The sequence below is a fragment of the Diceros bicornis genome, chromosome 23, assembly GCF_020826845.1.
Source record: "Diceros bicornis minor isolate mBicDic1 chromosome 23, mDicBic1.mat.cur, whole genome shotgun sequence".
NCBI lineage: Eukaryota > Metazoa > Chordata > Mammalia > Perissodactyla > Rhinocerotidae > Diceros > Diceros bicornis.
Window position 1 is genome coordinate 38,005,924 of NC_080762.1, and position 1,153,433 is coordinate 39,159,356.

Sequence of the window (1,153,433 nt, forward strand, 5' to 3'; positions counted from 1 at the left end):
GTGTGTTGGTTTCTTTCTTCAACTAACAAGATGGCTGCCAAGAACAGCTGGAAAATGTTTCTATGTTGAAGTCTAATAAAAAAGGAGGAATACTTCTCACACAATATTGGAATGTAAATCCTTCAGACTGATTGGGCCAACTTAGGCCGTATGGCAAAATCTGGATGTATCACAGTTGCCAGGGAATGTTATGAGTTAACTGGATTTAGTTTGGGATCCATTGACATTGGCAAAGGGTTTGGGATTATCATGATTGACCAAGACAAACAAGTGTCCTCTTGAATCTAGTACGGGGGTTAGCGCCCTCTGAATGATAGAAATTTAATGGAAGAGGGGATGCTTTGGTACTGCAGATACTATAAGAAGTTTCTATGCCTACACGTTGTACTTCTCATCCTCCCTTCTCTGTGTTAGTTTCTTCTTATATCATTATTTATGACACATTATATATTGTTTTATTTTTCTATTTATTTCTGTCTTTCCGCAATGAAACGTAAACTCCATAAAAAGAGATTTTTTTGGTCAATTTTTTAAATTGATAAATCCCTAGTAGATAGTCAATAAATGTGACTCAAATAAATGAAAGAATAAATATAAGTAGGAGAGAAAAATCTAGGGTTGTTTCCACAAAGTGTATGAATGTGTGGATTTGGTGACCTCCAAAGACTTGAGAATTGGGTTGAAGATAATATATTCAAGGTTGGTTATGTTAAGAGTTACAACTGTCCAAGTTTCCTGAAAGTAAGAGGTTTTCCAGGATGCAGAAATTTCAGTGATAAAATTGAAACAGTTCCTGGAAAACTGGGATGGTGGGTCACCCTAGTATTGAGGTGTCTAGAAGAAATATGTCCAGCGAGTCAATAGGCTACTGTGTTGTAGAGTTTAGAAGAAAGATCTGGACTAGAGATACATATTTCTTGAATCACAAACATGTAAGCATTGTGTGATTTTAAGTGGGTAGATGAGTTTTCCCAAAATTATGTAGATGTGGAGGAGTCAGTTATCTTCCTGTCTAATGTCCAGAGTGTAGGCTTAAAGGCTTGCTGGGCATCCTGCTTGGCAGATGAAATGTGAGCTCTGGAAAAATAGTCTAAAGATTCCATAGGTCTGGCTCTGTCCTTGGTTTTAGAGTAAGTGTTAAATTTGAAGTTTCTACCCTTTCAAGATGAGCTACCTAAGAAAGATTCCAGGCAGAAGCCTCAGTATGAAAGGGAATAAAATATCATAGGAGTATTTTAGGACCCAAGAGAAGAGGTTAACAAGATTTGGTTTTTCAGAGAAGTTAGCAAATTGTTCAAGATGAAGAAACCCTAAGTTGCCCTTATTTCAAAACTCACAATGAACCACATGAAAAGTATTGTTTTCTTTGCACAGCTGGCAGCAGAGCTAGTTGTGGCAGATTCCCAGGTCTGCAAGTTACATTACAGGTTTGCAAATGAAAGCATTTGATACAAGAGTTTGAGATACTGGGGTTTATGAAATACCAGCAGTGACACTGAAAGGCCAATGGAATGTGAATCTCAATTATATCATAAAACACGGTCTGGGACTCTATTGGAAACATCGAGGTAAACTATTATATTTCTGAAAATTTGTCCTTGCCTACGTTAAAGCATTTCTGAAGTTACCTGATACGTCTTGTATATGTTTTGTAAAATCCTGTTAGATGTCGCAACTTCTTTAAATATATCAGATTTGGCCTTTCTCAGATATATATATTTTTTTTCAGTTTTAGCACTAGAGATTTTTTTTTTCACGGATAGAAGGTATGAGCGTTGGGAGATCAACTTGAAAACCTCAATGGAATTTCTTTCTGAGCAACAGAGGGAGTAGGGACTGAAGCAGTAGAGGTCATGATTATTTGGCGTGTTGTACATCTATACCTCCTTTCAGAGAAATTTTTTTTTCTAACCTGTGCTGTCCAACTTGGCAGCCACTAGCAACAGGTGGCTATTGAGCACTAGCAATGTGGCTGATTCACGTTGAGATGGGTTCTAAGTATAAAAGACACACTGGATTTTGAAGACATAGTATGAAACAAAGAATATAAAATACCTCATTAGTAGTTTTATTTAATTTTCATTTGATTTAATAAACTAAAAACTGAGTGTAGTAAATTTATTATTTAATGAATAATAAATGTAGTAGTTTAATAAATTTGATTAAATGTTAAAGTAATATTTTGTGTTGTGTTACAAGAGTATTAAAATAAATTTACCATTTTTCTTTTTGCTTATTTAAAGTATTAGAAGATTAAAAATATATATGATTTGCATTTGTGGCTCACATTTAATTTCTATTGGACAGTATTATTCTATACTTTACTTCTTAACCTATCTCAATTCAACTGCAAATACAAAATCGGAGAACACATTGTGTGTGTGTGTGGTGTGTGTGTTGGTGGGGTTGTTGGAGTTATTAACAAGTTAGAAATCATGTTGTTTCCCTTCATCCTTCTAGAGCTTTTGTCTGACCCTAAATTTAAAATACTAAACACCAGTTACATATCATGAAAACTCTTTTTGCATCTTTATGCACATAAACTAAATATTAAATAGAGCACATTATGGTGTGGAATTGATATTTTATCTCTAAAGAGAGAAAATGTTTTGTAAAAATGCGTAATAAATCTTGAAATATTTTCGCATAACCTTTATATAGCACTCTCTTGAGAAGAGAAAGCAATTTAAAACAAAATTGCAGATATTACAAGTATTATTTTAATGACAGCTTCTAAATGTTGATATCACTTATCATTTATAATCTTCTAAACTCTGAGATATGCTGAAATTCCTTAAAAATAATTATTACACTGTTCAAGTTTAGAAATGTGGTATTTGCTGAATTTTATATGTAATTCTAAATTAGAAAATATAAAGATTGTCTTCAATTTTATAATGATAACAAATATTCATATAATTTTTCCATTAAAGGTATCATTTGAAAATGCTTATTAAATGCTTATTATGTACCAAGTACTTTTCTAAGTTGAATTCTTACAATAAACCTGTGAATTGCTTACTATAAATACTCTTTTGTGCAGATCAGGCAACTGATACACAGAAAGGCTAAGCAACTTGTACAAGGTCTCCCAGCTAGTCAGAATAGATCGAGGATTCAATCTGGTACCAAAGTCTCTACCCATTATCATGATGCACTGTCTCTCCTAACAATGATATTTTGATAATATTTCATATCTAAACTATTTTGACATTCATAAAATATAGCCCATTATAATTAAGTTAAACTTTATACATATATTTTTTAACAAATTAAAGCAGGTAACACTTATTGAGCACTGACCACGTGCCAGAGACAATAATAAGAACTTTACATTTATTATCTTATTAAATGTCTCAAGAATCCTTACGAGAGTGGTGATCCCCATTTTAAGGATGAGAAAATTGATGACTCCATAGGTTGAGAGCACAGCTGGGACTCAAACCCTGATCATGTCTGAGGTCCAAGTCCTGCTCCTTACTCCTACAGAACTGGAGACAAGTTGCAAGATAAAACCTTGGATCCTTGGAGACAACGAAAGATAGAGGGGTTTTGTGAAGTTAAAATATGGGACTTGCTGCAAAATGTAATATGCAGTAGAGAAAGAACAAACCACTAGGTTTAGGAGCAGAGAATTAGATGGAAAAAAGGATTGAAAAGGCACAAATAAGAGATAAGCTACTTTTTTGTCATTATTGTTCTTTCATTTAACTCCATAAGTGGAAAAAAAAGAATAATGAGACATAATCAGGTGGTAAAGACATAGGAAAATAGATAAAATTCTTAGCTATCACAGGATATATTCCTTTGAAGTTACTCATTACAGAGTGTCTTTATAACAGACACTAGTTTGAGATGTTCACATTTGTTTTAACTAGAAGATCACCCTCAGTGCATTCTTGACTAGAAACTGCTTCTGATTCTTTGAAATATGTGCCCTGAGGCCTTCAAGCAGGTTTTCAAAACAAATAGGGATTATGATTCTCTTGTTACTATTTGCTCTCTTCCTGTGGGTTTCATGTAAAGGTTGATTGAGGCAAACTATCCATAACATTCCTATTCTGGAAGAAGATTCAATCCATTTGGCAGTTAGTGAAATAGGGACCAGAGGTTGTGTAGAACAGGCAGTAAAGATATTCATAGACTGACAATATAGGAGGTTATAAAACCAAAGGATCGGCTTTCTTCACTTTACTCATTTTGCCTGTGGTCTTTAGGACATTGTGAAGTGAACTAAGCAGTCTTTGTAGTGTACAGCGTGAACTCAGATTATGTGCAGCGGGGGGCAGGTGTGAGCTGCTATGTGTTTCTACTTACTAAAAGGTTATTAATGGCAGAGAAATGAAACAAATGTTATTTATGAGGACCTTGTTGAGTTTAGATGCTGACTATGTTAAAACATGTTATCCTCACAATGACTCTATGAAGCAAGAGTATTACTTTTTAACATTTGGGAAACTAAGGCACAGGAAGACTATATAACTTGTCAAACGTCACACAGCAAATAATTGCTGGGGTTGGGGCTCAAACGCCAGTGTTTTTGATTTCAAAATTCAGTTGTTGTGGGACAGCCACATGCAAAAGAATGAAACTGGACCTCTATCTTACACCATGCCCCAAACTTAATTCAAAATGGGTTAAAGACTTGAATGTAAGACCTGAAACATAGAGAATTCCGAGAAGAAAACATAGGTGGTAAGCTCCTTGATATCAGTCTTACAAGGATTTTTTGAATCTGATGCCAAAAGCAAAGGCAACAAAAGCAAAAATCAACAAGTGGAATTACATCAAATTAAAAAACTTCCACACAGCAAAGGAACCATCAACAATATGAAAAGGCAACCTACTGAATGGGAGAAAATATTTGCAGATCATATATATAATAAGGGTTAATATGTAAAATATATAAACATCCCATACAATTTAATAGCAAAATAACCCAAACAATTTGATTAAAAAATGGGCAGAGAATCTGAATAGACATTTTTCCAAAGAAGATATACAGATGGCCAACAGGGACACGAAAAAAAATGCTCAACATCACTAATCATCAGGGAAATTCAAATCAAAACCACAAGGAGATATCATGTCACACCTGTTAGAATGGCTATTATCAAATGATGAGAAATAACAAGTGTTGGCAAGGATGTGGAGAAAAGGGAACACTTGTGTACTGCTGGTAGGAATGTAGTTGGTACAACCACTATGAAAAACAGTGTAGAGTTACCTCAGAAAACTAAAAATAGAACTACCATAGGATTCAGCAATTCCACTTCTGGGTATTTATCTGAAAAAAGCAAAAACACTAACTCAAAAATATATGCACATCCATGTTCATTGCAGTATTATTTACAATAGCGAAGATATGGAAATAACCAAAGTGGCCATAAATGGATGAATGAATAAAGAAAAAATGGTGTATATATATACACACAATAGAATATTATTCAGCCATAAAAAAGAATGAAATCTTACCATTTGCAAAAACATGGATGGATCTTGAGGGCATTATGCTAAGTGAAATAAGTCAGGCAGAAAAAGACAAATACTGCATGATCTCACTTATATGTGGAATCTAAAAAAAACAAAAACAAAAACCAAGCTCAAAGATACAGAGAACAGATTGGTGGTTGCCAGAGGTGGAAGGTGAGGGTTGGGTGAAGAGAGTGAAGGGGGTCAAAAGGTACAAACTTTCTGTCATAAAATAAATAAGTCCTGGGAATGTAATGTACAGTGTGGGGACTAGAGTTAATAATACTATATTGTACATTTTAAATTTGCTAAGAGAATAGATCTTAAAAGTTCTCATAATAAGAAAATAAAATTTTGTAACTATGTATGGTGATGGATATTAACTAGACTTATTGTGGTACATTCTGCAAAATGTACAAATATTGAATCATTATGTTGTACACCTGAAACTAATATAATGTTATATGTCAGTATACTTCAGTTAAAAAAATAGAAACTCAACTGTTGCAGAACAGTAGTTCCTCAGGGGAGTAAAATTTAACAGGAGATTTGCAGACTCTCGTATATTCTTTAGTCTTTCATTAAAGATTTAGGGATTCAAGTTTATGGCTATCTCTATACTTGACAAATAATGGATTGAAAGTTGCTGGTTTGGGGCTTCATTTTTAGATACACAATTACTGTAACCAAAAAAAGTACTTATTTGGACCATGTCTCAGAATGACTAATAAAAATTACCAGATACATCAAAGATGAATAACATGGTGGCAGACATGGGCCACACAACTGAGAGTTTTGTAGTATATTTTCTGATAATATTGTCCTGTCATTACATTTTCAGCAACTGTTAGGAGGAAAGCTTCTCCAACTCTGTTGATAACTTTTCCCAACGGAAATTCATATTAATGTCACACTCCTTCTGCTGTATCCTCCCACTCACTTTGTCCCCGAGACCTGGGGAGGAGTGACAACGTAGCTGGTGAATTTGAGAAGAGTAATCTGTGCATGCTTGGCTTGGTACTGTCCTTCTTTCCTCTTGGGGAGCCAGTCAGCCTGCAGAAAGCACACTTTCTCTTATTCTTTCCTAGGGGCGAGGCTTCTGCACGAAGCCAACTCTGCTGTGACTGGATCGTCCATTTCTGGGCTCAGGTTCCAGGCCCATTTCAATTTCATGTGAAGCTCTGTCTCCTAAACTAGATTTGATCGGCAATAAAGGTACTATTTTAGCCCTTTTAGCACTTTTTCTTTTTCTCTCTTTGTTCAGAAATTGAAAGGGTAATACAGGTGGTATTCATCTTATCTCTCAAAGCCCCCAACAGTTATTGTATTTTCTGAGAAAACCAAGGAATGAAAGAAGCAGTGGAATTTACAGACTTAGCACGTGGAGAGGTTTTTTGTGTGCGGCTTTGGGCTTCCCTGTGTGGACAGCAAACTTTGGTCTTAGCAGCTTGTCAATACCAATCATAGCCTAGGTGGGATTTTACAGTTGTGAGGTTTAAGATGGCCACGCCATATTTAATCATCGTGAGTGGTTGTGCTTATATTGACTCTGTCCACAGACCCATGGCTATTTCTATAGGGGCGTTCATCCTCATAAAACAAGTATAGGATCCCTCATCTCATCGCCTGACAGCAAAAGTTGAAGGGTACACAATCTATCTAATCTAAAGATGGAGTAGAAAGTGAGAGCCTTAACAAGAATTCCAGCTGGCTGTGCCTCAGGTGGCAGCCTGAGATGCAACACAGGTTTTCTAAGAGCCATTGACTTAGGTTAAGACTAAAGGGGAAACATTTTAAGATAAACATGAGGAGGCTTTTAATGAGTTCCTTAGATAAGTCTATGATTGGAATATCTAAATGGCCAGGAGCTGTGTTCCCATTCACTACAAAACAGCAGTGAAGTTCTAGCTTTACTTTGTCAGTGCCAAGCCCAGCCTGGCTGTGCAAAATTAGGTGCCCAACTTCTGTCCTGCACTCAAATCCAGGAAGGAAACTTTGGAGAGGCCAACCTTGAAATCAAGGGGATAGAAGCATTTCCTGCTTCCTGAGAGAACATGCCCGGGAAATCTAAAGAACTAGACAGAGAACAAAACACCATGACCTACACAGTACACAGCAAGCTCGTTGGCTCTCATGGTGTCCATAAAGACACAGCTTTCAGAAATATCAGCTGCAGCTTTTGTTCAGAATCTGCTGAGGGTGATTTTGCAGCTGAAGCAAATGTAAGACAAGGAGAAAGCCTTCCCTAGGAGGCACAGAAGTTAGGCTTAGACGGTTCCCTAACAAGAGACAATCACAGACATTTTTGTGGGCACATACTAAAAATGCTTTTTTCACAGGGTATTTTAGCAGTCATATTATTACTCATCATCAATGCAGACTGAAAATCACAAACCCATAGCTCACAGGAGGTTATTTGAATACACTGTATCAAAAGTGTATTTGTTTCCTATTGCTGCCATAACAAATTACCACATATTTAGTGGCTTAAACCAAAACAAATTTATTATCTTATAGTTCTGGGGTCAGACATCTGAAATGAGTCTTATGGGCTAAAATCACGGTGTTGGCTGCTTTCCTTATGGAGTCTCTAGGGCAGAATCTGTTTCCTTGTCTTTTCCAGCTTCTAGAGGCTGCCTACATTTCTTGGCTCATGGACTCTTCCTTCATTCTCAGAGTGCATCACTCCAAACTGTGCTTCCCCATCATCACATCTCTGATCTACTGTGAATCTCCTGCCTCCTTCTTATAAGGACCCTCATGATCACATTGAGTCCACCTGGATAATCCAGGATAATCTTCCCATCTCAAGACCCTGACTTAATCAGATCTGCAAAGTCCCTTTTGCCTTGTGACATATTCCTAGGTCTGGGGACATGGACATCTTTGGGAGTCATTATTTAGCCTACCACAGGAACAAAAGCTGTCTCAAATAAGATCTTCTGACTGGTGTTGCCATGTCTACAATGACTCTCTTTGAGAAGAGATGAATGTGTTTACACACTTTGTGTTGGAGTATTGTCATTCAACATAATTGAAGGTACTCTGATATATTCGTGAATATAGTTGGACATAATTTGGGATGGAAAATAGAATAAGAAAACATTTTTCATTCTTGCCTAAAGAATGGCTCTGGATTTAATATGCTATTCTGAGTCATTTCTGAAGTTTGGAGGTCAAATCTAAACAGGCAAACGTGGAGAAAGTAAGGTCCCCAAGGATGCAGTGACCCCAATGAATGATGTAATGTGGATTTCCTCACCTAAGGGGCCCAAGTACAGGAGCCCAGGATGACATAGGAGTAATGATTAGACCAATAGATTAAGGAACTAAAAGCTGTGGAATATTAAGAAAGCCTTCTTCCTCAGTTCTATATTTCCTTCCTTGTTTAAGACAACGTGGTTTGTATAACACATGGTCTTTCTCCATCCATTTACTCAATCACCTCTGGTAAGGTGGAGAGATTTATCTGGATGGTATATTTTGGAAGAGTCACTGGGAGAGTTTGGCTCAACTTCAGCCTTCTAACCTCCTTGGAAACCCACCTGCTCACAGAAAGCTGTGGTCTTCACTTTTTTTTCCAGGGCCAGTTCTCTCCATGTGGTGAGAGGCCTGTCTTAGTCCAGCACTATTGTAATTTAGTAGATATGTCTGATAAATTCTAGGATTCAGTTAGCCTACTAATTTGTCTTATTTCTCAATTTATTCAAACCTCCAGTGGGAATGGAAGGTGTTATGTATTTAGTTATCTTAGAGATCACAGAAAGAGTGAGAGCAAGGAAGAGACACCATCACTGATTTAGCCCAGTGTTTCCTAAGCTGTGTTCCATGCAGTATCTGTGTTTTAGCAAACACTTTTTTGAAATGTTTCTCAGAAAAGTTGTTCTATATTCCAATGTATTTGGAAAACATTGGGTTAAACAAAGATTAACAAGAGTTTTATATGATTTTATTATTTTGTTTAACCTACAAGAGGAATTCTCAAAGCTTTTGATATGCTATTATGTATTATTAATCTCTGAAGCATATGGAGTCTTTGAAATTTATTTGTTTCTCCATAGATAATTTTCCATAGATATTTGTTTTTCCATAGATAATTTTTTGCTCATTTTTTCCCACAGATAACTTTTGCTCCATTAGGGTTTTAAAAAACTGACCTACAATATTTGGAACCCAATTGACTATTAGGTTAACGCAATATTTTCCAAATATATTTGACTTTACTTATATTCAAATGAAACTTCTTCAGTGACCTTGGAAGCCTGATACCAACTTTCAATCCCATACTCCAAAGAATTTTTAAAATTTATAGGTATACAGAATAACTATAATAACTAACAAAGACTGCCAATTTGGGGAAAATACAGAACTATATTTTCTGCTTTAACAAAAACACTATAAAACAGATTTTACAAAACTGTATATTCAGTTTGTAAACTATGATGAAAACTTGCTTAATAAACTATCTAGTACATTTAATCTCACACGTCACAAAACTCCAAATGAGAAAATGCACACTACATTTAACCTCATGAGCTAAAAAAGTACAAATGAGTTTCTGTGCATTGGCAATGACACGCGGAAAAAATGCTTTGTTGTGCATTTGCTAACTGTGGGATGCTGGTCCTTATTTCCTAATAAAGGTAGCTGATGCAGTCTTTTCTTTGCATTTTGGATTTCTTTAAAAAGTGTCAACTCAAGAAGTTAGAAAGAGCAAATCTTGGATGAACCTAAAGAAAGAAGCATGAAAAAAGAAAAAAGATAGCAGTAGAAATTAATATAACAGAAAAAATTATTAAAAAGACAAGAGCATCAAATAGATAAGATCATCAAATTCAAGGGGGCTCTTTGAAAGACTGAAAAAATAAGCAAATTAAATTCACTATTAATCAGCAGAAAAGAGAAGTTACAAACAAATAACAAAGAGAATCTTAAAAAAGGAAATAAAACTATATGGAAAATAAAACTAAAAAGTACAAGTGAATACAATACACAACTTTGTGTCATTAAGCTTGAAAGATTAGATGAAAAGATTAATTTCCTTGAAAATATAATCTAAAAGTCCAGTTTTAAAAAGAAATTTAAAAGTGTTTAAAGGTTTTCCTTAGTTAAAATCTTCCCTACCTGAAATTCCAAGAGTAGTTGTTTTTATAGGCAATCTCATGTCAAGAAAGATATGAGCCCTAACTTTTATAAGCTCTCTAGATAATAGATAGAGTAGAAGATTCACAAACTCATTTACTGAGTGTAATATAACTTTGAAACAAGAAGGAGATCAAACTGTGAAGGAAAAATTTTAGGTTACTGTCACTCTGGATATACAGTCATGAGCCGCATAACAATGTTTTGGTGAAGGATGAATAGCATATATGAAGGTGTTCCCATAAGATTGGTACCATATAGCCTAGGTGTGTAGTAGGCTATACCATCTAGGTTTGTGTAAGTACACTCTATGATGTTCGCACAATGTGGAAATCGCCAGCAGCCCATTTCTCATATCCCCATTGTTAAGCGACACATGACTGTAAATTAGAAATCTTTTATACATATTGGCAAAAGTAATTCAGGAATATCTCAAAAAAAAATATGCATGACTAGATTTACTTGTAAGTAATAGAAAATCTATTAATATAAATCTCAATATTAAAGGAAAAAATCGTATAATCAATTTGACAGCAATGATTCGATAGTTGCAAAGAAGAGTTGATAATATTCAAATCTCATTTGTGATGGATAAAATGAGAAGCAAAACTTCTTTTAATAAAATATGGTGTAAGGCTTAAGATCCTTAACTTGTCAAAGTAAATTTCTCTCTCTCCCTTCAACCATTCTCTGTATTTCTATTTCCATAGCTCTTCCAACATCATACTTTATGGAAGCAATTGATGTTAGAAGCAATTGATTTAATTTTGTAACATGGCAGAAATTCTTGCTAATAGAATTTTTTTTCAGCATTGTACTGGAGGTAGTCAGTGAAATAATTCAAGAGAAATAAATCAAATATATGACTAGAAAAGAAAAATCTTAGATCAATAATTGAAGAGGATATACTGCCACATTTTACTACCTAATAAAGAAACTCAAAAAGTTTGATAGATGAAAGATCCATACTTAAAAATCAATTATATTTCTTGAATTGAGAATAAGTTGTTGGAAAAGGAAGTTTTTTAAAAGACAAAATAGGGGCCAGTCCAGTGGCATAGTGGTTAAGTTCCTGTGCTCCACTTCAGCAACCCTGGGTTTGCAGGTTCAGGTCCTGGGCATGGACCTACACACTGCTCATCAAGCCATGCTGTGGCAAGTGTCCCACATACAAAATAGAGGAAGATTGGCACAGATGTTAGCTCAGCGACAAGATGGGCAACAGATGTTAGCTCAGCGACAATCTCCCCCCCCACACACACACACAAAAAAGACAAAATACATAATAACAAAAAATTTATGATCTAGAAATCATTTTTCTAAAACTGTGCAAATCTTTGGGTGGCAAAAATCTAATTTTTAACTTGTTTCTATATAATTAAACAATTTTTTGTGCCTTTTATTCAACAATAAATGATATTACTCATAGATACTTATACATGCAATAAAAATACAGAAACTCATTCTGAAACGATATATATCAACTTGAGAACAGTGGTTATTTCCAGAGAAGGAGTGTACAGGATGGAGGTAGAGCTTTACGTGACAAAGTAAGTTCTAAAAAACTTTTTTAAAAGATCTGATGAATTTTCAGAAGGATTTGTTAAAGAGAGATTTTTGAAGAGATCTGTACTTCCTTATGGCACCAGAAGCAATTGTATCTAACTGTTTTAAGTTTGTTTCAAATATCTTTCTGTAAAGCATCACTTCATCATGTGAAGAAAAGCATATAGTGTTTTTCTTGATATTATCACCGTGTGGACTAATTTTTTTTCCAGAAATTTAACTGATTAAACTCCACAGTCTCTTCAATCCTCTTTCTAGCCAGAATTAGGCAAGGTGACATTTGTACTGTAATTGTGAAGCATAAAATAGCTAACTATTTAGCTATTTCTTGGTGTCCCTGGGATAATATTTAAATCAATATGGACAGCAAACTTTCATTTTGAAATAGCCCTTTACCCCTCAACCTAGGTTCCTTAAAGTAATATTTTAAATATTTTATAAATAATATAAATCCCAAAATAATAACTTTCAGTGCAGATGCTTATGCCCATTTGTGGATTCCTCTGTCTGTGTTGCTTAAATGTGCTTCATCATGGGGGAAGTGTACATTTCCTCTGAGGCATGATCTAAATTAAATCCTCACATGCACCGCATGAAGCTTATTTCCATTTTACAATTAAGGAATAATTAGTTAAATAAAAATTAGTTTAATAAAAATGGCTCATAAATTGTAGCAGGGAGTTAAACCCAGATTTGTCTGACTGTAAATTCTGGGCTGGTTTCACTATGTCTTACGAAACACTGAAACAGATCCTTGTTAGGTTATGGTGTCTTAAGCTGCATGTTGAGCTACTTTGGAGCGTCATTATGGAGAACAACTGATGAGTGACAAAGTGTGTTTCAATTTACGCTGGGAAGTTGTCACAGTTTCTTGCTGCTTTATCTCCTGCTCACTGCCTTTGATCCATCAAATTCTGCTGGAGAGGTGAGTCTGGCAATAAAACCTGAGATGGATGGTTGGGCTGATACACTCTGACCCACAGTGGTTGGAGGTGTTGCTGCACACTGGAGGCTCTGTAGGCTAAAGTATTGAGTGTTGAAATGCTTCCTCACATTATCTTCTTTCGTTTGAATGCTGTCCTAGATTTGTTTGCTCTCTCTCTGCCTCTAACTCTTTCACTTTTGCTTTCTTTTTCATACATCTTCTATGACATAGATTCATCCTGATAATAAATTTTTATGGAATATACATTTTGCTAATTGATTTTTCAGAAAAATATGCCTTCTAAAATTCAACTATCTGCAGTGATGCTTTAAACATTTCAAAAATTGTCAAGATTAGGGAGGCCATTGTAGATTTTAATATTATTTTTAAAAAGTTAATGTTCACATTTAAAAAAAATTACATGGCTTAATTTGATTTTTACCTGTGGCTTCCCAATTGTCCTAGGTTTGATTGATGCGGCTTCCATTTTAGATTGTGGACTTGGAATTATCAAAATTAAGGTCTTATTTTCATAAGATTTTATCTATTAATGAAACCTTATATATAACATTTCTCTCCAAATGTTATATATTAGACACTAAATATTAAGAGGTTCTCATATCATATTAAAATGATCAAGACCAAACCACTATAATTCTGCTGTCTTTTCTATAATTCTAAAAGATCGTCAGTCATGTTGATGAAATATACTTTGAAGATGTGCTGAGTCCAGTACTTAGGGAAACTATGATATCTCCATGTCTTCCACTTTGCTACCAATCTCTCTTATTACATTTTTTTTTAAGAGAAGAAAGGGTAACATTAAAGATAAGCTCAAAATGAGTTGTTTTTCTTTCTTTTTTGTTTTTTTTAAAGTATGCCCTAAGAAGAAGTAAAAAGGAAGTGAGATGGAATGGATAAATTGTATATATTTTAATTTTTCCTAAGGTAGACTGGGATAACTCAGGCAAGGCATCATAGTCAATGAAAGTAATTGGACTCCCTTATTATGGACTTATGCAACCGGCACTCTCATTGAATCTCGAGTCATCCTTGCAGCACACCAAATTGTCATAGTTCAGTATTATTGTCATCACTATTTTCTAGGGAACTATAGAAGTTGTTGCTTGCCCAACATCAGGTGGGCAGGTGCAGGCAGGATATAGACCTGGTCATCTTGGACTACAGAGGCTACACTTGTAATTACACTGTAATATCACTAAAAAGCCATTTGCTAAACTGGATTATCATTTTACACATATCATGAGCACTGTTTTTCAGTTTGTAAGACAATGTGAGACAACAGCCAACATGCCAATCCAACAAAAGCCATAGAGTCTTGATATCTGCATGCAAACCAAGTTAGAAGGTAATTAGGGAGATATATGATCATTTGTCGTTTTGACGTAAACATAAAAATAATGAAACACTATGATTTGAAAAACAACTAACACAATACAAGTGAAATTATTATTAAATCAGCACACTTGTAGATGAACTGGTAGAGAAAACTATATTATCAGATGCATTCTTTTAAGAGGCATATATTTTTCATATTTAATTTTATGTAATGTCCTTTATTTTATTAGTGTCATCAAAACATTATTCTAAAAGCTGACATTTTCACCTAAATTGTCCTAATTTTTTCAAAATTCAACTTCTTTTCAATATGGTAGAAAGATATAAATGATCTGGCATGATTTCTCCTGGCCTGACAGCTGTGAACTTACTTTCATCTCAGACCCAGAAACATGGTAGATATGAGCCAACAGTATGAATGTAACCACCCAGGCATTTAAAGGGTTAGGTTTTCTTATTGTATAGTCAGCCTTCTTCTTCATTAAAACAGCAACTATGGAAGGGAAGGTAATTCACATTCCTAGTCGAAGGAAAATAGAGGTCATAGAACTGTTTGAATGAAAGAGAAACCTGGAACAAGAAGATAATTTTTCTTGCAAGTTTCTGAATTATTCCTTAAGGGGAAGTTATGAGCTTAGTTGTAGTTAGGGAGCTAACCAAAGCAGGCTGGAGTCAGTATTCGGATCTTGAGGTGTCCAAGAGTGGAATGGGCCCAACAAAATGTGTGTGAGCTGGAAACAGACATGGAGCGAGGAGCTGGACAGAAGTGGATGGAAGAAGGCTCGGTTCTATAATGCATTTGGTCCATAGTGCAGGAGTTGGGTACTATGACTTAAAAATAATGGTCAAATTGCGTAGGAATATATGCTGGTAAGTGTGCAGAAGTTAATGATATCTAAGTAATCAAGTAAAAATAAGTGTAAAAAGGCAATAACAGTGTTAAAATGGGATTTCAGACTTTAAAATTGGACAGATTTTTAAAAATGTATTCAATGAATTCTTAGGTTGATCCATGCGTGTGTACATCCATCCATCCATTTAACAAAAACCCTTTGTGAGATGGTAGGGATTCTGCATGAGTAAAATAACTATGATTTCTGTCGTCATTAATCTTAGAGTCTGTAGAGGAATAAATCAGACAAAGAGTTTTATATAACTAAATAGTTATAATTGAGATATCTGTATAAATACCAAGGACAGGTTGCTGTGACAAAGAATTAGCAGTGAAATCTAATCAACACTAAGGTTTGGGAGATCAGTGAATATCTGCACGATTCACAAGTGTCACTTAACCTTAAAGAGAAGAATTCAGGATGGGACACAGGAAGTGAACTTCTGTACAAAGGCCTTGATTATTCGAAGAAGAGAGAGAAGACCGTTTTGACTGAACTAGCAACAGAGGGAGTAGAGTGACATAAAATGATTTTGAAAAGGTAAGCAGTGGTCATAACATTCAGGGAATTTTAGGACATTTTAGAGTTACTGAACTTTGTTAGCCAAAAAAATTTCTGACACAAAGATAGACTCGAATCTACATAGAAAAAAATAACACAGTGATTCAGGAAAATAAGATTCAAAATGCTCGACTTCAATAAATATTCTGGCTAAATTAATGAATATCAAGATAGAAAAAAAAAATCTGTAAACTTCTAGGTAGAAAAAAAGAGTTCTCTCTACTTAGAAGTGGAGACAACCAACCTGGCTTTAGAGTTCCACTCAGAAAATTCAATGCTAGAAGACCAGGTAGTAATATGTGCATAGTTCTAAAGCATAAGAGATATTAACAAGGAATATTAACCTAGCCTTAAAGTAATTCAAGGATAAAGACAAAGCATATATTTTTAAACACCAAAGTAGTCAAGGAATATAGAATCCATGAGCTCTTCTTAAAAAGAAAAAAAAAATCCGCTGAGTGAAAAAATGTACTCAAATACTATACTAAAAGTCATTTGAGTTATTTCCAATCTGTGTCTATTATCGATAATGCTACAAACATAATTTTGCAAGTCTACAGATAAATCTGTAGGATGAATCCTTCAGGGTGGAATTAGTTCCAGCATATTATGATTTTTGAATTTGTCTACATTTTAAGCTTCATATAAACTTTAGCATCATAGTGACATTCATTAGTCCAATACATTTTTTTAAGCTAGATTTCAACTTTGTCTCATATATATAATGAAATCTGTTATGTTTGTATTTTTGTTCTGCAGAAAAACAGACTATAACAGTCAAGAGCAGAATTTCTAGAGCCGGATTGCCTGGGTTCAGAATACAGTTCTGCTCCTTTCTGTGTGAACTTGAGCAAGATATATATCTCTTTGTTCTTCAGTTTCTTTATTTTGAAATGTGGGTAAATGATGCCTACCTCATAGGTCAGGGTGAGGCTGAAAAATATCTTTTGCATTAGGTGGTTAACATAGTAAGTGGCAGTGAGAGTTAGATATTGTTACTAGTGATTAAGTCCTATATTTAACACATATCACTTCCTAGTCTCTTGAATTCTTTGGTTACAAATGTTTTTTCCCCTCTTAAATTTAAAAAGGAAAAACTCTGCAATGCATTTGTATTTGACTTTTAGATTAGGGAACAAATACATCTTTATGAGGGAAAAATATCTTAGAATACTACTACCCTATTTATTTTATGTATTAGCTTGAAGTTTTATGATTTTGCTAATATGTGATCATTTTTGATCTATAAAAATGGCAATTGAATATGGTTCAATCTAATACGTGAGCAAGAAAGTTCTTTTTGTAACAAGTTTAACTGTTTCTTAATACAAGAGTCACTTAATATTCCAAAAATCGGTCATCCTTCAAGACTGAGCTCTTATGTTATCTCTTCTGAAGAATTTCCCAGCTGATGCAAAAAAATTTGTCATTTGCACAAATGGACTTTCATGGGTTATACTGTTATTGTTACATTTTTGCTTTTAAAAGGCTTCTCTCTCCAACTGCAGACAAATTTTTATCACTTTACCTTTCAATTATTAGCATTTAGTTTTCTATTTCTCATACAGTAGATACTCAACATACATTTATGGAATAAATAAATGAATGCATTGGTGTATACATGGGAGGGCATAAGTAGAACTAGCTTGATGTGTTGGTCTACATAACTAATGTGATCAAAAGCTTTCTTGCTCTTTCAAATAATTTCCACATCTGATTTATTAATTAACAAATAAACAGAGTATCTGTCCTTTGGCTTAAACCAACAGATCATTTGTTTGAACAAATGCAATAACAAATCCTTTTTTTTCAGTAACTGGAATGAATTAATTTGTTGAGCCTTTGCTAAGAATAGGTTATAATTTGTATATGAAAGTATTAGTATGATTGTTAATTTAATAATATTAGGCATAGGAGTCTAACAGGTAATGAACAAACAACAAAAGATTCCACCTATGTGTTAGATTTGCTTCTGGTAGGTCATGGAAGTAGGGATAGGCAGTACCTCAGATAAGCAAACCAGAGAGCTTTATTACTGACGTTACATATTAATAAAAATAGCCAACTCTTCTTAAGTGCCTACTATATCATATATATGATCCAAGTGTTTTATATGTGTTCCCTCATTTATTCCTTATCCAGTCTCATAAGACAATTTATACCATTAATTGCTCTTATGAAGAGGACATTTGAGACATAGAGGGATTAGGCGATTTCCCCAAGGTCATGGAGCCAGTTAGTAGAAGAGCTAAGATTCAAACCCAGACATCTACTCTAGAGCTTCTTGATTCACCTTTATTCAGAGCTGCCCTTCTGCACTAGATATCTCCTGTTTGCTCTTCTAGATCTACTTTTTACCCTTCTCCACTCTGACTAAATAGATGGTTGTTAATAGGCTCACTTGCCTTTTAGGGCTTGGCCAATGCAGAACACCAGCAGGAGATGAGAGGGTGAGAAGAGAGTGAGGTCAGTGCTCAAATGAAGCCATAAAATTCTATTTTAAATGTGAACATTAACTTTTTAAAAATAATAACTTCGAAACCTACAATAACCTCCCAATCTTGATAATTTTTGAAACGTTTAAAGTTTTACTGCAGATAATTTAATTTTAGAAGATATATTTTTCTGAAAAATCTGTTACAAAATTGATGACCCTGGCTCCCTCCTTGCCACATTATGAGTTGGCATGCCTCTATGCAAAGACCACAGTTCCTTTAGGTGACCTCTCCATACTGTCACCTGCTCCACATTTCAATAACCATTCCCTCCTTTGTACCTTCAGGTTTAGGGATGGTGGGATCCTCAATGTTGCTAACCCCAAGAGTCCTGCACAGTCCCTTTTTGGTTTATTCGAACCCTGTATGTACGTTGTAAAGAGTCCTTTTATTAAAACTCTTATCACATTATCCAGTTTGGTTGTTTTGTCTCTTTTCTACCAGAATCATGACTGAGAAATCCTGTAATAAAACACTCAATTATATTTTAAGAAAGATTATGCCATCATGTCAAATGATTATGCCTTTTTTGCCAAATATATAGCAAGCACATTAATGCTTAGCACATAGTAAATATGCTTAATTAAAGTGCTTATTGACTGTCTGTGAAACTTTGAGGCTTTTAATTTAATTAAGATGTTAAAATAATATCTGATTGGGCCAGCCCCATGGCTTAGCGGTTAAGTGCACACGCTCCACTACTGGCAGCCCGAGTTCGGATCCCGGGCGCGCACTGACGCACCGCTTCTCCGGCCATGCTGAGGCCGCGTTCCACGTACAGCAACTAGAAGGATGTGCAACTATGACATACAACTATCTACTGGGGTTTTGGGGAAGAAAAAAAAAAAAGGAGGAGGATTGGCAATATATGTTAGCTCAGAGCCAGTCTTCCTCAGCAAAAAGAAGAGGATTAGCATGGATGTTAGCTCATGGCTGATCTCCCTCACCAAAAAAAAAAAAAAAAAAAAATGTGATTATGTTTAGAGGTTGTCATATTATTTCTGTGGTGCTAGATGAAAAATGATGGATCTTTCAAAAGGCATACTAGAAGACCCACTCTTTGAAACAGGCATAGTTAATCACTGTGACATAATTTCATAAAGTCTTATTTCCATAAAGGTCTGAAGTCAAAATAGAGAGACTATACAAAAGAGGTGTTCACATTTACCCAATAATACTGAAAGATGCTATTATCAGTAAGTGCTTGTAGTGATATCTTATCTTCACCTTGTATTCTGGAAGACCCTAATATAAATTTGTGATGAGAAACTCATCATTGAGAAAAAATAAATGCTCATCTAACAAGTGACTGAAGGAATTAGATATTATTTACTTAGAGATTATCTAATCCCAGACTATTATTTTTCGAGGCCCTGAGAAATAAAATAAGTATCAAGTTTTCTGAAGTCTAAAATTATTTATCTTTCCGGTACATCCCACCATTCTAATGGACAGCACACCAATAAATATGCATGGTTCTATAGAATTGTTATAAACAGTATTTTTAAAAAGGTTTATACGTTTACATTGTAGGCAGTTGCCAAATCACATTGAGAGATGGTTTCTTAAAGAGAAGCTCCTTATGTCTAAAAGGGGGCACATAACTGTGTGGAATCCTGACCAACGGAAGCCATGAATGCCACTTCTAGGGCTCACCCCAGAACTTCCCTTGTGATCTCCATATTCTCCCTCTTTTTGCTTGATGTCTGTCAGTTAAATAAAGTGAATGCAGCAATGGACTCCCAAGACCTAAGAAATGGAAGAATCACTAGAAAAAAGGATCTCGGATCATTGAATAAACACATGAAGCAGAGCCACTTATGCCAACCAGCTTTAAACTGTGATTTGAGCAAAAAATTTATTAAGACACTGAATTTAGGGTATTTGTTGTATTATACTTAGACTTCCTTGATTGATAAAGAAATTTAAGGTAACTCTCTTAATTTGATATAAGTCCTCTAAAAATAACAATAGTTTTAGCAATTATGAAATATTAAAAGCATCATTACTAAAAATTTTTTCAAAATTTTATTAATAGTCCTCAAGAATGCATTTAGTCAGGAAAAATAATAATAGAAAAGAAAGTATAAAATCAAAATTGTCATTATTGACAAAAAATGAGAAATTAGAACTAATAAAAGGATTCAGGAGAAATGCTAGATTTAAGATCAATACATAATTATCAGCTGCATTTCTATACAACAGCAACAAATGGAATGTTTACTTTACCAAAAACAGTAACATACAGAAGGTTTAAATCTAACAAAAAGAGTAACAGAAAGAATAAATTTAACAAAAGGTATGTAAGACATTTATGTTGAAAAATATACAGTAAAAGAATTTTAAAATACCTAAATAAGTGGAGAGATATACAATGCTCATGGATAACCTGGCTCAGTATCCTATAAATGTCATTTGGTCCCAAATTTATCTCTAGATTCAGTGCATTTTCAATAAAATATCAACATAGTTTTAGTGGATCTTGTCAAGCGGATTCTGAAATTTATACTGAAGATCAAAAGGCAAAAATTGTCAATAGTCCTGAAAAAAATTACCTACTTGGGGAGGGTGGTATGCCTAATTAGTCATTAAGACATTACAAATGATAATAATTAAGAAAATTTGGCAAAGTTATTGGCACAGGGTTATGGAATTAGGCTAATAAAACAAGGTAGAGAGCCCATAAACATATGATATGACATCGACCACCTTTGCAGTGGGAGAAATTCACTATTTCGTAAATTGTATGGGAACATTTGGTTATTCACGTGGAAAAAATAAAATGTGATCTCTACCTCACCTCATATAAAATAATTTTAGGAGAAACATTTAAGAAGAAAATACAGAAGAGTGTCTTTACACTCTTCTTAATATTCAAAGAATGTAGGGTAGGGATTCTTAATATTCAAAGAATGAAAACCACAAAGTTTTCATAATATTAAAAACTAAAACTTCTATTGATCAAAATGCATTATAAAAATGTGAAAAGATAAGATATAAACTGGGAGCTGGCATTTGTAATGCAAATAACTCTAAATGGAATAGCATAGAGAATATATAGAAAACTCCTAATTTTTTAAACCTAATAATTTAATTAAAAAAATGAGCAAAAGCCATGTACAGATATTTAACAGGAAAAGAAACATAAATGGCCAATAAAAATATGCAAAGATACTCAACCATATTAACATTTAGAGAAATGCAAATTAAAATTGCAATGAAATATTTCACACCCAATAGGTTTGCAAAAATGTAAAAAGTCTGACAATGCTAAATGTTAGCAATGATGTGGAACAACAGGAATTATAATACTCTGTTTTTGGGGAATGTAAGTTGATCCAGCCAGTGTGCCAAACCTCCCGGTATTACCTAGTAAAGTTTAACATATATAATATACCTGATGACCCTGAAATTTCATTTTTATGGGAAAGTGTAGAGAATAGTCTTATATATGAGCATCTGAGACATACACAAGAAAATCCGTAATGATAGTAGTAGTAGTAGCAAAAAAATGGAAAACAATTTCAAACTTTTCCCAATGGTACAATGAATAAAAACAAATATATATGCATTCCTCTTATTATTATACAAATATCTACATATATATGTGTATATATATGCATACATATATATAATAAACCCTTTTATATGTGTAATCTTACACAATTAAATGTGTGATTTTCTATGCATAACCTTTCTCAATTAAAAAAGAAAAAGAAAAAAGGATGAGAAACAAATTATTAGCTATTATTTTCCAAGTTTAGAGAGAGAGAACTACAGCACCATGAGTAGTTTGCATGGGGGTGAGATAATTGAGTTTGTTATAGATTGAAAGGGAGGTACAGAAGTGTGGATGAGATTAAAAATATAGACTCAGAAGGAAATTATAGATGAAGCAGGGCTGCTAAAGTAATGGAGTGGAAGTAAACCTCAGTGCAGGTAGGATAGTACCTGTTCTCAGAAGGGTCACCACTTTTTCTGAGACTAGAGGAAAGCAAGGGAAGGTGAGTGTAGTTACAGGTAATTTGGTTACTTTTTGCATTAGGTATTTGAGGGAATTCACACTTCCTACTTTTAGTACTTGTGTGTGAAGAAGAGTCAAGTCCTTTGGCTCAGAGAGTGTGAGAGGGCAGTGGAGGAGAGAGAGAAGAAAACTGTTTGCATGGTAGTCATAGGGCTGCTCATGGACAGCTGGTTCTCTTCCCCTTCTGGGCACCAAGAAGACTAAAATTCCCATTCTCTTGTGGTTCAGTGGAACCAAATGGCTGGTTCTGATCAACGATTTTTGAGCAGAAGTGACATGTGTCACCTCTGAGCTGGAGCATTGTGCTTGAATCCTGCCTGTACTCGGCCCTTCCTTGGTAGCTGTGGAAGAATATGTCAAGATGGCGACGAGAGCAGCCTTGACCCCCGAGGGACTAAGAGGAGCACAGGCCCTGCCAATCTGCTTTGGACATACAGAGTGAGTAAAAGACAAACACTTGGTTTTCTGTACCACAGGCATTTAAGGATTGTTTGTTATCCAATGTGATCTATCTGATATGGTGTGAAATATACGCATATATATTGAAACAGAGAATGAGAGACGAGTCTCTTTAGGGAGAAGTAACTTACTGGCACTTGGGTTCTTAGTTTGGTTCCCGCAAAATAAATGATTATTTGGGCCTTTTAAAAAAATTTTATTTTTAGTTTTCAATTCTTGCTGCCACCCAGTGAACTGATTATAGGAAAGGTAGGAGCGTTATATGATCAGCTTGGTGGTAGGAGGAATAGTTCTTAAATTTGCCCATTTTAGTGTTCATAAAACTCACAAAAGCATGCCATGAGAACCAGGTGTGCTTTGAATTTTCAGAGGTGAGAAATATTTGGTTTAATCTCAGTAGATGTGTTTGTTTGTTTTGTTTTTGCTTTAAGATCCCTGTACCTTTTCACGTCTTTAGGTATTTTAGGATGTATTATTAAGTTGTCATCCTCAGACGCAAAGCCTGAGATAAAGATTCAGATGAAGATGATTTATATACCAGAAACAACTGGTGCAAGAGTGGGAGAGTGGGCCAAGCAAGGGAAGGATTTTCCTAAAGAAATCTATACCAGTTGGACAAAACAAGGAATATGATTAACAAATGAGTTGAAGAGGCACTCAAAATTTAAAGCAGAGATCTCATGGATATTTCAATTCCTGGCATTCAAAACATGTCAATAGTTCCTTAGATACACAAAGAAGAAAATATCATTCTAGCTTTGAGAAATCATTGTCCTGTCAAAATTCTTTAAAAAGACAAACTAATATTCATTTAAAACTAATCTCCACCAAATATTATCAACATTCAAATTCTTCATTCATGCTAAAAGTTTTTAACCAAGGACTTCATTCTTGAAGTAAGAAAATAAATATTTTTATAAAAGCTCCCAATTTATTCCAGCATATATTTTCTGAAATTTTCATATCATAAATTTATAATTTATGCTTTAATACATTGATGCAATGCCATTGGATATTTAAAATTAAATGTGCTACTCTTTTATGTTTAATTACACTTAGATATAAAATTCAAGTAATAATAAAATGGGATATTATTGTCTAGAATACTCAGAAGTGCTTAATCTTATTTTGTACCATTGACACCTTTGCATAGGTGAAGCCTATGAAACCCATCTCAGAATAGTTTTTTAATGTATAAAATAGAATACATAGGATTACAAAGCAAAGTAATAATAAAAAAATACAATATTAGCACATAGCCCTTTGGGGGATATCTAACAGTTCCAGGTTAAGAATATGGAAAACATACATTTTATTATAATGATTATTATCACATGTATTTCACTTATTTAAAAGTAGGTATTTTAATGTTTAATATGTATAAATAATATTTTTCTGATTATATAAGTAATGTAAGCTCACTGTAAAAAAATGGAAAAATATAGAAAAACTTAAAAGGAATTAAATAATTAATAATTCTAATATGTAGAGATGAGTTTTATCCATATTTCATGTACACACTTCCAGAATTTTGGCATATATCCCGTTTTATTTTTAAAATTTGGATAATACTAAATACATTCTTTCATAAATTATTTTTTCTTAATATATTGTAATATTTTTTATCTCATTCAATGATTTCTTGGTATTTTATCTTTGGATAACAAAATATAGTTGATATGCTGTTGAATCTTTAGGTTTTCTAATTTTTCCCATAATAAACAATGTTGTAATGAGTATCTCCAGAGATACTATCTGATCACATTAATTCTTCTTTTAGCTTATTTTTATACAAATGAATTTCTTAAAAAAATACTATAAAGCACTTCTATAGAATTAAGTTTGTTCTGAGGTTTTCACAACTGTTTCATTATCTATTTGTACATTTTAGTACCAGAACCACGTTACTTAACATTGTTGTTTATCTGTGATAAATTTTAATATTTTGATAAAACAAGCCCTTCATTATCATTTCTGTTTTAAAACGTACATCGCTTTCTTGTCAATTCATGGTTCAATAAACTATCTAGAACTAGTTTTTAAAAGTTTCATGGTGATTTTAATTGGGATGGCCAATACATAAATGCATTAATTATTTTATTTCACTTGTTGACATCTTAATTTACATTTATCAGTAAAGTTTAATGTTAAGGTTTCTTGTTAGGTTAATTCATCAAAGGTGACATTTATTGCATTATTAAAGAGCCTTAAATTTTTATCTGATTTATGTTGAACTATTGGAAAACTCTTGATTACATTGTAATAGTTTATTGGTTGATTCTTTTGAATTTGTTGATAAACATCATATAATCTGTTGATATTGATGATGTTTCTTTTCAAGTTTTTTATTGGCTAATACATGAAGAACAATGTTAAATAATGATGCAAGAGTTTCTATTGTCTTGTCCTTGACTTGTGGACATGTATTTAATGTTTCAGCTATGCATCATATCGCCTTTAATTTATTATAGAATTTTAACATATTTTTATCATGTTGATAGACTTCTTAATATTAAACAACCTGGCATTTCTGAAGGAAATTAATAACTTTTTATTCATTGAATAACTTTTTAATCTTGATTTATATCTGAGATTGGTCAGTATAGTTTTTATTTACGCTTTCTTTTTTTTCTTTGGTATCAGGGATGTTTTAGCTTCAGAAAAACGGTTCGGCACGGTCTTTGAGATTATCTATACATTAAGGAATGTCATATATATTAAAATGCCTGAGAAGTATAATGGACCATATATTGGGACTGGCCAGGAAGGCAGATATATAGGAACTGGAGTAGGTCAGCTGTGGATGAAGAGATGAAGGTAGGAAGGGAACAGGAATTGATTCAGGTCCGGTTCTGGAATTGAGATGGATCAGAAATGTCAGCTTACATGATGACCACATATAGGGGCTTTTGGACTAGCTAGGTGAAATAGAGAGGAACAATGAAAGGCCAGAAAAGTGTGAAGAGCTGCTATTTAAAAATATGTCACATTAGAAGTGGATTTGAACAGTACCACTTACTCAAGAATTCTCAAAATGAGTAACATATATAAGGAGTTTTGAACACTTGACACTTAAAAACACTTTGTTGAGATATAATTGACATAAAAAAGCTGTAACATTTAATGTAAGCAACTTACTGAGTTTGGAGATAATTACACATCTGTGAAACCATCACCACAATCTATGCCGTAAACATATCCATCAACTCCAAAAGTTTCCTGCCTTCGTCTTTATTTATTATTGTTATATTATATATATTTATATACATATTTTTTTGTGATAAGAACCCAATATAAGATTCTCCTAGCAGATTTTTAAGTATATAGTACAGTATTGTTTATAGACATTATGCTGTATAGCAGGTTCACTTCATTTAACTGAAACTGTGCCTAATACTGCCCTGTTTATTTCCCTATCCTCTCAGTCTCTAGTAACCACCATTCTACTCTCTGCTTCTGTGAGTTTGACTATTTTAGATTCCTCATATAAGTGGTATCACATAGTACTTGTCCTTCTGTGTCTGGCTTATTTCACCTAGCATAATGTCTTCCAGGTTCTTCCATGTTGTTGCAAATGGCAGGATTTCGTTCCTTTTTTTGAAGGTTGAATAACGTTCCATTGTGTTATATGCCACATTTTCTTTATCCATTTATCCTTCAGTGGACATTTAGGTTGCTTCCATGTCTTGGCAATTGTGAATAATGCTGCAATGAACATGGGAGTACAGATATCTCTTCGAGATGCTGATTTCAATTCCTTTGGGTATATACTCAGAAGTGAGATTGCTGGATCATGTGGTAGTTCTATTTTTGATTTTTTGAGGAACCTAAGATAATAAGCAATAGTAAGGATGTGGAGAAGAGGGAATCCTCGTAGACTGTTGGCGAGAATGTAAATTGGTGCGGCCACTGTGGACAGTGCCTGACTCAGTAAGCTCTCTCTCCCTCCCCCACTATATATATATGTATATATATATTATTATTATTATATGGAATGGACTTTTCTCTAAAAAAATCTTTCCTAAACTTGGGCTCCTTGACTTACATCTTAAGGACACCAAAAAGCCCTTTTGAACTGATTCAATGACACGCTAAGGTCCAGCTATATCATTTATAATGGGTGTATTTTTATTTCCAAATTTTTTTCATCGTAAAAAGAACTGATTACCCAAATATACATCATAGAAAAAACTAAATATATAAAACAAAAAAGTTTTAAACACCAAGAATTTCAAACAACATTTTTCTCCCAATTATTTGATAATAATGTTGATTTAGGATTTTCTACAGTTTCTTAAATTCCTGTCCAGATTTGTTTGATCATCAAAAATAACAAGCATCCTTTAAATCAGGTTCAAAATGCCTAAAGATATATGTTTTAAAAAATAATTCAATTGGGGAAAAAGGATAAAAAAATACATTTACAATTAGAAATGCAGCTTGGGTTCTGCTATAATTTTTAAAGTCTAATTATGAGGACAATATGTTGCTTTAACCATTTAAACATAAGGCAGTTATAAATGCGACTTCATCAACCTAAAAATCTTTCTGCACAGCAAAGGAAACTATCAAAATGAAAAGACAACCTAACAATGGGGAGAATATATTTGCAAACAATATATCTGATAAGGAGTTAATCTGCAAAATATTTAAAGAACTCATACACATCAACAGCAAAGAAACAAACAACCCAATTAAAAAAAATGGGCAAAAGATATGAACAGATATTTTTCCAAAGAAGATATACGGATGGCCAACAGGCACATGAAAAGATATTCAACATCACTTATTATTTGGGAAATGCAAATCAAAACTACAATGAGATATCATTTCATGCCTGTCAGAATAGCTATAAATAACAAGACAAGAAATAACAAGTGTTGGAGAGGATGTGGAGAAAAGAGAACTCTCATACACTGCTGGTGGGAATGTAAACTGGTGCAGCCACTATGGAAAACAGTATGAAGATTCCTCAAAAAATTAAAAATAGAACTACCATATGATCCAGCTATTCCACTGCTGGGTATTTATCCAAAGAACATGAAAACACGAAAGTATAGAGATATATGGACCACTATGTTCATTGCAGCGTTATTCATCGTAGCCAAGACGTGGAAGCAACATAGATGCCCATCAAGGGAGGAATGGATAAAGAAGATGTGGTAATATACACAATGGAATAAGCTATTAAAAAACCCAGCTATGGACTAGTCCAGTGGTGTGGCGGTTAAGTGCGTGTGCCCTGCTTTGGTGGCCCAGGGTTCGCAGGTTTGGATCCTGGGCACAGACCAACGCATCGCTTGTCAAGCCATGCTGTGGCGGCGTCACATATAAAATAGAGGAAGATGGGCACGGATGTTAGCCCAGGGCCAATCTTTGTCAGCAAAAAGAGGAGGACGGGCATCGGATGTTGGCGCGGGGCTAATCTTCCTCACACACATGCACAAAAATACTCAGCTATAAAAAAAGATGGAATCTTGCCATTTGCAACAACATGGATGGACCTTGAGGGTATTATGCTAAGTGAAATAAGTCAGGAGAAAGTCAAATACTGTATGATGTCACTCTTAAGCAGAAGATAAAAACAAGGACAGCAACAACAGACAAACACATAGATACAGAGATGAGATTGGTGGTTACCAGAGGGGAAGCGGGGAGAGAAGAGGGCGAAAGAGGTCACAGTGCACATGTGTACGGTGATGGATGGTAATTAGTCTTTGGGTGGTGAATGTGATGTAGTCTACACAGAAATCAAAATATAATGATGTACACCTGAAATTTCTATAATGTCATAAACCAATGTTATCTCAATAAAAAAATAAATTAAATTAAGTAAAATAAACATAAGGCAGTTCTATCTAGGTTTGTGGCACCCATCTCCCCTTGCAAACTGTGATGACCATCTTACAGAACAGTCTGTTGTCAGTTGCACTGTATGTAGTTTTAAGATATGATTTTCATTTTGCTGGAGAGTGCTGCCTCTCTGTGGACAGATTAGGAATCACTGAAGTTTGATAAGTGATTAGTTTTGGCAAATATGTCTTCATCAAATTTTACATACAAATTTTTCTCACATATAATATAAAGAAATATCTACCCATGTTACCAGAAATATTGTAAAAGAAATCTTCTTCTGGGAGAATTACTTAAATATAATCAATAAAAAGGCCTTTTCTGAGTTACAATATCTCATAGATTTTGTTTCATAGATCAAGATGGAGTAGTGGAAAGATAAAGTAGTTTTCATAATCATAATCTCTTCTCAAATAATTTAGCACAATTAATCTCTATTACTGCACATTCAGGATGTTGCCTAGTGTTATCACAAACTCATATCTTCACATTCAATTTTGTGTTTTACATTATCTTGATTGATTTTAAGGCTGCTGGTATTGAACCTAAATAACGAAGATGATGAATTAAATTACATTATCATGGATGATTTCATCAGAGTGATTCCACAAAAAGTTGACACTGAGAAATGGTGATAATTCAATAAATGACAATGAGGCCATTATCTATTTCCCTTTTTATTTCAGTATGTCTGTATCTTCATTCACGGCATTGAAATAATTCTCCTCAGATTATACAAGCAAGTTGCAGTAGACTAAGCCTCTTTCTTTTGAATATTAGAACCATGTTAGAGAATCACAGCTTTTAATAATACTCTTAATAATCCATCCAATAATGTGTCAGTGCAACTCTTGTTTATAGATATAAAAATTCTCCTCCTCATTCTTGTGCTCTTACTATTTTCTAGATTTATAGGTCACAGAGTTCTTACATAGTGTTGCATAGTGGAAGTAAAGCTGGGCAGGAAATCAGAAAAATCAAGACTTTGTCCCATGTGGGCCACTAATTAGCATGCATGCTCTTGAGTTTCATTTTGATACACATTGAGTTCTTCACCTTTCATTAGAGGACATTAGATTAGGCAATTTTCCAGACTCCTTTTTAAATTATCTAAAATAGAAAGTCTCTCCAGCAGTTTAGACTCTGTTTAATTTGATTCAAATCAATTCAATTCACATATATTCAATTCAATTGTGTTCAAACCAAAGAGCATTTGTTACTGCTTTCCATAGGCCCAGGCCTTTGATGAACACTGGGCTGCTGGGACCAGCTCTGAGGAGGAGAAATGAGAAAAGATTTATAATGACCAGTTCGTGACTTCAAAGTCCTCACTTGTTTTCCACTAAATTTTACCCTCATTAGTGAGGTGGATCCTAAGAAACTGTGAAGTCAGAAAAGGTAACATTTGGCACGTCTTCCTCCTCTTCACCAAGTCCACCGATAGCTAATTGTGCCCTTGTCCAGCACCTGGGCCTCCCAGGAGCTGATTCTTCTAAGCAACGCTCTGTGCCCGTATACACGTCTTTCTCCACCTTCTCTCTAATGTATCAGCCACATTTTTCCATTCTCTCTGTGCCTTGTTCTCAACTAACTTTGTTGTTGGATGTGGATTTAATAAAATTCTAAATGAATTCCAATTAAGACATAAGATCTTGACATCTGTTATTTTTTTTTTTTGGATCCTACGTTTAGTTAAAGTGAATTAGAATTGCAATTCTTCCATTGTAAGGATGGGTTTCCTCCCCAGTGAAATGGGATAATCATGCCAACCTAACAGTTTGGTTATGGTGACTGAATTATCAAACAAAGTAATTTGTAAAATGCACAAAGCCTGGCACTAAACAATGGCTCAATAAATATGATAATTGTTACGCTTATAATTATTATTATTATTTCAGGTTAGGCCATTTGAGGTAAGAGAGTTTGAGTTTAAGAGGCTTCTCACAGCATGCCTCAGACACATATTCCTCCACTTTGTTACACTGCTCTTTTTCCCCATAAATATATATTTCAGACTCTGTATATTACCATGTTTCAACCCTAGTCCCATGAGAGACTAACCTGAAGCAAGAAAAAAAAATGTTTAGAGTAAGTTTGGGAAAACACTGTGTTCAACAGGGTCATCTTGAAGGTTGAGGTTCTCATTAGTATGCTAAAGACACTTAGAAAATCTTTAGTAAAGAAACTATTTATACAAATGCTATTATACAACATCTCAATAATATTACATTTAATATGCTTTGAGAGAAACTGGTATATAAATTATATAGAGATTATTGTTAAGTCACTGTCTCTTAATGAGACCCGTAAATGAATAAACATTTGTATTATTTATTATCGTAGAGACTGAAGTCTTATATAACAGAAGTCTGTATTTCTTTTATAAATACATACAATATTTATTTTGAAATATTCACTCATTAACAAGAGACTCATTGTTTGAAATGATAGTGATTTTGGAAATAATTAAGTGGCTCCTATGATTTCTATGGTGAAATATTTTAAATACGTCTACACACAATAAAATAGTAAAAATATTAATTAATAGAGATTACTTGAGTTTGTAATATTTTATAAGCAATAAATAGCAATTCAATTTGATCTCATTTGACTCCCTTTGGAATACCTGTGTGACTTGGGAATCAGGAAGAGTTGAGCGCTAAGATTTAAGAAGAGCAGGGAGAATGCTGGACCCAGGCACACCTGGAGTTAGGGGCCTTCATGCCAAGGCGACTTTCCTGTCCCTTTGCCCTGTTTCTTTCAAGATATTGATTTTATTCTATTTCAGTGTAGAGCATCTTGCTCTATTGCCAGAATATATCTCACTGAGATCTCTTGAGTTCAGCAGCTCACAATTTTAGCCAAGAAGAGAGACTTTCACAAATTTAGTTCTAGATACCTTGGGGAAAGACTCTCAAGGTTAAGGTTAGGTCAGGTGTCCACCTCTAGGCAAGAACTCAGAGAACAGGTTCACCCTGTTCTAATGTGGTTATACCCATAAAACCCACCAAAAACAGTGCCCAGAAGAAAAGGATTGGTGGGCAGAGAATTGATAGATCTTCACCGTATCAGGATTAGATACTATTGTTCACTGAGAAAAGGGGCGTTAACTCAATAAAATTTCTTAAAGGCCAATTTCAGCTAGGTATCTTTCCCTTGGAAATTTAAGTCACTTTACTTGAATCTGCTTATTTTTGTTTTTTTGCTTGGTCAAAATCCAGATCCTCTCCATAATTTCTCTGAGTTCCTGGCAGCTTATGCTTTCCTGCTCCTCTCTACCCTGCCCTTGGACTTTCCTATCTGTCTACTCTTTTCGATCTGCACAGGAACCCAGACTCTTCACTTTTTTGGGGGAAAGGATGAGGTCCGCTAGCACAAAGTTATGTGTAAGGGGGAGTGGGGATTGAGTTTTTACAGAAGTTTATAGTGCAGTTGGAAGGAAAGACTCAAACTGCTGAGTATAAGCACACTGCTCCTATGTCAATACCCCTGGCTGTCTCCTTTCTCTTCCTTCAATGCGTAATGAAGACACCCTCTTCTGTTCACATATGGAACATTCCGTCTATGTTAAACAACCCTCCCCTGCCCTACCCTTGGGGTCTCATTTTCTACCACAAGTACTTATTTATTTATTTTTCCAAAGTCCATTTCTTTCTCCAAAAAGGAATTCTGATTGCTCAATTGTTGTCACTATCTTTATACCATTGTTGCCATCTATTTTAACAGTTTCTGGTGTGTTGCTTTAGCAACTCGGGTTCCAAACTGAGGTTTCTAATCTGTTTGACATATTAGTTATATATATATTTATTAAATATCTACTGTGAATAAGACTCTGGGAGAGCTGCGATGAAGGTTATGGAAGTGGCGTAATGGAGCTTTAGCAGATCACAGTGTTAGTACTCGAGAATGAAATAATAACAACAACAATAGTAGTAACAGCTGGCCTTACTATTATGCTTACATAGCCCTTACTCTTAGCTAGGCAGTGTCCTAAGTGCTTTATATACATCGATTATTCTAATCCCAACAATCACCCTCTGAAGTAGCTGCCATTATTGTCTCTAATTCACAGATGGGGATCCTGAGAAACAGAGAAGTTAAATAATTTGTTGAGGTCACACAGCTCATAAGTAGAATTTAAACTCAGGCAATCTGGCTCTGTGTCTCTTCTCTTAAAGAAATGTTAGCATAAATATAAGAAGATGCGGAACAATGCTAATCACTGGGGTCCTTAGAGAGATGATAAAGGCAGGCGACCCAGCAGACTGCCAGTGAAGTCACCACCCCAGGAGACTGGGCTGCATTTGTTGGGTAGTGGCTGTGGTGGAGAAGGTCGTATGGCAGGACAAGGGTTTTGGGAAGGGGCACAGAGCATGGTGGATAGATGAAAATGATGAAAGACCCTGAGGAGTGCAAGAAGTGTTCCTTCCCACAATAATGCAGTGCTTCACTCCAAGTAGGAAAGACACATCTCTGAAAGAGTAATTAGTAATTTCTTGTGGAAAATAGCAAAGTGGCCACGGATAGCATAATGGCCAGTGTGGGACCAAAAGACAGAATCCACTTGAATTAGGTGTGGGCACAGAGGAAACCATGATGAAATAAATTCAGGAACTCACAGAAATTTTAGATGTTTGAATATACGTAAAGCAAAACTTGGAACTTATATCAATAAGAAGGGCAATATATTTTGATGTATGTGTTAAAATGTGAGAATTTTGTTCAAGAAACCGTGCCAGAAAATCTTGTGCAGCAGTTTGTACATCAAGTCCAGAAGGAACAAGTGAATACACAACTGCAGAGCCAAACTAGAAAGTCTTAGACTTCAGGAAGCACCAGAAAACCCCTTGAATTCATGCTGTTAGTGAGACTAATTGGAAATGAGAGAGGGAAATAGACAACATATGGAGGAATCTGTTTGCATTTGGGAAGCTGATTTGCCATGAGTACTACTCAGTGTTCAGAAGTGAAGTCATGATGAGTAGGCGGACTGGGTGTGGCACTAAGCAGATCATTCCTGTTTGTCAAGTATAAACTAAGTAAGAGATTTGGAAAGATAACTCAGAATATGAAAACTCTCAAGTCATCACAAAATTCCGCTTAAAAAACTTGATAAAGAGGCAAAATATTCTGGTGGAGTGATCATGGCTCAGGAGTCAGAGGAACTAGCTGGATTCCTGGGTTTGCCACTTAGTGTCAAGAACTCTGAAGGATCTGAGATTTTACCTTACTTGCAAGCTAACAATTTAGCCTGCCTAAGTTTCATGGATGCCGGTAGAAGTCAGAGACAAAGGATAGTTTAGTACTTACAGTAACAGCACTAGCCAGAGTACAAGCATATTTAGACTGGTTTCCCAAGCCTTGATCCCCATTGAGTGATACATAGAGGGCAAGATGACACTTGTACACATGGTTGCATTTCCCTGGGCTTAGGGAACCCACACCTTTCATAATGGGCAATAAGCATGCCTGCTCTTCGCTCCAGATGGACATAATATCTCTGTCTTCCATGGCTATGAGAAAACCTGCCTTTTGCTCAAAAGGGAAATACTATCTCTATCTTCAAAGCCTATTACCTGTACAAATGTTCTAGAAAAGATGATTTGGGAAAAAAGTCAGTCAGTGCTTTGCTTACAAGATAGGCAAAAATGCAAGAAACACAGGGAGAATTGTCCCCCTATAATATCCACCCTTTGTTTTTACACCATCTTGGCTTTTGGCAAATTTTCCCACACATACATTTCTCTTTTGGCTACTCTGATTCGTCTGACTGGTGGGAATTGGGACAAAGTCTATTCGATTTATCTCCTAGAGCATTTACTTTAGGCCACAATCAATAGGATGCCAAGCATCAGAGTGAGGCCAATGTATAGAATTGACCTTAACTGTGCCCTCCAGGATCCTGGACCCAACCAGGTCCAAACTGGTACACCAACCAGGCTGGCCTAGGGTTGACATTAGGAGAAAGAAAAAAGTATCATGTTCAGAAATAGGGTAGAATCCCAAATTTTCGAGATAGGTCTATAAAACCCTCCATCACTTTAGTTTTAGTAATTACTCAGCCAGCAGCCAAGACAAGATAATCTCTTTCTGAGAACAGTCACATTCAATGATTATTACCTTACTGAGGAATATGAACCAATAAGTGATAAGGAAGGCAGAGTCAGACCGTTTTGTGTCTGCTTTGAGGAGGCTGTTCCAATGCTCAACAAATCAGATCCCTGTGGTGTTAGGGAGCATGGAAGGTCCACTGAATGCCTTTAATAACATGTGATTGTTGAATGGAGTTTGCAATAAAAGGCACATCTTTGTGAGTCTGAAAAACATTATAAAAGCTGAAAACATGATACAAATTTGTTTTAAAGACCACAATGGTACGGCCAGACTCAGTTGTTCCCATTGAAACAGGAACACCGTAACTTGAAAAAGTGTCAACAGTGGTTCTCATAATGCTTGAGCACCCAGAGAGTGGGTCAAAGGTCCAACGTAGGGACTATTCCTGGAATGGGTGGGGGTGATGCACCATATAACGTAGCCTCTCTCACCACCAGACAAATGAATCAGTTTTTGGCAGGAGTCATAAGTCTGTCATACAGTGATAACACTCTGCTCAGAAATATGGAATCCTTTACTTTCCGCCCAGGCTATGATGGTGGGTGTGTTGCCATTTCTAGTGCAATGATGGATCTAGGCAGTGATAGTGGCAATCTGGGTGGTAAAGATTCATTCAGCAGCTTGATTCCAATTGGTCCCATCAGAAAATGATCCCGTGTTGTGGGCGTCTACATGAATGGTCTGGATGGTTCAATTACAAATGGCAATTGTTTCTATAGTTTCCAGCCTGATAGAGATTGTCTTTAATCTTTTAGTAGTTTTTCAAGTGGGAGGAAAAATAACTTGGCCGTTGGCAATAGCCCAAGAAACAGGAAAAAAAATATAACAAGGTTCGTTGTTGGGATTACTGGTCAGAGCTATGAGAATAGCCTTGGATTTTGTCCACTGAGCAGAGTGACCATATCCATTTTCATGGGGTGGGCCCAGCCCTGGCAGCACACCTTCAGATTTCAGCATAGCCAAATCATCAGGGAACTAGGCCCAGACATTACAGGGGAACCCCTCTGAGTTGAAGCCCTTACTAAGGCAGTGGCTGTGCTTCAGGCGGTGGAGTGGAGAATAAAGTTTCCCCTGAAGCCAAGCTACCAAGCTGACACTTTTCCTATGAAGCTGAGGGCCAAGGGCGCCAGGACAGCTGCGTTTTGGATATATTATTTGATTTGACAGACAGAGCTTGTGAGGGTTTTTCCACATTGTTAGTGATTGAATCTGAGTTGACCTACCCAAAAATGGAAACATCAGGCTGAAGAGTCATAGGGGTCACATGGGTCAGACTCAGTTTAACAAAAATCCAGCAACAAGCTCATACAGTAGTCGCCGCTTATCCACCGTTTTGCTTTCCTTGGTTTCATTTACTACAGTCAACAGCAGTCTGAAAATATTAAATGGAAAATTTTAGAAATAAACAACTCACAAGTTTGAAATTGCTTGCTGTTTTGAGTAGAGGGATGAAATCTCACAACATCCCACTCTGTCCTGCCTGGGATGCGAATCATCCTTTTGTCCGGGGTATCCCGTTTGTCACTTAGTAGCAGTTTGGTTATCAAATCAAGTATCGTGGTATCACAGTGCTTGTGTTCAAGTAACACTTATTTTACTTAATAATGACTCCAAAGCACAAGAGTAGTGATGCTAGTAATTGCCAAAGAGAATTTGTAAAGTGCTTCCTTTAAGTGAAAAGGTGAATTCTGGACTTAATGAGGAAAGAAAAAAAAAAATTATATGCTGAGGTTGCTAAGATCTATGGTAACTTTTATTACAGTATATTGGTATAATTGTTCTATTTTATTATTAGTTATTGTTAATCTCTTACTGTGCCTAATTTTAAGTTAAACTTTATCAGAGCTATGTACGTATAGGAAAAAACATAGCATATATGGGGTTCGGTACTATAGGCATCCACTGGCTGGGGGTCTTGGATCGTATCCTGTGCAGATAAGAGGGCACTACTGTAGCTGTTTTTCTAAAGCATTGTGCCTGGTCTCTGTGCCTGAGTGGTGACAAGTCCAAGACCCAAAGAGGCACCTCTGGATGGACATCTTGTCTTTGCCAAAGGCTCCAATCAGCACAATCGTTAATCACGGAAGTTTGTAGCTCGAAGGGGTCCTTGGAGTTGTGGAGCCTCAATGGTAGAAAGAATACCACAGTTTGCCGGACAGCTTTCAACTTAGACTGACTCAAAGATGCTGGTTTTCAAATTGGCTGATATACTAAAGGCCCAAGTAGAATTCTTAGTGAGGCACATTCTGTCTCTGACACCTGGAGTCTCGTCAGGTGCTAGCCTCCTTTTCCTTGTTGGGAGTTGGACAGACAGCAGTTTTTCACTGACTGCAGAACACAAAAGATCCATGGGGAATTGTCTCCCTACAGCTAGCAGCTGTAAAATTTAAGAAAGTTTCCACACATTTCTGTCTTTCAACTTCCTGGTACAGAAAGTGGAGATATTGTAAAATTTGGAGCAGATGTGTATAAAATGCCCATCATATAGTGTTTGTTCAATAAGTTAAGCATAAAAATTGTGCAGAAAAGAGAAAGTTGTGTCTATGCATACAATAATAAAATATCTCTATGGATTACATATTAAATATTATAACTTTGTTACTATTCAATATTGCTATTAAAGCAACTGATCACACTATTCCTAGCAATGTGAATTTATTGTATCATTCATGACTAAGTGCTGATTGTGAAAAAGTCTTTCTATTAAGTCCCAAATCTCAAGACCTTCTCTTAAATAATTACGCATATTGGCCTTCCTGTATGTATTCTTTGGTTTAAAGGTACACACACGTACATGCACATATCCATAAAACCAGGCAGTGCTCAAAATGAATAAAAAATAAAAAATCAGGTCTGCGTTTTCTAAGTTCACTTGGATGCAAGGAAATATTATATGTGCCTTTGTGTATCTTTATCTTTATTCAAGTTAATGTGCCACTTAGAAACAAATCTGTAGATTCTTTTTTTAACCGTTAAACTGTTTTTATTCTTCTATTCACTTATGCAATTCATTCATTCACACATTGGTCAAGTATACCAATGTATCACCTCTTAATCATTTCTGGAAACTATCCACTTACCAGAAACTTGACGGGGAAAAATAAAGAGATATAAGAAATAACTTTCACTGACCAGATATTAGCAATATAATTGCGGAAACCAATCCATGGTGACACAAGTAAAAAGGTAAATGTAAAATAACGTTAAACAGAGGAAGGATGAGTTAATGTGAGACAGAAAGGTTAGAGAATGCTACAAAGAGAAGGTCAAATTTAAAGAAAAGTGGAATTTATAAAGGCCAGGAAAGTAGAATTTGCAAAGCATTCCAAACATACTATAGCTCAGAGGGTATGTAAAATGAAAAGTACTGTCATCTGTGAAGCTGCTGCCGTTAACACTGGCCTAGCTTTTACACCCCTGGGTCATTGGCAAAACCTCATGGTTGATCCAGATAGTAATTTAGAGAAGAGTGTGGAACATATATTTAATAAACATTATATAAATTTTCCTGTAAAATTGATTGTCAGGTATGGAAGTAATTATTAGCTATCTGTGTGCTCCCTTTTCATTAAATAGTTTTGTTCTAGGAAGTGGCTTCCTATTTCTCAGTTCCCACCACTGCACTCTTACAGCTAAGTGGGGACATGTGTGATGAGTTCCTGCCATGGAAGCGGAGGGATAGTGATGTGTGTTACTTTCAGACCATCTAGAAATGGTTAAGAACCATTTTTCCCATAGTCTCTTTCCCCATCTATTAGCTCAACAAAGGATTTCAAGGCTCTAGAAAAAGGCAGAGGCACAAGATGGAAACCTGGGTCCCTGAATGATCATGTGGAAAGATCATGTGAGAAAGAAAGAAATACTATTGAGTTAAGCCACTGAGATTTTGGAGTTTATCTTTACTGCAGCTAGCTAATACATCAGTATATTTGTCTCAATGTACCAGACAACTAAATTTTAGTCGTAATAATATGAAAGGCACCATATTTTTATTCTTTTTTACAAAGAGAGCAACCAAAATTTGACTTGATGTGACTCGATATACAAAAATTCCTTTTAATATTCTATTCTCTGAAAGGCAATGTTCTAAAGCAATAGAACAACCTTTTTGGAAATAACTTTATGTGTCGAGGCTAAAAAATGAACACATAGCCTAGGAATGCTGAATACTAGCCTTAGGATCTGAAGAATGGTGTGCTGAAAATAGTAAGGGTAGACAATGCAGTGGAATGTGGTAAAAAATATTTATTTCAAACTCTACTGCAAGATGATTTAGGATGCATTTCCTTTTTATAGCCTCAGTTTAGGCAGCATCCAGTGTCTTTTAGCAGACAATTTAGCTGCTTCAGTAGCTTTTATTGCTTCTTTGTAAATTTGTCAAGTATAGCATCAACTAGAATGGATGGCAAGAGAATGGCCTCTAGTTGTGATTGCTCTGTTTCCTTGTGACGTTCCGAGGCCTCAGGGTTAAGGCTTTTCTGCAGGGCTGTCTCAACACTCAGTTTCCAAGATTACTATGCTTTGTCATTACTTGGCTGGTGTATCACACCCCGAGCTCATCATTTCAGGCAGCTGATCCTTCGTCATAGTGTTCTTATGTCCTAACCACTCAGTGTATTATTTATGTTACTACAAATAGATCTTATTTTAAAATACACAGCTCTGTTTTATTTTACTCTTTCTTTCTCTCTCTCTTTTTTTTCTTTGCCACTTAACTAGTGATAGGTACACTTTTTTAGTATCTGAAAAAGCATGTATATTTTTAGTTTAATCTGGCACATTAGATGTAATTTGTAAATTCAAAATCTGTAATATTTTCTTCAATTTGGAAATGTAATACATGTGTTGAAGACTGAATATATGTTCTCATTAAGTCCTAAAAATTACCATAATTCCAAACTACTGCATAGGTGTGAAATGCAAGTAAAAAAATTTATGACTGTTTATAGGTATCTTATAAACAACAACTACTTATTGATTAAGGAAAACAATATAGGCTTTGGCACACTAAATTAATTTTAGGTGACTCTGTGTAAAACTGTTGAAAGATATTGTATCTTTGCTATAAAATCTTAAACTGGCCATACGTATGTGGGATTTTATAAGCATTTTATTTTGTGTGCTTGTATACTATGCACCTTTTTATAAAAGATTTGAAACATTTTTTGAAAAAAGACCTATTTGACAAATTTAACTAAATGGAAATACAAAGGGAAATGAAGATCAAGGAAAAGGAGCAAGCAAGCATTCTAACTATGGCTGACTCTAAAGTGACAAGGCTAAGAGTATGATGTATGTCTGGGCTACCATACAACTGAGCCAAACTTAGCCATGTTATCACGGAAGCACCAAGAACAGAAGCACCAGTCTGAAAATCAGGAGCTCTTTTTCAGCTTCCAGCTCCACAGGTTGGCAAGTTTGGGCAAATCCCACTTCTTCTCCAAGCCTTAGTTTACTCATATGGAAATTAATGAGTAAAAGCTAGATCACTTTTAAGGTGTCTTCTAGACAGAAAATCGGTCTCTGTATGTGTACCTTCCTCAGAAATGAGTTTGCGGAACGCTAGATCAAGAATTTGCTATTTGTTTCCCTAGTTGTTATGCTTATGTTCCTACTCTTTCTTCTCCCCTCCACATAACAGTGCAAAATGTAGTAGTAAGTCTCAGAATATTAAAACTTATTATGGAAACAAGTGTTTTCTTTTAACGGACTTATTTTCTATAAACATAGCTTATTTGAGTAAACTTAGAAAAACAGATTTGTTTGAATTGGCAATAGAAGCAAACGAGGAATAATCCAACATCTGTTTAAGTAAAAACACTGAGATTCTTATGTACATAAAAGGAAAGCTCATTTAATTAGTTCTCATCAATTAGAAATGGAAGAACTTTTGAACAGAGGATTTTTTTCCTTTGTATTAACTTTATAGAAAAACACTACTTGAACAAAAAAGCTTGAAAAAAATGTAGTATGCTTTTCTTAAACTAAAGTATGGAGAAAATGTTTAACATCTTAAAAACTGCGTTTTTACTTATAAACAAATGATACCAGATACAAATGATACTAAACTTATAAATAGGCTTTTCCTAAAGTGCCTCTTAAATAGAAACAAAGTAATGGTATCCGTATCCTTATATATTTCATCAAAATTCTATTTTATCTTGTTTTTTAAAAAGATACTTTGGTAAGTTTGGGTTTTGCCCGTCATGAATATTCAATCAGCTGCCACACCATCCCTGATTGTCGTACCCTCTTAGTTATGTGTACTTCTTATTGTCTGTGGGGAGAGGGGGTCTATCATCACTATTTACTTAGTAGTCTTTTTCCACTAGTTCCTGTATCTTCTTGTGTTCTCTATAAAAGGTCAATGAACAGTTTTAGATATCATAAAAAATATAGTTTTACTATGTTGTGGAGCTATTTTCTATATTCTATATAGGTAACAATCCACCACACCTAATCCTTGAGTCTCTTAACTCTAATTAGACTGCCGAGCATATTTAATTGTAGCAGAAATCTAATTTAAAAAAAATAATTATGTGGTTTATATGTCTTTGCTAGAGGTTAAGTATGCTGAATCAAGTTTTATTTTATTTTTGTAACATTGATAATTTCAACAATTATCATCAAAGTAATATTGGATGTACTAGGTGTTAAATTGCAGGAAGACTCACATTCTAAGGAGTTGTATCAGTTAAAAATGTTTTTGGTTGTGTGTAATAGAAAACTCAATTAATAGTAGCTGGAAAAAGTCAGGAATTTGTTTATTTCAATTGTGATGACCAAGGAACTGTCTATAAGTCATGTAAATGATATATCCAGAATGGATAATGTTTAGGTTCGTGGTTGGCCTGGAATCAAACTTCCCTCTTTCTATAAATTCAGTACCCCTCAGTCACAAATCATAGATATTTAGTGAGCATTTTATTTCTGTGTAAGTACTCAGTGGAAACATTTGCACTTTGAAATCCCAGTGTTGTACAATGTCTTGGTCCATATTTAAGTCATATTAAACATTCTGTGAGCATAATCATACATAGGTAGACATATAGCGCCATGGCTGATAGTGTCAAGAGTGAAACCCAATGCCTTGCTGTAACAGTGTGATCACCTTCAGGGAAGATGTGAAAGAAGAAACAATTATTTCTGAATATTAGTGACTATTTTAAGAAGCAGCCAATTTTGAGTCCTAAATATATCTAGCATGACTGCTCATTCCAACCCTTTTTATTTGGTGAAGGGCAAAGGATAAGTTCTCATACCTTAATGAGTAACTAAACGTATGTAATTTTAAAAATCAGAGTAAACAGACCTTGAAGACAAGTATGTATGACCATATGATCCAAATAGTCATGGGAAAATAAAACAAGATTCTCATTTTTTCTTACCCAATCCAGATAATTAAAAAAATTTTAACCACTTTTTTTGAGAGTGCTATTTCAGTACATAAATCTCTTGACAGTTGGCAGTTCTCTGACACTTCAAGTCATGGAGATCTGGTGTTCTTTGCAAATTGTCACAAGAGGAAAAGTAAAGTATGTTCCCTGCTATTATTAATTGATAGCCCATAATATCAACACATGCTTAGTGATTAAATCTATACAAAATGCTTTTGATAATTTAATGCAGTTTAATGTTCACATCTGCATAAGAGATATTACCGGTTCCATTTTTGTAGCAGATTGGAGAGTTTAAAGGACTTACCTATTTTGACATGGATATGAGAGAGCAAATCTAAAATTACACATACCCTATCTTACTTTACACATTCATTTTACTCCATTATTCTAAATCTCCAGATCATAGGGATTTCAGGTCTTAATATGATTTAAGATATATTATATCCGGCATTTGTAATGAATTCTAATTATACGTGTTTGTGAAAGCAAATAGTGGCATATTGATACGAGTAACCAAAAATCTTTTTTTGTTGTTATTTGTGTGTGTGTGTGTGTTTAAAATGTGTTTCTTAGGAAGATTTTATTGTGGTTGGGTCTGATATTCTGGCAAGTTGTCATCCCTTGAATAAAATAATTAAATCACAATGTGGAACTGTTTTTTTTTTTTTTCACACTTTGCATATGTTCTATTTATTACATACTGCATAGTTCTACATATGTTATATATATGTACACTTTATTTTTATTTATTTATTTTTTTATTGATGTTTTAATGGTTTCTAACATTGTGAAATTTTGGGTTGTACATTTTTGTTTGTCCATCACCATATATATGACCCCCTTCACCCCTTGTGCCCCCCACCCCCCACCCCCACTGCCCCTGGTAACCACAGTCCAGTTTTCAGTGTCCATGTGTTGGTTTATATTCCACATATGAGTGAGATCATACAGTGTTTGTCTTTCTCTTTCTGGCTTATTTCACTTAACATAATACGCTCCAGGCCCATCCATGTTGTTGCAAATGGGACGATTTTGTCTTTTTTTATGGCTGAGTAGTATTCCATTGTATATATATACCACATTTTCTTAATCCAATCGTCAGTCGAGGGACACTTAGGTTGCTTCCACTTCTTGGCTATGGTGAATAATGCTGCAATGAACATAGGGGTGCATAAGCCTCTTTGGATTGTTGATTTCAGGTTTGTTGGATAGATTCCCAGTAGTGGGATGGCTGGATCATAGGGCATCTCTATTTTTAATTCTTTGAGGAATCTCCATACCATTTTCCATAGAGGCTGCACCAATTTGCATTCCCACCAGCTGTGTATGAGGGTTCCTGTTTCTCCACATCCTCTCCGACATTTGTTGTTTTTTGTCTTGGTGATTATAGCCATTCTAATGGGCGTGAGGTGGTATCTTAGTGTTGTTTTGATTTGCATTTCCCTGATGATTAGTGATGTTGAGCATCTTTTCATGTGCCTATTGGCTATTTGTATATCTTCCTTGGAGAAGTGTCTGTTCATTTCCTCTGCCCATTTTTTGATCGGGTTGTTTGTTTTTTTGTTGTTCAGTTATGTGAGTTCTTTATATATTACGGAGATCAACCCCTTGTCAGATGTATGTTTTGCAAATATTCTCTCCCAGCTGGTTGGTTGTCTGTTCATCTTGATTCTGGTTTCATTTGTCTTATAAAAGCTCTTTAATCTGATAAAGTCCCACTTGTTTATTTTTTCTTTAGTTTCCCTAGTCTGGGTAGGCATGTCATCCGAAAAGATTCCTTTAAACCCAATGTCAAATAGTGTGTTGCCTATATTTTCTTCTATGAGTTTTATAGTTTCAGGTCTCACCTTCAGGTCTTTGATCCATTTTGAGTTAATTTTTGTGAATGGTGATAGCACATGGTCCACTTTCATTCTTTTGCATGTGGCTGTCCAGTTTTCCCAACATCATTTATTGAAGAGACTTTCCTTTCTCCATTGCATGTTCTTAGCACCTTTGTCAAAAATTAGCTGTCCGTATATGTGTGGTTTTATTTCTGGGCTTTCAATTCTGTTCCATTGATCTGTGTGTCTGTTTTTCTACCAGAACCATGCTGTTTTGATTACTATTGCTTTGTAGTATGTTTTGAAGTCAGGGATTGTGATGCCTCCTGCTTTGTTCTTTTTTTTAGGATTTCTTTAGCTATTCGGGGTCTTTTGTTGCCCCATATAAATTTTAGTATTCTTTTTTCTATTTCTGTGAAGAATGTCATTGGGATTCTGATTGGGATTGCATTGAATCTGTAGATTACTTTAGGTAATATAGACATTTTAACTATGTTTATTCTTCCAATCCACGTGCATGGGATATCTTTCCATTTCTTTATGTCATCATGGATTTCTTTCAATAATGTCTTGTAGTTCTCATTGTATAGATCCTTCACCTCCTTGGTAAGATTTATTCCTAGGTATTTTATTCTTTTTGATGCAATTGTAAATGGTATTATCTTTTTGAGCTCTCTTTCTGTTAGTTCATTATTAGCATATAGAAATGCAACTGATTTTTGTAGATTGATTTTGTACCCTGCAACTTTGCTGTAGTTGTTGATTGTTTCTAATAGTTTTCTAACAGATTCTTTAGGGTTTTCTATATATACAATCATGTCATCTGCAAATAGTGAGAGTTTCACTTCTTCATTACCTATTTGGATTCCTTTTATTCCTTTTTCTTGCCTAATTGCTCTGGCCAAAACCTCCAGTACTATGTTGAACAGGAGTGGTGAGAGTGGGCAGCCCTGCCTCGTTCCTGTTCTCAGAGGAATGGCTTTCAGTCTTTCCCCGTTGAGTATGATGTTGGCTGTGGGTTTGTCATATATGGCCTTTATTATGTTGAGGTACTTTCCTTCTATTCCCATTTTATTGAGAGTTTTTATCATAAATGGATGTTGTATCTTGTCAAATGCCTTCTCTGCGTCTATTGAGATGATCATGTGGTTTTTATTCTTTGTTTTGTTGATGTGATGTATCACATTGATTGATTTGCGGATGTTGAACCATCCCTGCGTCCCTGGTATAAATCCCACTTGATCATGGTGTATGATCTTTTTAATGTATTGTTGTATTCGGTTTGCCAATATTTTGTTGAGGATTTTTGCATCAATGTTCATCAGCGATATTGGCCTGTAATTTTCTTTCTTTGTATTGTCTTTGTCTGGTTTTGGTATCAGGGTGATGTTGGCATCATAGAATGATTTAGGAAGTGTTCCATCTTCCTCTAATTTTGGAATAGTTTGAGAAGGATGGGTATTAAATCTTCTTTGAATGTTTGGTAAAATTCACTGGAGAAGCCATCTGGTCCTGGACTTTTATTTTATGGGAGGTTTTTGATTACTATTTCAATCTCTTTACTTGTTATTGGTCTATTCAGATTCTCCATTTCTTCTTGGTTCAATTTTGGGAGGTTGTATAAGTCTAAGAATTTATCCATTTCTTCTAGATTGTCCAATTTGTTGGCATATAATTTCTCATAGTATTCTCTTATAATCCTCTGTATTTCCATGGTATCTGTTGTAATTTCTCCTCTTTAATTTCTAATTTTATTTACTTGAGCCTTTTCTCTTTTTTTCTCAGTAAGCCTGGCTAAGGGTTTGTCGATTTTGTTTATCTTCGCGAAGAACCAACTCTTTGTTTCATTAATCCTTTCTACTGTTTTTTTGGTCTCAATTTCATTTATTTCTGCTCTGATTTTTATTATTTCTCTCCCTCTGCTGGCTTTGGTCTTTGTTTGTTCTTCTTTTTCTAGTTCTGTTAGGTGTAATTTAAGGTTGCCTACTTGGGCTTTTTCTTGTTTGTTAACGTGGGCTTGTATCGCTATGAGTTTCCCTCTCGGGACCGCTTTTGCTGCATCCCATATGGTTTGATATGGCATATTATCATTTTCGTTTGTTTCCAGATAGTTTTTGATTTCTCCTTTAATTTCATCAATGATCTATTGGTTGTTCAGTAGCATGTTGTTTAATCTCCATATTTTTGTCACTTTCCCAGTTTTTTTTTCATGGTTCATTTCCAGTTTCATAGCCTTATGGTCTGAAAAGATGCTTGTTATGATTTCAATCTTCTTAAATTTATTGAGGCTTGCTTTGTTTCCCAACATATGGTCTATCCTAGAGAATGTTCCATGCGCACTTGAGAAGAATGTGTAGTCAGCTGTTTTTGGATGGAGTGCTCTGTATATGTCTACTAGGTCCATCTCGTCCAGTTTTTCATTTAAGTCTACTATTTCTTTATTGACTTTTTGTCTGGATGATCTATCCATTGCTGTAAGTGGGATGTTAAGATCCCCTACTATTATTGTGTTGTTGTTGATTTCTCCTTTTAGGTTTGTTAATAGTTGCTTTATGTACATTGGTGCCCCTATGTTGGGTGCATATATATTTATAAGTGATATGTCTTCTTGATGGAGTGTCCCTTTTATCATTATATATTTCCCTTCTTTGTCTTTCTTAACCTGTTTTATCTTGAAGTCTACTTTGTCTGATATGAGTACGGCAACACCTGCTTTCTTTTGTTTGCCATTAGCTTGGAGTATTGTCTTCCATCCTTTCACTCTGAGCCTGTGCTTGTCTTTAGTGCTAAGATGTGTTTCCTGAAGGCAGCATATTGTTGGATCTTGCTTTTTAATCCATCCTGCCACTCTGTATCTTTTGATTGGAGAGTTCAATCCATTTACATTTAGGGTAATTATTGATATATGAGGGCTTAATGTTGCTGTTTTGTCACTTATTTTCTGGTTCTGTTGCATTTCCTTTGTTTCTTGTCCCATTTGTTTTAGACTGCCAATTCAGTTTGGTTGTTCTGTCTTATGACTCTTCTAGTTTTCTTTTTGTTTATCATATGTGGTTTTGTTTTGATTATTTGTTTAGTGGTTACCTTGAGGTTTGGGCAAAAAATCTTGTGTATGAGATAGTCCATTATCTGATGGCCTCCTATTTCCTTATACTAAATCAATTCAGTCGTTTTCCTCTTCCCCTTCTAAGTTTTTCTTGTTATACCTTATTCTATCTTGTGTTGTGGCTGTGTGTTTACAGTGATGAGGTTAAACTTATTTTTGGTGAATTTCTTCCTTTGATCTTTGAATTTAGTATTTAAGTGGTTACTAACCTATTCTGGTAAAGATCTACTATTTTTCTGAGTTTGTCTACCTACTTTTCTCCTTACTCCAAGCTTTGTGTTCCCTTTCTCTTCTTTTTTTCAGGCCTGAGGGCCTTCTTGAGTATTTCTTGTAGTGGGGGTCTCGTGGCCATGAACTCCCTTAGCTTTTGTTTATCTGGGAGAGTTACTATTTCTCCATCATATTTGAAGGATATTTTTGCTGGATAGAGTATTCTTGGCTGAAAGTTTTTGTCTTTCAGTATTTTGAATATATCATTCCAGTCTCTTCTAGCCTATAAAGTTTCTGTTGAGAAATCCGCTGAGAGCCTGATGGGAGTTCCTTTGTAGGTTATTTTTTGTTTTTGTCTAGCTGCCCTTAATATTGTTTCTTCGTCATTGACCCTGGCTAGCCTTACCACTAGGTGTCGTGGTGAAGGCCTTTGTCTGTTAATATGTATAGGTGTCCTGTTGGCTTCGCTTACTGGTATTTCCTGCTCCTTCCCCAGATTTGGGAAATTCTCAGCTATTATTTCCTTGAATAGGCTCTCTGTTCCTCTTTCCCTCTCCTCTCCCTCAGGAATACCTATAATTCTTATGTTACATTTTCTAATAGAGTCAGATATTTCTCGGAGTCTTTCTTCATTTCTTTTTAGTCTTAGTTCTCTCTCTTCTTCCATCTGGAGTATATCTGTATTCCTATCCTCTAAGGTGCTAATTCTTTCCTCCATATTGTCAGCTCTGTTCTTTAGAGATTCCAGATTCTCCTTTATCTCCTCCTTTGTGTTCTTCATCTCCATCAGCACTGATTGGTTTTTCTTTATGATTTCAATCTCTTTTGTGAAGAAACTCCTAATCTCATTGAATTGTTTGTCTGTGTTGTCTCGTATTTCGTTGAGTGTTTTTATGATAGCTATTTTGAAATCTCTGTCATTTAGTTTATGGATTTCTGTGTCTTCGGGGTTGATTTCTGGGTGCTTTTCATTTTGTTTCTGGTCTGGTGATTTCATATATTTTTGCATTGTGGTTCCTGTGTTGGTTTTGTTTTTCCTCATCCTGGAAATCTCTGGTTGCAATTTCCACCTGCCGCCACTGTCTGGTGGTAAAGGGCTGTGTAGTCTAAGCCCCCTGCGCTCTGCCCCGGTTTTTCTGCTGCAATCCGCAGTTTTGTTTTTTTTTTGGTTTTTTTTTTCCCCGCTGCGATCCACGGGTCCCGTCGTTTGATCAGGTCTGCCGCGGATTGCTTGGTCTGGTCTGTCGCGGATCACTTGGTCTGGTCTGCCACGGTTCGCTAGGTCTGGTCTGGTCGGTTGAGCTGCAGAGTCTGGGTTGCGGGGTGGGGGGGGAGCTCTCTCTTTTGCCCTCTGCGTCCCTGACGTGGGAGGCTTCTCGTTTGCCCCTCTTTATCTGCTCTCTGGGGTGCTCAGATGTTGATGGTAGCCCTGTGGCTCTTCTGAGTCCTCTGTGCGGGAGTTTCCTACTGGCTGAGAGAGTCTGAAGAGCCACGGTTTCCCCGCCGAGGGCCGCCCCTCCCCCCTCTCTGGGAGCTGCGTGGACCGGCATCGCTGATCTGATGGGGGGGGAGAGGAGTTCTCCTTACCTCTCCCCACTTCCTCCGGGGGCCCAGCACGTTCCGCTCTCAGATGTGCGGCAGTGTGGATCTCTCCGCTCTAGCTTTTCACTGTCTGGGATTCCGTTGTTGGTCTGTGACTGTTCCTTTTGTTGTATCTTATCGGGGGAAGAGTTCACGGGAAAGCTCACTCCGCCATGATGCTGATGTCACTCCTGGAACTGTTTTTTTAAGAGAGATCCGGAAAGCTATTTAATTGTTTTCACCATCTCTCTTGTTTAATTATGGCCCCATACTACTCAATCTATGCTGTGATGGAACAGCATTGACTTTCAGTGACAATTTAAACACTTTCTCTTAGAGAACTCTGCACTTTCCTCTTAGACTCCCAATTGTACTGTCCCTCCCCACTTTGGATGGATCTAAGTCTTGTGGTTAGCAGGAGAACAACTCAGCAGTAAGCTATACAATTCCTCCAGCCTTAACCCAGTTTATGTAAGGATCAGGAGAATGAGCTTCAGCCGTTCTCAGTCTTGGAATTTTTTTACAGGCGTGGATAGAATAAGCAAGACAACCTGGATGTGCAAATCTATGTTTTAATACCTACCCTGATGTGACCACTCAGCAGGAGAAATGGCATATCTATGGTACTCCAAAGTTCTTTTTCTTTTTTTTTTTTTGTGAGGAAGATCAGCCCTGAGCTAATATCCATGCCAATCCTTCTCTTTTTGCTGAGGAAGACTGGCCCTGAGCTAACATCCGTGCCCATCTTCCTCCGCTTTATGTGGGACACCACCACATCATGGCCTGACAAGTGGTGCGTCGGTGCGTGCCTGGGATCTGAACTGGGGCCACCAGCAGTGGAGTGCGTGCACTTAACCGCTATGCCATGGGGTCGGCCCACCAAAGTTCTTTTGAATTTGAAGGCTTGAGTCAGTTCTTTCAACCTCCATTAAAATTTCTTACCTTCTGTCCTTGGTCTTTTAGAATGTCACAACCTCCTTCCAAACTTATCCCCAGATTACCCCAAGGTGAAGCTAGCGGGACACAGGAAGGCTGAGCTTCTCACTAACGTTTACTTCATTTCCACGTTTGTTTTTGTTAAAGTATTATTATAATAGGGCTGTTAGCATAAGGAGGAGAACCATTTCTATAAGTAGCTGGGAGTAGCCATGTGAACAGTTTCAGACTTCCTTGGAAATTAATAATACTTCATCAAACTCTCTCATCGTCTGGTCACATAAATGTAAAAGATTTTACAGCTCTGATTTCTTTTTCTCCATGATTTTTCTCACTCTCCATTCTTTTCCTCATCAACTAACATCAATGCCCTTTCTTCCCCTTGTATATAGATTCCCCAGTTGCTCTCTCAGTTTTCCCTCAGGTTATTAACTCTTTGGTAATGAGGTTGAATACGTACTTCCTTATGTCCAGAAGAAACTTGCTAGTGATGTATAAAGCAAGTTACTAAGACTTACCAAATTTTATACTCATTTAGTCTCATTAGTGCTTGTATCTCTTGAGAGCTATAAACCACTATTATATCATGCAGTCTGACTGTAAGACAACACTATAAAATTTCTTATTTTATGTACAAAGAAAAGAATCAGAACTCCCAGAATTTGAGGGGAAAGTGCGTTTTACCATTATTTCCTTAGTTATGTGCCTCGAGTAGGATGATTTACAGTTGCTGCTCTTCTTGCTTTTAAATTATGGGATGCTGTAATTTTAACTTCATCTTTATCAATTTAGTTAGTTTTGGATTATTTAGTGAACTTTCCAATTTGTAGTGAATATGTTAATTTTGATTTACAATTTTCCACCTAGTAGACTTTAAGATGTGAGTATTGAAATTCAAAGATGAATCATGCATACTTTTATTACTAAAGCAGATATATACATATTCCCCAACATATTGACAGCTTCATTGGTTATCTTTTACCTATGCATTTATGCTATCTAAATAACTTGCAATACATTATTAAATAAATGTAATAAATTTACTAGATTATTTTTACATCATAGCATACTGTTTTATAATAAAATTCATATATATATGGTCATATTCATCTCATGAAACATTAATAAGGAATTCATATCTATAGCTAGCAGTAAATTTATTTCAGTGGGTTTGTTTTGTTAATTTTCAATTCTTTGTTATCATCAAGCTATTTTTGCATGGAAAGAAAGCATGGATATGGTGAGGAAAATTGGCTTTGGGTCTTCCAACCCATTCCATCTAAATGCAGTAAAACTCTTGAACATCATTGATAGAGTGAATACTACTGGGATTTAAATATTTCACAGGTAGCTTGAAATCTTATCTCAGACACTTAATAGGAATTTTACTCGTGTAAATTGGAAATGCAATATTTGTGTCATATGGTTATATCCAGATATGAGTTAATATATGGTATGTCAATCATTATCCTCTAAGTGGAGTAGAGGATTTTACCATTTGATTGGTTGATTTAAAATTCAACTGGCTGAAATTCTATCTTTGGCTCTAGTTCAGGCCTTTGAATTGATTCTGAGTAGGATCTAATGCAGTTTGCATCTAACAGATATTTAATTGTTTAAAATAGTTACTATGTTCTCTCTCTTGCTAAGGACCTGAGAAGACAAAGGTTGGTTTCCATAGAGTCTCAAGTGGCATTGAACATCATAGCAATGAAGATAAACTTGGGTAAAGCGGGTAGTGTTTGTGGTCTTTCTGGGCATGGAGAGAAAAAGATTTGTTAATCTTGATTCATTTTCACAGGTTAGAGTCTTAAGAGCAAGCTTGGTTTAACCCTAGTGCACTAGGAGGATTCCATACTTTGCCCAGGAACATTTATCATACTAGCCTTCTGCACTCACTGAAATTCTACCACTGGAATATTCTGGGAAGACTAGAAATATCCCTAGTATAGCCTGGCTTTATGATTTGGACAGGACACTTGTGTCTCCAGATCTTTGCTCATCTATAAAGGAAGAATTACTGTGATCCCTCCTACCCGCAAATTTTTATGATACTGATATAAAATATATCATCTTACTTTGACATGCAGATGGGAATAATGTTATTCAATGAAATCTCAGAATTAGCAATCCTATATTTTTATGAATGCAAAACAAAAAATACCAGAAAATTTACTGCATTTATTTGAATAAGAGTCAAAGATGTGACATGATTTTATATACCTAGGGACTAGCATAATGATCATAAATGTATATGTAAATGAATTTTCAGAGGAAACATTTCCCTTTATACACACACAGAGATGCACACCAATGTCTAACTAAATAGCCATTCTCATATTGCCCTGATAATCTATATTACATGAGTATATATGTATAAATATATATGTGTGTATGTAACGTGTGTCTGTGTAGGTATATGTATTTGTATGTATGTGTGTAAACGTATACATTTCATACTAGTATTAACCATACAGTTGTATCACTATTAGCTTTGTTCTGCTTGTAGACTGTTGTAGAATAGAGACAGAAAGCTACATTTCTTTCAGGCTTAGACACAGCTTTGAATTAGGCAAAGTTTGTATCCAGTTTGATCCCCCTTCCCTTGTCTGTAGTATTTTGTTTACTTTTGGTATTTCCTTTTAAAATATCTGGAACAGCCATTTTAAAATACTATCACAGGAGAAAGTAGATTAATAAATTTGTTAACAGTGAGTTAGTGAGAGTGACTAATAAGGGTATTAAATGGAAACAGAAAGGCTAAATCGCTAATGATTAGATTTCAAACATAAAGAAGAGAGTAAGGAGTGAATTCGCCAGCATCCTCAAGCCTACAGATCGTAAGGTGTCTAATATCTCCATCCATTCATCAATATCATCCGAAAGAAAACAATAGAAGTACTAAAATAAAAAAAATCAGTTAATATTTAAAAAGAGCTACATTTTACAGACTTTAAATATTTGGTGTAGAAGGTATTTTATGTCTTGTGAAAGAAGAAATACCTGTGCATTTGATAAAATGACATTGGCATCTACTAGTAAAACAATATATATTTCCTCTCACTCTTTGGCAATTCCCCAGTCCCTTTAACATTTGACATGTGAACATGGGCAGACAAGGTTTGTGGTTTGGAAAGCATTATTAGTCCATATAAACTCTGCTAGCTTCACTCACTGTACCTACAAATGCAGTCCCAAACTCAGAATTTCTAGACTCACTGGAGTTCTTTGATGATATAGACTGCCTACATTTATCTCCTGAAGCCTCATAGACCATGATTGTCATTAAGCTCATCAGTCTCAGACTCTCTTCTAATGATAGTGCGTGGTGAATGGCAATGCTGGTCATATGTGACCTGCTTTGAATGTCCCAGGATGCTGAGTAACTCTGGGAGGGAATTTATAAAATAGACAAAAATTAGAGATTCATTTACTGCACATTAAATTCTTGGCACAAAATCCTTAAACATTGCTTGCAATTTGGTATTGAGTTATGAATTAGTAGTTACTTAACATTGAGGAAAATCACTGTATCTGGATTTTAGTGGTTAAAATACTGTAATTGGGTTAAATACAAAACATAACTGTTGTTTGTGTGTGCGTGTATGCATATATAATTCATGTTGTGATAAGATCTTAATTCCCTAGGCATCTTAATTGTGTTAAGAAAACACATATTTCACTATGTATATATTTATTATTTATTATTATTCTGTGTTCACTATTGTGGGGGGCCTAAATAAGATAGTTTTTTTTTTTCTTTTTGTAACTAAGGCAAGCACCTAACATTTTCTTAGTGGTCATATTAACATTTTTAATCACTTTCCCCATTTGTATGTTTGTCAAATTTCAAAAGCATGTCCTCTGGTTTCCAGAAGAATGGTAGTTTGTTATAATCCAACCATGACTACCTAATCTTTATACCCCAAAAGTCACTTGGCTGCTTTCTGAGCAAAGAAAAAAGAACATTTGAAATTTACAAAAAAGTAAGCACCAAATAAATAATATGCCTCTTAAACATATCATTTTGCTTTTGATAAATAACTTGCCCTTGAATTCTATAAGAGAATAAGTACTTCATGCCAAAAGCTACAAAATCAAAAGTGATGCTATCGACTAGACTTTCTCCTTTCACAATTTAACCACGGAAAACTAAGACGTAACAATTCCTGGCTTTTGCCATCAAGATGCAGACGAAGAAAACAAGAAATGCCGTGGATCTTTCTCTCTACCCTTTGAATAGGATTTTTTTACACTAGAATGTGGGATGGAGAACCCTATAGAATCCTAGTTTTCATTTTTAGATGATTTTCTTCAGGCACTTAATACTTTTATTAATTTCCATGAGAACAGGTAAAACACTGGAGATATTCATATTTCTTACTACAATAAAAAAACTACCTTTTCACACTGACCTCTTCACGGACAATCATCATTCATTTTATAAACCAGCAGGAAGAGTCCTCCTCAGTTCAATTCTGGAGGGAGGCCCTTCCTCGAACATTGCAGTGATAAACGTAGAAAGTATATTTCTCTGTGTAACGGTGGAAGAAAATTAGTCACAGCAGGAATACAAGAGTGATTCAACGAAGACACCAGGGTTCTTTGGAAGCATAAGCTGAGGTGCTCTCAGAAGCTGGGAAGCAGGTGCAGTTGCTGCTGTTTTCCACAATACACGGCTACAATTGGTGTGAAACTTACTTTCTGTTCAAAATATCACCTATTCAAGGCACAGACATGACTATATACACCACTGTTTCCTCTCCTAAGCACTTAAAATATTTATTAATGCATTTTTAAGATTCTCACTTTTGAAATAGATTTTTAGCATTACTAGATTAAAGACACAACGTTTAATCATGGACTCTGAATAATCTGATGAAGGCTATTTTCTCTTTCCCTAGAAAAATGTGAATAGACAGCCACATTTTAACACAAATTTTCAGGAGTTTACTTAATCCATAAAGTTCACGGACCCCAGTTTACAGATTGGCACCTGAGATTACAAGAGGTCAATTTTGATTTATATATTAAGCAGTGGTAATTAAGTAATAGTTACCTTGTGTGTAGTAAGAACAATACATTTCAATAAGCCAGCATTTTCAAAGTGTGTTCTGCAGATTAATAGTTTTGTTGAGTGTTAAAATATGTTACACTAAAAATATTTCCTTGGCTCCATAGTCAAATAAACTTTTAAGAAATGCTGAGTTAAACAAAAGTTGATTATAAACAGCTTTCTCTTGAACAGGCATTTCTCAGAGTCTTTAATATTCTGATGTGTGTTTTAATTCTCTAAGAAGGGAAATAAGCCCTGAGAGTTTGCAAAATGTATTTGCACATTGAACCTTTTTTTCTTTCATGGAGCAGCTCACACCATTCGGTGTTTCTCTGAATCTCAAGAACTTGGAAAATGTTGCAATGACCTTTTTCAAAACAGGCAAAAAAGATTTCCTTTAGAGATGCAATTACTTTGGGCAGCTCTATAAATTTTTCAAACAAAGTTGAATTATATGTTGATTCAAACATATTGATACATTTGGAATTCCTCACAATTGAGTTCAGTTGATATTTCAAATTTTAACTGGCACTGATGTGCAAACTCATGAGTAGGGTATTTCTTTAGTAACTGTAATCACATTGTATTTAAGAGAACACAAAAACCTAAAATAAATGAATGTGAGGCAATTTTGAATGCACTCAGTGGATTAGTCCATTTAATAAGAAGTGAAATTGCAAATTCATTTCTTAAGAAACAGAGCCAATATCATGTTTAATGCCTGAGTGGATGGTTCTGTAGTCAGGGGACCTAAAATCTAATTCCAACCACACTGATTCTGACCCTGGATTTAAAAGCTAACCATTCTGTGTGTCAGATTAGTGTTAATTTTATGCACTTTTAATTCTATTTATTTGGTTTACTTGGGTTATATTGCACGCACATGGTAAGAGAAAAAATTCATGAATCCGGGAAAATACCTAAAGATGCTAGACCACTATTAGACCTATTCAGCATCCAAAACACTAAATATACATAATTTACTTCAAGATGAGTTTGTTACAGTTTAAGCTGATCCAACAGTAAATAGATTGAGCCAGTTTTGCCTCAATGTGTAAGCTTCTTACGTGGAAAACTTGATCGTTTTTGAAACAATGAATTAATTCATGACATTTATTTTGTATTTTCTTATTTATGTTTGTGCATTACATCCCCATGACTTATTTATTTTACAGCTGGAAGTTTGTATTTTATAACCCCCTACGAGAATTTAGGTCAGAGTATGTGAAGGTATTCTGAAATTTTTGAATACGAGTGGGTCTATCTCCATCTGGGTCTCTCCATCTGCCTCTGTCCCTATCTCTATCTCTGTCATGTCTATCTCTGTATCCATATCTACAGCTACATATATGTCATCATATATCATCCCTGTCTCCTCTTCCAAGCCAGTATCTTGCAATATATAATTGCTTTCCTCTTATAGATTTTTAACTTTTTGCAAATAATTCATTCATATTTATAAAACACATTTTCAACAGGAATTATTCCTAATTTCTAACTTAAAAATGTGATTTTAATATCTTGGTTCCCTTATTTCCCAGGAGATTACATCCCACCATAGATTAGGTACAAGCATATTCAGTCAGGACTCTTAATTAGAAATAAAATTGCTCCAGAACAGTTTTGTCTGTGGCAGAACCATCTTACCTTTAGTTATGTGCTTGAACGGATGCAGCCTAATTATCGGCTCTCAACTGAAAATGAGTATCCCAAGCCCCAGCTGCTATGGAGCCTGCATTTCATTTGTTTTATTTTTCTCACCAATGAGGGAAGTGTAGCATAAATCCGTGAGACACAAAACTGAGACTGGAGATTTAAAACTTTCTACAGCTATATAAGGCAGAATGTTGTAGAAGCAAACACATTGCTGTCTGTAAAGTTAAAGGAATAGAGTTCATAAAAATCCAATATTCTGGTCAAGAGAGAATCAGTGTATCACACCAGTATAAAATTATAAATTTCCAAAGGATTAGAATGCAATGAAAAGCACAACTCTAAATGGATAACAACAATAATTTGACTTTTCTTTGATTAATAAATGGAATTCTCTAGGTCGTGGAGTCATTATTAATAATTACAATTATTGTAAGAATAAATACATAAATGTTAATAAGTTTATGTTTCAATAAAATATGGCCTGAAAAATCCAGTTAACTCACTTTGGTTCCAAGGAAAGCGAAGGAATGGAAAACAATATTCCATTCAAATGGTGTTATTTAACGTATTTCAGAATGTATGGATTTTGTTCGGAAAAATACATATGAACATTTCCAATTTCTATACCCTTCCTTTAATTGGCTGATACAAGAGGGATAGATAATGATAACATTTGCTTGGATTCTGTACATGGATTTATGTATTATGTTCTGATAACATATGCATATGTTCTGATAACGGTTGAGATCCTAAAATTCAAGGTATCATGAACCTGAATGAGAACTGTGCCCTTAATATTCAGAGAATAAGGAGTACTGAGCCTGGAAATTGTTATATTTATTCATAATTTTTTCCCTTGAGGAAATCACCACAGATTGCTCTGAGCAGGGAAAAGCAGAAAGTCTGTCTAATTCCAACTTTGTAGATTGAATTATCCTGATCGTTGTATATGTAATTTACACCAATGTACACCAGATAACTGCTTAATCACCGTAATGCTCTCGGTCGTTTAATTTGGAAAACAAAAGCAAGTATTTAGACAATGGTGTAGAGTTTCACTAATATCAGTTTAATGCTTTCCCAGAGCAGAAACCAAACATTAATTTTAGCTGCCTTGTTTAATGCTTGCCTCCTTTATTTCTGTATAAAATTACTGCAGTTTCTCTCTAATAAATTTTCTTTCAGCAAGTTATTGATTAGATTTTTAACCTTTTGGAACTGGGTTTCTGTTTTAGCATAATATATCTCTGTTGAGCTATAATGTCATCACTGATCATCTGTAAAGTCCTCCACGGAGAATTTACATTTATGCTGCGCATGTTAGCAGAGTAATTTATTGGAAAGAAAATCCATAGTATAATTATGAAACAATATGGGTGACCTATTTTTCTCAATTTACATTTTTCTCTATTGATTCCAATTAAATGTATCTTCGTTTTGTTGGTTAAACTTCAAGGTGGCTCTGTATATGCTTCAACTGAAAGTATGAGAAAGAATTACCAGCATGAAAATGATGAGAGAAAAGCCGTTCTGAATCTATTTTATCCTAGAGGTTGCTTTGAGTTTTGGGGGGAGGTGAGGATACTCATATTTCTCACGCAGTGATAAGCTAGCCTGCTGAGAAGAACTTTCTTAAAGCATTCATTCATTTATACAAACAACACAATTTCTAATTAAAGAGAGTAACGTTAATACAATTAAATTTTAGATTTAAAGAAAGGTGATGTGTGTGTATCCATTCCTCTAATTAAAATGTATAGTGCTACTATATATAGAGAAAGTAGGAAAGTCTTTCTCAATCACCAGAGCTAATCATTATTCTCTGAATATTTTTAGACCAGGACCACCTAAGATTGGGCAAGAAACATTTTGAGATATAGCTGTGTTTCATTTCTGGCATGTAAATAAACTGGAAGCCCCATCATGTTGCTTCAATTCAGATTAAATACTTCCTGAGTGCATGTAATTTGGAACAGCAAAGTGCTAGGTGACAGGGAAGGTTATCCTAAATTGCCATCTTTCTCCTGTTGATGAAAAGTATGCATATAGACTTTTATGTCATTTTATTTTGGCTATCAAAAATAGCAACTAAAAAGAATAACAGAATTGAAGCATAGGTTATAGTAGATAAATGAGACAGCTGAATGTGAGCCAATTCAGAGAACCCTGGGGTATAGATGCAGCTAGTGGCTGAACTAGGGAGGGCTCTTGCTCACAGGGTGTGTTAATTATTTCAGCCTTGCAAATTGTCTGTGAACTAAGATAATTTTAACAGGAAATGGAAATTGGATGATAGGGGTAAGAGGAAATGAGGATCTCTGAATTAAGAAGACACTCTCTAGAACCTCCCTTAGGGGGAAAACAGAGCAGTCAGTCTTTTGTTAGGCCACACAGCCATTAGTACAGGAAGACTGAAAACATTAGACGTAAAGATGCCGATATCCACTGAAATCTAACACTGTGTGACAACTAAAATGTAAAGGACATAAAGAAGCAAAAAAGTGAACAGGAGAAAAGTATGACTTACAGAGTTTAAAGCCAACTGTTTCCCAACAGTGTGATGGAGACTATAGAAAACCAGTGGAAGAAAGATTGAAGTGGAGGGGACCCAGATAAGAAGACATTCTTTTCAGTGGGGTGCGGGCAGAGGGAGTGGGTCTTGGACTCCAGGGACTAGTAGAAAGGACTCAAAGGGACATGAGTGAGATAGCTGAAAATTCAGTGAAAGTACCCTGAAATTTTGAAATAAATCCAGTGGGATATTCTTTATTCAAAAGATGAGGTAACGGGAAAGGGGACAAGACCTAGGAAAAGACTGGGAAATTGCTACTGGCAGGGGCTGATGTTCACACCTGTTTTAGAAATGAGGTTATATTCTGGATTAAAGTACAACAAGGTATCTGATTGTTTTCTTGTATCATGTAATGAGACTTCTGGATATAATCTGGTGAGGAAATCCTGTACTCTAGATTGGAAATTATACCATCAAGAACTTTATAAGACTTCTTGATCCATTGTAAATTCCCTATTTCATTATTTTTTTTTTTATTCTTTCTTCAGATTGAAGATCTTCAAAATACTAACAAGAAAGCACTTGGAGATGATTTGGTGGCTGGGAAGGACATAGTTAGGCTCTTCTCCACAGTTAATCCACGGAGGAGAGTGACATCCCCAAAATAGGCAATAAAGCAAATCGTTGTAAAATGGAAAGAAAAGGAGGCTGAATCCTTCAGAGTCAGTAACATGAAAAGGGGGCTCCACATTATACTGGCTTAGAAATCTCTGGTGCCCACTCTCAGGGAGACTGACATTAGTGGAGGACATGTCCTGAAAGTGGTCATTTGTCATGTTTACTGCCTGGTCTCCAGACACCCTGCCTATTTGAGGGGACTTCTAGGACAGCTGGAAAGTAAGACCCTGACCAATAGTCGCTCTCTCAGCTTCTGAGAGCCAGAACACGGGCACAAACTAAAATGCTTAGATACTTTTGTCCAGGGCTTTGAATCTGAGACAAGTGATGCAAAGAAGCATGAGAGAGCTTAGAATTCATTCTGCAGACAACAGCAGAAGAGCATCTGGTGCTGTGACAGCTGTGACAGTGGTATGTCCATGTCCAGTACCAGCTACGGTGGAGGCGTCAGCAGGGGCAACATGGCAGCCTATCCATTATTCCTTTGGGATAATTTTGGCTGCTGTTCTTGCTCCCTAGCTTATTTAAGCTCTTTCCAGTTTTCCAAGTCTGAATTTTTAGGCTTTGCTTTGATTCTGTGAAATAGTACCATCTTTCCAATAATTTCTTTTCACCTCTAATCACAATGTGGCTTCTTATGTTGCAACTAGGAATCCTGATTGACAAAAACATTCACCAAAGAATAAATGTGGTTATAATAGTGGAGAAAAACCTACCTTGGGAATGAAGATATAGAAATGATGAGTTATGTGTAGGAATCAGAGATATCTTACCAAGGATGTGGGCCTGGCATGCGCTGTTGGCTTCAAATCCTAACTCTACCATTTAGTTACTATTTGCAAATTGCCAAACCTCTTTTGAATTCTTCCTTTATAATATAGAGGTGACAATACCTACCTTATACAATCATTCAGAAGATTAAATGACTTATTATACGTAAGGTGTTTAGAAAAAGGCCTGGAACAGTTAATAATAACGTGTAATTATTGCCATTTTTTATTTGAAATTCTTTTCACATATTTTTATTGAATTATAATTATGGGAACATAATATTTCAGGCATTGATTTTGGCCCTGCAGATAGAGGAGTGAACATGAGAGATGCAGACCCTCATGGAACTTACATACTAATGAAGGTAGAGGGTTTCCATACTGAGAGATAGTGAGTGAGGCAGATGATGAAAATTATTCCAGGATGAGTAAGGAAGCATAAAAGCCTGCAAGGACATCTCCCATTTGGGGAATGGCAATAGTCTTGTGTGGCTTCACCTGCACAGAGGCATAAGGGAGAAGTAGCCAAACCGCCGAGGCATTGGACCTGGGCTTAATATCACAGATATGAATGTTTGCAAACTTTCCCCTCCCACTGCCCGCTGAGAGGCCTCTGGTATCACACAATTTTTTGCCCTCCTTCAGAAGTCCTAAATGTCCTCCTCAGACTGGCGAAAGGTGAGGTGATTTTATAACCACAAGCAGCGAGAGTAATGTAAAGAGACATTAGGAGTAAAAGTCTTCAGGTTGGAGGGTGAGTTTTCAGGGATTTGAGGGGAGCAGAAGCTGACAGGAAGCAATAGTACGGTGCAAGTGTGCAGCCCCACGGTAGTGAAAACGATATATAATAAAGACCTGTGACGCCTGCACAGAGATGAATCAGGGTATGTATTGACCCGACCATATGATGTAATTTGCATTAGTGTGCTTTTAGTTGGTAAACTCAAAATGAAGTTTTGAGAGTGTCCCCTTGGTGATGCTTTTGCTGCATGACGCACTCTGGGAAGCTCTTTTGGGGGGTGTGAAGAAGCAGCCGTCATGGGAAAACCTGGACATGCCATGACCCTCGTTTTCTTCTTCACCGTTATATCTTTTTCTGTCAAATAAACCATATTCTGTGAAGATCCTTGGAGTTGTGTTTTTGTCTTATGACATTTGAATTATTTTGAAATGACTTTTGGATAAATGGACTATTTCTGTTGACCAACCAAGATGCCACTCCAGATTAAACACAGGGTCTCTATGAGTCCTGAACAAGATTGTGAAATAAAAAGAATGCCAGGCTAAGGAATTGGAACTTCATTCTGTATACAAGCGGCCACTTAGTGAGGTGATAAAAGCATGAGATTTGGGGTTAGATAAATCTGTGTTCAAATAAATCTCTGCACTTTTTAGCTAGAAGATTGGGCAAGCTGCTTAGGGTCTCTATAAAAGAGGATAATAATAACTAACTCAGTCAGGATTAGGACCAAATAGGACAACATATATGGAGTCATTGTAATATCTGGCATCCAAGTGTAATGTTTATTGGGATTGAAATGTGGGCCTAAAGGTGAGGAAGAAGAAATCAGGGCCACAAATATGTGTTTGAAGAAATGATAGTTAATGCTATGAAGCAGAACAGGGATCGGGCACCTGCAATACTCTGTAACCTATTTTTGTAAATAAAATTTTATTGGAACACAGCTGCACCCCTTCCTTTAAGTAATGTCCATGGCTGTTGTCAGGCTACAATGGCGGAGTTGAGTAGCTGTGACAGAGACTTTGCGGCTCAGGAAATCCGTAATATTCATCATCTGGCCCTTTACAGAAAAGTTGCTGACCTCTGGATTGGAAGAATAGATGGGATGGATTAGGAAGAAAATATGAAAAAAAAGCTGAAGTGTCCTGAGCCTGCATACAAGGCATGTCTACAAGTAAGGAATATCATTATTACTTCCACATTTATGGAGAGAGGATAACAGGATCATCAAAGCAGTCTACTAAAAGGATAGTAGAGACCAAAGTGTATCTTTTTACCAAGTCCGGTTCCCTTTGCATTAAGGAAATATATGCAGGGATAGGGTACCCAACCTTTTTTCAGCATTCAGCCTTCCTAAGGATGCTGAGCGTTTTCTAGCCAGGTGAGGGAATTTAAAAAGGTAAAATTCCAGAGATTTCCTGCAGCTGACGCTATAGCTAAATCAATAAGAGTTTATTAGTCAAAAAACTATGGGCATGGATTCTAAAGCTGTCACAATATATCCATTGTCCTCATAAAAAATATAAAAAGGTAGATGATATAGTTTAACACTGTTTTGTGTATCTTACTTAAGCTTCATTGAGAAGGTGAAATGATAAACAGATTGGTTTGGGTGATAATGTTTTCAATTTATTTCTCTATTTAAAATCCAGCTTAATCACATTGTCTCCAACCTAGAAGACAGAAGCTTAAATTGCAAAAGGAAATTTGCAGAATTTCCAGCAATTGAACCAACTATTCCTCACATGGATGGTCCCTCAGTGACTCTACGTCTAATACTGTGTCTACAATTTTTCCATTAAATTCAATGAACAAATAGTTCAAGAGAGAGATATCTTTCCTAACACTGTGATGTGTTCTCCAGAGGGTACCCTTGATGATGTCATTTTTGTTAGTTTGTTTGTTTATTGTGGTAACATTGGTTTATAACATTGTATAAATTTCAGGTATACATCATTATACTTCTATTTCTGCATGGATTACCCTTGATGACGGCATTTTGACGTCAAGGCCCCATAGATTTAATGGTTGTGCACAAACTTTAGATCTCATTGGCACATCATCCTGACTGAGAATGTTGCCTCTGAATAATACATACTCATTTGGACATATGCTTCTATATAAATATTACTATGATTCAAAAATTTACCAAAACATATTTAATAAAAATTATCTTAGGGGCCGGCCCGGTGGTGTAGTGGTTAAGTTCACGTATTCCTCTTCAGCAGCCCAGGGTTCACAGGTTCGGATCCTGGGCACGGACAGATGCACTGCTTGTCAAGCCATGCTGTGGTGGCGTTCCATATAAAGTAGAGGAAAATGGGCATGGATGTTAGCCCAGGGCAAATCTTCCTCAGCACAAAGAGGAGGATTAGCAACAGATGTTAGCTCAGGGCTAATCTTCCTCACACACACACACAAATTATCTTAGAGTCTAAGTGCCAGATAACAAAGTCAATTTAAAGAAACAAAATTGTTATCTGATTTGGTGATTCCTTCCTCAATTAGTTTCATTCTCATTTTCTATTTAGTTTTTATTTCAAAGTGTTTTCATTTGAAAGACTTTTATTTGAAAGCCTATTGTACTTGAAAGTAAATGAGACAAGTTAGAAATACTTCATTCATTTTATTAATATGTAAAAAGCTGGAATGACTTGAGCAAGTGATTTTTGTTTTTATTTCCTAAAATCTTTGACCATAAGATAGTTAAATCTTTTCCCCTAAATTTTCAAGCATTATGCTTTTATCTATGCATCTCGATGTGTTTAACATTAATGTTTGCTTTGATTTTTGACTAGTTGCTTAAGGCCACAGATGAGAGTGGAAAAAAGTATCTGTCTCTGAGAGATTTACAAGAATAAGTTAATGAAGATATTTCATGCAGTTCATTCTTGATTTTTCTGAAATCCACAATAGATGAGTTTCAAGATGAAATTCTAGTTGAAATTATAAAACATATGAAAATCGAAAACTCAATAAATCTTGCTTAAAGAGTCCAGGAAGAACATTCATCATGCTGTTCATACTCTCTGATCGATCATCACATTCAGAATCCCTAAGCAATAATGTGAACTAACCATCTTCATTTACTAAACAAAGATTACCTATTAACATGTCAAGACAACTAAATGAAAGTCACATTCTCTAAATGACTCTGTCTTAGCAACGAGTTGTATGAATTCTGAAACCAAATTGATTCTGATACATTTATAGGAGAAAATTGCTAGCAATTTGAATACAAAGTGGAAAAACTGGCCTCATTATTTCTCATCTTTAACAGTGGGGAAAAATCAGAATATATTAAAAATATTTTTGAAAATATTTTAAAACAGATACTTGCCAAAATTTCTAAAGTGAGAGGACACTGTTCAGCAGTCATCCTATTGTTCTTCCTTTATTTATTAGGAATGGCCACAACTATTTAATATATGGCCACAACATTTAATATAAAGTGCTCAAAGATATTTTTGGTAAGTTGGAACACAACACCCTTTTCTGTAGTACCCACATGATAGAATACATTTTAGACCTGATATAAGTAGTTTAGTTTATCCTATTTTTATTTGCCTATGTGTACCAGCTACTGCAGCTCAGATTTCTCTAAAGAGAGCATCAAGTAAGAAATTTAATTTAAAAATGTAAGCTGCAAGCAGTTGAGGTTTAATTCAGGAATTTATAGACTCACCACTGGCAATAAGCTCTAAGGAGTTCATCTAATATAGTGCATTATGGCAGCTTCATTCAATGTGCTGTTGTTAAGGGCTTGTCAGCATTTCTATTTTAAACTCCTCTTTTCTGGTGTTTACGATTTGACCATTAAGAATTGCTGGGGCTTGAAAATACAGTTTATGAAGATTGAGTTTGGCAGCAAATTATATCATTTTCATCTTTGACCAATAGAATGAACAGCAAAGTTGTGTGAAAGAATAAAATCAGGTCAACTAAGTTAGGATTTCACCCTGTAGAAGGAGGGGAGGAAGAAATCTCCAGTTTAGGCTCTTATATGGATTGTGCGCTGGATGTTGCAAATACATGATCTTAAGTGGGAGAATATAACAAGAAGTTGAGATTGGGATTAAGAGGAAAAGCCAATTGAAAATGAAGAAAATCATTATTTTTTAAAGCCTTGTTGCTAAATGTGATATACATTTAATAAAATATTCCTGATTTAATAGAAGAATGCTTTAGTGTGAAATACAGTGTTAAGGTTTTGGGAAATGGATTATATAAAAATGAGGTATATTAATATCTGACATATCTAGGAATAAGGAGCTTTGTGCTCCTCTGTGGTAGTTGTCAATCAACTACCCACAGAGGTTTACTTGCCATCTCAGAGTGTTGGCTCTGAGCTTACACTCTAGCATTAAACCAGAAAAAATACAAAGACAAAATAAGAACCTTTGTGTGTCTTTATTTCTCTGACTAGAGTGACAAGAGAGAAAAGCTGCATAGTGCTAGCAGAAGTGAGAGCCAACGATTAGATATCATAGTATAGAAAGAGACAGAAACATAGTCCCCTAACACTGTAGAACTGTAGTCCACAGATCCTGTAATAGACTGTTCTGATCCAATTGTAGTGGATACCAGTTGGGTTGAATTCACTGTCCCCCTTTTCAAGAAAGTGTCGTGACACCAACTCCTTAAATTTCCAGTGTATAGTCATAAATCGTGATTCTGCTCCACGGCACCAATTAATTGGTCCAGATTGAGCCCCAGGCCTGAGCTGAGTCATTTAGACTCCCTTTCCCAAGAATTTGGAATTAGGAACAAAAGAGAGAGAGGCAGAGGATACTATTCTGCAGAGAGAAAGAAAAGAAGGGAGCAGACACACAGAGACGTGTAAAGATAATAGAGCAGATTCCTAATAGGTCCCTGGCTCTGGTTTGTTCCTGAGGCCCATCTGCATATCTCTCCTTGTACTCTCTTGATGTTTCAGTGTCCATTAAATAAGTTTCCTTATTGTGTTAAAGCTTCTTTGAGCCCATTAGTTAAACTGGGTTCCTAATAAATGCACAAGTTAACAAGGCAATACCAATACAACGGCAGTTATTCCGTTTCATAAAATTACAAGACTTGATGCATTTCTCTGATTTTTCAAATACTCAGCTTTTCCACACCGTGGATCAGATTGATGAACTATTCTTGATCTTGATATCTCATTCAAATCTAGTCCAGATTCACTGAAGCTTATTTTTATCATGATTTTTCTCATTTCTCTCCTTTATTTTTTTTCCTTCTTAGGAATTTCCTTTCCTTTCCTTCTTAGTATCTTTTCCTCTGAGATCTGAACCCTAAGGACATATTACTTACCTGAGATATAAAATCTCCAGTGTGATCCTAGTCTTTGGATTTATATTCTTTTGATTATAAAGACAAAAGAAATATAGAAATAATAAAAACCTCAAATGGGATTAAATAATAAGGGATATTTTTCAAACCCAGGCAAAAATGTAAGTCTTATTTCTGAGGAACCAGATCTACTTTTATTTTTAGGCCACTTCTTTGGTGGACCCCTGAAATTCTGGTTCTTTCAAATAAGATAGGAAAATGACTGTAGCAATACCAGCCTTCCTACAACACATTACACTATCCAAAGGAAAAAGAGAGAATCTTTTCCAGTAGCTCCCAAAAAAGGCAATGGGATTCCTTTTTATGCATCGCCTCATACTTGGCCAGGTGACCCTCTGGGCCAAAGGGAATGAGATGGGCAAAATTGGCTTAAGCCAGTACAGATCCACACTTAAAGCAATAAAAAAGGAAAATACCACTAAAAATGCACTTCTGATAATAGGAGAGAGAGAACTTCTCAAAGAATAATCATAGTATGCCAGGTGATGTATGGAGGGAAAATATGTCGGGAAGGCAACCAGCAGATGTCTGCATCGTTTCCCAGAAGTGAGGTTAGTTTAGAGGACTTGGATCAGATGGTATAAAATCTCTATTTCAATGAGGAGATGAAGCATGGCTGGGCCGCAGAAGGAGAAAGATGCAAGATATAGGAGCTCCTGTGGCAACACAGGTAGTAATTAAACAGGCAGCGAAGAGTGAGAGTACAGATCACTAGAACCAAGGCTGGAGGGGCAGAGAACTGCTAAAGCAGAAGGCAGTAGTAGCAACAGATCTGGGAAAATGTGAGCATCCCAAATCTGGACCTGAGTTCCTCTGACCTCAGGGAAATGAAGAATCAATGCTGAAAGATGAGAGACTTTGAGAAACTTTTACTAATAAATAGAACATTATAGTTTACTAATGGAGGGAAGGATTGGGTACATACTTAAGAATATAAGTAAAATTATACCAAACAACAGATGTCTTTTCTTTTTTAATGACCTTTTATTTATTTATTTATTTATTTGCTGGGAAAGATTCACCCTGAGCTACCATCTGTTGCCAATCTTTCTCTTTTTTTTCCCCTCCCCAAAGCCCCAGTAGACAGTTGTACATTCTAGTTGAAAGTCTTTCTAGTCCTTTTATGTGAGATGCCACCACAGCACGGCTACTGACAGATGAGTAGTGTGGTTCTGCGCCTGGGAACCAAACCCAGGCCGCTGAAGTAGAGTGCGCCGAAATTTAACCATTAGGGCATCAGGGCTGTTGCAAACAACAGATACCTTGACTCATCCCTTCAGTCACCCATTTCACAAGTTTACATTGAATATTTATTTTTCATGCCAGGTCTCATGCTGGCTCCAGAAGACACAGATATAAAACAGACAGGATCCTGACCTCATGATGCTTATAGTCTAGGGAACTTAAAATTACATTATAAAAAATACCCTAATAAATGTCTGCCCAGGTCGCTTTGAAAGCAAATAAGAAGGGCAGCTAATTCATCTTGAACTGGAGATGGAGATCTTGAAAGGCTTTTGACAGTAGGGATGCTGAGCAGAATCATGAGGAGTTAGTAGGACATAATTAGCCATAGAGAGTTGGACAAAGTGTTCTAAACAGAAAGACTGCTTTTGTGCAGATCCTGATATATTAAAAAAAAAAAAAAAAAAAAAAACAGCTCAATCCTCTTCCTATTTCTCTGACTTTCAGGCACAGAAAATAAGAGTGTGTATTCAGAGCATGCAGGGGAAGTAATAGATCTGATCTTCATAAGCTGGGGTCTGAGAATTCATAAATATCTTTACAATGATCCTTACTGCGCACTACCCCCGAATTGTATCCACAATGTGTTTGTGTGCAAGAACCTTTATCTGAACAAAAGTTTTAGCACAATTATCAGATCTGCAAAGGGGTCTATACCACACAAAAAAGTTTAAGATAGAAATAAACTTCAAAAAAGAATAGAGAATCTCTAATTGACAAGTCTCCTAGAGGAAAATGAGAGAGATGGTTAGAGTTTCTAAAGCCTGCCAAACACCAAGCAGCATATGCTGCACTAGGGGTCAAGAGTGGCCGTCAGGCTTGGGGCTTACTAAAGGCCCTCCTGGCATTATCTAGTGTGACCCCCCCCGCAGTGGTCTCAACTCCATCTCCTTAGATGTTACCTTGTTCTTTATATCCTTTAAAAACTTCAGTTCTGCTCTTAGTACACAGCTTTCTGTAAACTGCCTACATGCTTCTCATCCACTTCCCCAGACTGTATTGTCTCTTTGGGACTAGCTTCTCCAGCGTTTTGTTTCAGAAGATAGAGGAGAAAATTATAAACATTTCTTCTTTGTTGACTTTAACTGCTGTTGTAGTTCATTTTGTTTGGCCATGAAATAGAAATAGCTCCAATGTGCTCCACTGAGGATTGGTTTGTTCCCATGCAAATCTCCTAGGAGCTTCGAGGAGACTGGCTACCTCTTCCTACTGAATTCTGGGTAGTGATGTCACTACACCTCCTATAATATATGTGACTCCTTGTTTGCCATGCAGTGGCAGTTCCCCACCAGGCCAACTGACTCCGGTTTTCCTTTCTTCTGTGCGAGATATGGCACAGAGAATTTAGCAACTCTGTTGCCTAAGTAGATATCCCAATAGGGAGTGAAATTTTTGTCCTTCCCTCTTGAAGAAAACCCAATATCTGGAGTGTTTTTTCTTCAAGCCCCTCTCCAACTTCTCTTTGAATACGAGAAGGGGAATATTCTCTCTCTCGTTGCCTGTAGAAGAAGGAAAAGGGCCTCTGTCCATAAACAATGCATTCTTCACAAGGTTGGGATAGTGATTTGGTGGATGTCAATTCTGGCATCTCTCAATAGACCCAGTGGAGGTTGCTGGTTTCAATTGCTGGTGACTCCTTTAGAATATGGCCTGCTTTGCTACTTTTGACATACTCTTAAACCTACCTTGTTGTCTCCAGTGCTCAGAGCTGGGCCCACCGTTTATCTTACCTGAAGATTTAGCCTTGATCAAATTCACTGGACAATTCAGAAGGAGAAACAAAATAACACAGTTAAGCACAATGGAGTGGATCATTTAATAATTAAGCCTCTCTCTCTCTTTTTGAAGGCAGATATAAAGTCTTAGTATAGATCCATGTGCCATTATTTCTGAGATGCAAACATTTTCCAGTTGCGATAACAGAGCCCTATTGAAGTAGATGTTGCAGATACATTGCCTTGGGACACCTGGGCCACAAAGGGTTTGTGAGCTGGGAATGAAGGGTGGGTGGGTAGGGAACATATCACTGTGCCCAAAGGGGTGGGAGTCAAAGTGGAAAACATTTGAGTCCTTGCTGAGCTGGCACAGAGATGAGCCACAGGCCCTAATTGGACCCAGGTCTCTTTTTCTATTCACCTGAGTAGATTGCTGACTATCAGGAGGCAAACATTCTATTTAGCAACTACTTAGAGTGTTATCACCAAATCTGTAAATGTACATAACTGGGTTTTTGTTTTGTCTTCTTACAGAGACCGAAATCCTGGCTCACTCTTGTTAGTCCATCCTTGAGTAGCAGGATTTGCTCAGATATCACAGACTAAAGGTGACTGCTGCCTGCTTTCCCTTCTAAAATCGCTGTTTCCAATTAATGTGTAAACTACTCAGTTTAGACTCTAGTGGAAAATTGCCGTTTATTATCTGCTGTCCAGGACGTGCTCCCCATTTCCCATTTCTATTGTGAAAGAAATGACCTTACGTCTTGGTGGAAAGCAGAACTTGCTACCCACACTCAAAGCTGAAAAAGTTGCTCGCTTTTCCCAGTGGTCCTTTGAAGCCAGAGCACAACCACCTGACCGAGGCGTGGCTACTCAGATGCCTTGAACTTTGACGGAAAGAAGCAAGGTGGTAGTTGACGGCTAAGTGGGTGACAATATCAAGTCTCTAAGACTTGCAATTTCATATTTTCCAGTGGGTCTTGAAGTGCCCAGAGGCAATGACAGTGGGGACCAGATGTGCTCAGCATCACCCAGGCCTCAGCAGCTGTGACATCATGTCCTCACCAGGACCCCTTTTCTGTACAATATTTTTCAGTGGACTTGGCCACTGTTCAGCCTCTCCCTGGTCCCAACCAATTTCTAAGCCCAGTTCTCCAGCATTCCAGGCGCTTCTGTGAACTATCCAAAATTCTATTCTGCTTAAATCAACCAAAGACAATTTCTGACACGTGCAACTAAGAAGATAGACTGAAATTTTTCTCAACTTGATTTAAGAGGAACACTGTATCCTGGCTGGCTGGGTAAATTTTTACTATTAGTTCATACTGCTAACTTCTCTCTCCCATGATTTTCATATTTGGAGCTATATGTCTCTAGTGTATCTTGTTGGGGAGAAATTAAACCCGAGAAATGACAGATATAGAAGATAGAAGAAATAAAATGAATGTGGTAATATTTATTAGCTGAATACTTTTTTGTTAAGGAAATATTTTAAAAATATGATTGTACTTGTAGGAATGATGGGTATATTATATTATTTGTAGAGACTATTTTACAGGCATATACATATGTCAAAATTTATACAGTGATACATTTAAATATGTACAGTTTATTGTATGTCAATTATACCTCAATAAAACTGTTAACATTTTTATAGCATGCAAATGCTTCTTTATTAGTAAAATTTGTAATTAATGTTTGTAAATCTTTATATTGTATAAATCAGGCAAAGAAAATTGTTATAGGAGTTTGAATAGCATACCAGATAATTGAAAGATGTTAAGTGATGGATTTTGACATCTTTAATTCCTCAAACATATCACTTGGAGAATTCAAGAGTCTTCTCAATGAAGCAGTTTTTTCTGGGAAACAAAAAGCAGATCCCGCTAGAAGAGACCCTGCCTGGCACTCACAGCTAGGCTGTGGTGTTTTCTTGTTTAACGTTAACAATTTCACAAAGAAGGCCACCATATTACCATGATAGATCAAAGCCAACATATGATCAATGTGCGATTATATATGAACACAAACAAAAACCTGAACATTATCCAAGCCATAAAAATGACCAAAGATTTCCCTGTCCTGGCTAATATGAGTAACTTCTGCCTCTTTATCAATCACAGCATAAGCCTCACTGTATTCTTCTCAATTTCTAGAAGAGAATTATCACCTCTGTTTCCTGACAACACCCATTCCAGAGCAAAGCCCTGCTTGCTACCTGAACCCTCTCCCACATCTTCTTACACAAGCCCCAATCCTACAGTAAGTCCTCCTAACACCCCTTACTGAGACACCCCACAGCTCCCATAGTGACTTTCTCTGTCATTGCAATGAGTTAATCAATATAAATGTGGTCAATTACAGGGATGTTTCTGGTGGTCTTTGGTTGAAGGGCATTGGCAGTTCAAATGTGAATTTTGCTTAAAGTACACATTGAATGAAATCACATCTGCATTTATCATTGATGCTTACTTTTCAGGGACATTTTTCCTACAAAGTCATTACATATAATGAGTAATATGCTCCATAAAATTTTCTCAAAATTTGAAAACTTAACATTACACAAATAGGTAATTATTTTTGTTGTTAGTTTATCAGAATTCAGGATTAAAGAAAACCCACTTTTTGCAAAGGGATTTTTGTAACAGATACATTTTTCCCTGCTGTCCTATTGTTCCAGTATTAATTTTATAACCATAAAAGCAAATTGTGCTTGTCAGGAGGCAGTTGCTATGCTGTTGCATGAACGTCATATTGCTATTTAAACTGTAAATGTAATTTTCAAGTTGCAAACGGAAACCAGACCATTTTCTTTTATACACACAAAAAAATTGCAATTGAATCTTTTATCTGAAGACAGTCTTATTTCTACAAAAGATAAGTTCATATTTCTACAAAAGATAGGCTCATATTTCTACATAAGGAATCTAAAGAAAATAATTCAGCTGGCCTTAAAAAACTGAATTCGCAAAAGATAACATTGATATTACTATAGTTTTTAGATCTTTCTGGCCTGGAATGTAAATATATAACAACTATTTTTCTTTGATAATCTTTAAAAATAAATATCCAGGTTGAAATAGGTATAGATTTCTCATTGAAGGTAAATTTTAAGCTGAAGAAATATGCTTTTGTCTTTCATTAATCATCTTGCCAGCAGCTATCAGCTTTGCACGGGCCCTAATAAATTTTACAGAATCAGACTAGAAGGCTTCCAACTGAAAGCAATAAGGTGGGGGTGTCACTAGCCATGCCTCAAATAGAGTGACTTGTGAAGCTCCATAGAAAAAAGGGCAAACGTTTTTTATTTAGTTTTGTTATAGTCAAAGCTGGATGCTGGGAACTTATAATAGAAGGTCTTTAAAAAACACAAAATATTTGCAAGTGAATTCAGGTAGAGAATGGGAATTCATTAGATTTTTTAAGAAATTGTTTTCTAAATGTATGTATGACGTGTTTCCACATGTAAAGTTGAAGGAGCTTTATAAAAGCAGACAAAAATTATTACATTAGCCTATGTTCACAGAGAATGCAATTTAAACAATCTACGTATATTAAAGTGCTTTGATTCTGAGCAAATACAATTTTTCCTGTGTTATTAATCAAAGAGAGAAAGACATAAGGCTTTTCAGACAACAAAAAACGTCAAAAGGTCATTTCTTATATAGCACAAATGGCTTAATAATTAAACGTTTCCATTTGTGACCCTGAAAGTAACTCAGCTCCTCATTCACAACTCTTAAAGCACCTCAATTCATATTTTCTTCTTTATAAATATTACAAAAATAGTTTAACTCACAATACATCTAAACAGTAGCCAGCAAAAGAGTTTTGCATTGGTTGGTAAAACCATCTAAAAAAACGTTGTGAATGAAGATTGAGGGAGATCTAAAATCCTTCTTTTAAGTGTAAGACTACTTGCCTGATCCTGTACATTTTCCACCCCTTCTTTTCAATTCCCAGTGCACTAACACATCAAGTCTCAGACCTCAGTATTTCTCCATTCAAAGGGAAATTGTCTCTCTTTTGTTTGTTTTTTTCTTTCTCCCATCCAAGTACTAACCACGCCCGATCCTGCTTAGCTTCTGACATCAGGCACGTCAGGGGTGGTATGGCCCTAGACTATTTTCTCTTTCTGAGTTCCATCAACCACTGGGCACCTTCTGGCCTCTCTTTTCCACACAATCTCTATCGGCTCTTAACTGATATCCTGCTCAAATATGACTTGCCAGCATTCTCTGACTTTTAGTTATCCCATAGCGGAGGTTGGAAAGGTATTTGCTTGTGTGATACGTATTCTTTTGGAGGTGAGGTAGATAAATGTAGATTTAGGTGGCTGCCATGATCCCATCAGAAACATGGGGCTTAGAAATTGATTTTGTTGGGATGATCTTTACTTGTTTTGAACTATAACCTAAAGACTGAGTTAATAAAGAAAAGGAGAAAAGATAAACCAAAATGCAAGCAATTCAATATTTATTGTCCTTTCAGTAGATGTTTTCCAAGGAAAAAGTAAAGAGTCAATAAATATTTACTAAATGTTAAACAAATGTTAATGGAGAAAGGATTCATCTGAATTATATCCTCATAAACATTTTTGTATCATATGACATTTATCAGCTAACTGTATAAAAGGCATGTGATATTTAAGGGAAATATAAATACCACACTGGAAGTATAGAATTTCCAGGGTTCCCTCCACCTTCCTAAAAAAGACTAGAGAGAGACTCTACAAGGAAACATATACCGTAAATGTCATATGTTTCTTGGGAAATATCTTCACAAAAAATAACAGGTTTTCCCATTAAAATTGCTTATTTTACAAATTCCAAAAAGAAAAGGAAATGTTTTTTTATTTTATTAAGCATAAAGTTTCAGTGATAATCAATATAGAAAATTCTTATGATATTCAGTATGAATCAAATTTAGTTACCTTGTCAATAGACTTTTTGCAATCTAGACATCAGTTGATACTTAGAATAGGTCTCTAGGACTTTATAGTTAGCTCTGTGTTCCCATTCACTATAAAAGTTAAAAGGAATATATTATTTCAGATATGTACTGATTTTTATGATACTATACAAGTAATTTGTTCATTTTTTAAAAATCTCTCTAAGTCTTTTAGACACTTCTATGAAAGTACTGCTAAACTGGGAGGAAGAATCAATTCTAGTGAGTCAATTTTGATTTTATTTTTATCCAGATCCCTTTTGAGAAAGAGACCTCTAGTCATCACCATAAAAACTGCTAATAAAAAAAGAGAAATGTATTTCGTATTGATGAATCATTACATGATTCATGTAATCATGAAATTCATGCAGAATACTACTCTGAGCAATTATAGTTAATCAATGTAATCAGGTATCAGTTTGTCTAGTCTGCTCTTAGTAATAAAAATAATAGTTGATTTTTTAAGAAGAATCTTGGCAATAATAAATAACCAATTATCTTGTGTAATTCACCCTGAAATATCTATCATTTATGAAGTTGGGTGTACAGAGATCTCAGAAATTCATTGAGGACAGGTAGGCTTATCTGTGTGTTCTTCCAAGCCCCTCAGGGTATTATTTCCTAATTTGAAATGCTATTCCTTATATTCATGTTGCCTCAGTTAATCTAAAATAATGATTATGGTCAAACATATTCAATTATTTTTGAACTACTACAGCTTAATCATAGCTTATTTTTTTCTGTGTTCTCTCTCTTATAACTTTTTCATTGAGCTACAACTTGACCACTTTCTTAACTGACTAGTCGTACATCAAGAATAAAAAAGGGAAAGCAACAGCAACAACAGCAAGACTTCTCTGTACCTAGCAACAGCTGAGGCACTCCATCACTTCCAAGACAGTATGCACCTGAACATATGTAAGGCTATGAATAAAGTTATGCTGTGAATAAAAATATTTTGGCATGCCAGATTTTTTTACCTGTTTTGTTTCTGATGTATTTCTGGAATTGCATGGCCTTACCATAAATAACACAATTTTAACTTTTCATATCTTCATAACTTCCTTAAGTAAAAACTTATGCATTATCTTTAGTGAATAACTTCCCTATTCATGTGGCTTATGGGGAATAGAGCTCTCATTTATTCACAATATTTATGTTTTCAGTACGTGATTATTAAACAGTTACAAAAGATGTATGATCAAATGGCCATAATAAGTGATTTTACTCATGTGTATCAAAAATGGCTAATTTCACTTACAAAGAAGATCTAAAATATCTAAAAATATCTAAAAATAACATAGTAACATAGCTGGTATAGCATTATACTAATTGTATCATTAATTACTATGAAAATAAAATTTTAATCTCTTTTTAATCTTCTTTAAAAACTATATCAGATATTTTATCAATGAATAGGCAGAAGCGGCCACAGGCAATGTTAAATTTGGGGAAAATAATAACTACCACTAAAAGTGGAAGTTTAAGTTATTCTTTCTTAGTTCAGCCCTTGGGGCAAGCAAGGTTTGGGGCAGATCAAGGATGGACCCAAGCACAGCCGTGCTCTGGAACCCACATCTGAGAATTCCTGGATCAGACAAAAAAGGCAGTATTTTCCAGGAAATCCTTAAATGCCACAAGCATCCTTAAAATTCGAGATACATTTAAATGTTTCTTTCTCTTTCTTGGGATAATTATGGCAATAGTACATTTTGATTGTGTTAAATATGAATTTAAAATAAATCCAACCAAGTTCTATATATCCTCCTCAGACAGATAAATTTCACACCCCAGAACAAGGGGAATTTGTAACGTTTATCAGTTCTGAGAAAAATGTCTTTAAAAATTGGTCTTTGAAATGTAATGTTACAGCTAAACTAGAGAGAACTAACTGTGCATTAAACCTGACCAAACTACATTAAGACAATTATGGCTGTATGTCATTACTGTCAATCATATCTCTGCCACAGGGAGTTTTAAAAAAGCCAAGAACACTTCCTTCTCTTGAAGTAATATCTAATTATAGACAAAACAGTTGGTATTTGCTTTAAAAATATAAGTGGATTTCAGTTAAGTTTAAGCCTATAAAAAAAAGACTAAATTTTATAAGAGAGCTGAAACTAGTGTGGTGCTATCTAAAGTAATGTAATATTGTTTTTAGTAGAGAATATAGGTAAGAAGAATACCACTTTGGTTTGTTTCTAGACCACATTTTGACCTGCTATATTTGCCTCATTCAGATTCTCATGCTTGGGCTAGAGAAGGAAATTATCACTGACATTGGGCAAGTAATAAATAGAAGAGGCTGAGGGCCCCTGCTCTTTGGTTAGGAGGGAACATTATAACATGATAGAGAATGTACATCGTAGTAGGGAAGGAAAGCAAGAGGGATGGGCCTGGGTATCCAAAAGGTAGATGAGACAAGTAGAAGGGCAAAGATATGATAAGCTCTACATATGTGATAGAAGATTAGAATAGAAGTTTAGAGACAAGTTCAAAGTGCTTTTCCCATCGGGTCATAATTTGACCATTTCCTCAAGTTAGCAGTCATATATTATGTATAAAATTGGCCAAAACACATTTCTCTTTGATTATCACAATGGTAGATTGTCAACAATTGTTGAAGTACTCAGTTTCTTCCAAAAGATTATAACCCAAATGACTAACTTTACAGTAAAATACAACTGTTATTCAGGAAAAGATATTCTCCTGGTGAGTCAGTTTTATTTATTATTTACAGTCTAATTTCATGAACAGAAAGAGTCTGACCTGGTATTTCTTTTATTTGAGTTGGCCTGCTTTGCTGAGCAGTTGTGAAAGCTTATGCACAATATTTTCATGATGTGTAGGAGCTAAAATGATCTCCAGGGCACATGGACATAGGCCAGAGGCATAGAAGATTGATTCTATTCTTGATTTGCTAGGGATGGTGCAGGGAGGAAGTTTTAATATTCAAGTAGACATAACTTTTCTGGACAGGTAACTTGCAGATGTGTGTTTGGGCAATAAGTGCATAGTCATACTAACATGGCACTGTTATCAACTTAATTGTATCCCCTCAAATTCATGTGTTGAAGCCCCTAACCCCCAATGTGACTGTATTTGGAGATAGGGCCTTATGGAGGTAATTAAGGTTAAATGATGTCATAAGGGTGAGCCCTAATCTGATAGGGCTGGTGACCTTATAAGAAGAGAAAGAGATACCAGAGAACTCTCTCATTCTTTCTCCCCACTCGCACAGAGAAGAAGCTATGCGAGGACACATGAGAAGGCAGCTGTCTACAAGCCAGGAAGAGATGTCTCAACAGAGACAAACCCTAATGAAACCTTGATCTTGGACTTCTAGCTTCCAAAACTGTGAGAAAATAAATTTCCATTGTTAAGCCACCCAGTCTGGAGTATTTTATTACGGCAGCCCAAGCAGACTAATATTGGCACAGAATCTTAAGAGAGATAACTAGGGTTAGAGATGCCATTTGAGGTCATGGAGGGATTATATAGGATTATATATGGCCCAAATGAGGATGAAACTCCACACTTTGGGCTCATTAGCACCATATTATAATTAGTAAAACCCACAATTATTTGACATGTTGCAAGATTCTTTATATACAGACATTGTTTGATTCAATCCCATTAATAATTTTATGAGATATGTATCCTTAACCTCCTCAAAGACCAAGGCTTGGAAAGAAATGTAAAGGTAAAATAACGTGGTCATGTTTCATTGGTAATAAATCAAAGAGTATGATTTTAAATCAAAGTCTCCATGACTCTATAACCCCAATGCTCAACGACTCTAGACCCTTTGCAACTCTGCTAACCAGAGATTACAGCCACTTTAATACAGTAACATGAGTTCCCCAAACCTGTATGGAAAACCAGGTGCCTCTGGAGCGCTTTTTAAAATTACAATTTCCAGGTGCTACAAACGCAGATTTTTAATTTAGTAGTTCTGGGATGTATCCCTAAAAGCAATTAGGATATTCCCCTAATTCTTTTTCAATCTTCTTATTCACAAAGTGATGTCAATAACCCTTTTTCTCTTTCACTATTTCTCTTTAAAGCTGGGATGTCCAATATGGTAGCTGCTGGCAACATGTGGTTATTAAGCACTTAACTGCAGTGGGTCTGAGTTGAGATATGAAATAAATGTAAAATATATATTAAAGTTTAAAGACTTAGTATGAAAAAAGGAACGTAAAATAACTCAAGAACCAATTTTTGTTGGTTACCTTTGGAAATATTTTAGGTATATTGCGTTAATAAAATATATTATTAATATTAATTTTATCTGTTTCTATTTTTTTCCTATTGGATAGCATTGCTTTAGATGATTAATTATTTAATTATCTAAATATAATTATTAATTATAATTTATCAGTATAAAGCTAAGTGTTTCTTTAGAAGAGGCATTTATTAAAGGGGCAAGTACTTTGTAAAAAGATGAGGAATATGCATTTAGTTGTGATTTGCGATGCACATTTATGAAATGTAATCATTCCAGCTGGAAGGCCATATATATTCAACAGTGAGAATTCGATAAAACTTTCTCTTGTGGTGCTCTACTATATGCCTTTATATTTCTCCTTTCATGCTTGGAATTGATGCTTCTGACAAAAACAGCTTTAGAAAAGACTTGAAACCATTAGCTCTAAAGTTCTTAGCAAAGTATTAAAAGCAGAATTGTTTTGTTATAACATCAAATTTTTTCAAACACTCTTGATACTATTTACATAGACCTTCAAAGCAAAGCTAATACAGTATTCTTCTGTTTCTCCTATTGCATGATAATTACATTATTTCTGACAAAGGCAAGCATTCGTCTGAAAACAGATTCTGCCGAAGCATAGAATTTCATATAAATCTCTTAGGTCACAGATTTAATACAACATTGTACACTGACTGTAAATAAGTCTTAGTTTTATTATATAAAAGTCATATTATTATATTTATTTTTCTTAGTACTATGACTTTGAAAGTTATAAACTTGACTATTAATATGACTCACACCTGTTTTTAAGACCTCTCATTTTAGCTGTCGAAATTAAATTGTATCTCTATTTTAGTTTTTTAAGTATGCCTCATTAAAATTATTCACCCCATATGGTTGTTTATGAATTAAATGAGGAAGAGTGTACATTTTGAAAAAGCATTTGACTAAGAGAAATGCTGGTAATACAGCTTGCTCTGCTTCCCCTTTTCTTTCTCCTTTTCTTCTCATTTGCTTGTTCTGCAAACGTTTTATCAGTATTTGGTTCCAAACACATGTTTTACCTTTTTAAATACTTGGGGTGTTTTTATACATAGAAAACAAAATATCTACTTCAAAGAGCATATCAGTTAGCAGTGGGATAGTAAAACACTCTAATACTTAGAATTCAAATTCAAACTACTTATTTAACTCATGAATCTACAGTTAAATTTAACTCATGAATTTGGGCTGGTGTACTAGTTTCCTACTGCTGTAACAAATTACCACCAATTTAGTGGCTTAAAACAACACAAAGTTATGATTGTACCGTTTTGGAGGTCAGAAGTCTGAAATGGGTCTCACAGGGCTAAAGTGAAGGTGTCAGCAGAGCTGTCTTCCTCCTGGAAGCTCTAGGGGAGAATATTTCCTTCCTTTCTCCACTTTCTACGGGCCATCTGCATTCTTTGCTTCTTGGCCTCGTCTATATTCAAAATAGCAGTGTAGCATCATCAAATCTCTCTCTGATCTCTGCTTCTGTCATGACATCTCCTTCTCTGATCCTCCTGCCTGTCTCTTCCCAGAACCCTTGTGATTGCATTGGACCCACCCAGATAATCCAATATAATCTCTCCATTTTAAGATTCTTAATTTAATCGCATCTGCAACATGCCTTTTGTCATTTAAGGAAAACTATTCATAGGTTCCAGGAATTACAACATGGATATCTTTGGGGGATCATTATTCTGCCTACCACAGCTGGACATAGCTAAATTCTCCCACAGTTCTAGAAAGGATTGAGGATCAGTTAGACAGATCTGCCTCTGGTGCTTGTTGCTGGCTCTCTTCCAAGTGTCTCATCCTTCACTAGTCTATCACAAAGTACTGAAAGGCCAGCCTTGCCATGTTCCTATGGCACCAGCAAAGTCAAATTGCCAAGAACCTGTATTCAAGGAAGCCATTAACTGGGACCATCAATGCAATCAATTTACCACCAGTATTTATGTTTAATGAAAAGAAAATATAATGATTTGCCCAAAATAAATTGATGATCTTAAATTTGTATCCATTTCATTGATCTAACTCATGTAGCATAATTGCGTTTTTTTTAAATTAAAATGTATTTAGGCTTGGATGGGTATATCTGATATCTCTCAAGTTACCAAGGGATTATAGGTGGTCACTCAAGAGTTCAAATTGTAACTTGATCATAGCTGGGCCCCTCCTTAGTCTGAGGTCATTCCTGCTCAGACTACAATCTAATGGTTCAAATACCTTACATTTGTTGGTAGTTATTTGGACCTTGGAGACACACTTGAAAAAGTAATTTCTTCTGAGATTTACTGGCAGGTATCAGAAATAACTCAGACTTGACCACTCACTAACTGTGTGCCTTTGAGCAAGTTATATAATTTAAAACATTAAGTATTCAATACCTTCTTCCAATGATCAAATATAGTATACACAATGTGTACAATAATCCATTTCTCTTGACCAGCAGAACACACCCAAGGAACTGAGAAGAAACTGTAGGATGTATATAACATAGGTTGATATACACATACTTGTGCAAAGATTATATTGACTGTCAATTCAGCTAACTATAAGATTTTCATAGTGAAATAGGAATTTTATGCCATACATAACACACACATTTTACAGCGTGACCTATGAATGAATTAACATTTTCCAAGATTTTTGTGATGACTAAGGAACTCTGTGCCCTAAACAGAGATTTTGACTTAACCCTGGCTGCCAAAGTTTCAGGCTGAACTCCTTTTGCCTTATCCAGGGGACAGGCCCAACGAAGCACAGATTAGATTAATCTGTAATTTATTTTTGAGCTAACCATTAGGAAACAGTACTTATTTGGTAGTGAATGTAATTTTATGAAGATATGGAACTGCATATGATTTATCTAACACTGATTCTAAAAAAACTGTCATGTCAAAAATTTAAAAATTACTGCATTTGAGTATCTAAATTAATCTATGTAAAATATGATTTTAGATTAATTTACCTCTCAAAGAAAAAAAGTTAGCAATATTGTGATAGATTTCCATTCTTAAAACAGTCATTTAAAAATATTTTTAATGTGTATTATTACAATGGATGTGAAAGTGAATTCTCGTTTCATTATAATGTAAAGCTTGCCCTCTAGTGGTTCCAAGCTAGTTATAAATTTAGGGAAAACAATTTTCAAAACTCTAATGAAAAATTTAATACTCAATAATTATTTTTCTTTTTTTCTTTCGGCAGTTGCATGTTAAAAATATAAATATTATAAACAAATGCATCAGCTCCTCTGAAATGTATACTAGCAAAGTATCTCTACCATAGATGCCACTAACAATATTTTTAAACCAAATGCATTTTACATAAACATGGAATATTTACTAAAAGTTAAATTAAAGCAAAATTTGGGGTTTCTTTTTCCATTTTACAACTCTACTAATATTGTGATTGTTGACAATGAATAGGAAGTCATCCCAGTGGCCTATGCGAACTGTTGCTGGGTCAAATGGATGAAGAATCTGTGTTGACAAGATTGAGCGTATATTACTTATTTTGGTCTAAATCACCAGATTAATTTTTAAAATTGCCTACATATTGGTGATTAAAATTGTAATGGATAGATAAAAATCTGGCTGAAAGATGTTTGTTTAAAACGTAAAAGAACAAAGGAAAACGCTTAATTTAACATATTGGTCCCTTAACATAGTGCTATTCACTATAGAGGAGAGTCTATTTTAAACTGGATAATTCTTACACAGTTTCAAAAGACACATTGGGAAAGGAGGTCCCATCTACCTGTTAACTTCACCATGGAGAATTAAAAAATAGAGTGGTAGTAAATCCAAGAAATATTAAGCATATTGATTTATTATCCAAATTTGTTTCTATTGCACACTATGGGCTCAGTTTATTTGAAAGATTGTTCTCATAGAAGTTTTGCAAAATTTTCATGTTTCTTTCTCCTGTTGAAATACATATAAAATGATCTTTTAGGAATGAACAATTATTTTTCTGACCCTGTGTTTAGAATAATGATATCTGTTTATAAGATATATTTTCTTCCAAATCACATGACCAATCTAATAAAAAAATAATAATATTAAAGCATTGGCCCATAAAGGGATTTCTAAAAGTTTCTTAGAATAGAAGCTAAACAAGTTAACTGTGTTTAGTCTGCAGAAACTATTATAAGTAATTTTGGTCTGTTTCTGTCATGCTTTCTTCTTATCAAATTTATTTAGGTATAACTCAGAGACAAATACTGCATCCATTTTAAGAGCGAAATTAGATCCATTTTGATGGATGCATACAGGATATTTCCATCAATCCTCCAAAATTTCCTTGTGCCCCTTTGCACTCTGTCCCTGCCAGACAATCACTCACATGCTAATGTATTTGTCATTATAGATTAGTTATCATTTTCAAGAATTTTATTTTTTCATTTCTCATGGTTAAATATATAGGAGTGAAATGACTGTGTCATATATTAGGTGTAGGGATAAACTTTAATAAACCTCTAAACACCCCGTTAACAGGGATTTTTCAATGGTTCCACATTCTTGACAATCCATTGTATTAGCATTGTCTTTAATTTTTTCTGTTCTAACCTGTGCTTAGCAGTGTTTTATGTGTTCATTTGCATTTCCCTGATGACTAATGATGTTGAGCCCATTTTTATGTGTTTATTGGCCATCTGTATATCTTCTTTTAAGGAATTCATCTACTTCAAGTAAGGTGTTGAATATTTCGGCATACTGTTGTTCATAAATTCTCTTTTCATTCTTTCAAAGTCTGTAGGATCTGCAGTGATAATCCTTCTTTCATTTATTACGTTGGTAAATTGTGTTCTCTCTTTTATTTCTTAATTAGTCTAACTCAGAGTTTATCAATTTTGTTGATCATTTCAAAGAACCAATTTTTGGCTTTGTCAAATTTCTTTTACTGTTAATTTACTATTACCTTGATTTCTTCTCATATTTTTAATATCACCTTCCTTTTACTTACTTTGACTATAATTTGGATTTGTATCTATTTTCCCTTGCATTCTACCAGTTTTTGGTTCTATATTTTGAAACTCTGTTATTAGGAGCAAAGAAGAAACTCTGGGTTTCACTGATTTTCTTGTTGCTTTTCTAGTCTCTATTTTATTCATTTCCACTCTGGTTTTTATTATTTTCTTTCTTCTGCTTTCTTCAGAATTTCTTTGCTCTTCTTTTTCTAGTTTCTTAAGGTGCTTATTAAGTTAGTTATTGATTTTTTTTTCTTTCTTCTTTTTGATTATAGGTTTTTACAGCTATAAATTTCCCTCTAAGCACTGGGTTTGCCGCCTCTCATAACTTTGGTAATGTGGTTTCATTTTCATTCATCCCGAAGTATTTTCTATTTTTCCTTGTAATTTTTTTGACCCAAATGTTGTTTACCAGTGTGTGGTTTAATTTCCACATATTTCTAGATTTCCCAAATTTACTTCTATTATTGATTTCTAATTTAATTCCATTGTGGTTGGAAAATATACTTTGTATGATTTCAGTCTTTAAATTTATTGAAGCTTGTTTTTAAAGACTAACATATGGTCTATCCTGTGGAATATTTCATGTGCACTTGAGAAGAATATGTATTATGTTGTGGCTGGGTGAAGTGTTCTACAGATGTATATTAGATCCAGTCAGTTTACAGTGTCGTTCAAGTCTTCTGTTTCCTTGCTAATATTCTTCTTAATTGTTCTATCCATTATTGAAAGTGCGATATTGACGTCTTCAACTCTTATTGTTGAATTGTCTATTTCTCCCTTCAATTCTGCCATTGTTTCTTTTGCTTCAAGCATTTTGGGGCTGTTTTTATGTGCATACATGTTTATAAGTATTAGGTCATCCTGATTGATTGACCCTTTTATTATTATAAAATGTCCTTTGCTTTAGTAACAATTTTATTTTAACATCTATATTAGTGTAACTATTCTAGCTCTCTTTTGGGTACTTTTTGCATGATATATATTTTTTTCATCTTTTTACTTTTAACCTATTTGTGTCTTTGAATCTAAAATATGTCTCTTGTAGACAGCATATAGTTGGGTCATGCCTTTTATCCATTCAGGAAATCTCTACCATTGGATCAAAGTGTTTAGTCTGCTTATGTTCAGTACAATTAATAAGGTAAGATTTAGGTCTGCAATTTACTCCTCTTTTTCTGTGTCTTATCTTTTTTGTTCTTCTATCCCTACATTACTTGCTTTTTTATGTTAGATATTTTGTAGTACACCATTTTAATTCTCTTATTGTTTCTGTTACTATATTTTTTTTGCATTATTTTCTTCATGGTTTGCCTGGGGATTAAAATTAACATCTTTACTTATAACAACATATTTCAGACTAGTACCAACTACATTTCAATAGTATACAAAAGTTTCTCCAATATGTCTCTACTATTCTCCATTCTTTGTATTATTATAAACATAAAAATTACATCTTTTATATATTATGATCCCACTGACACAGATTTATAATTATTGCTATATGCAATTGTCTTTAAATTAGATAGGAGAAAAAAACAATTACCAACAAGAAATATATTTGTATACCTTCTTTATTTACCGATGTAGTTACCTTTACTGGGGTCTTTATTTACTTACATTACTGATTAGTTTCCTTTTATTTCAGACAGAAGGACTCTTGTTAGTATTTCTTGTAAAGTAGGCCTACTAACAATGAATTTTCTCAGTTTTTGTTTATCTTGGTATGTCTTGATTTCTCCTTCATTTTGAAGGGTAGTTTTACTGGATATAGATTTCTTGGTTGACAGTCTTTTTCTTTCAGTGCTTTGAATATGCCATCTCATTGTGTGTTGGACTTCATGGTTTCTGATGAGAAGTCAGCTTTTAGTGTCTATGAAGATCCTTTGTAGGTGATGAGTCACTTTCTTCTTGCTCCTTCCAAGATTCTCTTTTTGCTTTGTCCTTCAACAGTTGCGCTATGACACGCCAGATATTTTTACCAAGTTTATCCCAGTTGGAAATCATTGAGCTTCTTGGATATGCAGATTAATGTTTTCCATTACATTTGGGAAGCTTGGGGTCATTATCTCTTCAAATAAATATTCTTCTGCCCCTTTCTCCTCTCCTTAATGGACTCCCATTAGACCTATGTTTGTACATTCGATAAGGTCCTTCTAAGGCTGTAATAATTTTTCTCCATTATGTTTTCTTTCTATTCCTCAGACACAATAATCTTATTTGACCAAGTATTTGGTTAAGTAGTATCTGTCAAAAATTTGTGTCCACCCAGAACATCAGAATGTGACTTTATTTGGAAAAACAGTTTTTGTAGAAGTACTTAGTTAAGATGAGGTCATATTGGATCTGAGTGGGCCCTAAATCCAATGACTGGCATTCTTTTAAGAAGGCTGCGTGGAGAAACAGAGACAGAGAGGAAATATCATATGAAGATGAAGATAGAGATTGGAGTGAAGCATCTAACCAAGTCAAGTAACATTAAGAATTGCTGGCAACCACCAGAAACTAGGAAGAGTCAAGGAAGGGCTCTCCCGTAGAACCTTCAGAGGGAGCATATTCCTGAGAATTTGATTTCAGACTTCTAGGCTCCATAACCGTGAGTAATAAGTTTCTGTTGTATTATGCTGCTCAATTTGTTGTAATTTGTTATGGCAGCCCTAGGAAACTAATAACCTAATGACACGTTTGCTAATTGTTTCTTCTTCCAATTCAGATCTGCTATTCAGTCCCTTTAGTAAATTTTTCATTTTAATTGTTGTATATTTCACCTCCAGAATTTTAATTTTTCTTTCATATAATTTCTATCTCTCTATTGATATTTTCTATTTGGTGAGACATCATTCTATAATTTCCTATTATTTTCTTTAGCTTTTTGAATGTACTTATAATAGTTGAATTAAAGTTTCTGTCTAGCAATTCCAACATCTGGGCTGCCTTGGGCACTTTTTCTATTGGCTTCTTTTTTTCCTGTGTATGCATCATATTTTCCTGTCTATTTGTGTAGCTCATAATTGTTTGTTGGAAACTAAACATTTTAAGTAATACAGCATTATTCACAATAGCCAAGATATGGAAAAAACCTAAATGTTAATAAATGGATGAATGGATAAAGAAAATGTGGTATACACATACAATGAAATATTATTCAGCCTTAAAAAAGAAAGAAATCCTGCCCTATGTGATGACATGGATGAACTTGGAGGACATTACACTAAATGAAAAAAGCCAGTCACAGAAACACGAATACTGCATTGTTCCACTTATACAAGATAACTAAAATAGCTAAACTCATAGAGGTGGAGAGTAATAATGGTTGCCAGGGGTTAGGGGAGGGGGAAGTGTGGAATTGTGGTTCAATGGATATAAAGTTTCAGTTATACAAGATGAATAATTTCTAGAAATCTGCTTTACAACATAGTGCCTATAATTAACAATACAGTATTGCGCTCTTAAAAAATTTGTTAATAGAGTAGATCTCTTAAGTGTTCTTACAACACAACAGAATAAATTACAACAACCAAAGGGGCATGAAAAAACTTTTGGAAGTGATGGATATATTTATTATTTTGATTATGGTGATGATTTCATGGGTGTATGCTTATGCCCAAACTCATCAAATTGTATACATTAAATGCATGCAGTGTTTTGTATATCAGTTACATCATAATAAGGCTGTTAAAAATAAATAAATTAATTAATTAATTAAATAGTATGGCAATTCTGGAAATTAGATTCTCCCCTCCCCAGTGTTTTTTGTTACTGTTTTGCTGTTGCTGTTTGTTTAGTAATTTTCCTGGATTAATTACGTACACTCTGTATTCTTTGTCATATGTGGCCACTGAAACCTGTGCTTGATTTGCTCATGATTGGACAGCTAATGATTGGACAGAGATTTCCTTAAATGCCTGGATCAAATAAGCCTCACATTCTTTGCTGAGATGCTCTGTGTATATTGCAGCTTAATTTTAGTGCTATGACAGGCAGTTTACCACTCTTCACTAGCCTTCACTTCCTGCTTGCACAGAGTCTCAAGGTCAGTCAGAGGTGAGAGATTAGCATCTTCCAAGTTCTTTGCTGGGCGTGTGCATAGTCTTGAGCATACATGTGGCCTTCTAGATTTCTGGAATAGGTTTTAGCTTTTCAAAGCTCCTTATGCACATCTCAGTCCCCAGTTTTTCCTTTTACGCCTTTTGGTCAGTGTCTTGTTAGCCCTAACAAATAACGCCACCTCACACAGATGTGAAGTTAAACAATTGCTGCTGATTGTTTTTGACAAGCCCTGGGAGTAGAGCTCCTCACTCAAAGTGAGAGATTTGACCAAGGTCAAATAAAGACAACCTCTGAGAATGGTGACTTTAAGCAAGCTGCCAGACAGCTAAAATAGTGACAAATCTCTAGATGGAACTTTTGGTGAGCTCCTAAATCATTCTGCCCCAAACCACTGGTTCCAACAGCTATTGAATTTGCAAGACACGCTTTTTAAGGTTATAATGGAGCTGAGGACAGAGGGATGAGATGATGGCAAGTTAAAATTCCAAATCACACTGTTCTTACAAAGATTAAGCTGTTTTTATTGTATAAACATTCTTCATATTGTTACAATCCTTTAGTTTAATGTTCTGAGTTCAGAAAAAGGTGATTTTGACATTTTTGCCAAAAACATTCTGGTTGCTTTAATGGAGAAGTGGATTTTCAGAGGTCCTTACTCTGCTATTCTGGAAGTCAAATTCCCTCAAGTTCTAAAAGTATGACTGGTCCTTACTTGGTATTACCCTAAACCTGTGAATTAATGTAAGAATTTCAATTTGTAGCATTCTCTTTTCTAGTCCAATTATGTAATGACACTTCATTTTTTTCTGCCCACATATTAAATATCTCAGTTAAGTCTTGCTGTATTCTATTTTCCTGTTATATTCTCTAATTGCTTAGTGTCAGTCTGAATAAAAGATATTGATTTCTGTTTTTTTTTTTTTGTGAGGAAGATCAGCCCTGAGCTAACGTCTGCCAATCCTCCTCTTTCTGCTGAGGAAGACTGGCCCTGAGCTAACATCCATGCCCATCTTCCTCTACTTTATATGGGATGCCGCCACAGCATGGCTTGACAAGTGGTGCGTTGGCGCGCACCCGGGATCCGAACCGGCGATCCCCGGGCCGTCACAGTGGAGCGCAAGCACTTAACCACTTGCGCCACTGGGCTGGACCCTGATTTCTGTATTTTTTAAATGGCCACTATACTGAATAATTCTAATAGCTTTCAGTTTATTCTCTTGGGTGTCTAGTGGAATTCTTAATTTCCAAATGCAATCTTATACTTAATGTTTGCTCTGTATACATTTTTTCTAATTAATTAATTAACTATTTAATTAATTAACTAATTAATTTTCTAATTGTGAAACACTTGCCATGATCTCAAGGGCTCAGCCTCCCATATCTGTGCTAAGTATGGGTCCAAACTTTGTGGTGAGGGCAGAAAACATCCTGGTCAGTAAAATAGATAGTTCTAGTTTTGCTGGGTGTAAAACACCAAGCAAACAAAGGCATGTGGGAGGTATTCTTTATGTTTATCTACTCTCTTACAGTAGAGCTTGTATGAAACAGGGCTGGGATGACAGTGAGGAAAGTGAGGAACTTGCCTCAGGCATAAGATTTAAAGAGTTACCAAAAAGCTCAGTGATCAAGATAAATAATATTTAATGAAATACTTAAGAAATAAAAAGTATTACAAAAAATTCATGATGAACAAAATCTCTAATTTTTAAATACAGGCTTAGTACCAAGCCATACTGGAGCCTGAGGTGAAAGGAAAAATCAGTATCTGCCCCAATCATCTCACCCTAGTCAAACCCCTGCAATAACAGTTATACCAGTAATTCTAGTGTTTTATTTTAAGTGACCTGGGCATATTTTTGAAAGAGAAGAAATTCAGTATCATGAGTAAATATGGCTCAATATATCCAAAAACAATCTTATATAGAGTATTTTTATAGGCCATAATTTCATTATGGGAGAAATATTCATATGTGACGTCCAATGGCACTTGGAGTGAGACAGAAATTCTTCAAGACTTTTAGAAACACAATAGTGAAAAGTATTTCCAGGTTTGCTGCTGTAAGTCAGGAGCATTGTCTCTCTTCTTTATATGTGGTCTTCCTAGAAGATTGAAGAGATTATAATGAATAGGTATCTAAACCCTCATGATTGAAGACAACATATAGAAAAAGTTTTGAGTAATAGCTTTGTACTTTTTTTTTTTATTGATATTTTAATGGTTTCTAACGTCGTGAAATTTTGGGTTGTACATTTTTGTTTGTCCATCACCCCATATATGACTCCCTTCACCCCTTGTGCCCACCCCCCACCCCCACTTCCCGGGTAACCACAGTCCAGTTTTCTCTGTCCATGTGTTGGTTTATATTCCACATATGAGTGAGATCACACAGTGTTTGTCTTTCTCTTTCTGGCTTATTTCACTTAACATAATACGCTCCAGGCCCATCCATGTTGTTGCAAATGGGACGATTTTGTCTTTTTTTATGGCTGAGTAGTATTCCATTGTATATATATACCACATTTTCTTAATCCAATCGTCAGTCGAGGGACACGTAGGTTGCTTCCACTTCTTGGCTATGGTGAATAATGCTGCAATGAACATAGGGGTGCATAAGCCTCTTTGGATTGTTGATTTCAGGTGCGTTGGATAGATTCCCAGTAGTGGGATGGCTGGATCATAGGGCATCTCTATTTTTAATTCTTTGAGGAATCTCCATACCGTTTTCCATAGAGGCTGCACCAATTTGCATTCCCACCAGCTGTGTATGAGGGTTCCTGTTTCTCCACATCCTCTCCAACATTTGTTGTTTTTTGTCTTGGTGATTATAGCCATTCTAACGGGCATGAGGTGGTATCTTAGTGTTGTTTTGATTTGCATTTCCCTGATGATTAGTGATGTTGAGCATCTTTTCATGTGCCTATTGGCCATCTGTATATCTTCCTTGGAGAAGTGTCTGTTCATTTCCTCTGCCCATTTTTTGATCGGGTTGTTTGTTTTTTTGTTGTTCAATTGTGTGAGTTCTTTATATATTATGGAGATCAACCCCTTGTCAGATGTATGTTTTGCAAATATTCTCTCCCAGCTGGTTGGTTGTTTGTTCATCTTGATTCTGGTTTCATTTGTCTTATAAAAGCTCTTTAGTCTGATAAAGTCCCACTTGTTTATTTTTTCTTTAGTTTCCCTAGTCTGGGTAGGCATGTCATCCGAAAAGATTCCTTTAAACCCAATGTCAAATAGTGTGTTGCCTATATTTTCTTCTATGAGTTTTATAGTTTCAGGTCTCACCTTCAGGTCTTTGATCCATTTTGAGTTAATTTTTGTGAATGGCGATAGCACATGGTCCACTTTCATTCTTTTGCATGTGGCTGTCCAGTTTTCCCAACACCATTTATTGAAGAGACTTTCCTTTCTCCATTGCGTGTCCTTAGCACCTTTGTCGAAAATTAGCTGTCCGTATATGTGTGGTTTTATTTCTGGGCTTTCAATTCTGTTCCATTGATCTGTGTGTCTGTTTTTGTACCAGTACCATGCTGTTTTGATTACTATTGCTTTGTAGTATGTTTTGAAGTCAGGAATTGTGATGCCTCCTGCTTTGTTCTTTTTCTTTAGGATTTCTTTAGCTATTCGGGGTCTTTTGTTGCCCCATATAAATTTTAGTATTCTTTTTTCTATTTCTGTGAAGAATGTCATTGGGATTCTGATTGGGATTGCATTGAATCTGTAGATTGCTTTAGGTAATATAGACATTTTAACTATGTTTATTCTTCCAATCCACGTGCATGGGATATCTTTCCATTTCTTTATGTCATCGTGGATTTCCCTCAATAATGTCTTGTAGTTCTCATTGTATAGGTCCTTCACCTCCTTGGTAAGATTTATTCCTAGGTATTTTATTCTTTTTGATGCAATTGTAAATGGTATTATCTTTTTGAGCTCTCTTTCTGTTAGTTCATTATTAGCATATAGAAATGCAACTGATTTTTGTAGATTGATTTTGTACCCTGCAACTTTGCTGTAGTTGCTGATTGTTTCTAACAGTTTTCCAACAGATTCTTTAGGGTTTTCTATATATACAATCATGTCATCTGCAAATAGTGAGAGTTTCACTTCTTCGTTACCTATTTGGATTCCTTTTATTCCTTTTTCTTGCCTAATTGCTCTGGCCAAAACCTCCAGTACTATGTTGAACAGGAGTGGTGAGAGTGGGCAGCCCTGCCTCGTTCCTGTTCTCAGAGGAATGGCTTTCAGTCTTTCCCCGTTGAGTATGATGTTGGCTGTGGGTTTGTCATATATGGCCTTTATTATGTTGAGGTACTTTCCTTCTATTCCCATTTTATTGAGAGTTTTTATCATAAATGGATGTTGTATCTTGTCAAATGCCTTCTCTGCGTCTATTGAGATGATCATGTGGTTTTTATTCTTTGTTTTGTTGATGTGATGTATCACGTTGATTGATTTGCGGATGTTGAACCATCCCTGCGTCTCTGGTATAAATCCCACTTGATCATGGTGTATGATCTTTTTAATATATTGTTGTATTCGGTTTGCCAATATTTTGTTGAGGATTTTTGCATCAATGTTCATCAGCGATATTGGCCTGTAATTTTCTTTCTTTGTATTTTGTCTTTGTCTGGTTTTGGTATCAGGGTGATGTTGGCCTCATAGAATGATTCAGGAAGTGTTCCATCTTCCTCTAATTTTGGAATAGTTTGAGGAGGATGGGTATTAAATCTTCTTTGAATGTTTGGTAAAATTCACTGGAGAAGCCATCTGGTCCTGGACTTTTATTTTTTGGGAGGTTTTTGATTACTATTTCAATCTCTTTACTTGTGATTGGTCTATTCAGATTCTCCATTTCTTCTTGGTTCAATTTTGGGAGGTTGTATAAGTCTAAGAATTTATCCATTTCTTCTAGATTGTCCAATTTGTTGGCATATAATTTCTCATAGTATTCTCTTATAATCCTCTGTATTTCCATGGTATCCGTTGTAATTTCTCCTCTTTCATTTCTAATTTTATTTACTTGAGCCTTTTCTCTCTTTTTCTTAGTTAGCCTAGCTAAGGGTTTGTCGATTTTGTTTATCTTCTCAAAGAACCAACTCTTTGTTTCATTAATCCTTTCTACTGTTTTTTTGGTCTCAATATCATTTATTTCTGCTCTGATTTTTATTATTTCTCTCCTTCTGCTGGCTTTGGGCTTTGTTTGTTCTTCTTTTTCTAGTTCTGTTAGGTGTAATTTAAGGTTGCCTATTAGGGCTTTTTCTTGTTTGTTAAGGTGGGCTTGTATCGCTATGAGTTTCCATCTCAGGACCGCTTTTGCTGGCTTTGGGCTTTGTTTGTTCTTCTTTTTCTAGTTCTGTTAGGTGTAATTTAAGGTTGCCTATTAGGGCTTTTTCTTGTTTGTTAAGGTGGGCTTGTATCGCTATGAGTTTCCATCTCAGGACCGCTTTTGCTGCGTCCCATATGGTTTGATATGGCATGTTATCATTTTCTTTTGTTTCCAGATAGTTTTTGATTTCTCCTTTAATTTCATCGATGATCCATTGGTTGTTCAGTAGCATGTTGTTTAAACTCCACATTTTTGTCACTTTCCCAGTTTTTTTTTCCTGGTTCATTTCCAGTTTCATAGCCTTATGGTCTGAAAAGATGCTTGTTATGATTTCAATCTTCTTAAATTTATTGAGGCTTGCTTTGTTTCCCAACATATGGTCTATCCTAGAGAATGTTCCATGCGCGCTTGAGAAGAATGTGTAGTCAGCTGTTTTTGGGTGGAGTGCTCTGTATATGTCTACTAGGTCCATCTCGTCCAGTTTTTCATTTAAGTCTAATATTTCTTTATTAACTTTTTGTCTGGATGATCTATCCATCGCTGTAAGTGGGGTGTTAAGATCCCCTACTATTATTGTGTTGTTGTTGATTTCTCCTTTTAGGTTTGTTAATAGTTGTTTTATGTACATTGGTGCTCCTATGTTGGGTGCATATATATTTATAAGTGATATGTCTTCTTGATGGAGTGTCCCTTTTATCATTATATATTTCCCTTCTTTGTCTTTCTTAACCTGTTTTATCTTGAAGTCTACTTTGTCTGATATGAGTATGGCAACACCTGCTTTCTTTTGTTTGCCATTAGCTTGGAGTATTGTCTTCCATCCTTTCACTCTGAGCCTGTGCTTGTCTTTAGTGCTAAGATGTGTTTCCTGAAGGCAGCATATTGTTGGATCTTGCTTTTTAATCCATCCTGCCACTCTGTATCTTTTGATTGGAGAGTTCAATCCATTTACATTTAGGGTAATTATTGAAATATGAGGGTTGAATGTTGCTGTTTTGTCACTTATTTTCTGGTTCTTTTGCATTTCCTTTGTTTCTTGTCCCATTTGTTTTGGACTGCCAATTCAGTTTGGTTGTTCTGTCTTATGATTCTTCTAGTTTTCTCTTTGTTTATCATATGTGGTTTTAATTTGATTATTTGTTTAGTGGTTACCTTGAGGTTTGGGCGAAAAATCTTCTGTATGAGATAGTCCATTATCTGATAGCCTCCTATTTCCTTATACTAAGTCAATTCAGTCACTTTCCTCTTCCCCTTCTAAGTTGCTCTTGTTATACCTTATTCTATCTTGTGTTGTGGCTGTGTGTTTACAGTGATGAGGTTAAATTTATTTTTGGTGAATTTCTTCCTTTGATCTTTGAGTTTAGTATTTAAGTGGTTGCTAACCTATTCCGGTAAAGATCTACTATTTCTCTGATTTTGTCTACCTACTTTTCTCCTTACTCCAAGCTTTGTGTTCCCTTTCTCTTCTTGTTTTCAGGCCTGAGGGCCTTCTTGAGTATTTCTTGTAGTGGCGGTCTCGTGGCCATGAACTCCCTTAGCTTTTGTTTATCTGGGAGAGTTACTATTTCTCCATCATATTTGAAGGATATTTTTGCTGGATAGAGTATTCTTGGCTGAAAGTTTTTGTCTTTTAGTATTTTGAATATATCATTCCAGTCTCTTCTAGCCTGAAAAGTTTCTGTTGAGAAATCCGCTGAGAGCCTGATGGGAGTTCCTTTGTACGTTATTTTTTGTTTTTGTCTAGCTGCCCTTAATATTGTTTCTTTGTCGTTGACCTTGGCTAGCCTTACCACTAGGTGTCGTGGTGAAGGCCTTTGTCTGTTAATATATATAGGCGTCCTGTTGGCTTCGCTTACTGGTATTTCCTGCTCCTTCCCCAGATTTGGGAAATTCTCAGCTATTATTTCCTTGAATAGGCTCTCTGTTCCTCTTTCCCTCTCCTCTCCCTCAGGAATACCTATAATTCTTATGTTACATTTTCTAATAGAGTCAGATATTTCTCTGAGTCTTTCTTCATTTCTTTTTAGTCTTAGTTCTCTCTCTTCTTCCATCTGGAGTATATCTGTATTCCTATCCTCTAAAGTACTAATTCTTTCCTCCATACTGTCAGCTCTGTTCTTTAAAGATTCCAGATTCTCCTTTATCTCCTCCATTGTGTTCTTCATCTCCATCAGCACTGATAGGTTTTTCTTTATGATTTCAATCTCTTTTGTGAAGAAACTCCTAATCTCATTTAATTGTTTGTCTGTGTTGTCTCGTATTTCGTTGAGTGTTTTTATGATAGCTATTTTGAAATCTCTGTCATTTAGTTTATGGATTTCTGTGTCTTCGGGGTTGATTTCTGGGTGCTTGTCATTTTGTTTCTGGTCTGGTGATTTCATATATTTTTGCATTGTGGTTCCTGTGTTGGTTTTGATTTTCCTCATCCTGGAAGTCTCTGGTTGCAATTTCCACCTGCCGCCACTGTCTGGTGGTAAAGGGCTGTGTAGTCTAAGCCCCCTGCGCTCTGCCCCAGTTTTTCTGCTGCGATCCGCAGTTTTGTTTTGTTTTTTTTCCCCACTGCGATCCACGGGTCCAGTCCAGTTTATTCAGGTCTGCCTCGGACCGCTAGATCTGGTCGAGCTGCAGACTCCGGGTTGCGGGAAGGGGGGAGCTCTCTCTTTTGCCCTCTGGGTCCCTGACGTGGGAGGCTTCTCGTTTGCCCCTCTTTATCCGCTCTCTGGGTTGCTCAGATGTTGATGGTAGCCCTGTGGCTCCTCTGAGCCCTCTGTGCGGGAGTTTCCCACTGGCTGAGAGAGCCCGAAGAGCTACAGTTTCCCGCCGAGGGCCGCCCCTCCCCCCTCTCTGGGAGCCGCGCTGACCGGATCACTGATCTGATGGGGAGGGAGCGGAGTTCTCCTTACCTCTCCCCACTTCCTCCGGGGGCCCAGCACGTTCCGCTCTCAGATGTGCAGCAGTGTGGATCCCTCCGCTCTAGCTTTTGACTGTCTGGGATTCCGTTGTTGGTCTGTGGCTGTTACTTTTGTTGTATCTTGTGGGGGAAGAATTCACGGGAAAGCTCACTCCGCCATGATGCTGACGTCACTCATTATAGCTTTGTACTTTTAATTTGCTAATTAACTGATCCTGTATGCAAGCACTGTTTCAGCATTGGGAATATAGTATTGGACCATATACACAAAACTTTCTGTTCTCATGGATCTTATATTTTTGTGGAGAGAAGCATAGATAAAATAAGTGAAATATCTAATGAATTAATGATAATAACTACTAAGTAGAAAAGGTAAGCAAGAATGTTGGATATAAAAGGCATTCATATTTCAACTAAGGAAGGTCGTATTGAGAAATGACATTTGTGTAAAACCCTAAAGGAAGTTCGTGAGAAAATCACGAGAACATTAGCAAGACTGTTACTGCGGGGAGAAGAGCTAGTGCAGAGGTGTAAGGAAGAATCATGTCTGGCAAGTTCAAGAAGCAGCATAAAATCCAGTGTGATTAGATCTGAGTGAGCAAGGTGAGGAGAAGCTGGATGTGAGGTTAGATAAAGACCAGGGGCGTGGGTGGGGGAGCAGGGCATGTAGATATTAAGAACTTGGTCTTTTACTAAAAATAAGATGGGAAGACACTTGAGGGTTTTGAGCAGAGAAGAATCATGATTTGGTATCAGTTTTAATATGTTCATGCTGCCTATTGTGTTGAAAAGAGATTACAAGGCACCAGAAGCGAAACTATTGCCATAATATAGATAGGTGATAATGGTGGCATAGTCCAGGTTAGTGACATTGGAGGTGGTGAGAAATTATAGAATTCTGTATTTTGAACACAGAACCAACAGGATTTGGTTATTGAATAATTGGATTTGGGATTTTAAAGAAATATATGAATCAAAGATAATGCCAAACATTTTGACCAAAGCAATTTTAAGAATGGAGTTGTCATTAAGAGAGGAGCTGGTTTGTAAGGGAATCTCAGAAGCTCAGTTTTGCCCATTTTATGTTTGAGATGATGTTCAAATAGAGACTTCAATAAGCAATTGGATATTGTGACTGACTGAATAATGACTCCCCAAAGATGTTCATGTCCTAAACCTTAGAACCTGTGAATGTTACCTTTTGTGGCAAAAAGGACTTTACAGATTGATTAAGAATCTTCAGATGGAGGAATTATCGTGCATTATCCATGTGAATCAAATATAAGCACAGGGGTCCTTATAAGATGGAGACAGGAGATCAGAGTCGTAGTGGGAGATGTGATGATGGAAGCAAAAGGTTAGAGTAATGCAAAGCAGAGGCCATGAGCTAAGGAATGCAGGCACCCTCTAGAAGATGAAAAGGCAAGAAACAAATGGATTCTTTCCTAAAGTCTCCAGAAGGGAAGCAGCTCTACTGACACCATGATATTAGATTTGTGACCTTCAGAACTGTAAGAAAATAAAATAATGTTGTTTTAAACCTGTTTGTGGTAATTTGTTACAGCAGCAATGGGAAACTAATATATGTCTGGTGTTCAGGAGAAAGGTCTGGCTGGAAATACACATTTGGACATATAGGTATATTGTTAGATGAGATCATCTGAAGAGGGAAGAGAGAGAAAATAGAGAAGACATCCAAGGAATGAGCCCTGGGACATGCCAACACTGGAAGCTAGAGACATGTAAGTAAGACCTGCAAGAGACTGAGAAGGAGTGTCCTGAGAGACAGAAGAAAACTAAACTGTTACAGTGTCCTGAAGATTTAACAAAGAGACAGTCACTGGTGCTATTAATAAGAGAGTTGTGGAGGGTGGTGAGGTGAAATCCTAATAGTGGAGTCATAAGAAAATGGGAAAAGAGAAATTAAGGATTGCAGGTATACAGAAATGTCTCAAGGAATTTTGCTGTAACAGGAGGAGAGACATGGGGCTGTCATGGAGGGAAAAGTAGTCAGATAATTTGTTTTTTAATGATGAGAGAAATAGCATATTTTTGTGCCGATAAAATCATCAATTATAAATGGAAATATAAACAATCAGAGGAATGAAGAGATAATTGCGAGAACAGTGTTCTTGAGTAGGCAAGAAGGCATGGGAGATATTGCACAGGTGCAGAAATAGCGTTGGCCAGGAGCACAATCAGCTCATCTGTAGAAACAAGGAGGAAAGTAGAGTGCTTGGGCACAGATGTAGAAAGTTGGGAGATATAGTAGTGAAGGTCTATAAAACTTTCTTTGATTGCTTCAATTTTCTTGGTGAAAAAGAAAAAACACAGATGAAAGTGAGGGTGAGGAATAGAGATGTTAGAGGGTTGAGGGGAGAAGCATATCTCCTTTGATATAATAGCACTCATATTATTTTCTCTATCCCTAAAAACTGTCTTATGAATATTGTATTTTTCAGACTTCATTTGTTCAGAGCAGTTTCAGGTTTACAGAAGAGTTAGGAAGGAGTTACACAGATTTCCCATATATTCCTGGCTCCCACACACTCATAGCCTCTGCCATTATCAACATCACTCGCCAAAATGGTGATCTTTTTTGTCTCCATAGTTTTGCCTTTTCCAGAATGTCGTATACAATAGTTCCCCCTTCTCCACAGTTTCACTTTCCATGGTTTCAGTTATCAAAGTCAATCATAGTCCAAAAATAACACGTCACAAGGCCTAGGTCATTCACCTCACTTCATCTCATTATATAGGCATTGCTTCATCTCACATCACCACCAAAAGAAGGGTGAGTACAGTACAATAAGATATTTTGAGAGAGAGAGACCACATTCATATAAATTTTATTACAGTATATTGTTATAATTGTTCTATTTTATTATTATTGTTTTAATCTTACTGTGCCTAATTTATAAGTTAAACTTTATCATAGATATGCATATATAGGAAAAAACAGAATATATAGGGTTTGGTACCATCCTCAGTTTCAGGTGTCCACTGGGAGTCTTGGAACATATTCCCCCGGGGGTAAGGGGGAACTACTGCAGTTGGAATCATACAGTATTGTAGCCTTCTCAGATTGCCTTTTTTCACTTAGTAATATACATTTAAGTTTCCTCCATGTCTTCATGATTTGATAGCTCATTTCTTTTTAGCATGAAATAATATTCCATTGTCTGGATTACAACAGTTTGCTTACCCGTCATCTGCTGAAGGATATCTTGGTTGCTTCCAAGTTTTGGCAGTTATGAATAAAGCTGCTGTAAACATCTATACGCAGGTTTTTGTGTGGTCATAAGTTTTCAGCTCCTTTGGGTAAATATCGAGGAGCTGGATTGCTGGATTGTATGGTAAGAGTATGTTTAGTTTTGTAAAAAATTGCCAAACTGTCTTCCAAAGTAGTTGTACCATTTTGCATTCCAGTCAGCAGCGGATGAGAGTTCCTGCTGCTCTCCAGGCTCTCCAGCAACTTGTGTTGTCAGCTTTCCAGATTTTGGCCATTCAAATAGGTACAGTAGGCCATTCAAATAGTATCTCATTGTTTGAATTTGCATTTCTCTTTCTTCTCCTGATTCTACTTTCATCTCTCTCCCCTCCTTTTACTCCCATTCTTCTTCTTTTTTTCTCCTTTGGTTCATATTCTGTCACATTTTACTCTTGTGGCCTATTGACATAAATGTCGTTTATTTAGTATTCAAGTATTTTGGAGGCCTATTAAATTAATCTTTATTAAACAATAGCTTTGGAATGTTATTTGTGATCATATGAATGGTTGGAGATGAGCCATTTTTATTTGTATTGCAACAATATAGAGTAGGTAAAATTTACTAGAAAATAATTCTTTAGAGAAGATTTATATAATACATAGTAAAATAAAGACTATAAAATAGGAGCAGGTGTTATAAAATTTCCTATTTATTTCTATACAGAATTAATAAATCTTGTCCTCTTAAGAGTAAAAGAAAGATTTTCTAGGTTCTGTTTGGCATAATGAGCATTTTCCGCTAGTGTCTAAAGTTTATTTGAATGAAATTTGTTTTATCACTAATTATTAAGGAAGAAATGCAATATATATAAATTAAAAATAACTCAAGCCAGGGAAATGAGATTCTCCTGATTCTATTTTCAGAAATTTTGTCAAAGGAGTATTAAGACAGATTTTGCATAGTTGAATTATAGGAAAAGAAAGTAATGTAATTATAATTTTTAAAAACTATGTATTTGGTGTAAACGGTGTTCCATTAGGATAGCAAAGAGAGAGAAAATTACTGGTTTTTTTTTTTTTTGGCACAGCTAGTGCTCTTTTAATCTGTATTAATACTAACTATTACTACAGAGTTGATAGATCTCATTTTTATGCTATTCCAAAAACACAATAATTTGATTATATTTACCTTGAACATCAAAAAAAAGTCATTACATTTTCAAAATGCATTCTCATCTAGGTCGTCTACAGAAGAACATTTTAAAGAGTCATGCATTTACTAAAAGTGTATTATTAGAATAAAACATAACAGGTCCTCAAATTTATGATTTCACATACATATTGACCAGAAAGAAATTAGACAGATTATTATATACACACATGCAAATGGCATAAATTAAGGGTACTGGTTCAAGTGTGATGCAATGTTATCTGGCCCTGATTTTGGACAGTGAGGAGGAATCGTTCCATTTAAACTGAATATTATATCAGTGTGAGTTTGTGTGTTTTAGTAACCTTAACCATAACCAAGGGATGTTTCACTGGCATTTGCACTATTTGAATCAGAAATCTACACTTCATAGTGTTTAAGTACTTCAGTATTGTTATTGAAATATATATGAACAGGGATTATTGATTGTCATTAGCGATGTTTGCAGTATTTTTTCATTGATGGGATGAGTGGTGATTCAAGACATGGTTTGGCTAGAAAGATTTTACCAATTCCCTATGTGTCCGTGAATAACATGTAAGAAATTAGCAAACCTAACATTATCACACATAGGGAGCCGCCACTAAATGGAGAGTCTTCCAACCAATCTGACTAGATGTTGGTTGATTCCGCCTTCAGAATATGGTTACCTCTGCCTCAGAGTAAAACTTCCCATCAAGGTGCTCTCTGGAATGTGCCAGGACAGAGAGTGAGATCTTCGCTAAGACTATATGAACAGATTGCTTGGCTGTTTTGTGTTGGCTTTCTAGTCGATGTTTGTATCTTTATCAGAATTTGGAATAAGACTTGCAGTTATTGTAACAGACTAGCTGGCATAGAGATTGTGGGAGAGAAGATGCATAGCTCCTACCTACCACTAACTGCCAGAGGCTACCAATATTTACCCAAACAATTGCTGAACAGCCAAATTGGCTGGGGTCCATTCAACACAATCAGATAAGAAGAACATCTTGAAGGTGCTGTGCAAATCACTAAAGTTTGGAAACACAGACAACTCTTCCAGAAAATATTCTGTAACCAAAAAAGTGACAGTTTCCTTTTGAGATAATCTCATGAGCATGAATCCTAATTGTACTTAGGTGAGAGAAGAGATCAACTGAAGCTAAAATGAGATATATTTAAAAATCACTCAAGAATTTCCAATCATAACATGTTTTCTCTCGGCTGGAACTCAACAGAGGTTTGATAGAGCCAAACATTTTTAGCGCAATCTCATACAATGTTCCAACTAGAGAGACAGAGTGTTTTATGTGAACTCTCTAAGATCACACATGTGGAGAGGCCATGATCCTGGAGACAGATATGTCAAAGGAGGCACTGATCCTGGTCTACTCTTTTTATTCCTAATCTCAAATAGATTCTTCGTGCAACCCAGCAATCATGCTATACTTCACAATCCTCTGTTCTGTATGATTGGTTCATATTGTCGGCTCTCTTCAATCATCAACATCCACTCCTACCCTTTCTCGCTGATAAAATGAATTCAATTGGAGAACTTCCACCTGTTCTCCATCACATCTACAGTCTACCTCCATCTGTGCAAATATTCTCTGTCGTTTCTCCTGTTCCTCTGGAGGAACTCTCAGCCATCCTAGCCAAGGTCATGGCCTCTGCTGTGCTCTAGAATCCATCCTATTTCACCTACGTAATCCCATCATTCCAGCAATTTTCTCTTTTTCCAAAATCATATGTTTTTCCATTCTACTGGATTCTTTACATTTACCCTTATTTTTCTAATTCTAAATGCAAGTTTCTTTTGATTCTAATATTTAATGCAATATTCAAATCTCAATATTCATTTATTTGTCCCATTTGCAACATTTAATACAATTGTTTACTTCCTCTTTCTTGGAGCACATGTGTTGCCTGGCTTGTAGGAAACTAAATGGCTTTCTTTTTTTTTCCTTACGTTACAGGCCTCTAGTTCTCAAGACTTTTAAATAGATATCTTAAAATTAACCAGTCCAAAACAGAACACCTTCTTTTCAATTCTAAACCTGCTCCTGTCTCAATCTTTCCCATCTGAACTGTGGCAACTTCATTCTTCCAATTACACAGCAAATCTTAATGTTATTCTTGATTCTTCTCTTTCTCACATACCTTATACTTAATCTGTCAGCAAATTATGTTGGCTCCACCTTCAAACTATACCCAGAATGTGACAATAGTATCAATATCACCTCCCTAGAAAAAGACATCATTATGTCTTACTTAGTTTATTGCACACATTTTCTAATTTTCTCACTTCCTCATTTGCTTTGTACAGTCTATTCTCAGCACAGCAGTCAACCATAATCTTTCATAGGATTGTATTTCATAGACTTTCTACTTCATATATCAACAGCTCAAGTCTTTGTAATGGTCTACAAGACCCTCAATGATCTCGTCACCCAATTCCTTTCTGCCCACATCTCCTGTTGCTCTTCTAGTCACTCAATCTCTCTGAGTCTTGTAGGTCTCCTGACTCTTGTCAACACTGGGCATGCATCTGACTTAGGAATCTTTCATTTGCTGTTCCCTCCACCTGGAAAACTCTTCCCCCTATTTATACACATAGCTCATTTCCTTGACACTTTCAAGGCTTTGCTCAAATATCACCACTTCTGTAAGATTCTCTCTGGCCAATCTTTTAAAATTTGAAAACATGCCCTTAACCTCCCAAACTCTCTCTCTCTCTTCCTTTTTTTTATTTTTTATCCCTAGCATTTAATACCTTCTCACATTCTGAATATTTTGCTTATTTATTTTGTCATATTCTCCAAACTCAGGAGTTTTGGATTCATGAGAAGAGGTTTTCTTTCTTTCTTTTCCCTTCCTTTCTTCCTTCCTTCCTTTCTTTTTCAAGTACACTCATTTAATCTTCATATCTGCCTTTTGAGATAGGTACTATTATCCTCTCCATTTTCTAGATAAGAAACCGAAACACTGTGAGGTTAACTAAATTATTCCAGACCCTAGAGCTTATGAGGTATGGAGCTGAGATTCAAATCTAGGTAGACTGCACAGTCTAGGCAGACAAACCACAGTCCATGCTCATAATTTCTACTTTATTTTGTTCACTGATAAAGAGTGACATAACAGGTGTTCAAATATCTGTTGAATGGATTATGCTGTATCATCTGGGTGGTATGTCCTGAATTGCCTGGAAGCATAAATTGTTCTTATATTATCTTCCTCTCTGTACAATACATGATTACCCACTTGGACTCCACAAGGTAGTGGTCACTGGAAAGGGAAAACTACTGCACTTTATGCCTTTAAGTAATCTTTCACTAACTTCAGAGATCTAACATGTCTCAGAAGCCACTAACCAACCACATGTGGCTCCCGAGGACTTGAAATGTGGCTGAGCAGGATTGAGATGCGGATAAATGTAAACTAAACACTGGATTTCAAAATTTAGCATTAAAGAAAGAATGTAAATTATCTCATTAATGCTTTTCAAATTCATTATGTGTTGAAATGATAATATTTGGGGTTCATTGGGTCAAATAAATATATGTTGTTAAAATTAAATTTACCTGTTTCTTTTACTTACTATTTCTACTTAAATAATTGTATACATGGCTCACATTATATTTCATTTGGACAGTGCTGATCTAGACAGTAGCTGACAGAGAAAGGCCTGCCTGTAAAGTCAGCAAGGTGATCGATCAAAGTTTAGTCTGTCAGCAAAGATGATGACAGCCTGTACAGCAAGACCAAAATGATTAGCTCATACTCAATGACATTTTTAAGACAACAATTCCTCCAGTTCACTTCCATCTTTTACTCTGATACCCTAGAAAGCATCTCTTGGCTATTTATATTGTCTCTAACTATGCAAATGAAGTTTAAGGAAACAGTTAATATATCACTGAAACAGATCTCTAGTAATATAGTGCGCCATGGAATTTCATCAAGCCTAAAACTGAATTGCATTATCTGATTCAAATTTGATAAAGTTTATATTTAAATTGTTAACATTTCTACAAAGAGAAGACAGAGACTTGATCTCTGGACTTTAAATAAATTAATTATGGCCTGCATGTGTTTTTCAGTGAAGTATACAGTGACCACTTCACACAATCTCTCCTCACTCTTACAGATTGAATATTAACAGAACATCTGGCAAAATATATTGAGGATTTCTGCCAGGCCGTGTTTAGTTTGTTTTCTAGGAACGTATATGATCTGGGACAAGCAGCAATATCTAAGTACTTTACAAAAACTAACTAAGGAAACTTTCAGGAGGTGAGTTTATTTTTTTCTGACATAAATATATGGCTTTTTTCTGGCAATTATATATGTCATATTATTCCAAATGAATTGCTTAGTTTTCTTTGTATAATCTGAAAGCAATCAGATTCCTCTTCAGTGGCGTCTTTAAAACTTTAGACTACATATTACTTCTCCATTGAAAAATCTCAAATGACGTTAGACTGTATCGAGTGCAGAAGTGTTATACCAAGATGACAACGATAGAGGCCAGCAAAGCACTAGGCTTTGTAGTTTCACAAGAAGACATCGTCTCGATAGTGGGAAGAAAAAACTCAGCATTGCAAACATGTATGCCTTATTCAACTCTAGTTATATCTCAAAATACTTTATTTTTGTACAGAAGAGAAAATTTAAGAGTTTTTAAGAAATGGAAGCGTTTGGCACAAAAACTGAAAGCTGCATGTGAACTTTGAGTGTATGGTTAAAACTTAAACTTTCTGTTGTTAGTGAGAGTTTTTACTGTTTTATAATAGAGACTTTGGGGATATAAGTATTTTTTAATTTATCTCCAAATCTTTTGCTAAGACCTTTGAACACTAATAATAAAGAATCTAGTCACCTCTCATAAATCGCTTTTACGGCAATACAATGAAATATGTGTAGTTCATTTACTGTACCATTTTTATGAGCCTGAGTGTAATCAATTAAAAGGAAGACCATATCCTGAGTTCATGAACACTTCTTTTTTCTAGTCCACCAATCTGCCTCCCAAAGTAAAATTTTAATTGAATTTCATTGGTGTTTTAGAAAGGTGAAGAGTGGGCTTTTTAAAAATATTCCCTGGTTTTAGACTTTTTTTCAATATAATTCATAACAGCATAATATAGGCTTATTTACTTTTGCCAAAATAAATATTGAATCCTGGCTAATTAGGTTAACTTTGAAAAATACGAGTTTATTTACATCTCAAAAATTTTAGACAGGTCAATGGAACAACCTTCAAAGAATAGCAGCCGGAAAAAAAAGTTTTTTAGGTAAAAATAATAAAAATCTGTTCAACACATGGCAGATCTAACTGTACGGGCAATAAGAAAAGAGCTATTTTTTTAAATTTGGAATTTTTTATGTCTTCCTGATTTCAATAGGGTTACAGTTTGGAATCACAAATGCTAGAGAATTAAGTTCTCTATCTTTCTGCCAAATCTAATATTACATAGTTACTTTAGTTACTTGAATCTTATTTTACTCAGATAGGTTATTTCATATTGGAGTAGGAATGAGGGAATGACTTGAGACATAGGCTCATAGTAAAACATATGACACTTTTTGGTGTTTGAAATAACATGTTGTGATACTGTTACAATACATTTTTTTGGTTATATATAAAAGATTAAGGCCTTATTCCAGTCAAACTCTGCTCTTCAATCATAGTAAACAGAGGACAATGCATAGAAGTATGAGTTTACATTTATGTTAGAAAGAAAAGAAAGCAAAATTCAGTTAATTTCAGTATGAATGAATTTTTAACCAATTGACTGAATAATAAATAATTCTAAATATTTTATTAAATATCTATTTGCATCAGTATAGTAAAATAGTAGGCACTGTCAGTGCCCTAATCACATATCATGAAAATATTATCATATTTTATATTCTTCATTTATGCACAACATTGTAAATCATTTAACACTATCTACCTTAAGTCATTTGCGGTTGATCCTCTCACTCTTCATGAAATCAGAAAATTATATGGCTAGAAATAAGACATTTAAATAATCATTCATGCTATTGACTTTATGTTAGTGATTTCAGTCATTTTCTGGGAGGTAGCTGGAATATTACATGCTCCTTATGGTCCTCAATAGTGACATGTCAAATGGAAGCCTCAGTGGTGCAAGACTGCATATACTATAGTTATGGTGTATTTGCATCAGAACCAGGTGGACTACATATCATGTGGTCCAATAATAAACACAAAGTAATTGTTTACAAATTAGTATCACTTCATTTCAACCTCATGGAGAAAATATATACATATTTCATGTCAGAGACTGATTTACATAGGTCTTCACTGGGGTTAGAATAAAACTCATTCAGGATCCCTAGAGCAAAACCTCAAAGCTAATTCAGAAAGTCATTTATTTACTTGTGAATTGAACTAGTCTTAGAGTAATGAATTAGGACCTAGGGCTTTTATACAGTAAACTTTATATTCATTAAACTTTTTATTCTTTTTTATTTTACTCTGTATGTGTGTGTATAAATTTTAATATTTAAAGACAAATAAATGACCAGTAGCACATTCATAAATAGAAAACAGAAGTAAACATAAAAAAAAATAGTAAGAAGCTTGAATAAACTTTTCCTGTACAATCTAGGTAGGTCAGTTTTGCTATTTCTTTATTCTACCTGGAGCTCAAGAACAAGGACTTTTGAAATGGGAATGAGCTTATTCACTTGAAAATGCCAGTAGGGCTAATAGTTCAGCAAAACTGTAATACAGCATTTTGATGTATTTGGAACCAAGATCAATAAAGAACTTTTTAAGTGTTTCACTGGAGGAATTAATGAGGCTGTTAACATTGTGCAGTTTCTCCTGGTAACTCCCAAAATGCTAATAACATAATAATATAGAATGAAATCCTAATAGAATAATAATTTCAGCCAGCAACCCAGAATAGACACTAACTTTTATTATGAGTGCTGTGGGGTCATATGTGTAAATGTCCCAAAGGAGTCAAGCAGTTGTTTGCATTAGTGTTACTAGAATTCTAGAAGCTTTCAAAAAGTAAGCAATAGTCAATTTATTTAAAACAATTTCTGCCATATATCCACTTGACTAACCTCCCCACCTCTCTAAAGCTTTGCTTAGATCTCACCCTCTCATGGAGGCCTACCTGACCAATTTATTTATAGCTGTGCCCCCTCCTCTCTAGTCTCCATACTTGCATTCTGATTCCCATCTCATCGCTCTATTTTGTTTTCCTTTTTTTCCATGCCATTGTAAGACTAGAATTTCCAAAAAAGTATAGCTTCTGTTAAATGCTGAACCTTTCAACATAGTAACTATGGTACTTGAACATGTTAATGAGATGACCATTTTCCAGGCTGAGACTTAGATATCTCTAAATTGTTCTTCACCCAATTCAATCTTCACCTGATCCAAACTCTAACATGTTCTTCTAACATAATTGCTGATTTCTTTTCCCTTTCCATGATTGTAATATATCTGAGTTGCCAGTTGCATTTTTAGAAGCCACATTGAGAAATTTTAGTTATAAAATCTATACTTATTATAGTTAAAATTAGAGTTATAGTTATAAAATATATACTTATTAAAGAAATTTCTAAATATAGAAAAAACTTACTAATAGAGAAAGAAAATTCCCCTGTTTTCCCATAACCCAACGCCATTGTTAATATCTTTGTGTGTCTCTTTCCACTAGTTCTTCTGTTTCAGCTATCATTTGATATTTGATTTTATGTTGTGATTTTTTTTTAACATAACGTTATAGTACAAGTACTTCCTATATCACTGTGAGGTCTTAAGCATTTTTAATGGCTGCATACTACCACGTAATATATATATGCTATACTTTACTCCTTCATTTTCGCATTTTGGATTGTAGTTTGCCCACCTGGAGAGGTTCTAGATCTTCAATCACCTTAAGTACTAGTCCAAAGGTTACCACCATGCTCATAGGAATTTTTGTAACCTGCCGGGATCAGGCATTTGAAGCCAAGGAAAAAAAAAAGGTGTTTATTTTCACTTCCTGTCTATTGGAGAAATCTATGCTTTAATTTCTTGCTAGAGTCAATAGAAGTTTCATTTATCTTGTCCTCCTGCTGTAGAATTGTTTTAGAAAATTTTCTAAATTTTTGACAGAAATTCAAAGAGGGCATATTTTACCCTGTTCTCTTTGCATTTTAAAGATAATAAATTCATTTATTTTTTAAAGGTTTTAATATTATTATTCATAATTACTTTCTCTTTCTCTGTAGTGCAAATCAACATTGTCTCATTCTATGGTTGTTGAAATATATCCCATAATCACTACGATCCCCAGTGATCTTTCAATAACCTTTCCGTATAGCCACTGATTTACATGAAATCTTTCATCAAGTTGTTTCAAAACTAAATATAATTCACATTTTATTATTTATTATATCTAATATCTTAGCATAAAACTATGAATCCAATAGGAATAAATATTTTATAGGAATCAACATAGTGTATTTTTTTTTTCCTGAGGAATATTCACCCTGAGCTAACATCTGTTGCCAATCTTCTCTTTTTGCTTGAGGAAGATTTGCCTGAGCTAACATCTGTGCCAATCTTCCTCTATTTTGTGTGTGGGTCACTGCCACAGCATGGCCACCAATGAGTGGTGTAGGTCCACACCTGCGAACCAAACCCTGGCCACCAAAGCGGAGCATGCTGAACTTAACCACTAGGCCACAGGGCCGGCCCCAACATAACACTTTTAAATCCAGCAAACTTTCTTCAATCCTCTTTTGGTTTTTTAGGGCAATCAGTCCCTACAGTTTTTAGTCTAGTGTGTAAGTGTACAAAACTCATTGTACCTTCCCTCCGAGAGCTGATAATAAGATACATTCAGGTGAAACTATCTAGAAGATCCTTTCATAGAAGTGCTTACCATGGCCCAGTTAAGAAGGACCCATTCCATTTCTACATGATCTGTTTATTCAATAATGTCATATTAACAATGCAATTGCATTGGCCTGGATGATTCATGGGACAAATTAAAGCATTGAATAAAGTATTATTGTAGTCATTACCCTTCATTGTAAGTGAGCATTTTCACAGCATTATATAAGTATTATGCAACATAAAGTTAATAGGGAAACAGTATTAACCATGTTTCTGCTTTGCTACTATTTATGTACACAGGTTTCCTTTGCAGTTTTTAGCGGCAAAATGAGTATAATGTGTTACTGAAACAAATACTACAGAGTAATAATTTCTCTTACTGTGTTTAGGATTCATGCCCAATCCCTTAGGTCACTAATTCAGAATGATTGCATTTGCTGGCATGTTCCGACTCCATTGCCCAGTCCTTTTAGAATACAACCATTATATGCAAGAGGCAGAGTTTTGATCAAATTTGTGTTATTATCAGTATAGCTCTTAGTTAACAGACAATACATGTCTATGGCACATAAAAGTCTATATGACAAACATCCTACTTTTACTTTCTGTTTACTGTCCACTCGCTGACCACAGCAGCTCTGACATCCCTTGGCTACATCCCCACTGACCTAGATCAAGGACACTTGGTGGCAGTAAGGTGTTTAGGCTGACAAGAATGGTAGAAAATAAAATTCACTAGTTTGAATATACTATGCATCTCTGATTTTCTGAACCCTGGTTAAAATATTTATTATCAGTAATAATTGTATTGAAGCCATCTCTAGATGTATTTTGAAATTTATTAAAATTTTAATAAACTTTAACATATTTCCAGAAAAGAAATATTTACGTATTTCTTTAGTGATCTAGGTAAGGAATTCCAAAAGACGCTAATATGTAAAGAGCAGTGTCTGACCACATAGAGCAGCTCTCCTCCTCTTCTTTTACTAGTGTTCTTCATTAACTGAGGTTATTATTCTTTTTTCCAGCTTTCTAAAATTAACACCACCACTTCTAATAGAAATGTGTCTGGCTGGTCACCTAAGACTCTGACCAGCAGAGAAATATGTCTCATGTTCTTGCTTTTTCAGAGCTGAACCAGAAGATTAGGAAGACCAGGTTGAAGATGCTTTTTTATTGTTGAAAGCTGTTTACATGACAGTAAAAATACATAGTTAAGTTAAATCAAAGAATGATTTGAAAGAGCATAAGGTTACTAAATAAATGCAAATGTGCTAAGATGTAGTACTTGTTTCAAACAATGAATTTTAATTATTTATCTATGCAATTATAGTTTAATTATATTTATTGTATATTTATATGATATAGACAAAAATAAAATTTATAAAATGTGCAATTACATAGTTTTTTGTTTGGTTATGTTTTTAATCTCATAGAAGCAATCTGCAATTCTTTGACAGTTGGGACAAGTGGCTGTGAACTATCTCAGACAGTAGCTATCTGAATACTACCTGAGAAAAGCAGTATTCATTTCCTCTTCTCTCCTTCAAGACTTTAAAGTTTCATTTTTTTTTTTTTTTTTGCTGAGGAATATTCACCCTGAGCTAACATCTGTTACCAATCTTCCTCTATTTGCATGTGGGTTGCCACCACAGTATGGCCGATGAGTGGTGTAGGTCTGTGCCCAGGATCCAAACCTGCCAACCCAGGCCACCAAAGCAGAGTGCGCCTAACTTAACTACTACGCCACAGGGCCAGACCCATAAAGTTTCATTTTTTAAGTAAAAATATAAAGATAATTACATTTTAGATAAAATTCTAGATTTATTCTTACTTTTAAGTAATCTTTTTATTGAAATGATATAAATATAGATAAGTATATACAACATATATGTATATACACATAACCACAAATATATATAAATACAGATGTATATATACATAAATATATTTGTATATTTTGGATATTAACTCCTTATCAGATATATGATTTGCAAATATTTTCTCCTATTCCATAGGTCGCCTTTTGAATTTATTGATTGTTTCTTTTGCTGTGCAGAAGCTTTTTAGTTTGATATAGTCCCACATGTTTTAGTTTTTATTGCCTGTGCTTTTGGTGTCTTATCCAAAAAAATCATTGCCAAGATCAATGTCAAGGAGGTTTTCCCCCATGTTTTCTTGTAGGAGTTTTACAGCTTCAGGTCATACATTTAAGTCTTTAATCCATTTTCAGTTAATTTTTGTAAATAGTGAACAATAGGGGTCCAATTTCATTCTTTTGCATGTGAATATAAAGTTATCCTAACACCACTTATTGAAGAGACTGTTCTTTCCCTCTGTATATTCGTGGCACCCTTCTCAAAGATTAGTTGACAAGTATGTACATGAGTTTATTTCTGGGCTTTGTATTCTGTTCTGCTGGTCTATGTGCCTGTTTCTATGCCAGTACCATACTGTTTTGATTACTGCAGCTTTGCAATACAGGAAAGTGCAATACAGCTTTGAAATCAGGAAGAGTGATGCCTCCAGCTCTGTTTGTCTTTCTTAAGAATGCTTTGGCTGTTTGGGCTCTTTTATGGTTCCATACAAATTTTAGGATTGCTTTTTTTCTATTTCTGAAAAAGTGTTATTTGAATTTTGAAAAAGATTGCATTCAATCTGTAGATTGCTTTGGGTAGTACACACATGTTAACAATATTAATTCTTCTGATTTGTGAGCCAGGGATATCTTTTTATTTATTTATGTCTTCAATTTCTTTCATCAATGTCCTAGTTTTCAGTGTACAGGTCTTTGATCTCTTTGGTTAAGTTTATTCTTAAGTATTTTATTGTTTCTGATGCTATTATAAATGGGATTGCTTTTTAAATTTCTCTTTCAAATAGTTTGTTGTTAATGTATAGAAATGCAACTAATTTTTATATGTTGATCGTATATCCTGCACCTTTACTGAATTAATGTATTAGTTCTAACAGTTTTTTGGTGGAGTCTTTAAGGTTTTTTATACACAAGATCATGCCATGTGCAACTCAATAGCAAAAAGCAAATAAATCCAGTTTAAAAATGGGCAAAGGACTCGAATAGACATTTTTCCAAAGACATAAAAATGACCAATAGCTATATGAACGGGTGCTTAACATCACTAATCATCAGAGAAATGCAAATCAAAACCACAATGAGATATCATCTCATACCTGTTATGATGGCTATTATCAAAAAGATAAGAGTTAACACAAGTTGGCAAGGATATGGAATAAAGGGAACGCTTATACGCTATTAGTGGGAATATAAATTGGTACAGTCATTATTGAAAATAGCATGGTGATTCCTTAAAAAACTAAAAATTGAAGTACCATATGATCCAGCAGTCCTACTTCTGGGAATATATCTGAAGGAAACAAAATCAGTATGTGGAAGAGACATCTGCACTCCCATGTTCATTACAGCATTATTCACAATAGCCAAGACATAGAAACAACTTAAATGTCCTTCAATGGATAGATAAAGAAACTGTGATTATATATATACACGTACATACACACAATGGAATATTACTCAGCTGTAAAAAAGAAGGAAATTCTGTTATTTGCAACAACATGGATGAATCTGGAGGGCATTATACTAAGTGAATTAAATCAAAGAGACAGACAAATACTGTAGGGTATCACTTATATGTAGAATCTAAACAAACAAACAACTGATTTCACAGAAACAGATAATAGGATGGTGGTTGCAGGGGCTGGGAGGAGGGGGAAATGGGGAAATGTAGGTCAAAGCGTACAAACTTTCAATTCTGAGCATTCAATGTTCAGTATTGTGACTATAGTTAATAATACAGTATTATATACTTGAAATTTGCTTAGAGTATATCCTAAGTGTTCTCACTACAAAAAAAAAGAATTATGTGAGGTGATAAATGTGTTAATTATCTTGATCTTGGTAATATCTTGATCTTGGTAATAATAATTTGGTATACATATACACATACCAAATCATCACATTGTACACTTTAATTATATAAAATTACATTGGTCAATTATTCTTCAGTAAAGTTGGAAAAAAATACATATGTATTTATTTATATATATATGTATTTATTTATAGATATATACTTATATATATTTTGTATACATGCATTTATAATGTATATAATATATAATATAGGATATGTATATGTGCTCATTTATACTCATATTTTGTGGGTACAAAAATATATATAATATATATACTATATATATAATACAATATATATAGTATATTTTAAATATATAATATATTTTTTAGAAATAGCAGCGAGCTCTCCATAGGAAAGTGGATAAGCACTTCAGAAGCACTGGTTTCTGCCATGAGGGCTTTCAGATTTGTTGAAGGCACAGCTGCTTTGGGTTGCTTCCCAGTGGTGGTCAGAGAGAAGGAATGATTGAAGTCTATCTGAGGCACCATACAGAACTGCCCTTGTCTCTTACTTTGTTTTTGGCTCTTTTCCTTTTCCACCAGGCAATTCTTTCCTTAGGACTTTCTGTTGGTGTTCACTTTGGAACAATAATAGCTACACTGCTGTCATGTCTTTTGCTGAAGTCGGAGCAGGTTTGTGTTCACCTCCAGTTAACAGGGCCCTACCCTAGGCATTGCTGGACCAGCACCGATGTGATGCGACGACTTCATCATCCTGATTTCACTTTTACAAACCCAGGATGCTGAGCTGTGCTTATGAATAAAGATACCCATTTAGAATGTAGTTGTCCCTTTTATGTCAAGGATTTTGATGCTTTGATATTTTGTATATTAAAAATATTTATAAAAGCCTGATGAACTTTTAAAAAAGGTATAGATACAGGAAAATCCTTTGTTCTTTTGACATTGAGAAACTATTTAGAAGATTTATGTCCTTTAACAAAACTCTCAGATAAAATATATTTTCTACAGAATAACACAATTTCTTAATTTGATATATTTTAATAAAAAATGAATAACAATTATAAAAGCTTTTCAAATTAGTAATAAATTCTTCTGACTTCTAGTTTGGGGATGTCAACTGTTCCATTCCTTTACTTCCCATGACTTTCAAAATCCCACTGAAATGAACAAGGGAATATTAAAACATTTAAAAAGATGACTAATGTTCATTGTTTGTAAGGTGTGAATATTTGCTCCCTTGAAAACAATGCTGGTGGAAATGTAAATCATGTCAATTTAAAAGAACAATTTAACAATATGTGTAAAAAATTATATAAGAGGATAAAGAAATATGCAAATATGTATGTCCAGAGATGTTTACACATAATTACTCACAACAGTAAAAAAGTCATCATAGGCAGAAAACATGCTCATCAGATTGCGCAAATAACCTATGCCTTAAATGTACACTAAATTGTTTTAAAAATATAACAAATGAATAGTAAACTATTCAGCCATTTAAAATATTTTAAGTGTATGCATTCAGTTAAATAAGCCCTCGAATATAAGTGTGTGTGTGTTTCTAAGCCCAAAAATATGTGCCAAAATTAATTTGTTTTGGCAGTCAAAGAGACAAATTATAGAGTAGGCTTATGAGAGATTTTAAACTTTCTAAACTTATTTTCAATGAATAAACACATCTTACTTTTATTAGAAGATAAAAGAAATGAGTTTCCATTTTCAAGAAATATAGATACATGCCATTTAATATTGTTAGATGTTAGGCATTTATGTGTTTAATTTATTCATAATTTTATTACAGATCTTCCTTGACTGTTTGAGGCCAGACCAGGGTAGGTCACAGGATCAAGAAGTAAGACGTTGATAAGGATGAGTTAGAGGCCTAGGGATTAGGAGAGGTCATTGTGCATGGAGATTTGTAGAGATTAGTTGTGGTCATAAAGGGCAAACATGAGGCTTATTGTTTTCCATAAATATTTTCTGAGAATTTCTTATATTGATTTATTCTTTAGTCCTATGTGAATTCTTTAGCTTTATCAGAAGTACTTAAAGTCAGTGTTCAAACAGACTGAAGGCCAAGGTCATTCACAGGGTTGCAGGGTCCTCATCTACTAGGCAAGGGGGTGTGGAGGGGCAGAGGAAGTTCATTTCTATGGTCAGTTTCCCCGGGGGGCAGCTGCTCTGATCAAGTCTTTGGTTCCTAGATCTTTAGGACCAATTCCTTAATAGTTATCTCTGAGTATCGAAGAGCCCACTCTGATGTATATCAAGCAAATTCTGCAGGGGCTCTAACAAGGTGTTTTTTAAAGTACACATCACGTAACTTAACTCAGAGCTATACATGTCCCTAAACTTCCTGGCAGGACAATTAAGAGCCCAGTTCACCTTCTTATCTGACATTTTATCATCTAGGGGTGGTAAAGAATACAACTCTTAACAGACAGTCTGATTTTGAATGCTGAGTCTACCACTTTCTGGTTCTGAAGCTTTCAGCAAATTTTCACTTTTCTGAGCCGTAGATTCCTACTCTATAAAATATAGCTAACAATAGTATCTACCTCACTGGAGTTTTATGAAGATTAAAATGAGGTAATACATGTAGAGAACTCAGAACCATGGCTGGGATATAGTACATGCTCAATAAAATGGTCACTGTCCTAAATTCTCTAAGAGGCTACCATTGCATTTAAAAATATTTGAATTCATTGAATTATTTGAATTAAATATTTTTAAATAGTATAGGACAATACCAAAACAAAAATTATGTTTTTAAATGTCAATAGCACACTCTCAACGAAAGGTCTCTTGTGCAAGATACTCTATGAAGTTAATTTGTCTTAATAAATATCAAAGATCAAGATCTTGATGCTGTTATTTTTAAGGGAAAATGATAGAACATTCTTAATTCTATCTCTTTGGTTTTAACTGTGTAATACTGTTATCCAGGTTATTATTTATACAGTGTAAGAAAATACAGATGATTTTATGTGTAGTCAGTATATTACTGTCAGGAAGTGTTTTAATTGTGTCATTAAACTAAAACTAAATTTGCTAAAGCCTCTATAGTATATTGGACCGTACTTCCATTAGAGAAATACATCATGGAAACCACTCCCTGAGAAATATTGTGGATTAATATATTACCAAACTGAGCTGTTGCCATAAAGATGTATTAGAAAAACACATCCAAAAATGAATCACTCAGAAGCTTTTACTCCAAAATGAAAATTAAACAGGCAATGTTTGTCTTCCTTCCTCAATCCTAATTGTGCTGGATATTGTTGGCCACATTTCTGTATTTCCTTGGTATTGTTTATGACACTACACAACGTTTGTTCTTTTCTTATTTTTATAATCCTCCTTTTTCATTCATTCCTCTTCTTCCTCCTCCCCTTGCAAATTATATCTTCTTCAGTGCTGACCCTTTGTAAATCTGTTCTTTTCCTTCTACTTTCTTTCCGTTGTGAGATAATTTTGACTTTGAGACTCTATGCTTATGTTTGCCTAATCAATATCTCTTGTCTAGTTTTGGATCCTATTTTCTATACCAATTTCTATACCACATATTTGCATTAGCTACTATGTCACCCCAAACGCATTGTGTCTTAATCCAAATCCTTCACCCTCTCCCACACATTAGTTCCCATCTTCCCTGAGTTTCCCTAATTTTGCAATGATACTTTCTAATCTGTTCTAACCCATGTGCTGGTAATGACTCAGGGAATACTGAGGCTTAAACTGCAAGCAGTGACCTCTCTCATGAGTATTTGTTCAGACTTGACTTCTGCTTTTCCAGTTGGCCTGCTATTGCCTCTTCTTATCTCTTGTGCTTTGTTCCCTTGTGTAAGAATTGTAACTGGCGGTGGGTTGCAGGTTTACTTTAATTTGGTAAGTGATATAAACATCGTGTTTGATATATAATATGTGCTCAATAAATGTTAGACGTGATGAATTTCTTTGTAGCTCCTCTCTTGTGTACTAATTCTCACCTCACCTCTCACTTACTTCTCCCAACTTCTTCGCATTCTCATATTTTACATGTTCCCTCTGTTTTGCAACACCCTCCACTCAGGGCAATGTTCAATTTTGCCATCGACTTTGCCTCCATATGACCTGCATTGTTTGGATCAGCAACTGACAGTTACCGTGACTGTCCAAGTTTCTAAATCTGGAATACTGGTAGAACATTTTAACTTCATCCAGTAAGTTACCATTAAATAAATATTTATACTTAAGTTTACCATCTTCTACTGCATAAAATTCTAGGGAATTACCTTTTAAAGAAAGAACTTATCTCAACATTATTGTTGCTTTTGATGGACTTAAAAAGTCTTGTACGCTACAGGAAAAGAATGTGAGAAACATGGCCATGAGTGCACGTGTAATCTGATAAAGAAGACACAGACATGACTACATCTCCTCAAGTAACAGGACCCCAGTGGTTTCATCAGCTTTCTTCTATTGCCAACTGGGCTAATTCTACACAGTGATGAGTAGAGCTAGAAATCCAGATTTAATTAGATGGGGAATATGGATGAAATACACAGAATTCTGCCCTAGAACTTTCCGCTGATTTTTAACAAAAGCAATTTAAAGTTAGCTACGTTGATATTAAATTCTTGGAAAATCTGGGCACATATATGTATTTATATTAAGTTGAAATGAAGTTGATACTAACTAGAAACATATTGGTTTGCTCTTTTGGAAATTGCGTAGTGGATTATTTGTTGAGGTAGAATATAATTTTAGGGCCCCAGTATTCACACACCTGTGCAGTCCCCTCCCATTCAATCTGAGTTGGTGCATGACCTGCTTTAACTAACAGAATGCGGAAGAATTGAAGGTGTGCCAGTTGAGGATCAAAGCTTTAAGAAGGCCTGGCATATCATGCTTTTGCGCTCTGGGGCACACCAGCCAACGTGTAAGAACTCTGGTTACCACGAGGTCCGCTTCTCTGCGCTGTGAAGAATCCAACCTACCCGACTGACGAGACCACGGAAGGAATAACCAAAAACCCTGGACAGCAGCCTCATCTGAGTTCCCAGTTAGCAGCCTGCACAACTTTCCAGAAATGTGAGAGAGGTGGGTTGTCTCACATCTAAGAACTGGGTTGTCCAGCCTCAGTAAAACTACCCTGCTGATGCCATGTGGAACACAGAGGAGCAGTCATTGCCCAAATTGCAGAACTGCAAGCAAATAAGGGTTGTAGTTTTAGCCACTAGGTTTTGAGGAAATTTGCTATGCAGGCTTAGATAATGGAAACGTTTTTTCTCTGTATATGGAGGTATTTAAATTTATGAAGCTATGACTGCTCGAGTTAATGTAATTTCTTTTGAAATATAGTTTAAAAGTACATTTGTGAAGTTTTCAAGTAGTGAGGCAAATTGTATTTTGTTGTTACGTCTTGCTGTGAGATTTGTGGCCAGGCACAATTTTAGGTGTATGGAGTAATTTACAGTTGTATGAATAGGACACTGAAGTAAGAGCTTGCCTATTTACCTATTAGTTTGATATACAGCATAATTAACTAAATGGTAGCAATAAAATCACATAGCCATGTAATAATTCATTTTGTGTTCATGCACCATGTCCAATTTTTTCTATGTTAACCTTTAACCTGCATATTATCACTCACATTATAAATTTGTACAAACAGATGCTCATTTTATTTTATTTTTTAATTACCTGAGGGATCTGGCATGATTATTTATGCAACTATATTAATAAGATGTGGCTTCAGAACACTGTTACTGAAAAAGAACAAAGTAGCCATTCAAAATACTGTAACATAACAGAGATCGATACTTCAAAATAAATGTCAAAAGAGATTATTAAATTATAGCAATATTTAAAAGTGAATCATAAAATATATGCACATAAAATAATAGAGAAATAAAAGGAATACAAAGAGGCAGGTAATTGTTTATAATGCTTTTATAACCACTTGAAGAGCATATTTGTGTAAGGTGGCATAGGAGACATTGTCATCAGCCAATTTTCCCTAATGATCAATCTGTCCTTTTCTGAATGTGGTTGTACTGATGGGTACATCATCAGATCACGTCAATATCTACTTCCTTTAGAATTCAAAAGACAATTTGTAAAGATGGAAGGAAATGGTGGACAGAGAACATGATTTTTCTGATCTGCAATATATCATTTTCATTCATGTCTATTCCTGTAATAGTTAAGTGGAGTGTGTATAACTGAGGCAAAAAATAGATTAAGGAGAACTTATTTTAAGCTTTATATTTATTATATAAGCTTTATTATATTAAAGCTTTATATTTATTATATTTATATATATATAAATCCTGTATTCTAAAGTGGGTAACTTTTCCTTTATTCAAATAGGCCAATGAGTTAGCATTTATTAGGCTGCATTTTCTTTTTCTGAAAATGGTCCAATTCTGTATGCAAAATAACTGGTTTAGTAATCCAGAAGTTTTGTTCCAATTTTTAGATGATTTCACGCTTATATACAAAGATATATTCATATAAACCATTTTACTTCTCCTTTAATTTGTTTTATTTTTACTTAAAGAATATTTTCCAAACATAAATGAGGCAGAGCTAACAGAGGCTGAAAATGTGACGGTACAGTGACGATCATGTATATCAGATTTATGTCTCCCACTGTATTAATATTCTTTCCTTTTCCCCAAAGTTACGAAACATTTGCTTTATTTTATATTTTGCCTCTTCTGTTCATAATTCTTTAACCTGTAGTCCTTAGTACTCTATTGGAAGAAACTGGGACTACTAATAATTTTGATTCATAATACAAATAAATTTTTGGTGATCATAATTAAGAAACTACTCTGATTCTTGCTTGACATAGCTCTACAGAGATTTTGTTGATTGTGGTAAAAATAACTTCTTTTTCAATTTCCTTAATTTCTCGTGGTTTCTATTTAGAGACTGATACTCTTAAAAACTGCCACTAAGTCTCTATTACGGTTCTGCTGGGGGTTTAACTTATTAGATTTGGACCTAACCTTATCAAACGAGCTTCTAACTAATGATTATACTCTAAAGACCACTTTTACACTAATTGGCTTCCCCTGTTTAATTGTTTTACAAAATTGATAATTTAGTAGAAATATAATAAGCCTTTAATATTTTAGATAATTTGGCCCCTTTGTGGTCTTTAGAGGGTTCTCACTTAATAGAAAATTGGAATGCACATTGTGAAATTTAGGTCTTGCTTTGTGCACATGATTTGTAAGGGCTACAGGATGGTATAAAGAAGATTTCGATAATGCTTATAAAGATATCTGCCGAGGATATTGGAATGGTTATACTGAATAATATATATTTTCTTTTAAATTTTGAACTGTATAAAAACACTAATTGAAAAGTATTTTTCGCACAGGGATTTTAAGTAATAATGCAAATTTCCGAAGGACTTTTTATAAATTCTTATCTGTCAATCAAGGCAAAAAATTGATTTCTTTTTTCCACTTCATTAAATTAAATTTTAGTGTCATGATTTATCCAATTTTACTTAGTGTAACTACAGCAGAACCGGTTTCCTGATTTCCAGAATAATGCATTCTACTACACCATACTAACATAACAGTTTGAAGATTCTTGAATTACTTTGAAATATTTATTGATACTGCTCATTTCTGAGCCACAGATGCTCTGAGTGCTCTTCCTAGCACTTGCTAAAGAAGTTGTAGTATTTGCAGAAAAGTATTCACAGCATTATCTTATAATTGTTTTCATGTCCTTACCCCCATTAGAATGTGAGCTTCATTAAGGACAAAGCCTTATACTAGTTTATCGGGAAACGCCGAGGGGCTCCCTGCCAACTTTCTAGCCCCGTGAAGCAATCTGTTTTCCCAGGAGTGGTCTGGGAATGAGAAACCAAAAATAGATGAGCTCAACAATATAAGATATGGTAAATATGCTGTGATTATGTTTCTCTTTTGAAAATATAAAATATAGCGAATTTTTTATTAGGATAGAAAATAAAAACAAAAAATGACCATCCTACTATCTTGTGGAGTGACCTACAACTAGATTTGTCATCCTAGGTCCATGGAATAAAGGTTGTTTGTGAAATGAGTAATGGAATGAAAGACCTTAAAGTGTTCGCCCTTTTCTATTTCCTTTGATAAATGTGGAAAAATAGTCTATTTTTTTGAGGGGGCGAAGTGGTGGTTGCTGGCTTGATTTTTTTTATAGTTTTATGTACGCACATGAAAGCTAAATTTTGGACTTAATGACAAAATGAAATAGCTGTTAAAACTTTTATTTTAAGCCTCTAATTAGAGTAAAATAGTATTGAACACTTCTAAAAGAATAGCGATACTTCATAAGAACAAATCAGAGATTAAATGCATTGACAATTTTTAAAAGGAAATCATTGTGCCATGTCATCTTAAGGTCAATATTTGTTCTTTATAGAGTTGCCCCCAAACTTAGACTTTAGACACAAATTCTATCTACATGCTCTATTCTGAGTAGCAAACTTAGACACCAAATTCCTTAAAATAGCCCCAAATTGCAGAAAACCAATATCTAGAGTTGTGACTATTATATCTGTAGCTCTGATTTAGATGTAGTTTAGAATATTGTACAGCATGATCCATAGGGTACATCCCCCAGATACACCATCTAATCTCAGAACCCAGCAAATGCCATCAATAAAGCAGGAAGGGAAGTTAATTACAGGCTCCCATTCAGCGTCCCTCTGCCACTGGTGGCCTATTATAATGAATCATTCTTCAAATTGAGAAGAGATTGACAGAAATTTTATAAACTTTTCACTCCCCATGTCTTCCCAGTGTAATAAGTGCCTGCTGTACACTGGGAAAGTGATTAAATATCAATTTCACGGAAACCTGGGAATAATGTTTAAAAGACTAATGAGACACTATTTTTACTGCTTAGGTACTGTGACTTCCCCATGAGTCAGAAGAACGCCTGTCATTCTAATTAGTCATCATTTGGCCAGGTTTTTTTTTTTTTTTCTTTCTCTCTCTCTCACTCTGTTTAAAGGTCCCTAATTGGGTTAGTTAAGAACTGTAAACTTAGTACCTCAGCGGGAACAATGTTCTTGTAAGAACAATATGATTGCCATGTCATGAGTCTTTTGATTTTTCACACCAAAGGTAAGCACCAATTTTATTTGAAAAATATCGTTTGTAATAAATCCATTTCCAACTGATCTTGTTGCCAGCATGAAATTTGTTTTATTAAAAATTAGATTTTTTTAAATACCTGAAAATGCTTGCTAGTATCAAAATTTTGACTATACTCTTATATTTGATATGCATTTAAAATTATTATTCCAATTATTCTGTCTATTTGAGTAGAAGGCGCACAATACATCTCCTATAATAATATCTGAAGTAAAACCATTTCCTACAGATGTAAAAGCAGACACATTCTTTCTCCAACGTTAAAATGAATTGACTACTTGTAACAGATGAAGTGTTCTAGTTTCAGGAGAATTTGAAAAACTTTTTTTCTTTTTTCCTAAGCTTAGTTATATCATGGTCACTCTGAAGAGACTCAAAGACCAAAGAGAAATCTTTTCACGGACAACTGGATTTTTATCCGCCCAGAAGCTCAGAGATATGAAGAGTTTTACTCATACTTCGAAAACAATTCTCAAATTTATGTGGTATAATAAATATATGATATAATTATTTAACTTCAGAGAAGGAAGAAACTTTAGAAGGAATTTACTTCATTCTCCCAGCCAAAGCTTTATATCCCCTCTCTGAAGGCCTCACAAAGTTAAACTATACTTTCATTTTTCTCCAGTTTTTTAGTGGATTTTGAAACCTAAGTAGGAATTGACATTTATCTTTACTAAAATTCTTCTTCTTAGACATGGGCCATCAATTCAACTTGTAATAATGGTTTTTTGCATACAATTATGCTATCTGAATATCTGCTATCCCTTAAGCTTTATGGCAAACCTGAACGTACTTAAGGATGCTACCAGTGGCTCAGTCAAGTCCTTGATAAAAATTTTGAAGAGGATAGTGTTAAGATTTCTGTCCAAAATGACACTGACACATCCATAAGCCTGGATTTTCAATCAATTATTAGTCTACTTAAGAGTATTTTCTTCCAACTCTCTTTCTCCATTTTTTCACAAGTTTATTATGAGAGGCTTTGAAAAATGTTTTGCAAAAAATCTAGAAATGCCTGTGAATGGCTTCTCACAATCATTAAACCCATTAAAAGGCAAATGAGATCTGACGTCAGCAATTTCTTGTGAAACTTTTTTTTTAATTGGACTTTTCTCTGTTTCCAACATTCTGGCTTCTTTCCCATTCTTCATGTATACTCAACATAGGCATAAGTCAAAGGAATTATCTGTAATTTTCTCTGTACTCTCTTATATGAATTATTCAGGAAAAAAGCCATGAGTTCATTCGTAGAAGCTAAATTCTCTTACAATCACCTCAGTGCTAACAATTACCTGAATGTTACTTCTTTTCAAAGTTAAATCTATATTCTAAAAATATACACCCAGAGAATAAGTGAATCAAGCTTTCCTTTTTATACAATATAAAACTGAAGAAAGTGTAATAAAGAAACCATAAAGAAAAAAGTAAAACCGAATTTTAAAAAATGCATAACTACACTTATTTCTATCTATTTAAAATTTACAGGTTTTCTGGAGTTTTAAAGCTTACTTTTCAAGTAAAGCTATCAATAATTAACCTATTAGGAATAAATAAGAATGATATGAAAAGACTAGATCAGCTTTGAAAAACAACAGAATTGAATTTGCATTATAAATAGATATATCCTAGATAAGGAAATAGACTGGGTCATATATTAGGTATCTTATCAACAGTAGTTTAGGTTACAGAACATACCAATCCTGTTACAAAACACCCTGGTGAAGATATTACATTAGACTCAGTAACTCATTCTGGACTTTTCCCTCTTGGTTACTGCTAATTACTGAGATATTCTTCTCTGAATTGGGCCATTTGGGGAAATGTATACAAAATACACACATTTTACTAACTCATGTGATTTGGTACAGCTGCTATGTTTCTTAAATTTACTTCATGAGAATCATCAGTTTAAATAAGAAGTCCCATAATATGATTTTTTGTTTTTACTATAAGATATCTTTTGTTTGTTTTCATATCATCCATGGGCTGGAATCATCTACTAAACTATGAGGAATGTTGAGATGTAGAACTGAATTCCACCAATCAAATCACTTCTTCCCTTGAGCAAATGGATATTACAATTATATAAAAGCTATGACGAATGTTTCACACATATAATATGGGCAGAACTATTGAACGACCTCTCTGTTTTCTGAGTCTGAGAAGCTAAAATGTAACATGTTTTTGTCAAACTTATTTTCCAGTTGTGCCTTGTATTGATTTTGATCCCTATGTAGGTGATCATCATTATTTTTTAAAAATCTTGAAAACTCATTTCTAGCATTGAGTTTTAGCAAAGTATCATGCTTTTTGTCTGAATTAAACTCAAAATGAATATATGAAACACATTTTCAAAGATAATATGGAAAATCAAACAATCTGAACTAAGTATGATTATGGTACTTGGAAAAAATGCTCTTGTTCTCCCTCCTGTATCTATAACATTAACCATCTTTTCTTTACAAAATGAAACCATGTTATAAACTTTTCAAGATATTGAGGTTTTCACAGATTTTCCTCACATATAGATTCAATTAATTGAATCAAATTTGCTTAATCAGGTACTGCCTCAGGGAAGAACTGCATTCTTACTCTTCTGAATCTGTATCACTGGTAAATTAGAGAGTTTAATAAGGGGGCTATGTTTCAGTAGTTAAAAACTTACTTTTTTTTTCTGATTTGCAAATAATGTACATTGACTTGATTGCTTTTCATGCTCATTACAGTGCCTGTTTGGAGATTCTCAATAGAATATATGAATTTTTAATGCAGTATTTACAGATACAAGGTCACTGGCTAGGAAAAAGTCAGAAAGAATTTGGTAAATGACCAGATATAAACTAATGATGAAGAGAAATATTTAAATGGAAGATCAATTTCACAAAGCAATCAATTCCATATGTCCTATGAGGTTATGCTAATTGTATTCATCACTTCACAATTTCAGCGGTAGAGAGAAACAATTCAGACAAAATGGCCAAGGAAATTAATATACTTCAAGGGGTAGATATGCTTTTGCATAAGAGAAAATTACTTTTTGTCTATATATCCTTATCATTAGCTATTCATTCATTTCAAGGATGAAGTCACATAATTTCTTGAAGTAATATGTCAATTATATTTATATGAAAATTTCTAACACTGATAAATGAGAGTAGTGGGGAAACAAGGTGGCTCATGTTTGGATGGTGGCTGAGTGTTGATTTCTTGCCTGCTCAATGCTCCAATTTGACATCTCCTTTTGTCTGTATACTATTGGAAAACACAATCAAGATGTTCTAATCGCCTTAGCATTCTTAGGCTTACTAGCAAGTGTACAATATATTATGAACAGATGTTCAGCTTAGCAGGAAGTCTCACTAAAGACCTGAAATCCTGATCCTTTCCAGAAAATGTATAGCATCTGGCATGTTTGAAATAGAACTGCTCTCATTTATTCATCCATGGAATGATACTCTTGTGTGTTTACATACTATGACTCACTTTGCTGGGGATGACTTAACTCAATTTTTCTCATGAGAAATAACTTAGAAGAATTGTCAGGAAAAATACATGAAATAAGTAAACAGCATAGTGTGCTAAGACCATGGCTGGCAGCAGTATTCCCCGTATTTTGATTATGGGTTGATCACTGGCATTATCAGGATACTGTATTTTATTTCAGGCTTGTTCCACAAATAGGCTGCGGAACAAGTTGAATTTCAAAGAATTCATCATTTTACTTATGTTCTTCTCTCTCCTAGATCCTCATTCCTCTTTAAAGTACATTAAAAATTGCTTTAACTTTTCTTTTCCAAGTGTCACTCAGACATATATTCATACAACTGTGTGTTTCATAACTGTTTTTTTCTAAATCAGCCTCAAATATTTAAAAATTTTTGAGACTCTACTTCATTAACCAGCTTTTACTTACACATTTTCATCCCATTGACCTGTGATTCAGTTGTATGTAATTAGTAAATTGTTTTCTAGAACATATCAACCAATATTAAGTTAAGATGAAAAATCATCATTAGATTTTCTACTTTTAAATTGAGAAGCAGCATCACTAGGATTCAAAAAAGTAGAATAGGGATGTTTTTAAAAAAGTACCCCAATGCCTTTCAGAGCCTCTTAAAATATTTTAGATATAAAAATTATTTTTCTTTCAGATGTCTAACACATTCAAGTTTGAAGGAAAAGAATAAATATAGGGGGGAGAGAGAGAGAGAATGTGTGTGTCAGAGTCTCACAGTCACTATTGAATGACCCGGGAGTGAATTAGGAAAAACTGATTGAAGATGTTGAGATGTGATTGGTGATTTTGTCAAATGAAAAAAAAAAAACTCAAACTATAAAGGAACAGTGTTCACAAAAACCAAGAAGTATGATGGAACCCCCAGAAAAGTAGAAATAAATAGATAGAATAAACATAAAGAGACAGGAAGAAAACCATTGACGTGTGATGTGAATTAAATAACTTGATTAGAGAGGAGGCAGACAGTGGAGGAGCATCTATAGAAAACAAAGGCAGTGGGAGTAGATTGAGAAGTCTTCAGTGGGGAAGGGAGTAAAAAAGGACTGTAGAGGTATCAGATTTCATCAAATGCAGTACCCCAGCAGTCTGTAGAGCACTTAAATGTTCAGTTTTTCCTATAACATAGCCAACGATTAAACATCAAGTGTTTATCCACTCTCTTTATTTTATGGTTGACCTCCTAAGCAGAGATAGTAGCTACAGCTAGCTATAGCATAGAATGCATCTAAAACACATGTTGAGGATTAGTGTAACTACAAGTGAAAGAAACTCTGGTTTAATCAAGATCAAAATTTATTTCCCTCTCATATAGACGCCCACATCGGCATTCCAGGACTGGTGGGATCTGTATTATTATCAGGTGGGTATTATGACCCACCTTTCCTTTATCATACTCAAAACTTGGATTTTAAGTGGGTTTTCAGTTCCAAGCAACATGTCTGTAATTGCAACTAGCAGGAAGGAGGGAAGGAGAAGGAATTGAATACACTCATCCCTTCTAGAGACGTTTCCTAGAAATTACATATGCCATTTGTTTTCACAACCCATTGGCAAAAACTAAGTTCTTATAATTCACCTAGCCACAATGAGGATTGGACTTCATGGTATTTTTCTCAAGGTGGCCATATTCCCAGCTAACAACTAGGAGGTGTACTACTACAGGAGACTAGCACTTGCAAGACAAATAGCAGCATCTATTACACATGTATTTCAAAAATATGTGCCAATCATGAGTAAAGAGAAATTAGGGGGGGAAAAAAGGCACAAGCTTTAGAGTACAATTGGCAATAATCACACATGGATTGAATTTGTGAAAATAAGATTATTAAGGATTACTATATTGATTTTTCCATAAGTGCAAAACTTAGAATGTAAAAATAGCATCCCTCTTTTTTTAAAATTCTGAAGCATTGAAAACTGCCAATGAAAGTCATACTCTGTGCCTGACTCATTTGGAGCACTTTTATAAAACTGGTCTTTGGAAGGAGATTAGAAATTGTCACATCTCTATCCCAATCTTAATTGGAGTTTTCAAATATTTCTACGAGCAAATGCAATTGAATAAGCCATGATTTTTCCCAAATACAATTTGGTCACTTTAAATACAGACACAACATTAGAAAGCTACTGTAGTCCATCAAAAAGAATGAATAAACCATGAAGCTGCATTATAATTTTGTGCCCTTTTCAGAAAATTCATTTTAGAATGCAATCTAGACCCTGAATAGTTTTACAGTGCCAGTGAGATCAGTCTATTTATGATACTTACCATATTCTATATTAGCATATTAGCATTTTTTCATGAATTGTCTTCCTAATTTTTAAGGGAATAAGTTCAGTTTGAAGACTCTTTCATGCAGTATTCCATCAGACAAAACTTGAGTTTTGCAAATGCAAATAGTCTGAAGAGTAGCCATTCTCAATGGTGAAGACACCCAGAACAGCCTAAAGAGTATATTTGGACTTCATATTTTCTCTCCCTGACCAGATTCTAATATATCCCCCACCAAGTAGTGTGTGCATGTGTGTGTGTGTGTGTGTGTGTTGGGGGGGAGGATAGTATAGAGAGTGATTTAAATTTTCCTTACTTAATAACATTCACTCACTTAAAAATATGACTTGCCTTGCTTTGCTCAATTTTTGCTTGATTTATCTAGTTGAGAATGCTTTCATGTAAGTTTATTGTGAGTCGTTTATTCGCTCATTTAAATAACATCAGTACATACAAAAATGCATATCTATATCTATCTATTATCTGTTCTCCTGCCTCTTTTTATCACTCTGTCCCAAACTAGTTATCACTTGCGATATCTGCCTCTAATTCCTCCTCAAATCTCCTGTCTGCATGTGCCCCCAATATACCTCATTCTTATCCAACCACACTCTTACTGAAGTAGAATATCATTACACCAGCCAATCAATGGGCTTCTTATCATATCCTTACCCTCCATCTCCCACATAGTCTAGTCTAAGACCAAGGTCACTGTCACTTGGCCTAATCCTGCATCTGCCCCTTCTTCTCTGAGGGTTCCCATACTTGGGTATGTGGTTCTGTGTATTTTCTGGTTCTCAGTCACTTTTCTGTCTATAATTCACAGGACTAGGTTGAGATGAGCTTCAAAGAGTATAGCAGAATGAAGCCCAAATCAGTAGTGGGCAGATGGCAAGAATCAGGACAGATGGAAAACTGAAACCAAATTATCAGAGACAGAATATAGTGCTTGATTCATTTAAGAACAAAGATATTTCCGGGGAGGGAGGGACTGTCATTTCTCTCTCACTCTCTCTGTCTTTCTGTCTCTCACTCTTTCTCACACGCACACACTATTTAATTTAAAGTTCAGGAAACCTGCTAAGAAAGACAGAACAAAAACCCACGTATCTGCCAAAAAAAATTAAAACAGTAATGTTTTCTCATATTTGTCTCACATTTTTTCTTCTTAAAAATATTGTAGATTAAAGACCACTTTTTGCTCTCCAGTCTCATGCCTCTCCCTCCGCTAAGGCATTCACAGTCCAGATTTTGTTACTGTTATACATTCAGGGACATTTACACTTTTTATGTATTCATTAAAGACAACATATTACTTTGCATATTTTTATACTTTTAATCTTTTCTGTGTTAATTCTTTCAAAAGTTAAAAGTAAAGAATTGTTCCTTGCTACTAAATTTCTAGAATTATCTAGGAATAATGGTACCAAGGAACAATTTTCATCTTTCGAAATATCTTGAAATAAAATAGTTAAAAATGTAAAGAAGAGTGTAAATTGGTAACAAATATTATTGAAGGTAAAGGCAGTGTGATGTGGCACAAAACACTAAGTGTGTATCACTTAGAAGAGCAAGGAGACTGGGTAAAGCAAATGATTCTGTCAGGGGAACTCAGATGAAGAAGAATCCCAAGCACAGATAAGCTGAACAAAAAGATTTCAGACACCCTTTTCCAAACAGGTAATCTGTCCCCATGATCCTACCTTGTTCTAGTCTGTGAACCTGAACTGAGGTTCTGACCCTAATCTTGATCTTTAAAAAAGCTTCCGTTTTTTCCTAAATCTTAACAAGTTTGCTAGACACTCATTGTTTTATCCTAGAGACAATTTTTGTAGCCTAGTTCCAGTATCCTGTATCCTGTTGTTCACTGCTTACTATAGCTCTACTGACAGCTCTCCATCTCTTTCTTACCATCAGCACCTAATAACTCAACTCAGATTCCTGATCATCTCCCTGTTGGACTGTTTGACACCCCTGATCCTGCCACTCTGATTAACCCTGCCATTGGGCTCAGCTCCACAGAAAGGGTCTCGCCCCCTCCCATTGACATTGTGCTAGTGATGCAGAAATAATGGATAATGTTTTAAATGCCGCTGACAAGGCAAAGGACATTGATAATGAGAGTAGAGAAGTTAACTTTCTGAAGAGCAAGAAAATTACTCAGAAGAAGGCTGATTCAGCTTTTGATTCACTAATTAATTTTTGAAAAAGACAGAAGTGTCACAGAGCCCAGGAGGTCGTGGAGCTGAACATTTTTCACTTTAGTTCAATAAGAAAGAGGTAAACGGAAACAAAACCTTGATATCACAGTCTTTCTTAGTAAAGTAAGCTCTGCCTGTCTCCTGGAGCTAGTAATTAGTCAGCCATAATTTCAACATAACAATAACCAGCACCACGGAACTAAAATTCATATTTATTATGATGCCCCTTGGCCAGAGTGTGCTGTGTTTACTGAAGTAGACAAGTTGATATCATATTTTTGAACTATATTTTTCTCTCAAGAAAAATTTTGTATTAACATTGCAAAAAGATTCAGTCCCTTCAGTTTTCTTTTATTATCCCCTTAGAACTCCTAAGTCTGATAAGAAATATTTACCAATGTTTAAGTCACAGAACATTTTAATGTACACTTTCCAAAAAGAGTACATTGAATGAATAATTGACATTTGCTGAAAATATGTCAATTACTATGATTATTAGAAATTCATAATGTATACATTATTAATATATCTAGAATCAAATTTCCATTTACAAATTATTCTGAAATTTAAGTAATTACTTGAATATTGTCTAAAATTTCCTCTCTTTTTATATTTTGTTCTTAGATTAAACATGTTCATCAAATATGTTACAAAATCATTATGCTTTTAATCTTTTAGCTAAATGGTTTAGGTCTTCTCTCAGTCTTCAAAACTTTCAGTAAGAATATTAACTTCATACTATGATTAATAAAGTTTACTTTCCTCTTTTCTTATTTTAATGTGACATCGTTATTTGTGAATAAAATTTTTCATTTAATTTAATAGAGGTCATTTTCAACCTGATTTTAGAATGGTAGCTAAAATGCCATTAAAAACACAGAATGAAGTTTTGTCACAGTTAATGATTAAATAGAAAGCAAATAGTTTGTGTTCAAATAGAGTCCGTTAGACTGTTTTGGGAAAAAGAACACAGAATAAAATGAATACATTTTAATGGCCGTTGCATTGGAAAAACTTGATATTGATAAGTTAAAAGAAATGTAGTTCTATTATCGTCCGTTAAAGACACTTCTGGTTTTGCAAAATGGTAAAACCATCTCATTGATTATAGCCAGAAAAAAAAAGGCTTAGTAAAGTTTCACAAGAAATACTATGGAATTTGTGTATCTATGAAGGCTTTTTTTAAAATTCATATTCACATGGAATAAAATGTGGAATAAAACAAAAACAGAAACAAAAAAACCAAGCAATAGAAAACAGCATTCCTCATTCCTATCACCATCGCACAGGAGAAACTGCAGAGGTCCAGTCCCAGACCCCTGATTTCTGATGGGACTGACCTGCCCCGGAGTTGGAAGGACCTCAGGGCCTCACATTACAGACTTCAAACCTACTTTATAAGTAAAGCTGGAGAAAGAAATTTTTTCAGGGCATTTTAGAGAGAAGAAAAGCTCTTGGACATCAGTTGGTGATTTGCTTAAAAGGCTGGACTTTCAGCAATTTCAGATGGAGATTGGGATTGCAGTGAAATTAATAAGAGAGGAGGAATGGATATCCATGTAATATTAATAGATCACTGACAGAGTCAGAGGAAAATCAGAAAAACCTGGAAGAAGACAAATTCAGATCATACCTGCATAGACAAGATTCTAAGTACCACATTTGGAATGTATTGAATGCTGATTAATCCAGACCCTCTACTAATTTCTATCCTTATATTATCTGATCAATTGCTCATTGCATTTCTATGAGGAGGTGGATTTTATCCACACCTTACAAATTAGGAAACTGAGAGTTTGAGATGGTAACACACCCAAGGAACTCGCTGATAATTCCTAGCAGAGGCAGAACAAATCTCTATTTTATTTCTAAGCTTCTGTTCTTCATCTATATACTAAAGAACTTCAGCTACACTACACTGTCTCTTCAGATTAAGGTTTTCACCTTTAGTCAATGAAAAAGCATTAATGGAGTTATGTGTATTTTGTTGACTATAACTATGCCTAAATTAATTGTATTATAAAGTATAAATAATTCTTATTGCATAATGTGAGTTCAATCATTTGCAATTAATGTTTTTGTTGTCTTCATAAAGTCTCAAACTAGAGCACCCTTCTAGGTATTGCTATGTGTGGAATGATGCCTTGTCTGAGTCTACTCAATATAGAAGTCAGGATTCTGATTCCAGGACGAGAAGACCTGAAAAGATGCGATTATAACAAAACGTTACCTGAAGAAGGACTATTTTTTAAATTAATTCAAAATTAATTAATTAATTATACTTAATTTAGTCATATGGTGACTTTCTGTACACTATTTTTCTGAAAGTAACTCACTTTATTACAGAATCAAAGTTGAGTATGGTACTAAAGAGGGCAAAGGATGAAAAATGAAGCATATAGGCAAATCTAGAAAAGACCTGGAATTGCTATTTACCAAAGATATTGGAAGTAAAAGAGAAAATGTATTACAAATAGAAAACAAAAGTATCTAATTGATAGAGGAAAATCCAGGATGTCCCCACACCCAGGCAGCATGGGGAAAAAGAATGAATGCTTAGTTGTCCAGTCTTCAAAGGTCTTCTCTGATGATTAAAGCACAAGACGATTGGTGAAAAGAAAAAGAAAAGTGAGATTCAGGATTGCGTGATGATTATTTTTCTTGGATTAACTTTGAAAATGAGGAAAATCTCTATTAGAAGTAATCAAATCATATTTAAAGACCTGTGTTTCACTAGAAGAATATTTATATAAAAAATTTATCTTTTATTTAATACTTGCAAGCTTAAGCATTCCCTTTATAGACATGATTTTTAATGTGTAAGATACATTTATGCATAAAATTTATATTCATTATTCACTAAACATTTCAGATTTATAAATGCATTTATAATAATTGCATTTGCTTTTATAATGTCCTTATGCAATATGTAGGAGAAGGACTAATCAAACAGTGTTGCTCTGCTCTGGTCACCACTGCAATCACAACCACCAACACGTTAGTGTTTGGGTGACCTTGCCACTGTGTACACTAGGACTGTTCCTAATCATAGTTACTAATGTATTTATGACAATTAAGTTGGAGGCATCAATATGACAAATACTGGAATTTAAACTGATTTTTAACTGAAACAGGTGGGAATTCCATTCTCTTAATTTAAAATATCCTCGATTGTTTATTTCATTATGGTAATTAGGGTAAACTGACATTACTAGGTAAGTCGGTAAACACAGTCATGTAAATTAAAAGGTGACTCATTGTTTTCTAAAGGCTGGCTGCAGTTATTAACATATGATAGTGGCAAACCATTTAATAACATGCCAGCCACACTGACGAACAGTTTGTCTCATGAACTCCTCAAAGTAACCTCGAGAAGAGGTTCAGTGATTGTCATTCCCATTTAACAGATGTAGAAACTGATGCTTAGAGATATAACAATAATTTGCCTAATTCACACAGCCAAAAGGTGGGGGCACCAGGATTGAAGTCTTGGCTGAATTTGGTTTCCAGAGTTCTGTGCAGGCAACACTTATGCCAACATGAGAGCCTAGCACCAGCAGATCTTGGAACAAATTGGGGGGGAAAACATCCCTATTTTGAAAGATTAGTCTAACAATTTGCATTTTATTTTTAACAGTAACTTTTTAAAAAAGTTGCTTGATTGCCATAGATATGTAATCATAAGCAGCATCATGTGGTGGTTAAGAGCTCAGACTAGTGCTTGACTGCCTGGATTCCAACCCTGGCTCAACAAGCTACTTTATAAACTGTGTTATTCAACCTCTCTGTGCCTCAGTTTCCTCATCTGTATAATGGTGATTAAATAGCACCTATTTCACACAGTTGTTGTGAGGATTAAATGAATAACTCATGTATAGTACTTAATGCTTGGCACAGGGTAAATTAGTCACCAAGGCTATTATTATCACAAGTTGTATTTGGAACATTAAACTGGTATTGATATAAAATGACTGGAATACATTGTTAAATGGTCATATCTGTTGTAGACCTAACAGATTTATATAACTTTGTGTACAGAAATAGAAGTTTCAGAGGAGTGGGATTATAAAAAGAAAATATACGATCACAGAACTTTGTACACAGAGTGGACATATAACATTTTCCTAAGAGGGATGAAAATAAAAAAATTTAAGGGTGGAATCACAGGAATTTAAGCCTGGTACTTTTTTGTAGAATCAATGAAAACTCAAGTGGAAAGGGAATGCAGTGAAATGACAAATGAAATGGCAAAATTTAATGTAATGCATAGAAATATGCAGATAAACTTTTTAAGAAATATGCACTTCTATTTAATGTAGTCTGTGAGGAAGAGTCAATTGTTCAGAGCTGTTTATAATAATCTGAATTTGTTCTTATTGGTATTGCTATAAGGTTTTTGATTTTGGATGGAGGTTGTGAATAGGTAGGCTTTGCTTTTATGGCCTGTGTCTATTATCTATCAAATTAAGGGGAATGAGGTACAAAATAACAAAGTAAAATTAATTATTTGCAGGCTAGCTTCTCCCCAGAATATAATCATTCAAAACTATTCATGCTTATTTCCTCTTCATAAAAGGTTATTGCTCATTTATAAAAATGTTTCCTATTTAGAACAAAACCAGAGTAAAGCTTTATGTAGTAGAAAGCAGTTCTTGGTGGCAATAATCTAGAATTATTTTTCTCCTGATGTGGCGTATCAAAACTCCACTAGATTTAAATCCCTGGACTCCACTAATGATGAACTTATTTTCCTCTTGATTAATTCACAAAAGTCCTTAAAAGGATCAGGAATCAGGAATGGAATCTTTAACCTAGTCACAGGGTACAATTGATAGATAAGCTCATGTTCTATACCAAACTTCTTTATTAAAACTAGCATATCTGACTTATTGTAATAATCATATTCTCACATATTGTCCTGCTATATATTCAAATCTTTTATACTTTCTAACCAAATAATTGTATTTTTCCAAGAAGTTCCTGGTTATTTCTATAATATTAAATTTTGTTCAACACTATACTTCTTATTTTCTCTTCATATTTTCTAGGTCCTTCAGACCACTCCCTGAATTTATCTTGTTATCTAAAGGTTTAAATATGAAGAATCAATACATAATTGTCTAAGTGATAAAAGAATGTGGTGCTAAAAATATAGTTCGAAAATTTGAGTCTAACCTCTTTATCAAAATTTAGTTAGAGAGTTTGAGTTAAGGAGAAAATTCTCAGAGAGGCCTCACTTACCTTTCATTTATGCCCAGGGAAAGATTACGCCTCCCTCACTTGTGTAGTGCTTCACAGTTTCAAACTGCACCCATACACATCCTCCTCACTCTGCAAAGGAAGGAAGACTAAGAGCTAGCTGTGACATACCTGGCACGTGGGAGACATGGGTTGAGTCCTCCAGGATGGGAGCATGATGTTGCTGCAAGTGGTGGGCAGCTAGCTGCCCTGATCAGGGATGGCCTTGCTCAGGCTCATGGATACAGGACGATTCCAGGCTGTAACTCTTCCTTCAAAGAAAAAGACACAGGTACTTCAGGCTGGCAGGAAATAGAGGTGGAGTCTGAAAGCAGGAAAGCACTGCAAACATTCAGACTGGCGTTGCTCTGGGATCCAGTTCTATGTGCTCCATTAAACCTCTCATAGCTAACAACCGACCATGTCAATGTCCACTTAAACTGAAGTCCAAGCTTATCCTCTGTCCTCTGACCCCAACATGCTTTGCAGCATTATCCTTTGCGTGGGCAAAATAGGCTACTTTTCATCACCTTGGCACTCTGCTGTTTCTGCTTATTGTCCTTGCTTATATGTCTTCTTTCTGGCTAGAATTCCATTTCCTGGCCCCCTAGTCCTCCTCACGGTGTAAAATCCACATCTGGAGAAATCCTACCTGCCCTTACAAGAAGCAATATTCCTCTGCCCTGAAAAACCATATCTCATTAGATATTTATGTACTCAATTACCATACCCCAACTTTTTATTAAAAACTAAATCTTGAAGACATGATTTATGCATCTTTATATTATACTCCACAGAATATAGTAAGTGCAGTGTGTATGGAAAAACATAGCCCTTATAAGTATACAGCTTCAAGTTCAGATCCAGGTTCTATCACTTACTAGCCACGTGACTTCAAGTAAGTTTTTAAACTTTGATTAAAATTTATTTTCTCTTAAAATTGTTGACTCTTGCAGGGTTGTTGAATAATTAAATTATATAAGATGTTTGTAAAATGTATAAAAGTACCTAGAATAGAATCTTTCTATTTCTTCTCTTCTATCTCTCATCTTTTCATATTTTTCTACAAATTAAATGAGTATTTGCACGATTAGCCTATGATTATCAAGCATAATGTAGCAACTGCTCTCTTGAGCTATAAGCATTTACTTGAAATGCTGTTAATCCTTCTGTAAAGATCATCCCATTTTAGTCATCCTCATTAGTGTGAAAACATTGGTCATAATTTCCAAGACGAAAAATAAAGTTGATTTTTTAACTGGGGCTATTTGATTTTTAAATTGATAGATTTCAGATTGACTTTGATTTATTCATGACTTTTTGCTTTTATGGCTCATACGTAAGTCGCAGAAATTTAGTGACAAAAGGTGAACAGCTTTGGGTGAAACTTACATGAAAACTTTGTTGAGTTTACTTAGTAAAGGACCTGATTGAAAGCAAACCTTTAGGCACTCATCCTAAGGTATACTTGTGTTGGGATAGTCTCCGTCCTTGGTTTAGCTAAGCAGCATAATCAGAAGCTTATGGAATGTCTTGAATTTGCTTTCTAAGTCTATGTAGAAATAATGACTGCACTTATTGTTGCATGACATCTAAATATATTGTTTCTCTAGGAGTTTGATTTTACTTTAGGGAAGATTCAATTACCGAAATTGAACTTTATTACTGCGTAAGTATCATAAATGTCTAGCTGAAGCATCTTAGGGAGTTGTTTTAAAGTGGCCTACACAACACATTATTGAAAAAAAAAGTCAAAGAAACTTGCACTTAATGCCCCTTTTCCCTTTGCCCCTATTAGGTCACAAGAATAATGTCTAAATAAAAGAGAGACTGGAGTTCTCAAGGTCAATGGGAAAACTTGATGAGAAATGTTTAAGTTAAGGTTAAACTTGGTGCAAATCCTTTTTAATTAAAAGCTCCTGTAAATATTGCTCTCTATTACCCAAGTAACCCAAATATAAATATTCATGTATTCTAAATAAAATAAAAGTAGTAACCTAGTAATATTCATCAATGTCTATTTTACTATTAATTTTAAAATAAGAGTTTGCATAATCATAGCACTTCCTCACCAGCTATGCTAGGGGCCATGAGATGTGAATACCAATATCACAGTAATCAAGAGGAAAGTAGAAAATGTGAAAGTGAAAAGCAAGGGGATGCTGACTCTTACGTTCCTGCTTGTATTTGTTTCTATACCTAAAGTTAGATAAGATCTCCTAAATGAAGTGTTTCTCCCTTATTGGCAATGAGGAAGCCCCATTCAGCCAACATGTATTAGTGTTTAATCTATCACAGGCATTATCTATATAAGCTTGAACATGTGTCCCTGCCCTTATGTTCTAGTGGGGAAGACAGATGTGTAAACACATTATTACAATTGAACTGGTCTAAATAGTCAAAAAGGAATAGGAGTCTAGTACTGCCGGGGCCCCATAAAAGGCCAGAAGAAATTCTTAAAATTAAAAGGCACTCAGCCCAGAATGGAACATTGTAATTTGTAAAAGTTCAACTGCAATGGATAAATGTATGTAGTAACAGTTACATAGGAAAGCAAAGTGATACGTTTCCCTTTCCTGATAATTAAACTTAGCTTGAATTTTCTGCTTCTGCCTAATAGACACAATTCTTTTATTTTTGATTGTATTCTTTTTACTTAGTTCCAATATGAAAGGAGATATTAAAAAGTCTACTATAAAATCTATAATTTAATTTGATATCCCAAAATTAGGGTTTAATCGTTACTTAATAAACTGGCACTTATTCTTTGCAAAGCGTTGTGCCAACTACTGGGTTGTAAAGACGTGCAGGACAGAGAATCCCTAGCCTAAAAGAGCTCTATTAATCTCAATTTCAGTGTAATGTTATTGTATTTATTCACGGTAGAAAAATTAAAGGAATGTGAAAATATAGCAGTTTATGGAATTTATAAAACAAAGTTTGAAGGAAAATTGGGTATTTACTAGGCTATTACAGACATTGAGGCATGTAATTAGACTTCTTAATTTGCTGATTGCAGTAGTACCATGTCTGTCTCGCTTGAAACTACCTACGATCTTACTGGAAACAAGGGACTCCCACATCACCCTCAGAAGAGAATAATGTTGTATCCTGTGTTGTTGTTTTTTTATTGATGTCATAATACTTTATAACTTTGTGCAATTTTAGTTGTACTTTATTGTTTGTCAGTCACCAGATAAATGCGTCCTTTCACCCCTTGTGCCCACCCCCTAACCCCCTTGCCTCTGGTAACCACCAAACTGTTCTCTCTGTGCATGTGTTAGTTTATCTTCCACATATGAGTGGAATCATGTGGTGTTTGTCTTTTTCTGTCTGGCTTATTTTGCTTAACATAATACCCTCCAGGTCCATCCATGTTGTTGCATATGGGATGATTTTGTCTTTTTTATGGCTGAGTAGTATTCCATTGTATATATATACAACATCTTCTTTATCTAATCATCAGTTGAGGGACACTGAGTTGCTTCCACTTCTTGGCTATAGTGAACAATGCTGCAATGAACATAGCGGTGCATAAGCCTCTTTGGATTATTGATTTCAGGTTCTTTGGATAAATAGCCCGTAGTGGGATAGCTGGATCATAAGATATTTCTATTTTTAATTTTTTGAGGAATCTCCATACTGTATTACATAGAGGCTGCACCAGTTTACAGTCCCACCAGCAGTGAATTAGGGTTCCCATTTCTCTACAACCTTTCCAACATTTGCTATTTTTTGTCTTGGTGATTATGGCCATTCTAACGGGTATAAGGTGACATCTTATCGTAGTTTTGATTTGCATTTCCCTGATGATTAGTGATGTTGAACATCTTTTCATGTGCCCATTGGCCATTTGTATATCTTCCTTGGAAAAGTGTCTGTTCATTTGCTCTGCCCATTTTTTGATCCAGTTGTTTGTTTTTTTGTTGTTTAGTTGTGTGAGTTCTTTATATATTATGAAGATTAAACTCTTGTCAGATATATGATTTGCAAATATTTTCTCCCAGCTGATGGGTTGTCTTTTCATTTTGATTCTGGTTTCATTTGCCTTGCAGAAGCTCTTTAGTCTGATGAAGTCCCATTTGTTTATTTTTTCTTTTGTTTCCCTTGTCCGAGTAGACATAGAATTTGAAAAGATCCCTCTAAGACTGATGTCAGAGAGTGTACTGCCTATGTTTTCTTCCAGGAGTTTTATAATTTCAGGTCTTACCTTCAAGTGTTTAATCCATTTTGAGTTAATTTTTGTGTATGGTAAAAGATAATAGTCTACTTTCATTCCTTGTGTGTGGCTGTCCAGTTTTCCCAGGACAATTTACTGAAGAGACTTTCATTTCTCCATTGTATGTTCTTAGCTCCTTTGTCGAAGATTAGCTGTCCATAGATGTGTGTTTTTATTTCTGGGCTTTCAATTCTGTTCCATTGATCTGTGTGTCTCTCTTTGTACCAGGACCACGCTGTTTGAATTATTATAGCTTTGTGGTATATTTTGAAGTCAGGGATTGCGATGCCTTCAGCTTTGGTCTTTTTTCTCAGGATTGCTTTAGCTATTCAGAGTCTTTTCTTGTCCCATATGAATTTTAGGATTCTTTGTTCTATCTCTGTGAAGAATGTCATTGGGATTCTGATCGGGATTGCATTGAATCTGTAGATTGCTTTAGGTTGTATGGACATTTTAACTATGTTTATTTTTCCAATTCATGTGCATGGGATATCTTTCCATTTCTTTTTTTCTTTTTTTTTTTGTGAGGAAGATCGACCCTGAGCTAACATCTGCCAATCCTCCCCTTTTTGCTGAGGAAGACTGGCCCTGGGCTAACATCCATGCCCATCTTCTTCTACTTTATATGGGATGTGGCCACAGCATGGCTTGACAAGTGGTGCATCGGTGCGCACCCAGGATCTGAACCGGCGAACCCCAGGCCGCTGCAGTGGAGTGCGCACACTTAACTGCTTGTGCCACCGGGCCGGCCCCTCTTTCCATTTCTTTATGTCATCATCGATCTCTTTCAATAATGTCTTATAGTTTTCATTGTATAGGTCTTTCACCTCCTTGGTTAAATTTATTCCTAGATATTTTATTCTTTTTGTTGCTATTGTAAATGGGATTGTCTCCTTGAGTTCTCTTTCTGTTAGTTCATTATTAGAGTACAGAAATGCAACAGATTTTTGTAAGTAGATTTTGTACACTGCAAATTTGCTGTAGTTGTTGGTTGTTTTCCAGTGGATTCTTTAGGGTTTTCTATATACAAAATCACGTTATCTGCAAACAGCGAGAGTTTCACTTCTTCATTGCCTATTTGGATTCCTTTTATTACTTTTTATTGCCTAATTGCTCTGCCCAAAACCTCCAGGACTTGGTTGGATAAGAGTGGTGAGAGTGGGCACCCTTGTCTTGTTCCTGTTTTCAGAGGAATGGCTTTCTGTTTTTCCCCGTTAAGTATGATGTTGGCTGTGGGTTGTCATATATGATCTTTATTATGTTGAGGTACTTTCCTTCTATACCCATTTTGTTGAGTGTTTTTATCATAAATGGATGTTGGATATTGTCAATTGCTTTCTCTGCATCTATTGAGATGATCATGTGGTTTTTATTCCTCATTCTGTTAATGTGGTGTATCACATTATTTGATTTGTGGATGTTGAACCATCCCTGTGTCCCTGGTATAAATCCCACTTGATCATGGTGTATGATCTTTTTAATATATTGCTGTATTTGGCTTTCCAATATTTTGTTGAGGATTTTTGCATCTATGTTCATCATCAATATTGGCCTGTAATTTTCCTTCTTTGTATTGTTCTTATCTGGCTTTGGTATCAGGGTGACGTTGGCCTTGTAGAATGTGTTAGGAAGTGTTTCGTCTTCTTCTATTTTTTGGAATAGTTTGAGAAGTATAGGTATTAAATCTTCTTTGAATGTTTGGTAAAATTCTCCAGAGAAGCCATCTCGTCCTGGACTTTTATTTTTTGGGAGGTTTGTGATTACTGTTTCAATCCCTTGTGATTGGTCTATTCAGATTCTCTATTTCTTCGTGATTCAGTTTTGGGAGGTTGTATGGCTAAGAATTTATCCATTGCTTCTAGATTGTCCAATTTGTTGGCATATAGTTTTTCATAGTATTCTCTTATAATACTTCATATTTCTGTGGTATCCATTGTAATTTCTCCTCTTTCATTTCTAATTTTATTTATTTGAGCCTTCTCTCTTTTTTTCTTAGTGAGTCTGGCTAAGAGTTTGTCAATTTTGTTTATCTTCTCAAAGAACCAGCTCTTAGTTTCATCGATCCTTTCTACTGCTTTTTTTTGGTTTCAATTTCATTTATTTCTGCTCTAATTTTTATTCTTTCCCTCCTTCTGCTGACTTTGGGCTTTGTTTGTTCTTCTTTTTCTAGTTCTGTTGGGTGTAGTTTAAGGTTGCTTATTTGGGATTTTTCCTGTTTGTTAAGGTAGGCCTGTATTGCTATGAGTTTACCTCTCAGGACTGCTTTTGCTGCATTCCATATGAGTTGGTATGGTATATTTTCATTTTCATTTGTCTCCAGATATTTTTTGATTTCTCCTTTAATTTTTTCAATGATCCATTGGTTGTTCAGTAACATGTTGTTTAGGCTCCACATCTTTGTCACTTTCACACTTTTTTTCTTGTAGTTGATTTCTAGTTTTATAGCACTACTGTCAGAAAAGATGCTTGTTATGATTTCAATCTTCTTAAATTTATAGAGGCTTGCCTTATTTCCCAAAATATGGTCTATCCTTGAGAATGTTCCATGTGCACTTGAAGAATGTATAATCTGCTGTGTTTGGATGGAGTGCTCTTATCTATCTATTAAGTCCATGCCATCTAGTTTTTCATTTAAGTCCACTATTTCCTTATTGACTTTCTGTTTGGATGATCTATCCACTGATGTAAGTGGGGTGTTAAGATTGCCTACTATTATTGTGTTGTTGTCAATATCTCCTTTTAGGTTTGTTAATAGTTGCTTTATGTCCTTTGGTGCTCCTATGTTGGGTACGTACATATTTATAAGTGATATGTTTTCTTGGTGGAGTGTCCCTTTTATCATTATATATTGCCCCTCTATGTCTCTCATTACTTGTTTTATCTCAAAGTCTGCTTTGTCTGATATAAGTATGGCAACACCTGCTTTCTTTTGTTTGCCATTAGCTTGGAATATTGTCTTCCATCCCATCACTCTAAGCCTGTGCTTGTCTTTAGAGCTGAGATGTGTTTCCTGGAGGAAGCATATTGTTGGATCTTATTTTTTAATCAATGCCACCACTCTGTGTCTTTTGATTGGAGAATTCAATTAATTTACATTTAGAGTGATTATTGATATATGAGGGCTTAATATTGCTATTTTATTGCTCATTTTCTGGTTCTTTTGCATTTCCTTTGTTTCTCGTCTCATGTGTTTCAGATTACCAATTCAGTATGGTAGTTTTGTATGATGGTTTTCTCTTTATTTATCATATGTGTCTCTGTTCTGATTATTTGTTTAGAGGTTGCCATGAGATTCGTATAAAAAATCTTGTAGATGAGATAGTCCATTTTCTGATGGCCTCTTATTTCCCTAGACTAAGTCGATTCCCTCTCTTTCCTCTTCCCCTTCTAAGTTATTATTGTCACAATTTATTCCATCTTGTGTTGTGAGTTTGTATTTAAAGTGATGAGATTATATTTATTTTTTTGTTCTCCTTCCCTTAATATTTGATGTTATAATTAAGTGTTTGCTAACCTATTCTGATAGAGACCAGCAATTTTTCTGATTTTGTCTACCTATTTTTCTCTTTGCTTAAAGCTTTGTATCCCCTTTCTCTTTTTTTTCAGGCATGACGGCCTTCTTGAGCATTTCTTGTAGCAGGGATCTTGTGGCAATGAACCCCCTTAGGTTTTGTTTATCTGGGATAGTTATTATTTCTCCATCATATCTGAAGGATATTTTCATTGGATAGGGTATTCTTGGCTGAAAATTTTTGTCTTTCAGAATTTTGAATATATCATTCCACTTTCTCCTAGCCTATAAAGCTTCTGCCTAGAAATTGGCTGAGAGCCTGAGAGGAATTTCTTTGTACATTATTTTTTTTATCTTGCTGCCTTTAATATTTTTTCTTTGTCATTCACTTTTGCCAGCTTTCCTACTATATGCCTTAGAGAGGGTCTTTTCATTTTGATATATTTAGGAGATCTATTGATTTCATTCATTTGTATTTACAGCTCCTTCCCCAGGTTTGGGAAGTTCTCAGCTATTATTTCTTTGAACAAGCTCTCTGCTCCTTTTTCCCTCTCTTCTCCCTCTGGAATACCTATAATCCTTATGTTGCATTTCTTAATTGAGTTGGATATTTCTTGGAGAATTTATTCATTTCTTTTAAGTCTTAGTTCTCTCTCTTCCTCCATCTGGAGCATTTCTATCCTAAATATTGCTAATTCTTTCCTCCATATTGTCAGCTCTGTTCTTTAAAGATTTCAGATTTTTCTTTATCTCTTCCATTGTGTTTTTCATTTCCAACATTTCTGACTGGTTTTTCTTTATAGTTTTAATCTCTTTTGTGAAGAAGTTCCTGATTTAATTGAATTGTCTATTTGTATTTTCTTGTAGTTGGGTGAGCTTTTTTATGATAGCTATTTTAAATTCTCTGTCATTTAGGTTATAAATTTCTGTGCCTTCAGGATTGATTTCTGGGTGCTTGTCATTTTCCTTCTGGTCAGGAGATTTAATATATTTTTATATACTGCTTGAGGGCATGGGCTTATTTTTCCTTATTCTGAAAATATCTTGTTGCAGCTTTTACCTGCCACCATTGGGTGGGGGTCAAGAGCTGTATATTCTGAGCCCATCACAATCCACAGGCGCTCTGATTGACCAGCTGTGCTGGTGCTCCAGGTAGGGGAGGGGCTCTTTCTTTCACCTACCTGATCCCAGGTGCTTCTTGCTCTTCCCTTGCTCTCTGCTCTCCAGGAGTGCTAGCTTGATGAAGGCCCCCCCCGCCCCCTGCAACAATTCAGTCCCCTCTGTATGGGAATTTCCCACAGGCTATGAGAGAACTTGGAGAGCGATGCTTTTCTTGTAGAGGGCTTCCCCTCCCCCTTCTCTCTCTGAGAGCTGCATTGTCCCGGATGAGATGGGCTCTTTCTTTCACCTGCTCAATCCCGGGGGCTTCTCTTTCTTCCCTTGCTATCTGCTTTCCTGGGGTTCTAGCTTGATGAAGACACTCTTGCAACAGTTCAGTACCCTCTGTATGGAAATTTCCCACAGGCTGTGAGAGAACTTGCAGAGTGACGGTTTTCCTGCAGCGGGCCACCCCTTCCCCCCCTCTCAGAGCTGCATGGTCCCGGTCTCAGGGTCACTGTTGTTGGGGAAGGAGAGGAGTTCTCCTTATCTCCTTTCACTTCCTCTGGGGGTACTAGCACCTCCACCTTCAGATGTAAGGCTGTGTGGGTCAGATGTCTTTTGTGTTGTGTGAATGTCCTCTGTTGGTACATGAATGTCCTTTTTGTTATACCTTGCGGGGGAGAGTCTAAGGGGGAAAGCTCATTTCACCAAGATGCTGATGTCACTCCCCCCTTTGTTGTTTTTTAAAATAAGTATATTTTCAAAGTTAAAACTCTATACAGTTTTATTAGGATATAATACTTCTTTTGAATTTGAAAATTATATTTCTGTTATACTAAGCTTCTATTGGATTAAAGAGTCATTTGGCAGAATAGTTTCCTTCCTTTCAAAGCAATGTCTATGACTACACTGAATATCTGTTATGACTACATTGAATATCTGTATTTCTTTAAAAGTATGCCTAGATAATCCCTTGAATTTCTAATGTTAAAATGGCAATGCCTCTTTTGTGTGGATAAGGTTATTTTATTAACTTTTGTGTTAATGCAATTTCTCTATAGTTGTTTCAAAATAATCTTTTGTTTTTACTATTCTAGACTTTTCCACCTGTTCATATAAAGTGAAGCTATTTAGACATAAGCAAAATGATATTTAAGGTGATTATGTTCTGCACTCTTGAATGTATGTGAAAATGTTGGGTGGTGGAGGAGGGAAGAGTTTATGTAATTAGATCTAAAGATACATTTTTAATCTGCTTACTCTTAGAAGATTAATAGATGCATGAGTATGTATGATTTCTAAACCCCAAGAATTTACAAAAAGAAAGACAAAAACAGCAAAGGGAACATTTAATCTAGCAGAAATCAGATAACTAAAAAACATTGAAAATAAAAAAACAATTGAATCTGACAGTAGAAACAACACATAGCAGTATTAGTAGTCATAATAAAATGTGAATATATTAATTTCCTATTAAGAGAAGCAATCAGAAGATTAGGTAAAAAAGCAAATTCTATCTGAATGCTACACGTAAAGAAGTGAAATAAAGACCCAAAATTATTTAAAATAAATGTTTGAGCAAAAATATGTCATGCAAGTTGTACTTGAGATAAGTCCTGTTTGTCAATATTTAATTGAGCCAAAAAATTTCAAAATCTCAATATAAGAGCATAAATGGAAGAAAGAGACTTTTTTTGTGTTGACACAAGCATGATTCATCAAAATATATAATAGTTCTGATCTTTTACACATCAAGTACCATAACATTAAATTATATACAGCAAAAGTCATTAGAAATAAATGATCTAGACAAAACCACATTAGAGAGGGAAATCAATCACACTTTCTTTAGAATTTGACAATTATATTGGCAACACTATAAATTAGGATACAGAGGAAGTATATAAATGATAAACAATAAGATTGATTTTATGTCCATAGTTATGTGACAGAGAGAAAGAGACAGAGAGAGATGGAGAGACAGAGACAGAGACAGAGAGGCAACGTAGGGATATATATATATATATATCAATATCTAATATAAATAATTAATATATATAACCAGAGAGAGGGCATGAGTGCTGAATGTTCTGAATCAGAGATATCTTCAATTTACTTGAAAGATTAAATTTAAAAGATAATTATAGACAATTTATAGATAATTTAAAAAATTTATAATAGTGTGAACCAGTGAGGAAATAGGTTCTCAGAATCTGTAGAATTTATGGGGAATGATCTGGCTTTAGAGTTCTGGACCAAGTTTATCTAAACCTCCAAAAAAGCAGGGAAGGATGAGTATTATTTAGACTATATATGTTACTAAAACAAAACAAATGTAAATTCCTTAAGGTTCCCAAAATATTAACAATGGTGTTAGGAGTCATAGTCCAGTTAGTGAAACAAAATTTACACCAAGTATTTCAGTAAAGAGGTATTAATATGGGGAGCTATTTACAAATCGAAATGTTAAAAGCTCAAATAGAATACGGTGAGGCAATTCAAATGGAAGATTGGGTGTTATCAGAGCTTGGGATCATGGAAGGGGCTGTCAGAGTAGGAAGTGGGATTACGGAATGGGGTCTGCCCAGTGGAAGCTGGAGCCAAGGAGGAGACACGGCCACTGTTGGCTATACTGTCTCCATCAGTCAGAGAAAAAGGGGAAGAAATAACCTAGCTGCTCTCTTTTCTTACTCTCTAATCTCTCACCAGTGCCTCTCATTGGCCAGCTCCAGCCGGAATCAAATTAGTGAAAGAAGCTGGGACACATAGTTTTCTGGCTTCATCCTCTGTGGGAGGGGATCTTGTGAGCAGGCAAATGACAATCATGCAATGTTATTTATTTATTGGAGAAGCTTATGGGTTTATTTTCATTTTCTCTCTATTGTACTCAGAGAGACATGGTGACACAAATGTTTCTATTATTAAACAAAATGATTGAAAACTTATAAAATCACCAAGCATTCTCAAGGGAAATAAAATCATTCCATTTTGGAGAAAAAAGCTGTATGTATAAAATCATAATGGTGTGCTGTGTTACACAAGCAAGATTTGTGACAATCTTTCCACAAGTTTATCTCTTGCCCTCCTTTAGACTTTATTCAACTGGGATAATCTTACCCAGGATGAGAACTGAGATAGATATCATGGCTTTTCTTCTCATCTTTGGTTAACTGAGAATTCTGCATTTACTTTAAATTGAAAAAAGACTGGGGAGCAGCCAGTGGCAGAGGGAGTTTTCTCCCCTCCCCAAGGGCTTTGCTGGGACCATCTTGTCCCTCAGGGCTGCACCCCACAGCATCCTGAGGCTCCAGAGCACGACACATGCTGGCCCCCAGCTCTGTGTCCTTTGCTCCTTCAGCCTCATTGCTGAGTGCAGTCAGCAAGTCTTTCCCAGGAAGTGTGTTATCGTGGGGTTATTAAAAAGAAAAAAGGCAAACCATCAATTTAGGAATTATAATACCCAATCCTATGTAGTAGTCAAAAGTTCAAATTTGGCCTAGAATTAATTCTTCTAAACTCTCAGCTCAGACCTGCTTCAGGCTGGGAAGATGCCTAGGGCTTAGTCCTTCTGATCATTACCTTCTCCCAGTTCACTCCCACCCCAACCAGCTGTCTATTTCTTCTCCCTCCAAAAAGGTAGGAGTTGAAGGAAGATGGAGAATGGACCTGGCCAGTTTTGACTCAGCTGGTGATTTCCTGCCACTAAGCCTACAGATTCTGGAAGCTATTTCTTCTCTTTTGTCAACTATTCAGTTTCCCTAATGGATCCACATCTCCTCTAGTTCCCCTGACCCAGGCAAGTACTTTTCTACTCCAGGTTATATATATGTGACTCTTTCCTTAACTTCTGGGCACATGATGGCAACTTCAGTCTCTTTCTGCTGGGGGCTTCTCACTCTCTAGCACCTACTGGACAGCACTCAAGATGACCTTAAGCAAGCTCTGTTGTTCAGTCGTACACCTTATGTTCAGGGGAAACCCGGAAGTGCATGGCAATCCCAAATCAGGAAAATTATGGAAAACTTCTAACTGTAACATTAAGTAACTAAAGAACCAAGTATGGGAATCAGGTAGCATAGGAAGCTCTCAAGATGAGAACTCAAGTATGTCACTTAGGTTGCACCGTTGGAAAGAATGGATTACCATTTCTGTATTCTTTGGATCACTTGGTTCAAATTTATAATCCTTAGAGAGAGATTCTTATTTGCTAAATAGGTCTTGCCTGCCCGTTGACTTTACCCAATGGGAAAGAAGAAGAATCAAGTAGAAGAATACTTCAGGAACCCTTCTGTTTATACAAGCACTTAAGTTTACTATCCTACAAAAACTGTACGTAATGGGGACCTTGATCAAGGATGGTGGAAGAGAAAGCCCCAGTGTGTAAGCACTTATCAAGTTTCTGCTTAAGTCCTGTTTGCTAATGTTGCATCAGGCAAAGCAAGTCACTGGGCCAAACTCAGATGGAAAGGATTGAGAAATAGGCTCCGCCTCTTGCTGAGAGAAGCTGAAAAACACAAAGCAAAGGGGAGGTCAAGGATTTGTGACCTTCTTTTGTGATATATCACAGCATGTCAAAAACTGTTCTGTGATTCACGTTCATTCTTTCACCAGAAGTTTCCAAACACTTATTTTGTATCAAGGACTATTCTGGGCATTAAAGATTTACTTATAAATATGGAAAAACACACTTATTATTAAGAACCATTTACTCTGAGGGGATAAATCGAGGCAAAATGGGGTGATTGGAATACTATGTGCTGTGTGCTATGGTAAGACTATGCACCAGTGTTATAACATTGAAGACAACATCGAAGGAGTAGTGAACCCAACTTTTTGGTAGAGGAGAGGACAAAAGTTACGCTCTCTGGAGAAGATGACCTAAAGAGTTTGGGTTAGAAGAAGACCAGGACCTATTATTATTCTACTAAAGTTCCTAGTCAATTTATAAGGCGTGAAAAAGACAAAATTGCATAAAGCCTGAAAATGAAAAAGTCAAGTCATTATGATTTGCAGATGATAAAATTATGTATGCAGAAAATCCAAAATAAACTATCAATAAACTATTAAAATTAGCAACTTAATTTAACAAATTTTCTGGACACAATTTCATTATACAGAATTTAGTTGAGTTTTTACACTAGCAAGAATTAATTGGAGAAAAACATTCTGAAAAAGTACCATTTACAATCATATCAGAAGACATCAAACACATAGGACTAAATCTGATGATAGATGTGTAAAACTTCAACACCAAAAACTACAAAACATTAATAACATACGAATTCTTACAACAATCTTTAATAATACATTAAGAGATGAGAGAGTGAGAGACAAACAGATAGATACTGACTGACTTAACTTGTCTAGGCTAAAAAATGTCTCATGGTTGGTTCTTCAAAACCAGGTGTGTCTCTTATTTATGAGCGTTTCCCTGCATAAAACAGCTTCTCAGCCTCTGAACTATTAATCATATCCCTTTCTCTCTGCTCTAGCCTCTCTATCACAGCCCTAGTTCAGATATTCATAAATTCTGCCACGAATTACTACAGTTGTCCTCTAGATGGCTTTCCTGTTCTGATTTCATATGCATCAATTATATTTGCATCAAATCATATTTGAATAAGTAGCTATCCTCAGTCAAAATGTGTTGATGGATTTATATTACCTACTTGATAAAATCTGAACTCCTTAATACATCATGAGTTAACCTCACCTACATTCCATGCACATCTCCACCTATAGTTGGCTGTTTGCTCCATCTCTTCTCTCCTCCTGCCTCTTCTCTTTCCCCTCCTTCCTATAATCTCTTGATAACATGGAAAATTCTTGCTAATCTTTGAAGTCTCCACTCAAATTCTCTTTTCCAAATTTTACTCCAACCCTCCTTTCAACTTACTCTGGTAAACTCTAGCATTCTTCAAATAGACTTTGAATTTTCTTATAGACTGATTATATTTCATTGTTTTACATGTGTCTATTTCTTCACGCATTATGAGCCACTTGAACAAAAATACTAAGCCTTTACAGTGCCTGGTATAGGGAGAGGTTTAATACATACGTGAAACAAATTAATTAATGAAATACTTTTATTCAGAATATTTTGATTAATTCCTTAAGGTGGGGAAATAAAAACACATAATGTGATCATTTTTAAAGTTTACCCTAAATAATTGATAGATAAATGTTTTTATTCCACAACCAGAAGCTGGTATTTAGTCTTACTAAGAGTAACTAAATGATTTTTTAAAAATTTATATTATTTATCTTTTAAAGATGAAATTGAGATTTGTACATTGTAAACTATTCTCTCTGGCCCACATAGGATTTGAATTTAAATTATTAGTATTCCTTCAGATATTAGACAATACATACAGATGCTTTCTATTAAGATTTTGAACTAACTTGTGGCTTCTGTCACAAACAAATCAAAATGTAAAATTATGATTTTATTTAAATGAGGCACATATAAACTACTCTATACTATGTCAAGACTAAAGTGCATTCAAAAAAACATTTTTCTTATATTTTTCATACATGGATAACAGCAAAATGAAAGGTTCATTATGTTAATATACATCAGGTAATACAAATGTAAATATTTCCAAAACAAGGCAATGCTTTCAAAATGCATTGCTCTTCTTTATTAAGTTACAATATAAAAGGAAATAAGGTGAAACTTTACACTTGTAGTTATAATGTTTACGCCTTAGGCTTCTATTGCAATATACCTCAGTTAATGAAAAACTTTTTTTTAACTCAGGGATGCTAAGCATGATTTGTTTTGGGAGTTGAATTTAATTATAGAATTTTATTTTGATAGATGAGATAAAATTATACAACTTCAATTCTTTCTTCATGTGTCCTATTTTCTTGAGGTACAGAATGGAGGAAACTTTCTCCTTATAAACTGTATCTGCCCATTTCTGTAGAAATATATCTACTGAATTTGATTTTACATTTTTAATCACTAATTTAAGTTTTTATTGTTTAAAATCTAACTTTGGAATATTTAGTATTATAAATCTATATTTTTCTCTAATGATTGCATATTTACACCTTAGAATTTTGAGGGCATGGTCTGTACATCAACTATCAGAAAAAACAGAGATTGGATTTGGGATGTTATTAGATTATATTAGGCTAGGAAATATGGCATATCTGGCCAAGCCATTCCTCCTTTCAATAAGGAAATAATAAGGGAAGTGATAACCTCAGCTGTTAGCTCTGACTGACTTCTGCTGGGAAACCAGTACTGAAATCAACTGAACTAGCCTGGAGTTTTGGCCTATTATAGAAGTTGAAGTAGAAAAACAAACCCAAACCTGAATCTTAAAATGAGAGCCTTCTTCATTTAAAGAGCAGAAGTCACAGAAATAGCCATTAGATTTTGGAATTCTTATATTTCATACTTCAAAAATATTTAATGTTATTTTCTAATTTATGAATTTTTCTATTCCAAATAATGACCTAGCTGAGAAGATTCCTGGCTGCTGTTTATAAGTATTTGCCTGAAGATAGCTTTGGTGAAAGAAGGGTATTTAGATCTCAAGTAATGAAAATGTAAATTGGAAATAAATGTTATAAAGTATCTTATCACTTTTATATTAGCTTTCAATTACTAGGGGCATTTTGATGTACTGTCAAAGAAATTTTATCAAAAGAATACAATTTATACATCTGGTGGAAATCTAAGTGGTTTTGCATAATTATCAGTTTCAATGTTTCTCATTATCTTGCCATATTCCTACATCAGTGTGTTTTGTGCCTGCTTTTACTAGTAGTCCATTATAGGCATAAAGTAACCAAAGTGTGAGTAAGAATGAAAATAAGAACGTTAAAACTATTTAATGGTCGTAACCATGACACTGGTTGGCGAAACTAAACTGAGTTGATAACCTAATTGACTGATTGATTATACCGGGAGTTGCCTATCTGATCTTCACAAACCTGGGATTTCACTCAGTGTGGGATTGTCACTCAGTGTGAGTTCCTGAATTCTTGAATTAGTTACTATTAAATAATTGATTATTATTATTATCTATTAATTTGAAAAAAAGAAATAGAACCATATGTCATTTTTTATGTAATAATTATGATTGTGAACCCATTGGAACAAATCTCTCAAAACGTTTTCTCACAAAAGTAAATACCTAAACATATGCAAAAATGTACCTTCAAAAACTTGAAAGAAACTAAGATATGTTCTCCAGCAGGAATATCCACCTAACAAACAAGATCCTCACCTAAGGTGCTATGCTGCACTGGTTTACTAAGAAGGGAGCAGAGGCCAGCTAGAAATTAGGGACTCTACACCGCACTCACTTAACAATGATTCTTACCCTAACATTTCTAATGCCAACTTTCATAATAAAACATTACTCTGAAAAAGTACATATAATATACATACAAACATCTGTACATATGTAATGTGTAATAAATTATAATTTGATAACATATATTGATATACATTATATAAATATTTACAGGAGGCCAGACAAGACCTTTGTACCTCAATGTTGGCTAAAATACAAACACAATAGATATCTGACAGCAAAGTGAGTGTGGGAAAATCTATACATGTAGAATTTACAAAGGAGATGACAAAAATGAGTTCCATTATTTTAGGCCCTGTCTACAAGATCTAAGCTACAAAAATGGATTAGAGCGATGAGAAGAGAAAGAATTTGGGAAGGATTTTTGGAGAAAGATCTCTTAAGATGTGAATTCCTAAGAAGAGGAAGGGGCCCCATCTCCTTTTCCTCAGGTTGGCAATGCAGTGGGACCACTCAGATTTCCGAATTACGTTTCTTGAAGTTGTGAAACACAGAAGACAAGCACTTGACTTACACAGAGATCTGGAGGATAAAAGATGGACTAACTTACTACTTTGAAAACGAAGAGAGCAGCTCTTTTGGGATCAGTCTGGAGATGGCTATTGTATTAACATTGTATTAAAAAACTCAGTCTTTTTCAAGGCAAAGGATGTGTAAATCTTTCCTATGTACTATGTACGAGATGTGCGTGGGAGAGGACAAGCATGGTTCATATTAGGTCCTGCTTAACAAGGTCCCTGGGAAGAATGCAAGGACTATAATAGCAAGAAGCTGAAGGTGAACACCAGACCCCTAGAGGCTAAAGGAGGAGTTGAAAGTGACTACTCAAAAGGGATTCATACCTCAAGTCAAAGGATCTGTAGGATGGAGGTCCCCAGCGAATGACTCTCTAAAGAATCCACAAGAGGAAGAGTCACCAGGAACACACAGGAGTGTAACGGCAGCTTATACAGCAATCAGCTCAAGTAATATCTTCCCTACATTTTACCTCTTTTTATGTTGCCTCACACTCTTCCCACCATGACTATCAATTATCCCCACCCCTTGTCTCAGAAATTGGTTAAAAAAAAAGATAATTATAGAAGAAGTCAAACACCTTTTTTTTTTTTTGGTAAGTATTCAGATGAAAGTAGGCTCAAGATAGGGAAAAGGAAATAAAAAGGTTTAAATCAAGTTTGCATTATTGAATATCTCTTGTACCAAACATGCAAATTTCTTATCAAGACTATGTTTGCCAGTTAAAGGGACGGAAGCATCATGTATTAACTAAGAGTGGGCAGAAAAGCCATGGGTGTTTAGGAGTGATGACAATAGAATCATCTCTAAAATCAGCCTCATCTGTGTCTTGTAAGAGCATGGTATCTATTTCATAAAATTGTCATAAAAATTAAATATATGAATACTTATAAGGAGCTTAGAAATGTTTGGCACACATCCTCAAAAATGTTAGTTGTATTTGTTATGCAATAAAATGCTCAATTAGTCTCATGTAGACCTTTCTTCTGATAAAAATTATCAAATAGTAATATTCACGTGCCAAAATTGGATTATTGGTAAATATTTATAATTATTGCCTTCTCGTATAATGCTCAGTGAAAAGCGAAAACATACAGAGTGTTTAACGTAAATCTTAAAAAATAAGTAGTGACTTAGAAACAGATCCAATTGTTTCCTCAATAACAATACCTCAGATATCAATCTCTGAAAACTTTCATTTAATTTTCATTTAAATTACAATATTATCAGTGGTTTTGTCTCTGTTCTTGAATATAGGTTTCTACGTCTTCTGCCTAATCATCATATAGACAGTCTTTCATCTAACTTTGAATATTATTATAATTGGCACCTTTGTTTTCCCTTATCCAATTTTTTGATGTTATATGAAAGTATCTTTAGTATGTTTTGTTATTCTTTAAGCTATTAGATGCAGGTCATCGGATGTGAAAATACATTTTGGTTAGATTTGCCTAAAATATTATTTTTCTTGGTTAACCCACAGTGATATATTTTAACTATTCTAATTTCTGTCATTATAGCACAATCTTTATGCTGTAGAGACTTAAAATATCATTAGGTCCTTGAATATTGAAGAATCATCAATAATATAATTTTTCTTTGGATTCTGAAGGTGAATATTTTAGACTTCATTACCTATATTAGTTTAAGTATTCAGTCATCCAATTAGCACAAAGACTCTCAACTTCCTGAATTGGAAATGAGGAACACCATTTGCACTTGATTTTAGAATGTATGCCCAAAATAATTAGCTTCTGTAACAGAGAATGACTCTGAATTTATTGTAAGCCATGACTATAGCATAGAAAAGTACTGCCAAAGCAAAAGGAATTCTAATGTTTCAAGGACACTAAGTTTTGATTCAGCTTTCAAAAATGCTTCAAAAATGAAGTCAGGATATGCTTCAGACCATACCAGAATCTGGAGATTTAATGTGTCTTAGACATTCCATAGTATAAAAGTCAAACAGAAAATTCAACCAGCAATGCCATCACTTTTCAGACATGGAGCAAGTAACTATGTACACTAAAGTTTGAATAAGGTGTAAGAGCGGTTTTCTTTTTTTGAGGCACTTGATCTCAGGTCATCTCTACTCTTCACCTTTCATCACAACTTTATGTTACTCTTCACTGATGATCATACTGGTCTACTTTTAACTAAAGTTCTTATTCAGTTTTGAAAGTTGGAGGCTATCCATTACCATATATTACTCACATTTACATTCATTGCCTGTTCTCGAAATTTATCTACGTCATTATTTTATATATGTCCATATTTGTCTTCTACAAATTACTTTAAATTCTATTGAGAAAATTTATCTTATTCATATGTATATTTGCCCCAAGAAACTCATAGAATCTCTTGTAATATGGTAGGCATTTACCAGGGCACTAAATCTGGGGAGGAAACTTTTCAAAGATACGTTATATGCTCTCCTATTGAGAGGGAGGCACATTGAGGGAGTGGGTCCTCTTTGGGGGTCTTCTAGGAAATTCAAGATTGTTCTATCATCACCCAGGGTATCCATGATGTTCAAGCAGCAGCTACTCAGAACCTGAGTGGGTCAACCATTTGCATATATTCTTTAGGTCAAGTCTGGGTATTAGCAGCAGAAAGTTTTTATAATTTGTGAAATTATGATATCTACTGAGATACCGATTTTTTTTCTGTCTTCTATATTGTATTTTCTTTTCTTAACTGTATTTGTCAATGAATCCAGAATCAGGGCAACTTTACATATACTCAGGACATTTAATAAACTTGAGAGATATTCACCCGCCCATGCACAAATATTTAGCAAACTTTGTATTATTTGTTGATAATCATGCATAATACTGTTATCGAGAAATCACTTCACCAACATTTTTAATGTTGGGCTAAGATCTTTCTCTAATACTAAAGTGTACATGATAGGGTTAACACACAGAATGCAGTAATGCTAGACAGAATGTGAGAAATGTTGGGTTAGGAGTCCAGAATGGTCTCGTGATGTTAAGCGACAAGGGACATGATTTGTTTCAGGATATTAGGGAAAACTGCATGAATGTTGTGTCATGTGTGCAGGCTTTTGATTGACAGTAAAGCTTTGTTAGATGGTGGGATAGAAATGGAGTTAGACAAATGATTGAAGCCCAAAGGAAGAGCCTGACTAAACTTTTGGAGGTGAAAACATGAAGCTATGTAAAGGAAATAGTAAACAACCCAACTATACTGGAGAGTAGAATTTGTGTATGGTGGAAGATATTGGAGTTCATCTTATACGTAGGATGTGTGCTCTAGGAGGTCATTTACATTTCTTCTTTGCCTAGAACTGACATAATATGATATGTACTTTTAAAATACGAGTATATCAGTAGCAAATAAGGCCGTGATTATTTTTATTTGACTGAAAACCACAGTAAGAAATATATTTTACATCTCCACCTGCCCTGTATATACATACACACATCTAACCAAAATAAATCCATAAAATTTCTTACACATACTTATAAGAGACGTATTGTTACCGGTGTTATGATATTCTGTTCTCTTATGTGTTCTTCTGCTCTAGTCTAATTTCATTTATTTATTTATTTATTTATCTATCTATTTATTTATTTATTTATGTTTTTGATGAGGAAGATTAGCCCTGAGCTAACATCTGTTGCCAAATCTCCTCTTTTTGCTGAGGAAGATTGGCCCTGGGCTAACATCCGTGCCCGTCTTCCCCTACTTTATATGTGGGATGCCTGCCACAGCATGGCTTGATGAGTGGTGCGTAGGTCTGTGCCTGGGATCCACACCTGGAAACCCCAGGCCCCCAAAGCAGAACACACAAACTTAACCACTACGCCAGCAGGCCGGCCCCTATTCTGTCTTACTTTTAATGCTATTTGTGACCACAAACTTCATCATAAGCCCAGAATTGAGTTGTAACTAGCAGTTTGAAAACCACTAGGATTGGGCATATAAATACTAGAAGGGGTGAGTTTTTAGATAGGAAGGCTAGACAGGAAATAACTGCATTAGTTCCAAACAATTAAACTGATCTAAGCATGAGTGGTAAAATCAAAGAATGCATCCACGTGAGAATATTTGGGAGGACGTATCTATGAGTGTTACATAGTGAGAGATTTGTAAGGATAGGATGATGAAGATAGAGGGGATAATCCTAAAATTTCAAAGATAGGTGATTAGCAAGCTCAGGGAGAATAGCTGATTGAATGAGAGAATAAATATGGGAGGCATATGACCATGTAAGTGCTAAGATGTTGAATTTGCTTTTGGATACTTGATCTAAAATATTTTCTGGTTACTCAGATAAAATTCAAAAGATAGAAACGTAAGGAAAGAAACAAAATGCGTTATATAAAAGGAATAATGCTATATTCTATGCTCAATGAAACCCTTAAATTTCAGTGACTTAACATGTTAAAGCTTACATCTTGCTTGCTTCACTGTCCAAAGTGGTATTCTGGCCTGGCTGCTCTTCTCCTGAGAATAGCAGTTTAGGGACTAAGGTTTCCTTCCTCTGTGGCTCCTCCATCTTCAACATATGTTTTTGTTGTCCTAGAGGTATTCTCCATTTTAGCCAACCAGTAAGAAAAAAGAACAGGGCAGATCATGGGTGGACATTTATATGGACCAGGCTTGAAAGAGATATTGATTACTTCTACTCACATTCCACTGACCATGACAATCACTTAATCATGAGGAAGGCCGGCAAATGTCATCTAGATGTGTACCCAAAAGGAAGAGGAAACTGAATTTGTGACTGTTTACTAGGGTTTGAGATATTGCATTAGTTTGCTAGGGCTTCCGTAACAACATACCACAGATTGAGTGACTTAAACAATAGAAATTTATTGTCTTACAGCTCTGGAAGCTAGAAGTCCAAGATCAAGGTCTCAATAGGGTTGGTTCTTTCCGAGGTCTATGAGAAAGAATCTACTCCATGCCTTTCACCTAGTTCCCAGTGGTTTCCTGGCAATCTCTGGCATTTCTTGGCTTGTGGAACCATCACCCTAATCTCTGCCTTCACGTTTGCATGGCATTCTCTCATGTCTGTGTCCAAATTTCTCCTTTTTATAAGGACAACAGTCATATTGAATTAGGGGCCCACTCTATGCCCGTATGACTTCATCTTAACTAACAACCCTATTCCCAAATAAGTCCACATTCTGAGGCACTGGGGCTGGGACTTCAACATACGATTTTTGGGGTAGACGTAACTCAACCAACAACACATATAAAGAGAAACTTGAAGTGCTAAACACACAGACTTTGAATCACTTGAATGGATATGATGGATAAATTGCAACAAAGAAGACTTTGGGGTAGAGAGACAAGAGAAGAATGCCACGGGTAGAGCTCTTATGAGTGCTTACAACGGGAGGATGAGCAGGAAAAGAATTCAGAGAAGTGAACAGATTTCTTCAGCAGTGTTAGAGGTGAGGGTCAGATGAGGATAATCCAAATAAGAATGATACAGAGTCACAGAATCAAGGAAGGAGAGTGTTGTGTCTGAGGAGAATGCTTCCTAAAGGAAGAAGTCGCCGGTGCCAATTGTTGCAGCTGTCACGCAGTCATAGCCAGGTTTGTGTTTAGGATTCCCTTTGTATAATGAGGACATTCTCATACAGAGAACAATAGCTCGCCCAACATCTTTTAATGAGCTACTGTCAGAATTGGGATTGGCAATGAGAACTCACAAGTCAGAAATAAGCCAAGTTCCTGGTTCTGTAATCTATATATACCACCTGTCTGTTTTCACTAGAAGAAACAGTGAGAGAACACACATTTGTCTCTATAGGATTTTAACTTGTGAAATGTTTTGGATTGCTTATTCAATCTTTCTGTTATATTTTAGGGCCAAAAAGTTTTCTGGATGTATTTCATGGCAAATCAGGATCTACAAATGAATGTGGCATGAGCCTGTTACAACACCAGTGTCTACGGAAGTAGCACGGCATATGGAAAGCCTGCCAGACTGGACATTATGTATCATAGGCTCTAATTCTCACCCCAAGTGTGTGAACATGAACAGTCGTCAAGCCCTCTGAATTTCCATCTCTTCGTGAACAAAATTCATATCAGAGTAGAAAAATATCGACAATCTAAGACCATCCTTACTATAATCTTCCCTCTTATATTTCATACCTGGATCAAATAAACATGGACTGAAAGCCTATATAGTATAAGGGGCACTGTTCTAGGCATTCTCACATACATTAATTATTTAGTAATCTGTTTAATTTGAGCAGTTTAATAGCAAGAGGTTATCCTCTACAATGCATATTCATGGAGCACAATTTAAAATTGACAGACTGGTGTGAACTTCAATCAAAATATTTTTCTGAGTCATTCCACCATGTGTCATGAAAGCAGAGTGTACAACAAACACAAAAAGAAACAAACCTTATTAAGCCAGTGTTCAGGGAGAGATAGGAACTGCATAACTTTTTCCCATTCTTGGCATTGAAGTCTGCAATTATTGCTCACCGGGTTTAGTTTTCTTTATACAGCAACACCTGGAAGGATTCATTACTTGGGGACTTGAGGCAAATGTCCAAATAATCTGTGAAGGATAATTGTAACTATACTCTTAAATGAGAAATATATATGTAATTTAAGATATATTAATTTAAGATACATATATGTGTGTTTATATATATTCATATTGGTATGTGCACATGTGTGCATACTTTTCATATATCTGTAAATATAAATAACATCCATAAATGCTGTAAAATGGGTTTTTATGTAAACATTTGCAACAAGACAATGAAGTTAACAAAATATTCATTCTTTACTTTGGGTAAGTAGTTTCTAATTTACTTTAAGAAAAAATATAATTCACAAGAACAATCTGTATTACAACTTTAGTATCCAGTCACTTCAAATGATTCCTATTTATAATTTTATTTACTAAAAGAGAGTATAATCTGATTTGTATCAGCTCTTGCTCTGAAAACAGAGAAAATTTTGGTGTCACAGCATGAAAGAGGACTGAGTGAAGGTTTTTGAGGAGAAGGAGACAGAGACACAATTCCTAGAGCCTAGGAAAGGGACAGAAGCTTTTGGGTCACAAAGCAAGAGGCACACATGCCCTACTGCCTGGCATTGCCCCAAGGGAGATAGCCAACCTCAAGGCAAATGGCCTATGGTACATGCTGGATATTGGGTACTGAGGGTTCTAGCCACAACAAATATTTCCAAACCATAAAGATGGGACAAAAGCAAAAGATCTCTAGATCGAAGGGACCGTGAAGACCTTCATATTGGGTATCTTGGGTATAGCTAGTGAAGATTGAGGGCCAATGATTGAAAAGGTCTTTCCAGTGCCTTGGTATTAAGTCATATTCCTGGACCTTTGCACAACTCTTGGGCATAGATTCTCAAGAATGACATGCATAATAGATTAAGGTTTTGGATTTATGTTGATAGAAATATATATATCTATTTATTTCAAGTTTTTGAATTGGAAGAAATCACTTAGCCAGAGACTAAGGGAATAATCTGAGTTCTTTTCTGGTCTGAATTCCTCCTCTTACAGCTCATACTAATCCTCTTCTGTTTATCTTATGGCGTTATTGTTTAGTTATGTCTGTGTGAGAATCATTTACTTCCTTTAGTTTATGTGCCTTACTGCTATTTTCAGAAAGTTCTTGCTATTTACACTGACAAATGTTTATATTTCACTTTAAATGTCGAGCTGTTGTCAATTGATTTCCAGAGCAGCTTGATTTCTCCGATATTCTCTGTGAAGGGAGGATGCCTGCATTGGCTTAACAGTGGGGTGACTTCCATGACTTGGGTTGGCACTCCTGCTCTTCCTATAACTTGAGTAGAGTCAAAATTCACTCACACTCTAGTCTGATGTGTGAAGAAAACACTGATTTTTTTTTTAATTCACTATAACTGATCTAATTTTTCTCCTACCTCTAACCCAGCTAACTAGTTCACTTAGGGGAAAACTAACCTTAAATCACACTCTAGTCTGATGTGTGAAGAAAACACTGATTTTTTTTTTAATTCACTATAACTGATCTAATTTTTCTCCTACCTCTAACCCAGCTAACTAGTTCACTTAGGGGAAAACTAACCTTAAACCTGACAGGTTATAGGGTTATTGGCCCTTTCAGTGTAAGTTTTGGGTTACTTGGGTTTTTGATTCCTTTCTTGTCTACCAAATGGGGCTTCTTTCAAGCAGTTACCTGGGTAAAAGCACTTTCAAAGAGAAATTGTACTATACTTGTTAAAAATGGCTAGGAAGAATTTGTTCAAGACTATTGCAATAGGGGGAGAGAGATTGAACTCAAATCTGCTTAAACAAAAGGCAGAAGAATTTTTAAATGCTGGAGCAAGTTAATGGAAAAGTGTTGGAAGAGATTAGAGGAAGTTTAGTCAGTGTGATTAGGCCATCTGATAAAATTTTAATAAAATGATACAAAGATATTTACCAAGAAATAAAGTAATCTTGTTTTTCTTTTGTGTTAGGAAAAAAGAGAGCAGTATCTTGTATTAAATATTTTTGTGAAATATTCTTTTCTGATCATTTCATATCTGTTCTTTAGAACAGATTAGACTCATTGCATTTGAATAAATGTAATTCTGAAAACACTAGATTTTTGCAGATACCAATTCTTGGTTTAGTTTTTTTGGAGGAATTACTTATGTAGGATTTGAAAGCAGGTGCATATATAAAACAAAGGAAAAAAATCCATTGGAAATGTAAAACAATACAGTTTTTGGCATGAATTTCCATGTAACACTTGGAAAGAATTGGAAAGAATGTCAGTAAAAATTCAAGACACTTTGTTTTGAGTATTGTGTAGTATCTCCTTAATAAGAATACACCACAGTCAATTTTTAGTTATTTTTAAAGAGACTATTTTAACATTATTTCAGTAATTTTACTTTTCCATTGGCAAAAATATCAGTAAAAATTTAAGAGACACTTTTTGAGAATTGTGTATTGCCTTCATTAAAAGAATTTATACTGGTTAACATTTTAATTATTTAAAAACAGAAAAAATTTTAACATTATTTTAATATTTTCATTTTTTTATTTTTTATTATTTTTTTTGTGAGGAAGATCATCCCTGAGCTAACATCCATGCCAATCCTGCTCTTTTTATTTATTTATTTTTTTTTTGCTGAGGAAGACTGGCCCTGGGCTAACATCTGTGCCTATCTTCTTCCACTTTATATGGGACGCTGCCACAGCATGGCCTGACAAGCGGTGCATCGGTGCGCGCCTGGGATCCGAACCCGGGCCACCAGCAGTGGAACGATCGCACTTAACTGCTACGCCACGGGGCCGGCCCCTAATATTTTCATTTTTTATCTCAGTAATGCATATCTTTCAAAATAATGCGAGTGCCTACCATATGTGAGGCATTTTTTCGGGTATTAGTACATAAGCGAGGCAAGGTCCCTGCTCCTTTGAGACAAAAAGCAAGTAGAAAATATGCACAAAATAAAATATGCCATAGAAGGAGGGTGAAGGCTATTTTAGAATGGGTATCTGAAAAGGTCCTGCTAAGGACATAGCATTTAAGCTAGGAACTGTAGGATAAGTAATCAAGGGAAAATGTGTGAGATGTGTGTTCCAAGCTAATGAACTAATGCAAATAGATTTAGGAGAAAAGGACTTGGAGTGTTGGATGGACAGAATGGTGGCTGAGTTAGGGAACTGAGACAAAGAATGTTAGGAGATAAATTCAATCTGGTTGGTTTATTACTGTTGTTTACTATGGTGTTGAGAGTTTACCTAAACTGCTCCATAATATTGTTGCTTTGGCATCCATTTTGTGTGGTCTAGCAACCTGCAAGAGCCTTGAACTGACACTAGCCCCCTCCCTCGAGCACATGCCCTAGATAACAGCTTGCAGAGTCACAAGTAAATGTAAATTCCTGATATGAGTCCCCCAACCACCCTTGTGATAAGCAGTCTCCTCAGCCACTCAAGGCCTTCTCCTTACGTGACCCTTAGATAAGACCCTACCCCCTTCAAGCTTAACAAAACCTCCCTCTTCCTGGTTTGAATTGACCAATCAGGCCTTAACCTGGGAATCCCAAAACAATCCACTCTGGAGCCCCAATAAACGCATGTGCCCCAGGCTCTGCTGTACTCTTTCCACGCACACACTGCCTTGACCTCCCCGTGTGGCCCCTTGACGTGTGCTGTGTACCTCCTCCAGGACTTGTGAGTAATAAATTCTCCATTTCACTGTCTCTAGTGGTCTTTGTTGAATTGTGGCTCACCATCTGCACCCTGGGGCTCTACTTAACAAATGTTAATTTAACGAAGTTACAATAGGTGGGGCGCTGGGGAGACTCTAAGGGATGCCACTGGGGCTGTAGGGTCTAGTAAGCAAGAGTATTTCAGCCTTAACAGCATAGAGTTATGAGTTGTTACCAGCCCTCAAAAAGGTGAGTGGGCTTTATAGGGTAAATGGATAAGAGATAAGGCCAAGAATACAAAGCTACACCTATTCCCCCACCCTCTTTGATGACCTTCTCCTCACTTCCTGTCAGGGCAAGTTGCTGTGTTAGGAGAGCTTGAACCCCAAAGTATATGTGAAGATTTACTGTGGAGAAAAGACTGGCAATGCACTGAATGTTTGTGTCCCCCTCAAATTCATATGTTGAAACTCTAATCCCAATGTGATGGTTTTTGGAGATGTGGCCTTTGGGAGGTAATTAGGTCACGGGGGCAGAGCCCTCATGAATGGTATTAGTGCCCTATGAGAACAGGCCAGAGAGCCAGCTAGCTCTCTTTCTGCCATGTGAGCATAAAAAGAGAAGTCAGCCCTCTGGAACCCAGAAGAAGGCTCTCATCAGAACTTGACCACAGTGACACCATGATCTCGGAATTCCAGCTTCCAGAACTGTGAGAAATAAATGTTTGTTGTTTAAGCCATCAAGTCTATTGTAATTTGTTGTAGCACCTGAACTAAGACTAGGCTTTTTTCTATTTTACATGTGTTAAAATTATTTATAGTGAGGCTGACAAATGTTCTTACAAGAAAAATCTATTAAGATTCATTCAGACAGACCGGTGGGTTTTTTTCCTCTGAGTTGCCCAATATTCCTGAAGTGCTGCATGTCCTGTAAAGGGAATCCTGACACCAGTACCAGTACTCAGCCCATGTGTGCTTGAAGGAATGCACCAATCAATAAGTAGTAATTTGGTACCTACTCTATGTAAGACATTATATTAGAAGCAAAATAGAATGACACAGTCCTTGTTCTGCAGGAAATTTTCTTCTACTTGGGGAGAAGTGACACAGGCCAACAGAATATATAAACAATATGAGTCAATACAACATCATTATAATTATCATCCACTTCATAACAATAGTGAAAGTAAATTTATTGAGCACTTACAGTATTCACACATGCTTCTAAGTGCTTCTAAGCACAGACCCTGTCATGCAATCTTCACATTAATTCTATGAGGTACATTGCTGTCATTATATTCATTTTACAAATGAGGAAACAGGGAGACAGAAGGACCAAGGAAATTACAGAACTCACAAAAATAAGTGTAATAGGGATTCAGAGAGGAGAGAGCTTTCTCAGCCTGTTGAGAGGTGGAAGATCTGGGCTCAAGGTGCAGGTGGGTTTCTGAAAGGCGGGATTGGGGAAGGGGAGGGCAGAGGAGAAGAAGGGTACATTCTTTGCTGAAAGAGTAGCCTGGGAAAAGTTTTAGAGTTCCGAATGCTCAAGGTGACTTCAGGGTTATTGAGTATACCTGAACAACGAGAGAGGAAGGAACTTGGAGAGCAGTACATTGAGAGATACTGAGTGTTCATCTTTGCAATTTATTTTATGAGGTCGTGTTGGAGAGTTAAAGAGTTAGGAAATTATTATAGTGGTTCAGAGGTGGGAATGATAAGGACGGAATTAGTGTAGAGCTACTGGGTCTGGAAATGAGGCAGCAGATGTGAGGGGAGCTTTGCGGGGAATAATCAATAGGCTTTCAAAACTAATTAGATGTGCGAGCTATGCTGTGTCTGGTTGTGGAGGATTGAATTGCTTAAGGAGTGGCCACAGGATGGAGCTCTCCATTAACTAGCATGGAATCACAGTCGGGGTCTTTTAGTAAGAGGGATTAGAGATAACACACAGGAAAGAATTCCACAGAAGCCTACAAAAATCGGATTCTTTAAGTAAGAACTAAATAAGAAGTAATAAAAATAAGATTTTAAACAAATACAAATCTCCACATTTTACTTAAAAAGCACAGCTTCTGAAACACATCAAGAACTAATATGTGAGTAGAAATATATTTGCATTTGCAAATATTTGCATTAATGATCATCAAACACTATATATATATATATATATTTGACCTGGTGTTTTTTATCTAGGAGTTTATCATAAATAAAATATCAGTGATAACCACAACTCTTGTGTGTGTATGCACATATATATGACACATATTCTTTACAGAGTTACTTTAATGTAAAAACAAGATACAAAAATAATGCTTAAATGGCCAAAATAGAAAATTGGTTAAACTAATTATACAAATTATCATATAATAATTAAAATTATGTTTTCAATAATGTTTAATGGGACACTCCATATCTATAAGATATTATTAAATGGAAAAAGAAGAATGTATTAAGCATTATATAAAGTATAATCCATGTTTAAAATTTATATTTTATATTTTAAACATGCATATGTGTTTATACATGTGTATATACATACGTATTTACACATCAATAAGATTTAAGGCTGTCTATAAACCAAATTATTTGAATGGGCTATCTCTCAATTTCTGGATTTCTACATTCTGGGCAAGTTTTCAGTTTTAGTGTCTTTTTAAATCTTTTTTCTGAATTTTATGCCATAAGAAATCACTAAAATAAAGCACATTTGAAAAATAAACTGTATTATGTATCAATGGTAAAGTACTTCTATACATCAGTTTAAAAATCTGTTCGCAAATCATACTGAAGCCTGGATCTTCTAATGTAGTTGAAGCCTCACATAGGCTCATACACTCACAGCCTGGTGAATTTTAACTGCAGGTACAACTAGTCTTTGGCCACCTTAAGATTCTGGAGTGATATCAGGAAAACAGCTGTGCAACTGTGTGGCTGCAAGTTAGCCTTGACTCGAAACATCCACCACTGGTATGCTGGGCCTGAATTTATCCAAGCAGGAGCCTTTCTTGCCATTTGTGGTAGTAAAGCAAAAATATTCTAAGCATCTGCTACATACCTAGTTCAGCTATACAGTTAGCTCAAGACATAAGAACTTTTTGTTTTTTTTAGTAAAAGGAGTTTGGGGGCCTAGGAGGTTAGGAAGCCTAAAGGTATCTGATTCTGTTTTATGCCTTTCAATTACAAATTGGATAAGATGCTAGAAATAGAGCTATAATAAATAACTCTCATTGATCTACTATTAAATTTTAAGCTTATTTTATATTTAAGGATTATAGCCTTCATGATACTATAGCTGAGTTCACTTCCTAATAGCTACCATTTTTTGCATATTCTCTGTACCACACACTTTATATATATGTTATGTCATTTAATCTTTCCCGCATTTATTCCAAGCAAATATAGTTACCCCATTTTTGTAAAACAATGATAGCTCAGAACTGATAAGTAACTTGCTCAAAGTCACACTGCTACTAGGTGAAAAGAGAGGGGCTCTGCTAGAATTTGTCCCTCTGTGCCTTGGAAGCCTCTGCTCTTTGCCAGGCTTCCTTCTAAATCCTCTGGACACTCTTCCTCAAGCGTTCTTCACCAGCTCCACCTTCCCTTCCTCAGTTATAAGCATCCCTTGATATTATTTCTTCTGTCTTTTTCGATGCTCCTTGTTGAAGTGAACCATTGGTATTGCTTTGCTAAGTACTTATGAGGCTAACTCCCTCAACTGATGCTGTTGCTCTAGCTTCTACACTTAACTCCACCTCTAACCAATCACATCTTTTTAAGTTAAACTTTGTGGTGGACAGTCACTAAGGTGGCCCTGATGATCCCTGCCCCCTGGTGTTCACATGTTTGTATAATCCTCTCCTCTTGAGTATGGGTATGACCTTGTGATATAGCCATGGCAATGAAAACTGTGCATAATTGGATATTAAGGAACTATCATCAGGATGTTAGTCCTAGGTGCCATGATTTCCCAAAAGCTCTTATGTTTTATTTCCCACCACATAAATTATTTACACTGGAGTTAGTGAGTGGTGCAGTAGAAGGTTTTAGGGGTTTGGAAAACCTCTCTCGGCTCTCTACTACAAGGCAGAACCTCACTGTGGACGGGCTGGTGGCTGTTTCCACAACCTGAGCACATTTCCCACGTGGTAACTGCTAGAGAACAAGCCACATACAAGGACCATTGCTCAGCCTGTTCTCCCTTTGTATCCTTTGAGCCTATTGCAGGAAACAATACCTTTTATAAAACTTAGGTGTCACTTTCAATATTTTTCTAATTTTGTCTTATGCAGGAGTAATTAAACAATGGAAGAGGGTGTAAGTTTTTTTTTTTTTTCAATTTTTGAGGAGCTTTATGGAAATGACTAAGTGAGAAATGCAAGGTTGGATGGTTGGATGGATAGTCTTTCCCTAGTTAAATCAGAGAGGTGCTCATGAACACCTCCAGGTAAAAATAGCTGGTGAAAAGACTTCAAAATAGCCCCATTATTAGCAAGACAGGGGTGACCTCTTCACAGAAATAGAGCAGGATGAGGCACAAGCAAGAACAATGCAGAGACTTCAAGGCTCCCAGGATGGTGACATCCTACCTCTTTGTATTCATGGAAGACACTTAGACAATGTAGGATTCTCATCTCAACTGCCACAGATTGTGTTTGATCCTGACAATTAAGCCAACTTCCTCATCTTGAGATTGGGACTGCTTATACTTGCAAGGCTCTGGTCCACACCTTGCCCCAAATCACTCAGAGTCCCTTGGGCCGCAGGAAGGCTAGGCCTATCTGACTCCAAAACTCATTTTCTTTCCGTTAAATAGATAACACAGTCATTTCTCTCAAGGTACAAGTGAATTCCAGGAGAAAAAAATGACATTTTCCACACTACACTTTGGATAAGAAATGATACAAGCCATAAGGAAAAAACAAAGCAAAGAAAAAAAAACAAATCATACAAACAAACTAAAACAAAACTGAGAACGAAAAGAAAAGAGAGTCAACAAGAAGGAGTGTAGAGGAAGACATTGGATCTGGCTTGTAGGACAACAGACAGAGTGATATTTTGATTGTTATTTGAACAATGGGCAAGATTTGGACATAAAGATTAGAGGTGAGGCATGACAGTGGGGAAAAGTGGGAAAATATTCTACAGGCAGAGTTACACTTTATTGGAAGGCAAAGATTAAAAAAAGTATAAATAATATTCAGAAAAGAGCATATACCCCGGGGAGTAATAAGTAAGCAAAAAGAAATAAAGAGTAAGATTGGAATATGAGCTTTGTTCTCTAGGCATTAAGTCAATATTGAAGGCATTTTAGAATCAGAATGACACATCAAAGCAAAAATTTTGATGACTTGGCTGCAAAAATAACAGTGAATGGAGATAGGAAGACCTGTTGAGAGTAAAATACTCTCAAAGTTAATGAGGAAACCTACTAGGGAAGCTGCATTTAGAATAAAGAGGAGGGAATGGTTGGGTAGGTGGAACCAAAAACCCAAAGTATTTTAGGAGTTTTAAGGCAGATGAACATTGATGAAGGGAAGGGACTCAAAGTTTTTACTCTATTTGAGTAGACAATGCTAGAAATAGGAAAATCAGAAAGAAAAGAAAGACTTGAGTGGTTTGGACAATATAGAGATAGCTTTGTTTTTGGAAATTTTAATTCTAAAGAAATGATGAAAATCAAATTTTCCAACTGGGTCTAATGAGAGAGGTTAGTACGGCCATCAATAATTGGGCCACACACAAAGAGGAGTGCTATTATGCAAAGGTCAAAAAGGTCACTGTGCTAAGCAGGTTACTATATTGACAGTTTGTGGTGAGATTCGCATAGAATTGTCCAGCTACGGATATTTTTAAAAGGAAAAAAACAGTACTTCAAAAGATAAGTTTACCAGTTTCTTGGAACCCTTTCTTTCTCTCAGTAGGACATGAATGGTAATATTTTTCACCTAAAATAATGGGATTTACCAAGAGGTAGATAAATAACTACTCTTTCCATGACGAAAGTCAGAAAGATAAAATTGAGAAATAGAGAAAGAGTGAGCCTGAAGAGACAACAGAGTATCGTAGACTATATGTGGTGAGGGCAAAGAGAGGATGCAGGGAAGGGAGGGAGTCCAACATCCTGGGATGGGAGACAGGCAGCAATGGAAGCACCCCTGTGCATATCTCACATATACATGAGGTACACAGAGAATGAGAGAGACAAAGGAGAATAAGAGAAAACACAGACACAATTATGAGGCTCTATGACAACGGTGGCAAACCTCTTGATGGAAATATCATGCTGGGACACTTGTTTAGGGAGTTGGCGGCTCCTCTCAAAATGAAGGTGGAGGCCCTTTGAGACAATAATCAACTCAGGTCACGGTATCAACAAGGACTAACCAACTTCAGAAAATGGAAGACAGAGCAAGAGGCCAGATAATAAGCAGAATAAAACAGAGTTGTACACTCTTAGGCTTGCAAATTGTTATCAACCCTCAAGAGAGGATGAATAATTGTAAAACTCTAATGTATAATGTATTGCTTTCTTGGAGACATCTGTGATTCATTGTGTGTGTAATTTAGTGATTTATTAAATTGGGTTGTTTTTAAAAATTTAATAAGAATAATTCCTTTTTCAGTTATTCTCAGATAATGATTACAGGGCCCTATGTTGTCTAGTAACCACTGTATCCCCAGCCTCTAGCACAAGCTTGGACTATAGTAGACAATAAATATTTTTGCCTTAGTGAATGAGTGAGTGAGTGAATGACTGAATTTAGTCTCAAATTTGTCATGGAACAGAAATCATGTAAGAGAACTTCTCGGGTCCAAGTGGACCCTAATGAACATCTTGTCTTCACGATAGTGTCAAAGTAGGAGATGAACCATCCTTGATTATGTCTACCTCAGCTTCTACCAGTGTGGTAGAAAGTAAGTCTCTGACAGTTACAGATTCAAGGAGTATCGTTCCCTTTGAAATGTTTGCTTGCTGAAAAGAGAATTAGGACAGTGATTTAACGTGGTAGGATGTAGTTTTGAGATAAGTTTTGAAAATTTGTAATTCAACATTGACCTGTCTACCTAATGGAATGTAAAATACTGCAATTCATTAAAATGCTGTTTGTAATCTTTCTTCAATTTATACTAAATAATAAATGATTTTTTTTATTATTATTTGGTGAGGAAGATTGATCTTATGCTAACACCTGTTGTCAATCTTCCTCTTTTTTTGCTTGAGGAAGATTGTCCCTGAGCTAACATTCGTACCAATCTTTCTCTATTTTGCATGTGGGTCACCACCACAGCATGGCTTAGTGAGCTGTATGTAGGTCCATGCCCGGGATCTGAACCCATGAACCCCCAAGTGCTGAAGCAGAGTGAGTGAACTTAACCACTATGCCATGGGGCCGGCCTCCAATAAATGATTTTAAAATAATTAAACATGTTAATAAATGTGTAGGTTTAAAATGAATGTTAGAAACATAATTGCCTCTATACTGGTCATGAGATCTGTTTTCTATGATGAACAGGAAAATAATTTTTTCTGTTATCTGTAGCATCTACTATTAAATTAACTCTAATACACTGTCTAAAAGGTAGCTAGATGAATAGATACTGTATAGAGATCAAATACATGTGGTTCAGTATATGGTTAATATTAAACTGATATTAGTTTCACATCGATCATTTTGTCTATTCTAATATATTTTTCTGAAACCCTTTATTTTCCTTTTCTTAACTATATGCCCAAAATACATTTATTAATATTAATAGAAACTTAAATTTTTTTATTGAATATTCTATAAGGGCTCTTAACGCACTAAAGTTTTTGGCTCTACATTTTGGTCCTTTATACTTAAGCCAGCTGTATAAGATTCCATTTTTGTACATACAACTACTTTTAGCACAGTAGACTGCCAAACTTCACTGACTTTTTTTTTTCATGCTGCCTGCTCTATATTTATTATTCTCCTCAGAGTTTTCAAATTTAACAAATTCATAGATGCTTTCTCTGTCTAGGCTCATTTATGTAGATTTTTATAACAGTAAATATGTCTACTGACCCACTCAACACTTCTCTTCCTACAGCTCTGGTAAATTCTCAGTGTTTTAATCATCTTCTCTTCCACTCAGAAATTTGCCTTAGTGTAATCATTTCATTATGTGATGTTTGAAAACTGTTCTTAACCATGATAGCATGGAGGTTAATAGGCCTTAGATTATTGTTTGCACAGAATTTTATGACCTCAACACATCCATTTGTTTTTTATTAAAAAGACATGTTTAAGCCCCCTTTTTGAGAAGAGATCAATATAATTTTAAGTTTTATGATCAGCAGTACTTGGCAGGACACCTCATTGACTTCAGAGACAAATTTGGACATATTCTTGATAATGCTGGAAACTAATATCTTAGTAGTGAAATCATTTTTCTGGACCATGGTCAATTAAATTTCCATAAAATTGAGTTATTATTCAACAAAAAGAGATAAGCTATATTTTACATTGGTAAATTTCATATTTTCCTCCCCTACATATCCTAAGCATTTAAATTTAAAGGAAAAATATAAATTATTAGAAGAAAATTATGTTAGCTGTTGTCTTGAAAATATGGAAATAAGAAGGTTCTTTAACTTTATAAGTAGTTTGAGTTTAATATGATGACCTAACATCTTTGTTCCAATTTACCACTTCTAAAATTATAGCTTTTCACATCTTTCTATTGACATGATGCTTAAGGACATTATTAGAGAACGCCTGTAGAATAGAAATATTTAGCATTTTTAATGTTACCAGATTTGAAGGGCTTTAGTCTTGGTTTCAGTGAGTCAGATGATAAATTTCGTTTCAGTTATTCATGATGGTGACATTTCTTTATATTGCAAATTCCATGTGTGTATGAACGATGTTTCCCGATCTGTGGTAAAATTAAACACTTATTTTTACTAAATCTATTGTCAATCTAATTCAGCACAGTTAATTCCACTCAGGAGTTACCATTGATGATGATAAATTGAGAGAGAGAATTAGTCACAACATTTCTCTGGCAAATTTCGTGTTTGGTTAAAAATGATAGGTGGGGGCTGGCCCCGTGGCTTAGCGGTTAAGTGCGTGCACTCTGCTACTGGCGGCCTGGGTTCTGATCTCGGGCGCTCACAGACGCACCGCTTCTCTGGCCATGCTGAGGCTGTGTCCCACATACAGCAACTAGAAGGATGAGCAACTATGACATACAACTATCTACTGGGGCTCTGGGGGAAAAAAAAAGGAGGAGGATTGGCAATAGGTGTTAGCTCAGAGCCGGTCTTCCTCAGCAAAAAGAGGAGCATTAGCATGGATGTTAGCTCAGGGCTGATCTTCCTCACAAGAAAAAAAAAAAATGATAGGTGATGAGGATCCAATTGCTATTAAGGTCAATAATTTTTCTGCCTTTCATGAAAATGTGTTTTGTTTGCCGTCTCATGGACTTATGTTACCATGTTCTGCCTGTTGCAGCTGGCGTCGTATTCAATAATGATTCTCTGCAACACTTTCCTAAAGATCTTGTTTCTTTTATATACCTAATTGAGAAGTTTTTCTGGGATTTCATGACTCTTAATAGAAGTTTAACTAATGTTATCTACTTTTCTTCGTCTTTTAACATCCAGAAGCTATACCTAGAATACCAATCAGGACTCAGCATTCCAATAGAGAGTAGACTAATAACAAATCTATAATTATAGCTCTAAGAAAAACTACTATAATGAATTGAAACACTGTTTTGCCCTTGATTCTCAAAATGCAAATTGTGATATGAATTTTTATTTTATTAACATATAAAGATATTTTAGTTAATTTCCAAAGAAAATTAAAATATTGTCAACCACTTGGTATGTTCTGTTTGCCATAGGCCATTGGAATCCATTTTTAAATAATTGGTAGACATATTTTTTTAATGTTTTACTATTGCAGAGTGAAATACTATTTGCTTTACCATAGATTATGAACCTGTTTTAGTCTAAAAATAATATTACGTTAATTTTTCCTTAGATTAATTTCTAGAAACGGCTTCCTCCCCCTCAAATGGCCACTGGATTCTCATATAACTGCATTATTTTGTAGCTTTTAAAATAATATCATATTTAAAATATGCAGAATCCACTGGAACAGTGGACAAGTTCTCTAAAGTTATCCTCTTTTGGGATCCTACTATTCATAAACATTCTTTTAACAGGTATCAGATTGAAATTCAATCTAGAACATCTGAACTGATAACAGAAGAAATACAGCTAGTTAGTATTTAAATAGGAGATTAATGGAGCGGAAAAAAGGGTATTCCCTTGGCTAAATGAAACAGTGAAATTGTTTTATTTTAAATTCATAGATGAGTGATTCATATAAAATACTGCACGTATGGAAATAAAGAATTTTAAGAATTATCAAATAATAATTTAAACATAATATGTTGTCATACTGGCAACACGGAAAATAAATTAGACTATTTGCTCTAAAAATATTCAGAACAGATCATACTGAAAACAATCAATATAGTCATGATACTGAGTAAGAAGGATAGTTTTATTTTGTAGAATTCATTGTAATTGAGACTATGGGGAAAATATAGAGGCTAGTTTAAGAGCAACCAAATAAAAAATTGAGTTGTTCATCTATAAACTGACCAGAACTTTACCAGAATATCTGATAAAAGAATAGTAAGAGATAGCTCTAAGAAATACTAAATAATGGGAATAGTATTTAGTTTAGAATTGGACATACAAGGTATATACTAATGATAGTAGTAGGACAAAATTGACTCCACAGCCACACAATTTTATTATGATAGTATAAAACAATAAATCTCTGAGTGGGATTATTTAATAACATATAGTGTTATTTAAGTGTATTTTTTATGCATTTTTAAAAATAGTTATTCCAATTTACATAATTGATAATAATTACATCAAAATTCCAAAGCATTCTCTGTTTACTTATAGCATCTAAAGATGCTATAGAACAATACCTGGTATATAATAATCTATATATTATACTAATGCTATATACTATTCTGTTGTATTATACATATATTTATAAGCACTATATATATTATTATTGCCGTTATTCATTTTCAAAGACTTTTTAAAATTTGTGTAACTTTTAAATGGTAGCCGTAGATGTGAAATCAACTGTTCTTACTAATGAAAATTTAAAAATCAATTTCTTCAGTTAAAATTCAGTCTATAAAAAGAGAATAAAGACTTTGGTTTTACATAACACATATACAGAGTATCTAATCTATATATGATTTATACAGATTTTTTCCCAGTTGGGGACATTTCTCCTGAGAAGTTTTAAGGGAAATGCTATTTAGAAAGAAAAGATTTTACATGATTCCAAACGATTCTGAGAAGCTTTTATTTTAATGTTAATCAGGGTGTATGGGTAGGGACTAGTCTGACCTCTATCTCCACAAAGAGTCCTGTTCCTTTTGGCAGAATTCTCCGTGGTAGATGGGGATGACTTGTTCCCATTACAAAGAACACTAAGTGGATAGCCTGCTTTCCTTCTAATTTCATAGATGATGAGTCATCAGAGTGTCCTTACCAATTGGGGCTTCTTTGAAAATAAATGAATTTCAGAATTTAGAGTATTCTAACACTAGTTGAGGCCGCCTGTGCTCTCACACAAGGAAAGAGATTTTTTTAGAGTGACACACCTCTTATGTCTCAGCCACAGAAGGTGCCCTCAAAACCAGTACAGTTTTGAAGATACGACCATTGGATTGCTATGTTCAGATGCATATTAATCATTAATCCTATTTAATCTTTGGACTGTCCTCAGTCATTTGTGGAAATTATAGAGCATGTTTCGGAACACTGCTGTTTCAGTGTTAGGGGCATATGGACCCTAGCACCAGATCCTGAGTTGGAACATTTAGAACCATTATGCCCTTTAAAAGTATAAAATGTCACAAAGACTTCAGTTTTTATATTTCATTTTCTCTTAAAATGGAATTTATTTTCATCAAGCTCATTATAAAAAATGTCTAATTAATGGCTTAACTGATGTTTACTACCATGAAATACTAAACTTCTTTACTTTTAAAAATATTTCTATTTACATATGAAATCAAAACCCTTGTGTATGTAAAACTGTATTGAAGTTTTAAAAGATTCACCCCAACTTCTTTGGAATGGCCTTTATTGCCTAAAATGAGATGTAACCTATGATATATGTAGATAGTTCTCCATGCCACCATACTTCAGTCTTGTAAGCTCAGTTTTCCAGTTGTATGTGATTGTGTGTGGCTGGGGGATAATATTAAATGGTCCCCAGAGTTAGACCTGAACTAAAATTATTTCCAAATATATGAAAGGTATTCACAGGCAACAAGCAAAGTGTCTCCATTAGACTCATCATCCAGCTATTGTTAGAGAACCTAGGAAGGACTGGTCTAAATTAATGAGTTAACAAGTGAGTTCCAAAACTGCTGTAAATTTCAATAACACATGAAGGGAGTGTGTGTGTAGAAGGCTGCTAGACTCAGTCTCTTAATCCTAAACAGAAACTGACAAGAGGATTGTGAGGAAGGGTTATTAGATTTAGCAAATAAAAATAGAGGACATCCAGTTGACTTTGAATTTCAAACAAACAATGAATAAATTTTTAGTATAAGGTTGTCCCATGCAAAATTTGGGACATGATTATACTAAAAAATTATTCACAATCAAGCTGAAATTCAAAGTTAACTGAGACTCTTGTATTTTATTTGGCAAACCTCAGTGGGGAGGGGACTAAAGAAAAACAAAAAGAAAAACGGCTCCTAACTACTTTTTTACCCCAACCCCTGGCCCCATAAGACATTAACCACAACCCTGCTCAGAAGAAGCCTAATACGTTCTCTTTATCTTACAGGAAACCACAATGAGAGGAAGGAGGAGGTGGCTGAGACATACAGTCGAAACCAGTTACAACCAGGTGAAGGGAACATGGCAGTCTGAGTTGACCTGACATAGACCCCGCAGCTCCTTATACGCTCATTGTAATGTATTATCATGCTACATAACACATCCACCAGAGCCATGACGCTTTACAATCGCCATGGCAATGGCAGGATATGACTAAATAAGGAAAGAAAAGAAGTGGCACCCTTGTTCCCCAGAAAAGCCTGCCCTGTTCCCTGAATACTATGAATATTCCTCCCCTTCATTACCCTGACCCCTTATAACAGCTGCTTACTCTCCCCAAGAGGTGAGAAGTTGATTTGTGAGCATAGTTCCCACTTCTCCATTCTTTGGACATCAAATAAAAGCTTGTGCTGTTGAACACTCAGCTTTGGTTTTGTTTCAAATTCACAACACCAAACAGAAAAGAAACCTCTGAGGAAAGTATGGATTGTAGGTACAAGGCCCACCCGTGGGCCCCCTCCTCGAAGCTCCTCAGAATGTGGGTCAGGGTCCCACCAGAGTGACGTGAAATTGGTGACACTTTCAGGGAACTAAACACCTAGGCTATGGTGCTCTCCTATAGAACATGAATAATTTCACAGACCGTTATTAGATAAGGTTGACCACCATAGAATGAGGCAAAACCAAGACCACCCACCATCATGTCTGAGCACAGACCAAACTGAAAAGAACAACTCCAGATCTGCTACCTGCAAGTTTCTTATTCCTCTACAACTTGAAAAGTACTGTTTTATAGTACCTGGTAAAATGCTGCGTTTCTTCCTGTACCTCTAAGAACCTGAGCACATCTTGCTCAACAATCTTGGACTGAGAGTCTCTGTGCTGCACAGTAATTTGAATATATCTTTTCTTCCAGCTTTTAGCATGGTGGTGTTGTGAAAGGTTTTACAAACTGCTCAGGGACCGCTTGGTTGAACTGAACTCTAGACTTATTTAAATTTTTTCTCAAAACACATATCTTGGATAATAGTCAGTCATACTCTAGTTCCATTAGTGTTTTTTGGTCTTTTTGACACAGATTAGTTGTTTCTCAACACTCATTCTCTCCTTTTTCCATGGTGAGAATGTTTCAGATGGGCTCACAGAAGTTGGGTGCCCTGGACGTGTTCTCCTTCTATGGGTTGTAATTCAGCTTAAACACACAGATGAAGACAATACCCTAGGAAAGGGCAGAGCCTGAGAGTAGAACAAGTGTGTGTTCTGAATGGGCATGGGGAACAGAGCTGCCCACTAAAACTCACACAGTGCCACAAGAGAAGAAATAAACTATAAATCTTATTTATACTATTGAATTATGGGCATTTTTAGTTATGGTAGTTTAACTTCCACACTAATATATATCATTTTATATTGACGTTTTACTAGTTACACTTGGTTTTCCTTGGGCTTTTTATACTATTTTCCAAAGTTGTTATTGTAATCTGCCTAAATAAGAAGTATGAACACAATCTTATTGTACAGTTGTTGACGAAGATGGAATCTGAAACCAGATGTCCTAGATTAGAATTCAGACTCTATGTTTATAAGATAATTGAGCTTGAACAAGTATTTTACTTTTTTTTTTTTTTTTTTTTTTTTTTTTTGGGAGGAGATCAGCCCTGAGCTAACATCCGCCAATCCTCCTCTTTTTTTGCTGAGGAAGACGGCCCTGGGCCAACATCGGTGCCCATCTTCCTCCACTTTATATGGGACGCCGCCACAGCATGGCCTACCAAGCAGTGTGTCGGTGCGCGCCAGGGATCCGAGCCAGCGAACCCCGGGCCGCCGCAGCGGAGCGCGCGCACCCAACCGCTTGAGCCACCGGGCCAGCCCCAAGTATTTTACTTTTGAATGTCTCTGTTTCCCATTTGTAAAATGGTGATATTAATAATAATAATACCTGCCTCATAAAATTGTTGAAAGGATTTAATGAGGTAATATATAGAACAGTACATTTTCTGAAACACAGTAAATCCTCAATAAATACAATAATAATGATGACTATTACCAATTTTCTCAAGAAGCAGTATTTACTACTAATAATAGTAAAACAATAATTTACATATATTCAGTGCTCACCGTATGCCAGATACTTTTCCAAGTACCTTGCAAGGGTTATCACATTTCTTTTTTTATTCATTCAAGAGATGTTTATTGAGTAGCCTAATTTGTGCAGGCTCTCTTCTTGGTGCTATATAAAGCAGTGAGAAAAACAGACAAAAACACAGCCCACAGTGATATTTTTATTCTATTGGACTAAAGAGAACATTAACAAATAGTTGGACTTTTAATGTATTAATGACATGGAGAGTAAAGCCGGAGAGAGGAAAGGTTTATTGGAATATCCTTCACATACGGTGGTAAGGAGAAGCTAACTCCAATCAAGTGACATTTGTGGAAAGACCTGAAGGAGGTGAGGGGTAAACATAGCGATATTGGGGAGGAATGCTCCTGGCAAAGAGGGCAGAATGTTCAAATCTCTGAAGGAGGAACAGCCGTGGCATGTTTGTGGAGCACGAAGCAGGCTGGTGTGGCTGGAGTTGTGGGGTAAGGCTGAGGAAGCTCAGAGGAAGCAAGGAAGTGTTCTACCCAGAATCTCAGAGGGAGCATGGTGCTGTCGACTCCTTGATTTCAGACTTTTAACCTCAAAAACTGTGAGACAGTAAATTTCTAGTCTTTTCAGCCACCCAGTTTGTTGCAGTTTGTCACAGCAGTCCCAGGGAACTAATGTGCCCTGCTTCCTGGTCTGTGTGCTCTGTGTTTTCCTCCTGGCCTTCCTAGGAAAATGTCAAAGGTTGACTCCACTACTCCACTATTTCAAGAGTGACTTTTTTTGCAACTGAAAACAGATTTCTTCTCTTAAGAAAAATGTGGACAGCAAAACATGTCTCGAGTAACATGATGAATTACCAGTTTTCACTATAGCAGCTAAGGCATGAGAGTTTAACGTTTTTTTTTAATGGCTGACATCTATTGAGTTTTTACTACATGCTGTATACCATGCTACATTCACTAACTTGTATCGCTGTCACAATAACTCTATGAGGTAGGTACCATTTACGTCTCTCCATTTTTACAGATGAAAGGTTAAGTGACTTGTCTTGTGAGGTTTGGTGGCAGCCTTTGAACCTAGGCAATCTGACCCATCACTGCTGTGCATAACCTGTGCTCTCTGCCTCGTTGTCTCAGAACCACTACTGAGCAGGCTACACTTTTCAGTGGACAATGAAGTTCCTTTGGCTGTTAATTTCAAACTTCCAAGACTTGTTTTCCCAAACTTGTTGTGTTTGTTTGCCACCTGTCTTTAATTCCTTTGTCTGCGGTTTGCTTTCAGTTCTATCAGCTAGTTTGACGTCTGTTTAATATTGAATTAGCATTCCAGCAATCCTTCTGCCGGTACTAAATTGGCTCATTTTCTCTTCAACAGTTCAGTACACTGACCATGCACAGCAGTCTGTGAGATTTGCTAAATTGAGTCACTTGTGCTGTTATTTATGTTTACTATAAACTGTTATTTACATGGCAAGCTGTAATCTTGATTTACAATGATAGCATTAATTGACTGCATTTGACTATGCACCTTAACTCTACATAATTTGCCTATAAATTTTCCAAATTTTGTTGTGTTTTTTAGCGTGGGAGGCTCATGACCATTTTTGCAAGGCTGCCCTATCGATGTTGTTCTCACTAATTGGCTGTATGTGGTGTAGAGCTTAACCTCACAGAAAGGTTTACAGTTTTCTGCCAAAACAAAATTCCCCTTTATCCCTTCTTAGTGATGTTTACCTCTCCTACTGCTTTCTAAATCACAAGGCCCTGAATCCACTGGTTTCCACCTGTGGCCAGATAAACTCACTCTTCAGTCGCGAACACGAATTCCCATGAAAATCTAACTTAAGCTAATAGAAAAGGCAGAGATCAGCAGGAAGTTACAACAGCTTTTCCATAAACCCTCTGCATCTGTTGGTTTTAATAACTGGCATTACCTACCTTAGGCTCCACACCAGTGCTCTGTACCTAGGCTCTGCGTCAGAATCACCTGTGGAGTTTTTTAAATGGTACAGGCAGCCAAGAGCTTTTTTATTCTGTTGTCCTGGGAGGAGTGGGGGTGGAGGCTGGCAAATCTGTTTGTAAATCACACCACAGATGAATCTAACACATAGCCCAACTGAGAAGTAAGTCTCTCTCTCCATAGTCAGAAGGTAAAACGAGGAACAGGATGTGAAAATATACTTTCAGAATCCTGGCCCATTCTGGGAAACTAGCGAACAGACCATATTTAGAGAGGTTCACATCCTATATAAATCATTTTGGGTCATTTATCCTTCTCACCCTGTTCTGTCCACACCCTCAAGAGACACACTTTGTGTTTAACTTCAAATGACTTAGTAAAATAGCTGGAGAGAAAAGGCACCCAATGATGCTGAAGGCAAATAAGAAGCCCTACAGTTTCATCAAGTAAACGGTCCATCTATTGAGTTGACTGTGTACTGCCCCACTGTCGTTCACCACTGCCTCTCTGAGCCCCTCCAAAGACCTGGTCACCACAGGGCAATTTCTCCAGTTTGTCCTAATTTGGAGATGACAATAAACAGGTATTTTTATTTTCTCAGGATAAACTCCATCCTATTTAAAATGGTTAGGGGCCAGCCCCATGGCATAGCGGTTAAGTGCTTGCGCTCTGCTGCTGGCGGCCCGGGTTCGGAACCCCGGGCGCGCACCGAGGCACCCATTGTCAGGCCATGCTGTGCCGGCATCCCATATAAAGTAGAGGAAGATAGGCACAGATGTTAGCCCAGGGCCAGTCTTCCTCAGCAAAAACGAGGAGGATTGGCATGGATGTTAGCTCAGGGCTGATCTTCCTCACAAAAAAAAAAAACAAATAAAATAAAAAAAGAAAATAAAATGGTTAATATCTCCAATAATATTTCACACATGGATATTGTAGGTCAACTCATTTGTCTATTATTCCATCTAAATTGAGCAGTAGATGATAAAATAATCATTTTGCAGAATAAAAATGAACGAAATACAAGTCTATCTAATGTTGCAATGATTTCAATTTGATGAAATACACCCTGTGCAGTTTTACCCAGTCTGTGCACTGTGCTTTGCTGTGAGTACACTGAGCCCTGATACCTAAAAAATAGGAGAAAAGTACCAAGTTCATGGATTGGAAGACTCAACAAGGTAAGGACACCAATTTTCCCCAAACGGATATAAGCTTAATGCAACTTCTGTCAAGTTGAGAACATGGACTTTGGTAGACATAGATAAGTGTATGCTGATATTTATATGCAAGGGCATGGGACCTAGAAAACTGAAACAATTTGAAAAAAAAGAATAAAGTGAGAGGAATCACTCTACCCAATTTTAATGTTTACTACATAGTAAGCCTAATTAAGACACTGTGGTATTGTTGGAGGGATATACATATAGAATTTTTCTGATTTATTTTTCATTTCTGCCGCTGAGGTAAGGATATTGTGTTTCTTTGAATAGCCTGTTGTGGCATTTGTGACCAGCATGCTCTAGTAGGTCTTGCAGGTATGAAAATGTTTAGCTGCTGGAACAATTATATTATTCAGTAACCTTCCTTTTTCTTTCCGTATTTTAAATATTCAAATGTTTATTTCAATATGACAATACTTTGCTACTTGTCTTTAATCATTGAAATCAGGTTGTTTTTCTCTACTGATGTGCATACAATTGTAACAAATTTTACAAAAAATTGTAACAAATTTTAAAAATTTAATTTTAAGACTGAATTTGAAATTCATCAGCCATATTTAATTTGAGGTTGTAACAAAAAATGTGAAAAATTCCGTTACATGAAGCCACAGTTTGATTTTATAATTATTCTCTTGGTAAGATTTGCAAATATCTATTCTAATTAATAAAATTCTAGATTGACAAGGTTCTAAAGATAATTTTTCCTCACTCTTTCTACTTTAAAGAGATTTACGTCAAAATATAATCTATGAATTCCACCAAGTATGATCACCTCTCCATCCTGTCTTTTTTCCGCTTAGTTTAACTGCTAGAAGTTGGATTTTGTGCAAAAGAGAAGTTCTGACCATTTTCTTTAAGCCTCTGTTTTTGAAATTGTGTTGTATGGTCATTTTGCAAGCCAATGGCTTGGAAAACTTGCTTAAATGCAAATTCTCAGGATCCACTTCAGACTTACTGAATCCAAATCTCTGGGTATGGGCCCCAAAATCTGAGCTTTGGAAAGTTCTCCATATGATTCTTATCTGCCCTAAATTTTGAAACTTACTCTACAGAATGTTCTTGCTCTAGACTTTGTACAAAGTATTTTCTTCTCTGTAGATTCTACAGCACATAGTAGTGAAATGACGCATCCTCAAATCAGTTTGACAATTACCATTGTTAATCTGGTGTCCTCGGTTGAAACACTGGTTCATTTGCAAGCCTCACGAACATTTATTTTGACAAAAATCATGCTATGAACACGAGATGAATTAGACATGATTTCCTAGAAATGCCCATTTACCTTACTTTGATCCTTCATTTGTATTAAAGTCTACCTAGACCAATCTATTTTCCAAAAATAGAAAAGATGAGAGGCATAAAACCTAGGAGAAAGCAGTGAAAGAACTGATATTGTTTTGCTTGAAGCACAGTCTACAAAGAGAGCACGAAGTACCTCTGTACACTACTTAGAAGATACGTTTCTTTCCTTTCTTGCCACGTATTTTTGTTATCCCCCATGATCTTCAGCAGTTTTTGTGCAGATTTGTTATTATACAGATACTTAACAGAGGAAATAGAATGTTTACGTTTCCATGGCTTTCATGGCCACTTCATACACTGTGCCTTGTATGTGTGTGTGCAAATACATACTTGAATACTTAATACTGACCCATTGGTCTCAAACTTTAAAAGACAGGAGATCAACCACTTGGTATAAAACTACAGCAGAAGATTTATCATAGCTATACTCTGAATAGGTTAGCTATAGGTAGGATTATTTTACAATTGGATTAGTAATTTATTGATTATTTAAAGATCACTTTTAAATTCTTTCCCTACATGTGCTATGCCCACCCCCGACCACAGACCTAGTCTTTCCCCAATAGCTCAAGATCTTGATCTCTTCTTTTTTTAACTTGTTTCTTTCAGTATTTACTTTTCTTCTCTGTGTTTTCAATTTTTCCCTTCCAATTGAATCGTTCCAGCATTCAAATTCACTCTGGTATTTTCCCATATTAAAAAATAAAAGCAAAAACAAGTGAAAACCCTTTTTGACAAAGCTTACATCTCCTAACGTATAAAACCCTTCTGCTTCTCTTCATGTAAGGATCTCAAAAAAGCTGTTTAGAATGACTGTTTTCACTTATTCAGTTCCCTTTCATTCTAAAATGTACTCCAATCTGGTTTCTACTCAAATTGCTACCAGAAAACTGCTCCTTCGTCAGTCCTCAATTACTAACGGATTTAAATGACCCTGCATTTTAATCTCTAGCCATGAACCTGCAAATGAGATGCAAATTTATGTATCCACCTACCCATTTGATATATTCACCAGAATGCTTCTCAATGATGAAAATTTATGCTCAAAAATTTATCTAACTTTTGCTCTTTTCTATCAGATTTTGCTTCTCATTGTTTGCTTTTTTATCCATATTTAAATAAATGGCACCTCTATCATGCAGATACTCAGAACAGATATTTTTGAATCATTCATGTCACTTCTCTCATTCTCTATTCTCTCTCCTTCTGTTTTCATTCTCTGTGTCTGATCCATTTCATACTTGTGACAGTTTCATGGCTCCAGTATTTCTTGACTTGGTTTAGTCATTTGCATTCCTGCTGGCATCACTCTATCTTAAGCCACTATCATTTTTTTCTGGACTACTGCAGTAGACTCCTGTTTGGTCTCCCTGCTTTATTCTTGCCCTCAAATATGTCATTATTTATAAATTTCAAAATGATATTTTACAACCGAATTTTTTTTTTTGTGAGGAAGATCAGCCCTGAGTTAACATCCATGCCAATCCTCCTCTTTTTGCTGAGGAAGACTGGCCCTGGGCTAACATCCGTGCCCATCTTCCTCTACTGTATATGGGACGCCGCCACAGCATGGCCTGACAAGTGGTGCGCTGGTGCGCACCCGGGAACCGAACCCAGGCCGCCAGCAGCGGAGCGCGTGCACTTAACCTCTACACCACGGGGCCGGCCCCTGCAACTGGAATTTAATTATGTCATCACCCCGCTAAAAGCAAAATTCATTGCCGTTCAATTGACGTTTTTCAAGGAAGTAATCATGACCCTGTAGGACTAGGTTTGAGTACCTCCTCAACCTCATATCCAGACATTGTCTCCTTAACTCACTGTGCCAATAACATTGTCCTTCTTCCAGTTCTTTGAATTTACTAACTGATTTCCTACACCAGGCATTCACACATACTATGAATTCTCTAGAATGTCCTTAACCTGCCTAACTTTTCATCAAACTCCAGATCTTACCTTAAATTCCACTTCCTCAGACTCATGCCTCAATTCTCTCATTTAAATTTACAAAATGTGCTTATTTAGTATAGATGATCTTCCAAATTATTTTTTGTGTCTTTATTATTCATTTATGTATTTACTCACTTAAGGTATTTCTTTCCCATTCAAGTGTAAGTTTCATAAGGGCATAAGCTTGTGTGTATTTTTTTTAAACATTGTATAGCTAACATTTGTCATAAAGCCTGGAAATAGAAGCTATTTAACAATTATTTGTTGAATAAATAAGTGGATTAAATGGATAAACAACTGAGATAAACTTTACTTCCTTCTCTCAATAACTCAAAAATAGCACATGATGATGTCTCTATGACATGTATTGCATGATATAAAGCCAAATAATATACAACATTTAAGAATTCTGAATTTGTTGAAGCAAATTAATGTAACCTCATTATAAATTGCTTGGAGCTATCCATTTACGAAATAATGCTACAAATATGAAAAACGAAAGCACTGAAAAGTGATTCCAATTTTAGAAAAGAACATTTTGAATGAGAACATTAACATTTGCAAAGACATTTATTTTCAATTTTTAGCAAGATGGCTAAATGGCAATATGTGCTTTTGCTTTGTGTACGAAGGTGTAGTTGGTTGATTCTACTTATGTGCTGGAGTGAGTCTATTTTTTATAGACTAAAAAAATATGTTGAATCCAATTACTCTCATTTCTCAGTCTAAGCCCAGGATATGTTGTAATAGTGTCAGGATCAGCTGAATGACACTGTGACTTCTGCTTAATGTAAGTTATAAATTTTCATTCTGGCGTCTGTGTAAAGTGGTGCACCCTACTTGCTAAGTGACAATTCTCTAAGGACGAAATGATTAAAAGGATTTTTCAAGGTGCCAAGTTCAAAGTTGGCTTTCACGGGCATCTGATTCCAATTCACTTACTTTGGTCTGCTAAGCCATTCTGCCTTTTCTTATAAGGATCACTGAAGCCATATACTTAAGCCCTGAACTCAAGTTAAACGTCATAAGGAATTTTCTGGGCTTTATATTTTAACTTTTCTATGTTTTCAAGCTTAAATTATCAACCTTGGCTTTCTCTATCAAAAGAGGCCAAGTGAGTATTTGTGAGGCTTTACTATTTTTTTTTTTTTTTTAGATAACAAGAGGCCTGGTGGCAGGGAATTTTTTTGAGACTTTTTTGTTAGCTCTGTTATTAAAACAAACCCCTTAGGAAACAGAAAGTTCAGGCATTTGGCAAAATTTGGAAGCCTTGCTATCTTGAAGACATGAAATTAGGAAGCCAAATTAACAGTAAAGAATCTATAAGAGCCTGTTAATGACATTTGCCTTCATATCTCCAAAGAATGTAGAGTGCATCTTGTGTAATTTAAAAGTATATTATCTTTCATGATGTTTCCTACCCTTTCCTTCTTGGGCTTCTGCAGTTTATTCCCTATCAAATGAAAAAGGGGCTAAAAGAGACAGAGGGTCCCACTAAAGAGCTATGTCTACTAGTACAGGAGTGGTTAGAGATCTCCATGATACGTCTCTTTCTAACTTCACTCTATTTTTATGGATTTTGATGTTTAGCCAAGAAAAAATATTTCCTCAATTGTTGCAGATTTGGTTATGGATTGGCAAAATGATGTCTATTATTTAATAGAAATTAGAAATGTTACTTGGCCTACTAAGAACCTTCTATTAGTGTTTTAAGATTCATCCACAACCAAATGCCCCGACCGTTAATGATAAAGCAATTTTTTCTTCCACTGTAACAGCCAGGTATTGATCGAATTGGTTAAATAAAAACATAAATGCCAACGTGTTTGGGTTATCTTAAAAGCACTTTTATTTTTCTTTATTGGATCTAAAGGTTTTCTTTGGTTATAACAGATTGATCTTTGAGTCGCATATGCCCAAGGAAAATATCTCCATAAACTTGATATTTGGCAATAGAAAATGATGCAATATTTTATCTGCCATGAAGTTCTCACATTTATAAGGACTTGAGGGAGGGCTTGAGGGTGAGTGATTAGCAGCCAGCTTGAGGAGTTGAGGAATTTTTAAATTATCATTTTTTTTTCCTTGTTTGTTTCAAATCTAACTAAAGAATTCTGAAGGAAACTACTTCTAACATATTTTTAAATTTTACACATCTTGCGAGTTGTTCTCTGGAAGCTTTTCTTAAGGGAAAATGCCATAAAAGTACAAATGCCTCCATTAGCTTTTTATTAAGTGGTCTTAATTGTTTCAATGATGGCAGGAGAAAAAAATCAAAGGAGAGAAAATTTTGAAATGTATTTGTGAGTATGGGAAAGCTGCCAACCTTATATAAAATATTATAAAAAATTTTCACTGAGCTGGATTGAGACATTGGATAGAAAGTTAAGATACCTGTAGGCGTCATGAGGTCAATAGTGTCCCAAGATTTAGCAAGATATTCTTGTTTTGTATTTTCTACATTACACTAGTCAATACCACTACTACTTCTCCCATCTCTACCACCACTCTGATTCCTACTACTATTATTAAGTTAATAACAATAATTGTCATTGTAATGTTAATTTTTATAACCATAAGCAAGTCATGAGTCTAAGTATTTTACAAATAATTATTTTTTGCTCATTTATTCCTCACACATTATATAGGTGGGCATTTTCATTGTATGTCTATTTCTGATATGGTAACTTAGACAAGTTAAGTAACTTTTCCACCAAATTTAGAGCTGGGACTCTAACCTAAGTCTGCTCAACACTTAAGTCTGGGTGTTAATCATTGAATTGTATGATCTACTAAGTTCCAAGGGGTCAGAGTCATAAAAGAGGTAGGAGGATCACAATAGCAGAGATCAGAGACAATAAACATGAAAATATGTTTCTTTTACTTTTTTTGTGTGTGTGTGAGGAAGATCAGCCCTGAGCTAACATCCATGCCAATCCTCCTCTTTTTTTTGCTGAGGAAGACCGGCCCTGAGCTAACATCTATTGCCAATCCTCCTCCTTTTTTTTTCCCTTTTTCTCCCCAAAGCCACAGTAGATAGTTGTATGTCATAGTTGCACGTCCTTCTAGTTGCTGTACATGGGACATCGCCTCAGCATGGCTGGACAAGCCGTGCGTCGGTGCATACCCGGGATCTGAACCCGGGCTCCAGAAGCGGAACGCACACTTAACCACTAAGCCACGGGGCCGGCCCAATACTATTTTATTTATTTATTTATTTATTTATTTATTTATTTATTTATTTATTTATTTATTGTGAGGAAGATCTAACATCCATGCCAATCCTCCTCTTTTGCTGAGAAAGACTGGCCCTGGGCTAACATCTGTGCCTATCTTCCTCTACTTTATATGGGATGGCGCTACAGCATGGCATGACAAGCGGTGCATTGGTGTGCACCCGGGATCTGAACCCGGGCTGCCAGCAGCAGAGCGCACACATTTAACCGCTACACCACAGGGCCGGCCCTGAAAATATGTTTCTTATATCTTGCTCATAAGATCATTAGGGGCACTTTATTAGAAAGGCCTTATTTATTCCCCTGTTAGTAGGCATTGGCTTCATTTACAATTGTTTTGATATAATAGGGCTGCAATAAACATCTTGTCATGTGTCTCAAAGTTTTGTACCTATAAAAACTTGGGAATCTGGATTAGAGGGGACAAACTTTACTAGGCATTTACCAAATTGCTCTAAAAAGCTATTTTATCAATTTATAATCTCACCAGCAATGTACGTGTTCCTGTCAGTCCATACCTTCTCCAATACTTAACATCATCCCTCTTTTATAAAAAGCAAAACCATAACAAAGTCAGAGGACTGGCACGATGTGACTTCAAGACTTACTATAAAATTCCGGTAATAAAGACAGTGTGGTATCAGTGAAAAGAATAGATAAACAGATCAATGGAACAGAATAGAGAGCCCAAAAATAGATCCCCCATACATATCTATAACTGATATATAACTGATCTTTGACAAAAGAGCAAAGGCAATACAATAGAGCAAAAATAATCCCATCAACAAATGGTGTTGGAACAACTGGACATCACATGGAAAAAAAATGAATCTAGACACAGAACTGAGACCCTTCATAAAAGTTAACTCAAAATGAATCATAGACCTACACATAAAATACAAAACTATAAAACTTCTAGAAGAAAATGTAGAAGAAAATCTAAATGACTTTGTGCATGGCATGAATTTTTAGATACAACACCAAAGGCAGTCTATGAAAGAAATAATTGATAAGCTAGACTTCATTAAAATTAGAAACTTCTGCTCTGAGAAAGACACTGTCAAAAGAGTGAGAAGATAAGCCACCGACTGGGAGATATTGTTTGCAAAAGGCACATCTGATAAAGAACTGTTAGCCAAAATACACAAAGAACACAAATTCAACAATAAGAGAATGAACAGCCTTTTTAATCAATGGGCCAAAAGACTTGAATAGGCATCTCACCAAGGAAGATAAACAGATAGCAAATAAACATATGAAAAGATTCTCAATATCACATGTCATAAGAGAATTGCAAATTAACACAACAAAGAGATACCACTACATACCTATGAGAATGGCAAAAATCCAAAACACCGACAACAACAAATGCTGGCAAGGATGTGGGGCAGCAGGAACTCTCATTCATTGTCCGTGGGAATGTAAAATGGTCTAGCCACTTTGTAAGACAGTCTGGCAGTTTCTTACAAAACTAAATATGCTCTTACTGTATGATCCTGCAATCTTGCTCCTTGGTATTTACTAAAATAAATTGAAAACTTATATCCACACAAAAACCTGCACACAGATGTTTGTAGCAGTTTTATTGATAATTGCCAAAACTTTGGAGCAATTAAGATGTCCTTCAGTAGGTGAGTGGACAAACTGTGCTATGTTCAAACAATGGAATATTACTCAGCACTAAAAAGAAATGAGTTATCAAGTCATGAAATGACATGGAGGAAATGAAAATGCATATCACAAAGTGAAAGAAGCCAATCTGAAAAGGCTGGATACTGTATGATTTCTACTATTTGACATTCTGGAAAAGACAAAACTATGGAGACAGTAAAATGATCAGTGGTTGCCAGGGGTTGGGGAGTGGGGGCGTTGAATAGGCAGAGCACAGAGGATTTTTAGGGCACCGAAATTATTCTATATGAAACTCTAATGGTGGATACATGTCTTCATACATTTGTCAAAACCCATGGAATATACAACACCAAGAGTGAACCTTAATGTAAACTATGGCCTTACAGTAATAATTATGGATCAACGTAGGTTTATCAACTGTAACAAATGTACCACTCTGATAAGGTATCTTAATAGTAGAGGAGGCTGTGTCTGAGGAAGAGAACAGAGTATACGGGAATGCTCTGTAATTTCTGCTCAATTTTGCTATGAACCTAAAACTGCTCTAAAAAAATAAAGTCTAGGAGTCGGCCTGGTGGCGCAGCAGTTAAGAGCGCGCGATCTGCTGCGGTGGTCCAGGGTTCGCATGTTCAGATCCCGGGCGCATATCAACACACCACTTGTCAAGCCATGCTGTGGCGGCGTCCCATATAAAGTAGAGGAAGATAGGCACGGATGCTAACCCAGGGTCAATATTCCTCAGCAAAAAGAGGAGGATTGATGACTGATGTTAGCTCAGGGCTAATCTTCCTCACAAAAAATAAATAAAAATAAAGTCTAATATAAAAATTAAAAAAAAAATAATTATTATACCTAAATATTTGACTCATAATTCCTTAATATTGTAAAATATCCAGTCAGTATCCAAATATTCACTTGTCTCATAAATTTATATATTTTCCTTTTTACAGACTGCTTATTCAACAGGCTATAGTTAAGCCTTTTTTATTCTACAAGTTCTCTCGCTATCTCTGCACAATTTTATTTTGTTATAATTGAAAATTGAAGCAATCTGGTTCTTCGTCCACCAGTTTCCCACATTTTGGATTTTGTTGATTATATCTCAATGGCATTGTTTGATGTGTTTTTCTGTTCTTTGTATTTCCTATAAATAGGAAGTAGGATTTAGACGCTTATTTAGATTTAGGTTCCGTGTGCAAGCATGTTTGTGTGTGTGTGTCTGTTTGTATTTAAATTTTTTCATTTCATTTTGTTTTATTTGGTATGGCCACTATACATGTGGAGTTCATTTTTCCTTCAGGATGCACATAATATCTGGTTGTCTCTATCTATTTTATTAGCAGTTGTGTATGATAACTGTGTAGATCCGTTAACTCAGGCCAAAAAGTACTATTCTAATTGAATCATTGCTTCTTTGAATATTAGATGGAATAGTTCTCTAAAGAGAAGATTTCTTTGTCTTGTCATCTAGACATTTGGTTACCCAGTGGAATAGTTAGTGTGGGGAAAATGAAATAAATGCTTAATTCTTTCCTTTTTTTCTCAGCTTCAAAATCATGAAAACATCCTTCAACAGTAGCTAATTGGTAAGTGGTAATTCTTTTCTGTTTTGTTTTTTTAGTCTTATTATGAACTCATGGCTTTAAACACATTTTGTATATTTCAATCTATTGCAGTTAATACTGATACTCGTATGTATATATCTATATGGATACATATGAAATATACTTATATATATATATGACCAAATTTAGATTCATTGCTAATGGCTGGTTATTGTTTCTAAGCTTTTTTATTGGAAACATGTAGGAAATATGCTTATTTTTTCATAAAGATATTTTCTTAAAGTTATTTTTATTAAAATTTCTCATCAGCTCATACTGATGCATTCAATTCAAACTCAGGGCCTCCAGGGTTTTTACTTAATTTCTTTTGCATTATATATGTTTCTCTTATATTTGTGCTGAGAATTCCGGTTCTCAATAACTCTGAGACTGTTAGAATTAAAATAGAAAATTATTACTCATTTGCTTTACCCCACATTACACATACAAATATATCAGTATAAAAATACAAACACTAAAACAAAAATATGGTTGTTTAAATGTTTCAGATTTTCTTTTGTAGTTCTTTTTGTCCCTGTATATCTCCCTGGAATATGTAGTCAAATTACTATGCTTTAAAGTCACTTTTAATATTTCCTCTCTTTTATCACCAACTGAATACACATTTGCATTCATTTGCTTCTTGTTTTATTTTTAAAAATTCCTTTCAAAAAATGTAATTTTAAAGGTAAATGTAAAATGTTTATAGATTTCAAAAGTCACAGCTATAAAACAAGGCATATTCAAGGAAGTCTAGGATCTGGGCTTGTCCCTCCAGGTTAGGGGTAACCATTCCCCCCCTTAATGTTTAGCTTATTCTTTCATTGTGTATTTATTTTTCTGTTTTTAATATAAACAGATATCTCTTTTTCAATATTTTGGTATCTAGGAAGGTTTGTGTTTTTGTTCTTGTGGTTTCCTTCATACTCAATACCTTTCCACAGCACCCTTAATTCTCCTTTTTTGGGGTTACGATCTATTGGTTCTTTATTATAAGTAATAACCACAAATAGTAATGAAATCAGTTACTAAATTCTGCTTCCTCCTGTTCTCTCTCTTCGCCAGCATCCGATTTGAAGCAATTCAGTTTAATTCACAGTTAATAAATATAAGATCATCAGCAAGCATATTCCATTCCCTAATCTCTCTAGAGTTTGATAATGTTATTCACTTTGGATTTAGCCTCAATTTTGAATTAACCTCATCCCCTAAATATTCTCCAATTTTCTTTCCTTCATTTCCTAGAAATCATAAGTTTATAATATTTTAAAATATTATTTCCTGAATATACCATATGTTCAACTTTGAATCATATTTATTGAATACATTATCTAATTTTAGTTTCATAATTTAATGAAATGCAATGACTTAATGAATTTGTTATAACTTAATATTTTACCCCTATCCTATTTTTCAACTTCCAGAAGATTTTGAAATTAGTTGTGGAATCTACGAGTTGACTATTTCTATCAACGTGTCAAGGAAATAGAGCTCAAAATCAGGACAAAATAAGATTCACAGCAGATGGGAACTGAGCAATTGTCTAGCATTACAGGAGAATAAATATGCTGGGAACTTGAAGGTCTGATGGATTCTAAAAGTCATTTACTACTCCTAAAGTAGTTTCCCAGTTTTCAGACATATTTTTTGAACTCCTTTATAGGTAAAATCTTGGATAAATTCTCTACTTAATATTATTAATAATTTCATACATGTAAACAACAGAAAATATTTGCAAAATTTTCTTATATCAAGAGTATCTGAGTTACATAAGACCTTTAACTCCATATTTGTTTAAATACCTATATACAGATGTATTTTATTTTAATATCACTTGATATAAAAAAGATTCATTTAATAAATATTTATTGAACTCCTTTTTGATAAAGTAGGCATTAACTTAAACTAATCTGGAAGATCAAAACAAGAGCAACAGAAATAAAAAATACTGGAGTTTGAAACAAAATGTGTGTAACCTCTTAATGGACTACAGTTATTCCATATGCTGCAGAAAGTGGGAGTTTCCGTAACCTAAGCACCATTCTTTTAAATTTTGATAAAAGTAAGCAGAATGCATATTGTCCTTAAAATTGATAACATAGATAATATATGGATCAAAATGGAAATGGTTTACCTGTAGGCTACTTGGAACTATAAGGAAAGATATGCTCTTTTTTCCCCTCTCATTAAGTATATCATGTCATCATTATTGTTAGTTGTGAGTAGGGGTGCAGCTTGGAACTTCATCTTTGTGAACTTTTTTATACCACATACCATTTATTCTGTCAGTTATGTGAGAAAAGATATTTATAGAGACGTATTTATTGTGCACGTCTTATGTACAATTCACCAGTATAAGTGCTTGTATTAAAACAGTAATTCAGATACAATGCAAGCCTTCTAATACTTTACAGTCTAGGAGAAGAGACGTGCACACAGTGACTTCTAATGCAGAGAGGAATGTGACAAGTGAAACTTCCTTCTAGAAGATCTGATTATGAAGCAATCAAAGGGATGGGAAGAAAAATTCTAGGCACCCGGCTGAGCTGAAGTATTTCTATAATATAATTTGATTTTATGGCATGGAATTTGCTCTTAAAACTCCAAATATAGGGTCACCCTTACTTGGCAATTGTGCATCTGTGAGAGTAATATTGTGTTGGCAAGGAGAAAAGTAAGAGATCTCATTCCACCTTCAACATGATTGTATTTCTGGCCAACAACTCAAAGAGACCATGAAGCCATTGATCTAGAAATTATAACGCAAACATTCCTCTGGCAATCACAAACTCATACACTAGCTTTTAGAAAGTTTAGAATTTGTGTAAATACATTTTAAATATTCTTTATATTTGTAATGAATTGTAAATTACATTTGTTTGAAATATGCAATGGTTTAGATAGCAGAAAATCTTGTTAAATACGATTCTTATCATAATATATACACACTTGTAAAGAAACGTTTTAATATACTAATGTGTATCCAGGTGTACGTCACGATCATACTCAGTCACAAACACAATTATGAACTTTTGTTTTTCCACCTGTACAAGGAACTGCCTGAATACCATTTCATGACCCTGGTGAAGAGTGTCAACATGCATTCCTCTATTTGTCTAGAATCATTTTTATGGTCAATTATATCTATTTAGAAGTCTGCTAAAGAAATGCCAAAGATCTTTTCTGGAGGGTGAAATAAAGGTGTCAATAAATTGTGTATTTTGAAAGATAAAACTTTGAAAAAGAAACCAACAACATCAATGAGAATAAATGCCATAGATCTGGGCTCCAATAATTATAATTAAGTAAATTAGTTTATATCTGTACATTTATATCATATCAAAGCATTTGTCTATGTACTTGTGTGAGCTTAAGAGCTACCTAAAGCATCTACTGTATACTTTAGGATCCCTGTCCATAAAAATTGATGAAGTCATAAAATAACAGGGTTGGAGGGGATCTTACATTCAGTTAAACCTCATCATTTTTGTGAGATATTATAGGCCATTTGCCAATTGATAAATATTGCAAAATTAAACATACAACATTTTTCTGCAATTGGTTGTATCAGGGCAAATTTTGATAGTAAGAGAAAATGTAATTTTTGGAGGCTGAATATGGTGGCATCAGTTTAGTGGGTTACTAATAATATAGTAGAACCTAGCACAGAGCAGGCCTGTGATTGAATTTCATCTGCTTCATAACATCGTCATCAGTACATGTATGTGAAACACAGATCTGAATGTTCTGAGATTTTAGAGAAGCTGTAGCTTTACTTCAAGATACAAGGTGGTGCTGTTTCATTTTCCAAACAAAAACTGCTGTTACCAAAAGCTAGCAAAGCTAGAATGAGGACATCACATCTCATAAAGAAAGCAAGAGTACAGAAGAAGCCAATTCCATACCTCTACATGCCAGTTATCATTACGTTCAAAGGAAAAATAGATAAGTTACATCTCTATACACTGCACAATGTAAATACAGAGGCAATAACAATATTCAGCCAAGGATGAAATGTTCATTTTTTAGTAGTTTACAGGGTACTGTGGCCTGCGATATTTGCCATGACTGCAAAGCCCTGACCTTAAGGGAATAAAAATATGCACTTTCTGAAAAATGAGTGCAAGTTAAGGTTTATTTCTAGTTCTTATTGGCTTTCTGTACTGACAACTCACTATTTTACTAGTTTTGTAAATGAAAATCTAAGTTCATCTTTTAATTCCAAATCTGCTGACCTATGACATTAATGAAGACCAAAGACTCCACTGCCTTCTATCTGTTCAAATGCTAATTGCCATTGCCAACTTACAGTATGAATTTAAGTGCTACTAAAGTGAGGCTTTTTTTTAATATCAGCCTTTCTCTGTACTTATTATTACTTTGCATAGAGAATATAAATTTGAGCCTTTGGGCTTCTATTTCAATGTCAGAGTTCCTGTGTGACATCAGTCAAATTAAGTAATCTTTCTGGGCCTGATTTTTAATCCAATTTTAAAAGATGCTTATTACTAACATTTTCACAGTAGTTCTTGAGGTGTTTGTAAAACAAGTTGAGAGGGTACTTTTTTTAATCACAGACATGTTTGTTTACTGAAAATTGGTTACGTAGAGAAATTTGGTTGTTTTTTGCGTATTGATATCCTTGGCAGATTTTTGCAAAAATGATTGACATCTATAACAATTTTATCAGGTGTTTCTTTACATCTCAATCTATTTATCTTATTAAAGCTTTGGCTACTAAATAGAAAAGTTAACTCAAAACCTCTGCTGAGGACTTGTGAAATGTAATTATATCCTTTACTGATTTTTTTCACTCAGTCTTTCTACCCTGACATATCAGTTAAATGTCAGCATTAATGTTAATTTACTTTTCTTTTTATACTTTTGCATTTTCTTTACTAAAAGCTGACTCGTATTTTCAAATAATAGGGAGGAAAAAACTGCACTATTCACTTATTTTGGCATAAAGTAAGCCTATTTAAATAATGCTTTACACTCAGTTTTACTGACAGAATAAGTAATAGACTCATTTATTGATATTATATTACATGATTTTATTTATCCTATGGAGTACAGAAATATCATAAACATAACCTTGAAAAGAGGTTTTTGCCAGCAGAATTTAAGTCAACGAGGACAAAGAAGGCAAGGTAGTTCATTTAGCAACAGAAACCCAACAATAAAAATGTTTAATAGATAGTAACTAACTAGGCTTAACCAACTGAAAGGAGATCACATAACCTCTGATATTTCCCTAAAACTTATCGTCTAGACACTGTGGCACAGATGCCTAATAGAGATTTCTTTTTCTGAAAGCATCTCATATCTTAGGAGGCACTATTGAATCATATGGGAACCTGGACTGGAAAACCAGCTATGCCACTTACTGTTAGGTGATCTTGGGCAGACAAGCCTCTTTTGAGTCGGTTCCCTATATATCTATAAAATGGGGCTAATACTGACTTCCCTCACTGTTAGGTGAATGACTATATGAAATAATTCATATATAGTGCTTAGCCAATAGTAAATGATAAGAATTAGCTAATTATTATAGTTTCTGTTTTCCAGTAAACACATAATTTTTAAAAATCTTTTCAAACATCCTCAAAATATTTAATTATTAAACTTTACTAATTTGTTTACCGTCATATATATGTGAAAGGGAGACATGGTTAAAAACTAATTCATTGCTTCCAAAGAATACAGTATGGGAAAAGAAGTGGGGGCAGGGTAATTTTACAGTGAAGAAACCTGAACACCACCTCAGCCAGGTAATCACGGTCAACATCAACAGTGACGTCAGTTTGATGATATGAATCCTTGATGTGATATGATGGAATGGCACCTTATCTGTGGCCTCCTCCCAAAAACACATAACCCTAGTGTAATCAGGAGATAAACATCAGACAAATACCAGTTTAGGGACAGTGTACAAAATTCCTGATGAATACCCCTCAAAATTCTCAAGGTCGTCAAAAACAAGAAAAGCCTGAGAAAATGTCACAGCAAAGAGGAGCCTCAAGGAGGCATGATGGCTAATTAAATAGACGCACAAGTATATGAATCGAAGTCACACTCATAAATTCCTTAACCTGAGAGACTTGGCCATCATTACCATAACACCCCAAAATAGTCATTATTAACATAAGGTGATGCCATTCTGTATACCTCACCACCCTATGCAGATATGTGGATTAAATGAAGGATAGATTGAAGATACAATAAGTTATTCTATTAAAATGGGATGATAATACATAAACTCTATTAGTCAACATTCAGTTTTATTTGAATTAAACAGAAGAAAAAGAAACAGGAAAAACCAAAGAATCTGATGATCTGCAGATAAATGTTTCTTCATCATAGGAGATATTATTTGCAAAAGATCAGGCTAAGGTTAAGGATTTATGAAACACATTATGAAGTTGAATGATTATGTTCTTTTAAAAAAAACCTACATGTTTCAGCTTTTTGCAGTATCGATTTACTCTGGCTATAAATGATGAGGTAATTAGCTGCAGGATAGAGCTTATTAATAGACCTATAAACATGACTGCCTGAGACATCTGGGTAACCGATCCTTGTTCTTGTTCCACAGCCTTAAGTTAAGGAATGTACTTACATCAGGCCGTGTAAGACTGGAGACAGTGATAAATGGGATCTGGGCTGATGCTGGGTATATAGGACCTCACCTTGTTATTGTATTTTATATTATGTAAACCCTGAGATTGATGGGGAGCACTTGGCCCAGAGGAGATGGTCCCTGGCACATATCAACTAGTTTGAACTAACACTATTCTCGGCTTAGGTATAAAAGCCTATGTATACAAGGCCGGGCTAAGACGAGGACAGACAACATATGAAGTGACTGACAATCAGAAATTATTATTGGCAACCCTTTGTGAAGATTTTGGGGTGCAGATTTTTGTCTTTCTGTTGGCTCTAGAACATGTTGCTTTCTCCTTTGTGTACTCCTATTTTGCTGACTTTCGTCAGTATTCTTAAGACAAGTAAACTCTGTGTGATTGATCTAGTGGTTTGTGTGCTTGGTCTTTCCATCATTTTGTTCCTACTTTTGACACAGAATAATAGAATAGAAATGCATTATAATTTTCACACTTTCTTCTTTCTCATAATGTTGTACAAATTATATTATTATGGCTTATTGGTGTGGTTTAAGGCTTTCGTAAGCATAACAATGCTTACTTTTGATTCCCTGCATTAGTCTTCATTGCTGATTTTATATTTTAGTTCATTTGTTGATTGACTGGGCTTGACATTCAAGAATTTATTTTTCGGAAAGGGACCATTGGTATTGTATTACCTGAGTAATTTCATATTTTATAAAATCTCTCTCTTGCTTTTGTAATTCAGTAATATATGGACAGTGTTCTGGGAGTCTTGGGCCCGTTTTTATTTCTCTCAGAACTTTGTACACATGGATTTATTATCTTCTAGTATTGAATGTTATGAAGGGAAGTCTCAAATAAGCCTGATTTTTTATTTCTTGTAAGTGTCTATTTATCTTCCAGGATGACTAAAATCCTTTTTTTATCCTGGATATTCAATAATATAATTTGGATATGAGTCATTGTTAGCTGTACTAAATCAAGCTTTTCCTGGAAAATGGCACGTCACCCAGTCTATAGATGCCTTCTTCCTTCATTTCGGACATTTTTTTCTTGTACTGCATTATTGAATAATTGCTTATTCTATTTGTTGAGTTCTCTACTTCAGGAATATAAACTATCCTGATGTTGGATTATCTGAATTGTACAACTATTATTTGCTTTCATTGTGATTATCTCAGGACTTATCTCTTCATCAGAATTTTCATTCATTTTTTTCTATCCAGTTCCTCTGTTTCTGACTCTATTAATTCTCCCCTGCCCCTTTTTTCTACACTTTACCTATTCCTTTAGCTCAGCAGTTTTCTAAAATCTCGTTCTCTTCTTTATTCTCTAATTTTTTTTAACTGATTTTATATTCTTACTTAGTTGTTCTATTATACCAAGCTCTCCTTTACACCAAGCTCAACTTTTCCATGTAAGCCAATTAGAGTTTTACTAGATTCAATAATAAAGAAACCCCTAAAATACAATTGCTCAAATCAGAGAAAAGTTTATTTTCCATTTATCTAACATCTCAGAGTGGATGTCTCAGGTTGGTGGGTGGTTCTCCATAAAAGTATTCAAGGATTTGAGCTAATTATGACTCTGGATCTTCAACAAATAGCTTTCAAGTTCAGTCTAATCATTGCCATCCTTATCAGACAAAAGGGGAAAATGCAAATACCCAGGGTCAGCAAGTTTCTCTTAAGCAAGAGAGGCATACATTCCAATAGTAGTAGTTTCAATCACACCTTCTATTCCTTGGCTTACATTTTTCTAGACTGAATAGCTATTATTTAATTGTTTTTTTTATTCTGCAGTATATTTGCATATTTCGTATGTCATTTCATTTTCTTTGAATGATATTTAGAGAATTTTGCTCAGATTTTCTCTTTGCACTGTTATATTTTGTTTAGTTTTTCCTTGACTTTTTTCTGAGACCTGTTTAATTTCCCCTCTGAATTAATTTTTGCAGACCACATATTTTATATTCTAACCACATTTCTCAGCCCCCGTGTCTTTAAGCAGGGGAACATGGGAAGAAAGTTAGAAGAATGCCAGGAAGCTCTAAATTTTATTCTCTTTTTTCTTTTGTCATCATCTTTTGAGGTTTATGGCATCAGATCGGTCCCTTTCTTTTTTTGGTAACTGTAAATATTTTCTTAATTTTTATTACATGTATATTTCCCTGAGGAAGGATAGTATTTATGAGGCTTTTATAAACTACCATGATCTTTACCAGAAGTATTAGTGTAATGAATTTTTCCTGTGTTTTTATTATATTTTGTATAGACGGTGAGAGTTGATACTGTTAACTAGTTTGCCATTGTGGTGTAAACAACATTTAGAATAGGGTCTGAATAGTAAACTGTCAAATCATTGCTGCATAGCTCAGTCAATGAGTGATATGAATGTTCATAAACTTGAAGATTCAAGTCTCTACTTGGTATTTTCTTTAAGTGAATTAAGTGCCCATGCATTAAGTCAAGTATGCCTGAAGTCCCTTCTCCAAATGATAGTGTAGGGAAATTCTCCACTCATCATCTGGCCTTTCAGTGGAAATCAACACCCTCTAGAGGAATTTCATTTCCCACATTGGAAAAACAGCTGGAAATAATTTCTAGTTTTTGTGGCAGTTATTATTTGATCTAGAAATAGGAATAAAAACCCTTAAAAGGAAATATATTCTAAGTTTTGTTATGATTTTGTGTTCTCAAACTTGTAAAAGCAAAGAAAGTCCTTTATTATTTGAGTAGATGAATGAAACGTTCCTAACGCTAAATACAATGGTTCATCAAATGGAGAACTTGCCTAATTTGCTTTAAATTTTTGATACTATTTGCTTCTAATATAAGCTTATTTTTAAATATCAAAATACTAATACAATTTTTTAAATATCACTGTTACATACACTCATGAGCATCAAAACAAAAGGAGGCAACTTTTAAAAATAGTTTTGTTTGACCTGACAGCAAACATGAAATCTTTAGTTAATTTAGAAAGCAAAGTGTCTGAGAAAGGACCTAGAATAAAACTGTAGCTTCAGTTATACATAGAGTAGCAATTCTGTGTGTCTGGAACACAAGCCTTGAACTTGGATTTATGATTGCCATATGCAATGTATTCCTTATATATTATTTTTTTTCTTTTTGCTCTGGTTTCATTTTTATAGACTGTCATATACTATATATGAACTCATTTTTATACTAAACCCTTTGGCAAACTCACCTCAGTATCTAAGGAATTGCCTGTCTATTTGAGAACTTGGCTTATAACAACAAAGGGGCAAATGCTAGAAAGATGGCAGAAATCTGCTTCTAGATTAACAGCCAATGAGTAGAAAATAGACGTATACACATGAGTTAGGCTGAGTATCTAAAATAAGTTATGCTTAATTATAAACTATGCAAATCTTTAATTTGCATTGAACCATAGGTTTTGTCGAGCTTTCAAGTCTATGAGGCAATGGGGCTGCTGTGCAAGGCCAATGCTGGGGAAGGCCCACATCACAGGACTGAGTCTTCCTCTAGAAACCTTCCCATTGACATTACCCAAGACTTGCCATGTTGCTTGATCATTTTGCTCCTTTTCTGAGTTTGGATTTTTCAAATGACACTATTTTGGTCCCAGTGGTTTGCTAAATTGGGTTAAGTTCTCTCTGAATTCCTTAGATTACAATTAAACATGTGGGTGCTGTTATGACAGCCATATTTCCATCACCTGAAAGCTAGGTCAAGATAATATAATGTACTTGATAAAAATATAGCTTAATATATGTAAAACTCTGCTTATGGCACCCCTGCAGGTATGTTTCTCCCATAGACTTCTTCATCTCAGCTGCTGGCTATAGTTTTTTCTCTCCAATATCACATTTAATTCGTCCAAAAGTTCTGGTGATCCTACTTTCAAAATATATCCAGAATCTGAATATTTATCATCACCCCAATACCACCACCCTGGGCCAGGCCACTGTGAGTTCCTGCCTGGGTTATTACACAGTCTCCTGCTGGGTCTCGCTGCAGCCTCCTTTGTCCTGAGAGTCAGTCTGCAGCACAGCACCCTGTTATGTCCTGAAGCATAAGTTACACTGTGTCACTCAGAGGGCCCTCTCACAAAGTAAAGGAATGAGAGATCCTTTTAGCTGTATATTATGGTCATTAAAGGCTTTGATCCAGGAAGGAAAAGTTTAGATATTTATCTAATGAATATATGGATTACCACAGAAAACACAAGCTCCCTGTTTAAAGGCATTGGCTGCAGAGGCAAACCAATCTGAATTCAAACGCAATTTCCACTGTCAATTATCATCAACTATGATTGAAGAAATTTGATTAACTCCAAATCTTGATATTCTGATATATAAAATATGATCAAAACAATGCTATAGTGTTTTATATGACTATAACAATGCGTAAGACTGAAATATCAGACTCTAATCAGGAAAACAGAAACCACTTAAAATATTTATAACAGGGCATCTAATTCTGGGAATTAGTTACAAAGGTGATGTGGATTTGGGGAAGCTATTAAGGGGATGATGAAATAAGCCAGAGATTAGCAATAGCAGGAAGCCTTGCCGCTTAGATGGGAGGGATAAAAGATGGTGCTACTAGAGACCAGAGGTCATCCTTTCAGAGCTGGAGCTACAGTGTCAGATACAAGCCTGTCAGATACAAGCTTGAACCACACAGAAGCCATAGTTGAAAAAGCTGTCCAGCAAAGATAAAGGTAAGAATAATCTAGCTTTTCCCTTCCCACTGCCCTCCAAAATCCTATCAGTGTGTCGATTATCCAATGCAGCCTGAAGCCAACTGACAGTGGATACTGGGAAATGCAGCCTGAAGAGGCGAACTCCTCTCACGAGGAATGGAGCAGGGCAAGAGAGAACAGATTAGAAGCAATTGGGCCCAAGACTGGAACAGCCTGTCACCAAAGATCTTAAAATTAGCTGTGTAGCCTGGAGGATAAGTGTTCATGCAAAGCAGAAGCTTTAAATTGCCATGGCACAGGCAATATGTTCTCTACGAGGAGAAAGGGAAGGAAAGTTGTTTTTATGGGCTAGGGTTAATAGATGTCAAAATTAACATTGATTTAAATGCCAGGGTAAACATTTCTAGTGGATCACTGATATTGGTCTATGCTTTTTATTACTTGTGTACTTTATATATATAATAAACTTTCTTAGTGAAAATAAAGAGTACATAACTGTCAGCCAAGGGATGACATCAGTAATCAAATTTTGAAAAAAAAAATTGTACAGTATTATTTGAGGTACTTTATTGATTCACAAATGTGAAGAAGCCACTGAGATATCTGAGTTATATAAATTGGAAAAAAAAAAAACAGCTTAAGTCCAGATGCAGAAATGGAGAAGAGCAAAACTGCTCATTGATGTGGAGACACAGTCACTATTAATGATAATGGATTTCATTCATGATAAATGGGGAAAATAAGCCCCGCAGGATCTTGAATTCATATTTATTCTGTTGACTAATAAACATTTTCATTTGTTAACGAAAATAAACTTAGAATGTAAAAGCATATCTTGGAAATGTATTTTTGCTAATTACAAATCTCCTTGCATCATGGTAATGTTGCATTCTATTAAATAAGTTGAAAATTCAGTTACTATCTTTGAAATGCTTAAAATGGCTAGTTTGGAAGTTCAGCCTTGTAATATTGCAATGACTCAGCTTTGCAGGGACCTCTGATCAAAAAAATCAGTGAGCCAGCATTCTTTCTTACTGTGCTAACATAAAGCTCGGGTGTCACGCACATATCCCCAGACAATTCTCAGGAAAAAATTCCTATTGCATAGAAACTCAGTATTGATGAAGTTAAGAACTAAATGTTTGTATGTCTGCAAAGAAAGGTTTGCTTTGACCCATTTTCTACCTATAAGGAGGCAAGATCAAGTGGATCTCAAATGTTTTAGATTGGTTTGGATAACTGAGTAGATATAGCCTGCTATTGTAATTAGCAACACTGGTTCAAAGTCTACAGAAGGAAAAACATGAACCTAATGCTTTAGATTAGAAATTAGGTTAAAAATAAAAAAGAAAATAAATAAATGTTTAATTAATGCAAAATCGAAGCTCTGGCAGTGAGATGGGGTCTTTTATTATTAAAGATGAAACTTTTAAAAAGTAAGGCTACACAAAGTATATGAATCTTGATGAAATTTTATTTTGTTAACATGAGGTTACATTTCTTTGAGATTACAATTGGTGTCTTGTCTGCTATGTCTGCATTCTAACAGAAATAAGGCTGTGTTTCTTCCAATGGTAGTTGACTTGAAAGTCCCATGTTTTTGTCAAACAGCTTGCAAGTGATCTTTGCAATCTTGTAAAGTGGAAGGCAATAATAAGTGGAAATAATTACCATTGCTCACTTATTTCCAGTGAATAACCCACATTTGTCTCCTTCAGGATTACACAGAAGCAACAGTGACAAGTATATATCTCTTTCTTGTAACCTAAACTGTAAGCCACTATTATTGCTGACCTTTTCTATTTTTCTTTCTTGAAAATTGTAAAAACAGCATTTGAATTTCTCGGTGCATTTAGTGTTGCCCAAATAAGAACAGATCATTCTGTGAGGTCTGAGGAAAGTTCCAAAATATCGATCAGTTTATAGTCTTTAGGAAAGGTTGTCACATTTTTTTTTTTAATTCCTTTCTAAACCTGTTCCCTTTAGAATACATAATGTGGAGTGAAATTGCTTATTACAAAGAGCTACTAATTATATGCCACTGCAAATGTATTATTTTAAGTTACTGTATTCCTTAGATTTAAATGATCTCTAATGTGTTTAAAGTTAATATTTGATGAAAGCTTGTTAATATTTAAATAGTTTGCCTAATGTAATAGTTTCCGCTGAAAATGAGAGTATAGCATGTGATCATCTTTGAGTGAATAAAGAGAAAACCACAAATGCTCCTTCCTTCGGTCAGTCACACCTTACTATTATCAGGACTTTAGATTTGTCAGTTCACAAATATGATTGATGTGAATTTGAATAAGTTTATAATCTTCACATTTTCATTTTGAATGTGATTTTTTATTACATTTTGGTTACTTTTTAGAGATTAGAAAATTTATTATCAGCCTGCATTTTTTAATAATCGGAAACTACTTCTTATGAATTTATCAATAAAATATAAAAGAGCAATGAATTTGGTATTTTGATTTATCTAGAGTCCATTTATTTAATTACCAAGGTGGTAACTTTATCAGTAACTATTGGAATAGTCCAAGATTTCTGGGAAGAATTATGCTTTTAACAGGAAAATGCAAGGGAAATTTAAATCGTTTTGTGCAGAAAAGGTAGAACATTGTGATGGAGAGAAGTTACAGAGTCCTGGGAGAGAGAATGCCAACCATAGAACTAGGAGTGTAGTCATTTGTTTCAAGAGAATGACCTGAACATCATAAAGCCTGAATCTTCTTGGACTCTGATTTGGTTACATTGATGTTCTTTCAAATTATGCTTCATATTTTACTGTTAAAAATAAGTTGACTATTTTTTTAGGATCAAATGGCAAAATTTCTTAGCTTCATCCCTTATCTCACACACAAGCGAGGGAGGAAATAAATGACACTTGCCTTATAAGTTCTTTTTTTTTCTTTTCTTTTTCTTTTGGAGTACTCGATGTTTTTGAAGAAAAAAAGAATAGTCTAAGGGGCATCTCTTGTCTCTTTGTAACTAGTTAGGGCCTGAAATCTGAGGGTAAACATCTCTCTGCCTTTCACAGTCTGTTCATTTTCTAGTATTTCCTTAGAATTGGGGTCCTCTTCTTATAAAGGGTAGTGATGCATCAGTAATACATTTACTTTTCATATTTCTCAAGAACTTTCACTCAAAAATCAGTATCAGTATCTTAAATATACACGAAGAGTTTGACAAAAAAAGCCTGCTATTTTGAATAGTAACTTTCAAGTGCTTTTTTGTACATTATTCCATTTGTTACTCAAACTTATAGAACTTCTCATGAATATAGATTAGAAAAGATGTACTCTACAGAGAAAGAAATTGAAAACTCAGAGAAAAACGGTTTTCCAAAATAAATGGAGTGCTCTTAGAAGTGTGTTGTTTTGATTTTGGATTGAAGACACTGCACCAGTTACTTAACTAGGCCATGGTTACCAGGAATCCCAAGAAACTGATACTGCTTGCCAATAATGGGAATTCCCTCTCCATAGAATATTTTTGTCACCTGTGGAAACATTAGCTTTCCTCTAGAATTCCACTATTGGAAATAATCTCTCCTTTTCCCATTGGATTCTTTCATCATGGAGATTTTTGTCTTCTTTCCTAGGAATTAAGAATTATTCATGTACAAGTTCCCCCTAGACTGTGAAATCCAGGCCCAGGGTTGACTTATCTTTTTGTCTTCCACGACATCTAACAAAGTGTTTTGCATATAGTGGTACTTAATATGTATTTGTTTATTTAACAAAATATGTCACTGTAATTTTGAAAATCTGTAAGAAAGGAAACTAACATGAGACTCTGGGTAAAACAAACAGCAAAATATTAAGGAACGATCAGAAATTTAGTCATAAATGCTTTACTAATTTCTCTAACAAGCTATGCAAATAAATCAAGTACCTAAACTGAAGGAAGTTTGTGGGAATACAAATTAAACTGTGTAATAAGAGTCAGTGAAAAAAATCTTTCTTTAAGAACTTTTTAAGTCCTCATTAAAGGCCAGATGGAAAGTATACATTTAACTCGTTCAATGTGTGATGTGAGGTGGGATATTTTGTAGAAGTTGGGCATCTTATTTGGACTATATAAACTATAGAGAATAGAAATATTCTTATGATATACTCATTCCATTAAAAATTTAGAGTGAGTGGAAAATGGCTCTGCATTACATGCTGAGAGTTCTTACAGCAAAACTACATGCTACAACTAGTATGAAATCCTCCTAATTTAGGTACTTTTGGTGGTGAGAGTTTGGAGTAAAGGAGCATATTGTTACATTTACTTACGCCTTTTAAGTCATTTTTAAAAAATCAGTATCTTTAAAGTAGAAATACTAACTTTCTTGACTAATAAAATAATAAACAGTCTTCTATCCTTGAGGATCTATTCCTGTCTAGAGCACAAGATAAAGGGGCTGACACTACTGCTTCTGCCATAGTCATACATATTCCTAAGACTTCTTAATTGTAACCTTATGGTTTATACAAATTACATATGTGAAAATGTTTCTGAACATTTCACTTCTGCCCTGGATGACTGCATAATGATTGAGTTACAGCATTACGTAGTAATCTTGTCTCATTTAAATCAAGTAAATCAGAGAAATTATCCATGTCTTACGAAAAGTCAAACATACCTCTAAATGTCTAAAATGATTTCAAGTTTAGCACCATAGATATTCCACAGTATTTACTCAAAATTTCTTGTAGTCTTTCAAATAGATTTCTTTGTTCCAATGACACTTAGTGGCTAGTATATTTGTTTGGGAAATTTTCAAAGAAATCTGGGATTTAAAAATGCTTCGTGTAGTTAGAAAAAAATACTATCTTTTTATAGAAACTTCACAATATGTTTTAGCTCAGGAATGTTAGACTTTACTATCCATTTGATGTCACAAACATCAGTACATTTAAGAGACCATGTATTTATTATAATCAGAGATTAGAATCCCTTAGGTGCCTTTTTGTAAATATGCATGTCTTTCTCTCTCTCTTTCTCTGAAGCTCAGGAATTTTTAATCCACTTCATTATTCATATGACATTATTACAATAGTCCTTAAATATTCCAAAAAGGAATATTGATAACATTGATAGGCATCTGGTTATAAGCAGATGTGTTTTAGGTAACTTGATTCATGTATTGAGAATCCTCAGAGAAGGCCAACATGTGATTCATGTCTAAAGGCTTTCCTAAATATCAGGTAGAAATTGACATAAAGATTACCATTTATATTAAACAAGTATTTACTATTTTAAACATTATAGTTGACATGTTAGTGAAAAAGCATGGTAGAACAAAAGCATTTAGAAACCTGTTAGTATTTTGTAACTATTTGACATTAACTCAAGATAGTCTTTTTAGTGGTTTGGTATTTATTCATGTCAGTTATTTCAAAAGATTTTTAATCTGTAGTTTCTATAGTTTACACATAATTTAAGTTAAATCATTTGAATTAATTTCCAATCCCTAGCATTGAACAAAAATAGTATACATTGACTGAAATATATATTAGTAATACATAGTTACTTGCATCCATATATAATTATGATTTTAAATGTTTGATATGGTTCCCTCATTTGGTAAACTATTTAATGTACTAATATGCAAAGTGATGAGTACAAAAAGCAAACCTTTAAAGACATTGAAAAATCATATGCTTAGACTTTTGAAATTTCTTTGGGGGCTTATTAGTACCAAAAAAATAATGCAGAGATCTTTTTAACATATCAGACAGCTAAACAAATACTAGTCTTTGCTAGAATACTACCAAATAACAGAGAGCCCACTACTGAATAAAACATTCCACTCCACCAATGCATAGCTCTAACACTAGAAAGATAATCTTTATATTAAACTGAAATTGTAAAAATTTTTTTTGTGCAGAGGTTACTTGGCTATAAAAATGATAGTTGCATTACTTCTTCTTGATATTATTACTCTTAAGTGCCAGACACCAGGTCAAACAATTATGAAACAGTCAGGGCAAAGGGGATGAGCCTTTGACAATTCTCTGATTTCTTTATTGCAGGACCCAATGTTCTAATGTGCATGTGGAATCTTCCAAAGAGGAAAATGATATGCAGCATTAGTTAGAATTTGTCTGACCAAAAGTCACTGCTAAGAGATTTTTCCAGAAAATAGCTGTTTGGGAAATACTACAGAAGAGGGCTGTTAGTTCCTAGAACCCCTTGTTCCTGTCCACTTGTTCCTCCAAGACTAGACATGCATTAGGGACAGTACTGGTACGTCTGGGGAGGTTGGCTGTGTAGGCTATCAGCCAACTGGCAGATGTCCATTCTGATTGGCTGTTCTAATAAGGCACTGTCGTGCCTTATGGTTCTTAAATATTTTCAATACTTTGTAGGAATATCCTTAGTGTCTTAACCCAAATATGCAAGACACACCTATGGAAGGAGTATAAGAGATATTTGGAGGAAGAAAAAAAGACTCCTAACAGCTCTCTTCTCCTCCGGCTACTTCAGAAACACATTAGCCATCTCTTTGTCTGTTTTAATAGGGAAAGAGCATATTCTGCTTAGAAAAGGTTTTATTGGTTGGAGGTGTTGTTGAATTAAGACAAAAATGTATTAATATACGAGAAAAATGATATTTTTTTACTTTAAATGTTATATGGAATTTCTAGAAAGAAAATATGAAGTGAACTAAATAGGTTTTACTCAATATTCTATGACCTTATAATTATTTTATTTCAAGTATTTACTTGCTAAGAATAACACCTTAACAGATTTTATGATAAAATGTTTATTTCATTTTGAAATAGAAACTGAATACTATCAAGATTATTATTCATCGAAGTAGATAACAATGAACTGACCCTGAAAAGGCGTATTTTGCAAACATGCATTTGTGATTATTTGGTTGAAAAAGTTCATTCCAGTAAGCAAAGCAGGGAGTTAATGGCTCCCATTTGTAAATAGGTGACATAACTTATTGTAATGCTCAATTATCTCTGGTCCATGAATTGTTCAATTATGCAAGCACTCATCTGCCCAAATAAATACTCATTAAGGTGAGCATTTGTGCCAAAAATACAAATTTTCTGTATTTTTACTATGTATGTAACATAGTAAACTCCAGAGAAATGGATGAACAGCACCAATAAAAACTCTGGAATCTAGATATAATCTGAAAAATTAGATGTCCATTAAGGAACAATAAAATGGGTTTACTTAGAAAAATGCATAAAATTATCTTGTTAGATACATTTCATGGTTGGAGAATAATAAATGAAACCTCACATTAACATCCAAATTCTATTTTTTGTTTTTTAAAAAAAGGAGAAATGGTCAAGGGTGAAAGACATAAGAATATCACTCAAGTCATAAGTTAGAATAATAAATAGCATACACACTCGCCCTATAAGTTCTTCAAACTCAGTGGAAAAAGGAAAGTTCATGCATCTCATTCAAACTTCAAAGCTACTTTCTCCTTTTTATGTTTAAACCAAAGCTTTCAAGAATGGAGGCCAGGTTTCCTTTACAATTTAAAATTCAAAGAGCACTACTTTGAAATGTAATAGAGCAGTGTTTGCTAAAGTAAACATTTTAGTCACAGTGACGGCAGATGCCTCCATGCATCCGCAGCCTTTTCTGTAGGTATTAAAGCTCTGTTTTAATAGACTCTTGGAATGTCTCTTCCCCAACAGCCATTCAAAAAAGATACAGATTTCACGGAGGGCAGCATCTCACCTCTCCAAACAAAAAGTGCACCGTTAGCGTTAAAGCAATTCCGAGACTTAGAAACTCCTGATGGCACTTTAAAAGTTGTGCTATAGAAAAATCAAACAGGAACATGGGAAATGAAGATCCTAGATTCCTGTTAAACGGTTTTCACTCCCACCACCCCTATCCACAACCACACCGGCCTGGAGAAAAAGACCTCTGGAAGGAAGAGAGAGAAGTGGGTTAGACAAGCCTTTATGGTGATCAACACGTGGTGTGAGAAGCCTTTTGTATTATTATAAAATGGGTTACTAACATTGCTCAGTGAAAGGCGTTGTTTCTCTTACAATGCATACCAAATCCAATTATGGAGAAAGAACGGTGGAAATTCTTTTCTTATTGAGAGCTAAACCAGCTTACTCAACCATGTAATTTTTTCCAGTAAGCCTAGAACATAAACATATATATGTATTAATAGGACTTTTCTCCATGCATTGACTACTACATGTTATCAAACATCTTTTTTATTCTTGCTGAATATTTACTTCTTCTTCTTGTTTTTACATATAATTTCAATTATATTTCATTCAGAATATATTTAGATGGATCAAGAAATTGCAAAATTAATGGCAGAAGAACTTGGAAATCCAGTGGTCTAGGAAAAATGCATTAGAAAAATGATATTATTCTAATTTAACTTAATTTATTTTTCTGTGTCTTTACCCATATGTGTATATTTCCAAATAAATATGTTAATTTATAAAACTGCTAATAACAATAATTAGAATTAATTTCCTTATTATTTTCATTGTATCAAGCCAAATGGCCTGTAAAAATAGTACATTTAGAAATAAATGTATTGGCATAGTATAAAATCCGTATTTTTATGGACAGTCTATAGATAGGAATAGGTAAACCTCTTTCAGATTTAAATTCAATTTTAATGAGAAATAAAAATCAATTTCATAATTTTTCATGTTAGCTGCATAATCCTAACTTCTCAATTACAAATATACATTGATTTCTATATTTGAACTGTTAACTCCTTTCAATCCATGGTATGTTTAAATACATTATATTTAATGATCTTTTCTTCAAATGAAATTCAATTAAAATAGAAAAAAAAAGAAAAAGAAAAGAGCCATATTTCTAAACATGCAAGAGGCAAATTCAGATGCATTCTTCTGTGTGTTGTGCTATCAGTAGAATATGTTTTCCCCCCTGGCACAATAATTGTAGCATTGCAGTTTTCTGGCAACAAATGGCTGCTGCGGGTCACCAAATGTCTCTGATTTGCTACAACGTTTAATCTTCCACAAAAGCTGTTTACTGCTTCGTATACAGTGAACGCCAGGAACGTTATCCTTTAAATCATGCCTAGCTGCTAATTAATGGATGTATAAATGTTTAACAGCCACGTCTTTAAAGCAGAACCATGAGTGATTACAGCAGACATTCTGCACATAACTAAAATAGAGTTTTGATGAACCATAAACTCTGATTTTTCTATATAGCTATTGTCATGCTGTGTATCTAACCAGATTGAAGTGCATTTGAGAAATTTGCTTTAAAGCCATCTGAAACTGAAAATATATTAGCAGTGCTAGAAGGGTTCAGCAGAGCATTATTAGGTTACAGGGCTACATTTCTGTCTCTCCTGTGTTTCTCTTGGATGTCTACGTCTTGGAAGCAAAACAAAGGCTCAAGGGTCTGAATTTAATGCCCAGATGTGATACTATGTCATGGTAAGCTTTTATCACCATGATATCTTGAACTTTCTTTTCTAAAAGAAATAGAAATTTCTTTCAAAGTATTTCTTTTATGTCTTCTTCCTTTATATGGTCAGGCATAATTTGATATGACACAACAATCTAACAGAACCACCTAGGAAATTTTACTGTTTTTTACGTTTTAGAGCATACACTGTGTGTCTGGCACCATACTATGCACGTTAACATGCCTCATTTCTTGTAGTCCTATTAACCATGCTCTATCCTGTAAGGGAGGTATTAATATCGTTAGTATCCAGATAAGAGTAAGTGGGTTAGGAATTTGGAAACTTGCTCTGGGGTTCACAGCTTGCTAAGAGCAGAGATCAGAACTGTACTCAAACTGAGCACGGGCTGACACCAAATCCTCACTCCATTAACTACTACAACATGTTACTTTCCCGTTAGTCTTGACTTTAGATATATGTCAATATTTTAGCAAGTTTTTATATCACAACAAGAAAATTGCTAAGACACAAAGAGAAAATAACTCAAGGAAAGCAAAGGAAGGGACAAACACGATTAAGCAGGCAATAAAGAGTGGCAGAAGAAACAAGTCGAAGGAGATGCCTCTGACTTTCTAAAATAGTGCCAAAAATCTTGATTACCCTCTTATTTGAGGAATTATCTTTAAATTCAGACAGCAATAGAAAGGTAAATTAAATGTAACAGACAAAATATAAAGTGCCACTCTCTACCTGTTGAAGCATGAAGGGAGAACAGACTCTGATCATTAAACATGGACTAAAATTCCACCTCTAACATTTCTTAATTATGTGTCCATAGGAAAGTTCATTTAGTTCTCAGAGCCTTTGTATCCTTATCCTTCAAACAAAGCTTATGAAGTTATTGTGGAAATTACATAAGCATATATGTGCTGAATAAATTAAATGAATGAATAATTGAGAGTAAAAAATTCTGATTTCAATTCTAGCTATGCCATGGATTAGCAATGTGACTTTAAGCAAGTCATTTGAGTGCTCTTTCTTTCTTCAGCTGCAGAAAGGCTTAATAATGCTCACTATATAGGTTCCTGTGAGGATTCAGTGACATAATATTTGCATAGTATTCCATAAAAGAGAAGGATCTTTAACAATTATTGTTACTTGTTTATTGACTCTTGTCCTCCAAGCCATCCTGGGTGCCTTCCTTCTCTTCTAATTTACCAGCAATCCCATAGCTGGTCTTCTACAAAATGACCTGTTTTCCAAAATTATATACAGGCATACCTCAGAGATACTGCGGGTTCAGCTCCAGACCATCACAATAAAGCGAGTCACAAATTCTTAGGTTTCCCAGTACATATAGAAGTTATGTATATACTATACTCTAGTCTATTAAGTGTGCAATAGCATTATGTCTAAAAAAACAATGTGCAGACCTTGATTAAAAGATACTTTATTGCTGAAAAATGCTATCATCTGAGTCTTCAGTGAGTCCTACACTTTTTACTGGTGGAGGGTCTTGCCTCAATGTTGATGGCTGCTGACTTATCAGGATGGTGGTTGGTGAAGGTTGAAGTGGCTGTGACAATTTCCTAAAACAAGACAACAATGAGGTTTGCAGCGTCAATTAACTCTTCCTTTCATGAATGATTTCTCTGTAGCTTGCGATGCTGTTTGAGAGCATTTTACCCACAGTAGAACTTCTTTCAAAATTGGAGTCCATCCTCTCAAACCCTGCTGCTGCTTTATCAGCTAAGAAGTTTATGTCATATTCTAAATCCTTTGTTGTCATTTCAACAATCTTCACAGCATCTTCGCCAGGAGTAAAATCCATCTCAAGAAACTACTTTCTTTGTTCACCTGTAAGAAGCAACTCCTCATCTGTTCAAGTTTTATCATGAGATTGCAGCAATTCAGTCACATCCTCGGGCTCCGCTTCTAATTCTAGTTCTCTTGCTGTTTCCACCACATCTGCAGTTACTTCCTCCACTGAAGTCTTGAACCCCTTAAAGTCATCCAGGAGGGTTAGAATCAACTTCTCCCAAACTCCTGTTAATGTTGATGTTTTGACCTCTTCCCATGAATCACAAATGTTCTTACTGGCACCTAGAATGGGTGAATCCTTTCCAGAAGGTTTTCAATTTACTTTGCCCAGATCCATCAGAAGAATCACTATCTTTGGCAGCTATAGCCTTACAAAATGTATTTCTTAAATAATGAGACTTGAAGGTCAAAATTACTCCTTGATTCATGGGCTGCAGATTGGATGTTGTATTAGCAGGCAGGAAAACAACATTAATCTCATTGTACATCTTCATCAGAGCTCTTGGGTGACCAGATGTATTGTCAGTGAGCAGTAATATTTTGAAAGGAATCTTTTCTTATTAGTAGCTCTCAGCAGCAGGCTTAAAGTATTCAGTGAACCATGTTGTAAACAGATATGCTGTCATCCAGGCTTTGTCGTTCCATGTATAGAGCACAGGCAGAGTAGTTTTAGCATAATTTTTAATGGTCCTAGGTTTTTCAAAATGGTAAAGGAGCATTGGCTTCAACTTAAAGTCACCTGCTGCAATCACCCCTAACAAAAGAGTCTGCCTGTCCTTAGAAGCTTTGAAGTTATGCATTGACTTCTCCTCTCTAGCTATGGAAGTCCTAGATGGCATCTTCTTCCAACAGAAGGCTGTTTCATCTACATTGAAAATCTCTTATTTAGTGTAGCCACCTTTGTTAACTATTTTAGGTATGTCTTGTGGATAACTTGCTGCGGTTTCTACATAAGCACTTGCTGCTTCACCTTGACTATTACGTTATGGAGGTGGCTTCTTCCCTTAAACCTCATGAACCAACCAACCTCTGCTAGCTTCAAACTTTTTTTCTGCAGCTTCCTCATCTCTCTCAGCCTTTATAGATTTGAAGAGAGTTAGGGCCTTGCTCTGGATTAGGCTTGGCTTAAGAGAATGTTGTGGCTGCTTTGATCTTCTATCCAGACCACTAAAACTTTCTCCATATCGGCAATAAGGCTGTTTCATTTTCTTATCATTTGTGTATTCATTGGAGTAGCACTTTTAATTACCTTCAATAACTTTTCCTTTACATTCACAACTTAGCTAACTGTTTGGCACAAGAGGCCTAGCTTTTGGCCAATCTCAACTTTCGCCATGGCTTCTTCACTAAGCTTAATCATCTCTAACTTTTAATCTAAAGTGAGAGATGTACAACTCTTCCTTTCACTTGAACACTTAGAGGTCATTGTAGGGTTGTTAATTGGCCTAATTTCAGTATTTTTATGTCTCTGGTAATAGGGATGCCCCAGGGGAGGGAGAGAGAGAGGGTAATCGCCCATTTGTGAGGCAGTCAGAACACCCACAACATTTATTAAGTTCATCATCTCATGTGGGCACAATTCGTGGTGCCCCAAAACAACTACAACAATAACATCAAAGATCACTGATCACAGATCACCACGACAAATATATTAATAATGAAAGAGCTTGAAATATTGTGATAATTACCAAAATGTGACACAAACTAAACAAATGCTGTTGGAAAAATGGTGCCAATAAGACTTGCTCGATGCAGGGTTGCCACAAAACTTCAATTTGTAAAAAATGCAATATCTGCGATGTGCAATAAAGCAAAATGCAATAAAACAAGGTATGCCTGTATTTTCCAGTCTGATAATAATTCTCAGTCTCCTCATATAATGAATATAACTTAATCATCCAAGGAACTTTTGTTTTTACCTCAAAATTTCAGTCAAGGATGCAAAATAAAATGAAAAAAAAACATGGAGAGGACTGTGGGAAGGTGGTTACAATGATAGCAGGCCTGCTCTGTGAAATGACTGAGCTCACCAGTATCACTAGGTCGATGGGAGAGGAAAAGCCTCCTCCATCCCTCATGCCTATGCATTTTCTGTATCTCATTGTATGTCAGACCAAGAGAGGAAGTCTGAGAAATGACAGTGAGAAAGAATCCCACATCTGAAGACAGCAATAGCAGCAGCACTTCTAGCTGTAACAACGTGTGAACTAGTGTGTGTGTGTGTGTGTGTGTGTGTGTGTGTTGTGAGTTTGTATTAGGTTGGAATAGGATTAGCTCCATCTGTGTGAGTTCATTTGGCTGGAGAGCAGCTGTCTTTTTTACGTATACACAGTTTATAATGGAGTATTTTATTTGAAATTAACACATTAAATTTGAGTAAGAACTATAAAAGTTTTCAAAAAATATGCAACATGGGGCCGGCCCAGTGGCACAAGCAGTTAAGTGCATACGCTCTGCTGTGGCAGCCCGGGGTTCGCCGGTTCGGATCCCGGGCACGTAACGACGTTCCGCTTGGCAAGCCATGCTGTGGTGGCCTCCCATATAAAGTGGAGGAAGATGGGCACAGATGTTAGCCCAGGGCCAGTCTTCCTCAGCAAAAAAGAGGAGGATTGGCGGATGTTAGCACATCCGATCTTCCTCACAAAAAAATAAAATAAAATAAAGCAACAAACAATAGCAAACAAATTTACCTTCCTAAAACAGGAATCTTAGAGATCATCTAGTACAAGGCTCACCCAGGTAGAGACAGGTAACCTTCCATGAGAGCTGTGCTTAAAATCTTCAGGAATGGGGAATCTGTTATTCCATGACATGCCTTATTCCCATGTACACATCCAACTGAAAATTACCTACCCCAAACTAAATTTTGCCTCCCCAGAATATGAGTTTGATTCCAATTGTCTGAAGCAACTCCAGGATACACCTCTCTCTTCTCCATGATACTGTTTTCACACGCTTGAGGACAGATACTACTCTCCATTTAATCTTTGCCTTTTTTCAAGCGGTCCTTTCAACAATTTATCACATGACCATTTCCAAACTATTTCTATGTTCTCTTACCGATGTTCTAAACATAGTTCTAGTTTATAAGTGTCCCTGTATGGTGGCACAGGATCAACATAACATTTAATATCTGGACTCATCAGTGCAGCTTATAGAGGGACCATTCTATCCTGTCATGGGGCATCAAACTTTTGTGAATGCAAGCTAAAATTACTTTAGCTTCATTAGCAGTCAAATAACACTCTTGAGTCACATGGTTTTTGTCATCAGATAAAACCTCCAGGTATTTTTTCACATGAATTGTTACTCGATAGGACTCCAACATCTAATTTTTGTGCAACTTATTTTTTAACATAAATATGGTACTATATATTTATCCATATAAATTTTATTCCAGTTAGTCCATCCAGCTGAGATAAATCTGAATCCTGTTCTGTTATCTGTTGAATAAATTAAGTGTCATCTGCAAATCTGATAAAATGGCTTATTGAAATATTACAAAGAACATCTACTTGGTGTTTATGACTTGTATTTTCTTTGGTGGATAATGTTTTCTTTTAGAAATCATATCCACAGAGAAGTAGAATATATTCAGTTACATATAGTAAATAGCTATTAAACATCTACTTTGGGCTAGAACTGAAATGGAGATGTCATTAAGGATTGTCGATATAGTTGGTTAGTCATCTATACAATGACTTAAAAATGTAGCAAATTTAAAAATAAAAATATGTACAAAATTCTACGGAAGTACAGAGCTGAGAACAACTGATTAAGCTGAAGTGAGAAATGAGTATTCACAAAGATGGTTCTGGAAGAATGAAAAGGCATTCATGTGGGACAAAAAGAAAGGAAATAATTTCCAGGCAGAAAGATCCAACTAGGGCAAAAATGCTATGGCATAATGCCTTAGCAAAGTTTTTCAAATTACTATCCATAGATCACCTGCACTATATCACTACCATATATATGGAAACTACTGATGCATGGACTTCTCTCTAGACATCTACAACAGTATCTCTGGATGGTACCAGAGAACCTACACTTGCATCAAGCTCCCTTGGTGATTATTACACATACAAAAATTTGAAAACCACTGTTTCATGGTAGAAGGAATTGTCCAGTGTCAGTACAGTGCTGAGTTCATGGTGTTGGAAAGAGATGCAGCAATAAATAAGCTCATGGTCTAACCGTGGAGGGCCTCATGTGCCTGTTGGAGGAGGGCATCAAGAAGATGGGACTGCCAGTTGCCCCATGAACTTGACCCGGGCAATTGGAGGTCCCCCACCCCTTCCCCTGTCTTTGGAATGTGTACTCCACCTGCCTTCCCCACTCCTAGTAGCTGCTCCAAGGATATAGCCTTGAGATAGTAACACGGTGGTGAGACTATCTGGACTGGGTACATAACTAAACCCAGTTAAGGCTCTCGTGTACATAACTGAACTCAGTTGAGGCCCCCTGTTGTACGTAATTGAACCCAGTTAAGGCCTCTATATAAGTTTTTAAGATTCTGGTGGGCGGGCACAAAAAAACTACTCGGTGTTGTGACCGCCCAAGATAAGCCTCATAAGTAAGTTTCCTTCTTTAGTAAAGCTGCCACCTACCAATCTGTAGTGGTCTGCCTTTTTCTTCAGTATCTGTCTGCCCACCATGAGTTTGGGGGCCAGTTTTAGACTGTACTTGGGAAGCTCCCACAGAGGTTGTGACCCAACAGTGCCATTTTGAGGAGTTTGGAAAGGAAAACCATTGAAAATGTTCCAGAGGGTAGTGAAATGGCCAAATTTATATTTAAGAAACTAAATGCTGTTGCAGTGTGAAAGATGTACTGGGTGGGACACTGCATAGAGACATGGAGATCTTTCCAAATGCTTAATCTAGATCAGGGACCACGAGATTGATGAGAAAGACTAATAAGGGAATTGATAAGGATCAATGAGTATTTCACATTTAAGTATTAGAGAATCCGGTGACCAACTGGATGTGTATTTGAGAGAAGGGAGATAAAGATGATTCAATAATGACTTGGAAGCTTCTATATATATGATGCTGATATCTATCAATATTTTTTACATAAAAAAATTAGAAGCAGATTGTGATGTAGAGGGTGAAAAATAGTTTAACTTTTGAATTATTTAGTGTTAAATGCTTGAGTTTTGTTTATAGGAAGATATCCAGCAAACAATTGGGAACATGAATCTGGAGTTTACAAGGTATCTCAGAACTAGAGAACTAGATTTGGGGCCCATCATCAGATGTTGGGTGAATCCATGAGACTAGAATCATGGAGGTTGACCAGCAATAGCAAGACAGGTGAGAAGGAAGAGGACAATGGATGGTGCATTGTTGATGTCAATGTTGAGAAACGTGGCTCAAAAGAGGGCACTAAGGTAGGAGCCTAAAAAGCAACCCAGAGGCCCAAGAAGAAACACAAGTAACCATGGTAATGAAAGCCAAGAGTGGGAAGAGTTAAAAGAAAAAAGAATGATCAAGAGAGTCAATTACACACAACAGTATAAATACTGAAACAAACCACTGGATTTGGCAAGATCACTGGTAACCTGGCAGGAAGCAAGGACAGTAATTTTTAAACAATTTTTTTAACATTGATTTGCTCTTAACCAATTTTTTACATGAGGAAAAAAATCTTGAGATAAAATGATATTTAAACAAAAAGTCATTTATTCTTTTAAAAATAGTTCTCTAACATTTAGTTAATCATTTAATCCACAATCATCATTTTCAAAAGCTAACCTTTAAGGGATTTCAAATTTTATTTCTGGGATGAATCAATAGCATTACCACTTCATAAATTTATCATCAATAGTAAGGTAATTTATGCTTTCAGCTTTAGGGGAGGTTTAACAGTCTTTGCTCAATAAAGTGGAGCATGGAAAACCACTGCTTCTCTTAATGTTTAAGTAAGATTTCAGTTACTTTTCAGTTCCCTAAACCATAAAAGAGAACTGAAAAGACGTTACTTACATTTATAAACTGTGTTAACTTTAGGAAAATTTGCAGATAGTCTCATTTTTTGCCCCAGCACTAGGATTGCACCTTCTTGCTCCCCTTGAAGTTAGGTATGGTCATATAATGGGCTTTGACCAATAAATGTTAGTGGAAGTGATATATTTCATGCTTAGGGAGATGTTAAGTGTCAACGGGCAATTTACCATATACATTTCCCCACCAGGACATTCAGCAGCGCTCTAGATGTTGGATACCTCATCAACCTGGGTATTTGAGAAAAGCTCCCAGGCAAGCTATGATGGACATGTGTGCAAATAATCCTATATTATTTTATGCCATGTTAGTTTGGGAGTTATTCATTACCTCAGCATGACCTAGCCTATTGCGACGAATACTGAAATCATTACATCCGTGTATTTTGGTGAAAGAGTTCCTTCTTGCCTACCCTCAGGGGTCCCTACTCTGAGTGGTTGTCCCTGGTTCTCATTGCACTGTTCCAGATATCAGACATAGTGTGAAGGTAGAGAATTTTGTAAAGGTATTCGGGTCAGCCTTAAAAGTCTCTGCTCATGGATCATAGAAAAGTGGAGCATACTTTTTTTTTTTGTTTTAGTGAGGAAGATTGCCCTGAGCTAACATCCGTTGGCAATCTTACTCTTTTTTTTTTGCTTGAGGAAGACTAGCCCTGAGCTAACATCTATGCCAATCTTCCTCCATTTCGCATGTGGGATACCTCCATGGCACGGCTGATGAGAGGAATGGGTCTGTGCATAGGAGCCGAACCCACAAACCCGGGCCACCAAAGCAGAGTGCGAGGAACTTTAACCACAGGGCCGGCCCCTGGAGCATACATTTTTATTGGTGAAGATCTTCCAGATCAGTTGCAAACTGAGGTAGGTGTTCAGAGAAGGGACTGTATTCCTACCTCTATACATATTACATTAATCCAAAACATTCATCCAAACATTGGAGAAACTTTCCTTTCCTCTCAGAATTTCTCTGGCATCAGAACTTAGGCCTAAAGACAAGGCTGGAGACATATTTGGCCACATATTCTGCAGTGAAAACACTCTGGTATGCTTGTCATTGTGAATTCTGACATCTTCCCTATACACGTCAGATGGTGCCTTATTTCATGATTAGACACCCAGGCAAATATTGAGCTGCCTGAACATTTCAGAGTCACATAACAGTCACTCGATAAGTACTCTGCTTTGAGTTGTTTTTGCTGTTTTGATGATATGCATACACTTCCTAACCCATGTGGCACTGCCTCATTTCTCTTAATCAGGTATAAAATTGCCAGAATAATAATTTTCCAAGTCGAAAAGTTATGGCACAGAAGAGATCTATGTTCTCTACCCCCTTAAGATGCAGTCTGCAGATCTTTTTTAGCAGTAAGAGTATCAAAATATTTGCTATCGTGCTTGTTTCTTGTATATTATATCTGCTTCTACTATAATTTTAGAACATTGACTTTCTTGACCTCTATCATCTGTATGTTTGCATACTTATGAGACTTTCTCCAGTTTGAAATAAATGTTCTGTGTTAACTTCTGGTTTCCACGTGCTCCCCGGATCCAGGTAATTTTCTTGGCATGTATCTTCAGTTCTGATACCAACCTCCTCCTCAACACACTAAGTTCTAGAGCATAGCTTGGCTCTTCATCCAAAATATATGAAAACCTACTTCATCCAGGTACTGGGCTAGGCTCTGGCATTCTGGGATGAGTAATACGACAAACTTAGTGAGGGATGGGCAATTCAACAAATAATTACATTAGGATTGTGTTATAATTGGCATGTGGTGTTAAAATAATTATGCCCACTGTTTTGAGGGGCACAGAGCTGTCAAAGGTCCAGGATGGCAACTGGCCTGAAGATGTGTCCTGTAGGATGGAAAGTACCTGGCTCAGTTATCCAAAGTTTGATTAGAAAAAATAAATAAATAAATAAATATAATAAATATATATATATATTCTAATTTAATTATACATTCTTTCCCTAATGAATTTGTATAGATAAGTTGTCTTTAAAATAGAGAAAATTCAAATGTATGGTATTTACAGAAATGCCAGAACAATTTCCTGATGAGTGGCTAGACTTTGACAAAATAGGCTTCTAACACATTGTAGAATCCTAGAAGTATGAATGCGTTTGAGACTTGACGTAAAGAGACTGTATACTTAAGCAGATTTATTTCATGAAAATACACAATACGAATATTTACCAAAATAATACTTCCACTAATAGGATCATTTTACATAAAATCTCAAACTCGGACCTCAAAAGTCAAATTAATATACTGGGGAAACAATCTGTATGCTCCAAAATAGATTAATCATTTAAATTATTCTATTAACATTATTGTAGGATGATTACCAGAATTCATGCTAAAAATATACTATATAAATTAGTGTATTCATATTTTTGTGGAATTGATATGGAATATTTAGTAACATCACTTGCCTATAATAATTTAATTATTTTAACACAGCAGAAATTATTCATACAGGAAACTGATGAATTTCTCTCTCCTCTCTTCTCCTTTTCCCAAACACATGTACTTAAGGTCTGAAAACAGGTGAGAGAATATTCTTGGATATTCAGTTTCCATACTAGAAGAATGAGTTCCAACCATTTTTCAGTACACACAAAGGACTGAATGCTAATATACTTGTTAAAGAAATAAATCTTCAGATGCAGAAGACTTTAATTTGATGAACTTACTAAATTTGCCAACATTTTACAGTATGAAACCTTGATGAAATTCAACCAAAGTTTTCCATTTTCGCTGGTCTTTCTCATAGTAAAAAAAGATCATTAAATTTATGTTTCAGATTTTGTAAATCTAAATGGCTTTCTCAAATAGGGCTCCAATAAACTTGCTCAGATTAATCTCTTACTGTTATTTGATGAATAACAATGTGTATTTTTTATTTCTCTATGATTAAAAGAATATTAGAAAACATAATCAATCTTACCTGCTTTCTAGTATCTGTAAGATAAAGCTACGAAGGAATATTATGGCCTTTAAAAATCTGCCTCTTCATTTCGGGTTTAGTTTTCTTATGCAATTAAATTATAGAAAATTTATTATTAAAGGAAAGTCGATGTCAGTTATTTTCAATTTGGGTTATACTCTGCTGTTGTCTTGTATTTTTTGTAATGATGGTAACTCATTTCTTTTTCTCTCTTCTTTTATTTCTAAAAATTTTATTGTGATTAAGAATGCTATTGAATCTAACCTTCATGTGTTTGATGTGTCTGAAATGATTTTTCTTAAATTTAGGCTCTGGTAAAAGGAAAAATATATTTAGGCATCCGGTACTGCTATTTATTTCCCTCACAGTAGGATATGCATTTAAACAAGATCAAACGTCAGAATACTTCGTGTTTCTCACAACAGATGTGTTATTCCCTCTTGAAGAGGAGGGAAGGTTATTATAAAATTATTTGTTGTTATTGTGTGCAAACATGTGGAAATTCATATTTGACTTGGATAATGCTCTTCCTAAAGCAGGAGATAAGGTCGTCTACTGTGATTGATAGGACTGTGGATGGGAAACGAACAGAAGAAGTAAAATCAAGGGTTTAGGTTGAGAGAGACATCTAGTAATAGATCAACTGAAGAAAGCTATCAGGGTATTAGCAAAAATAAATTAGACACACATTTGTACTAGTTAAGCGAGTTCAGTTCTTTTCTGGAGCAGAATATAGGCAGAAAGTCTGGTGTTTTGGTAAATAATTTTGTACTAGTCAAATTGAGATTGTCTGAACTTTTGGAGATCTTAGCAAAGAGTAAGTTGAGTAGATATAAAGCGGTGGAAAAGACGATAAAAATTTATGCTCATGAAATACTAATGATAATATTCACCATTTATGGAGTGTCTTCTTTGTGCCAGGCACTGATGGGCACTTTACATGCTATCTCTAATCTTCTTAACAACCTTTGAAATAACAATTAGCTCTATTTTGCAGATGAGGGGAATAAATTTAAAGAAGCTAAATAATTGACTATGTGATAGAGCTGTGATGATTATTGGCATTTAGGTCTATCTGACTCTAAATAACTTGTTCCTCTGATGATAGCAATCTAGAGAATTACAGACACCTGCTCAGGCTGAAAACAGCAAAAGTTTATGTCTCTATTCACTCACTATCATGACTGTACCTCTTGGGATTACCGAAACAATATTAACATAACACTTCTCTCTTGGTTCTATATATATATTTGTTAAATCATGAGTCTAAATTTTAGCTTTACAATATGATGTAAATCGAATGCTACCAGTTCAGTTGCTTTATTATCTGCTGAAATACTTTGTATGAAAACAGATACCAATGCTCCAGGATCCCAGAAAACCTAAGAACACTCCTTTCATTACCAGCTATAGCAGACTAAAAATGTCCCCCAACATCCGTCTTCTCTTGTAAAAGAATCATGACATTTTAGCTGGATACATAGCCACTCAGAGTTTACTCCACTAGGGCTGGTAGGGCCATGTCCAGCCAATGGGATGTGGTAAAATGAGATGAGTTCAATGTCTATGTTGTGTTCTTTCAAGAAGGGGACTGGCCCCATTCAATTTCCCTTTCTTACTGGCTGGAATGCAATTATAGTGGGCCATCTTGGACCACATAAACTTAGGCAACCATTTAGCAGTGTTAACACAACAACACCAATATCTCGCTCTGTGTAAAATGGAATGGATATTAAGTAACAAGCAGATATGTCAGAAATTTTGAATGAATTCAAAAGTGTGCAGATCTACAGGTTGGCCACGAAAGTGAACTTCTAAAGGGGTGGAGGTGTCTAGAGCTGAGCGTGTAGAGAAATCATGGAAAGTGGTGGATAGATGCAACCATCACACAGAATATTTGGTAGATTTATAATGAAGTGTGAACCAAATTTAAAATGTTAATTGCAGTGACCCAAAATTGTTGATATGAGCAATGTGGAGGGGCAGAAAATTATTTGGGTAATAATGTAAGCACTTCTTAGCAGCAGGGGCTTTTACTAAAGGTTGGATGTGTAATAATTTCAAAGTGGCAGTGAAGAGTTTAAAAAATAACCATCTCATCTCCCAATATTCTCAAATGTACACTGTTAAAAATAATGACCTCCCCTTGATGAGGAAGGAGGGCAAATTGCAGCAATACCAAGCCATGACAGTTTTGTTGAGGATATGATTTAATGTAATAGCAAAAGATGAGAAGGAGAGAAAAAATATGAGTGAAGAGTGAAATGTGCTTAGAATTATAGAAGTGTGCTCTGGTGGGTTGAAAGCAAAGGGTGATGGCTCTTAGAAAAAGATAGCACTAAAGTTCAGGATGAGAATTTATGGAAGACTAAGGGTTGTTATTTGAAGATGTACACCTGAATCTGCAGATTAGGGAAATCAACCATTTCTTTTCCCCTATTGCTGTGAACTGAATTGTGTTCCCCCAAATTCGTATATTGAAGCCCTAACCCCCAATGTGATGGTTATTTGGAGAAGGGGCCTATGGGAGATAATTAGGCTTAGATGAGGTCATGACAGTGGGGCCCTCATGATGGGATGATTGCCTTTCTAAGAAGAGACACCAGAGAGCTTATTTCTTTCCCCAGCCTGTGAGGACACAGCAAGAAAGTATCCACCTACAAGCCAGGAAGAGAGCCCTCAGAAACTGACCAGGCTGGCGCCTTGATCTCGGACTTCTAGCCTCCAGAACTGTGAGAAATAAATTTCTATTGTTTATGCCACCCAGTCTATGATATCTTGTTACGGAAGCTCAAGACACCTAAGACATTTATTGTATAACTTTTATATTGCTGTGAAACAAATTACCACAAACAGCAGTATAAAAACAACACAAATTTTCTATCTCACCATTTGAATGGGGCAAGTGTTTGCATGGATTAACTGGGTCCTCTGCTCAGGGTCCCACCTGGCTGAAGTTAAGGTGTTGATCAAGTCTTCAATCTCATCTGAGGCTCGGGGTACTTTTCTAAGGTCAACCAGGTTGTTGGCAGAACTCAATTCCTCTCAGCCATAGGACTGAGGTCCCCATCTTGTTGCCGTGTCCCAACCCGGGGTAACTTGAAGCTACTAGAGGCTGTCCTCAGGTGCCAGACATGTGGCCTCTCCCAACATAGCAGATGCTTCTTCAAAGTCAGCAGGAGACTATCTCTTCAACCAGCTACGACAAAATCTTATACAACACAACATAATCACAGGGGTAACTATCATATTACTTTTGCCTGATAATGCAACATAATCAGGGGATTGACTATGACATCTTGTTCACAAGTCCCACCCACACTTGAGGAGAGGGGATTATACAGGGTGTGTACACTGGGGGGGCAGAATTTTTAGGGTGATCTTAGAATTCTGCCTACCACACTGATTAAGCAAGTTCTGGTAAATTATGTTCCCAAAGATGATTGCAACATCTGTCATCCCATGTGTTCTTCCTCAATATGATCTTCCCTTCCTAGAAATGAAGTGTATTTCCCCTGCTGTTGAATCTGAGGAGAACTGAGGACCAGACAACAGCTCTGGCTGAACTCCCATCCTGCAGCCAGCACCAAATGCCAGCCATGTGAGTAAGGCCGTTTTGGACCCTCCAGCTCTCCTACTGCCCCAACCAGCACCATGCAAACAAAAGAACTGAGGGTCAACCCAGAGAATTATTTAAAAAATAAAGAGTTGGTATTTTAAGCCAATTGTTGGTGTTGTTGTGGCTGCTTTGATATGCAGGAGTAACCAAAACGTAGATGAAAGTAGGTAGGAAAAGATTGGGTATAAGAGGAAGACAGTCTCTGACATGGAAAGAGAGAATAAATATATATGAATAACTAGGGTGACCATATAATTTTAATGTGCAAAATGGGACATTTTTGAGAGAGGAAAGAAGCAGCATGAGTGTTATGTCAAGGTGACTAACAGTAAGGTGGCATAGGGTAAATGAAAGAGAAAAGGCACCATCGGCGTGGCTGGTTTCATTATTTTATGGAAAAAAAGGAAGTTAACAAACACATTAGAGCAAGATACAGTCTATACATACAGAAAAAGAAGTATACTGTTGAAGAGCAGAAGATTATTGCATGGGGATTTGAAGGCTTTCCAAATGCTGGTTAAAGTTTACCAGAATATTCCAATACACTAGGCTATCACTAAAACATCAGCTGTCATAGAGTTTGGTAAATCTTTTGAGGCTGTCTAAGAGAGGTTATAACTGGAAACACAGGAAAATCTGTTTCTTTTTCCTGCGCAACAGAGTACCTCAGAATGGACCCCAGAGGACCACTTACAGCACAGTCTCAGCGTGTGCCCCTTTCACTAATAGATAAGCACAGACCTGAGCTTACTTAGGAAACTAAGTCTCTCTCTTTTTTTAACTGACAACTATTTCTAACTTGCATAAAATAAGAGTATAAATGAGAGTTAAAAATAATGTTCTTAACTTGACCACAGTGAAAGTAGGGGATATGTACGAATATGTATGAGTACTAAATATTTCAGAGTTTATAGGTAGAAATGGAGCCTGAGTGGCTTCAAAACTTTTTAAAGTAATTGATAAGGTTTATTAGAGGCGTTCTTGAATAACACTTTATGTTATTCTAAATCTTTTCCCTCTCAAGTAGGTTTCATAAACATCTGAAACTCCATTTTTTTTAGTGTTTCAGACTATTGAATTATCAGAAGAATTATTGATCCAGTTGTCCGGTTGTCAGTTGTCCAGCTCGATTATATTAGTTGGTCAAAGGATGTTAAGTGAAAGGTTACAGAGAGTTGAAGTCTAAAGGATGGGGTTCCAGAATCAGATTTTTTTACTATCGGTGTTATCTTCTACAAGCATTTAAAAAACAGACATAAAGTCCTATTGTTAGCAAGCTTAATGTCTAAACTGAGAAAAAAAAGTTAATGGCCTGGAATCAAAGTTCAATGATTTTCTTGATTCCTATGAACTTTACAATCACTGCCAAGGTCACTATGAACATTGACATCAATGGGAAATGTTCCACACTGAAATCTTAGATTCCACTGCCAACCCTCTGTCCATCACCTCTTGTCCTTCTAGGATTTTCAATCCCAAACACTCTCAACTTTGCACTTTGACCTCATTGAAACCTACAGTCTCTTGACTTGTCCTTCTTCACTCATTGCATAATCTGAGCCTTACTTTATTTATTTATTTTTTCCTACTGAATCGAGTTTCTTTGATGCATTATCATAGACTTCTTTTCCTCCACACTCAATTGCCGTCACCAAATCTTCAATCAAACCTCAACTTTGGATCAACTTTACCATCTTCACTGACATTCTTTACTTCTACAGTAGGGTTTCTAATAAAAATAGTAAAACATGGCATTCTTGCCACTTAAACTCTGATCTCAATGCCCCCTCAACCTGGACCACAAATGTCACTGAGCAAACTTTTCACATATTAAATCCTTTTTTCGATTTTTCAATGGCTACTCCAAAATTTTACTTTTCTCCATAAGGCCCCTAATTTATCACGGGCACTGGCTCAGGAATAAATTTTTTCGGTTTTGCATACACACACACACACACACACACACACACACACATTCTTCTGAGTACTTTTTGAGGTTGATGCCAAAATCATACTTATCCCCCCTTCTTTGGACTGGCTCCTACCACTTCCAGGGGTGAATGAACTGAGCCTTTAAGAGGACCAGCAGTGTCTATCTGGCCTAAACTGAGTCACCCCAATTCTGTCCTCTGGGAACTGGAATAGCAATTTAATCCATGTAGGTGTTTAAAATTATAACAAGTGAATTCAGAAACTATATTATTTTATGTAGACTAAAGAGTAGAGAAAGCTGATTTGCACTCCAACATGTACAGAAAAGCAGGGAGATAGAAATAAAGAAGGAACTTTGTGCTCAATATCTTTCCAGTTTTTGGTCTGGTGCCTGATGAACCTAGGTTGCACTTCTGCCAATAGACTCCTAGCTTGTTCACTTAGAAATATTGCCCTTTGTCTAAGCTAGCTGAAATTATTTTCTATCATGTGTAAATGAAAGTTATTTTTCTATTTTTGTGTATTTATTTTTTTATTATTTTTAGCTTTATTAAGGTACAATTGAGAGAACCGTAAGATACTTAAAGTGTACAATGTGATGATTTGATATACAGATACATTGTAAAAAGATTCCACCCATTGAAGAAATAAACATCCTTAAATAAAACATATGTGCCTCTCAAAAAAGCCAAATATTTGAATATGTGCCATTCAGAGGGCATTAACAAGTTCTGTTATAGACACTTAGGTCATTTTCACATTTTTACTTTTACTAACGATGCTCCTCCCACATCCAGTATTTAGGAGGATGGGCAGGTCAACCGATGTGAGTGGACACTCTTACCAAGACTATTTGAAAGTATCTCTTTCTCCACACCCTCCCTACCAATAAGCAAAAGTTCATTTTAAATTATTTGCCAATATCTTGGGATAAAATGATATCTCCTTGTCATTATATTCATGTATATTATTATAAATTATTTACATTGTAATTACACACTCTTTATGTAAGTGAATGTAATGACAAGGAGACCCCATTTTATCCATTTAGAAGTTTTTCTTTAGCTGTTTTTTAGGAGCACTTTATGAATTTAAGTGATTAAAAATGTATTATATAGTTTTTCCATTTTATAGTCTCTTGCAACTAAATATTATTTATGGTATCACTAATAATTTTTCTATTTTAATTTGTATGGCTTTGAGATTTCTTTTTTATGCTTACAAGACCTCTGCCCTTTTAAGATAATAGTAAAGGAATTTTTATTTTTTCCAGTAGTTACCTAGATGATCTCCCATTTAGATTTATAAAAATGTATCTGGGATTTTTTAAGTAAATGGTGTGATTAAAGAATCAATTTTAGCAATACATTTACAAATTATTCCAATGCCATTTAAAAATTGAATTGCCCTTTCCTCACTGATTTGAAATGCCACTGCTATCATGGATTAAACCCTGTATATACTGGAATTTGTTTCTTGATCTTATTCTGTTCCCTTCTGATCCTGGGTCAGTACCTCTTTGTCTTAATTATTATAGAATTTTTGTGTGCCTTGGTATCTAGTAGTACAAACTCCTCTATTTTTTTTTTTAATTATTTTAAAATTCTCTTCATCCTTATTGAGTATTTCATCTAAGAAAAGTCTTGGTAGGTTTTATTTTTTATTTTATTTTATTTTTTGTGAGGAAGATCCGCCCTGAGCTAGCATCCATGCTAATCCTCCACTTTTTGCTGAGGAAGACCGGCTCTGAGCTAACATCTATTGCCAATCCTCCTCCTTTTTTTCCCCAAAGCCCCAGTAGATAGTTGTATGTCATAGCTGCACATCCTTCTAGTTGCTGTATGTAGGACAAGGCCTCAGCATGGCGGGAGAAGCAGTGCTCGGTGTGCACCCGGGATCCGAACCCTGGCTGCCAGTAGTGGAGTGCGCGCAGTTAACTGCTAAGCCTTGGGGGCCAGCCCAGGTAGGTTTTAATTGAGACTGAATTGTATATATATTTTGTATATACGAAACCATATATCCAACTGTATATATATTTTGAGATTATGTTCTTTGGTATGTAAACATTCTGAATATTTACATCATCTTGTTTGTTTTTCCTTTTATTATTTGCTAGAAACCATTTTTATTTCTTTTCTTTTCTTTGTTTGTGAGGAAGATTGGCCCTGAGCTAACATCTGCCAATCCTCCTCTTTTTGCTGAGGAAGACCGGCTCTGGGCTAACATTCATGCCCATCTTCCTCCACTTTATATGGGACGCCGCCACAGCATGGCTTGACAAGCGGTGCGTTGGTGCATGCCCAGGATCCGAACCAGCGAACCCTGGGCGACGGCAGCGGAGCGTGTGCACTTAACTGCTTGTGCCACTGGGCAGGCCCCCATTTTTATGTGTAATATATTCTCACTTGAAGTTTATTTTGTGAGATTTTGTTATAAGTATACTAGCTCTTTCTCTCTCTATATATGTATATTTTACTATTACCTAACTATACCTCCACCTTCTTTATGACGTACAGTGTCTGTAGATTTTGCTTTGCTATCCATCTCAGAATTATTGTCTTTTTATTGGCAAGTTTTTTTCTCCATTTACATTTATTATTATTGTTACATTTAATTTCTTCCATGACATTTTGTATGAATGTGCATCAAGAGTATTTTCATGTTTGTTTTTGCCAAGAATTCCAGTGATATTACTGGTCCTAAGATTTTTTTGGGTAACTTTTCTTTAAGGCGTTTCCCAAAAATTAGGTATTATAAACTCTAAACTCTGATGTTTATGAGATAAAATAAATTCTCAAGGAAATAATTCCCCTCCCCTGCCTCTTGGTATTTAGGCAGAAACATACATGAATACTTATTATTTGGTGCTTAAAGACAGACTTTGCCTTGTCTACCTCTCTGCTGAAGATGTAATCCTTTCAGGGTATAGCTTTATGTATGAGGTCTCAGTTCCAACTCCCACATCATTCTGTACAAGGCTTCACTCCTTGTCTCCCTGTGGGAATTACATCTTTTCAATCCCCAAATTGCTGAGACAAGCACCCTCTCCCACCCCAAGCAGCTATGAATCATCACTCCATTTTTTGACATACGAAGATTTTCTTTATTTTCAGTAAGCTCAGATATATGTTTCATGTTATTGTAGCAGGAGGGATTTAAATTATCATGGCCTGCCATTTCTAGAATTCAAAGCATTTTTTGTTTTTGTTTTCTAAAACTTTTTAAGTTAAAAAATACATAATAAATGATACTTAACTTATCTCCTGAATGAATAGAACTATCTAAACTTGTTTTTTTCTAGCAATCAAAATATTTCATTGCTTTCATTTAATTATAAACCCTCTGATTCTGTAGTACAATATTATTTATAACTGATTAAATATAGACTTGCTAGTAGAGAAATATTTGATGTGACAATTTCCTTGGGTTTTACTTAGAGGACTTTTTTAGTCACAAAAAAATTAATAAATAACATAGAAAAATCACCTTTTCAGTTTAGAGATGCACCACACTGTATTAAGATGTTTCTCTCTAGTGCTGGACAAACCACTCATTATGGACTAGACATTTGCTCAGATACCTTATCTACTGTTAAAAAGTCCCAAAAGATGTGCTTTCCTCAGCAATATTTCTACTCAGCAGGAATTTGTCACTCTTTATATTGTCAAGTTTAAATTTAAAAGAGTAGAAACTTTAATTCACTTCTTAATCCCTCAAACCTGCCCAAGGAGGGAAAAAAAGCCTTTTAAACTAGGCTATAACAATTTTCATTCAATTCTGCAATAAGAATAGAACACAAATTAGACGTAAAAAATCCCTTTCAACTTTTGAGCACAATTTTAAAGTGAAAGTTTTATTCTGAATTTGAAATTTGCCAAGGTCTATGGCTGAGTTTCAGATACCCACTTCCCTTCTTGGCAGTAGATAATTTGGAAATCAGAAGTCTGCACATTTGAGATATTTCCAGGCTCGGAGTGTCAAAAAGACAAGATGGCATATGGTGAAGTAAAAGGGATTTCTCACATTCAGGAACACATTTCAACTTCCAAAACATAAAAATAAATAAGTGCTTTTTCAAATTCATAAAAGAAATAATAAGAATTTTGCCCAAATATTATAGAGGTATTAAAGTTAAGTAGCAAGATGTTTGAGTCTGTCACTTCCTGCAAGCTTCCCACTGAATGGATAAGTTCAAATTTCAGGATTGTCATATTAGCTTTGGCATGAAAATGCTTCCTTCTTTGGCAAAGATGACAGTATTCCCCCTCAAAGAAAAATTATAATCTAATTAAAGTATACAATTTGATGTTTTTATACCAACGTTTTCCTGGGGAGTTTCTTCAATACTCCACTTGCTAATTTTAAGTTCAATGGATCAGAGTCTGAAGGGAATTGACTTGGTGGAGACAAGGTCTATGAAGATGGCTTATTCTGTTGTCCATTTACCTGCTCAGTTATTTATCCTGACTTTCTAGTTGTTATAAAGACAGAAGTTAGTATATTTTAGTCTCACTCCTCTACTTCTTTTATTTATCCGTCTTGTGAGCATGTTGATACATGTTACCATTTTAAGGGTTGTAGAAGAGACAAGTAGTTACAAATTAAATCAATCAACTTTGTTACTTCTTCTTAATAAACTATTAGCAGAAGAAATAAAAAATATTCACTAAAGAGTAAAAGATTGAGAACATACAGCAACTAGAAGATGTGCAGCTATGACTTACAACTATCTACTGGGGCTTTGGGGGAAAAAAAAAATAAATAAAATCTTAAAAAAAAAAAAGAGTAAAAGATTGAGCATGCTTATAGATTTCCACTATTTAAGTCCTTGTTATGTATTATCAATTGTTAGTATATTTAAAAAATGTTTTCTTCTTATTTACAGAATAATTTATTTGACAACAGTACTGGGCTGATTTGGAGGGATTATGCAGAGAAATCCTACAACTTTAACAAGAAAGTTTTATGAAGTTGCTCGTATGAGTCTTTGTTCATTATTTAGATTTATACAAGGGATATCTGTGCGACAGCTTCTTTAGAAGATGAGCACAAGGCTAAACACATTTGGAAAACGACATGAAGTTATCAAAGAAAGTAGCATATTGTAAAAGCTCATTTTATAAAGCAGTTTTCCAAACTGTCAGATTATAGAAAGCATTTGTATGTGGATAAAGTAGGATTTTTCCCACATTTATTTTAAGGTAATAAGAGATGAACTGTAAATTTTTCAAATGCCTCATTTTTCTAAGCTATAAAATATAGAATTTGAGTCCCAAAGTGGCTCCTGATCTTAAGCCACTAATACTCTAGATTCTGAAGTGTTCATAGATTTTATTAAAGACAAAACTCTATTCTTCACCATCTCCCTATTTGTGTATGAGGGGGAAACAGGTAGAATAAATGCCTAGATCTGGATAATAAAGCCTTAGTCATTTAATCCAGGTGGGTCTCACTTTTTTTATGCACAAAAATCATTTATTATTGCTATCTCAAGATAAATTATAGATAGGAGGCACCCTGAGCTCTCTAAGAGAAGTTCAGTATCAAAGGAAGATGCTTGCTAACACAAGTTATAAATTCTTTTAGAATTAATATAGTATGTGTGTTAACTAATTTTATTTGTAGGAATCACCCCAAGTCACCATTTCCCTCAGTTTCATCATAGAAAAAAATATGTCTAACTTACATCTGAGATCATAATTTGGCCCATCAACTAGAAATAGAGACAATCAAGTCTACATTAGTATGTGTAACATTGAGTTACCAAATGTCCAGTACTACTCTCTGAGCTTACTGTTCCCCTTCTGTGATGATTTTTATGCTTAGCTTTTATTTAAGTTTTCACAAGTAACAGACCAGATAAATAATATGCTTTCTTTTATATTCAGATGACATGTTATCAATAGACTCTTCCTCACAAAATCCCGCTCTTTCCTGATGATATCTCACAAAATAGGCTGAGGTGTTTGAAATGTCGTCCACCTCTGTGAATACACCTCAGTCTCAATTTCAAAATAACTGTTTAAAATTCAGGGGTTTATACCATGAAAATATCTGATTCTCCCTCAGAGTGGGAGATATCTAAGAGTAAATGCTGAAGTCCTTCTGGAATAGTTTTGAACATATCTGTATCATGAGTCAGCATAATATTAATATGAAATTGAGAGCAATTGTCCAATGTAAAATGAATATAAACTCTTTTAAAAACATAATGTTTAAAACTCAATAATTCTGTGCAATATTTTGCCAATTTCTTAGAAACGTAAGAATAGTCATGCATTTCCAATACATCTGTGTATATATATTCAATGTATACGCATGGCATCGAGTACTATTTGTAAACAAGGCTATTAGTTTAATTTCATAGCTTTACCAAAATCAATTCATAAAAAATTGTTAAAAATTTGCTTACTCCTTTAGTATAATAAACATCTTGTGATGATATCCTTGTAGAGGAATTTTTGTTCCCATGTGTGATTATAACCTTAGGATAACTCCTTAAAAATGGAATTCCTGGTTCAAAGAACATGAGCAGTTTTCAGGATCTCTCTAGATTTACTCCCTAGATAAATTGACTCTTCTCCTGGCTTTAAATACTATGCATGGTAGACTCTTGACTGTGAAGTTCTAATCCAGGCATCTGTCCTAAAATCTGAATTTGCAGGTCCAACTAAATGATGTCTCCAACCATAAGAAGACCTAAAACTTAAAATGTCCAAAAAAGGAAAAAAAGTATCCTCTGGATTTTACTTCATAAAAACTGTCCTCCAAGTTTTATCCTCATTTCAATCAACAGCACTTCTGTTCTTCTAGTTGCTGAGCAAAATGAAAAACTTGAGTCATGTTAGGATTCTCATATTCTGTGAAAATGTGCATCCTTTCCTCTAGCATATCCTATTGATCTTTCTGTGAAATGTACCCAAAATACACCTACTTCTTAATACTTGTGCCACTGCAACCATATGTTAGACCACCATCGTGTCTTACGTGGGTTGTTCCACCACTCCCCTCATGCATTATCCACATGGCAACTAGAAAGATATTGTTCAAGTCTAACTTATGTCATGTTTCTCCTGTTAAAAATATACTGATGACTGTCCATTTCACTGAATAAAAGTGCTTACCACACCTTATAAAGCCCTACTCGATCTGGCTATTCTACTTCTCCGGTCTTCCTCTCTCTCGACCCATTTTGTGCCTTCCACATTGGTCTCCTGGTTTTACTTCAAACATGTCAAGCATGCTCCTGCCATAGGCACTTTTTTTTTTTTTTTTGGTGAGGAAAATGAGCCCTGAGCTAACATCTGTCGCCAATCTTCCTCTTTTGGCTGAGGAAGATTGGCCCTGGGCTAACGTCTGTGGTCATCTTCCTCTATTTTGTATGTGGGACGCCTGCCCCAGCATAGCTCGATAAGTGGTGCGCAGGTCCGCACCCGGGATCTGAACCCACGAAACCCAGGCCACCAAAGGTGAGCGCATGAACCTAACCACTACACTGCCAGGCCAGCCTCTAGGCACTTTTTAAACACTGTTCCCGCTTTCTGTATTGCTCTTTCCCCACATAGCAACGTGGCTCATTCTCTCCCTTCTTTCAGGTCTCTGCTCATGTGACACTTATCTGAGATGCCCTCAGTGACCACCATTTGTAACATGGCACTCTCTACCCTAATGTTCACTTTCCCTTTGTTTTGTTTTATTTTTCTTTATAGCCCTTTTACCACCCAGACTCTTAGACTTTTTTGTACTGTTGCTTATTTTTCTCCACCCCCAATGCACTGTTAGTTGCTGAGGGCAGGAGTTTGTCACTTATGTTGTCACCTGTTGCACCACATCTAGGACATTTCTTGTTATATGACAGGTATTCTTTACATATTAATTGAATTAATTAATTAATTGAACATAATATTGCATATTAGCAATAGCTTTCTGCAAGTTTGAATCAATTAACTCTATCACCAACAATGTTTGAGGGTGTCTTTTCAATTGTGCCTTAACAACACTTGGAAATGTAGTTCTCTACCCCAAAGCACACACATACACACACTAATTCCTTCTCTCTACTAGGTTAAAAGGAATAGAGTAACATAATGATGTCAGATTAGCACACTTTCACTGAGATCAAGGGGGCCTGAGTGGTTAGAGAATTGCTGAGGACTGAAAAGGGAGAAAAACAGGAAGGGTACAAAGCAAACACAAAAGAGAAGCATAGAAGGCAATAGTGCACAACAATACAAAATAGATTTGGGGAAGCTATTTTAGCCAAGAGCTGAGATGGACACTGGGTTTTCACATATGCCCCAAATCATTGATTACCTTTTAGCATCTTTTCTGACAGTGTACTCTGAGAACTAGCACACCAAAAGGAAACTTAGTTTTCACTATATATGTCTGGGAGTAGAGAAAGCAGAAGACCACAAACAATACACCATGATTAAGTCTGGGTGGTGAGATAATGGATTATGGTTTTAAATGAATTATTTCACTCAATTCTCACAAGAACTCTTTGAATTAGCTTCGATTATTAGTATGTAAATATCTTGCCCTAGGTCCCAAAGCTGGAGCCCAAACTTGTAAGTTCTAAGTTATTCTAAGTTCATGAAACATTTCTTCCTTTTGCTTTCAAACTAAAAATATTCTTTCTCTCTTCTCTTCTCTTCGCTCTTCTCTCTCCCTCTCTGTCTCTGATTCTCTTTGTGTCTCTCTATCCCTGTCTGTCTGTGTGTCTGTCTATCTATCTATCCATCCATCCATCCATCCATCCATCCATCCATCCATCCAACCATCCATCCATCCATCCATCCATCCAACCATCCAACCATCCATCCATCCATCCATCCATCCATCCATCCATCCATCCATCCATCCATCTACACATCATAACTGGGTAATTCATGGACTAATGATGAGAGTGTGCAATAAACAAGAGTTATGATTACTCTAATTCTGAGCACTTGAGCTTCATTTAAATGAAATTTTATTTATTTATAGTGGATATTGTGATTGATACCCACTATTCCTCTCCCCTTAGATGATTAGCCCAAATCAATTACGGCAGCCTAAATCCATCATATTTACCAGTGATTGGTTCCCAGTTTGATGGGCTTTAAACTGTTTGGCCAATAAGAGATGAGGGAAATAGTTTCTCTGGGATTTTGGTAAAAATAAGCAAGTAGTTCTCACTCCTAGTTGACAAAAAGAAAGAAGGATGCTTCCCTCTCTACTGCTAAAAACTAACATTGGGTGAAGCCAACACTTGTCTGGCAAAGGAAATATACAAAAGATAGAGACATAAAGATAGAGAAAGAGATAGAGATGAGAGAGACAGAGAGAGAGAGCTAGCTTAGAATTGGCATTTAAAAGTCACTAAAAAGGATTAGTGTTTATTATTGAAGCTTAAACATAGTAAATGATGATTAGGATGATCCACTGGGTTAGAGAGTAGCCTCTATCCCTACTCAGAATGGTTAGTGAGAGGGTCATGGATCTCTGTGGAAGTAACTTTTGACTGAGAACAAAAACCATTACAAACTTCAGCCTTTAAGATTGAGTTTTAAACTAGAAGTGTTTGAATGATTATTGGGTTAAACTGGGATATTATTATTGGCAAGATATTATTATTGGCAAGTTTCCCACTGCTCAATGCTTTTGAGACTCAATAAAAAAATGTTGGTAGCAGTTACTACAATAAAATAAAATAAATATCCCATATTATACATAACTGAGTTGTGACTACTCACCACATCCTGTAACATTTTAAATATAAATCATTATTCATATTTCTAATGATATATATCCTCAATTAGGTATCAGTTGATTTCCGTACATCTAGAATTACTATTGGTCACTGAACAAATTTATATTAAAGGATCACAACCTTAGTGAAATTTTAGGGCAAAGGTTATTTAGTACTGCATTTACAATATGTAAATTACTGCTAACTGTTAATGGTTGAATACTATTCAATCAAAGGAGGAATTATTATAAGTCATTTACCTGGCATCACAATGGGCAAAAAAACAGATCTAGATGGTCTTTGATTAATTTAAACATAATTTAATTGTAGTTTCATCTTCAACATGATATTAAGCAAAAAATGAAGTTTAGCTTGGCCTACAAGAATTGATGGATCCTGGCTGTTGCCTGATCTCACATATTTCCCTCACAAATTCTTTATTCTAATAAAGAAAAGTTTTAGAAATTTTTCTCCTTTTCTTTGGGTTAATTTTTCTTTCTTCTTTTTTCTTATTCTCTTATCACATTTTCTTGTAAAATTTTCCTCCTTCCTAGGCTGACTAGATGCGATTCATCTATGTTTCTATAGCATCCTGTGCCTACCACTGTAATAGATTTTATCATGCTGTACTGTACTACTGTAGCTGTCCATCTCTCTCACTAAAATGGAAACTCCTTGATGACAGAATTCTTTTCAACTCTTCATTCCTAATACATACCACAGGGCCTAGCATATAGGACAAACTCAATAAGTATTTGTTGAATGAATGTGTAAACATAAATAAAGTTAATGAAACACCAGTGAGTTCTCTGTGTATCAATAAAGTAAGAGAACTTAAGTCATCATTTTAATTTTGTTTCCATATAATGTAGTTTGTTATTATTAAATAAGCTTCAAAAATGTTATCTAAGCCAACTTCCTAAATAGAATTAACACTATACTTAAACAATTATAGAGTGTCAATTATATTCCTAAAGTTTATATTAAAACTATAGTTCATAAAAGTATTATGTCAATGCATGAAAATATTAGAGCAGATATGATCCCCTAATTGCACGTTTTAAAAAATGGAGGAAAAGATATCTTTGTCTAGTCAATCAAAGAATGTAGCTGAGAAATGTACATGGGAAAGCAGATACCTAAAAAGCAATATATAAGCAGAACTGTTGTATATATTAAGAAATCAATCATTATTTACTTAAACAAACAAAATTATTTGGTAGCTCCCAGGATAGAAGGAAGAGTTAAAGAATCAGGCTTGTGAACAGTAACCACAGATATTAAAAGCTAAAATGCATGCACCATCTCTTACATGTTGCTATTGGATGATTCAACCCAAATTACCTCTGGTCTGCATTCATGATTAATATTCTTGGGAAAGGGACTCTGATTAATCTACTCCTGAAGATAGGGGAAATGTGGTTGTGATTGGCAAACCAGGTTCATGTGGCTTGTTGTGCGTGTTTGGGGGAGGGAGGATAATTTCCCCAAAGGTCATAGATAAGACCAAAAACAAAAACAATGTCAAACCAAAAGTAGATGCCCACCATAGTCATTTAAGCTCTCACAATTTATATATGTCTCAAGTTTTTTTTTTAATCTCATAACAAAAGAAGAAAGCAATTGGTATAGACAGACAATAGAGTTAGCTGTTGATTGATATTTCAAAGGTAGACTATAGATTGAAAACTTTTACTCATTTTTTCAATTAAAATTAGCTAATCTCCAAGAAAGTTAACTTTCTCTTATGATAGTCTATCAGAAGGGTCAGGAAAATAAAAACTCATTATTATCTATTGCAACAGACAGAATTTGCTATTATAGGAGATTGATTAAACAGATGTTTGGAAGATTAAAAAAGAAGTAGTAATAACTGTGGGAAGGAGATGCTACCCATCCAGTTGAAGAAACAAAGATGATGTTAGAATCCAGAATCTCTTAGAAGAGAACGGCCATCCTAGACACAGATCAGTGACTAGTCCTCTGAGAAGCAGGTTCTACCCTGCTGTGAGTTGACTGAAGCTGGTTCTCAAAGCACCCAATGAATCAGGGGACTAGAATGAATAGCTGCAGGGATGGAGGCACATTTCTTTGTTGGGAGGGCTCACAAGCAAAAGGAAAAGAGGAAGTCCCTTCTCCTCTTTTCCTATCATTCTCCCTCATATGTCTCTCTTGGTAAAGGAGAATTTTACCAGCTTACAAAAAAGACTGTAGAGACAAGAGTGTTGAAGCTGAGAGACAATGGCTGCATAACCAATACAAATGACATTACATTTTGTGAAACTGATATTTTTTCTACATTAGCCCTTATTTTATTGGCATTTTAATTTGAAACTGTTAATTACATGTCATGTTGTGTACTACTGATAGTATATCTAGAATGCAAGTAAAGTTTATGAGAATTTAATTTTTGTTTTGGCTAAAAAGTTATCCAGAGAATTCCTAACTTTTTGACATTGGTAATAATTTCATAATAAATTCGTGTTTCTTTGACTGCAGTAAATGAAGCCAACATTATAGATTTTGTTGCCATTTTTTTTGTCTTCCATTAAGGTGGAGGATAATATCTATAAGTCTGCCATACCAGATATGGCCCATTAGTCACAGGAAAAAATAGACAGCAGTGTGTGGAATGAATCAGCCCAAATTCATCATGACCCCTAAAAAACAAGACAAAGCAAATATCCTATTAGTGATGTGCCAGGAGCTTGATCATTGCTAGCGAAGGATGGGATGTTAATGAATATATATAAAGGCATTTCTCAAATTCACATATTTCAAATTAACGGCAATCAGTCAATTACACGCATGATATTGACTTGCTTCACATATTGCCCTTGAGCAAGCTGGAAACATACAAATGAAACTGAGTCAGATTTATGATAGATTTGGAGGAGATTCCTAATTTAAATCATAGCAAATACTTTATCTTCCTGATACATAGAGCCTTTACACAGCTTTAATTAAAATAACCAACTCTAAAAAGGCACAGTTAATTGCTAAGCAGATATGGAGGGAAAAGAAACAAACGAACAACAAAAACAAACTTTAGCTGAATAAAATGAGAATCTTGTCCTTTGACTCATCATTATATAATGGATTTTCTCAGGTAAGGTGATGACATTCTCTGAAGCCAATAATAGAAAAGGATTCCAAAAATACATGGAGTGATGGTAGCATCACTAGAATAAACACATATATAGGAACTCATGCAACTCAATAGTAAAAAATAATAATAACTAAATTAAAAAATGGGCAAAGAACCTGAGTAGACGTTTTTCCAAAGAAGCCTTACAAATGATCGACAGATACTTGAAAATGTGCTCAATGTCACCAATCATCAGGAAAATGCAAATCAAAACCACAATGAGATATTACCTCACACCTGTCAGAGAGTCTGTTATCATAAAGAGAAGAGATAAACAAATGCTGGCAAGGATGTGGAGAAAAAGGAACCCTTGGGCACTGTTAGGAATGTAAACTGGTACAGACACTATGGAAAACAGTATGGAGTTTCCTCAAGCAGTTAAAAATAGAATTACCATGTGATCCAGCAATCCTACTGATGGGTATATATCCAAAAGAAATGAAACCATTATCTCAAAGAAATATCTGTACTCCCATGTTCATTGCAGCATTATTCACAATAGCCAAGGCATGGAAACAACATAAGTGTCCATCAGAGGATGAGTGGATCAAGAAAATGTGCTATATAATGGAATATTATTCAGCCTTAAAAAAGAAAATCCTTGGGGGCCAGCCTGGTGGTGTAGTGGTTAAGTTCACACACTCCACTTCAGAGGGCCAGGGTTCACGGGTTCAGATCCTTGGCCCGGACCTACACACTGCTCATCAAGCCATGCTGTGGCAGCATCTCACATATAAAATAGAGGAAGATGGGCACAGACTTTAGCCCAGGGCTAATATCCCTCAGCAAAAAGAGGAAGATTGGCAACAGATTTTAGCTCAGGGCTGATCTTCCTCACAAAATAAATAAGTAAATAAATAAAAAGAAGGAAATCCTGTCATTTGCAACAACATGGATGAATCTGGAGGGCATTATGCTAAGTGAAATTCACTTATATGTGGAATCTAAGTACGTATATTCTTAGTGCAATCTTTTCAATAGAGAAGATCAATTCCAAAGTATGTTTTATTTGGTTAAAAAGTATAGCTATATTTAAAATATAGTCATGTATTAATTGTAAAAATCTTTTTAAGTTCTTTAAAGTCTTTGATAAAATATAAAAACAATGCCCTAGAGATCATTATATTTACCTCAGGTCTGCTTTTGGAATGAGGTAAGGCATCAATTAAGTTAATAATGCCTATTGGGGAGGAAAAATTTTTCCCCTACCCTTATAGTTTTCTTTGGCTGTCTATTAATTAAATTGACATAAGACAGATTAACAAGATAAAAACAAATGTAATTACGTACATACGGGAGTCCCATAAAAACATGAGACCCAAGGACAAGTCAGGCGGTTGAGGCTTGTATGTCATCTGAGCTAAGGAATGGGACAGGGGCCTGGGGCTTCAAAGGAGGGGAGGGAAATTCACAGGACAATAAGAAGAGCAGATGGTAATTAGATGTTTGCCCTGCCATACAGATAGATCATTCCAATAGAAAGTTATCTCTGGTAGTAGCTCTCTTTCTGGGCCAGACCCGCTATCTAAATTCTGTTAGGTAGTTAAGGAAGATCTTGAATCTGATGGGTCTTGATTGCCTTCAGCTCAAAATGATCCTCTTGCCAAAGTGGCATACCTTGGGGTCACATATTCTGCTTCCCCTCACGCCTTTCTTAGCATAAAGCAAAATTTAGCAGTTGGGATTTAGCAGGAACGTTTTGTAAATTTTGTTTTTTAACTCCATTCAGCAAAGTAGATATTTAAATTTGTTCACCATTAATGAAGATCTTTGAGGCCTTCAATTATGAGAAGCAAAATAAGTGGTGAACATTCAAAAGATGAAATATCCAATTGAATAATCAGGTTGAGTTTCCTCAAGTGATATATAATTTTTATTGTGGGCTTTTTTCCAGCTGGGTTATATGTGTGTCTATCAGTGGGATAGAGAAAGATATCTTGGGTCTTGGATTGTTTGCTTTTAATGGGATCACAATAATATCTTTTTAATAGTAATAATTACTAGTATTTTAATATTAACTAAATTAATATTAATTATCTCTTTTGGTTGAGTCTTAACTTTTGTGAGTGTGAATTTGGACATGACCTCAGCTCATGATACAGTTCTGTGATTTTTAATCCTCACCACTGCCCTCCCCTTGCAAGTATTGGCTCTGAGTAGACGGCAACTATCCTGGTGGCTTCCTTGGGTTGAAAAATGGAGATTTTTTTAATCATCTTTTCATTTTTGGGGCAGTTTTTCAAGAAGCTGTATTTTGTTCAGAAGCTCAATTACAGTATGCCAACTCTAATTCAGTCCAAGGCTCTGTCTTTTGTCCCCATATACATTAAAGACCTGTCCCCAACCTCTAGATTTACATTTGACATCCTTCACGCCTGTTTCCTGATAGATGGGATCTGCTCTACTGTGATGTCTTCTCAGTTTTGTTACTTGGTGGTTTAATTTTTTTCTTGTTTCTGTTTTTTTTAAACTTTTGTTAAGTGCTTATTTTTTCATTATTTTATCTGACATTTACATTTAGCATTATGAGTGGTAGGAGCTGGAGATGGGCACTCTTCCCAGCTTAGTTCACTATACTGAGGAAAGACACTGTATATCAAAGACACATATGAAATGGCAGTTGCTGTCGCTGATGAAATGAAAACCCTCAAAGATAAGAGAAAGCTTTATTTATTCCAAAGGCCCAGAACAACGAAGACTTTGTTTGCTAATATTTGTATGTGCTACTGGAAATTGAGCAACACTGAAGGAAAGCAAAACTAAACTAAGTCAAACAAGTCTGTACTAATTTGCTATTTAGAAAACAATTAGTTGTAAAGTTTCATTTAAAAGCCATTAAGTTCGATAGGGGACGAAAAATTTTTCTTTTACCCTTCTAGGTTCTGTGGCTGGTCTAACAGTTAAAATGAAATAAGATAGATTTACAAGAGAAAAACAAATTTAACTACGTACATATGGGAACCCCACAAAGACATGAAGACTCAAAAGACTGCCAGCTAATTGAGGCTTATATACCATCATGAGCTAAAGAAAGGGGTAGAGGTCTGGGGATACAAAAGGGAGGAAAGCAGAGGAGATGTTTGGAGAACAAAGCTTGTCCTATTATACAAATAAGTTTTTTAGGTAAAAAGTTATCTCTGGTAATAGCTCTCTTCCTGGTACAGGCCCCCTTTCTGATGTAAATTTAGGCAGTTAAGGAGAGGTAAAGAGCTTTTCCTGAGTCTGTTGGGTCTTCATTGCCTTTAGCTCAAAATAATCCCAATGCCAAAGTGGCGTATTTTGAGAAGACTTGTTCTGAACCCCTTCAGTTCAATGCACACATTATTTTGCATGCCAAAAAAATCTATCAAGCGTTGTACTGCATTTTGAGGTTTGCAAAAATATAACATAGGCACATTGATCTCATGAAGTTTAAATTGTACCAAGGAAAAAGACCCAAGTACACTAGCTATATTATAGCCATAAGAGAAAAGAAACTGAAGCACAGGGCTGAAACTGTCAATCTAACTGGGTAATGGTCAAAAGTCTTTGGAAATAGGCAGTGTTTGTCAATTGTCTATGTAATGAAATTTCTAAGGCTTTTGGTGACCCTAAGATTTTTGTGTCTCTTAGCTCTCCCTTTTGAGGTGATCACAGGAAATGAGGAAAATGAAACTGAAATCTATCTAGTGTAATTCCTTAGAAATTAATGGATTTGGAAAGTTGGCTGGCTGGGAATACAGACATGTAAATAGAATAGTTAACATCGTGTTGAATGTTTACTATATGACAGGTAGTTCCCTAAAAATCATATTTTTTAATTACTAGTGCACTTTCAATTAACAATCTATTTCCTGTTCTGTGCTATGGAGTACATGCAATTGTGTTTTTCCTATTCATATATATAGATATCTTTCCATTCATTTTATCACAAATATAATTACCAGATTCTTTAACCAAAGAAATTTTCGTTGAGTTTTACTGAGTTTCAATAGATGAAAGGACCCTAGAAATACAGTGGGGATACACATCAACTTTCTTTTAACACGTGAGGATGCTAAAAGCAGTTAAGAATTTAAAACATGAAATGGAAAAAAGATGATCTATTTAGTATTGATGGAAATAAAGATATGAAAATGTCTAATCCAAATAAAACTTCAACCTCTTTGAACTCAACCTTTGAAATATAAAGCAGGCCGTGTGTATATTAAGTTGCACAGTGTTTGGCTAATAGCCATGAAATAGGCTAGTGCTACCTTAACGCAATTGGCACTGTGGGGGATCAGAATTGGCCACCTCAAGATGTGTCTCTTTGGCATGAGGATTATTTTGGGCTGGTTACTTTTAAGAAACTGCAGACAGAGGAGAAGCTCTGAAAACCAAGTAGAAGTTACCCTTTGTAAGAGACATTTACGTTTGTAAGGGAAATCTCCATTTGTAAAGGTGTCTCCCTCTTTGTACCAGAAGAGGGGCATGACCTTATCTCTAGAAACTCTTGTCAATGCAGAAGGCAAGGACTTAAATCTGCATAATAACCTTACTCTTATTTACTGTGCTTTTTCTGGTAATCTCCCCTAACTGACTCCTCCGACCCCCAACATCCTCCTTTGTCTTTAGCTGAAGGTGGTATTTAAGGTGACCTCAGCCATTCCAGCGACTTGCTTAGTTTTCCTGGGTTTCTTCCAAGTATATTTGTTATAAAGTTTTGTTTGATTTTCTCCTGTTATTCTGTCTCATGTCAACTTAATTTATAGACCAGCCAGAAGGACCTGGCTGGGTAGAGGAATTCTCTTCCTCCCCTACATCAGGTACTTAGAACTCTGATATAATGAATAAAACATTCTGCTTGGGTTCAAAGAAAGTACGTGCTTATTTAACTTACTGCCATGAAAGATTTTTATATGTTTTGTTTGTTTTATTTTGCTTTTTAACTAAAGTTAAATATTTTCATTAAGTGAGCAAGTCCCAGAGAAGGAAAAGGAAAAATTAATGGTGCTTGGTGTTATCTTCTTGCTTGTATCCCCTTAGTTGTGAGTTAATTAACTAAGATTTGTAGATTTCTTAATTAATCCAAAAGAGGTATAAAATTGCCAATGTTGTTGATAAGTTTTCTCATAAAGGAGTATATTGTAATTACTTGGCAAATGAATTACTGTGAACACTAAATATTTCCCTTCATGGGTTAAGAAAAGCAATCACAATGGTAATCTAGAAAGAAAATTCATCAAGGAGTCAGAAAACCTAGATACCAGGGCCGGAACTGATACTTAATCTCATTGACCAATGATCTTTTCATTTATCCTTATATGGTAAGTTCAACCATCTGATCTCTAAAGTATGATCTTTAAAAATTGATGTTTATTGCTTCTATAAATGCACCATTGGGAGAACATTAGTATTGTTTTGGAAGTAGAGGCAATGGACTCACTCTGACCTTGATGCTTTTTTTTGCTTATTCCCCTTTTAGCTAGTGATGCACATTTAAGACAGTCAGCCCATTGGAGGAAAAAATCAATGTCACAAAACAAAAAGGGTAATAAGTAGTCCAATCTTGACTGAGTATCCTACTATAAACAATTAGATATTCATTCAGAAATCGTTGAATGTTAAGTTTTTTATTCTTCCTTAGAAAGCCTCTGTTCTTTGATTTTAATATCTCCAGAAAAAAAAGAAACAAAATTAATGAAATTTTTTAATCTAGTTGTTTGGCAGTAGATACGAAGGAATTATGAATGAATGACACGTGCGATAGATACAGAACTCCAAACAACTCTCTTTGAGTAGAAACTACACAATTTGGGTCATATGAACATGTCTAAGTCCCTCCTCTTCTTGCCACTATCAATATTTCCCCATCCTTTCAAACCGTGTGTCCTTTATCTCTCCATAGCTAGAATGAGAGAATCACGGCTTTTTAGCACAGGGAGACTTGAGAAATCATCTAGTCCAATTTTCTAATTTTGTGGTGGAGTAAAGAGAGCCTTGGGTTGTAAGTCAAAAGAATTGGATATTAATTCTATGTCCTGGTGCCAGTTATTACCAGCTCAGCAACATTGGGCCACCTACTCTTTCCAAATATATTTCCTCCCCTATAGAATGGAATTAATATCTTTCTTCCTACCTCATTTTTCCAGTCAAAGTAGATAAGGGATATAAATTCATTATCATCAGCTTATTTTTATGTTTTTCCTCTTTGAAATTGAATAGCCCTACTTCTCAACCATTATGTTGTTACAGAGGGCCAGTTTTCCAAGGGAAGTTGAAGCGGTGGAGTTATAGTTAGAAAATGAAAATGTGCACAAACATGCAGCCTATCTTTCCTTTATACCAGCCTAAGGTGAGCCACCATTACTGGTGGGATATGTGATGCTTGTGACTGACATCCAGTGACCTTGTCAGTTGGAAAGAAGCTGGAACACTTTGTTCTATCACATTGATTCTCATATCTTTAGGGCCCTGACAGATGGGCCACACATTGATTTCAAACAAAATTACTTGCTTAGTTCTTATAGTACTATGATACAATTCCATAGCCTTTCATTTTTTTGAAAGATTAAGGCTACGTCTTAGTAAACAGTGAGCATAAATTTTACCACTCAAAAACTAAAATTAGGGGCCGGCCCGGTGGCGCAAGTGGTTAAGTGCGCGCGCTCCGCTGCGGCGGCCCGGGGTTCGCTGGTTCGGATCCCGGGCGCGCACCGACGCACTGCTTGGTAGGCCATGCTGTGGCGGCGTCCCATATAAAGTGGAGGAAGATGGGCACAGATGTTAGCCCAGGGCCGTCTTCCTCAGCAAAAAAAGAGGAGGATTGGCTGATGTTAGCTCAGGGCTGATCTCCTCACAAAAAAAAAAAAAAAAAAAAAAAAAAAAAAAACTAAAATTAGTACAATCTTAGAGTTTTTGAAGTTTCCAATTCTGTGGAAATTCTACCTACCAAGCAGCATTATGCGATATTGTGAACTGTGCTTTGAAATCCCAAGTTTTCAAGAAAAAACTTTTTTTAAGTATGTCATTAGTACAGTCTAGAATAGGATATGATTTTCAGCTGCCACTCATTTCATTAGATATCTCTTTGTATAGACAGCTTGAGTTCACCATTATTTTTTTAAAACATTTGGCAAAAAAGTAAATACACTTATGGTAGTAAAAATACAGAGACGAAAGTTAAAATAAAATCTTTAATAGTGAGATCTTTCTATATATGAGTCATGCATATGAATATCACTATAAAATTCTAAATGCAAAATTAGTGTCAAATATAACTGCATATTGAAATCGTACACCATTACCAAAAGGGTATTCGAACGCTAAGAAATGTAATGAGATCTTTAATAATATTAGATATCCAAACTTTCCCACTACTTATGACACTGAAATGGAAATTTGGAGCGAAATGGGTTATGAGAAAGTTCAGTCCAGCAAGGGCTCTCATGTGATAATTAGTCCTATTAATTGGGTCAATTGAATCTGCACCTAGAGGCAAACTCACTTTCAGGGGAAAGGAGGAACTCTAGCTGGTCAGAATGCGCTATCTAGACAATAGGCTGATTGGTGAAAAATGACTAACACTGCTCAGTAACCAAAATAAACACATTTCATTGTCTTTAAGGAGCTTACATTCTAGCAGGATATGTAGAAAATAAATATCAACAATAAAAAGTTACTAAAATGTGGGGCTGTCCCAGTGGCGTAGTGGTTAAGTGCACACGCTCCGCTTCAGTGGCCCTGGGTTCGGATCCCCGGTGTGGACATACGCACGACTCATCAAGCCACGCCGTGGAGGCATCCCACATACAAAATTGAGGAAGATGGGCACAGATGTTAGCTCATGGCTAATCTTCCTCAGCAAAATACAGGAAGATTGACAGAGGTTAACTCAGGGCCAATCTTCCTCACACACACAAAAAAAGCGAGTAAAACGTGCTGTATGTTAGAAGGCCGATTAAAAAAAGCAGAACAGAGTAAAAGAGAACAGGGTGCTGTGGGCGGGCATGAGGGAGAATGCAACATTATATTGAGAGATTGTGGTAGGTGTCATGAAAGGATGATAAAGGAGGATTTAAAGGACATTAGGGAGCGAGAGAGCCTAGAGGATATTTGGAAGGTTAATATTCCAGATAAAGAAAACAGAGCAAGATGGGAACATTCTCTCTGGGCTTAAGAAAAAGTAAGACTTCAGAGTGACTGATGTGGAGGGAATGAGAATGTGACATAGAAGCTAGATGGTCACAGAAGAGAGTCAATTAGATTGGACTTTAACGACTTACTCTGAGTAAAATGTTGAGCTATCACAGGGTAGCAACTACAGGAGTGACATTATCTGGCTTGCACTTCAAATGGATCATTCTGGCTGCTGTACCAAGCATAGATTGTGATAGTGAGGGCATGAGCTGAAAAAAAAAAACAATTATGAAATAATTGCAGTATTCCAGGTGAAATAAGATGGTGACCCAAACCAGAGTGTATTAGTGGATGTGGTGAAAATGATTGGATAGCATATATATTTTGAAGATAGAGCTGGCCTGACTTCCTCAAAGACTGAATGTGTGGTATAAGAGAAAGAAAGAAAGAAAATAAGACATTGAAATTGTAATTTATTAAATCATGATTTCTACCATTTGCCATTAACTGAGATGTGAAAATCAGCAAGTGGCACAGATTTGTCAGGGAAAATCAGGAGTTTATTTTTAGCAATTTTAAGTTTTTAAAGGTCTGTTAGACATCCAAGGAGGGCTGGTAAATAGCCTGCGGAGCACATAAATAGACCGGAGTTTGGATAGAGCTCTGGGCTGTAGCTTTACAGTTTGAGTTTGTCAGCCTACTAATGGTATTTTAAAGAAGTGGAACTCAGTGAGATCACTAAGAGAACAAGGCAAGCATCCAGGACTGAGCCCTCCAGACCCCCAGCACTAAGAGATTACTAGGTTAGGAGAATTAGGGAGCCAATTCTTGGGTAGGTGATATAGGATCTCAGAGAGAAAAAGGCAGAAGCTGATTTCTAGAACTTGGCATATGTTTCACTAAAATAGCAGTAGTTTATTAATGTTATGGATCTACTATCTCTTAGCCCCCTTTAAGGACATTTATTGACTCCAGTGTTCATTCCTTGTCAAGTATCTTCAGCAGTAAACAGGGAAGAGTGGTAGAAGCAGGGAACCAGGCCAATCAGTGTGCCGAGAAACAATACGCTTATAATTTTTATTGTTCACACCAGTTGATGGAAGCAAGGGAACTGGTGAAAAGCGTAAAGACAGAGATCCCTAAAAGAGTTATAATACCCAAAAAATTTAGGAACAACTGGTTTAGGTCTAACAGCAGGAACAAACATCCATTAATTTGCATTCTGTAATAATTTTAGGCATGAAATAAGTAATAGTAAAGTAAGATCATATATATTAACTTGATTTTGATAGAAAAATAATTGTATTTGTCATACACTTGTCATCGACATGAAAAGTAAAAACTGTTTTCCCTAATTTAGCATGAACATTCTTCATGAGGCATTCACGGAGTCCTTGAAACATCGAAATACCATTTAATAAAAATCTAATTCATCTTGTCTAATGCCATTCAATAAAATTGTCATTTGGTAAGGCCATCATTAATTACTCAACTGGCAGAAATAATTATTTTTAGATATTCTCCTTTTGGCAGCTCAGCAAAAAGAAAGCAAAAATTTCCTCTGTAGAATCAGCAACTGGAGGTTTCTTTGTAGTCAGCATTTAAAGGTGACTTCTGATCTGTTGTTAAGACACACTCCTCTGGAAAAAGAGCAGATGGCACGTTCCCCTAACCCTTTGCTTACCTTACAATTCATTCATAGAAAAATTAGAGGCTCAACAACAGCATAATTTCATCCTTGAGGCGTGCTCTTTTTTGTTTTTTAAAGAACTACATCAAAAATGACACTACTGCGATGGGATTTTACTTTCCCCTTACAGAGCAAAGATGTTGCTGATTACACAGATCTCTAAACGAAAACACCGAGACAACAAATTTAAAGGATCCAGGAGTTTAAAAAGAAAGTATACAAGTTGTAAATTGAAATGCCTTAGAATTTGCTTCAGGATATGAAAGTCTTAAACTGCGATGTGGGGCTGAGTTTCAATTTATAGCTAATTTTCTTTTCTTTCTATCACCAGCACTTGACTTGTATAGCACATACTTGCAAACAGAAGCTAGGAGGTCGCTGCAGCACTACTCTATGCATCCCACTTCAGATGAACTGTCTATTGATCAACCTGCCTTGGTACTTTCACTTACATAATTCTACAGGTACAAAGACTTAAATAAAATTACTGGTGCCCGTATTCTCTTTAGTATGTGAGAAGTCTATACAATTTCTAGAGTGTCGTGTTTCCATTTCAATGAAATTAAAAAATAATTCACTTAACTCTTATCCTAGACCATTTTAGAATCAAATACTGCCGAGTTCAGTGTTCACAGTTGCTGTGACATTAAACTTATAAAATAATGAACAACAAGGGGGAGGGCACTTAATACATAAATTCACATCAAAGAAAGGCCGTAGTTCAGATGGGAAAAAGGAGTGAGATAATTGAGCCATCTCCTGGACCCAGACAGTATCAGCTTACTAAAGTCAAAGAAACTATGATGAAGCAGTCAGCATAATATTCACATTTTGAGCAGAAATATCATTTCAGAATAAAACATCATTCGTATCATTAAATTATTATTCTAAATTTTAATTTGTTGGATTGGTAGATTTTAAAAAATGAATTTGTAGATTTTCAAGATTTACAGAAATTTTTAATGTAATTATTTTATACTATTTAGGAAACATTATAATACAAATAATTTGTTAAAAGATGGCAGAGTGAAACTGGATTACTGAAGTCCTAAAGCTAATATCCAATGAAATAGATACACACACACACAAAACTAGGATACACACAAAAAATTCACCAACAGCAAGCAAACAAGCAAACTCATGCCATAAATTCTAGAAACATGAATGTTAAAGAAAATCTCATACCATTCTGGAAGGTCTTGATGGAGCATCTCACTCTTCCATCCAAATCCAAAATAGTAGAGAGGGAACATGATGAATCAAAAAATATCCCATAAATTATCACTAATGAGCCACAGTTTAGAATGAATATGTAGATAAGCAGCAGGAGGATTGAGAGAGAGAGAGAGAGAGAGAGAGAGGGAGAGAAGGAAAGAAAGAGAGAGAGAGACAGGGAGAGAATATGAATATAGAGGTCTTTTAACATACAATAGAATCTGAAGATCCCCGTAGAGATGAGAATAGCCATCAGGCTTTGCATTTTCAACAGATCCATGGTAAAATTAGAAGTGATGTGGAACTTAAAGAAAGTAAGTATGTGTGATTTCAAGTAACTATTACAAAATCTTTACCCCAAATGGAAAGAGGTCTATGTAATACTTAATGTTTCTGTGACATGGATTTAGCTCTGTGCCTCCTGATGATGAAGCTGGTAGGCACTGGCTTGGGTAATAAAAGAGACTGAGGACTTTTTCTTTCACAGAATTTTTAGGTTCAGATATCATGGAATATGCTATACTACCTTGGTCTTACCTGGTGGAAATACCTAGGAAGGGGCTTTTTTCAGATTTTTAATGTAGGGCAAGAACAGTCAATCTTTGTGTTTGGAAGCCGGGGCCAGGACCCTTTTGACTCTGCCAAGATTTACAGTCTTCGCATCTCATTTCCTAAAAGCCTTCTTTTAGGAAATCCACATGGTCTATCAGTTGCAAGGGAAATCTCGGGATATCTCCTGGCTTTATCTAACCAGTACCAGTATTGAAGGGAGTCACTAATAACCTGATAGAAATCAAGAGAACAAGAAAGGAAAGCAATACTCCTGTTTAAAAATATATGTATGTGGTAAAATAATGATTTTTAGATTGAAATCTGCAAAGCAGGGCAAATATTCAAATCTTCTTTATCCTAATGGAAAAATTCCCTGACTGACAGTGAGACGTTGTATCTTGTCAGTTATAGCAGTGACCTTTAGTCTTGATGCTGACATCCACACACCACAAGCTATCTGTTAGAAAGCAAACACAGATCCATCTGCACTTCAAGAATCTTCAATGAATATTGCACATTTATCCAATGCTCCTTATCTTTTGAAATATCTAGAAATGGCACTTGTAAAAACTTCATCATAACTATTCTGTAAATACATTTATTTAAATCTTACTTTTTGTTTTTGGTGGGAGAGTGATTTCTGAAGAGTATTTTTAAGAAAATTGCTTTTCTGGAAACTTATTGGATAGTTTTTAAATGCCTGCATTATTGTTTCCATTTAAAGTAACATTCTCCAACCTAAATGCATCAAAAAGGGTAGCAGAAGTCCTGCTTGTGTGACATTGGCATCTTTAAAATTCTATCCCCATCTTTTATTCCTTAAAAATATAAATTTATCAATTAAAATAATAATTCAATTTTAGAACTCCTATAATATCTGTCTGCCTTGAAGAATTATTTCTTCCTTTCTCCTTTCCTTCCTCCAATTCTTCCTCCCTCCCTCTCTTGTCTTCATTTTTTTCTAATTCAGTCTGCAAACATTTATTGAGCACTGTACCCAGGCATTACACTGTACCCATACATAGCCATGTACTGTGCTAAGTGATGGGAATAAAGAGAGAATAGACACGGGCCATGCTCTTGCTCATCTCAAATCCAATTCTGGGTAAGTATTGCTGAGAGTCAAAGATTACAAGGCTTGGAGGTCTCTGACTCTATGTTTTTGAGGTAAAACAACATCTTTCACAAATGATTGAAAGGAAGTGTTGACTAGATACACATATTTCAGATTTTAGTTTTAAGCAACTTTGACTAATATTAACTGTTTCCATGTTTTGACCACCTGCAATGTGTCATGAACATATTGTACTCATTCCCTTCTCTAAGCTGTCAACCTTGTTTCTCTTCTCTGGAATGTACTTTCACATCTTTTCCAGATAGAAAAATTCTTCATTTCCTTCAAAGTGCATTTCAATCATGAAAACATTTTTCAATTCAGTAGGTCTCATTAATTTTTTCATCTATAAACAGATCAAGTATAGACGGTTGACATAATTTAGCAGTTAACCTATACTGCATTCTTCACATGTTAGTCTTATGTCCCCTGACCTGAATGTGATCACCTGGAAAGAAGATCCTTATGTTCTTATAGTGCCTAAGGGAATGTGACCACATAGTAGGAGCTTGAGAATTACTTATTCATTGAAATATTTTATTTTCTAAATACATTTATTAAGAGGTGCTGGGGGCCGGCCCGGTGGCATAGTGGTTACGTTTGCATGCTCCGCTTTGGCGGCCTGGGTTTCACAGGTTTGGATCCCAGGCATGGACCAATGTACCACTTATCAAGCCACGGTGTGGCAGCATCCCGTATAAAGTAGAGGAAGATGGGCACGAATGTTAGCCCAGGGCCAATATTCCTCAACAAAAAGAGGAGGATTGGCCACGGATGTTAGTTCAGGGCTGATCTTCTTCACCAAAAAAAAAAAAAAAAAGAGGTGTTGGGAGTTTTCTTTCACATTTAGAAAGAAAAATAGGACATTCAGTTACATTTGAATTTCAGATAAAGAATGAATTTTTTTTTTATATAAGCATGTCCCAAATATTGCATGAGACATACACACATTAAATTATTTGCTGTTTATCTTAAATTCAAATTCAGTTGTGCATCCCGCATTTTCTCTGGCAACCCTTGTTGGAAGAAAACATTTTTAAAAATTGTGTTAGCTGCTTCTGTCAGTAGACTAGAAGCATAGTGCATATATATAGTTATAATATTCAAAAGAACAAATACAGAAAGTAGTTTTTATTTTTTGGAGGGAGGGACTTTTTGTCTTTTTCAGTGCATGTGTATGTGCTTGTGTGTGTATGTGTGAGCACATGTGTGTGTGTGCACATGTGTATGCATAGGAAGAAGGGTACCCAGCACTAATTTTTGGTTCTACAGCACACTTACAGAATGACAATAGGAAAAAATGCCCGATTCACAGAGACATATGAAAGTTACCCAAATATAATCAGATCCTACAAAATTATTCTCTGAAAAGGTTAAGGTCCATTATTGTAGAAAAAGACACATAAGCCTGTCCATAAACTGCACTTCATTTGGAAAGAGATATCTAACCATTTCAAATTTGTTTCAGTGTATTTTCTTTTCTTTAATTATTATTTGACTGTTTTGCCAATCCATGGCTAAAAATGTGGGCAATTTTTTATTACATTTGGACTTTGTCAGAAGTGTTGGGTTCAGGGGAATATTTTCTGCCAAGTTCCTCTATGTTCATGCCAAGTAATTTTCAATTGGTTTATAAGCTCATGTGTATTTTAAATGAAATGAATACATACATTTTAGATTCCTTTACCCTTAACTCACCCAGATGGTTCAGAAGACATCCAATAAACCTTTGATTCATGTTATAAGAAATAGATTGCTTAAAGGTTTTGAAAGTCATGAAGCAAGGCACCTCATTTGCAAAGAATAAGTGGACCCAAATGTTCTAACTCCATGTCTATGATGATAGTGCGAGTTGCACTCTCTTGAGGTTGGAATGAAATTTTGGACTGAAACTCACCAAGGTAGATTTAGTGCTTGGTTAAATGTTCAAACCTAATAATACTATACTTTACATTTAACATCTACATGCCCTGGATCATACTAACTTCATTAACCTAACCGATATATATAGTCTACTACTAACCTCAAGCTCTTACTGCTGACATATAAAGAGTATTGAGAATGGTATTAGATTCCTATTTAATACTAGATTGTTTTAGTATGTGAATTAGCTTCTATGGTGCATTGGAAGTCAGTGGTGCAGATGTAACTAGAAAGAGGAAGAACTACTTAACTCTACTGTGCACACCTGAGTTTTTTTGAAAAGCATTTCATTTCTAGAATATAATCAACAATATGTAATGACAAAACATTTTTTACTTTGTTTTTTATAGTCACATTCTAGATATGAAACTCCTTGTAAAAACTGAAGTGAGCAACGGTATATAATAGTTTTCTATACTCAAATTAATTTCAGTTTTAACACCCATTGCCTATTTGGTGGAAACTCATTCTCAATCAAGGCAATCCTGCTTTTCCCAGGGTTGGGTCAAATACTTGGGAGGTGGAGGAACTTACACAGTGCCAAGGCTCTGCAAGCCTATTTATCCTTTTGCATCTGGCACCTGGGGAGATGTCCACCATCTGCAGCTTGGTCTTCAGTCCACACAGGTTGCTACTGAGATATTTCTTGTTCTTCTCCTCCTGCCCTTTCAGTTCTGGTGGAGTTCTGTGTTATGTCTACCACACTGAAGGATATGGAAATCCTGTTACCCCCATGCCACTCCGAGTCATGAAAATCTTTCATTCCTGCTCTGCTCCTGAGTTCTTTGTCAATAAGTCAAGACACTGGTCCTGCCAATATTCATGTGCGAATTATTCTCCTCTTAATTTCCTTCTTGTTTCTCCCTAGATTGGGGAAAGTGTGTGTGTGTGCGAGCATGTGTGTTTTTTACTCACAATAATCTTTTTCAGGAAAGTACAAACTAGCTCTCTCTTGATGTTTTATGAAATGCTTTGTCTATGCCAGCAGATCTCTGTTTCTCTAAAGGCTAAGGTTTCTGTAAACCAAAGTCAGGAAAAGCACAAACCACACACTGGCCTAAATATTTGAATTAGTCTGAGGACTGCAGATAGAAAAGAAGTGTTTTTCTGAGAAGCGAAACATTTCAACGGTTCTAACCATCATTTTGAGCAGGAATTTATTCTCATTATTTAGTAATCTATAAAAACCATATAGAGAATTCTTTAGCAGTAAAATAGTACTACAACCATGGACATAAAATCTATAAATCCAAGGTCACAGAGAAAAAGGTTTGAATCATTATTATTCCAAAATATAAAAAATTATAAAACATTACCATAGAATAGAGGTATTTTAAAATTAGCCTAAGACCTAATGGATGCTAGGGGGTGGGAGGCTGCTCTGGGGGTGGGTGGAGTGGGGAGGGTTCAGCTTGTCATGCTGAAATTTAAACTCCCTAGAATGACTTCTGATTATTCAAGAAGGAAAATAAATTATCCTAATGCCTGCTACATAGATCGGAAATAATAAAATAGAGAATAAAAGGAAAGTTGGAACACATTCAAGATTAAGAAAATTAGGAAAATCTCTGTTCAAAATGTATTACATGGATTTAATGGGGTTTATAGCTTGGGTTCCTTTCAATTAATAGTGATTAGGACTATTTGTTTTTAGATTCCAAGTTGCATCCGTAGGCGCAAACTCAAATACCTTCAGGATCAAGGCAGGTGATTTACATGTGGATAAGGCCTAATTCTAATCCCACAGGAATTAATGGGAGCTGGAAATTTTCTTTTTGTTCTGTGAAAAGATTCACTGAATAGGCCAAACAAAACTCATCTGCAGGCAACATCGGGGACTTTCAGATCAATGCCAAGGCAACCATACATCTTGAAAATGTTTTGGAAAAATTTGCAAATGAATTATAAAGTTAATGAGTTACTTTGTAAATTATGATATCTAGGCATGAAATTTTGACAGGGAAATTCCAAAACTATTAATTTCATTATTATTCAAAAAAACTTTTGTGCTTTGTCTCCCTTTGAGAGTCTGCAGCTCTTTCCTTACAGTTGTCTTTTCATCTTTTCAAAAAGGGCAGTAGCAGTAGCCCTGTTGTAAAGAGGCAGGAATTAATCATTTTAAAAATGTGATTCTTACTATATGAAATTATTCAAACTAGAAAGCCGACTAGAATAAGGTGGAAACCTGCATTTAAAGGTATTTTAATAGATGGTGTGATACTGAGACACTGACCATTGCTAACATTGCTTGGTTTTCTGACAAATTTGGAAATACAGGTTTCCATAGTCACCTGCCTTCCATAGATTTGTCATTACTACTACTATTGTGTACCACTGGAAGTGAGTTTTTAAAATTATCAGTATTATTTCTATGGATTGTCACGTTTTCCACATTGCCCTTTCATATGTTTTCTTGTCTGAGCTGCATACAAGTGTATATACCCTTATTTGCACTTTGCATGCTAGGAAACTAGTATGCAATTCTAGGAGGTTAAGTGATTTCCTCAAATTGAAGCATCTAATCAATAGTAGGAACAAAACACAAACCTGAGTTTTTGCTGCTTCAGATTCTGGGCTGGCCTTGCTACTACAATAGAAATGTAATTGTATTATTTTGTCTTTCTTCCAAATATCTTTGCCACTTTATTACTTCACTGTTCTTTTCAATATATATGTGAAGGAGATAGGATTTGTCTCATCCTACATGTTCAAGAAAGAGAAATTTAGGAAGTTGAAGTTCTTACTAGAAATCAAACAGTGAATCAGGCCAGACTCGACAGAAAATGGTTTCCTGGCTCCTATCGGGACGTTTCCTTATGTGCGCTAGCCTGAGCCTTGCAAGAAAGCAAGAGCTCTTCATTTAGCTTGTTATAATTATTCTGGTTCTTTCACCCGTGGACTAAATGGCTCTGTAGTTTACATGCTCTTTTACTTACAGTTTATGGTTTTAATTATAGCTTTCATCACTTCCTTTGACTTTTAGCCACCTGTCATTCCTTTGCAAGATTCTTTCTTTCCCATTGGCCGTTGGTGGCAATGTTGCAGATACTTTATTTCAGGCCTGGGCTTTTGTTCCATTTATGCTAATGATAAATCCTACACTTCTAACATGATACTTAGGGTAGAATTCAGTGGAGTTAATTATATTCCCTGCATAATGTAATTCTGAACTCCCTGGGATGAAAATAGCATTAGAATTTTCTATAATTTTATGTTTGCTCTCTCATTACTTCTGAGATTTAAACAGATTTAGTTTAGGTGACCTGAAGTTCAAGGTTTTCCTGAGTGAACTGAATGAATTATCTCTGCCTTCCACTTAGCAATGATGTTTATAAACTGACAATGAAATGGGATGACAGTCTCCTAAGGGTAGGGAGCCAGCAAGATGCTTGTCAGCACCATTATATGTTCGTTGGTTTGTTTTGTATTTTTTTTTTACTGGTTCTTTGTTCATGAAAGTCAAATCACAAAATAATCCTAAAGGATCTTGAGGTCAACCAGGATTGTATTAGCTGTTCTCACATTTCAAGTTTTTGATGAGAAAACATAAAAAGAAGGAAATACAATTATTTTTAGAGCAAAAACAGCTTTTTTCTTTATGTCCTACCTATGCATTCATGTGGAACTGTAAATATTGATTTTTGCAAACAGTGATGGAATTTTCCTTGAGGCTTCTCTATGACTCCATGGTGTAATAAAACAAAGACATCAGAATCAGCCACAGATTTTTCTAGTGGATATGTTCCCACCTAGATAAACTACCTAACCTCTCTTAGCTTCATGTGAGAATCTGGGACATTAATACCCATCTTAGAAGTGTTGTTATGAAGATCAAATGTGATAACGTACATTGAAGTCCCTCAATAAAATTAGTGATTACTCCTGATAAGTTTTCCATTTATACATTCATGGTGGTTATTCAGACTAACATCCAAAATTTACAAAGCACCAGAATATCCAAGAAAAGTACCCTTAAAGTATCTAAATTATCTCACACTAGTCTCACTCCTGGCCACATTAGGCTGAAGATAAAGTTGTAATAATAACAGACCCCCCTCCCTGAGTCTCTGAAACTCCTTCCATTGAGTCCTTCCATTCCGGTTCAGGTAGGTCAGCAGAGTTTTGCATGGTCTCCCTAAAGGTCACAATTTACATTTTCTCCTATCACAGCCATGTCTGGTCTGCTACTTCTGCATGACCTCTTGTCACCACCGTGATTTCCTCTGTCATTCTTGAGGTTGATCTTCAGACTCTCAAACAATCTGGCCATCCAGGTGAATTTCTCTTATGTTTCTAATACTGTGGAGGCTGCTTTTATGCAGATATATATGGAGTTGAAATAGTAGAACATGTTTTCCCATATCCAACCCCACCTCGAAGAATTATGTTGCAGTCCATTACTAGACCCTAAAATAGAACTGAATTTTTTTCTTATTTTCTTAAACTGACATAGGTAATAGAGTTCGTTCATTTTACCTATTTTTGCTACAGCTCTTTTTCTCTGTAGGAACCCAGGGATAGGCCAGAAAACCAATCTGACATGCATCATTACTAAAATAAACATTCCCCTTTGTGCCAGCCCTCATCTTCTGTCCATGCTTGTGAACCCCAGCTGCATTTGTCCTCTGGCAAACTTCCTTCTTTATGGGTTAATAATGCCTTGAAAATTGGGCAGCCATTAGTCTCCAATCAAAATGCAGTCAATGATCTCATGGATAGAGGTATGCTGCCTGGCATCCTTCACAATTCACCACCCACCAACACATTTTCAGAGTTGGATGAATTCTCCAAGGTACAAAGTATGGGTTCTCTTTATGTTACTGTGGCTACCTTAGATATGTGAGGATGCCAATCTTTGCTGTATAATTGTGGTCCAAGTTTATCAAAAGTACTAGAGCCCAATTTAGATTTGCATTGTTGACTAAAGTGATAAGCATACATTGTGACAGACCTATTATTAGCTCCAGTCATGTTTTTGCAATTCTGTTCTTGATGTTAGTATTGTGTTATACTCATCTGGTCTTGAATTACAAATGAATCACCTTTCCCAGACTACTAGATTCTTATTCAAAATATTTATCAGCAATCATCAGAAGAGATGGCAGATCAAGCTAATTTTAAATGTACCCTTTTACGTAGGTTGGAAGTATTTTCTAACTTCTGAGGCCCTAATTGGGGAGATTGTTGTATTTGGGAGTTTATACTACACACCTGTAACTATAGCTGTGGAATTTTAACAGTTGGATTAAACCTACCTGTAGTCTAAAGGATTTCTCACGGACCCATCATTTATTACAGAATATCAAAATGTTTCTGGGGAAGCAAAAGCATTTCCTTCCTAAATAGAATTGAATTGCTAGTCTATTCAGGGGAATCTCTTTGCATTAAAGTAATGTTACTTCCTAATCATCCATGAATTACTGAAAACGTCTTTGAAAGATTTGAAATGTGGGGTTCTTTACTATCATCTGCTGTGCTAATGTTGAAATTAAAGATGGGCTTAGATAAGAGATCTTATTTTCTTTTTAAATAAATGTGCCTTTTCCATTAGATTATTATCTCTATGGTTGTCCCACTGAGCTGTAAATTATTCCCATTATTTTATCATGTGCTTCATTTCTGTCGTCCTGGTAACAAAGCATAATTGCCTTTTTAATATGTATGTATTTTATTCAAATGATTCTTTTTAACTAAAAGAAAAATGAACTCTAACAGTTGAAGGGCATGCCAATTCTAATCTCTATAAAACTTCCTTTATTTTCCTTTATTTTTTCGCCTTTCTATTGTATAAGTTCTATAATATGAACTTCAGTGCAGACATTAACATAATTTTAAATATTTGTATAAAAATTGTATGTTCAACAGTAAAACTATTCATATTTATCTACTAAATGTAAATGTGGTAATCAAATGTTCCAAATTACATTAAATGTCATTACTAGGAAGTTAGCCATTCTCATTAAGGCATACAAATTATTTTGAAAAAAGCTAATTCTGAACCTTTACTATTATCTATTATCCTGCTGTAGTGCTCAAATAATGATCACATTTTTTATAATAGAAAACTCATTTATGATTGCCTGTTTTAAAGAGGTTAGTCAGTCATTTAACCTGGGCAAAAATCTCTATCAGTTTGCAGCAATTTAAAACCAATTACATTAAAATATCACTTTTACTTTAATAACATTTTATTTCAATATATAAATATAATTTTGGGAATTATATGTAAATATCCTGAGAATATTATAGTAAGTGGTGATGTGGCACATTTTCATCTCATTCTACTGCCGTCATAATTTAAAAAAAGAAAAAATTCCAAGAAATCTGGTACTTAAATTAGAGATAAACAGATTGTGAAAACACATTCCAGTTTTCAAGAAGAAAGAAACTATTACATGAGCTAGAAAAATAAAAAGCTTTCTAAAATGTTATAAAACAGCATGATCTTAACCTTTGACTACAAACTCAGTGTATATCAATCACTTTATAAATTTTTTTAAATCAAAGATTATTTTTAAAAAATACTTGCAAACTAATAATGCTGCATACAGAGAACAGAAACAATTTTTTTAAAAACCTGCTAAGGAAAATAAAAAATTAATATTTACAGATTCTTCCCAGTTTGGAAATGGTCAATTCTATGGTTTACACATTAATTTTAGGGTGAACGTTGATAGAGTTATTCCTGTCTTTGATTCTAGTCTATTGCATTGTGTAGAAATCTTGTAAACATTATCCAACATGTCACAAAATTTATGTAATAAAATTTAAGTTTGGCAGTTATTTTTAAGGTGGTTTTGTGAAATTAAATTACAATTTCTTCAATTTATGTATTATATCTTTTAATCCAATCTTAGGTTATTTGTAAGTGATTGGAATTTTTAACAGCTTTGAACTAATATGAATTACAAATTCTGGTTCAACACACAATAAAGCAGTGTTACTTTAAACATAAGACTGAACATTTTTTTCCTAATAGACTATTTTTTAGAGCAGTTTTAGGTTCACACTAAAATTGAGAGGAAGGTACAGAGATTTCCCATATAACCACTGCCCCAACACATGCACAACTTCCCTCATAATCAATATCCCTCACCAGAGTGGTATGTTTGTTACAATTGATGAATCTACACTGACACATCATTATCACCCAGATGCCGTAGTTTACATTAGAGTTCACTCTTGGTGTTGTACATTCTATGGGTTTGGACAAATGTATAATGACATGTAGCCACCATTATAGTACCATGCAGAATATTTTCACTGCCCTAAAAATCCTCTGTTTTCTGCCTATTCATGGCAACCACTGATCTTTTCACTATCTCCACAGTTTTGCCTTTCCCAGAATGTTGTATAGTTGGACTCACACCAAATGTAGCCGTTTCAGAGTGGCTTCTTTCATTTAGTAATATGCATTTGAGTTTCATCCATGTCTTTCCATGGATTGATAATTCATTTCTTTTTAGCCCTGAATAATATTCCATTGACTGGATGTAGCATAGTTTATTATCCATTCACTATTGAGGACATCTTGGTTGCTTCTAAGTTTTGGCAATTATAAATAAAACTGCTACAAATATCTATGTGCAGATTTTGTGTTGATATAAATTTTCAACTCTTCTGAGTTGCACCTAGGAGTGCGACTGCTGGATTGTATTGTAAGAGTATGTTTAGTTTTATAAGAAACCACTAAACTGTCTTCTAAGGTGGCTGTACAGTTTGCATTCCCACGAGCAATGAATGAGAATGCTTATTGCTCCACATCCTTGCCAGCATTTGGTGTTGTCAGTGTTCTGGATTTGAGCCATTCTAATAGGTATATAGTGGTATATCTCATTGTTTTAATTTCATTTTCCTTGATGACTTATGACTTGCAGCATCTTTATATATGCTTATTTGCCATGTCTATATCTTCTTTGGTGAGGTGTCTGTTAAGGTCTTTAGCCCGTTTTCTAACTGAGTTTTCTGTGATCTTATTGTTGAGTTTTAAGAATTCTGTGTATATTTTGGATACCTCCTTTATCAGATATACCTTTTGCAAGTATTTTCTCCCATTCTGTGGCTTGTCTTTTCATTTGCTTGACATTGTCTTTTGCAGAACAGAAGTTTCTAATTTTAATGAAGCCCAGCTTATCAATTCTTTCTTTCATGGATCATGCCTTTGGTGTTGCATCTAAAAAGTCACCACCAAACCCAAGGTCATCTACATTTTCAACTATATTATCTCAGAGGAGTTTTATAATTTTTGTATTTTTCATTTTATTTATCTATTTTGAGTTAATTTTTGTGAAGCATATAAGATCTGTGCCTAGATTTATTTTTTTGCATATGGACGTCCGGTTGTTCTAGCACCATTTGTGGAAGATCCTATCTTTTCTCCATTGTATTGCCTTTGCTGTTTTGTAGACTGTGACTTTTTAGAATAATTTTCTTATATTCATGAGGCAGAGGTAATGCTATGTGTCCACCAAACTTAAGCATCTAAGATAGACAATATATTTGATTTCTAATCTAAAGAATGCAGGCACAAGTGATGTCTGCTGCTTGTAATCTCCCACAATCTTCCATTGCCTCTGTGTCCCAATTCATGCACTGAGCAGCAAAATTACTAGAGGGATAGAGTCTGGATCCCTGGTTAACATTTGGAGGAGGGCTACCTAGGACAGTTGTCTGACCTGCCTTAGAATATGATAAGAATGAGAAACAAATGTTTATTGTGTTAAACCACCAAAGTCATCAGATATGATAACTAGTATTACCTGAATAATATAGCACAACATAGTACAATAATAATGTCTCTAAGAATCTCTAAAAAACAGAAATTGTTTTAAAAACATTTGTTTCAGTGAGTTAAAAATAGTTTAAAAATTATAGCATTTTAAAATTACAATAACAATTTATTTTTTATACAAAATTAAATAATAACGGTGTTTTTAATAGCGTTAAGTATATGTCTATAAAATCTAAATGTCACCGAGAATATCTAGCACTGATTACTTCTAGATTTTAACAGTAGATTTTAAATTACTTCTAGATTTTCTAGATTCTTCTAGATTTGTTAAAAATATAACCTTCAGCACTATCAAGACATTTTCTTACAGACTCTTACCATCCTTAATACCATTGCTTTGGTAATCAAAGCAAGAATAAAATAGACCTTTCATTCCAGTCACTTAAACTTTTATGTGAAATTCCTGTAGCTATAGGACAAATGATGGTGGAAATACATGTACAAGTAATTAAATATAGAGAATGTATTTTTCAGGTTAGGTATATCTTTACCGATTTTCTGCGTTATTGAACTATCAATTACTGAAAGAGTGATGTTGCAGTATTTAACCCTAATAGTGGATTTCTCCATTTCTCTTTGCAGTTTTATCTGTGTTTGCCACACTTACTGTGACACTATGTTTTGAAGCATACATGTCTAGGATTGTTAGGTCTTCTTGGAGAATGGATTCCTTTATCATCGTTCAGTGTTCTTCTTTATGCCTGATTGTTTTCTTCTTCTGAAGTCTGTCTTGTCTGAAATTAATATACCTACTCCAGCTTTCTTTTGATAAGTGTTAGCATCATATATATTTATCTATCCCTTTACTTTTCACCTGAGTCTTTAAATTTAAAATGACCTTCTTGTAGACTACATGAAGTTGGCTCTTGTTTTTTTATCTACTCCAACAATCTCTGCCTTTTAATTAGTGTATTTAAGACATTAGGTGATGATTTGTATTGTTGGATTAGTATCTATCATGTTTGTAACAGTTTTCTGTTTGTTATATTTGTTCTTTGTTTCTCCTTTATTTGCCTCCTCTGGTTTTAATCGAGCATTTCATAGTATTCCAGTTATCTCCTCTCTTAGCATATCAGTTTTACTTTTAAAAATTTTTAGTTGTTGCCCTAGAGTTTCCAGTATATATTTTTAACTAATCTAAGTCATTTACATTTAGGCTGTATTTATAATAGAGCATCCCCAATTCCTCCTTCTTGTCCCTTGGGATATTGCTATTACTCATTTAACTTATCCAGGTATTATGGTCACTGAATATATGAATACATTGTTACTATTATTACTTTAAATAGTTATATTTAGATCATTAAAGAATAAGAAAAGTAAAATATTTTAGTTTACCTTCACTTATTCCTTCTCCCATGCTCTTTTTAAATTAAATCCTAGTTTCTGACCTATATCATTTTCTTTCTCCTTGAATACTGTATTTTAACATTTCCTGCAGGCAGGTCTCATGTCATTGAATTCCCTCAGTTTTTGTTTGTTGAGGAAATCTTTACTCCTGCTTTGCTTTTGAAGGATAATTTCACTGAATATAGAATTCTAGGTTGGTGGTTTTTCTTTCAGCTCTTTAGATATTTCACTTCGCTCTCTTCTTGCTTGCATTCTGTTAAGATGTCTAATGTAATTCGTCTCCTTTCCTCTATAGGTATGATGTTTTTCCCCCCCTGACTTCTTTCAAGATTTTCTTTTCGTCTTTGGTTTTCTGCAATTTGAATATCATATGCCTAGTTGTGTTTAGCACACATTTAACTTGTTTGATGTTCTCAGAGCCTCCTGGATCTGTGGTTTGGTGTCTATCACTAATTTGGGAAATTAACAGTCATTTTAATTTCAAATATTTCTTCTTCATTCTTTCTTCTCCTATTGCTACCAAAATTATGTATATGATGTACCTTTTGAAATTGTCCCACAGTTCTTGGGTCTTCTTTTCAGTTTTCTTCATTATTTTTTTTTTCTTTCCATTTCAATTTGGAAAGTTTCTAATTGGCATATCTTGAAGTTCATTGATTCTTTCCTCAACCATGGCCAGTCTACTGATAAGTCCATCAAAGAAACTTCATTTCTAGTACAGTGTTTTTGATTTAGCATTTCCTCTAGATTCTGTCTTAGAACTTACATCTCTTTGCTTACATTAACCATCTGTTCTTGCATGTTGTCTACTTTTTTCCATAAGAGCCCTTAACATATTACTCATAGTTATTTTAATTTCCCTATCTGTTAATTCCAATATAGTATCATATATGAGTCTGGTTCTCATATTTTCTTTTTCTCTTCAGACTGTGCTTCTTCTTGCTTTTAGGCATGCTTTGTAAATTTTTTCAAAAGGTAGACATATCATATTGGGTAATAGGTTTCATGTTAATCTTGTTAGGAATTGGCCTGTGTCTAATATTTTCTGTAGTTGTAGGTTCCAGAGGCTTCAATTTCTTCTAACGACCTTGTTTTTGTCTATTCCTTTAATAGAGTCTGAATCATGCCACTGTTTCTGTTGTAATCCATTTTTATTATACTGGAGCCCTATTGATATGTTGGTAAGATTTGGGGGAGGATAAGCTTTCTATAATCTTATGATTTAATCCAAGTCTTTTAGTGGTCCTGTGTACCAGGTCTGTGAACTTCACAAGTGTTGCTCTAGTGGTATAGCTTTTTATCCCCTTAGGGAAGAAAGAAAGGGTAGAGTGGGGTGGAGTGGGAAGAATGACCTTCTTCAAGCTGAGATAAGGCTATAGTAAATTTTTGCCCTTGGAGAGTGGGCTTTTATGGAGAATGTTCTGGGTATATTTCACAATGATTACTCTTCCTCTCCACTTGCTAGAACTTTGTTGTGTGAACCTGGTGGGCTTCCTGGAAGTAAACCATATGAAAGCACCGGGCCAGCATAAGACTGTGGCCCCAGGAGTTTCTTACTCTCATGCTAATCCACACTCAGTGTCCCATAATTCATGAAAATTATCATTTAAGTACTCCTACAAATTTTTGGCTCCAGCAGCTTCTGATGTAGGAAGGCAGATCTCGGATGTGACTTTATGTATTCACCTGTCTCTTGAGATCTTCAGGTGACAGTTTTCCCCAGGACCTCAGATGCATCCAGAAAAAGTAGTTGATTTTCAGTTGGTTCAGCCTTTTCTTGTTTTGAGGACAGGTATGGTGAATTCCAGGCTCTTTACATATTGGAGCTATAACTGGAATTCCCATAATGTATTTTTAAAACATAATTTATCAAATTTTCAAGGGCTAGGCATTTTCCTTCCATTAAATGAGCACGTTTGCCTTCCCTTCCTTTACTCTTTCCTTTCTTGCTTCCTTCCCTCCAACCCTTCTCTCCTCACTCCAAACTTCACATTCTGCAATGATTTTAAGACAGGATACACATTTGTTGTAGAAGCACAGCTAGTTTTGATTTCTTTGGCCCAAAATTTATATTTTTAATTACATGACAACATTTAAAAAAACATAAGATTGCACTGAAAGTAAAGGTTTGCCCTTTCCCTTCAAAATTGGAAGTGGTAGTAATGCTGAGTTCACAGTTGTGCATGGAAACTATAATAGGCTCGGTTGCAGATGCCTCCTTTATACCAGGTACGTGCTATTGTGTTTACCACATTGAAAAAAACCTACTTATTTTATTTATATAACCTTCTCCCAGCCATGCATTTTGGTTTGCCACTGAATTGCAATTCTGTCTTTAACTACCTGAAATTAGGTCAGATTGTTACCACACAAAGTTGGGGTTCTCTGCCCAATGCCCACAAACGAGCCAATTAATTATGGCACCAGCCTTTGAGGGTAGAAATCAGCTTTTATTCTGGGAGTTCAATCTCCAGGGAGACAGGGGGCATGTGCCCTCAGATCTATCTCCCCGATTCAGGATTTGGGACAAAATTTAAGAGGTTAGGGAGAATAGGTTGGCATGCAGAAATGCTGGTGGGACAGGTTTTGTTTGGTGGGCTTCAGGTATTCATGGTAAGGTTTTAAACATTTATGATGAGGTTCTAAAGATTTATGATGTGGTTCTAAACATTTTTGTGTGAGGTGGGGAAGGAATTTTAACACCGGATCTTCCTGAATGAGGGACCCCTCACTTCTGATAGGAGTCCAGCTTTCAAGTTCTGGTCACGTCCTGGTCCTTGGGCTCTGTAGAAGAAGGCTCTTTGTTTCCAAGGTTGTTCCAGGTCACAATTTCTTCTTTTGCACATGCCCTTGGTACGTGACTTTGCAGTTTTTCTTAAAGACAATGCTTAATCGCTTTGTTGATAAGAGATGGGGTCTGCTCGAACTGGCTCTAAATGGGCCCATGGTTACAAGATTTCACAGATTAATGGCACAGTCCCCCACAAGCTTGCTCTCACTTCAGACACCAGCCACAAGCTCTGGGTTCCCAGGTCATCTGTGCCCTGACCAACAGGTTACAAATTTGGAGTTTTCCACTAACCTCTCAGGTTCAAAAATTTGCTAGAATGACTCGTAGAACTCAGGAAAGTGCTATACTTATGATCACAGTTTTATTATAAAGGATGTAAATAACAGCCAGCCAAAAGTAGAGACCCAAAAACTATGCTCTATGAGGGTCCCAAATGAGAAATTTTCATGTCCTTGGAACATGTCCCTCTCACAGTAGTGTGTATCACCAACCAGGAAGCTCACTTGACCTTTGATGAACAGAGTTTTTTTGGGATTTTATTATGTAGGCATTATTTATTGAATCTTTGGCCATGTGGTTGAATTCACTCTCTAGTACCACTTCCTTCCCAAAAGGACAGGCTGCTATCACATGGCTCAAAGCCCCAGTCCTCTAACCACATGGTTGATCTTTCTGGGGTGGTCTGCCCCCAACATGAGTCAATTCATTAACATAAAACACCTAGGAGCCAACCATAAGTCACCTCATTAGCATAAACTCAGGTGTAGCCCTAGGTTCCACCATGAATGACAAAGACACTTCTATCACTCAGGAGATTCCAAGGGTTTAGAGGTTCTCTCCCAGGAACCAAGGACAAAGACCAGCCAATTATTTTATTATATAACAGCCATTCATATTTTGAGGCAAAGTTCTGGAAACACATAAAACTGTAAACAAAAAATTCAGTAACTGAGAAAAAAATAGAGGTTAGTCTGTCAATAAAGAGGACTAGAGGCTACTATACAAATATTGATAATTATCAGAGGAGCTAGATAATCATTTTAGTTGAGTTGCAAATTTAGCAGTTTCATTAAATTTTATACTCAAGCTAATAACTTCACTCATATTACTAAAAATCATAATTGCTAACATTTACAGATTTTCCAATGTGTAAACTACTATGCATTTCAAATATTTTATTGCTAAATATCATAACAGTTCTACACGATGGGCATTGTTGTTCCAATTTTATAGATAGATATTGGGACATTAGAAATTTATAAGGCAAATATGCCACAGAAACTCCATCTTGGAGAAAACCTGAGTGGTTCCTCTGTGCATTTGAGATGTAGTCATCTCAACGTCATTTGAGTTTCAACCCTATTTGTCATTTGAGTTTCAACCCAATTTCTGAGAAATCAAAAGCAACTGTCCTTAAAAAAAAAATTCTTACCAGACTTGAAATGCAGATCTAGAGGCACTTTAGATTCTACCCATTTCCCTTATCTCAAAGAGCTTGCAAACCCTCTGAGAACTATCTAGCCCATCACTAATTCCTAAGACTGAAAGAAAAAAAAGGAAAAAAGCAAAGAAAAACGGTCATAAGAGTGCCCTCACCAAAAATCTAGCATCTTGAGTGTCTTCTCCACAAATATTAGCAAAAAGGCTTAAAATAAAATTTAGATTCATAACTAGGTAGACTTGTACTACTCACGTAATTCATGGCAGTAATTTTAAAACAATAGCTATAGAGTCTCTGTGTATGTGTGTCTATACATATATGTTATAAGTGTGAGATATTTTTCTACCTCCAGTTGGTATGGCCAAAATTAAGAGCTCTGATTAATTGGCTTAAAGTAAGCATGTACATAAATCATTTCTAAGTGTATAGAAACTAACCCAACTGTCTTTCTGGTTAACATGATATAAATTAATTTTTGGTAACTGAAAGCTTATTTAAGATTGTTGGTTTGATTAAAATGGACATGTCCTAAGAGTTATCAGCACTGGATATGATGCAGACATACAGCCTTTATTAGTCAAATAAACTCATGTTATCTCTGTTATAAAACTGGTCAGCAAAAATAATAACTTAAAGTGATAGCTAATTTTGTCTAATGTCTCATGAAGTTTTATATGACATCTAAATAATTATTTGGGAATGAATAAACTAAATAGATGTGAAAAAAATAAAATTGTTGGGTGACCTTTTTAACAGTAATTATGTATTATGGCATGTATATCTAAGATAACTTCCAAAATCTCTCTGGTACCTTGAAACTTTGAAGTTTTGCTAGCTGAACTTAAATGATAAAAAATTCATTGAATATCTGGGTCATTTTCAAATAAGATAAAATACTGAAACATTATCACTGAACATGTCTAAGTTTATCTACTTTTAGCTTCTTATTACAAAGAAACTAAAAGATGTTTGGGTCTATTAGTAAACATGTCTTGTATTTTATTAAAAATTGTTCTATAAAGTAGCATGTTTCCAGAAATTATGAAAAGTGTTCAGAATGGTAATGTAAAAGACAGTTCATAATTGCTTCTTAGTTTTCACTAAAAATTAAAGTCTGCAAGGGTTAAAAATTCTAATTAATATATGTGATTAAAGCCACTTGAAATTAATAAGGAGTACATCTTTGTATGTAAGGAAAGTAAGATATATGTTTTCAGTAAAGAAGGTATAAAAATGGAAATATTTTTGTTTTGTTAAGAAAGATAAATTTGTCCAAAAGTACTAGGAGGAAAAAAAAAGGAAGGCATGGGACAAATTCTGAATGCAAAAAAAGAAAGTTATAGGAAGTCTGTGGAGGAGAAACCCTGAGTAAAGAGTTGTGCATGGTCAAGTTGGCTAAGATTGAAACAAATTTAATAAAGAAGATAAGTTTAAATATTAAAAGTAAGCTGGTGTAAAATTAAAATTTGTTTTTCTCTCTCTTAAAAGGATAATTTTCTTGAACTTTTAGTCTGCTCTTGATAAAGAGATAATAAAAGGTTTTTCTTTACCTTTGAGTAAGTCTACCTAAAAGACAGAAAATCTATGTTTTGTTAAAATAATTTCCTATGTTCAAAAAGACTGAGGTCTCTCTATTAAGATTTTTTTGACTGTTTCTGTTGTTCCTTTGATTGAATGGGTAACTAAGCATTGTTTCCAATTTGACCAAGTGCTTTAAAACTTTTTGATATTTTTGATGAACTTCTCCCCAAATTAAAGTCTGTCTTTTGACTTAAAATAAGGAAACTTTGAGAATGTCCAATGAGCCCTGGAACTTCTCAAAGAATTTTTTTTCTCTTTCTATAAGGAGGAAGATATTAAACTAATTAGATTTATTTGGTATGTTAAATTGCATGGGAAGCATTATCAAATAAATGATGATTAAACTCCTGGGTTATATTGTATGGATAAATGTTATTAATATAAATGTTTTTTTTAAAACTATATAATATTCCCAAAATTCTGACCTATCCTGGTTGTAGGTCATAATTCTAGTTATTATCTCAAAGTATTGTATGTCACAAAAATAGCCCAGTGTCTCTATCAGTTGCCCTTTTACATCTTTTGTCATTTGCAGATAGTTGTTGTTTTATGCTGCTTTTGCAAATATGTTTCATCTTCAGAGAGATTCATGGAAAGGACTCTCACACTTACTCTAGAATAGAGGTTTCTGATAAACTTTCAGATCATAAAACTGAGCTGGGTAAGAAATTACAGAACTCTGATGGAGAAACTGATGACTTCATAAAACTGCTAACAGAAGATTAAGATCAAGAATCGATTACACAGGACTGAATGAACTGAGGAAGACGATTATAATTTTTATGACTTTTCATTTGAGATATAGCTGATATTTTCGTTTTTTTCCAGATTTAAGGAAGCTTTTTTCTCTTTTTTTAAGCTAACTATGACCTATAGCAATTTGGTAAATTATACCTTTGTAAGCAGAATTGAAACATTTATCTTTTTTCTCCCTACCTGATCCTACCAGAATTTGGAAACTCTTAGTATTGTTTTCATGGCAATACAGTTATTTGCATAAGTTCAGTAAGAATCTGTTCTCCTTATAACAGAACACAATTGGAAATGTTGGTTATATTACCAAGGCTTTGGCTGGAATATTATATTTGAGAGAAACTTGCAGACTCAGATATGACAAGACAGCTTTGGAGGAACAAAGGTTGACTTTATAGATTAAAGCCACCAGGAAATATTGGCCTGTTAACTCACTTATAGTGTTCCTGGCAACCTTACCAGGGGAGTAAGGAAAGTCACTTCCCTGACAGGTGCAAGAAAACTAAGGATATTTTGGGGAACCTCAAGGGAAGAGATGAATCCACTGAAATGTATAGGTATTATAGGCAGAGTCTAATGACAAGTCCTTAGCTTGGTTTTCCTGGCCTTGAGAGGCCTTTAAAGTTCATTCTGAGATTCCTTATGAAAGTTCCAGCAAAGCAGATTTAAAAGAGCTTATATGATCAATTACTATTTTTGTTGTACTTATGTAAATATTTGGCTAAGTTTATTGAAACTATTGAAACTCATTTTGCCAATCAATTAGTCCTAATTTGGCTATCTTTGGTAAAAATAAGGGTGATTTTAGAGAGAAAAGCTATGTTTCAATAGAAACGATAGTACATATTCATGAATATTAGGTTATAGTTCTGATAATTGTTTTTGAGATTTTGTTTTATATCTCTTAACTGGACTAGATCCTGAATTCTTCTAGTCTCCTGAAATATCTAGCTACAAATCTCCAAACTAATGTTTTCAATTTTTTCCATCATTTTCATTTGGAATCATTGAAAACTGAACCTGCCTTTTTTCCTGAAGCCTTGCAAACTGAAGCTAAACAACTTGATATAAACTTAGAGCAATTCTTCTCTGTTGCTGTGTGAGCCACTCAGAATGACACTTGAACATCCGATGATATCATCAAAGACATTTCAAACTGCAAAAGATGCTTCGACTCTGACATCTAGAAATATTTTTGACTGGCTTTCCCCTGGGCTCAAAAACTGATTTATAATTTTCTCCAAACATTAACCTTTGTTTTTATTGTTGTTTCTCTAGAAATTCTTCTTATTAAATACCTGGTTACTTGCTTGTACAATATAACTCTAACTTTGGGAGCCTAATTGCATCATCTTCTTACTAAGAGACTGGTTCAGTCTGATGGAACAACCTACATCCCTTATCAGCAAAAAGAAGCTATAGCAGTCATAGCCCTATATCCCTCAAGATTGAGGAATGAACAACAAAAGGGGGGAATTGATGCTGGCTCAACAAAAGGTTGATGTACGGGAAGCCACATTACAGAAAAGAAACGATATTGTATCTTTGAATGACCTCTGATTAACTAACCCAGCTGGATATGCACCCTCCAGGAGACATACCTGTTCTGTAGATTTTATGGCCCCTGAGTGTGTATATACCTCCCAGCTGTGATAAGTCAAAAGCTTTGTTCTTTTGAGTTTCTTAGGAATGTAATGACCCCTGGGCAGAGATTCTATGCTGATAGCCATCATCAGTGACAGCTGAAAGATCTGGTGTGTTTACTCTCAGTCTGTAACACCCAAGGGTAAACATTCCTAACACCCTCTCCTATAACCCATTGGCCTATATAACTGTTTCAAGATTCTGTGCACCCCTTAAGATGGTTCTTTAGGATGCTAGTACACCATCTTCCAGTTTACTAGCTTATTGCTTACTAAATGCCCTTTCTCTGCCACCATCTTGCCTCTTGATGATTGTTTTTTTTCTTGCAGAAAGCAGATCCTGCCCTTTCCATGGTAACAATTATATTGATAACATAGTTAAATAATTTCATGAGCCTATATTTATATTTTTAGTTATAGATGTTGACATGCACAGTTATATTTCAGAATATATGCTTATCAATATGTTCTATGCCCTTGTGGATAGTCATTTGGGAACATTTTATAGGACCTTTTGTTCTATTTTGTGTTATTCAACTTATGCTTCAGGCTGAAGATAAAAACCTTAATTTACAGATGGAAATTCAGTTTCAGAAAACCTTAAGTTGATACCTATACCAATTTTTTGAGAATTCATACTGTTCAATTTTTCACTTTTAAGATAGATCATAAACAGGGAAGTCTGTAAAATCTTGTAAAATATTACATTCCTTATTTTTTAACATACATGCCTTAATATATGAAGACTTTGCCTTCCATTGCCCTGCTCCTATGCAATTTCCTATTATTCTTATATATATAAAAGGAATAATAATTATTAGGTAGGTGCTACAAAAGCAGTACAAAGAGAGTGATACAGAAATGTGAAGGAAAAAATACCTCACTGCCTGATAAAGTCAAGGTGAACTACATTGGAGTAATATTTGAACTTTTAAACATAAAAGTTAAAAAGGAATCGATACTAAAAATTTTAAGGAAAATTAATAAAAATGAAAAGACGTAAGAAAAGTGGTTTGGTGTGGCCAAAACATGGTAAGAGATGAGGCCAGATCTTGGCAGAGCTAGATCATGAAGGATCTTTTATTCCATGCTCAGATATTTGGGTTTTTAATCTAAAGTCAATAGGAAAACATTGGAAGATGTTATACAGGGCAGTATCATGATTAGATATATTTTAAAAGTTGTTCTTGCAATAGTGTGGAAGGAGAATTTATCATCATTTCTAAAGTTATATTATTAAATATTTTGTGAAGTATAGCTGATACATAGAAGAGTGTACAATTCATAATTGTATAGCTTGATCAATTTTTACCAAGTGGCCATACATGTAACCAGAACCCAGATCAAGACAGAGAACATTGAACATTTTCAGTTCCCCAAAAAGCCACCCGTGACTCTCCCACCTACCCATATTCCTCCTCAAAGAGAAACAGTATCCAGATTTCTAACATCAAATTAGTTTTTCCTATTTTTGAACTGTCTATAGACAAAATCATACATCACACACATTTTTATCTTAGTTTTTATCACTCAGGATTATGTTTTCAAGATTAATTGATTTTGCTATCCCTAGTAGTGGTTCATTTGTTTGCAATGCTGTACAGTATTCCATTTTGTAACGTTCTAATTAATGCATCTATTCTACTATTATCTGGGCTTTTCAGTTGGACCTATTATAAAAAATGATGCTATGAAAATTTCTATATATATTTCTTTTGGTATCTATTTGCATATATTTCTGTGGAGTCTAGACCAGGTTTTGAAATTCTGGGTCAGAGTATGTTTTTGTTCAGTTTTCATATATATTGCCAAAAAGATTTCCAAAACATATTGAGTTTGAGATGTCCATTAGTGTTTAGGTGGAGAGGCTAACTAGCAAGTAAAAATATAGCTCAAGCTCTTAGCAGAACAACATAGAAGGAGTATATATTTGTGAGTTATCAGCATCTAGGTAGTAGTTAAAACCATAGGAGGGAAGGAGATTTGTAGGGGGATAAAATAAAGGCCAAGAAGAGAAAGCTATTAGGAAAAAACCTAGGAGGACCTTAGTTTACTAAGTGGATGGAGAAAGAGAAACCCAGAATCTGAAAAGGAATTCACAGGTAAAAGAAAATGATGAAAAAGTGATAGTAGGCAAAGTATACATGTATTTCAGGAATAACGTAGTTAAGAATACACATTTTGCAAAAAGTTAAAGGAAAAGGGGATTGAAATGTATTCACTGAATTTAGTACCCAGGAGGCCATTTGTAAATTCGTAAAAACTACGTCAGTGGAGGTAGGGGTCACGGACCAGATGATTACAGGAAACTAGAGAGGAGATTCCAGGTGAAGAAGTGGAAATTTGCATTTACATTGCCTTTCTTTAGTGGAACACACAGGCACATGAAAGAGAGACCTCTAAGTGAGATTGTGAAAATAGCTTGGGAAAGTATATTTGTTGTCTCTTGGATAAGTTTAGAGGTGCATGATTTCTTTTAGTTTATTTTTTCTATTTATGGAATAACATTCCACCTGCATTTGTTTGTAATAACACCTGTTGCTCATTGATATTATTTTTAGCAATGAGTTGTACCACAGTGAACTAGTTTATTAAACCAAACCAGAATAAACAAAAGGAAAAAAAAACTGTTAGCATTTTCCCCTTTAATTAGCAATATCCACAAGTTTCTTTAAGATTACCCCCAAGTTGTGGAAGGGCTGCTACTAAATGTTGCACACTGGTCCTGCCACAGCAGCACTGTTCAATAGAGCTTGAAATTAGGGAGAGAGAGAGGGACTCTTTGACAGCCAGTCTGATCATGGCCGCCTATTCTGAGCAAATAACAGCTATTTTGCCTACAGGGGAAATAAGGTTTGAGGAAAAATTAAGAAATGTGAATGCCACTGCTTTATAGTAATTGGCTCTTTGCGATTCATGCTGGCCTGATTCAGAAACCTACAAATTGAAAGCTCAAAAGCCATATTTCAGAAGATGTCTCTTTTCTTAAATAATGAAAAGAGACCAAATGTCTATTAAAGTAACCAACTGGCTCTTAGTTTCAGTTATTGTGTGGTTGTATGTAAGGTATTTAGTACAAGTTTCCCTTTTAAAATAATACACTAAAGCCATTGTTTTCTATAGATTTTCATTTTAATGTTTAATTCATATGTATGCATATATGTGTGTATGTATGATATATAAGTATTTTTATATTATATCTGTATTTTTTTATGTGTATATGTGCTTTAAAAATAGCCTTTTGCCTCCTTGCTTTTTTTCTGAGCTAATGGCATTTAAGTTACCGGGTAAATTTATTTTCTCGAATTTATTTTTGTATATGTAATAGTATATTATTTGTTTGTAAGCAAATTGTAAACATGTCATTATGACTGAACAAATGTATCTACACAGAATTTGCTTCATAAATAAAATGAAAGATCTTTTGCTAAAAGCCACAGAATTAGCCTCTCTGTAGTTAAGGTGCAAGTGAATATTAAGAATATGGGTGTTAAATTGAAAATCAAAGCAATAAGTACCACCATACTTATCTCATTATCATTATCATTAAAACAGAGTTATAACAAAGCCTCTGAATTTAATGTACAATTGATATGCTCTGGTACTGCTTTCATATGTATAACAATATAATCATTTGGAAAAACAATATGGCAAAATATTTAAAAAAAGCTATAAATATCTATAAATATGCTTGGTCCTTTGATTTACTAAATCTATTCCTGGGAACTTGTCATAAAAAGTAATTCACAGATCTTAACGGATCTTTACTCTGGCACAGTCAATGTAGCATTATCCATTGTATCAAAGCACTTAATAACACTTAAAATATTCCTAAAATAATATGGATTAGTCTGCTCTGGATGCCATAATAAAATATCACAGACTGGAAGGCTTAGACGATAGAAATTAATTTCCCAGTTCTAGAGGCTAGGAAGTCCAAGATCAAGGTGCCAGCCAATCCATTTCTGGATGAGATTTCTCTTCCTAGTTTGTAGTTGGTTGTCTTCTCACTGTCTTCTCGCACACCAGACACCAAGCAACTCTCTGGTACCTTTTCTTTTAAAGATACTAATCCTATTGGATCAGAGCCCTCCCTTGTAACCTCCCTTTATCTTCTTTAACTACTTCCTTAGAGTCCTCTCTCCAAATACAGCTGCAATGGGGGTTAGGGTTTCCATATATGAATTTGGTAGGTGGGAGGGCACAAAGATTCAGTACATAGATGGCTCTTATGACTTCATTAAAATAATATTAAGAAAGATTGGGTAGAAATGTAGGAAAATGGAATATGTGTTAAAAGAAAAAGACAAAGATTATATATAGTATGATGCAAGATTTTTTCCAGTAGCATTCATTTTAAAGAGTTTCAAAAGATACAATCAAAAAATGAAAATAAACTCTTCGAGTACTTTATTTAGATTATATTGTTTTTAAGTAAAAGCACAGGTAGCCTGATATATGACAGAACTATCATTTTAGATAAAAGAGAAATGAATGAACAATTTTTTTTTCTTGAGGAAATATATATATGCATTCCTCACACTAGACACAATAATCAATTCCAGAAAGGTAAAAGATTCAGTGTAAAAGACAAAGCTACAAACTGTTAGAAGAAAGTATTGGAAATAATCTTCATGTCCTCAGGGTAGGAAAGCATTTCTTTCTTTCTTTCTTTCTTTTTTAAAGATAACTGACCCAAATAATTTGGGTTTTAAAGTAAATGATTTTAAGCACTGTTTTCTGATAATAGCTAGCAAGCAGAACCAATTTCCCCTTGAAAGCCCTAATAGTTCGTGACATAGTCATGTCATAAGCATATAGAAGGAATATTCTGTTCTCAATATTGGATGTATTTGTGCTGATCAAATAAATCAATGAAATATGTAAAAAGAAAATGGGTAGAATCAGAATACAGAAAGCTATTATGTTCTTTAAGATTATTTGATTAGTTAATAGGCTGAGGAAAGGATTGTGTAGGAGAAACTTACTTAAAGTAGAAACCATAAAAGGAAAAGAGAAATAAATTTTACCACATTGAACATAAGAACATAACTACTATTTTTTTTTTATTGAGGTCATGATAGGTTATAACATTGTGAGATTTCAGCTGTGCATTTTTATTTGTCAGGCACCATGTATAAGCGCCCCTTTACTCCTTATGGCCACCTCCACCCACTCCCCCCCCCCCCCCCGGTGAACCACTAATCTTTTCTCTTTGTCCATGTGTTTGTTTATCTTCCACATATGAGTGAAATCATGCGGTGTTTATCTTTCTCTTTCTGGCTTATTTCATTTAACATAATACCATGAAGGTATTGCAAATGGGACAATTTTGTCTTTTCTCATGGCTGAATCATAACTACTATTTTTAAGCCATTCTTCTCTAAAAGGATTAAAAAGACAAGTCACACTTGAAAAGACAAGTCATACTTGGAACAAATAATAGAAAAAGATATTTGCTATTGCCATATTGTTGGCACTACATTGGTATTCAGAATTTATAAAGAACTTCTGTAAAGTAATAAGACGAAAACAAGCAATCTAATGGAAACAGGAGAGGCCAATAAGTATAAATATGGGTTCAACCTCATTAGTAATCATGGAAATACATATTAAAATCACAATGATTTATCTTTTCATCCTGACAGATTGGTGAGAATAAAGAAGTCTGATAATATTACTCACCAGTTAGATATGAAGCAACCAAATTCATGAATAGTGGATCTCTTATTTTGAAAATGGTTTGACATTTGTAGTAGAGTTGAAAATGCTCAGATCCTAAACTCAGTAATCCATTAGCCTAGTATATATCTTAGGGGACACTCTTGCACATGTGCTCCTGGAGCCTTGTACAAGATTGTGCACAGAAGCACTATTCATAATAGGGGGAAAATACAGAGACCACACAAATATCCATTATTGATAGAAAGTATGAATAATTAGTACATTATTATATAAAATATAAAATTGTGCAATAACAAAAATAAATCTAGTCCAATCAAGATGAATGAATCTCAAAAGACATAATGTTTGGTGTATAAAGCAAGTGATAGTAGAATACATAAATTATGATCCTATTTATATAAAGTTCAAAAACAGACAGACCTAACAATATGCTAATACATGTCAGGTATAGTAAAATGATAATGAAAAGCAAGTTTTTTTAACCAAAAAACTTAGGATGAAGTAGGGGAAAGATGTATGTAGTCAGTTAGGGCTACACAGGCTTGAAGATAATACTCAGTTTCTTACATTGTGTGATAGATATTTATGTTTGCATTACTACTTTTCTGTTTTGAAATGAACATATATCTATAATATATTTTGTACATATGCTCTTTCAAATAAAAATAAAAAGATTTTTCTTAAGTGGTGCTAGCATGTGCAAAGAACTATATTTGAGAGATTTCTTTCCTAGCTTGTTCTGTCAAGAGAAGACCTTCCAAAAGCATATAGGTTATTTCAAATGGGTCGTTCCTTTATTTTTTTTTATTTTTTTGTTTATTGCAGTAACATCAGTTTATAACATTGTATAAATTTCAGGTGTACATTATTATACTTCTATTTCTGCATAGATTACATCATGTTCACCACCCAAATACTAATTACAACCTATCACCACATACTTGTGCTGAATTAACCCTTTCCCCCTCCTCCCTTCCCCCTTCCCCTCTGGTAACCACCAATCCAATCTCTGTCTCTATGTGTTTGTTTATTGCTGTTATTATCTACTACTTAATGAAGGAAATCATACAGTATTTGACCTTCTCCCTCTGACTTATTTCACTTTGCATAATACCCTCAATGTCCATCCATGTTGTCACAAATGGCTGGATTTCATCATTTCTTATGGCTGAGTAGTATTCCATTGTGTATATATACCACATCTTCTTTATCCGTTCATCCCTTGATGGGCACTTAGGTTTCTTCCAAGTCTTGGCTATTGTGAATAATGCTGCAATGAACACAGGGGTGCATGTATCTTTATGCACTGGTGTTTTCAAGTTCTTTGGATAAATACCCAGCAGTGGAATAGCTGGATCATATGGTAGTTCTATCCTTGATTTTTTGAGGAATCTCCATACTGTTTTCCATAGTGGCTGCACCAGTTTGCACTCCCACCAGCAGTGTATGAGAGTTCCCCTCTCTCCACATCCTCTCCAACACATGTTGTTTCCTGTCTTGTTAATTATAGCCATTCTGACGGGCGTGAGGTGATATCTCATTGTAGTTTGGATTTGCATTTCCCTGATAGTTAATGATTTTGAACATCTTTTCATGTCTGTTGGCCATCTGTATATCTTCTTGGAGAAATGTCTGTTCAGGTCTTTTGCCCATTTTTTAATTGGGTTGTTAGTTTTTTGGTTGTTGAGATGCATGAGTTCTTTATATATTTTGGAGATTAACCCCTTATCAGATGTTTGGTTTGCAAATATCTTCTCTCAATTGTTAAGTTGTCTTTTCGTTTTGTTGATGGTTTCCTTTACTGTGCAGAAGCTTTTTAGTTTGATGTAGTCCCAGTTGCTTATTTTTTCTACCGTTTCTCTTGCCTGGTCAGACACAGTGCTTGAAAATATGTTGCTAAGACCGATGTCGAAGAGTGTACTGCCTATGTTTTCTTCTAGAAGTTTCATAGTTTCAGGTCTTACATTCAAGTCTTTAATCCATTTGGAGTTAATTTTTGTGTATGGTGAAAGGTAAGGGTCTACTTTCATTTTTTTGCCTGTGGCTATCCAGTTTTCCCAACACCATTTGTTGAAGAGACTTTCTTTTCTCCATTGTATGTTCTTGGCTCCTTTGTCAAAGATTAGCTGTCCATAGATGTGAGGGTTTATTTCTGGGCTTTCATTTTTATTCCATTGATCTGTGTATCTGTTTTTGTGCCAGTACCATGCTGTTTTGGTTACTATAGCTTTGTAGTATATTTTGAAATCAGGGAGTGTGATACCTCCAGCTTTGTTCTTTTTTCTCAGGATTTCTTTAGCTATTCGGGGTCTTTTGATGTTCCATATAAATTTTAGGATTCTTTGTTCTATTTCTGTGAAAAATGTTGTTGGAACTTTGAAAGGGATTGCACTGAATCTATAGATTGCTTTAGGAAGTATGGACATCTTAATTATGTTAATTCCTCCAATCCAAGAGCAGGGAATATCTTTCCATTTCTTTATGTCTTCTTCAATTTCTTTCAGCAATGTTTTATAGTTTCCGGAGTACAGATCTTTCACCTCTTTGGTCAAGTTTACTCCTAGGTATTTTATTCTTTTTGTTGCAATTGTAAATGGGATGGTATTCTTAATTTCTCTTTCGGCTACTTCATTGTTAGTGTATAGAAATGCAGCTGATTTTTGTATGTTGATTTTGTATCCTGCAACTTTACCATATTCCTTTATTATTTCTAAGAGGTTTCTGGTGGATACTTTAGGGTTTTCTATATATAAAATCATGTCATCTGCAAATAGTGACAGTTGCACTTCTTCCTTTCCAATTTGGATCCCTTTTATTTCTTTTTCTTGCCTGATTGCTCTGGCTAGAACTTCCAGTACTATGTTAAATAGGAGTGGTGACAGTGGGCATCCTTCTCTGGTTCCTGTTCTGAGAGGGATAGCTTTCAGGTTTTCACCATTGAGGATGATATTAGCTGTGGGTTTGTAATATATGGCCTTTATTGTGCTGAGGTACTTTCCTTCTATACCCATTTTATTCAGAGTTTTTATCATAGATGGATGCTATATCTTGTCAAATGCTTTCTCTGCATCTATTGAGATGATCGTGTGATTTTTCTTCTTCATTTTATTAATGTGGTGTATTACGTTGATTGATTTGCAAATGTTGAACCATCCTTGCATACCTGGAATAAATCACACTTGATCATGGTGTATAATCTTTTTAACGTATTGTTGTATGCGATTTGCCAGTATTTTCTTGAGATTTTTTGCATTGATGTTCATCAGTGATATTGGCCTGTAATTTTCTTTTTTTGTGTTGTCCTTGTCTGGTTTTGGTATCAGGGTAATGTCGTCTTCGTAGAGTGACTAAGGGAGCTTCCCCCCTCCTCAATTTTTTGGAAGAGTTTGAGAAGGATAGGTATTAAGTCCTCTTTGAATGTTTGGTAGAATTCACCAGGAAAGCCGTCTGGTCCTGGACTTTCATTTTTGGGGAGGTTTTTTGATTACTGTTTTCATCTCCTTACTGGTGATTGGTCTATTCAAATTCTCTACTTCTTCTTGATCCAGTTTTGGAAGGTTGTATGATTCTAAGAATTTATCCATTTCTTCCAGATTGTCGAATTGGTTGGCATATAGCTTTTCATAGTATTCTCTTATAATCTTTTGTATTTCTGAGGTGTCTATTGTAATTTTTCCTCTTTCATTTCTGATTTTACTTATTTGTGCCTTCTCTCTTTTTTTCTTGGTGAGTCTAGCTAAAGTCTTCTCAATTTTGCTTATCATTTCAAAGAACCAGCTCTTGGTTTTATTAATTTTTTCTATTTTTTTTTTAGTCTCTATTTCATTTATTTCTGTTCTAATTTTTATTATTTCCCTTCTTCTACTGATTTTGGGCTTTGTTTGTTCTTTTTTTTCCAGTTCCTTTAGGTGCATTGTTAGATTGTCTATTTGAGATTTTCCTTGCTTGTTGAGATAGGCCTGTATTGCTATAAACTTCCCTCTTAGAACTGCTTTTGCTCTATCTCATAAGTTCTGGCATGTTGTATTTTCATTTTCATTTGTCTCCAGGTATTTTTTTTTCAAAGATTTTATTTACTTATTTTTCCCCCCAAAGCCCCAGTAGATAGTTGTATGTCATAGCTCACATCCTTCTAGTTGCTGTATGTGGGATGCGGCCTCAGCATGGCCGGAGAAGCAGTGCGTCGGTGCGCGCCCGGATCCAAACCCGGGCCACCAGCAGGGGAGTGCACACTTAACCACTAAGCCATGGGGCTGGCCCTCTCCAGGTATTTTTTGATTTCTTCTTTGATTTCTTCGTTGACCCAGTCGTTGTTCAGTAACATTTTGTTTAATCTCCATGTATTTGTCGTTTTTCTGATTTTCTTCCTATAGCTGATTTCTAGTTTCATACCGTTGTTGTCAGAAAAGATGCTTGGTATTATTTCAATCTTCTTAACTCTATGGAGACTTGTTTTGTGGTGTAATATGTGATCAATCTTGGAGAATGTTCCATGTGCATTTAAATAGAATGTGTATTCTTCGGTTTTTGGATTGAATGCTCTGTATATATCTACTAGGTCCATCTGTTCTAGTGTGTCATTTAAGGCCAATGTTTCCTTATTGATCTTCTGTTTGGATGATCTATCTGTTGGTGTAAGTGGAGTGTTAAAGTCCCCTACTATTACTGTGTTACTGTCTATTTCTCTGTTTATGTCTGTTAATAATTGCTTTATATATTTAGGTGCACCTATATTGGGTGCGTAGATATTTACAAGTGTTATATCCTCTTGTTGGATTGTTCCCTTGATCATTATGTAATGCCCTTCTTTGTCTCTTTTTACAGTTTTTGTTGTAAAGTCTATTTTGTCTGATATGAGTACTGCTACCCCAGCTTTCTTTTCATTGCCATTTGTGTGGAGAATCTTTTTCCATCTCTTCACTTTCAGTTTGTGAGTGTCTTTAGGTCTGAAGTGTGTCTCTTGTATGCAGCATATATATGGGTCTTTTTGTTTTATCCAATCAGCCACCCTATGCCTTTTAATTGGAGCATGTAGTCCATTGACGTTTAAAGTAGCTATTGATAATTATGTACTTACTGCCATTTTTCAACTTTTTTTTCTCAGTGTTTTAGTAGTCCTTTTCTGTTCCTTTCTCCTTCTATACAGAATTGATGGTCTCTTTAGTTTGACCTCTGTCTGAAAGCTATACTCTTTAACTCCACTCCTCCCTCATTTTATGTTTTTGATATATCTAACCTCTTTTTTATGCATTTGTATCCATTAACCTCTTATCATGGAAAAAGATAATTTTTCCTATTTGTGGTCTTCTCTTTTCCCCTTAAATCAGTCCCTTTAACATTTCTTGTAGCACTGGTTTCTTGGTGACAAACTCCTTTAATTTTTGCTTGTCTGGGAAATCTTTGATCTGTCCTTCCATTTTGAATGGTAACCTTGCTGGGTAGAGTATTCTTGGCTGTAAGTTTCTTCCTTTTAGCACTTTAAATATATCGTGTCACTCTCTTCTAGCCTGTAAGGTTTCTGCTGAGAAGTCAGCTGATAGCCTTATGGGGTTTCCTTTGTATGTAACTTGTCTTTCTCTTGCAGCTTTTAGGATTCTCTCTTTATCTTTAATTCTGGACATTTTGATTATGATGTGTCTTGGTGTGGGCCTCTTTGGGTTTATCTTGTTTGGGTCTCTCTGTGCTTCCTGTACCTGGATGTGTTTCCTTCCTTAGGTTAAGGAAGTTTTCAGCTATTATTTCTTGAAATAGATTCTCTGCCTCTTTGTCTCGTTCTTCTCCTTCTAGGACACCTATAACACGGATGTTAGTGTGCTTGATGTTGTCCCAGTAGTCCCTTAGACTGACCTCACTCTTTTTAATTCTTTTCTCTTTTACCTGTTCAGCTTGGGTAATTTCTTCTTGTCTTTCATCCGGCTTGCAGATCCGTTCTTCTGTATCCTCTACTCTGCTTTTGAGTCCCTCTAGTGAATTTTTCATTTCCAGTATTGTATTCTTCATTTCTGATTGGTTCTTTTTCATATCTTCCATTTCTTTGTTGATATTCTCACTGAGTTCATCTATTCTTCTCTCCAGATCAGTGAGCATCCTTAACACTCTTTGTTTGAACTCTCTGTCGGGTAGGTTGCTCAGTTGTGTTTCACTTAGTTCCTTTTCTGGGGTTTTGTCATGTTCCCTTACTTGTAATGTATTCCTTTGCCTCCCCATTTTGCCTCTTTCCCTGTGCTTGTGTCTACGTATTAGGTAGGTCAGCTCCATCTCCTGCTCTTGGATAGGTAACCTTATATAAATGATGCCTTAGGAAGCCTGCAGTGTGCTTCCCTCTGTTCTCAATATTCCAGGGGTGACCCCTATGTGGGCTACGTGTGTCCTTCTGTTGTGGCCTGTTTGCTCTCCCTGTAGGCACCCAGGGAGGCTGAGTTATGCTCCTGGCCAGCTGTTGTAATGCTCAGCTGCTTGTAGTTGTTGTGGGCCTTTCAGTCTCTTTATCAGGTGTGGTGAGCCCCAGCACAGTTGGCTGCAAGTTCTAATACCACATTTGTGTTGCAGTATTTCTTTTTAGTGAGTAGGCCCCCAGTGTGGCAGGTTGTTAGGCTCAGGGGCTTACAATTGGTATAAGTCCCCAGCCTTTAGATTTCTTGTCAGCTCTCTGAGGATTGCAGCTCTGTGGGGCTGGCCTCAGGCACGGGAGCACCCAATTGTTTCAGTCTTTGGAAGGTGGAACAAACCCCCTATGTGGGTCTTTGAGAAGCACAAGTCTTCTGCAGCTGACAAGCCCTGCCACCTACAGGTACACACACACTGTCAACACAGTTCTGCCCCGTGTGCCTGCCCCAACCTCCTGAAGTGGACCCAGTCACTCCATGGCAGGAGCCCCACACACTCCACCACCACTCCATACTCTCCCACCCACTCCTTGTGCACAACCTACCCCACTGAAGTGGGCTCAGTTGCCAGGCTGCAGAGAATCCAGTCACCAATCTATGCAGGCCCACAAGTTGCCTAAGGGCTTGTTGTTGGGTGGGGCCAGTCTCTAGGGTAGGCTGCCTGCCCTGGCTGAGCTGGATTAAATCGGTGCTCTAGTGGGTGGGGCAGATCCTGGGCTAGCCGACCCCAGGGAGAACTCCAATGGCTTCTGTGTCAGCATGCCCACACCAGGCCATAACAATGGCCGCTGCCAATGTCCCAGTCCCTGGAGATGTCTCACCTCTCACTGCAATGCACTCATTGCCTATCAGGTGAGTCTCTTTTCACCAAAGTCCTGTGCACCTTTCTTTCTGGTGATTTTAGGTTGCTTTCTGAAACAGGTGAGTTTGCGTGTGTGCCCTTTAAGAGCCAGTTTTAATTTCTTTGTGAACCAGCTTTTCTGGGGGTACTCCCCAACGTTTTAGTAGCAGGCAAAGTCACATATTATGCCACTGGTCTCTATTGTGCTGGGTCCACAAAATGCCCCCAGGCTCAGGGCCCCACTCCTCCGGGGAGGCTGCGGACCTGTGGGCTGCTCCCGGGTGGCCGTGAGGCACTGCAGCTTGTGAAGGTGGCGTTTTTTCTCTCCAGAAGGGAGTTTCTGCCTCTTCCACCTCAATTAGTATTGTCCTTTGTTGCAGGTGTTCCTCTGATCCAGTTTTCAGTTCTGTCTCAGGGGTAATTTTTCCACGAGTAGTTGTAAATTGGCTGTGTCCGTGGGAGGAGGTGAGTTCAGAGTCTGCTTATGCCGCCATCTTGACTTCTCTCTAATGTCACTTGGGTCATTTCTATCCCACTATTTTGCCCTACTCAATTTTGATTATAAGCATTTAATCAGAATTACGCAAATACTGATACATTTATTTTTCAAAAATAATTTCTGAATATCCTAAAGCCAATTTAATACTTGGATAAATACAATGAAAATAAGCAATTTTATAATTTTTCTACTTTTATTTTATAAGTTTTTTTTTTAGAATGAATTCTTTCTCATTTAAATTTTCTGATGATGTTTCAAATTATGAGCCAGTTTTTGTTTGTATCAAATTGTACTGATTATTGGCAGGGAGATCATGCCAAGGATTTCTTTTCACAAGTTTTGCTACTGACTCCCATTTCTCCAAGTCCAATTTTACTCAGCTAAGTTTGGCATTAATATTTCATTTTTCTTGTTAATTTTACTCGATTAAATTTCACCAAATTTATTTTATGATTTCCACATTCGTAATATCTACTAGGAATTATTCAAGAGATCATTTTATATATTTCTTATCTAACTGATCAGAAAATTGTGTACAGTTTTGAAGACAAAGAGAGAAGAAGTATTCAGAAATTTTCTCAAAACTGAGATTCAGGTAAAGAGAGAGAAACTGCAACAGAGTGTAAGAGTTTACTGCTGTTCAGAAACATTGACAGGTAACTCTTGAGGGGAGGATGTCAAAATATCCCTAGTGTCATCCTAGATTAGGTTATTCTATCTAGCATCTAAATACTACTTCTTAGGTAACTGTCAATTTACTGCAATGTTCTTTGTATTGAAAAAAAAGAGAGAGATTTTAACGTTCTATACTTGTTTTTACATTTGTTTTTCCTATAGAAGATGTGTGGAATCCTGTGAGTAATAAGTTAACAGAAAAAAATAATTAGAATGGATTGCATATTGTCATCCCAACCCAGAAACATAAAGTTCAATTTGACTTTCAGAGACAATTTCTAACTTGGTAATAGTTTACTAAAAAAATTTTCCACATTATTAATTTTGCTACAGTTTATGTCTAAATGAAGCCCCAAATTTCAAACAGAACTACTCACAGCTTTTCAGTGTCATATTCCTAAGTGACCACAGGACTTTCTTGGGACAGACCTAGCCGAAACTGTTCTCCCAGTGTTTCGGCTGCTTTAGCATTTGCCCAAATGGTTCATGTCTTGACAATGTATCATACCTAAGAGTTGTGTAGAAATAGTTGCTTTGAGGTTTCACAAGTTCTCAGCTTGCAGGTATGAGACACTTGTGGTTAAATTTGAAAGACAACCAGCAATATAACCTGCCTCTCTTTTGCCAACCTCCTCAAGTCACAATATAACTAACTGTCCCTTTTCAAGAACTTTTTTTTTTTAATTTTTTGTTTATTGCAGTAACATTGGTTTATAACATTGTATAAATTTCAGGTGTACATCATTATACTTCTATTTCTGCATAGATTACATCATGTTCACCACCCAAATACTAATTACAAACCATCACCACACACCTGTGCCGAATTATCCCTTTCACCCTCCTCCCTCCCCCCTTCCCCTCTGGTAACCACCAATCCAATCTCTGTCTCTATGTGTTTGTTTATTGTTGTTGTTATCTACTACTTAATGAAGGAAATCATACGGTATTTGACCTTCTCCATCTGACTTATTTCACTTTGCATAATACCCTCAACGTCCATCCATGCTGTCACAAATGCCTGGATTTCATTGTTTCTTATGGCTGAGTAGTATTCCATCGTGTATATATACCACATCTTCTTTATCCATTCGGCCCTTGATGGGCACTTAGGTTGCTTCCAAGTCTTGGCTATTGTGAATAACGCTGCAATGAACTTTTAAGAATGTTATGCAGAGTACTTGGTGATAAAACAAAGCACACTAGGACCCAAGTTAATAGTGACAGCTAACTCCTGGTCTTGGTCCTAACCCCTGCTGCTGCCCCTTGCTCACTGTATTGGCCAGTGAGCAGTGGGCTGCAAGAAACCCTGCTACAGACAGACAGGGGAAGACTGGACTGATTCAAGTATGTGAATATGTGCCAAAAATCATTATTTTATTTATTCCTAACTCAATGCAAATTTTAGTCTATTTTAATGTATAAGATCTTTATATTCTTTTGTTTTTATTTTGAAAATAATTTTTGAAGTATTTTGTGGATCCACCAAAATAATATAACCATTTGTCAATCAGTATATAAATATTTCAAAAGTCACATATTTTAATTTCTTTAGCACCTCTTCTTACTCTCCATAGTGATTGTCATTGGACAATATTTAAATGGTCACCCTACTTAGTTTCATCTTTGTTATCCCTTTTGGTTCAATGTACATAATTATGAACCATAACATGTTTCCACGTTAACTATGTGCCAGGTATATTTAATCTTCACATGAATCCCATCAAGTAGAACTATTATTATTCCTATATGATAGACTAGGAAACTGAGGCCTAGAGAGGTTAAATAACAATCCTGCAAAACTTTTACAGCAAAGAAATGAGGGCGCTATAATTTGAGTTCAAGCAATTCACATCTCGTGCTCTCAACAACTCTGTTCTCACTCATGTTTTCTTCTGTGCAGTCATGAGAGCTCTAAGTGCCAGGAAAGCTCAGAAAATGTCAAAATAAAAGCATACTGTAAAAGGCATGAATTGAACTTAAGTGAAATGTGATGCAAAATACATAAATTACTTTAATGTTGATCAGACCATGGGAGTCAGGGAGGAGTGTACACCTATTACACAATGTAGTCCTGGTTCTCTTATGTTTTATGTGTGTGTGCTTATGTGTGTCTGTGTGTGTGTGTAAGGATTAGACAGTTGTAATAAACGCAAAACCAACAAAACATATATCTGGGTGGACAGTACTTCAAATAAACCGTATAAGTGGTAAAACATACATTATAGCTCTGTTTATTCTGTAAAAATGTAAAAAGTGGATTTTTTTCCATCAAGAGAGAACACAAAAGAATAACTACAGCCACCACCTTATGTATAGAGCTATGGTCCCATATCACACTGTGTGACTGCCATCATAGATTTTAGTGAGTCAATGATACTGTTCAAAAGAATTCAGAACTGGTCTCAAAATATCTGTCTACTTGCCAAAAGTAGCAAAGAAATGAATTATTTTAGAAGAATAGACGATGTTTGATATAGCTTCAGATATAGCATGAAGAAAACAAAATGAAGTAATTAATTCTTAGTAGTAATGGTTAAAAAAAAGGTAGTATGAATTTAAGCTTATATCCATTTTTTGTAGCTTAGACGTGAGAAAATAGCAGCACATGACAGACAGGCCCTAACTATTGGGAGAAGATAACATGAGCAGCTCTGCAGAACCAAGCTCCTTCCAAAATTGTGACTGTAATGTTTAAGGTACCACTGTGGGCACATTTTGAATTGGAGATTGATCCTTTCTCTTGTCCTACTCAACAGCTCCACTGGCTCCAGAAGAACGGTTCCATCTCCTCCCAATCCAAAGCAAGGCAGATGATGTCTTTTTGCTGGGGTCAGAGCCTCACTAAAACCACAGAACCAGCAGGGCACTGTTTGGTCTACCAGGTTGTTCTTGATATTATAAGGCTAACAAGATTACAGACTGGGTTACATGAAGATCAGTCATGTTTTTTTCCTTCCAGAAGATACATACGCCCTGCTAAGTTATTAGTTTCTGAATTTAAAATAGTTTCAAGAAATAATTACTAAATATTTTATCTCTTAACTTGAAAAAAAAACCCACTATACTTTTATTGCAAAAAAAAAAAAAATCACAAGCTTAAATTCGCAAGTGAAAGCACTTCTTTTCATTTTTATTATTTTATTTATCTGATTTCCATTTCCTTGGAAACAGAATAGAAATTGCAGCTAGAGGCCAGAAGCAGATTGGAAACCCTTCTTTTGACACTGTTAGCTATCCGCCAGAGGTGAGAAACACTGCCAGCATGTTATGGGAAAACAAAACAAAGACAAAAGGAAGACCACCACACTTCAATGGGGCTCAGTTTTGATTACCAAAAATCTAAGGAAGACTCTTCAATAAATGACCATGTACAAAAATATACTCCCTTCCAGTAAAAGTCATTGAATATTTTTGAATACTTTTTCACCAGAAACGAAGACATAACATATTAAACAGATTTTTAAGTTAATTTCTACAACTGCCAATGACCAGAAAAATCACTTGTTTTGAATTGAAGTCAAATATGTAGAAATTCATGAAAATACAGAACATAACAAAAAAGAAAATAGAAAAGTTAATCCCAGAGCTCTCTTTGAGTCTCTCTGATGCCTAATCCCAGAACAAACACACGCAGACAACTAAATCTTACCTCATTGGGGACATACCTTCTAAGGTTGAATCCACTTATCAATGAAAGCTGTTTTTGACAGTGCTGGAAATCTTTTAGCCTGGGTTCCATGTAGCCATCTTGCAAAAGAAAGTAGAGTATCTCACTTACACCTGGAAAGGATAATAGATTTCTGGAAATATCTGATAATACTCTGTTTTTGTTCCTGTGTTCAATAACCATCCATTATACCACCGAAAAGTCACTAGAACTCAAGACTGCTAATAAATAATGGACACTGACCCTATCAGTAAATGAAAATATTTTGAAAACTAATGGAAATATATAAAGATCTTAAGGGTTATGTGTATTTTTTTTATTTTATTTAAGAAACTATGTCACCCAATTAGTTAAAATATCACAAGTCTGTCTTTTGGAGGCTTCAATGATGAGGCCAGGAAAAAACTCCCATGAAAATTTATTCTAAATAAGAATTTTGCAAACTGTGTGTGTCGTAGTATCAATAGAGAAATGAATAGAGAAAAAATTTAGAATTAAAGTTATGTTTTGTAAGAAGTTTTGTGTTTCCTTCTGTCATTTAGTGGTTATAGTCTTAAGGCATGAACTTGGTCAGTTATGTCTAAAACCTACACATATTTATGCAATTCTGGTAAATAAAATAAAGCCTGTTCTTTTTTCCCGGTGGGTATAATTTTTTATTCATCACCCATTATTTTTGGGTTATTCAGCTAAACAAGTTTAATCACTAGTGGAATAATTATTTTTTAGAAAGTCAGAAATGACAAAATTTTACTAATTTTCTACTCTTCCTCAATTTTCTTCTTTTCTCTTCTAACCCAAAGGTATCATGTGTCTGTTTACCTATGTAATTATTGAACATTTTTATTCTGCAGCTGGTATGTCTTTTTCATATTTAATTTCTTTTTTGTGTTTGTCTTATGGTATGAATTTCTAAAGACGGAGATTGCACCAAAGGAATTCTCTCATAACCCTTAGCATGGGGTCATGTGAATTTATATCCTGAAACTATAGTGTTTATTATTATATTTTAATGTATGAGGATATCAGATTTTCTAGTCCTTTTTAGTCTTATGCCTTCATTTTTCTCTCCCTGGATTAGAAAATCTCTCATTTGTTTTTTAACTAGATTTTTAAAATCTTAGAATCCCATAGCAGGAAGAGAGAGTTACAATAACTAAAATTCAGGAAATTGAGGTCCAAACAGGTATATTAACATACCAAGGGCACTATTGATCCTAGTTTATTTTTAAATTGTTAGTTAAATCAATGCAGAAGATTCTTCACTTTTATACTTCAGTATGTACACATAATGGACTATAATCACCTAGACAATTAGAGTGATTGAATATGCAAGTTAGCATTCGATTATTTCTTCACTAATGAATCTTACAAGAAACATGTCACTACTCAATGGTTTATTTTTCCTTATTTAAAATTGCTAATACAAATTGGTATTAGCCATCTTGGTCCTTTCAGGTTGTGTTCCAAGAATATTGCTAGAGATATATAAGTGATGCTCTGGCATGCTGTCAGAATGCACATGAATCATTTTAACTTTATTTTTTTTTTAACTTCAAAAAGCATTCTGATGGAGATATATAGTTGCTTTATAAAGCAGAAGCTTCTGCAGTTTTTGGCACTGAAGTTTTATATTCTGACATGGTAAACTTAAAAAAATGAACCATAGAAATGTATTTAGAGGAGTCGGCTAGGCCTGAAAATGTCTAACATTTACTCGACTCCCAGATGCTCTATTCCTAAATGCTCATCCCTTAAAACACAAAAGCTTGGTCTTACCATGATGAATCCCTATAATGGTACATCTACCCTGTACTTTGCCTTAATAAATGGCTCACATTCTCAGTCAAAGGAGATAATGGAGAAAATGAGAAAGAGAGACAGAGAGTAAGAAAGGTAGACGGAGATTATTTTCCTAGTTCTTACGACCCAAAGATACTACATGCAAATTTAACTCCTTGGACTCTCTCTAGTTCTCATTATTATAGTGGTTTTGTGCTTATTCAGTCAAATTAAATTGGGGAAGAAGAATATACTAAAATTTTATATATATTCAGTTTTGGAAACAGGATTGTGATTCATGTACAAATTCTAGCTTGAAATTCTGTGTATCAGGAAAAACTAGATTAACATAGTATAAACATATATATGAATTGTCATATCGTTCACTCTTTCCTGCATTCCACAAATATTTATTGATAGAATATGTGCCAAAAACTGTTCCAGTTAGTGAACCAGAAAGACCAGGTCCCTACCCTCAAAGTGCTGACATTCGAGTGGAGAAAACAGAGAACAGACAAACATATATCATAAAATTTCAAGATATAATAACTTCTATCAAAGTCATTTGAGAGGATAATGAGAGGAGAGAAAGGGTAAGGAGAATGGTGAGGGGAAGCAAGTCTAAAGGCACCATTTGAAGGAGACCTGAAAGAAGTGGCAGCAGAAGCCGTGTAAATATCTGAACGAAGAACATTCCACACAATAGAAAGAGCAAATTGAGAGACTTTGAAACAAAAAGAAGCTTCTGTCTGAAGAACTCAGGAGTGGGATTGCTGAATCATGTGATAGTTCTATTGTTAATTGTTTGAGGAACTTCCATGATCTTTTCCATAGTGGCTGCATCACTTTATGTTCCCACCAACAGTGCACTAGGGTTCCAATTTTCCAATTTCTCCACATCCTTGCCAACACTTATCTTTTTTTTTTTTTTTTGACAGTAACCATCCTAACAGGTTTGAGGTGAGATCTCACTAAGGTTTTTTTTTTTTTTTCTGTGAGGAAGATCAGCCCTGAGCTAACATCCATGCCAATCCTCCTCTTTTTGCTGAGGAAGACTGGCCCTGGGCTAACATCTGTGCCCATCTTCCTTCACTTTATGTGGGACGCTGCCACAGCATGGCTTGACAAGCAGTGCACCAGTGCACGCCAGGGATGAACCTGGGCTGCCAGCAGTGGAGCGCGCGCACTTAACTGCTACGCCACGGGGCCGGCCGCCCATTAGGGTTTTGATTTGCATTTCCGTGATGATTAGGTGATGTTGAGCACCTTTTTCATATACTTGTTCTCCATTTAAATGTCTTCTTTGGGGGCCGGCCCGGTGGCGCAGCGGTTAAGTGCGCACCCTTCTCTGCGGGGGCCCCGGGGTTCACAGGTTTGGATCCTCAGCGTGCACCAATGCACCGCTTGGCAAGCCATGCTGCGGCAGTGTCCCATACAAAGTGGAGGAAGATGGGCACAGATGCTAGCCCAGGGCCAGTCTTCCTCAGCAGAAAGAGGAGGATTGGCAGATGTTAACGCAGGGCTGATCTTCCTCTCACACACACAAAAAAAGTGTCTTCTTTGGAGAAATGTCTATTCAAATCCTTTACCAATTTTTTAATTAGTTTAATTGTTTTTTGGCTATTGAGTTATAGGAGTTCCTTACATATTTTCCAAATTAACCCTTTATCAGATATGTGGTTTGCAAATCTTTTCTCTCATTCTGTAGATTGCCTTTTCACTCTGTGATTTCGTTTGCTGTGCAGAAGCTTTTTAGTTTAATGTAGTTCCATTTGTCTATTTTTACTTTTGTTGCCTGTGCTTTTGGTGTCATCACTGGAGGAAAAGAAAAAGAGCAGGAGGAGAAATCTTTCAGTAATGGATATGTTTATGACCTTGATTACTTTGATGGTATCACAAGAATATGCATACGCCAGAACTCATCACAATATATACATTAAATATGTGCAAAGTTTGTATATTAAGCTTCAATAAAGCTGGAAAAATTTTTAGCATCTCCTATGAGCAAGTCTCTATAAATATTATAAATATAAAAAATAATATTTGTAATATAATTATAATTATAATAATATTTGGTCATGGTTCTTAAATTTGCTTGTGGGTGGACTGGTAGATTTACCTAGAAGACAATATCAAGGTGGATGTGACAAATGCCTTAATAGAATACAAAAAAAAAACCCAGCAAGTGATAGGAGGTTGGAGAATGGAGAGATCTCTTTTGAGATTCATAAGAGCAAGTTTTATAGAGGAGTTTGCAATGAGTAGGATTTTAATCAGTTGAGTTATTCAGAGAAGGCATTAGGAGGAAGTAATTACTTCAGAAAAAAATTAGGACTGTAAAAACAGCAACGACAGCAGTAAGTCCACTTTGGTTGAAGCAGAGGGCATGCATGCATTGACCAGTAGCTGGAGCTAAAACTGAGAGATCGGCTGAGGTCGGAATGTAAATGACCTAAAATGCCCATTGAAATTATTAAGTAGACATTAGAAGAATGGTTTTGAAAAGTAAGTAGCAGTATGGAAATCTTTATTGTATAATGTTGCATGAAAAAAATAGCATTCCAAATTGTATCTATATCAGGAACTCAACTACTCAAATATATAGTTAATAGAGTACAGTAGTGGTTTTAGAAATAAAAAAGTGTGTTAGGATGACATTAAAAGCTTATTTTTTATACCTCTATTTTATACACATTCCATGTCACTAACATCAACTAATACAATAACATATTACTTATATGACTCTAAAAATAGGATTTAAAAAGAAAGAGAATTAAGGAAGAATAATTAAGAAGACTAAGAATGACTACGTGGTCATTTTTTCAATGTACGTATTGAATATCTACTAAATACCAGGGATTATGCTAGATACTTGCAATACAAAAATCAATTATATATCATTGATTGATATATATTTATATATTGAAATATTATGATTGATATACAATCCATTATATATATAGCCTCTACTGTCAAGTCAAATGACTTACCTTCCAGTGAGAGAGGCAAACAAGTAAGCCAAGGTTACTTTTCTCTGTGATAAGAGCTGGGTTTGCAGGAAACCCAGTGTGTTCTGGAAGCACACTGGAGTAGTCAAAAAGTTACATTAGCGATTAAACAGTGCATTGTAAATGTTGATGTGCATAAGAATCACCTGGGTATCTTAAATGCTCATCCTGATTCAGTGCATGTGAGAGTGTCCTTTGATCCTGTAGTTCTATTAAGCCCTCAGGTGGTGCCAATGCTACCACCTATGAGTAAGATTAGGGTAAAGGAAGCAGTTCTAGAGAATATAACCCTTCTGATGAGATTTGAAGAATTAAATAGAATTAGCCAAACAAAGAACGTGGGGGACAATTAAGTCTTCCAATATTCGCATTTCAGAATTTAAAGTTGTTTTTGATATATGAACTAGCAAAATCTGGGCATAATGAATGGCATCTGTCTCTATAGCAGAAACATCTAAAGAATGTCAAAAACGTGATTGAAGAGTTTAGGAAGCACCAAATCTACAGTCAAGATAACCTAGATATAGCTCAGGAACAGCAAGCCATTTTAATTTGGTAGATGAGAATCTGATTAATTTTATTTTACATGTTTGGAGAAGTATTGTGTGAAACAAAAAAGTTTTATCATCTGGAAAAGAACTTCTCAGTCTTGTCAATTACTATAATCTGGGGCAATTTTAAATAATACATACCCCCAGCCCCACCTGGGATCAATTAAATCCAACTCTATAGTTGGGCCAGTCATCAATAGTCTTAAATACTCCTCAGATGATCGAAATATATAAGTAGGGCTGAGAAGCACTCATGGAGAGGTGAAAAAAATAAAGAATCAGAGATTGGTAGGATTGAATAAAAACACTAACTAAGGGGAGGAAGGCCTCAACACATGAAGCTGCATAGATCAAGCTCTCAGCCCTGTAAAAGAAAAATTGCACTGGATGGGTAAATAAGCAAGGAAGATTTTTTTCAAGACTATTGCAATAGAGGAGAGAGATTGAATTCAACTCTGCTGAAACAAAACGTGGAAGTGTTTTTAAGTGCTGGGGTAAGCTAGTGGACAAGTACTGGAGGACATCAGTGGGGAGGCTGGTCAATGTGATTAGGCCATCTGTCTTTGCTAATTGCACTTATCAAAGTTAGGCTTCTATCCTCCCACAGAGGTTGCGAGATAGGGACCCTATCTTGATGGTTACATTTCAAAGTAATGGCTCTCAGTTCCTTGGGAAAGACATTCCTGGGCTGTAGAAGATTTACATCTCAGTGTTGAAGAAATTTTTACAATTGCAAGTTTTCTGAAGTAAATACTCCAAGAAAAGGGAGGTCAGGGGCCTATAGTCAGAAAGAAGTCTGTCAAAATGTTAGCCAAGCTGAGGAGAATGTTAAAGCCTTTGGGGTCAGCCCTCATGTGCTGGAATCAGACAATGTCCACTCTTTTCCAGTCCTATGGTCACTAAACTTTTGGTTGAAATTTGGTTTCTTGTGGACACTTGCTTAGAGGGAAAGCACAGCCAGGTCAAATAGACCATTCTAGAATTCCATGCCACGAGTCAGTGTTATTTTTTCAAAGTGAATTGTAAATTCCTGAAAAAATGGTCTAATATGATTCTCTCATATCAAGAAGCTCATAAGTTGATCAATGTCCAGCACTCTATCAATGTTTCAGCCTTTTATTTTGAGAAATTTGCATTAATAGTCATTCAAGATGCAAGAACAACAAAATGCTATTAAAGCACAGCTTACCAGTGAACACATTGTGAACTAGTATGAGTTAGATTAAATTATCTATAACATAGCAATGCATATACATACATCAGAGTAAAGAGAGAGAGTTCTAGTAGTCAACATTGGCTAGTCTTTTTCTACAAGCATTGTAAGACAATTTGGTTAACGTTGAAAAAAACAATTTGAGATCATGTCATTAGTATCATCTTTATTTAATAAATGAGGAAAATGAGACACATATGTTAAAACTTGCCCAAGTCATAGGGACTAGGTTAAAGTTGCTCACATTAAAACCCTGGTATTCTACATGGCCTGATAATTTTGTTTCAAGGGCTCATTCTATTTTTCCATCTGCTTCTCCCATTCAGGCAGCCTTATAAGAATTTCTTTCTGTATTACAGAACCAGTGAAGCATGTACCTCCAGTTTACCTTTCAAACTGCTATTTTGTTCTTCCCTATTATTTATACCACATTCCCAAGGCACAGTCCCTCTTTATTGTTATTTTGCCTCATAATTTTGTTACTGTTGATTCTAGCCCCACACTTCTCTACTTACCCCTCTCTATTAGTCCATTGCTACTATGCCTTGTAGAATTATTGTCATTTTATCTCTTTGTCACTTTATTTTGAAGGCTGGGTTTTACACATGATGTACCTGTCAGATGTAAGTAGCCACTTCTCCTTCTCTCCTGATCGAATGAAAGTAAAAGAAGACTACTATTTGCAACCATAGGTCACTCCCGGAATATTGAGTTTTAATTCTCACAAAAATCTCCTCTTTGGTACCCAGCATGAATTTTCCTATATTCATTTTCATTATGTACATATCACCAATATCATTTTACCTTCCAGATGACTTGAGCAACTGGTACAGTTTTCCTCTCCAGATTCTCTTTTTCACATTTATCATTCTAAAACAGGGTTTTGATTGGACTAGAGAAAGTTTTTCATTGCAAGAGGTGATGGGGCTTTTTCAGTGCATTTTCTTCCTTGCTCCCTGAAATTCTGGACTGTGGATTCTTGGGAAGAGAAGTGGTTCAGCTATTGGAACTGAACACATTTAAGCAAACATGCTGTAATGTTTTGATCTTCTAGTTCCTGGTTTGAAGTGGGTGTTAGGAACAAGGGACTATATTTACCATTTCTCTAAGAGTAAGTTCTTGTTCCTGTTGACATTAGGATATGATGCAGTGGTTACACTTCAAGAGATTTATGTTCCCAATTGCAAAGCCTTGAGGAAACTTAACTGAACATTGAGAGATTTGTTGTTGTTGTTAGTGGGATGGATTTATAGGAAAACTGCTCAAATCAAAATCTAGAAGAACTTAGGACCTTGTAAAAAAGAAGAACGTATTTTAGAATTAAAGCAAATGAATCAAGTTATCTAGATAGCCATATGTAATCTTTATTTACAAGTTTAAATGTACTATCATTTTGTATCATAATTATGTGACTGACCTGCCCTCAGCAAGCTATCGCATTTGAATTTTCTAAGAGTAAGGATGAGATGATTAAACGATCCACATTCTTACTCAGACTCTCTTTTAACTCACATGAAACTATAAGGTAGACAGGGCTGGTTTGGGCTCCTGTCACTGGGAGTGATGTTGGTGGTAAATATATGTAAAGTTAAAGAGAAAGAAAATTGTGAATTAATGAGAAGTACACCCTTAGAATTAAAATGAGATGCTGTCCTTTTCTTGTTGAAATCAATAATTAGGCCAATAGAGAACAATCAGAAGTAAAAGTAGTCCCCCCAGAATATCCAGCACAACCACTTTGTAAGTTAACTGTTATTAAAGCATTATTTAGGCATCCACTGAGAGGTAGGCAGGATTACCATTAGTGGATGACACACAGTGGTTTTCTTTGGTTCTTCACAGAACATGGGAGGTTTGTTTATTTAATTAGCACTATTATATAAACTGCAAATTTACAGTGTTAAATATATACGCCCATTTTTCAGTATTAAATAGAATGTAGGATGGCCTTTGAAATCAGATATAACCAGGGTTTAAGTGCCAGGTTTCCTTAATTATTATTAGGCATCATGTTATTATTATGTGTACTAAAAGTATTAAAGTGTATTGGATGATAAGCTGCTCCTGTGACACGTGGCAGACAAACCCAGAAGTAGGAGAAAGGAGAATATAGTACCAAGAGCAGTATTACTGAGCTAGTGACTAGAGACATCATTAGAAGGAAGTATCTGGTCTGAGAGTGATGGTAGGGATGATACTACCTGTGAAATAAATAGAAACTACTTGATCTAAATCAGAAAACACTGAATCCTGCTCTCATAAGTAGCATGCTGTACCAGAGTTTAAATATGAACAACTTGATTTCATTCATAGATTGTCAATGGGCTCTACGTGGAGACGTAACGTTCAAAAGATTTACACCCATGAGTGGCACTGTGTTTGCCTAATATCAGTGTGACTAGGCTGTGAGGAAAATGTTTAGTAGAATAAATGAAATAATTTGTAACTCATTTCAATTGTTTTCCTCACAGCCAACACTTCTGGATAGAGGAGCAGGGAAGATAAACCTGAATTTCAAACTGGAAAAAGCTGGAAGAAGTGACAAACTCCAAAACCCTGAGCCAACAGGGATTAAAATCAGAGACTGAGCAGAGAGGATCATAGGGGCCATGTAAACTGCTTCAGGGAAGAGCAAAGCCTGAGATGGCCAAAGGCCGAGACAGCTGGTGGCTGGGGGAAGTGGCAGGAGAGCCACGTGGATAATCAAAGGCACCTGTTCCCAAAGTCCTTGGCTTCAACAGCAAATCTGGATGCAGACAAGGGCTCTGGGGAGTGGATCTATGTGCACCTAGGCTTGCGTTTGTGTGTATGAGACAGAGGGTCTATTACCATAAGCAGGAAAATAGGCTTCTTATTGAGTCATTTCACTTTGCTTTCCTGTCACACCTCAAGTTAACAAATAAGCAATTAAAAATATAGGCTTTCCAAGGGCCTGCCCGGTGGCATAGCAGTTAAGTTCACACACTCTGCTGCTGTGGCCCGGGGTTCACCAGTTCAGACCGACGCACCGCTTATCAAGCCATGTTGTGGCAGAATCCCATGTAAAGCAGAGGAAGATGGGCATGGATGTTAGCCCAGGGCCAGTCTTCCTCAGCAAAAAGAGGAGGATTGGCAACAGATGTTAGCTCAGGGCTAATCTTCCTCATAAAAAAAAAATAGGCTTTCCACAGATTGAGGTAAGGTGGTTGAAAACAAGTCATCAAGAAACAAGTATTTCTTAGTGAAGACTTAAAAAATAAGTAAACTTCAAGGTGACATGACTTTTAATCTGCTAGGACATAGGTCAGAGAGATTGAGTTGGTTGAGAATGGTTGTCTGAGGCACTTTAGACTGCATTGTCCTGAAGTCGTCTATGTAAACCTGGATCACATCACAAGGGAGACAGTTGCCAGAAGCATGGATGTCAGTTGTAGAGGAGTACTTGTGGCTAGGAGTGAGGTAGAAGGGAGGGAAAGGAGACAGAGAGACAGAGAGAGTGACAATACTCATCTTTGTCTGAATTTTTTTTTTTCCTTAAAGTAGATATGGAGTGAAGAAAAAGAAAATGACTCCAGCTTCTCTTTTAGCTAGTTTTTTTACTTATAGCTCAATATTAAATGCAGAGAAAACATAAAATTGGAAATAACTGACTATTAAAAATTGGAAAGGCACAATATGTTATGAAGACAGGTAATATTGGGTCAGGTGTATTAAATTCCAAGCAGTTTCCTTTTCCTCTGTGGTTTCCCTCATGCCATCTTGACAAGGCATGCCTTATCATGCCAAAGAACTTCACAGTAGTGATTTTAAGTTAGTAGTTCATAATACAAAAAGTGCTCTACAGTATTTTATGAGTCAAGAATTTGTGACAAAAATAACAAGCAGTGTTATGATGACCTCCATTTCCTCATCTATAAAATGGTGATGATACAGACTTTATAGAGTTAGCACAAGAATTACATGAAAATATATGCATAAGTATGTATATATAGCCAGCCCTGGGGGTCTAGAGGTTAAGATTTGGCACTTGCATCGCTGTGGCCCGAGTTCATTTTCTGGTCAGGGAACCACACTACCCGTTTGTCAGTTGTCAAACTGTGGTGGCTGCGTGTTGCTGTGATGCTGAAAGCTATGCCACTGGTATTTCAAATACCAGCAGGGTCACCTCTGGTGGACAGATTTCAGTGGAGCTTCCAGACTAAAACAGACTATGAAGAAGAACCTGGCCACGCACTTCTGAAAAAATTGGCCATGAAAACCCTAGGAATAGCAGTGGAGCATTGTCTGATACAGTGCAAGAGGGTGAGAGGGTGGCACAAAAAGACCAGGCAGGGTTCTGCTCTACTGTGCACAGGGGCGCTAAGAGTCAGAATGTACTCAATGGCACTAAAAACAACAATGTATATATAAATATATGTTTGTGTATATATATAATATATAATTTTGGACAATGCCTGCCTGACCCATATTAAGAACTCAGAAGAAGTGATTATCCTTCTAAACTATAAGATTCTATAAAGGGGATGGTGCCCCTATTGATGACTACTGTATCCCAAGTGCCTGAAGTACCAAACATATAGTAGTGCTCACTAAATATTCATTAAATAAATTAATATTAAATTAGGACAGGTCTAGAAATTAGTGACTGAATTTTCCAAATGTTTTATTCTACTTGGTGACTGTTTTGAGTTTTTAATTTGAGAAATAAGACTAATACCAACTGTTCAACTTCTTATATAACTAAAAACAATACTTCAGTGATCACTTAAAGAACTTTCTATATACAATTTTAGGACACAATATTGAAATAATGCAAAAGGATTATTTATAATAGATTATTTGTTAAGTAGTCAAATTAAATTTTTCTCTTTGCATAAAAATAACAGAGTTAACACTTCTATTACCACCAGTAAAGAGCAAAATACAAACTTGTTTACCATCTAGTGTTTTGATTATAATACTGAGCACTATAAACATAGTAGAAAATTAGTAAAGGTATCTATAAAACATATATAGAAAAACTATTTTAATTAATTAATTATGTCAGTATTTACATGATTTATTTTTTGATTATTACTGTTATAATTTCCGTTGTAATTCTGGGTATTATCTATAGTATTTTAGCTATATTAAATTGGTAGAAGTAATTAAATTACCTGGTAGAATATTTTAAGCAAACTAAAATAAATTATTTTATGTTTAAAAGTGAATTTTTGACCAACTATAAAAAAGTTATATTTCTTTTACAGATGCATCTATAACTTGAGTGTTACATGATTGTTTATCAGTCTATTCCATTCATATTTTAGTCTTATACAGTGAAAATGTTAATAATTAATTTTTGAAGAAATTAATATGTTTAATGGAAGCTTCATCTACCAGATATTATAGGGTAAGTGGTATGAAATTAGCCCTTCCACCAAAATAAGTAAATAAAGCTGGACAAATATATAAGGCAATTATTTTCAGGCATTGAACAACAGGCACCTTGAGACAACAATCCCTGAAAAAGGGAAACTCACAAACTGAGGCACACAATCCCTGCACCTTTGTACTTTATGACAATTTTCCAATTTTTTTTCAAGGACTTGAGCCTAAGAAAAGCATGATGATCCTTCTGAGCTGAGAAAGCAGAGACTAGAGCTTAGAGCATTTGAAGCAGCTGAAATATAAGACATGTGAGGTTAGGGTACCAGACAGGGGAAGTTGAGAAGAGCTGGACTATGAAAAATTTATCTTGGAGTTTTTAACTGAAAGTTGGGCTGCACATATCCCAGAAGGGGCTCAATCAACTATTATAGGGATGGGAGCAGAAGAGCAAGTAATATTTGAGCAATGCTGGGAGATATTGGAGTTCTGTCTCAGAAAGAGTAGAGAATTAATACCACAGGCATTCAGCTAAGACAATAGAAAGATCATGCATTAGGAGTAAGAGCCATTCCCTAGAGTAATGTCTAATCTATATCTACCATAAAAAATCCTAAAAGCAAGCCCAATAGGATCCACAGGGAAGAAAGATTTGAGGGTGTGTCCTAAAAAGTTAAAGGGGCTTGATAAACACCTTGTGTTTTCCACAGATCCACCCTAACAATGTGTTAAAAATAAGCCTAAAGAGGTATAAGATGATCAACCAATAATATAACTACCTTTTTGAAGTTAGTTTAAAGATAGATATCAACATTCTTTAAAGATAGATAACATAATCCATGGTCTTTATCACATATCATTGACAATATCAAGTGTGCGGCCAAAAATTACTAGATACTCCCCCCAAAAAAGAAGAAAAGAAAATTTGACCATGTGACCCATAAACAAGAAAAAAGCAGAAATTGACTTAGAAGAGATCTCAATATTGGATTTAGCAAACAAAGGCTTTAAACTATATTGAGGGGAAAATGTTGAAAACTTAAAAGAAAATATGGACTTAATGAGTAAACAGAGCAAATCAGCAGATAAATGGGATCTATAAAAGAGAGCCAAGTGGAAATTTTAAAACTAAAAAGTATAACTGAAATGAAAAATTCAGTGGATGGGCTTAACAACAGTACAGCAATGGAAGAAAGAAAGGTCAATAAATTTAAAGATAATCCAGTAGAAACAATCCAATTGGAAAAACAAAGAGCAACCAAGATTGAATGAAAAGTGAAAAAGTCTGAAGGACCTGTAGAATAACACTAAAAATTTGAACATATGTACAGTTAAGACTCAGAAGGAGAAGAAAGTAAAGATGAGGTAGAAAAGTATTTGAAGAAATAATGGCCCAGTTTTCCAAATTTGATGAAGAACATCAATTTGCAGTTTCAAAACGCTCAATGAACGTTGAACAGGGTAAATACAAAGAAACTTATATCTAGGCACATCATATTCAACTGTTAAAATCAGAAGAAAAGTTAGAATAAAATTTTGAAAGTAGCTAGGAAGGAAAAGAAATATTAGGTCAAAGGAAAAAGAAATTTAAATGGCACCTCAATGTATATCAGATTCAATAGAGGGTAAAATGGATATGGGAGGATATCTTTAAAGTACTGAAGAAAATCCTGTCAATACAGAATTATATGTCCAGTGAAAATAAGAGTAAAATAAGGTCTTTCCCAGATAAATAAATGCTGAAAGGATTCACTAGTATTAAAACTCCACCAATTGAAATGATGGAAGATTTTCTTCAGACTGAAAGAAAAGGATATTAGATGGAAACTCAGATCTATAGGATTGGAAATGACAAATAAGCTTGTAAACATAAAAGTGTATTTTTCTTCTTCTTTTCCTAGACCCATAAAAGAAAACTGGCTTTCTAAAGAAAGAAAATTGTATATTATGGTCATGATAAGTACATTATATTTATATATGTGTATATGCATATATATGTATAATATACGTATATATATAATATATGTATATATGTGTAAATACATAATATGTAAATACACAATAATAATAGCACAAAGGATAAGACACAAACAGAATTATACTTTTGTTAACTTGTTGCATTTGTTACACAACACTATCAATCAGCTTGACCTAATTGACATTACATACTACTACACCCAACAGTTGAAGAATAAACATTCTTTTCAAGTCTGAGTGGAAGATTCACCATTATATGCTGGACCATACAAATCTTCAAAAACAATAAATCTTACAGAGTATGTTCTCTAAGAACAATGAAACTAAATTAAAAATCAAGGAAATCCCCAAATATTTGCAAATTAACTAATACATTTCTAAATACTCCACAGGTCAAATAAGAAATCATAAAGGAAACTTTTAAAATCACTTTGAACTGAAAGAAAATGAGCGCATCATTACCAAAATTTGTTGGGTTATAGCTAAAGTGGTGCTTGCAGTGAAATTCATAGCCTTATATACTTATATTAGAAAATTTTACAAAAATTAAATAACAATGATTTAAGTTTATGAACTGAGAAAATAGAAAAGAGGAAATTAAAACCAAAAGTAACTAAAAAGAAAGAAATAAAGAAAAGAATGGAAATAATTGAAATAGAAAATAAAAATTGAGAACAATTAGTAAGCACCATTTGAAATGATTAATAAAATCATAAACCCAGAAGAAGATTGATTCATAAAAAAAAAAAGAAGCGAAAACACAAATTTACAATATTAGGAATTAAAAAGGGGACATAACTACAGATACTACAGACATTTAAAGATAATAAAATAATATTATTAACAACTTATGCAAATAAATTTGATAATTTATATGAATTAGATAAAATTGTTGAAAAATACAGCTTACTAAGACTTATTCAATAAGAAACAGAAAATCTGAATGGCCTGGCATCAATTAAAGTAGTTTAATTTGTAATGAAAACATTCTCACAAGTAAAATGTTAGGCCCAGATAGTTTAATAAATTTTATCAATAATTTAAGGGAGAAACAATACTAATCTTACACAAACTCTTTCAGAAAATAGATAAGAGACAATGCCTCCTGACATATTTTATGAAGCTACCATAACCCTGGTACTAAACCTGATAAAAATATTTCTATATATCTTTGTATCTATATCTATTTATCTATAACAACCCAGAGACTACTATCCATCATGAACATGTATGTAAAAAATTTTAACAAAATGTTAGCAAATCATATCCAGCAACACATCAAAAGGATGATAAATAACGACCAAGTGAATTAAAAATTAGTTCAACATTTAAAAGGAATCATAATTAAGTGAAAAAATATCAGCATCAAACAGAATAAAGAAGAAAAATTACAAGAAAATGTCAATAACTGCATAAAAATTATTTAACAAAATTAAACACATATGCTGAAAAATCCTTTCAGGAAACTAGGACTAGAAAGGAATATCCTTAATTTATAAGCAACACATGTAAAATCTTTATAGTTAACATCTTAATTTATGGCAAAATATCAAATGCTTTCTCCTTAAAATCAGAAACAAGACAAAAATGTCTGCACTTGACAATTTTAATACGCATTGTATTGAAGTCTCTAGCCAGGGCCATCAGGCAAGAAAAGAAATAAAAGTCATAAATATTAAAAGGAAAGAAGTAATGTTCTCTCTATTGGCAGAAGAAATGACACACTACATAGAAAATCCTAAGAAAAAAACAAAAAGAGTTATTAGAACTAATAGATAAATTTAATAAGGACTCAGAACACAAAGTCAATATAGAAAAATAAATTGTATATTTTATCTATTAGCAAAGAAACATTGAAAAATTAGTTTAAAATACCATTAAAAACACGAACTACTTAGAATTATCTGATTAAAGATGTGTAAGAAATTCTACACTGAAAATACAAAATATTACTGTGAAAAACTCAAGTAATATTGAAACAAATGAGCACAGTTCATGTATATGTATTGGAAACTCAATATTGTTAAGATGACATCCTCCCTAAATTCATATATAGATTTAACATAATTGCAAACAAAATTCTATTGTTTAAAGGCCATTTTCTAGAATTTGGTAAGTTAAAATAAAATTCACTTGCAAATGCAAAGAACAAAAATGATAAAAGAACTTTGTAAAAGAGAAACTTAGCTGAGGCTTCACAATAGGGTACTAAATTTTACTATTAAGCTACAATAATCAAGAGGGTATTGTTATAAGTAGAGGCTTATACATCAATAGAAAGAAGAGAGAGACAAGAAATATGTCTTTACATATGTGATCTATTGATTTCCTACAAATATTCCAAGGTAATTTGATGGGGAAAAGGCAGTCTCTTCAACAAACGGTGCTGCATCAATTGGATATTACTGTGAAAAATGCACCTCAAATTCTGGCCTCGTATCTCGTATAGAATTTAGTTCAAAATGAATCATATAGCTAAATGTAAAATTAAAACATAGGGGAAAAACCGCAACTTTATGACCTTGAGGTAGGCCCAGATTTTTAGATAATACTCAAAACACAAGGACTAGAGCCAGCCCTGATGGCTAGCAGTTAAAGTTTGGTGCACTCTGCTTTGGCGGCGTGGGGTTCGGTCCCCGGGTGCAGAACCACACCACTTGTCTGTCAGTAGCCATGCTGTGGTGGTGGCTCATGTAAAAGAACTAGAAGGGCTTACAACTAGAATATGCAGCTATATACTGGCTTTGGGGAGGGGACAAAAAAAGAGAGGAAGATTGGCAACAGATGTTAGCTCAGGGTGAATCTTTCCCAGCAAAAAAAAAAAAAAAAACAAGTTGTAAGGAACTCCCATAAGCCTACCACCTAGAGTCTACCATTAATATTAAAATAAACAAATAAACAAACAAGGACTATGAAAAAATTGATAAACTGATAAATCTTTTGTTTTTTAAGAAAAAGTCCCTTAAAAACTGAAAGGTAAAGCACAGGCTGTGAAAAGTATTTGTAATACATTTATCTGACCAGGACTTGGCGTTTAAAATGTATAGGGAAATCTTACAATCCCATAATTAGAAGAAAATTCACCTACATAAGAAAAACAGCCAAAATGCTTGAATAATAACTTCTCAAAACTAGATATATGATGGCAAATAATTATATGAGGAAAAATCACCCAAGAAAAACAGACCAAATAGAAGATATATGATGGCAAAAAATCACATGAAAAGATTAACCATTAGGATATACAAATTTAAACCACAATATGACAATAAAACAGCATTTCATACACACATTAGAATGGCCAAAGTCACCAAGATTGACAATACCAAGTGTTTCTGAGGATCGGAAGAAAGGGAAATTCTCATATATGGCTGGCAGAGGCATAACATATTAAAACTACTTTGGAAAATAGTTTGGCAGTTTCTTACAAAATTTAGCACCCACTTAACCATTGACACAGCAATTCCACTTAAGACAAATAAAAAAATCTGTTTACACAAACACTCGTGTTCCTAGCAGCTTCGTTCATAGTAATCAAAAGGTGAAAACAATCTAAATGTTCATCGTCAAAAGAAATGGTAACATATTGTGTTATATTCATACAATGGAGTACTACTCATCAATTAAAAAGGAACAGAATACTTATAGGCAACAGCATGTATTAATCGTACACAAAAAAAGCATTTTGCTGAGTGAAAATGGTCAACTTTCAGCACAGATGTTAGGATTATATTTATAGGAAATTTAAGAATAGTCAAAAATAAGCCAACATGATAGAATCAGATTTGTGTTTACTAGGTCAGGGAATGGGTAGTGTTAACTGCAAAAGGTGCATAACAGAACTTTTGAGGCTGATGGAAGCCTTGTATCTTGGACAGAGTGGTAACTTTATGGTTGTATATTTGTCAAAAACTCATCAAATTTTGCACATAACATGCATACATTTTCTTATATGTAAAAAAAGCTTGTTTGTAAATCAAGAAACACACGTTTGCATTTGCATGATACACATTGTACACACCCCCCCGACACACACACTTTGATCTTGCTTCTAACATACATATATTTTAGTGTTACAATTTTATTCTCATTCCAGGAGTATTTAACAATTTTTAAGTAAGAGCTGGCTGTGCACTCAACTCTCTTCTAACTCTTCTACTCTTCACAGGAAAAGGTCTATTCTCCACATTTTACCAGAGGTCTGTACTATAAACAAACAAAGTACAAGACATGATATAATGTTAGGCAATGGTGAATTGTGAGCAAAAAAAAAAGGAAGCTCAAGTTACAGGGATAGAGTGACGGGCGTGCAATTTCAGACAGCATGGTCAGGAAAGCGCTCTCTGAGGAGGTGATTATCAGCTCCAAGACCTGAACATGAGACCAACCGAGCAAGAAATATCTGGGGCAAGAGTGTTGCAGGCAAAGGGAAGAGCTTGTATAAGAGTCTTTGCACTACCGAGGCTTTCAGAGTGTATGAAGTTACAATTGTGTTAAAACAAATAATAATCATATCAGTTTTCAAGGTCACTTGATGTTGAAATAATTTCGGTTCATAGTGTGAGAGTTCATCAATACTAACATCAATTCCTTCTGATTCATATGGTTTCTGAACTCGAAGATCTCATTGATTTTTCATGTCGTTACATTTGGATCAGGTCAATGTCATATCCGTGAGAATTAGAGCATTCCAGCAAAGATATAAAATGCCCTGGATTTTTTGGCTTTTAGAAAAACGTCTTCATAGAAAATGCTTGATTTTTCCTCTGTGTTCTATGTAAGGGCCTACTAACCTGGGGTAGCTTACTCTTCAAAGAATAACACAGTGTTGTTTGTTATTCCTGGTGGCTTCTTAATTCAATTAAAAACATTTACTAAGTGTCCAATATTTATCAGTTTCTAAACTAGGCACTTTACTTATAACAAGCCTGTGTGTGTGTGTATACATGTGCATATATTTTATATAAATACAAATATGTTCTATGCATTTATATTTAAACATGTATATACACATATGCGTTTTACATATATACAAATATCTAATATATGTATGTATACATTTCATAAACATTTTATATACCATCATGCACCACACAACGACGTTTCAGTCAACAATGGACTGTACATATGACAGTAGTACCATAAGATTAACATCATGTAGCCTTAGGTATGTAGCAGGCTATACCATCTAGGTTTAAGTACACTCTATGATGTTCACACAACAACAAAATCACCTAATGATGCATTTCTCAGAATGTAGCCCTATTGTTAAGCAATGCATGACTGTATATCAAATATGTGTTTATACATGTATATCAAATTTTATTACTATTTATCGAATATATGTGTGCGTATATGTATCATACACATATATAAATATATATATCTATATACCATATATATTTTACAGATAAGAAAACTGAAACTCAAAGATATTAAATAATTTGCCTAAAGCCAAAGAAAAGATGGTTCCAAGGTCTACCTCCAAAATTTGGATTCACTGTATGCCAAGAACATAGAATCTGGTTGGATACTGAAGACTTATACAAAGGTAGATAAAACGTAAGTTAGTGTCTGAATAGTGAGACACCCCACCACTTACTATATGTTTACCCTTTAAATGGGAAGTTGTAGATACAATGCCAAGTGTTTGGAGAGGTTTCTGAAGAAATTATGTTTTATATGACATTATTTGATGTATACATATACAATAGTATATGTAGCATTTGGCATGGAGGAATACATTTATGAGAATGGGGTTATTATATGAGGACTTTAGGTGTAATTTTAGAAAAACTCAAGCTAGAAAATCTCTTTGAATTATGCTTGGCCAAAACTCAAACTCTGAAAAACTCAAATTGATAAATCTTCCAAACGTAGACTAACATATAAACAATTTACTTTATCAGTACTTCTATAAAAAACAGGGAAATATATATATTGGTCTTACATAATTGAACTCCTAAAAATAAGCCAGAGCGTATATGCTTTTCAGTAAGCCATTATACAGAATGAAAATATTTGGGGGAAAGAAATTTACCATTTTGAAAACTTGACAAAGAGAATATCATTAAATTTTCTTTAAGTTAGAGCTCGTAAATCTTTCAGAGCTAAGAAATTTCCAGTGGTGGTAATGGAGGAGATTTAGGAGGACTTGGCAGTTTTTGAGGGATAAAGATAAAATTCAATTAGAAAGATAATATCGGCAATAAGAGTAGCAATATTTTTTGGGTGATAATTACAGGCCAGGCCATGTTCTAAATTCTTTACATCAATTAACTAATTTGACTCTCTTGATTAACGAATTTCCACGGATGTGGCCCCTGACCACAGAGAGGGCAGGTAACTTGCCCAAGTTCATGCTAATGATAGAACTGACTTCAGAGCTTGGGCTTTTAATCAGTATGCTATAGGACATGATTCAGATTTTACATATAGGATAAAATGACGCTCGCCTCTTCTGAGAACGCTGTGCATAATGTCCAAACTCCCAAATTGTTCATAATAAACGCAATAGAGAATTGTGATAAGCCATTATAATAATTTTTCTAGATAATGATACTGATAAATTTGGTAATATTTAACCAAATGATAATTTTTATAATTTACAAAAAGCAAACCTTGGATTCTTCTAGGAACACCGGTAGAGGGGAAATAGAAGTGGGGATCCGAGGGACCATATAGCTTCCAAGCCATGCAGAAAAATGGGGTGCACAGTCACCGATGTACAGAGAGTAATTGTGTGTTCCATTTTCCAGTGAAATCCCCATGTGACTCAGGCTATTATTTCTGACCTGCGAATGTCTGTGAGATTACCTGTTCTGCGCCTAGGTTTGTACTTATTTACGATACATTTTCACTTCACTTGAAAAACAAAACAAACACAATATACTGTTCAGTCCTGCTTCTACCAATAGCTGGCTGAAGACCTGGGATATTATTTAATCGATATGGGCTTCAGTTTCATTATCTATAGCAATCCCTGCTTTATTGGTATCATAGAATCGTTTGACTAACAGATAACATGTTGTCACTAACGCTTGGGAAATTTTATGTTCCTTACAGGATAGTGGGGATAGTAAAAGGAGAGTTTGCTGATGTGTTTCTTCAACTTTGAGTGCAGGCAGGAACAAAAGGCTTGTAAAACTCGCCTTGTGCCTGATGCCTCTTTGTTTTCCGTAAAATCTAAAAACAAACAGAAAATGTGTGCAATCAGAGCATCTAAAAGGAAGAAAATAAAGGCTTACGCACAAATATGCCTTGGAGAGAATAGGGGCATTCAGGGTGTATGTGGTTTAACTGGGGACATCCTTTGACAAATAAAGCAATAAGCAGGGTGATTTTCAAAGCTTTTGTTGAAACTTCGAAAAGCCTCTGTAAGCTATAAATTTTTAAAGATATTAATTTAAAAGGGAGCATTATTTACATTTTTAAATGTACTTATGAGTTTGTAACATTGGTTTGTTCCTAGTTATAATCTAAAATATTTATACATGTGTCGTATTAATACTTACATGCTTTTACATTCTTTATATCATAGTATTTCCATTTAATTGCGTCTTATTTCCTGAACCAATGTTTCAGATATTTGAAAAGATTTTATAAGGAAAAATGCTGAAACATTAGGGCAAAATTATGTATAGCAATTGTATGAACTTCAAAATTATTTTCTTCTTCTCTGTGAGTAGTCAGGAGACCCCTGTATCTTTTGACGATGTACTTTCTACTGACTTACCCTCTCATAACTTTCATGCTTATTTTAATGCTTGTGTAACTTATCCTTCGTAGACCTCATTTACCATTTATGTTGCTATACTACAAATGTTATCAAGTTAGTTCAAGTGATCAAGGCTATTCACTTCTTCAATACAATTGTCTAATTTTGGTTTTACCAACTTCTAATTGGGCAAGTTATCAAAATTCATTACAATGTGAACTTGTGATTTCACAGGCATATTAGCATTTCACATTACAGGAACAAAATGATACTTGCTAAGTCAAGAAAATTTTTGGAACAAAGTTATCCCTTTGAGAAAAAAATATGGATTTGTTGCATTTATTGTATTTATTACATATGTAAGTTAGTTACACTGTGAAATTTTTGTGGCATTGAGCTCAACCATCATCACAGGTAGTACAGCTGCTCAGCCACCCGAAATAATTGGTGACTGTGAAAGCTGGACGTGCCTAACACACTATTCTGTGTTCAACTTGGACTCAAGGCTTTGCAGGTGATGAAAAGGAAAATATTTTAATGGCGGAGCCACTTTTCTCCTTTACCTGTGGGTGGAAGTAAAACATTTGTTTTGAATCATCAATTGTCTATTTCACATAAGGGCATTTATTTCTGTTTTTTTTTTTTTTCTGATTCATTTGTACGAGTTTTGATTGAAACGACATATCTCATTATATTGTGTTTCTTCCTCCTGATATATCTTGATTGACTCCACTTAAGTGTGAAATATTTTTAAAAAACCACGTCAACTGATTTGCAAGTTTTTGATTGCTTGTCTGTTTACTATGATAGGTAGTTATGAATTTTCTTTCATGGACTATGAAACTCCATGTTTGAGTCTGGCTCTCTTCTTCCTTCTTTAATCATATTCTGTTCTGCTAGTATCTTGTGGTTTTTGTTGAGTGACACAGACTTAAGATTAGAGATCTTTGTATTATTAAAGGAGATAGGAAAAGCTACTTTTTTCCTAATATGCTGGTGATTAAAATGATTACAAAACATTCTTCAAGTTTGGGATACTACATATTTCCTGTTATACTGAGCAGGAAATACTAAAATTACAAACTTCCCAGGGCAATGTTTCCTTTCAAGGGAAACACTTTAAATCCTCGAGCCTAGGGAGAATGTTTGATAGGAGGAAATGAAAAAAAAATAGTAGAGAAAAGTGTAGCTGTATAAATTTGGAGAAAGACTGCTAGGCACCACTCAGACTAAAGTGGAAACAGTGCATGTCATATAGTAGTCACTCAATAAATATTTAATGAGTGAGAAAGGTTATAAAATTTTCCCATCACATAGAAAAAAGCATATATAGTCAAGAGGCTTCTTGTAAAAGCTATTTTGAAGAAAGCCTTAGGTGGACTTATTTGCATTAAAAGACAAGCAAGCTTCTGAACTTCCAGCATGTGCACAGATTTGTACAAGAGCAATGAGGTAGAGAACTAACTAGAACAGTGGTAATAGAGTCAGGGATACTCTATGTTTGAAGCAGCAAATTTCTGTAAATTAAAGACTGAACTCTGAATGTGTTCAGATTCTAAAGACACTGTGATTTATAAATGAGTCTAGGGCAAGAAAAGGCTTTGTGTGAAGTAGCCAATTTAGGTGCAGTAGGGGAACTGGATTTGTAGAATTAGAAGGAGATGACGTTAACTACCCAGGTGAAGTAGTATCCTGGTCACACCTGGCTTGCTTATGCCAAGGACAATGATATGTGACAACTATACCACACTCTACTCATGGCCAACATTGATAAGGATACTCTTTACCTTATAACTTCCTCTACACGGAGCTCCTCGCAGAAACTATTGGCAAATCAGCATGGGCCTCTGAGTTGGAAACAGTTAGTCATCTCTGACTTACCTCTTCAATAATGAGAAAGGATTTGAAGTTAATACTAAAGCACATTTGCAGTTATTCTTGTCTATATTGTAATTGAGTTTATTTATGATTGGTGTGTGTATGTGTGTGTGTGTGCACCAAAATTACAGGTTCAGTTCACCATATATAATTTATTTCATAACATAAGTTCTGCATTTTTAAGTGAAAAGTTTGCAGCCTATCAAAAATTACTTCAGGGGCTGCAAGCAGAAGTTATTGAATGGAGTGAATCTGATCAACAATTTAAACTATTACCTTTCCATACAGATTGTGTTGAAGATAAAAAAAAAAATTTCACATTGTAACTAACTTACATATGTAATATGTAATATTTTGCAAATATTAAAGTATTCTTCTTTGATTCTCCCCCCCTTAAATATGTTTTATTGATAACTCCCATCTCCTTATTTGGGAGGGCCCCTCAGGACCCCAGGGCTAGAGAGGGCAGATAGCTGAGCTCAGAGGAAAGACACTAGCTTGTGGAGAGAGAGGGTTTACTAAATTCCTGTAGCTCCCAGATAACATGTCATGGTCAAGCCTGGAAGAACAGAAGGTATCTTTCAAAGTGAGGGAAGGTACACCTTCCTGCCAAATCAGCTGAATCTGAGACTGGACTAGAAGAAGAAAGACACGGAAGGATAAAAGATCAACCCGTGTTTTCTCTTCCCAGGAATGGTGAAGAAAGGATTGTAAACAAATAAGGCAGACTGTAGAGTTCTTCTTTTTTTCTCCTTCCTATGGGGACTAATCTTGAGGAAAGGAAGGAGCTTTCTTTAGAAACTTATAGTTAATATGGCAAAGCCTGAAGGTAGAGGGTATTTTGCTGAGCCTTTCCCATTTATGATCCTGGATAAAGACGCCCAGTAACCAGAGGTGCAGCCTCCTCAGAGCATCCTTGTTGGAACAGTGAGATGAGCTGCAGGGCTCCTGTGAGTGGGCTTCCCTCTGCTTCCTGTGATATAAGGTGTTCAGAAGTTCTCATGTACTTGATGGAGGGTAGAGAATGTGGTCTAAGGGACTGATGAGGAGCTCTTTAGAGTGACAACCCCACCAGAGAGGGTAGGTAACTTGAGAGCTGATGCCAAAAGAGACGATCATATTGAGATCCAATAAGCCTGATCTCAGGATGACTGAGACAACAAGATAGAAACTAGCCAGTGTTCCCTAAGAGTGTTTTCTGAGCTTTAAGAAATTTTAGTTGTTCAATTCTTTATTAGTTCAGTCATGTACTATATGTGTCATATGACCCAGATATCCTTTTTTATAATTGTTTAATACCAAAATAGCATACTTTACAGCTGAGATATAACTTTAGCATACAAACAGAAAGAAGAAAAGTACATAGGCAAAAATGGAGAAGCATTTGTGTGGTAACGTGTGACAGAATACAAGTCTTAGCAAGTAAAAAGCAGATACGATGTTAGTAATATATTGTTATTATCATTATCAATATAAAGATTTTATTCCTTCCTGGTGAAATTTTACATATTTGAAGAAAGGAATTTCTTAAAGACTATGTACATAAAGGGGGATGTGGTCAATTATAAGAAATTTCAGAAATGAAAGGTTTATATTAATGAATAGTTTTTAAATCAGGTCTAGGAGATCACTTTGCTCTCCAGGTGTCAAGAATGAAATAGTTATGGATTATTTGCAAGAGACTAGCTCATCACCGTTCTCAAGAAATATAGCACAAGGAAATTGATTTTAAAATTTAAGGAGAATTTGTTGAAAATGAATTGAGGGACACATTGAGGGAGATGTACTGAAATGTCATTTTTTGATGGTCTTTAGAATATGATTTCATCTTTAGCATAGCGGAAGATGGGAGAAAAAGCTACAGATATTGTAAAGTAAGTCCTTCCATGATTTGTAGAATTTTAAAATATATTTCCTTAAACATATTTATTGGATTCCTTGGTTCGCATTAACTCATTCTAACAGTCACACACATACATAAGTCTATTGAACATGGCTAATGATTATAGTAAAATAGTCGTGCTTAATTTTCTGAATATGGGCTTCTGTAAATTTTGTCTCACATGTGTTCAGTCTAAATGTTAAGTCATTGCTTAGTTGTTTTTGATATAGAAGGCAATGCTTGACATAAATTCGTTAATATACTGATTGTTTTTCTCACAACTGACGACATTATACAAAATCTGACATTAATCCTTGATATATGCTTGTATTAAGACATAACATCACAATTTTTCTACACCCGTTTGAGGAGGAAAAAAAAACAAATCATGCATTTTATAAATGCACCAGTCTTTGTGACATCAAATAGTTAGTAGTGACTTCTGGTAAGATTTTTAAATAATTAATATAGCCTCTTAGCTGAACAATTTATGGCTTCAACTGCTGTTATTTTTTTCTTTCAAGAACCACAAAGCAATGTACAGTCCTTTGTAAGCAAACATTCTAAACAACGTCACTCCTTTGTGAAATGGGAAAGCAATAAAACAAGTCTTTATTTCATAAATGGAGGGCACAAGGCATAGAACGGTTATGTAATTTATTCATAGCTCACAAGTAGGCATTGGTAGAGTTGAGAAGTCAGATTATCTGCTTCTTTAAGCATAAACCAATGCTTTCTCAACAAGCAAACTCAACATGGAATAAATCAGGAGGAACAGACTCACCAGTCTAAAATTTGTGATTTGGGTTATAAAATGCCCTACAGTAAAGCATAATTAAATCTTCAAATTCTTTAATGTAGTTCAGTTTCAGAATTTAAGATGAGTTTAACTTCTTAAAAAAATGGACGTCTGAATTCACTTCATTATCACTTTGATGTGCAAAAATTATGGAGGAACTCTCTTCCAGGAAGACTTCAAGACTATGCTGTTTTTGAAACAATAATTCTCACTCCTACTCTTCCTTGAAATGAGACTGTCTTGACAGCCTGAGTGGGTGGAGCGGGAAAATAATGCTCATGAAGCCATGTAATACTTCAGGTAAAGATAGGACTTATGAAAAATATCCTGTTCAAGAGAAAAGCATATATACACAAAGGACCTGCCATTTTTCACATTTTACATTTTTCAAATCACCTTTGTTCTCATACCCACCTCCTTCCCTGAAGCAATGCCTGAGCTTTTTTTGTCTTTTTTTCTTCAGCAAAGGCTAAATTGCAGTGGGAGAAAAAGACCAGCTTCTCAGGAGGTCTTGAACTTGTGCCAGTTTGCCTGCATGACTATGCATGAGAGATCGCTGCGAGATGACAGCGCTGCTGTCAAACAAGGCAACGTTCAGTGTCGTGATCTCAGTCTGGTGGCATTCTTTTCTCTTTGGTGTGGATTAGAGCAACTAAAATGATACGAGAGGCAAGGGTGGGCTAAACTTTTAAATGCATACATCTTTTTTTTTTTTTTAATGTTGTGACTAGTTTAGTTCCTTTAAAAACAATAGAGTCTGGGCTAAGTCATCTACAAAATCATTTGGGGCACTTGGGTTGGAGTCTCAATAATGTATGGGAGAAAGGATTAAAAAGGATATAATTTACATTTATAAGGTGAATTTTATCTTTATGAAAAAGTGGTGTTTTCATGATATAATTATTTTCCTGCTCCATTTCAACACTTATAAATGATCTGCCACCTTTTCCTTTATTAAAGATCAAGCAAATCTAAAAGATTTATTATCTTAAAAAAATATATGTTCTTACAATCCATATTTTGCAGACGAGGAAATCAAGGTCAGAGAGGTTAAGTGTCTTCCCAGGGTCACACAGCTAATAAATGTTGGAGTCAGATTTCAAAGCCAGGCAATCTCCCTCCAGAGTCTACACAATTAACCACTTCACTGTACAGATTAAATACTTGAGAACTCTGAGAGGGACATGAAGCCAAAAGGCAAATGAAACACAGAGAGACAAATAAAGTTCTTTATGTGGTTAAAGGTCATGGGTTCAGGGAGGAAAAAGTAAGCTTGGAAAGTTATGGACAAAGAGTGGCCGTTAGAGTTCATAGTTTTCAAGCCTGGGAAGCCCCGGGTTGTGGTAAGGTCAAGGGCCTGCCCCAAAATGGGGTTGCTGTAGAGAAGACGTGCTGGGTATTAAGTCTAAGGTTGTTTGATGGATCTCTCACATGAATTTTGAGTTTACCCTGAACAAATCTTAGATAAGAATGTGGTCATAAAGGAGGAGGGTAGGACGGGGAAAGCCATGTGGTATGGCCCAAAACAGAGATGTTATGCTAGGAAAGTGAAGTCATCATAATTGGGAGTTGACTAAGGGAGACGTAATTTGTATTATGACAAGGGGATTGCAGCCATCAGAAGTAGCCTTTCATTTAAATGGGAAGACAGGATATGCATATGAAGGAAAAAATGATGTTAATCTGTAAATGGCCCAGGACTCTGGTATAAACCTGAACAGATTTCTCCTTGGGGAAAAAAATCCATGAAAATTGGTATGTAAATTAAAAAACAAAAACTTCCCCTCCTTTTAACCTCACCCCCAGCATAAGTCCTTACTGGTATAGCTGTACAGAGATGATGAAACAATACTAACCACACTAACCACAAGCTCACAGGCCCATCCTTAAATTAATGCTATTTTCCACAGCTCTCCACCTCTGTAATCAAGATACACTTATGGAATTGATGGAAATAAACAGTCACGCTCTGAAATGTGTCCCCAAATTATCGTAAATGGTAAATGTAACAACAAAGTAGCAAGGAAATCACCTTGTTCGAGAACTATATGATGTTTACAGATACATCTCTGAAATGCAAAAGATATGCTGAGTTCCAATGAGCTTCTCTCCTTTTCAATATTATATTTTAAAAAAAGAGAAAATGCACATGTGTTTTTTTTTATCTGCTTCAGGGAACTCTCATAGTTTTTATTGTCTATATTTTCAGTGGCGCTCCCTGACTGCTCACTGCTGGAGTGCCTGGCATTGGGGACAGAAAAGCAATGTACCGTGGTCAAGAGGAAGTATCATAGCAGTTTCACTCTGAGCAGGCTCTTTGCCCAAAGTCCTAATTCAAGTGATGCTAAAGAGCTCTCTAGAGGTTGTAAAGAAAGGCAATTGCAAATGCATAGCCCACAAAATCACTTTTATTTGCTTTGAAGTGTACTTACGGAAGGATTTTCATTCTACTGTTCTTTATTGTTAGATATCCAGTCTCTTCAATGTGGGCAAGGCAATACGCTGTAGTATTTGGCCAAGAGGCCAATTGCAAGAATAAAAGGTAATTTTATTCCTTTCTTGAGAAATATTCCCCAAGTGCAGGAGACTACACTATACCTTAAACAAAAATCTTGTTTTTTCATTTCTAACTGATGAATTATAATTTATATGTGGTCTATGATCAATGAATATCACTGTGCTTATGTTTCTAGATAGAGGTGCTTAGCACAGTGGAGGTGATGTCAGTTTTGTTCATACTTTAGTTTGCATCTAATTTAATGTTTACTTCTTTAGAAGGACTTGCATTTAGGCTTTTTTGGTTTTACTTCATAATAGAATATTATTGCAAAAATTACATTAAAACATTAAAGGGATTCAAGGTAAATTTTCCCATATTCCCCTCATAATTCTCCATAATACATTCTACTTTTTATTACATGGGTGTGCTCATTTGTTACATAACTGTAGGTAGTAGTATTATGGATTGGTTTTTACATTTTACCAAACATTTTCCCCAGTTGCCTATCACCTCACATTATAGATATCCACATATGCCAAAATCATTGATTAAGTAAGCCATCCTTTTTCCATTGCTTTAGAATATCACTTTGTTGTATAGTAAATTTCCATATATATCTAGATTTATTTATGGACTTTCAATTCTGTTTTACTCACTGGTTTGACTTTTTAATTTATTTTTAAATATAATAGCATAGTTCTTTAACACTGGTGACACCGTGGTAACTCTTAATGTCTTCTTTATATTTACCATAAAATATCTCTAGTAGACACAAAAATAAAGACTAGAGTAAAACAAAACTCATAAATCCACAACCTAAATATATTTTGGCATCTTTGTTCTATAGTTTCCATGCCTGTTCTTTGTAGATTTTTCTCTCATCCTACTGTCTAATTGATTAATCATATTTTCTCTATTGCATTTTTCAACTCATTTGCAAATTCTTTATTTTATTTATATTATTTTCATGAGAATATGTAAATTTTATATATACACTTGACTTGAAATCTGAAGTTCGTCAAAATCACCATCCCCTCCTGAACAATTAAAGACATTAGAAGACATCAACTTTGATCTTACTGTCCTATCTTTCATGGCATTTTTTTTGATGTTTTTATTCCATCTTGTTTTTAACTCTGTACCCTTAGAATTTATCCATATGTTTTTCAAGTTCATCAAAATGTTTTCCTTCCTTCTGGGCTGCATTTCCTTCTTGTTGAAACATACTTCATTTCCTTCTTGTGGAAATATACATTAAAAGTTGAGAGTGATCACCCAGAAATAGTAAAATCTCTAAGCTTTTGTCTGAAAGCATATCTGTTTTGCCATTACTCTTGAATGCTACTATTAGTGTGTATAAAGTTTTCTCTTTACCATTATATCCCCTCAGGTCAAACATGCTCTTAGTGCAAGGCATTGTGTTTCCTCCTCCTCTCTGTCCTTGTTCCTCCTTCCTCACCAGTGCTTCCTGGTTTGTTCCCTCAATTTATTCCTGTCTTGCTCAGGTTCCTTCTCCTCAGACAGGATTTCCGTTCACCTTCACTTTCCCTCACTGTACTATGATGTATCATCATTTACCGTTACGTGGTATTACATGAATACTGCCTGCCTCTCCCCTTGGAAGTTCAACCTCCTGAGAACAAGCACTTCATTTCATTTGTTGCTGTATCGTCAATGCATAGAACGTTGCCCGGCATTTGGTAGGTGCTCAAAGTATGATTGTTGAAAGAATTTATAAAATTTATAGAATTTATAGTGGATTTTGTACTATACTTTTAATTTCTTCTGAAACAGTGGTTATCAGTTCTGGTTGCTCATTAGGATCACCAGAGGATCTTATGCCCAAATCTGACCCTTAGGTTTCAGATTCATGTGGCTTGGTGTGGTGGCAGAGCATCGGTGTTTTCAGAGAGCTACCCAGCAAATTCTAATACGAAGTTAGAGTGGAGGACTACTGAGGACTCTTCATTTCTCTTTCAGTTTGCTTCTCTCAACAGTGTACAATACAATTAATTAGATTCAAATTTATCAAATTTAAAACATGCTTCATTACTGCTTTTCCAGTTTGCACCAGGTCATATTGACTATAGCTTCAGAATAAAATAATAATCACTCCCAACATCAGGACACTTTGTGTATTTGTCTTTTCCTTTTCCTCACACTAATAAATAAAAATCTTTAGAACTCTCATTTTCCTCTCCCACACACAAATAGACCCACTTGGGACTTTCACAATGTTTGTCATTTTCATAATGCTGTCATTTTTTTCACATCCTTTCCAATGCTTTGCTTTTATTGTGCTATTTTAAAAATTTTAATTCTATATTATATATAATAGTGTATACGCCAGATACTTCTGGTGATTTACTTAACCTTTTGATAGTTCTTCCTTGCTCATAGAACTCCATGATTTTTTGGGGAGTGAAGCCTCCAACTTTAGGGATAAACCTTTGTTAGTCTAAGACTATCATAATCATAGTCCCCTTTGCCATGAATTGTCTTATGGATGGTCATATCATCCAGTTTTGGCCAATGAGGAATTAGGGGAAGGTTTTTATTGTGCTTATGAGAAACATATTTTTCCCTGAAAAAAAATAAAGGTGCATTAGGAAAACGACCATTTGAACTCTTTTTCTGCTTCCTCTTTCTTCTATGAAAATAACTGGTTCTACAGCAGCCATCTTGTGACCATGGGATGATAATTAGCTAAAAATGACAAAATGGTAGGATACGAAAACCCAGCAAAAACAAAAAACAACAACAGTAATAAAAACAACCACAGTAATAAAAACAACCACAGCAAAAGAACCATGGGACCCTAATTTCTGAAGTTCCTGTAAAGTAAAAAAAAAGTCGACTGTTACAGTAATCCTCCCTTATCCATGCAGGATACATTCCCAGGCCCTCAGTGGATGCCTGAAACCATAGATAGTGCCGAACCCTATATATACTACGTTTTTTCCTATATTCTGCAGTTATCATGGACTGTGGCCGTAACTTCTGCAGTTTGAAGTAAGACAGCAAAACTAGCATGAATTTCTTTTTCCTTCTTTACAATTTCCTGGATAGAAGATTCATTCTTACCTTAGATCTTAGCAACCTCAGCATATGATTTTTTTCTCTCTTTATTAAGTAGATAACTTCCACCTTTTCATGTAAAGAAAGTACTTTATAGCTTCTCTTTGGTATATCTGAATTGCCAGCATCACTACTCTAGTGCTTTGGGGCCATTATTAAGTAAAATAAGCGTTACCTGAACACAAGCACTGTGATACCATGACGGTAGATCTGATAACCCAGATAGCTACTAAAGAACTAAGGGTGTTACTGAACCCAAACACCCGTCTTTTAACCTGCTGCACAGTAGGGCCAATAAAGAAAAAAACTGAATCACTAGGCTTGTGGCAAGGAAAGAGGTTTACTATCGAAAGGCAGCCAGATTAGGAGAAGGGAGTTAGAAATCAGATCCATCTCCTCAAAGGGAAGCAGGTAGGGCTCTTTATCTGAGATTTTAGGTAGGAGAGGGAGAGCATGTGGCTGTGCTGGTTGGTGCCTTCCCACCAGCCTGTGTTTGACCTTAAAGACTGAATTTCTTTTCCCTTGACTTTCTGGACTTTTCTGGTTAGTTTTCATCTTCAGCCTACATTTGGCCTTGTGAGGCTGAATCTTGATGTCTGGACCTTGACTTCCTGGGAAAGACAGCCCACTCATGTACTACCAAGGGACAGAAAGACCTAGTTAGTTTTAAACAACAGTTGATTATGCTGAATATGCATAGCTGCAGTTAGGAAAGCTTATCTCAAAGTTTTTTGCTCTAGGGAAGATTTTTTAACTTCTTCATGCTCAGTTTCAACTGGTGGGTAGCATATAGAGCGTGGATATGCTGGACAAAGGGATGATTCATGTCCCGGGAAAGACAGAGTGGGATGGTGCAAGATTTCATCACGCTACTCAGGATGGTGCACAATTTAAAACTTATGAATTGTTTATTTCTGGAATTTTCCATTTAATATTTTCTGATCTTGGTTGACTGCGGGTAACTGAAACTGCAGAAAGTGAAACTGTGGATAAGGGGAGACTACTATATTTAGAATTCCTGTCATTTGCACTTGAACACAATCAAACTGGACACAAATTTCACTCTTGTTTCAAAAACTCTTATCTAACACATTTTTGTAACTGCCAATCACACCTATAATCAATATATATTTAACTATATGCTGCAAGATGCATCACCACTGATAATATTCCTTTTTTCTCTTCCTTCATGTTGAGACCAGAGCATTTTTTTCTGGGCACTGTGTTGAAATGCAGTTTGAATCTTTGCGTACATGTTGCGTACATATTACTTCCCTTTGCTTAATAGTATAATGTTCTTGGGTCCCAGTCTTTTTGCTCAGGAATCTATAAATTAATTGCATTGCCTTATTGTTTTCAGTATTGCAGATTTAAAGTGCCATGTTAGTCTGGTTCTCTTTTCCTTGCCTTGCCTTTATGTCAGGAAGTGTGTGAGATTTCCTCTATCTTTCAGGAGTTTTAGAGGCACATCCAGAGGCCTTTGTGTTTTTGCTAATCCTGAGTGAACACTTTCAACCAGCTCTTTCTATCCTCAGATCAACAGATATTTTTGTCTACAAGCTTGTCTTCACTTGTTTCTTCTTCTTCTTTTAGATTTTAAAATATTTTTATGAGCCATCTCCTCATTCCATCTTCCAATACTTTCAATTTCTGTTATCCTTGGATTTTTGCTCAGTGTCATGAGATAAATTTTTGATCTTCTAGGCCACTGTTTCAGTTCTCTACAGTGTTCATCTTCTCATTAAGTTATTTGATAAAAGCATCCTGAAAGTAATTTTTTTGTGTGTGAGGATAATTAGCCCTGAACTAACATCCATTGCCAATTCTCCTCTTTTTGCTGAGAAAGATTGTCCCTGGGCTAACATCCATGCCCATCTTCCTCTACTTTATATGGGATTCTGCCACAGCATGGCTTGATAAGCGGTGCATTGGTCAATGCCCGGGTTCCAAACTTGCAAATCCCGGGCCATCGAAGCAGAGTGTGCAAACTTAACCACTATGCCATTGGGCCGGGCCCTGAAAGTAATTTTTTAAGTTAATACTTAATGATATATTTGAAAACTTTTATTATTTTTACTTTTGGTAAAGTTTTTACCTTCTTCCTAAAACATTTTTGTTTCAAAGAGGTCACATGTTCTGGGTTCATGCTTGGTTTCCTTCCTTCTGATCATTGAATTTCTTCTGATTATCTATCTATCTATCCATCTATCTCTGCCTGCTCCTGGTTTCACCAGGCCAACCTACAGTATCATTAAGTATCTAGTAGTGGCAAATTAGAGTGGTTGATATCTTGTAGGCCAATGGTGAGTAATTCAACAAATCATTTACTTTCTGCTGAGGCATATGGCGGAGTGGTCCCTGCGCGCATGCGCGCACACACACGCACCACCCGCTAGATTTCAACATGTGCAAACAGCAGCTCTCTTGCAACCTCACGGCCAGAAAAGGGCGGTCACAGCCAGCAAAGAACTCATGAGCACAGTCAACTTCAGCTTTTTCCAAAGAAAAATGGTAGATCTCCAGAGGCTGGATAAGCTGCAGAGAGCCTTTAAGTAATTAATTAACCCATGACTTGTTGTTTATGGTCTTTAGGCTCCCTCATCCATTCTTAAGAAACATTTGTTTTCTGCTTCATCAATTCCCTAGGAAACAAGGCCTAAAATGCATTTTCCAGGATGTACGCCTTTTCATTCCGAAGAAGCATTTAAGAAGGTGTTTACAGGAAGATGGTTTCCTAAAATCCCAAAGTTCAATATTCTTTCGTCTAAAGTTCATTTTAGAGGACTTTGAAATATCATATTTTCACACAAATTATACATATTTTTCATCATAACTGGGAAGGATAAGTGAAAATAGAAAAAAATTCTTCAAAACATTTAAATTCAAAATTTAAGACCAGAATTGTAGTGGATATCATTCATGTTATTGGCTAGCATGTCAAATACGCTTTATGATATATGATTACATTGAGTAGGAAGAGAGTATAATTTTCCCCAGATTTTGCTTAATGAGCTCAAATTAAAATGCTCACCTATAAAATATATGAAAAATAAATATCTTTTCAGATTACCAGATCAATTTTATAAGATACATATATTTAAGTATTTAAGGTTTGTTTTCTTATCTAAGTAAACTCAAATCTTTACATATCTATAAAATTTGTCATTTATAATTAAAACTATAATGTTAAACTAGGGAAAACTTACATGCAATATGCATCATACTGAATTTCCCTATACTGCTGGTTCTCAAACATTAATGTGTATCAGAATCATCTGGAGAGTGTGTTAAAACAGAGATTGCTATGTGTCACCCACAGAATTTCTGATTCAGTAGTTCTGGAGTAGAGTCAGAGAATTTGCATTTTTAATACTTTCTCAGGTGATGCTGATTCTGCTAGTCCAGGAACCACACTTTAGGAACCATGGCTCTAGACATAGGAGCCCTTGATTCACTTTGAAAATGCATTTACATCCTTGAGAAAGCAATGGTGCATTCAATACTTCAACTATTGACATTTTATTTGCTACTCTTTTGTCTTTTATTTTTGTTTTTATCTTTTTGTGTTTACTTTTTTAAGGGAAAATAAGTGGCATGCTTTCTCTACTCTGCTTCCTTTTCAAGGTTTCAAACAGGAAATGCACACTGGTGGATTCTTTCATTAGTTACAGGGTGAATGATCAGCCTTGAAGAGCTGAAACAGTGTACTTCACTGCCAAAGATGCTCCATAAAGCCTTGTTGCCCTTACCCCATGACGGTCTGTGATGAGTGATTTGCAGAATGGATAAAAGCAAAGTAGCTGCTTTGTGGCATTGGCTTTTATTACTGTAAATGATATCATGTGTTTGCATTTACTTTAAAGTTGATCAAATGTAATAGGAGACAGTGTTGACAGATGCAGAAAAAGTGTTAACCTTTCCTTTTATCTTTCTTGCTCGTGTGCATCTTGTACCGTAGGCTTCTTAGATAGTTTTATTAGCTGATAGATGAAATGTTGAACAAAATACCCACACAAAGAATTCCATTATTAGAAAGAGTGGTCTGTAACTCTATAAATAATATAGTCAACTGCTTGGTTCATGTATGGTAATACCAGACATTTTAACTAAATAAAATGCTTTTGAATAAAAGTGCACCATTAAAAGAAAATTAACTTGTTTTGAGTGTAAATTGAATTTATATTGACTAATTGAGTCCAGGCATGTAGATAATGTGTTTATGCTATATGTGATTTTCAAGAAGTCTAACTCAGTTGTTTTATGTGAATTGAGATCACAGTTTTTTCTTAAAACTCGATATTAAAATTATTATCAAAGATTATATTGTCATTTCATTTTCTACATATTTATTAAACTAAATGGACATCATAGAGAGCAAGGATTTGTAGGCCTTCCTTCAAGCAGATGAAAGGATTCTATTTTATCCTATGAAGCTAGTGTAGGATCCCGTGGGGTTATATAAAAACACTCTGTCTACAACACTGAACATATCTATCAGAGTGTAAACTTTATTTTATACTGAATGAAATGGGAAAACATTTTGCAACTATAAACTGATATATTTTAATTTTCGTTACATCACCATTGCTTGCAATTCTGCTTCTGAAGCCAGAAGTATGTAAGATGAAAAAGTTGGTTCCTTGCCCTTTTTAGCAAGACAAAAGCAAAGAAAGTTCCTAATTGTCTTGAGAGTATTTTATTTTTTCATTCCTTTTTCACCCCCTTAGTGAACACCTGCCCTCTAATACCTGCCTTGGCTCCTGTGGCAGCCTGGGAGATTCACAAATCGATTCACAAATCTATTAGTCAGTAGGGTCAATGGGATACAGGGTATTGTTGGTTATGTAAAATGTAAAATATGCACAGGAAATACAGTCTGAGCTGTCTGGCAGTAGAGAGTATAGAGACTACTGTTTGTCATTTATCATATAATGTAAATCTACAATTATTTGTTTTATTATTTGGTAAAGTTTTTTAAATATAACCACTTTTGGCCATAAGTGCAAAAAAGTGCGTCTTTAATTAAAAATTAAGTAAGGAATTTCCGTGTCTCAAAAAAGTTAATAATGAATATGTTATTGTAAAAAATATTTATTCACATTCAATAGCTACCATGTAGGCCTTATAGATATTGCTGATCACATTAATAGCAGAAGATACAAATCATCTGAAGAAGATTCAATATCTACTTAAAGAATTAGTCATTATGTTAAGAAGACTGTATGAGGTGCATTTGTATATCACTCTAGTAACTAAGACTTTTCATGTGGAACAAGTGACTATTTTAATTTAAAGCCATATCACTCATTTGATTTCAAATTTCCTTGTGTATTTACACATGAAGCAATTGCTCTCCATATTGGCTCTGTTAGCAGAAAATCTTCTCAAACAGTTAAATGATACCAGTTTTATATCAGTGTCCTCAGCTGCTACAAATAGAATTTTAAAATGTGGTTCATTTTGTTCCATACATTTCATAGAATCAAAGTAAAACATGTTGGAAGTTAATTCTGTCAAAAACAAAACATTTGGGGCCAGCCATTGTGGCCTAGCGGTTAAGTTCGGCATGCTCTGCTTTGGTGGCCCGGGTTCGGTTCCCTGGCTTGGGCCTACTCCACTTGTCTGTCAGTGGCCACGCTGTGACGGTGGTTCACATACAAAAAAGGAAGATTAGCAACACATGTTAGTTCAGGGCAAATCTTCCTCAGCAAAAAATATCTACGTCTGTTGTTATTGTGCATGCCATTGTATATTTAAATAAATGTTTAAACATTGAAGATAATGTTTCTTTGTTTTGTGGTAATAACATGAATTAAAAATAAAAATAAAAATCAGAGAGAAAAAATGCACTCACTAAATTAAAAATACTTATGGAAGTTGGTTGTAAATGCACTTGATTGTAGTGTACATGTAATATAGTTGCATGAAAACATATGAAATTTATACAAATTAAAATAAAAATGGTAATTATTAAAAGTTATACAATTTCTTGTCAAACTAACACCAAATAGAAGAAGATAACTTTTTAACTTGGCAATGTGAACTTTTCTTTTCCTTTACCTGTCACAAGTTAAATTTTAGATTAGATTTGTGGTTGCTGGACAAACGAGTTATTTTGACAACAAATTATTTTGCAACAGGATTCTTCCTTATAAAGGAATAATTATCCCAAACAAATAAGAGCAGAAGGAAGAAAGAGGGTGAAGGAAAGTTCCATATAAGTGTTCTTCTGCAGTTCTGAATTTTGAAATTCTCATTCAGGTTATAGGTGTCATCTTGGAACATACTATGAGAAACTGGATTTTGGGTAAGGCTAGCCAGAAAGAGAGCTTATAGCTAGTCATAGGGAAGTCAAAGCCAGCTTAGTTCATCCCTGGAATTTAGCACATGGAGCCATGCTGGTCTCCTGAACTTAAATGACCCAAAGTGCAGCCACATACATTTATATCCACATCATAATTAGATACTGAAAAGAAAATACTCTCTCTCTTTCCCAGACTTGAGTGACCTGGTGTAAAGGCAAAAGTTCTTAGATAATCATAGCTAGAAAACAGCTTCTTATTTTAGAGTTTTGGAAGAATAATGAACACACTGCATACATAATTTCTGAAGTACATGACTTACAAAAATGAATGGACAGGTTTGACAGGTTTTATAAAGCAATTTTTGGGGAGAAACAATTTGACAACCTACAGAAATGCAAGTAGTTACTGTTCTATGGGTGTTGTAAGCATAGTTCTAATACTTTTCTGTTTTCTCATTATGGGTGTTGATGAACAGGTTTTTAGTTTTCTTTGTCAATAGATTAGATGAGTAATAAGCTGAATGTAGCCGTCAGCTAAGTTTTTATTATACATAATAATATAGACCTTTCAATTTGCTAACCACAGAGGATTTTGATTTATAAGACATACAGGAGGATAAAAGACTCTGAAGATGCCAGAAGGCCTATGTATGACCATTTTGAGTAGATATGAAAACAAAGACAACAGAAAGTTAAAAGTAATTTGAAATCCTTTAAAAAAATTTTTTTCCAGGTACATATTCCACCTATTTTCTTACCAAATTTGTTTATATGGAACTACTTTATATGTAGAACTTCAGAATTGTGATGTAAAAGGAAACCTCAGGCCAAATAGTCATATCTCTACTATTATATAGAGAAAGAAAAGGCACAGGAGAATTATTTACTTTATAGAAGATCACATATTTCTTAGTAATGGCAATTCTACATCCAGAATCTGGCTCTTCTGAATCCCTAACCACTATTCTTTTTTTATATCATTTAATGTATATTGCTATAATTACTTTTAGAGATTGGGTTGAGGGATAGCAGATCTATTGCTTATAAGGGTGGCCTATGAAAAGAAGTAAACAATAATACACTATAGTCCTCAACAAATGATATCTAGACCACTTATTTTCTTGTTTCTTTTTCTGCTATTTAACTTCTAGATACTCATAGCTAGAAAACAGCTTCCTTTTCATTTTAGAGTTTTGGAAGAATGATGTGCAACTGCATCACATAATTTTTAAATCATATTATATGTAAAAATGAATGGATAGGAAGATAGTTTAACATACACTTAAAATTATATTTTTGGGAGAAACAATGAGTTAAAGATTCAACTATGCAATGACAGAGAACAATATTAATATCCTCTTTCTTTTCCTTTAACCACTGATCCTTGTATTACTGTCCCCAAGTGACTCCCTAGTCCTATAATCTCATATTAATGACATCCCAAACTACATCCACATACTTTTCTTTACATTTTACTTTATGTTCCTCACAATACGATGTTTATTCAAGTTATCGTCCAATACCTTGCTTCCTTCTCTACTGCAATCTGTTCTTTTTCTTTTCTCAAGATATTCTCATTATTTAGATCCCTTTTAGCCTTTGAGAGAACTCTCTGATTTGTTGTGGCCCTAAGATGCCCCTTAACATATAAACTCTTTGTGGTGTATATATGATTTAGAGTTGGCAAAATTGTCATTAAGAAACAAATATCTTCAGGATTTTAGTGATTTAACATAACAAACATTTTTCACCCATGCTGCATTTCTAATGCTGGTTGGAAGAAGGACTTGACACACAATCACTCAAGACTGAAGCTGATAGAGACTTCATCTCAACACAAGATTTCACAATCACTGAGGCAGAGGGAAAGAATGTGGTGAATTGCGTGCTGGTTCATATAGCTTCCTTGTAGAAGTGTCACATGCATTTCTACTCTCATTTCATTGCCAAGATTAAAACAATAGCCGTCTCTAACTTCAAAGAGGGATCTGCTGGGAATTGTAAACCTACTCTTTGCCTGGAGGGAAAATTAGAACATTTTTGATAGCAGATATTATTCTATGTACTCAAACTTTAAATTTCACTCTCACATTTTGTGGTAGGCAGGATTCTGACACGACTTCAAGATTTCCATCCCCAGGAGTATAATCAGTATTATCTCTTTCCTTGAGTTGGGCAGAATCTGTAGATATGCTATTACTCCCGTGATTAGGCTACATTAGATGGCAAAGGTGAAGGGATTTTGCAGATGTAATCAAAGTCCCAAACAAGTTGATTTTGAGTCAATCAAAAGAGAGATCATTTTAGGTAGGCCTGACTTAATCAAATGATAGTTCTTAAAATAGAGATTGGATCCTTCATGAAGAAAGTGACTCTTCTTTTTTCCAGCTTTGAAGAAATAAGCTGCCATGTTGTGAGATGGTGTGTGAGAGGGCTTTTGAGAGGACCATGTGGCAAGAAACCGAGGGGCCTCTGGGCATGGAGAGAGACCTCTAGCTAACAGCCATCCTAAATTGCGGCCTAGGAAGACACAGCTGAGAATCCAGCTAGACGTGCCTAGACTCTGGAACCGCAGAATTTGTGAGATGGTAAACGTATGCTGTTTTAAGCCACTATGTTTGTGATAATTTGCTACACACTAATAGAAAAAGAATACACATTTCCATGTTATTACGATTCATCTATTTTGTACATTTTTTTGGTAAAGTAGATTGTATATTTGAGTATATTTTTGTTTTTTTGAGTATATTTTTATATATGTTAAAAATATGAGTATATTTTTAACGTATATATTGATTGCCTATTCCATCATTTCCCAAACATTAACATGTGCCTATTGTGAGCCAGAAATGGTGATATAGGAAATATACTGATAAACACATCAAGAGTTTTAAGTTTTTGTGATAGAGATAAGAAATAAATACATGGTTCATAAAAAGCTGCATTTTATACATGCAGTCTTTAATAAAGTACAGTGATTCATTCACTCATTCATTCATTCTTTCATTCACTTAGTCCACTGATACGTTCTGAATGTCTATAACATTTCAGGATATGGGGGACAGATAAAGGTTTACAGAATAGGTGACATATGAGATGGTCTTTAAAAGGGATTTGTGCCTGGCCATGCGTTAAATAGAAAGATGAAAAGAACATGTCTTGACATGTACACAAAGAATGCAAGCCCTTTATGAGGTAAAGGGCATGGTAAATTCTCTACGTCTGAGGGTGGAAAATGCCAGAATCTAAGTGGCAAATGGAATACTAGTCATGGAGGAGGGGACCCTTTAAATCTCAATCCATCATTGAGTTTGATGTTTTTCTACCTGGATCTGAGGAGAGCAAAGAAGATTAGTTGAAGGAACTTCTTTTCAATTCTTTTGCAGAATTTGGTCATTGTTCATTCATCAGAGGATTTTAAATGTGAGACGATCTCACCGAGAATGACCCAGTCTACAGGCATCGATGTGGTTTGACATTCCCCAGTGAATTTCATTCTTGAGCCTCTAAGCCTTAGAGCAAGGCAGACAAAGAGCAGCTGAACAGAAATATCAGAGAACAGTATAAATCTTACCTTAATTTTCTTGGAGTTGTTTCTGGCTTTATCATAAGTTTTTAGAAATGTTATATGGAAGTAAGTGATAGGAATAAGGATAAGAACTAACCACCCGTTTTTCTTTTCCAGCTTCGGTCAATCAACAGAAAGCATGCTGTCAACATCCTTCACCTCTGATATCTAGTCAAGCAGGCTCAGCCAGAGATTGATTCACAATTGAACTATGTTTTCACATGATTAACCTACTCATTCACACCTGAGCCACATTATAAGGATGGAATGGGGAAGCTTTCACTTTTGCAGTCCATGCTCTATCACTCCTGTGAAGAGGCCTCACGATGACATTGCTCCCAATCTTGTGCTATTTACTGATAACATTGCTCCCAATCTTGTGCTATTTATGCTCCCAATCTTGTGCTATTTACTAACAGAAAATTAACTTTAGAGCGGAAAAAAGGTCAACTGCTAATTCTATTATTTAGCACTTAATTTTGTGAAATTAGTTTCATCTTTAAATTTTAATGCCAAATTCTATTTTCAATTTTTAACACCTGAAAAAAAAGTCTGTATCTCAAATTTAATAAAAACAGTTTAAAATTTGCAAGTGAGGAAGTGATTTGAAATAAACTGAATCTAGGATTTCTCTCTTATTGATATCTTTGGCATTTTTGTAGGGAAACTGCAATATGTGGCATTCCACAGGAATAGAGAAAAGCAGACTGAATGATTCTTTCTAATCTGCTAAAATATCAACCTCATAGAAAAATCATCCCAATATTGTAATATAAAATTTAAACTTTTTGCTTAAATTTTTCTTTTCTATTACTCTAAGTTGTGAAAGCTGGACTTTAGTTTCTCATTTAGAGTCTTCATATTGCTTTTGAGCTAAGCAAAATTGACAAAATTAAACATATTATGCTTACATTAAAATTGCACCCTATTGCAAGAGTCAGCTGAAACATTAGCTGTACTTCATAATCATTTCACTTAGTTTTATTATAGTTAAAAATGTAACAGATGCCATAAAATTTCTAAGAAATAGTATGAATTGAAAGTCATTTGTGGGTGTAATAATATTATTCTTCTTTAATTTTTAAAGGAAATCTTAATCTCTAGATCACAGTTGGAAAAATGCAGTCAGGAAGTATGCCAACACCAGCTTTAGTTCCTCCCCCCAAAGAAAAGATCATCCCAAAAAAGAGTGCCATTTAATTCCTAGTGACTGCACATTTCATGATATCTCACAAAACATGTCTATTTTGGTACTAAATACTGTACCCTGGCAGAGTTTGTGCTAGCACTTCTGCAAAAATAGCCAATTCCCTCCTCTTGATCAAATGAATATGCTTTCTACTCTAGGAGTGAATCTCAGTATTTTAGAACTTTTGACTTTTTCACCATTACCTCTAAAATGTGAAAAGATCCAACTTAGGAGTGTCAGAGTGAGTTGAATAGAGAGGCTGTGTGATGTTCAGTGATTTCCCAAATACATTGTTTGGTATCCATTTTATAAAAGTTATGCCATGTAGACAGTGACAGACTTTGAGGTTAAACTTTGCAGAGTGCAAAGTTTAGTGATGGAGAAATGTTACTAACATGATTTAATGGGTTGGATTCAACATCATTTTACACTGGACCATTGTGATGTTTTGGAGAACATTTTGGCCAGCAGTTAATACGAATGAGTGCATAACTAGCCAGGTTGTAATAGGCAAGTACTCAAGTTCTATTTCACATTATTTTTGCTTCTATTTTCTTCCAAGTTCCTTACGTATATTATTCCTTTCTCTAATAATGGTTCCCATGTTAGGGATCTCATTATCCTGTTTATACTTGAGGTAACTGAGGCTTAGCAAGATTAGGTATATTCATATTCATTCATTCATTCATTTATTCATGCATGCGTGCATAAATCATTTATCTAGTCATAAATTTTTAATACTTTGATTACCTAACTTGTGCACAGCACTGTCTTGTGTGCTAAAGAATCCTAACAGAATTCTAAATCTAGTAAACGGCAGTCCCAGGATTGTGAAAGGAGAACCACTGTCTCAGGCCTGTGATTCCACACCCTTGTAAATATTATGAAGAAGAGGCTAAGTTGAAGTTTCAATTTAGAATCAATGTGTTGAAATTGCAGTAGTCTTTGGAACCTAAGAAGAATCTCAGTAGCTCGCATATCAATTTGATGAGCCAACTTGAAGCTCTTGTGCTACTGACTAGCGGAGTGTAGTACTTTTTTCTTTGCTCTTAGCCTCTCTGATCTGGTTGTTATAGTTTGTGGTGTTTTGGAGACTGAGTTAAGCCCAATGTAGAGTTGCTTCAATAAAGGCCAAGTGTAGAGGATTACCTGACCTCTTTCGACACATTGTTAGCCCCAAACCATCAACGTGGTTGTTAGGATACAACAGTGTGTGAAGAATTCATTGAAAGCTGGGGATTCCCCAGAAAGAACAGGGAATCCACGTCTCTGGCACCATATAAATGGCGCACTCCAATCTGGAATTACAGGCCTACAGGGAAATTCACTAAAGATTTTAAATTAAAATCAAATAAATCCTGCATTAGAAAAGGCAATTTCTGTGACTATGATAGCTAAATTAACTCTTATTTCCCAGGTTGAGGAGTTTGACAAGCAACTGCAATGCTGTGATAATACGTTTGACAGATAAACAATACTGTGAAATGAAGCAAGTCGTATTTTTTTAAATATCATAATAACTAATGCTTTCATTTAGTACAGATTTTAATGCATCATAAAAGAAATGATGTGATAATATATTTTACTAAAGAGTTTAGCAGTGGGAGTAAAACTCAATTAAGGCCAGACTCATTAACACTTAATTTCATTTGGGCCTTTATTGCTTGTAATTGTACAGTTTCTGAACTTGATCCCTCACTCTCATATTTCTAGTGAGCCTTACATCTATCATGGAAGACGGTAGTTCTCTGTGAAAGCACCCTGGATGAATTTTTCAGTTATGGAGAGACACGTATTTCTTTTAGAGCTGACATGCCCCTGACTTAAGAGAGCATGAGCTGGTAGGGAATCAGATCCTTGTAATTGTGAAGATGATTCCAAGTGATTTGAGATAATGGAAGGAAAATGCAATTTTGACGTATATCAGTAGTTTCGTGTACATGGTATAAATAACACCTGCATTTTTGGAATAGGCAAATTCCACTGGATTGAAGCCAAATCTAGGATTTTCAGACACGTGTAAGTAGTCTGACACTCCTTTGGAACTAGTAATTTCAAAGTTGGAAATAGTACTGTTTATTTGAAAAATAAAGTATTATAACAATATTTGTATTGGTTTTCTCAGCAGAAGGCATGTATTACTCTGTTACTCCAGTATTTTGCTGGAGAAAACTTAATGTTCCAATATATTCTTTAAGCAAAGAAGAATTTATTTTATAATTTTATTAAAATTTTATAATTATTCTATATCTAAGCAAAAGAAAAGTCCAAAGCTTACCATTATAAAAACCCATGTAACCACTGTCAAAATCTAATAAATATTAAATGTTTACCTTGATAACTTCAGAATTATTATTATTATTTTTTTTGGTGAGGAAGATTAGCCCTGAGCTAACATCTGTGCCAATCTTCCTCTGTCTTGTATGTGGGTTGCTGCCACAGCATGGCTCATGAGTGGTGTAGGTCTGCACCCGGGATCCGAACCTGCGAACCCAGGCCACTGAAGCAGAGAGTGCCGAACTTAACCACTACACTATGGTGCTGGCCCCTCAAATAGATGTTACAGAAAAAGTTAAGGAGATGATGTTCCCTTTGTACCTGTTCTCAATCTCATTCCACTCCTTCTTTCACAAAAGCAACCATTATTTTAAGATTGAGGTGTATCCAGGTTGTAATCTTTTAGTGTTATTTATATCCACAGTACATTGGATTGTTGTGTGTGTTGTGGAGGGCAGGGGCTCTCTAGACAGAACTGGGTCCCTTTCGACCTCTCACATAATATGATGTCAGGCTATACTTATCATTCTACAGCTTGTTTATTACCTTAGTGTTTTTGAGATCTATCAATTTTTATATATGAAGATCTGATCAGCAGATATAGCATTCTATACATATTCTTTTACTTGCTTGTTTTTCCAAGTTTGCTGTTTTTGTGATCTACCATTTTATATAAATCTAAATTATATTATCATTAATTCCTAGATTTTTTCTATTTCCCGTGCTTTTCCTCTGATTTTTTTTCCCTCCCATCCTTCTTCCATTGGAATAGATATTTTTAGTCTCATTCTTGTTTGCTTTTAGACTACAAAAATATTCTGTTATTTAGTGGCTGCTTAAACTTTTTAATATAAACACCATACATTTACTGATGAAAACAAAGTTGTTTTGTGGGGGGGAGGGGGAGGAAGATTAGCCTTGAGCTAACATCTGTTGCCGATCCTCCTCTTTTTGCTGAGGAAGGTTGGCCCTGGGCTAACAATCCGTGCCCATCTCCCTCTACTTTATATGGGACGCCACCACAGCATGGCTTGATAAGTGGTGTGGTGGTCTGCACCTGGGATCTGAACCTGTGAACCCTGGGCCGCCAAAGTGGGGTGTGCAAACTTAACTGCTACACCACCGGGCTGGCCCACAAAGTTTCTTTTAATGTGCACACTTAACACCGCAGCAAATCGCTCTTAATTTCTTCTTCTTGTTTTTCCAGATATTATTGTCAATTTCATTATTCTTGTTTAAAATCCCATAAAGGTAGTATGTGGAGGTGTTTGGAAGTAAATACAGATTGAGATTTTTCTAAAATGTTTTAGCTATTTATTTGCTCATTATTGTTTCTTTCAACTATATCTTCTTTCTCATTTAGCTTTTTTTCTTTGCTAAAATACTTCCTTTGGTCATTTTTCCAGTTAAAGTACGTGAAATGTAAACTTTCTGTCTTTTTATGTCTGAAAATATACATTCAGCCTCCACATGTAAATGGTATTTATTTTAGTATGGATTTCTAGATTGACAACTATTTTCCCTAAACACTTTGAGTATATTACAAGTTTGTATACTAGCTTCAAATGTTTTGCTGAGAACTCTACAATAAAGTTGAGTATCATTTTTTTTAAGATAATCTATCTTTTTTCTTTGGTACTTTCAAAAGATTTTTTCCTTGTCTTATAGTCTGCATTTCTACAATGTAAAGAGATATGGGTTCATTATTTATATATGCTGTTTAGTTTTCTGTGTGTTCCTTCATTCTGAGGCCTCATGTATATATATTTTTTTCTTTTTAAATTCTGGGATTTTTCAGTCATTATGGCTTTGAAAATATCCTCTGTCCTCTTACCTCTATTCTCTACTTCTGGAACTCTTATTAGTTATATAGTGAAATTCTTAATCTTTCTTTAATGTCTCTTAAAAGCTCCTTGATATTTGTCAAGATCTTATTTACCTGTGCTGTATTTTTCATATTTCCTTAAATCTAACTCCTATAATACAATTCTTCTCCAGTTGTGTCTACTCCACCCATGGAAACTATCAACACATTTTTTTCTTTTTTAATATCAGTGACTTTATTTGTCATCCTATATTTCTGTTTGGTTCTTTTCTCCACATGCACTATTTCCACTGTGAGGATTATATAGTCTTTTCATCCTTTCTTTGAACATTTTCAAAGTTCTAAAATCCCCCTGGGTTGTTCTATTCTCTATCATTCTTAAAGTATGTTTTTTTTCTGTTGTTCTCTTTGATTATGCTTTTTGTCTTTTTTCTCGTAATTATTTCCTCTCTGTTCTGGGTACTTTTGTTTCCTGTTATCTCATCCCGAACATGAGTCACTTTTTTGCTCTGGGGATTTGCTCTTGCTTTGGATTGTAGAGATGCTCCAATGGAGCTTCTCCATACTCATCCTGAGATTTTTTTTTTTTGCTGAGGAAGATTTGCCCTGAGCTAACATCTGTGCCCATCTTCCTCTATTTTGTATGTGGGTTGCCAGCACAGCATGGCTGCCAGTGAGTGGTGTAGATCCACACCCAAGAATCAAACCTGGGCTGCTGAAGCGGAGCATGCCTAACTTAACCTCTAGGCCACAGGGCCTGCCCCAATCCTGAGCTTTGTGAATGTCACCCATTCTGTTCCAGTTTTTAGGTTAATTTGGGGGCTCAATTTCCCATATATCTAATTAAACAACATGATTTTAGGCTCCATATTTACAGGGGGTGAACTTAGAGTCCCAGTTTTCTCTGGATGTTTATTTTCTTATTCCTTAAAAGGAACAGCTGAACAACCAACTACTTTAGAACGTTCCCCAGATATATGGGGATAATATTTTTAGAATGGTTTCACAACTATGCAGCTTTGAAGATTCATGACACCTTTCAGGTGATTAAAGGTTCTAATAACTCCTCAATCTATTCAGTTTAGTACCAGATGAAATTTCCAGCCTTAATTTCTCTCCTTACCCTTTCTTCTTTTTAAGCTCAGATGTATATTTGAATTATTTGGGGATTGGAAGAGAGACTACTTGCATTAGCTTGGTAGACCATAGCGACCAGATGTCTCTTTGAAACTTAAACTCCTTATCGGAACGTCATGTGCTCAACATTCTACTTTTAATCACTTAGTTTTATCCTTAATTCAAAATACATCCTCAAAAATTCGACTTGGGCCTGGCCTTGTGGCCAAGTGCTTAAAGTTCCCCATGCTCGGCTTCCCCAGCCCGGGTTCATGGCTTCTGATCCCAGGCGTGGACCTACTCCGCTCACCAGCCATGCTCTAGAGGTGTCCCACATACAAAAAAAAATAGAGGAGAATTGGGACAGAGGTTAGCTTGTGGTTAATCTTCCTCAATCGAAAAAAAGAGGAGGATTGGCAATGGATGTTAGCTCAGGGCGAATCTTATTCAGAAAAAAAAAAAAATTGTTGATTTTTTTAACATCTAATTTGTATATTTCCTGAAGACATAACTAATAATACGTAACCACAGGGCAATGACAATCTCAAAAATAATATGAATAAATGTGCATTGTGCATCACTGAATTTATGATAATATTAGAAAATATAAAAATGACACGTGGTGTTTGTCCATTCAATTATCATATTTCAAGCACATTCACAGACGTATTTTTTTAAAAATTTGATATTAAAATAACATTGTGAGATATATAGCCTAATTAAAGAAATAAAGGCTTTGGTATTTAATTATTTGTCCAAATTCACAATGTTAGCAGGTTCGAGGCTGGTATTAGAGCCTTTTAAATACATAATTCAAAATTTAGTATTTTTGGCAAATTTTAAAATACTAATTAAATAAAATATCTGATTTTTAAAATTGAGATTCACAACTTTAATGCTATTTTCAAGTGTAATACTGGTCACTCTCAGGAGACAAACTGAACATATCTTCACTGAAAGTGAAATTTTGATATCATAGCCAAACCAAAGTTATGTTCAGGCTCATTTTCTATTTGTCGATTGTATTGCAGATAATCTTGTCTCTTATCAGTATCCTGATTAATTGTTTGCTTAGCTGGTAGTTCCTCCCTTTGGCTTGCACACTTTGCTTCGCCCACACTGTCTACTCTTTTTCTGCTAAAAGTTTACTGGTCAAGGGGAAACAAGAGATTAGCCTCTGTCTTGTATCATTTGGAAAGTACAGTTGATTCTCAGGGAGAAGATGAATTTAAAGTCACATATTGGAATGAGGTGGTTTCTAATTTCACGTCTTGTTGTTTCAAATGTTTTGGAAAAAATCTTAGAATAAGTATAAACATAAGTAAACATCACATTCAAATCTTTTCATATTTTAAAGTAAATAAATTTGCCTTATTACCATTTTTGTCACAGATCATAGTAATTAATTTGAATATAACTGTCGACTCTCATAAATCAGAATAAAAATTAAAATTTTGTGCAACTCTGAATAGCAATAATTACCAAAACAGTAACAGTATCAGTATGGTTTGGGTATGTTAATTATTTATTATATTATTCCATCATTCTTTATTGAATGCTTAGTGCATATTAGGCCCAGACTCAGGCACTGAGTGTGCAGAGGTGAACAACACTTGGCATTTATCCTCAGACAGCTCAGATTCATGTAGTATCTCAGAGCGGGGCCTGAGAATGACTTGCCTCAGAATCTACTTGGTATGTTCATTAAACATGCAGATTCCTACACATTGCCTCAAATCTAAGACTGAGAATTTCTGGAGATGGGGCCCTGGAATCTTTCTGGTTTGAGATTCATTGTTCTGCTGAATCCAGAGTCAAAAATGGTTAGGTTTAATCAGTTAGCTTCTGCTAAGTGTTCTCCAAAATTCAATATTTGAATTTTTCCAACCCATCTGTGTGCCATTTTATTTTTTCAAATTGAGCAATTTGAAATAAAGTGAAAATTTCAAGTAACGTGATTGCAATTTATTACATTACCATAGCTCCTTTAGTGTTAAAACTTCTTCCAGAGAATAATAAGTCCATTTATATAAGTATGATAATAACAGCAAGTATGCATTTTAGGATACTGTGTGCATCAGGATCTGTGCATATATTGCCTCATTTAATTCTCAACAACTCTATGAAAAAGAAATTATTACCTCAATTTATAGATGATATTAAGCCTTGAAAATGGAGTAAATGTTTGATTCTTGGTCTTTATAACTCCAAAGCTTTTCTCTTCACTCCTGAGCTGTATTATACATTATATATGTTCCCCTGCACTTGTTGGATAAAACAGATACCTAAATATACCTTGAGCACCAGCAGAGCCATCCAGTATAAACTAGCTGCTCTCAAATAAGGTGCATCAGCTGCAAAATGAAGAAAGATATATTCCCATAAACATAACCCTAGAATTGTAGTAAAGGATAAACTTGAACAAATAATTTGAAATGTTATTTCATCTAATCAGTCATGTGTGGGCATAGGCTTATCATTTGAAATACTTTATTGACTGTTAGCTATTCATTCCTCAATTGTTATATTAAAAAGAATGAAAAGTATTTTGATCATTTTATAAATTATTGTTCCCCTAGAAAAATGGAAGTTCAAATGGATAAAAATAATAATTAGGAATGTAATATGAATTATAATTCTAAACTCTAATGATTGTACATAAAGTTTCAGTAATTATAGAGGTTTCCTCCCTATGTTTAGCGAAGTTGATTAGAATCACTTGTAGACATGAGAATGCTCACACAATCAAACGCAAGTGTGGTATTTTAATTATCCACACCTGCAAACATTTGAAGACAAACACTGGTGATTTTTTTTCATGTCAGAAATAAACATAAAACTTGTGTTCAGTCTGAAATTAAAAGATGTCTTCCAAACTTTATTCTTTATGAGGCATGAAAACAAATATTTCTCAATAATTCCATGTAAAATATTTTCCTATTGATTTCTTTTTCTCTTTTTCTCCTCCATCCCTTCCATTTGCCACTTTGCTGGTTTGGGTTAGTTTTCTACAACTACATTTGAAAAAGAAACCACTATTATTACGACATTTCTCATAGAAGAATTTGCAATCTTCCTGGCATAGTATATGCAATCACTAAGAAATTGGGTTCAAACTACGTTTTAAATCTCATTGGTAGTCATTTATACTCACTGTGCTACAAATCCAATTCTAGATGCCTCCAGAGAGGTGTTCGTGAGCCAGCAGTACTGCCATCCCCAGGAGCTTGACAAACACTCAGAAGATCAGAACCACTCCAAACCTATTGCACTTTCACAGCTCCCCAGGTGATTTAGTTGAGAAGTACAGATAGACAACAGATCTCAAAATATTGTGGAGGATGTCTTTTCTACCTGGGGGACTGTTTTAAAGATCATCTGTGTTAAGAAATAGACATCCATTTAAACTAGCTAGGAAATTATTGAAAAGACACAGAATTATCATAAGACCCAAGGCCAAAGGTACAGTGGGGTCTGACCGGGGAGTAGAATGATTTGTCTGCTTTTATGAGCCCCAGAAGCTGAGGCTGATTGATTTCTCATCTCTATTATTCTTTGCCTGTTTTTCTTTTTTCTCTTTTCCTGCAGTCCTGATTTTCAATTTTTGTTTTCAGAAAATAGCCTTTGTAGTTATGGATATATGCTTCCCCCATTCTCTATTCCTCAGATCTTACTGCAGAGACTCACGCTGTCCTAACTCCTAATTCTCAGGAGAAAGAATCACTTGGATCCATTTGAAGGCCAATATCCACACTGGTCTAATCAGTTATGGCTGGCTGGCAGGAGGGAGCATGGTCACTTCACATTAACACGAGGGGTAAACCTGGAATGCTGTAAAGAACTGTAGGTACCCTCCTCTAGTGACCAGCCTCAATCTATAGAAGCATTTTCAAAACACCATGATTCTTCCCCAAACATAGCTCGGCACACATGTAAAGTGCCTCTGCCTCCTGCTTCAGTCTCCAGGTCTGGGGCTTTTAGATAGGGCTGGTCACATAGCTTGGTAACTAAAACACAACACCCAAACAACAAAGCCAGGTACATCATCAATCTGGTTAGTTGCACAGAACAGTCCAGATAAGTCCTGACAAGCTGGTGAAGTATGTCACATTGCTCTGAATGTATACAACATTATCAATCGGTAACAAAGAACATTCTGTGAGTCATGTCTCTGGGGGTTGACCAAGAATTAAACCTGTTCGCAGATTCCCCTGGAGCCATTCAAAGATTGACAATCACACTTGCTGTGTTAACTCTTTCCTCAGAGTCACATTAAAAATAAGGCTTTCCCGTACACATATACCTTGAGGTATATTTTTTTCTCCATGACACTTACCATTATCTAATATTGCTTGTTTCCTGATGATCTCTCCTTAAATACAGGTCTGAGAGGGCAGGAACTTGTTTCTCTCTCTCTCTCTTATCTTTTGTGTCCTCAGGATCCTGCACAGGACATAGATGCTCAATAAATATTTGTTGAACAAGTTAATGAACATAGCACTTTTTATGTTCTTTAAACTTTGTTTTTCCTTTTTTTCTTTACTGAGGTATAATTGACAAATAAAATTGTAAGACATTCAAAGTATGCAATGTAGTTTGATGTACTTATGCATTGTGAAAGGATTCCTCCCATGGAGTTAATTAACACATCTATCACCTCATATATTTCCTTTTTTTTTTCCGGTAAGAACATTTAAGTTCTACTCTCTTAGGAAATTTCAATTATACAATACAGGGTTATCAACTATAATCACCATGTTATACATTAGATCCCCAGACCTTATTCATCATATAACTGAAAGTTTGTACCCTTTTACCAACTTCTCTCTACGTACCCCACCCCCAGCCCCTGACAACCACTTTTCTACACTCTGTTTCTATGAGTCCGACTTTTTTTTTTTATATTTCACATAAAAGTGATACCATGGAGTATTTGTCTTTCTCTGACTTATTTTGCTTAGCATAATACCCTTCAAGTTCATCTATGTTGCCGAAAGTGACAAGATTTCCTTCTTTTTTAAGTCTGAATAATATTCTACTGTATTTATATAGCACATTTTCTTTATCCATTTATCTGTTGATGGACACTTAGGTTGTTTCCATACCTTGGCTATTGTGAATAATGCTGCTATGAACATAGGAATATAGATATCACTTCAAGATAATTATTTTGTTTCCTTTGGATATATACCGAGAAGTGGGATTGCTGGATCACATGGTAGTTATATTTTTAATTATTTGAGGAAAAATATTTCCATGTACCATTTTCCATTCCCACCAACAGTGCACAAGGGTTCCCTTTCTTCCATATCCTTGCCAGCATTTGTTATCTCTTGTCTTTCGGATAATAGCCCTTCTAATAGGTGCGAGGTGATATCTCGTTGTAGTTTTGACTTGCACTTCTTTGATGATTAGTGATGTTGAGCACTTAATCATGTCCCTGTTGGTCATTTGTATGTCTTCTTTGGAAAAATGTCTATTCAGGTCCTTTGTCTATTTTTTTAATCAGGTTATTTGGCTTTTTGCTATTGAGTTGTAGGAGTTTCTTCTATATTTTGGAAATTAACTTCTTATAGGATGTATAGTTTTCAAATATTTTCTCCCATTTTGTAGGTTATCTTTTCATTCTGTTGTTTCCTTTGCTATGTAGAAGCTTTTTAGGTTGATGTAGTCCTACTTGTCTATATTTGCTTTTGTTGCTTGTACTTTTGGTGTCATACCCAAGAAATCGTTGTTAAGACCAATATCAAGAAGCTTCTCCCTTATGTATTCTTCTAGGAGTTTTACAGTTTCAGGTCTTATGTTTAAGTCTTTAATCCATTTTGAGTTGATTTTTGTGTATGGTGGAAGACAGAGGTAAAATTTCATTTTTTGCATGTGGATTTCCAGCTGTCGCAACACCATTTGTTGAAGAGACTATCCTTTCCCCATTGTGTATTCTAATCACCCTTGTCAATGATCAGTTGACTGTATATGCGTGGATGTAATTCTGGGTTCTTTATTCTGTTCCACTGGTCTTTATGGCTGTTTTATGCCAGTACCATACTATTTTAATTACTGCAGCTTTGCAATACATTTTGAAATTAGGAATTGTGATGTTTCTAGTTTTGTTCTTCTCAAGACAGCTTTGTCTATTCTGGGTCTTCTGTGGTTCCATATGAATTTTAGGATTCTTTTTTCTATTTCTATAAAAAATTTCATTGGGATTTTGATGGAGAAAACATTAAATCTATAGATCACTTTGGGTAGTGTAGATATTTTACCTAAATTATTTCTTCCAATCTATGTATATGGAATGTTTTGTGATTAATTTTTAATACCATCAGAAACTCCACTGAAATGCTTAACTGATCCTTAAAAGCATATCAAATTTCACACTGCTAATGTATTAGGAATATATTTATGTCTACACACTCAGTGGTATAAAAAATACCTCATTTTTCTATTCTTCTAAGAAACAAAATGTGACCCTAAATCTGAGTGCATTGCCTGAAAATTCAATATGTGTCAATATTAGTTCTCTCCTTCTCCCAGCATTAAGCAAGGTCACTGAAATTTAGGTCGACTTGGGGTGTACAGCACAAGCTTTCAGGCTAGAATCCTGTCTGTTTGGGCTCAAACTGTGTCTCTGCTACTAAGTTACTTGTGTGATCTTGAGCAAAGAACTTAGCATTTCTTTGCCTTAGTTTCCTTGGATGTGAAATAGAGTTAATGCTAATACTATATGGTTATGAGGATTAAATGTGTTAATGCAAGTACAACATGTAGTAAATGTTAGCATGTTAGGTCTTTTTGTCAGTTCACAGGTTACCAACAAGAATCTAATTTCTCAGCTTGTACGGCCATTTATCATTCGGCAACTTGGCTACTTCAGCACCAATTTTGATGCATGGGTATCATTGGAAACCCCAGAGCTGGAATATTTTGTCTTTCTTGATGAACCATCAATCCTTCCAAGCTCTATGGGCTGCTGCCACTAAGTGGTACACAGATCTTAGCAATTCTAGAACTCCTCAACTTCTGTCTCCTTCCTCACTTTGGAAAAAGGCCTCCTTTCTCTCACCTTGCCTCCTAAAGCACTTCTCTTTCTCCTACCCAGACACACGGCATCATCTCTTCTGAGTCTCTAGTCTTTTAAAGGCTTCTGACTCTCTGCAATTCCTCTTGCAAAACATCCTGAGGCATGAAATTTCAAAGGGCCTGCTTAGAATACCTCTGCTTTGAACAGGGATGAAGGGCAAATACAGAGGAAGACACAAATTGATATCTCGAAAATGATCTTGCCATGTTGAAATGCTCACTTTATGTTTTTCTCTATTCTTTAGTGCAATTTTAGCAACTGGTAGCTGAGTTATATCCATACTTTAATATATGCTTTAATTCACCTCATACTGTTCTAACATCCTACATCCAATTATATTAATTTAAAAAATAAACTAAGCATAGTAAAAAAGGTTCTTCAAGAACGTTAATGAATTAATGGGGGAAATTACACTATGAAGACATAGAGACATACAGTAGATAGGAGTGAGAGAATCAGACACACGTGGGATTGCACGCAAGTTCTGCCACTTACTAGCCACTTACTAACTTCTGACCTTTGGAAAATGAGTTTCCTCACTTTTAAAATGAAATAAGACAAATTAATAAAGATAGACTTCAGATTAGTGGTTGCAGAGGATTGTGGGTGGGAGGAGAAACTGACCACGAAGGAGAGCAAGAGAACTTCTGGGGGTGATAGAAATATTCTATGTATCGATTGTGGTAATTTAACAAAACTCATTAAGCTGAATGCCTAAAAAGAGTGAATGATACTATATGAAAATTATACCAAAATAAACCTCATTTAAAAAAAATGGGTGGACGATGTATTTTTAGGGAAGTATCTGACACCGAGTGAGCACTCAATAAATATTAGCTTTTACCATTATTATTACTTAGGAGTTTCATAAGAAATAGCATTTACCTTAGAGAGTATCTTTGCATGCTTTGTTATATCATGCAAAGATACATAATTATGAGGAATTGGGAGGGAAAAACATTGGGAATATTTCCCATAGACTCTCAAGTCTATGGAGGTGGAGAACTGAATATTGTGACATGGTGTTGAGAGTGGTTCAAAAAGGTGGGAGTGAAAAAGAAAAGAAAACCAGAAAACTTAGATCATGAAGCAATTACTCTCTTTAGCTATGTGAATGATTCGTGGTTTCTCTATGGCTGAGGTTCTGGAAAGTGGACCTCTCAGACGCCTATTCTTATAAAGTGATTTCTCTTGATTGGCCGGGTTAAGTTGCCTTCCAGCTTAGAGGCAGAAATCCAGAGCTTACTTTTAAAGTAATTATAAAAGAAAAAAGGAATAAGATACTAATATTATGCTAAGATATTTATTCAGAACTTAACTGGAGTGTGTAATTGCAGATTATGGAATATATAGTCAATGTTTATGAAATTCTAGGGGTTTTTGATAACTTCTTGTAAAATCAGTCTGTTTATTTGGGAATTCAGTTTAATAGAGACATTAAAAAATTTATAACCCCCTTCAGTAAGAATCGACATCATTTTTCAGATAGCTTAAGACCTCTTACTGGCTAACAAACAATTACATATGTAGTTTGTTTGTGAACGGGAGAACAAGTGAGCCAGACACTTTCCTAGGTCTGTACAAATAAGTCCTAAACTGCCTCTACCTAGACATTGATTATTAGTTTATTCATCATTACTTGAAAACTGGATATTTTTGGAATTGTTTGAATAGGAGCATAAATACTTAAACCAAGGTGTGTTTAATTATAACTATGTTTGAATTTCAGCTCTGTTAACTTACTAGCTCTATGACCTTGAACAACTTACTTAACAATTCTGAGCTTCAATTTCCTCTTCTGAAATATTGGCGGAATTACTGTACCTACTTCTAGTGTTGTGAGGATTAAATCCTACATATCAAACAAGCTGTGCAGCAAAATGCCTAAATATAAGAACTCGATGAGTGTTACTGAAGTTATTTTTTATTTAAATAATTTAGTGAGATTTGGAAAAGCAGATCTAAACCCAAAATTTGGAAAAAAAGCAAACGTGAAATGTGAATACTACTTCCGGAATATTTGCTTTCTTCCTTCACTCTTCTTTTCCTTTTCATTTTACAGGGGCTAGGAGTTTGTGTCTTTAAAATGAATGGCTTTGGGGGGAGAAACTATTACACAGAGTATCAATAAGTAGCACTGATGGAGCACTTGCATATGCTAGGCCTCTCTGGAAGCGCTTGCCGTGTACTCAGTAAGTCAATCCTCACAACTCTGAGAGCTAGGCACTGTCATCGCGTTCCTCTCAAAGATGAGGAAACCGAGGTCTTGCACGAGTAGGTAGCTTGTTCACATCACACAAGTATAATATGGTCCAAAGAGTCTGTGCTTTTAGAAATGGCTTCTGGAAATAGATAGAAAGTTAAAATTATACTGTGTGTATAGTTATTAGTTATTATTAAGACTAACATCCCAGTCTTCTTTCTTCGTCTACTATTCTTTTTCTACTATTTACGGCATGCTTTCTAAAATTCATGGACAGTACTAGATAGTTTCAATGTATTATCTCATTTGATAGGCATGAGTAAATGATGTTAGAATTATCCCATTTTCAGATGAGGAAACTGAAACACAGAACACTGAAACTTGCCTGTGTTTATTAAGAGACGTATCAGGATTCCTACAACATCTGCCTGCTTGCACAGTCTGATACTGCTGCTGGTGTGTCAGTGAGAGAGGTGATAGAAATGCTTTCTGACCACTATTCTTACATGACGTGACATTGGAGGCACACCTGTGAAATCGTATTACCAATTACATTCATTCATAGGAACCAATACAGCACAGTGAGATGGTGGTCAAACTGGTAGCTATTATAATTATTATTATAATTCTTTGGCTTAATAATTTCTAGCCCCAAATATGATTATTTTTCTATCAAAATGCACCACTAGAGAAGCAGATTTGTGCGTTTCGTTCTATGTCTCTGCATAATGTTACCTGCTTCTATCTCTGACTTTATCTTCCTTCTCTATTATATTAGATTCAAATATTGCTAAAGGGATATAGAGTCCCAGATGCTTATTATTTTCCTTTCTCCAATGCCCTCAAGGGTGCTGCAGAACAACTCCTGCTACCTCATCATTACCACTAAAGGCCATATATGATGTGGAATTGCTGCACGTTCACACACCACCCGTAGACACACACACACACACACACACACACACAAACACACATTTGTGCATGCTTTTGCTATTCTTTTTGCAACAGAACAGATTACACAAAGAACCTTTACTTCTAAAAATGATTTCAGATTTCACTTTTATCATAATAAAATGAAAAAAGAAATGTCTGATAAAATGATGTCTTGGTCCCTTGAATTCTCTCCGTCATTTCCACCTTGACCTGAATTCTATAATCCTTTACCACTTGACTCATCTCTGTTGATATACTGTCTAGTAGATAATTCTTTCAAAAGTGTCAAAAATATCTAGTGCCTAGTGTTTTATTTCCTTGTTCCTGTCAAGAAACACAAAAGTCACTCTCGCCTAATACCAGATCTTGTAGTTCATATTAAAGAGTCTGGAGCTTTAGTCAAATTTAAATTTTATTTTAGAGTTTTTAGTGCTTAGCTTAATAACTTTATATATTTTAAAAGGTATTCCTTGTACATAAACTTTACATAATATCAATAGGCTTTGTTTTGAAACATTGAAAAAAATGAAATAATTTCCCCATACTTCCTTGCCAGATTCACTTTCTTAAGTTTGCAGTCATATTATTTTAATATTTTAATCCTTTAAATATAATTTAATTATATTAAACATAATCGAATATGCTTACATCACTTTATATTGATTTATAAAATTTAGATAAAATCTATTAACGTTATATTAAGATATACACTATTCATAAAAAATATTACATTAATATTCTCTCTCATCTCAGGTTCCATTTCCTATTTTTTTTTTTTTGGTGACTATCACAATTGTGGTCATTGCAGTTTTCTGGCTAAACATATTTCATATTGAAGGAAGAATCTGTGATATAATTGTTCCTTGTCCTCTTGGCCTAGTTGTCTACAGGTCATATCCTCACTTGTAAAATTTTTACTCTTTTTTAGCAATTCTCATTCTACTCTATGAACCTGGAAATGGCTGCAGAAACTATTTTGTACATATATTTATTCTTCTTGGAATCTCCCAGGGCTTATGTGATCTCAGTAAAAACTTTAAGGAGTTGACCATTATAATTTTTTAATATAAAAATATCAGTGAAATTATTGTGACTTCAGAATACTAAACCAGGAAATCCTTCACTAAAGAGGCACTATTTTTTTTGTTATAAATATTTAAAAATTATCCAAATATTAATTTGAGCAAACCACAAAATGGCAATGCCTTTTCTTTGTCTCTTAATTTGAGGCATTTAAACTAGAGCAACTAAAATGACAAGTTTTTGAAATATTTTATTGTTCTTACAGTCTAACCCTAGAAAATATTGGGTTATGAGAATTAGTTTCTATTTTGGGGATTGTCATAGTAAATGCTCAATAAATCTCATTGATAATTTTTATCATTACAGGAGGGATAATTGTGCTGCGATGCAAAATGTGATGATGACAGACAATATACAGAACTTCCAACCATTTTTCTACAGTAACCGAATTACAGTTTAATATCTTTCTCTACCGCCAGAAGGGTAATACTTCTTCCAAGTAATCAAGAATTTAAAAAAATCATGCACTTCACGTGAGTGGAATTTTTGAAAGGATTATCTGGATAATCATCTCATTCTCTGCATCAGAGATGGAAGGCTGGTCTGAGCACTGCATTAGGTCTATTTATCAAGTTCTTGCTTTGAGACCTTGTTCCTCTGCCATTCCATGTTCTAGAATTTTTGAAAAAGTGTCTGGTGGGAAATTGAGTTGGTGTGAATCAATAGAGAAAAGAAATGTGTCGGGGGAAGGTTATGGAGGTATTCTTATTTTTGAAACATGTTCAGGAGCTTTTCATTGCCAGTGTTTTCATTGAAAATTAGATGGGCGAGAACTACAACTTAAACCAAGAGTTTTATATGTTGCTATATAAGAAAGACCCTTCATCCACTTCCTGCAACTTGGTGGGACACATTTTATTTCAGGATGCTAGACATGATCATGACTTGCTGAATTTGCCTTTTGTGTAAAATGTAGAATTAAGTGTATTTCCCCACTATATACTAGATAGTGATAGATATGATTTGCTTTCCTAAACTGGGTATAAATTACCAGGGATTCTCTTGTTAACATGTATTACACATTTAATATAGGCTCTTACAATTGTATGATTTAGTGATTTTTCTGCGTTGGGCATAGTGATAGGTCATCAATGATCTATTGCTTCACTTACAAGCAAAAATGTAAAAGTAAAAAGTAAAATGCAAACGATTATTCTTACATTGATGTAGTTCTTATTCTGGATGTAGACAAAAGTAATATATTCTTTCATCTACATTTTATTCATCAGAATATACATAACATGATACTTTGAAGCAGAACTTAGAATTTAGAAAGGGTAAAATGTTTTAATAATTCTCTATATAAATTTCTCCTTAAAAATAAAAATGCTGGGGCTGGCCCCGTGGCATAGCGGTTAAGTGCACGAGCTCCACTGCTGGTGGCCCGGGTTCAGATCACGGGCGCGCACTGATGCACCACTTGTCAGGCCATGCTGTGGCGGCATCCCACATAAAGTGGAGGAAGGTTGGCACAGATGTTAGCTCAGGGCTGATCTTCCTCACTAAATAAATAAATAAAATAAAAATGCTTTACTTAAAAAAGAACTTCAAAATTCCCTGTTTCTATTAACTACATGGATTTTGAATGTAATATTAAAAAAAAAGATTATGTCAAAAAAGTAGTCTAATGTTGGATATTGCCAAGAGCTAAAAATGAATGCTATAGAATGATGGTTTGTTTTTGTTTTTGTTTTTTTTTTAAGTAAGAAAAGTAGGCCAGTGAGAAGATGCGGAAAACATGAACAAGAAAAACAAAATTTAAATATTTGACATATTTGGGACAAGGTATTCTTGATAGATCATTGTCTTGGCTTGTTTGCTGACCCACATAGTCCCTAATATCAATCAGAGAGAAGGTTTTCTGACTACACCCCCATATATGAGCATTGCTCCCCAGTGCTCTGTCAATGGGAAGGAAAGCTTTGATTTATTCACCTTTTATTCACCATTATTGTCTAGTCTATCATTCCTTTCCCTATTTAAAATATTTATTTGGTGATTCTACAAATGCAAATTTAACTTTGCAAATAGGGACTTGAATGGACTGGCCTGGATATGGGTATATGTTCTGGACAGATGAAATCTATTGGCAAGAATTAATATTTTCACAGGAATTCAGCATAAAAATATGGTAAATACAGATCTTTGTTAAGGAATTCTGATACAAGACAGGTATCTGTTCACAGTACACCTGATGCTAATATATGAGAGATGATGAAGTTGCTGATCCAACAGAATATTTCCATATATTTGAACACTTAGTTTTGCCCAGATAATTGCAAAAAGGTTCCCATTCATGTGTGTATTCTGATGTCATGTGAATATAATCTATATTATAATGTTAATTCTAAACATTGTCAAGTTCAAGGCTGTGAGATACAAAAGGGTGCAGATGAGAATTCTAAAATACCAGTAAATTACTAAACGATTTGTCTAAATAAATCTAAGCATGCATATATTTACTGGCATTCAGTCAATGGTTCTATTTTTTAATTATCATTTAGATATTTAACATTAACTACTAAAATTTATATCAAACAAATCTATACTAGATTTTTTGAGACAGAGATTAAACAGTAGTTATTTAGAACTATTTTTATTAATACTTCATTTGTAATTATTCTAAATTATTTTGACATTATTTGCATATTATTTGAAATGCTGTAAATATTATTTCTTGTATATTATTTGAAATGCTGTAAATGGAGAATAAGTATTTTACCTTTAAATATATAACTTCCTGTATACAAATTTTTATGTATCAATATTACCAGCAAAGATAATCCTGAAGGATGAACCTTCGATTCCTTGTATCATAGTTTCCCTTTAATTTCAATGTGAAAGGCCAAAATTGCATCTACAATACATGACCTGACAAGGGAAAAAAAAAAGGTGCAATGATTTTGTGATTCTACTTCCTAAATTGCATTAGATGCAACATAAAACATTTTGCACAAAATATCAAAAGTGCTTTATTTTGACAATTAAAATTTTAATGAAATAAAAGCACTCCCAGAATGAAAACTGATGACATTTCCATCAAGCAGTCTGTTTATTTTATCTACCTGAAACATTTGCATCTCTAGATTAAGTAGTTTTGCTAATCGGTTTACATTTCCAAGTAGGCTGTAGTTCCTTAAATATTTATACAGTCTTAATGTACATCATGCTGGTTTTATTAATTTTAACCCCAAAGCCTCTTCTACCAATTACTACTTAATGACTATATTGCTTTTGCTCTTGATCGCCTTTGTTCTTTGCTACAATATTAAAAAAAAAGTGGGCGAGGGAAGCATGAGGCTTAAAATAAAACAGCTAAATAAAATGCCACTCAGTGATTCACCATGTGGACCTCACTTCTCTGACTCACCTGTCTATTGCAGGAAAACTCTCCTGTTTGGGTTTTGTTTTCTTTTTTTCTTAAACCAGAGTCATATGCTTTCTTTTTATCCTAAGAAAACAAAATTTTAAAAAATCTTTTTGTTTGATGGAGTTGATTTTAGGCTTGATGTAGCTTGATAAAAGCACATGAAAGTCCTTGAATCATCCTATATCTTTTGACTCATCAGCAAAGAAAATATGCCTTTTAGGAGCTTAGTAAGATCATTCAGCTGCAAAGCTTAAAATATTATCTTGGTGAAACTCACTTAAGATTTTATTTTACAAAATATGTTTGTGAAAGAGATTTTTTCAAGTTCTAAGTTATTTTTTCCTCATTTTTAATATCTGTCTAGAATGTGGACTGTTTTAGAACATGAAATTAGACTTGTGAAATATAACAACACACACACACACACATATTCCATTTCAAATATTGAAGTATTGAAATATTCCATTTCAAAACTTCTAACTTCATATGGAACAGTGTCTTTAAATACAACTAATATGTTTATTTGTCTAAATATTTATTTGCCTACATATTCACAAAGAAATATTTTCACTACTCTATGAATTCATTTGTTTATCTATTTGTGAAGATAAAATTCAATATTATTATTTTAGAAATTGGAAACTGAAAACTCAGTTCTGATTTCCAAAGGATATGGCTTAAAAACTATATTTTACTCATTTTGTATATTTGTATGTTTTTCAGTGGTATTTATATACCTATGCACATATTTATATTTATCTATTTCTCCACATTTATCTCTTATTTATCTATCTATGCTCATATATATGATATATATTTGAGTATTTACATAAGATTTACATTTAAGTGCTATTTAGAAAGAGTTCTTATATTATATTTCATAGATATATGTGTGTGTACATATATATATACACGGCAGCAGAGGAACAGTCTGAAACAGGAAGAGTTACAAACAAATCAATTTGTTCTATTAAGAAAAAAAAAGCTTGACATTCATCTTAGCTGTCCTTCTAGGAGTCACTAGTGGACAGTAGTTACCCGAGTTGTGAGATAATTTAGTTGCTTTTAAAATGATTTATACTCATTGTTCTTTCTATCATCAGTTCCTTACAATTGTTCCAGCTTTATTTGTTTTTGATGGTGTTTCTATTTAACAGGTAACCACTTCAAAAGTGAGCAAAGAAAAATAATTTTATAAATTATATATAAGGAATCTGCATTAGGTTTTGTATTCAGTAGTAAAATACTTCTTTACATTGTCTCTCAGAAATGGAAAACTTATTGCATGTTGCCACTAATATGCATTATATTTCTAACATAAATCTTTTAAAATAGCACTTAAATGTAAACCTTATGTAAATACTCATATCAGTGCCTGACACATAGTAGATGCTAAAAAATATTTGATGCATATATGAATAAATCAAGAAGTAAATACCTTATTGTAAGTTTTTAATTAATCTTGATCAACTAACCACTGGCACAACTCTCATGGTTTAAATGTGAGTAAACATGTTGCTAATATTTTCTCTTTCTAGTCACATTGCAAGGATTGGTACATTGTATTTTTCTCATATTTAAGTTTTACACCTCCAAGGAAACATTTATCCAACCTCGACCTATTCAGCTTTCTTGTGTAACAAGGCAAATGACTTTTCTAACGCATTCTCTCACTGTTCCCCTGCACCAGGCATGAACTCACTCCATTCTTAAGAGAATAATCTACTAGCTCTTCCTCAAACATATCTAAGTTACTTTAAACTTTGCATCTTTGTTGCTATTGAAGCCATTATATTTCACTTCTTAAACAAATCATACTCATTCTTTAAGCCCCAGATCAAATCCTTCCACTCCCAGGAAGCTTCCCAGCCATTGTGGTCTCTTCCTTTCCTCCGAATTCCAGCACTATGCTATGTCTCAACCATTCCTTTGTTTCGAGTTGTGATGCATATTTCTCTTGTCTCTCTAAACAGAGACACAAACCCTAGATTCCTGTAGAAAAACTAGTTCGGTATTTGTATATCGATGCTCAATACGTTTTAGTGAGTAAAATAAGCTGATCTGCTCTGCTGGGTAATTAGCTCATAATCGGTCACATCTCTTACTCGCTGAAGCAGAGTGAGCGGCTATCATGTAGAAATTGCATAGACTCCGCGAAGATTTGATCCTGTCAGTTGAAATGGAGCAATCTTTCCCCACTGTGTCAATCCCTTACAGCCCTACTTCCATGCCAAAGAAGATGCTTGAACTGTCTTGATGTCTTCAGAATTGCAGGTAGCTGAACCATACCCGGTCCCAATTAATCCAACATGTGTGAACATATTTCGTTATACCAGCACCAAGCCACATGCTGCTAGGTTAGTGTAAGATAACAAAAACAAAAACAAAAACACTTCTTTTTGCTAAAATACAAAATGCAATTTGCTTTTTCTTTTCAGCTTTTACTTTTTTTTTTTTTTGAAAGGTGGGTATCGCTAATACAACAATACAACAGCTGTTCTAGTGTGCGTTTTGGTACAAAAAAATCAAGATTACATTATAGAAATTTTAAAGTGCATCTTATTTTGAAAACACAGTCAATTTTTTTACACGGATTTCAAGAGATCAATCATCTATTTTTATATTCTGGATTTCTGCTGTACACAGAGGACCTCATTGCTTGAACTTTCCTCGTCTTTATACATAGACATTTTTATAAAATATTCATAAGAAATTGTTGACTATAGAACTATGGCAATTCTCGTGAGTGATCCTGGGAGTTTTTCAGTCAATGAGCTCCATGCGGCTCTGGCAGCATGAGCTACGCTCCATAAATCAGACTAAAACCATTTTAGGCTGCTTTTAAAATTACTGCTATCAACAAAACCCATGAGCCTGAATTACTTAATCTATGCAGATGTTGTTAACTGCATTAATTATTTAATTCTGACAATAAAACAGCAGTTCCATTTGCCTTAATACAGACCATTCACGCTGCTAATTTTTGAAAGGGCATTTAACGGTATGACCACTAGATGGGAGTAGACAACTTTTTAAGGTACATACAGCACAGCATGAAAATTGTAGTTTCTAAACTTAGATGTAAGGTAATTCTAGGCTACTGTATTGCTTTTCTAACCAAAGCTCACAAAATACCTTTTGTTAACTAGTGTAGGTTACATTAAAATTGAATTACTTTCCGGAAGAACTGAATTTATTTGAAGAAACTTTCATTGCCAGCATAGTCATCTTTATGATTTCATGATGAATAAACTATATAGAAACTTTTTTCTATCCTTTTATTGACATGAAAACCAATTTTACATACTAGTTAGATAGCCACTAGTTTGAATTAAGTGGTACCATTTGAAATATGGTTGTATTTTTTTAAATAATCATATTAACTAGAAATTAACAAAAAGAATTGCATAGATTATTGTCCTCTTTAGACTGCTACTTAATTGATTACTTCATGCACGTGTGTTGAATATTAAGCTTCCCCAATCAGACATGTGCATAAAGCAAAATGATCTTTTTTTTTCGCCAGGACACAGTGAGCCATGGCAGGTCAATGAAATTATAATTGGTTCTAATTAGCACTCTTCAAGCTGTTAATTTTTTCTTTTGACCTGCATCTAAATCACATGGAAAGAGAGGTAAAATTGTCTTAGGAAATAACAAAGATGCCCCAAATACATGGCTCTTTCAATCTGAGTGAACATTTCCAAAGCTTAGATTTTTTTTGGTATGTCTTTTGGGTGATTTCTGCAAAAAAAGTTCATTTTAAATTGCAATATTTTTTCCCCCAAGAAAAAGCATGTCATTGTAACAGTCATGCTCTTTTCGTTATTGTTGTTATCATTTATAGCTACACAGGGAGTGAGGTCATTAACTTGAGGCAAATGTCACATTTCTGCATAAGCTTTGAGCTTTCTTACTTTGCTTTGTTTCAAGAAATGCTGGAAATCTCTCTGATTCCAGCCCCAGTTGTCTTCAGTGAGGCCTGCCACACATGTGAGATGAACATGAAACTGATTATGTTCTTTGTGCAATGCAAGTTGACATAAAAATATTTAGATATCTATTTCTCTTACATATGTCAAATAAAAAAAATCTTTCAAATGCATGGTCATACTGTCTGATAAATTGAAATCTACAATTTTTTTTTCTATGTACTGAGGTTCACCTCTATTTTTAAAATGTGAATTTTTCAATGTCAAAACCTTGCAAAATGTTTGAATAGATATAACAATTGGAGCTGTTCTTTCAGGTTTATTTTTTCTATAATGCCAAAAAGCTCTTTAGCAATCACTTTCGAATCATCATTTATTTTTATAATGTTTTACTATATTTCCAATTATTTCATGCAGATTTCATTACGAATTTAGTTTCAAGTAATGTCTTCTTTGTTCAAAAAATTATTCATAAATTTAATCTCTCCTTCTAGGTTTCTTCCATTTGATCCTTTAACCATAATTTTCCTGTTTCAATTTCATATCACAGTTATCATTTTAATAAATTTACACTAAACCTGCAGACTAACTGTATTTGCACAAATGTTAAATTTTATTCTGATGTTAGTACTTTTTTCTTGGATCAAATATTATACATTTTAATCTATAGAAAAATGCCAAAGTGTAAAAACCTGCTTTTATGGCAATTGTGGAATTTTAAATAATACTTGCAGTAACTGTTAAATATGTCTATTATTCCTTTAACTTGCAGCAATATGTCTGCCAAATGATGAGCAAGACAAAGTAGTCTTTGTAATATAAGATAAGAAATGAGATTTTGGAAGAAAGTTCTAAGCAGATTTAAATGTCATCTGTATTCCACTTAAGAAAGTTGAATTATGTGGCATTTTTTAACAGTAACATTAACACTATGATTCTTCAATATATTTTCAAGGTAAACATTTTCAATCATACAGGATATAAAAATGCATATTAATTCCACTTAAAATATCAAACATACCCCATTAATAAGATTCCATTTTATATGGCTTAAGAACTTTAAAACATTTATTTCAGAAAAACAAATGTAACATCATGAGACAACCTAAAAAGAAAATGTCAATTCAAAAACAGATCTGATTTACTTTTTTTGTTTACATGTCCCTGATGGCATATTTGCTACACGAAATACTTAACTTAAACTTCAATTAAAAAAAACAGAAAGTGAAAGACTACTATTAAATGGTGATTGCTCCTTCTGATTTTTTAGTAACATGAAGACAATTGTATTTTCTCATAAAGTTACATTTGTGTAACTTTTCGATTTTAACATTTTCAATTAACCATTTAAATTAATGAATTATTTGAATATTAGTAAGAATTGGATTTGTTTACATTTTCCTAATCAATTTGAAAAATTTTGTTGAAAGAAATTTTGGCAAAAGTCTGTATAATTGGACAGGAGGAACTATATTCTAGATTACTATTCATTTTCTTATCATGTGTAGGATCTTAAATGGTGTTAAAATCTTCATCCATTTATAGTAGCAAGCTTTTGGCACATATACAGCATTCTGTATTTTCCAATTAACTGTTTTTTATTATTACTTCTTAGTTGCAAATATCAATGAGGCAAATAAATATATTTTAACATAGATGAATATTTATAGAATACATATTTTAATTTCTATAACATCTTTCACAATTTTGCATTTATATAAAGATTGAGATGTCTTAATAGAAACCCACTATCTCTACCCATGTGTTCTAATTCATAGCCCCATAGTCAATCATAAATACAGCAGAAAATACCAAATTGACCCTGCTGGAGACAATTGAGTCAGACCACACAGAATTTGGCTCTAGTTTTTGTTGTTTTCAAAAGTGCCCACTTTAGAAAAAGGTACTAATCCTGGAGACAGCAAGTCATCTTCAGCTTAAATATGTAAATTGCAAATGTAGCTATGTATTACATGTATGTACAAAATATAAATAAAAGAGAAACTAGGTATGAGGGCTTGCTAAATTTTTGCTTACATTTTGTTTTCTTGAATTAAAGTTAAACGTGTCATTGCCTGGGAACAGATTAAACACTTAAGCCACAGGGAGGAGATTTGGCTCCACCCTTTACCTGCTGTGAAACCTTCTGTAAGCTCCTTAATCTCCTGAGGACCTCGGCTTCTCTAGCTACCCAAGGAAGAGAGCACCACCTGTCTTCTCTGCCACTGTTTTTTTTGTTTTTTGTTTTTTTTAAATCACAGAAATGTTAGAATTAAGGAAATCAGTGTTGCAAAAACACATTCAGCCCCGGAAAGTGGGGGAGGGTAAGGCTCTGAGGAAATATAACATGATGATATCAAAGAAAATGTCTTTTAACAAGGAAACTACAAGTATTTATGTGATGTTAACAGAACAACCAGTGTGTATGCAAAGAAAGCGGTATTTTAGGGTATCCTACTTTTCTGCAGGCAAACCTCGGGCTCTGGAGAGCCCTCTCCTGATTGCCCTTTCATGCTATCTGAGGATTATACAACTTCATTAACTAAATATCTTAATTGCTATAAATATTTTTGGCTAAAGCTTAAAATGAATCTATTTATTTTCATTTAAATTACTAGCAAAATTGTATGTCATGAAGAGGTAGACTAGACATTGTCTGCTGCTTTTGCTGTTGGTGATAGTTACCGCAGATGTTGTATTTTGCCTTTTCTGTTCAATGGTAGTTATAATACATAAATTTAGGAACTTGTATATAGGTAAGAGCTGACCTACATGGATTCCTATTGCACATTTTAAAAATGAGGAAATTTATGTAAAATTCAATTTTTCAAAATGGAATATACGAACAAAAAATATAATGCGGCTGTAATTATTGAAACTGACAACCTCAATTAATGCAAAAATCAAATCTACATAGCCACAAAAAATATCACATAAGGAAAAGATATACATATTGTTCTCACTAGCCATTTTGGTTTTTCCAGTGAAGATACCGTCTCAAGTGCTAGTCTGTTAAACAAACAAAAGTAGTGAAAGAGATTGTCCCTTGCCTTCAAAATGAAATACACAGCTCATTTTTTCATAGCTTTAGGATTCAAATAAGTAAACACATATCATGTACTGTTTTATATTTAGTAGCCACAATTAACATATCTCCCAGAGAAATCTTATTCGAATTACAAAGTTGAGTGTGAATGAGAACATGGAGTACATTACAAAAGTCAAAGAGGACCAAGGTAGAATAAAGCTGTGGCTTCAGCGTTTGCAAAGAGTAGAACAAGCCTCTCTAAACAAGCTTATTTGATTTGGGAATTTTCCAAGCTTGCTTAACATCAACTACGTTTTAATTCCAGAATAATCAGCCAGAGGGAATGGTTTTATAGTCGACACATAAGGTTTGAAATACTTGGACTTCCTGCAACTGCGGGTTCAGATCCCGGTAGTACTCCATTCTTCGGTGGTGGCTGAGTTAAGTACCGCGCACGTGTATACACATGTGTGAGGGGATTTTTTACAGATGAAGCATCCAAAAGGAGAGCGTTGGTTGCACTGTGTGAAGATCCCAATGCAATTTTCCTAAGAACAGAGTGTGTGGCTCATGAATGACTGCAGCTTCTGGGAATCTTGCCAAAAACCTGGGGCAACCGAGAGTGTGGCTTTGCTCTAAAGGAGATTAAACTCCCTATTTAAAAGCTCCCTATACTCCACCATTGTGAGGGTTACACTCATTATTTTTTCCATGTTAGATGGTGAGTTAATACACATGCCTAAAATGCAATATCTTAATTCTCCTCTCCCTCCCTGCCTGACGGAGTTGGTAGATTTGCCACTGCACACAGCATTCAAGGTTATTGATTTTCAACAGCACACACAAAATGCTATTGCAAGGGAAATATTGTATGCACTGGATGGATAACCACGGAAAAGGCAAAAAGTGACCCATAGCAGTTAGCTCAGGAAGAATATAAAAATAAATATTTTTTAAAAGCTAAGGTGATGAGGTCAATTTCCCTGTTAATCATTTAGTTGCATGTTTTCAAAGTGTGGTCTGTGGCCCCTAAATATCACTGTTTGTGCAAGGATTAGGTAAGAGAATATGAATGAATTAACACGATGCCTTTTTAAAGCTTATCTCCTATGTGCATTGGCCAATGTAGTTTTATTTATATATTTATGAGGAATTAGATCAACAATAAATACCTCTTTCTAGCTGATCTTCTATTGAATATTGATCAATATAGCCCTTCTTAATTTAGGAGAGAAATCTGTTTTATAGAAACATTTAATATTTCTGAAATTATTCAGTCAGAGAGGATGTGAGATAGGGTTTAATTAGGAACAAACAATATTTTTGCTGCTGTTGGTGTTTCCTAATATCTTTATTCTTTAAAAAAATTACTGTTATAATTTAATCATGGTGTAATATTATATATGTCTAACATGGAATAAATGTGTTATAGGCTTCCAACATCCTGTCTTTTCTAGTTTTTAATGAAATTCACTAAATTGTTCACCTGTGAAATAATGTAACGACATCTCAATTCATAGAATCCTTATGATCAATTGACATAATATATTTAAATGTTCTCCACAAAATATAAAGTACTGTGTAAGAGTGAAACTATAAGATGTCATTATTTTTTTCCAATCCCAGGACTTGTTTAAAATTAGCAGTTTTTGAAGGGGCTAAAGGAAAGAATAAATAAGATATAAAATATTCATTGTAAAAGTACTCCAAATGAATCATTAAATTGAAAAACAAATCATGATAAATATAGCTAGACTACATTTAGCATTGGAGGTTTTACTAAGAATTAGTGATGCTACAAAAATATGATTTTCTAGCATGCTCAATTTTGTGATTTTTAAAAATCTGTTCTTGGGCAGAGACTTCTAGAAGTTAGGGTGTTTTACATGATCATTTAAAGAAATTTGGTTTGATGTAGCAGCAAGGTCAGGAGCTCTGAATGTGACAGACAGGGCATCCGTTTTTGTTCTGCCCTTTCATTTATATGCAAAAGGTTGAGGATATAATTATTCACAGATGGCATAATTATCTACATAGAAAAAACAAAAGTATAGAAATAAGCTATGATTTTTACCAGAAGATTTTACTGAGTTTGTTGTATTAAAATCTTAATATAAAACTCAGTTGCATTTCTCTATGCCAGCAACAACAACCAAAAATCCCTGTTAGACAACATAAATTTTAAAGGATGTCATTGATAGTTACATCAGAAATAAAGTGCCTATAAGAATTCCAACATACTATTTCTGAAGAAAATTAAAATGCTTCATCGGGGGAAACTAAAGAAGACAAATAAATTGAGACATGTACCAGATTCATAGATGGGAAGAGTCTATTACATGTAAATGTCAATATTCTCCAAACTGATTTATAGATTTGACACATTTTACATCAAAATCCCTACGGTTTATTTTGTGGATCTTGTCAAGATGATTCTAAAGTTTATATGCAAGAGAAAATGCCAGAATTTTCCAAGACATTCCTGTGAAGAACAAGGAAAGGGGTACTACCTCCTGAGATATCATAAATTATTATAGATCTGTGGTAAATACAGCAGCAGTATTGGTGTATGATGTAAGAGAACATCAAGAAGTAGAATAGAAAGCCCAGAAACAATCCACAAAATATGTGGATTTTTGATTTATCACCAAGCTGGCTTTGGTTCTGTGTGAATTGATAAACTTTTAAATAAATGATGCTGATATGATTAGTTCTGTTCACTTATATGGATATAAGTAAAGCTGGAACCTTATCTTACACTGTACAGAACGATCATTTCCAAGGGGATTAAAATATTAATATAAAATTATTTTAATATAAAAGGAAAAACAATAAAACTTTTAGAAGACAATATAGATGAATACTTTGTGACCTCAGTAGAACCTACTTTAATTTATCAAGAATCAAATACCAAAAGTAAAATAGAGACTAATTTGACAACCTTAATTTTTAAAATTTCAGTTGTTCAAAACATCAAGTAGAGGGCTGACCCCAAGGCTTAGTGGTTAAGTGTGCGCGCTCCGCTTCTGGCGGCCCGGGTTCGGATCCCGGGCGCCCACCGAGGCACTGCTTCTCCGGCCATGCTGAGGCTGCATCCCACGTACAGCAACTAGAAGGATGTGCAGCTATTACATACAACTATCTACTGGGGTTTTGGGAGAAAAAAATAAATAAATAAAATTATAAAAAAAAAATATCAAGTAGAAAATAAAATGTCAGAAACAGAAAGAATATTTATAATACATATAGCTGACCAAAAAAAGCATGATAAATAAAAGAAAAATGACTAATCAAAAGATAAATGGTGGTGTAGTGGTTAAGTTCGCATGCTCTGCTTTGGTGGCCTGGGGTTCCTGGGTTTGGATCCTGGGCACGGACCTACACATCGCTGATCAAGCCATGCTGTGGTGGCGTCCTATATACAAAATAGGGGAAGATGGGCACACATGTTAGCTCAGGGACTATCTTCCTCAAGCAAAAAGAGGAAGATTGGCAACAGATGTTAGCTCGGGGCCAATCTTCCTCACCAAAAAAAAAAAAAAGACTATAAAAAAAAGATAAATGATCAAAAGTCAGGAATAAGCCCATGAAAAGTAACCCATAGATATGCAGATACTCTAGAACTATTAATAACCAGGTAAATACAATTTAAAACAATGAAATACAATTTCTCACTCAGGGGTTTTACAGAAAACAAAAAAGGTTTGACAATAGATAGTGAAGAGAAAACTATGGAAAAACTGGAATGCTGTTATACCATTGGTGAATTTAAGTTAGCAAAACCACTTTAGAAAAAAATAAATGCCATAATCTAGTAAAGCTGAAGATGAGCATATCAATGACCCAGCAAATACTTTCCTTAGTATTCACCCTAGACCAAGATGTGTAGCTGGAGACATGTATCAGAATGTCCATGCCAGCAGTATTTGTCTTAGCCAAAAATAGGAAACAAATCAATTGTCCATCAACAGCAGCATCCATAAATAAATGATGATGTATAAAGAAATTTTATACATCCATAAAAATGAATAAATGACAGTGATGGTGCTCAGGGCAAGCTGCCCCAGGAAGCACCACTCTGGTTTGCGGATTATTTCGAGCTGAAGACAATAAGGACATTTGACCTCCCCCACTATCTGCCTAAAGAATCTGACATGGTAGCTCATTCCTGGAACAGATCTTCTATCATGATGGCTATAAAGATAATGTAAAATAGATGTTACAATGGGAGGGGCACCAAGCCCCTTTTATCAAAAAACTCTGTCTCTCCCTGACCAAATGATCAATAGATGACCCTGAAAAGAATTGTCCTTCTGCCCTCTGAAGTCCCAGGCCACTACCCGCCCCCAACACGTTCCTTCGCCTTTAGCTGCAATACTTAAGCAAGCAGCTTAGACAGAGGGACGAGTTGCTCATTTCTGAGTTTCTCCCATGTATACATGTTATTAAACTTGGTATTATTTTCTCCTGCTAACCTGTCTTGTTGATTATTTGGCCAGCCAGAAGAACCTTAAGGGAAAGGGCAGAGGGAGATTCTCCCTCTTCCCCCTACAGTTTTGGCGTAGTCGCCAGGAGCCACACTGGCTGGCAAGTTGCCTTCTCTGGCTGGAAGACCTGCCTTCTCCCTGGACTACTGCAGATGATGAGATACGGGAACGCCTGACGATAGCCGGCAAAAGGTAAGACTTCTTACCACGTCAGCCTCCTGGAATCTCTATCTGCGGAGTCCGGCGGAAGGAAGTGGTGAGAATTTTTTCTCTTTCTAAATTTAGATTGGCAGGAGAAAATATTTGGAAAACTAGTTTCTTGGGCTTTTAGTGACTCTTGGTTTAAATTTGGTAGAGTACTCTTGGTTTTTGATCTTGATCCCTTTTCCTCCCAAAGGTAGTCTCTGTTTTTCTCTTTTGTCTGTGTCTTTTGTCATAAGAAGGAAATACCATAGGGTAGGATGCAGGCATAGGCCCTATAAGCCTGCTGTCCGGGCCGGCCCCACAGACTGGTGAGTTTGCGGGTCTCACCAGACCGGCGTCTACAAACTTTGCTGTGGGTTATTATGCACATGAAGTGAAGGTCGTTGCCAAGGGCATCTTGGAAGCCAAAAAGGCCACAAATTTGGTGGGCGCGGGTCGAGCAGTTAAGAGCCATTAGGGCGCTCGCCACTTTCAAAAGACTCCCATGTCAGGATAAGTTGGGTCACGGAACGGGGTAGGTGACACAGGTCCCCCGCCAACTGCAAGAAAATGTCCGTGCAATGACCAGGTACTCTGTGAAGCACACAGTCCCCAACCCCGCGGCACCTCCCCCACTAGGTATTATTCTGGCTCCAAGAGACCTAAGGCGTGGCTAAAGCTGTCATTGTACACATAAGAGAAAAAAAAAAAACGGATGAGGTTTTTCCTTCTGTCTTGTTCTGTGTGTCCTGAGAAAACTTGGCTTTGTGACCAGTGAGAATATTCTCCTTGGTCTCCACCATACGGAAGGTGCATTTACCGGGGTGCACCTTGGTGGCCAGTCGAGTAGACTGGGGTTCCGAACTGTCTCTTTGTCCGGCTGTGCCAAGCTCTCAGGGGAGTTTGTCATAAAGGGCCCAGTCCATAAGGGCTTTTGTCGTCTTAACCTTTGTTGCTTGTTAGTGCTGGAAAAATCCCATTCCAGTATCGCCCACCCGGTGTCACAGATTAGCGGGTCAGTGACTGGAGGCGTCCCACACTATTATGGGAGACCGGAGATCCTTATCGCCTGTGCAACGAAGGTCTTTACTGTCTCTGAATATCTTTGGGAGTGAATTCTGTGGATCACGGGGGCTACATCATCTGCGCCCTCACCAGGGACGCCTCTTGCGTCCATGGTAGATTTATTCTAAGCGTGGAAAGTTACCTCTGGGTCTTTCCTTAAAAAGGCTTATTGGTTCGAGTCACTATTGGAATAAATATACAAATGAAGATCCTACTCGTCAATGGCCAGACGACGGATCCATTGAATTGGAAAAACTTCTAAATTGGGGGAAAAAAAAATGTTTTGAGAGCTCTCACATAATTATTTATTTGGTACCTAAAAAAAGACCAGAAAAAGGAAGGGAAAAATTTGACTAGCCTTAAGACCTTGACTCAGGTTACAATTGAATTGAGAACATGTAAAAGTGTAAGTGTTGATAAGATTATAAAGGTTGGAATGTTTGAGCTAATTTTATACAAAGAGGTTACATCAACTTTGCCTGAGTATGTTTTAAAATGTCTGACTGGGAATGCTTCTCTTGTTCAAAATTAAAAGATCAAGACCTATTGATAAAAATCTTGATAATTATGTTTAAAGGTATAAGAGGTGACAAAATTTACATGAAATTTTGTAGGAAAAAAACTGATGTTATTTCTATTACAGAACTGGTTAACAAAAATAGTAATTTAAATGATGGCTAATTTTATCTCAAGTCTTATGAAGTCTTGTAGGCAATCTAAATAATTATTGGGAATAAGTAACTAAATAGTTGTGAAAAAGATGAATGTTGGATGAACTTTAAACAATAATTATGTCTTATGGTGGTTACAGCTTCCAAACTCTTTTTGGTGACTTAAAACTTGAGAGTTTTGCTAAGTTTTATGATAAAAATTCTCTGAGTATCATCATTTCCAAATAAGATAAGATATTAGACATTGATTGCTAAATGTACATTTGTCTACTTTTGGCTTTTCATTACAGGAAAACTAAAAGGTGTTTTGGCTCTATTGGTAAACATGTATTTTATTAAAAGATTGTACTATAAAGTAACATGTTTCTAGAAGTTATGAAGTGTTTATAAATTTTCCAAGCCACAAGATACTAATGTAAAAGAAAGTTTATAATGGTTTACTTAGTTTTTACTCACAAATTAAGGTTTCTAAAGGTTAAAATTTCTAATTAGTATATGTGATTGAAAATTAAGAAAAATATGTCTGTGTACAAGGAAAGTAAGATGTATAAAGGTACAAAGAATGGAAATATTTTGTTTGGTTAAGAAAGATAAATTTGTCCTCAAGTACTAGGAGGGAAAAGAAAGACATGGGACAAATTCTGAATGTAAAAAGAAAGTTATAGAAGGTTTGTGGAAGAGAAATTCTGGAAAAGGAGTTTTTGCATGGTCAAGTTGGCTAAGATTGAAATGAATTTAATTAAGTAAATGAGTTTTAATAGCAGAAGTAAGCTGGTGCAAAATTGAAATTTCTCATAAAAGGATAATTTGCTTAAACTTGATAAAGAGGTTATAAAAGATTTTTCTTTCCCTTTGAGTAAGTCTACCTAAAAGACAGAGAAAAAAAAAAAACCCGTTAAAATAGTTTCCTACGTTCAAAAGACTGAGGTCTCTCTATTAAGGCTTTTTGGACTGTTAATGCTATGTTTGCTTTGACTGTTTATATTTCTGACAAGCTCCCTCAAAATTCATATCTTAAAGTCTTTTTTTTAACTTTTATTTCTTTGAGAATTTTCAAAGGGCCCTGGAATTTCTCAAAGAAATTTGCTCTCTTCCTATAAGGGGAAAGATACTAAACTTATTAGGCTTATTCAATATGTTCAATTACATGGAAAGCATTGTCAGACAAGTGGTGATAAGCCTGCTTAGGTGTTATTATGTGGGCAAATGTTATTGACATAGGTGTTTTAAAATTGTATAACATTACTGAAATTCTGATCTGTCCTGGTTATCAGTCATAATTCTGGTTATTATCATTTTAAAGTGTTGTATGTCACAAAATTAACCAAATTTCCTTGTCAATTGCCATTTTGAGGGCTTGTTGTTTACAGACTTATTTCTTTGCTCTAATGCTTTTGCAAAATGTTTCGACTTCAGAAAAATTCATGGAAAGGACTCTGACATTTACACTGGAGTACAGGTTTCTGACAAACTTTCTGATCATAAAACTGAACTTGGTAAAAAAAAAATTACAGAAATCTGATGGAGAAACTGACTTCATGAAGCTGCTAACAAAAAGATTGGGATCAAAAATGGATTATACAGGACTGAATGAACTGATAAGGATGATTATAATTTTTATCATTTTTCATTTGAAGTATTGCTGAATTTTTAATGTTTTGTTTTTTTCAGATTTAAGGAAAACTTTTTCTCTTTTCTCCTGAGCTAGCTATGACATAACAATTTGGTAAATGATACTTTTGTAAGTAAAATTGAAATATTTATCTTTTTCTCTCTACCTGATCCCTCGAATTTAGAAACTCTTAGTAAGTGAGTATTGTTGTTTTCATGGCAATATAGTTATTTGCATAAGTTCAATAAGAATCTGTTCTCCTTATAACAGGACACAATTGGAAACACTGGTTCTATTACCAAGGTTGTGACTGGAACATCATATTTGCCATATAACCATACAGCTTTTGAGGAGTGAAGATTGGACTTTATGGAATAAAGCCAGGTGGAAATACTGGCCTGGTACCTTATGTTCCAAGCAGCACTTACCAGTATAAGTAAAGAATGTCACTTATCTGGCAGGTACAAGGAACCTTAAAATATTTTGGGGAAACCTCGGAATAGAGGAATTCACCCAAATCTATAGGTATTGCAGGCAAAGTCTGATGACAAAATCCTTGGCTTGGCTTTCCTGGCCTCGAGAGACCTTTAAAGTTCAATGTGAGATTCCTTATAAAAAGTTCCAGCAAAGCAGATTTAAAAGAGCCTATGTGATCAACTGCTATTCTTGCTGTACTTATGTAAATAATTGAGCCAACTCTATTGGAACTAGACTTATTTTGCAAACTAGTTTTAATTTTGCTATCTTAATAAAAATGAGGGTGATTTTAGAGAGAAAAATTATATTTCAGTAAAAACTATTTCAGTATAAATTTGCGGATATTAGATCCTAGTTTTGTTGTCTTTTGAGGTTTTGGTTTTATATCTGTTGACTGGACTGGATCCTGATTTCTTCTAGTCTCCTAAAATATCTGGCTACAGATGTCCAAACTAACGTTTTTGATTTTTTCCATCATTTTCATTTGAAATCACTGAGAACTGAACCTGCCCTTTTTCCTGAAGCCTTACAAACTGAAGCTGATGAACTTGATATAAACTTAAGAGATGACCTGACGACACCATCAGAGACATTTTAAACTGCAAAAGATACTTTGACGCTGACATCTAAAATTCTTCTTCACTGGCAGTCCTCTGAACTCAAAAACTGGTTTACAATTTGCTCTAACCATTAACCTTGTTTTTCTTTCGTTTACACAAATATGCTTTTGGAGTCTGCCATGCTGTTGGCACAATTTGGAAATCCTGTGGATTCTTAACTTCTGCAGGAACTCCTATTGCTAATGGACATTTAATTGCAGCCTTATTACAAGCTATTCACCTTCCTTCAAAAATTGCCATTGTTCATTGTTCAGCCCATACTAAGGAGACTGATGTCATATCTTTAGGGAATGACAGGGCTGACAGAGCTGCTAAACATGCAGCTCACTATGGACCCCCTTATCCGTTTTCCACCCAATTTTTAAACCTGCCTTTATCCTTGACTGATGTTATTAACTATCAGGCAAATGCCCCACAATCTGAAAAAGACAATTGGATACAAAAGGGTGCCAAACAATTATCAGATGGATTATACATTGGACCAAATGGACTTCCAGTATCTCCTTTTCTTTTGACTTTTTGGCTTGCACTTATCTCCCACCAAATGGGACATATGTGCAAACGGGGGATAGTTAAGGAACTAAAAGACAATTGGTTTTGCCCTGGCATCCATAAAATTTCTGACCAAATCCCCTCCCAGTGCACAACTTGCAAATCTTACCAAGTCTCTGGGAGAAATCAGTGTGATCCAGGAAGTTCTCCCAGGCCCACGCTGCCTTTTGCGGCACTCCAAATGGATTTTATAGACATGCCTTCAGCTTTAGGTTACTCTCACTGCTTGGTTATTGTCTGCATGTTTAGTGGATGGACTGAATGCTATCCGACCAGACATGCAGATGCCACAACAGTGGTAAAGAAATTAATAACTGAAGTTATTCCTCGCTTTGGCATTCCTTTATGGATTGAATCAGACCAAGGAACTCATTTTACAGCAGAGATAAACCACTTGCTTGCAAAAACTCTGGGGTATTCATTAAAATTTCATACCCCATATCACCCTCAGTCATCAGGGCAAGTGGAACGTAAAAATCTAGATATAAAAAGAACTCTAGGAAAAGTCTGTCAAGAAACTGGACTTAAATGGCCAGAAGCTCTGCCCTTGGCCCTTATGAAGATTCAAAATACTCCAAATAGAAGGCATGGACTGACTCCTTTTGAAATAGTTTTTGGACGTCCGATGCCTACTGATGTCTCTAAATCTTCAAGTCCTGGATTAAATGAATATTATGGGAACTTAAGTGAACAATTTGATGCTATGACTTGTTATATACAAAAATTAACTAGTATACTTGAAGCATATCGTCAACAGGTAAAAGAGGCATGGCCACCACCTTCTGACAAGCCTTGCCATCCCTTTCGACCAGGAGACCGGGTGTACATCAAGGTCTTTAGAAAAAAACACGCACTGTCACCTCGCTGGGAAGGACCTTATGAAGTCTTACTGACGACCTGCACTGCCATCAAAATAAAGGAAAAATCTTCCTGGATCCATGCGAGCCACGCCAAAATAGACCCAGAACATCGCTCTCAAGACAACTGGGAGATAATCCCCACAGGTGACCTTAAACTAAGGATTTCGAGGGCCAAAACCCAGGCCCCAGAAGCAGCCGACATCACGAAGTAGACAGCTTTTCCCAAGATCACGGATCAAGAAAACCTACTTTGACCCATTTCCTCCCCCTTGCTTCAAAACTCCCTATATATATACACACTCACACACACAAACTATTAGTGGATATATATATATTTTTTTTTTTTTTTTAATCATTTATTAGAAAGCTGACTGGAGAGTGCTGGTCTCTATCTGTCCCTCTTCCCCTCTCTAAGTCTCCGCTATGGGCTCTTTTCCGATCTGTGTCTTGCTTTTACTAACTCTCTCCTTTTCAACAGGTCGGGCACAGACCAAACACCCCCTTGTGCCAGTTTACCAAGCCCTAGCCACGCTAACTAATCAATCTGACTGTTGGTTATGTCAACAGCTAGATAGTGCAAAAGAACCTGAACTCATCTTTGTTCCTGCTGATGTGAACACCTGGTGGACTAAGTACGGAAGATGGATGAATAACAGAGTATGGTATCCGCAACAAGGGAAACTTCACTCTGCTTCTTCTCCTGGTGAGTCACTTGGGCCCCAGAAAGATTACTTAGAAGGTCAAGGACTGTCCCTTGTCCAAGTACAAGCAATAGGTGAAAGTTTTTCCCTCTGCATTGAAAGTAAACATGGCGCTGGACCTTTCCTGGGTGACATACCAAGACAATATTGCAGTCAAACTCTGTGGTTTGATTCCGCAGGTGGCATCTTCAGAACTCTCAAGGGAATTGTAAGTGACTCTATCACTACTCCCTCTGGCACAAACATTTGCCAAATCACCAAGCGCTCTGGATGGCCTACGAGCCACCCGTGTGCAACTTGGGGTATCGCAGCTATCTGCATGGTTAGGCTGCCCAATGCCACAGACTATATATGGGTGGATCAAAAATCTGGACTCACCTGGTCAGGTGACAAGACCAGGCTTTATAGCTGCCAAAATCAGACTGCAGGCCTCCTGTACCAGCTATTCTGCAATCTATTCTGTTCTCGCAGACTGACAGGAGCTCATGGGAAATGGAGATGTTTAGGTAGTAACAGTGCAAGTGGCACAGATCATGAAATAGTCCAGATCCTGGGAACTACAGACTCAATTCTAACCTTGTCTTTACACTGGTCTTTTCATTTTATGCGGCAACAAAGTGTATAAAGGATTCCCACCTAATTGGTCAGGACGATGCGGACTTGGATACCTGGCTCCTTCTGTCACCAAACACTCCACCTTAAATGCTAGCCAAATTACAAACTTGGGTTCGTTTGTTCATAAGATTGTGCCACATAAACGTGCCAGTCGAGAAATCGTGGAAAATCCATTTGTGTATCACAACTCCAAGTTCTTTTCAGCCTTGAGAGTCCTATTCCCCGGCTTTGGAGATTATGATTTGGAAAAGGCAATCTTAAATCTCTCTATGGTAATGGAGCAAGAGTTCAACACCACCATGCAAACCTCGAACATACTCCAGTCAGAGATTAACAGCCTAGCATCTGTGGTGCTCCAAAATCGACGTGCTCTGGATGTGCTCACTGCCCAGCAAGGAGGAACATGTGCAATCATTGGAGAAAAATGTTGCTTTTATGTGAATCAAACAGGTCAAGTAATATCTAACTTAAATCTATTAAAAGAGAAGATTGACATTTTTCATCAGATAAACGAAGCTCACACATTTTTTTGGACTGACTTATTTCCAGGATTGGGGGACTGGTTTAATGGAGTGTGGGGAAATGTGCTCCGATTTGTTCTTTTCTGCCTGTTCATCCTCATTCTAATCTACGTTCTTTTCTCTCTTTGCAGACTTCTTATCACTCGGATACTAACACGATTTCTCTCTCCACAGTCACCAGCTCAGCTTTTAATATGTGAAACTTCTAGGGAAGTTTCAGAGGAGGGAACTGATGGTGCTCAGGGCAAGCTGCCCCAGGAAGCACCACTCTGGTTTGCGGATTATTTCGAGCTGAAGACAATAAGGACATTTGACCTCCCCCACTATCTGCCTAAAGAATCTGACATGGTAGCTCATTCCTGGAACAGATCTTCTATCATGATGGCTATAAAGATAATGTAAAACAGATGTTACAACGCGAGGGGCACCAAGCCCCTTTTATCAAAAAACTCTCTCTCTCCCTGACCAAATGATCAATAGATGACCCTGAAAAGAATTGTCCTTCTGCCCTCTGAAGTCCCAGGCCACTACCCACCCCCAACACGTTCCTTCGCCTTTAGCTGCAATACTTAAGCAAGCAGCTTAGACAGAGGGACGAGTTGCTCATTTCTGAGTTTCTCCCATGTATACATGTTATTAAACTTGGTATTATTTTCTCCTGCTAACCTGTCTTGTTGATTATTTGGCCAGCCAGAAGAACCTTAAGGGAAAGGGCAGAGGGAGATTCTCCCTCTTCCCCCTACAACAGCTATAAAAAATAACATGGTTGAATCTCAGGAATAAAATGTAAGGCACAAAAGACAAACTGCAGAGAAATGTATAGATTCAATTCAATTTATATAAACTTACAAAGCATGGAAAACTAAATAGCATTAAAAGTAAAAATAATTTTACTACAACAATAAATAAAATCAAGGAAATAATAAACTTGAAATTTGAGAAGGAAGTTACCTCCCTAAAGAAAATGGATGGGATGGGGAAGAGTTATGCAAGGGATTTCAAAGTAATGGAAATATTTTCTTATGTAGCATGGCTGGTAATGGGTATTCACAGTATTGTTAAACAATATGATTAAATGTGTCATATATATATGTATATGTTTATACATATATATATATGAATGAATGAAAATATTCTTTTGCATCTTTCAATACTTAGCATGCTCTTTCATGCCCCAGGAAAAAAGAAAAAATATATCAAGTAGTCATAAATTTATTTTTCACTAAAAGCATTTTAATCAGGCTGTCTTAACTCTAGTTAAACCAGATCGTTTGTACTTGGGCAAGATTTTAAGTACATTCTGTACTTGGGCAACATTTTGAGTATATTCTAGGCTTCTTTTGCTGACATGATTACTGAAACAGTGACATTGGACTTCACTGATACATGATAAGAGGAAGCTATCATGAAATATTCATGGCATTCATAGTTGAGATGTTCTTGAAGGCAAAATTCACTACATCATACAGTGTTCTCTCATCGGGACCAATGAAAGACATTTCTCTTAGCATTTAGTTTAAAAAAAAAAAGAAAAAAAGAATTGTTTCCTGAATAAATGTCTCCTAAATTAAGGGTGTGGATCTGTGAACTTCTTTTGACAATGTATGACTTAGCTCTAAATCTTTTCTTATTTGTTCTGGCTTTAAGGCCTCACAGAGTCTATGTGTGGCCCACCTTTGGCCACTAAATAAAAATTTGTAGTAAGAACTTTGTGTTGTTATCCTGTATTTTACATTATTTTCCAGCATTTATTTTTCTTTCATTTCCTGAAAATGGTATAGTTTACTTTTGCTCCATATTTCAAGTATGCATGTATAAGCTATTGCATACTCTTTTCTGAATGAATCAGGATGTAAATAATTATCTCTAAATTTTTTTAAACCATATTTAAAATCATTGTGATTCTGCCTGAAAAAATTGAAATCTGAATTTTTGAGAATATTCCTCTACATAGATGATATTGGCAAAATCACACCAGTTTCAATACTGAATAACAGGGTATGGATAAAATTTTTAAGTCATTTATAAAAATCATGTTAAAAAAGCTCTCTCTATAAACATTAAATATATTTGTTTTTTCAGTAGTCCTTAAAGAGACAAATATTAAGAAGTCATATTTGAAATATAATGAATATTAACATAAAGTATATAGGCATGTCCATTATGGAAAATAAGAGAGAAAGAAATAAAAATACTTAGAACTCTTTTTTTTTTTTTGTGAGGAAGATCAGCACTGAGCTAACATCCATGCCAATCCTCCTCTTTTTGCTGAGGAAGACTGGCCCTGAGCTAACATTGAGCCGATCTTCCTCCACTTTATGTGGGGCGCTGCCACAGCATGGCCTAAAAAGCCGTGTGGTGGTGTGCGCCCCAGATCCGAACCCGGGCTGCCAGCAGCGGAATGCGCGCACTTAACCGCTCCACCACGGGGCCAGCCCCTTAGAACACTTAAGATAAAAACAAAACAAAACAAAACAAAAAACCTATATCCCTGGGTATCTAAAAACTGATTTGAGAGCTGCATGCTCAAACTGGCTTAAAATTTTGACTGGTGCCTCAAATCACATTTTTGAAAATCAAATTTCTCACAAACATATTTGAAACTGACTCAACGGCTTAAGCTATACAAATGCATCGACACATTAGTGCAGGGAGCATAGCCAACTTCTCTCCGCGTGTGGCATTATGTAGAGGATGACTTTCATCATGGACCTTCTCTTTCTTCAGTGATAATCAGGAGAGTGTACAAATTCCTCCTGCCTCAGTTATGAAAGGAGCTGTCTGGAAAGGACCTTGATGTCCATTATTCTGCTGCAGTAAATGAGTGATCAACTGTACGTTCAACTACATACTGTGCTTCCGTTACCAGACCATCACCATTTCACCAATAACATGCCAGGGCAAAGCTCCACCGTATCTCAGAAGCACGGGAAATGCGGTGAATGGACGTCAGTTACCAGTGTCCATGAATTTTTATAATATATTGGAAAAATAGCCTTTTTTGCAGTATTTTCAATGATAAGTTATTTTTCTCTCTGTCTCTCTTCTTTTTTTTTCTTTTTTTAAAATTTATTTTCATGTCTTTTCTACTGGTGACACCCATTGTTATAATTCATTGTTTATAACGATTTTGTTCTGCTTTATACCAAGGGATGTTTCAAGCATTTTTATGTGTACTAATGAGTGATATCAACCAATGATTGGTGTGTTCTAGTTATCTTTTTCAGGCTTAGAGATTTTCATAATCAATTCTAGTCACATCATTTTCATTCCAGATTTTTCACAAAGTCAATCTTAAGTTGTATGCAAATAATACAATTGATTAGAGATTGAGTCTCATCAAATGACCTTAAATGTTCTAGCAGTATGCACAGCACTTTCAATCTGAAATTTTCTAGCCCAAATAATCTCAGGATTTACCTACTTATCTTCATTTTCACACTCCCTCTGGAGTTATTATATTAATCAAAGATAGTTGAGGGGCCTGCCCCATTGGCGTAGCAGTTAAGTGCGTGTGCTCCGCTGCTGGCGGCCTGGGTTTGGATCCAGGGTGCACCCGAGGCACTGCTTGTCAGGCCATGCTGTGGCAGCATCCCGTATAAAGTGGAGGAAGACAGGCACGGATGTTATCCCAGGGCCAGTCTTCCTCAGCAAAAAGAGGAGGATTAGCATGGATGTTAGCTCAGGGCTGATCTTCCTCACCAAAAGAAAAAAAAAAAAAAAACGTAGTTGAAAGAAAAAAAAAGTGTGTGTGTATATAATTTATATATATATATATATATATGTAATTTATTTACTCCTTCTCTCAGGCCCACTAATAAAGTTGAAGTATTTTTCTCTAAATATTCTTGCATTCTTTGGATTTCATTCTTTTTTCCATTTGTTTACTATTTATTTATTGAAAATGTGCTATATCCTAGACACTCTTCTAAGTTTCACAAATGTATTAGTGTGAAAAAATTCTGACTTCATGAGCTTACATTTTATTAGAGGGAAAAATTAATTGCTTTCCATGTGCTAAGCATTTTACATGCAGTGACACACTTAATTCTCAAATCAGACTTGTGAGTTAGATGCCATATCCATGTTTATCTGGCCAAAAACTATTGCTTTCCGTTCATATGTCATACACAGTTGCTGCCCTTATTTCACTTATAGTTTAGTGGGAGAGATATATACTAAACAGAAATCACAAGAATAAATATGGAATGTTTGTGGGATTTATCCTAGACAGGGAAACTTTTCTTGAAGTTACGGCTAATCTTAAAACTGAATAAATAATAGATGTTAAGCAGAGGTTATGCTAAGCATTCCAGGCAGAGGACATAGCGTGTGTGAAGGCTCTATTCCTCAAATATTGTTCCCAGAACAAAATTTACCATTTCATGGTCAGTAGGTATTTCATCACTTTTCAAAATGAAGCAGAATAAAAGGTGGGATAATTTCAAGTCCTGTTTAATATGAAGTCTTGTTTGGTTAATAAATGATGCAGAGTATGGATGGCTTGGAAGCATATTTATTATTACAAGAAAATATTTGGTTTGGGAACATGGGAACAACCCATGCATTTGTTTCAGTTAAAAACATTTGTTTCAGCAGAAAATTTGGCTTTCATATTTGTATGTGAGTTTCCAAATTGGTTTCCAATTGCAGCGAAGAAAGCATTTGGTTGGGGGCAGTTAGGATAGCCAAACTCTTCTGCACATGTATATGGAGGCCTGGGGACGCTCCTAAGGTCCAAGACCTCTTATTATGCTTTTACTGGTTGTCTGATTAATGATTTGTCACATAGCTGTGCAATTAGAATCACCCAAACTTTCATTTAAAGGAAAATAAAAATTTATATAAGCTCACCAGAAGTCAAAAAGACCTCTACAGTCTTAACAAAGGACATTTATGCTTTCCTCAGATTCTTCAACTTTTAAGAATCAGAAGACATAGTGTAGACAAAAACCATGTTATACTGTTTATTTATTTTTTTACCACTTGTAAAAGTGTTTTTTAAAGATTCCCTAAACCTACATCTTAGTATAAGAATCAAGTACGACAAAATTGGGATTTAGTATTTGTTCAGATAATAGTAAAATAGTTTTGTCTAAAGCCTCCTTGTTCTTCCTGCTGTTTATTAAGATGAGATATTTCTTGAAGTTTTCAGTTTACTGAAGAGAAATCTAAAAAGTAAAATATTGAGAAGTTGTGGAAAGTTACAGTTTGTCCCCAAATCTATTCTCTCAATTTTTCTTTAGTATACCAATGCCCAGTTAGACAATACATTCTCCAAGATGCCTTGCGGCAAGATGTGGCCATGTGATTAAGTTATCACCAAAATAATATGAAAGGAAGTGGTAAGATTGCCACCTGACCAGCCTTATAGAAAATTACTTGTCCTGGACTTTCCACCTCTCTTTTCTCCTATTCACAAACTGGAACGGGGATGTGACGGCAATCCAGCATTGCCATGAAGCCAAGAATAATAGCACTTAACATTAACTGTTATAATAAAGATCCCTTCAACCAGGTTGCCAAGTTGGTGATTTTGGAATGACAGGAATGTCTCTTATATAGATAGTATAGTGAAGATTATTAGTTAAGTGTAAAACATAACTAATAGTATCTGAAAGCATAAAAATGTTGCTTGTGTCACTCCCTACTATTTAGACAACAAACTCTGAGATACATGTACATCCATATGGATTTTTACTCAGAATTGAAACTGAATGTAAAATTTTTAGTTTTTAATATAACTAAAATGAAAATAAAATTTCCAAAGATGATTATTATACCAGGACCTAGAAACTATTTTGGCCAGAATATTAAAACAAAAGAAAATACAATATAGGAAATTTAATCAAGGAAACGTATTAAAACAAAATCAATAGAGGAATCAAATTTTGTCTTAAATAGAACCCAGAATTTGACAGATCATATCCTCAAGGATAAATTACCTTCTACAAGCAAGGAGCATGAAGAGAAAATAAAAAATTCACCAAAAAAAATCAATCTTTTCTGTAGTAAATACCCCAGATTGTAGAGAATGTCAATAAACAAGCAAGCCAAGTCAACTCAATTATAAAGAACCAATATGTTCTGAAAGCTAAATAATAAACACTTAAAAATACTTCATAAAAACATATATTTGAAACCAGTTGTCTATCATATATTATATCAGAAAGTAGTTCTGATACATTTTAATTTTACCACAGATATATATAAAAGAGACAATGTTAATTATATAAATCAGTGTATAAATCACAAAATCTAGATGATACAATGCCCACATTAATGAATATACCTACAATGAAGAGTGATGAATGTCAGCACTTAGTGTTTTATTTTATAAAAAGTGTATAGCTTTGTTTAATTCTGTGATGATATTAACAATAATAATACCAATCCACTTGTTTTTCACCTTAATAGTTGCTTTTACATTATTGTATCATTTGATCCTAACGAGAGTAGACACTGTCTTGTTTATAATTGTTCACCAAAAGAATGAGCATGCAACAATATTTTAAAAAATTTTTTTATTGAGGTAACAGTAGTCTATAACATATAAATTTCAGGTGTGCATCATTATATTTTCACTTCAGTGTAGATTACATCAGGTTCACCACCAAAAGTCTAGTTGGCATCTTTCATTGTAAAAATGTGCCCCTTTACCCCTTTACCGTTCCCCCAGACCATTTCCCTCTGGTAATCACCAATCTATTCTCTGTATCTATGTGTTTGTGTGTTTAGTTGTTTGTTTATCTTCCACATATGAGTGAAATCATATGGTTTTTGTCTTTCTCTGCCTGCTTTGCTTCGCTTGGCTTAGAACCCTCAAGGTCCCTCCATGTTGTCACAAATGGCAAGATTTCATCTTTTTCAATGGCCGAGTAGTATTCCATTGTTTGTGTATATAAATATACCACATCTTCTTTATCCATTCACCCATCTATAGGCACTTAGGTTTTTTCCAAGTCTTGGCTATTGTAAGTAATGCTGCAATGAACATAGGGGTGCATATATCTTTTTGAATTAGCGTTTCTGTGTTCTTCATATAAATACCCAGAAGTGGATTAGTTCTATTTTTATTTTTTTCAGGAATCCCCGTACTGTTTTCCAAAGTGGCTGCACCAGTTTGCACTCCCACCAGCATTGTATGAGGGTTCCCTTCTCTCCACATCCTCTCCAGCATTTGTTATTTCTTGTCTTTTTAATAATAGTCGTTCTAACAAGTATAAGGTGACATCTCATTGTAGTTTTGATTTCTATTTCTCTAATAATTAGTGATGTTGAACATCTTTTCATGTGCCTGTTGGCCATGTGTATATCTTCTTTGGAAAAATGTTCAGATCCTTTGTCCATTTTTCAATCAGGTTGTTTGCTTTTTGTTGTTGAGTTGTATGAATTCTTTACATTTTTTGGATATTAACCTATTATCAGATATATGGTTTGGAAATATCTTCTCCTAAGTAGTAGGTTGTGTTTTCACTTTGTTAATGGTTTCCTTTGCTGTGCAGAAGCTTTTTAGTTTGATATGTTTCCATTTGTTTATTTTTTTGTTTCCCTTGCCTGGTAAGATATTCAAAAAGATACTGCTAAGATTGATGCCAAAGAGAGTACCGCCTATGTTTTCTTCTAGAAGTTTTATGGTTTTAGGTCTCACATTCAAATCTTTAATCCATTTTGAGTTAACTTTTGTGTATGGTGTAAGAGTGGTCTACTTTTATACTTTTGCATGTGGCTGTCCAGTTTTCCCAGCTGCATTTATTGAAGAGACTTTCCTTTCTCCGTTGTATATTCCTGGCTCCTTTGCTGAAAATTAACTGTCCATAGATGTATGGGTTTGTTTCTGGGCTATTGATTCTGTTTCACTGATCTGTGTGTCTGTTTTTCTGCCAGTACTATGCTGTTTTGGTTACTATAGCTTTGTAGTATATTTTGAAATCAGGGAGTGTGTGATACCTCCAGCTGTATTCTTTTCTCTCAGAATTGCTTTGGCTATTTGGGGTCTTTTGTTGTTCCTTATAAATTTTAGGATTCTTTGTTCTATTTCTGTGAAAATTGTCATTGGGTTTTGATAGGGATTGCATTGAATCTATAGATTGCTTCAGGTAATATAGCTATTTTAACTGTGTTAATTCTTCCAATCCATGAGCATGGAATGTCTTTCCATTTCTTTGTGTCTTCTTCAATTTCATTCAACAATATCTTCTAGTTTTCTGTGAGTAAGTCTTTCACCTCCTTGGTTAAATTCATTCCTTTGTGTTGCAATTGTAAAGGGGATTGTATTCTTGATTTCTTGTTCTGCTAGTTTGTTGTTAGTTTATAGAAATGCACCTGACTTTTGTATGTTGATTTTGTACCCTGTGACTTTTTTGTATTCGTTAATTATTTCTAATAGATTTTTTGTGGCTTCTTTAGGGTTTTTTTATATATAAAATCATGTCATCTGCCAATAGCGACAGTTTTCTTCTTCCTTCCCAATTTGGATACCTTTTATTTCTTTTTCTTTTCAATATGCTCTGGCTAGGACTTCTAATACTACATTGAATAAGAGTGGCAAGAGTGGGCATCCTTGACTTGTTCCTGTTATTAGAGGGATAGCTTTCAGTTTTTCATCATTCAGTATTGTGTTTGCTCTCAGTTTGTCATATATGGTATTTCTTATGTTGAGGTAATTTCCTTCTTTGCCTATTTTATTGAGAGTTTTTATAACAAATGGATGCTCAACTTTGTTAAATGAGATCATCTCACATGAGATGATCATGTGACTTTTATTCTTCTTCTTGTTATGAATGTGGTGTATCACATTGATTGACTTGCAGATGTTGAACCATCCTTGCATCCCTGGAATAAATCCCACTTGATCATGGTGTATGATCCTTTTAATGTATCATTGTATTCAACTTGCTAATATTTTGTTGAGGATTTTTGCATCTATGTTCATCAGTGATATTGGCCTGTAATTTTCTTTTTTGTGTTGCTCTTGTTTGGTTTTCGTATCATTGTAGTGTTGGTCTTGTAAAATGAGTTAGGAAGCGTCCCCTCTTCTTCAATTTTTTGGAAGAATTGGAGAAGGGTAGGTATTAAATCTTCTGTGAATGTTTGGTAGAATTCACTAGAGAAATCGTCTGGTCCTGGACTTTTGCTTTTTGGCAGGTTTTTGATTACTGTTTCAATTGCTTCATTAGTGATTGGTCTATTCAGATTCTCTATTTCTTCTTGATTCAGTTTTCAGAGGTTGTATGATTCTAAGAATTTATCCATTTCTTCTAGGTTATCCAATTTGTTGGCGTATAGCTTTTCACAGTATTCTCTTATAATCCTTTGTATTTCTGTGGCATCCGTTGCAATTTCTCATCTTTCATTTCTGATTTTATTTATTTGAGGCTTCTCTCTTTTTTTCTTAGTGACTCTAGCTAAGGGTTTCTCAATTTTGTTTATCTTTTCAAAGAAACAGCTCTTAGTTTCATTGATCTTTTCTATTGTCTTTTTTGTCTCTATTTCATTCATTTCCACTTTCACTTTCTTATTTACTTCCTTCTACTGAATTTGGGCTTTCTGATTCTTTTGGGTGCATTGTTAGATTGTTTATCCGAGATTTTTCTTGATTTTTGAGGTAGGCTTTTATTGCTATATACTTCTCTCTTAGTACTGTTTTTGCTGCATCCCATAGGTTTTAGTATGTTTTGTTTTCATTTTCATTTACCACCAACTATTTTTTTTATTTCTCTTTTGATTTCCTTATTGATACAATAGTTGTTCAGTAGCACGTTTAGTCTCCACATATTTGTGATCCTTCCAGTTTTCTTTTTGTAGTTCATTTCTAGTTTCATACCATTGTGGTCAGAAAAGATGCTTGATATGATTTCAATCTTCTTAACTTTATTGAGACTTGTTTTGTTTCTCAAATTCTGAACTATTTTTGAGAATGTTCCATGAACACTTGAGAAGAATGTGTACTCTGCTGCTTTTGGATGGAATGTTCCATATATATCTATTATGTCCACTTACTCTAGTGTTTCATTTAAGGCTGATGTTTCCTTGTTGACTTTCTGTCTGGGTGATCTACTCATTGATGGGGTAGTAAGTGGGGCATCAAAGTCCCCTACTATTATTGTGTTGCTGTCAATTTCTCCCTATAGGTTTGTTAATAGTTCTTTTATATACTTTGGTACTCCTGTTAGGTGCATATATATAATAAATGTTATGTCTTCTTGATGGATTGTTCCCTTTATCATTATGTAATATCCACCTTTGTATCTTATTATCTTTTTTGGTTTGAAGTCAATTTTAAGTAATATAAGTATAGCTACACCTGCTTTCATATGGGTGCAATTTGTTTGGAGTATCATCATCCATCCCTTCACTCCGAGCCTATGTTTGTCTTTAAAGCTGAGATGGGTCTCCTAGAGGGCAGCATTTGTTGGGCCTTTTTTTTTAAATCCATCCAGCCACTCTGTGTCTTTTGATTGGGGAATTCAATCCATTTACATTCATGGTGATTATTGATATATGAGGACTTAGTGCTGCCATTTTATCCTTTGTTTTTTGGTTGCTCTGTATTTCCATTGCTTCTTTTCTCTTGAGTTTCTGTCTGTCATTTCAGTTTAGTGGTTTTCTGTGATGTGTTTCTCAGTTTCTTCTTTTTTTTTGTTTCATGACTCTGCTCTGAATTTTTGTTTTGTGGTTACCATGAGGTTTGTATAAATTATCTCATAGATGAGATTGTCCTTTTTCTGCTGATGGCATCTTATCTTCATTTGCCTATGCATGCTATGCACTTTTCCTTTTCCCCTTCTGTGTTTTTGTTGTAAATTATTCCTTTTTGTATTATGAGTTCATTACCAAATTGAAGTGGTTATAGTTATTTTTAATGCTTTCTTTCTCTTTAACCTTCATGTTATAATTAAGTGTTTACTAATCTATTCTGATATAGAGTTGAATTTTCTGACCCTGTCTATTTTTCACTTTTCTTAAAGCAGTGTATATCTTTACCTTTTTGTTTCAGGTAGAAGAGATATTTTAAAATCTCTTGTAAGGAAGGTCTAGTGGTGATGAACTCTCTTAGCTTTTGTTTGTCTGGGAAAGCCTTTATTTCTCCTTAATATTTGAAAGATAGCTTTGCTGAATAGAGTATTTTTCCTGACAATTTTTGTTTTTGTTTTTTTGTGAGGAAGGTCAGCCCTGAGCTAACATCCATGCCAATCCTCCCCTTTTTGCTGAGAAAGACTGGCCCTCGGCTAACATCTGTGCCTATCTTCCTCCACTTTATATGGGACACCACCACACATTGCCTGATAAGCGGTGCATCGGTGCACGCCTAGGATCTGAACCCAGGCCGCCAGCAGCAGAGCCTGTGCACTTAACTGCTATGCCACACGGCTGGCCCCCTTGGCTAGCAGTTTTTATTTTTCAATATTTTGAATATATCATCCCACTCTCTCCTGGCCTGTAGATTCTGCTGAGAAATCTGCTGATAGCCTAATGAGAGTTCTCTTGTACGTTATTGTTTTTTTTCTTGCTGGCTGCCCTTAATATTCTTTCTTTGTCATTGACTTTTGACATAAATGTGTCTTAGAAAATGTCTTTTTGCTTTGAGATAATTAGGTGTTCTATTAGCTTTACATAATTGTATATCCAGTTCTTCCCCCAGGTTTGGAAATTTCTCAGCTATTATTTATTTATAAATGAGCTCTCTGCTCCCTTTTCCCTCTCTTCTTCTTCTGGGATACGCGTTATCCTTATATTGCTTTTCCTAATTGAGTCAGATATTTCTCATAGAATTTTTCCATTGTTTTTAAATCTTAGTTCTCTCTTCTCTTCCACCTGAATCATTTCTAGATTTCTATCTTTGAACTCACTAATTTCATACCTTCACGTACTCTCACACGGTGTGCTCTACTTCCAATGCTTTCTACTTTATTCTTCATCTTACTTATGCAGTTTTTCAGCTCCAGAATTTCCCTTTGGTTCTTTTTTAGAGTTTCAACCTCTTTGGTGAAGTACTTGATCTGTACATTAATTTTATTCTTGAGCTCATTGAACTCTCTTTCTGAGTTATAGCTCATTGAATTTCTTCACAACAGCTATTTTGAATTTTCTATCAATTAGATTGCAATCTCTGGTGACTTCTATTTGGTTTCTGGAGAATGGTCACTTTCTTTTTGTGATACCATGTTACCATAATTTTTCATGGTTCTTGATGAGTTGTTCCTCTGCTGGTGCATTTGTAATAGCAAACACAATTCTTGTTTAGGTAAGGATTTGGTTGATTCTGAGCTGCTCTGGTTGTATTTGAGAGCCTTCACTTTCCATCCTCCAGTGCTTGTGCCAGAGGTGTCATCAGTGCCCTCATTTTGCTTCTTGTGCCTCCAAGGTTGCTGGTGTCTTGCTGCTTCTGGTGTTACTGCAGTCGTGGGCTTTGCCACAAGGGTCACTGTGCTGGTGATCACCTCTTCTGCTTCTGGGGTTGCCTGAGTCATGATTTCCCCCACTGTGGTGGGGGGAGGGGTAGGGTGGAGTAGGAGCCTCTGCCATGTTCAGGATTATTGGGTCTGTAGGTTCCGCTGTCTTGGGGGTGGGGGGCTGGATTTGTAGGTGCTGCTGCAGCTTGGGGGGATGGGGTTGTGGGTTCTATTGCAACTATTACTTGGATCTCTGAGGCCTCATACACTGCTGTGGCTGGGAGGCCACTGTTATGCATGCTGCCTTTGCTGCTGCTCCATTTTTTGGGGGGTGCTGGCATTGCTGCTGCCAAGGGCTTTGGGTTCGTGGGTGTCAATGCTGCTGGGCACACTGGGGTTGCCAGCACAACCAACACCTCCATGGGGGCAGTAGTACCTGTGTTGCAGTTACCATTACGATTCCTGGAGCCTCTAGTTTCAGGTGTGGCTGTGCTTCCTCAAGTCATGGCACCTCAAGTCATGGGCACCACCACTGCTGCCAGGGGCACCAAAGCCATGGATACAGCCCCTGCTGCTGGGTCAGAGGTTCTGCCACTAGGGGAAGAGGAGGGAGCTGGGACACAGGTGCTGCCATGGTTTCTGGGGCCTGTGTTCGTGGGCATTGCTGCAGTTCCTGGAGCCCCTGGTTGCAGGCATTGCACAGTTCCTGGAGCATCCAGTCTTGGGAGCTGCTACCACTGCTTCCTGGTTCCACTAGTTCCACAAGGTCCAGTCCACTCACCTATGGATATATAGATGTATGGATCTCTCAGGCATTCTGGTGTGCTATGTAGACGATCCTTTATTGGTCTATGGATGTCCTACTGCTTGTAACTTAGAGGGCAGAGACAAAGGAGGCAACTCACTCCACCATGAGGCTGATGTCACTGTTCACAACAATACTTTTTAAATGTCAAAAGCAACCTGGTGATTTCCATTACTAGGACAAGATGGCTTAGATTGACTTTTTGCTGTTTGTTTCCTCTAAATACGAACGAATATCCTGGAAATAATTCCAGAAACATAAAAGAACTCTGTAAGATGGAAGGAAGCTGGTAAAGTATCTAGGGATGCCAGGACTCGAATAACACCTGGGTAGTTCTCTGGCTTTTGTTTGTTATTTTCATATATCCTGGATAAGTGCTGGAGAAAACTCCCACCTTAAATTGCCAACAGTCAAAGAAAACAAAACAAACAACAAGAAAAACAGAACAAAACAAAACTCACACACACACACACACACACACACAAACCCTAACAACCAAAACACAAGAAAGCACGGACTTTTTGACCAAGAAATCAGAAAAGGGGAAGGAAAGCAGAGACCTAACCAGAAGACCCATACCTACTGGCCACAGTGACCAGATCTGCCTATCATCTCTGACCTCACATCCGTACAGTGGGGCCTATCTGCCAGCAGCAGCAGCAGCAGCAGCAGCAGCAGCAGATGCAACAGAAGCAACAGAATCTGCATGGATCAGCCCATACCCTGCCCTAGGGCCCCAGCAGTAATGTGCCTGGCAGGCCAACTCAACCCATGTTCCGCATCTATTGGCAATAGGTAGGCCCCTCTACTTACACAGGCCCAATGTCTCTCCATCTTCTACCCAGTGTTGGAGAGGCACATTCCTGGTTCTACATTCCAGTGGCAAAAATAAATCTAGGCCAGGAATCTCATAGCCCTCTATCCAGGGAGAGAAGACAGTCCAGGTAGATACTTCCCTCCTCCCATGCTACCACTAGAGATCTCAGGGAAAGTCCAATAGCACTGGATGAAATACTTTCCATCCATCTGGGGGTTCAGTATTCCCTATCTAAGAGTCTTGAAGGTCCAGAGAAGTATTTCCAATTCTGCTGGCTGCACCAGCAAGGAACCAGCAACCAGCCAGAGCTCAAGCAAAACCAGAAGAACAAAGTAGACCAGACTAGCATTGTGAGGGCTCAAAAAACAAAATTGCCATTGGAATTACAGCCCACGAAGGTAGGCAAGAACTTGCGTGCTAAACCTAAAGAAGGTGGCTGCCTGTTACAAGAGAAGATTTAAATATAAGTAAGAGTCTCCTAACATAAGACCTAACATGTCTAAAAAATCACTGATTATACCAACCACCAGGAAAATCACAATTTGAATACAAAAGACAATCAACTGATGTCAACACAGAAGTAAAGCAGGTATTGTAATCATCTGACAAAGATTTCAAAGTAGCCATCATAAACATGCTTCAGCAATCAATTACAAATTCTCTTGGAACAAATTAAAAAAAATAGAAATGTCAGTAGAGGAATAGAGGTTATAAAAAAGAACCAAATGGAAGTTATAGAACTGAAAAATACAAAAACCAAAATAAAAAACTTGCCACATGAGCTTGATAATAGATTGGAGATGACAGAAGATAGAATCAGTAAATTTGAGAAGACATTAATAGAATTTACTCAATCTGACCTACAGAATCTAGACTGATTAATAAAAAGAAAACTGAACTTAGTCTCAGGGACATGTGAGACAAAACAAAATATCAAATATTTGTAGTATTGGGATGCCAGGGGAAAGGAGAAAGAATGTGGGTCTGAAAAAGTATTCAAAGAAATAATCACTGAAGATTTCCTCAGTTTGGTGAAAAACATAAATTTACAGATACAAGAAGCTGAGTAAAACCCATATAGGATAAACTTAAAGAAACCCACTCCATAACTCATAACAATTAAACTTCTCAAAATTAAAGACAAAGGAATATATCTTAAAGGCACCCAGAGAAAAATGATGCATTACCTATAGGGGAACACCAACTCAAACGAAAGTAGATTTCCCATTTGAAACCACAAAAAACAGGAGAAAGGGGCATGATATTTTTTAAGTGCTGAAAAAAAGAACTGTCAATCCCAAATTCTGTGTCTGGCAATACTATCCTTCAGGAATGAAGGGGAAATAAAGGCGTTCTCAGACAAAGGAACATTAAGAGAATTTGTTGTTAGCAGCTTACCCTTAAAGAACGGATAAAGGAGGTTCTTCAAATAGAAAGAAATGATAAGAGAAGTTTTGGAATTTCAGAATTGAAAAAAGAAAAACCAAATAGGTAAAAATAATGGAAAATATAATGGCTTTTTTTCTCCCCATATGCTTTTAAAATCATACTAGATAGCTGAAGCAAAAATTATGTGGTGCTCAGTGTTTGCAAAGAAAATAATTAAGACAATTAAATTTTGAAAATGAGGAGAAACAGAGACCTAATAGAATTGAAGTTTCAATACTTCACTTGAAGTGGTAAAATATCAATAACTGTTGGTTGTAATAAGTTATGTGTGTATATTATACTATATAGAGCAACCACTAAGATATATACATAGTGATAGTTTCAAAAACACTATAAACAAAAAAGATGGAATTCTACAAAATGTTCATATAATCCAAAGGAAGGGAAGAAAAGAAAAACTGAAGAATGAGAAATAGAGGAAATAGACAGTAAATAAATAAAATCACAGACTTACACACTGCCATATCAATAATTACTTTAAATGTAAATGATCTAAATACACTGATTAAAAGACTAAGACTGGCAGAGTGGATTAAAAGAAATCCATGATCCAACTACACGCTGTCTCAAAGAAATTCACTTTAAACACGTCACGAGTAGGCTGAAACTAGAAGAATGGAAAAAGAAAAATCATGTTAACATTAATTTAAAAAAAAGTAAGAGTGACCATATTAATATCAGATAAAGTAGACTTCAGAGCAAAGAATATTACTAGAGATAAAGACATTACATAATGACAAAAGAATCAGTACATTAAGAAGTTTTATGGACTGAATTGTATTATCCCAAAATTCTTATGTTGAAGCCCTCTCCCCCAAGGTGACTGTAATGAGATAAGGCCTTTAAAGAGGTAATTAATGTTAAATGAGCTCATAAGGCTGAGGCCCTAATCCAATGTAACTGGTGTCCTTAAAATAAGAGGAAGAGACACCAGGGACGCACATGTGCAGAGAAAAGGTGATGTGAGGACACAGTGAGAAGGTAACCATTTGCAAGCCAAGGAGAGAGGCTTCAGGAGAAACCAAACCTGCTGTCACCTTGATCTTGGACTTCTAGCCTCCAGAAGAGTGAGAAAATAAATTTTTGTTGTTTAAAACATCCAGTCTGTGGTATTTTGTTACGGCGGCTCTAGCAAACTAGTAGAGAAATTAAGTGATCATTAACTTGTGTACACCACACAACAGACCTTCAAAGCAGAAACAAAAACTGATGGTGTTAAAAGGTAAAATAGAGAAATGTACAATTATAGTTGGGAACTTCCACCCCTCACTTTCAGTAATTGATAGAATTAATAGACAGAAAGTTAGCAAAGATATAGAAGAACTAAATAATACTGTTAACCAGCTGGATCAAATTGTCATATATAGAACTTTTCACTCAACAAAATCAGAATATACATTTATTTTAGGTTCCTATGGAATACTCATCAATATAGATCATATCTGTGGTCATAAAACAGATTTCAAAAAACTTAAAGAAATTGAGATCATATAAAGTATGTTTTCCAGCCATAACGGAATCAAACTAGAAATCAAAAACAGAAAATAGAAAATCTTAACCCATGTGGTAATTAAAGAATATATTTCTAAATAACTCATGAACCAAAAAGGAAGTCTCAATGGAAACAAAAAATACGTAGAATTAAATGAAAATAATACAATGCATCAAAACATGTGAGATGCATGTAAAGCGATATGAACAGTGAAATTCATAGCATTAAATGCTTCCATTAGACAGAAGAAAGGTTTCAAATAAATAATCTAAGTTTCTATTTTAAGAACTAGAAAAAGGAGAGCAAAATAAACCTAAAGCTAGTAGAATAAAAAAATAATTAATAAAATGAGAGCAGAAATCAATGAAATTAAAATAGGAAAACAATAAGATCAATGAAACAAAAGCTGATTATTCAAAAATATCAATAAAATTGATAAACCCCTAGCAAGACTGACAAAGACAAAAAGAGAAGACACAAATTAGCAATATCAGAAATGAAACAGGGATATCACTACAGATACTTCAGTTATTCAAATAGTAATAAGGGAAACCTATAAACAATTTTATAGTCACAAATTTGACAACTTAGAAGAAATGAACTGATTCCTCAAAAACTGCAAAATACGAAAACTGAACCAACATTAAATTTCTAATTAAAATGTTTCCCAGGGGCTGGCCCGGTGGCGCAAGCGATTAAGTGCGCACGCTCCACTGCGGCGGCCCAGAGTTCGCCGGTTCGGATCCCAGGCTCGCACTGATGCACCGCTTGGCAAGCCATGCTGTGGCGGTGTCCCATATAAAGTGGAGGAAGATGGGCACGGATGTTAGCACAGGGCCAGTCTTCCTCCGCAAAAAAAGAGGAGGATTGGCAGATATTACCACAGGGCTGATCTTTCTCACACACAAAATAAAATAAAATAAAATAAAATAAAATAAAATAAAATAAAATAAAATAAAATAAAATAAAATAGTTTCCCAGAAAGAAATCTCCAGCCTCAGATGGCTTCACTGTTGAATTTTACTAAACATTTAAAGAAGAATTAACACCAACTTTCTACAATCTTCCCTAGAAAGCAGAAGACAAGAGAACACTTCCCAGCTCCTTTCATGAGACAAGTATTATCTTGATACCAAAGCAGAGACAGTACAAAAAAACAGAAAATAAAAAAGAAAAAGAAAGGAAAACTACAGACCAAAATCTCTCATTCTCTTATGAACTTGGATCCAAAAATTATTAACAAAATATTAGCAAATCAAGTCAAAGTGTAAAAAGAATTCTACACTATGACCAAGAATTCTATTTCACACTGTTTTTTTTCATGTATGCTAAACTGTTTCACTATTTGAAAATTAATCAATGTAATCTAGCTTATGAACAGGCTAAAGAAGAAAATGCATATGATTATATTAATTGATACAGAAAAATATTTGATGAAATTCAACACCCAATCATGATAAAAACTCTCAGCAAACTAGGAATAGAAGGGAACTTCCTTAACTTGATACAGGGCATTTCATAAAACATCTACAGCTAACATCATACTTAATTGTAAAAGACTGAATATTTTCTCCCTAAGATCAGGGATGAGGTGTGAATGTCACCTCTCACCATACTTATTCAAAATAGCACCAAAAGTTCTAGACATTGAATCAGGTCAAGAAAAAGAGACAAAAATCATACATGTTGGAAAAGAAGAAATCAAACTGTCCCTATTTGCGGAGAGCATGATTGTCTATGTAGAAAATCCCAAGGAATCTATAAAAAAACAAAAACAAAAACCTCCTGGAACTAAATAGTGAGCTCACCAAGGTTGCAAGATACAAGATCAACATATAAAAATCAATCTCACTTCTATATACCAAAAATGACCACGTAGAAACCAAATTAAATATAATATCATTTTCATCATTCAAAAGAAAATAAAATAGGTAAAAACCTAAAGAAAACTTGTACAGGGTGTGTATGCTGAAAATTACAAAAATCTTATGAAAGAAATCAAAGATCTAAGTAAACGAAGAGACATCCTGTGTTCATGGATTGGAAGACTTAATATAGTAAAGATGTTAATTTTCCCCAAATTGATCTATGGAATTAATGCAATTCTCACCAAGATTTCCACAATATTTTTTGTAGACACAAATAAGCTTATTATAACATTCATGTGGAAACACAGTGGCCATAGAATATTTAAAACAATGTTGACCAAAAAAAAAAAAAAAAAGGTAAGGTGGGAGTAACCACCCTACCCATTATTAAGGCTTACTATACAACTATAATAACCAAGAGTATGGAATTGGCACAGCATAGATACATTGATCAAAGGGACAGAACAGAGAACCCAGAAATAGATCCATACAAACATGCTCAATTGATTTTTTGACAAAGTTTCAAAAGCAGATTAGTGGAGCAAAGATAGCCTTTTCAACAAATTGTGTTGAAGTAATTAGATATCTATAGGCAAAATATGAACCTCAAACTAATCCACACATACCTTATATGAAAATATATTAATAAACTAAAATGTAAAATTATAAAACATTTAGAAAAAATCATAGGATAAAATATTTGAAATCTAGGGCGAGGCAAAAATTCTTAGATTTGACACCAAAGTGACAATACTTAGAAGGAAAAATGGATAGATAGTACCCCATTAAAAGTAAAAATTTTTGCTCTTCAAAAGACCTTGTTATGAAGATGAAAAGACAACCTACAAACTGGGAGAAAATATTTGCAAACTGTATATCTGACAAAGGACTCATATCTAAGATATAATGAACTCTCGAAATTCAAAAGTAAAAAACAAAAAACAAACCACTACCCCCCAAATCAATCCAATTTGAAAAATGAGTAAAAGATATAAACATACATTTCACCAAAGTAGATATACAGATGACAAATAAGCACATAAAAAGATCATTAAAACACATAAAAAAGTCAACATAATAAGCCATCAAGTAAATGCCACTTAAAACCACAGTGAGTATTGCTACATCAGAAAGGCTAAAATAAAAAATAGTGACAACACTAAATGCTAGTGATGATGTGATGACACTGGATTACTTACACATTGCCGATAGGCATGGAAAATGATACAGTCACTCTGGAAAACAGTTTTGTAGTTTCTTATAAACTACCATATGACCCAGAAATTGCATTATTGAGCTTTTATCTCAGAAAAACAAGAACTTTATGTTCATGCAAAACCTGTACATAAATGTTTATAGCAGCTTTATTCATAATAGCCAGAAACTGGAAACAACTCAGATATCCACCAAATGTGTAAAAATGGTTAAAAAAAGTGTACCATATCAATACTACATAAGACTACTCTGCAATATAAAGGAATGGACTGCTGATACACAGAACAGCTTGGATGAATCTCCAGGGAATTGCACTGAGTGAAAAAAGTTAATCAAAAAGGTCACATACTGTACAGTTTAACTTATAAAATATTCTTGCAATGACAAAATTATAGAAATGGAGGACAGATTAGTGGCTCTAAGGGGTCAGGAACAAGAAATGTGGAGGGTTGATGGTGGCTATAAATGGGCAACAGGGGCCCAGCCCAGTGTCCCAAGTGGTTAAGAGTGCACTCTGCTGTGCTGGCCCAGGGTTCGCCGGTTCGGATCCCGGGCGCGCACCGACACACCGCTTGGCAAGCCATGCTGTGGCGGCATCCCATATAAAGTGGAGGAAGATGGGCATGGGTGTTAGCCCAGGGCCAGTCTTCCTCAGCAAAAAAAAGAGGAGGATTGGTAGATGTTAGCACAGGGCTGATCTTCCTCACAAAAGGAAAAAAAAAAAGGGCAACAGGAGGGACCCCTGTGTTGATGGAAATATCCTGCATCTTAACTGTACTAATGTCAATATTCTGTTTGTGACATTGTACTAAATGTACATTGTATTGCAAGATGTTACCACTGTAGGACACTGGGTAAGATGTACAAGAGATATCTCTTATTATTCCTTACAAGTGCCTGTCAGTCTACGATAATCTCTCAAAAGTTTAATAAAACAAAACAACCTTGTGAGAGACATAAATCAAGTGTTATTTTCCCTTTTATATTTTTAAGGAAAACGTTCAGAGAGTCAGATTGTTTTTCTGAATTCGTGCAGCTAGTCTATATCAGAATTGGGACTAACACAGGTTTTCTTAGATGTAGTTCAGCAGTATTTTGTCTCAACCAGTCCATGCCAGCACTAATTTCCTATGATGCAAGGCCTAAAATTCAGGCCCAATATATGTCCTACCTAGACAAACGGGGGCCTCAAACGGCCTAGCCCCAAGTTCCCCTCCGCATTCTGTTCCCATGGATAAGATCCCCTAGCCAACAACCCTCCTTATCAAACTGATCATGTGCAGTTCCTGCTTATCCATGAGTAGCAGATTTTAGTTTCTTGCCAGCTGCAGAACTATTCCAAGACGCCAATAACAGTCTCCCATGGGAACCAGAGGGCACCCCACCCTCCTGATACTACAATGCCTGCCTCCTACAGCCCCGGATGTTCACTCTGTTCCGGGGTACAACTCCTGTGTGGTCCTGCCTCTCACCTGCCCCCCACTCTCCACCCCTCACACTAATTAAAAAGTAAGTAGAGCAAATTGCTATGGTGAGATTTAATTGCATTCGTGGATTTCCTGAAGAGTTTTGTTGCAATGCAGTCATGTAAACAGAGGGAAAAGGCTTTAAGTTTCAAGTTCTTTATAGACTTCACATGTCTGAGTCCTCTAGTATATATACTATTGGAATCCAAATAAAAATATATTATCATCAGTTCATGAAACACAAAATGATAGCTCTGGATAATTCCTGCTGGGGGATGGGCAGCAATAGTTAAAAAAGAATCTAAAATAGCATTAGGCATTGAATTTTGAGGTTGTACCCAGGACCACAATTGTGTTTATGAAGAAAGTAATATTACAATGACAAGCAATTTAATGCTTGATTTATAACTTATAATAGTCTCTCAAGAACAATATTTTAATGGTACATAGTTTTTTCTTATATCGTCTGGTTTATAACTTAAAACATGATCAAATATTAATGTATTGAGGAAAGTATTAATACATCTTTCATTTAAAAACTAGATGATTGGTATGCAAACCGAATGGAAGCGTTACAGAAAATATATATAAATGCTCTAGACCAACTCACAGTGACAGCTGTGGTAAAGTCATACAGTGTCTAGGTTTTCTAAATAACATTGAGTTTAATTCAATGGATTAAAAATAATTCTGATATCTTGAGTGAAATAAAGTTGCAGTAATTTCACCATTTTATGTAAATATAGGATGTGGTAAGCAAATGATAAGTAGAAGAATTTTTCCTGTGCAACAGGAAATTCATACTGATTTGAAGGAAAATAAACCACATATAAATGTGAAAATGACTAAATTATTTGCCTGTAAAATTCTAAGTGTTTTGAACAGCTGAAAATACTCAGTGTTTTTTTTTTTTAATAATTTTATTTATTTATTTTTTCCCCCAAAGCCCCGGTAGATAGTTGTATGTCATAGCTACACATCCTTCTAGTTGCTGTATGTGGGACGCGGCCTCAGCATGGCCGGAGAAGCGGTGCGTCGGTGCGCACCCAGGATCTGAACCCGGGCCGCCAGCAGCAGAGCGCACACACTTAACCGCTAAGCCACGGGGCCGGCCCCTCAAAGTGTTTTAAAAATAAAACTAGCGCCTAATATTGTGGACATTTTTCTCTGAGGAAATATTTAATGGAAACTACACTGAAATTTACTCAAGGAAATTATTCCAGTTTTGTGTTTATGATAGTTGAAATCTGAAATTGATAAATATCACTTTTTTTCTGCCTACCTTCAGGCAGAACTTTGCATTATTACTCTTCTTATTTGATTTATTTTTCTTTTTTTAAAACCGTAGTAGTGGAGAGCTGCCAAGAGATACTTCTGGTATTTAGAGGTCTTTTAGTTTAATGATGTGTTTCATTACATAAAATAAATAAATAAATGAATTTGGATTGTCATTCACTTTGATTTCATTCTACTCTAAGAAATATTGTTTGTCTCTCACTGTCATTCTTCTAACATTTGTGTCTAGATTATTTCTTTGGTAAGGAAGATTGTCCCTGAGCTAACATCTGTTGCCAGTCTTTCTCTTTTTGCTTGAGGAAGATTGTCCCTAAGCTAACGTCTCTTCCAGTCTTCCTCTATTTTGTATGCATGATGCCGCCACAGCATGGCTTGATGAGCTGTGTATAGGTCTGCGCCCAGGATCTGAACCCACAAACCCTGGGCCACCAAAGCGAAGCACATGAACTTAAGCACTACCCCACTGGGATCACCCCATATGTATACAGTTTTAACACTGGACGAGTCTGTACATTCAGCTATTTAGGGCTAGTTTCTGAGAGCAGCAAAGTGAAAAACAACAACAGAAACTTAGAAGGTTTTACAAATATATATAGAAGCTTGAATGATTCATATTTGAGAAAATTATTGGTAGTCACAAAACAATTTGGTGGGCAACCAGAAAAATATACAAACTGATAAATATTTTTCTAAGATTCAAACATTTCAGAACAGATATGTTCTAGTTGTTTTCTTATCTTGAAAACATTTGTTCTGAAATGTTTAAGATTATTATGACCTATTCTTTGCTTAGTTGACCAACTCACCTAAATGATAAGATATTTTTCAAGTTTAGATGGATTAAAGAATGAATTCTATGGACTTCTGAGGTCTTCTCCAGAAGTATCAAGGACATTGACTTCTTTTTATGACCAGGAATTACATATTATAGTTCAGTGGCTACATGGTCATTTGAATGACTATACTTAGAATCATATTCCCAGGCATTAAAGTTCTGATATATTTGTACTGGGGAAAAATTGGAGAAAAAGATAATAAAGTGAGAAAAATTTCCTTATTTGGTATATTGCTGGCAACTGTTAAGTGTCCAGGAAATTATGTCTTAATGCCTTAAGAATTGCCTAGCAAATGGACCAATATGCTTACTGTATTAGCACAAACAATAAAAAGAAAAAGCATAAAATTCCAAATCATAATTTGACTCAAGAATCTTTGTAAAGGCTGACCCTGTGGTGTAGTGGTTAAGTTCATGTGCTCTGTTTCAGTGGCCCGGGTTTGTGGGTTTGGATCCTGAGCACAGACCTAAACCACTCATCAGCCACGCTGTGGCAGCAACCCACATAAAAAGTAGAGGAAGCTTGGCACAGATGTTATCTCATGGCTAATTTTCCTCAAGCAAAAAAAAAAAAAGAGGACAATTGGCAACAGACGTTAGTTCAGGGTGAATCTTCCTCAGCAAAAAAAAAAAAAAGAAAAAAGAATCTTTATAAATGACTAAATGTTGTAGGAGAGGAAGAGAATTCCTCTACTCTCTAGGTCCTTCTGGGTGGGCTATTCATGAATTAAATTCACATGAGACAGAATAACAGGAGCAAGTCAAACAAAGCTTTATAACAGGCATACATGGGAGAAAACCAGGAAAATGGGTGACTCAGCCATCTGGCCGACGTTGTCACCTTAAATAGCATCTTCATCTAAAGACAAAGCAGGATGTTGGGGGTAGTGATTTGGGGCTTCAAAGGGGAGGAAGACAATTCACATGGAGATGGAAATGCAAATGTTTGGTAGACAGAACTTTGACAAGAATGGGCTTAACAAGGACCCTCACAGTCTACGGATACCCAGAGTTATCTATGGTGATGGCTTGTCCTGGACACAGGCCTCTTATCTTAAATTCTTTTAGGCAGTTGGGGGAAGGCCAAAGTTTCTTTCAGAGTCTTTTGTTCTTAAAAATAATCAAGCCAAGGCAAAGAGACACATTTTGGGGCGACCAATTCTGAGCCCCCACAATGTCAATTTGGTGTCTTATTTTCTTAATACAGTACTCTTTAAATCATCAATTCTTATTGCATAATGAATATTTTGGCATTAATTTTGTCTAAGTTAAACAGTATTTTACATTTAAATTTATATAAAGCTTAATCTTAATCTTCCATATGGATTTAAAATAAAAATCTTGATGAAGTAAAACATCTATAGTTATATTTTTTCTATTTGGATGGTCTTCTGTATAATGTTATTCTGAGTTGAATAAATAGTGTTTATACTCCATTTCCACTCAAAGATGATAACTAGGCCTTTGGTGATATTATTTGCTTGTAAAAAATTTAATCGTAGATTGATGGAATATACATTCTAAGTATATAATTCTGCCTTTGTAGCTGGTATTTGTTCTCATGGAATATATTCATTCTATCATTTAAATAGCTTTTATAGTTCTATATGCTGGTTATTAAAGAGGAAGATTGGTCCTGAGCTGATCAACATGTTTATAAATGTTAATATGTTATTCTTATGGCTTTTTCTCAATTTATAAATATTCTATCTAAACAATACTTTACTTACATTTCTTGTACCAAGTATTATTTAAAAATAACTTCACTAATCTAGTAATAGAATCAAATTATGGCCTATAGTTAACCCCTAAGTATCTCATAAATTATCGTCAGTTTTTTCAGATTGTTTATAGCAAGAAGTCATGGCTTAAATAACCAAAAAGATAAATAAGGTTTGCTTTACTGCTTAATGTCCACGGTATCCTGTAAACAAGCTCTATAGTTTTCCAGAATTTTTACTTTAAAAGTAATAAATATAAGATTAAATCGTATTTCAAATGCATTATATTTGCAAGCAAACACAATATATGACAAAATATCTACATGGCTTTGAGTTTTAAATTGATTTAATGTTTCTGAATACATAGATTCTAGGAGAGTTAGGTATAAGAACATTTTCCCCACAACTTTTAATTATGTTTTTCCTTATAAGCAAACTTATATGTGCACTCAATGTTAAAAAGATTTAGAGTTAGAGTCCTGTAAGAAGTTCTTCACTCCCGCCTCACCTACTGCTGATTTACAAAAATAACCACTTCCAGCTGGTTTAGCTGTTTTGTTTCTTTTTTTCCTTCATTTCTCTAAATAATAAGTGTGAGCTTCTGTGTGTTGGTTATTCAGTAGGAGGCATTATCTAGTCACCTTCCACAGTGAAACCTCACAGCCAAGTACTAACCAAGTACCTGTATTCACACAATCTTGTACATTTGTACCATGATTTAGTTTTTTATTAAATCAATACTCAGATCAATATGTATACAGTGTCTTCAACAATGCTATAAAGTTGGTGATTATTTTTGCTTTCTTGTGCAATATTTTTGTTTGCTTTGGTGTTAATAATTGCCTTGTAAATTTTTTCCCTTAGTTTTCTATGTACTTATCATTAATTCAACACCGAACTCATAGCTCACTTTGTAAATCTCCCCTCAATATGTGCACAGATGTCAAGTATTCTATCAATTTCATTTTCTTGATGAAGTCTCTCCTGGATATGCTCCAATCTGCACCTTTTTTTACCTGGTGTACAATTGTCATCCTGGAATCTCCTTTCACCACTTTTATTGAGCAAGCTCACCGTTAACACTTGACAGGCACAGGGCAAGAATACAAATAGGGGCACTCTGGTCTATATTTTATCCCATTTCTCTTCCCACCCTGGCTCCAGGGAACAGACTCAAAGAAGGAGCAAAGAAGCCATCCAGGCCCTGGTGTGAGTGAAACACCATTTTAAATTTTTATTTATTTTATTATTATTATTTTTTCCCCCAAAGCCCCAGTATATAGTTGTATGTCATAGTTGCACAGCCTTCTAGTTGCTGTATGTGGGATGCGGCCGCATCGTGGCCGGAGAAGCGGTGCGTCGGTGCGCGCCCAGGATCTGAACCCAGGCCACCAGCAGCAGAGCGCACGCACTTAACCGCTAAGCCACGGGGCAGGCCCGAAACACTATTTTAGATGGGCGTTTCTTCCAGGGTCCTACCTAGAGCATATTGGCTGCAGTGTTCCCTTTCTTGGAGCCGAGTATGGGAAGACGCTGTGTGTTTCGGATTCAGTGTTTTAGAGCTTACTTTGATGCAATCTACTTGCAACTGTGTCTGGTGTCTCAACACTAGAGATTTATTTTTTCCTCTCTAGTTTTCTGTTGGGATGAAGAAAAGTACAGTTACCTATTTCTCAGAGTGGGAGAGAAGATCTAAGAGTTTGCATCTTAAATAGTTGTCTATCCAGTTCTGTTTTTAGAATGATCTGAAATCTTACTGTCAGAGGTACTAAGTACCAACTATTCCATAGCCTTTGAGGGTTTTATGGTATAAATTTATCTGAATCTTGCATTTCCATTATTGTCTTGGGACAATAACATAATAGTAATAATGTTACCTTATACTACTTTCTCTCTGCTCCAACCATGGTGAATTTCTCTCAATTCATGAAACATCTTCTTCAAGTTTGCTTTCAGCTTTCACACACCCATTTCTCTCTGTTTGAATCTCTCCCTCCGTATATCAACCACTCACTGATCCCTCCCCAGTTTTCTTAGGTAAATCCTCCCTGCGCCCCCAGATTAATGAGGCCCTCCCACTGCATCTTCCAATAACCCCATGACTCCTCTTTGGCAGAACTTGGCATACTTGTCATTCTGTACTTAATTATCTATAATTATTTGCTTATTGTCTCTCCCCCCAAGGTCTATATTACTACAATGCCAAGAGCCATGTTTGCTTTCCTAACCACCATCTTTCTAAATCGTAACTCAGTATTTGTATTAATTTCCTGTGGCTGCTGTAACAAGCCGGATTTCTTGCCATAAGAGAATTTTGTTTTCTCAATTTTGGAGGCCAGCAGTCCAAAATCCAGCAGGGCCATGCTCCCTTTAGGACCTCTTGGGGAGAATCAGTTCTTTGCCTCTTCCAGCTTCTGGTGGCTGCCCCAGCATTCTTGGGCATGTGGAGGCATCATTCTGATCTTTGCTTCTGTGTTCACATTGCCTCCTCCTCTTCTGTCCCTCTAATCTCCCTCTACCTCACTTAGATAAGGGTACTAGTCATTGGATTTAGGGCACACCAGGATAATTCATGATGATCTCCTCATCTCATGATCCATAACTTAATTACATCTGCAAACATCCTTTTTCTAAGTAAGATAACATTCACGAGTTCCAAGATCAGGACATGGACATATTTTGGGGGGGGGGCGGGCAGCATTCAACCCACTACAGTGCTTAATCTTAGATGTGTGGTCCTAACATATTTTTTGAGAACCATTCCAAGTTTCTTCTAAATGTCAATAAATTTTCAGTTGTATTATATTTTTATCTTGAAAAATATTAAAGATAAAGAAAGTCAGTAGTTCATCATTTTTTTGCCACTTGGGTTTCTTCCTAGGACAGCTCACACCACTTTAGAGCAAAGCAAGTTTCCTTTAGAGAAAAAAACAGAGCAAGAGTGTGTCCAAGACAACACTGGCAGGATCAAGGAGATCGTTCAGGAGGCTATTGCTATAATTATCGGGGTAGACCAGAGATGATGTTAGCTTGACCCAGGGGATAGCAGCGGAGGTGGCAAGACTTTGTGGAACATGAGAAAAAAATTTGAAGAGAGTGTCAACACAATTTCTTGATGGATAAGACGTCGGTATAAAAGAAGAGAATATTATGAAAGCAGTAATGCAGTGTATTTCTCCCCAAACAACTATACTCTGTGAGCAAGAACAATTTTCACTTTTCTCTCCCACTTTATTTCCAATACCTATAAAGTGCTCAATAATATGAATAAATGAGTGAATCAATGGATAATTTGGTCAATCTAACAAAATTAAACAGATGTGGAAGTATATCAAATGAAACCTACATATTCTATAATGCTACAAAGAAAAATATTGATCAGGTATATTATAGTATTTGGTGGCAAGGACTTTAATATAATAAAATGTCAGAAAGTTTTCAGAAACTATTTAACTGATGGAGTAGTGTGGTGATAGGGACTGGTAATGTGAGTACATAAAGCATTTGTATTCAGGCTAAAGTGAACAGCAATGATAACAATAAATTTCCTGAGAAGGAAAGTTCTTCAGAATCACTTTGATTCAACATATCTTATTTAAACAGTTAAAACTCATAAGTAGGGTTTGTTATTCTGACAGGATTGTGCAGTTAATCCAATATTTTAAATTTAAATTAGGAAATTTACAAATCTATGAAGCAATACTAAATGGCAAGTTTTGTTTTCTCCACATGTAGATTGGTAAATTACCACATTAATTTGAGTTGTTACAATTTTTGATAAAGCAAATGCTAGCTTCCCATTGCAGGTAGTGTGGTGGTTAGTTTTTTGTGTCAACTTGGCTATGCTATAGCACACAGTTGTTTAATCAGACATTAATCTAGGTATTGCTGTAAAGGTATTTTGTAGATATGGTTAACATCTGCAGTCAATTGACTTTAAGTAAAGGGAATTACCCCCCATATTGTGGGTGGGCCTCTCTAATCAGTTGAAGACCTACCAGCGAAATCTGAGGTTTCCTGGAGAAGAAATTCTGCCTCAAGACTGCAGCAGTAACTCTTAGCTGAGTTTTCAGCCTGTGACCCTGCCCTACAGATTGTGCACTTTCCAGCCCCCACAATCACGTGAGCCAATTCCTTAAAAAAAATAAATCTATATCTATGCAGATGTAGATAGCTATAGGTATATCTATAGCTACGACTATATCTACCTATATCTACATATCTCATATTCTGTTTCTCTACATTTTTTTTTTTTGATTTTTATTGATATTTTAATGGTTTCTAACATTGTGAAATTTTGGGTTGTACATTTTTGTTTGTCCATCACCCCATATATGACTCCCTTCACCCCTTGTGCCCACCCCCCACCCCCACTTCCCGGGTAACCACAGTCCAGTTTTCTCTGTCCATGTGTTGGTTTATATTCCACATATGAGTGAGATCATACAGTGTTTGTCTTTCTCTTTCTGGCTTATTTCACTTAACATAATACGCTCCAGGCCCATCCATGTTGTTGCAAATGGGACGATTTTGTCTTTTTTTATGGCTGAGTAGTATTCCATTGTATATATATACCACATTTTCTTAATCCAATCGTCAGTCGAGGGACACTTAGGTTGCTTCCACTTCTTGGCTATGGTGAATAATGCTGCAATGAACATAGGGGTGCATAAGCCTCTTTGGATTGTTGATTTCAGGTGCGTTGGATAGATTCCCAGTAGTGGGATGGCTGGATCATAGGGCATCTCTATTTTTAATTCTTTGAGGAATCTCCATACCGTTTTCCATAGAGGCTGCACCAATTTGCATTCCCACCAGCTGTGTATGAGTGTTCCTGTTTCTCCACATCCTCTCCAACATTTGTTGTTTTTTGTCTTGGTGATTATAGCCATTCTAACGGGCGTGAGGTGGTATCTTAGTGTTGTTTTGATTTGCATTTCCCTGATGATTAGTGATGTTGAGCATCTTTTCATGTGCCTATTGGCCATCTGTATATCTTCCTTGGAGAAGTGTCTGTTCATTTCCTCTGCCCATTTTTTGATCGGGTTGTTTGTTTTTTTGTTGTTCAATTGTGTGAGTTCTTTATATATTATGGAGATCAACCCCTTGTCAGATGTATGTTTTGCAAATATTCTCTCCCAGCTGGTTGGTTGTTTGTTCATCTTGATTCTGGTTTCATTTGTCTTATAAAAGCTCTTTAGTCTGATAAAGTCCCACTTGTTTATTTTTTCTTTAGTTTCCCTAGTCTGGGTAGGCTTGTCATCCGAAAAGATTCCTTTAAAACCAATGTCAAATAGTGTGTTGCCTATATTTTCTTCTATGAGTTTTATAGTTTCAGGTCTCACCTTCAGGTCTTTGATCCATTTTGAGTTAATTTTTGTGAATGGCGATAGCACATGGTCCACTTTCATTCTTTTGCATGTGGCTGTCCAGTTTTCCCAACACCATTTATTGAAGAGACTTTCCTTTCTCCATTGCATGTCCTTAGCACCTTTGTCGAAAATTAGCTGTCCGTATATGTGTGGTTTTATTTCTGGGCTTTCAATTCTGTTCCATTGATGTGTGTGTCTGTTTTTGTACCAGTACCATGCTGTTTTGATTACTATTGCTTTGTAGTATGTTTTGAAGTCAGGAATTGTGATGCCTCCTGCTTTGTTCTTTTTCTTTAGGATTTCTTTAGCTATTCGGGGTCTTTTGTTGCCCCATATAAATTTTAGTATTCTTTTTTCTATTTCTGTGAAGAATGTCATTGGGATTCTGATTGGGATTGCATTGAATCTGTAGATTGCTTTAGGTAATATAGACATTTTAACTATGTTTATTCTTCCAATCCACGTGCATGGGATATCTTTCCATTTCTTTATGTCATCGTGGATTTCCCTCAATAATGTCTTGTAGTTCTCATTGTATAGGTCCTTCACCTCCTTGGTAAGATTTATTCCTAGGTATTTTATTCTTTTTGATGCAATTGTAAATGGTATTATCTTTTTGAGCTCTCTTTCTGTTAGTTCATTATTAGCATATAGAAATGCAACTGATTTTTGTAGATTGATTTTGTACCCTGCAACTTTGCTATAGTTGTTGATTGTTTCTAACAGTTTTCCAACAGATTCTTTAGGGTTTTCTATATATACAATCATGTCATTTGCAAATAGTGAGAGTTTCACTTCTTCCTTACCTATTTGGATTCCTTTTATTCCTTTTTCTTGCCTAATTGCTCTGGCCAAAACCTCCAGTACTATGTTGAACAGGAGTGGTGAGAGTGGGCAGCCCTGCCTCGTTCCTGTTCTCAGAGGAATGGCTTTCAGTCTTTCCCCGTTGAGTATGATGTTAGCTGTGGGTTTGTCATATATGGCCTTTATTATGTTGAGGTACTTTCCTTCTATTCCCATTTTATTGAGAGTTTTTATCATAAATGGATGTTGTATCTTGTCAAATGCCTTCTCTGCGTCTATTGAGACGATCATGTGGTTTTTATTCTTTGTTTTGTTGATGTGATGTATCACGTTGATTGATTTGCGGATGTTGAACCATCCCTGCGTCTCTGGTATAAATCCCACTTGATCATGGTGTATGATCTTTTTAATATATTGTTGTATTCGGTTTGCCAATATTTTGTTGAGGATTTTTGCATCAATGTTCATCAGCAATATTGGCCTGTAATTTTCTTTCTTTGTATTGTCTTTGTCTGGTTTCGGTATCAGGGTGATGTTGGCCTCATAGAATGATTCAGGAAGTGTTCCATCTTCCTCTATTTTTTGGAATAGTTTGAGGAGGATGGGTATTAAATCTTCTTTGAATGTTTGGTAAAATTCACTGGAGAAGCCATCTGGTCCTGGACTTTTATTTTTTGGGAGATTTTTGATTACTATTTCAATCTCTTTACTTGTGATTGGTCTATTCAGATTCTCCATTTCTTCTTGGTTCAATTTTGGGAGGTTGTATAAGTCTAAGAATTTATCCATTTCTTCTAGATTGTCCAATTTGTTGGCATATAATTTCTCATAGTATTCTCTTATAATCCTCTGTATTTCCATGGTATCCGTTGTAATTTCTCCTCTTTCATTTCTAATTTTATTTACTTGAGCCTTTTCTCTTTTTTTCTTAGTTAGCCTGGCTAAGGGTTTGTCTATTTTGTTTATCTTCTCGAAGAACCAACTCTTTGTTTCATTAATCCTTTCTACTGTTTTTTTGGTCTCAATATCATTTATTTCTGCTCTGATTTTTATTATTTCTCTCCTTCTGCTGGCTTTGGGCTTTGTTTGTTCTTCTTTTTCTAGTTCTGTTAGGTGTACTTTAAGGTTGCCTATTAGGGCTTTTTCTTGTTTGTTAAGGTGGGCTTGTATCGCTATGAGTTTCCCTCTCAGGACCGCTTTTGCTGCATCCCATATGGTTTGATATGGTGTGTTATCATTTTCGTTTGTTTCCAGATAGTTTTTGATTTCTCCTTTAATTTCATCAATGATCCATTGGTTGTTCAGTAGCATGTTGTTTAATCTCCACATTTTTGTCACTTTCCCAGTTTTTTTTTCCTGGTTCATTTCCAGTTTCATAGCCTTATGGTCTGAAAAGATGCTTGTTATGATTTCAATCTTCTTAAATTTATTGAGGCTTGCTTTGTTTCCCAACATATGGTCTATCCTAGAGAATGTTCCATGCGCGCTTGAGAAGAATGTGTAGTCAGCTGTTTTTGGGTGGAGTGCTCTGTATATGTCTACTAGGTCCATCTCGTCCAGTTTTTCATTTAAGTCTAATATTTCTTTATTAACTTTTTGTCTGGATGATCTATCCATTGCTGTAAGTGGGGTGTTAAGATCTCCTACTATTATTGTGTTGTTGTTGATTTCTCCTTTTAGGTTTGTTAATAGTTGTTTTATGTACATTGGTGCTCCTATGTTGGGTGCATATATATTTATAAGTGATATGTCTTCTTGATGGAGTGTCCCTTTTATCATTATATATTTCCCTTCTTTGTCTTTCTTAACCTGTTTTATCTTGAAGTCTACTTTGTCTGATATGAGTATGGCAACACCTGCTTTCTTTTGTTTGCCATTAGCTTGGAGTATTGTCTTCCATCCTTTCACTCTGAGCCTGTGCTTGTCTTTAGTGCTAAGATGTGTTTCCTGAAGGCAGCGTATTGTTGGGTCTTGCTTTTTAATCCATCCTGCCACTCTGTATCTTTTGATTGGAGAGTTCAATCCATTTACATTTAGGGTAATTATTGAAATATGAGGGTTGAATGTTGCTGTTTTGTCACTTATTTTCTGGTTCTTTTGCATTTCCTTTGTTTCTTGTCCCATTTGTTTTGGACTGCCAATTCAGTTTGGTTGTTCTGTCTTATGATTCTTCTAGTTTTCTCTTTGTTTATCATATGTGGTTTTAATTTGATTATTTGTTTAGTGGTTACCTTGAGGTTTGGGCAAAAAATCTTCTGTATGAGATAGTCCATTATCTGATAGCCTCCTATTTCCTTATACTAAGTCAATTCAGTCACTTTCCTCTTCCCCTTCTAAGTTGCTCTTGTTATACCTTATTCTATCTTGTGTTGTGGCTGTGTGTTTACAGTGATGAGGTTAAATTTATTTTTGGTGAATTTCTTCCTTTGATCTTTGAGTTTAGTGTCTAAGTGGTTGCTAACCTATTCCGGTAAAGATCTACTATTTCTCTGATTTTGTCTACCTACTTTTCTCCTTACTCCAAGCTTTGTGTTCCCTTTCTCTTCTTGTTTTCAGGCCTGAGGGCCTTCTTGAGTATTTCTTGTAGTGGCGGTCTCGTGGCCATGAACTCCCTTAGCTTTTGTTTATCTGGGAGAGTTACTATTTCTCCATCATATTTGAAGGATATTTTTGCTGGATAGAGTATTCTTGGCTGAAAGTTTTTGTCTTTTAGTATTTTGAATATATCATTCCAGTCTCTTCTAGCCTGAAAAGTTTCTGTTGAGAAATCCGCTGAGAGCCTGATGGGAGTTCCTTTGTACGTTATTTTTTGTTTTTGTCTAGCTGCCCTTAATATTGTTTCTTTGTCGTTGACCCTGGCTAGCCTTACCACTAGGTGTCGTGGTGAAGGCCTTTGTCTGTTAATATATATAGGAGTCCTGTTGGCTTCGCTTACTGGTATTTCCTGCTCCTTCCCCAGATTTGGGAAATTTTCAGCTATTATTTCCTTGAATAGGCTCTCTGTTCCTCTTTCCCTCTCCTCTCCCTCAGGAATACCTATAATTCTTATGTTACATTTTCTAATAGAGTCCGATATTTCTCGGAGTCTTTCTTCATTTCTTTTTAGTCTTAGTTCTCTCTCTTCTTCCATCTGGAGTATATCTGTATTCCTATCCTCTAATGTACTAATTCTTTCCTCCATATTGTCAGCTCTGTTCTTTAAAGATTCCAGATTCTCCTTTATCTCCTCCATAGTGTTCTTCATCTCCATCAGCACTGATAGGTTTTTCTTTATGATTTCAATCTCTTTTGTGAAGAAACTCCTAATCTCATTTAATTGTTTGTCTGTGTTGTCTCGTATTTCGTTGAGTGTTTTTATGATAGCTATTTTGAAATCTCTGTCATTTAGTTTATGGATTTCTGTGTCTTCGGGGTTGATTTCTGGGTGCTTGTCATTTTGTTTCTGGTCTGGTGATTTCATATATTTTTGCATTGTGGTTCCTGTGTTGGTTTTGATTTTCCTCATCCTGGAAGTCTCTGGTTGCAATTTCCACCTGCCGCCACTGTCTGGTGGTAAAGGGCTGTGTAGTCTAAGCCCCCTGCGCTCTGCCCCAGTTTTTCTGCTGCAATCCACAGTTTTGTTTTGTTTTGTTTTGTTTTTTTTCCCCACTGCGATCCACGGGTCCAGTCCAGTTTGTTCAGGTCTGCCTCAGATCGCTAGATCTGGTCGAGCTGCAGACTCCGGGTTGCGGGGAGAGGGGAGCTCTCTCTTTTGCCCTCTGGGTCCCTGACGTGGGAGGCTTCTCGTTTGCCCCTCTTTATCCGCTCTCTGGGGTGCTCAGATGTTGATGGTAGCCCTGTGGCTCCTCTGAGCCCTCTGTGCGGGAGTTTCCCACTGGCTGAGAGATCCTGAAGAGCTACAGTTTCCCGCCGAGGGCCGCCCCTCCCCCCTCTCTGGGAGCCGCGCGGACCGGATCGCTGATCTGATGGGGAGGGAGCAGAGTTCTCCTTACCTCTCCCCACTTCCTCCGGGGGCCCAGCACGTTCCGCTCTCAGATGTGCAGCAGTGTGGATCCCTCTGCTCTAGCTTTTCACTATCTGGGATTCCGTTGTTGGTCTGTGGCTGTTGCTTTTATTGTATCTTGTGGGGGAAGAATTCACGGGAAAGCTCACTCCGCCATGATGCTGACGTCACTCTCACAAAATGTTTTTATAAAAACAAATAATTTCTTTATGCCTTTTCAATCTTATCTAGTGTCTCTTGTATCACTGTAGGTTAAGTGTTTTTTTCATGAGCCTTTTCTCAAGCATTTAGGAAGAATTCATTCTGTAGATGAATACAAAGTATACGTGTCTTCACTCTAGTTAAACATATAATATTATGGAATTTTATATAACAAGTTACTTTACATACCACATATTTTATTTTCATAGTTATAGCAGAATATGTAGTTATGAGTTGTTTTTCATCTGGTTCAGGAATTTGAGATTGGAGCTTTCTTTTTCATCTTTAGGAGCTTTGTAGCAATAGAGAAAAAAATAATATGACCTTATAATATTCTGAATTATTCTTTACCCTAGAGTTGTATTTATTAACACACATTCCTTTTTAGATGTGAAGATCTTTTTGTTAAATTGATGAAGATAAAAGCTATTGTGCCAATTTGATCTTCTCTTGAAGAATTTGAAACAGTATTCTAAGTTGAGAAGAAGCAGACAACATATTTTTTTCAAAAGTTCAGTTTAAGGAATAGTAGCTTGAAATCTCTTAAGCTTTTATATTATCTCCTTGGAGTTGGTGAACTGTGGCCTGCCCACTGCCTAGTTTCATAAATAAGGTTTCATTGGAACACAACACATTAACTCATTTATATATTATCCATGGCTTCTTTTAGAGAAAAACAGTGGAATTAAGTTGTTGCAACCGAGATCTTATGGCCCACAAAGCCTAAAATATTTGCTATCCGGTACAGAAAAAGTTTGTCCACCTCTGTTATGTAGTGATATCCTCCACTGATATTAAGAAAGGAATACATTTTTGCCTATATTTCTGATGTAGCAATAATGAATATATAATCCTAAAACAGTAGCTACTTGGTTGCAATTTTTTCACTGTCAGATAAAATTTAGTACACAAAAACCTTTTGGGAAAATAAAATCCTTGTTGTAAAACAATATTAGGCCAGCACATAACAGGTAGTCCATGAATTGTTATTCAACTGAATGCAATTAATTGCACATTGAAGAGCTGCTCAATAAATATATTTTTAGTATGAATGATATTAATTAATTAATATAGTTATAAAATCTGCCTCCATCCAACAAAGCCCCTTCATATTAGGCCCATATTTTTGGATAATAAAATATATTTAGCATTCCACTTCATAAAGAAAAGTCTCTAATTTGGTGATTTAATATTAATAGATTTAAATATCTCTATAAAACTGTATAACCAATAATTCATGAGGTATCACAAAGACCACGTTACAAGTGAGACTATTCCAGGTGAAGATTGAGCACCAGAACAGACTAGACGCTGGCTCTCATCCCAGTATTAACTTGTACCAGAGGTTGCAGCCAAAGTAATGATAAAGAAAGAAAGAAATGGAGTTAGTGTTGAGAGATAAAAATAAAATTCATTGTCTCTATATGATATGATTGTACACCTAACACAATCAGTTGAATCAACTGAGAATCGTATAAAATTAATAGCATCTTTATAGTACTGGCCAACATTTAGTGATTAATTTGCCAAGTAGTATTGTAGGTTCTTGACACACATTACTTTATTTAATTTTAATTTTTAAGTTTGACCACTTTTCAAAATAAATGCTATCATTAATCTCCACTTTAAAACTTGAGGAAAACTGAGACACCAAAAATTATAATTAATTTTTCTATGGTCATATAGCTACAAGCGGCAAAACAGCTGTTGAGTGGGGCTCTGAAGGCCATGATTTGAATCACTAAGCTTTACTGCCTCTTCTAGTTCAGTCATGGCTAATTAAGGAATATATTTATAAAAAGTTCAATATCAATTGCAACCATAAGCTATAAAGTTCTTAGGAATAAATCTAAGAAGAATCTGTAAGACATTTCAGAAGAAAACACTGGAACTTTACATAAGGACAGTAATAAAAACAGGAATAAATGGAAATATAAATTGATACAAAGACAAGAAGAGTTAAGAGTATAAAGATGCCAGACTTTCCAAACTAATCCATAAATATAATCTGCTCCCAGTAAAATTCTGATACAATTATTATAAAACTTGTAAGTGAATTTTCAACTTCATCCAGCAAAGTTAACAGGCAAGAATAGCCAAGATAAATTTGTAAAAGCAGAACAAGAAATAGACCTTACCTTCTCAAGTATCAAATTACATTGTAAGTAGTAATAAAATAGTAAGATAATCAATAATCCATAATAAATTAGTAGACTAATGGAACAGAGTCCACAAAGGGTTCTTGTGTATTTGGAAAAATATTATGTATAAAAATAACACAACTTGGAAGAAATCAATACTATCTACAGTAGTGAATCTCAAAATAAGGAGATGTAAACTTAAGAAAAAAACCATAATAACAGCAATTGCAAAATTTCTAAACATCCTTTGTGCTTTTCTAGTCTCAGAAAAAAATATAGGAGAATATCTTTAAAATGTTGAGAAAGGAAGCCATTTTTAAATAAGACAAAACAAAAAGTCATGGTGGAAAATATTAATAAATTGTTTACTATAACAAAAGCACCATTATTAAAGTTAACGTATAAACAGGCTAGACGAAGAAAATACTTGCAGCATACACATAAGAGGATTAATATCTATAATAAATTAATAATTTTTACAAATCCACAGCAAAAAATGAGAATAGAAGATATAAGTGACAAATACATATATAAAAAGATGATCAATATCACTATTATTTGAAAAATCCATATTAAAGACACAAAATACTTTTTTCATTCATTTCACTGCAAAAATTAAGAAATTTGATAATATTAAGTACTGATGAAGGTATAGAAAAATTGATACTCTCTTGTCTTGCTGTCTGGAAAGTAATTGGTCAAGTCCAAGATAGAAAGACATTTTCATCTATTAACATTTAAGATTTACAAACACAATGATGGAAATTCTACTTTTAATATCTACCAGAAAAGACACTTTCACACATGCACAGGAGGGGATGTAAAAGGGCTACACTATTTAGAATCAGGAAACATCAGATAACGTTTAAGTGCTTATCATTAGGGACACTGTTGTGTAATTCATACTTTGACACACTATGAAGCAGCTAAAAAGACTGAGGTGGATCTACATATATTGATATAAAGTAAAATCTATGACCATATTGACAAATTGTTGAACAACAACAACAGAAAAAAATTTTGGTACAAAGCCAAAAGAGAATGACACTGTTATCCTAAAAAAGGAAAAACTAGAATGTCTGTAAATTCATAAAACTTCTTGGTTTTATCAAATGAACTGAATTCCAAAGAGTGACAGGTAACTCCAAAGAGAAATAGTCACACAAACTGTTTCATTTTGTGCAGATCATGGGAACAAGTAAGTGAGTAAGAAAGAGCTAAAAATTGAATGACTTCTTAAAAGACTATTTGGACAGTTTACAGTCTCTGGGAGAACCAGACACAAGGTGCTACAAGTATTTGCTGCCAAGAACAACGAAAGTTCTGAGCTTTTACCCTACTTGAAAGTAAAATTTTAGCCTACCATAGTTTCATGGATGCTTGCAGAAGACTTAAGACTCCTGGGTCAGAGTTGAAGGATTTTATTACTTATGTCTCAAGAGGCAGAATAAACTTCATGTTCATACTAGTTCTCCTTGCTCCCTAAATCCCATAGGTATGAGGTGGAGGAAGCCCAAGTGGATGCTGTCTTCAGTAGACTAATCAAACTATGGTTAGAGGTATCTGGTGGAAGATGGAAGATCTAGCAGCCAGTGAATCCAAGGCAATTGCAGCGGTTTGGGAGAACTGCATGATCACATTTTCCTTCTGGAGGAAGGCTTCACGGGCAGTTATGAAAGACAAAAGATAATGCTTCCCTAACATGTTCCCTCTGCAAAGAGAATAGTCTTCCAACTCTTGCAAGCTTGTTAACATGGGTCAACACCAGGTGTTCTCAAGAAATATTGGGGGCAGAGCAGGAAACTTGATTAAGCCCACACAGTAGTGCACAGACACAAAATCTCACCATATTCCAGACCCTATTCTCTTTTTAAATAAATTCTTAAGCTGCTGGAGGAGTGGCAAGAAACCTTCCCAACTAAAAAGCCCAAGGGATTGTGTACTACCTTGGAGGAGGAGAAAAAGACAAGCTGTGTACTACTGGGGGAGGAGTAGAAAATCCACTTGGGTTGAGATTTCTACACTAATGTAAGACAGAGTTTGACTAGTACTCTGAAAGGATATGTAAACACCCTTCAAACCCAAGATATTCCACAAATACAGGAAGAGCGTGGCTCCATGAGAAGGAGGAATAGGAATGCTAAGAAAGCTGTGTCCCTGAGACCCAGGCCTACAGGGCCTGCGGCTAGGCCAGGAAATCTGAGAACTACTCTGTCCTCAACACTATATTCATATTTAGTAAAAATCCACAGCAATCTACAGCTGGGGGAGGGACAAGAGTGGGAAAAAAAAAAACACCACTGTGACACAGGCATATAGGCTCTAGAGAAGCAGAGGGTGAAACACTAAGAATAGGGTAGTAGCATCCTGCCGCTGAAGGAATTTGAAGTTTGCTGTGTACTGAGGTAATTATATAATAATAAAAGTCAAAACCAGCTCAACTATTGACTGAATTGAATCCCCCACACTGAAAGCCTGAAAAAGGAAGAGGGATAATTCTGTTTACTGAAGTTTCTAATGTTCTTTAGCATATAATGCCCATTATTCAATTAAAAATTCCCCCCGAAAATCAAATCAAGAAGAAACGACAAATTGTCAGGAAAAAACACAATTGACAGAACAAGACCTACAGATCATCAAGTTGTTAGAACTACCATATAAGGACTTTAAAAAACTGTGAAAAATATTTTAAAGGAGCTACTTGGAAAAAAAGACAATATGAAGGTACAGAAAGTGAATTTTGTTAAAGAGATGGAACAAAGAAAAAAGAGTCACATGGAAATAGTAACAAAAAAAAAAGATATCTAATACAAAGAATTCTTTTGATGATAGATATTTTCAACAGACTGGACACAGCAGAAGGAAGAATTGTAGTTCAAGAGAAATTATCCAAACTGAAATTCACAAGAAAATAAAATGAGTGATTTAAAATAATTGAGAACACAGCATCCAAGAGCTGTGAGACAATATTAAATGGCCCTAGCATATGTGTAATTGAAGTCTCAGTAGAAGAGGAGTGACCAGAGAGGGCAGGAGAAATATTTGAAGAGATAATGGCATAACCACACACACACACGCACACTTAGTTATACTTAAACTGCTGACACCAACAATAAAGAGAAAATATTGAAGACTGTCTGAGAGAAAAACAGGAGAACTTATCTGCAGAAAAACAAAAATTTGAAATAGAGTAGGATTTTGGTAAAAAAAAAAAAAAGAAAACCAGATGACAATGGATTGACACATTAAAAATACTTTAAAAACAAATGACAAGCCCAAATTTTATATTCAATGAAAATATATTTCAAAACTGTTGTCAACTAAAGACCTTTCAGATGAACAAGAGCTAGAGAATGGATCTTCAGCAGAACTACACTATAATAAATAGTAAAGGAAGGAGTATGATAGCAAATGTCAATTTGCATCAATAACATAAATAAATATATCAGAATAAATAAAAGCAACAGAAATGAAAAAAATGAGGATAAATATACATTTTAAAAAACTTCTTTAAAGGATAACTGCCTAAAACAAGAATAGTAACAATGTGTTTTGGGAATTATAATATACAGAAAATAATGTATGAAAACAACAGCACAATGTACAGGAGGTGAGAAATAGGAAGCTTCTTACACTGTGCGTGAAGTGTTATAATAATTTACGAAGGCAGAGTCTTGTAAATTAAAGAAATATATTGTAAACTTTAGAGTAAACACTAAATAAAAAGGAGTTATAACTAATAAGCTAACAGTGAAAATAAACAAGACCATGTACTTTACATTAATTTAGAAAATAAATATTGGAGCCGGCCGCGTGGCTTAGCAATTAAGTGCTCACACTCTGCTACTGGCAGCCCGCCTTCGGATCCCGGGCGCGCACGGACCCACTGCTTGTTCGGCCATGCTGAGGTGGTGTCCCACACACAGCAACTAGAAGGATGTGCAACTATGACATACAACTATCTACTGGGGCTTTGGGGAGAAAAAGGGGAAAAAATGGAGGATGATTGGCAACAGATGTTAGCTCAGAGCCGGTCTTCCTCAGCTCAAAGAGGAGGATTGGCATGGATGTTAGCTCAGGGCTGATCTTCCTCACCAAAACAGAAAAAGAACAGATGGGTTAAATACAAAGCAACTATCAATATGACAAATTCAAATCAAACCATGTAAATAGTCTAAACATTCCAATTACAAGTTAGAGATTGTCAGATTGGATAAAAAATGCAAGAAATACATGGATCAAATATGAAGTCACAAGAAAAATAGAAAATAATTTAAAATGAATGAAAATAAAAATACAGTATGTTAAAGATTATGGGATCAGATAAAGCAATGCTTATAGGGAAATGTATAGCATTCAATATTTATGTCAGAAAGAGGCAAAGTCTCAAATCAATCATCTAAGTTTCCCCTTTAAAACACTCGTAGAAGTAGAGCAAAATAAATCAAAATTAGAATTGTGAAAATAATAAACATAGGAGCAGAAATGAATAAAATTGAAAACAAAAATCTGGGAAAATCAAAAATATCATAAGTTGTTTCTTTGAAAAGATCAATAAAATTCATAAATCTTCAGCAAAACTGACAAGAAAAAAAGAAAGAAGATATAAATTACCAATATTAGGAATAAAAGTCATTACTGACTTCACAGGCATGAAAATAATAATAAGAGGATACTTCAAACAACTCTATGCAAGTCAATTAGCCAACATGGATACAATTAAAAACTTATATGAAAGGCAGAAACAACGAACATTCATCAACATGAAATATATAACCTGAATATTCTTATATCTTTTAAAGGAATTGAATCCATGGTTAAAATTTCCAAAAATAGAAAAATCTGCCAGCATGGTTACTCTCGAGAATTCTACAAAACATTTAAGGAAGAAATGATACCAATTCTACGTAATCTCTTCTAAAAAAATAGACGAGGAGGAAATATTTCCCACTTATTATTTGAGACCAGCATTACTTTAATACTAAAACCAGAAAAAGGCAGTACAATAAAAGACAATTACAGAGTAACATCCTTTATGAACACAGATGCAAAAATTTTCAACAAAATATTAGCAAATTGAATCCAGCAATATACAAAAATAATAGTGCATGATAAGCAAATATGGGTTATCTCAGTACTGCCAGGCTCTTTTAACATTCAAAAATAAATCAATATAATTCACCAAAATAGCAGGAAAAAAGGGGAAATATATGATTATATCGATTGAGGCAAAAAAGAAAGAAAAAATTTGACAAAATCCGTTCTTATAAAACAACCAGAAAACTAAGGCTAACATCATACTTAAATGGTGAAAGATTGAATGCCTCCCGCCTTACACTGGGAATAAGGCAAGGATATCTATTCTCACCATACCTATTTAACATCTTACAGTGAGTGTTAGCCAGCACATTAAAGCAAGACATTTTTAAAAGATCATTTTAAAAAGGTAGAGATTGAAAAGGAAAAAATACAAAAGTCCCTATTCATAGATGACATGATTGTCTACAGAGAAAATCCCAAGTATTCTACAAAACAGATTCTAGAACTGAGTTTGCCAGTGTTGAAGGATAAAAGGTCAATATATAAATAACAATAATATTTCTATATACTTTTTTTGATGTGTCTGTGACTTTACTTTTTCTTTTTTTAAAAATTTAAAAAAATTTTTTATTGAGATAGCATTGGTTTATAGCATTATATAAATTTGCAGGTGTACGTCATTATATTTTTATTTCTGTGTAGATTACATCATGTTCACCACCCAGAGACTAATTTATATATACTTTTAATAGATGTTGGAAACTAAAATTAAAAAAGAATACAGTGGAGCCAGCCCTGATGGCCTAGTGGTTAAAGTTCAGCACGCTCCATTTCAGCAGCCCAGGTTTGGTTCCTGGCCGCGGAACCACACCACTCGTCTGTCAGTAGCCATGCTGTAGTGGTGAGTCACATAGAAGAACTAGAAGGACCTATAACTAGAATATATACCTATGTACTGGGGCTTTGGGGAGGGGAAAAAAAAAAAAAGAAAGAAAGGGAGATTGATTGGCAGCAGAAATTAGCTCAGGGCAAATCCTTCCCAGCAAAATAAAATAAAATAATAATAATATAATGTATAATACCTTAACAAATAAAATACTTAGGCATAAGCCTAACAAAACATTTGCAGGATGTACATGTGGGATACTGAAGAAATAAAATTCAAAGAAAATGTAAATACTTAGAGACAACTACAATGACTATGGATTGGAAACACAACATTTTTAAGACAACAATTTTCCTCTAACTGATCTTTAGATTGAATGCAATTCCACGTCTGAGTTCAGAAAACCAGTGGCTTTTAGAGAAATTTATAGCATTCAATGCTTATATTAGAAAAGACAAAAATTAATCTAAATTAATTAATTAATTCTCTAGGAGGAATTTCTGTAGATATTGACAGGATGATTCTAAAAGTTATATGGAAAGAAAAATGAGTTAGACTAATTTAAAAAAAAATTGAAAAAGAGCCATGTTACAGGGCTCACTCCACCTGATTTTAAGACTTAGTGTGTGGTTATAGCAATCGAGACACTATGGTCATAGGGCAATTTATGTATCTGTTGATTAGAATAGAAAGTCTAGAAAAAAATTTACAAAAATACGGTCAATTGTTGTGACAAAGGAGCAAAGGCAATTTAACAGAAAGAGGATAGTCTTTTTAACACATGGTATAGAAACAATTAAATATTTATATGCAAAAAAATGAAACTTTATCTATACTTCACACTGCATACAGATTAAATTTACTGTATATAAATATACCTTCTAATAAATCTGACTAAAAGTATATAAGAAAGGTATGACAACCTTCATTTTTTTAACAATATATTCTATACACATAAATGTGTGTAAACACATGGAGTAGTTCAGAAATATACTCACTAAATATAAAATTCTAAGTATATTGTGATTGGCAGTGGTGGTCAAAGGGAATTTTGGATTTTCTATAAATATTTAACAGCATTAATTCAGTGTCTGCTACGTGCTGACACTGTTCTATGGATTTACATGTATTAACTCATTTAATTTTCAAAGAAATCATAAAAGGTAGATACTATAATTATCTCTATATTAAAATGACATTAAGGCACAGAGATGAAAAATAACTTTGACAAGGTTACATTTATTCTATATGGTAGATCGGTCATTCAAACCCAAGGAATCTTACTCCAGGTTACATGCCCTTAACTGTGAAGCCATGTTGCATCTCTGCTACGCTTCACTTCCACTCTGAACTTGTACAAAAGCGAAATTGCAAATAACCTATGGAATAAAAAAATCAACTGATATGGGCATGGGAAAAAGACAAGTCAGAGTGTCTCAAAGTCTCTGTGTGGGCTTTTAAAGTAGGTTACCGAAGATAAATCATTAAAACACATGAGTGGGAATCATTCACAGGCTCTATCAATTTCTACTATTGAGCCATTTTTGGGCAAAAGAAATGTATTGTGTCAGAACTTACTGATATTAGTTTCATTTCTTTTCAAAAGCCTCAATTTTCTTCTGGAAACTTTTTATAAAAATATCTATGATTATTATCTCTTCAAGAACATAGTAAAGCTTTACCTAGAAGAGTATACATTTACATATGAAGATTGTAGGGGGTCAACTAGTTTTGAGTCTCTGCACATCATCATAGTTTAGGTCTAGTAACCATTAAGAAACATGTATCTATGAATTGGTAGATACAATGTGTAGAACAACTAGATAAGCTCTTCTCAAGGACCAGAATCTTGACTACAATTAATTGACAAAATATTCACAACATAGTCATCTCTCTATGACATCATGGTGAGGAGGGGAAACTTTTAATGACTTTATGATGCCTGTCGATGACCTCTAGCCAAATACCACTGGGAGCATAACTGTGGTCAGTTGGTTTATTGAATCATACAGTAATGGAGACCTCACACTATGGAAAATGAAGGTGTTAGAAAGGACTTATAGGATTTGAGTTTGTATTAGGTGATTTGGGGGTGGGGTCAAGGAAAACAGGCTTTCCTATAGATTCAATCTGGTCAGGAAGAAGCTGTAGTGTATAATTACGTATCTAGAAGGAAGGAAGAATGGAACTCAGTTAAAGATATAATTGCCCAACAGTCACTCATAGCTAGGATAGGGAGCTGCTTGGCCTATTTGTGGTTTAGAGAACGTTCTTGTTTTTGTTGGTGCCCACATGATTACAGAGTTGTCTTGTTTTTATCTTGGTCAATCACAGTCACAGAGTGGCCTTGTCTGATGTTGGTGTTCTGTGAAATGGTGTATGTTTTTCAGGAATACACCAGTCTAGCTGTGAGCATAACTGAGTCCTCAAAATGAAACCTTGATAGTTCCAGAGTAGCTCTCAGCTGGCAGGGGCTGCTTTTCTCTTTACCAAGACAATAGAAAGAGTTGAAAAGAATGATGAACTCATTATTAGAAGAGAACTCTACACATTTTGCTCTAAAATGTACTGAAACTATTAGTAAATAACAAATTCAATCTGATAAGCAATAGGTATACCAATAACGATTTCCAACTCCCTACTCCCTGCAGAAGTCAATAACAAGAGGGGACAAAGTAATGGTTTGTGTTTAGATTCACTCTGTTTTTCTTTTCTTTGCTAATCCCTTCTGATATCTTTGTTCCTGTTAAGAGAGGTTCAGGGATTCGATCGGAGACGTAAAAGACACTTTCCACTCCAAACAAATGGACCGAAGGTATATTTTATTATATAGAGGATAGTAAAGGCGACAGTCTGCAAACAGAACCAAATAGGTCAAATATTAAGAGAGAAAAAAAACATCAGCCCGACTGGAAAGGGAAAACACCCACATCGGCTGAAGAGAAATGACACAAATCAACTGGAAAGAGAAACACCAGGTTGACGGAAAAGAGAACACATCAAATCAATTACTTCATATCAAATCAATTACTTCACATCAAATCAGTTACTCACAACATCCACGCCCCACTGCCGGGAGAGCCCTGTCAATCGACGTGGCTGGGCAAGGATCACACGTCCTGGGCAAGGTGTCCCTTCCACAGGTGGAACTCTCACTAGGGCTCAGTTTCCAGCAGTTTTTATACCATCAGTAATTTTCAGAGTAAGCAATTACAGAGTTTGCAGAGCAAGCATTTAGTGTTTCCATGCACAAAATGGTTATCAGTGGCGTACGTGCACTGAGCCCCCTGGCTAACGTCCCAGCCCAGTAGTTGTGTACGTGCATTGTTCTCTTTGGTTATCGTCCCAGCCCGGCACAGATGGCCAGTCCATCCCGTGCTACGACGCTCCAAGAGCCTTGAAATGTTACAACTTGCAACTCTCTCTGTGAGGGAAGGGCCAGTTCCCACCACACAGAAAGCAGCTTGCTATTTCTGTTTGTGCTGGTGGCTATAGGTCAATGGAGCGGCCAAACATGGCTGTACTCATGTCAAGACAGCTCCCTATGCACATAGATGGTTCCTTACCCTGGGATCATTTTATCATTATTATCTGTGGGAATTTCTTAAGATCTGTTTCCTCAGTTGCTCAAATTTCAATATTAGTAAGAATCTTCTATCATTGGTATTTATACAGAGATTTGCAACCTCTTATTGTATTTTTTAAAATACCTGCATGCATATTTTAATTTTTCTAGATATAGCTCTGTATATCTCCACTGTGAATGTGTTCCAAATTATTTGAGTCAAATAAAAATTGCCTCCCTCTTGCTTTTTCTTTTCTTTACCCCCCGCTCCCTACAGTGGCAATGGAAATCATCAAATTCCGTTCCTAGTTAGCATAAAGAATTACGCCCTGATTAGCCCCTAGTACGAAATTATGCCCCATGTGGGCAGAAACATGAGAACTTTTATTTCCTGTTTCCTGAATTAATCATCTCCCTAGGGTTCAATAGCTCTTAAATTTTACCATTTATTCACTGAATATGAAATATCCCTCTCAGAGATATCTCTTTCGGTAACATCTTTGTCTATTTACTATTTTTAGTCTTTATTTTACAAAGGTTAGCATAAAATATAAATTTTTAAAAAATGTCTGATTTGGGTCCCTCCTGCCATCTTTTCACCAAATAGGGAATTTCATAATAAACTTTGCAACAGTAAATACTAAAATTTATAGTTATTTTGTGTGTGTGTGCACATGCGTGTGTATGGTTTTTTTTGTATAATTTGTAAGTAAGCTATTTGGTCTTGTTGCTTACATATTTTTTAAAGAAATTTATTGGGTATTAATCATTGTAGATTATCATCATAGCTTATATGGATAAGGAATCAAATCATATCTATAACCTGAATTATCACTAGAGGAAGAAGATGTCTCTATTCCTTTGAAAACGAGGGCTGATTGGCACACATCAAAACGCAAACAAATTCCACTGAGAACAGGCTGTCACTAGGAAAGCAGACAATTTTGGTGATAGCTCTGTGTGTGTGTGTGTGTGTGTGTGTGTGTGAAAGAGAGAGAGAGCAGGGACCTGGCTGAATAATGATTTTACTGCACACATTCTGCTTCCAAGCAAAGGTGACATTTAAAAAGTAAATCCTTAGTCAACTTATATTTCTCTATTTGTATTTTTCAATTTATTGTTTCTGGAATGCAATTGAAAGGATTCAGATCTTCCTGTTTATTACTTTATAGTCTTTATTCAAAGAGTAAGTTTTTAGATCTTCTAGGTCCAAAGTATCTCAGGTCACCTGCAGTATATGTGGAATATTATCTCTGATATTTTAGGGTCTGTGTTTCTATAACATCCTACTAAATCCTTGGTATGCTTCTGACTCCCGATACCATTTATTCTTGCTTTTTCATTACTATTATATTCCCATTACGTTAAATTATAAAATTTTAGGAATAAAAAAGACATATAGACCATAAAATAGACATAAAATAAGACCATACAAGCCATTGACATATTGCAGAAAAGAAATATAAGATTTCAGGGTCAATACATCCCCTGGGCGTCCACATGTAACAGAATTGAGACTAGAATGTTGGTGCAATTCAGTATTAGGCCACCATTCCATGTTTTCTATCCCAAAATGGATTGCTGCTAAGCAAGAATTACTCAAAATTTATACAGCTATGATATATTAAAATTTTTACCAAACTAGTATGTTTTTCAAAGCTGTTTTTTTTTTTTCTTTTTCAGAGGTGATACTATAAGATGCTACTTTAAAGAAATATATAACTACTAAAACAACCTGGACATTTAAAGGATCTGTTTGAGATCAATTCTGATATGATATTTGTATTTTATATTAGTATAATAATTTAAAATATTTAACAAGATAATTTTCTTCTCTCTCTTTTTATTTATCTAAAGTGAGGTTCAAAATCACAAGCAAAAGAAATATTCCATTTACAAATGCTTGGACTGAAAACATGGAAAATAGTCCCATAGCATCCATGTAAATTTATATAACTCTATTCATAAAAATAATGATCAGTATAGTTATAAACTATTATTTTCATGTTTTTATACTTATGCTTATATATAACATATGCTTTTATGATAGTTATCCTAAGTAAATAACTGGGCACGTGATCTTTCAATACTTCTGGCGAAGTACTTCACAGTAGGTAAATAGAATTAATACTTCCCCATGAGTAGAAATTGCTAAATTTCTAGTAGCTTTTCAATAATTTGGTTTTATGAATCAATTTTAATTATTTTGTTACAATTTATTTTGATTTGTTTTTTATTATTAATTCCAATCATAAATAAATGGCACAGCATTCTATTATGTACAACAAATAATTTAGTTGTTGCATCAGATCAGTGTACCCTGGTTTTCCAAGTGGGTACTTGTGGTCTCTAAGTTTTCAGTCTGTGAAATAAATTGTCCATCTGTTGCCCTAATCCATCTGTCATTTTGACTTTCAGCATTATGATTGTTTAAAACTTTCATAAAAACACAAAATAATTTATTACTTTGGTTTGATACTTTAAGATTCTCAACCAGTCTATTCTCAAGGCTAGTTTTTATATGTTTTAACTTAAAATGCTTTTCTAATGATAATTAATGTTCAAGTCAGTTTACTATCAGGTAAATGTTATCTCAGGAAGAGTAAGCACACTTATACTGTTCCTTTACTGCATGACATGCTACAGAGTTATTTGCCTCTTAGATACACTCACATTTTTCTGAATAACTTTTATAATACCAATCATTTCTTTTTTACAAATCTCTTTTTTCTTGATTTATTCTATCGTCATGGACTTATGCTTCAATGTAGAATTACTAACCAACGGATTAAGTCATTAAAAGATGAATCTGTCATTTCTAAGGGTAAAAAAATGTGACATTTGAATTTAAAAAAAGAGGCAGGTTAAACATAGGCCAAGGAAAAGGCCCATAGAAAAATTTTCTTCAGCTTTCCCTTAAGACATTCATCTGATAATGAAGCGAATGATTTCTCATTAAATCTAGCCATTTAACATACTATTTTTGTGTGTGAAAACGACAGTAGTTTGGCTACTAGTTTTGCACGTGGGAGCTTTTGCTTCCCATATATAAATGTTAATTTCGATTATCAATTAAATAGTTCCAAAAATTATTACACAGTTTCTATAAAACAATCACCATTTTTTTGAGATCTTTTGTCTATCTATCATATTGCATTATCTTGTCTCCCCATTAAAACACTTCCCTTCATTTCTTGCCTCATTTTTCCTACCTCAACATTCCCCAGTCCCCCACAATAAAATATGACAATTTCATCCCCTGTAAATTTAGTACAATGCCTGCACTCACCACAGTATGTGGTTTTAGAACAATTGTAAGAAGTCTTAGCACATAGTGTAGTTTAGTATTAAGATAGCTTCTTATCAATCAGATATATTAGGCAATACTAAACACATAGACAAAATATTTTATCTATGATTATCCTCATCAGAAATGTTATCCAAAAGCAGAGGCAGATTTATCATGAATCAAATTTAAGCTTTAGGGACTCTTCCAACCATTCTGGCAGGGGCCCAAAAATGTTGTGTTAGTAACATATTTTTCTTTTTTCTTTTTAAAAGGCACCAAATTGTATAGGCTTCAGGTACCATAAAACCTAGATCTTTTCCTGCCAAGAAAGTAGAGTTAATGATTAGTCCTCCATATTGTTTCAAATATGTAGTTCCAAACCCCAACCTTCTAAAGTGATTCAACCTGACAATCTTCCTTTATACTCTTGAACACAAGGCTTGCAATTTCAGGCCTTAGACCTGGAGATCTGCTGGAGATCTGTAGGTCCGACTACAAGTAAAGAGATTTTTATTTTGTGTTTGCCACTGCAATATCTGATCTGAATCTTAGCTTGATTGATCAAAATTGTATGGGCAGGGTAATGATACATTAAATAAGCATTATAATATCAAATAAAGAAAAATAGCATAGCATTACAGCAACACAAATAGATAAGAATGAAGAATTTAGTTTTAGACAAGATAGATTAGGAAAAATAAGGTGATTAGAGACAAAATCCAGTTGAAGGAAAAATACCATAGAAACCAGCTTTATAAATTTTAAGGTTAAGTCTGAAGAAATGGAGGAATGAATACTGAAAGAACAATTATAAATAGACTTCTGCAAATTATTTTAGACTTTCTCTGTTAGTATTTTGAAGGTGAAGAAGATTTTTAAGTCTGTATTTCAATTTGAGAGGTAACAACTTTGTACTATTAGTTGAGGTCAGGGTCTTCTACAATCATTCACCTGCAAAAATCAAAGTTTTCATTAATTTGTTCATGTAAAAGTATGTAAAAATGAAATGACTGAAGATAAGGGACTTATATAGCAGCATAAAGAAAAGACCAATGCTCATTCTAAAAGAAATGCGGTAAAAATCAGGTCTGATTGTAGGTTGTCACTTTGAACTGCTAGTTCTCATTAAGATTTCCCTGAAGGGATGTAGCCTACTACTTCCAGGTTTTCTCTCTGGGGGAGCCTGAAAGACAGGTGACAGAAAATCAGATCAAACAATCAAAATGTCAGAGGTGCCTGATTCTGCTGCTTTCATGCTGAGCACATAGTAGGCACTCAGTAGGCTTTTGAATGATGGATTGGCCCAGCTGTATTAAATTAAACATTCGAAAAGCAAGGCTAGAATTAAGAATAAGCCTTAGCAAAAAGACTTCTATTATGAGGCTCTTCTAAAAATGTTAACGTTTTTGTTTTGTTTTAAATTCACTGCTTGTCTACATCTCAGCTTTTGTATACTCCAAATGCAGTCCCTTATTTTATGATTCCAAGGGACATGTCCTTTTAGTCTCTGCAAATGTTGATCAGCTCTACAGGAATTTGTTTAATTCTTTAAATATATTCCAAGACTGGCACATATTTTTTACTGTACTTTTAAGCCATTTTCAAGATTTATTTGTGAAATTCAGTTTCCTTCTTCATGACCTTCAAAGCATTTCTATTGTGCATGTGTGTTTGTGTGTGTGTGTGTTTATGAGAAAGTGAGAGTGAGTGATTTTTCAATGACTGCTTTTAGAAATTTATAGTATCATATATTTCAATTTATGTGCTTTTCATCCTAGAATATGATGGATTCAATAATAGTTAAGAATAAGTAGTAGGCACTTTTCTAAAATCTTTCAAAGTTACTACTATTATGATATCTGTATACAGACAAAGAAAATGAGTCACAGAAAGGTTAGGATGTGCATATTTAAAATTTGATAAATCGATTTTTATTGTTGTTTTGTTAGCATTACTATAAGGCTGGGTAATACAACAACCAAGAAAAAAATGGGAAAAAAATTACAGCTTTCAAATTCCAGTAGTTTCTTTTGTCAGAATCATTGTTTTGTTTTTTGATCCTATTTAAAACACAAATCAGTGAACTTCTATTTTATGCAATATAGCAGGCTTGATATTCTAAAAGACTGTCCAGAGTGAACAATTACATGCTGAATACATAACTAAGAAAAATCTTTTTTATTTCTGAATGTATGAAAATAGAAGTAAAATCAGAAAGCCTGGTGAGTGAGCACACACAGGACTAGTTTTCAGTAGGGAGGGTCTGCTAAACCCAACAACATCAGGCATGGGGAACAACAGATAAAGGCTGGACCTCTTTCTCCCCCTTCCCCTCAAGTATAATGAGTTTTACAGGAGACTGCAAAAATCTGAGACCCCAAGGGTCAATGCTATCAGTATAATTATATTAATATCAAATTTTCTGGAAAAGGTCAATCAATGTAATGTCTTATACAGCTGATGAGGATTCAAATTGCTATAATACTTTCGCAAAAGTTTGTAATTATCTATTACTTTGAAAATTCACCTATGTTTATCATTCAGTCATTTCTGAATCTGAAAAGAATATGCACATATTTTTCTTATTTGACTATTTGTTTATACTCTATCAAAATTCTTGAATATATATACCAAAGGACACAAAAAGAAATTTTTCTAATTGTATTTTAGATAATAGCAAAACCTAGAAGTAAAATTTTCACCAATCATATAACGAATTACTAAATTGTGGTATGTACCTACAATAGGATACTTTCAGCAGCAAAAAATACATGAAATTTAGCTAAATGTAACAGCATAAGTAGATCTCAAAAACGTCATATCAAGTGAACAGATGAAGTCACAAAAGAATGCATCCATTATTATTTCATTCATATAAAAAAGACCATACTGACCCAAACATTTTATTTTTAGTAAAAGAGTGGTAAACGCACAATTTAGGATAGTAGTAACTTCTCGGGGGAATAAAAGTGGGATATTTTGGGAGGCAGCACTGTGGGTTCCTAAATTCTTACAAACAGTCTATCTATTATTGTGGAGGGTACTTATTTAACTATTTTAATTTAAATTATACATATTTTAAAACTTTGTATATATAACATATGTCACACTGAAAATAAAAGTCAGTAAAATAAAAGATGAGAAGTGAAAGGAATATATATTAAGAAAAATAGAATGAAGGAGTACGCCAATAGTCTGAGTAGAGTCCCACAAAATATTTTGTGTATTGGCAAGTGTGTTAATGAAAGAAGAAATAAATAAATGAATGAAATGATAAAAAGGGATAAATAAGACATTAAGAGAAAGAAAGAAAGGGTAGTGGATAAGGAAAGTGGATTATAAAATATTAAATATGAGAGTGGCTTTTATTTAAACATGGTAGATTGAACATGTGTCTTTGCATCCACTCTTCCTTGAAATCCCATTATATTGACATTAGGCATAAGCCCACAAAGACTAATAGAGATGGAGAGGAGAAAACACAAAATATTGTGTGCTGAAGCCTAGTCTTCTCATTCTCTCTTTCCACGTACATAGAGATAGAGACAGAGATAAAGATATACCCACTTATCTATCTGTTTCTTTATCTATATATCTTGAGAGAGAGAGACATTAAAAATTAAATACAAAATTTTTAAGATAAGACCTAAGAAATATCACAGAAAGAAAAAAAAATCACAAAAGCAGTCAAAAGAGAAAAAAATATTGAGGATTAATCCAAGTGGTCAAACGGTCATCCTTCTGAGTTGTAGGGGTTGCAAACATAAAGAACATGATTCTTTATGAAGGAAATTAGTCAAGAAATTTATTGGAATAGGAAGACTTGCATGTCCAAATTGAAAGAGTTCACTGATTGCCTGGGAAAAGAAAGTTTAAGATGCCCCCAACGAGATGTGTCATTATGAAATTTTAGAACTCTAGAGATAAAAACATACACTTTTAACAACCTTTGGAAAGAATTCTAAAAGGTGACGTATAAAAGCTCATCAACTACATGGCGGTGGATTTTTAACAATATCAGGATTGGAGGGTAGAGGACAGTTGAGAAATACCTTGAAAATTCTGAGAAAAAAATAATTTTATACCTAAAATTTTATGTCCAGATAAGTTAACATTCAGGTAGGAAGTAGACTACAGATGCTTTCAGACACATAATGTCTTGAAATTTTTTCTCCTATAGAATCTTTCTCATGAAGATAGAGGATAACGGTGGTTGTGAAAAAGGAGGGGGTAAAAGAAGGAAACTGTTATCCAACAAAGAGGAAAGATGAAAAGAATCCTCAGGATAATGACAAAGGGAGATTCTAGGATTACAACCACGCCCAGAGAAAACAAGCCCTGACAGGCGCAGAATGTTGGAGAGTTGCCGGAGAATGAATGTAGATTTACACTTTCAGTGAGTTGGAGGACAAGCTATTGATTCATACGAAGAAAACTAAGCAAGGAAACCAATATAAGGAAACATAATCACAGTATATGACATGTCTCAGCTTGAATAATATTCACATAGTCTTCATTAATAATTGAAAAAATGCAGCCTATTAATCTATATTAATAAACTGGCAAAGGTGGAAGAAAGTGATATTGGTGTGTAAGAGGAGGTTGAAAGAAAGGCAGATTTTTCCATTTCATTTTAGGAAGCCTATAGACCTTAAATGTAAGATTATATAAAAACCTAATAATATAGTTACCAATATGTGGAGGGTGTGAGTAGGGTGGAAAATCAAGAAAGAGAAGAACAAGAATTTTTTATTTTTGAGTAGTAAATTGCTTCGGTAAACCAGAAATCAAAGGTGGGGAGCCAGCGATGCATACGAAAGCTGGTTTTCATTCTAATCTCATAGAATTATCTGTTCTTTAAAAGGGCTAAAATGTATAAATGAGGCAAAAACTAATTTTTAAGAGCCAATTGACAAGAGAATGATAAAGAAGAAAAAGTAGTGGAAGGAGGATTAATACTTCTAAGGCTGTGACTGGTAAATAAATATTCTTCTTCCTCTGGCCCTAATGTTCCTTCTGATTTTTCTTTTTCCTTTTCTTGGACTCTTGTCCATATCCTTTTTCTTATTTACATAATTTTGATTTTCTAACTTTCTTTTGGTCTCTTTATCTTTGCCTCGGTTTTTACTCTCTGAATATCATAGGCTTTAAGTAAAAAAAATGTCAAAACTTGGAACATGTTTCAATACCTGTAGCCCCCCCCCAAATATTTTAATACCTTTGGATGTGTCTCTTTCATTTACATTGGTTCCATGGTTCTCAATGGATTCAGAATAAGTGTAATATGGGGAAAGATAATGAAAATTACCAAGGGAATATTTTAAAATTGAACATACATTTATCTTCCCATTTGGACAAGAATCCCTAGTGTCGTATAATTTGATAAGTATCTACAGATGGTTCTCATAGTGTTTTAGAGGATGTCTCAATCTGGAGATTTTTAGGTGTCATTCTTTTGTTAAATTAAACTTTATGTTCAAATTATCAGATGTTCTCAGCAGCATGATTGAAAATCCTTTGGACAGCAGAGACTAAAATGTCCTTCAGTCAGTAACCCAATAATGGGATCTATAAGTTCCTTTCTATTATTGAAACATATAACTTACCTCTCAATGGGGTTTTGAATAATTTAGTTCACAGAAAGCCATTTCAGTAGCTACCTTTTTGTGCAATGACATAGCAGATTTATCCTACACACTTTTAACATAATATATTTTAAATAAAAATACCTGATAATTTTAACAATATAGATCAAAATTCTAACTTGACTGAAATAAATCAACTGAAGTGAAAACTTATACTAAATCATAATGTGAAGTACATTTATGTTCAATGAAATACATAATTTGGAAGAAAAAATAAGTTCAAACTGTTCTTTTACTATTTTCCAATATGTTATATATTTTCAAAACTCCATTTTCTGCATACAAGGATTTCTGTGTAAAATGTTCTTATCTCCATTTATCATCTGCCAAATTCATATACATACATTAAGACTCTCCTCTGCATGGAGTCCTTCCCAATTCAACAGATGGATTTAGTTTCTCCCAACTCTTTATAATCATAGCGCATTTTAAATTGTCTTTTAATCAAAAATATAATCACTGTTTACAAGCTTGAAAACTATACCAGAATAATAAAACTCTTGAGGATAGTGACCTCATTTTGTGCTGTTTCTGTATCTTTGGAATTTGGAAAATAAATATACTAAATCTTTCACGTTTTATGGAAATATTTTTTCGGTAAATGAAATTAGTCAGAATAATACTGTGAACCCCCATGTACACATGATTCATAATCACTAGTAGCTATAAACATACATAAAACTTCAGTATGTTATCTCTAAAAGAAAAAGACTCTTTTTTTTTTTTGAGGAAGATCAGCCCTGAGCTAACATCCACGCTAATTCTCCTCTTTTTGCTGAGGAAGACCGGCTCTGAGCTAACATCTATTGCCAATCCTCCTCCTTTCTTTCCCCAAAGCCCCAGTAGATAGTTGTATGTCGTAGTCGCACATCCTTCTAGCTGCTGTATGTGGGACGCCGCCTCAGCATGGCTAGAGATGTGGTGCGTCCGTATGCGCCTGGGATCCGAACCCGGGGCACCAGTAGTGGAGCACACATACTTAACTGCTAAGCCAGGGGGCCGGCCCCAAGACTTTTCCTTTTTTAACACTACCTAATACCATTTTCATACCTAAAAAAAGTGTACAATAATCAAATTAGTACTTAATGTCCTCAACTGTCTCATTTTTTTATGTACACATGAAACAGTGGTGTGCCTGAGCCAGCACATACCCCCTTGTGAGAGCCTATTGTTGAATTTTCAGTAATCTTGTGAGCTTAGGGTTACATACAGCTGTTAATAAAAATTAAATTATATAAACTTACAATTAAATAACCTATGTTAAAACACGAAAGTAAGTACTAAAAAACTCATCACATCCTAATTAGTTTACCACATTTTCCTAACATCTATGATCTCGAGGTTATTTACATCTATGGTATCTACACTGTGAAAATATTATAGTTTATGTGTGACGCTGCGTCTTTTCTTGACTCTGCCTTTGGTGACGCCAAATAAGGAGCTTGAAATTAGCCATGGTAAAAAATAAAAAAAGGGCATGCATTCCTGCTCTTAGTTGTGTCCATTGAAAAATCTGGAAACAAGGAACAACTCAACAGTAGTGAGAAATTCTAGTGCCCAGATTAGGATCTGTAATAACATTTCATTAGTAAGAATCAAAGCTCCTTGGAGAAATAGCTGATTCTAGATCTAGAATAGAATATGTGCAGGATGAGCCTCGAGGATCTTATTATACAAGATCACGTGGAAGCTATAAAGGCTAGCGTGCTCATATTACACAAAACAAAACTTTAACAGACAACTTCAGTCAAAGATGGGACAAAATGAGCATCAAAAATAATAACTGTAATAGATTGAAACACATCAAATACCATGCTAATATTCTTGGATTAATAATTATAATAAAAATACATATTTGTCACCTTAATTACACGCTTGAAAACCAATTATCATTCTAAATAATTGGTAAATATGAGAATAATTCAGGATTTTTTCTGAATTTCCTTTGTGAATTGTATTTCATGACACCTAGAATAGTGTAGAGAATTCCAAATAATGAATGAGGAAGGTATGACAGAATTAGAATACCACCATTTTGCAGCCCCTAAAGAAATAATGGAAGTAGACAATCATCATCCATGGCTGCTAGAGCATTTAGGTGATAGGCTGACACTGAATTTTCTATGGATGGATCAAAGCGAGAGCCCCTAGACACACAATCAAAATTAACCTCACAAGATGAGAGATGGTCAGACATCACGTGTCTCTTGATAAGGTGCTCTAAGAAGTATAGAGCACCTCTCTGTTATTCTTCTCAAAACCTTACAGTATGATGTATAAATGGATGTGAGAATAAATAAACAGAATTTGAAAAATATTAGCTGAATATTTCCCTTTCAAATTAATTGCCTAAAATTAAATGAAATCACATATTGTGCTTGCACAATAAGACTCTTTACAATGCTAAAACAATATTTTTAAAAATCTATTCCTTTAGAAAGACTAATATTTTCCCTAAGTAACTGTCATGGCAATAAAGAAAAATTTTAAAGCTCACGGAACCCAGGTTCAATATTTTAAAAATTCTCTCCTTCTTATCAAATAACTCTTTGAAAAGTCTTTGGCAGTGAGGCTTATTAATTAGTTATAAATTATATTTTGAAAGCTTTTGCAAAGAAAATACATGATAATTGTTAGCATCTAACTTGCTATGTTATAATCTTATTAATTTATATTTATTATTTCAAACATGAAATACATATTTCAAAGAAATAAAACATGTTCAATCTATGAAGAAACCAAGGCTTAAGATAGAAGCAGCTGTATATTAAAACTCACTATTTTTGGAATCAAAAAAGTAAGGGTATTAAATAAATAATATATACTATTATTTAATAATATATATTTATTGTATCTGCCTAAAGACATAATAAAGCTATTTTATCTTTATCTCTGTCTCCTTTATTCCCTCATGCATATGTGTGGATGTGCACAAGTGTGCCCACTGTATCTTCTGTCTATCTATCTATCTATCTATCTATTATCTATCTATCTATTTTTCTTTTGGATGGATAAGAAATCAAACAATTTTTACTTCTGAATTTTATTGAATTCTGCAATTTCAAATATTACTTATTTCTCACATGTGAACACATTAACAAATTTGATTTCCATATTGTCACACTTGTATATTATTAGGGTATGTATAAAAATAATCCTTTGGTCCATACAGTTTTTTTTTTTTTGGTGAGGAGGATTGGCCCTGAGCTAACATCTCTTGCCAATCTTCTTCTTTTTTGCTTGAGGAAGATTGTCCTTGAGCTAACACCTGTATCAATCTTCCTCTATTTTGTATGTGGGACACTGCCACAGCATGGCTTGACAAGCAGTGTGTAGGTCCACACCCGGCATCTGGTCCCGTAAACCCTGAGCCACTGAAGAGGAGTGCGTGAACTTAACCACTATGCCACCGGGCCAGCCTCTGGCCCATACAGTTCTTTACATAGTAATTGACAATGCAAATCATGTAAAACTCTACTTGGTAATGGGCTGCATTTCCTACATGTGGTAAAAAATAGTTGGCTGGCAGAATTAACTTGCTCCCTACTTGAGGCGGTTCTTTTTTATACTGTAAAGAGGCGGGATGGATAAACTACATGGATGAAAAGAACTGATGACAACGTTATCAGTCAATACAGAGATATCCCCCAGCATCACTAGCATGGTAAATTATTAAATAAAAAATATATATATAACACCTGCCATAGCAAAGCTAATAGTGCTTATCTTTAAAAAGAAGCAGCAGCCTTAGGTGGTGGTATTTATATAGTCTGCACCTAGAATGTTCGGTTTTTCCCTTAGAATGCATTGATTAGCTAGAAATGCTTTGATTGAAGGAAAGGAAACTTTAACCCTCGTAATGAATAGGGATCACGTCGCTGCTCTAATGTTCTAAGTCCTCGGTTTATCTTTGTTTCTAGCAGTGTGACTCTAAATCAAGATTAAAAAGCAACTCAACGTGAGGTAAAATAAAAAAGAGGTCATTTAATCACCCTGTTAGCTTCAAATGATTATTGATTCTTGGAGGTGATGTCTAATTCTGCCAGAAAATCCATTTCAGTAATGATTACTGCCTCAGTTTTATCTATGATACTGGAGGTTATTAAAAGTGAGACTCTCAAGGGAAGTTTACAACTTTAGGCCATTAATATCATATTTAGTATTATTTTTTTTTTATCAGAAGAGAGTTTCTAGCTCTACCCTTTAACCTACAGCAGGATCAGAGTAGTCATTTACGAATATGTGCTTCACCATGAGTCTAATTATTATATATAGTCCTTTGGGAAACAGAAGCACATTGAAATACCTGAGGGATAAATATCAAACTGTGTAGGGCATATTGAACTTCTCATTGTTTCTTATTACCACATATCCACAGCACTCAAGTATCATGCCTAGAAATCTGACATTACTATATTGCCTTTTGTTCACTCAAATTATTTCAGTCATGCCTGAAATGCTATCAGAATCGCAAATTTGCTAATATAGTAAATAGAGAATTTCAAACAGTTCAAAAAGATAAATACAGACAATATAGGTATCTCTAATGCAGATAACTTAAGCTAGGATGACTCTTCATATAAGATATGTTAAGGGTGATGTGCCACCAAATCGGAGATTTGCTTCTTTGAACATATCTCTCTGTTTGTAGTTGTTTAGTGAAATCAGGCAGAATAAGAGAGGACATCTATGGAGCATAAACTAAAAAGTGATGTCTCAAGTCTGAATCTATTATTTAAACTTCTGCTGAACTGTAACCCAGAATAGACCTAATGAGCAACAGGAACCTTATGCAATGGAAAGGAAGAAAAGAGGGAGATTTCAGAGTAGAATTGCTATGCAATTGGTATCTAGTGTACGTTGAACATAAGGTAAATGGAGTAATCCAAGATGAATACCCTATTTATGAAATAGGCAACTGGGTGATATCTCAATAAGATGAAATATAATAGAAGGGGTAATTTGTAGGAAAAACTATGAGCTCAGTTTTGAAGAAAATGAATATGAATTTGAAGTGTTTATTTATGAGGCCATTGAAAATATGACTCTAATATTCACTAAATAGGCATAGCAAGGAATTAGAAATTTGTGAGTCTAAGTTTATACGTCATCATGACAGTGAATAGGCTGCTGAAGAAAAAAGTAATAACATAAACAGGTAAAAAGGTAGTATATAAGTTATTTTAGCTCCTTTTGAATAGTGTCTTTAAACTACGAGATATCCAATTTTGTTTAAATCGGATCTTAATCACATTAAGCATACTCAGTATGGGGCCCTTCAATTATAATTATAGAAATACAGATACACATTATAAAATAAAGTAAGAAAAGCAAAATTCTAATATAATATTACCAAATACAGGTGTTTTTACTCTAATTTGCAGACTAAAAAACATTCATATGGAACTATCTACAAAAGATGCTATCAAATGTTGCTAAGTGTTTTTTCACTTAATTTACAAAACCCTATTTCATGGAGGTTACACTCTAGTCAGGAAAGAAAGATAATAAAAATAAATAAATAAAATCTTATGTAAATAGTGTTATATGCAATGGAAAAAGCAGGAAGATTGGGATACATGGATATGAGAATGCTACAATTTAAATAGAGTCATCAGGGACAGCCTCACTGAGAACAGAATGTTTGAGATGGGATCATTTTGTTTTCATGTTAATAACATAAAAATGAAATTGCAGTGTAGATAGATCAGATTTATCCAAATTATAACTTAATAAAATCTTGCTGGATGATTGGCATGTCTATATTCAAACTTCAAATTTATTTTTCATTCCTCTCCTGTAATTATAGAAAAGACATTCTAAAAAATTATGTGTGTGTTTACATATCTATGTATACACACATAGACACATAAATATATATGTATATTTATATTCATATCTACATATGAAAGCTATTTTAATCTTCATTGCTTGTTTTTTTCAGAATACGGATTGAAAATATCAATAAAATTGATAAATAAAAAACATTTCTCAAAAACACAAACTACTACAACTCACACAATATGAACTAGAAAATTTAATAGCTCTATAACTGTCAAGGAAATTGAATTCATAATTTTAAAATTCTGCCCAAAAAATTGCCAATCCCAGGTGGTTTCACTGGCAAATTCCATCATACTTTAAAACAACAAGTAACACCAATTCTACATAATCTCTTACATAAAATATACAAAAATTAACTCAAAGTGGTTCACAAACATGAAGGTAAAATGTAAAACTATAAAACTTGTAGAAAGAAACATAATAGAAAATCTTTGAGATCTAGGGCTAGGCAAAGCATACTTAGATTTGACATAAAAAGTACAATCTATAAAATAAAAAAATGATAAATTGGACTTTATCAAAGTTAAAAACTCTTACTCTATGAAAAATCCTATTGAAAAGACGAAAACCTACATTCTGGGAGAAAATATTTTCAAATCATAATCTGACAAAGGACTTGTATCTAGAATATTTAGAGGACTTTCAAAACATAACTGTAAACAAAAACCAAAAAAACAGAAAATCAAAACCCACTAAATTAGAAAATGGAAAAAAAGACATGGACAAACATTTTACCAAAGAGGATATATAGATGACAAATAAGCACACGAAAATGTTTAACATCTTTAGCCATTAGAGAAATGCAAAATTAAACCACAATAATATATCACTACATACTCACCTGAATGACTTAAACAAACAAACAAACAAGTGACAACACCAAATGCTGATAACATTGTAGAAAAACCAGATTACGTGTACATTGTTGATGTAAAGGCAAAATGGTAAAGCCACTTGGGAAAACAGTGTGGAAGTTTCCTATAAAACTAAACACGTAACCAACATAAGATCCAGCAATTGTACCCTGGGCATTTATCCCAGAAAAATGAAAAGTTATATTGACATAATATCCTGTAGACAAAAGTGTATAGTAGTTTTATTTAAAATAGCCTAACTCTGAAACAACCCAGATGTTCTTCATGAGGCGAATGGTTAAACTAATGGTGGTAAATTCATACCATGGAATACTACTCAGCAATAAAAAGGATCAAATTATTGATACACATAAGAACCTAGAAGAATCTCCAAAGAATTATTTTGAATGAAAAAAGACAATCACAAAAGGTTACATGCTATATTATTCTATTTATACAACTATCTTCAAACGACAAAATAATAGAAATGAAGAATGATTAGTGGTTCTAGGAGTTAAGATGGGGGTGGGGTGTGAGGGAAGTGGGTGTGGTTATAAAAGGACAACATGAGGGATCTTTATTAATTTGTGCCTTTATAATGGATTAATTTCCAAAAGCTAACGTCAATTTGAAAATTGTTACAAAAATTTGTAATAAATTCAATTTATAACATTGTGTGAGAGAGTAAATTTTTCAACATTCTCTATATTATTGATGTACAAAGTGTGTTAAAAGTATTCCATGAGTATGAGAATATTTTCTAAGTTGTCTTTAGGCATGGAGGGTTCAGAACCCTCAACTTGCATATCGTGTCTCCTAAAATTTAATGTACCATCTCAGGAGCTCATGAAGAGAGTACATCCTCCAAGTCCCTGGATGAACATAGGACAGACATAAACTTCTGAAATCTGAAATCAGTCCCCAAGTCACACACCGATTCAACGGAAAGGGTGAAAAACTTACTGGCTCGGGTTGCTTAAGCACACCCTCTCAAAGATCAGTGGTTGATCATTAATCTACACTGACCTAGGGGTGGACACTAGGAAACTAAGCTTAAAAATGAAAACAATGGAAATAAATTACTCATGGACAACAGAGGCTGTACATCAAAGGAATATAGATTTCACAGAATCAGTCTGGCGTATCCACTGAACAAATAAACAAATGAACAAAAGAGCAATAATAACAAGTCCTAAGGAGTGAGGAATAAGAATCCAGAGTTGCTACAAGATATAAAATGTTCAGTTATCAACAAAATATTGTGACATGCAAAGAAAGGGGAAAGTGTGACCTATACACAGGAAAGAAGCAGGCAATAGACAATGCCTCTGAGGAGTCCAGATGTTCAACTTCGCAGAGAAAGATTTCAAAGCAGTTATTATACATGGTCATAGAACCAAAGGAAACCAGTTTTAAATAATTAAAGGAAAGTATCAACAAATAGAGAACATCAATAAAGAGATAGAAATTATTTTTTAAAAACATACAAATGGAGGGGCCGGCCTGGTGGCGCAAACGGTTAAGTGCACACGCTCCGCTGCAGTGGCTCAGGGTTCGCAGGTTCGGATCACGGGCGCACATCGACGCACTGCTTGGCAAGCCTTGCTGTGGTAGTGTCCCATATAAAGTGGAGGAAGATGGGCACGGATGTTATCCCAGGACCAGTCTTCCTCAGCAAGAAAAAGAGGAGGATTGGCAGATGTTAGCACAGGGCTGATCTTCCTCAAAAAAAAAAACCAAAAAAAAAACCCACACAAATGGAAATTCTGGGTTTGAAAAGTATAAGAAATGAAATGGCAATTTCACACCAGGACTTAACAGGAGATTTGATCTGGCAGAGGAAATAATCGATGACCTTGAATATAGATTAATCAAGTTTACACAATCTGAAAAAGAGAACGAAGAGAATTGAACGGAGCCTAAGAAAACCATGGGACAACATTAAATGCATGAATGTATACTTAATGGTAATAACAGAAAGAGAGGAGAGAGAGAATGGGGAAGAAAAAATATTTAAAGAAATAAGGGCTGAAAACTTGCCAAATTTTATCCCCAAAATATTAATCTGTACATCCAGGAAGCTCAGAAAACTCCAAGCAGGCTAGAAAAAGATCCACATACAGATACATCATAATTGAATTCTTGAAACTCAAAGAAAAAGAGGTTACCTTGGAAGAAGCAAGAAAAAAACAATTTAATAACCAAAAAGGAGCCACAATAAGATTAAAAGCTACTTCTCATCAGAAAAAAAAAAAAAAAAATGGAGCATAGAAGGCAGTGGATGATATATTGGAAAGGCTCAACCAAAAAAAAAAGAAAAAAAATGTTATCCAAGAATCCTCTATCTAGCAAAATTCTTCTTCAAAAATGACGAGTAAATAAGGACATTCATAGGTGAGCAATACCTTAGAATTTTTTGTGAGCAGACCTGTCTTACAAGAAATGCTAAAGGAAGTTCTTCAGGCTAAAAGGAAGTGACCTCAAACAGTAATTCTAATCTACATGAATAAAAGAATGCAGGAAGAGGTTACTATGTGGATAATTATAAAAGATGGTATAATAACATGTTTCTTTTCCTTTCTCTTCTTGTGGGAATGTAAAAATCATAGAGTCGCTTTGTAAAACAGTTTAGCAGTTTCTCAAAATGTTAAAAATGGAAGTACCATATGACTCAGCAATTCCAATACTAGGTATCGATACAAAAGAAATGAAGAAAAGTGTCTATATAAAGACCTGCACATAGATATTCACAGTAGCATTATTCATATTAGCCAAAGAGTGGAAATAACCCAATTATTTATCAAAAGATGAATGGACGAATCAAACACTGTATATCCATATAATAGAATATTATTCAAAAAGAAAAAAGAACAAAGTACTGATATATACTACAACATGGGTGAACCTCTAAAACATTAAGCTAAGTGAAAAATGCCAGACAAAAGGATACATATTGTACGATTTCATTTATATGAATTGTCTAGAACAGGCATCTATATAGAAACAGAAGAAGATGAATGTTTGCCTAGGGCTGGTGGGAAAGAACAGGGAGTAGACTTCTAATGGATACTAGGTTCATTTTTGGGTGCTGGAAATGTTTTAAAATTAGACAGTGTTGATGGTTCCATAACTCTGTAAATATATGAAAAAGTATTGAATTTTAAAAGTTCACTGAATTTTTAAATGAATGACAATGGGTGGTTTTTATGATATGAATGTTATGCTTCAATGAGGCTGTTTTTAAAAAGTTAAAAAAATCAGTTTAAAAAATCTACAGAGGAAATGATTCAAGGACTAAATTCTTATGAAAGATTAATTAAGATAGGGACTGTTAATTGATCTTTAAATTTAACAATCTACTTTTTATCTTTGTAGTAAAACTTCAGGATGACGTGGGACTGTTAAGGCTTTTTTTGTTTGTTTTATTTTTTCATTTATCATGCTTGTTTGCAGAAGTAGGCTCTTTGAATCTGGAGGTTTACATTTTCAAGCACTTGGGAAATCATTATTCATTTAATAATATCCTCCACTCTGTGGTCTGTGATCTTTCTCACTTGAAGTTGCATACCCTGTGTTCCTGCTCCAAACATCTAATATTTGATCTTATCTATTCTATCTTCATGCTGCTGTGTTATTTTGAGTTTTATTTTCATTTCTGTATAGACTTCAAGAAATTTATCTTTTTTTTTTTTTTTCCCACTCAACTAAAAGACTCTAATCTTATTTATGGGTAAAATATCTTCTCACATTTTTCTGAGTATACCAATCAGAAATTTCTAAATATGATTCTGGTTTGACCTTTATTTTTCAATTTTTTCTGGGACCATTTTGGTTTGTCTTGCTTTTTGGATTCTCTTTTTCCTTTTTGATATTTTCCACAGATGTCTCGTGAACTATGACTGTACATTCATATTTAAGAGGAAGACTCCAAAAACTTGACTCGGAGGGCTCTATCCTTACATTCATCTTCTCTAATGGTAGACTTTTACTGTCTGAGTGACTGACTGTTACCCTAGAAACTCTAAATTGCCAAAATATGGTGGCCATTTCTCTGGGGTTATTTAATCTATCTGATGTCGGTAGAGAGAGCTATCTGGCTGGATGTTTCCTGTTTTGAAGGTAGTGAGGCTTCGTCTCTTTTCTGTCTATATCCTGAGACATTTACTGATCTGCTTTCTGTCACTAATTTTAGAATTTTTAAAAAATGTGTGTGCTTTTCTTTTTGATCTGCTATCTTTCACTCATCGTAATTGAGATTCATTCATGGTATGGCATATATGAATAGTTTACTCCTTTTTATTGCTGTATTAATAGTTCATTCCAGTTTACTTATCTATTATACACATAGGCCACAATTTGTTTATCCCTTCACCTGTTGATGGGTATTCAGCGTTTTTCCAGTCTGGCTATTACAAATAAAGCTGCTGTGAATATCATGTACAAGTCTTTACGTAGGCATATGCTGTCTTTTCTCTTGTATAAATACCTAGGAGCCAAATGGCTGGATCATATGGTAGGTGTATGTTTTCTAAAGTGGTTGTATCATTTTACATTTTCACTAGCAGTATATGAGAGTTCCAGTTCCTCTACATCCTTGCCAAACTTTGTATTAGTCAGTCTTCTCAATTTTGCCGTTCCAACAGGTATGCATTTATATCTCATTGTGGTTTAATTTGCATTTTCCTGATGACTAATGACGTTTATCATCTTTTCATGTGAATATTTACCCTCTCTGTGTCTCCGTTGGTGAAGTGTCTATTCAAATATTTTTCTCATTTTTTAAAATTGGGTTGATTATTTTCTTATTATTGAGTTTTAAGAATTCTTTTTATATTTTAGATTCAAGTCTTTTATCAGATATGTAATTTGCAAGTATTTTCCTCCCAATACATAGCTTGTCTTTGCATCCTCTTAACAGTGTTTTTCTTGATGAGCAAGTTTCTCATTCTGATGAATCTCAATTTATCAATTTGTTCTTTTATGAATTGTGCTTTTAGTGTTTTATCTAAGAAATATGATGCTCTGTCCTTGTTTAAATTCAATTTTCTGTCTCTATTTTATGTTAAAAAATGTGAAAGACCTAGGATTTTACCCTACTGATGAATTAACAAGTTAATCACCCACAGTCTCATATATGCTGGCAGAAAACAAGACACCCCTCGGTCAGAGACAAAGGGCTTGGTTACTCATGGTACTCCAGGCAGGAAGAGCTTTGGTTCCTTTGGCCATCCAAGCCCTAGGTGTGCAATGTGGAGGTGAGCTCTGTGGGACACTAGACACTCAGTGGGTTTGTGCAACTGAGAAATCTCAAGCTTAGGAACTCTAATTTTTTAATGGAGTTTCTGCTTATGTTTCTTCTCCCTTTTCTAGAGGCTGGAAACTCTCTCCAAGGCAATAAGCTTGGGTTATCATTGGGTTCAACTTGTTTGTTTCCTGTGTCTCTAGGATCAATGTCCTTCGTTGTCCGAAATTCAATATCTTGGAAACTGTTATTTAATATATTTTTTTCACTTTTGATTATTTTGGGTTCTTGTTTTCTGATTTTTCTATCTTGGCCAAAAGTGTAGAGGGCTCTTTTAAAGATTGTGGTTATATATTCAAAGTGAGATCAGACAGCGTGTGTGTGTGTGTGTGTGTGTGTGTGTGTGTGTGTATGTGTGTTATGGTAACCAGCCATCCCAATTTGCCTCGGAACAAGGAGTTACCTGAGATGAAGAAATTTTAGTGGAAAAAACAGGATGGTCACAGACAGGGAAAATTGGTCATTCCTGATTGTGTGTATGTGTTTGTGTGTGTATGTGAATGTGATTTTATTTGTGTGTGTGTGTGTGTGTGTGTGAGATTCAGTTACTTTTAGTGAGTCCCACTCAGATGAACGTTGTACACATCCGTGACTTTTGTACACTGGAATTTCTGAAAAACTTGTCAATATGATTTGCTGTGCCTTTACTTTATTTAATTCAATCAAATTTAACAAATATGTAATAAGTGAGAGAGATAAGATTGGTACGTTCATGTCTTCTCTTCACAGCCTTGACATTTAAATGAGCTGTGGCAAATTGCAATAAAAGCTTCTATGACCTGTCTGATTCATACAGACTCTTTCTAAATGATGGTAAAACAAGCTTTGCTGTGTCACTAATTTAGTCAATCAGTTATCTGTAACCACACTGATGAAAGGACCCAGGTCTTCAGTCTAAATTTAACCATTTACTTGAAAATTTTATTTTATTTTTTGTTGGAAAGGACAATAATCATGTGATGTAAACTATAAAATGCCTATTTAATTTGCTAAGTTTTATCAGAGAGAAGTAAAATCTTATGTGACTAAGAGATGTGTTAGATCTAATTTAAAATAATCATTGCACAATATTTCATAATTTATAGAGAATCCTGAATCACCATTCTCTATTTGAGGTAGATTTCATGGTCACAATTAATCAGAATTCTATTTGTATTTTCATGTCAGATCCCGTTGCACTTTACATTTCCAGTACATTTTACAAAAATTGCTATTGACCCAATAGAGGGAGAAAAAAGAATCTCAGCCAACAAATTGAATGCATAAGATCCATTAACACTAACCGATACCATAGTATATGATTAGGTGGAACAATTTTCAAGTGCCTGACTCAAAACTGGCAGATTATTTCACAATTTCAGTTAATTCACTGTCAGCCTTACCTTCTGTTAATCCCTGCCTAGCTCAGTTTTAAGCTGTTGATTCGTTGCAGTGATGAAACATTTCATGCTTTATTAAAAATTCCACTAACACACCTAGATATTTAATCTCCCCTATTTTGGTAGGACGCTATTCCTTAAACATTGATAAGTACTGCATACACTGGAATTCTCTGGAAAAAAAGACACTACTTGCCATAATGTGTTATTTCTTCATATTCCCTTTCATTTCAATGCTGGGTATTTCACAATTCTAGCTGCTCCATTTAGAAGGAAGACATGCAATGTTAATTATTTTAGTCTTATTTGCAAAGCTTCCACAATATTAGGATTATTAGAAATTTTTTATCTGCTTAACTCACCAAATTCATTAAATGTTATAGAAGATCTTGGAAAAGGAAGGAAATAATTTTGACCATTAAACATGCTTGCAATGTTTCTGCCCATTCAATGGACTCATAATGAAGAAAGAATTCTGAGATGGCTGAGGAGGAAAGAGGGCTCAGAACAAGAGAAGACATGCAATGGAATATGAGAGACTAAGGCCCCTCCAATGTAGCAAAGAGCAAGTAAGTTTAATAACACCAATAATTTATGCAATATTATTTTTCTACATTATAGTTAATGACTTGTTTACAGAAAGAGGCAGTGAGAGCTAGAGTGATGTGCACGTCTGACTCAGGAAAGTTTATCTTGCTTTTCTAGGGAGCCCACTATTGCACCTGTATCCCCTTGTTTGACACACAGGTGTTACAGTCTGTATTTATAAGACTGTCTGCCAGCCCGAAGACCCTTTGTTGTGAAGGGCGTAAGCCATTGTGATTAGAGGCACATAAAATCGAAAGAAAGCCGTTCTCTAATCCTCCTCACTTCCATCTGTTTGGTTGCTACTTCTCAGGTGTAATTTAGACAGGCAGATGTGCAATCTGGGAATCCATCCAAATTCACTTTATTTTACTTCCTTTTTAAGAAAAGAGGAGTATTCAATACTGTCTTCAGAAAACAATTCAGTTTCCATTCTGCGGTTATATTTTATTCTCTGATCATAATGTGGGAGAAGTGTGGGTCCCGAGGCTTTGACATTGGGCTTCTGTTTCTTCTGCCTCTTTTGTCACGTCAGACAGAACTGTTCTCTGGCAGTAGTTTCTAGCACTTTCTCCGGAGAAACTTCTGCAGTTATGATTGTGGGTCTCTGGCTGATGGCAAAGGGCTAGTGGAATCCTACGTAAAATTTCCTATAATATGCCCCCTCTGCTAACCCAACTGTGAAGGTAGGCAAATCCTTTGCATAATTGACATAACAGTAAGGTTTAGGGCTCTTTTAGTAACCAGACATAACTGGATATCCAGAATACTTGGGAAAAAGAATGGTTAATCATTAAAATCCTCATTATGTGGGGCAGAAGAGGGAGAGAGTGGAGACAGATTAACTTCAGTGACTTGTGACCTGTAGTATTAGTCAAAATTAGGCTAGGTTATGCTATGGTAACTAAATTAACCCTGAGATCCTGGCTACTCAAAAAGACAAACGCATCAGCCTAGAATGATGCATGTGTCCTTACAATGAATTGGTCAGAAGAGGCATATGACCTCATTTAACAGCAAGTTAGAAACAAAAGTATAATTTTCACGGAAGGAGAGGGTAACCAAATATGCAAAGATTTTAACAGTCTTCACCACACTGACTACATTATTGACTATTAATCTATAAGTTGATTGATTATTTCAGGTCTTTATTGTTTCCCATTAGGCACAGCTCCTGTGAAGCAAAAAAAAAGAAGTCCATATTGCCCTTATTTCTTTATATGTACCCCACTCAAAATTAGATATATTTTTTTCCTAGTTGCTAGAATATTCAGTGAGCCCCATAGATATTGTACCTCCACCTAAAAAACATGTAGGGGTATATGAAAAGTAGGTAAATATTGTTACCTCAGTTATGAAATATTTATTTTTGTTTTCAAAGGACATTGCCATCACTGACTTAGTTATGCCTGACTTACTGAAAATGATGGCAGGACCATGCTTGGAGAGGTCAATTGGTTGCAAGAAAATGCGGTGGCAGATGGTGACATAGTCTGTGGGAGATAGGGTGGTATGAGGGGGAATACACAAATAGAAATAAAAAGATTAACTATAGGTGACAGCTGCTGGTGAGGGAGTTGACAGATTTTTTTCCTGGTGTCCAAGACTTTCACCACACTTGTTTTAGAAGTAGAAAATGTGAAACCAGTGTTGGCACTTTTGATCTGTTTTGGCATCACCCAGAGGTCTTGCATTACTGTCATCAATACAATCAGCCAAGAATTGATCCTTTGAATTAACTGACTATACCAAAGGACTACTGACAACCAAGTGCTCTTGTTCCCTTTGTTCTTGTCTTATTAAATAATTAATAAAGAAAAACCATGTGTGTCAACAAGAAGGAAGCAAATGTCAAAAGTTTTATGTATTATTTAATTGTATTAAATCTTATCATTATAATAATCTATTATTATGGATACCATGAAGGAGCTTGTAATGACTCAGAATTGACATCATTTAATAGCAATAATATGATTCATTGGCTCAGTATTCATGAATCATCTTAGAAGAGTACCTGGCACATAGTAAGCACAAGTGTTTGCTAAATATACAATTTTTTAAAAACATTATTAAAGTCAGAATTATTTTTCTTAAATCATAAGCAGCTGCATGTTTCTACCAGGTCAAATTTAAAGAAATTTTTCATAAATATTTGCTGTTTGTCATGAAGTTCTGTAAATTTTGGAAAAGAACTTGGGTAAACAAGATTATATAAGTTAAAAAGGCTTTAATATATATGTGTAATGTAGAAGAGGGCAAGCAACACCTCCCAGAAGAACAGAAGGGGGGCATAAGCAGAATAAGATGGAATAATAGTTACAAAGATTCAAGGTTTTCTGTCCACCACCCCCCTTTTTTTATGATGTGGGACTCTCTAGCGGAGAATAGCTTGGGCATAACATTTTTTTTTTAATTTCCTGGAAGAGGGAAAATAAAGAGATGCAGTGTAAACAACTGATGATAGATTATTTCTTGACAGAGAAGAGAGACGTTTATTTGCTGGAAAACAGAAATTCTTGGCCACTTCCACCACACAGTAATAACCTTAGCAAATTGGGAAGCTTAACGAGTGAAAATAGGAAAAATATATAAAGGGAGAGGGATTGTAGGTGAGGTGATTGTATTTTGTGGATTGAGGTCCCCTAAAAATTCTCAGTGTTGCTCCATATTCTTATAATTAATTCTGGTTCAAATGACAATGGCATTTTTATCTAATAGTCTCACTGTAACTTTGTGGAAAAGTACCTGCATCTTAGGATATCAGGAAAAGAGAATAAACATCCAACTCCATATTTTGAGGTTAATTACAACAAATTAGGATGACTCAAAAAGTTGCATGGATAGACATGCTCGAGATCAATGGATTCAATTATCCTTAGTGACTGTACCACATCTTGGAGGCAATCCAAATACTCCAGAGTGTGGTTGGATTAGAGAAGTGTAAAAACATATATAATCCTTCAGTATAACATTCAATGTTAATTGTTTTTCAGCAAATAATTCACTAGTCTATGTCTGCTTCATACAGTGAAGTGTCTGCTGAAGAGGAGACAGGCCATCTATACAGTAGATGTCTATATTTCAGCAACATTTTTCTTAAAATCGTTATGACCCAAACTGTTACTTTTATATCATAGTATTTCAAAATCATTATAATCTCTTATATGGTTTTCTATTTTCCACAGATAGCCCTGTTTCAATTATTGTGTTTTACATGTAGTTAATCTGGCAGGGTACCACTGAGTACACTGTAACAAGGATAAATCCTTTCCTTAAGAACTGAGAGGTTAAATGTCTACTCACTGGATAGGGCAAACTTACATCTGAGTTTTAAAGATTAATCTTGTTTTAGAGAAATTATTTTTAACTAAATACAGAGAAGCAGCGGGAGTGATCTACACAGCTTTCTGACTTCTCAAAGTTAGGTCACCCTGTTTTACAATCTCATTTCCTATGATTTGTTTTACAATTGCAGGTACCACTACTGTAATTAAATAATCAATGAAGATATCTGTACAGTGTCCATTCCTCTCACTGGATTGCAGGCTCCACTGGGCATATTTATCTTGTTTATTATTCTATCCTATCATCTAGCATATTGTTTAATTTATCAAGTCTCAGTTTCCACACATGAATGCTAGGATGTAATAGCATATAATTTATTGGGAAATAACATGGATCTGTAGTTAAGTGAATTGATTTTGGAATCAGATAAACTTACATTGTATTTTAGCTATTGTAATTAATAATTACGTGAGTCTGGAGAATTTCCTGGAATATGCAGTAAAATTTTTATTTCAAATATTATATTTTTCCAATCCAGAATTTTAATTTGTGCTTTTTTGGAGTTCTTTTTCATATATTCTATTTCTTATAGAGATCCTAGTCTATCTTTTCCAATATCTGGGTTATTTCAGACTTGTCTATTGATTTTCTGTTTTCTTGAGTGTGAACATGTTGTCTTTTTAAAAAATTTTTGTGTATGTCTTCAAGAGATTCTGGATTATATTCTGGAAACTGAATGATACATTGTGTGAATTCTGGGTCCTGTTATATTTCTCTGAGGAGTATTAAGATGTTGTTTGCTTATTTGTTTTAGCACTTTGTTTACCTTGGCTGAACTCAAACTACAAATTCTATCTTACATGTAGGGTGTAGCCATTGATCAATGTTCAGATCTTTATAATTAGCTGGCCTGCTTGGAGTTTGCCCCACGCATTCACAGAGCAGGGAGCAGCTGGAGAGTTGGGAAAAGTTTATGTGCAGAATTTGGGGCAACCTCTCTGTGGCTTCCTCCTTTGTGCAATTTCACTCCTCACATTGCAGCTGCTGTGGTACCCCTGCTATCTGTTCCCTAGTTCTAAGCCATTAAGATGGCCATTTCTATGCAAGTTCTAGCTGCCTATAATGGGTGCTGGCTGGAGATTTTCTTTAAACAAAAATTGATTAAAACAGAGAAGACACTTAGAGCCATTCCCTTCTTCCAAATGTCGATTCATCTCCAGGCTGGTTTTGGTCACACTTTAGGGCCTTCAGATAGTTGTTTTTTACATATAAAATATGTATATATTTTAGAGTTTATAACTGTTTGTAACTGTAATCTGCAGAAGTTTACTCCACCATTACCAAAAGCCAAAACCTCCCCAAACTCTCTAATAATTATTTTCCACATTTGTTTAAAAAAACAAAGCTAAATAGTAATATAAGACCTCAATAAGTTGTGGTAATTACTGATTGAGATGATATATATCAATAACTCAGCACAATGACTGGCTTATAATGAGTGTTCAATATGTGGCAATAACAATTATAATAATTACATGACTGAAGATTAAATGAGAAAATATATGGCACTTTAAAATAGTGATTATATTCTCAGGATGAATTAATTTGATGAATATGTGGACAATAAAGAAAATATTAAATTGAAGATTATATTAATAGTCTAAATAGTTGATTTCATTTCTGCTGGGAATCAAACCCATTCATGTATAAGTTTTAGTGTGCTATATCGTATCTTTGAAGCATTTTTATTAACCAAAGATTCTATGTGCATCAATCATCATAATAGATTTTTCAGCTAAATCTTTTGGTGTAGTTGGGTAACAACTATCATCTTTATTTCTTTATTGTAACAAAATTGATGGCTAGATTTTAAGCAGAAGTTTATCAAAACTATATAAAAATATTTAGGCCAGTCAGTTGAAGAACTTGAATAAGTATTATAAACTTTGCATTCTCTATGTTACTTTCTCTCTATTTATTCCCTTTAACAGAAATTTCAGATTCTAGGAAGCAATATTCTTTTATTTTTCTGCACTCAAGAGATGATGTTGATGGTTTCGTATGTTACATTTGCAAAGCATTTTCTATTTACAGTGTAACTTAGTTCTTATAATGCCCTTGTGAAGGAGTCTTTCCACCTGTGTGTTTCTTCATTGTACTAATGGGGATGATCATCTAAGTCCCTCTGCATTTTCTTCTGTCACTGGGAGTAATGAACACACATAACAAAACTAGAAATTGCATTTGATGGTGTGCTTAGATATGAAATAATTACTAGCTTTATAATCATCCTGTCTCCAGTTCCTGAGTTTACCTTGAGAAAAATGTAGAACAGTTTTAGACAGAAATCATTTGATAAGAAATTAGCAATGCTGATTTTTACACACCTGTTTTAGAATTAAAAAGTTACGAAAAAAAGGATATTATATCTTTTCTGGAAAAATTTTCAGGTGTATGCTCTTATTTTGAATTCATTTTGTGTGTTTTATTCTCTGATTACTCTTAAGATATACATTTATTTCTCTGTATAAAATTAAGCCTTGTTAAACAATATGTAGAAACACTTTAACTATTACAAAAGGGTAAAGTATGTGTATTTATGAATATATGCATAAATATATATGTTATATGATTTTACTTACACACATATGCACACACATCACACTTACACCTTAGTTCAGGCACTTTTTATTTTTTATTTATTTATTTTCTTTGTGAGGAAGATCAGCCCTGAGCTAACATCCATGCCAATCCTTCTCTTTTTTTGCTGAGGAAGACTGGCCCTGAGCTAACATCTGTGCCATCTTCCTCCACTTTATATGGGACGCTGCCACAGCATGGCTCGCCCAGCGGTGCATTGGTGTGCACCCAGGATCCGAACCGGCAAACCCCGGGTCGCCACAGCGGAGTGCACGCACCCAACCGCTTGCACCACCGAGTCGGCCCCAGTTCAGGCACTTTTTAATTCATGCCTTGGTAATTACAATAGATATAAAATCTTTACTCAAAATTTCTAGCTTGGGTAACTGTAAAAATGTGATTGTGGGGTTGCATCATGGATTCAAGGAGAGAGTATCAGGATTTTGGAGTGTTTGGGTATAGGAAAGGAAGAAAAAGATTCCCATATGTGTGTGTGGGCATGTGTGTGCATGTGTGTTTGTTACGTGTAGACCTGGAATTAAATCCATACTCCACCATATAGTAGCTATGTGAACACAAGTTCATTATCTGTAAAAAAAGGACATTAATAACTACCATCCAGGATTAGGTGATTAAATAATATATTTAAAATACCTATTTCAATAACTGATCTATCAATACATTCATTTTCTTTCTATCTAACTCAGATGAAGTTCTACCTTTGCTTAAAAACTTTACCTGCCAGCCTTACTTCTCTGTGATTACTTCAGTGATGAATTCCCTAATGCCCATTCCTTCTGCAACACTTTCTTAGCAGATGCTACCTGGTATTTCCAGTTACATATTGATATGAAATTTGTATTTTTCAAGTGAGATTGTAAGACATTTAAGATATCATTGAGGACAGGGATGAATCATTATACCTTTCAATATATCAGCCATTGATCCATGATTCTAACATGTAGTAAATACATAATCAATTTTTTTGCAGTACTGATCAAACAAAGAGAACTATAGAATTGTACAATTTTAGAAGTTAGAGCAATCATAGAAATCATCTAGACTAGAGGTTTGCAAACAATTATTATAAAGGGTCACATAGTAAATATTTTAAGCTTGGCAGGCCAGATGGTCCTACCATAATTAGTCAACTTGGCCATTGTGGTGTGAAAGAAACCATAGACAATATGTAAACAAATGGATATAGTTGTGTTCCAATAAAACTTTATTTACAAAAATAGACATTGAGCCACAGTTTATCAACACTTAATTTAATAAATTCATTAGATCTACAGGAAAACAGACTCAAAAAGATATTTTCCCCAAGGTGAAAGTAATAAAAAATGGCAGAATGAGAGCGAGGATATCTTTAGCAGCAGTCTAGCTCTCTTTCCAGAAACCCAAAAGCCAAAGGAGCTAGTAGATTAAATGCATAATGATATTTTAGCATATAAATAACAAAATTCAACTTAATATAATGAGTTATATTTTTTGTGTCTTTGGAAATGGCTTGTTGTAACTGTGTAAGAGTAGAAATACCCAATTTAGCATTTCATTTGATTTTCATTTCAACTGAATCAGAAATATAGTGTAAGTTTATTTAACAACTGATACTTTCCACTCTTTTTACCATAATCTTTTGAAAAATAACTGATCCATTGTGCAGCTTATTTAACTGGTCACAACTTTCTTAAGACTAAAACATAAATTTGAGATTTAAAGGTTAACAAATAGCTCAGAACAGAAGGTAACACAAGGGTGGGCTTTCTATGTCCTTGTAGAATGGGAAAAGACACAGGTGCCCAGTTTCATTGAGCTTCTGAATAAGTGGAATCCATAAAACTTAGATTATTTGCATTTACAGGAAATAACTTTGAAAATAGTCTATTCATATTTAAATAGACTCCTGGCTGAGATTTCTGTGCCAGCATTAAAACTCTTATTTCGTAATGATTTAAGTAGCCTCATACTGTAAAAGGACCCTTTGCAAGCTCGGCAGAGTTGTATTAATTCTCCTGTCATATTAAAGATTTAAGAAATTTTATTTAGAGTATATTTTAAAATCAATTTTATGATATATGAGGTTTATTTTTTGTATCTTATTTGAAAATCTTTTTAATAGCCTCATGAAAATATTTGACTATATTTAGGCATATAATAGATTTTGTAGAAATTTAAAATCTTGTCATATTTCAAGGTAAGTGTATGATTATTAGCTTACAACATCTTTTACAAAATATCTCTTGATAGACAAACCAAAGATAGATACAAAAATATCATAAAGCTAATGCAAATGATACTAAATTTCAATTTTTATTAATCTAAATTATGTATATTTTTTTAAAAAACTAGTATCCATGTGTGCTCATTATATTTGGCCACACATAACAGACGTCTACATTCAGAGTTGTGTAGTAGGAGGGAGGATAATGTTCTTTATAGTTAATAGCTCCTTCCCTTGCTGGGTCTGTGATCTTGGGTGTCATATTTATCTCTTTATGACTTTTTCCAACTGCAAGCTGGGGCTAATACAATCAGCTGTTTCTAAAGGGGAGGTTTTGTGTGATTCTACTATACATAAAAGGTTTGGCATGGGATCTGGAACATTATATGTATACAATATAGCATTAAATTTCATAATTATCATTAGTTCTGGGAATGACACTGCAAGAAGAATATAGACAAAACAGAGCCCATAATATGTGATAGAGAAAAATGTCTGAGGAATTATATGCCATTTGCCTATTAAAACCAGTTTATTTGTATGATAAATGTACTCCAGTCTCTTTTGTAGTTATGATGCATCAATGAACAAAATAAACAAAATTTCTGCTCACAAGGGGGCTAGCCCAGTGGCATGGTGGTTAAGCTTGTGCACTCCGCTTTGGTGGCCCAGGGTTCACAGGTTTGGATCTTGGACACAGACCTACACACTGCTCATCAAACGATGCTGTGGTGGCATCCCATATACAAAATAGAGGAGGATTGGCACGGATGTTAGATCAGGGACAATCTTCCTCAAGCAAAAAGAGGAAGATTGGCAACAAAAGTTAGCTCAGGGCCAATCTTCCTCACACACACACAAAAAATTTCTGCTCACAGATGACAAACATAAAGAAGACAGTATTTTCAAAGGTGATAAATATTATATATATGAATATGTATATATTCACATACATATGTGTGTGTATATATATATTCACATATGTGTGTATGCATATATATATATATATATATCTGTATGTCATATGTATGAAAAGGTAAAGTAAAATAGTGGAGTTTATTGAGAATTGAGATGCCAAGATGTATGTGGTAGGATGAGCAATAAGAAAATCAACTAGAACTGACACATTGAGAAAATGATGTTTGTACAAAGATTTGAAGAGGGTGACAGAGTTACCAACTCAGATATTTTTGGGAAGGGCAGACTAGACAGAACAAAGAGACTCTATGATGGGAGCATGACTGACATGTTCAAAAATCAGCAGGGAATCCAACATGGTTGCAGCAGAGGGAGCGAGGGGAAGGGTTGCTAGGAAAGAAGGTCAGAAAGGTCATGGGAATCAGGATCACACAGGATCTTGTGGTCATTGCATGATTTTGATATTTAGTTAAAGTGAGATGTGGAGTTATAGCACGTTTTAGAACAGCATGACATAATCATGTTGTTTAAAGGATTAGCGTCATTGCTGTGTTGATAAGAGCTTATAAGTGAGCAAGGGAAGAAACAAGTAGATCGATTAGGAAGCAACGGCAGTGATACAGGCAAGAGATGATGGTGGTTGAGGCCAAGGACAGTGTGGTCAGATTCTATGTTAATTTTGATTTTCTGATGGATTGAATGTGGGCAAGTAGAGAAAGAAAGGAGTCAAGAAAGACCTGACTTCAAGTTTTTTGACGTGAGCAACTGGGAGAATAGATTTGCTATAAAACGAGAGGAAGAAGGCTACCAGTGGAGAAGGCTTTTAAGAGGGTCAGTAGGAAATCTCGTTAAGCCAATTTGCTAAATTGAGATATATAATAGACTTGCAAATAAAGATATCAAGTAGGCAATAGATATAGAAGCCTGTAGGTCATTAAAAAAAAGACCTTGACTGAAAATAAATTTAGGAATTATTGACCCATTGATAGTATTTAAAACCACAAGACTGAAAGAAATCATCGGAGAAGAAGACCAGAGACTAAGCATCAGAGCTCACTACTGATAGGCTGAGGGACCAACCAACCAACCTAAGGAAATTGGGAAGAAGCCTCCAGTGTGATTTGAGGAAAATCAAGATGCAGTAGTGTCCTGGAAGACAAGTAAAGAAAATGTATCAAGGTTAAGTAAATAAAGATTTAATATTGACCATTGAAACTAGCAACACGCAAGTCATTCATCATCTGAAAGGAGCAGTGGGGATGGGTATAAATAAATGCAAATATAACAGACGATAGGGAGAGACAAATTGGAGACTGCAAATACAGATAATGCATTTAAAGAGTTTTGTGCAAAGAAAAGAAGATAAACAGGTAGTGGCTGGTGGAGGAAATGGTGTCAAGAGATGCTTTTTAACATGCGAGAAATAGCATCATATTTATGCGATGATGTGAATGAGACAGTGTACTGTGTTGAATGGTGTCCCCTCTACCAAAATTCGTGTCCACCTAGAATGTATGAATGTGACATTATTTGGAAATAGGGTCTTTGCAAACGTAATTAAGATAAGATGAGCCCAAATCCAACATCTACTGTCCTCACAAGGAGAGGGAAATTTGGACAGAGACGTGGATAGGAGAGAAGGTCATATAAAAATGAGACAGAGGTTGAATGATGCATCCATAAGCTGAGGAATGTCAAGGACCGCCAGAAACAGAAACTAGAAAAGATAAGGAATGATTCCACCACTAAAGCCTTCAAAGAGAGCATGAGCCTGCTGATATCTTGATTTCAAACTTCTAGCCTCTAGAATTGTGATAGAATAAATTTCTGTTGTTTTAAGACACCCAGTTTGTGCTACTTTGTTATGGCAGCCATAAGAAACTATTACAGACAGTAAAGATTGCTGACGAATGGGAAAATCAGTTATGGAGAGAAACTAGAATAGTTCATCTATAGTATAAGACAGAACAGCAGCATATGTGGGTGCAGATCCTGGTAAGTGAGTAGATGTAGTGGTAAAGAGACTCCCATGTTTTAGTCTTTATGAGGTTTATCAGGAGGACCTTAAAAGCCTACATGTAGACCACAAAATATATTTAAAAATTACTGATCTAGATTAGCTTCTATGTTTTATGATGAAAAATCAGATAGTGGCATCTTATTGCTATTTATCACCTAGGTATACCATGTTCTTTCATAACTGCCTGTCTTTGCTCATTCTTATTTTGCATGCCTTTACCTTACATATTCACCTATAAAAATCATACTTATACTTCTAAATTCAGATAAAATATTAACTTCTATTGAGCTTTTCCAGGCACCCCTCCCCCCACTGTAAATATGTATAAATAATATTTTCTGTTTGCTCATTTAAAAAATTTGTTCAGAGAACATTTCTTACCATCTTCCTTGTGAATACATATATTTCAACTAGTTTTCAAGTTTCTTGAGATTAGGAACCATATCTTAAATATCCTGACTCTCCTAGAATGTCCAACAAAGTACTTTGTACCTCGGTTAAAATAATAGAATTTTGGTCAGGGCAAAATCAGAAGTCATTTAGACCAAATCTCTTTTATCAATCCATCAGGAAATTTATCCGTATCCCTTTAAATGTATTGACTAAGGTATTTTGATTTGGCTTAATGTGTAGTGACATTTTCATTATATAGTGTTGCCTTCAGCATTTTCTAAATTATTCTTTGATAGTGCTAAGATATATATCTGATGTATATAATAAAATTTTGAAATCTTTTTGAGTAAAATGAAATAGTACACAATTGATGTGAAAATGAAACATTCCAACTCTTTATGCACAGTTGGGCTGACTATTTTCCTTGGTCTTCTCTTCCACTTGGCTTCCTAAATTTTCATCACTTATCTCTACTCATTACCACTTGTATCTTATGGCTAGTGGAAAAGAAAACAAGTTTGGGGTGAATTTAAAATCTGTCATTTACTTATTTCCTGGAACCTTTGACCAGAAGTTATTTAAGGATGTGAACAATAATGACTGCAGTAAGATCAGGGGTTATTTGAGAATTTCATTCACCCGGATTCTGCTATTTCCCATTTCCAAGGGTAACTGAGAGTTGAATGAATCATGAAATGACGTTGTCCCATCGGTATATCTAAAACGGTTCCAGTGGATGAGAGAGTTAATATTCCAAGACCATATCTATGTGCAATTCCAGAATCGACTACTCTACAGTTAAAATGCCCTTTCCGGATCTTTTGAGAACTGCATTTGACAAAATAGACAGGATATATCATGTATTCAACTTAAATTGATCATTTAAAGTGAATAAAAATAATAGTTTATTGAAAAATGCCAATAGAGAATTGTCAAACAGATATGATCAGAGGGTTATGTATTTTTTCTATTTTTGAAACTAATGAAATAGTCTTTAAATCCTTCTTGCATTTTAATCTAATACAAATATTTTTATTTTTTTACATCTTCAAATTGTAAAGAACTTATACAAATATTCAGTTAATCCAAGTATAAATGAGGTTCAAACACAGACAAAACACTTAAAACACTTAAATTTAAAACAAATTTGCCTAAATCTCAGTTAATTTCTGGTACTTTCTATTACAGTTGGAAAAGGAAATCTGAGTTTATCATATTAAATGTAAACTGTTGAACATTAAATGATCTGATTTTTATGGTATTGTCTTCCCAATCTAGTTAAAGTGATGGTACAGGGTTGATTTTAAAATGCTTTTAGAGGCATTTCCTTATTTCATCTTCACAATACTGATATTGTGAAGTAATTAGGGCATGGATTATTATTATTATCCTCATCTTAGAGATGAGAAATCTTTGGTTCATTTAATGAGTAAGTCGTGAAGGCAAAGCAGGAACTTGCGTTGTAATACTCAAAATATTGTGCTCTTTCTACTACCCGTAGATGACTTGGTCAGTGATGACTGAATGTTCTTATACTTGGGCTCTAATTCTGGTTCTATCAAAAATTAGGAGCATGACTGAGGAAATTTTAATAAAATGCTATAGGTGAGGACACAGTTCTATTACTTATGTAACAGACTAACATCTTTTCCCACTCTGAAGTTGAAAGTTCCATACATTTTCACATTTATAATTGTGTGTATGAATGCATGTATGTGTGCATATAGATAAAACCCTCAGAGATACTATTGTAATTCAAGGTTGAATAAAAATTAACGGAGTTCTTTATGAATTATCGAACTTTCAATGTATTAATAGGTATCCTAAATTTCAAGCACCAGTTAAATTTTGCAAAATTTATATAATTGTACATAAATGTGAATTCTTTTTGTCAAGAAAGTCTATGATACTTAGTGAAAGAAGTAATTTGCTGAATATATTTTGGAAAAAACAGATGGAATGTATTTTTATTTTTAAACGTAATAATGAATTTATGCATCTGCTTTTGGAATTGGCATTACTTTTACTACTTCCCTTGAGGGAGGGGGAGAAGGTATCAAAACACTAGAGATTACTCCTAATTTTTACTCAGTATATATTTGGCCAAAAAGTTAAAGAGCTTGAAAGGTTTCTAAGAAGCTGATTAAATTAGGAGTCATTTTGGATGTCACTGCTATCTCTGGATATCAAGTGTCTTTACAAAAAGAAATGGCTTATGACAAATATTATTCATTAATTGGTTTTATTCATTAGATTATGTTGTAAATAAAATGATATTATCTAGAAATACATCATTTTATATACCAACTTCTCCACCTACTTGTTGTCTGATCTTAGAATGATTGTTTAGCTGCTTCGAGCTTATTTAGACATCAGTAAAATGGAATTTTAGTAGTCATATTGCAGGGTATTTAGAAATATTAAACATAATTTATGTAAAATGAACTAGATTATAAATTCTTTGATTGCCTGAACCACTGCTGTGTCATATGTACCTGTACTTCAGTTCCTCCCACAGTGGAATTAAGAACTGACATGCATGGGTGACCTCTGTGTTTAAGCTGGGGTCATAACAGTCATGATATCATTTATAATAATGGGAAAAGTAGGTGACATAGTGTAGCTGGTTACTAAGGTGTTAGGAGAACTGAAAAGTCAGTAGGCAAATGAGGCAATCCAGAATTTAGTAATATGAAAAAGCCTCTACCACCCCTATGGCTGGAATTACAAGGAAAACAGATGGAGTTACCAGAGGCCAAGAGCAGGATCACTGCTACATCTTTACCCATGAAGGGCAGGTCTGCCCGGAGATTGATGAAACTGTAGAAGACAGAGGGCCACTTCCACATACACCCCTGAAGAGAGAAGTACTCTGGCATCTGCTTCCAAGTCTCTAATCTCCTGCCAGAACTTCTCATTTATCAAAACTATCTCAAATTCAGATTGCAAGGAAAGTATAATTTGCATAGAAAGCATGAGGAATGGATTGTGAATAACTAGCCCAATGGAACACATTGATGAGATTGTCTGATATTTATATAAAAATTCCAGTTAGGAAAAAGAGTGACTGACCAAGACTGGAGACTTAGATTTAGAAGCATCATGTAGAAGTTGAAGATTTAAGAATGAGTCCTCTTATTAATTTTATAAAAAAATAACTAATTTGATGAGAGTCAAGCCAATGGGCAAGACAAGGAGAAGAAGGAAGAAGAGGAAGAAGAAAAGGCAGAGAAAAAGATCCTACATAGAAATCTTAAAAAAGCAATCTGACAGAAAATGAACACGGAGGATATGATCCCTCTGACTACAAAAGTAAGAAGATCGAAAAGAGAAGAGATGCCATCAAACAAATAATATCCAATTTCCAACTCTTTAATTTTATACATATATATATAAATAATACATAAATATGTATAAAATTGAAGATATAATATGCATATTATACACACATTCATATATGTATCTGGCCATATAAATGATAACCATTTATATATATTTATCTATTATATATATCTAGCTGTATATAATTATATGCATAAATATATTGTATTAATCTCTATATATTGTATACACACACACATGCACATATATATATATGTTTCATAGAGATTCCCAAATGTATTTCCTTAATACATCTGTAAGGGTTATATAAAAATTTTCTTTAATTTTATATTTCATTCTTATGTTTCAGGTGAAAAACAATGAGAAAGTGTCTGTAAGATCTGGAAGCTCATCCTGTTCTGAAGCCCCTTTGATTGTACGAATGTCTATACCGAGAAAGAGAAAAGAGATAGTGCTATTTTTCAGTGATGATTGAGTGTGGCAATATCTGGTCCTCCATGGGAACCCTATTTTGTGTTTTAGCCATGATTCTGTTCAAGAAATTAATTTTCATATTCAATGTAGTATGTGTTTATCTTTACTTTAGTCACTCTTCCAAGGGCGTAGAAAATGTTTATATGTTTCTTCTCAAAAAAAATCCTTCTATTTTTAGAGCCAGTCTCATCCCCTCTGATGCTATACCTCCTAGTCCAGGTCACCAGCATGTTTCCCGTGAACCACTTCAATAGCTTTCTTACTAGTTTCCTGCTCCCACTCATGCCCCAATTCCCCTTAATCCAGGCTCCCCAGCAAGCTGTTTTATCCATTCAGATGTAAATCAAGTTATTTCTAAAGTCAGAATCTCCCAATGTCATTGCTTTCATAATAAAAGTTAAAACTCTTAACATGGCCTACAAGTCTCTGCTTGATCTGTCCTACCTCCCACCTCTGCTCCCTCTTTGAGTATGTATCCTCCCATTCATACCTTGGTTCACTATGCTCCAGCCACAACGGCTGCCTTGATGGTCCTTAAACACACTAAGTCCTCACCCCAAGGCCTTAGCTCTTTCCATTCCCTCATTCTGAAATACTTTTCCTCCATATAAAGCAATCATTTACCTTCTCACTTCCTTTAGGTCACTTCTCAAATGAGATCTTGTCAGAGAAACCTCTGATCATAACTTTCTGTGACTATTGACTTACCTAGCTTTACCCTTCTACCTTTAAGGTCACAGACACTTCCCTCTGTCATCCCCATTCTGCTATTGAGCCCATTTAAATTAGTGTTATTTTATTTTTCAGTTATAATATTTCCATTTGCTTTTTCTTTTTATTATCTTTTTACTTGCTGAGAGCTTTAATCTTTCCATTTATTCCAAGAGTGATCACCTTTACTTATTGAAGTATGTTTATAAATTCTCCTTTGAATTCTTTGATAATTCCAACATCTGTATCATTTCAGGGTTGGTGTATATTTTCGTATTTTCCTTTGGGAATTCAGATTTTCCAGGTTCTTCATATGCCAAGTAATTCTGGATTATATCTGAGACATTTTGATATTTTGATTGTATATTATGAGACTAAGTATTCTTTAAATATTAAAGAGAATAATGTGCTTTCTTTTGTTTTGACAGGCAATTCACCTAGTTAGGTTCGCTAAAATAGATTTTTTTTTTCACAGATTTCAATTCTATTTTTAAAAAATTCCAATCCGCATTTTCTGGGCTATGGTTCCAACGTCAGTTCAACTCTCAAAGCCTTTGCAGTGCTATTCACCTATGTCTTATTTGCATACCATCTTAGTGACCAGCCTGGGATTGGGCAATGACCTACTCTATAGTAGTTCTCAAAGTCTATGGTATGCTGTTCTGGGGATGTACACCTTGGAGGTGAACTTTGAAGTTCATATACAACTCTGTGGGCCCACTCTCCTTTCCCTGCAATCTACCTGGCATTTCCTCTCTTCCTAGGTACCTCCATTCTCTGACTTCCTGTCAGATTTCTGAGTTATTGATTTCTATATTTTGTTACACATTTCCTTCTACAAGTAACACGTCTGGAACCAAGCTATGGAAGGAGAGAAGGGGGACAAAGGATGTTTGCCCCACTGTCTGGGGACCACAGAGCCACTAGTCAGATAAAAGTGTTATCATCCTCAGAGTTTTAGACATCGGCAGCTGCTTACGTCCACCTAGCTGCCATCACTGTTGTGGTTATTGCCTGGGAGCATGTCTGAGAGTGAAAGGAAAAAAAGAAAAAAAATTAAAAAGACAGTATTGCTATCACTTTGACCCAAAGCACTCCTCTTTCATACTCTGGTCCAGAAGGAGCGGGTTTCTTTAAAACTCTTTCAGTCCATACCTAGTATACACAATGTGTTTCAATCTGCCTCTGAGTTCAGGTGGGAAATATTGGAGGAAAATGGTAAGATCTGCACCGGTTTGGTAGAACTTTGAATTTTGGTCTCTTCTCCAATCTATCTACTATTTTCTTTTAAGAGTTCTCAGAAAGCTGCTCCAAGACTGTGCCCAGGACCTAGAGTTGTATTCAGCCAGAGAGACAGGAGAAAGTCTGCCTACACTAAATTCCCTGGAATTGGAAATATTAATTCCCCATTAATATTTATTTGGTACCACAAAAGTTTTCTTCTTTGTGATTTTGTTTAGAAAATGATGTTGAACTTGTAACTGCTTAAAATACGTTTTTGGAACAATCAGCTAGAAACTTTATACAGACAATTAGCAAATCAATATGTTATCGGTGACTAATCTACAAATCGGTAGTAAATTTAGCTTTGGGAAATACCTCATAACAGCTTAACCTTTTGATTGCTCAGTCTATAAAGACAAAACTGGTGGCTCTTTTGCAAATATAACGTTGACTTTCTTAATATCTAAGAATTACTCTTTTGGATACATACAATGCCAAACTTCCAAAAGAAAAGGGAAAATGTAGTGAAAGCAAATTTAAGCACAATTAAGCAGACCTTCAAATTACCCAGTTGTTTTTGCTTACTTTTTCATACTTGGGATATGTAGTAAATAATAAATTAATAATTGGATCTGAGAGATTTGTTCAAAAGTCAACACTTTTTAGGTCTTATATTTGGTCAGCAGGGACCAAGGCCTATATCCTGTACTTCCTCTAAGATTTCATCTCCATCTTTATGCAGTGAGAATTGATGCTTAAAATGATGAGCCTGAGGCATTTGCAGATCCTGAATTATCACAGATTCAATTATCTTCAGACTCACGACCTTGCTAAGATGGGCAAAAAGATTAATACATTTGAGAAAGATTTAAAAATAATAAGGATTGACCTGAAATGATTGGGAGTTAATTCTTAGTATTCATGGGCTTTTATGAACCACATTAGCCAAAATTTTAAAGCGTTACTGATAATCAAGACTTTTCCTACATCTAGTCTTCTGGTTTGGAATTTGCTTTGAGTATTAAGGAATATATTTGAAGAGAAAGAGTAAAAGTTTGTTCTTTTGTGGTAGTAAATAAATTCCTCTGTGGAGCCTTTCTATACCAATGGAGGAGTTCAATAGCTATTTTCTTTCTCTTTAATTAGATAGAATAGTGTAGCAACCATGAGTTTGTCAAAATAATAAGATCTAGAAAAATAAATATTATTATTATTTACTAAATAAATATTATTTACTTCATTCTTTCATATCTCAACTGTTATTCTTATTTATAAGTATATAGATTGTTTTAAATTAGGGACTGATAACTGATTAGGACTAGAATTTCATTGAAGTTTCCTAATACATATTTAGTTATGCAGTCATATTCCTTTCTTATCTTCATGGGTATCTTCAAAGAAGATCTCTGAAAATTATCTATTTATAGGATGATATATTTTATTCCTGAAAGAGAGCAAACATATATTATGCAATATGTAAATTGTAGCACAGCTTTTAAATATCAAATTCATAATTAGATATCCTGCTCAGCCAGACTTCATTAATCCTTAATCTTTTAACATACTGTGTGCTTCTTGAACATAAACTATTTCTGGCATAAACTGTTTCTCAGAGTAAGCCATACAGACTTTGTGAAATAAAAACAAAACGATACATGATTTATCTGAGAACATTTAAAAACAGAACAAAACACATTGCTTTAACCTCTGATTCTACTCTTTATGTTGTCAAATTTTTGCTTAATTTTCAGAATGCACAAGGGGCAGACAGTCATAAAATGCTCAACTGCACCCTGAAGTTGAGAATGGTTGACCCACTTGGGATGTTCCCATTAAACTGAGAATCAAAACACGCCATGTTTAAAAGAAAAAAATTGATAGTCAGATTTTGGTCAAGAAAGAGATGGATTGGTCTAATAGAAAATGCCTGTATCTGAAACATTTTAAACTTGATTTGACTCATTCTCCATTACATAGAAAACATTCAAATTATTTTCCCCTTCTATTGATTTTTTTTTCCATAACAGTAAAGTTAGAAAGGTCTTTTAAAATATGCAGAAGAGGGCCAGCCCTGTGGCTTAGCAGTTAAGTGCACACGCTCTGCTGCTGGCGGCCCGGGTTCGGATCCTGGGCACGCACCGACGCACCACTTCTTCGGCCATACTGAGGCCGCGTCCCACATACAGCAACTAGAAGGATGTGCAGCTATGACATGCAACTATCTACTGGGGCTTTGGGGGAAAAATAAATAAATAAATAAATAAATAAATAAATGCAGAAGAAAGAAAGCAGAATTGCACTGAAAACCTCCAGTCTCTATGTTTGAAATAGCATTTTCTCAGGCAAAGTTCCTGAGAAAAATCTCAGGTAGAATCAACGTGATATAAAGCAAAACTCTATATACCAATAAGATAAGATGTAATTTCCTAGGATGGGGACATGTAGTGGCCCTAAAAATAGAAGGAACTTAGAGGTTATCTAATGATAACCTATGTTTACCAATAAGATAAGACATAATTTCCTAGGATGGGGCCACATAGTGGCCCTAAAAATAGAAGGAACCTTGAGGTTATCTAATAACACGACATGACATTACATTAGGCTCTGGGTGATTGCAGGAAATTCTAAAGGTCACACCAGAGGGTAGTATAGAACTTGATCTAAGTGCCCGCCATCTGATTCCGAGTACTTGGTTCTTTGCACTGTTTCTGCTTTCTCTCAACTAGTGGCTTTATTTTTCTCAGTTTAATAAAAATTTCATAGTATCCTGTTAATGTTGCTGCTGATATTCTGGAGTTTGATTCTTCTTCATATTTATATGTCTGTTTTTGTTTTAGTTTTTCTGCCATTATCTTTTTATTTATTAATGCATTCACTCATTCAACACCTATTTAGAGAGTACATATTTTGTATCAGACACTATTATAGGTGTTTTGGGAATGTAAGTGAACAAACTAGAAAAGGATTCTTGCCCATGTGTTAGAAGAAATAAATGCTATGGAAAAAGGTAAAGTAAGACCATGGAGAATTGTGAGAGTCAGAGGAAAAGGGAGAGATTTCAATGTTAATTGGAGTGGTCAGAGGGGGTCTCATTGGAAAGGGGATATTTGAGCACTGACTCAAGGACTTAAGGGAGTTAAGCATGAAGATATCTAGAGGGAGAACATTCTGGGCAAAGGAGACAGACAGTAAGAAGGGCCTCAGGTGGGCATGTGCCTAACATGTTCCAGGAACCGTAAGGTGGTCAGTGAGGCAGGAGAGAAAATAACACAAGAAACAGTCAGTTAATGGGATACCAGACCATGAAGGGCTTTGTAGGCTACTAAGGAGTTTCAATTTTACTTTGAGCATGATGCAAAGCCCCTGGCACTTTTTGAGCAGAGGAATGACATGATTTAACTTGAGTTAAGAAAGTAAAAGGTATATACAAAGGTTAAGAAATAAAATGTAACAGGAATTCAGAGCAATAATGAAAAACTGAGGTATGTGGTTGTTCTGAGCAGGCTTACAGCGCCATTCTGCCTGAGGTTCAACCAAGAAAACAGAGTACATCCCTATCCTCACCATGAGGCTAATGAGCTCTGAATGCAAAGCAACATTCTAATGTTGGAGAAAGGGCAAGAGTTTGGAGAGCGACATCAACTGTGATACAGATTTGCAGGATGACTGAAATTTGAGAGTGAAACTTGAACACTGCGTAAAACCTTCTGGTAATCCAGCCCCCACCTAAGTATAAGTTAGAAAACTGTGAAGCCTATGGTATACTTCATCTAATTATAGCAATGACAAAACATAAACTCAGCTCAAGTGCACTGACTAGATGGATTTAAAGCCTCCACACACAAACCAACTTCTTGAAAGAGATGTGACCATTATCCAATGTAAATACTATTTTCCTCAGACTCTTCTGTTCTAGAAAAGATTGCTGCATTCACTTAAAAATTACAGAACACATAAGAATCAAGAAAAATGCATCTCATTAAGAAAAGACAAAGCAATTAATAGAAGCAGACTTAGAGATAACACAGGTGTTGTAAATCTCAAATACAGTATTTAAAATAAGTATTATAAATAGGTAAAAAAATATCCAGTGGAAACATTGTACAACCTGCATGAACAGATGGGGAATTTCAGCAAAGCAGTAGAAAATATAGGAGTGAGTCAAATGAAAGTGTTAGGAATAAAAATGTAGTAATAGACAAGAGGAACTACTTTTTAAGACCCATCAGTAAGCTCAATATAGCCGCAGAGAAACTTAATGAACTTTAAAGTAGGTCCACAGTAATTACCCAAAGTGAAAAAAAAAAGAGAAAAACGATAATATATTAGACATAAATGAACACTCTGATTAAAAGACAGAGAATGTCAGACTGGATAAAAAAGCGAACTCAACTATATGATAGGTACAGGAAAGACACTTCGAATATAAAGGCAAAGATAAAAATAAAAGAATGGAAAATCATTTACTGTGCAAGCACTAACTAAGAGAAGGCTGAAATGGCTGTAGTGATATAAAAAAGTTAGACTTCACAGCAAGGGAAACTACAAGAGAAAGAAGGAAATTACATAAATATAAAGAGGTCACATCAGTCAGATGATACAACATTGCAAAATGTATGTATATAATTATTAATTTATTTATAGTGTAACAACACAATTTTGAAATTCATGAAGTAAAAATTGATAAAACTGAAGGAAGGAATAGACAAACATAATTACTTTTGGACACAAATATTCTTTTCTCAGTAATCATGAACATAGACACAAAAAGCCTCAATAGTATATAGATAATAAAATCCATCAATATATAAAAAGGATAATATATCATGGCTGTATCCTGGTAATGCAAGGTTGATTCAACATTTTTTTTTTTGCTGAGGAAGATTTGCCTTGAGCTAACATCTGTGCCAATCTTCCTCTATTTTGTATGCGGTCGCTGCCACAGCATGGCCGCTGATGAGTGGTGTAAGTCCACACCTGGCAACGGAACCCCAGGCCACCAAAGCAGAGTGTGCTGAACTTAACCGCTAGGCCATGGGGCCAGCCCCTAGGGTTGGTTCTTTTGAAAATCAAAACAATCTAATCCACCACATCAATAGAATATTCATATATAGTCTCACTCGCTCACTAGGAATAGAAGAATCTTCCTTAACTTCTTGAAGAGAATCAACCAAAAACAAACCTCCCCAAAACACCCTACAGATAGCATCATACTTAATGGTGAAACACTGAATACTTTCTGATCTATTTCTAATAGGCAGATATGTTTGCGTTTGCCACTGTCATATGATATATTACTGAAAGTTCTGGTCAGTCCAATTAGGTAAGAAAAAGAAGGCATATCATTTAAAAAAGAATATTAAAACTTTCTCTATTTACAGATGATATGATTTTCTTTTTTTGTTTTTATTTAGATATAATTGACATATAACATTGTGTAAATTTAAGGTGTAAAACATGTTGATTTGATACATTTATATATTGCAATATGATTACCACCATAGCATTTGCTAACACCTCTATCACATCACATAATTATCATTTCGTTTTTGTGGTAGGATTAATTAAGATTTTTAGCAACTTTGAAGTTCACAATATTGTTGTCTGTAATCTCTATGATGTATGTTAGATATCCAGGACTTCTTTACCTACTAGTTGTAAGTTTGTACCCTTCAACTACATCTTCCCAATTCCCTCATCCCCATCCCCTGGTAATCACCATTCTACTCTCTGTTTTTACAAGTTTGGCTTTTTCAGATTCCATGTATAACTGATATTATACAGTATTTGTCTTTCTCTGTATGACTTATTTAGCATGATGCCCTCACGGTCCATCCATGTTTTAGCAAATGGCAGAATTTCCTTCTTTCTCATGCCTGAATAATATTCTGCTGTATATGTATATACCACAACTTCTTTATCCATTCATCCATTGATGGAAACATGATTTTCTATGTACTGGGTTACAAAGAGTCTTTAAGGAATGACTAGAACTAATGAGTTAGTTAAGCAAGATCACATGACAGTATTGAAAAATAAATTGAATTCTCATATAAAGGCAATGTGCAATTAGAAACTAAAATTTTATAAAAAGTACTATTTACAATAGCATGAAAAAAATGAAGACGTTTAGGATAAATCTAACAACATATGCAAGATTTGTGTCCTAAAAACTACAAACATTAATGAGAGAAATCAAAGATATAATGAAATAGAGATATATATGTAATATCCATGGATTAGAAGATGTGAATTTGTTAATATGTCAATTCTTCCCAAATCATTCTATAGATTCAACATATTGCCACTAATAATCCCAGCAGGCATTTTATGGATATCATCAAGTTTTTTCTAAAATATACATGGAAAGCAAATTAACTAACATTTTTAAAAAAGAATAGAGTCTATGGACTCACACTATCTGATTTCAAGTCTTAATGTAAAGCTATACTAATTTGTGCATTGTGGAATTGTTGAAAGAGTAAACAGATCAATGGAACACAGTAAAGAAGCAGAAGGAGACATATATACAGACACACACAAGCATACCTATTTAACTGATTTCAACACAGGTATCAAATTAATTTAATGGAGAGCTGATAGAATACATAACAAATGGTGCCGAACAATTGGACATCCATACCCAAAAAACAAAGAAATAATATTAACCCATACCTAAACCTTATACCACATGTAAAAATTCATTCAAAATGGACATAGACCTAATACGCAACCTAAAACTAATAGAAGAAAACATGCAAAAACACTGTGACATTGTGTTAGGCAAACCGTTCATAGACAGAATACATAAAGTGTGAATCCCAGAAAATTTGAAAAAAAGGACTTCATCAAACTTAAAAACTTTAGCTCTTTATAAGGCACTGCAAAGAAAATGAAAAGATAAGGCACAGATTGGGAGAACATATTTGTAAAACACCTACCTGATAAAGAACTGGAATCCAAGATATAGAACTACCAAAACTCAATAATGAGGAAACAAACAACTCAATTTAAAAAATAGGCAAAATGTTTAAGCCTACACTTCACCAAAGACAATCTACAAATGGCACATAAACATGTGAATTGTTGCTCAACATTATTTATTTATTTTTAGATAATATGATAAAATTACACACCTATTAGAATGAGCAAATTAACACAACAACAAGGAAAAAAACTGACAACATCAAGTGTTTGAAAGAGTGTGGAGCAATCAGAATTCCTGTATATCACTGGTAGGAATGCAAGATGTCACAAACAATTTGCAAAACTGATAATACTTATAAAAATAGATATAAATATCATATGATCTATCAATACCTTTCTTAGATATTTATCCAAGAAAATTAAAAACATATGTCCATAAAAAGTTTGTATGTGAATATTTAACTTAGTCATAATCATCGATACTCATAAACACCCCAAATGTCCATGGCTGGAGAAAACATCACAAATCTTGAAGACATTCATACCTTAGAATACTACTCAGCAATAAATTGGAGTGTGAGTGGACTTCAAATACATATCACAACATGAATTTCAAAATTTAAAAAGTATTATGCTAATTAAAAGGAGCCAAATTCTAAAGGCTACATACTCTTTGATTCCATTTATATAGCATTCAAAAAAAAATCAAGGGCTGGCCCTGTGGTGTAGTTGTTGAATTTATGTGCTCCGCTTCAGTGGCCCAGGGTTTGTGGATTCAGATCCTGAGTGCGGACCTACACACTGCTCATTAGGCCACACTGTGGCACTATCCCACGTATAGAATAGAGGAGGATTGGCACAGATGTTAACTCACAGCTGGTCTCCCTCAAGCAAAAAGGGAAGGATTGGCAACGGATATTAGCTCAAGGCCAATCTTCCTCACCAAAAAAACAAAAAAATCAAAACTACAGAAAGAAAAACATCAGTGAATTCCACTGGCTGGAGTTTGGGATAGGGCATTAATTACAAGGAAACTTTTCAGGTCAATGAAACTGTTCTATATCTTGATTGTGGTAGTGAGTATATGACTGCATACATTTGACAAAATTAATAGTACTGTACACTTAGGTTAAATTTTACTACATATACATATACTTCAATAAATTTACCTTAAAAAAACTATTGTGATAAAAATATAGCTGATACTTGATTATAGGCTAGTTGATATTGAAGATGATATAGACTTACTGCTGTGGGTAATGACAATGTTGATTATTTTCTACTATACGTATAATGATCGATTGGGTGTCAGGCACTATGTTGTTTTACAGATTTTATCTTTAGTGTTTTTGACAAAATTGGGAATTATGTGTAATATAATCATTTTTCTCTCCACTATGGATATGAGTTTCAAATTAGTTAGTAATTAGCAAAAGCAATGCAACTTAAAGTTACCCAAGCCCTAAATGCCTGGTCCTTTTGATACTAAAAGATGTTCTCTTTTTCAGAAGTGAGAAAATAGGAAGGAAAGGAGATAATAGAGATCTTAGTGAGACTAAAGAACTTGTTCTGTTGTTATAAGATCATGAGAAAGTGCTAGAAAGGAGATTAGATTCAAAGAAGGAAATAACAGTGGCTGATGACTATGGTGAAAGCTGAATTGGGATGATAATAAAATCACTGGAGATCAAATAAATGTGACATTATGTTCTTAAGAGGGTCATTAACATGTCTACTGAGATTTTTGAGGTTGTTGGCAAAAGGAGGATTCGGTTCATGTTTAACTCATTTTATTATAGTTAGTTGAGAATTTACTTAGTTTGTGTAAGAATTTATTTCTGTGTGCTTCTCTGTGTATGCATACAACATAAGGGTCTTCAAATGCACAAACAGGGCTGTTTCTCAAAAGGAAAGCAAAATGTACTGGAACTGAAACACTAGTACCTATTTCCTGACTACTGGAAAGAAAGGAAGGAGAAAAGGAAAGGAGGAAGGAAGGAAAGAGGGAAGAAAGGAAAGAAGGAAGAAAAGAAGAGACAGAGAGAAAGAAAAATTAAGCTGTCTAGTTAGCCTGAAAATTGGAGGAAAAACGAGCTGTACAAAAGTTTAACAAATAAAAAGTAAGAATGAAAGTGGGTATTTTCATCTTGATCCACAGGGAATTAAGTGCATAAGTCTCTACATTTACCTTGTAGCCTAACCCTACGAAGTAGAAATAATTGAGAAAGTGCCCACAGAATCCCATTATTAGAGAGTGAAATTACATAGAAAAACCTAATCCTGAAATCCTCATGCAGGTGAAGTCTCCTCGAAGACAAGCTCATAGACTACAGGGAGCTGACAAATGAAATTGTGTGTGAGATGATCAGCCTCCTGGAGACTCTTGTGTATGCTCACTTTATTGGAACGGCAACAAGAGCTTTCATCTCCTGACAATGAGAAGTGCCTTAAGAATTTATCTATCATCTAGCAGGAGTGTGAAAAATATCCTGTAATATCACTTAATAGTATGTTCATTTGCTAGGAATGAAAATTGAGGACAGCCGTTTATAATTGGTTTGCGATTGATTCTCTAATATAAGAAAGGAAGGTTTCAGACATTTCACTAGGTTTAAAAAAAATCACGCACCCTTGATCATGCTGCAGAAAACAAAACACTATGCAAAATCATTGTATTTTTCCTTTTCAGGGCATTGGCTTTTCAGAATATGAATAATTCATAAAATTAATGGTACTTTTTAAATGTAAAATGGAGAATGTGCCAGGGCATTCCACTGCAATATTAATGCATCTCTACATTTTAAAAATATTAATATTATTGTAAATTTCTAAAGGTTTTACATATGTCATCTCAATGAATTATCTATGACGATGCATCTTCTATTATTATCCCTATTTTACAGAAGAGGAAGTGGAGGCACAGCAGTGGGAATCCATATACTCCGGAACCATAAAGAATGCTCTTACAATTTTCCCTACAGAGCCCTGTTGGCCCTGGGAAAAAAGTGCTTTGGCATGACTTCTTCTTTACCTCTCCTTCCTCAGAAGTGCCCTTCTGCTGGTTTTTGGAGTGACCTACCTGGGCCTATTTGATTGAACAAAGATTCAAGCTCAGATTTTTTTCTGACATTCATTTTTCTCCTTTACCAAAATTTATTTATTGGTGTTCATTCCCTGAGGACCTTGCTAAGTAATTCCTTCTCACAGACTAATGGAACAATGTACTACCTTCCCAGCTAATAGAATTGCATTTCAAAAGAGCCATTTTGGAGACATTAACTTATAGAAAAAAATTGATATTGATGAAGAGACTTCCAGGCATCAAGCAGGCCTCTTACCTAATATCTGAAGTCACTTAGAGAGGCATTCTGTTCTGTTCTGCTATAATGTACTTAGTCATACCATCCAAGTCATCTTGGTAAAAGCTGAACTTTTAAACATCTGGGGCCCCTAACGCTGTTCTAAATTGCCTTGTCAAATTATAGGATGTGCACGGTGACCAGGAGGTATCAATTTCAACAGAATTGTTCGCTTTCAGGACACGGATCAAGATGTTTGTTTGTATTTAGAAGTTAGAAGACGGGTAAAATCTGAAACTGACATGGATCTTCTCTGAGCAAGTGCTGCCATGATACCCCAAAGACAAGCATTTCTGATATACTCGACTATGTGCAACCTTAAGGGGCGTTGGCATGAGAAATTGTACAAAACTATAGGATATTTTATTGCCTATAAAATATTCAGAAATGTTAGAAATTTTTCTGAGCAACCCAGGTTCATAGCTATGCATGTATTACTGTTAACAAAACATCCTCATGTTCTAATGTGATAATTTACAACATACATTATCAATTGTAGAATTTTTAAAACCTCTGGCTACATCCTGTAAATTATTGAGTATATGACATACTTTTGAATTAAGCAATTAATATTCATAGGTATCAAAATCATAGAAGCTTATTATTCTTGCTTTCAATATGAGTCTATAAAAATCTTGTGTAAATTATGCAAATATATTCTAACTGCTTTATTATGTCACTGAATATTTATTAGGTGCCCACCAAGCAGAAGGTTCACATGTCACATTTCAAAAGTTTAAATTTTTATTAAAAGAACTCTCAGTTTCCTCAACAGTTATCTGAAAGTACATATTCCCCAATATTTATTTTGACCTTAGAAAATTTGAGTTTACACAATATATCCAAATTCATATTATATCCATTGATAAAAGGACTGAATTCTGATCTAGTGGTTTTCTGTATCAAAAGTAGCATTTTCCTATATAAAATTTTTCTGTAAAATAGCATTATATGTTAGGAAAATTGTGAAGTGGGTGAGGCTTGCTTTTTGACCCTTATGTCCTATTAATACCCAATTATTTTGTGTTTATTTCCTGAACACCAACCTAAGCTGATTTTTAGGAAAAGCCACACACATTAGGCCTTCTTCTATTGCTTTCCTCTTTAATCTCATGTTTCCATTTTCCTCTATCCATATTCCTCTTTCTCTCTCTATATATATGTGCATATATATGTGTGTATATATGTATCTATATGTAAGTATGTATGTATGTATACACACACACATTAATTAAACTAATCTCCAAAGGGCCATGATCACCCTCCCACAATCTCTCACAGTTTCATCGCTTATTAGCTCTTCTTGATGGCACATTGAAATGAATTTCTATTTCTTCTTCTTAGGGTATTATAACAATTGAGGATGGCAAAGAGCTGATCTGATGAACTATTATGTACAAAGAGAGAAAGCAAGAGGTATTTCCTAGAAGGAGATGACAAAGAGCATGACTTTAATGGGTGTTGGTATGACTAGATGGAGTTACTAGCTTTGGAAAGTTTCTTATCTTCCCTAAATTTGTTTTGTCATCTGTAAAAATGAAGCAATAAGTCATAGAATTTATTTGAGATTCAAATGACTAAATTATGTATGTTTTTACACAAACAAAAGTGGGAGCACAATGCCTGAAATATAGTGTACACTCGATAAATATTTGTTAATTTGAATCTCAGTTAAAGAAGCAGGATGTAGAGTTAGTCGCTGGTGTTGGGCCTGAGGAATGAGAAAAAAACCAATAAGAAGGGAAGTGGGAGAACTGGTTCTTGACGGGAAAGGTCCTAATATCTGCACATCAGTAGTTAATAGGAGAAGGCAGAGGGCACAAGCGAATGAGGGAAGTTATGAGAATTTGGTCAGCATAGAGCTGGAGCTGTGGAGCTCTGTATACTGAATTGTAAACTGTTTTATGGAAAGAAGATGGATAAGGAAGAGAGGAGAAAAATGAGATTCTAGATTAACAGCTATGGGTAAATGAGATGAAGAGGCAGTGAGTTGAAAATTGGTGAGGTGGTATATAATAGTGACATAAGAAATAGAGATATAAAGAAGCAATAGTTTTTTAAATTTGGGGAAGTTGCACGAAAAGGGGTAAACCTTGGCCATAAAACTTAATCTCAGTGTCCAAATGTGGCTTCCATACATTCCCTCTGACCTTTTATGAGATCCCTTTTAAGAAGCAGCTGGATATTCTTTGTAGGAAAAAAGAAATGCCTTAAAGAAAGATTAATATCACAGTACTTAAAATCTCTGAGGTTGATCCTATGCTCAGTGCTTTGTCTACTTATAAAGAAGCCACTTGCGTGATAAAAACTAACTACATGGCTAAGAAAATTAATCATGTAGGTTGCACTGCAAATAAGGGGCCATATGGAAGCACAGATCAAGCCATACAAATTTTAAGTAACAATAATCTTTATCTGAAGATGAATGTATAGAATCACTTTAAGAATCTATTAGGGTAGTAACTACTCTGGGATTTTTTTTTTGGACACACAGAATATTTTATGATTTAAGAGATCTATATGAACTAAGCTTTAAGCTGAAACAAAATACTCTGCTCTGTATGTCGTCGATGGCTCATTTTTGTTCATAAGCAATTTAGAGTTATCTGTGTTGTTTAATGGCTGAGGACCTTCTAAAATAGGCTTAGAGGAATCTGTGATACATAATCGCTCACTTTTAAAAGTTCAGAAAAAGTTGTTATGGTTTATTTGGAGATATCATACAGTTGACCGAAGGCTCTTGGGCTGTTGACATCCCTGACACTTTGTGAATGAGGCCTTTTTTATTCTCCCTTCATTCGTTTAGCTCTTTACCTAATTGATTTTCTGTGCTAATACACTAAAGGGCTGAAGAAGGCAGTGCCTCAGGTGTGACACATGAAATAAGGTGCTTTTAGTCATTGCTTTTATCTTCCATGTCTAATGTGTTGGTTACAGCTGTGCAGTTTAACAGCAAAATCAATACATCATTTGCTGCAGGTACCTGAAAGAATTTGGAAGCCCTTCAGTAATTTAACTATTAGATTTCCTCTGGAATCTTATTTATTTATTTATTAATTATTGACTTATTTATATGTTTTCTGATACTGAATGCTACAAGGTGAGGGATTTTTTTTCCCTCCCTCACGCCTTCTCCTCAAACACTGTCTTTTTCACTAGCTAGTTAAGTTACTTTTCTTTGGGTTTTGGAACATCTGCCAATCTAAATGAATCCTGTAAAGTGTAAAATAAATGTTTAAAAAATCTTTTGCATTTTGTCTAAATCATCTTTGGGCTGAAACATTTAGCATATGTTCTACTGAAAACGGAACCGCTTTGTATTGTGCACGGAAGGCAGTGCGTGTGGGGGCACTTGGGTAATTTCTCATGTAAATGGATGCTTTTATTGCCAGTTTTCCATTTTATTTGGCAATGACATGGTTTCAGCCTGAAACAGAAAAAAAAAAAATCCACTTGATTAGAACATTTTCCCTATTCAATATTCTCCTGCATATATTTATGTTCTCTTTTTTTATTATTGTCCAATGGTCTACTGCAGGTTAGTTTACTTTCATACCTTGAGTGTAAGCTTCCAAAGGGTGGGAAGTGCACCCTGTACTTCCCTCTCACGCTACACAGACAGCACAGGCCCAGGATGTGGATGGAGTGAGGGCAACTCATGCAGCTTTGAAACCCCACGCATAATTTATCAAGTTGATTTACTCATGGTAGGTTCATAGAAAAATCTGTTGAATTTGTTTCGTTTTGTTTTTTAAAGTGGATTTTCCCTAACAGTTGAGTTTTTCTGCATATGTCCATGCTCATATATAATTTATGAAAATAGCTATCTTATTCAAGAATTTTACTCTCCAAATGGACTGCTTATTTTTTAAAATGAGTTTAAAAGATGACTTTAATTAGCATGCGTATTTCAAAGAAGGTGCATCTTTAGCTGAAGTAGACATAATACAGTGATACTTAAGAGAACATACATTAATTCATCAACATTTAGTCCATATTTTAGCATGTTATTTGTAATAAACCTGATATTAAATCTTACCATCTTAAATGTTAACATCTAGAAAGATTAAGGATTTAGAAGGCACTTCATCCACATTTTTATAAGTAAGGACAAACAGCAAATAAATGAACTGTATTTATTGATTTATTTTAAATGTAATTTTTAGGACATGTCATAATATAGGATGTAGGCTAATCTCTTTCTTGGTCTACATCGACATATGTACAAAGGCCATGCTTGTTCATAATGATGACCCTGAGACAAAGTGAGACCTTGATTAATATTCACTCAGTTTATAATAAAGTTAATATTAACTCAGTTTATATTACCTTTATATAAGTGCTTTTGAATTTAATTCTAGTTATAATTTCAAAAGGATGATAATTCACAAATATGTAATTTCTCTGTTGACCAGAAAATTCAACTTTATAGAACTTTCTAATTTTCAACCATTCATTTTATATTTTTTAAAAATACCTTTTATAAGTTTCATAAGTAGTACACAAAATTATTAAAACGATTAAACTATAGATTTATTCTTAGATAAGATTTAATGTTATTCCTCTTGGATGTCTACAGAATATGGTATGATTTGGATAGGCAGGAAACGTATATTACATAGTTATACATAAATATATTTATATGTCTTAGCATATTTATGTTAACAATTACTTAATTATTTTATTTATGCAAGTTGTCTGCATTAGTCATCAAAGGATTTTTCTAAGGTGGGGCAGACTTTTCTTCTTGAACATTCTGATCTAGTTGTCTAGACAGGTTCAGATTTATTTATAATTGTACGAACCTATGCTTTAATAGCTCTGACCTAAGAAAAGTAATGGAATGAGGCTGAATCATACAAAGGCTTTGTCTCTACAATAAAACAGATTCCTCACTAAAATTGTAGAATTTTTTTGTTCTATATTTATTAGTGATTACTTATTAGTAAACAGTTGATTTGGTTCGGTTAATTAAGTGACTAAAAGAAGTGACTCCTTATGCTTGTTATTTTCCTGACTACTTGGGTGTGATAGGTTGGTTTTTGACCAGGAAATGCAACTAGATTCCATAGGAATCTTGTTGAAGGTGATTGTTGAACTAAAAGAACAGTGAATCAGAATATTTAGTATGACCTAATCTTAAAGTAGAAAACTGACTCAAAGTCCTTCATGTTTTTGCCAAATAAACCCATCTAGAAGAAATACAGGCTATGAGAGAGAAAGTATTAGCATGCTTTAGACAGGACACAACTTATATCTGGGCAGCAATAGATCTTCCCTTAAGGGAAAAGATTTCTTTACATTGTTTAAATGTAATTATGTTGGTGCGAATCAAACAGCCTCAGGCAGTGTCTGCATTTGCATTTCCATGGCATAATATTTTCATTGTTGTACTCAAGCTGCTTTAATCTGCTTCATTGTTTAAATTGGGAAAATAGCCAATTTTATGGTATATCGATGCTCTGGCAATCTTGCCCGGGATGAAATCATCAATTTTCTGAAAAATACAACCAAGAAAAGTATAGACTTGATGCAGTTGTTAGTCAAGAAAGTAGGCAATAGAGGCCTGCCTGGTGGCATAGTGGTTAAATCTGCACTCTCTGCTTCACGGCCTGGGGTTTGCATGTTCAGATCCCAGGCACGGACCTATGCACCACTCATCAAGCCATGCTGTGGCAGGCGTCCCACATACAAAGTAGAGGAAAATAGGCACAGACGTTAGCCCAGGGCCAATCTTCCTCAGCAAAAAGAGGAGAATTGGCAACAGATGTCAGCTCAGGGCTAATCTTCCTCACACACACAAAGAAAGAAAGTAGGTAATAATCTCATGAAAAGCAGAAGTAAAAATATATAAATCCTAATTCTTCAGGGATAAAAAGGCCTAGAAGGATATTCATATTCTGTCTCCCTGTTCTGGGAAAGTCTTACCTAAATAAGATATATATGTGTTATGTGTCATCTTTTAGAACTATATAACTAGCATTTTTATAGCAATTATTATGTAATTTGTATTCTTCAAGCACACTAGAAGATACAAAGATGAATAAGACTTTAGTCACTAGGAATTTATAATCTATTATTAGAGACAGCCATGTGCACAGATATTGAGAATTTAAGCAATGAAAGGAGCAGACAAGGGACCGAATGAAACCGTAGGTTAAAAAATCAGTTGCTCAGTGCTGAGTTCCCTAGAGTTCCTAAGAGGCAGCTACTCAGCTTCTTCCAGCAACACATTTCATCAAGCACCTTCTTCTATATTGCCCCCAAGATGGGCATACTGCCATTTTTTTTTTTCTGGCTGGGCCCATTTTTATGATAATTCTACCTGCAAGCTTCATCCTGGTCAAATTGTATTCACCACCTACTAATATTTTTGTAGCACTGCATAATATATTTAAAAAGGAAATAATTAGGGGTCGGCCCAGTGGCATAGTGGTTAAGTTCTCGTGCTCTGCTTCAGCAGCCAGGTGTTCACGGGTTTAGATCCCTAACACAGACCTACACACCGCTAATCAAGCCACGCTGTGGAGGCGTCCCGCATATAACGTAGAGGAAGATTGGCACAGATGTTAGCTCAGGGCCAATCTTTCCCACTGAAAAAAAAAAAAAAAGAAATAATTAATAATTTAGAAATAAAGACCTCCTACTGATTTCTAGTAGTGAGTAACAGTAGAAAGTCAATATAAGACGGGTGCATTTCCATCTGTATTTTAATGTGGCATCTCTGTTTCTGAAATTATCTTTATTTAAATTCTAGCAAAGTATAGTGCTACAGAGATATTTTTGATGTTCATTTTCTGATTATCCATACCAGATCAGGTGATACAGTGTAGAGGATATATTAAGCATAGGGTACAGTGGCATATTTTCAAAACCTCATGCTTTAGGATGAACACAAGTCCTGGAATTCAGCTTCAAATCAAATTGATTATTTTCAAGTAATTTTTTATGTAGTAGAGGTAGCAGGAGAATTGGGTGGTCTTAATACGACTTATATATATGTGTGTGTGTATAAGTGTATAAATATATATATTTATATGTATAAATATATAAGATTATGTATAATATATATATATTCTAGAGTTATATATGTGTGTGTGCTCTTAATAAGACATACTTGTGTTTGTATATGTATAAATATATATATTTATATATAATATATAATATATAAATATATAAAATTGTTATGTATAATATATATATACACACATATATTCTAGAGAATTCCAGATCCTCTATATATCTTCCCAGGCAAGAGCAGCTCTGGCTTGAGATATAACAGGAACATAGATTCCTCCCCTCCACCTATAACTGCTATATAAACAGTAGAACCCACTGATCCCAGAATGGTATTAAATCTATCTAAAACCTTGGAAGGCAGAGCAGGTAATTGATTTCTTTGTTTATTAATTAAAAACATATATTGATTGCCTAGTAGGTGCCAGGTAGTAGAGAAAGGAACTGGGGGAATAAAAATGGGCCTTGGTCTCAATAAACTTGCTGTGAAAGAAGTAAGGATGGAAATCAGAGAAGCCAATCAGACTAGTGTCTCTCTTTGGGGGGTCTTTTGTAATCTTAATCCAAATCCAAGCACAGATTGGTACATGGGAGCTTCAAGGCTATTCTAGGCCTGGTTTCACTCCGTAGGAAATGTGTAGGGATCCCATTTCTTTCAAACTATTTTGGGTTACTTCAGCAAGTTTACTAAAAGAAGTTGGAAAAGACAAGTTGTAGCAAAGCTTCTCCAATTCTGTCACCATGAACTTAAATACATCTATACCAATTTAGTATTACCATCCACCCCGCACTCCCTACTTCCCACAACAAAACACAAATATAAGAAGCGTGTTTTTTGGCACTATTTTAAAATATATTCCTTGAAGACATATGACTTAAAGATTTATTGACCCAAGAGATGATACTTAAAAAGGCAGTTGAGGGTGGCCGGCCCCATGGCTTAGCGGTTAAGTGCGCATGCTCCATTGCTCACGGCTCGGGTTCAGATCCCTGGCTCGCACCAACGCACCGCTTGTCGGCCATGCTGAGGCCGCGTCCCACATACAGCAACTAGAAGAATGTGAAACTCTGATATACAACTATCTACTGGGGCCTTGGGAGAAAAAGGGAAAAAAAGGAGGAGGATTGGCAACAGATGTTAGCCCAGGGCCAGTCTTCCTCAACAAAAAGAGGACGATTGGCATGGATGTTAGCTCAGGGCTGATCTTCCTCACACACACACACAAAAAGGCAGTTGATAGAACAGCTAGGATCTTTAGGTACTAACTTAAAAAAGAAAACAAATTTATTTCTCTAGAGTCTCTGGGCCTTTTTAAATAGTTAGCAAATTACATGGTTTTTAGATTGTCAAATAGTTAGCTCTTTCATTCAAGTATGACTCTTTTTTGCCAAGGTGCAGAAGGGAGACAAGTTCGTTATTTCTCATCTGATTTTTACCTGGCTATAGCCAATCAAGTGGCCTCTGCCTATCCCCAAGGTGGCTATTGAAATGCTGTATTATGTAGTATTATATAAATGGTAAAGAAAAAATGATAGTTTCATTTCCATTTTTCAAAAAAAAATGCATAGTGAAGCAAAAGTCTTGTAATATAGGAGCATAGGGAAAGTGGTGAATTCATCCCAGAGAAATTCATTCTCTAATTTATCTGTACCTTTTTCCGTGATAAACTCAATTACACCTTTCAGACACTATTCAACCTATGCTGCCTGGGCATAGGGAGTAAGGGAAAAGTAAGATGGTGAATGTGTGGGAGGGGCTAGCGAAATGTGGGGGCTTGTCTTTCATTCATCATGCCTATCCTCTATGGGAGTACTCAGTTTCTGTGAGCATTGCACTGTTTCCAGGACTTTTATTGTACCATTATTTAAAGATCTCAGTGAAATGGAAAGAATCATTACAGGAGGCCCACTTGCTTCAATAGATTACTTTGCAGCAAATGGTTTATCAGTGAGCTAAATTTACACTGTTGCAGGCCACTCAAGTTAGGGGTTCCAGCAACAGAACTACAAATGGGTGCAGACATCTGAATGTTATCAAGGCATGTAGTCATGCCTTAAATGGCTCTTTTGTCTAGTTTTTCTATATATTTCTACTTACATAGGATGTAACTCTAAATTGCCTTTTCCATAATGTTGAAATCAGTTGATCTACAAAACTCATGCAATAAGATTTCAGCAAGATCAATTGTGGGAAGCAATGGGGTCTACTTTAATTTATAAAATGCAGCATTAATGCAGTCCTTTGTAATGTGAAAAGTCAAAGAAAATGAAAACCAACACTGTTCGGTTCTTTTTTTATATGCAAGCTGTCAAATCAGATAAAATGCTTGAATACCTGTTATTATAAAAGGAGAAGACTGACTAGGGAGTGAGTATGAACCTCTTTAAGGAATTAAAAAGAAAACTGAATAGGGTTCATGTGGAAATCATTTTCAATATGCGTAGTGGTCCTTTTCCTTATATTTTCTGTATTCCATACTATTTCATTGTGGCTGCTTAAGGACCTTAGTTTTTCCTCCATCTGCCCTTGAAGTGGATAGAGGTTTTGTTCTACTAGTTCAATGCATTCTCAGGAGAAAACTCCCGCTATAAGTGAATTATTGGCCAAACAAAAGTCACATTAAGCTCTTTGCACATTATATGCATATCTAACATAAAACTAAAACTTCCAGGATACTAAAATTGTCTGGAGTCCCTAAGATTAATACCACTTCTCTACAAACTTCTCCAGCAAGCAGGATATACTTTATAGCTCAGGGACATGTGGCTTATTATGTTGATGTCATCAACATTTGTTTTTTTCAGTTAAATTGTGATTTGGTGAATTTCATCAAGATGCAGTACTGTATTTGCTTTTCGAAACTTCTTTTTAGGCACTATGTCACCTAACAGCTGGAAATGGTTGTGATACTTCAGTTCAAAGGAAGTATCGTTTTAGCAATGGGTGAAGTGTGTCCTATGTATACAGCCCCTAGAGCATTTTCTTATTCTTTGTGATATAGTCCTGCAAAAGCGTAATTCAGGTCATTACCTCTAGTTCTTTCCAGGGTAGAGAAGCACGTTGTATTAAATTAGTAGTAGACAGATGAAAGCTTTTTCTACACAGCACAGCAAAGCTGTGAATTTGCAGTATCACTGATAAATTCCAAATCTCTTACGGGGTATTGCAGATTGTTTGCAAATGGCCACACTCTGACTCCTAAGGGAAAATCTGAAATGTTGTCATTCGTTTTGATGAGTCTTGAGACTTGATTTTAGGCAGAATACCTTTGTAGAAAAATACAATTTATGTTTGTGTGTGTGTAGCCAAATCTTTCATCTATTGTCAATAGAAAACTTATTTTATTTTAAATCAATTACTATAACATTTGGTCCAATAGAGGATGTATATAACCTCTATCTTTCTACCTTGCAAAGGGAAAACTTAGAGTCATAAAGTAGACTAGCAGAGCTGTTATTATTATTATTACAATTATTTTCATCATCATCATCAAAAGGGAAGGAGGGGAGGGATTTCCAATCTTAGCCATAAAGGAATAATAGTTTTAAGACTTCTTGCTACAAACTTCTAGAAAACTAGGCAAAAAAATAAAAAATGACTATTTTCAGAAATTAAATAAGAGGACTGTGATCCTTGACAGAAAGAGAAATAAATAAGGGATGCCATATATTTTCTCCAGTTTTCCTCCTGGGGAAATTTTCAGATCACAGTATAAGAAGGGGGACCTTCCAAAGCAATATCAGAGCCCCATAAATCTGTACAAATTTACTGTTAATCTTTGACAATAACAACCAATAACAATTAGCCCACACATAGGGTAAAAATTGACAAGACTGGTCACAGATAAATTTTGGGGAAAATAATAATCACCTTAATTCGTAGATCTGGAAAATGTCTAAATTTTCTTCAATCAGTATGAAAAAAAATATCTTTGAATACATAGAGCTTTCAGTTGAGACCTCAGACGGGTTATGCCTCAGGAGTAAGGCTCAACTTGTACAAAGGTATAAGTATTATAGACCAACCTTATAAAAATTAAAACAAAAACAAACAAAAAAACCCTTGAAATTATCAAAACAATCTGCAAGTAACTTTTTAACTATTAGGCAGATCAAAGTCCAACATTCTTTAAAGTAATACAAAAATTCAACACTCAACATTATGAAATCACCATGTTCAGCATCCAAACAAAAACTACTAGATATTAAAAAAAAAAAAAAAACCAAAACAGAGAACAGCAGGAAATTCTATCAGTTTAGATCCAAAAATAACAAAGATGGAAAATTATGTTAAAGAAGCTCTTATGAATAAGCATAATATACTCAATGATTTACTAGAAAAGATAAGCATGATGAGAAGAGAAAAGAAAAATATGACAAGAAGTATCAAGAGACAAAAAATACAATATCTAAAATAGAAAAATTAGTAGATAGGATTAATTGTAGATTAGACACTGCAGAAGAAAATACCAGTGAACTTGAAGGCTCAGCAATATAAACTATCCAAAAATATAGCAAAAAAAAAAGAATGACAAAAAGAATAGATTCTTAGTGGCTTACGGTAATATACTAAGCAGTTTAGCATATAGTAATTGGGATGTTAGCATAAGACGGTGTCAGAAAAAATATTTGAAGACTAAATGACATAAAACTTGTAGCATTTGACGTAAACTATATGCCCACATATCCAGGAAACTCAACATAACCCCATAAGGATTAACAGAAAGCAAACCATTTTAATACACAACATAAATTACTATTGAAACAGTGATAAAAAGAAAAGTAGCTCAAGAAAAAAGGTACATTATTTACAGAAGTATTAGAAAATCACAGGCATCTTGTCAAATATTATATAAGCTGGAAAACAAAGAAATGGCATCTTTAGAGTGCTGATTAAAATAAAAAGCTCTCAACGTGGATTTCTAGATTCACAGGGAATATCGTTCAGAAATTCTAGTAAAGTAAAGACTTGCAGGGGAAAAACAAAGCTTATTTAATACAAACAGTCTTATATTACCTTAAATGTTAAAGGAAATCTTTGACAAAAGAAAATAATATAACTTGAAAACATATCAAGATAAAGGAAGACAAAGCACCAAAAGTGATATGTAAGTAAATATAAAATTTATATTACTTTTTAATTTCTTAAAAGGTTGTTTGACTGTTGCAGGTTTTACAACGTATGTGAAAGCTCATTATATAATTATATGGTAATAAAACAGAGGAAAGGAGGAAAGAAGAAGTGTATTGTTGTAAAAATTTACATATAATGTGAAAAAATGAACTATCATTTGATGGTAGGTTGTGACAAGTTAAAAGTGCATAGTCAATACTCCAGAATTAACCATAAAAAAAGAGGGATACCTAATAAGCCAATATTGAAGATAAAGTAGAATGCTAACTATTATTACTCAAAAAGAAATTAATAAGGACCAAAAGCTATAAGAACAAATAAAAACTGAGACCAAAAATCACATAGCAAGTTGTTAGATTTGAAACTAATTTCATTGGTAACAACAATAAATATAAATGGTCTAAGCATTCCAATAAATAAGCAGAGATAGTAAAACTGGGAAAAAGAGTGAGAACCAAATATATGCTATGTATGGATATTCAATTTAAATATAAACATGTAGAAAAAGGAAAATATGTAGTATACAAATAGAAATTATATAAAATCTGAAGTGACTATTACTACGAGAGCAAGTAGGTTTCAGAACAAAATATAGCATCAGGTATAAATATGGCAAATTCATAATAAGAAAGGGCCCACTAATCAATAACAATAATAATAATATACAAATGCAAAATGAGTATTCATACAATAGCAGAGTTTGAAAGTACATGAAATAAAATTGACATAGGTTAAAAGAGAAAGAGACTACTTCACAATTATAGTTGGAGATTTCAGCACTACTCTATCGTTAATTAATAAAGCAAGTAAATAGGAAATGAGTAGAGATACAGAAGATATGACATTATCAACTAAGTTGACTTAAATGACATTTTAGAATACTGCAACAAATAACTTCAAAACATGCATTCTTTTCATGTACACATTCAAGATTGACCAAATACAATTCTTTACAAATATAAAATTGTGTCATATCAAATATATGACATCACTACAATGAAATTAAATTAAAAATCAATAAGAAAATACTCAAATATCCAAATATTAGGAAATTAAACAATGTAAGCCTGAACAACCTATGAATCAAAAAAAATCATGAAAAACAATGGAAAATATTAAAAATGATAAATAATGGAACAAAAATATTAAAATTTGTTGCCTGCAACTAAAACAGTCTGCAGAAGAAAACTAGCAGATTTAAATGCTTATATTAGAAAAGAAAATTATCTTAAATAAATGATCTAACTTTCCAATTTTAGGAAACAAATAGAAGAGCAAATCAAACTCAAAGTAAGCGGAGGCAAAGAAATAATAATTACAAGAGCAGAAATTAATTAAACAGAAAACTAACAAACATTAGATAAAAATAATTAGCCCAAAATTAGTTTCTTAGAAAATATCAACAAAATCTCTACTAATTGATAAAAAATATTGATAAAATACATTTTAAAGCTAAGTATAAATAAGATAAATAAACTAAAAATAAATGAATAGATAAAAGAGAGAAATTACTATTTACCAACATCAGGAATGAAAGAAGGGTTATCACTACAGATTCCTTGAGACATAAATGAGTAAGTTGTTAACATTGTGGACAATTTTATGCCAATGGATTTGATGTATTTGAAGTGTTAGTGAAACAGACAAATTTCTTCTAAGACATGCATTTTCAAACTAACCTTTAAACCTAAAAACCCAGGAAGGCCCTATATCAACTAAAATAGATTAAATAATCAATTAAAAACCTTCCCACCCTGGTAAAAAGTGACAAACTGGTTCTAGAATGTATACGGAAATGCAAAGAAAAAACAAAAAGTTGGTGGACTTACACCTTTTAATTTCAAGCCTTGATATAAAGCTGCAATGATCAGGAGGGTGTAATATTTGGCACAAGGAAAAACATATAGATCAATGGAGCAGAAGAGAGAATCCATACTCATATCATACATATATAGTTAATTAATTTTTGACAAAGTGCTGAGGAAATTAAATGGGAAAGGATAGTCTTTTGAACAAACACTGCAAAAGCAATTAAGTTAAATCCAAATGGAAAAAAACAAAACAAAAACTTACTGCTACCTCACATCATACCAATAGTTACTTTGAAATGGACCTCAGACTTAACCTAAAAGCTAAAATAATATAACCTCAACAAAAACATAGGAGAATATATTTGCAAACTTTAATCAGGCAAGGATTTGTTAGATAAAACACAAAATACATAAGCCATTTAAAAAATAGATAAATTGAACTTCAGCAAAATTAATATCTTCCACTTTTAAACTATGCCACTAAAAATGAAAAGATGATTCAGACTGGGAGAATATGTTTACAATGCATGTATCTGGCAAAGGACTTATATCCAGAATATGTATGTATACTCAACACCAAATCAAGCAATCCAATAAAAAGTGGACAAAAGATTTGAACAGAAACTTCATGAAGGAGGATTTGAGCGAACAATAAACACAAGATGATTTAATTAATGTCTTAGTTTGTCAAGGAAATGAAAATTAAAACCATAGGGAGATGTTACATTGATATTAGAATGATTAAAATTAATAAAAATTGGCAATACGAAATGATGGTCTGAATTTGGAGCAAAGTAGAGCTCTCATCCACTGCTTTTGGGAATGTAAAATGTATAAATACTTTGGAAAACAGTTCAGCAGTTTCTTAAATATTTAGGTATATACTGATTATATACTGCTCAGTAGTTCCATTCTTAGATGTTTACCAAGAGAAATTAAACTATATATCCAAATAGAAACTTGCATAGGAATAACATGGCAGCTTTATTTTGATAATCCCAAAGTGGAACCAACCCAAATGCCCATCAACAGGTGAAAGAATAATCACATTGAAATATATCTGTAAAATGCAATACTGTTCAGTAATACATAGGAACATACTACTCATAGACATAACACGAATGAATCTCAAAAACATGCCAAGTGAAAGAAGCCAGACATACAAGAGTACATATCACATGATCCTATTTTTATAAAACTCTAGAAAAAATAAACTGAATATGTAATGACAGAAAGAAAATCAGTGGTTGCCTAGGTCATGGGGTCTTGCAAGAAGATTGTCTTGTAAGGGGTAGAGGAGAACACTTTTGGGAAAGGTATTCGTTTTATACCTTGATTGTGGTGGTGGCTATATGGGTATATACTTTCACAAAAATTCATTTAGCTGTACACTTAAAATATGATTATTGTATGTAAATTATGCATGTAAATTATTGATTTAAAATATAGGAGGGAAAAGGGGCAACAGAATGCAAATGTAAGAAAATTTACCTGTTTTTTCCCTAAGTATCAGTAACTCAGGAAAGATTCAGGGCTTAGACCTCAGACAGAATTAAATAATATATGAGGGCAACTATAAGTCCTCTGCAGAACAGAACCATCTGCTCAGTAGTTTTCCATTATGTTGCCCTCTCTCATAATTGAAATGAACTGTACATACCAGCATGACAGGCACCACTCTTCAAGATTAACCAAAAATTGCAGTGAAGGTATCTCCAGAAGAACAAGTTTGAAAGGAATGTATGGTACTAGGAAAAAGGGTCATCAACATAACACCGTACTAGCATGTTTACCAGAAAAGAGGTTTTCCAGGACAGTGGATCCTGGTCAAATATAGGTAAGCTTCAAGACAAGGAAAGAAAGTAGAGAGAAATGAGGACTATACGGATGGGAAAAGGCACGTATAGAGTTGAACTTAGGAAGCAAAATTGCCTTCGGTTAGTGGTTTAGAAGCATCTGGGTATGGGTAAGGGAGCCCAAATGATCTTGATGAAAGTGAAGGTGCATGATCTTTTTTTCTGCTTTGATATGTGATGTGTATCCAGATTTAGATTAGTGTCTGGCACATAAGAAGCACTTGATAATATTTGTTGAATGAATAAATAAATAAAGTGATAAAGATGGATGGTTATCAAAAGAGTAAATAAGGCAATGAAAATAAAATTCATTTAATAGTCAAACTCTTAGCTCAGTGTTGGGGCACATATTGTACTCAATACACTATGGCTCTAATAAGTATTATTTCATAATTATGGCTAAAATCAGCCCTGTAACAATCAAATTCTAGAATCATCAATGAATATCATGGAATATTTTTCAAAAAAGGGGAATATGTAAGGGTAATTAAAGTAGGACAGTTATAAGGAAGTCATTTGAACTATGTTTAAAATTCCTCAGTTCCCATCTGTTCACATTACATTTAAGTGCTTTAGGGGAAAAACTGTTTTGATCTGAAGTTCAGAGCTAAAACTCAAGTTAAAATATAAACTGTTCAGTATTAATTACAACAGTGAAAGAAGACAAAAGTTAGGGAACTATGTACTTGTGATTTAGTCACTCTAATAACTATAGTATGAAAGAAAGAAGATGGTTAAGGCATCTTGATAAAAAAGAGGAGGAGGGCCTTCCATAGGTGTATCACTCTTCAACCTAGTAAGCTGTGCCTCTTTTCCAGGCCCCTAGCTTCAGTGGGCTCCTGTGCTCTGGTGTGCCTTTCTCAAAATTTTCTCGGGTCTCCTGGATCTGCCAGGGGAGACAACATTGTAAGAGCAAGGCATCTCGTGTTCTGACTGGGACCCATTAGGGTGCTCCGTGACCCTCTGACATACCCTACTCCCTCTGCCTGTGGAGTCGACCAGAGCCCTTGGACTCACAGATAGGGTTATCCTGAGCCCCTGTGGTTGGAATGGTTCCAGAAGCATTGCTTAGGGAGAAGACTGATTCTTTGGTTCAATGGGGTACATCTTTCCAAGGATTGAACAAAATTGGGCCTCAAGAATGGTGCTGACATGCTGATGGGGGATGATTTAAATTGTTTATATAGACAGGGGCCCTGTTAAAAGTAGCTTTCTGTCTCTTTTCTTTTAGCCTGAGAGAAGAAAGATAAAATGTAAAATAATAAGAAAATGGTAAAGTGACAATATCTGAAAGATCTGACAGTAGTGGAATATTAGCAGTCCCTTGTAAACATGCCATGCTACAAATGGAATTCCACCAAGGTAGAGCTGAGATGTAAAACTGGTGTGACTAAAATCCAAGTAACTCGATTAAAACAACAATAGGCATTTGAAAGCCAAAGCTAGATAAAATTTAGAAGTAATTATAAAAATCTGTTCAGATTGGGGACAGAAAATACAGTGTCTCTGTAGCTCCAAAGTACAACATAATTGCTGAGCAAAAATGGCTGCACTCTAGAAAACAAACCAATGCACGTTTATAGCCAATGCCTATTGAACTAGGCATATCTAAAAGTTATTTAATGAGGCATCATGCCAGGCCTAAATGATTCCAGGGCCTTTAAATATTGTCTCTCACTTATTAGACTTGTAATAAATATTTGTAACCTAAAAGGAACTTATAATTCATTGGATTTTTTTAAGGTTTTATTTATTTTTATTTTTTCATATTGAAGTCATTTTGGCTTATAACATTGTGTAAATTTCAAGTGTACTCTTTTTATATTTCAGTTTCTGTCTAGACAGCATTGTGTTCATCACCAATAGTCCAGTTGTGGTTTTTTTTCTGTTTTATTTGCTGAGGCAGATTCTGCCTGAGCTAACATCTGCACCAGTCTTCCTCTATTTTGTATGTGGGTCACCACCACAGTATAGCTGATGAGTGGTGTAGGTCCACGCCTGGGATCCAAACCCGTGAACCTGGACCACCACAGTGGAGTGTGCCAAACTTAAACACTATGCCATGAGGCCGGCCCCACCAATAGTCTAATTTTTATCCATTACCATACATATATGCCTCTTTATCCCATTCACCCTCCCCTCACTCCCTCTTCCTCTGGTGACAACCCACTAATCTGTTCTCCTTATCTATGTGTTTGCTTATCTTCCATGTGTGAGTGAAATCACATGACATTGGTCTTTCTCTGTCTGACATTTCACTTACCATAATACCCTCAAGGTTCATCCACATTGTTGCAAATAGCACCATTTTGTCTTTTTTTATGACTGAGTACTATTCTATTGTATATATATACCACATCTTCTTTATCCATTCATCCATTGATGGGCACGTGGGTTGCTTCCTCATCTTGGCTATTGTGAATAAGGCTGCAATGAACATAGGGGTGCATATATGTCTTTGAATTATTGATTTCAATTTCTTTGGGTAAATACTCAGTAGTGAAATAGCTGGGTCATAGGGTATTTCTATTTTTAATTTTTTGAGAAATCTCCATACTGTTTTCCATAGTGGCTGCACCAGTTTGTATTCCCACCAGAAGTGTATGAGGGTTCCCTTTTCTCCACATCCTCTCCAACACTTGTTATTTCTTGTCTCGTTAATTATTGCCATTCTGACAGGTGTAGGTGATATCTCATTGTAGTTTTGATTTGCATTTCCCTAATAATTAGTGATGTTGAACATCTTTTCATATGCCTGTTGGCCATCTATATATCTTCTTCTTCTTCTTCTTCTTTTTTTTTTTTTTTGCTGAGGAAGATTGGCTCAAAGCTGACGTCAGTGCCCATCTTTCTCATTTTTTTTGTATATGAGTTGCTGTCACAGCATGGCTAGATGAGTGGTGCATAAGTCCAAGCCCAGGATCTGAACATGTGAACCCCAGGCTGCCGAAGTGGAACACATGAACTTAATTGCTATGCCACTGGGCTGGCCCCCCTGCCCATTTTTTGATGAGGTTATTTGTTGTTGAGTTGTATGAATTCTTTATATATTTTGGAAATTAACCCCTTTGTTGGATACGTGATTTGCAAATATTTTCTCCCAGTTGTTGGGTTGTATTTTCATTTTGTTGATGGTTTCCTTTCCTGTGCAGAAGCTTTTTAATCTGATGTAGTCTCGTTTGTTTATTTTTTCTTTTGTTTCCCTTGCCTGCTCCAAAATGGTATTCAAAAACATGCTGCTAATACCGATGTCAAAGAGTGCACTGTCTATATTTTCTTCTAGGAGTTTTATGGTTTCAGGTCTTATATTCAAGTCTTTAATCCATTTTGAGTTAATTTTAGTGTATGGTGTAAGATAATGGTCTAGTTTCATTCTTTTGCATGTGGCTGTCCAGTTTTACCAATACCATTTATTGAAGAGTCTTTCCTTTCTCCATTGTAAGTTTTTGGCTCCTTTGTTACAGATTAGCTGTCCACAGATGTGTGATTTTATTTCTGGGCTCTCAATTCTGTTCCATTGATTTGTGTCTGTGTTTTTCTGCCAACACCAAACTGTTTTGACTACTATAGCTTTGTAGTATAATTTGAATTCAGGGAGTATGATACCTCCAGCTTTGTTCTTTTTTCTCAGGATCGTTTTGGCTATTTGGGGTCTTTTGTTGTTCCATATAAATTTTAGGATTCTTTGCTCTATTTCCATGAAGAATGTCATTGGGATTCTGGTAAAGACTGCATTGAATCTGTAGTTTCCTTGAGGTAATATGGACATTTTAACTAGGTTTATTCTTCCAATCCATGAGCATGGAATATCTTTCCATTTTTTTATGTCTTCAATTTCTTTCAATAATGTCTTATAGTTTTCAGTGTATAGGCCCTTCACCTCCTTGGTTAAATTTATTCGTAGATATTTTATTCTTTTTGTTGCAATTGTAAATGGAATTGTATGCTTGAATTTCTCTTTTTGCTAGTTCATTGTTAGTGTATAGAAATGCAACTAATTTTTGTATGTTGATTTTGTACCTTGCAACTTTGCTGTAGCTGTTGATTATTTCTAATAGTTTTCTGATGGATTCTTTAGGGTTTTCTATATATGGAATCATGTCATCCACAAACAGTGAGAGTTTTACTTCTTCCTTTCCAATTTGGATTCCTTTTATTTCTTTTTCTTGTCTAATTGCTCTGGCCAAAACCTCAAGCACTATGTTGAATAAGAGTGGCGAGAGAAGACACCCCTGTCTTGTTCCTGTTCTCAGAGGGATGGCTTTCAGTTTTTCACCATTAAGTATGATGTTGGCTGTGGGTTTGTCATATAAGGCCTTAATTATGTTGAGGTGCTTTCCTTCTATATCCATTTTATTGAGAGTTTTTATCATAAATGGATGTTGGATCTTGTCAGATGCTTTCTCTGCATCTACTGAGATGATCATGTGATTTTTATTCTTCATTTTTTTAATGTGGTGTATCATATTTATTGATTTGAGGATATTGAACCATCCCTGCATCCCTGGAATAAATCCTTCTTGATTGTGATGTGTGATCATTTTAATGTATTGTTGTATTTGCTTTGCTAATATTTTGTTGAGGATTTTTGCATCTATGTTCATCAGTGATATTGGCCTGTAATTTTCTTTATTTGTGTTATCCTTGTCTGGTTTCGATATCAGAGTAATGTTGCCTTCGTAGAACGAGTTAGGAAGCTTTCCCTCCTCTTCAATTTTTTAGAAGAGTTTGAGAAGGGTAGGTATTAAGTCTTCTTTGAATGTTTGGTAAAATTCACTGGGGAAGCTGCCCGGTCCTGGACTTTTGCTTTTGGGGAAGTTTTTTGATCACTGTTTCAATCTCTTTGCTTGTGACCGGTCTATACAGATTCTCTATTTCTTCTTGATTCAGTTTTGGGAGGTTGTATGATTCTATGAATTTATCCATTTCTTCTAGGTTATGCAGTTTGTTGGTGTATGGCTTTTCATAGTATTCTCTTATATTGTATATAACTTATCTTTGTATTTTTGTGATATTCGTTGTAATTTCTCCCTTTCATTTCTGATTTTATTTATTCGAGTCTTTCTCTCTTTTGAGTCTGGCTAAGGGTTTGTCAATTTTGTTTATCTTCTCAAAGAACTAGTTCGTAGTTTCATTGATCTTTTCTATTGTTTTTTTAGTCTTTATTTTGTTTATTTCTGCTCTAATTTTTATTATTTACTTCCTTCTACTGACTTTAGACTTTGTTCATTTTTCTTTTTCTAGTTCTTTTAAGTAGAGGGTAAGCTTATTTGAAATTTTTCTTGTTTGTTGAGGTAGGCCTGTAGTGCTATAAATTTCCCTCTTACTACTTCTTTTGCTGCATCCCATAAGTTTTGGTATGTTGTGTTTTCATTTTCTTTTGTGTCTAGGTATTTTTTGAGTTCTTCCTTGATTTCATCACTGATCCCATTGTTGTTCAGTAGCATGTTGCTTAGTTTCCACATATTTGTAACTTTCTCAGCTTTTTTCTTGTAGTTGATTTCTAGTTTCATAGCATTGTGATCAGAAAAGATGCTTGATATGATTTCAATCTTCTTAAATTTATTGAGGTTTGCTTTGTTTCACAGCACATGGTCTATATTTGAGAATGTTCCATGTGCACTTCAGAAGAATGTGTACTCTTCTGTTTTTTGATGGAATGTTCTATATATATCTATGAAGTCCATGTGGTCTAGTGTATCGTTTAAGGCCACTGTTTCCTCATTGACTTTCTGTCTGGATGATCTATCCATTGATGTAAGTGGGTGTTAAGTTCCCCTACTGTTATTGTGTTGCTATCAATTTCTCCTTTAGGTTTGTTAATAGTTGCTTTATATACTTTGGTGCTCCTGTGTCAGGTGCATGTATCTTAATAAGTGTTATGTCTTCTTGGTGGAGTCTCCCTTTTATCATTATATACTGCCCCTCTTTGTTTCTCATTGCCTTTTTTATCTTGAAGTCTACTTTGTCTGATATAAGTATGGCAACACCTGCTTTCTTTTGTTTGCCATTAGCTTGGAGTATCATCTTCCATTCACTCTGAGTCTATGTTTGTCTTTAGAGCTGAGATGTGTTTCCTGGAGGCAGCATATTGTTGGGTTTTGGTTTTTAATCCATCAAGCCATTCTGTGTCTTTTGATTGGTGAATTCAATCCATTTACATTTAGAGTGTTTATTGATATATAAGGGCTTAATATTGCCATTTTACTTTATGTTTTCCAGTTGTTCTGTATTTACTTTATGTTTTCTGTTGTATTTCTGACTGCCATTTCAGTTTGGTGGTTTTCTGTGATGATTTTCTCATTTTCTCTTTATTTATGATTTATGGCTCTGCTCTGATTTTTTACCATGAAGTTTGTATAAAAGATCTCAGAGATGAGATAGTCCATTTTCTGATAGCCTCTTATCTCCATCAGCCTAAGCGGGTTCCATCACTTTCCTCTTCCCCCTCTATGTTTTTGTTGTCACAAATTATTCTTTTTTGTATTGTGAGTTTGTGACCAAGTTTAAGTGTTTATAGTTATTTTTGATGCTGTCTTTCCCTTTATCTTTTGTGTTACAATTAAGTGTTTGCTAACCTATTCTGATATGGAGCTGCAGTTTCGGATTTTGTTTGTCTATCTTCTTGCTCAAAGCTTTGTAAGCCTCTGCCTTTTTGTTTCAGGAAGGATGGCTTCCTTCATCATTTGTTGTAAGGCAGGTCTAGTGGCAATGAACTCCCTCAACTTTTGTTTGTCTGGGAAAGCTTTTATTTCTCTGTCATATCTGAAGGATAATTCACTGGATAGAGTATTCTTGGCTGATAGTTCTTGTCTTTCAGTATTTGGAATATATCATTCCATTCTCTCCTAGTCTATAAGGTTTCTACTGAGAAATCCACTGAAAGCCTGATTAGGGCTCCTTTATAGGTTATTTTCTTCTCTGTTGCTGCCCTTAATACTTTTTCTCTGTCATTGACTTTTGACAGGTTTAATATAATATGGCTTGGAGAAGCTCTTTTTTTCATTGATGTGATTAGGAGTTCTGTTGGCTTCATGTTCTTGCATGTTCAATTTCTTCCCCAGATTTGTGAAGTTCTCAGCTATTATTTGTTTGAATAAGCTCTCTACTCCTTTCTCCCGCTCTTCTCCCTCTAGGATACCTATAATCCTTATTTTACTTTTCCTAATGGAGTTGCATATTTCTCAAAGAATTTCTTCATTTTTTAAAAAATTTAGGTTTTCTCTCCTCCACCTGAAGCATTTCTAGGTTTCTATCTTCGAGCTCACGAATTCTCTCCTCCATTTGGTCTGCTCTATTTTTTTATGATCTCTACATTATTTTTTTATCTCATTGATTTTGTTCTTCATATCCAGAATTTCTGTTTGGTTTTTTTTTTTTTTTACAGCTTCAATCTCTTTGCTGAAGTATTTCTTCTACTGATTAATTTTATTCCTGAACTCATTGAACTGTCTTTCTGAGTTTTCCTGTAACTCACTGAGTTTCTTTGTGATAGCTATTTTGAATTATCTGTCAGTTAGATTGTAATCTTCTGTGACTTCAGGTTTGGTTCCTGGAGAGTTGTCATTTTCCCTCTGTTCTACCATGTTACTGTAGTTCTTCATGGTATTTGATAAATTGATCCCCTACCAGTACATTTATGGTAGTAATCACATTTTCTTATTTTGGTATGGGTTTGGTGTTTTGGTTCTGGTCACCTGGGTCTTGTATTCCTCCGCTGGCTCTCTACAGGCTCAGATGCTGCTGTCCCTTGCACCAGCTGAGCTGCTGGTCCTGGGTTGTCTTGGGGTCCTGGTTGAACCACTGCCAGGCATACTGGGTTCACGGGCCTTGCTGTCACTGGCAGTGGACCCGGGGACTTGTATGCAGCCCCCACCACTGGTGGAGCTGGTGTCAGGGTTACCACAACTGGAGGCTGGGTCACCAGTTCTGCTGTGATTCCTGATGCTTCTGGTCACTGATTCCACCTGCCATCACTGGGGGGGTGGGGAAGGGACCGGTTTTCTGTTCCCTCTCCTCTGCTTATAGTTGTGCCAGTTGGGCTACTCCATGTTCATGCAGGTCAGGCCACTGCCACTCAGCAGGATGTGTTTGCAAGGGCTGGGCCACCACCCCTCAGTGGGTGCTCTCACAGGCCAGGCCATCATTACTGCTCCATGGGTATTTGTGTGTGAGCCAGGCTGCCCCTGCCTCCACTCATAGTTGTGCCAACTGCTGTGTGAGGATCCATGTCCTGAATTGCTGCTGTCAGGGAGTGGGATGGGGCCACTCTCCTAGTTCCACTGCTTCTTGGGTACAGTCCATCCCACCTCAGATGTATAGCTGCATGGATCTCTCAGGCATCCTGTTGTGCTGTGCAGGGAATCCTCTGTTAGTCAATGGATGTCTGTTTGGTTCTAACTCAGAGAGGAGAGACAAAGGGAACAACTCACTCTGCCATGATGCTGACATCATTCTCATAATTTGTTGGTTTTTATATTAATCATATATTAAAGTTCTGTAAGAAGAATAAAGTAATTCAAAGTTATGTGAGACCTTTTTGGAACACGGCAAGGCATGCAAGAAGGAAGGCATTTGTACTACTCAAGGCACTACTAGCATAATGCCACAGCATTGAGAATTGACATTCTACTCCTTAAAATAAACCAGTTAAGATTTTTCAATCTTGAAAGCCTCAGTATACAAATTACATTTGTAAACAATATATGGAACACAGAATCAAAGAGAATGTGCCTTCTTCGAGGAAGAGGATACAATCTTTGAAAATATTTTCTTCTTAAAATCTTCTATGAAGTAGGTCCAAAGGAATATTTAGATTATGCATCATATACATTTATATGTGTGTGTTTCCGTTTTGGGTTGCTTTTATTTTTTGAAATATCATACTTAATCTCTGGGAATTCTGAGTAAAAAACATTTTGAGATAAAATGTCTGTTTCAGCTGTCATTTGGCACTAAGATCAGATCAAGTTCTGATTCATGTATTCTTATTTACATGTTATCAATGATTGGTGAAATAAACATTTTGTATGATTGGATATTTCCTAGAGTTCATCTTTTAGAATTGAATAGAATTATTGTAACTCATAATTCCAAATATGGAAAAAATGAAGTTTTGAGTTCTTGGCTTTAGAATTATTTCACTGATAATAAAATATGACATTTATCTAGAGCATGTGCATATCTAATTCAGTTTGGCTATAGGAACAGTTAGCATGGGGACATCTTTAATTGGGTAGGGTAGATTCTAGGTTCTCTTAAGAAACTAGATCCACTATTCAGCATAATATAAGTTGCATTTAAAACATTTTTTTAAAAAAGTTTGTTTTGCTTAGTATATTTCTCTTCTCTAGGAGATAATTTCTGAGAACTTCCGGGGAAAATATAATCTGACATTAAGCCTTGTGAGTTTAGGTGTATGTGAAAATGTGCTGGGCAGATTTAAATTCTAAGTTCATTAAAAACAATGCTAGAAAATGCACAAATTAAACAGGCTGGCCTCTCCGTAGATAACCTTTATTTTTAGGAAATGTGATATGATTGTAAACAAAGTCATATTAAAGTGATTTTTCTAAGGATAGAGAAATATGATATGTTCTCAAGCTTTGAAGGGTCCATTTTAAATATTTTTAATATATCAAGTCAAAGTATTTGGAATTAAACAGTGTCCCTTCTGTTTATTAGCAACTTTTTTTGAAACCGTTTTCAGGATGAAGGATGTTGAGACTGATGATTTAAATTGGCAATTCCATGTTGACATTTGCCTACTAGCTAAATTCCACCACCAAAACGATTCCCTGTCATATCTGCAATAAATAATAGAATTCTTACAGAAAATATTGATTAAATTAGGTTTTTTTCCTCTAACCACAAACATCACTTCAACGCACTTTGTGCATTTTTAATTTTTATTATAATTTTATGCTTTTTAAATGGGGCTTCTGCCTAGGAAGAGTTAGCTCCTGGGATATCTCTCGTTATCTCATTTGCCTCTCTCTCTGAAATCATGCATGAAACATGATCCAAAACACCCCCACTGAGACATACGAATTACCTGTCTACTTGTGGCTGGGAAAACTCTGAGGGAAATGTGCAATGAAGCTAAAACTCATGTTTTTGCCAAAAGCAAAAATTGGACAAATAACAGAAATCTAGTAGTTTATTATATAGAAATGCCTATTCAAGTATGAATTTCCTTAAACTAAATGAAACAATCTTTTCTGTTTCTATGATGCTAAGGCTTATGCAGTTAACATAGATAAATATTTAATTAGTGCTTTTTTCTTTTTTAAGTTTCTACGCCTGGTAGTAAAGCATATCTTCAGAAGGTGAAGATACTTTTTCTAATGAGTCAGGCAATGAGGATAAAACCATTCTTGCAAACCCAACTGATCTCCTACAAAGCATGTTTATTATATAGACATACTCGATAAATACACAGATAGTTTTTAAACTCTGCTTACTGCTTCTGTAATACCATTCTTTTGATAGTTGGCTACTAATTTCCATATATTCTCTTCTTTCTTATTCCAAAGATGATCTTCAGAGTCTAGTCAACAAAATATTTTGAAGGAATAAAACTCCTATCTCTCTCTTCTTGTTTTGTAAAGGAATTCTTTTCTCAAAATATATTGGAAGACAGCCTCACTATGGTTCAAGTCAAGATGAGATCAAATTTGTAGAAAATAAATTAGTGTTTTCCAAACTGGGGTGCATAAGATGATCCACTCAAATTTAGAAAAAGTAACAGAAGACATTTTCATATTTGTGTGTATTTCACCATTTTTTAATTTCTATTTTTGCGTGCATTGTATAATATTCACTCAATTTATACAATTATTGTGAAATTCATACGATTATCTTAGGAGGACAATATAGAAGCAATAACATATTAAAGTGCTCAAGGGTATGCCTCAGGAATCTGAACACTTAGGTCTAAATCCTCCCTTCATCACCTCCTAAATAAGACATTTTGGCAAAATTACTTCTCTGTGCCTTGTCTTTAAAATACAGATGAAAATAGTACCTGTCTCATGGATGATGTGATGAATTAAATGAGTTAATGCTTACAAAGTACAGAGATTACTATACAACATTTTAAGCTCTTATTAAAAATATTATTGAATACAATTTACAAATAAACAAACAGATACATTGAGAATGTATACATCTAGAAACTTAAGATAGTACACGATCAAAATTATAAATCATCTAAATATATGCAGCATTAATTGAGGGATACACAGATGCTGTGAGAATAGGTCTTAAAATACAAGCAATCATTATTTTATAATTGAGTAGAGAAGAAAACTTAAAATTCAATGTATAAAAAGGTCTTCTGATGAAAATGTTCTCCTTGCTGAAGCATGTCATAACAGAAGCATTTCAACTCCTGAGGAGGACAGACCTAGGTGTGTTTCTGACTCTGCCAACACCTCTTCATGTGATCTTGGACAAATTATTTCAGCATTCTGAAAACCACTTTTCTCATCTAATTAATTGCAATAGTAATATTATTTCATAGGATTGTTGTAAAGATTAAGCAATGTATTACATGTAGGATGTTGAGTGTACTGCTTGCCACATAATCAATGTTGAAAAAATAATCAGTTTAGTTTCCTCTTTCTCCTGACCACAGTGCCTTAAATTCCTCTATTTCTCAGATAATAGGAATTTTTACTATTGAAAATCAGGTTGCAATATCTTATTTTGAATTATTTATTAGCTAATCAATTCATCTAAAGCATCCTGAGGGCATAGAATGAGTATGTCGATAAGGTTATGTAACAGAATCAAGTAGGTAGTGTAAGTGTTTCTTGTAGGCATGCTTAGGCATGTCAGCAAAGTCTTTTCCTTACAGGGCTCCTCCACAGGTTAAGCTGTGTCTTACCTAGTCCCACTAACAATTTATGTGTTGTCCATGAGATTGCTTGGCTGACATGCTCCCTCAGCACAACTGTGACACGAACCACACCACTAACTTTATGTCCAGGCCTATTTCCAACTTCTAAGCATGAACTGGGAAGGAAGAAACTATCTTCTCATTCATAGGGACACTAAAATTGGGTCCCCTGAAGCCCTAACTATGGGCTATTCCTGTACATATTCTGGCTTTAGAAATCTCCAGACCAGGATCATGGACCAATCCCTCTATTAAAGTATATCCCTTGCCTTAAGGGACTGATGTCCACATCTTTCCCAAGAGAAAATAGACCCTATACTTGGGCACCTACAATGGTCTTTTCAGAACTGTCACTTTCTCTAATGTCTCCTACAGATAAAGGCAGAAGACACCAGAAACCAGTTTGGTTTCTCTTGAGCACAGAAGTAAGCTAGGCGTCTCATACCAAGATCTGGGCCATCTTAGAACATACAGCATGAGAATTTAATAAAATTCTTCTTAGCTGTGTACTATAAACCATAATCTTAGGGCTATTTAGCAATCTGGATGGATTATCTGTCTGTCTATTTATCTATCTATCTATCTCATACAGATAGATATCATACCTATCCATACCATATACAGAGATATCATATATATAAATATATATATACATATACACACACATACAGATTCAGGTGTACACATACCTACTTTAATGTGAAATTTATGTCATTAAGGAGCCACATAAGGGGCAGAGGGCAAAGAAAAAGAATAGAAAAATACTGAAGGATGCTGAAATAAACTACATTTCTTCCTTTTTAAAGCATATTTCTCCTATACTTGGCCCTTAATACAACAGAGAACTCAAAGGCATCAAATTTTTCATTCCTTATGAGATATTTCTTTTGGCAGAAAGATTGATGCAGTAATTCAAAAACTGATGGGTTCTAATCTGGGCGTGTTGCGTTTGAGGTGCCTCTGGGCATCTCAGTGGCAATGTGCAGTCAACAGCTGGGTCCATGGTCTGGGTTCACGGGAATATTTGCAATAGTCATCAGCACACAGGTAAACAGTGAAGCCTTAAGCAGGAATGAGATCACTAAAACAATGTGTGTGAGTGAGAAGAGGGTGGAAAACCAAAACTGAGGCACACCAACATATAAGGGATTGCACAGAGAAAAAGGAGTCTGAAGAGAAACGTAAAGGTTAGTGACTGCAATACTATGAGTTATCACAGAAACAGAAAGGACAGCCTTTTAGCAAGTAGGGAGTAGATAACAGCGTCAAGATCTCCAGATGAGTGTAAAGAACATGTCGAAACAAAAACTCGAAGATAACTGTTAATTTGGTGAAACAGAGTTTCAAAAAGTAACATTGATAGAAGCTATATGTTAATGAGTTAAGAGTAAAAAATAAGTCAAAATGTAGAGACCAAAGTGGATAGAAGTTTACAGCATTTGAGGACTTGAGTGATTTATTAAGAATTGTCTCATAAACAATCAAAAGCTTCATGGAAATATGCTTATACAGTAAAATCTTTCCACTGTCTTTAAGTTTCTTTATTTCCTACATGTTCAACCCGATTCCTTAATTTCTTATCAATGCCTTAGATAGTTTAGAACAGGTAAGTAGTCCAGCACTTTTGGGTAATGTCATTAGAAATATTGTGCAAAATATAGCATGCTTGTTGTAAAGAAAAAGGCTGGCAGTCCCATGTCACCTGATATGTGGTCAAGAACATAGCTGATATTCAAGACAAGTGCTGAGTTGATTCTGGAAGAAATGTGTTTTCAAAACCAAACCATCATATTTATTGAGGGCTGAGATTATGTATAGGTGAAGTGAGGAATATTCTGATAAACAAAGTTTTATTTGAGATGAACCAAGAGTTACACCCTATTCATAAATTGTTTTCTTTTTTTTAAATGCTATTAGGATTTTATTTTATTATTATTATTATTATTATTTTTGGTGAGGAAGATTAGCCCTGAGCTATCATCTGTTGCCAATCCTCTTTTTGCTGAGGAAGATTGGCCCTGGGCTAACATCTGTGCCCATCTTCCTCTACCTTATATGGGACACTGCCACAGCATGGCTTGACAAGTGGTGTGTCAGTGTGCACCTGGGATCCGAACCCATGAACCCTGGGCCACCCTAGTGGAGTGTGCAGACTTAACCGCTACACCACCGGGCCAGCCCCTCATAAACTATTTTCAAATCCACCTGTGAGTGGGTCATGGTTTAAATTTTAGAGATTCAATGTCCTTTAAAAAGAGACTTAAACAGAGAAGAGAGTCAAGATGGCGGCATAGGCAGACTCTGAACTCACCTCCTCCCACGGACACAGCCAATTTACAACTACTCGTGGAAAAATTACCCCTGAGACAGAACTGAAAACTGGATAAGAGGAACTCCTGCAACAACGGACAACTCTAATTGAGGTGGAAGAGGCAGAGACTCCCTTTGGGAGAGGAAAAACACCGCCTTCACAAGGCACAGCGCCTCACAGCCCCCAGGAGCAGCGCACAGGTCCGCAGCCTCCCTGGAGGAGGGGGCCCTGAGCCAGGGAGCACCCCCGCTGTGGGCATTTTGTGGACCCAGCACAATCGAGACCAGTGGCATAATATCTGATTGTGCCTGCTACTAAAACATTGGGGAGTACCCCCAGAAAAGCTGATTCACAAAGAAATTAAAACTGGCTCTTAAAGGGCACACACGCAAACTCATCCGTTTCAGAAAGCAACCTAAAATCACCAGAAAGAAAGGTGGACAGTGCTGTGGTGAAAAGAGACTCACCTAATAGGCCCTGAGTGCATCTCGGTGAGGGGTGAGACATCTCCAGGGACTGGGACATTGGCGGTGGCCATTGTTGTGGCCTGGTGTGGGCATGCTGACACAGATGCCATTGGAGTTCTCCCTGAGGCCTGCTAGCCCAGGGTCTGCCCCACTCGCTAGAGCACTGATTTAATCCAGCTCAGCCAGGGCAGGAAGCCCACCCTAGAGACTGGCCCCACCCAACAACAAGCCCTCAGGCAACTTGTGGGCCTGCATAGATTGGTGACTGGATTCTCTGCTGCCTGGCAACTGAGCCAACTTCAGCAGGGCAGGATGTGCACAAGGAGCTGCTGGAGAGTGTGGGGCAGTGGTGGAGTGTGTGGGGCTCCTGCCGTGGAGAGACTGGGTCCGCTTTCAGAGGTTGGGGCATGCACACAGGGCAGGACTGTGTTGACTGTGTGTGTGGAGCTGTGGGTGGCAGGGCTTATCAACTGCAGAAGATTTGTGCTTCTCAAAGACCCATATGGGGGGTTTGCCCCACCTTCCAAAGCCTGAAACAATTGGGTGCTCCTGTGCCTGAGACCAGCCCCACCCAGCTGAAATCCTCTGAGAGCTGACAAGAGACTTAAAGGCTGGAGGCTTATAGCAATTGTAAGGCCCTGAGCCTAACAACCTGCCACGCTAGGGGCCTACTCACTTAAAAGAAATACTGCAACACAAATGTGGTATTAGAACTTGCAGCCAACTGTGCTGGGGCTCCCCACACCTGATAAAGAGACTGAAGGGCACACAACAACTACAAACAACTGAACATTACAACAGCTGGCCAGGAGCATAACTGGGCCTCCCTGGGCACCTACAGGGAGAGCAAACAGGCCACAACAGAAGGACACACATAGCCCACATAAGGGTCACCCCTGGAACATTGAGAACTTAGGGAAGCACACTGCAGGCCTCCTAAGCCATCACTTACATAAGGTCATCTATCCAAGAGCAGGAGACGTAGCTGATCTACCTAATACGTAGACACAAGCACAGGGAAAGAGGCAAAATGAGGAGGCAAAGGAATACATTCCAAGTAAGGGAACACGACAAAACCCCAGAAAAGGAACTAAGTGAAACAGAAATGAGCAAGCTACCTGACAGAGAGTTCAAACAAAGAGTGTTAAGGATGCTCACTGATCTGGGGAGAAGAATAGATGAACTCAGTGAGAATGTCAACAAAGAAATGGAAGATATAAAAAAGAACCAATCAGAAATGAAGAATACAATACTGGAAATGAAAAATTCACTAGACGGACTCAAAAGCAGAGTAGAGGATACAGAAGAATGGATCTGTGAGCTGGACAAAAGACCAGAAGAAATTACCCAAGGTGAACAGGTAAAAAAGAAAAGAATTAAAAAGACTGAGGACAGTCTAAGGGACCTCTGGGACAACATCAAGCACACTAACATCCGTGTTATAGGTGTCCCGGAAGGAGAAGAGCAAGACAAAGGGGCAGAGAATCTATTTCAAGAAATAATAGATGAAAACATCCTTAACCTAAGGAAGGAAACAGACATCCAGGTACAGGAAGCACAGAGAGCCCCAAACAAGATAAACCCCAAGAGGCCCACACCAAGACACATCATAACCAAAATGTCCAGAATTAAAGATAAAGAGAGAATCCTAAAAGCCACAAGAGAAAGACAAGTTACATACAAAGGAAACCCCATAAGGCTATCAGCTGACTTCTCAGCAGAAACCTTACAGGCTAGAAGAGAGTGGCACGATATATTTAAAGTGCTAAAAGGAAAAAACTTACAGCCAAGAATACTCTACCCAGCAAGGTTACCATTCAAAATGGAAGGAGAGATCAAAAATTACCCAGACAAGCAAAAATTAAAAGAGTTCATCAACAAGAAACCAGTGCTACAAGAAATGTTAAAGGGACTGATTTAAGGGAAAAAGAGAAGACCAGAAATAGGAAAAATTATCTATTTTTCCTAAGAACATAATGGATACAAATGCACAAAAAAGAGGTTAGATATGATATCTAAAACATAAAAGAGGGAGGAAGGGAGTTAAAGAGTAGAGCTTTCAGACAGAGGTCAAACTAAAGAGACCATCAATTCTGTATAGAAGAAGAAAGGAAAAGAGAAAGACTACTAAAACACTGAGAAAAAAAAACTTAAAAAATGGCAGTAAGTACATACTTATCAATAGCTACTTTAAACGTCAATGGACTAAATGCTCCAATTAAAAGACATAGGGTGGCTGACTGGATAAGAAAACAAGACCCATACATATGCTGCACACAAGAGACACACTTCAGACCTAAAGACACTCACCAACTGAAAGTGAAGGGATGGAAAAAGATACTGCATGCTAATGGCAATGAAAAGAAAGCTGGGGTAGCAGTACTCATATCAGACAAGATAGACTTTAAAACAAAAACTGTAAAAAGAGACAAAGAAGGGCATTACATAACGATCAAGGGAACAATCCAACAAGAGCATATAACATTTCTAAATATCTATGCACCCAATGTAGGTGCACCTAAATATATAAAGCAATTATTAACAGACATAAAAACAGAAATAGACAGTAACACAATAATAGTAGGGGACTTTAACACTCCACTTACACCAACGGATAGATCATCCAAACAGAAGATTAATAAGGAAACATTGGCCTTAAATGACACACTAGAACAGATGGACCTAGTAGATATATACAGAGCATTCCATCCAAAAACCGAAGAATACACGTTCTTTTCAAATGCACATGGAACATTCTCCAGGATTGATCACATATTAGGCCACAAAACAAGTCTCCATAAATTTAAGAAGATTGAAATAATACCACGTATCTTTTCTGACCACAACGGTATGAAACTAGAAATCAACTATAGGAATAAAATCAGAACAGCCACAAATATGTGGAGATTAAACAAAATGCTACTGAACAATGACTGTGTCAACGAATAAATCAAAGAAGAATTCAAAAAATACCTGGAGACAAATGAAAATGAAAATACGACAAGCCAGAATTTATGGGATACAGCAAAAGCGGTTCTAAGAGGGAAGTTTATAGCAATACAGGCCTATCTCAACAAACAAGAAAAATCTCAAATAAACAATCTAACAATACACCTAAAAGAACTGGAAAAAGAAGAACAAACAAAGCCCAAAATCAGTAGAAGAAGGGAAATAATAAAAATCAGAGCAGAAATAAATGAAATAGAGACCAAAAAAACAATAGAAAAAAATTAATAAAACCAAGAGCCGGTTCTTTGAAAAAATAAACAAAATTGACAAACCTTTACCTAGACTCACCAAGAAAAAAAGACAGAAGGCACAAATAAATAAAATCAGAAATGAAAGAGGAGAAATTACAACAGACACCTCAGAAATACAAAAGATTATAAGAGAATACTATGAAAGGCTATATGCCAACCAATTTGACATTCTGGAAGAAATGGATAAATTCTTAGAATCATACAACCTTCCAAAATTGGATCAAGAAGAAATAGAGAATTTGAATAGACCAATCACCAGTAAGGAGATTGAAACAGTAATCACAAACCTCCCCAAAAATAAAAGTCCAGGACCAGACGGCTTCCCTGGTGAATTCTACCAAACATTCAAAGAAGACTTAATACCTATCCTTCTCAAACTCCTCCAAAAAATTTAGGAGGGAGGAAAGCTCCCTAACTCATTCTATGAGGCCAACATTACGCTGATACCAAAACCAGACAAGGACAACACAAAAAAAAGAACACTGTAGGCCAATATTACTGATGAACATCGATGCAAAAATCCTCAACAAAATACTAGCAAATCGCATACAACAATACATTAAAAAGATTATACATCATGATCAAGTGGGATTTATTCCATGTATGCAGGGATGGTTTAACATTCACAAATCAATCAACGTGATACACCACATTAATAAAATGAAGAATAAAAATCACATGATCATCTCAATAGATACAGAGAAAGCATTTGACAAGATACAGCATCCATTTATGATAAAAACTCTGAATAAAATGGGTATAGAATGAAAGTACCTCAACATAATAAAGACCATATTTGACAAACCCACAGCTAATATCATCCTCAATGGTGAAAAACTGAAAGCTATCCCTCTAAGAACAGGAACCAGACAAGGATGCCGACTCTCACCACTCCTATTTAACATAATACTGGAAGTCCTAGCCAGAGCAATCAGGCAAGAGAAAGAAATAAACGGGATCAAAATTGGAAAGGAAGAATTGAAACTGTCACTATTTGCAAATGACATGATTTTATATATAGAAAACCCTAAAGAATCCACCAGAAAACTTTTAGAAGTAATAACGAATATGGTAAAGTTGCAGGATACAAAATCAACATACAAAAATCAGTTGCATTTCTATACACTAACAATGAAGTAGCAGACAGAGAAATGAAGAATACCATCCCATTTACAATTGCAGCAAAAAGAATAAAATACCTAGGAATAAACTTAACCAAGAGGTGAAAGATCTGTACACAGAAAACTATAAAGCATTGCTGAAAGAAATTGAAGAAGACACAAAGAAATGGAAAGATATTCCGCGCTCTTGGGTTGGAAGAATTAACATAGTTAAGATGCCCATACTTCCTAAAGCCATCTATAGATTCAATGCAATCTCTATCAAAGTTCCAACAACATTTTTCACAGAAATAGAACAAAGAATCCTAAAATTTATATGGAACAACGAAAGACACTAAATAGCTAAAGGAATCCCAAGAAAAAAGAACAAAGCTGGAGGTATCACACTCCCTGATTTCAAAATATACTACAAAGCTATAGTAACCAAAACAGCATGGTACTGGCACAAAAACAGACACACAGATCAACAGAGTAGAATCGAAAGCCCAGAAATAAACCCACACATCTATGGACAGCTAATCTTTGACAAAGGAGCCAAGAACATACAATGGAGAAAAGAAAGTCTCTTCAACAAATGGTGTTGGGAAAATTGGATAGCCACATGCAAAAAAATGAAAGTAGACCCTTACCTTACACCATACACAAAAATTAACTCCAAATGAGTTAAAACCTTGAATGTAAGACCTGAAACTGTGAAACTTCTAGAAGAAAACATAGGCAGTATGCTCTTCGACATCGGTCTTAGCAACATATTTTCAAGCACCATGTCTGACCGGGCAAGAGAAACAATAGAAAAAATAAACAAATGCGACTACATCAAACTAAAAAGCTTCTGCAAAGCAAAGGAAACCATCAACAAAATGAAAAGACAACGAACAATTGGGAGAACATATTGCAAACCATATATCTGATAAGGGCTTAATCTCCAAAATATATAAAGAACTCATGCATCTCAACAACAAAAAAACTAATAACCCAATTAAAAAATGGGCGAAAGACCTGAACAGACATTTCTCCAAAGAAGATATACAGATGGCCAACAGACACATGAAAAGATGTTCAAAATTATTAACTATCAGGGAAATGCAAATCAAAACTACAATGAGATATCACCTCACGTCCATCAGAATGGCTATAGTTAACAAGGCAGGAAACAACATATGTTGGAGAGGATGTGGAGAGAAGGGAATTCTCATACACTGCTGGTGGGAGTGCAAACTGGTGCAGCCACTATGGAAAACAGTATGGAGATTCCTCAAAAAATCAAGGATAGGACGACCATATGGTCCAGCTATCGCACTGCTGAGTATTTATCCAAAGAACTTGAAAACACCATTGCATAAAGATACATGCACCCCTGTGTTCATTGCAGCGTTATTCACAATAGCCAAGACTTGGAAGCAACCTAAGTGCCCATCAAGGGACGAATGGATAAAGAAGATGTGGTATGTATACACAATGGAATACTACTCAGCCATAAGAAAAGATGAAATCCAGCCATTTGTGACAACATGGATGTACATTTCGGGTATTATGCAAAATGAAATAAGTCAGCGGGAGAAGGTCAAATACCGTATGATTTCCTTCATTAAGTAGTAGATAATAACAACAATAAACAAACACATAGAGACAGAGACTGGATTGGTGGTTACCAGAGGGGAAGTGGGGAGTGGGGAGGGCAAAAGGGATAATTCAGGACATGTGTGTGGTGATGGGTTGTAATTAGTATTTGGGTGGTGAACATGATGTAATCTATGCAGAAATAGAAGTATAATGACGTACACCTGAAATTTATACAATGTTATAAACCAATGTTACTGCAATAAATAAAACAAACAAACAAAACAAACAAACAAAAAACATAGATAGAAAAAAAAGAGACTTAAATGTTTAAATATCATGTCTATGAGCGGTGGTAACATAGCAGCTCTCATTATTGGTCATTTAAAGCTTGGGTTAAATCAGTTCTTTTTCACTGTCAGTGAACTGAGAACATGGAAGAATACTCAAAGGGGAATAGAAGGCCTTAGACATCTCAGTTCCTGGATAGTGGATAGAAAAGGACACTAAGAATTAAGGACTATTCTAGAAAAAGATATGATTGCCTGCCTATGCTAAGCAGATAAGTAGTTGCTCACTTTCACCATCAAAATTTTAAGCCCATGAGGATTTAATCAATAGAACATAGTAAGTGCTATAATTGAACGTGTATCAGTAGAAGAGAAGAGAGGCACTTAACATGATATTATCTTTCTGGATTAGATAATTGCTGAGCCAAATTTTAAGAGAATTACATTGATATAAATAAAAGAAATGATATAACAAGTTGCAGACTCATAATACCATTTTAAGCATCTGTTGATTCCAAAAAAAAATGCACACACTCATTCAACTGTTCAACTTATTCAGTTATTACGATTCATCAACTATGGTCCTGGGTAGATAAATCCACGTAAGAGATGGAGATTGTGCTATTCTCGAAGATTCAGCTTCACAGAGTGAGGATTTTTTTTTCTTCAGTCTTCCTTTCTTACACGTTTTTATATTATTTCTGTCATTACCTCATTTTCTTTCATGACACTCTCAATATGTGCTGACTCATCACGTGCCCCAGACAGGTAATCTGCAAGTCTTTCTATCTGTGAGATGGTCAAGGCTTCACAAGCTCCAGGAGAAAGGTCCATTACTCCTTTGCTTGCATCAACTATGTACTTGTCACCACATCCAGACCTTTAGATCCTTGAACAGATGGCGAATGGGTCTTCAGGAGATCCTGGTGTTTGGCTGGTTTTCCAAACACTTCATTGGTCAGTCAGGAACTCATTTATACTCTCACACATTAAGATTTGTGCTTTTTAAAAATCTCTCCAGTGCTCATATGATATCCATTCCTTAAGTTACAACTATCTCAGCCCCAGTCAGTAACAGCGACCTGTATAACACAGTACTGTTGAAAACACAATTAAATTTAGCTAAAGATTAGCCCCTGTTCTGTAACACTTATCTCTTAACATTTAGGTCCCACAGCATTGAAGAAACTCTTTTTTGCAAACCAGGCAAGTGGCAGTGAAGTGCTGTTGTCCAAATCCATACCGGGACTCGCAATGTTGCCATTTAGTCATTTCTCTGACATTGGTTAGTAGTAACGCGTATACTTAAATTAGTCTACTAAAGAGAGAATAAACTCTTTGAAAGCAATTATAATTCTCATGTTTTATATTTCCTATAGTATTTACTTCAGAGTCTTTTACAAATTTGGATTAAATTACTAACAAGATTTCCAGAATTCATGTTTTTTCTAGAATTATTTTTAACATAATATCACCAAAAAGTCATATCTTTTTATTGTGAACAATTCATATATGGAATTAAAACAAAAGATAGAGGACCCCTAAGAAAGAAAGACGAAATGGACTCTGTGTGGCTAACCAGGACCTAAAAGAAAAGAGTCAGGCAGCCATGCCAGGACTGTTGTGCAGTCACGGACTCTTTTCTCAAAGAAAGAGATGGATGGCCAGAAGCCTGATACAGGTGATTCTAGAACGCCAGTATCTATAGGGGAACCAACGAATCAGACAGCTTTCAAAACAATCCCTGTGGCCTGTGTTTTTGGCCTTTATAAACTTTGCCCTCCCATACCCTACCCAGAAGGAACTTTCAACTTGTTTTGGGGGCTGTGTCTCCCCGGTTTGCAAGCTGTATGAGCAATAAAGCTTTCTTAACTAAATTCTTATATTCCAGATATTTTTGTTGACACGCATATGTTTCATTATTCAGAATATGGTTAAAAAAGAGAATCTATCTCAGAATCAGTATATTCTTAAACAAAGACTGCGTTCATAATCACAGGACCTCTGAATATCTAATACGTAAAAGGGAACTAGTTCAAAACTTCGATATTTTACATGAGATTTTACTATATGTAACAATGGGAAAATTCCAATTCCAAATGCACTTTTTGTGGAAAATCAGTGTGGATTTAACAGAGAGCGAAATCTCTGTGAAGGAATTCATGATGCAACTTTAGAAATTCACCAGCAGTAAATCACTGGAACTGGATGAGTGCTTTACGATGAGGTGTGGAGAAAATATAGTGTGAAATAGCAGAGATATTGACAAGGATATACCTTAAAAGCAATAAGCACTTGGTGATTGGAAAGTTTCCCACACTCAAAAGGAAGTCTAGAAATCTCAGCGAAATCTGAGCTTAACCTAAGAAATGCAGTAAATAATATAGCAAATAGATGATTCATTTCAAGTAATATAATTATAACACACTTCATGGGTAATTGCTTTAAGGTTTGAAACTGAGATTACTAGCCTTTTTCCGATTAAGGAACTCATATTTTCCACGTGAACCTCATGATTTAAAACATTTTATCTCCTAACTGAATATATTAAATTACTTTTAAGTTTGTTTGGTTTACGTTATTCCAAGACATTGCCAATCAAATATTTTAATCAGCATTAGAAAACCAGTGTTAACATAGCAAAAAGCAAAACATAAATAATTAAAAACATTAAAATGCAAGATACTTTAGCCTATATTGTTTTAAATATATTTCTTTCAGGCTCTTGAAATCTTGAAGCAACTTCTTGAAACATTTCTATTAACATTTCAGTCTTTTAAGTATCTGAAGATCACTAATTGAAAACAATTTACTAACACAGTTAAATTTTTTATGATTCTATCATAATCTTCCAAACTTTTAAAAAATTCTTCCAATAAAGAAAAAAGGAATCACAGTAAATATCCGTCTTTCAAAATGTTCTTGAAAACTGATTAAAAATCTCCTTTATTTTTCTGATGGGAAATTGAGACATTAATTCCTGCCTGGCTGTGTGGTAAAATACAAGTGGACACAGAACTGCCTCAGCTGATCTGGCCAGTCCTCCTTTTGTGGAACTCAGGTCACTGACCCACTAGGAGCTGGACTGTTGTTTTGATTCATTTACCTGTTGAGGTACCACTACCACCAGCAATGTATTATATTACAGAACTTTCCAGACTCTAGTATGTTGTCAAGATTTATATCTTTTAATCACCAGAACAACTCTGAAAAGTAAAAAGAGCAGTTATTTTTTTAATTTTGCTTTCAAAGAAACTGGGACTCAGTGAAGTTATCTGAATTTATTTTTTAAACCACACAATCAGGAAAAGAAAAAAGAAAAAGAAAAAAAAAAGAAGATCCTTTGATTCCTCATTAAGTTTCCAGTCCACACCACAGAGATGAATCTGCGTGCTCTACTTCATTGGTGCAAATTTTCAAGCTGGCTGACTGGGTTAAAGAAGTGGTATAAGGCTATGAAACAATTGTGTTTTTTCCCCATGAAGCAGTAATTGATGTGCTTGGTGGCTGCACCTCTGTCCTGACCCCATTATTACCATTCTCAACAGGTATGTTGATGAACTCTAATGAAATTAATACTCTCTTTTTTCTGTTAAGAAAGACGGTAGAAGAAAAAGTTCAAAAATGTGAGTAGATGTTAAAAAAAATTCTAGGATAAATTTAGTTTATCAGAGCTGGAGCAGCATCAGATTCCCATATTGTGTCTGAATTTACCAGCTCCTAAAAGTGTGAAAAAGGCTTAGAAACTTCATAGATACCTCAATGCCCATGATCCACCCACTTTAGGGTGTGATTTGAAAAGCAAATGGTGTGTTGATGGCATTAAAAAAGGTATAAAAGACATTTTAATGACAGTGTAATCAAAGATTATACACCAGCTGTCACAACCAAGGCAACCATAGTAATTGGGGGTGACCAGAAGGCTTTCCAAAATAAGCTTCTTTTAAAGATTCATTTAAAACTGTCACCAAGGGACTGTTGACATTTTAATTTTTTCTTTAGATTGGGAGTCGTTATTTTATTTCTTTTTATCTTTTCTTTGGAGAACAGTACAGCTCAATGTATTATCAGTCTGCTCTATAGTGAATGATCAGATAGATACAGAAGGAAAATATATTTGTATGGTGAATATTTTTGTTAAAATTAAGACCATTTTGAAGGCAAGCATTGAAATAATTAATTTACATATCAGTTTGCCTTAAATATCACGTAGAGATAGTTTGTACATGCATAATTAACATTTATATCATTAATTTGGTTAGTAACATTACCTGATATTCTGAGCCAATAATTCTATGCTCAAAAAGCAATTGCTAGCATTAATATCATTGTCATGTTTAATTGATAATGATGCTTCCTATTGTCCTATCTTTCAAGGGTTTTGTATAATAAATGATATGAATATACCTCATATACAAATGAATTATCATTGTCTTTTCAACATTTTTGAATCTTTTCTATTAACCTCACTGAAATTATACTATAGTAATATTTCATTACATTAGTAAAGTACTTAGTATTTTACAAAACGTTACCTACATGTTTTGCATTTGTTTCTCACAACAGCTCAAAAGCATATATAGGATAGGTATTAGCAGCCACATTTTACAGGTGTGGAAATTGAGAATGAGAAAAGTTGATTACCCTATTTAGATTACATAATGAAGAAAGAGCATATCTGAAACTTACCTTTGGGACATCATTGCCAATGCTTGGTATTGTCAGTCTGTTTTAAGCCAATTTAATATGTGAGCAGCGATATCTCATTGTGGTTTTAACTTCCATTTCTCCAAAAATTAATGAAGTCGAGTGTCTTTTCCACTGCAAATTTGCCACTAGTGAATCTTTTTTGGTGAATTGTCTGTTCAAATATTTTGCTCACTTATTTTTATTGGGTTGCTTTCTTGTTATTGAGTTTTGAGAGTTCTTTATACAGTTGGCATACAAGGCCTTTGTGAGATATGTGATTTGCAAGTATTTTCTCCCATTTTGCAGCTTATCTTTTCATTTTCTTCATAGCATCCTTCAAACAACAGAAGTTTTTAATGTTAATGAAATCCAATTTGTCGGTTTATCAGTTGTGTTTTTGGTATTGCATCTAATAAATCTTTATTTAGCCTAGGGTTACAAAGATTTTCTCCTTACTTTCTTCTACTATTTTTATAATTTACATTTTATCTTTAAGTCTACGATCCATTTTGAGTTAATTTGTGTATAAGGTGTGAGGTGTGGTTTGAAGATTTATGTGTATGGTATCCAATTATTCCAGCACCATTTGTTGAAAAAGATTGTCCTTTTTCTATTGAATTCCCTTGGCACCTCTGTCAAAAATCAAACCAGTATATTCTGTGGGTCCGTTTCTGGATTCTATTCCATTCAGTTTATCTATGTGTCTCTCCTTCCACTAAAATCACACTGTCTTAATTACTGTAATTTTATATTAAATATTAAAATCAGATAGTGTGGATTCTTCAACTTCGTTTCTCTTTATGAAAAGTATTTTAGATATTCTGATTTCTTTGTCTTTCCATATAATTTTAAAATCAGTTTATTATCATCTGCAAAAATTGTTGCTGGGATTTTCAATAGGATGGATCAATTTGAGGAGAAATGGCATCTTAATAATGTTGAGTGTTCAAATCCGTGGACACATGGATATATTTTTCCCGATTACTTAGGTCTTCCTCGAGTTCTTCCATCTGTGTTTTGTACTTTTTGGCATACAAATTCTGCACATATTTTGCTAGATTTATGCCTCTGTCAGTTTGCCTGCCTGTCTTCCTTCCTCTGTTCCTTCCTTCCTTCATCTTACATTTGAATTAGAATCAGCCTCTCTCTCGTGATAGAGCTATGAGGAAGCTGACAGGGGCCATATTTCCAGACTGACTTAGTCTGAAAGAATGAAGCTGATTTTCAGGGAAAAGCAGGAATGAGAGAGATAAGAGAAGCAAAACAGAAAGAGAGATCTCAATCTGGAGGCACACAGATCTGTGCCACTCAGCTGCAGTTTGATTTGGACTTCCATAACTTATACAGAGAAGAGCCAAGACAAAACGCTGAGCCACTCGCACTTTGCTCTTTGATTTTACATAAATAGCACTTGTTGCTGAGCCATTTTATCACTTGTTAGAAAAATTAATGGCATCCCATGGAATTGGAATCACCAGTCTGAATAGACTTTCAGAACAAGAAGCTGTCAGTTATTTCCAAGTCAGGGTTAAGATAATAACCACTGATATTTCACCTTAAGATTGTGCAGCTTTCTTAGCCGCTGAGGGCTAAGTAGCACCGAGGTACCAATCACCTCTGCTCTGGATCAATACCATCTACAGAGGAGAGTTCTGCACTGCAAAGACCCAAGAATCTAGTGTGATTATTAAGTAAGAAAAGAAACTCCTCAACATCGATTATAGCCAGGCACCTATAGTTGTAGGTATTGTAAGTATTTAATGATTATTTACTACACTCAAAATCACAACTCCCCCTTGGGACGTATGACCACACACTTGTTTCAGAGTTTGGTTGAGCAATAATAAATGCTAGTACTTTGAGTCACTCCCAGGTTATGTTACACCACCTACGCTGGCCTCACTTCAGGGATATTAGGGCCGGATCCTAAATTTTTCTATATCTTAAATCAAGTGTGACCAGGAGTAGAAAAATTACTCAAGGAAAACAAGCCCTACAAAATCCATTGTTGAGTTCTCTGTTTATAATTTATGCCTTTAATAAAGATATTATTATTAGATGTTGTTTATACTATAACTTTATCAAATTCTATGAAGCACATTTTGAATTCCAAACATCCAACAATTAAGGATTCTTTAAAAAAAGAAAGGAAAGGATGCTACAATCATATAAATACTAGGCAGTCATTGCAAGTGATGTGACTGTGGATAAATAAGACATTGTTTTTCATCTCATGTGACACAATAGGAAGAACATAGCATTGCCTAAAAATTATTCTTGTCAATAAAAAATTAAGCCTGTATCTAATCAAAACTAAAGATCTAAATATCAGTTTACAGGAAATGCAGTAGGGAGAGTAGCATGCCAAATGACACCATAGAGATGAAATCAGTCAAATCTAGAATGTAGAAAATTCTGTGATCCAAAGATCCATTTATTTTTCTACAAATAAATAAGATAATGAAATAAAGAAACATAAACTTCTAAAAGATTTAAACTGACTTGAGAAACATATCAAACAAATTCAATGTGTCAGTCTTTAGGGATCGTGATTCGAACAAGTCAATCATAAAAATACATGTTTGAGACAATTGGGGAAATAGTAAACAATGTGCATTACATAATATTAGGAGATTATTGCTAATTTTGTTAAGTGTGATTATGTTATTGGCGTTATATTTTCAGAAAGTCCTTACTATTAGAAATGTACACTGAAGTGTTTATGGATAAAATATTACATTTGAAATTTGCTTTATAATACTCCAGGAACAAATAAACTAATAAAAAATATTGGGAAGACAGTAGATGAAACAAGCATATACAAATGATGCTGCTAGTTGCTTAGGCTGGGTGTTGGGTACGTGTGGGCTTATTATACTATTCTCCCTACTTTTGTGTATTTTTGAAAATTTCTATAATAAAAAGTAGAAATGAAAAGTAATGTTTCAGAAGAGCATATAACAATGCAGGAAAATGTTGAGACTAAGCATATAAGTTAAGAAAATAGATACTCAAATTGCGTGTATGGTATAAACAAACCTATATAAAATGTAACCTTATAAAAATATGTATATGAATATGGAACTACATACATCAAAATGTTTAATGTTAATGCTTATCTCTAAGATAATTGCTTTGTGTTTTTATATATTTTAGAACTTTTAATAATTAATTTGTATAAATTGCAAAATTAGGACAAAAGTTTAAAGTTATTGACAATTATGTTAGTCAATTATCCATTTTTACTTAGGTTGGTATTTGGGGAAGCTTGTAATTCTTTGATTCACAATCTTTAAAATGGCTTAAAGTGGTCTTACCGCCATTCTCAAACTACTGGGGTAACATTCACAGCTTTACGTGTTTGTAACAAATATAATTTGTTCCAATTAATATTATAACACTCTTATTCCTTACAGTGTGGTCTATGTTCATTTCTGGCCACATGAATTAAGCTGAAGACAATAAAAGACTTTGATGTCTATGAATCCTGAGATTTGAATGTGACATTTATGTTGTTTTGTTGTTATATACTTGGCTTAGGAGTATATCACTCTCATAAAGCTTAAAGATCCCTGAATTGGGTAAATGTACAATAAACATTGAATAAGAATGTATTTTTATTGCTTTTTTTTTAGCCCTTGGTATCAGAATGTTAAATGAAACTTTTTCAGTGGTCTCAGTTTGGGCTGAGGTTCATGAGCTTAAAACAAAGGTGTGTAAGTGATCATACGTTCTAAGAGTTGCTGGGTCATTTGTGAGAATTTACTAAGAGGGCACTGGAAAACTATACCTCAGCACACCTAAAGGCATATGATGGGGTGACTGGTAGAGGAAGAGAAGGAGAGAGGATTTCTTTGCAGGAAGTTGCTTGAATGTTGTGTGTTCCCTCCCCTCCCTTCCCCTTACCACTTACAGAGTGGAGATGCTTTATGAGAGAAGAGACCAGCTCCTCCTCCCTGGCTGAATACTGGGCTGAATTACAGAAATCTTTGAGCCCCAATGCCACTGAACAAAAGAGTAGAGCATGATAAAATTCCCACCTGTTTCTGCTGTAGTTTATGGGGGTTGAATTGGTGCTTGACCCTCAACTAGAAACTCCTCCGAGAATAACATGGCTGGAGTTCCCTGAAGACAGACCAGGCAGAGAGCACTGCAGGGGGAGCTGGTTGAAATACCCCTGACAGCAAGCAGTGGTAGACATTTCCTCCAGACTAAAGTGGACACTGGGAAGGAAGTTGTGCTTGATTCATCTCTAGCTAATGTAGTGGGTTGAATAGTTTTCTCCCCACGCAAATTCATGTCATAACGTGACTTTATTTGGAATAGCATCTTAACAGAGTTATTTAGTTAAAATGAGGTCATACTGGATTAGGATGGGCCCTAAATCCAATGACTGCTGTCCTTATAAGAAGAGGAGAGGACACATAGAGTCTCATACAGAGAAGTTCATGTGAAGAGGGAAACAGAAATTGGAGTTATGCTTCCACAAACCAAGGAATGCCTAGTGCTACCACAAGCAGGATGAGGCAAGAAACCAAGGATTTCCAGGAACCATCAGAAGCTAGGAGAGAGGCATGGGATGGTTTCTTCATCAGAGCCTCCAGAAGGAACAAACCTGCTGACATCTTGATTTCAGACTCTGACCTCCTGAACTGTGAAAGAATAAATTTTGCTGTTTTAAGCCACCCAGATTACAGTAATTTGTTATGGCAGCCCCAGGAAAATAGTACAGCTAGGGTAAATAAAATTTATCATCCAGACCAGAACTTTTTTGAGAAATGGTCTCACAATAGTTTAAGCAGCCCTCAAGACTGGCCTCTGACTGCTCTCTGACCTCATCTAACTACTGTCCTCTTATTCACTCTATTACTTCAGCTACACTGCCCTCCTTGCTGCCCCATAAATCACCAAAAACTCCTCATCCTCAGTCCTTTGCACTTAGTGTTCCCTAGCCAGGCAGGCTTATTGTCCAGAAAATTGGGTGGCTGCCTCTATTACTTCCTGATGGCTTCTGACAAGTGTAACCTTATTAATGGTGCCTTTTCTGAATATCCCTCATTGAATAACAAGAGCACTAAATGCCCTTCTCTCCTGTATTCCTTTCCTCCACCATCTTGCACATATTGCTTTAAAAACCACTTATCATAATTTATATGTTTAATTGTCTATTTTTATCAAGACTGTCATTATCAGATAGATTATAAGTTTCTTGAAGGCATGAACATGGTATTTTCATATTCCAGGGACTCAAAAAATAAAGATAGTATGAATGAATTATTTGTCAAGAGATATCTCTAAGAATTATTTTAGAATAAAAAAATGCAATAAGATATGCCAACGAATTTAGTAATCTAGACAAAATTGCTTAATTTATGGAAAGCTAAAATTCCAAAATTGGACTAAGAAGAAAAATAACTCAAACAGAAATACCACTAAATAAACATAAATGGCAAACTCCTTACCCCCATATTTTAAGAAATACACATGATATCCAAAAAAGAAAAAGAAAGAACAAATAGAGGAAATTTAGCTCAATATATTTTGTATAAAATACATAAAAAGTATAAATGCATATAGGTATACTTAGTTTCAAACATGTAAAGAAAATTAGAGATATTCTCAAAGAGAAACTCATGTACCTGTCCTTTATTTCCTCACAGTAATTAAAGATCAAGCTGACAGATATCAGAAAAAATATAGTAGATGGGGATTGTACAGTTAATAGTTTGTTTTGGTGAGTACCTATAATTATTATACCCAGTAGTTACAGAATACGCTTTCTGTACCAGCATAAATGGATTGTTCTAAAACGTCACCACATATTAGATAATCAAACAAGTCTCAGCAAATTTAAATGAAAAGATATTATAAACCACCTTCCTGGACACAAACAAAATTGTTAGAAGTCAATCACAAAAAAGATAACTTTCAAAGAGCCAATAAGTGGTAACATAAAAGCACACTTTTTAAAATACACTCAGGGGAAGCAGAATTGTAGGCCTCAGTCTGTAAGGTTTTGGTGCTCTGTGGTAACTGAGGAGGAGGGTGTTGGGGGGCAGGACCAGATCTGGCTGAAATCAGAACTCTCCCTGATTGAAGAAGTTGCCATGGGTACTTTTCCAACTAAATGCTGACTTTGTGGTCACTTTGCTGTTCCTAGTCTGGTTGCCATCCCCTCCATCTGCTTCCCTCCCCTCCTGAGCTGGCCTGATACTACCCATGATGCCATTTCTTCCTCTGCATTGTGGGCAGGACAGATGCATAATACTTTGGGAAAGGCATTATGATGAGAGATTAGTATGCAGCTTTAACAACACACCTGAATGCACAACCAGAGGGGTGCCTTTCACCACTACAACCCATAGAAAGTCCTGTGAAAGCCATGAAAATGTATCATATAATTGTGTTTTGTGATGTCCAGGTGTAAAACCAGGGAATCTATTTATCATTGGGATAATTCTTAAACTCGAGATAATTCTCAAATTTCCCATAGTGTTCTCCTCTCTCCAAATATTTTTTCATGTCTCTGCAAACAGAGGAAAAAAAACTGTAGCTTTCTATGGCATTTACCAGCTACAGCAAGCATCATGGACAACCGTTAGGAGTGTTTACCATCAGCCTTATATTGGTTATACTGCAGTAACTATCTAGAGATATATTAGTAATCTCATTGTTTTTCTGATTTCTGTAATTATCTTCAAGGTCCTGCTGCAGTTACTATTATGAGTATCTATATAAAATAGACCTGGGTATTTTAGGTCACTATGCATTCCATTGGACTGTTATTAAGTGGTTTGTCAAGCCCCAGAAGAATAAAATGAACATGAGACTTTAAAATTTTTAGCTATGCCCAGTTAAGCTACCAGTGTGGAAACCCACAAGATGGTCAATGACTTATACAGCGAGAACATACTCCAACGAAGCTCTGAAAACTCAGGAACAGTCCTTACATGGCTTACTGTTACGAAGATAACATTACAAAGATAACATTCCTGGTCTTCGTAGAATATCAAAACCTCAAAGTTAAGAGAAACTTATTCTCCCATTTTCTAGTAAATTCAATCTTCATATAACGTGATTTTAAAGCTTTGTTATCTCAGCAATTGAAAAAAAGCTGTCATCAAATAACTCTCTAAATAAGCCAGATAATGTACGTAAACTTTGGTGAGGGAAGCCAGTCCATCAAGTGTTATAAACTTGTAAAATATTTCCTATATTCTAAATTCATACTCTTTCCATACTTGTACATATATTATGCTTTCAGAATAAGGCTGTTAAACAAAAAACAGGATGAAAATTTCTGAATAAATATTATTTATAATGATCTATATTAGAATATAATAAATTTACGGAAAGAAAAAGAAAGACAAAAAAACTCATGTAGACTTTTAATCAGCAGTTATGTATCTTTCCCAAAGAACTAATTAATTACTCCTACCAAGTTTTTTGAAAAAGAATACCTTTCAACTTTTTGTAAATTCTTCTAGGAAATAGGAAAAGGGAAAATACAACCCAACTCATTTTATGAAACTAATAAGCTCATTTAATTTTATTACCTACACCATGCAAGAAGAGCATTGTAAAGGGAAGTTAGAAGCCCATCTCAGAAATTAACAGTGTTGCAAAAATCCTCAACAATACATTAGTAAAACACAGCCAATATTATATCATTATATACAATTAATTTATATATGTTAAGAAGAATTTCTGTAGCTGGTCATATAGGCAAATAAGTAGGTCAAGGCAACTACAGCATGACTACCATGTAATTGCTCACTCCATGAGGCAGAAGGACCACCTTGTTTTCTGCTTGCTCTAAAGTTTGCTGCTTTATCAAAAATCACTGAGCCCTTGTCCTGCATTCCTAAATTGTGACACAAATCCACTGCCTTCTTAAGATTGTTGGGCCCCTCACATCACCCTGTGGGACTCGGGAGCAAGGGGAACAGCACAAATGTGCTATACTCATACTGCTTGCTCTGCCTTGAGAAATAAAGTTCTTTGTCTCTGACTCAAGAGTATCCTGTCTTCTACCATCATCCCTGAATAAGTAACAGGCCAGTAGGGTAAAAGCTGAGGCTCTTCAAAAATCTTGACGATGTAATTATATAAATCAAACATTATTTAATAAACTGTTTATAAATGTATATATAATCCTTAAAATAGTTATTTAAAACTAATTGATAATATTTAACAGCTATGCATGATTTAATCTTTTAGCAAGAAAGGAACTTCCTCAATGTGATAAATCCTATCTACAACATCCACACATCGTGCATCATTTGTAACATCAATTGTAATGATGTGTGTATCATTAGGAGCATTCTGATTAAAATCAGAAACAAGGCAAGCATGCCTGCTATCAGTATTTCTAGTTAATATTACAGTGGAGGTCTTAGCTAGTTAATAAGAAAGGAAAAAATAATGGAATGTGTAAGGACTGAGAAGAAGAAACAAATGATCATTATTTACAGTGATAAGACTGTTGAAACAAATATCCAAGACAATCACCAGGAACAAAATGAGCATGTGAGTTAAATTGTAACTATGAATTCAATATATGGAAATCACATTTACTTGAGTATACAAGCAAAAATAGAAAATGTAGTTAAACGTAAGAGATACTGTCTTGAATAGTAACAACAATATAAGATACGTGGTAATAAATCTAACAAAGTATACCCAAGATCTTTACAGAGAATGCTAGAAAGTACTGAAAGATACCAAAAATTCTAAATTGATGGAGATTTATACCATGGTCTTAGATAAAAAGGGGCAATAATGTAAAAGAAATAAATCAGTTCATCTAAAATTAATCTCCAAATTAATTGAAATTTTACTAAAAATTCTAAGTTTTTTAAGTAAATTTTTCAATATGATCCTAAGAAAATACGAAGAGAAATGGCCAAAAATACACTCAAGAAATCCTGAAGAAGTACGCAAGTTTGGAGGCTTTCCCGTGAAATGAAATATCAATACTGACTATGGAATAGCAATAACTAATCTCAACATGGAGTTAAAAGACTTTTTGATTAATACACAAAGGAATAGAAGATGAACGAACACCTCTATGGAATGCTGATATGTGATGGAGATGATACTTTTGAACAGTTGGGAAAGAATGGATCATCTAATAATTTTTTTTTTTAGGATATTTGGATATACATAAAAATAAATTAGATCCTTAACTCATGCTACATACAAAACGAATTCTAGGATTATATTAATTTTATCAATTCTAGGATTTGTAGATGTAAATATGACAAGTAAAACTATAAAATATCTAGAAGGAAAAAAAAGACTACCTGATGTAAGGATTTCTTAAAGCCCACAAAGTCATTATAAAACTTCAGGAAGGAACTTGCCGTTTCCAGTTCCATAGGTGAGGAGCTTGGAAGTCACCACTCTGTCTTAACAACAAGGAGGGAGCTAGATAGACTGAAAAATCAACAATTCTTCTTGGATCCCCAAGAGATGGGAAGACACAGGGCAAACCACTGCCCCCAAGATTGGAGAGTCAGATAGAGGAATTAGGCAAATACAGGGAGTCGTGGCTGACCTGAGTGAGACTCACCAGTAGCAATCACCACGGGAACCAGTGCCAGAGTAAGAATACCTGAACTGTAATTGATGAATTGCTAGAGGCTTAGTCCACTCTGAGAGTTAAAACCTCCAGGTGGACCCAGTCATATGGGGCCCCTACAGTATTGTGAGAATTACCCCCCCCCCCGCAAAGAACTCCACCAAATTCCCACAGTAAATATCAGTGAAAAATCCCCTTTGGTTTCTGGCAGGGGGAGGAGAAAAGAGATCATTTTGAAATACACCAGAGCACTCTGTTCTTCTGAACAAGACCTGCCCCCAGGAGAAACCAGTTAACCAAAACCTAACTGACTGGGGTGTTAGCAGAGCCTAACTGACATGGGAAATGAAAATTCTCAACTCTAGCTGGCTCTAACTATCCTGTCCCACTTAAATTGGGAGAAAAAAACTGAGAAATACTTGTGAAGTTCACAGTCTAAAGGCATAAGCACACTAAAAGACTGAGACCTAATCATAGGACTGTAGAATGCTTCTCTTCCCCTCACCCCTCACTATCACATTATTAACAGCCTATGTACAACAGTTCCTTTTTTCTAGTGTTATCAAACTAGGTTCATTTTGCCTGCCACCCAGAAAGCTAATCATTGAGATGACAAGATTGCAGAGAGAGAGGGTTTAATCACAGGGCAGCCATGTGAGGAAAGGGGAGAATGAGTCTCAAATCCACCTCCCCGAAAACAAGGACTCAGGCATATTTATCTGGAGGGGGCAAAGTGATCTGAAATGTGGAGATAGATGATTGGAGGTAAGGAGAGGTGAGGTAATTGATGATCTGCGTAGGCGTAGTCAAACTTTATGCCTCTTCATAGGACACATGTTCACAAAATGGCAGCGTTGGCATGACCCGAGGGTGGAGTTTTTAGCTCTTGACGTCAAAAGGTTGCTCATCAGACATCTGCGCTGGCCCAGTTGATGAGTGGGTGGTCTCAACTGGCCTGAAGTGGACAAGGGTTTCTAATTCCCGAAAAACAGCTCAAACATCCATTACTATGATGACCCAGGCTTCAGATGTTATCTATAAGAATCTAGTGGGAGTCAGCTAGCATATTGCCTAAACAGCACAGTCAAAAATGGGCAGGTAAACAGCTAAAAGCTATAGCCAGTAATTGCAAAAACAAAAAACTTTAGTCTTTAGTCCCTAGCTACTTAATCATCAATGGCCAACTTTTTGCCAGTTTCACTAGTACATCATGGCCTGCTATCAAGAAAAAATTACAAGGCCTACTAAAAGGCAAAAAACAATTTGAAGAGACAGAACAAGCATCAGAACCACATATGCAAGGATGTGGGAATCATCAAACTGAAAATTTAAAACAACTATGATTAATATGCTAAGTACTCTAATGGGTAAAGTAGACAGCATACAAGAACACATGGGCAATGTAAGCAGAGAGATAGAAATTCTAAGAAAAAAAACAAAAAGAGATGCTAGAGATAAAAAACACTGTGCAGAAATGAAGAATGCCTTTGATGAGCTTATTAGTAGACTGGACATGGCTGAGAAAAGAATCTCTGAGCTACAGGATATATCAATAGAATCCTCAAAAACTGAAAAACAAAGAGAACAAAGACTGAGAAAAAAACAGAACAGAATATACAAGGACTGTGGGACAACTGAAAAAAATGTAACATATGTGTAGTAGGAAAACCAGAAGAAGAAGAGAGACAAGAACGAAGAAACACTGAAACAATAATGACTGAGAATTTCCCCAAATTAATGTTAGACATCAAACCACAGACCCAGAGAGCTCAGAGAACATCAAGCAGGATAAATGCCAAACAAACAAACAAGAACCCATACATCTAGGCATATCATTTTTAAACTACAGAAAATCAAAGATAAGGAAAAAATTTGAAAGAGCTGGAGGAAAAAAACACCTTACCTATAGAGGAACAAAGATAAGAATTATATCTGACTTTGCCTCAGAAACCATGGGTGAAGCAAGAAGAGAGTGGAGTGAAATATTTAAAATGTTGAGAGAAAAAAATCACCAACCCAGAAGTCTTTACCTTGCCATATTATGGTTCAAAAGGAAGGAGAAATGTAAACTTTTCCAGACAAACAAAAATTGAGGGAATTTGTTGCCAGTAAATCTTCCTTGCAGGAAATGTTGTTTTTCAGAGAGAAAAAAAAAAATGTGTGTGTGTACGTATATATATATGTATGTACATATATATATAAAGAGATAGAGAGAAAAATATATATTTATGTATGGTTATATATTAATGAAATGAATGAAGGAAATGATACAAGGGACAAGAGGAAGGAATTGGCATTATTTTGTTATTACACACTACCCGTGAAGTGTTATAGTGTTATTTGAAAATGTACTTGGATTAGTTGTAAATGTATATTGCAAACTCTAGGGGAACCAGTAAAAACGTTTTAAAAAATATAGTTGACATGCTAAGAAAGGAGAGAAAATAGAATCATATAAAGTGCTCAAACAAAGCCACCAAAGGCAGAAAAAGAGTGGAAGACAAAAATAGAAACAAGAACAAGGGCAACAAAGTAGAAAACAGTAAAGGGAATGGTAAATATTAATCCAAGTATATCAATGATCATTTTGTACATCAGTGGTCTAAATGCACCAATTAAAACACAGAGATTGTCAGAGTGGATGAAAATATATGACCCAATTATATATTGTCTACAAGAAACCCATTTTAAATACAAAGACGTATTGTTTAAGAGTGAACGGATGGAGAAAAATATACCATCTAACACTAATCAAAAGAAAGCAGGAGTAGCTATATTAATTTCAGACAGAGCAGACTACAAAGTTATTAGAGATAAAGAGTTTTACATAATGATAAAGGAGTTAATTCTCCAAGAAGACATAACAATTCTTAATGTGGATATGCCTAGCAACAGAGCACCAAACTACATGAGGCAGAAACTGATAGAACTGCAAGGAGAAATAGATAAATCCATCATAGTTGGAGACTTCAACCCCTCTCTCTTGGAAGAGGACAAATCCAGCAGGCAGAAAATCAGTAAGGACATAGTTGAACTCAACGACACCATCAATCAACTGGATACAATAGACATCTATAGACTACTTTATCCAATGACAGCAGAATACACATTTTTTTCTCAAGCTCACTTGAAACATTTACCAAGATAGAGCACATTCTGGGCCGTAAAACACACCTTAACAAATTTAAAAGAATACAAATCATACAATATCTATTCTCAGACCACAATGTAACTAAACTAAAAATAAATAACAGAAAGATGACTGGAACATCCCAAAATTCTTGGAGATTAAAGAACACACTTCTAATTGACACTTGGGTCAAAGAAGAAATCTCAAAAGAAATTTAAAAATATTTCAAACTAAATGAAAATGATACGTAACTTATCAAAATTTGTGTAATGCAACAAAAGCAGTGCTTAGAGGGAAATTTATGGCTTGAATGCATATGTTAGAAAAGAAGAAAAATTTAAAATCAATAATCTAAGTTTTCACCTTAGGAAATTAGCAAAAGAAGAGAAAATAAAATACAAAGTAAGCAGAAGAAAAGAAATAAAAATTAGAACAGAAATCAATGAAATTGAAAACAAAGCAAATCAATACAGAAAATCAATGATACCAAAAGCTGGTTCTTTGAAAAGATCAATAAAATCAATGAGCTTCTAGTCAAGCTAAATAAGAAAAAAAGATAGAAGACACCATTACTAATATCAGAAATTCAAGGGGCCGGACCAGTGGCATAGCGGTTAAGTGCGTGCGTTCCACTGCGGCGGCCCAAGTGTTCGCAGGTTCGGATCCCAGGCCCGCACCAACACACCTCTTGTCAAGCCATGTTGTGGCGTCGTCCCATACAAAGTAGAGGAGGATGGACACAGATATTAGTCCAGGGCTGATCTTCCTCACAAAAAAATAAGAAAGAAATGCAAGATGTGACATCACTACAGATACCATGGAAATTAAAAGGATAATAAAAACATACAATGAACAACTCTATGCCCACAAATTTAGTAACCTAAATGAAAGGGACCAATTCCTTTAAAGACACAGTCTGCGAAAACTCACACAAGAAGAAATAGATGATCTGAAGAGACCTATATCTATTAAATAAATTGAATAACCTTTCAAATCAGAAAGCACCAGGCTCAGATGGGTTCCCTGATGTATTCTAATAAACATTTAAGGAAGAAATCATACAAATTCTCTGAATCTCCTTCAGAGAATAGACCAGGGGGGTTACTTCCTAACCATGAGGCCAGCATTACCCTAATACCAAAACCAGACAAAGACATTGTAAGAAAAGAAAACTACAAATCAATATCTCATGAACAAATATGCAAAAATCCTCAACAAATTATTAATGAATCAAATCCCAAAAAGTATAAACAGAATTAGACACCATGACCAAGTAGGATTTATCCCAGGTATTCAAGGCTGGTTCAACATTTAAAAATCAATTAATGTAATCCATCACATCAATGGACTAAAAAAGAAAAATCACATGATCATATTAATAGATGCAGAAAAAGCGTTTGACAAATTTCAAAGCCATTTATGATAAAAAATTTCAGTAAACTAAAAATAGAGAGGAACTATCTCAACTTGATAAAGACTATCTTCACAAAAGCTACAACTAACAGCATACTTAATGGTGAGAAAGTCAAAGCTTTCCCACCCAGATCAAGTAAAAGGCAAGGACATCCCCTCTTCTTTTCAACATCATACTGGAAGTTCTAGCTAATGTAATAAGACAAGAAAAGGAAATAAAAGGTGACAAATGGAGAATAAAGAAATAAAATTATCTTTGTTTGCAGATGACATGATTGTCTATGTAAAAAATCCAAAAGAATTGACCAAAAAAGTCCTGGAATGAATAAGTGATTACAGCAAGGTTAAAGGATACAAGGTTAATATACAAAATCAATTGCTTTCCTCTATGTCCAATGAACTGACAACAAACAAGTGGAATTTGAAAGGAAAACCTAATATTATTTACATTAGCACCCCCATAAAGGAAACACATAGGTATAAATCTAACAAAATACATATAAAATCTATATAAGGAAAACTATAAAGCTCTGATAAAGGAAATCAAACAACAACTAAACAAGTGATGAGATATCCCATGTTCATGGAGAAGAAGATTCAATATTATCAAGATGTCAGTTCTTATCAAATTGCTTTATAGATTCAATGCAATCTCTGTCAAAATCTCAGTAAGTTATTTTATGTCTATCAATAAACTGATTCTAACTTTTAGTTAGAGGTGCAAACAACCCAGAATACCCAACATGATGTTGAAAGAAGAGAACAAAGTTGGAGGACTGACTTTACCTGACTTCAAGACTTATTACAAAGTTACAGTAACCAAGACAATGTGTCTGTTCTTGGGAAAATAGTAGATGAATAGATCAATGGAACAGAATAGCAAGCCCAGAAATATACCCTTAAAAAACGTAGTCAAATGATCTTAGACAGAGGAGCAAAGGCAGTACAATGGAACAAAGAATAGTCTCTTCAACAAATGGTGCTGGAATAAGTGGACATCCACATATAAAAAAATAAATAGACACGCACCTTATATCCTTCACAAAAAAAAATTCAAAATGGATCATAGATCTAAATGTAAAACACAAACTATAAAACTCCTAGAAGATAATATAGCAGAAAACCAAGATGATTGTCATAGTCTGTTTGGGCTGCTATAACAAAATACCTCAAACTGGATAGCTTATACAACAAATTTATTTCTTATAATTCTGGAGGTGGGATGTCCAAGACCAGGGTGAAATCATGGTCAGGTAAGGGCTTGTTCCAGGTGGCATACTTCTCATGGTATCCTCACGTGACAGAAGGGGCTACAGGAGCTTGATGGAATTTCTTTTATAAGAGAACTAAGCCCAATCATGAGGGTTCCACCATCATGACCTAATCACCTCCCAAAAGCCCCACCTACGATAACACCACCTTTGGGGGTTAGGATTTAAATATATGAATTTTAGGAGGACACAAACATTCAGACCATAGCAATGACCTTAAGTATGATGATACCTTTTTAGATAAAATATCAAAGACACTATCCATGAAAAAATAATGTATAAGCTGGACTTCATTAAAGTGAAAAACTTCTGCTCTGTGAAAGACAATATCAAAAGAATTAGAAGACAAGCCACAGAATGGGAGAAAATACCTGCAAAAGACATGTCTGATAAAGGACTATTATCTAAAATATATGAAGAACTTTTAAAACTCAACAATAAGAAAACAAACAACTCTATTAAAAAATAGAGCAAAGACCTTTACAGATGCCTGACCAAAGAAGATATACAGATTCAAATAAGCCCATGAAAAGGTGCTTCAAATCATGTCATCAAGGAAATGCAAATTAAAACAACGAGATGCCACTACAAACCTATTAGAATGGCCAAAATCTGGAACATGGACAACACCAAATTATGGCAAGGATGTGGAACAACAGGAACTCTCATACATTGCAGGTGGGAATGCAAATGGTACAGCCACTTTGGAAGACAATTTGGTAGTTTCTTACAAAACTAATCATACTCTTGTCATACAGTCCAGCAATCCTACTCCTTGGTATTTATTTACCCCAAGGAGTTGAAAACATATGTCCATACAAAAACCTATCCTTGATGTTTATAGCAGCTTTATTTATAATTGCCAAAAATTGGAAGCAACTAAGATGCTCTTCAGTGGATGAACAGATAAATAAACTGTTGTACCTCCAGAGAATGGAATATTATTCAGCACTAAAAAGAAATGAGCTATTAAGCCATTATAAGACATAGAAGAACCTTGAATGTGGATGACTAAGTACAAGAAACCAATCAGAAAAGGCTACACACTGTATGAATCCAACTACACAACATTCCAGAAAAGGCAAAACTATGCAGGCAGTAAAAAGATCTGTGGTTACCAGGGAAGAGGGGTGGTGGGTGGGGATGAATAGACAGAGAATAGAAGATTTTTAGGGCAGTGAAAAACCCTGCATGATGTTATAATGATAAATATATATCATATACATTTGTCCAAACCCGTAGAATCTACAACACCAAGAGTGAACCCTAAGGTAAACTATAGACTGTGGATGATTATGATGTGTCAGTGTAGTTTCATTTTTGGTAAAAAAATGTACATTCTGGTGAGTGATGTTCATAAAGGTGGAGGCTATGCATATGTGGGGGCTGGGGGTATTTGGGAAATCTCTGTACCTTCCTCTCAATTTTGTTGTAAACCTAAAACTCCTCTAAAAAAAGGAAGTATTAAAACAAAAACAAATACAAAACAACACAAAATCATGTTGTACATCTTAAATATATTCAATTGTTACTTGTTAATTATACTTAATAAAGCTGGAAAAAATATAAAAAACAAAGTTTAATGTCAATAAGTTTGATTACATGAAAATAAAATAAATTTCATCAAAAGACAATTGAAGAACTAGTAAACCTCTGGGTAGATATATTTTCTCTTATAAGTTCTTTAATTTATGTATGATTGTCTAAAGGAAAGGAAAAATTGGGCCAGCCCAGGTGGGCTAGTGGTTAAGTTTGGTGTGCTCTGCTTCAGCAGCCTGGGTACAGTTCCCAGACATGGACATTCACCCCTAGTCTGTCAGTGGCCATGCTGTGGTGGTAGCTTACTTACAAAAAAGAGGAAGATTGGCAGCGGATGTTAGCTCAGAGAGAAACTTCCTCAGCAAAAAAATAAAAAAAGAAAAATTAAAATATTGTCTGATGTGTTTCAACATATATAGATATATACCTTTGACAATTACAATAGAAAAGGGGGAGGGAAAAGAGATAAAATGATGGTAAGTTTTCTACATTGCCTTGAAAAGGTAAACTATTAATTCTAATTAATTTCACAGTTGAATTAATAAAAAATAAACATCTAAATTCTGACATTAGTAATATACACAGTAATTGCTACAGCATACACATGAACACTTGCACATGCATGAAACCTGAAATATAATGATTTTGGTAGGGTAGAAGAAAAGACATAGAAAAATATATAGCGACAAACAGTAAGCAAAAGAAATCTATATATTTTTTTCTTTTTTTGTGTGCGTGAGGAAGATCAGCTAACATCCATACCAATCCTCCTCTTTTGTTTTGCTGAGGAAGACTGGCCTTAAGCTAACATCCATGCCCATCTTCCTCCACTTTATGTGGGATGCCGCCTCAGCATGGCTTGACAAGCGGTGCGTCGGTGCACGCCCAGGATCCAGACCCGGGCTGCCAGCAGTGGAGCTCACGCACTTAACTGTTACGCCACGGGGCCGGCCCAGAAATCTATATTGACTAAAATGCTTGTATCCAAAAACATAGCTTCAAAATACATAAAGCAAAAATTGACAAAACCAAAAGGAAAATGGACAAATCTACAATTATAGTTGGAGAGTTGCAGACTTCAACACAAGTACACAGAAAAACACTAAGTGTTTAGAAGTATAGATTAACATCTTTTACCAACTGCATATAGTTCACATTATAGAGCATTCACCAAAAAAACAGAATATGCATTCTTTTCAAGCACACATGGAATATTCACCAAAATTAAACATCTCACAGTTATAAAACAAAGTCAAATCTAAAATACTTGGAATTACACAAAGTTTGTTATCAACGATAGTGAATCTAACTAGAAATCAATAACAGAAGGAATGCTTTTACTTCTCTTTGGAGAACAATTTGGAAATAATTATGCTATAGTAACACGCTTTACTACCAAGTAATACCATTTCTTGTCATATACTTTAGAGAAACGTGTTCACATTCTCACAAAGGGACATTGACAAAAATTATTCCAATATTGTTGTTTGTCACAGCAAACCGTATGAAACAACTTAAAGATCTCTCAGTTAGTCAGACAATCCATCAAGCAATAGTACATGAAAGAGAATGTAACATAGCATTGAAAGTGAACAATGGAGAGCTACATATATTAATAGAGATTTGTTTCTCAAGCAAAACGTTGAGCTAATAAAACATGTGGAGAAATAGATAAATACAACTCTACATTTAAGGCTTAGTCAGACATGCAAAATGCATACTCATCTGTTAAAGATATAAGATATTAAATGAGAAAATGAACCCTAAACTGAAGACAGAAGTTATGTCTTGGTGTAGGGCAGAGGCAACAGATGAGATTGTGGGGAGAGGATACATAGAGCACTTTGATTAGATTTTAAGGTTTTCTTTCCCAATTTCAATCATGGATAAATGAGTGCTTGGTACCATTTTCTCATATGTAATAATATCATGTAGTTACAGGACTGAAATATTTCACATTTAATTTTTAAAATATAATCCATAGATTCATAATTAAAGGTCCTTGTTTTATTTTAAAAAATGGTGACTTGATCCCTACTTGTAAATTTTAGATTTAAATGTTTTGGATAAAAAAATACAGAAGACTAGCAAAAATTAAGAGGATTTGGAATACCGGCTCTGTGATACCAGGAATTGGTGAAGTTGTAGAGAGAGAAGAATGTTTGCGTATTGGTCTGGAGGGAATATACTCATTCATCCATTTTGGAAAAAAATCTGGTGGTTCTTAGTGAAAGTAGTGTGCAATGCCATCTGACCTAGCAAATACATTTCTGAATATTTTACCCAGAAAATTCCATTACATATCTATCAGACCTGCAGGGTTGCCGGTTATAATACAGGACTCCCAGTTAAATTTGAATTCTGAATAAACAACAAGAATATATTTCTAGCATAGGTACCTCCAAATTTTGCATGGGACATGCTTACACTACAATTTTATTTGTTGTTTATCTAAAATTCAAATTTAACTGGGAGTGTTATGTTTTTTTATTTGCTAATTTTGGCAACCCTAACAAGGGTCCATGTACCTATTTAGTCAGCAGTGAGTTCACAGCAATATAATTTTTATTCTCTAGACCAGTGGTTTGCAAAGTCTGGTATTTGAAGTAGCAACAGCAGCAGCATCACCTAAGAACTTGTGAGAAGTGCAAATTCTCAGGCCTCATTCCAGTCCTACTGACTCAGAAACTCTGGGCCTTGTGCCAGGCAGTTTTTATTTTTGCTAGTCCTCTAACGCTTACTAAGGTTTGAGAAACACTGCTCTACGCAAACAGAGAAGTAAAATGTTTGAGACGTCGTTATCCCTTACCTGGGTTACTGTCATAACCGCCCATTACATCCCTCCTTGCTCTGTTCCAATCCACACTGGATAGAACAGCTAGAGTGTTGTTTTAAAGATTCTATCTGATGGTTACTCATGGGTACAAAGTCCTTTATGGCATCATATTGTCACTATAATAAAATTTAGATCTCCTTTACACTCGCAGAACTTTCTTCAGTCTAGCTGTCTGCCTCATCTTGAATCACTGTCGGTTTTTTTAGGCTCTGATGTTTCGGTTTTTGATTCCTTCAGGTACTGAGCTCTTGAATTTCAATGCTCTCATCAACCAATACAAAGACATAGTTCTCTCTGCCTGGAATGGTTTCTCTTCCACCTCGTTTCTGTTTTGCCTTGCTAACTCCAACGTGTACTTCAATTTTAGCTTATATACCTTAACTACCTTTGCTTTACCTTAACTATTATGCTTTAACTACCTCAGGGAGACCTTCTCCCGGTCCCTAAAACTCTATAATTGTACACTTTGGAAGGTAATCACTACGTACAGCTCATATTTGAGTGCCCGCCTCCTTGAGGACAGAGTACATAAATTATTCGGAAATCTTCTGCGTGAGAGATCTCTCTATTCTGAATGAACGAATGACTTTATTTGTATCGGTGTAGACTCATGGAAATACACTTTATACTTTGGTTTATAATCCAATACTACTTTATTTTATTGCTCAAATTGTTCCATGTTTAGCCATTGGGAGCTCTTTCGTTTCGCTCCTATGTTTCTTTGACATATCCCATTTGTGTGTGTGGTTGTCTATGACAGAGAGAAATCCAGAGAAATAGAGAGAAGGAGACAGAGAGAACTTCCTTAATTTGGGTTACTACAAGATACTCCAAGATCATCTTGTATGTTTCTTACCCCCGTCCTGGAATGAGCCATTTGCCCAAGAATCCGTTGTTCTTCCAAAGAATAGTATTAGAAACTAAGATCTGGCTGCTAAGTATGCTTGTTGCTACAAGGATGTCATTGCTGCTAGGCCCTCTCAGCAAGGAAATACATACATGCATAGTAACCTGTGTGTATTTGCATATCTATAAATATTTCTGTATATAATCATCAATATCTGTATTAAGGTAAACATGCATTCAGACTGATGTCTCCACATAATCCACTACCACATGGGTTATTCTAGCCTCCTCCCCTTGCCTACGTGTAACTTCTCACTCCAACTGTGAGAAACCTGGCTCCAACTATCCACATCCCTTTACTTAATTGTTCAATTGCTGTATACATGTACAGTGGTTTCAGAAATGTTAACTTTTACCCATATGGAAATCAACCTTATCACTTAGTGCAGTGCTTGTGTACAGGTTTTGTGTCTTTTTTTTGCCTTTAGTTTCAAAGACTCCACTTATTTCCAAAGTTACTAAAGTCAGCACATTTCACCCCACTCTGTCTCAGAATGTTTTAAAACAGGAGTAATCTGGTTGAGTTAACAATAGACGATGCCTCAAATTTATTCTCAATTATCTCTGTCTAAACCTACATAAGGATTTGTAATGGAAACAAGAATATATTCAACACATTATTATTATTTGATTTTTATATGTGTTACTTTTGACCAGGAACCTTGAAGCTGGACAGATTGGCTTCCTAAAACCATAATTAAAGTTATAAGCCCTTTTTAAATTCAAAGACAAGTATACAGATAGATCACTTCAGCATCCCCAAACTGATTAATATCAAAAATATTTTCACTCAATAGACTTGAAAACATTAGACACTTTTCTAAGTAATTTATATAAAAATCAAATGACATTGACTTTTTTATTGAAACCACCTGAAAGATGTACAGTGAATGAAACAATAATTCTTCTCTGAACAATATAATTGCAAAAGTGGGGACACCTGACATTTTTTTACTACTAGATATAGCAAACAACTTGTAAAGAAAAAAGAAAAAATCCCTGTTTTTTTCTTTTATCTGGTTAAAAGGTTTTGTTTGTAACATAAATAGACAATATGTATACAAATGTTTAATATTACCTTCTTCTCTTTATTTTATTAGTAACATGTTGCAGAGATTTGTTTTGGAGAAAGATAGATGCACTAACATATAACTTCGTCTTGATTATCAACTTTTATGTTTACCTAACATAATAATTACACAAATTTTTATATAAAGAGAAATAACTAGCATTGCATTTAACATTAATTATTAAAAGAGGTAGAATATTTTGGTGGATAAAATGATGAAATTGATCCATAAATGTCTCATTATTTAACTTTGAATCAGCTTCTAAAGCTTGTCAAGCATCTACGTATAAGAAACAAAGATAATACTCCTGACTTCATGGGAATTTTATGAGGATTAGTGAATAATGTGTGCAAAGCTTTCTTCATTGTCTAGATTTAGTCACATAATTAAATACAAAATATCATTGTCAAAAGATATACAGAGAATATTCAGAAAGTGCAGAGATAGATTAAAAAAAGACAGTGACATACTATGTTCCAAATTATTACTTAATCCCACCTCTCTCTACAAAGTATAATTTTGAGAGACTGGATGCTGTAGCTACTTATTAATTTGTCTACTGGCCACAATATTACTAACACTTTCAACATGTATAAATCTTAAAGTTTTTTTCTGAAATAATAGGCATTAGCCTGCAGACACATAACAGAAAGAACTTATGAAGACACAATAGCTTCTTTGAATTGGTGATTCCATGCTTAAGCAGACCTCACTAATGTTTTCTAAAAAACAAAACAAAACTATATAGCACGTTCTTTATTCCATACAAACCTGTATACTCTGTTATTCGGGGGCTAAGAACAACAAAAACAAAACATTTGACTTGGAGGTCTGACAACATCTTCACTAGTTTATGGTAAGTGTAATTTTTGTCTTTCTTTTCCAAAAATGCTCTCATGTTGTAAGCAAAGTGAACAGTAGATGCATAATAATTTTTAAAACGTATACATGTATAAGAAAGAAATCTCAAATACTGGTAGAAGACTGTGCAGACACATGAGTATGAAGCATATCTATTTGCTCACTGTTTAAATGGCTACTGTGTTAGCTATGAAAATAAGATCATTAAAACAGTAATTAGAAGCTGCTAGGCATATGCATATCATCTGTTTAAGTCAGGAACAGTATCACATGCTGTGTAGAGCAGTACATAGGTATAATTTGTTTAGCTTTTCCCTCAAATAGCCCACTGGCACCTACCACATGCAGGTTTTAGTTTAGATGCACTAATTGTCTGATCCATTATACTGAAATTCATGGTCTTATTTGAAGAGATGATGAGAAATCATTATTTAAAGGATTTCAAAGTGATGGTAATTGTGTAAAATAATCATTAGAGTCCATGTTTTGACAAGCATATCCTTTTCATCATTACTAACATCTATTTATTTCCTTGGGTTTATTTTTCTTTGTCAGTAGATATGTTAATTTTATTCAAGGAGGAAACTAAATCCTTTGTCCAAGGTTTTTCCGAAATTCAAATTCAGTACTATTGATGTGTCTTTGTAGCTTTACTGTGATATTTTTTTCAGAATATGAGCAGAATATTAAAATAGACCTTTTAATATTTGTGGCTCTTAATTTTAAATTGGGATCTAGTGTCCTATTTTTAAAAAATTGTTGGTATGGTGATATTCTACACAGGCAATAGCTTAAGAGGCAAAATAATTCCTAAAATATCATATTAGAAATAGTGACAATAAGATATATGAGGAAAGTAGCATAGTCAAAATCATCAAACTGGAAAACTCACAAGAAATTGTGTGGGTGCAGAGCCAAAGAAATACAGCTTCATTGTAATTTTTATCATCAGAATAAAATATTTATTAAGAACGTAATATTGGTATGAAAATAACAAGAATGCTATTTGTCGAGAAGGTATGTCAGAAATGTTCAGATTTTGATAAGGTAAATCAATTTTTTTGACCACATCATATTCTAGTAATTTTTGAAAGTGATCACAGAAAGATCAGTTATAAAGCCAATATGAAAAAAATACTGATGGTGTGAGACCTACTTTCCTATTGTGTCAGACAGTTATGCAAATAAACAAGAAACAAAACCTAGATATTGCCAAAATCGTGTATACTTAAAAATGAGTAACATGGAAATGAGAAAACACATTCTTAAGAGAGAGAATTCTTAAGAAAATAGTATAGGAGAGAAAAAAGTAATAATGCGGAACTTGAAGTGACCAATTCCACATTCCTATCCAGTATTTTATATTCACTACAGTGAAAGCATGGTGGTACAGCGGGAGGGAGACTATGATGGAGGGCGAGGGACTTTTCTAAAAGAGCCTTTTTATAAAATTTTCAGGTGACTCAACTTGAAGTAAGTTAAATCTCACCATTTGATCCTCAAAAACTAGTACAATTTTAGCCTGGACCTTGTCATGCAGTTTGTATTTCCAAGCATGTTCACATTCACTACTGACATGAAGAGGATATACAGAGGAACCCATGTACTCAATGTCCCACAGAGATTTCAGGACAGGTTTCTTTCAGGCCAAGGAATTGATCCTAATTATTTGATATCTATTTGACTACAAAGAAATTAAGTTGTTCTAAGAAATTCAAGCAATCTGGAGTCAGAGGACAAAGGTCTTAGATCAACCTTTAATAATCATAGAGAAATTTACAAAATCTCTCAAAGAATGAGTTTCCTTATTTGCAGAATGGGGACAGTAAGAATATTTTTCTCACCAAGTTGTAGTCACACTCAAATGAAAAATTAGTATGTGAAAGTGTTTGATAAACTATTAGTGAAGTACAGTTGATATTTCCTTAGTTATATTTAATAACATGAACTTGAAACTTGCAGGTTAGGCTACAACAAAATGATAGCCAAAGAAAAGTTACCCAGGGTTCCTCTAGAGAAATTTGGTGTGAGTTTGGTGGTCTGAAGAGAGCATTAAATATGTCCATATTGTTATTAAAGAAGAAAAGGTCTAGGGCTATCTTTCCATCAGTTCTCTAAATATTCCTGAAGACATGTGCATAGTCACCAGAAATTTTGAGCTCTCAAGTACACAACAAAATGAGTCCTATCAATATAGTAGCAACTCTAACTTTGGTTTCTAGTTTCTACATTTTTCCCCCAAAAGCAAGAGGGCTTTATGAGAAATCCACAGTCAGCTAGCGGCATGTTTCCCATGCATTAGCTCTCTCCGGTAATCGATGTCCCTGCATGCTGCCAGTACATAAAGGAATGCTTTTTTAAAAATACCAATCATGTATTGAAATAACTTAAATGGTTATATCTTATTTTGGCCACGTTTGCTTAGACTTTATGTTGCTCATTACTAGAACAATAAGTTAAATTTCTTCTTCCTAATGAAATTTGGAATTTGCGCCTCTTTCTCTCAAACAAAAATCAATAATCCTCATAATAAAAGATGTTCCAATAATTTGCCCAAAGAGTCTTCAGCTAGTAAGTAATAACTTAATTTCTGTATAGCTCGGGGGGGTAGGGTTGCAAAGGGAGTGTGAGAAGTTCATTATTATCCAGCAAAAAGAAGGGAGCCTACTAAGAAGAAAGCAGCATCTTCCCTAGTGGAATTTCTCTTGGACGACATGATTTGCATGAAGGGCGCCACATCAAACACAGTGGGTGCCCTTTTTCAAATATTAATGTGAAGCTTGTTTTAAGTTCTCTCTTGACTCTGTGCCACCTTGTATCAAAGGGACTTAAAAGTAGGACTTGGGGGTGGGGGAGAACTTTTCCAACGGTTTTAACACTTAGTGGAATTCTTTCTGCATTTGATCAGCGTGCCTCAAATTCGTAATAATTTGACATATATGCACATTTTTCTAGGAAGCCTATTTTCATGATGATCAATCTTCTTATGTTTTGTTGCTATGTGGATTGTTTAAATGTTCTAAACTGAAAGGATTTAAGAGATGGATAAGTAAATGGCACACAGAAGCAATAAATGCAGACACTGATAGTTCCTTGAATTTATTGTGGACAGAGGATTGCTAGTTGCTGTTATTTTAAATGAAAATTCTCAGCTATTTAAGTAGAGGCTTTTAATCTCCTTCCTTCTGGCATGATTAAAACAAATCAAATTTGGGAACTAGTATGGTGATGAGTCTGTCTGGGTGCAGATGTGCATAAAATAGGGTGTAGGTCATGGAATGAGATTGTTAAATTGATCCACTGTGAGTAAATCTAGATTCGTCTCTGTCTGTCTATGTGGGTCAAACAGTAATTTGATCTTGCTATTGCTTGTTAAATAATTTAGTGCTGCAGCAGGATAGTTCACGTTCAGACATGTTTTTGGTTATTAATTTTAAGAATTAAAATTTGAAATATTTATAGCTTCATGTCAATTTATGCCTATTTCTTAAAACACAAGATTGATATGAGATTCAAATTGGGAAAATACATCTTGAAATTTAAAATCCACGTAAGAGACTTGTTAGTTCAGGAAGAAGATAATTTTATGAGAAAATTTTATTTATTAATAGTGATCGACATATTATTAGTTGTATGTTCTTAATTGCTCTCCACCACAAGATGTTATCCCTCCTATTTTGCTCTGCTTTCTTTCTTCACCTTCCTCCAAACAAAGTTAAATTAGCTGAAAAAATCATCAGCACGGTCATGGGCCACATAACAACAGTTCGGTCAATGATGGACCGCATATATGATGGTGGTCCCATAAGATTATAATGGAGCTGAAAATCCCTATCACCTAGTGATGTCATATTCATCATAACATTGTAGCACAACACATTACTTACATGTTTGTGGTAATATTGATATAAACAACCTTACTGTAGTGCCAGTTGTATAAGAGTATAGCACATACAATTAAGTAGAGTACATAATACTTGATAACAAAGGACTGTGTTACTGGTTTATGTATTAACTATACTATACTTTTAATCATTATTTTAGGGTATACTCTTTCTACTTATAAAAAAAGTTTACTGTAAAACAGTATGCCGTGTTAGTCATATATCTCATGTTTACCTCATCTCTTGATCACATCATTTTCTTTTGTGCTTGATTTAATCTCATGTTTTGTTTGTTATGGCCCCTAAGCATACAAAATCCACTGCTAATATTTCCAGTAAGAGTCCATGCTGAGTGATTGACCTGGAAACAAAATAAAAGTGATTAAGGACTACAAAGGTCAAAAATCAGTGATGGTTATTGCTCACCAGTCTGGCATGTCCCATTCCGCCATAACTATGCTCTTGAAGAACAGGAACAAAGTGACAGAATTTGTTAAAGGATTTGCTTCATCAAAGGCAATGAGACTAACAAAAATTTAAGAGCCAATATCAGACATGGAGAAACTTCTAGTGACCTGGATTGAAACCAAACACAGAAGCATGTCCCTCTCAGCATCGTGATGATCATGGCCAAAGTTAAAAGTTTGTTTGTGATGTGGAAAGAGAAGGCTGGACCTGACTGTGATGTTAAATTTACTACTAGCTCTGGGTGGCTTAAACAATTCAAGAATTGTTCTTCGTTACATGTGAAATGTGAAAGTGAGTGGTGAGTCTGCAAGTGTTAATGTGAAGGCAGCTGAAGAATTTTTGGAAACTCTAGATAAGCTGACTTTGTAGGAAAATTACTTGCTAGAGCAAATATTCAATATGGATGGAAACTCTCTATTCTGGAAATGGATGCCTGAAAGGATTTACATCCCTAAAGAGGCCAAGTCAAAGCCAGGTTTCAAGGCTTTTAGTGACAAGATAACAGTCTTGCATAGGGCAATGTTGCAGGCTACAAATTGAAACCATTTGTGATCTGGCACAGTGAGAACCCCAGGACCTTCAAGCATATCAATAAGGGCACACTGCCAGTTTACTACAGGAGCAATAAGAAGTCATGGATGGCCCAGTTCCTATTCCAAGATGCCCTCCTCAATTACTATGCCAGTGAAATGGAGAAGTATTGTTTGGAGAATAACATACCTTTCAAGATTTTGCTTATTTTTGCTAATACTCCCAGACATCCTCTTTTTATTGATGATCTTCATCCCCATATCAAGGCAGTGTTTCTCTCTCCAAACACCACCTCTTTGATCCAACCAATGGATCAAAGAGTTATAGCAGATTGTAGGCCTACTACTACCTGAGGAGGACCTTTGTCCAGACCATTGCTGCAATTGAGGAAGACACTGAGAAGACACTGAGGCAATTCTGGAAGGATTACACACATCCATGACTGCATCAAGAACCTTGCTTTGGCTTGGGGTGATGTCACCAAGGAATGCATGTATGGCATCTGGAAGAAGACACACAAGAAGTTCATCCATGACTTTAGAGGATTTACCAAGGATGAGGAGGTTGCAAAACTCAGCTAGGCTGTGGTTGAGACAGCAAATAACTTTAACATGGATGTGGGTAAGCATGACATTGAGGAGCTCCTAGAAGTGGTTCTGGAGGAATTGATTAAGGAGGAGTTGTTGAAACTGGAACAGGAACACATAGCTGAAGAAGAGGCAAGAGAAAAAGGAAACTGCAGGAGAAGAAACAGAAGAAGAACCCCTAAGAAAATTCACAAGGAAGGGTTTAGCAGAAGATTTGCAGACCTCAACAAGCTTATTAAAAAGTTTGAAAACCTGGACCCTAACACCAAAAGATTTTCATTAATAGAGAGGAATGTTTATGGTGCATTATGTGCTTACGAGCAAATTTATGATGAAAAAAAGAAACAAACCAAGCAAACTACAATGGACATATCTCTGAGAAGAGTGACATCTCCTTGAGAAGAGCCTCAGGTAGGTCATCTGGGAGATATTACAGAAGAAGGCGTTGTTACCATAGGAGATGACAGTCCATAGGTGTTATTGCCCCTGAAGACCTTCCAGTGGGACAAGATGTGGAGGTGGAAGACAGTGATACTGATGACCCTGACCCTGTGCAGGCCTAGGCTACTGTGTGTGTTTGTGTCTTCATTTTTAACAAAAAAATTCAAAAAGAAAAAAAAATAAAAAAACAAAAAATTTTAAAAGTAGCAAAAAAGCCTATAGAATCAGGACTATAAAGAAATAATACTTTTGTCCAGCTGTACATGTTTGTGTTTTAAGCTGTGTTATTACAAAAGAGTGAAAAAGTTAAAAAAAAATTAAAAATTTTATAATGTAAAAAGTTACAGTAAGCTAGGGTTAATTTATTACTGAAGAAAGTTTTTTTTTTTTAATAAATTTAGTGTAGCCCAAGTGTCCAGTGTTTATAAAGTCTACGGTAGTATACAATAATGTCCAAGGCCTTCACATTCACTCACCACTCACTCATTGACTCACCCAGAGCAACTTCTAGTCCCGCAAGCTCCCTTCATGTAAGTGCCCTATACAGGTGTACCATTTTTTATCTTTTATACCATATTTTTACTGTACTTTTTCTGCTTTAATATACGTGTAGATATACAAATACTTACCAATATGCTACAATTGCCTATAGTATTCAGTACAGTAACATGCTGTACGAGTTTGTAGGCTAGAAACAATAGGCTGTTCTATATAGTCTTGGTGTGTAGTAGACTATACCATCTATGTTTGTGTAAGAACACTCTATGATATTTGCACAACAACCAAATCGCCTAAGGATGCATTTCTTGAAATGTATCCCCATCGTTAAGTGACACAAGACTGCATTGCTAGGACAAATAAAACACAAATGGTAAACAAAGCTGGTTTCAGCTTTTATTCAGTAATAATAGGTAACACTTGAGTACATATTCTAGGGATTCTGACAGTGATCTCTAGAAATAAAGAGTTTCACTTCGTTCAGTACTATAGAGGACTTTGTAGAGAATATTTTATGTTATGGACTGAACGTTTGTGTCCCCCCCAAATTTGTATGTTGAAACCCTATTCTTGATTCTATGTAATGCTATTAGGAAGTGATGACTTTGGGATGTAATTAGGATTATATGAAGTCATGAGGGTGGAGCCACATGAATGGGATCAGTACTCTTATTAGAGTCACAAGAGAGAGAGAAGTCAAGATGGCGGCGTAAGCAGACTCTGAACTCACCTCCTCCCACGGACACAGCCAATTTACAACTACTCTTGGAAAAATTACCCCTGAGACAGAACTGAAAACTGGATAAGAGGAACTCCTGCAACAAAGGACAATCCTAATTGAGGTGGAAGAGGCAGAAACTCCCTTCTGGAGAGGAAAAACGCCGCCTTCACAAGCCGCCAGCTTCACAGCTGCCCGGGAGCAGCTCACAGGTCCGCAGCCTCCCTGGAGGCACGAGGCCCTGAGCCGGGAGCACCCCCGCTGTGGGCATTTTGTGGACCCAGCACAATCGAGACGAGTGGCATAATATCTGACTTTGCCTGCTACTAAAACATTGGGGAGCACCCCCAGAAAAGCTGCTTCACAAAGAAATTAAAACCAGCTCTTAAAGGGTCCACGCGCAAACTCACCCGTTTCAGAAAGCAACCTAAAATCACCAGAAAGAAAGGTGCACAGCCCTTTGGGGAAAAGAGACTCACCTGATAGGCTCTGCGTGCATCTCGGTGAGAGGTGAGACCTCTCCAGGGACCAGGACATTGGCGGCGGCCATTGTGGTGGCCTGGTGTGGGCGTGCTGACACAGATGCTGGCAGACACCATTGGAGTTCTCCCTGAGGCCTGCTAGCCCAGGGTCTGCCCCACCCGCTGGAGCACCGATTTAATCCAGCTCAGCCAGGGCAGGCAGCCCACCCTAGGGACTTGCCCCACCCAACAGCAAGCCCTCAGGCAACTTGTTGGCCTGCTAAGGGAGCTGTCTGGATTCTCCACAGCCTGGTGACTGGGTCTGCCTCTGTAGGGCAGGGTGTGTGCAAGGAGTGGGTGGAGAGTGTAGGGCTCCCGTCTTGGAGAGACCGGGTCCACTCTAGGAGGTCGGGGTGCACGCATGGGGCAGGACTGTGTTGAATGTGTGTGTGGACCTGGAGGCAGTGGGGCTTGTCAGCTGCAGAAGACTTGTGCTTCTCAAAGAATGACATAGGGAATTAGCCCCACCTTCCAAAGCCTGAAACATTTGGGTGCTCCCATGCTTGAGGCCAGCCCCACAAGGCTGCAATCCTCAGAGAGTTGACAAGGGACCTAAAGGCTGGAGGCTTATAGCAATTGTAAGCCCCTGAGCCTAACAACATGCCATGCTGGGGGCCTACTCACTTAATAGAAATAGAGCAACAGGAATGTGCTATTAGACCTTGCAGCCAACTGTGCTGGGACACCCTACACCCGGTAAAGAGATGAAGGGCCCACAACAACTACACACAGCTGAGCATTACAACAGCTGGCCAGGGGCATAGCTCAGCCTCTTTGGGCACCTACGGGAAGAACAACCCCACCACAACAGAAGGACACACGTAGCCCATACAGTGGTCACTCCTGGAACATTTGCAACTAGAGAGGAGAGGGAAGCACACTGTCAGGCTTCCTAAGGCATCACTTATATAAGGTCACCTGTCCAAGAGCAGGAGACGTAGCCGACTTACCTAATACATAGACACAAGCACAGGGAAAGAGGCAAAATGAGGAGGCAAAGGAATACATTCCAAGTAAGGGAACAGGAAAAAACCCCAGAAAAGGAACTAAGTGAAACAGAAATCAGCAACCTACCCGACAGAGTGTTCAAACAAAGAGTGTTAAGGATGCTCACTGATCTTGGGAGAAGAATGGATGAACTCAGTGAGAATATCAACAAAGAAATGGAACATATGAAAAAGAACCAATCAGAAATGAAGAATACAATACTGGAAATGAAAAATTCACTAGACAGACTCAAAAGCAGAGTAGAGGATACAGAAGAATGGATCTGTGAGCTGGATGAAAGACTAGAAGAACTCACCCAAGCTGAACAGATAAAAGAGAAAAGAATTAAAAAGAGTGAAGACAGTCTAAGGGACCTCGGGGACAACATCAAGCATACTAACATCCGTGTCATCAGTGTCCTGGAAGGAGAAGAACGAGACAAAGGGGCAGAGAATCTATTTGAAAAAATAATTGCTGAAAACTTCCCTAACCTAAGGAAGGAAACAGACATCCAAGTACAGGAAGCACAGAGAGCACCAAACAAGATAAAGCAAAAGAGGCCCACACCAAGACACATCATAATCAAAATGTCCAGAACTGAAGATAAAGAGAGAATCCTAAAAGCCACAAGAGAAAAACAAGCTACATATAAAGGAAACCCCATAACGCTATCAGCTGACTTCTCAACAGAAACCTTACAGGATAGAAGAGAGTGGCATGATATATTTAAAGTGCTAAAAGGAAAAAACTTACAGCCAAGAATACTCTACCCAGCAAGGTTATCATTCAAAATGGAAGGAGAGATAAAAAGTTTCCCAGATGAGCAAAAATTAAAGGAGTTTGTCACCAAGAAACCAGTACTACAAGAAATGCTAAGGGGACTTATTTAAGGGGAAAAGAGAAGACCACAAATAGGAAAAATTATCTATTTCCATGATAAGACGGTAATGGATACAAATGCACAAGAAAGAGGTTAGATATGGTATCAAAAACATAAAATGTGAGGAGGGGAGGTAAAGAGTAGAACTTTCAGATAGAGGTCAAATTAAAGAGACTATCAACTTAATATAGACTGCTATATACGTAGGTTACTATATATGAACCCCATGGTAATCACAAACCAGAAACCTATAAGAAATACACAATAAACTAAGAGAAAGGAACCCAACCATAATACTAACGAAAGCCATCAAACCACAAGGGAAGAGAGCAAGAGAAGAAGAAAGGAACAGAGAAGAACTACTAAAACACTAAGAAAAAAAATTTTTTAAATGGCAGTAAGTACGTACTTATCAATTGCTACTTTAAACGTTAATGCAATAAATGCTCCAATTAAAAGGCATGGGGTGGCTGACTGGATAAGAAAACAAGACCCATATATATGCTGCATACAAGAGACACACTTCAGACCTAAAGACACACACACACTGAAAGTAAAGGGATGGAAAAAGATGCTGCATGCTAATGGCAATGAAAAGAAAGCTGGTGTAGCAATACTCATATCAGACAAAATAGACTTTAAAACAAAAACTGTAAAAAGAGACAAAGAAGGGCACTACATAATGATCAAGGGAACAATCCAGCAAGAGGACATAACACTTGTAAATATCTATGCACCCAACATAGGACCACCTAAATATATAAAGCAATTATTAACAGACATAAAAAGAGAAATAGACAGTAACACAATAATAGTAACACTCCACTTACACCAACGGATAGATCATCCAAAGAGAAGATCAATAAGGAAACATAGGCCTTAAATGACACACTAGAAGAGATGGACCTAGTAGATATATACAGAACATTCCATACAAAAACTGAAGAATACACACTCTTTTCAAATGCACATGGAACATTCTCCAGGACTGATCACATGTTAGGCCACAAAACAAATCTCCATAAATTTAAGAAGACTGAAATAATACCAAGCATCTTTTCTGACCACAACGGTAAAAAACTAGAAATCACCTATAGGAAGAAAATCAGAAAAGCCACAAATATGTGCAGATTAAACAAAATGCTACTGAGCAACTATTGGGTCAATGAAGAAATCAAAGGATAAATCAAAAAATACTTGGAGACAAATGAAAATGAAAATACAACATGCCAGAATTTATGGGATACAGCAAAAGCGGTTCTAAGAGGGAAGTTTATAGCAATACAGGCCTATCTCAGCAAACAAGAAAAATCTCAAATAAATAATCTAACAATGCACCTAAAGGGACTGGAAAAAGAAGAACAAACAAAGCCCAAAATCAATAGAAGAAGGGAAATAATAAAAATCAGAGCAGAAATAAATGAAACAGAAAATAAAAGAACAATAGAAAAAATTAATAAAACCAAGAGCTTGTTCTTTGAAAAGATCGACAAAATTGAGAAACATTTAGCTAGAGTCACCAAGAAAAAAAGAGAGAAGGCTCAAATAAGTAAAATCAGAAATGAAAGAGGACAAATTACAATGGACACCTCAGAAATACAAAAGATTATAAGAGAATACTATGAAAAGCTATATGTCAACCAATTTGACAATCTGGAAGAAATGGATAAATTCTTAGACTCATACAACCTTCCAAAACTGGATCAAGAAGAAATAGAGAATTTGAATAGACCAATCACCAGTAAGGAGATGAAAACAGTAATCAAAAACATCCCCAAAAATAAAAGTCCAGGACCAGATGGCTTCCCTGGTGAATTCTACCAAACATTCAAAGAAGACTTAGTACCTACCCTTCTCAAACTCTTCCAAAAAAGTGAGGAGGGGGGAAGCTCCCTAACTCATTCTGTGAAGCTGACATTACCTTGATACCAAAACCAGACAAGGACAACACAAAAAAAGAAAATTATAGGCCAATATCATTGATGAACATTGATGCAAAAAATCTCAACAAAATACTAGCAAATCGCATACAACAATATATTAAAAAGATTATACACCATGATCAAGTGGGATTTATTCCAGGGATGCAGGGGTGGTTCAACATTCACAAGTCAATCAACGTGATACACCACATTAATAAAATGAAGAATAAAAATCACATGATCATCTCAATAGATACAGAGAAAGCATTTGACAAGATACAGCATCCATTTATGATAAAAACTCTGAATAAAATGGGTATAGAAGGAAAGTACCTCAACATAATAAAGGCCATATATGAGAAACCCACAGCTAATATCATCCTCAATGGTGAAAAACTGAAAGCTATCCCTCTAAGAACAGGAACCAGACAAGGATGCCCACTCTCACCACTCCTATTTAACATAGTTTTGGAAGACCTAGCCAGAGCAATCAGGCAAGAAAAAGAAATAAAAGCGATCCAAATTGGAAAGGAAGAAGTGAAACTCTCACTGTTTGCAGATGACATGATTTTACATACAGAAAACCCTAAAGAATCCACCAGAAAACTTTTAGAAGTAATAAACGAATATGGTAAAGTTGCAGGATACAAAATCAACATACAAAAATCAGTTGCATTTCTGTACACTAACAACGAAGTAGCAGAAAGAGAAATTAAGAATACAACCCCATTTACAATTGCAACAAAAAGAATAAAATATCTAGGAATAAACTTAACCAAAGAGGTGAAAGATGTGTACACTGAAAACCGTAAAACATTCCTGAAAGAAACTGAAGAAGACACAAAGAAATGGAAAGATATTCCGTGCTCTTGGATTGGAAAAATTAACATAATTAAGATGTCCATACTTCATAAAGTAATCTATAGATTCAGTGCAATCTCTATCAAAGTTCCAACAACAGTTTTCACAGAAATAGAACAAAGAATCCTAAAATTTATATGGAACAACAAAAGACCCCGAATAGCTAAAGGAATCCTGAGATAAAAGAACAAAGCTGGAGGTATCACACTCCCTGATTTCAAAATATACAAAGTATACATAATATACAAAATATACAAAGCTATAGTAACCAAAACAGCATGGTACTGGCAAAAACACAGACACACAGATCAATGGAATATAATCGAAAGCCCCAAAATAAACCCACACATCTATTGACAGCTAATCTTTGACAAAGGAGCCAAGAACATACAATAGAGAAAGTAAACTCTCTTCAACAAATGGCGCAAGTGGTTAAGTGCGCAGTGCTCTGCTGCAGCGCCCCGGGGTTCGCGGGTTCGGATCCTGGGCGTGCACTGACGCACTGCTTGTCAAGCCATGCTGCAACAGCATCCCATATAAAGTGGAGGAAGATAAGCATGGATGTTAGCCAGGGCCAATTTTCCTCAGCAAAAATAGGAGGATTGGCAGATGTTAGCTCAGGGCCGATCTTCCTCACAAAAAAAAAAAATTGCTCTCTTTCTCCCCCATATGAGGACGCAGAGAGAAGGCACCAGTCTAGAAGCCAGAAAGGGAGCTCTCACCAGAAACCTAACTATGCTGGCACTCCAATAGTGCCAGCCTCAACTGTGAGAATAAATTTTTTGTTGTTTAAGCCACATAGTTCATGGTATTTTGCTATGGCAGCCCAAGGTGATTAATACACTGACTACACATCTTCATACTCATGCTAAAACTATATTGATTAGTAAACTGTTTTACACTATGCTAGGTGTTTTTGGCATTAAATATTTGAGATGAGTTATACAAATAAAATGTCAATTTAAAAATATTAGGCTATCATGAGTCTTATTATAACAGCAGAGGGATTCACAATGTAGTCTCTTACTGCTTCCTCTATAATTTACTTCCCTTGTATTTATACATGCTCAACTACACAATGCATTATACGTGTAATGCTAGAAACGAATATGTACACTGAAAAGAACGGACATATTTCTCAATTTCTATGCTTAATGTATTGATTTTTGTTACACTATCTCACTGTAATAGGTAATACAATGTAATATAATAAGTAACATAATGTAACATAATAGGTGTTACAAGCAAAATAATATACGTAATAATACACTAAGTTATTAAGCATAATTTAAAGCCCATGAACATACTGCCAAACTTAAAAATGTTAACATTGCCAGTTCCTCGCATCTAGCCATGTGCTTCTGTGCTGTCTCATTCCCTGGCTTTATCCCGTGCCCAAAGAGGAAAACACTATCTGGAATTTTGTCTTCATCCTTCCCTTGTTTTTAAAAATAGCACATTACCATAGAAGTTATTTCAACCAAAATAATATATTGCTTTTTTGCTTGTTTCTGAGCTTTATAAAAATACTCGATCTATGCTGTGATAGGCAGATGTCCACATCCTAATCCCTGGAACCTGTAAATATGTTCCCTTACATGGCAAAAGGGACTTTGCAGATATGACTAATTTAAAGATCTTGAGGTGGAGAGGTTATCCTGGAGTAGACAGTGGGCCTAATGTAATCACAGGGTCTTTATAAATTAGAGAGGGACATAGGACAGGCAGAGTCAGAGAAGGAGATGTGATGATGGTACCAGAGGTTGGAGAGTTGCACATGCTGACTTGGAAGGTGGAAGGGGACTGTGAGCCAAGGACTGTAGCAGCCTCTAGGGGCTAGAAAGGGCAATACAATGCATTCCCTCTCACAGGCTCTGAAAGGAATTCAGGCCTGCTAACTCCTTGATTCCAGCTCAGTGAGATGCAGTTTGGACTTCTGACCTCCAGAACTGTAAGATTATTAATTTGTGTTGTTTTCTGCCACTAGTTTTGTGATAATTTTATTACAGCAGCCATAAGAAACTAAATACAGAATGTACAACACAGAATTTGATGGCACTTGTATTTTTTAACACATTATTATACATGCAAGGTATACTAATGATTTTAGAGGTAAGAAATTCCATTGTATGAATATGCTGCAATCTATTATTTTATTTTCCTGTCAATGCACATTTGTAATGTTTCCAGAAACGAAAAGGTTTTTTTTGGTTTTTGCCATTGAGAACAATAGTATTAAGAACATTAAGAACAGCTTGCATCTGATGCCTGATGCTAATTCTCAAAAATTTCTCTAGGTTATATAGTTAGAACTGAAATTTCAGGTTGCAGTTTTCAAATTTTTAGTTTTACAGTAAAACAAAAAATTATCTGAAATGGTTGCACCAATTTTTTCTCTCATCAGCTCCCAGTGATCCATAATTTCCCTGATATATACTATTAACTTCATTTGTAGAGGTTATTTTCATATTATAGATACTGTTCTTTTGTCAGTGTTTTGTGTGAAAATATCTTCTCTCAATTTGTGGCTTACTATTTCACTCATTTTGTAGTGCCTTTTGATGTACAAAGTAATTGTTTCTAATGCATTAAACTTGACAATTTTTTCTATTATACTTACAACCTCTCATTTTATTTTTCCAATGGACAGTACATTGTCCCTGTATCATTTATGCAGTGGTGTCTTCCCACAATAATCTCAAAACCAACTTCTGTCATACTAAATTTCTGTTTATATGGCAGTCTATTTCTTGACTTTGTTCTGTACCATTGTTCTCCAAAACCATATTGTGTTTATTCCAATAAGGTTAAAATGAGTTTTGATATCTGTTAGGCCAAATGTTCTTGGAGTCTTTTGGCCATTCACAGCTTTGTGTTGTTCCATATAAGTTTAAGAGGTGAAATATATATATATATTAAAAATGTAAAATTATTGTACATTGTTTAAAAGATAAAAATAACAAAAATTAGTGTACCCGCCACCCAGATTAATAAACAGAATAGTCCAGAATCTTTGACAGTCTCCCCATGTGCCTCCTCCTCAACACAATCAGGAAAAGTAAACAGTCTTCTGAAATTTCTGTTAAATATTCTTTTATTTTTTTATTATATTAAATCTTCTGTATAATTATGTTCAAAGAATCCACTGTATGTGATTTTTTATACTTGCTTATTTTAGCTGAGCATTAAATTCGTATCTACATTATTTTTTGTTTGTGTGCTAACCAACTTGTTAAATGCTTCAATTATTTCTTATAATTTTGACTGTCAATTTATATGAGTATGTCATTTGCAAACAAGTCAATTTTGGTCTTTTTTCCATTACAATTCTTGGGATATTAATATTTATCCTCATATACTCTGTTGACTAGCTGCCCTATCAAAAAAAAATGAAAATTGAATATAAATGGTAATGATTCTAGTGACCTTAATTTTTTTTTTTTTTGTGAGGAAGATTGGCCCTGAGCTAACATCTGTGCCCATGTTCCTCTACTTTGTATGTGGGACACTGCCACAGCATGGCTTGATGAGTGATGTAGGTCAGCACTCAGGATCTGAACCACCAAACCTTGGGCCACTGCTGAAGCAGAGAGCTTGAACTTAACCACTTAGCCAGCGGGCCAGACCCAACTTGACCTTAAATTTTCAAAAAGAGTTTCTGTAATTTCTCATTATTAATGATATGTATTACAAGTTTTGTTAGATACTTTTAAGGAGTTTAATAAGTTTGCTTCTATAATACCTATTAATGTAGTAAATGGCATTGAGCATGTTCTAATATTAAATCAACTTTATAATCCTGGGGCAAATCCAAAGAGGTCATGATTCAATTTGGTTCAATGTTATAAATTAAAAAATTACAAAACACAGCATGAAATAAGCTTTATGAGTTGAGATAAACACAGGAAAAATTTAAAAAACACATTTTGACAACAGAAAATCATTATGTGACATATTTAAAATGAGAAAGATGTAAAAGAAAACAGCTCACTAGAAAAGAGATTGAAAGTATTAAATATAAGACATAGTAGATAACAAGAAATGGATAAATAGTACTTCTATAAATACACACACACACATATATAGAACTGTATTGTCATATATAGTCAATCACTACATACATATGTGTGTATGTGTATATGTGTGTGTGTGTATATATATATACACATATATATTATATTCATTCACTAAAATTTAAAACTCAGTGGGTGAGTTAAACAGCACGTAAGGGAAAACTGAAGTGAGAATTAGTGAAGTGGCCATTAAACCTGAAGAATTAACCTAAAATGGTAGAAAATATAAAGAAAAACAAAGGTAAATGATATAAAAAAGGAGTGCAGATTTCTGACATACCAAATTAGAGTCCTAGAAGGTGAAAAGAAAGCAAATTGGAGAGAGAAACTATCCAAAAGATAATAGTAAGAATTTTTCAGAATTGAGGAAGTTTTCAGATATGAGCAGCACAACAAGCTATTAACCATGAAAAAAAAAAAAAAGAAAAAAATACTAACCCAGATATTCTGTAGGAAAACGACACAGTGCCAAAACCCACAAGACATTCTTAAAAGCAGATTTTCAGATAAATGAGATTTTCTAGAAAATAATTAAATTTTAGAGAGATAGCAACTTTTAACAGCAAAAATGAAAGCCAAAAGGCATTGGAACTACATCTTCTAAGCTATTAGGGAAGATAATTGTCAATCTAGAATTGAATACCCAACTAAATTACCATTCAGTTTGAGAGCTATATAAAAGCATTTCCAGAAAATAAAAACCTGAGACGGTTTAAAATCAATAGGTATTTACTACAGGAAATTCTAAGGATGTACTGAGGATGAAATAAAATTACTTTCAAAAAATTCTGGACATGTAAGAAGGAATGATGAGCAATTCTAGTGGTAAATAGGCACATAAATATAAAGTAACATTGATTTATAAGCCAATAATAATGAGGTTTGAAGATTAAAAACAACATAGAATAAACCTATTGGATTGATTTGACATGTGAGATGGAAAAGATTTACTTGGAGTTAAATCTTTCTATGACGTTTGTTGGGAAACAAAGAAGATAAAATCAATAAATTTGACTTTGTTTAATTCAGCCTGCCTTTAAAACTTTAAGTCACTAAAATAACAGAATTAGAGAAAACTTATTTTCCAAACCTGCCAAGTGAAAGTGGCCGGAAAATGTTCAAAAGAAAATCAAGAACTACCAGATTCCTTTCCAAAGTGGCTGTATATTATACATACCCTCCAGCAATGTATAAAGATTCCAATTTCTCTGCATCCTAGCCAATACTTGGTATTCTCTGTCTTTTTGATTACAGCCATCCTAGTGGGTGTGAAGTGGTGTCTCATTATGGTTTTGATTTGCATTTCACTCATAGCTAATGATGTTGAGCATCTTTTCATGTACTCATTGCCATTGGTGTATCTTCTTTGAGAAATATCTACTCACACATTTTGCCCATTTTTAAATTGGGTTATCTTTTTAATATTGGAATAATAAATTATTATTATAATTATTGTGAGTTCTTTATATATTCAAGATCCAAGTGCCTTATCAGAATATGATTTTCAATTATTATTTTCAATTTTTTCTCCCATTTTGTGGGAGAAATGAAAATATATGTCCACAGAGAAAATTTGTACATGAATGTTTATAGCAGTATTATTCATAATAGCCCCAAACTGAAAATTACTCAATGTCCATCTAATAAATGGATAAATAAATAAATTTTTTATATCCATACAATGGAATACTATTCAACAATAAAAAGGAGTAAAGTCCTGATACATGGTACAGCATGGATAAACCTTTAAAATGTTGCAAAGTCAGACAAATCATTTATTATATGATGGCGTAATTCCATTTACATGAAATGTCCAGAGTAGAGAAGAAACTATGTTGTAGTTGCTTAGGGATGGAGTTGGAGGTTGGGGGATTAGGAAGTGACCACTAAACACTATGGGGTTTCTTTCTGTGGTGATGAAAATATTCTAAAATTGGCTGTGGTAATGGTTACATAATTTTGTGAATACACTAAAAACCATTGAATTGTACACTTCAAATGGGTGAGTTGTATCATCTGTAAATTCTATCTCAATAGAGCTGTTACTAAAAAAAAGTCAAGAAAACAAATGAATATAAATGTAACAAAGCAAGACAAGAAGAAATACAAAATATTGTGAAAGAATAAATCAATCTAAATAAATCATACTTTGCAACAAATATAAATTGCATAAACTTGCCCTCTAAAAATATAACATTGTAATGTTGGTTGAATATCTACTATAAAGCTGTAATATGATTATGTTTAGAGGTAAGAATGCATCTAAACTGAAAGCATTAAAATTAAATGAAGAGAAGGACACATCAGAAAAATAATAGGAATAACAATAAATGCATATGTATCTATATCAACATCAGACGAAATAATTCTGATAAAGAGGGTAACAACGTAATTGTGAAAGAAACAATTCATAAGGAAAATATAACAATCTAACTTGTTTGCTACAAAAAGCAAATACACATACACGCATACATATATATGAAGATGTCATGGGTATAAATAAAATTTTCCAATTAGGTTAAGAATTTAAGTGATCTGTTCAGTTACACATGGAGCATTTAACAAAGTGATAATATATTACATCATAAAATGAGTCTAGATACAGTTAAAATAATTGTTAGTATAAAGAATACAGACTTTATATACTTATACAAGATAATTAAGTGGGAAATAAATTTAAAAAAAAAGAAAACTTTTACATACAGAAGTTTAAAAACACAGCTTCTAAATAATTCATGTGTCAAAAACACAATGGAAATAGGAAAATTCTTGCATACAATAATGAAATAATTCATATATTATGTGTTGGATACAGTCAAAGCAGTACTGACAGGGAAATTTATACTTTAAATTCCTAATGTAAGTAAAAAGCTGAAATAACTGAGATAGGAATTCGAATCATGAAATTGGGTTAGAGAGGTGAGTACTGAGAGTAAATTTATAAACAGTAAAACAAGGGAATATTAAGGCACATACATTAATAAAATTGAATATACCAACAAAAATAAAGAAAAGAGAGACAAGCTTCAGTCAAGATTCGTCATAGAGGGTAAGAACATCAAAGAAAACAAAAAAAATACTAGAAATGAATAAATAGGTTTTTATGTTAGTGATGTTAATACTTTTATTAAATGGACAATATCCTAAAATAATATAATTTAAACAAATAAAAATAGAATACATGAATAAATCAAAAAACAATTACATTATATTACATTCTTTTACTGATAAATTCTGTCAAATGTTTGATAATAGAAAATCCCAAGCTATTTCACATGCTTTCAGAAAACATTTTTAAAAAGGAGTAATTGCAACCAATTTTAAGAAGCTTATAGGATCATGATATTAAAATTGGGCAAGGACATAGGAAATTACACCACAAGTAGGTCTTACAATTATAAACACAAAAGTTTGAAATAAAAATTTAGCAAATTAAAAATAGAATATGTAAAAACATATTAGTGACAAACTGACAAATTTAGATTTATCTCTGCATAGCAGGAACAATTCAAAATTAGAACATCATCTAAGGTAATTCAGCATAATGACAGATATAAAGGAGAAAAATTGTAAAGATAACTGCAATATATTCAAAACAACTTTTGATAAAATTCAGTACCATTTCATGATTTTAAAAACCCTCTTGCAAAATAGAAATATGAGAGAATATTAAAAATATTTCCTTTCAAATCAGGAACAAGAAAAGCATGCTCACTAACACTTTTTCTACTCATCATTTTCTGAAGTTCCCAGCCACTGAAATCAAAACAGGAAATAAACAAATAAAATTATAAATATTGGAAACAAACAAGTCACAATATGAAGATAATATGGTTTTCTACAGAGATAATGCAAAGCAATTTAAAAATTATAAAAGATATTAAAGTTTATCAATATTGATAGAAAAATATTAATATATTAAAGTAAATTACATTCCTAAATATCAACATCAAAGATATGGATAATGCAATTTCATAAAGACTATATAATTTAGAATGACCTGAAATATGGGTTCCTGGCAATAGATATAACAATTTCTATGCAAAACTTTTTAATATTTTGAATGAAAAATATTGAAAATAATGAAATAGAGAAATAACTGATGTATTATTTATGCAGAAATTATTGAGAGGAAAATAATGATATAGGAGAAAAGGACAATTTCTAGAGGTACGTCCTTGAATAATAAAGATAATGAAGGATTGAAAACACAAGTCCAGAGACCAGCCTTACATGAGAGCAGAGATAATTCATCCACAGTAACAAAACAGAAGGCAGCGTATAAGGGCAGCATGTAGGTAGGTGGGAGATGACGCCCTGGGTACCTGAGATTGCTTTAGTTATGTGAGTGAAATAGGAAGGAAAACCAACCAAGGATGAGGATGGGGAAAAAGATGTTAGATGTTTGAGAAAAAAGAAGCATGAAATAATTGTATAAAGTGGGAGGACGAATGGGATATATAAATACAGTGTAATTAACAGATAGCTCTATAGGGCTTTTTTGATTAGTAGTCATGAAATTAAAGTGAGACCTAGCAGCATGTCTTTCCATTTTTTTCTTGAACAGACTAAGACGCATGGTTTTATGCAGAGAGTAGTCAGAGAGTTGAATTTAGCCAGGATAGGATATTGCCAAGTGTGTCTGAAGAGTGGAAAGATGCACCAGATACTCTACAGCTTAAACAATGATGGACCACAATAGGAAATGTAGAATACAGAGTCCAATATGGGTGGAAGGTGACAGACAGGCAATCATTAGGGATGGTTTGGTGACATGGGTTTTAGGGAGGTGACAGTATCATTGATCTGGAGGTGTGGCAATGAGAAGCAAAGGAGGACACTATCCACCCTCAGGCTAGTGGAATGGGAGATGAGAAAGTAAAAATATCCACTACTTAAGAATAAGATTGTAGGCAGGCAGTGTCCTCAGCTGAAAGTGAAAGTAAAGAAATGATCAGAGCAAACTTTGATTATTTGGAGGATTTAGATAATGACTGAAGATGTGTTTCCAAAAGTATAGGAGAAGTATTTCAGGAGTCATAGCGAGGTAGAAAACTGAATTAGAATAAAGGATATGGAGCCAGCCCTGACGATCTAGTGGTTAAAATTCACGGTCTCACCTCTTCTGGTTGCGGGTTCACTTCCCGGTTCTGGAGCCACATCACCCATCTGTCAGTTGCCATGCTGTGTCAGTGGCTCACAGAGAAGAACTAGAAGGATTTACAACTAGGATATACAACCATGCACTGGGGCTTTGGGGGAAAAAAATAAAATAGAGGATGTAAAGGCTTACAGTGATGAGATTCCTGGAGAAGGAGTATGCTGAAAGTCATGGGTGCCTTGGGGTGTTGGATTTAAAAACAAATAAAGGGCATAATTAAGTTGGTTTCAATTTTATTAAAACTGAGATGAATGTTTTTAAAAAATTCTGTACTCCAAGGATTTTCATTGCTTCTTTTGCCAATCATCCTTGAATTTTAAAAGTGGATTGTAAGATTATTTTATCCAGAGTTTTAGACATTCTTTATTGGGAGTTTGTTAGAACATCCAATTTATCTCAAGTCAAGAATCCTAATGAGATATTCATTTCAAAAAGATTCAATAACTATTTTGGATGCTTTATTTATGCCAGATGTTATGGTATTTGCTGTACCTGAATTTTCATGGACCTAACCACCATCTGAGTACCCACTAAGGTGATACCCAGGCAGTACTGAATTGTTTCTGGTGGAGGTTGCTCACTCACCCACCTCTAACAGAAAGGTGTATTCAGTTACCAGCATCCTGAAAATGTACAGTAACAATAGCGTCTCTTGGTGGTGGTGGTGGTTTGTTTTTGTTTTTTAAATTTTTTTCTATTTCATTTGATAAGCCAGAAAAGAGTGATCATGGAATCTAACAGATTAACCTAGGAGACAAGGAGGCTTAATATCATCTGCTGAAAAATGGTTTGGTCATGAAGCAGCATTCTGATTAGGTTTTAGTGTATCCTGTGGCATGAGAAATGCATATATGCGAACTATTATTAGTGTGTGTAGGTATGGGTGTGTGTATATGTATGCAAGATGTGTGGATCCATTCAGAATTTTCTCTGGAAAGGATGCCCCTTAATCATCAGTAAAAAACAACCTACTTAGGAGTTTGATCCAAGTGGTAAGTGGTATTTTTAATTAAAAAAAAAAAGTCAGTATTGTTTTATTTTCTACCTCATGCTGAGAGGTGAGTAATCCCTCTTGGCTTATTTCATTCTAGACTGAAAAACTTTCTGAAGGCTACAACCTTAGGAACTTTATCCACAGCCTGCTGCTCTGGATAGTATCTATTTATGGCATCTAAGATATATCTACAAGCCCTTCTTCTAGAATTCCTAAGAAAAGTCCGTTTTTATAGAGCTCACTTAGCCAGAAAACGATTAAATGAAACTGTTTAACTTTTCTTTTCCTAGCCACAAAACAAACAAAGCTTACATATGTAATGTCCCATAAACTAGGTTTGTATATCCTCAGGAAAAAAAATTTAATGTGGAAGGATGCGCAATGAATTGTTAGCAGTCATTACCTCTGGAAAGAGGGATGATAAAGACGCGTGGTACTCTTGTATTGATTTTACATTGTTTGAAAAATGTAGGTTAAACATGCACTTTATAATTAAAAACTGAAAATCTAAAGTATGAAAAATTCACACTAAGTTTTCCATATTAAGAAGCAGATTATGAAAGTTGAGGACAAAAATATAAAAATAAATCGGGAGAAAATCAAACGAACACAGCTGAATGACTTAGTGGAATAAACATGAAAACAAAGGCTAGGCAACAATCCTGCTGCTACAGGGAAGCCAGGAGTTGGATGCAAATTCAATTCTAGTCCTTTAGTCCAGAAGTAACCCTGGCTGGTACCAAAGCATCCAAGATGTTGAGCTAAGATGACTCACAGAAAAGAAGTTTACTTTTTTTGATCTTCATTTATTCAGAATGCAGGCCAGGGATCGATACTCATCTGAAGCTAATACAGTGATTAAATGTTCTTTCTTTATATTTTCTGTTATATTTGTCTGCTTGTTATCTTGATTTAGGGCTAGCTTGAAACAAAGCCAAACTGAGCAATGAGAGTGCTATAGTGGCCCATAGCAAACCATCCATCTTCAATCCACATATTTCCCCCAGTTGAATCAAACTTGAACACAAAATCACCATCCTCTTTATGGACTGCATGCGCTCTCAGCACGTGAACCATTGTACTATGGGCTAATGGGCCTCCTAGCCATTTGGAAAAGAAGTTTGATTTGCAATAGCAGAAGTTTCACATATAAAGTAACGGATGCTTTTTAGTTTAGAAGAAGCAGTGACAGGTGGTGGGCAATCTGAAATGATTCAATTCAGCCAATTTTTTAAAATCTGTTTCTCATGTGGAACATCAAAATGATTTTGCTTTGACTCATCTTGGCTGCTACAGCAGTTTGTTTTAAAATTTCTGTAGTAAATGTCATTATAATGATAGAGGCCATATCTTAAACTTGAACATCATCTAATATTTGCAGTGTTTTGATTTCAGACATATCTGGAGAATTTAAACACTAATTGAAAAAACAAATATACTTTATTCATATACTTCCTGCATTCAAATATCTCTAACAAAAAGCTATCTTTTAATATTAAGCAATTATATAGTCTTAAAAAGTCCAATCCAAAAGCAAAAGCTTGAATATTATTCTGCTGACCCAATTTCTGTACAAAATTGAATATTTTCCAAGTTGATAGTAATCTAACTAATGAAATGAGAGAACAGCAAGCAAAACATGCCTAACTGTCCATATTTTTAAATATTTCTAAAAGCTGGATAAAGTAATTGATACTTTCGTTGGCCTAAACAGTGACATCTTAAAAAAAGGAAACAAAATAAAGTGGACTAAAAAGATACACTTTTACGAACACATTTTATGAACACATTTGCCTCAATAGTTGATAGAATAATAAAAATTAAGTTGCTTTGATTGTTGAACCTTGGCTTCTCAGTATTTAGAAAAAGTGCTTGTGATTTGTAAGAAATGAAGAAATTAGTTTGAGCAGAAAGAGGAACAATTGTGCCAATACAATAAAAAGCAATAAATAACGTAACATGGGAATATGTTTATTAAACATACGGCAAAGGGGGTCAGACATAAAAATAAACGTGTACTGATTTTCTTCTCTAATTTTCTAAAATCTCTTTAAAATTTATTTAGGAAAATAGTAGCTCTGATTGAAGTGTAAATGGGTAAAAATAAACGAAATTATTTATTTTTCTAGAATACTTTTTCCGGAATTATATGCTATTAGTTATACACATTCCTTAATATTTCGTGAAATCCTTTTATGTAATTATATAAAATTCTGAACTTATACTCATTATGTAATTCATCCATGCATATTATGAAGCATGATGCTGATTTCATCAGGGAAACCAGAACTTTACGTACTTATTTTGCTTCCCTCAGATTTATGATATGCTTTCCTTGGGAGCTATTGATTGAAGTCAGAAAAAAAAAAAAAAATTCTCCCTGCTAATATCTCCATGGCCCTTGTAGAGGATTTTTTTGGATTGTCTTGAATGATATTCATTCCAACCCCCTGGTAGGATGCACCCTTTAACTCAGATTTGAAATGTATACCTAAAATCTCTATCACCCAGCTTCCCTTACAGTTACTGTTCCAACCTAGATATAGATTCTTCCAATCATGTCTGTCTTTTCAAGACTTTGAAGACATATGTAGAACAGCATGAGGTAGCTGGAGTTATTATGCTTCTGCTATCTCTGTTGATGAGTATAATCATGGATGCCTTTACTTTTTGTGGAAGCTGTAACAAAGGTTCTTAATTGGGATTGTGAAAGAGTATACAAGGCATCCATTTTGATGGAATGGATCATAAGCCTACAATTGTATGTCAGCTTTCTGACTTCCTAAGTGACTCACTGTGGCAGAATTAGAAGCTCTCAAGATGAGACAGACCTGTGGAGTCTTCATAGACAATGCTGCTAGAAGCTCAGTCTTGGTCCTGCTCCTACAGTCCATCTAAAGATTATATAAATATCATTTACCTATATTAAATCCCTTTCTGCTATCTGCAACTTTACCACAACCAATATACCCCTCCATCAGTTAGGGCACACAAAACTACATAAAGGCCTACATAACCCCCATCGCTGCTGAGTATGTCAGAAACATACATACAATACTGAGCGTGGAAATCATACTCATTCCAGTGTAGTGAGCCCAGAGTTCCCTGAATTATCCTACATCAAGACCTGCAGAAACTCAATTTCTTGACTTCCTCATCCTTGGCTATTCTCTTCCTTGTAAATTGGACTTCTCTGAAGTTCTTCCTTGGCCGAAGCTTTTTTTGTTGTTTTGTTTTTTTTCCTACCAGAGAGCAATACCAGGGCAGCTTGTGTTAATTTTAGAGCTTTGAAACTAATCTAGGGCATATGGAGATTTGTTTTTTAAATAAATTTATGTATATAACTGAAAATGCAGGAGGGCAAAGGAAATTCTAATTGTGAAGTGTTATTAAACATCCTACATGTTTGTGGGGTAGATTCTAGTACCCCTTGTGAGTCATCATTTTGATTAGGGAAGAATCTTAATATAATACATCTATCTGTTCAATAAATATCAATTGAGCACTAAAATACTTGCCAGGGTATTATCCTGTGTCCAGTGGGGGAGCTTTGGGGTATTCTAATTAAATATTAGAATAATAATTAAAAAATAAATGTGATTAAATATGTGCTTTAAAAATGACCTCTGGCTCCAGTGTAGAGTATTGATTGAAGCTGACAAATACTGGAGATGAGAAGACCAGTTAAGGAGGTTATTGAAGCAACCCAGGTTAGAGGTGATTGGGGCCTGAGTGAAGATACTGGTCATGGCAAAGAGGTGAGATAGATGGGTACCCTAGGTAATACAGAGGTGGAAGCAGTAGGACATTAGGGATGATTAGATACATGGTAGCCAGCTCTGGTGGTCTAGTGGTTAAGATTTGACTCTCTCACCACCACGGCCTGGGTTCATTTCCTGATCAGGGAACCACACCACCCGTCTAACAGTTGTCGTACTGTGTATTGCTCTGTGATGCTGAAAGCTATGGCACTGGTATTTCAAATACCAGCAGTGTCACCCGTCATGGACAGGTTTCAAAGGCACTTCCAGACTAAGATGGACTAGGAATAAGGACCTGGCCACCAACTTTTTAAAAAAATGGCCATGAAGGGCTGGCCCTGTGGCCTAGTGGTTAAGTTTGGTGCATTCCACTTCGGCATCCCGGGTTCTGAACCTAGACGTGGACCTATGCCAATCATCGGCAGCCATTCTGTGGCGGCAACCCACATACAAAATAGAGGAAGATTGGTACAGATGTTAGCACAAAGTAAATCTTCCTCAAGGAAAAAAAAAAAAAGGCCTTGAAAACTCTATGCAGTAACGGAGTAACAGCGGAGCATTATCTGATATAGCACCAGCAGATGAGAGGATGGCACAAAAGACCTGGCAGAGTTCAGCTCTGCTCTACACAGGGCCACTGGGAGTCAGAATCTACTCGATGGCACTAACAACAAAGATGTGTGATGGTAGGGGTAGGGGTTGGGGAAGGAGAGGAAATCAAGGATTATATCTAGGTTACTGCCTAAGGAACTGATTTTATGGGTTGAGTGTAATATACTGTGCTAAGAAACACAGGCATAGGGATAAACTTTTGGTCATTTTGAGAGCTAGATAATTGTGGCACTGATTTTTTAAAATATTTATCATAAAAATTTCAAATATATTTCAAAGCAGATAGAATATTACCATAGTACTATCTACCCTCATAAATAGAATAGTACCATTTACTGCCATGTACCTATCATGCAATTTCAGCAAGACCTTGTCACATTTTTTTATTTATCCTTTTTTATTATTTTTAATTGTTAACATATTTTAAAGCAAATAGCTGACACATCTTTTTACGTCATACTTCAGTAAATAGTCTGCACTTCTAAAACTAAGGGCATTTATTTTCATATAACCCCAATATCATTTTCATACCAAATAAAATTGATGATAAGTCTTTGCATTTATCTACTGTGCAGAGCATTGTCACATATTTATAATTAATTGTATTAGTAACATTTTTATTGAAGTAGATCAATCATATAGAACACTGCACAAATCCAAACTGTACAGTTCAGTGAATTAACTTAAATTCACTCCTATAACCACCACCCAGATCAAGAAATAGCAAATTATCACCACTTTAGATCTCCATTCTTGCCTCTGTAAATGAGTACTTGCTACTTTCTCCCAAATATAACCATAATTTTGATTTCTAAAACCATAGACTAGTCTTGCCTCACAATTTATTTTACATAAACAAGATAACATGTTATATATCTATATATATTTTTTTTCAAAGAAAAAAACAAGCATAATATTCTAGGGAATACTTTAAAATCAAATTGTCACACAAAGTCACATTTTCCTAGATCATACTACATATGGAATTCTATTCAAAGTCAATTAAAATTAATTTGAGACACTGACTATCTTATAAATTACTTATACTAAAACTGATATAGGCTTTTACTGGTGATTAGCAGCAAAAGTAGATAACAAATTCAGTTTTAAAAGCAATTAGCATTTCAGAAACAATTTGGTCATGAATGACAGGGTAGTTGAAGATCAAGTAAACTATTCAGAACAACAAATATTAAACACAGTCGTATCTATCCTTCAAATATGGTAAGTAGTCATATTATAAATTATATTAGTAATCTTTAATATTAATTCAAAGATAATTACTAAGCAAAGTCCTTTAGATTTAGATAACTCAATAGAAAGCATTCAAATATCTACACTTTGGAGGATTTGTTTCCACTGTAGTTTAGTTTTATAAAGTTGTGCCCTATAGCTCTTCATCTTGGTTGCTCATTAGAATCACCCAGGAGCTTAAAAACATCAAGGCTGGGTTCTGCTACCCAGAGATTCCAATTGGAATTGGAATGGCACTGGATATTGGTATCAATTCTAATGATCCTATAATCTAGGAAATTATAAATTCCAATACTAGGTCTCCTGCCTGTACTTACTTATATGTATCTCTGGAAATGGTAGGTGTGAGGGAATTCCAGGAATCTGTATTTTTAAATGTTCCATAGATGATTTTGATGCTGAGTCAGGAATGAGAACTATTGCTTTAAAATACAAACTTTTATTTCATCTTGACACATTATTTATTATTTTATTTTATTAACATCATCATGAATATTTATTATTTTATATTATCTGGTACCACTTTCGTGATGCTTAAATTCTACTTATATTTTGGTTTAATTTTGTTGGGACTTCAGTTCTCATCCTAAACTTTTGTACCTAATTCCTCAAGCTAATTTATCAGTAAACATAGTGCTGAAAATGAGAGTGATTATGCTGACATAGCTGGTGGGCCTCCTATACTTAGCATGCAGATGATTTAGTAGTATGTAAATCATTTAATAGTAGTGTAGCCAAATTTCCCGATAGATCTTAGATACAGCCCCACCACTAGAAAGCAGAATACAACATTCTGAGGGGTGTTTCCCTGCCATTTGGAGGTATATTTTTATTAAGGTGAGATAAACAAGATTTCCCAACTGCATTAATACTGTGAGTAGAGAGCAAGAACAGAACTGTGAGGTGGGACTAACAAAAGTATTTATAGAGAAGCAGAGGACATTTGAAAGGGCACTGGGAGTAAACACTACATATAGGGGGTAAGGGAGCTTTGTGGTTCATATTTAACTCCAAGTGGAATGATATTCCTTTCCATTTCCTTTCTTATCTTCTATTTCCTTTCTTATTTAAATTAGTTTCAGCTTTGTGATAGTACTTACCAACTTAATCCACTAAAACTGTTGTCTATGCAGGGGGCCAGTTGGTGTAGTGATTAAGTTCGTGGGCTCCACTTCGGCCACCCGGGGTTCACAGGTTCGTGGGCTCAGATCCCAGGTGGGAACCTACGCACTGCTTATCAAGACATGCTGTGGCGGCATCCCACATATAAAGTAGAGGAAGACGGGCACGGGTGTTAGCCCAGGGCCAATCTTCCTCAGCAAAAAGAGGAGAAGTGGCAACAGATGTTAGCTCAGGGCTAATCTTCCTCGCCAAACAAACAAACAAACAAACAAAACCCGTTGTCTATCCCGATGAAAATCAAATGCACAAAATGCAAAGTGGAGATGGGAAACAACAGAGGAACTTGACTGATTTTGCTTGTTGGATATGATAAGAGTTTACTACTATAAATCCTATTCTGCTTTTGACTTGCAAAATGTAGAACTACAGAAAGTAGCAAGATTTACCAATCTTTTGCAAATATTAATTGCACACTAGTTTGATTTCCTGCCATTTTCAATTTACAGATATAGCATCCATATTTTTGGTAATCTAATCTAACACACATTTATTTGTGTAAGTGTATGAAATTATACATTTGTATGTAAACAAGTGTTCATATAGGCAAATGTGTATATGAGCATTACTTCCTTTTTCATGGCTTTTTATATAATGACAGATCTTCAAATCATACTCCAGTTGCTTTAGGAGCTGTGTTGACATAACTTCCATGGCAGACAGGTCTGAGTTATAATCATGTTAGAAGCAATCCAACACAGGTTGCAAGGAAGGGGAGATTGGACATTTATTGAATAGCTGTAAGTGCCAGAATCAGATGTTTTCACACACAATCTCTCATATCATCAGTCATTATGCCCTGTTGGTTCTTCCCACTAAATATATCTTGATCTGCCCTTTTTTCTTCATAACACTACTTGCCCTTGAACTGTTTCAAGTATAAACCATCTCTCCTTCTTGGGATACCCCTATTATTTCCTAACTGCTCTTTCTGCCAAGAAGTTTTATTTCAACATTTTACCATCAGTAATTCTCTTTCAAAATCACAGGTTTAATCATGTTTTCGTGTGTCTCTTGAAATCATAAATCATTTGCCTTTGTAATGAATGACACATAAGACTATTCCTGACCTGCATACAAGCCTCATTTTCTACAACTTTTACCAATCCTTCTTTTCTTTTCCCTTTACCACCCCACATGTTCCCTATGATCAAATTATAACTTCAGGTATATGAATATCACTGTATATGAAAATTCATTTATCCAGTTTCCTAGTTTGGCCTTCTCTCAAAATGCCGTTTGTCCTTCATAACTTCCTCAACCATCAGGCTGTGAGTTACACTCTTCTCAATGTTCCCATAATACCTAGTGTATACCAGTTGCTGCTCTACAAAGATCTTTGAGTCTCCATCCAATCAACATTTAGTCTTCGAAAGAAGAGCTCAAATTCCATCTTTCTCCAATTAAGTCTATTTCTCTGTGAGATAAATCAGATTATTGTATCAAAAGTTCATTCCATGAGATTCAACCAAGGGGAGCTCAAGCTATCTCTGTAATCATATGCAAGACAATTACTATGAACTTTACTTTCCTCCTCTGTAAAATCATTGTAGTGGAATCATATTTTGAAATATTAATCTCTTTTGTTTTCCTGACTTCTCTTGTATGTGACTCTCCCCCTGTTCAGTCAAAAAAATCCATTTAGTTAGGCAAGATTAAAATTGGTCAGTTTGTCTTTAATCAATTCTACCTCCTTTAATTTGAGAGAATTTTGAAATCATGGCATAGACAAGAATCTTGAAAGGCAACTCTTTTACTTTCTAAGAGTAGGATTTATGAAATAACTAAAATGTTTATGGACCTAAGCAAAGCCATGAAAAATTCAGGCTTAAAATTTAGAATTAAGAGCCCTTCCCAATTTTCTCTATCTATTCTAGAAGACTAGTTAAGACTACCATAGAGAAGAGGAAGTGAAGGAAGTACAGGTCGGTGGATCTCCGAGAAGGGGCCACCCTCTACTGCTGCTACCTAGTGACAAATTACATTGGGAAGGTGATAGAAGGTTCTGGAACTTTGATGATCAGGAATTATGGGACAAGTTCTCAGTTGCATGTTTATTTATTCTAAAAGGAAGCAAGATTCTCAAGATTTCTCTCCAAAGTCTTATAAAATTTTCACCCACTCAGTAATAATAGTGGGCATTTTCTCTATTTCCATGACAATCATTATGACCAAATCGAGTTGTTGTGAACATGCTTTATGAACTGCAAAGTATAAGGAGATTTGTAACATGATCTTTAAATCTTGAAGATAAAAGATATTATGGCTTTATTTCATATTATTTTCTCCATCTATACCTGTTTCTTTAATTTATTAAAATTTTAAATAAAATACTGACTTACATACAGTACTTTATAAAGCAAGAACAAAAGTGAAGTCAATATAGAACATTCTGGAAAACAAGAGGAGTTTTACACTTGCATTATCTCTAATCCTTAGGTGGGAGGATTAGACATTTGACAATGTACTGCAAAAAAATTATGCAGTAATAAAAGAGCACTCTCCATATATAGTCCTAGTGTTGACTGTGCTGATCATAGGTCTTCACTAATTCGTCTATATTCTGTATCTTTAGCAGTTATTCATTCTTTTTTACCTTGTTGGTACATTCTAAAATCAAATTAGAAATGTCCATATATCTCCCTTTTTCACTGTCTACCCTATTGTGCCTTTCCATGGCAATTCTCTCTTCATCCAGATTCTTAAGCAGATATCTTAAGAGTAAAGAGGACAAAAACATTTCCTTGTCTCAAGCTAAATCTAAACATAAAGTGACATAGAAATTTGACTATTATCAGATAAATAGATCCATCTAGATAGCCATACAATGTCAGAACAAAGAAAATCAAATTTTCTAGACTGATAAAACAAAATGGATAGTTGCCATATGCCCACTTCTCTTTCCACTCTGTGTATATCAAGCTAATTCCCAATGACAGTACAATGTGTAATCATCTCTGTAGCCTGCGCATAACTGAAAGAGGCTTGTACACTTGCAGAAATCTTAGTTCTGGAAATAAAAATAGAAATGCATTTTCTATACGGATGTATATTCCATTCTAATAAGTGACAAAGTTTGTTTCAGTTTTGAAATGATGGTTGTCAAGTAGGAACTTGTCATTTATAAAACTGAGAAGTCTTGCTTGCAACTCCATGCATAATCCCTGGCTGGCTCCAGAGTCAAGGGAACAGAAAAACAAGACATGGAGGAGAGTACTGTCTTCTCCTCAACTATGTCACTCTTTACCTGTAGCTTTCCTTTTCTGTCCCCAGTCATTTGCCCCCAGGTTGGGCACAAAGGAAGAGTTTGTTGGGGTGGGGGTGGGGGATCCTAGTAAGTTTCAAAGACAAAACGGTACCTATTTAATATTATTTCTTGCCAGAATTAAAGAGAGTGTATACAAAAGCTCATGATGCAAAGTATCACGTGACTATTTTTCTCACATAACTTGAACAAGATTACTTACTTACTAAGTGGAAGAGTAAACACTTAAATCCTGGTCATCTGATGCCTAAATAAAATAAACTTTTCAATTGTGTAATTGTCGATGCATTTCTTTTTACTTTCTAGTCTTTGGTATCCCAGTGTTCTCATGATTTCTCCTTTGGGAAAAAAAAAAACAACAACTTGCACTGGTATACTTTAAGAGTCTCAAATCCCAAATGCAAATGCATGATTACTTTTTGCAGCATGTTTCCATTCGAGATGCTCTACAGAATTATTGGTTCCAGCTTTCTAGTCTCATTCTCCACAAACGTTCTCACATATCCTGGATTTATAATAATGATGCTGAAATCTCCTGACAAACCCCAAGGTTTTCCTCTCCTGTATCTTGGATCACTACTTTCCCTGGACACTCTTTCCATGGCCTACACGACTGAAGGTGTTACAAACTCTTGCCCAAGTTTCAAGGCTAGTTGCACAGGCCTCCTCTTTTCTATCATTTTCCTATTTTAGGCCTTTGACAACTCTTGCTTGGACTTGTTTACTGATTCTGACTCCAGCTTGGAATTATGCAGAATTATCACGTCTGCTGTTGCATGGGTGTTTTATCAGTATAACAAATTTTACCTTGCTACTCCCCTGCTCCACCAACTACAGAAAAATTGCAGACTGCTTAGCATGAAATGAAGTATTTCAGGCCTTCATAATTCAGACCAAAGCATGTGTATAGTCTCATATCCCCAAATGCCCTGGCTGGAAATCTCCTACTATAGTCATCCTGAATTACTTGTATTTTTACTTTACATATCTTGCTATTGCTTATCTCTTCTATGCCTAGTGCCTGCTTTCTCAGTGATTTTCAAAATACGAACCTATGATAGGCAGAATTCTAAGATAGTCCCCAAGATTTCTGCCCCCAGTCTACACATCTTGTAAAATCCATGGGACTTGTGAATATGATGAATTTCATTCCCATGATTAGGTTTTGTGATTTGGAACAGTTGACTTTAAGAAAGGGAGATTATCCTCAGTGAGTAGGATCTAATTAGGCAAAGCCTTAAAAGTGATTAGGATCTTCCTGAAAAAAAAAAAAGATATTCAAAGCATGAGAGGGATTCAACATGAGGAGAATTATCTTTTGCTGACTTTGAAGTTGGAAAGATCCTATGGCAAGGAATATGAGTGACTTCTAAAAGCTAAGAGTGGCACTTGGATGACAATCGACAATGGAACAGAATCTCAGTCCAACAACTACAAGGAACTGAAATTTGCCAAACCACATGAGCTTAGAAAGAGACTCTCAAACCAGCTAAGAACACAGCCTGGCCAATACCTTTATATAATATTGTAAGACCCTGAGCAGAGAACCAGTTCAGTTGTGACTGAATTTTTGATCTGCAGATAATGTGAGATAATAAATTAGTGGGGGTTTTTGTTTGTTTGTTTGTTTTGTGAGGAAGATTAGCCATGAGCTAACATCAGTTGCCAATCCTCCTCTTTTTGCTGAAGAATATTGGCCCTGGGCTAACATCCGTGCCTATCTGCCTCTACTTTATATGAGACACCACTACAGCATGGCTTGACAAACGGTGCATTGGTCTGTACCTGGGATCCGAACCTACAAACCCCGGGCCACCAAAGTGGAGTGTGTGAACTTAACCACTATGCCACCTGCTGGCCCCTGAAATTAGTGGGATTTTTTTTAAGTTACTAAATTGGTGGTAATTTTTATACGGCAGTAGAAAACTAATAAAAACTTCAATATCGTTTATCAAGAGACCTTCTCTCCATCCTTTGCTTTCCTTCCAATTACTATTTCAATATCATAGTTAGATATAGCTCCTTGTTCCTCACACATTCAAAGAAATGGACTGTAACTCCAACTAACAGTCTTTGCATGCGGCATGTAATGCTTGTGATGAACTTGAACTGAATAATACAATGAAAAAACAAAGTATCACAGATGGTCTGTATGCATACAGACATAGATGCACTCAGAAAAAGAAATTATTTTCTGTTTTTTTAGCAAAAGTTAACTACTGGTAGCAGTGAGCCTACTAGATGGGATCCTGGGACTGAATATGGACATTAGGTAAAACTGGGGAAATCTGAATAAAATGTGGGCTTTAGTTAACAAGAATGTATCAATACGGTTCATTAATTTTGACAAGTTTCCTACACTAGTGTTAGAAGTTCCTGACAGGGGAATTTGCATGTGGGATATATAGTAATTCTATGTACTATCTTTGCAATTTTTTTGTAAACCCAAAAACATCCTAAAATTATAAAAATTATTTTAAAAATGGTAAAAAATTTTATTATGGTATGGGTGAAAAGATCAGAGCAGGGAGGAAGTAACTGTCTGTAGTTATACAGGAAGATAGTGTACATAACTAGAAGAAATTTTTCAGCAGATTAGACTGCCTGTGGATTCTTAAATGCTCACAAGCTGTGGTTTACAGACAACAATGTGGGTGCAATTTTGTGCCAGAAATGTGGAAGATGCTTTTGCCAATATTTCATTGATATATACTTAAATTTAGTTCAGAAATATTTGAATCTGATATTTTTTATTTTTAGTGTTTTACAAATAGCAGAAGAACCAGGCTATCTGCTTTCTATTGGTGGAAAACCACTAATTGAAATGCTAATAACATCCCAATGGATTTAGCACTTGCAATCCTTAAAGTACATGAGACAATTCAAATGCAAGAAATACACAATTTAAAATAAGCTTTCTCTTTAGCTTATATTAGGACCTATATGCACAGCCAATTTTATTAAAATTTCTTTAAAATTTGCTTCTTAAGAAAAAAATAACATTTGTTTAAACAGTTTCATTACATTTAGAATATATATGTGATAAAGATAAATTCTGGAAACAGTGATCCATTCAATGTTGAGAGAATAAATAACAATTATTAATAATTATTATGAAAAGAAGCATCTAATAAGCTGGAACACCACGTGTTCTGACTTATAATGCTTTTAAAACACAATAAAATTTGTTCCAACCTTCACCTTTCAGTATATCCAATTTCTATCTGTCTTCTTGTTATCATTCTCAGAGGATCACTCAGCTTCATCTACTACTTGTCTACTGTACATAAATTCTAATACTCTGACTGTGATGATGAACTAAACTGATACTCAGCTGTGACAGAAGTCATATATAATGCACTTCAAAATATCTTGCACATTAAATTGTGAAATAAAGAGAAGAACTTTGTTTCTGTCCCTGAGATCAAGGAGAAAATAGTATACAGTAACACTGAAACTGGTAGTGAACATACATTGTCAATAACAGTAAATATACATTTATAGTTTTGTATAAAGGAGCAGAACCTATACCACACAAAATTTTCTTCTCGGTCCTCAAAGGTCATAAACTCTTCTGTACTAGTGTCTGTGGTGGCACTGCCATCAACACTCCCTTTCACATCTGACATATGGACGTTATTCTAGACCTCTCTCTCACCCCACCTCCCAGGTCTTGTTGGTCACTAAGTCCATTTGATTTATTTCTTAGCGGTTAAAAATTAGGGAATATCATGGTGCTACAGCATGGCATTTTGATGGGATTAAGTAGGGACACAAGAAAACCTTAATCCTGTCTTGGCAGAATCACCATCCTGACCCGGTATGTTTTTGGATGGAGATAAACAAGGAATAATGGAAAATGGAATACAAAGTACTCTTCTATTGTTAGGCTGGCTTCTACCAAAAATGTCACTAAGGAACTCTGGTGAACTGAGCTACATTTGTGACTTAGCACAAAAGCTACAGTTTGGGCAGCATAATTGTTACTGTGCTTCTTCACTCAGGAACACAATCAAGCCTAATACATTTCCTTTGCGATTACTCTCCCATGCGCTTCTGATCCCTCAGAGTCGTCACTTCCTAAGCAGCTGGAACATCTGGGGAAACTAGATGATGCTCATAGATCCACAAAGATACCATGGAGTTCCAAGCATCTTCACCCAGAAGAGGTTGACCAGGAGCTGATATCCAAGTGAGAGGCGCTCCACTATGCCAGAGGCTGGTGGACGATGACCTGGACCACTGAAAGAGGAACGATGTCATAAATCCTATGCCCTCTGTACCTGTTCTTTCTATCCTGACCATCACTATGAGAATCCACAGACACATTTTATAACTTCTAAATCTGGTTCAACAAAACCCCATTCTTTGTTATAAACCTTTTAATCTACAAAGATGTCCCATATGAGGACAATGAATCTATGTTGAAAAAATTTCTTCCTCACTTCTTGATACACTGTCTCCTACTCAAGGACCTAAAACCCTGAAACTGTATTAGATAGCGTAACAGTGATGAAAACCTAACCCCAAACTTAGAAATAAAAAAGCAAGGTAATGTTTTATATCAGGCAACTTTTGGGAACCTCTAGCACCACTTAGTGAATGGGGTATTAAGTAGGAGGAGTTGGCCTCTCTTTGACCATACTCTTAATTAAACGTTCAAGTCACACTCCTGAAAATAACCCCCCAAAAGTTTAACACATTGATGAAATTTTTGCCTAACTGCTCAGAGTTATCTCATTCTATGCCCAATAAACCTTTTCTATCTCTGGATGTGGACTATTGGTTTTACACTTGACTTTCCTGACTCTTCCTATGTCATTTTAACTTGGGAGCTTTAATCTAGGTGGTCTCTTTTATTACTAAATTCTTAAATTCCATAACTTTTAAAATTCCTATCTTCAGAAATTGACTTGTTTTATGCTGCCCAATGATGGCCATAAAGCACATTTAATAAATGAGAATAAGAAATATTTAAAACCACCAAATATTTGCCTTAGATAACAAAATGAGTGGACAATAAAAATAGAAGTTTATTAGTTCAATGTTTCACTTATTGACTTTGAAGTATGTATAGAGTTAAATATTACCTGGGGGTAAATATCATCAAACTGAAAAGATGTATGGTATCATAGATCTGCTTATCAGAAGCAACTGAGGGATTAAAAATATAAATAAAGGTGGACAGATATAACAACATATGTTCTGGTCTATTAGGCCTAATATTAAGTATTCATAATTATAGTTGTCAAGTGTTCCTGGGCGATTATGGTGTATAGCCAGAGTTAAGAATCACTAGTATAGATAAAAGAAGTGCAAATAGGGGCCGGCCCGGTGGCGCAAGCGGTTGGGTGTGCGCGCTCCGCTGCGGCGGCCCGGGGTTCGCTGGTTCGGATCCGGGGCGCACACCGACGCACTGCTTTGGCGAGCCATGCTGTGGCGGCGACCCATATAAAGTGGAGGAGGATGGGCGCGGATGTTAGCCCAGGGCCGTCTTTCTCAGCAAAAAAAGAGGAGGATTGGCGGATGTTAGCACAGGGCTGATCTCCTCACAAAAAAAAAAAAAAAAAAGAAGTGCAAATATAAGGAAAGAGTCAGTGTTCAAACAGATGGAAGCAAAATCAGGAGACAGTAGAATTCTTGATGATGAGGAAAGAGTAGACAAATCTTCAGATACCAGAGAGAGATGAAATTAGGGCAAGGAAGAAAGTTGTCCATTGAATTTTACAATATAAAGTCGTATTTTGTAATAAAAAATCATTACGATCCTGGAAATAACATTTTCAGCATCAAAAGCTGAAGAATAAGTAAATGGCAAGGCAGTAAGACTCTTAATTTCTGGCAATCTGGTATTCTAGAGAACTTGAAAGCAAAAGAACTTGGTACAGAACACCTAAATTGCTATGTAAAATACATAAGTATATCAGAGCTGAGGTGGCAAAAGAGTTAGAGAAAACCACAAAGGTCAAAATCTCAGTGGATGAATCCTGAAGTTGGCACTTTAGGGAAAACATAATGCTTGTTTTCCTGAAGCTCACGTTGTTAACAGGCTCCATGTAGAAGAAAAAGCAGAGGGCCCATCCAAATGGAAACATCACTATAAATCTGGAATCACTGTAAAGCAGGATCCACAATGAGTGATCTAGGAAGGAAAACCAAATAAACAATCATACTAAGGAAGATGTTAAGGAAATTTTTGTGTCCTAATCTTAGCCCAAAGTGGAGGGGAAAACATAACTACATGGGAGGAAAAATGACTAACTTGAAAAACATTTGGGTTTGGAATTTATTTTTATTGACGTGAAATTTGCATAACATAAAGTTAATCATTTTAAAATGTACAATTCAGTGGCATTTAGTACATTCACGATGTTTACAACCACCATCTATATCAAGTTCCATAACGCTTTCAATACCCCAAAAGAGAATCTCACCTCATTAAAGTCACTCCACATTCCACAGGTATCTATGGATTGACCTGTTCTGGATATTTAATGTACATGGAATCACACAATGTGTGACCTTTTATGTCTGGCATCTTACACTTAGCAGGTTTTCATGTTCATCCACATTATAGCGTTATTGAATATCTCATCCTAAAAGGAATGATTGAATAATATGCCATTGTTATGTATATGCCACATTTTTTTCTTCATTCATTCACTGTTGGACATGTGGGCTGTTTCCACCTTATGATTATTGTGAATAATGCTGCTATGAACATTCATATGTATACAGTATTTGTTCGAGGACTTGTGTTCAATTCTTTTCCTAGGAATGGAATTGTTGGATAACATGGCAATTATATGTTTAAGTTTTTGAGGAACTATCAAACTATTTTCTGCAGTGGCTGCATGATTTTATATTCCCGCCAGCAATATATGAGGGTTCCAGTTTCTCTACATCCTTGTCAACACTCGTTATTTTTCATATTTTTGATTATTGCCATCCAAGTGGTTGTGAAGTAGTGACTCATTACAGTTTTGATTTGTATATCTCTAATGACTAATGATGATGAACATTTTTTCATGTGCTTATATACTTTCTTTGGAGAAGTGTCTATTCAAATCCTTTGTTCATTTTTGAGTTGGGTTATGAAAATTTTTTCGGTTATTGAATTGTAGGAGTTCTTTTTATATTCTGGATATCCCTTATCAGATATATGATATCTGATATCATGTATGTTATATGATTTGCAAATATTTTCCCTATTCTGTAGATTGTTTTCCACTTCCTTGATAATGTCCTTTGATGCACAAAAGTTTTAATTATGATGAAGTTTTTCTGTTTTTATTATCATTTTTATTAACAGTTTACCTATTTTTTCTTTTGTTGCTTATGCTTTGATGTCACATCTAAGAATCCACTGTCAAATACAAGATTTATCTCTATATTTTCTTCTAAGGTTTTATAGTGTTAGCTTTTATCTTCAGGTTATTGATCCATTTTGAGTTCATTTTTTGCATATGGTATGAGATGGGGGTCCAATTTCATTCCTTTGCACGTGGACATCCAGTTGTTCTTTCACCATTTCTTGAAAAGACTATTCCTTTCCCATGGAATGGTTTTGGCACTCCTGTTGAAAATCAATTAGCAGTAGATGTCTGGGTTTATTGATGGACTCACAATTCTATTCCATTGAACTCTATGTCCATCCTTATGCCAGTACCGCACTGTTTTGACCACTGTAATTTTGTAGCAAGTTTTGAAATTGGGAAGTACGAGTCCTTCAATTTTGTTCTCCTCTTTCAAGATTGTTTTTGCTAGTCTGGATCCCTTGAATTTCCATATTATGTACTTATACATATAAGATCATGTGTTTATGTAAAGGAACAAACTATTGACATACTCAAAAAAATGAATGATTGTCACAAACATCATGTAGAGCAAAAGAAGTCAGAGAGAAAAGATTTTACAAATTATTCTGACTCATAAAAATGGTTCACAAAAATACTAACACATTATCTCAAGGTAAAGGAAGAAATATATACAAAGAATACATGTTATGATAAATTTGGTTTTCGTCCAGAAATAAAAGTTGCTTCAATATTAGAAAATCTATTAATATAATTTCATGTGTTATTGGACAAACAAAACAAAGCAAACAAAAACAACTCAGTAGATGCAGAGAAAAGTTTGAAAAAGTTCAAACTTCATGTCTGATTTTTTTCTTTATCTGAAAAAGATAAATCTTAAAAAATTGTAGCAAATGTAAAATGTAATTTTTAAAAGTTAAAAGGATTAACTGTAAAATCAGGAATGAGGAAAGGATATTTTCATTTCCTACATTTTACTAGACATCCTATTCATCAAATAAGAAGAAAATTAAGTTATGATAAATGTCTTTATACAAAGATGATAAAATTATCTCCACAGAAAGCACAGTAGTACATTTAGCAAAAATATTAGAATCAATAAGAGGGTTTATCAAGACTGTCACATTAGTCTAACATACAACATAAGCCACAAATTTTTAGGACATTAAAGTTGAAAATATGTGTTCTAATAGCGTCAAAATTTAAAATATATTGAATTAACTCTAACAAATACATAATAACCTTTTATGGAGAAATTTATAAAACTTTATAAAAATATATAAATGACCTTATTAAATATAGTGACATTCCAAGAAGTTCACGTCTAGGAAGACTTGTTAAGAGATTTTAAAAATCTTGACAAGCTGGTTTAAAAAAACGTATCTGAAAAAGCAATGGGATAAGAATATCAATGACTCTCCTGAATAAGTTGAACAAGGAAGAGTGAACATGTCCATAATACCTCAAAAGTTTATAATTCTATAATTATAAAGAAAGGGAAACATTGGTGAAGGAATTGGCATGTAAATCAATGGAACAGAATAGAGCCCAGGTACAGACTCATGTACATATGGAAATTTTAATATGACAAATGTGCTGATGACGATTACTGTTACAAGAATGATGTAATCCCTACTAGGTGCTAATGTAATTGATTATTTTTAATGGAAAAATCACAAAAATGAATTCTTTTCTTAAACTATTCCAGAAATCAAACATAAATAGATTTCAGTTTTAAATCTTAAAACAAAAGAATAAATATTTTTATGCACTCAAAGTATGGAAAATTTCTTAGATAAAATACAAACAGCACAAACCATTAAAAAAATTGTTTACTTTATGCAAACTAAGAACTGATCAACAAATGTGGGAAAAAAGCTACAAACCAGGGGAAACAATTTGCCATATATTTTAACTGAAAAAGGACAAGTATCCAAAATATATAATGAAGACCTACATATCAAGGGGACAAAAAAAAAAAGGAAGACAAACAAATACAAAATATTAAATACAAACACATAAATATTATGTTGATATTTATCAACATAAATAAATATGCTCAAATTCCTTGACAGTAAAATTAAAATTAGAACCATAATGAATAATTTTGTATCCATTTGATATAAAAATATAAAAGTTTGATATATTTGACATATATTTGCATATATGTGAGGTTTGATCTATTTTCTTAACTTAAAGTAAAATATATACATGTATATATATATATATATACACACACACACGGAGATATTAAAAGCTACATGAGAGGACTAACTAACAAATTAAGTATTATGAAAAGTAGAGGATTTAGTCTTGGGCAACATTAATGTGAAAAGTGTGGATGGATGCAGAAGTAGATATGTAGAGAATTTAAGGTAATTTTTGCCAGATGAACTAGATATTTCCTGGAGAATTTTAAGTAAGGATGTTAACTTAAGTAAATGAAGAGAGGATTGGGGAGACTGTTAAAACTTTGGATAGCTGCATGTTATTTCCTCCCACAATGAAAGTTTCTCAAACACCCATTTTAAGATATAAAATAAAATATAAAGTAAAACCTATCCCTTTGTTTCATTATGGAACGTAAACTTTTTCATAAGTATATATTTGCAAACTGATGAGCTATATGGTACTTTATATGATACTATGTACAAGAGTAATGTAACTTTTACCTACTACTCTTACTATCATTATTTTAAAGGTATCTGGGATTTGTTCTAATCAGGTATTTTAAGACATGCAGAGCAGAAATAACTATCATGAAGGAGGAAGTTTTATTATACTCACTGGCCCCTGGAAACAAGAGGCATAGTACCCCACACAGAGCCAGACAGGGAAGCACCGACGCAAGGTGGGCAGGCAGAGAGAGAGAGGGAGAGAGAGAGAGAGAGAGCTGTGGGCTGGAGCCTTTCTTGTCGTTATGGCATGAAAGGGGGAAAAGCAGAAGTTCCTTACTGGTGCAGGCAAAGAATGAAGATACATGTAAATGTGACTGGTTATTGTACAATATGAATTGTGTGCTCTCGTGAAAGGGGTAATGACACAGCTAGATCTAAAGTAGTACACGAGGGTGATGATTGGAGTAAGGTCTATGGAAGGATGCCAAATCATCAAATACAGAAACTAGAGACGTGGTTATTACAATCACCTTCAAGCAGAATCCAATTTCCTCCATTGAATTAGAAATCCATTCCTATTTTCTAAAAAAAGATAAAATGAAGAGAAAAGAAAATTAAGGAGTAATAAGCTATTTCTCTTTACGTATATTTGCTACTATTCATATTTATGCTCTAATCCTTTAATTTTACTTTCTTTTCTTTAGGTATATTGACATGTGGGGTTTTTTTCAGTGAAAGTTTTTCCTGAAGGAGTTCAAAATTGGGTCTCTGCAAAATTTACAGTGGTTCCACTCAGTCTGTAAAAGGAACTCTTAATCTCTTCCTCCTGAATAATACCGAGTTTAGGAACAAAGTCAATATAGGCCATTAAAAATGAGCTTTTAATAGGGCAATATCCCTGTACAATATTTCATGTGCTATGCTGCATAAAAGAGAATTTAACAAGCAGTTTTATGCGGAGGTTATTGACTCTTAGGGGGAAAAAGGTTCGTCAGAAGATATTGGTATGATTAAGTATAAACAGTACACCGTGTTAACGGAGAGAATAGTAATCAGAATAGAATATCTCATCAGGAAAGTACATTAAACGACAGAGCAAATACGGTAATGCACTCAGTGAAATAGCTTTCTGTGTTTTAGTTTTACGTTCAGGGTTGTTTATTCCCACAAAAGAAACGTAGAAAATTTCTATTTTACAAGCTGCAATGATCAGAAGTGTCCAATATCCTCACCTTCTTGGCTGGATGACTGTCCCCATGGCTGATGTGCTGATCTCGCAGGCTCACACCCAACTTAAACACCTCCTTCCTGCTGAGCTGCCTTCCAGAGCCTCTTAACTTGCTCTTGGTTGGATCTCTATTCTACATTCTCTGACTCCTATCTTCTTAACTTGTTCCCAACACTCTGAACTTCTCATCTCATTGGTCACTCATCTTATGCTTTTTTTACACTCTTAGCAAGGACACTCTTGATCTTCTGCTTGTGTGAACATGTTATTTGAATGCCTCTCTGTCAACAAGTTTTTACCAAATCTCATATTGATCTTTTTTCATCTCACCATTTTCCTTCAAAATTCTTCCTTTTCTCATCCTTGGGGTGTTTCGTGCAACTTGCTTTAATGTAGCTTCTCTCTTTCTAACCAGTGCCTCCCAAGGAGATTCATAGAGATGGTAACATAATGTCTAAGGAGAGAAAGATAAACTGCTCTGAGGCCATATGAGATTGTTTGAGGCCTTGGATATATAGACAAGGAGAGTGATTTCATTCTCAGTAGGTTTTGGGAGACATAAAAGAAGCTTCTGTATTTCATCAGCACTAATAAACACATAGTGGACAATAAGTGAATAGCGAATAACCATACCCAACACATTCCCAAAGGTCATCAAAATTGTTATTGTTATATACCCACTGTTTGTTAGCATAATCTGGGAATCTCCCCTAGGCTTCTCTAGTAACCAGGATCATATCCTTTATTATTGAGTCTATCTAATAATAACATTGAGCAGTATTAAAACAACTAAGAGGTTGGGACATAAGACAGGAATGTATTTAAAGAAGAAGATGTCAAGATATGTCAGCCACGAAATTTGGAGTATATGAGAAATTGGAAGGAGTGGAGCCAACACAGTAGGAAGGCAAGTTTAGGTGGCATGCTAGGATAAAAGTGATGAGCCCTGAGAAATTCCAGATGGAAGCTACAATGGTGACACCCAGAGATATCAACATCTCATGTTTCAAATCATGTCACAATTTTCCAAAGTGTTTCAGACCACCTGGGCATGGCTAGATAATCTCTTTTCAGGGTTTGACATCATGGAATAAATTATTCTATATCGATATTTACAGAATATTCATATTATTTTCTAGTATAGAATCTCTCCACTAGATTATGAAAACTATGCTTCATAGTGTCAATATTTTTAATGTAAATCATATATTAATAAATATTGAACATATTACAAACATTTGTAAGCAGATTGATTTATACATTGCCAAATGTCCTCCAAATTTTTACAATGGCTACAAAAGTTAAAAAAGATAAAGAAAAGTAAAACCGAATAAGAAGAGAACATGTAAAGGTGGAAAAATGAAGTGGCCCTGAAATCACCAAATAAAAACAATTGTAAGGTAAAACAAAATCAAAAGAACATTTTAAACACACTGAGGATCATCCAAGAGTAGACAAAAAAAAAAAAGAGAGAGAGTTTAATCTCAAACAACTTAAAATGGCAGGAGTACGAATTGAATCTTCCTTTCTCCAAGGCATTGACCAGCCCCCGGAGCTATGGCTACAGAAACCACAGGCTGGAAATTACAGCCATCCATGCGAAAGATGTTGGACATAAAAGTTGAGGGCTGGAAAAGCAACTGGTAATGTAAAGGGAAAATGTGATAGTGCAATATTCATGGAAAGAATGAGACCAAGTACATGCAAGAGAAGAAAATTATGGGTCAATATCCCTGATGAATATAGATGCAAAAATCCTCAACAAAATATTAGTAAACCAAATTCAACAACATGTTAAAAGGATCATACACCATGAACAGTAAACAAATGGGATTTCTTGCTGAAGTGCAATAATGGTTCAACATATGCCAATCAATAAATGTGATAAATCACATTAATAAAATGAAGGATGAAAATCATATGATCATCACAATAGATACAGAAAAAGCATTTGGCAAAATTCGACATCATTTGTGATAAAAAACTCTCAATAGACTGGATATAGAAGGAACATACCTCAACATAATAAAGACCATATACAGCAAGCCCACAGCTAACATCATACTCAATGGTTAAAAGCTGAAAGCTTTTATCCTAAGATCAGAAACAAGACAAGGATGCCCACTCTCACCACTTTTATTCAACATAGTACTGGAAGTCCTAGCCAGAGCAATTAGTCAAGAAAAAGATATAAAAGGCATCCAAATCAGAAAGGAAGAAGTAAAACTGTCTCTGTTTGCACATGACATGATATTGTATAGAGAAAGCCCTAAAGACTCCACCAAAAACTGTTAGAACTAACAAACAAATTTCAGTATGGAACTCACAGCCACAGAGCAGTTGAAAATTATGAGTATCTCTAGTAGCAAAGAAGTCACAGAGAAGGTAAACTCTATTTCTGCCCACGAAGAGGAATCATGGTAAACAGAAATATACCGTTTTAGTATCACTACATTTTTCCATTAACACTAAGTAAATTAGTACAAGTGAAATAATGGAAAGACAGCTGGAATCCAATAGATAAAAGGCAAGACATATTAAAAAAAATTAATACAAAATAAGAAAAGAAAGGATGAATAGAGGAATGAAAAACAGTTGAGACAAATAACAATTAGTTATTTGTCTCAATTAGCAATTAGCAAAATTACAGAATAAACACAAAAATATCAACAATTATATTAAATGCAAATTGACCCTTCCAGTCAATTAGAAGTTGACTGAATAAAAAGCAAGAATCAATTATATGCTGCCTAATATGCACTTTAAATACAAAGGCACCAATAGAATAACAGTAAGACATTGGGAAAAAGATACTATACAGAGAATAGTCATATGAAAGCTTGAGTTGTTCTAAAAAGGTCAGGCAAAATAAGTTTAAAATCAAGGATTATTGTAAGAGTAACTTCATAATAATAATGAACCAGTACAGCATGGCAATATAACAGTTATAAATATACATGTAAGTAATAACAGAGCATCAATATATGGAAGTAAAAACTGACAGAAACAGTTCTGCAGTTTCTTAAAAGTTACTCCACCATTTACCATTTATCCCAGAAATCCCACTTTTAGGTACATATGTAAAAGAAATAAAACTATATGTCCACATAAAGAGTTGTATGAAGATGTTCATAGCAGCTTTATTCATAATATTACCAAACTAGAAACAACCCAATAATCCATCAACTGAAGAATGGATTAACAAGTTGTGGTTTTCCCATATGTTGAAATACAACTCAGCAATATAAAAGAATAGACTACTGATACACACACTTCACACACCAAAGCCTAGACATAGTGTAATTCAATTTATATAAAATTCTAATAAATGTAAAACTATATGACAAGAAACAGATCAGTGGTTGCCAGGGGCTAGAATTCAGGATAGGAAACTACAAAGGTATACAAGAAAACCTCTTTGAAGAAATGTTCTATTATTATTGTTGAGCTGGAATTTACACAAACTTATACATCTGTTAATTTCATCAAATAGTACATTTAGATTTGGTATATTACATTTTTTGTAAATTACATCTCAGTTTTCAAACTAGGAAAAATTAGAGTTAAGAAAGTAATAGGAAGACGAAAGTGAGATTAGTACACTGTTATATCTTACATAATTGCTGTTAATATACTATTAATTTTGTTTAAAATTCTAACCTACACTAAAAGACAATATGATCTAATACAAATTTATGAGATCTGTATGAGAAAAAGAAATAAAAACCTATAACCTAGGTAAAGTAGAATAACGAATCAATGGAGAAAGTTTTCCTATGATAGAACGTATTATTTTTCCAAATATTTGTGAGTCCTTCCTGAGAGAAGAACACATACCTCTGCCCTATCCCTATCAGGCTCGACTGTGTGCCTTACAATGTTCTTCCCAAAGGAGGAAAAACAATCACCTTGCTGGTATCAGGAGTAGCCATATTGATCCTAGCAACTTGCTTTGCCAGATGAAATTGAGAAGTGATGTGTCTGTTACTTCTGAATATATGTTAACACATTCAACTAGTGGTTCACCCCAGCACTCTACGTATCCTTCAAAACACAGGCAAAGATCCAGTTAGGCGCTGCTTGATTAGACAAGGTCTCAGTGTTACGATAATGTGAAGAAAAGCCAAAGCAAGTCAATGATGGAAATGTAACATGACAAATGAGTATTTGTTTTTAAGAAACTAAGATGTTGGGTCATTTGTTTATGAAGGATAACTAAGTCTATTCCGACTTATGCTAGCTATATGAACTAGATTTTTTATTTCTATTTTCACTGTAGCTATAATTGAAAGTCTGAGAAATAGTTTTGTAGTCTAAGGTTAAACTTGGATAGCAGGGCATGAGAGAGAATGTTTTAAAAGTGGGGCATTTTTAAATGTCTTTTTGGCAGACTTTATAGTATTTGTGTGTTTAGTGAGATTGTTATGAACTGAATGTTTGGGGACCCCCAAAATTCGTATGTTGAAATCCTAACCCCTAATGTGATGATATTAGGAAGTAGGGCCTTTGGGAGGTGATTAGACATGAGAGTGGAGCCCTCATGAGTGGGGTTAGTGCCTTTATAAGAAGAGACACAGCTTGTTTCCTCTCTTTGTGCTCTTTGCCATGTGAGTATACGATGAGAAGATGGTCATCTGCACACCAGGAAGGGGGCCCGCAGACACAAGACCTGTTGGCACCTTGATCTTGAACTTTCCAGCCTCTAGAACTGTGAGAAATAAATGTTTGTTGTTTAAGCCACCTCATCTATGGTAATTTTTCATAGCAGCCTGAACTGGCTAAGACAAGGTTTTTAATAAATTAAAAAACAAAACCAAATGGTGCTTGAATTAAAGACCACTAGTTCTAAGCACAAATTTTATTAAGCTAACTGCAAAGCAGATCATAAGTGCCAGGTATATGGGATAACTCATTTTATGATCTTGGAGTCAGGAGAATGATAAACATAGAAACCTTTAAATTTTTAGATTTTAAAAATATGTTAGCTTGAAAGGATTTCATGTCTAGTTTAATCTATAGGTAAACTAAAAGTCCCTGAAATTCAATAATCTAGCAAAGAGGAGGCAGTAGCAGTTCTTGGGTAACAACATGAGTATCCTGACCCCCAGTCCAGCACTCTTTCCACAAACTCATCTTTCTTATATTGGACAGGAAAGATTGAAACACTACTTTAAAATCATGGAATCGATTAGTCAAAGATATCAACACAACAGGCAATACTTAGATTTTATGTATTAAAAAACTAATACATCAAAAATTTATATTAAATACCATGTGTGGTAGGTAGAGTAATGTTCTCTCTCCCACCCAAAGTTGTCCACATCCTAATTCTCAGAACCAGTAAATATTGTCTTACATAGCAAAAGGGACTTTGTAGATGTGATTAAGTCAAGGATTTTGAGATGGTGGGATTGTACTGAATTATCTGGGCGGCCCAATGTAATCACAAGGGTCCTTATAGATGACAGAATAAAGGAGGAGAGTCAGAGAATGAGATGTGATGATGGAGGCAGAAGTCGGAGCAATGTAACTGCAGGTTTTGAAGATGGTGGAAAAGACCATGAGTCAAGGAGTGGAGGCGACCTCTGGATGCTGGAAAAGGCAAAAACAAAAACAAACAAACAAAAACCCAAAACAAAAAAAAAGATTTCCCCCTAGAACTTCCAGAGGGAATACAGCCATGTGAACATTTTGATTTCAGCCCACGTGTTCCAGACTTCTAACCTGTAGAAATGTAAGATAATAAATTCATGTTGTTTTAAGCTACTAAGTTCATGGTAATTTGTTACAATAACCATAAGAAATTACTAGAACATATGTTTAACATTGATATGAATAAGAAATATCAGATGAATTGGTGAAGTTCATAGAATTTAAGAAATGGGCACTGATAGTATTGTTAATGAGATTTAATACGATGCTCTGGAGAAAGGATGAAAATAATAAGTATGATAAACTGAATGAGTTTATGATCACCTAGAATAATATAAAGTTGAAAAAATATACAGAAAACATGATGATCTATATGAAATATGACAATAGCTGGACCATATTAAGAACAGCGAGAGAGCTATGTAGCTCCAGCTATGGAAATTCAGAAACTTGCAATTAAGCTAAGATTAAAACAGACTGTATAGGACCTTGAACAGTGATTGTCCTATGCCTTTTATTGACATATCATCGTTTCACAGATTGTATATTAATACAGTTTGGCATAACAAACATAAAAACACAAAGAGTATGGATTTTTAAAGTTGGTGGATCCTAGTTTTAACTTTGTGGATGAGTAACCTTGAGAAAATTTCTTAATCTCTCTGCGTCTCAGTATTTTCAGAAACAAATTGTGAAAATAGACACCCTCCTTTATACAGAAGAGGTGTGAAAAATAGGTGAAACACCTGACATGGTGTCTGGCATACAACAGTATTTAATAAATGTCAGGTTTCTTTTCTCTCCATGCCCATCACTTCATATTAAACATGCTAACATAGCTAGTCTTTACAATTATTACTATGTTTGGCATATTTTGCACATATTTCCTGAAAATATCTATACTCTTTGCTGTGAAAATTGTTTGTTGTAAAGTCTAACCCCAGTTTCTATAAATGCAAATAATTTCAATTGACAATTCTTTAGGAAGAGCAGACTTTCAGTAAAATCAATTCTTGTTCAACAAGATAATAATTAAGATCTATTTTTTTTTTTTTTTTTTTTTGTGAGGAGATCAGCCCTGAGCTAACATCCACCAATCCTCCTCCTTTTTTGCTGAGGAAGACAGCCCTGGGCTAACATCCATGCCCATCTTCCTCCACTTTATATGGGACGCCGCCACAGCATGGCTTACCAAGCAGTGCGTCGGTGCGCGCCCGGGATCCGAACCAGCGAACCCCGGGCCGCCGCAGTGGAGCGCGCGCACTTAACTGCTTGCGCCACCGGGCCGGCCCCTAAGATCTGTTTTTTAACTGGAAGTTATTCAGTTATATGGCAACTAGCTTGAGGAAGAAAATATTTATTAATGGGAAAATAATTTTGAGTCTAAGCCCTTCTCAGATTTAGTGATGGTTAAATAAGTTAACATAGGCAAAATCTCTTAGAAGTGCTATGAAAAAGCAAAGTGTAATTATTCTAAATAACAAATTACCATTGTTCAGTAGAAGCAAATTCCACAATGACTATTTTATCCCAGCACTTAGAATGTTGATACTATGTTAATTATTTCCAATATTAAAATAAGTGTCATGAAGAGAAAAACTTAATTTTTAATGTTTGGCCATTGACAGCTTTCAAGCCCCACGCCTCTCCCTTACCCTTGCACTCACATCTGAGCAAGTCTGCAAGAAGACAGCCTCACCTCCTAGCCAAAATCAAAATCAGTCACCCACCTTCATCTCTCCTCTTTCACTCCAGACCTAACCTGAGCCCTTCGCTTTGGAGAATCCTTTTGCTGTTTACTATGTAAGTAATAACCTTTTTTGTTTCATACTCATTGGTGCCTATGCATCATTTGTCCTGACATTTGTATCAATTCCTAGCCCAGGGGCTGCTTACAGCCTCCAAATAAAACAAGAAGACAAATAATATGCCAGCTGGGAAACTGATTTATAATTTCTTCATCCTCTTTGGCCATTCATTTTCCTCCTTGCCCCCAAAAGTGTAAGAGTGGCTTCTCCATCATATATATATGATATATGATATAAAAATATATATATATATTTTTCATGCCAATAAGGAGCAACACACATAATTATTGGAAAAAAAGAAGTGTGATTCCTTTACAGTTGCTATGTGACACAGTACTTCACACACCGATCTCCTCATTTGTCTACTCAGGAAAGAGACTAGTTCTAATGTATACAAAACAGGAAAAAGCTAAACACTTTGTCTCAGTTGTTTCTATCATCTTGAAAGGCAAATCTGTGGACATGCTTGTGTACTGAATTAAAACTGTCCCGAGGTTTAGCTGGAGACGTATGGGAGCCATACTGCACCTGTCAAAAGCCACTATTGAGAAAGCATTGGTGTGGGAGAAAGTATTATTGTTTTTAATTGTTAATGTTTGCTTTGTGACCTTCCCATCAGCAGATATGTGTGCCTCTACTTACTGATACATTCATCCATCTCTCTAACGGCCCTGCCTCTGTAGCTGCTGCTGGCACCAGCTGTCCATCACTGCAAGTACAATATGTTCTGATCCTGACATGGCCTTCATTTCAGCTGAATGTGGGATGGACAAGTTATACATTCAGGCAAATTTCTCATTTTTTATTTTCTATATGGCTTAATACTACTGAAAATTTGAAATTCAGAAACATAGACTTCTTCACCCTTTGGAGTTTGTGGGAAAAGATCTTCTCTGAGCTAAAATATAAAGTGAGAGGAAAGACAAATTTACCTTAAGTGACAGATTATTATATGTTGAAATACATTACCATATTCTTTAAATCAATACTTGCTACACTTCGATAGGATTAGAAGTTAAATAGAAAATAAGTAATATATAAATAAGGCAGTTTTATTCTTATGGAAATATAATCACAAGGCAGTCCTCTTACTTATGCCATTCATGTGATTCTTTCCATTTAGTCCACATGTATGTACTTTCTTAGAATGAGCTATCTTTGCCGTGTTCTCTTTTTCTCACCTGTGTACATTTTTATTCCATTTCTCATGACTAAGGCTTTATTATACAAACCCTTTCATTCAATTTCTTTGTGATTTCTCTGTGATTCTTGTTTTCAGCAAAGCTAAAGCTGACTGATCTGAGATGTCTCAGTGTATGTGTATTCATCTCAGTAAAACATACATGCAACTATTGATTTCAAGAAAAATTCCTGTCTAGGTATATTAAAGAAAGGATTGTGCAAAAGAATATAAAAAGAAGGATAAAATTTTGAAAAAAATGATTACAATGTTGAAATTGTAAGAAAAAGGATAAGGATCTATGTATAAATGTGAAAGTATGACTTTGCAAATTCCAATTATCTTTTCTGCAGATTTAAATTATGTGTGTTTATTTTAACGGTCTGGCTAATATCCACAGTTTGTCAGAATAGTTGAAGATGTAGATATTTATGTTAGCTTCCTGAAATTTAATTATTGATTGGTGTATACCCTACCACAGCCAGTTCTGATCTGGATTTGAGGCATACTAAGAACTCTGTCGCATTGAACAATGAGGATTTTGCTAGGACTCTAGATCTGGCTGGGCCAGAGACACAGTTTAATTTAGTGCATTCTAGTGTTTAAGGTAATGTATTGTGTCAGTGAAGCATGGGAGCAGGACGTTCTAGGCATGGGTGGCCTGGGAATTCAGGTGGATGGCATTGCAATCATATCATATCATCAATTTGTTTAGAACAGGATCTTTTTCCATTGGGTTGATGTGACGATAGTACATAACATTGGTTTCAGTCTCCTGGAAGTTGGATGGCAAAGTGAACAAGGCTTCAGAAGACTTACAATCAATCTTTGGGAGCAGGACACCTATAAAAGAAAGAAAAGGTGTTCACTTGTAGCAGAATGGCAAGGGTGAAGGGAAGGCTGAAGCCTGGGAGAGCACATGTCTAGGGTTCATCTTACTCCTATTGGAAATCTGATCAAATCTAGATCTTCTCACATGGTGGCCCTGCCTGCCGTGGTCCTGAGGGAGTGAGCCTATGGACTGAAGACGTCACTTCACCAGCAGGTGTAATAGCCTATATTTCAAAGCCATCTGTGTGTGTTTTTTAACGTGATTAAAGCCAACAGTAATTAGAAGAGGAGAAGCACATCCCAAAGAGTATGGAGGATGTTGGGCAGATAAAAATATGGTGGTTTATTACATTTTAGCACTTTTATTATCATATCATTCAAAAGACTTGGTGCTTTTAAAATGGAAGTATTTTATACTTTTACTATTAAATGAATTTTATTTGATTCTCATCATGAATACAGAAGATTTCAATTGCAAAGTTGTTCACTGACATGATAAACAATTTTTAATAATACAATTGCCAAAACACTACCCCATTGTTTTATAGCTTATAAGTAACTAAACTACTTACTTCCATACATAAGTAAAGTCTAGAGTTATGTGTCTATTTACTAAAAAATAAATAATTTTGCTGGTGTGGAATGATCTCTGAGACATATTTGTTCTATAAATGACATTTATGCCAAAACTAAAAATGAGTTCCCAATTATCATTAAGAATCCATGCCCTGAGATCTCTGTAAAATTAAAGCTAATAGGAAATCAAATTTAAAAGTGTATATATAAATATGAGATTATGCATTCATGTTGAGATCTAATCTGAGATTATCCATTTCATAATTTTTGCAAATAAATTTAATGAATGATAAAAATGTTGAAATTACCCTAGTAAGACTCTTAAAATGTAATGTATATAAAAATTCTTAAACATGAATCTATTGACAGGAATTATAATTCCCAGTTTGGGGATTTCCATTGAAAAAAATACATACATAATTGTATACAAGTAAAATTACTTAAGGAAACAAAGCACACTTGAAAGGCAGTACAATGTAATGGTTAAAGCAGGGACTTTGGAACTGATGATGAATGCTGGTTCCACCACTTACTAACTGTGTGATCGTAGCCGGTTACTCAGATTTGTGATTCAGTTTCCCCAAATCCAAAATAGGGATAATAACACTAACTCTCTCATAGAAGTTTTTTTAAGGATTAAATTCATTAATTATATGTAAAGTACTTAGAACAGTGAGTGCCTAATATCTAATAAGTACCATGGTATTTTGCTATTATTATTTTTGAGCTGTTAAAAACAGAAACCTAGTAAATCGTTTTGCCAAAACCATGTTTTTCTCTCATTTTTCTTTATTCCACATAGAAACCAAAGTTATGAAGAAATTAAATGACTTTTTTTCAAAGACCCCCAGTTGTCACAAGCACCAGGGACTCAATTTATGTTATATGCTAATGGTCCCTACTTAAAAAAACAATGGTATCCAAGGTGAACCAAGACACTAAGTTGATATATTTGGCAATAATAATAAAGCTTCCATTGGTTGAGTGCATACTGCTTGACACCATACTTGTCTTTGTTTCTCTCTTACTCTTTTATTTACTATTTTAATCCTCACAAGAACAATGCAAGGTAGGAAATATCAACCCACCTTAAACCAAAGAGAAGGTATAAAGATAAGTTATTTACCCAAGGTTATCTAACTAATAAGTGGGTGAACGGGGATTTAAACTAAGGACTATCTTTCTCCAAAATCTCAGTTTTTCCAACAACTTTTTTTTTTTTTTAACTTTTTACTTTATTTTTTTTGTGAGGAAGTTTGGCCCACAGCTAACATCTGCCAATCCTCCTCTTTTTTGCTGAGGAAGACTGGCCCTGGGCTAACATCCATGCCCATCTTCATCCACTTTATATGGGATGCCGCCACAGCATGGCTTGACAAGCGGTGTGTCGGTGCACGCCCAAGATCCGAACCCGGCGAACCCCGGGCCGCCACAGCGGAGTACGCACATTTAACGGCTTGCACCACTGGGCCAGTCCAACATCACTTTTCATGCAACTTTTATAAAATGTAAGCTTAGGGAGAATATACAATAACTGTACAAAGCACTTTTTTTTTGATATTTTTAAAATTCATAGTGACTTCACCTGCCAGACATAATCTGTTTCTTAAAATAATTTGATATTTTGCTCTCCTTTAGTTTATGTAGTCCTAGGTCAAGAACTAATCTGTGCGATATTCAAGACTGCTCTCCTCACTCCCTAGATTCCTGTCAATTAACACTTTCCAGGAACTTTCAGATAGTCTGACAGGGCTATTGCTTGTGCAATGTACTGCAAAACCATTGAGTAAAGTATTTTAAAATACAGAATATAATCTATTAAGTGTTTGCTATCTTGATGGGGTGGTGAAACAGCTCTGTTTAATAAGTCAGGGTCCTCTCATTCGTGCTGGTTTATAAACTTTGCTTGTATACCTGTTCTAACCATCCATGCATGCTTAATAGCTCTTTCTATCAACTCTACCTGAAGGTTAATCTAACGTCTGTATTAGGTCAATAGATTCTGTAGCGGAAATCTATGCAGATGGGCTATTAAATGATATCAAAACTACTCAAGCAAGTGATAGTGGCCATTTATTTTACCCTAATTCCCTTAGAGTATGGGGGAGATTTTGAAAGAGCATATAAAAATGTTAATAGAGAAGGTTGAAATCTAAGGGCTATTACATCAGTTCTCTTCTCTTTTTTTCCCAAGTGAGAAAGGAATATAGCTAATTATAAGTGTATCAAATATTGAAAATAAAGCTTTTCTCCTGGTATAATGAAATTTTTTTAAAAAAGTAGAATTGATCTCCTGTCTCGTTTATATTTAACCCAAGTTATAAATTTATTGAGGGATATATACATGCATGTGTGTATGTATGTGTGTGTGTATATATATATATATTCACTGAATGACTTAGTACAATAGTAAAGAAGTCAGGTCTTGACTTCAAGAGTCCAGCAATCTGCTGAATTGCGAAACACATATTCAGCACAAGAAAATTTGGTTTTGTAGAGGTAAACTTACCAATAGTTGCAAGAAACATTTATTGAATGTCCAATATGTGTAGGCATTGTACTATAAAAAGAATGAAATAAATAGGACAAAACATTCACACAGAGTAAGGAAAAGTGAAAATAAAAAGAAATAAACTTTCTAACAGTGTTATGCATCTGTTGCTATAGTAAGAGATAAGAAAGATTTGGAAATCAGTCAGATGGATTTGGAGGGGACATGGAAGATTGAAAAAGAAGTCTTCTCATTACCTATCGATAAATTCCAAGCTAACGGACCTGCCATTCAAAGCCCTCCATGAACAGGACTATGCCTACCTTTCCAACCTCAGCTAATGTCAATCCCCTGCCTCCCCGCTCATGTATATATACAAAAAAAAAAAAGAACTTACCTGATGTTCAATAACCTACTCCCAATCTTCATACGCCACTCTGCACACGCAGTGTTATCTGTCACTTGCTTGCATTTGCTCATACAATCTCCTTTTCCTGGCTGACCCTACTCTTCACGTATTATCTCAGAATTGAGGCTCAATTTTGGCTCACATTATTTTAGAAGATTTCCTTGACCTTATTCTACTCTTCATCCAGATTCTGGTTAGCAGCTGTTTGGCTCTCATAAAATCCAATGCACATCCGTAATTCTTTTCATGTACTTTGTATTAAGATAGTTTTCTTCACTACATGGTAAGCTTCTTGAACACAAAGATTATATCTTATTATCTTTGTAACCCTAGCACCTAGCACAGTTTAGAATAGAATGTGAAAAATGCAGAGTTATGAGAAAATATAGTGTTAGATCATCCTATAACTTGACTCAGAAATGAGTTTCATTTTTTGAAATTTACCTAGTTTATTATTTTATCCTCACAGGAGACAACATAGTTACACTGAAAAGGTATGTAAAGTTTGTAAGTCTGGGGTCATGAAACCCAGAAACCATGATTTTCCCCTGAATGGCCTTCAATATCTTGATTTCTCATGTCATCAGTGTAGGTAAGTAAGACTGTTGGAGAGACTAGGATAGAAAAAAAACGTGAAGGAAAAGAAACAAGGTAAAAACAGAGAATATAAGTAAGAAAGAGCTAAAAATTGTCTAACTATCTATTCCACCTTGATCTTAAATATCTCCCCCAAAACCTGAAATTTTAATTGTCTATTGAGCAGCATGATTCCACAGATCCACAGGTAGTTTTGTTCATTCTCAGATTTTCTCCTCTACCTACATTAATGTCTTCAGTTAATGACACATTTATTTCTTATCTTCATAAATATTTATTGATCACCTAGATTGTATCTTTCATTGTGCTAGGGCTTGGGTATATTCTAGCGAACAAAATACACATAATTTCTACATTTGAGGAAATATTTAACCCACGTAGCCCAGAAACTCTCGTAGGCCCCTGCATATCATCACATTTTCCATATCCACTCAATTAGGTCACTCGTCTCTTTCTATTCTACTTCCTAAATACTACGTCCCTCAAGTCTATCTCTTTTCTATTTCTACAATTACTTTGGTTTGGATCCTTAGGCTATTCTCACTTGAATTGTAATAGCTTCTTAACAATAGTTCCTCTGCCTTGTACTCAATGTGTATCTTCCAGAATATTTTTTTATAATAGATTTAATCGTGTCACTATCCTGCTTAAAAATATTTCAGTGTTTCCTCTTTGCCTATAGGTGGAAGTTGTCTACGAAACACCTTTTTCTTCGCTTCTTTTATCCCAACAGAACACTTATTTTTAAAATTTTTAACCTAACACTATATGATTCAGGGAAAGATGACCCCACGCCTAGTTTCTGGGGCTGATGTTGATTATCTAAGCCAACCATGGCAATCTCTTTTTCCATTGCCACTAACTGTTTTAGAGATAGGCATGTGGTCCCTGGCAAATGAGAAACAATGAGTCTCTTTTGAGGGAATTCTTGGAAAAGTTTTCTTTTCTCCTAAGAAAGATTTACGGGAGAAAATGACAACACTGCTTGATGGAGTGCCTGGAAGAGCTGCACCCATCATGCTACCAGCTTGAGAATGAAGGCAACACAACTTTCGGTGAAACTTCACTCATCCCCCGAAGTTACCAACCCTGGAGGCCACCTTGACTCTGGACATAGAACAAATATCTTTACTGTTAAAAGTCCACTGAGTGAGGGTTTCTTCTACATACATCTTTACACATGCCAGACAAGGCCTTCCATGATCTACTCCTGCTTTTCAACCTTAGCTCTTGTATCTCCTACTTCTGTGATTATGGTTTCAACTAAATTGGTTGAAAAACCAAGGTGTGCATACAAATCATCTGGGACCTTGTTAGAATGCAGACTCTGATTCAGTAGGTTTGGGGTAGGGCTTGGGATTCTGTGTTTTAGGTTACACAATGCTGCTGGTCCCTGAATCACACTTTGAATAAGAAGGAACTACATTACTTGTAAGTACCCTTCTTAAACCATCAAGGCAGGGAAATGACAAAACCAGCACTGAAGCAGTATATTTTATGAGACATATTTTCAGTTTTTTGTCTTTTCAGTCATTTCTTTACAAAACACTAGTTCCTTTGGAAGTCAGTTGAGTTCTCCTAGAATGAGAGGAATGAGCCATACATTGTTAGACTCAGAATCAGAAGATATATATTTATATACACTCACACGCGAATATACTTAAATGATTTTATTTCATTCTTATTGTCATGTTTCTTTGTTTGCTCTGTATGTTTCCTCTGAATTAACTCCAATGATCATCTAAGGACCCCTAAATTGGGTCCTTAATTTCTAAATTCTATGCTATTTAGGAAGAATTCCTTAAGAAGGAGTTCCAGATAAAGTGTAAACCAATATTAATTACTGAAAACTAGTTTCCTGCAATTAAAGAAAGCCAATTACCTAAGGTGATTGAAAATAAATACCTACTGTTATTAGCATAAAACCTTGTTTTCTAAATTACTGTTAAAAATCACCTGGCTTTTGCAATTTTGTTCTATTCAATGGTTTCCAGGGTGCTCTTTTTCTTTGGAGTGGAAAAAGTTTGAAATACTGATAATTAGCTTCTACAGGATTCTGATATTTGAAACATTTAACCACAGGAAAGATTTCTCTATCTTCTATTATGCACTTTTCTCTCATGTGAGAAAATGCAATTACAGATAAAACATCAAGAAGATCATACATGACAATTGTTACTCAAATCAAGATATTAATAAGTAACGCAGTAAATATCTAATAATTCAGACCTAGAATAACCACAAAAGGACAAATTACTTAAACTTTAATAAGAACATTGCTGCTTTTCCTGGGAACAAGGGTGCCAGAATTCTCCTAATCTATATATTGTCCAATTACTTCTTTGTCGGAAGAAATATACATTTAGATTTATGATTTTTTTACATGTAGTTGACTATAGTTTATTTTTCATAAAGATACAATTTAAAATTAACCACACAAATCTAATTTTAGTTGTAAAGGAAAACCTTCATGGGTGAGTGTGGCCATTTTCCCCATTCCCTTTGAACTCAAAGACTAACATGCTTATGGGGCCGGCCCGGTGGTGCAAGCAGTTAAGTGCGTGCACTGCGCTGCGGCGGCCCGGCGTTTGCCAGTTTGGAACCCCCGGCACACACCGATGCACTGCTTGGCAAGCCATGCTGTGGCGGCGTCCCATATAATGTGGAGGAAGATGGGCATGGATGTTAGCCCAGGGCCAGTCGTCCTCAGCAAAAAAAGAGGAGAATTGGCAGATGTTAGCACAGGGCTGATCTCCTCACAAAAAAAAAAAAAAAAAAAGACTAACATGCTTAAAAAACAATCATGGGAGAAATCTTTTCATTCTTAAATTTCTCCTCAATTCTTCTGCTCACATTATAATAAACTAACCTGGAATGATTCTCTTTGTAAAACTTCCTTTTTATGAGAAACATCCTAAGATCCAATATTCATAATCACTTTTGTGAGTATTAATATTATATTATTTTGTTTACTCTATTATGGCAAGATTGTTTAAAATTATACGTAATAGACTATAAAGAGACATTAATAGTTGCTAGAAGAATTATTAAACTCTTCAATGATTTTAATGAACCAGATTAACAATAAAAATAATAATAATAACAATAATAACAGGAACATTTAATATGTGCCAAATTATTCTATTCTTCACAACAGATTTGGTGTCATTGTTTTCTCCATACTGTTCTAAAACGGAGTACAATAAATTTACCTGGGCAGATTGTTCTCTTAAAAGTCTCTTTTTCCTAGAAACAACCTGAGGTCTGATATTCATAGTCGTACATAAGTTTGAACAGTATGTTACCTTGGAACAAGAAGATCTATTACATTTGTTTTATCAGTTATGATGTTTGTTCAATTATGATTCAATCGTGAAAATACTGTTTTACAATTTTTATATGCAGTGGATTCAAGAGATATTAATGACTCCTTCAAAGATTATTAACTTATATAGGGATTTTAAAGAATCAGTTTAGCAATTAAAACAATTATAAGGCCAGTAATAATAAAATAATGATAATAATGGGCACATTTACTGCGTACTAAACTAACAAGTTTAGTATTACTATTAAACCATGTTTTTCTCCATACTATTCTACTACACAGCTATTCCTCTCCTCTGTAACATAGGGTATTTCATGAAACAACAATTTTACTTCCATATGATTAAATCTTTACTTGGTCTCTTCAGGCTCAGGTGCCTTTTTTCCCCTTTCTTTGCTATGCAAAGAAAATTGGGCTCCATTGTGATTTTTATAGCATTTTTGTAAGAACGCTTATTTATTTCCTCGTATATTAAACATGCCCAGAGGCTCCATGCTCTATATCTGTAAATTTAAATGTAGGTCTAGTTATTTAGAAATAAATGAGAAAATAAATAAAATATGCAGGATGGATGGAGGCAGACATATGGCAGAGCACAACACGTTTTGATTGTTGACTAGAAAACATGGGAAATTTTGTCATCTTCAATTTACCTTGCTTCATTCTGACCAAAACTTTCTTGACACAAATAACGACCTATAGAATGGAGATGTGGTTTGTGGAACAGTTGAGATTTCTGTGTATTGTGTGTGTTTTCCCCTGAAGCAAGTTATAAGCACAGATGCCATTCAGTTGGAACATTGACTACAAGTTGAATACGAAGGGTCCTGACCCCACTGAAACAGTTATTTATGGTGAGGCAGTGTCTACAAATAGCATCCATTAGGACTAAACGCCTGGTGCATGAGATGGGGAAAAGGCATTTTCACACAAAAATGTAATATCCAGATTAGGTGCCTGCTCCTGAAATTACCGAATTTAGTAAAGAAAAATTGCATTTGCTCTCAGCCCTGAGAACTACACAATGCATTCTCTTATCTCCAAAAATCAGCCCTGGGTAGAAAAGATACAATTTTAGAAGAAGAAAGAATATGAATATTGAATGGATTTATTTCAAATTTTTCTTGACAGGGCATTTTCCTCCCAAATTCTTTCATATTCTAAGGCATGTCTTGGCAATACATGTGTATTTTTACATGTGCAAGTAATCCTGATATACAAATGTTAGAACTTGCAGTATTGAAAAATATACTGAGCAATTAATTTTACTAAATCTGCCAAAATTTTAATACAAATGTCAAAATTCAGAATGAAGAATATCTTCTTATACACTGTGATCAACTCTTAGAATGTAGAGGTGGTGTCAAGCTTTAAGTAAGGAGCTCAGTTGAGGAGGACAAGGTATGGGGCTACCATGTTTCAAGCAAAGTTTAGAGGCATGCTACATGCATTTCCGATTAAATATTTTTAAAAAACACGTGTTAAGCATTAAAATTGTATTTTGTTCATATGGAAATTAAAGCTCATATAAATTGTATGTCGTGCTCAAAGGTATTTCATTCATGAAAATTTGTTTTAAATTTAGTTCTATCTGAGGATGCAAACCAAGTTTTAAGAATAGATACACAGTTGAGAAAAATATATCATTCAATTGATAGAAATTTACAGAGCACCTATTATGTCCAAGGCCTAGTCCTAGGTGAGGTAGAATTTACAAATAAATTTAGAAAATCAATAAATTCATTGAAATATTAGGACTTAAAGTGCCTCTACTCAAATCAGAAGGATAATATATCTTCAATACTATGACTTTCAGAGGAGGGGGATATGTTTCTGCTGATTCCCTTCCTGGATTGTTCTCTCTTTCCTATCAACTTTTTTATTATAACCAACTCCTAATATGCAGAATAAATTTAGTCTTGAACCATGTCAATGGAAATTTATGTCTCTTTCTTGAATCATTGATGTAATGTTTATCCCTTTACGTTATATTCATTTGTGTAATTACATCCAAATCTATGAAGACTACAAAGGTGGGAACTTTAGAAGTAATATTCACCACTGGATTCTTATCCAGTGATAAGAACAGGTGGAAGAACAGGTGATCAGTAGACATTTGCTAAATTAATATACCAGTGTAATTCATACACTATTCATTAACATAATTGCTTCTCATGTGCATATGCTATTGATAAAATAATATATTCTTTTTATATATATAAGAATATATTTTAATATATTCTTATATATTCTTATATATGCATATATGCATATGCTATTGATAAAATAATATATTCTTTTTATATATATAAGAATATATTTTAATATATTCTTAAAGCAGAGGACTATGTCTTGAATTTCTCTGTATCACTTATGTGCTTGCACAGTAATTTACATGTAATAGGTTCTCAATATATATTTTTATTTTTTTCTCTTTTTTTTCTAATCAAGGAGATCTGCAGGGTGAATTTAGGTAGATATTTTGCTAAATTAAAAAATAATCAAATAAACAAAAAAGCACAAACAGTCATTTACATATGCCCACATTGCCAATTAGTAGTATTTCCTATGGGATTTAAAACTGCACATCATCCATCCTAACATATTTTAAACATAAAAAAAGACTAAGTTTCTGAAATTCAGTTACCAAGGTAGGTAAGATAAAATTAATTTCTCTATCTATGCATTGTAGTTTTAGTGCTTATCAATAACATAATTTTTTAGTTCTAATATAGCTGTGTAAGGAGAAGGGCTTTAGATCTTAGAAAATACTAGATGGAACTGCCCCTGCGTTGACAGGCACAATATTTTGCTCTTGATATCCAGTGGCTCAAAGCCTGATTCTTCATGCTTCTCTTCTTTTCTTTTATATTGAAAACAGTTGGTTCTTCCACTTTTATGCATAACACCCAGTTAGTGCTCTAAAATGGGGATTGAGATGCTGATTCAATTCTCTTCCTTTGGTGATCTATGTTACCAGGAGGAAGTTGTTATACGTCTATGTATCCAGCTCAGCAGTACATAAGAAACCCTTTTACACTGGCATAATTGTGTGAAGGACTAGCTTCAATTTCTCCTATTTTTTTTTTCTTACCTCTTTGTAATTGAGAATGAGGCATCAGCAAAGAGTGATATATAAATTTCCAAATGCAGGATAAAGTTGATTGATGGAGTTATAAGTAGCTGTTCATATACTACGTAGTATGCAATCAATTATAGCATGCTGGAGGAGTATTAATAATTTGATGTTAGAATCTGGCCTCATTTTATTCATCAAACATAATGTTTAGGTTTTTTATGATTATTACTTCTACTTCTATTCATTTCTGGTCTTCCCCCATTCTCTTGATAAGATTCTTAAGAGTTTGACTCTCCTTAGATTTCTCATTTTGATGTGAACAATTGCTGTTGATTTGCTCAGCACTTTAACAGCTTGTCTACTCTGTTTAACTTTTGATCAGAAAAATACCTCTAACTTTTGTGACATTTGTAAAATACTGTATCACATGCTATTACCAACTTTGACTTTATGTAGTTTTTATATTGGCCAAGTGAAAGGCAATACCTGATAAAATAGTTTCTCTTTCAGAAAAAAATATAATATTTTGAGAGGTTCAAGAGAGAGGAATCATTCAAATAAAAAACACTTTTGTGGTCCTTCTAGGAACAGTAAACTTTCACCAGAAATAAAATCCAAGTTATAAGAATCACCCAGCAACTCCCCATCACCCTGTGGCTAGGCTAAACCACGCAGCTGCCAGAAATAAACAGAGGGAACTCCTTTTCAGGACATTAACATATAATTCTATTTGAAGCTTGTTAAAGGTCATTCAATTTCCTCACTTGCATTTTGCTTTCATTATCTTGCAAGCTACTTTGGTGAATTAATTCATTTAATATTGTGAAGATGAAAACTGATTTGTATCAGATCATCTCATTCTGTAGATAACTTGCTAATTTCAGAAACATTTCATTCTTATTTGTAATGAGGAAGAGGGGGATGGAAAAGATTTATGAGAAAGAGAAGATCAAGGAAATTGGATATTATACTAAAGGCATTATCTTCCAGAGTTTCTTTTAAAAAAAATGACCGTATTTTTATTTTGTTATAATAGTAAATGGAAGAAGGAAATGAGTGGTATAAAAAACTGTTTATCAAAAACCAAGGGAAAGGAATAAAAGTATCAATATGACAAGAAACATCATACTCAGACCGAAATAAAAATATCAGGAGAGATCTAAAGTATGTGTTCAAGCTGAGAGCAGTTATAGCAAACATGGAGAAGGCAAAATTATCTCTATAAAACCTTATAGTTACAAATGTAAACAAAAGAGGAGTGTAAAATTGATAAGAAAATAGAATGAGCATGATTAGATCAATTCTATTAAAAGCTATGAAAGACAATAAATGATTCAATAGGAGTAATCTGCGCTCAGGTTTGTTCAGTAATCCACTGGAGGTCTTTGTCAAAATCTTTTGACAAGCTAATTAAAAGCAGACAGTTATGCAGCATTTGGTGTTTACCTTTGTGAAATGAATCAACTCGTCTTCGAGTTCCTACATTCATATTTTCTCCACGGCCTTGTCATGGTGACCTTTATGGTACAATACTATGAATAAGCTGCATATGCATCAAGACAGCCTCAGAGTCACAATGAAAATAAGATGTTTCCAGAAAAGATTTTTAACCAGCATTTAACTCAAGGAAATAAACATTCCCTGAACATTGAATACGTCCTGGATGCTACAGAGAATGAGAGAGGCACACAAATAAAAGTCAGAGCCACTGCCCTTGAGGAGCTCATGATAGGACAAATATTTTTAAAATATGTAGCCTGAAATTTTCATTGTTCTATTGCTCTTATTTTCTTCTCTGAGTTAATGGACCATATCTTCCTCAGGATAATTATGGTCCTTTTACAATACCAAATTCTACATAGCAATATGTACTTACAACCAACAAATCCCAAAAAGGTTACTAAAATAAGGAAAACGTAGGAAAAAGGTTGATATTTTTTTTGTTTTGTTGCTGGTTTTAATACATATTTTGGAATAATTTCGCAGTTGTTCCATAGGCTAAGCTGATGCCTTGAGGCTAATACGGTTTGTATATTCCCTGGTGCCTGACAAATAGGTGGAAAGTGGAATGAACTATTCTTTACACCAGTAACTTCCTTCAGGGTCACTTTTGCTTTAACAAACTCCTCCTGCCTAAAGACTCAAAGTAGGCCAACTTTTCTTCTGGTAATTCATCTCAGACTCAGGCTCACAACTAGGCCAGGAAGCTTGGCCAGGCCAGCTGTTTCTCCACACTGCTGGTTTTAAAAAATCATATTGCGGGGTTTTGAGTGTTTTGAAAAAAATTCTTGAATGAACATATTTTGAATAAAATGGGCAATCAAAATCCAAGTAAGGTGCTAAGGAAACATTTCTTTAAGCACATATAGGAGCACCAAAAACAACTCATTTTAAAAAATTCTTTGAATATTTTAAATCTAGGGAAAATTAATGCAAATGTTAAAAGTAGAGGACATTTCTGTGTTCTTGGCATTGATTCTTCAGTATAGATTTTTAAAAAAGAAGCTAAAGTAATATACCAACAACATTGATGTCCTTTTTTTTTTCTTTTTGCTATAATGGACCACAAGATAGCATATCCAATGTTCCAGTCCCAATACTAAGTATTTCACAAATATTACCTCACTGGATCCCGTTAACAGCCTTGTGAGGCAGATACAGTTACTATTTCCATTTTGCAGGTTAGGAAATTGAGGCATCAATAGGTGAAGTAACATGTGCAAGTGTAACTCAATCACTGGTGGAGCCGAGATTCTAAACCAGGCAGTCTGTCTACAGATTCTTAGCTCTTAACTATACACACTGAAGCTTCTAAGTGTACTTTTGATATTGAGATAACTTTCGTTATAATTTATTTTTACTTTAATCAAAGTAATACATGTACACAGACCTACAAACTGAGTAATAATAACCAGCAGCCTTTTGCTCACCACTACTCATCTGATTCCTACTGACTCAAAGTCATAAGTTTTAGTTTTTTTTTCCTGTCATTTATCTATGTAATCCTAAAAGTAAAACAAAGCCTGCTCATACTGTTCTTTCTTGATTTTTAAGTGCGTGATATTTTCTACCTGCTACAAAGAAGTGAGAGTCAGTGTTTTTACACCATAGACTCACATGCATGCATCCACTCCGGCCACCCCATCAGTGGTATTTCATCTTTCTGTTGAATCAATATTCGTAATGACATCACACTATGTAAATCTTGGGCCTAGCTAAGTGACCACAGAGGTTACCTTTTCATTCCTGTACAACTTTTAATTTTCCCTGAAGTTGCTAATTGCCTTATTTCATTCTCTTAGATTTCTGGGTACCTACCATTAATTCATTCCCAGATATCCTAACAAACTATAAATTTCCTACAATACAGTAAAACACACAGTTAATCTGTCGAGTGCTTTTATTTCCCATCTCTGGTGACCTCCTTTCTTGGAGTCCTCTTCCTTCCTGCGCTGATTGGACTGAACGGTCACCAGTCCCAGGAAGTCCTTTCACTGTGATTCTGGGCAGCTGCCTCCTGTTTGTCTGGGATTGACCATCACTCCTTATAAAGCTTTTTAATGAATTCTGCAGTTTTCAACACTATCCTCAAAAGGAACCCACCTTCAAAATCATCTTTGTCACCAAATCCCCAGCCTTTCAAGGAATATTAATGTGAGTGAGTAATGATATCCTTGATTCTCTCTCCCCACACCTATTCCCATTCTTATAAGCATAGAATTCAGCTTTCTCTCTTCTGCTAAACTAAAAAAATATATGTATATATGTGTATGCATACACACACACACACAATGTATTCCAGGGAGGTTGAAATCAGATGAGCCTGGTGGACCTCTGAGTTAAGGAGACAGAGCCAAGAGTCTGAGGAGACCAAAGTGGCTAGAGTTCACAGAAGAGAGTAAAAGAGAGAGCTATACAGAAACATGAGATCAATACAAAAATCAATCACGTTTCTATATACTACCAACAGTCACACAAAAATTGAAAACAAAACAATAATACACATATAATAGAATAAAAAATATGAAATACAGAAAAATCTGACAAAAGACATGAAAAACCAGTACACTAAAAACTACCAAATTAAAAATTTAAATTAAATTGAATTACCAAATTTAAAAAGACCCAGATAAATGGAGAGCTTTAGCCTATTCGTGATCAGAAGATCGATATTGTTAAAATGTGCAAACTCCCAAATTGACCTATACATTAAATATATATCCCAAATTAAAACTCTATTAGGCTTTTTTGTCTTAGAGGAAATTGACAAGCTGATCCTAAAATTCATACAGAAGGCAAAGCATCTAGAATAGCCAAAAATATTTGAAAAAGAAGAACAGATTTGAGGAGCTAACAATTATTAATTTCAAGAATTATTATAAAGCTACAGGTAATAAAAACTTCATGGTATAAACAAAAGAATAGACACATATGTCAATGGAATAGAAGAGAGAGTCTAGAAATAGACGCACACACATATAAATATCTGATTTTTGATACAATTACAAAGATAATCAGTGAAGAGAGAATATTTTCAACATTTGATGCTGAGAAATTTAAATATACATATGGAAAAGACTAACTTTGATCCCTAACTTTCACCATATAAAAAATTCAAAATAGATAATAGACCTAAAGATAAAATGTAAAACTAAGGTAAAATGTAAAAAAATTATGAAAGATAACATAAGACACTTAGGTTAAACAAAGAGTTCTTGGATACAACACCAAAAGCATGATCCATAAAAGGGAAAAGCTGACAAAAATGGGCTTCATAAAAATTAAAAACTTTTGACATATATATATAATAGATAAAATAAAATATACGTAAATATAGAGAGAGAATCTCAAAACTCGATAATAACACAAGCAAGTCAATAAAAAAAATTGGAAAAATTTTGAGCCAAAAAAGATGTATGGAAGGCAAATAAACACATGAAATGATACTTGACATCATTAATCACTAGGAAAATCCAACTTAAAATCACAATTAGATACCACTATATACAGTGCTTATTAAAACGGGTAAAATGTAAAAGTCTGATTATACCTAGTGTTGTCAAGAATGGGGAACAATTTGAGCTGTCATATATTACTGATGAGAATGAAAACGATCCAACCACTCTAGAAATAAATTTGGCATTTTCTTAAATTGTTAAACATTCATCCACCAGACAATCTAGCCATTCTATTCCTAGGTGTCTATTCAAGAGAAATGAAAGCACACGTCCATACCAAAACTCATGCATCAATGCTCGTAACTGTTTAATTTGTAAAATCCTAAATTTGGAAACAACTGAAATATCCACCAAATAGTCAACGGATAAATTGTGTTATATCCATACATTGGAATACTACTTAACAATTAAAAGAATTAACTATTGATACAGCAACAACGTGGATAAATCTCTTATACTGCGTGAAAAAAAAAAACAGGTGAAAAAATACTATATCATGTAATTCTATTTATATAAATTTCTAGAAAATACAAAACTAATCTAGTGACAGAAAGCAGATCATTGGTTGCCTGAAGATTGGCAGGAGGTGTTGGTAGCAGGGAGATGAGGAAGAGAAGGATTACAAAGGCATACAAGGGACGTTTTGGGTGATGGATAAATTCACTATTGGATTGTGATGATTATTCTTAATTTTATACAGATGTCAAAATGTTTCAAATTGTATACACAGTGCTAAACAGGCCAATAAAAAGTAAGGGGAAAAAAGCATTTGCTTTCATGTTCTTTGTCTTTATGGGATTCTCTCTTTTAAAATTCCATCATTTTTGTGTGTTTTTTATTTTGGTGGGGGTAGAAGAGGAAAAGCTGAGTTGAGATAAACATGCATATTCAGTCATGTTTAACCAGAGGCAACATTAATTTCAGTTTCTGGTTTATTTCATTTTAAATTGAGACTCCATTAAATAATAGCGCCATATTAAGCTGTATTCAAAGAAAGTTTTAAAATGACAAAGTAGTTTATTTCCAGTGTATCAGCAACAACTGGCATACTATAGCCTATCTCTTAGTGAGAAATGCTATGCAGGACAATGGGGAAACTGAGGAAAAGCTGCTTGCTGATACTCTGCAAATTACTTTCCCCCACACCTTCAAAACTTGTGGATATGGTAAGAGATGGGATTGTGAAAGAATGTTGTAGATTGCAAAGCATTATACAAAAGCAAGGTGACCTTCTTACTCAGCCAACTGAAGGAAGGATAGGAATCAGAACCAGGTCATGGTCAGATTCAAGGATAACATTCTACATAAACAACAGTAGAAGGACTCCTGGAGAAAAGGTTCAGTTGTATAATTGTATCCTTAGTTATTTGACAGGAACAGAAAAGGATACCATTGGCCCTCAAGGTGTTTTGGACAATGCTGAAACCCTGTGAGCTGAGGTCATTTGCCCATGGTATCCAGTCACAAAGAAATTACCAGGTTCCTGTCAGGAGGTCAATATCTACTGACTCCTTGCTTGAATTTCATCTCACTACATCCCAAACCTCTGTTATCTAGGGAGCAGAGCTTAGCGGTTAAAAGTCCTAACTTTGCAGTCAGACTGCCTGAGTTTGCATCCTGCCTCCACTACTCACTATAGCTGTAACCTTTAGATATTAAGGATATTCATAAGAATTCATGTCTCTTCCTTTTAGGTAAATGGTAGGATTACACTTTCCTCTTTGAAAGTTGGTGTGACCCTGTGACATGCTTGGCCCCCTAAATGTGAAAAGAACAACGTGTCACTTCTGGAAAGAAGCTTTAGGATCCAATGAGTGATTTGTCATGTTTATTTCCTCTTGTTGAAGTGAGCGGGGAGCTGGTGTCAAAATGGGACCTGAGTCAGCTCGGGTCCCTGAGCAACAATAGTGAGCATGAACCCCTGTAAACTTACTAACTTGTAGTCTTAGAAAGAAACTTTTGTTTCGTCAAGCCCCTGAAATTTGTTTATTGCAGCATAACCTGGCTTATCCCGAGCAATATTGTGGGCAAGTTGCTTAACTTCTTAGCTCCTCAGAATCCTCATCTGTAAAATGGAAGTAATAATAGTATCTGCTCTGAAGGTTCTTATGTGAATTAAATGAGAAAATGCACGTAAAGTTCAATGAATATGCTAAGAAAGTAGTATTTTTATTAGTAGTAAATTATTTTTATCAGTACCTCCTTTGAAAGATTGAAAAACCCATAGTAAGCTAAGTAACCCTTCATAGTAAGCTACTATTTAATGAATACTAACTGTAAGCCTGGTAGTACAATGCTCATTTTACATAAAATATGAAAAATAATTGTCATGACAACATTGTAGGCATTATTTAGATCTATAGTTTCCATATATGACTATTTAGAAATATTCATATGGCTTTGTTATTGGAGGTAAATATTTGATTTTGGCAAATATTTTCGTTTTCAAGTTTTCATTAGAAGGACTTAATTGAATCAAAATATATGAAAGTCGATTATTATTCTCAACCTGATTAGAGCAGATGTCTGTATTGGTTAGGTTTATTCTGGCTACGCTAAGAAATTGACCCAAATCTGTGTAATGACTTAACATACAACAGAAGTTTATTTCTTCCTCACATGTCAATGATGCGTTTCTCTTCCTTGTAGTCATTTATGGATCCATGCAGACAGAGACTTTGCCACTTTCAACAAAGAGTGTTCAGGGTCCTCTTGCAGCTTGTCTCCATTCCAGCATTTTGAAGGGAAACAAAAAACAACAAAAAAAAAACCTAGAGGAGAGGAGTCTATGGGAGGTTTTGATGGACCAGGTCTAGGAGTCAAATACATCACCTGCTCATACTCTGCTGCTTATGACTTAGTCACTGGGTCACACAGAGAGGAAGACCTAAAAAAGTTTTCTAACAACGTGCCCAGAAAAAGTGGCAAACAGATTTTTGTGACACATGTAGCAGTTTCTGCTTCAGCTTCTTGGATCCCGAAATCTGTAATTAAAGGAGCTTTCCACTCAAGGTAGCCCCTCACAGAATAACTCTAACATATTTATTTCAACATTTTCAGCTTGTTAATATTCTTTCACTTTCATTCATTCTCATTTTGCTCCTCACAAGAACCCTCTGAGGGGTAAGACAGGTGTTATTATTATTCTCCACTTAAAGTGGAGAGAATTGAAATAAGGGGTAAGAATCCTTCGGTCAAACGGAGCAGAACTCCTTAATAGACAAATTAAGTGGATGTGGTTAAAAGGGATAAAGAGAAGCTACGCTTGATTCCCAAACCTCAAGAGAGGGCTCAGGCAAGACCTAGTTTTAATAAGCCTTTGCTCTTAGGGACATTTCTTTATGTATATCCTCACTTCATGTTAAACTGTTTTTCTAATTTTTCCTTAAGAAAAATGATTGGATAAGACTGATGTGTTACACATACAAAATTATTGTACTTTTAAAACATTCATGCATATATACAACCTGACAGTCTTTTATTGCCCTTATCTTCGCCAAAGGTCAATTTATCCTAGATGCGTGAAAATAGGAAGGGAATTATAATTTAATGAGCAGGTTTATATGCATGAAGCAATCTAGTACTCTGCATATATTATCTCATTTAAGGAAAGTTTTAGGACGGCAGTATTTTCTAAATTTTATACATGTGAACCCTGAAGCTAGAGAAATTATGTTTTTTGGGAATCATGAAGTCAGGAATGAAATTTTGGGAGACTAAATTTTTCCTGAAATAATGGTGATGGAGAGCTATGGGACTTGTTCCAAAGATTGTGAAGGCAATTTTCCATAATAATTATCACATAAATGGCAGGTGAATGTTTCCATAAATCTATACTGGGTACAGTTGGCAATATTGACTTAGGCAACACTAAATGTTCACGGTTAAAACATTAAAGGACTTTCTGTTGTGTTGATAGCTTGAGAAGTCAAATGATAAAATCTGATTTCAGTCTAACCCCATTATTAAAAATAAGCTGTAAGACAACAGAGAAGTTAATTCTTGAGTAACTTGTATTCTTAAGTTTGGTCGGTCCCTTCAAGTCCAGATGGTTGACTCCTGTGCCAAGCAGCTCATATATCCCAAGTACAGAAGCTGAGACCCCGGCAGAGGGATGAGTAATTCTTCAGAGAATGGGTGGACAGCTTGTGGATGCAGAATCACAAATAGCACATCTAGAAGCACATCTCCAATACTTGCCCTCTATCCACATATATTTTGAACAAACTAATACATCTATAAGAAAAATCAACTAGTCTGTGTTATTATCCTTCCAGTCACCTTGTGATTCCAGATGAGAAGCTATGGTTTGGAATTCCATTTTAGTCTCTGTCCTGTCCTGGCTGTGTGGTGCTGCTTAAGTCACCCTCTTTGAGCCTCAGTTTCCTCACCTGTTAAACTGAGAAAATAATACCTGCCTTGCAAGTCAAGAAGATTAAAGTTATTATAAAAATAACGGAAACCATTTCTAGCATATAGCAAACCCTCGCTACACACTTTTAGTTGTTGTTATTGTGATGATAATGATGGTGAAGGGGGTGATGGTATTTGGTCTCCAAAGCCCAACTCATTTAACATACTGGAATAACTTCACATGGTTATTTGCATTTTAGGCATAATAAGTTTAAAATTAACTTACGCTTACTGAAACCTTTTATCGTTGGGAAAATATTTTCAAATATGTCATCTCATTTGATCCCCGAGATATTAATTTCCATTTTAGAAATGAAGGGAGTTTAATACTGATGTCTGTGGCCAACATTATGACTCTGTTCCAAGGCTATTTCTATTTTACCTCAACATTTCTATGAGAAACCTTTTTTAGTACTTAACACAAATATGACATTGGGCATAAAACTGATCCACCAAACTGAATTATATAACTTTATTCAAAAATGTATGTCACTATTCTCTATTTATCCAAAGCCAGGCACTGCACATATGTGGGCACAAACGAATTACTGCAAATGATTACCCCAGAATAGATGCAAAGCTGAAGTGAATTTACTCTCACTTAAGATGGATTTAATTCAAGGCCTAATGAGGCCTCCGGATCCTGGAGCCAGGAAGGAAGGGGAGCAAGTTTGGACATTGCCCTTGCCCTCAGAGAGCAAAGAGTATAATCCAAGAGAAAAACAAAAGAGCAAACATTTAAAAATAGAGCACAGTAAGTGCTCTAATGTAGGTACAAAGCAGTGCTTAGAGAGCTGCATCTCCATCGTACTGACATGTGTCAGCAGCAGGAACCAACTAACAAGACACCAGACAGACACCAACAGGGAATGAAACATGTTTTGTTGTTTGCTTGGTTAATTGGTCAGTTGATTAAATCTAAAGCTTACAAAAGAAGTCAGCATTTTCATGTTATCCATTCCGGAAATCAGCAACATTCTTCAAACACAGCATAACAGACGGAGTTACATATTGGCCCCTCCAAGAGACACAATTGCATAGGACAGCCTGGCCCAAATACTTAAAAGAACATGGAGTTATAGAACCAGAAAAAGGATCTGTTACACAGGTGTCCCCAGAGTCATCATGCCCTTACACCACCTGTGAGGTCTCCACTGTGGGAGCACAAGCAGAGAGGCAGTGCTCTAGAGCATAAAATCTTAGACAGTCTCAATATTTTGGAGTCAAGTAGGAGAAGCAATGCCCATATTTGGAAAGTAATTGATAATGACGAGGCTGGACTTTAGGGCCAAAGTCAATGACCAGGATTTTGGGGGAAGGATTCAGTCTGAGAAGGGCAACGTAGAAACTACCATGCTGGCAACAACCAGAGGGTCCAATGCTCATTGGGGTCTAGGTATGCACTTCAATTCCAAGCTCCATTATTTGGGGAGCAGGCATGGAATACAGAAACTGTTATTATGCTGTTGGCATTGTGTTGAAAGAAGGGCAAACTTTGAGATTGTCATTTTTTTGTGAATCCAATTGCTTGAAGTCATGGAAGTCTAAGACAGGGAATGGGAATACCACCAAAAAGGCCAGTAGATAAGAACACATTGGTCAGATATGTAGATAAGTGTGTCTAGTTTAGGAAGAATTATAATTTTTCCACGTTAGCCTGAATCCGTGGCTCTTTTTTTTCCCACTAGGAATCATGCTATATTGTTTCTTGAGCTTTAGGCCAAACAGAAGAGTCATTCCTAGGATTTGAATTCATTTTCATAAATACAATTTACATAAACTATTTAATTTGATTCACACAGTAATCCTAGGAGATAAGTATTATTACTTTACACTTCTTAATAAATAAAGAATTTGAGGTTTAGATAGATGTAGTGACAGCCAGTAAATGATGGCACCAGAACTAGGTTTTACATCCCAGATGCTTCCAACTCCACTTCCCATGCTAGCTCTCTCCCTGTTTTTTCTCTTTCCCTTCCTTTTTCTTCTTTAAGGTTTATTTTTATTGAGTTTTATTCTTATTACAAAATAATATATTAATTTATAGTAAAATAATAAAGTACATTTTAGTAAAAAAAAGAAAATTAAAACTATGCATAATTTCATCACCCATAGATAATTATAACTGATATTTTGATGTACTTCCACCATTTTACCCATGAGTGTGGGTATATATGTGGGTGTACGTGTAGGCTCAAGAGTACAAAAATGTCATCATAAATGCATACAAATTTAGAAACCTACTTTGCTTTAAAATATATTTCAAATATTTTTACTCATGATTATATATTTGAATTTTCAGAATATTTTTATAAATAATAATATCTTCTCTTGGTAAAATTTCAAATAATACAGAAAGATGTGCACAATGAAAATCAAAAATCTCCCAAATCTTCCATCAGAGATAAACCCTGTTAACATTTTGATAAATATCCTCTAACTTTACATATATATATAGAATAAAAGAATGAAAGAAAAGAAAAAAAAAAAGCTATGTGAACTCTTTTAATAATGAATGGAGTGGAGTGAAGTGAAGTCCTGATTTTAAAGTCAGGTTACATGGAATCAAATCTGGTCTCAAACAGTGTAAAATACGGATTGTTATACTACTATCCTCAAGGACTTGTCCTGAAGATTCAATATGTTATTGTATGTAAAACTCTTAAAAGTGTACTTTGCATGGTCATAAAGCAAGTTTTCAATAAATATTAACTGCTATTATTATTGTCATCATTGTTGTTTTCATATCTATCATGACTATAGTTGTCATATTTTTAAATAACACTAACTGATATTATTTAAGTGTTTCCTTTTTGTTTTGAACATTTTCATGTCTACCTGATACCATAGCACAGAGGACTGTTTTCATGTCCCTTGGGAAAAATACACACTCTGACAAATAAGTCTTTTATAAGTAACAGTTATCTACAATAGTTGAAAAGATTCATAGTAATAAAAAAAAATGACAGGTTTGGGGTAATCAATCAAGACTCCTTTTTCTGTTTTTTGGGATCCTCATGAGAGAGAAATTTGGGTCAGTGGTGATTAGTTTCAAGTTGTCTAGACTAAATTTCTGCTAGGTTGTGGGAAACCCTGAGTGTGGCTTTCCAACATCTCAACCTCCAACAAGGGAATGCTGAAACTCAGATAATTACCTTTATAATAACCTTTATAATGACGTTAGCAACCCTTCTCACCCAGCTCTAACATCCGGGTTCTGAACACAATTTCTTACTATGCCACTGGAACCATCTTTCTTACTTTTCCACAATTTGTAAAAAGAAATAACCAGACCTCACACTCTCACAGTTACACGAGGGTAATGAAATGATGATGTGGCTGGAGACAAGAGCTGTCCCTTTTCTACAAGACAGAAGAGGAATTGAGAACTCCAGTCCTGGGTTGGGTTGGGCCTATCTCAACACGTCTGTGTGTCCTCTTTACTTTTCATATTTCCCTAATTTATTTCCTTGAATAAACTCTTAAAGTGGGATTGCTTGGGGAAGGATTATATATAGTTTATGTGTTGATATCATTGCTAAACTGTACTACGGCAAAAATGAAACAAATTTGTATACTTGTGAAAATATCACGGGAGGAGGAGTCTGCATTTCTGCTATGATTGGGCACTGTGCTAGGCTCGCCTCCTACACTCCAATGGTACCCAGTTCCACCTCAGGGAGGTTTCCCTCATCTAAAATCATCACCATGTGACACTCACTGTCAATGTCTTGGTGCAGGCTCTTATCCATTCTCCCCCAAAACCGTCTCAAAAATCTTCAGACAGGCCTCCCTGGCACCACTCTGGACTTTAGTCCACCTTTTCTCATTCCTGCCAGAATGATCTAACAAAAATTACAAACAGTTATGACTTTTACAGGAAGAAAATAATTTCCTTAAATCATTTCTGAAATGTCTAGAAGCAAAATGTCCAGTATTATTGTCTCTTAAAAAACCTTGAAGAAAAAAGTTTATCCTGCAGTACCTGATATTTATGCTACCTAAAAGACAACTGAAGGGCATGCATTTATCATAAGTAACAATCAAGACTCTACCTTAAATCTTGCTATACCACTTAGTGCAGCTTGTAATTATGAAAATTGCACCCTGTTGTGTTTTATTGATTATTTTTGGCTTAGACCCATATATTCATGCAATTTATAATTTGCATACCAAGGCAAATTCTTCTGTGATAAGAAATGTTGTACAATGTCCTAAATTTGTCAGTTCAAGTATATGTTTAGTCTTTTGGGGTAATACCATTGGTTTAAATCTATACTTCACAAGATTTAAGGGGAACTATATGCATTAAGTGTAAAAATATATCACAAGGGACATTTTTTATTCTGTTGTGAGGAGAATTGGCCTCTTGAATGTTCCTCCAGAGGACTGGCTGTTGCAGTAAGAGGCCAGCGGCTCCCCATGTGGAAGGAAGTGCTCTCTCCTTTATCCCCTTCGCTTTACTCCTCTAGAGAGACAAAAGGAATAACACTAAGTTTCTGAAAAACATCAGTAAGGGTTGTATTAAGCCTGTAGAGGTAGACATTATTTCCAAAAGTTCAAAGGAATCTATAGCTCCCTCAAATTATTGCCCTTCTCACCAGAAGTTTAATTTATACTGTGGAATCAAATAAACAGCTTGTGTGCCAATAATTCAAGTTATTTTGCTACATACTCTTTGTCTCTCCCTCAAAAATTTGTGGCCTCTGTAGGCAGCTGGTTTAAGGAAAACTAGATTTTGTTGTTGTTTTTGTTTCGTTTGCCAAATTTCAAAACGTTTATATGATTGAAAGAAAGAAGTTGGGATATAATTTAGAATTATTTACTACTACAGGGAGGGTCACCATTTATGACTTCCATTTTATACACACACACATGCACACACTCACGCACACTCAATCCCAAAATCTATCCAGCTGCTGAATTGAGCCCTGCAGCAGTCTCAGCCTGTGAGGTAGAGCCTGGACCTAACGGGGTAGATAAAGGAGCCCATTTCCTGACTCCCTTGCTCAGTATTCATTCAGTATCGCCCTGCACCTGCTCTATCCGCTCTTGTGGAGTGATTTCACTAAGCTTTTTGCCTGCGTTAATATAACTGTTTTGTATTGCTCTTTAATCACAATTTGACTAACTCTTTTATGATGAGATAATCATATTTCCCCACATCTTTAACTTTAAATTCCTTAATAAAATTCCCTTGAGGGCTTTTGTCTTCCAAACCAAATAATTATACACTCATTTCCGTTTCTTCAAATAATGCCAGGAACCATGTAGTTAAGGTAGATACAACACTATAATATAACCACAACATCAAAATTGAGACAGGGTGGTTTAAGAGATAAATAGAGAGTTGTAATCCGAAACGTGTTATTAGTTCCCTAAGGTGGGAGGCGCCAGAAAGACACAAATAAGGTGTATGTGCTCGCTATTAACTCCAGGCTGTACCAAGAGTTGGCAATACAGCATCAGGAATCATTTGAGTTTATTCTTCAGATATTTTCAATCACTAATATGTGTTTCTTGTAGTGATACAGCCAACATTGAGTGTACAGATGAGAGAATATCATTGCTCTGTACCGTCATAAATTCACACCGATGATGAACAAAGGCTGTCAGAATTTTCCTATCACTCAGTGATTCCATTTCTTTGGTTTCTAAGATGCCCATTCTTTTGACAGACACAAAAATGTTAGTTTGTTTCCTGTGTGGATTTTCAGCTTACTGGTAAAATAGCTAGATAGTGGACAGTCACGATTAGACCCACTCTACGAGTCTCATCTTCATCCTTGAACTTATTTTTGCCTTAAAAGGACTTTCCTGCAAAATACCTCTGAGTGCATCAAAAGTTCAGGCTCCAATCTGGCAAACTAAATTTTTCTTTAACATGAAAATGTGGGTTCCATCCTTATAAATGTATTTCTCCCATCAAAGTTACACATAAAATATAGCAAACTAAAAGCAATGACAGTTGATAACAAATAATTCAAATAGAATGATATAATACTCTCAAGCTAGATTATGAAATTAGAATTAGAATGTACCATGATGGATAACAAGCAATACACAGAGTAGTGGAAGCTGGATGCTGGGCGTGAAGCCTGTACAACCTTGGCTGAGTTACTAGTTGTGCCTTAGTGGCCCAATGATAGCAAATATGCTGAACTCATGGTCTGTGATAGGGATTAAATGAGTTAATATGTGTTAAAAGGAACAATAGCTGGCATTTGGAAATATGATATTAAAATCAGCTACCATTTCTTGATAGTTTTCAGGCTTTAAATTTACAGTTTGACCCTTCCCTTACTAAAGGGAATGCAGCCACTTGTCCTCCACTACTTCTGTTTCCCCCCAAAAAACTGTAGTAGATTCAAATATGATATGTATTTCCCAGAATATGTAAACTAAATGAGATTTCACTGTCACCGATATATTGGAGATTTAATTTTGAAGGAGGCTGACAAATGATTTTATTTTTATTTCCTGAACACCTGGACTGTCAGGGATCAGTAGAAAGGCTTTTTCGTTTGGTTTTGATATGTACACGGTGTGTGTGTTTACTTACTACTAAAAACTCTCTGAGAAGCTTGAGTTCTTTTTTTTTTCCAGCTTTATTGAGATGTAATTGACATATAATGTTGTATAAGTTTAAGGTTTACAAAGCGATGATTTGATACACATATATATTGTGAAATGTTTACCACAATAGGGTTAGTTAACACATTCTTCACCTTAACGTTATCAACGTTTTGTTGTTGTTGTTACAGAAAGAACATTAAAGCTCTACTCTCATAGTAACTTTCAAATCTACAATATAATATCATTAACTATAGTCATCATGCTGTACATAAGATCCCCAGAGCTTATTCATCTTAAAACTGAAAGTTTGTACCCTTTGACCAACATCTCCCCATTTCCCCCACCCCACAGCCTCTGGCAACCACCACTCTATGCTCTGTTTCTCTGAGCTCGATGTTTTTAGATTCCACATATAAGTGAAATCATACAGTGTTTGTCCTTCTCTGTCTGGCTTATTTCACTTAGCATAATGCCCTCAAGGTCCATCCATGCTGTTATAAATGGCAGGATTTCCTTCTTTTTAATGACTGATTTATATATATATATATATATATATATATATATATATATATATATTTATTTTTTTAGAAATATATGTTTATATATAATATATACCGTAATATATATTAACATTTTCTTAATCCATTCATTCGTTAATAGACACTTAGGTTGTTTCCATATCTTGGCTGTCATAAATAAAGCTGCAATGAACATGGAGGTACAGATATCTCTTCGAGTTGGTGATTTTGTTTCCTTTGGATATATACCCAGAAGTGGTATTGCTGGATCATACAGTAGTTATATTTTTAATTTTTTGAGGAAAAATATTTCCATTTACCATTTTCCATCCCCACCAACAGTGCACAAAGGTTCCCCTTTCACCACATTCTCATTGGCATTTATTACCTCTTGCCTTTTTGATAATAGCCATTCTAACAGGTGTGAGGTGGTATCTCACTGTGGTTTTGATTTGCATTTCACTGATGATTAATGATGTTGAGCACATTTTCATGTACTTGTTGGCCATTGTATGTCTTCTTTGGGAAAATGTCTATTCAAGTTCTCTGCCCATTTTTTAATTGGATTGTTTTTTGCTCTTCAGTTGTCTGAGTTCTCCGTATATCTTGGATAATAATCCCTTATCAAGCATATGTTTTGCAAATATTTCCACCCAATCTGTAGGTTGCCTTTTCATTTTGTTGATTGTTTCATTTGCTGTGCAGAAACTTTTTAGTTTGATGTAGTCCCACTTGTTGACATATGCTTCTATTTCTTGTGATTTTGGTATCATATCCAAAAAATCATTGCCATGACTGATGACAAGGAGATTTTTCCCTATGATTTCATCCAGGAGTTTTATAGTTTCAAATCTTATCTTTAAGTCTTTTATCCATTTTGAGTTAATTTTTGTGAGTGGTGTAAGATAAGTGGCCAATTTTATTTTTTTGTATGTGACTATTCAGTTTTAAGTAAACTCTATTTATTAAAGAGACTATCCTTTCTCCATTGAGCATTCTTGGTTCCCTTGTCAAATGTTAGTTGAATATATATGCATGAGTTTATTTCTGAGCTCTCAATTCTGTTCCATTGGTCTATGTGTCTGTTTTTATGCTGGTACCATACTGTTTTGGTTACTATAGCTTTGTAACATAGTTTGAAATCAGGAAGTGTGATGCTTCCATATTTGTTCCTTCTCAAAATTGCCTTGGCTATTCAGGGTATTTGTGGTTCCATATGCATTTTAGGATTTTTTTTCTATTTTTGTGAAAAATGACATTGGAATTTTTATAGGTATTGCATTGAATCCATAGATGGCTTTGGGTAGTATGGACATTTTAACAATATTAACTCCTCTGATCCATGAACACAGGATATCATTCCGTTTATTTGTGTCTTCTTCAATTTCTTTCATCAGAGTCTTTGTAGTTTTCATTATACAGATCCTTTACCTCCTTGGCTAAAGTTATTCTTAAATATTTTACTATTTTTGATGGTATTGTAAATGGGATTGTTGTCTTTATTTCTTTCTCAAATTCTTTGTTGTTAGTGTACAGAAATGCAACTGATTTTTCTATGCTTTTTGTATCCTGCAACTTTGCTGAATTAATTTATTAGTTCTAACAGTTTTTTTGGTGGAATACTTAGGATTTTCTATATAAAAGATCATGTCATCAGCAAAAAGGGACAATTTTACTTCTTTCTTTTTGATTTGGATGCCTTTTATTTCTTTTTCTTACCTAATTCCTCTGGCTAGGACTTCCAGTACTATGTTGAATAGGAGTGATAAGAGTGGGCAACCTTGTCTTGTTCCTGATGTTACAGGAAAAGATTTTAACTTTTCACCATTGAGTATGATGTTAGCTGAGGGTTTCTCATACATTGTCTTTATTATGTTGAAGTATGTTTTTTCTAATCCCAATTCATTGAGGGTTTTTATCATGAAAGTTTGTTGAATTTTGTCAAATGCTGTTTCTGCATCTATTGAGATGATCATATGACTTTTGTCTTTCATTCTCATAATGTGTTGATTTGTTTATATTGAACAGTCTGTATATTCCAGGGATAAATCCCACTTGATTATAGTGTATGATCCTTTCAGTGTGCTGTATATTTGAGTTCTCTTGTAGCTCTTTGAGGATCTTCAGAACAATTATTTTGAATTTTTTGTTGGGCAATTCACATATCTCCATTTCTTTGAGGTCAGTCATTGAAAGTTTATTGTGTTCCTTTAGTGGTGTCATGCTTCCCTGATTCTTTGTGATGCCTGCAGCCTTGCATGGGTATCTGGACATTTGCTGGCATGTCTCCCAGATTTGACAGACAGATTTTAGTAGGGGAAGAATTTCACCTTTGGGTGGAAGCAACTGGAGCATACTGTGGCCCCAGGTCTGGTAGTTCAGGGCGCTAAGTATTGAGGCATGTGGTGGCTCCAGGTCAGGTGGGTGTGATGTCTCTTTGACTCAGGCCACTGGAGTCTACAGCATCAACAACTGTATGGTTCTTGGTGAGCACTGCAGGGGTTCAGCAGTAGCTGCAAAGGATGTTAGGGTCCTCAGCCTTGCCACCAGATCCAGTGGCCAGGGACCAGGGCAGGCAGCAGTGGTGGTCAGAGTCAGTGGTATGCACATACTCGGCTGCGGGAGCCAGCTCCAGGTGCCTGTGTAGTTGTAGAGGACAGCTGCAGATGCACACATCTTGGTGAGGACCAGGGCCAGCAACAAGGACCAGGGCCAATTGCCATCATACTGGCAACTGTAGGGGCTCTGGGGTTGTCATGTGCTCTTCTGGCTGCTGGGTCTTGCCACGGATGTGTGCATAACAGTTGAAGACTGTTGATGGAAACTGGGCCAGTGGGATGCAGGTGCACAGCTGAAGCGTCTAGTTGCAAACAAGCCCAGCAGAGCAGGCCAGTGACAAGAGACAAGGCTGAAGCCAATCCCAGAAGCAGCTGAGGGGGCCCTAGCTGTCAGCGTGTACTCTTGCTGCTCTAGGGTCTCCCTATGGGTGCATACATGGCAGTGGAGGCCAGTAAAAGGAGATGGACTGGAGGTGTATAGTTGCACAGCTGGTGGGGCCAGCTGCAGGTGAGCCCAGTAGTGTAGGCCAGTGAGAGGAAATAGAGCTTAATTGAGGCCCATAAGCAGCTACAGGGGTCCTGGCTGTCGGTGTGCATTTCATGGCTGTAGGATCTCTGCCACAGACATGCACGTGGCAGTGGACCCAGTAATGGGCATCAGACCTGTAGTGTGCAGGTGCATAGCTGGAGGGTCTAGTCCCGAATGCGCACACAGCAGTAAAGGTCAGCCACCAAGGCCTATGCTCGTGTCTCGCGCTCGCACAGCCACAGTGGCATGCACTGGCTGCCAGTGCAGATCCTGGCTATGGTGAGGTGGGAGAGAGAGGAGGCCAGGAGGGACTCAGGAGGCTGGCATCTTTGAATGGGAATACCTGTGGGGCAAAAACTGGTGAAATCTGCGGGCAGTCTATAGTAGTTGTGCTGGTCATTTGTTTCTTCAGCAGTGAAAGCTGCTGGGGCCCTCCGCAGAGCAGGTCACTGGGTACGATCGTCATTCCCACTGTGTGCCTGATACTGGTAACCCATGCTCTTCTTCTTTGTTCCTAGCCAGCTCCGTATATTTCAACTTTGCCAGTCTCTGGATGGGGTGAAATGGAAGCAAGTCCTTCATGCAGTGCCCCAAAAGCCTGGGGAAGCTGGTTGCTTACTTCCTTCTCCCTTTCCCAGTGAGGGGAACTCTTTCTAGCTAGGCAATCCCTCTTGGCTCTGAGCAATGTCGGTCTGCGGAGGGGGTGGTGGGATGATGTAGGCGTGATGTAGTTTTTCTTCCTTCTCTGTTTAGATGGTTATTCTCAGGTTTTTTTTGCTCCACTGTATTGCTGAAATTTCTTAAGTAGACTCCTGAGCAATCCCAGAGCTGTTTTTCTTTGTGGATGGCTGTCTAATTGTTGATCTTTGTGGGAGGATGGAGACTGAGGTCTCCTACTCTGCCATTTTGGTGATGTCACTCCTTCAGATTTAATTTTTAAACATTAGTATTACTGGAAAAAGCATATCTATGATTACTGAATCTTATTGTCAATTCTAATCTCTCATACCATTCCAGTGCAGAGATATCTTTTCTACCTACAAAAAAAATGTTGAATGGATTATGCATTTTCATGGAATTTATAAAAAATCGAAAGAGAATCTAAAAAAGCAAACACCAAATTTTCAGAAAATTAGAAAGCAAGTAGGTCAAAGTTTTTATATGCTAAAAAACAGTAATTATTCATCTCTTGTCTTTCTCAGAGCTGGCTTCATCCTAAGGCTGGCTTTACTCTAGGTCCCAATATAGGTGCAAGGATCTTTCATGACTAGCTACAGCAAGAAGAAAGCATGTCGTTGTTGCAATATTCTCAGCAAAATGAAGGGTTTAAAAATGACTCGAGTTTCTGACTTAGGCAATATGCATGGCAAAAGTGTATGGCCAAATAAAGGCCATACACTTTATTTGCCAAATAAAGGAAATTGTACGAGGGGAAAATTGGCCGATGGGAGACAATTCTCCATGGGTCTCACATTTTTGCACATCTTGAGAATAAGGCACTGACTGCCCCTTCTTTCAAAGTCTTTTCAAGGATGTTTATGTAGTGAACAGCTTTGGAAGATAAAATTAATGTCTCTCTCCAGAGCAAAGAGCAGGTTGTCCTTAACACTTCTCTCCTCACATCCCAGTTCCTGCCCACCAGAAAATATGTGAGTTCTACCTTAAAAATATATCCAGAATCTAACACCTTCTCCATATTTCTGTGGTTGACACATGCTCCATTACCTTTTGCCTGGATTACTGCAGTTTCCCTGCTCCTACCTTTCCCACTCGTCCCTCTACAGTTTATTTGCAACACGGAATGAAATTGGTATTTTAAAAAAATATAATTTAAATCTTGCACTCAGAACCCTCCTATGGCTTTCCATTTCAGTGAGCAAATTCTGAAGTCTTAAGAGGGGCCTACAAGCCCACTGTGATCTCCACTCTCCCATCCTCATTATCTCTCTGACTTTATTCCTTACTGCTCTCCTCTCCACTCATTCTGCTCCGGTCACGCTGCCTCCTGTGCTGACCCTACAGCATGCCTCGCATAGTTCTTAGGGCCTCTGCGTTGACTGTTTCTTCTTCCTGAAATGTTCTTCCTTCAGCTATCCCATGGCTAACTCTCTCATCTTTTTTAAGTATTTGCCCATATATATCATCTTTTCAACTCTGGACTATCTTATTTACGTTTATACTCTCCCTTCACTCCCACTCCAGCCCTTATCCTTTCTTATCTCTTTTTTTCTTGTTTCCACATTACTGATCACCTTCTAACATATATAACTATATAATTTCCTATAGAGAGAGAGTCTTATTCCTTTGCTATAGTTTGAAGTCAATAGGGCATGTTTTCATTGATGTTTCCAGGCACCTAGAACAGCACTGCACACATAATCATTGCTCAATAAATAATAGTGTGATGAATGATGAATGAAGCTCCCACAAATTTTCTATGGAAGAAGACAAAACATACTTTTATACATACATAAGTCCTGGTCATAATTATGTTGCTCCTATGCTTTTCTTAATAGAAACATATTTTAACAATGTTCCAGACTGCTTCCAAGAGGATAAAACCCTTCCTGGCATGATTCAAGTTTTGAATATACTATTGGTCATGACCTGGGCATTTTTGAGTCCTAGATAGAAGTGACCTTTGTTCTAAAACTGTGTTGGGACTGGTTAGCAATGCTTTCTTAGGGAAGACAGAAAATATAGGCCCCTTGTGGAATTTGCAGTAAACGTGTCTTCACTGTTAGCTGCACATTTTCTTATTTCTCTTAGAAAAATATTTAGCAAGTTTCAGGTTATAGCTTTCTGTTTTTCTCTTAAACAACCTTGTCTCAGTTTTGATTATATAATTATATCATAGTGTTCTATCTGCTTTAACTACAAAGATTCTGACACAAATTTGGGAAATTGCAAAAATATAATTATTTAGATTGGAAGAAGGCACAAAAGTGACCTAAGACAGTAAACACTAAGGAAATATAGAAACATGATGCGTTCTTCATTGTCCTATTCTGTTCTGTTAATAGAGGAACTAAACAAATAGCAGTGTGAAATTAAATTCAATGTTATTATTTTACAAAGTAAAAGTTAAATTAATGAACTTTAGGACTAATATATGACACACAATACATATTGTTCACACCTTCATAAAAGAATCATAAATCTAGGGTTCAAAAAATGCAAGCACATTCTAAAAAAAAAAAAGAGCAATTAAACTTTATGAAACAATATAAGGTGACAAAATAAATTATGCTGTATGAGTTTTTTGTTTTTGGTAACAATGCATAATCGTACCAGAACTTTGTGAGATTTCTTGGCTCAAAATTAATGCTCAGTAAATATCAGCTCCTTTTATTAACTTGCTTCTATGCAATCTTGCCAACATTTGGTATTAAAATAAAAAATTCCAAAGTGAAAAGTAAAATAAGGTATTTTATTATTGTTTTAATGTGCATTTCTTTTCAATTAAACACATTTTCCATAGGTTTATTGGCCAGTAGTACTTTTTATGCTTCTTATTTTGGTCTCCCTTTTATTTTTCTAATGGAGTGTTTATCTTTTGCTTATTGATTTCTTAAAATTTTATAGAATAAGAATATAAAGACTTTGATGTATATATTTGCCAAACATTTGCCATTTGTTTATGATATCTTTTTCTTTTTTACATCAGATAATTAAATTTTTATACTAAATCTATCAATCTTTCCTTTGCTGAAATACTTAGTAACACCTTCTCCAGCTTGAGATCAGACATACATTTTCCTACACTTTTTAAAAGCTATTTTCTGGTTTCATTTGTTATACTTAATCTATCTGAAATTTATTTTAGAAGAAGGTAGAAGGTAAGACTCTAACTTGTTTTTTTCTAAATAGATAACCAATCTGTATGAGTTTAATGACATGATATTTATCCTACAGAGCTAAAACTAAGCTGTAATTGTAATGACTTGGAATTATTGCAAATTACACAATTCTTTATTCTCAAATGTCTAAAATAGAGATTGTGCAATAAAAATTTATTTTAGTGTTTACCCAATGCCTTTAAGTTCTGAATGATGCACATTAAATGCATTCCATGAATGTATTCATGTAAGCATATTACTATCTTAGATATTGATAATAAAAATGATAGTTTATAGAAATAACCTTCTAGAAAATAAAATAAAATTCAATAGGGAAAGAATAGACAGATCAGTGGAACATAATATAGACCCCCAAAATAGATCCACACAAATATAGTGAGTCAATTTTTGACAAAGGAGAAAAGGCAATTCAATGGATAAGGATAGTTTTTTAAATAAATAATGCTGGAACAACTGGACATCCTTGTGCGAAAAATGAATCTATAAATGCGTATTACTAAGTGAAAAAAGCCACTCCAAAAAGGCTACATACTGTATAATTCCACCTATATGACATTCTAAAAAAGACAAAACTGTGGAAATAGTAAAAAGGTCAGTAGTTGCCAGGGGTTGGTGTGGGGGGTGGCAGTAATGAATAGGCAGAGCACAGAGAAATTTTAGGACAGTGAAAATACTCTGTATGATACTATAATGATGAATACGTGTCATTATACATTTGTCCAAGCCCATAAAATGTACAACACAAAGAGTGAACACTAATGTAAACTATGGACTCTGGGTGATTGTGATTTTGTCAATATAGATTCATCAATTGCAACAAATATACCTCTCTGGTGAGGGATGTTGATAATGGGTGAGGCTAGGCATGCGTGGGAGCAGTGGGTAAATGGGAACTTTCTATACTTTCCTCCCAATTTTGATGTGAACCTAAACTTGCTACTTAAAAATTAAAGTTTTTATATATAAGGAAAAAAATGAATCTACACACAGAGCTTACATCTTTCACAAACATTGACTCAAAATGGATCAGAGACCAAAATGTAAAAGGCGAAACTATAAAAATCCTGGAAGATAACATAGGAGAGAATTTAGACGATCTTGGATTTGGCAATGGATTTTTAGAGACAACACCAAACAGATAATCCATGAAAGAAATAAATGATAAGTTGGACTTCATTAAAATTAAAAACTTCTGTTCTGCAAAAACACTGTCAAGAATAGGAGATAAGCCACAGACTGGAGAAAATGGTTGCAAAAAGACATAACTGATAAAGAACTGCTATCCAAAATATGCAAAGAACTCTTAAAACTCAATAAAAAAGTGAGCAACCCAATTAAAAATGGGAAAAAGATCTGAACAGACACCTCATTAAAGATGATATACAGATTGCAAATAAGCATATGAAAAGATATTCAATACCATATGGCATTAGGGAATTCAAAATTAAAATAACAGTGAGATACCACCACACGCTTGTTAGAATGACTACAGTCTAAAGCACTGACAAGACCAAATGCTGATGAGAATGTGAGCAATAGGAATGCTCATTCACTGTTGATGGGAATGTAGAATGGCACAACCTCTTTTGAAGATAGTTTCCTACAAAACTAAACACACTCTTACCATACTATCCAGCAATTGTGCCCCTTGGTATTTACCGAAATGAGTTGAAAACTTATGTCCGTACAAACCACTAGGAATGTTTACAACAATGTTTATTTCATTCATAATTGTCAAAACTTGGGAGCAACTAAGATGTCCTTCTGTATGCAAATGGACAAATAAACTGTGGTACTACTAGACAATGGAATATTCTTCAGCTCTAGAGAGAAAGCCCAAGGTTAATAGTTGTACTCCATCAATAAAACAATGTATTGAATTGAGTGTTACTTGTAAGTAAAAGAAATTTAACCTCTCTTTATAGTGTGAAATGTATACTCGTTTGTATATGTACATTACACCTTGTTTTGATCAAAATGTGGTTCTTATAAAGTAAAAAGAATATTAGATGATATCTAGAGAAATATAAAATAAAGAGGACAATTTAATAGAGCTTTATAAACATAACTAGAGAAATAAGGCAATTTCCATACACTTCCTACTTCCAAATACTTTGACTACTTTGTATTATTTTGAGGCTCAAATAGGAGGAAATACCTCTAACAACTTTGTATGATCTGTCAGAAGAACAATAACAATTGAAAATCTTGCATAGTTTCAAATGCTAAACTAGCAGGATCAGTAGGAGAGGGAATCCTGTGTAATCAAGGCTTAATAGTGTAATACAATCATGGTTACATTCGGTAGGATGGGGAAAGAGAAGTCACAAGAGAAACATAGAGGTGGATCTAGATAGTCTCATAGTGATAGGATGGGCCTTAAAGTACCATGCCCAACTGAAGCAAATTCCATTTTAATCAGTACCAGTCTGGTGCAAGAGAAATTGGCTTAATAGCCAAAAAAAAAGGCTTGATGTTGTCTGACTGCAACACAGAGAATAATTCTCCGTAGGGCTAAACATAGCATTAAGATAAACAGAAAGTGGGGCTGGCCCAGTGGCATAGTGGTTAAGTTCGTGGGCTCTGCTTCAGTGGCCTGGGGTTCACAGGTTCGGATCCCGGGTGTGAACCTATGCACCACTTATCAAGCCATGCTGTGGCAGGCGTCCTACATGTAAAGTAGAGGAAGATGCATGTGGATGTCAGCCCGGGGCCATTCTTCCTCAGCAAAATAAATAAATAGAGGATAACGCCTGTTTAAAAAAACAAATAAACAACAAACAAAAAAAGATAAATGGAAAGCAAAGTTATCATCAACAGCAGTTTAGAATAAGCCATTATTTATATAAACTTTTATAACTAAGTCTGAGAAAGTGCCATGGAATTCTCTTTCTGAAAAAGGTACAAAAATATAACGTATCAGAAAGATATTAATATGGTCTTTTCTTTGATACTAAACACTACTCATAGTCATCTTTAGAGGCTATGGGCTGGTCTGGAGCAGAGGTTTTTTTTAGAAAATTAAGGAAATTAAGAATTAAACTCAGAGGCCAGCCTGGTGGCGTAGCAGTTAAGTTCTCGCATTCCACTACGGCAGCCAGGGGTTCACCGGTTCAGATCCTGGGCGCAGACCTACTCACTGCTCATCAAGCCATGCTGAGGTGGTGTCCCACATAGAAGAGCTACAACTCTACAACTAGTATATACAGCTATGTACAGGGGCTTTGGGGAGAAATAAGAAAAAGAGAAAGATTGGCAACAGATGTTAGTGCAGGGCAAAACTTCCTCAAAAAAAAAAAAAGAATTAAACTCAGAATATATTCCCATTACATTTTCATGAAGATCTTGAGGTTTCTTAAATTTAGTATGTTCATGAATATATTAAATTTGCATTTATATACTTTATTAAAATGTCTAATATGCACATACATGCACAAACACACTTTGCTAAAGTCCAATTAAAGTAGTATGAGCAGGATTTTATCTCTGAAATGCAGTCATTGTACCTGAAATCCAACAGTACCCAACACATTACTTATGGCATAAATACTTGTTAATGGTCAAAATTATGAAGATAGTAACAGTCTGCACTCTAAGACAGGGTTACAACTCTTTTGGTGACAGTGACTCGAACTACAAGAATGACATCAGGGAATGATTCATGTTAAATAGAAGGAACCAGATAATTCAGCTGTGCTCAGTTCCGCGAGAGGTTTATTAGTATCTGTGGAGTATGTAGGCATAGATGGCTTCTTTTCTAAATGATTAACTAATGAAGTTGATTTATATAATGTGTCTAGAACACATAAAAGTGAGATGATTGATAATTTGGTTTTATTAGCATCTATCTAGAGATCTAAAATGAAATGATATACTCCAAGAACAAGCTTAACATTTTAGTTGTAACTAGTATATTGATGTAACTAGACCAAGAACATTGGGGTGAAAATGCATAATATCTACAATTAAAGAGAAATCTTAAAATATACCAAAGGGAGAAAAAACAGCTTACATACAAAAAACGAACATTAAAATCACGGATTTGTGGTTTTTTTCTTGTTATTAGCAAAAATCAATGGCAGAAGAGACCAGAATAAATTTGAAGTGATCAGGAAAATAATTCGAGCCTAAAATCCTTTTTCCAGTCAAAATGTCACTTTTTAAAGGGAGAAGTAACTATGTGAGACAACACGTAGAAGTAAAATAAGAAAGACTTCTCTCTTCCCATTTCAAACATACAGAAATTCTGATTATACTTTAACTACAAAATGATTGAACACTTAGAACTATAAAAAAATTAACAGTAAATTTCTAGGGTCTAGAAATAACGAAAATGATGAAAAACATACTCTGTGTGTTTCTCACATTCGGACATATCTTATGAGGGGGATGCTGTTATTTTCGTCCTGTCTTTTGATGGACATCCTTATGGCAAACAGCCTTGGAAAACAGAGACGGTGTTTCCCTCTGCAGCAAAGAGCAGATTTGGTTACAGCCTTGGAAAATAAAGATGGTGACTTTTGAGAAAAAGTCAGGCATGCTAATTGCTCAATATAAAGGATTCAGGATCCATAAGCTCATGGCTTCTCTCCTATAGTATACCCACTGAGGGTTTCACTTGACCCTGTGCTTTTTCCTGTGGGATTTGAGGCTTGGTAAACTAGCACAAGAAAATACTGATACTCTGTTTAGCGCTATTATTGTGAACAATAAACTACCATTCACTTCTAATCCAGGAGTCTCTTGTCTTTTGCCAGCAGCCATGGAACTATGGCAGGCTGACTTGATAGCTTGAAAGTAGGTAAAATCTCTAATCTTTCACAGTTCTTGACAGAGGGAAGACATGATCTGGGACATAATTCTGTGAATTAGTGCTCTGGAAGCCCAAAGAAATATTGTATTCAGATAAAGCCATTAGAAGCTAGAGATTGGAACTGCAATGGCCTCACAAAGTTCTGCGCGCAAATGAATTTACAGCTGCATAAACAAAGAAAAACTATAATCTCTTTTCTGGCTTAGGAAAACTTGACTCTGTATGGGGCTGTGTATGGGGAAAAATGCTTGCACTAAGTAATAGAAACTCCATGCCTACATCATGCATGGATATATGGACAGCCTGTCCACAGTTCTCATGGTGTTGGAGTCTAGGAAAGGAAATAATATCATAAAAATGAGTAAAACCCTTGAGGTAGAAACAAGGGCAAAATCATTCTCTAGAGATATCTCCTCATTTTAGGAATATATTGGCATCTCAAAAAATATAATGTCTCATTGAGAATGAGTTCAATAACAAAAATGCAAAACTGCATAAAGAAGCAATTCACCATAAGGGAGGGATAGAAGATTAACCAAATAAGAGTAGTACAACCCCAAGACTAAGATAATAAAGTAATCTGAAAGATAATAGAAAATAAAATATACTCAAACGATTAAAAATATAAAAGAAAAACAAAGTGAAAGAATAGGAACACAAATACAAACAACATACATACACATGCTGAATAGAAAAGGAGCTATATAGAAATTCCAAACATAAAGTAAATCATTGACATATAACAATATGTGGATTAATTAACATATTAGATACAGCAGATAAGAACATTAGTAATCTGAAGAATTAGACAGAATGCAATAGATAGAAAAAAAATCAGGAGAGAAGTCAAGATGGCGGCGTATGCAGACTCTGAACTCACCTCCTCCCGTGGACACAGCCACTTTACAACTACTCATGGAAAAATTACCCCTGAGACAGAGCTGAAAACTGGATAAGAGGAACTCCTGCAACAACGGACAATCCTAACTGAGGTGGAAGCGGCAGAGACTCCCTTCTGGAGAGGAAAAACGCCGCCTTCACAAGCCGCCAGCTTCACGGCCGCCGGGAGCAGCTCACAGGTACGCAGCCTCCCTGGAGGCGCGGGGCCCTGAGCGGGGGAGCGCCCCCGCTGTGGGCATTTTGTGGACGCAGCACAATCCAGATGAGTGGCATAATATCTGACTTTGCCTGCTACTAAAGCATTGGGGAGCACCCCCAGAAAACCTGGTTCACAAAGACATTAAAACTGGCTCTTAAAGGGCCCGCACCCAAACGCACCCATTTCAGAAAGCAACCTTAAATCACCAGAAAGAAAGGTGCACAGCGCTTTGGTGAAAAGAGACTCACCTGATAGGCTCTGAGTGCATTGCAGTGAGAGGTGAGACCTCTCCAGGGACTGGGACATTGGCGGCGGCCATTGTTGTGGCCTTGTGTGGGTGTGCTGACACAGAGGCCATTGGAGTTCTCCCTGGAGCCTGCTAGCCCAGGTCTGCCCCACCCTCTAGAGCACCGATTTAATCCAGCTCAGCCAGGGCAGGCAGCCCACCCTGGAGACTGGCCCCACCCAACAACAAGCCCTCAGGCAACTTGTGGGCCTGCATAGATTGGTGACCGTATTCTCTGCAGCCTGGCAACTGAGCCCACTTCAGTGGGGCAGGATGTGCACAAGGAGCGGGTGGAGAGTATGAGGCAGTTGTGGAGTGTGTGGGGCTCCCGCCGAGGAGAGACTGGGACCACTTCGGGAGGTCAGGGCAAGCACATGGGGCAGGACTTGTGTTGATTGTGTGTGTGGACCTGTGGGCGGCAGGGCTTGTCAGCTGCAGAAGACTTGTGCTTCTCAAAGACCCACATAGGGGGTTTGCCCCACCTTCCAAAGTCTGAAACAATTGGGTGCTCCTATGCCTGAGACCAGCCCCACCCAGCTGCAATCCTCAGAGAGCTGACAAGAGACCTAAAGGCTGGAGGTTTATAGCAATTGTAAGGCCCTGAGCCTAACAACCTGCCACGCTGGGAGCCTATTCACTTAAAAGAAATACTGCAACACAAATGTGGTATTAGAACTTGTAGCCAACTGAGCTGGGGCTCCCCACACCTGATAAAGAGACTGAAGGGCCCACAACAGCTGACCATTACAACAGCTGACCAGGAGCATAATTCGGCCTACCTGGGAGCATACAGGGAGAGCAAATAGGCCACAACAGAACGATACACGTAGCACACATATAGGTCAACCCTGGAACATTGAGAACTGAGGTAAGCACATGGCAGGCCTCCTAAGCCATCAATTACATAAGGTCACCTATCCAAGAGCAGGAGATGTAACTGACCTACCTAATATGTAGACAGAAGCACAGGGAAAGAGGCCAAATGAGGAGGCAAAGGAATGCATTCCAAGTAAGGGAACAGGACAAAACTCCAGAAAAGGTTGTAAGTGAAACAGAAATGAGCAACCTACCTGACAGGGAGTTCAAACAAAGAATGTTAAGGATGCTCACTGATGTGGGGAGAAGAATAGATGAACTCAGTGAGAATGTCAACAAAGAAATGGAAGATATAAAAAAGAACCAATCAGAAATGAAGAATACGATACTGGAAATGAAAAATTCACTAGACGGACTCAAAAGCAGAGTACAGGGTACAGAAGAATGGATCTGTGAGTTGGACGAAAGACTAGAAGAAATTACCCAAGCTGAACAGGTAAAAGAGAAAAGAATTAAAAAGAGTGAGGACAGTCTAAGGGACCTCTGGGACAACATCAAGCACACTAACATCCGTGTTATAGGTGTCCCGGAAGGAGAAGAGCAAGACAAAGGGGCAGAGAATCTATTTCAAGAAATAATAGATGAAAATTTCCCTAACCTAAGGAAGGAAACAGACATCCAGGTACAGGAAGCACAGAGAGCCCCAAACAAGATAAACCCCAAGAGGCCCACACCAAGACACACCATAATCAAAATGTCTAGAATTAAAGATAAAGAGAGAATCCTAAAAGCTGCCAGAGAAAGACAAGTTACATACAAAGGAAACCCCATAAGGCTATCAGCTGACTTCTCAGCAGAAACCTTACAGGCTAGAAGAGAATGGCACAATATATTTAAAATGCTAAAAGGAAAAAACTTATAGCCAAGAATACTCTACCCAGCAAGACTATCAATCAAAATGGAAGGAGAGATCAAAAATTTCCCAGACAAGCAAAAATTAAAGGAGTTTGTCACCAAGAAACGAGTGCTACAAGAAATGTTAAAGGGACTGATTTAAGGGGAAAAGAGAAGACCACAAATAGGAAAAATTATCTATGTCCATGATAAGAGGGCAATGGATACAAATGCACAAAAAAGAGGTTAGATATAATATCAAAAACATAAAATGAGGGAGGAGGTGAGTTAAAGAGTAGAGCTTTCAGACAGAGGTCAAACTAAAGAGACCATCAATTCTGTATAGAAGGAGAAAGGAACAGAGAAGGACTACTAAAACACTGAGAAAAAAAGTTAAAAAATGGCAATAAGTACATACTTATCAATAGCTACTTTAAACGTCAATGGACTAAACGCTCCAATTAAAAGGCATAGGTGACTAATTGGATAAAAAAACAAGACCCATATATATGCTGCATACAAGAGACACACTTCAGACCTAAAGACACTCACAAACTGAAAGTGAAGAGATGGAAAAAGATACTCCACCCAAATGGCAATGAAAAGAAAGCTGGGGTAGCAGTCCTCATATCAGACAAAATAGACTTTAAAACAAAAACTGTAAAAAGAGACAAAGAAGGGCACTACATAATGATCAAGGAAACAATCCAGCAAGAGGACATAACACTTGTAAATATCTACGCACCCAACATAGGACCATCTAAATATAGAAAGCAATTATTAACAGACATAAAAAGAGAAATAGACAGTAATGCAATAATAGTAGGGGACTGTAACACTCCACTTACGCCAATGGATAGATCATCCAAACAGAAGATCAATAAGGAAACATTGGCCTTAAATGACACACTAGAAGAGATGGACCTAGTAGATATACACAGAACATTCCATCCAAAAACTGAAGGATATACATTCCTTTCAAATGCACATGGAACATTCTCCAGGACTGATCACATATTAGGCCACAACAAAAGTCTCCATAAATTTAAGAAGATTGAAACAATACCAAGCATCTTTTCTGACCACAACGGTATGAAACTAGAAATCAACTATAGGAAGAAAATCAGGAAAGCCATAAATATGTGGAGATTAAACAAAATGCTACTGAGCAACTATTGGATCAATGAAGAAATCAAAGAAGAAATCAAAAAATACCTGGAGACAAATGAAAATGAAAATACGACATGACAGAATTTATGGGATACAGCAAAACAAGTTCTAAGAGGGAAGTTTATAGCAATACAGGCCTATCTCAACAAACAAGAAAAATCTCAAATAAACAATCTAACAATGCACCTAAAGGAAATGGAAAAAGAAGAACAAAGCCCCAAATCAGTAGAAGAAGGGAAATAATAAAAATCAGAGCAGAAATAAATGAAATACAGACTAAAAAAACAATAGAAAAAATTAATAAAACCAAGAGCTGGTTCTTTGAAAAGATAAACAAAATTGACAAACCTTTAGCTAGACTCACCAAGAAAAAAAGAGAGAAGGCACAAATAAGTAAAATCAGAAAGGAAAGAGGAGAAATTACAATAGACACCTCAGAAATACAAAAGATTATAAGAGAATACTACAAAAAGCTATATGCCAACCAATTCGACATTGTTACTGCAATAAACAAAAAATAAAAAAAAAAAAAAGGAAAAAAATCAAAGAGAGTTCACAAACAGGGTAGAATGAAACTGCCCAACATACATGTAATAGTTCATTGGTTTATTCAATAATTTGTTCATTTATTGTGTTTGTGCATGTTTAATTTATTTATAGTTCTTAAAAAACTCATTAGAGTTTGAAGAAATATTATATCCTTAAACATGCACAAATGTGAAGGGTAGAAATAATGTTGCAGTTTACATATTTTTGAGACATTTGTACTTTAAAGATAAACTAAAACATGTTAGACACCTTGAAAAATATTTCAATGGTGAATTTTATTTTGTGTTTGAACTCTAAACCATTATATTAAGAAGATGATTTTATGCTGTTAATTTGAGCGGCAATCACAAGCTTTGCACTGAATGGACACGGGAGGGCACGTGACTGGAAGTAGTCTAACAGAATCAGACACATGACTAGAGCTGGGAGAAAATGGCTAACCATCAGTCTAATGGGCAAAGCTAAGATAGAAATGGGAAACTACATAGTGTGTTCACGATGGAGAGCACTGAGGGAGGGACATGAAGTCCGGGAAAAGCAGGGTCAGGATCGTGGTTTATGACTGACTGTGAACTGCAATCACATTCTAGGGAAGCGTTTCTACATGGTACCTTGCCACTCACTTCCTAGTATACTGATGAGTATTGGCATCAGATAGGCTATATATTTTTCAATGAATATTTAGCACCTTAACATTGCATACACACACGCACACCACACACACACATATATATCAAATATGGTTTTAAAAAATAAATTTACTAATGAACACTGACTACATGTTGTCTAATAGATAATGTCGAATAAAACGTTTACACAATTTAAAACATAGCTTCTCTTAACCATAGAAATAATAGAGTGAATTGCAAGTATTAGATTGGAAGGAATGCAAAATCTAGTAACAAGACTAATTTATATATATATATATTTTATATTATATATTATATATATATGGCAGAGAATGATAAACATGTGAACAAGAAAATGATTTAAATAGATAGGAGTATATATATGTATATAACTGTCAGAATTTACTTACATTAAGTTATATTGTTTAAGTCTTTGAGACCATTCTATCATTCTGATTATATTGAGTAGCAAAGGGAAGCAATAAAATGCTCAAATTCAAAAACATGTTTTACTTCCTTTTTAGAAAGGTTCATCAATAGGCCTACAGATTTTCTTGATTTTGGTCCATTAAAGGAAAACAACATATATTAAATGTGGTTTCCAATTTCCAGAAACTAGTGGCAATGTATGTACATTTGGTTTCAAGGTTTATGTGTTCCTTCTGAATTAGTCATACTCTAAGCAGTCTACCCTAACTGTGTATCTTTCCCTCCATGCTATAACAGTTGTAAGTCAAGAAAACACCTACTTCCAGCATGTTGAATTTTGAAGTTGATTGGGCCTTAAGGAACATGTATTTCAATCCTAGCAGTTTACATATGAAAGAACTGAGTATCTGAGAGTTTGAATTATTTTTCCAAGGTCATATATCTAGTTAGAAGCTGAATTGGTTGGTTACCTTAAAAAATCACTGGAGTTGAAACAGTGTTCTTTATGCACAGCCTCAAGGAAATGCAATATTTATACCAGTGAGGAGAAAATTAGAATATTATTTCCCTGCTATGTGCTTTAAAATTTTCATCTCCTTTTGCTTTTTTACAAATCTTTAAAATATTTTATAATTTGGTTCACAAATTGACATTGAATAAAAAGGAACATTTAAGATGGTTTCTGTCAATTCTCTGTAGAAAGGACCGTCATTATTCTACTGTAGTGCTAAAAAAAAAAAGGAGAGTCCCATAAGACAAATGGGCATTGGAGGCTTTTCTACAATTTCTTCTCAAAACGAAGGATCAGGTTTAAGCATTCTTATTTGAATCAACTATTATCTTTGTGTGTGTGTGTGTGTGTTCATTTTAGAATAACTATTATGTTTCCTCTTATTTTTTATAGACCCTCGTAAAGCTAAATATGCCACTCAATGCCATTATGGCATAAGTACGTGGGTCAGATTTTGAACTAGAAACATGTCACTATATTAAATTTGGTTTTGTTCTCAAATATACTTTTATTTTCTTCTATTTTAATGAAAAGTCACCTAGGTTCGTAAACTGATCATGAAGTCCCTAAAGTTACAAATACAATGTCAAGTATCCAGATAAAATGTGAAAAAAAATTTAGAATGGATTTACATGTATGATTGCAGGCCTAGGTTGATAAAAAGACTGGCTGGTTCTGAAATGATGCCCCAAATTAGCCTAACAGCACCAAATATAGAAATATTGCTCTCTTCTATTCATAAAGATAGATTGCTTAAGTTGTTAAAGAATGTGCTCTGGCATGTCTCAAAGGTAGTTATAAGTGGTGCAACTAACTCATCCTTTGAATGGCGATATTGCTGTTTACCTCAGATAATTTTTGTAGGGATTAAATGACAGTGTATGTCAAGTGTGTAACCATGTGTCTGGCACCTTGTAACCCACTATTCCATGTTTATTTCCTCTCTTTATATGCTCAGGTTCCTCTGCCAACCTCTACTTATTGAAATAGCGCTACTTTTATTTGCCATCTTTTCACAGAAATTCTTAGTGCTTCTGGTGGAGTAAATCACATCTTCCTCTAATTACTCTTTATACACAGCTTACACCTCTTTTGTAGTATTTCCCTTTCCCTCAGTATTAAATTTAGTTACGTCTGTGTCCCCTTGGAGAGTAATTGCCTCTGGAGTGCTGTAACTTATGCAGAACTTAGTCTTGTATACTAAAATGTACTTATAATTTTCAGTAAACATACATTTGTTAGACTACTTAAAATAATTAAATATTGCAAAAAAATTAACGCTACTAAAAAGGGTGTTATGCCACGTCTACATAATGTTTTATATCTGATCAGCTAGAATTTCATTTCCTTAATACATAGCTAGAATATGTCCTTGTGTTGTCAAAACATTGTCATTCTTGACAAAGAAGTTTGTTAATAATTTGTGTATGTTTACATTGAACTTAGCTTTCAAATTTGCATCTACCTTATCAAAATTGCTCAATTTGTCTACTTTGCATAAAATTTTATTTGTCTACAGTGATTTTTTCAAAACATTAAATTTAATTTTAATAGCATAACCAATATGTTGCTAATGAATTAAAATTCAGTTGTAAGCTAATTCAAGGCATAACTTTCATTGTAACTTATATATAAAGTTTCTAAGAAGCTAGTTTAATTTCTAAGCGACTAAGCAGAAAATTATCCCTTGGATCATGTGTAATAATGGCTAGGACCATGTGTTTTGATATTTATAAGAAAAAGCATACATATGCTTTATATTAAAAAGTAAATTCTCCCAGTTTCATTTGTTATATCTTAACTTTTCACTTGAATCATGTTACATCTCAAGTGACAAGAAAAAAGGACTGATTTTACTTTAATCTTAGGTCATTGACATTCAAAAATGTAATTAACATTAAAACCTGAAAAGGCAAGAATAGAAGCTTTAGATTTAAATCCTTAATGTCAAAATATTTGGCTTACGATATAGGAAAATACGAGGAAGTATTAGACCTGGTCTCAATATTTGTTTACTTTAATGTATAATTTAGTATTTGTTTGCTTAGACGGAAGATATCTTCCTTCAATTATACCAGATTCTGCACTTCCCTAAGCGTTACTTGTCGTCTGTTACAACTCAAGTGTACCAGTACATAGTTTAATAATGCCTGCTGTGTTTAAAAAGAAAGTAAATAGTGATTGTTATTTGTGATAAGTTTATTATAGAGTTGCAGCGTTATCTTCTCAGTAGGTTAAAACTGGATGTTTTAAAATTAAATACTCCAGATAAAAAGGTCATCCTAGGTAGGGAATCTGCCTTTTGCCTTTGTCCTTCCAGTACAAAATTTATTTGTTTGCAGTCTGGAACAGATATTTAAGTTACAGTGTAAGTAACTTTAAGAATAATTAAGGAATCCTTTTCATGGTATAGTCCTATAAATACCTAAGATGAATTAGTTCGAGGAATTTTCATAGCAGCAAGAAAAGAATTGTACAGTTTTCCTGCATATCTTTATTATTTGTCCATATTAAAATTCCATCACCTTGTAGATTGCCTTTCAAAAGACATGAACAAATCTCGTAGTGCTTTATTTTCTCAACTCTTGACCTTGCAAAGCCAACTATGTTATCCCTTAACCAATTTTACCTCAGAAAAATCAAAGTACAGCACTGCCTAGAATTATTTACAAAGAGGAATGGTTTACAGTAATGGATATTCATCATAGGAGATATTAACTACCATGGGTTATACTCAGAAAGTACACAATTTCCTAATAGGAACTTTAAAAACACTGTAAAACAAAGTTAGAGATAGAGAAAATTCACTGATATTATATACTTGGTTGCTTTAATTTGTTCAACCTTATGCTTTATGCATCTTTCTAAAGTTGTCGCTTTTTAAAAAATTTTTTGCCTTTTTTTGTTTTGTGCATCAAAGATGTCTCATTCTAAAATTTTTCTCACTTCCAACTGATGTCTATTTAAATTCTTTGTAACTGTAACTGAGCATTTGCAAGATATTAAACATGCATATTCGTGATTATATATGTATACACAACACCCTTAATATTAAATCCTTATGCACATCCACATAAAGTTTCCAATTTTTTTGTCATTTTTTATACAGGTACATATATACAAAGGATAAATTATAAGAAAGACAATTAGTAAAATAATATTATGTATGTTTACAATTTGGAAAACATCACTAACATCTTAAATGCATTTATTTATGGGTGTTTGAAACTAAAAGCAAAGAGAAGAAAATTCCTTTTTTACAATGTCATACTTGTTTGGACAAATGAAATGCCACACAAAATTTAGAACAAGAACATGCTAATCTTGTTGACTAGTCTTAAAGTGTTATAAGAACTCCAAATTTAGTTTCAGGGCAAGTGTATATACAATTACTACATATTGACAATCATTAAGTATGGGATGTCATTTTCTAATAATTCTGTATTGGACACTCAATACAAGTTTGATTTGTTATACAAAAGCACAAGTATTTTTTGGCACTTGACTTCCCTCTAATACATGTTATAAAAGCTATAAATAAATTGTTTATTTTTTACATTTGCATAGTAAACCTATGAAGTATTGCATTAAACTCTTCAATCATATTATCTTTGATGTTTCTATTACCAGTAATTTTAAATTTATTTTTTGTGTTTTCCAATTGTTATGTAATAAGTATACCTGACTTTTATAATGAGAACAGAACTTTTTCTCTAAACAGAAAAAAATTTTTTAATATAACAAGTTTTTTAAAAAGGCTGCCTTCTCATTCAATGTCTCACTGGAAAGTCCTGAATGGCAGTACAGGGACTTATTGCCCCTGCCTTCAGATTTCATGACTCCAGCAAATGTTCCATTTAAGCTCTTGGCTAGAGTACAGATGATGTATTTGGAATGATTTTGTGTTGATGCGCAAAACAACCCCCAACTCCTAATCCAGTCCATTGAACGAGAAAATTAGTATATAAGGATCTTCTGGACAAAATGAAGAGAGCTACAAATGTCCAAACTATCTAGATCATCGAGTGTGTTGTTTTATTCTAATTCAAAGTAGTATCACTTGATAAATATGAATGACATCATTGACTTCATTGGTTAGTGTGAGGCTCAAATTTTATATTATTCTCTATCAGCAAACAAAATAATAAGCCCAATTTTGCATTGACAAAGCTCTATGTAATTGTGATGAAGAGTTGCTAACGTCACATACGATATTTGTAGAATTATACTTCTAAGTAACCTGCAACAGGAAGACCTGGGATCGCACTTGGTCACTCATCATGCAAATTTAAATGTAAATCTTGTTAGAAACAACCCCAAACAAGCTTCTTCATAATTCTGTTCTCCAAAATAGCATAAACGCCTAGTGTGTGAATCACCTAATTTGACTAAAAATTATTTAAACGTTCTTTTCGCTGTTTTGAGAAGTTTGTACCATGCAAACAAATTTTTTTTAATCCCTGTTATTTGTATTCTTATCTCTAGTGTTGAAGTACATTTATTCACGGTCTTTGGATTACACTTTCTGTTTTAAGGAAAACATCTGTGTGTTACCACCCGCCTACAACCACCCCTGCAATAATGTGGATTCTGGCAAAGCCAACAAGAACAAACCGGCACACCAGATAGACATAGCTGCAGGTGGGCAGACCTCTTCCATCCAGGTCACACGCCGCTTAAGGTCATTGGACAGAGGTTAGTGTATAGGTTGGAATAATATGTGCAAGGCAAAATTAAACAAGACTAAAAATCTAACTTTATGACATTGGCATCTTTTCCTCCTTTTATTCTGTGCTTACACTGCCAAATAAAGATTAAATAAATTTTGATAATGTGCTACAAAATTATTTCTCACACAATTTCACCAAATAAATACTATTGCTGCAATTTTAGCAACAAAATTATAAGATTATTTCAGTTATTTAAAACCATATGGTATTCTTTAGAGAGGTTAAGATATTCTCCTCTATTTTTTTGAAACGTTCCTGTAGATGTGATACAGTTTAAAGTGTCAGATTCTAACTACTAGCTTTTGAAATTTTACTGTAGCGTAGCTTATATAAGAATCTCTCATACTATGGCATTGGGTTAGGCACCTCAGGTTGCTATCGGGATGGTTTAATTTTGATTGTGATAATCTAAAGTCTATCAATTTTTGTAATGCCTTTCTAATTATGAAAAGTTTTTGTTTTAAAGAAAATTTCAATTCATATAGGAAATTAAGCACTTCTATTATGTGTAAATGAGCAAGCCTTTCTAAACTATACTATATAGTTTAATTTCGTATATTTATTTTCATCTTAATCAGGAAATAAATATACAATCAAATGACATTTATTTGCCCATGATTAAAATGTATAGATTAAATAACATTGGATGCCTTAATTTTTCACATTTATAACACAGAACGGTTTCTCACCTGTCAATAATAATTTTATAATACAAAAGTAATCTTTTTTTTTCATTTTTTATTTTTTATTATTATTTTTTTTTAGTTTTTTTTTATTGCAGTAACATTGGTTCATAACATTGTATAAATTTCAGGTGTACATCATTATACTTCTATTTCTGCGTAGATTACATCATGTTCACCACCCAAATACTAATTACAACCCATCACCACACACATGTGCCGAATTATCCCTTTCGCCCTCCTTCCTCCCCCCTTCCCCTCTGGTAACCACCAATCCAATCTATGTCTCTATGTGTTTGTTTATTGTTGTTATCTACTACTTAATGAAGGAAATCATACGGTATTTGACCTTCTCCCTCTCACTTATTTCACTTTGCATAATACCCTCAATGTCCATCCACGTTGTCACAAATGGCTGGATTTCATCCTTTCTTATGGCTGAGTAGTATTCCATTGTGTATATATACCACATCTTCTTTATCCATTCGTCCCTTGATGGGCACTTATGTTGCTTCCAAGTCTTGGCTATTGTGAATAACGCTGCAATGAACACAGGGGTGCATGTATCTTTATGCAATGGTGTTTTCAAGTTCTTTGGATAAATACCCAGCAGTGGAATAGCTGGATCATATGGTAGTTCTATCCTTGATTTTTTGAGGAATCTCCATACTGTTTTCCATAGTGGCTGCACCAGTTTGCACTCCCACCAGCAGTGTATGAGAGTTCCCTTCTCTCTACATCCTCTACAATGCATGTTGTTTCCTGTCTTGTTAATTATAGCCATTCTGACTGGTGTGAGGTGATATCTCATTGTAGTTTTGATTTGCATTTCCCTGATAGTTAATGATTTTGAACATCTTTTCATGTGCCTGTTGGCCATCTGCTTATCTTCTTTGGAGAAATGTCTGTTCAGGTCTTTTGCCCATTTTTTAATTGGGTTGTTAGTTTTTTTTGTTGTTGAGATGCATGAGTTCTTTATATATTTTGGAGATTAAGCCCTTATCAGATGTATGGTTTGCAAATATCTCCTCCCAATTGTTAGATTGTCTTTTCGTTTTGTTGATGGTTTCCTTTGTTGTGCAGAAGCTTTTTAGTTTGGTGTAGTCCCATTTGTTTATTTTTTCTATTGTTTCTCTTGCCCGGTCAGACATGGTGCTTGAAAATATGTTGCTAAGACCGATGTCGAAGAGCGTACTGCCTATGTTTTCTTCTAGAAGTTTCATAGTTTCAGGTCTTACATTCAAGTCTTTAATCCATTTGGAGTTAATTTTTGTGTATGGTGTAAGGTAAGGGTCTACTTTCATTTTTTTGCATGTAGCTCTCCAGTTTTCCCAACACCATTTGTTGAAGAGACTTTCTTTTCCCCATTGTATGTTCTTGGCTCCTTTGTCAAAGATTAGCTGTCCATAGGTTTATTTCTGGGCTTTCAATTCTATTCCATTGATCTGTGTGTCTGTTTTTGTGCCAGTACCATGCTGTTTTGGTTACTATAGCTTTGTAGTATATTTTGAAATCAGAGAGTGTGATACCTCCAGCTTTGTTCTTTTTTCTCAAGATTCCTTTAGTTATTCAGGGTCTTTTGTTGTTCCATATAAATTTTAGGAATCTTTGTTCTATTTCTGTGAAAAATGTTGTTACAAAAGTAATCTTAAAATGTGAGAAGCTAGACTTAATGTCTGTATATAATTTTCCTGGGCCAAGAAATTGTGAAAGAATTTTCTCTTCTATGGCAATCTATGGCAACATGAATGTCACAGTTCAGATCCCATTTCTTTAATTCAATTTTATTGAAGTATAATTTGCAGTAAATAAAATGTATACATTTTAACAGAACTATTTGATGATTTTAAGAAACGAGTATTCCCATGTAATTACTACCACAACCATCAAGATATAGAATATTTCTATCACCATAAAATGTTTCCTCATGCAACTTTGATGTCAGTCACTTCTTACTTCCTCCCAAACTCCCCCATTTTCTGGCAACAGGCATTAGTTGTACCCGTTATAGAACTCCATATAAATGTGTGTTTGGCTTTGGTGTCTGTTTTGTTTTGTTTAAAATGCTTTATGCCCTGGCATTTTAAAATTTATTTTATATGTATTGTATGTATCTTGTATGTATTATGAATGTATTCTTAGTGGGGATTTTTTATGTGTAACAATATTTGTTTCTATAAGTATTGCATATTATTCCATTGCATGAATACAAAGCAATTTTGTTTTTTGTGAGGAAGATTAGCCCTGAGCTAACATCTGTTGCCAATCCTCCTCTTTTTCCTGAGGAAGATTGGCCCTGGGCTAACATCCATGCCCATCTTCCTCTACTTTATATGGGATGCCGCCACAGCATGGCTTGACAAGCGGTGCATCGGTGTGCACCCGGGATCTGAACCTGTGAACCCTCGTGCTGCTGAAGCAGAGTGCATGAACTTAACTGCTATGCCACTGGGCCAGCCCCAAAGCAAACTTTTTTAATCATTCACTTTTTGGTGATCTTTTTTTCCAGTTTTTGGTTATTATGGATAAAATTGTTTTGACTACAACCTGTGTACAGGTGTTTGTGTAAATTCATGCTTCCATTTCTTTTGGGTAACTACCTAGGAGTAAAATTGTTGGGTTATATAATAAATTTGTGTTTAGTTTATTTTTAAGAAGTGCTAAATTGTTTTCAAAAGTGTGTTACCATTTTCTACCTCACCAGCAATGTATGAGTATTCCGGTTGCTCGTGAGCCTCACCAACACCTGGTATTGTTAATCTTTTCAGTTTTAGCCATTTTAGAGAGTCTATAGTGGATCTTGTGTGTTTCCAATTTGCATTGTGCTGATGACTAATGATTTTAAGTATGTTTTCAGGTGGTGATAGGGTACGTACATACATATATTTTCATTCATGGAGGGTCTATTCATATCTGTTGCCTATTTTTAATACATTTGCATTTTATCATCTAGTCCTAGGATTTTTTTTTTTTTCGCTTGAGGAAGATTCGCCCTGAGCTCACATTTGTGCCAATATTCCTCTATTTTATTTTGTGCGTGGGTCACTGCCACATGGCTGCCAATGAGTGGTGTAGGTCCATGCCCAGGAACTGGGCTGCCCAAGTAGAGCACATGGAACTTAACCACTAAGCCATAGGGCCAGCCCCTGAGAAGTTTTTTATGTTTTCTAGATTGCAAATCTTTGTGCTTTGTACTGCAAACTGTAGTCCTTTGTACCGTGCATATTTTTGCAGTCAGTGACTTGCATTTTTATTTTTTTAGCAATATCTTGTGAAGAGAAAATTTTTTGTTTTGATTTTTTTCAAGTACAATTTATTATTTATTCTATAGTTAGTGTTCTTTGGGGGCTTGACAAAGAAATATTTGCCTACCCCAAGTTCGTAAAGATTTCTCTTTTGTTTTCTTCTATATATTTTATAGTTTGAGATTTTACATTTAGGTATATGCTGTATTTTGAATTAATTTTGTCTATGGTGAGAAGTAAGGTCTGAAGTGTTTACCTCCAAGTATGTTTTTGATTGGACCAGCACCATTTGTTGAAAAAAATTATCTTTTCTCTTTTAATTTAATCTCACATCTTCTTTGAAAATGAATTAACCTTATATGTGCAGGTCTATTTATAGGATCTCCGTTTTTGTTTCATTGATGTATATATCTATCCTAAAATCAATTTCTCATTATCTTGATTCCAGTGATTTTATATAGAAAGTAATCCCTCCCATTTTTTTCCTTCATTTTCAAAAATTATATAGTTACCATAAATCCTTTGGATTTCCACGTATGTTTTGGAGTGTCTCTATTTCTGAGGACAAAAACAAAGAAATCCTTCTGAGAAGGTAATTGAAATTGCGTTGAATCTATAGGTAAATTTGGAAAGAATCAACATGTAAACAATATTGGTTCTTCAAATCCATTAATTTTTGTTTTCAAAATACATATCTTGCTTGTATTTTGTTGAATTTGCCCTTACAATTCATATTTTTGATGCTTTTGCAAATGACAGTCTTTTAAAATTCACTTTTAATTGTTTATTACTAGCATATAGAAATATAATTGGTTTTTATATTGACATAATGTCTTGTGTCTTTGCTATATTTATTCATTAGTTATAGCAGTTTTAGATAGATTCCTTCAATTCTACCTCACTATTTTAATTTATGCAAAAAAATTATTTTTGCTGTATTTTATTATTTTTGCTGTGTTTTGTATTAATCTCTCAATTCAGGTATTTTGACATGATTTCTTCTTTGATTCATCCATTAATTTAAAGACATTGTTTCATTTCAAATGATTTGGGGATTTTTCAGAAAAATTTCTGTTCTTGATTTCTAATATAATTTTGCTATGGACAGAGAACACGCTCTGTGTATATCAATCCTTTTATATTTAATGAGCCTTGCTTTATGAATCACTATATGGACTATTTCATACTTGAAAAAAAATTTGTATTCTACCATTATTGTGTATAGTGTTGTCAATATGTAAATTCATTAAGTTGGTTGATACTGTTGTTCAAGTATTTATGAAGAAGGAAAGTTGAAATTTTGAACTATAATAGCACATTTATTTGTCTTTTCGGATCTGTCAGTTTGGTTTCATGTATTATGAAGCATTGCTATTAGGTATACACACATTTATGAGTGTTTTGTCTTCTTGATAATTTGACCTATCTATTTTGATATCTTCTCTTTATCTCTGGTAATATTTTTTGTCCTAAAGTCTTCTTTAATCTGACAATATTATAGCTACTCCAGTTTTCTTATAATGCATGTATACTTATGATTCATACATGAATATATTTGCATGATATTTGTTTTTCATCTTTTTACTTTTTACCTGTCTTTTTATATTTAATGTATTTTTGTTGAAAATGCATATTGTTACATCTTGCTTTTTTATCCACTCGGATAATCTCAGGGTGAATTGCATTTTTACTGAAGTGTTCAGACAACTTACATAAAATGTAATTATCAATATGACTGGCCTTAAATATACCATCTTGCTATTTTTTTAACTTGTTCCATCTGTTCTTTATTCCATTGTGGTTGTTTCATGTCTTCATTTAAGATACTTGACTATTTTTAGTATTCTATTTTATCCTTACTACTAGCTTATAAAATATACCTCCTTCATATATACATGTTCTATAGTTGCTTTAACATTTGCAATATACAGCTTTAGCTTATTATAGTATACTATAAAATAATGTTCTCAAACTTCAAGTGCAGTGTAGGAAACATAATAGTATGCTTCCATTTTTCTCTTTCCACTGTGTGATATTGTTTGCATACATTTTACTTCTAAATATATTATGAAAATGCACAATGCCTTGACATTTTTGTTTAAACAGCAAATTTTTTTTATAGAAATTTTAAGAGTTAGAAAAAAGTTTTTCTATTTATCAACATATTTATCAGATCCAACACTCTCCATTTCTTTGTCTAGATCAAGGTTTCTTCTACTATCATCTTCTTTTGGTCTCAGTTTCTTTACTTGACCATTTCTTAAATGCAGATTTGCTGGCTAACAAGTGTATCATTCAGTGTTTTTCTGAAAAAGGCTTTATTTTGATTTCAGTTTTACAGGTGATTTTTGCTCAATGCAGAATTCCAGTTTGACAGTTTTGTTTTTTTCAGCAAAGATGTTATTAATGTAGCCTTTGGCTTGATTTTTTTTTCATGACAAGTCAGTGCTCATTCCATTCTTTGTAAAGTGTCTGGTTTTTTTCTTCATATTTTTTCCTTATGGTAGGGTTTCAATAATTTGATTGATGTGGTTTGTCATCGTTTTCTTCATGGTTATTCCATATGGCTCAGTTAGCCATTTGGACCTTAGGTTTATAGTTCACATCAAATTTTGAAATTTTTCAAACATTCAAACACTCCCCATTCTCTTTTTGGGAATACAATTACACATATTTTAGATCATTGTACATTGATCCACAGTTCATCCTCTAAACATTCTGTTATGTTTAGTTTACTACTTCAGTTTAAATAGTGTCTATCATCTTCTTCAAGTTAACACTTCTTTTGACTACAATCTAGTTTGCTGTTAAGCCATACAGTAATTTTTTTACCTTAGATAACAGATTTTGAATCTCTAGTTTTTCTTTTTTCTTATCTTCCATTTTTCTTTTCATTATGTTTATGTTTTCTATAATTCTTTCAACATAGTTAAAATTAGTATTTTGAAGTCTTTCTTATTTTCAAGTCTGTTTCTATTGACTGGTTGTTCTCCATAGTATGGGTAATATTTATTTATTCTCTCTCACTCTTTACCTTTTTCTCTCTCTTGCTCATTCTCTCTCTCATTCTCTCTGTCTCTCTCTCTCTCTTTTCACATGCCTCATACTTTTGATTAAATGTTAAAAATTGTGATTGTTACACTGTTGACTGTCTTTCATACTTTGCCTACTCACTATGTTGAGTTTGGAATGGACTCAAGGTTACCTCCATCTTCTTGCCACCATAAATAACACTGAAATGAACGCTCTTATACATATCCCCTTATGACTCACTGTAAAGATTTTTCTGGAAAATATTCCCAGGAATATTATTTCTGGAATATAAATATTGTATCTTCAATTCCACTAAGTAGTACCAAATCACTCTCTGGCATGGCTTCCTCAAGGGGGGTTCATTCTCCCCCAAAATTATACTCTTCATCACCTAGCTCTGTAATTTATACAATTCTTATAAGCATGTAATGATATCTTATTGATGTAGTTTTCATTTCCATGATTGCTAAATGATTTTGACATCTATTTCTTTCCGAGCATCTTCACTTATTGGATGACCTCTTCCGTAAATATTCTTTTCATGTTATTTGCCCATTTCTCTTTGATTTATAGGTGTACATAGAATCATTCTGCAGATGTGAGGCCATATTTAGAAGAGATATTTAAACACTTGCAAACTGGCTGAAAGTACTTGTTAGTAGAGTCAAATTTTTGGCCAGCTTGGTTATGCGTTTAATTTGGGCAAAATGACTTGGGGATACAAAGAACAGATCAGAATACATTGGGTAACAATGACAATATAGAGAATACATTTTAAAGAAGAAAAACACAGATGTAAATAAGGGCAGAGATGGAACCATTCCTCTTCTCCAGAATTAGTCTGATGTCTCCCCCATAACACAACATTTAACTTGAATGTAGATTGAATTCTATAATTAGGTAAAAGTGATTAGTAGAAGAAAATAGGGGAGAAAAATCGAGGGAGTATATAAATACTCTGTAAAACACACACAACACAGAACAAAGCTGTAGGAAACTAATTTTAAAAAGTGGTTGATATATGAGGTTTGTACTTGCTTATATTGTAAAAATTTTAAATTCTAAGCTTTTTTATAACAAGCTCTATTTGTCTCATTTAACACTCCCCAGATGCTGCAGTTTTTATTTTTTCCATTCCTTATTCTTTAAAAAGAAATAAGAATGCTCAAATCAGTTTTGTTTAATATTTTTAAAAGTATTGCTTATAAAAACTAATTTTGCTAACATTCAGGAAAATAAGAAAGGAATAAGAAAATTGATCTTAATTCTAGTTAATCCTTATTATTACTTTTAAAGTTGAGAATTTGACCCATACTTGACATAATGGGAAAGATATAAGCGATTTTAACATATTCACAATTAAATATATTCTACTGATCCATCAAACTTTCTTGAATCCACTTGCAGTCACAGTAGACCAACCACTTACTCCATCATCTCTCATAAGTTCAGTGTCTAAACCCGGAATGACTCTTACTATCTATTTTTTTTCTTTATAAATAAACAGTCATGCTTTATTGTCTAATAAGGGAACTCTTTCAAGAGACATCTCATTATATTACTGCCTCCCTTCTTTACTGAAATCTATCATTTGCAAACTGCTTGATTATTATTCTAAATCAAAATTTTCAGTAGAAGATTTACCTTCTCAAACATGTTCAATATTCAAGAGTTAGCACCTACTTTATTTCATTTGATGAGAAAAAAGCAACCTTGCAAGGTGTTAGGTGGAAATTTTTACAGATGAAGCCAGAGAGCTTTGGAAAAGCAAATTTTATTTTCTCAGCGTGTTTGTCCTGTATGTGTTGGAAAAAACTTAAAACCTGAACTTAAATTCTACTATAAAGTACATAGTTTTAATAATGACACACACTGCAACTATCTTTCATTTCTGTTTTTACCTTGATCTTTTATGACACCCTACAAGAAGATTCTGATTTAACTACAATGATCTTCTCAATGACTTATTTTTGCGTGCCTCTTTACCATTATGCTTTGGTTCATAACAACTTTGTTTCTTTCCTTTTTTCTTCCTCCAGCAGCAATTTCCTTCCTTCTCTTCCAGATGTGTAAAAATCCTTTCAGAAATTCAAGGCCCAAATCAATACCACTATTCTATAAAGATTTATTATTTAACTGTATAAATGATTTCTACACACTCATAAGTATAATTGCATTTTATTTATGTAACTGATTTAATATATCATACTTTATTTTATATGTTTAGATTTTTTTTTAAGAGGAATGTATTTGCTCACCAGAACCCCTCCCACTACATTGGACTATGAGTTTTCAAGAACAAGAACTATCTGTAATTTCTTGCCTTATGTAAGTTGGTAATAAATAAATACCATATGGATATCCTATTAATTGATATAATACATAACCTAGTTGCCAATGCTCAGCTTTTTTGGAATTAAAAGATTATTTCATTTATTTCTTTAAAGGCCAATTTTTGATTACCTAATCTGCTAGTAATCTAATATTATAGTTTCTTTGAAAGAGACCAAGTACTAGGGATGAACTGACACAAATTTATTCAGCTAATATTAGATGAATAATCCTAGATTAGTTAATCTGCCTATAATTTGTACTAGTTTGCCTTTTTCAGCATTCAGCAAAGCATTTTACATTTACAATTGGAGTTTTTCTTTTCTGTATGAAAAGTTAAAACTTTGATAATCAAGCGATACCAAGCAGAAAAGATATACAATCCAAACTTAGTTTTTATTTCTGCTTTTGGCCAGAAGGAAAGAAATAGTACTGGAATTACCCTCTCACAATAGAAAACTGAGAAAAATATATGAAACAACTGTTTTCAGATATTGGACAATAGGCAGTGATAAAGAGACAGATAGAGTTTAGGGAGCTCAGCAGCTGGAATTTGTGAAGCAGATTACTGGAGAGCAGGAAGCTATACAAAGAAAGAGCTCCAGAAATCTAAGTAGCGGCAATCTCGAGTCTTTGAGTAAATACTTAGGGGTACATGCATAGGATAAGAATCTCCAAGACCTGGCAAAGAAGAAATTCGGGGAAAGAACAACTAGGGTAATTTAAGATGAAATGTTCCCCAAATTAAAAAAGGGCTGGAAGATGTTCAAGTTTCAACCAGTCAGATCAGATAGAACTAATTGAATAACTATGATATTCAGTAAAGACCCCAGAAGGGTCACACCTTGTAATAAGGCTTAACTAATCCTAAGGTAAAGACTATGTTAACCTACCCTAACAACATCTGAAATTGCCAAACTGATCCCCAAATAGCGTAACTGCCTCCCAAACAAAACTCGTTCCACTTTAAAGGATGTTACTCCTAGAAGCATTCGATTAAAAATCACCTAAGCCACAAATGGATCTTAAAAATCATACTGTTCAGTGAGTCAAACATAAACAACATAATAAGTTTAATAACATAATTTATTTGCATAAGAACATGTAGAAACCAACAACAAAAATGGATGGTATACAAAGATGGTCTATAGCAGAGTGAGGAGGGGTAGGAAGGAAAGTGGAGTGTGTGAATGAAAGAGAATACATGAACTAAGAGAAAGTCTTACCATGGACCAAGGATGATACTGTGACACTAACAAAAGACTATTATTAACACAACCCTCTCCAAATGAGGTTAAAAAGAAATAGCTTGATCATACCATATTTGTAAGAGTGTCTGGTAGTGATGGTCCATAAAACCAAAGCAAAACATGTTATGAACAGTCTTAAATTTGGTTAATGTAAAATATCAATATGTGTCACCTCCATTGCACATTGACTTGTTTTTATTTACCTGAACAACCTGAACAGTCACTTCAGCTTTTCACAGCTGCCTTACAGCTCACTGGCTGACTCATTGCTCAGGTGACATTATTTTCTTATCAGTTAAGTGGTCACATATAAAACTTCGTAGTCTAGAGAGAGAAGAAGAAGCAGAGAAGGTGAGTAAAAGAAAATGAAAAAATAGAGGAAGGAAAAATGAGAGATGAAGAAGGCAACTGAGAAAGGCAGCAGCAGCAAACTAAACAACAAGCTGGACTTGTAAATCCTTCCCTTTTAGGGTTCTTCTCTTCCATTTCTCCTTCTCTCCTTTCTTTTTGTAAGTAAAGAATTTGTTTTATTAGTCATATTCTCCTTGAACGTAAAATCTTACTTTGGGGCCGGCCCCATGGCTTAGCGGTTAAGCGCGCGCACTCCGCTGCTGGCGGCCTGGGTTCGGATCCCGGGCGTGCACCAAGGCACTGCTTCTCCAGCCATGCTGAGGCCGCGTCCCACATACAGCAACGAGAAGGACGTGCAGCTATGACATACAACTATCTACTGGGGCTTTGGGGAAAAAGAAAATTAAAAAAAAAAAAAAATCTTACTTTGTGAAGAATAGGAAGCATGGAGCTAAAGAGCTGTTTTAGCTGCACATCTCTAACCCTCATGTCGGGGGTCTTATCTCCCATCAGTCCACGTGTTACCATAAGTAGCAACAAAACTGCTGATGTTAGGAAGCCCAAAGAATCGACATGCACGATCTCGGAAAAACAAAAGTCAGTGACTTCAAGTAAATTTGGGTATAGTAAATAAGATAACACATGGACAGAGACGATCAATAAAAGATAAAATAGAGGAAGAGAAACAAATGCTGTTAATCGGTCTGGTGCCAAACTGAACAAATGCTATTAGGCTTGGAGGGACAAAAGAAGAGAAGATGTGTCAAAGACACAAATACAAAGACATGTTTTCTGATCCTTGCTGTCTTTAGCTTTTTTGCCTTCTTTGTTATTACTATATTTTTAATACGCTTGTGTTTACTGAGAAACAAAAATGCAGTAAGGCATTATACACAAAAGCAAGCTCTGTGGAAGGGAAGGGAATTGATCAGCCTAGGGGAAGGTGGTGAAGTCCAGTGATTGACAGACAGTAACGAAACAAAACACAGTCTTTTCTCTTTTTATCATAGATATGAGAATATTTGAGATATATATATATAACATATAATATATCAGATATATATACACAGTATTACCACTCACTTTTTAAATAGTACCTGCAGATTCTTTGCCTTTCTCACTCTGCTCTTAATAAATGGTCCCTCCCGCAGCTGGCTTCCCTCTAAGTTCTGCACCAACCACCACTGATAATTGCTTGTGTTGAGCATAATGTTTTCACAGCTGCAAGCAGGATTTTTTTAAATAGCAAAGGTGCACTGAAGCCATCCTCAGCAATTAATAAATACAATACTAACAACATTTGCACTGGTGACTTTTTTACTCTGAGCATACCAAAGCACTTTACAAATAAACATGTGTTATTAACCTAATTTTTTACAGATGGGGGAAAACGGACTAGATTTAGGTTAAGGCCACGTAAGTGACAAAACAGATGCGTGACCTTGAATAGAACCCAGAACTCCAGCAGGCCCTCTGCTTTGCTTTGTAAAAATCCAGCAACTATTAGCCTTTGAACTTTAAATGAGCACCACTTAATGAACTTTGCACATCATTCTATTTGTAGTCACATTTGCCGTGAAAACCACTGTCAGTTCTGATTTCCATTAATTTTTTTCTGGATAAGAGCAAAACATTACATTTTAGAAAGATTTTTACAGAGAAAGAAAGCCTTCAATCAAACCACTCAGACACGGTGATGTGTCTTCTCAGAAGCCCTGCCAGTGAAACCCCCTGGAGCAAAGGAGGAATAGTCGGTGGACACAAGGGAAGAGATTCCCAGGCCCTGATGGCTTTCAGAGGATGGAAGGGAGGAAGAGAGTAATGCAAAGCCCAGGGTGTCTGTTCAACAGATGTGTTCCTAGTCAGCTACCAAAGCTCATGTGCCCTTTTTGTTTGTCAACACAGAGAGATTAGATATTTGTAATATTATATCTCAAGTTCACACTTCATGCTCAAAGGCTAACTTGTCCACTGGTAATAAAGTTGCCCTACTATCAACTAGTCTATGAACTCTCCAAAAACACAAATTCTGTGCTACGTAACTATGTCTATAGTTCTTTATTGTTTAAAAGACTGCAAAAATAAATTTTATTTCAGTATCTTAATCTTCATGAACATGTACGCCCTCTGGTTTGGACATTTTGATCCTAACACAGATGATTGTTATCTGTTGGGACATTTTCCCATCACTCTCCTCCAAGTCAATGTGGCGACGTTAAATGAAAATATAGAAAATACAATTAAATCCATTGACATTTTTAAGTTTCAAAACCATAAGTCTATCTACTTATTGTTATGATATTTTAAAGCACCATTTTTATTAAAAATAGTATGTGCAAATTCATAAAAATTAGAATAGTCTGATATTTAACTGAAATGTAGTTGTTTCATATTGAGATTTCTTCAAAGGACATTCTTCTACATATTTTTTCAAAAACTAATATATTTTCTTTTTTTAAGAATTAAAGAGCAACTGAAACACAAGTAAGATGATACATATTTGCAAGCAGAATTCCTCTGGCCATAAATAAGTTGTCAAAATAAATGAGTTAAAGGATTATAAAAGAGGGACCATAAGTTTACACCATAGATATGTACATTACAAAAAAAAAAACTATCTAATATGTAAAAAATTCTGCTTAAATGTTGTACTGTTACTGTGGGAAACAAAAAGAAAAATAGAATTATAAATTTCTTTATAGGATGCTATAGATTACAAAGCTCTAATCATGCCCATCATACGTAAAAAATCCTGTAACAATCCTTTGCAATAGTGTTTATTATTTTCTTTAAAAATCTTCTTTTGCTTTTTTCATTAACTGAGTATTTTTTAATTTATAAAAATAATACACATGCTTAAAGAAAGAAAATATAAAATAAAACAAAATACATAACTCAAAAGTATAACATTCCTCCTTGCTTCACAATGCTCCAGTTACACACTTGAGTTAAAAAAATTAATACACAGACACATATATTTTTATAAAAACTATACACATATTATGATTCATATGAATCTTCTTATTACCATTACATACATAAATGGAAAATATTATGCATATTCTCCAAAAACTTGCTTTAAAGTTTGCAATAGAATTTTAAGGAATTTATATACCAGTGCAAGTAGATGCACCTCATTCTTTTCAAGATATGCTTAATATCTAAACGATCCTCAATTGATAAACATTTCTATTTTTTCCAGGTTTCTTTCAATTTCAAGTAATGCTACAAAGAACAATGAACATATAACTACTGCACACATTTTTGAAAATATATCTATAAATTTCCTCAAAGTGAAATTATTTGGACAGCAAATATACAAAATTTAGAATGTAATAGATATTGCCAAATTGCCCTCTAAAAATTTCAACTAATTTACAATTACTCTAACAATTATGAGAATACTTGGACAAATGTATTTGTCTCTGATTAAATAAGTAATACATTCAATTCAAAATTATATGGTTAGAAGTCCATGATATTATCTATACAAAATTTTCAGTAAGATAATCATAAACACACTGGTATATTCTTCAAACTAGACTCTTCGAGAATTGAATGCCTGATGTGTGGACATATCAACACTAAAGACAGATGGAGCCAGTTTGAAGAAAATGCATTTAGGCTTCAACTCTTTGCCAACATGCCTGTGTTTCAAAATATAATATAGACTACTTAAAAAAGTTAAAACAAGGATTATGCAGTCCCCTCTATGATCTGTTTTCTGTGTTAGAGCATGTAACAATAAGAAAACTGGGCCATGCTCAGTCGGCATCTTAGAATTTTGTTCTAGTAGCCTCTATGAGCCATCCATATGTCTTGGATACCATCTTTTGACATCCTTTCAGAGTGAGTAAATCACAGAATATATTTTTGCATAATAAGAGGACTAGGGAGGAAGTTCTAAAAGGGAATTTGGGGCAAAACCATTGTTTTTATTGTTAGAGGAATAGTTTCTCAAATATACCACTGGAGAAAGAGTTGAAGACAAGAACAATGCTAGGAATTGTGCATTCTGGAGAACTTTAGTTTGCACGTTACTTAAAAGTATTAGATATCACCTCACACCTGTCAGAATGTCTATAATTAACAAGACAGAAAACAAGTGTTGGAGAGGATGTGGAGAGAAGGGAACTCTCCTACACTGCTGGTGGGAGTGCAAACTGGTGCAGCCACTATGGAAAACAGTATGGAGATTCCTCAATAAATTAAGGATAGAACTACCATACAATCCAGCTATTCCACCGCTGGGTATTTATACAAAGAACTTGAAAACACCAATGTGTAAAGATACATGCACCCCTGTGTTCATTGCAGCATTATTCACAATAGCCAAGACTTGGAAGCAACCTAAGTGCCCATCAAGGGCCAAACGGATAAAGAAGATGTGGTATATATACACAGTGGAATACTACTCAGTCATAAGAAATGATGAAATCCAGTCATTTGTGACAACATGGATGGACATTGAGGGCATTATGCAAAGTGAAATAAGTCAGAGGGAGAAGGTCAAATACCATATGATCTCACTCATTAAGTAGTAGATAATAACAACAACAAACAAACACATAGAGACAGAGATTGGATTGGTGGTTACCAGAGGGGAAGGGGGGAGGGAGGAGGGTAAAAAGAATAATTAGGCACATGTGTGCGGTGATGGGTTGTAACTAGTAGTTGGCTGGTGAACATGAGAACATGATGTAATCCATGCAGAAACGGAAGTATAATGATGTACACCTGAAATTTATACAATGTTATAAACCAATGTTACTGCAATAAACAAAAAATTAAAAAAAAAAATAAAAGTATTAGAGAACTAAGTAGTGGAGTACAAGGTAGGTTCTGGAAAAAGCCTAAAAATATCCAAAAAATGGTATAGAAACATGTGAAATTGACTTGCCCCACATTCACCTCCACATATGAGAAAGAGATATCTTTTTAATTGTCAAAAATAATACTGACAAGGGGGAACGAGTACATATTCATAAAACGTGAGCCAAAACCATCTTATTGAACAAAAATAAAGTCTGAAATGTCTCTAGTAAAAATCCACCAGAAGAGAAAGGGAATAGCACAAGTGGTTACTCTTGAAATAAAGATCTAATTCAGAATTCTCACTCATCATATTTCAGAAAAACGTTTGGCATTATCATGACCATGAAAAAGACATGTCCTTCATGAAATAAGAACATAAGAAGAAAAGAGCAGTAGTAAAAAAAGAAGTTAAAAAATGAGAGGATGAGATGAAATAGCAGTAGAATGAAATAAAATAGGAATAGAATAATATAAGAAATAAAAAGTGTGGCAGTGTAATTTATACCTACTAAATCACAATAGCATAATCAAATAATTAACTCCTAAAATAAAGCCTAATTGATATTAAAGAAAATTAAACCAATGGGGTGGAAACAAATTTTAAAGACCCCCACAAAATGCAAATGAGAATACCTGAGAGTTGGAAAAAAATTGAGGAAAATTTATATGTGTAATTCAGCAAATGTAAATACAATTAATTGTTAATGGATATTCCCGAAGAACAGACCAGGCCAAATAAAAGAAATGTAATAAACAAAGTAAAAGTAGAAATATAAACATAAAAATCCCCAAATTATATTATAAAAGAAAATGCACACTTTAATGCACACTGTGATTGTATTATAAGGATAAAGAAAAATTTTATTGAATGCAAATATATGTAAAATAACAAAATTCACACAAGACCAAAACCTCTTCTACAAATTTGAATGAAAACTGTTACCATGACAACACTAATACAGTATTGATAAAATGTCTATCACAGACTATTTTTATACCCAGCTATTTTCTTATATAAATGTCACAGAAAGAGCATCAGATAAGTAAGATTTCAAAAAAAAATTGACATATTTACTCTTCTAAAAATGATTTGAAGGTATATTCCAAGTGATGAAGAAATACTTGAATATTAATAGCCAAAAAAGTAATGTCATTTTATAATCAGACTTGTAAGGACTGATTACAAATTAAATACATAAAAAAGTAGAATAATTTCTGGCCATCTTATTATTAGTAAATGCAAATGTAAATTTTTTGGAAAGAGAAAGTATGTATAAAAGTGAGCTTTAGGGGCCAGCCCTGTGGCATAGTGGTTAAGTTCACACTTTCTGCTTCAGCAGCATGGATCCTTAGGTTGGGATTCCAGATGCGGACCTACACCACTCATCGGTGGCCATGCTGTGGCGGTGACCCATATACAAAATAGAGGAAGACTGGCACAGATGTTAGCTCAGGGCTAATCTTCCTCAAGCGAAAAAAAAAGAAGAAGATTGGCAACAGATGCTAGCTCAGTGTGACTCTTCCTCAGCAACAAAAAAGAAGAAAAAAAAGTGAACTTTAAAGGCCAGATGATATCACAATTACTGAAAAGTGAATAAAATTGAGGGACAGCTAGGAAAGATCTTAAGTTCTGCTTTAAATGGAGAGCTGTCCCTAAAGATGCTGTTCAATATTTATTCAAACAATTAGAAAAACTACACTAAAGGATAAGATATGTATAGTCAAAAATAGGAGCACAAAATATATATTCATACAACAAATCTATGAGAGAGAGAGAAAAATAATTTTGAACAAAATGATAAATATAACCAAATATAGCTTGTAAAAATAAATTAAATAGGTTGGAGTTCTTCTACTAAGAAATATTTCCTGAATTTTCAAACACATAATATAGCCTATTCAGAACAGATAAGGTATTCCTCAAGAAAAAGATATAAGAAGTATTAGAACCAAAAGGTTGAGCAAAGCCATGTCCAACTAATGTAAATTAAAAGGCCCCTCAAATCCATGTTAATATTACATCAAATAAGAATCAAAATAATGACGATTAAATTGTATCTTGTATCAAAAATACAATTCATTATCAAAATATAATTATAATGAAAATTTTGCAGTCAGTAATGAAAATATTCAGTGTAAAATCTGTCAGGAAATGCAAATATAAATACAAAGAAATAAAAAACAATATTACATTTTTATGTTCTCCATCTTTAGCAGATCCACTGGGCAAAACATATACAAAGATAGAGAATATATTTAATAGTATAAATAATATAGTTAATTTATTGAAGGAATAATACACTTTTTACTATTCTTTGTACCTTCTTTATAACTACATTTTCTATACCAATGGGATATTTACCCCAAAAAATGTTTATTCAAAGACTATTTCAATCAATTTTTTGGGCCACAATCTCTATAGAAAATATGAATATGCACATTCTCACAAGACGAGAATACAACAAAAAGCCACCCTCATATTCAGTATTTGATTTTTTTAAAATTGTAGTGTTATGGAGTTGTTAACTGAATTTTATCTATTGACTTTGTCTAAATTATTCTTTTCTGTCATTATGTTGATTTTCCTAATAGTAATAAAGTTCATTTATGCTTTCTAACTTTTTAAAAAGTTATGTTACAACTTTTCTACTTCATTGCTTTTTATAAAAAATAAAAATAATTAGAATCATTTTTAAAGCAATTATACTTATTTTTTAAATGATAAATCTCTTTTCTTTTTTTAAGTTTGGTTTCATTTGTTAATATTTTCACTTTCTTGGTAGATTATTCACTTCAATTAAAATTGCTTATAATCAGCTAGCACTACAATCACTTCAATATACACCAAAATGTAATTTGATAAACTTTAACATTTAATTATGAAAAAAAATCTTTAAAAGATAGATAGAAAGCTATTTTATTATATCAAAAGCCAAAATTATATTTATATTAAAATATGAATGAATGGTGTCCAATACTGACTTATAAATGATTGTAACAAAAGGTTTTCCTAACACTTCTGCATAAACTTTTGGGCATGCACACATGTGACAGACACTGCACACACACATATACACTTCAACAAACTTATAATTAAGCAAAGTTAATCTGAGATCTTTATAGCAGAAGGTACCATAGCCTTCAATATGCTAAGACGCTTTTAGAAATTCTTTTTTTGTTATTTCTTCAACGAAGACGTATTACTTATATAATGGAAAAGCATTAACAGTGGGCTTATCTCTAAGTAGTTTGATTATGCATGCTTATTATCTTCCTCTGGTTTATCTGTATTTTCTAATTGCTCTACAATGAATATGTATTGATGATGAGAAATAATGTTTTTTAGAAAAAAAAGCATTTAACTAGAATAAATCATGAGAGACACTTAGAGTGTCTTAGAGTGGGAAATCTTAGAGTGGGAAAATGTTTCTTATGACATGAAACCTAAAAACCATAAAAAGGTGGTAATATTAACCATTTTATTAGGCAAATTTCAAATGTACCCAAAAGAAAAAATATTAAAAATGAAAAGCTGTGTAGCACTTCAAAAATTATCAACATTTTGCTGATCTTGTTTACTTTATTTCCATCCGCCAACATCATTTTCCCTTTTTTCTTTCAAATTCATGATATATAATTTACCTATAAAAACTTCTGTATGTATCTCTAGAGATAAGTTTTATTAGTGTAAATTCAGTATTATTTTTAAGCATAACAAATTTACCAAAATTATCCTAATTTTATCTATAATGTCTGCAATTTGATATTTGTCTCTTTTTTACAAAAAATTATTCTTGGTTGATTTGTCAAATAAGACAGTTTTGCTTCAATTTACTAGTAATACACTGTTAAATAATACTGTAGTAAGGAATAACAATAAAATAATATAATAATAAAATAAGGTCTACACATATATTTCTATTTGTTTTTGTTTAGGTATAATTTTATAAATAACAGTTTCCCTCCTTTTCAGTTTTTTTATATCTTCTTTTTGTATAAAAGTATAATTAACATACAGGAAAATACACATCTCAAGTATACAGTTTGAGTTTTGACAAATGAATACACCCATACAACTTACATCCATATTAAGATATAAAACATTCTTGACTTCAGAGAGCTCCCTCAAGCCCTCTCTCAGTAAATCAACTACCAACAGGAAAACATTCTTTCAATTTCTGTTGCCCAATTTAATTTTGCCTGTTCTGGGACTTCACATTAATCAAATCGGAGGGTAAAAACTCTTTGTGTAAGCATAGCATGATTTTTTGTGATATTCAACCTTTTGCTACATAGAATGGTTGTTCTCTTCTTTTAATTGCTGATAGTGTTCCATTGCTTGGCTATTTCACCATCTATTTTATAATGGACTATTTCTATTTTGGGGGGGGTGCATTATGAAGAAAGCTTCTATGCATATGACTTTATTTTTTATTTTTATTTTATTTATTTTTTTTTTGTGAGGAGATCAGCTCTGTGCTAACATCTGCCAATCCTCTTCTTTTTTTTTCTTTTGGCCCTGGGATAACATCCTTGCCCATCTTCCTCCACTTTATATGGGACGCCGCCACAGCACGGCTTGCCAAGCAGTGCATCGGTGCGTGCCTGGGATCCGAACTGGTGAACCCCAGGCCGCCGCAGCGGAGCGCTCACACTTAACCGCTTGCGCCACTGGGCCGGCCTCTATGCATATGACTTTAGAGGCCATTTGTGAATATGTTTTTCTCTTACTTGGATAAATATGAGATTGGATCTGCCAACTTGTAGGATAAATGATGTTTATAAAAAAACTATCAAATAATTTTTGCAAGCTATTTGTATAATTTCATACTTTAATCAATAATTTAAGAAAGTTTGGTGTACATTTGGGGTTTCAGTATTTTTAATCATAGCTACTCTAATGGTATGTAGTGTACTTCATTATGGTAAAATTTGCATTCTTTGACAAGTATTGTTGTTGAGTACTTTTCCACGTGTTTTCTGGCCATGTGCATATTTTCCTTTTAGAAGTATCTGTTTAAGCCTGTTAATCACTTTTAACTGGGTTGTTTGTATCTTTATTCATAATATAATTTAGATATATTTATATTTTATAGATAATATATGCATATTATATATTTATAATATAATTTATTAATAATATAATATACAATAATAATTTTACTATTATAGCTCACTACAATATTATTAAACAGTAATGATGGCTAGTATAATAAGGGATGAAAATAAATAAATGACATAAAGATTAAAATGGAAATAAAACTGTCTTTGTTATAGGTATTGTATTGTATTGATAATGTAGGCACAAACCGTAAATGATATAGAAAAAAAGATATTAGAACAGTTATTTTAGCAAGTAATTTTAGCAAAGTCACAGGACAAAATATCAAACGCGAATATCATTTGTAATTCAGAATACTGGCAAGGAACCAATTGCAATATCAAAAAAATTAAAATACTAAAGAATCCATTTAGTTACATATGCTTAGGGCAGGGGACTACAAAGCATTGCAAAGGAAATTTAAAGAAAATGTAAATAATTGGAGATGTGGTCTTAGTGGATTGAAGAATTCAACATCAAGTTGTAACTCTGCCCAAGTTGATCTGTGATTCCAAGTAACATCTTAGTTTTTGTGTGTGTGTGTGTGTGAGGAAGATTAGCCCTGGGCTAACATCTCTGCCCATCTTCCTCTACTTTATATGGGACGCCGCCACAGCATGGCTTGACAAGCAGTGAGTCAGTGCGCGCCTGGGATCCGAACCTGTGAACTCCAGGCCACTGCATCAGAGCGCACGCACTTAACCGCTACACCACTGGGCCAGCCCCTGTCCTAGTTTTTTATAGGTAATCAACAGGCTAATTTTAAAATTTTTAAAAAAAGGCAGATAACCTAAAATAACCAAAACAACTTTGAAAAAGAAGATTGGACAAAGTTGGACAAATACTGTATGGTAATTAAATATGAGATAAAGTTTACTTCACCCAACGGTGCTGAATAGCAATATAGACACCTGTACGGAAAATTACTTGGGTCTTGGGTTTTGTTGTTGTTGGTGGTGGTGGTTTTTAATCCCTTCTGACAATCTTTGCCTTTTAGTTGGAGTAGTTTGTTCATTAGCATTTAATCTAATTATTAATATTGTTAAGTTTGGATATACCACTTTATAATTTGTTGTATAGTTGTCCCTGATTTTATCTATTTCTCCTTACATATCCTTTTGTTTGTTTGTTTGTTTTTATTTGAATTTCAAAATGCACCCCTTTGTTCATTGCAGCATTATTCACAATAGCCAAGACTGGGAAACAACCTAAGGGCTCATCAATGGATTAATGGATAAAGGTGTGGTATATATACATAATGCAACACTACTCAGCTGTAAAAAAAAGAGGAAATCTTGCCATTTGCACCAACATGGATGGACCTTGACAGTGTTATGCTAAGTGAAATAAGTCAGCTGGAGAAAGTCAAATACTGTATGATTTCACTCATAAGTAGAAGTTGAAAACAACAACAGCAAACAACACATAGATGTAGACATTAGATTGGTAGTTACCAGCGGGGAAGCGGGGAAGAAGGAAGGCGAAAGGGGTGACAGTGCACATGTGTACAATGATGGATGGTAATTAGTCTTTAGGTGGTGAACATGATGTAGTCTACACAGAAATCAAAAAAGAAGCATGTATACCCAAAATTTATATAATCTTATAAACCAATGTTACCTCAATTAAAAAAATAAATAAATAAAAATGACATTTTTAGCATATGTTTAATTTGATCTTAAAGGATTTTATTTAGGAATTATCTTTTCTCATAAGTGAGAATTACAAACCTCATCTATCATATCCTGTTTTTTTGTTTTTTGGTTTTTTTTTTTTGCTGGGGAAAATTAGCCCGGAGGTAACATCTGTGCCAATATTCCTCTGTTTTCTATGAAGGTCACCATCACAGCATGGCTTAATGAGCGGTGCCTCAGTCTGCGCCCAGGATCCAAACCTGCGAACCCAGGCCGCCAAAGTGGAGCATGCCAACCTTAACCACTATGCCACCGGGCCAGCCCCTATCACATCCTCCTTTTAGAAAACAATTATAGAAATGAGCACATCAACCCATTGTGTAGTATAGAAACGTATAATCTCTGCTTTTTTAACCAAGAATTGATCTTATTTAAAGAAACAAAGATAACTAGAGCAATGACTATTTCCCTCAACACACTTTGTGATGTACTAGTTCGTAACTTTTTGTTTCTTTTATGTTCTTTTGGCAGGTTTTATCAGAATTATATGTGCTTCATAACTAAATAGGTTTCAATCACTTTCTAAGTTCTATCTGTATTTATGTTTCATGGATATTATTCTCATTTATAAAATTAAAAAGCTAAAACTCAGAAAGATTAAGTGATTTCCTAAGGTCATGCAGCTAGTCAATGATGGAGTCAGAATTAGAACCCAGGCCATATTATTTCTAAAATACATCTTTCTAAAACATTATACAGCAGTATATCTTCACATCTTGCCATCAGAGAGCTCAGACTCTCATTAGCAAAATAATCATGTATAAAACAATTTAATACTATAAATTGGATCTTATTAAGTAATTTAAGGTAGATATAAATGCAGTACTGATTAATATTTATATTAATATTCTTGTTTGTATTTCAAATTACCAAAATTCAGAATCGAACTTTTGAATCATTCTCCAAATTTACAGGGACATAAATGCCTAAAGCAAAGGACTACATCATTAATTGAAAATAGGATCAAATGTTGACTTTTAAAATTTGGTGTCAAGGGGCTGGCCCAGTGGCATTGTGGTTAAGTTTGTGTGCTCAGCTTTGGCGGCCCACGGTTCTCAGTTTTGGATGCCAGGCTCGGACCTACACACCGCTCATCAAGCCATACTGTAGCAAGCGTCCCACATATAAAGTAGAGGAAGATAAGCATGGATGTTAGCCCAGGGCCAATCTTCCTCTGCAAAAAGAGGAGGACTGGCAACAGATGTTAGCTCAGCTTCCTCATCAAAAAACAAAAAAAAATTGGTATCAAATTCTATAGTATAAATTTCGTTATTTTGAGGTTATTAATTGAATTGATGTTACAGTCAAGAAAATTTTATGACGCACAAAAATTTCCCCAAAAGTGTTTCATTGTGTTTGTTATATAACTTAAGTAGACTTGTTCTTCCTAAAAATATATTACTTTAAATTTTCTTTCTTTTTTATTTAATTTTCTCTAGTAGCCCTTAACAACCATTCACTGGTCCCATAATTGAGAAAATGTGAAATGAAGTACCTCAGCCACTTTAGTTGTAGAACTACCACATCATTTAGCTTGGGAAATGGGATCTCTGTTCCACGACATTCCATTCTCATATTCAGAGAAAGCCAATATAACTGGGCTAAGTTTTGTGGGGAAATATTTGAAATGAACAAGTAAATGAGACTTTTCTTTCCTCTAAACCATTGAACAGGTATTTCTTACTGAGAAAGGTAAATTATCATCCCTCTCTAAAGCATATTTGAGGCAAGGGCATTCAGCAGTGAGAGGGAAATGCAATTCTCTAGCAGAAGTATGTATAAGAACCACATTTTAACTTATTGGGGGAGAGGGAAATAGATAATGTGATTTTCTTGTTGTAAATTCTATTCTCTATTCTGAATTCACAGGGAATTTTATGAAGCAGACAGTTTAACTAGTGCCTACCTAGAGTCAGGAAACATTTGAATTCTAAGTAATTCATTTAAAAATATTGCTTGATTGGTTGATTGATTTGGTTGATTAATGGAATGCTGTCTATCTGCCAGGCAGTGGAGCCACAATTCTGAATGTATATTTTAGTGAAGAAAATATCTTCTTTGCTTTCTGGGGATTTTTTATTGCAAAAATGATCCATATTTATTCAGACCTGGGGGAGAAATGAAATGATTTTTCATCTTGGATATAACTAAAAGAGAATTTTTAAACTACTTCTTAGATTTAGTCCATGCAGCGGAAGTCATGGAAATGCTGAGAGATCTTGAATTAGAATCAAATTTTCCAAAAGGCTCCCATTACCATTCGAGGCTAAAAGATACAAGAAGACATCAATAACTATAAATTACGCTAACTGGTTCTTTACAGAGATACACTGTTTATGTGCTTAATATTAGATATATTTATTCTATAGCATGCATTATTAATTAATCCTTTAAATATAATTGTGGGGCAAAATTCCTTGTTTTATAATTATTGTAATCCAGCTATATTTATATTTTTAGGATTTAAGTAATACATATAGCAAGACATTGTTCTAAATGTCTAAAAATGTTAACATTTAAAATTCATTACAACTCTATAAAATAGATACTAATATTATCCCCACTTTCAACTGAGGAAATTGAAAAAACATTAAGGAACTTTCTAAAGTTCACACAGCAATTAAGTAGTGGGATTTGAATCAAAAAAGCTATACTCCAGAGTCCATGTTTGTTTTTTCTTTGGAGAGATAATAGCATAATGAATCCTCATATACCCATCGCCCAGTTTCAACAATTAGAAATATTTGTCCAATTTTGTTTCAACTATATACTCCTCTCATAGACTCACTGTTTAATGTTTTTTGGTGGAATAGATGTAACTAAGTGACTAAAGTCAGCAAGGAACCTTCTGACACTCATGCTGCATTTGAATATATGACTAAAGAACATTCCCCTTTAGGGAAAGATGATGACTTTGTTGACTTGGAAGAAATTTCTTCTCAAACTGATAGTGAAATGGACAAAATAGACACCTCAAAAGAGTCACTTTCTCTTCAGCCAGAGGAGCTAAGGAAGACTCAGTCACAGTTATTCAGTCCTGCTATGGATATGCAGGCACAGTCAGCCTTGAAATTTTCAGGAACAGAGAGGGATGCTGAACTGAAGGGGCCCTAGATTTAGAAACCTGTGAGAAGCAAGACATAATGCCAGGGTGGGCAAGCAATCTGGTTCCCCAGACAGCCAGGTGGAAAACACACTGAACATAGATGAAGATCTAGATAAAGTTAAACTCATCAAATATCACCTTAATAAGAAAAAAGAAGAGTCACACTTATCTGAAAACCCAAAGAAGGCAGAATTAAGTGATGGCAAAAGTATCGAACCAGTGCGAATAAACATCACCCTTAGCAGTTCTTGTCCCCAGACAAGTGATCTCCCCAACGGAGGGGGATTGCAAAGAATTTCATTAAAAAAATTTTTAACTTAAAATTCCAAAAAATACTCTTTCGTGCATTAATACTTAGTATGTATTTCGAACAGATAGAACTTTCTTTTCATACACAACCTTAATTTAGTAACCACGATTAACATAATTAATAGTAATTCCTTCATATATTATCTAATACATAGCTCATATTCTAATGTCACTAATCGTTTCAAAAATATATTTTTATAGTTGATTCACGTGAATTAAGATCAAACAAGATCTACAGATTGCCTTTGGCTGATACGTGTCTTTCTGTCTTTTTTACTCTAGGGCATCATACATCCTTTTCCTTGTTTTTTTAGGCCATTTATTAGTTGAATATATGGGCTAATTTGTCCTGTAGAATTTCCCACCTTCACATTTGGTAGGATGTGCTACATGCAGTGGGTTGTGTTACAGGAAAGTAAACTTAAGTTTAGGGAACCTTAGTTTTTTATAATAGTTGATAATTACACTTACTCATTGCTCTGGATGAAGACATTATCTTTATTGAATTGGAAGCCAAGCATGTCAGCTCTTTGCTCTTAAGGGACATACTATTTCTATCTCCCAAGATATCCTCTGTACAAATGCCATTAGAAAGAGCCATCAGTGCCTCACTCACAAGACATGCAGAGACGTGAGAGATCTGTGGAGAATTGTCTCCCAACAATATTCCCCCCTCATTTCTACACTCTCTTGAATTCTGGTGAATTTTCCAATAAATGTGCCACTGTATTGGCCTTTCTGTTTAATCTGATCTACAGAGTCTAGGAACGAAATCCATTCAATTGTTTCATACAACATTTAGTTAAGGATATTTTCAATAAGATTCCAGGCAGCTTAATGAGGACAACTTGAAGTATTGACTAAAAGATGCCATCCAAGGTAACAGACACAGCTGAACGAACAAGTCGGGTTTTAACTTGGAAAGCATGGTGTCTTTCTCTATAAGTTTCAGCATGGACCTTTCCACTTGGCTCGAGGCATTAGTCGGGGCACAGCAGATGGATTAGTGATTGCATACTCTGCCTTGGCCTGTAAGGAACAAGTTTCAGGCAATCATCCACAACAACGATGACCAGTGAGTCCAGGCTGAGCTGAATGCCTCCCCAGGCCATTGCAATGTAATTGATCATTTGAGTTAAAGTCAGGGATAAATTTTGAACCATGGTTTCTAATTTGTTGACTCACGTTATAGAGATAACTGCCTCCTAGTAACACATAAATAATAAATCAGTTATTCCTCTGGGAAATATCCTCAAGAAACCAAGAGTCACCTCATTTTGAAAAGATATCCATAGTCAGACGTGGGCTGTATTATCTGCTCTTAATGTTTCATAAAACACCTGTAGGTCTCTTATATCTACCCCTAAGTTATAAGTCTCTGTGTTTTGGGAGAGGGATAAGTTAGTTTACTGTTACCAGGCAAGAAGCACAATGCCAGAGACAGATATAGTATCCTTAGAAAGAAATTTTTTTTCAAAATTTTGGGGTCTTGCAAGTAGAACTAATATACATTTGGAGGAGCAGAGACTGAGAATGCCTGCAATGTCATCTTCCAAAAAACTAATAAGCTTTAGATTTCTAAGTTCAATTTGAATAATTGATCTAATTCTTGTTTCAAAGGGAGTATCTAAGGTACCAGCAGGATGGCATCTGTCTGCCCCATATAATCACAAAGTGATGGCTCTGGAATGTGGGTGGGCAAGACATCCAAAGAACTTGACAGATGTTTTGTTTTGGAGGTGGGGTTACTGGGAACCTCTCCTCTGTTCCAATCTAAAAGACGAATATACTTAACATCCCTCTGCTCCCTTATTTCCTAGTATCTAAAGTGTTGTCTCCTCAGGTGATGAGATTAGTGTTCTGTCACTACCACCTCAAAACAAGTATGTCCTATTGTAGTAGTTATATCTTCATCTATTTTCTAACTATACTCCATATATGGCTAGAATTTTTCCCAGAAAGTTCAGGAGAATTTGAAGACAAATCTATAAAACTTATCCAAACTGAAATGCTGAAATGCAAAGAGAAAAATATTAAAAACAGATAACAGGAACCGGCCCCGTGGCTTAGCAGTTAAGGGCGAACACTCCACTACCGGTGGCCCTGGTTCGGATCCCGGGCGCACACCAATGCACCACTTCTCTGGCCATGCTGAGGCGGCATCCCACATACAGCAACTAGAAGGATGTGCAACTATGACATATGGCTATCTACTAGGGCTTTGGGGAGAAAAATGGAAAAAAAAGAAAGGAAGAGGATTGGCAATAGATGTTAGCTCAGGGCTGGTCTTCCTCAGCAAAAGGAGGAGGATTGGCATGGATGTTAGCTCAGGGCTGATCTTCCTCAAAAAAAAAACAAAAAACAAAAACAGATAACAGAACATCCAAGAGCTTTGGGGCAATATCAAACTGTATAACATATGCATGATTGGCATCACAGAAAAAAGAGAGATAAAAAGGACAGAATAAATATTGAAGAAATAATGGCCAAGACATTCCTAAAGTTAATGACTGACACCAACCACAGAATGAAGAATTTCAGAGACAACAACATAAATAGAAAAAAATGAAACAACAACAAAATATACACCAAATGATGTCATTTTCAACTACTGAAAACTAAACACAAAGAGAAAAACTGGAACATAGAGAAAAAACACAGGGTACCTACCTAGGAATAAGGAAAATAATTAAAGAAGACAATTGTTAGAAATCATATAAGTGAGAAGACAATAAAATGACATATTTAAAGTACTTCAAGGAAAAAAATCTCAACTCATAATTCTGTACCCAGCTAAAAGAGTCTTCCAAAAAGTAGTGGAGGATGACATCAGCAAAAATGGTGGAGTAGAGACTATTGAAATTTGTTTCCTCCATAAAAATAATGCAAGTGGCAAAACATATCAGATTACATTTTTTCAGAGCTCTGGATATCAACCAAAGGCTTGCAGCAACCCAAGGAATATTTATTTTTTAAAAAATGCATGATATGAGTAAGAACCAAGAGTTTTGTAGATATTTTAATTTGCCCTTGTCTCATCTCCCTTCTCTGTAGCTACGTGGAAGCCACTATGTTACCCATGTATGGTTCTACAGAAGACTCCTACTTGCAGAGATGTGTTTATTTAACCTGACTCAGAGCTCATTCAGTACAGCCTCTCCTGGTTTGTGAAAATTATGCGCAGCAACTGCTTAACATTCCAGCTGCCTAAGGTTGTGATAACATTTGAGGCAAACAAGAGGCTGACCAAAAAAACGTAAAAGGAAATGTTGGTGAACAGGTGTTCATAGGGAGCTTTAAAGATCTCTGAGAATGTAGAAGACTACACACATGCACAGAATGGTGTGCATGCCCAGGATTTGTGTATGCCCAGGAAAGAGCTGATGACTCCCACCTCTCAAGGGTGACTTACCTTTAGGTTCTGTACAAGCAGAAAATGAAGGATAATCAAGCGTTGTAAATTACTTGCCTGAACATTGAAGGCATACACCAGAACACACACAGAACGCCTCGGCAAAGACGGGAAGACTTCTTAGTCCAAGGCATTTAAGGAAATCTGTCCAGTCATTAGCTGGCCACTAAACTAGCCAGAGACTTCAGTGAGCACACACGACAACAAAGATAGACTTTACAGAATTAATTTAGAAAAGTTACTAAGCAAACAAACAACAACCATAGTAAACAGTAATAACAACAAACCATGGGGAAGGAAAAGAATCTGATTTCTACAGTTGCCTTATTATATCACTTAAAACATCTGTTTTTAACCAAAAATTAAAAGGTATACAAAAAGTAGAAAACATAGCCAATACATGAGAACATAAGTGGTGAACAGAAACAGCCTATGAGGAAGCACACACACTGGATTAAGAGAAAAAGACTTTAGATCAGCTATTCTAAACATCTTCAAAGAACTAAGAAAAATTATGTCCAAGTAACTACAAGAAAGTATGAGAGCAATGTCTCACCAAATGAAGAATATCAATAAAGAGATAGAAATAATAAAAAAGGAACCAAATAGAAATTCTGGAGTTGAATAGTACAATAACTGAAATGGAAATTCACTAGAGAGACTCAAGTAGACAGAGAAAGAATCAGCACACTTGAAAACAGAGCAATTGAGATTATCCATTCGGATGGAAAGTGAATGGAAAAAAAAAAAAAAAGAGCATATCCTCAGGATAGATCATATGTTAGGCCATAAAACAAGTCTCAAAAAATTTAAAAGATCTCATCATCAAAGGTTGTTCTTCAATCACAATGAAAGGAAATTAGACATCAAAAACGAAATATGGGAAATAAAAAAATACATGCAAATTGAACAACACACTTCTAAATAAGTGCTGGGGCAAAAAAAGAAATCATAAGAGAAATTTAAAAAATAGTTTGAGATAAATAAAAATGAAAACCCAACATACCCAAGGTTTTGGAATATAGCTAAAAGAGTGCTTAAAGGGAAATTTATAGCCCTAATGCATATATTAAAAAAGAATAAATATCTCAAATCAATAAATAAACTAAAGTAGAAGAGTAAACTAAACTCATAGAGAGTAGAAAGAAGGAAATAGAAAATAATAGACCGGATAAATGAAATAAAGAATAGAAAAATAGAGAAAATCAATGAAACCAAAGTTTGTTGCTTTACAAAGTTTAACAAAATTTTAAAAATCTTGAGCTAGGCTGCACAAGAAAACACAGAAAAGACCTAAATTACTTAAATAAGGAATAGAAGAGATAAAAGAGGAGATACTACTCCTGAACTTACAGAATTTTTTTTTTTTTTTTGGCGAGGAAGATTGGCCCTGAGCTACATCTGTGCCCATCTTCCTCTATTTTGTATGTAGGATGCCGCCACAGCATGGCTTGATGAGAGGTACATATGTCCACATGTGGGATCTGAACCTGGGAACCCTGGGCTGTGGAAGCAGAGTGCGCACCCTTAACCGCCATGCCACCAGGCTGGCCCTTACAACTTATGGAAATTTTTTAAAAGGATTATAAGGGAATGCTATGAACAAGTGTATGCCAATAAATTAGATAACCTAAATGAAATGGACAAATGCCTAGAAAGACACACTACTGAAAATGACTTAAGAAGAAATGGAAATTTGAATAGAGCTATAACAAGTAATTAAATTATTGATCAAAAAACTTCTCTCAAATAGAAGCCCAGCCCACAAGTCTTCATTGTTGAATTCTAAGAAACATTTAGAGATTTAACACTGATCTTTCACCAACTCTCCCAAAAAGGAGAAGAGGAGGGAGTACTTCCAAACTCATTCTATTATGCTAGTATTATCTTGAAATTAAAACCAGATTTAGAATCACAAAAAGTACAAAATAAAGAGCAATGTCCCTTATGAATATAGACACAAAATTTCTCTACAAAATACTAGCAAATTGTATCCAGCAACCTGACCCTGCGAGATTTAGCCAGAATGACAAAGTTGGCTCCACATATCAAAATCAATCAATGTAATATCCTACACTGATAGAATAACTAACAAAAACCTCATGATCATTTCAATAGATGTAGTAAAAGACCTTTGACAAAATCAACACCTTTTCATGATAAAAACACTCAACAAACTAGGAATAGAAGGGACCTTCCTCAAGTAGATAAACGGCATATATTAAAAAAACCCACAGCTAGCATCAACCTTAATGGAGAAAGACAGAAAGACTTCATCCTAAGAGAAAAAACAAGGCAAGGATGTCCACTCATGCCATTTTATTGAACTAGAGGTTATAGCCAGGGCAATCAGGCAAGAAAAAATACAGAAAAAGCATCCAGATTGGAAAGAAAGAAGTAAAGTTATCTCTAGTCACATATTACATGACCTTTTATTTAGAAAAACTTAAGGAATAAACAAAAGTGTATTAGATCTAATAAACAAGCTCACCAAATTGGTAGGACACAAGATCTATAAAAATAATCAATTGCATCTCAATATTTTAGCAATAAACAATTCCAAAATTAATAATTTCATTTCCAATAGCATGAAAAAGAATAGAATATTTAGGAATAAACTTAACAAAAAAAGTTCAAGACTTGTACACTGAAAACTACAAAACATTGTTAAAAGAGATTAAAGAAGATCTAAATAAATGAAAAAATATCTTGACTAGAAGACTAATATTGTTATGATGGCCTCACTCCCCAAATCGTTCTGCAGATTTAATGCAATCTCAATCAAATCCCCAGCTGTCTTTTTGCGGAAATTGATAGCTCATTCTAAACTTCATGTGGAATTTTAAGGGTTACAGATTAGCCAAAAAAATCTTAGGGGAAAAAAAGAACAAATGTGGAAAATATTGGAGGACACAGGCTTCCTGTTTTCAAAACTTATTACAAAGCTACAGTAATCAAGACAGTATGGTACTGGCATAAGTATACACATATATGCCAACAGGATAGAACTGAGAGCCCAAAAATAAACACTTAAATTATGGTCAATTGATTTTCAAAAAAGTTTCAAAGACAAATCAATGGAGAAAGAATGCTCTTTTTAACAAGTGATGACCAGACAACTGTATATCCACAAGCAAAAGAGTAAACTGGACTCCTTCCTCGTACACATACAAAAATACACAAAATGGATCATAGGCCTAAATGTAACAGCTAAAACTATAAAAGTCATGGAAGAAAGCATAGGTGTAAATCCTTGTGATTTTGAATTAGCCAATGATTTCTTAGATGGTTGTCCAAAAGCAAAGCAACAAAAGAAAATAATAGATAAACCGGACTTTATAAAAATCAAAAACCTTTGTGGTTCAAAACACACCCTCAGTAATTTGAAAAAGACAACCCACAGAATCAAGAAAATATTTGAAAACCATTAAGGGACTAGTGTCCACTCTATATAAGAAATTCCTACAACTCAACAATAAAGAGAAAACTCAGTTTTAAGAACGGGCTAACTTTAAATATATTTCTCTAAAGAACCTATAAAAATGTCCAATAAGTTAGTAAAAGGTGTTCAACATCAATAGTCATTAAGGAAATGCAAATCAAAGCCACAATGAGATACTACTTCATACCCAAGAGGATTGCTCTAATCAAAAAGATGGACCATGACAATTATTTGTGAGGATTCTGCTAAATTGTAACACTTATACATTGCTGATGGGAATGTAAAATAGCACCGCCACTTTGAAAAACAGTTTGACATTTCCTCAAAAATTTAAACATAGAGTTACCATACCACCCAGCAATTCCACTTCTAGGAGTGTACCCAAGAGAACTGAAAACTTATGTTTACACAACAACTTATAAACAAATGTTCATAGAAGCATTATTAATAATAGCTAAAAAATGGAAACAACTCAAATACCCATCAGCTGATAAGTAAGTATCCATGATTTATCCATACAATGGATAATTATTTAGCCATAGAAAGGAATGAAGCACCGATACATATTATAAAATGATCAAACCTTGAAAACACTATGGTATGTGAAAGAAACAAGACACAAACGCCTATATTTTGTATGATGCCACTTATATGCAATGTCCAGAATAGACAAATTCGAAGGGATAGAAAGTAGATTTGTTGTCACCGGGTTCTTTGGAAAGGGAAAAAAAGGAGAGTGACTCCTAATAGATACGGAGTTTCTTTTAAAGGTGATAAAATGTAGTGGTAATGGTTGTACTACTTTGTAAATACACTAAAAACCACTGAACTGTGCACTTCAAGAGGGTGAATTTTATGGTGTGTGAATTATATCTTAATAAAATAAATGCTCTGAGTCGCTTTATATTTTCATAAAAAAAAATAAAAGATCTTGGTTTCCACACATCACGATATGTCATAATCAATTCCTCATCATTTTCACAATGAAATGTGAATTTTAAACCAATCATGCTTCTAGCAAATAACATAAAGGAATATCTTCATGACAGGGGGATAGATAATGGTACCTTAGACACAAAAAGCATCAATCATGAAATAAAAAATTGATAGTTTAGACTGCATTAATATTAATATTTTTTAAATCATAAAGCATCATTGAGTGAAATCTCTCGCCATAAAATAGAAGAAAATATCTTCAATATATTTGATTGACAAGTCCTATCCAGATTAGATAAAGATCACGTACAAATCAATTAGAAAAACAAGTGACTTAATAAAACAGGCAGTTATCAAAACATCATATTAAAAAAAGAGTAAATGTGTGATTACATATTTCACATGATTATGAAATGCAAATTAAAACTGCAATAAGATGACATTTTACATCTACCCAGAACATTCAAACAAAAACAAAACGTTGACCATATTAAGAATTTCCAAAGATGTGGTGCAATTTGAACTCTCATTCATTGCTGGTCAGAGTATATACTGGTAGAATACATTTGAAAAGTGGCAGCATTTAGTAAGCTGAAGATGAGATACCATATGATTTATCAATTACATTTATATTTTCTACATACATGCATATATGTTCACCCAATCATGTGTACGTATGTGCGCCAGATGACATGCATAAAAATGATCATAGCAATATTATTCAAAATCGCCCCAATTTGGTAACAATCTAATGTCCACTAATTGTAGCTGGATAAATAAACTGTGATACGTTTACACAATGGAAGACAACACAGTAAAGGAAATGAAAATAATATTGTAACATGTAGCGACATGGATAGATCTCACAATCAAAACATTTGAGCCATAGACATTGGACAGAAAAAGGTACATACTATATGATTCTACTATATAAAATCCTAAACCAGCTGAAAAAAATCTATGGAAGTAAGAAAAGTCCTTATCTTTGTGTGGATTATAACTAGAAGGATGCATAGTAGAGGTTTCTATGATGTGGATGTAGTTCTATTTTTTGCATTGTTTAACGGTTATATGGGTATGCTCATTTCGACAAACCAAACACAAAAACTCTTCTGGCTGTCTTCTTCTGATAGGTTCACTTCCCTTTGTGCATGTTATACCTAGTTAAATATAAAGTTGAAATTAATTAGGGAAATTACATATATTTGTATATGAATAATTTTCCCCTAGTTATATTAATTTCACAATACCTTTTACAGATTAGGAATTAGAGTAGGAAATAAAATTATTTTTCAAGCCACCAACTGTAGCTTACAAGCCATCTTCTTTTACATCTGCCTGTATGACATATCAATCATGGGAAAGAAAAATATTTATGTTAAATTCATGAAATTACTTTCTAAATAAGCTTGAAAATAAAGATTGTTGCTTGGGTCTCATTCTACATTTACAGGCTAACGGATAGTACAGTTAAGGGAAGTTAGCAATATGTATATCTCCCCAACAAATCAAATAATGGGCTCATTAATATCTGTGTTTTCATGAACTGTTTTGGCAAATACTCTTTCCTTATATAGAGACTCTGCGAGAGAAAAGTTTTGTCCAATTGAATTATACAAGAAAAGTCTACAAGCCAAAATGTGTATCATATTCTTATAATAGGTAGCAAATCATTTTCCGGATGAAATATGTAGCCACCTTGTATCTGCTGAATAACTGAATATTATTCTCTTTCATTGTTTCTTTTCCGATTCATTAATGTACAGAAATGCAGCAAATATGCTAATATTGTCAGAGGTTACTTTAAAGCAATATTTTTATAGAATTACTTTTTTAAAAAGTCGTTTAAGAAATTTGGGCTTTGATAAGTCTGATTACTGATCAAAATCTATATATCAGTTTTGAATACATTGATCAATTTAAAAATAATGCTGTCAAGATGACTCCTTGAAGGAAATTTTTAGTTATAGTCAAAGTTTACTGCTATTAAACAAAATTAGAGCCCTTTTCCCTAATTTTATAGCAGGAGAAGAAAACATGTAACTATTCTTACATAAGCAACGCAAATAGGATCCTGCAGCTGGCAAACCTTTAGAGCATGAGAACAGGACAACCACTGCCCTAGAATTTTATTTTGATTAAGCTGTTTTGAAATAGAAGGAACAACACCAGCGGTAGCTTCAGAATTTCTATTTAAGAGGGACTGAGGAGAGCCAGTCTAATTGGAAGCAGACTGTAAGAGACTTGTTTTGAAGATATATTTGAATAGCACTGTATTTGTATTTGGTATTTATATGAGGCGACCTAGGAGAACCGATGGAGATGGAAAATAAAGAAGCCCCAAACATTATTATTGCTGGCACTTAATAGTATTTTGTGAAAATAGAACTTCTCCTCAGGGACTTATGAATGTTCTCCAGAAGTTGGTTTGCAATGCAGAGAATAGACTGTGCTCATGAAGAACTTATCTGATGTGCTGGGATGAGCCAGGCTAACTAGTCTCAGTTTTATTGACATAGTAAAAATCTCATTTCCTTGTGTTAGAATTTGTGACCTGATTTTCTAGTATTAATGGAAGAAATAATCATGACAGTAAAAAAATTCCTTTCTGTGGAAAATAAATATGCACTCTCCTAAAATTGAGTCACTCAAACTAGTGTTCTTCCCTATATGTTATAGCAGCAATATGTCAGAAAGTAAAGGAAAACACTTTTTTTTTGAAAGCTATCAATATTTGGGGGAAGAAAAGAATTTGAGGGTTTTTAGGAAAATTGCATCTGTTTTGCTTAGCTTACCTGTAAGGGTACTCCACAAAGTAAACACATGCAGTATTATGAATAAATTATGAAGTGAATTTTCTTTAAAAATGTCTTTTAATTATAACTGGCACTGGTGAGCATAATGCTGGAGTCAGCTGAAAAGTGATATAATTGTTAGTTGGCTATAGCAATGTGAGACTCGAGTATAAGTGACTGGTTATGGTTTAATAATCCTACAAAGGACACATATATAAACCAAATGTTTAATTTCAAATATTGAACATCAAAGGCACTTTTTTCTTCTTCTGACAGTTAAAATGCTTTTAACACAGTCTGGAAATTGGTTTACACACTTTTCTTACAGCCAAAGACATGGGAACAGAGATTCTGGCCATGTGGCTGCCTCAAGCTGTAGCCCTTGGCCTGCCAGAGATGATTAGAAAGGTTCTATAGAGAAAGACTCAAGACTTTTCTGATCTGTGATTATAAGTGAGTGTGGTTTGGAACAGTTTTAATGGGGAGAGACCTATATTTTGGAAACCTTGACTCTTCTTTATACTTTTTCATTCTTTTCAGCTGGCTAGAGCCTCTGCTTTTCTCCAAATCAGGTGCCTGTCTAGATGGAAGCCAAATTTTTAAGAATTAGATGGAAATAACACGTTATTTCATATTTTCGAATGTCAAATCCCCACTGAAAGGCAAGGGCAATTTAAACCAAAAACATGCATAAGTTGGCCTGAAATTGCTAGGAGGAGTTAAAGGAATAGATATGTTGTTGTAAATCAGATGGCAGAAGTGCCACGTCCAACCAGTCACACGTGGTTTTCTTTAACAGAGAAGTCACCCCTATTATGCAAAGAACTTCCCTGTAGCTATTCACATCCATTTACTGTTCAACGGCTTGCTGAAGTGAGAGTCTTTGAAGGCTTAAGTATATTCATACACTCATAAAAATGACACCGTCATTAGCAATTATTGGACCAAAGGAAGCTTTGTATTTTTTTCTTAAAAAAAAGAAGTAACCTTATGAATAGCAATGGAACTGTGTTTTAAATCTAATGGTTATTGATCCTGTATTATATGAAGCCCCTTTACAAAGTCAAGGCCTTGGAATCAAATCACCGTGGTTCCCAGCCCACTTTCTGTTTGATCTTGAGCAAATTATTTAACCTTTGTTTGTCTCAGTTTCTTAATCTGTAAAACTGAGAAATAATAATACATAATTTATGGAGATGTTGAAAATTAAATAAAATCGTTTATCTAAAATTTTTAGGAGAGAACTAGGCACATCCTACTGAGGACCACACTTGTTACATAGTAGGCATTCAACAAAGTTACCTGTTGTTACTATGATCACAACTCATCTTCACCACAGCCCTATGAGTAGGCAACCTTGTTGACAATTTGAATATGACACAATTGAGAATCTGCAATGCTAAGTTGTTTTCTCAAGTTCATTCAGAGATCCTAAGCAGTAGAGCTGGTGAGCTGGTACACAAGCCAGGTCTCTCCAAGCACAAAGTCAACTCTTCTCTCCAGCTTGTCAAACTACATTCAACACAAACATATTGAGAATCACACATGTGTCGGGTCCTGTGCTTGGACAGGCCATCAGATGATGGCCATCTAGGCCATCAAAGATGAATAAGACATAATCCATTACCTAAAGAGACTACATTCTTCACAGATAGTTATATGTGAAAATCAATCATTTAAATAAAATATGATAAGAGCCTTACAGAAACATTAGAGAAAGAATAAAGGCGCTGCCTCACTGCAGCAGCGTGGACTGTTGTCTGTGAGGACTCAGAAGATGCTACAAAATACTCAGCATCTTCAACCAGGTTTGCATACACAGAATCTATATCTTTAATCAGATACACTTTTTTTTTTTAATGAAATCACTAAAAACCAAATCCAGTAAAACTTACCTATAAAAAGTGATTTTTTTTAATTAGCTAGAAATCTTTGATACTCAGACCTATAGTTTTGGATATCCATATCAAATGTGTTCACTATTTCCTTCTAAATAACCAATTAAACATCAAATCAATTACTAACAACTTTCAGCTGTATTTCAGAAATTTTATTCAACAATACCTTAAATACGGTTGTTTACAACAGGAATAGTTAAGGCGCCATGCAGAGTGTGGTTTTCCAGTTTTAACTGCTTTAAGATTTGCAAGGAAATTTTAAAATACAGAAAATTTTTGAGATTACTTGAGACGTTTGAGTTTTTTTCAGGTAAAATTAGAAAATTTTCAACAAATTAGTAGAAAACGCCAATATAATTGATAAGTCCTATTACGTTACGCTACATTTTACTTTTATTGTTATATCTTCATTAATTACATTTAAAACCATGTCTGGCATTCTTCGTTTAAACTTTTTCCAGATTACAGGGATTTATCTCACCTGAAAATGAGCCAATGTGTCATCAGCTATTTGAGGCTATTTGAGATCCTGGCACTTGGCATTTTTCTGTTTCTTTCATCTTATCTACATTGCACTATCTGCTCCAAATGTAGGAACAAATAATTAGAAATTGCGAGAAGCATTTGTCCAGTCATTTTTCATAAGCAGTGCGGTGTGTATGTATATATATGTATAGATACATTTTTTGCAATGAAAGCTTCACCCTGAGCTAACATCTATTGCCAATCTTCTTTTTTTTTTCCCTCCTCAAAGCCCCAGTACATGGTTGTATATCCTAGTTGTAAGTCTTTCTAGTTCTTCTATGTGAGCCACCACCATAGCATGGTAATTGACAGATGGGTGGTGTGGTTCCATGACCGGGATACAAACCCTGGCCATTGAAGTGGAGAGAGCGCCAAACTTTAACCACTAGGCCATCAGTGCTGGGCTCATGTGCGTGTATATTTTTAAATAACTGCAAATGCTCTTAGAACACCCTGTTGATTTTTAGTGAAAGATATTTTGTTTTCAACATATTCCGTACTACAATGTATCAAATACAAAATGGAATGTGACTACTGCAAAGAGTTGGACTTTGGTTTCAAAACAGCGGTGAGTTGATTATTGTTGCTCACAAAAGCACTATCCATAATTCATGACTTCCCTTTGTTTAATTTTTTAAATCTTTACTTATTTATTATCTAACAAAGTTTGTATCAACACCCACAGGGTGATTTTCAATGAAATTTATTGGGCAAGAGTGAAGAAAATGCAAAACAGAGGTAACTTTTCTTAAGCCCCAGGAAAAAAACCTTTGGTTCAATTTGATGAAGCAAAGTTTATCTGTAAAATCTCAAAATTAAAATGGCCTTGGCAGTTTTATAAATTAGAGAAGAGTATTACAAATTTAGAAATGCTCAACGGAGAATGGAGACCAATCTAGTAAATACTTAAACAATATTCTTTTGATAATATTAGACCTTCTTTGAGATTCGGATCTTTGTGTTTCAAATTACAGGCATCACTTAAACAATTTTGTAAATTCTGATGTTTTTAAACCAAAAAAAATGCATATCAAGGTAGAAAATTACTCATCATCATAATCCTACTTTGCTTATTCTAAAAGTGCTCTGGTACATTTTCATTTTTATCTATTATGAAAAACGTGAAATATATGGAAAAATGAAAAACTCTTATAACAAACACCAGCAGATTATATTCACTACTTAGATTAAATATTCTTTAACATTTTGTTGTAGTTGCTTTATCTAATTAGTAGTATTTATGTATACACATTTTTCTGAACCACTTGATGGTTACACACTAATGATATTTTAACTATACGTAAATCATCATGCATTTCCTAAACAGGACATACTCCTACGTAACCACAATACCAATATCTTACCTAAAAAATAATAGAATTTTCCTAATAACTTGTAGTTCATATTCAAAATTCCCCAAATGTCTGCCAGTATATCTTTTATGCAGTTTTATTTTCAACCATGATTCAAAAAGTTTCACACATTACATTTTCTTGTGTTTTTACTATTTTTAAAATCTATATTAAACCCCTACCTTTTTATTCTTTTAAGACATATATTTTTGAACACAGTAAGTCTGTTTCTTTTAGAATTTCCCACATATTGGATTTGCCTAATTGTTTCCTGATGATGTCATTTAACCTTTTCCTCAAACTCTGTATTACCTCTAAACTGGAAATTAGGTCTAAAGGCCTGATATGATTCAGATGAAATATTTTTGGACAAAAATATGGCACGAGTTATGCCATGCATTGTATATTGCATCCTGTCAGTTGGCACACAGCATAAGGTTGTCCCAAAATATGTGATACTAATTTTCATCTCCTTTTGTCAGATGATAACAGATCATGTCTCTGTACTATAAAGATATATTTTCCTCCTTTTGTAATTAGCAAGAAATATGTGAGATAATACTTTTGACACTTTAAAAATATCTGATCCCCAATAATCTCTCATCCACTTTTTTTTGCATACACTAATGATCATTTACTGAATCATCAATTTAATAAGGAGTAATTTTTTAATTATATCATTCTTTCTATATTTTTATCTAGACTTCTCTTTAAGGAAAGCTTTTGATTATCAACAGGAGATGAATTATAATTTTTGATTAGATGGCAGCATTTATGTTCAATTCTGCCTCTTTAATTAGTGAGTTTCAGATTGGTGACAAATGAGTTTTTCTTTATGCTTTCTCTCTGTCTTTTTTAACATCATCATGAACTTAACAATTTTTATTAATTGAATAATTTAGAATCTTTTCCAGTCATTATTCATCTTGTTGCTCAAATTTTGGAAATTTATTTTATAAAGAAGAAGAATATTCTACAGAAATAGAGAAAACATCTATAAAAAATAAATGAACACTTCTGGTTTGTGCCCCAGAACATATATTTAATTTAACATATAATATTTTGGTTCCCGATAGTTAAATCCTTACACCATGTGCTTTCTTGTTATACATAAACTCAACAGAACTGAATGTTATTGAAAATTCAGAGGATACAAACATTCAGCTAGAGATTAAATAATCAAACATCATTTGACTTACTCTACAACATTGCAATGGCTGTCGTCATCATCTTCATCAAATATTTAGTGTACCACCATCTAGGAATTGGCTTTCTCTGATACCTCAATAGATCCATTTATGTTACTAAATATTTTTCTAATCTTTCTTATGCCAACATCAGTTAAAAACAGAACAGTATCATTTTTGCATTCCAATCCGTTGTGTTTTATTCTCATGTCCTATTTTATAGACCTAAGCAGGAATATTTATTAGAAAATCTATAAATCAAATACTTGTCAGCATAAATCTTGTTGAGGTAAAAAGGACTTAAATGTTTAAAAATTTTTTTTTCTAACCTGTGGAACTCAAGGAAGGTAGGAACTGCTTCTACTAACAATTAAGTATAGGTATATATAATGAGATCATATTTATAAAGATAAAATGTGCAAAAATTATAAATATAATGCAAATCATGAAATAACATATTAATATCCTAACATCCAAAAGAAGCATTAATTCAGTCATTTTAGAAGTGGGCCAGCTTGCATTAGCTCTGTCGTGTCTTGGTGCACGGCTAAGTCTAGCTTGGTAAGTTTTATAGAGTACTCAAGTAGAAGCAGACACTCTTGCTAGAAAGTGGGAGACACTAGGGGAATCATAAGATGAGGGAAAATGAAGCCCAGCATTCAGAATATAACCAGCACTTCAGGTAATGGAATACATGTGTGGTGGCCACCAGTATTAAAAGGTATCATGGAATTTAACAACAACTAACAAGAGGTGAGTTGGTTGCATTGATAGGGATAGTAAAACCTGGATCCATTTAGAAATTGAATTTGACAATTCTAGAATTGACAACTAGGCAGACAGTCAATAGACATTATGAAAATCTGCCTTATGATAATGGGCAAAAAGCCACAAGAATAAATTCAACATGACTTCAGTTCACCAAGAGAATATCACAAGCTTGACAGACTCCTTGGCTTATATGGACAAGGGTACCGGCAAGCTACAAATAGTAGAGATGTCAGGCACAGGAAACAGAAATGGAATCTAGTTAACACAATTAGATTATAAAGCAGGTCCTGAGTTTGGGGCGCAGGATGAACATCCTCTAATTTTAAATTTAAAAAAACACATCAAAGCTAGTCTAGCTTCAAGAAATGACTTGATGTGCCGTCTGAATATTGAGTTGGAATTTCTTAATTTTGTACAGACCAAGATCAAATCTGATGGGGCCTGAAGTACGATGATCCAATCATGATGAGATGGAGGGAAGGCACGTTGAGGCCTAGAAGAGACAGGACTTGATGGACTACAGACCAAATAGATTTCAGTTGCCTTAAATTTACAACTAAAATCGGTTCTAATTTTAAAACTAAATGAATACAATAGAAATGCAATTTAAATGATTTAAGGAGTTCCTGTATTTGAAAATATACATCAAACCATGCACTTATATTTAGGTAACTACAATGTTTAAAAAGTGGCGTTTAATATGGAATAACTTTTAAAGTAATGTTTTAGATACACCTTTCACATTTTGATAAATTGTTCTAATCCCACATGACTGAGATATTTAATGTTTAAATATTTGCGTGGTTTATTGAGTAAAATTTACATTTTAAGTTTTCCTTTTATTCATGCATTTACTCTAATGCAGTGTACCACACTTGTGCCATATAAACACTCCCATTGCCATTTTTTCTTATGAAAATATGTCTATTTTTCCATGAGATGCATTTCAAAATAAGTATCAATTCAAGTTTTATTGTTTTTGTTACTGTACAAGTTTCACGTCTTCTTAAAAGGAAAGGATGGCCCAGCTAATCATCCTGGATCAACTTCATATTTGAGCCCAGATAGTTGGACACTTTTTCCTATTTAAACTTGCAATATATGAAAACATTTCTACGAAAGTTTAAAAAAAAGTAAGAAAATCAGGATCCTCCACGAACTTGAGCAAAGCATGCATTCTTATTTAGTGTGGTACATTAAACACATGATTATGTATAACAGCTTCACACCATCATTTTAATAGCACATTGCTCTAATTAGTTTAACTAAATTCTGTTCATTGAAAAATGTCGTGGCAGATTGTCTGGTGACAGTTCATTTTTCCTGATTATACTTTTAATAATATTTTATTGATTACATGGAATATAGTTTTATCTCTGCGATAACAGATCTCACGGCGAGAAATCTTTCATAAATACACGGAAAGTATTATCTTTGCTAACATTCTAAGACCCAGTTCTGAGTTTGTTTTAAAGTTTTTAAGACTTTTCCCTATACTTGGAAAAGGAATAATAAGAATTTTGTCCATACTCAGTGTCAAAAAAAAAAATTGTTGTTAAATTTGGGGGGAAGTGACGTGTCTACCAAAATTTAGAGTAATCAAATTTAGCCCATTTTATAGTTCACTTTAGTTCCTTGTACCATGTTTTAATTCAGGATTTGGAATCTGTTGAAGGCTTTGGAGTGAATCTGTCCTAACAAATAGTGCCAGTTTTCCTTTGGTCAAATTTAGTTCTCTTCGTGATGACTAAACTTGTGTTCCTCATCTGAGCTTTGCTTCTCAAAGATCTAGTTCTGGATTGATAAAATGATTGTCTTTGAAAATGCAAAATCTTATAAAAATTATATTAGTTGTATTAATACAATTATGTTGTATTATGAATTATATTAATTATATGAATGCTTTTTTTCTGGATTATGGGATCAGTATATCACTTATTGATGTTTGGTGCTCTCTCTCCCTCTCTCTCTCTCACTGGCATACCTCTTCTATATATTTTCTGTTCTTGTCCCCTCAATTTTTGGACACATCTGTCTTAAACATTTATTATATTTACATTTTAAATAGAATAGCCAAATTGTGCAGTGAAAACATAAGTTTCATTCTAGATCCACATGGCATAGGTCCCATGAATAATGGCTAATATTTATGAAGCTCATTAGTGTTTTTGGCTGTTTTATGCCAGACAAGAATAATTGTATCTTGGAAAATACGGCCTCTCAACTCTCTATGTTCATGCTCAACAATCTATATGGGACATGGTCAAACCATATGTAGGTTTTTAAAATCTGAAACTAATTTTTTCCAACTCATTTTAATGACTGAGAGTAAATTGCATGCTTTCAATTTCTAGTAGATAATTATGTTATATAGAACACTTATGTTCACCATCTGCTCTCCTTTTTTTAAAAAAAAATCATTCCTTGACCTACAACTACATACTATTATTTTTGTCCTCTTTATGGCAAAAACTGTCTTTATGCACAATCTCTAAATTTTTCTTCTCCAATTTTTATTTTACTTCAGTTGTAGTTTTTTTGTCCTCACAATTGCAAAGAAATTTTTATTTTCAAAGTCTTATTAATACAAGATCCATTTGGCCTGATCCAAGATCAGTTCTTAATTCTCATCAGTCACCAGCATTTAACCCAGATGATTATTCTCTTATTCCTAAAACCATCCCTTTGACCTCCACTTCTCCAGCTGCCCCACTCCTCAGCCAGTTTTGCTGCTTCCTCCTCATTTTCCTGATCACTGTGGTCAGCATAACCTAGGTCTCAATCTCTGGCATCCTTTCTTCTCTACATATGCTGTCTCCTTAGAGGAGCTCATCAAGTTCCATCCTTTAGATAGCATCCTTATGCTGATGACTTCATAATTTATCTCTCTAACTTGATGGCTTGCCTAAACATCAGATTTATATAGCCAACTACCTAATTTGATTATAAAGGCATTTCAAATTTAATATGTCTAAGAACAAACATTTGTTCACCCTCATCATACCCTCATCCTCCTGATTTCTGCCCATATTAGTAAATCACATCATTCTTCCATTTGCTTGGGACAAAAGCCCCAAAACACATCATTATCTACCATCATTCTTCCATACATCACATCTACTCTATCTGCAAAAGCTACCATGCCTTTATTCATTATATATCTCAAATCAACAACTAATACTGTTCCACCACTATCATCCAAATACACTGTTATCATAACTTACCCGAATAATTGCAAAAGCCTTATAACTGGTGTCTCTGCTTCTGTCTTTAACCTACATGTTTCTAGTTCACATTGAAAGCAATTAGATACAAAATATGTCAGATTGTTACTCCTCCACTGCATGCCCTATGATTGCGTTCCATCTAATTCAAAGTAATACCTAAAATCCAGCATCCTTAATGTGACCTAAAATGTGCTACAAAATCTGGCCTACCAGGGAGTGTGATACCTCCAGCTTTGTTCTTTTTTCTCAGGATTCCTTTAGCTATTCGGAGTCTTTTGTTGTTCCATATAAATTTTAGGATTCTTTGTTCTATTTCTGTGAAAAATGTTGTTGGAACTTTGATAGGGATTGCATTGAATCTATAGATGGCTTTAGGAAATATGATTTCCTTCATTAAGTAGTAGATAATAACAACAATAAACAAACACATAGGGACAGAGATTGGATTGGTGGTTACCAGAGGGGAAGGGGGGAGGGAGGAGGGTGAAAGGGATAATTCGGTACTTATGTGTGGTGATGGGTTGTAATTAGTATTTTGGTGGTGAACATGATGTAATCTATGCAGAAATAGAAGTACAATGATGTACACCTGAAATTTTTACAATGTCATAAACCAATGTTACTGCAATAAACAAAAAATTAAAAAAAAAAAAAGAATCTGGCCTACCAGAATCTTCCCTTCCGCTAACACCCTATTCTTCTGCATCAGGCACACTGGATTTCTTGCTCCACAACCTACGCGTGAAATGATTTGCTCCCAGATAATTATATGGTCCAGACCCTTGTTCAATTCATTTAATTCAAAAATCATGACAGGCATTCTCTATCCACTTTGTGTAAAAGAGCAAATGCCACCACGTTGTGACTATTTATCATTCTCTGCTTTATTTCTTTGTTTTCGCCCTCTATGGACCTATCAACACAGCTAAATATTTTACCCAGAGTTATTTCGGATTTGGAAGATTTTCTTTCCTTCTTTCTTTTTTTTTTTTTTTTTAACCAAACTTCTCTTGTGAGGAGTAGTAGAACTATAGAGTGAGAACAGGATTTGTTTTAGCATGAAAGAGCATTAATTGCTCAGGGGTAAAGGTCTTGCACTGAATAGTCCAGGAAACTTCTCACAATGTCATGTGAAGAAGCAGAGCTCCCTGGGTGAGGGCCAGTTTAGCTTCCTTACTATCTCAGAGACAATTAACATAGGGCACGTTATGAGAGAAGGCACTGAGCGAATATTGTATTGCTTTCTAGGGTATCCCAAACCTATGGTCCTGCTAAAATCACAGTTTGGGTTGTGAAATGACTTTTCACACTACTAGAGCTCTTTATGAAATTCAAAAGATAACTGAGTTGCATCATTGACATTCTTTGTGGTTAAATGTTTACCTTTGTTAGATTTGATTAAAAAATAGTAGTGTACCATATTATGTCTTACATAGATGGAAGGGAAGTTGATGCTAGCATTTCAAAAATCAAAGCCTACAGACAATAAGTACATGGAGGAGGAGAGAAAGGAGGGTCATATTAGGCTCATTTAACAGTATTCCACTCAAGCATGTTCCACTTCCCCTCAGGGCATGGTTATAAAGATGGTCCCTGCTGAGTTTATGTCTACACATTACTTGTTATATCTAGAGGGAGAGACAGTTAATGGTTTTACATACCCCTTGCTGTGCTCAGAATCATATGTCTTCTCAATCAAATGACACAGATAATTAGTAATTCTAATAAAGACTCAAGCTTGATAAATTTTACAGAATTGATTTTAATTTGTTTGCAGCGTGTTTAAAATTCCCAAAGTTTTAAGATAAACTTTCATCAATACATAGTCTAATAGAGAACAGACTTGGCCTTGCTGTTGTATACAGATCTTAACAAATTGATCCAAGGTAATGTCTAACTCTCTCATCTTTGGAATTAGATGTTAAATCTTTAATAGAGTTTAATTTTCTGTTTTTCAGTTTTTCTTCGTGAAATGGAAGTATTTTTTTTTTTTAATATTTTGTGAGGAAGATCGGCCCTGAGCTAACATCTGCCAATCTTCCTCTTTTTACTGAGGAAGACTGGCCCTGGGCTAACATCCATGCCCATCTTCCTCCACTTTATATGGGACACCACCACAGCACGGCTTGCCAAGCGGTGTGTCTGTGCGCACCCGGGATGCAAACCGGTGAACCCCAGGCTGCCGCAGCAGAGCGCGCACACTCAACCACTTGCGGCACCAGTCCGGCCCCGGAAGTATTTTATTAATAGAATAAAAGTTAGTAATCAATAGAGCAAAAGTACAAAAATTAAAAAAAAAGATATGTTTTATAGCTGTTGTTTTATACTCTACAAATTTCATTGTCCTATATTGCAGAATTAGATAAATGACAATTATATAACATCAGTTTAATTAGTTTTTATTAATGTACGTCTTGGGAAAAAGAGTAAGGATACAACTTTATCTAGGATAATCCTTAAATCACTTAGAATGTAGGATACCTTTTTAAGAAGAGATAGCATACAAACTAAAATTTGTTAGGCTAGCATTCTTATATTTTATGAAACATAAGAACATTTTTTTCAATGCATGGAGGAAGGATTTCTGATCCAATAAATTGCAGAAACATAAAACATTGCCTTGGATAATTCAGCAATGAAAATTTTAAGCATCTAAGTATCCCTATAGTAAATATGTGAGTTTATCTTTGTTTAAATCAGGATTTTCAAAAATTATTTCATTATAGCACATATTCAAAGAACATCTATTTATATTATATACTGTGGGAGATCAGAATTGTGTCTTCCACCCCAAATGTGTCTCTTTGACTTGATTATTTTTAAGGACAAAAGAGTCTGAAGGAAACTTTGACCTCCCCCTCTAACTGCCTAAAAGAATTTAAGATAGAAAGTCTGTCCCCAGGACAGGCCATCACTGTAGATAACTCTGGGTGTAACAGAGTAGGAGGATCCTTGGTAGGCCCATTCTTATTAAAGTTTTCTCTTGGGTCCCAGTGTCTATAGATGGCCCAGCAAACATTTGTTTATCAAACATTTTCTTTTCCATCTCCATGTGACTTTCTTTCCTCCCCTTTGAAGTCCCAAACCACTACTCTCTATATTCTCCTTTGTCTTTAGCTGAAGATGGTATTTAAAGTGGTGGCTTCAGCCATTTCAGAGAGTTACTCACTTTTCCTGGGTTTCTCGCATGTATACATGTTATTAAATATGTTTGATTTTCTCCTGTTATTCTGTCTCATGTTAATTTAATTCTTAGACCAGCCAGAAGGACCTAGAGGGTAGAGGAAATGTTCTTCCTCCCCTATAGTGCAATATCTCTTTAGCAGGATAAAGTTTGGCAAATAGAGGTAAAGCAGTGATTGCTTCTTTGATTTCTTCTAAATGTAATACTATAGCAATTATCAATGAAAACTTTTACTTCCTTTTATCATTATGGAAGAAAGTGAAAGCATAATTGTTCAGAATATTTTATCATCTTTTTTTTTTAACACGAGACAGAAAGTTTTGTTTCATTTTCTTCCATGTATTCTATGGATTATTTTTAATTCTTATTTCTGTTCACTTGTTTCGTTCTTACCTTTGATTTTTGCAATATAATACAGCATGATAAAAATTAGAAGTAGAGTATAAAATCACTATACCAACCCCACCACTAAATTTGTAATAATTTACAGCCACTGTTAGTGACTGTTAATTAATTGTATATATGGCTAATTTTTAATAATTTTGGATTTATAAAAGTAAATCAACACAGAATGAACAGTTGGGGCATGTTGCACAGAAAGATGCAATCCATTTCAGCCTATGCTATTTTTATATTATCCTGTATTATTCCTCTGGTAATTCACACATCTTATCATTTTGCATTTGCCAATTAATTATTGCCTCATATTTTGAACTCTCAAATTGTGGGTTTTGCTTGACTGTTCTTTCATTTGCTGCATTGCTTGTTTGTTGCTACAATACGAGGAAGCTGTCCAAACTAGTCTAGATGAAGAAAAGTGGATCATGAAGGAATAAACACATTTATCCTTTCTTTCAAGGAACTGGAGATGGGATATTTTTAAGTGTATACTAAATATATTTGTGATGCAAAACTTTGGGGTTCCGTTCTAAGATCATTAACTCTTCTAGCCATATGGTCATTATACAAGTTTTTTTTTTTTTAAAAAAAAAAGCAGATTTAGAACTTTCGATTATAAGAGATAGTGAAAAGGTGAACAGGAATCAAATGTAAAAGTGGTCGATAGTGGAGGGTGACCCTAGATCTAGGATTTTCCGATTTGGGTGAGGTTCTTAGCAGTTCAGTGGTTTGGAGAAAGCCAACTTACCATATAGAGCGAGCCCATGATGTGGTGTTCTGTAAAGGGAATGTAGACATGAAGAATCCCAGTACAATAACTTCCCGTATAACTGTAAGAACAGTGGTAACAGGGACGAATGCCCAGCTTGTAGATCTTGCACTCAGACCTCCAGAGTACTCCAAGATACTTGTATCATTGAATTCCTAGTGGAAGGGGGAGAAACCTATATCTGTAATTTGATGTCATACAATGACGTATTTGTGCATCCTGGGCAAGACAGATAAAACATTAAACACTACCATCATTTGATATTTTCAAGTTTTGAAGCTCAGCTCCACACATTTTCACATTGACGTAATCCTATTACTGTGTGACAGGAAATTACAATTCACGTATACTGTGTTTCTTTTTGATATTTTAATTTTGAACACCTTTGTTTAAATTACTTTATTATGACCTTTTCTGAATGGCAAGGTCAAAAGGGCAGAGACTCTTTTGTGCTGTAAAGAGAAGTAGATAACACAAATCTAACTATTTCTGATTGCTGACCTTTCAATAATTGAGTCCTGAATTTTAAATTCAAAATAAACCAAAGTTGTCAGAATTGGCCAGTTATGTTGGTGCACATAGACCCATGGGAGCATGCAAATGCAAATCTTGAGTTCTAACACAATGAACAGACATTTAGACACTTTTCTAGATTTCCTTGCTAAAAAAAGCTGATTTTGAATTAAAATGAGAGGGAAGAATGAAAGATAAAGAAAGGCAAAATCATATAATGTCTTTAACAAAAAAAATGACAAAAGAGTGGTTTTAGTAACAACTTGAAATGCAAATTAGCATTGAGTAGCAAACAGGAACTGATGGTAAATGCTGAAAAACAGCATATTGTACTGGAAAAAAAAAGTATAGTAGATGGTGGTGGCAATCACCGCAAGACAAAGCAGTTAACACACCACAATATACAGAGAAGGAGAAAATGGCATGAAAGGAAAACAATAGTCCAGTGAAGTGAAAAAAGGAGATTATTCTTTAATTTAAATATTTGGATAATTTTAAAGCTCTCATCTGATGATTGTTGCTTCAGAACTTCCTCCTGTCTTTGCTTTTCCCAGAAGTAGTCACAGCCACTCTCATAATATCTTTATGGTCCAATGAAAATGGTTTTGTAGTTGTTTTACCATAAAAATAAAACTTTATAATTCTTAAAAAATCTCCAAAGTATATAAAGATAAAAATAAAAATCTTTCTCCATGCCATCATCCAGAGAAAATTGCTATTAGCATTCAAAGTATGTCTACTAATTTTTAAACCTGCATAGATATGTATTTTTGTACAGAAAGCAATTTTATATCTATACGTTTAAAACAGGATTAATATGTATTGTATAATCCTTTTTTCATGTGAAGTTTGCCTTATTTATTTTTACATGTCAAATCAAATTGATCTGTGGCAATTTTTTATTTTACAGACATAGATATATTTAACCCATTTTGGTTGTATTAAAATTTTCTACTTCTATAAACAATGTTGTAATTAATATGTTATATGAGCATGTCTTATAGTTATTAAATTCTTCTTTTGGGATGAATTCCCAGAAGTAGAATTGCTGGGTCAATGGTTATGCATATTTTATATAACTTTATGCATATTTACCAACTGCCTTCCAGAAATTTTATACCAGATTCTCTCTTGCAGTCTGTTAGATTACCTGTTTCTTAATAATCTCAACAATGGAAGTTTTCATATATATATTTAAAATATTTCCTGTTTCATGATTTTTTCTCAATGTTTTGTAATAATTTTGTATTTGATGAACATGAATTCTTTCTTTACCCCTTATGTTGCAAATATTTTTCCTATTTTCCTACTTGTTCTTTTGTTTTATTCAAATTCTTTATTCTGTTCAGAAGCTGTTTAATTCTTACATCGTTAAATTACCAACTAATTCTTTTATGATAATTGCTTTGGTATTATGCCTATGATGGCTTTCCTGCATTCCTAAATTAGACACACAATCAGAAGCCGTAAAGATTGACATTAAACAAAACAATCATTTAAATAACAGCAGATATCATGAATAAAGAAAATGTGATAGAGGAGGACAATTTTAGCAGTATGTATAACAAATGATGATTCACTGTAATATAAGATCTTAAAAATCTTTGAGAAAAAATAATAATACAAAACATTTTACTAAAAGTGCTGATTGTTGCCAGATAAGTGTCACATCAAAAGCACAAATGGCCAATACACATATATACATTATAGGCTGTGCTAACCTTTACTAATATATCATTATTCATCCATCAAATTATGGAAAATATAAAATATTGGTAACATTCAGTTTTGGCAAAAAAGCACTTGATAAGAAATTTATATCTTATTTGATATAAGTTTAAATTAAAAGAAAAAATAGAGAATGGAATAATTTGATTGCACGTATCAAAATTGAACCTGTATATAAATTTGACTCAAATAAGCAACTTGTAGCAGTTTTTCCACAAAAAAATACTTGCACATATGCACAGCGATATGGATGCACGTTTCATTTTGGTGTGATAATAATATATATATTATATACATATATATGCATATATATACATATATATATACACACACACACAAAAAGAGACATAGTTCTCCATATTTATTAATTCTGGTTGCAGGTGACAGAACCGAACTGAAACAAAATTAAGGAAAATGGAATATATTCTGCATGCAAAGAAAATATCTAGAGATAGTCCTGGCTTTAGTCAAAGAGAGGTCTATGGGTTCCAGGATATACGCAAGTCATATTATCACTTTCACTCTCGTTTGAATACTTTATTATTTGTGTTGGTTCTAGGTTGGGTCTCGCTATTTAGTGGCAATATAGTTGCCATTAATTTCAAGCTCAGTTTTCACTCCAGCAAAAATATAAATCTTTTCACTAACAATAAAAGGAAACACTTTGAATTGTGTTACAGTGTACAAATCAGATCATATGCCCATCGCTAAGCCAGACACTGTGCCCAGGAAGATTCCATAATCAATTTAGCGAAACTTGAATCATTGGCCACACCTAGGGCTAGGGCTGGAGTTGGCACATCCAATCCACTTGGACTGAGATAATGGCTTAGAAATATGGATTCTGTTAAAAGAACGGGAGGAATGGGTGCTCGAAGCCCAATGGTATACTATAACGAATTATGTTGTTAGGTAAGAACAACACAATTCACAGAATGATATAAATTATATATCTTTTTATAAAAAAACAATAAGTAAAGATTTCCTTAAAATATACATGCATGAAAGCAGATATAAAAAGTACTTAATGTGCACAAAACTGTCAGTATTGGTTACCTATGGGGAGAGGCTGAAATTTGAATGAGGTCTTTTTTATTACTTAATATATTTTTGAATGTGTAAACCTTTAAAATACTAGTTGATAGGTAACATTTATTGAGATGTTACTATATCAAAACATTGTTAACTTGTTTTACACGTATAATGTCATTTAATTATGACAAATATTTTAAGAGGCAAATGCTGTTTTTATGATTTACAGATGAGCAAAATGGATAACAGACAGTAATTCATCAAAGTCTCACACCAGAGCCTTTTATTTTTTTTAACTATAAGGTTATATATATTAAAACATGTACATATATACTTATACGTATATATAATCATTTATAAATATGTATGGATGTATAAAAATCAGTGCATTATTTAGAATTTATTGTATAACATATTATTATGAATTATATATGTAAAAATTATAAACTGTCTTTTGTGTTCACAGTTTCATTTGATATTAAAAATATTGTCTTTTCCATATTCATATTATAAAATGACCTATGTATCATCAAGTACTTCTAAAATTTGCAGTTTCATTTAAAACTTTAATTCATATAGAAATGAGGTATAAAACATTAATACAGTCTTAATATTTTCCAAATTGTTACTAAGCTGTTCCAAGAGAGTTTAATCAATAATTCTATTTTCCCACTAAATATAATGGCCATTTTATTATTATAATAAGTAATTTTAATATTATAATCTGTTTGTGAAATACATATTCTGCCTCACTAGTCTATCTATTCTGATCCCAGAATTATTTTTATTTTTAAAAGCTATTTCTAGTCTCAAACTTATATAAATCCATGTGATATTTAGAAAAAAATGTAAAGCCCAAACCCATCAATACTCTATTTTGATAGAATTAGATTTATATATTAAGAAAATCCATCTCAATAATATCGACTACTTTTGTCTATGACAGTGGACTTTCTCTCCTTTTGTTAAATAACTCCTTTTATGGCTCTTAATTACTTTCATAATTTTCTTCACACACTATTTTTCATTATGATATTAATATCCTAGGAGATTTTACGTTTTTTAAAGTTAGTGTAAATGCAACACTATTTCTATTACCATTTCTAAGTGGTTATTACTGAAACATGGGATAGCTAATGATGTTTTTGTTCTTCTTGAAATATTAATTTACTGTTTGAGTATTATATTTTTTAAATGTTATTGAAATATACTTCACTTACCATAATTTCATCAACCTAGAGTGCTTTTTAGTATATTCACATGTTGTACAACCGTCGCCATTATCAATTTATATGTCCCTGGCTTCTTTCACTTAACAAAATGTTTTCAAGATTCATCCATGTTGTATCCTGGATCATTACATCATTATTTTTACTGGTGAATAATATTTCGTTGTATGGATATACCACATTTTGTTTATCCACTCTTCAGGTGATGGACATTTAGTTTGTTTCCATCTTTGAGGTATTATGAGGTTAGAGGGGGCTGGAGTTGGGTATTGTATTAACTGTATCTTTTCTTGTCTGTATTCTGATGCTTTGACTTCTGGGGCCTTTCTGACCCTAGAGATACTGCCCCTCCCAGGGTTTGCCAACCCCCAGAGACAGTAAATAGCTTACACATGAGCATGCTTTTCAAATACAAACCATCCAATCCAGAGCCCACACTTCAACTATCTCCTTTTTCAGGCTTTCAGACTCTGGGCCTCTGACCATCTGCTCTAATTACCCAGGGACAGGTACAAGAAAAATAAGAAAGGCTTTGTGCCCTCAAGCCTGCTGAAATTATTCAAACTAGCCTGCTTACCATACCTGGCCTGGTCCTTCCCAAGGAAACCACAATAAAGGCTCTTAACAGTAATTCCTTTCTTCTCCCTCAGCCTCTTGATTGATGTGGTGCATCTGGGTGGGGTATGCCCCCACCACTTGGAAACTTGAGTAACAAGCTATCTTTTTTATGGCAATCATCTCCTGATCTGTTGGCCTTGTTATACCTCAAACCTTCTGTAAACACGCTATATTTTAAATAAGGTATATCTTTTCTCCAGGTCATTTAGGCTCTGGTAAAACTTCAGTCTGTTAGGCACTAGTAAAATAGTTTCCAACAAGGGCTATTCTTGTTAAGGAAAAGACAATGCTCTGGGTGTATTTCAAAATAGCTACCTTTCCCCTCCTTCTGCTGAAAGTATGAGAAGATTTTTCTTCAGTCTTCACTGTGAGAACATGGCAGGGCTCCTAACAGTAAAACTCATGAAACTGTGGGGACCACCATGTGACTGGGCCCCTCTAGTGTTTTTAACTCTCAAATTTGCCCGTACTGGGCAATTCACCAATTACAGGTTAAGTTGTCTTACCTACGTACTGGCTCTAGCAGAGATTTCTGCTCCTGTGCTTCTGTTCAAGTAAGCGATAATTTTATGTCTGCCTGTCTCTCTCTCAAATTTTCGAGACAGAGTTTTGCCCTGTGATCTCAATTCTCTGATAAATCTAAGAAAAGTTGTTAATTTTCAGTTTGTTCAGTGTTTTACTTGTAGTGAGGTTGGGAGTGATGACTTCCAAGTTCCTTACATACTGGGCTGGAAACTAGAAGTCCAATGCTTTTGTTTATATTCTTTAATATAAAGATTATTTATTTTATAATTCTCTTTTTTAAATAATTTTTATCAGATTATATTGTCATGCTTTGTTATTTAAAAAAGTAAATTAATAAGCTTTTCGTATAGTTCTGTGCTATATAAAAGTTTATTTTTTAAATGTTACTGAAAGGGATGATTTTTATGAAAAAAATAACACACTAAAATGACCATAAATATGCAGTAAACCAGAATAGGTACGTAATGATGTATAAATAGAAAACAAAATTGAAAAATTATCCTCAATGATATTATATTTGAATTCTACCAATCCTTTGAGAAATATACCATTCCTATGTAATATGAACTTTTACACTATTTAATCTCTTGTGTGCACAGATTTTTCTGTAGAATATATATTTATGCAGATTGCAGTGTAATGATTAGCCTCTCCCCCACATGAACATATCGTTTGAGTAAACAGAATATTACTTGGTATTCAGATTATAGTGAGGTAAACTGCCAGCATTTGGCATCAGTTTAGGGCAATGAAACTTTCATCAGGCCCAAGAAAAACTTCCAGTGCCCCTTGCTGGGACAGTAATTAGACATTAAGAGCTGAGACTGTGGAATTAGAAGACCAGAATTCCCCTCTCATTCTGTCCCTTGATAGCTGTGTTAATTGGGCAAGTTACTTAGCCTCTCTGTTCCTCAATTTCTTCATCTATGAAAGTACTACACACTAGTCCTTCCTTCATGTGATTGTTATGAAAATTAATGACATCAAACTGTACTGTGCTTTGAGTATTGCCTGACACATAGCAAGCAGTCTGAAATGTACCAACTATTAAATTTATTTTAATATATATTTTCACATAGAAAATTTCACAGATTAAATCTTTATATCTTGTAGCTGTATATCCAGTTTATAACCTAAGTTGTCTCTGAGCATTTGCTTTAGCTTTTTACCATACTTCCTTGGTGGTACAGTATTCATAAATCCAGTGTTTATTATTGAGCACAAATCCAAGACAACATCATTTAGAAATAAAGGAAATTTATTAGTTCATGTAACTGTGAAATTTATTTGTAGAACCAACTTTAGACAAGCTGTATGCAAAGACAAGCTGTATGTTCCTAGTTCCATCTTACATTGTCTACTTCTAAAAAATAGGAGGCTAGAGAATATCTATTTTTCAATCCTAGGGGGAAAATCAGGATCATGATTCCTCTTCCTCTTCTCTATACAAATTATGGCCACCAAGAGATAGTGTGCCCTTATTGGTCAAGTTGGCTCACTTGCCCCTCTGTTTAGGTTGGGAACATACTATGAACGGTCAGTCCTCTCACAGCAATGTGGACCTGTAGAGGTGATTCCCAAATGAAAGAATGCTGTGTAGGCCAGAGCAACATTAACCTCTAAAAGGAATATAGAAAATTGGAAAACCATTTTCACTTCATTTTCCTCAATATATCATCGCTATTTTTTGAGGTTATATTTATTTATTACCTGGGAAGACAATGTAGCAATTCAAGCAATATTACTACTGTCAATACATAAAATAAACAGCAAACCATATAAAACACAAAAAGAAATGCATATTTCTTCATATACATCCTCAAAACCCAAGATTGACATTATGAATGATAGACATTATCATCAAAAATGAAAATAAATGATTACTTTTTAAGTCTGCCACCCATTTCTTTTCAGCTTTTTATGTACACACTAGAAATAGTAACAACTTCAATTTAAAAAATGACCTTAAATGTATGATTTTTTTAATCCCAGTATTTATGTACGGGTGAGAGTAATGTATTAAATATTTAATACTAATGCACTACTTTTGATTTTCTAGGTTGATATTTATTAAAATTTGAAATATTCTAACACAAAATAATAAAATGACATCAAACCAAATGGAGAAGTATAATTTTACCCATTTTTAGATAAGAAGGCTATATGAAGTATAATCTAAAAATTATCTTTTTCCTCCATTATGGTCACTAATTAAAATTGTTTATCAAATATCTTTTGTCATAGGCTCTAAGGTTTGCAGAAGCAGGGAGAAAGAAAGAGTAAGGGTCGCCAACCCTATGTTACAAGTCTTCACAGTCTAGTTATTTCATTACAGTCAAAAATGATATTCAACAAATACTTACATGTTTTCATGTTCAAAAATTTAATAATAGTTAACATAAAATAATTTTTTAAATTCTACAAGCCAATTTCTCCCTTGACCCTAGTTTTAGATGAAATAAAATCAAGTTAGAGCTTCAGTGATTTGCTTTTGCTCAAATAATGTTGATAAATTTGGGAACAAGAAGGTGGGCTTTGAAAATTTTCTAAATAACATTTGGATGGTTAAATTTGAGGACTAGACAAGACATAAATATAACTGAGTTTCTCTTTTTCCTAAAATGGTTCTATGAATAATGAGATTGGTATTTGCGGTTCCCTCTTGGTCAGAGGGTTATAAAAATAGGCCATAGTGAATTAGATTGATTTAATCTTTTGACCACGCTCAATTAGACCACACACATATGAATATTTCCAATGTTAGAAGTTATTGACATTCTTATGAATTAGTGTGCTGTCTACCCATTAACGCGATAGCTATAATAGGCTATTCTAAAACCCCGTTGAACTTTCATTTAGTCTGAATGAAATTGAGATTACAGTTAAGATCTGTTGACTTGTTCTCAGTCTAACATTTATTTCAATGGTTTTCTTTAGTATATTTAAGCAAAGTCTTAGTGTAATTCTTGTGTAATAAAGAATTTGGCTGGTCTTTGTCCCCAGTTCCTAGGATGGAGCCTCTAAATCCTGGGAATTTCTCCTTTTGGGGGAAGTGTGTTTATTACTCATGGTGGGCCTCTTGGACAACACCTGAGTTTATGCTAATGAAGTGACTTGGGTAGGCACCTAGCTTGTTTTAGGATGAGGGCTGGCCATACCAGAAATGCCAGCTATGTGACTAGAGGGATGGGGTTTTGAGTTACATGACATCAGCTCAATCTCTTGGAAGAAATGAGGGCTAGAGATTCCATTCAGTCACATGACCAGTAATTCAATCAATCATGCCTACATAATGAAATCCAATAAAAATTGTGGATACCCAAGGCTAGAGTATGCTTCCTGGTTGGTGATACACATTGATATGTCAGGAGGGTGACTCATCCTGACTCCACAGGGAAAGGACACAGAACTTTCAAATTTGGGCCCTCTCAGACTTTGTCTTATGGGTTTCTTCTCTTAGCTTTTTACATTTTATAACAAAACTATAATCATAAGTATAGTGCTTTCCTGAGTTCTGAGAATCACTCTGGTGAATTATCAAATCTGAGGGGGTAGGTGAAACCACCAAATTTGTAATCGGTTGATCAAAAGTGTGTGTTGTCTGGGAACTTCCAAATGCAGCGGGTATCTGATTTAAGGCAGTCTGGCGGGAGACTGTGCCCTTATCCTGTGAAGTTTTATCTAACCCCTGGTAGTTAGCAATCAGAATTGCATTGCAGTAATATAAAAATATTTTAATTAAAATATGAACTACTTAATGAGAACAAATTACTTAAAGTTTCCGTACCCATAAGAATAAAATACTGAACAATCTATAATAACAGGATGATTTATTCCTCAAAATATAATAGCTCAGTGACAAGGACATTATGAATTTACATTTACAATACACTTATATTTACATTACAATACATTTAACAAACTGAGTAGCATTTTGATAAACTAAAATATTTACAGATATCATAATTGAAATAAGCATAAAGAGTATTTCAAGGCTCACACAATTTTCACGTAAAATTAATCGAAGTAAGAAAGTCTCATGGAAATCTGTGAGAAAAACCAAGCGAGAGAGATACGACAACAAAAATAGTTGTGAAGATTGTTAGTAAACTACACAAAAATCAATTGAGCTCCTGATGTTTAATATCTTGGTATATACAGGGTGAATACAGAGCAATAGATTTTCCAATGTGTGTGTGTGAGTGTGTGTGTTTATATATACGTGTATATATATATATAACATTAATATTGCATTAATCACCTGAAAAATTGTACAGATTAAATACATAGACAGAAATAGAAATTATAGTATTCAAAAGCAGAAGGAATTACTCAAGTTCATATTGTTATATCTCAAAGCTATTACCACAATCTGAATGACTAAAGTCTCCACTATCTTTTCTTGATACCAGTAGAAGTGTCCAGAAGTGATGGTAAGTGAGACTGAGAAAAATCTAGTCTGTCAATCCAAACTTACCTATGTGCTCTGGTGTTGGAAGGGTAAAACTCAAAAGTAAAATAATGTTGGTGACGGCATTCTACAGTCTATCCATCTCATAATGTCCCCATTTGCCTTATTATTAGCAATATAAGATATTGTTCCAAAAACATAAACAACACTGGACACTTGACATCTTGATAAACATGTAGCATGCTTCCTGAATTGAGAAGTAAATTATTTTGTGTGTGTGAGGAAGATCAGCCCTGTGCTAACATCTGCCAATCCTCCTCTTTTTTTGCTGAGGAAGATTGGCCCTGGGCTAACATCTGTGCCCATCTTCCCCTAGTTTATATGGGACGCTGCCACAGCAAGCTTGCCAAGCGGTGCGTCGGTGTGCGCCCAAGATCCGAACCGGCGAACCCCAGGCCGCCACAGCAGAGCGCACTCGCTTAACCGCTTGTGCCACCGGGCAGCCCCGAGAAGTAAATTTTTTAATTGTCTCTTTCCTCATACATGTATAATGAATGAGAATACATGAACACATGAATAGGTAACCATTTACATATCAGAAAGGAAAGACTGATAATGGATGTAAGCATATCTGATAACTTTTTTCAATTACTTTTTCAACTTACTGTCTCAATGCAACTTTTTGTACAATATCTTTCAGGAACTGTGTAAAATGTTAGAAACGCGAAATAAGCCTTCAAGGACACTTCAGTCCACAGCTAGAGATAGAAGTGCAAAAAACACAGATGCAATAAAATTGGCAAGTACCATAATTGAGATAAGCTGGTATAGAGGAGAGAAATTGTGCTTTATTTTCAAGAAATTATTCGTCTTAGATTTTACTAAATTTGGGAAAATAAATTAACTACTCAAGACTACTGTGCATTTATTTGTGAATGTAAGTGAGAAGATGTAACTCTCAGATTGTCACATTTTTTCTTTTTTAGAATTGGGAAACTATATAAATTATGCAGCTCAAGTTTTTAAAATAAATTTTTGCTATTATTATTTTTTGCTTTGAATTTTTCTAGAAACACATATCAGAGCATGTTCAGAGAGTACTCAAGGGAAATTATAGTGAAATAGTAATATTTAGGTTGAGTTTTAGTGATTAGCAATTTCCTGTTTGGATAATGTGTGAATGGTATTTAAAGCAGAGCAAATTTTTAGTAGTAATATTTAAGCTATAGGTGAAGATGAAACAATATGATTTGAGTAATGAAAGTGTTCATTGTGTTCAGGTAATGGTGTAGTTAAAGTGGAGCATATATAGAGATTGTTTGGATATGGGATTCAGGACAAGAAGAACATCTGTTCTATGGTCTCCAAAGATAGTATACTTTAATAACTCCAGTCTTCACATCATTTTGTAAGAGTGTATTCACCCATCATTCTCCCATTCCTTGAATGGGAGACATTCAAGACAGTGCCCCCTTTATCTTAGTGAATCCATAATCATTTTAGTAAATATGTGTTCTACAACGTGGGTTGACAAACCACAGCCATTGAACCATATTCAGCCCACAGACTGTTTTTATAAGTAAAGTTTTATTGGAACACAGCTATGCCTATTCATTTTCATTGCCTACAAAGCTTTCACACCTATAAAGGCAGAGTTGAGTCTTTGAACAGAGACCTTATTACTCAGAAAGCCTAAAAGATTTACCATCTTGCTGTTTGTATTAAAAAAAGTGTGCCAACCCCTGTTCTATAACATTCAGGAAGGTAGAGTGGAATAAAGAGAGAGAGAGTGGGTAGTGGACCACCGTGTCAATACACCAAAGCAAGAAAATGAAGGATTGGACTAGGGTGTGGCCATGAAATAGTGATGAGGAAAAAGAAATAATCAGTCTTACTTGAGCCCAGAACATTGATGTTAAATTATAAATAATAGTGGTGCTAATAATACTCACAGAAAAATGCTAGCAGTAAAGAGTTTTGGGTTGTTCTTATTTTCTTTGTTTTATGTCAATGAAAAAAGTTAGCAGAGTGCTGCAAAAATTTGTGAAGTGTTCAGACTAAAATTATACCCCCTGTGGAACAGTGGTCCTACCAGTGAGTTTTTATTGTTGTTATTTTATTATATTATTTTTTAAAAATTTTTATTATTACTTGGATTATATTCCCAAGCAAAGACCATGTTCTTTTGCTACTCTGCTGAGCACTTTCTAATATAATGATTACTCTTGTTTTTTTCCACAAGTGAAAGCCAACCGTTAAAGAATTCCTGTAACAAAAATAATTCTTCCCTTCGACAATGTGACAAACGTGATTGTCCCTTTGACAATGACAAGGCTTCTCTTCTCATGAAAGTCTGGTGAGTAAACATAACTTTTCATTCCATTTAAGATTTATTGCCCTCAAATTCAATATCCTTCACATTTAATCACACATTCCCTTCCCAAAAGAGCTTAGTAGTTGGCTGATTATTGCTCCCCTCTCTGCCACATCCTGCAGGGTTTCATCCTTCACTGTTTTACCCTCTCTCCAACTACCCAAATTCCCAGAATTCCTCAAGTCCCAATAAAGCTCATTCTTCTAAAGATCTCTAGATTACTTCAACTCACAGTAGCTTCTCTTCACAATGAAATCCTGCATTCTTATTTATTGAGCCATTAATGTTAATCACACCTTACATTTTGATGTCTCTTGTATTTCACTATGAATTGTTTGATACCACTTGCAATGTCTTTTGCGTTCTATGTTTATTTCTCCTTTCTCCAAGCACATTGCAAGGTCCTTAATACAGAGGACCATGTTGAATAATTGATATGTATCTTTACCATCTTTATCCACAAGTGATAATTTTTTCATCCTCATATGCAAATTTTTTCCTTTTATTTTAAATCACTACATTGCTGAGGGGTCTTTAGGTGGGAGATATAACACTACTTCACATCTCTGAACAATTTTCATTCTTCAGTCAGAAAAAATAAGCAAAGAAGAAATGAATAATTTTTTCTCAGAATGAAAGGCGTGTAATACAGCCAGCATCATATTTATCTCAGCATTTCAGGAAAAGGAAAGGGATTTACCTCTCAGTTGCTGACATAAACTCACATCCTCTAGGATTTGGTGAGGAATAAAGGTGAGAATACAACGGAGGACATCCAGTCGATAATCTGGCATATATTAAGCATTCAACAAATGCTAGCCCCACTACTGCCTGCTTTTCCTCCAGAGTAAAATTCTCATTCTTATTTTGAAAGTGTTCACTTCAAGAAGCGTGAAACTCCATGCTGTGCGTGGCACAGATACAACAAATTTCTCCAATGAAAGAATTCGTTGTTTATTTTGCTCCCACAAGATCTCTGGCTTTCTCCTATACTTGTGCGAGATACATGCATATTAATTTCAAAACACATTGTGGAGTACAAACTCTTTTTTTTTCTTGTTTGTCATATTCCAATGAAGGACATTGTTTCTTCTCTCTCTCTCTTTTTTTTTTTTTGCTGGGAAAGATTCTCTCTGAGCTAACATCTGTTGCCAATCTTGCTCTCTTTTTTTTTCCCCAAAGGCCCAGTACATAGTTGTATATTTTAGTTGTAAGTCCTTCTAGTTCTTCTATGTGAGCCACCACCACAGCATGGCTACTGACTGACGAATGGTGTGGTTCCGTGCCAAGGAACAAAACCTGGACTGCCAAAGCAGAGCAGGCCAAACTTTAAGTGCTAGGCCATCAGGGCTGGCTCTCTCTTTTTTTTTTTTTCCCCAAGGATATACAAATAATATTTTTTTCAGGCTTAATAGGCATATTGTAATATTAAAAATATGATATTGTAATATACTACAATTAGATAATTAATTTTTACATTTGTTATGAAACTAATTATTCAGCTCATCCAGAGGTAGTTTCTCTGTGATTCTCACACTCAGATAGGGCCAATTTCAACAGTACTTGAGGTGGATATCTTGATATTACATCTAGGTATACCCTTACATTTGAAGAATTTATCCTCCCAGTTTCTAGAATCGCTGCCAAAAGATATTCCTCAACTGTCAGCCTATTTTAAGCTTTGCCTTAGTTTAAGAAAACTGCCTTTCTCAAGGTCACGTTTTCTTCCAGAGGAATCCCTTGTTCAATACTTGATAAACATAAGGCTTTAAGGTTTGGCCCCCTCATCCCAACTTGAAACAATTCTGAAGATCCATACCAGCTCCAGAGCTCTCACTATTTTAGCTGAGGCTTTTGTTAGAAATGCACGGTGGCTCAACTTCCCCCCTTCTCAATCCTGCTTGCTTCTTTCCCTTGCATAGTGTTGATCTCAAGAGCACTTCCTTGTAAACATCCTACATGCTAATGTATGTCTTAGAGACTGATTCTTGGGGAATCCAGTTTGAGTTAGTATTAAATAAATTATGAATATTCTTCTTAATTCATAAAGATTTCTCCAGTCTATAGCTTTCTACATTTAGAAGCGCAAATATGGTATTCTGTCATGACATTGTATTTTTCTACTTAAATTATTTTTTTTACTCAAAGCAGGGAGAGAAAGGGATGCCACAATAGGTCCTATGTTTCTCATTTCTGAATTCAATTATTGGATTGGTTCAACTTGAGAAAGTAGAACAATATTTTATTTTTAATGTAAAAGTGATGGATAGAGATTGGAATCAACCTGGATACTAAGTTCACTGGACAAAGAGTGAATAAAGTAGCCAAGGATTTTAAGCACTTGGCAGAATAATTTAAAAGGCCCTCTGGAAGAAAAAAACATAACGAGAATAGCTTTGACAATTGACAACAATAACAAAGGAATAAAGAAAGAAATAAAAAGCAGAAGGAAAGAGAGAAAGATACAAGGAAAGAATGAAGGAAAGAAGGAAATAAGAAGAAAGGATAAGAAAGGAAGAAAAGAAATTGATTGAAGAGAGTTTTCTGTATCAAAACTACAAAGTTACACATATTTTTTTAGGTATTGCCATTTTATAGAACTTAATATTAATGTTAATGCAGTCAATATATAAATGCTAACACGTGATAATTTAGTATATGAAATATTTGCATGTCATAGTATGGTGAATAAAGACATAAAATGTATTTTTGGAAACTTGATTTTTTTTAATAGTGAAGTTATATCCCTATATCACTAATTATACTGAGAATAATTCCAAATAGATTAAATATTAAAATGTAGAAAATAAAACTAAGGGGTGGATTAAAAAAACAAGACCTAACCTACATAACACAGTCATAAACACAAACACATACACACACACACACACACACACACACAGAGAAATCATACAGCAAAAGTAAATATATTGATGATGTACAAATAAAGACTTTTGAGTAATAGTATTATATAAATTAAATAAAAAGTTTAAAAACATACTTTTAAGTTTATCTTAAACAACAGAAAGAGATGCTCTACCTCACTAATAAGGAAATTCACATTTTAACAATTATATTGATGAATTTTAGAATGATAATATCTAGTTATGGTAAAGTTATAATGGAATAGAAACTCTCATTGATCTCAATTTGATCTCAATGCCAAAAGCCTTTTAGAACAGCAATGTACCTTTACTATTTACCTTAAAAATGTGTACACACTTTAGCAGTTATGATTTTAAGAATTTAGTGCATACAAAAACATATAAAAGTTTGCAAACATATTCAAGTGTAGAAAATATTCACTGTAGAATTTTTTCTTACTCAAATTCAGAAACATTACAAAATGTTGCATTTCTAGTATATGATTTAAATATAATTTGACCCAATGATAAAGCTCCATATGCATTATAGTGAAAGACATCAGTGATATATTAATGAGTAAAAGAATAATTTCCAAATGATATTTATAACAAACTCTCATTTACTCACTTATAACTCTAGTATAAAGGTTAAAAGACAAAAGTATTGAAAATAACTATAGCTACAATAATTTGTTAATGGATACACAATATAAAATAAAAAATGTAAATTGTGACATCAAAAACAAAATGTGGGGAGGCAGAGAGTAAAAACATATAACTTTGATATGAGATCAAAGTTAAGTTGTTATCAGCTTAAAATAGACTATTATAAGATGTTTTAGGTAAACTTCATGGTAACTACAAAACAAAAACCCATAGTAGATGCACAAAAGATACAAAGAAAGAATCAAAGTAGAAAATCATAAAATCGCAAAGGAAGACAGCAAGAGAGGAAGAAAGGAACAAAAGACTTACAAAACATGTAGAAAACAATTAACAAAACCGTAATAGTAAGCCCTTAACTATGAATAATAATAAATGGGTTAAATTCTCCAAACAAAAGTCATAGAGTGGGAGGCCAGCCTGGTGGAATAACGGTTAAGTTTGCACACTCCGCTTCAGTGGCTCAGGGTTCGCAGGTTCGGATCGCAGGCATGGACGAATGCACCACTTATCAAGCCATGCTGTGGATGCATCCCATATAAAGTAGAGGAAGATGGGCACAGTGTGTTAGCCCAGGGCCAATCTTCCTCAACAAAAAGAGGAGGATTGGCAACAGATGTTAGCTCAGGGCTAATCTTCCTCACACACACACACAAAAGTCATAGAGTGGCTGAATGGATTAAGAAAACAAGACCTAATTATGCGCTGCCTATAAGAGACACACATCAACTTTAAGGTTACCCATAGAGTAAAAGTGAAGGGATGGAAACGATATTCTATGAAATGGAAACCAAAAGAGAGCAGACATAGCTATTGTTATATCAGACAAAATAGACTTTAGGTCAAAAAGAAGGTCACTATATAGCGATAAAGGAGTCAGTTCATCAAAAGAATATAACAATTATAAATACTTATGCACCCAACGTCAAAGCAGCTACATATATAAAGCAAATATTAACAGATCTAAAGGGAGAAACAGACAACAATACAACAATAGTAGGGGACTTCAGTACTCCACTTTCAACAATGAATAGATCATCTAGACAGAAATCAAATGAGGAAACACTGGACTTGAACTATATGTTAGATCAAATGGACCTAAAAGACATATAGAGAACATTCCATCCAATAACTGCAGAACACACATTCTTTACAGCACACACAAAATATTTTCTCAGATAGATCATATATTAGGCCACAAAACAAGTCTTAACAAGTTTAAGAGGATTGAAATTGTATCAAGCATAGTTTCCAAACACAATGATATGAAACCAGAAATAAATAACAGGATAAAAACTGGAAGATTCACAAATATGTGGATATTAAATAACATAATCTTGAACAACCAGTGGGTCACAGAAGAAATAGAAAAGGAAACTAAAAAATAAAAATGAAAGTTGGAAATTTTTCATTTTATCTGTGAAACAAATAAAAATGGAAACACAAAATACCAAAACTTATGGGATGCAGCAAACTCAGTTTTAAGAGGGAAGTTTATAGCAATAACCACCTACATTAATAAAGAAGAAAGATCTCAAATAAACAACCTAACTTCACACCTGAAGGAAGTAGAAAAAGAAAAACAAACTAAGCCCAAAGTTAGCAGAAGGAAAAAAAATAACAAAGATCAGAGCAGATATAAATAAAATAGAGACCAGAAAAACAATAGAAAAGATCAACGAAGCCAAGATTGGTTTTTGGAACAGATAAACAAAATTGACAAAACTTTAGCTAGACTAACCAAGAAAAAAAAGAGAGAAGTCTCAAAAAAATAAAATCAGAAATAAAAGAGGAGACACTACAACTGATATAACAGAAATACAAAGGATCGTAAGAGACTACTATGAAGAATTATATGTCAACAAATTGGATAACCTAGGAGAAATAGGTAATCCCTAGAAAGAAATAACCTCCTAAGACTGAATCTTAAAGAGATAGAAAATCTAAATAGATTAGTAATGACTAAGCAGATTGAATCAGTAATGAAAAACCTCCCAACAAAGAAAATCACAAGACCTAATGACTGTATAAGAAAAGAAAATTACAGGTCAATACCCCTGATGAACATAGATGCAAAAATCCTCAACAAAATGTTAACAAACTGAATTCAATAGCACATTAAAAGGGTCGTACACCATGATCAAGTGGAATTTATATCTGGCATGCCATGATAGTTTGGCATATATAAATCAATAATTTAATAAAATGAAAGATCAAAATCATGATCATCTCAATAGATGCAGAAAAAGTGTTTGAAAAAATTCAACAACCTTTCATGTAAAAACTCTCAACAAATTAGATATGCATGGCATGTGGCTCAACATAATAAAAGCTATATATGGTAGACCCATAGCTGACATCATATTCCATTATGAAAAGCTGAAAGCATTTCTTTTAAATTTAGGAAAAGACAAGCATGCCCACTCTCACCATTTCTATTCAGTGTAGTACTGGAAGTCCTAGCCAGAGCAATTAGGCAAGAAAAAGAAATAAAAAGCATCCAAATTGGAAAAGAAGAAGTAAAATTGTCTCTATTTGCAGATGATATGATCAATATATAGAAAACTTAAAAGTCTCCACCAAAACACTGTTAGAACAGATAAACAAATACAGTCAAGTTGCAGGATACAAAATCAACATACAGAAATCAGTCACTTTTCTATACATTAACAACAAACTATCCAACAAAGAAATTAAGAAAACAATCCCATTTACAATAACACCAAAAAAAAAAAAATACTTAGGAATAAATTTACAAAAGAGAGAAAAGATCTGTACACTGAAAACTGTAAAACAATGATGAAAGGTACTGAAGAAAACACAAAGAGATGGAAAAACATTCTGTATTCACGGATTGGAAGAATTAATATTGTGAAAATGTCCATACTACCCAAAGCAATCTACAGATTCAGTGCAATCCTTATCAAAATTTCACCGGCATTTTTCACAGAAATAGAAGAAACAATCCTAAAATTCGTATGGAATGACAAAAGACCCCGAACAGCAAAATCACTCTTAAGCCAGAAGAGCAAAGCTGCAGGGATCACACTTCCTGATTTCAAACATAATTTTTGTTTCAAATATAATTTTTGTAAAGCTTTGATTACAAAGCTATAGTAATCAAAACAGTATAGTATTGGCATAAAAACAGACACATAGATCAATGCAACAGAATAGAGAGCCCAGAAATAAATCCACACTAATATGGCAATTAATTCACAACAAAGATGCTGAGAATACACAATGGAGAAACAACAGTCTTTTCAATAAATGCTGCTGGGAAAACTGGACATTCACATGCAAAAGAATGAAATTGACCCCATCTTACAACATACATAAAAATCAACTTAAAGGGGGTTAAAGACTTAAACATAAGAGCTGAAATTGTAAACTACCTGGAAGGAAACATAAGGGGAGAGCTTCTTGACATTGGTCTTGGCAATGATTTTTTGGGTTTCACACCAAAGGCAGAGGCAACAAAAGAAAAAATAAACAAGTGAGAGTACATCAAACTATAAAGTTTCTGCACGGCAAAGGTAACAATCAACATAGTGAAAAAACAACCTAAGGAATGTGATAAAAATATTTACAAGCCATATATCTGGTAAGGGGTTAATATAAAAAATATATAAGGAGCTCACACAACTCAATAGCAAAAATCAAATAATCCAATTAAGAAATGGGTGAAGGACCTGAGAAGACCTAGAGATGGCCAATAGGTATATTAAAAGATGCTTAACATCACTAATCATCAGGAAAATGCAAAAGAAAATCACAATAAAATATTACCTCACATCTATTATCTATTACTAAAAAGACAAGAAATAAATGTTGACAAGGATGTGGAAAACAGGGAAAACTTGTATACTGTTGGTGGGAATGAAAATTGGTACAGCCATTATGGGAAAAAGTATGGAGTTTCCTCAGAATATTAAAAATATAACTACCCCATTATCTGACAATCCCACTTGTGGGTATCCAAAGGAAACAAAATCACTATCTGGAGGTGATATCTTACTGCCATGTTCATTGCAGCGTTATTCACAGCAGCCAAGACATGGAAACAACCTAAGTGTCTGTTGAAGAGTGAATAAATAAAGAAAAGTACACACACACAAACACATGGGAATATTTTCCAGCCTTAAAAAAGAAAGTAATCTTGCCATTTGTGACAACATGGATAAACTTGGAGGGCATCATGCCAAGTGAAATAATCCAGATATAATAAAAGACAAATATTGCATGTTTTCATTTATATGTGAAATCTAAAAAAAAAAAAAAAGTCAAACTCATAGAAACAGAGAATAGAATGGTGATTGCCAAGGGATGAGGAGTGGGAGAAGTGGGGGAGAGGTCGGTAAAAGGGTCCAAAGTTTCACTTAAAAGATGAGTATGTTCTTAGTATCTAATATAGAGTATGATGACTATAGTTAATAATACTCTATTGTGTATTTGAAATTTGCTGAGTAGATCTTAAGCAGTCTTACCAAAAAAAAAAAAAAAGGTAACTGTGAGGTGATGAATGTGTTAATTAACTTGATTGTGAAAATCATTTCACAATGTATACACATATCAAATCATTATGTATACTTTAAATATATTACAAGTTTGTCATTTATACCTCAATAAGGCTGGAAAAAAATTTGAAGAATAAAGCAGAAAATGGGAAAGGGGAGAGATAAAGTGTTTCAGAAGCACACTTGGATATTCACTAAATGTTAATGGTTACCTTTCAGGAATAAAGATACTAGAAGTTAGGGAACTTTAAATTTGTTTAAACCTTTATGTTTTCTTGTAATTTATACAATTTCACGTGTTTTCATGGTGGGGAAAGGATTACCACTGATTCTGCTTTAGTTCATTGTTCTGACCCACTTTTTTACCCACCTTAATGGACATATCATTCACACTAATTTTTTCCATAGAATTATCGGGATGCAGTTTGGTGGATCTTGTGTCCAGGATCTACACATCATTAAATTACAACAATTTTATAGTACTTTAATAACCAAGTTTTTAATGGTTTGGCCAAAGCTTTATCTGTAGGCCATTCAGTTTGAAAATTGTGTCCCTAAATGTGTTTTCTCTCTGGACAGCTTACAAAAACAAAGAGGAAAATATATTCTTAACCCTATACTTATTGCCATAGTCTAGAAGTGCTAAAAGAGACCAACAGATAAGTCTAGAGCTAATTTTATTTAGAATTCTTACGAGGAAGAGAGTTGTAATGAATTTGTGATGCTTTTTTTAAAAATCTCTACTCATATACATACATTCATTAAAAAGGACCATTTGGCTTTTCTTTATTCTGACCAAACCACAACAGAATCAGTGAAATTACTTGCAAAATAAAACTAATTTATCTCAAATTATAATGAAGACTCAAAAGAGAAAATATGGGAGAAAATTTCTGGCTAAATGAAAACAGGAGGACCAGAACAAACTTGGAAATCAGAGTTGACAGAAAAGGCAAGTTTTGTTGAAGGAAAGAAATCATATCTCGTGGATATTCTCAAACATAAAGAATATGAATATCAACTTTCCAAGCATTAGACCAAGCAAATTATGAAAAATGTATACTGCAAAGATTAAGCCACTCATCAAAACTGCTTATCTATTTACTCTAGTACCTTTGTTTGAATTTCTCTTATTTACTCCTTCCATCAACTATATTTGCCCAACAAATATAGTGTACTTGTAATTTTTTTCTCTACTATCCCCAGACTTACTTCCTCTATATTCTTGTAGTTACGTAGACTTAAAAGTCCATCAAATTGTGTAGTTAGTATAAAACCGACTAATTTCTGTGCCAGATCTATTTCAACTTAGAAAAATAAATATATATAACTTTTAATTTGTGAAGTTAGTCTCAATAGAAATCATAAAAATGTATTGTTTACTTTGGAAATGAGTTTAAATTATGCTGTGATATTTTTGGATTTTAGTATCATAGCCACTATCTGTTAACATCCTTTGGTTTTTAAAATTACTTCTTTTACTTTGCTATTAAATCTAAATAGCTTCTCCTTTGAATTCAGCAGCAAACTCCGTTTATTTTACTAAATGCTAAAGTGGAAATGATCCACTTATTTTACTTGCTTCAGACTATTTAGACATAACTCATGGAGAATGATTGTGTTAGAATGAAATGAAAGATTTTTAGTTAGTCACAATCAAGCCCGACTAATCCGTGACTAATTTTTGTGTTTCTCAGTGTGGCTGCAGAAAATCAAGTTCTGATCAACTCAGAAGGAGGAACTAGTGAGTTAACAATACTATTCATGTTATCTAAGAAAGAATTTCAAGTTAATTAGCACGTCTACAGTAGGCCACTCAATTGTCTTTCGAGTATCATGTGTACTATGAAGGCTCAGATGCTCTGCAAGTATAATGACAATTGTTTGTGTTTCTGTTTCTCTGCAAAATATGAAGTGCTGAAGATGTCCCAACACTTAACCTTAGCTTTTCCTATAACACTCAAGCATTTAGTATATGTTGAAATGCTTTGTAAACTGTAAATATCAAGGTATTAGAATTGTGAAAAAGAAATGAGCCTATGAAGCAAAACAGTAGGAGAATATAGATTTCCAAACACCAATGCAAATAGTAAATTACATATTAAAGTTATTTGTCTCATTAATACTGAATTCAAGCCAGTGGATATCACAGCCCAGGATTTCAAATTCATAAATGTCATCATTTATGAATAAATAAATGTCATTTGATGACATTTAAATTAATGTCATCAAAACAATCTAAATAACAATATTGTGATTTTCTTGTTTTCCTACCTATTGTAAACATGTTCAAACCTAGAGAAAAGTTGAAATTTTCAGTGCATATTGTTATATAATTTACCTACTTTTTTTAAATGTTATTTTTTGCCATATTTGGTTTACCTCTCTCTCTCTGATTTTGCTATACTACTTGAAAGTAAGTTACAGACTTCATGCCAATTTACCCCTAAGTATTTCAGCAGAAATTCTATACTTTTTAAATTTTACATACAATTAAAATAACGCTATCTTCATTTTACCCAGCAGAGGTTGAGATAAAGTTTGTTTAATTGACTTGTTATTTACCATAGTAAAATGTCGGACTAACATTTTGAATTGAAAACTAAATTTCTCCTCAAATCTATTCCCTATACTTGAATTCTACAGATCAGGAATCAGCAAACGATAGGCTCATAGTCCTGTTGCCTGTTTTTATAAATAAATTTTTATTAGAACACAGCTACACCTATTTATTTAAGAATTGTCTATGGAAGCTTTCATGCTACAACGACAAATTAGAGCAGTTGCGACAGAGGCTGTGTGGTCTTAAAATAAGACAAGCTTAAAATATTTACAATCTGGCTTTATAAGACAAGTTTGCCAAGCCATGCTCCAGATTTTACAATCTTTCAACAAAACTTCTTGTACTGAATCTTGGAACAACTTCTGTTGTACTAGGTCCTACTCAAAGTTGTTAGCTTCTTTTGGGTCACTTGGTTAATTTGTCAGTACACCCAAACATGTCATATGATGCCTTTCAAATATAAAAGTCCACCAAGCAATGTCCCCCAATTTGAGTGGCAAGGCACAAGGCATAGAAAATTGTCCTCCGTTTTGAGGGAGCTATCCCAACATGCAGAGGACTTTCCTTAGATGATTTACTGAGGGGTCAAACCTCTGCCTGTTATGGGATATATCTCTCATCCTCAAAGCAATATTGATTATCTGTTAATTTCTGATTTCCTGTTTTATCAATATAATATCATTAATTTATAGACCAATGTGAGGGTTTATGAAATGAGGAAATGATTAAAATCTTTACAATCTGAATTATGGCACAAAATTTAAGAATTCACTTAATCTGAAGGAAAAAATGGAAAAGATGTACTAATGTCCCTCACAGATGAAAACCAACTATTTCTATAATCTCTTTATTTAATGACACAGAGAAAATAAAGGACTTTCTTGAGCAACAGCTGAATACCAGTTGCCTTTACTACCTCAGCCCTGGAACCAATACATATTATTCTGAGTTTTCTAGTCACAAGCAATAAAAAACGATTTTTAATTAGTTAAATAAAAAATAAATTTATTGATCACAGAAAAAGTGGGATAATTGAAGAACCAGACTGTAGAAACAGACAGAAACAAAGACTATGTATCCAGAGTCACAGTCAAAATCCTACCATGGGGTTCGTCTGTTTAAAATACTATTATAGCAACCAGTAAACATCAGATGCAACAATTTGCTATAAAAGACCACTTTTTGTGTGGTCTTGCCATAAAAAGACCAATGGACACTGCCTCTGCTATCATTGCTACTTTCTGTTTGTAGAGAATAGAAATTGTTGTCACTACTTCTGCCAGCACGAGCATGACCTCATCAGTCTTGCTTTTTGGTATCTTTGGCTTCCAATTCGAAATCCAGAGCAGGTCTATTTAACTTTTCAAGTGTAGGTCACTCCTGAGATTTCACTGCATGGGAGAAGTGAGCTATGAATATCAGATCTTTTTGGCTTCAATAGTGTGAGACAACCTCTGCTGTCCCTAAGATTCATCAAAGATAAAAAGAGGTTTCTGACATTCAACAAAAATGAATAAATAAATAAATAAATAAATAAATAAATAAATAAATAATAAAATGTCTACTATAAGTAGGTAAGGTTTTTAAAGATGGTGAGGGAGAAGGGTATTCCAGGAAGAGAAAGAGAAGAGAAAATGAACAAATTTAGGGACATGAGTGAAGGACGTGTTTGAGACATCTGATAGAGTACTTGAGATGTTCGTCATGATTATGTTGAGTATATGTTGACTATTTATTGAGTATATACTGTATATTGAGATATAAGGCAAGAATAACTCTTTGGAACCAAATTTAGGCTAGTCTTGAGTGTCAAGAAGAAAAATTATAAAGATTTGTTTATTCCTGATTTTTCTAATCTTGTTTGGACGTACAAAACTCAACCACTGAGAAGAGAGTGATAATGGCCCAAGTGTTATGCACAGAGGAACAGACTAACACTACTAGGCAAGTATCAAAAACCTGCTGATAAAGCCATTGTGGTTCATAGAAAATTATTTAGTAATGTCACATATATTAATGCCCCATAAGTATTAAACTTCGGGACAATTTGGTGGCGCTCCTTAGATTATTATTCAGTTCCTACTTATCTTTGAAAACCAAGAAAAATTACAGTCTCTAGAGCCTAGACAATGATAAAATACAAATTACAATTGTTTCCACTCCCTCTTTACCTTTAGCATGTGCTAAATTACATTCCAGTTATACTCCTGACTCTTAAAGTGTTTTATTTTGATTTATCTGAGAAAAATGCTGCAGAGAAATGGATCTAAAATATAAAAATAATATAGCAACATCTTATATGACTGAATACAATGAAATATTTATTAAAATGTGGGCTTTTGTTTGTTATTACTTAAAATGCAATAACTACTATTATTACTGACTAAATTCACAATGCAGCATATAACAGATTGTTTGTTTTTTTTTTTTGGTGAAGAAGATTAGCCCTGAGCTAACATTTGTTGCCAATCCTCCTCTTTTTTGCTGAGGAAGATTGGCCCTGGGCTAACATCTGTGCCCACCTTCCTCTACTTTATATGTGGGACGCCTGCCACAGCATGGCCTGATGAGTGGTACGTATGTCCGCACTCAGGATCCGAACCTGCGAACCCTGGGCTGCCGAAGCAGGGTACGCGAACTTAACCACTATGCCACCGGGCCGGCCCTAGATTGTTTCTTTTATATTTTTAACTGTGCAGTACTAGTAAAATCATGATCTCATTCTGATGAATATAGAGTTGAAATTAGTGACATCATCAAGATCAGAAATTTTCTCGAAATTAAGACGTTTTTGAATAGATTCCATTGCGCGGTGACTTTTACAGTGTGCATTTGTCAGCAATAAGTCTATAGCTCAGTTTCTCTTAAGGCAAATGGATTGTTTTATTTCAATAGAAAGTTAAAAGTAGAGAGCATAGTCAACTATTTTAATTTTGTGGCACTTCTCCATGGGTATCAAAAAATATGTTTGGTAATCATAGTAACATAATAAGCTCCCAATGATATAGAGAGCAAGAAATGCGATAAAAGGAATTCCTATGCTTTATAATTACTTTAAATAACTACAGCACAAAGTATTTTATATATATATATATATGTATTTGTGAAGGAATTACACTCCAACGAAAGGCTTTTACCTGGCAGCCAATTTTCTTAATATAGTTGTCGACATGTGCAAATTGGAACAGTTTGCAGAAATGCATAAAACTTCAGCCTCTTTTTGAAGAATGTAAAGATCAGGAATAATAGGCCCAAATTCCCACTCTCACAAAAAGTCAATTAAAGCACTGAAATGGAATAACAGTGTCCCCTCTTATATGAAGGGCATTCTCTTTGTCACACTCCAAGCCACACCCCACTCCAGCCCAACTCTGAAGCTAAGGGTCAATTGGTATTTATCTGTCCCATCCCACACTCCTTTGTTTCAACCCACATGCCTGGCCCTATAGGCGCATGTGTCTTTGATCCACACCCTACTGGATGAGGGGGTAGTAAGGACCATGCGCCCTAGAGGTTGCAATGGTGCACTGGCTCTGGCTGAGAAGAATTTATTCCTGTCACATAGAAAGTATTTTCAGGACAAGACATGAGAGTCAGCCAGAAAAAGAGATTTAAGATTTTGGAAGTAAGTAAAGAAAAAGTACAATCCCTGATGATCTGGTGAAGAATGAAGCTGAATGTTTCTAAGGTACTCCAAGCTGTGCATGAAAGGCTCCAAGTGACCGGGAGGATAATATTGTCAAGGTTTTGTGAATGAGAGCCTTCCAGAGTCTTCCTTATCAATTTTCCTTTAAACAGTTCCTTCTTTCTTGCCTCAGTATGAAGTGCCATTTCTGGTATTTTTAGAATTTTTTCTTCCCTTGGATGGTTACCCCAACAGGTTCTTTTGAAAAAAATAGTACATTTAAAAGTTTGATGTAATTACAACCTGAGGTCCACTAGCATTGAGAGGAGCTTTATAGTTAGAGTATGGCTTGCTGTTCGCACAGAAAAATCCTATGTCTCACTGCTTGTCTGATACTTCAATTATTTGGCTGTAATCACATACTAAAGCAGATATTGATTTCCTAGGTATTCAAATTACACCTCTAACTGCAAGCACCAGTAAAAGGGTTTTTTATCATTTTAAATGATATACAATTTGGTGTAATGGGCTTTTCTTATGTAAGGGTATATATTCATGTATTTTTAAAGCTATATTATAAAACTCTTTCATAGGGATAATTTCTTAGACATATTTAGACTTTTTCTTGTAGGAGGTGTTCTTTTCATTGGCATATGAAAGGAAAGGCACATTGTGATTAGAAGATTGCGACATTCATGAAAGTAAACAGTTATTTTTTTCTTCTCTTACTGTATAAGCAGTGCATATATATTTATTTTTATTTTTTGTGATTTATAAATGGTGTGTGATTACAGAATGTCCAGCCACATATAAAATGTAAAAATAATGTTAGTAATTGAATAGAAGATTGCCTTACCCAATTTTGTTATTGAACTATTTTCTTTCTCAATATATCATGGGCATTTCAGAGAAAGATATTTAATGCCGTGCCCATTTGAAAATGATTGATTAGTTTGATTTCATAATTAGTATTTGAATATTTCTCAACTGGCAACAAAATAATATGACTAGTTATTCACAAATTTGGTCCTGATTTTTTTTCCACCAAAGAAACTGTATTTCTTTCCTATATGTTTCAAAAGCTGAAGAATAGAAATAGTGCTCATAAAGTACAGAAAGAAACATTTTTTAGTTTTTCTTATAGGTTGGTGTAGCTGGTATGAGTTGGAACACACAAGCTACACCACAGGAGAATGGAACGGTTACATCCTAATATGTGCAGCCAACAAGTCAGAAGTTTTTGAAATGGGCCATTCTTTTCATCTGGGAAGAGTTTTGGTTAAATCCTTGGCATATGTGTAAAACTGCCTTGTCCAGAAATAAGAATCACCTACCTTTTTGTCCTCCTCCAAGTAACTGAAAGACTGTGATAAATCTGTAATTAGTAATTAAAAATTTGCCTTATTTTCTCTAATGGCCATGGTTTTAAAGGATAAGAGCATGTACAAGAGTTGAATATTTAATAATTAAATTTTGTGTCAGTTTCTTTCTTTTCTTAAGGATTTGCTCAAACCATCAGAATTATTTATTTAAAAATGTCACCATCTTCATCTTGACATGCTTTCTCATATATTTCCATTGACTAAGCAATAATGGAAATCAAGATTATATTTTTTATTCTATTTCTGAGTCTTCATTAAATATTTCATACATAACCAATATACTTAAGATGATTTTATAATTTTTGAGGGGGAGTAGTGAGGAAGATTGGCCCTGGGCTAACATCTGTTGCCAATCTTCCTCTTTTTGCTTGAGAAAGATTGTCGCTGAGCTAACATCTGTGCCAATCTGCCTCTCTTCTGTATGTCAGTCACCGCCACAGTACAGCTTGATGAGCAGTATGTAGGTCTGCGCCCACCCGGGGATCTGAACCCGCAAGCCCTGGGCTGCTGAAGCAGAAAGCGTGAACTTAACCACTACGCCACCGGGCCAGCCCCTTAAGATGATTTTAAACAATAGTTAACATTATTTATAAAGAGACTGAATATCAAATTGAATGTATTGTCTTGACTTTATAAAAATAATTTTTATTCGACTTTATCTGCCCAAAAGAGATTTATTGACTACTACATAGCCCAATGGGTAAAAATAATCTTGTTGACGTCTGTTATCTCAAGGTTTTCTAATTGTATGAAGCTGTGAATGATAAGCATTTACAGAGAATGCTAACTCTGGGGAGTAATTATTGAGAAATAATTCTATGATTGGTCTTAAATCATATTATTTTTTGCTCACTTTTAAAAACTATTGAGAACATCAAGAAAATTAAACTCTTTCACATCTCTTTACAGCATGCATCTATACAACAATAAACATGGTTTTCACACACAAACACACAAAATCAAGTGTAGAATGAAGTGAGTAGCAGCATCTTACTGACCAAGCCTAATTATAATTCCATCTCTCTCTCTCGTTAATATAGTTTACAAATTATATTTTGAAAAGGTGCTATACATTGATAACCACAAATCATTTGGCAGCAGAACGAACTATGTTAGAACTCGGTTCCAATTTACCTACTGTATGACCCTTAACAGATACTTAATTTTTTCAATATCTGGATTTCATTTTCAATAAAATGATGATGATCATTAAGCACACTGCCTGGTGGTTCCCAGTATTTTTAATTGATACAAGACAGCTCCCCCTGATATTACCTTTAGTGTCTTTTTCCTTTTATAACCTGAAGGTTTTCAAATTATTTTCAAAACAGCACATGGTTCAGTGACCAGACTATTAAAAGGTGTTCAGTAAATAATTGTGTGACAACTAAATGAGTTTTTAAAAAGTTTTTGGTTGACTTGTGAGCCCCCTCCTCAAAAGACATGCTCAAGCCCTAACCCACTGGTGCCTGTGAATGTGACCTTATTTAGGAATAGGGTTTTGCAGATATAATCATGTTAAGATAAGATCATACCAGGTTAGGGTAGGCCTTAAATCCAATATGGCTGGTGTCCTTGTGAGAAGAAGAGAGGACACAGAACCACAGGAGGGACACACAGAGAGAATACCACTTGAAGATGGAGGCAGAGATTGGAGTGATGAGTCTACAAGCAAAGGAACTCCAGGGACTGGCAGCAGCAACCAGAAGTAAGGAAGAGGGAAGGAGAGATCTTCCCCGAGAGCTTTCAAAGAGAGCATGGCCTTGTTGACAACTTGATTTTCCACTTCTAGTCTCCAGAACTCTGAGAGAAGAAATTTCTACTTTTTTAAGCCACCCAGTTTGTGGTACTTTGTTAAGGCAGCCCTAGGAAACAGATATAATTTGTCATAGTTGATTACAGTGTGCCTTTAAATTCATAAAATAAGTATTGCTTACATTGTGCCAGGTATCATTCAGATAAATATAATTTTCTTTGATAACATACTTATGAAAGTATAACTATTTACATTATATACATTAATATTGACCTTATGATTTTATATACATTTCCATATATTAATTCATTTAATTCTCAGAACCTCTGAGATACATACATATCTCTATTTTACAGTTGAGTTAACTAGGCACAAAGAGCTTAAATAATTTATCTATGACCTTAGAGACAAAATAATATCAGGGCACAGGTTAGGATCCGCTTATAAAATTAAAGAAGAAAGGAAAAAAGTTGCTTTTACCATCTCAGCAAGGAGCACAAAGTCACAAAACTGAAATAGTTGTACTGGTTCCGCACCTTTAATTGTTCAGAAGTTAAATTGCACTTTAAACCTCCTTGACCTGTTTTTTTTCCCCCATGAATACAGTTTTCACAATTTGCTATCCCACTGCATTTCTTCTTCAATAGATAGGAAAATCCCAGGATAACCCTACAACTGATATATTAGCCAGGTCATCCGTTACCATCCAAGCTAAAGAAGCCACACCCACCCCATAAAGCACACTTCATTTTGTCACTCACTTTATTTTATTTCATTTGGTGAACACAGTAGGATCAAAAAATGATCTTGAAGTGCTTGTTTGTTTATTTTCCTTTTTCTCCCCAGAATAGTTAACACCACAATCAGCAGGGCCTAGGGCAGTTCCTGACCTAAATAAACCTACATATCCTATTTATTTCCTTAGATCTATTTTACAGGTGTTTGTTTTTTACTTTTTTGTCATTGTTATTTACTAGTATATTTGAATAAAGAAGATAGGAGGACTGACAATCTTCTATCTTCCCACATTTGTTATGTGTGATTTATGTAAGGAGAGGACTTGTTTTACTTACCACATGTGGATGCTGATTTCATCTGGGAATTGCTAGAGCTCACCGAGTTCCCCATTCCATGTGGGCATGCCATTATACGGTGAGCATCATTATTTGTTCAGTGCTTAATACAGTGCCTGGCACATACCTGGCACTCAGTACTCTTTTGTCAAGTGAGTGAACAGATTTGATAAGTCGAAAGATGCTACAAATTCATAAGAAGTAAGATGTTTAATGAGATTTCTGAGAGTTCACGGGAGGAATGCATCCCATGAAGAGGATTATCCTCACCCACCTCTCTTCATAATACTCTCGAATTACTGTGGGATATGAGTTGCTGTTGTGTTCATGGTAAGAGGAACGAACTGAAAAGAGATAGGAAATGCAATAGGGAATAGGCTTCATCTGTATATAAAACTGTGCTAAATCCATTGAATATGAAATCTCGCATCACCTGTTTCAATTTCAGGTTGTTCATACTAAACAGTGTTACAAATCTCTATAAGTGTTGACCTTCGTCGTCTTCAGGTTAACCCAGAAATTCCATGAGTTAGGGCTAGTGGAAAGAGGGTATCCTGAAACATTAGCCTTCCTTTCTCAAAGTACTCCTATGGTAGAGAATTATTTGCTTGTTGAAACTTGAACGACTTTTTTTCAGTTAAATTAAAAAATAGTTCTTTTGAGTATATTATGGTACCAAACGTGCCTGTGGCTAGATATCAGAAGGTTATTTTATTGCTGGTAAGACTGGCAAAACAGAAGATGTGTCTTCAGAGCTTACTGGATTTGGCAATTAAAACTGGTATTTCAGTTATAATACATAATCAGGATGACTGCTACCTTCAGCAGCATGAAAGCAGTTAATATGTGCAGTACACAGAGCAGTAAAGAGTCTCTAAGATTGATTAGATGTCAAGGATAACATTAGTCTCGTCAGTTAATCAAACTTAAATGAAGTTTATTGCAAATATACCACCAGACACCTAAGATCGTTGCTGCTCTGAAACCAATTAATACAATACGTAGAAGTAAAATTTAGGAGAATTTAGTTACATGGATCTAAACAGGAACTGCTTTGGCTGGTATATTGAAATTATTCCTGAATGACTACATGCTGGTCCATAAAGCATTGAAAGCTCCAAATCAGTCACATACAAGAAATACCAAGTTTTGCCTTTTAGTTGTGTTCCGCTGCTCGTTTTTATTTTGTGACTAGGATGAATAAATTGTAACTTGTTCTTAAATGAATTCCTAGATACTTAAGATCACTTATGAGTTTTGAATAACTATCAAATTTTTGGAAATATTAAAAAATTTCAGATAAAAATGTTATATCCAAGTGCCTCTGACTTACTATAGAAATACAAAAATATTTGCATAAATATAACAGAATCACATTTTATTGTTTGTCTTTAATAAATTTTCATGAGCTGTGCACTTCACTGAGTTGCTTTAAAGGAGACAATCTGTTAGAGATAGTCCGTAGACAACAGCAGTCACCCTAATTCTTTTTCAGAAAGCACGAATGCTAGATGTACAGAGAAGAGTTACTCAAATTCAATCTCTCACTCGCTCGCTCTCACTCTCTCTCTCTCTCATCTCTTTCTCTCCTCAAGTGTATCTCTTCTTTATAAGCCTGAACACCCTACTGCTGACAAGTACAAAATAATTCACAGCGATATATTTTGATATGTCTTAGAAATAACCTAAAAGTCCTACATTAGGTGAATATTTAAGTAAACAAAGGATCATTGAATCAATGGAAAATTATGAAACTATTGAAATGTATCGAAATGAAGATTATTAATATCTGAATACAGTCGCATTAGTGTGATCTAAGGAATGAAGATTTTTTTATATTGTGTGATTATGACTCTTAAATTTGAAAAACATGTAATAGACTGGCCAGAAAGATTTACAACAGAATCTTAATAATGGATGTATTTGAACTATGGAGTTTAGGATGACTCTTTTCTACTCTTCTCTCTTTTCTATCCTTCTCTAAAGAAAGATCATATATATTTGCTTCAAGCGAATAATGCATTACTCTAGAATAAATTAGAAAGCAATATATTCTTCCTTTTCCATAATATATATATATATATAAAATTATTATTTCCTATGTACTTACTCCTTAACAATACAAAAGAAAAGTACAGTTTTATACTAGTTTTTATCCCATATACTTTGGAAAACTCACGTCATTTTTAAGTAAATAAAATTGAGTTTTATTCTATAATATAGAAACAACTTTTTAACTTTGAGGTCACTAGATTTTAATTATAATCTCAGCCACATTATATTCCAGTTTCAAATCACCCAAAAGACAAATAACTCTATTTTTAATAAATTTTTTATATTGGAATAGTTTTAGATTTGTAGAGAGTTGCAAAGACAGTACCAAGAGTTCACATATACCCAGCATCAATTTTCCTTTGTTATTAAAATCTTACATTAACGGTGAACTTTTCACAAGTAATGAACCAATATTGATACATTATTATTAACTGAAGTGCATACTTTATTCAAATTCCCTTATTTTTTACCTAATATCCTTCTTCTCTTCCAAGATTCCATTCAGAATACTACATTGTATTTATTTGTCATGTCTCCTTAAGACTCTTGGCTGCAATAGTTTCTTAGACTTTCCTTGTTTTTCATGACCTTGATAGCTTTGAGGAACACTAGTCAGGTATTTTGTAAAATGTCCATTGGTTGGGATTTGTCTGATGTGTTCCTCATGCTTAGACTGGTGAGTAATCCCATATCTCATAATGGGTTTTGACTATAGAGGGAAGCATTCATAGAAATATTTATTTATTTAATATCAGGAATTATCCCAAATGCATTGACTACCACATAATTCTCCTGAAGTAGCATGAAGTACTTCATATTAAATTGCTAAATATGAACGAAAAATTCTACTACCTTTTGGAAAAATATATTGTTGAATTTTTAAAATATTCTGTCTTTCATGGTGTAGGGGGAAGAGGGAGAATCTCCCTCTGCCCTTTCCCTTAAGGTTCTTCTGGCTGGCCAAATAATCAACAAGACAGGTTAGCAGGAGAAAATAATACCAAGTTTAATAACATGTATACATGGGAGAAGCTCAGAAATGAGCAACTCGTCCCTCTGTCTAAGCTGCTTGCTTAAGTATTGTAGCTAAAGGCGAAGGAACGTGTTGGGGGTGGGTAGTGGCCTGGGACTTCAGAGGGCAGAAGGACAATTCTTTTCAGGGTCATCTATTGATAATTTGGTCAGGGAGAGATAGAGTTTTTTGATAAAAGGTGCTTGGTGCCCCTCCCATTGTAACATCTATTTTACATTATCTTTATAGCTATCATGATAGAAGATCTGTTCCAGGAATGAGCCACCATGTCAGATTTTTTTAGGCAGTTAGTGGGGGAGGTCAAATGTCCTTATTGTCTTCAGCTCGAAATAATCCGCATACCAGAGTGGTGCTTCCTGGGGCAGCTTGCCCTGAGCACCATCAATGGTTAGCTGCTTTTCAGTAAAAATTCAAAAAAAGGAGGTACTCAAAGTTAAATTACTAATATTTTACTCATTGGAATATAACAAATATCATAGGAATGGCCAAGTTTGAGGAAATAACAAGCCTGGCATCCAGAATGTACAGTCATGCTATCTCTGGAACAGTCTAGATAAACTGCTGACAAGAGTAATCTAAAACAAACCAGATTACCTATTCAAAAGAGAAATCACCATGATAGAGAACGCAAGCAGGCCAGCTTCAGAAATTCAATTAAGCAGGTTATCAGCTTGACAGCAAGCTGAGTTGTCTGTGCCTAGGAAATGGAGCCCTGATTCCCTACATGCAGTTTAGAGCCCTGACTTTGAAAAGGGATAAAATTCACTTTTAGAAATTACATATAATGAATTTCTGCTTCTGGAAATGTTGGACATAAAAGATATGATTTGATGAAATTTAGATTGTCATATTATAAACATAATAAAAAAACATTATTCTAAAGCATAAAACAAAATGAGCAAAAATCTGACCTAATTAACCTTATTTTCTAACACTATTATCTTTACAGACCAAACATCCCTCTATTTTAAATTGTAAAGGTTATATCATAATACACTTAAGAAAATCTTTATATATTTCAACCCCAAGTTTTGCATTTATTTCAAATTTATTTTCATACCATTCCAGAATATTTAATTCCCTCTGGTGTTCATTTAGTGATTTACATAGAAGGCATGCTGTGCAGACAAAGCAAGTTGTATTGCAATTTTCATTTCTCTCCAATTAATTTTAAAACCTGAGACAGCAGCAAATTCATCAATCATGATGTTGGAATGACTTTTCAGGCTTACATAGGCACATAAGGATATCATTATGGATGTTTGAAGCATTTCCCTTCAATAAAAAAAAACTGATGCATCTCACTGGTTTGCTGTATTTTAAGACAGAGTTAGACAAGGACAAAAGTATCAAAAGGTAGAAATGTCTATTTTTCTTTTGATGTGCTTTAAAAATCCTTATTAAACTACCTTGTTAGCTAGCCTTACTAGTTACACTTTTAAACTCAAACTAATGAATATGTTAATTATAAATATATCTATAAATAAAAATGGACGTGAGTGTTACTGGTATTACTCTTAGGAGGAGAATAGAAATCAAACTCTTAGGGAGACTCCTGGCACACATTCCCTTTGTTATGAAGAGTTATCACTCTGTTGTCATGCCACTACCTTAGATTCTCCCCCAGCTCTTGTTGAATTGCACGTAGATCGTGGGACAATAAGCTCCCCACTCCAGCTGGTTGGATAAGGAGTGAATGACCAATCCAAACTGGACTTTTTCAATTTCTTTCTATCATAAAGTTAGTATTCAAATAATGTAATCTCTGACAGAAATTTTAACCGAAAGCCATACAAAACTATGTTTGCGACACAAAGAAACCCATAACGGAAAGAGATAAGAATGAAATCAATCCAAATGGAGAAGGAGAGACAAGAGCATGCTCTCAGGTACAGTGAACTGGACTCATGATTTCTCAGGTCCCAACATCAGTTCCTTGAGAACGTTAGATTTTCTCACTGTGCCTGGGTTCTGTGAGATGACTTTCTCACTTCTAATTCATTTCTCTTTTTACCTAAAAAAATTTGGGGTGGTTTCTTACAAGAACATATACACTTAATAAATATTAACTCTCCTAGTTAAATAATTATTTATTGATTAATTAACAGATACTTTTATATCTTTTTGCTCAAATTTTTGTCTCATAAAATAACGTGGCGTAGGATTATTGGTATTATTCTCAACTAGCATTCTTGACTAGAAATTGTCAATTGGTCATGGAATCACATTAAGAGTGGAGCACAAAGGTGCAGGCTTGTAGCACCTGTTGCTATGATCTCTTGTCGCAGTTCCTAATCTCCCAAAGACTCAGATGTAAAATTGTCTATACATTTTGTGAGACACATGCCATTAAAATAATACTACTATTTTCTTTTATTTAAAATATTTTGTCTAATTTTTGTTGTTTCCAACCAGAAGTGGCCTAAGGCAAAAGACTAAGAAATGTTGATTCTTCTTGCTCTCATAATTAACTGCATGATATTAAGAAAATGTTACAATTTATTCTTAACTTCAGTTTTCTTTTTGATAAAAATGAAGATATAGGATTGCATGAGGATTAAACGAAGTATTGTACATAAAACACATAGCATAGTATCTGGAACTTAAGGATGTTGTAATAGGGCTATTATTATAATAATATTATTATGACTCACTAGGAAGTCATTTATAAAGAGAGGTGCCAACTGAGAAAGTAAACAGAAAGGAACAATCTTGTAACTGGAAGTAACACAACTTTACGAATGATGATCCTGTAGCTGCAGGCTTTTGGTAAACTAGTGGAATTTTACTAGACAGAGAATATGAGGAAGGGAACTTCAAGTTGAAGAACTACAATAGTCCCTCAATATTTGCAGGGGATTGGTTCCACTAGCCCCCTCCATGCCAAAATTTGCAGATGCCCAAGTCCCTCATGTAAAATGGCATTGTATTTGCACATAACCTAGGCACATCCTCCTGTATACTTTAAACCATCTCTAGATTACTCATAATACCTAATACAACGTAAATGCTATGTAAATAGTTGGTATTCTGTATTATTCGGCAAATAATGACAAGTAAATAAAAAGTATGCACATGTTCAGTGCAGAGGCAACCAAGCAACCATGGTAGGCTTTCGATCTGTTGTTGGTTGAATCGCGGATGCAGAACCCACAGATTGGGAGGGCATTTGCCCTAGAACTATAAAACAGATAATATGTTAGCCAGCAGGTAAGAATGTGACACAGTGGGGTGTAAAGATATGACTGGGTAGAAGGGTTGGGCCTCATATTGCTGGATACCTTACCAAGGCTGACTCTTGCATCTAAAGTTTGGATTTCCGTCTTTCTTACCTCCCTAAGAACTGATTTCCATCAATGATGTCTTCTCTCTCCTATCTTGAGCACACAAATACATAACCTAAAAAGTATATTTTCTATGTCTTTGGCCTAAAAATGCTTATTTTTCTTCAACTTAATAGTTCTACAGAATTGTCTTCTAAGCTACCTCTCTTCTCTTCTCTTCATTTTCCAAAAGAGTACTTTACATTCACTGTCTTCACATTTTTTGTTGTTTTTTGTTTGCGTGCTCTACTTCTTCAATCATTTTTGACCTGCACTCTACTCCCCAAAAAGGCCACATGATGTCATGAACAGACCACAAGTTTGGGAACTAGACACAGCTGCTTCCAATCTCTGTAATCATTAGGTAACTGACTTTGGAAAGACTAGTCCATTGCCCAGCCTTGAAAAAATGATTGATATCGTCTACCCTGTGATTTTAATGTGAGAATGAGAGGACCTAATCTACGTAAAATACCTAGCACAGCGACTGACACAGATTGAGTGATCAATATGTATTCATTCTATTTAATTCTGTTTCCTCCCTTGGGGTTCAGTAACTGTTGCTCAGATCCTAACTTACCTTACTCTCTGACTTGACAATTCTCTCCCTAAAACACTTTCCTCCTTGGTTTTAGTAAATCTGCAGTCTGCTTTGATCCTTTACTATGTTTCCTTTCTTCCTCTTCAGACTCTTAACTCCAGAATCTTCTCTTCTTTGTATATTTTCTTTTAGCATTCTTAGCTGGTCCAGCATATTAAACTACCACTGCTACAAAATGGACTCACACCTCAGAGTCTCCAGAAGAAACACAGCTCTGCCAAAATCTTGATTGTAGTCCATAAGGTGCCTTTTGGACTTTCGGCTTCCAGAGCTGCAAGATAGTAAATTTGAGCTAGGTCACTCAGTTTGTAGTAATTTGTTAAACCAGCATTAGGATATTAATACACACACCTGCACAGACACCAAGACATTCTGAATTTACTTCCTTTATGTATTTTGCCTCTTCTCTTTCAAACTTCTATGACACTGCTTTGTTTGAAGACTTTATCTAGTAAAATGTATTGCCCCAACTCCATCTTTAAGCCCCATCAGTGTGTCAGTTGCACTGCCACCAGTTAGTTATCAAAAACATTTGTGTTGTGATTGATGGCTCTTCTATTTTCCAAGAGCAATCCTTCTCAAAGTGTGGTATGCACGCAAATGATGAAAATTAAGAGATTTTAGTTTTGTTCAGATGACTATCTTAAAAATTTTTCCTAGTTATGTATTTCTTGTTTCATATATTAGAAAAATATAACTAAATCCCTATACTTGTGCTACACTGAATGTTTGTGTCTCCTCAAAATTCATATGTTGAAATCTAATTCCCAAAGTGATGGTATTTAGAAGTGGGGAATGTCGAGGGGTGATTAGATTAAGAGGATGGAGCCCTCGTAAATTAGATTAGTGCCCTTATAAAAGAGATCTCAGAGAGCGTTCTTACCCATTTCACCATGTGAAGACACAGAGAAGAGATAGCCGTCTATGAAGCAGGAAACGAGCCCTCACCAGACACCGAATCTGCCAGCTGCCATCTTGATCATGGACTTCCCAGACTCCAGTACTGAGAGAAACAAATATCTGTTGTTTTAGCCACCCTGATTATGGTATTTTTGTTATAGCAGCCTAATTGGACTAAGACAACCTGTGATTTCACAGATGTTCACAGGAAAAGAGTTTAAAAAATAGCGTTAGCACTAAGTTAGAAAAAGAACAACTGATACTCAGGTAAGGCAAAAATTACAAAGAATTTAGACAAATGTCACAGGCTTGGAAAATACTAGAATAAAGAATTAAGCTCAAACTGCTTGTCATTAAGTCAACTACATAAGGCAATATAATGAGTTACAAATGAGAAGTGTTCCTTCCAAACTATAAAGACTTTGATTTTTAAAAATGATAATCTTTTGTGAGTGACCAGCTTATCAGTAACTTGATAATTTTGATAAAGGATAAAAATTATCAAAATTAAGTAAAGGAATCTCTAAAATACAAATTTATTCTTACAAGACTTGCAATAGCTTTATGGATTTTTAGAGTTTTAAATTTTAATACATTGTTATTGCTAATTATTCACATTTAGTACAAAGAAAATCCCTAGCATACAGGTTCCCTGGGAACCCCAGGCCTACTGAAGGTGAAGATTGAGGGTACTTCTCCATTTATAACAAGTTTCCCAGGGAATTTTTATGATCAGAGACGTTTGAGATACTGGACTGCAGCAACAATCACAAAAAGACCTTTTACTTCTCTGTGAAGTATACTAGCTATGTAGATAGTTTCTATCTCAAAAAAAGTACTTTACTTTCCTCAAAGTCATACAAATATTGAGGATACACAGAAGATTTTCCAAACTTGAGACTTTTAAAGTAAATAACAGCAGGAAACACTAGTATATATTTTTCTTTATTACCCACTTGGAAAACAAAGTTATGATTACTCTCTCTCTCTCTAAATCCAAGTGAAGTGAGTGAAGTATTTTGTAGGTTGAAGGGTGGAGAGAATCTTTGACTAGTCTTGCTTAAGTCAGATTGTATTCATTCACTGCTAATTACAATGATACGGTAAATATGAGTCAAGACCAGTCATCTACGTAGCATCATCTCCATTGAAGGTTTTAACCCAAGGATTATTAACTGAGAAGGAGTCAAGGATTGTAAAGCTTTTTGAAAAGGACACCGTGCTTTTCTCTTTTAAAAAGTGCTAAACATATATTTCAAATGAACTACATTCAGAACTTGCAATTTTTCTTTTTTTTCAATAAAGCACCACTCTCTCCCTTTGCTGTAATAATAAAAGTATAAGTCATTCCATTATTTGGAATTAGGAATGCATTTTTCACATAAATAATTTTATAGAGATTATGTTTCTAAACTTTTCTAAGCTACTTCATAAAAGATTATAGATCCCTTATCATCAGTAAAATATTCAGTGTAAAAAAGAAAAGACAACATTGTTAAATAACAAATTTAAATCAAACTGAAAATTTGACTATAAACTAGGTTTTTACCTCTATTGTGAATGCTGGTACTTAAGGAAAAGCCATTTTAATTAGAAGAGGATGAGAAGCAAGATGAAGATTTTTAAAGGGGATTTGTGGGCATTTTCAATGGCTGTGGAAGTTGGTGGTTCTGGTACTTTGTAATGCCTAATTTCATTTCTAGATTCACATTTGCTTTTTCTTTATGCAGTACTTCTCATACACTTTTCAACAATAATAAGTGCTGAGAAAGAGGTAAGAGAACCGCAGGTCTCCATGACAACTTTACTGAAAGGGAAACTGAGGATCCATTTTTAAGTGAGTACCAGAATTACCCTATTTCCATAGTTTTAATTATTTATACTTAAAAAAATGTAATGAAACTGATTTCCCCCAATCTGTTTCCTTCCTTCCTTCCTTCTTCCCTTCCTTCCTTCTTTCCTCTTCCTTCTTTCCTTTCTCTTCCTTCCTTCCTTCTTTACTTTCCTCTCTCTCTCCCTCCCTCCTTTCTTTCTTTCTTGTATTGCTTTTGCTTTCTAGTATAATGAAAAATAAATGAGATTTTTTTAATCTAACTAAAAGGTTACTGCTATTCACCAGCTGTGTAAATTTTGAAAAGGTTATATAACATCTGTCAGAATCAGATTCATGTTTTAAGTGAGGAAATAACATCTGTCCTTAGAGTTATTGTGAAGATTAATTGTGATAATGCCCTAGTATTGGTTTTGTCACATAGAATCTTATCTATAAGTCTAGTATTTATTAATAGGCCTTTCTTGTTTCTACTCCTAAGATATTCTTCACTTTATCCTTGTGATATTTCTGCATGCCAAACTGGGATTAGCCACATTTCACCAAAGTTCTTAAAATTCCAGAAATTTGGATGATCTAGAAAACACAGAAGATGCCCTAAGAATTTGATTTTATCATAAGAAATTGATTTTTAAACACTTCTCCCCTAGGGGACTAGATTGAAAAAATATTCTTGGAAAACCTTCATGTTTATTTGTAAATGCCCACATCTTCACAATTCTTAAATAAATCAATGTGGGATATAAGCATGATAACAAATGAAATACTCTTTATGGCTGTCCCTCATTGGTGGACAATGTATCCAGTGATACAAGAATTGTCATTATGTGATGTTTTAATTACCTCCTATTCTCCCCTTTGGTGAAGGAGGGATGCCCACCCTGGAATTACAGAGGTGGCTAGACACATGATACCCAACACTGGATAGATAAGATAGCAATTTATGAGTCACATACACTCACAGCCCAGGGGAGGAGGACACCACACTCCAAACAGGGCCACGTGAGGGCTGCGATCTGGAACAGATTGAAGAACCAGAGGCTGTGGGAGGCACAACCACAAGACTGTAAAGTGCCCCTGACTCCCCAGAGAGGATGTGATGGGCTTCTTTGAATCATTCTGTGGGCTAGCATGGAACTGAAACCTACTACTTAATGATAGGCAGGAATTTCACCTGCTTGATGAGGAGGTTTATTTGGGTAGGGGACCTTATTTGCAGGTGCAGAGAGAAGACATTAAACTTTTAATTAAGCCATTTGAGGTTTTCTTGATTTCACCAGTCCAGGCTGCACACAATATTGGACCTTAATTTCAGACATTACACCTAATGTGTGAGAAAGAAAGTCCAGGGATTAATACAGTAAATTTCCACTAAGCCAAGAGTCCAAAACAGAGTTGTGCAACTCAAATAATCAGAATAGGCACCTCTAATATATGTAAGAATGGAGAGGAGGCATTTCCTGGGATTTAAAACTTAAATCTATGCATTTTGGGTATTTCGTAGATTCAAGTCACCTCAATTAATTTTGAGTGCAATTACTTTTAGTTTTTAAAACATGGGAAATTCATTATTCTTTGAACAAAATTATTTTAAACTCAAAATAAATGACAAAGTTATACTTTTCTAAGTCAATCTCATACATACTAAAAAGTGGTGCTACTAGTTTGAAAGGGATAACTATATCAAAATTATCATTTTGTTCACTTGTTCTTTTTATTGCTAGAAAATTAACAGCTTCTTTTAGTAAATTCCTATCAATAAAATTAGCATTTAAAATAGATTTTTCAAATGAAAAAGATCATTTTTTGTTATTTTAAAAAGATGATTTAGATGTACCTCTAGTGATTTGGGGGTAGAGTTAACCTCTTTGTACTTTCTCGTTCCAAAAACATATGCTAATATGTTCCCAGCAATATTGTAAAGATAAACTGAAAATTCACTTTGCATAAATGAAATGGTATATAAATGCAAATTAATGGCACTACTATATGTTATAATTATATATAGAATCTTCCAATATGAAGCACTGTCTTAAGTTAGGATAGGTTCCCTGGGGGGAGATAAGGATGAAAGAGTTCACAAAAGGACACGTAAGATGGTTAAAATAGAATGAAACTTACACATATACAAAAGGAAAGTAGGAAAGCTAAGATTATTTAGCCTGGAAATGTGAAGAGATAGAGTGAATATAATTGAGTTATTTAAGATTTTGAAGGGTATAGTAAAAATTGATAAGATCCTTTTTTATATGCTATTCCATAATACAAGAAGGAGAGATCACTCAAAACTAATGGAAGGTTAATTTAAACTGAACAAAAGGAAATACTTAATCTTCACTTAGTGTAAAGTCAAACCACGTAATTCAATACCTTAGAAGATTGTAGATTAAAATACAGAGGCTACATTTTAAAAATAGAAAAATATGGACATTTTTTAGCCAGAGCAATTTTCCATATTAAATGGGAGAAAATCAAAATGTATATCCAATGTAATTAAAGGATGATCATCAGGATTAGCAATATGGTTATTTCATCTCTCAATTTAGATACAGAATTAGCAATAGACCAAGAAGACTGCTGAATTTTTATTATTCTTGAATCATTTGTAGTTTTATTTTCAAGAAGGAAATCACTGAACCTGTCGATGTGTCTACACCTCATCATCACCACATTCCATATTCGTTCCACATTCTTTTTTTCCCCTACTAATGATCTGGATTCCTTTTATTAATCTACAATTTCATCTATGTACATGACTTATGCCAATAAATTATTGGAAACACTGCTACAGAGTCAAATTTTATATATTAAAGTTTGGATTTTGCACGCTTACTTTATACTGAAGAGCTGTGGGAATGAATTCAGTAAGCAGATATTCTGATCTTACAATTTTCAATATTTTGTGTTGTTTTAATTATAAAAATTAATACTTTAGCAATTTTAATATGAATATTTGGAAAAGAAGGATGTAGTTCAAGCATCTGTGCAGTTTTATAGAAAGCAAATTTCTGAGATATAAATTATTCTCATTTAAATGTTTAAGAACATTAAAAAATGGGGGAATCAAGGTAAATATATGAAGCTGAATGTAAACAGGTCCTTCTAGACACAAACAGTAGGGATATACATTTCTTATTTTATTCCTATTTAAAAAGTTTAAAATAGATAAAGTTTTAATTTAAATTTTTAATATTAATAAAAATGACATTAACAGTCAGTAAATGTTAATGTCTTTTTTATTAAAGAATATCACTTTTAAAATGAAAGCCAGTTATATTTTGAAGAGAAGAAAAGACTACAATTTTACTAGAACAAATGTTTGCTTTGGGGAAAAAAATCAATAAGCAGTCACATTGACTACTGTTTTTCCTACTAGAGGGACTGACAACACAAGCATCAGTCCATTTTTATTTGGTTCCTGGCTTCTTTTGTGGGCAGTTTCCCAGCGTTGGGGAATTACAGATTCCAGGAACAATCCAATAGACCTATTTTAGTTGAAAGTTGATTTTATTTTAACAGCTCAAGATTTAGTGACTAAGGATTTCGTTTAAATGGGAACTTGAACAAATCCTCTATGGGGCAGATATTTTAGGCTTTCCAAACTCAGAAATTCAAAGCACAGTGTATGATAGCTGTGACTTTAAGTCATATTTTCCAGTAACTAAAGCCAAGAAATGAGAAATGTTAAGAAAAACTGGATGAGCATATTGAGTCCTAATTGTGTTATATGAGAGGAAATATGAGAGGAAGTTGGGACAAGCTGAGAGGAGTGGTATACATTATGAAAGGGAGGGCAGAAAGTGTTTTGTTTGGCTTTTTTGTTAAGTGTTTGCATGCAATAAGTGTGTGCTTTAATAATTATTACATATTTGAAGTAAATTTTTTTCAAGTTAGAAAAAAAATCAGTCTCATGAGAAAAATTTGTAAAAGTGTGGCTATATAACCCATTTTCAAAGACTGAACAATTTTCTAGTATAGTTTAAGGAAACCTTAAGCTGTGAATATATGCTTCAACTATATTGCTAAATTTTAATATAATGAGGTTATAAAAAAATTTAAATTTCCCAAAGTGCTTCCTTATATATTGAAATTTAATTGCTCTCCCATAGAATCATTAACGCCTTCACATTGTGATTTGTTTGCCAACTTATGGTTGCCCTTGTCTCATAATGATCTGAACGTTATTCAAATACATCAACAATACCATTAGAATTTATACTTAGGAAGAATTATATTAAGTAATTTTTATTCTGGTCATTTTGTTTCTTTTAAGAATATTCTGATCAAGTCTACAGAAAATTAAAAATGATTTAACTCATGATGCCTTAAAATTAGGGCATGGTTAATATACATCCCTTTGGTAATACAGAGGAGGAAGACAATTCCTTTACCCTCTAGGTCCTTCTGGCTGGTCTAAGAATCAAATCGGCATGAGACAGAATAAAGGAGAAAATCAAATACAGCTTTATAACATGTATACATGGGAGAAACCCAGGGAAGCTGAGTAACTCCCAGAATGGCCAAAGCCACCACCTTAAATACCATTTTCAGCTAAAGACAAAGGAGGATGTTGGGGGTAGTGGTTTGGGACTTCAAGGAGGAGGAAGGCAATTTACATGGAGATGGAAATGCAAATGGGCCAACTATAGACAATGTGACCTGAGAGGCACATTTTACATTACATTACATTTATCTTATGGTATTAGCTCCTTCCTGGAACAGGCCCTTCTATTTTAAATCCCTTTAGGCAGTTAGGGGGAGGGTCAACGTTTCTTTCAGAGTCTTCTTTTGCTCTTAGAAATAATCACTGCAAAGAGACACATTTTGGGGTGGCCAATTCTGGTCCCCCACAATAGAATGAATCAACTTTTATATATTTTTTAATAGCCGCTATTTTTTGATTATATACTCATATTTTAAAAATACCATACCAAGAATTTACAGCATAAATTGCTTCAGTCTTCAAACTTTGAAAGAGAATTTACACATTAAAAAACTGAGATTTGGAGAGCAATAATGACTGTCCATTCTTCCAAAAAGGCCTCCATCATTTTCATATCTTACATGTCTGTATTTGGAAATAAGGAATTAGGAAATAACACTAATACAAATGTGGAACTTGTAGAAAGAGGCTCTTAGTTGGGATTCTTATGGCACCCTGGGACTACAGAGATAAGTTAAAATGACACATCAATATCAAGTGCTGTTTAGAATGTGAGAGTCACTAGCAATTATAAATCTAATTAAGAAGCAATTGATTAGCTAGATATCCTGGAGCTGAAGAGTTTTCTGATATCATATATTGAATGTTTCTGAATTTTTAAAGTTTTCTTGGTAATGTAAGAGTTTTTCTTATAATATTAAGGTGAAGAAGTAACTACTAATGTGAAAAAAACTTGCAGTGAACAGAGTTAAATAGGCAAGGAAGACTTTATTCAAGACCATTGCAATAAAGGAAGGAAATGGAACTCAATTTCCCCAAAACAAATGGCAGAAAGGGTGAGAAAGTGGAAAAACACTGAAGGACATTGGGGTGGAGATTTGTGGATGTGATTAGGCCATCTGTTTGCCAATTGGCACTTATGGAAGTCAAGGTCCTACTTCCACAGAGACGGGGAGATAGGAGTGTTTCCTTCCTTAATGATTACATTTCACAAGGATGGTTTCCAGGTCCTTGAGAAAGCCATGCCTATATTGTAAAACTGGCAAGAGGCTGGGAGAAAATATACATCTCAAAGAGACAGAGAAAGAATTTACAATTCCAACTTTTCTAAAGTAAGTGCTTTAGGAAAAGGGAAATCAGAGGCCTATAGTCAGAAAAAACCTGTCTAAAGATTAATCAAGCTGAGGGAAATGTAAAGGCTATCTTGGTTACTAATAAATTTCTCTGCTAGTTTTCTATTTGAGTAAATAAAGGAGAAGATATGAATATAGGATTACAGAGTAATAGCCATTGTAATTGTGGTACCACAACAGCACATGCAATAGTGGCTGGCTTGGAATGCTTAAATCCACGTTCTCTAGATTCCCTGGGCCACAGGTCATCTTGGAGAGTGGACTTCAGCAAACCCAAGTCTCATATTTAGACAGACCTTGAATTGTGTCTAACAAGAGGAGAAAAACAAATTCTCTTGCCAAGAATTATGTAAAAATTATGATAAGAATAATTCCTTGTTATATATTTATATATTTAACATATATAAAATATTATTGAGATCCTTTCTATTTACTATCCTGCTATTATTGTTGGTGGCAACATTGTTGCTCACATTAAACTTTTAAGTGAATTCATAGATTCACTCATGCTATGGGTCTTCTTAAATTAATTTTACTTTAGGTAGCATGTTTCTCAACCAAAAGTTTTCTATTAATTATATAAAACAAGCTAAACATGAAATTGGGGAGAGAATACTGTAATTCCAGTTTATGTTGATTTCTTTATTTCTTGATCTTTTGTGTTAATGATGTTCCATTTTAAACCTATGACACATTACAATTTACCAAAATGGTTCATTATCAAACTGATATTTTTTCACAAACTAACCAAGTTATCTTTCTTTTATAACTACAGTGTATCCCAAAGTGTTGTCCAATGATCATCTCTGCATTAGGATCATCAGATATATTTGCAAAAATTCACTTCCTTGAGTATCTCTCCAGACCCACTATATCAGAATCTCTTAAAATGTAACTCAGGAATTTGTAGAGATTCCTGGGCGAACATTTGAAGAATGAAAAAATTCAGAAAGAAAGGAAGGAAGGAGGGAAGGAAGGAAGGAAGGAACAAAGGGAAGAATGAAGGAAGGAAGGAAGGAAATACATAGAATATAGTTGTAAAATAAAAAAGTGTAGAAGAAAAATTACATGGGATGGGAAATTTGCATAATAGTTATAGTACTACAATAGTACATGTACATAATGAACATTATGAATATAATGAGTACCGTATCATATTACTACAAATATTTTTTATTACATTTCTGAAAAGTTGAGGTTATTTCAGGATTCAGGTTAACAAATATATTTTGCATGTTTATTATGACCTGGGCAATATGCTAGGTCCCAGTCACGCAAAAAGTAATGACAGAGGAATAAATCAGACTCTTTTTCTTAAAAAATAAATATGATTCATAAAATAGTACGGTTATAGCATTTATATAGCTAGGGCGATAGTATTTGTATCCTAGGGATCGTTTTAACAAAATGTGTATGTATAAGCTATATTTGATACTGACGTAATATAATCAAAAGAAAATTTGGAGGCAACGATAGAAATACCATGAATTCTTTTCATTTATAATTTGTTTTGTCTGTGTTCCCCAAACTATCACTGGTGGTATGTGAGATAATTTTACATCAAAAATAATAAATAGTTTGATTTTTACTTTATGTACTTACTTAGATGTATACATTAGAACATATAGTACATAAAAGCTAAGATTTTATGGATATTATTGCTTAGGAGGAGGCTCTTTGGGGAATGTTTAATCTTCTAGCTTGTTCTGACTACCTGAATTATAGACCTGGTGCTTAAGCATGTCTATGATCACAGCAACTTAATCTTCTCCCCAAAGTATTCAGACGCCTGGCTAGCAGAAACAACAAAGGAGGCTCAATTACACATGTGTCTCTAAATTTCTATGCAAACAGTTGTGATCTTTTGGATCATATATTGAAATAAGATTTCTAGAGATACACAGATATGGGAAAAACCATGATAAGCAATAATTTGGTAAACATTGCATTCGGAGTCTACCATAAGTAACGTGGTCAGAGTATTCAACAAAGAAGCTATAAAATACTGTAGTAATTTTAAATATTATTCATTACTTAACTAAAGTTTTGGACAAGAGACTCAAATCATCAAGAATTAACATTATCCTATAACACTGAGTGAGAATGAAAGTTTAGAAAAGTTCAACAGATAGAAATATGCAAAGTAATTGCCGTTCAGGTAGAATTTACTCTTTGAGAACAGATTCATAGTGGAGATGTTTTAAAAACAAGTGGGATTTTTTTTTTTTTTTACTTCTTTATCACCAAAACCCTAAAAGAACAAAAGTGGAATTTAACAAGTGATGTTTGAAGCAATTTTTAGAAATTATTAACGAAATAACATGCCAACCATAGCAAAAGAGTGGCACAGGAATTCTGACAAGCAAAAGCAACTTAGAGAGGGTTGAATTGTAAATGGAAATGAAAGGACAAAGGAGAATAACCCTGAAAGTTTGAGCAGGATCTGGGTTTCTGTGTTTCCTAGGATGTTATACAGAAATCCAGGAAGAAGTAGAGAGAAAAGTAAACTTCTTTTAAAAGTCCAGAGACAGGCTTAAATAATTAGTTGACTAAATTAAATTAAATTAAACAAATATATAAAGTAAAATAATAGTATTAAGTAATGCCTTGGGGCTTATGTATAAGAAATTTACAGTGAAAAACACTGGGTGTTATACCAAGTAATTTTTCCTTACTTATAAATATTTATTTACTTTTGTGAAACAATGTCTTGAAAACAAATATTTTAAAGTATTTTGCAAAACCGAGCAAGTAATTGTTTTACTTGTATCAGTAATTAAAACTAAGTATGCCTTTTTATATCTATAGAGAGTAATCCTGTGAAAGCAACATAAACATTATAAATGATTATTTTATTTTATATTATAACTCTTTGAGTGCTGAAGCATGAGATATGAATGCTCTTCTACTAGTTGGCAAAACTATAATGACAGTCGGTTATAAAATTAACCAGTGATTTTAAATGTACCCTTTTTGAAAATACCCACAGTATTATGTTTTGCTTTATGCTCACTTACAGCTGTTTACAATCACATTGTGTGTATATGCAATTTAACTGCTCTAAAATTATTGATAATTTTTAAAATACTTAAGAGTAAATAAAATTAGGTTTTATTATATTCAATTATTAATTGATATAGTCCATGTGATAAACATTTAGAAAAATTCTACCATCTGGTGGATAATTGCCATTAGCTTTTGAGATACAGTCTTTCAATCCATAATCTCTGTGTGTTGTAAATGCTCATATTAAAGAGCTGTTGGTAGAATATGATTGAACTATATACAAATAGGACATCGTCTATATATAGACTGTGATCTAAGATGCATGTACATATACATTTTTTAAATAAAACATGTATAATTTGTAACCATTTTTATTATTTCACAATTCAATATGTTTTTCAATATTATTAGATAGAAATCAATGTGTAATGCATTTAAAGGCTAAAAATCTACCTAAAAATTCTTTATCATTGCTATCATTAAAACAGAAATAAAAAATTTTAGATGTATATATAAATGTGTGTATGCATGCATGTATTATGTATGTATGTACGTATACATACAAACTCAAATCACATGATTGCATACATATTTGGATTAATAGCATTGATCTAGTAATGTGTTTTATCACACTTTTTTAACCTATGCTCTTTACACTTGCCTTTGAGTCATTATATGTGAAGACCAAATGCAAGTTTGTGTGTACAACAGTTGGCATTCTGTTTAGAGTGATTACATAGGGCTTGTATTTCTTGAGGGATTATATAATAACTGAAAGAAAAAAAAAAACCTCAAAGCCTCAGAGGAAAAATGAGCATATAACTTAAAAGATTTTAGAAAATAACTGTGCCATGTTTTAGGATATTGTCAGTTATACTAAGGATAAATATTAAGCTTTTTAAGAAAAAAAATCAATTTCATGCACCTGATCGCATAATTTGTGGCACAGCTATGCTTTGAAGGAGGAAATTAAATTCTTACATCAGATCGTGTTATTTGCACTAGAGAATGGTTTATAAAAGAAAGCAGAGTTAAAATAAGATTTTAAAAAGACAATACCATGTGCTGACATAGATGCTGAGCTAGAACTTTATTCATTGCTGGTGGAAATGTAAAATGGTATGGCCATTTTGGAAAACAGTTTGGCAATTTCTTGTCAAGTTAAACTGATATCTAATACATGATTAAAAAATGAAAAAGTTTATTCATACAAAAACTTGTATACAAATGTTTATAGTAGCTTTATTTATAATTGCTAAAAGTTGAAAAAAATTCTAACTGTTGATTGGATAACAAACTGTGGTACATCCGTATAATGAAATACTGTTTAACAATAAAAAGGAACTATTAATACACATAATAGCATAGATAACTCTACAAGGCAATATAAGTGAAAGCAGCCAGTTTCAAAAGGGTACACACTGAACAATAGCCTTTATATAAATATCTGTGGTTGCTTGTGGCTAGGAGTGTGGGAGGGATTGATTATAAAGTGGCAGCACAAGGAATTTCTTGGTGTAGTGAAACTGTTCTGTATCTTGACTGTGGTGAAAAATATACATGCCTCTATGTATTTGTTAAAACTCTTTAGAACTGTATACCAAAAATGGTAAATTTCAGTGGATGTAAATTACATAGATATAGATAGATAGATAGATAGATAGATAAATAGATAGATATAGATAGATAAAAGTAATCATGATTTTACAACAATGATCAAGCATACTCTTCCTTATTCACAATATCTAAAATGCAAATTACATTGTTCTTGAGAATATAAATTGGTAAATGAGTGTTAATATCATAACATAATAGAGTGAATTCAGGTTTGAGATTAGAAAGTACACAAACTTCCTCTTTTATAAAGAATGAGAAATTATCCCAAGTGAAAATTTGTAGTTATTAGTACTTTACAGTGCAAGCTTTAACAATCTTCTCAATGTAGACAGAAAATAACCTAATGTCATTTTATGGATGTAATATACATGTGATATGTATTACTTGTGATATTTAAATACCCATGTGGACTTGACTGGATTGTTTTTTAGTGCAATAATCTATGACAACTAATCTGGAATCTTAAATTCTTCCATACTAAAAGAACTGCTGTCTTACTGAGTCTTTCAGTTGTTATTATTTTTTATCTACTACAATTTTATTACTATTTTCTAAAGTACTTTTTTTGCCAAATTTTATCAAGAGAACAGAAAAAATGGCTTTTGTTAAAGAAGCTGAAATGATAGAAAATGTGTACCCACGAATTACTCATCATTTGTCTGTAAAAATTAATTTCCTGAATGGCATTTGTGTCTTTGTAAATGGAGATGATGATATCTCTCCTTGTTTAAAAATTCACTCTATTCCTAAGTTTTCCCTTAGAAAATATTAGTACTAACTATTTCTTTAGTCCTGTTGTCTTTCTGAAGCTCTATCACATAGGATATATGCTTTTTAAAATCCAAAGTAACAGTGGAATTTTCAAGATAGTGATTTACTTTCTCTTACCTAAAGAGATTCTGGAGGTTGAAGTCCAAGGATGTTATGGAAGCTCCATGGATATCAGGGACACAGAACCTCCCAGTTTTTTTTTTTTTTTTTAACCCCTTCTCTGCCTTCCTTAGTGAGTAATTTCCATCTTCAGTATTAAATTACTATTTCAAGGGCAAAGAAAGATTACATATGAAGGGCAAAATACACATCTTCCGGTTTTGACAATCCTCTTTAAACAGTTTTTTTTTAAAGCTCCTCTCATTAGTCTTCCTTTCATTCCTTTGGTCATCTTAGCTGCAAAGGAAGACGTAAAATATCATATATTAACTGTGCCAAAATCAACGTCTTACTAGTCACCCTCCTCCCTCCCAAATGGGGACAACAACAAGGTCATACCCAGTTATGCTGTGAAGCCCAAAGTCTCCTGTATCTGGTGCTGGGTAGTCCTTGATATCAGATACAGACATGGCTCCTCGTATTTGTAATCCAGAAACTAAATTCCATTTATCTCCTCATAACGTACTCATTACATAACGGGAGGTCAGAATAACCTCACAAGACTCTGAGTGAGTAAAGTAGAAAATGCAAAGTGAATAGCATTCGCTAGTTCAGAGCAATAATCAATCTTGCTTTTATAGAAATGAGAACAATTGATGCCCACTTGGTTTCCGCTTAGCAAGTATGCATGGCACATAATTGATACTTAAAGTTAATTGAATCTGTCATAAAATTCATGCTCAATTAATATATACTTGAAGAATGAATAAGTGAATCAAGTATCTAAGTGGGAAGATACATTGGGTTTATTTGTTTTTGGTGGCCAGTAGAAGAATAGTTTAGACTTCAATTGTATATTGGCTGATGATTGGGATTTTAAAAATAAATAGCAGGCTTGTGGTAATTAAATACTTAAGTGATAATTTATAGCACTTTTAGAAACTGGATAAATTAGATTTAGACTTTTCAGCTGAAGATGATTTCTCTGATGATGTAGATAGAATCTTTCATGAAATAAGCTAGGAGACAAAAGACTGAAATCAAAAGATAAAAAAATCAATTGTGTTATATTTAAAATGTGTGTGTATGTTCTTTATCATTATTCTAATAATAATATTATTCATTTGATTCAAATAATTACAACATTTTTACATTCAAAGTATAAGCAACTCCTTTTTAGGGGTAGAAATACTCAATAATCCACTAGTTATTAGTGATTAGTTCATTATGAATTCCATCCACCATACTTCTCTCTCATATAATGACTGTATAATATGAACTCTAGCCTATGGTATATGCTTTAATAAATATTATCTTTGGTAGTCTTCCTGTAATGTTCTTAATATCTTTGAGCTTCCTTTATATATTTTTGCCTTTGAGTCTCACTCCCTACCTCCCAACCTTGTTTTACAAGAAGAGAAGGGAAACGAAGATAAGTAGACACTGTCTGCCCTTTTACAAGGTGATGATCACTGTCTGTTAGATAATCTATGGTTTCCCGCAAGTGGAAAAATAAGTGATGCATTAGATATGGTGAACAAAAGCTTCTAGCTTTGTTAATTTTCGGGATCTCATTCGAACTCCTACTCTTCTTTCTTCCTGGCTGTTACCCCTGGAAGTTGCCTTTATTTTACTCAGCTATTTCTCTTTCCCTTTCTATTATTGATATCAGGAAAAAAAATTACACCTATATGTGTGTGTGGTTACAGATATGTATGTATATATGTGTGTGTGTGCGTGCCTGTGTATGTATCTGGGAGACAAAGAGAGAGAGAGAGAGACCTTCCAATCACAGCATAATTTTATATTTCCTAAAGTACATGTTCTCTAAAACTTTGGCTTTGCAAATGTTTGCTAAAACTACTTAATAACTCAATATAAGCAAACAATAAACAAAAATGCCAAATGCTCAAGTAGTATTTATTCTAGATTAAACAACTATAATATTTATCGATTATATTGCCTTTTATATGGCTATGGGTAATCTGATTCCACAGCTTCTCCAAATGCAGTTAAAATATGATGTGTTATACATTGTTTTTAAGAAAAATATATTGCAAGTTGTTGAGTGTTTTACACATAATCAACAGAAAGTCTTGTCATGTGTTAATTACAGTGAATAAAGCCCACAGCAGTCAGGATGAGCATATCTTGCAAATATAAATTCTCAAAGCAGGAATGACTCTAATTTCATTCTTTTAAAAAATTTCTGGTTATAGTAGTGGCTCAAACTTAAGAAGCAGAATTGAAAACAAAGACAAAATATTCTTCAATCCGTTAATCTAACCTATATAACAATGATAAATATGATCATAAGAAATGGTTTTAAACTTCTCTGATTTTGAATTATTAAAAAACATATTAATGTGTTATTACTTAGAATTTTAATATTTTTGGAGTTTTTCAAATAGTTTGAAAGCTGAACACTTTACATAAATAGTCAGGAATCAGATTGATATGATCATCAGCATCTCTATTTCATAAATGAGGAAAATGAGAAAAAGAACAATATGAGATCTGAAATAGTTTGCCTACAAATATCTACTCTATACAAAGACTTATGTCAATGCTTTGTAGGATAATATTATGAATCAGCCAAGTTAGAGACACACCAAGTTATACGTTTGAACAATTCTTGAACACCAGACCCTGAGGATCTAGAATGCTGAGACTCCAAGTCCAGAGGATGGTCAAGTGTTTGCAGTTTTGTAAACATTTGCTAAACTGAATTGACATGAGAGAGTTTTTCATTGATGAATACCCAATGAGAGGAAGTAGACTCTTTAAAAAAATCTCCTCATTCCTTAAACTGTTTTTATCTCATTTTAAGATGAAGTCACCACTAGCATATTATCCCCTAATATGCTGTTTTCCAGGACATACATATCAGTTTCTTTAGATATTGCTTCTCAAATGTAGTTAAAAAAATTAACATTATTGTATTCTTTAATATAATTCTGACTATGCTTCAGTTTGTCAATGTTTATTGTCAATTTTGTCACCTAAAATAAAGTATTATACTCTAGGTATTAGAGATTTTTACAGCTGGAAATCACCTCAAATATCAACGGAATAAAAGGATTATTGTCTATGATTGAGACACTATAATATTTCACTTATCTATGAGTCACTTATTTGAAAACCTCAAGTATTCACAGGAGAGACAAAAGCCAGAATGTCTTTCCAGGCTTGTCAGGGAAGCCAGGAATCCTGGCAGTCAGTCAGAGCAGATGGTGTAGACCAGGCCTTGGCAGAGTCAGATCCCAAGACAGTTGGATTTAAGAATGTAGAGATGGACCAAACACCAGTTAAGCACAGGCTGTCCAGCCAAATGTATCAAAATGAGCACAGACAAGACGGGCACCAAGGTAGTTCAGTGTGAGCTGCTATTGCTGCTTTGTTCAATCTCATAATAATTCTCTGAATTCCAGGTAAGAAAAACTTATTGTCCCTACCCTTTGGAAAGGGTAAACTTACAGGGACCCTTATTTATTAGAATGTGATTGAATTCTACTCCTGAGAGAGACAGTAAGTTTAGTTGTGCAGACATTTATCTCTACTTTTTCACTCAATCAGCCTATGCTCAGAAGTGAGCATAAGATTTCAGACTGTAATAGTTACCTTTATGTTCTCTGATAGTGTAAATATGACAAAATGCTAGTGAAATTCTTATGTTTAAGGTTCATATTTTAACCAAAATGGCTCTTAAACAAAAGCCATCTATATTGTCTAATACTCAAGAAATAATAATCTGTTTCAAACTAGAAGGAAAACTAGCTGGGTTGGATTTATTTTGGGATGGTATGTAAGCGTGCAACATCGTGGATTCATAAAGTATTTCCAAGAATAATTTTCTTTATATGAGATTTTCTTCCATACTGAATTAAGACTCTATAACTCCTACACTAGATTCTACTACTATAGGGTATTCAAGGAAAGCAAGCATAAACATAAATAGATGAATATCCAAGTCTGAAAGTATGGTTTACTGTGTGTCTCTAAATAAAACTCAGTGAGGAAAAGAAGTAGAGAAGAAAAATATCTGTCTTATCAGCAAGATTGACTAGAACTTCTTAGTGGCCCTAGAGATTTAGCCTAAATTTTGACAGTATTCTTATCATTGACAGAGGATTATATTAAATGGTCACAAATTAGTCAGAATAAAAGTTACACAGTGTAGACAATGTGGGTCAAGTTCTCAAACACTTTTTTATTATTAATTTAGATAATTATTTGTTCATTTACTTATTCTTTCATTCCAGTAACCTCCAGTGTTGATTATGTAATATGTGTCATGCACTGTTCTTGACATTTTGGGAATAGCAATGACTCAGATAGCCTAGCGTACTTCCTTTAAGGATTCTTACATTCTATTTTAGGAAATCAGACAACAAACTTAACAAAACCAAAGACAAATAAATAAACAAAATAGTTTCAAATAAGAGTGAAATACTTGAACAAAATTGGAGGGCGTCAGGGAAGGTGTCAACCAAGGAGGTAAACTTGGAGTTTACACATGAGGCATGAGTGGCAACTCAACAACGTAATTATTTGGTCCCTTCGTAAATAGGAGATTATAAATTACAAATGATGGAGGAGTCTATTGGCTAATTAGGACGAGAGAAATGTTTGGAGCCATATCTCCTATATTCTCCACTGGGAGAATGATTTTATTACACACAAAGCAAACTTTTAAAAGCCAAAGCTAATACTTTCTATCTCAGGTTTTTCCCTTTCTTTTTTATTGTAGTAGCATTGACAATTTCCTGCTGTAAACAAAATCATGTATTATTAGAATCTTTAGCATCACATTCTAAACCACTTTATTATTTAACACTGGATGAAAACAGCATTACATAAATAGTATAAATAATATCTAAATTAAATATTATAAAGTACAAAATAAACAAGATAAAAAATATAACTAGAGGGGCCGGCCTGGTGGCCTAGCGGTTAAGTACATGCGATCTGCTTTGTTGGCCCAGGGTTCGCAGGTTCAGATCCCGGGTGCAGACCGACGCACCGCTTGTCAAGCCATGCTGTGGTGGTGTCCCATATAAAGTAGAGGAAGATGGGCATGGATGTTAGCTCAGGGCCAATCTTCCTCAGCAAAAAGAGGACTGGCAACGGATGTTAGCTCAGGGCTCATCTTCCTCACACACACACAAAAAAACTAGAAAATCTGTGCTCTTTTTCCAGAAAAAATGTGGGTGAAAATCATGATTTTAGAAGATTCCCAGTTATAATGTAATTCTTTCAAAGTGCAATGGTTTTCTTTAGAGATTGTATTTAGATCAAATTTTTTAAAATAGAGATTGAATTCAAATAGACTTTATTTTTGTGTTATCTCATATGAAGAAAAACAACTGACTAATAAATCAATAAATGATTGATAAATATACAAAGACTTGAAATTTTATTTGTTATCTATAATTAAGAGGGATACACACAAAAATTGCCAATACAAATAATATTTTTTGCACAATTTCTAAAATGCTATTGGATTTTCCTCCACCACAAAAGTAAAATAATAACGTTCTTTAAAAGCACACTCAACAAATGACAAAATATAATTAATCAAAAATTCAATATTGTTTTGTTTTTGTTAATTTTGTTCTAAGGAAGAAAGCATTTGATCCTGTGGCCAATTTGTTCAATTTTGCATGAAATACACTAAAAACATAGATAATACATCCTAATTTGGAGAGAAAATAATTGATGGTGTACCTACAACATTCAGGCATAGCTTATCTTTACATATGCGTTGGATAAATAACTAATTTTAATGAAAATTAAAACAATTATTCAAAACATTATATTCAGACCTTTTAATTTTGTCTGAAATATATTGATACAAACAATGCAAGAAAAAATTCTAAAGTATTCTCCATCTCTCCACTTCTATGGATATTGTTGACTTAACATGTTTGCTTTTAGAAGGAATTTTGTATTAATAGGAAATATATTTGGGAGTTATTAGAAAACATGAAGTATATACTCTATAGCTTTGCCTCATGACTGGGTTTCCTCTTTTCCATGAATGATTCTAACTTTTACCTGAGGCATCATAATCTGTCATCATGGAAATAGTAACATATGCCAGCATCCCACTGCTTGTGTTCAATTTGCAAACAGTATGTGAAAGTTTGTCAAATTCATGTATTTTCAGTATGCTACTTTGTCACCATCTTACAGGTTAAAATGCCGCCACGTCTACTGCTGCAGTTTTCCCAGCAGAAAACAGGTGTGTATTGATTACATCGTCAGCAGGGAAACAACAGTTTTGTCTCTTCCTTACCATGTCATTATAATGTAAAGTAGCAGCTAAAATATGGTGACAAGCTGACATGTAGTGAACTGGAGGTAAAGTTTCCAGGTGTTTGGGAAGTTCTCAATGTGAATACACACAAAGGTTTGATTTTCCTCATTTAATGACAGCATTTTGCTTATGCCCTCTTTTAGGACAGTCTACATTTTTTTTTACAAATACTGAAACACAGTGCAATACGTTAGCAGTGGTTGGGGGACAGACATGAGATTATAGCTAATCTTTTTCCCCCATATTTATTTTTATTTATTATGTTATTTCTTCACTAAATATATTTGTAATTTTTTAAAGTAGGTTAATAGAAATATATAGTTTTTAAACATGGGCACTTAGGATGCATGCTAAGGCTAATAGGATTATGTGTAGGCTGAATAACATTATTTTTGAATTATTTCCTGTCATTTTTCTTTCCTTATAATACGTAATGCATTTTAAGTGTTTTCAACTCATACTTTACCAATGTGAAAATATTATTTTAGAGTGTGATTTATTGATTATGACTGCCATTATATATATAATGGCTGCCTATTATGATCAATTGCCAGGAAAATTAATTTTATGACAAAAAAAGTTAATTTGGAAAATAATACATTAGAAATTTACTGCATTTAAAAATATACTAGATATTGGAACAACTTAAATAAATATTTTGTATATAACAAAATAAATTTTGAAAAACTTATGAGTCTCCATGTATCTAAAAAATGGAGAGGAACAACTAAACAAAAGAATAAGAGTGAAGAATAAAACAAAGATAGGTGTTCTGACCCGTAAATTAGCACATTGAGGTTCTGTGGTGGTACGCAACAGGTATGCACAATATCTCTGTGTCTTGGAGATATGGTCAAAATTTATTAAAACAGCCATATGGCTGAAAAAAGAATCTCAGACATGGATTCTTATTTGTTCAACTTGTATTTCTTGAGCACCTACTCAGTGGTAGGCTCTGGGTTTACTCTCTGAATGTAAAGAATAAAGAAGCAACTAGAAGGATGTGCAACTATGACATACAACTATCCACTGGGGCTTTGGGGGAAAAAAGGAGGAGAATTGGCAATAGATGTTAGCTCAGAGCCGGTCTTCCTCAGCAAAAAGAGGAGGATTAGCATGGATGTTAGCTCAGGGCTGATCTTCCTCACACACACAAAAAAAATAATAAAAAAGAAAAACAAACACTTTTTCTCTCTACAAATCATTTACAGTCTAAAGACAAACACAGATGCAAATTATCCCCAAACTGAGTATTAAATGGGTTAATTGAGGTAAGCACAAACCGATATGGAAGCATCTAGGGAAGACTCAAACTCTCTTTTGGAAATTACCCCAGTCCTTTTGTCGTGCCTACTCCCACAACCGTATTTCCCCAAATTCCTCAAACCAGCTTCTATTTCACATATCAATCAAGTTTTTTCACTGTTTACACTTTAAAACTCTTTAAGCCTCATGTCTACTATAAAGCTTAATCAAATATACTGTTATAAATTTTAATGACACACTAAGTAGCAACAACAATAATAGTAGTAATAGCAGCCAAGACAGCAACAACATGTGACATGCATTGGAGTCGCTGTGTCTCAGATACTTCCTGGCTGTATACAGGCATCACTTCTTATGATTATTACACAAATATATGTAATAACATAGAAGTGGAAACCAAAACTCAAAGAGGTTCCACATCATGCTCTAGTAGCAAATCAAATATCCACATTAGTATTTTTCCAAAGTATTAATATTTTCTCCAAAGTCTAAGGTATCAATAATTATACTAGTGCTTACTTTGTATAATATTAAAATATTATGATATAATGAGAAATATATATTTGGCTTTCTTCCCAAATAAGGAAAACTTTACTGGCACAGAGCTCCTAAAACGTTTGTAATTTCCTGATGGGGTGTGTCTTTTGTTATTTATAACAAGCCTCTTTCAACCATAGCTAAAATTATGCTAATGAGGTGACGCTTGGTGGGCTCCTAGATAGCTTCAGGATGGGAGCTGGTTGCCAAAGAAATAACCATGTGATTAGAGGATTGAAACTTTCAGTCCTACCCCCTAGTCCTCCAGGGAGGAGAGAGGAGCTAGAGATTAAGTTCAGTAACTAATGACCAATGATTTAACTAATCATGCCAATGTAATGGAACCTCCATAAAAACCTCTAGGTTTGGGAGTGCAGAGAGCTTCCAGATTGGTGAGCAAATCAAGGTGCTGGGAAGGTGGTGTACCCAGAGAAGACATAGAAACTCTGCACTCCATCTATCATACCTTATTCTACGAATCTCTTCCATTTGGCTGTTCCTGAGTTGTATCCTTTATAATAAACCAGTAATAGTAAGTAAAGTGCCTTCCTGAGTTCTGTGAGCCATTCTAGCAAATATAGAACCTGAGAAGAGGGTCATGTGAACCACTGATTTATAAGTGGTTGGTCAGAAGTATGGGAGGCCTGGACTTGCAATTGGCATCTGAAGTAAGGACAGTCCTGTGAGACTGAGCCCTTCACCTGTGAGGTCAGAACTAACTCCAGGTAGTGTCAGAAATGAAAGTAATTGTAGGACACCCACTTAGTGTCTGGAGAGTTAGAGAATTAGTTGATGTGAAGAAAAACCCACACATCTGATGCCAGAAGTGTTGTCAGAAGTATGAAAGTTGTTTTAATATAAATTATTCCACTTATTCATCATAGAAATTTTTAAAGAGAGTTTCATGTATATATATAAGACTATCTGCAAAAAAACTACAGCCAACATCATACATCATAGGAAACTTGAAGCTTCCTTTTCAACATCATACTGGAAGTCCTTGCTAATGCAATAACACAAGAAAAGAAGATTAAATGTATGCAGATTTGGAAGGAAGACATAAAACAGTCCTTGTTCTCAGATGACATGATCACCAATCCGAAAGAAGTGACAAAAAAAGAATTCTGGAACTAAAAAGTGATTATAGCAAAGTTGCAAGATACAAGGCTAACATACAAAAGTCAATTGTCTTCCTATATACTAGCAATGAGCAAGTGGAAATTGAAATTAAAAATATAATACCATTTACATTAGCACCCCCAAAAATAAAATACTTACGTATAAATCTAAAATAACATATACAAGATCTATATGAGGGAAACTATAAAACTCTGATGAACAAAATCAAATAACTAAATAAATGGAGAGATATTCCATGTTTATATTTAGGAAGACTCAATATTGTCAAGATGTTAATTTTTCCCAAATTGATCTGTAGATTCTATGCAGTCCCAATCAAAATCCCAGCAAGTTATTTTGTGGATATCAACAAACTGATTTTTCTTTTAAATTTTTGTTTATTGCTGTAACATTAGTTTATAACATTGTATAAATTTCAGTACATCATTATACTTTTATTTCTGCATAGATTACATCATATTCACCACCCAAATACTAATTACAACCCATCACCACACACATGTGCTGAATTATCCCTTTCACCCTCCTCCCTCCCCTCTTCCCCCCTGGTAACCACCAATCCAATATCTGTCTCTATTTGTTCAACAAACTGATTTTTAAGTTTATATGGAGAGGCAAAAGACTCAGAATAGCTTACACAACATTGAAGGAGAACAAAGTTGGAGGACTGACGATACCCAATTTCAAGACTTACTATAAAGCTACAGCAATCAAGCTTGGTGGAAAAATAGACAAATAGATTAATGAAACATAATAGAGAGCCCATAAATATTGTTTACTGATCTTTGACAAAGGAGCAAAGTCAGTACAGTGGAGCAAAGATAGCCCCTCAACAAATTTTCTTGAACAACTGAACATCATATGAAAAAAAACAAACCCCAAATAAGTAGGCAAAAACACTCTTCACAAAAATTAACTCAAAATGGAACACAGACCTATCTAAATGTAAAATGCAAAACTGTAAAATTTCTAGACTATAACACAGGAGAAAATCTAGATGACTTGGCTATAGTGATGTGTTTTTAGACACAACACCAAAGACACGATCCTTGAAAGAAATAATTGATAAGCTGGACATCATTAAAATTAAAAAACTTCTGCTCTGCAAAAGACAATATTAAGAGAATTAGAAGACAAACCACAAACTGGGAGAAAATATTTGCAAAAGACATATCTGATAAAGGACTGTTATCTAAAATATGCAAAGAACTCTTAAAACTCAACAATAAGAAAACAACCAACCTGATTTTAAAATGACCTAAAACCTTAACAGACACCTCACCAAAACAGATATACAGATGACAAATAAGCTTATGATATGCTCCATATCATATGTCATCAGGGAAATGCAAATTAAAACAACAATTAGATACCACTACACACCTATTAGAATGGTCAAAATCCATAAGAATGATGATACCAAATACTGATGAGGATGTGGAGCAACAAGAACTCTCATTCCTGCCTGGTGAAAATGCAAAATAGTACAGCCACTTTGGAAGACAGTTTGACAGTTTCTTATAAAACTAAACATACTCTTACCATTCAATCCAACAATTGCACTCCATGGTATTTACTCAAAGGAGTTGAAAACATGGCCACACTAAAACCTACACACATATGTTTATAGCAGCGTTATTCATAATTGCCAAAACTTGGAAGCAACCAAGATGTCCGTCAGTAAGTGAATTGATAAATAAACTGGTACATCCAGAAAATGGAATACAACCACTGCTAAAAATAAATGAGTCATCAAGCCACGACAAGACATGGAAGAACCTCACATGCATATTACGAATTGAAAGAAGTCAATCTGAGAAGGCTACATACATATATGATCCCAACTATATTTCACCTGTATGACATTATGGAACAGGCAAAACTATGGAGACAATAAGATCAGTGGTTGCCAGAGGTTGGTGGGGGGAGGAGACGAATAGGCAGAGCATAGAGAATTTTTAGAGCAATGAAAATATTCTATATGATATTATAATAGTGACTATATGTCGTACATTTCTCCAAATGTACAATACCAAGAGTGAACCCTAAGGTAAACTATGGACTTTCAGTGATTATGATGTGTCAATGTAGGTCCATCCTGGTAAAAAATGTACCATTCTGTTAACTAGACATTTTTGTGATCATTTCACAATGAATACAAACATTGAATGTTGTACACCAGAAGCTAATATAATGTTCTACATCAATAATATCTCAACAAAAAGAAACGTACCATTCTGGTGAGGGATATTGATAAAGAGAGAGGCTATGCATGTGTAGGGAGAGGAGTATGTGGGAAATCTCTGTACCTACCTCTCGATTTTGCTTTAAACCTAAAAATTCTCTTAAAAAACAGTCTTGAAATAAAAAGTGATGATGCGTTCCCCAAAGGAGGTACATTCCAAAGCTTAGCTTTATGAGGGGGCTTTATGTTTGGGGTACAATTGTCCAACCATTAATAAAATAAATACTTTTATCTTTATTAGAAAAAAAAAAGGTGTACTGCCACGTAAACATAATTTCCAATCAAGTTGCAGAACACTTCCTTCACCCCAAAAATCCCCTCATGTACCCTTATAATCAACCCCCACCCCACCTCTAGCCCCTGGCAATCACTGATCTGTTTCTTGTCATAATTGTAACTTTACAGAAAGTCATATGAGTAGAGTCTTTCAGTATGTAGCTTTCTAAGTCTTATTTATTTCATGTAATATAATACATTTATATTTTATCCGTGTTGTTGAATGTATCATTAGTTCATTCACTTTTATCACTGAATAGTATTCCATTAAATGGATATATGTAGCAAAGATAACTCATCTAATCATAAGATGAGCATTTTGTTCATTTTAAGTTTTTTGCAATTATGAATTAATCTGCTATAAACATTTATGTACAGGTTTTTGTGTGACCATATATTATTATTTCTATTAACTAAATACCAAGGAGAAGAAATGCTGTATTGAATTTCCTGCCCTAATTCTAGAATCAGCCATTGGCCCAAGGAACCTTGTTTCCATTTATAGAGAAAAGTAATAGAAACTAAGATCTGGATGCAAAGTGTGTTCATTGTTACTGAGGTGTCCATTCTAGGCCCTGTCAACTGACAGAACAGGGAGATACATAGTGGTATACTAACACAAGTAGATAAACATATCTATAAATACGTCTACATGTAACCATCTATGTCTATATTAAGCTCCATGTAAGCTCATACTAGTGTCTCCAATGGTAATCCACTATCACATGGATAATTGTAGCCTCCTTTCCTTGCATTATCTGTAACTTCCAGTCCAACAGTAAGAAACCTGGCTTGCATCATCCAATATCCATTTACTTAATTGTTCAAGCCAGTATACATGTAAAGTGGTTTCAGAATTATTTACCTGTACCCCAGTTGATTGGAGACAACTTTATCAACTAGATATCTTTATCAGTTGATTGGAGACAACTTTATCAATTAAAGTACAATGCTCATGTACAACTCTTTTGCCTTTTGTTTTAATGATTCCACACATTTCCAAAACTACATAGATCAATATCCTTACCCCTAACTCCATCAGTGAGGTTGTTTCATGCATTTATAACACAATTAAAATCTTTGTCATTGTCTGGATTCTGTCTTGGGATGGCCTATATAATTGATTCATTTTTAAATTTGCATACACTAAGGTCTTTGTGAAGTAAATTTCATGGATTTGACAAAAGTTTCAGGTATTTACCCTTATTATCTCAAAAAGAAAAACTCAATTTGCCCTAAAATATCCCCTGTAAATCAACTATTCAACTCTTCCAACCCTCCTGAATCCTGTCAAACACTGATCCATTCAGTCTCTATAGGTTTGCCTTTTCCAGAGAAATGGAATGAGGCCCTTTCCAATTGGCTTTTTTCACTTTGCAATAAGCATTTAAAATTCATACAGGCCTTTGCATGGCTTTATAGCATATTCCTATTTATTCCTGAGTAGTGTTCTATTATATGGATGTACCACAGTTTATCTTTTCACCTATGGAAAGGCATCTTGATTGCCTCCAGTTTTGACACTCGTGAATAAAGCTGTTACATATATCCATGTGTGGGTTTCTGTGCTGACGTAAGTGTTCGAATCAGTTGTGTTAAATAGCTTCCTGAGGTTTTGATTGGTATTGCATTGACTGTATAGATCAAATTGGAAAGAATTAACATCTTAAACATATTGAATCTTCCAATCTATGATCGCAAAATATCTCTCCATTTATTTGAATTTTGATCTTGGTCTTCTTTTATTGTTTTCATTAGTGTTTTGTAATTGTCTGCATACAGATCCAGTACATATTTTGTTAGGTTTACACCTAAGAATTTCTTTTTTTTGGAGGAGAGGAGTACAATTGTAAATGGCATCATTTTTAATTTCAGATACCAATTATTCACTGCTGGAATATTGGAAAGCAATTGACTTTATTTATTGACCCTGTATCCTGCCACTTTGCTATATTTGTCTATTAGTTCCAGCACTTGTTACATAGCTTCCTTGGCATTTTCTGTATAGATAATCATGTTTATGTCTTTCAATGAATAGGTCCATTTCACCTATGTTATCAAATTTGTGGACATAGTTTTCTTTGTAGACTTCACTATTATCTTTTGAATGTCCATGTGAACAGTAGTGATGAACTCTCTTTCATTATAATATTGATATTGTGTGTCTTCCCTATTTTATTTTGATTAGCATGTCTATAAGTTTATCAATTGTACCGATCTTTTAAAGAAACCAGTCTTTGGTTCCATTGATTTTTTTCCTATTGTTGACCTGTTTTAAATTTCATCAATTTCTGCTCTAAATTTTATTATTTCTCTTTTTCTGCTTGCATTGGCTTAAACTGATCTTCTTCCTTTAGTTTACAAATGTGAAAGCATTTAGATCTTTCTTCTTTTCTAATATATGCATTTAATGCTATAAATTTCCCTCTAAATGCTACTTTCACTGTACTCCACAAATTTCAAAAAGGTGTATTTCATTTTTATTTAGTTCAAAATATTTCTTAAATTCTCTTAAGACTCCTAATATGATGCACATGTTATTTAGAAGTATGTTGTTTAGTTTACAAATATTTGGAGGTTTGCAGATATATTTCTATTATTCATTTCTAGTTTAATTTCACTGTGGTCTGAGACTATACTTTGTATGCTTGGTATTGTTTTTCATTTAAGTTGCATTTTTTTTTTGGTGAGGAGATCAGCCCTGTGCTAACATCTGCCAATCCTCCTCTCTTCCTCTTTTTTTTTGGCAGAGGAAGACTGGCCCTGGGCTAACATCCATGCCCATCTTCCTCTACTTTATATGGGATGCCACCACAGCATGGCTTGCCAAGCAGTGTGTCCGTGCGCGCCCAGGATCCTAACCTGTGAACGCCGGGCGGCCGCCGCAGAGCAGGCACTCAACCGCTTGCGTCACGGGGCCGGCCCCTTAAGTTGTATTTTATAAACCAGAACGTGACGATCTTGTTCCATGTTCCATGTTAAGCTTGAAAAGAATGCGTGTTCCTCAATTGTTGGATACACTATTCTATAAATGTCAAACAGATCAACTTGATTGCTAGTGCTGTTCGTGTTATTTATATCCTTACTGATTTTCTGCCTTCTTGATCTATTAATTATTTACAGAAGGATGTTAATTACTAACTATAAAAGTAGATTTGTCTATTTTTCCTTTCAGATCTATCAGTTTTTGCCTCATGTATTTGATGATCTGTGGTAAGTACATCTACACCATGGATTGTTAGATCAACATGGAGAATTCACCCCTTTATCTTTATTTAACATCCTTGTTTATCCTAGACAGTTTTCCTTGCTTGGAAGTCTGCTTGTTTTAAATTAATGCAGCTACTCCAGCTTCTTGCTGTTTGTATCAGCATGGTGTATCTTTTCCCACTCCTTTGCTTTTAATCTATTTGAATCTTTATATTGAACCTTTATATTTAAAGTAGATATCTTACAGACAACATATACAAGTTTTTATCCATTCTAACAATCTGTCTTTTAATTGGTGTATTTAGACCATTCACACTGAAAATCATTTGTTAAATTTCATTAATCTCTCTCATGTTTGTAATTGATTGGGATTGTTCGCATTTGTTCTTTGTTTCCTTTTTTTACTCTGCTTTTCTCTCCTCATCTGGTTTTCATTGAGCATTTAATATTATTCCATTTTATCTCCTCTCTTAGCCTCTCAATTATACATTTTAAAAATGTTTTTAGTGGTTACCCTAAAGATTCCAATATACATTTTTAACTTAATCTCCATCCACCATCGAATAACACCATATAATATCACATTTAGTGTAAGTACCTATAAAAGTGTATTCCCAGCTTCTTTTTCATGTCACTTGTGTCATTGCTGTTATTCGTTTCATTTACCCATGTGCTATAATGACCAAATACTTTCTTACTATTATTTCTTTAAACACATGGTTATCATTTAGGTTAATTAAAAATAAGAAATATAAAAGACTTTATTTTAGGTTTATGTATTTTTTCCTACAATTCTCTTCCTTTCTTTATGTAGAACCAAGTTAATGACCTATATCCTTTTCTTTTTCATGAATTTCTTTTGACATTTCTTGCAGGGTAAGTGTACTGGTGATAATTTCCCTCAGTTTTTATTTTTTGAGAGAGTCTTTACTTGTCCTCCATTTGTGAAGGATAATTTTGCTGGATGTGGAATTCTAGGTCGGCAGTCTTTTTTCATCTCTTTAAATATTTCATCCTACTCTACTCCTGCTCATCTGGTTTCTGATGAGATGTCCACTGTGATTCTTATTCTTATTCATCTATGGATAAGGTGTATTGTTTTTGTCTTTCCCTCTGACTTCCTCAAGATTTTTCTTATCTTTGGTTTTCCGTAGTTTGAATATGTTATGCCAACATCTATTTTGGGGCTGTGTTTGATGTTTGTTGCAGCTGTAGTTTAATCTTTGCTTGTAGTATGTGCCAGAAACTTCAAATTTCTCTAGTATCCTTGTTTTGGTCATCCCTCTTGACTTTGATCTACCCAAAGTACTTCTCAGAGACAGTTTGTGCCTACTACCCTTTCAGCAGCAATCTATTGTTATACTGGAGCACTGCTGGCATGATGGTAAAGCGTGGAAGAGGGAGAGTGTTCTGCAATCTTAAGATTACATCTCAGGCTTTTAGTGGATCTGTGTCTCTGGGCTGTGATCTTTCCAAGTGTTTGTACGGTACTATAGCTATTCTGCCTGCCGTTTCATCTCTTTCCAGGTTACAGCATTCCCAGTCAATTTCCTTGAAGCCCCGATCCTTATTGATTACGTTTACTCTCCTCCCCTTAGGTAAGACAGGGATGCTAGAGGGGCCTAAAGTGGGAGGAATGATCTTTCCCCAGCTGGGATAAGCCTCAGGCAAGGTCTTTTTCCTTGGAGTGTAGGCCTTTTTTAACGGAGAAGTCCCTGGGAATATATCTGGGAAATAATGATTACTCTTTCCCTTGCCCTGCCAGAGCCATGAAGGCATCATTCTCAGATCTTCACTTTGAGAACATGGTGGGGTTCCTGGAGGTAAAGCCCACGAAAGTGTGCAGCTCCTCTAAGAGTATAGACCCCAGGTGTTTCTCATTTTCACAGTATTCCACACTCTGTCCAGCTTTCATCAAAATTACCATTTAAGCATTCTTATCAGTTTACGCTCAAGAGGCTTCTGCTTCTGGAAAGCAGACTCTGCTCTTAGCTATGACTCTCAGGATGCACCTATCTCTCTAGATTTCAGGTTGGTGGTTTCCCTGCAACATTAATTGTCTGAAGCATCCAAGAAAATTCATTCATTTTCAGTTTGTCCAGATTTTTCTTATTATAAGAATGGGAGTGATGATTTCCAAGATCCTCACATATTGGAACTGAAACTGGAAATCCTAACCCATTGCCTTCTCCTCTCCTCCACCATTGGGTTTGTTTGTCTTATTTTGAGTTGTGAGATGTTTTCTCATTGTGCACAAAAGTCCTTTATTAGATATGTTATTTGCAAATATTTTTGTTAGACGGTGTTTTTATTATTATCATTATTATTTTCCTCAGTGCCTTTTGCAGAGCTTTTAAAAAAATTTGATAAAGCTCAAGGTTTTTTTATTGTTTTGTTTTCTTTTTTTGATGTCATATTCAAGAACACTGTGTCAAATGCCTAGACATGATTATTTTCTTCTATGATTTCTTCTAACGGCCTTTTATTTTACTCTTTACTTAAATCTCTGATCCATGTCAAGTTCATTTTTCACATGGTGTAAAGTATGGAACAAGGTTCATTTTCTGCATATCATTACCTTTTCTGGGGCACTTTGTCTCCTTCTGTAGATCCAGATTCCCCTCTGCTATCATTCCTTTCTTCCTGAAGAACTTGATTCAACAATTCCTTTAGTGTGATTCTGTTGGGGAAGAATTATTTCAGTTTTTATGTATCTGCAGAAGTCTTTATTTTGCCTTTCTTTTTGATAGATATTTTAATTTGATATAGAATTCTGAGTAGTGTTTTTTTTCTTTTAGTACACTAAAAGACACTGTTTTCTTGCTGAATTGTTTTCAATGGGCAATCTACTGTCAATCTTATTTTTTCCTTCCTTTGTACATAATATCTTTTTTCTCTGCCTCCTTTTCAGATTTTTCCTTTATTACTGGTTTTGAATGATTTGATTATTATGTGTTTTAGTGTCCCTTTCTTCAGAATTCTTATACTTGGAGTTCACTGAAAATCTTGGATCTGTAGATTTATAGTATCTTTGTATTTAGGAAACTTCAGTCGCTATTTCTTCACGTGTGTTTCTGGCCTCCCGTCTTTGAGAACTTCAGTTGCATGTATATCAGCACTCTTGAAGTTGTCCCATAGCTCATTATTTTCTCTTTTTATTACTTTTCATTCTGTGTTTTATTTTAAAATCTTCTATGTTTTACTTTGAAGAGTTTCTATCACTATGCCTTCAGGTTTTCTAATCTTCTCTTCCTGCCGTGTGTAACTAGTATATGTTTCATCCCAGTTATTGTAGTCATCAGTCGAAGTTCTATTTGTGTCTTTTCATATTTCTGTGTTTCCACAGGACTCTTCGAACATATGGAATATAGTTTCAATGTCCTTTTTTCTAACATTTGTGTCAGTCCTGGGTAGGTTTTGATTGACTCATTGTTGCCTATTCATGGATCATATTTCCCTGCTTCTTTGCATGCCTAGTAATCTTTGACTGGGTGGCATACATGGTGAATTTTACACTTTTAGGTGCTGAATATTTCTGTTCTGTTCTGAATATTCCCTAATGCAGTTAATTTACTCGAAAGTACTTTAGTCCTTTCATGTCTTGTTTTTAAGGTTCATCAGGATAGGTGCAGTGTTTAAGATGAAACATTCTCTACTACTGAGGCAAGATGTTTCTGTGTACTCCACTCATTACCACACGAAGTACGAGATTTTTCCAGTCTTCCTAGTGGGAACAGGCACTATACTCAGCCCTTCGCAAGTGTTGGGCTCTGTTGTCTTTAATTCTTCAAATGGTTGTTTCCCTGGACTTGAGTAATTTCATCACATGCATGCACTATCAGTATTCTTCTGAACACTCAGGAAGGTGCCTTTGTAGATCTCTGGGGTTCTTTCTTGCAAAGCTGTGTCCTGCTTTATTTGTTTGTGCATTCATCTGTTTGTTTGCCTCTGAGAGTTCTCTGAACCACTTGAAACTGTGGATTATGGTCTTTTATTATTTTTGGAAATTCTCAGCCATTTCTTTAAATATTTCTTCTGACTCATTCTATTCTCTTTCTAGAATTCCAGTTATATATATTAGACTGTTTGATATTGTCCTATATCTTCTGCGTGATTATGATAATGATGATGATGATTTTCACTCTTTTTTTTCTCCTTGTGTTTCAATTTGAATAATACCTATGGACCTATCTTCAAGTTCATGATTCATTCCTCAGCTGCATTATTGCTTCTGGTAACTTGTCAAAGGAATTTCTCTTACACATCATGTAGATCATGTTTTTGTTTTGGTTTTTACCATTTAATTCTTTAGCATATTAACTATAGTTGTTTCTTTGGAGGGGGGAGGAAGATTTGCCCTAAACTAACATCTGTTTCCAACATTCCTCTTTTTTTGCTTGAGGAAGATTAGCCTTGAGCTAATATCTGTGCTAATCTTCCTTTATTTTGTATGTGTGTCGCCGCCTCAGCATGGCTGATGAGTGGCATAAGTGCATGCCTGGGATCCAAACCTGTTAACCTGGACCACTGAAGCAGAGTGTGCCCAACCTAACCACTATACCACAGGACCAGCCCCCTCAACTATAGTTATTTTAATGTTCCTATGTGACAGTTACAACATCTGTGTCATAAATACTATATATTTAAAATGAGTATAAAGATATATTCAATGTTTCTGGTACAACTGACAGAAAAAAATTATATAAACTCTCAAATGTATAGTGCAGCTCTTTATGTTCTAAAATTGCTCTGTTAAATAGGATTTCTGCAACAATGAAAACGTTTAGTGTGGTAGCCACTAGCCACTTAAACCTAGACAGCATGTGAAATGTGATTAGTGTGAGTAAGGAACTGAATTTTAAATTTTACTTAATTTTAATTAAATTTAAATAACCACATTGAGCTTGTGGCTACCCTCTCAGCACAACTGCAGAATTTATCAAATCTCAGCATAGTCTTACTATTTTCAATTAATGAAAATCTAATTCAGGACAGATTGCTCCACTGTACACTGGAGTACATACAAAGAAAGTGCTTTAAAGCACTTGGTAACCCATCAAGTGAAGGGTCAATCTAGATGTGTTCACAACCAAGACTTTATCAAGCATGACAAATAATCTTTCATGTCCATATCTAAAACCATTCATAACTACCAAAAAACTGAATATTTTTGCTTAGTCAAGAGAAATGGATTGTATAAAAGTTGAAACAATCAAATACTTTAGTTTTCTATATTATTCCTGGAATAAGGGACCCCCGAATCCCTGGGGGACTATGGGGCTTAGTCTTCTGTATAATGAAATGTGTATGAATTTAACAAAGTATAATTACTTGAAATAAAGGAATAAACTTATTTTATCACTGCACTCAATTTTGACATATTTGTGAATAACATCATGGTCCAGTACAAAGAAGTCAAGATTGGGAATTAGAAATGGTCATCTTGGCGTATTGTGCACCTGTCTTGAGCATCAATTTTTTGAGTGTCATTTTCCTCTGTGTAAATTGGAGATGATCTCCCTCATGCCGTTGCTGACAGTGCAGAGGAACTATACATATTTCAAGGATTATGATTTTTTTTTGTTTTGCTCAGAACAGTCCCCAGGATTCTGACATTACAACTCAATATAAATATTGACAGCATCAAATGTTTACATTTATTTGTGTATATTATGTGCATAGTACAAAATCTTACATATGCATTTTAATTACAAAAACTCACATCTACATGGCATTATCCCTAAAACACATGATCAAATCTCATTTAAGTAGTTTCCCTTTTAATCATTTATATGATGTAGGATGTGTGATAGTGAGATATAATTCAGATGTCCATAAACTGAATCTATTTATCCATTTGCAGGTTTGCCCCAGTCACCCCCTACTGTTCACCTGCATTATTTCAACTAGATGAGGCGGTGTACACACTACTGGTAATTTAGCGAGCTGATAATAGTTGCATATCATTTTAACATTAGAGCAGGGAGCCCTTGTCTTGCCTTTTCAGTTCACAGCATTGTTACTCAATGTAACACCAATTAACACTTAAGTGATAGAGTTTCAGTTTCTAGGAAAAAATGGGAAATCATTCTTTCATGCTTCTGTACTGGAGCCTGTGTACTTATGATATTTAATCAGCTGAAAGCCCAAGGTATGCACTTGTAGTTGTGTTATTATTTATAATTGAATGCATCACTGCTGCTGTGGCAAAACTTACTGGCATCATTTGTGGAAGGTTTAATGGTTTCTAGTTCTGCTCCTAGTTCCTCACTCACCAGGCTATTCTGCTATAACGTGCCAAAGTATTTTAAAAGACTTGCTTGTGACTGAAGTCAATGGGAGTCTATGTGGGGGGAGGAGAAACAGTACTGAAAGCTGAAACATAATAATTAATTTTCAAAAATAAGCAAGATCCTTCTCCAATCCTAGCCAATTTTCAAACTCACAAACATGATACAATGACTCAAAAGAGCAGAAATAGTGAGGCTCAGAAGAGGATAAACATTAAGTCAAATATTCATTTTGAAGTTTAAAGAGACTTTAGCATCTGGTCTAATTACACACACATAATATAAAAATAAAGAAAGAAGTAAGATTTCACAAATCATGTTTTAGAAATCTAGTTTTATGGGAGCTAATGTGCTAAAGTTTGGCTGTATTCACAACAGGACTGCTGGACTGCTGCTAGCGTGGAAATTGGCATCATTGCTATTACAATGTACGTTTTATACTGCAACAGCAGTATTACAATACAATAATATCTTAAATAAGCCTGTACAAGTTTCTTTCACTAAATGTACATTAAATCTTTAGGCTATCATATCTTTATGGGAACACTATGAAAGAATGTTTATTAGACAAAAATATAAGCTACTATTGAGGGAAATTCACAATTATAATAACTTCATGTGCTTTGTGACTTCTTCCAATATCTTTCCTCTGGTTTTCCTTTTCAAATCCTTATTTTGTTATCCAAATGTGGATCGGATTATTTATTGATGTCTTCAACAACACAAAATTTGTGAACTGTCTACTATATTTTAAACTGTAGCCAAAATTTTGGGGATGCTGCTTTGAACAAGATAAATTCTAATTTATCCAAAAAAATTCCACAGTTGCAAACTTCTGCCTTCATGGAGTTTATAGTCTACTGTAAATATCCTTGTGAAGGATGCTGTCACTCTGCCTTCCAACGATATGCAAATACAATGAAGAACCACTAAACTAGAACCAGATTAATTGGCATACGTATTTTACACATAAATATCCTTGATCTTGAAAAGCTATGGCTAAAAGCCAACCTAACTCTGTCTTTTCTGCTTGCTAATTTGTTCCTAAGTTTTGAAACTCTGATAGCTATTGTAAGAGACTGATCTTTGCTATTGCAATAGTCTTTCTATGAAGGAAAAGCTGCTTTAAGAGCAGCTGTCGCTTACACAGTGGAGTAGTAATTTGGAAAATATAGTAATATAATTGAGTTTGTTCATCTATATTTTTTAAATATCACATAAACAACAATAGCAACAAAGCTCTATAGTATAGTTGAGAGGATTAAGTGAATTTGCATATGGAATACACCCTTCATGTTTCCTAGCACACTGTAGACACTTTTAAATATTATTTTGCATCTTTCGTTACTTCTGCCAGCCAGAAAACACATTATGTGGTGGTCTACATTTATTTACCATACCTTATGATCTAGAAATTAATGGCATAGGAAAGGAAAAAAAACGATACATTAGAAAAATCACTAGATGAGGATTTAAAAGATTTGAGGTTAAAATTCAGATATGCTATAATTAGCAGACTTTCAGTTTCCGCAGTTCTCAAGGGCTGAGAATAGACGAGCTAATAATTGAAGGATTATTTTATAATTTTAGAGACAATTAATTGCAAAATAGTTTACTCTTCTTAAAGTACTAAGATTTATGTGATACAAATATTAGCTTTTCATTTATTTAAGTGATTAAATATATTTCCCTGTGAATTAATATGACATTAAATCTAACCTAAGATGTTTATAATTATATGCAGTTTCATCCCCCCCTTCACCATAAGTGATGAATTAACAAGAAACTAACTTTATTTTTAATAACTTGAAATTTTAGGTTAGGCAAAAAAGACAAACTCTGTTAGAACTGATGAATTACTTGCTGCTTGCTTCTAGTGGGTAGAGGCCAGGAATGATGCTAAACATCCTACAATGCACGGGATAGCTCTGCACAACAAAGAACTACCCAATCAAAACGTCAATGGTGCCAAGGTGGAAAATCCTGGGTTAAAGAACCAAACCAGAGAGTGGGACACCTAGAGGATAGCTATAGAGGGACACAGTTACCATCTTGAGGACCTCAGGGAAAAAGGAGAAAATAGTTACTGGTCCTCAGTGAAAGCCAGAATCTTGGATAAGTGGGCCTACTAGTGGAAGTTATTACCACAGAGGGATGCAATGACTAGCAGGGACAAATATGACAACATGGATCTAAAACTTAAAATAAAGATAACTGTAGACTTCTGTAATGCCTTGAGGAATTATACATTTTAAAAACATGCTAAAGAATCTCTTTTGATTTTAGTGTTAACTAAGTCCTCTAGTATAGTGCTTTTCAAATTTTAGTCTGCATCAGAATCATCTGGTGGGGAACAAGTATTTTAGCTGCAGGCTCCTGCTTTAAACCACCTATACTACCATCAACCAAATCCAACTAAAGATAGCTATCAAAGGAATCTTAGAGATAACAGCTTCCAGGGGTCAGCCTCCCAGACTGAGAGCAGTATACAAAAGAGTGGAGAATGGAGCTGGGTTGGGATAAATGGAGGAAAAAACAGCATACCTACTAGACTTTAGTTTGTTTTGAACCTTTATCACATTATATGGACTAACTTTGTCTGCTATAATCACATACAAAAAGGAAATTTGGATAAAGCTGTCTCTTTTCCTCTTTATTTCAAAGACAGTTATTTCTATTGATGTCTTTTTTTAAATGAGCAATTTGAGAAATTCTAAACTTGTAATAGAGCACAATCTTTTTTTTTCTTTTTATAGCAGAAAAACATTTTACATGTAGTTTCACACTTGAAGATATTTGCAACAGTTACATTCCATTCACATTTTTGTTTAATATATATTTCTCAGGAAAACGTTCTCAACTAATGGCTTGTAGCAATTAAACCTGTGTGGGAACATAAGTTTTGAGAGACTTGCAAAATGTTATTACCTTATAATCTAACTATATTAAAAATCTGCATTGCTCATAGAGAGCCGATGTCAAGGTTTCTCTTTTACTCTTAAAACAGGACCCCTAACTGAGGATTAAATTAAAATAAGTCTTTTCATAGATGGCTCCCACTGAAATGTAAATTACAATTCTAAGATTGCAGGTTATCATGGCCTGTCTTTGCTATTTTCCTATTAAAGCTTCTAATTTTAGTAGACACTATTAGTGCATTTTGGATCTAATGAGAATAGGACAGCCAGAAAGGATGCAGATTAAAAGGTAAATCACACGGGTCAGATCAGTTTATGCCTAGAGACTGACTGGATGTCCTCTTCATCATAGACACGTGTAAAGCTTGTGTTTTACTCTTCAGAGACTGTACGAGTGAAATACTCCGAGGTTTTTTGCTTGTTTGTTTTCTATTTTCCAGGTAGAATTTCAGCTTGGAAAGTAAACAAACAAATAAACAAACAAAATAAGAAGTATTGAAGCTGGGAACAGATCTAGCTCTTTCTTTGTGTTTTGATTAATTGTTTTATTTTTGCTTCATTTCACAATGATATCCCAATAGTCTTAAATATGGGCTGCAGCAACACTTCTTGAAGTGTGGGCCATGCAACAGCAACGCCAGCATCACTGGGAGGACTGTCACAAAGGCAAAGTCATGGGCCTTGTCCTGGACACACTGAATCAGAATCTCCAGGGTTGGGGTCCATGAATCAGCATTTTAACAAGCTTTCCAGATGATTTGAATACAGACTAAAGGTTGAAAAGCACTATACTAGAGGACATATTTAATAAAATCAGAAGAGCTTCCTTAACATGTTTCTAAAATGTACAATTTCTCCAGACATTAGAGAGGTCTACAATTATCTTCATTTTAAGTTTTCTAAAGTCAAATATACTATGAACAAATACTTGAAAATTCTTGGTTAGTTATGTTTACTTTAGTATTATTATGTTTTCTGTCACTAAAAATTTTATAACAAGGAGTGATGTTAGCAACATGGCTGAGTGAGCTGTTCCCTTTGTCTCTCCGCCTTCAAACTACAACTAAATGGATATTCACTGATCAGCAGAGGATACCCACACAGCACATCAGGATACCTGAGAGATCTGTGCAGCTATATATCTGAAGGTGGATGGACTACTCACCAGGGAGTTGGTGGAGATAGATGAACACCTTCTGGCCCCCAGGTAGCCCAGTGCACGTGTGTGACACCACTCCTGGCTGGAATGCTCATAGCACTGCTATGGTGCTATGGCCTTCAGTGGGGGAATGTGCCTTGGCATGACTGAGGAAACAGGTGATGGCAGTCCTGAGCCCCAGTGTGATCGCTTCTTTGTCCGTGGGGAGAGTCCTCAGGGCTGCACAGGCCACAGGGAGTGGCTAGGGCTCAGATCCAGTTGAGAGGCCCCGCACACCAAGCACAAAGGCTGGTGTGACCTAGGAGCAGATGGCAGCAGAGCTGTGGCCCAGATGAACTAGCTCCCAGCTGCCACAAATGCCCATGGTGTCATTGCGGCCCTGAAGGGGGGACTGCGACTCAGTGGGACTCAGTGGGACAGGCAGCAGCAGCCCTGAGCCCCCATGTGATCATTTTCTCATCTGATGGAGAGTCACATTCCCACCAGGGTCCCAGCGAGTGGCTCTGACTTGGACTCAGTGGGGAGACCCCAACCACCAAGCACAACAGCTGGTGCGACCTAGGAGCAGATCTAGGAGCAGATGGCAGCAGACTGTGGCCCAGGTGAACAAGCTCCCAGCTGCTGCAAACGTCCATATTACTGCTGCAGCCCCAAAGGGGGGAGCGTGAATCAGCAGGACAGTGAGAGCAGGCGGCAGCAGCCCTGAGGCCCTGCCTGACTGCTTTCCTATTCAGTAGGAGACCCCACAGGGTCACTGTGATCCCAAGGACTGGCCCAGGCTCCCACAGGCACAGTTGATAGGGATCATAGTGGTGCGCTCAGATTACACAGCTCCTGCCCCCTCCCCAGTGGGGACAGGTGGAACCTGCGACCAGATACTATCATTATGCGTCAGCACAAATCCACTCCATCAAATTGTATAAAGAAATATATTAATACTCCAGGACAGAAGGAAAAAGACAAACAGAAAGTTTTAAATTAGTCACTGTAAATGAAGAACAGGAATAGAAGTAAAGAGCTGAGTCCTAGGTTAGCACTTCTTAGCTAGATATCAAGGGTGTCACATAATCATCTGGATCTACATTCATTGAGAACTAGAATTTGGCATCTTAATCAAGATAAAAAAAAAAGCATTCAAAAGTGGCTATGGTTTTAATTTCTATGGTCCCAGGCAAAGGTTCACCACAATTATTATTAGGAGGTAAATAAAAATTTTATTTTAATGTATCTCATGTTAAATTCTATTTACCACTCCACCCTGACACAGGGATGGGCAACATCCACAAATCAATCAATGTGATACACCACATTAACAAAATGAGGAATAAAAACTATATGATCATCTCAATAGATGCTGAGAAAGCATTTGACAAGGTCCAACATCTATTTATGATAAAAACTCTCAATAAAATGGGTATAGACAGAAAATACCTCAACATAGTAAAGGCCATATACGACTAACCCACAACCAACATCATACTCAATGGGGAAAAACTGAAAGCCATCCCTCTGAGATTAGAAGCAACACAATGGTGCCCACTCTTATTCAACATAGTACTGGAGGTTTTTGCCAGAGCAATTAGGCAAGACAAAGAAATAAAAGGAATCCAAGTTGGCAAGGAGGAAGTGAAACTCTCCTTGTTTGCAGATGATGTTTTTACACATAGAAAACCATAAATATTCCATCAGAAAACTATTAGAAATGACAACTACAACAAAGTTGCAGGGTACAAAATCAACTTACAAAAGTCAATTGCATTTCTATATTCTAATAACAAACTAACAGAAAGAGAACTCAAGAATACAATTGCATTTACCATCACAAAAAAATAATAAAATATCTAGAAATAAATTTAACCAAGGAGGTGAAAGACTTATACCACAAAAACCATAAGACATTATTGAAAGAAATCAATGATGACATAAAGAAATGGAAAGATATTCCATGCATCTGGTTCGGAAGAATAACATAGTTAAAATGTCCATATTACCTAAAGTGATCTATTGACTCAACGTAATTCCAATCAGAATCCCAACAATATTCTTCACGGAAATAGAACAAAGAATACTAAAATTGATATGTGGCAACAAAAGACCCAAATAGCTAAAGCAATCCTGAGAAAAAAGAACAAAGCTGGAGGCATCACAATCGCTGACTTCAAAATATACTACAAAGCTATGGTGATCAAAACAGCACAATACTGGTAAAAAAACAGACAGATCAACGGGACAGAATTGAAAGCAGAGAAATAGAATCACACATATACGGACAGCTAATCTTCGACAAAGGAGCTAAGAACATACAATGGAGAAAGGAAAGTCTCTTCAATAAATGGTGTTGGGAAAACACGACAGACACATGCAAAAGAATGAAGGTACACCATTATCTTTCACCATACACAAAAATTAAGTCAAAATGCATTAAAGACTTGAAGGTAAGACGTGAAACCACAAAACTCCTAGAAGAAAATATGGGCAGTACACTCTTTGATATCAATCTTAGAAGAATCTTTTCGAATACCATATCTACTCAGGCAAGGAAAACAAAAGAAAAAATAAACAAATGGGACTTAATCAGACTAAAGAGCTTCTGCAAGGCAAAGGAAACTATGAACAAAACAAACGGACAGCCCACCAACTGGGAGAAAATATTTGAAAATCATATATCCAACAAGGGGTTAACCTCCAAAATATATAAAAACTCATACAACTCACAACAAAAAAATGAACAACTTCATCAAAAAATGGGCAGAGGATATGAACAGACATTTTTCCAAAGAAGATATACGGATGGCCAATAGGCACATGAAAAGATGTTCAGCATCACTAATCATCCAGGAAGTATAAATGAAAACTACGATGAGATATCGCTTTACTCCTGTTAGAATGGCTATAATTACCAGGACAAAAAACAACAAATGTTCGAGAGGATGTAGAGAAAAAGGAACCCTCATACACTGTTGCTGGGAATGCAAATTGGTACAGCCACTCTGGAAAACAGTATGGAGATTGCTGAAAAAATTAAAAATCAAAATACCATGTGACCTAGCTATTCCACTACTTGGTGTTTAGCCAAAGAAGTCAAAATCAACAATTAAAAGAGACTTATGCACCTCTTTGTTCACTGCAGCATTATTCACAATAGCCAAGATGTGGAAGCAACCCAAGTACCCATCAACTGATGAATGGATAAAGATGTGGTATATACACACAATGGAATACTAGTCAGACATAAAAAAGACAAAATTGTCCCATTTGCAACAACATGGATGGAACTTGAGGGTATCATGTTAAGTGAGATAAGCCAGACAGAGAAAGACAAATACTATATTATTTCACTCATACGTGGAAGATAAACAAATACACGGACAAAGAGAACAGATTAGTGGTTACCCAAGGGGAAGGGGGTTGGGGGGTGGGCATAAACGGTAAAGAGACACATATGGCATATATATGGTGACTGACAAATAATAATGTACAACTGAAATTTCACAATGTTATAAACTTTTATGACACCATTAAAAAAATTAAATAAAAAAATATTCATGACAGGAATTGTCTCCTACTACAGACTCTGTTCCCAAATTGCCTCTTCTATGGAAATAATGTAGGCTGATCACACTTGAAAATGATGATACAATTTACAAATGATTTTGGAAATAAATGCTTTAAGGTAATTATTCAAATTCTTCTAATCAGTTTGATGTGAAGTTATCAAAAATCAAAACTTTACTTGAGGCAAATTCTAGTAGGAATTATCGGCCTCCATTAAAAATGTTTTATCAGTGTAGATATCAACTTGTATGCAATTCACATCCAGGGAAACAGAAAAATAATCTGTTGATATGAATAAAGTTAATCAGTAAGAATTCTACACATGAAGTTATGTTGCAATAATTACCAAAGTCATAAATAGTACCAGAAAATAAATACTTTTGGAGTAGATGTAAAAAGTGAAATTTTAATGTATATTGTTATTTCGCCTTCAAAAACAAGACAATATAGTACCACCCTTAAGAAATATTTCAGAAATTTAAATTACAGGGATAACAGAATGTAGATATTTTTAAGCCAGGCTGTAAGTCTATAGGCCTTAAATTTGCTCTAATCCTTACTCTTGCCAAGCTATAGAACACTGGACAAGTTATTAAATGACTCAGACTTTAGTTTCTTTTTCTGTTAAATCGGAAAAATAACAGTGCCTAGTTTACAGAGTTATTGTGAATATTAATTTATTTAATACAGGTAAAACATTTAAAAGAACATATCTGGCATTGCAAAATAAATATCAACCACCATTAGCTCAAATTTCAGGAAATCAGTGCATCTGTACCATTAGTTACTTCTTTCCCAACTACTTTATTCCTCCATCCAATACTTGTGTTATGTTTCTTTTGGTCCACATCTATCTGAGTAATCTCACATACTTGCAGCCAATCCAAAGGCACTTCACAAATGACCACGCAAAAAAATGTTTAGAAAAAAAGTTTTTCATGGAAAATATTTGCATAGTACATAAGTATTAAATGAGCCATCCTAGACTCCTAGAGTCTCTTTTCCTCAATTATATATCCTTTCAAACTACTAGTACTTCTTATCCTGTGTTATAAATATTTTCAACCCTTTCCTCATCTCCACTCCCACCACTATGGGTCAGAAGATTGCCTCCTCCTTCAGTATAGTCTCTTCTCAAGGTCTAATCTCCTTCTCACCACTGTATTGCAGTGAGCTTTCTAAAGCAAAAACTTCAGTACCCCAGTTGAAAGCAAATTAGGGCAAGAACTACACATGGTACACAGTATTACTAGAAAAAGAAATACATGTGAAAAATATTAAATGACTCATACCAGCAGAATTTATTTTGAGGAAAAAAAGGAGGTTTAAGATGGCCGTATTAACTAGCCATGTCGTAGTTACTATTAATGACTACCAATTTCAAGTTGATACTCCTCACTTTTTGTTTATTAAATGAAGGAATGAATGAGCAGATATCATATAATTTCCTTTTTTTTTTCCAAACAGAAAGTTTTAAATTAGTCGCTGTAAATGAAGAACAGAAATAGAAGTAAAGAGATGAGTCCTAGGTTAGCATCTCTTAGCTAGATATCAAGGGTGTCACATAATCATCTGGATCTACATTCATTGAGAACTAGAATTTGGCATCTTGATCAAGATTAAAAAAAAAGCATTCAAAAGTGGCTATGGTTTTAATTTCCATGGTCCCAGGCAAAGGTTCAGCACAATTATTATTAGGAGGTAAATAAAAATTTTATTTTAATGTATCTCATGTTAAATTCTATTTACCACTCCACCCTCAACATCTAGCAGAATGTTGGGAAAGAGCAGGGGTTCATTCAGGTGATCAAAGAAGATAAAGGGTCTGCATAAATGGATGTGTATATCAGGGCAATCAAGTCAAGATATTAGGCCAAAGAATGATTTCACTAGATTTCCCTCTCTAGGACAATTGCTTCACCAAAGGGCTCTACTGGGATGCTTTAGCAGAGAGGAGGCTGAAGGTATTAGGGCAAATCACCTGAAACCGATGGGATACAGATATTACCAACTGAGCTAAGGTGAATTTTTCAACACTGCCATTGGACAGTTACAGACAAATCATCTTAAAATCTAAAGTATATAACAGAACGTGTCCCCATATCCCAGACTGACGGGAAAAACCTAAAGCTTATAGGACAAAATATCTACCCCTGAAAATTCATGAGGCCTTCCACACAAATTATAATCAAAGGGTCCTTTGATGAGTCCAAGATTTGACCAGACTGCTTCAATCTCAAAATATAGACACCACGAAATACATTTTCCAGGCAGAATGTAAATGTGTATGTGGGAGAGGTGAATAAGGATGGAGCTTTTTTTTTTTTTTCTTCTGAGGAAGATTACCCCTGAGCTAACATCCGATGCCAATCCTCCTCTTTTTGCTGAGGAAGATTGGCCCTGGCCTAACATCCGTGCCCATCTTCCTCTAGAATGGACCTTTATAAAATACATTTTCTGTCTGACCTCTCAACTGAAGCACCAGAGAATACAGGTTTGCCATATTTATAACAATATCCCAAAGCTCTGTGTCTCTTGACTTGATGAAACTTCACAATGTTTCTAGAATCCTTTGGAAATTCAGGCTATTTCTGCAATTATCTTCCTCTAAGAGTTTCTCTAGCAATCTCTGACATGCTGTTGGTAACTTTTTAATTTTTTTCTGCTCTTATGTTCACTTCGTCTGCCAGTATCCTGCTCTGCTTACTCTCAATGTCTCTACCCCATCTGGTCTTTTCTCTCCCTACCTCCAACATGGAAATTTCTTCCCATCTCCTCAAAGACAGCTCTTTCAGAGAAGTTATCCATAGTAGAGCTTTGGTGCCAATAGTGGTAAATTCCTTCACTTATACCATAGCTTTAAGGGGAGTTAGACCAAAGAGCTGTTGGGCATAGATGCACATCATAGGAAGAAACATTACTTAATCTCACATGCAGGCCCTGTCTCTCTTTGTGGCTCACTACTTCACTCATGACTTTTCTCTCTTAATTTTTCATTCTCTCTCTCTATTTCCAGCTTCTGGGGCATCCATTCCGTCAGACAGATTTATTCTAATTAGAACCCTAATAGTGGATTGAGGTTGACTCCTCTTCCCATTAAAATCAAAGGGCATCACTGTGTATGTTTCAATGTCCCCAACATTCTGAGATGATTAAGATAGACCCTAAATTTCCTGCTATTCATGAGAATCAGCTTCAGAGAACCCACAGAGAATCATACAGGCCTTATTGCATAATTTCTCAAAATAAATTCAGACAGGTTCTGACCCAGCCGACATATGTCACAAATAAATCTCTTATGAAAATTGGAATTTTGAGCACTGATACAGAAAGAATGAGATTGGATCCTCTGAGGTAAGAAGGAGATAGTCATGGTCACTTGATATCACAAGAGAAACACCAGCAAACTTTTAAATCAAAGGGAAAAGATGAAGGATGAGAAAGTTGAACTACATGAACTGGCTGTTTTTGTGGCTCAAAATAGTTGAATATCGGCAATTTAGTAATATTTCTGTTGACTTCAATCATAGGAAATGATTCTGAGACTGTGGTTTTGCTACTCTTTTTGTAACCTATATTTCAATTCAGGTATTCACAGTCCAACAAATCAGTGGACATTAAGGGCAAATTCAATTTGCCAAGACATTAGAACAACATTGTACAATTAAATATGATACAAGTCACATATGTAATTTTAAATTTCCTAGTAGCCACTTTAAAAAAGTAAAAAGAAAAGGTATAGTTAATTTTAATAATATTATATATTTTATGCAATATATCCAAAATATTATCACTTTATCATTCAATCCCTATAAAAATTATGAGATATTTTACTGAGTCTTTGAAATCTCGTACGTATTTTAGGCTTACAAACATCTCAATTTGGACTAACTATATTTCAAATGCTTAACAGTCATACATGGCTACTAGGTACCCTAATAGGGCTGCAGCACTGGACTTTTAAGTCTGCCTTTGGTAGATTATATTGTATTTGTCTATTTTTAATCTCTTTTTTCAGCAAGAGTGGTAATTTTTCATGAGAAACTAACTTATACACAACATATATATTTCCACAACATATTAAAAATAGTATCAGGATAATGTGAGGGGTATTATACTTTCATTGAATTTTGAAAAGAATAAATAGGCTTTGCATAGACTTGTTCCTATGCTTTTTGTGCAAAATTCATATATTTTTGAAAAAATAATATTTTAAATAGGCAAAATATTAGTAGCATTCTAGAACTATGAAACAGAATAAACAACATGATAAAAAATCTATTACATTAATAAAAGCATAATTATCAAATAAATGAAAAAGTCTTATTAATAAGTTATGGGGGAAAAAGTATTAACTGCTTTAACGTGGAAAAAATGTCTAATTTTGAAATTAAATGGCTTAATTTTAATCTGAAAAACTTTATCACCAGTTAACTATGCCCTCTAGAGTAAACATACAACCCAGAGCCCAAATCTGGGAAATGTTGGTGAACAAAAGCCATCAACTACATTACATTCTTTCTGCCTATATCAGCCATGTTGATGTCAGTGAAGGTCACACAAATCATCCATATTTGATCACAGCCATCTGACTGGTGATCCCAACTGAAAACTGTAGAGGCTCAAGGTTCCTCGTGAAATTGGATTAAACCCTTTAGGCAAGCCTCAGGGGCATTGCTAAAGCAGGTGAGATCCATTAACTTATTCAAGTGCCAGAGCAGGGAAAAGGGTCCTTAAACTAAGAGCCCTGGTGGTGTCCAGCATTTTGCAAAGCAGTAGCAGAGTCTGGGACTGAAAGGTCCACAAAGCAGAGTTCTTTGTTCAAGTGATAGTGAACAGAAGAGATCCCCTGGAGGAGAGTAGGGGCTGTAAAAGAACTGCCCATGTCCTTCTATTTCTGCTTCAATGGGAGAAGCACTCGTGTTTCAGTAGGTCTCACTAGATTGTAGTGACCAGTCCCCTTCTCTCATAGTCATTTCTGAGAGGGCCATTAACTCTGGAGAAATGGAAAGGGCCTTAGACACTCTAAGGGCTCACTACTGTAATCCTCAGAAATATGAAAAGTTTTTCTACCTACTTATTTGCTTAAGAGCTCCAAATTAATGGCCCAACCATGACAAAATGTCTTAGTTTTACATGACTAGAGCCCAGATTAGCTTTGCCACTGTTGTGACATATGGGAAATACCTTGGGGGTTTTCTTGATGTGACTATGTGTTATTGATTTTCATAACTTTAAAAAATATTTTCTGGTGTTAATTTAATCTGCAAAACGATGAACACCAGCATAAAATAATACAATAATTTGCTAAAAAGAATTAGTAGAATTATTTGTGAATTTCTTTCATAAAGAGAGAACAAAGTGCATGCTCAGTAATGTAGTTAGCAAGACAACCTCAATTTAAGTTTACTTTTGTCATGAGATTGAACTAAACGATTATAAAAGATCACAGTTGGCTTGTTGTGCCTAAACTAGCCATGCATAAGAACTATTTGGGAAGGTTTTAGAAATACTAATTCTGAGATTCTGATCAAGATAGTGATCATGATGACCTTAAAGTTCCTCTCAGGTTGATGAGATTTTACACAGGTTTCTTCCTGACTATAGGCACCTCACCTTCCTTTTCTTAGAGGATTTACTTTAGAAAGCTTACAATTATAAATTCTTTCTCTGCCTCTTTGTGATACAAATCTTCTATAACCTAGGAATAAATACATTCCTATTTATTGAGTATTCCATAAATACTCAAGGACCTGGGAACCATTCTTTTGAATGTAATCATCAAGAAAGATAGGGCTCTTGTCTCCCAATCTGTGGGAGGGTAGGAGCCTAACTTCAATAAGTGCCAATTAGCAAACACAGATGGCCTAGTCACGTGGCCAATCCCTCACTAATGTCCTCCAGTACTTTTCTAGTATCTTTGTTTCAGGGGAGTTGAGTTCAATCTCTCTCCTTTATTGCAATAGTCTTGAATAAAGTCTTATTGCTTATTTAAGAAGTCCAGTGCCATTTTTTTTGACAATAGTTAACTAAGTTAACTGTGTTCGCATACTTAATCTCATTAAAATAGCCATAAAAGTATACCATAAGGGATAGATTCATAATGCCATTGAGACTAGGTGGAGTAGTCATAAGTGGCTCATAAACTTAAAAGAATTTCTAGAAGATAACAATGGGATAGTTGGATGAATACACTGAAGTGTAGGAAACCGTTAAGTGAACATTTTGGGGAAGAAGGTACAAGTAGGTATGAAAATTCTTCCCTATTCTTTTTAATTAAGACTTTGGAGAGAGGTTTCAAGGTAGGAGTCTACATATATTAGAAGACGGAGAAATAGGACTATGATCAGAGTAATTAGTTAATGGTCTACATAGAAACAACCATGTCAGTTTTCTTATTCACTCATTCGACGTCCTTGCACATATAGAATTTGTGACAGCAGTATTGGCTTCTGTGCTAAATTCCGAGATCTTTTCCTTAAAACTACTGAATAATCTACCTGACAAGACGATTTTGGATGTAAATTACAAAAATTTCAAATAAATGTAGCTTATATATTATGAATATTTATCTTACATCACAAGTCTGGAAGAAGTATTACTTATGGTTTGGCCCTGAACTCTCTTCCACCTTCCCCAGCCTATTGTTTGGTCCTTAAACTTGTACTGTTGTTGTCTCAAAATTAAATTACATACAAACACAACAACACTGAAATGAGAATATACCTATTTTTATTAGCAATTTTGTGGAATAAAAAACATATTTCTTTCATAATTTTAGTCTTAGTATCAATTGAACAAAGTCAGAATATAAAAATATGAGAATATGTGTGCGTGTGTGTGTGTGATGTAAGTGCATGTGTGTACAACTTCTGAAGTGAAAAACCACAGTGGCTATTTTCACCAGGAATTTTTGTCATCCATTCTCTGAAGGGATTGTTATACGTTTTCTAGGTAATTTTTTTTAAAACCTCTTCTTTTTTCAACTCCCCTTTCATGATTGTAGAGTAATTGTGTATTTTCAATGTGCTACTCCCATGTGCATTAAAACTTTTACTTGAAACTATTGTTTCAAAGAGTAACCTAATTAACTAAAACAGATTTGACTTAAACAAAGGAGGATCTTTGTTCATTTATTTTTTTAATTACTTCACAGTTTAAATGTTATACAATCAGGTTCTATTTCTCTTAAATTAACAATACAACATGAAAAATATTTTTAAAAAATACCCTAGAGAATGGCATTTATTTTTCATTCATTTGAGCATTTTTCATTCCTTCTTTCTTTGAACATTTAAAAAGTGTCTACTTTGCATCAAGCAGTGTATTTACCACTATGTAACTGACTAAGCAAATTAGAAGGAGACAATGTAAATACATATATAATTATTATATAATGTATAAATATGCATTATATAATTATATATAATATATTATAATTATATATAGTATCTCATTATAGAATATAAAATCATATTACATGATTATAATTATATGAATTATATATAAAATATATATTATACTCTTTCTATGTAACAGAATAATATAGAACTAACATAAAAATGGAGTCAATGGCAAATAGTGACGTGTTTGTAGGTGAGTTGGTATTTGAGATGAGTCTTAAAAGATGAAAATATGTAGACCAAGTAACTCAAGGGATGGATGTTCTAGTCACTTTAACAGCAGGAGGAAGGAGCAAGTGAAAAGCTACAGTATATGTGTTAAGAGCTGAGCTGAAGAAAGCTGAGCTACCAGTTGTTGGAGTAGTTAATTAAGACAACCAGCTAAAATGAAAGCAACAGTCAAGTCTTTTATCATTTTGTGTCATAGTGTAAGCAAGAGACTAAACAGGAGCATGTGACAGCTCCCCAGGTGTTCTCTTTTTCCCCATGGAACGGTACTGGGTGAGGATTGGGTGATCAGTGCAGACTTGGGTGATTGTCACTGGAGAAGGGAGCCTTGAACGAAAGACTCCAGTCATTTTATCAACCCAGGGGCCAGGGACTGAGATTGGAGGAGAGGGAGGGTAGGGGGAGAAGTGGAAAAGTACTGAATACTGAGTCAGAGTGGAGACAAGGTATTTTCAAGGGCCCCAAAAAGGAGCCCTCCAAATGGAGGCATCTAGGCTACAAATGCAGATATTCACAAGAGCATGGCCACCAGGGGAACTTCTGGTCTTTTACTGCAACTCTCTTCAGACCCTACAATACATTGGCTGTGCACCAATGGGGTGTGGGGAGAGCAGCTTTCTCCCATACGGTCTGCCAGGTAAATCCTTGGAAATTGCCTGTGGTTGGGCCTGAAAGATTATACACAGGGTTTTGGCTAAGAACTGAACTCCTCAATAGTCAGGAAATACTCATTCAGAATGACTTGGCCGTATAATATCAGACAGGCATGATGGAAGATGAAATGATTATGGAGGGTTTTTGAATGCTACGTCATGGAATTTATCCTTAACTGCACAGAGACTTTTAAAGGATTTTTGCCTTAAACTTAGAAAGATCTTGCAGCCTGAATCATGCACATATATGGAAGGGTTTTAGCTAGTGATTGAACCAATAATATTTGCACTTTAGAGATGTAATACTATCACAAAATATTACTAGAGGTAAAAAGGAATATTTCATGATGATTAAAAAAAGAAATTTACCAGGGAGATATAACAATAATAATTTTGTATATTATTAGTAATATATCCCCAAAAATATAAAGCAAAAATTGACAAAAAAGAGAAAGAGAAAATCCAAAATTATAATGGGAAATATTAACCCTACTTTTGTAGAAACTGATGGAACAATAAATAAGTAGTAAGGATATAAAAAATTTGAACAATTTATAGATACAAACATAGATTAAAATATATTAGCAAACTGATTAGGGTATATAAAAAGAGTAATGTATTATAATCTAACTTGTTTTTTTCCAGAATTATGAGTTTGGTTAAATATTTTTGAAAATCAATCGATACAATTCTCCACATTAACAGAATAAAGGAGATAATTTACACGATTACATCAAAAGATTAAAAAAATTGTAATGGTAAAAATTTTAGCAAATGAAGAAGAGAGGACGTTCATGTATCAGTCTGAAAGAGTATGGATAGATAGATGGATAGATGACATTTATACAACTTGCATCACATTTAATAGTAAAATATAAAAAAGAAGATATTTACTAGATTGAGAATGATTTAAGAATGCCCATTATCACTATTTTTATTTATTAGAAGGTGTACCAGTGAAATAATATAATAAAAAGATGAGTGATACAAAATGAAGAAATAAAACTATCATTATTTAATTATGAAAATGGAAAATTAAATCTACAGAAAAATATTAAAATTAATAAGTCAGTCAGCAAGGGTTGATGAATACAGGGTCAATATACAAATATCAACTGTATTTCTATAAACAGGTAGCAAACAATTAGAAATGAAATTAAAAAGAAAGTAATTTTCAATACCGTAAAATTTGAAAATATAAAATCTAGAAATAAATTTAATCAAAGATGTGCAGAAACTCTTCAAATAAAATTTTAAACATCATTAAAGACATAAAAATGGAAGAATATATTATATTCATAAAATAGTTATCTTAATATTTTAAAGGTATCAATTCTTCCCAAAATATTCAAAGAAATTCCAGTGAAAATCTCACGTTTTGTGGCAGCAGTTGAAATGAAAATTCCAAAATTTATCTAGCAATGCAAAGGGTCGAGGATAAGGATACCTCATATATACTCAGAGAGGCAGAGCAAAGTGAGAAGAAATTCTTCAAAGTTTATATTAAAGCTGTACTAATTAGAGGGAGAGGACAGAAAATGATCAGGTGTGGAATCCGAAACTAACATCTAGCACTGGCTTATGATGAAGGTGGCTTATGACAGCTGGAAAGTGTGGTCTTTTTAATAAACAATACCAGGTCAATTGAGTATACATACGGACAAATAAATAAATGGTAATGATAAATAAACTTAATTTTTATCACATATCCTACACAGAAAATAATTCTAGGCAACTTGTGGAAGTAGCAAAGCAATAAAACTTCTGGAAGAAAACATAAGAGGATACTTTAATAACCCTGAAATACATAATCATTTCCTAAAAGTGATTAATCATTAAAAGATTAAAAATTGCTCAGCTGACTACATTAAAATTTTTTAAAGTTGTCTGGTAAATGACACTATACGATAGAGAAGGGAAGCTATAGAGTCAGAGAAAACCTCTAAGACAAAAAGTTCACATTAGAATTATATAAAGAACTATAATTCAATAAGAAATGTCAGACAAGCCAACAGAAAAATGAGCAAGAGTTTTCAACAGGCACTGTACAAGAAGGATATTCAAACAGCCAATATACCTATTAGAAGGCACTTAACCAAAAAGTGATACGCAAAAGTCTTTTTAAAATTTAAGAAGATTGACAGTTCCAAGTGGTGAAGATGAGAGTGAAAACTGGAAAGAAATCAAATATTCTTGCAAAGGGGTTTAAGTAAAACCCATGTAATGGTTTATGAATGCAGCAATGAAGAAAGCACTGTAGAGTAAGATATAATATCGTGAAAAGATTGTCATGTCATGTTTGTGCGTGTGAGAAAGAGAGAAGGAAAGAGAAGGAGAGAGACAAGACAATCTGGAAAATAGTACACACATAATGATTTGATATTTAAAAAACAAACGAGAGAAAAGACTAAGATGATACAAAGAAAAAAATGTTTTTTTCTGTTAAAATAATAAAAATATCATAGAGATATCATTGAAATAAAATAAAACAGCATAGAAATATTTATTTTCTTTTTTTGCATATATGTTTTAAATATAAGACGAGAGTATTTGTATGATTATACTAAGCTACTTTCTACACTAAAATACAAACAATAAAGATATGGGGGAATGTAATTTCTTAATTTTCCTCGTTTCAGATGAGAGTGCCAGTACTAGACTTTTGTCTTATGCCACTGGCTCCCTCTGCCAAATTATATACACACACACACACACACACACACACACACACACACGTGTGTGTATACACACATATTTCACCTTCCCCCAGGGGAGCAGTAAATTATCTGACTGGCGCTTTTGAAGACACTGCCAATGTGTGGGTCAACCTCCAACTGTTGATATCTCCCGCCTTCCAAGTCTGCAACCCATGTGACCACAGACATGCAGTGAGCTCACTGGATCAGGCCCTGCCCTGTGCTAAGCACAAGGCCTGCAGGTGTTTTAGCTCAGTCAATGCTTGTGCCATGAAAAGACCATTATTCATGGGTGAATAATGAACAAGCCACTGCAGCCACCACGGATCTAAGCAAATTGTTTCATTGTCAATCAGTAATAAAACTCGTATTCCTATCCCCGTCTCTTTGTTTCCCTTGTCTATCTTTCCATTGGATCTCAACTTGGACAGTGAACATAGTGTTACTTGTCAGATTGCCTACAATCCCAAAAGCAAAAAAAAGGAGGAACGTGTGGTGTTATGCCTGTCCTTTAAGTCAAGTTTTTCCTTTAAGATATTAATCTCTTTGGGACTATTTTATCTTCTACTGTATTGAATATTGTATCACATAATATGAGCGTTTTCTAATCCACTGCCTCAGTTATCCAGTTAACTTGAAGATGACAAACCAGAATTTGTGTCCAGGATTGGTTTGAGAAACAGCAGAATAATAGTTACCGTTGTTCAGGCAAAAGTTAAAGTTGTAGAAGACCGGAGGAAAGGAGTGAATTCGAAAGTAGGGAATAGAAAGTCTCAAAGAACATTTCTAAAGTATAATCCTCTCTTGTGATAATGCTGAATGTAGTATCTCTGCATTAATCTGTGGCTCATTTAATTCAAATTAATGAGATTTGGAGATTAGATTTCAAAGAATAGGCTCTAGAGTTAAATTCTCTAGGTTCAAAGCCCAGATCTACTGTTTACTGGATCTGTTCTTCAAGGTACTTAATCTATTTCTGGCTGAGTTTTATCATCTGTGGAGGAGGGTAATGACTAAATCTACTTCACAGAGTTGTGTGGAGGATGTGAGAAAATACATATAAAACATTTTGTACAGTATCTGTATGATGACCCCATAAATGTGACACCTATTATGATTACTATTTATAGTATTATCATTACCATGCTAACATGGACCATTTATCCTTGGTATTTTAAGGACAAAATTACCTAATATTCAATTTTAGCTGACTATAAAACTCAGTTTTTTATTAAAAATCTTCTTTGGTTTGCAGCTTGGGAATTTCCTTCTGTGCAAAAAACTCCCAAGAGCCACTGAAAAAATAGAAAAGAATCACTTGGATTTATTATTTTGATCTTACACGAATCCGCACTATCTTCTTCTTGTTTAGTAGACTGAAAATTTGTGGTAGAGATGACTTAACGCACTAGTAGTCCAACACTATAAAGTTTCCAGGAGCTTAAGATAAAGTGACTCTGCTTTTCTCCACAGCTTTGCCACTAACAGGCCCCAAAACTCCACTGGATAGTCAAGTTATCAGACGACTGTTGAGAGCCCCAATAAATGTATTCAAATCTCTGCAGAATCTCTTTCTTTCTGTCATTATTTCCATGGTCTAGAAGTCAATAAGAATACGCCAAATGCCTTTAGAGCACTGTAACTTGGTTCTTTGAGGGGTGGGCTCAGATGACATTTCATATTGTTTAATATAATTAAACTCAAAAAGGCTGCTGCCTTCAGCAGCTCTAGGACAGGGTCTAATTCCAAACGCCGCATATTAAATCAGTTATGTTATAGAAGACACCGTTCCTAAATAGTATTGTCAATTCCTGGCTGCATTAAAAACAGTTTCTATTTTTTCTCTCTCTCTCTCTCACTTTCTTTCTTTCTTTCTTTCTCCTTCCCTCTATCCCTCCTTTCCCCCTCTCTTTCTTTCTTTTGTGCCTTAGGGATGGCTATAAATTCTCAATCTACAATTAATGTCATCATTACACTTTGTTTATAAATATTTCTTATGTCACAAAAATATTTTCAAGTAAGAGGTATATATTAAGACATTTAATTTGGAATAATCAGGTAAATGTATTAAAAATGAATAAACATGACTGAATCAGGGGTTATATCTGAGAAGTACATCCTAAGGTTTTATTCTTTAGATTTTTCTGTATTTTTTCAAAATCTTCTTCAAATAACAACCATGCAATAACAGAAAGGAGATAATAAAGCTATAAAACAAAATATTATATATAAAAGTACTTAGTAAATTTTAAATCTTTATATAATGTAAGGAAGTATTATAATTTCTCTTATATGTCCCCATCAGGGAATATCCAGATAACATCTTACAAATCACGGTTCAGAATAAGAATATTTTCTGCTTATACAAAGCACCTCAAAGTGCCTTTGAAACACTGTTCTATCAATATTCACTACATTTCTTTGAGGTTATTAGTATTTTTTTTTACAGTCAGAGAAAATAAAAATAGATAGGTTGATTATCTAAGGTCATGCAATAGGTCCATAAATGAAGTCAGCTGCTCATACTCAATATCTGATTTAGATTTTATTGCTTCCAAAATAGTGCTTAGAGAGGAAATCCATTAAAGTTTTTACAGTATTGAGAAAGTTCTCATATAATCATCCACATGCCAAAGAAATATATACATCCCAAGATCTTTAAGGATAACTAAAGGAGAAGCAAATCTAAACAGGCTGATAAAATTGATTTCATTCCCTTAAATGCACAGAGAGATTAAATTTTCAAAGTACAATAAAGAATAAATAGAAAAACAAATACAATATGCATAAGAGATTGCAAATAAGAATTATGTGAAAGTGTGTCAATGTATGACAGGTAATAAATAAATTATATTAAAAGTGTTTGCATATAAACCTTTCTCCAAACCAGTTTCTTGGAATGTCTGAAATAAACTGGGAAAAAGAATCCTCAGCCCTTGGGATAAAACTTAAGACATTATTATTACACTTAGGGAAAAATAAAACATGAAAACATGTGGCAGTGACATATGGCTTTTTGTGCAAAATGAACAAAATAAACGGGAAAAATATTATTGCAAAATCTTTTAGAATCACACTGTATCAGAATTGTGGCAATCAATATTTATCCCATTAACTTGGTGGAAGACTAGCCACAAAGTGCTATAACTGCCCTTCTCTAAGATTTAGAGAAAAGTGGATTTTAAGTTCTGGATAATGCAACTGCCCTAAAAGATGTTTGCTTACTTTTGGTTCACAAGCAAAAGCATGTTTATTGTTTTTCACACAGATATCGTCGGCTACTACTTCAGTTGCTCTTTCTCCAGTGACCTGAAACAGAAAAATTGCAATCAGAGTTGTAGAGGAAATGCGTTAAAAGGAAAAACAAGCATTATTGAATTAAATAACATTTCTCTCAATTGCACACCTACAACAGATAATATTTGCAACCATCTCTCCTTGGTCTGATCCACGTTAAAGATGGAGGTGTCCCTCCTCATGACACAGGAAAAATCACTTCTTTGCTTTTGGTATCAATCTCATTCTCTTCCTTATTTTCACTATCTTCCTCCCTCTGTTATCCTTTCCCTTTACCATAGGCAAGCCTTTTGCTCTTTACTAGCTCTTTTTTTATCCTTTTTTCAAAGGTAAACATCTTTGAAACAACACGAAAACAAAAATGAAAATTAGAATTTTATATAAAAAGTATAATTTTGCAAACATTTTATGAAAAATCTTAATATAGGGGGCTGGCGCAGTGGTGTAGTGGTTAAGCTTGTGTGCTCAACTTCGACTGCCCGGGGTCCATGGGTTCGGATCCCAGGCACAGAACTACGCAATGCTTATCAAGCCATGCTGTGGCAGGCATCCCATATAAAGTAAAGGCAGATGGGCGCGGATGTTAGCCCAGGGCCAGTCTTCCACAGCAAAAAGAGGAGAATTGGCAAAGGATGTTAGCTGAGGGCTAATCTTCCTCGCCAAAAAAAAAAAAAAATCCTAATATATGTGACAAGGGTTTTTAACTCACATTTGAAGAAAAATAGGAAAGTGAGAAAAAATATATATGCACATATTAGCCATTTATTTGATTACCACCCTAAATCCTTTCTTCTATTTCCCTGTGGTAGTCACTAAAATGTAGTCATCGCTGTATTTTCCCCTAATTCATTTTATAATTTCATATAGTTATATCTATCTATATTATTATTTTTATTTTATTCATAAATTTTGTCATTGCAAAAATATTCAAAAACTTCCTTGTTTTCATAAACAACTGGGTTTTGGCACCCATCTTTATTGATGCTTTTAAATTAAGTAATTCCATTTCATTGCTATGTAGAGGTAATGAAAGAATAGACTACATTTTTTTCCTAGCTATTGCTATATCAGTGCCTTAACGCCATACTAAGAATAAATGTACCTTTTGAAGATTTTTAGGGGATGAGGTTTAGAAGAGGATTTTTGTAGATAGCTATTGGTTTTCTATGAGTTTCCAGGATAAAGGGTGCCTATTTCTCACCTCTAGTCTAATGAGAGACACTCAAGGGGCCCATGTGGGAAGCTTCATATGCATTTCCTGTAGTGGGAGGATATAATGGACTGTTGTCCAATTCCTGCTTGACAGCTCTACAGGTCTAGAGAGGCTAACTAGCTGTTGACAGACAAGCTGAAGTAGATCTCTCTGCCTCAGTGGGATCTGCTTGAACTAGATTTTATTAAGGTAAAGGATGAATATATCAGTGTTTTATATAGACTGATTGGAGGCTGAGAGGAGAATATATGGGAGGGTGTTGTGCTAGGCCTTTCCATAAAATGTATCTGACAAAGAAAATAGACTTCAGCAGAGTAAAGCTGGTATCATGTCACTTGATGCAGCCAGTCAGAGAGGGAAAGAACATGACTCACAGGAAGGGCAGTGCTGTGAGATATCCCCGGCGGTAGGCGAGTTGCTCTGATAAACGACAAAAAGCGCTCCAGGATATGAGTCTGCTTTTAACATCTAAACCAGCACACGAAAACGTTAGCTGACAATCTATGAAGTCAATGAAGTCTTGTTATGTCCTCTAATTTCCCACCTTTCATTCCATTCCTAGACTTCCATCTTTGGAGAATAAAGGGGTAAGGAACTGTGAAGGTGAACAACAATGAGAGGAAAGATGTAATAATCTGACTATACTCTTATTCTCAGAGTAGAGGATCCTCATTCACTACAGGGTGGAACTCAGGTTTGGGAAAGAATGCAACTAGAGTTTTTTAATTATTATATGAGACTGAGTTTTTTATTGTTGCTGTTTATTTTTTTAAATTAAGATTATGTTTTGTGATTCAGACTATTCAGAAAAGAGTAAGATTCTTGTAAAAATTTTCAAAGTAAAAGTGTTACTGTGCAAAGGGCATGATCTGCTCACTGCCAGATAAAAGCCAGTCCCTCAAGAGGCAAGACGGTGGCAGAGAAAGGGCATTTTATTAAGCAATGAGCTAGCTGATCAGAAGATGGTGGACTAGCATCCTGAAGAACCATCTTAAAGGGGTACAGAATCTTGAAGCAGTTCTATAGGGCTAGTGGGTTATAGAGGAGGGCCTTAGGAGTGTTGACCCTGTGGTGTTACAGACTGGGCATTGCCACAGCAGAACTTTCAGCTATCATCCATGATAAAATCTCTGTCTGGGGGTCAACACATCCCTAGAGAACTTTAAAAATGTATCCTCTTATCACAGCTGGAAGGTATATATGCAAGCAGGGGCCATGAAATATACAGAGCATGTATATCTCCTGGAGGGTGCATATTCAGCTGGGTTAGTTAATCAGAGATCATTCAAAGTCACAATATGGCTTCTTTTCTACAATATGGCTTCCTTTATGTCAACCTTGTGTTCAGCCGATATCAAAAGAACTAACTCCATCAAATAAAGATGAACACTGGGAGATGAAAACAAAATTGCTTTACTACTTCATCCCATGATTCATGTTTTCTCATCATTTTGATTTCTACCATTTGGTCATGTGAAATGATAGTCTTGCTTTATACAACCACGGGTACACATGTGGGTGCTAAATAGATGCTTAAAATAGAATTCTTAGAATTAGTACAATTCTTAAGTAGGTTTTAGAGTATATGCCTTAGAAGATGTACTAGATATTGTTAAATTGTACTCCTAATTGGTTATGATAATTTGCACTTCCATAGCAATGAATAAATATACATTTTTCCATAACCTTTTCAACAACTCATTTATTTTATGATTTCAAGTGGAATTTTTAGTCATATCTAAATTTTTAATTTTTCTGTAGTTGCATATATCATTATTTCCCTTCACTATTTTTTTTTACATTTTATATCTTATGCAAGAAAGTAGTCTCCTGCAAAAGTTATAAGATCATTTGCTTTTAATTGTTTTAAAGTTTTGGTTTATTTATATTTAAAAATTTAATCTACATTCAGTTAATTTTTACTCATCATGAAGCATATGAATATAAATATTAAAAAATCAATTAATTACCCTAATACCACTTATTAGTTAGAGTATATATATATTTTTACTAGTTACTGTCCTCTTTTTGATTATAAAACAGTGCATAGAGTATAATTTCACTTTTGCAAAAAGTGGCATATATATATACATTAATGTCTGTGACCATGTTTATATCTATATCCATTTAAATTTAAATATATAATTTACATATGTATTGCTACAATGCAAATAGTAATGATTTTGTCAACTAATTTTTCTGACTTTTTGCATATAACAACCATAAAATATTTTTAAAGTTGATTGTACATAGACATTTTTAAACAATAGTTATAAAAATAATGGTTATCTCTGAAAGGGAAATAAAAATTTAGATATAACATAAAAATAGTGGCATAAGCTATATCAAAATGGGCGTATTGTTTTAAGGCTGTTGGAGTATAAATTTTCTTTCTATTATGTAAGAAAGAATATAAATCAAGATTTTTTTAAATTTTATGTTCTTTTATCATTCATTTCAGTTCTTGAAACCTGTAGTAATAAATAATCAAAACGGACTATGAAAACTTATACATCATATTGCTCATTGCAACTGTGTTTATAAAATAAAAATTATAAATCCTCTAAATTTCAAACAACAGTTTAATGATCAAAGAAAGATCATTAATGCAGATGATGGAACTTTATATTCCATTAGAATTAGGTTTACAGATATATTTACTCCCACGGGGAAATGTTATTAACATCTTACATGAAAAAATCGGTTTGAACAAAATGATACACACATTTGTTGAACGAAAACTGCAAGGTATAGAATGATGTGTATGATATGATATTCTAAGTATAAACTTCTGAATAGTATTTATCTGCACATTCTTGTATTCTTTTGCAAAAATATAGAAATAGGTATGAAAATGTAACAGTACATGTTAATCTTTTTTTCATGAAGCATCCTATTAAAGACAAGGGGAAATGATTAACTTTTCCTTTATATACCTATTTACATTATTTGTTACAAGCACGTATTAAGAAAAATAAATATGTATAGAGTTATCCCAATTTTTAAAACTATAATAAATATACACACAAATATAGATAAATAGAAAAAATATGGAATAATCTGCCACAGAATATTAATAACTGTTGATTAGATTTTTTTATTTTTAAAATTCTTGCTAATTTCCCAATTACTATATATTTCTTCTAAAAAATATGTTAATTTACCAGAATGGTAACTTCTAAATTTGTGTTTGAAGTAACAAATAGAAACTCAACAGATTTTAATTCATATACACATTCATACACATCTATATGTAATTTCCAGAAGAAAAGACTAGAAATAAAACCTAATATTTAAAGTGGTTATTTTAATGTCAGGGATATAGATAATTTACTCTATTATACATTTTCCATAGCAAATATTTTTATTCACTTAGCCATGATTTATTTTATAAACAGAATTCAATTTATCTTCATTTTTAAAATAAGTGTTTATGGATAAAATAATAATGCAGTTATGAATGCTAAAAACTGTAACACTTGGTTGTACTTTTCAAGAGCAAAAGGACCTACAGAGACTTATCATAAAATATACCTTTCTCGCTTTGTCTGAAAAACCAGTATCCAAATTTACAACAATAAACAAGTGTCGCTCATGCCGCATCTAGATCAAAGTTGATAGACAAGCCCCAGAGCAGGTGGATTGCTTCAAGCATTCGCCATCTATGATGAATACAAAATAAGTTCTAAAAGCTTTCTGGAGATCTGTAGGATGCTGGTGATAGCTCAGAGCAGTACGACATTGATGAAGAAGCTTGGGCAAGATAAAAGTTTCCCCAAAAAGACAAGGCATTGTTTTTTGTGGCCTTTGGTTTGGCAACCATTTAACTATAAACGCAACAGCTGGCCACTGAAAGGATGGTATCAGGACCAGTTGAAGGGTGCAGAGATAGGATGCTATTGGCAGGCCGCCTACGTATTTGAGATGAACTAAGCCAAGCAACTGGAGGTTTTAGCAGCTGGCCAAACAAAGGATATTGTTCAGATACTTAACAGCTGATAATTGAGCATTCTAGTAATATTTTTTGAAAAGAAAGTGGTTGCCAAATGGGTTGGCAAATGTTCGGAGACAATCGATATTCAAAGTTTGAGGGAAGGATTTATGGGAAGATAAGCCAAGAAGCATGAGATTGTCATTATCTCAACTCCTTCAGGAAGACTTTCAGAAATGTTAGACTAGAGATTCTGTAGTATAAAGTGAAATGGATCATGGTTAAACTCCAACATTAAATAGCAATTTTATACTCTTTGGCTTTCTAGTCACTGCAAATCAATCTTCTTGCCATATTATAATCCATTACTTATTTATTGCCACCTTACTGTTTTTCCTAAAACAATAATGCTGTATGATACCTCCTTAAACATTCTTTCTGTAATCTTATAGTGCAAAATTGTGTCCACTTTTCATTAACAGATATATTTAATTATTAATAAGTCCATTTAGTCAAAAATATATGAAACACTTGAAAGACCGTTCATTAAGGATAAAATAAAATAAAGCAAGGAAAAAATATTGTGTATTTAATTGACAGTAAAGATGAAGTCATCTTGCTTTACTGGAAATACACTCAAATACAGTAGAAAGATGTAGCAATTTAAAGTCTCTCTCTGAAGTTTGATTTTCAAATCTTAAACTATACCTTATAATGATAATTTTTACATTATTTAGAAAGGTTTTGTGTGGTTAAACGTATATTTATTTTTAATATTAAGAATCGTCATGATATATATTAGCAGTGGTTTACAAACCCAAGGGTTAAGTAAAAATTATAACATGAATTTGGATTCTCATGCAGATATTTGCAATTTGTTTTTATATCTAGCTTTCAAACATTCCCTAATTGAAAAATCACTTTTAACTCAAACTCACTACTTTCAAGTTATCCTTTAGCATTCATCAAGGAACTTCTCTTATAAAAAATGTTCTATAAAGCCATAATTGTTTAAAGAAACTGGTAAAATTTGATTACAGCAATTCCTACTGATTTAACTAGAAGAGATTTCTGAATTGAATACATAATGGATTTCCCAGGACTTGATGCCAAATGAAATACACCCATACAAAGTTAGGAGGCAAATAGAAAGATCTCATCTTATCTCACTTTATCTGTTACGTGCACCATATTGAAAACAGGGGTCAGAAAGTGAGAGAAGAATGATCTATTACTCTAAAAGGACATATGAGCAAGACAATAAATGTAAAGACATTAACCAGAAAAAGAGTTCAAATCCATGAAATGGCGATTTGAGCTCTTTAGGGTTTAATAAGCATTAGAAAGAGTTTATAAGCTTTGTTCAAGAGGGGTCATGTTTCGCTATAAAATTCATGATGGCCAATAAAAGAAAAAAGAAACCTTCTTGCTTGCCTTAAAAAAAATCCTTAAAATACCTTAATAATTGTGAGAAATAGAAGTTCCTGAAAGATAATGCTTCTATTTTCAATACTCTTTTTAAAATTATAGCACTTAGAATAATTAAACTTCCAAACACTTTCAAGACAAAAATCTTAATAATTTTGTCCATTTTACAGAAACAGTATAGACTACATTAAAAAAAAAACCCACAATAAGAATGTATGTTTGTGTGTGTGTGTAAACTTGGCCAAATGTCTATCTATATACGTATACATATTCACCTATCTACCTTTCTCCTTTCAGAATGATGATTGGTTGGACACCCAGTATTCTTAAAATATCCAATCATTATTTGTTTTATAAAATTTATCTGAAATTTATTGTGCTCTTTAATCTTTTTTAATACCTTGCTGGTGTTAATAGAAATAATAATTAAGAAAAGCAAAATTGTTTATGAAGATTTTTTTTGATCATCTCTTTCCATTGTTGTATTCTGATGTCCTCAAAACACAAGCTAGTGGAAGCATTTTAGGGTCATCATTATTTTACTACTTCCCTGTGGTTTTTAAACCAGCTATCTTATGCTCTTACAAATGGTGTTCTCATTCTCTAAGTGTGACTCTTATGTTTAAAATATGATTCTATTTCTGCTTATCTTAGAAAAAGTAAATACTGAACAGCCATACTACTTCTTTGAACATATTTTAAGAAAGAAAATAAATAATTTTTGCCTTGTAGTTTATGAGTATATATTTTGTTATTTTGTCTTCATGGCTGTATGCATAATATTATTATCCCTGTTAACTGATAAGAAAATAGGGAAAGAACACTTGGAGATGTTAATTGACTCAAAGGAATATGTACTTGAGTGAACACTCAAGTCCAAATGTTCTTTCTTCTTACTAACTGGGAGAAAATTATAGTAATGAGCTTATGTTTTATGGACTTCAATAATTATAAAACAAAAAATATTTTGTTATATGTAACTAATCAAATTAATTTTGCAATAGAATTGTAGAGTAGAATAAAAATTAATAAAATGATCGGTTTCTTCTTATTAAGATATGAAAATGAGGACCTGGAAAGGTAAGTGACTTGCTAGAATTCTGGCTACAGTTAGTGTCAGAGGCAGGATAATTATCATGATCTCTTAACTCTTAGCACTAGGCTCTTTCAACTACTCTATCACTTCTTTTCTCTCATGCTAAGTACGTATGAACTATAATATAAAATACATCTGCAAAGTTCAGGTCCCAAATTTTAGTTTCCATTATTCCTCATGCTTTACATGTCTAAAGGTAAATAGACCGAACATAATTCACTGAAATAAAAGTTCAGGGGTTGGCTCAGTGGTGTAGGGGTTAAGTTCGTGAGCTCCACTTTGGCGGCCCAGGGTTTGCGGGTTCTGAGCCCAGGCGTGGACCGGGCCATCGCTTGTGGAGCCATGCTGTGGCGGCGTCCCATATAAAGTAGAGGAGGAAAGACATGGATGTTAGCCCAGGGCCAATCTTCCTCAGCAAAGAAAGAAGAGGATTGGCAGCCGATGTTAGCTCAGGGCTAATCTTCCTCACACACACACACACATAAACACACACACACACACACACACACAATAAAAATATAAATAAATAAATAAAGTTCAAAAACAGATATTTAATATATATTCCTCAATCTAATAGACCTATAACTCTTTAAATTTTCAATCCAAGTGTCAGAAACTTGAAACATATAATTGCTTTTAACTGCTCCCCACTCTCCCATTCTGGGCCATCCATCTATATTTCTGCTTTGGAGAAAAGTAGAGAAAATTAATGTGATTGTGAATCAAAATGATAGGTGTAAAAGAAGAAGAATACAATCTTTGTAGCTTTTGTACTAACTTTTTAGGTTGAGAGAAGAAAAATACAATAATTGAGTTTTATTTCTTGCCTTACTCCCATTTAAACTTCAAAAGTATCTTTGACATTAACAAAGACACGAGAATCTCTAGATACCTTGTAGTGGAGGGAAAAAAGTTCCTTAAATCTACATGACAGATCTTATATATATCTAATCCAAGATTACAGTAAAACAAAATAAACCATCTATGTATTAGAATTACGTCTGTGTATTGTTACTTCCATATATTATCACAATGACTTTTTAAGTTGAAAGAGAGACCCCTGTGATTTATATGTAAAACTCCTTTGAAACTATCATCCAATGTTCAAGATCTGAGAAATTTTGCATCTATGACAAAGTTTGACAGTCAACCACTTAATATAAAAGAAAATGCATTCTTCACTTCTATCACTCAAATACATTCAAGATGAGGCAATATCTACCTCTCCAACATTTCTTGTTATATCCCCTGTAGGCTTGAATTCAATTTTATGCCAGCCTACATCATAGAGCCTATTTTCTCCTTCTCAAATTTTCCTTCCTCTATTCTCAGCCCATAGGATTTTTACTCTGTCTTCCCCAGCAGGCCCCTTGTTAGCTCTTTCATACGTAGATTAACTATAAGTGTATAAGTGTTTTCCATCCTCTTCCTGGCATTCATTGTAGGATATTTCTTTGAAAAAAAGTCTGTAAGCTTTGGCTTGGAGGCCAAAGAGTGGATAGCAGGGGCACAGTTTTCTATGCTTAAAAGATGGCAATCAACATTGCTCAGTGGTAAAAAATGGTGAAAGTGTCACCTGAAGTACTTGCAGGCAGATAATATGAGAAATAAACTTGTAGGATGAGGAGAAGGTACAAGACAATGTTATTATTGGGTGTCTGTTTGCATTGACCTCTCTTTGATGAGACAGAGAAGAGCTCGGAAAGAGTCTGCCAATTTGCAAGGAAAATTGCAAAGGTTTTAGAGAGATTCCAGAAATTCATGGCTTTGTAATGCTGGAAAAGCCAAACAATTTTAGACTCCAAACAATAAAAGAAAAAAAAAGATTGATTTAAGGGCATGACCTCATACATATTACTAAAACATGAAAATGGATAGAAGCGTTTCAGACAAAGACCAATTAAGGATCTAGGAGCAACCAAATCCTTTCAATTAGACAAAATGACTCAGGGAAGAAAAAATTAAGAATATTGACTGTCCCACCAATATTAGATAAGCTTAAGGTATATGCAGACACAACTGAGTAAAGTGGAACCAAGACAGGGGACAGGGATACAGAAGCAAAGGAGCATACTGCTTCTGGATATTATGTCTCAAAAAGAACTTTGGGCTTGTTATTTCGCACATGAATTTCACTAAGTATTTATGAGAGAAGTACTGCTAAATGATTCATTGAGGTGGCGAAAAAAAGGGAAAAAGATACTATTTCAGACTTAAAGGGGCCAGCCCCATGGCATAGTGGTTAAGTGCACACGTCCGCTGCTGGCGGCCCGGGTTCAGATCCCAGGCGCACACCGACGCACCGCTTCTCCGGCCATGCTGTGGCGGCGTCCCATATAAAGTGGTGGAAGATGGGCACAGATGTTAGTTCAGGGCCAGTCTTCCTCAGCAAAAAGAGGAGGAGTGGCATGGATGTTAGATCAGGGCTGATCTTCCTCACACACACACACAAAAAAAGACAAAAATTATCCTTGGGCCCCTAATATACTAGGGGCAGAGAACAAGCTGAAAATCCTGCCCCTCCATGCATTCCCTGATGGCCTCTTCGGATACATCAAGACAGTATAGAGAAAAGAGCAACTCTCAGAGGGCAGTGCTATGTAAAAGTTGATTTATTGCAAATATATATTTGGGAACAAAAACAGCTTGAATAATTTTTTCAAGTCTACAATGTGAGACTCTTTTATACTGGTTTTAACAAGTTTAATGATGTGTTTCACCTTGGTGTAGTTCAAATAGGAATTGGTTAAATTTTCTCCAATAAGTGTCTTAAACAGGCTCTCAATAGAATTTAAATTTAAGCTCCATGAGGGCAGGAATTTTGTCTGTTTTGTTCACAGGTGTATCCTCAACAACTAGAGCAATGTCTGCTACGTGGTGGGTGCTCACTCAATAGCCACTGTGACTAAATGAATCAATAAATGCTCTTTCCAAATTCATTTTGTTGCCTCATCCAGTTATATCATGCACAGATCCCATAAATTTTTAGTTACTTTCTATTATTAAATGCAATCTAAAGCTTCAATTTCAAAGTAGATGTAAACTTCATCACTTCTCATGCCCTCAGGGCTAACTTGAGCTGGGTTTCTGGATTACATGGAATAAAGGGGAAGCATGGTGTGGCTCTGATATTTCTGTCCTCTCCTTTATCTTCCAGGTCCAGTCTTGTGTATTGGGCTGGGGAGAAAGAGAGGGAAGTTGGCTAAGCCCCACAAAAGTACTAGAGTATAGTCGTAACTTTCTAGAAGTTTCTCTGGGCAACACTAAAAAATAGAGATGCTCTTTGCAGGCTTGGAGTTCAAATAGTGGTCCTCTCGTGGAGTTTTTCGGTGTCCCTTTCTGGCTCTTCCTGCCTCACCGTTTTCTGTGACACCCACAATGGCACATCCCTCTGAAGCCCCATGTTCTCTCCCCTTCAGCTGGCTGCAGGCACATCTCACCGCGCATCTGATGAGCAACATGATCCCAGTTGGGTATATATTTGTAACTGAATGCAAGATACTCTTTAGTAATATATTAAAAAATATTTCATATATTTTTATGTTCAATAGCTAAAATTAGGTTTCCTTAAGAACCAAGTGAAGAGCCATAGAAATTTCCAAAACCTCAGGATCTGAGAAGTTTTATTGTGTATTAAATAAGTCATTGAACAAACTCTCTTTATGTTATTAGCAATGCATTATAAATATCTTTCAACTGATTTCTGCCTCTCAATTTTGTTGAAGTGAGTGTGTAAGTGGAAGGAGCCCTGTCTTTCATAGTCAACCCCAACTCCATTCCACTTGAGCACTTACTGCATTTTGGCCCTGTGGGAAATCAAGAACCAGAACGACACACAAAAAAACAGTCATACTGCTCTAATCTATGTGATTGACTTGTAAAAATCACTACTTCTTCCCTGGACAAAATGAAGTGTCTTGAAATTTTGGAAAGGTAACTTTCCTAAAAAATTCAAGATGCTTTTGTATTCATGAAATTGTTTTTGAGCTAATGCATAATTTTTACATTAAAAATAAATTGCTGGGGCTGGCCCGGTGGTGTAGCGGGTAAGTGCACGCACTGCGCTTCGGCAGCCAGGGGTTCACAGGATCGGATCCCAGGCGTGCACCAACGCGCCGCTTGTCAAGCCATGCTGTGGCGGCATCCCATATAAAGTAGAGGAAGACGGGCATGGATGTTAGCCCAGGGCCAGTCTTCCTCAGCAAAGAAAGGAGGATTGGCGTCGGATGGTAGCTCAGGGCTGATCTTCCTCACAAAAAAATAAATAAATAAAAATAAAGTGCTAATAAATAAACAAGACTTATGTGCCCGGTCACTCACATATAGTATGACACTGGAAGTAGCTACAGAGTTTGCCTATGGAAAGGATCTCTGAAACACTAGAAATTGAGGGAAAGGAAGGCAGTACAGAGGAAAGAGAGCTACAGCAGTGACAAGAGAATATGACTATGATTTTCTACACGCTATCGAGGACGGTTGTCAGTTATAGGTGTTAAAGATGTGTTGAAGAAATTATTATATAGCTGAGGAATACCAGAAACCACAAAATGTTTGCTTGTATCAAAAGTTAAGATCTTTTGGTTTGGAGCAGTTCTAGGGTTATGAAGCTAGAATGGCATTTACAACAGTTCAGTCATAATTGAGATGAAGGGCAATAAAACAATGGGAATCAGTTGTCATGGGAAATGGGGCATGAGTCACCTTCAAAGCCTAGCCTCCCCCTGAGTCTCTCTTGTGGTGTGTAACGCACAGGGCAAGGAGTACCGTCAGTGTAACATGGAGACTTATGAAACCCTACACAACCAAGGGACATACCTGTACTCAGTCACATCCATTCTAACATCCTTTGTCATCAAATGAGGCAAGAAGAGTAGAAAGATCTTTCTTTAAATAGTCAAAAACACATTTTATTGTGGCTTTTCTATCTTCTAGATAGAGCAGTATAGTTTTTCTCAGTAACAGATAGGTTTTTTTGTAACTTCTTCCATATCCAAAGTCCAGTGAAGAGAAAAGAGAGGATTAAATGGTAGGGAAACTAAGGTTTTGTTTCTGTGGTCTTAAAGCTTGATAACCTAATAGATATAGTTTTTGCTCAAAGTAACTTAATGTGCTTTGCTGTATTTAACAATGCAGGCCCAGAGGTGAAAATCCAAATTTATTCCCTGAACCTTTGAGAATAATTGAGTTTGGAAGGCAGTCCTAAAAGAAATGGTTTTGGTAGTCTGAGAAACTGAGGCTTCTCACAAAAGCCTCTCACAGCATTTGTCATTGCTGATTACTGCTTCCTCCTTAAAATGCATTTTTCTCTTGGTATGATGGTTAATTTTATATGCCAGTTTGACTGGGCTAAGGGATGCCCAGATAGCTGGTAGAACATTATTTCTGGGTGTGTTTGTGAGGGTACTTCTGTAAGAGATTAGTATTTGAATCAGTAGACTGGGTAAAGAAGATCCACCCTGCATAATGTGGGCGGGCACCATCCAATCCACTGAGGGTCCAACTAGAACGTAAAAGTAGAGGAAGAGCAAATTCTCTCTTCTTGAGCTGGGACATCCAATTTCTCCTGTCTTCAGACATCCAAGGTCCTCTTATATATCAATATGTATCCTATTGGTTCTGTTTTTCTGGAGAACTCTGATTAATACACTTGGTTTCTTAAATACCACCCTCCACTGGTTTCCCTCTTACTTCACTTGCTTCTTTTCAACTTCATTTTCTGGATTGTTCTCTCCTTGCAAGACTCTGAATATTAAATTATTTCAAGTTAATTCTTAATCTGCACTTACCCGTTGATTGATTCTGTACAATCGTGTGGCTTTAAATGTAATTGATAAGCTATGACTTCCAAAATAAATACATCCAGCTTAGACCACTCCTCTGATATTCAAACTCCTATACCCAACTGCCTGTTCAACGTCTCCACATGGATACCGAAATGGTACCTCACTCTTTACGTGACAACGCTAATTTTTTTCTCCCTCCCAAACCTACTTCTCTCTCTTTCTCCCCTCATCCAACGGCACCATCATTAATCCAATTGCTCTTGTAAAAATCTAGGAAATCTTTTACTGCTCTCATTCTACCTCATCCTACATCCAATCCTACTTCATCCCCATTATCTTCCACAGGTGTTATCCCCCAAACCTCCTGCTCTTCTCATTTCATCTCAGTGCCTGTGTACTGGAGGCCCTGGACTGATACACTCTCCATGGTCTATGAGACCATCAAGGATTTAACACCAATCTACTCAAATATCTTACCTAATTATATACCACTCTCTCACATTCTTGTCATTTCTTAAAACAAAACAAAAACAAAAACAAAAAATCACAAGCTCTTTTCTTTTACTTTTGCCTTTTTCATCAATTACATGATCAGAGCTCAGCTCAAACTGAAGAAGCTAGCCAGAGAGAAATGACTGGTGGTTGTTGTGCCCAATCTCTACCAGAACAGAGATGTGTTATGTTCAATTGCAACTTGTTTTCTAGGTTTCATGCTAGCCCTTCACTTCCCCACCAATAATTTGCATATTCTGAATTATAAGCCTGCCGTTTATGAATGATTATTTTGAGAAATCAAGAATAATGAGGCCCCTTTCATCATTTAGATTATGCCAATGGAGAGACAAGACAAGCTACGGGAAATGAAATTGAGAATGTTTCTTGGTCTCAGTTTGGGAAAATGCAGGTTCCATCCTCTTAGTTTCTAGTTTGACAGAGTATAGGGTGGGGGAAAAAAAAAACAAACATGAGCTCTTAGCAAAGTTGACCTAGCAGGATATGAAATCAAACACTGAAGAAGCTTTTTAGGAGTCTATAAAATGTTAAATTTACTGTAAATTTCTTATTGCACCACAAAAGCATAAGCTTAATAAATTAAATCATTTTGGATGGCCCCAGGTCTAATTTTAGAACTGATAATAAAAACGATTTTTGAGCATAGATGTTCAAGTTTTGGCACTCACAAGAAAGGGTGTAGATAAACAATGATGTCAGAGATTGTTCAGGATGCTTAGCTCTTAAAGTTTATAGCATTTGGAACAAAGCCTCTGGTTTCCTGGTGCCTAGTGTCTCTTGAGTCTGGGACCCTGTATTGTTCTTCAAAGAGTTCATTTGATTTAACTGCACTCAATGAATTCTTTAGCTACTAGAATTATTGAATGTCTATTCTAATGGAAGAACTCTGAATGCATTGATGATCACTAGCCATTCTATGAATGTAAGTCATGTTTCAGTCTAAATGCACTGAAGATATTGTCTATACCTGTGTTGTCCAATAGAGTGGCACTAGCCTGATGTGGCTATTGCGTTCTTGAAACGTAGTAGGCCTGAATTGAGATATGCTTTAAATGTAAAACACATATTATATTTTTGAAGACTTTGCATTAAAAAAAGATAGGATACCTCACTAACAATTTTTATATTGATTGCATGTTGAAATGATTATATTTTGATATATCTTATTAAATACAAGACTTTAATTTGCTTCTTTTTATTCTTTTAAATGTAGCTACTAGAAAATATAAAATTACATATGTGACTTGCATTACATTTCTATTGGACACAACCAGTCTATACATCTTTTTAAAATATCATCTCATTACATGGTTAGATAGTCCATCACACAGTAGACCTTATTAATGAGTTGCCAGATAAGGTCTCCCTCGTCTAGTCTACAAAATATGAAAAGAAACAGGGATGCAGGCATAGTGATTCCATTATTGATCATTGTGATGCTCTATCATCTTGTGGAACATTTTATCAAGAAAAACAGAAGTTTGTTTGTAGGATTATTGACCTTTCCTGATTTTTGAGTATATTCATAGGAACATTTAATTCTAAATTGTGATGAATACACTACTGGCTCTCAGTTGTTAATGCTCATTTAAATATTTACTTTCTTTTGTTTTTTCCCATTTTATTATGAACATTTGCAAACATAGAAAAATTGAAAGCAACCTTACCTTGAATACCCATATTCCCAAATACTCAAATTCTACCATTAAAATTCTTTTCAGTCATGAAATATTTATTGAATGCTAAACCATGTACTAGGCATCAGGGCTACAGTGGTGAAGCAATGAGAGCTTCTCAGCATCACGGAGAACACGATCTAGAAGGCAAACACAAAATGCAAAGACACATAATTACACCTTGTAGTAAGTTCTAGGAGGCAAAAACACAGGGTGCAATGAAAAAAATTGCATGTGATAGTTAGCTTCGAGGTTGGACAGTTCCTCTCTGAGAATGAGCATGGGTGGTTGGGGAGGAGGAGTGTTGAAGCTGGAGGAGCAATCAAGGCAGAAAGATCAGCCTGAACAAAGGCCCAGAGGCAGCAAGGACCTTGGCAGGTTTGAGGAATTGAAAAAAGGCCAGTGAGCCCTGAGCATAGCCGGCAAGGGAAACAGGACAGAAGCTGAGGCCACAAAGGTAGGAAGGAGATGGTCTTACAGTACTTTGTTGCCTGAGGAAAGGAAACTAAATTCTATTCTGAGAACCATGAGAAGCCATTGGAGGTGTTTTACCTTTTTATTTGCTTTTATAAATTGGGTATTTTCTTCTGTCATATTTCTTTTTATAATTCATTTTTTGTTTTAAAACTTTCTTTAGTCCTTTTTTTCAGCATAGATCTCCTGGCAACAAATTCTCTTAGTTTTACTTCATCTGAGAATGTCTTAATTTCCCCTCATTGTGGTTGGGTGAGAGTAAAAATCCTGTTAGGGGTTCACTCAGCCTCTTGAATTTGTCAATTTACAAATTCTGTAGATTTTGCCAAATTTGGGAAATTTTCAGTCATTATTCCTTCGAATACTTTTTCAGATCCACCCTCTTCCTCTCCTGGGGCTCTAACGAGGTGAAGATTAGATTTTTTGTTATAGTCTACAGGTCCTGAAGCTCTGTCCATTTCTTTCAGACAATTTTCTCTCTATTATTCAGATCGGATTGTATCTATTATTCTGTATTTAAGTTCACTCACTCATTCCTTCATCCTCTCCATTCTGCCCTTGAGCCACCAATCTGTTTTATTTTTTCCTTTCAGTTCCTGTATTTTCCAGCTCTAAAATTGCCATTTGGTTTTCCTTTATATCTTCTATTTCTTTGCTGAGAATTTCTACTTTTTAAATTTGTTTTGTGGGGGCCGGCCTGGTGGCACAGTGGTTAAGTGGTTAAGTGCACACTCTCCACTTTGGCGGCCCAGGGTTCACAGTTTCGAATCCCAGGCACGCACCAACGCACTGCTTGTCAAGCCATGCTGTGGCAGCGTCCCATATAAAGTGAAGGAAGATAGGCACAGATGTTAGCCCAGAGCCAAGCTTCCTTGGCAAAAAGAGGAGGATTGGTGTCAGATGTTAGCTCAGGGTTGATCTTCCTCACACACACACAAAAAAATTTGTTTTTTGTATGTTCATTTTTATGATTGCTTCTTTAATATCCTTGTCATACAATTCTAATATCTGTATAATCTTGGTGTTGGCATCTGTTGATTGCCTTTGCTAATTCAAGTTGAGATTTTAGTGATTCTTGGTGTGACAAGTGATTTTTTTATTAAATCCTGAACATTCAGGGCATTATGCTATAAAACATTGAATTTTACTTAAACTATGTGTTTTAGGAGGTCTCTTGCGACATGTGCCAGCAGGGAAACGAAAGCATCGTATCATTCCTGCCAGATAGGGTGAAAATCTGGGCTTTCCGCTCAGCCTCCATCTGTACCCAAGTAATTAAGAGGCATCTCCCTACCACTGGGCAGAGTGTAGCGAGGTTCCACACTAGGTTTTCACTGATGCCACCTTGGCTGGGAGGTCAGGGCTGCCTCATTATCACTCCACATGCACCCTTCCTCCCACAAGTGAGAGATGTGGCTCATTACCTCTGGGCTGTGGTGAACATGCTGACTCTCCAGTAGGCCACCTCTGGTACTGCTCTAGCAGACTGTAGGGGAAAGGATTCTCATTACATATGGTTGAGGGTGTAAGTCTAAGTTTCCCATGCGGTCTCCACTGATACCACGGGGATGAGGGAGAGAAAGAAGTTCTCATTATCTTCCAGTGGTGATGAAAGTCCCAGTGCTTCATTCAGCCTTCTGGCCCTGTATGATACAAGTCTGGTGGCAGGGCAGGGGTGCTTCATTACAGCTGGCTGGAGGTAAAAGTCTCAGCCCCCATTCAAACTCTGCTCACAAGAGATACAGTGGGTCCACAGTTTATTCTATGTTGTTTGGCCAGAGTAGGGAAGTTACCTAAATGTCTTCTGTCTTGCTAGGGTCCTTTCCTGGTTCTTCAACTGGAGAGACAAAGTTTTGGTTGAGGCTTTTCATATTGTTACTCATTGGTGTTTTGGAGTTGCCAGCTTCTCTACCACTGAATTAATGACATACGAGACAAAAAGAAAACCCAGGGAATGCACCGCCATGCCATTCCCCAGTCCAAAGATTCCTAGACAGTCTGCCTTCTTTCCACATTTCAGAGTATTCCTATGTTTGTTTTATATAATTATCTATGTCCATGGTTTTTAGCTATACTTGATGGAAGGAACAGGGAAAAGTGCATCTACTCCATCTTATTGAAAATATTGACTTTTACTACTATTTTGAGAATCAGAGACTACATGAATAACTTCTTCACATGTACACAAAAGATACAAATTTCTGTATACTTATATACCTTCACATAACTTATGTCTTAACTGAGTTTTCTGATTGTCTGAATTATGACCCATTTTCCATAATATATTTTAAAAAAAGGCCCTCTTAAATATTGATTACATAGTTTTGTTTTCACAAACAAATAGGTTTCTCTTATATAAAAATGGTTTGATGTTAACAATTCTAAAATACTTTATCTATGCTTCCAACATTTAAATGGATCATATCTAATAATCATATTAAGAAAATTATTTTGGGGGCAATTCCTAAGGTAATGATTTTCAGTAAATATATTATTTTGATTTCAGTAGTTGGTAAAAATTATAGCAGTACTTATTCTTTCTCTCTGTAATGGGTGACTGTAATACCTGCTTGAAATTTCAAGTTTACTTTAACTATGTGGTATAATTTGTAACTTTAGGAACTCAATATTTCTATTCATTGCATTAGATCATTTGTATTCTTATAAGCTATCACAAAAATCTTTGTGGAAAATGGAGGTTGTCTTAGGTGTGATTCTTACATGAGGTAGTTCAAGTAAACACTGAAAAAGGAATAAAGTGAGACATGGAAGGGAAGAAAGTCAAGGAAGGATTCATTAATATATAAGTTTGTACTTTGGGCTAGTGGGGCTAAATCAATGGACTTCTCGGAGGCCATATAAAACTGCTCAGAGCTGTCCCACTCTACGACTGGGAAACTGAGTGTATTTGTTCATTGACCCCTACCTGTTATTGGTTATGAGCCGAACTTAGGGAATTAACTCCCTGGCATCTCTTATGAAAAGAGTTTCAGATATTGCAAAAGAAAACCATTAGCATGTAAGAGAATGGAAAGTACAAAGGTTATATGTGCAGGTCCCTGATTGTGTGTCAAATTGGAGTGAGTATAAGTAAAACATTAAATAAACAAATAAACGGCAAATATAAATATGTAACCATGGGTTGGAGCAATCAAAACTACTGCATTTGAAGTCTTCTACCTTTGTTTACAGAAACTCCAACTTAGGACAAAGAGGGTTCAATTTTTGTTTTAGACAGATTACTGTTTAGGTTTCTTAATTTTAACAAAATGAGGTCCACTCCACCATGTATCAGCCCTGTCTCTAAAAAGTTTGTCTAGTTTAAAAAAATAGAATTTCAGCATTGAAAGAAACCACTAAGATATTCCAGTTATTTCCTTAGTTAACACCACACAAAATAGTTGGTTTTAGTCTCTGCTTAAATAAATACTTTGAAAAATATTATAATTTATTCCATTGATGGGCAATTGTTATAGTTATATTTAAATACTGCCTACCACCCATTGACCCCCTAAATTTTGCCTATGTTATGTATATAAAAGAGATAAATATGAAAGGGTTTAAATCACTCAGAAAATTCCCTTCACATTTTTATTATCCACATTTTGGGTAAAACACCAATCCCATCCTGTCTCTGCCCACATAAACACAAGCGCCACAACCACATTCACCACCTGATTCCAACCTCATTCAACCTTCCCCACTTCTGTTTAACATGTTCTCACTCTGTCTCTGGACAGCTCTGAACTTAGTCTCTTCCCCAGCAGTTCCTGCCTGATGGTCTCTAGATTCGCTTTCCATTGTAGGTATGTCCCTGCAACTTGGTTCTTGGCTTTTCCAAAACAACTTTCATTGATTTCATCACTTGAGTTTTCTCTTGGCTCTTTTTACACCAGACTGCTATTAACACGTTTCTACATTGTGGATTTGTTCTCTCAGAATTATAGGCATTTTTCACATATCTTGGGGTTAAAGAAAAGCTGGGAGACAAATGTGACTTTCCATATATCCATATGCATTTAAGCAACTTGCAGATACAATTCTTTCTTCAAAGACTTAAATGCTCTATTTCACCTTCTCCAGAAAAGACAGTCAGAATGCTTTCTGTATTCCCGTTTTATATTTATATCAACAAGTGTTATAATGCAGGATAATATGTTTTTCTTTTCATTTATACATTCAAAGTTCAGGGTACTTATCCAATAGTTAAGGACACAAAATGGCACCTTCAGTTTCTGTTTTTCAATAATTTTCGCCTCTTCATAACTATGACTAGAATTTAAGTAAAGAAATATTTTAAATTCCTTTGTCAATATCCACATACACAAACCTGCACACCCACACACATGTGCAGTGGCACACCTTTAAAAAATGCCTCCTCACAACAATAAAATTGGCCTATGTGCTTTATCTGCTCAAATAAAGTAGAGTTTCACACACTAGGGCACTGCTCTTTAGGTTACTGCCTACATCTTTTGCCCTTTATTCTCTTTTGCTCTTTTACTCAGAGTCTATCAAGAGACCATGTACAGAAATATCAAGTAAAATATATCATAAAAAAGGAACTCTGAGAACCTAGTGACCTGAAAAAACGTTACTTATGAAGCTAATGACCTAAGAATGCCTTTGGATAGGAGAGCATCTAGTACGGCAAAGAGACCTTCAAAATGGACTTGTAAGCACTGATCCAGACAGAAGATTAAATAGCACGATATATTAAAAAGCATAAGGTAAAATAGGAATAGTTGGAATTTTTCACTCCACACAAGTATTTCATTCTGCTGCCGAGAGAGCATTTTTTTCTCTTTCTTTCTTTCATTCTTACAGTATTTTATAGTCTCTTCTTGTTTTGGTGACAGATTAGTTTATACTATTCCCATGCTCAAAGAAACTGTAGTAAGATATTTATATAGCAAGTCAAATATTGATTCATGGGTATAAAATATGCCATTGCACTATGCTAACTAGGATTTTCATGGGCTTATTAGTGCAATTAATCTGAGGAATAAACGCAAATTATCTTTGGATGCTTGTGCACATACAGTTCTCCACTGAAAATATTTTTTGAAAATCTTAAGAATTTGTAACAATAAACTTCTAAAGTAATTGTTAGTACACCTATTAGTTTTTAAGTTGTCTGATTATGAAGATACATTAAATTTTCACAGTGGTCATGGTGAATAAAACTATTGACTTTCCATTGTCTAGTCAATAAAGTGTTGACAGGCTTTAGAGCCAAGTGGCAAAACCAAAAGGAGACATCCACAACACTTAGCTAAAGAATGAGTCAACAGATGAAGTTTTTATTAATGTTCAGAATGACAGTTTTATTTTATTTGACAGGAGAAAACACAATCGTTATATCCTTTTTCATTTAGAATGATGGGGCAAAGGTCAAATATGCATAATGAATTTGAATCTGCAATTTCTTTAGATCAAAAAAACCCTTGAAGATCAGAAATTCATTTTTAAACAGATATATTATCCCTAGTGTACAGTTCAATAGACTTCATTAGAAATTATGGATGAACAATTACAATTCTGAAGGGGACCACAGGCCTGTTTATACCCAACTCTTAATAATCCCATAGTATTGCACAAAGTACACATTCTGTTTACATATCAACTGGTTATTTTTCTTTCTACTTCCTGCCATAATTAAATAAATGTAAAATGTTATTATGCAATTTGTGCTTCTCAAAAAAGCTTCACATAAATCCACATCAAATCTCAAAATTAAACCTAATTATAAATCTTTTTGTTTCAGGTTTGCTTTCTAATTTAGGGTCACTGGAGGAAATATTTATTTTTATTCCATTTCTAATTTTGATTGTTATTTACTATACCTAAAAAATTTGTATTTTAGGTTTGGCAATGTTCTTCCTCCAACACATTTTTGTATATTTTCATTCATTTTCGTAATCTGGTATCATTTAATAGGAAACCAGTTCATATTTACTGGAAAAGAAATCGGTTTACACAGAAAAATTTCACCTATAATTCCATGTTACTGAGTAAAGCATTTTTGAATAAATACATATGCTGTAATTACCACACATTCTACTTTTGGGCTTGCTTTCTAAACTTGTTGTTTCTAGTCACAAAATAGTATTCTACAACTCGACTTTGAATGTTGTATAGAATGCCATTTACTTATGCAATTTCATATTTGAGGAAACATTGTTCGTTATTGTGTGTTATTGCAAATCATATCGTGATGAATATTCTTATAAATAGTTTGTTTTTCTCTAGTCTTTTTATAATTATAAATTCCTACAAATCTTTCCAATAGGCAGAACGTAGTATTTTAATATTATTTAATTTTGTATTTTCACTACAAGTGAGTTTAAACATTTTTGTATTTATTATTACACATTGATAATTTTTCTCGTGTAAAATGCTTATTTACACTCTTTATCAAATTATTTTTTTAAGGAGGTTCTTTGTCATTGTTTTTCTCAATTTATGTCAATTTGCATTTTGTCAATGCTAACAATATAAATAATGCATCCTTCATGTGTAATACACCAGTTTTTCCTACTTTGTCCTTAAACTTTTATTTTCTTATTTTTTAAGAAGATTTTTTTAAATTGTATTTTAGGCCTTATGCTTTTCTTCCTGTTGTTTTAATGTACTTCATGTACACATTCTTAGTTTCGTTTTTAAGGGGTTATATTTTGAATCTATAGCAAGAGACCAAAGAAGGGTCAAAGAAAAAATAACCGATTTTACCATATGGTTTTTACTCAGTTCCAAAGATTAATGTAGGTTTCATAAGATCTGCTTTAAACCTTGTCCAGAGATGATAACTGAGAATGAACTCCGGTTTCTTTTCAGAGTAGGAGAGGAGTGCTGAAAGAGCGTGAAAAATCTCAGAGACAAGTCATTTCTGGGACTATAAACAGCTGAAGACAGCACTTAGCAATGAATTAAAGGAAATTCAATCCATTCCTATATTTCAACATTGCAGAAGTCTATGAAGTAGTTATTGCTAAGAAACATTGACCAAGAAGCACGAATTTCTGTAATTCATGTTAAAAAATAAGAATCAAGGAATAGACCCTTACAGTGGAATAATGTGACTTCATAATTGCCTGGATCAAAACAAGGGGATCAGTTAATGCAAAAAAAAGGAATTGGATCAATTCTGGAATGGGATAGATATATTTCTCCCAATCACGTCTTCATTAGGAGTTGGGAGGTAAAATTACAACTGAATTGGTGATGCTTTATTTTGTGCATCAACTTCAACCATAGAAAACGTTCTAGGTGCAAAGGGGTTACTGCCTCACCATGAGTTAAAAAAAAAAGATGGGAGGATATATATCTAGCAGTTTGGGAGGATTCTAAACAGTACTTGCAAACAAAATTCTCTCTATATAAAAGGGGCAGAACTGATAAGGAATTCATCTTACAGATTAATATAATAAGAGTAACCACAATGACAATATTATGTGTTTAACATACATTCAGCTCTGCATTCAGTACGTTACATGAAGTTCCTTAATTATTCCTTTTAACAGCCCTATGAGGTAACTCTACTTTGTATGCATTTTACAGATGAGGAAGCTGAGACAAGGAAGGCCAAATAAAATGAAGGAATGAATAAAAGAATAAATAAATAAGTAGAATCAAGTCTTTCTGACCCGAGAACCTATGCTCTCAGCCTTGCTGATTCTTTCAAAATGTTCACAAGTGAGTTGCAATAATTTAAAAATGTTTTTTTATTGTTTCTCTCTCTGAGGTTTTCCCTGAGATATTTATAATTTTTCAATCTTTTTTCTCATAGACTGTCTTGCATCCTAATTGGTCTGTATATACTACTTTAAGTCCATTTGTCTCAAGTAAAAAATTGGACTATTTAAGGTTAATATTTCTCTCACAACCCTGTTGCAAAGATCAATCATGATAATGGCTTTTAAATTAATTTTACTTTACTTTACATGACTATCCAAATATCAGTTATCATTACACCAGAGTCTTTACTCATGTAATGGTTAGTTTTATGTGTAAACTTGGCTGGGTGATAGTCCCCAGTTATCCAATAAAACATGAATCTAGGTGTCACTGTGAAAGTATTTTGTACATATGGTTAACATCTACAATCAATTGGCTTTAGGTAAATGGGACTTTTCCTTGATAATGTGGATGGGCCTCACCCAATCAAATGAAAGTCCTTAAGAGCAAAACTGAAGTCTTCTGGGGGAAGAAGAAATTCTGCCTCAAGACCATAGCATTAGCTCCTGCCTGACAGTTAAACCTCCCAACCTCCCCTACAGATTTCAGATTTGCCAGTCCTCACAACTGCGTAAGCCAATTCCTTAAAACTTGTAATATGTATGTATGTATGTATGTATGTATGTATGTATGTATGTATGTATGTATCTATCTATCTATCTATCTATCTATCTATCTATCTATCTATCTATTTATCATCTATCTCCTCCTGGTTCTGTTTTTCTGGACAACCCTGACTGATAAACTCCCTATTAGTCAGAATGTTCCTTGAGGAGGGATGTCCATGCAGACATCAATTTCTCCCAATTGATCTCAGAGTTTATGAGTGCACTTTAGGCTCTCGATAAGTATACGCTAAATAAATGAAATTTCATGATATTAACACTGGAAAGGGGGCATTAAAGCTCTCACAATAGCTTAAGGAAGAAGTTGGGATATTAGGAAAAAATTATATCAAGATAAAAATATTTTATTCCATTCACTCTATAGAAATCAAGTCCAATGAGATGTGTCTGTTCTACTTAATCTCTAGAAAAGTTTTCTCTTTATCTGTAATCGCTCTGTTATCCTCATTTTTGTAGTCAAAATTTTAATATACTTACTTTTCAAATAATCTAGATTTAGAAATAGTATGTGTTCAGGTTCTTCCTGCTAGTTGTACCTACCAAGCAGAATGTGATTTATGCATATTTTTCAAAAGAATCTCTACGTGTTTTCTCCAAGAGCTGTTAATAAATAGAAGACATTTTTATAATGCTAAAGTTCAAAAAAATATGTAAAAGATAAAGTGCATATGTGTGTTTTTGTGTGTATACATATATCTGTATTTCTCATCTCTATCTCTATCTCTTTACACTATTTAAATGAATAATGTTGCCTTTTACATCTCCCAAAATCCAGGGCTAGTTTAAATGGAAACAATGCACAGCAGCGTTCTAAAATCCACTTGTTTCTTATAAATATATTTTTGAAACTTTTTGTGCCTGACATTTGTGCTTTAAGTCAAGTGCTTATGCAAAAGCAATTGTTTTTTCCTTCTTTCTTACCCATCTTCTCCGAAATTGTGTAGGACAAAATGAATCGCTACCACTCAATCCCTGACATTAATTCAACAGACACATATTTTGATTTCAGAAGAATTATGGAAACATTCTTTCAGAAGTGAGCAATGAAAGATAACATTCTGCATTTAGCACATTTCCCTTTTCCAAGTGGCAATGGAGCATTGTAACAGCAAAGTAAATTGCTTTCTATTTCTATCTGCTTTATAAAACTGTGACACTGACAGAGTTGAATCACCGAGAACACATCTGTACACAGCTAAATGAAAAGTTTTACATGATGGTAGAACTAGGTGGAATTATTTTGTCCTTGGATGTTTTGATGAATAACAATGCTTAGGCCTTTGATTTGCACACACTAGGGTAACACTCAGGGTACTGTCAGGAAACTCAGTTATTAATTTAACAGATTTTTATGAGGCAATTCTTTACACAGTTGTGACCTGGATTAAGGGACACAGCAAGGTATGGTTGTATGTGGGAACATTAGTGACAGGCCTCCTGGGAAAAGGGTGGGAATGACATTATTGAAGCGTCATGGAGAGTTTGAAGCCTTAGAAGCAGAGCTGTCCATCAAGAATTCCAAACATATAATACTGGCGTTGCTCAAATTGAGGCAAGGCAAGGGCAGAGATTGTTAGGAGTGATAAATATCTCCAAATTTCTCTCCTCTAACCCTCTGATTTCCTGTGATACCACTGACAAAACGCGACCAGAGGCCAGAAATCAAGAGAGCCTGAGTGATACGATGTGTAGGAGTAAGCCTCCTTAAGCACAGAACAAGGCAGGAAAGGGTGAACAATAGTTCTCAGGAGAGTGGCAAACCCACACAGTGGGCACGGACAGCATACATCCAAGCTGACTGGCAGATGTCTTACTCACTTCCTGGTTTCCAGGCAGCAATCTTCTTGTATCCTCATATGGCAGAAAGCAGAGAGGGAGACCGTCTCTCTCTTATCTTTTCTTACAAGGTCATTAATCTCGTTTATGAGAGCTCCATCTTCACAACCTAATCGTCTCCCTAAAGGCCCTGCCTCCAAATACCATCCCATGGGGGTTTAGGCTTCAACATATGAATTTAGGGGTGACACAAACATTCAGTCTATAGCATACTGCAAGACACTATTGCAGGTAAAGATGAACAAGGCAGATATGGTCTCTGAAGCTCAAGGAGATTTCTAACGACCATGTCATAAAAGAAATAAACAGCACATTGAGATAGAAAATATGAACAGAGGCCTTGTTTAGATAGGGTGACCATAAAAGTCAATGAGGAGATGATTTTTAAGTTTGAATGGAAGAATGAGTAGACAAGCAAAGGGCTGGGACTGAACATTCCAAAAAGAGGGAGTAGTAAAACATTTAAGCAGGAAGACACTTGGCATACTTTAAGAAGTGGAAAGCCAAAGTGGAATGGAGTGAACAATGTGAAGGAGACATTGGCATAAGATTAGGATGGAAGGAAGAGAGAGCTTAGATTCAGTGGACCTTCTTGGTCATTGGGAAGCCATGCAGCAGAATGATATGATCAGTTCTTTTCTTCTTAAAGATCACTATGGCTCCTAAATTTGAAGTGGATTTTAGAGAGGCAAGAGTAAGCACACATGGATCATTTAAGAAGCCATTGAAATAACAACATAAGAAATGATGGTGGCTTTAATAGGGTTGAAGGAGCAGGAATGGAGGAAAGTAAGTGGACATCAGATACATTTTAGAGATAGAATGGGCAGGATTTACCAAAAGTGGATAAGGGAAGTAAGGAAAAGGAATAAATGGAGCATGATCCCTGAATTTCTGGCTTTAGCAACTTGGTGGGCAGTGATGCCATTTACTAAATGAGTAACAGGTTTTGGAGAAAAAGAGAATCAAGACTTCCATTTTGCACACAATAAATTTGAGATGATTAAATGGAAATGTCAAGTAGAAATTTGAATATACCAGTCTGAGGTTCAGAAGAATTGCTTTGGCTTGAGCAAGAGGAGGCGGGTGGGGGGTGGGAGAAATGAGTGAACTGTTTTTTTGTTTTTGTTTTTTTTAATTTAAATAAATGTTTTTAAAAAGCCGAATAAAATAAAATATAGCACTTAACCAAAAAAAAAGAGAGAGTGAAAGATAATTTTGAAAGTAATCAACAAACAGATGGCCGTAAGATTTGGTGAGCAGTGCATATAAAGTGAAAAGATAATGACCCAGGACATAATTCAAAGGAACGCTAACATTTAGAGGTGTGGTATAATTTATTTAATCAGCAAAGAATATTGAGAATAAAGGGCCAATAAATTAGGGAGAAAACCAGGACTGCATATTGTCACCTAAGTTAATATGAAAAGTTAAGAAGGAGTTTATAAAAGGTGGGATGGACAAATGTATAAAGTGCTACTGAGAGATCAAAAGATATCAGAATAGAAACATTTCTTTTTAGTTAGAAATGTGTAGGTCATTGACGGACTTGACCGAACAGCTTTTGTGGACCATGGTGGAGATTAGCAATTTTAGCAGAGCAAGTAGAAAGTAATGAGTTGTCTAGACAATTAATCCCTAGAGTTTTGCTGTAAAAATGGGAACAGATAAATGGGTTCTTAGTTAGAGAGATTTTGACTAAGTTGTTTTTTTTTCATTTGTTTAAGCCGAAACAGAACAGAACATGGAATTATAAAGGCAAGAATGTTCCAGAGAGAAATTCAGAAAAAAAGTGACGGTACAAAAGAGAAAGAAAATAGGCAAAGGAAGAATGTTCTTGAGAAGAAAAACGAGGATAGGCTCTAGTTGTCAAGGTTAAAATACATTTAAAGGACCTCCACTGTTTTCTGACCATGTAATTCAATATTCACACCAAGAGTCAAGATTAATATCTCAGGATATATGAAGGAGCAGAGAGAAAAACTCAAACTCTGAATCAAGATACAAGTGCACAGCCTTCATTTTATTCTTATTATTGATCTCTGAGTTTTAGAAACTTCTGCTTCTGTAAAGTTCACATGACAAATACAAATCATCACTAAAATGTCTCTATGTGAAGAAATGCTAAATTGAAGAGAAAGAATATAATTTCCTTGAAAAACTTTCAGAGAATTGGAGACTGTAATTTTAAAAAGGCTCACAAAGAATTCTGATAAGGTCTCCAGGCAGAGATGGATATTCAACTTGAGAAGGAGATTTTGTAACCTGTTTCTTACACTCCAGACTTGTGTATTCATCTGCATGCTTGACATCTATGGTTTGATGTCTGATAAGCATCCAAAAATTAACATATCAAAAAACCCACTTGATTTTCCCCTTCCTTATTCCAACCCTGTTTCTCGCCCAGAACTTTTCATCTCTGTAAATGGCAATAATGATTCATCAAGTGGAGAAAGCAAAAACTCTAGGAACTATCATTGGCCCCTGTTCTCTTTCCTGCCTTTTCCAGTTGAATACCTCATCAGCCTGTATTGTCTTCAAATCGAACATGTATATAGAATCTGTCAGATTCTATTCTTACCACTTATGCCCTACTCCAAGCCATTAATGGCTTTTGCCTAAAATAATGAAATAACCCCTACCTGCTTCTCACTTTTGTCTCTTTGTTATCCATCCTCCACAAAGCAATCACAGCCACCTTTTAAAAACAGAACTCAGATCACGCCAACTCCCTGCTATTAACTCTCTGTTTTCCCATCACCCTTAGCCTTGAAGGCCTCTGAACACTTCTCCTATCTCGTTTCCTACTCTTTTGTCCCTTACTTACTACTCTTCAGTCACAATGTCCTTTTGGTTCCTGGAATCAGCCAGATACTTACCCAAGTCTTCCCTCTGTTTGAAGGGGTCTTCCTCCAGATCTCTGACCCTCAGTCTTCTTCTTGTTATAACGATCTCAATAGAAATATCATCTTCAGCTAAAAAGAAACTAAAAGTTACAAAATAACGGAAGAAAGAGACAGCACTGTGAAATAGTAGTAAGTCAAATTTGTTCAATATTGGAAAAAAGTTTTCTATTAAGTGTTGCTCTCATAAATGCAAGGAATAGGTAAGAGCTACTATGGAAAGTGATGCCAGAGGTATGTGATTTCTTAGGCTGGTATAGAAAAATAAGAATGGTGTAATATATGATTTTCAGACAAAATAAGATCTTAGTAGGCCCTGTGATTTAACCACATTATTTGTATTATTTTGTAGGATTTCTTAGTTACAGTCAATGCATACAGTAAATTAGTTTTATTAATGTATTGAGCTTATTATTTTTATTGTTATTTCAATGTTATTTTTAAGCTGTAACTTTGATTTTCAAATGAAATAGCTGACAGTCTTCGATTATCACTATACGAAGTTTCAGCACTTAACAACAGCTTTAAATCTCAATTAATTTTGTCAGTAGGGCTTTATTAGTAATTGTGAATTAGAAAACTGCAAAAAAAGAGAAAAAGATAAGATACAATTAGAGATTGTAAAGGTTTGGCAAGGCTCCAAAATCATTTTTCCAACACTTTTTACCACTGACCGTATTTTGAATGCCTTGCACGGTAACCAAAATAATTAGTTTTCAAACCTACTCTCAATCAAGTACAGAAAATGACAACCCACTTTGCTACTGAAAAACACTTTGCTTCTGGTTATTTCTATCCTTTGCTCAAAATTCTATCAGTTACATAATTTTAAAGCCAGGATTCTTCTTTCTTATGACATCAAATATTTAATACAGTTGCTATGTTCACCTTCATTGTTTTTCCAACATTTTATTCACTTAACACATGATTATTTTTCATCTACTATGTATCAGACAGTGTGCTAGAGATCTGTGATACAGAAGTGAACAAGACAATCCTGGTGCCTGACATTACAGAGATGACATTTCTCAGATGGCATAATTCTGCATCCCTTTACCAAGTTGGTTTCCTACACATATTAAGTGCAAACAAATAAATCACACACACAAAAAAACTAAAGTAAACATGATCCAATGAGGGCAGAAGAGAATGATCATATCCCCTTTATCCTTAAACCATGGCCCCACTTAATACTGCTTAATGCTCACTATTTCTTAAACTATCACATAATAGTTTTTACATTTAAATCATATCTCACTTTCCATACAGTATATAGAAAATATTTAGATGTTTAACCCTTTAGATAGTTTTATTCTATTCACTATTCAGTAATTTATCTTAATAAATCATATTTTCCTATCAGAATATTCCAATTATGGGTCTCATTCTACCATACTTAATGGTATTTTCATGGTTAAGTTTATATTGTTTGCATTTTAATCTCAAGACTACTTTATCACTGTGTTTTTGGATTAGAAAATAGACATGTGAACCTATATCAACCATACAATTTTTTCTCATAAATTGCTAGGCAAACCCAGCAGTGTTTTTTCTGCCTTTACTCAATAAATATCTACCATGTATTAGGGACTCTGGTATTTGTGTGATCAGCAGTGGTGAACCAAAGGAACATAATTCCTGGCTTTCTAGTGAGGGATATAGATTATACAAATCAATCAATCATAGACAATTACATAAAAATAGTGATAAGTCCTGTGAAGGAAACTAACAGAGTAGTGATGGAGAACAGGGTAAGTAAATCTACTTAAGAGTTCATGGTCAGAGGAGCTTCTCAGAGCAAGAATTCTAAGGGGCCAGTTATGGGAAGAGCAGATAAAAAGTGATCCAGGCCGAAGAAGTTTGTCATGTTTGAAGCATGAAAGACTCCGTTGTCTTTGAGGAACTGAAATGAAAGATGACTAAAGTACAGAGGATGAGCAGAAGTGTGGAAAATGATGAGGTTGAGGAAGTAGGCAGGAGCCAGATTCCACCTATCCCATCTGATATTCTTCATAGTGAAGGCTTTCCAATTTCATCTAGTGTTTTTCTCCCTTTTTCTTTCCTCTTCTATATTATTTTAAAATTCTCTGCATTTAGTCAGTGGACATCTATGATTATCTATGTATCTTTGTATGTATGTATGTATGTATGTATGTATCTACCTACCTACCTACCTATCATAAACCCTGGGGTGGTTTTTCTATGATCACAAGGAATATTTTGAAATTCAAACAATATATACTGAACAAAGGTTCAGTTTCCTTATGACTATTTTTATTTCATCTAAAATCCGCAATATTTCTCAGACAAAACAATGGAAAAATTATCCTGGCACTGTGTCTTCTAGATTCCTGCCAAAAATTGCAGAGACTCCAAAGTTGCTTCCTGGCTCTCTGTCATGTCATTTATTCTTCTCTGTCTCTGTCTCTCTTTTTCTCTCTCCCATTATGTTTGGTGCATTTGATAAGCCTGAGTTTTCTCTGAGAATATTCCAAGATCATGCTTTAGGGAAACCAGCATGCATTTTAACAGGGCATATCAAGTCTCCAATCTGCATTCAGCTAACACCATAACCATAAACATGGAGGTATCAGCTACTAAAAAGAGTAAGCTGTTCCCAGAGCCAGCATACGTTTTCTTATTCTTCAATACTTCCTCTCTAGAAAGTATGGGTTTATAGCGTATCGGATGTTATTACTGCTTGTTGTGTAGCTTCCAATAAAATAGAATTTCCTCTTCTCCCGTGCTACATCCATGTTCCCTACATTTTCTGTTTGTGAATTTTTATGAATCTGTTTCTGAATACTTGTGAACCTTATCTAACTGTTCAAAATTTTATACACCATACTGTCCTTTTGATATTATATCCCCTAAGCATATAGATGGACATTACCCAAAATTTTTTACTTTCTTCTATGTAAGTGGCAACTTGCTCTCATTTACCAAACATACATTTGGCTCTGGCAGAAGAGCAGATTTAACACATTCCCTTTTTGCTATTAAAACAGTCCCCCAGTTTCCATATCTCTTAGGTTTGAAATGTCACATAAGAGTAAAGCTCTCTGTGGCTTCCTTTTATAGTACTTTCAGCTTACTCCCTTAGCAAATTGCCACCAAACTGATGAACTCCCTGTTTACTATTGGGTACTGACAACATCAAATACCAAGAATTTGTTTTTAGCCATTTAATCATCTCACAATTTCCTATTTTATTACACCAGCAAAGCAGGACTTTTTCCTTTGTCCCTTGTCAAAAAATTACCTCTAAGTAGCAAGAGAGCATTTTCTTTTTCCAAAATCCATCAGGTTACAATACATTCTCCACATAAAGAATAGACTTCGAAGATTTTGCAGTTTCATTTATAGACCTACACCTAGAAGAGAAAATCTAGAGAGCCTTAAATAACTCTCTTTGTTTGATGTTTTAACCTCTAAATCGTCAATGGTCTTCTGATTTGTTTTAATTCACAGATAAAGGACCATAAATAAGGACATACATAAATTACATGGATCCTGAATTGCGTCTCTATGGGGTACCCTAAAGGAAATTCACACACATTGATTTGGCTTTAATATGCATGTCATAAATCATCATATTTATCATAGCATTTGCAATTATGTAATTTCTTATATCCCATGGACATGTAAAGCTAGGGGCAAAAAGTTGAACCTTGCATTTAACTAGTCATCTGACAAGTGTATGTGCTTCACGATAGCAAAACTTTGGGCAGCACGGTCATCAATAACTTGCACCACTAAAGGATATGTTCAAAGCTCACCCAACTGTTACTGAGTATTTATTAATACATATACATAAACCCACAAAGTCAATGTGTGAAAACAAACTTATGTATATAAGCTTACTTATAAGTAATAGAATGAATGCGTATAAATTACTTGTGTTAGTTTATTTTAATAGTGGTAAATTTTCCTAGGTTGAAGAGTAGTATATTCAATTTTAAATGAAAGCACATTTTGACCCTGTCTCTGTGGGTTGTAGAAACTTAAACTCTTCAATGTCGTTTATAAACCTGTGCCTCAGTGTCTGTTTCAGCCTGAGGCAGAGCCAGGATTTTGTTGCAGAAAGAAGCTTTGAGAAATGGTAGACTCGACTTTATTTGTTCCAAGTAACTCAAAAGGACAAAATTCTGGCTTAGAAAATATAACTTCCTATTCTGTTCACAGTCTGCTTTGGACATAAATTTAACTACAAATGGATTAAAAATCAGATTTTTTTTACCCCAATCCTTGTTCTTATGCTTGGCTTCTCAGAGTTATAGAGCAAGTTCAGTCTTAGTCATGGCCTCTTTAGATGATGCTTCTGGTTAGCTAGGAATTGAAATTAAGTTGTCAAATCTGATTAACTCTGTGGAATTTTGGTAATGAGGAACCTGTGCTTTTTCATTGTCTTTCACAGTAAAATATAGTGCTTGCCTCTGTTTCTGAGTGAAAGCAGAGCAATGAACACCTGATCACTGGTAGTGGTCAAGCTGAGTTTTCATGATCATTTGTTAAGAAGATTGAGAAAGAATTCTTGCACCGGATGGGAGATCAGACTATAGGTGATCACAGGGGTTCCTTCTAATTTCAAGATTCTATGATTCTATGGGACTACTTATAAGCAAAAAAAAAGCCAAAGTACATCAAAGTAGGGTTATTTCAACAGTATATCATCTTTGGGGATTATTCTGTTTAACACTGATTGAGAAAAGTAGCTAAGGAAAGAACATAGTATATCTACTAGATAATAGGACCTCAAGCTGACAAACACATTTCCAATCAACCAATTGGCAAACTCCCTTAGACCTACAATTATGATGGCAACTTTTTTCAATATTTTCTATCATTTTCATTTATGCTTGATTACAATAAGTTCTCAAACTAATTTGATTCTCAAGTTTGCATTGATTTATTTTGCAGATGCATGTTAATAAGTAGAAAATAAAATAGAAAGTGTTCTTAATACAGAAATAGTGAATTAGTTCCTAACTCTCCCACAAATAACAATTTGAAACCCTGGGAAAAACAAAAATAAACATCTCTAAGGTGCTACCTAGAGCAGGAGACACTGAAATCTGAGTTTGAGAATTGCCAAGTTATAGGCAGTTGGTGAACACCTCAGATGTTCCATTGAAGCTTCACTTTTGGAGTAAAGACTAGGTCCACAATCATTTTCCCTAGGCCTGAGGGTAACACCAAACATACTGGCACTAGCAAAGTAGAGAAAACCAAGATTCTCCAAATTCAAGGTGATCAGCTACTATTTTATTACTTGGAGGAAAAAAATCAACACACTTCAGAAGAAGATAATACATCTGGATTATCTAAATGTATCATCCATAATTTCTACTCACAATCAAAAGTTACTTGACATGCAAATAAGCAGGAAGATACATCTTAAAATAAGAGAAATGTGCAGAAAAAAAGTAAAAAAAGACTCAAGTTGATCCATACATTGTAAGTCGTAGGTAAGGGGTTTAATGGAGTTAAATAAGTATGTTCAAGCCCTTAAAGAAAATGTTTAAATTAATGAATGGACTGAAAATCTCAACAAAGAAAGGAAAACTACTAAGAGGAATCAAATAGAAATTTTAGAACTGAAAAATATAATATCTGAAATGGAAAAGCCACCAGATAAAATAACAGTAAACTGGAGATTGCTGAAAATGAAATGTCAGTGAATTTAAAGACAAATCAATAAAACTTTTATCCACTGAGAATAAAAGAGAGAAGAAATAAAGTTTTAAAAAAATGACCATAGAGACACTGTTTCTGTGATTGAAGAGTAGCTAACAAATAACACTCTTGCAGATATCAGCTATAAACTCAAATAAAAAAATACATACAGAGGGTGAAAAAAAAGCAGGAAGATTTTTGAGGGAAGTTAAAACTTGGAGGAAACAACCAAGTATGCAGTAATATTCCCATTTTCTTCCTTCCTTCCTTCCTTCTCTCATTCTATCCTTCTTTCCTTCCTTCCTTCCTTCCCTCCCTCCCTCCCTCCTTCCTTCCTTCTTCCCTTCCTTCCTTCCTTCCTTCCTTCCTTCCTTCCTTCCTCTCTTTTCAATGACAGTAACAATCAAGACAAGGATTTAGGGTAGCTAAAACTCTAATAGAAAACCCAATATCTTTCTGGAAAGAGAAATCTGGATGCCTAGAACTTCCAAAGAAGGATAAGGAAATCAGAAAAGAGAAAGTCAAGGAGAAGGAACCCAAATAAGGTTATACATTCTGCCCAGGTATCTGCATGACCCCTGAACCTGACATTAACAGAAAAATAGATAAATTAAAATTATTAAAAATGTAAAAAGACAGGAAAGAGGATACAAAGAAACAAAAAGCAAACAGAAAACTAACAAAAGGCAAAAAATAAAATGCTATACCTACATCCAACCATGTCAGTAATTGCATTAAATGTTAATATTCCAAACACTTTAATTAAAAGGTTGAAATTATAAAAATAGATAAAAAGCAAAAGCCACTCCTGAGCTTCTGGGTAGGAGTAGATGATGGTAGGTGTGTAGTAATCATTTCCTATAATTTCCCAAACTACTAAATAATTATATTTGAGTATATATAAGTATAAAGAGAAAAATCAACAAATCACAACAATGTGGTCTCACACACTCCTGCCTCACCTCCACTCTGCCTTAATGCTTTTTGTGAGCAAAGACAGAGGGGGAAAAAACTATGGAGAAAACAGAAGAGGAATGCTAATAAGGAGCTTGAGAGGGAGTCGGAGGAACAAACAGAAAGATTATATCCTTCCTAAATTTGAAAATTCTAAAAAGTAATGGGACAATGAGAGCATGGTGTAGAGGGGAAATTTTTTCACAGGGTCATAGCCTCACATAAATGTATGATTTAAAGAGATATTGCCTTATAAAAGGCCTGATTTAAAGGGAAAGGGGCAAATGTGGTTTAAAGGGATACTCTTCCAAACACAGCGTTTAGAAGAGAAAGAGGGCAAAATGAAGGAAGAATGGTTTTTTGGCAATTAAGTGGTGAAATGGAAAAGAAAAATAACTGACATTAAGCTAGGAATATGGTAAAATATCCCCAATATAAAAACATGAACAACAGGACTATAAAGTCCATTTTAGAAAATAAGAAATTAAAATTCACACAAATCATTTGAGATCCATACCTAACTCTCATTGAAAAAAAAAAAAAAAGGATAAAGCAGAAGAAAACTCTAAGTCTACACTCCAAACAAATTAAATATACTCAAACAAGCATGAAAACCCCCTTGAATCAGAAATTCAAAACCTAAGATGAAATAGACATAAATGGGAGAAAATGAAAAAAGAGCCAGATTGAGCCAGCTGTGATGGCCTAGCAGTTAAAGTTTGGTGCTCCCCGCTTCGGCATCCTGGGTTCGGTTCCCGGGCGTGGAACCGCACCACTTGTCTGTCAGTAGCCATGCTGTGGCAGCCGCTCACATAGAAGAACTAGAAGGACTTACAACTAGAATATACAACTATACACTGGGACTTTGGGGAGGGGAAAATAAAGAGGAAGATTGACAACAGATGTTAGCTCAGGGTGAATCTTTCCCAGAAAAAAAAAAAAAATTAGCCTATGGTAGACCCATAATTTAAAAAAAAATAAAAATAAAAAGCCAAATGAATTTAGGAAAGAAATGGAGGAAGACACATTTAACTCAGGAAAAAGTAAGTTACATTATGCCCAAGGGAGAAAAGATTCAAAAAAATTTTAATTAGGAACATTGAAGTAGGGTAGGATAACAATCTAGATAGCTAAGAGAACATATGGAAGAAATAAAAAAAGTAGATAAAAAAGAAAGAAGTGGAAGACAAGACTAGCACAGAAAGAATAATATTCATGTTATCTCAGAATCCTTGATGAAGAAAAATGGTGACAATGGAACAAAAGTAATATTTAAATTTATAATGTAAAACAACTCTCCAGAAATAGAAAAAAGTCTGAGTATATACATTAAAAGGGCTCACCAGGTCCCTTGGAAAATTAACTCAGAACAATCAATGCTGAGATCTATCATAATGAAACTATTAGATTTCAAAGGTAAAATAAAATCTTCAAGGCTTTCAGGACAAAACATCAAATGACTTGTAAAAATTAGAGCAGCAATTTCAAGACCAACATACAAAGCAAGGCAATAATGGAGAAGTATTTTTTAAAACTTATAAAAATTATGAACCAATGATTTTATATCCAGCTAAGCTCTCCTTCAAATATAGTCTTTAACTATTGAAAACAGTTTTCAACATGTAAGTAATAAGGAGATTCTACACCCATCAACTCCTCTTCAGATATCTACTTAGAGGATAAGTTGCATTCATCCCAATGGCAGAAGTTGTTATATTTCTCCCATCTTTAAAAAGATAAAAACACAACACTTCGCCTTTGTTTATCCTCTATTTTGCTTGTTTTCTATTTTATTGATATTTGACTCAATTGTCACTTAATCATCCTTTCTTTGTGTTTATTCTGTTTTTGTTTTTCTAACTTCTTAATACGGACTTTTAGTTCATTAAGTTTTTTTTTTTTTTTTTGGTGAGGAAGAACAGCCCTGAGCTAACATCCGATGTCAATCCTCCTCTTTTTTTACTGAGGAAGATTGGCCCTGGGCTAACATCCATGCCCATCTTCCTCTACTTTATATGAGACGCCACCACAGCATTGCTTGATAAGTGGTGCGTCAGTGCACGCCCAGGATCCGAACCTTCGAACCCTGGGCTGCCACAGTGGAGCGCACATGCTTAACCGCTGCTCCACTGGGCCAGCCCCTAGCTCATTAAGTTTTAACCTTTCTATTTTCTAAAATAAGTTTTATTGTTACAAATTCCTCTCAAATATATATTTTTTCAATCTTACAAGTTTATATATAGAATTTTATTACTATTCAATTTTAAAAATTAGTATTTTTAATTTTCATTGTAATCTCTCCTTTAAACATATTTTATTTATGGCCATCTTTTAAATTATTTAATACATGATGATTTCAATGTGTTTTTTAGGCCTCTATAATTATGGTGTTATAGTTTGCGAATATTATATTTTCAAAACCTATCTTGCATAGTTCATTAAGTATTTACTTGTTTGTTGAGAGCTGCTATTTGAGAGGTCATATGGCATTGGCTAGCCACATAGACTTTGGGGTCAAAATGATGGATTTAAATACTAATTCCGTCACTTAATAGTTATATACTTTTTAATCACCTCTTCCTCAGGTTCTTCAGCATAAAATGGGCACAGTAGAAGTATCCAACTTATAGGTTATTTGTGACAATTGAATGACTTAATATATGTAAAGACTTCTGAACATTTTCTGTCATATAGTAAGAGCTATATAAAATATAGTTAATTAATCAGTATCGTAACTAATGTAAAATAACTTCTGTAAATATTTATTTACTTTCCAACTGTTAAATGCAGATTTCTATACATACCAAGAATACGTAGCTAAATAACTATATTTGTCAATTAATCTTTGTCATCATTCATTGTTTTTTCTGTCTGATCTCTCCATTTTTGAGAGATATGTGTTGAAATCACCCAGTCTCATGATGGATTTATATAATTCATCAAGGAACAGATATGTTTCACTTTATATATACTGGAAATTAGAAAAGGTACCAAAATTATTTTGTAAGGCTGATATAAGTGTGAAAATAAATAAAGGAAAACTCATTCACTATGGGGTTGGGAAGCCCTGAAGGGAAAGCTTTCACACATGTACCACATTCATTGCAGCTTGCATATAGGAGGAAGAAAGATGATAAGAATTATTTCGACAAAGGAGGACATTAATCACACGGGCATTTCATCTCCTGCTTTCAAGAAAAAGAAGGAAGATCCCTCCCTGCCCCAGCAACAATGCACTAACCACCACTTGCTGACAATGAGAAACCGAGACAACCTGGAACGCTTGTTCTTTTCCAATGAACTTTTGTTCAAAGCAATCTTCCCCAATTTCCTCCTAAAACTTTTAATAAAATCTGACCATCCATTTGTCTCTTCTAGCTCTCCTTATCTTGCTACATTTGCGTTTCCCAAATGCAATTCCTCTGCTGTTCCTGCATGAACTCATCATTTATCTGGTTATTTAGGTCGACATTCATAGTGGTCAAAAGTAGGATCTAGAGAAGACCCCCAACAACTCTCAGACTAGTGAGCAAATACCTAAGAGTCAGTACCAGCAGAGCCCACTGAGCTCACTGCTTTCTTGCAGACCCTGAAGTTGGAGGGTAAGTCTCTTCTGGATCCAAGCTCCAGTCTATTTGCATTTTGAGCTCTACTTCTTTATTTAGGATCCGTTTTAATAAAGGCATCACCCTTCCTGGTGAGCACGCTTTTGTTCTCTGATAATGGCCATTCTGGGGAATTTGTTTCTAAAGCTTTCTGAGACAATGGAATGCATTCTTTAGTAGGTATGCAGAAGTTTCTAAATGATAAAATGACTTCTAAAAAAGAAAAACAGCTCTAAAAGGATCCTTACAGCATGCAAACAAAAAAATATCTTTAATGAAAAACTTTGGCCATCTGATCAGGTACCCTTAACTTATTCCATCTGAAAGGAAAAACTATTTGGATCTAACTATTCCTTTGAGTTTTATACCTGAGACACAGCTGAAGTTTTGAAAAAATAAAAGCTATAAGATCTCTATGTCTATCTGTTTATTATTATGTCTACATGGTGTGTATGTGATATCCAGATGACATTGCCAAAATTAATTTGTAAATAGCTCTATTTAATTGGCTTAGATAAAATTAAGTATTTATATATTAGGTATACTCTTAGAAATATAGAAACTAACTCAAATGTTTTTCAAGTTCACTTGATCTAGGATAAATAAAAGCTAGGTTAAGTTTATTGGTTTAACAAAAACAAGCATGTCCTCAGAGTTATCAGTGCTAAATATAATGCAAATAAACAACTTTTATTCTACCTAGGTTTACTGATCAAATAAACTCATGCTATCTCTGTGTTACAAAATTTGTCAACAAGAAAAATAAGATAATGGTTAACTGTTAAATGTCTAATTCAAAAATGATTTTTAAGAGCAAGTGTCTTAAATAAATGTAAATAAGATAAAAGCTTATACAAAGTTAAACTAAATAATGGATATTCACTGACTGTCTAAATCATTTCCAGACAGGATGGTATACTGAGACATTGATTGCTAAACAAAAGTTTGTCTAGTTTTGGCTTTTTAATTTTCACAGAAAGACAAAAGGTATTTGGGTCTATCAATAGACATATTTTGTGCCACATTGAAAAGTTTGCTGCAAAGAAGAATATGCTTTTAGAAATTATGAAATGTGCTTATGGGCTTGCTAATCTACTACAAAATGCTAATATATGATAGATAGTTCACAATTGTCTGCTTCCTAGTTTTCACTGGAAAGCAACGATTAAAAATAGTTTTATAAAGTTGGAAGAAGAGCTGATAATACAAAATGAACCAAACAGAAAATGTCAGAACACTTAAAATAATAAACACATAACTTAACTCTGCACAAACTGCGTGCATTGATGCTGAGATAATGCAGGCAAAGTAGCAGGCACCCCTTTAAAAGATGAGAAGCAATGGAACTCTCATGAGAGCTTTCTCCTACTATGGAAGGATTTATTGTCATAGACCATTGATAAATTATGATTAACATTTATTTAAACAGAAAATATACATGGTATCTATATGCATCAATGTAGATGAATGGGTAATATATATCTTCGATTTTATCTGTAACTCATAGACAAATTTATCATAAATTTATTTATTATTTATATATAAATAAAAGTAAATAATTTCATAAAATGTAAAATAGAATGCATGCATGGCATATGTCAGTTAATTAAACTTTTATTTCAGTTACTTATATGGTTTTATATATGTAGGTATATGCTGGGCCCTAATACACATTGTATTTTTGCTATGGAATGATCCAACATGTTGGAAAGCCACTGCCCTTATACCACAGTAAATTGAGCAACAAAAAAATTTGTGTGGTAAGCTGTAAAGGCCAATATAAGAACAACCACTTTTTCTGTCCTGTACACACAGTGATAACTCCCCAAGGCCAGGCTGTAATCATTCTTTGATAGGCTTGTACTTTGTTGCCTTGACTTTTCAGATTTGCAGCCAGGCAACAATCTTTATTTAAAAGAACTTCCCCCATTTCTTAGAAGTACTTGCAAGGTTGGGAATTCTGGTTGCGGCTTCCCAGATATTTATAGCTCTGCCATCACTTTAGAAGTTGTTGTCCCATCTTTCAAATCTTTATTCTGCCTACTCAACTTAGGGCAACCCACTTCAACAATAACATGGAGGTCCTGTTGCCCCTGCCTGTTCTATCATTCCCAGCCTAGCAAAGCAATGTCAGCATAAACCTATAGACATGAGTGAATCTCATACTGTAATCTCCAAAAGGCATATGGTTTATTTTTTGTGTGTGTAGAAGAAGTTTATATTCATTTAATGTAATGCACAGGAAATTATGCTATCCTCTAAGAGTAAATCTGTAATTATTCTGAAACAATTGCCTTGCACAATTTCTTTTCTAGATAAATTTTGTAAGTTTTTTATTTTTATTTTTTTTTAATTTTTATTTTTTTTGTGAGGAAAATCAGCTCTGAGCTAACATCCATGCCAATCCTGTTCTTTTTTGCTGAGGAAGACCGGCCCTGAGTTAACATCCGTACCGATCTTCCTCCACTTTATGTGGGATACCACCACAGTATGGCCTGACAAGTGGTGCATTGGTGCCCACCCAGGATCCCAACCCAGGCCGCCAGCAGTGGAGCATAAGCACTTAACTGCTAGGCCACGGGGCCGGCCTCTAAACTTTGTAAGTTTTTGAAATTAAGAAAATAACATTTGAACTAATAAGGATGAAAGAAAATGACTATATATGAAAAGTAGGATGCAAATAGAAAAAGAGGCAAGAAAAGTAGGAGGCAAGAAAGGATATGAAAAATGGAGATGGATTTTTTGAGAAAAAATAATTTTGCGCTAAAATGAAATGATTGCCAGACTAAGAAAGGGAAAAGATACGACAAGGCTGAATGGAAATAGTAAGTTGTAGAGAATTTATGAAAAAGGAATTTTTAAAAAGGAATTTTAATGTATGGTCAAGCTGGCTGAAATTAAAATGAACTTCAATATCAGCAGTACATTGATGCAAATTAGAATTTGGTTTTTCTTTCTGTTAAACAGATAAAGTTTCTTTGCCTTTAATGTAATCTGCCTAAGAAACAACGATTCTGTGTTGCATCTTTATCAGGTCTTTGATTACTAAAAAAAGCTGAGTAATTTTTTTTACCAGAAAGTAACTTCGGGAATTCCCAGAGGGCCCCTGGGATTCCTCTAAGGATTTGTTCTCTCTTCTTATAAAAAGGGAGATATTAAACTAATTGGGCTTATTTGATATGTTGAATTACATAGGAAGTATTGTCAAATAAGAAATAATGCTAAAACTTTTTAGATTATGTTTATGTGGATATATGTTATTTATATAAATATTCCAGAAATTCCAGAAAACTATCATCTGGTCTTTAGCAATGAGCTTCTCTAAGTCTTTTCAAAGACATTTATTTCTTTATGCTGATGTTTTGCAAAAATATTCCTACAAAATGTTTCATCTTCAAGAAGATTCATGGAAAAGACCCTGGCAAGTACGCTAGAATAAAAGTTTCTGATAACTTTAAGATCATAACACTAAACTAGGTAAAAATTTCTAAAACTTTTATGGAAACAACTGATTGATGCATAAAATTGCTAACTGAAAATCAAAATCAACAAGAATTAATTATAGAAGACTAAATAATGATGATGAGTATAATTTTTTATGATTTCTTATGCTGATTCTCTAATGTTTTACTTTTCTTGACTTAAGGAAACTTTTTCTCTTAAGGATATATGACATACAGCAATTTGGTAAAATATACTTTTGTAAACAAGGGTAAAGCAGTTATCTTTTTCTCCCTACCTGATCTCTCCAGAATTCGGAAACTATTATTAAATATTCTTATTTCTCATGACAGCATACATATTTGCATAAATTCAATAAAAATCTGTTCTCCTTGTAACAGGACACACTTGGAAATTTTCGTTATATTACCAAAGCTTTAACTGGAATGTCATATTTGAGAGAGCTATACATAGACTCATACATAGATATGACCAGACAGCTTTAAGAAACTGCTTTAAAAAATTGGTCTAATACTTTGCTTACAAAGTTCCAGTAAGGCAATCTTAAAAAAGAGCTTATATGGTCAATCACTATTCTTGCTGCATTTATGTGAATAAAGCCAAGTTTAGTACAAATAAATTAGTTTTACTGTGATTATCTTTGATAAAAAGGGGGATAATATGGAGAGAAATTATGTTTGCATCTTTGTAGCTATTAGATTTTTGTACTGTTAATTGTCTTTAAGGTTTTGTTACACACCTGTAAGCTGAACTGGATCCTAAACTCCTCCAGTTTCTTCAAATATCTGACTATAAACCTCCAAACTAATGTTTCAATTTTCTCCCACCCTTCTGATTTGAAATCAATAAGAACAGAGACTATCCTTTAATCTCCTCAGAAGTGACTATACCAGGCCCTCCTCACTACCCAGATGGCAGCCAAACTTCAAAGACTTGAGCCTTAGGTACACATCTCACAGCTAAAGAAGGCTCCATTCAACATGTGGTCTTATGCAAGCAATGGAAACCTCTGAATCAAATTGACCAGGAATTGAAGCATATGCCAACTGAGGGAAACAGCTTTCCCATGATGACAGGACCAGGTTTGTACACTGTTTTTCTATTGTTACTTCTTATCTTATCCTCTCCCTCTTTTTCTTGTTCTTGTCAGCATTTTTCAATATATTACAAATCTAATTGAAGGATTTGCCACCAGAACATTTGCTCTGTCCATGACAATGGTAACTCTTTAGCCCATCCGATAACAAATTTTTTTCTCACTTGTCTCAAGTGCTGATGCTAATTTCACTCAGCGTCCCCTTGACATTAGCTACAGAATAAGACTTTTGAAGCCTCCCATTGGTCCACTCTATTAAGCCTCCATGGCCACCTTAAACGAGAACTTCCAGTAGGCATATATGACTCCAAGTTTGTCTCTGTAAGGGCAACCTTTCTCCTTTAGGTTGAAATGAGTGTCAATAAATGTATGAGCAGTAATTTCTTCCTAACTTTGGGAGAGCTAATCCATTCCACAGCAAAGCAATAGCAGCCCAATAACAATCACTTGACTCATTGGCTAGAGTAGTTTTAGACAATTACATAGCCCTTGATTATCTATTTGCTGAAGAAGGAGGCATTTATATGATAGCAAATACTACTTATTACACATAGATAAATGCCTCTAGAGAGATAAAAACTCAATTATACAAGATCAGGGAATAAGCCTACTCGTTCCAACAAATTTCACCTGATGACCGCTGGTCTTTTGATCTATTTAGCTGGTAACCTTCAGGTTTGGGCTCGTGGTTCAGAACCATCATACAAACTGAATTTGTCATTTTACTTTTAACTCTGTTTTACACAATTATTTTTAAGCTTTGTACATATTACCTGTCAAATCTCTGTAAAAATGACATACCCAATAGGGTGATATTGGCTCAATGCTTTAAGATGATCTCCATCACTTACGTCTTGATGAGATATAAACTTTAGATATGAAATGCCTGAGAATTCTCCCTCCTACCCTTCCTTGTTACTCAAATGTGGCTTCATCGGTTTCCAATTTGCACTTTCCCTCAGATGTGGGACATGACAACCAGGAAAGGTCCTTCCTGGCACTGAGGGAAAAAACCACCATGTGCAAAAAATCTAACTCTTGACCTGCAGCGCTTTTGGGAAAAATCTTGAACAAAAGGGGAAAATGTAGAATAAAAAAACCCTCATTTTAAACGGAGTCAGGAGGCCCTGAAGGGAAAGCTCTCATGCATGCACCACTCATTGCAGCCTGCATAACCAGCAGGAAGAAGGAAGATAAGAATTATTTTGACAAAGGAGGACATTAATCACATGGGCAATCATTTCATCTCCTGCTTTTAAGAAAAAGAAGGAAGATCCCTCCCTGCCCCAGCAACAATGCACTAACCACCATTTGCAGCCAATGAGAAACCGTGACAACCTCAAACTCTTGTTTTCTCCAATAAACTTTTGTTCAAAACAACCCTTCCCTATTTCCCCACAAAACAATGAAATCTGACCTTCCCGTTGTTTCTTCAAATTGGCCTGTAGCTTGCTACAGTCTGCGTTTCCCAAATTGCTCTTCCTCTGCTATTCCTGAGTAAACTCATCTTTTTGAGCTTGTTCCGTTTACCTTTCTATTTAGGTCAACATAACACTATCTATTTACTAGATAAACATACCATAGGAAATGAAAAATATGGCCTAATGACACTTAGAAATGTTAATATTTATATAAATATTAGTATTATACATAAATAATAGCAAAAGAATACGTGAGGATCTGTGGATATTAGTCCCAATGATATTTGTCTCCTAGGATTCATGCCGTTGTTTAGTCCTCTCACTCATTCAGATGGGGCTGACCTATTTGACCAATAGAATAAAACAGAAGTGACGGTGTATGACTTCAAGATCCTGTCATAAAATATAGTTTCCACAGTGGTCACTTGGATTACTCATTCTGGGTGAAGACATCCTCCATATAGTGAGGAGATTCAAGAAGTCCTGTGAAAGGTCCACTTAGGAAGGGAACAATTTGCCAACACCAATTGCCAGGCATGTGAATGAACCCTTTTGAAAATGGATCCTTCAGCCCCAGTCAAGACTTTAGAAGACTATATCTTTAGCTGTTTTGTGAGAAATTCTGAGCGAGAACATCCAGCTGAGATGCTGCCAATTTCCGTACTCACAATATCATAGGATATAATAAATGATTATTGTTTGTGTAAGCCATTTGTTATGCAACAATAGATAAGTAACATACATTTCAAAAATAATAATATATCATTTGCAAGTTGAGTCAAAGAATAAAAGGCAAAAATAGCTGAAACTAGGAAAATTTATCTATAAAATGATCTACATTAAATGTGAAAAATAATGTCATCATCTGAATAGATTCAGGAAAAGCGTTTGGCAAAAATAAAATTAATTCGCAATAAAAATCTCTTAGCAAATTCAAAATAAAAGGAAACTTCTTCAACTTAGTTGACAGGAAACTGTTCATATCATACTTAAAAGTGAAACATTTGTGACATTCTCATTAAAGACAAGACAAGCAAGTTCTTGTCTTTACGTCTTGATATACTACTTAGTACTATGCAATACTGTACTGGGAGATTAGTGGCTGCCTAAGGCTGGGAATGGAATGAAGAATGACTGCAAATGGGCACAAAAGATCTTTTTGGGTGCTAGAAATGTTTTAAAATTCAATTACAGAGGTAGCTTCACAATTCTCTAAATTTACCAAAAAGCAGTGAATTGTACACTTAAAATAAGTGAACTCTGTATTATGCAAACCGTATCTCAATAAAGCTTTAAAAAAAGAAAGTAAAGGTCAAAAAATTAAGAAAATGTACCAGGATGCCAGCCAATGTTTAAAACAAATGACAAAACAATTGGAAATGTATAAACATTGTAAAAGAAAAGAATAAAACTGTCGTTATTTGCAGGAGATATTATCATCTAAATAGGCTATTCAAGACAACAATAAGAGAGATCAGCAAAGTCTTTGACTACAAGACTATCACATCAAACACGTTATCTTCCCTATATACCATCAGTAACCAGAAAGAAAAAGTAATGGAAAAAGTTTTCAGATACAATGACTCCAAAATAAATGATAAGATCTAAAATGAAATGAGGAAGACAAATAAGAATAAAAAGTATAAAACTTTACTGAAGAATATAAAAAAAGGATTTACTAAATGGAAAGGTCTTATTAGCAGTCTGGATAGAAGACTCGCCATAGAAGATAAGACATTTCTTTAGAAATTATTGTATTACTGCAGACTAATCTGAATAAAATTCTAGTTTTTTATGAAACTTTGTAAGCCAATTCGAAAAGTCATACGGAAAAAGAAATGCACATGAATTACCAAGATGATACATAAAAATAACACTGAGAAAAGATTTCCCATATAAAATGTCAACCATAATATGAAGCTATGGGAATTAAAGCAAGTTGCTACGATTTTTAAATGTCATAGCTTCATTGATTTGATAAGTTAATTTCTAAAATTTAACTCAAAAAAATACACACATAGACAATGATGTATGTATTAGGAAAATCATTGTTTATAATAGAAAATAGTAAAAGATAACAGTACAAAAGTAACATTAATAGAGTTTGAATGGAATACTATGCAACAGTTAAAAATAACAGTATTCCATAATTATTTAAGTGGAACAATCTTCAAGATTATATGGTTGTAGTTAAGGCCTCGAACACTAGAACCAAATTACTTAGATTTAAATTCTGGCTCTACTACTCACTAGGTCATATAACCTTTGGCTGGTTATCTCAACACTCTGGCCTCAGTTTTCTCATTTATAACATGGATAAAATGACGAATATCTCAGAAGGTTTTTGTGATGTTAAAAGAATTAATACACTCCATCGTTTATTATCTGGGAAATGAAAATTAAAACAACGAGATTCTACTATACACTTATTAGAATGGCCAAAATCTGGGACACTGACAACACTAAATGTTGGTGAAGTTGTGGAGCAACAGAAACTCTCATTCATTGTTGATGGGGATCAAACAGATACAGTGAATTTAGAAAATAGTCATGATTTCTTACAAAACTAAATATACTTTTACCGTATAATGCAACAATTGTGCTCCTTGGTATTTACCCAAAGGACTTGAAAACTTATGTCTATGCAAAAACCTACACATGGATGTTTAAAGTAGCTTTATTCATAATTTCCAAAACTTGGAAGTAATCTAGATGTCCTTCAGTAGGTAAATGGGTAAATAAACTGTGCACATTCAGGAAATGAAACATTATTACGTGCTAAACAGAAATGAGCTATCAAGCCATGAAAAGACATAGGAATCTTTGACGCATATTACTAAGTAAAAGAAGCCAATCTGAAAAGGCTATGTACTGTATGATTGCTATATGGCATTCTGTGAAGACCAAATATAGAGACAATAAAGAGATCAGTGATTGTGGGGGGTGGGGTGTGTGTGTGTGAGTAGACAGAGCACAGAGTATTCTTAGGGTGGTGAAAATACTCTGAATGATATTATGATGGTGGATATATGTCATCATGCATTTGTCCAAACCCATAGAATACACAACACCAAGAGTGAACACTAAACTATGGACTTTGGGTGATTATGACGTGTCAATGTAGGTTCATCTTTGACGAAAAAAAAACAAAGTTTCACTCTAGTGAGTGATGTTGATAATACAGGAACTATATGTGTGCAGGGGCAGGGGATATATGGGAAATCTCTGTACCTCTCCTTTAATTTTGTTGTAAGCCTAAAACTGCTCTAAAAAAATAAAACCTTAAAAACAAAACAAGAATTAATACATGTGAAGTTCTTTGAACAGTGACTACTACACAAGTTTTTATGTTTTCTAAAATAATAATTATCATTCATTCTTACATGAAAAAGCAAGTAAAGGTTGAATGTAATATACTATCAATTAGTAAAAAACAAAAGTTTTTCTATATTACTATGCAAACAAAAACAAATACCTATTATATACATATATACGTATATATACGTATATACGTATATATATGTATATTATATACATATATACGTATATATACGTATATATACGTATATATATGTATATTATATACATATATACGTATATATATATGTATATAATATCTCTGGGGATATATAATCAATTGGTAAATACAATTGACACTACATGCAAAAAATATGGCTATAAAATAGCAGAAAGGAGGTAGTAGGAGAGGATTTACATTTTACTGTATATGGTTTGCAGGCATGTGTGCTATCTTTACATTAATTTCTAAAAATTAAATTAAAAGAGTATTTTAAAAAAGCATGGTATCATGGTATTTGTGTTGAAATAAACAATTTTGGTGATTGGACAATCAAGATAGAGATAGTATAAAAAATATATGTATGCATGGAAATTTAGTATGTGATAAAGGTGGCTCTTCAAATCAGTTACCATTTGGGGGTGGGCCCCGTGGCTTAGCGGTTAAGTGCGTGCACTCCGCTACCGGTGGCCCAGGTTTGGATCCGGGGTGTACACCGACGTGCGGCTTGTCCAGCCATGCTGAGGCGGTGTTCCACATACAGCAACTAGAAGGATGTGCAGCTATGACATACAACTATCTTCTGGGGCCTTGGGGAGAAAAAGGGAAAAAAAGGAGGAGGATTGGCAATAGATGTTAGCTCAGGACTGATCCTCCTCTCAAAAAAAAAAAAAAAATTAGTTACCACTTTTTCCATTCAAAAGCAGTAAACCTCATCATGAGTGGTGAATGATTCCTTTCATCATAGGACCAAAAACAAAAGCCAAGAGAACCTATTCTTGTAAAAGTCTTTCTTTCAATTTAGCAGAGAGACAGTGCCACTTCTATTACCTAATGATAAGAGGTCTAGTTTCTGACAGGTGTATTCATGTGTTTAGTCACAGCTTAACTGCAGTTTTTCTTATAAATTTCTAAGAAATTTCTGAAATTATTTATTCTTAGATTGAATATTTGTTTCCTTAATGTGACTTTTGCTTCCAGATATGAAAAAGTAGCTTGTATCGGACAAATCTTTCTAATGAAAATAACTAAAAGCTGTATCAAAGTATGAAAGAATATCTTTTGGAATTCATCTGACCAATCAAGGCAGGCAAAACTTGCGGGACCATGATCTCACAGAATAGGGAAGCCAAAGAAGTGCATCCCCAAATCTAGCTGTAGAAGGCAAGGGGCCAAGTACTCATGCAAAAAGTGACAGCTGAGAGGCTAAATAACCAACCAGAGCATTTGGCACTCTTATGATATTAAGGAGACAAAAATTGGATTTCAGAGCCCAACAAGAAACCAAGTAAATAGCCCAAGCTTTCATTCTGATCCCTGAAGTATAACAACCTAAGAATCAGAGGAAATCAGAAATAAGGGAGCCTCACAAACACTAAAATTCAACCTCAAATCACCTTAATCTCTGATTAGATCACACTAACTGTCTGCCAGAAGAAAAGAAAATCATTTACGCAGCAAGATAAAATATTTTTCACAGCCTCCACACAATTTTTATACACAAAAGTCAGTAGCAAATAAAAAACTACCCATTCTGACAAGAGACAGTATCAATGGATTAAAAATCAAGATATTATAAACAGAAAATAGAAACAGACCCATAAGAGGTCTGTATCAGTCTTAAAACGACTGTGACTAATACTAAAGAAAATAGATGAATAGATGGAGAATTTTATTAGAAAATCTATAGTCTTAAAAAAAAAATCTACATCTGAAATACATTAATGAGAATTAAGAACACAATAGATTTAACACAAATTAGACACATCATGAGAAAGGATTAGTGAAGTGGAAGGTAGGTCAGTAGAAAATATCCAGGCCAAAGTATGAAGAGACGAAAAGGATGAAAGATACAGAAAAGAATGTGGCAAAATTACATGGGATGTGGTAAAATTATATAATTTGTGTTTAACTGAGGTGTCAGAAAAGAGATAGAGAAGAAGGAAAAAGTGATGTTTGAAGATATACTGTTCAGGAGTTTCCAATAGTAACAAATGATATCAAAAAACAAGCTCAAGTAATTCTAGGGATTCCCAATTAGAAAAAGCAAAGAAAACTACACCTTGGAACATCATAGTAACACTGCCAAAGATTAAAATAATAATAAAAATAATGATAAATCTTAAAATCATCCAGAGAAAAACAATATGTTTTCCAAAAGACTTTAAACATATGAAATATATTGAGACATTTAACTGGATAATTCTTTTAAGAGTTTAGAGAAATTTTAATTGGGAAACATTCTGTGCTTACTCCAAATCAAATTCCTCCTGTTTTTTTCAGACTATATTTGTATTTTTTTTCCTTCTTTCAAAGTATTATCCTTAGCTAACTTGTCACAATTTTATGACTTAATATGAATTTACTTCTCAAATGTATCATCTAGGTTAATAATAAATAACTCTTTCAATACATTTTTTTTTTCATTTCCTCTTATTAATTTGGTCCCTTAAGCCAGATATTATGGGTGTGTGTTAATTTCCTAGGGTTGTCATAACACAGGACCACGAATTTAGTGGCTTAAAGAAACAACAATTTATTCCCTCATGGTTCTGGAGGCTAAACGTCCAAAATCAAGGTGTCAGTGGGGTCATGCTCCCTCTAAAGACTTTAGGGAACAATCCTCCTTCACCTCTTCTAGCTTCTGGAATCCCAGGCAATCCTTGGTTTGTAGCAGCATAACTCCCAACTCTGCCTCTGCCTTCACATGACCTTCTTCTTTCTGTGTATGTGTCACTGTGTGTCCTCTCCTCTTTTAAGTACACCAGTCATTAGGTTTAGAGCTCACCCTAATTCAGTATGAGCACATCTTAATTTAAGCAATTACATCTTCAAAGATCCTATTTCCAAGCAATGTCACATTCTGAGGTTCTGTGTCGACATGAATTTTTGCAGAATACTATTCAGCCCACTACAGGGTATGATTAAACAATTAATATGGCTTGAGTGTAATCTGTTTTAACCCATTTTTTTGTAGACTGAAGATTAATCACTCATGTTTGAAAGATAGACACCTTATCGTAAATCAAGGAGATTATATAATACAACTCAACACAATGTTATAAATTAATTTCATTTTTAAATTATTTGAAGTGATGATACATTACAAATCTCTAGCAAATTAGAATTATTTTCTTGTCAGAAATAGGTGGTTCATATAAACTAGTGAATTTCAGAATCTTTGGGGGATAGTTTTAATAGTACCATTGTACGTGACCTAATTATTTTCCTTTTTCTCACCATCTGCATGTAGAATGAAACCCTGAGTGGATGAAGTACACCCATAAGATTAAAATGTAATGGGAGTAAAGTAGTAAAATAAATTACAAAATTAGGTTCCCTTAGTGGGTTGATGCAACATTGCTGGGTTGCTTTTGTCAGGAGTAGGAAATGTGATGTTCCATAGAAAAATTTGGGGTCCCCTAGGAAGAATGTTAGAGCAGTCAGGAGAACAAAGACTTAAGACAAATAATGGAAAAGGAGAAAAGGGCGGTGAGGTACAGAAAGGTAAAATAAACCACAGAATGAAGAAAAAGCTCAAATGAGATGTTTAATGCATTAAAAACACATTTCCCTAAGCTCTTTAGAATAACTGAATGCTGAAGAGCAGATATTTAACTTTCTGCTTGGGGTTCACAATAAAGAGCTTAGAATGGAGTTGCTGAATATTTCTTCTTTTCTGATTGGGATTCATCTAAAGAAGTCAGTAATTACAGATGATGTTATGTTTAAGCATGTTGAAAATGTACTTCTTACATCTTGTGCTTCCATAAACCCTGTTAATTATAAGAGCAATGTAAGATAATCCTGAAGTACTTCTATATTGAATAGTTGATAGCATCTGTTTATGTGAGAGCAGAAAATCAGTAAGCATTCAAAGTAGTTTTTGCTTAATTAACTTAAAATATATCTAATTTCCATTCATAACTGACAGCATAGTAAGTGAATATAAAGAGATGATGAAGGCTGCCTTAGGGGACTATGTTAAAAATTCTATTAGGCTGCTTACATATGATAATTTGAATAATAAATGTCCTCACACTTATTGTAAAAGTCATATTAGTAACAATGTGTTTTAGAGTATGTAGCAATCAACAAAATAAAAACTAAATTAGATATTGATTGTCACATTTACTGCAGCTCATCAGGAGGGAAGAGTCCTCGAGACGTTGAGAATGATGATGCTGACAGGTGTTTGTCCAACTCTCCCCTTTCCATTTACAGTCCATAAAAAACACATTCCTGTTTCTGCAAATTTATCCACCAAATTTATCAAAGTCTATTTTATTCTTTATTCTTCAACTTGACTATTTATACCCAGATAGATTATTAGGATAAATGTTTTGTAGTTGAAGTAATCTCTGACCAAAATAGACCACAGAATAATACTAGATTACATTTTGATTACCAAGGTGTTTTAAAGATCTTTCCTAAGAATTAAATTGTTAAAATCGCTTAAAAGCTTTTCCAGGAATTTTAATGATGCTACCATTACCTTTAGTCAACTATTTTTAATGAGTATAAGATTCACTATTTGGAATTTCTTATTATTTTAAATTAATATAGTGAAATATTTGTAGCAGAAACAAGAGGATCACATAAGACCATATATGGTAAGAATAGTGAATCGTATCCTATCTTCACATTTTTAAGTGACTACATCATAATCCACATGAATTTTTAAAAGAGTGGAATTAAATAATTCATGCTTAGAATAGTTGATGTGTGGACCACACATGACTTGAAACATCAAGCAACTACTGTTACTCACTAAAAGAAATAAAATAAAAAAACAAACTTTGGCTCAAATCCATTCAATCTGATCAATATATTCTGGGAAAAAAAATGTTGAATGAACTCAAGTTAAATAATTCACCATAAATATAAAATTTAGCTGAAGATTCTGGCAATATCTATTTGACTTTGGCACATGCTATGGTTGTTTGTTAGAAGGTATTTGCTCACCAAAAAGACTGAACTCTGAGACCATGTTCAAATACACCTTTGTCTATAGTAGACAACTGTGTTCAAAACTAATAAATAATTTAAGCTAAGTTTTCTCCCCATTCCCTACTAATTATTTAAGTGGTCTCCAATAAAATAGAACAAAATAGAGAAAAATAAACCTTCTCAGTGAATGCATGTAATTTTTATGAACTGTATTTTTTTTTGAAAAAGAATTCCCCAGTGGTTGAATATTAGTTTATGGCTTTAAAGTCATATATTTTAAATAAGGAGTGTAAAAAAGTTCTGACAACACTCAGAAGGAAGGTGAACTTTGTAAAAACGTTGGGATGGCATCTTATCCATTCCAGGTACCCAATCAGAAAAATATCTGGATGGTTTAAAAGTTTGATTAATGTCAGCAAAATTTTTTCTTCTTGGCTTACATGAATCTTAGTTCAATATGTCTTCCATAATATCTATTTTTGGACTTCTTCCGCTGTCCTTTGTTCTTAGATTCTATTGGAGATACTAGTTTGTTGTCATTTTTGGATGCAAAGATACAGCACCTTTAAATGAAATCAACCACGGACACAAGAAAAGGTAAGAGCAACCACAACTGAAGAAATGAATCTAAGAAGAAATATGTAAATGAAGCAAATAATTATTTAATTAACCTAAGAAGTAATGGCCTTAATATATGATTATTTACCCGTTTTGTAAATGCAAATTGTACAAGTTACTGTTCCAAATATGCATCTTTATCCTTAGGACTTTCACTCCAAGGTCATGTTATTAATTCAACAACGAATTCTCTTCCTTGTTTTTCTATAGTGCCTTGTAAAAAAGGAGTGCTGAATAGCTGTTTTTAATGTAACCAAACATCTAAGAAATCTCCCCTGAAAATTTCAATTTATAATAACATTCATTATATTGTCATTATTTTTATATGAAAAAAGGAGAAAAGGCATTTTTTAAAAAGTGATCTAGAATGGAAAACTCTTATCTATGGAAAATTTAATATATTAAATTATTTGAATGAATAAACTACATATTCTCAGTTTAAATTTTCGTGTGAGATGTTTTGTTTCAACTAAAATTAATTAAAATGCAGTCAATGAATTGAAGTCAATATCTAAAGTTTGTAAAATATAATCTAGTATATTTCCATCCATCCAAAAAAGCTGCAATTCATGTTGTATCTACTGAGTGTCAGGTAGTGTCTCATGTTTGGCATTTCAGATACATAATTACATAAAATCTCTTACCAAGCTTTTAAGTAAATTACTCACCCCCATGTCCACTAGTAGGGAGTGGGGGATTTAAATAATAATTCTAACTTAAATATGATTAATCTATCTAGATAGGCCTTCAGAGTTCTTTCCTTTCCTGGTATCCAACACTGTGCTAAGCTCCTTGAGGAAACACCTTGGTCAGCCCTTTAGGCTTGGTCCTGCCAGAGAGTTCAGTTACAGAGATTTATCAAGGAAACTAGTGTCTAGTAGGGGAGAAATATTTGTAAACCCATATCTACAACTCTATTTTAGAGGTTCTGTAAAAGAAGTCCATTTGGAGAATGGTTGACATACAAATACAAGTGATCATTTCTTTATGGCTTGAGTCCATTTCTTATCTGCATCATTGAGAGAAACAGTTTTAAATCTTGACATACAACTCAACTAGAAAACCTTTTTTTTATGTTCCAAGCAAAAGACTGTTTATCTGAGTAGACAAATATCTGAAAGATCAGCTTTAAACACACCTACAAACGTGCTAGCATCAGACAGAAATTTCATGGCCACAAAATTGGATTTGCAAGAAACTTACCATAGTGTAAATTAATGAAAGCAAGGTTCCATGTTCCTTTTGTTTATAGCTACACATCCAACACTTTGAAAAGTGTTCATTTATTAACACTGAATGATTATTTGTTAAATCTGATGAATACACATTTACTTTCTATGATTTATTTATTTCTATATCTGGTACAGATAGTAATCTTTGACTAACATGTTGTTATAGTCCTTAAAAAGAATAATGAGCAAAATTAATAAGAAATAAGAAATTAGGGAAAATTAATTTTGGATTTTTGTTTTTGAGTGACTAGTATAATACTTGGCACACAGTAGATACTCAATAAACATTTGTGGTAATGATAGAATTGTTTAAGAAATGGTGTGTTACTCAGGTTATCTATTTTTAAGAACTGCATTTAGTTCTTACATGAAATCCATTTTTTAAAATTTTTATTTTTATCTTATTTACTTTTAAATGTCCCAGCAAACTACTGGTTTAAATGCTTGGCCTTTTATTTTTTTATTTTTTTAGTAGTTATGGACACACTTTTCTGTGTGGAGTTTCTATCTATAGGTTGAGATAGTAAAGACCTTATGCCTTTATGGCACACATCTGTATGCCAGGAAGTGAGGTCCAGAGCTCAGGTGATCCCTAATAAGTTATCACCAGGTCATTTGTTGGTATTAGGAGAAAAAATGTGGTGAAACAAATTTTTAACACATAAGTCCTCATATGAGGCAAAGTGCTAAATTCTGGGATACAAAGTTGACAAGACAAACATAGACACTGCCTTTACTCAGCATATATACTATGGCTTAGAATATATTTTTTGTTACTATTATGTTACATTGTATCTACAAATCATAGAAAATGGATCAATGTCTTAAATGTTGTTCAAGGAAGTAAAAATGTCAATAGCTTTATTGAGGTATAAATAATATCATCAAACTACTACATATTTAAATTGTACAATATGAAAGTCTTCACACATACACACACACACAAACACCACCACTGTGAAAATAAACACATCCCACATCCTCAAATCCCCCAGATTTCCCACATTCTGCTTTGCAATCCCTACTTCTCTATTAGCTCTAGACAACCAGTGATTCGCTTTCTGTTACTATAGATTTGCTTGTATTTTCTAGAATTGTATATAAATGGAGTTCTACAGAATGCACTCTTTTTGATTATGGCTCTGTTTTTTCACACAGCATAATTACTTTGAGATTCAATTATGATGTTGCATGTTCGATAATTCATTTATTTTTCTTGGTGAATAGTATTCCATTGCATTTCTCTACAGCAATTTGTTTCCATTCACATGCTGATGCACATTTGGATCGTTTCCATTTTTCAGCTATTACAAGTAAAGCAACTATGTATTCATTTCTCTTAGGTAAATATATAGGAGTGAAATACCTGGATTACATGGTTGATGTAAGTTTAACTTTTTAAGAGTCTGCCAAGCTTTGTGAAGTTGTGCTATATTACATTCCCATCAGCCACATATGAGAGTTTCAGTTCTTCCACATTATCTCCAGCACTTAATAGGAGCAGTCATTTTCATTTTAGCCACTCAAATAGATGTGTAGTGGTATCTCACTGTGGTTCTTTAAATGATTTTAAAAATTATTCTTGCCTTTCCTTTTATTTTTATCCATGCATATACATAATGTTTCTCCTCATAATTTTTGTTGGTTTTTAATTGAGATATATTTCACACACTATAAAATTCTTCCCTTTAAAGTGTAAAATTCTGTTATTTTTAGTATATTTATAGTTGTCAATCATCATGAATTATTTCCAAAATATTGTCATAGTCACAAAACAAAACCCTGTACCCATCAGAGTCGCTTCTCATTCCTCCCTTCCCCCAGTCCCTAGCAACCACTAATCTAGTTTCTGTCCTTATGGAGTGCCTATTCTGAACATTTCATATAAACTGAATCCTATAATATGTGCTCTTTTATATTTGACTTCTTTCATTTATAATGTTTTCAAAGGTCACCCAAGTTGTAGTATGTCTTAGTAATTTGTTCACTTTTTTGGCTGAACAATATTCCATTGTATGGTTATATCACATTTAGTTGATGGACATTTGGGTTTCTACTTTTTAGCTATTGTGAATAATACTCTTTTAAATATTTGCGTACAAGTTTTTGTGTGGGCATGGATTTTTAACTCTCTTTTTTATGTACCTATGAGTAGAATTGCTGGGTCATAGAGTAACTCTATGTTTAACTTTTTGAGGAACTGCCAAAGAGTTTTCAAAGTGACTGAATGATTTTACAATCTCACCACTGGTGTATGAGGGTTCTAATTTCTCCACATCCCCACCGGCACTTCTTATTGTCTTTTCCTTTATAGCCGTGCTAGTAGGTACAAAACGGTATCTCATCGTGGTTTAGATTTATATTTCCCTAATAACTAATGAAGTGAGTATCTTTTCATGTGCTTTTTGACCACATGTATCTCTTCTTTGGAGAAATATCTATTCAAATCTTTTGTTCATTTTTTAATTGGGTTATTTTTTTATTGCTGAGTTTTAAGAGTTCTGTATATATGTATATATACATACTGAATTCTTGACCATTATCATTTATATGATTTGCAAATACTTTCCCATTCTGTGGATAGACCTTTCACTTTCTTGACAGTGCCTTCATTTAAAACACAAAAGTATTACATTTTTATCAAGTCCAATTTATCTATTTTTTCTTTGATTGCATGTTATTTTGGGGTTCTAGCTAAGAAACCATTGCATAATCTGAAGTCATGAAGATTTATACCTGTGTTTTTGTAAAGAGTTTTATAGTGTTAGCTCTTACTTACAGGTCTTTGATCCACTTGCAGTTAATTTTTGCATTTGAGGTAGGGGGGTCTAAATTCAGTCTTTTACATATGAATATCTAATTGTTCCAGCAATATTTGTTGAAAAGACTATTCTCATTCCACTGAATTGTTTTCTCACTCTTATTGAAAAGCCGTTGACCATAAATTCATGAATTTATTTCTGGAGTCTTGATTCTATTCCATTGCTCTATATATGTACACTTATGCCAACACCACACAGGCTTCATTACTGTTATTTGTAGTAGTTCTCAATATGGAAAAGTGAGTTCTCCAACTTTGTTCTTCTCTTTTCAAGATTGTTTTGGCTACTCTGGATCCCTTGAATTTCCATGTGAATGTTGGAATCAGCTTGTCAATTTCTGCAAAAAATGGCAGCTGAGATTTTGACAGAAATTGTATTGAATCTGTAGAACAATTTGGGGAGTATTGCCATCTTAACAACTTAAAGTCTTCCAATCCAAGAACTTCAAATATCTTTACATTTATTTAGGTCTTCTTTAATTTCTTACACTCAGGTTTTGCAGTCTGACTTCTAAATTTCTTTTTCTCGTCTGACTGACCTGGCAAAACCCTTCAGTGCAATATTGAATAGAAACGTCAACAGCAGACATCCTTATCTTGTTCCTCATTTTAGGGAGAAAGCATTCAGTCTTTCACCAGAAAGTGTAATGTTAGCTCTGAGTTTTTTGTAGAAGTTCCTTATCAGACTGAAGAATTTTATCAAATGCATTTTCTGTGTCTATTGAGATGATTATGTATTTTTGTTCTTTATTCTACAAATATGGTATATTACATTGATTGATTTTCATATGTTGAACCAACCTTGCATTCTTGGGATAAATTCCAGTTTGTCACAGTATATAATTTTTTTTTATGTGTTTCTGGAGTCTGTTTCGTAGTATCATTTGGTTTTAATTTACATGTTTCTAATGAATAATGATGTTGAGAATCTTTCCATGAGCTTGTTTGCCAACAATTTGAGAAATGACTGAGTTAGATTTAGGCAGTGGATGAAAAATTTAAAAAAAAATTTCCTCACCAAATAAAAACAACTACTGTTATGGATTTTAAATATATTGTCTTATTTCATTATAACTTATTTTATTTTTAAAAATTCACCTCAAATTCCTGGCCTGCATATTAACATATGTTCATGAAATTGTCATACAATAGGTCTGAAATCTAGTATCAGACCCACCGGGCTAAAATCAAAGTGTTAGCAGGGCTGCATTATTTTCTGGGAGCTCTAGGGAAGAATCTATTTCCTTGTCATTTCCAACCTCTAGGCCTCTTCCATTCTTTAGTTTGTGGCTGCCTTCTTCCATTTTCAAAGCCTGTGATGTCACATCTCTGATCCTTCCTCCATTGTCACATTTAAAGCAGAAGAACCCTTGTTAGGAAAGTCTCTCTGTTTTAAAGACTCATGTGATTAGATTGGGCTCAGCTGGATAATCACCTGGATAAACTTTTCCCATCTCTAGGTCTTTAACCTTAATCACATTGCAAAGTCTATTTTGCCATTTAAGATAACATCGTCACAATTCTCAGAGATTAGGGTTTGGACATGTTTGGGGGACCATTACTCTGCCTACTGCACACAGGAATATTCACTTCTCACTTTCTTTCCCACCTCTGCATCTCCCATCAGTGCTGGTGGTGGCCAAACCCAACCAAACTCTAGCATCTTAGGAAATCAATTGATGTAGTTCATATAGGTCAAATTAGATTTGAATCAGGAAAGAATTCTATGACTATCCAAGGAAGCATTCTAAGTTAAGGGTAGAAGAAGGACATCTTTGAAAATTCAAGATCTCAGAAATATTACTATCCTCTGACAGCCAGGAGGGGATCTTTCTTGACTCTTCACCATGAGAATCTAGTGTGTTTCCTGGAGGTAAAACCCATAAAGTGTTATGTCCCCTAAAACTTCAGTCTCCAAGAGTTCTCTCTCTCTCAAATTTGTCCATACTCTGTCTCCAGCAATTCACCAAATTTACATTTTAAGTGTTCCTGCTAGTTTATGGATCCAACAGCTTCTGCTTTAGGCAAGTAGATCTTGGTTGTGACTCTCTAGATTAACTTGTATCTCTAGGTTCTGGGATGTTGGTTTACCTACAAATTTAGTTCTCTGGTGGGTCCCCAAAAGTCAATGATTTTCCATTTGGTCTGATTTTTCTTGTTGGTTTTCTCCTGGATTTTTATGAGAAATTTGCTATAATTTTTATCCTTATTCTTCTACATGTATGGTATCACTCTCCAACCCCTATCTTCTCTCAAGATTTTTTTCCTTTGGTTTTATTAAGTGTGATATGCCTCTGTGGTTTTTTGTTTTGTTTTGTTTTTATTATTCCTATGTGATGTTCTCTGAACTCCCTTTATCTGATTTGTTGTCTGTCATTACTTTTGGAAAGTTTTCAGCTATTATCACTTCAAATATTTCATCTGCTCTGTGTTCTCTTCTCTTTCTGGTATATCAGTTACACATATATCACACCATTTCAAATTGACCCACAGTTTTTATTTGGTCTATTCTGTTCTTTCTTTCTTTTTCATTTTTTTCTTTCTGTTTTTATTTGAGTTTTGGAAGTTTTCATTGACCTATATTCAAGGTCATTGATTCTTTCTCTGACTGTGTCAATTCTACTGAGAAAATCATCCAAGATATTCTTCACTTCTTTTACAATGTTTTTGATTTCTAGCCTTTCCTTGTGATTCTTAGTGTTGCCATTTCTCTGCTTATATTACCCATCTGTTCTTGCATGCTGTCTACTTTGTCCATTAGAGCCCTTAATATGTTAATCATAGTTATTTTAAATTTCCTCCTTAATAATTTCGACATCTGTGTCATATCTGAGTGTAGTCTTCAGATTGTGGTTTTTGTTTGTTTGTTTTGTTTTGTTTTTTTCTTTTGGTGGGCCTATGTCTTAAGGCCATGACCTCTTACAAGTGTTTCTCCAGTGGTATAGGCTTTCTTCCTCCTCAGTCCCTTACTTCACCCTCTGGTGGCAGTATTACCATATGATTTCATTAAAGTCCTGATTCCCATTGACTTTGTTCCTGGCCCACTCAGGTGAGACAGGAAGGGAGCTGGAATACAGGAATGCAGTACCCCCAACAGGGATGAAGTTCTAGAAAAGTCTTTTCCTCTGGGTTTTGTTATGGCGAAACTTCTGGGTATATTTCACAATGATTAATCTTCTTCTCCCCTTGCCAGAGCCAGGGGGATCTTTCCCATATCTTTACCATGAGAACCTATTGGGGTTCATGGAGGCAAAGCCCACAAAACAGAAGGCCCCCCTAAGTCTATGGTCCCCAGTACTTTTTTCACTCTCATTCTATTCCACACTCGGCCTCCAGCTATTCATCAAATTACCACTGCTGTATTTCTTTCATTTAAGTTTCTATTGACCTATCCTGAGGCTTATGCTCCAGATAAATAGACCTTGGCTGTGTCTGTCTGTTTCTAAATTTGGGGATAGTGATTTGCCCTGCAACCTTAGTTTCAGATTGGACAAAGAAAAGTGCATATTTTCAGTTTGTCACTATTTTTCTTATTTTAGGGATGGGAGTGAGAACTTCTAAGTTTTTTACATGTCAGAACTAAAATTAGATGTCCAACCCCTTCCTTTTTATTCACCTTTTCTGGCCCTTCTTCCTTTACCAGACATATAAATGTTGGACTGCCCTGTTAGGTTCTATGTTATTTTTCCTTCTCTATCCATACTCAATGATTAAGTAAAACTTTACAAACTCGTGGCTTTAATACCATTTAAATGTGTATGATTTCTAAATTTGTACCATTAACCTTGAAATCTCCACTGAACCCCAGATTCATACACTCAATACCTCTTTCATGTTCCTTACGCACAATCTCACATATCTATGTGTGGGGAGGTTGGGGAGAAGGTGAGTGTGAAATTATCGGTGGAACATCTATAGAACCTGCAGTTTAAGAGGTGGAAGGAATAAGATTTATGTCAAAAATAGGACATACATAGACTCACTGACCCTGGAGGCATGCTGTCAGTCAATGCCTATACCCTAAAAATAGCTAGCTTCAATAAATATTTATTGGGAGAATGGAGAAGGATTTGCACTAAATTCCTGGCTAAATACTGACATGTATTATGAATTTCATTTATATTAATTTCAAAATATTTGCTAGTGATACAAGTATTTTGAGATTAAAACTTGATTTCAATTTTATTAGATTTATGTTTACATATATCTCATATATATATGATATCCTCTAAATAAAACCCTTAAATATCTTAAACTTAAAAAATACTTTAAAGAAATTTCTGGTAAAACATTTACATTATGTTTTACTTTAAAAAATAATTGCTGAAGACTCAGTGGGATGTTGTGTCAAGAGTGACAGCTTATTCCTGAAGAAACTCTAAGGCTTTGGTTAAAAATAAGGGAAAACAATGATCTATGAGGAAATGAGAGAATGAAATTAGCAGGCTATTGCATTGCAGGCTTTTTAAATTCATTTGTTTCAAGTGAACCAATATACATTTTTGGAATACAGCATGCCCCTTTCTGTTATTTTTAGCAAAATGGATTCCTTGCTGTGATAAGTGGAGCAATTGTTAATTTCAGCTCAAAATGGATTCTACCAAAGCAGTAGGTAGTGTTTTTATTTAAGCTGCTCAACAGTTATTCGGTGCTATAAATTGTCCAAAATATTATGCTAAAGATTTTTTTAAAGATAAAGTTGTTAAAGGAATTGAAATAATATTTATTGGTTGCCTTTACACTTAGTATGTTTTCTAATTTAATCTTCAAGATAACTTATCAATGCAGGTATTCCAAGACATATATTATTGATATAAAAAGTGAGTCCCAGAGAGGTTATCTCACCCCAGGCACCATGGGTACTACGTACTAAGCTAAAATTTGACGTAACTTCTGTGTGATTCCAAAGTCCATGCTCTTTGCATAATATTAAGTGCCTCTTAAAATTGTATGTTATTGTACATTTATGTTCAGGTTCAACCTAAGGGTACACCCTCAAATGTAAATACTAGCGTGAATTCAATATTATAATATTAATACAAATTTAAAAAAGAAAGAATATAGCAAGTAATAGCATAAACACAAACAAGGATTTGTGGATTTTTTTTTTTTGAGCATGCAAACACTTCATTTAAATATGCTTTCTAATTTGCCTTGTAGTTAACAAATTCTGCTTTGTTTATTCCAACCTAAATCATATTTATAATTAACATGTAGTAAGTACCAAACATATGGCTTAAATGGCACATATACAGCCTCTCAAAGCTTGTTTTCAGTATACAGTTATTTGCAAACTCAGATCATCTGAAAAAAAAAAATGCCTACTCATCTAACCATAAAGGTATAACTCCACTCTACCTGTCTCACAGAGGTATTATGAAATACCACTCTTCTCTTTTTCTCCATAAGTAAAGCCTACTCATATAACAGTTACTGTCTGGCTTTTCTTCTGCCATGGTCTTTAAGATACAATTTCACACATGACCCTCAAAAAAAATGTTTCCAAGAATTATAGGATATACTCTTCCAGGATTACAGTATCTTAGAGAACAAAATGGATTTCCTAAGAAAATATTTCATGAAAGGTTTTCTTTCAAATAGTTGTCTTTAATAATATATAATTGGATTTTATCTCAGCAAGTAGTAAAACAATTATATAAATCAGACCTCAACTAGACGACTCTAGATGGCATGGTTAATCTTAATGTTGTTAGCACAATTAGGGGATTATTAACTGTCCATAACTCTCTCTGGAAACATTTGAGGTATTTTGGTACATCCTAAGAAAGACTTTAGGTTATCTATGGGCACAAGTCAATAGAAAAGTCAAGGGAGCCCAAACCAAATCCTAATTTACCTATTTAAAACCAAATATAACAATTAGTCCTGAGAGCGTTCATTCAAGTTACATTGAACACTGAGTGGTTTATGGAAGAATGAATTTCCATGAATATCTCACCATTCCATGGACCTTGAAAAATATAGAAGCTACACTAGTAAAAGAAAAGAGAAATGCCGTTCATGTTAAAGTTTTTATGTTGTTCATAATAAAAATTTTATGTTGATCTTGCTTCATTTAATGTCATAATTTCACCTTCTTTATATTAATCTTAAGCAGGAATAGCATAATATAAAAAATTTAGAAATAGAAACTCTAGCAATAAGGCAATATTTCTTACAACTCCATATCTTTACTTTAATAATAATAATAATAATAATTATTATTATTATATATTACCAGCATATAGAACATAACTAATCTCAATATAACACTTCGCAGGTATGGCTCTCCTGGCCTGGTGAACATATCTGAAGAAGTGCATTGACACTTTGCTTTAGTTATCTATTTCATATAGTGTCTTGTTTTAAAGGCCTCACTATACTAACCATGTAGACAGAGCTTCTTTACATGTTTCAGTCTTTGAAGTAAATGGAAGCTATGAGCTTGGAACAGATAAACTGGATTTCTGAAAAGTATAAGATTCAGTCCACATTTGAATTTCTCAGGTTATATTTTAATGGAAAATGAAGCTTGAAAAGAAGAAATGGGCACGTTGTCAGAATATCTAATGCAAGATGGTAGTCACAACCCAACCAACTTGCCTTACTCCCTTTCAAGCTTTAAAAGTTTTATTTTTAATTTGAATATTATACTGTGTTGAAGCATGGAAATCTTCCCCACAGGCTATAGTAAAATAGCGTGCTGCAATTCTAATGTTTATATCTTGGAAACAGTTGCCGGAATGTGCTTCTTAAAGAAATGGATCTTGAAAGAGAACAAGGATATTGCTCCTTCAGTGAGATAGTGAAAAATGGTTCACTGCCTTTTTGAAATAGATATTGAATTGTTACAAAGAGTGCAAGAATCCAGGGAAATGAAGGAAAAGTGACAGAATTATAATTTTTCTGCATGATTACATAGGAAAAGACTATTTAAACTTTAAGCTCTGTTAACTTTCAAAAATAAAGCACAAAATCTAACAGATAAAAGATATTACTTTTGTTAGTTTTGTGTATATTTTTGTATGTAACAATACAGATATATGAGGGAAAAAGGAGCACACAACTTTTATGACTAGGACTATTCAATTAGTCCACAAATGTTTTGCCTATCAGTGGAGAAATATTTCATTCATAATTGAGAGTCAGAGAAATTTTTAAAAATGTACCTGTTTACTGACACAGATGGTTACAATTACATAGATGGACACAATGTATTTGATATTTTAACTTATAAAGTACTCTATGAAATGAAGAGAACTTTTAAAATCTAAAGTCATTTTGATAGGCCAATACCTGACATTGATCTTTCCAAGCAGTTCAAATAATAGGTCCAATTGAGAAAAAAATAATAGTAAATAAATAAAGTTATACTGCCTTTATCAACATTTTGGTCACAGGATTTTAAAAACTAACGTATAGAACATTAACTGTATATATTTATTTACTGTTCTAAACACTTATATAGTTCTTATTTACAATGTTTTAAAATGCAATTGTGCCTTATCAAATTAATAAGCAAATTAAAAGAAGATGCATTTAATAAAATTATGTTAACACATATATGTTTATATTGTTCATAAACTCCACCTTACTATATTGGAATATTGCAGTATTTTAAAAATTTCTTATGACCCTGTATATACTGTGTAGTGTAGTAAGACACTGTTTGTATAATTAGCATATTATTTTTAAAGTACCATTAAAAAGATGAAAAATGGCTGTATTTTACAGTCCCAAGCATTTTGGACAAATAAGCATGAGTATTAAAATATTTCTGGAACATTAGAGCTGGATTCTATCAAATAATGAGGCAGAGAGTTTGGTTTTCATTTTACTTCATGAATAGATGATTTTGGAGTAAATGAACAAATCATTTCTTCCTTAAGAGTACACAAGGATTAAGTGCTCTCAGAGCTGGACAATATTAAAATTTTGCCCTTTATGGAAAATGTGAAATGCCCAATATTCAACAATTATTTTAAAATGTGATGACAATGATCTCTTTTCCCAAGAAATATTTCCAATGTATGTGTGTGAGTGGTGGGGAATGTGGAAATGAAGATATATACCATCAAAATGAAAGGACATTTGAGTACCGCTAATTATGCCAATATATTTTTTAAAAAGCCTGTTTTAATAATGGAGATTAACTACATCTTAAGCACTTAAATAACTATATATATATATTAAATTAACTTCTATGTCAAATAAACTTTTTATTGATATTTGATATAGAGAAAAGGGCAAAAAATTATAGTATACAGCTTGATGAATTACTATAAATTTACCACACCTATGTATCCTCCGCCTAGATTAAGAATCAACATTCCAATATCTCAGAAGACCCTTTATGCCCACTGCCACTTACTGCCCCTTTTTCTCCCACACAAAAGTAACTACCTTCCTGACTTTGAATACTATAGACTTATCCATTCGTCCCTTGATTGGCACTTAGGTTGCTTCCAAGTCTTGGCTATTGTGAATAACGCTGCAACGAACACAGGGGTGCGTGTATCTTTACGCATTGGTGTTTTCAAGTTCTTTGGATAAATACCCAGCAGTGGAATAGCTGGATTATATGGTAGTTCTACCCTTGATTTTTTGAGGAATCTCCATACTGTTTTCCATAGTGGCTGCACCAGTTTGCGGTCCCACCAGCAGTGTATGAGAGTTCCCTTCTCTCCACATCCTCTCCAACACATGTTGTTTCCTGTCTTGTTAATTATAGCCATTCTGACGGGCGGGGCGTGAGGTGATATCTCATTGTAGTTTTGATTTGCATTTCCCTGATAGTTAATGATTTTGAAAATCTTTTCATATATATACACAATGGAATACTACTCAGCCATAAGAAACAATGAAATCCAGCCATTTGTGACAACATGGATGGACATTGAGGGTATTATGCAAAGTGAAATAAGTCAGAGGGAGAAAGTCAAATACTGTATGATTTCCTTCACTAAATAGTAGATAATAACAACAATAAACAAACACATAGAGACAGAGATTGGATTTGTGGTTACCAGAGGGGAAGGAGGGAGGGAGGAGGGCAAAAGGGATAATTTGGCACATGTGTGTTGATGGGCTGTAATTAGTATTTGGGTGGTGAACATGATGTATTCTATGCAGAAATAGAAGTATAATGATGTACACGTGAAATTTATATGTTATAAACTAATGTTACTGCAATAAACAAAAAATTAAAAAAAATACTATAGACTTTTTGCCTGTTTTTGAACTTTAATAGAAACAAAAGGCATATATTAGTTCCCTTTAGTTTTTTTCTCTCAACACTAGTTTTGGAAGATTCATTCACGTTGTTATGTAAAGCAAGAACTTATTCCTCTCCATTGAAGAATATCAGTACTCCATCGGATGATAATAATACAATCATCCATCCCACGGTTGTTGGACACGTGATTTTCCCCAGAGTTGATTTATTGTGAATAATGCTGACATGACCATCTTGTACATTTGTGATGCACATATGTATGTGTTTTTGTTGGTATACACTCAGGAGTATATACTTAAGCAGAATTGCTGAGTCACAGGGTATGCGTATGATGAACTTTAGTAGATACCGCTAACAATTATCCAGGGGAGTGGTTCCAATTTACAGTCTCACCAACGATGTATGAGAGTTTGTGTTGGGCATATTCTAGCCAAATCTTAGGAATGTCACTCTTTTTAATTTTAGCCATTTGGATACAAAAATAGTGTAATACTATAGTTTTATTTTGGATTTTCCTGATGCTTATCAATGTTGAGATGTTGGGAAAGTTTTAGCATGTTTATTGGCCATTTTGGTAAACTCTTTTGTCAAGTACCTCTTGAAGTCTTTTGCCTATTTTTCTTAACATATGTTCTGGATAGCACTCAGTTATGTATAATGCAAATATCTTCTACAGCTCTTAAAATGCAATGCTTTGGGAAACATCAGATTAAATATATTTTACATAGATATATAGACACATAAATCTATGCCTTTCTATATCTCTATCCAGGGACAGCTATCTAATTTCCCATCTATTATCTCTCCATCTGTATCTAATTTTCACAGTGGGTATTTCAATGTACCTATGAAACATCCAATAAAGATTGCCCATAAAGCAGAATGGAGCTCACAATTGTCACAGCAACAGATTTTGATTTTTTTTTGAGGTGATTATCAGAAAGCAGCAGTAGATACATCACTCAACCTCAGGAAACTCTCTATGTAGGAGTTATTAAGAAACATGAGAAAACGTAATTGAGAGAGTTGAAATTTTCACTTTTTTCTCATATGTTTCTAAGATTATTCCTCATATTACATATCACATTATAGTAATTCAATTATGTGAATGATTTTTCTATTAAGTTGTAACCTCTCTGAAAAAGTTTTCAACTCCTGTTTGGAACTCCATGGACATTTAATGAATTAATTAATAAATGAGGGCCCGGCCCTGTAGCAAATTGGTTAAAAGTTCCACGTGCTCTGCTTTCGCAGCCCAGGTTCGTGGGTTCCGATCCTGGGCATGGCCCTACTCCACTCACCAGCCATGCTGTGGTGGTGTCCCAAATACAAAATGGAGGAAGAGTGGCACAGATGCTAGCTCAGGGCTGATCTTCCTCAAGCAAAAAAAAACAAGAGAGAGGAGGATTGGCAGCGGATGTTAGCTCAGAACAAGTCTTCCTCAGCAAAAAATAAATAAATCAACCAATGAAAGAGCTTTTGATCTAGCTAGAAATAGCCAAAAGGTAAATAGCAGATAAATTACTTCAATATCATATGTAAAATTTAAAAAAAATTCAAATAGAATTAAAATAAATGCCATCAGATTAATTTCTAAACTAACAATACAGATCATTAATGCATGAAAGAGAGACATATTTACGGGCTGGAAAGGTATTTAGGAAGAGAGATATAATATAAATGTTAAAGAATGGAGAGGATTTGGATGTGGCTATATTTATTTCTCCTGATTAGTGTACTGGTGGTTAGTTCTGTTGTGGTCACCTCATTGAGAGCTTAGAGCACTTAAGTAGATGGTCAGAACAATAGACACCTCTCTCTCCTCTGGAGGGCAATTATTAGCACAACCGCAGTAGTCAGCATATCGGAGCATGTGGTGGCTGAAGGGTTTCATTCTAGTTACGCTCTGTTGATAAATAGCCTGGGGACTTCCTGGTGTCCATGCACAGGAGAAACCAGCTTCCCTTGGCTAGAACCGTGTAATGACGCTGAGGGCGTTATTTTATGACTGGCTGAGCACTCAGTTCTTCTAAGTATTAAAAGATACCTTCAAACACACTTTCAAAAGTTGTAAATCATCGAAGTTTCTAAATAAAAGTATTTGAAATGGTACCTGCTTTTGCTTCACTTGACCATTCCGTACCTTCTTCCTCCTTCACTTCGGAAAATGTATTATATTTCTCAGTAACATACAACTGGAAAACATATTAATAGTGTTAGAAAAGTTCCACTGTGGAAAAAATTAGGTGTGTCAGCACTAGAGAGGTAATCACTTCTCCTTGTTGGGAATGAAAAGTAATTTTATATTAAGTCAGAAATACTTAGTATGTGGTTTCGTGTTTTTCTAGACTGCAGTATAATACATCATTTGCAGTCTTGTGCAGCAATATCTCCAGATTTTTCTTAAATTGTTATAGGCAGAAGAAAATGGTAACATTAGAAAATTATGCTTTAGATCAAAAAGGCCAAGTGACAATATGTACTCGCAGCATTTTAAGCAGTGGGGAATCACACAAGAGTTTATATTCAAAACTCACTGCTTGGATGGGCTGGAGAAAGAGGCCAGATTGCATGCCCTTAGCTGCCCCTAGACAGTAAAGAAATCCAACAGTTTATTCTTCTGAACCTCAAACCTCTGTTTAACTGAATTGTAATTCCACCATTTAAAGTTAACACATTATTTCCTTAATGTGCTATTTGACACAAGTAGACTTCTCTAGCTGACAAAAAGCAAAGTAGTCTGTGACTGTCACTACAAGCTGAAAAGCTGAAAACATAAATGAACCTCACTTTAAAAATATATTATTTAGCACTCACAATTGGAAAGCAAACTTTCCTCAGCTACTTTGCCTGGGAATTCAGTGTCATTATCTTGATTGTACAAATGAAGAGGCCAGGGCATAAAAAGGAAAGGATCTGGGGCCAGCCTTGTGGCTTAGTGGTTAAGTGCATGCGCTCTGCTACTGGCGGCCCAGGATTCCGATCCTGGGTGCGCACCGACACACCACTTGTTGGGCCATGCTGGGGCGGCATCCCACATATAGCAACTAGAAGGATGTGCAACTATGACATGCAGCTATCTACTGGGGCTTTGGGGAGAAAAAGGGAAAAAAATGGAAGAAGATTGGCAACAGATGTTAGCTCAAGGTTGGTCTTCCTCGGCAAAAAGAGGATGATTGGCATGGATGTTAGCTCAGGACTGATCTTCCTCACAAAAAAAAAAAAAAAAAGGAAAGGATCTGCCACTGGTTACCTGCCCAAGTTCACAAGAAATCCAGTACTAGAACTGCACATGTGGCAGCCTAATCCACCACAACCTTATCAGTGTTATTATTTCTAAAGGTTTTCTTCTAGTCAATGTCTATTTCACAAAGAAATAAAGGCGCTTATAGAGATAGTCACTGTTGTTCATTTGCTCCAAATCTAAAAATTGACTTTTCTTACATGTATTTTCAAATAATGACACTAGTTAATTCGTGATAATACTTGATTTTCTATGCATATTATAAGACAAAAAATAATTCAGAATAGAATAAAAACAACAAAAAAAACAAAACAACCACCACTGCTGCAATAACACAACTATGGCAGAAAAAAAATAGACTAACTTTTATATTCATTATAAAAATTAGATATAAATGGACAAATAATAAATAGGAAAATAGGTAGTTGTAGCTGAGTATGTAGAAATATAGAGAGACTTATGTGTGTCTCTATATCTATGTAAAATATGTCTCATTTTTCCCAAAGGATTTTTTTAAGAATATATTTTAACTTTATGTTCCTAGTTCGTTGGAATATATATAAGGAATATACTTTTCAGACAGTCTTTTACCCAAACTACAATACTGCTATGTTATATATAGATATTGAAAAAGGCCATATAATGTTAAGTAAAATGCCTCTATTTTCCTTTAGTGACTCAGACAAGACAACGACCTCACTGAGACTGGGGTTTGGCAACACAAAAACTGGTGTGTGTGTTGGGGGCAGGTTGATGATATCTGTGAACGCACCTAGAATAAAAAATAATATTGGTAAAATATATTTATTCATTCAATAAATAATACCCAATAAAAATTATTAAGCACCCATTACGAGCAAAGATTTTTTTCTAACCCATTGCAACACACCAAAAATAAAAAAAAACAACAGATTCCTGCCCTCATAGAACCTACATCCTACAAGGAAACTTATAGTATAGTGAGGTTCCAGCTCTTATTTCATGAAGGCAGCTACACATTTTTCAGCTGATTTCTTCTGAGAGTCTGCCCTCGTATTTTTATTGGTACATAGGATTAACAAAAATATGTGGGAAAGAAAGGTAAAAGAGGAAAATGTAGCAAACTTTCTTCGGACTCATTTTAGTGTTTATATCCATTAAGTTTATACAACTTGATCTCTATTTTTTAAACATGGAAGCATCATCAGGTCTGTGATATTGAAATTGCTATAATATCTATAAATACTCATAACATCATCACTTCTTTCAGGTGTTTGACCGCTGGCCTTTCCATAATATCATGGATTATAAACTTAAAAACATTTAAAATAAGAAGAAAGTAATTATTAGTTATACAAAATTAGGTTCATTTGAACTTATTAAACCAGGTAGATTCCAGCTGACAATAAAAACAATTTTTTTAGAACTGCCAAATTCAATAACAAGAAAAATTTCATGATCCATAATTTCCTTAAACATTTAAAATATCATGAATCTATACAATCTAAGTTGATTTTCCACAAATGGGCTTCTTATATATCTGTGAACAGAATAACTAGATTAGGGCCGGCCCTGTGGCTTAGTGGTTAAGTGTGCGCGCTCTGCTACTGGCGGCCTGGGTTTGTATCCGGGGCGCGCACCGATGCACCGCTTCTCCGGCCATGCTGAGGCGCGTCCCACATGCAGCAACTAGAAGGATGTGCAACTATGACATACAGCCATCTACTGGGGCTTTGGGGAAAAAGAACAAAAGGAGGAGGATTGGCAATAGATGTTAGCTCAGAGCCCATCTTCCTCAGCAAAAAGAGGAGGATTAGCATGGATGTTAGCTCAGGGCTGATCTTCCTCACAAAAAAATAATAAATAAATTAATTAATTAAAAAAAAAGAATAACTAGATTAGACACGTTTTTAATCTCAAAAACTATCTCCATGCCTACAACAAATATCTTTCCCATTATTGAGTAAAGAAACATGTTAGTCATAGGAAGTGTCTTGATCAAGTTTAACAGAAGAAATACTTGTACACGAGGAAAATGATAGAAAATATTTTATTGGAGCAAACATGAATCATAAAGATTTTACTGGTTACACATCTTAGTAACATGAGTGTTTCTGTAATAGTAGTAGCAGCAGTAGCAGAATTAGAAGTAGTAGTAATAGAATAATAATAAAATCAAGTAACCTTCAATCTTCGCTTGAATGTAGACACTTGAAAATAGTAAAGGAACACATTGCTTAGGACAAAGTGAATAGATGTTGCCATAGTAGTGGACACCTATGATTTTTAGATTTTTGATATTTGAAAATTCTTCTTAATTTGGGTCTAGCCTACCATTATAAAGCCAAAGGGAGTACAAAAACTCTCTCCTGGCTTGAATGAGGGCATTAGGGTTTTGTTTAACAACAAGTTTGGTGGTGAAGGAGAAATGTTTGCTTCATGCCATGAGGAAACAACTCAAAAATTGGAAAAAATATATTAAACATTTTTCATGCAGGAAAGAACAGTCAATAAAGTTCTATGATCCAGGAAATAAGAGAAACAAATGAAGTAGGCCCTGCAATCATACTGGATCTGTCCTTGAAATCATTTTCCAGACTGTGAGGAAGAGAGGAAACATCCAAACAGAGCCCAACAGTCTCACTGAGTCAAAAAGACAGAAACTGTTGTTTCAGTTGGACAAGTCAGCCTGGTATTTATAAGGCAGAATTTCACGGAAGAGGGATGAATGAAGGGAAACACGTTCACAAAGCTGCATATAGATCCTATTGTATCTTCAGCCAAACACCAATATGCACATTTATAGTGTGAAAATCAATTCTCAGAAATCACATGGAGCTGGGAGTCATGTAAATTCTCATAAACTAGAGTAGAGAGAATTTGTTGAATTCACGGTTGCATACCTTATTGAATACCCCAGAAGGTCAACACTGTAGGAGTGGGGCTAAACTAGTTCCAGATTGAAGGTTACTCTAGATGCACCCTATTAAAACTTAACAACAAAACTTCAAAATGAGTAAACTGATCTATAAGTAATTCAACTGCCTGCAAGAACCAAATGTAAGACTGTTTAAAAGTAAAAAAAAAAACAAATGTAACATTCAACCACGTAAAATTTATAAATCTGGTATCCAATAAAATATTACCATATATGCAAAGAAATAGGAACATTTAACTCATAACTAGGAAAAATAAGCCAATAGAAACTAACTGAAATTTGACAGAGGTGATAGAATTAACACACAAGGACTTTAATACTGCTATTACAAAAATACTCAATATATACACAAATGTAAAGGAAAGCATGAACATAATGAGGAAAAGAAGGAAAAATATAAAAGATAGCACAAACTAAACATCTAGAGATGAAAAATATAATGTTTGAAATGAAAATTTCACTAGATTGGATTAACAGGAGATTAGATACTACAGAACAAAATATCAGTAAACTCACAGACAAAGCAATGGAAACTACTAAAAATTAAGGACATCCAGAAAAATAAAACTGAAAACAATAAGTAGCGCTTCAGTGATGTGTGCAAGATATTAAGGAATCTATCACGTGTGTAATCAGAGTTTCAGATATGGAGCAGAAACAAAAAAAATATTTAAAAATGTAATAACTATTTTTTTTTCATTTGATGAAAATTACTAACCTACAGACACAAGAAACTCAAAAATCACAAGCAAACTAAACTCAGGAAAATATTACCAAGGCACTCCGTAATTGAGTTGTTTACGACTCCTGCTAAAAAGAAGGGCAGCAGGAGAAAAAAAGAGATTTACTACATACAGAGGAACAAATATAAGTATTATTGCAGACTTTTTGTCAGGAACTATGTAAGCCAAAAGATAATGTCATCCAAGAAATACTGTGAAAACAACAACCACCACAAACCTCTATACTCAGCAAAAACATCTTTTAAAAATGAAGGCAAAGAGATTTCTTATTTCTGCTTGGGGTATATAAAAATGGAAAGAATATTGTTTCCACCCTTACAGAAATAAACAACAAAATAGCCGGACAAAATGCAAAATTTACCACTTTTCTTGAACCCATCAGAGACCTAAGTGTGCAGGGCAAAAACTAACTTGAAATCTATGCAAATTGAAATCTATGAAATCTGAAACCTATGAAATCAATGCAAACTTGCCAGGAGAGAAAGGGCATGATTACGTGATGATCAAGCAGCAGCTTCACACTGATGAGAAACATTAAAGAATTGAAAATTGTTAAAAAACTGGTAAAGGCCAAATGTGGTCGAGCAGAATATAGACTCCATGGGGGAGGCAAATGCACACACTTGCGTGCTCTTCCTCATGGGCTTCACTGGAAACTCACCAAAAATTTGATGAGAATCTCGAGAAAGCATTCCTTGTAGCAAAGGCCAAGGGAAGAACAACAACAGCTGCTGCAGGAAATGTGAAACAATTCCTTCCCTGCTGCTTCCACAGAGAATGGAAGCTTTAAATTGGAAGGAAAGGACAACGATGTGACCCTTATGATAGTGGAAGGAAACAGACACAAAGCTCCCACCCCTGGGAAAAGGGCGGGAATGCGTGCTGCACCCAGAACTACAGCTACGGAAGGATGAGGGACAGTGAGAAGGCCATGCTCTCAAGACTCAGGGGAAGAGCGGCTGCCTGAGACTGAGGCTTACTAAGAGTAATTGGGAATGTGCTTTCCCCCACAACCCGACAGCTACCAGAGTGACTAAAGTCAAAAACGACCAGCAGTGAAATACTCCTGGAGAAAGACCCTATCTCAGACACAGCAGAAAAGGAAGGCTTAGAGCTGAATGTGGAACAGTAACTAAAAACCGTTGACAAACAAATTCCCATTCTAATTACAAAGTATCACTAGAGGAGTTTGAAGACTGTGGGGCATGGAGGGTAACCACAGTAACAACAATATCCAAACAACCCACCTTTACTTCTGAACAAATTAATCTCAAACCTAACATGAAAGGTCCAGCAGAAGGAAAGATATGAAGGTATGTTCCTTTCAAAGCATAAATATTTTTTTTGGTCTTTATTATCCTTTACAAGTTTTCCTATTTTTTTTTTTTAATTATAATGTGAACAAAAAAATCAAGAAATAAAAACATGCTAAGAGATACAACAGTCAGAAGAAACAGACTCAGATACAAAACAGAATTTAAAATAACGATGATTAATATGTTAAAGCTCTAGCGGAAAAGGCGGCCAACGTGCAAGCTAATATAAGTAACTTCAACCTAGAGATGGAAACTATAATGAAAACTGTTGGTAGAAAGACAGGATAGAAAGAAGGACTTTTAGTTTCATAGGTAGAATGTGCTGAGCTGTAGAAAAAACCACAGAAAAAGCTATAGAAAAAAGTTATAGCAAACTTTAAGATAGATCATTAAATTTACTCAAACTGAAATATAAAAAAAATGACTAAAAAATAAGAAATGAGAATTCAAGAGAGGTGAAACAATATCAAACACTCTAATGTAAACATAATTGAAATACCAGAGTAGAGGAGAGAGAGAACAGTGTAGAAGAAATATTCAAGGAAATAATGGTCAAGAATTTTTTAAATCAATGACAGTCACCAAACCACAGAACAAAGAACTCAGAGAACATCCAGCGTAATAAACATGCGCGCACACACACGCACACACATACACACACACACTACATTCTTAAGCATGTTGGCTCAAACTGTTCAAAAACAAAAGACAAAGAGAAAATTTTGAAAGCAGCCAGAGAAAAAGATAAGCATTGTATACAAGAAAATAATTACAGCATACTTCTTGTCAGAAATCATCCACAATGAAAGAAAATGGAATGACATCTTTAGAGTGCTGAAATAAAATATGTGTCTACAAAGAATTCTGAACTCAGTGAACATATATTTCAAAAATAAAGGAGAAATAAATATTTTGTCATACAATAAAAAGTACAGAATTTATTACCAGCAGAACTGCACTGTTTAAAAGAGTAATTGTGATTTTTCAGACAGAATGAATATGATGTCAAATAGAAAATTGTATCTACATGAAATTTGAAAGACACCGGGAACAGAATAAATATACTTTAGTTTCATTATTTTTTAATTGCTCTAAAACATAACTTTCTGTTTATAACTAAAACAGTAGCAATATCATGTTTTTAAAGCATATGTAAGATTAAAATGCATAATGCGAATAGCAAAAAGGATTGGAGGGAGGAATTGATAAAATATTGCAAGTTCCTTACACTAGAAGTCAAGTGACATAGTATTGTTTGAATGTAAATACTGATTAATTAAAAATGTATATTTTAAGCCCTAGGTAAACTTCTAAAATTTTTTTATGTAAAAATGATAATTTAATGGTGAACATAACAAGTGTATGATTTCTATAAGACACCCAACTTTAAATATAAGCACAAAGACAGGATAAAAGGAAACCAAAAGGAGAAACCTAGGCTATTAATAAAAGGCAACAAAGATTTCAAAACAAGAAATATTTTCAGGAACAAGAAAATATTACATAATGATAAAAGAGTCATTTCACCAAGAAGGTATATCAATCTTAAAATGTGAATGCATTTAACAATAGCTTTAAAACACATGAAGCAAAAACTGATAGAATATGAAAGAAAAATAGATAAATAAGTAAAATCAACAATTCAAGTTAAAGTCATCTATACTCCTCTCAGTAAATCATTGAACAGAAAATCTGTAAGAATATAGAAGACCTGAATAACACTATTTACCAACTCAACCTAACTGACTTTTATAGAACAGGCCACTGAAGAACAGCTGAATACACATTTTTGTCAAGTGTACACAGAATATTCACCAAGATAGAACATATTCTGGGCCATAAAACAAATCTCACAAGTACGAAACAATGGGAAGTGTAAAAAGTATTTCTGTGACCATAAGGCAATAAACCAGCAATCAGTAATAGGAAGATATCTAGAAAATTCCCAAATATTTGGATATTAAACCAGACCCTTTAAATAAGACATGTCAAGGAAGAAGTCTCAAGGGAAATTAAAACAAAATGTGAGAAACTGAATCAGAATCAAAATATAACTTATCACATTTGTGAGTTAAAACTAAAGCAGTTCTCAGTGCTCTGAGAATTTCTTAACCTATCAAAGGACATTACAAAATACCTACAAACAACTTCATACTTAGTGGTGAATGAGTTAAATATTTACCCCTTAAATTGGGAACACGGGAAGAATGTATTCTTTCACCATTCCTATTCAACCTTGTAGTAGTATACTGGAGGTCCTAGCTAGTTCAATAAGACAAGAAAAATAAATAAATGACACATATTGAAAAGAAAGAAATACTACCATCTCTATTCAAAGATGATAAGATTGTCTACATAGAAAATCTTAAAGAAATCTATGAAATAAAAGTTCCTAGAACTAATTCTTGAGTTTAGCCAGATCACAGGATACAAAATCAATATGCAAAAATCATAAATTTAGGCATCTTTCTGATGGGGTTGTCTAAGAATCTTGACTGCTCTTGTAATTGGGTTCATTTGGTCCAGACATCTGTCTTTGATAATATTGCAGAAGAAATACAATAAATGACTAGTTGTGAAGAACTGAAACAATATAATAGTGTGCGGATGCTCCATTTTTTTAATGGTTAGCATAAGCCTAAGCAAACATGCAAAGACCTATAAATAATGTACAGAAACAATTACTATCTGGATGATGGTGTTAGCATGAAAGACAGAAGTTGTTTTAAGTGAAGAACAGTCATACTTGTGCCTTAAAAAATGATGTAGGAAAATACAGTTTTTCTTCTTCTTTTTCCTTTAGCACCCAGTTCCCTCATTCAAGATTCAGCACCAAGAAAAGTACCATTTACAAGAGCGATTCTGATATTTTAGTTAGGTTTGGTAGGTGTATTAATTTAGAAATTCCAACTAATTTTAATGATGATTTCACGACATTAGGTTCCCTATGTTCATAAGAGCTACATCTTAGAACATAAGCAATTTACAAGTTTGGTTAATATTAGGAGAAATAAATGCAAATGAATTGACCTTGAATTAAACTATTCATTAAAAAAAGAATAAGAAAATTTTGCTTTTAACTCTTAGACTGAATTCAAAATAAGCTAATGATGCACATTGGGAACTACAAGCCGTATGCATTACGAATGTTTCCACAAGTAATTGTGTTATCTCTCTTCATACTAGTTGGATATATTCTTGAGTACTGTGTTAAGTTCTGCACTTCATATTTTAAGAGTAACAAAATCAAATTAAGACACACCCAAGATAGTGTGAAAGGGTTGCTGAAGAACTCAATCCCTTATCATGAAAAGAATGGTTGAATGAATAACTGGGTATATTTGGCCTAGAAACAAGAATTAACAAGGACAAAAATGGTTATTTTAACTATAATTATTCATTCACTAAATTTGTTAAATGGTAACCATGTGATTGTCACTGTTCTAGGCAATGGAGATATAGTTATATCAAGAATGACCAGTTCTCTGAGTTCCTGGATTTTATATATCAAATAGAGTAAAAGAGAATAAAAAGTAAACATATTTATGAATAAGAAAATTTCAGATGGTGATACAAGCTATGAGACAAATAAAAAATATGACTTTATAGAAAGCAAATAAGTATTGTTAATTTAGATTGAGCGTTCAGACAATCTGATCATCTGAGCTGAGATGTGAATCACAAGGAGCATGTCATGTTAAAATCAAGGGACACAGCCTTCCCAGCAGAGAGGTGATAGTAAGACAAAGGCTTTTGGGTGGAATTGAGCTTGATTTGTTTGGGCAACAAAAAGATAGTGTGACTGGAATGTCATGGAGGGAAATTATGTCAGAGAGGTAAGTAGGGTCTTTGAAGGGAGAGATATTAAGTAGATATTATTCTATATTCAATGGGACTCAGAAACAGTTGTGGGGTAATTAGGTAATTAATCTTATTCATAATTTAAAATGTTATTCTTGTTGCTGTGTGGGTATGGATTATAGAGGTTGGGATATTTTAGGTGACCACATCATTTAATATGCCACAAAAACCAGCATACACAGAACTATTCCTGGTAAACCAGAAAATATGATCTTCCTAGGTATAGCAAATATCTTTTGTTTGTCTATTATTTTCCATTGCTTTCCATTTCCTTTCTAATAAAACCCCAAATATCCATCCCTTCTCATGCAGCCCTGGGAAGCAGGCCCCAGTTCTACTCAAGCAGGCCTGATTTGTCTAAGGTTACTCCCATTCTCCTTATGAGGAATTAGTTCAGAAATGGGGTTTTAGCCAAGGAGACTCTGAGGGACATTTGTTTGGCAGTTCTGAGAGAGTTTCTACAGGTGACTGTTTCTCTCTGTTCCTATGCATGTCATCAAATGGATATATCATCTCACTATAAGCCTGAAGCTGACACACAGAATAGATCACTGCCAAGAGATTTGTAGAGCAATGAGCCAGTATCACAGAATTAACTCAAATCTGAAGCCTACCCCTGGACTTCCAGTTTTGTGAGCCAATAAATGTCCTTATCATTTAAAACACATTGAGTTGGGTTTCCTGTTAGTTAATATGAAAAAAAAATCCTTCTTGAAACAGGAGCAAAAAGTGGTAGCAAGGAAATCCATTACATGGCTACTGTATTTGGCCAGGTGAAGGTGATTATGGCTTGGATGAGGAGAGAAGTGGACAGATTTGGGATATACTTTGGAGATAATGAAAATGAGCTTTGTGATAATATGGGTTTGTGGAGTAGTACAAGAAAGGTAGCAAAGATGACTATGAAGTTTGTCATGTGTAAACTCACCAGGCTTTTCTGTACCATTGTTGAGGACAGAGTCAGAACCAATTAGCCAGACAGATTTGGACTGAGCATAAAGAAATACTTTTTAAAATAATTGGTGTCGATCCACTTAAAAAAATTATACCATTTGACTTTTTAAACAGTGAAATATGTATATTACTGAATATAATCAACACGAGATTCACGCCCAATCTTCATGGATCTTGTGGGTAGTATTCTTTCGATAAGTGAATATAGATTAGATGGTTGAGTTCTAAAGCTCTTGTCTCTACTGGTGATATAATTTGGGGGCTACTACTCATTTTAATGAGGTAAAGCAGCTGTTAAAAATATCATGAACCAAACTTCCAGTTTCAGCCCCAATATGGAAAAAGCTTGGAAGTCATTTCTGCCCCCCTTACAACAAGAAGAAAAGATGAATAAACTGAAAATCAGTGACTGTTCTTGGACCCATCAGAAAATGGAGGTCATTCAGTCAACCACCAGCCAAAAATCTAGAGAGACAGGAAGATGCAGAGTCACAGCTGAGATCTCCTTACCTGGAGCAGAAGCTATTGGCAGCAACTGGTAGGAGCATAAACTGGTAGGAACACTTAAATGGTAATTTTGACAGATTGATGAAAGGCTGAGTGTGGACTAGTTTGAAAGTGAGAAACCTGTGGGGACTACAGTCTTGAGGGGGGAGGCCACACTCTTGGGGGTTTTATCTCAGGAACTCTACCAGATTTTCACAGTGAAGAGTCAAGAGTAATCCCTTCCTGGCTTTGGCAGAAGGATGGAAAAACTAAACATTTAAAAAATATGCCCAGAAAATTCTCTACAATAAAGCCCTACTGCCAGGGAAACAGTCCTTACCAGAGCCTTATAAAACCTAGGGGGTGAGGCAGTTACCTAATTCCAGGCACCTCTAGTATTCCTGTCTCACCTAAAGAGGCAAGAGAGCTAAGAAACCCTTGTGAAGGTCACAGCCCTGGGACACAAGCCCATTAAAAGATGAGATTTAATCATAAGATTATAGGACTGTTTCCCTCTCCAACACTTTGCTACCAAAGCAAAAGGGCTACAGGATAATGACAGTAAATTACAGCTGAAACAGCTAGAAAGTACAGAATGTACCTAAGAGGGAGGCAAAAACAAGAGCACCAAAGGAATTTGAAGCCCCTAGCACCGACAGCTACAGTAAACAGTAAATGCTAATTATTTCCTAGCCAGATTAACAAAAACCTTACGCTAAAGGCCTCTTACCTCAGTTGTTATTACCTAATGTATCATGTCTAGTATTCAATAAAAAATATTCCAATATATGCTAAAAGACAAGAAAAGCAGTCTCAAGAGACAAAGCAAGCATCAGAACCAGATTTAGATATGATGCAGATTTTGGAATTACTGGACAAGCTATTTAAAATAGCTATGATTAATATGTTAGTGAGTATAATGGAAAAAGTAGACAACATGCAAGAACAGATGATAACGTGAGCAGAAAGAACAAAATTCTAAGAAAGTAGCAACAGGAAATGCTAGATATAAAAAAAACCCACCATAAAAAATGAAAAATGCCTGTGATGAAATCATTAGTAGCGTGGAAGTGGCTGAGGAAAGAATCAGTGAGGATGAAGCTATGTCAATAGAAACAATCCAATCAGAAGTGTAAAGTGAAAAAAAAAGAATGCAAAAGGTAGAAGAGAACATCCAAGACCGGTGAGAGCATTTCAAAAGGTGTAACATGAGCAAGTGAAACACCAGAGGAGAAGAAAGAACAAACAGAGCAGAAGAAATAATAGTTGCGAATTTTTCAAAATTAATGACAGACAGCAGATCCAAGAATCTCAGAGATAAATAGTGAAAAATCTAAACTGAGGCATATGATATTCAAATTGAAGAAATCCAGAGGCAAAGAGAAAAACCTTGAAAGATCTAGAGTTCCTATAGAGGAACAAAGATAAGAATTACATCAAACATCTTGTCAGAAACAAGCAAGCAAGAAGTGAGTGAAGTCAAATATGTAAAATGTTGAAAGAAAAGAAAAATCCCAACTTAGGGTTATATATCTGGTAACATTATCCATTAAAACTAAAGGAAAAACAAAAATTTTCTGAGAAGAACAACAATAACAATAAAAATAAAACTCGAGGGAATTCAGGAACAGCAGATCTACCTTGCGAGAAATGTTAAAAGAAGTTCTTTAGGCAGAATGAAAATGATATAGGTCAGAAAATCAAGTCTACATAAAGAAAGGAAGCATAATGGAGAAGGAATAAATAAAATCAGGTTTTTAAACATCTCTATTAAAGTTGTAAAAAAAGTAAAAAAAAATGCAGGTAGTAAACAGTTCATTGTCACCTTTTAACCATTATTAGGATGTTGTATTGATGTAAACATCATTTCCAAAAACATCTTGTCTCAGTGACATTTGTAGCCAGGTTATTCAGTAAGTCAGTGGTAAAAATTCTGTTGCTGGTAAAGATTCTATGTGAGTTTAAAATCACATTATCTGCTCAAAGTACTTATCTTTTGAACAAAAAATATTTTTACAATTCTCAAGATTTAAGGAGGCACATATTATACTCCAATTATTCTTTAATTATTTCTATGTGGTCAGCATTCTTATTATCCACTATATGGGGAAACTGAGGAACAGGAATTTAAAGAATTTGTCCAAAGTCACACATCTAATAATAGAGACAGGATTTAAACCTATATTAACTTATTCCAAAACACATGCTTTGAAATACATTTCTATTCAAAGGGCCAATATATTTCAACACTGATTATTCAAAATGAATTCTTTTATTTCTTTACAATACAAATAATAAATTTGGGGTGGTGTATTTCTTATATTTTCTTATAAAAGATTACTTAGGCACCTAGAGAGAAGTCAGAATTACTTTGCTCAACTTCTTAATAGTTAGCACAAGGAAAGAAGCCCAGCTCTGTAAACTTATTTAAATCTATGGCTACCAAGTAAAATAATTTAAACAAAGAGAATTTTACTGGAAATATTCAGGTTTATTGTTCAAAGTATTTATTGACTCTGAAATTTACAATTTGTTTCTCAATTTTCTAATTTATGCATTTCAAAAAAATTGATTACTAAATTTATCCACATTGTTATTGAAACATTTAGAAGATATATGTATTTAGTATATCTAAATACAAATATATCTACTGCAATACGGTAGCTAGTAGCCATGGCCTAAAGCAAATACATAATCACAGTAGGCTTGTGATTTCTCACACTATAAAGAGGAAAAAGGATTTTATATACTTTATCTTATCTCTCTTTTAATAATAAAGTGAATTCATTATATAAAAATTAAAAATAAATGCTTATTACCTCAAAATTAATGTTCTTATTGAGATAGATATATGTATTTATACTTGAAAAATAGTATGCAACATATATAATAATGTTCAAATTCCACAAATCCTTTTTATGTATCTGAACTGAGACTAAAAAGCAATCATCAAATTGCTTTTGAATTCTCTGACAATACTTTTAATTAAGATTCAGGAAGTCTGAGTTATATTTAAAAAGTGGTCACCTTTCCTGCATAAAATTAGTAGAAATGAGAAAACTGGATAATTTAGGACTCCCTGACTATAAGAAAATACAACCTTTTAGAGATGATATTATGGGAGTACTTCCACTGCTGGCCAAGATGAAGTAACAATGCCCAAACGTACTGTCCCATCAGAAAAAAAACAAACAAAAAAAACCCCGAATAATTATATTAAAAAACAATGTTTTCAAGACACTGCAAATCAAGACAGTGATTCCTGAAGAAAAAGTAAATAAAGCGAGTCCTATGATTACCCCAGTTTACTGTCTTGGGACAGCTTCTAGGCCACCGGGCAGAAAGGAAAACCCAGGTGGCACCTAGAAAGATTTACTGAATTTAAGAAATGGAGTTGAGACTCTGAGGACACCAAAGGAGGTAGAGTTCACAGAACAGAATACCATAGAGAAGAGAATACAGGAGAGAAAAACTCGGAGATATACAATGTCACTCTCAATTGTTAAGCAGAGTACTGATCTGTGCAGGTGTATGAGGAAATTAGCAGAGAATGAGGTAAAAACCACAAGATGGGATTAGAGGCAACAATAGCTGGCACTCACACAGTGTTGGAAATAATGTCTATTCCCAGCAGCCACTCTGAAAAAAAATTTCAAATCATATCACACTGAGTAGAGTATTCAGGAAAATCTTACCTCTATAAGGGAAAACAATTAGCCCTAGACTGAGCCTGGGTCTGAAACCATGTAACATATCATAAAAGCAAGACTGGAAAAGATCATTCTTTCTAAGGAACTTTCTCACAGAACAAATTTAAAGAATATTTATAGGACTACAAACATATCCAGCACCTAAAAGAATAAAATTCCTAATGTCAGGAATCCAATCAAAGATTACCAAAAATTCAAGGAGGCAGGAAAATATGATCCACAATTAGGACAATTATCAATTGAAACCAAACCGTAATTGACACGGTAAATTTGGCAGACAATGATATTAAAACAGCTATATAGATACACTGTATGTATTTACAAAGAGACATAGGAGATATAAAAAAAAAAACAAATTGAACACAGAAACTACAATGTGCAAGGTGAAAAATACCCTGGATGGAATTTCTAGAAGATTAGACAACACAGAAGAAAAGATTAGTGAACTTGAAGACATAGTAATATCCAAAATAACAACCATAAAGGAAAAATAATTTTTAAAAATGCCTAATGCAACAATAAGCTGTGGGACAACTTTAAGTAGCCTACTATATATGTAATCAGAGTCCACAGATTGAGGGAGAAGGCAGAAAAAGTACTTGAAGAAATAACAGCTAAAAAGTTTACAAATTTGATGTAAACAATGGACCCAAAGAACCAGCAAACTTAGAAAATCACAAGCAAAAGAAACATGAAGATGACAATACAAAAAAACATAACCAAATTGTTTAAATCTAATGATAAAGATAAAATATTAAAAACAGCCAGACAAAAAAAAAAGAGAGACTTTACATACATAAGTAAAGGTTTCTCAAATAAGCAAAATAACAGTTGAGATACATCTTTAAGGTATTAAAAAAAAAAAACAAAAACTTGGGGCCAGGCTGGTGGCGTAGTGGTTAAGTTCACATGCTCCACTTCGGCGGCCTAGGTTTCATGAGTTTGGATCCTGGTAAACTAGTAGCTAAAACTAGTTAAAAGAAAGTTGCAGTGGCTATGTTAGCATAAAATAAAGTAGATTTCAGAGAAAATAATATTACAGGTATATGAGGCTTATTTTTATAAAGATGAGGTACATTTGCCAAGAGTACATTACAATCCTAAATATTTATGCACCAAATAGTTCTTCAAAATACATGAAACATAAACTCATGAAACTGAAAGGAAAAATAGTCTGATTGATAATTATATTTGGAGATTTCAACACTTTTCTCTCAATATGTTGATAGAACAATGAGTCACAAGACCAGTAAACATATAGGGTAATTGAACAACATCAAACAACTTGAACTAATTGAGAATTATAGAACAATCCACTCCCAAAGAGTAGAAGATACATTATTTTCCAGTACACCTGAAACATTAACAAAGATAGACCATACGCTGGGCCAAAAATCCAAATCTCAATAAATTGAAAATGATTTAAGTCACACAAAGTATGTATTAAATTACATAACAGTAACAATGACATATGAAAAATTCCCAAATATTTCAGAAGTAAATAACATACTTCTGAGTAAATCAAAGTCAAAGAAGAAACCAAAATGGAAATCTGAAGGCCTTTTTACTGAATAAAATTAATAACACAACATAATGGAATTTGTAGTATGCTGCTAAAGCAGTAGTTGAGAGAACCTATATAAAATAAATATCTATATTATAAGTAAGAACATCTGAAGCAAGAGCTTATCGTCTACTTTAAGAAACTAGGAAATGAAGAGAAAATTAAACCCAAATTAAGCTGAAAAAAAGAAATAATAGGGCCGGCCCTGTGGCTTAGCAGTTAGGTGTGCACACTCCGCTACTGGCGGCCCGGGTTCGGATCTCGGGCGCGCACAGACGCACTGCATCTCTGGCCATGCTGAGGCCATGTCCCATGTACAGCAACTAGAAGGATGTGCAACTATGACATACAGCTATCTATTGGGGCTTTGGGGAAGAAAAAAAGGAGGAGGATTGGCAATAAATGTTAGCTCAGAGCTGGTCTTCCTCAGCAAAAAGAGGAGGATTAGCACAGATGTTAGCTCAGTGCTGATCTCCCTCACAAAGAAAAAAAAAAAAAAAAAAAAGAAATAATAGAGATAATACAAAATCAATGAAAAAGAAAACATAAAATCCATTAAGAAAAATCATTGAAATGGAAAGTTGGTTATTTTAGAAGATTAATAGAATTGGTAAAATTAGACTGCCCAGTAAAAAAGAAAGGACAAAGAAAAATGACAAAAATGACCAGTATCAGGAATATCACAAGTGAATCTGCAGACATTAAAAGGATAATAAGAGAGGGCCAGCCCCGTGGCTTAGCGGTTAAGTGCGCGTGCTCCGCTACTGGAGGCCCGGGTTCAGATCCCGGGCGCGCACCGGCGCATTGCTTCTCCAGCCATGCTGAGGCCGCGTCCCACATACAGCAACTAGAAGGATGTGCAGCTATGACATACAACTATCTACTGGGGCTTTGGGGGGAAAAAATAAATAAATAAAATCTTTAAAAAAAAAAAAGGATAATAAGTGGATATTATGAACAACTTTATGCTTGTAAATATGACAACTTAGATAAAATAAACAAATTCTTGAAAGACACAAACTATCAAAGCTCACTCAAAGAAGTAAATAACATGAATAGCCCTATATCTCTTAACAATTTGAATCTGTAAAATGAACAAACAAAAACATCTTTAATAAAGAAAATTCCAGGTCTAGAGAGTTTCATTGATAAATTGTACCAAACCTTTAAGTCAGAAATAATACCAATTACATAGAAACTCTGCCAGAAAATTGAAGAAGAGACTTCCCAACTTACACTACGAAGTCAGTGCTACACTGATATGAAAACACTAAAAAAAAGAAAAGTATAGAACAATATCGCTCATGAACATAGATACCAAAATTCTAAACAAAATTTTAGAATATTATATATAATATCATGATATATATATCATGACCAAGTGGATTTTATTCCAGAAATGCAAGATTGGTTTAATTTTCAAAAGAAAATCAATGTAAATTACTGTATTAAAAAAACTAAAAGAGAAAGACATACAATCATGTCAACAGACACAGGAAAACCATTTGACACAATCGAACATCAGCAGATTCAGATTCGAAGGGATTTTTCTCTACCTGATAAAGACATCTATGAAACAGTTCAAATAACATCATACTTGGTAAAAAACTGAATGTGCTCTGCTTTTTAAAAAAAGTTCAAGGATGTCATTTTCACGACTTCTGTTCAATATTGTATTGCATATTCTAGACATTAAAATCAGACAAGAAAATAAATAAACAGTATCCATTTTGGAAAGGAAGAAGCAAAGCTGTCATTTTTTCTCAGAGAACATGGCTACTCAGGAAAAATATGATAAAATATAAAAAGCTACTGGAAATGAGTTTAGCAAGATTATAAAAAATAAGATCAATATTCAAAAATAAACTGTATTCTCACGTTATATAAAAGAACAATCAGAAAGGAGAAATATGAAAACAGTAATATTTATAATAGCATAAAAATATGAAATAGGGATAAATCTGATAGACATGAAAGACCTGTATGCTGAAAACTACAAACATTGCTGAGATAAACTAAAGAAGACCCAAATAAACAGAGTGATATACTGTGTTCATGTGTCAGAAGATCACTATTATTAAGATGTCAATTTTCCCCAAATTGACCTACATTTTCAATTCAATCCCAATCCGAGTCCTATCTGTCCCTTTTGTGTGGATTGACAAACTGATTCTAAATTTCATAAGGAAGTGCAAAGTGCCTAGAATAGACAAAACAACTTTGAAAAAGAATAATGGATTTGGAAACTAGCAGTACTTACTTTAAAGCTTAATATAAACCTATAGCAATCAAGACAGTATAGTATTGACACAAAGATAGAAAAATAGAAAATAAAAGAAAAATAGATAAATGGAACAAAATAGAGACTCCACGAATAGACCCACATACAAACGAACAACTAATTTTTGAAAAAATTGCAAAAGTAATAAGGTTGAGAAAGAATATGTATAAAATGTACTTTGATACATATCTCAAATCTCATGAAAAAACTGGATCATGAACCTAAACATAAACTTAAAATTACAATATCTTTTAAAGAAAATATAGGACAAAACTTTTGTGACTTTGGTTTAGGCAAAATTTCTTATATATAACACCAAAGCATGATCCATAAAAGAATAAATGGATAAATTAGACTTCATCAAAATTAAAAACATCTGATCTTGAAAAACACTGTTAAAAGAATGAGAATATAAGCCATAAATTGGTAGAAAATATTTATTTATATATGAAAACAAAACATGTTAACACAAAACATATATACAAATATATTTAACAGTTTTATTTGAAATAGATTAAAACAGCAAACAACCCAAAATCAATCAAGTAAAAAGAATAAACAAATTATAGTATATCCATAAATATGAAATACTACTCAGTCAAAAAAAAGAAATCAAATATTGATTCATACTTTGACATGGATTATTCTCAAAATTATTATGCAAAGTGAAATAATTCAGACAAAAATGAGTAAATAATGTATGATTGCATTTGAATACAATTCTAGGAAGTACGAACTAATACGTAGCGACATAAAGCTCATCAGTGGCTGCCTGGGGATAGAAGCAAGGTGAGGATGCAGAAATGAACAGGAGGGAGGGATTATAAAGGACGTGAAGAAACTTTTGGGGACAAACAGAAAGAAATAACATATATGTTCATTGTCTTGATTTTGGTGATGATTTTACAGGTGTACAGAAATGTCAAAACTTATCAAATTGTGTATTTAAATATGTGCAGTTCATGTGTCTATTATGAAAAATATTAAATTTTGAGTCTCTCACTTATGCATATGAGAGTGAATATATGCAATTTATCTCCACTTTCTACTGAAACATCAATAAAACAAGAGTGAAATATTTAAAAAGATATATACTCACAATGACAAGGAGTTTGCTGATGTAAAAAAAAATTATTTGCAAGATAGAAATGAGGGTCTATTATTTAACAGAAAGCTAAACCTAAGTGTCTGCCAAGAAGAAAATCAACAGGAAGCTGGTTGGTAATTTCTGCCACAGAACTCCACCCTCAAATGCTCAGGCAATAGAGGCAATAGTTATCTTGGAAGGCTGGGATAAGGATTGGTTTAAAAACAAGCACATTATTTGAAAATCTTAATAGCATAATTAAACCTGAACTCTATAACGTTAAATCCTTCTTTCACTTCATAGAAATAGGTGCCTAATCCTTCTCCTACTTAGCACAGAGATCTGTCTTAGGCACGCTTAAACCCATCAAGCAGACATCGGAGCCTTTGCTCCTGGGGAAATGTCTGTCACCGGAGGAAAGATCAGCAGTCTCCGATATTTGGATATTCTTCTCTTTTATTACCTTGCAGTGAAGCCACCCGATCAAAATCCTTGCTTCTCACGCAGAAATTCTAATGAGCATTTTAGTGCTTCAATCTCAAATATAAACTGATAGCTATACATTGCTAAGTATACAGGGAAAACACAACCATAAAAATAATTAAGAGGACTTGTCTGTGTGTGAGTAACAAAAGATATTTCACCATGAAATAAGAGCAGGATGCTGTTTAGAAAAGGACCAAAGAACAAGGAGATATTCTTGGGAGTTAAAATAATGAGAGCCAAAAATTAATAAATATGATAACCCAAATTAAAAATGTAATAGAAGAAATGAAAGACTAGGCCGAAGAAATTTCACAGGTATGAGATTAATAAAAGAAGGTAGAGAGGGGCAATATTAGAGAAATGATAAGTATGATAGAGGTTCAATTTAGAAGGTACCAAGTCCATATTATAGGAACTCTGGAAACATAGAGCAAGGAAAAAGGAGTCAAAAAAATTAACAAACATTAACAGGAAAAAAATTCCCAGAACTGAGGACACTTGTTTATATATTTTTAAAGGGCTCAATGAGGCATAACAAATAAGATACACACCCAAATATAATATTGTGAATTTTTCAAGCTTAAAATATATTCTCATAACTTCTGGAGAGAATGAAAGAGTTCACAGACAGAGGATTAAAATGATCATGCCACTAGAATGGTCAAGTAGAATACAATGAGAGGTAATGCTATTTAAATTTTAAATAAACATGATGTTCATCCAAATATTCTATATCTAGTTAAACCATCAATCAAATGTGAGACTGACATTAAAGTATTATCAAACAGTGATTTAAATAATGTTCCTCCCACACACTCCTCAGTAATATTCTGAAGGACGTGTTCCACGAGTAATGAAAAAAGAGAAAGATATCAAAGCCATGAAACATGGGATCCACAGAAAAGGTTGGGAAGACCTCTGAGGATAGTCTGAAATAACTTAATGAAAACAACCATTCCACTTTGGAGCAGGAAAAAGAGACCTCTAGATGAATGTCTCCAAGGGGCAAGAGAAAATCCTGACATGTTTAATTGCGCTGAGTTGGGCTTTAAACTTCTGTTGGAGAGTTGGGGAAACAAATTACTGGATAATCCAGAGAAAAGTAACCAACATAAAACGTGCAATTACTAAGACTAGGAATAACAAAATAGTGTGCAACAAAGGCAATGCGTTTGTTAAACATTCCTTAGCTCGCCTGCATCTTTAACAGTCAAGAAAGATCTTTAATAGTCCTTACATCTTTAATAGTCATAAGAATGTAAGAAATGTATATTCATTTAACTGATCTTTATTATTATTTCATCAATTATTAGATTCATTTCTTTCCCTATTTTAATATCCCTGAAATTAGAACACATTTTATAAGCAATCAACAGCATCTTACAAGAGCTCTTGGCCAGGTATCATTTGTGACACAGTCGCCCCTTGCCAGTGTACGAACGAATATGGTTACTAATCCTAGTGGCATGCCTGGACAACTATAACATCTGGATTTTTCAGGCAACAAACTATTTAATTACCATTTAAGAAAGAAATGAGAACACAAATGTGGTCTGAAAACTTTTTCTTGACATCTTTTCTTAAGATCAAGAAAATGGCAAGGTGTTAGAGACTTGGAAAAAATTCAAGAGACAATAATGACAGAGTCTTTGCAGTATCCTGCATTTCCAGCACTCTTGATAGTACAGACAAAAATAATACTGCTTTGAAAAAAACATAAAAAAACTCTGGGTTGAAAAGTGATTCATAAGTCAGATTCTCAATAAAAAGAAATTTTAGGAAAGTCCTGATCAATTTATTTCTATTTTATTTTCCTTTTCGTGTAAGCAAAAGTATGATATATGATGAAAAATTATGACTAAATAGGTACAAAAAGCTCTTTAAAAACTCAATGATTAAAAAAACATTTTGCAATAGTTTAATTAGCAGCATTTTATCTAAGCGATAGCATAAAACAATGCTGCATTTAAGTTTAACCAGTGGCAGCTTAAACTTGACTAACTCAGTAATACAGTGGAGGAATAGGGAGAAGGAAGGATGCTATTGGTGGGGGAAGCATAACTCTGCGGGCATCGTTCATATTCCAATCTATATCTATGGGGCCTCTTGGAGCACAAGTCCAAAACTGTGCAAAGTGGCAGCCCAGAGTGAATGAGTGCAAACATTATATTTCTTAGAGAGAAGTCAATACATAATTTCTAAAATTGAAAGGTTACGAAATAGTAATATAAGTATAGCATTTTTGAAATATGAAGGAAAATACCAGAAGAGATTTCTAAAATAATTGAAAGGCATTACTCATAGGCACTAAAGGACAGAGAACACTGACCTCTCTTTTTTATTGTAAAACTTGTAACCTTGTTTTTAAACTAAGTACGGGAGCTATTTTAATAAAATTTTTAAAAAATAAAGAAATAATACAGTTAAATAATTTTAATATGGCCAAAGATACTTGAATGTTCAATTTAATTGAGCAGAATAGTGGAAAAGATAAAAATTAAACACCCATGTTCATATGTATTACTTCAATTTTCTATGTATTTAATGATAATTTAATTGACAAAATTTTAGACAGTTTATAAAGTGTTTTAGGCAAAATAATCAATATAGGGCACTATCTCTTTACCTTTGGTATGCTATATAACAGTGTTTTCTGCAAGAATAAAACTAAAGTGTTTTATTTTTAATATTAAAGATGATTTTTAGACCTGGGTAGCACATAGAAAGAACAAAAGTTTCAGCAAAATTGGGTGAGGCAGGATGGGAATGAGAAGGCAGAAAAATAGAGAATATGCGCCCATAGTTGATGAGAGCAAGTTCGAGACAAAAACTCAGGGATGACATTGTTAGGAGATTGCCAGAGCAGGGGGGCCGATTGTGGATTTCCCTATTATAAAAGCAGAGCATGCTTCAAATGCCCAGAGGTCTCTTACCTAGTGTAAGAGAGAGTTGGATGATCACTTTTCCTTTCCTGACAAAATTGGGGGCTGTTCGAGTGATTATCTGCCATCTGTTGTCTACAGCAGTTCAATTGCTGAAGAGTCCTCTAGAAAGGGGAGAAAGAGCTCACTCTCGACGGCAGGTTGAATGTACATTCAGAGGTAGATTCAGCTGAGCAAGTGCCCAGCTAATCCCCTTTGCACATAGGGACAAGGCTGCCACCAACTCTAATTGATTCTGAAATGAATCTGTATAGAAAATTAGAAGGTTTTGGATTCCCATGTGAGCTTCAATAAAGAGCCAGGATGTAAGCCTGACAGCTGAATGGATTCAGAAATGAAAATCTGATAAGCGGCTTAAAACTGTACTTAAGTCCAGAAATGATTTGAATGCTGTTGTTAATGGCACATTGTGTGTTGTCACCCAGTTAATTATCTCTGAAGATGAGTTCTTGCAGAGGAGATGTGCCATTCTTCCACAGCTTTTCCTCCTCACATATTTATTAACTTCCCCCCCTTTCCCGACTATCATTGCTAGAAGGCAGAAAGAAAGGATTAGGCCGCTGCAGCTCCTCTGTGGCTGTCAGTTCACTGTGCCAAACTTCAAATATGAACTGTTGCATGTACTGTCACCGACATTTCCTTCTGCATCTTCATTTGCAAATGAGGAGCTGACATTTGTTAGGCCTTGTATTTGCACACAGTTCCACCACATGAAAAGCAAACACTGTCACTGCTGGCTACTTTGTTTATTCCTTTGCAGATAGTATATGGCCTATTTAGAAATTTTCTTCAGATTTTTTTTTTTTAACTAACTGAGATAGATAGTCACAGAGCTATATGTCCTCATATTTTATTCAGGAAGCCGTCTGCAGTTTATGAAGCGTGCACTGCATTTGATAGCTATGTAAAACTGTATTTTTAAAACCGATTTACACTTTTCTGGTTTATATTCTTTGGGTTTATTTTCTCTAGATAGATGTAGGTTCATTTTGTGATTTAAGAGTTCAGGTTTCTTACTCATCGATTTTTTTTTTTTTTAATAATAGGAAAATATTTTCCACCAAATGAAAACAATGAAGTGAATTTAAAAAGCATAGTAAAATTCCCAAATATTGTTCTTGGTTTATTAAAGTTTTATCTTTTCAAAAGTAGTTTGACAATGTTAACATACTCAAAGTCATTAAGACAATCATCTGCTATTATTAAGGGCCTTTCTGTGAAACTGAATCTTGAAGACAACCTCAAAGAGCAATACCTCTGCCTGCAGGTAAACTACATCCTAGTCCAGAAAGATGGAGACCTGTCTGCTAAGGGGGTCACTAAAGGGTTGAATGTATGCTTAATTCCAGGTCACCAAACAAAGTTTGGAAATTGCTGCTTTTTGCCTCTCATCTACTCCGAAGTCAAGAGTTTATAAACAAATTAAATATTATAAATGAAAAGTTTAGAACATTGTATAAAGCCAGTGCTCTCTTTATGTAAAAGATAATAAAGGGAAATGACCTGTGTCTGTCTCACATATTAGGTGGCAAGTTCTTGGGAGCCTGTGTGTGTGTGTGTGTGTATCTTTGTATCTCACGCTTGCCTTTTCTCACAGCTAAATAACCATCAGCTAACTTGAATTGAATAAATAATCTCTCCTTCATTCAATTATTTTAAAATGTTTCCCCTTTATTTTATATAGCCCTGCTTTGACATCTTGCAAAAAAAATACAACTTTCTATGTCACTAAAATACAATTTAGTTGATGTTCAAAAATACGAAGTACGATAAATAAATGCCAAAGGGAATATCTGCCTAGATATCATGTCAATGACAAAGAACTAAAAATGGAAAATAAATGTCATAATGTAGCAAGTGAAGTTTAATTGAGCTCAGCTACTCAGGTTTAGAATTACCTCAACTATTTTTTTTAAAACTAAGGACTATGTCCGAAATTGGTATAAAAAATGAGGACAAACTAGATATGTGGAAAGAAATTCCTCCATTATACACCACTCTCATTGCGATTTATGTTATGTAGTGTTTTTCTCCTAAGAAAATAAGAAACTTGAAACAAGTGTCATAGAACAAGTATGTCCATAAAATACGCCTGTTATTTATAAAGAGGGGTGTTTAGTAAGGGTAGCTAACAGAAGAAAAAAGGAACTTTTAAAAGTATCCTTTAGTATGCATGTTTGCTTTCACTAATGAAAAAGAATTGTAAATGGGATCACTTTGTGCCTTTCCACTGAACATTTAAATATTTCTGGTAAACTTAACATTTTATGGTCCTATTATCTCTGGTAAGCCAAACAAGCTAAAAGATCAGTGAAAGGAGCAGGCTGATCCCTCATTAAAACACCACCCTTCAATCAGATACCCGGGCTGTTTGGACTAAGACTCAGTTTAAAGTACTGTGGAAAGTGTCAATTACTTTGATCTTTCACCATCTTTGAACTATTTAATTTATTTACTCATCAGCTAGTTTGGTATCCTCCCACCTTGTTTTCTTCTCACTTTAATTTTATACCATTTTCTTTTCAACAATTGGACATAAGCCACGCTATCATCATTATAGTAATGATAGATAAAAGAATGTCAGTTTTGCTCATCATTTACCTTTTCATAATTGCTCAGATAATTTGTTTTCATGTTTGCATAAAATGTTTTTTTTCAACATTATAAAACCAAAATCTTATGTTTGGTCTCTTAGATAGTACCATGTTCCCAAATTTTCAAACTACTTTAGTTTGTCTTTTTTATTAAAATATGACGTGATGGTTTTAATAGATGCAGATTATATCTATAAATATTAGATATATTTAGGTCTATACATTCAATACTTGGCTTAGAAAGTATTTTTTATCCCAGGTCCTTTGGTTCGGAAGTGATTATAAAAACGTAGTGATCCAGGTCTTGGTGGTGCTGGATATAATCCTGCAAGTGCTATCCAATTGCACTGCTTGCTTCCAAGCAAGCAGTGAGAAGCAGCTCTTAAGACACAAGAGGCCACAGTACGACGTGACTTTCACACAGGTCACAATTTATTGGATCAGGAAGCAAAGAGTGACACCTCAAACTAGGCTAGATAGTGGCTCATGAGATGCAAGGCATGAAAACAGGTTGTAGCAAAGTTACAACAGGCTAGTTATTAACTGATTGGCTCTAGTAGATCTTATTTTGGGCTCAGTCCTCTTTTAAGGAGAGTAGCTTCAAAACGCTAGGAAAATTAGGGAGTGCATAACAGTAAGAGAAGTAGTTGCAGAGAAACTGCCCCCCCCAAATGTAATGAGTAGTACTAGAATAAACAGCAGACATCCTTCCACAGAAAGGAAAACCGAAGGACAATCTCATTAGAGCTTGCTCTATGTAGAGCTTGTGTATGCTAACATTCTTCTTTATTTTTCCTTCTCAGTGTATCAGTATCAGTAAATATTCACTAACAGAGTTAACCCGAACATGGCTCTTGTTTTGCAATCTGAAAGAGGATAAAAAACAGGCATTGGATAGACAAAGAGTCAAAAAGTTAAGAGAAGGCATATTTATAACATTTAAATCAGAAACTGTCATATCCAAGCCCAGTTTTGTGAGCTGTTGTGGAAAGGCGCTGGAAAGACCAAACAAAAGACCCAGAGCCGCTGTAGGAGACATAGGAGTTTACTGGGAGCCTACATACAGGGAGTTCTGGAGTAGCCAGCTGGATAGAGTTGCGCATTGCTACTGCCAACAGAGAGGGGGTTGCTTAAGTAGGCAGGGGAACAAAGGCGATGTGCTGGCCAAGAGGGACTGTCCTTGCATGACCACCATTCTAAGGACCAAGACCTCACGTGGAAGGGCTCTGTGTTCCTTCAAGACATGATGTTCTCTGACAGAAGCAGATCCGGGTTGGCCAGGCCCTGGATCGTTGAAATACCAGATGGTTGGTGTCCTGCCCTGAAGGGGGCCAGAAGGACACATGGTTGCTGTACAGTACGTACGCTGGGGGCAGGCAAGCAAGACCCTACTGAAACGAATATGTTTTTCTAAATTCATATAAGTAAATCTTATTGTTCATAGAAAAATAAAGGGTAAAAACACTATATATACAAAAAATTAAGTGACTGAACATTTAAGAGTTGAATATATTTGATGGTCAATTTTACGTGTCAACTTAGCTAGACCACGGTACCCAGATATTTGGTCAAAAATTAGTCTAGATATTGCGGTGAAGGTATTTTTTAGATGAGATTAACATTTAAATCAATAGTCTTTGAGTAAAGCTGATTATTCTCCGAGATTTGGGTAGGCTTCATCCAATCAGTTAAGGGCCTTAAGAAAAAAAAAAGATTGACATTCTCCAATGAGGAGGGAACTCTGCCTCCAGAGGGTCTTCAGACTCAAGTTTCAACATCTACTCTTTGCTGGATCTCTAGCCCGCTGGCTTTCCTTGCAAATTTTAGACTCATCAGCCTCTCCACAACAGCATGAGCCAATTCCTTAAAATTTCTCTCTCTCATATATATAATATATCTGTTCGGTCTGTTTCTCTGCAAGAACCCTAATAATACAATATATCTTTTTTGTATCAAATAATTTTTTATTATTCATCAATGGTATTACATTAGCATTTAAGCATCCACAGAGCATAAATCATAACCACATTTGGGGAATGTTAAATTTTAGGATGGCAATTCTTGATTCAAAATCCCCTGTGGTTAATTAAGGAACTGTGTTTTCTCTAAGTGGCTCCAGGGATCCCCATAAAGGACAGAATAAAGTTCCAATCACCCAGGGTAATCAGGAAAACTTCTGTGCTTTTCACAGTATGGAAACCTGGGTACACCATTAGTCTATATCAACCACAATATAATTAGTGACAAGTGCCAGTATTTACATTTGCCTTTAGTTTCAGGGAGGTACATGGAAACGCCAAACTTGACATGATCACTGACCCTATCTGTCCCTAGTTACACACTTTAGTAATCATGGTCACATGAAATAACGAGAAACAGAATTTCTAAATTCTGAGGAGTGTTTTTCTTCTCTTCAATTTGAGTTATTCTTCCCTTCCCTGTTACAGAGGTTGCCTTTTGTTGCTCTAATCCCCATGATCCCGAAACACACAGAACTGTCTTCAACAGAGCTTTCCTTCCTCCTTCAGAGAAAATGAAATATTTACTTATCAAGAAACTAGCAAAGAGGGGGCCATCCCGGTGGCATAGTGGTTAAGTTCGACATGCTCCGCTTCAGTGGCCCAGGTTTGGTTCCCAGGTGCAGACCTACAACACTTGTCAGCCATGCTGTGGCAGCGAACCACATACAAAATAGAGGAAGACTGGCAACAGATGTTAGCCCAAGGTGAATCTTCCTCAGGAAAAAAAAAAAAAACTAGCAAATAGATGATCTGACATAGATACTGTGTTAAAAAATATTTCACATGCTAGATTATCTTTCCCCTAGTGAAATTTTAGAAGGGAATGCTAAAAAAAATTTGAGAAAGGGATGTCCTCTGTGTCAGGTGAGATAGGCTAGATCACGCTGTTATTAGGAGAAACCCCCAAATCTAATGGTATTCTAACAACAAAGGGCTCTTTCTCGCTTATACTATGTGCCCATCACAGGGTCTGCTGGAAACTCTGCCCCATCTCCTCTAGTGTCAGGTCTCAGGCTGAAAGGGCATCCATTGCATAGAATACTTCCAGCCAGTGTAGCAGGGAGAAGGGAAGATGGCAAATCATCCACTAGCTTTAGCTACATTTACCTGGAAAAGACATAGACACTTCCACCTACATTTCACTGGCTGAAGCATTAGCCACAACTAACTTCAAAGGACCAGGGAAGTTCAATCTTACCAAGTGCTGGAAAAGTGGGATAATCAGAAATATTTGACAAACAGCTTTAATGATCACCACACTCTCCTTCCAGATATGTAGTGTAAGAAGGTGACTATAAGCATTGTATCAGGAGGGCATCACAGGTGGCAAGACTAGCAGGATCATTAATAAGCTAAAACTAATGAAGCATCTACTAGGCAACAGCAAGATATTAAGTCCTTTACACATATTTTCTCATTTATTCCTCACACCACCCTATAAAGTACTATTATTTCTCCCAATCTTATGGAAAGAAAACTGCAGATTAAATATTAAAGTCATTTGACCAAAATCATACTCCTGCTGAGTTATGGAGTCAGATTTCCAACTCAGGAATGTTGAATCTCAGAGTCAAGGCACCGAAACCATTCACCATGCTATAATATTGCCAGTGTTCTTTTTTGTTTTTTTTTTTGTTTGAGGAGGATTAGCCCTGAGCTAACGTCTGTGCCAGTCCTCCTATACTTTGTATATGGGATGCCTCCACAGTGTGGCTGATAAGTGGAGTAGGTCCATGCCCAGGATCCCAAACCATGAACCCAGGCCGCTGAAGAGGAGCACTTGGAACTTGAACCACTCGGCCACGGGGCCAGCCCCCTTGCCAGTGTTCTTAATGGGAGTTTAGGGGTTGGAGATGTGGAGAAAAACTATGACCAAAGAGTCAAGGTAGATACATGAGAGATAATCAGAATGTAAAAACACATGGTGACCTAGATAAATGAGATGATGTGAGAGGAATTTTATTTGTTCTCAATGTAACTTAAGCTCATTGTAGCTGGAGTTACAATGAGGACCATTGAAATAGTACTAGCAAGGGTAAAATGTAAAGTACTTATTCTATGTGACAATTATTACTAATTGAATGATTCTGGAAAGTTACTTAACTTCTTTGTTCCTCAGTTTTCTTATCTCTTAATTGTGGTGATAATAATACCTAACTTAAAGGCTGATAGCCTAAATTCGGAAATGTAAAGTGTTCTAAACAGGTAAACACAACAAGTATTCAATAAGTGTAAGGTATTGTTCTTTTACATATGCCAGACTCTAATCTCATTTCATACGCACAAGAAGCTATGAATTAAGTACTATATTATTGCCATTTTACAGCTAGGTAAACTTAAACTAAAAAAGGTTAAATAACAGTAGAACTGCAAGTCAAATCTAGTTCTCTGATTTGAGGACCTGTAATCTTCACCATAAAAAGGTTTTTCTGTAACAGGCAAAGAAGAGAATGACAGCTTTTGGATATGAAAGGGAAGGTAACAGATTATTCCCTTTATGTTTATGCTATAGACCATTGATTTACACTGTTTTTTATAGCATCACATATGTACGTATACAATGCAAACACGCGGGCATACGAAGATTTTGAACACTCGTCATTGAAGTGGAGATTCTGAACTTCATTTTAAACCAATGACTCATGTTGAAAAAACATAAAGATGGCATGCCTCCTAAAAGATTTGAATATTTCCTCTCTCTTTATACCACCCCCAAGAGCCGTGCACCTTTTTCTTTCTGTCTCTCATTGAAACTATCTGATTTAAGGTTTGGCTACATTAAATAAGCTATAATATGGTACCTATTTCATGACAGTTATCTTGCTGCATATTTCATGCTCTCAACATTTGTTTGTGTTGATATTGTGATGCATTGATTCAACAAATATATATGGACTTCCTACTCTCTGACCTATCCTGGTATAGGTACTGAGGATACAGCAGTGAACAAGACAGAGAACATCTGTGTCTCATGGAGCTTATATTCTGAAGGAGCAAAGGTAAGTATTAAATTAATTATGCACCCAACTTATATGAAAAAATATTAATTGAAATGATTTACAAATGAGAAGAGTCAGCCTGTGAAATTTCAGGGAATGAAGGTCCAGATAGAAGGCACAGCTAGTACAAAGACTGTTAGGTATAAACAAAATGGGTGTATTTGAGCGAATGAAAGGGGGCCAGTTGTCATGGTATATTATTGGTGAGAGGAGAGTGATACAGAAAGCAAAACAGTAGCCAAATCGTTGTGGTACTGAAGGTAAAGGAAGCAATTTGTATTTTATGCTATTTGTGGGGTAAGTTACATTGATGAAGGGATTTACAGGCGCACCCTGAGAACAGGATGGCAATATGCTTGCCAAATCCATGGTGCTTGGCTCCTGGTCTGCCTCTTGGAGTCACTACCTATTAGGGCTTGTCACAGCAAGCACAGCAGGGCAGGGGGACCTGGGGTCATTGTCTCTTATGCTGTCTTTCTTCCTTTTCTAAATAAAGTAGAGCTACTAAGAGAAGGATTTTCACTTAGAAATCAATGTATTTTCATCATGACTAGTAATTTATTGTTCTTTCAATATCCTCATCAGTTACTATAAAATACTCTCACATGCAACATTGTTTTTCTTTGGTAGAAGATTAAGATGAATGACCTGAATGAATATGCTGTAGCTCACACTTATGGGAATTTCTGAAGGGAATCTAAACTAGTTCACATATGCAGAAGACCACTATAAAATTAACACTTAGTTACATAGTCCTTATGGAAGAGATCCATTGTCTTAAAAACTTATTAAAAATCATACAGAAAGCTTTCAATCACAAAGGAAGTCATAGAATTTCCCCCTGTGACTCAAGGTACCTTTTGGTGATGAAATAAACATAGCCTGGGCTTTTTCCTTCCTTCTAAGAAAGGCAGCTACAGTTCATTTTCTTTGATCTGGCATATTTTCTAAGCTTTGAAAAAATCAAGAGAGGTGTAAAAAAATGTATTCAGGCAGGTAAAATATTGTTTGCAACACATATAAATTTAGTATCTTAGATGAAAATTGGCATTGTTAGAATTCACCAACAGTTCTGAGGATGGATTATGCTCTGAAAAGGCCTCAGTGGACCAAGTCAATGGTGTCTATTGAAATTTCTTTATTGACTTTTTTTATTAATAAATATTGCAATTATAATGAATTTTCTGTACATGAACTGAGCCTGACCTGTCTGCCTATGTCAGAAGCCAGGAAATGCTACTGAGGCAATATTTTAAGGCGTTTCTAACACACCCTGGCAAAAATCCAAAGTTAACCTATTCCAGTAAAGAAATATCACGTTTGGGAAATTAAAGTAGGTGTTTGAGTTTTTTTGTGTGTAAAGCGAAGGAGGAAGGTGAAAGGAAAGACCATAGAACAACTTCTGTAAGTTCATCATTTAAAGGGTCACCTTGGAAATGAAAAGTTTTGGAAAATTTGGTCAACTCTGTATCCAATAATAGCATTTCAGTGTTTTAGTTCAGAATAATTTAGTTAATATTCTATTGGTTTCGACTGACACTAACTTGGGATAGCTCAAACAATAAAGGATTTTGATAGAAGGATCTCAAGGCAATCAAAGCCAATAGCAATGGGAATTCTTGGTGAATAAGAAGCAGGAAATGGAAAGCTAACAGGGAATTCTTGGTGAATAAGAAGTAGGAAATGGAACGCTAACAGGAAATAAGAGAGTATTTTCCATTAATCCCAGTTGATTCTGCTTTGCATCTCTGATTCATTTTTTCTTCTGAAGATCACTTTCTCTATATCTCCATGCAAATTTATATCATTACATTCAGACAATTGTGAAATCCAAACACCAATCCCAAAATCTTTTGGATTACCCATTTGGGAGCCAAGAGTTTGTGGTTATGTCATACAAACATTGGCATTTCCATGGTGGAAGAGTTTTTTCTGATTGAAAAAGAGTCATAAGATCAATTTCATCTTCCTATATGCAGAAAAAGATGTTTTGTGCTCAGATCTAATATTGGAGCACAGACTTCTCTGTTATGATCAAGCGGTAATGACCTCTTTGCAGTAGATTTATTGCAAACATGCCAAGATGAGAATTTGCATGTCCTTCCAGACACACCTCCAGAATAAGAAAATCCCCACATTTGAATAGAAGTTCACAAATTTAAGCAGGTATGCACACATTTTCTTATTTTTCATAACCAAAATTATTCCCTGAAGTAGTCATACTTTGACATGATTCAATTAACTTTTCATTTTCCCCTCATTTGAAAACAACTCTTTCTGGAATGATATAATGAATAAAAAAATTAAAAAGCCACTAGCACAAAATAGTTAAAATTAACTATCTGCAAATGGAGGCTATCTTCCAACGCAAATGAAGACAAAGCAGAGACTGTCCAAAATATAAATAAAGGAATTAAAATATTGTCTAAGGAAAGTATGATTAGGTATTTAAACAAGAGCAATAGTGTAGAGGATTTTATAAATACATCTAAGGAAAGACGGCAACAACAGAAAGAATGTGATCTCCGTGAATGTACATAAATGAAGTTTAGATTTGAATTGTGATAATTTTTCCAAGGTTCTACTATCTTCTGATTCCATTTCTGGTCACTCTTTCTCCATCAACCCTTTACTTATTCTATAACTTAAAAAATAAAAATAGAAACAAAAAAAGTAGAAAATCAATTAAGAAGGTAAGTGACTTGCCCAATATCATATGCCATATATCAAGGGCCAGGACTCTTAGCCTGTTTTCTAATTCTTTCCAGGAACAAAGAATGTGAGAGTGAGCCTTAAAATGAAGAAAGGCTGTACAATGTCACATAGTTTAAGGGAAATTGTGTGTGTGTGTGCATGTGTGTGCGTGTGTGTCTAAAGAGAGAGAAGCAATATATTCCTCCTTTAAAGGCAATTAGAATTATAGATTGAATGTGTAATAGGCCATGAAGGACTAAAAATTTTCCCTTTGACCTTTCCAGCACCTAGCCTCCAAATATTCCTCCCCACCTACATTGATCAACTTAACTTGTCCAACCAATAGCTTTTAACCCATGGCCCCAGTCTTGCTACTCTATATCTTATCCCACAGTTAACAAAACCTATGTTTCCACTTACCTTCTGAGAATTTGAACAGTGAACAATTCTCATAACAAAACTGAACATTGATTGTTCTTCTTCAATCTATCCTACTAAATCTTTAACCTTGTTTTCCCCCTGAAATATTCATCTTAAAGCTATTCTCATGTTTTCTATGTTTTAATAAAAACTTGAGCTGGTATTTAAGAGTGCTGGTGTATCTCCTTCTTCAGTTTTGGTGCCACGCTTCTATTAGTGCCAGATTTGTAATTCTGCTTTGAAGAGGAAGGATGTGTCAGAGACCCACTGCCATTTCCTCTTTGGGGTTCCCAAGAGTACACTGCCATGTGAGCTCTGCTTCCGTCTTGCACTGTACCTTCTCATATCAGAGTACAGCCTGAGCATTAATAATAACAGCCCTCAGTTAAGAACCCTCCATCTTGTTTTTTCCATCATTTTCCAGAGCACTTTTGAATACACAGGTAGAAAGTGATGTTGACATTTTCAGACATATTTGTGCATACGTATTATGCTGCTAACTGCACAGATATCTGAATCTTTGGATAATTTTTAGTAAGGAAATTTAAAATTACAAGGATCACTTAGTACTTTGCAATGAGGAAATCTGTTAATTTGAGAAGCAGCTTAGAACAAAGGGAGAAAACTCTGTGAGGTCACTGTCGTTTCTCTCTTTAAGAGATCACAAAAGAAAGAGGCTACTTTATTTAAACCAAATGTAACAAATCTTTGTTGTGTGTGTGTGCATGCATGTGTGTGTGTGTATAAAAATAGATTTCCTGCAACTAATGTTCCTCTCATTGGAGGAAGATGATTAGCTTTTTACAATGAAAATTTCTTATTTGTCTGACACTCGCTCCTCTTTACTATCCTTCACCTACTCATTTTTATTTCCTTTCACACTCCTTTCTCCATCCTCTTGAAAATTTTGCACACTGATCTATCAAAATATTTTTGTCTCATTATTTGTGCAGTCTAGGAATATGTAGTCCAGTTAGAGAGTAAAATTTTAAAAATAAAGAAAAATTATTAAACGTCATTTCTTTTTCTTAAAATGTTGATTAAAGAAAGTTAAACCTACAACTCTGATTGAAGAACGAGTAAAAGCTTTTAACATTAAAAAGTCTTTAAAGTTTAGTTTAGCAAATATAAACATATGAATTTTGTTATGAAAATGTTCTTTTAATATTCCTGATAATAAGATGAGTCATCTATATTTGTTAATAATATTTGTTTAGTCTGCTCTATATTTTTTTCCAGATTTTACTAGATAAAATTATCATACAATATTTTAGTATATGAGACTAATTTTAAAATCACATAATTTGAGGAGAGGAGTCAAGATGGCGGCGTAGGCAGACGCGGAACTCACCTCCTCCCGTGGACACAGCCAATTTACAGCTACTCGTGGAAAAATTACCCCTGAGACAGAACTGAAAACTGGATGAGAGGAACTCCTGCAACAACGGACAATCCTAACTGAGGCGGAAGAGGCAGAGACTCCCTTCTGGAGAGGAAAAACGCCGCCTTCACAAGCCGCCAGCTTCATGGCTGCCGGGAGCAGCGCACAGGTCCGCAGCCTCCCTGGAGGCGCGGGGCCCTGAGCCGGGGAGCGCCCCCGCTGTGGGCATTTTGTGGACCCAGCACAGTCGACACCAGCGGCATAATATCTGACTGTGCCTGCTACTAAAGCATTGGGGAGTATCCCCAGAAAACCCGGTTCACAAAGAAACTAAAACTGGCTCTTAAAGGGCCCGCGCACAAACTCACCCGTTTCAGGAAGCACCCTAAAATCACCAGAAAGAAAGGTGTACAGTGCTTTGGTGACAAGAGACTCACCTAATAGGCCCTGAGTGCATCTCGGTGAGGGGTGAGACCTCTCCAGGGACTGGGACATTGGCGGCAGCCATTGTTGTGGCCTGGTGTGGGCATGCTGACACAGACACCATTGGAGTTCTCCCTGAGGCCTGCTAGCCCAGGGTCTGCCCCACCCGCTAGAGCACCGATTTAATCCAGCTCAGCCAGGGCAGGCAGCCCACCCTAGAGACTGGCCCCACCCAACAACAAGCCCTCAGGCAACTTGTGGGCCTGCATAGATTGGTGACTGGATTCTCTGCAGCCTGGCAACTGAGCCGACTTGAGCGGGGCAGGTTGTGCACAAGGAGCGGGTGGAGAGTGTGGGGCGGTGGCGGAGTGTGTGGGGCTCCCGCCGTGGAGAGACTGGGTCCGCTTGGGGAGGTCGGGGCGCTCACACGGGGCAGGACTGTGTTGACTGTGTGTGTGGACCTGTGGGCGGCAGGGCTTCTCAGCTGCAGAAGACTTGTGCTTCTCAAAGACCCACATAGGAGGTTTGCTCCACCTTCCAAAACCTGAAACAATTGGGTGCTCCTGTGCCTGAGGCCAGCCTCACCCAGCTGCAATCCTCAGAGAGCTGACCAGAGACCTAAAGGCTGGAGGCTTACAGCAATTGTAAGGCCCTGAGCCTAACAACCTGCCACAGTGGGGGCCTACTCACTTAAAAGAAATACTGCAACACAAATGTGGTATTAGAACTTGCAGCCAACTGTGCTGGGGATCCCCAAACCTGATAAAGAGACTGAAGGGCCCACAACAACTACAAGCAGCTGAGCATTGCAACAGCTGGCCAGGAGCATAACTCAGCCTCCCTGGGCGCCTACAGGGAGAGCAGACAGGCCACAGCAGAAGGATACACGTAGCCCAGATAGGGGTCACCCCTGGAACATTGAGAACTGAGGGAAGCACACTGGAAGCCTCCTAAGCCATCACTTACATAAGGTCACCTATCCAAGAGCAGGAGACGTAGCTGACCTACCTAATACATAGACACAAGCACAGGGAAAGAGGCAAAATGAAGAGGCAAAAGAATACATTCCAAGTAAGGGAACAGGACAAAACCCCAGAAAAGGAACTAAGTGAAACAGAAATGAGCAATCTACCCGACAGAGTTCAAACTAAGAGTGTTAAGGATGCTCACTGATCTGGGGAGAAGAATAGATGAACTCAGTGAGAATGTCAACAAAGAAATGGAAGATATAAAAAAGAACCAATCAGAAATGAAGAATAAAATACTGGAAATGAAAAAATCATTAGAGGGACTCAAAAGCAGAGTACAGGATACAGAAGAACGGATCTGTGAGCTGGATGAAAGACTAGAAGAAATTACCCAAGGTGAACAGGTAAAAGAGAAAAGAATTAAAAAGACTGAGGACAGTCTAAGGGACCTCTGGGACAACATCAAGCGCACTAAAGTCCGTGTTATAGGGGTCCCGGAAGGAGAAGAGCGAGACAAGGGGTCAGAGAATCTATTTCAAGAAATAATAGATGAAAACTTCCCTAACCTAAGGAAAGAAACAGACATCCAGGTACAGGAAGCACAGAGAGCCCCAAACAAGATAAACCCAAAGAGGCCCACACCAAGACACATCATAATCAAAATGTCCAGAATTAAAGATAAAGAGAGAATCCTAAAAGCTGCAAGAGAATGTCAAGTTACATACAAAGGAAACCCCATAAGGCTATCAGCTGACTTCTCTGCAGAAACCTTACAGGCTAGAAGAGAATGGCACGATATATTTAAAGTGCTAAAAGGAAAAAACTTACAGCCAAGAATACTCTACCCAGCAGGGTTATCATTCAAAATGGAAGGAGAGATCAAAATTTTCCCAGATAAGCAAAAATTAAAGGAGTTTGTCACCAAGAAACTAGTGCTACAAGAAATGTTAAAGGGACTGATTTAAGGGGAAAAGAAAAGACCACAAATAGGAAAAATTATCTATTTCCATGATTAGAACGTAATGGATACAAATGCACAACAAAGAGGTTAGATATGATATCAAAAACATGAGGGAGCAGGGGAGTTAAAGAGTACAGCTTTCAGACAGAGGTCAAACTAAAGTGACCATCAATTCTGTATAGAAGAAGAAAGGAACAGAGAAGGACTACTAAAACACTGAGAAAAAAAAAAAGTTAAAAAATGGCAGTAAGTACATACTTATCAATAGCTACTTTAAACGTCAATGGACTAAATGCTCCAATTAAAAGGCATAGGGTGGCTGACTGGATAAAAAAACAAGACCCATATATATGCTGCATACAAGAGACACACTTCAGACCTAAAGATACTCACAAACTGAAAGTGAAGGGGTGGAAAAAGATACTCCACGCAAATGGCAATGAAAAGAAAGCTGGGGTAGCAGTACTCAGATCAGACAAAATAGACTTTAAAACAAAAACTGTAAAAAGAGACAAAGAAGGGCATTACATAATGATCAAGGGAACAATCCAACAAGAGGATATAATACTTGTAAATATCTACGCACCCAATGTAGGTGCACCTAAATATATAAAGCAATTATTAACAGACATAAAAACAGAAATAGACAGTAACACAATAATAGTAGGGGACTTTAACACTCTACTTACACCAACGGATAGATCATCCAAACAGAAGATCAATAAGGAAACATTGGCCTTAAACGACACACTACAACAGATGGACCTAGTAGATATATACAGAGCATTCCATCCAAAAACTGAAGAATACACGTTCTTTTCAAAGGCACATGGAACATTCTCCGGGATTGATCACATATTAGGCCACAAAACAAGTCTCCATAAATTTAAGAAGATTGAAATAATACCAAGCATCTTTTCTGACCACAACGGTATGAAACTAGAAATCAACTATAGGAAGAAAATCAGAAAAGCCACAAATACGTGGAGATTAAACAAAATGCTACTGAACAACGACTGGGTTAATGAAGAAATCAAAGAAGAAATCAAAAAATACCTGGAGACAAACGAAAATGAAAATACGACATGCCAGAATTTATGGGATACAGCAAAAGCGGTTCTAAGAGGGAAGTTTATAGCGATACAGGCCTATCTCAACAAACAAAAAAAATCTCAAATAAACAATCTAACAATGCAGCTGAAGGAACTGGAAAAAGAAGAACAAACAAAGCCCAAAATCAGTAGAAGAAGGGAAATAATAAAAATCAGAGCAGAAATAAATGAAATACAGACCAAAAAAACAACAGAAAAAATTAATAAAACCAAGAGCTGGTTCTTTGAAAAGATCAACAAAATTGACAAACCTTTAGCTAGACTCACCAAGAAAAAAAGAGAGAAGGCACAAATAAGTAAAATCAGAAATGAAAGAGGAGAAATTACAACACACACCTCAGAAATACAAAAGATTATAAGAGAATACTATGAAAAGCTATATGCCAACCAATTCGACAATCTGGAAGAAATGGATAAATTCTTAGAATCATACAACCTTCCAAAACTGGATCAAGAAGAAGTAGAGAATTTGAATAGACCAATCACCAGTAAGGAGATCGAAACAGTAATCACAAACCTCCCCAAAAATAAAAGTCCAGGACCAGACGGCTTCCCTGGTGAATTCTACCAAACATTCAAAGAAGACTTAACACCTATGCTTCTCAAACTCTTCCAAAAAATTGAGGAGGGGGGGAAGCTCCCTAACTCATTTTACGAAGCTGACATTACCCTGATACCAAAACCAGACAAGGACAACACAAAAAAAGAAAATTACAGGCCAATATCATTGATGAACATCGATGCAAAAATCCTCAATAAAATACTAGCAAATCGCATACAACAATACGTTAAAAATATTATACACCATGATCAAGTGGGATTTATTCCAGGGATGCAAGGATGGTTTAACATTCGCAAATCAATCAACGTAATACACCACATTAATAAAATGAAGAATAAAAATCACATGATCATCTCAATAGATGCAGAGAAAGCATTTGACAAGATGCACCATCCATTTATGATAAAAACTCTGAATAAAATGGGTATAGAAGGAAAGTACCTCAACATAATAAAGACCATATATGAGAAACCCACAGCTAATATCATCCTCAATGGTGAAAAACTGAAAGCCATCCCTCTAAGAACAGGAACCAGACAAGGATGCCCACTGTCACCATTCCTATTTAACATAGTACTGGAAGTCCTAGCCAGAGCAATCAGGCAAGAGAAAGAAATAAAAGGGATCCAAATTGGAAAGGAAGAAGTGAAACTGTCACTATTTGCAGATGACATGATTTTATATATAGAAAACCCCAAAGAATCCACCAGAAAACTTTTAGAAGTAATGAACGAATATGGTAAAGTTGCAGGATACAAAATCAACATACAAAAATCAGTTGCATTTCTGTACACTAACAATGAAGTAGCAGAAAGAGAAATTAAGAATACAATCCCATTTACAATTGCAACAAAAAGAATAAAATACCTAGGAATAAACTTAACCAAAGAGGTGAAAGATCTGTACACCGAAAACTATAAAACATTCCTGAAAGAAATTGAAGAAGACACAAAGAAATGGAAAGATATTCCGTGCTCTTGGATTGGAAGAATTAACATAGTTAAGATGTCCATACTTCCTAAAGCCATCTATAGATTCAATGCAATCCCTATCAAAGTTCCAACAAAATTTTTCACAGAAATAGAACAAAGAATGCTAAAATTTATATGGAACAACAAAAGACCCTGAATAGCTAAAGGAATCCTGAGAAAAAAGAACAAAGCTGGAGGTATCACACTCCCTGATTTCAAAATATACTACAAAGCTGTAGTAACCAAAACAGCATGGTACTGGCACAAAACAGACACACAGATCAATGGAATAGAATCGAAAGCCCAGAAATAAACCCACACATTTATGGACAGCTAATCTTTGACAAAGGAGCTAAGAACATACAATGGGGAAAAGAAAGTCTCTTCAACAAATGGTGTTGGGAAAACTGGATAGCCATATGCAAAAAAATGAAAGTAGACCCTTACCTTACACCATACACAAAAATTAACTCCAAATGGATTAAAGACTTGAATGTAAGACCTGAAACTGTGAAACTTGTAGAAGAAAACATAGGCAGTACGCTCTTCAACATCAGTCTTAGCAACATCTTCTCAAAAACCACGTCTGACCAGGCAAGAGAAACAATAGAAAAAATAAACAAATGGGGCTACATCAAACTGAAAAGCTTCTGCACAGCAAAGGAAACCATCAGCAAAACGAAAAGACAACCTAACAATTGGGAGAAGATATTTGCAAACCATACTTCTGATAAGGGCTTAATCTCCAAAATATATAAAGAACTCATGCATCTTACCAACAAAAAAACTACCAACCCAATTAAAAAATGGGCAAAGGACCTGAACAGACATTTCTCCAAAGAAGATATACAGATGGCCAACAGACACATGAAAAGATGTTCAAAATCATTAACTATCAGGGAAATGCAAATCAAAACTACAATGAGATATCACCTGACGCCCATCAGAATGGCTATAATTAACAAGACAGGAAACAACTTGTGTTGGAGAGGATGTGGAGAGAAGGGAACTCTCATACACTGCTGGTGGGAGTGCAAACTGGTGCAGCCACTATGGAAAACAGTATGGAGATTCCTCAAAAAATCAAGGCTAGAACTACCATATGATCCAGCCATCCCACTGCTGGGTATTTATCCAAAGAACTTGAAAACACCAATTTGTAAAGGTACATGCACCCATGTGTTCATTGCAGTGTTATTCACAATAGCCAAGACTTGGAAGCAACCTAAGTGCCCATCAAGGGATGAATGGATAAAGAAGATGTGGTATATATACACAATGGAATACTACTCAGCCATAAGAAACGATGAAATCCAGCCATTTGTGACATCATGGATGGACATTGAGGGTATAATGCAAAGCGAAATAAGTCAGAGGGAGAAGGTCAAATACCGTATGATTTCCTTCATTAAGTAGTAGATAATAACAACAATAAACAAACACATAGGGACAGAGATTGGATTGGTGGTTACCAGAGGGGAAGGGGGGAGGGAGGAGGGCGAAAGGGATAATTCGGTACATGTGTGTGGTGATGGGTTGTAATTAGCATTTTGGTGGTGAACATGATGTAATCTATGCAGAAATAGAAGTACAATGATGTACACCTGAAATTTTTACAATGTTATAAACCAATGTTACTGCAATAAACAAAAAATTTAAAAAAAAATCACATAATTTTATATATTTAAATTTCTACAATGGCATAGATAAATTCGTGAGTCAAATAAGTTACTGTTATTTCTGCAATAAAGATTTCAAATATACAAACTGCGTTCAACCAAATTAAATAGTAATAATGGATGTTTTTTAAAGCATTTAATCTCATTTCTTACAATATTGTAAATCAAAAGGGCTTAATGTATAGAAGTAAATTATAATTTTCATATCCTTAATCAAATTTAATAATTTGCATTAACATTAAATTGTATTAATTAGTAAATAATAGGATAACTGGATAAATTCAAAGTAAAAAAATTGACATATTAGTCACTAAACTTAGTTTTAGTTTATCCTTATTCTTTGGTACTGCAGAAAAGCTAAAGTTTATCAGTATCTTCAAATGCCTGTGGGTGGTGTATATGGATTTATATACTTGTAAAGGTAACACAAAGTAACTTTTCTTGAAGAAAAATAGATAAGATACTTGAATTTCCTGTCTTCTAGTTTTGTCTGGGTCTGGAGGAACAAAATTTGGTTGTTTTGATTAAAGATAATAATTGCTATAAATTTCTGAGATTATACCAAGTTTAGCAATTATAGATACTAGAATATATACAAAATAGTAATTATGATCTGTCATTTTCTTAAGGAAACCAACATATTTTATTAAGATAGAATAATTAAAATAAAATATACATTGTTTTATTTGATATAATTGATAATGTTAATTATATATATATTTTTCATTTTTATTTCATTTTTTTTAATTGATGTTTTAATAGTTTTTAACATTGTGAAATTTTGGGTTGTACATTTTTGTTTGTCCATCACCATATATATGTCTCCCTTCACCCCCTGTACCCACCCCCCCCACCCCCATTGCCCCTGATAACCACAATAGAGTTTTCTCTGTCCATGTGTTGGTTTATATTCCACATATGAGTGAGATCATAACAGTGTTTGTCTTTCTCCTTCTGGCTTACTTCACTTAACATAATACCCTCCAGGCCAAAGTCAATGTTTAACTTTATCATGTATCTAAATAATTACATATTTGTATATAAAGTATATCCTACACTTATATAAAGTTACATATAGATTATGAATGTGAATATGAATATGAACAACAAAAATGAGTGAAAATAATGAAATATGTTAAATACTCTAACAATGTTGCCTCTATGCTGATAGATTTATTCATAAGGGAAAATATTTATAGTTCCTTTCCTGCAAAATATCACTAGATAAATACAAAAAAGTTAATTGAAAATTTTCCTCTATAAAATGGCCAAGTTATTCTCTGCCGAGATAAAAAGCTTTGTTTTTATCACTAAAATATTCTGTTTGCTTTCAATGTTTCTAGCCTATTCATAAACTGAATCATTTTTTGTGTCCTTATTTTGAAGAATATAATTTAAATTGCTAAAATCACTGTCCTTTATTGCTGTCTCTATTTCTTACTTTGAAAAACATGTCTTATCTATGTCTTGTCTCCCCTGTCAAGTTCAATTTTTTTTGTCTTTCCCAAATTCAGGCACCAAATTCAGAATAATAAATATCTGTAGGGTTCCTGGAATGGCCACCAGGTACCAATATGATCACCTCCTTACCCTTATGAAAGAAAGATTATAGGATTAATCAGGTTTGTTTGGCATTTCAATTTTTATAGTTCATTATGTATAAGTAAGATATATTAATATAAATAAGTTTTCATGATTGCATACTTCTTAGTTCAATAGATACTAATGTTCAAGCACAAAGACTGGTACAATATTTGTCTATGAGCTGATTTGTGTTTCTAAATTTTATGCACAAGTCACTCAGGGACAATCAGTAACCATTGAGATATGTCTCATGGTATAAATCAAAAGGCCCTAGACAATTGTCAATGTCCTCATCATGTATAACACGTTCTCACTACCAGGACAATCATTGACTACCTGTTTATAAACTAATTGTGTGCTATCCTTCAAGAGAGGTTTCCATTATCTTTCAATCTGATAATGCTGGCTAGCATAATTCATTACTCAGAGCAGTTTCGTTTAATCCCCATCACATAGATAAATTATCTCCAATCTTAAATCAGCATTCATAAGGTAATTTCACCCAAAATTCCTGAGGCTATTTCTGGCATATGTCCCATCTGCCAAACTCATAATCCTAGCAAAATTGTAAAGGCAAGAGCCAAAAGTCTATAGGAATATTGAAAAATGAATTTTAAGAATTCATCTTCTTCAAATGACAATAAGAATGCTCTTACCATTGTCTCTCTATTTTCTGGATGGCTTACTTGCATCTTACAGTCTTCATATTTCCAACTTGGGGTATATTAAACTACTCATTCAGTGACTGAGGTATCAATTTTACAGGGACTGCAATCAAAGTGCTGTGTAAGACACTGCCCATCATCCAGAAATACCACATCCTTATTGTCTTTAGTCATCAATAAATATTGAAAGATCAAATTATATATTTAAAATAAAGCTAGAAAATTATCTGAAGAATTATGACTGCCATGGTAAAGGGTAATACTCAGCTTTAAAGCCTTTCATAACTTCACCAAAGGAAATCAGAAGATATCACTGTATGAACTTATCACTGCTCACCTTATGAGACTAGAATTACACCTCTCATAACTGATTATAAATTTTTATAGGTACAAATGGTGCATTAGTCTGCTCAGGCTGCCATAACAAAATGTCATAGGCTGTGTAGCTTAAACAGTAGTAATTTATTTCTCACAGTTCTGGAGACTAGAAAGTCCAAGATTAAGGTGCTGGCTGCTTCAGTTGCTGGTGAAGGCCCTCTTCCCGGCTTGCACACAGGCGCCTTCTCATTGCATCCTCACAAGTGGAGAGAAAGTAAGAGAGAGCTCTCTGGTATGCCGTCTTAAAAAGACACTAATTCTATTGGGTCGGGGCTCCATCCTATAACCTCATTTAACCATTCCTTAATTACCTCTATAGACCCTATCTCCAAACACAGTCACATTGGGGGTTAGGGCTTTATCACGTGAATTACGGAGGGACACAATTCAGTCTATAGTGAATGGTCAAATACTTGAACGGTTTAAGGCAGTATACCCACTTTTATAACCAACAGGTCCAAGTGATTTTCTCAAGGATAAATCACAAGAATCTCTACAAAACCTTCAACCTGGAGACCTAGTTTTACTGGAAATGACACCAACATAAGACTGCTCTTAAATTTTATTGAAAATACTATTAACTACAAATACAGCAATTAAATTACAAGGATTGGATGTTTGGACCTACATTTTCCAACTCAAAACAAATCATCTAATTCCCATGACTTGGAGGTCTTTATAATTTAGAGATCTATAATTGAGAATCTCTCAAGATACTCCAGAGAATATGGCATCATGAAGGAGACAGGTTTCCCGAGAACCTTGGATCTAGGAGCAGACTTCCATATGTAAACTACTTCTATCCAAAAAATTCCTGAGCAAAGACCCCCAAATGCCAGAAGTCACTGACTGCCATCTCTTCTTTGTATCTTTCTATACTTTATTTTCATAGCAAAATTTTTCTGTCTGTTAGTTTAAGATTCTAGACTGTTAATTATCAAACATGAAAATGAAAGTTTTTTTCATTTAAGTCCAACGCGTTAGTTTTCAAGAGCTAACTTTTGGTATAATAATACCTGACTAAGGGTTGAAAAAAAGAAAAGAAAGAAAGAAAACTTAAAGAACCAGCCACTATGCCACTTTCTGAGTTATCCATTTCAGGGAATTCAAATGGAGCCTGAGATTTGTTTTCCTGATTAGGTCTATGGAAAATAGATGTATGGGGAAGGACCTATTTATGATTCTGCTTTTCATGTCCCTTGGCTTCACAGTCTTATGTTATATCCTCCCCAGTCTTAAATGTGTCTACACAACTGATAAGTTGGATCAATAATTGAAATCCCCATAGGAAACCAAAAGTTATAGGAAAAACTAAAGATTGTGCTTGAGACTCAAGCATCTCCTGAGATCACAGAATTTCCTTGTTCTTCCAATTCAGAAATTTCAGATAAAAATGAGTTACCTAGATTCTGAGATTTGGCTTAAGCACATTGGCCCTGAGGCCCATGCTGGCCAACAGACAAGACCATGAAAGACTTTGAAGGCCTGAAGTAAGTATTCCATTGTAACATTATAAGACCTCAGCACCCAACTGTTTCTGCCTGCCCCTCTTGATAAACCCAAATTGTCCGAGCAATGCTACTAAACTATGACTCCAATCATGCTGCCCGTACATCCTGTCCCAAAATTAATGCAACTTAATCTGTCTCCTGGAAAAGGCTACTTCTTGGCAAATACTTTTAAATAAACATACTTAAAAATAGGTAAAATATAATAGGATTTAAAATTTTTCAAATTATTTTTGTGCTTTACATTGTCAAATTATATAATTTCAGGCTAACAAGGTATTTCTTGTTTACTTAGAACTTACAAAAGCAATGGTTAGTGTACCTGTGTGCTTGCATTTACTTTGTTAAAAGCAACACAAGATCAAATGGAAAGGTAGGAAATAAAAAGGTGTTTTGGTAGGATTATTACAATTCTCATGATCAGGATCAGAGACTCAGTATCATTTCATCTATTACCATAAATTATTGCCTATACATACTAAAGCGATGGATCTACTGTCTTACTTGTCTCATTCAGCAGATTTTTACTGAGTATATCTTGTATGCATGCATTGATCTAAGTTCTTGGGATTCAACAGTGAACAAAACAGCCAAAAGTCATTGCCTTCCTAAAACTTAGATTCTAGTAGAGGAAGACTGATAATATACAAGTAATATAAAAAATTAAATACGGGGCAACAATATAGACCCAGATGCCCAGGAGAGTCCCAGTATGTGCTTACTGCCATTGAGTTCCAATCGTTTTAACATACTTACAAGGTTTTATTTTATTTATTTTATTTTTATATATTTTTTATTTTTAAACTATTTTTAGAAATAATGTTAGGTTCACAGGAGGTTGCAAAGTTAGTTCGGAAAGGACCTGTGTACACTTCACCAGTTTCCTCCACTGATTACAACTTACACAATTATAGTATAATATCAATACTATCAATATATCAATAATATCAACAACATAATATCAATACCAGGAATTTGATATTGATACAATATATGTGCATAGTTCTATGTCATTTTATCACATGTTTAGAATAGGGTAACCACCTCTGCAATCAACTTATAGAAGATTCCTTCATCACAAAGATCTCCCTCTGCTACTTCTTTACATGCAGATGTATCCCCCTCCCCAGCACAACCTCTAAACCCTGGCAAACACAAATGTTTTCCCTCACTATAATTTCATCACTCAAGGACTGTTATATAAATGGAAGCATGCAGTTCTGACTTTTTTTTTTCTTTTTTTCTGGTGAGGACGCTTGGCCCTGAGCTAACACCTGTTGCCAATCTTCCTCTTTTTATTGCTTGAGGAAGATTAGCTCTGAGCCAACATCTGTGCCAATCTTCCTCTATTTTGTATGTGGGTCGCTGCCACAGCATGGCTGATGAGTGGTGTAGGTCCACACCGGGACCCGAACCCGTGAACTCGGGCCTCTGAAGCGGAGCATGCCAAACTTAACCATTATGCCACGGGGCTGGCGCCCAGTTTTGACCTTTTGCAATTGGCTTTTTTTCACTCAGCATAATGCCATTGAGATCCGCCCAAGTTGTGTGTATCAATAGTTCATTCCTTTTTTATTGCTTAGTAATAGTCAGTGGTATAAATATATACAGTTTGTTTAACCATTCACTCACTGAGGCACATTTTAGTCGTTTCCAGGTTTTGGCTAATACAAATAAAGCTGCCATTAACATTCATGTACAGACTTTTCTCTGGACATAGGTTTTCAGTTCTTGGGGACAAATACAATTGCTGAGTCCTATGGTAGTTCCATGTTTATTTTTATAAGACTGCCAGACTGTTTTCCAGAGTGGCTGTACCATTTTACATTTTTATCAGCAACGTCGAGAGACTCAGTCTCTGTGAATCCTCACCAGCATTTGATATTGTTGTTATTACTTATTTATTTTTTATTATTTTAGCTTTTCTATTGGGTGTGTGGTGATATCTCATCACAGCCTTAATTTGGATTTCCCTAATGGCTAATGATGATGAATATCTTTTCATGCGCTTATTTGCCAATCTGAGATGCTAATCAGTGAAATGCCAATGTCTCTTCAAGTCTTTTTCCCATTTACTAATTGTTTTTTTTTTTTAACAGTGGAGAGTTCTTTATATATTCTAGATATATGTTCTTTGCCAAATATGTGGTTTGCAATAATTTCTCCTAGTCTGAAGCTTGTCTTTTCATTCTACTAACTGGGAATTTCACAAAACGAAGTTTTAAATTTTGATGAAGTGCAATTTATCAATTTTTCTTTTTTATGCATTATGTGTTTAACGTCAACTTTAAAAACTCTTCACTCAGTCCTAGGTCTCAAAGATTTTTGCCTATGTTATCTTATGAAAGTTTTTAGTTATAATTTTATGATTTTATATTTATTTCTGTGATCCACTTATAGTGATATTTTTGCATAAGATGTAAAGTTTAGGTCAAAGTTTTTTCTTTTGGCCTGTGGATATACAACAGTTTCAGCACCATTTGGTGAAAAGAATATTCTTCCATCACTGAATTCCTTTTGCATCTTTGTCAAAAATCAGTTGGCCATACGTGTGTGGGGCTATTTCTGTTCACTATTCTCTTACACTAATCTTTATGTCTATTCCTCTACCAATATCACACAGTCTTTATTATTGTATCGATATATTAAATCCTGAAATTGGATAGACTGATTCCCCCTATTTTATTCTTCTGTTACAAAATTGTTTTAGCTATTCTAGTTCCTTTGCTTTTCTTTTTAGACTAATCTTGTCTATATCTACAAAACTGTCTTGATAGGAATTGCATTAAATCTATATATCCGTTTGGGGAGAATTAACAAGGCATGTCTCTTTACTTAGATCTTCTTTGATTTCTTTCATCAGAATTTTATAGATATTTTAAAAAATAATTTTTGGCATACATGCCCTGTACATGTTTTATTAGATTTACATCTAAGTCTTATAATTTTAATTTTAGTTTCATGTGTCTAATACTAGTCCATAGAAATAAAATTGATTTTTGTATATTGATCTTATATACTGTGTCCTTGCTGAACTCACATTAGTTTTAGGAGACTTTTTTGTAAGTAAATTTCTTAGCATTTTCTACATAAACAATCATGTGTGTACAAATAGCAACAGTTTTATTTCCCCCTTTCTGATCTGTGTGCCTTTTATTTCCTTTTCTTATTTCCCTCGCTAAAACTTCCAGTACTATATTGAATAGAAGTGATGATACTGGACATCCATGACTTGTTCCCAAACTTAAGGGGAAAGCATCCAATTTTTCACCATTCAGTCCTATATGATTAGGTGTAGAGATTTTTTTTAAAATTTTTTTGAGGAAGTTCCCTCTATTCCTAGTTTTTAATGATGAATGTTGTTGAATTTTGTCAGATACTTGTTCTGCATCAATTGATTTGATTGTGTTGTTTTTCTTTTTTAGCGTGTTAGTAAGGTGGGTAGACTACACTGATTGATTTTCAGTATTAAACCATCCTTGAATCCTTGGACTAAGCCCAGGTTTATTCCATGCTCACAGTATATAATTTGTTTTATATATTGCTGGATAATATTTGCTAATATTTTGTTAAGAATTTTTGCATATATATTTAGGAGACACATGGTTTGTAGTTTTTTTTTCCTTTTTATTTTTTTTGGTATTGTTTTTGTCTGGTTTGGTGTCAGGGTTGTACTGGCTACATAGAATAAGATGGGAAATATTCCCTCCTCTTCTATTTTCTTGAGAAAAGTGCATAGAATCGCTGTTATTTCTTTTCTAAATATTTAGTAGAATTGTCCAGTGAAACTGTCAAGGCCTTGAGATTACTTTTTCACAAGGTTTTACTTGTGAATTCAATTTCTATATCAGTCATAGGGCAATTCAAATTATCTATTTCATATTAAGTCTGTTGTGGCCATTTGTTCTTTTCAAGGAATTCATCTAAATTATGAAATTTATATTTTTAATCTTGTTCATATTATTCCCTCATTATACTTTTAATGTCTGTAGAGTTTGTAGTCATACTCTCTGCTTCATTCCTAATGTCAGTAATTAGTGGCTTATCTCTATTTCTGTCAATCTTGCTCAAAGTTCATCAATATTATCGATCTCTCAAAAAAAGTTTTCTGTGCCATTACTTTTCTCTACTGTTTTTCAAAAAAGTTCTCTTGTTGATTTCTGCTCTTAGCTTTATTATTTTGTTCCTTCCCCTTATTTTGAGTTTATCTTGACCTTCTTTTTCTAATTTCTTGAGGTGGGAGATTAGATTATTAATTTGAGTCTATTACCCTTTCCTAATGATGACGTCTAGTGCTATAAATCTCTCAGCATGGTATCTGATATTTTCAATTTCATTGAGTTCAATGTATTTTTCAAATTCCCCTTGAAACTTCCTCATTGACCCAAGCACTGTTCAGTCTTGTCTTTTTTAGTTTCCAAATGTTTGGCGATTTTCCCATAGTCTGTTACTGATTTCTAATTTGATTCCATTTTGCTCAGAGAACATATTCTGTATTATTTCAGTTCTTTAAATTTTTTGAAGTTTGTTTTAGGGCCCAGGATATGGTCTAACTTGTTATATGTTGAATGGTCACTGAAAAAAAACGTGTATTTTTTTACACATAGGGAACATTCTATAAATGTCAATTAGATCCTATTGGCTAATGGTGTTAAGTTCTACATATTGCTGATTTTCTGTCTAGTTTTTCTATCAGTTGTTGAGAGAGGGATGCTGAAATCTTCAATGGTAATTGTGAATTTGGTTATTTCTCCTTTTAGTTCTATTAGCTTTTGCTTTACATATTTTATAGCTCTCTTGTTTTATTCATACACATTTAGGACAGCCACGTCTTCTTGGTGGATTGATCCTTTTATCATTATGTGATGTCCCTCTCTGTATCTGGTAATTTGCTTTCTTTTGACTGAGGTTTGCATAGTATATCCATTCCACCATTTTATTTTCAACATATCTGTGTGAGTATATTTGAAGACCCAGCATAGAGTTTGGTCTTGTTCTTTTATGCTCTCTGTCAAACTTTGTCTTTTATTGCTGCATTTAGACCATTTGCATTTAATGTAATTATTGATGTTAGTGCTTAAATCGCTCATTTTATTGTTTTGTTTTTTCTTTGTTCTCTCTATTTTCATTTATTTATTGTATAGCTTTTTAGTGTTGCTTTAGTTATTACTACATATACAGTATAACATATATAGTGTATACACATACGCACACATACACACCCCTATGGCAGTCTATTGATGTCATTTTACTAGTTCAAATAAGTTGTAGGAATCTTACTTCTCTTTATGGCTCTGTCTCCTTCCCAATGTATAATATAATTATTTTAAATATTTCCTCTACATACATTAAGAACTACATTACACAGTTTAGAAATTTTCTTCAACTGGCAAAAATAACTTAGAAAACTTAAGAGTAGAAGGAAATTTTATTATATTTACCCATATTTTTGCTCTATCCCTTGTTCTTTCTGCTTTCTTGAGGCTCCAAGATTCCTCCTTTTATCATTCATTGTCTGTTTAGAGAACTTCCTTGCCATTCTTTTGGGGGAGGTCTGCTAGCGGCAAATTCTTAGTTTGCCTTCATATGAGAATGTCTTGATTTCCCCTTCATTCCCAAAGGATAGTTTCACTGGATATAGAATTCTGTGTCAATAGTTCTTTTTCTTAAGAAGACTGTTCCTATTTGACATTTTCCCCCCATACAATGCATTTTTTCTTCTCTCAGACTGCTTTCGATAAGTTTTCTTTGTCGTTAGTTTTCAAAAGTTTGTCTATATGTGAATTTATGTGTCCTGGTGTGAATTTCTTTGGGTTTATCCTACACGGTATTCGCTAAGCTTCTAGAAATTGCAAGCATATGCCTCTTTCCAGATTTGAAAAAAAATTTGCTGTTATATTTTTTTTGAATATTTTTTTTTAGCCTCAACTTTTTCTCCTCTCATTCTAGGACTTGATGATATGAATGTTAGATATTTTGTTGTAGTTCCATCTCTGAAGCTCTGTTCATTTAAAATTTTTTTTAGTTATTTTCTTTCTTTCATTCATATTTGATAATTTCTATTGTTTTAGCCTCAAGTTCACTGATTTTTTCCTCTGTCCTCTCCATTGTGTTGCTGAGTTCATTTTTATTTTGAATATTGTGCTTTTAATTTTAAAATTTCCATTTGGTTCTTCTTTAAATATTCTATTTCTTTGCTGAGGCTTTCTATTTTTTCACTTGTTTCAAGTGATTACTTGTTGAAGCATTTTTATGTTATGTTCCTTAAAATCTTTGTCAGATAATTTTAATATTTGTCCTATTTTCATATTAGTGTTTGTTGATTGTCTTTTCTCATTCAAGTTTGGATTTTTCTGGTTCTTGGCATGATGAGTGATTTTCAACTGAAACATAGAAATTTTGGGTATTATTTTATAATATTCTAGATCTATTTAAATCTTGTATTTTGTCAGGACCCCTCTGAAACAGCTTTGACAGAGAAATGGGGATGCCACCTTTTTACTGCCAGGTGGATATGGAAGTCCAGGTTCTCCACTCACCATCTTTTGACACCAGGAAGGTTGGGACCAGTGAAGGGCTTCTTGTTACTTTTGAATTAGAGTGAGATTTGAGGATCCCCACTAGGCCTCTGCTGATACCATCCTAGCAGGAGGGGTAGGGTGCCTCATTACTGCTTTCCATGTGGCCACTATTGACACCATCGGGAAGGATGAGTGTGTCAAAACTGACTCTGTACTATTACTTTTTGACATAACCCAGAAGGGAAAGGGAAGACCACCTTGTTACTGCCAGGTGGTTATAGAATCCAAGTTCTCTATGTGGTCTCTATGGGCTGGCATGGGCAATGGGGTGAGGCTTTTCCTTAACACTGGACAGGAATGAAAGTATTGACTCCCACTTGGTGTTCTCTGATACCACCTCAGCAGGGAGATTGAGGCACATCATCACTGCCTAGTAGGGTAGAAGTCTAGGCTCCCCACTCAGCCATTGCTAGGTGGGACCACAGTTAGTTTTTGTTCTTATTGTTGTTTTCTGTAATGTTTGGCTGAAGTAGAGTGGTTACGGTGCAAAAGATTGCCCCTTTCGTATTCTTTTCGCTAAAGAGAGCAAACTTTTCTTGTTTTTTATTTGTTTGGGGTTTTTTTTCTATCTGTGTTAATTAATATTTCTGGGTCATTTGCATCTCCAACAGGCTGTGTGGGATATAAGAAGCAAAAAATCACCCAGGGGACTCACTGCCATATCAGTCCTGTGTTCCCTGTCCCTAGCCAGGCTGCCCTCTTTCCTCCACCTTTCTGAATTTTTGTATGGTTGTTTTCTGTTTTACATCCAGGGATTTTAGCTGTATTTAGCTAAAGATGAATAGAGAAATGTCTATCTACTCATGTTCCCTTGAACAGAATTCTTTTTTATTTTTAAATGAAGTATTTATTTTACATTAAAATAAGCAAGAGTGGGTTTCATAGATCTTATATTGTACTTCTAGTTTTTACCATCGTTTGCAGTAGTATGTGATACATGCATATTGAACAGAGTTTTCATTTTAATATGACTGGCAATATAACCAGCCAGCCCTGATGGTCTAGTGGTTAAGATTTGGTGCTGTCACTACCGCAGCCTGAGTTAATTTCCCCGTCAGGGAACCACACCACCCGTCTGTCGGTTGTCATACTGCGGCAGCTGTGTGTTACTATGATGCTGAAAGCTATGCCACCACTACTTCAAATACCAATTCACTGATTTTTTCCCCTGTCCTCTCCATTGTGTTGCTGAGTTCATTTTATTTTGAATATTGTGTTTTTAATTTTAAAATTTCCATTTGGTTCTTCTTTAAATAGTCTATTTCTTTGCTGAGACTTTCTATTTTTTCATTTGCTTCAAGTGATTACTTGTTGAAGCATTTTTATGTTGTGTTCCTTAAAATCTTTGTCAGATAATTTTAATATTTGTGCTATTTTGATGTTAATGTTTGTTGATTGTCTTTTCTCATTCAAGTTTAGTATTTAACATTTAACATGTAAAGTCCACTCATAGCCTGGTAAAATTATGTATAGGTAATATGTTTTAATTTTATACAGATCTATATGAAATTATGGCTATTTGTTTTTGTCTAAAAACAATTAAAACTTTTTAAAAGTTAGATTAATTCTTTAATTGAAACAATTAAATTTACCAATATTTCATCTAACTTGCAGAAACATAAAGTTTCTATAAAAAGAAATGAGAAACATAAAACTTAGAGTATGGAAGTTGGAAGTATATTTTAGGTTAGTTTCTTAACATCATTTGACAAGGAAAAGTTCAATATCCAGAAGTCTTCTCGTGTGTGTCAGATTGGCATGTATCAGGCAATGTCAAGCAGTAAAGTAATGAGCCGATTTCAAAGAACATATAAATAATGCAGGCTCACTGTCACTGCACAGGTTTTCTGGGTTTCCTGTACCATTTTGCAATTAAGAAAAATATGATTCTGGAACAAGAGAAAGCTCAATGAAAACAAAAAGTGTTCAAGTTGCAATTAATATTTTGGAAATTTGCTTGACATTTAATCAACAAGGCCAAATAACCATCAATAGTATGTGTAAAGCTCTAGGATAAAAGTAAGTGGGCTTTGGCATTAGAGCTAGGTTTTAATCTCAATCCTGTCACTTACTAGGTGGCCTTTAGAGAGTCAGCCATTTCATGGCACATCCTTCTTTCTATCTATAACAATGAAACAATAATGTCTTCTTTGCAAAAAGGTTGTAACAATACAGATAAAATAAGCAAGAAACATGGTACAGAATAGCAATTGTTAGTATTGTCATCATTAGAAGGTTAGACTGAAAACAGAGAAGAGAACCATTCAGGGAAAGACCTGGTGGGTACTTCTTGCTAGCAACTACGAATGAAGGTATTGGAAGATACAGGCTGCCAAATAAAGACACTTTGGACTTTTGATCCAGCTTTACTCAATATTAGTCATACTGATCTAGTTTGACCAAGATGTACTATAACTAGACATAATTACCATTCTAACTTAAAAACTAGAGCATATTCTTGTTACTTCCCCAAGTACATTTGTACTATCAAATTATCAGCAGTATTTCCATTCCTGTAAACTACTTTTATAGTTACCATGATTCTTTAACAGTTTTTTAACCATATTTTTGAGGCAGTCTGAATGACAGGGACTTAAAAATGGTAGCGACTAATGCATAGTCTAAGAACACAGCTGTTGGTTTCATCCCCAAGTTACTTTGCAAATGGTTGAATTGTGGTTCTTTCACAGACAAAGGCTAAATTCAAGGCATCTCCTTGAGTGAAATAAGGGAGAATACTGATGCTATTCAAGAATTTTATCAACTACTAGTCTCTCACCCTCTTGGTGGGTTTAAATGAAACAAATGCATCATAGAGTGAAATTATTTGGACAGATGTCAGAGTAAACCTAAAGAAAAAAACCAGCCCACTGTGAAGGACTTCTCAGTTACCAAAGGAGTGCACAGGAGGTGTGCAGACAAATCCTATTACTGAGTGATGGGATTTATTCGCGTGTCCAGACATCGGTTTGAAAATGTGATCCTGCTCAAGACATAGGCAGAAGAGTTCTTAAATGGGACAAAATTCTGTCTTCAGGAAAGATGGGATATATATTCACTAAAGTCAATCTGATTCCCCCTTTAATAAATCGCTTGAAGGGGAAGAAAGTCTTTGCTGACACAGGAAATGCTGGAGCCCTCCTGAGCTTAGTCCTTTGAAGTAAGGTCTACAGTAAGCAGTAGGCAAGAGAACAACAGAATCTTGGGAGAAGCAGGCTCAGAAACACTGGGGATTTCTGGCTAAATGGCATCATTTACTCATCCTAAGCAAGGCCTAGAATATGAATAGTAGAGTATTTTAAAGTATTACGTATTTTGTACTAAATAGATAGTGCAATATTTACAAGATGTAACATCAAAATCTATTCACCCCCTGAAAATAAAGCCACGTGACTGAGTGCTAACATATTTTTCTCATTGCTCCACAGTTTGTCAATAATTGTTTATCAGAAAAATACATTAGCTGGAATTATGCTGTCTTATAGCAGGGATTGGCAAACTTTTCCTGTGAAGAACCAGATAGTAAATATTTTAGGCTTTGTTGGCCAAAATGTCTCTATTACTACTACTCCAATCTGCCATTGCAGTACAAAAGTAGCCATAAACAATCCATGAAAAAATGACCATGGCTGGATTTGACCAGAAGGTTATAGTTTGCTGATCTCTGATACCAGCCATTCAGCATCTTTATTAATATAGCCTAGTATCTATTACAGTTCCTGGAATGTGATCTGAATTAATAAATACGTTATTAAAAAACAATTGATTTATGTTCTTACTAGTTCATCCTCTCTGTAGTCTTTTATACATTACTTCTCCTTTGATATTCCAATTGGTTAGTTCTGAGACCACCTGAACATTCTGAAAATTTTAACCTCAAAATATGTAACAAATGCAACATCATTTCTGTGGTGTCACTGTCAAATAATTGATAAAATGAATCTAATCATGAGGGAAAATTAGAATAATCCAAATTGTGGGATCTTCTACAAAAATATCAATGTGAAGAAAGACAAAGGAAGCGTGAGATAATGTTCCAAAATAAGGGAGACCTGAGCAACAGGAAGAATAAATACAATGTGTAGCCCTAAAGTAGATCCCAGATTGGGGCGGGGGGGGGGGGAGCTATAGATGGCATTTATTGGACAAATGAAATGAAAAAATTGGAAAATACACTGTGGATTAAATAACAGCACTGAATCAATGCTAAAGTTCTTTAATGGAGTTATGAAAAAGAATGACCTTGATTTTAGGTAATACATGCTGAAGTATTTAGTGATAGGGGTTGGGGTAATGATGTTTCCATCTTACTCTCAAATGGTTCAGATGAAATAACATATGTACATATAAATTGATAGAGAGAGAATGATAAAGCAAATGAGAGCAAATCAGGCTAAAGGATTTACAAGAGTTTCTTATAAAAAGTTATTTGAAAAGTACTATTGCCCATCCCCTCCTCCTCCTCAGATTTTGATATATATAAAATAGGAAACATCAAGATATTTTCACAGATGATTTTTAGCTCTACCTAGTATCTTCTACTTAGAGCAGATGAATGGATAAAATAGCAGACACTTGGTAAAGCAATGAATGAACTCAATATTTGCAGAGATTTCTAAAAAATGATGTGTTTGTAAATTTTTTCCCCTAGGAAAATCATTCTTAAAGAAATTCCAATAAGTAAAACTATCATGACTTTTAAGCCTTGAAAAATTCAGCCAAGGAAATTCAAAGTAATTCTCAAAGTACTCAATCAGCAAGAAATACTTAAAATACTTTCTTCAGCTCTTTTTAAATTAGATTAAGTTTTGCCTGTAAACCAGATTAACAAGAACAAGAACACACAGTGTTTGAGCTGAATGCTAAGTAAGAGCACAGCAAAATAATTTGGTGAACCCAGAAAACGTTTTCAAACTGAAACTGAAAGGGAGTTTTCAGACAGATAGGGCCTGAAAGAATGAAGCAAACAATGGGAAATTAGAAATTCCTGAGGGTCCAGGTAGAAATTGGTTAGACAGACAAATGTTTTTCGTGATGGAAACCTGCAGCGTTAGAAGAATACCCCTTCTCTGGGCAATTTGAGAAGAGTTTTGTGTTCATTCCTAATGAGCTTTGCTTTTAGACAGATTTACTTTGCCTGTTTTCTATTTAGTATTTTTAAACCATTATAAATGTATGACCTCTAGCTGTACATGCTGGTTTATAGTATAGTACAGTATTTAAGTTTCCAGCTTAGAATACTGGACAAATATGGAAAATCTTGAACTGTCTTAAACTACTTTTTTTAAAATGACTTTGTCGAACATCATTGACATACAAGAAACTATAGATATTTAATATATACAACTTAATGAGTTTGGAGATAAGTGTACACCAGTGAAATCATCACTGCAATCAAGGCCATAAATTTATCGATCACTTCTGCAAGTTTCCTCCTGCCCTCTTTATTTATTAATTTATTTTTATATTGATTTCTTTTTGTGTGTGGTAAGAGCACTTAATATAAGCGCTAGCCTCTTAGCAAAGTTTTAAGTATACAATACAGTATTGTTAACCATAGGCCCTATGTTCTACAGTAGATCTCCAGAATTTTCATCCTGCATTGCTGAAACTTTGTACCCATTGACTGACCTCTGTTTGTAAGCGTAAACCTGAATCTGAACCAATCACTGGAACCTCGGGTAACAAGTCTAACTATTTGTAAAAGAGGAGAAATGGAATGAACCCTAAAGAACATCACTAGGTTTAATTGAAAAATATCCATTGTGTTATCTAAAAGAAAACCTGTAAGAAATTTTTAAAACATACACATTGTATTATTATTTCTACTTTTTAAACCCTAGGCTGACCTGACACTTAGGTTTATTATGTTATGTCCTTTCAGCAAACCTGAACTTAGATCAATTCCTCTGTTTATATTTTTTAAGGAGTCGATACATTCTATTACTATGAACATACCTGAAAACAGCAAATGGCAAAGTTATAAGATTAACTTTATAGATAAAGCAATTCCAAACCAACCAGTAAAACAATTCCTTGAAAATTAAAGTATCCTCAAATTGTGATTTTCCAGAAATTGTGTTGATATATTTACTGCTTTGCAGCAATATCAACTATTTTGATCTGAAATTGGCCAACTGACCTCCATAAATTGCCATTTATCTTACTCCAGACCTTGCAACATTTCTTCCTCTACAAACTCTTCAAATTATAGATATTGTTATCACAGTAGAAGGTCATTTTAAATCTGTTTGTTGGTTCAAATAATGCTTAAAATCAATAGTATTTCTGGCATATCTCCACACTCTGCTTGATTCAACGGGTAAAGTGGCCGCATTCTACAGAATATAGAATTTTTGCTGCTGAAAGTCACCTTTATCAAAAGAAATAGCATTAGGATCTGATTTATTTTTGTTTTGAAGCTTTACTTTGATTGATTTATATCAAACCAATACCTATTTCTGACTGATGTTTCTTTAATATGAACTATATTAATATAACTATGGATCCTAATTTGGAATAAAGGATTTTTTACAAATCTTACTGAATCTTTGAAGTGGTCTTTTCTTTTTTTTTTAAAAAAGACAGTTAGCTTGTGGAAATAGAAAATAGTTATCTGCTAAATGTCAATTACAGGTGTATTTTTACACACACATACACAAACACACACACAACTATGTGTAACTGTTTGTAGGGAATTGTATTTTCAATGATTCCTGATTTCTATCTCCAGCTCCAAAGGCATTTTGATCCTGGCTGTGTGGAATATGCTATTTACAGCATCTGTGGTCTAACCCACTGATTTGTCATTCTTCACCAGTAACAGCAGGGGTAGAAACGCAGTGGTTATTCGCACCAAATTATTTGTTTTAAGTTATACATTCTTTTCTCCTGTATCGGAAATACACAGATATGGAGTGACATTTCATCATTATAATTGTTTCTATAAATTTGCACTGAAGAATCAATGTACGTGTTTTATCTTTTTTGATTATTTAATCACAGCTATTTCTTATCTCAAAAACTCTGAAAAGATTTTAGCAGTTATGTTAATTTTGACTTATTTTTTATAATTTTTTTTATTTATTTATTTTTCCCCCAAAGCCCCAGGAGATAGTTGTATGTCATAGCTGCACATCCTTCTAGTTGCTGTATGTGGGATGCGGCCTCAGCATGGCCGGAGAAGCGGTGCGTAGGTGCGCGCCCGGGATATGAACTGCTAAGCCACGGGGCCGGCCCCTGGACTTATTTTTTAAATCTTGTATTTTTAATGAAATCATTTAACTATCATCTGATTTTATAATTAATTTCAAAATGCAACATTTCAATTTTGTATAACAAACGTTGACACAGGTATATTTTTACACATGTGCAACATGTTCCTATATTATCTAGTATTAGTATTATAATGGTTCCTCTCATTTGTATCACAATATACAAAGTACCTTCTCATCAGTGTAAAATTCTACTCTTTAAATCAAATCTATATATATGCATATTCTTCTACATCAGCTGGTACCAATAGCTTTAGTGATTTTTGACTATAGATAGATATATAATTATATATTTATTTATATCATATGAGATCATTCAATTCCCATATTGCCACCAGGTAATTGGGGTGGCTCATCAGTGTGTCTGTGCAGGTAAGCCTTTGGGGGCAGGTTGAGATTTCTAAACCCTCCAGTCAGCTAGTGTCAGAATTAATGCAGACAATCAAGGTCAAGGGCCTTGATGTCAAGGCTATCAGCTCAGGGCAGAACTGTATAAAATCAGAAATCTATATTATCTTCTGTCACTGATAGTGATCACCCAAAAATTCAGCCATCTCAATAAAAATACAACAAAATAAGTGTTAAAAAATAAAAGTATTCCCTTTAAACTCAGAAATGAGATAAGGATGCACACTATCATCACTTCTATTCAACATTGTATGTGAAGTCTTAGCCAATGCATAATAGTGATTGGGGCTTAGTGATTGGGGAAAAAATGCAGCCAATAATAAATAAAAATAAGGTTCAAAATGAGAGGCTGACTGTGAAGTATATAATTAGGGTAAATTTCTTTATTTACTCATGACCATTAATAAAAACTTTTTCTTCGGTGAGGAAGATTAGCCCTGAGCTAACATCTGTTGCCAATCCTCCTCTTTTTGCTGAGGAAGATTGGCCCTGGGCTAACATCCATGCCCATCTTCCTCTACTTTTTATGTGGGATGTCTGCCACAGCATGGCTTGATAAGTAGTGTGTAGGTCCATGCTCAGGATCTGAACCTGCAAACCCCGGGCCACCAAGGCAGAGAATGCAAACTTAACCACTACACCACAAGGCCAGCCCCAAGACTGTTTTTTTTTTTAATGGAAGAACATTCTTTCACGTCACCGGAATACCTTTGTGTTATGTAGTGCTTAGCTCTCACTTTAAAATCTAAGTGTAAGTGTGATCTTGCACACACCAGACTGTGTTATCATGTGGAAATTAGGTCATTATAAAGGCCTGTGGAAGTGCGTATATACTTGCACATTTGTACTTAAACTTGCTGAAAAAATATATATTTTTTCATAATTGCCATTGACAGATTTTTTGAACCATGTAAAAGGGCCTGCTAGATTTCATGAATACTTTTTACCAAAATTGCATTATCAGAAGTCAAGAGTATTGCATCTTTGTTCACGTACCAGCTGTTACCAAAGATTCATGTCAAGTGTTAGTAAATTAATATGATCTAAAACCAAAGGGAACATTATATTAACATTAAGCAAAAACTCTAAGGGTGTATATGTAAAATTCACGTAAGTCCCCTTTAGCGCCATACACATAAAATGAATTGGGGCTTTGCCTCTAAACTAAATTATTATAAGTTATATCTTAATTCTAAAATGATACATTTTATGATTTTATGCATTGCATTGATAATGATCACATAAGGAATATATAAATGATAACACCATTTGGGAAAAGGACAAAATACAAACATTTGCTATACATTTAGTAGCCTGGTGTTTTCTTAACTTGTTCTTTCTTATATGACTAGTTTCAATCACATTTAACAATTATTTGGTTTAAAAAAAAAAGTCATTTCTTTCCAAGGATTTTTTCTTTACTTTATTACAGGTAAAGCTGAATACATTTCAAAACAAGATATATTAAAGATGTTAATGGACTATAAGTCATGTTCAAATGATTATCTTCATTCTCTAAATTTAATTTTCAAATCCACTTATTATTTGACACCATGTGTAGAACCCTGAAAGTTGTGTCTGAGTACTTTTCTGAACTTTTTCATACATCTCTGTTTCTTTATATTGCTATTGGGTATATTAGCTGAAGTTAAAAATACAGGTAGGAAACTTACCTTGCCTAAATTTAAAATACGGCAAAAAATAATTCAGAAGAAAAACATGTAGCTACGGTTGATCATTTAAGCTTCCGACTGCATAATACATATTTGGGATTAGCATAACAATATTAGCTAAGAGCAATGCAACAGAGGAGTTTTCCTTTTTAAGTCCTTTAGTTGAATTTAAATCAGATCACCAGTGAGTTATCTCTCAGTATAACCAGTAAACTATTTCTGAACACAGAACACAAAATGAGAACCGACTTCTTTTCCTTTGCTAGCAGTCTCATTAAAACCAGCACAGATAATGGTGTGCTGGACTGAAATAATGACAGTTACAAACTTCAAGCAAAAATAAATAGTACAGCGCCATTTACTGTTTATTTTCTATTAGAAGGATTTATGGTTATTTAATTGGTTAAAAATATGTATTAAATCCCAGCCAAAAATCATCTGCATGACAGGCTCTGGGGTAATTGCAGTGAGGGACACAAACTGCCTGCTCATAAGGAGTTCTCAGTCCAGTAAGTGAGTAACGTTTACTTCCCCACGTGGAAATTCTACACGTGCTATTAAAACAGTCGGGTCTTGATTTTTAGGATGCATGAATACAATTGACACAATGTAGACAATGAAGACAACGTTTGACCACTTTTAACTCAATACCTTGTTAAATTAGAACTAGTTAAGACTGATGAGCTAAAAATAATGGAATTTGTTATAGAGAAAGAAGGAGAAAATCTGAGGAGTGGGGTCTTTTCTGGTCCTGCAAGGGGATAGCATATGAAGAAAGGTCATGCTATAGGGAAAACTAAACTGAACATCAAAGAAAGAAGACTGAAAACATAACAAATCAAACAAAAACTTTGCCTATTGAATAATTTCCAAAGAACTGGCCTTGAGACCATGGCCTACTGTCTTGCCAAGAATATGGAAATGTTACCTGATCGTTTGTTTTAATCTAATTCTATGTGCGTTCTTGAGTGAGTTATGTTCTTTGTGATTGGCTCCTTTTTCCAAAACATGGAAATATTAATTTATTCATTCAGTAAACATTTCTTTTTTTTTTTTTGTGAGGAAGTTCAGCCCTGAGCTAACATCTGCCAATCCTTCTCTTTTTTTGCTGAGGAAGACTGGCCCTGGGCTAACATCCATGCCCATCTTCCTCTACTTTATATGGGATGCCGCCACAGCATGGCTTGACAAGCGATGCGTTGGTGCACGCCCGGGACCCGAACCGGCGAACACCAGGCCGCCGCAGCCGAGCGCGACCCCAACATTTCTTGATTATTTGTGTCATGCAGAATTTTTTTCTAGGTTGCGAAAGGAAAAAGATGAAAGACATGTTGCCTGTTTTCAAATATCTTAAAGTTTTGTGGATAGTAACATTATGGGCCTACTTCTTGTGAATGACTTGCAGACACATTTATAGACTACTTTATGCAAGACACAAGCAAATAAACAAAACTGTAACTAGGAAGCAACAGAGCAACACTGAAGAAACCAGGTAATATTTAAGGTTAGACATAGATTAAGATCATTTTGCTAAATTAACTTTCAAATTTAAGGGTATAGATTATTAGTTGTTTTTTTTGTTGAGGAAGACTGGCCCTGTGCTAACATCTGTTGCCAATCTTCCTCTTTTTCTTTTTTCTCCCTAAAGCCCCAGTATGTAGTTGTGTATCATAGTTGTAGAGTTGTAGCTCTTCTATATGGGACGCTGCCTCAGCATGGCTTCATGAGCAGTGAGTAGGTCCATGCCCAGGATCTGAAGCGGCGAACCCTGGGCTGGCCAAGTAGATGGTGTGAACTTAATTGCTACGCCACCAGGCCAGCCCCAGATTATTAGTTTTAATGGTACTTTCTCAAGAATTTATGTTTAATAATTAACATTGTTAATAGCTGTGAAGAATATTACTGTAGACATTTTAACTCAGATTACTGAAATATTATTAGGATTTGTGAGTAAACTATGATCCCTCATCCATCCAAATAAGAGTGTTCAGTTCCGTGTGTAAAAGCAATGTGTGCCCTAGCATTCTAGGGCTGTGCAGAGAGATTACTAGTGTGACACTTTGTTGCTTTGACTGTGTATTAAACTACTACTTACTTGGACTGTTTGCACCATTTATTGTGAGAACTCTGTCACTTCAGGAAACAACTGAGCATAAGAAGCTGCCTAACTCACTAACTTTAGTGACTGGGCAAAGACATTCATTCTCCATCCTCCACTCTTGCCAGAAACAAGTGTATGAAAACTAAAGTTTTGACAAACTTACAATTTCAAAACTTTGGAGATGAATATAAAAGTATATTTGAAAACATCTAATCCATTTGTGGGAGAAGAAAAATACTTAAGTAGGATTATATTTTCTTCATCTGTATCAACTTCACAGATACACAAAGACATGAATATAAACTAAACACTCATTATAATCATGATATGTATGTAATGAATATACATATAGATATATATTATATGATATTAATTATATACAACCATTATATATAAACACATCCACATGCACATAGAAAGAATTGTGTTACCATGCAATTGCTATATATGATACACCCTGCTGTCTACATGAGTTAGCTCATTTTAATGCTCATAATAACACTATGAGTCAGGTAATAATGTTATTCTTATTCTCTAGATTATATTTGATAATGAAAATGAGGGACAGAGACGTTAAGTCATTTGCACATAAGTACACGGTTAAAAAGAGGAAGGGCCAGGATTTTTTGTTGTTAGAGCTTGCATTCTAAGCCTATATTTATGCTATAATGTTTTCTTTATCTATCCTCTTTTATCTGTATGTACATGTATCAATATAAAATACTCAGTGTGTGATGAAGGTAGCTTTTGATAAGAAGAATTTATAATATATAGTTTATCTCCATATTATATAGAGAGATACATGATATCCCCATTATCAAAAATCAAGTGATGGGTATTATAACTGAGGATTATAAAAATGTATAAAGGTCTTCAAAAACTCTCTGTTTCCAAAAATACTGAGAGATTGATTCAGTTCTCTTCCTCCTCAAACTCTGTTTAATTAATGATAATCAATCACTCCTTCATTGTTGAAACATGTTCCTTCCTTGCCATTACCTGGAGTATTCATTAGAATTTCTCCTCCTCTGATCATTCACTCTCTCTGTCATTCACTAGCTCAGACCCTGAACTTGTGCTCTTTTTATATACTCACTGCTTTCAAAAACTTATCACATCCTTTCAATCTCCTTTCTGTCAATATGATCTCTAAGACTTTTAGCTTCACCTGTCTATAGAGGACAGCTGCCTATATTTATTTGTCATCACTAACAAACCAAAATGTCTAAAGGAAAATTTATTTTCCCTCATGATGGAACTTTCTTCTTAGGCGGTCACTATATTTTTATCATTAGTACTATAATTTTCTCGGTCCTCAAATATCTAAATGTTGGGTTAATTTCCTTCTTTTTTCCATTCTTCATAAGAGTCTACCATTCCTCTTCAATTTCTCAACCACTCTTCCCACGTCACACTGAAAATTCTTCATTGCCTTCTACCTTGCCTTCTTGGCTTCCAATAATTTTGTTTCTTGTATCTTATTGCTAATCTTTCACTTTCCTAATGGATTGATGTCCCCAAAAGCTTATCACATAATATCAATTCCTTTTATAGGAAATTTACTTTGGGGCTTTATTATTCCTCAAGGAAAAAACAATTGATTTTCCACGTAATACTTAAGGCACTCCATAGTGCCACTTTAATTTTTTTAACTCTCTCAAATCAAGTCCTCTATTTGAGTCAAGCAACCTTTAGTACTGTGCTAATTCTCACTTCTTTGTAAGTTCCCACATCAGAAATGCTCCCATGTCTATTTCAAGCTGTATTCCATAATTCTTCAATATACAGTAAAGACTTGCACTGATTTATGCTACTCCATGGCCATCTTTCTCTGTTTTTAGTTCCTTCAGCATTCGTAAATAGAGTTGGGTAACTTCATCCATTTCTTCAACATCAAGCTTTGGAATTAAACTTCAAATGTTTTCTTGTGCCATCCAGGACTTGAATGTACACATAAACTTTAATTTCCTTTAGAACTATAACTGCTTTTCCTATGTCTCTTGGGAATTTATTTCTTCAGACTTTACCAGAGATCTAGGTCACAAAAGGTATTAATAAATTCAGATTAATATAATTATTGCTGCTAAGAGCCTTCCATTTACATTGTGATTCTGTGAAGACCATTTCCCCCCTATATTGACATTACTATTTTGTATTTCCTCTGCTTTTTTGTTTGATTTTGTTTTTAATTAATTCCTTGTTCATAATTAAAACACAGGGAAAAGAAGGGAAAGGCAATAAAACTCAACTCCAAATCTAATTTGTACTTGTTGGTATACCTAAGGGAAATATTCTGAGGACCATAAGTGCCTCGTGAAAAAAGGAAGTCAATATTTTTTGTGGAATTGTATTGAAATGAAATTAGTTCTAATAATTCCTTGTAAATATTCACTGCCAGCTGGATTTTTCATGCAAACTGTTAGATTAAACTAAAGATTTGGATATTTTGTGAATTTCTTTCCTCTATTTTTTCCTTATATCATTTATGTCTTCTTTATGCAGCAAGCAAATGCCTACAGATTCTTCCCTCAGTGGAAACTGCTATTCCCTTGCCAAGACTGAGAAGATTCTATTAAATAAGCATCTGGTTAGTTGCCATTTACTGATGGGAGAGAAGGAGAGAGATAGTTATTATTCTCTCCATTTACCATGCCTACTGGTTTTCACTTCCATTCTTTCTTCTCCCTAGTATTTCTAATTCCTTCCCAATCACTTTGGAAAGAGGAGATATAGCCATTGTTTCCTAATACACCTCCAATTCCCTTGAGCTGGTATCATTGGTGAAAAGGAATTATACAAATATACAAATCCTAACTATAGTCATTTGTTTTTGAGATATTTTTCAGGAACAGGAGGAAAATGAACATATATATATCTATGTACACATATATGTAAAATAAAGATATATAGGAAGATATACATAAAAGTCAAGCTACATCAGTTCATATCCTAGTTTGTCTCTTACAATTGTGTTATTTAATTCATTGGTACCTCAGTTTATTCATCTATAAAATAGGCATAATAATAAGACAACATATAGTGTTTTTGGAGCATTAGACAGTATGATCATGCAAAGACTTTAGGACAGTCATGGGCACATATAAGTGTGGTTAGTGTTGCAGTGTCATTCTTTTAATTGTTATTAATTTGCTAGGAGATTGATACATGGTGAACCAAAGATTGACATCATTTTTCCAACTCTTTGTAATTTTGTTATGGGATTTCTTTTAAATATGAGGTTGAGAAAATTTTATTTTATTTATTTATTTTTTCAATGATTTTATTTATTTCTTTTCCCCCAAAGCCCCAGCAGATAGTTGTACATCATAGTTTCACATCCTTCTAGTTGCTGTACGTGCGACGCGGCCTCAGCATGGCTGGAGAAGCGGTGCGTCGGTGCACGCCCGGGATCCAAACCTGGGCCGCCAGCAGCGGAGCGCGTGCACTTAACCGCTAAGCCAAGGGGCTGGCCCAAGAAAATTTTAAATGAGCAATTGCAGTTAGCTTCATCCTAAGCAGAATAGAGCTGGTACAGTCAGTAGACAAACATATCGCTCAAATCTACTCCCCAATCTCTTTGCTATATTATCTGTAAGCTTTAGTCCCAATTGCACATCCTCTCAGCCTCATATAAGAGTGTGCAACCAAAGTGATGCACACACAGCATGAATTCATACACATATGTTCCAGCTGTGTTGATGGTAGCAACCATATGTTGCCTTTTACACATGGGATATTCAGGCCCACTTTGCTTTGCATAGTGGGAGTAATTGGGTTCAGTGGGAAGAATGACTTATTGAGATGGTTCACCTTTTCAGGTGAGAATGCAAATGAGCTATAGATAAAAAGAAAGCACTGTATCTGATGGCAGGGAAGTTAGAGGAAGGAGAATGCACACTAATTGTAGTGAGGTTGGTGTCAAGAGACAATAAGAAATAAACAAGCAAAGACAAAAAGAAGGAGTAAGGACACACAGGGCAGACTAAAGAAAACACTTAAATTCCTTCAAAATTAAACCCAGCATCTTTGGAAAGTATTATGAAGTGGTGCCCATTGATTTACCTGAAAATTAGAGTATAGCACTGAGGACCATTTGGATCAGTGATTTGGCAGTGAGCAGTCTTCTGATCACTGGTCCAAATACAGGAATTTACAAAAGTCAAAAATTGAGAAAGGATATGCAAGAAAGAAGATTTTAACAAGGGTATTGTTAAAGCAGAGTTATGAATAGATAGGTAACTACTGAAGACCAGTGACTTCCTTGAAGGTAGCTGAATATTAACAAGGGGAATCCTTAAGAGGACCCAGCAGTGCCATGATTATGCAACACCTTGCCCATTACTTAATCAGAGCTATCTCTAAGAAATTGGATTTCTGAATGTAGATTTAGCACATTAATTGTGAAATTTACTTGGTGTGTGCTTCTAAAAGGAGTGACCAAATTTATAATGTAGATAGAAAATTATTTAAATTCTCTGAATCCATGGCTAGTCACCACACCTGTGCATTTTTCCCAGCTGAGCATTAGTTAAGGATATTTATAAAGTAAAACATATCACTCTTGAATCTGAAAGTTGCTGTTTCATTTTTTTCCTACAGATGGCTTTTAAAATTTTCCCTTGTGTTTTATTTGACTGATAAGAAGCAAATACACTAGTTTTCAAAAGTCCATCTATGATCATTGGAAGTCCATGATATGCAAGTGTGAATATGCAATTTTCATATTTCATATGAATTTACTTTGCTTTAGTTTAGATTAAGGTAACAATGGCATTTTGCATTAAATTGAATATATTACCATATGTCTCAACTGCCATTGGCAGTGGATGTACCAAGAATGCTATAAAACAAGCCCGTCACTTGTTTTGGTACAGCCTGAAAGCTAAGAGTTTTTACATTTTTTAAATGATTGAAAAAAGACCAAAAGAACAAATTAGTTTGTGGCGGGTGAAAATTATATGAAATCCACATTTGTGACCACAAATAAAGTTTTATTTGAACACAACCACATTCATTCGTTTAGGTATTGTCTATGGCTGCTTTCCCACTACAACGACAGAGTTGATTAGTTGTGACAGAAACCATATGGTTTGTCCAGAAAAAAGTTGATCAACATCTATTATAAGGCAAAATAGGACAGCACATCACTCCTTCCTTAGCTGGGTTAGTGGTCCAAGAACTGACTCTGGTGGGAACTAAGGGTGACAGGATTGTAGACTAGAGCAGCTGGATGACAGGATTGATAGGAAAACCACAGGCGTAAATGTGAGGGGTTCATGGCACCACCCTCCAGGGTCTTCTCTTCCTATCTATGTTTATATCAGAGCAGCCAGAAACTTCTATGACTCCCTTTGAGCCCTCTAGGGCCCATTTTGATTTTATTTTTTTTCATTTCTAACTTCATGAAAATCAAGAGTTAAAAGGTAAATCTATGTGTTTTCAAACAGAATATTTGTATTTATTTAAGGATAGGAAAATAAGAGTGTGTCAACCCCTCTGATGAGCAGAGGTCATCCATCACACTCCTGTTACAGCGATGGTCCATTAGTGCCAGGATAAAGATGCAGGCCAAGACTACATCACCCTCTAGGTGCCTTCAGTCACTTACCCTTGACCTGTGTAAAAGTTGCTTTGAAGAAAGGGTGTAAGTTCACGGAGTAAGGTTATATTTATGCGCCACAGCTGCCCAATTAGTGGGGCACAGTGCTGAGCTTAAGGAACAATTATAAGAAAGAGATGGACTTCCCTACCCCTAAATCCCTTCTAAAAAAAAGGAAAGATGGAGTAACTCATCACAAAAGTCATGAGAAAGTGAAGTGTCAAAAGATCATAACATGTTTCCAGCAGCAACTTTAAAAGGATTCAGAAAATGGGACATGTAATCTTTTGAATATGGGGTTAAGATTTATTTAAGGCTGGGTTCATGAGATGTATTTTTCAGTTCTTTTGGTTTGAATATTTTTAATCCCTAAACATGAGTTGTTTCCCAGTTTTCTATGTTGTTCATTCACAAAGATCTGAAGTGAAGAGGAGAAAGAGAATTTATTGCACAGCATGCAGCCTTCAGCAGTGATGTGCTGATAATGGGGCTTATTAGTAAGTACATCTAGTGGCAGTCATTGTGGCCCGATATGGATCCTCTTATAATTTGTTCAATGGCAAGTGCTCACACAGATTATTTTCTAAAAATCTAAGAGGCTCTTAGAAAATGACAATACTGTCTGACCTATCAAGCATTCACTAACTGCTCAGTCGCTTGAGTTCTTTTGGTGCTATTGAACAAAATGCTTCAATTTTTTATTCTACTCATTGGTCAGTTACAAGTATTTAAAGGCCTTGTCAGAATTTGGAGTCTTTCATTAATGTTTTTTGATATGCAGTAGAGGATAAAAAATTCTGCTCTCAACCAGCCAGGATTTTACTTGATTTTGTCATATTGACAGGAAAGGGCTTACTCTGAAACAAACATAAAATGAACACTGTCTTGCTAAATACATCTAAGGTTTAAAAGGAAAGTTTACAACAATTCTTTTGAATGAATAGGCACTGTCTGTTGTTCCACTACCAGATTGTTGTATCTACTTCCATTAAAAGTTTAGTGAGGCATCATATATTATTAGCAAATTTAAATAAAGATGGAGAAAACATTTACATGGTGAAAAAGGAAATAAGAGGTGGCGGCAAAGTGGTAGTTGCTGTCTTAACTAAGAAACATGACGTGAATCCAAGTCTGGCCCAATTAGCGATATTAAACAAAAATCAAAGTGCTACTCATCTTGAATAATCTGTAATTTTTAATCTCATCAACTAAAATATGGAGAAATTCCCAGGGTCTCTATTTATTGTAACCTATATTTGCCCTAGGAAATATCTTAGCAAGCAAACTTGAGGTGTTCTTTTTCTATTTAGTGGGTGTGAAAAGGAAAGGAAACATCTGTATAAATTAGCAGACATCATGAATCTAAATCTGACAGTGTCATGCTGTGGCTGCTGCTCTCAACCTTTCATCCTGGATATTATTAATATTATTTATTAATCTTAAACTTTATGTTACCCAAACAAGCATTATTTATGTATTTTTCTATTATATTACATGGAACTTCAAATCCATAAAATGTACACTAACAAAATAACAGTACAATTTGTTCTTAGTTGTATTACTGAGGAAACAACAAATACATTTGGAGTCTTGATTTCCATATTGCCAAGTTATGCTTATTTGCATTAAACCCCTAAATTAGAAGATGAGGTAGACTTGATTTATAATCATTAAGATGGTTGCCAATAACTTAAAAAAAGGTCTATTTAATATTCCTATTCTTTTTCTCATTCCATTCACAGGAGAACATGGAAGCTGAAATAAGATATAATTTTAATTTTAAAATTAATTTCAATAATGAAAACAGAGAGCAAGAATGAATGAGTAAGAGAAATTTACAGGAAAAAATTGGTGCTTACTATTGGCTGTCTAACATTATACTTGTGTTCAAGTTTCTAAGGCAATAAAAAGTGTTTTTTACAAGATCTCTTTCTCTATGGCTTTCCTCATAATCGCACACCAGATAATCATCTAAAACATTAAGGTGTTGTTTTTTACTGGATCATAAGTGATAGGAGAATGTGTTTTGAAACTATGAATGTATGTGTAACATAGTCTTCTGTTGAGCTGAACTATCATTTTCATCTTGCTGAGAGGACCAGGTTTGTTTCTTTGCATGTTTGTTTGTAACTCTACTTTGTTACTAGTTTGAATTAAGAAGAGACCAAATCCAGCATGCCCTTGCAAACCTGCTCATGTGAACAAAAGGACTTATTTCTTCATTCTTATTATTCAGCTTCCCATGGCAATCTCTAATAAAGTTGCTCTCCTTCCTAGGATCTTCTCTGTCTCTATTTCTGCTTTGTATGTTCAGAACTACAGTTCCTTTGTCCGTTTGTTTCCCTTTTTTTAGAACAAAAGGAAAAAGCAACCAAAATCATGACATCTATCAAAAAAAACTATCATCTTCATGGGAGTAAACACAATTGCATTTACCACTACAAAACTTGAACATGTACTTGTTTTTTAATATCTGTGAACATTCTAAGCTTTCTATTAGAATAAACTTTAATTAATTAATTACAAAATGTTTATGCAATGCACTTAAACATTTTCAATCACGTAAAAAAAATAGCTGTGTTTCAAAGTGTAGTCAATTATTATAATCAAATCAGACCAGACCATCTAGGATATAAAAAATTCAGTTATATCAAAGATTAATTTTGATTCCTAAAGTATCTTAAATGAGGCCATGATTATATTTGAGGAAAGCATTCTTCTATACAAAAAGCATGTATACATAACTGTTTCTCTCGTTTTAAAGCATCTGTGTACACTTGCGTAAATACATAAATATTTGGGGAACCAAATATTCATTATCCCATTAACAACAAATACATACTGAAAACACCAGCCTGAGAAGAAATCTTTACCTAATTTACTATCATATAAAATGAGAAAATGATCTTTTAAACTTCTCAAAATTACTGATAATTTAAGTATCAGGGATTAAGTTATATAATAAAATAAAATGTAAATCAAAAATCTGTAACCTGAGTGGCTGCAGAATGAAAACACAAATCCGGAAAGTAGGGTTAGCAGGTTACACTCTGGGTAAGGCTGATAACATTAATTATAGAGTAATTTGATTAATGCTGAATTTGCAGTCCCTTTGCATAAACTTTGTAGTCTGTTAGAGATTGTGAAAAATTTATTTTCAAAGAGTAATCTGTTCTTTAAGATCAAATTCTCAGTAACTTTTATTTGGCTTTATTAACTCTTCATTTGCCTTGATAGATCAGTTCTACCCCAGAGACTAGAGATATTTATAAAGAATTTCAAGTCAATTTTCTTAAAATATTTTCAGAGAAAAAGTTTAAAAACTTCTTCTGGAGGATTAAAAATTTAATTGTTTATTTTTGAGGCTGCATATTTTTTATTTTTACCTACATTTTTTCATGAAGAAAAGGATAAAATTTATATTATTAGTCAAATAAAGAAAATTATTATAATGTGCTCTCCTTCGCATATGAAGATCATATTACTAACCCACTGAAAGAGGGGTAATGGATTTGGACTGAGATTAATATTCTAGCAAACAGATCTCACTGAGATGTATGGGCACAATGGAATTCATAGGGATGGACCACAAGATAGCAGATAACTCTAAACACTGAGTCAGACTTTTATGAGATAAACAGATTACTCTCAAATTGGAGCTTAATGTTATGGCAAAAATCTCTTGTTATCCAGGTAAAATTTGAAGATTTAGTAAGGCAACTTTGTCATCTAGATAGACTCAAGAGTTACTGAATTTAATTATTAGAGCTGACAATCATGTTACTGACTCATTTCTTTACAACAAATTATTCTCAATGTACAATTTAAATTTCTTTTGGAGAACGTTTTTATTCCAACAGGAAGCACAGAGTTAGCAGTACTTTATTGTCTACCATATGAGGTAGCTTAATAGTATATAAGATGGCATACTACCTGATTAGTAGTCAGTTTCAGCCTTCTTAAAAATTTTACAGACATAATATCAACTTTTGGTCAAATAATTTAGGACTGAAAATACATATTGTCTTCTTAAATTTACGACTGTCTTTTCTATATTGATTAAATCAATCAAAATAAAACAAACAAGAAAATCCCTTACCCTTTCTACTTAGCTGTGAAATTTTTTTTTAAAAGTTCCTTTTTGAAGTAGTCACTTTTTTCTCCAACTATCCATTGTATACCACCTCTTGGATTGCCCCTTGGAAGGTCCCTGGCCATTACTATACAATGAATTTGTCCACATTTTAAATCACTGCCTCTACCCTTCAAACATGCTCTCCATCTTTACTCCTCTATCCAGCCACCAAAACTAGAAACCTAGAAGTCAACCCAGACCCCTGCCTCTCTGCACCCCTCACATCCAATTGTTCAGCAACTCTAGCCATTTCCTCATACTAATATCCTTCAAACATAGCCTTCCTCTCCTCTCCCACTAAATATGTCTCACTTTCAGACCTCATTTTTCTTATTCCTGTTTAATTTCCTTTCAATTCATTCTGCACACTCTTGATTTACTGATCTTATTAAAACAGATTTTTTTTACATCAGTCACATTCATCGCTCCTTCAATGACTCCCTGTAGTCTTACGATAAAGCCCACTTTTTAGCATGACGTACAAGGACTGTGTGTACCTCCCCAACCTCCCCACCACTCCTCTACATTGTACACATCTCCATTATGGTTTTTCATGCTGTGTTCCTCTTTCTGCTGCCACAGAGTCTCATCTCATTCTTTACCGATGAGCTTCTATTTAATTCTACTAGAGATTCTGTTTTATCATCACCTCCCTCAAAACTCCTTCCCTGGTCCTCAGTCATACTAGGTGTAGTTCTTCGAGGCATTGATCAATCTATTATAACAGTCTGTGCGCCATCCCTACTGCCAAACAGTTGACTGAGCATCTTGAATTCTGGTACTGTGACATTAGCATCTATCCCAACGACTATATTATTTTCACTTAATGAATATTTGTTTAATGAGTTGTTAAATGAATGAAACCTATTAACTGTCAATAATTATACTATGAGTCCAGCAGCTATCTCATTTAGTTCCAGAATTCTTTGGAAGATCTCTAAAGCTAGCTTTATTCATCAAAGCATAGAAAATACTGTGGTATATTTAGATTTAAATGGTATGTTGAGTGCATAAGATAAAATCAGTTTAGAATAATTTATTTGGAATAGTGGATCATACACATACAAGGATTTCTTTATGTTACTATCTTTTTAGATATAGTTGGAGAGAAAGGGATTGAATTTATTATGTCAAAGGGACTTTTACATTAACAGGATTACTGCTTAAAAACGATTGGAAAAGTGGTTCTGAAAATTAGTGTGAAATTTCCTCTGTACTGTTTAAACATTTAACTTAATACTTTCATGGCCAAGTTTTTAAGCAAGTCCAAACATTAAGAGACAAGAGATAGCATGCACCCCAAGTGCTGCTTGAAATAAAGGCAAATAAAACAAACAACAACAAAAAATAGAAATAAGAAAGCTTTTAAAAAGTAGTTGGGTTACTAGGGCAAACCATTCGTCAACACGAGCCCCAAGGCAATAAAATGGCTTATTCTAAGTATGGAAAAAAATACTTTTAAAAAAAGTTATCATGCTTTAATCTGAAAGCATATTATAGCAAAATAATTTTAATTCCATTTCTACTCAAGCTAATTTAACTTTAGGCTATATTTGTGAAAACATGGAAAAACATGGTTAGAATTCTGGTTCTGTTACATATTAATTATATTAACCTCCTTATGCACCTCTTTCTCCATATTAAAATATGGAAATTAATAATATATAGAAAAATGTGAAAATTAAATGAAATAATCTATGTGAACAACTAAGCACAGTGTCTATTATACATAAGCATTTAATGTCTGCTATTTGTTTACTTATAAATAAAACCTGGGTAATATTTGCATCTATGACTAAACATTTAAAAAAGAAAGAAAAAAATCTCTTTTTCTAGTTGACATGTATTAGTTTGAGCACATATTGAAATCAAATAGGTCTATTTTTTCCATGGTTTGAAGCGATCCACATTTATTGTATTCTTTTCTTTCTAACATTTTGTTTGGCATTATATAGCCTTGACCTACATCGCTTTCTAAAATCTCAGAGGGCTTATTCCTAGCAAATTATTCAAAGTAGAGTTTTTATTTTAAGTGGTTTTTGTTGTTGTTGTTTTCAACCACATGTTTATTAAAATATCTAACAAGAAAACTACATGACTTTCAGATATAGTGTGAATAATTAGTATGTCTTAGGAAAAAATGTGTTTGTTTTCTGTTCAAAGTTCTATCATTTGTTTGTATTGACCATTTGTACTAGTTGTTACATAAGTATACATATATGTCATAGAGAATTCTTTTGAACTATTTTCTTATATTGAAGTCATTTTAATGAAAGACAAAAGAATAAAAATGTTACATATAAATTAAAGTCAGGCCACAAAATCTTTATATTCAAATTTAGCTATTCCCAAAGAGAAACTATCGAAGTATCGCTTTTTTTAAAATCCTCTCTAGGTGTTAGAATTAAATAGGTTCATATTAATTTTTAAATGTGCAACCATTGTATGCATTCCATTTCAAGTCTTGACAATTATATCCCTGTTGATTCTAAATCAGGAAATAGACGCCAGTAAGCTAAACTATTGTTATGCTTACAGCTGCAGCTGCACCATTTCAGAAATAGCTGTGAAAAAGAAAAAAACAACACTGTAGAATGGTTTGGAAAAGGTATGGAAGTCATCTTGGATTTCTAAGAAATCTCAGTCAAACCACTTGCACCTGGGTTCCCAAGAGGTACATTTTCTACTAGGTGACAATAGTGTAGTTGGGAAATTTCTTTATCATGGGTACACAGAAGCATGTTATACCTCTTTGATTTTTTGTTGTTATTTCCAACTTTTCTTATCCTTGGAGAAAGTAAAAAAAAATCGCTGATGCCTTTTATTTGTTTGCTTATCTGTTTCTGGTTCTAAGTTTAAAATGCACGTGTGTGTGTGTGTTTTATAATAATTATCATTGTTACAGATCCTTAATGGGTAATGGACAAAACATCAATGTTTACGCATGTTAGAATAAGAGTAGAAAGATAAGTTTTGCCTATACATTTAAGGTTATGAGTCAGTCAGTAAAATAAATCTTCATTAGATTTTTACTAGGTCTGAGGCATTTATTAGGCATTTTGTGGAATTCACAAAAGTGTAGAACTCATACTACCTTCAAGGAGCTCTCAATACCTTCACAATAGAGAGAGAGAGAGACTGTAAAAGAATAAAGAAGATGCTAAAAGGACAAGGTAACATACCTGTTTTCTAAATAATCCAGTCTAAGTAATCCTGGCTAATCTAATTCTTCAGTTCAAGGGAAAGAACTGGCAATTGGAGGTTCTGGGATGGTGTATACAAATATAAAAACATATTTAAGATATCTTAAATAACTATAGTAAAGTTCTCTTATCATATATCTCAGAAGTAAGAGTTGACAAGTACTGCAGAAAAGATGGCTTGCAAAATGAATATGCAAGTAAAAGTGGGTAGAACATTTGTAATTAATGTTTTATAAAGAGGAATCATAAAGAAGTGGAACGCCAAGCTTGGGTTAAATATTGAAGTTCCGAGTTCTTTTTTCAAGAAATGAGTTTGGAGACCAGGAGATGGAAGTTCTAATCTTAGCACTGTCACTACTTTCTCATCTATGATCCTTTTTTCTTATACGTAAAATGAAGGGATTCATGTAAAGTTCCTTCTGTCTTTAATATTTTATGATTCTCTCATTGACCTGCTGTGGAGAACAGCACATCCTTTGACCTGTCCTAAACCAAGTGGCTCCATTCATTTCACTATAGATCTTAATGTGGTCAATGAGTTTTCTGCAGTCGACAAAAATATTGCTCTTTTGTGAATATCACAAAAATTAGCTCAAGGCATTGTTATAGAAGGCATCATACTTAAAATAAAAATGTGTAAACCATCTCTTCTCTATGAGTTACTGGTAGATAGTCTCCCCAACTGCCCTCCACACAAACATCCTGCTTATATATTTCTTTGTTAACTCCTAATTAGTTGAGTCTGAGGCTTCATCGGAGTGAAATAGGAACTGAATTTTCACTGCCTCAATAAAGTGGTTGAGAATGCCTGTCCTAAATTTCATTTTCTTAAATTTAAATGGGTCCCAGTTATATTTTAATATAACTTGTAAGTTAAAATGCTGAAATGATTTTCATAATAGTTATTATATGGTTATAACCTGTGTACTTGAATCTTGACTGAAATTGGGAGGATGCCTCAATTAATTCATCTATGTATACTTACAACCAGAAGGAAATTCTCAGTTTAAGATTTTACCTCAAAAACAAAACATCCTAGGGGCCGGCCTGGTGGCGTCGTGGTTAAGTTCACACCTCGCTTCAGCGGCCCAGGGCTCACAGCTTTGGATCCGAGGCACAGACCTACGCACCACTCATCAAACCACGCTGTGGCGGCATCCCACATACAAAGCGAGGAAGATGGGCACAGATGTTAGCCCAGAGCCAATCTCCTCAGCAAAAAGAGGAGGATTGGCAACAGGTGTTAGCTCAGAGCTAATCTTCCTCACTAAAAAACAAAACAAAAAAATCCTCATTCAGAAACAAGAACATTGTGCATTTGCCTGTTTTGTAGCCTTATTGTTATCTGCAGAGCATTTTCAATTACGACTGAAAAAAATTGCCCAAAGTTTTCTGTAAATAAGTTCACACCAATGGATTTTCTCTAATTTATTTTCTTCAACATGCTCCACAATGCTGGATGCCTGCTTTACCTTTGACACGCATGTGCACACACACACACGTATACACACACAAGTGTGTTTTTGCTCACATGGTTCTGTAACTGTCACTGCAAACTGAGCATATTTTCTTGAAATACCAGCTTCTCAATCACTATTGACATTCTGTACCCTGGGCAATGGGCAAGGCATGGTGAACTTCTTTTCACATAAGAATCACATGACAATTATACTTAAAAAAAGGATCACACCATTCCAGATCACTGCAATACTTCTAGTGTAATATCTTTTGTATTCTGTTAGCAAGAGCAGTATGCTTATAATATTTCATAGCCAATGCTATGGTTGCTACATTGGTATCTCAGAGTTAAGAAACAAGATCGTTCAATATTAAGAAAACAAACAACCCATTAAAAATGAGCCACAGACCTTAACAGACACATCACTAAAGAAGATAGACAGATGGCAAATAAGCATATGAAAAGATGCTCCACATCATATGTCATCAGGGAAATGCAGATTAAAACAGCAATGAGATACTACTATGCACCTATTAAAATGTCCAAAATCCAAAACACGGATAACACCAAATGCTGGTGAGGTTGTGGAGCAACAGGAAGTCTCATTCACTGCTGGCAGAAATGCAAAATGGTGCAGTAACTTTGGAAGACAGTTTGACCATTTCTTACAAAACTAAACATCCTCTTCCCACATGATCCAGTAATTATATCCCTTGGTATTTACCCCAAGGAGGTGAAAACTTATGTCTACACAAAAACCTGCACATAGATGTTTATAGCTGCTTTATTCATAAGCGCCAAACCTTGGAAGCAACTAAGATGTCCTTCAGAAGGTAAATGGATAAATGAACTATAGTACATCCCGACAATGAAATATTTTCAGCGCTAAAAAGAAATGAGCTATCAAGCCATGAAAAGACATGGAAGAACTTTCAATGCATATTGCTAAGGAAAGAAGCCAATCTAAAAAGGCTACATACTGTATGATTCCAACTATATGACATTATAGAAAAGGCAAAGCTATGGCGACACTAAAAAAATCAGTGGTTGCATGGAGTTTATGGGGGAGGGAAAATCTCTGTATGATATTATAATGATGGATATATTTCATTATACATTTGTCCAAACCCATGGAATATACAACACCAAGAGTGAGCTGTAATGTAAACTATGGACTTTTGGTGATTATGATGTGTTGATGTCGGTTATCCTTGGTAAAAGTGTACCCTTCTGGTGAGTGATGTTGACATGGAGAAGGCTATGCACGTGTGGTGGTAGAGGGTATATGGGAAACCTCTGTACCTCCCTCTCATTTTTGTTGTAAACCTAAAACTGCTCTAGAAAAATTGTCTTCAAAAAAAACAAGTCCATCATTTTCATTTTATTTATAAACTATGTGTATGAATCATTTCTTATTCTAGTCTTTTTTTGTTTTGGAATGAAGTGTTCCATGTCATTTTACAGCATTTTCTTCAATCCCCTGTTCCACGATACTTTTATCCCAGAGAAAGTAGAGTTCAGAACTAAAATGTATAACATGGTACTTATTTACCACATAATACCCTTTTTCCAAAAAATACCCCCTTTTTTTCGTTTGTTTATCAATGCTACACACACTTGCAGGGGGATAAAAAGAATGAGATTTAGATTTAGAAAATTTCAAAATAAGTATTCAGATAGTTCTGTACATCTCAAATCCAAAGGTCCTTTCCATTTGGCCGCACTCCTTCTCTTTTCAACTACCTGCAGCACAGTTGGCTTTTAATGAGCATGGTGCTGTGTTTAAAGAATCATTAATACCTTTCTTGATGCTTGCATTTGTTCTTTTTTTAGTTTTCCAAAGTTCACCAAAGACATTTCTGTATCTTGGGAGGTCCCTCTACAATGGTCGCTTTCTGGGCCACAATGGAGTGACAAAAGGCAGTTTGTCCACACCTAGGCAGAGCAGATCGTCAGTGATGAAAAGAGGACCTTGACTGCCACTCTCTCTTCTCTTGTTCTCCATGACAGGCCAAGACTTGCAAGTCCACCTTCCACCCCAAGGAAGAGTTATGCCTGATTCCAGCCTTTCTCTGACTGTATTCCTCAGTTTCATTCCTGAGCATAACAGGAGCTTTGCAAAATAAAAATGCCACAGGATGAATCATACTTGGAAAATGTGCTAAATGAAGATAAACTAACTTCTTTAGGGCAGGACTGTTCAGTGCCTACATATGGTAATGTGCATTATGATTCTCCAAATGGAAGAAATAGTCAGTGCCTTTTCTCAAGTTTATTTGACTATGGGAATTTGACTTAGCTGAAGAGGTGGTGATATTGTCTGGCAAATCCAGTTTGAGAAACATAGCCTTAGCTAGTTACCAAATATTTACACTTTAATCTAAAGAAAGGACAGGAGAGTAGGGTTTGAGAAGAGTAAAATTTACTTGGTGCCGATGAGCTTCCAAATATAAAGGCTAGTTTCGGAGGCAATTTTATTTAGGGCTCATTCTAGAGCAGGCCACCATCACAGGTGTAGCTAGCTGATTGGCAGGGCAGTAGAAGAAAACAGAGATGGTCTGGTTTTGCATAAATGTGTGCTGACAGTATAAATGCAATTGCTTCTTTTCACCACAAGATTGTAGGAACGGCTACATAAATACTTCCGCCAACGCAACCTGCAATGCAAGAGCAGAATGATAGGTGCCTTTAGTGCAACAGACAGCAAACACTTAATCAGGTAATAGAATAATCTTACCTAAATGTGCTATTAGGCTACTGAAAAAAGGAAACAAACCAAAAAACAGATCCAGTTCAGCAATTTCTTATTGAACCAGTTTGTTTTTAATGTCCAAGTCACTTACAAAATCACTCCCTCTTAGTAAGTTAGGAAGCTGGGAAGTTAGCAGTGTGAGGAGTCCACTTCATTATCCCATTAGCACATACAGACTTTGTTTCTGTGTCAGTAAAGAGATGTAATAATGTGTTTATTTCCATGCGCATATGCTCTCTGTCCCCAATTAAGTGGTGAACCTAAGGTGACGCCTACTTGTCTATTATTTTTGAACTTTTTCATTGCTTTTTATAATTCGGGCATTTAACACATTTGGTCAACTTGATGTTTAGGCAAATAAGATAGATCAGTCTCTCAGAGCTGTATTTAATAAACAGGACCTGTATTTAATAAATAAACGGAGCTCCTCCAATTAAATTGAAGGAGTTCAGGTGTCTTCTTAAGCACCTATTTTAATCCCTGGATTTACCTAAATTGTAGAGTAATTTAAGAGATTACTTTTATTTTGTTCTTCAGGAGAACCACTCATTGCCTTTTCCCATTGACATCTCATTTTATAAATAAATGCTCCAGTATGATAAAAATAGGAGTGATAAAGTGTCTCCTCATACACAGAACCAGAGATTTTACCACCGACAGGGTGATCTGTTGAAAACGTTCTTTATACTGCTTATTTTCTGTCAAGAGTCTTGTAATATTTAGATGTGAATTTTCTTTGAAACATCGTAGTGGATTGCAGAATTATCTCAAAACAAGGAAAACCCAATAACTATCGATTTCTCTGTGACCTCGTCCTTCAATCAAATAGTTTGCAGCAAAGCACAGCCACTAGCTGCAAACAGGGTCAGTTATCACTTAGTTACAGAAGAAAAATTCTAATATTGCCTTTTACCTAGCAAAGGCATACATTAATTTTATTTAATGAAGATCTAAGACACTTTTCTGAGTCTGTGAAGTCTGCAAATACCCAGTCAAAGGCCTGGCCCTCGGAGCCTTTGTGGGTGAGTTGCACTCTATTTACCGGAGTCAGGCAGTTGATGCTTTTCCTTCTTCTCTATTAACAGTGCTAATGGACTTTGAGAGATTTGCATTTCTTTGGCAGTATTATTTTGCCTCATTTTCTTAATGCTATCCTGCGGGTTTTGTCAACCTCCTCTTTTATCTACTCCTTCAGTCTAAATTAAATTCAAACAAGCGTACAACATTCTCTATGAATATTATAAAACCTACAAAGCAAACTCTTCCGTGAACATAGTAAATAACACTTCTGAAGGTAATATTTAAGTGCAATTTTAAGCAAAGTCATCCTACTTTGTAACGGAACAATATAATTAAACAAAATAAACTGCTTAAGATAACATTAAGAAGTTGGCTGCAGGAAAACTCGGCAAAGGAAGACAACTGAACTAAGGGTTTTTTCTCCTCGTTAGTTCAGGTGCTGTGCCTAGGTATGCCGTGTTGAGATCTTTCCTTCTCTCTCGTTTTGTCAGGTTTCAGAGTAGTTTTCCCTGCCTATGAGGTTGCTTAGTAAACAAGATCCTCAGGCACGGAAAAGAGAGAGGACTGTAGAACAGATAGCATGACCTATTTCTACCCAATATCCTTCTCTTTCCACCTGCCATTCAAGCACCCTGAGAATTCTGGTAAAAAGTGAAAAGTAGGCCTCAAGGCTGTTTCTCTGTGCTACAGATTTTCCTCTCAGGAAACTGAACTGCTTGTCTCAAGTCCACTTGGCAGATAGATGGAACCAGAGCTGGTTGCCAAACAAGAGGCTATTTTCCTCCAGGTGGTTTCCCTATGGCATGGACACATTTGAATTCATGTGCCCTTTGTCTCAGATGGGAAAGAGGACCCGTGTAACCAAGGCAACTGACTTTGACCCAAAGCCTGAACAATAGAAAAGAAGTTGGTTGTTCCCACTGGACCCGCCTTTTTAGAGAGCTGGCAGACAAGTTTGGCTTCTGGCATTTCCCTCATCTTCTGCTAGGCCAGGACTTCATCAGGGGCACATTCACATTCTAACCTGACTCTCTCTGCTGCTTCTCTCTATTCCCCATTTATAAACAAACAGGAGACTGCAGCCCATGCTGGCCTTTCTTTACCCTACATCTCAAAGAATTTATTAAAAACGAGCCATAACAATAACCTTTGTTACCTATTCTTCAGAGAACTCATGTTTTGACTTTCCTTTCCTAACTGCCTAAGAAAGACAGGTCAGGTGTGTCGAGGAGAGGAATATCTGAGGATATCTCATAACCACCAGAATCGAGGTAACTGGAAATATGGAATACAAGTATCTCAGGATCAGTGTAATATTCTTTGCTATAATACACTGTCTTTCATTTAATTAGTTCCATTTCTCTTTTAACATAAGGTAGCCAGTGCTTTCATGTTCAGTACCTCCAAAGAGAATTTACCGTTTCAGTAGAAGGAAGTAAGAATTCTGAGCTATGATGGAATTACCTACTAAACTGAGAGACCAGTTTGTTCTTTACAGAACCACAAACTAGGATAGTTATGAAGCCAACTACAAGGATAAAATTAGGAGCCAGAAAATTTGGCTGCTTATATCAAAGGATAAGCAGGTCCCTGATCTATCTGGGGCCTTCTTTGTCCCTGGCAGCCCACACAACCGCCTCTCCTCTGGCGCTTCCTCACCTCTGTGGACCAGGCCAGGGTGAGGTGGCCCTTCCCAGAGTTCCTGATGGCACTGCTCTCCTTACTGTTATATTTCAAAACTTATCTCAGATCTCATTGTCTTCCTTTTTTGGAGCCCTCCTTGGATGAGAAGGCACTTGAAACCCCTCCTCAGAGAGTCCTTCAGTGCATAGCTTATATTTTTTCCAACTGGTTGTTCCCCCTACCTTCTCATCTGGGGGAGCCTCCTGAAAGGGGGGAACATTTATCTATTATGGTGATGGAGAAGAAAATGAATGAACACCCTTCCAAATATTTTCTGTTTTATGTCTAGATTGATGCTTTTGAGCTTTTCAATGAGGGAATGCAGATTTTGAAGGTTGAGCCTCTTATTTCTACCAACACAGTTACTTCTCCCTTAAAGCAAAGGTTTCAGTGTAAGCAGGGAATATGGGGAGATGGCAATAACTTAATAAACTACTGACATATTACAATTGGTTTTGTTGGTTGAGGCTACTGTTTGATTGTGTGACAGAGGGTTGAGTTGGTAAAGAGCAGTAAAGGGCAGTGGTTAGAAGCACAGAGAAGCCTCTCCTGACTATAGGAAAGTTCTTCATCTTAATTTTCAGGATTGGTGTGTGGATTGACATATATAAATCACTCAGTACAGGCTTGACACATAGTAAGAGGTCCACAAATGGCTACTAGCTATTATTTATAGTGGAAAATAATGGAACAGCAGAAAATACTATATAGTAGAAAATATCAGTTTCAAAATAAAGCATGGCTACAGTTGCTGTTTGTACTTCAGTAAAAGTATATCTTTGTTAGAATAATGCAAGCAATTAACACATGCTGTATTAATGACTCTCCTCCTAAAACTTTGTCTGTGAGAGGGATTGACTCAGCAAATTGGATACTGATAATCTCATCACAGGAGATCCTTATATAACACTCCTGTGGAGAGAGGTTTCTATGAACCATTCATGGTAAGGAATAATATTTATTTTCTGTGTATGGGAGGGAGAGTGTATACAGATTCCCCTCCATATTTTCTATAGTCTCTGACCTCCCTCTATACTCCCCCTGAGTAAAATCTTATGCATTTTTCTAGTCAAGAGAGGAATGAGTGAGGGCAAATCTTACTAGGCCCTTTCCTTAAATCTCATGATTCTAGATTTAGAGGGGAGCAGGGAGTGGAAGTGAGGAAGGAAAGAGAGAGAGAATGACCCATCAAGCTAGTGTGTTCCACCAATGGATGAAGGATGGCACTAAAGGCATTAAGGAGTTATATTCAGTTGACATCATCTGGGAGATGTGGAGGAAAAAGCCTATCCAATCTTATTACCATAAGGACATAAGATATTGTGTACTGAGCCCAATGCAATCTCTAACCCACTGGGCTTCTGAGTCTGATGAGGGGCTGGCAGGGAATGGGCCTCCTTGAAGTATATCACAAACATTTGTGTATGTCTCTAATGCATTAATCATATTGCTGAAAAACTCAATTGTTTGTCCTCGATATCGTCAGTATTTGTAATTTTTTGCTTAATTAACTCTTTTGTCAATTTTTTGCTTAAATTTACTATATATCTTAAATATACACTTACTTTTATCGTAAACCAATATGTACTCACTAAAAAACATAAGTCAGTCACAGAAGGACAAATACTGGATGATTATACTTATATGAGGAATCTAAAATAGTCAAACACATAGAAGCAGAGACTAGAAGGGTTTCTGGAGGCAGGGGGAAATGGGGAGTTGCTACTCAATGGGTATAGTGTTTCAATTATGCAAGATGATTAAGTTCTAGAGATCTGCTGTACAACATTGTGCCTGTAGTTAACAACGTTGTGTCGTACACTTGAAAATTTGTTAAGAGGGTAGATCTCATGTTAAATGTTCTTACAACAATAAAAAAAGAGCAAAAAATATTTATATATATGTAAAATAGAAAAAAGCCCCCATAATTCTTCTATCTCTGTCATTTCTCTATGCTTTTTAGTTATTACTTTGGAAACCATATTTTAAAAGAGATGTAATCATAAAGTATGTGAATTTTTTGCTTGGTGCTTTTGTATGTTTTTCTGTTTCTACATAGTCATAATAACTGTGACTTGTTCTATTGCATGGGTGTTAATGTTCTATTGAATAGATAGATGCTTTATTATATGTCCCCTAAGGAGGCACATAATGGATGGGAGGCTATTTTTTGGATCACCTGGGCTAGAATTCTGACTTCCCATTTATTACCTGTGGGATCATGGGAAGGTTTCATATTTCCTCATGCTTTGGTTTCCTTATCTTTAAAAGAAAGGTGCCCACATCGTAGGATTGTTGTGAGACTTAGAAGAGTTATTAAATGACAAGTACTTAGAACAGTGCTTGATAATACAGTAAACCCTCAACATGTAAGCCAGCATTATTCTTATAATTGGACACGCATGAGGTTTCAATTTGTAACAATTGCCAATGTAATCGGATCATGAAAAAATTTTAATACACTAATATATTTTATATTAGGTATTACCTTAGATATTAGATTTCCTTAGATTTTTTGGGTTCATATTATTATTACTTTTTAAGGCAGGGAGTAAAGGAGCTTTGGTAGGTAGCTGCTGTCTTCTGAAATGCATACAAAACCCCAAAACAGCTATTTGAGGTTTTATGCAATGGAATTATAAGGTTCTATTAATATTTTACTATATAAATATAGTTTAAGATTGACCCTCTGTATTATAACAACTCATCTATCTGGCATTCAGTAATTTCCCAAACATATCTTGTAAATATACAGACAAAGTATACACAGCAAGAAACAAGAAAACTTTTGAAGAGTCATAACTCATGTCACACAATATATGAAATAATGTTCAAGCACTAAATACATTCAGGTTCTCATTCATAGTTATGGAATCTTGTTTTACATGAATTCCTTACAGCTCTTTCTGAGTTACCAATAGAGTAGAAGAAAATAAAATAAGATTAAAACAATGTAAAGTAACGTAAAACTAAATTGAATTAAATTAAATTGAAATGCAGACTAACAGTTTCAATGAGAGCAGTAAAATACGCCAGCCTACAGCCAGGCATAAGAGGAAAATATAAAAAATATCCACAAAACCAGAACATAAGAACCACAAATTCAGCACAGTGTAAGGCATTTAGCATAATGGCAAATGGCCTTACATAACTCACTATGCCCTGGAGGCATCGCTGTATTAGATCACAAGACAATAAATTCTGACTGAGTCATCTATGACAGTTTAAATGTTTTCAATGTGTTCTCTTTATACATACAGAAGGGTATATAATAAATTTCAAAAATACATGACAAAAACGGCTACGATTTTTAAGTGCCTTTGTTTTAATAGTTAGAAAAAAATCATAAAACAAATTATTCAAAATGATTCATTCTCAGAAGGTTTGCATCTTATTTCATGGACAGCCACAGGCTAGTGAAGTTCTGCGCATGTTTCCCTTCACGGGTCCTCACAGACACACTGACTAGGAGAAGCACAGAGGCGAAAGGGAGCCTGTGCAGGACAGCTGTTACAGCGAACCAGGAGCCCCAGCCGCCTGTCCTCTGTCCTACCCTAGAATTGTGTGATGAAAGAAACTTACCTTTGAAAATCACATTGTATTCTCCATGTCCCATTTTTTAAATTTTAGAATTAATGGTGCAGTTGATATAATACATTTCTTTCTGCCACTTATGTTAAATAAAAAATTTAACATTGTATCTTTTTTTTAAAAATTTTTTGTTTATTGCAGTAACATTGGTTTATAACATTGTAAAAATTTCAGGTGTACATCATTATACTTCTATTTCTGCCCTCTAAGAACAGGAACCAGACAAGGATGCCCACTGTCACCACTCCTATTTAACATAGTACTGGAAGTCCTAGCCAGAGCAATCAAGCAAGAGAAAGAAATAAAAGGGATCCAAATTGGAAAGGAAGAAGTGAAACTGTCACTATCTGCAGATGACATGATTTTATATATAGAAAACCCTAAAGAATCCACCAGAAAACTTTTAGAAGTAATAAACGAATATGGTAAAGTTGCAGGATACAAAATCAACATACAAAAATCAGTAACATTGTATCTTTTGAATTTGCATTTTTTTTTCTCTTGCTTGTTCACTGTGGAATGTCCCAATTTTTTTAAGGGAAGACTATTCTCTTAAGAGCTATCATCCGACAGAAACCATAGCAGCTTAGTCAAGAAGATACCAGAACTATTGGCTCTATATTCTGCTCCATTAAGCAAGGCAAGACTATAACATCATAATGAAACACTCAGCTGTATAATTTATTCAGTGAAAAGAATATTATGGTTATATTTATCCACTTCACCCACATTACAATTATAATTATTAGCCCCTTCCAATATTTATATTACAAAACTGTCTCTCATAAAATATATGTTAGTAATACTTCTCATTCATGCTTCTCTAGATATAGTGGTAGGCTGTTAAAAAAACTTGAGTAAGACAAAAATATTAAAGGTTCCTCAGGTTTGTAAATTTAGTTTGTATTTACTTGAAGCCAGATGCTAAAGACAATATCTCAGTAGTGCAATAATGACATAAAGCTGTTCATTACTTGTAAATATATGTTTAACATGTTTAAAAAAACAACAAAAACAGAATAGATTTTACCTACAGTTATTTATTTGATTTTTAAGATAATGAGTAGAGTTTTGATTTCTTTTTTCCCCTTTAAATGCCATTTCTTAAATTGCCTGAAAATACTGCCTGACAAAAGTGCTCTGGCTAATACTTAATTTAGAAGAGCATTGAAATGTGCCCTCAGCTAGCAAAGTCACAGGTTCTTGGTTCTCCTGTTACTCGTGCAATAGAGAGTTTATAATAGAAATGACAACAGACCATTAACTATAGCACTGCTTGAGGGCATGGATATAAATATCATTACAGATTAAAGACCTCTGCAACAATTTAGTTAAGTTGGATTAGCAAATAAACTATTAGAGCCGAAGATTAAATGGTGATAGACTAAATAAAGTAAATTTCCTGCTATATTCTCAATTTCATTTGTTTCCTAGCATGGCAGTGATTCTTCCTGGTTCAGAAAATGCCTCATATATGAGTCCTGTGGCTAGTGAGTGCAGCCAAGATGTGTGGAAGAAAACCTAAGGTTATCGTTGACAATAAGGGGATGGGAGAGGAGACTTTGGGCTCAGTGTGTTTCAACTGTGGCTCACAATCCTTAAACGATTTAGAGAAGCTGAAATTTCAGAGACATTAATTGCTGTGCATATCCATAATCCTCGGCAATATAAACCGCATATTCTAATCTCTTGGACTTCATGGCCTCGGTAGATCTCATGGCAAATCTCCCAGGTATTGAAACCACTTTGATAGTTATAAGTAGCTCAAAATTACAAAAATTTGAATAGATATTTACAAGTAATACCTACTTGATATACAAGAATATGGTTATGTAAGTATAAGTGTTGGCATGTGTGTGAAAGTGTGTAGTTGTGAATGTGTGTGTTTGTGTTCCCTCCAAGGAAATGTATTTCTTATCTCTGTTTAGCTTCCCCTATCCGTTGATTTTGTTTTTATGGATGCCATGGCCCATGGAAGCAATGACATTTTCATCTTATTATTGACAGGTAAAAATTAAAATTTCATCCATGCTCTCCTTCATCTTTATATGCATTCACTGCATTAGAGACTTTATTGGCTTCCATTTATATTCATACTTTGGTTTCATGTGCTAAATTTTTACCTAATTCTAAATTATACTATAATACAGTTACCTCTATGAACACATCAAATCACTCTACAGAGAAATATAAATTAATTATGTTAATTTATACATTTATATATTAATTCTTTTTGTCATTCATTTTATTCAGATATTCAAAGTTTGCACACACTAAAGCTTAGAAAGAAAGTCCTAGGTCACATCTGCTTTCTTTCCAACAACACAGACTGTGAATCAGGAGGGAAGGATGGCACTGGTGTACTATAGCTCCTGAAGGAAAATTAGCTGCTTCTCAGGGTCACCCCTTTTCAGAGAAGAAATTGAAAGCAATGGAAGGTTCCTGCCCACAGCACCATATTGAGATATGAACTGATGGATGACATAAAATATATACATTCAGAGCACTACTTGGCTTATATCTTTTTTCTTTTTCTCAAAAAGATATAAAAGGGGGGCCGGCCCCATGACATAGTGGTTCAGATCTCAGGCTCGGCTGTGGTGGCCCAGGTTTTGCAGGTTCATATTCTGGGCATGGACCTGCACACTGTTCATCAAGCCATGCTGTGGTGGCGTCCCATATACAAAAAAAAATTAGAGGAAGGTGGGCACAGATGTTAGCTCAGGGCCAATCTTACTCACCAGAAAAAACAAAAAAGATATAAAAGGAAGTAAAAATTCTGAGGTCAGTGTCTGTCACCAAAAGCCTAGTGTAGTGATAAAGAGCTGCAATAGAAAAGCTCGGAAGAAAAGATGGATATCATAGTAAAAAAATAAAACGTGAGTTTATCATAGTAAGTGCTGGCAGGATCCATGAGAACCAATCAACAAACAAATGCAAACAAAAATTCATGCAAGAATTGCGGTGCCTAATGTCAGGCTAGAACTGGTGGTGGGGACAAGAAACCAGTGATGGATGCAAGACTGATAACAATGGGTCACACTTAGGCTCCGCCTTCAGTGAATCATGCCAGGAAGCTGGGTGGCAAACACCCAGCAAGGACACAAATTCCCCACCAGCGCGAGGAATTATGGCTTCCATGTAAAAACTTCTGGGGATGGTATGTGTTTTGATTTTATGTTGGGACAGAAGTTTTGAGGAAATTAAGTCCCTTTCCTTGTGATTAAAAGAGCACATTTTGGCTAAAATAAATATCTTAGATTGTCAGAAACTCACGTATATGTTAACAATGATAGAAGCACAATACGCTCGTTTGCCATAAGAAAATTTTAAGCATTTATATTTTTATTAAGTAAAAAAAAAAAATAAATGGTATAGTGCTGGTTATGTGCCAGGCATTGTTCTAAGCACTTTACAAAATTTTAACACGTTTAATTCTTATAACAATTACATGAAGTTGATGCTATTAATATCTTCATTTGACAGATAAAGAGCCTAAGGCCAGGCCTCCACTAATAGGCTGCAGAGCTGGAATAAAACCCAGGCAATCTGAGTGCCTACTAAGTAATTTGTGATGGCTGCTGGCAAAAGAGCACTTGGGTATACATTTATGAGACAGCCGCTATATTCCTGGTATGCTTAGAAGTGGCGTGAGGCATTTTGCAGATCAGTGGTGAGCCAGATCTAGGAGAATTTGGAATATGTGTAATTGTTAACTTTAGCATCTCATGTGTTTACTGATATAAGGAATTAAATCTACTGTATGATCCCAAACATATTCCATATATAGTAACAGAGGATCAGTTCTGTGGTTAAAAAAAAAAAATAAAATAATAGCAGTCAATTGAAGATGAAGGTGCTACAACAGTCTCTAAATTTTCATGAAGTAAATCTGGAAGCAATATCTGTTTTTTATTATACTGCACGGATTTATAAACTCTACCATATCTTTTCTGCAATGGATAAAAATGTGGAAATGTACATAAAGATGTATGGATAAGACAATTGGATGAAGTACGTCTGTATGTGTGGGAGGAGGGGTTCTGTTTCTCTCATTGCTTCACTATGCTTTTATTTTTTGTAGTTTAATCTTTCATAATATCATGGGATTATTATAAGTGTATACCCAAATACTTAATTTCTATTTTTAGAGTGTTGTTTTGAATTTATGTTCTAATATAGAGTCAAACTTATTTACATATTTTGGGCAAAATTTAGCTAGCCAAAACCACCATTTAAAGAAAATCATTATAATTAAAATTATCTATGAACAAAAGAGTTTGCAATCAAGATCTTATTGGAGGAGGAAGGCATTGCCAAGTATTTGCAGACTGTACTGGCGTATTATGCAGAATAGGCTGGGCCATGCAACTGTATTAAATTAGCCCCAAAATCTGGTGGCCTACCTTCATCTTATTTTGATACTATCTGGAACACGGCCTCTGACATAGCTATGACTTGGGAATAGTGTGGTGGAAAAGGCCCACCATTTCTAAATGTTCTCAAATTGGAAGTGAAACATTGTTTATGCTCTAAGTCCATGGGCTAGAACTAGTCACAAGACATCAACTTAATTTCAAGGGATTATTGGAAATGTAGGGGAGCACTTGGAAATATTTGAAAGGTTAAAGAATTATTTTTCTCTCTCTGGTATAAAATAATATTGAAAAGGATAAGAATCTAATATGTAAGAACTAGTAGAAAGATTAAAAAAGAACATATTTCTTTATTTTTGAAGATATAGTAGCTTATAATGGTTGCTTATATATTAAAAAAATGAAAGTCAAGGAAGACTAATGTGCTAATATATGTGTCAAACATACTTTGACAAAAATAGGATAAGTGAAATTCAAGAAGGCTGGGAACTAGAAATACAGGCAGACTCAAAGGGACAGATGCAAGAAAGGGAAGCAAAAGTATTAGAACATGAACAGAGATTAGTTTACTTAAGCAACGGTTAGAATTATTGTTGAGTCGGCTGTTCAACTACCAACTTGGAATTCTCCCTTAATTTAGAAATTATTATTGATAAAGAAATATGAAGAGCTAAAACTAGACCAGCTATGACATAACAAAAGTTGCACAGCAAGAGGGCAAATATATTCTACTACCATAGTTAAGGTCCTACTGCCCTCCTGGAAGTAACTTTATTTTCATAAAAAGCAAAAATAATTAAGAGAAAATAAATGGTCTCTCTCTCTCTTTTTTTTTTAATTTTCAAAAGTAGGCCGACCTCAACCAATAAACTAATGCACCAAGTGGAATCTTATTAGGAGTATTGATTCTTACCATGTAGTAGATAAACACTGAAGTCAGGAAGGATTCAGTGTGATGACATAGCTGGGCATACATCTTCAGTCTACTGATTAGATATATATCCATGAGCATACTACTTAAACACACTGACCTCATCAAACCCCTCTTTAAAATGAGGATAAATTATAGCTATCTAGTAAGTTTGTTGTTGAAATTTTAAGAGATAATGTATGTAAATTTCCTAGGACTGTGCTTGTGTACAGAAGGCATTAAAAAATAGTGGTTTTCTATACAGTAGGCATTAAAACAATAAAAATCAAAGCTAAAACTTTGTAGGAGTGCACATTGAGTGTGCATTCCAGCAAGAAAGTTCTCTCCAGATATTTCGCCCCCAATTCCTACAAGCACACAGCAAGTATGACTGAGTGGAAAATATTCCTTTTTAGGGCAAACATATGACAGGCCATACACGATAGGATTGCCTCTGCAGAGCTCAAGGGAAAGATGAAGCGGGAAAGGACAATTTTTTTCTCTCTCTAGCCTGGAAAAATAGCTATCCCTCCAGCTGAAGCCGAGAATGAAGTCTGTTGATTAAGTATTAAGTCACCATTGAGGGAATTAGCTAATCTTGGGACTGAATCATTTAGGTTCAACAATCAACATTCATTTCAGCAAAGAAATAGAAAAATGCCTTGTTAGATTGAATACATCTTTTGTAATGTTTATAAAATGCCAAGAACTGGTGGAAATAAGCTTTAAGACATCAACAGTTCTGGTATCATTCATAAATTTATTTGAAAACCAATTATGTTGATATAAATTTATCATAAATGAAAATCAATTATTGAATTAATTTCATTGGTTCTCCAAATTTGTTTATTAAATACACATTTTTGGACATTAATATAAAAATAAATTGTTTATAAAAATAAGAGATTAATTTATAGCTAAAATGAAAATCTTTAGTTGTAATATTGTATCCTTTAAGGTTTAAAACCAAAACCCACTCAATAATAATTTGTTCCTAGTTCAGACAATGATAAATACCTATATTTAAGCAATATTTAATTAAAATAAGCTGATATACTGTTTTAAAATTGCATGAAAACCTTGTGACTTCATTTCTATGTTAATAGAATATCTATTTACATTGAAGATCTTTCACCAGTGTGAAACAAAATAAAATGCTAAAGCTTCACCCTGTGCTCTCTTCCAGTTTGATTTATATACAACAACTATTCTTCGGATTGATAAGGTTCAGTAGCTTTGCCTCCAAATATTTACATGTGGATAAATTGATAATGGAATAAGCAAGGAGCATCCCCATGTGATTTCTCTAGAAACAGTACAATATTGTGTGGGAAAGTTCAGGACACTTTCAGTTAAGAAAGAGGTCACCTCAGAGCTTCCCGACAACTTGGTTTCTATTTTTTAAAAATTGAGCATCATTTTTTTAAAGATCATTATAGTCTAAGAGGGGTGAGGGAGGAATCTATTCTATATAAAATGCTGGAAACTCCTGGAGTGACTTGAAAACCCTCCAGCACCTCAGCTTTACTTCATCATTCTGTCTCCTGATCAGAATAATCATTGGTGAATGATTATTCATTGGTAAATGGATGACCAATTTTCAATATCCTTCCTCCATGCCTAAAACCCATTCTTAGTCACCACCTTTGCTTGGGCTAAGATTTCATAGGGTGGGTACTGGATAACCAAATTTATTATCCTCTTAAAACCAGCTTATTCTTCAATTGGGAAGCATGCCTTCAGTCTCTGACACTATTAGACAGAAAAACTGTCAGAGGAAGCGTGATGGTTAGTTTTACATTGCAGCCTGGCTAGGCTACAGTACTCAGTTATTTAATCAAACACTAATCTAGGTGTTACTGTGAAGGTATTTTGTAGATGAGGTTCACATCCCATCTCCTAAGTAAAGGAGATTACCCTTGATGATGTGAATGAGCCTCATCCAATCAAGTGAAGGCCTTAAGAGCAAAAACTAAGGTTTTGGGGAAAGAAAACATTCTGCCTCACACCATCAACTGCTGAATGAGTTTTCAGTTTTTCAATCTTCCCCACAAATTTTAAAATTGCCAGCCCCCATCATCACAAAAGACAATTCTTTAAAAGGAAAATCTGATTGATAGGTAGATAGATAGATAGATAGATAGATAGATAGATACATACATACATACATACATACATACATAGATACATAGATACATAGATAGATATAGAGATTTAAATGCAGCTGTAGCTGCAGCTGTATATCCTATTGATTCTCTTTCTCTGGAGACCCCTGACTACTGATACAGGAAGTGACACTAAAAATTATTAAGTTCGTATGAAATACCAGGGATTTTACACATTAAATTTATCTTTAAAACCTTTTAAAATGTAGCAGTTATATTTTATTTAAGAGCATTTTCTTGTTCTCTTAATGTTTGTTTTTCCAAAATACCTTGTTATTATTTCATGTGTGGAATATGTTCTCCTCTTTCTCGGGTTATTGGTGAGATTTTCTTTTTTTTATTTAGCTATCGTCTTGGAACATTTTTCTTTTTTCCTTTGTGTGTCTGGTGGGGTATGGGACCAGGGCTGTTGATTCTTCAGTAAACCGTAATTCACTTCATGCACTTGTTTTTATTTATTTATTTTATTTATTATTATTTTTGCGTGTGTGTGTGTGAGGAAGATTGGCCCTGAGCTAACATCTGTGCCAATCTTCCTCTATTTTATATGTGGGACGCTGCCACAGCTTGGCTTGACAACCGGTGTGTAGGTCCATGCCCAAGATCCGAACCAATGAACCCCAGGCTGCTGAATTAGAGCGCATGAACTTAAACACTACGCCACTGGGCTGGTCCCATGCTCCTGCTTTTATAACTGTCCAGGATCTGTAGTCATCTCCCATTGTACCAAACTCCTCTGACTTTTGAATCTCACCAGGATTTTATGGGGAAATTAAGACATTGAGAAATTAACAATACATTTTCACAACTAGTAATAGCAGATCAGATTCCTAATTCAAGATGGTAGACTGAGCATCATGAGAATAAGCATATGAAGAGGGAGCAAGTATATCAACAGCAATGCTAGTTACACGAAAGGATGAAATCTCTGACCAGAGATATTGATTAATTTCCCAAATAGGGAAAGCACATGGGGTTATACTGAAAGATAATCAAGAATAGAAGATGATAGCAGAAATCTGAAGTAAAACTGGGAGGTTTTGATGAGAAGTGGATGGTACCAAGAACAGGAATTGGCTATTGTTTGGTAGAGAGAAGAATTAATTAATTAATAGGCTCTTACAATAATACAAGACTTCTGCTTCCTCTGTCTCTGTCTCTCTACTTTCTTTACAAAACTTTTAGAATTTTCTTTTTAAATTCAGAGTTGTAAAATTTTACAAGGTATCTAACGCTTTTCCATTTATCCTGCTGAGCACACTGTGGCTCTTTACAATATCATGATTTTGGTTTTGTTTTTAATCATATTAATTTTCTTTTACTACTTCTTTATATATTTTTTCTCTCAATATTCTGTTTTCAACTTCTGGAAATCCTATTGGTGGAGGTTAAGCATCTTGGCGTTTTCCTCAATTCATCGCATTTCTTTCATTTCTTTATACTTTCACATTGTTTTGTGGCTAATTTTTTTAAGACTATTTTTTAGAGCATTTTTAGATACATAGCAAAATTGAGAGAAAGGTACAGAGAGTTCCCATATACCCCCTACCTGACACATGCATAGCCTCCCCCATTATCAATATCTCACAAGAGAGTGGTATTTTTGTGACAATTGATGAATCTACATTGAAACATCATAATCACCCAAAGTCCATAATTTCCCTTAAAGTTCACTCTGGTGTTGTACATTCTATTGGTTTGGCCAAATGTATCATTACATGTATCCATCATGATGGTATCATTCATAATATTTTCTGTAGTCCACCTCTGTGCCTTCTGTTGTACATAGTATTCTTTTATTATCATTTTTATATCCAGGGGATCTGTAGTGATGTCCTCTCTGTCATTTCCGATATTAGAAATTTGTGTCCTCACTCTTTTTTCCTTAGATTGCTTGGCTAGAAGTTTACCAACTTTATTGATCTTTTCAAAGAAACAGCTTTTGGTTTCATTGATTTTCACTACTGATATCCTGTTTTCAATTTCATTGCTTTCTGCTCTAATTATTATTCATTTCTTCTGTTTCCTTTAAATTTTTGCTCTACTTTTTCTAGTTTCCTAAAGTAGAAACTTAGATTATTGATTTTAGATCTTTCTTCTTTTTTTAATGTATGTAATCAATGCTACAAATTTTTTTCTGAGCACTACTTTTGCTGCATCCCATACTATTTGATAAATTGTTTTCATTTTCATTTAGTTCAAAATACTTATTAATTTCTCTTGAGATTTATTCTTTGACCTATGGATCATTTAGAATCGTGTTGTTGAGGGACCAGCCTGGTGGTGTAGTGGTTAAGTTCACGTGTTCCACTTCAGTGACCCAGGGTTCGCTGGTTTGGATCCTGGGCATGGACCTACTCACTGCTCTTCAAGCCATGCTGAGGTGGCATCCCACATAGAAGAACTAGAAGGACCTAAAACTAGGATATACAACTGGGGCTTTGGGGAGAAAAAAGAAAAAGAGGAATATTGGCAACAGATGTTAGCTCAGGGCCAATCTTGCTCAAAAAAAAAACAAAAACAAACAAAGAAAGAAGTGCATTGTTTAATCTCCACACATTTTGGGGATTTCTAGTTATCTTTCTGTTATTGATTTCTAGTTTACTTCCATTGTAGTCTGAGAGTACACACTCTATGACCTATTCTTTTAAATTTGTTAAGATGTGGTTTATGGCCCAAATTGTGGTCTATTTTTGTAAATGTTATCTTGAGCTTGAGAATGTGTATTCTTTTGTTGGATGAAGCAGTCTATAGACATTAATAATATCTAGTTGATTGATGGTGTTGTTTAGTTCAACTATGTCCTTACTGATTTTCTGCCTGGTGAATCTCTGTATTTCTGATAGAGGGGTGTTAAAGTCTCTGACTATGATAGTAGATTCACCTATTTCTCCTTGCAGTTCTATCAGTTTTTGCCTCATGCAGTTTGACTCTCTGTTGTTAGTCACATACACATTAAGAATAATGTCTTCTTGGAGTATAGACCTCTCTATCATTACTAATTTCCTTCTTTATTCCTGATTACTTTCCTTGCTTTGAAGTCTCCTCTGGAGGAAATTAATATACTACTGCTTTCTTTCTTTCTTTTTTTTTTCACTGAGGTAACGGGTTTATAACATTATATAAATTTCAGATGTACATCCTTATATTTCAATTTCTGTGTAGACTACATCATGCTCTCCACCCAAAGACTAATTACCATCCATCACCGTCCACATGTGCCCTCTCACCCCTTTCACTCTCCATCCTCCCCTCTTTCCCTCTAGTAACCACCAATCTACTCTCTGTATCTATGTGTTTGTTTGTTGTTGTTGTTTTTATTTTCTACATATGAGTGAGATCGTATGGTATTTGACTTTCTCCATCTGACTTATTTCACTTAGAATAACACCCTCAAGGTCGATGCACGGTTTCGCAAATGGCAAGATTTGATCTTTTTTTATAGCTGAGTAGTATTCCTGCTTTCTTTTGATTAATGTTTGCAGGGTACATTTTTCTCTAGCCATTTATTTTTAATCTAAATATATGTCCTTTTATTTAAAGTGAGTTTCTCATAGATAGCATATAGTTGTGTCTATTTTTAATCCACCTGACAATCTCTGTTTTTATTGGTGTATTTAGTTCATTGACATTTAAAGTGATTATTGATATAGTTGGACTAAATTTACCGTATTTGTTACTTTTTTCTATTTGTTGCACTTGTTCTTTGTTTCTGTTTTTGTTTTCTATTCTTTTTCTTTTTGCAATTTTGATTGAGCATATTATATGATTCCATTTTCTCTTTTTTCTTAGCATATCGGTTATATATATTTTTAAACTTTTTTTAGTGGTTGCCCTAGAGTTTGCAATATACATTTACAACTAATCCAACTCCATTTTCAAATAACACTATAATGCTTCACAGGTAGTGTGAGTATCTTATAATAACAAAATAATCCCTCCCATCCCTTGTTTCATTGCTGTCATTCATTTCATTTATATGTAAGCACACACAAGAACATATATATATATATATCATATATATATGATATGTATACATAAATATGTATATCTTATACATAATCAAATACATTGTTGGTATTATTTGGAACAAATCATTATCTGTTAGATCAATTAATATTAAGAAGAATTAAGCTGTTTTTTAACCTTGACATTCCTTCTTCAGTGCTCTTCTTTTCTTTATGTAAATCCTGAGTTTCTGACCTATATTATTTTTCTTTTCTCTAAAGAACATCTTTTAACATTTCTTGCAAGGCAGGTCTACTGGCAACAAATTAACTCAATTTTTGCTTGTCTGAGAAAGTATTTCTCCTTCATTTTTGGAGGATAATTTCACAAGGTACAGAATTCTAGGTTGGCGGGTTTTTGTCTCTCAGCACTTCAAATATTTCACTCTACTCTCTTATTGATTTCCTGGTTTCTGAGGGGACATCAGATGTAATTATTATCTTTGTTCCTCTATAGGTAAGGTGTATTTTTCCTCTGGCATATTCAGGACTTTTCCTTCATCTTTAAATTTCTGTAGTTTGGAAATGATATGCCAAAGTGTAGTTGATTTAGCATTTATCCTGCTTGATGTTCTCTGAGCTTCCTGGATCTGGGTTTGGTGTCTGATATAAATTTGTGGAAATTCTAAGCCACTATTGTTACAAATATTTCTTCTGTTTCTACATGTCTTCTCCTTCTGGTATTCCCATTATACATATGTTACACCTCTTGTAGTTGTCCTACAGTCCTTAGGCCGTATTTGAATATATTTGTATCTATTAATTTATATTTAAAACATAAAATTATACTTTTGCTTCTTGTTTAGGATTTTCACCTCTTTGCTTACATTGCCCTTCTGTTCTTATATGCTGTCTATGTGATAGAGCCCTTAGTGTATTAGCATGTCATAGTTGTTTCATATTCCTGGTTTTATAATTCCGACATCCCTGCTATGTCTGGCTCTGATGTTTGCTGTCTCTCCAAATTGTGTTTTTTGCCTTTTGGTATGCCTTGTTCTTTTTTCTTGATAGCTGGATATGATGTACTGGGTAAAAGGAACCACTGTAAAGAGGCCATTAGGACCATGCTGCTGAGGTGTGTGAGGAAGACACGTTTCCTATAGCCCTATTTTTAGGTCTCAGGCTTTTAGTAAGCTTATACTTCTGAACTGTGAACTTCATAAGTGTTTCTGAGGTTTTTTTTCTCCCCCTTAAGTGGGACAGTATGGTCAGAGTGGGCTGGATTTGGGTATTTCCCTTGTCCTATGTGGAAGGCTAGAACTGAGTAGAGTATTTCTCTTTCTCCTGGTCAGTTAGGCTCCGGTCAACTAGTTTTACCTGAGGGCAGTCTTTGGTTAGGACAGAGTACTCAGGCATATTCCAAAATGGTTCCTTTTCCTCTCCCCCTGCCGGAAGCATAAAGGGATTTTACCCTTGATATTCACTGTGAGAACCTGGTTGAGCTCCTAGGGGTAAACCTCACAAAATTGTGGTGATCTTCCTGTGACTGTCTATGTGTGGAGCTTTTAGCTCTCAAGGTTGTCCACACCCAGCCTCCCACGATTTGCCAATTTCAGTTCAGTTTTTCCTACCCTGGCACTGGTTCCTGCAGTGGTTTCTGCTGGTGAATCTCTGTACCTATAAACCATGACTCCCTGTATTTGACCGTCTGTGTCTTCATTCTTCAGAGCAGTGTTTTGCCCTGTGTCTTCACCTCTCTTATGGATCCTAGAATAGTTGTTGATTTTTCAGTCTGTTCAGCTTTTTACATGTTGTTAGGATGGAGTTGCGACTTCTACACTCCTTACATGCAGAACTGAAGTTCTGATTTTTAAAAAATGTTTTTATTAATCATATTTACCACATTAATATCTTCGTTATCTCTGTTTGTTGTTTTTTAATTTCTGCATTTGTTTCATTTGCTCATTTTTAGAAATTATGTTTCAAGATTCCAGGACTGCCTTTTTTCTTTATTATCCCATATCTTAAGATGCCTTATTTACTTTAAAAACAGTTTTATGGACCAACATTCTTTTGAAATCTTTAAATATATCAATAAGTATTTTTTAATTGTCTTCTATTTCCTAAATTAACTATTGTATATCCACGGTTATTGTTCTTTTTTTCACCTTTCTTTTCCCTTTTCATGCTCTCAGTTTTCTTCAACTATCTGCAGGTCTGTGGTTAGTCTCATCCTATATTATGGATGGATAGCTATCACATAATTAGTATACACAGTGTTTCCTCAGCTGATGTGTAAGCCTCAGTCTTTCATCATATTTCCTGGCTGCAGTATGAATGATTGCAGGCCCTTAGACTAAATGTAGCATTTTTAACTGGCAGGCTTCACTCCGAGGTTCACAAATTGTGAAGAAGCAGGGAGGATGTGTTCTCTCAAAAGTCTAAATCTTGCTTGTTCACTGTGGGGGTTGAATTGCACCTAAGTGTAATACTCTTCTGGATATAACTTTTCTCTTAAGGGTTCTCTCTTCTTTTATACATTTCTGGATTTGCTTCAGTCTCTCCCCTGGTTCTCTCCTTCTGCATACACTGGCATCCCAGGCAAAGCTCTCATTGTCTTTAGAGTTCAGGTTTCTGGGGATAGCCAATAAATGAACACTCCCACTACAAGTATCTCAGTAATAGAGGTTCATGTCAGGCCAGCCCAGTCTTTTTATTCTCTTTTTGTGGATAGTCATATAATTACTTATCCTGATTACCAACGCAAAGCCCAATCCTAATTTATATATTTATTTTTTTATCTTAAATTTAGAATTTTCCAGGGCTCTCTTGGAAGAACTCTTAGCTCTGGAGTAAGCAATTATATAGATTTTTTTTCTGGTTTAGAAAGATGTAGATTAACACAGATGCAGAGTGAACTATTGATTAGAAACAAAAGAAAATTTTATTTACAGAATCCTGCTGAGACTCATAAGTCAGAGGAGGCTGGTACAATGAGAGGTAGGTACAGATCTTGGACAGTTATGAAAGCAGAGGCATGAAGTGAATATCAGTTTACTAAAGAATCAACAGCCCTGATCCCAGAAGCAACATGGCAACACAGAGGGAACCACAGAGGGAAAAGAAAAAATTTACCAAGAGAATAACTAAATGAAAAAAACAACTCGTTAATAACCTGAGAGAGAAGAGAAGACATCCACACATGAAATAATAGCAACGTATTTTGGAAAAGTTTACAATAAGAGAACAAGGAAATGCTCTTAGGTACAATATAACTGCAACATTTGAAAAGAATTTAAAGATAAATTTAAAGTTTTCTTCTAAAAGTAGAACCAAAAGAAAAATGATGTGGACAAAGAAAGGAAGATAGAAAGACAATGAGAGACATTAAAATATTAGTCTCAATCCAGGAAGTTCAATGTCGTGTTAGCAGAGGTCCCAAAAACTAAAAAAAAAAAAAAAAGGAAATAAAAGAGGGGAGAAAATTATCAAGGAATTAATACAAGAAAATTTCACAAAAGTAAAAGGCACAGGTCCTAAGGAAGCAGTACAATTAATAAAAAAGACTCCCAACCAAGCATATCATCAAAAAATTTTTACCACCAAGGATAAAATAAAGACTAAAAGTTTTCAGGAAACACAGTTAACATATAAAGGATTAACAATCAGAATGGCATTGGACTTCTCAATAGCAACTCAGGAGGCTGGAATAATGGAGAAATAACTTCAATATTTTAAGGGAAAATAATTTTCCACCTAGAATTCTGTATAAGCCAACTAATCAATTAAGTATAAAGGAATAATTAAGATACTTAAGAAATATAGGGAGTTATAAAATTTTCCTCCTCCATACTCCTTTATGAGAGTTCTTGAAGTGCTCTCAATGACATGAGCATATACCAAGAAAGAAGAAAGTCTAATAACCATCAAACAGTGGATTCGACACAGAAATAGAAACATGGCAGCTTTGTAGTAACTTTGGGGAACAAACCAGATTGGAACAGGAAGACTGAGGGTCTTAGGATTGAGGTCTCTGGGTAGAAAAGCAGGAAGTTTAATAGAATATCTACTATAGGCACATATTGAAAAAAAAGATATTTAAGGATATGTGAATTTCAAAATATGCATAAAAATGAAAAGAAAATATTTGAATAATAAATGTAATCATAATATACTAAGTCACTCTGCAATGGACTAAATTAATGAAACGATGTAAATATCCATTATTAATTAAAGTAAAAATAGTGATAGAACCATATACAGAAGAGGGAGAAAGAGGAAAAGGAAATTTGGTGTATGCACACTAAAATTCACTATTATAACAGAAAGTCATGTGAATGTATTATATTAATTATATACACACATATATAGTAATATATATAATAAATATAGCGTGTGTATATATACACACACTGAATGCAGAACTAAAACTATGTACATTATGTAATATATTATATCTACACATATCCTTGATTTCAAGCCAAACTCTGCCTTATCTTAGTTGTATGACCTTAGAACAAATTGGGTAAATTTCTAACATTTGGTCTCTTTATTGTAAAGTGAAAATACATATAAAACTGCTTCAGAAATAAATATGACATAATTAATAGACATAATCAAGGCATAACGCCTTGACATATAATTTCTCAATAAACATTAATTTCTAATTGCTAGTAGTTTTATGAAATTTTTCTTGATTTGTATGTTATGTTAATCGAAATGCATTTGTTTCTACCATAAAGATTTACTCAAACTTTCTGATCTACTACTAGATCCTATTGTTTTTGCTGCCCAGCAGATTATAGTTTTATTCTTCTTGTTGTTATTCTGTCATTTCAATGGAATCTTCACAGGAGGAGAGAAAATTATATATACTTAGTCAACTGGAATCTAAGGTCGCTTCTCTAAACAAGCAAGTGAATATAAATATAAATATATATATATACATATATACACTTAACACTGCAATCATAAAATCAGTTGAAAATGCAAATTATCAACAGTGAAGTATACATATTAATAACTATCATATTTAAATGTCCAATATTTTCTGGAAACTCTATTCAAAGTACCTCATTTAGTCTCTACAACCCTTCAAACTAGTTGTTATTTTATTTTCATTTACACACAATAAAGCTGAAGTCAAGTGAATTAGAAGTTAAGTAAATTTAAGTAATTTACCCAGGATTATAAAATTTACCACTATTTAAGCCCATACTTGGACATACGTTTATCTGATTTTAAATTTGATGCCTTTAATACTACACTATCTTAGGATTTAATAATTTTTAAGCATGCAAGAATGAAATCACAGAACATTTTTGAGCAAATGATTTTGTTTCCGACTAAAATGATCATAAACATACGTGCAAACCTAATTTGTGCAAGAGAGAAAATAAGCCTTCTCAGAATTACTCTATCAAATGTAAATATTGTGTTCTGATGACATAGGATTCTTGAATAAGCATAATAAGGCTATATATCTCTCAGTCCAGTACTGAAAGTATTCTGATATTCAATAAAACTCAGTGATTCCAAAATTTCTTCTGGATCTTTTCAAGATGTCACAACGTCCTGATTATCCAAAAACAGATAAAATCAGAATATCTAATATAATCTTTTTGAATAAAATATTTTTCTTTACTTTTAGTTATCCTAAACTGGAAAGAATCAACTTTGTTGGTATTGGAGAAAATTAAATGTTAAGAAAATAGGGTCAGTAGCTGATGCTGCCCAATATATTTACACACCATTGGACTTTCATGTAATAAGATGTTTTCTCTTTCAATACACTAGTGCAATGCTGCGGAAACAAGCTACCACTACAAACAAGAAAAATATTTTTGTTAAATTAAAGTTATTCAGATTCTTAGATTATGTTGTCGTCCAATTCTGTATAGACTAAAAATTTAGGTGAAACTTTGCTAACGAAAGTTCATTAAGATCAACTTACTCTTTCCTGTTTGATCAAACTCTTTCCTAAAACAGTTAGAGAAGAGAAACGTTTTTAATAAAAACAATGTAAGCTGATATCCACAAAACCTTCAATTCAAGCTGCTGAAATTGTGTGATTTCATCATAACCTCACTATGGAAGAATGATTCAAGAAATAGTTATTTATTCGAAGATACAAATTACCCTAAAAAGTAATAACAAACTAAAGTTTCAGCTGCAAATATGCAGAAGTTCTAATAGAAATCATGATGAACAATCCTAATAAGCAGACTATTTGGCAATACATTAAATCTTTCTAGCATGCCTCTCACATTCTGAATTCCATGCCTTTCTCCTTACCTGGATTAACTGCTTCTCGAATCTACTGAAACAAAACCCCTCCTTCAAGTGTCAGTTAAAAGTCCACTGCCTTCTCTGAATAAGCCAGACCAATAAAAGTTCCTCCGTCCTTCAAGCACCTTTGGTACTTATTGTCTTTATTACTTACGACATTTTATATTTTCTGCCTTGGGGGGTTGTTGTTTGTGTGCATCTTACATCTCCTGTTAGGGTCCATGCTCCTGGAAGACAAGGTCTGCCTGCCCATCACTGCAATGCTCACTGCCACCCCCATGCACACACACACAAACATGTGCATTATTAACTAGAAAGCCATGCAATTAATAAGCACAAATAATTTTTCTTCAAACAACAAAATCTATTTTATTTTAAAAGAAGAACTCTATATTTCTTGACGAACATGACAAATGTGTATAGGGACCAAGGGAGATGAAGTGGGTTTTTGAGAGGTTCTTTTGTTTTTAAATAAAAATGGTATCTTCTAGGAGAAGTAGCAATTAAAAAATCCTTTCAATTCCTATTCCAATGTTGAGTGTGTGTGTGTGTATGTGTGATGTGAGTTCTTAAAACTGAGAAAGTGTGGACACAACAATTTAGTATATTGTAGAAATGTCTTTCTGCTAGATATAGAATGGATGTGTCAGATTTAGAACATTTTGGACATACAGTAATGACCCCTTTGTGGGAAGGAACAGACACCTTGGAGAATAAATGATGTGTATTTAGCAGAGCCCCACTACCATCCTTTCACTTAGAGGCATGAAGACAGAAGGCAGCGGTACATCAAATCAAAAGGAATAAATCAAAAAAACCCAAAAGAAACATGTAGATTCATCAGCAACTCTAGCAAGAGTCAGATACAGGAGGCTACACTCATTAGAGTTCTAAACTTGCAGTTGCTCCTGGTTTATAATTTTCAGAAACAACCATAATGCACAAAAATTAAAGGCATTGCTAAAACTGGTTTTTAAGGATGACTACCATACCCCATAAACAGTGGAAACAGTCACCTACTAGGCCAAACACAGTGGGGGGAAACCGAGGAGAGAAGAAGATAACTTCCTATTCAAATTACATTGAACTTTAGCTACCTTACCTCTCTCCTCAAGCTACTGGATAAATGAAGCAGATAAGTAAATACAGAAAATATAACATTTTTCCTCTTCATTTGTCTGGATCTGAAAGATACAAACAGAATTCATTTCAAATATGAATACCAGGAAATCCAAATAAAATAAGTAACAAAAAAAAGAACTCAAGAGCTATATGAAAAATACTGTATTTTAAAAGAAGGAAACCACTCTGAGAGACAATTGTAAGCAGTGTCATAATAAGGAACAACTTATAGAAAATATCTTATTCAAGTTCTCAACACAAATCAACGACATTTATGCAAAACTAATGACTTTCTGATTAGGAAATAAAAAAGACAGAGTATGACTATATGACTGCTTAAATAAAAATTACAAAGGAGATGAGATCATCATGACTGGACATTAAGTAAAATAAAACTAATAAAATAAATAACAATCTTAAGAAATTATCTAGAAGTCAGAGGGGGAGAAAATGGAATGTTGATTAAGATGAGCCAACCCAGAAGGAAGGAACAAAGCTGACAGGTTATACAATAGTAGATTAATAATAATTTTAAAAATATTGTTGTGCTAAAGACATAAATTTGCAAATAGGAAAAGTTCACAGAGGACTGGGCAACAGTAATTAAAAGATACCAGAACTTAGACATACCTTTGTGAAAGTGTTGTACTTTTAAAAGACTTAAAAAATAATCCCTATAAATAACTTCTAGTAAAAAAAATTAGTACCTACAAAAGGGAAAAATATCTGGCCGACTTCAAATTTTCTAAAAGTAAGAATGTCAAAAGACAATGAAGGTTGTGAAACAAGATTTCTAGATGTACCCAACCTGACTTTCATATACAGAGGCAAAAAAAATAATAAATAAATTTAAGAAGTTGTTCTTAGATAAGCAATGTCTCGTAAAATATGCCATCTACCAGTGTTTCTAAGAAAAAACAAGTACTCAATGACACACTCCATATAACTGAGAGATTAATTAAATCCTAAAATCCTAGAATGGACTTTGTATACTAAAAGAACCAGTAATATTCAATGTATCCAATAAAATACAGAGCAAAATAGATGTAAGTACTTTAATATGATAATAAAACTTCATCCAAATAGCCAAAATAATTACTGTAGAAATTTCTTCGTTTGAAACAATGATATCAACACCGATGATGATATCAAGTTAAAATTCTGTTTATATAACTAAAACCTCAACAGAGAATAAAAGAGCACAAAACTGCTGTACTTGTAGCAAACACAGAATATAAATAGGCCTAAATAACACTAAAGCAAGATACAGACTATAAGATAAAATTACCAAAAGATATTTAAGATGTGCTCAAAATAAATTAAGGGAAAAAATCAACTTCTAAAATGGTACAAATACATAATTCCAAATACATGCTCACACACATAATACACACACACGAATATTTACAAAATGTTAGTAGCCATTCACTTTGAGTAGTAGGATTACTAGTATTTAATATTTTCTTTTTTGTACTTTTGCATAATTCACAATTTTTAAAATAAATATATTCCTTTTATAATCAGAAGAGGTTTAATAAAAACAGTTTTTACAGTAAACAAATAAAACTAATACAGACAATGATTTTTTTTTCAGTCTCTTTAATGGTTAGAAAATAGATTATTACTCTCAGTCTAATAGATATAAATTTTCTATAAATGGCTCTGTAAGAGGTTGTCTCAGCTGGGCCCAAGTGGTTATTGGCGGGGTGGAGCCTGGTACCAGACACTGATGTGTATTTGCACTAGTGAATATTCTAGTCGGCTTTAGTTGGGTTGCTTTCTTTCTTTGTTTTAGCTAAAAGAGCAAGAAATTAAGCACAAAAGGCAAATAAAAATGTCTAAAGAATTGGAGAACAGAAGACACCATGCTGGCTCCTGGGAGAAAGGGGTGTAGGTAGGCAGGATCTTATGCTTGTTTGTTTTGAGGCTTGTTAGATTCAGAATAAACAGTGCTACCTGTAGAACCAAGAGGACAAAACACACGATGGAACTGAAGAGAAAGACTACACCTTTGCTAATTCTTCCCCTGGTTCTGGGGCAGCTTTGGCACCCAAAGGCTTTGGGACCACAGAGGATCATTGTGCCAAGTGCAAAAATAGGAGAGATGGAAGCTGTCTACAGAAGAGCATTTCCATGAATGAGGAATATAGTGTCAAATAGTTTCTTGTACACAGGTTAGACTAGAAGAGAAAAACTATTAGAAAAACTTGTTGATAATTAACCATCAGCATGGTTCATGAGATGTCCTCTGAGACTTTTAATGGTTCTCCATTATGTTTCCAATACACGTAGAATAATTACCCAGTGCTGGCAGTGGCCAACGCCTTTCTACCCAATATGGCATCTGCCTTCCTCATTCACCTCATTTGTTACCTAGTCATCCCACACTTTCTCCCATACAATAATGCTTGATTTAATGAAAATTGTCTACTCTTGCTGCGCCCATGCCTTGCCTTGTTCATATCATTTACTTTTGTCATTCAGGTCTAATGTCACCTCCAGAGGGAGAAAATTTCCCTAAACATGTTCATGAAAATAACCATTTCCATCCCCACTCCTCTCTGGAATCACTCTTTATTGACTTGCCCTACTTTACTTAATTCACAGAATTTCTTCATATCTACAAATTTATCATTTATGTATTTGTGTAGTTTGTTAGGATCTCAGTAGCCCACCAGGATAAAGGCACTGACTTTTAGTCTTATTCACTGCTGTATATAATAGCACCTTAAACAGTACCAAGAACTTTCTAGTATTTCAATAAAATATAAATACAGAGAGAGAGAAATAAGAAGACGGAGTGTAAGAAGGAGGGAGGAAGTAATGAAGGAAGGAGTGAAGAAAAAGCAACATATAAACGATTTTTGTGGGGTGGTACAAGAGAAGGTAGTGGCCAAAGCCAGGAAAATTCAGTGATCATTAATAACATTGTCTATTGATGAGACCCAGGTGCATATGTGTCAGAGACTCAGCACTTACAGGAAAATTAATAGTTATATAAGGATTATGTGAATAGGTTTATTTAGGATTTATGGCTAAAATATCTTTCAGAAGCAAGAACATTACTCTTCTCACAAAATAACATATGGGATTTTTTTTCAGCTTCGGAAATGATATATTAGCAAAAATATAATATTTTATACATTGGGAGAATACCGTGCTATTATTTATCAGTAAACTTTCACAATACTGCAAGTTATCTGGGTGGCGAATGCTATTACCATCATTTTATAAGGTATTTAAATAACTTGCTCAGAGCTATAAACAAAATAGGTCCTGGCCAGATATACTAGTCAGGAGGTTGTTTGCTAGCACTGTTCTCACTCATGGTGCTTCCTTAAAAAAAAAAAGTGACTGCATACCACTTCAAAAGTTTCTCTCAGTAACCCTTAAATTAAGGCTAAGCATTACCACTTTGTCATTCTTATAAATGTCCATAAAAAGCAAAACCTGCAGTTATAGAGATATATAAATCTGTGCACAATAATGTGCTAAATTCACTGGTTATATTTATTGTTGTTCAAATATTTTACATTTCCTCTAGAATGTGTAATCCTTTAGGCAAACAACTTTTACTTTTTTTATTCTGTGAAAACAGTTAAGTGCTTGATTAAATTATTACTTTGAACTCAATTTATCATCTTTTGGCCAATCTAGGGACTAGTGTGATTTTTGTTAAATTATTATGAAGTTAATAAATATGAGTTCAAGCCACATCCCTAAAACGTAGTCGTTATGGATATGCTACCTACCTCATGTCAGCTACTCCAGCTCTGCAGCTCCCCTGGGAAATTCAGTCTGAGCATTCAGATGTTATTTCATCGTGATTTTTTATGGGAGTAGCTAGGTGAAAATGGCCTGTGCACGGAGCATATTCATATAGGCTCCTATTAAAATTAAGTGAAATGTTTTCTAAGAAATGCAATACATTCCTAAGACTACAAAGAAATTTTAGAAAAATCCATAGGATATGGAGAAATATCTGAAGAATGTCAAAATCACAAAAAGATGATATATCCATGACCAAACAACCCCATGACTGCTTAGAAAAGTGAGTTTTTATTGATTATCTTGACGTCTTATATTCTATACCCCCAAAAAAAATTTTTAGGGACACTTGAAATGGCCACTTGACATCAAATGAGACCACCATGTTTATAAAAATGAGACTACAAAAGTACAAAGAAATTCTGTGAAAGAAGATATTTAGTTTTGAGTAATTGTAGACATCTTTAACTTCTGATACTCTGGTTTGCAACCTTTTGGTACTTTTCCTTTCATGAGTAAACCCAGAGACAATATTAAAATAAGAAAATTTTAGTCATCTTTTAATTTGATTGACTCATTTTATACTTTTTTTCCCCTGGCTATTTTTAAAAAGCCATTTCAAAACTATTGTGAAGTTTCTTACTTGGAAAGAATAGATGCATTGTAATTTATAAAAGGAAATTTTCTTCCTCCATGAACAATCACATCCCATTGTTCATAACATTTATAATCATGTGTGGTTATGTACAAAAATCTTGAAAAATACTGCTTTGCTTGTGTTATTTAAAGCTGCCAATTTGCCCAGGCTTATTAAAATCAAGGCTAAATCATTCCAGTGAGCAAAGTCTTAAAGTTTTAGTTGCATTGTCACAGGCCTAAGAATAAATTAAAATGTAAAACTTGAACTTGGGAGACATTTAAACGATCAAACTAAAGCGTTAATGCAGGATAAACCTAATCTTAGCAGTACAGGAATGAGGCTTTACTAGCAAGTCTCTTTCAAGAATCAATAAATGTTAGTGAACAATATTAAGTGATGTGCTTAACAGCCCAACCATTAATACACTTAACCTGGTTTTCTCAAAATAGAAGGTTTGGACACCTTGGATAGAAGCAGCCTGACATAGTAAAAAGTAAATAAATGTCTCTTTCCAAGAGATTTTTTTTTTAAACTACATAATCCATTAGTATAAAACCTGATTTTTCTAAATTAGAACAAATCATTTCTTTTACGCATGGTACAATTCAATATAAAAATATTAATACCACAAAATCTGGATAGACCATCTGGGCTTAAGCAGTCTCCTTGTAATAATATCCCTTGGTAAAAAGAATCCTTATTAATAACTGTAATCTCCTTGAGGTCAGAATATCTATTTGTCCCATCCCCTAGCAGACACAAAAGTCAATCACAGGCAAGAAGGTTTATTTCAGACAATTGTAAAATTTCATTAACTCTCCTTGACTGGTTAAGGTTGCTGTGTTTTTGTTGATGTGGTTCTAATGATCATTGGTATCTATATTCAGTTTGATCTCTACTTTTGGTCACCTTGCTGTGGAATCATCTCTATTTTGCTTATTGGAATTCAACTGCATACTTAGCTCTTGGTTCTACTAACTCATCCCCCTCTCTTTATATCTTCTAAAATCTGTGTGGTGAAGTTTTCTTGCTCAGTCTCAGAGCCTGATCATAGCCCAGCCCAAGTCAGTCCAATGTTCTGCCCCAGGAGAGAAGAAGTCGGAGTTACCCCAATGGGTACTCTAATAATGCCTATTCACGTAGTAATCTTTTCTCTTAAGGAAACATGCTTAATGGCGGCAAAATTAAGAGAAAGACATACACACACACACAAACACACAATATTTTACATACACAGCTATTGCAGAATTTGGCTGAAACATAACGACCTATATATCTCAGCATGGGTTAGATAAATCATTCAGGTTATTTCTTATCATCAACCTTGGTAACATGATTTATCGTTATTCCTGCTACAGAAATGGACAAAGCAAGTCAATTAGTTAAGGATGTACATTATACTTATTGAGTTATAAAGTGAACATTAAGGAACTCTACTAGAAATAAACTAATTTACCAATGCTATATTATGTAAACCTAATCATTATTTTAAATTAATATTTCAAAAATAATTATTCAACACCTGTTATGTGCTAAATACTGTTCTAGAAATGAACAAAACAGAAAAATCCATGCTGTTGTGAAGCTTATATCCTAGTGCTGGGAGATAAACTAAAAATAAAATTTAAACAAAATATAAAACAATATATTAGCTGTTGATTTTATAAGTTCAGTAGAGAAAAGTAAAGAGGACAGAGAATGCTGTTGAGGGAAGAGCCTTTAGTGAGGGAGTGAAAGTTGAGTAACGACCTAAAGCACATGAGGGAGTGAGCAATGAAGACACATAGAGGAATTTCTTTCCAGACAAAAGAAACAGCAAATGCAAAAGCCTGTGAGAGAAACACGTCTGCTGTATTCAAGGAACAGAAAGGTAGCCACTGTGGCTGGTGGGGGCAAGTTAGTGGGAAAGTAATAGGAGATAAAGTCAGAGAATCACAGGTGCCAGATTATATTGATTTCTGTATGCAATTTAAAGGAATTTATTTTTTTCTCTTACTGAATCAGAAAGTCACTGGATGGGACTGAGCAGAGGAGTGACATGGTCTACTTTACATTTTAAGAAGATCACTTTGGCTGCTGTGTTTAGAAGAGTCTGAAGAGTGTGGGGCAAGGGTTGGAGAAGAAATATCAGTTTATAGGTTGTTTCGCTAATCCTGGTTTGAAAATGCTATTAGCTTGCACAATAGTCTTGATAGTAGTAGCAGGGTAAGGTCCTAAGATTTTGTACATATTTAGACTGGGGGATAAATAAGATTTGAGTACATATTTGTGAAGAAAAGAAGTCAAGAATGATTTCAAGATTTTTGGACCAAGTAACTAAATAGATGATAAAACTATAGGAGGAAAAGTTTTGGGGGAGATAAGGAGCTCAGTATTGAATGTTAGGTTTGAGATGTTTATTAGACATCTGAGTACAGACATCAAGTAGGTAATTGATATAGATATTGGGAATGCAAGAGAGCGACTGATGTAGATAATACATTTGGGAATTGTCAGCATACAGATAATATTTGAAGTTATGAGGCTGGGTGATATCACTGCAGGAGTGAGGGTGGATTAAAATAAAGAAGAGACCCTTTCACTGAGCCCTATTAAGAGGCTGAGGTGTTGAGAAATTTGGTTCAAATGTAGAGACCGATGATGCCACACACATACCGAGAGGGTATGAAAATGTTTATTGCCTACATAAGGCTTTATGGGGCCAGCAGGGATGTCTTCCCAAGCTGGTCCAAAATGGCTTGAGAGAGCAAGGAAGGGAGACTGGACAGGGCTGGAGGCAGAGTGAGGGTTCCCCTGCACAGCCGGTGGCCTGCCATCACCAAAGGAGGCAGCACCCAGGCTTTCTTATCAGTTTGCTCAGTTGTGGGGCTGAAGGGGAGGCTGAAAACATGTCAGCAGTCAAATGTTAAAAAATGGACTCAGATTCCTTATTTTAGGAAACTAGAAGAAGTTACCTTGAGTTAGGAGGTATCCAGAACAGAAGTGGAAAAAAAATGTTTTGAGGAGGATTGAGTTATCAGCTGGGCCAAAGAGTGATGATAAAAGTAACACAAGTGCTAAGGATAACCACTGGATTAAGTATTATAGAGGTCTTTACGTCCTTAGAAAGAAGAGTTTAGTAGAGTGGTGGGGAGAAAGTCCTAGTTAGAGTCATCTCAAGTAAGAATGTGATAGGAGAAACTGAAGGCTGTGAATTAGACATTTTTTTTTTTGTGAGGAAGATCAGCCCTGAGCTAACATCCATGCTAACCTTCTTCTTTTTGCTGAGGAAGACCGGCTCTGAGCTAACATCTGTTGCCAGTCCTCCTCCTTTTTTTCCCCAAAGCCCCAGTAGATAGTTGTATGTCATAGTTGCACATCCTTCTAGTTGCTGTATGTGGGATGCGGCCTCAGCATGGCCGGAGAAGCGGTGCCTTGGTGCGCGCCCGGGATCCGAACCCAGGCTGCCAGTGGTGGAGCACGCACACTTAACCACTAAGCCATGGGGCCGGCCCTAGACATTTCTTTATCCAAATTTTATCACAAAAAGGAAGAGAGAAGTGGGAAGAGGAGGTGCGGGTTACATGGAGTCAAGAGAAGCTTGTACTTTAGAGTGAATGTGATACCTAATATCACCCATTCAGTCACCTCCATGTGAGCCTCAGATTGCCCCAGCCAAATAGGCATCAATAATTAGAAGCACTTATATACAGCCTCCAATTCAATATTGCAAACTTAACATATTTTTAGCTACATCACCTCCCCACATCTCTTTAAATGACATAAATCTATTATGATCCAGAGAGTGAGAGAGAGCAACAATTTATCTTTTATTATCACATGGCATTCTATTAAGGTATGCGCAAGAGTGGAGGAAGACACAGACCAGAATATGCTAATTAGAGCACAGAATGGCAGAAAGACTCCCAGCTTAGGGATACTGAGAATAGTAATAGGCTGTGAGACAATAATCAGGTAAGTTAATTAAAAGATGCATTCACAAAAGGGAGAATCTCCTACATATTTACTGCTTACATATTACAACATGGCAAGCATTATGCTGTTCCCCATCTTCCTCTGTCCACAGGAAGATTTCTACTCTCTAGTCTAAAAAATCAATAAGTCTGGGAAGGAGTAGAGCACGTGGCATGGCTGTTGGGTTCCAAAAGTGAAGCTCTTTATTTCTTTATTTCTGTATGGACCCCAGAATGTCCATCTGTGTCTCATCATTATACATGAAAGTGAGTCTTGCTAGTCACGAAGACATTCCCGCATACTCAATTCACCCAAGTAAATCTTCCAATACTGAGGAGAGGCCTGTTGTGGAAACATAATGCCACATACACTAGCTACTCATCATAATTCTAGTCCTAAATTCACCATTTGCATAAAAATTACCAGGCATTTGAGGAAAATTAATAGCATGAAAAATCAAGTTGAAGAAAGATAAGTTACCCCAAGGAAGCAAATCCTTTAAGATATTAATTATAATTAATAAACCTAGAATTATTTGTAATGAAAAAGGGTTCAAGAACAAGAAACAGTTTTAGAAAAATAAAATATGACTTAAAAAGTTGAATAAAAGTTTAGAAGATAAAGTTGGGCAGAAACAATGGAAGAAAAATAATAAAATATACAACAGAAGAAAAAATTATGAATTGAAGTTAAACATGTTTTCAGAGTTAAGGGCTCAAAAAGAAATGAAAACACTTCCATTCTGACATGTGGCTTGTGAAAGCTTAGAATATTGGAGAAAATTAGAAGCTACAAGAACTTTGAGAGGGAAGAAAATCAGCTTCTCCTACAAAGGTATGAAAATCAGACTCGCCTCAGACTTCACCATCTAACATCTAACACACTAGATGTTAGAGAAAAATGAAGCAATGATTTCACTGTTCATAGGAAAATAGATTCTATCTAGACATCTAAACTAGAAAGTCATCAAATGTAAAGTAAAGGTGTTTTCAATTATTCAAAAAATCACGAATTAAATTCTATTTATTTTTCTGTTTAAGGTGGAATAAGAAAACAGAAAAATGGAAGACTGTCTTAAATGATAAAGCCAATTCTCCACAGCAAATCTGATAATTATATGAATATGAAAGATAAGAGTATTGGAAGGACTAAGAACCTCAACTTTAGTGTTCCATTGCCAGCTGCACCACTTACTAGAGAGAGAGAGAGAGAGAGAAAGAAAGAATGACACAGTCCTTATTCAATCAACTGGAATGAACACCTCTGTTAGTAATCAGCATTGTTTTGGTGTTTACTCAGGTAGAGTGAGCCAACTATACAGCAGGGACTAGAACCCAAATTACTTGACCATCTTTGCCTTATGAAACTCCAGGGGAAGAGTAAAGGAATTAACAACAAAGAGCATTAAGCATCCAAACTACTATTGTTTAGAGAATTTTGTTGCTACCCTAGCAATCCATATGCAGATATGCACAAAACACCACTGTTAGCCAAGAAATTGAATTAATATTATCAGTTGACTCATCAAGAAACCACCCACGGTCAAGAAGTATATTTATAACTCACAGTGTTATTTTTTTCTGTTCAAGAGAATAAACCATGAGGAATCAAATACTCAAGACGGTCTTGAGGTAAAATTGCTAGTTAACGAGCTGTGCTGAATAGTTTCTTCAGCCACAGTTATAAACTGCTTCAGACAGGCTGGCTGTTTCAAATGAGCCACGCAACGGTGAAATGAGGATAGAAAAAGACACTTTTGAACAAGATTTGGGGGACTCTGTTAATGCATTAAATGACATTATGCACAGTTTCTTGATGAGACCAATTCAACATTTCCTCATTTCTACCACAATTTAACAGTTACAGCAGACCTAGTTTCCTTGAAATTTGTTGTGAGGTTAGTAATGAATTAATTCTACCTGCACTAGATAGAAGATTAAAGAACTCATTTTGACTTGAAATAGCTGCAAATCTTATTATGTCTATGGACATTTTTGTCTACCTAAGAAATCTTAGTGAACTATTTCCACCCCCCCCCCCGGGATTAAAATTAAAGTCAAAGAACAAAATTAACTATCTCTCAACACACCAAATCTAAATATTTATATATTTATGTCCTTAGAAGATTTCTTTTAGAGATCAATCTCTCTGGTGAATATCTGACATTTTATATAACACTCCTAAGTAAAGTGTAACGTCTAGAATTTTATTAATATTTTATTACTACACCATTTTCACTAGAATAGTTGTAACTTTAATACTGCACTAGAAACTGTTCCATAATTTTAACAATTTCAGATAAAATCAAATATTAGTATCTCAATAATATGGTATGTTATTTAATATTTTGAAAAAATTCACCTTTAATAGCAACTACTGAAATACATACAGTGACCCTTTAAATTCTCTTGTTTTGATAATTTTTGAAAATCATAGAAATGTAACATGAAGTTTATATATAGGAAGTTATCATTTGTTGCAAATTCCCCATTTGCAAACCATTCCATAAAGTCCTCTTATATGTGTATTCAGTCTGCAGTTACTCTATTTACTACTTTTTAAAAGTAGATCACAGCATCTACATAATTCTGTTACTATGAACTTAAACAAGTGCTTCTCAAACATTGTGACAAATCGCTAACAATTTGAGGAGATTAACAGTTGTATTTGCAACTCCACCTTAATAAAATTCATTTTAAAGTAAGTATATAAGGACATCCTATAATATTAAATGTATTGTTATCAATACTGATTCATTAGTTATATTTGGTATGTATTTTGTTTTATATGTTATCAATTTTATAGTTAGGACTCTCATCGATAACGCCGTGACCAGCACAATACTCGATGAATAATGACCTACCCTCAGTATTTTATGTATTTTCATGGGATCTTGTCTAGAGTTTAAACTTTCTATTTTTAACTGACCCATGAGCCAGATAAAAATATAATTTTCAAATAATTACATTTTTAAAAGTAAATAAAATAAGGCAAAAACGACATATAAAACAAAAGTAAATTTCAATATTTTACGCTATCTTTCGGGTGGCCATGTGATTTATTATTCATTAGTGTTATCATTTATATTAACTTTGAGAGTGAACGGAATAACTAATAGTAATTAAACTTGTACCACAGGTTCAAACTGGGACTCTCCAGGGCAAACCAGACAAATGATCATCCTAGGCATCAGGGAACTCATTGTGACAAGAAGTAGAATATAACATAGTTATCTACTAGCAAAAAAAAGCATTTTTTTTTTTTTTTTGCTAGTAGATAAAACATTTTCTTCATTAAGAACTAAATAAATACGGAATAGCTTTGTGAGATTCCATGGTTTTGATGTAATTAAACGTTTAAAACAAAACAAAATTAAAATAGCAAATAGTAGCTTCAAGATAGTAACACTGTTTTTCAAAAAAACTAGCCTTGTAGGCTCCCAGGGGTTGGAGGGAATCGGCAGAAAACCTTCATTCATTGGAGAGGACTGCTGGTATTACCCTAATTTCATCTCAACACAGCCAACTCCATTCATTTTGAAAGCTTATTTCCATCCAGTGTTATGATTACAGAACAAAGAGCCTTTTAAAAATCAGCAATTGCTCTTCACTCCTCCTCTTCTTCCATTTTTGCCTAAATCTTTTCTCCTCAATTTCTCTTCTCATCTATCTTTCAAAATTATACTCATCATGCCACTTTTTACTTGTAGCTTTTCCTAATTTTCATGGCATAAATTTCTACCTCTACTAGAGCACTTATTTTTCTGCCTTATGATTATATATATTTGAAAATATATATTTGAAGCTTCTCAAGGTGATATCTTCTATACTTTCCTTTGTCTAATCTATTGTACCTTCTAAAACAGAGTTTCACAAATGCTTATATAAGAATAAAATAATGAGTTGTTAAGGTCTGCCAGTAAAAGGAACAGCTCTTTCCTGAGACTCACGGGATAACTAACACTCTCCTGAACAATTATTTTCCAAAATTTTAAGGTGGAATGAGGCCTAAAAACAATAAAAGCAGTTGTTGAGTTTGGGAAAATGTTTACCTGAATATCACAATACCTTCTATCCACTATAGATACCTAAAGTAATCCAGAGCATGCTTGAGTTTGTAATAGTTAGTTATATGGTAGTGCATCAGGGAAATATGTATCTTAGGAAAAAGATTTTGACTGAAGAGCTTTACTATATCCTGAATCTCATCATTAGAATCATAAAACTTCAGAGTTTGAGTAAACTAAAATTCATCTTTTTTAGAAGGCTATCTCCTCCAATCTCCTTATGATGCACTAATTTACTGGACAATATACTAGAAAGATGATTGCTCTAATTCACCTTAATACCTCCAGTAATGGGAACTCATTACCAGTTGAAGAAGCCTCTTCCATTTACAGTTAATGTGTTCTTGGGACTAATTTAGAAACTTTCAGTGGCTTATACATATATATATATTATATATAAAACATTATATATATAAAACATACATATAATATATATAAAACATATATATAATATATACAAAACATATATATATAGATTTGTGTGTGTGAAATATTACCCTATTCCTCAATATTTGTTAATATTTCATGCTATCCCAATGCTTCCTCCCATTTATATAACTTAATCTGTTGTATTGGGATGATAGGGTAGAATGCAAAATAACAAGAGTCTTGACAGAAAGTTAAAGCTTAGTTTTTAGGGGTGGGATGTAAAGACTCCATGTCATAGCAATAGTATTAGAAGTGCAATTGAGAAGTGCGAGTGATACTTCTACTACCTGGAAATCAGATAAATACTCCTTGCCCTGATGAGGGAGGGAGTCAGAAAGAAAGCAAAAAGAATTTAGATGCTTGTGTGAGTCCCTGAGAAGTATGGATACTCCCAAATCCAAGTTTTTGTTAGTGAAGAGGTTGACAATAGAAACTCCAAAGCTTTTGAGTGATCCAAATACAGGTATGATAAATGATTCTCCATCCCTCACTCCTGCTCCCAGTAAAAGCTGAAATTTTGCAAAACCTAGATGTGCCACATAGATCAGTCTCCAAAGAAAGAGAACAGTTTTGAGAAGTGTAAAGAATGGATCTGGAAAAACAAAGAGAACATGCCTGATAGAAATGCAGTAATATTTATGGAAAGGCTGAAGGCGCACTTGTGATTTGTGGTTATCAATTCAAAGAAAGACCAGTCAGTCAGTGAGATTACATGTTCTTCTCCAGCCCCTACATTCAGCAGTCTGAGTATACTGCAGAAATAATTGGAGAATTTGGGTTTTGATAGGTAAGTACCGTAAGAATATTAGAATAGATTGTATTCATGGTATTGATTATACTGCTGGACCAGGTTATAAACTGAGAAAGAAAAATGATAGACCTCCCATCCCCCAAATAACATAGAGTTAATAAATTTGAGGTAACACTGGGGTTGGAACATTTTTAAATTAGGATACCAAAATAAGTAAATAGGAAAGTATGAGAGAGTGGCCAGAAATTGAAATATTTCTAATTTGGGATTTTTGGAAGTGACACACTTCTTGATAATTCAGAATCAAAGTCTGAGCCTGGCAGTGTGTTGCCGAGGAGATGTCTTAATGTAATGAATTCCGGGGTCTTTCTATCAGATGCTTTCTTCTATTAAACTACATTAATTTTAAAAGGGCAGATGGGCTGGAGGAGAAATTTCTGGTGTTACTTTGCCCAGAGGATTTAAAATCCTTGTATAGGTATTGACTTAAAAAAGAAAAAAGTCCTCACAGGAGTTTTAACATGAAATTGCCAGTCAATTGATTTTTACGTGTTGATGGTGCTGGTCCCTTATCACGAGGCAAGAAAATTGTCAGTACATGCAAGAATGCAAGGCATATAGTAAGTATTCAATATGTATTTGTTGCATGAAAAAGGTTGTTTGAGGGAATTACTATAATTTCAAGGAATAATGGGAAAATCATTATGAAAATGCTTGTTCATTCATAGTTATTCTTCTTTGTACCATACAAGAACAGAGGAGAGAGAGATTTGAAAGTTCTCTCTGTCTTAAAGCTTCATAATCATTATTATGTTTCTGCAATCTTGATGTATTAATATCTATTAAACACTCATTTATAGAAAAATGCTACGGAGAAGGAGATGAAAAGTTCCAAAATCTTTAATATACGACATACGTCAATTGGGCTCTTAAATTGGACCTGACATCCTTCAAATGCATAAAGAAAGAACAACCTTGAAAATATAACCTTGTTTCTTACTTTTGAGCTCTACTGATCCAGTGTAATGTTTACCCATTCTCTTTTCCATATGATACAGAAATGTTGCTTTAAAAGACTTTGGGTAAAACTGTGACTTACTTGAAATGTACTAAGTCTTTCTTTTCAGGGCCTTCCTTTCAAACTATAAGTGAAATGAAATTGGTGTTAACCTTGAGAGCAAAACAACATGAATTAGAAAGCATGTAGGCTCTGGAATGAGGCAGATTATTTTGAACCTTAGCTTCATCACTTAATAACACTGTGACCTTGGACAAAATATTTCCTCTCTCGTTCTTTTCTGCATGTTGGAATAAATATATTAAACTTGCAAAATTGTTGGGAGGCATAGCAACAATAATATATGTAAGCCATTTTACATGGATATATGAATGGTATGTATTCAAAAGGTAATAAGCAATTCTGGATTGATGGAGAAGATATATTTGGAGTTCATAATAAAAAGTCCGTGATGACCTGTAAAAATCCGACAGTCACCTGGAATTGAGAAAAGTCACTTTGAAATGTTGAAATAAAATACAGCCACACAACTATGGGCCTATGATTATAAATGGGAAAATAATACAAGGTGAATGCATGACTCCAAAACAAAAATCTAGTGGTGTCTGTTTAAACTTTTAGCCATTTGTCAAATTGGAGAGATTAATTTTCAATATGATGTTCAACATCACTTGACATTAGGGAAAAGCAAATTAAAATCACAGTGAAATACCACTACGTACCCCCTAGAATGTCTAAAATTAAAAAGACTGACCAAGACTTACATAAAATTAAAAAGACACACCAAGTGTTGACAAGGATGTGGAGCAACTGGAACTTTCGTACACTGCCAGTGGGAATGCAAAATGATACAACTACTTTGGAAAACAGTTTGATAGTTACTGAAAATTGCAAGATAAACCTTAACATATTCTCTAGCTATTCCACACCTAGGTATTTAACCAAAGAAATTTAAGCATATGTTCATACAAACAGTTGTACACAAATATTCACAGTAGCATTTTTGCATTAGCCAAAACATGGAACAACCCAAACGTCCATCAACAGATGAATGGATAAACCAATTGTGGTACGTCCATGCTATGCAATACTAAGCATCAATGAAAAGGAATGAACTATGGACATATGTGACCAACACAGATGAATTTAAAAATAATTATATTGAGTGTAGAAGCCAGACAAAAGAATGTATACTACATAATTATATTTATAAAATTCTAGAAAATGCAAACTTTATAGTAACAGAAAGTGGACTGGTGTTTGCCTGGGCATGAAAGTGGAGTGGAGGTTGGGGGGGGGGTGGTCAGAAAGATCAGGAAGATACTTTTGTGGTGATGGATATAATCATTATCATGATTATGAAGATGATTTCATGGGTCATATGCTTATAAAATTGTACACTTTAAATATCCATTGTTGTATATCCATTACAATAAAGGTATAAAAGAGTAAACAATTTTAAAAATATGAATTGTTGAAACACATTTACAAAAAACTCTGATAAAGAATAAAATGTGTGAATGTATGACTAATCAGGAAGTGCCCAAATTAACTAAAATATACAGACAAATATAAGTAATTGCATTAAGAATACACATTGTGGAGAGAGCAAACAATAGCATAAAAACCTAATATATTACTTGGGAGTAAAGGCAAAAATTAGTTGAGGTAAAGAATATTACTTAAGTCAAGAAGAAGACTCTCTTTTCTTTCTTTTCCCCTTTTTTTTTTTACTTTATTAAAGCTTTCTTTGTTTAAAGCAGTTTAAGGTTCACAATAAAATTGAGGGGAAGCTATACAGATTTTCCATACATCCCCTGTACTCACACATACATAGCCTCCCCCATTATTAACATCTCCCACCAGAGTGGCATGTATGTTACAATTGATGAATCTGCATTATAACACCATAATCACACAGTCCACAGTTTACATTATAGCTCATTCTTGGTGTTGTGCATTCTATGGGTTTGGATAAATGTATAATGACATGTATCCATCATCATGGTATCATACAGAATATTTTCACTGCCCTATAAATACTCTGTGCTCTGTCTATTCACCCCTTTCTCTGCCCCACCCCCAGCTTCTGGAAACCACTTATCTTTTTACTGTCTCTATAGTTCTTCCTTTTACATAATGTCATATAGTTGGAATTATAGAGTATGTAGCCATTTCAGATTGGCTTCTTTCACTAAGTACTATGCATTTAAGATTCCTCTATGCCTTTTCATGGTTTGATAGCTCATTTCTTTTTAGCCCTGAATAATAGTCCATTGTTTGGATGTACCACAGTTTACTTATCTATTCACCTACTAAAGGATATCTTGGTTGCTTCCATGTTTTGACAATTATGTATAAAGCTGCTATAAATATCCATGTGCACATTTTGTGTAGACATAAGTTTTCAATTCCTTTGAGTAAATACAAAGGAGCATAATTGCTGGATCATATTGTAAGAGTATGTTTAGTTTTGTAAGAAACTGCCAAACTGTCTTCCGAAGTGACTGCAACATTTTATATTCTCACCAGCCATGAATGAGAGTTCCTCTTGCTGTACATTCTTGCTAGCATTTGGTTTTGTTAGTGTTTTGGATTTGACCATTCTAATAAGTTATGTAGGGGTATCATCTTGTTGTTTTAATTTGCATTTCCCTGATTACCTATGACATGGGGTATTTTTTCTTTGTGTGTGAGGAAGATCAGCCCTGAGCTAACATCCATGCTAATCCTCCTCTTTTTGCTGAGGAAGACCAGCTCTGAGCTAACATCTATTGCCAATTCTCCTCCTTTTTTTATTTTTCGCCAAAGCCCAAATAGATAGTTGTATGTCACAGTTGCACATCCTTCTAGTTGCTGTATGTGGGACACGGCCTCAGCATGGCCAGAGAAGCGGTGTGTTGGTGCACGCCCAGGATCCGAACCCAGGCTGCCAGTAGCGGAGCGCGCGCACTTAACCACTAAGCCACGGGGCTGGCCCCTGGAGTATTTTTTTATACGCTTACTTGCCATCTGTATCTTCTTTGCTGAGAAGTCTGTTACAGTTTTTGGCCCATTTTTTAATCAGGTTGTTTCCTCATTGTTGAGTTTTAAGAGTTCTTTGCATATTTTGGATAACAGTCCTTTATCAGATAAGCCTTTTGCAAATATTTTCTCTCACTCTGTAGCTAGTCTTCTCATCCTCTTGACAGTGTCTTTCACAGAGAAGGAGTTTTAATTTTAATGATGTGCAGCTTATCAAGTATTTCTTTCACGGATTGTGTGTTTGGTGTTGTATATAAAAAGGTATCACTATACCCATGGTCATCTAGGTTTTCTCCTATGTTTTCTTCTAGGAGCTTTATAGTTTTGCATTTTACATTTAGGTCTATGATCCATTTTGATTTAATTTTGGTGAAGGGTATAAAGTCCGTGTCTAGATTAATTATTTTGCATGTGGATATTCAGTTTTTCCAGCACCATTTGTTGATTGGACTATCTTGCTTCACTGTATTACCTTTGCTCCTTCAGCAAAGATCAGTTGACTCTATTTATGTGGGTCTATTTCTGGGCTATGTATTCTGTTCCATGGATCTATTTGTCTATTTTTTCAGCAATACCACACTGTCTTGATTATTGTAGTTTTATAGCAAGTCTTAAAGTCAGGTAGAGTCAGTCTCCCAATCTTGTTCTTCTTCTTCAATATCTTGTGGGCTATGATGTGCCTTTGATCTCTCCATATAAATTTTAGAATCAGTTTGTTGACATCCACAAAATAACTATCTGTGATTTTGATTGGGATTGCATTGAATCTATAGACCAAAACTGGGAAAATCTGACATCTTGACAATATTGTCTTCCTGTTCCTGAACATGGAATGTCTCTCCATTTATTTATTTTGGCTTTGATTTTGTTCATCAGTGTTTAGTAATTTTTCTCACATATTTCATTAGATGTATACCTAATATTTCATTTTTGGGGGTGCTAATGTAAATAGTATTGTTTTTCATTTTAAATTCCACTTTTCCATTGATGGTATACAAGAAAGTAATTGACTATTGAATATTAACCACGTGTCCTACAACCTTGTTATAATTGCTTATTAGTTCCAGGAGTTTTTTTTTTTTTTTTTTTTTTTGTGAGGAGATCAGCCCTGTGCTAACATCCGCCAATCCTCCTCTTTTTTTTGCTGAGGAAGACGGCCCTGGGCTAACATCTGTGCCCATCTTCCTCCACTTTATATGGGACGCCGCCACAGCATGGCTTGCCAAGCAGTGCGTCGGTGCGCCCCTGGGAACCGAACCAGCGAACTCCGGGCCGCCGCAGCGGAGCGCGCGCACTTAACCGCTTGCGCCACCGGGCCGGCCTCTCCAGGAGTTTTTTGTGTTGATTTTTTCAGATTTTTACATAGATCATCATGTTATCTGTGAACAAAGACAGTTTATTTCTTCCTCCCCATCCGAATATCTTTTATTTCCTTTTCCTGTCTCATCGTATTAGCTAGAACTTCCAGTAATGATGTTGAAAAAGACAGGTAAGATGGGAATTCCTCTCCTCGTTCTTGATCTTAGTGGGAAAGCTTTGACTTTTTATTATTAAGTATGATGTTATCTGTGGATTTTTTGTGCATATTCTTTATCAAGTTGAGGATGCTCACTCTATCCCTAGTTTACTGAGAGTTTTATTATTAATAGGCTTTGGATTTTGTCAAATGCTTTTTCTGCTTCTAATGATACGATCATATAATTTTTCAACATTTTTCCCTTTTCTTAATTTTTATTTTTTCTGGCCATTAAAAAAACGCTCATTTTCAAACAACAAGAAAACAAATCTCAAAGTCAACTCCAGATAGCAATACCTGTTTTCTACGGCTATATGCATATAGACATATTGTCGTAATCTATATTTTCGTGTAGACCATTAATATATTTCCTACAAATAAAGTTTATCTAAAAATTATTTTAATCATTGTGTAGCGTTATTTGCTATTGTTTACCATGATTTCATTGTCCTATGTGTCTATTTGTAGATATTAAGATCCCCCCAATTTAAAATATGCTTCCACGAACATTCTTGTACATAAAGCTTTCATGCTTAATTTCTACACGCACATTTTCAATAAATGACTGTATACTCCCTTCATAAATGCCACCATCATCTTTGCCCGAGCAATTGCAACAACCTGACTCCTCTTTCTGCCTCTATTCCTGGCTCCACCCCTGTCCTACTGCTGGCCGTTATGACTCATACACCATCCTGCAGGCAGAGTGATCTTTTAAATGCATAAATCATATCATTTGTAGATTAAATCCCTTCTCAAGGTGCTCTCAGTTTAACTAGAATAAAATACAAATATCTTTCCATGCCCTACGTGATCTGATTTCAGCTTACTTCTCTAATCTTATTTCTTTCCACTCCTCTCCCCCTTCTTTTATTTATTTATTTATTTATTTATTTATTTATTTATTTATTTATTACAGGAGCACAGGCATTCTTGCTCTTATTACAAGAACAGAAAGAATGCCAGCTCATTTCATTCTCAGGATTGTACATCCTTTTCCTTGTGTTCGGGAAGCTCTTCCTTAAGATCTTTTCATAATTTACTCCTTATTTGACTAGAGACTCTTTTAGGTCTCAAGTCAAATATCCATCCCACTCTCTTCCCTAGACACTTTTGCAACTCTAGCATATCATTCGTTTTTACCTTTATCACAGCACTTATTAACACTTGAATTTATCTTGCTTGTGTGTTCAGGCCTTAACTCACATTTTACCCTCCACTGTCATGTAGGCTCCTTAAGGTCAAGGATTCAGTCTGTCTTTACATCTGTGTTCCCAGCGTAGAGATGAGTCTAACAGACAGTAGGTTCCCAGAGAATATTGGTCGGTTTTCTAACAAACATTAACAAATCTGTAATTCTTTTCTTTTAAGGTTTCTTTAGTGGATACCATAGTTAAATAGCAGTTCTGTATGAGCCAGTCTAGTCTAGACAGAAACTTCCCCAGACAATTTAACAGAGTTTTGGCATAAAGAATTATAAACCAGGTCTTAGAGAATTAGAAAGACAAAAAGGAGACACTAAGGTATCATAGAATGAAGCAGATATAACTTCATGGCTAGGGAATAAAAGATAAAGTCGGAATTGTTAACATTTAGAAGCTTGGAGGAAGAGTCCTGGGAATCTGGGACTCCGACCTTTGAGATAGGAGTGATGCTAAGTTGAGGCCACCTAAGAGATGCCACAGCATGAAAAGCATGGTTTTCCACAGCGTGGAAAGACTGAAAACTGGAATCAGCTGCTGCCATGGAATCAGCTCTCTGTTGCTGCAAGGACGAAGTGTTGTCTGGTGATGATGACAGGAGCAGGAAGCTGACAGAAGTAGCACGTCCTTCTTCCTCTTACAGCCCTACACTATTGACTCGTGTTGAAAGAACCTAATAGGAACCAACTCTCAAAGGAGAAACGTGGTTTGCCAAGTTCCAGCCCCAGTCTCACAAGGCAGAGTACAGAAGGGTCAGTTTGAAGCTGAGATCAATTGTTTAATAATCAGAACATTGCCTAAACCAAGAATATTTTACTTGGGTAATTTTCTTATTATTAAATTTAAAAATTTAAAATATTATTTCAAATACTTAATATATTTTAAGTTTATTTTGTTAAACGTTTTGAAATATGTTCTAATTAAAACTTTTCCCACAGTTAGCCATTTGTCCCATCATTATTCAGTGAATAATTCTGTCTCTCTCATTATATAAAATTAGCAGATAGGTAGAAAGATAGAAAGATAGACACATAGATGGATGATAGATATATGTTTGGTTTAATTTTTACTTCCTTGTTCTATTTTTTGATTTCACAAAATCTTTTGTTCTTTCAGTATTTCTATCTCACTAAATGAACCTCTCCAGTCAGAAAGCTGAGTGTCATCTTTGAGGTTCGCCCTCTGTGCTTTGCTTTTTTGTCTTTCTGGTTTCCCTGAATCCTTATCCCATTTTCAATTTGTTCTCTCACTGCAGTCAGGGTGATTTTCACAAAACACAGATAGGATCATATTTTCTTCTTACTTAAAATGCTACAATGGTCTCCTTTTGCTCTTTAGAACACATCTTTAACGTCTCTGAGCAGGACTGATATCATCTGATATTTACCCACTATCACAGTTTCACCATGTAGTGTACTTCCTTTTGCTCACTGTATTTTACCTCCACACAAATTTCTCCCTAATACTGCTATGTTTCTGCCTCAACCGCCAGGGTCTTTTCCATAGCTTCCCTCTGCCTTGAAGGTGTTACCCACTCCCACCCTCTGCACCTAGGAGCCTCTTCAATTTATTTTAGATTTTAGGTATATTGTCTCTTCCTTAGATTTCTAGACTTCTCAGATCATTTGTATGATCTTCCTGACCAGGTTTCAGTCTTCTATTATATGATGACTTTTACAGTGCCCTATGACTATTCTACCTCTGCAACTCAAAGTAAGCTCTGTGAAGGCAATGTTTTGGCTCACACATTTTATCCATGGAGTATCTGCCATATACTGATTACTCAATAAATATGTGCTCGATCAATTAATAGAGACAGTATCATCTATTATTAGGTATATATATCCAATTATTTGTTTCATTTTCCTTCCAAGAAACATTTATAATGCACATTTTTAAGTTCTGTGTATTTTATGTCATTTATTATTAGGCATTTTATATTTTATGTTGCCATATGGAATTATTCCAATTTTATTTTCAAATGAGATAAATTTTGAATTCCAACAATGTATTAATTAAATTTCTTGGGAGATATTGTTTTTTAAGAATATTATCACTTCTGCAAATACTAATGATAATTTCCCTCTTTCAAATATCTATTTCTCGTTAGTTCTTCTTGATTCTTGTCTCGAACTTTCAGAAAAAATACGTAATGATAAGAGTGATTGGCATCTTACAAACAGCTTTAAAAATATTTTGGATAATAAGAAATAAACAGTATGCCACACTAATAAGTAGTAGCAAGAAATGGAACTGTTAAATTTCTATTTTACACTTACCTTGTCACAAGTACTGCCCCTGCCTGGTATGCTGCCACTCTACTTCCAAGACAATGTTATATTTTTTCCCCCTTGGATACCTATATCTATATGAGAAGTTTCCCATCTTCTTTAGTGGGTAATATACATTTTCTTAATTTAATTTATTGTTGTTTACCATACTTTGCCAACAGTTCCAATAAAGCTCAGGCAACTCTAGTCAAATCTGCTCAGATTTGAATCCCTGCTTCCTTCCTTACTAGTTGTATGTATGACCCAGGCAAGTCATTTTATTTTGCTCTGACTCATTTCCTCACCTGTAAAATAGTATGAGAATAAAATGAGTTCGTATACATAAAACATTAAAAGATCTTGAAGATTATTAAACAATATAATAATAGTATTAATAATAAAAGTAATATTGATGAGGTTTTTGATGAGCTATGGACAGCATGAAAGATGTTACCTAGGAGATGTTATGTGAGCTGAGTTTTGAAAAGGAATGGGGTTAGAACATTAAAAAAAAATATTCTGTCTCCCTCACTCTCCCATAAAATGATGCTATCTACAAGGGTGTTTTGATCCATGATAGAAAAAAGATTATTAATCAAAAAAAATCTAAAGTCATGAGACCCATTTGAAATCCTGGAAAATGATATAGTAGGTAAAACAGTTGAAATTTTGGAAAGTTTGAACAACATAATTTATGAACTCTTCTAATACATATTTAAGTAACACTGCTCTGCTCCCCCCAAAACATTAGGAATACATATTCTTTTTTTAATTTTTAAAATAAAAATTATATATATTTAAGGTGTATAGCATGATATTTTGATATACATATACATAGTGAAATGACCTACTATAGTCAAGCTAATTAACATAACCATCTCCTCACATAGTTACCATATTTTTCCAGAAGACTAAAGTGTACCGAGTCACTTCAGTTTCCCGAGACAAGCAACATAGAAGCCAGCCCCTAGAGGAGCGGCTGGAAAAGTTGGGGTGCTAGATGTGTGGTCCAATTCCTTCTCTCCTCAGGGAGAAGCTGAGAGCTGGAGTTTATCACCCACTTGCTCTGCACTGAGCTGGGGAAAGGAGCTGTGGCAAATGTCTGCACGCTCTTTCACACCATTTCTTTGCTCTCTGTCACCTCCAGGGGACAAGCAAATGCCAGGCCCCATCAGCTCGCAGAGATAGGTGGGTTACCTGGATTCTTGGTTAGATCTGTGGTGCAAGGGGTGAGGAGGGGTGCTGCAGGAAGTGCCCACCCGCATTTCAAACTCCCAAGAGACTAGTGATCACTTGCCCATCAACTCCCAGACTCCCAGACACCAGGCAGTGAGAAGCTAGACCCTCGGGAAGCAGCTGGAAAAGTCAGGGCACTAGATGTGTAGTCTGACCCCTTGCAGGGAGAAGCCGGGAGCTGGGCTTGCTTGCTGCAGTGAGCTGGGGAGACAAGTCGCAGAAGAGCCTCCAGGGTTCTTCAAAACTGCCGCTGGGTTCACTGTAGACGGAGGGACCAGCAAATGCCAGGTGTTGGCAGTTACCAGACACGGGCAAAAATTAGAAGCCAGACCTCCACGCATCAGCTGGAAAAGCCGGGGTACTGGAAGTGTAGTCCAACTCCATCTGGGTGGAAGCTGCAGGCTTGGGGTTCCCCCCCCAACCCCTGGAAGTGGAGGGATGGGAGGGCAGAGGGACAACCGACCAGAAGTGCCCCATGCCTCACTCACCTTACCTCTCAGTGGCTCCCACCATCGACCTCAGAAGGACAGTTGTGGGTGGCAACCTCCCAGAGTTCCAGGGGACTAGTGAATGCCCAGCCCTGTCAGCTCCCAGAAGTAGGGGAGTTAGTGGTCAGTCCCTCGGGTGGCAATAGTAAAAGTTGGCTTGTTAGATGTGTAGTACAAACTCTTCACTCCCCAGGGGAAGCTGGGAGGTGGGGGTTCCTTCTAGAATGCATGGCCCCGTGCCAGGAGTGGGGTTTATGAGTGTGTCTTAGCTTTTCCTATGTTTCAATGTGGGTATTTTCTCACTTGCTTGGTGTGTAGGAGTTTCTCAACAAGTTTCTGGATTTTTCTCAAAGGGAAGAATCTGTGTAGCTTTTTATTCCTTGAATCTGTCTGTGGCAGGAGGGACAGTCAGGAGCATCCTGTTCCACTGTCTTGTTGGTATTACTCCCCACATTCTTCTCTAAGATACATGCAACATTTACTAAAATTTATTGCTTCTGGGTTGCAAAGAAAGCTTCATCAAATTACAAGATATCAGCTCCACATAGAGGAACATTCCTTGACTGCAGTATAACATTGGTAATTCAATAATAAACAGATGTTCTCAAACTTATAGATCTGGGACATAAAAACGGATTTATGAATAGTGAATGAGTAAAATACATTATTAACTACTATAAGCCAATTATGATTGAATAGCAGTGTGATGTGTGAAGTTTAATGAAGCTAAATAAGAACTTGGAGGGAAATTTATATTATTAAATTTGTTTTAGAAAATAGGAAATAGTAAACATTAATGAGCATTTTCCTAAACATGCTGGAAAAATATTATCATCAACCCAAAGGAATTGTAGAAGAGAAATTGATAAAAATAAAAAAAGAAATTAATCAAAGATTAATCAATTACCCATAGAAATGATCAACCAAAAACAAGATGCTATTTTTAAAAAAACCAATAAAAAGATCTTAGTATAAGAAAATGTAGACGAGTACTTAACCGATTTATAATTAAATATAAAAGCAGTGTAGGAAATCACAAAAGATACTTCACAAGCTTGGGCTATTCTAAAATTTGAAATCTTGGAATTCAAAATGTTAAAAGAGAAGTTTTAAATACAGTTAAGGAACTGGAAAAATATTTGGCACATATTAAAAAGAAAAAGACAATATAATTCTTAGAAAATTAATTAAGGGCATAAACTGATCACAAAAAAGAAAATACAGTTAAAATTAAAAACAAAACTAGAACTACCATATGATCCAGCAATCCCGCTTCTGGGTATATACCTAAAAGAAATGAAATATATATCTCAGAGATGTCTGCACTCCCTTGTTTATTGCAGAATTATTCACAATAGCGGTGATGTGGAAACAACCTAGGTGTCCCTGGCAGATGACTGGATAAAGAAAATACATATGCACGCAATGGACTATTACTCAGCAATAAAAAAGAAGGAAATCCTGCCATTTGTGACAACATGGATGAACTCGGAGGGCATTATGCTAAAGTGAAATAAGCCAGACAAAGAATATAATCTCACATATATGTGGAATCTAAAAAAGTTGAACTCATAGAAACAGTAGAATGGTGATTGTCAGGGGATAGGAGGTGGGAGAAATGGGGAGATGTTTGTTAAAGGGTACAAACTTTCACTTATAAGATGAATAAGTTCTGGGGATCTAATAAACAGCATGGTGACTATAGTTAGTAATACTATGTTGTATTCTTGAAGTTTGTTAAGAGTAAATCTTGTGTTCTCGTCACACACAGAAAAAATGGTAACTATATGAGGTGATGTTGTGTTAATTAACTTGATTGTGGTAATCTTTTCATAATGTATATGTATATCAAATCATAATGTTGTACACCTTAAATATATACAATTTTATTTGTCAATTATACCTCCATAAAGCTGAAAAAATAGCCCTTCATGTGATTCTGATGCACACACAGAGGTTTAAAACCACTGCCATAGAGATTTTAACTGACATTTGAAACTATGTTTTTCACTTTTTTAATTTTTTATTAACTACTTCATGATTTACAAATAAAAATGCATACTATTCAAAAACTAAAACTAAAAATATTTGTTTAAATCAAAGAAATTAAATATATACATAAGAATTTTGCATATGCAACTAAGCAAAATGTATATGATGATAAAAATAAATGGTGATGATGACGGTAACTGTACTTTGAATGAGCATTCTTACACACTTGGGGCAAAAGTTTAAATTGAAAGAAACTTTATGAAAATCAATTTAGCAAAATATAGTAAGGATTATAAGAAAATTTAAGAAGATTTGTACCAGTAATTCTTTGTAGTAATCTATTAAAAAGAAAAGAAAAGAAAAAACAGAAACTCTTACAATGATTTATCTACAAAGGAGTTTAACAAGACATTGCTTATGATAATAACAAAGTAGAAACAGTGTAGGTATGCTCAAATGGAGGACTATTAAATAAATTAAGGGCCATGGATATTATGGTGGACATTTGTGAGGGACTAACTATCATTCATTATTTCTTTTACGCTTTCCAACAAGACCTGGGTTTTCCCTATTTTATAGCATCTATTGTTTTTTGTGGTGTGGACTCTGATTGGCCTGATTTAAAAATATATCTAAATGGACAGAAATTAGGGAGATGAGAGACAGTAGACCAGTGGACATAAGCCAATCAATTCCCATCATTCTCCCTGGACACAGTCACGACTTCAGGGTAAATGTGTCAAGTACTGTGTTCAGCTGCATATAACGGAGAGCCCAAATAATAGTGACATAAATAAGTATCAGTTTATTTGTATCACGCAGCAAGACCAGGCAGGATGGGACTGGTCCAATGGCTCTGTAATCCATCACAATAGTAAGTTCTTTCTTTCTTTTCTCAGTCATCCTTAGCAGAAAGTATGTTTCATACTTGTCTCTTCATAGTCCCAAATTGGCAGCTCCACAATTAACACCATGTCTACCTTCCATTCAGGAAGAAGGGAAAGGGCAAAGGGCAAAATATGCATTCCAGCAAGTTTTTTACACTTAAAGAACTTCCTGTGGAGCCATCCAACAACTGCTATTTGCAACTCATAGGTCATATGACTGGGAAGCCTGGGAAATGCTGTTTTTAGTTATTTGAGGTACTGTTAGTATACAAGAGGAGAAGACTAGGTAAGGTAGGCAGTTCGTGGTTTCTGACAAAAGTAGATGTAAAAAAATGAGTTGGTCTTGACAGAGTGATGTCCTTGGCTTTTCCCTGTGGTTCAGGAAAAAAAATTTGCTTTAAATATTTAAAGATACTTTAAATGGCAATTTTGTGTGAATCAAATAGTGCTTCATTAGTATCCATCATCAATCATCAGTCATATTCTTAATTAACTGTTTTCACTGATACAGAATAAGATAATAAAATTGAATATTCTGTGAAAATAATTTATGTTGTTATAGAAATAAACTACATAAAATTGTCTCTTACATGACAACCCATGCAAATTATTTTTCATTCCATAAAAATGTTTGCTTTCACTGTATGCATATAACTTATTTTAGGAAGTTAAATATGTCTTGAGTATGTCTATTCTATCATCCTCTCTCTTAGGATGATGTGCAGTGATGGAAAGGGTCAGGAATTTGTAACAGGAGATTTTGGGGTTTGAGTCCAGGTCCCATATTTACTAATTATGGGCTCCTAAGCAACTATCTGAAAATCAGCTTCTTCATCTATAAAATACAAGTAACTATGAGGATAATCAGAAGATGCTTAGAGGATTAAAGGGGAAAGTATTTGAGAAGCATTTTAAAAACCATCCAGTTCTGCACACGTTTTTAAACATTACCCTTTTGTTCTTTTTTTTGTTTACCCTTTTATTCACTTCTAAAGCACAATGTTGACTTACTCAGCCGAATTAATATAGTATCTTGTAATCTCAGTTTTATTCAGAGCTCTACCATAGTGAAATTTTATTTCACTTATACTTTAGAAACACTCTTGTGCTGTTTCCTGGGCTGAAACAGGGGAGGAGGCCAGCCCTAGGCATGGGTCTAACAGGCTGGGCTCTCACCAAGCATGTGGGCAGGCAGTGCTTCAGTGAAGACATCAAAGCACAGTGGATGGTCTTTCTCTGGATGACTTCCCCAGATGCTTAAGGTTCTTGAAACAGCTGTTTCAGCCCACGCACAGCAGGTCTCCCACTCTATCCTCCTCAAATTGTGGATTCTTTGCAATGTCCCCAATGGATTTTTTTTTCCTTACAAATTGGCCTATAGATTAGGCATGACAATTAGCACTAGTTTATAGACTTAGAGAAAGAAAGGAATTAGTCTGGAACTAAAAGAAAACATGCTGTGCACTAGTAAAACATATGAAATAAATTAAGGCAGAAGATTATAAATGATGGAGCTAGAAGGGTCCTTTGAGACTGCATAGCCCATTGTCCTCATTTTACAGATGAGGGATCTGATGATGTTGTATTTTGTTAGGCTGCTTATGGTCACCATTTCTAAAACTGCTAACTATGTGGTGGAGAGGAAGCAAAGAGAATTTTGCAGACTCATTTTGTGTATGGCTATATTTTGAATCCATGTAAGTAGAAAAGAGTCTTATACATTTATTCAAAACACAGAAATCGTTTAAATCTTTATAATCTATCAGAGAATATTCCCAAATTTAAAACTATTGTATTTTTTTCCATTTATGAATGTTTTGATTCAAATACAGTTTTTATTAGTATTTGAAGCACAGACTCTTGCTTGAGGTCTGGCCCAATCTTATTTTTAATGCAAATCCACTATATCAAAGTGAAAGTGCTCTATTAAAATATTCACTTATTCATTCATTCATTCATTCATGTAATCATCCAGGGAATATTTACAAAATGTCTGTGACTGTTCTGGCATTGTACTAGACATTGAAGATTTAGAAACAGAGAAATGGTTTTTGAACTCTAAAGGAGAGAGTATAGTATAGCTGTTAAGAAAACTGACTCTGGAGCTACCCTGTCTAAGTTTGCATTTTGTCTTCATTACCATCTAGCTAAGGGACATTCAGCAAATTACTCAACCTCTGTGGCCCTTAGTTTCCTCATCTGTAAAATGTTCATAATAACATTATCTACTTCCTAGGGGTTTATGAGGATTAAATGAGGTAATCCACGCATAGTTTTAGCCTACTCCCTGGTAATTACTAATCACTGAATAAATGTTCATTATACATGGAATTATAAAACTCTTTATCTAGTGAGAGATATAGAAAATTAAACCAGCACTCACAATATGATAAAATAAGATCTGAGAAAGATATGCACTTTCATATGTCCCTGAAAAATATGTCCCTGTTCCTATGGGACTATAAGGATATGGCACCAAATTTATGGTGGGAGGATAAGGCCACTGTCCCATGAGAAGTTGATGCTTGAGTTTCTTTTTACAGATTTTTTTCATAGTTACTTGATGGTGATTTAGCAGAAATGTAATATATAGAGTGACTATCCCAGGTAGAGGAATGAATTTGGATTTTAGAAGAATTGCTTTAGCAATGATATGGAAGATAGCTTGAATTTATCCTTGAAGGCAGGTGTTATGAAGGTAGACTATTGGTATACTGCAACTGAGAAATTACATGTGGAATAGCATAAGAGAGAAGATATATTTGAGAAGCATTTAGAAGATGGAATTAGCTAGACTTGGTTGCTGATTGCATTCGGAAAGCGAGGGAGAGGAAGGAATTGTGTAAAACTGTTCAAGTTCCTCACTTTAAAAAAAGTGGCTGTGGAGTGAAGACATTTACTGCTATAAGGAATCAGGAAGAAGAACAGGCTTGATAAAGTGATGAGGCCATGAGTTTGCCTGTGTTTTACATGAGTGAAATTTTCCAAATTATCGGTAGTTCATGAGAGAAAAAGATATCAAAGATGGCTATGAAGATAAAGACAGCTTCACTGTAAAGTGGCTAGAAGTCATGTGTGTGGATGAAATTATTCAATCCGAAGGGGAAATAATGCTTTAGTCAAGTCCAAGATGAAAAGCGTTGGACTGGGAGAATTGAGGAGATGAATCAATTAATAAATCTGTTAGGTGCATTTGAGACGAGGTAAGGTAAAGAAGGGAAGAAGTACTTGAAGTACCTAATCTTTAATAAACATGTACTATAAGCTTAGCTGTTTACATGTTAAAATGTTTAATTCTCAAAAGACCCTGTGAGACAGTCATCACGGTTTCAAAAATAAGCAGGCTGAGGCTCTGCTCACACAATATTTCCAAAATCACACAGCTCCTATGTCGGACTGAGATAACACTCAAGCCAACTTGACATCAAAGCCAATATGTTTTAATACCCCATTTTATAACCAGAAAAGCAGGAGGAAAACAAAACAAAGAGTGATGCAGAAGCCAAAAAAGGAGAAAGTTCCATGAACAAAGATGAAGAGAAACTAAAAGTAGAATATTTTTGAAGAAGTTTGCAAATGAACAGAATGAGACTGGTTACTTAGAGATTGGTATTGTTATTGTTTTGAAGGTGGGAGAAATTTGAACATATATAAGTTGAGGATAAATATTAGTAGAGAAGTGCAATTGAATATAACCTTATGAATGATTAAGAAGCCTTTTCAGAGACTAAAAAATTGTTGCATTTCAACCTCTGTACATAATACCTACAGCATCCGTATTTTCTTAATGAGGCAACTTTGGAGTGACTTTTTATTGACTGATCAAATGATTGGTTGAGCGACAAATTCATTTGTTTGTTGTGAGGTAAAAAAAAATATGATAACTAGTAGGGAAAATAAAGAAAAAATAAACAAGTGGGAATTTATCAGATTAAAGAGCTTCTACAAGACAAACGAAACCAGAAACAAGATGAACAGACAACCTACCAGCTGGGAGAGAATATTTGCAAAACATATATCTGAAAAGGGGTTGATCTCCATAATATATAAAGAGCTCACACAATTGAACAACAAAAAAACAAACAACCCGATCAAAAAATGGGCAGAGGAAATGAACAGACACTTCTCCAAAGAAGATATACAGATGGCCAATAGGCACATGAAAAGATGTTCAACATCACTAATCATCAGGGAAATGCAAATCAAAACAACACTAAGATATCAACTCACGCCTGTCGGAATGGCTATAATCACCAAGACAAAAAACAACAAATGTTGGAGAGGATGTGGAGAAACAGGAACCCTCATACACAGCTGGTGGGAATGCAAACTAGTGCAGCCTCTATGGAAAACGGTATGGAGATTCCTCAAAGAATTAAAAATAGTGATGCCCTATGATCCAGCTATCCCACTACTGGAAATCTATTCAAAGAACCTGAAATCAACAATCCAAAGAGGCTTATGCACCCCTGTGTTCATTGCAGCATTATTCACTATAGCCAAGAAGTGGAAGCAACCTAAGTGTCCCTCAGCTGACGATTGGATCAAGAAGATGTGGTATATACATACAATGGAATACTACTCAGCCATAAAAAAAGACAAAATAGTCCCATCTGTAACAACATGGATGGGCCTGGAGGGTATTATGTTAAGTGAAGTAAGCCAGAAAGAGAAAAAGACAAACACTGCATGATCTCACACATATGTGGAATATAAACCAACACATGGACAGAGAAAACTGTATTGTGGTTACCAGGGGCAATAGGGGTGGGGGGGTGGGCACAAGGGGTGAAGGGAGTCATATATATGGTGATGGACAAACAAAAATGTACAACCCAAAATTTCACGATGTTATAAACTGTTAAAACATCGATAAAAAAATATGATAACTAGAATTTATTTCAGGAATATTTTATTTCAGGAATATCATCCTGTTTGGAAGATATTCTTTGATTATCCAGAGTAAAGCGAAGCTAGAACTTTAGGAGAGGAGAAGCTGACTCTGGCAGTGAATCTGTATTTCAAAGCCTAGAGTTTCTCCGTTGTGAGAAATGGGGAATGGAAAGAACAAGAAGAAGAGAAAAGGAAGACTCCACTGAGAAAGGAGATGGAAAGAAGGTTGTGCAGTGTATGATGTGGATCCCTCCAAGGGATCATCACTGTATTCTGTACAAGCCCATAGAGTACCAAATATCTTGACTTGAGCGAATTTCTTCTTTTATTGATTGTTAAATGGGCAAAATTAGCTCTAGGAAGTCAGATGTTAACCCACTATAGGTTCTTTGTAGGAAATCCGTCTCTTTCCCATATTTTTGGCCTAATTTAATATTTTTGTCTTTGGCTTTGTCTTTCAGTAATTTCAACATGTTGAGCCAAGGTGTACATCGCAGTTTATTTAACTTGCTAAGGATTCTTTGGCAATTTTTTTAAATATGGGTATGATGTCTGTTGTTCAATTTGGAAAATTCTCAGCCATTGTCTCTTAAATACTTCCCCTACTTAAATTTCTCTTGCCCATTTCTAGGACTCTATTAAAGGTTTGATGTTCTTATTGTATTCTCTATTTTTCTCACCATCTCTTTCAAAGTGTCTTATCTTTTCATATCTCTGCACTTTATTCTCAATAGCTTCTTCTGATCTTCTAGTTTACTAGTTCTCTATTTAGCTATTCTGTTGAATCTATCCACTGAATTCATCTTTATGGTATTTTTCATTTCTATGAGTTTTATTTGGTTGGTTTATAAGTCTTCTATATCATTTGTGAAGTTTTTTGTTTCTATTTGAAAATTTCAAGCATGTATACTCTTTCTTAAACAGTTTGTTGGAATGGTGATCTACCATGAGCCCTTAAAATTCTTTCTGGGTATTCCAAAAAGTGAAGTCTCTGAAAGCTCCTTATTTGGGCCATTTCTTAGGGTTGTATTTTTAGTGAGCAACCATGAAGGATGAGGGAAAGTCTCCCTCTGGACAAAAATCAAGCATCCTTTCATTTGCTATGAAAGTGGTGAATCTAGCAAGCTCTCTGTTAACATATCCCATTGCATATGCAGGCCTCTACCCTAGGCACTGTGCCACCCTCATGGAATTTGTGAGACATGGGGAAGCAATGTGAATATCATGCTGACTACATTCTAGCTCCTGGTTTTACTGTAAATAATATAATAATTTGCCTCCGAGCCAGGAGTCTAGTCTCTTCTTCCAATATCTACAATATAATAATAGACTAGCTTTTTATTTTGTCGTACATGTCCAACACCCACTGAGAGATATAGAATACATAATACACATCTGAATAATCTGGAAACAAAGTGCATGCTAAATACATATTTTATGCTCCCATTAAACAAAAGAGCTTGATAGAGAAATACTTTATTGAGGCAAATATATAACAAAGATATATAATTAAATATAATTTATTTTATTTAAAAAAATTCTATCTCAGTTTATATAAATTATTTTCCCAAAACTATGGAACTGCTCTGCAAAATTCAAATCTTCTGCAGTGACTATTATTGTTTTTTTCTACCTTTGTCCGAAAATTTAGTTTTTCTTAGAGCTGGTATAAGATAGAGTTAACTGCAATGAAATTGTTATGAATACTCTATCTAGGCAGGTTAGATTAAAATATTTTGCTATCTCATAGAAAAGGAAAGTAAATTAAAACTGTAATTATATCTGCATACTTTCTAGAGAAGTTGGTTTATTTGGAAGTAAAATAAGTTAAATCTGATTACCTATTGAAACACAATAAAATAACATCATTTTAAAGAGTCCAATGCATAGTATTTTAATATAAATTTATTCAGAAATTCACATTTCTCTAGTGCATGGGCTCTGCTAATGAATAAATTGAGTTAGATGGAAAAACCTAAGCAAAGCTCTAGTTGTAATTTATACAATTTTAAAATATAATTTTTAATATCAATTTTATAATTATTTAAATCTAAGAAAAAAATTCATCAGATGCACAGAATTTGGAAAAGAAAAATTTTTTTAGTCAATTTATGGTCACTTTGCTTTTCATAGAAACTAATCAACTTCAATTTTCTCATTGTAAATTACTTTGTATCAAACATAGATCTTAGCAAACAGATATCAAATATTATTTTTGAAAGAAAATGATTTTGTTTTCATGGGTAGTCAGGAACAAGCGGCTTCACATTACACTCTGATGTTATGTAAGTGTATATGCCTTTAAAATGAATGTACCAATGTGATTTGCACTGAATTTTTTATCCTTTGATACTTTACCTGGTGCTTTACAAGGTCTAAAATCCTCAAAGCTTTGGTTTGAATGGTGCCAAACATAAAGCAGAAAAAACTGAGTTTGATCTGGAATCCACAAAATCAAAAGTTTGCCTGGCCACAAATCCAACATTTTACTGTCTAACTGTGGATTGCAGTGAGAACTAAAGTATTGCTTTTATTCCTTTCATCCAACATTTTGAAGGACATTTGAGGACCTGATTTATGGCTTTGAGGAAGTGAGCCTGGGTGGTAACAAGCAAAGAAGAATTTAAACATCCAATCATGTATGTTCCTTCAAAGACATACTGTTGGTACCCGATGTACTTGTGGAACTCTTTGATTAAGTGGTTACGCCTAGATTATATGACCAATGGAGGAGAATTCTTCCCAGTCTAGGTTTTTCATTGATGTGGCTTTAGCAGAATTGGTCTGTGATCTATCATTCATTTATGGCACAAATTTTACGTTATCTAAAAGGTGGATTGAAGTTGTAATTCATGTAACTGTCAAATTGTGATCAAGCATCTAAAATGCCCGTGCTTGAGATGGAGATAATGTGTAAATAGACATACCAAGTCTTTCTTATAAGAGGCCAAATTATTTTGAAAATGTGGCATGAAAGGTAGGATTTCATTGTGTAAACCAGACAGCTCAGAAATAATTTCACAATTTAGATTGGAACAGTGAGCCTTATACTTTGACCTACTAAATTCACATGCCAACATATATTAATTGTTGGAAAGCAGTTTTGTAAGTATGTCTTTTGGAAATATCTCCAGAAATCTCTTGCCAGTCTGATCAAGATATTAGAAACATCTTCTAATATCCATTGACACTTCTTTCCTATTTTCTTCATCATTTTTCTGCCTTTAGTCAGTTTATATTGACTCCTTCTCTCCCAAAGTGAAAATTAAAAAAAAGTTGGAATAGATCTGGCAAAAAGTGAAGACATTGTCCTGGAGGAAGAAGTATGCAAGATAGAGACAGAACTAAGAAGCCAAGCTGTAGACTTATGATATCTCATGAGAAATCAGCCTGAATCACATAGCTACATCTGTATGGTGCCAGATATCTGTCAGTGCTCTAAGTTGATAACCTGAGTATAACTGGGTGAGGGGTATGCATTCAAATTGGCAGAAGTAGAATCTCAATACATAGCTAAGTGCCTGAGTCTGATTTTTTGAATAGCAATTTTTCAAATCCTCCCACAAATGCAGTGAATATAGGAAAGTCCCTTCCTTTTCTCTATTTTGCAATAAAATATTTGCATCAAGTTGCTTGCAATGTGAATTCATGTATTAAAGTATTCACTATGAAAAGCACTGTGACATTCATTTTTAAATTTCATGCTTCGTGTCACTTCACCTCTCTCCTTACTAAATTACATTTGGTCACACTTTAACCACACAAGATGATGCAGCAGTGTTATATCTGGAAGAGGGGCAAGTAGGTGGAAAGGTGCATAAATGTAGTGCAAAAAGATTATAATTTTGTTTACAACTATCCAGCAAAAAAATATAAAGCTATGGTCCACGGGCCAAGATATTCTTATGGCTAATGAGCCTGATTCTTGCAATCCTGTATATATTTATATTTACACTGAGGATTAATTCATTCCTTTTAATTCATTCACGTGTAGTCTTTAAAATGGTTTATTTATTACTTTTGCTGTAATCATATTATTTATAAGATTTATACATTAAAAGATTAGACATTACATTGTATTACTTTGTGCAATGCAAAAAATACATAGTTATATTCTGCAAGATCCTAAAGAGATAAGGGAAAACTTTCTGCAACATCTTAAAGAGATAAGTGGAAGTTAAAATGGACTAGTAGCTTATCTTGAATCCTTAAATAGCATTGATTCAATGAGTAATTACTCAGTGCCTGCTATGGATAAGACACTCCTTACACCCTGCAATGTAAGTATTGTAGTCCTCATTTTATAGATAAGAAAACTAAGTCTCAGAGAGAAGCCTTTGTTTTTAGGTTGCACCAGTGGTAAATAGAAATTTGGGATTTTTGTGTAGACCTACCGGCTTGGAGGTTCTTGCCTTTTACTATATATCCTACACCTTCTCTGCCATAACTGATTCTCTACTTTTAAGAAGCTTAAAGATTAAAGTAAAAGATAGAGATATAAAGAGGTAAGTATAATAAAATTAGAATGAAAGAGGAAATAAGATGTAATACACTTGCTGCGTTACTGAGAAAATGATTAAAAATATTAATGAGTCAGATAAGGTTTGCTGGAGGAGAAGGTACTTATCTAATCAAAGTCCTTTAACAAAAAAACGTATATATACAATTAAATATAGTATATATAAAATTATAATTTTTTAAGTGCAGACACATGAATAATCACTGACAACATGAGAAAGCTGTTTACTGTAGTCAGTTAGGAGCACAATCTCTAGGCTACTTCTGCTTCGACTCAAAATCCAACTTCTACTTCCCTACTGCATGGTATTAAAAGCTAGTTTCCTCACCTATAAAGTAAGCTTTATAGTATCTACTTCATAGTGTTTTTTATGAGGCTTAAATGTGATAATCCATGTAAAGCTATCACAGTGCCTTGAAAATAGTAAAGAATCCTATAAATGGTTGCACACATCACTTGTGATATGCAAATGGTGTGGAGTTTACAGGCAGAGATTGAAAGGAGAGAAGAAAAGGATATTCTGGCTGAGGGAATGGTGTTGCAAGTACAAAGAGTCACGAGTGAAACAATTTGCTTAGGGATAATGGTTGGTATGGCCAGAATGCTAAGTGCAAGGTCATGGGAAGGGGCAGAAGATGATACGGAAATTCATTTTAGCTTTTTTGGAGGATACATGTCTTTCTTTTGTGAATAGCTTTATTATATTATTGGTCTTAGAAAGTCTTAGTATACCTTTAATACCAAATCTCCAACAGGCACTAGTTGCCCTGATCAGAGTGTAGACTTGGTATTTTTATGCCAAGGAGTTGTAGAACTGACCAAGAAGGAGCTCCAGACCAGTGAGTCAGAAGGAGACTTCAGGTTGAATCTCTTTGGGGTAGCAGTGATGGTTACTTAGAAGACACCAAGAAAAAAATAAAAATAAAACTCTCAAGAATGAACGAGAGGGCAGAGTAGACACCAAATTTGGACATGTTGATTAAAATGACTTCTTTTTAAACAATAGAATCTACTCTGAGTAACTCAATCCAGAAGAGAATTAATGGAAAGAATTTAACAGGACTCACAAAAATTGACACAAAGTCTAGAAAACCCAGCTGCGTAAAGATCAGCAGTCATAACCACTCAAGATCTAAATTAAAAAAACACAGTAACAACAAGGCATTCCAGCTTCATCCTAGCGCAATTTCTGGCTTAGCTTTTTCTGCTCAAGATTTGGATTCCAGGGAGAAAGAGCAATCAGTATAGACTGGGTCACTTCCAACCTCAGGCTCAAGCACAACATTTTGCTTAATATTCCAACCTGATTATGGCCAAAGAGTGGCTGATAATTCCTCCAAAGTAATTGGGCTTTATTGTCAAAAGAAAGTTAAATAGATGCCATGCATCCCCACAAAACTCCTTTTTGATACACAGAGTTGAGAGTTTGAAATCAGGTGGGTAGGGAGCCAGAGAGAGAGGACATCTAGAAAATGAGAGGGAGGGTGCCTAGTGACTGAGGAGAGCCACTGTAGGCAGCTAGAGTGTGTGAAGGGTTATTGTTTTTTCTTAAAGGAACAGAAGTAGAGTGGAAAGCATACCTGTGTTCCTTACTTGATGAGTTTATGACAAATAGAGGTTTCACCTCAATTATCTTTGCATCTGAAAATTTAGACCTACATCTGGATTGTAGCTGGTACTTAAAACTTGGATGAAAGTATGAATTAGTAAACTAATGTCTTCGTTTTTTTTTTTATATATTTTATATCAAGTCCTTACCATAGATTCCTAAAAATGAAAGCTTATAAACACTTTAGATCTCTGGACAAAAATCAATAACTACTCCAGAATAAAAAGTTTGTTAAAGAACTTTTGGCTTCTGGTTCCGCACCTGGAAGTCACCACTCTGTCCTAACAACAAGTAAAAAGCTGAAGAGACTGAAAAAATCCACAAATCCTAGATCTGTAAGAGATGGGAGGACACAGGGCAAACCACTGCATCCTAGATTGGTGAGTTGGGTGAGTACAGGGAGTCAAGCTTACCAGAGCAGAGACTTATGAGCAGAAACTACCCCAGTAACTAGTGCAGGGATAGGAAACCTGAACTGTGATAGATGAACTATGGGAGGCTCAGAGTGGACGACTTTAAGAGTTAAAAACTCCAGGAGGACCCAATCATGGGTGGGGGCCTCCAAAATTTTGTGAGATTTAGCTCCAGGAGCTCCACTAGATTTCTATGAGAAAAATATGAGAAAAATCCTTCTGCCTTCTGGCAGGAAAGGGGAAAATGAACCATTTTGAAATAGGCCACAGTACTTTGTTCTTCTTAACAAGGCCTGCCCTCAAGGGAAACTAGTTAACCAAAGCCAACCTGCGGGGTATTATCAGAGCCTAACTGAATAGGAAGAAGGGAAATACCCAGCTCTAGCCACTGTAACCATCCTGTTCTACTTAAGGGAGTGCTAAGGGGAAGAAACACTTGTAAAGTTCACAGTCCAGAGGCGTAGGCTCACTAAAAGACTGAGATCTAATCATAGGACTACAGAGCACTTCCGCTTCCCGCATACCCCGTCAGCACATTACTAAAGGCGTATTTACAGTGGTTCTTTACCCACTACCTTATATCTGGCTATCAAGAAAAAGTTACAAGGCATGCCAAAAGGCAAAAAACCACAATTTGAAGAGAGAACAAGCATCAGAACCAGACATAGAAGTAATGTTGAAATGATCAGAGCGGGAATTTAAAACAAGTATGATTAATATTTTAGGGATTCTAATGAATAAAGTAGATAGCATGTAATAATAGATGGGCAATGTAAGCAGATAGATGAAAATCCTCAGAAAGAATTTTTAAAAAATGCTATAGATTAAAAAACTCTGTAACAGAAATGAAGAATGCCTTCAATGGGCTTATTAGTAGACTGGACATGACTGAGGAAAGAATTCTGAGCTAGAGCATATGTCAATAGAATCCTCAAAAACTGAAAAGCAAAGAGAACAAAGACTGAAAAAAAAAACAGATTAGAATATCCAAGGACTGTGGGGCAACTACAAAAGACAAAATATATGCATAATGGGCATATCAGAAGGAGTAGAAGGAAAGAAAGGAACAGATGAAATATTTGAAACAATATTGACTGAGAATTTCCCAAATCGAAGCCAGACAACAAACTACAGATACAGAATGCTCAGAACACCAAGCAGGATAAATACTGAAAAACCTACACCTTGGCATATCATTTTCAACATATGTAATTTAAAAGATAAAGAAAAAATCCTGAAAGGAGCCAAAGGGAAAAAAACACTTTACCTAGAGAGGAACAAAGATAAGAACTGTATTCAACTTTTCCTCAGAAACCCTGCAAGCAAGAAGAGAGTAAATCGAAATATTTAAAATATTGAGAGAAACAAACACCAACCTAGAAGTCTTCATCCTGCAAAATTATCCTTCAAAAATGATAGAGAAATAAATACTTTCTCAGACAAACAAAAATTGAGAGAATTTATTACCAGTAGACCAGCCTTGCAAGAAATGTTAAAAGGAGTTCTTTAGAGAGAAGGAAAATAATACAGGTCAGAAACTCAAATCTGCATAAAATAAGAAAAGCATTGAAGAAGGATTAAGTGAAGGAATAATAAAAACTTAATTCCTGTTCATATTCTTAATTGATCTAACATATAACTGTTCAAAATAATAATACCAACAATGTTTTTGATTATGCATTCTTATGTATATATATTTATGTATGCTTATATGTAAGTGAAATGAATGGCAGTGGTGATAGAAGAGAAGAGAGTGAAGAATTAGAATTATTTTGTTATTATAAAGTACTCACAGTACCTGTGAAGCATTATAGTGTTATTTGAAAGTGGACTTGGATTAGCTGTAAATATATATTGCAAAATTTAGGACTCCCACTGAAAAAAGTAAAGAAGTATAACTGATATGCTATGAAAGGAAAAAAAATGGAATCATATAAAATGCTCAATTAAAAGCATAAAAGGCAGAAAAAGAGTGGAAAACAAAAATAGGAACAAAGAACAAGGGCAACAAATAGAAAACAGTAATGAAGATAATAAATATTAATTTAACTATATCAATAACTGCTTTGAATCTCAATGGTTTAAATGCACCAATTAAAAGATAGAGATTGTTGGAGTGGATCAAAAACAAGACCCAACTATGTTATCCATAAGAAACCCACTTTAAATATAAAGACAACGTCTAGATTAAAAGTGAATGGATGCCGTGAAAAGATATGGAGGAACGGTAAATGCATATTACATAGTGAAAGAAGCCAACCTGGAAAGGCTACATGCTACATGATTCCTACTTTATGACATTCTGGAAAAGGCAAGTCTATGGAGACAGAGAAAGATCAATGGTTGCTAGGGCTTAGGGGTGGAGGAGAGGGATGAAAAGGCAGAGCACAGAGTATTTAGGGCAGTGAAAATACTCTGTCTGATACCATAAGGATGAATATATGTCACTATACATTTGTCCAAACTCAGAATGTACACCACCAAGAGTGAATGGTAATCTAATTATGATGTGTCAATGTAGGGTCACCCATTGTAACAAATGTACCACTCTGGTGGAGGATGTAGATAATGATGAATGCTATGCATGTGTGGGAGCAGGGAATATATGGGTAATCTCTGTGCCTTCCCTTCAATTTTTCTGTGAATCTAAAACTTCTCTAAAAATATGAAGTCTAAATTCTTAAAAAGTTAATTGAAACAGCTCTTAACACACTTTAAATATGTTCCTGAATTTTTAAAAATTTAATTGCTATATTATCAGCAATGTGGGCTAACTCTAACCTCAAAACAAACACAAATTAGCAGGTACCTTAAGTATACAAAAACATCAACCAGTGTAATCCAACACAAAATAGATTCTCCCCTCATTGTGAAGTTTGTGTGCAAGTTTTAATCCAAAATAGGGACCATTCTTTTTGAGCCTGCTCTGGTAATACTAGGTATGGAAATAGCAGTAACTAACTTCCCTTTAGTAGTTGCAGTGGACACATTGGTCATACTCTCAGTTTGAGGATATGGTGAGTTCCAGGAGATTTAGCCAACAAATCTGTACAGGAAGTTATGATGAAAACTTTTTTTTTTAAAATAATAATCTGTTATCAAAGAACTTTGAGAGAAAATAGCTTCAAAAAGATTCATGGAAAATAAACTTTCTTTAGCATCCATTAAATGTAAGCCACATATAAAGACTACATACAAAGTACCTACATATAAAGACTAAAATCATTATTGCTTTTATTTACTTCTTCACTACAATCCGTTTTTTTATCTATTTACCTATTTGCTCAGGAAGATTTGCCCTGAGCTAACACTTGTTGCCAATCTTCCTCTTTTTTTTTTTTTTTTTTGCTAGAGGAGGATTAGCCTTGAGCTAACATCTGTGCCAGTCTTCCTCTATTTTGTATGTGGGTTGCTGCCACAGCATGGCTGATGAGCAGTGTAGGTCCAGGCCTGGTATCCAAACCTGCAAACCCAGACCACCGAAGCAGAGCAGGCTGAACTCAACCACTATACCGTGAGGCCAGCCGCTCACTGCCACCTTTTTAAATAAACATTGTTTTCTTTATGGTACAGATAAAAAAAAATGCTTCATTGAAGCTTAAGAAAGTTCGCAAATACATGTATTTTGTGGTGGTAGAACTAGGATTTTATTTCACATCCTATGGCCTTTTCCATATACCAATATAGAAATGCACCATTAATCTATAAATTTTCTAGAAGACTCTGTATAACATAGGTCTCATAGCAAAAGTCACCTTTATTCTAGTTCTGTTGTTCCAGATAAATAGTAAGAAGGTAGAAATAAAAGTCATGTGAAGCCAATAGACAATCAAAAATTGATATATTCTTGTTGATCTTTGCAGACCTTAGTTAAGGGTACCTGGAGAAAATCAAAGAAAGTCTTTAGATATTTCCCGATTCTGCTCAGATGATGAATGTGTTGTGTTCAACAGTGGCAAAACTGGCAAATCTTATTAGCTAAGACTCTAACATATTGATAATAATCTGTGCCATCTATTTGGCTTGAACCATTACCTAAGACTCCTAAGGCATGTGTTGGTTAAAGTATTATCCCACAAATACTCCAGAAGAAAACAAAATGATGCCCTCACAATGAAATCTTATGGGAAATATAGCTCAAATTAATGATTTCTAAAGGCATTTAATTGCTTAGACATTTTCTCTACCAAATAATTTCTTATATCCAGTTTGAATAATGAAGTTAATCTAAATTGTTGTTTGTTTAGTTAACTTGAGAAAGCACTGCAAAAAAGTCTTCTAAGGGGCTGACCCTGTGGCCTAGTGGTTAAGTTCAGTGAGCTCCATTTCTGCAGCCCAGGTTTGGCTCCCGGGCATGGACTTACACTACTTGTTAATGGCCATGTTGTGGCGGCAACCCACATACAGAGTGGAGGAAGATTGGCGACAGATGTTACCTCAGGGCAAATCTGCCTCAGCAAAAAAAATATAAAAATAAAAAAATAAAAGTCTTGTAACAAAGAAAACAAAAAGTTTAATCTTCTCAGTTAGGGGCATGCCAGAGAAGAGGCAGATGTGGTCTGGGGAAAAAAAAAACCCATGAGATCAAGGCTTAGAGGGTTTGAATTGGGTTTGAATTCCAACTTTTCCACTTATCAGCCGATTTTTATGAATAAATTATTTGACCTTTTTGAACTGTATTTCCCTCTGTGAAAATGGAGATGGTAAAATATCCCTTAAATAAAGCCTCGTAAGCTGACGTTCGCATCTCCATAGGCTATTTATACATATGCGTATATTTTTAGGGATTGTATATTCTGTAAAATTTTACATATCTGTCTTAAAGGTGTCAGGACATCCCCTAACGGTTTAAGAATTATGGAATTAGACAGTTTCAAAATAATTATTAAAAATTGACTCTAATTAAAGGACTGAACTATAGTTCAGTGAATAATTGATTCTTAAATATGAATCTGAATTCAGGGCATAAGGATAAGATACTGCCCTTCAAAGATTGTGCATATTCAAATGGGCAAGAATGCTGAAGCCATGCATTTCTCTACTTCATTTTCTTATTTCTGTTTTAAATTTTCTGTCTTGCTATGTAACTGTTTGAGCATAAGGAGATGTTTATCTGTATAGCCTGGCACAGAGTTGGTTGTTGATAAATGCTTATCAGAATAAACAGGAAAAGCCAATTGTTACATACATTATGATGCAACTAAAACAGCATTTCCCAAAATGATGTCTTGGAAAACAGAGTGGCTCTGTGTGAGAGAAGATTTTTGTAAGCAAATAAATGCAAAAAGTTGGGTTCAACATGACAAAACTATGTCTTAAGTGCAGGACGACTGAACACCTCATTAAGTTAAAATGTCACGTAACTATTGAAACAAGTTTAGAATAGCCTTTTCCTCAACATTTTCCTTTTCTACAAGACTTTTGCTGTGGACATGGTGGGTTTTGTGTTTATTGTTGTTTGGGGAGGAACCTATTATTATTTCTTACAGCTAGAACACATGGTACATAATGTGCACACTATCGAAAGAAGTTTATAGATTGTCTTTTGAAACTCAGTTATAAAGAAACATCTGTGGCTCGTGCATGCTCTCAAGGGAGGTTTGGAGAGGGAGTTGTACATATTTTTAAAACTTATTTTTCCAATAAATATATTTGGTACCCAGAGTGTGGCAGATACAGTTCTAGGTATCGGGTATACACATATAAATTACTCACACTGGTACTTTTAAAACTTGCTGACCAGAATGTACTATAGACAGAAAAAAACAAAAAGCTAAGTGATGATAAGTGCAGGAGTACGAACAGGCACCAAGTACCACCCAAGGGAATGATGAACCGTGTCAGAAGAGGGGAGCTTGAGAAGGAATTCCAGAGTCAGTGGAATCCTATAGGCCAAACAGTGAACCCTACTATTCCAGGAAAATTGCAAGGGCTTAACTCTGTTTTGTGGTTGACATTGTTATTGATTATTGAGAATTTTGGTTCCTTGATTCTCTGTGATAATGATGAGAAAGAGTTACCTAAATTGCTTTGATTCACAGGTAATTAAATGAGTCTCTACTTCACTTTGTGCTATGAAAGATTACACAATTTATCTTGTCTAATAAGGCAGAAAAATAGTGATATGCTATTACTGTATTTCATTTTTTTTAGCACATGAATTAATGATATAAGTAGGCTTGAAAGAAAAATATTTAAATGTGTAATATCCACTGTTAAAGTAATTTTGTTGGATGTCAATTCATCATGCTTTTTCCCACATTGCTCTACGGGTACTAGTTATGTGACTTGCCATAGATATACACATTGTTTATGAAATGAAATGGTTAATTTGAGCTACTGTTTTTTTACTTGAGAAATAAAGTAGCTAGAGATTGTCAACAGTTCTAAACATTTCAACAATCACTAAATTTTCTACCACTTAAACCTTTCTGTTTTCTTCAATACTGAGAAAGTGAAAGTTGGACTACCTTTGTATCAAACTAATTGAAAGGCCCATTGCTTTAATAAAGTTATCTATCTACTGTTGTCCTTCAGAAATTGTACTTTATAAAATTGTTCATCATATTTCAGTAATAATATATTTTAGATTGATGCAGATTCTGGTGTCCAAACTCTAATACTTAAAGGGTATATATCCTAAATATATATGAAAACTTTTTTAACGTTTTTTTCATAGTTACTAGCATAAATTTACTAATGGAAGAATCCTCATACGGTTATAGTTACTGATGGTAACTGTAATAGGATGGTATCGTGCTGCATAGACATGGTTTTTTATAAAGTAAGTCACAAAATGCTGACACCAGGCCAGCATTTAGGTGGATTATTAAATGAGCATGGGTGTTCACTTTGAAATTGAGATTAATGAGTGAAATTTTACATGGTGTTAAAAAGGACACCTCTTATATTAACAAACATATACTAGTCAGAGATCCTGCAGCCACCTAGGACTATGGGATGACCCTGGGGATGAAAGCTTCCTGTGGAGGACAAGCTAGAAGGAGCCTGACTCCTGACACTAGGAAGTGTCATATACAGCTTGTAAACTTCTTCCAGTTAGGAAAACACTTTGATCTTAACAGGATGGGCTTTTGTGTTACTGTTGCTGTTGTTACCCTGAGCCAAACTCTAACTCTAATAATTCAATTTGCCATCAGGAAATGCTCGTGATGAATGGTATATGGGGGAAACAAAGGCTATAAAAAGCACGATGCTAATTACGTGGGAAGTGTATAATAATAAAAAGAAGGAGAAAGAAGTAGGAAGACTAGAAAAAGATTGGGAATAAACAGGTGTTCATCTTGATGTTTTTCTTGCATAGAGAATATAAGAAACTGAATTATTTTCAAAATCTGTTGATGATGGAACACATACCTATTCTCCAGTAATTATAAAAAGGGTAGTGCAAAGGTGAATAAAGGGTCACTATAAACATTGAGTGAACAGTCAGGGAAAGCTTTACTTACATCACACAATTACCAATATCTACATTAAAGTTCCTTAATGGAAGTACATAATAGATTTAGTAACTTAAAGAGTTTTGCAGAGAAAATTGAAGCAAAAAAAGCAAAATAACTATCAAGTAAAAACACATGCAGCAGCCCTCCTTATCTGCAGGTTGTGCATCTGTGGATTCCTCCAAGTGCAGATGGAAAGGCCTACAGTGTTTGCCTCTGTACTGAACACGTAGAGACTTATTTTTCTTGTCATTATTCCCTAAATTATACAGTATAACAACTATTTATGTGGCATTATTTAAAGTATGTGGAAGGATGTGCATAGGTTATATGTACATACTGTGCCATTTCATATAGGGGACTTTAGCATCCACGGATTTTGGTGTGGGGGCTCCTGGAACCAATCCCCAGTGGATACGGAGGCACGACTGTGAAAGAGAAATCTACAATGTCATACTGTGAATTCTGCAGATCACAGAGGTACACAAGAGGCTTGCAGTGCTTTGTTTACTCAGAATTGTAAACTGGGGCAACTGAGTGAAAAGAACATTTCAGTACAGAAAGTTTTGGATGACTGTGTTCCTCTGTTGTGGGCTGAATTGTGTCCCCTCCAAAATTCATATGTTGAAATCCTAACAATCACCTTGGGGATTAGAGCTTTGACATATGAATCTGGGGGGAACGCAATTCACTCCATAACAGCATCTTTCAGTGATACCCTATTTTTTTCTTTTTTTAAGAGTGAAGTCTACTCCTCACGTTTCCTACCAGTTATCTCAGGACCTGGCCCCACCCCACCTCTGCAGTTGGCTTTCCAGCACTCTCACCTTGTAACTCTCCTGGTCTCATGTGAACAACTTGTAGTTTCCAAGAACAAGTCATGCCTTCTCTCTTTCCTTCTTACTTTTACACCAGCTGTTGGTGCTTCTGGAAATGTTTTTCTCTCTTCTGCTTTATCCTATTCGTTCTTTAGATCTCACCTCAAATATCTTTTCCTTTGGGGAGACTTCCCTGTCCCTGCAAGACTGCCTTAGCAGTGCTCTTTCTGTGTACCCTTTACTTACCTATATCAGAGCACTTAGTCCTTTGCATTGTATTGAATTGTCTATTTACTTGTCTAAATTTTCCCCTATTATGTAAGTTCTTTTGGAATATGAACTGTTTTTTTTTCACTGTTTTATCCCAGGTACTTAGCTTTACAGCTGGCCCATAATAGGTACTTGAAATGTTACATATGAATATGTGAGTGATCAACAGAGTGAGGCAAAACCTCTCATGGCAATCGGGCATTGTTTGTTGGGCTGAGTTAGTCTCACTATAAAGAAATTGATATTTTTGATGAAGGATTAAAAAAGGCTATTGATATTGTCTAGAGGTACTAAGGTTTTCTAAGTGAAATTATAACATATATTTCAAAATGCAAATGTTCATATATGATACATACAAATTTATAGAGTATATGGAGGAGTCTTAAGTGATTTGGTCTTAAGATTTGAATATAATTTGCATGATGGTGAATACAAACTAATATGCATGTAAAAGTTTTTTGAAACCAAAAAGCACGTAAATCTTAGTTACTTACTGACACAATAGACTATTATTTTATACTAATTAATGACTTTGGGGGAATTTACAGAGGTTTCAAAGATTCTGATTCCTGAAATGATAAAGTATAAATCTGGGGCTACTCTCAGTGCCATAATAAGAAATCCTTAAAGTTTGCTCCAAATGAAGTTTAAGGTAAAAAGTACTTGATTAGGATTCAGCAAACCTCTACTTTAATCTTTATTATCACTAGTCTCATGCTAACTCCAACTTTATTGGACCTCAGATTCTCCATGTTCAAAATGGAGAAATCATGGGCTGTACCCATTTCATGTGTCACCATGGAAAACCAATGCAACAGTGTAAGTGAAAAGCATGAAGAATGAAACCATAAACAAATATGAGAATCCTTATTGATGCTTTTGAGCTAGGAAGCGTCTTATAGATAGGTTCCCTGGGACAGTTCAATGCCATGGGAGCAGAGAATAGAGATGAAAGGTCTCATTTAACTAACCCTCTGGAGAAGTGACAATTTGATGATTTCCTTTTTATGGAAAAACAACATGGAAGCAATACTAATAATTCTTAAATTAAAAACAAGAATGTGAAAACAACAGTATTCTACAGTTTATAAAATAAGTCCATATATTTTTACTTTTTTCATAATTTGTGTTAAAATGTTTTAAAAACACAAAAATAGTATATATATGTATCCTACTTATTTTATGCATCATTTTTTTGGACTTCTTCATAATTCTGCCAATAGGTGGGGAGTATACCCTAAGTACATTTCATCAGTAAGGAAAGTAAAGCTCAAAACTGTTGAAATGTATTTATGAGATTCATCAAGAAAAGACATAAGGAAGGGACTAAACACTTGACCTTTTGTTTTTATATCCTATACTCTTTTCTGCACAACCCATTGCTTTTCCTATGAAAAGATGATAATTAATGCATGTGGAGATCAGATGACACAATGGACATGGTGCTCAAGAGAACTAAGAATAGCATGGCTGAGGATTAAAAGTCATGATTCGCATCAGATGGCACCCCTTTCACCTTTCTGACAGAGACGTTCCGGAGGTTGATATAACATAAGCAGCCATGAAAATTTATATTTTTGGTAAAACCAGTTGCTTTTGTCTTGCTCTTTCTATAATTTCATGAATAAAACTGACAGCAAAAATACTGGAAAACAAGTAGCTTTCAGTATGTGAGACACTTAATGCTCCTATCTAGATAAAGGTGGGGGGGGGGAGGGAAGTACCGTATACTTCCAGGCCCCAAAGCTTTATCTGAGTGATCTTTTACTTCAAAAAAGTATCTCAAGTTCAATATTACATATGGTTAGTTATCTTAAAAACAAAAATCTCCTGTAATACTTCATTTTTACCTGTTACTGTCTTAGTTTTAACTAAAAAATCAATCAGCTAGCCTCTTCCCTCCAAGGACAATTGCTTGAGGCCAGGAGGTTGAATCAAGATTCTTAATTTGGAGGAGAAATGGCATGTTTGCAACTACCTTAGAAGCCTAGACTAGCATTTTCTTATGCATGTGCCAATCAGCTGCCCGTTTAGCCCAGGCCCTTTGAATCAGCATCTCTGGGGTGGGAGTAGAGCAATTGCAATTTAAAGCTCTCCTAGGTATTCCTGATGCACACTCTTGCTTGAGAACTACTGACCAAAAGACAGTAGTGCATCACGAAAAGAGCAACTCCTTTTGCAAATAATTTCCATTAGGATTATTTCAACAAGGCTTTAGAGCTTCTTCTAATTTCCCCTAGACTATACTGGTAAATGGTTCTCAATCTAGGACACTCTTTATATTTACTTCTAGAATCCATCCACATTTCTGGTGAAGTAAAAAAATCTTCCTGGTAATATAAGCCTTTCTCTTTATCTTTACAACTTCACTTGACAACACGTCAAAAAAAAAATCTTCTGTGGAATGAATGTCATAACTTATACACAGTCTAATATAGGACTACATCTATAAAAAAATTGCTTTTTCTCCTTTTTGGATAACATATTTTTCTCCTAATAAATTGAGATTACAACAGGAAAGATGCATGCCCACCCCTGGTCAAGGGTGTCTATGAAATGATGTACTCTTATTTAGATAATAATAGATTTATGTGTCTACACATGTATATTTTTATTTGTATCAGATACAATTCTCTCACATTATTCTACATTGCAATGGAGGCTTTTATCTTAAATTAAAACTCATAAATCTTAACCACATTGTATTCTTATTTTATTTATCCTTGTTGACATAAAAATATGTAATTTCCATACAGTACTCTTAAAGAGAGGAAGCCCTTTACTTTCATTTGGAATCTCTAAGGCTTTGAAATGTTTGCTTTCATTTGACCCATCCCATTGCTAAAAGAGCAAATAGATCGATGAGAGTTATCAATTACCGCGCACAGTGCTATCTATGAATATCAGCCACTGTCTCCACTTTCAGCAACAAGTAGTAAAAGAGAAGAATATGAAAAAGCCTCTGCTCAACCATACCTGGTGTCATTTCTAGACTGTTCCTGGAGAAAGCTGCTTTTGGCTCTTGCCAAACCAGAACATTTGTATTAGAAAATACCCTCCTACTCAAAGAATCTATAAGCAATACACTGAAGATTGCAGAGGGATGTGAGTAGAGAATTTATAAAATTATTTATAGTTCAAAATCATACTTTAGGTGTGCCTTCCAAAATTTTACCTTTGTGCTTCAAATCCATAAGACGTCCCAGCACCCACGCGGTAGTGTTTAGCCTTCCTACTTTTATGCCGCCACTTTCTAGCTATCTGCCAGGCCCTTATTCTTCCATCCAGTCACGACACAGAGCACCACACACCTCTTGAAACTTCTACCTCCTCGCTTGAATAGCATCACTTGTTCATCATTTAATAAGGTCTTCTAATTTGATGATTTCGTCTGTGCTTAGTAAATCAATTTTTAAAAATGCCTTTTTAGAGGACAACTTGTAATGAATGGACAATTGAAATTTGTTTTATTTTGCAAAATCTTTCCTTGCTACCGATCTGAAGCAGTGACTTCCAACCTGTGGGCATCAGAATTACTACAAGGTTCTCCGAATTCCATATGTATATCAAAATATTTGTAACATGCACGTAAAATGACTTTCCAAGTGTGTTGTAGTAAAATGCATGTCATTAAAAATCAATATCGGCAGCTGTTAGAGGTATATTTATGTAAACCAATAAAATACAAATATCACATGAAAGGTATCTGCAAAATTTTCACCTAAAATTTTTCTGGGGGGACTCGTACCTAGAGAAGACACACCTGAAATTCCAAATAGTTACTTTACTCTCAAATGGAGCTAACATAGTCCTACTCCTCATCATCCTCCCCCTACCTCTATGTAGTTCATTTTCAGTTGAAACTGGAACTAAATCTCTTCAAAAAGCATCAGAAATCAGTAATAATATGAAAAGACTTCAGTGATTTTCCCCGCTATATTTTTCCGTGTACAGACTTTATCATGCAGGTCAAGACTGAATATTTCCATATTCTCTCTTCTAGCTACAACACCACATAGGTCTTCTATTATTGATTCCTATATTGACCCAAAAATTATAAAATTTCTGAGGATACAGAGAATCTATCCAATCAGAATATTTCAATTAAGATTGCAGTAATGGGGTAGATACAATTTTTGCTTGTTTCTTTAAATTCTTAAATATCACAATTGTCACTGAGCACTGAGGCTAACTGGTTTAGTGGTTTAGGCAAAAGCTACTTAATAAAGTATTCCCTCTCAAATCCTGCACTTTACCAAGGAACAGTTATGTTACCTAATGACAAAAAGGGCTTCTCATTTCCATGCGTGCTTACCCCTACTTTCTGAAGCTTAAAATGTCCTCTTTCAAGAACTGATATATGAGCAGTTTGAACCTTGGCATCAATGATATTCTTGAGTTTATTAGGTATCACTGATAATTTAGGGATCATGTCATAAATGGGAGTCACGTCATAGAGGGCCTTAGGAAATTTGTTACTATAGCTCTGGCTCACAAGTTTTCACATCAACATCCAACCAATGTTATAGAATCAATGCTATTTGAAAAATCCCATCTTTAAAAAGCAAAATTTATATAGAGAAATAGAGATATACAGAGATAGGTCTTTTCTGTTGCCTTGGTAGCTTTTGTTTCTCCCATCACATATTTTAATATTGAGAACAAAAGAATGTTACAATTGTAGTAGAAGAACTTCATCCATTGCTAGCCTTTATAGAAGATTTTGTTCTAGAAATATTTCCTTTAATTCAACATAGACTATTTTTTAGGTAAAATGTATGACACTAAAAGAGAACAATTTCTTATGCTCAGATACCAATAACTGGATCATTTCTTGCTAAATGGTCTTGCTATAAACTGTTATTTGCTATCATGAATAAAACAACATTACATATTGTAAATGGAATAATTAGAGACTCTAGTGTGTCATGATATGCAGCAATTTTAATATTTCCTAAGATTTGGGTTCTCCTGTCCCTCAAATTGTGCTGCCTTTTCAGCTAAGTATGAAAGTGCTAAATTTTTGTCATAGCAAAACTATGATGAACATTAAGTGTTTGTAATTATTATTTATTTCAATCTATTATGTCTCATGGTCTAATTGCATGTAACAGAAAATATCAACTGAGCTAACGGTCCCTTTTCTTTTCCACTTTCTGTCTCCTCACATGATTTCTGTGGTTGAGATCCGATTTCCCATTTGGAAAAAACTAAGGAAGAAAGTTAAGATGATTAAGGCTATATCAGCAAATAACTAATAAATGAATTTGGTTAAATTTTTCCTCCAATTAATTGATTCAATGAAAACAATTAACAAGCTAGATGCTTCACAAAATTAATAAATCACTTGAAGCAATCAGTTGTGTAGCCTTAAATCTAGCTTTAATCCCAGGATAGAAGGACTAAGCCAGGAAACGCATAGTCCAGTCTTAATTAGTATTTTTCAGTTGAAAATTCCAAAGTAGTGTTTTACAAATAGAGCTCATTTTTCTGAAATATCTTACACATTATTATACATAATTTAAGAGAATAATTCCAAAGCATTTTAAAGTGTTTGTCAGATATTTTAAATATTAAATGTGGAAAAAGCATAGACTTTAAAATGAGTGATAAAATAGTTGTGTTTTTTTGGACATTAAATCACGATGCCAGTTATTATGCTTTCTTAAGAACATTTTTTCTAAAAATATACTTCAGTTTTCTAGTAGCTATATTTCATGCCATCAGCTTCACTCATTCATTTTAGTAAACATTTTCCTTTTACTGTGATTTTCAAGTTGTCTACTAAGTAGGATCCTATAAGATTTTCTTTTTTTCAATGTTATGCACTTCTTTGAACAGCATGTTATATTTTAGGATGTTTGTTTCATTGAGATGTATTTCCAAAATATTGACCTGAGAGCATTCTATACCTTTTTTCCGATAAGTATTTCATAAGCTTTGCTATGTATTGTCTGATTGGTCTCCAGAATAACTGAACAGATTTACAACCCACTATCAAGTCTTAACATGTGCGTGTTTCTAGATAGCGTGGCAAACCACAGTTCATGATTTTTCTTAGATTAACAGATGTAAAGTCAATCATTAAAATTGTCTTAACTTCCATTATTATGCATGGATTTAATTATTAATGAGGAATTTTCTTTCTTAAGTATCTATATTTCCTGGGGCTGGCCCCATGGCGTGGCGTAGTGATTAAGTGCATGCGCTTTGCTGCTGGCGGCCCGGGTTCGGAACCCCAGGTGCACATCAACGTACTGCTTGTCAGGCCATGCTGTGGCGGTGTCCCACATAAAGTGGAGGTGGATGGGCACGGATGTTAGCTCAAGGCCGGTCTTCCTCAGCAAAAAGAGGAGAATTGGCATGGATGTTATCTTAGGGTTGATCTTCCTCACACACACAAAAAAGTATCTGTATTTCCTTAACAATAAACTTTATTTTTGTCCTTAGCAATAATTTGTCTATAATAATTTATTTTTAACAATATCTATATTTATATCAATTCTCACTAATTTGTAGAATAATTGAGTCATTTTTCCCATTATTGTTATATTTGTTTGATTACAACTAATTAAGCCAAAAGTTTAATAATTTATGTTTATATGGCTCTATTAATTACGACTTATTTGATTTTCTCTCTTTCTTTAATATTACTAAATTTTGTCCTATCTTCATTGTTGTATTGCTTCTGATTTGCCATTATTGGAATACCATTGGTCTATATCAAATACTATAATATCTTTTGAATTAAGATTTTGGATTTTTTTAATGCTTTATTTAGTACCTGGTCCATATTCCACCTTTAAAATGGTGAGATACCCTTTTTCCTTATAATCTCCCATAACAAGTTTTGTGGACTATACCTTCAAGATTCCCTTCATTCCTTATTTTTTCCATAAATTACATAGTCTACAACCTGGTGGTATAATTTCTTGGCAAGTGCCAAGTTATTTTATTTATTCATTAACTCTTCACAAGAGTATGAAACATCCTTCAAAGTCCAAGTTCCATCTCTGTCAGAGTCACCCAAGGTGTTTCAACAAAGACTGCGGAGTCAAAATCGCAAAACTTGAGGACTGAGCCAGGAGAATCTACCTTTCATTTTGTTTTGTTTTTGCTCATGGTAACTTTTACCGGATTTTTTTTTCTGCACACCAAAGACTGAGGACCTCTATTCTATAATACAATCATCATCACCCTCATTCTAAATATGAGGAAATATTTCACTAAGAAAAGTGAAATATTTTGCCTAAAGCCACTTCACCTGGGGTCATGGAATCAAGATTACAGATCTGCTAGCCTTTCTCCTAGGCTGATATTCCGTCTATCCTGTAACACCAACTCACAACCCTTGAGGTGATGATTCAGAAAGGCTGCAGCTTTTTGTTCCATCTGAGCTAAAATTAACTAGTTTATATTGATTCAAATGTTTGTTAGAGAACTAAAACTTGGATTTCGAGTATATCTGGATGGCATTGAGGCTAAAAGGACAATTCTAGTGGAAATAATTGTTTATGAAACATACACTTTTAGAATTATAAATATATCATATAATCTATGAAACAAGCTATATATTCTATGCCATAGTTAGCATGATATTGTGTCCATTACTATATGCTTTGGTGGCTATATGATGGCAAAATAATATGAAAGTGCACATACACATACACAGATACACACACATACACACCCAGCTTGAAAATTACTACTCCGACCTAATTCTTTTTAAGTATATCTTTTTACACATTTGATAATGCTTGAATAATGTGTATCTCTTTGGTAATTCAGAATTACAATATGTTTAGAGAAAGAATGATTGCAGATTGTTACAGAAAGAATTATAAGGTCTAACAAAATGGTTCCTTTGAAATGGAGAAACTTGGATTCTCTTTTATTTTTTTTTAACAGTTTTATTTATTTGTTTATTTATTTTGTGAGGAAGATCAGCCCTGAGCTAACATCCATGCTAATCCTCCTCTTTTTGCTGAGGAAGACCGGCCCTGAGCTAACATCTATTGCCAATCCTCCTCCTTTTTTTTTCCCCCAAAGCCCCAGTAGATAGTTGTACGTCATAGTTGCACATCCTTCTAGTTGCTGTATGTGGGACGCGGCCTCAGCATGGCCAGAGAAGCAGTGTGTCGGTGTGTGCCCGGGATCCAAACCCCGGGCCGCCAGTAGCGGAGCACGTGCACTTAACTGCTAAGCCACGGGGCCAGCTGGAAACTTGGATTCTGATAATTGGTACCAAGTGAGGAATTCTACAACTCATGGCACATGGCCAGAACAAATGAAGAGACGCTGTCCTTACGTAAATGAATCTATAAACTAATTAGGAGGTTCTTTATTACTCTGAAAGAAAAACAACATAAAATTCAGAATCACCTAGTTTTGAATAAAGAATAGGGATATAAAAGAGTTTTGAACAAAAAATTAGATTCACATAATTTTTAAATAAAGAATAGAGAACATATAGCAATTTTGAACAAGTAATATTTAAAAAAATATTTGAATGATACATTAGAATCAAGGGAAAGGGGAATGAAAGAAAATAAGGAATATGGTATAGGGTCAAGAAACAGAGAAAGGAAGTAAAAATTAAAAGAAAGGCAGGAGAGAGAAATATGTAGGGTATCATAAAACTTTATATTTTGCAAAATGAAATGATTATCAGGTGATGGGCCAGGGGTCCTGTCTGTGAGGGAGAAGTGGCATGGAAGGTGAAGACTGCTGGAGTGTACAGGGGTCACACTAGATGTGGAGACAGCTAGCATCACGGGCACGCCTGTGGGCTGTCTCTAGCACTGTGGACAGGGAAGTACTGGCAGTGGTAGATTAGGTAGCGAAAGGGAAGTGGAGGGAAAAAGTCAAGGAGGTTCAATTGAATTTTCCTAGCTAGACAGTGCCTCGAGTAGAGCTGTTTTAAAGATTTGCGCCTCATTTCTCACCCAGAGGAATAGAGACATAGGAAGAAAGTAAAAGAACCACATACAGAGATGAGAACAGGAAAGAGGAAAAGTTAGGGACAAGCACACAGATAGAACAATAAATTCTCAGCTGCGTATGAAGAAAGATGCCATTGTCGTTCAGAGGTGGTGGGCCTCTGAGAGTTATCACTTATTATTGCCTTAAAAATGGTAGCTGATTCTGTTCACAGCTATTTATTTTTTATCCTCAAATTATGAAAGTGTTCCTTTGTCATAGAACTGAAAAAGTAATGAAGTGAAGGAGAAATTACACTACAAGTTTGTAGTGACCTTGAGCAGAGTTCATTATCTCCAAAATTGTGTGTATATAATCAGATAGCATATGTCTATGAAATCACACCTTGCTTGTAGGTATACAGGGATGCATAAGTGATCGAATGAAATCAGTTACGTGACCAGGGGATCCTCGCATAGAACATCTACAATTTTAAAATAATAATAATTTACTAATTTGCACCTCTATGTCTAATGCTTAGTTTCCTGTGATTAAGAAGGAGACACACAGTATAAAGAGAGAGAGTTCGGTTCTGGACTCAGACACACCTGAGTTGGAAATTTTGCTCTTTACTTACTCCCTTGAGCAAGCTGCTTAACCTCTTTAAACTTCTGTGTCCTCATCTGTAAAGTGAGGATATTTATAGTACAGACCTCAAGAGGTTGTAAGAAAGATTTAATGAGATAATGTATTGCACATATTAAGTGTTCACTAAATGTTAGCTATTGTTATTAAGAAGGTCAAAGAAGCCTACGAAGCTTAAGTTTGTGCTTTATTAGAATATCTCTCTGGAATAGAATTATTACCATACCATTTCTGTCTGAACTTGACGACCTCTACGAATTTTAAGCCCCACAGAAAGCAGCCTCTTTGTGAATAGCACATAGAACTGACAAAAGTGCCAAAAATATTTTTTTATTGAGGCCTAATTTTGGGAAAAAAATTGAATGAAACAATGAATTTGGCATTTAAGGGTGACTGTCCCTGAGGCAACCAGCCATCTACAGTTGAGAGCTTTTGCTTTTCAACTAGGTGGCATTCCTGAAAATGTTTTGGACAGAAATTGCAGAACCCATCATTCCCCCACTTCTGCATTACTTGACCTGAAATTACACGACTATCTTCTCAGGTACTTGACTTGCTGAACTGGATGTCAGAAAATGTGTTGTAAACTTCATTAGCAGGCCAATATTGCAGAGCTGTTGACAATGAAGATGTTAAGGATTGATTTCTTGAATAATATAGAAATAGATCATTACATTTCATGTATCTTTTTAAGAGCTTTCTTGAGGATGATTGATACACAATAAACTGCACTTATTTATAGTATACGGTTTCACAAGTTTTCATATAGACATAAATCATAATACCATTATCACAATCAATATAATCAATGTTTCCAACACCCCTAACAGTGTCTCTTTGTAATAATTCTCTCCCACCCCTTCACGCCCACCCCATCCCAGGCAAGCGCTGATCACTTTCTGTCACTTTGTGACACTTTTTTTTTAGAAGTTTATTTTACTTATTTATTTTTATTATTTTTTATTTTGGTGAGAAAGATTGGCCCTGAGCTAACATCTGGTGCCAATCCTCCTCTTTTTGCTGAGGAAAATTGGCTCTGAGCTAACATCTGTGCCTATCTTTCTCCATTTTGTATGTGGGGCTCTGCCACAGCATGGCTTGACAAAAAATGCATTGGTCCGTGCCAGGAATTTGAACCTGGGAACCCCTGGCTTCCAAAGCACAGTGTGCGAACTTAACCACTATGCCTCTGGGCCGGCACTATGACACTTTTTTGTGACACTTTCTGTCATAGCTTGCTCTTTTTAGAATTTTATATAAATGGAATCATACAATATGTACTTTATTTTCCTGTGTTGTTCATTCAGTATAATTCATGCTGTTGTATGTATTAATATTCTGTTCTTCTTTATTGCTAAATAGTATATTCTGTTGTGTGGATATAACACAATTTGTTTATCATTGATCTGATGATGGTGTACATTTGAATTATTTCTAATATTTGACTATGAAAGTTAAGGCTACTATGACCACTGGTAGAGGAGTCTTTGTATGGACATGTGCTTTTATTTCTCTTAGGTATATATCTAGGACTGGAATGTCTGGGTCAAGTAGGAGGGTTTTATTCAACTTTTTAAGAAACTGTGAGACTGTTTTCCAAACTTGTACAATTGAACATTCCTGCCAACAGATTATGAGAGTTCCAGTGCCTCCATGTCTGCACAAACAGTTCAAATGGTCAGACTTTTAAATTTTAGACACTCTAATATATGTGTAGTAGTATCTCATTGTGTTTTTCAGACTTTATTTTTTAGAGCAGTTTTGAGTTCACAGCAAAATTGAGCAGAAGGTACAGGCAGTTCCCATATACTCCCTCTACCCCACACACAGCCACCCCCTTTGTGAACATTCCCCAACAAAGTAGTATGATTGTTACAATTGATGAACTTTTTTGACACATCATTATCGCATAAGGCCATAATTTACATTACAGTCCACTCTTAATGTTGTACATTCTGTGGGTTTAGACAAATGTGTAATGACATATATCTATCATTGTGGTATCATACAAAATATATTCATTGCCCTAAAACTCCTCTGTACTGGGCCTATTCATGCCTCTCCTCCAGTCCCAAGCCCTAGCAATTACTGATCTTTTTACTATTTCTGTAGTTTTGGAGACAAACAGACACATCCTTTTCCAGAATGTCGTATAGTTAGAATCATAAAATACGTAGTCACTTCAGATTGGCTTCTTTCACTTAGTAATATGCATTTAAGGTTCCTCCATGTTTTTTCATGGCTTAACAGTTGATTTTATTTTTAATGCTAAATAATATTCCACTGTCTGGATATACGACAGTTTGTCCATCCGTTCACTTACTGAAGGACATCTTGGTTGCTTCCAAGTTTTGGCAATTCTGAATAAAGCTGCTTATTGTGGTTTTAATTTGTTTTACTCAAATGATGAATTATGCTAAATACTAATTATGTATTTGCCACATGTATATTTTTTGTTGATATGTTTTTTTAAATTTTGCTCTTTTTTGTTAACAGCTTTACTGAAGCATAATGTACTAAGATAAAATTCACCTATTTTAACCGTACTGTTCAATTAAAAAGAATTGTCAATGATCATCAGGAGAGAGCTCCAGTACATTTTTATAACTCCCAAAAGTTCCCTCATGCCCAGCTGCAGTCAATTGCTGCTCCCATCCCCGTCCCAGGATCTGTTCCTATTCCCAGTTCCACTGGATGCTTAATGCCTATATGATTTTGCTTTGTCTGGAAATTTTATATAAATTGACTCATAAATTATTTAACTTTTTTCTTCTGGCTTCTTCCACTTAGCATAATATTTTTGAGGCTTATGAATGTTGGGTATATTGTCCCTTTGTATTACCGAAAAGTATTCCATCATATATCATACTTGTTTATCTTTCACAATTATTGTCCTTTTTAATAGGTTCTAATTTCAGCTATTTTGAATAATGTTGCTATGAAAATAATCAGACAAGTCTTTGTGCGGATATGTGATTTCTGTTTTCGTGGAGAAATAGGTAAGAGTAGATTTCTGGTTCATATACTAAGTATATATTTATCCTTTAAAAAAAACAAAAAAACTGCTTTCCAAAATGGCTGTACCACTTTATACCACCAGGAATGTATAAAGGTGGTGCTGTCTCTACTTCATTGACAACATCTTGTATTGACATTCTAAAGGGGTGTGTGCTGGTATTTCATCATAATTTTAATTTGCGTTCTCTAATGATTAATGATGTCGAGCATCCTTTCATGTTCTTTTTAGCCATCTATGTACCTTATTTTATAAAATGTCTATTCAAATTGTTTACTCATTTTATAAATTTACTTGGTGATGGTGTATAATCTACTCCATATGTTTTTGGGTTCAGTTTGCTAATATTTCATTAAGGATTTTTGTGTCTTTGTCGATTACAGATACCATTTTCTAGTTTTATTTGTCTGGCTTTACTATCAGTGTAATACTGACTTTGTAGAATGATTTTGGAAGTATTCTCGTTTTCTATATTTTTCTAAAAAGAGTTTATGTAGACTTGGTGTTACTTCTTTAAATATTTAATAAAAATCACTAGTGAAACTTCAGGGCCTGGGCTTTTCTTTGTGGCAACATTTTAATTGCTAATCCAATTTCTTTACTTGTTATAAGTCTATTGATATTTTTTACTTCTTGAGTCAATTATAGTGATTTTTGGCTTTTCTAAATATTTGTCCATTTCATTTAAGTTTTCCAATTTGTTGGCATAAAGTTGTTTGTAATAGTTTCTAATAAATCTTTTTAATTTTTTCAGTGTCTGTAGTGATGTCCTATACCCTTCCATTTCTGTACAAATTTGTATCTTCATATTTTCTTTTCTTGGAGAATCTAGCTAAATGTTTATGAATTTTGTTCATATTTTCAAAAAACCAGTTTTTGGGTTTGATATTCTCTACTGATTTCTGTTAATTTTTTCAATCACTTGAAATGTGATTGTTTTAGATTTGTTTTATATCTTGGTATATGGTTTAGACTGGAGAATAATCTACATGCTTTTTAAAAGTATGGCTCTTCTGCTTTTGTTGGATGAAGTATTCTGAAATTTCACTTGAGATAAGTTGACTGATAGTGTTGTTCAAGACTAGATTCTTACTGATTTTCTTTCTAGTTGTTCTCTAAACCATTGAGAGGGGGTAATGAAATCTCCAATTGTTGAAATGTCTATTTCTCTTCTTAAATTTGTCACTTTTTGCTTAATGTAGTTTGGGGTCTGTTGTCGGGTACATATTTTTTATACTTCTTACACATGCCTGATGTATAAACCTTTTGGTCATTTTGAAATGTCCCTATTTTTCTATTAATATATCTTGTCTAAAATCCATATTTTCTGATATTAATATAGTCAGTCCAGCTCTTTTAAAGTTACTGTTTGCATGGTATATCTTTTTGCAAGCTTTTACTTTCACCTTTTTGTATCATTGGTCTTTTTGTGTCTCCTATTGATACCATAGTCACATCTTTCTTTTTTATCCATTTTTCCAGTATTTACCTTTTGATTAGAGTGCTTAGTCCATTCACATTTAATGTAATTATTTATGTGGTTTGATTTACATCTACCATTTTGCTATTTTTTTCTATATTCCTCATACTTTTCTCATTTCTCTTTTTCTTCATTACTTTTTTCATTTGTGTAAAATAATTTTTATTGTACTATTGTAATTTATGTTAATTTTTAACAGATTTACTGATATATTTAATGTCCAACATCTGAAAACCATTTTTTCATATATTTTGTATTTTTTTCAAGTTGTTTCAGGCAGTTTCTCCTGTTAGTTCACCTAGGCTGGAAGTGGAAGTCTCGTCCAGACTTTATTTGTATGTTAAATATAACACTTACAAAAGTTTTGTGTTGAAAAGGAATTTCCCACGACATTTTCTTTAAATCACTGTAGAATACAGAAACCTCACTAACATCTAGATCCTTTTATCCTGCCTCTTTACACTGTGATAGTTACATGTATGGTTTCTGAATACATTGAAAACCTTATCATACAATTTTATAATTTTTTTCTTTCAACTGTCATACATAATATTTACACCTTCTGATGCTCTCTTTTACTTTTAGTCCTCCTTCATTCTGTCCCACTTTTCCTTCCTTTCTTCTCTTTTTCCTTCCAAATGGTTCAAGTTTCTCTCTAGTATCATTTCCCTTCCATCAGAAGAACTTCTTTTACTATTTCTTTCAGAACCTTATTCTGTTGACAATTTCTCTGTTTTCCATTATCTATCTTTTAATTGGTGTTTTTAGACCTTTTACATTTAATTATTTATATAATTGTATTTTTTCATTATATCAGTTGTTTTCTGTTTGCTCCCTATATTTTGTGCTTCTCTATTTCTCCTTTTTTGCCATCTATTGTGTTATTTCAATATTATTTTAGAATTTCATTTCCATTTATGTATCAATTTTTTAAATTATATTTCTTTTTTGTCTAGTATTTGTTTATTTCCCTGTACATAGAATTCTAAACTGACATTTTTTTTTTCAGTATTTTAAAAATGTTGGTTTATTTTCTTTTTTGCCTCTGTAATTTCCGATAAAAATAATCCAGGCATGTGAATCATGGGTTTTTTTAAATATATTCAATATATATATATTTTTTTGATTGCTTTATAAGAATTTTTTTCTTATTTTTGTTTTTCAGCATTTTTATGATCTATCTGGGGAGGTAATTCCTTGACTTTATTCTGTTTTATTTCTCTAATCTTCTTGAGTTTCTAATTTAATGTCTTTACTAGAATTGGGAAGTTTTTACTCACTATCTCTTTAAATATTTTTTTTTCATCACCAAACTCTTCCTTTTCATCTTCTGGGACCCTCATGACACAAAAGTTTGATCTTTTTTGTACTATCCCACAGGTCCCTGATTTCTATTATTTAGATTCAACTTCACAGAGTCTTTGTTCTATCATCTCCACTCTGCTGTTGAACTAATCCAGTGAATTTTGTATTCTTGCAAATGTATTTTTAGTTCAAAAATTTCTATGTATTTAATCTATTTCTTTGGTTTTATTTAATTTGTTTCCTTGCTGAGATTTTCTATCTTTCCATTTCTTCCAGGTGGGTTCACTTCTTTGAGCATGGTTATAATAGCAGCTATCAAGTCCTTTATTGATAATTTCAACATTAATGCCATCTTAGAATATCTTTTTTCTTGTTAGTTGAAATTATCTTGGCTCTCTGCATGCCAAAAATTTTAAATCATGTAATGGAAATTTTGGATGTTATGTTGTAAGACTCTGGGCCTTTGTTTAATTCATAAAATTGTTTTGTTTTTTTTTTTTGTCTGTTTGTTTTTGTTATATCAAGAAATCTATCAGATTATATTCAGCCTGAAAGTTCTAACCTTCTTTCTGTAGTGTGTGGTTCTAATGTTAGTTCAGTTTTCAAGATGTTTATAATGCTATTCAGATTAACCTAATGTGCCAAGTAGTGGTCAATCTTAGTCTTATGTGGTGATCAACCATGTGGCTCAGTTCTCAAAGCCTATTGTTTAGGGTCAGATCCATGCATGCAAATCTTTGAAGTAAACTCGGGAGATTTTACACAACTTCATGAGATTGTTCTGAGTTTTTACCACTCTGCAATCTTTCTGTCATGTTCTAAGTCCCTAGAGGCTTCCCTTCCCAGTCCTCTGGCCACCTGATTGGGGCTTTGGACTCTCCACTCTGTTGTTCATTTCTTACAAGGGAGGCTACATGAGGAACTAAGAGATAGAAGGACAGAGAGAGAAAAAGAGCAACAGAGATTCAATCTAAAATCTTAAGGCTGTAACTCTATTAGATAGATAGCAAGGTTCCCCTTCTTTGGAGTTCTGATGCCTGCCTGCAGATGCTGACTCCACCTCTCAGCCACAGCAGGATTGCTTAGGGGCTGGGTCAAGAGGAATGGACAAAGAGGAAAAATCCTACAGAATTTCCTCCATTCTATTTGAGCCTTAGAACAGAAAGGGATTCTTTGGGATTCTTTGTGCTCTTATTCATTACCCACTTCTGGCTGCCTTTGAGTCTAGGCTGGGTGATACCAGAGGAAAAAAACTCACCACTGATTTGTTAGTACTTCAAATTCTGGTACTAGTCTTCCTGCTAACAAATTTATATCTCGGTCCTCAGAGAGCTGCTTCATGCAATATGTCCAGGGTTTCATTTCATTCAGTGGGTGGACAGGATGGAGTCAGTTTCTTTCATCTGAAATTGGATGGAACCTCTTCTAGTTCCAGAACTTGAACACTTTGGCCATTTTCTGAGAAAGCTTCCTCAGTCTCATCCTTGGAATAAGAATATTTAGAATATATTGAGAACTAGCTAGTTTTAGTGCTTAACCTTGTTCCTCATCATAATGTCAATTGTTAGGGCAAATAAGATACTGTTTTTCTTTTACTGAGAATGAGGGGTGGTGGGAGTAGTGAGGATAGAGCATATGCTCCCTGGCTAGTAGAGAAAGTGTAATAGAATTTCCAAAACTAAAGGGAAAGAAAAACATACTTTAAGTATGACCCACAGGTAGTACAACTATCCTTTCCTTGTAGGAGTTTGGTTGCCCCACTCCATACTCAGATAAGATGCCTACACTATAGAAAAAGTTATAGAGAGAAACCTGATGGAAAAAAATTGCATTGATAATGATAATAAATTCAAAGTCTAGGGGACTGTTGTATCTTCCCATGATGACAGGTTTTTCTGATGGTACTTATTTTTTGGCAATTAGCAATCTTTTTTTTTTTTTACAATATACATCAAAATTCTAAATATGTCCATTATTTGATGATATCATTCATTATAACATTATCAAAAGTTTTTCCTCCACAACATTAGGCCAGTGAGAAGTTGCGAGGGTTCTGAAGTGAAAAAAATTTCAGAAATAGTGTTTACATTTTTCTCTTTTAGAAATCTACAATGGACATTACTATTACAGGTACTCAGAAAAATTATTCAGTAAAGAAAGCTATTAAACTTTGTTGAACCCAGTCCTATTAGACAAGAAAAGTTTTTTTTTTTGTCACTTAACACAATAAATTCAAAGAAACTAGTGTTTCATGAAACACACTTGAGAATTACTGTTCTATTGTAATTGAGGAGATTTCCTCTTAATTTGATAATTTATATTAATTTATGAGCAACAGAAAAATAATATCCAATCAGGTAGTCTGAACAGATGTTACCATATTCATTGTTTTACTAAAATCTTAGCATATATGGCTTTGGAAATGAATACAGACATAAATGAGAAAAGAGGAAGATTCCTATAACTTGTAAGAACTTCAATATAAACTGTCAATAAGTCATGAAGCTAATTAAGGAGTAAAAATATATTAAATTTTAATTATTTATCGACAATATTAAGAAACAGGCATAAATAAATATTTCTTTTAAATACAAACTTAAAGAAAAAATACTAGAAATACTGTTCAAATGGAAACTGCAGATTAGCGAAAGGAAAAATAATCACCCAAATTCCTAAATCAATGTTTACAACATTATTATTTGGGATATATTTATTTATAACTATACCTTATCCACAATCTATATTGTTGAAGAAAAGTGGTACATTGATGCACAAATATGGCTGTATTGATCAACAAAATGTGCTCTGAATTTTTACTTGCTAGACAAAAGGACACATTAATGAAAAAATTTATAGAGTGGCTCCTTCATGTGCTTAAAAGGAGAAGTTCGTTGTGATCATGCTAATATGGATACATCCTAAATAAGGCAGAACAAATCCACACATCCATGTGTGATTGGTTAAGACAAAGTCCATTGTCATTGGTGAGGAAAGTGTCTTCAGTTAGGTCCAGTGAGAGTCTGGCATATCAGTGTTACTCAAGGCTTAGGGTCATTATCAGCATCAGACGTGGGTCACTCCAAATTCATAGTTGTTATTCAGCTTTAGCTGGTTAGAACTAGTTTTAGTGAGTTACAATACCTGATTTTGATACCTCCTAGGCAAATACTGCTGCATGTAGAAAGTCCTTTAACAATCCTTTCCGGTTTCCTTGCTTTGATAAATGAAGGGAAGGATGCAAAAACATAGGCAAATTATGAGGTTTACACTGTGCATCACTCTCTTGGTGTTGGCTGCCAATCTCATACAATTCCATTATCTTTATTAGAGTTGCTTCAATCTTCTTTTGATATAGAATTATCTAATGTGTAAATGTACAGAATGTTAAGTATGCATCAGCAGGTTAAACACTGATATAATTGACTAGAGCGATAATTAGGAACAAAGATAGAAGTAGCCTAACTAATATTTGCAGAGCTCCTCTCTCAATCAGCTAATCCATGAGACGAAATCTCATGGTTCTGCTTGTCTCACATTGGCCATTTTCCTTTTATCCCCCCTAAAGATGACATCTAGCATAACCATACTATAATCTTCAAAAGAAGAAAATGATATTGCTACATTATTATTAACTAAACTACAGACTTTTACAAATTTTTTTGCTAATGTATTTTTTATGGTCTCAAATCCAAACCAAGACACCACATTTTATTTAGTTATCATGCCTCCGTGGTCTCCTTCAATCTGTGACAGTTCCTAGTCTCTGTTTGTTTTTCATGACTTTGACACTTTTGAAGAGTACTAATCAGGTTGTAGAATCTCCCTTAATTGGGATGTGTCAGATGTTTTCACATGCTTTAACTGGGGTTATGGATTTGAAAATTGAAAATTTTCACAAAGGTGAAATGCTTTTCTCATTGCATCATACCATTGGATACATGATATCAACCTGACTTACTGAAGATGTTTCCTTTGATCCTTTGGTTAAGGTAGTGTCTGCCAAACTTCTTCCTGTGAAGTTTCTATTTTCCCTTTCCATACACATCTTATTTTTCTTTTTTTCTTTTTTTGTGAGGAGATCAGCCCTGTGCTAACATCTGCCAATCCTCCTCTTTTTTTTGCTGAGGAAGACTGGCCCTGGGCTAACACCCTTGCCCATCTTCCTCCACCTTCTATGGGACGCCGCCACAACATGGCTTGCCAAGCAGTGCATTGGTGCACGCCCGGGATCCGAACCAGCGAACCCCGGGCCACCGCAGCGGAGCGCGCACATACAACAGCCTGCGCCACCAGGCCGGCCCCACCATACACCTTAAAGTTCACTAATCTTGTCTAGAGCAACTATTGCTATGCTATTCTAATGGTGATTTTCCATTTCCTTTATTACTTCCACATTTATTATTTGAAATTCTTCTGTAAGAAAGATGTGTCCCTTCTCCCTCATTTATTTATTTATTTACATATTTTTTTATATAGTATGGACTCATGGGTATTTATTTGATTCTTTGGGTAATAATCTAATATTCTCATTATTTATTTTGTTTCCCACATTATTTTAACTTTGACCATTGTGGACTCTTTCAGGATGATTCCTTGGTTCCTATATCCTTCACATGTGCCCCATACTTTTATTGTTGAGTGTGTGTGTATGTGTGTGTGTGTGTGTGTGTGTGTGTGTGTGTGTTTAATCAATTCCTTGCTTTATGGAACTATAAGCATTTGGCCTGTTTTTGGCTTGACATGAAGCATTTATCCAAATGCAGTTAAGGTGTTAGCTACCAAGCAAATACCACGTTGTTCTGCTAGTAAATAAACCAAAGCAATTTTATCGTCTAGCAACATTGCAGCCAGCAAGTGAAGGTTCTTTAGCTGGGCTTGTATTGCAGCAATACTTTCATTTGCAGTGATTGTTATGGTAATAAAAATATTTCGTATGCTACATTACCATTGGAAAATATTATTGCTGATTCCTCTTGGGATATCTACACTTTGACAGTCACATCACTGTTAAATGATTATAAGGCCATTTTCAATATTACTAGGAAGTATAGAGTTTTAAATCCTCAAAATGGGGTACAAAACCATTTTTCAATGGCAAACTCTCCTTTTTCTAACCTGCACATTGTGTGGCAATATTACCTCGACATAACTGCACAAAATCAGGAGGAACTTAACAAGAAAATTTTGGTGTATCTTATAATATTTTTTAGGTATCTGGGAGCTATATAGTAAAACTATATCTTGAATTATAAGAGAGAAAAGAGTAGTTAGTCTAATCAGTGCAATAATAGCTTTTTTGATAAATTAATTTGGGTTAAACAGTATTATCAGTTACTTCCTGTGATGTTATACTATCAGCAAGATTATATATTACAGGAAATATGTCATTCTTTATAGGTAAGTAGTTATCTAATATGTACCAAGGTCATTGTAATGCCATTTTCACCCCTTTAAAAATTTTAACCATGACAGTTTCGATTTTCCCTCAAACTGGTTGCTGAATATCACTATGGAAGGTACATTTTTAGAGGTAATATAATTAGTTATGATTCAATTGGAAACAGAAATTAATTTTCATAGATGAACCTTACCATAAATGGTTGCTGGTATCATTTTAGTAGAATACCCTAGGACATCCCCAGTCTTCTATGGGAAAAGGGATACATCTAACAGTTAAGGAAGTTTTCTATTCAGTTATAGTCTTATTCAATCTAAAACAATGTGCTCTCTGAATAAAGAATTTGTCCAAGAATTAACATGATTAGAAAAATAAAAATGTATATTAACAAATGCATTAAAATGTATGTAAGTAGACCTATTGATAGGTATTGATCTTGACCTGTTCCCAAGTAAAGCTACTGTGTGTTGTTAGTGGTACTGAAACTTTGCTAAGAAATTTTTTCTACTAGTCTGATATCAGTACTGCCCTGCACACACATGTGCACACACATACACATACACAGGGATGGAGAGATATTTATTATTTATATTAAGGTTTATTGATTTATTATTTATATTACGATTTTTATTCTGAGGTTTATTGCAGCGAATTGCCTTATGTGATTGTGCGGGCTGGCTAAGCAAATTCAAAATCAATAGAGCTGGTAGTCAGGAGGGAAGATCATGAATAGTACATCACTCCACCTGCACAGACCAAAGGTATTATCCACAGGTGGAATTTCTTCTATTTTCTTAGGAAAGCCACATCTCTGCTTTCAAGGCCTTCCAACTGATTAAGGCAGGCTCACTCAGATTATCTAAAATAAATTCCCTTATGAAAAGTAAACTGATTAGAGGCTTTAATTAAATCTGAAAAATTCTTTTCAGCAATACCCAAATAATGTGTGATTGAATAACACAGGACTGTAACCTAGTCAAGCTGACGCATCAAAAAAGCCATCATAGCTATTACCTTAATTGATAGGTCAACCTCTCCTTCTCAAACATATTTTTTAAATTTATTTTATAGCATTAGGAAAAAAGAAAAAAATTAGATAACCTGAATATTTAAAACATTGAGGTTTTTTCCCAAAAATCTTTTAATTCTTTTTATTTTAAAATTATATGTGCATATATTACTCTCTTCACACCATTCAGCATTAGAACTAGAGTTATAATTAGTGAATATATAGAAGGCTGGGATTTTCTCAAATGGATGTTGTTAGTTTTGAGCATAAAGACTCCATGTTTAATACAGAGCAGACAGATAAAATATTAACGTATGACAAAGGAAAGTTACAAGAGTGACACAGAGACATTATCAGTAGAGTCAGGAGTAGAAAAATATTAGTCATTGAAGTCCAAAATTTTAAATAATCGTAAAAAACTTGAAAATCTATATAGTATATGCAGTAGGATTTGGAAGGTGTTTCCTTATTAAACCTCAGTGTATTACACTTTATTTATAATTTATTTTCTTTGAGAACACTACAATATCTAAGAATCTTAGATAGAATCAGAAATGCAAAATTTAGGAAGGATGAATTAAACATATATCTATGATTTCCCACTAGGTCTAAATCGAAGCATGATTTAGACTTGTTTAAATCAGCTTTTTTATTAAAATAAATTTACATGACTCCTAAACTTTGATTGAGAAAGCTCTTGAACAGATCATTTCTTAATGGGAGTAGGAAATACTTTATGCTTGCTTAAAAACAGAATGTCTGGAACAAATCATGGAATGAGACACAGGCAAATACTTTGATAATTTTTTCTTGAGCGCTTTGAAGGCTACTTTCCAGGCTACTTTCCTTCTAACCAGGGAGCTCTAGTTCTTTCATTTTCCACAAAGAACCTTAGCTGATATTCATCAGGTTCTCTAGCTGAAATAATATCTGCTCCAACTTCCTGACCTAAGGTTAATCTACACAGGTAAGTCGGGGAAAGGCTCAGAGACCACATTTCCATCATTTCTTGAAGTTTCGTCTTTTTACCACCTAACCCTAAATTATCTATATTGTGAATACCTGAAATGCTGGTTAAAAATCCAATTTCACAGGTTCCAGCCCAGAAAGTATAGAATGAGAATCTCCGTGGTAGGACCCAGGAAATCAGCATGAAAAAATGAGCATCCCTGAATATTCTCCTGTGCACTTAATTTTGAGAACAACTGCCCTTTACCCCTTAGGTAAAATTATTCCATAACATAGGAGTTCAAAGGTTTAAACTTTTACAAAATACTTCTTTCTTCGGAATGCATTTTGACTATCCCTCAGGAAAATAATAAGAGACAAGAATCGTTTAAAAGTACACATCAACCAGTTTAAGTCATTTGAATTAATCACCCTGGGAAGGCTTCCTACCTCTCCGTCAATTGAACAACTTATTTAAGAAGCTCTGTCAGATACAATCCGCTTTACTTCACTTTGTCCCCTGCTGATACTGGCTTACAGAGGATTGCCAACACGCTGAGTGCCTGAGGGATCTAAACTCAGATTACAAAAGCAAACCCTGAATGCATGCTCTCTGGAAGGTAGACTCCTATCGAGACTACAATACCAAGTGTTTACGAGTGAGTCAAATAAAAGCGACACCACCTTGCAACTATTTCTCTTTATGAGATGTTCTTAACGCAGAGCCTCAGGAAAGGATTCTCATGGACAGATTACAAGTGTTCAAAACCTCACTAGAGATCATAGCACAAAGCCATGCTGCATACACATTCTGCAGCCAGAATTCCAAGTTTGGTTATGACCTAGAGATGAGATGATAATTCCAATGGTGTCCTCTCCCACTCCGACCCCCATCAACTAATTGGTTCACTTTACTCTTGCTAAGAATCTTTCGAGCAGCATTTAGATGCGATTTCTATAACTGCAAGGTAAGATAAATCCTTCACATGGAGATAAATGTCCCAGCTCTTTTCCTATTATGTCTGAAGTTTAAGGCTTGAACTAGAAATATTCATTTGTTTTCTTGCTGTTTGAAGACTGAAGCCAACCAATATGCTGACAAAATAAATACTTTATAATAAGCAGGCTGAAGAGTGTATTCTGAAACCTATCAAAGAATAATATGTAACTGAATTTTAAAATTCATAGTGCTCACTGCCTGCTTGTAAAGCAAATATGGTGAGCTCCATTGGAAACTATGTCAATAGCCAGACCTTTCTTCTTATTCTGCTACTAAGCTCAAATCTTAGTTAGAACTGATACCGGTTCAACACAAGGTTGACATAAAGGAAGCCATATTGTAGAAAAGAAACCATATTGTTACTTTGAATGACCTCTGATTAACTAGCTCAGACATGCTCTGTGGATTTTATGGCCCCTTCCAGCTGCTATAAGTTGATAATTTTGTTCTCTTGAGTTCCTTAGGAATGTGATGACCCCCGGGCAGAGACTCTATGCTGATAGCCATCATCAATGACAACCGAAAGATCAGGGTATAGGGCTTTGCTCTGGTCTCTGATGCATATCCAGTAAAACAAAAGACTATCAGGAACTAAGAACAGATGGATGCCTCCGCCTGGACAGTAGATGTCTGCCTCCACCGGCAGATCAGATGGATGTCCCCACCCTGAGACCAGATGCCGCCCCCATCTGGAGACCAACCCCCTGTACAACTGGCCTGTAGTCTTTGTTCTCTAAGGTGGTTCTTTTAGATATGAGTTGGCCATCTTCCCTCTTGCTAGCAAGCTGTAATAAAAAGTCCTTTCTCTCCCACCACCTTGCCTCTTGACTATTGGCATGTCTTGCAGAGGGCAGATGAACCCTACCTTTGGACGGTAACAGAATCTTATCCTTGGAAGATTTACATAGTCCCATTAAAGACACTCAGCCCATAGTATCTGAAGTAGTTTGGGTAGTCTCATTTCTAATTAGGAAAGATATGTATCAACCAAAAGAGAACTAACAAGGAGGTCTTGATTCCTGCCAGCTTATAAATGAGAGTCCACTCACCACCAGCCCATATGCAAGGTTTTCAATTTTTCACTCTACTGAGCAGCCTTCAGAGAGTTCACACACTCCCTCTACGTTAACTACTACTGTTTAGCAGATTCAATATTAGATTAAAATCAGTACTCTTCAAATTCAGTACCTTACACTATGAAAGGTACAGCAGGCATAAAAATAATGAAAATAAGTCCTCGAGTTTAAGTTACTCTTAAAACTGTGTGAAGGAAGACAAAGTAATTATGAAGATAATGTAGTGCCATATATTAAGTGTCTCAAAAGAAGGGGAAAAGTACCATTGAAATTCAAAGGCAGGCAATGAATCCCAAGTCTTCAGAATTCATCCTGGCTTCCTCAAGTTAACCAAGAAACTACTAACTTGAAAAATAGTAAATACATGAATGCTTAAATTTAAAGAAGAGAATTTTAACATGTTGATTTTAACATATTGATACCAAGCCATAGCACATCAACTTTGAGAATATTCCATCTGTTTGAACTTGGTGAAACAACTTAGCCTTTCAAATTATGGAAGCAGCACAATCTAGAGTTTCAAAAAGATGAGAAGTAGCATAAATCACAGTACTACTCCAAGTTACTTGTATGAGCTTGAGTTAATTACTTTTCTTTGGACCATCAGTCTCCACATCATTAAAACGGAGAAACAATAGTACCTAATTTTTAAGACTGAACAACATGATTGAGTAAAGGCATAGTAATTTCTAAGGCTTGTTTCAAATGCTTAACACATGAATAAGTGTGTGTACATGAATAGTCTTTAGAAAGCTTGGAGTTTGCCATCCCAAATATTTGGCAAGCATGACCACTCTGAATTTGTCATCAGGGAAAACTTTAATCTCAGAGCAAAGAAATATCGCAAACCGTCTCAGCAAGAGATAAAGAACAAGAATATATGATTGCCCTGGACTAGGTCACAAATTCATATGCCTATCATACACTTGCAAGTAATGTAAAGGAGTAAGGCAGGCCACAAAGGAATATATTTATTCCCCTTTTTCTGGAAATATGCAGTCTATGTGTCTGTCTTCTGTCTTTCCTCTTTTGACAGAGACATGGGTACAGATAATATTTCTATACTATAGGAAGAACAGCAGAATGAGGACAACAATAAGTGGCAAATGACACTTCACTGTCTTGTCAGGAGGATGAAAAACAATGACAGAAACTGTGTTAATTCAGACAGTTTATGTCCCTGCTAAAAAGAGCAACTAGTACTCAGATATTGACAACTCTTGTCATGTGGAAATTCAGATTTGCTGTTAGTACATTTTTCAAGAGAAGTTGGAAATCTTGATTTTTTTAAACAAAATCTACTGGTTTAAATGTTGAGTAAAAAAAAAAAAAAACAAAAAGACCCATTTACACTCATTCTGCTGAATAAACATGTCTGTGAAATTGCCCATATAACCTCTGTCCTATTGTTCTATTTGGTGTAATCATAAATGTGTGTGTTCCTCTCTTGTCTATTTATGTTACCACCAAAGGCAAACGGCAGTAGGCAACACTTGAGACTTTTTTTACTGCCTAACTCCTGCCATTGTTTGCCCTCAGCATCCTAGATAGAAATCAGAGGAGCAATGTTATCACGTGTTTGGCATCACCAGTGAAAAACTGGACACGATCTATAACTTAGCCTAATAATTCTAAACCCTAGATGACATTAAAACTAACCAAGTTTTCTGATGTAATTAGTTGCAAGTGGGCCCAGGTAATCATTGTTATTTTTAAAGCTTTCTAGAAAATTCTAACACGTAGAGTTACCAATAACTGTTCTAATTTGGACTTATCTTTTTACACATAAGGAAATTGAAGACATGAGGAAATAATATAGCTATAATAGCTATTATATACTAATTCCCCACTATTTCTGGCATGTGTGCTAAATGCTAGTGTTAGTGTATGGCTGCTGAAGGGGTCCCTGTTAGTCTAGATCTTATAGTTTGCAGACATTGTGGATTTGTTTTCTACTGTAGCCTTTTACTTTGCATAAATTATACAACAGACCAAAACAAAGCAACTATTGGAGTCAAGGACTTTATCTTCTGTTATCTCAGAAGCAAAGTTTCAGCCCCTAAGTTCCACTTGAGGCTACAATCAACAGATTCATTCTGTCAGCGGCACCACTAGCCTGCTGCTGAAATCATCACAAAATACGTTTTCTCGGGCCTGCCGAGTGGCGTAGCGGTTGAGTTTGTGCTCTCTGCTTCAGCGGCCTGGGGTTGGCTGCTTCGGAACCCGGCACGGACTGATGCGTTGCTTGTCCAGCCATGCTGTGGCGGTGTCCCATATAAAGTAGAGGAAGATGGGTACCAATGTTAGCCCAGGGCCAATCTTCCTTAGCAAAAAGAGGAGGATTGGCATCAGATGTTAGCTCAGGGCTAATCTTCCTGACAAAAAAAAAAAAAAGAACAGAGGAAGATTGGCACAGATGTTAGCTCGGGGCCAACCTTCCTCACACACACAAAAAACGTTTTCTCTTGGGTGACAACTAGCGTGGTCCCACTGAATCAAATTCTTTTGTATTTAAAGTGCATCACCTCTTGTTTAATGTGACAGGTGGTTAAGACTGGTAGTTTTCTTTTCAGCAAACTCATAAGAGGAAAAGAAAAAACAGGATCTCATCAGGAGGAAATACATAACACCAGATATAATCCAGACTCCTCAATGACCACAGATCTGCATAGGCACTTAGAATAGTAGCTTACACTAAAAAAATGTTGTAATGACACATATTATTATCTCTAGGATTATTTCCTCATACTTAGACAGTGTTTTAGCATAGTTCATAGACAGGGTATATTCTGTTATTTGATAATGTTTTGTATGAGTTTGGAGCAGAGTTCAGCAAACCTTTTTTTGTAAAGGGCCAGATAGCAACTATATTATGCTTTGCAGGCCAAGTGGTCTCTGTTGCGACTATTCAGCTTTGCCATTGCAGTGGAAAGCATCCATAGACAAAATGTAAACAAATGGGCATGGCTGTGGCCCAATAAAACTTTATTTACAAAAGCAGGCTTCAGGCTGCAGTTTGCATTGGGCCCATGGACCATAAGCTGCCAACCTCTGCTTTAGAGGATAGTTAATAAATGATTTCCCATTTCTGAATATTGATCTAATCATAAATAGGTATGTATCCCTAAAAGCTGCAGGGGTCATCATATAATTCAAAACGAAAATAAAACTAGGCAATAGATACAATTAGTGAAGTAAAATGATTAAATTAAGTCTGTTTAAAGTATCTTGATGAGTTGCTAAGCTAGTGATAAAGAAGCTAAAATTCTACAAGAAGTTGCCAAACGTTTCTTTCCCCTGATTATTTATGTACTCACTATTTTGAAAAAGATCTAACCTATCATTTTTTATTCTGATGATTTAAATTAGCCAAAAAATAAAAAGGAAAAGTCACAGTCACATGTTATATTATACTACAATGAGTGCTCATTAAAATCATCTCATTTCTCTTGATCCCTACAGTAGTTATTAATTTGATCAATTTCTAATAAAATTTCATTGAGACTGAGATTCACACTACATCAATTTCTCAACTTTATGATGAGACATTAATCCTTATGCAAATTCTACCATTTCTACCTTTACTGGATAATAAATGCCAGAGCATGTACACCTGTCTACATAGTCCCCTACTGAGTATATGCAACAGCTGCTGGTAAACATTGCTTAGGACCTTGCTATTCAAACTGTGATTCATGGACCAACAACATTTATGTCATCTGGGATCTTGTTAGAAAAGCAAAATACTGAACCAGAATCATCTGTGTATTAAAGTTCAAAAACCACTGCTTAGGACACACACATAAAATATGTTCTCAGCTACTCAATGGAAATCTGAGACGACTTTATAATCTTATAATGTTTATTTTACTTAGGAATTTACCCCACGGGTGCCCTAACGAGTAGAGACTCAGACCTTGGCTAGGACTAAGAAATGAATTCAACCAAATGGGGAAATATTCTTTAGCCAAGGAAACCAAAATATACAACTGAAAAATTTTGCTTTTCAGCTGACAGCTCTTATATCATATTAAAAGAATCATGCTCATGTTGTTATTATGTGGTACATTGGCCCAAGTGTTGTTGTTACTACTTTTTATTCTAACAACTAAAACGTGACTGTTCCACAGGAGTAAACTGCCCAATGAGAGGAGTGTTGACCACAGAATGAGAGGACTGGAAAGGAGGATGGAGGCTACGTTTACAAGACACTAGAGAATCCACTGTATTCACCTTAAGAGTCAATTCAACAAGGCTTCCTTCCTAGAGGATGAAGGAGAGTTAACTCTCCTTTTCAGAGCCCTGATAATCATTTTAGTATATTATTCCATAGAGAGCACTACTTTGATCCTGACCCAGATTTCCTTTGAGTTACACCTACACATTAGGAGACTCACATGCTTTCACTATAGAACTGGGGTTCCCAGAGCAGGTGATTGTCTCCTTCTCAATAGGTGTGCAGGCTGATCTGTAGGGAGCAAGATAACAACATGAAAATTTTATTTCCAATTATTTAATTTCCTCATACTTCACTTTCTGTACTACTCATTAATACAAAAGTATGGATTAATAACTAAATTAATTTTAAATAAAATTCATGTGTTAGTGATGCAGACTCTTTTTTGGTTTTACTTACAGTAGTGTATGTTCAAAATATGTAAACCCTTAGAGTAGAAAACCAAGAAAGCTCCAAGATGATTATATATCAGAATTATTTTGTATATTTATGAATCTGTATACATAATATGTATGTGAGAATGACCTCTAAAAGCATTTCTTAACAAAAAAGATCAATATTTTGGTATTTTATTGTTTCATTTAGAAATCCATATTTTAGGAGAACATTATTTTCTTCTATAATGTATAGAAAGCCATAGACATTACATGGTACAAGAAAGTGGATTCATAATTTTTACAATAAAATACCAAAAAGGCCATTATTTCTATAAGCAAGTGATATTAGTTGCAGCCAAGACAACATATAGATCTTAAGTGAGTAAAGTGTACTCATTTTCACACACATAGAAGACTTATATTTCAGCTCACTTTGGCTTCTATTATCCTCACTAGATGCTTATATTTTTTTATTATATAGTAACTCAACATAGTAGTCTTCAATTTATTTTTCCTATCTGTCTATCCTAGCTGTCAGTTTCAGACATAAATTGAGTAGCTTTAAAAAAATTTTCATCCCCAACCCTCCTAACTGCTATAAATGTTAAACTACTTGCTAAATTGAAGTCAGTGATTGCCTTAAATCTGCACCTTCTGAATATTTAGCAGGATTCCATATCTTTAACGTTTGAATTTAGTGGAAACAAACACTGATGCTTTTAAGTGAAACAAAAAAGTGTTACTTTGTGCTTTGAAGAACATGACAGTTATGAAACATAACTCTGATCAATTTCAACTGACTGCATCCTTGTTGGTCTGTATTTATAAGCATTAAAGATAACTTTTTCACACTTATTTATAATATGGAGATTGCTATAAAAGAATGAGGTTGATCAACAGTCCTGTTCAATACTTGTACTTTAGTCACAGAGACACATGTCTACACTTAACTCTACTTTCAAAACAGCAAGAGTATATACCACCTTGTAGGGATCAGAATTGGCCATTTCAAAATATGTCTCTTTACCTTGATTATTTTCTATGGAAGAAACTTTGACCTCCCCCTGGCCCCCACTAACTGCCTAAAAGAATTTAACTCTGGGTGTGGATAGACTGGGAGGGTCCTTGCTAAGCCCATTCCAAGTAGAAGTAGAAGTTATCCTTTGTAAGAGACATTTACATTTATAAGGGAAATTTCCATTTGTAAAGGTATCTCCCTTTCTTTACCAGAAAGAAAGGGGGACGACCTTATCTCTAGAAACTCTTATCAGTGCAGAAGGCAAGGACTTAAATCTGCATACTCTTGTTTACTGTGCTTTCTGGTAATCTCCCATAGCTGACTCCGCCCACTCCAACATCCTCCTTTGTCTACCTGAATATGCTATTTAAGGTGATATCCTCTGTCATTTGTAGAGAAACTCAGTTTCCCTGGTTTCTCCCATGTATCCATGTTATAAAGCTTTGTTTGATTTTCTCCTGCTATTTGGTCTCATGTCAATTTAATTTGTAGCCCAGCCAGAAAGGACCCAGAGTGGGTAGGGGATAGTGTTCCTCCCCTTCAGCTTCACAATCTTATTTGTAAAGACATCTGTAGTTTCAAAGTACATTAATACATTTTTAGAAATTAAAAAAATCTATTGTGAAGTAGTTTGACTAGAATTAAACCAAATATAAATGACCTTTGACTAATTAATGCCACTTAAGGTTTAGTCAAGGATCCCACTGAAACCCTAAGGACCAGGATCATACTGGCTATTAGCATAATTTTGAATCTTTCATTATACTACAACAAAGTCATGATAAGCACATCAGTCTGAATTATTTTGGCTTCAACTTTCGTGTTTTTTTATTTATATCCCTTGTTGCATTTTAGACTCTTAGTTTGTTACCTATTTGTCCATTAACATGAAATATACTCATATAATAGAGGTTAATAGTGTTTAAATATCTATATATTTACATTCATAAATATAGTTTTATACAAATAAAACACTATAGACTTTAAAGGATTTTGTAAGATAATCTTTAATTATTTCTAGATAAAGTAACAACCTGGGAGTTGGAAAATCTGAGTTTGAATCCATCACTAATCAATAGCATAACTGGGTATGAAAGTCAGTTAAATTTCTGGACTTCTGTTGCATCATGCATAAAAAGGAGGCAAAACCAAATTTATGGATTTACAGTAATTTCTGAATTACAAAATAGATAATTTGAAATCTTTGAAACTATAATAAAATGTGGCTTGTTACTAGTAATTTCACAAAATAGAGCAATGTTCAAGAATTGATGTCTTCCCATTGGGCTCAACGCCAATTTAATTTCAGGGTGCACGTGTATGTGTGTATGCATACATCTGTATGCCATTAAAATTTATTTCTAAATTTTGAATTAGATTTTATCAATACTTTCTATTTTTGCCCTCACTAGGCTACAAATTCTAACAAGATTTGTCAATATCTCACTCTACCAAAGCGACACTATTTCATTATATGTCTTCTATGAGGTAACAGAAGTATTTTTCAAAAGGTAAGCATTCAGAGACTTCAAAAACAGTCCACTAAAAGGAATATTTTTCTTTCATTGTTTATACTTTCTATTAATCAGTGCTTAACATGAGCAATCTCTGCCTGAAAAAATTACTAGTAAGTAAAAATTCAGAAAAGCCATAAAAATGACAACTTTACAATCATTAATGGAGGGATGGTTCTGAAAAAAAAGTCATTTCAAATGTATATTTTCTTACCGTTATATAGGCAAAATCTATGCTCTCAATTGAGGACGTAATGAGGAAGTAATTCTTAGTAAAGAGTAACATAAGTTCCAAAAGAAAGAATTTCATAAAATACTGTTCCTAATGGTGTTCCAAATTCACCACACCACTATTTGCCTCTCTTCATAAAAGACCTTAAATTTTAGTATAGTCAAAGAATAAGATGAGAAAATAAAAAGTAATAAGATTGAGTTTGCATGTTTATTTGCTTAATAATGTAATAAATGAACATGGAATTTCTAACTAAACTAAACTTGAAGAGGTCTATAACTTGCCACAAATCATTTACTACTGACCCATATAGCTGCAGTAGCTCTTTTTCAAAATACTGTGTGATACATATGCTGCTTCAGTAATGCTAATTGTGGGGGGAAAAAAAAGCTTTATTAGTGATAAACCCAACAGAATCTCCAAACAGTAGATTTACTTCTGCAATTGCTGGTTTAAACATTAGGACAGAGGAATAAAAACATTTTTTGTTTTATAGGGAATAACCAGGTAGGGTTTTTGCAATTTAGAAAGTTATAATTGTTTTTGAGAAAAGGAAAGTGCAATTTTTAAATAATTAAAAATTATAAGGTCAAAGAATGTAAGTGAAAAGTGTTCCAGATAATCACTACAAACCTGCATGAGCAATTTCTCATTTTTAACTGTTATCAAAATGACCATTTGAATACATACATTCAAGTACTTGCTGATTTTCACCAAAAAAATAGCCTTGCTTGATGGTTTACTGGCTGTTTATCTGAAGTGTCTAGAAATATCTGTTAAAATGGTAGATGCTAAATATGTTGTTACAGGTCTTTTACATATGCAGAGAGATAGAAAATGCAGCTTAAATCAAATAAACAAAGGTACACTTTGTATGAAGTCGATGATAAATTGTGAACATAGATAGATTTATTTGTAATATAGGTTATTTGTAATACATTTTAAATAGTATTAGAGGCCTAGTGCATATTTTTGCTCTTATTAGCTCTCGCGTGTCTGTGTGTGGGTTTGTGTACATAAGTTTTGAACTTTCGAGTTCTCGCAGAAATGATGGTAAAACATCATGATTCAAGTTTTCTTAAATTTGGCAATTTCCAGCAAGTGTTACTTTTCACCTTTGCAGAGATATTGGTGAGACGTTAAATGGAATTTACTATGAAAACTCTGGGGGATTCTTCAGTTGAGCACTTCTTTTACCTATACTAAACAAAGATTTTGAAATTGTTGATGCTGAATTCAGTTCATCCCTTTTCTATTTCAAATTATCTTTTGGTTTCTTAAAGGTCACTAGTTCTGCAGGGAAATCTGCTTGAAGATTGACATCACTAAATTAGAGTTAAAAATCTAAGAAGATAAGTTCTAATAAACTAAAGCTTTAAACTGTATTATAGGCAGCTCTTAGAGTTTGTGTTCCCAACATGTCTAACGTACTGCAGTGGATTAGGTTGTCGTTATATGAACACAATTACTGGACCGTGGCATGGTTCGTTTGGTGAGCTCAGTCATCTTATCTGATTTGAATTACTCCACAGTCACTCTAATCAATTCAGCTGTGATCAGTGGTTAAATATGGCTGGAAAAAAATCAACCATGAAGCAGTCAATTTAGAGACTGCCTAAAATTACCAACATACTGAGGAGAAAATAGATTCTAATGATAACAAAAAAAATTGAATAAAACAGCTGAAAATAAGTTGAGATGAAATAGAATTTATTTTAACACGTGAAATTCTCTAAGTATTTTTTTGGGGTAAGGAGCAATTTCTCAAGATAATATAGACTTTTATCTATTCCAACCGTCACCTTCTCTCTTTATGAATTTTTGGTAGAAACAAGAGTGAGAAGTCATAATTTATACAGAATTTTTTTCAAGAAATATTCTCTATTTAAACCGCTCATCCACTCCTTTCTTCATTCAGAGAGTAATGAAAAGCATAATCCTCTGCTAAGTTTGCTGTAGAAAATCTCATTGCATCTCAAAGCAGTAATCTTTCTAGTCCAAAGATAACATTTTTAAAGGTTGAATTGGACCCCTGTGTTTTCCTTAACTAGGCACCTGAGAATGAAAAACACAACTGTCAAGATATCTCCTGGCTGGCATTATAGGAAACTTAATCCATTTACTCTCTAGTGTGATGTTCTCCTAGCAGGAAACCAGAATATACTAACAAAATGCTTCAATTCTTTATTCAAATGCCTGTATTTCTTCCCCTCCCCAAAAAGGATGTCCAGTGCAGTTTTAGGGTTTTTGAAGAGTGAGAAATTGAGCTATTTTCTTAGAAACTAGGCAAGTAAAGAAACATATATTACAAGTGAGATAATTATAGCTACAAAAAAAACAGAATAAAAAATGAACATCCTGAAACATGCTAAACGTCTAAATTATTTTTTTAAGATAGAGTATTTCAAGTAGATCTATGTAATAAACTGAATTTGTTTAGAATCTAAGGACATACCTAAACAAACAATAGATAAGTGAACAAATTTCAAAGAACTAGCTTCAGAAGTAAAAAAAGTTAATGGGACATCAGATTAAGATTGGTATTGTTATTACAGAATCTCCCTCCACTTTAAATGCCAATAATACGTATGGAAGACTAATTAAAGGATGGCCATTCTTTTTATAGAGAAGACAACCTATACCTATAAAGTAGATGAGATTCTGAAGACTTAGCCAAACTTTCAAGATAAGGTAGTTTCTGTTTTTCCTTTCCATCAAATTTAGCATCAGTCACTGTAAAATGAAAATCTATTCCATATGTATATAGGTCTATGTATAAACTTGTTTGAACACACTTCTATTAATAAGCTGTATATATTTTATATGAGTATATATGTGCTAAGAATCTTTTGTATTAATGCAGTGACCTGCTGTCATCAGTTTTCTCAAGCACTATTCAGAAATTTACTTTGGTTTCTCAAAAATCAATGAAGTAATAAGAAATGTTTCTTAAATAGCAGGGGTTGACATTATAGTGTTCTTTATTGAGCACCACCTGACATAACTAGATAAAAAAGAACAATGAACTGATCTTGCAGTAAGAGCTATATCAACTGAAAAATATTTACTGTTCCTATTAAAAATGAATTAACCCAAACAGACATCCTTTTAATTGAAATCTTTATCACATTTCCTTCCTATTTAAATGCAAATGTAAAATCCTTTTACAAACTAATAGAAATCAGAAACTAAAAAGTGAACTACAACTTACATGCTTCAGTAACCTAAAACAAGTTCAGATCCAATATAACATATGAAATACTGAAAGTGACTTTTATAGAATTAAATATAATTTGATTGTTATTTTAAGAATTTCTAAAATAATTGCTTATGTTTCAAGCATTGAGTTTTATTTTTTTATGCCAATTGATATTTCAAATATATTTTTCTGTTACTAACTTTCTTAGAATAGTAGAAAATCATATTTTTGTCTGATAAATTACTGTTTACATCACTCTAATGTACTGCATTATAACACCTATTTTCCTACATGAAGTATTAATAAGTGTTTATATTGTGAACACAAAATTGTTTATTTAAGCTTAAACGGAACAATGCATACATTAGGTACTATACCCACTAGATGTGACTTAAGCCACAGTCTAAAGGAGAAAGAAAATTTGAAAATTCCTTCATGGTTCCTCTTGCAAGGAGAGAGCCCAGGGTTCAGTTGCATGGAATTGATAAATTGGGGGTTATATTCTGAAGTAACTCTGGTACCTGGCGATGCAAAATCTTCATCTAATTCCTTTAACCTTTATGGACTTGAATTTCCTAATTAGTTATTCTAACAGAGTTTTATAAAATCTAGTATTTTAGGACCTTTGAGAGCTGAATCTCTCATAAGTGTGTGTTTCTTACGAACTCTCACGAAAGTGTATGACTTTTAGCTAAAGTAACCTGGTTCTATGGGGAGCAAACTGGAACCAGACGTCAGGCTTCTTCAGGTCAGCCTGTAGAGTTTGATGCAGTATACAGTTCTCAAGTAGTTGATTTAGTGTTTAACTGTATATACATCTCTTTTGATCTTTTGTCCACTGTTTAGCCTCCAAAGATCTGAAGCAAATGCTTTTACCAGTGAGGGAGAGAATATTCGTGGTGCTCGGTAAGGATGACTATGTTATTAACTAGAAAAGTATCATCTTAATTATTCTACTGTCTCTACTGCTGACACACATTTAACAGTACCTAATATAAAACATACATTAAGCCCCTCAGAATACACCTTTTTTTCAAAATTATTTTCCCTTTATTGAGTTGGCACTGATAAACCTAATTCATTACTGATTCACATGATCTTGAATTTTAAAACTAAAAGATAGATATGTGCTTATACACATTAGGTGCAAAATTCTTATAGTACAAATCTGTATATTTCTGGTTGCCCAATATTTGAAACTTTTCCCTGAATTCATGGCATATCTTATCAATCTTGGTGGAAGGTTTTATTAAACCTCTTTGCAGCCAGGGTATAGTTATGTAACCCATGCTTGGCCCATCAGTGATTCTCACTTTGAATTAGAGCTAGTAACACAAGAAGCATGGCCTGCAAGGGACTCTTTTGGCTGCAGGTGCTGCATTGTGATGCCCAGGATCTTAAGACAGCGAGGCTAGTGGGGACAACTAGTATCAGGGCCAGCCACGCTGGAGGGGCACCTGAAGATGCTGGTGTCCAGTGACCATGGCGGCTGTTTCCTCTCCGGGCAAGATCCGGAGTGTTATTAGACAGCAGTTCTGGACTCATAGCCTTTTTATGTGCCTGCTCATTTTCTTGAGTCTGGTAGAAATCCAATAACATCCCCACTATTCCTTTCAATAAATTTATTTTCTGTATAAATCATAGTGATGATATCCATTTCTTGCAAATTAGAACTTTGACAAATATAATGCCCAATAAAGAATGTAAGCATTGTTCAAAGTTCTAAAGTAAAAACTACTCTAAAATACAGAGAGGAAGAACATGGTTTTAAATTTAGCACACTACAATTGAGTTGAAAATTAGAAAAATAATTATCTGATGGAAATCACTATAAGTCACTGGGAGACTTGGGCGTTGATATACTAACATGCTTCATCTAACACTGATTGTTTGCTCCTTAATGCAGGATTGGCAAGCCACAGCTAATGCCCAATTCCTGCATTCAAGAAGCTCACCCTGGGGTAGCGTAGAGGCTCCTTTCCTTAGCATTTTTAAGGAAGACCATAATTCTGCTTCTTGGGTGTAAGAAACAGCGCAGGCTCTGCCTGGTGGGACACTCCCTGGGGTCCATGATAGCTTTTTGATTTCATAAGAATCTCCTTTCTAGAGACCACTAATTAGTGTTGCTGAGTCCATCCCAAAACTCTGCCTTAATGCAATTAGCGGGGGCCAAACGAATCAAGTAAAATCTAAGATCACATGGTTGTGAGGTCAGTGGAAAAGTAGGGGTGTGTGTGTTTGTGTTTTCTGTTGGTCTGAACAGTCACAAGAAGCACAAACTGATATAATTATGCTAAAGGATTCTCTTTATGGCCCTTCCGTGTTGTTTTTCCTATGTCCTTTACCCCATATAGTCTATTGTTTTGCTTTATTCTCTCATTTTGGAGCACCATCTCCTCCAATAACTTTCAGGGAAAGTATTTATGGGAGGTAAATTTTTTGAGATCTTGTTATTTCTAAAAATCTCTGTGTTTTATCTTCTTCTCACTTGACTGATTATCTACCTGTGTGTCTCTTCAGAATTTAAAAAAGATGTTTATTATAGACATTTGTAAACACATACAAAAGGAGGGAGGATAATGCCCTGATCTCCCTGTGCCCATCATCCAGCTCTGGCACCCGTCAACTTTATGCTACATTTGTTTCATCTGCTCACAGTCCTTCATACTTTTTTTGCAGGGGAGGAGGGAAAGGACAGGAAATTTTTAAAACAAATTCAAAAAATCATGATGTCAGTTATAAATATTTCAGTATATATATATATACCAGATAAAAGCTATTTTTTCTCCAGAACCACAATAACAATGACACAACAAGTTAAACATTTCTGTAATATATTTAATAACCAGGTCGCGTTTAGTCTCCTCCAACTATCTCTAATTTTTTTTAAGTTGACTGGTAAGAATAAATATCCAAGCAGAGAAGGTCCACGTGATCCATATATTGTACTTTGTTCATATAGCTCTTAAATTTCTTTTAATATCTAACAATTCTGCTATTCCCACCCTCCTGGCTTTGATTTATTGAAGAAATTGGTCATTTGTCTAGCAGAATTTTGCCGATTTTATCTTACTGACATTATTGCTCCACTATCTCCTAGCTTCCAAGGTTGCTCTGAGAAATTCAAAGAACTCTTCATATACTCTATTCCATCTCATTTCAATGACATTGTAGAAGTTTCATTTTGCTCCTTTATAATAGCATACCTTAGCTTGGGTCTATTTTCATCTCTCTTGCTGACACTCTCTTGGCTCTTTTAATTTGGATACTGAAGAGTTTTCTTAAATATTTTGTTGATAATTTCCTCTTTTCTCAGTTCTATTTTGGGAATTTTATGAACTTGTATGTTGGAACTTCTAGAGTGATTCTCCATATTCCTTATAATTTCTATATTATTTTTCATATCTTTACCCTTTTGATGTAGTTTCAAAGAGACGGCCTCAACTCTTCTTTACCTTCTAATGAGTTTTTCTTTAAGGCTAACACCTTTTTAATTTTTAGGAACTCTTTCTTTATTCTTTCTTTTTTGTAGCATTCTGTTCTTGTTCCATGCATATAATATCTTCTCTTTTCTTTCTGAGAATATTAATGATTTTATTTTACTAATCCCTTAATAGTGTCTGATTCCTCCAAGTTGATTTTTTTAAAAATATATATCCTGGTATTTATCTCTCACATTAAAGGTTTATGTACACTTGTTTATCTCTGATTTTCTTCTAAAGCTTCAAAAGAGCTTATTATAAGCTCTTTGCTGTCATGAAGCTCACATTTGGGCTTCACCATAAGGTGGTATGGTTGGGCCATTTCATCTTAAAATAGGTGTATTTATGTGTTTCCTCTTAGGCTGTTCAGATTCTCCAGAGAAGGCTTTACCTGAGTATCCTAAAGGAAGAAGCCTTGTATCTCTGCCTTGGTGTGTAAATATTCAGTTATGTGTTCCTGCCCTCAACTCTCCCTAGTGTTCCCCTTTCTAGAGAAGGCCCTCTGCTTTACAGACCGCTGAGAATAAGTCACCAGTCTTCTTCAGCGATTAAAGAGAGTCACTGTTGCAGATCTGGTTTCTGGGAAGGAGGCTCTGAGATCCAGTTAGTGTGCAGGTTGTTTAATAAAGCAATCCCTTGGCTTCAATACCCGTAGACAGGAGGGGAGGAAATTATATTTGTGCAGAGGGAAAAGTTGAGCTGCCAAGTAGTCCCAAAGACAGACTCGGCTAATCCTACAGAGATCTCTGGAACTAGAATGGCCCTTCAGAGTTGTATCTACTTGGGCTTAACTAGTTAGACCTGTATCGTTCTGCATTGATTAGTCATTAGATGTAGGCCTCCCTAAGCAGGGATGAGACCTTGGATGTGATGGCCTTCTGTAAACTAGGGTAATCCCTGAGGGGACTCATACCTGAAATCTAAGACAGCACTCACAGCAGCGAGGTCACAAGTCATTCTTTAAAGGGGAATCTGGGCCATGCATTCGAGTGTCCAGGAGCACAGGCATTCACAGAGCTGCATGGGAGGGGAGAGGGGATTCTAACTGCTTCTTCAACATTCTTTCATACAATTCTTCTGTTTTCTCTCTGCCTTTTTCCCCACTTCAAAAAGTATCCAGTGCTGCCAGTCTGTACCTCTTTTCATGGTTCTGTTGTGTAAATGGTGTTACTCAACTTTCTCCACTGCCAGTTAAAGGTTCAGCTTTCTTGGATATGCTGAGTCAGTCACATGCATCTATCATCATTCCAGATTCCAAACAGTTAGTTGTTATTTTATCTTTCCCTCTTTTCTTTATTCCTGTAGGTTTATGATTCTTTGAAAATCCTTTTCTCTCTTTTTAGGGGAAAGCAAAAATTAATGGATGTGTTCAACCATCCTCTTTATTCATACATCCCTCTCTTCAGGCCCAATATGTGAAGTTTTATGCTTTCCTCTACTTCACCTTTTGCTTAATCTTTTCAAAATTTTACTATGCATTTTAGTTACTTCATACAATTCTCTTTTCCTGTACATAGAGAAATTGAGAGAATATTTTTTTTCAAATGTTATCTCAAAGTTTTATCTAATTTTTCTAAGTATTTATCTAATAGTCTCTAGTTGTATCTTCAATAAGTATTTCTTTACATATAGAAAAAAGAAGACGCTTTTGCTCTTTCCACACATTCCGTTTTAAGGTGTTTTGAGGTAGTCATTATAGCTGGGCTAGAGGGATAACCTTTTTTCCCAGTTTGGGGCCTTCTACGTTATTATTTTCCTATTATGATAGAATCTGAACAGAAACCAGTCCAGGTAGGTAGACAGGACTTCTCTCTCATGAAGAATTCTGTGTGTAATGTAAAACTTGTAATTTTACAAGTACATTTTAAATAAGGAAGTAGTGTTGACTTCCTCCAGCCCCGTCCCTATGTAAAATCATACTACATGTTTAAAAGGTCTCAGGGTAAAATAAATGACATTTGTTTTTGCACATTTTTGCTCAGAATTTTACGTTCTTACATACTTGAGGCTTGAGATAAATATCTTTGGATCGCCCTTGGTCATGAAATTTATTTTCAAAACACATCTGAAGCCATTAATAAATAAAGATCTATAAGACATATTCACGTCTCGAGTGGATGCATGCTCTGCACTGTTTTGCCCTTTAGGTCATTTCTATTGGGTTTGCCATTTCCTTCCTACATCTCAGTTTTGAAAAAAATAAAATAAAGAAAAAGAACAAATATTTGGAAAAGGGATAGAGATTAGTAATTCAGTTTTCATAACACTAATGCTTCTGCTGAGTGCTATGAAAAGGAATATTTATCATTTATCACAAAATAACAATGTTAGGATCTATCTAAGCAACCCACAGACCCTAGAAACAACCTAGCGTGGTTCTCGGGTTCACTTGCTCGGGTCAGTCTTGTGAATATATGCATACAGAGCAAGTGCGTACGTGAAAGGAGTGACCTATGCCCAGCGATGGGAAGGAGCTTTGTGTATTATAATACTAAATACACAGGGTAAATCATACGTCACACAGGTTGATATAAGCTGACATATAGAAGAATATACTTGTATATAAGTGGGCTAAAGCTGACAATTTTTTTTCTTCCTGGAAATCTGGTAAATGCTGAATAAGCCTTTTATTTGATCTCCCTTTAAAGCAAGCATCAGCTATTCAGTATAGAGGGAGCTGATTGATAGAAGAAAAAAAATCAAACTCCATCCCCCCAACACTTGTCTCTAAAAGGTTCCTTTCTAGTAAATGGCAGTCTATTAAGGTTCTTCCTAGACTTAATCAAAGTGTTATACAGAGAGATCTGCCTCTGTGTGAACAGCTCTCTACTCTCTCAGTGAGAGCCCGGGTCTCCAATTTTGTAGCTGGCCTAGTCCTGCGAAGCTCACACTCAGCACAGTGTGTGGTTTCTCACTCCCTGTGGTTTTTAGTGGCAACAGGAAGTTGGGCGAGAGGCTGCAGTGCCAGGCCTGCAGGCAGGGATGCTGTCAAGATTGCCTCACTCTCTTCTCTGAAAATAAGGGGCTAAATCCAATTGACACACACTGAGGTAAACAGGCAGTGACATAGTTGTAGACAAATTGTCATACTGTAGATTATTCACAAAATAAATTGTTTTTGATTTGCACTCATAGATTGGGGGGAGAAAAGTCTGCCAGCACTAACAGCTGCTCCCTTTTCAAGGGAAACAAGCATTTAATGAAAAAGTTAATTTAAAAATAATGTTCTACTGTTGCTAAAATTCCTTAGGGGAAATGTTGAATGCTGCTCAAAACTAAAGGCAAAGATACTTGTTTCAAGTCCATGTAGAAATATCCTAGTTTCCCTAAGGAATGTAATACGTCTGTAGTTAAGTTCTTGGAATCATTTGAACTTTCTTAGTGTTGAGAAAATATTTTTTAAAAATGATAATAAAATAAAATAATAATAAATATCCAAATATTTTTCCTATGTCTCTTTTCTCATTCATCAAGCATTTAAAAGTTTCTTTAGAATAAGATTTGAGCTTAAAAAAAAAAAATTGTGTCATCTTCATGGGGAATCTATTTTCTTAATTAAGATACAAACAAGTTTCTTGAGGATCTTTTAGAATCACCTGGAAAGCACTACTGAAACTGCTCAGAGGAAGAATTTACATGGATTCCAACACCATCTTTAAGACCAGGTCGGCTTTCACCAAGACAGTGACCCATTATGCTTCCTTCAGATGGTAACATCACCTTTTATGACCTCCTCCCAACTTCAGGAAATCTATCTTTGTTGATATCATTGATTACAAACAACCTTCAGTGCCCTGTTATCCTAATCCAAGATCCTCCTTCCTAATTCCACTACTCTTATGCAACTTCTTAATTCTACAGCTTCCTCCCTGGATTTTTTCAAGGGAAATTCCATTTCCTATACTTTATTTCTTATGGTTAGGCTGCAAGGGTTCAACTAGCTCATCTGAGGAATCAATTTGAACCTGTTATCTATTCATGGATGAGAGTTAGAAGGTAACTTGCAAGCAGTGTGTGTATAGGCTGATCATTTTACATTATAAATGTTTTTCTAAAAGAAAACAGAGCCAGCCCTGATGGCCTAGCAGTTAAAGTTCAGCACACTCCTCTTCAGTGGCCAGGGTTCAGTTCTGGGTGCGGAACCACACCACTCCTTTGTCAGTAGTCATGCTGTGGTGGTGGCTCACATAGAAGAACCAGAAGAACTTACAACTATAAAGAACTGTGTACTGGGCCTTTATGGGGGAAAAAGGAAGAAAAAAGGAGGAAAATTGGCAACAGATATTAGCTTAGGGAGAATCTTCCCCTGCAAAAAAAGAGGTAAAACAAACCTATTTTTGGTTAGTCTGACCTGTCAGCGCTACTCTAGTCACACTCTACAGGCTGTCACCTGGCGTCGCCTCACCTCCCACCTTGTAGAACTAATTTTGCCTCAAGGTGCTTCTCTGCTTTTCTCTCTCATTATATTAAGTTATAAAAAATACCCTTGAGCTGTGAACATTCTTTGGGTCTGATCAGATAAGCCGAATATGGCAACCATAGTTAATGTTTTGTAACTTATGTCTCATTTTTTGGTATTGCTGTTTTAAACCCATCTTTTCTCAATTTCTCTTAATCCCATTTTCCTCTTTAGTGGCATTATGACTGAATACTTTAATTTTTGTCTACAATCATTGCTTTGTATAATTTATGTTATGTAGTATTTGTTGTCTTGAATTATTTAATACTTTAAAACATGGAGGGTATATATCTTATATAATGTTTTTCCCCCTAAAGTAAGGAACTTATATGCTATTTAAAAGCATTTCAAATGTTAATTTCCTTCTACATTTCTTTTTATCATCTTCAATATTTGATCCCAAATGCAGTGCCTAATGTTTTATTCTCTGGCAAGTAATTAAGAACATAATGTTTGTCAAAATATGTCAGAATCAGAGGGAGCCTTGTAAAAATTTTGAAGTTGTTATTCTTTGCTGTTGACAGTGATTCCATTATCTCAGGAAAAAAAAGGCAAAAGTAGTCTCATTGTACTTCTGGTCTCTCCTATGTACACTCTCACTTATTTCTCTATTCCCAGACAGTAATCCTTCTCCTCAAAATATTCAAGTGTTTTGAAGCCATTTTTATCTTCTCTTATGTTTGAAAGTTCTTTCAAGAGAAGAGCTAATATAGTCATTTACTACATGTATAATGACTTAAAGATTAATTGATGAAAGAGCAGCCCAGTGATAGAAACTTCTTTCCTTTCACTGCACTCTGTCCAGAGAACTATCCCAACCTGCTCTAGAACCTGCTTCCACCAGGGTGTTTCACCCCCACACACACTGAATGGTCCTAACTGCCATTTCTGAGATAAATGGAGAGACAGTAGAAAGGAATCCCACAACTTCTCAGCAAAAGAGAACACAGACATGGATAAAACAAAGATTTTTGCATAGTCTAAGGAAAGAACCACACATGGAAGCAAAATAATAATGAGGTAAACATGACAACAAAGTTTCACACGAAGTGCTACAGCTGTAAAGAAATAGAATTAAACAATCTTTTGGAGTTGAGAGTGTGCGGAAGTCTTCACCAAAGAGAGGACACTTAAAGTAAGTGGTGTTGGATGTGAAGACCTCCTTGTGTTGCTTGAGCAAAGACATGACCTTGAGAAATAGCATGGTATGTTCAAGAACAGGGCAGGGATTGGGGGATTTGGCTTACATGGAGCATTGATATGTCTCAGAGAGTAAGGGAAAATAAAGCCAAGCTAAGCTTCTTGCATAAGCCACACATAAAAGTTTTGGAATTATGCAAAACTCTTCAGAGTTTGAATTTTATCATAATGTAGATGACGGAGATAAAATCTTGCCTTATCTTGCTGAAGTCAGGAAGAATTTGGAGAGGCAGTTTAGGATAAGGTTAAACACTTGTGCTTTGAAATCAAATAGAGCTGGATTTGAAGAATGTGTCTATCACTTACTAGTTGTTTAGGGTAATTGGTTTAAAGTCTTTAAGCCTCAATATCTTATCTGCAAAATAAAAATAATAATATTACCTACCCCCTGGGTAGTTGTAGGAGTCAATGAAATAATATGTTAGAATCTGGTAATATTCTGTTTGCACATGGTAAATGTTCAATAAGTGGTAACTATTATTCTTTATCTCCATAGAAAAAATGCAGAACAAGGTCATAGCACTGTATAGCTCTATTCATTTTACAGTTACCTAATTTTTCACTGAAGTCCATTTTGTGTGCTGGTGTCCAAGGAGCAGCAGGTTAGCCAGGGGTACAGGTCAGAACAGAAGGTGCCTACACCTGCCTGGCCACTAAATGAATCCGTCTTTGTGGGACAAGTGTTGGCAAGCAGGCTCAGTAGCAAGAAGTCAAAAAATAAGGTGATATCTTTGCATATCAAGCTCACCTCTCTCTCTCTCATATTCTCTCTCTTTCTGCTTCTGTCTCTATCATGTGCTCTCTCACTCATGTTCTCACTCCAAACTTATCACTTCTAATTAAATAGTTTCTACATTGAACTCATTTCTAACCTCTACCCCACTTCCACTGCCACTCCCAAACAACTCTGCTCAAATTAAGGAATTAAAGTGAATAATACATATTGATCCTTAAATCCTCTGGATTCTACTTTCAAATACTCACTCTTCTCTCTTTCCAACTCCACTCCAGTTGTTGAGCCACCAATGCTCTTGGTTGGGTTATTTCAATATGCTACTAACTGTATCTTCTCTAATTTCTTTATAGAACTGGTAGAATATTTTTTTTTTAGCACAACATAATCATGTTATTGTCACTTCATCTGACCCCTGTCTAATTCTTTAGCCCCATCTACATCTCTGCTTATCTTGGCTCACTTCAGCCTAAGCCACAATATATTCTTTGGTTTAGAGCAATGTGTATTGTCTTAGACGGTAAACATTTGTGGATTTGAATCTCAGGCCAACCATCACTAACTATGTAATTCTGTAAAAAAATTATTATTCCTCTCTGAACTTCAGTTATGTCATACGTAAAATAGTGATAATAATATCTACATTAAAATAGTTTGTGGTTATTGTAATATTATGAGGTACCTAGAAAAGGTCCTGGCATCTTGTAGACTTCTAAATATCTTTGATACTAATTAGTAAATGAAATAATGAGTGATCTCTAAAATTAATAACTCAAATTGCTATTACCTTTGTACCTGTCTTTGTCTAGGATGCCGTCTACCACTTTGGACAACTAATATAATTATACTCATAAGATTCACCCAACTCTGAATCATTCTCTTATTTTCCAAAGTAGAATGAACATTTTAGTCCACTATTTCCTACTCTGCTATATGGGGCCATTTCTAGACAAGTGAGGAGTTCGAGCAATTTAACTGGTCCTATGTTTGCCTAAACGATCTTGCTTAAAAAAATCAACATCTGGGGCTGGCCCAGTGGGGTAGTAGTTAAGTTTGTGCGCTCTGCTTCAGCAGCCCAGGGTTCATGGGTTCGGATCCCTGGAGCAGACCTATGCACTGTTCATCAAGCTACACTGTGGTGGTGTCCCACTTACAAAATGGAGGAAGATTGACAGAGATGTTAGCTCAGGGATCATCTTCCTCACCAAAAAAACCCAACGTCTTTCATAGGCCTTTTCAGGTATTATTAAAAATATAGATTTAAAATAGAATTTTGGTGAGGTCCAAAGAAGAGGAGTAAATTGCATTGTCCTATGGACTACCTCTTACCCAAGCATTGGGCCCAGGACAGGTGTCTCACTTGTCCTACTCAAGAAAGAAACATTGTTTCTAGTCCTTTAGTATCATTCTTATCACACTTTGGCATTTCTTCACTTCACCAACAGTTTCTACCACTAGGAAGTTCATCGAGGGCAGGGGATTTTTTTTCCTTAAATATTTGCAGCATAGTTCCTAAATCAAATTGAAGACAAATGGATTGACTTGCCTCTACTGTATGTAGTGAAGAGACAGCACTGATAGCATAGCTATAGGCATGTCACAGAGTTCTAGAAAAGGTAACAGGTAGATGTTCCAGTGGGGCTAGGGACAGAGAGGGTAACATGGAAACGAGGAGTTTATAAGAAAGTTATATGATGAACCAGGGATATGGGACAATTAACAGAGTGCTCTCCTACATAGATTAGAGACCGGGGCTACCTAGGTTCAAATCCCAGCTCTTCTTAGTGCCTAGGTTTGTGATCTTGGAAAAGTGATTTATTACTCTGTTCTTCTGTTCCTTAAACTGACCCAACCTCAGAGGGTTGTAGTAATGATTATATGAGATGATATAGATATATAAATGGTTTAGAACAGTGTTATGTAAATGTTAGTCTTATGTTGGGAAAGGTTGGTAGCAAGGCCATTTAGAGAGCTAGTAGTAAAAGTCTTAAAAGGATTGTGGTAATGTTATCAAAACTGTGGCTTAGCAGGCTGACCCCGTGGCCTAGGGGTTAAGTTTACATGCTCCATTTTGGCAGCCTGAGTTTGAGGGTTCGGATCCTGGGTGCAGACCTACACCACTCATCAGCCATGCTGTGACAGCGACCCACATACAAAATAGAGAAAGACTGGCACAGATATTAGTTCAAGGCTAATCTTCCTCAAGCGAAAAAAAAAGAGGAAGATTGGCAACAGGTGTTAGCTCAGGGCAAATCTTCCTCAGCAAAAAAACCCAAAAAACTGTGGCTTAGCAAAAAGAACAAAGCAAAGACTTAATCGTGAGAACTAAGTTTCCTGGGTAAGTGCAAGAAAACACACCCAGGTGCTAATGTTGGATTTAATCTGAGACAGGATTGAGATTACATCTAGGGACTGCAAAGGGAAAATTGTCAAATGGTACTTGGAATGAGGATTGGGAAGATGAAATGACAGGGCCCTAGAAAGGCTTTGAAAGATGATTTGGAAATGTACTCAGACTTTATAAACTTATTTATTCGGGAAAAAATGATGCTCTGAATTTTTTTGTGTGTGAGGAAGATCAGCCCTGACCTAACATACATTGCCAATCCTTCTCTATTTTTGCTGAGGAAGATTGACCCTGGGCTAACATCCGTGCCCATCTTCCTCTACTTTATATGGGACGCCGCCACAGCATGGCTTGACCGGAAGTGCGTCAGTGCATGCCCGGGATCCGAATCTGCAAACCCCAGGCCACCAAAGCGGAGCGCAAGCACCTAACCGCTGCACTGCCAGGCCGGCTCCATGATGCTCTGAATTTTAAGCAAACAATTTATAAGTGAATTTTTAAAAGTAATTCCATCTTAAAATTGTCTGTTTTATCTCATTTCGCATGATAAAACTATCTACTTTCTGTTTTCATCTTTCAGAAACAAAATGAATTCCAGCAGACTTGAAATATCCAAATGATAATTTAAATTGCTAAAGAGTACTGAAAATTTAAATTATACATTCATGATAGTCAGTGTTCCACACCACTCAGAGTATCTACATGAGGTCAAACTGGCCAGAGAAGCCTTCAGTTTTCTGTTCCTTTATGACACCAGTCTGGATCATCATTTGCCCTCTCACCTTCTTTCTCAGTTAGAAGCTATCACACCTTACCAGAGTATTTCATATTTCTTTCTAACTATGACCATCAAAATAAAATATTATAATATGGAGTTATGTTCAAGGAGCCAGGTGAGTGTTAAACCTATTCATGTTTGCCCACAGCCCTGTCAGAGAGCTTTCAAAGGCAGTGTGACCTCTCTCTGAAGGGCAGGAAGGATGAAGGGAACACCTGTTTATGCTTTGTGCTATTGCCACCCAAATTTCCAATGGCTTGTAGGAGCAAAGCAGAAGAGGGAAAATGAGAGAATGAGAGTAGCCACATGTAGTTAGAGTGGGTAAACTCTTTTTGTTACTGCTCAGGGCAGTACAGAGGTCGTATGAATCTGAAAGGCCCTAAGTCAGAGCTAAGAGGACAGTTCTAGTTTACTGAAGGAGGGAGTGGTAGAGAGACAAACAGTAAGAAAGTTAAACTCTCTCTGATTAGCACTTCACATTTGCCTCAGACTTTACCTTATTTAATCTTCCCAGCAAAGCGTCAGCTATAATTCCTTTATAACGCAAAATAACTTGTCTTCTTTCTCTGAATCAACAAAATATTTTGAATAATGCAAAAAAAGCCTGCTTTTATTATTTTCCAAAATTAAAACTTATCTAAAACATTTTTATGACACTTTTGTTTTATACTATAGGAAGTTTTTATTCTATAAGTGAAGCAATTAATGATTTTAAGTATCAAATCTAAAATTAACCAAACTTTTCTGTAACTACCTGAGAAGAGGTGAGTCAATGGAGTTGTTTATGAGTTAATAACAGAGCCCATACTTTAGAATTAATGAAAGAAACAAAACTACTCACTGGTCCATATAAAGCAGAATTGTCCTAAAATAAGCAGTAAAGCAGTGAAATAACCATAAAAAGGACCAAAATACGCTTTTTAACACACACTGCTCATTCTCTGTTGTGTAATGATTTTTCATTGCTTCTATATCTTTATAATTGGACCAATCTTTTTTGACATTAATAAGCATACCTTGTTTGCATTTAAATTCTAAGTGTGGCATCTTGACACTTTCAGAGGACACTTATAATGAAAGTCACATAAGTTAGCTAAACTAATTAATGTATATCAATTTTTCTTGCTATCCTTCATTTCCCACCCCATCTCCTTGATGGTTGGTTATAGCATTAAAATGTTGATATTTCTCCATGGTTCATATCCTAAGGCATTTATGAACTTAATTTGCTTTTTACATTCTCATTTTTAAGGATTTATGGAAAGATGAAGTGGTAACACATGGTAAATTCCACCAGCCTGCAGTACCAGCTGGTGGTGCTTGGTTGTTAAATAATCACCCAGCTTTGCTTTTGTCATCTGGAGAAAAGAAGGATTAATAATATATTTAAAATGAAAATTAAAAGAAAATAATAATAAATATAATGTCCTTAATAATATCTACAGAGAAGTGAGGTTAATCATCACTGAAAAATTTTCACCTTCTCTGCAGATTGGTTAAATTGATTAACAACCAAGAACAAATTTGCACAACAGTTTAGCAGGTGGACTAAAAAAACATACTAGTAGGAGGAGATGAGGGCATTAGAAAGCAAGTTAAGAGTGACTATGGGCAGTGTACTGGAACACACCCACTTGAATTATATGCCATGGGTATTTTTATAACCTTTGCTGTATTACTAACTAAAAGAATACATGTTTAGTTTCTTTTATTGTTGAATATTGGCTTTCTTTTCTTGCTAGTATTTTTCCAGAAGTTATATTAATTCAAATAATAGTACCATAGTTGTTTGAATAAAATTTCACAAAGCATTTTCAAAAGTACCCAAACTGGGTACTTATCGCACAAACTGATAAGAACAATGTCATCAATATTCAGTTTTACAAATAAGGCAGCCAAGGCATAAGAAAGACTTTCAGTGACAATTACAAAGTCAATTAAAAGGCAGAGTCAGAAAAGAAAACAGTCTTCTGAAATAAACCACTCACACTGATGACACTGGCCTCTAGGTAAAGAAGTTAGACACACAGATCAGTCATATATTAATCACAAATTACCTATGATTTTTGTCATTTCTCCTGAATGCCATGGCCCTTATTTATGTTCCTTACATATCTATCATATAATTGATTTCATTAATTAACATATGCATTTATCAGTTCGCAATTAACAGACTACTTTTTGTTGTTTTTTTCCCTAGTCATGACAGTAGTCATTAGGTATGGCCACCTGACAGGTAGAGCTGCATTCTACACCACTCACTTGTACAAGACAGTGCTTCAGTTGGAACTGGTAAAAAACCTAATTACAACAATTTATTAAAATGGGCAACGTGATTTTCATTTAAAAACTGTCCTGTAAATGTATTTCTACTCCAATTCTTAGCTATAACCCTATAAACAAATGAATAAGTAAAACAATAAAAGAGAATTCATTAACAAAAAATCATCTTCAATGAAAGGAAGAATAATCACAAACCAAAGTGTAAAGAACGATTGTAAAATGCAATAATATTAATTAAACCAAGAGAAGAACCGGAAAAGTGGACACATATCATAGTAGGAACAGAACCCTGGAAGTCACTGACCAAAATAGTAAGAGCAACGAAGCACTGGAAGCAAATGTCATAATATATAAGACTTATCTAAACACAAAAGTATTTGACATATCAATATTTGTAAATGAGATTCAATTGTTTTGAAAAAATGAAGACTCTCATATTTGATCAAAAATAGAAGCTCCAGTCCCTTCCATATGCTATGTAATTACTTTAAAGTTAAAGAAAAACCCAACTACTTGGTAAACGTGGATTAAAAGAAATCAATAACAATATTAACAATGAGCTCAAATTTATTACAAAAACGTGAAATGAAGCAAAGAGAAGTTCATAACGATAAATTACAAAAATATACAATGGAAAATTATAAAGAAGTTTTGTATATGCATCAGCATTCATACAGTAAAAATTTCCATAAATACAAAAAAGAATAAGCAAAATAATTTTAGGAAACTTAAACTTAGCCCATTACTGCTTATGTAAACACAAGCAAGCGAAGATATTGAGAATAATCACAACATTTAGAATTCTGTAAACTAATAAAGGAGATATAAAATTCTTTTTATCTCACTCTGTCTTTTCACACACACACACACACACACACACGTACACACCATCAAATATATTTTATGCCCAGAACATAAACAATGTGAGTTCATTTCTCATGCCCATGAAACATGAAAATAGACCCTGATAATTCTTCACACTTCAGAAAATTCTATAAAAATAGAAATAGTACATACCGTATTCTCTGGTCATAATACAATGAAATTACAAGTTAGTTTACATGAACCCTAATGTAAACTATGGTCTTTGGATGAAAATGATGTGTCAATGTAGGTTCATGAGTTGTAACAAATGTACCACACTGGTGGAGGATATTGATGGGGGGGGAGGCTGTTCATGTGTGGGGGCAGGATGTATATGGGAAATCTCTGTACTTTCCTCTGAACTTTGCTATGAACTTAAAACTACTCTAAAAAATAGTCTATTCAAAAAATTAGTCATAAAATTTCAACCACCTTGAATTTACCAAAGATCCAAACAAAAACGAAAACACTCAAACTTCTCTTTTAAAAAATTCCTGTTGGCAGAGTCAAAACCAATACGTACGATGCATGCTGTCTAGAAAGAAATATAATGAAAACACTATGTATTAGTATTTATGAGCACAATTAAAGAAGTTCTCAGATGAAGATCTATACCCTAAACACTTTCATTTGCTAAATAAGAAATATTAAAATAACAGACTTAAGTGTTCAACTAAAAATGATAGAAAGAGATGGCCAAAATAAATGTAAGGGAAGAAGAAAAAAGGTATTAATAAAGATGAAAATAGAAATAAGCGAATTATAAAAACTATTTCACATATACAAAATAATAAGACAGCACACCTACAACAACTTTAATCAAGTTTAATCAAGAATGACCTGCCTCCTTAGTGCAGTAGGCAGTGCATCAGTCTCATAATCTGAAGTTTAATCAAGAATGAATAAAATGCTAAATCTACAAAAAACATAATAAAAAAGGTGAGTAATTTTAAAAGCACACAACTAAAAATAAAAATGACCAAATAACTAGAATAACGGGACATTGAAATAGTTATGAGATGATAATTTGTGAATACTGTTCAAAAAATTTGAAAATCCTGGATGAAGCAAATACTCTGAAAAAATATACATTATTCATAATGTCCAGTATAGGATCAAAAATTACTGCTTCATCAAAAGTGAATCAGTGTGATCACAAAAACATTCAAAGTGGGAGGAGATATTTGCAATGTATAGTAATATTATTAAAATTTAATAAAAAATTCACAAATCCACATGGAAAAGACTGAAAATCTAATAGAAATATAGAGAAAAGATTTGAATATTACCTTTTTAAAGAGAATATCCTTAAGGACAATGAACATATTGTTCAACATCATTAGTCATCAGAGAAATGCCCAGTAAACCTACAATAAATCATAAATATGCACCAAATGACTGTGGGTGAGGAGGTAATGTTGATGAGGAGGCAGGGCAACCAAAACTCTCATACACTGCTACCAGAAGTGTAAATGGGTACAACACCTTGCAAACACTGTCAGTATCTATTAGATTTGAAGATGTGCAAGTCCTCTAAACCCCTCCTATGTAATTCCCCTCCTAGGTATACACAACAGAAATAGGTAAATACGTGCTCCCAAAGATATATACAAGAATATTCATAGCCACTTTATTCAAAATAAGCAAAAGCTGGAAACAACCTAAATGTCCATAAACAGTAGAATATCTAAATATATTGCAGTCAGTTAATAAAATAAAGTAAATAAGAGTGATGAACTAATGCTTCTACACATAGTGATAAAAAGAAAAAAAGAATTAATTACTACTTCTAGCAAAATCTTGGATCTATCCTATAGAAAATATAGATCAAAAAAAGCCAGACACTGTATGATTTTGATGACATAAAGTTTAAAAACAGACAAAAACTTTCCATGGTGATAGAAATCAGAATAGTTGTTACCTTTGAGGGCATGAATGCATGGAAGAAGGCAAAGAGAGACTTCTGAAGTGCTGGTAATGTTCCATATGTTCACCTGGGTTGTGGATATATATATATATATATATATATATATATATATATATATATATATATAAATGTGTTTAACTTATGAAAATACTTTGCACTGTAGCTAAATTTTTGTTCTTTATTTCAATGTTTTATCCAGAAAAAAATTTAAAAGAATTCTTTTAAAACCTTAAGAGAAGATGAACACCCCAATAGAAGGATGGGTAAAATTTATGATTAGGTAATTTGCAAAAGAAGATAAGAAAATGGTTCTTTCTGAAAAAATTAATATAATAGTATACAATTAATATTATAATAAGATACCATTTGTCCAGTTTTGAAGATAAAAAATAATATCACATCAAGGTTTTATGAGGCTGTGAAGGAATGACTTTCTAACATACAGCTGTTGACTCTATAAGAGAGCACAACATTTCTAAAGAACAATTTGGCAATTTGTTTAAACCAAACAAATAAAAACTTAAAATGGCTATATTCTTGAACTAATTATTTAATCCTTAACTTTTTATTCAAAAATCAATTCAAATAAACAGATGTTAGCACAAGATCTATGTAAGAAAAATCCAATGACAGACTATAAAAAGAAATTATGATATAAAATACACTTTTAAGATTTTTAAAGTATGCTTTTCAAACATTAAAAACATGTTGAAAATAACATTTAATTACTCTGGAAAAATGATGAAAAATATTATTAATTGACACAGTAAGTTATAAGATGGCATGTCTAATGTGAATCTTGTTTCTGAGGGGAAAGTTGTATGGATATCTGCACACACCATATCAAAAAGGACTAATAATTATATGAAAATTATAATTATCTCTATTAATTTTCCACATTGTGTTAACTAGTAGTGTATTAAACAGAAAATAATTTTATCTAAAAACATATTTGTGCAACTAGGTTTAAGTGTAAAAACACACAAGGTCTTGAAATCCTGGGTCCCTGGCTACATTGAGATTTTGTTTGTTCAAAGAATGGTGAGGATGTATTTGAGCGTTCACTGATCTTACTTTTTATGGTATTGTTGTATATTTTCAGTGCTTACCTGGAGGCTTTGGCACATGGAACATTGGCTAAGTTTGGCTAAGTTTCGGTCCCCACTCACCCTGTATACTGGGTGTTCTGCTAGGTACAACCAGCACAGCCGTTTTCAGTAAGTTCATTATTTCTTTATGCCCATACAGATCCACTGCATGATTTTCTGTTGAGATTCTCGTCTTCTGAATAGCCACTTCTGTCCCTAACCCAGAACTGCTATCAATCATAATTTACTATAACCTTGAACTCACTTCCAAATATAGATTAAACATTTTTTCAACTGTCTGTGAATAAGATCTCAGAGTAAAACCTATGAGACAACCTTGGGTACACTCCTTTAGTTGGTGACAGTTTCTTATCTCCATCAAAAGAACATTAAGATTATTTAGGAAGTCAGCTCTATTTTAATAAATGACATTTATGGGCCTTCCTAGTCCTTGAAATCACGTATGATGACTGTGCCACACACTCTGACTTCTATACATATTCCTTGTCATATTAAAAAGTAAGGAATGGAAATTAACATTTATTAAACACCAAGCTCATGTCAAACACAATGCTGGCCACTTCTCATTATGTAAAAATATTTCGTTCTTACAATGACTCTTGAAAGGTGGGAAAGATCATTTTTTACTGAAGACAAAAAAATAAAGCTCAGAAAAGTTAGGGAACTTCAAAATAATGAAAAATAGTATGCGGCAGAACTGGTATTTGAAAGTTTGTGCCTAACTCCAAAGATCATGATCTTCTAATGTGCTAGAGTGGATAAACCTGTAGGTGCTGGGAATCGAAAACTTCCATCGGGAGGCAGCACAGCATAATAATCAGGACCTTGTGCTCAGGAATCAGACTGCCCGCCTTGGTCTGAATGCTAGTTTCAACACATTGGCTATAAGACTTGGGTAAGGAAAGTTATTGAACATCTCTTAGCACTACTGTCTGGGTATAAAAGTAGTTAATACGCTTTCAGGTTATTATGAGGATTAAATTCATTAATCTAATTATTGACATTAATTAATGAAAAGAATGTAGTAGTGCATTGCACATGGTAAGCATTTTGTAATTGTTAGCTATAACTCTGATTCATTTTCATCCTTATTATTATTATTATTGAATATTCATTTTCAAGATGATCAATAGCCTGATTTATTTTAAAAGAAGATAGAATCATCTTGCGATTTGCTCTAAAGATAAGAAATTGAATAAACACATTAACTGAAATAATTTTCTATCAATACTTACTATAAACTAATGCTAAAATTTTTTCCTCAAGCTCCTTGCTGTACTTATTTATACTTTTGAGAGGGATGAAGTACTGTGGAGATTTATTAAATCTTTGTTTTACCAATTCCTAATTTTATTACTAACAAGTTAAAAAGATGCCACATGGTAATAACATTGGTTTAATAAATTGTCTAATTTAGATCTATATAAAAAAGATAAGTATACATTAGTAACAGAAATATTTCTGGCCAAAAGTGTTAAAAAGTTTAGAGACAAATTCAATTAACACTTTCCAAAGAATACTAGAAATAAAAAATCAATACTTAGAACAAAGTTACATATTAATATAAAACTTCTGTTGATGAGTGACTTAGTAGAGATTTCCAACATTCTTCAGCCCTGAAACTTTCACCACTGCTTTTAAGAATTTAATCTTTCATTCTAACAGGACTCAAATTTGACTTTTTAAACTCCAAAAAAAAATTTATTTGATGCTCCACAATTTCTTACCTTGTATTACATGAAGGAAATTGGATGAACATTTTATGTTTCTTTATGAAACAGATTTGTTGATATTTAAACGTTCTTAATCATTTCAAAATTATTTTACTTCCTGAATGCATACGGATGCTATAAAAGAAGACTGACATAAGTTCTCATCTCCAAGATTTCCTTTCCTTCTTGGTTATGGTGTTTACATTTTCTTTTCTTGAGATACTTATTTTAAGTCTGTTTGAGACCTTTTTCTGTTTGAATGAATGCATTTGAGTGGAAAAAAATCAACAGAAGATTAGAGTGAGCATAAAGTGAAGAGACTGGCTCATTCTTTGTCCTTATCTCTGCCTAACATGAACTTAGTGAAAAATCATTTAGTGTATCTGTGCCATCTACAGAAAGTAAACAAAGATTTCTTACAATTATTTTTCCTTAGAATTTGAGCAAGGATTTATGGCATTATGTCTACTATGTGGTTCAAAGTCTTTTGAGAAATGCATTATAGAAACAAATATAAGAATTATTCATTTGTTCATTTAAAAAATATCTCTGCAAAACCTACAAAGCCAGGACATTGCTCAGCTCTGAGACAGCAAAGAACATTTCCCCGTCTTGCACTTATGTACTGGGTGAGGTGACGGATATTCAATAACTAACAAGTAAAAAAAAAAACCAACAAAGTAATTTCAGATTATGGTTAGTTTGATGAAGAAACTAATGTTGAGTGAAATTGAAGAAGGGAAATAATTTTCGATTTCTTAGTGGCCAGAGTTACTTGAATTGAGATCTGAGATCTAAGAAACGAGAGGAGCCTGCTACTTGAAAGTCCAGGTTAGAGTATTCAAGACCTTAAGGAAGAGCCTCTGCCGTAGAAAAGGAAGAAAAGATGTTTGTAGTGTCTGAGTGACAGAAAGAAGAATGTGGTCAAAACCTAGATACCTGGACAAAGTGGTTGGAGATCAGGTCTTGCAAAGACCCACAGAGTTTTCATTATAGAGTTTTCAGCAATATACAACAGGCGTAATTTTCCTTTTTAAAAGATCACTCTAGCTTCTCATTTGAAAATGGATTATATTGAAGAAAAGGGAAATTAGGGAATTTCATTGTTGTGATTGTGCAGGTAAGAAAGGATAGTGACTTAACCCATGGAGGTTGCAAGTTGATGGGGATAAGTGAACAATATGAGCTATAATTTGGATAAGATCCATGGTGAACTGAATATCAGACTCACAGATGACTCCTACCTTTTGGTTCTGAGAAAGTGGGTGGTTGATATTGTCAGCTACTGAGGTAGGGAGGAAGAGTTTGGAAGAACTAGTGTTCTCTCACTGCATCAACAATGTTCTTTATCATCACTTTCCTCATTTCCTATTTATTTTCTAGCCTATGTAGAGTGATGTTGTTTTGACCAGATTAATATATGTTCTTAGTTCCCAATACTATGAATTATCCAGATAGAGGAAGTTCTCTAATTAAACTTGTGATAGGAAACTATTACAGTGTTCTCTTCAAGGCATAACAATCAGCGTATGTAACTTAGAGAAATTTCAAGTTTTGCAGACATCTGTATTGGTAGACTACAAGAATGTGCATTAATAACAACTCTAAAGAGAATAATAATAAAAACAGTAACAATACAGTAAATAAGTAAAATTAAAATCCCTTCCCCCATTCCTCTTTGCATAATTTCATTTAAGCCGTGGTATTTGTTCTGGTTATTTATTCCTGCATTACTAATTATCTCAAAATTTAGCAACTTAAAATGACAGCAGTCGTAATTGTGCTTATAAATCTGCAGTTTTTGCGGTGCTCAACAGGAATGGCTTTTCTCTATTAGATGTAGCATCAACTGGGATGGATTGAGTGAAGCTGGAGGACTCACTTCCAAGGTGGCTCACTCACATAGCTGGCAAGCTGGTGTTGGCTGTCAGCTGAGAGCTCAGTCAGGGTGTCATCTGGGTGCTTCCCTTCTTCACATGAGCCTCTCCATAGGTCTGCATGTACTTCCTCACAAATTGGCAACTGATTTCAATCAGCAAGTGTTCCAAGAGGCCCGCATGGAAACAGTCAGGCTTATAACTTAGCCTTAGAACTCTCAAAACATTTCTGCAATGTTCTGTTGGCCAAACAATTCACTGAGGCCAGTCTAGACTTAAAGAAAAGGGAATTGGACTTCACCTCTCAGAAGAAGTAGCAAAGAATTTATGGTCATCTTTAATCCACAACAGCCCATCTTAATAAGTCCACAGTGCTACCAATAAATAAATTAATACATTAAAAAATATATTTTGCTGTCCTGCCTTCTTGCACTAATTGCTATGAAGGGCATTTCTAATGAACTTTGCATAAGTGCTAATGAGTATGCCTATGGTCCAATGAAGATTTGAAAAAGGAAATCCATACATGTGGATAAACCATAAGCTCAACTGCAGGTGATTATGACAAACCAAGTTTTCAAGTAGAATTTCCATTACAATAATTCAATGCTAGAAAACAAATTGAAATGCCAAATAATGTTCAGTTGAGTTGTGTCCTCAGATAACATTTTTCTAATTGCAGTTCTTGCTGTAGAGAACAGCAATTAGAAAATTACATACGCTGAGAAAAGAGACTCAGAAATGGCCTTGAGATTCTGGCTCACCGTTGTTAATGAAGTCACACAATCTGTCTTTACTTATTAGGGTTTTTAAGCAGAGAACAGCTGAAAAGTAAGGCTTATTTAAAATGAAATTACAGAAAGGCGTAAAAGACTTTGATAAATATATTTGAAAGAGGAGTATTTTTTCACCTGTTCATGTGCTGAACATCTGCAGTTTTTTAGCAATTCATGTTTCCATTCTAAAAGAATCTCCTAGTTCAAAAGACGCATCCTCCCTTGTACCTATTTCTTTGAAGTATTCTCTTGAATCCCTTAAACTATGGGTAGCCAAATGATTTTGGCATGTGGGATATAGATTCATTACAAATTGAGTCTCAGGATTCAATATTTTATCTTCTAGTCTGTCACTACCTGCTTATACTTTTAACCAGGTTTAACTACTTAGCCTTGCAGTTAAGTAGAAATGTCACTTTCACAGGCAAAACAGTAGCTAGTCTTTACCCACAAATTTTCACATGAAAAGGAATAGAAAAAAGATGATGAGATTGTTAACTGTGATAATAGGTAATAGACAATAGAGAAGGTGTGCATGCTGGTAGAGTAAGGTTCTCTGATTTGCTTAAATGAAAGTGATTACACTAACTACTTTTGGAGATCGTCGATAGTGAAACGCAGCTTTCTCTTTGAAATTTAGTTTTAGGAATAAAGTTAAAATCCCTTAATTCAAGTTATGACTTTAAAACAAATTATTCTAATGTTCACTGTTAAAGCATACAAAACAGCTTCTATATAGGAGTCAGATGGGCAGAATTACAGACATTTTCAATCATAATATTAGGTTAATAAAACCCAGCCATTACCAATGCTGTAAGCATACACCATTCAGGTTACTAGGTATTGCCATACCTTAGAGTAATCACAATTCTCTAGGGATCTACCAACCTGTATTTAAAAACAACCTCAGATTTTCTGTATCTCATGTTAAATAAATATTGGCTTGCATTAGAGATACTGAGTCTATCCTGAATTTTTTTCTGAAATTGCATCTGGTAAGAAATTTCAAGTGGACATGTTATTACAATATGCATTTATTGGATTGTTCTATGTTTCTCCCTCAAATTAATAAAGTTATTCCTCAGAATTTTTACAAAATGAACATTTTAAATTTTTATCTTTCATGGAAAGGCCACAAGGTATTTAGAGAGCTAGAGCTTTAAAATAAGAAAAGGATGATAAAAACTCAGGTAATGGAGTAATCCTTCCAAATATTCAGCTAAGTATTGAACTGATCATACTTCTATGAATACAAAACATCATATTCTTTCCTCATTCATTCTCCAGAACATTTTAACCCAGTCATAGGCAGTGTCATTGCTAAGGTAATTTTATGATTTGTATTCAGTACTAATATATTTTTATTTAAGGCACCAGAATGGTGATAGATGACTATATTTTTATTTTTTGAGAGAAAAGATGAAACCTTTACGTGTTTTATGTTTGACAGGAAAATATATCTGTTAGGCATAATTTAGTATTTACTATTTAGTATTCTCATAAGCAATCCATTTTCACGTATAGAAATATTTACCTACATTGCTTCACCTTAGTAAGGAATTAATAAGGATAATTTGCACTGCATCATGACCATTTATTCTTTTTATTATGCTTCTAAACTGTCTATAGAAATGTATTTATTTACCATCTGAAACTGTAAGGAGATTAAATTGATTTTAACATACATATTTTTTAGTTATGGGCCCCTTGACAATCATAATAATAATGATGAGTATAATAATGATTGATAACACATATTGATCAATTGATACATGCAAGGTGATATTCTAAGAATCTTTTATTAACTCATTTAGGCCACACAAAATCCATGAAATGTAAATGCTATCATTATACCAAATTTAACTGAGGGGAGTAAAGTACAAAAAGTTTAAGATACTTTCCCAAGATCATACAGCTTGTCAATACAGGAGTCAGGATTTGAACCTGTGGAATCTGATCCCAACTTCTAAAATTTAAATCTCTTGACTGGACTACTTGAGGATCCTGGCTCCTGGTTAAAATCTTTTGTGTCTTTTTTCAGGCTTGAGAATAGGCAATTACAAAGGCTTTCCGGGGCCGGCCTCACAGAGCACAGCTACCCGCATCCCTCCAACACACAAACACACCAGACCTGGTACACAGTGAGAACATTGCAGTTGCTCTCAAGGGAGTTGCAGTCAAGGACTCAGGCTCCCCTGGCCAGTTGTGCTGTTAGGAATATTTGCATTCCTGGCCCAGGCATGTCATTCCTAGCTCTCTTTATCTGAGGCCTTGACTCTTCGGGGGCTTCTGCAGCGGCCCCTTTGTAGAAGAGAGGAGAAAAAGGGGAAACCTTTAAGACACTTTCTCCGCTCTGACTCAGCATCCAGTACTTTTCCACTCTTAGCCGTCCTCCCTCCAGCCTCAGGGTCTATAAAACTGCTGGAGCTTTTTGTTCCGGGCTCCCTCTACAGTGAGACGACTCTCACATCCGCATGGATCTACCTAACCCTCAACTGGTGCACCTTTCCGGGGAGGAAGAACAGGCAGTCAGCACTTTCTCCAGTTTAGACTATTGCTTATAACATGGCAGTAAGTGATTAAAGGCTTAACTCTTTTATTTTTGGCTTGCTGTTTAATGAGCTCCTCTGACACCTGGCAGCTCAGCTGAGCTCCTAACATTACTTGATACAGTTACTGTTGTGATATAATCAGATCTAAATTTCAGAAAGATCATTCTAGCTGTAATATGGAGAAGTGATTGGAGGACGATGAGACTAGGAGTCTTTGCAGAAATCTAAGTGAAACCAGATGCTGTCATAGATTAGGTTAGTGCACTATGATGGAGAAAAGTAGACATGTTACAGACATATTTAACAAGTAGAATCAGCAGAGCTTGGTGATTGATTGAAGATAGCTAATTAACGATGAGAGAAAGATTAAGGATGTGTTAAGCCAAAATTCATGTTGAAGTCCTAAACCCTAGTACCTCAGAATGTGAGAGTAGAAGAAAAAGTCAAGATGGCGGCGTAGGCAGACTCTGAACTCACCTCCTCCCGTGGACACAGCCAATTTACAACTACTCGTGGAAAAATTACCCCTGAGACAAAACTGAAAACTGGATAAAGGGAAGTCCTGCAACAACGGACAATCCTAACTGAGGTAGAAGAGCCAGAAACTCCCTTCTGGAGAGGAGAAACACCGCCTTCACAAGCTGACAGTGTCACGGCCGCCCGGGAGCAGCCCACAGGTCCACAGCCCTCCCTGGAGGATCGGGGCCCTGAGCAGGGAGCGCCCCTGCTGTGGGCATTTTGTGGACCCAGCACAATCAAGATGAGTGGCAGAATATCTGACTTTGCCTGCTACTAAAACATTGGGGAATACCCACAGAAAAGCTGGTTCACAAAGAAATTAAAACCAGCTCTTAAAGGGCCCACGCGGAAACACACCCATTTCAGAAAGCAACCTAAAATCACCAGAAAGAAAGGTGCACAGCGCTTTGGTGAAAAGACACTCACCTGATAGGCCCTGTGTGCATCTCGGTGAGAGGTGAGACCTCTCCAGGGATTGGGACATTGGCGGCGGCCATTGTTGTGGCCTAGTGTGGATGTGCTGACACAGACGCCATTGGAGTTCTCCTTGGGGCCTGCTAGCCCAGGGTCTGTCCCACTCGCTAGAGCACCGATTTAATCCAGCTCAGCCAGGGCAAGCAGCCCACCCTAGAGACTGGCCCCACCCAACAACAAGCCCTCAGGCAACTTGTGGGCCTGCATAGATTTGTGACTGGATTCTTTGCAGCCAAGCAACTGAGCCGACTTCAGTGGGGCAAGGCATGCACAAGGAGCGGGTGGAGAGTGTGGGGCAGTGGTGGAGTGTGTGGGGTTTCCACTGTGGAGAGACTGGGTCCCCCTCGGGAGGTCGGGGCGCACACACGGGGCAGGACTGTGTTGACTGTGTGTGTGGACCAGTGGGTGGCAGGGCTTGTCAGCTGCAGAAGACTTGTGCTTCTCAAAGACCCACATAGGGGGTTTGCCCCACCTTCCAAAGCCTGAAACAATTGGGTGCTCCTGTGCCTGTGGCCAGGCCCACCCAGCTGCAATCCTCAGAGAGCTGACAAGAGACCTAAAGGCTGGAGGCTTATAGCAACTGTAAGGCCCTGAGCCTAACAACCTGCCACGCTGGGGGCCTACTCACTTAAAAGAAATACTGCAACACAAATGTGCTATTAGATCTTGTAACCAACTGTGCTGGGGCTCCCCACACCTGACAAAGAGACTGAAGGACCCACAACAACTACAAGCAGCTGAGCATTACAATAGCTGGCTAGGAGCAAAACTCAGCCTCCCTGGGCACCTACAGGGAGAGCAAACAGGCCACAACAGAAGGACACACATAGCCCACATGGGGGTCACCCCTGGAACATTGAGAACTGAGGGAAGCACACGGCAGGCCTCCTAAACCATCACTTACATAAGGTCATCTATCCAACAACAGGAGATGTAGCTGACCTACCTAATACATAGTCACAAGCACAGGGAAAGAGGCAAAATGAGGAGGCAAAGGAATACATCCAAGTAAGGGAACAGGACAAAACCTCAGAAAAGGAACTAAGTGAAACAGAAATGAGCAACCTACCCGACAGAGAGTTCAAACTAAGAGTGTTAAGGATGGTTACTGATGTGGGGAGAAGAATAGATGAACTCAGTGAGAATGTCAATAAAGAAAAGGAAGGTATAAAAAAGAACCAATCATAAATGAATAATACAATACTGGAAATGAAAAATTCACAAGAGGGACTCAAAAGCAGAGTAGAGGACACAGAAGAACAGATCTGTGAGCTGGATGAAAGAGTAGAAGAAATTACACAAGCTGAACAGTTAAAAGAGAAAAGAATTAAAAAGAGTGAGGACATCTAAGGGACCTCTGGGACAACATCAAGTGCACTAACATCTGTGTTATAGGTGTCCCAGAAGGAGAAGAGTGAGACAAAGGGGCAGAGAATCTATTTCAAGAAATAATAGATGGAAAATTCCCTAACCTAAGGAAGGAAACAGACATCCAGGGACAGGAAGCACCGAGAGCCCCAAACAAGATAAACCCAAAGAGACCCACACCAACACACATCATAATCAAAATGTCCAGAATTAAAGATAATGAGAGAATCCTAAAAGCCGCAAGAGAAAGTCAAGTTACATACAAAGGAAACACCATATAGCTATCAGCTGACTTCTCAGCAGAAACCTTACAGGCTAGAAGAGAGTGGCACGATATATTTAAAGTGCTAAAAGGAAAAAACTTACAGCCAAGAATACTCTACCCAGCAAGCTTATCATTCAAAATGGAAGGAGAGATCAAAAATTTCCCAGACAAGGAAAAATTAAAGGAGTTTGTCACCAAGAAACCAGTGCTACAAGAAATGTTAAAGGGACTGATTTAAGGGGAAAAGAGAAGACCACAAATAGGAAAAATTATCTATTTCCATGATAAGAACGTAATGGATACAAATGCACAAAAAAGAGGTTAGATATGATATCGAAAACATAAAAGGAGGGAGGAGGGGAGTTAAAGAGTAGAGCTTTCAGACAGAGGTCAAACTAAAGAGACCATCAATTCTGTATAGAAGAAAGAAAGAACAGAGAAGGACTACTAAAACACTGAGGAAAAAAACTTAAAAAATGGCAGTAAGTACATACTTATCAATAGTTACTTTAAACATCAATGGACTAAATGCTCCAATTAAAAGGCATAGGGTGGCTGATTGGATTAAAAAACAAGACCCATATATATGCTGCATACAAGAGACACACTTCAGACCTAAAGACACTCACAAACTGAAAGTGAAGAGATGGAAAAAGATACTCCATGCAAATGGCAATGAAAAGAAAGCTGAGGTAGCAGTACTCATATCAGAAAAAGTAGACTTTAAAACAAAAACTGTAAAAAGAGACAAAAAAGGGCACTACATAATGATCAAGGGAACAATCCAACAAGAGGATATAATACTTGTAAATATCTACGCACCCAATGTAGGTGCACCTAAATATATAAAGCAATTATTAACAGACGTAAAAACAGAAATAGACAGTAACACAATAATAGTAGGGGACTTTAACACTCCACTTACACCAACGGATAGATCATCCAAACAGAATATTAATAGGGAAACATTGGCCTTAAATGATACACTAGAACAGATGCACCTAGTAGATATATACAGAGCATTCCATCCAAAAACCGAAGAATACACGTTCTTTTCAAATGCACATGGAACATTCTCCAGGATCGATCACATATTAGGCCACAAAACAAGTCTCCATAAATTTAAGAAGATTGAAATAATACCAAGCATCTTTTCTGACCACAACGGTATGAAACTGGAAATCAACTATAGGAAGAAAATCAGAAAAGTCACAAATACGTGGAGATTAAACAAACTGCTACTGAACAACGACTGGGTGAACGAAGAAATCAAAGAAGAAATCAAAAAATACCTGGAGACAAATGAAAATGAAAATACGACATGCCAGAATTCATGGGATACAGCAAAAGCGGTTCTAAGAGGGAAGTTTATAGCAATACAGGCCTATCTCAACAAACAAGAAAAATCTCAAATAAACAATCTAACAATGCACCTAAAGGAACTGGAAAAAGAAGAACAAACAAAGCCCGTAATCAGTAGAAGAAGGGAAATCATAAAAATCAGAGCACAAATAAATGAAATAGAGACTAAAAAACAATATAAAAAATTAATAAAACCAAGAGCTGGTTCTTTGAAAAGATCAACAAAATTGACAAACCTTTAGCTAGACTCACCAAGAAAAAGAGAAGGCACAAATAAGTAAAATCAGAAATGAAAGAGGAGAAATTACAACAGACACCTCAGAAATACAAAAGATTATAAGAGAATACTACGAAAAGCTATATGCCAACCAATTCAACAATCTGGAAGAAATGGATAAATTCTTAGAATCATACAACCTTCCAAAACTGGATCAAGAAGAAGTAGAGAATTTGAATAGACCAATCACCTGTAAGGACATCAAAACAGTAATCAAAAACCTCCCCAAAAATAAAAGTCCAGGACCAGACGGCTTCCATGGTGAATTCTACCAAACATTCAAAGAAGACTTAATACCTATCCTTCTCAAATTCTTCCAAAAAATTGAGGAGGGCGGAAGCTCCCTAACTCATTCTATGAAGCTGACATTACCTTGATACCAAAACCAGACAAGGACAACACAAAAAAGGAAAACTACAGGCCAATATCACTGATGAACATCGATGCAAAAATCCTCAACAAGATACTAGCAAATCGCATACAACAATACATTAAAAAGATTATACACCATGATCAAGTGGGATTTATTCCAGGTATGCAGGGATGGTTTAACATTCGCAAATCAATCAACGTGATACACCACATTAATAAAATGAAGAATAAAAATCACATGATCATCTCAATAGATGCAGAGAAAACATTTGACAAGATACAGCATCCATTTATGATAAAAACTCTGAATAAAATGGATATAGAAGGAAATTACCTCAACATAATAAAGACAATATATCAGAAATCCACAGCTAATATCATCCTCAATGGTGCAAAACTGAAAGCTATCCCTCTAAGAACAGGAACCAGACAAGGATGCCCACTGTCACCACTCCTATTTAACATAGTACTGGAAGTCCTAGCCAGAGCAATCAGGCAAGAGAAAGAAATAAAAGGGATCCAAATTGGAAAGGAAGAAGTGAAACTGTCACTATTTGCAGATGACATGATTTTATATATATAAAACCCTAAAGAATCCACCAGAAAATTTTAGAAGTAATGAACGAATATGGTAAAGTTGCAGGATACAAAATCAACATACAAAAATCAGTTGCATTTCTGTACACTAACAACGAAGTAGCAGAAAGAGAAATTAAGAATACCATCCCATTTACAATTGCAACAAAAAGAATAAAATACCTAGGAATAAACTTAACCAAAGAGGTTAAAGAGCTGTACACAGAAAACTATAAAACATTTCTGAAAGAAATTGAAGAAGACACAAAGAAATGGAAAGATATTCCATGCTCTTGGATTGGAAGAATTAACATAGTTAAAATGTCCAAACTTCCTAAAGCCATCTATAGATTCAATGCAATCCCTCTCAAAGTTCCAACAACATTTTTCACAGAAATAGAACAAAGAATCCTAAAATTTATTTGGAACAACAAAAGACCCCAAATAAGTAAAGGAATCCTGAGAAAAAAGAGCAAAGCTGGAGGTATCACACTCCCTGATTTCAAAATATACTACAAAGCTATAGTAACCAAAACAGCATGGTACTGGCACAAAAACAGACACACAGATCAATGGAATAGAATCGAAAGCCCAGAAATAAACCCACACATCTATAGACAGCTAATCTTTGACAAAGGAGCCAAGAACACACAATGGAGAAAAGAAAGTCTCTTCAACAAATGGTGTTGGGAAAACTGGACAGCCACATGCAAAAAAATGAAAGTAGACCCTTACCTTACACCATACACAAAAATTAACTCCAAATGGATTAAAGACTTGAATGTAAGACCTGAAACTATGAAACTTCTAGAAGAAAACATAAGCAGTACGCTCTTCGACATCAGTCTTAGCAACATATTTTCAAGCACCACGTCTGACCGGGAAAGAGAAACAATAGAAAAAATAAACAAATGGGACTACATCAAACTAAAAAGCTTCTGCACAGCAAAGGAAACCATCAACAAAACGAAAAGGCAACCTAACAATTGGGAGAAGATATTTGCAAACCATACATCTGATAAGGGCATAATCTCCAAAATATACAAAGAACTGATGCATCTCAACAACAACAAAACTAACGACCAAATTAAAAAATGGGCAAAAGACCTGAACAGACATTTCTCCAAAGAAGAGATACAGATGGCCAACAGGCACATGAAAAGATGTTCAAAATCATTAACTATCAGCGAAATGCAAATCAAAACTACAATGAGATATCACCTTACACCCATCAGAATGGCTATAATCAACAAGACAGGAAACAACATGTGTTGGAGAGGAAGTGGAGAGAAGGGAACTCTCATACACTGCTGGTGGGAGTGCAAACTGGTGCAGCCACTATGGAAAACAGTATACAGATTCCTCAAAAAATCAAGGATAGAACTACCATATGATCCAGCTATTCCACTGTTGGGTATTTATCCAAAGAACTTGAAAACACCAATGCATAAAGATACACACCCCCTGTGTTCATTGCAGCATTATTCACAATAGCCAAGACTTGGGCGCAACCTAAGTGCCCATCAAGAGCCGAACGGATAAAGAAGATGTGGTATATATACACAATGGAATACTACTCAGCCATAAGAAACGATTAAATCCAGCCATTTGTGACAACATGGATGGACATTGGGGGTATTATGCAAAATGAAATAAGTCAGAGGGAGAAGGTCAAATACCGTATGATTTCCTTCGTTAAGTAGTAGATAATAACAACAATAAACAAACACATAGAGACAGAGATTGGATTGGTGGTTACCAGAGGGGAAGGGGGGAGGGAGAAGGGCGAAAGGGATAATTCGGCACATGTGTGTGGTGATTGGTTGTAATTAGTATTTGGGTGGTGACCATGATATAATCTATGCAGAAATAGAAGTATAATGATGTACACCTGAAATTTATACAATGTTATAAACCAATGTTACTGCAATAACAAAAAATAAAAAAAAAAAAGTTGAAAATAGAAAAAAAAAGAATGTGAGAGTGTTTGGAGATAGGGTCTTTCAAGAGTTGATTAGGTTCAAATAAGGGCGTTAGGGTGGATCTTAATCAATATGACTAGTATCTTTACAAGAAGAGGAAATTTGGACACAGGTACAGGAAGGAAGATCATATGAAGACACACGAAGAAGATAGTCATTTACAAGTCAAGGAAAGAGACCTCAGACAAAACCAGCCCTGCCAACATCTTGATCTTTGACTACTATCTTCCAGAATTATGAGAAAATAAACCTGTCATTTAAGCTACCCAACCTGTGGTACTTTATTTTGGCAACGAGCAAACTAACACAGGGTGACGTCCAATTTTTTGACTTAGGAAACTAGATGTTTGGTAATTGTGCTCTATGATATATGAAAGTTAGAAGGAAGAGTGATCTGGGGAACGGGAATCAGAGCTTATAGGTTCAGTTGAGTTTAAGATGTCATTGTGCATTCCAATTGAGAAGCCGTACATACAACTCAGTCTATGGATCTGAGGCTCAGAGAGATGGCTGTACCAGAAATAGAAATCCATGAAGTAATATCTAATAGTAATCATGAAGTAATGTGTAAAATATCATTGAAACCTTATACCAAAGTGAAATCAGTCGCAACGTCTGTATACTTGGATGTAACTGTATAGCCTTGTCCTGTATTTCATTCCTGTACAATGGTATTAAGAACCTGCTACAGGGGCCAGCCCCATGGCATAGTGGTTAAGTACATGCGCTCCGCTGCTGGCGGCCCGGGTTCGGATCCTGGGTGCACACCGACGCACCGCTTGTCAGGCCATGCTGTGGCAGCATCCCACATAAAGTGGAGGAAGATGGGCATGGATGTTAGCTCAGGCCCAGTCTTCCTCAGCAAAAAGAGGAGGATTGGCATGGATGTTAGGTCAGGGCTGATCTTCCTAACAACAACAAAAAAAACTGCTACCAAGGAGTAAAGATAAAGTTATGTCAATGCCTAAAGAAAGTGCTTCATGAATGCAGAAAATATAAGGTGGAATAAAGATAAAATGCTTAGAACACAAGGCTAGGGTCAGTGGAGGAGGTCTGCGGGTGTGGTAATGAGTTAATCCTTATTTAAATCTACCCAGATTTTCAAAGGAAAATGAAGTGGGCCTTAAAGACCAAAGGAAACATTTAGAGAAGAGACTATTGATTATCACATAGAGTCCATTCAATGTCAATTTACAGAACTTTTACAATTTCATTTTTAACATATCATCTGTGACTATCATCACAGGAGAACAAGAGGGATACAACAAAAGGAGAACATACCAGAGAAGCTAATATGTCAGCAAAATGGAACCCACACCTTCAGGGGAAAATAAGTGTGGGTAGTGCTTTGTGGCAGCAGCAGGTTGCAGGCTGGCCAAGGGGCTGTATAAGCCAGAAAACACAGGATTTGCATTGACAGAAGAAGTCATCCTAGGGCACTTGGCTTGCAGTGACAAGGGACAAAAAGAGAGAAAAGGAGTTTTTAACCTTCCCTCCTCTTGGTTCAACACATTGACATATATGAAAGGACAAATTCAGATACTCGGAAAAATGCTTGATTCAGTCTCCTTACAATCTCACAGGGGGTCAAGTGACCTTTTGATTTTAATCTAGGTGCTTGCTTTTCCTCTTTGGTTTGAGAAAACAAGAGTTTTCTTTGAATAACTCTGTGCTCACATTCTTGAATTCTTTTCCAATATACTTGACACAAATTCAATGCTCTCTGAACTTTTGAAATCCTTTTCCTAATTATAATGATGGCAGATTTTTAAGGTGCAGATATACTTTCTCAAGGGATAAAGCTAAAAGATTTAATTTCAAGAATCAGAACATAAAAATCATTAAAATTTCTCTAAGTTCTTTCCTGAAGTCTATGTAAAACATCATACATTACTGTTTACTTTTTTGGACATATAAAATAGACTATCATAAACCATGATATGGAAAAACACACTCAGCAATGGTAAAGCCTTTTCAGAATTAGCCTCTCCAGAAGTCTACAACTTTTTAAGTTGTTGGAGTGCTACTTAAAAATATCAAACTGCAGAGATGCACTTCTAGAAATTATAAGTAATTTGTGCATCAAACAATATGTACAATAGTACTATACAGTAAATTGGAACAGCTGCCTATGCCTACCATTACAGCTGGTTGCAAAGTATATAATTTATGTTTTCTGCAGTAGAAAGTGGGAAGGTTTTTTAAAACTGTGTTCATGCTTTTAGAAAGACCCTTTTCCTGTCTCATTTTTTTAACCATTGTAAGCTAAAAGAGGTGGTATTTTGCCATTATGTTTAATGTTAATCTATTTCTATTATAGTTGAAGGATCTATCAAAGCACTTTGTCTATGACTTCTTATTCCATCCTTATCAGTAGATGATTTAGACACATATTTATCTTCATTTTTTATTAAAATATGAGTTTATTTTATGTTTAAAAAAAGGCCTTGGAAATGACTGATAAAAGTATACTTGGTAGCAAATAATGGGCTCTTAAAATTCAGTAAATAGCATGTATTGATCTAAAAAGTTAAAGAAACAGTGTTGTCTATTGATAAACTCTGAACAAGCTTCAGAATGACACTGTTGTAATTTCTTAGGTATGTATGGTTTTTAATTAATAATAAACCATATGGAGTATATTTGTATATTAATCACTGGTTGCCAGTGTGTATAATAGAATGGCTCAAAATCTGGGGAAAAGATTAGATGTAGAACAGCTGTTTAGAAAAATAATCTCTGACAAATTTATTTTGTGTTAAAATAAGTTTTATGTCACTACTATATATTCTAAATATGATTTGAAAAACAGAAGAAAGTGCACATTCATGTCTATATTATCTAGTGGGTAAAACAGATGTGCTGAAAATTTCAATCTCCTTACCCTTATAATTTTGACCATGTATATGGGGTAGGGTTAGAAGATGAGTATTTGATTGTTTTATTTTCTTATATTCTAGAATTTTCTAAAGAGACTTAATTTTGAGATTAAAATATCTGTTCCATTTTCAAAATGATTCTTTTAAAAGTTTGAAAATAATTCAATGTTCTGGCTTGGGTTGTAGGATTCACTTTTTAATTCAATAGAGTGATGGGAAAACCCAAAATGTGGGTTAATATCTAGTGAAAATGTTAATGGATTATAAAATTTTAATGATGACATTAGATATTTTAATGGTAAATTAACAATCAAATTACATAAATTTTAGGCTTTACTGTATAAGTATTCACGTTATCCAACTTTATTCAAACAATTATTATGCATTTAGAATATGAAAAAATTAATCTTAAATAAATTATATCCCTCATTTAATGAAGATTCAAGTGATATGACCTATGAGTGATTTATATAAATGAAAAAATATTGTGACCTGAGTGACTTTAGTATAACTCTTCATATTAATATGTATCTCCTGAAAGTAAAATGCAAATGTATAGTTGAACATCTAATAAAATCTGTGAGGAATATTTCCAAGTTATTTTTTTGGTAATTTCACTCACTCATCTGGCTTTACTATGGTTCTGTTTTGATTAACCACTGAGGACAAGAAATATACTCTCAACATTTTGCCCATGTCTCAAGGGTGAATGGAACTGTAATGTAATGGAAAGGTATCTCCTGTGCACACCAGCCCAAGCTGGGGGCTCTGTGTGTATATGGAGGGAGAGATTCCAAGCCTACTGCAGAATGAAGGAAAATAATTTTTTTGTCTTAGGGCAAGAGAAAAGGAAAGGGGGTGTCTCTTTAGAAAAGCTACCTTCTAAAAGAGCTCTCTCTAATCCTTAATGTGCCACCAGTTAAAACTGCAGTTGTGGAGGAACAACTTGGGTTGCCAATAGCCTAACTTAGCAGGTAAATAAAGGCAAAAACAAAAGCAAAGTTTTGTTTAAAGTGATCCCTTAGAAAATGCAATTATCCTATTTTTGCACAATGGTTTTCACATACTTATATATAATTATGAAATTTTTATATTTATATAATTTTACTCAACTAGGTTCTATGTATTGTGAAGAAGATATTTCACATTTGAAAAGAAAATTAATAATTAAACAAGATCTCAGAAATATCATATTGACTCACTGAAATTAAGCTCATGGTCTCATTAAAAATTCTAGAAATGTATATAATTTTAGTGACAATAAGAGAATGTTGAATTTTTTTTCCGTGTTTTATCCCTTTAACTTCCTATTCTTTAGGTTTGCCTTTGTTTATCTAAAGATATGGTACCCTCAATCGAGTTATCCTCTTTGAGTCTGTTACCTATAATATGGCAATAATTCTCCATCTTGAGGATTGAGAATATTGGAGATGATAGCTCTAATGAGCCTAGCACAGACCTGTTTATTATACCGTGCATGCTACTGTTAAAATCCCTCTGATGGTTTTTCACACTCTGCTGCTCTGTGTAAGTAAGTGAAAGGATGATTGACTTTTTAAAAAATAAAGTAGAATGCGATTCCTTTCAATAGGAAAGTAGGTAAGTAAAAGATGTTTTTCGTTGTCGGCTTGAATAAAGATAACCTATGATGTGCAGCCTGAAGATCATGAAATTGGAATCAAGCAGATTTGGTTCAAATCCCAGGAATGCTATCCCAGCTATTGGTGACCTGGGTTATAATTTATTTAACTTCTCTTGAGAGTCACTACCTTCTCTTTTAAAAACAGGAATTAAACCTCCTATTTAGGATTGCTGTGAGGGTTATAAATATCACAGAGCTTGTCAGAATAAAGATATTCATTGCCTATGTAGTTGGTCTTTTGTGGGGGGAGGGATATTTTTAATTGTCCTCATTAAAATTTTGCTTTACTTGAAGAAAGGCCTTCACTTCCCTGCCACACTGGTTTCTGTGGGCTACCTCTTTGAAATTTGTCTATTTGTTCTCATTGCCACAACCTACTCTCTCTTTCCTCTTGCTTAGATGTCCATATTTTTCAGATTTCTATCTTGAATTTTTCCCCTTCCCACCCTGGTTCCACATTTTCTTTGTTGGTGATCTCATAGACAGTTGGCAGGGAACAGTCAGGTAAAGGAATCGAAACAAGGGTCAAATAAGGAAAGCAGAGCCGTCTGTGCGCCCCTAGGTCCCACATACTGTGGCCCCTCCTTTGAACCATTCTGTCCCTGGAGCCCTTGCACTCTGGGCCTGTGATGGGAGTGGCAATCCTGATGATCTCTGAATCTCCTTGCTAGGGAGAGGGGTCATTCTTCCATTGCTTGAACAGTAGCTCCTTGCATCCGTGGAGATGGCTGACTAATCTCCTTATCAAAGGTTTGGTTGGCCACATCCTTAGTGTTCTCTTCTGACCACACTTTCTCATTTTTTCAATATGGATAGGCTGAGAGTTTTCCAAATCTTTAAATTTTACTTCCATTTTGATTAACAATTCCATCTTTAAGTCATTTCTCTCTTACTGCATTTTATTATAAGCAGTCAGGAGAACCAAAGCCACACCTCAAACATTTTGCTTAGAAGTAAGTTCAGGTAGATATCCAGTTTCATAACTTGCAAGTTCTGCCTTCCATAAAACACTAGGACACAAACAAAACCAAGTTTTTTTTGCTACTTTATAATGAAGATGATCTTTCCTCCAGTTTCCAATAACATTTTCCTCATTTCCATCTGAAACCCCATCAGAATGGCCTTTATCACCCATATTTCTACCAACATTCTACTCAAGATTACTTAAATATTCTGTGAGAAGATTGGAGATTTCTCCACAGCTCTCCTCTTTTCTTTCTGGGCCCTCACCAAAATCACCCATAAGAACAGTCCATTCACAGCGACGTAGGCTTTTCCTGCATGCACCTCAAAACTCTCCCGGCTTCTACCCATTACCTAGTTCCAAGGCCTCTTCCACATTTCTAGGTATTTGGTACAGCAGTACTGCACTTCTCAGGACCAAATTCTCTTAGTCTCTTTAGTCTACTATAACAAAAATATCATAAACTGTGTAGCTTAAACAACAAATATTAATTTCTAACAGTTCTGGAGGCTAGGAAGTCCAAGATCAAGACACCAGCAGATTAGATGTCCGGTGATACCTACTTCCTGATTCATAGATGGCCATCTTTTCTCTGTGTCCTCATGCTGCAAAAGGAGTAGGGGAGCTCTTTGGGGGCTCTTTTATAAGGGCACTAATCATATTCATGAGGGCTCCATCCTCATGACCTAATCACCTCTCAAAGACCTCACCTCTTAATACTGTCACATTGTGCATTAGGTTTCAACTTAGGAATTTTGAGGGGACACACACATTCAGTCTAGAGCAGATTGAGGCAGTTGTATACAGGCATGGTTGTTTCCAATCAACATGAGACAACTCTGATGGATTTTTTTTTAGCTCCAGAGTACCCCCTTGGAGATAGCTAATACTGTAGTCCAAGCTAATACTGCTTCACGGGTGGACTTTCTACTCACTTTTGCTTCCTTTTCTTCCCTTTCACAGTTGTTAATCTCAAGTCCACTCAAAAATAAATATCCTGCACATTAACTCATCTTGGAATCTGTTTCCAGAGGAATGCAACCTGCCAAAAAATTTCATGGACACATCAAAATCAGTATTTTTAAAACTTTCATATTGGCCACAAACTGGTTCCTTTCCTGGGTTTCTTGATATATAACTTGCTGCGCTAAAAATAGGGACCTTATTTTCATTTTTAACTAACCTTTGTATTTTGAGAAAATTATAGATTTACTTGCATTTGTAAGAAATGATGGCCTAGTGGTTAAAGTTTGGCACTCACCATTTCAGTGGCCCGGCTTGACTTCCCAGTTGCAGAACCACACCATCCGTCTGTCAGTTGCTGTGCTGTGGCAGCAGCTCACATAGAAGAACTTGAAGGACTCACAACTAGGATATACAACCATGTACTGGAGCTTTGGGGAGGGAAAAAAAAAAAGGAAGATTGGCAACAGATGTTAGCTCTGGGGGAATCTTTCCATGCAAAAAGAAAGAAAGAAAGAATACCAATACCAAGAAATTCCACTTACCCTTTACCTAGTTTTCCCCAGAGGTAACATTATGCAAAATTACAGAACATTATCATGACTAGGATGTTGACATTGATATAGTCAATATACAGGACATTTCTGTCACCAAAGGATCCCTTGTATTGTCCTTTTAGCCATATCTGCTTCCTTCCTGCCCCCACACTTCTTTAATCCCTGGCAATCACTAATTTGTTCTCCATTTCATAATTTTTTCACTTCAATAATGTTATATGAATGGAATCATACAGTATATAACCTTTTGGGATGGGCTTTTTTCACACTGTATGTTTCTCTGGAGATTCATCCAGATTGACAGTGCATTTCTTTTTATTGCCACGTAGTATTCTAAAGTATTGCTGAGTAGTACTCCATGTTTTGTTTAACCATTCACTTATTAAGGACATCTGGATTATTTCCAGTTTTGGGCTCTTATAAATAAAGCTATATAAACATTTGCATACAGGTTTTTGCATGAACATAAGTCCTCCTTTCTTTGGATAAATTCTCAAGAGTGCAATTGCTGGCTGGATTTGTAGCTGCATGTTTAACCCCCAAACAGTTTTCTTTAGTGGCTGTACCATTTTATATTTTCAGTAGCAATATATGAGAGATCCAGTTTTTTCACATCCTTTGCCAGCATTTGGGTTGTTCTCTATATTTTTTTTTAATTTTAGCCATTTTAACAGGTGTGTGGTGGTATTTCTTGAGGTTTTAATGGGCATTTATATACAGGCTAATTATGTTTGATTTTATTTTCTTATTTTCCATTTGTTTATCTTCTTCAGTGAAATGTTTCTTCATGTCTTTTGCCCATGTTCTAATTGGATTATTTGCTTTTTTCCGTTGAATTTTGAGAGTTCTGATATATTCTAGATGCTAGTCTTTTGGATATATAATTTGAAAAATATTTTCTCTGACTATTTTACTTGCCTTTCATTCCTTGACAAGTGCTAACATATAACAAATATTTTTAATTGTAATAAATTCAAACTTATCCATTTTTTTCCTTTGTAGATCATGCCGTGTGTGTCAAGTCTAAGAATATTTTGAAGAGCCCTAGATCTTGAAGACCTTCCTCCTATGTGATTTTATAAAATTTTTACACTTTATATTTTTGTCCATGATCCATTTTTACTTAATTTTTGTATAAGATGTGACACTTGAGTCAAATTCATTACTTTTGCCTATTGGTGTCCGATTGCACCAACATGATTTGTTGAAAATGCTGTCTTTTCATCATTGAATTGCTTTTGCACTTTCGTCAGATCAGTTGGGCTATGAAAACTCTATGCCCACAAAACTGATAACCTAGGTGAAACAGACCAATTTCTTGAAATACACATTTTGCCAAAACTCACACAAGAAGAAATAGACAATTTGAATAGGCGTATATCTGTAAAAGAAATTAAATCAATAATTAATAACCCTCCAAACAGAAATCACTATGATGCCCAGTTGGGTTCACTGGTAAATTCTACCAAACTTTTAAGGAAGAAAATACACCAATTCTCTATGATGTCTTTCAGAAGATAAAAGAAGAAGGAATACTTCCTAACTTATTCTATGAAGCCAGCATTACCGTAATACCAAAATCTGACAAAGATGTTACAAGAAGACAAAATTAGAGAAATATCTCTCATGCACATAGAAGCAAAAATCCTCAATAAAATAGCAAATAGAATGCAAGAAGTATAAAAAGAATTATACACCATGACCAAGTAGGATTTACCCCAAGTATGCAAGGCTGGTTTAACATTTGAAAATCAATTATTGTAATCCATCATGTCAACAACCTAAAAAAGAAAGATCAAAGGATCATATCAATAGATGCAGAACAAACATTTGATAAAATTCCAGTACCTATTCATGATAAAAAAAAAATAATCTTAGTAAACTAGCAATAGAGGAGAACTTTCTCTGCTTGATAAAAAATATCTACAAAAAATCTACAGCTAAAATTATACTTAATGGTGAGAAACTTGAAGATTTCCTGCTAAGATCAGGTACAGGCAAAGGTTCATCCTCTCAATACTCCTTTTCAACATTGCACTGGAAGTTCTAGCTAATGCAATAAGACAAGAAAATGCAATAAAAAGTAATCAGATTGGGAAGGATGGAATAAAACCATCTTTGTTCACAGATGACATAACTGTCTATGTAGAAAATCCAAAAGAATCAACAACAACAACAAAAAAACTCCTGAAACTAATAGGTGATTATAGCAATGTTGTAGGATACATGGTTAGTACACAAGTCAGTAGCTGTCCTATATACCTGCAATTAACAAGTAGAATTTGAAATTAAAAGCACAATACCATTTATAATAGTAACCAAAAAAATGAAATACTTGGGTATAAATCTAACAAAATATATACAAGGTCTACATGAGGAAAACTACAAAACTCTAACGAATGATATCAGAGAAGAACTGAATAAATGGAGAGATATTCCATGTTCATGGATAGGAAGACTCAACATTGTCAAGATGTCAATTCTTCCCAAACTAATATATCGGTTCAATGACTTCCTACTCAAAATCCCAGCAAGTTATTTTGTGGATATTGATAAATTGATTCTAAAGTTTCTATGAAGAGAGGAAAGACCTAGAATAGCAAACACAATACTGAAGAAGAAGAGCAAAGTTGGAGGACTAACACTACTCAATTTAAAGACTTACCGTAAAACTATAGTAATCAGGACAATGGTATTGGCAGAAGAAGATAAATAGATCAAATAGGTCAGTGTAACATAACAGAGAGCCCAGAAATAGAACTCCATAAATGTAGTCAAGTGATCTTTGACAAAGGAGCAAAGGCTATAAAATGTAATAAAAATAGTCTTTTTAACAAATAGTGTTGGAACAACTGGATATCCACATGCAAAAGAATGAATCTAGACACAAACCTCACAGCCTTCACTAAAAAATGGATCACAGACTTAAATTAAAACGTAAAACTGTAAAAATCCTGGAAGATAACACAGGAGGAAGTCATAATGACCTTGGCTATGGCAATGACTTTTTAGATACAACACCAAAGACATGATCCATATGAGAAATAATTGATAAGCTGGAGTTTATTAAAATTTAAAATTTCTGCTCTGTGAAAGTCATTTTCAAGAGAATGAGAATAACCACAGACTCGGAGAAAATATTTGTAAATGACCCATCTATAAAGGACTGCTCTGAAAAATATACAAAAAACTCTTAAAACTCAATAAAAAGAAAACTAAAAACTTGATTTAGAAATGAACCAAAGACCTGTACAGCCACATCAACAAAGAAGATATACACATGGCAACAACCATATGAAAAGATATTCCACATCGTATGTCATCAGGAAAAGACAAATTAAAAGAACAGTGAGAGGTGCCAGCCCCGTGGCTTAGCGGTTAAGTGCACGCACTCCACACTACTGGCGGCCCGGGTTCGGAGCCCAGGTGTGCACCGATGCACATGTTGTCCGGCCATGCTGAGGCAGCGTACCACATACAGCAACTAGAAGGATGTGCAACTATGACATACAACTATCTACTGGGGCTTTGGGGAGAAAAAGGGAAAAAAAAGGAGGAGGATTGGCAATGGATGTTAGCTCAGGGCCAGTATTCCTCAGCAACAAGAGGAGGAGTGGTGTGGATGTTAGTTCAGGGCTGATCTTCCTCACAAAAAAAAACAATGAGATACCACTACACATCTTTTAGAATGATCAAAATCCGGAAAACTGGCAACACCAAATGCTATCAAGGATGTGGAGCAACAAGAACTCTCATTCATTGCTGGTGGGAATGCAAAATGGTACAGCCAGTTTGGAAGTTTCTTACAAAACTAAACATACTCTTATCATACAATCCAACAATCACGCTCTTTGGTATTTACTCAAACGAATTGAAAACTTACGTCCACAAAAAACCTGCACCCAAATATTTATAGCACCTTTATGCATAATTCCCAAAACTTGGAAGCAACCAAGATGTCTTTCAGTAAGAGAATGGATAAATTAAGAGAGGAACATCCACAAAATGGAGTATCATTCAGTGCTGAAAAGAAATGAGCTATCCAGCCATGGAAAGACATGGTGGGGGTACTTAAATGAATATTAACCATTGAAAGGAGCCAATCTGAAAAGGCTACATAATGTATGATTCCAACTATATGACATTCTGGAAAAGGCAGACCTAAGGAGACAGTAAAAAGGTCAGTAGTAGCCGGGGTTTAGGGTAGGAGAAAGTGATGAATAGGCAGAGCACACAGCGTTTTTAGCACAATGAAAATACTCTGTATGATACCATAATGACAGATACCTGTCATTATCTATTTGTCCAAACCCATAGAATGTCCGACATCAAGAGTGAACTGTAATGTAAATTATGGACTTTTAGGGATTATGATGTGTCAGTGTAGTTTCATCAATTATAACAAATGTGCCACTCTGTTGGGGATGTTGATAATCAGGAAACCTATGCACATGTGGGAACAGGGATTATATCGGAAAATCTGTGTACCTTCCTCTCAATTTTACAGTGAACCTTAAGCTGCTCTAAAAATAAATAGTCTTTATTTTAAAAAAATCAGTTGGGTGCATTTGTGTGAGTCCATTTCTGGATTCTCTGTTCTGTTCCATTGATCTATGTGTCTATGTCTCCATCAATACCGCAGAATCTTTATTACCGTGAGTATATATTGACTTGAAATCAAGTAGAAGGATTCCTCTCACTTTATTTTTCTTTTTCAAAATTGCTTCAGCTATTCTAGTTCCCTTCCCTTTCCATACAAACTTTAGGATAATATTGTCTATATCTATGAAAACTGTTTCTGGAATGTTGATAGGAATTGCTTTAAACCTGTATATCAATTTTAGATGAAGTTCAAAAGTCATCTTCTCCAAATCAATCAATATCTATTATTATGACTATTACAACAGTGTTAAAATCTGAATTGACTTTGACATTTTTGGGGGGCAGTCTATGTCTGCTTCTCATTAAATTATAAACTACTTCAGGGAAGGGGATCTTTCAGTATCCATCCATATATTTCTGAGGTCTAGCTTGTTTAGTGTGCAAGAGAAGATTTTCAGTAAATCTTTGTTTGATGAATTGCATTAGTATTATTAGCTTTAGCAGGTTATACTACACTCTCAAAGTTTATTTTCCAACGCATTATTCATTATCCTAAATGATGCCATCCTTTTAAAACTTGATTCACACCTCTTTCCTCCATCATGATATCTTCCCACATATTACTTTTGGTAGTTTAGAACATGCCTCTATATATCTAATAGTTAACTTATTTTAAGTTTTGTTTTTGTGTGTAGGCTTTGAGAGGAATTTTTGATCATTATACTTGCCTAGGAATTTACATTTATGAATTTATGTTAACAGGTCAGATCTTTACAAGAGACAACTGGAGATCAAATTTGTTGCATTTTTTTCTCTCTGTTGTCTGTGTAAAGCCTAAGATTATAACCCACTCTCCAACATTTATTTTTTCCCTATACATTTTTCAAGTCAAAAGTACCTTTGTAAAGCTATATTAGCCATCTATGGTTTTATTCACCAGTTCAACAACAACCCATGGGACATACATCAGTAAAAGTGCTTTATTATATTATCTATCGTGGATTACATATTGCCATATGCAACTTCTCTTACCTTTAATAATATTCCTCTGCTCTCTTTTTAATTGTTGTGCATTCTTACAGATCTATCTCTTATGTAAATTCTTTTCTCATCAAGCCTACCTGATGAATTGTCTTCAGTTTGTGGATAATAGTCAATTTGTTCTATCACTTACTGAGGAATTAAGTCTACAATTTCTCTTGATGTGCTTTTATTGCTATTTAACCATTACTTAAATATTAAGTATGATTTTTTTTACTTCTTTTCATATACTTTTCTTTTCTTCCCAGCTGTAGATTCCTGCAAATCTACAATATATTATATTATAAATAAATGTTTGTGATTGGATTTGCATAATATTTATACCCCAAGTGCACAGTAAATGGTCAGTTGTGACCCAGAGGCTGTGCTTTAAAAGCCTTTAGCGGCATCTTTCTTCTATTCTTATATATGTAATAATTATATTCTTTATATTCTTGAGACTTTGGCCAAACAACTGTTAAGAGTATTTTTATTATAATGAATATTCACATGGAGTCAGATCATATGATGGTTGAGAGCTTAGCTCTCTGGTCAGATGGTCTCCATTCAAATGTTTGCTATGTCATTCTTATTACCCCATGACTGTGAGTTAATTATTTAACCTTTCTAATACATATTCATAATGAAGATAGTAAAATTATTTTGTTTTACTATAAGAAAAAGAAATGAATTGTACAATGGTGTGATAAAAAAGTAGTCAAATTTCTCTCTGATCAAATTTCAGTAAATATCAGGCACTTTTGAGAAACATGTCTTTTTGTATCTCACTGTTGCGAGGTGAGGATGAAATATAGTTTGTTACGAGGATGAAATGAGACAATGTATGTGAAGCACTTGGTATGTGCTTGTAGTGTAGTAAGCACATGATAAATGTTGCTTGTTATTAATGGTATATCTTTAAGGTGAATGCTTTTTTCCATTCACAAGTCACATTGTACAAGTGGTTGCAATTATTTGGGAGAATGTTACCAGTTACTTCAGATGATGATAACCGTGACAATAACGATGATGATGACGACTACACTACTACCCTAGAAGAACAAGGTTATAGTACCTAAAGCTTTCGAAGACAGATGATGAGAACCTCAGTTTTGCGTTTTTCCACTAAAAATACATGTATTGTGTTGTTATAAAGCATATTTATATACTTTCAATGATATTTAATACTAATATAGAGTATTTTAGCTGTTGAACTCGTTCATTTTCTTTTTCAACATTCTGTCTACACTTCTAGAGCACATGTTCAATTTTAACAAATTCTGATTCTATGAAAGACTGTTACATCATTATAATACCCCCCCTCTTAGACTAATTCACATCACCAATGTTGTCATAGTGCTCTGGTAAAAAATAATCTGATTCTCTTTGATCAAACTTCAGTAAACATTTCGTGTTTCTGTGGAATGTATCTCACTGACTTCTGTTTATCTCTTGGGCATGATTTGAGTTAGAGGGCAAGCCTTAGGGATAGAGCTTTGAAATACCCTTTAAAGAACAAATTGTCTTTCTGCCTTGGCAGCAGTCAGCTTGTCTTTGGTCTAATCCTAACAAAATTGATACTCATATATTTCTGAAGGTTGTGTGAGAATTTACATCATGGCTATTCTAGCTTAATCTTATTGTTTGTCATCCCTCTAGGTTAGTATGAGTCCTGAGTGACTTCAGAAAATTGAAATAGTGAAATAATACCAAATGAAAAAATGATTGCTACTTATAGAATATTAGTCTGTGGAGTTCAAACTCATTAATCTAGATCACCTCCCTTTGAGAGAGCAGGAAACACGTATGGCAACACAACTGAGAGGTCAGATTGAAAAAAAAATGGAAGTGATATTAAAGAACTCCAAGGTTACATAATAAATCAAAGGGGAGTTAGAAAATCTGCTAAACTTCTAGTTTGCTTAAGAGAGGATAATGGCACTTTTCAAAGTCAAATTCAATTATTTTGGTTTAGAATGCCCTACTAACCCAGAGAAGAAAACTTCACAAATTAAACATAATAATATACATATAAAGAAAGAAAAGTCTATTAAGGACAAATTTTGATATTTTGTCCATTCCATTGTAAACTCCACAGTTACAACTAATAGATCTCATTCCAAGAACATAATTAGGCTCTCTGTGATTTTACCCCTTTTATTCATTGTTCAGATGTTACTCTTTGGAGATTTAGAGAGGTAGGCATTGAGGATGGATGGCATTTGTTACTATAGCAGCTGTGAGCATTTGGATGGCAGGAAAGACATTTGTTAAAGCATAAGTATTTCTAACTTGGCAGGTGAGTCCTTAATGACAACAATGGAGCCTCGTAGCATATTGGGACAATGATAACAATATCATTGTCTATAATGTTTTATATAAACATCTCATAAAAATGCAGGAACAAATATATGGAGATGCCTGTGGAATCCAAAATAATCTAATGTCAAATTTTGTAGCCATAGCACTGAGAACACAAACAAGATTCTTGGGAGTTAAATAACCTCATTAAGCAAATGTAACTACTTTGTTAGGGAAATTCATTGTCCAACACAAATGGGATATAAACTTAATCTCCAGTGCCCAGATTTCCATGAGAGAACAAAGTACTAAGTAAAAGAGGGATGGGGAATTTTAAGTGTTTTAGAGGATGCGATAGAAGCATTTAACAGGGAACTACTCAGAAAAGTCCCATTGCTGGCAAGTTCTAGACAAGACTTTAAAAACCAACGTCTAAAGTTAAAGTTTTTTTTAGGATCGTTTACTGTATTGTATGTCTAATGTAAAATTTCTCCAAAGGCCATAGAAAAATTTTAGTTAAATCCTCTTAATCACTTACTGTGTTTTTGAAAATTAGAAGAGGCTTTAAATTTTGTGTCCAGTAGGGCACATTGTAATATAAGACCCAAAGAATGAAGGAGACATATTGGATATATATTTTTATGTTAGAAGGTTTCAAGAAATATAAAAGCTCTTTACAGGAAAACATATTTTATGCTATACTATCTTTTCATCAGTAAAATTCTTATGTTTTCCTATTTAATTTTAAATGTACAACTACATTTGTAGAATGACTACCTTTGAAATATTACCAATTTTTCTGCCTAAACCCAAAATGCCTCTTCAAATTTCCCTTATTAATCTTTTTTTATCACATATTTCTTATATTTATTTTTTATTGAGGTAAGATTGGTTTATAACATTATATAAATTTCCAGTGTACATCATTATATTTCAATTTCTGTGTAGATTACATCATGTTTACCACCCAAAGACTAATGACAATACATCAGCACACATATGTGCCTAACCACTCCTTTTGCCCTCCTCCCTCCCCCTTTCCCCTCTGGTAACCACCAATCCAATCTCTGTCTCTAAGTATTTGTTTGTTGTTGTTTTTATCTTCTATTTATTAGGGAGATCATACAGTATTTGACTTTCTCCCTCTGACTTATTTTGCTTAGCATAATATCCTCAAGGTCCATCTATGTTGTCATAAATGGCCAGAATTCATCTTTTTTATGGCTAAGTAGTATGCCACTGTGTATATATACCACATCTTCTTTATCCATTCATCCCTTGATGGGCACCTAGGTTGCTTCCAAGTCTTGGCTATTCTGAGTAATGCTGCAATGAACATAGGGGTGCATGTATCTTTATGCATTCATGTTTTCATGTTCTTTGGATACCTAAAAGTGGAATAGCTGGATCATATGGTAGTTCTATTCTTAATTTTTTGAGGAATCTCCATACTGTTTCCCATAGTGGCTGCACCAGTTTGCACTCCCACCAGCAATACTTGTTATTTCCTGACTTGTTAATTCTGATGGGCGTGAGGTGATATCTCATTGCACTTTTGATTTACATTTCCCTGATAGTGATGGTGAACATCTTTTCTAGTACCATGTCTGACCGGGCAAAGGAAACAATAGAAAAAATAAACAAATGGGACTACATCAAACTAAAACCCTTCTGCACAGTAAAGGAAACCATCAACAAAATGAAAAGATGACCTAACAATTGGGAGAAGATATTTGCAAACCTTATATCTGATAAGGGGTTAATATCCAAAATATATAAAGAACTCATACATCTCAACAATAAAAAAGCTAACAACCCAATTTAAAAAAATGGGCAAAAGATCTGAACAGGTATTTCTTTCAAAGAAGATATACAGATGGCCAACAGGCACATGAAAAGATGTTCGACATCAGTAACTATCAAGGAAATGCAAATCAATTAATAATAGTAGAGTTGACATTATTCTAATAAATGAAATAGTTTAACCTTTTCTTTAAAGTATACTGATGCTGTGACCAGCCCCGTGGCCTATTGGTTAAGTTTGGGGTGCTTTGCTTCGGAGGCCCAGTTTCGGTTTCCAGGCGCAGACCTATACCACTCATCAGCAGCCATGCTGTGGCAGTGACCCACATACAAAATAGAGGAAGATTGGCAGCAGATGTTAGCTCAGGGTTGATCTTCCTCAGCAAAAAGAAAAAAAAAAAAAAGCATACTGATGCCCAGTTATAATTATGGACATTAAAAAAAAGCTTTCTGTACCAAGGCTGAAGTGCATTAATATCTTCATGAGGTTAATTAAAAGAGAACAGAAAATTAAAGTATGCAGTGAATGAATGTAGCTTTGTCTTTGTGTGTAGGGAGGAGGAGTGTGTATATAAAATCTATGTATTTATGATAGTTATTTATTTATTTTTGTACATTTTTACTTAAATTCTTTTTCACATCCCAGATTACTACCTAATTATTTTAAAGGTGAGTTGGGATGCCAAATATTTATACTGTTGGAGACTGGAAACTGGGGTTTCAGTATTTATTTCCTTAAAACAATATGTAGTGATGACTATTGAAGTTAAATGTTGTGGTCTGAGAAAAAATATTGTTAATATTGGTTTCATGTTTCTTTCTTATATCCAGAAAATTTTAGAGAAAGGAATTAATGGTGGAGAAGTTGGAAAAATATATAATCTTAGTATTTTCCTCATTTTAATGTTAATGAAGAGATGGTAACGGGAAGCACATTTAAGATTGGAAGTAAATACCTTCGATAGGTGCATGGATTTCATGGAGTATACAGGGTATTCAAACTCTCTTTCTCTCTTGGTGGCTGCCAGATACCTGTGCTTTTTGTCACCATTATGGAGTTAGACAAGATCACCCAGCTGGCTAATAATTAACTAGTAGGATGGTGCTTTTTATCCTTTCTACGGAGCATTGTCCATATCTTACCTTTATAGCTTTCTTAATCCTAGATTTATTTGCATACATGTAGTTCAGAAAAGTTTTTAAAATATTGAACTCTAGAAATAAAAAGCTTAGTATCTTCAATTTCAGCTTGACAATAGACTCCTGACACTGTGTCTCAGAATATTCTATTTTTCTGTTTCTTAATGTCACAATAACACCTGTTATAAATACATAATTTAGCTAAGGTATGAGGATGTGAAGGGTCATGTTAAGTAATCATATTAGTAAGAAAGAAACGCGAGTATTTTTTATGTTAATGCTAGCCTTCTCGATCTATAGCTGGAAGATGATATATGCTTTCCCAAGTGGGAAGGGCTCCAGCCACTTCTCCCTACTTTAACCAAAGATGCTCCTCTTGGATTAGTTTTTATAACAAGTTTCTTAGTAAGCTTTTAGATGAAGAAATGTCTTGTAAATTAAAAACAAAGTTGAAAATCAAGGTATCAAAGTAGACAGGCTATTATGTTTTATAGTATTTAAGGACCTGGGTTCAAGAACCAGATTTCTTAGGTTCTAATCTTGCTTCAGTCACTAACTGTATATATATAATTATGGATAAGTCATTTAACTTCTCTGTGCTTCAGTTTCCTCATCTGTACAAGGTAATAACAATACTACCTACCTCATAGAGTTGCTTGAGAATTAAATGCATTAATACCATGTGGAGCACTTAGAATGATGCCTGGCAATATAATAAATCAATAAAACAGAAATTATTAGTATTTTTATTGTCATTACTAGCATGTATTTATCATTATGCTCTTCAACCCTTATCATATCTCTTCTTGTATTGACATTGCAGTAGATGTCTAATTCCCCTTTTTAAATTGTAGGTTGCATGAAGAGCTGAGGTAGTAATTAGGGTTGCTCACAAATATTCTGGTTGTCCTGCTAGGTAGCTGGTAGGACTGAACATTCCTGTTCTTGTAGTTAGGGATTGCTATGTGACTTTCTTTGGTCATGGAAATATGAATGGAAGTATGTATGTCACTTTCAGGTAGAACCTTTAACAGCCAGTGCACAATTTACTGAGTCCTCTGCCTGTGCCTTGGTGACTGTGGAAGCAAGTGTTAAAATGGAGCCTCCATCAGCCTGAGTGGCTATGGTGAGCAGAGACCTTATCCTTGCTCTGCATTGAACCTACAGTGAAACCAAGAAATAACTTTTTGTTGCATTAAGATGCTGAAAATTTGAAGTTACTGTATTATCACAGCATAAATTAATGTATTTTGACTTATACAGGATCTGAGTATCTGTATTCCTTCCCTTTTTTCATCTCCTTCAACAGAACAGTATCTTGTCAAATAAATGAGAGAAATAATCTTTACTGAAATAGTTGTTCATCTTTGTGAAAACATGTGAATTCCACAAGCTCTACTATCTTCAATCAAAGGATTATTTTCACCTTGTGTCTGACATTTTAATATCAGTTGACTGTTGCCTAATCCTGCTTCTTTCATTTCATCTCAACATGAATCTACCCTATAGAGCTATTTTCACTGCAAAATTTATAAAGAGTTGCAGTGTATCACTATAAAACCACAGTTTGACATTTATTTCCTTGGAAATGACAATAAAAGAACAATTGTTTAGTTGATATTATGAAAATATTCTGTGTTTTCTTGGTATTAGTCACAGAAAGTTGGAAATGTTCTTGTTTCAAAAAGATGTAAAATTTCACCTTTTGTTTAAATACTAAATTAAGGTTTCAGAAAATATCACGGCTTGGGGGATTCAATAGAATGGGGAGAGAGGAGTATTGAAAGCTCTGGGAAAGAAGTAAGACTTTGAGAAAAGATATTGGCTTCCAGAAAATTTATTGATGCAACTTTCTAAAATCTCACAGGTTTTTGTGCTTCTGTCTGCACACACTTGAGACCAACAGATGCTGCTTGCATGCAAGTATGTTGGGCAGAAGGTGGCAGACTCAACAGAACACATTTTGTGAAATAAAAATTTTCTACTGAAGGTATTGTGAAGGGCAGATAATATATCTTCTGTGCTATCGGCTAATATTTTAATGGGTTTTCTATGTTTAACTTCTCCTTTAGATTGTGATTTCCCTAAATACAAAGTCTGCGTCTTTGTCACTCTTGTTTCCTAACTTTATAAAAAAATATTTAGCACCTGTTAGAAAAACAGTAAAAGTTTAGTAAATAAATAAATGAATTGATTTCATATTTAGGAACTGAACAAAGGAGAGCTAAAAGAAGCATAATGAATTGCATAATAAAGACTTTGTTTAGTAAAATATTCTGGCCTGAAATTTACAAAAAGATAATAATAGGAAGTTAATTAGAATATGCAGATTTTCCTATAGAAACCCAAAATATGGCAAGGTCATTGAATTTTATGTTGAGGATTTTAGACTGTTTTAAAATATAAACACATATGTTTTCCTATTCCTTCTGCCCATGAGCTCCTGATCATTCTTTGTTTATTATGCTCATAAAAGAGACTGTAGGGTACTTGTGTGTATGGATGAATGAGTCACACCTCCAAAAAGTAACTATAAAACTAGTATGACCAAACAGCCATTTCAAGAGTCTGGAAACTTACCAAAGGGATACAACAATCAGAGAAGCATTTGTATTAGAAAAATTGTTGAACTTTAGGCAAGAAGAATGAAAATCTTGTCCTCTGGCCTAGGGCTGATTCCATCTCCTCATTCCCAAGTTGGGCAATGTGTAAGTTCTGCCAGGGCAAGGTATGCCATAAGGACCAGTAGTTTCTTTGCCATGCACAAATGGGCTCATTATTTTCTAAGAAAATTACCTTTTGGAAGTAGCATGTGAAGGATATCCAATGGCTGGCTCTACTAGTCTGATGTTGCATTCTGGTTTGGTCCAGCATATTCCTAGCTGTTGCTCTGCACAAGAGCAGAAGAGGCCTAGCTGGAGAGAACAGGTGAGAAGCCCTAAGCTATTCACACACTCTTTTCCTATCCTGAGCTTGTGCATATAGACATAGGAGACTCAGGAGAGTCCAGTAGAAAGTAAAACCAGGACAGACCTATAAATGACCTGAATATTGAATGTTCTTCCCCTCCCCCACACACAATGTGTAAGTCTTACTGGGTCCAGGCATTTAAACACAATCTCTGTCCAAACATTGAGTGACTACTAATCTATAAACATAAAGCTCAATTCCTAAGAAGCTAGGCTTACAAATTAGAACAAAAATAACAACAGAGGTGTGTTTGGAAGATGATGGCATAGAAGGTTCCTGAGCTCTCCTCCTCGTATGGACACAACAAATCTACAACTACATGTGGAATAACTTCCTCTGAGGCAGATATGGAAACTGGATGAAAAGAGCCTCCACAACAAAGAACAACACTTAGAGGGGTGGAACAGGCAGAGATATGGTCCCACTGAGGGAAAAAACCACACTCCATCACAGCATTTCACTGCCCAGAGTGATCTCAAAGGTATGGAGCTTTTACCAAGGGAGCAAGGGATTCAAGCACCCCAGCCCTTAGACCAGCACAGAAGAGATGAGATCCCAAAATACCTGGCTTTGAATGCCAGTGGGGAATACACCCAGGAAAAATATAGAACTACAGGGAAAGGAAAACCCACTCTTAGAAGGCCCACACACAGACTCACTCAACATGGAAACCAGTGCAAAAGCACCAGATAGAAAAGTGCATAGTCCATAGGTAAAAGAGATATGCTTACGAAGCTTGGAGCACCTCCCAGAGAGACAGCATGCAGTTGCCACCCACCCACCCCAGGGACTGAGACACCGGCAGCGGCCATTTTTCAACCTTATTTAGCTGTGCTGATGCTGGCACTTGCAGGTACCATTTTGGAATACTCCCTCTATCCTGTTATCACAAGGCCCTGCCACACTCACCAGCATGCCTGCATTGGTCGTGGACCACTGGATCTTACAATCAGCAATGCTGGGGATCTGCCTCACCCACCAATGCACCTTCAACAGTCATGTCCAGCCAGGTTGCATGGTCAACCTGCATTGGGGCTTGCACCACCCACCAGTGCAGGTGAGGTAGTTACTTACTGCTGGGCTGCACAGCCAGCCTGCGCCAGAGGCTTACTCCACTGACCAGCATGCCTGTGGGAGTTGCATGCCGTGGGGCCCCACAACCAGCCACATGGAGGGACAGCCCCTCCCACCAGCACACCTTCATTGCTTACGCACCACCGAGCCTTGCAGCCAGCTCTGCCAGGGGTCTACGCTACCCACCATCATGCCAAATATGGTTATGCACCACCAAGCCTCACAGCCAGCCATGCCAAGTGCCTAAGCCACCCACCTTGCACCTGCACCAGGAGTGTGCTGCTGGACCTTGCAGCCAGCTGTGCCAGGGATCTGTCCCACACAATAGTGCACATGCAGCAGACACATGTGGTTGGGCCTCACAACCAGCCACACCTGCAGCAGTTGTAGCCATGCCACAACAGAATGGCATACGTAGACCACACAAGGAACACCTCTGGAGCATCTGGCCTGGTGACCAGAGGGGAGAATGCTGCTGGGCCCCATAGGACATCTCCTACATAATGCCAGTTTTGCAAGTTCAGGAGATGTAGCTGATCTACCTAATACATAGCAATAAACACAGAGAATTAGCCAAATGAGGAGACAGAGGAATATGTTCCAAACAAAGAACAAGACAAATCTCAGAAATGAAACAGAGAAAAGCAATCTACCTGATAAAGAGTAAAAAGTAATGGTCATAAAGACACTCACCAAACTCAAGAAGAACAGGCAAGCACAGTGAGAACTTCAACAAAGAGTTAGAAAATATAAAAAAGAACCAAGCAGAGCTAAAAATACAATAACTGAAATAAAAAATTCACTAGAGAGAATCAACAAGAGATTAGATGATACAGAAGAATGGATGAGCAATCTGGATGACAGAGTGGAGGAAATCACCCAAGCTGAACAGAAAAAAGAAGAAAGAATTTTAAAAAATGAGGATAGTATAAGAGACCTCTAGGACAACATCAAGCCATCTAACATTCATATTATAGGAGTCACAGAAGGAGAAGAGAGAGAAAGAAAGAGGCAGAAAACATGTTTGAAAAAGATAATACCTGAAAACTTTCTTAACCAGTGGAAGGAAATGGACAGCCAGGTCCAGGAAGCACAGAGAGCTTCAAACAAGATGAACCCAAAGAGGTCCACACGAAGACATATTATAATTAAAATGTCAGAAATTAAAGATAAAGAAAGAATCTTAAAAGCAGCAATAGAAAAGCAACAAGTTACGAAGAAGGGAACTCCTATAAGACTATCAGCTGACTTTTCAGCAAAAACTTTACAGGATAAAAGAGAGTGGCATGGTATATTGAAAGTGCTGAAAGGAAAAAACCTACAACCAAGAATACTCCACCCAGCAAGGTTATCATTCAAAATGGAAGGTGAGAGAAAGAGTTTTCCAGACACGCAAAAACTACAGGAGTTCATCACCACTAAACTGGCCTTACAAGAAATGCTAAAGAGACTTCTTTAAGTAGAAAGAAAATGCCACAAATAGTAGTAAGAAAATTATGAAGGAAAAAATATCACTGGTAAAGGTAAACATACAGTACAGGTAGTGGATCCACCATAAATCTAATATGAAAGTTAAAAGACAAAAGTACTAAAATCATCTATATCTACATTAAGAAGTTAAGGGATATACAAAATTAAAAGAGGTAAAATATGACATCAAAACCAAAATGTGGGAGGGGATTAAAATGTAGGCCTTTTAGAATGCATTCGAACTTAAGAAACCATCAACTTAAAATAGATTGCTATATACATAGGTTGATACATATGAACCTCATAGTTACCACAAACTAAAAACCTAGATTAGATACACAAAAAATAAAGAGAAAGGATTCCAAACATAACATTAAAGAAAATCATCAAATTACTATGGAAGAGAGCAAGAGAAGAAGAAAGGAATAAAGAAGAATTACAAAACATCCAGAGAACAATTAACAAAATGGCAATAAATACATACCAATCAATAATTATTTTAAATGTAAATGGACTAAATGTTTCAATCAGAAGACAAAGGATGGCTGAATGGATAAAAAAATAAGACCTGCACATATGCTGTCCACAAACGATACACTTCAGACCTAAAGACACTCACACACTGAAAGTGAAGGGGTGGGAAAAGATATTTCATGCAAATGGAAACAGAAAGAAAGCTTGGGTAGTAATACTCATATCAGACAAAGTAGACTTTAGAACAAGAACTGTAACAACAGAAAAATAAGGGCATTGCAGAATGATAAAGGGAACAATTCAACAAGAGGATATAACACTTGCAGATATCTATTCACACAACATAGCACCTAAATACATAAAGCAAATATTGACATACATAAATGTAGAAATTGACAGTAACACAATAATAGTAGGGGACTTTCACACCCCACTTACGTCAATTGGTAGATCATACAGACAGAAAACCAATAAGGAAACATTGGCCTTAAATGATACATTACACCAGATGGACTTAATAGGTATATACAGAACATTCCATCCAAAAACATCAGAATATACACTCTTTTTGAATGTACGTGCTACATTCTCCAGAATAGATCACAAGTTAGGCCAAAAAACAAGTCTCAATAAATTTAAGAAGATTGAAATCATATGAAGCACCTTTTCTGACCACAACCGTATGAAACTAGAAATCAATTAGAAGAAGAAAACTGGAAGAAACACAAACACTTGGAGACTAAACAACCATTGGTCAATGAAGACATCAAAGAGGAAATAAAAAAATACCTTGAGACAAATGAAAATGGAAACAAAATGGTCCAAAACCTATGAGACACTGTAAAAGCAGTTCTAAGGGGAAAGTTTATAGTGACACAGGCCTATCTCAAGAAACAAGAAATATCTCAAATAAATGGTCTAACTTTACACCTAAAGGAACTAGAAAAAGAAGACCAAACAAAGCCCAAAGGTAGTAGATGGAAGGAAATAATAAAGATCAGATAAAAAATAAATGAGATAGAGACTGGAAAAAGCATTAGAAAAGATCAATGAAAGTAAAAGTTGCTTCTTTGAAAAGATAAACAAAATTAATAAACCATTAGCCAAACTCATCAAGAAGAAGAGAGAACTGAAATAAATAAAATCAGAAATAAAAGAGGAGAAGTTACAAATGACAACACAGAAATACAAAGGGTCACAAGAGATTACTATAAACAGTTATAGGCCAACAAACTGGACAACTTACAAGAAATGAATAAAATCCAAGAAACATATAATCTTCCAAGACTGAATCATGAAGAAATATAAAATCTGAATAGACCAGTTGCTAGTAATGAAATTGAATCGGTAATCAAAAAACTCTCCACAAACCAAAGTCTGGGACCAGGGAGCTTCATAGGTGAATTCTATCGAATATATAAAGAAGAGTTAATACCTATTCTTCTCAAACTATTTCAAAAATCGAAGAGGAAGGATTTCCCCCAAACTCATTCTACAAGGCCAGCATTACTCTGACCAAAACCAGACAAAGATATTACCAAAAAAAAAAAAAAATTAACGGCCAATATCATTGATGAATATAGATGCAAAATCCTCAACAAAATATTAGCAAACCTAATTCAACAACACATTAGAAGAATCATACACCATGATCAAGTATGATTTATTCCAGTGATGCAGGGATGGTTCAATACCCACAAATCAATCAAAGTGATACACTACATTAGTAAAACTAAGGATAAAAATCATATAACATCTCAATAGATGCATAAAAAACATTTAACAAAATTCAATATCCATTTGTGATAAAAACCCTCAACAAACTGGGTAAAAGGGGAACATACCTCAACATAATAAAGTTCATATACGACAAACTCACAGCTAACATCATACTCGATGAAAAGCTGAAAGCTTTTCCTCTAAAATCAGGAACAAGACAAGGATTCCCACTCTCGCCACTTTATTCAACATAGTATTAGAAGTCCTAGCCAGAGAAATTAGGCAAGAAAGGAAATAAAAGGCATCCAAAGTGTAAAGGAAAAAGTAAAAGTGTCAGTATTTGCAGATGACATGATACTATATGTGGAAAACTCTGAAGACTCTACCAAAAATCTATTAAAACTAATAAACAAATTCAGTAAATTTGCAGGATACAAAATAAATATATAGAAATCAGTTGCATTTCTATACACTAACAACTAACTGTCAGAAAGAGAAATCAAGAAAACAATCCCATTTACAATTATATTGAAAAGAATAAAGCACTTAGGAATATATTTAACCAAGGAGGTAAAATATCTGTAAACTGAAAACTATGACATTGATGAAATAGATTGAAGACAAGACAAATAAATGAGAAGATATACCATGCTTATGGATTAGAAGAATTAATATTGTTAAAATGTTCATATTACCCAAAGCAATCTACAAATTCAACACAATCACTATTAAAATACCAATGACATTTTTCACAAAACTAGAACAAACAATCCTAAAATTTATATGGAATCACAAAAGATCTTGAATAGCCAAAGTAATCTTGAGAAAGAAGAACAAAGCTGGAGTTATCACACTCCCTGATTTCAAACTATAGTACAAAGCTATAGTAATCAAAACAGTATGATACTGGCACAAAAAGAGTCATATAGATAATGGACAGAATAGAGAGCCCAGAAATAAACTCACAACTATATTGTCAATTAATTAACAACAAAGGAGGCAAGAATATACCATGGGGAAAAGACAATCTCTTCAATAAATAATGTTTGGAAAACTGAACAGATAAACATGCAAAACAATGAAACTGGACCACTTTCTTACACTATATACAAAACAAACTCAAAATAGATTAAAGACTTAAATATAAGACCTGAAACCTAAAACACCTAGAAGAGAACATATGTAGTAAACTCTTTGAGATTAGTCTTAGCAATATTTTTTTGGATACGTCTCCTCAGGCAAGGGCAACAAAAGCAAAAATAAGCAAATGGAACTATATCAAATTTAAAAAGTTTTTGCACAGTGAAGGAAACCATCAACAAAACAAAAACGTAACCTACTGAATGAGAGAATATATTTGCAAATGATATATTCAGTAAGAGGTTAATATCCAAAACATATAAAGAGCTCATACAACTCAGTATCAAAAAAACAAACAATCCAATTAAAAAATGGGCAGAGGACCTAAAAAGACAGTTTTTCAAAGAAGACATACAGATGACCAACAGACATGAAATGATGCTCAACATCACTCATCATCAGGAAAATGCAAATCAAAACCACTGAGATATCACTCTTACCTATCAGAATGGCTAGTATTAAAAGACAACAAATAACAAGTGTTGGTGAGGATATAAAGAAAAGGGAACCCTTGTGCACTGTTGATGAGAATGTAAATTGGTGCAACCACTATGGAAAACAGTGCGCAGTTTCTTCAAAAAAGTAAAAATAGAACTACTATATGATCCAGCAATTCCACCTTTGTGTATTTATCTGAAGAAAATGAAAACACTAATTTGAAAAGATATTTACACCTCTATGTTTAAGGCAGCATTATTTACAATAGCCAGGGTATGGAAGCAACCTAAGTGTCCATTGGTAGATGAATGGATAAAGAAGATGTAGTGTGTATATATATACATATATATATATATATGTATATATATACACACACACACACAATGGAATACTACTCAGTTGTAGAAAAGAATGACAGCCTATCATTTGTGACACATAGGTGGACCTAGAGAGTACTATGCTAAGTGAAATAAATCAGACAAAGAAGAATACTGTATGATTTCACTTATGTGTGGAATCTAAAACAAACAAAACACAGCAGATACAGATTCATAGATACAGAGAACAAATTGGTGGTTGCCAGAGAGTAGGGGAGTAGGGGAAGGGCAAAATAAGTGAAGAGAATTAAGAGGTACAAACATCCAGTCATAAAATAAATAAGGCACAGGGATTTAATGCACAGCATAGAGAATATAGTCAACAATATTTTGATAACTTTGTATGATAGCAGATGGTTACTAGTCTTCTCCGGGTGATCATTTCATAATGTATATAAATGTTGAATCACTATTTTGTACACCAGAAACTGATACAATATTGTACATCAACTACGCTTCAATAAAAAAAAGAACAACAATAAACCTAAAGCAAAATAAAACAAAACAGAAATATACAAATAAAAAAATTACTGTGCAGAGTTTTCAGTGGCCCCACACTGCAGAAGAAACAGATATTATACATTTATCCCAGACAAATTATGGAACACAGAAACAATTTAAAAAAATAAAAAGGAATGACAACAACCTTCAAAAAAACCTCAGAATCCAGAGTTGCTATAAAAATAATTTGAAATGTCCAGTTTTGAACAAAAAATTTGTGAGATGTGAAGAAACTTGAAATTGTGATTGATATTCAGGTTAAAAACAGTCAATAGAAACTGTCTGTTAATATCCCCAGATGTAGGATTTAGCATACTAAGACTTCAAAGCACCTACTATAAATATATGCAAAGAAATAAATGATATTGTGTATAACAAATTTAGGGAAAGTATAACAACAGTGAATCAACTAAGAGGGATTCTCGGTAGGGATAGGTACATTATTTAAAAGCACCAAATGATACCTCTAGAATTAAAGAGTACAGTAATTTAAGTGAATATTTCATTGGAGAATCTCAATAGCAGATTTAAGATGGCAAAAGAAAGAAGTAGAAATTATAGCATCTAATGAACAGAGAGAAAAAACATTGAAGGCAAAAGAAAAGAGCCTCAGAGACTTATAGGAAAAGATCAGGTTTACCAATATAAGTGTAATTGGAGTTCTCAAAGGAGATGAGAGGGATAAAGGCACAGAAAACAGTATTTGAAGAAATAATGACTGGTAACTTCTACAAATTGAGGAAAAACATTAATCTGCAGATCCAGGAATCTCAACCAATCCCAGACAGAATGAACACAAAGCTATCAACACATAGAAACATCCTAGTCAGACTTGAAAACCAAGGACAAAAAAAGTACCTTGAGAATAGCAAGAGAAAAACAAGTCATCACGTATGAGGAATATCTATATGATTAACAACTGACATCTCACCAGAAACAATGCCAGAAGGCAATGGAGTAATGGACAGTATTCAAAATGCTGAGAAAAAAATTATCTAAGAATTCTATATCCTGCAAACTTATCCTTCAAAAACACAGCTGAAATAAAAACATTCCTGGATAAACAAAGAATGAAAGGATTTGATGCTAGCAAACTGCTTTCAAAGAAATTCTAAAGAAAGTCCTTCAGCTGAAAGGAACTGTCACCAGATGATAACTCAAATTCACAGGAAGAAATGAGAACTAAAAATGCATCTATTCAGAGGCTGGCCTGGTGGCACAAGTGGTTAAGTGCGTCACTCCGCTGCAGCAGCCCGGGGTTCCCCAGTTTGGATCCCGGGTGCACACCAGTACACCACGTGGTAAGCCATGCTGTAGTGGCGTCCCATATAAAGTGGAGGAATATGGGCATGGATGTTAACCCAGGGATAGTCTTCCTCAGCAAAAAAAGAGGAGGATTGGCAGATGTTAACACACGGCTGATCTTCCTCATACACACAAAAAAATGCATCTATTCACCTTCCATTTCTTCTGAAGAATCGTTCACTTACCTACTCTAAAATAGTTGTTGTGGAGTTTTTCTACCCTGTTCTTCTCAATTAACCTAGGTCTATCAGTCTATTCCATACCACTGGCTCAGTGATTAGCTCAGGGATGAACAGAAAATTTCATTAGGGCCAATGAATTTCAGGGAGAACATTCTGTTTCTGAGAGAAACACTTTCTCTCCAGTCTGTCAATATTAAAAGAGACTGTCTCTCTGACATTCTCTTTTTTTTGTGAAAACATAAAACTTACACCTGCCACTACAATGTACAAAAATAGAAGATTTTGTGGAGGCCACCATATGGAAAATTAGGGATAAAACACTTCAGAAAGTAAAGAAGAGATATGGGGCAAAGTGAAGCTCTTGGTGATATCATTTCAACCACTAGATCAAGCCTCACAAACTTACTTCTGCACTTGTTTAAAATACATTTTATCTTGGAGCAGTTTTAGGTTCACAGCAAAATTGATGAGAAAGTACAGAGAGTTTCCATATACCGCCTGCACACACAGCCCCTCCCACTATCAACATCCCACACCAGAGTGGTACACCTGTTACATTTGCTACGTTGACTCATCATTATCACCCAAAGTGTACATTAAGGTTCACTCTTGGTATTTTACATTCCGTGGGTTTGGACAAATGTCTAATGGCATGTGTCCAACCTTATGGTATCATGTAGAATACTTTCACTGCCCTAAAAATGAATATTCCTCCCTCCCCATGCCCAACCCCTGGCAATTACTGGTCTTTTTATTGTCTCTGTAGTTTTGCCTTTTCCAGAATATCACGTAGTTGGAATCATACAGTATGTAGCCTTTTTATATTGGCTTCTTTCACATAGTAATATGCATTTAAGGTTCCCCTGTGTTTTTTCATGGCTTGATAGCTCATTTCTTTTTAGCACTGAATAATATTCCATTGTCTGGGTGTTTCAAAATTTATTCATCCATTTACTTACTGGAGGACATCATTGTTGCTTCTAAGTTTTGACAACTATGAATAAAGCTACTATAAACATGTAGGTGCAGTTTTTTGCTTTTTGGGGTTTTTTGGTGAGAAAGGTTGGCCCTGAGCTAACATCCGTGCCAATTCCCCTCATTCTGCTGAGGGAGATTGGCCCTGGGCTAACATCCGTGTCCATCTTCCTCTACTTTATATGTGGGACGTCTGCCACAGTGTCCCACATGGCTTGACAAGCAGTGCATAGGTCCATGCCTGGGATCGGAAACTGCAAATCCCAGGCTGCTGAAGTGGAGCATGTGAACTTAACCACTACACCACCAGGCGAGCCCCTGCTTGCAACTTTTCGTGTGGACACCTTTTCAATTCATTTGGGTAAATACCAAGACAATTGCTAGATCGTATGGTTTAAAAGTATGTTTAGTCTTGTAAGAAACTGCCAAACTGTCTTCCAAAGTGGCTGTACCATTTGCATTCTCACTGGCAATGAATGAGAGTTCTTGTTGCCCACAACCTCACCGGCATTTGGTGGTGTCAGTGTTTTGGATTTTGGCCATGCTAATAGGTGTGTAGTGGTATCTAATTGTTGTTTTAATTTTCTGATGACATATGATGTGAAGCATCCTTTTATATGGTTATTTGCCATGTGCATATCTTCTTTGGTGAGGTGTCTGCTTACATCTTTTGCCCATTTTTAAACTGGGGTGTTCATTTTCTTATTCAGCTTTAAGAGTTCTTTGTATGTTTTAGATAACAGTCCTTTATTAGGTAAGTCTTTTGCACATATTTCCTCCCAATCTGTGCCTTGTTTTCTCATTCTCTTGACTTCTGCACTTCACTTTTTAATTATGCAAGAAAATATATGCCTTTCAATTTATAAGCCATTAAAAATGTCCATCTGGTACGATGTATTTCAAAAGAATTATTGCATGGTGGCATAACCATACAGAGAAGAGCATTATTTCAATGACTTTAAAATGATGCATTTTGACTATAGATCTCTATGAAATAGAGGCTAAGGATATAAGAGAGAGAGAGATGAGGGAGTGGGAGAAATCTTAGACTGCATTTGCTAGGAATATTATTAGTGATAATACAAATATTGTTTTTTTGTAACTATTTTATGTATATGTAAAGGAATTAGCTAACATGTTAAATTTATTAGAACCAAGATTTCAATGTAGGAAGAAAAAGATAGAAACATAAAATCAGGATAGGTCAAGTCAAACTCTATAATCTTAAATTTGAATTTGTAATATTGAAATGAACTTATGATTTATATTTTCTTTATAAAAAGTATGTATTTCCTGGCTCTACACACTAAAACGAGCAAGAATCAATAGCAACTCAGTGGTAATGAGCATTCACTTGAGGTCTTTAAGTGTAACTTACCACTAAAGGAACCAGGGATCCTTACTGAAATGGCTGATTCCTAGTCCAGGGCAAGATATGAATGTATAAGAGGAGTATAGAACATCCTTTCCCAGGAATCAGGAAATTTGTCAAAGACTAATGTGGTCATGTTGAAAGGACAAGTGTCAACCTGAAGAAGCTCTCACTGGCATATGTGAAGACAATCTGAGACTTAAAAAAAAGACAATAATGTATTGAAACAAAACAAAAAATAAGAATTCATTAACTCATAATGATATTCAAAAAAGAGGAAATCTAGTTGGTCATCATTGCGGGTTGTTAGGGCAACGACTTTCTCTGAAAATTAAAAGAAATTAATCTATAAAGCAAAGGCATTAGAACAAATTAATCGTAAAAGTAAATGGAAATAATAATTTTTTATGAAATAAAAAGACAAGGCAATTTTTACTGATTCCAGAGGCCAGTCCACACACAGTTAAGAATAGTTTAGAAAAATTAAGAGTCATTAAGTGTTACTAAAAATTGCCTAGCCATGTAAAAAGTGGAAATTTGAGCCTTGAAAAAATACTTTAAAATGTGGTCTATACTTTACTGAAATTCAGTGGTGAAAGGAGTTGAGTGTCTAGTGCAGACATATGATAGAAAATAGATTTTGCTGAATCTAGGATTCTTAAAGTCCAATTTTTTATTATTGATATTGGTTATTGTACCTTCTCTCTTTTTCCTATCAATCTTCCACGGATTGTCATTTTATTAGTCTTTTCAAAGAATGAACGTTTCCTTTGTTCATCCACTCTATCGTGTTTGTTTTTTTTTCATTAATACCTGTGCTTATCTTTATTAGTCATTCCTTCTGCTTTCTTTTATTTAATTTTATGTTCCTTTTCTAACTTTTGATATGAAGACATGGATAATTTATTTTTATCTTTTCAATGTTTTTCTAATGTACACTTGAAAGTCTATGAATCCCCTTCAAAGCATGGCTTTAGCTGAATCCCACAAATTTTGATATGTAGTTTTTTGATTATAATTCAGTTCAGAACATTAACAAATATTATATGATCACTATTAGATAGTCCTCTTTAAGTCATGGATTATTTAAAGAGATCTAATTTTTAAGAATTGGGAATTTTTAATTACCTTTTTTTTTTGATTTCTAGTTTAATTCCATTATATTAAAAAATCCCAATCTCTATGATTTCAGTCCTTTAGAAATTTATTAGAATTCACATCATGGACCAACATATGGTCTCTTTTGGTAAGTACTCCGTGTGTATTTGAAAAAGATAAATGTTATTCAGTTTTTAGGTATCATATTCCATATACATCAATTAGGTAAATTTATTGTCATATTTGTTCAGTTTTATTGGTTGTTACTGTCATTCACTGAGAGAGAGGTGTTAGAATTTCTCATTGTGTGATTGTGAATTCTTTTATTTCTTCTTTTACTTCAGTTAAGTTTGTGTTTATCTCTTTTGAGGGATTATTATTAAATGCATCATATTAGAATTTTTATATATTCCTGATTGATCAACCATATTATCAATATGAAATGTTTCTCTTTATCTCTAATAACATCTACGGCCTTAAAAGAGATTTTGTCTGATACAGTACATTTCCAACAGCTTTATTTTGGTTAGCGTCATGTGATAAATCTTTTTCCATCTTTTATTTCTTCTTGTTTTTGTATCCTTATGTATAATGTCTGCTAAGAAAAGTTTAGTTTTGTTTGTTTTCATATAGTCTAACAATCTTATCTTTTAATTGAAATATACAGACCATTTACATTAATGTAATTTTTTATATATTTGGAATTAAATTTACCATTTTACCATTTTCTTTCTGTATGTCCTTCATGTTTTATGTTTTCTTTTCTCTACTCTGTTTGCTTCTTTTGACTTCATTTAGTATTTTTGGAATTATTCTGTTCCCCCTCTTTTAGATTGCTAGTTATATGTCATTTTATTATTTTAATGGTTGCCCCAGAGGGTACAATGTCTGTGATCCTACCATTTGATCCACAAAGCAAAGGCATTAGAACAAATAAATCATATTTACACATTGCATTTTTTTATTGATGTTTTAATAGTTTTTAACATTGTGAAATTTTGGGTTGTACATTTTTGTTTGTCCATCACCATATATATGACTCCCTTCACCCCTTGTGCCCACCCCCCACCCCCATTGCCCCTGGTAACCACAATACAGTTTTCTCTGACCATGTGTTTGTTTATATTCCACATATGGTGAGATCATACAGTGTTTGTCTTTCTCTTTCTGGCTTATTTCACTTAACATAATACGCTCCAGGCCCATCCATGTTGTTGCAAATGGGACTATTTTGTCTTTTTTTATGGCTGAGTAGTATTCCATTGTATATATATACCACATCTTCTTGATCCAATCGTCAGTCAAGGGACACTTAGATTGCTTCCACTTCTTGGCTATAGTGAATAATGCTGCAATGAACATAGGGGTGCATAAGCCTCTTTGGATTGTTGATTTCAGGTTCGTTGGATAGATTCCCAGCAATGGGATGGCTGGGTCATAGGGCAACCCTATTTTTAATTCTTTGAGCAATCTCCATACCGTTTTCCATAGGGGCTGCACCAGTTTGCATTCCCACCAGCTGTGTATGAGGGCTCCTGTTTCTCCACATCCTCTCCAACATTTGTTGTTTTTTGTCTTGGTGATTATAGCCATTCTAACCGGTGTGAAGTGATATCTTAGTGTTGTTTTGATTTGCATTTCCCTGAAGATTAGTGATGTTGAACATCTTTTCACGTGCCTATTGGCCATCTGTATATCTTCTTTGGAGAAGTGTCTGTTCATTTCCTCTGCCCATTTTTTGATCGGGTTGTTTGTTTTTTTGTTGTTCAGTTGTGTGTCTTCTTTGTATATTATGGAGATCAACCCCTTGTCAGATGTATGTTTTGCAAATATTCTCTCCCAGCTGGTGGGTTGTCTGTTCATCTTGATTCTGCTTTCATTTGTCTTGTAGAAGCTCTTTAATCTGATAAAGTCCCACTTGTTTACTTTTTCTTTAGTTTCCCTAGTCTGGGTAGACATGTCATCCGAAAATGTTCCTTTTTGACCAATGTCAAATAGTGTGTTGCCTAAATTTTCTTCTCTGAGTTTTATAGTTTCAGGTCTCACCTTCAGGTCTCTGATCCATTTTGAGTTAATTTTTGTGAATGGCAATAGCAGATGGTCTACTTTCATTCTTTTGCATGTGGCTGTCCAGTTTTCCCAACACCATTTATTAAAGAGACTTTCCTTTCTCCATTGCATGTTCTTAGCACCTTTGTCAAAAATTAGCTGTCCGTATATGTGTGGTTTTATTTCTGGGCTTTAAATTCTGTTCCATTGATCTGTGTGTCTGTTTTTGTACCAGTACCATGCTGTTTTGATTACTATTGCTTTGTAGTATGTTTGGAAGTCAGGGATTGTGATGCCTCCTGCTTTGTTCTTTTTTCTTAGGATTGCTTTAGCTATTTGGAGTCTTTTGTTGCCCCATATAAATTTTAGTATTCTTTTTTCTATTTCTGTGAAGAATGTCATTGGGATTCTGATTGGGATTGCATTGAATCTGTAGATTGCTTTAGGTAATATAGACATTTTAACTATGTTTATTCTTCCAATCCAAGTGCATGGGATATCTTTCCATTTCTTTATGTCATCACCAATTTCTTTCAATAGTGTCTTGTAGTTCTCATTGTATAGTCATTCACCTCCTTGGTAAGATTTATTCCTAACTATTTTATTCTTTTTGATGCCACTGTAAATGGTATTATCTTTTTGAGCTCTCTTTCTGTTAGTTCATTATTAGCATGCAGAAATGCAACTGATTTTTGTAGATTGATTTTGTACCCTGCAACTTTGCTGTAGTTGTTGATTATTTCTAATAGTTTTCCAATGGATTCTTTAGGGTTTTTTACATATACAATCATGTCATCTGCAAATAGTGAGAGTTTCACTTCTTCGTTACCTATTTGGATTCCTTTTATTCCTTTTTCTTGCCTAATTGCTCTGGCCAAAACCTCCAGTACTATGTTGAACAGGAGTGGTGAGAGTGGGCAGCCCTGCCTCATTCCTGTTCTCAGAGGAATGGCTTTCAGTCTTTCCCCGTTGAGTATGATGTTGGCTGTGGGTTTGTCGTAAATAGCCTTTATTATGTTGAAGTACTTTCCTTCTATTCCCATTTTGTTGAGCGTTTTTATCATAAACGGATGTTGTATCTTGTCAAATGCCTTCTCTGCATCTATTGAGATGACCATGTGGTTTTTATTCTCCTTTTGTTGATGTGATGTATCACGTTGATTGATTTGCGGATGTTGAACCATCCCTGCGTCCCTGGTATAAATCCCACTTGATCATGGTGTATGATCTTTTTAATGTATTGCTGTATTCAGTTTGCCAATATTTTGTTGAGGATTTTTGCATCTATGTTCATCAGCGATATTGGCCTGTAATTTTCTTTCTTTGTATTGTCTTTGTCTGGCTTTGGTATCAGGGTGATGTTGGCCTTGTAGAATGATTTGTGAAGTGTTCCATCTTCCTCTATTTTTTGGAATAGTTTGAGAAGGATGGGTATTAAATCTCCTTTGAATGTTTGGTAAAATTCACTGGAGAAGCCATCTGGTCCTGGACTTTTATTTTTTGGGAGGTTTTTGATTACTATTTCAATCTCTTTACTTGTGATTGGTCTATTCAGATTCTCCATTTCTTCTTGGTTCAGTTTTGGGAGGTTGTATGAGTCTAAGAATTTATCCATTTCTTCTAGATGGTCCAATTTGTTGGCATATAATTTCTCATAGTATTCTCTTATAATCCTCTGTATTTCTGTGGTATCTGTTGTAATTTCTCCTCTTTCATTTCTAATTTTATTTACTTGAGCCTTTTCTCTTTTTCTCTTAGTAAGCCTGGCTAAGAGTTTATCAATTTTGTTTATCTTCTCAAAGAACCAACTCTTTGTGTCATTAATCCTTTCTACTGTTTTTTTGGTCTCAATTTCATTTATTTCTGCTCTGATTTTTATTATTTCTCTCCTTCTGCTGACTTTGGGCTTTGTTTGTTCTTCTTTTTCTAGTTCTGTTAGGCATAATTTAAGGTTTCTCATTTGGGCTTTTGCTTGTTTGTTAAGGTGGGCTTGTCTCGCTATGAGTTTCCCTCTCAAGACCACTTTTGCTGCATCCCATATGGTTTGGTATGGCATATTTTCATTTTCGTTTGTTTCCAGATAGTTTTTGATTTCTCCTTTAATTTCATCAATGATCTATTGGTTGTTCAGTAGCATGTTGTTTAATCTCCACATTTTTGTCACTTTCCCAGTTTTTTTTTCATGGTTCATTTCCAGTTTCATAACATTATGGTTTGAAAAGATGCTTGTTATGATTTCAATCTTCTTAAATTTATTGAGGCTTGCTTTGTTTCCCCACATATGGTCTATCCTTGAGAATGTTCCATGTATGCTTGAGAAGAAAGTGTAGTCAGCTGGTTTTGGATGGAGTGCTCTGTATATGTCTACTAGGTCCATCTTGTCCAGTTTTTCATTTAAGTCTACTATTTCTTTATTGACTTTTTGTCTGGATGATCTATCCATTGATGTAAGTGGGGTATTAAGATTACCTACTATTATTGTGTTGTTGTTAATGTCTCCTTTTAGGTTTGTTAATAGTTGCTTTATGTACATTGGTGTTCCTATGTTGGGTGCATATATATTTATAAGTGATATGTCTTCTTGGTGGAGTGTCCCTTTTATCATTATATATTTCCCTTCTTTGTCTTTCTTAACCTGTTTTATCTTGAAGTCTACTTTGTCTGATATGAGTATGGCAACACCTGCTTTCATTTGTTTGCCATTAGCTTAGAGTATTATCTTCCATCCTTTCACTCTGAGCCTGTGCTTGTCTTTAGTGCTGAGATGTGTTTCTTGGAGGCAGCGTATTGTTGGGTCTTGCTTTTTAATCCATCCTGCCACTCTGTATCTTTTGATTGGAGAGTTCAATCCATTTACATTTAGGGTAATTATTGATACATGAGGGCTTACTGTTGCTGTTTTGTCACTTATTTTCTGGTTCTTTTGCGTTTCCTTTGTTTCTTGTCCCATTTGTTTCGGACTGCCAATTCAGTTTGGCTGTTCCGTCTTATGACTCTTCTAGTTTTCTCTTTATTTATCATATGTGGTTTTGTTTTGATTATTTGTTTAGTGGTTACCTTGAGGTTTGTGTAAAAAATCTTGTGTATGAGATATTCCATTATCTGATGGCCTCCTATTTCCTTAGACTAAGTCAATTCAATCACTTTCCTCTTCCCCTTCTAAATCGTTCTTGTTATACATTATTCTATCTTGTGTTGTGGCTGTGTGTTTACAGTGATGAGGTTAAATTTATTTTTGGTGAATTCTTTCCTTTGATCTTTGATTTTAGTATGTAAGTGGTTGCTAATGTATTCCGGTAAAGATCTGCTATTTTTCTGATTTTGTCTACCTATTTTTCTCCTTGCTCCAAGCTTTGTATTCCCTTTCTACTCTTTTTTTCAGGCCTGAGGGCCTTCTTGAGTATTTCTTGTAGTGGGGGTCTCATGGCCATGAACTCCCTTAGCTTTTGTTTATCTGGGAGAGTTACTTTTCTCCATCATATTTGAAGGATATTGTTGCTGGATAGAGTATTCTTGGCTGAAAGTTTTTGTCTTTCAGTATTTTGAATATATCATTCCAGTCTCTCCTAGCCTGTAAAGTTTATGTTGAGAAATCCGCTGAGAGCCTGATGGGAATTCCTTTGTACTTTATTTTTTGTTTTTGTCTAGCTGCCCTTAATATTGTTTCTTCATCATTGACTCTGGCTAGCCTTACCACTAGGTGTCAAGGAGACGGCTTTTGCCTGTTGATATATTTAGGTGACCTGTTGGCTTCGCTTACTGGTATTTCCTGCTCCATCCCCAGATTTGGGAAATTCTCAGCTATTATTTCCTTGAATAGGCTCCCTGTTCCTCTTTCCCTCTCTTCTCCCTCAGGAATACCTATAATTCTTATGTTACATTTCCTAATAGTATTCCTAGCCATAAAATACTAATTCTTTCCTCCATATTGTCAGCTCTGTTCTTTAAAGATTCCAGATTCTCCTTTATCTCCTCCATTGTGCTCTTCATCCCCATCAGCACTGATTGGTTTTTCTTTATGATTTCAATCTCTTTTGTGAAGAAACTCCTAATCTCATTGTATTGTTTGTCTGTGTTGTCTTGTATTTCGTTGAGTGTTTTTATGATTGCTATTTTGAAATCTCTGTCGTTTAGATTATGATTTCTGTGTCTTCAGGGTTGGTTTCTGGGTGCTTGTCATTTTCCTTCTGGACTGGTGATTTCATGTATCTTTGCATTGTGGTTCCTGTGTTGGCTTTGTTTTTCCTCATCCTGGAAATCTCTGGTTGCAATTTCCACCCGCGACCACTGTGTGGTGGTAAAGGGCTGTGTAATCTAAGCCCCCTGCGCTCTGCAGCGGTTTTTCCACTGCGATCCGTGGGTCGGATTGTTTGGTTTGGTCTGCCGTGGATCGCTTGGTCTGCTCTGGTCTGGTCCGCTGAGCTGCAGGGTTCAGTTTGCGGGGAGGTGGGGGCTCTCTCTTTTGCCCTCTGGGTCCCTGGCCTGGGGGGCTATCCACTCTCTGAGGTGCTCAGAGGTTGATGGTAGCCCTATGGCTCTTCTGAGGCCTGTGTGGGAGTTTCCCACTGGCTGAGAGAGCCCAAAGAGCTACGGTTTCCCAGCAGAGGGCTGCCCCTCCCCCCTCTTTGGGAGCCGCAGGGACCGGGATCGCTGATCTGATGGGGAGGGAGAGGAGTTCTCCTTACCTCTCCCCGCTTCCTCAGGGGGCCCAGCAGTTGCACTCTCAGATGTGCGGCAGTGTGGATCTTTCTGATCTAGCTTTTCACTGTCTAGGATTCCGTTGTTGGTCTGTGACTGTTCCTTTTGTTGTATCCTATGGGGGAAGAGTTCATGAGAAAGCTCACTCCGCGATGACACTGACGTCACTCCTACACATTGCATTTTTGTAGTATATTCATTTATATTTTAAGTTTATGTTTTTAATGTACAACGTACAATTATTGTTATTTTGCAATCTTTTTCTTTTATATTTATTCACATATTTATTTTTTCCTTTGACCTTTATTGTTGTCTGCATGTCCATGCTTATGCTTGAGGTTGTTTTCTTAGCTCTCCCAAATGATTATTTTCTTTGATCCCATGGGTTATTTAGAAGTATACCATTTGAATTTCAAATATTTGAGGATTTTCTAGAGATCTTTATTTTACTGATTTCTAATTTAATTACGTTTTAAATGTATTGAAGTTTTTTATGGAAAATACTTTTTCCTATTTTGGTACATGTTTGGTAAATATTTGGTACATGTGCACTTGAAATGAGTACATATACTGATGTTCCTGGTTGGAATGTTCTCCAAATGTCAATCAGTTCAAGTTGGTTCAAGTCTTCTACATTCTTACTGATTTTCTGTCTCCTTGTTTTATCATTTAATGAGGGATGGGTTGTGAAATCTCTGACTACAAATGGTGCATTTTTCTCTTTTCCCTCAATCTAACAGCCTCTGCTTCATGCATCTTGAAACTCTAATATGAGGAGCATGAACATTTTAGGATTGTTATACCTCCCAGATGAGCTAACCCCTTTTTATCACATGCAAGGATCACTTTTACTCTTGGTACAATTCTTTGGTCTGAAATCTACTTTGTCTGAAATTAATCTAGCCAATTCACCTTTCTTTTAATTACTGTTAGTATGATATATCTTGATCCATCCTTTTCCGTACAGCGTATTTGAATTTTTACATTTAAAGCATGTTTCTTATAGTAGCAAATAGTTCGGTCTTGCTCTTTTTTCCATTTTTGACTATCTCTGACTTCTAATTGGGAGTGTTTAGATCTCTTACTTTCTATGTGATTATGGATATGGTTAGATTTAAGTTTATTATCTTGCTATATTATCTCATATGTTCTTTGCTCTTATTTTCCACTTGTGCTTTCTTTTGAATGTAGTATTTCCTACAATTTTTATCCCCCCCCTTATGACTTATTAGTCATAAATTTTGTTTTGTTATTTTAGTGGTTGGTTTAGGGTTTATAGTATTTATGTTTAAATTATCACAGTATACTTTCAATTGATATTATAACATTTTGCATGTATATAAGAACTCCCCAGGCTTTATGTTATCATTTCCATGCATTGTGCATTTAATATTATAAACTCCACATTACATTGATATTATTTTTCACAGACAATTATATTTTGAAACAGATTTAAATAGTAAGAAAAACTTTCTTACATGTTTGTCCATGTAGTTACCATTTCTATGCCTTTTGTTCTTTTGTGTAGATTCATGTCTCCATTCAGTATCACTTTTTTCCTACCCAAATGACTTCTTTTAATATTTGTTGTACTGTGGGTCTGCTGGAGATGAAGTGTTTTAGATTTTGTATGTCTAAAAAAGTTCTCCTTTTGTCTTCATTTTCAAAGACCTTTTGCATTGTATATAGAATTCTTGGTTGACTTTTTTTTTCAGTAATTTGTGTTTTTCCATTGTCTCCTTTTTTTGCATTTTTTCCAATGGGAAAGCTGCTGTCAGTCTTATCCGTATTCTCCTATACATAAGATGTCTTTTTCTCTAGTGTCTTTAGGATTTTTTCCTGCATTCCTGGTTTTGAGCAATTTGACTGTGATGTGCCTTGGCTCAGTTTTCCTTTATGCTTCTTGTACTTGGGGTTTCGTGAAATTCTTGGAACGTTGGTTCATAATTTTTATGGAATTTGGATAATTTTCTAGCATTATTTCTTATTAGGCCACTTAAAGTTGTTCTACAGATCAATGATGCTCTTTACATTTTTTAAGTTCTTTTCTCCTCTCTGTGTTTTATTTTGGATTGTCTATTGCTAGGACAAATTCAATTCAAATTTAGTAATATTTTCTTCTGTAATGTCTAATCTGTCATTAATTCTATCCACTGTATTTTTTATCATAGCCAGTATAGATTTCATGCTAGATTTTTGATTTGAGTATTTTTATATCTTCCATGTCTGTAATTATCTTTTGAATATAACCCACACATAGTTATAGCTGTTTCAATATCCTTGACTGCTAATTCTAACACCTGTGTCAGTTCTGGGTCAGTTTCAGTTAACTTACTTTTCTTTTCATCATGAGTTGCATTTTATTGCTTTTTTTCATGCCTGGTAATTTTTCCACTGGATGCCACATACTGTGAATTTTTCCTTGTTATATGCCTGGTATTTTTGTAATCCTATAAATGTTCTTGAGCTTTGTCCTAGAAATGTCCTAGAAATTAAAAACAACAAGCTTTTAATATCAGTTGGGCAGCCCCAGGGCAGTGCATATTTTAGGTCTAATTTTTCTCCAAAAGTGAGATAAGACTTATCCAGATACTCTACCACATGAATTTTGAGGTTTCCAGTCTGTTTGGTGGAAACCAGCCTATTCCTGACCTTGTGTGAGTGCTAGCTAGACACTGTTACTTGTAAATCCTTATGAGTGTTTTCTTTTGTTTGCCATGGGTAGTTCAACCTGCATGCCTTGATCGGTTCTGCTGAATACTCTAAGACGACCTTTTGTAGATCTCCATATTTCTCTCTCTGACCATCCTTCTCCTCTCCAGTAGTCTGCTCTGCAAACTCCATCTGCCTTGGTCTCCCTAAGTCCTCAGCTCCATCTTCTCAACTCAAAGTTGCCAGGGAACTCCCTCCTTGCACTATAGCCTGGAAATTCTCTCAAAGCTATAACCTGGGGCAATTATTCGGTTCATCTAAATTGTTTCTTGTCTCTAGGGATAAATTTCCTTCATTGCCTGAAGTCTAGTTTCTTGAAAACTATTGTTTTGCATGTATTTTCCAGGTTTAAGCTGTTTTAGCCAGGGAAAATTCCAAGGAGGAAAAATTTGGTTATGTTATACCATCTTGATCAGAAGTAGAAGACACTATTCATTTAATTCTTAGTTTTATTAATGTATTCTTTTAGTTCTGGCATTTTAGTTTTGATTCTTTTTCACACTCCGGTGAAATTCTCATCTGATCCCTAATTTAGTCAACATATTAATCACAATTATGTATAAATTTGTATCCAATAACCTCAGTGTGGATCTCCTACCAGTCTGTTTCCATTTTTTCTCTCCAGTTTTCCAATCATCCCTTGTATTGTTCATAGCTGGGCTATGCTCTAATGAATGGTGCATACTGTATGGGAAAAGTTGAAGATATAATCTTAATGATATTATATTCCTCCAGAGGCAATTTAGTTTTGCCTCAAACAGACCACAGCCTAGGAGAAGATCTATTTAATCTAATCAGAAATTGAACTGATATTAAGGTGGGTGTCAATCCTTTAGTCTTAGGTGTAGCCCTTTGGGGCCCTAACCAAAAACCTGAGTATTTTTTTTAACAGGGTACCTCCTCTAAGACATATGTTAAATTCCAATTTTTTCCGCATCAACCAAGTACATCTTCATAAATTCTGCGCAGCTTTTCAGCTACTTTTGAATGAGTACATGCTTTGAAGGAAAAAGCAGCACCAAATATTGAGCTCTCCTGTCTAGGTTTCCCTTCTCTCTGGGATTAAATTCTCACTGCTGTGGTAGCTTTTAGATGTCTTCAAACAGATTTTTTTTATATCAAGTTTTCCAGTTGTTTTCAGCACAAATGTTGATCTGAAACAACTAGTCTACCAAAGCTGGAAGCAGAAACTCACCCATCATATATTTTAAAATAACTGGAAAAAAGGAGAAAATATCAATACTAACTTAATGCCTTCTTGATTAAGATATTTTAGAATCTAATAGACATCTGTCAACAAGAAGTTAAAATATGGAAGGAAATCATAAAGGATTTTTCTCCATTGATATATTTAAGTATTCACTGAGTGCTTACTACTAACAAGAATAATTTTATTACATTAAGCATTTTAAACTCATAAGGGCAAGTTTATACTTTTACAAAATCTCTTTTTATCCTCAGAGGGGAGTTTGAAATAGGTAAAGCAAGAATTTTATAGATTTGAAATTTGAGACACTGAGTTATTTTGCAGAGTTACAGGATTCTTAATTATAAATAGAAACAGGAAAGGAAATATTCAAACTGGAAACAAAGGACTAAACAAATTACAAACGATTTATCTAATCAAGTAAAATGTGATTCAATTCAAAAAACATTTATTGAACGCTTACTTTTGCAAGTTACTCTGCTAACCACTGGTGAGAGGGAACATTGATACACAGTCTTCACCATATTTGTTGTTAATTTGGATAGAATCATTTTCACCCTTGTATGATACAGGAATATATCTTACCCTTGTTACTGAAAAATTCAATTATAGAGAGACAGATCTGGTAGTCTTTTGATGCTATGAGGATTTAAAAAATAGGGAGATATAAGGTTTTATGTTGAGAAATGGTGGTAAAAACACAGCCTCTCAATGACACATCATTACCAACTTAATATGTCCAAATTATTTTGTGTATGTCTTTTGCTTATCTGACCAGCCTAACTGCCCGTCACTCTCCTTATTCTTGAACAGTAGTCATTGGACTACTTACTCTTCAACATACCATGTTTGCATAAACTTATTTTTCAGCATGATAAAATCTTTTCTACCTCATTTAACTAGAAAATTCCTACACAAACTCCAAAGTTTAGTTAAATTATTATTACATCTCTGAAGCATTCTATGGCAGCCTTATCTAGGCTTAGATTTTCAGTTTCATAACAATACTTTTTATGTATAGTTTGATCCTGTTTGATTGTTTTGAGAGATATATTGGAAGTTTCATTTGAAAAAACTCTAATGATTCAAACCTACTTCTGAAAAAGTATGGTGGGTAATTTTTAACAATGAAATTGACACAACCATGAGTCAATAAATTAAGCCAAGTTCATAGTTCATTCTGCCTACAAATTTTAAAATTATGCACACTTTATGAATTTTTAATTTGAGGTTGATTCTATTTTAAAGTTTTTGCATAACGTAAGACTTCATTAATATTTTACACTGTACTCTTTAAAATTTGCATAAAATCCAAACACAGTGCACTATTGTTATGATATTTGTTTTATTATAGTGTATCCATCTTACTAATAGACTTGTGTAATACTCAAAGATGGGACAATATTTTTTCATCTAAATGTCACCAATGCCTAAAACCAAAGCCAGGATGTTGTTACATGTTCAGTAATTGCTGAATGAGTTAAAAGACAAAATAGGCAGAACCACTAAACGATATATAATTGTTTGAAATTAACCTATCTTCTCCATAAAAGAAAAAAAAAGGAAATAAGAGAAGAAAAGAAAGAAGGAGGGAGGGAGGAAGGGAGAGAAAGAGGAAGGAAGGAAGGAAGGAAGGAAGGAAGGAAGGAAGGAAGGAAGGAAGGAAGGAAACTTGGAATCCAAGAATGCATAGAAACACAAAGAAAAAGTGTGTCTGCTTCTCTATGTGTGTGTATATGCTTGTATGCATATATGTGTTTGTACATATGCTTGTTTGTGTCAGTTTGTGGGTTTCCACATTGGCAGACAAAAAATATTCATATTGGCTGATTTGATCAAAGTCAATTGGTAATTTTTTAGTTGTTCCATTTCCTTTTAATGTAATTTTTACATTTGTTAATGAACAGTATAGTTTCCTTCACCTAAGCACTATAAACTATCCTATTTGATTTTACACATTAAAAGTATTTGTAAAGAAGTTATGATACAAATTCTATTATAGCTTGTCCATTTATTATTTAAGACTTCTGGTTTTCAGAAACTTACTTGAAAATGAAGATTACAGTAAATCAGTTTACCTACTAGAATTATTCTCTAATCTCCATTAAAAATGCTTAAACAATTGATGATATAGAAATTGGATTAGAAAGAATTGTAAAATGTATTTTAAGTTTTCATTTTATTTTATTTAAGTTCTTTCTTCTATGTTTATATGCTAAAACTAAAAAAAATAAATTTTACTATTTTTGACAGATTAAATAAATGTGACTACCTAGATAATATCTACATAGAAAACCAATGTATGGTTTCTTTCTCGTATTTTGTTATCTGTGTTTTTGGATCAAACATATAAAACATTTTTAAAATCCTGTAAGTACTCATAATTGATTAAAATTATTATTTGATATGCTGAACATGTTTAGTTACATGGGGTCACATTTCAGTGGTAAATTTCATTAAATAATAGGTAAAAAGTCATCACATCAAGAAGAATTACAAAAAAACATTTTTCTTTCTGGATTAGCATTTGAAATAGCTACTTGAGATATGTATATATGTAGTTTTGTCTATGCACACAGACACATTTGTTTCCTGAAACTTATTTGTACATACTTATTGAATATATCTACCTGCTTCTTTTTGTTAGAATTTTCTATCAAATATTTTAGTTGGCAGAATCATAAACCTTATGGGGCAACATTTTTGCCCCGAAATTTTGTGACTAATACTAGACTTATATACTAATAATAACATTGAGGTTTTCTTGGAAAATCTGGGAACTGAAGACAATAATAAATCTTTCACTCTCCCTTCCAGTGGGTATACACCTGGGATCTTTTTTTTTTTACTTGGGGGGAAAATTTACATCAAATTTAGGATAGGAGTGGAGATCCACATGATAGACTTCTTTTTCTGAGTGGCTAAATGCAAGTCTTCAAATTAAAATGAAGTGCATACCTCGATATTAAAAAGGCTTTGTAATTAACCTTATGCTATGAGGAGAAATTTGCTTATGTAAATTCCAGAGAGTTTCTGGAAATAGAATTGGTCTTAGTTGGAAGTTGGCAAAAAGACATTTGGCAGTAGAGTTTTCACCAGAATTTTGCTGTAGGTTTTTCAGCTAGTAAAAAGAAGGCGGAAAAAAAAAAAAGGCAAAGGAATATGATATTGGGACATTTATCATGCAACCATTTATAAGCTTCTTTCCTTTCTCCTTCATTCCACACTCTCTTTCCCGTGGACAAGTGCCAAATGCCATTAAAGCAATTGGCTCTTTAAACTGGACACGATCCAAAGCCCAGTGTGTAAAGATGAAAAATAAATAAATATTGGAGCCAGGATGTTACACATCTTATCTTTGGAGAGTTATTAATTCAGAGGTACCATATGCGATGGCTGTCTATGGTTAGCATGGTCAAAATCATTATTAGGCATATTGAACCTCCAACACTAATTCCAGTGTCATGAATTCAGTTTAAAAGCAACTCTTCTGCAGTCAGGTTCTGGCAAAACTTCAAAGCTAACATTCAAAGTCGGAAAGCTTAAAACCGTGCAAGCTTATTTAGATTCCTTAAATGGTCTGGTTTAGGAGATTTCTGGGCATTTGAAGCTTTGTAAGCCATTGCAGAGTGAAAAAAGTTAATCTGTGCAGCTACATTTTCAATAACGTGGCATTAGATTCATTTCAAAGGCTTTTCTTCTAGAGTATCAAACCACACTCAGGATTTCTCCAGGGTGCAGGATACAGGCTCTTCCTTATTTATTTATTTATTTATTTATTTATTTTTAATGAAGGGATTGCTTGTCATGCTGAGGATTATATAGTCAGAGTCTGAAGATATCTGTGTTTTTGTTATATGAAAAGAGCAAAAATGGGCTATTTTCTAAAAAAATATATGTGTGAAGCAACAGGGAAACTGCATTTTTTAGGCAGACAACTAAAAATATAGGCGAATTTTGGAGTAAAACTGACATTTGTGACTATAAGTGCAACATCAACACGACATTTGAAATATAAAATTCTAAATGCACATTCTCTTGCTCTCTCTCTCATTTAAATATCTTTAGAAAGCATCTAGTTCTCTAAGATAGTAGGATGTCTGAGATGAATATTTTTATACCATCGGCTATCTAAGCTTCTTTATGTAATTTTTTCAAAATGCATTTTTAAATGTTAGCAACTTATGGGTTATGAACAAAGAATAAAAAGGACCCTAAGTAGCCAGGAAATGGTAAATAAATATTTTAGAAAAAAAATTATTTCTATTTTGTTTTGTTTATATGAGAAGAAATCTTCCCTTTGACATGTTTCATCAAAATGTTTTACTCTGGCTATTTTCTCCATAAGATAGGGGGAATTTCCCATCAAAATGTGTAATTAATACTTACTAAAATCTGTATATTGGCTTAATATTCTGCTACCGTACTTGCATTTGGGAATATTTTTGTGCTTGAAATATCAGTATTAGAAATTTTAAAAATTGATATATTTAGCCACATAGCATGACCTGAGTTTTTTTTTTTAAATGGCAAACTATATGTCATATCTCACCAACTCGATTGTAAGATGAAGTTACTCAATCACGGTGACTTCTTCTTAAAACACATTTTTATCTCTCTGGATATCTTTCACAGCATTCCCCACAGAATAGATTAATTTAAGCCCATTTTAGATGAATGGGTATGTGAAATAATGAATCGTAGAATTTTGATAATCATTTAGAGATTCACATTCTTGACCCTAAAATCCAAATTGAAATTTAAGTTCATCATGCATTTCTTTTAAAAATCAGATTTTATTTCCTGAAGTAACTTATGTTCTTTCTCTATTATTATTTTTCTAGATTTTAAATCATATTCTTAAATGGCATTCATATATATATATACATATACATATATATTCCATACTTAAATTAGCATAATTGGGAACAATATTTCCAAAAATTCCATTAACTGAGAAAATTATGTGCATCCATCATGATATAGTATGCAGCCCATTAAAACAATGATGACTATCTTTAATGTTCTTTGTTAACTCATCTTCCTCTCTGACCCTTCCACCCTCTCAAGGGAGAAACCAGAAGTTCATTTCCTGTAACTTTTTTCCAGAACTCCTTCAGGTTAGATTCTGAAGGCAAAAAGGGAGATCCCTTGTGTTCTAGGGCAGATGCACAGAAGCATCCTGTGGATTTGGAGGCCCACCTGAGGATCACTCACTTCAAGACCTAAGGTCTTTAGGAGCATTCAGGTGCCTCTAGACACCCTCTTCAGAACCACTCTCTTTGATACTGCGATTTGACTGCAATCATTGGTGGCAGCGTCTTTGTAATCTTTTCACTTCCAGATTGACTGAATGTGGCCTTCCTAGTCTTTGCCCTCCAGCCCAATGAACAGCGCTTAAGCCTGTAATTTCCTATATTATATCATTTTCTATTCCAGTTTCCTAGACTGGCTTCTGTTTTCCTGATTGCACCTTGAATGTTTCGTCTAATTACATCATACATTTATATCTGTGGATAGGGCAAAACGTTTATAATATACTATTAAGTGAAAAAATTAAACAAAATATGGAATAGAATGCATAAAATAGTACACTTTCTTCCTCTCACTATTAGTATTTTTAATTACAAGCATCGAAAACATCCAAAAGTATATGGACGACATTGATCACATTGTCAACAATGCTAACATTTTTTTGTTTTTGTTTTCTAATTTTTGAACAATTAACATGGAATACTTGTCCAATAAAAATGAAGAAAGAAGGGCATTCAAATGTACTGAGACACAGTTTAGTATAAATATATGTATAATTGTTTTAAGTTAGAGAAGTAAACTGGGAAACATGCTAAAGTATAACACTCAGCCTAGATTAGCGTGAGAGTAGTGAATGTTCCTAGAGGCAAATCCTTGCAGTATTGTCAATTTACTTTGTGCTTCCTGGACATAAATCCCTTTCTAGGGCAAATGAATGGTAAATTTAAAAAAATACATCATAATTCAACAGAGGTGACCCATGAACACATGAATTTTTTTAATGTTAATACAGAACAAATGTTATTGTTAAAAGTTAAACTGAGGCATATTAAAATTTTAGGAATTTATTTGATCAAAAATCAGTTTGAATGGGGCAGTGCCAAACCAGAAGCAGTTCGAAGCCTCTAGCAGCAGGAGCTGAGGAAAACCTTTTATAGAGAAGAGGCAGAAGCAAAGTAAAGAAATTATTGACTGGCTGTAGGTAAAACCTAGTTGGCTGTTTGTGACTGGTTGTCCTTAGGTTACACTTTTGCAACCTTGAGGTATTTACAGGCTTAGATTTTGGTTTACTTACCTAGGCACCACGCATTAAAGCCACCTCAGTCTAATGGCCTCCATGTTTAATTAATTTAACATTTTTGATGAATGACTGTCCTGAACTATAGATTTTCTTAGAAATACTCAAAATATTTTGAGTTTTCATTAATTGTTATTTTACTTTACAAAGTTGAAAACAAATATCTTATGATTAATTTGTTTAAGAATATAAGCAAGAACATGTATAAAGGCTTTTTTAGTTTCTGGGGTTTTTTTTCTTGCTTATAAATTATTAAAAGTCAATTTTGTTTTTTCTATTAATTTATTTGGTAGATTAAATAATAATCTCATACTCTCTAGGTCCTTTTTTTATAAGTAAGACCCTAAGCCCCAAATTTCTAAGGACTATATGGTTTAGACAGGTGCCAAATTAAAAATAAAACAAACTTTGTCACAACATAGTCAGTTAAAAAATTAAGTTAAACTTTTATTTTGACTAAAATTGAATCTGATAGATATCTCTGAAAATATTTCAAAAGTGATTTTCTTGCACAATCAAATTAAATCAGGGCATAATTAGAGTATTTTTTTTTGGTAAAACAAATATTTTGACTAAATCTTTTGGAATGAAAACAAATATTTTACATCTAATGCTTACAATTTTTTTCTCATTTTCAGGGAGCTTTTCCATATATCATATTTTATACCCACTTCATAGACTAACTTCACACGAATTTTCTCAAAATGCTGGACAAAGTTAACACAATGAAATGAGCACTTCTTATGCTCTAAAGCAAAAGAATGCCCACTATATTCTAGAAGAATGCAAAGGGCTATTGTAAGTGAGGTGCTATTTGCAAATACCTAGGAGATAGGGCAAGAAAGAGAAACTTTTTGTTGTGGCAGAAGGGGCCTGACATTTTAGCAAGAAAGTACTTTAAATATCAAAGGTAAGCGTAGGAGTTAGCTGGAAAGCAATAGAAATGCATTTAATACCAGAAACATAGCTGAAATACTTGGATATTTCTTCCTGTTTAGGAGAAACAGAGCCAAAGTGGAAACCTGAAGTGGTCCATTAGTGGAAACAGATCTGGGAGCTAAATTAATTTGTGTGTGCGCGCGCGCATGTGCACACATTTGCGCACATTGGTGTTTTGCTGATAGAGCTGAATAAATGCTAAAACAAAAATTAATATAGAATTAAAATATAAGAAGAACTAAAGCTATTTACATCAGTGGAAATAAATGGTGAATATAGCCTCAAGTAGATATGACTCGCCCAATGATAATTAAAATAGTCTTTAGACGTCAAAGATCATCATTTTAACTAACTTTATTGTAATAACACTCACAATTACTTAAAATGCAAATATTAAAACAGAATTCAGGGGAATCATGCCAACATATTTTAAGAAACTGCTGTCAATTGATTTTAATGAAATAATACGTAGGCTTATTTAACATTGTCATTGAACTGCATACTAATAAGTTAGCACTCTGCTCTTACACACTACAGAATCCACGTGGGAGCTTTCTCCCGAACGCCTTCACTACGCTCCAGTAAATTCATAGGTGTGGGCAGAATCAAATAAACGCTCTCACCGTTAAGTTAACATCACCAAAGTTAAGTGGTTTTATTTTACGTAGTGAAAACTAGAACACTGCTCACACAACTGCTGACTTGCAAACAGTTTACATAAGTTACTAACTCGAAATGTCTATTCAGATAGCAAGGGCAGTATCTCCATGTTTCAACTGTTTGACACAATGATGGATTATTTATTTACTGAACAGCACTGGTGGCCAGAAAATCTGATTTCCATGCATGAAATCCATGAAACCTCAGCCACTGAACAGTTGCTTTTACGTGTGGCAAAGGTCATCTATCAAGGGATTTTCTCACGTTTTGTGTGATTGGTCATGCCTCATTTCCTTCAAGAAAATATGATTTCCCTAAAGTCTGTGCGTTTTAAAAGACTCACAAAAGACCCAGAAAGTTATTTCCTCTCTGTTTGTGATAAGCACAGAATGTAGAGGCTAACCTACAGGGAATGACAAGCAACTGTTTGTAGCTAGAAACCATATTTAATCCTATCGTTAGGAAAGACTTAGCACTCACCAGGTATAAAAGGGTTGCAAAATTAGACACTTAACTTTGTCATTTAACCTTACAGAGTTTAATTTGCAGTCAAACTTTAATAAATATATCCCATAGACCAATCCTTACATAGAAGGGATTTGTTTTAGATAATATATTTAAAATTTAGAGCCATTTGGTGAAGGACTATGTGAAGATTTGGCTATCAAAAAAAAAAAAAGAATCACCATTTCCATTTGTGGCCTGAAAAATCAGTGAGAAAGAACAGTGAGATTATGTTTTTAGTGAAATTTTTAAGAACAATAAATATTAAACATGGTGAAAATCAAGAGCAATTTAAAAAACACTGTTTGCTTGAGAAGAGATTAAAAAGAAAAAAATCCTAGTATCCTAATTTAATTATGTTTACAAAATATTCTTTGGGTCACAGTTCAGAAGTATCTTAGAGTAGTGCAAACACCCAGATGTCTAAAAATTTCCAAATATCCAATGGCTAGTTGACATAACCAAAAGGACGTCTATGCCTCCATCCCTGTGCCCGTGTGCTCATTTCAGGCAAGTGATGCAGGAAGATCAGGAGTAATCTCTGATTATTGGTGTTATTGTGATATATTATAAAGACCACAGGTATATAGAGTGGACCAAAGGATATGGCTCATGATAAATAATACTCTGTCATTTACTGAGTAGACTATGAAACACTATCACAGGTAGATTTGTTATGAATCTACTGAAGCTTAAGCTTCAGAGCCCCTGATTATATGGTCTCTTTCCAAGGCCTTGTACATAATTTTGAATTAGTAATTTTGAATTATTTTTCTTAAGGAAAGCATTCTCTGATTACATAAGCTTTAGGCCCTCAAAATCTGAATCCATCAAGTCACGTCACGCCTGGATTTCTTTTCTATTTTTAGCTCCCTCATGTGGTAGGATATTCATCTGTCTGCCCAGAAGCATTCAACGTTTGATTTGGGGGGCAATGAACAGGAGGTTGGGAAAATCATACCGTGCATACACGGCACGCGTCAGCTTTCTCACGACAAACGTGTGTGTGTTCTTGTGTGCATGTTTGTGTATGTGTGTAATAGTGAGTTAAGTTTAACTTGTGCTGACATCTTGTTGGGAATAAAGGGCATAATCATCAGGGACAAACTCACAATTAATGTTGTGTTTAGAGAAAGTGGTACAAAAAATAACAATAAATTTTTTGAGGGAGTTGCAAAAGAAGGATAGAGAGTTTTACAAGCAGATAAAAGCGGTATCTTACATACTGACATTTGCATATGGGCAAAATGTGTTAATACCCTTTTTCTCTTGCAGTTTTCATGACAGCCAATATATGTGGAATTTGGAGAAAATAACCCCAAATTTCTTTTAGTTATAGATGTTCCTTGATAGGGAGCTATTTTGACGTACCAAAATTATTAAAATTATGTAAATGCAATATATTTGCACACATAACACTCACATACATACATATCCTATCTTTGATTAAGTTGTGTGTGTGTGTATGCATGTGTACACATCATTGAGAACATATATCAACTTAAGGGAATTTAACTTCTATAGAAATACAATTTTTCAATTACTGATTTTAAGTAATTGACCAGCATTGACAAAAGAATAAGTATTCAACTGACTTGATATTAGACACATATTTCCTGGCTTAGTTATGATATTAAAATCAAAGATAGGAGTATTAGGAGTTATAATTGTGACAATAACTTTTGTATCAGTCATTGTGTTAAATGTTTCTGATATTTTTCCTAAGTCTTAAGATGGGGTCATTTCTGAGTCTTTTTACAAAACCTGCAGTTTTACAGTTGAACTTCTGTCAAGGTGTATTAGTTTCACAGAGAAGAGAATACTGGAGAATTTGCTGCAAAGAATTAGAATGTTTTCTTTAACTATTTTAATGTTATACTCAGTTCAACTCTAGATGCTTAACATTTCTTGAATTATATTAATTTTGATGGTAAATTATTTTTCTACCTAATGTTTTAATATTTGTTGCCATTAATATTTTAATATTTGTTGCCATTAATATTTTAAATTATAATAAGTGTTTTATCATTGTCAGTATGAAGTAAATGCAGTTTACATAGCTATGAATGATATCCCTCAGCTATAAAAATATGTCTTTCTTTTGAAATTATGGTTAGTATATGTACTTATGGATTTTCTACTTCATAATTGTGTGGTATATTTGAGACATGCATTTTCTTATACTAAATCACATTAATAGTTAAGCCAAATAGATTTGTAAATAGGTACTTTGACAAGTAAATGGCATGATTTTACTAGTTGTGCTTTAAGGAGTTACAAAGATGTTCATTCAAAGAACTAGTTTTATTTATTTTCAAACATAATTCTTACTAAAAGTAGATTGACAATCTATTTGGTGCTTTATTTACTTGTTATATCATGAACAAAGAAATATTTCCTTTCTTATGGAACTATTCCTTTTTTATGAATTTTGAAAATAACAAATAATCATTAGCTGTTATAAATTTTTGGTAGTTTAGGGATTAAAAAATCAAATCCTGTAGAAGTAATACCCAGATTAGTGTTAAAAAAGAAAACTGCTTCATTGCTACTCACCTGCAGAACTGATTTTTAGTGTTTGAAATAGGCTGATTATGTTAATGTTTTACTGTTTCCTTTATTTTTTATTTTGTAACTCATATATTCAATGCACGTGAAGTAAAATATAATTTCTTATGTCAGTCACTACACTTGACAATTAATTTTATGTGAATGAGAGCTGTGCTTAGTAGTTTGCTGAGTATTTCAGAACAAAACTAGTAATCTTCTCCTTTATCTAGAGGTCCACAATGGGGCTGCTCACATGGACTCCCACGTACTCCCACGTGAAGACCCGACAGCGTGTCTAACAGCTCTACACTGCAGCTCCTGGTACCTTACGCTCCGTGTTCTCTGAAGGCCCAAGGTGATGGCGAGTCACTGGATTATAGAGAAACTAAACTCTGAGGGAACATTTGATGTTACAAATTTCAAATGAAGAGGCAATAAAAAAGTAGGCTGATGCACTTCCTAGGACAAAATATAGAAATAAAGTAATAAGGACACCCAAATTCCCTAGTATTCAAAAATTTCCCTCTGATGCAAATAAAAAGTTCAGTTCACAAGAGACTAGTGAAATTCAATTTCATAATAATTTCTGCCTTATTGAAAAAATGTAGAGGTCCCTTGAGAAAAGAAATGCAAAAGTTTCTATCAAATAAATGTAAAATATGCTAATACAGTGATTGGAAAGTCAAGTGCATACGAAGGCTGACACTAGGGATTGCTTTGGTTTCTAATGTTACAGTTTGTGACAAAGATCAGAATTATTTGACACGGTAATTAGTCACTCTTTTTGTTAAAGTTCAAGAAAACAATCTGTTCCATTACCCAACACTCACCCCCCACCTTCATTTTTCTTTCTTTCCCTCCTCTCTTTATGGAGAGTATTTTCATTCCCGTGAATTCAGTGGCATTTAGAACACCATTTGGTCAAACTCTATGTTTCATTTTTAAATTTATTTTATCTTTACTGAGAGTAATAATATGATGGCTCTTTCTTTCCTTCTTTCTTTTTATTTATTTGATTTTTTTGTCATGAGAGTAATATATCAAAATTTAGGATTTCAGTGAATAAACCTAAAACCAGCATTCAAAAATATGGTATTTGTCCATTTCTATTAGATTATCAGATTTTTCTGTGTTATCTTGAGTTAATATATAATGTTCATATTTAAGTGTAATGAATTTTACATGCTACAGTGATTTATATGTAAAATAATTGAAATCATACTCTTTTGTAATTATTCAAACCCAGTATTAAATGTTTGAAACATTTAAAATAATATAAGTGAATAAAGGAAGAAATTGGTTTTGGTAAAGAGGTTTGGGTAATAGTCAAATGCCTGTTAATTCAGAGAACAAATTATAGGTGACTATGGATGAATAAAACCACTGCTTATTTCAAAACGTAGGGGACATCTGGTATTTTAAACTTGGAATCTTAAAGAGGCTACTAGACTGAGCAACAGTTCTGGCTATATGAGTTTGTATATTCAGGAGCAAAGAAACATGAGGCTGCATTCTGAGAACTGAGAATAAACTCAGTGGAAATATTTTCAGATCAAGATATGAAGAGATGGTCACACAACCCTGGCATCATATAAAGTCCAGTAGGGTGACAAGTTAATCACTTACCTAAATCTTTCACAAGATCTCTGTGTCATTCTCTTAAACTCCTATGATTTAACTCCTTTGGCTTTGGTGAATGTTGAACCACTACTTTACATTTTCCTATCCCTTACTTCCTAATAGATTTCCTCCACTCAAATCAAGGCAAGCCCATTACTTTTTCTCAGCAGAAATGCCTTTGATCTTGCTCTTCTATTTAAATATATATAGTGTTTTCAAGTTTCTTTCAAGCCTTTATTTCTTCCAATGCAGAAGTTAAGTTCTAAGAGAACGGAAGTATTGTCGATGCTCCTCACCACTGAACTCCCCTGACTAGGATAGTGCTGGGAAGATGTAGATGGTTAATAAATGTCACTTAATTGATAACAATAAATGAAAGATTATAATTGATCAGCAAAAGCCATAGGGCTAGCTTTGATAATACAACAATTTAGTGAGTATATACTGTGTGCCAGGTATTCCAGAAGTTATCTCATTTATTCTTTAGTCCTCACGATGACTCTCTGAGACAGAAAGCATTATTCTCATTTCGCATGTGGAACTATAGCCCTAAGAATAATTTGATAATAATGTTCAAAGGTATCATATATGGGCCGGCCCTGTGGCTTAGCGGTTAAGTGCACGCGCTCCACTACTGGCGGCCTGGGTTCGGATCCCGGGCGCGCACCAACGCACCGCTTCTCTGGCCATGCTGAGGCCGCGTGCCACATACAGCAACTAGAAGGATGTGCAGCTATGACATACAACTCTCTACTGGGGCTTTGGGGGAAAAATAAATGAATAAAATTATTAAAAAAAAATTTTTTTTAAAAAGCAAAGGTAAAAGAACTGATTTAAAAAAAAAAAGGTATCATATACATGGTCACCTAGAACCTTGCCTCTTATACTCTGGATTAGGAGTATTTAATAGTGATATTCTGTATGTCTCTATTGCCACATCATGCCATGGATTATTAGTGCTCTCTTTATTCCATGGAATTAGAGACATTAGTGCTTTTAAATCTAATCAGATTAGAGAACCAATTCCAATCAGATTAGAGGACCAATTCCAGAAACCTCAGAACCAATTCAGAAAACTGATCCTTAAGACTCTGTTCCTCTAGAACCACTTTTGGCACCAAAATCTGTATTAGTCAGAGTTCTCCAAAGAAATAGAAGTGATCGCCAAGAGTACCAATAGTGTAGATAGACACCGCTATAGATATCACCTTTATCTGTCTATCTATCTATCTATCTATCTATCTATCTATCTATCTATCTATCTACCTACCTACCTACATACCTACCTACCTATCATCTGTCTGTTGATCTATCTGTCTATCTATCTATCTGTCTATCTGTTTATCTACCTACCAAGAGATTGGAAATTGACTCATGCTATCATGGGGGTTGGTAAATCCAAATTATGCAGGGTAGTCTGGCAGGTTGGAGACCAAGAGAAGAGTTGATGTTATACCTTGCCTCCCAAGGTAATTTGGAGGCAGAATTTCCTCTTCCTCTGGGGACTTTTGTTTTTCTTCTTCAGACCTTCAAGTGATTGGATGAAACCCATCACATTGTGGAGTATAATCTACTTCTCTCAAAGTCTACTAATTTAAATGTCAATCTCATCTGACAAATACTTTCACAGTGACATTTAGACTGGTGTTTGACCAAATATCTGAGTACTGTGGCCTAACTAAATTGACACATAAAATTAACCATCACAAGGAAGCAAAGCTCATTTGCTGTAGACCACCAGAAAAACATACTCAGAATGCTTTCAGAATTATCTGCCTGAAGGTGTGGGAGGCTGGGGCATTTACTCACTAGCCTCTCCCCGACTCCTCCACACACATACGTATGGGTTGAAGTTTACCCTGAGGAGCACTGGACTCCCTATTTTTCCTGGTTGGGCTAAGCCAGTTCCTGTGGCATTGGAGATGCTCCTAGACAAAATTTATAAAGACCCAGTTGAATCTGAGCTTTCAGGGAACTGACTACAGCAGTTACAGCTGAAATTAGGGGCGGCAGAGAAGATGTGTCTGTGACAGTTCCCAAATCCATATCTCTCGTTCTGCCAACTCTACCTCTGCACCAGTAATTTTAATAGTTTAATAATCACATCGAACATAATATATCCTGATTAGCAACACATTCATTATTTTTCCCACCTGCTGGTCTTCCAGCATTTTGCTTATTAGTGAGTGGCATCAAAGCTCATCAATTTGCACACCTATAAAAATGGGAATCATCCCAATTCTACTCTTTGTCTTGTACCAGTATGTTCTCTTGGCTTTGCCTTCACTACGTGTCCTAAACCTGGATGCTTTCCCCACTTCCACTGCTGCCATCCTACTCTAGGTCATTGTCAGTTCTTGCTGAACAAGCTGAAATAGGCTGCAGAATGAGCATTTGAAAATATAAATCAGATCTTGCCACTCTTTTGCTCAAAAGAAGCCAGTGTCTTCCTCACAATCATACTAAAACCCAAACTTTGTACATATTTAATCTGACTCTTTCTTGACCCTTGAATGCCCTCTCATCTCTTCCCATTCCCTCATTTGTTGTATTCCAGTCATATTTCATTCTAGTATCTGCTCAGATGTCACTTTCTCAGCAGGCATCCCCAAGAACACCTTATCTAAAATTGCCTGCCCTTTCCTTCCCTCTTACCATCACAGTCTATGCCTCACCTTGTTTCACTGGTTTGATAAACATATCAATACCTGACATTATATTATACATTTACTTATCTCTTTTCTCTCCCTCATTACAATGTAAGCTTCATGAGGGCAAAATTTTGCCTTATTCTTTTCTTTATTTCTTATGCCTAAAAATGAGACTAGCACACACTTGCGCTAAATAAATAGTTGCTGACTGAAAGAATTGCTGTTGAACTTAGATGTGTGCAGTAGAGGTTAAGAGGAAGATGTAAATATTACAGCCTGTCTATGTATGACATAATTGTAATAAAAAAGGATTCATTCATGTTCTGGCCCCATGGCCGAGTGGTTAAACTTCCACATGGTCTGCTTCGGTGGCCAAGTTTCACAAATTTGGATCCTGGGCATGGACCTACTCCACTCACCAGCCATGCTGTGGTGGTGTCCCATGTACAAAATAGAGGAAGATGTTAGCTTAGGGCAAATCTTCTTCAAACAAACAAAAAGAGAGGAGGATTGTCAATGGATGTTAGCTTAGGGCAAATCTTCCTCAGAAAAATAAATAAATAAATAAATAAATAAATAAATAAATAAATAAATAAATAAACAAATAAATAAAATAAAATTAAGAAGGGATTCATTCAAAAACCATCCTGGATATATCTGCAAAAAAAGTAAACAAAATAATTGGATTATGGCATTACCTTAATAAGTAACTTACAAAGAAATATACATAATGTTAAAATTTACTAATAATGTTATTCTTAATTTATATAGATTTCTAACTACTAAGGTCTTTTTACCTAAATTTTAGCATTTGATGGTTTAAACAATTCCATAAGGATAAAGAGCCACAATATTATCCAGACATGTAATATATATTTTTGTTTATATTTGTTTTGTAATTTTAAAAATACAATTACAAGACTTCTTGACGTATATGTATTTTCTCATTTTAAGATTAAAAAATGCATGCAATTATTCCTTATTATTTTAACATTTTTCTTAGTAGAATTACTTTTCATTCCCCATATGGCTTCTTGGTATCCAGTGTTTGGCGTCTTAGACTCCATGCAATTCTGCCTCAATAAATATGTGCTTAATATGTCTCATTAAATGACAATAGCTAACACTGAAGTTTGAGGCAGATTCTATGCCAGACTTATTATATTAAAACACACTGAGACTAAAACAAACTGAACCCAAAAAGCATTTCTCTGACCTTAACAGTATAAAATTACTATTTTAATTCTTAACTTATAATTTGACATTCTCAAAGGAAAAACAATAGCATTTTGAATGTTTAATTGTAGAGCAAATGAAAAAAATGTGGATGGCCTTATATTTAATCTTGACATTTAAGGTATTAAAATAGTCATTATTACTATGCTGAAAATTGGCATGGTTTTTACTTAATATTTGTTGAATGAATGAATAAATGAGTTGGAAAGAAAAGATCTCCAGTCGTTTGCTTTGTGAGTAGTCTAAATGCCATCTCTGACCCAATTTGACATTTGGTGAAGTAATTGGAGGAGCTACACAAGTATTCAGAAATTGTTTCAAATGGCAAATTTCAGACCTTCCCTTAAGAATTTCATGAAACCATCCAATGCAGTCTCCCTACTCTGATGTTGACTTAATGGCATTTTTTTGCCCATGTTTTACACAAAGTCTTCTCTTTATTCTTAATTATATAGATTTAGACAGTTTTATATAAATTCCTCTCATACTTACAGTCCTTAAGTAGTCTTCTCATTAAAATTTTTGAAAAGATAATTTTTCAAAAAATCAGTTCTCCTTCCATGTTAAATTTTTATTTTTGTCTCCCTCACTGTCTTTTAATTCATCAGCATTTTTCCTAGACTTAGGTATGAATCTGAGTAAGAAATCAAATAGATCAGACATTGCAAAGAATCACGTTTTCAAATGCCATGTCTCATTTCTGACACATACCAAGTCTGATTTCTGTTATCAATCCGGTTCTTTTTAGCCTAACTTGGTTTCAGTTTCCATTTGACCATTAAGTGTTTCAATGTTATGTTCTGTTCTTTTCCTCCAGGCACAATCACTTTTGCAAATTGAATTTCTTTCTACTTTTTTTCCAACCAGGGAGTGAAACTGATAGTTTTGAACACCCCTAGATGCTATCTTCAGCTTCACGGTGTAGCATCATCACCATCCTACACCTGCACAACACCATCCCGCACAAATCTGCCGCTCCATATGTCGCATCGTGCGAGGAGATTACAATGGGCTTGAATTTGGATCTCAGTCAGAGATTCCCTGGAGACATTCCACAGGAAAAATATTGTTCAAGCCAATATTTAAATCTTTGCCTCGAGCTACCCCCACTCCAAAGAGAAATATAATGAGAATGAAAGCACAAGCCCTTAAATCCAATTGCCACATTTTTTCCTCCTTTTCAGGAGTTTGTCCTGTTCTCCTTGTTGTGATTCCTTTCTGTTGGTACTGGCAGTTGCCAGATGGGCTTTACTTTTAAATCTAAATACTTTATTTTGTGGCAGTGTTGCCCATTGCATCATATTCAATGCCAGCTCTTATTCCTTTAAAATACAATTGCTGGCACGTCCTTAAATTGTTTAAGGATCAGAGGCTAGGAACTTATGTAGGCAAAGAGGAAAATGTATACATTTCTACCACTCTAATATTGAGAATACCCGAAGTACAGAATGATTATTACAGGGAATCTTTGAACCTAGCTATGTGTTTCTTTCAATCACAGTTGACAGAGAAATACTACTCACAATATGCTGACACATAGTGAAATCTAGGAGAAGGTAAGTTGTTAAAACGATTCAACAGTGCAGACAACAAAGATACTTTGAAAAACAAAGCTGATACATCCCAGTGCCCACACTTCTTTATCAACACATGCACCATGGGCAGAAACCGGGAGGGGTGAAAGCATTAAAACTTAGAAAGTCATTTACTATCACGAAACAAGTACTCAACTTGCAAATATAATAAGCAAAAAATCCATTGTGTAGAAATCCTTTTTTTCTTATATGAGTATATTGATAAATTAATATTTATTAAAAGTGAGTAGAATTTGTTGTTTGGTGTATATAGTTTTCAACAATGTTCTTTAAATCTAGTTTGACAGAGCAGTTAATTTAAATGTTTAAACTTTATATGAGTATCTTCTGATAATCAAGACAGTTCCTTTGTGTGTGCAAATTATCATCTGAGTCTCAGCTAGAATCCATGTGTGAGTGAACTAGCTTCTCATTATATCCTTCTGGTACTGAAAATTATTTCTTTTTTCAATCTAGTCAGTTCAGTGGTCAGTGGTATAAAGCACACCTCAATTCTGCCTCTCATCTGGAAATTTCAACATTTTAGAACATATTTGGCAAGGAAAGGAGACTCATTGGCCTCTAAGCAACGAAGAGATCATTACAAAATCCATACACTGATGTGTGTCTCCTTAGCAATTACTTCACCTCTGCCTTCACTCACTCCTCCCCAAAACTCTCTCTGCCTAGAGATACATTTCCCTCCTTTCAAAACTCAACTTAAATGCTTCTCTGACTCACAGAGGCAAAATTAGTCGCTCCCTCCTCTGCTTTGCCATTTCATTTCTATTATACCTCTTATCTTTGTCAAGTATTTCTTTTTAATTATACTGAATCTAAGTATTAACGAACAGAGGCGAAAATGTATTTATCTTTACATTTGCCAACAAAATTATCCGCTGCATAGTAAGAACTCAATAATAACTAGTTAGTGCAAAAAATGAATTTTAAAATGTCACTAAGTAAAGTTCTCACTTTGAGATCATTGACTTCTCCTTTCAGTTGTACCTTATTGGATTTTATAAACAGACCTGAGGAAAAATATATGAGGTATTAGAGAAGAGACAGGGATTGGGGAATTGTTAAGTAAGAATGCAATGATAATAATAATAATAATAATAGACAGTAGTCATGAATGTGAGACAGAAGAATTTCAACAGCAAAAATTGAATAAAAAGTAAGTTATAGTTTATTACAATAGAATATAGTCACTGAAGTTCAAAATTACTATCCAAAGTCATCAAGAATATTAATATTGAGAAGAGAACAACAAAGAAAAAAAAACTTTACGTTTGGACGCTTGATTTTAGCATTGTTATATATGACAATAGGATGAGGCACTGAAAAAGCCATCAATACTTAAACACTGTGGTGTTGGAATTTTGGACTGAGAAATCTGACATCATAAATTGTGATATTAGAAAACTAAATTTGTCTTAAATGTATGAATCATTTGGAAGAAAGTACTGTATTTTTCCCGACGACTGACTCTCTTAAGTAGGTAAGACTTCTAAGTTTTTTTTTTTTTTTTTTTTTTTTTTTGTGAGGAGATCAGCCCTGAGCTAACATCCGCCAATCCTCCTCTTTTTTTTTTGCTGAGGAAGACGGCCCTGGGCTAACATCGGTGCCCGTCTTCCTCCACTTTATATGGGACGCCACCACAGCATGGCTTACCAAGCAGTGCGTCGGTGCGCGCCCGGGATCCGAACCAGCGAACCCCGGGCCGCCGCAGCGGAGCGCGCGCACTTAACCGCTTGCGCCACCGGGCCGGCCCCCTAAGTTTTTTTTAACGGGATGACAAAATAGTGAAAGAAATTTTGTCCCTGGAATTGTCGTGCATTGACTAAAGAAGACTTAGTGTCCTGTTTAAAAGTTTCTGCAAGACTTTGCTGTTCTACTCTGTCCATCTTTGTAGACAACAGCTTATGGAACTCTTCAGATAATGTAGGAAGAATGCGACAGAAGCCGAAGCCTAACAGGATATGTTGAAAGATGAGGCGTCCTGAAACAACCAGCTGACCACTGAGGAGGATAGTTAGTTAAGAACGAAAAAGCAGGCTGGTACTCTACACCCAGAAGGGCTTCTCAGAATTGCTAGAACAAGGCAACAAATGACTCTCTTTGCTCACTACTTGTCCCTTTTTCACATTTTTCAAAATCAAGAGAAAGACTGAAGAGTTGAAGATGGTGTTTGCAACTCAACCTAGAGAATATTGACATGTCAACTCCTCCCACTATGCAGATTTGTTCCAGAAGAGAAGCCCACTCATATCATGCATGCTGCTTGGAACCAATGAGGTCTGCAGCTGAAACAGCAGAGCAGAACTTCTCAGCTAAAAAATAAATGTTTTGTGAGATTTTAATAATATTTTAAAATTTAATGCTATATTGATCCTTAATAGTTTCTTTGGTTCAAAGATCATTCTTACAAAAACAAAATGAAAAGGAAAAACTTCTTTCACCATTTGCCCTCATAACCCCTCGTTGCCATTTCCCTCAACCTCTAATTATTTTATAGTTAATAAAGGAGAAGGAGTTCTTTCTAAAACTTTTGCTTGCAGCTTGGGGTTTGAACTCATACTGCTGATTGTGTTACTTAATCTGAAAAAGGAAAAGCTTAATTACGCTCTACAAGCAGTTCTAAAATCATTTTATTAAATTGGTGACTAACCAAAATCTTTTTCGGTGGGGAAGAAATGAAGGGACATTGACTTGAATTTTGAATACCAAGAGAAGTTTAGTACCTATAAAATAAATTTTTAAATCGAAGGACAACAAAACATTAATTGTTAGAGATCTGTGAAAGAATGAGATGTTGTACCGTCTTTTTAAATTAATAATTTAAGTAAACTATATTAGAATCACATATGATTTGCTTTTGAAAATGACTTGCAAAGAGGAAGGCTTTCAGATTTGTTTTTAAATTAATAATGGAATGAGCATCTCTATATACCAGTTAATTCAGTATAAGTAGAACAGTAAGGTCAGAGTCTACAGTAAATGAACACAAATTGTAGGAAAACTTAACCTCCCATATCTAACATAGCTACATCTTTAATTAATGCAATTATCTACAATTAATATTAAGAAATGCAGTTTTCTCAAACCATATGTGTCCTCAATTTTACACAGCAACATACCCTACGATAAAACCATAAAAGAAAACCTCAGGATGGTATAGAAAGCCCTTTGCTCTTTTGAATAAAGTGATGGAGAGAGAAAGGCAACTTCATGGAGTTGATAGGATATAACACAAGATGAGTTAAATATAGCTGATATTTGGTTTTCTCTAGGCTTCTCTGTTATCTTTATAAGCTAAGTTTTTGCATTCTCAAAAACTCTTATGTCAACAATTCATTTACTCAAAGTTTCTCATCAAATACATTTAAAACATATTGTCCTTGGGGGTCAACCAAAAATTTACGTTAGGTTATATCAGAGTATTTTTAAATGATACTAATTTTACTTTATTTGAGTAAAGATATGAGAATTGTGAGAATCATAAGAGAGTGAAATTGGGAGTTTTAATGCAACATGTGTTTTAAAGATTACTTTAATAGTTGTGTATATTTTCCCTAGAAATGATTCTTATTCTTGGAAGGAATGGGACAATAAAGAAAATGGAAGTTTGTACAATGCTCCCTGTGCTCACCTCTTTTCTGTGCCCTGCTTATCTCCCACCCTACTTCTGGACACTGGACAGTGTCAGTTATTCCTTTCTTAATGAAGTCCTCTACATGACCTCTTGGTACATTGTGCGCTTACTGGCTTGTGTTGTAATCTACATACTGCAAGCCCCAGGTAGCCTAAGAACACCTGAGGACAATATAACATTTTCATTCCCACAGCTAAAACAGTTAAAGGAATAGTAGTAGGAATCCACTTTCTTTTTAATGAATGATCAATGTTTTGAATGAATTAAACAATGTGATTAATATCTCGTCTTTCCAAGGTAACACAAATCATGGTGTTAAAATGCCCATTGCTTGGAGTGACTCTTTAATGATAGAATTAAGGGCAAGAGTTACATGTACCACAGCAGAACATTGGAAGAAAGTTTTTATCAGCAAGTGTTAGGCCCGGTTCCTCTTAAATCAAATGACCTAGATAGCAATTTTTTTCTACGCATCTTTCCAGCTCTGCATTTTCTCTAGTAATCAAACAATAGGAGATAGTTGAGTATTCACTGAAGTGTCAGGAAAGAGGAATAGAGTAGAAGTAGACACTATTCAATTTGATATTTTAAATCTGTCTGTCTATCTATCTATCTATCTACCTAATCTCCAACAGCATGCAAAGGATTTCCAGGTTGACACTAAGAGGGAAATTTTTAAAAAGATAAATTGTGTAATATATTAAAATTCTCAGAAAACCCCTAAAAAGTAGTAAATAAATACTACATGTCTCATCTGTTATTCTAAAATAAACATAAGTAAAGTTATTTAAATAGTAACTATTTAAAATATAACAAAATTAGGTTAAACCCTCCACTTATAGTTCAGAATATATACATTAAGATTATTTTAAAAAAGAGAGAGAGAAACAGAGAAGAAATGTCTCAAGTCCCACACCCATCTTTATGTGGCATGAGAAAGATGGTTACAAAGCCCTTGTCTTATGTGCATTTCAGATGTGTGGACAATATCCCCCCAGTGCATATGATGAGTGGCTGCTGGCGGCTGTGACCTACAGACCAATGGCATCATATTTGTGGTAACACGGCCATCTGGCTTCTGATTAAGTTTTCAGATTTGTGGTCATCTTGAGGTAAGTGTAACGTTTCTCATTTTATAGAAAATACATCTCCGAATCAGTCAGGGATATTCTAATCAGATTTGTGTCAACTGAAAAGCAGAGCGCTTATGGGGTTGAGAGGAGTGAAGTCTATAGTTTCTTTTCATTTTGTCTACAGGAAGAAAAATGGTTATCAGCTTCTATATGAAATATATCATTGACTCTAAAAAGTTTCACTTTAAACCATCACTAATTTGCTGAAATTCTTCGTTTTGAAATGTGAAGATCATTATCAAAAATATAGCAAATTGCATGAAATCATGAGTGTAGATGGTTTATTACCTCAAATTATCCAACAACAGGCATTGATGTGTCAGTGTAAAGAAGAGACACGTCAGATATAGATGAATGCTGTCTACAAACCCTTAAACAACCGCATCGACTACAAGAAATGCACCACTTAGCAGCAGGGTTAAGGACTGGATATTGTTTGAGAAATATGCAAAGATAATTTTGCCCATCTGCTTTTGTCCCCCCACCTATACCTCTTCTCTCCTCCTCTCCCACTCATGCACACTTCATAATACTATGATTCTTCAGATCACTGTTCATTGTTATCGTCAATGCTCCTGCACAATATTTAACCCAACTTGAATAAGATAAATGGAATTAAATTTAGATATTGAATGAGATTTTGTAAGCACAGTTGTATTTTTTTTTTATGAAGGGAAGTTTCCTTGACTGCAATAAAAAGTAGATGTTGCAATACACATATCACTTCAAGTTATATTACAAAACCTCAAGTGCCCCAGACTTCAGGGTATCACTTCTCCTTTTAATACCTGGCCAACACAAGTCGGCACACAAAGCCTCCTTCCTACCTGTCTGCAGGAAATCCGTGCTTCCCTCCTTCCTCTGACATATCTCATTTACTATTGCTGAAAATCCCCAGAGAATTCTTGTTAACTCAGATGGATGGCTGTCACCTCTGTGGTTTGCTGTGCCGGGCATCTCTCTGGGTCACCTGTTACAATTTCACATCTGTTTTTCCTTGCTACTGCAGGTCTCACTGGTTTAATTTCTCTAAACAGAACAAAGTAGAACTAATAAACTTTCCCGAAATCTCGAGGAAAATGAAAACTTTATAGTGTAGTGAAGGAATAGAAAAAAAATAACAAAAGATAATACAACTCAGAGAGTTCACTAGTATGGTGCATATATGCCATGTCTCTCTTTGACTCCTTGGCCTGTCACAATTGTTGAGGATCTTCTTACTATTTACTTAGAGTGCCTTGTATCCAGGGGCTTGTTCTCAGGCCCACTTTATTCTTATTCAAAGCCTACTGTCACAGCCAGAGGAGTACTAAAAAATTACTTGCGTTAATCTTTATAAAGATTGAACTATATCCCCAACGCAGACAAAGATTTAATTTTTAGATTAAGGTGCCTGCATTGGATTAACTCACTGTTAATCTAAGCTTCTGAGAATTGTGCACTTGCGGTACATTTGCATGACACTCCCTCCCCACCACACACACATACACACCTGTCAGCCCAGAAGTAGAGCAAAGGACAAATTTCCAAGTACAAATTCTATCCAGGTTTACAAAGACTTCTTATGACCTCCACATAGCAATTCTGCAGTCAACTGATTTAGATCCTGCTCTCCAGGATCTAATAGGAAGAATATCATAGTTCTTTCTCTGCAATAAACCTTCCTCCTGCACACAGAAAATAATTTTTAAATGTCTATAAAATAATTCATTACCAATATATACTCAGCATTTTAAAGTCATATTTTATTGTAATATTGTTGCTTGTTGCCTACATCATTTTAAGGCATAAAAATACACACCCACATGCACACACACATATATGCTATATACTGAACACTGTGATTCCCTTCACTTTTCCCATAATTTGTGATTAAAATGATCAATGTATTTAGACAAAAGACAAGATGTTAATATCACTTTCTTTGGTAAATGGGAATTCATTTTATTTGAATTTGTGCTTGAATGTCTAACTATGTTGTTTTGAGGACTCTGGGGATTTTACAGTTACCTCTTCAAATGAAAATTGATCAAAGTTGAATATCAAAAGAAATAGAGAAAATCTTTTAAAGACATTTGGTTTCAGAAACTTCAAAAGTATACTTTAGTGGGTGCTATTTCTAGTTAGAATTTAGTGTCTATTTCTTAGTGTTTGGCACTGTGCAGCAATGTGAGCAGTAATCGACCTAAAAGTTGTAGGCTTCTATTAGGATTATCAACTGATAAATATTTTTTGTAAAATGTAAATGGAACCCTGAACCTGGATATAATTTATTTATTAATTCTACAGGTCAATATTTACTTACGTTTTCTTTTCCACTGAATTTTACGTCTGGCTTGTTTTTCTCTGTATTTTTTGTTTGTTTACTGTAAGATCTAAGGATATATTTATCCTTAGACACTGATACTTGTGTTGAATGGTATTTAGAGCCATGATACATAAATATTTATGTATAATTGCTGATTGAAGATTTTCAAAGTAAAATGGAGTTTTAAATCAAGTAACTTTGCAATGCGACTTGCTTGCATTCTGTATTGTAATTGAGCATGAACTTTTTTTTCTTTCTCTGAGTTGAACTATGGGTTAAGACTATATTACACTGTCTCTATGGTTTGAATAGGGGTCCTACTTCATTGTGTCTAAAGATTAAACTATGAACATTATTTATTAAAATCAAATGTTTTTTCATGCATGAATGAAGCAATCATCATTAGTAATTAAGCAATCATCCCAAAAAGCAAACAGAAATGTGACTAGTAGGATTGTATTCAAACCATGGAAATAAAAAATAATTAAATTAGGTGGTGAAATGTGCCATCATAGGCAATGGCTAAATGGATGATTCAGCAGTGGACCCACAAGTTGATTTTTTTTTCTTTTTTCATATTTTTCTACAATTATATATCAGATTTGGGTAAAAGCTATAATATAGCCATATTTTTAGCCATAAATATCTGTGGGAAATCCATGTAGTCATGGATGAGCATTTCTCTTCTTATTTCTATAAATGTAACTTGTAGATTTTGTCAAGATAATTCTATTTGGGAAACATGAATATCAGGTTTTTCACTTTGCTTTGCAAACAACATCTAACCTGAATTACTTTAAAATCTTTTAGTTTGTGAGTAAAAAAGCATTTAGACTGCCACTAGTATTCACTCTGTTAGAAATAGTCACAGGATGTTTCCTCACTCATTTGTTCAAATAGGTCAGCTGTGACTTGCTACATGACAGCTCTGTGGCCCTCCACAGTGGAGCTATGTCTGACCAAGTTATGGGAGAAATGATATTATAATCACCCCTGATACTGCATGTGTAAAAACAGCCTTAGGCTGTTCTCCTAATACATCCTGTTAACACTTGTATATTGGTATTACGTGAGATACCAGCACTCTTCGGAAAGAAAAAAAAAAATCCAGAGTTTTACCCATTAAAATCCCATTATGGAAATTATGCAAGTTATTTGTATCCAGGGCTGGCCCCAGGCAAAATCCTGAAGTAGGTGCTTGTTCTGGGTCCCGTGCAACGTTTTGCTCTTAATATCTGTGCAACCAATTACGTGCAAGGTACAAAATGATAAGGGCTTAAGGTGGTACCTCTCTTAATAATCTCAGTATTTTTATAAAAGACTCAAAAAGCAAAAATCTTTATGACTTTTCATATATCTCAGTGAATGGTGTCACTACCCATTCAGCTGTCCAGGACAACAAATGGACATTGTTGACGCCTCTTTTCCTACACCATCACATGCAACTGTTTATCAAGTCCTATTGGTTCTTCATCCTGAGGATGCCTTGCATTCCTCCTTCTCTTCTTCACACTTATTGCCAATGCTTTAGTTAAGGTGTTCAAAGCATCCCATGGGACTATTGCGATACCCACCCACCCCATCTCTGCCTCTAGCCTTCTTTTACTTCAATCCATCTTTTTTTGTGTGTGTGTGAGGAAGATCAGCCCTGAGCTAACATCCATGCTAATCCTCCTCTTTTTGGCTGAGGAAGACTGGCTCTGAGCTAACATCTATTGCCAATCCCCCTCCTTTTTTTTTCCCCCCCAAAGCCCCAGTAGATAGTTGTACATCATAGTTGCACATCCTTCTAGTTGCTGTATGTGGGACGTGGCCTCAGTATGGCCGGAGAAGTGGTGCCTCGGTGCGCACCCGGGATCCAAACCCAGGCCGCCAGTAGCGGAGCGCGCACGCTTAACTGCTAAGCCATGGGGCCGGCCCTCAATCCATCTTTTACACAGTTCCTCCAGAGCTGTCTCTCTAAAGTGCAAATATGACTTTATTTTTCCATTTAATTTCAGTAAGAAGCTTCTTACACGTTCACAAATTTCTTTGATTATCAGGCCTAATTTTTCCACTATAGAGACCGCTCAGCTCTATAGAAACACTAGGAGTACTCAAATACAATGTGCTCTTTCATATCTCACTTTTCTTTGTTTGTTGTTGGTTCATTTGCTTGTTTTTCTATATTTCCTCTGCTTGCAATTTCCTGTCCCTCCTTTCCTTCTTATCAGTCTGAATTCAGCAATTCAAATATAACATTGTCTGTAGACTCCGCATTATTGAATACTTATTAGTCTTTGGATCACCAGCAGTCGTGTCCAACACATTGAATGAAGAGTAGATGAGTTGAAATTCTAAGGAAAGCATTTTGAACAGTGCACAGGTAATGGGAGCCTTTCTAAACCCCACCTGGGCATTGGCCAAGTGCTGCAGCATTAGAGTGAATGGCATTGTGGTACATTTTCAAAAGAACAAAAAGCAAATCTATATAGGCCACATGTAAACAAGCTTCTCAGAGATTAGATGGTTGAGAAATTCCCTTTACTTGTGCTCCTACTACAGGTGTTTTGAGCCTGTGTTGCATGGGATGGCCGAGCAGTTAAGTGAATTGTAAGTTTGTTTTCAAGTTGGATGGGCTCTGAATGCACACTTCCTGGTACTCACCATGCCCTTTCCCCTTCTCCTGTCAGACAGGGGTATGGCATCCCAGGAAAGACTGACACAGATGAAGGAGGGAGAGATTTGTGAGTGTTCCATAAAATCATTAGGAAGTCACAGAGACTGAATGAGAGACAAGCATATCTGTTAAATGTTCACTATCCCAAATCATAAGTACAAAAACATGAATATTTATCAAGTAATTTAACCAGATTTTTGGTTCATTCAGTTCCATGATTCAGTTTCCTTCACTCTGAGAAAGTAATTACTTCTTACTCTAATCTAGTCTGACAATTAAGATACGTGAATACATTCCGTATGATATTTCCTTTCTACAATGTTTTGTTTTTTACTAAAAACATGCCTTTTAGGTGGTTTTCAATCAAGAAAACATAGAAGCACTAAAATTAACGGTAATTTTCTCTACTGCTGTGAGACAGTGTCCACTCCTGTACATTTATTCTCACATGCATTTGGATGCTATATGATTAGGTACATATATGCCCTTCTCTTTCTTCTGAGATATCTCATTTATCTTCCTATCCCAAACTCTGTCTCGCAAAGTAGGAAAGAGTGTCTAACATAAGTAGAGAAAATTTCTAGCATGCAAGACTTGGCAAGGGGAACGTGTAAAGGGAGAAGAATTTGGCAAGAGGAGGAGCTTAGTAAAAGCGCTGTTTCAGACTACCTGCAGTACTTTCATCATGGTGGTGTTCTACCACCACTCCTGCCAATGTCTTCTCAATACACACATAACAACTAACATTATCTTTACAACTGTTGAAAAAGCACTGCTTTTGAAGAAAGTTCTCCAAGATAGCCACCATTTCATCTGCCCTCTCCCCCGCTGTCCTCCTGTGCCTCTTTGGACCAGCATATATTGTTAAGTAAGCATTTGCTTAGTAAGTGACCCTCTTATTGATGAGGGTTACTGCTAATATAAATGTTGGATGGGGAACCATTCCATGTTTGGCTAAATCCTTATGATCTTGAACACAATTATCTACATCTGAATGAGAGAAGCTAAAGTTGCTTGAGGAGAGTCATACAATCAGGCAGAAAGGATACACTTTAAATTTGTAAATCAAGTTCCCAGTGGTATTGCTACATTTCCCTGGTAAGTTCATTTTCTACTTTCCAAGACAAACTATTTCACAAGTTCTTCACTTTCTTCAAACTTCCTATATTAATCAATCTTTCACCCAAACACCTATCCTGACATGCTCAGCTCATGTCATTGCATCATTCTTTATTGACAAAAAAAAGTAATTGATCGAATTTTCTCATTTTCCCACTGTTATAGCTACAAATCCTATAGGATCTGTACTGTATTTTCTGTTATTCCACCATTTCTTTTTTTATTTTTTTTTACGAGAAAGATTGGCCCTGAGTTAACATTCGTTTCCAATCTTCCTCTTTTTGCTTGAGGAAGATTGTCCCTGAGCTAATATCTGTGTCAATCTGCCTCTATTTTTTATGTGGGAAGCCACCACAGCATGGCTTGACGAGCAGTATGTAGGTTTGTGCCCAAGATGGATCCGAACCAGCAAACCATGGGCCACCAAAATGGAACACACGCGCACTTAACCACTAAGCCACCAGGCCAGCCCCTATTCCACCATTTCAATGAAAGAACTTTCTCTTCTTGCATCAAAGTTTAGTCCCTGGATTTGTGCTCTGGATCTCATCCTCTATAATCTTTTCTGGAATACTTTCTTATGCATTATCCTTTTATTCTTTTCCATTGCAACATTTCCACTATAGCTGATATAAAAATAACAACAAAATTCTTAAACTCATAAATGTCTTAAAACTAATACTGTGATTCTTTGCTCCCCTCTTTGAAAAAGTTAAAATCCAGATCTCCATTTTCTCATTTCTCATTGACTTTTTTATCCATTCTTCTTTTCCATTCTTTACTTCAATAAAACTGTGATATTTGTTTTCTTGCCACACTAGAATGTAAGCTCTATAGGGGCAGGACTTACATGCGTCTTGTTTACATTATCACCTTAAAGGTGTAGAAGAGTTCCAGGAATAAGTACTTGCAGTATTTGTCAATTGAATGCATGAATGAGTGCATGCACTGAGACTGTTTTAACCAAAGTTAATCTCTCTCTTTTACACTTCTGTTAAATAATATTAATATATGATACAAATTAATACATGCTCATACAGAAAATTTGGATAATACTTAAAAGTATGAAGGAGAATTTTTTAAAAGCATATGAATTTTACTACATGGAGATTATCAATATTTCAGGTTTTCATTCCATCATTTTTCTGTACATTTGCTCCATATATTTTTATACCTTAATTATCACAACATTATAGGCTAAATATTTCTTTTTCCTAGAAATATTTGATGAATATAATTTTAATGATTACAATATAATTCAGTTATGTATGTACTGTATAAATCAAATATTTCCTTATTGCTAGACATTCAATTACATCCACTATTTTACTATTTATTATAAAAGACATATTCTTCATATTTTGGTTATGTCCTTAATATAGAAACTAAGAAGTGGAATTATCGGATAAAAAGACACAGAAATGAAAATATCTTAAAACGTATTATTGCACTGCTTTCCACAATGTCTATGACTGTTTCTATTCTCACAATCTCACTATGTAAGTGTCATATCTACAAAATCTTACCAGCTTTGTGTATTTCCATTTCTATAGTTACTAATTTGGTGAAATAAACATAATATTTTAATCAATGTTTAAGCAATCACATCTAAAACTAAAATAGTTTCCACATATTCGTTGGGTAGTTTTGTTTACCTTTCAGGCTAATTTTCATTTTTGGTCCTTTTATCCATCACATTCTTAAATTTTTCATAATAATTTGAATAATGTCTGTAAGTATAAGGGTTTCAAAATTTGTCATATTTGTTTTACTATTTTCCAATTTGTGATTTGCATTTAATTACATAAGCTGGCATACAGATAACTTTACATTTAATGTACACAATTGATTTTTTAATTTATTATTTCTAAAATTACCATTATGTTTAAAAAGTACTCACACATTCAGAAATTGGATTCAGTTCATTTCTATTCTAGCTTTCTTCTTATTTGTTTAATTGCTTATATTAAATTTTCAGTCAACTGTAATTTCAACTGAGCTATTTAGGCATTAGGAATTCAGCAATTTCATCAAACTAATGTGTGCAAACATGCAATTATGGTTCCTTGACCCTTAGGGTTTTTAGGGGATTGATTAGCTCATTCAAAAGTGACTTTCTAATTCAAAATTGTCTCTGCTTGTAAAATATAAGGAGGTCTACAAAATAAAAGGTAATTTTCCAGCAATGAAAGGAAGTAACATTTTGGGGAGAGGGGTCGCCTGTAGATAGCCTAGCACAGCATAAGAGTCCTACCCAAGGATCTGCTTCCATAATTCTCCATAATTTTACGGTTTGTTCTCTTTTTTTATTTTTAAATTCAAAGATTTTCACAAAACTCTGTCCCAGCAGCTGAAAGATCATGTTTAGCTGAGCAGAAAAGTGAGCAGAGGACAAAGGGAGAGTATAGAGAAAGTAGAAGCTGTTGTGTGCCTATGTATTGGTAAATGACCCAACGACAGGGTTTTTATAGCCAAGTAGTTAATAGATTGCTCAGATTTATCTATGGTTTACTAATAATGGCCTTTATGACAATTCATATGTTTATTTAATTGGGAATCCACTGTTAAGTTGACAGAGAAAGTAAGCTTTAAAACAATTTGGAATTAGTATGCTATCAGTAATTAAAAAATGAAATGAAGTATAGTGAATTTGAATAAGTGAGCCAGAAAATGTGACTAGTTCATCCCCTCATTATTTCAGATCCAATGGACAGAGGACTCCATGGTTCCTTAGTTGCAATTGTTCCTATCATTGCCGGGAAGTGAATTCCAGCAGCAGCGTCTTTCTCTTAGTAGGCCAATCATGTCTGATTTTGCCATTGTCCTCATTGTATACACCTGCTATGGAAATTTAATATACGAAACAACATGCCTCCTCTTTCCTGTTGCTTCCAATTGGATCTCATACATTTACATTTAACTCAGAAGGCTGTCAAATTATACGCAATGATTTAGATTCAGCATAGTTTAATCACATCTAGAGACGATTAAAAGAAAATTTTAATCATCCATTTTCTTAGTTTGACCTAATTTCTTATTATTTAGGTGCTTTGTCTTGCATTTCATTTTTACTGAATAGTCTATATAACTTTAACATTTTCTATGTAAAAGGAAGGAAGATTCTTTAGAATTATGTTAATATGGCAGCAATGGGGATGCAGTTATAAGAGCTTTGCAATCATTCTCATTCTTTCCTTAGACTGCACTATTTGTAACAACCCGTTTGACCTCACAAGCCTCAACACTTTTCCCTCACATACATTTCTTTTTCATCTCATTTCCAGAATGCTAAGTTGAGACTGTTAACAACTGCCTAGAACAGATGCCCCTGAAGTTCTCCTACAAATATAAAATTTCCCTGAAAGCCAAAAGTATGGGTATAATAAAGACAGTTTTTTAAACATATAGAATTTGTTTTCTGTTTTACTCTCTTGACATGATACCATTTGTTCTTTTTAAGAAATTCTTTCACATGATTATTTCTGAGTGATTCAATTTATGCAGTTGTTTTTAACTCTGTATTTTTCAAAACTAAGACATTCAAGACAGTTTAATTTTCATTAAATTAAATCCATTTGTAGTTTAGTCGGATCTTCAAACGGTATTGAGTAAATGCTCTTTATGGTAAAAAGGGCATAAAAATAGTAGTTCCAGAGGAAAAAAATGTCTGAGTGAAAATTCATAAAAGATATTCAACTGCACTAGAAACAAAATGAAATCATTCCATAAAATGAGATGTTACACCTATTCCTACTAAATTGCCAAATATTTAAGAGAGAGGAGGAGAAAAAGAAAACCAAAATCTCTCTCCCTCGTCTTTGCACAATGACTCTGTGCGGAGGCTTTCCTTCATCACTTGGCCGGGCCATTTACACCTTTACTGTTGCCTTCACTTTGTTACCTTTTATTTTTGCAGGGAAAGATTCACCCTGAGCTAACATCTGTTGCCAACCTTCCTCTTCCCCCCCCCCCAAAGCCCTTGTACCTGGTTGTATATCCTAGTTGTAGGTCGTTCTAGTTCTTCTACGTGAGCCGCTGCCACAGCATGGCTACTGACAGATGGGTGGTGTGGTTCTGCAATGGGGAAGCGAACGTTGGCCACCAAAGCAGTGAGAGTGTGGAACTTTAACCACAAGGCCATCAGAGCTGGCTCTGCCTTTGTTTCTTTTTTTTGGGGGGGGGTGAGGAAGATTGGCCCAGAGTTAACATTCCTTGCCAATCTTCCTGTTTTTGCTGAGGAACGCTAGCCCTGAGCTAACATCTGTGCCCATCTTCCTCTATTTTGTATGTGGGATGTCACCTCAGCATGGCTTGATGAGCGGTGTGTAGGTCCATGCCCGGCATTCAAACCCGCGAACCCCGGGCCACCGCAGTGGAGCACACAAACTTAATCACTACACCACTGGGCTGGCCCCTGCCTTCACTTCTTGATTGCACTGAGCCTAGAGATCACCCAGAGGTTGAAAGTTTAGATTCTCCTCAGATTTTTTCTGAATAAGTCCCTGGGGCATGCATGCGTCTTTCTAAACTCCCCAGTATGCATGGCATTTTTAATGCCCTAACTTCCCAAAGAAACTCTCTCCCCAGCTGTTCCTCTCAGGCTTTTAGTGCT